Source organism: Lissotriton helveticus, chromosome 1_1 (assembly GCF_964261635.1).
Source record: "Lissotriton helveticus chromosome 1_1, aLisHel1.1, whole genome shotgun sequence".
In the NCBI taxonomy this organism is placed as follows: domain Eukaryota; kingdom Metazoa; phylum Chordata; class Amphibia; order Caudata; family Salamandridae; genus Lissotriton; species Lissotriton helveticus.
The window spans coordinates 870257898-871411330 of NC_136057.1; the positions used below are offsets into that span (position 1 = coordinate 870257898).

Sequence of the window (1153433 nt, forward strand, 5' to 3'; positions counted from 1 at the left end):
GTTTCTTGATCGGTGCGAGGGTGTTGGCGCAGTCGTTGATCCACTGTCTGAGGTTGCAGGTGGCGGTGTCAGGGTCGGTATGGTCGGCGGGTGGGCTCTGGGTGAGGGTGGTGGTTAGCTGGTCTTCGGTGAATTTGCTCCAGCAGCGTTGAGGCATCTGTTGGGTGGTGTGGTGCTTGGTGGGTTTCTTGAAGGTGAAGTGGATGCAGCGGTGGTCAGTCCAGTGGAGTTCGGTGGTATGGTTGAAGGAGATGTGGGGACTTGTGGAGAAGATGGGGTCAAGCGTGTGACCGGCGAAGTGCGTGGGTGTTGTTATGAGTTGTCTGAGTCGGAGGTTGGCTAGGTTGTCGATCAGGGTGGTGGAGTTGGTGTCGTCATTGTTCTCGAGGTGGAAGTTCAGGTCCCCGAGGAGGATGTAGTCCGTGGAGGCGAGGGCGTGTGTGCTGATAAAGTCGGCGATGGAGTCGCTGAACTGTGGTCGGGGTCCAGGCGGTCTGTAGATGAGGGTTCCTCTGAGGGTGGTGTTGGGGTCGGTGTGGATCTGGAAGTGCAGGTGTTTGGTGGTGCTGAGGGTGTCATCGGTGTTGGTCGAGACTGAGAGTGTTCCTGTGGACGATGGCGATTTCTCCTCCTGCTCTGCTGGTGCGGTCCTTGCGGGTGATCTTGTAGCCTTCCGGGACGGCTATGGCTATGTCGAGTGCCGAGGAGGGGTTCAGCTAGGTCTCCGTCAGGAAGGCGAGGTCTGGGGAGGTTGAGTCGAGTAGGTCCCAGAGTTCAACTGCATGTTTTCGGGTGGAGCGGGTGTTGAGAAGGATGCATCTGAGGTGATTGGGTTCTTTCTTGGTCAGCAGCATGGTGGGGCGGATGCTTGTGAAGCTGCAGTTCTGGCAGGTGAAAGCCCCGTGGGTGCGCTTCGGGGTGGCCAGGAAGCAGGTGTGTGATCGTCCGGTGTTCAGTGCATGGAGGGTTCTGGCATCGTAGCTGTGTCGGGCGTCATGGCGTTCGTGGTGTCCAGGGGTCCTGGCGCTGGGTGCAGTCCAGGCCCAGACGGGCACAGGCGTTTTTGCCTTAGGTGCGCCAGCGGCGTGCCAGCAGCGTGCCCGTTGACCATGGCCGTGTAGCGGCTTCCATATGAGGGGATGTGGAGGGAGGAGCAGCTGGGAGGCGGGAGCGGGGCGACGAATGGGATTGCAGGTGGGCAAGGCTGCAGGGACGCAGCGGCGGGAAAAACAGGCGGGGGCCGCGGGAAAACTGGGCACAGGAAGGAAAAACAAGTTTAGGCTAGAAAACAAATACAGGCACAGAGGAATAAAAACAAGTCTGGGCAAGAAAGCAAATTAGGCACAGGGGAATAAAAACAAGTCTGAGCAAGAAAACAAGTACAGGCACAGGGGAATAAAAACAAGTCAGGACAAAAAAGCAAGTACATGCACAGGGGAATAAAAACAAGTCTGGGCAAGAAAGCAAGTACAGGTACAGGGGAATGAAAACAAGTCTGGGCAAGAAAGCAAGTACAGGCACAGGGGAATAAAAACAAGTCTGGGCAAGAAAGCAAGTTAGACACAGGGGAAAAATACAAGATTAAGCTAAAACAATGCAGGCAGAGCCGTGCAGCAGCGTGGGGAGTGACCTGCCTGCGAGCACACTGTTTCTCTTTTCAAGTTATGAACCCTGCTGTCCACACCACAGATAAATAAATCAAGGCTGAATTTAACACAGTCTGCAGTATAGATCCAAACCAGAATTCAAGTTGTAACCTCTGCTAGATGCAATTCTTGCAAAAGGTAAGCAGAGTGGCCTAGGTGCACAAGGCCTCCAATTAAATGTGCTGTGAACAAACAATATTGTCCTGCATAATGACATGATCTCTCACCTCATTCTGTCTCATCTCTGAATCATTTTAAAGACCTGCTGGACCATACTGTAGATCTGAGTCAACAGGCACTTCCTTACAGTCACCTCTTCAGCGTGGGCCTACGAGAGGGGTGGGATGCATCAGGCACACTGCACACGTGCGAATAAGCAATATTGCCAAGTGTTATGTTAATTTGTGATCTTTGACCTCATTCAGTCACATCTCTGTCTCATTTTAGATACCATCTATACCAAAAGATAGGCCTAAGCATAAGACCAGTGCTGCCCTACAGACAGTTGAGGGTGATTCTGCGGGAGGGGTGGGGTGCACTACCCTGAGTGTGCATGTGACAAAAAACAATCTTGCCTTCCGTAATGATGTAATCTCTCACCTCATTCAATTACATCGATCTAATTTTAAGGACTTATGTTTCATTTTTGTTTTGCAGGTTACCTACGCTGCTACCACTGGAGTCCATCTCACGTTTACTTTATTATACCGTTATATTAAAGTTACATTTCTATTTATTTATTTCTGTTTTAATAAAGGATCATTTTTTTTTTAATTGTGTACGTCTTCTTTTTCTGACAACATTTGACTATTATTTAGTGTGATAATCATCTGCTTAGAGAAGATTTTAAAATCAAAACTATTTACCATTACAGTGCATCTACAAAAAATAATGTAAGTAACTTTTAGGCACATAAATTCTGAGTAATTATACAACTACAAGAGTTCTATCAGTGTATCACTTTATAACAGCATAAGTACTGTTCGTCTGATTACAAACAAATAAGTAACTGCCTAGCACCACCAAGGCTTCAGAGACTGCCGAGGCACACCCTGCATATTAAAATAAAGATCCTGAGTATGACAATTTACGGACTTAGGTTGCCTCGAACTCCTCGAACAATTAGTAAATAATTCTCTGGAAGGTGGCCGTCTCCTAGACTACAATACGTCTCTGTTCCCTTCCGCGCCCAATTCACATGTAACATTAACAAAGTACTTGGGGGCATATTTATAAGGAACCTGTTAAAATTATACCCCTAATTTGTAAAAGAATAACTGACGGGGCTAAAAGTTTTATTAAGAAAAGAATGATGTTTATTACTAGAAGTGTAATACCGAGGCAAACTTTTACTAGCTCTTTACCACAGGCTGTAGCTGCAATTAATGGTTCCTATGCAAACATTTTAAAAGTCAAGCACACTTACTGTTTGGATTAGCAACATTGTGTGCTGAACTTGTGACCTGTGTGCTCAATTGATTGTTCCATGAATTGTTACTATGGTAACAGGCAGTAAGCAATTTGGGGGTAGGGTTCAAAGTTGCTGGCTGTACAGAAACAGTCATATTTACCCAAAGTCCTCTACATAACAAAGTAGAAAGCAAACAGAGATGACAGAACACTGTGTACATTAGGAGCCAAAGAAGTACACAACTCTTAGAATTAACCTCAACAGAGGACGCGAACAATAGCAATTTTCATTATAAAACCCCATCTACAATTTGCCTACTCTGTACTCAACAATGGGCAATTCTTTATCGATCCCATTCAGACACTTCTGCTTCATGTTTCACAGTGTGTACTTCACTAAATACTTTGTGGCTATTTAAAAGGAAGACGGGATTGTCTACATTCCAAAACTTAGGGGCATATTTACGAGGATGGCGTTAAAATTATCACCGCTTTAGCGGCAGCAAACTGCCGCTAAAACGGCGATAATGGACTTGAAAATCCTTTGTTGTCTTACCGGAAGATTTTTTTCTACACTGCTGTTTGCTATGGCAGGGTGTGAGCTGAAGGTCCCGCCCTGCCATAGCAAACTTGGTTTGGATTTCGAAAGAGAGAACAGGGAAACCTGCTCACTCCTTCAAAATGCAAAGCAGATTGCTTTTCCCCACGGGGAGCTGCATATTAGCAGGTCCCCATGTGGAAAGGTAATGGCGGCTTCAGAAGGATGCGGGGAGATGGCTAGGACCATAGAGACATAGGGGCTCCACCCATGTTCCCCAACGTTGTATATACACCTAAACAATAAACAAGGCGATATCATTTTCACCACATTTTTGCCTTTTTTTAAAAAAATGCGGTGAAATGGCCCTTGTTAATATGCCCTCAAGTTTGCTATGACTGAGCGGGAACCTCGACTCCCGCCCTGCCATACCAAACAGCAGTGTCCCGGGGTAGGCACCCCGAGACACAGCAGGAGCCGATCCTAGGCAGTGGTATTCCCCAGGGCCCTTGACTGCTCAAAAATTGGGGCCTCGCGACCCCCCTCCCACAATTAAAAAAGCCCCAGAGGGTGGTGATCACGGAGCTTAGAGGGGTCTTTGAGCCCCCTCACCCATTTTTTTGATAGCCCCAAAGAGTAGCGGTCCCCGTGGATGGAGAGGGCCTTTAACCCTGTACCCAAGAATTTTACTGGGGGAGTACCTTTGAGCCCCCCCACTCATTTATTTTGTAGCATCGAGGGATGGTGGTCCCTGGGCTACAGGGTCCCACTGGACCCCCATCAAATTTAATATTTTAGACCCCAGGATTTGGCCCTCCAAGGTAGCTAATTTTTAAACAAGCACAGAAGCCCGCGCTTCGTTTTTTTTTTTTACGGCAGATCGATGCACATTTCCCAGTTTAAAAAAAAAAAACTTTTTGGGGACCCCCTAAGCAGGTCTAGAGGGTCAAAATATTTCTAAACTGCCCCCTTTATTATTTTTGAACACTTGTTCCACTGATTTCTAGACCCTTGCTTCTACCGAGGCACAAAATGGCTGCCAACACTTCCTGGATTCGAATGTTGACAACTACTTGTCAGCCAATTAGCATTCAGCGCATGATCGGGACGGTGCGCTTAGGGTGCGCTTAGGGTGCGCTCAGAATGCGCGGATCCACTGCGGCCATAGATATATATGTACTGTCTTCGAGTTGGCGTCTTCTCAGGTGTCCACACGGCAGGACCAGAGGGGACGAATGTAAACGGGGGAAGCTTTCCTCCATGCTGTCTGGGGTTATATATGCCCTACGCCTTAATTACGTTACCCATTTAAGCTGAACAATTGCTTATTGATCGTTTGTTCCACCACAACAACCGAGTTCTGATACCCCAAGTTGATTCCACGCATTTTAGTTGTACGACCACGACACGCTCGACTGATCCACTCGAATGCGACAGTGATTTATCCTTGTTAACGTACTGATCTACAACCATTATTTTGGTTTTCATCTGTCGTGACTCTGGAGACACCTGTTTGCTGACATTTGCTGCTTCTAAGATCCTATATATATTATTTCATCTAAACACCAAAAGAAGTTGACCTACCCACACCGTGGAGGTCTGGGCTTACGACTTTGGCTGCTTTATGGGACTCCCAAGAAATGATTAAGCCCTGATGAAGTTCCGCAAGGAACAAAACGCGTTGGCTGAGGCCTTTTAAAGGTTGAAATAATAAAGGACTTTTCATAATATCACAAATCTGTTTGATTTTTAATTTTGGTGCACCATCCTCATTCTCAATATATGTACTGTAATATAGTGGGCTAAAGAACGGTGATGGATTAAACCCAGATCTGTTGACTGGGTGTGAGTGTTTGATTGGTTCAGATGCTCCGTCCATCACCACCCCCTTTGGTACCACTTTGTTCGCCATAAGTTGGCAGGGTATGCTCAGACGTGAGTCCCTTGCTCACTTTGCCACTGGATTCAAGCAGGCCGGGCTGAAGACGGCTGAAATTCCAGAAACCGGTCCTCGGAAGCTTGTTTCTGGTCAAGGGAAGGCATGGCTTGGCAGTTCGGGCTGGACTGAACCCATGAGGCACAGGGTCAGACTGATTTGCATATGGCCATGTCTGAACTGGGGTGGCAGAGTGGGCTAAAGAACGGTGATGGATTAAACCCAGATCTGTTGACTGGGTGTGAGTGTTTGATTGGTTCAGATGCTCCGTCCATCACCACCCCCTTTTGTACCACTTTAGGTAGAAATGTAGCAGAATTTATTGTCTTAGCTAAAGTAAACACCAGAACAGTACAAAAAAATAACATACAGCATCACAATGAAAACATAAGCAGGCTCAACAGAATAAAACAATCTAAACATAATGCAACACAACAAACACAGTGCAACACAACATTACACTGCAACAAATCAATAACGTAGAACATTGTTATCCAAAGTCGGTCCTGGAGGGCCGGTTCTATGCCAGATTTTTAAGATAACTGCATTTATCTAAATGGGAATAGGCTAAAAACCTCTCATGGATCCGGCCTCTCCAGGAACGACTTTGGAGAACACTGATGTAGAACAAAAACACACATTAGAAACCGAACATATCTACGGCATAGCAAAATGGGATACAAAAAATATGAAAAAACATTCTTGCCACGCATTGCCACTTCCAGAAACCTGCTTTCATAACACAGTAGTGAAGTCTTTTTTTACCAAGCACTGCCTTAACTGACCACCAAAGATATGAAATAGTGGCAGTCAAAATATTTTCTGGTTGAGCCAAAGGAATTACCAGCAGTGACCTTAAAGTTTTTACTATAGGTACTGGAACCAGACGGAGATCAAGGGCCTGATTTAGATCTTGGCGGACAGGTTACTCTGTCACAAGGTGATGGATATCCCGTCCCCCGGAATATAAATCTAATTATATTTTGGCAGACAAGATATCTGTCACTGTTGTGTCAGAGTAACCTGTCCGCCAAGATCTAAATCAGGCCCCAAGTATAAAGGATGGCAATATTTGGTCAGGCTTCCGGGGACCCATCAAAATCAATGATTTCACACAGTTTTGTCTGCATTCAGTTGTAAGGCACTATCCCTCATCCACAGGGCTATTGCAGAAAGACAGTTAAAAAAATATTCATTTATAATTTTAATTGTAATTACAAGTACAAGGTTGAAGTGCAATCAACAGTACTCACAGAAGTAAATATCTGATCTGTGTCACATTAGCAGGTGAAATATAAATATACCACGGGATAAGGGTTTTGGCAATAGGCAAGAAAGACAGTTTTTTAAGTTTATTTCCTACCAGCCGGGAGAACAATTAATTGTGTGTCGCCGGCATATGCCATACACATAAAGCCAAAATATCTTATGTGGGCTAGGGGAGTTACATAAATGTTGAATACAGTGGCACACTTTGCTTCCTAGCCATCATTTTGGCAGAAAGGTGAGGTTTTCAAAACTTTCATGCTTTCTTTTAAATATGAGATGAGTTATTTCAGAGTAATTATCATGTATGTTAATTTTATCCACATTGATAATAGGGATTGCAAGGAAAATGGCATGACATTCAGCTTTGAGGCAAAATAAAAGTAAAACCTGTTAGACCTGGCATCCTTGGCGTGGTTTCCCCTGACTTTATGCCTTCAGACTTCCTGTTTTTGCTGACTTCGTTTTTGCTGGCCATAGGACTCTGGGAACTTTTCCATTGCTAACCAGTGCTAAAATGCAAATACTCTCTGTTTAAATATGGTAACATTGGCTTATCCACAATTGGCATATTTAATTTACTTAAATAAACAGCCTTTCTAGTGCTGCTCGACATGTCAGCAGCGTTCGATACGGTCAACCATGCCATCTTGACCAGGAGATTGGAGGAGGCTGGTGTGTCGGGCCTGGCTCGGGATTGGTTGGTATCCTACCTGACCAACAGACATCAGGTGGTCGCCTTGCCCCCCTTAAATTCTGCCATCAAAAGCGTTGGGCAGGGAGTTCCCCAGGGCTCGGCCATCAGCCCTATTCTCTTCAATCTTTACCTCCAGCCACTGGTCAAGTTAATTAAATCATTTGGCATCTCAGTCACCAATTATGCTGATGACACCCAGCTCATCTTCTCCTTTGAGGGAGAAAATGCGGTGTCTCGGGAGACCTTTCATCAGTGCATGGTCACTACGGCCACCTGGCTGAGTAACAACTCGCTACAATTTAACAGCTCTAAGATGGAGGTGCTGAACTGCTCAGCGGACCGGGCCCCTCGACCTCTACTCCAGGATTTTTGGCCCTCCTCCTTTCAAGGCACGCCAGTTGCAGCCACATCAGTTCGGAACTTGGGCGTAACAATGGAACCGAACCTTCAACTAGATGGTTTCATTGACAAAACAGTATCCACCTGTATGGGTTTGCTGCGTACCTTGTGGAAGATTCTTCCTTTGCTTCCTGCCCATGCAAGACCAGAAGTAGTGCGCAGTGTCATCTTGAGCAGACTCGATTACTGCAACGCACTGCTTCTGGGGGCACCTTCCACAGCAATAGGCAAGTTACAACGAGTGCAGAATTTCGCGGCCAAGTTAGCACTTTCCCGTCGACGCTCTGACTCGTCTTCCAAGGCACTCAGTGACTTGCACTGGCTCCCCGTCCCTAAACGGATCGAGTTCAAAGTTTTATGCTTGGTCTTTCGGGCTTTGCATGGTCTGGGGCCTTTACCTTTACAGGAATTGTTCTCCTGGTATACCCCCACCAGAGCCCTTCGATCAGCTTCTGCTTATCTGGCTGTTGTTCCCAAAGTCCGAAGAAAGCGAATGGGCGGCCGCTCCTTTGGCTTTACGGCATCCAAACTGTGGAATGACTTGCCACTATCGCTCAGGGGCTCAGAAAATCTTCTGTCTTTTAAAAAAGAATTATAAACATACCTGTTCCCTAGACTAGTATAGCTCTCCTCCTTTTGCTGATAAAGCTTTACAACTGTGTTCGGGGATCTGCTTGATCACAGCGCCAGGATGCCCGTTGGGTGACAGTTGCGCTCTACAAGTGGGTTATACATACATACATACATACAAGTCCCTAGTAATGTGCACTACATGGGCCTACAGGGCCTGTAAATTAAATGCTACTATTAAATTGTGTCATCCACTTCAGTAGCCCTTTAAACATGTCTCAGACCTGCCATTGCTGTTTTAAACTGCCATGTCGACCTGGCAAATTAATCCTTTTGCCAGGGCAAAACCTTCCTGTTCAAGGTATGTAAGTCACCCCTAAGGTTTTCCCTGGACAGGCCAAAGTCATGGTGCTGTGTATTTAAAAAGTAGGACATGTACCTTTAAGTTTTACATGTCATAGCAGTGAAAAACTCTTCAATTTGTTTATTCACTACTGCAAAGCCTTTGACTCCCTTAGGTTAACATTGGGATTACCCTTTACAAGTACTGAACGTCTGACAACATAGCTTCAGTATACTTCTGGACCTGTGGATACCCTGCCAGGAGGAAGGGCTGTTGTGTTGTTGAAAGGACTGTCACTCTACTCGACTCTGCTGGACCCCTGCGCTGAACTGCTGCCTTCCTTGCCTGGGAGTGAGAAGGACTGAACCTGCATCGCTTCAATCCAAAACCAAAGTGACTTCAAGGGCTTGCTGGCTTGCCTCCTGTTTGAAGTATCAGGGGCATCAAAGACTGCCAACCCATCTGCCTGTAGAACCTAGACTCTGCCATCTGAAAGTATTACTCTGCAAAGTGGTGTCAATCCATGTCCTGGGTCCTCGGAAGTAGATATAAAGTGCTGCATTTTGTCAAAATCCATGCATTGCTGTTGTTGTCCCGCTTGGAACCGGCGTATCTCCATCAATGTCGATCAACATCCATCAACGCGTATCTCCATCTCCATTGATGCTGTTGCATTGCTGCTGCTGTGAGAAAGGAGAACATTGCATCGCCGATGGTTCAACGCATCATCTCCATTTGCCATGCATCTCTTACTTTGCTCGGCTGAGAGCCTACCCATCGCCTACTTTCTAAGGAAAGATGTCAATGCATCGCCTCCTTTGCTCTTCACATCTCGTACTCGAAGCAACCGCAAACCAAGATACTGTTTCAAAGGCCCAAGGACGCACCCTGTATCTGACCTACACTTTTTTTACAGAGTTTTATATAGCACGAGCTAGACCTGAAAATATCAGGTATCAGAGCGCTTTAGATGAGCACCAGTTTCATTACAGATGGACACATTCATTTTTGTTTGGCATGGGGAGATTAAGTGATTTGCTCAGAATCAAAGGATGTTGAGCACTGCAGCATTGCCGAGAAGTGAACCCGGTTTCCCAGATTTGAGGTCAAGCGCTCTAATCGTGGTCGGCCTGTACTTTTGGATTAGACCAGGTCTAGTGCAATCAGATAGCCCTGGTTGGTGCTGTATGCTTTTAAAGCACTGCATTTCAGTTTATTCTTTAAAACTTCATAATTCCGGTTACACTTGTTGGCTTTTTGTTATTGTGGTATTTTTTTGTTCAATAAATTAAGCTCTATTCTTCTAACCAGCTGTGGTTTCTTTTTGTGTGGTGTTTTACTGTTTACTGTTTAAATTGTTGCACAAGTACTTTACACATTGCCTCTTAAGCTAAGCCTGACTACTTTGTGCCACGCTACCAGAGGGTGAGCACAAGTGAATCTAGGGCATGTATCTGACTTACCCTGACTAGGATTGTGGTTCCTGCTTGTGCTGGGTGCACACCTTTGCCAACCAGAAACCCTATTATTAACAAAGCCACTCTGCTGCCTTCATCAAGCGTCCAGCATAGTTCACCAGCAGCCACCACCAAGGCAGAGTCTGTACTATGTAGCAGCTAATGCATGATTGAGCTAGATCTAAGACATGATTTCTGATCTAGGAAGAAAGAAGTTGCTTGTTAATGTTTTTTTCAAGATTTTGATAGGAAGTATGGGCTGTGTAAATTGGCGATAGTTGTTCCATAATAGTAGTTCCTCATCTATATTATTTGGATTTATAGCTTCATGTTGAGGTTTGTATGATTATTGACTGATAAAGGTGTATGGGAATGTGATGTTGCCTCTGTGGCTGTATGAAGTTGTAAAGTTGGCCACTTGTTAATGGTAGTGTGTACAAATGTATCTGTTCATGGTTATCACAGCTTTATATAGAGTACGTCGTTTCCGGTTTGTATTAAATAGAGGATGTGTGATAGTTAGACAGTTGGCATATGCTTATGTTACAATGATGTGCTTAAATATTAAGGTAACTATTTTGTTGTATAATAACATTTTAGGTCTTTGAATATAAAGTTGGTTTGTGTTATTCTGGTTATACTACTGGTACATGGTCTTTGCATACGTAAATTGGGTGGATTAATATTTGTGTACTGAACAAATCATCACTTCTATAGTTAGATAACACAGTCACTAAATTGTAATCTTAATGAAAGTTGCACAAACCAGTATTGTATTGGATGATGTCATCAGGAAAGCCATTTGAGATGACATCAGTTATGTCATCACTGATGTCTTTTGTGATGTCACAAGAAGTGTATGACCGAGGTGTGAGCTACTGTTAGTGTACATATCAATAGATGGCAATTGCAAAGTTAATAACCACCTCTTCACTCTGTGCTTTAAGTGATTATTTGAGGTTTTTGTTTAAATGTAAGGTATAACATTTCATATGAAAGCTTTACTTTAACTGCTGATTCTTTCATTAATTTTGGAGGTTTTATGATAATACACTCTTGGAGCTTTTTTGCAGTAATCACTATTGGGCAAAGGTATACAGATGTGTGTTAGATTGTGTAAATACTTGTCCAGGTGTAAGCAGTGGTGTACATTTGTCTGTGGTAAATGCATTTGAGTGATCTTTCATATGGGTCTAAGTACAAATGTGTGTATAATGTTTATGGTGTCTATTTTTGTGTGCTCCAACATTTACATGAACACATAAACTTTGTTTATATGTGTGGACATGTTCATGGTGAGTTTATATGTTTTCCTGATGAAGCTTTTTGCATGGAGATGGTAAGTGTGAGTCTGGGTGTTTTGTCTATGTAGCACATCTCTGTCTGCCATGGAGGGAGCATTGTTTTCATGGTACATTTGACTTCAATTTATATATGTAGGTATGTTTTGCATGGGTGGTTTTTCTTTTGTAAAATGTGTTGCAGTATGTGAATTAGTTTGCATGGATGTATAGTTGTGTAGTGTCTTACTGTAGCACACGTATCATATCTATATTATAGTGTGTTTGAGGACATTATGTGAGGAAAGCATGTTGTATAGGACTAATTAGGTTTTTGGGGTAATTACGGGTGTTTGCTGTGTTTTATGTTCATGAAAAAAATTGTTATGGGTTTCTGGAGTTTTTTGGCTAAAATCTCTTTACATATAGTAACTCTGCTTCATTCTAAGATATAAAATCTTTGGTACATAACTAAAGTAGTAACTTTTTTACTCATGACATTTTCTTGCAAACAGGCAAAGAGGATGTAATGATGTTTCATCAGGTAGCAATCAATGGCTAAAGATATTAACTTTTTCTTCCCCTTACAACTATGGATGATATATATTGTATGTTATGCAATAAGTAGTAACCACTGGACATATTTGGTTATTGTTAGCATCAGATGATGGAGGCATTCTGATTTTGGAATTGCTTTTTTTTCCCTATCCCCTCACCCATACTATTTTTCAGCTCTGAAAATTGTTTTACAGTGTTACAGTGCAACGCATGAAGATGTTTGATCAATCCTGTAGTGCAGACTAATACAGCCCAGTATGTTTTACAGTGCATAACAATCACGGGCTACATCAATACTGTTTAATGCAAAGGGCATATACTCACCATATTACTTGATGAGCCCCAATGCCGCACCGGCAGTCAGAGCGCGCCACTTTTAGACCACTTTGTTTTTGAATATTATTAATGTGGCAGTGCTTGGTGTTTCAGAATCATCTGCAAGAGACTTTGAAGTTGACGAGGAGGAATCTCCAGCGTGGGCACTTCACCTTGGAAGACAATTGACCGGAGGTCTGAACTTCCAATGAGCCTGGCGTAACTTCATTCTTAAAGTGAACAGTGCAAAGCATGAAGATGTTTGATCAATCCTGTAGTGCAGACTAATACAGCCCAGTATGTTTTACAGTGCATAACAATCACGGGCTACATCAATACTGTTTAATGCAAAGGGCATATACTCACCATATTACTTGATGAGCCCCAATGCCGCACCGGCAGTCAGAGCGCGCCCCTTTTAGACCACTTTGTTTTTTAATATTATTAATGTGGCAGTGCTTGGTGTTTAAGAATCATCTGCAAGAGACTTTGAAGTTGACGAGGAGGAATCTCCAGCGTGGGCACTTCACCTTGGAAGACAATTGACCGGAGGTCTGAACTTCCAATGAGCCTGGCGTAACTTCATTCTTAAAGGACAGGTTCATTGAGAAATATTATGAGCATATGCCCTTTGCATTCAACAACATTGATGCAGCCTGCAATTGGTTGGGAGAAAGGGTCTGGAGGGTCCGTGACGCATCCAGGGTATTTTGTGTGAAAAGTGTTGCATCTGCAATTTTGCTGTTTCTACTTTTTGAATGTCATATTTTTATTACTGTATTTTGGATTTTTGTCGTTTTGGTCTTGTTTGGTTTAGATAAAGATTACTTATTTTTCTAAACTGGTGTGGTGTTCATTTGCAGTATTTTCGCTGTATTACTGTATGTATGCACAAATGCTTTACACACTGCCTCTGAGATAACCCTGTCTGCTCGTGCCAGGAGTTAGCAGGGGCGAGCAGGGGTTATTTTAGAAGTGTATCCCCTTACCCTGACTAGGAAGAAGGGTCCGTTTCTTGGACAAACGAGCAAACCATTGCCAACTAGAGACCCCCATTTCTAAGATATATTTATATTACCTACTGCTCGTCGCCAGTAGGTAGTTATAGTTAGGACATTGTTACTATTGAAAATGCGTTTTTTCTTTTGCCAATATCGTTGGCATTGTTTGACGAATCTTTATAAAATTTTCAAAACTAAGGGGGAGGTCAGTTCAGCTCATGTGTGGAAAGTTTCGGGGTGATTCTTCAAGTGGAGGCAGAGAAAAAGGGGGTCCCAAAATGTGTTTTCTCCATGTTAATTTTCATAGAAAAATGTTGACACTGCTACAGCCCGAACTGCGGAACGGAATTACACCAAATTTGGCAAAAAGGTAGCTCTTGGTTCAGAAAGCACTCTTTCTATTAAATGGTGTAAAGCCGTTCAGTAGTTCCTGAAAAATTCAAACATTTCTAGATATTGAACTGGGTGGCGCGAAAGATCCGCGAACCCTCCCGATCTTGTGCCTGAGATCTGATTGGCTGCCAACACTTCAAACCAGGAAGTGTTGGCAGCCATCTTGTGACTTGGTTGAGCTGAGTCACAATGAAAAAGGGTAAAAGAAATAATGAAAAAACAAGAAAAGGGATCACGGTAGAAACACCCTGATCCACTAGGCCTGCTCAAGGTGTCCCACAGGGACCACCAGGACCCAAAAAAAGCATTTTTTTTCAAACAAGTTCAGCAGGATTCGTGGTGGATCCGCGAATCCGGCAGAAAATTAAAAAAAATACAAAGCGTGTGCTCCCGCGCTTTGTTTCCTTTAAGCCCCCGGGTGGGCCAGGTTCCGGGGGAATTGGAAACTATTTTGATGTTATGTGAATATATATATCTATATATTCACTGAAAAAAACATAGGTTTTAGGGAAAGTTATAGTTAGTAGGACATTTCACTCGTACAAAACCATAGAAATTCCCCCGTTACAGTTAGTTCAGCTAACTATAATTTGCGCCCCAGCAATGCACTGCTGATGACGTCACATATTAGATTACTCATGACATGGTCAGTGACATCACTGATGACATCTCAAATGACATCCCTGATGACATCATCCTTTGACTGTGTGTTTCTGTAAAGTTTAAATATGTTTAATACATATAGGGAAAGGCTTATTGAATAATGTGGGGGTGTATATGTGTCTGAATGGATGATTTAGTATGTGCGTGACTGACTCTATAAGTGAGTGATTAAACGTATCTTACTGAATGCATAGGTTAGTGGCTAAACTGTGTGAATGTCTGTATCCGTCTGTCTGTTGGTGTGTAAGCGGCTGCATGGGTTTGTGAATAGCTACATGAGTGTCTATATGAGTTATTGATTGGTTGTCTGAGTATCTGTATGGGTGTCTGAGTGTTTCTGTGGGTGGGGTGTGTGACTCTGTGCATGGATGTGTAAGTGGGTGATTCACTGGGTGTATGGTTTCAAGAGTGCATCTGTGAGGGACTGTATAGGTGGGTGAGTGTGTGTATGGGTGTGTTAGTGAGTGAATGCGTATCTCAGTGGTACATGTGTGAGTAACTACATATGTGAAAGGCACTATATATGTGTGTTAGAGTATATAAATGGATATAAGTGAGAGTGTGTGATTGTGAGAGTGGATGTATGGATGAGTGTGTGCTTGTATCAGTGATTGTATAAGAGGGTGAAAATGTGCTAGTATTTGTTTGAGTCAGTGAGCTGGTGTGTGTATAACTGTATAGGCGAGTAAATGGCAGTGTGATTAATTATTTGCATGACTGACTAGGTGTGTGAGTACCTCTATGGATGAGTGGTGATGTGTGAGTGTCTATATAGGTGTATGAGTGCATATGATAGTTCTGTACTGAGTGACCATAAGTATGAGTGACTGTACAGGTGAGTGAGTGGATGTTTGTTTTAAACCTAAGCATCAGTGAGTGGGTATGTAGTTATTGGTGTTGGAGTGTCAATGGTTTTGAGAATGACAGTCTGTAATTTAAAGTGAGTGTATCAAAGATTATATTAGGGTGTGAGAAGATGCATCAAATTATCACCTGGATGATGCCATCAGTGATGTAATTTCAGATGTCCTCAGTGATGTCACTGACCATGTCATCAGTGATGTAATATGTAACGTCATCAGCAGTGCATTGCGGGGGCGCGAGTTATAGTTAGCTGAACTAACTATAACGGGGGAATTTCTATGGTTTAGAATGAGTGAAATGTCCAACTAACTATAACTTTCCCTAAAACCTATGTTTTTTTCAGTGAATTTCGAAGGTTTTTTAAATGCTAATTTCTATCTTTAATGTGTCTGAAACCTATGTTTTTTTCAGTGAATTTCAAAGGTTTTTTAAAGGCTAATTTTTAACTATGACGTGCCCGAAACCTTTGTTTTTTTAAGTGAATTTCAAAGGTTTTTCAAATGCTAGTTTGTAACTATGCCTACTGAGGTAGGACATGTGAAGAAAGAAGAAAAAATGCACAGAAAGAAGCAAAAGAAATGCAGAAAGAGGCAACGGAAGTCCACAAAGACGAAGAAAAGTGCAGGAAGAAGCAAGACATGTGCAGAAAGAACCAACAGAGGAGCAGAAAGAGGTCTTGTTGAAAAATCATCCTGTGCCTACAACTTTTTCAGATGGGTACAGTGCAATGCTAAAAGACACTTAGAATACAGTGAAAGCACCTACATACACTAGGGAACACTGTGCGCTGGGGTACCCCTGTGATTAGCATGACCTCTTCTGTAAGGCCCTAGTACATAATAGGGCAGGAGGATTAAAGCTACCTCTAAGTCAGAGGTACAGAAATATGCTACTTTAACTAGTAGTCGCGTTTGCAGAGTGGTGGAGAAAGGGTGCTGGGGATCCAACCAATGCTCAGGAATTCCGCTGCGTAGGACTTACAGGAGGTACCAGCAGGGATTCTTGGCCCCCCAAACTCCCTCAGGACTAAATTGGACTTCATCCCCCATCCCAAAGTCTGCCACGAGGCACGTTTGTAGAGTGTTAGAGAAAGGGGGCTATGGCCTCCAAAGGTGTCTTAGCAATCCCACTGTGTGGGACTTACTGGAGGTAACAAGAGGGTTAGTTGGCCCCCAAGGACATCCTTGGGGGCCAACTTCCCAAACTATTACCTCCAGTCAGTCCCACCAGCAGCTCTGGTAAGTACTCTTACCAGGCCACGCCCACTTTGCCCACCACTTTACAAACACGCTTCCCTTCACTGCTGGGGGTTTCTTTAGGGGCCACAACCCGCTCTGAAACTAAAATGCTAAATTTACTTTAACAAAATTACTAATTTCTAAACATTTATTTTAAAATTAATGAAAATACATTAAAAAAATGTTGAACATACATATAAAATACATACTAAAATACATAACACTAAAAATGTGTTCAATATTATTGACAACGATATTTTTGCTTACGATATTACTTACTTTGATATTAAAAAAAACGATATTACTTACCTGGGGGTCGATATTCTGGTTAATGATATTCTTGACTTCGATATTCTGTCCCTACAATATTAAAAACTTGATATTAAGGTCGGTCGATATTTTAAAATCGATATTTTGAGTGTACTCCTGTTAGTTTTCCCCATACATTTTCAACATCCAGTTGGGTCAAATCTTTATGCATTCTTGTAAAATTTTCGATATACCCTTTAATTTCCTGACTTTTGTAAGGAATGTAAGTGCAGCAATGTTAAATATTCAACATACCACAGACACCGCCCTCTTTTGCCATTAAGATATCAAGAGCAATACGATTTTGTAAAATCATAGACCTTATCGCAACTATTTCTGTATTAATCATTAAGAATCCTCCAGCCGTATCTATAGAAAGACGATCAACTATTGTTGACAATTTGCTAATTTTACGAGAATTTAGAATGACTCCAACTGAGGGTATCAATGGACTAAATATACCACCAACAATTTCAGCAAAACCAACTCTTCTTGCCCGTGTTAGTCCATTAGATATTTCAATGATTCCAGTGATTCTGTCCACATCGTAAATTTTTGGAAAAAAATAACAGCTCCCATACCATTTTGCAGGTAACATATAATAGGCATTATTCCCCATACATGATAAACTCCAGGAAATACAGGATTGTTTCCCCCTTTTAGTCCCCATCTGCCTAAAATTAAGAAGTTGTGCTCACATTCACTGGAACCAATGAAAATGTTATTGTAATCTGCTTTTAAGGCAGAATGTTCCCTTTTTCACAAAGTCTAGGGACATTGCAGCATGAGCCTTGCCCTTTGCATGAATTCCCTCTTTCTCAGCCCATGGAGGTACATGGGATTTCTGTTCAGCAGCTTTCTTTATTAAATCCTGTTTCCTTTCTTCTAAATTCAAAAACTCCTTTTATTCTTTACGTAATATACATGTTAGGTTCTCTCTATGTGACTGTGCTATATCTATTGAACTCATTGCTCATAAAAATTCACCCATAAACTGTGCATCCTTACTACTAAGTACTGGATACATATTCTTTCGAATAGGTAGTTCTGAAAACACCACACCTAAGTTTGAGTAAAAATATTGAAGCTTTCCCGTTATATAAAATAAACTTGATAGAACGCTTCATGACACACGATATGTTAAAAGTATATGGTGATAGGTCACCCCTTCTGATGAACCATCAGCATGAAGATGGTCACTCAGTCACACTTACCCTTCCTTTGTGTGGGGCTGTCTTTAGCGAATGCAGGAAGCCAGTAGTCACAACACCAGACGTGTATTCCAGAGACAGGCAGAAGGCACCAAATGATGACTGTAAGAAAATGCCAAGTGGCATTTTCAGAATTGCAATTTAAAAACCAGCTTCACCATAAATTGTGCTTTTAAATTGTGATTACAGAGACACCAATTTTGGGGGTCTCAACTTTTCCCGGTTAGAAATTACACTTATAAACAGTAATACGGTGATCCCAATGTTATTCCATGAGAAGATTGGCCATTGCTCTAGAGAAAAACGAATGTAATCGTTTTTCGTGGCCAGGGCACAGAAAACTTAAAAGTACATGCCATACCATTTAAATACGTTGTACCCTGCCCATGAGCTATCCAAGGCCTACATTAGGGGTGAGCTATATGCAATAAAAAGGAAGATTTGGTACTTATCGATATGGCAGTTTAAAACTACACACACAAGCCCCTGAGTGTCAGGTCTGTGACTTGTTTAAAGGACTACTTCAGTGGGTGGCACAGACAGTGCTGCATGCCCATTAGTAGCTTGTGATTTACAGGCCCTGGGCACATGTAGTGCACTTTACTAGGGACTTATAAATAAATCAAATGTTACTGTATTGCGGGAGATTATGCCTGGAAACATAACTAGGATATGTTCATCATAGTAAAATATCGGAGGATTTCACCATTGCAACATGATCGAAGAGATGTCTCATTGCACATACTCGCAAAGATGTCATTTATATAGATAACTACACAGAATAACTGTTTATGTTTTAGGGCGTAGACTTTAGATTTTGAGAATATATGGTCATTGTGATTTTAGATGTTAAGTGTCTGCTCACTGATGAGACCGAACGAGAATGACGTGTATCTTGCATTACTTTTGCTCCCACTGAGAGCAGACGAGGCCTTGGAGTTTGGACACAGGGTTCAAGCCTGATGTGTTTATAACTGGAGATTTGCTCTAGTGTAACAGCCTTTGCAGCAAATTAAATGCACCCAATCTCTTTACCAGTGTTTCACAATGGTTCATCATTTCCTTTAGAAATGCTTGATTCCTGTGTATCAGGACTCAGGGACTATGTGTTAATTTGTTGTCATTTGATAGTGAGCCTATAAGGATGAGAGGTAATAATAGCAGAACCTGGGTGAAGCTTGCTGTGGACTGTTCCTGCACGTGGCTGTTATACAAGAATAAAACCTAGAGTAAAGCATTGTACACTACTTTTGTGTTGCTCTTGTGTACACTACACTGACAAGGGCGATATCTTTCTGTCTGTTGCTGCCTACATTGCTCACGAGACCAAACTGTAGGGGGACTGCCAATCAACAATATTCTTGCAAGACATTTACGATGATTCTCCAGTTTATGCCTATTGGTAATTGTTGTCTTTTTATGGTAATTACAGTATGGCTTTTAGCTGAAAGAAAAACATAGGTATGTTTGCAATATATGTGTCAGGGGATTTATTTGAGTCTCCACTTATGTGAATTACTCTCATTGTTGGGATCTCATAAAATCAATGTCATAAGAGATGGTGGGTGAGGAGTGAACAGATATATTTCAAAGCTGGCACGGTAGATCAAGTTCTTGACTGAAGTAGCACAGTTATGTGCACAACTTTATGGTCACATGGTTACATTCTGTCAGGACTGGCTCAGCTTTTCACCCTTCTGAGTTTGATTTAAGCAAGTAAAAATATGTTAGGAAATAGCAAAAAGGACTGTTTATGCAACAATGACAACTGTGTCAGTTTTCTGCAGTGTGCAACAGTCAATAACATGTTATGTTATGTTCTGTTATGTTATAGGGATTTGTGGAGCGCATGGCTGCCCAAAGGCTTCCCAGTGCAAGGCATAAACATGCTAAAACCGAGAGGAGTGGAGATTAGCAGAACTCATGGAACAGCCATGTTTTCAGTTTTTTCCTGAAGGTCGCTTTTGATGCTATGAATCTGACCTCCTGTGGAAGTGAATTCCATAGCTTTGGAACCAGGTGGGAAAAGGTTCTTCCACCCCATCTGACCCTTTTTATTCTGGTAGTTTTTAACAGACGCTCAGGCCTGACTTCAGGCATCTATTTGGGAAGTAGAAACCAGATTTCTGATGTTGCTAGGCCCCTTAATTATTTATGGCTCTGTGTGTTAGGCAAACTGCTTTAAATGTAACTCTCGCCTCAATCGGGAGCCAATGTAAATTTCTATGATACTTTCTCAATGATTGCTGAATTGGGGTTTAACACAGAAGTCTGACTGCTGCATTCTGGACTACCTTTAACTTATTGATAACGTATTTAGGTGCACCCAGAAAGAGCGAGTTGCCATAATCTAAACGTGATGTGACCATAGCATGTATAACTGTTTTTCTTAGCTGTAGGGGAATCAGCTTGATGATCTTGCGGAGCATTCTTAACAACCCAAAGCAAGTACCTGCCACTTTACTTGCTTGGGTCTCCCTGCTCAGCTTCTTATCCATCCAGAAGCCGAGATTCTTAATAGCAGTGCTCGGGACTGGAGCTATCTCTTGGCAGCTTGGCCAACTGGATAGAGGCCTGGGTACTCCTGAAGTTCAGAGGACCATCAGTTAAGTTTTGTCCCCCTTCAGTTTCAGACAGCTCCCTGTCATCCATTTCACCATGTGTTTAGGACAAGGCCTCAACTGACCTGATTCACCATTAGTCGTGGAATCAAGTGACACCACCAACTGGGTGTCGTCAGCATATGAAATCATAGAAATGCCGTTTTCTTGAACTATGTCTGCCAATGACCTCCTCTAAATATTAAACAACATGGGGCTTAGCAACGAGTCCTGTGGCACACAGCATGCCAACTACTTTTTTTGTCTGAGAAGAGGTTAGCTTCCATTACTTGGAAGGATCTCTCCTCCAAGAAGGACCCTAACCATTCCAATGCTCTGCTCTGGATGGCAATTTCTCGGAGTCCATTAGATAGCATGGCGTAGTCGACTGTATCAAATGCTGCGCTTAAGTCTAGAAGTAGTATCGCGGCTGAGCCACCTTGATCAAGGGTAATTTTCAGTTCTTCGGTTGCTGCTAGTAATGTGGATTCTGTGGTGTGCTGAGTGCGGAACCCCATCTGTGCAGGGTGTAGCCGAAGGTGATCTTCCAGAAATTGTGACAGGATCCTGTTAACCTATTTCTTCAATACTTTGTTATTAAATGGAAGAAGTGGTAATGGTCGCAAATTCTGTGGGAGAGCAGCATCTAGATTTGGTTTCTTTAGTAAATATTGTATTATTGCCTGTTTCCATGCAGTGGGAACTCTGCCTGTCTGTAGAGAGAGATTCAGAATGTCCACTATCGATGACAAAAGAGCCTCAGTGGCCTTTGCAAGTACGTGTGGGGAGGGTGGGGTCTAAAGGAGAGTCTGATCTGATCTCCCCCATGAGCGTTTGAAATGTATCCTTATACAGAAAAGGAAATGGGTTAATGCAATAGTTGAGAAGGACAGCAGTTGATCTCTTTCTTGGCTTGTTGTGGTGTTCAACTTTGCATTAAGGGAGCTATAGATATCTGCGACCGTTTTATGACAGTCGGTTACTAATATGTTGCATTTTTTCTTTGAGGCTTGGCATGGGGAGTTGTCTTGTGTTATTGTGTTTAAAGATTTCACCATTCACCACTCTGAAGAGCTCTTTAGAAGAATTCTGACCCTGTGTGATCATTTTCTCAATGAACCCTGCCTGAGCCTCTTTGATTTTAGTGTGATATGTTCTGATCGCCATCTTATACCTGGCTTTGTGTTGGGGGTCATAGTTTTTTCTCCATTCCCTTTCCAACTTCTTACAGCCTTTCCTTTATGATGCTAGCTGAACAATAAAACAGGGTTCCTGTTTAGTAATGTTGGTTGATTTGGGATTCATTATGGGGACCGCTTTCTCCAGTGACTGAAGAATTCATCTCTCCCAATTAGCATATGCTTCATCAATGATTCCACATGTGATAAAGCCTGAGGACAGCAGGAATTCTACTCACACTTCTAAGTTAAGTTTAGCCCAATTTCTCAAGCGGGAGTCTGAGGCAGACTTGGTGGGTTGGGGATTATTATTTGCTACTGCCCTCTTGCCTAGTGCAATAGAAATGAAATGGTGGTCAGACCATGGTACAGGGGCATGAAGGTGTTTTGAAATTTTAGGGTCATTGGTGATCATAGAATCGAGTACGTGTCCTTTAATATGTGTGGCAGATGTTATCAGTTGGGATAGTGCTAAACTCTCCAGTTCCTGCACCAACCTCTTGACAGTAGGAATGTTCTGATCACCAAAGTGCAGGCTAATATCCTCTAGAATAGTTATGTGGGTTTTTTTCATCAAGAGACTGGACACTGTGTCTATAAATCCATCTAAGAACTCAGCCTCGGGGCCTATAAATTAGCAGCCCCGAGAAGGTATGGGTTGGTGGGAAAGTGATGGCAAATTGACCTCATTCGCAGTCAGGAACAGGGAGGGAATGAAGGATACACTTAAACTCATCTTTGATCAAAATTGCAAGTCTGCCTCCCACCTTTCCTGTGCGGTCAAGTCTATGGATATGGAATCCAGGTGACAGAGCCATCAGAATGTCTGGGACAGAGTTATCATTGAGCCAGGTTTGGTGATAAATAGAGCGTCTTAGCTGCCCTCCTCCAATAGCAGCCAAATTTGTATTTTATTCTTAGGGAGCGAGCAACAGTTAATAAGGCAGATGGTCAAGAAAGGTCCTATCTTTTGGAAAACATGTTTGAAAGCACCTTATATGGATGCTGCCACCCTTCTTCCCCCTCCCAACTGGCTCCAGCACTGCGCATGTTTCTACACCCAGACAAAGGTTCTTGTAAACTTCCTCTGAGAATGTTTGTGAATGCAAAGATAAATGTTTAAAAGGCCTCCATCTTTGCACTCACTTTCAAAATAGGTCGGCATTGCAATCCTCCCCTTTAAAAGGACAGGAGACACAATGACAAAATAGGGCATTCCACAAAGAGTACATTACAGATGCATACTGTGGTCCCTCATACCGGTGCCTACTGCCCTTCAGTGCTGGCAGGTAGGTGCAAGGAATGGATAAACCCCCCTTTGCCAGCCCCTTGCAACACACAATCTGTGCATTGAGAACCAATGACAATTACAGATCGAAATTAACTGTTTCATGCATGTACTCTTTTCCATCTGCATTTGCATGGCATTTTATAATGTCCCACCAGACTAGCAAAACTAATTTGAAAGAGAGAGTTTTAAAAACCCTGGCAGTCAGATTATGTGGGTTGATCTGAATCAGAGAGCCAGGCCGGCAAGTCCTACTTAATGCATTGCGCAGCTCTAGCAGTTCTGTGGAGGCCACTTGCAGCTCGTTGAGATTCCATAGCTGCAAGAAATAACTAAGCTAAGTATTTGGTGACTAGTTGTGAAATCAACAAGTATAGAAGCTAGGATTATAACATTTTAGCCTCATTAACTCACAAAACGACAAAACCTTCAGCACTCTGGCACTCTAAAGACCCTGTTGACAATGAACAATTAAATCACAAATAGGAAAGAATAACAGAACTCCTGATGTCCTCATGACACTGAAATCCCATTGTGCAACACACAGACAGCACACCACAATAGCTACAAATTCTAAACTAGCACCATCAATGAAACTACCAACAACAGAAACAGAATGCTTTTCAAGACAATCAAGCACTGCACAGATGATCCAAAAGCACACCAACAGCACCAAGCCTGCTTCATCTCTTCTACCCACCCCTAACTTCAGAATCCAGCAATGCTCACCCTTCAAAGCCCTATCTCTCTCAGAGCTCACCGATATACTCAACTCCCTCAAATCCATTTCTTTTAAAGATTATGTTTAACCTTTATCCTTCATCAAACACTCTTTCTGTGGAGGCTCTCTCAACCCTCCTCACAATTCCAAATGCCTCCTTCACTCTAAGCATGTTTCCAGAAGCTTTTAAAACACGCTAGATTCCCTTCTTCCAAAGAGACCTTCACTAGACCATGAGGATCTCACCAGCTACCAGCCCATCACTCACCTACCCTTCATCAACAAGATCACTGAAAAGGCAGTCTAGCTTCAGCTTCAAGATCACATTAACGCTAGCCATCTGTTCCATGGCTACTAGTCAGGCTTCAGGTCAAACTGCACCACAGAGATTTCTACTGTACTCTTCACAAAGGATATTTTCCTGCCAAATATGATGACCCCTCCCTCATGATCTTGCTGGACCTCTCAGCTGTCATGAACACAGTTGGCCATCTACACTCATGTACACCCCAAAGTCTTAAATGGAATTTGCTGACAATGTCCTACACTGGTTCTCCTCCGACCTTTGCAACAATCACCGTTTTTTCACATGGGCACCTCCAGATCCCAAAGTATCATAGATAACAGCATGATTACCAACATGCAGATGATACGCAACTCTACCTGAAAATCTCTTCTGCTTCAGATATCCAATGCCTCAAACATGGCCTGTGCATCATCCAGACCTAAATGTTCAGTGCCTACCTGATGCTAAAAAAAACAAGATAGAATTCCTCTTATTTGCCAAGAACAAGAAACTGTACAAATGTGACTGAATGACTTGACCTTTGATAACTTTGGAACGCAGCTTTCACAGAATACCAACCTCACCCTCAAGAATCACATTATCAAAACAATTTGAGATCACCCATAATGGAATGAAAAACCATAAGAAATTGGTAGACATGGTCTTCTGTGGTCAACTCAGGAGCATGAAATACTGAGTCTTAGTCTTTTGCTAAGAGCAACATTCATAAATATGTTAAACTTGGTTACCCCCTTCGCTGCTAGGCCACCTCACCTCCTGGGCTAAGCCTATTGTGTCTATTTGGGGTACTTTGCACTTAAGCCTCCATAACTGTTTGTCCACATAATGTATCCATGCCAAATTTGTGTCTTTTTTTCTAACATCCTAGGGAAAGTAAAGGTATCCAGGGTTTGTGTATTCTCCTGGAGGAGACTGAGAAATTAGCCAAAATACAACTACATTTGGGTTATAGGGGTGGGAGGACAGGAAAAAAGTGCTGCAGAAGAGCGTGTCAGTGTTTTTCCCTTTAAATGGCATCAATGAAGGGTTTGCGGTGCTAAAATCACCATCTTACCAGCTTTCAGGAACAGGCAGAATGACATTTTACTGGGACATAGTCCATTTTTCCTATTTTTGTGCTTTCATCCTTCTTACTGTTAGTGGTAGAAATGGGTGTGAAACCAGTGGTGAATGCTGGCAGCTATACATTTTTGAAAAGTAGACAACATTTTGAATTCAGCAACGGGTAATTTGTGAAGATCCTCCAAGGTTTTCCTAGAGAAAGTAACAGTTGAAATAAGAACAAATTGAAATTGATTTTAAAAAAACAGCCATTTTTGTCTACATTTTCACGTGTAACTTCTAACTATGGCAGATTTTCAAAATCAATATACTGTTACATTTGCTTGAGACTTCTGGTTGTGGGTACATTTGGGCTGTAGGCTCACCAAGAACCTGAGGCCCCCAAAGACAATCACTGAGCTGCACCTTGCAAATGTATTTCATTGTGTGCCGGGTATACAGCAATTCATTTGCTAAAATATAAAGTTAAAAATAGGTATGAAGAAAATCTATGTATTTCCAAAATGGTAACAAGATGTGGAGTTTAGAATCAGTGGTTATTTGCACATCTCTGTGGATACCCTACTAGCATGTGAATTAGAAAGCATGTCTCAAAATGACTTCTTTTGTATACACTATCTTATATTTGGAGGGCACAAATGTATAGAAAGACAATTAGTAATAACACTTGTTCCCCTATTATTGTTTCCCTAAGCAAGCCTCACAATTTGTCTAAAAAACAAATTTTCCTCACATTTCTGTGATGCAAAGTTCTGGAATCTGAGGAGAGTGATACACTTCCTTCCACCCAACATTCCTCCAGATAATAAAAATGGTACCTCACTTTTGTGGGTAGACCAAATGCCCATGACAAGAAGCATACCAAAACGCAGCATGATAACATCACATTTTTCAAATGAAACCAGACCCTTATTTTGCTATGTGCCTAGTTGTGGATTTTGGGCCCTAACTTAGCCGACATCGGGGAAACCAAGCAAACATGTACATTTTTCAAAACTAGACACATAGGCGTATCCAGGATGGGGTAACTTGTGTGACTCTTTTCCTGTTGTGTTAACCAGAATTGCTTGCAAACCTCAACATTTGTCTAAAGAAACACATTTTCTTCACATTTCTATGATGGAAAGTTCTGGAATCTGAGGGGAGCCACAAACTTCCTTCCACCCAGCATTCCCCCAAGTCTCCTGGTAAAATGCATGATATATATGGTCCTTACCCTTTTTTTGCAAAGTGCCTAGTTGTGGATTTGGGGCCCTAGGTCAGCCAGCATCTCGGGAAACCTAGCAAATCTGTACATTTTTTAACACTAGACCCGTAGGGAAATCCAGGATGGACTCACATGTATGGCTCTCCCCATGTTTTCTGCCGAGAATCCTTTGCAAACTTCAAAATTTGTCTAAAACAACAAATTTTCTTCACATTTCTGTAATGGAAAGTTCTGGAATATGCGGGGAGCCACAAACCTCCACCCACCTGGCATTCCCCCAAGTCTCCTGATAAAAATGGTACATTACTTGTGTGGGTAGGTCTTGTGCCTGTGATAAGAAACAGCCCATAATGCAACGTGGACACATCACATTTTTACACTGAAAACAACCCTTTTTTTGCTCTGTGCCTCGCCATGAATTATGGGCCTTAGCTTAGCCCGCACCAAAGGAAACCTTGAAGTAAGTGGTAAAGTGTGAATTCTTTGAGATCGCATTTCAGTTGCAAAACATTCTTACATATCGCTGCGATTCAGTATTAGGAAGGGACGCACTAAACGCGCCCCGTCCTAGTCCCGAATCGGTATGTATTCGAAATTCAAAATTGCGACTCGGTACCATGTTACTGAATCGCAAATTGGGATTCATACATACCAAAATTTATTTTACCAGTCACAAACGGCCCAATTCTGCGAAAAGGTTATTTACAGCTGGCAAAAGGCATGATACACATGGCCCTTACCCTTTTTTACAATGTGGCTAGTTGTGGATTTTGGGCCCTAGCTCAGCCTGCATCTAGAGAAACCTAGCAAACCTGTACATTTGTTAATACTAAACACATAGGGAAATCTAGGATGGACTCACATATATGACTCTCTATATGTTTTTTTTTCCTGAGAATCCTTTGAAAACCTCAAAATGTGTCTAAAAAAACACAATTGCTTCACATTTCTGTGATGGAAAGTTCTGGAATCTGCGAGGGAGCCAACCGCACGGCTTTCACCCAATTCTGCCGATAAAAATAGTGCCTCACTTCTGTGGGTGGGCCTGCGACAGGGAAGAGCCAAAAACGTGTAGAGATTGAGGGGTCACCAAAATATGTTCATAAGTGCAGTTTTTTATATACATTTTAAGACTTTTATCGGAAGACTAAAAGGAACGCTGGGTGGTAGAAAAATCTATGGGGGCGTAGTGATCTGACACAGAATGTGAGGAAAATACATTTTTGAGCTAAATTTGAGGTTTGTAGGTCATTCTGGCTAAGAAAACGTTGGGGGATCCATGCAAGCCACACCTTCCTGGAAACTGTCTGGGTTTCGTAGGTTTCCCTAGATAGCCGTCGAGCCCAGAACCATAAATGCAAGTGACCTTCTTGCAAAACCAGGTTTTTTGCGATTGATAATTTTGATATCTCCACAATAGGTTTTGAGCCCTTTTATGTTGTGGAAACTTGGCCCACCCACACAAGTGAAGTAGCATTTTTATCAGGAAACCTGGGTTAACACTAGGTGGTATGTAATTTGTGGTTTCTTTCTGATTCTGGATGAATATGGCACAGTAATGCAAGGCAAATGTTTGATTTTAGTCACATTTTGGGGTTTACAAGGCATTGCGGGTAAGAAAACGTGTTGGGATCCACAAGAGGCACAACACACGGTACTCCCCTGGGTGTCTAGTTCTTAAAAATATCTAGAGTTGGTAGCTATCCTCTAGAGATAATGTACACCTTGGCAGAGAAAGACAGAAAAGACAAATATCACTGGGAAACCTTCCATTCAAGTATACACACATACTGGTTGGATTTAGCAGAGGGTGAGTGAAAGGTTCAAAATGTATATTTTATCAACAAGAGAATTCACAATAATGAAATACACTGTTAATAATTAAAAGGTTATGTTATGTTAGGCTCTTTTATATAGCGCACGAATCACAGAGAGGCATCTCGGCGCTTTACTCAGAATAGCCCCATAAGAAGGACAGCTCAGGAAGGGGGAAAAAGTTAGAACAGAAAAGCCTTTAGCTGTTTTCTGAAAACCAAATATGAAGGTATTTCTCTCAAGGATATTGGAAGGCTGTTCCAGTATTTGGGGGCAAGATAAGAAAAGGCCATGCCCCCAGATCTATGAAGTCTAATACGAGGCACCTGAAGCAATTGCTGCGTGCTGGACCTCAGAGGGCGACTCGGAACACGTTTTTTAAATTTGTTTTGAAGGTACAAAGGGCCCTGACCCTGAAGAGCACAGAAAGTAAGACAACAGACTTTAAAAAAGGCTCTTTGTTTTATCGGCAGCCAGTGTAATTTTCTCAACAATGGCAGCGAGGGGGAGCCAGCCGGCATGTTCAGGACCAGCCTGGCCGCCGTGTTCTGGATTACCTGCAGTTTATTCAGAGATGCAATTCCGACTTCTGCTAATAAGGCATTCCCGTAATCCATGCGGCTAATGACTAAAGATTGGGTCAAAGTTCTACGGTGCTCCATGGGGATGAAGGGTAAGATTTTTCGGAGTAGTCTGAGCCTGTAGTAGCAGGCCCCCGATACTGCAGCTACATTATCTTGCATGGATAGGGAATGGTTTAGCTTAATGCTTAGGTTGTTAACACTGTGCTTAGGCGTTGGAGAAGGGCCCAGTTGTAACGGCCACCAATCATTAGACCAGACTGCTGCGGCTTTCCCTAGAAGCATGACTTCCGTCTTGCCCGGATTTAACTGTAGACAGTTGTTAGTCATCCAGTTTGAAATTTCAGAAATTCCTGTAGCAAAGCGGAGTCTATCTGCTTTGAGGTTAGGGCCGATGTTAAACAGCAGCTGGGTATCATCGGCGTACGAAATAATTTTGAACCCCAGGGTTTCCACCACCTTAGCCAAAGGGGCCATATAGATATTAAAAAGGGTGGGGCTAAAGCAGGAGCCCTGGAGGACGCCCTTGTCTAGTGATGTTTTCTCTGATTGGTGGGGGCCCATAATGACCGTTTGAGAACGGTCAGCCAAACAATTCTGTAGCCATTTAAGAGCCGGGCCATGAACGCCGAAGGAGCTTAACCTCTCCGCGAGCCTAGTATGGGAAATAGTATCAAAGGCCGCGGAGAGGTCAAGCAGAATCAGAATTACTGAACCACCAGCGTCCACCGTTGTTCTCAAAGAGTCTGTCACTGATAGGAGAGCCGTTTCCGTGCTAAAACCCAGACGGAAGCCGGATTGTGAAGAATCTAGGATACCATTTGATTCCAGATAACTATTTAGTTGCTTATTGATCATACTTTCAAGTATTTTTCCCAGAAGGGGAAGCAAGGAAATAGGGCGATAGTTGCCCAGCTTAAGCGGGTTTGCCATAGGTTTTTTAAGAATGGGGCGAACAAACGCTTCTTTCCAGGGGGCTGGAATTGCCCCTTCCATAATAGAAAGGTTAAAAATCTTTTGCACCACGGTGGCCAAAATAGGGGACAGAAGTGACATGATCTTGGGAGGGCAGAGGTCAGACGGAGAGCCCGATTTAGCCGACTCTAAAGCCGTTTGGGTCTCAGCTAGGGAGATAGGCCTAAAACTTTCAAGAGAGCAATCGGTCCGTATAATAGCGTCATTCGAGTTTGAGGAGCTGGGCAGGACTGCCAGATCGAGTGGAGGAAAATTGGCATATATTTCTACTGAAAGAACCCAGCCAGTGAATTGCATAGGTCTTTGGACTCGATAGAGGGTTGCTTGCATACCACAGGATCCACAAAGTCTTTTACGATGTCAAATAAGGCTTTGAAGGAGTTGTTAGAATTCTCAATTTGGTATGCGATAAACAGGCATCGTGCTGCCTTTAAATTGTCTGAGTAGTTTTATTTCGTCGCCAGTGTCTTTCCAGTCTCTTACAGCAAGACTTTTCCAGACTCAATTCAGGGGTAAACCATTGGGCTGAACGTCGGTTAGGAGTGGGTCTGTGTTTTTGTTTCACGGGGATAATAACATCCAGAGCCTTCATCAGCCCTTCATTAAAACCTGTCAACAAGTTGTCTACACCAAGATCTTCTATCAGTGAGAGGGTCTGGAAGACTTCCTCAAATGCCTGCGGGGTAAGCTTATTCCACGGCCTCTGTGCGGTTGAGCATCTACCAGTAAACTGTCCGCTAGGTTCCCGTGGGGGCGGGGGGGGATGTAAACGTAATCATCGAGTGGTCGGTCCAAACAAGGGGCCAAGGAGGGTCATATTTAAATGCGTCAATATTGGTGAATATTAAATTGAGTGTATGGCCTCCATTGTGAGTGGATCCTTGTATTCTTTGAAAGAGCCCCAGCTGCTCCATATCCGTAAGAAGCTTATTCCCCTCTGGTAATAAATGCAGTTCTCCATGAAAGTTATAATCGGATAGCACCTTAAACTTGCTAGCTGCCAGGGCATGCGTGGCTATCAGGTCAATTAATCTATTAGTAAAATCAGTTTTCGGGCCCAGGGGCCAATACATTAAAGCTCCCGTCCAGCTCTCAGAGGCTGAAAACATTACTTTGAAGATACCGATTTACAGCTCCTCATCTATTAGTGAATTTATTCAGGAGATGTTAATATGTTTTTTACAAGCAATGGCTATTCCACCCCCCCTTTTTCCCATCCTATCCAGTTGAATACATTTGTAATTATCTGGTATCGCAATGTTAATAGTTGGGTGGTTGGTGGAAGTCAGCCAGGTTTCAGTCATGAAACAGATTTCGGGGGAATGTGAGTTAATCATGTCCCAAATTTCGAACGGATGTCTGGCCAAGGACCTAACATTACAAAGAATAAATGTGGGAGCCTCGGGAGGGGCGGTCCTAGAGGGATGTAATCGTAAAACATGGCTAATAAGTTAATCGCCCTGAAAAGTACAACTTCTACATGCTACTGGACCTTCTAACTGCTCAGGTAACTTGTTAGGGCAGTTCAGCATAGCCCCGTGTATGTCAGAGGCTATCCTCCGGATATCACGGAGTTCAGCTGACGAGTAGACTAGTCCTCTTGAGGGGGTCGAAGTTGCCAGGGATGGAGTAGGGGTCCTGGCCCCTAGCCCCGGCCCGCCGTGGACAGGCGCAGACGGGCTTACCCTTGGCGCACCTTCGGCGCGCCCGCTGTCCGCGTCCGCTGTACGGAGGCATCACCGTATTCCTTTGTAGTGACGCCGAACGCGTCAGCTGACTGGACCGCACCCCCAATGGCCCGCCTGCGAGGTGGGCGTGGAGTGTGTTAGCAGCGTTGAAGTGAGATCTCCGCGCCTAATCGTCGGAGCCAGCGAATTCCTGCTATCTAGTTAAGGTAGGTAGGTAGGTTAAAAATGAAAGACAAGGTACCAATAAACAAGCGTTACAATATTTAAAATTAGCAAGGTGCAAGATTCCTAACTCCCGGCTTTCCGCCTCAGGAGTATACTGAGTGGGGCGACCTGTGTTAAACTGCTTCCTTTGTAATGACGCCGAACCGTCAGCTGATTAGACCGCACCCCCAAAGGCCCGCTTGCGAGGTGGGCGTTGAGTGTGTCAGCAGCGTTGAAGTGAGGTCTCCGCGCCTAATCGTCGGAGCCAGCGAATTCCTGCTATCTAGTTAAGGTAGGTAGGTAGGTTAAAAATGAAAGATAAGGTACCAATAAACAAGCGTTACAATATTTAAAATTAGCAAGGTGCAAGATTCCTAACTCCCGGCTTTCCGCCTCAGGAGTATACTAAAGGTCAAAAAACTAAATCAATGACTCACAACTCGTAAGCTGTAAAGTCGCGACAAGGTACCACTACTTTACAAGCCATTCAAATATCTTTCATTTGTGACACACACAAGACCACTCACACTGCGAGACACGGTCCCAGCACATTACAACACTCACATCAACAGACACTTTCAGATGCCACATGACTGTCACAGCAATCACACCCGCTGGTGGCTGACAGAGTATGTGCACTGGCATTTGGCTAGCAGTGTGTGTAGTGACCAGCAGCAAGTCCCCACTCACACACTGCCAGCCAAATGCCAGCTCATACACACCACCAAGCAAGCGCCAGTTCACACATGCTGCCAGCTAAGTACCAGAGCACGCACAAAACCAGCTAAGTGCGAGACCACATCCCCCCTGTTAAACACCAGTCCACACACGCTGCCAGCCAAACACCAATCCACGAACCCAGCAATCAAATTTTTTTAACATAAAAGAAAACACAAACCAATTGGAAGTAGATACAAAACTATAACCACAAACAGCTCTAACTAAATACATCACACTAATGCCAACCGTGAAATCTGAACAAAAAATATAAAACGATACAGACCAGCCAGCTTACCTTTATTTTCAAGTTTGCACCCAAAAACTCAGTTGTGAATGGTACAATTTAAAACATACGGGCATATACAGCCCAGGATTTGAAAGGAAAATCGGGGCAGTACATACGACTCTCATTCTGCACACCCCATCAGGCTCAGACTCTACCTCTCTTACTGGGAAAGTCATTTTTGGACGTGGGAGGAATGTGATCAGGAAAGGGACGGTCTTTCAATCTAGCCACATCGACCACCTCTGCAACTCTAGGAACTATTGCCTGTTCCACTATAACAAGGTTGCCTATCACAGACTGTTGAAACTGAAAACAATGTCATATTTGACTCTGGAGAACAATCCTTGCATACAACAAAAGCATTGAAGGTTGCTAAATGGAATAAATGGATAGCCAATTTCTTATACCAAACGTAAGTCTTAGGAACAGCAGTGTAAGGTTCCAACATCTGATCTACTCTACCTACACCACCCGTGTGCTTATTGTAGTAAAAAATGCACAAAGGTTTGAGCACTTCAGCAACCTGACCCCAAACAGTCACATGTGAAGTGCTTTCATATTGGATGCTAGTCAGCATGTAAACATCTCTCCTGTCAGAACATTTCACAGCTAGATGTTCAGCACTATGGAAGGCACTCCATGGTCCCTTCTCAAGTTTTTTTTACAAACAAGCTCTTTTGGGTAATCTTGACAGTAAAGCGGATTGTGCCACAAGTGATAGTGTCTACTTTAAACAATTCCCTGAACAATTGCACACTGATGTAGAAGTTATCTACGTATACATGGTGACCTTTGTTAAAAAGTCACCTACCAAGTTCCCACACAATTATCTCAGTAACTCCAAAAGTGGACAGACTTCCAGGGGGGTAGGTGTACCCAATACTACTCACAGACAGCATATACATGTGCCCCCTCACCTAAAAACCAAACAGCCCTTGAACAGGACCAAAAGCTCTTCCACAGCTATTTCTCTCTCTGGAACAAAGATCTCTGAAAATCAGTCTACAAAGTGATCATAGTCAGGCCGAATCTTTAAAAAAAGGTCACAATCATGGAGATCTCCTGGCAGCCCTGAAGCGTTATCAACAAAATCCAGCATCCGAAGATGAAGCAAATACCAATCATGACTCAAAGTTGCAGGAAATATAGCCGTTGCCATCAAGGGACTAGTAGACCAATATGAAGAAAGTGATGGCTTATTTATCAAGCCCATGACAAATGTTAAACCCAAGAACATCTTCAACTCATCCAGATTTGTGGAAGTCCCCTGGATGGCTCTAGAGTGGGGCTTAAGTCTGGTACTGTTGCCCCTCAAATACTGTTCAGCATACAAATTAGTCTGGTCAACAATCTCATCCAAAAATGCATTGTCCATAAACAACTGAAAGAAATTTATAGTTAGAAAGTTGTCAATATTCACTCTACACCTGGGACACCATTAAAGGTACGCAACGCTGGCTGCACCATGTTTGGTGCAACCCAGAGTTCAGCTCATCCAATGGGAAGCCATTCAGCCCCAGGCTGCAAACCAGATATCTCTTGCTGCACTATTGGCAGATCAGTGCCCTCCTCTAAAAACAGCACTTCATCCCCACTAAGAGTGGTTTCATCATCAGATGATTCCTCTTGGACAGAAAATTCACCAGCAGAATCCTGGGCTTCCTTCTCCGCCTCAGATGAAGAGTCAGGGTCATTATCAGGGTCAGAGGAAAACTTGAAACGCAAGCCAAGCCCCAGTCCATGCACACCAAAACATTTCCCCAATAAAGGGATGTGACCCTTACCCAAGGGGCCACTCCCTGACATATACAAAATAAAATCCCTGGCGTCTAGTGAACTTCTCCCCCCCACCAGGTGGCAGATCAGCCTAAATCATTATTAAAACTTATATCCCTGCCTTCTAGTGGGTTTCGACTGCCCCCCCGGGGGGCAAATAAGCCTAAAAGCGACCTAATCAGCTCCTTGAGGGGGCTGAAACACAGATGAAAAATGCCCCAGGGAAACAACCCTTGCCTAAGGGGTCTCTCGCCAAACATGAATCCATAAACAAACCCTGGTGATCCACTGGTGTGATTCCTGCTCCATGATTGCGGCCCTACCTGCGATTGTGGAGCAGGAATGCACTCTTTACTGATGCAGGGTGAAAGGCCTTTCCCCCTGCAACTGAAAACCTGAACCGACCCCTCTACCCCCGTCCCTGCCCCCCCTGATCCCCTGAGAAGGACTTACCAAAAGTACCTCCTTTCTCTAGTTGGGCTGGGAGCAAATGGCTTTCAAGGCATCCCCCGCTGCACTTGATGATGTTTGTGCCAAAGTCATCAGATCGTCAAGGGGGTGCCATCCCTTGTGTGGGGTCAAAAGGGGTGGGCCATGAAAGGAGTGTCAGCACTTCCTGCATTGGTAGGTGCTAGGACGCAACAGTTCGTCCTCAGCAGTGAAAGGGTTAAAGTAACCAAAGAGGGAAAAGTGATGTTAGAACAGAAAGTTCCCTGATTGAATCTGAACATTGTGCAGTCATGCTGTTCTCTCTTTTTAGGAACAGTATGTTTTTTTTTGTTTTCCATGAGTGAGCCTGACAATTCGGTATGCCAACTGATGAGCCTCAACTTGTAAATGGTGTTAGACCACAGATTGCTGCACTGAAGTGCCATCTTTAAAGGACTGCCTACCATACTAGCTAACTGGGATTTGGAAAACTGGTGGCAGTGGCTGCATGCCTCTGATTGAAGGGACATACCTTTTTACTTTATCCTGCAGGGAGAGATGCCTACTGACCTTTGCATCTAAAAGAGCCGGCCAATCTCCCATAACAGGGTTTTTCATTTGTAGAAGCCTTGGATATTTGTGAAAGAGTATGTATACTTTCTCAGCTTGTGTGGGTTGAATGTGGAGCATTTAAGCAGGTTTGGTAGAATCTATGAGGGTACTATGTTGGCCTCATTGTGTGATTGGCAATCACGATTTGTGGACAGATGTTTTTCATTCACTTTCCCAGTAATACAGTACAGTTTTGCAGTGGATGAAAGGTGTTCATCCACTACTGTTCTTGAAATTGCTCGTACAACCCCCTGCAAGAATATTTCTAGCCTTACCCTTTCTTCCTAGCAATGCTCCATCTTCAAAAGGGTGAGGGCTAGATGTCTGACCCCAACCTGGGCAAGAGAGAACCAGCCCAAGACAAACTCTTGCTGACTGTGCCTTTTGCATAAGCATATCATGCTGTGGCTAAGTCCTGTGGGTCACATACATTTTTCGGATATTCTGTAAACATGAGTCTTCTTTCGACACAGAGGGACAGTATGCAAACATCTTGAAGGTTATTGAATCTTATTCTGTAGTATACTAACATCTAGATTTCTCATTATGTAGCAAATATGACTTACACATATTAACTAATTGCCACTGAAGTATGAAAAATATATAATTCATGGTATGACAGTATTCCTGTGATAAATGTGTTGGAATGCTATGGTTATGATCAAAAACACTGTGCCTCCCAATTCACTGCCTGCGTACTTAACATGTGCCCTTGTTAGAAAAGTCTCTAGTTGGTAGAGGTTTGCACCCTGTACAATTAGGGGGAAACAATCCTATTAAGGGTAAGTCAGATATACACCCTAAATTGACCTATGCCCCGCTCCCATCTGGTAGCTTGAGACAGAGCAGCCAGGCTTAACTCAAGAGGCAATGTGTAAAGTGTTTGAGCAATACTTTAAGTACAGTAACACAGTGATAACTCCACACACATTTAGAAAAATAAAGAATACTTTTCAGACTAAAACAGGACCAAAATGACAAAAATCCAATAAACAGAACTTGATATATGACATTTTATAGTATAAACTGTAATATAGAGCTGAAAAGCAAATAACGCTTCTGGTTTATTTTTTTAAGGTCGCGCTTTACCTGGGTCCACCCAAAGTTCAGGCCGACGGCGATGGAGGGCAGGCCGGCTACAGGAACCATGCAGGTCCTGCTGAAAAAGGACCTCGGATGGATCAAGCGTCTGTGTCGCAGACTTGATGTGTGGGTTCCGATCCATGCAGTCGAGTAGATGCATCTTCATTGAGACTCGCAGTCGGGTCCTGCATCATCGTCGGACCCCTTATAATGCAGCCGCTTGGTCATCATCGAGCCTTACAGTCTGGTACCGCGCCATCATTGAGCCCTGCATTGATGTCCTCCAAGTGGTGCTGTATTGGGGTCAAAGAGCAATGGGTCAGTTTCAATTGGTGTATCGCTTTTTGTAGAAAAAAGCTGCAGAACTCACATTCAAAGCCTAGGACTGGATTGGTACATCTTGGTAGTGTAGGGCTCACAGTTGGCAGAGTCCAGCAACTAAAGCAGAGTTAAAGGAAGTCTTTGATGGCCCTTTGATGTCAAAACATGAGGCAAGGCGAAAGTATATACCCAGGCCTACAATTGTAAGGACAACCAAGGCTATTTCAACAGCAAACTTAAAAAAGGGGTGAACACACAAAAATAGTTTTTTTCTGATATTTAACCCCTTCGACGCTCATGACGAGCTGGGCTCGTCATGCAGTAGCCTCCTGCTACGCTCATGACGAGCCCAGCTCGTCATGAATAATGGTAATCATAATTTTCCAGCACAGGGGAAAAATCCCCATAGCATTCAAAAGGTTAAGAATTTAATTCTAATGATAAAACAATTGATCAATAACATATAACAGAACAGATATATTCAATACACTTAATACAATATTTTCATTAATAAATTTCTTAAAAACGATATATGTTCTGGTTAATGTGCAGGTTTACGGATAAGGTCTTCCCAGATATTGTTGGGGGGCTGTTTATTTCAACGCGTTTCGACACGTGGTTGTGTCTTCATCAGGAAATTATTTATACAGCCAATTTTCTAGACTTTCTTTTTCCGCTTTTTTAAAAATTTCAGAACGATGAGGGCGAAGAGTGAGGCACCTTTCTTTACCTTTGCAATCGAAATTGGTATGTGAAACCTGGGTTTAGCGGTTTCACTGCATACATCCCACTCTTCTGTTCGGACAATTAAAACATACTATGCTCTTTAAAAACAAGTATTCTTCTTTGGTTATTATGTCAGTGTTATGGATCCTTAGCGTTATAGATCTTTAGCGTCATAGAGGTTTAGCCAACTAGAAGCGCCAGCATGGGACGTCGTGTGCAAGATAAAATCGTCTCTTTGGGTAACAGTAATTCTTTTTTTTTTTTAAATGGGATTTAATCAATCCTGTCTGTTCAATTTCATGAGCAGATAGATGAATGAAGCAGCATTTTCATGTTCTATTATTTCCAAATTCTTCTAAAAACTTCTGATAGATAAGCGTGTTCTTATTAGAGTTGAAGTTTTTAGCGGTTAGGATGATGACAGACTTCTGTCTCACGACGCCTCGCCTGGTGCAGAACATGAAAATGCTGCTTCATTCATCTATCTGCTCATGAAATTGAACAGACAGGATTGATTAAATCCCATTTTTAAAAAAAAAGAATTACTGTTACCCAAAGAGACGATTTTATCTTGCACACGACGTCCCATGCTGGCGCTTTTAGTTGGCTAAACATCTATGACGCTAAAGATCTATAGCGCTAAGGATCCATAACGCTGACATAATAACCAAAGAAGAATACTTGTTTTTAAAGAGCATAGTATGTTTTAATTGTCCGAACAGAAGAGTGGGATGTATGCAGTGAAACCGCTAAACCCAGGTTTCACATACCAATTTCGATTGCAAAGGTAAAGAAAGGTGCCTCACTCTTCGCCCTCATCGTTCTGAAATTTTTAAAAAAGCGGAAAAAGAAAGTCTAGAAAATTGGCTGTATAAATAATTTCCTGATGAAGACACAACCACGTGTCGAAACGCGTTGAAATAAACAGCCCCCCAACAATATCTGGGAAGACCTTATCCGTAAACCTGCACATTAACCAGAACATATATCGTTTTTAAGAAATTTATTAATGAAAATATTGTATTAAGTGTATTGAATATATCTGTTCTGTTATATGTTATTGATCAATTGTTTTATCATTAGAATTAAATTCTTAAATATCAGAAAAAAACTCTTTTTGTGTGTTCACCCCTTTTTTAAGTTTGCTGTTGAAATAGCCTTGGTTGTCCTTACAATTGTAGGCCTGGGTATATACTTTCGCACTGAACAATTTCCCTGTCCCAGGATTTTTATCCTTTCCAGGGGGTCCCTGATATATTACACAAAACATGAGGCAAGCCAGCAAGCCTTTGAATTCACTTAGGTTTTTGGAGGATGTAGAGATGCAGGCCCAGTCCTTCTGACTCACAGGCGGGAGGCAGCAGGCCAACACAGGAAAGCAGTTCAGCAGAGTGGCAGTACAACAGTCCTTCTTCCTGGCAGAATATCCTCAGATCCAAACGTGTACTAAACTAGTGGTATCAAGGGACCAGTACTTATATTTAGTTGTGCCTTTGAAGTGGGGAGACGTCAAAGAGGCCTTTGAAGTACACCAGGACCCTGCCTTTCCTGTCTTGGCTCAATAATGTTTGATTTTAAATTGTTAGTCTAGAAACACCAAGCTCCAAATGTATTTTATTTCCCAATGTGAAACTGCACTTATAAATTGAAACAAGGTAACCCCAATTTTAACCTATGGGAGAGATAGGCCTTGCAGTATTGAAAAATTAATGTAAACGTTTTCACTACCAGGACATGTAAAACCCAAAAGTACATGCCCTAGCTTTTAAATACACTGCACTCTGCCCAAAGGGCTGCCTAGGGCCTACCTTACGTGTGGCTTATATGTAATAAAAGGGAAGGTTTTGATCTGGCATGTAGATTAACTTGCCAAGTCGAAATCGCAGTTTAAAACTGCACCCACAGGATCTGCAGTGGCAGGCCTGAGACATTTTTTGAAGCGCTGCTGAAGTCGGTGCTGCAGGCCCACTAGTAGCATATTATTTACAGTTCCAGGGCACATATAGTGCACTTGACTATGGACTTATACTACCATCTTCAAGGCTATGACAACCACACCTGATTTTAGAAGTATTTTTCTGTTTGGGGAATCTGTTGGGGGCCCTTATTTCTGTTATTTTATGCCATCGGTCCACCACAGCATGCTGTTTTGGAGAGGGTTTGTTATTGTCAGCTGCCACTTCCTGGTTGTTTTAGCAGCACATACTGCACCGTCATTTTGAGGGTTGGCAGTCTAGTGCTATAGTCTTCCAATTACTTTTTTAGGCTGATGAGAGCGTGCACATGCAGCCAACTTCAAGGATATGGCGCCCATACGTGATTCTAAAAGTATTTTGCTAATTTTGTATTCTGTTTGGGGAATCTGTTTGAGGGTCCTAATTTCTGTTATTTTACCCCTCCAGTCCACTGAGGCAAGCTGTTTTTGCAGCGAGGGTTGTTATCTTCAGCCACTAATTCCTGGTTGTTTCAAAAGCACATACTGCACTGTCATTTTGGAGAGTTGCGGCCTAGTGCTGTAGTCTTCAAATGCCTATATTAGGCTGATGGGAGTATGGATGCACAGCGGGTACACTGATGACATGCCAAAGGCAAGCCTGTTCCCCAAAATTGTACACCAAGGAGCAACTTATGAAGCTGAAGGCTTTGGGTTTTACTTGCTTTAGAGTAGACCACAAGGATAAACGAGGAGGTAGGATCACTATCATATATTGAGACCAGTCAGTCAGTCAAAATACTCTTTATTCGATTTTTGTTAAAATCATAAAAGACATAAAACAAACACAAGTACAATTTCTAATTATAACATTACACAATCTTATTACAAAACAAATTTCTGCATAGTGATTACATTTCCTCAGGTTGTTACTCCCAAATACAAAAATATTTACAAATATTAAAAAATTCCTTTTAAGAACAATTAATAAGTTTTAAGAAAGGTCTGTCCGGGGTAATCTTTTTTTCCTCGATCTAAATGCAGCAGTTAAAAAACTAGCAACACTAAACATAGTGTAAGTATCCGCTAGCATTTGGAGGAAGATTAAGGCTGGCCTAACTTGAGAAAAGCCCGCCGCTTTCAACACAGGGAATAGATATTTTTTCCTTTCACTACTAAAGAAATCACAAAAAAATGTAAAATGGAGGGTGTCTTGAACAGAAAATTGGTCGCATCCACATGGTGGGCCATCATCAGGTTTTGACCACACCGGAAAGTTTCCTAGAGAGTACTGGATTAAATTCATCCTAAATTTAGTTAAGAGAAGTCTATGGAGAGGATTAGTCACAATTTTTAAATAGGGTTCCATGGTGGGCGAAATTGTTAGGGCAATATGTGCCCTCACCATAGGTTTCCTCAATTCCACTTCTTCTCTATCCATACAAGCCCTCTCTAGAAACATCTGCTTAATCAAACTGACATCCTCCCTCCTGATACTAGTTGGGTCATTAAAAAGTTCCGGCCTCCCCAGCATAAATAATGTAGATTTAATATATTTTAGCCAGGGGATTCTCATGGCGTTATCCCTTGCAATGACGTCCTTCATGATAGCGTGGTTTAGTGTTAGCTCGGGGTTCAGCCATGTTTTGAGCCAAAAAAGGAGGGGGGCTAATTTTAATTTGTCAGAGATATAGGGTAAGCCTATTTCCTCATGAATAGAAAAAGTGGGTGTGGAATCAGGGACAAATAAAATATTCCTAATGATGCCATTTTCTATCCTCTGTAACTTTGCCGTCTCTACATAGCCCCAAATAGCAGATCCATACATAGCAATTGGGACGCACTTACTATTATATATTTTGATAAGCGCCTCCATTGGTTTGGCTCCCAATCTTTTTGCAAAAGCCAACACGGCTGATGAGGATCGTGCTAGACTAAGACTTTTTGCTTTAATCTGAGGGGCCCAAGACCCTCTATGGTCGAAAAGGACTCCTAGATAAGGAAAGATTGGAACCCTAGAAAGAATCTCCCCTTTGCAAATAAAAGATTTTCTCTGGCACATATTCACTTTGCGACCAATTATCATAGTATGGGACTTGGAGACATTAATTTTCAAGTCTAGATTCCTCATAAAAGAACCAAAACGGTCCAGAAGGATCTGTAAACTAATCCCTGTGCGGGCTATCAGGACGGCATCGTCCGCGTATAGGAGGGCTGGGATCTGCACTCCTCCTACACGAGGGACATCCGCCAATCCTGTTTCTAAGTATTTCCCCAGGCCATTTATATAAATAGTAAAAAGAAGGGGGGCCAAGATACAACCCTGGCGCACCCCTTTTTCAGATTTAAAACTTTCCGTGCACCTTCCATCCCTGGTGACTCTTATTTTTGCCTCAAGATCTTGGTGCAGCCGTGCCATAAATGCCACCAAGGACTCCTCTATGCCTAGCTCCAAAAGAATAGTCCATAACTTACTCCTATTCACCAGGTCGAAGGCCGAGGAAAGGTCCATAAATGCCAAGTAGACGGACCCCTCCCCGGCCACCGTATACCTGGAGACCAGAAGATGAAGATTGGAGCATTGTTCCAATGTCCCTCTATTCTCGCGAAAGCCGTATTGAATATTCGAGAGTCCCCCATTTAGATCTAAATTTTCCCTTAGTTGAACCAATAGGACTCTACCTAAAATTTTAAAGGTAGAGTCAATAAGGGAAATTGGGCGATAACACCCAGGGTCCTCCCGGTTTCCCTTCTTAAAAATGGGAACTATTATGGATGTTGCCCATGTTTGAGGTAGGAATCCTTCGGCTGCTGCTCTAAACACTCTGGACAGAACTTTACTCCAGATTACTGGGCAGAATTTAAAAAAGTCTGCCGGGACACCGTCGGGGCCCGGGGCCTTATTTTTTGTGGTATCCATAATGGCCTTTAGGACACGCTCTTCCGTAAATGCCACTATGAATGCACCATGGGCAGTTTCAGAAGCTATTGGGCAAGTTGAAGGTTCGCCCCCATAAATATTGCTAAAATGCTGTACCCATCTCTCATCGGGAATTACACAGTCTGTATTCAGATTGTTCTCCCCTATAAAAAAGGGGTGATTAATAATTTCCCAGAAATGTTTACTATCTTTTAGGACATCAACGTTGAGTAAATCATTCCAAGCATTATTCTTAATCTCGTCTTTCCTTGCCCTCACATTGGCTTTATAAGCCCGTCTCAGATGAGAGATTAGCTCTTTATCCCTTTCTTTAGCCTTAAGAGCCAATTTCAATTCTCTGTATGACCTTGAGCATTTGTTATCGAACCATTTGTGGGGCATTGTAGGGTACTTAGATTTGGGTTTTAAAAGATCCTTGACGGTTTGTGCACAGATACTATTAAAAGCTGTAATAACCTGAAGATTCGAGGCAGTCTGATCAAGACAAGTTTCTATCGGCTGCTCAATTTTGGGGAGTAGGGTTTCCATAAACCGTTCCTCCATGGCCCTACCCCATCTAAGCCGTCTGCCCTGGTCACTGGGCACCGCCAAGGCACAAACCCGGGGCTGATCCACCTGTCTGCGCCATAAGTCACTCCAGTGAACTACAGTTGACAGGGGGTTGTGATCACTATGGGGTGAGACAGTAGCCTTGTATTCACTTGTCTTAGAGATTAAGCCTATGGACATAAATATGTAATCAATAATCGTCCCCTTAGTCGTTCCTTTGAATGTGGGGACCTTTGCATTAGAAACAGTTTTGTATGGTTCATATATATTAAAATTAGCACACAATAAATCAAGAGACTCCCCCATCTTAGTATGTTCAAAGTGGGGGATGCAGGCTCCAGCCGGGGTATCTGCATCTATTGAATAACAAAGCAAATCACATTTGTGGCTATTAAAATCACCCATTAAGAAAATTTCGAATGGAGTATTTGAATTTTGACTGTATTTATTTACCAGGTTCTCCAAGCAATGAACATGTTCCAATTCATTTAGTCCACCCCAGGCATTGTAAAAATTAATTACTAATATAGTGCAGCTAGGTGAAACTAACCATTCTATCGCTAAAATGTTTGGGGAACCTGAATTTAATAAATTAAAAGATCCTACTAAATCTAACGAAAAAAGTGTGATAAGCCCCCCTTTTGCTCTCCCCGCGTTACTACTGCTAGCGGGTACTGTGAAACTTTGGAAACCATCTAAAGAAAAAGAAGGTGAGGTGTCCCATGTTTCTTGCAGACCTATCACCTTATTTTTTGAAATATATTTTATCCAAGTAGGGTCCGACCTTTTAGTTCTTATTCCTGCGACATTCCAGGTCATAAATGAACATGAAAAAGAGTTTACCATCTCTGGTGTAGCTATTGTAGGTGCCGTTGGAAGAGTGGGTAGTCAACCGTTAGTGTTCAGATCACATAAAGGATTAAAACGGTTAACCAAATCCATAATAGGGCCTGAGTTATAATGCGTTGGTAAATTTTGAGGATATCCCCGTCTCAAGTACCCTGCGCCACCATTAGGATCGTAAACCTGATTATAGCCATCATGTGGGCGCAAAAATGGAGCAGGGAAAGAGCTAACCTCCAACCGTGGAGGCAAAATAGATCTAAGTGGCTCAATCCCCCCTTGATGATATGACTGAGTTCTTGGGTAAAAAAAGGTCAAGTCCACCACGCCAATCCCACCAAAGCTAATATTCCATCCGGGTTTTGTAATTATCCCTACTACCCTTGGATCTTGAAAATTAATTATGATACACTCACCCCCCTGCTTTTTAAAAGTGTTCCCAATCCAATTGACCCTTCTAACCCCAATGATCAGTCCATCCACGTCTCCTGGCAGGGGTCTATTTACCCGCAGCCAATGCATGGCTTTATTTTTTAACATATCATAGGTCTCCCTTTGGCCATCTGGTAGGGGAGGAACATTGGTGAGAATGGCCACATATGGATAAGAATCGGGGGTGAGTTGAACTGGGGGAGTCCGGGTTGGAAGTTTATTAGCATAAAATTTTGGTGGGCAATGCTCTGGCGCAACAACACTCACGGGAGCACTATTTCCCATAGCCATACTAGCATTATTTCCACCAATTTTATGATTATCATTTCCTACATAACCACCCTTATTTTCTACTTGGGGGGCAGGCGGCCCTTTTAAACCATCTGGAATTGTAGCGGGGATTTTATCTATGTCTATTAGTGTCCCTTGGGCGCAAACCGTGACAGGGGGTAAAGGTGGGCTCTTTTTCTGAACCACCGGAGCGTCCTTAATACTGTTTGCCATTAAGCTAGTACAATTGGTATTAGAACACTCAGGGCCACTATTTTTAGCCAGCGGTCGGGGTACTGAAAGATTTTTTTTATTATTATTATTATTATTCAGACCCTGTTTCTGCTGGGTAGAAACCCCACTTACTTTAGTGGAAGACAACTCGGCCCCTGTGGCACCCGAGCTTTGCTCAACTGGATTATTATGTCGCCCATTCTCAACCGATTTATTCTGAGCCTTAATTAATGATTTTACTGAGAAAAAGTTATCCAAACTGGTTTGTTCTAAGTGATCAAGTTGTTTTGCTAGCTTCTCCAGTTTGGTCTCAAGCGGGCTTAAGAGGGAACGTATAAGTTTTTCCAGGTCCAATAACTGATCCGGATAGCTCCTCATTTTCCCTGGGGATGCTGTGGTAGGGGGGATTATTTCTGTTGTAGGTAATACCGGAATCTTAGGATTTTCTAAATCTATTACAATAGCCGATTCCTCCCCCCTTATTACCCCACTCAGTTGTTCAACTCGGACATCGGTTAAGGGCGTTTTAGTTGCCACTTTCCTGACCTTCCTTGCTGGATTAGGGACTATGGATTTTTTTAAAGTAGTAACCCTCTTCCTCTTTGTGCTTACTTTGGGCTTAACAGCGTGTGCTTGAACAATTGCTTTTGGTGTCACATTGTGTCCCCTACACGCAATGTTAGGACCCTTTAAATGCTCTGAAGAAGGGGCAATAACCACTGTGTCTATAGGAGAGGCACCCAACAGCTCATTACATACAGATATATCATGCAGTGTTTCTTGTGTCGATGGCAATACAGTAGACGATAACGGGGTGACTAATGCGGGGAAACTTTGTCCTAAGTGTTTTTCTAGGGGGTTTTTCATCAATTCGATCGATAACCTTCGACCAGCTCGTCTTTCCGCCAAGGCCATTTCCCTGTCAATATCTTGGGGCAGACGCTTGAAATACGAGTCTAGAGGCCCCATCACCACCGTATCAGCGTCCCCCACAGAAGTCAGTAAGGTAGAGGTATTTAGAGTATTCGCCATAATTGTTAACACCCTTATAGCCTCAAGTAGCTAACTAAACCTGGAGAACAAGTATTAACTAAAAAGTAATAATAGAACACAAGCCTGTAAACGAAAAGAGTGTGGCCCAGCCCAGCCTCCTTCGGCCCCGGACGGCCACAGACGGTCCCGCCCTTGTCCCGGGCTTCTCCCGGCGCTACCGCGCGCTACCGCGCAGCGGTGGTGGCAGTGTCAATTTATGTACAATGTAATGGGAGGGGGAGGAGCAGACAGGGAGAGCGGCCCAGGTGGTGATAATTTGGGCAGGCAGGCGCTCCTGGGAGCTGTAGTCCCGCTCCTGCGCCTGCTCTTCACTCGCAGCCCCGCCTGACAAGCTCCTTCTCCAAACGCCGGTCCCACGTCAAGGGCACAGATTCCACCAAAAGCGAAGCGGGACCCGCGGAGCGGGTACCGCGAGAGGTAGGCTGATGCAGATGCAGATGGGCTCTAATAATCACTCCGTCCTCGCGCTAGCTGCCACAGAAAAAGAAAAGCGTCCCAATGTGAGTCCAGGGCACAGGAGTTTTAAAATCCAAGGGAGGGGGAGGAGCAGACAGGGAGAGCGGCCCAGGTGGTGATAATTTGGGCAGGCAGGCGCTCCTGGGAGCTGTAGTCCCGCTCCTGCGCCTGCTCTTCACTCGCAGCCCCGCCTGACAAGCTCCTTCTCCAAACGCCGGTCCCACGTCAAGGGCACAGAATCCACCAAAAGCGAAGCGGGACCCGCGGAGCGGGTACCGCGAGAGGTAGGCTGATGCAGATGCAGATGGGCTCTAATAATCACTCCGTCCTCCGTCCTCGCGCTAGCTGCCACAGAAAAAGAAAAGCGTCCCAATGTGAGTCCAGGGCACAGGAGTTTTAAAATCCAAGGGAGGGGGAGGAGCAGACAGGGAGAGCGGCCCAGGTGGTGATAATTTGGGCAGGCAGGCGCTCCTGGGAGCTGTAGTCCCGCTCCTGCGCCTGCTCTTCACTCGCAGCCCCGCCTGACAAGCTCCTTCTCCAAACGCCGGTCCCACGTCAAGGGCACAGATTCCACCAAAAGCGAAGCGGGACCCGCGGAGCGGGTACCGCGAGAGGTAGGCTGATGCAGATGCAGATGGGCTCTAATAATCACTCCGTCCTCCGTCCTCGCGCTAGCTGCCACAGAAAAAGAAAAGCGTCCCAATGTGAGTCCAGGGCACAGGAGTTTTAAAATCCAAGGGAGGGGGAGGAGCAGACAGGGAGAGCGGCCCAGGTGGTGATAATTTGGGCAGGCAGGCGCTCCTGGGAGCTGTAGTCCCGCTCCTGCGCCTGCTCTTCACTCGCAGCCCCGCCTGACAAGCTCCTTCTCCAAACGCCGGTCCCACGTCAAGGGCACAGAATCCACCAAAAGCGAAGCGGGACCCGCGGAGCGGGTACCGCGAGAGGTAGGCTGATGCAGATGCAGATGGGCTCTAATAATCACTCCGTCCTCCGTCCTCGCGCTAGCTGCCACAGAAAAAGAAAAGCGTCCCAATGTGAGTCCAGGGCACAGGAGTTTTAAAATCCAAGGGAGGGGGAGGAGCAGACAGGGAGAGCGGCCCAGGTGGTGATAATTTGGGCAGGCAGGCGCTCCTGGGAGCTGTAGTCCCGCTCCTGCGCCTGCTCTTCACTCGCAGCCCCGCCTGACAAGCTCCTTCTCCAAACGCCGGTCCCACGTCAAGGGCACAGAATCCACCAAAAGCGAAGCGGGACCCGCGGAGCGGGTACCGCGAGAGGTAGGCTGATGCAGATGCAGATGGGCTCTAATAATCACTCCGTCCTCCGTCCTCGCGCTAGCTGCCACAGAAAAAGAAAAGCGTCCCAATGTGAGTCCAGGGCACAGGAGTTTTAAAATCCAAGGGAGGGGGAGGAGCAGACAGGGAGAGCGGCCCAGGTGGTGATAATTTGGGCAGGCAGGCGCTCCTGGGAGCTGTAGTCCCGCTCCTGCGCCTGCTCTTCACTCGCAGCCCCGCCTGACAAGCTCCTTCTCCAAACGCCGGTCCCACGTCAAGGGCACAGAATCCACCAAAAGCGAAGCGGGACCCGCGGAGCGGGTACCGCGAGAGGTAGGCTGATGCAGATGCAGATGGGCTCTAATAATCACTCCGTCCTCCGTCCTCGCGCTAGCTGCCACAGAAAAAGAAAAGCGTCCCCCCCGTATATTGAGAACACCCAAAAATTGTGTGTGAGAAAGTTTCCCAAGTTGATTGCGAGGCATTTATGTTCAAATGTAAACTCAATAATATGGACATTTCTAGTGGTCTCCTTATTTATCGACCACCAGAGCAGGTTACAACGGCCACGTTGTTAGTATGCGATGCATTTACAATGCAAGTCATTACAACGACTTGCTGTAGGGGGCACTGAGGTATAGGAAATTAATTCCAACACCTTCCCTACTGTTGCTCAAACTGGAGTAGGAATAGTAAATAAGACTATTCCTAAGTCCAGCGCGCCAAGTTGTTGTAATGACTTGTGATATGATGTAAATGCAACGCATACTAATAACTCACATTGCAGGCCACACATTAGTCAGCATATTTTCTAATAATAAAGAGTTCAAAGTCAAATCCATTTTACCACTGACGTGGACCAATCATAAAGCCATAGTGTTTACACTAAAAACTTTCAAAAAAGCAACTTCAGTTTAAGAACACTCAGCAGTGTATCAAAATTAAAGCCTGGAAGAATATTGTCACTTCTAATTTCATTCAGACTCTAGCTAACACATAGCCTACTGTAGATTTGGATCCAGATACAGCAGCGTCTAACTATAAGGACTGGATTAACACTGCAGTATCCTTAACTGTCCCCTCAAAAAAATACTAAAAAAAGTAGAAACAATACCACTGACCCCTGGCTTTAAACAGAACTAAGACTTTTAAGCAAAAGTGTAGGTGCCAAGAAAGGGCATGGTGGGATAACTAGGGTGAGATAGAAAAAAACTAAATGCCTGGATCACTTACAGACATCACAGGACAAACTACAGGAGTTACCGTTGTTGACGGAGGAAAGAGTTCAGTTGCTTATTGAATCTAAAAAATCTGGCTCACCGTCAGAACCCTGTCCTCCAACTATTTTGCAATTAGCCACAAGTATAATTTGAGGCCTCCTCAACATACACTAAAATTAGGTCATCCTATTAGAAATCTTTCCAACTGATTGGAAGAAATCATATATTCTTCACCAATTGAAAAGGTCCTCCCTGGACCCCAATGAGGTAATAAGCTACAGGCCCATCTCTCAGCTTCCATTTCCAGCAAAAATACTGGAAAAACTCTTAACATTAGATTCTCATCATTTTTGGATATAAATGAAACCCTAGATGCTGCACCGTACGTTTTCACGAAAAACCACAGAACAGAGTCAGCACTAGCTGACGCTGTGAAAGAAATTAGAAGGATCTTGGACAGTGGAGGGAAGTGCCGTTGATCTTATTCGATATATCTGCCACCTTCTATACTGTCTTCCATACAGTACTTACCAAATGGCTTGAAAACATAGGTGTTGATGGTGCAGCACGTAATCTGTCCTTTTTAGATAGAGAACAAATTGTCGCGTTGGGAGACTTTACATCCGCATCTTTTCTGTGGCCTTATGGGGTCCCTCAGGGATCTTCCCTGAGTCCGATCCGCCTTAATAAATATAAGGCACCCGTGACCAAATTGATTAGATCGTTTGGTTTTTTGACTGTATCATATGCCGATGATATGCTGTTAGAAATGGGGGTCTTTAGTTTGCAGAGGTAGATACCTTTGTCCAAATAGGGACCTTTGCTTCTAGTCAGAGTAAGGGGGATACACTCCTAAAATAACCCCTGCTCACCCCCTTGGTAGCTTGACACAAGCAGACAGGCTTATCTCAGAGGCAGTGTGTACACATACAGTAATACAGTGAAACACCACACCAGGTTAGAAAAATAAGTAATCTTTCTCTAAAACAAAATAAGACCAAACAACAAAAACCAACAATACAGTAATTAAAATATGACTTTCAGATGATAGAAATAGTTCAGTTCAAAGCATGTTGTAAATGCGACACAGTTCTGAAAAGTACCTTAGATGTGTCACGCAAAAGAAACAAAATGACCGCAGGGAAGGTGATGCGTCAGTTCCTTACACTCAGGGAAGGTGATGCGTCGATTCCTTGCTCCGGGGGAGGTAATGCGTCAGTTCCTTACTGCAGCACAGGGGAATTTAGGCATTGGTTCCTTACCGGAGAGAAGGTGATGAATTATTTCTTACTGCGTGGGGAGTTGATGCGTCTGTTTCTTACAGCGGCCCTTAACGCTGTGACAGTCTTGGTGCCTCAATGCGATGCGTCAATCCGGTACGAAGCATTGTTTCGTGCCACTGCACAGCAGGCTTGCATCGGGATCAGTGCAGTGATCTCGGACTTTGGAGATCATTGCACTACCCGATGCATCGTGCAGCGAGTTCTCGAGTTGCGGTAGGCGCTGCAACGGTTTCTTCGATGATGGATCGGAAAACAGGTGCGGATGTGAAAGGTTTCTTTAATGTTGCATCGATTTTCCACCTCCCAGCGACAGTCTCTAGAGGTCCTATACAGCAGCAGGCACCTCTATGCAGGTTGGAATTCCCAGCAAGGAAATTCAGGGGTGATGAAGTTGTTGTGTTCCTGAGACTACAGAACAGGAGATAAGCTCAGTTTCAAACCCTTGGAGATCTTTTCTTCAAGCAGGTGACAAAGCAAACAGCAAAGTCCTTTTCTTCCTTTCCTTGGTCACTGCAGGCCAACCCCAGACAGCAAACAGCACAGGGGCAGTATTCCTCCACAGCTTATCCAGCTCTCCTCCTTGGCAAAGGTTCCTCTTGATTTCCCAGAAGTGATCTAAAAGTCTGGGGTCTGGGCCTCTCTTTTTATACACCAAAATCCTTTGTTCTCTGAAGGCAGAGAGTGTCTGTACCCGGCAAAAACCAGTTCTGTGGTGCACTTTGCAAGTGCACAACAACCTCCATTGTCAGTGTGAGCCCTTGCTCCAGACACACCACAGATGGGCGGAGCCGTCACTGTGGAAGTTAGACACAGCCCTATTCAGGTGCAGGTGTTACTCCTCCCAAATCCAGACCAGGCCTATTCAGCCCAGCCCTGACTCATCAGACTTCTGGAGCCGCTGCCATTATCCAGACCCTTTCATTCAAAAGCCAGACATGAAATACACAAACCTAGCAGGGGCAAACTAGATGGTTAGGCAAGAAAATACCTACTCTCTAAAAGTGGTATTTTCAAACACAGAATGTAAAAATCACCCTCACTAAACGATGCATTTTTACATTCTGAGTTCAGGCATACTAAACGCTATGTTTTTAACTTGTTCCCAAGGCCAGTAATGTTTATAAACAAACTCTCCATTCTGTCCAATGGGAACAGGTAGCATTGCAATAGTGAAAAATTCAATTGGCAGTAATTCACTATCAGGACATGCGACACACATTAGTGCATGTCCTACCTTTTACATACAATGCGCCCACAGGGGTACCTTAGGCCTCTCTTAGGGGTAACTAACATGTAGGAAAGGAAGGTTTAGGGACTGCCAAGTCAGCATGGCCATTCCAGACTGCACACAGGCTCTGCAATGGCAGGCCAGAGTTTCATTTTACAGACTGCTTCTGTGAGTGGCATAATCAGTGCTGCAGCCCACTGTAGTGTGGTTTGTGGGCCTCTTTCTGCGTGCATGTTAAGTTATCATTGCTTATTAGGAGTGTAAATGCCATTTTACCTTTTGCTGCTTTTTTGCACACAACACTGCTTAGCTGTTTTTGCAGAGTTAACTTTCACGAAGGTCTATACATGGGAAAAGGTTTGTTTTTTGACATCTCTAGACATACATCGTGCCCCCAGTCTGTACAGTGAGTTCTGAGCCGCCAAGGTTATCATAACGTGCGAGCCTGTTTATCGGCGTGTCCGTGTAACACATTCTAGACACAACAATTTGGCAGCTTCAAGCTGAGTAGGATGCTGGCGCCTTTATCATAGCACACTTGCCAGAATTGAGCACACTTGGAAGATTCCAGGCATGCAGAGAGACTAACCTATCCTGATGTAATTTGCACTTACTGAGCGGACAGCTAAATGGGGTCCCCCTAAGAAAGCTCAAGAGACCTTCTATAGTTTTATAATACATAATTCCTACATAGGGAGGGTGCTTCAAATAGGCGCTTTTATCACCTATTTGCACTATCATTGTAACATGATTCCTCCTTTTGTATTTTATGGAATTGTAACCATGCTGACCGTATTATTCCTAATCATATGTATGCTTATGTTGATTAAAATACTGTGCTTGAGATCACGTCGTTAAAATAAAAATGTTACCTTATCGTGTCTCTATTTTACTCCTGTTGTGGACTGGTATGAACGTATAAAAAAAGAGTGTTCTAACTTCCCACCATTCCTGAGATTGTCCTAAGTCGCATGTTCTAGGTTGTCTAATTATTGGTTTCTTTGCTATAGGACGAAGAGCTAATGTGACACTGATTGCTAGTCTGGTAGGGGATTTTGGGTACTAAGGTGAGTTTTGGCACACCCTAATTCACTGAGGTCCAAGGTCTCTAGGCACAGGTCTGTGTCTGAGCAGAATCCCTGTAACACAACTAGCAGCATTTGATTTACAGGCCCTGGGCACACACAGTGCACTATACTAGAGTCTGACAAGTAAATCAAATATGCCAATCATGCGATCACTAATCCATAATAACCATTTACAAAGGGAGCACTTGCACTTTGGCACTGAACAGCAGTGGCAAAGTGCCCAAAGCATATAGACCAGCAAAACGGAGTCCAACACACAGCAAAAACACAGGAGTCAACAGCAAAAAATGGAAAGGAGACCCACGCCAAAGGTGCCAGGTCTAACATACGCAGATTGCAGTTCCAATCTTTGGTGATCCATTAGAGGTTTCAGAACATGTGTGAGTGAATTTGTGAGCTGAACGGGAAATAACAATCTTTAATTTAAACTTTGAAAAGACAGAGGTCCTACTGTTCGGCAAAGACACAACTTTCTGGAATCCTACTTGGCGGCCTTTGGACTTAGGTCCTCTACCTTCTCTCATCTCTAAGGCGAGAAATCTAGGGATCATCTTTGACAATAAACTCACTTTCTCAGACCAGATAAATCAAACCACTTCAGCCTGTTTTCATCTTCTGAAAACATTGGAAAAGATCCTGCAGATCATCCCATCTGATTTACAAAAAGTAGTAATCACCACCTTTGTGCTCTTTAAGAGAGACTATTGCAATGCCCTTTTCATTGGCATCCAAAAAAGACACTTGAGTGAACTACAGGAACTCCAACATGCTGCTGCTCATTTGCTGATGAAAATTGTTAAAGGCTTATCATTTTCTCAAACTATCAAGCTGCTTCATTGGCTTTCAGTGGGAAAATAGTGGCTTATAAAGTGCTGTGTTTGGCCTACAAAGCACTTTGTGATACAGGCTCACTCTATCTGGGAAAAGTGTTTGTTGGTAAACTCCCAGAAGACCCCTTTGCTCCAGCTGTACTAAACCAATGCCAAGACAAAAAATTAGGAGAGCTGCTTGGGTGTAGGGAGAATTCTTTCCGATGTCACAATAAAATTGTGGAACCCGCTTCTCTTATACCTTAATGTATTCTCCAAAGTCTTGCAGATTAGGTAACAACTTGAAACATGGCTCTTTTCACAAAATATGGCTTTTTAATACCGCCATTTCTATATATAGATCGGTGTTTGTATTTGGGATGCCAATGCCAAGATGCCTTAAGGCATTTGAGCATTTTATAAACATACTAATAAGCCACTGTGAAAAGATGAGGCTTGAAAATTGTCAAAATGACTTTATTTTCCATAGCATCCCAACGTGGAGCAGCATCTACAACCCTGAGCTCTCCTTTAACTGTCCATAGATAGAATTCTCACTCACAATAAGAATTCCAATCATAACTAAGCAACATGACATCACTAGATCTGTACACATCTTCCCCTTATGCAATAAAACAGAGAAAACATGAAAACTAATAATGACAGGCAAAGACAGGAAAATATGCAAAATAACAACGTTACATTTCAGCTTAAAGATTGAACATTCCTTCAAATATAATGGAAAGTATGTTCTAATAACAGGTACAGATAAATATTGTGGTTTACATACTTTACAGATATTTCCCAACTCCAATGGATCCATCCTCTAATTGCACAACATTATCTTTTACTTCTTTAACACAAAAAGGTCCTACATACTTGCTCTCACCCTTCCGAACAAATTCATTCTTTCGAACAACAACCCAATCACCTGCTTGAACCCACACTTCTTTAACTCTTTTTCTTAAGTTGTAATTGGTCATCATTCTTTTTCAGTTCCCTTTCCACTAAGTTCATTTCTATCAATCCAAATCTTCTCATTCTTACACAGCCATATGGGATACTCCTTCCCAGGTTCTCATCCTTTAAGAGACACAAATGGAGACACTCCCGTGGTAGAATGTGAGGTAACCCTGTGTGTCCACATCATCTTTCCTAATTCTTGTTTCAAAGACAACCCATTGTCAAGCTAAAAATTGAATATAGTCCATCACAATCCGATTCACTCTTTCTATTAAGCCATTAGCCTGTGCTCTAAAAAGAGCCACTCTCTCATGAGAAATACCCACCTTTTTAAGATAGTCTGCCATTTCCTTAGAAATGAACTGTACACCATTATTGGATACAATGGAGGCTGGTAAACCTTCTTCTATGAAAACTTTTTCTAAGAATCTTATAACATTAGAAGTGTTTATTTCAGCCATTGTTTCCACAGTGAACCACTTAGAGTGGGAATCCACCAACACAAGAATAAACCTATCTCTGTGACCCAATTTCGCAACTGGACCAATGAAATCAATAGCTAACCTTTCCCATGCCCTCAATGGAAATTTACTAAAGGCCATAGGTGGTTCACGTATTATCTTAGACGTATCATTATTTGCACAAAAATGACAACATTTTACTAAGTCCTCCACATCACTGTCCATTTTTGGCCACCAAAATGATTCCCTGAGTCTGCGCTTTGACATGCTTCGCCCAGGATGTCCTTCATGGATAATGTCAAGGACACGTCTACATATCCCTTTAGGATGTATAAATTGCCACCTCCTTTTAACTTTACCATCACTTATACTCAGCTCGTCCCTTATCTTATAAAACTCACCTAACTCCTCATGCTTAGCGTCGTTCCTTTCCCATCTGATGATTTTTTGTTCAACTTTTATTAATACAGATTCATAGTTTTGGGCATTTTCCCACTCTTCAGGAGATAAAGCCATTTCTCCTTTGACATCACTAACGATATCACTACAAATGTTTTCACAATCATCTTCTAAGGGCATCCTTGAAAGATAATCAGCAACCACATTTCTCTTCCCCTTGACATACTCAACTACAAAATTAAATTCCATTACTGATAGCAACCATCTTGAAATCCGTGGAGCCATGTTCAATGCTATTCCTCTCCCTCCCTTAAAAATAAATATTATGGGCTTATGATCAGTACAAATTAAAAATGGTAAACCCCACAGATAAAATCTGAAGTGATTCATCGCCCAGAAGCAAGCTAAAGCTTCTCTCTCAATGACGGAGTATGACCTCTCAGCACCTTGTAATCTTCTGGATGCGAACCCCACAATCCGTTCTTCACCATTTAATATTTGCCATAGCATGGCTTCAATACCCACCCCGCTAGCATCAGTGCTTAGGTAGGTTTTCCCATTAATTTCAAATATCCCTAAAATGGGTGCATCAGAAATAGCTTTCTTGATGCATTCAAACGCTCCTTTGCATCCATCATCCCACACAAACCGGACATTTTTTTCATTATAACTCTTAGAGGTTCAACAATCTCAGAAAAACTTCTCACATATCTAGCACAATACTCGGCCAAACCTAAAAAAGACTGAAGTTCATCTTTGTTGGATGGTTCAGGTGCCATAGTCACAGCTTTCACAATGTCCTTCTTAGGTCCTATACCTTCTGAGCTTAATACATGCCCCAAATAGTTCACCAGTTTTTTCTTTAACTGACACTTTTCCTTTTTTATGGTTAGATTGTACCTTTCTAATCTCTTCATAACCTGCTCAAAAGGACTATCGTGATCATGTGTGTTCTTTCCGGCAATCAAAATATCATCTTGGAAACACCCGACTTGCTTCATATCACCAAAGATATTGTCCATGGCTCTTTGAAAAACGGCAGAGAGAGAGGCCAGTCCAAAAGGCATCCTTTTATATCTGAATGCCCCCAGTGGTGTGGCAAACGAAGTAAGATGTTTAGATGCATCATGGGGTTTAATTTGGTGATACGCAGCAGACATATCTAACACTGTAAAAATACATGCTTCACCCATGTTAGATAACATTTCCGCTATATTTGGTAGAGGTTGTCTATCTATCCAAATATTTTTGTTCAAATCGCATAAGTCTATGCAGAGACAGATTTTCCCACTCTCCTTGGGAGCTATAACAATAGGGGCTAGCTATTCAGAAGCCTCGAGAGGTTCAATAATATCTTGTTCCAATAAGCTATTGATCTCCTCATGTAAGGGTTCTAGCATTAAGTTGGGAACATTTCTGACTCTATGTACAACAGGTTTAGCATCATTTTTAAAAATTATTCTATGTGGAAATCCTGTTAATAGACCCAACTTGGAACGAAAACCATTGGGATATTTATCAAACAATTCATTCTGACAACCATCCACCTCTTGAACCTTCACTTTCTCCTTTACCATGACTGGTTCTTTAGCATTGGGATCAATTATAATATTTAAGTCTTTCTGGTGGCGCCAGCCTAAAAGGTCAGATCCAGAATTTGTTATGTAGACCCTTCCTTTAACTGCTTCTCCTTTGAACTTCAATGTCATCCAACACATCCCTCTTATTTCAATCCTCTTCGAAGCATAAACTACAGCATGAATATCAATATTATGTAAGAATGGACCACCAGTATTAGCATTCGGCCAACTTTTAAAAAATGATTCATGAGAGATAGGAGTATATAGGCTTTCGGAATCTGCTAAACCTTTTATCTTTGTGTCATCGAAAGATATACTAACAACATGGTTTCTCTAACTTATCAGTACTTTCAAACTTTACATCTTGGTCAGCCCCTGAATAATTCACATTGACTGCATCCAAATCTTTTTGATCATCATCAATAGCAAGAACGATTTCTGCAACGTACTTACAAATATCTTCGATTTCATGTACTTTATTTTTTTCAAACATTTTATTTCGACACCTCTTGGCAAAATGCCCTCTCCTCCCACAGCTCTGCAGAGAACACCTCTAGCCATACATCTCAAACTGGACGCAATATGCCCAGGAGAACCACAGCGAAAACATTTAACATCTCTAGCAGAAAAATATTTTGTTTCAAATTGAGGTTTTGCATATTTTTACTCAGACTAATATTTCTGTTGGGAATAATTTTTTTCTCACCTTGTGGTTTAACGTAACTCGTACCTGAACAAACAGTAGCTTTCTTTTTATATTTACTCTCTACTACTTCTATCTTATTTTGTCTCCTTTTGGACTTTCTATATCTTTGAGCCACATGACAGTGCGTTCCATCCCATTGGCAATCTGAAAACATTCCTCTAAAGTGTACTCTTTCATTAATAACTTCTCTTTTACTCTCTTATTACTAGTACAACAAACGATTTGATCTCTTATGAGTGAATCATTCAACTGTTCAAATTTACACGTAATAGCCAAACCCCTTAGGGTAGAAACATATGAAGTAATATCTTCATCATCCCTCTGATTTCTGCTAAAGAAATTGTGACGCGCTAATACCACGTTAGTTTGCGAAATGCAGTTCCAGCATTTGGATGGACATGACGTATATGTTATTAGGTCGGCCGTCACCTATTCCTAAGGATATCTCAGGTATTTCCTCATAAAGTCTTCTACCCTCAACTCCCAAATGGTGTAAAAGTATAGCCTGACGTCTGATAGGCCCATATGTATCACCCCCAATAGCTAACAAATAAGTTATAAACATTTTTTTCTATTGTTTCCAGGGAATGATAGGCTTTCCAGGTGTAGATAAGAAAGGAGGTGGAGAAGACATTGTTTGATCAGACAGTGTACCTGAAATAAAAAATAAAAAAAATAATAACAATTTAATATAATAAATATAATAAATTAAAATAAAAAACTAAAATAGTTAATTTGAAGTTGAATAATAAGTTCAAAATTCAGATCCCTTCCTTCTATATCGTAGTCTTTTTTCTACTTGGTTGTCTTGATGTTGTAGTCCTTCCTTTAGCTTTAGTGTTGCCTGTAGGATGTCGTCCTTTCTTTCTTTCAAAGTATTAAAAAGAGGCAGTAAATCCTGAAGAGATGATTCAAACATGCAGGAATGTGTAGAAGCTAACGATCTTCTGACTTTCCAACCTTGGTATAATGTTCTAATATTTATTCAGTTTGTGTATAATCCTTGTGATGTTTGTCTAAAGTCGTGCATTGAGTACTTCATGATGAAATTCATTATATAACTTTCTTTTCCGGAGTGCGAGCGGCACCATGTGGTCAAGACTTTTTATTGCTGGCTCACAATCGAGACAAGTGTCATACGAAAGCCAGCACACATGATTGGTCATAAACATCCATTTTGAACAAAGTTATCAATGTCAAACAGTCATGAGATGGGTGTGAGATGGGTGGAGGTGCACAAAGTAGCCTTTTTTAAATGAACCAATTAACGAGGCTACTCATGAGATAAGCACGAGGCATATATCTCAGCAGCGTGCAATCCAGCGATGGACTCGTTGCTAGGCAACACATTGAATATGGATATTTCAAAGAATTTCTCCCTTTAATAGTTTAACATATTTCTTAAACGGAATCGATGAATTAAATAACAAAATGTCACAAGTACTCACAAGTACTCACTGGCAGTGGACTCTTTTCTGTTAAAGCCAAATTCTTCTTCTTCTTTTTTGTCTTCATTTTCGTTGTTAACACTAGAATTATATTCCAGGGGTGGGATGCTCGTACCTGTCCCCCGCATAGGTCACCAACTCATCACCATGAAAAGATGAGTCTTGAAGATTATGAAAATGACTTTATTTTCCATAACATCCCAGTGTGGAGCAGCCTCTACAACTCAGAGCTCTCCTACATCTGTCCATAGATAGAATTCTCACAATCTGAATTCCAATCATAACTAAGCAACATGACATCACTAGATCTGTTCACAATGTTACCATGTTCAGAGTGCTGAGTGCATCCATGTTAGCACTGGCTAACAGTGGTAGAGTACTCAGAATCCCAAGCCAGCAAAAATGAATTCAGCAAACCAGGAGGTCAAAAGGCAAAAAGTCAGGTGCCAATGATGCAAGGTCTAACAGCCCTGTACTCAATAACAACCCCATCAGTGGTGGTTGACAGTAAAGGCTGTGTGGGGTTCAAAAATCTAGGCTTGAACATTATTCTAAAGTGGTGAAGCAGATATCCTGGGCTTGCAGCTTTTTGAGACCTTCAGCTTTGCACTACCTAGTAAATGTACTATACCTGTTAAAAGCATCTTGCAGGCGATGACACATACTGATTTGAAACTCATTCGCCATGTGTTGGGTGCTGCAAAATAGCTGATAGCGCTTGCTTGGAAAAAGATGGTGCCACATCCTGCTGCCTTATAGATCACACACCTCTGATATGTTATGGCAACGGAGCAGCTGTCCCACAAACTGGCCCACCTTCATTCCAAATATATACGCCTTTGGCAACCGCTACTTAATTATTTCACTTGCTTGAACACACTTGCTTCACCCCACCCAAACTCAAAGCACTGCAGCTCTTTGACTTAGCACCACACCAGCTGCTGAGACCACAAAAGCCATGCTCAACATGTGCCAATGACCCCTCATCCCTATTTCCCCCACCACTTGATGAAACCCCTTGTACACTACTCTGAGGCACTGCGGCAGTCCTGAGTTACCTACTTTTGTAATTATTGTTCTCCAGTACCCTGGTTTATGACGTGTCTTCTTCCTGGGGCACCCCTGCATGAGGTGTCTTGCACCTGCATTGACTTACATTATACTGTGGCATCTGTATATTTATAGCCTGCTGAATCCTTGCCATGGCATGCTATCTATGACTGTGGAATATATGTTTTTAGAACAAGTAGTGGATTGTTTGTGAAAACCTTAAATGAACAGATTTTACACCAAAAAGAACATTTTGCATGTCACTCTGGTCAGATCGCTTTTGAAAATGCAGCAAACCTCTGCATTGCCTGTGAAATAGCAGAAATTATAATATAAGAGATTGAGATAAAAATACAGGAGGAAAATGGGATGTAGCTAGGTGATGGCTCTCACAGCAGGTAGCAATAATGCTGGCTCCAAGAAGAAGCATCCAAAAGAAGGGCACAATCAAGTGAAAGAACTCTGCACCTGGCGGCCAATAGTCTTTCAAAAATATTAATCAGGAACAAAATGACAAGCACTGCCTAGAAACTTCCTAGCATTGAAAACAAAAACTGCAGTCCCTCTCCTCGCCAATACCCTGCCAGCATGCAATCTACTAAAATTGCAGTTATCAGGAAATACTAATCAGCAGCCCTTTGCTAACAAGTTCACATACAAAGCATACTTTATACGAGAGAGGTAAGGAAACCGTTCTCTCCTTACACATAGGCAAAATTGGCCTGGTCGTAGAAATGACTCATAAAAATTCATTACACTGCCCTCACTGCTTTATGTGACCACTGAGGACATGCACGGCTGTCATAGAAGAGGCATGAGGGAACATTTTTTATGCCTCACAGAGTCGCACAACAGGTGTGGGACCATGCATTTCCATGGATAGGCCTAGTCCTCAGCACACAAACTAGATTAGCACAGGAGTACTGTAAAACAAAAAGCAAAATACCAGATTCGCATGTAGTTAGTACATACTTGTTTATCAGACAAGGACATGCCTTTCCTATAATTTCTATTGTACATTTGGTGAGGTAATTGAGATATATTCTAATTGCTGCTCTCTGGTCACTGTATTGTTGCATCTATTGCTTGTGTCACCATTTTGTGCTATGAATGAATGAATGAAAATAATTTATAAGGCGCAACTAAAACCGTAAGGTGTCAAGGCACCTAACAAAATAAATCAAAAAACGGCAAGTCAGACTACAAATATGCGCGCACAAAAAGACGGGTCTTCAGGGCCTTTCTGAATAGCTGTAGAGTAGGGAGGGCCCTAAGTTCTATAGGAAGAACATTCCACCACTTGGGTGCCAGGTTGGAAAAGGCTTTGCCTCCCCATCTAGCTTTTCGGATACGCGGGACTGATAGGAGAGCCTTGTTAGAGGAACGTAAGTTCCTACAAGGGCTATAACAGGACAGGATAGACCCAATTCCTATAGACCTGTTTCTTGCCAGAGCCCTATAAACCAGACACAGGGTTTTAAACAGGATACGATCCTCCATAGGAAGCCAGTGAAGCCGTTTCCTGGCCAAAGTAGCCGAGGTGGCCCGAGGCAGGTCCAGGGCAAATCTAGCCGCTGCGTTCTGGACCACTTGCAAGCGCTGCAGCAGGCTTTTATTCAGTCCCGCATACAGCGCATTGCAGTAGTCCAGACGAGAGCCCACTAGAGCAACTGCCAGTTGTTTCCTAGCCTGCTGCGAAAGATAGTGCCTAATCCTCCTCAGTATGCAAAGGACGCCCCAGCAGGTGGAAATTGTCCTATTTACCTGTTGGCACATATTGAGGGTGGGATCGATCACTACCCCAAGATTTTTAGCAGATGCCGTCGGGACAGGACATGCTCCAAGTGAATCCGGCCACCAATCAGCTGACCAAACCTGCTCCTTACCTCCAAACACCATCACCTCAGTCTTCTCCCCATTCAGTTTCAGCGAATTGTGAATCATCCACTGTCCGACAGCCTCCATACAAGATCTAAAGTTGGAGGCAGTCGGAGAAACCGACTGGGAGAGAGAGACGAGGATCTGGCTATCACCCGCATAGGAGACTACCTCCATCCCAAAAGTCCGAATTAGTCTGGAAGGGGGGTCACATAGATGTTGAAAAGGGTCGGACTTAACGCCGACCCCTGAGGGACCCCACATTGCACAGACAGGGATGGAGATAGAAACCTCCCAAGCTTCACTCTTTGCTCTCGCTTATCGAGGAAAGAGGTAAGTAGAGCTAATGCCTCCCCCCGAACACCAATCTCCCTCAGGCGAGATGTTAGCACTGAGGGAGAAAGGGTATCAAAGGCGGCTGTAAAGTCCAGGAGGATCAGGAGGGAGGTCTGTCCCCCATCCACGCACATACAGATATTATCCAGTACTATGGTGAGGGCAGACTCTGTACTATGTTCCCTCCTGAATCCATGCTGGGAAGGATCCAAACAGCCAGAATTTTCTACGAAGGCAGCAAGATGTTTATTCAGATGGGTTTCTAATATCTTGGCGGGGGCTGGGAGCAGTGAGATGGGACGGAAATTCTTTAGTACCCCAGGAAACATCTAAAAACATATCTTTTCACCATCTAAACTGTCTGATGCTTTGCTCTATCTAAGCAACACTCTTCTCCATAGCGCGGGGACACGTCGAGAGACGTCACCAGGCGCTCTATAAGCTCCTATAATAAATAATAATAATAATAATAATAAGGGTCAAGAGAGGGTTTCTTAAGCAGAGGTCTTACTACTGCATTCTTCCACTGCTGGGGAAAAAAGCCCTCGCTCATGACCCTGTTCATGATGTCTACAAGAGGGGGTAAAAGAGAATTTCTACACTGCTTAAGGATCTTAAGCGGGCAGACATCTAGAGGAGAGCCAGATTTCATATTACTCAGAAGTATCCCTGCATCCTGTAAGGAGAGAGAATGGAAGGATTCCAGGCACCATACCTGAGATTTCTCCGGAAGGACAGGGTCCAGGACAGCCGGGACAGCGGGCATGATGGTGACAGGTTTCAGCAACTCTAGAGCGGTATAAATGTCCAGGATCTTAGTCTGGAAGAACAACGCAATATTGTTAGTAGTACATGTGTAGTTATTTTATCTTCCATAGGAATTCAATTAGCCTTTGCTTTTTCTCTGTGTCCTTGACACTTGCTGGCAACATAATTTCAGTGTCATCAATGTTTTCAATCACTATGCAAAAGATAAGGAACTTGAAGCTAAAATATCCAAATTATTTGGCAATATTACTCTTTCTCGCAATTATATCTATTAAACTCAATGGCTTCTTTCCTTTTTCAGACTCATGGTTTTCTTAGATAACAGCAACAAATTACTGGACAGGGATCATTTGTTATAGACATTGTATTATAGACATTTAATTAATATGGCAGTTAATAATATAAGGTTTGAAAGACCAGTGTACCTACCAATCAATGATTGTTGTCACAAAAAGCTATGGTATAATGTGTTCAAAATTGGTTTAGCAAATACAAACCAAAGTTGCAAGTGCTAGTAGTCTGCATTATGTGGGTGAGTTCTAAAAAGAGGTAGTTGGACCACCAGCAGGTGTATACCACACTATTTAGCCGGGTAAGAATGCACCCACAATCGGCAACAATCAGGGTTTGCCAACCAGTCCCCTAAATGTGACCATGATTCAAGTGTTAGAGACCAATTCTTACCAGACCAATCCCAAAAAGCATTTGTAATGCAATAGGTCTCACATTTACGAAAGTTTGAGGTATTGGAATTGTAAATAACAATGCCTTTTATTTATGTGTTGTTTTTAAAACAGATAAATAGAAGGAATTGCCATTTACACTGCCAATAGCTTAAACTCTCGCAAAGGCGAAACCTATTGCTTTACAAATGGGTTCGTCCTATAACATTTTTTTTAAAGCATTAGGAGAGAGCATGTCTTGCCTGCAATACCAGGCAGGACAAAGCTATTTGAGTGTTTGGAGGCTGACATTAATATCTACAGAGTAACAACACACTTAACAGGGGGTGTCGCCATGGGAGGTTACAAAATGAGACAAGACAGTACTAAGGAGGGACTACTAAGCCTATTGACCCATGAACAGCTGCAGATTACAGTGGACAATGACACAAGCCAATGAAAAATATGGGAGGAGAGTGGATGGAGCTTCAAGTCCTTACCTGAGTATAGCATGCCTTGCAGAGCAGCGCATGCGCTGTCCAGGCTCGACCTAATAATATAACATTATCAAAGGCTTTTTCTGCATTAGTGTTTAAAAGTGAGTTGATGTAACTTTGTGAATTATTTGGGGTTGTGCAAAGCACTGCACATTGACTGAGCTCCTGCCCTACCAAGTCCACAATTTCGCTGCCCTTTTGGTGGTGGGAACAGCTGATAGACAGTTGTTGAAGCATCAGACAGCTTAGCATTGGCAGGGGTCACTAGGTCTTTACAGTGTCAAGGCCAACCGTATGTGAGCCAAGCCTCCCAACATGGATTTTCCCTGCTCAGATCCATTGTGCGATGGTCTGTGGTAAATCTGTGCATGAAAAATTATCAACAGCCCCTCACTTAAAATAAACAAGGGAGTTAATCGGGCTAAGCTTACAGCTGAAGGCAGTCCACCCCTCTCCATTAAAATGAGGTCCTTCTATACCTCACTGCCTGCAAAACGTATGCCACTACATCAAATCTCGTTTAAACCTGACAGAAATTAAATAGACAACAATTACTGACCCTAAGCAAACACATTTTCTGCGCTTTAGCAAAGTTTTAAACGTAAAATAAGATGCAAAGTGAAACCACAGGTCTACCTGTAGCATAAAAGGCAACAGTAAACCTTTACTTTTAGACAACAGTTTCTAGAGTAGAGAATAGGTTTCTCATCCACAGTACCATTAATAAATATGTCTAAGTCACCATATGGGTCACTTGGCCTGAAGAGCGGGACGGGTGCAGGAAAGTTAGAAACAAGACTTCAGTTAAGTTAACATTTTCAATTACAGGCGATTAGGTGTTTTTTCTGCTGTATTAGCAGAAGATCAGAGCTACGCATTTACACGTCCATTTAAAATAGCGTAAAAAAAACTCACGTATAAACATCAATTTCATAAACTTGTCCAGCTTTACCATCTTCGGGATCACTGCCTTTGGATTACACTTCACATAACCATCAGCTGAAGTTTAAAAGACTGACTTCACGATAGCAGTCTTAGCTCTACCAACGACCAAACTGACCAGCAAAAGTTCAAATAAACTTTCACTGTTTTAGAAAATATCCTGGAGTTTAGGAAATAAACTGATTTTAACATTGAAAATAAGTGGTTTTATAAAAATATAAATGTATCAAAATAATAGATCAAACAACTGTAGAAGAACAGAATTTTGGGTGGGATGCCAAAGGTTCTCACCAGCATCCAGGTACTAACTAATAAAACAACTCTCCTAAGAGTTCTCCATAGTACCTCATACATTCTGCAACTTCACACTAGACAAAGTATCATTCAACTCAGGAAAAAAAGAAGCATATAAAAACTAGACCCATACACTTTTAAGAAATTACAATGTTGTGTGCTTCCATTGTTTTAGACTACGAACTGCATAATCGTTTAATTTTGGACTACACTTCTTGAGAGAACGTTGGTTTACTGATTCTTACTTCTGAAATACCATATCCTAGTTTTAAAATTGTATCATCGTACTTCGAGGCCTTTCTTAACTAAATCATATAAGCAGACAAGTAAGAAGGCTGCTGGAGATTACTCAAAGCAATCAAATGAGCAGCCTGAAGAAAGAGATCTGGCGCTGCAAAAGTTGGTAGCCTTGAACCCCAAATTATAAAAAGTGGAAGAGTAAATAACTGATCGATAAAGAATGGGTCAAGCAACTGAGAATAAACTGCTCTGAGGTGGGGCACCAAAGGATTAAAGCATACATACAGCGATTTACTAATCAAACTCTTGATTTATTTGGCGTTGTCTACAATATATTATACTTTCTGTAACTCCACATAATACAAAGTATAGAAAATCCATGTTCGCATTTTCTTTCACTGCCCTTCAACCAATAGCCTGAAATAAAATCATCTTGCAACTAATCCATCCAAAAAAATAAATCAATGCACAATACACTGTGGATGGATGGGATTTGTTAATAAGGCATGTCTAGTCCTAACTGTTCATTCATATCAGACACCAAATGGAAGTGTGAACACTACTTCTTAGAGTCAAACACCAGTCACAAAAAGACAAATTATAAATGTTTTCCTAGTCTTATCTTAAAGTAACCACTGTTTTGATTCTAGTCTGTGTTTTCGAAAAAAGTCAGACAGCAAAACATGCTACGCAAACAAGAGAATAAAAAATGCAGCAAATCTTTCGCTGTCTCTAATTTAAATGAGAATACAAATTGTTGCTACAACCACTTAGTTTCCATGTTACAGCTCTCAAAGACAACATTTCCCCCTCATACCCAAGACTCATATATAGATAGGCCTTCTAAGACTGGAAAGGAAAGTAAACTAAAAACTAGCGATTTTAATCGTATGTTTATCTGAATTTAGTGAAGGTGTGCATTATCATGATTTTCAAACATTCCTTGGTTTCTTACCACTTCCCTCATCACTTTCCTCCTTACACTTAATGGATTTGCTCATCATGAACTTTTAGCGTTTGTACATCGTAGCTGCTTATCTAGGAAGCTCTGCAGACTGCGTGCAAACAAACACTTTGCATAATGCTCTCTATAAGTTCTCAATTGGTGTGCAGTTGTAGCTTTCGGACTACATTTTGGGCAGGATCAGTAAACACTAAAATGCAGCTAAGGATTTTGTTATGAGTGATCCCTTTTGTGGTTAGTGCAACAACCTACTTTTATTGTCATCCATATTTTCTCATAGTCAGGCATTTAGCCTAATTGGTAGAGCTTCAGTTTAGTCTACATGTGATTATGGAAGATTGAAGATACAGCTGTCAAACTGTGGTTACTTTTGCATAAACCTCCAGCAAATGCTGCCAGATTACCTCTGCAGTAGTTTTTGTTTAATTTCGATTAAGATAACATTAAATACTATGGGGCTCAAGCACCAATTGCTCACATCATTATGTATTACATATTGAACACCAGAATATGGACCAGGAAACTTTGACTCTGACTTCCCCAGATGCAAAAAATGTGTTCAATAATAATTACAGAGCACTACAAACCAAAAGAGCATTGAAGTGTCTATGAAGGTTTTGACAATGTACGAGTTTAAACATGCGTATTTGAATTTTGTATGGGAAATCGTCTATCCCAAAATTCTTTTGTCTGACAACATATAATAATGTGAAAAAACACACTAAACCTGAAAAAAACAGTATATAAAAAAATACATACAGTTCCCAATAAAAAATGTTTTTCTGAATTATGGGCTGCAAGGTCATTCAATGTGGAATACACTTGCGAATAAAGAGCATTGGTTTATTACTTTATAATTTTTCAATACCGCGTCATGTGATTTGCGACTTCGTTTAGGTAACTAATTAATATGCGTGGGCAATAAATGCGGCGGCAATGCAAGTTATGGTAAACTGTAAATGTCTGTCAGAGATAACTCAGAGTATTTAAATATGGAGCCTGTCAAAATGGCGATACTGACATGAGCCGCAACAAGTTTCTAAACTTGAACCAAATATGCTGTAACTTGGAGGCGTATAAATTGTTCCCGCTGCAAAATTAAACTGTACGCCCAAATGCATCTATAACATTTTAACTTGAAAACGCAACAGTGACATAGGCAGATGCTGAGAAGACCTGCGAAATAAATGCGAGTAAAGCGCTGTTCTGATAATAAGACTCCTGGATGCTTTAATCATCGGAGATGCTGAGATTATTGCCACGTGTCCTGTATGTTCATGAAAAGATGGCATGTCCTTGGAACCAATATACTGTGTTGGAAGCACGTTTAAACTCGCAGCGCACTAGAAAAGGATTGCTGCTGCTTTAAGGGCGCTGTTGTAGCCATGTGCGTAAATTGCTTCATGTCATAGGTCCTGCTAAGCATGGATGATACCAGAACTGATTTACATTAAAGCAACAGCCATACTGTTATTTTAATCATAATAGTATCAACGCATGGCCCAGGGAGTGATACGCCAAGCCATAATGGCTCATCCAACATACGGGTCATTTGAGACTACAGATGTGCGTCCATACGGAAAATTCAATTTGCATAGAAAAGTAAAAGTGGAAACAAAAAACGACGAAGAACAAAAGCTACATAAGTGCAAGAGCCTTTAGCATGGAACAAGCAGAGCATAACCCCTTGCACTTCTGCAGTCTTTGAAGGTGGGCAGGTTTCACGGTAGGGAAAGTAGTGCTCTTTAAGGGGGGTTCAGTTGTACAGATGCCAGAGATGCATGGGCACACTAAGCTCACTTGCATCCCTGTGAGTGAGCATTTCTCTTGCACGACAGCAAGCTTTCAGTGGACCTCTTTACTTGTGCCGTTACCTTTAACGCGCGAGCACCGGCACAGTGCACAGCTCTATTGGGAGATAGACTAGAGCTTCACATGCACACAATGACTGGTGCATGTGAAGCCATCGCACACAGTGAAGGCCTTTAATCGGCATGAACATATATTCACCAGTTCGTGAAAAATATAAAAGTAAACAAAAGAATCACCGCTTTCCCTACCCCCATATAGCGTCCCCTCAATGGCCCCGAACCCACCAGCTCGGGAGGGAGACGGCAGAGACATATCCCATAGACGCAACATTTAAACGGGCCGAGTCCCATTAGGCAGCTAAAAAGGGGTGGAGGCGGACAAATATGTCGGCGTTTTAAAAAATGAACCCATGAAAGGCCGGAGCTGCCACGGCTGCTTTCTTAAAGCGTCCGGGCTCGTCTACGACCAGGCTGCCTACTCGGATGCCTCCTGCAAGTGAGGAGGCTCGCGGCTACAGTTGCTGTGGGCAGGCTCTACCCTAGTGGCTCCTGATTAGGTTCACCTGCTAAGGGCGGCTTTCGGTGTGGCAGCGGGAGGCGCACACCGCAGGGGGCCTTGCAGACGGTTACTTCGCTCTCCCAGGCATGGCAGGCACACGGCACCGGCTGCGATTGCCCGCAGTCCGTGGCTGGATGTTAGCCCCCCGTAGAGAGGCAGGCAGCGGTAATCAGCAGAGGAGCCGCAGTTCGTGGATAGCGTCTTTTGGCGTTTTCCTGCTCCTGCTTGCTGCTCGCTGGAGGAAACCTCACCAGAACTCGCAAATGTTCCAGGCCGCTGATGTATCAGGAGGGATTAAGACACGGCACAAAATGTTTTACAAGAAACCAACTCAAAACTTTACCTACATTTAAAACCAGCACACACGCGGCAGCAGCGGGAGGGGCCTGTGCGATTCCCTTGGGGGAACGTGCAGCAAGGCACATGATTGCGACCATATGGCGCCATCATATGGTGCCGTGCACTCCCGCAAGGAAATAGCCAGACGTGCTCGCGTTGCCATTGGAAGCAATGCAACGCGTGCACGTTTTTGCCCCCAAAGCTCTGCCGATGGCTAAAGGTCTCCCTCCTAAGCAGCGCATGCGCGCTTCGTAGGCGAGACCTAAAAAGGGAGACTGGCTGAGCTTTGTGTTTCTGGATGTATCCTACAATGGATTGCTCCCAGTAAGAGTTTGACAATCCTCCAAATCCAGACTAATTTACATATATTTTTACTGTGACAGGAAAGCTTGCAGGGCTGCAGTCTTGTCTGTGATATATCATGGAGTGGTGTGGCTCACTGGTTAGAGGCGGCAGACCCGGAAGCAGAGAACGGCCCGGCACCAGGGTTCAATTCCCGAAGCGGCAGGGTCGTGGACCAGGGTCAGAGGACTCGATAATTCTCAACTCGGTGCCTACTCTAACCAGGGATCACACTCGGCAACTCTGGGCATTAGCTTGCCTCATCTCTACAACGGCCCCCCCACATTCGCCGGGGATGCCTGGTTTCACCTTGGAGATACCCAGTAGGGACCGTCTCACAGGGATAGCCAGGACGGGTTCCCCAGCGGTCTACAGCGACACGACGCCTCAGGGCAGCAGTGCGCTTTACAAGACACATACATTTACATTTATATATCTATTAAGACAGTGTGTACCCTATATTGCTAATGAATATACAGTAAATGTCTAAATGGCCATTTTAATACCTTTCTATCCATAGCTATAGTTACGTGAGTATGCGTGTTTGCATATGTGAGCATGTATGGTTAGATGCATGTATGTAAGACTTTGTGTAGAGCATAGGCACTCTTTCTTGTTATATGTGCATCTGCTTGTGCTTGAATGCATGTGTGCATGTGCTATTTCATCACTTGCATAGTGAGCTACACATTTTTAAACATTAAACCTACTGCCAATCACATGCCTTCTTTACTTTTGAGCACTCCATGGTCGTTTCCTCTCACATGGGTTTTCTTCTGCCCCCTCTGGGAATTCTCTTTTTATTCTCCCTAGCTCATAGTTGGTCCCTGTTTTTTAAGGTATTTATTTTTATGAAAATCTGGCAGCTGCGTAGTGATACTAGGTCCCATACTTCTTTTATTCACACATGTTCTCTTATACTTTTAATTTATTGTTCTAAGATGTCATGTTAGAATCGTGAATTAAAAATGCAAAAATGGCCGTTGGTGCATAATAATGCATTGCGTGTGTGTGTCAATACGCACATGTGCACCGGTGTACACAATGCATCTGTGGCCATCTTGGAATGGCTTGTCTTTTATAGAAAACGCATTCCGATATAATCGGCCAAGCTCCGTGTTGCAAGTGTTTGCATTGTGATGCACAGGCGGCCACTTTGGCATGTTAATGCCCCTGATAAAAGCACTAAACAACAAAGAAGGGTTTGGACTCACATCAGTAAGGCTGAGCCCCTAATCAATAATAAACAACAGAACGCCAGTACTGATAGATAATTCACCTCTCAACAACAGAACATTGACATTAAACAATGTTACCACAGGACCTCTGTTTCCGTCTGAATTAATCAAAGTTTATTCATGACCATAGTCATTTTTGTAGGTTCATGAAGTTAATTTTCCACATTAAAGGACACTCTTGACACCACACACGCACTAATTTTTCTTAAAACCATCAAACACCCACCGTCAATTAACTGTCATCCACATTTTATTAACCCATTCTTCTCATTCTCTCACAATCATCCACTGGTACCACTATACACCCATTCAAGCAGCTAAACACACAACATATAATTCACAAAAGAACTACACTGCACAACCAGCAGCCAAATGGACCCTTAGTTTTTACTAAATGTCCCCCTCCTTTTCAAATTGCATTCCAGTGCACACCCTGACCATTCAAGCCAATATGAAGTCCCAAAGACTCTTTCCACATTAAGTAAGTAGTGGACCAAATGAGTTTCTCTGTTCCCGCCATTGCGATATGACTGATAAACTGGTTCCTCTGGCGTTTTTTTCTTTTTTCTTTTATGTTGTTATAGAAACCCATGTTAGCCAGCAATTGATTGAGTCTATAAGCGAAATCGGCTGATTTCGCCAAATAGGTAAGCTAGCCACCCGAAAACTGCTTGCACAAAGGCATTAATAGTGTATTGCTTGTCTTAGCTCACACACAGAAGGATTTTGGTCATTAATCTTTTTGTCATTCTTCATTGTCTTCTAGTGATTGGTCCTGAGGAGAACCTCCAGTCAACAACGGAATTTTTTGCTGCTTTAATGTGCTCAGTATAAAACTCCCTATGTACTCTCCTAATTTGTTGGTGATACAACTTGAGAGCAGCTAAGTATACCACCCTATTTTCATTTAGATAGTCCCCCCCCCCCCCTCGGCGTTCAAGGTGCTTACAATCGGTTTTTAGGGGAGCCAATTCCTCAGAAAACCATTTCATGGAAGGAGTGATGCGAGTACTTTTACCAGGTCTCAGGGGTATTATGGAGTCCTCTGTCTCCTTAATCGAAAGAGAGAATTGCCCCTCTGCAGTTTGGAATTCAGTCCCTAAAGCTAGGATAATTGAAGCCAGCTTATCCCCAAAGGCATCAGAGCTTAGCGCATCCCATTTTTGAACCATTAAGGGCGCAGAACGCTTTCCGGAGTTACAGGGAGCCTTTCTGGTGTTAGCGAACCAGAAAGGGAGGATAAAATGGTCATACCACACTATAGACACAGGCAGCAAAGCTTCTACCTGAACACTGTTGGTAAAAATGTTGTCCAGCGTGTGACCTTTATTGTGTGTAGGGGTGTTGACCAAGTGTGTTAGACCCATCGCCTGTAGCCCTTGAATCAGCTCCTTGGTTTCTCTATTTTCTTTATCTTCCAAATGAAGTTTCAAATCCCCAAACAGAATAAAGTTTGGGTAATGGATAGTATAGAGAGGCACTATTTCAGCTAGGTCATCAAGGAAGGCTCTCGCCGGGCCAGGGGGTCTATACAGGAGAAGCCCTACAATGGAGCTAACGCTATTGAGAGCCAGACTGAAAAAGGCTGCTTCGCAGCGAGGCAACGTCAGTTTAGACATCCTCATCTGAAATTCTTTCCTGAATATCACGGCGAGACCACCCCCCCTCTGCCTGGGTCTATCAACACTAAGAATAGCATAGACTTCATGCAGTGCTTCCAAAACATTCAGAGCTGATTGCTCATTGAGCCAGGTTTCCATCAGAAACAGCCCAACCGGTTTTTGGTCAGTAAGTAGGTTGTGTATTTCTAGGTTGTGTTTACTAAGAGATCTACAATTAAGGGATAACCATGGCAAGGTGTCTAATGCTGTGATCGGTGCCTTGCCTCTTTCTCTTTCTCCCCCAGCAAATGGTATCCGGAAGTTACACTATAAAACAACCCCTTACGCTGCCATCTACTACAATTGAGTGATGGCAGTTTGTGTCCTCTACCCTTCTAAAGGCCAACAGTTCCGCAGATTCTTCAGAGTCCGCGCATGGAGCTCTAGCGATTGAGGAGATAGTGATTCCCATATCGGGGAAGACCGATTTGTATGTAGGCGCACACATATTTTGAAGGCGAGAATAAACGCGGCGGGGGGCGCTTTTGAGGCCATAACTTGGAGCCCGTCCACTGAGCAAAACGAACGAAGAGATTGTGATCCCTGGGTTGTGGATGCTCTGAGTTTGGATATATTGGCAGATTTATTCCACAAGATACGGATGTTAAAGTAGTAGCCCGATTCCAAAGGAGGGCACCCCACCTCATATTGTGGGAAACGTGCTGGATCCAGTCGAGCATTTAGATACTTTTGTGGAGCAAGGTGTGAAGGACATCATGAGTCTGCACCATTCAGATGCTCTACAGATTAATGTATTAACCCTGTCCTGAGGAGACCTAAGAAGATGATAGGCTGAAACGTGGTCACGTCGACGACACTAATAAGGAGGAGTCAATAGAATTATAGTGATGCTTTAAAATGATATGGTGTCACACTTGAAAAAAATTGGATAAGTTGACTAACCTTTAAGTGTGTCTCCTGGACTACCTCTTAGTGGTCTGTCCAGAATTGTATGGAAGAAATTAGTAAGAATTATTCGTTAGGGTTATTTTGTTATATTTGTACGTTGTTCTTGTTCATGTACAGAAAGGTGTGATATATGTCATTTTTTGTGTTTATCTCATTGATTAGGTGCTATTGTCCATGTAGGATATATCTTTGGTCTGATATATTCATCAAGAATAATAAGTGCGGAGAGGGTAAATTAAATGTACTCTACCTAGTAACTGTTTTGTATTTGTTCCTTTATACCACAGGTACTCATAGTACGGCCCACGGGCTGCCAGCAACCCGGCATGCCTTCCCTGGCGGCCCGTGGACCTTTCAGAAGTCTACCAGTGTGACTCGGAGACTCTGCAGCTCAGTGGGGGCCAGCCATAGTCATAGTGGAGCTGTGGCGCTAAAAGGTGAAATACATCACTGCCTCATTAACACACGAATGGTCTTTTAAAGACCTGAGAAGTGCTTGTGTGCGGCTGTGTGTGTGTGCCCGGAAGCTGTCTCAGCCTGGGCACACACAGGCAGGGTGAGATGACGGAGAGGGAGGGAGGGAAATGGAGGGAGACAGAGGGAGAGAAAGGGAGAGAAAGGGAGGCAGAGTGAGGGAGGGAAAGGGAGGGAAAGGGAGACATAGGGAGAGTGAGGCAGGGAAAGGTAGATAGAGACAGAGTGAGGGAGAGTGAGGGAGGGAAAGGGAGACAGAGTGAGGGAGGGAAAGGGAGACAGAGGGGGAGTGAGAGAGGGAAAGGGTGACAGAGGGAGAGTGAGGGAGGGAAAGGGATGGAGAGGGGAGGGAGCCAGAGGGAGAGGGAGGGAGGGAAAGAAGGGAGAGGGGAGGGAGACAGAGGGAGAGGGAGGGAGGGAAATGGAGGGAGACAGAGGGAGAGGGAGGGAGGAAAAGAGAGACAGAGGGAGAGGGAGGAAGGGAAAGGGAGGAAGAGTGAGGGAGGGAAAGGGAGGCAGAGTGTGGGAGGGAAAGGGAGGGAAAGGGATACAGAGGGAGGGTGAGGGAAGGAGGGAAAGGGAGACAGAGGGAGAGGGAGGGAAAGGGAGGGAGAGGGAGGGAGGGAAAGGGAGGCAGAGTGAGGGAGGGAAAGGGAGACAGAGGGAGGGAAAGGGAGACAGATTGAGGGAGACAGAGTGAGGGAGGGAAAGGGAGACAGAGTGAGGGAGACAGAGTGTGTGTGAGAGAGAGAGAGAGAGAGAGAGAGAGAGAGAGAGAGAGAGAGAGAGAGAGAGAGAGAGAGAGAGAGAGAGAGAGATGTGTGTATGCCGGGTCTGGTGGCTCAGTGGACGAAGGCGTCCGCTGCAGGGACCAGTGATCAACCTCATGGTCAGTTTTTTTTTTGTTGCTCTAGCCCCGCCCCCTACCCCACTGACCCCGCCCACACTGGTGTGGCCCTCGGACACAAACCACACTGTAAATTTGGCCCCCGAGACAAAGTTTGTGAGTACCCATGCTTTATACCATCTGTCTTGTTTATAACAACAGTTCCGCAGAGGCATAAACACCTGTGTGCTCAAAGAAAGTTCATAGGGTCCTGGCCCCTGGCACCATCCGGGCACAGACGAGCTTGCCTTTTGCACGCCAGCTGCACGTGTTCGCTGCGCGCGCCCGCTGTATGCGTTCGCTGCGCGCGTCCGCTGCGCGCCCATTTAATCATGTGGCTAAATAGTGTGTGTGTTGGGAGCACTAGACCGCTCTCACAGCACCACACACTCAGAGGCGGAAATGGAAAGGACGGAAGTGAGGCCGGAACACCGAGGATTACTCGCAGTGCCCTCCGAACAATTAGCACCAGCCGTGGTGGACCAGGCAGAGAGTACCCTCAGTGCGAACAAGAGGTAGCACTCACTCAAAGTAAGAAGCTCCCCACAGTGAAAAGCTATTTAAAAACAATAAACTATATGGATGAAATAGAGGGGTATAAGAGCAGTCAGTGAGCAACGCACAAATCAAGCCGAGCAGCGCCAAGCATTTACTGGTGTCCGCTGCGCGCCCGTAATTCATCTGTCTAAATAGTGTGTGTCCTACCAAGATTGCTAGCCCAATGTATATTTCAACAATCCAGCTTTTTTTATTCATTCTGCTAAACTTTCTAGAGGGACATCTCCAACCCCACTGTTGATAAACCTTTTGTTTGCTCAGGTTGTGTTACTGACAGAGTACACTAAAGGAAATTGTTCATTTCATTTTTTCTTAGGCACCCCGCTATCACGCATTGGAACAGAAGGGCAAAGCGAATCTCAGCAAGTACTTTTGACAGAAATGGGTGTCTAGCTGCTCCTGTGCCCTCCCAACTTCAAACGTGCGAACATTGCAACAGCATTGCTTTCTTTCATTTGTGCAGGGCCAGGTTTACGGGGTAATTTCCAGTCATAAAAAATCCTTCCCTTTCTAAGTGTATATTACTTATGTATCTCTTGCTGAAAAGTGTATTTCAAAACATTGACGAAAGTCAAAGATCTAAGTATGTAAAGCTGGTCCACCTCAGAAAAGAAAAAAAAAGCGTGTAACTTCATGAATGTCGAGAGAACAAGTTACAAATATTACATGGCAATTTTTTCTCAATGAATCATTGAGCATTTCTTGAGAAGCAAGAAGATCAAGGTCGCGTGGGTTTGTTGGAGGCGTCTCCCCGCGTCAGAGACGAAACAGGAGAAACGTGAGTAATCCGGCACGCTTCTTGCTGGGGCTTCCTCCTATGACAGAACAAATCGCAGCCTCGTTCTTCTAAAACATCAATGTAATAAATAAATCCATCCGGCGAAAGGGAGATAAAGAGCATCCATCTGCAGGGAACCCGCTCGTCCGCAGATCAGGTAAAGAAAAAAACACGACGATGGTTGTATAATTTATTGTCCTGTGTGAGCGGCTTTGTGCGCTGTGCCGATGCAGACATCACCCGCCATTAGCCTATGAGTGTGGCGTGTGTGGCTGCAGAGGCCGCCCACTCCCAATAAAGAGGCATCGCCGCCGTCTTTTCCCACCATGATGCTTTTGTTTTCAGTCCCCAAAGCTGGGGATGGTAGCTTGGCGCGGCGGCCATTGCCGGCTTCAGCGTTCGTTTTCTCATGGGGGGGGGGGGGGCATTGTTGTGAATGGGATGGGGGAGACGAAGGGCGGGTCTTGCTCCTGGCCGTGCAGCGCCTCAATTGCATAATCTACGCTACATATTGTGCGTGGTATGCAGCATTCAGGGCGTGTTTTTCCCTCGTATCCCCCGTAGACCTCCTGCCGTGAACGTGTTGGGACGTCAGTGGTCACCTGGGTTCCAGTGTTAAAAGGAAGCTTTGTGGCCTTTGAGAAGTGATACTACGTATGTTTAGTTCGTATCCTGTCTCCAGCCTGTATGCGCGTTCTCTTGTTCTGAGAAATATATAGCTCGGTGGCTTTAACCGAGAACACAGTGCAATGAAGAACTCGCTGGCGACTCGTTTCGTCTTTATGACCGACTCAGCATTTCATCATTTTGAGTTTGATTAAAATACATTACACTTGAATTAGGTCATAGTAAACCTCACTCGTGCTTTCTGATCACGGGAAATGTTATGTCACTGTGCGTGTAAAAGGATACATAATAGCTATACCATTACAGAACAATAGCCTGACGCTACAGCGTGACATGAAAGGTTTATGCAAACAGTCTTCCAACCTGTATACTGAAAGCTGTCATTTTACTGTCAAAGTAAAAAGGAATAATTTAGTGAAAGAGTACGGTGGGGAAGACACTACATGATTGACAGGGGTCACATGGCTTGTGAATACCGGTGTTACTTGTCTGAGACGAGGGCTGTGTGGCTGAAGACGTATTGTGTTTAGGTTCGTTTGTATCTCCGGGGCGATGTTGCGTCACTCTGTAGTCAGTGCTGAAAGCACGTGCTGTTTCTGAGGGTGTGACAGGGGTGTTGTCTCTGACAAGGGCAAGCATTAAAGCAACAGTACTGCACGTAACCTTTACATTTGTAACCTCTGATTTTTTAATTTTTCCTCTGTACGTCTGTATATGTTTTCCAGCGCTTGGCAATTAGCAGCATTTTGCTTATGTTTCTCAATGACTGCCGAGTTTAAGTATGTTGTTGGTGGTCGCATTTGCGTGGAGGAATCGCTTTTAAACCATCCACATTTGTATTACATTTACAAGATCTTTTGTTAATGTCTGACAGTCCGTAGCCACGTTGATTGTTTGGATTAGGGAAAGCAGAAGTTTAAGATAAGATGTCTGAACCTTTGCCCAATTTTCCTTATGTCATTCACCACATTCGGTATGGTATTTTGCTATGGGTAATGTATTGTACTTTTCGTTTGATTGAATAATTTTTTTTACATTTCCGCTGGTCTGCAATGGATGAATTCCTTAGAGTGGTTTGTCCGTACGTAGTGGCAAAATAGTGATATTGCATTCACCATTTGGTGTGCGAGTTATGGTTTGTATGGCGGCTGTGTAACTTATTGCAGCTAAGCGGAAGTGATGTTTTTTAGATTTTGATTTTTCACCATAACTTCATTTTAAGTGTATTTTTCAGTGAATTTCAAAGCTTTTAAAAATACATTAGTGTTTTTTAACCACAATTTTGATTTAACTGCGGTATTTTTGTTTGTAGTCACTTGAAAAAATACCTGTATAGATTAAAAAAATAGAAACTGAATTCACCAGTTATGATTAGCCCTCACACAACATAAGTAATAATTATGCTTTTATGTGCCAACACTCCAGCAATTATGGCTAGTGTCTTTGTAATGTCTCCTAGTTTTTAATTCTGATACTTTACTGTAGTCTAGAAGCGCTATATGTAAAAAAAAAAAAACATGACAGTGCCACTCATTTTGGCTTTTGTAACGTGGAAAGGATTTCCTGTGCTACAGTAAATGCACAGAAACCGATGCCAAATGGCTATTGTAGGAAATAGGGTTACTGGTTGAAGGACGATAAAACCCTACTGAAGCAAAAAACACAATCTCTGTTGGACACAAGCAAACCCCAAATTAACCCATGCTTAACACTCTGGTAGCTTGGTACAAACACTGAGGATTCACTCGGATGCAATTTGTAAAGTATTCATACAGCATTTCAAGCAGTAATAAAATGAAAAAAACAACACTAGGAAAATATCTCACCAATTTAGAAAAATAGATTAAAGTGTAATATATTATTCGAGATTTAAACAATGAAAATCCAATCAGTAGAACCAGGGATATGCAATTTCAAAGTTTTAAGTAACAATAGTGCCTAGAAGCACATATCGGCAACTGTATCTATCTGGTCGTGCCAGACCAGGACAAAGTCACAAGTTCAGGCTGATTGTGCTAGAGCATGGGCCGGATATAGGGACCTAGTTAGGCCCACTGAAGAAAGCTCCCTAAATCCTGGTTTGCGGAGTGTTGCAAGATCCCACATCAAGGATGTCTCATGCAGCGGTGGATCTGAGGAAGCTGCAGGGCTGAAATGTGAAGCCCTGCATTATAGTCGATGATGCCGTTGACGAGGACTTGCGTTGGGGATGTGTCTCACAGTGGCGGTTCCGATGCGGCTGCGAGGAAATGCATTGCGCTGCATCGGTTCGGCTCACAGGCCCACAGCTGGGCTGGCAGAGCACCTTCAGGCCCACTTCCAAGGTCCAGGACAGGTGTGGCACTACATGGGGGAGGACTCACAACAAGCAGAGTCCAGGTGCTGGGTTCAAAGTGGTTGGAGCCTTTTCTGTCCCTGAAGCTGTGATTAGGAGGCCAGACAACTAGCTGTTGGAATCTCTCTGGTATTCCCGAGTTCAGGATGCAGGTCTAGTTCTTTTCAGTCATGCAGCAGAGCAACAGAGTAGCACACTGTATTTCAGAGCAATACAGCAGTTCTTCAGAGTATGCCACAGGTCCAGAAGTGTACTGAAGTGTTGGGTCTAGAGGTCCATTATTATACCTGGTTCCCACTTTGAAGTAGGAGAAGTTTTTAGAGGCTTTCACCCCAAGGTGCTATCAATTTTCTGTCTCCCTGCCCTAACCTTGTCTGGGGGTCACAAAAGACTAGTGTCAAACTCTTTCTGAGGGTGCTCAGGTAGAGCCTTTGTGATGCACAAGTGTGGTAGGTGACAGCTCTCGCCCCTCACCAACTCATAGATTGCCCATCCTGCCAACACCTATTCCCCTTTATCTCACTGTGTGGTTGCATTAAACAATGATCAGCTTCCAGCTGCAGCTAGTCAGGTAAACCAGGATACTGGCCGCAGGCACCAAATGGCTGGTACAAGAAAATGGCAACTTCCTAAAAGTCGCATTTTCAGAACTGTGAATTAAAATCTGACTTTACCATTAGAGAGGGTTTTAAATTATGATTCTCCATACAGTAAACTCTGTATTCCTACTTTCCTCCAATTGAAAGTTAGCACATATTAAATGTTATAAGGTAACTCAAAGTTATCCTATGGTAGAGGTAGTGAAAAATGAATTTAAGAGTATGTCACTTCCATAACGTGTAAAAGTTAAAAGTACATATCCAACTATTTAAATACACGTCACCATACTGTATGGGCTGTTTAGGGTCTACAATAGGGGTGACCTATATGTATTAAAAATACAGGTTTAAGGCTGGAAAAAGTTCATTTATTTTCATTCAAAAAGGTTTTTTTGCCAGGTCGAAATTGCAGTTTAAACTACACACACAGCTTGTAATTGCTGACCTGAGACATGTTTAAAGGCTACTTAAGTGGGTGGTCCAAGCAGGGCTTTAGGCCCACTAGCATTATTTCATTAACAGGACCTAAATGCCTGTATTACCACTTTATTAGGGACTTACAAATAAATTAAATGTATCAGTTGGGTGTAAGCCAATTTCATAATCTTAAAGAGAGAGAGAGCACTTTAGCACTGGTTAGTGGTTGAAAAGTGCGCAAAGTCCTGAAAGCAAACAAAAAAGGGTTACAAACATGAATGTGAGGGCAAAAAGTTTGTGGTTGACCCTGCAGAAAGTGGAAGCATCCTTTGCACACCAGACAGATATAGTATAGGCAGCAGCCGTAAAAGATTAAAACAAACCTGCACACACTGGAAAAGCACAAACAGCAGTAGTGCACTCTTCCTTAACAGAACAGGTGCATTCTCTTAAGTATTAGTGTAAGTCTCCATCATACAAAACAGTTACATCAAATGCAGCAGCAGCAAAAACTACCCTCAAATACATGTCACATGTGCAAACCCACACAAGTATAATTTAGGAATCTGTTTCTCCATACACACAGAACCGGCACCATATATGAATTCCCACACACACAGACACACACACACACACACACACACACACACGCTGCCTTCATGCAGAGCAGAAAGGAGCAATGCAGGTGTCACACAGAAAGAGTGAACAGGTAAATTCCAGACAACAGCAGTATAAACAAAACTCACACAAACACACATAAAATGTAAAGTACTGGGGCAGAGCAAAGTCAGGCAATCCTACGGAGCAGCATAAAGCCCTTCTTGGATGTTGTCCCAAAAATCCCACTTAGTCTGTGATTACAAGTTGTGGGGAATGAACAATACCAAAACCACTAAAACTCAATAAGGGGAAGTGGACATAGACCTTTTTAAAGCTTAAGGGCATAAAGTGCCAAGAAAAAGTAATGCACCATACATCAATCATTGTTCATGGTTGATTGGGACCAGCATGCAACTTTAGGTCTTTTGCAAGGGTTCGAAATTCTGATACCCTTAGTGGGTCATCCCAATCTGGCTTTGTCTCTGTAATGGTTGTTGAAATGGTAGTTCAAATCCTCCACCTCTTTAGATTGCAGGTTGGTTGCCGCCTGCACAGTGAAACACGTGGGGGCTTTGAGGCTGCCGCTCTGTGTTTCACTTGAATGCCCTGGCCCAAGGGCCGCGGCAATTCGCGCCTGCCCTCATTGCAGCGCATTCAGCCAAATAGTGCTCCCTATCTGTAATGGGGCCCAGGATGGATGAGCAAGTCAGTAGAATTTGGTTCAAGGAAGATTTCTTTAGAGTATCTACAAAGAGATAATTATGGATACTTTTAGAAGGGTGAGTCTAAACTGTTTTATTGGATATGTATTAGTAAATAATGGTCAGTGCAAAATATGCCTTCTAACAGAATAGCTTTTGAATCACATACTTCAGAATTCTAAGTTATATCTTGCCTACTGTGCCAGCTGTTCAAAAGTTAGGAGGTTCCCAGTTTATAAATCTTTCAGCCGATTATTTGTTTTTAAAAGATACACCTAGGCGAAAAACTAGGAATGTCCATGTTTTTGTGTCAGATAGGCACCTGCACATGGTTATTATGGCTTCAAAAACGGAGTCAATTATTTGTACGTTTTGTTCAACTTTGCTAATCCCTTTGTGGCTCTGTGGATACAAGTTTAGAACTCTAATGGAAAAATTGGCATATTTCCATGACATTGTCCACAAGAAAGTGTGACCTCTGAGCCAGTTCTTATTAAATACCCCTGGTAATGAAGGTTAATAGACTTTGTGATTGTTCGACAATGCCATTTGGAAATTTAATTGGCTGTGAAGCACACCTTTTCTGTCTTCCCAACCTTCTTGGCCATCTCGAAACATTGAACCCCGGTTTATGTGTGAAACGTCTCATCTGCGTGGTGTTGGCACAACTCTCAATAGCAATTCGGTTAAGCATTGGGAGGAAGAGGAAGTACTTGTGCATTCATGGAAGAATGTGGCCTCGTCCCCTGTGACTTAAACATTCCTTGGTCCATGACATGATCATCTGCACCTTGCCTCACTGCCAGAACAGCAACTACATAATGAATCATTCACCAATGTGTTCATACTCCCCAGTACACTCGAATCTATTGAGAGTCCCAGTTCCCAAAAGTATGTGCCATTGGTTTCCCCTGGCAAGAACCAAATAAGCATTAAGGGATGCTTTCTTCGATTCTATTTTTGTTGCCGATGGATGTCTGTGACTAATCAGCTTCAGCCAACCTCCTCATTGGGGAGGTACTTCCTCAATCCCTGGTTCTATACATAGTTTCAGCTGTGCTCTGCGCATCTTCATCGATGCTCTGGAAATCCTAAGCAACACCCATCTCAACGCCTGCAATTATTTCTGCAGTAACACCTTATTTGCACAATACTCACCTTCAGCAAAACTGAGCACCCTGAGCTATGCTCTGCACACCCTCAAAAATTGCCTGTACATGCTGATTCATGCTCTGTGCATCACTGGTTGCAATCTGCACATCCCCAGTTACACACAGCATATCCTAAGCTACCATAAAGCATTCCATTGAAATCTCTGCACTTTTAGCTATGCTCTACAACTCCCGGCTATGCTTTGCTCACTATGAGCCACTTTTTCTCTGCCATTAGCTATGCTTTTCCAACATGTCATGTGCTATTCACCTTCAGATGCACCACATAACGAAATGATTTCTTTCAATACATCATTTTCATTCAAGAGGGTGTTTTTTTTTTACAGTTGGTGGAAAAACATCTCAACACTAAGCTGTTTTTAGGTCGAAGCACGACCTGCTTCAATGCGTAAGCATTGATAGCAGAGTCTGCTTCGACATCTATTGCTGCCCGTTTCTGGGAATGTGGACAGGAGAGGGTGCACGAGCGCAGAGCTGCTCAGTTTTGACCTCGTGAGCGCGCACGGCGCCGTGCCCCTCTCCTGCCTCATTCCCTTGCGCAAACACTCTACACTCACGCATGCGCACATACACAGGCATACACAGGCACACACACACACTGCATACACACACGCAAGCCCACGCGCACACACACAGACACACGCACACACACGCACAGACACATTCGAACAGACACACGCGCGACCCCCACCCCCACCACTTACCGGGCTCTTTTTGCGTGTTCAGTGTCTAATCTACGGCAGCGCTGGTACCAGGGGGCAGGACTTCACTTCCGGGGCTCCCTCCAGCACCTGGGAGCCCCGGGCTGCGGAGAGGCCATCAGTCGGCCGGCTCCACTTCTTCCTCGGCGGCGGGCGGGACTTCCTGCCGGATTGCAGGCCCCGCCCCCGTCTCAGGCAAAAGTGCCTGACTTCCGTTTTTTTTTATTGGCTATGAGCCCATCGAGAGGCTTCGTTGTTCCTTTATGTCACTGCTAAAAAGCAGTGGGGCGAGGCTCCTCCGGAGGAACCGCCAGACTCACTCTGAAGAAACAGACATGGTTATCTTTTTAGTTGTGATGTAACTTTTAACGTTTATTGTGTAACGTACACTCTTTTATATTGTTTTATCTTCCTCGCCTTTTTAAATCAAGGTATTACGCTCTATTTTCAAATTCGCACTCCTGTTTGAGAAGCCTACGCTTTATTATTTAAAACAAAAGTGCCAGGAACGCAATATGCGCTTTTGAAAACACCAAGGGCGCCGGTGATCAAGCGCTATGTTAAATACATAGCAACAAGCAAAGTACTAAAGCGAATGAGTTCATAGTAAAAATCCGATTATTGGTAATCGACTGTAGCCGAGTACTCACGGCAGCGATTTTTGGCCTGCGAGGTCCATTGGATGCGAGAATCTTAGGCCGCTGTTCTCCGCGGGGGCGGGGCTGGGGCTGGAGGGGCTTCCACTCGCGGGGAGAAGGTATGACACAGCTGCGGGGTCTTCAAGGCCGGCGGCTCTGGCACCAGAGTGTTGGACAGGTTCAGGGGCCGCCTCCAGTGTTGAGGGGGTGCAGAGGACACGGAGCGCGTCTCGCCTCCCGCTCTCCGCCCGCAGAGTAGGAAGTGGGAACCACGGCTGTGTCTGGAGTAGATCGGGTTCCCCTTGTCACCATGGACACTGCTTTGAGCCATCCTATTGGCTGACCAGGCATTCTAAGCTTTAAAGGAGCATTGTACAAGCATATTCTCGGACACAGGATAACTATTTGATGACATATGGATAGCGCGCGCCTTGAAATGCATTTTCAAGTTTCTCCCCGCGTTGCTGTTATTCAAATAAAAGATAATCATTTCAGAAGGGTGAAAGCTGTGTCACCTTTGGAAGACTTGACTATGTAGCCTTCAGTGTAACGAACTTAAAAAAAACACTTTGGCAACCGCAGGGAATAAACACAGTAACTATTTACTTACTCTATTGTCCAGAAAGTATTCCGGGCTGAGTAAGGTGTATGGAAGTTTTGTACCTGTTACTGTAAACCTGGCGCTCTGATGCCGCGCAGCAAGGATCAGAGGAGAGCTCCGGTTTGAATAGTAATTATAATTTTAATAGCGCTTTGTACCTCTGTGTGGGGCGCTCAAGCGCTTTTAATACGGATAGCAAGAACACCAGGTGTCATGATGTAAACATAACATCCCTCTCCAACTGGAGGGACACGAGGTGGGGTGGAGAAGCCGCTCGTGGGTAAGCTACGGAAACACGGAGGCAGGAATTGAGAATAGCAGATGTGACATCACAGAGTTGAAATACAAAACATGTTGCATTACAAATGCTATAGGTGTCACATTTGCGAAAGTTATAACTATTGGCATTGTAAATGACAAAGCTATTAATTTAGCTATTTTCAAAACCAACACATAAATAAAAAAATTGTCATTTACAAGACCAATAGCTCAAACTTTCCTAATGCGAGACCTATTGCATTGCAAATGCTTGTTTAGTATAGCAAACAATGGTCCAGCACTTAAGATTAGTAATGTATTGTATAGATTGCATATGAAATTCAGCAAACACATTTTTCATTGACAAGCATAGTGATCACAGTGCATATATATGCAACAGATAGACAATGTAGATGATATCATTTTCTTTCTTCCTTAGTTCTTTCTTCATTTTCTTCTTATAAAAAATACGCGCCGCAGCCAGGGCGACTGACGCTGTACGTTGGGGATCACGGTTCGATTCCTGGCTCCGGCGGCAGGGGTCTGCCCAGCACCATGCAACTCTGGGCAATAGCTCGCTTAATCTTCCCAACAGCCCCTAGCGCCTAGATACCGCTTCGGGGGTGATTCGTGTGTATACAAGTACTGGATTTTATATCAGAGTAATGAGGATAAAATCCAGTAGCTGACGAATTTCGTCCAGAATGTCACATTCATGGCGTCGGCTTCACCACTGGAAGTAGACACCATGAATGTGACGTACTATAGGAATTAAAAAAAGCATGGATAAATGCCACGAAATATTAAGGAACTGGTGAATCCCATGCACTAGCTAAAGCTCTGAAGAAGTCCTATGTGGACGAAGCGCATCGGCTACTGGATTTTATCTCTCATTTCACTGATGCATTTTTTCGTAAGAAAAAAATTAATAAAGAACTAATGAAGAAAGAAAATTATGACATCTACATTGTCTATCTGTTCCATACATATGCACCGTGATCACTGTGTTTCTCAATGAAAAATGTGTTTGCTGAATTTCATATGCAATTTATACAATACATTACTAATCTTGAGTGCTGAACCATTGTTTGCTATATTTGTTGTGGAAGCCTTTCCTTTTGTAGTAGAGAGGGACTGTACACCAGGGTTCGTTGCACCATGAGAATACCTTACTTTTACCCCCCAGTATCAATTTTGGCAAGTGCGATCTTCTATTGCTTAAACACCTCTGTCTCTTTTTGCCGTTTTTTAGTATAGTACAAACAATATACACAGTACACACCTCTAAGTTAACTGATCAGTAACAACAAAACCAAAATATTGTTGAAACCAAAACATCGTGTGTTGGAAAAATAATCACTGCAGGTAGAATATTTCTACACGTTTATTTGAATATTAGAGCACTACCAAATTTCTGTCACATTACATAACATTATCTTGTAGAACCGTTGGTGTACCTGTTCCAGCAGATTTCTTCAGTTCCACATTTTCCACCTTTTCAGTAATTTAATGATTAAGTCTGAAATCTTATGGTATATCAAACAAGTTTAATATTTCTTATACAAAAAGGTTCATGGTCAAAGTTAAAATCACAGGGGGGGGGGGCGGAGCTAACCAATCCCGAAGATGGCCGCATTCTAGGCGAGCTCCTTCGGTCATGCGCAAATCCTTAATCTATCTTTCACCCAGTGAGCCATGAGAAGCTTGTGTCCCATAAAAAACTGTATCGGAGGACTAGGTCCGCCTGCAGTCACATGCTCGCCAGGGAGAAAAGACTGGGGATAGCTATAATTAAGGCCCGGAGACGCAGATGAGGCCCCTTCCATGAGGACGGAAACTGAAGCCGCGAGCTCGTGTAAAACACTGGCTGGGATGTAAAGCACATAAGCGGCTGGTAACACCCCTGTGGCATGGCTTTTCAAATCCAGGCTGTAAGCGGAGAGAAGCCAGTGAGAACGAGGGTCCGTGATTGGAGGGTGGCGTGCACAACTTAATACTCCCCACATACGGCCGGAAAGGAGCAGCGGAGGCATTGTGAAGATTTGGCAAGCACACACCGAATCTGCACGGTGAACACTCGGGCAGCGGCGGATGCCACCCGCTCAGCGGCCGGAGAGCATAGGCTACCACGGTGACACCGCCACAGAGCAACCCTGGAGGTCTCCCAGGTGAATTCAGGGCAGGCAGAACAGTGAAGGTGAGACAACACGTCCCTAATGTGGCAATGAATACCACGCTTTGAAGGTAACGACTTGGAGATACCCAGAGGGCGAACGCAGTGCGCTGAACATGCCATCAGCTAGACCCTGACGACCAAGACATGCCAAAACTACCCATCTAGTGAGGGTCTACGAAGTTACATCACTGGGGACACGGTGCATGCACACACTGTGGTGGACAGCACCCTTTGCTGGCACGTGGCTTGTTTAGGGGCTGCCAGTTGGGCTGACTGCCCAAGCTACTCTGGTGAACGTACAAAAGCAGAGTGAAGGAACACAGAGCTCAAACAAGGTGAAGGAGGACCCCCCCGTACACGCTGGTGGGAATTAGATGCCGAGCTAAGCTGGAGTTAGTACTGGGGACTTGCTGGACAGATGCTGGGCCCACAGAGGAGCTGTGCAGAATTAATCTACATGGAAGCAGAGCGGATGCCACAGGGGGCCTCTTCAATACCGAGTTGGCACTTAGAACACAGTCCCGAAACTAAAACAACAAAGATCAGATGATGCAGCAAAACCAAGGGGGGGGCGTAGTTTCAGGAGCGCAGCGTCTCTGTGAGAAGATCGCCCGAGCGGACTGGCTCTGGACAGCATACCGATTGGGGGGGAAAAGGGCAAGGGCAGCGATACACTTGGACTGCTTGGGAGTGAATAGCCTGAAACCCACACCATCTGCCCCCTTCTTTCTTTATTCTCACTGATACCACAGGCGGACCATGGAGCAGACGGATAGAACCCAATCCAATCTGCAATTTGAACAAGCGCAGAAATCGGTAGAGGGAGGGCAGGAAGAGCATCAAACCTCGCAGAGCGCGGGGATGCCCACGGGTGCTTAGGCTTCAGGGGAAGTGCATGCAATGTCCTTGACGATAAAGGCCACATTGTTCAATATTGATGGGAAAAGCAACACCCTAACATATAGGGTGGATCGGATGCCTGAACGACTAGACAGGCACACGGACCGCATAGACATGGGCGAACGCCGAATATCGGACGCTGAAGACATGCACCAACAAATGGATCAACGGCTGGGTAAAATGGACAAAACCATAGCAGCCCTGGTGGCACGGTCTGAAGATTCTGAAGCACGCTCCAGGCGGAACAACCTCCGATTCATGGGTATCGCAGAGACAACAAATACAGACCAGATGGAAAAATATTTTGAAGGACTACTAAGGACTGTGATGGGAAGTGAAACTTTCTGGGAAGTGTTCATCGTGGAGCGTGCACATAGATCACTGGCCCCACCTCCTCCACCGGGCGCCAGACCAAGGCCAATCATTGCTAGACTATTAAATTATCGAGATCGAGCTGTGCCGCTCCGAAAGTCCAGAGATCAGGGGAGCCTGAAGCATGAGAGCATGGATACCTCCATATACCCTGACTTCACACAGCAGGTCCAGGAAGCCTGTAAGAAGTTCTTACCAGTGAAGAAGAAGCTTCGAGACCAGAACATTCCAAATGCAATGATCTATCCAGCGCGCCTACGGATAATATATGGGGGCAAATCCACTGTGTATAATGAACCCAAAGATGTGCTAAGTTCTTACAACAGAAAGGTACCCAGGTACCCCGAAGGAAATCACAGAGGGGCAACCCTAATAAACAGAAGAACACTTCGGATGTTGAATAAAGGGCTTGCTCCTTGCGGATAGCCTTCGCCGTAGTTAAAGGAGTGGCAAAGTGGGTGGGGGATGGGGGTTGTAAATCTGAAAAGCCTGGTCAGCACTACTGTAGAAGATATTATTTTATACTGCATAGACCGATATTCAAATTATAGGCATGCCCGCTTTACAGGAAATAATGCGCACAGATATAGGTACACAACACACTAGAACATTAACATTCCTGACCTGGAATATCAGAGGCCTTCACAACCCGCATAAAATTTGTAAGGTCCTGGCATATGTAGACCGACATAAGGTAGACGTCGCCGGTCTGCAGGAAACACATCTCACCGACACCACAGAAAAGAGAATAGGTGCGAGGTAAGCCTCTTACAGAATGGCATCTTCTTACTCTACCTATGCCAGAGGAGTTCTGCTCCTGGTCCGGCGGGGTACCCTATTTACTCATATTCGCTCAATCAAACATGATCAGGGATGCTATGTCATAAAACAAGGTAACTTTGGAGGTACCGCCTTAACCATAGTCGCACAATACGGCCCAACCTCTGACGTGCAACTTTCTTTTGTCCAAATATGGGCACAATTACGAGATCTGCCACCCACGCCTATTATATAGGGAGGAGACTTCAATACATGCCTAGACCCCACAGTAGATAGATCAACAGGCAATGAACAGTATGGGAAATAAGCAGCGCAGGTGCTTAGAGACAGAATGGTCGAATGGGCGACGACTGATCTGTGGCGCTTTCGGCACCCGGGTCCCAAGGAGGGCACTTGCACGTCTACGGTACATAACACGTGGTCGAGAATAGGCTACTGACTAGCAACACAAGAAGTTAGCACATGGACAATAGGGACAGAACACATGCCTAAGACACTGTCAGACCACGCACCTGTATGCCTGGCACATGCAATTTCGACACATAATCCACGGCAGTTTACATTGCACCTGCAACAGGGAGCACTCCTAGACCAGGTGTGTCGTTCGGAACTGCATCAAGCCATATTAAAATACTTCGATCTAAATGCAGGGTCCGTAAGCAGTGCGAAAACACTCTGGGAGGCATTTACGGCTACTATATGAGGACACTGTCTAGGGAAACATGCAGGCATATCAATGGTGGAAAGAGAGTTTCAGCAGTTGGAGTCCGTTTTTACAGCCACCCAGAACCCTGAAATACTGGCGGATATCACAAAGAAGGTAGCCACATAGCATGAATTTGCAGACAATGTTATAAAGTACATGGCGTGTAACTATGGTGAGGGGGGAAGGTCAAGTCGAGCGCTTTCATATAGACTACGGCCACCACATCAGTCTACATATATCACGCAGATAATAAACATGCAGCGACATCCCAAATATGACACCCCATCGATTCTGGACTGTTTTGTAGAATATTATACTCAACTTTACACTACACAAATGACTGGGTCCCCTTCCGAAATCTGCCATTATTTAGATGACATTGCACTGGCATGGTTATCGGATAACCATCGGGAATACTTGAGTCATCATATCACAGAGGGTGAGATAAAAGAGGCTATTAACTTCCCCAAATAATAAAGCTCTAGGGGCCGACGGACTCCCTGGAGAATTTTATAAAGAGTTTTATGACTTATTGATCCCACACCTGGCTGAGATGTATGAAGAGGCATATTAGGATGGATTGTTTCCGACCTCGATGAGGGAGGCGCTGTTGATCACTCTCCCTAAGCCAGGGAAAGACCCGGCCCAATGCGGATCATACAGCCTACTGTCCTTAAACAATATCGACCCCAACATGTTAGCTAGAATTATTGCAACACAGATTCAACCTCTGTTGCAAAACCTCATATTGCCGGATCATTCCGGATTTATACCGACCAGATCCACTATGCAAAACCTCAGGACCATCTTTGCGCTGTTTCACCAACTAAATCCGGAACTGCCTGCTGCCCCAGCCCAACTGGACGCGGCGAAGGCCTTCAACTCCGTGGAGTGGGTATTCATGTTCACGGTGCTACGTAGGGTGGGTTTCCTGGAACCTTTTCTGCGCTGAATTATGCTTCTGTACGCAGAACCCAGTGCGCGCATCAGAATAATTGGGAGTACATCTGCCCCGATAAATATCAGCCGTGGAACCAGACAGGGGTGTCCGCCTTCGCAGTTGCTTTTCACAAAAGCGCTAGAACCACTGGTATGTAAAGTCCACCACAGGCATGCTGAGGCAGCTCTCCCAATAGGCATATCATTATATGCCGATGATATGGTCCTATATGTCCGCCACCCGGATGCTAACTTAAACCCACTCATTAGAGATTACTTCAAGTTTGAAAGATATTCAGGGATAAGCATCAATAGGGAAAAATCAGTAGTTATACCACTTACACCAGATACACTGCAACCTCACTTGGAATTCCCGCTGCAATGGCAGACCGAACCAGTAAATTACCTTGGCGTATGGATACACCGAAAACCGGAGACGGTGGTCCGAGAGAACTACGGCAAAGCAATAACGAAACTGGAAGAACAAGTGGACCGGTGGATCAAATTGCCACTGTCCCTGGCTGACACGATTGCCATACAAAAAATGGTGGTTTCCTATATTTATTCATGAATATCCCGATCTGGATCACACAAGCGCTTTTCTCGAAATTGCGTTCCACCATGCACTGGCCGACCTGGCCTGGGAAGCGGGCGAGGGTGAGTTGGGAGGTTCTAACCAAACCGTACTATCAAGGGGGTTTTGGAGCGCCACATCTCAAATTATACTTTTATTGTGCTCAGACACAGCATGCCCATTATTGGCTACATCCACATGCCCATCTCCGCACATTGCTGTGGAACACGAGAGCGCACTGCTGTCTCCACTGACCACCTACATATCTGACCTGAAGAGATACCCAAGAGGGGAAATACACTCGGTAACTAGCACGTCACAGGCCTGGTACATGTTAGCACAGCCCGCACGGAGGCTCCCGATATATGCCCCTGCGCTGCCCATTGCACATCACCCACAAATAACGGTTACACAAGAGAAGAATATGCTGACTTTACTGGGGGACATGGGACTACGCACAATGAACAATATTTTTCCGCAAAATAGATTCATATCACAAGAGGACCCGTTCCTCAGTGTGCATCACACAGCACTGAAGATCTTTGCATACCTAAGGTTGCGAATGGCGGTCAGGGAACTATACTCATCATTCCCGGACGAACCTCCACAGCTTAACACACCACAGATTCTGCTAACAGCTCCCACACGCCAACGCTTAGTGACACCCCTATATAATGCATCACAGGGGAACAGAGCCAGATCTAAAATAGATCGCTCCAGAGATGGAAGGAGGCAGTAGGACACTCTATAGATAAAAAAGACTGGGATTACAATTGCACACAAATGCAGTTGCTAACATCAAACTGCAATTTGCGAATTATTCACCTCAAATTTTTACATCAGATATATCATACCACAGCAAAATTGCATAAACATGGACTTAGGCCAGATGACAGATGCCACAGATGCGGCGCCCGAATGCTAACTTTATACACATGGCATGGGCATGTTCCCAACTCAAACTATATTGGCAGGAGGTCACTAGCGCCCTAACAGCTATGCTACCTGAGCAGATACCTAATGCTCCACTGATATGTCTGCTGGGAGTCTACAGGGTTAGGACAGCTAGGCAATGCAAGCTTCTGGCTGTAGCACTACTGCTAGCTAAGCGGCGAATCGCGATACGATGGGGCAGCAAGCGCCCACCAGGACTCAAAGAATTCATAGTTGATATGACCTACTGCAGGGAGACACTAGAGCCATATGCAGAAGAGATGCCACAAGCATCTAGACCCAGGGATTTCTGGGACCCTTTTGTACAATATCTTAGCTCCACACAAGACACTGACTAAATAGACGCTTTAGAGTATAAATGTTGTAGGATCATTGTAGAATTAACTTAAAGACTAGGATTGGGATGTTAAGAACTATGTAAAGGAAATAGATTGCAAGAAGGGGAAGGTCGACAGGTGTACAAAACTATATTGTATATTACATGTATAAGTACATGTGCAAGACTCCTGTGATACGAAAATGTAATGCCAAATGACCTCATGCTGTGTAATCATTTTTTTTCTCTTCCTGTTTGCTGACCAAAATATATTAGAAAAAAGAAAAAAAAAGTTAAAATCACTGGTATAAGTGGTAACCTACATTTATGTGGAATTACACATTCACTGGGTGTTGCCCAGGTGTGAGAAGTTCACGCAGCCTTCTCTTTGCATTTTGGTACTTACAGATATGCATCGCAAGCCCGAGCGGGTGCTCACGCTGCTGTCTCCTGCTCAAGGAGGGGCTATCATACTGCTCCTGTGACGAGGGGGAAATCTGCCGCCCCAGGAGGGGAATCCTAACTCGGGAGAATTGCTGCCGCCTAGCGCACGGGACTCCACTGACCAGGAGCCCGTGCGCTCTTCACCTGGGACAGAGGGGAGGGACGCCCTCGCAGCTGACGTCACGACAGCCAGGCCTTATCACACCTCGCGGAACCCGCTGGCGCGGGTCCCGCATCGCAAGCCCGAGCGGGTGCTCACGCTGCTGTTTCCTGCCCAAGGAGGGGCTATCATACTGCTCCTGTGACGAGGGGGAAATCTGCCACCCCAGGAGGGGAATCCTAACTCGGGAGAATTGCTGCCGCCTAGCGCACGGGACTCCACTGACCAGGAGCCCGTGCGCTCTTCACCTGGGACAGAGGGGAGGGACGCCCTCGCAGCTGACGTCACGACAGCCAGGCCTTATCACACCTCGCGGAACCCGCTGGCGCGGGTCCCGCATCGCAAGCCCGAGCGGGTGCTCACGCTGCTGTCTCCTGCCCAAGGAGGGGCTATCATACTGCTCCTGTGACGAGGGGGAAATCTGCCGCCCCTGGAGGGGAATCCTAACTCGGGAGAATTGCTGCCGCCTAGCGCACGGGACTCCACTGACCAGGAGCCCGTGCGCTCTTCACCTGGGACAGAGGGGAGGGACGCCCTCGCAGCTGACGTCACGACAGCCAGGCCTTATCACACCTCGCGGAACCCGCTGGCGCGGGTCCCGCATCGCAAGCCCGAGCGGGTGCTCACGCTGCTGTCTCCTGCCCAAGGAGGGGCTATCATACTGCTCCTGTGACGAGGGGGAAATCTGCCTCCCCAGGAGGGGAATCCTAACTCGGGAGAATTGCTGCCGCCTAGCGCACGGGACTCCACTGACCAGGAGCCCGTGCGCTCTTCACCTGGGACAGAGGGGAGGGACGCCCTCGCAGCTGACGTCACGACAGCCAGGCCTTATCACACCTCGCGGAACCCGCTGGCGCGGGTCCCGCATCGCAAGCCCGAGCGGGTGCTCACGCTGCTGTCTCCTGCCCAAGGAGGGGCTATCATACTGCTCCTGTGACGAGGGGGAAATCTGCCGCCCCAGGAGGGGAATCCTAACTCGGGAGAATTGCTGCCGCCTAGCGCACGGGACTCCACTGACCAGGAGCCCGTGCGCTCTTCACCTGGGACAGAGGGGAGGGACGCCCTCGCAGCTGACGTCACGACAGCCAGGCCTTATCACACCTCGCGGAACCCGCTGGCGCGGGTCCCGCATCGCAAGCCCGAGCGGGTGCTCACGCTGCTGTCTCCTGCCCAAGGAGGGGCTATCATACTGCTCCTGTGACGAGGGGAAAATCTGCCGCCCCAGGAGGGGAATCCTAACTCGGGAGAATTGCTGCCGCCTAGCGCACGGGACTCCACTGACCAGGAGCCCGTGCGCTCTTCACCTGGGACAGAGGGGAGGGACGCCCTCGCAGCTGACGTCATTATATAACGCCTAGCAACTCCCGCTGCGTGGGGCGCGCGCGGGGCGAGCCGGGCGAAGCCTGGGCAAAGGGCGGGCCCTCTGTGGCCCTCAGAGGCCAGCGGAGGACGGGACGGGCCACCCCACTTGGTTTCTTCGGACGAGGAGGTACCTATATTTTTAACCTTCCTATAATTCTGCCGTTCCATTTGTTCATTGACTCCCATGTAGCAGTGTTTTCCACTAGTCATGTCCATTTGGGAGGAGCTGAATGCCCTGTGTGGCACAAAGTATGTACCGGAAGCCTTGACCCCTCCTAAATTGGGTACAGACACTGACCAACTTAACTGCACTCTATTTGATGTACCTTTATCCCCCGATAAAACTCATGCTCAAACCAACACCATGTCCCGGGAATCAACCAGCAAAAGGGAGCATGCTGAGGTAAAAAATAAGGCCAACGATGATAATCTACCAAATGTTGAGGTGGACAAAATGTGCATTAGCCCCCCTTTGTGCCCCTCTAACTCAATTACACTAACACCGGCTAAGAACTTACTGGCTCAGATTGAGCAACTTTTAATCTCGGCTTTATCACCTTTGATCATAAAAATCAATGATCTTGGGGACAGGTTGACCCTTATCGAAAAAACAATAAAAAAGAACTATTCATCAACCGATAAAATTGATGCACCTATTTGCCCTACTCCCTCTATCAATTATGAAATGTCCAAACCCACTGCATGCAGAAAAAATCAAACTTTGGAACCCCCCTTCGTTACACTCATTCCAAGAGGCCCGAATGTTACTCTAAACCCCGTACTCGTACCACATAGAGCACCCAGGACCACACCTGATAGAAGGCACTGCATCAATTTACCCCCCGAAGCCGCTCCATTCGTGACTGTTCTCTCTGGGGCCCCTGCATTGAGTCACGGCAAAATTGAAACTCATCAGGATTTGCTTAACAAAGCGATTTTTTGGTTAAAACACAACAGACCGTTGCCACCTGCACTAGATGGCGGAATCCTGAGTGTTAGGAGGGTGGGGTGGCTAGGTACGCTGCCCAAAGACATTTCGGGGGACTTGATTTTAATTAAATTTAAGGATAGGAACATTGTCCCCTACCTCCGTTCCTCCCAGCCTAAAGAAGGAGAAGGTCCCATTTGTATTTGGGATCTGCATGATTTTTATCCCAGCCCCCGCTACAAATCGCTACCAAGACTAATGTCACTGAACAATAATTCTTGGTGAAAGGGGATCCCAGGTACCTTGTGCCATTAATTTATTTTTATTTTTATTTTTTTTTACTTTTTTCTTACTTTTTTACTTTTTTGTTTTAATCCTTGACTATTCACGTATTTTGACCTGATTCGTTAAATTGTTTCTTGTTCATTTTATCCATTGACTTCTTTTAATCCTGCAAATGATTTGATGAGTTATCTTTGTATGTATGTACTTTTCTTTCTTGTTGCTTTTATGGTTTTAAACTAAAAACCGAATAAAGCTTATTTGATTTGATTTGGGTAGAAACAGAATAAGGAAGAGGAGCAAAGAGTTGTGAGATGAGAGTACACATGGGAGATACAAAGAGTGTGGGATATAAAGGGCAGTAAGATGTTTGAATGGGAAGAATCATTTTAAGTCCCATATACAACAGTCACTATCTTCATGGAACGACTGGATTGAAAGGATCAACTCACAAGGTAAACCTAAAGTAGTCAAGATTGATGCTTACATTTTCTCATGCGAATGGAGCACATAATGTGTTCATTTGAAAGGTATTTTTACTTCTAGGTCTATGGGTGGTGCTAATCTATCTCTACAGACAACTGCTCGTATGACCTATTCAGACACCTATAGATTCTCATTATTATTTTCAACCCTTGTATGTGACTTTCAGAGAAGAGCAACCTATATTAAATACGCTCATAGAATATTTAATTCATACTTGGATGCCTTGGAAAAAAACTATTTCACAATCTTTAGGCTGCACCAACCAGATGAGCAACTTTGGTCAGTAGTCAAATAATTTGTAATTTCAGTTTCAGCTGTCAACAGAGTAAGACAGCCGGGCTTCCCTATTTTCACCTATCTGGAAACAAAAAGAGATCACCAAGATTGATATGGATGCAATACCGTGAACAGAAGAACAGTATAGTGTAAACAGTACATGCCAAACACTATACTGGCAACTTACTCAAGTTAAGTGATGGTAAAGTTAAGTGATGGTAAGACAGTTTTTATGTCTATCTACGTATAATAATACCAATAAATAAATAATATGCTTTCCTCCATGTAACCCAGTTGGGGAACACAGTTTTAATGTACACTGCACCAACTGCTACTGCTTAGGATAAGCACAAACTACCTAACCCAGAATGCATAACATTAGAAATCCCATTTGGGCGAGTGAAACAGGTATAAGTTTAGCGCAGCTGTGATGGAGTGTGTGCAAAGCCAGTGAACAAGGGCATGTCGCCCGAAACGAGTATTGCACTTTTCGTGGAGGAGTAAGTGCACTGTGCCTTCACCTGCAATAAAGAAGGATTTACTCTACCTGTGTTGGAGTTTCCAATAAAGGACATCCTTGTGTTTGGATATATAAATAAATAAATATATATATATATATATATATATATATATATATATATATATATATATATATATATATATATATATATATATATATATATATATATTCATACAAGGATTTAATAATGTTATGTTGTTCCCTATACAACATGCCCCACTTTTCTAGGGTATGGGTGAGGAAACATATGAAGCAAACGTTCTTCAAAGAATGTCTTCATTTCATATAAAAGTGGGGTGTGCTGTGTGTACGTACGAGTACACTTTGCCCTGTGAGTGGTCATTGGTCAGACTTGTACATAATGGTCACATAGTGAGCAGTTAGAGCCAAGTCAATAACAATTAGTATTATTTTTTTTCAATTCAATTCACTTTATTCGATTTCTTTTTAAGACAATCATAAAAGTACATTAAAAAGACAATTCATACAAAATATCTGATAGAAATATCATATACAGGGCCTAACACAACCCCATCTGACTTCCTCAAAGAACTACTAAAGCCAGCAGTACATTAGATAGGCAAGCTCCACATGTGCTTGGTCTGTTCTTTTATGGTTCGGTCTTTAAGTGCTCGGAGGAGCACTCAGAGCTATGCAAGTTTATTAAAAAAAAAAACGGGCCTGATATCATCCCCTGACCTGCAGCTTGTGGAGAACTGAGGAATATAGAATGCTAGAGAGGCGTAGGGGGTGGCCCCATAGACGGGCACAGATATCTTTGAATTCACTCAATGCCTTTAGATTTGATTGGGCCATCTGCCTGCAAACCTTCATGATGATGAAATGGAAATTGGGGTCAGTAGTTTAGCTTAAATTAAATTGAAAGGCTGTTTTTCTATGTGTGCTTTTCTGCCTGCCACCTGCTGACCATTGCTTCTACTGGCAGCATAATTCAAGATAAATGCCTCCTTCTAAGGTCTTACCTACAACAGTGCATGTGCTGCACACACTTTTGTGTGCAGGAGATATTATATACAGAAAGGGACTTGCAGCCCATCCATTGCTTACCATTCATTTGCTTCCTTGTCACTCTTATTTACTGGCTTCTATTTGACCAGCTTCACTTCCTCTTTTTTTTGGCTGGAGCTTGAACTAAAAGAAACTGATTGCTTCAGCTTAATTGCTGTCCTTCTGATAATCATGCTGTGATTGAGGTACTAGTTTTAGTTTTTCTCCCCTTTTGTCCTTGTTGAGCATCTTTCCATTTGTACCTGTGTTTTACTGTGTCACACATAGACTTCAAGGAAACCCTTTTCTCCTTTGAAATTAATATATATTTGATAATAGATTTTATCAGCTTTTATTGGGACAATTGCTTACATTATGTGAGAGGAATTTTTCCAAATGTCGTATTAGTTTTCTTTTTTATAAATTGGGAGATTTACTGATTTGCTGAGAATCACAGGGGTGTTGTGCCGACACCTAACAACCATTGTAAAAGCCAATATGTCTCGACTTTGAGACTATTGTCTCTTCCATTGCCTTTTATTCATGCTCTGCAGTGTGAGCATTGCCAACTTTAGCAATGATTTCTAGCCATGCTGTATAGCAGTGTGGCTGCTGTGCACCATTTCTAAAATAACAAAGAAAATTACTATGATGCATCCAGCGCTAATGCACTTTTAAAAAAAGACACAGCCTTGGCTGCACCTTAGTTTTGTCCACAGTGCACATGTGCTGTCAGTGAAAACTGTTGTGCTAAAAAAAAGAAAATATAAAAGGGGTTTAGAGCCCATCCATTATTTACCTTTACTTAAGATTGGTTGTTTCTCACAGCACTCTTCTCTCCTTGCCTATGGCTTCTTGCTGGGCTTCCGTCTTCACTTCAGGCTTCGTGTCTGCCACGGAGCATGGACCAAGTACTGCTTCCTGTGGCCAGTGTCTTTCCACTGGCTATTGGCTCTTTTTTTTTTGTTTACTCTTCATCCCACTCCTTAACCTCGCTCTCCCCCTCATTGTTTTAAAACATCACCCTCATCCGCAGTTTTACTGTTTCACCCACCCTCCACCTTCCTAATACTTTAATCTTTGTTTTTAGTTGCCATTGCTTGTTTTTAGTTTCGGTCATTCTTCCTATAGTTACTGTCTCTCTTCTTGACTTTTTTACACCCTCTACTCCACTCTACTTTGGTTCTCTTCTGCTGTCTTCAGCAAACCTAGAAGCAATTCCTTTGCCTTTCCCAGTACTGCAAAATTTAGCTATCTGGCATCGTGACTGAGTCGAACTTCTAAAACCCAGACATCCCACTAGAGAGAGAGATGCGTGCCTGGTCGTAAGGTGCTTTGTTTCTCCTGTTAATCTGCTAAAGAGCATGAATTGGGCTACTGGTGGCGAGCGGATGGTAATAAAACGGTAAAAACAAGGACGTGTTAAGTTTTTTGTAGGCGGCAGTGTGGGGGGCATTAAATAATTTGCCCAGGATCACAGGATGTTGAGCAGACGCAAAGTGTAGAACCTAGTTCACCAGCTCCAAAAGCTCCAAAAGCTCCAAAGTCGGCAGCTCGGGACATTTCGTGACATTCTCTCCCCTCTGTTACCATAAAGAATACTAAGCATGGTATAGCTGTGTTGCCACTGCCTGCCACTCACTGGCCTGTGAGCACTTTCAATTTTCATTTCACTCAAAAAACGAATTACTAATTTCGAACTCAAAATGAGTAGTCAGTCTTTACGATTACAAAAAGTTCAAACGTCAACTTAAACACCAAACATAGGTCTTTTAACGATCTAAACAAAAACTGTAATTGTAGAAAGAGTTTCATGTTTCTCACTTGATACAATATGTGAGAAACAAGGACCCCCTGAGTGAGAAATAACAATATTCCTGGGACAGGGAAAACAATTGTGTGTATAAATTCCTAGGCAACAATATAACAATGAATAAGGACAAGGTTGCAAAAAAATTAACATGTATAACAAAAACTATCAGAAGGAGTACATATTTATTACATATTTAAAATAACAGATTGTACAATACATAATCATCATCAATGAGTACAATGTTAATTAAAAACAGACAATAAATGATAACCAATCAATAAAAAAACATATAAATTAAAAAGAAGACTAATAATATACTCGAGTATATTATTAGTCTTCTTTTTAATTTATACGTTTTTTATTGATTGGTTATCATTTATTGTCTGTTTTTAATTAACATTGTGCTCATTGATGATGATTATGTATTGTAGGATCTGTTATTTTAAATATGTAATAAATATGTACTCCTTCTGATAGTTTTTGTTATACATGTTAAATTTTTTTGCAACCTTGTCCTTATTCATTGTTATATTGTTGCCTAGGAATTTATACACACAATCTCACTTGAAACAGACACAAGTACACCAATTCCAATACACGTTTAATTTTTATTTTAATGTTAATAAATAACTTGTAATAATTTTGTTCATTTGTTTTATATCAAGCATGTGTTAAATTATTCATATTGACGTTACTGCTGCAATAGGGGATGTCATTGGCTCGTCAGCAGAGTCGTACACATAAACTTTTCAAATCTGCATTAAAGAGTGTATTTGTTAGGCTGCTATTTTTACCTCACTTTCAACCCCTGGGGTGAGGACAATTTAATAGTAAAATAAATTGAGCTGTATAGATACTTAGTGAAAATAACGCCACAATGCATCATTATTACTTAGGAAGTCTACGAGGCAAACAGAGGTTGAGTTGCTACAGTCAAATGCATTGTCCATTCGATATGTTTTTTGGTCTTTCCACAAATGCTCGCACTTATTGTTCGCTAAATGTAATTACTGCTAACGTATTTGAAAGGTTAAAGAAAAATTCCCTTGTTCTTAAATGTATTGCGTATGTTTCGATGCTTTATAAATGTATGGCTTATGTTTCGATGCGGTATTTTAACTCAAAAGCCTGTCCTAAAAAACACCCAACCCCAAAAGTATATTTTATAAACACATGATAATGAACCGAATGCATGTTATTGGTGTTTCAACGATTTTAAAATTTCACAGAATGTTATACTAGTTGTCATTTTCAGCATTGATTATGACTGCTCATCATCCTAATTAAAATGAGAGTAGAGCGACTTTTGTCCTGTCTTGTCCGAAAGAACGTGTTGTTCGAGTTCAAGAACAAAAAGAAAGGAAGACATTGAGAAGCCTACAAACCAAACATTTATCAAAACAGTGGCTTGGGGCATAAAAGGATGACAAAATAATGCTTTACTTAAATTTTGTGTGCACATTTGTCACAATTAACCACTTTGCACAACTGCACTTAAGAGGTGGTCTACTGGTATATGATGAGTTTTCAAATCCTGGCTTCCTCCTTTGAAGCCCATGGAAAAGCGTGATTTGCCTAAAACCATACAATTTGTTAGGTTTCATCATTTACTGATATCGTGTTGACTTTGAAGCTCTGAGCACTTTAATTTGTAGGTTTCACCTATAGCGCATGCGGTGTTAGTGAAAGCTATTGTTCGTAAACAAGCTTCGGCAAAGCCAATAGGTTTTGCTGACACGACATCTATTGAGTTTGTCAATGTTTTCTTTTACATGCTGCACAGCACTGCGGGGAAAACAGAGAGAAAACTAAAAAAGAGGATAACAGAACACAAAAGCACAATAAGAAACAAAAATGTGAAAAGTAATTTGGCAAAACATTGGAATGACAATAATCATAGCATAGCTCAGATCAGGTTTTCCATACTGGAAGTCGTTAAAATACACGAGGGGGTTGATCTAACCAGGTCCCTCCTTCAAAGAGAGATACATTGGATCAGGTTTTTGGCCACACAGGAACCCAAAGGGTTAAATGAGAAAGTAGATTTATCGTGTTTTATATGAGGCCTTTTTACCCAATGAGTCTGTTTCAGCACGATGCTTGCATTTATGTATACTGTTTTGAATACCTAAAATATCTTGAAAATGTTGTGCAGGAGTAGCCAAAAACACACCACTATATTTTCTTTTCCTTTCACATGATTTCTTGGCGTTTTTATTTTATTTTTATTTCACTTTGAGGCTGTTTCGCGTTCATTAGTTGCCGTGTTTAACCTCTTTAAAATGGCGCCCGCAGTTTCGGGACTAGTAGTCACTTGGTTTAGTCCTTTGTTATTTTCTACCCCCAGTCGCCACACTTTGTATGGAGGGTGATCACTGATGGTTTCACTTAGCTGGTCGGTGTACCGAGTGGCAGCTAGATTGCAGAGACGAGTTGTTCAGCAGAAGCTTGGAAGTTTAGCTCACCGGAAAACGGTAAGAGGCTGACAAGATAGAAGTGATACGGTTTGGAGGGTTGTTGAACCCGTAGTTGAGTGAGATGTTTTGTTATTTCAGAATACACAAGATCCTTACCAGAGTAGAACATCCCGTTTCTTGGCACTGAAAGTTTTGCAGTAAGGTAAGAGAGAACAGCGTGAGCGGCCAGTTGTTTTCAGGTACAATTGGATAGTTTTGAGGAGTAAACGATATGTTTTTCACACTTGTTTCCATGGTTTAGATTGAAGATATTGGTGCCTTCGACATCAGTGAGTCAGTTCTTTCGTAATTTTGGCATATTGTGTTGCATTTCACAGCGGTGTGGGCTATTTGTGTTTTCACTCCACCAGCATGTTTTTCAAGGCACAAGATGTCAATATACCCTGTATATAAGTATGATTTGGGTTTTCTGTTTCATCAAATATTGATAGAATAATTATAATTCAGTCCACAGGCCCCTGAGGAAGAGCTCCAAGAGCTTGAAATGCATTGGGCACTAAAGAAAAGTCATCTACGCAAAAGAATTGTGAATGTTTAAAATGTGAATTTCGTTTTATTGTATAATCATGCATTGAATGAATAATATTGTTTCAGAGGAATTCTGTGTAAAGTTTTGAATAATAATTTTTTGAGTATCATTTGATAAACTTTACAACTTGAAAATTCAAAGTTGTGGATTACATGTGTTAACAATTTTAAGCGGAATGTTCCAAAGACAACCGCGCATAGCTACAGTGCGCTGAGGTTAAGTGTCATAGACACTTAAGATATGATGTTAGGTGTAGGCACGGACTGGACAAACGTGCTACCTCGGCAGCACGCTTAGAGAAAAGGAATAACAACCTTTGTAAAATTAGTTTAAAACTTTTGAAAATTTCGAGTGCTCCTCCTATCCACCTTTCATTTTGATGCTCAGCTTTCAGCCACGGCCGGCTGTGGGAGTACCTGCAGGGCGGTGACGTGGGGAGGGGTAGGGTGGGGGTAGTAATGCATGGATTACGGAGTTTTACAGGTAAGTAAACATTTAAATAAATAAAACGAATTTCGTTGCGCGCACTGCATCGCATTTGGGGATGCAGTGCACTCAACGAAATTCGTTTTATTTATTTAAATGTTTACTTACCTGGGAAGCTCCGTTAACCATACATTACTACCCCCCAACCTCCCCCCTCCCTACATCAACGCCCTGCAGGTACTCCCACTGCCGGCCGCAGCGTACAGCTTTGTCATTTGTGGAAACTGAGCTACGCAGCTTTTCTGTTTTAGTGTACAGCTGCAACTTCTGTGCAAAGCTGATGTCTGAAATCTGAGTCTATTAGGTCTGTGTAAGTGGGGGAAGCCTGCTGTCTGAAATCTAAGTTTGTTTTATATAGCACAAACTTGACGCAAAGGTATCAGAGCACTTTACATAATTGGCAAGTGAAGATTACAAGAGTTACATTAGGTAGTTACCAATACATGGAGTAAGCACAGATTCAAAGCAGCTGTGTACACTGACGAAATCAAAGCTGTTGCATGATTGACATATAGGGGAAATACAAGTACAACTTTATAGACACAGATACATTGCAGTGGTGTGTATGAGAAATGTGCGTTGGCTTAAAGTGAGCAAAGGTGTGTCGACTTAAGATAACAGTGTAGGTATAATCTACCAGTTTTGGTGGGAAGTGAGCAAAAAGAGCATAGTCATAGCATAACATGATACATAGATACATGGCAACATTGTATATTGAAAGCATAAAAAGCATAACATATCGGCACAAAACAACATTGTCGGTCCAGTGTTGGAGTAAAATAATCAAAAGAGAATGGAATGGAATGATATCAGATACCAGTCTCTATTGGGTCTGTGTGGGGAGAGAGCTCTGCTGTCTGAAATCTAAGTCTATTGGGTCTGTGTAAAGAGAGAGGTATGTTTTGAGCTCTGTTGTCTGCAATCTTAGTCTATTTGGTCGGTGTAAAGAGAGAGGTATGTTGTTGAAAATCTTAGTATTTGGTCTGTTTAGTGAGAGAACTCTGCTGTCTGAAATCGGAGTATTTGGTCTATGTAATTCGAGAGCTCTGCTGTATGAAGTTTACAGGTGTACTATCTATATATCTATAGGTTGTAGCCCATAACATCAGTGGAACCTGGTGGGGCGGAGCTTGCCAGCGCCGATGGCGGACGCTTGATCCCGGAGCTCCGCGCCATCGCCAGCATAAACCTTTAATATCCTGTCCATACGGAGCCTGAGGGGATAAAGTGGTGCGTGTCCTCGCCCGGAGTCCTCCTCTGCCCGGTGCGGGCGTCAACGGAGCTGCTACGGCACTCGGAGCTGTCGGCGCTGAGAGTGCGGAGGCCGTCACCCTAGGCCGCTAATCCCCGACCTGGATTTGGGCGCCAGCCAGCGTGCGTGACCTGACGTGCGGCGGCCCAGCGGGACATCAACCCGGTGAGGCGGCGGGTGTCGGCGGGCGCCTGTGGCAGTCACTGACACACCGGAAGAGATTGGGTTGGTCCTGTGCGTCCCACATTGCCCTGCACATTCGGAGGGGGAGACAATCAAGAGCAGTTTGTAGGCACGCGATCGGAGTCGTTCACGAAGACCCCGAGTTGCAGATTGCTGGGGCCCCTCTGCCCTCTCCCATGCTGCGGGGCCTCACGGTGTCCCGTGGGTGCTGCTGAACTTTCCGGGCATTTGGTGCAGTGGGCCAGAGCTTCTGTGTTGGCAGCACACGTCTTCTGGAACCTTCGGGACCCCGGTGCGGTGGGGCCCACGGGCGCCTTGGAACCAGCGGCAGCTTGGTGAGCCCACGTGGGGACGGCGTGGCTATTGGAGGTGGAGTGACCAGGCAGCACAATACGGCCGCAAGCGTAGTGAATAGATAGCCTTGGCTGCGCTTTGGTGGTGTGCCCCCCGTGCCGGCCAGGAGGAGCTGTAGGGAGGAGCGATACATTGCGATACATTGCCTGATCCCCAGAGGAGCTAGTCCTTCTATCCCAGTCTGGTGGCCCCGCCGTTTTCCCTGAGCCCAAGTCTGCTGCGTGAACCAATTGGAGTAGCCGGTGCTGACTGGCCAGAGTGTTGTGTGGCTGACCGCTCGGCGTTGTGAGAGCTTGGCGTTGCGAGTGGCCTGACCAGGACTTACTCAGGGCCTCGAGGGCACCATGGGCAAAGGGGACAAAACTCAAACTAAACTAAACTACCCTTCAAACAACGCCGCACTAAGGCCCCTGATGTGCAGGAAATGGAGACTACGCCACAGACTAGAGGTGCGGAAGGTTCAATTTACGCAGACATTAAAGCTCTGCTGGTGACGATGGAGAAGGGCCTACAAGACAGCATGACATCTCTGGGCTCTAAGATTGATGCGCTCTCTTATCGCATGGACCGCATGTCAGAAAGAGTGGATAAACATGTGGAGCGTCTGGATATGGCGGAGAGGCGCATAACAGAGGTAGAAGAAGCACAAACGAACCTTGATAAAGATCGCAAGCAGCTTGACAGAATCTTGCAGGTCATTCAAGATAAATCGGAAGACTTGGAAGCCCGCTCCCGAAGATCGAACATACGAATTACGGGAGCGTCGGAGACTACTCAAACTAGGAAAATTGAGCTATTTGTTGAGAAGCTGCTGACCATGCTTCTGGGAGCTGATGTTCAATGTAGAGAGAGTGCACCGCACGCTGGGCCTGCGTCCGCGACCGGGGGCTCCCCCGAGGCCGATCATCACCAAGCTTCTGAATTATAGAGATAGGGACACGGCCCTGCGGATAGCCCGAGAAAAGAAGTCACTGCAATATGAAGGATCAGACATCTCTTTGTTTTTGGACATCACTGCTAAGGTACAAGAAGAGCGAAGGCACTTTGCTCCATACAAAAAACAACTCCGAGACCTTGGGCTGGACTACGCCATGCTATATCCAGCAAAATTGAGAATTAATCGGCAGGGCCACTCGCACATTTTCACGGACCCTAAAGATCTCCAAAAGGCATTGAAAGTTTGGTCCAAAGAACACAGGGGCAGCCCCAGGAGTCAGAACGGCGATGAGGTTTGCAGCAGCCAACTGGAGAAACAGGACTAGAAGCATCAAACGGCCTGGGGCTAGAGCTCCATGCTGAGACTTTGCTATTTGCTGGGTGCCCTGACCTGGCCTTGGGGCTCGGCACTGACACATGAAGCGCCTGGGCTCCGGAGTGCATAATATCCATAACTCTATGGGGGGACCACGGGAGTCCAGAGGATTCGACTTGTGGGTGAGACTGTTCCGCTTTACCTATTACTTCCTCACTGAGAATGTATGCACTTGGCACGCTACTACAAGTAATTTGCATACTGCGTTAGATTGATTAACGGTTCTTGCCTGGAGCATTCCGGGCGGTAGGCGCATTGACATGAGGACATGTTATTGTAGTTTAGCAACACCCCGACGGCTCAAGTTGGGATGGAAATTTTTGGCGATGGCGCTGGGGGCGATGATTGCGCTGGCCCTAACTGAAGTTAAGACTACTACTCCTGGCAACCTCGGCCCTCGCACTGTGTGCACTGTTAGTCCCCTTTGGGGCTTTCCTGAGTTAATTGGGATTGTATTGGGGGGGTGACACTAGCATGCTAGGCCGAGTTGGGGTTGGTCTGCTGTGGGAGGGGAAGGGAGGGGTCCTGGGGGGGGTAAGAGACCGTGTTGAGGTTGGTCTGCAGTTGGTAGGGGGGAAAAACTTGCTCTTCTAGGGAAAATAAGCTGGATTACACACAACGACAGATGGTACGGTCCTGTTTGAGAGGAGCCTGTTATGTAATTCTTGGGAATCTGACCAATCTGACTTTGCACTTTGTGACTGAGACATGCACTGACGTAAATTTGCTCCATTTATGCCCAACTGTATTGTGCTATGGCTGACACCACCACGAGTGGGGAGACGTCGCTCACGCCTAGACTAGCAGCAATCACTTGGAATGTTCGTGGCCTGAATGACAACCACAAAGTCAGGAAGGTCCTCAGTTATCTACAGCGCCAACACATAGACGTTGCCCTGCTCCAGGAGACGCATCTCCCTACACACAGTCCCATGCTCAGATGCAGAGGGCTTGAGGGTAATATCTCAGTAGCAGGGTTTACCACCAGCTCCAGGGGGGTTTTGACGTGGGTGAACCCTAAGTCCAAATTACAGATACAAACATTGGAGACAGATGCTGAAGGCAGATTTGTTATATCTAGATGTTACGGCCCTGCCATAGATTTCACTGTAGTTAAGACCTATGGCCTCAACTTTGATTCACCACACTTCTATAAGACTCTTGCTGCCAAGGTCAAGCGATTTGACCAGAGAAACTTGCTACTATGGGGGGGAGACTTCAACCTTACTATGAACCCGTCCCTTGATAGATCGTCCGGTCCTACTCGCAGACCTGCTGCTGCTGCTCTGGAGCTGCAGAGTGCAATAACGCCTGGGCTTGGGGGACGTATGGCGCTCACGAAATCCTCAGCAGGGTGGGTACACCCACTACTCAGCATATCACAATGTCCACACTAGGATAGACTACTGGCTCGCTTCCACCTCCCACTTTGACAGTATAAGAGACTGCAGAGTTCTTCCCAGAACACTATCCAATCACTCACCGGTGCTGCTGGAACTACGCATTCCAGGCAGATCCATACCGCCATTCACATGGAGGCTTCCGCCTAATTCTCTACTGGACCCGGTGTTCAGGGGAGAGCTGGCTGAGGCCATAGATGTTTTCTTTGAAAATAACATAGGCTCGGTTGAGAGCTTCCAGGTGGTCTGGGAGGCCTTCAACGTCTATATCCGAGGGGTTGCGATGTCAAAGCACTCGGGCATACTCAAGACCATTCGGCGGAGGATGGCGGAACTTGAGAAACAACTAGGTATGCTGGAATGCAGACAGTGTAACCCTGCAGATAACTCTGTGGAGAAGAGATTAAGACTCTGCTGGCAGAGTATCACGAAGAAGCAGATAGGGAGGTCAGACACATGAGTAAATATTCCACTGCCAGTGTGTATGGCGAGGTAGAGCGGCCGAGTGCGGTTCTGGCCAATCTCATGAAGGGTGCAAGACGGCGCCAGCACGTCACGGTGGTGAATTCTGCCGCGGGAGAACCGATCACAGACGAGAGGTACATAGCGGATGTCTTTAAAGGATACTACTCGGATCTGTACTCCTCTAAGAGCGGCGATCTGGAAGATGAAATTAACGACTACCTAGGCCACATCGACATCCCCACGTTGGCCGACTCTGACAGAGAATTCCTCATGCATCCTATTGAAAAGGATGAAATCCTAGAAGCACTGACTAGCATGAGATCGGGCAGTGCTCCGAGAGCTGACGGGCTTACGGCGGGCTTCTACAAAACCTTTCAAGATCAACTGCTCCCACACCTGTCGACTCTCTTCGATGACATATGCGTGGAGGGCAGCATGCCACATTCTATGAGGGAGGCACTATTGGTTACCATACTGAAGCCGGGAATGCCCCATGATGAGTGCAGCTCATATAGACCCTTGTCGATGTTGAATGTTGATACCAAACTGTTCGCCAAGGTCTTGGCCACCCGGTTGGCGCTCCTTGCTAATGGTCTGGTTGCCCCGGAGCAGGCAGGATTTATTCCTGGCAGGAACCTAGTTTACAATATACGCACAGTCCTGGGCGGGATTCAACATGTGAGACAAGATAGGAAGGCACTGGCTGTATTCCTAGATATGAAAAAGGCCTTGGACTCAGTGGAGTGGCCTTTCATGCGTATAGTACTGCAGCGTATGGGCCTAGGGCAGCCGTTCCTACAGATGTTAGGGGCGCTTTATCACGAACCAAGGGCTCGGCTCCGCATGGGAGACCTGGTCACGGACTCCTTCCCCATCAGTAGAGGAACTAGGCAGGGGTGCCCTCTCTCGCCCCTCCTATATGCCCTGGTGGCTGAACCACTAGCGTGCGCCCTGCGAGAATACCATGGAAACGAGGGCATAGGATTCCCGGGCTATAAGATCATAGTATCGATGTACGCAGACGACACTCTGCTGTATATACGTGACCCTGATACCAACCTGTCATCGGTGCTCAGGGAGGTGGTCCGTTTTGGGGCGCTCTCTGGCTTGAGGGTCAACTGGAACAAATCACTGGCTTTTCCACTAACACCGATCACGCAGCCAACACCGATGGAATACCCCCTCCAATGGACCACAGATTCGATCCGCTATCTGGGGATTCAGCTTCACATGGATGCAGAAATCCTCTTTAGAGCCAACTATGGTACTGCCGTTAGCAAGCTAGAAGATGACGTGATTAGCTGGGGCAAACTCCCTCTGTCCTTAATGGGACGCATATCAATTATGAAAATGGTAGTGCTCCCCAGATTTATGTTTCTGTTCATGACTATACCTATGGTCCTCCCCAAATCGTTCTTTGCACGGCTGCAGCAGCAGCTGACCAAGCTAGCTTGTGCGGGCGGACAACCACGTGTCCGGTGGAAGGTACTCACTCTGCCATATTCAATGGGGGGGCTTGGGGCCCCGGACCTGGAGGCATACTATCGCGTAGCCCAGGCGTCTCATCTACACACTTGGCTGCATGGGGATCGGAACATACCACATGTCCGCATGGAGACTCTCTTTGCAAGCCCTGACTCACTCCAACACACGATCTTCTGACCGCTCGATCGCAGAACGGGCCTATTGGGCTCTATAACAGTTACGAATCATGCATGGCATAGCCTCTTGCAGATGCAAAACAGTGTGCTGCTATACTCACCGGAGATGCCAGTGGACTGGGCCAGATGGTTGCACCTGCTCAAGGAACTTACTTGGCGAACAAAGAGGGCACCGATGGGGCCGCACAGAGATAGGGTTTGGTGTGGTATACAGACAGGTGTGGTTAGAATAGACCTCAAGGTGTTCCTTTTGTATTGCTGTCGCGGGCTGTGCAGAATGTCTCTTAATAGAAGCACGATTAACCAATGTGGTGAAGCGCCGCCTGCCCTATTACGGGTTGTTGGCTAAATGGCTGTGTATACACTTCTTAGCAGGATGCAATGATACTGTGCATGCAGAGGGAGTCAGCAATGTCAGATCGGGGGGAGGGGGGACTCTGAGTGGGATCGTTCTTTTTATATTGATGTTCTCAATGCAAACACAATAAAGAAATTTAACCAAAAAAAAAGAAAAAAACATCAGTGGAACCTCGATAACATTTTTGGTCTTTGTTTTAATCCCTTGGAATGTTTGTGCAATCCATGGGATAGCCTGTACGTATTCTCCTATACCATGCCTTTGCTCTATAAATCTGTACCATAAGCAGCAGTGACCATTCAGGTCTCTAGGCGTCCAGAAACCAAAGGACCCAAGATCTGGAATACCTTGAAACACAGGCTCAGAGCAGAGTCTAGCCACCCACAGTTCAGGAAACTTGATGGCAGACGACTTCACACCAGTATTCCTCTCACTGTTGCCCACAACAGCAGCAGTACAGTTATACCTATGACGGATGCTTATACCTATAGGCCATCTGTTGAATTTTCCCTTTCCTTTCAGTTGTCTGTAGTGGCCGCTACGTGACCTGTTTGTCACTGCATAACACTCTTGAATGAATCAAAAGTATCTGCACATTTACTGAGCAACAGAAATGTCTGAGGTATGCACCACTAAAAGCTATTTAGTCTGAGAGAGAGGTCTGCTGCCCAATGTGAGGAATTCTATAACCTCAGTGATATATCTACATTTTTGAAACATCTGCCTTTAACATCTGTGCACTACTGCATGATCTATAGGAGGAGACAAGGGAACACACCAATGCCGAAGGTGTACACTTATAAAATCTGCTTAAACTAAAATATAGTTCTGCTGTGTAAGGTGCATGCATGTATCATCTGTGCAAATAGGAAGACACTGCTATACAATGAATATATGTAAAATAATCTGCTGGGAGCTTCACGCCGATGGTGGAGGAAGCACAAAGCAGTGCTCCAGCCTTAAGATACCCATCCAATACCATCCTGATAATGCTGGCTGACCCAGGGGTGGGTTAAATGAAGGAGATACACTCCCTACTGCCGCAGGTGCCATTAACCACAGAATCCCCTAATATTAGAGACTCATTGACGAAGTGCCGAGATGGAGCTGAGCTGCGAAGGCATTAAACAAAGTGACTGCCACTGAGCGGCAATAGAACAGAGACTCAGACCGGGGCGCTATTAGACTCGCTTTGTGGCCATGCGCCACCTGAGCTGCAGCCCACGCAGTGCTGTAAAGTAGAGGACCCCAGACAATATGGGCACTCCCAACAAGTGGGGAAAGAGCTGAGGCACACAGCAAGACTCCACTCTGCTGCACAAGAGCACTTTTGTGACCTGCCTGCTATGCCACCGCCTCTATTCTCTACCTCCACTTTATCGCTCAGAATTCGGCCCAGATCGTGCCCTATGGGTGAGCACCCAGAACAACTACCACATCTCTGGAGTACCAGGATAAGAGGGCGCCTGGGGTCAGGGAGCTACGCCGAGGAGCTATAGTGGCTGAGTAGAGCGTGGTATCCCTGAACCCCTCACTGAGTGAGCTGAGAAGAACATAGTTGAGATTATAAAAAGGAGGAGACCAAGAACTTTGTGGGCCACATATGAATAAGAGGACATATTCATGGGGACTCCACACGGCTGTAACATTTTTTGTGATCTGCAGGCTGACGATGGCACATGATGGTGAATGGTTGTGGGCCAGCTGAAGATGCTGTTTAGCTGTGTCTCTGCCCCAGACTTCCCCAAGCTGAGAAAAGGGAACTTGCGGGAAGGCATTGATGAGGTCGTCATTCCCCCCGCCCCATAATATACGTATTAAAAAACTACACTATTGAAGGGGAATCGTGAGTTGGGGAGGGTGGTATGTTTACTGCAGGGTATTCAGACAGCCCCCTGCAGAAACTGTGAACTGTGTGTGAGCAGCAACAAACAGTTGCCCAACACTGGGATATGAGGGGCATCATGGCTAAGTGAGGGGAACTGAGCTACCTGATAACTGTCCAAGCAGATCATTGGAGGTGTGAAAACCTGAAAGACTTGACTGTAATCCTGCCGACCCCCCTCTTTCAATGAACATCATCAATACTGGCATCTGGTTGTGGTGAAAGGTGGTGGCTGCGGCTGCATACCCACTATTGCCAATTGGAGTAGCAACATCTGGCTGCATCTCTACACAACAGCCCTATGGCCAGTGCTCATTGCCTGCCCCCCCTAAACCATGTTGTGGTAAACTGCTGGATGAAGGGACCAGAAATAGGACACCACTCCAGTGGAAGTCTCCCTTAATACTAGAAGAGAACAAGGAGACAGAACAGGAGTACTAGGATCCCCCTGAAGGCCCAACCCTCCAAGACATCATGCAAGCTATAACGGTTTCTTGGAGGCATTTGAGGCTAAGATAGACATGTTGGTGACAGACATGGGCATATTACAGGATGACCATTGACACTTGGCAGAGCGAGTCACTACAGTAGAGAGGGATATAGCAGAATTGCCACCGACATTGAAGACAGCATCAAGCAGAGCACTACATTGGAGTCCAAAGTCAAGACACTAGAATTACGAGCAGAAGATGCGGAAAACAGATCTTGGAGGAACAACATCCGCATAATAGGTTTGCCCAAGAAAATTGAAAGGTCCAATATGGTGGAATATTTAGAGGGATGGCTCCCAGAGGACATGGCAGAGGAAAGCCTTTCCTCGTTTTGCTCCTTAGAGAGCGTGCATAGGGTGCCAGCTCGACCGCTGCTTCTGGTGCCCCACCAAGACCAGAAGTGGCATGACTACTGTACTATAAAGAGAGAGACTACATATTTAACCAGGCCAGGCGCAAAGGGGACATTACTGTGGAAAACAGCGTCATGAGAATATTCCCAGACTTCTCCAGAGAAGTGCACAGCCAGAGGTCCTCCTTCCTAGATGCAAAGGAAAGTCTGCAAAAATAGCAGATAGCATATGCAATGATTTTCCTAACATAACTGTGCAAGGCAACAGAGGCAGGAATGCAATTCTTCCAGTCCCCACAGGAAGTCTGGAACTGGGTGAATCAGTCATTGCCACCCAGTCATAGCCATCCTTCATGTGGAGGCCATCCTCGCTGAGCTAGAGCAAACCTCAGGACCAATCTTTGCAATACAGTGAACCCCCACGTTGGAGCAGGTACATCAAGAAAGGCTAAAGGTGATGGAGGTGGTAGTCTCCCTGAGACTCTTCGAGAGCGGTACTGCAAAAAAGTCTTAAACCATTCGAGAATGGTTCCTCCTAAACCCATCCTGTTTTTGAGTCGATTTAGTAATTTCTCATGGTTAACTGTGTCAAACGCCGATGATAGGTCCAGAAGAATTAAGATACACGTTTTGTCTTTGTCTAGTGCCTGTAGGGCAGCATCCACGATACGGAGGATTGTGGTTATAGTACTGTGATCTGGCCTGAAGCCACATTGACATTCATCTAGCAGATTCAATTTCGCAATGTGTTGGCTAAGTTGTTGTTGCACACATTTTTCAAGCACTTTCGCTAGAAGTGGAATATTGGATACTGGTTTGAAATTGTCTGGACCAGCAGGGTTCAGTGTATTTTTTTGCAGAATGGGAATGGCATGGCCCAATTTTAGAGAGTTAGGTATGGAACCTTGAATTAAGGACTTGTTGTTTATTGTGGTCCATATGGGTATGATAAATTGGTTGGTTGAGAACATACAGTTAGAGTGGGTCATTAAAGTGGTTATTCGGTTTTATGGACAACCGGATTTTGGAGATATTGTGCTCATCATATCGATTAAAGGTAGACCAGCTATTTTTCTGGTGAAGACAATTAGGTCATTTTCAACAATGCCCTTTTCCATGTTATAGTACAGGTCAGAGATCAGAGTCTCTGGGTATCGTCTCAGAAGATTGTGTTTAAAGGTTTTAGTAGCGGTTTTGGAGAGGTTTGGGGGGTATACTATGGAGTAGGAATTACATCCTGATGTTTTCAAGCACATTCCTGCCATGACTGACGGAAGAGCAAATGTAGATTTAAAAAATATATGATTCTTTCCACTTCCTCTACGCTTTCCCTTCAATCTATAGAGGGCTATCTAGGGGCAATGGTGTTACAAAATGGCCCGCACTAATCAGAAATAATTACTACGGCTAGTATGGCTGCAACTCTAATACATTCCATATCCTGTGTTGGAGGCTGTTTCAAAATGGCTGCTTCTTTGTACTGAGTACCTATTCAAGTCCTATTTTTAATTCTGTTATCCGAGGTGCGGTTGTCCTCTTTCCATTAACAGTGGCCTCTTTTCTTTGTTAGAGAATGTTTCAATATGGCCGCTTCTTTTGTAATAGTCCACTCAAGTCCTATTTTTCTTTCTGGTATCCGAGGAGAAATGGTCCTCTCTCTATTATCATTGCTCTCTTTCCTTGTTGGAGGGCTTGGAGACCACTCATCAGCCGGCCATTTTGACCCTATGGCCAACTATATTTAAGTATTATATATAACCGGGGCCAGGGCCTCCAATCAGCACTGTAAGATGACTGTCCTGCTCAGCTGCCGGTGCAAATGTTTGTGGAGAGATTCTTCTGCGCCCTTCATGGCCTTGCAACCGATTTTTCTGCCTGGGCTCATTGCCTCTCGAATACAGTTGGGATGAATGTTGTGTTTTTGAGTTATTTCAAATAGGTTGTAGTCCTGAGGATTTGGTCACTGAGCTCCCTGGCAACAGATGACCTTGTACCCCAAAGGAATAAGAGTTTGGTGGCCAAAGAGGGGGCAGTATTGCGAAGACGGTGGAGAGGTCCAGCTTGTTTCACCACTTACTCAGCATATGCCCAAGGCACGTTGATTTGGGTTCGTGCAGGGGTGCAACTGCCAAGAAATAATCAAGACTAATGTCAGACAATACTTTACAGATGATAGCAGCACAGCCTCCTCCCCACAAGTCGAGTGGGATGCTTTTAAATTGAGCCTCAGAGTCAAGTGGATAGCTGAATTGGTTGCTGGAGGTTTAGGCAGCTGAGCTAGTGCCGAGGGACATTGAGGGTCATAGGCCTGGATGGCCTGATCTTCAACCAAGGCTGCTGCAGTGTAAAGAGGAGTTGGCGAGCCAGGTGTAATGCCTTCATGGGATCCCTTCTGGCATGACTCGCTAACCCCTCGAAGAGGGTCTCAATGATTGTAGAAATAGAAGCTGATGGTGCAACCCAACGATACAGAAAGAAAGAGATTAACCAATATTTTCTCTGTTACTACGCTGAAGTGTAAGCAAGCTCCATAGAACATAATAGTGATCTGGTTCGGGCCAAACTGTCACCATTGCCCATTGGCACCCTCACACAGTAAGAAGATGAGGAACTGGACAATGTAAACACAAGGAGATGGTGGATGGATTGCTGAAACTTTTCAGACAGTCACCCCAGTCACAGATCTGGGTTGAATCCATCTTCGTTCTTTAGTTCACTTCGCCACCTCAGTTCAGACACAGCCATGTGCAAATCCGTCTTGACCCTGTGCCTCATGGGAACAGTTCAGACTGAACTGCCAAGCCAGGTCTTCCCTGGACAGGAAACAAGCATCCTGGGACCGGTTTCGTTGTAACACTCCTCACCATCCAGGCTAGCTTAAATCCAGTGGCAAAGTAAGCAAGGGAACTGGACAATGACATAACAGAAATTCGAGCGACAATAACAAAAAGCTAGCGAAAGGTAAGAAGCCGGGATCTGATGGATTTCTGGTCGAATTCTATGACAATTATAAAGCAGATCTGGCCCCAAAGTTTATGGAACTCTGTAAAGCCACCAGAGAAACTGAAAACGTGCCTGCCTCCATGAAAGAGGCATAGGTGATCCCTTTACTAAAGACTGGCAAGCTAGCACATGATTACAGGTCTTATAGACTGCTGTAAATGTTAAATACTGACCACAAAATCTTAAGTGAAAATCTTGGCTACCAGACTCCTTCCTCATGTGTCCAAACTAGTGCACCCGGACCAAACGGGCTTTATCCCAGACCACAATATGGCACTTAATATAAGACGACTACTGACACTCCTGAAAGCCAACAGCTATGACCATAGTAAAGCAGCTGTATTTTCTGTTGACATAGAAAAAACATTTGACAGCTTGGAATGAGGCTATTTTTATTGGGTGCTGAAGCCCATATACTTGAGACATGGGTTCTTAATATGGGTCAACTTACGATAAGCTGGGGAACAAGGCAGGGATACCCCATCCCCATTGCTATTTGCGTTAGCAATGGAACCTTTGGCCTCTTATTCCAATACGGGGAATTGGTATGAGGGGATACAAATGGGCAACAGTTCTCATCGCATAGCTTTATATGTGGACGATCTGCTCCTCTTTCAGAAAGACACATCAAGAGTCCTACATGGAGTCAGGACTATACTCGCAGACTATAACCTCCCACCGGGCCACTTTCTCATTCACAGAACAGTGACGGCAGCATACCGTAAGCACTGGAAAATGGGACTGACAGAACCCCAACCTCATAGGACCTGCCAATATATTGTATCGGCTGCTGGGACATACCGAGCAGTGACAACACTCTATAGAGCTATACGTTGGGACCTATTGCCGCCGTTACTTAATCTTCACACCAAACAGGGGGAAGACCTGTAGATTCCTATTTCTGGGAAAGACTGGGTAACAATATTAGAAAGAGTACCAAAAGTGTCTAAAAATGCCAGCTTTAAACTGCTTTATTTTTATATTCTACATAGGGTCTACCTCACACATAATGCATTAATAGATATTTTAACATGGCTGACTCTGCTTGTCCGAGGTGCAAGAAAATAGAGGCGGAAATCATGCACATGTTGCAGCACTGTCCTAACTTGCAGGCCTACTGGGGGGAAGTAACGACTATCACTGAAGAGGTTATAGAGAAGGAAACCCACCTGTTCTCCAAGTCTACTAGGCTGGCTCCCCCATACATCTACAATGAAAGTCACAAGCAGATTCCAAGATTTGGTATTATATTAGCTAAGAGGGAAATCACCAAGCATCACAAATTCCCAGTAGGCCATAGAATGGCCACCTGGTGAAGGGAACTTGAGAAATTGGTTAGGATGCAAGGGAAAGGTACTTTTTAGGAATGTTAGAGATGCTTTTAAGTACAATTTACATGGCCTGAGCATGGGGGGCACTAGTAGATAGTATGAAAAACTCAGATTCCCAGTCAAGATTGCAGTCCCCTGGAGACTCCCCTGCCCGACCATCTCCTCTGGGACGTGAGCGAATAGACCGAACCCCACCTAGTATAGTGCAGCTCCCCTGAACCTCAAAAACACAAATGATGACAAGCTTCCTAGATATTAATCCCAGACACAAAAGGGCCCAACCAAATCAGCCTATTTTAAAGACTAATGTATCATTCTGCATCACAACTCACATACTGGAGAGGGTGGGAAGGAAGGAGTTAATGATTGAACTGTTACTATCGTGAAAATTATGGAGAAAAGAGTCAACAAGCAGCTGTCACACTTCTTGCATGACTCCCAATCAGGTTTCCACACAAGCTGTAGTACTGAGTCCTCCCTATTTGAGGAATCTGAATTTATTAAGGAAAAACTCAATCAGAGCTCACCTGTGTTGCTTATGCTTCTGAATTTGTCTTCAGGCTTAGATGCTGTCTCTCATGCCATCTTACTTGACAGAATCAAAAGAACTGGTGTCAGAGTCCGGGCTCTGTGCTGGCTGTAATCCTTCCTGTCTGATCGCTCCTAAGCAGTCCTCCTTCCTCCTCTTCTTCCAAACCTTTGGTTTGCGTAGTCCCCCCGGGTTTGGCACTTAGCCCCAATCTTTTTAATATTTATTTTGAGACTTTGGCTTAACTGGTGGAATCCTGGGAGTGTGGGTGGTCTCCTACACGGATGTCAGCCAGCTCTTTTTGAGGTTCCATGAAAACATGCTTGCAACGCTGAGTTCCTTCAAGCTGTGCCTGAAGACTGTGGTGGAATGGATGGAAGGAAGCTATCTTAAGCTGAACTCCGAAAAAAATACGATATCCTTTTTTGCACTAAGTTCTTTCCCGAGGCCAGTCTCTGGTGGCCACTTGTACTGAGGGCTGCCCCTCCCCCAACTTTAATTGCCAGAAACCTTGGGGTAAAATTCGAAACACATCTTTCTTTTGAGCTTCAAATTAAGTCCCTTTCCGCCACTTGCCTTCCCACCCTCTGATCTCTTAGGAGGATGCTCCACCTCATTCCGGTGGACTCCCGAACACTGCCGTCTATGCCCTGGTTAAGGCAAAACTAGACTATGCTACTAGTTTATATTCAGGCCTACCAGTTTCCTAATTCGACCGCCCCAAATGATCCAGAATTCTTCTGCATGTCTCATCTTTAGGATCCCTCCTCGTCTGCCAACTTCTCCTCATTTGCTGCATCTTCACTGGCTTCCTGTCATCAAGACAATCCAGTTTAAGGCACTTACTTTGATCATCATAGCCTTTACTCATAAAGGTCCTCTCTACCTTAAGAGCAGACTTAAGCCTTACTTCCACACCAGAGCCCTGAGGTCCAGCAACCTCAAGTTACTGCATGTTCTCCGCATACATAAAGCCAGAAAAGGCAGGCGCTCCTTCACGTATTTGGCTCAGTCTGCAATGCAGTTCCTCGGAATCTGTCTTCAGACTCAATCTTTAAACCCTTCTGTTTTATAGCTATTTTGTTGCTGTGTAATCATTAGTTCCTCCCTCACTCTCGCAATCTTTCTGCTAGTGCCGGGATACCTCCTCGGAGGTAGCTATGCACTCTATATATGTCATGAATTGAATTGAACGACCATTACACAATGTGAAGTGAAATGAGAGCCCATGGTGGGCCACCACTGGCTATTTCTGCCTGATGCATCATGTAAGTGTTGAAATCACAATACACTCTGTTTACATTTTTTTAGAATAATCTGCTGGGACAGTTCGGTTGGCTAAAGTGCACACCTTGTAACACCTATATGTTTAAGGAAATCGTATGCTCTTTTAGGTGCACGCTTGTCGTTTTTTACAACATGCAGCGAGAGTGTTGCTGTTGACTAGCCACTTAAAATCAATGTAATCTGGGAGGAAGTCATGTAGTCTAAAGTGGGCCTATCACATCTATTTTAATATCTGCATGGACAGAGGGCTAGATTTACTGTCTCAAAGTGAACCAACACTTATGTACTCTGCATAGGTAGAGTGCCCTAGGGTTCTCCCCGTAATGACCCTAACGTACTCTGATTCTGTCAAAAAGTGTGTTCCAAAGTCAATCAAAATGTGACTTTATGTTTTATGGATGTTTGCAAGTTAGAGCTCACAATGGCCAAGAGACAGACTTAAGCTTGGGCTTGCCTCACAACCTCTTCATTTCTTCTAATTCAATCACATGACAATAGACGGTTGCTCTCAGTAGACCTAACTGACTATACCTGTCTAACCATTCTACTCTGGGGCAGATCCTGCCCTTGAACGCCTGCTCTTCAATGAGCTCTCTAGCGACTCTTGCCAAGTAAGATGGACCTCTGGCCTGGCTTGGAGTAAATAAAATCTCTTAGAATCTTGGGGCAGCCAGCTGGTGTTCCTTCTTTGGGTTGAAGTTACAGTTGGTGATTTAAATACTCTGAAAAGAGTACCAGCTCCAGACTCCACCGAAGTTTACCATCTGCCATTTTTATGGGCAAATCAGTATCTTGGTCACAAACCATTATCAATGGCTATGGTCAATGTTGTGACATTTACAAACAATTGATCCTCATGTCATTATACCTAGGTGGGTTGGTGTTCTAAAAATTGGATCGTGGTTGTAAAAACTTTGGGAAGCACTTCTTTAAAGTAATGAAAGAAAAGTCAGTTTTAATACATTAAAAGTATTAATGTTGCTACAGGCCTACTTTGTAAGGCTGGGTGTGAGTTACTTAAATTCTAGTGGAACTCTTTATGTTTAGCATTTGAGTCAGAACAGCAATGGGGGGAATTTATGAACGTAATATTGTGAATCATTGACTAATATGTAATTGTTATTGAATCAATGCTAAAGATAAGTCAGGTTACAACCAGTGTATGCAAGTGTAATATTGAACGCAAGTAATAACTTATAACTCCTTGTTGACATGGACGCTGTTATTTCAAAGTTAGACATATTCAACATTGATTGAGTATACATAATATATTTGTTTGGCAAATAAAACAGATAAGTATGGAAGGTAATTGTGGGAATGTTTGCTTTGTTTTAATAGAAGTTCACAATGTAAACATGAGAACCGGCTTTGAACCAGGATGCGGCTAACAAGCTCGACAGAGCTCGTGCTTGAAATTATGGTTATCTTCTTTTGCCATATGTATATGTTTATGGTTACATTACACCTTTTGCGTATGCTTAACACTGTGCTGGTGTTCTTAAAATGCAGTTTGATTGTTACAGTTTTCAGCACGTAAAACAATATCTAAAGTCTTTATCACTTATTCCTGTAACGCACTTAATCCTAAGTGAGACAGACACAGTCATTTGGCATGCATTTTTCATTTTTTTGTTGATTTACTAAACTAAATTAATGTGATGATAAAAAACTATCAAGCTAGATAAAGGACAAGAGGAACATTCACATTAGGTAGGACATGTAGAACAGCGGTTGTTTTAAAGAGAGCTTCTAAACTGGAAGCGATTTGCTCAATAGGAGGAGGGTGAGAGACTTCTAGATTATTGAGCAACACGTCATAACAGAATAACAAGAATAGCCTGTGGTAAAAAAATTTAATTTACATACAAAAACGAACAATTTTATAACATTTTTATTATTGAAGATACATTTGTACTATACTATAGTGACACCTGAAGTGATCGAGTTTTTCTAGATATTAACCTAATTTTGCTGATCGTTAGTTGGTACCGTGCCAACTCAACCGAACAAGTTAACATTATGGGCCATATGTATGAAGGTACCCATTTGCGAATCTCAAATAGCGATTTTTAAGAAATCGCTATTTGAGATTCGCAAATTGGTATGTATGTAGAAAATCGCATTTTTATTGCGATTTCTTAAAATTCCTTAATTGCGATTAGCAAATTGCGAATCGCAATTAAGGAATACTTTCCCATTCATTTCTATTGGCCAGGAGGCCCATAGGAATGAATGGGAAGTTATTCTCAATTTGCGATTCGCAATTTGCTAATCGCAAATTGAGAATAATTTCAAGGGTGCAGGGGTGTCCAAAGGACACCCTGTTGCACCCCTGAAATACGCATGGGTGCACATGTGGCGCACATACATGCCCTAGGGGAATGTATGTGTGTCATATGGCACTTTGAAAAATGCAAAAATTTGCATTTTTCAAGGAATTTGTAACTTACCACCAACTAGAAGTTGGTGGTAATTTGTGATTCCTTAAGGACATTTTGCTAATTTTTTTAGCTTCATACATTGCATTTAAGGAATCGCAAAATTTGCGATTCCTTAAATGCAATTGCAAAATAAGGGCCGCAAATTTTGCGATTCCTTGTTTTGCACCAGATTTTGCTTTATACATACCATTTAGCAAATTCGCATTCGCAAAGGCCGAAATTCTGCGAATTTTGGCCTTTGCGAATGCGAATTTACTTGATACATATGGCCCTATATCTCTAAGAAATAAAAGCTATTGTATGGTAGTATTGGCTATGTAATCAGAAGTTGACCTGAAAAAGATGGAAGGAATCAGTTGGGTTTGGTAAGATTTCATTTTATGGGTTTGTGGTGTACCCACCTTAATCTGCATCCAGCTCTCTGCCATCGAACTACCGATATAGAGGGTTGTTTGGGAGGGTGCTTGTTAATGTATGTGTGTAGGAAATTGGCTTTTGGTACAGGGGGTGAAAGTCCCACTCAGGCAACAACCACAATTCTTGTCAGGATGAACCTCAACAGTTACTAAATTAACCTGCGCTTAACCCTGTGGTAGCTTGGCACAAAAGCAGTTAGGCTTAACTTAGACAATGTGTAAAGTATTTATGCAGCATACAAACAATAATAAAGTGAAAACACAACATGGAAAAATCCCTAACAGTGTAAATTTTAATAAATAAAATGATACCAAACTGAAAGGAATCCAATCAGTAGAACCAGAGATATTCAGTTTTAAAGTTTTTAGTGAAAATAGCACCTAAAAGCACAAAGTGCCACTAACACTCTTGTTGCATTAGACTGGGGGAAAGTCACAAGTTTCGGGCCAACTGTGATGGAGTACGGGTCGGATACAGGGACCAAGTTAGTTCAGCTGAAAATTTACCTTCATAATCCGGCACAGAGAGTTGGATTCTTGGTAGAGGAGGCCGTGAGGAGGAGACGTCATCACTGTAGCACGAAGAGCAAGTTGGGAGTTGGGAAAGTTGTTGCTCTAGTGAGAAGAGCTGGTCAAGCGTCACGGACGGTCGTTGCTACAGCCTTGTGTTATGGTTGTTGCAGGCTGGCATTGCTGTAGCATGAAGTTCAGGTTTTGCATTGCTGGTCGTCACTGGCAGACACTGTTGACATGAAGAACTATTTCATCACAGCTTCATGCTGGCGTTTGTCATGGTCAGAAAGGTCTTAGTGCAAATGGTTCTGTTTACAGTCCCGAGGAGCCCAAACTCCAGAATTTACAATTTTACTTCAGGAGGATTACACTTGGATGCCAGCCAATGGTCCAGGACATGCAGAGTCACTTCTTGGGATCAGGGAAACACTCCAGCAGAAGACAGCTGGACTCAGTCAGCTCTAGTTGCGGTCCAGGCATGTTCAGTTGCAGCAGACCAGCTGTACATTTGCTGGGAGGCCTCCGAAACCTTTTGTGTCTCTTTAGTTCACACAGACGGTCATACAACTGACCTTTAGAGTAACTCTGATTAGCCTCGAATTAAGGCAACCAGGTCCAATCTTCCTTCTCAGACAGCAAGGCAGTCCTTCAAACAGCAGGGCAATTCCCTGGCAGCAGGGAAGTCCCTCTTTTGTGACTTCCACAGGTCCAGGAGAGTTCTGAAGAGTGGCTTTGGAGATCCAATAGTTTTACCTGTGCCCAACCTTTGTATGGGAAGAATTCCTGTCCTACCCCAAAATCTGGTTCTGGAAAGTTGTTTCCCAGTCAAGGCTTCAAACTTTCTGGCGTGAAAAAACTCAGGCAGGCATAGTGTTTGGTTCCTTTGTGTAGGTGGCAAAGCCTTTTGAAGTGTAAGTGGGGCTGCGTACAACCCTCCCTAGTCATCCTGCTATGATGGCCCATCCTGTCAACAATTAATCCCCCTTTGACTTACTGTCTGGAAGCAATACACAAACCCCAGCAGCAGAGCCATTTTCAGTCATGTGACCCAGGACACTGGCAGAAGGCACACATGTTTGGGACAAGATAATGCCATCTTTCTAATAGTGACATCTTCAGAATTCTCACTTAAAATATGACTTTAGCATTAAAGAGGATTTTAAATGGCAATTAATTTGAATGTAAACAGTATATTTCCATCTGCTCCTAATCTAAAGTTAGTACTTATTAAATGTAATGAGGTAACCTATTAGTTAATGAGAGAGATTTGTTGTACATACCCTGGCTGTGAAAACCTCCCATGTTAATTTTATACTTTATACAGTAAGGCCTGGGCACACATGCTCTTCTTTTTAAATAACAATGCACCCTGCCCTAGGAGTTTTTATGACCTACCTCTGGGGTGACTTATAAGTATTAAAAGGAAGGTTTAGGCTTGGCAAAAGATTTATTTTGCCAGGTCAAAATGCTAGTTAAAAATGGTACTACAGTCTGCAGTGGCAGGCCTGAGACATGTTTTAAAAGGCTCCTTTAGTGGGCGGCATAATGAGTCCTGCAGTCTCTCGTGTAGCATTTAACTTACAGGTCCTAGGTACATGTAGTACAATTGTCTAGGTACTTACAAGTAAATCAAATGCACCAATTTGGTGTAAGCCAATTTTACCATGTTTGAATGTGAGAGCACTAGAACTTTAGCACTGGTTAGCAGTGACAAAGTGCACTGAATCCTAAGGTAAAAAAAAACAAACCCGGCAAAACAGGAGGTGTTAAAGGGAACAGTTTGGGGTAATACCACACCAAGGATGTCCGCTAAAACAATGTGCTTAAGTGGGTATCATCTACTCAGATTTGGTAGTAAAATTAATATAGAAATATCCGATAAATTTTGAAAAGAAGGGGCTGTATAGGAATTCATGGGGTTCAAGTAAAGTTAGTGATGCAAGATGAAACAGTGCTATCAAACAAAGGCGTGGGTCCTGTCTCTATCTAGCCTGGACCTCACTAATAGCAAAAACAAGTAAATGACCAGATATATTATTTTACCATTACTCCAAAGTGCCTAGACGATCAATTCCAGGTACATGTAATTTATTTCACATTCAATTGAACACTTTATCACGTTTTATAAGAACAAATATTCCATTATGGCATGGAGGGATACCAATAGTTCGATATGACCTTAATACATGTAAAAGACATACATCACATCCAAATCACAAAACCAAAATCGTGAAAAACATAAATGTCAAAATATTTACAAGAACAAACACCATTCATATTCTCAATAGCCTCCTATCATTTGGAGGACAACAGTCAATATATACAAAACAGAGAACAGGTGGACTTTCTCTTATGTTTCTGTCACATGAGTGTGGCTCACTGGTTAGAGGAGGCAGACCCTGATGCAGAGGTCAGACCCGGGACCAGGGTTCAATTCCCGACGCGGCAGGGTCTTGAGCTCAAAATGTCCACGGACTCGATAATTCTCGCCTCAGTGCCTACTCGAATCATGGGTTCACACTCTGCAACTCTGGGCAATAGCTTGCTTAATCTCCACTACGGCCCCACTGCGATGGGATGCCTGGTCTTCACCTTGGGGATGCCCAGTAGGGGTTATCTCACAGGGAAAGCCAGGACGGGTTCCCAAAGCAAGCGCTAAGAGACCTGCCGGTGATTTGGTGCTATATAAATCGAAATTAAACAGCATTTTGTGATTGTAAGATAACAAATATATCTTGGAGTGTGTCAGAACGGCTAAGTATAGTAAGAGGCGTCTTGCTTCTTTGAAGTGTGGGTTTCAATGTGATTTTTTTTACTGGTGAATAAATAATGGGCCATACAGCTCGGGGAGGATTATTGGTTAATAGAGGCACTAAGTCGTTTATTTTAACCTTGGGGTAAATAGGATTTCACGAGCTCTCAACTATTAAGCAGCAGATGCAGTAGCTTTGATACAGGACAAGGTTTAATGGACTAAATCCTTTCTGGCCGTTTAGAATAATAGACATTTTGAAACTGCTCTTCTTGGCCAGACGTCCCTCTGATTACTTATGTCTGAGAATATCCATAAGTGTAGACCAATCCCACCTACTGACTCAATGTAGCTAGTATTGGTCTGAAAGTGGGGCACATGTGGAAAGCCAGAACAATTCAACTTCGTTTGTTTGCTTCTAACCCCTAAACCCAGCCAATTAAAATAGCGTTTGGCAGTATTTTTCCAAGACTTCGCAAAAGAGAGTGCGAGAACCGGCCAACTGGTCAAAGAAAATGTACACCCAGGAAGAGATAGTATACTCGCTGACTGGGTAGCTCAGGTATTCAGACATTCTTAAATTGCCTACAGATGGGAAGACCGCCAATCGGAGGATTATATGTATTGGGCATCGCACAAGCCAGACAACCCTGAATGTGACTACGTTATTTCAAGGCAAATATGACACAAATCTGCCTCGCAGTCTCATCAATTAGGTCAATCTTTTTTGTCAGACTACTCTCCGGACTAACTTATATTACATCTCAAAAGCTGACGGGCAACTGCTGTGGGGTCACTGAGACGCAGCCTTTAGGGTCGTTTCAAGGACCAGTAATGTTGAATGACCCTCCTCTACCCATCGGTATACAAGTATGTATGTATACCACATAACCTTGTAAAGAACAACATTGATACCATACGCTGGCATAATGGCCAACACATATTAACCCAACCCCATCACATACGTGTGCCAAGGAAGACACCCGTTCAGAGACTCAATGGGATTTCCATGAAATGCATTGGTCGATTCTTTTCCCAATTTAAGGGTCCTACTCCTAACACCTGCATCACTCACTAAAATCTCACATCCCTCATCCATCAGTATCCTATAGTCTGACTGAGGTGCATTAAACACACTCTACTGTGTGCGGAGGTACATTTGCGGTTCCTGCTCTGGTGAGTATTATCAAAACAAATTCAGCACCGTCAGTGTTCGTGCTTACTATTGAGCAATCTGAGGACAAAACCGAGCAGATCGGAAAAAACGATTGGATGAACAGATGCAGGGCGGAACAGCTGTCCTTGCCCCTCTACAATCATCAACAAGATGTGGTTTATCAAAGCTACTTGTCAAGAGAGTAAGGCGGCCTCCATCTTCCTCCTTACCAGAGCCTTACTCGGAGCTGTACAGGTTTATCGTGGGGGTGGGGTGTAGGTGGAGGGGGGTGTGTGTGTGTAGGGGGCATCAGTTTGACGACCACTTCGTTTGAAACCAGCAAAGAAAAAAAAAGACTCCGCCACGCATTAGCCACTGCTGCAACTCAAAACTCCTTTCTTGCCAGTGGAAGGTCACACATACCGAGAGCGCGAGCGCGCTGCCAGCTCCTGCTTGTGTTAAGTAAACAGTTGGAAAGGAGCAGGTCGTGTCAACCAATGGGGACGGGAGCTCGCTTTCATAGACGTGCACTGCTTCAAGGGCTCGGGAAAGGTGTCAAGCCACTGTGTAGCTTGCTGCAAGATCTACACACTCCAGGACCTCACACCATCACATTCTCAGGTGCGGTACGCTTTTTGTTAACTTTAGTTCGAGCGCATGAATGTGAGTTTAATCATCACTTGTATATTTGTACAAAGCCAGCATGTTTTACTTAGGCCAGGGAGTTTGTGGTCTGCCGGGATTTTCGTGATCTGCAGTGATCTTTTCAGGTTTTAAAATACCTTATAATTCCTAATTATCAAACAGTATTATAAATAATTTTTTAACTCATCTTCAATGTAATGTTCTACGGTGTACAGCCGACTTTGCATTGAATTGAGAGTGTTGTCTGCCATTTAGTTGTAACTTCCTGATCTTTGACAGCAAGAAAGGCTGAGCTGACTGTGTCTGCAAGCCTTCAAATCATTAGGGGACAGAGTTTCCTCTCTGTTCTCGTTTTCCAGGTAGATTTACGAATACAAAGAATTCTGAATACTTGAGAAATTTACAGGAAACTGCAATGCTGCCTAAACAATCTACAGCCGTAATGTTATCGTGCAATCTATATTTGTAGTATTTCATTGTCTTCAGTTTGGTCCTTATAAAATCGTGCAAATGATTCGAGTAATAAGTATATTTCTGACATTACATTCATATGCTTAAATTTAAAAAAAGTTTCGTAATCTATGTATTTGTTACATTAGCTATTAGAAGTATTTGCTTTATAACTTAAGAGTGGCTTGAACTATACCATAGTAATATGTCCTAGTCATGTTTTATTTGAAACTTCAGCTTTCAAAGCTATTTTTGGTAGGAAAATAGCTAATTCAGTTAAGCGCTTGCTGATAAGATCAGGGTAATCCGCAAGTTTGGGGCAGTTTAAATCCCAGCCAGGCTCACTCAACCCTTCGCACTAGCTAGGTGGATATGTACAGTAACAGTAGAGGTAATTGGGTAATAACTACTTCTGTCCTGCCCTTTACTTTAAATCCATGTATAAAGATAAGAGCGACTTTTTGGTTTTTAGGGAACATAGGTACACACAAAAAAAATGAGGCAGTTCAATACGGAATTACATAGGAAACACCTTTCTATATCCTTTTTAAAGTCAGTTGTCACCTGTCCATGAACTTCTGTACTGACCTTTTGACTTTTGACTTTGACATTAATTAAACAGGGAGGCAGTAAGAGGATAACAATGAGACCTTATAGTGTCGAAAGAGATTTCAATAGAATTTAGACCACTGTTCGGTAGCATGTGTAACAAAAGGCTAAAGTGGTGTACTGGCGAGTGTTGAGGCGGATGGTGAAAGTTGTACAAAGAAAATCCATATTTCTCATAAGAACTGTCAGTAGCTCAATGCAAATCTGTTAACGTTTTGTACCCCAAACTGGATGAAGTCCTCATCCAGACAGGAAGTGTATAATAGGTGCTCCAAGGTAATGATATGTCTATGTAGTGTATTCTAAGTACAAGGTTTATGCCATTGGTTTACATGTGCACAATTGTCAATATTGGTGCACAGATCTTTTTAGAATAGCTACTTGTTAGATTAGTTCTAAAGAATGTGCCATGGTGGTGCTCAGCCAGCGATGGTGTCACAATGAAGTGGAACAGCCCCATTTCATAAAGTTTGATGTTTTCTATTTTTATCAGGTTTATTGGAGTCTAATATTTTAAAAGCTTTGCATTACACAGTTCCGTGGTTCCAAAGCAGATACTGCAAAAACAGTAGGACATAAAACATCCATCATACAATCAAAGAAATATTCATAGAATTCTTCTTTGGTCAAATTTGAAGAGTTGTATTTAGAATGCCATCTGATTTGCTATGTCTTCACTTATGGCTCCAAACTTTGAATGCATGTGTCAAACTGCACAGGTTCTTCCGACTGTATTAAGTACCTCAATTCTGGAATGCAGTACAAGTGAAGGCCAGTGTTAAGATTGGCTCACCTCCTAAATCCTACTAGAGTTGACAAAATGTTGATCTGTCAAGAGCAGTGTGAGAATGTTGAATTTCCATTTTGATTATATGAGACTAGCCAGAGAATAAAGAGCAGACCGAAACTAGCAAGTAATGATTATGGGACACCAGCCTAAATGGTGTTTCCAGTGTCCAAGTATGATGTGGTTACAATGTCAGTTGTTGTTTTCAGTTTATCTGAACCCTGCAGCTGTTTGATGTTTTGGTCTGTTGTTAGCCAAGACCCTTGGCTTTTTATGCAACTATATATGCTGTGCATACTTAATTGCAGGGGCTTTAAGTCAGACCTCTTCATCCATTGGTCTGCTATAGAGTCTTTCACATTTTGTTTCCAACAACTACCACGGCATACAACATTGAGTACAAGGCCAGCCCATTTCAACCATTGGCTTACCTGACTTTGAGCAAAATGTCCACATCCCCACAACAGATAGTTTCTTCAGTCCCAGGGACTACTAGTGGAAAGTGAGCCTTTACATCAAATATATATATATTTTGGCTATAGTTTGACAGTTTTCAACATGTGGAATGCCAGCCTGCCCATATCAGGCTCATGAAACTACATGATAGAGAAACGGTAAAATTAAAAAATAAGTTTACCATGAAAATGTTGTTTCGCGGAAAAAACAATATGTCATTTAGAGAAACTTAAGGGGGTAGAGTTTTTAGGATGGGGAAATCATAGATAGAGTAGGGGGGAAGTACTGAAAGTAATATCAAAAAAGAAATGAAGTTGGCAGTTAGAAGATGTATAACAAGCAATGGCATAGCCAATAGGTATCGCTTTTGGGAACTTATAAGTATTTATTTATGCAGCACAATATCCTTTGTGCAACCATATCAACCGTTGCATGGCTAAACAGTTATAATGTCACAAAGGCGAGACCTTGTTTTCCTTAGATTTTGATCCGTAAAATCTGGAGACGTTACAATATTTTGCAACACAAAATCTTTAAGTACAACACAACATACTGAATCCCCTCTAGCTGATGCTGTGGTGGTGCTGAGTGATGCTGTGGTGGCCCTTAGTGATGCTGTGGTGACCTCGAGTGATGCTGTGGTGGTGCTGAGTGATGCTGTGGTGGTGCTGACTGATGCTGGGGTTGCGCTGAGGTATATTGTTGTGGCCCTGAGTGATGCTGTGGTGTGCTCACTGATGCTTTGGTGGTTCTGAGTGATGCTGTGGTGGTGCTTAGTGATGCTGTGGTTGCCTCGAGTGATGCTGTGGTGGTGCTGAGTGATGCTTTGGTGGTGCTGACTGATGCTGTGGTTACGCTGAGTGATATTGTTGTGGCCCTGAGTGATGCTGTGGTTGTGCTGAGTGATGCTGTGGTGGTGTAGAGTGATGCTGTGTTGGCCCTGAGTGATCCTGTGGTGCCGCTGAGTGATGCTTTGATGTCGCTTAGTGATGCTGTGGTTTTGCTCAGTGTTTCTGTGGTTGCGCTGAGTGATGCTGTGGTGGTGCAGAGTGATGCTGTGGTGCAGAGTGATGCTGTGGTGGCACTGAGTGAAGCTGTGGTGGTGCTGAGTGATGCTGTGGTGGCGCTGAGTGATGCTGTGGTGGCGCTGAGTGATGCTGTGGTGGTGCTGAGTGATGCTGTGGTGGCGCTGAGTGATGCTGTCGTGGCGCTGAGCGATGCTGTGGTGGTGCTGTGCGAAGCTGCTGGTGCGCTGAGTGATGCTGTGGTGGTGCTGACTGATGCTGTGGTGGTGCACAGTGATGCTGTGGTGGTGCTGAGTGATGCTGCCGTGACACAGTGTTTTTGCTAGTTAGAGTGGGTAGAAGAGGGGTTGAGGGGTAGAAGAGGGATAGAAGAGGGGTAGATGGGTAGAAGAGGGGTAGAAGAGGGGTAGAGGGATAGAATAGGGGTAGAAGAGGGGTACAAGAAGGTAGTAGAGGGAAAGAGGTGTATAAGAGGGGTAGTAACGGGGTAGAGGGGTAGAAGAGTGATAGAAGAGGGTTAGAGGGGTAGTAGAGGGGTAGAAGAGGGGTAGAAGGATAAAAAGAGGTGTAGAGGCGTAGAAGAGAGGTAGAAGTGGGTAGAAGAGGGATAGAAGAGGGGTAGAAAAGGGGTAGAGGGGTAGAAGGGTATAAGAGTGGTAGAGGGGTAGAAGAGTAGAGGGTTAGTAGAGGTGTAGAAGAGGTATAGAAGAGGGGTAGAAGGTCTAGAGGGGTGGAAGGGTAGAAGAGGGATATAAGGGTAGAAGAGGGATAGAGGAGTAGAAGAGGGGTAGAGGTGTTGAAGAGGGGTAGAGAGGTAGAAGGGGGTAGAAGAGGGGTAGAGGGGTAAAGGGTGGTAGAGGGTTAGAAGAGGGGTAGAAGAGGGGTAGAGGGGTAGACGAGGGTAGAAGAGGGGTAGAAGTGAGTAGAAAGGGGTAGAAGAGGGGTTATGGGGTAGAGGGGTAGAAGAGCAGAGGGGTAGAAGAGGGGTATAAGGGTTGAAGAGGGTTAGAGGCTTATAGGGTTGAAGGGTAGAAGAGGGATAGATTAGGGGTAGGTTGGTGCAAAGAAGTGGCAGTGTGAGCACTTAACAGTCCAGCCTGGAATGTTTGCCCGTCCAAAAAAGCTTACAAGGCGGGGATGGACATGTTGGAACAAGTGTCTAGTGAGAAGTACAGGCAAATGAAACTGACGAAAACAGAGGGGGAGAAGGGGGGGAGTGCGAGCGGGGCAGCATGAGTCACAGCAATCTAAAAAAAAAAGCTGACTAGAAGAGCTGATTGGCAATTTGAGGATAGGTCGCTGAGGGAGATCAATTTTAGGCAGCTCATCTGGGTGCCTACACCTCCATCTGCAGTCTGCAGTATTGTCGTTGTCTGTAGCATAGGAAGTCCTGCAACAAATAGGTAGTCTAACTTCCTTTGCTGTCTAAAATGGTTGCAGGACCATACAGTGCACCTGGCCAGGTCGATGCCCGCTCTCGGCCAACTGACAGGGGAACAAAGTGCAGTGTTCAGTAAGCACAACGCCATACTGTCAATTGTGTGAATAAATCATAGGATGGTGCCAGAAGTGCACAAAGTGTGCTTGAGCGCAGTAGTTTTACAACTCCGTATTCCAAACTCACATGCTCTACCTCCCCCAGTGCACCTCAATGCAATGCATCTGGCCATGTTGATGCCCATGTCAGGCGACTGGCAGAGAAACAGTGGGTGATGCACCTACAACAGATTGTCGACTTTCCAAGTAGGGTAGAAAAGGCGTGGGTTGGTGCAAAGATGTGGCAGTGTGAGTACTTTGCCCACCCAAAAAAGCTTACAAGGTGGGAATGGACATGTTGGAAGAAGTACAGGCACATGAAACTGACAAAAACAGAGGGGGATAAGGGAGTGGGGAGTGCGAGCGGAGCAGCATGAGTCACAGCAATCTAAAAAAAAAAAAAAAGCTTTCAAGAAGGGCGGGGGAGAAAGAAGGGGATAGTGAGGGGGTAGTGCAAGCAGAGGTGACGAAAAGGGCGGGGGGAGAAGGGCGGTGTAAATCTGCACTTTAAAACACCTTTTATTCTATCTAGGGTGATTCTATGGCTTCGTGAGGCCATCTGACTATGTCATGTGCTTATATTGCCTCTACTTAAATCATGTACTCCTGCACTTTAAAACAGCCATGTGACTTTATGATTTTATGAGTTCCTCTGATAAAGTTGTGTGCCATGTTCGCACTGCTGTTTAGCCTGTACATTTGCACTTTAAAACACCTTTTTCACTTTCCTGGGGTCTATACTCATGCAATAGCACAATTCCTTAGGGTTCTATTTTCTTGGTTTGGTTTCGAAACTGATTTTTGTTTTCTCTTCTCTTGCGAGAATTTTAATTAATTCCCGCAAATAAAGTTTACTTACGTACTTAATTAAGAAATTATATAGCTGCTCAACTTGGAGCCCTTAGCCCTCTGCAAACAAAATAAATAAATACCACCATTAACCAGTGCAATTCAAAGCAGAAGGACCAAATGAACTAGGCAGCCATGTGGCTGTTCTATTGTTTCATTTTTTATAACGCTGAGGGCCTAGCATCTCTCCAACAATAACGTTTTTCGAAAATATTACAAAACAAAAACGGGCATTGACAAAGCAAAAAGACTGTCAACTAACACCAGATCTAGTGGCTTTGCCAGAGCTTGCTGTCAAAATTGTTATGGTAATCTAGGAGATTGAATTTGACCCGAGTTAATCATTCGTTTCTCATTAATTACTAGTGATTAAAACAAGACGGTCATTAAAGAGGGCAAGGCCGTGCCGCTTGCATCCTAGGTATTGTATATATGCCACTCACGGTAATTTGGCTTTAAATGATTGCTGTTTTAACTTTGTCGTAAGTTCCACCAGTTTAATTCATTTCAGTGGAGTATTTAAAGCCCCCTTGGCGGTTTTATCTCAGACTTCCTATTCATTGCACCCGACTGCTGACCGGTCTGGAATGATATGAAATACCCGGACTTTACCATTAACCATACCACGGTGACTGCAGTGGCAGGCCCCAGCTTCACCTTTAAAAAGTTCCATAGTAGCATTGCTTTTGTGGTGATTGGATCTGACCTATACAATTAAGAACATTCTTTTAAAGTTAAATATATATTGTTTTATATTTGCTCACACACTATACGTTATACTACAGTCAATTATTGCTTTGGGGTCAATGTAGAGTGACGTAAGCCTGGAAACGAATCCAGTGTGCTGCGCATGCGTACAGTCCACTGACCTCCCACAGGTGGAATGCAGTCCTGATACCCAGCGCACTGATCTCACGCCGCACGTGTGCGCATTGACTGGCAGAGTTTACTAGTGCCTCTGACACAATCGCCTCCCCATGGGGCGCTGATGACATGGAGTGCAAATGTGACACGCATTTCCAGCTCCCCTAGACTTTCTTTCAGTGAGCATTACGTAAAACTATGTGTACAAAAATAGCACAATAAATACCTGAGTATGGATAAACGCATACATTACGAGATGGTACCTTTACGCTTGAATCTTGAGGGAATGCACATAAATGTCCAGATGGTAGTGAACTACATACTGGCAAACATGTCAACGTAAACACTTGCCATGAACAAGTCGAATGATACACGATTCGTCCCACAGTGTTCAAGCTTTTAAAACATTTTTCATTTTATAGAATAGTTTCTGCTTCTTTTGTTATTTTCTTCCGGCCAATCTGAGGTACCTATGGTAGGTGTAGAACTGCACAGAGTCCATTCTGAAACCACGATTCACACATGTGGAACCCAGAAGCGTTTCTCTTCTAACTTCTCCGAGCGCATAACATTTTATTTTAAGAATCTGGACGGTTTATTTTAAAGACATCCAGGATGTTGTGACCCTAAACTAACGACCTGAAGTAGATTCGAAAGTATTGAGACTTTAATTAGCCTTTTTTTAGTAATTATTCAATCAACCTTCGCTTCTTATGAGAAGTCTGTAAACCACCCTCATAAGAGAGAGCCGTCTCAGAATTGGGAGGGGGGAGTGCATGAGTCATAGCAATCTAAAAAAAAAAGCTGACGAGAAGGGCGGGGGGAGAAAGGAGGGGATAATGAGGGGGTAGTGCAAGCAGAGGTGACGATGAGGGCGGGGGGAGAAGGGCGGGGGTAGTGCAAGCAGAGGAGCCTGAATAAAGCTGACGAGGAGGGAGGGGGAGAAAGGAGGGGGTAGTGTGAGCAGAGGAGCCATTAGAACAAGGCTTAATGAGATAAGAAAGGCAGATGGCGGCTGCGCGTGTTCACGCGCACATGCACACAAGCTTTAGGCCAGGAAAAGCTTCTGGTTAGCTCTTTGAAAAGCCCCTTACTAAAAGTCGAGCAAGCAGTGCATGCGCTGCTCTAGGCTTGACTTAAAAAAGTAAAGGAAGGGAAGGGGAAGTAACAAAATAGAAGGGAACAAGCATTTACAATGCAATAGGTCTCACAATGACATTGTTCTGAGCTATTGTCATTGAAAATGTTAATGTCATGCACTGAAGCTGTCTCTTTCCCGTCACTCACTGCATTAATGCCCAGGTACCCTGGCAGTCACTGAAGCTGTTTCTCTCTTGTCAGTCACTGCAATAACCCTCTAGTCCCAGGTTCCCTGGCAGTCACTGAAGCTGTCTCTTTCTCGTCACTCACTGCATTAATCCCCTAGTCCCAGGTGTCCTGGCAGTCACTGAAGTGGTCTCTCTTTCTCAAGTCACTGCGTTAATCCCCAGTGTGTGACCAGTGTGAGAGGAGCCTGGCATTAGTCGCTTGTAAACACAGGGGGGCCGCGCACGCACGTCACTCCTGTCCCGGCACACCGGCAGGTGAACAGGAAGGAAGTGGCCAACCACCGATCCACGGGGGCCGCCGGATCCTGCCCTGGCAGGAGGGGCTGTTTGCACTGGACTTCACCTGTGCAGGTGTGTAAAGAGGAGCCTGAGGTGGGAGGGTGAAGTGAGGGGGAGGGAAAGTACGAAGGTGCAGTGGGAGAGAATGAGCAGGAGAGACAGAGGCATCGAGGTGGAAAGAGAGAACCAGAGGCAGACAGCAAGGGAAGAATGAAACAGTGACAGAGAGTGACCGGCAAAGACTGCCCGCACGAGTATTATCGAGGCAGGAGAGACAAACCTAACCTACAATTTAAAAAGTGAAACTGCACCTGCGGAAATGCATCTCGACAGCGGCTAAAAGCACGTGCGGGCTGAAGGCAGATGACATGGGCCCCTTTAGCTGTTCGTTTCCCACCCCTTCTTTCTTCACTTCTCTTCTCCTCCATTCTTCTTTCTCACTGCCCTCCCACCATACTTGTCTCTCTCTTTCTCCCTTCTCGTCCTTGTGCACCTATAATGGTTACTGTCTGGACACAAAATGCTATGTTTACTCCAGGCCGCACCCAGGGGAGGGTTCTGGTGCACACAAAGGCTGCCTGTGTAAGGGTTGCTTTACTGATGCTCCACAGGGGACCCATCTGAGCACACACACCCAGAGCACACACCCCAGGCACACCCCGAGCACACACCGATTGGGTGTACAGTGACCTCAACTATGGGTGATGTCTCCATGATGCCGGAATTCAAGAGAAGGCCCTGGCCTGGACCACATCCTTCCTCTCCGGCAGAACCCAGAGCATCCGCCGCCCACCCTACCGCTCAACAACTACTGAGAGCATCTGCGGTGTCCCACAGGGATCCTCCCTCAGCCTGACGCTGTTCAATATCTACATGGCACCACTCGCCCACGTCGCACGACAACATAACCTCAACATCATCTCATATGCCGACGACACCCAGCTGATCATATCCCTCACCGAAGACCCCCACACCGCCAAAGCCAACCTCCACAGAGGAATGAAGGCCGTAGCCGACCGGATGAAGGACAGCAGACTGAAGCTGAATTCAGACAAGATGGAAGTCCTCATTCTCGGACCCACCCCATCAGCTGGGACGACTCTTGGTGGCCCACATCGCTAGGCACAGCCCCGGAACCCACAGACCACGAACGCAACCTGGGGGTCATCCTCAACTCCACCCTCTCCATGACCAGGCAAGTCAACGCCGTCTCCGCATCCTGATTCAACACCCTCCGAATGCTCTGCAGGATCTTCAAATAGATCCCTCCCGACACGAGAAAAACAGCTTCCACACCCCCACCCGAAGCCTCCGCTCAGCCAACCTTGCCCTCGCCACAGTTCCTCGCATCTGGAAAGCCACCGCCGGCGGCAGATCCTTCTCCTACCTCACCGCCAAGACCTGGAACACTCTCCCTACCAGCCTATGACAGTCTCAGGACCTGCTGGCCTTCAGAAGACTTCTCAAGATCTGGCTCTTCGACCAGTAGCGCCCCCCCTACCCAGCACCTTGAGACCCTCACAGGTATGTAGCGCACTTTAGAAATGCAGTGATTGATTGATTGTCCCTCACAGTGGACTCATCTGAGCACACACCCGAGCACACACCGTGAGCACAAACCCCGGGCACACACTGACTGTGTGTACAGTGACCTCTCCTATGGGTGGCTTATTTGTTCCTCACAGTGGACTCATCCGAGCACACACCCCGAGCACACACCCCGAGCACACACCGTGACCACACACCCCGAGCACACACCCAGAGCACACACCCTAAGCACACAACGACTGGGTGCATAGTGACCCCTCTTATGGGTGGCTTATTTGTCCCTTACAGTGGACTCATCTGAGCACACACCATGAGCACAAACCGTGAGGACACACCCCGAGCACACACCGACTGGGTGTACAGTGACCTCTCCTATGGGTGACATCTCTGTCCCTCACAGTGGAATCATCTGAGCACACACTGACTGGGTGTACAGTGACCTCTCTTATGGGTGGCGTCTCTGTCACTCCACATTGGCACTGTCTGAGCACACACCCCGAGCACACACCGACTGGTTGTACAATGGCCTTTCATAAAGGTTGCAACTGCTTCTCCTGTAGGAACCACAGAGCACACACTGTAAGTGATGTATACCTCACATCCTATAGCTCCCGGGCCCTCCCTGTAACCACGCTCTGTGCAGTCCTCTTTAGAGACAGTAGGCGCCCGCCTTCACCACACATCTTTTTCACAAAGGTCTCCTACACCCAGGAGTAGGGGCTGTTGCCGCTTGCTGTGATGTGGTTTGAGCCGTCTCTGCCAAGAACACACACTCAAGCGTCCTTCCAGCAAAGATCACACTATAATCACACAGTTCTCTGTCTAGTGCCTAGACTCCAGGCACTAGCATACTAATGCCTAAGTGTCCTGGCCTTCCCTCATTCTCACCTCACTCACAAGAGTACACAGTGAAAAGAGAGTAGCAAACACTACCCACTTACATCACCGGCCAGACACACACTATTCCATCCGCAGCCCCACCCCCAGGGAGGAGCGTGCAGTCAGGTCACCAGTGCACTCTTGCACCTTGCCAGGGGTGTAAAGCACTACATAACTACAGTATGACGTGCCTCAATGCGCTACGGTAACCTCACTGGCTATCTTACAGAGTTTACATGCGTTAGTATCAAACTTACTTAATAAACGATGCGTTGATTTTAGAACAGAAATACCACATCTTTTCAAAATATCTGTTGTACAGAGCTATAATGCCCACATCAGGCAGATCTAATCTTTATTACACAAATATGAATAAACATACATTCAAATCAAAAATGTTATTTTTTTTCGACTTGGGGAGGATGAAAGGTAGATTTAGCCCTGCCCGGACTCAACCAGCAAGAGGGGTACAATCTCTTCAGCAGGCGCATTGACCTCTCTAACTTCCAAGAGGTCTCGCGCTAGCAACAGCCACCAAACCCTCCCTCTGAACCCAGCTCTTGACTGGTTTCTTAAATCTTCCTGGCTTTCTTGGGATTGGCCCTCCGTGGCCTGTGCCACATGCTCTGAAATGGCACAACGCTGCCTGGTAGTTTGAGACGCCTCTAAAATGGCATAGCTCCACCTGGTATTCTAAAGCGCCTCGGAGATTGCACAGCGCCGCCTGGTATTCTGAAGCACCTCGGAGACAGCAGCCTGTGATTCTGAGGCGCTGTCTCGTATTCTAAAGCGCCTCGGAGGTGACACAGCGCCATCTAGGATTCTGAGGTGCTGTCTGGTATTCTAAAGCACCTCAAAGGTGACACAGCGCCGCCTGAGATTCTGAGTGATGTCTGGTATACTAAAGTGCCTCGGAGATGACACAGCGCCGCCTGGTATTCTAAAGGCAAGTATTTGTTCAGTAAGACTGGCGGGCCCCCTGTTTGACAGCCCCGGGGCGGGAGGCCGGGCGCGGCTGTGTTTAAGGCCCATTGCGTACTATCTAGTGCACCTTCACCTTGCATTTTTCTGGAGGGCTGCAACATGTCCGCTCTGCTACAACTTGGAGTAATGTAATTCTGGCTCTCAGGGAATAATCCCAAAAGCGTTTTCAAAAGCATGCCTTCCACTGTAGTACACAGCAACACCAGAGAGGGGGGCTTTGATGTTCATGTGACCCTGGGCGGCGGAGGGTACATCAGCAAGGGGTGTTTACTTTACCCTGGTCAGTTACTATGCGTCTGTAGCTGACACCTTGTGACAATAAGTTGCTGTAAAGTTAACAAGCTGCTCTTCTGTAGCCTGCCTGGGGTGCACGAGACCTTTGTACTGGGACATTCCTCCCCTCTGCCTTGGATATCCAGGCCTATTAACTCTTCCACGCCGGCCTCTGGCAACGTTCTCAAGGGTCGAGGGACTTTTAGCTGGCAAGCAATGTGTTAACGAACTGCTATTTCACTGCACTGCTCACTTCTGAGGAATGACTCCTCGTCTTGACACTGCGAGCAGTGCGCATTAGAAGCAGGGCCTTGGATGTGACAGCCGGTGCCTCAAATCCGGTCGCTATGCATTAACACGATACAGAGCGCAGGGCTGCCCCAAAGAGCGTCCGCCATCCTTGTCTGGCATGGCAGTCAGACGACAGCAGACCTGCGGCTGCCTGCAATGACGTAACATGGGCACAGGACAGTGGCTTGTCAAAATGGAACACATCACTAGGAAGATTCCTGAAGGGATTGAACAATGAGCAAAGTAAAACAAAAAACCAAAAAAAAGGATGGGCTGGTGTGACTGACTGAAGTGATGGGGCGTCGTCTGAGCATGCATGTGGAGAATTTTTTTTAACTCCACAGAGTAATACACGTATGAAGTGTAGTTTTAGTAGGTACGTCTTCCTGGTATTACCTGTAGCGAAAAGAAACAGCATTTTGCTGGTAAACTCTGAACGCTTTAACCATATAAAATATAATCATCACAGTTAGCATACAGTTGTATACGATTCTCCAACTGGATGAAATTTTAGATAAATGACGATAAAATTTGTGCTTCAGCAACAAGAATGGTCAACTTTCACTTTCGTCTGTCGTGAAAGCTTTCTTGTCTTTATGGGGGCCCCCATAAAGATAAGAAAGCTTTCACGATGGAAGGAAGCCAGACGAGCCCATCCAAGTGGGCCGTCTGACAAAGAGAAAAGTGTACGTCACACTAACCTCTTACCCAATGGCTGGCCACCGTTTAGCATAAACGGTGATGCCGGCCAATGAGAAAGAGGGGCCGGGCTTAAAGCCCGCTAGTGAAAGCTCCTTAAGATCATAAGATCTCGCCGGCGAGACTGCGCATGCGCAACCTACGCAGGCTCAACCTAAAAAAGGGGGGAGGTAACTGAACGGTGTATAGGATGGGAAAACATAAATGGTTAGAGGGAAGGTGTAAAAGTATGAGGAGAAAAGCTGGTGGGTAGAAGATGCATGGGTCATAAGGCAAAAGAAGGGAAGCTAACAAGAAGAAAGGAAGATGAGAGGGCATAGGATGGGAAAACATGGAAGAGGTAGGTAGAAGTAGTGAAAAGTAAAATTAAAGGAGTAAAGCAAGGGATAACAAGACATACATGCATTAAACAAAAGGAACAGGATGTAAAAGGGAGTAAGGTAGCAGGGAGAGAAAGCATGGGCTGAATAAATATAGATGGGTAGGTGAAAATAGTTAAATGGAAATAAAAGCAGTAGTATAGCCAGATGGTAGAACATGTAGCATGGGAGGTAAACAAATAGAAAGGACTGAAAGGGAGGAGGTAGCAGGGAGGCTATTTAGGAAGGGAAACATATTTGGGTAGGGAGAAGTAATAGAAACAAGAGTAATGCAAAAGGGCATAATATGAATGGTATTAGAGATGGGGTAGGGAGGGAGACTAAAAAGGAACCCCTTTTAAAAAGGGGTGCTCATTTGGGGGGTGAAACCCCCTCCAAACAAAAAAACAGAGAGACAAAGATTTCTACAAAAATGTTTCTCTCCAGTTCGGTTTTGTCAAAGTAGAAAAAATAGGAATAAAGAAAAATTGGTAAAAAAAAAGGTTTTATGCAAAACAATCATCACAATCTATTTTTTTAAGTATGTATTCAATCAAACAAACTTTTTAGACAATGATTATTTTCATACAGTGTGTCTTCATACAAAAACCTTTCACAAACCAAATGTACATTGGCAAAGATAAAAGCTCAACAACCAATGCTAGAACCTTTGGCTTTGCTAGTGCTTCCTTTTAATAAGTGTCAGTGAAAAATTGTATATTGGGATATTATATTCATTTGAAGTGACTGTGATTGCATGTGAAATGTTTATCCCAACAATTTCAACAGGGTTTTAATTTTAATCTTGATGGCTTCTGCTCTTCTGTTTATTACGTGAAATGATAAGAGATGTGTTTGTTTAGAAGCTTGGGTGTGATGAGGAAAAATTTTGTTTTTTGAGGGTTTAGTGTGAGAAAGTTGTCAGACAACCACCTTTGGAATTTAATGAGGCCAGCGGGAGAGTAAGAATGCCTTTTAAGGATCATATTTTTGAAAAAAGCTGTATGCAAATCTGTACTTTAGGTTACACAATAAATAATGTTCATATGCATTACCATATTTAGGAAAGTCAATTTGGGAGAGTGATACTTTGATAATAAAATTCCAAGTTCCTTCAGAGAAGGAACATTTGAATTGCTTATATTGACATCAAGGATTTCTTCACAGTAGCTAGTAGATTAAAGTTGTTTTATCATTTTTTGAAAGTTGCATTTGGAAATAGAAACAAAGGTGATTCAACTGAACTCTGTTTTAAGGAAGAATTGATCAATGAGAACACATTTGCATGATTTATCTTCTGATGATGTACATTTTGTCAGTGAAAAGGAGTAGTTAATTGGTATATTCAAGGTGTTAAAAGAATCTGAGAATGTGCAAGTGTTTGGGTAAATGTATTTGAATAGAGCATTTGTAGCAGTGGAATTTGTTTGTGGATGAAATTATCTTTGGAAGTTAGAATGGTTAGTTTATATTCTCATCTCAGGATTTTGATATTGGGAAAATGTCTGTATGGATTTGAGCTTTGCTAGAAAGTGTCACAGTTGCACGACGTGATAATGATAATGATAGCTAACTGACCGTACCAACATACTCCAAAATTGAGGATCGTGTTCCTCCTGATGGAACAGAAATGATTTGTCGGGAGCTGACACCACTTATGTTTTGTGAAACTACAGTTCACAGACATTATATTAAAGAATGCACACATTTTTCAAGTTCTGTGGCACATAGTACAAAGTGTACCAGTGTTTCTAGTATATTGCAAATGAACATCGGGGTTCTGGAAGTTTGTTTACTGGGCCAGTTGAGGTTGGCCTCCCTCCTGGAATACGGATTGGTGCTTTTTCTTTATACATAATGGAAATATCTTTCTAAATGAGTGCGCTAGAGGATCTGGGTTAGTAGTTCGTCACCTACGAGGTACGGTTATCATCCTTGATGATGGCGGGGCTCTGACCCGTAGAAGCAGATGCAAGACCGCAGGGACAAAGGGATTCTTCAGACCACACAGGTTCCTCTATTCGGCAACCCACCACAACCACAGGGTAAAAAAGGATGACAATAGAAAAGTAATACAGAAAAGTAGGGTGTATGACAGGCAGATAATTAATGAATGCAGAGATTAATAGCATACATAGAGCAAACAGGCCAATAAACATCACTCACCTGCACTTCTAGCAATAGATTTCTTGGACTGCACTCCTATAACTACTGGTGAGAGGTTAGGGAGAGTATTAAGGTTCTTTTTGTCATATTTAATAGCTCCATTGTCTGGCTCGGATCTTTCACACTGGCCCGGTCAGCAGCAGGAGGCTAGTATAGCAGAGCTTCAGAATAAAGCAGTACTCAGCTTCTTGTTAAGAAAGCGGCTGCTGATTTCATATAAGTTCAAGCCTGAATTGTTTTCAATTACCTTTATGGACGCTTTAGTGGTTACTTCCAAAATTAGGGACTTGAGTCATGACCCATTCCCAATCAGGGTAAGTCCATCCACCAATTTCAAATGGTAATTCTAATCATGCTGGCATTGAGTTCCCCCCAATGGCCACTGCATATTCACAGATGACAAGCTGTTCTATTTCTTTGAAACTTCATTATAAGAAAGTACCAGAAAAAGAATGACTTGGGGCTTTGATGGTCACGCGTGGACAGCTTCCATTTTTCATCTTGTAACTTCATCTTATTTTATTTATTTAAATTTTATTTTGACAGTTTTGTATAGCACGAACACGACCCTTGCGGCTATCAGAGCGCTTTACAGTGCAGATATATTGACATAAAAATGTTAAAATACAATGAATTAGGTGAATACAGTAATGGTAAACATTAGAGATCAGCACATATTTACAAGAGAGTATAAATGATTCAGGTGAATTTGGTCAGGAGAATCGATTTAACTTCTTTTTTTAACAACGCTGTGGATGGATTAAGTCTCGTTTCTGGGGGCAAGGCGTTCCAAATCCAAGGAGCCATTCCTGAGAAGGTACGATTGTATGTTTTCCTCTTGGAGAAACGTTGTGATTTAAGTAGAAGATTGTTAGAGCTCCTAGTAGATCTGTTACCACCAGAAAGTACCAATTTCTCCGCTAGGTAGCTCGGTGTTTTGTGATGTAAGGCCTTATTTTTCATTCAGGCGATTTTCAAATGGATTCTGGCCTCAAAAGGTAGCCAGATGAGGGCACGAAGGTCGGGGGAAATGTGGCAATTTCTTTTGGAGCCTGTGATGAATCTGGCGCCTGTATTGATTGAGGCTCTTAGAGGAGCTGTCGTTGATCTGGGCAGGCCGCAAAGAGCAACACTCCCATAATCCACTCTGGGTATTACTAGAGATTGAACTGCCTGTTTAAAGTCACTTGCCGGTATGAAAGGTTTCAATTTTCTCAGCGTATTCATCTGGAAATTAGCTCCTTTAGTTGCAGCGCTAATGTGCTTCTGCATATTTCGCTTATTGTCCAGGGTTATTCCTAGTGATTTAGCGGAATCAATGATCAGAGGTTGACCATCGAGTGCTGCGATGTGCTTCATCCACTCGCAGATGATGGTTGTTTGGTTGGGAGGAGCGATTAAGAGAAATTCTGTTTTTAGGGTTTTTAGTTTTAGATGGTTCTTTGCCAGCCAGATCTGAGTTTAATGGAGCGTTGTATTAAGGGACTTGATGTCTTCAAGTGAGTGGACCTTAATGTAGAGTTGTGTGTCATCGGCATACATGTGATATTGGATATTTGAGGAGTTGAGAAGCTCAGTGAGTAGTTCCATAAACAGATTGAAGAGTGTCGGGGAGAGGGAGGAACCCTGGGGTACTCCCAAAGTGACTGGGGAGGGGTTAGATAACGATTGTTTAATCTTGAATCTTTGTGTTCTCTTTTTGAGGAAGGAAGTGAACCAATTTAACACTGTACCAGATAGTCCCATCCTGTGTTTCCAGAGGTCTAGTAGGTTGCCATATTTGACTGTGTCGAAGGCTGAGGATCAGTCAAGCAGGATTCGCAGGCAGGCCTTGTTTTGATTCAATATTTCTAATACATCATCGATTATGTGTGTCATGGCTGATTCTGTACTGTGCCCTGATCGAAAGCCTGATTGGTATTGAGCGAGCAGGTTGAAGTGGTCTATGTGATTACTGAGCTGCACGTGGACACATTTTTCTAGTAGTTTGGCCAGGTTTGAGATGTTGGAAATTGGTCAATAGATATTCAGGTCAGATGGGTCTGCCAATGGTTTCTTTAGGAAGGGGGATACCTGACCAGCTTTGAGGATGTCTGGGATGATTCCTTGTAGAAGAGAGGTGTTTATAATCCTAGTCCATAGGGGCACTAGCAATGGAGTGAGGGTTTTTAAGTGAGTTGCTTGCAGAGGATCTTTGAAGTGGTTGGAGGGATTCAGGGCCGTGAGTATTTTTAAGATAGTTTCTTCATTGAAAAAGCTGAAGTCGGTCCAGGACGCATTATTCTTGAGTTCGAGCTTTGTAGAGAAGATCATCGGGGTGCCTGGTGTGGTTAGTGAGGCTCTCATGTGTGAGTCGGTATGGGATAATGGATCGTTAAGCAGGTCTGTCTTTAAGTTTTCAGTCTTTGTTATGAAAAAGGATGCAATTGGGGAGTGTTTCAGGATTAGCTTGGGGGGAGTGGGAGACACCCTTAGATTGAACTTTGATTATTTTGAATAATCTTTTGGGACGCTTCTTGGCTTGGTCTAATTGTTGACGAATTAAGTCAGCTTTTGATCATCTTATCTTTCTATACTGGGAATTTCTTGTGCTTCTTAGCAATTTGAGGTGGTCAATGGATGGATCGGCTCTCCATTGTCTTTCAATTGTTCTTAGTGATCTCCTGTCTTCATTTAGCCTACCATCATACCAGGGGTTTGATTCTTTTGCGGTGATTTTTTTCAGTTGTAGGGGAGCTGAGTTGTCTAGTACCTGGTTCATAGAGTGAAAGTAGTGATTAGTCAGATCATGTACATCTTTAAATCCATCCAGTGGGGGTGTGAGGGTGTGACTAGCGGTTGTGAGAGGAGCAGGTTTAATGTTTTCTAGGTAACTCTTCAAAATTTACGTTCTTGTAGGTTGGACAGAGAGTAGTTTGACTTCTTCATTGATGTGGAAAGTAATTATGTGATGGTCAGACCAGTTGCAAGGAAGGATCGATTCCAGCTGGGTAAAGTCTGTTTTGGCAATTACTAGGGTGAGGGTCGAACCCTTTTCGTGGGTAGGGCTGTCACAGATTTGGGACAAATTAAGGTCGGACAGAAAAGCTTTGAGGCTATTGACCTCTGGGTCATTCCAGTGGAGGTTGAAGTCCCCCAGGAAGATCAGAGTATTTTGTTGTCCGACATTTGCAGCTAGGATATCCATTACATGTTCAATAAAGATGGGGTTGTTTCCAGGAGGGTGGTAAAAAGAATGTAGAGAGCATAGAGGATTGTTATTGTTCGCGATGTTTAGGCAAAGGTACTCACAGGAGGAGAGCGCCGGAGAGTTGGTGCGGTTCACAGAGAGGTAGTTCCTATGGATGCAGGCAATGCCACCCCCTGTCCTATCGAGTCTCTCTAGTCTTGTAATGTGTTAGTTAGGGGGAACTATTATGTCTAAGAGGGGAGTGGATGAATTGTGTAACTCACCCAACAGTAATTGATCATTCATTAAAGTAGCATTACGTATCATTTGGCAACACACATTTTACATTTTATATTTGCCAAAACAATTGAAATTCTTTTTATTGATTGAATTACTTTATTCAATATATTGCATATCATAAAAGTACATACATTCCAGACATAAAATCACTTAAAAAATAGTATATCTAATTCACAAATATAAAAGACAATAAAAATTCTATGTACAATTATAAAAAACATGATAACAGGAAATAACGTGCAAGGCAATGATATACATATGGACTTTCTACACAGGCAAGTTCTCTGCTTTTTTTTGTTTATCGACCCAGTGCGTGTCAGCCAGGCACTTGATAAATACTTTGCGACCCCACATACAATGAACAGAGATGTTGTGTCTGATGAGAGGATGCGTAGGGCGACCCTATAGTCACTAACTCCCAGCTTCCTGCATACTGGTTTTAACCATCGTGATCTAGGTCTTTGGTATGCCTTTCAGGCAAACAGGAAGTGAGGTAAGGATTCAGTCACACATGAGCAGCTTGGGCAGGTAGAGTGTGGCGCGCAAGTTCCTTTCCAGCCCTCCGTGAACTTGTTTAGAGGGAGTGTCCCATACCTCATTTTCAGAAAAATAATCTATCATTTGGAACTTGAATGAAGTCTAGGAATGGTTCAAGCTTCCTAGTGGGCTTATGTTCCAAAAATTGAGTAGTTAGTGCTCCCCACTTTGTGCTCTTCAGTTCCTCGGCTTGAACCCACTCCCAATAGATTTTCTTAACAACCTGCTTGGGAGGTGGGGACTGAAAGAGCCAAAATTCTGCCAATCCCAGATTCATAACCAACTGTTTCAGTTTGTTAAGCCATTGTATCTTATTAGCACTATTCAGGACGATCAGTTCGTCCAACACCAAGGCATAATTTGCCAGTTCTGGTGTCCTTCTCAGGCGCACCCAGAACAGCAAAGGGCCGAGGCGAACTATATCTGAAATTGAGCGTTTGCCCATGTCGTGAAAAAGGGGCTTCAGTGGAGTCGAGATAGGTAGGGAAACTAAGTCCCTCAGAAACGTATTCTCGGCTCTAACCAAATCAACTGTGTTCTCACTGCCCCATAATTCAGAACCGTAAACTGCAGAGGCTAACACCTTCCCTTCGTAGACAGCAAGAGCCGGAGCTATAGGCCTGCTGACGGACATTCTCTGGTTTCTCAGAATTACTCCAGATACTCTTTTAAGGTTTAGGAGCATTTTGGCGACATGGGAGTCCCTTTTCATTTTGTTATTGATCCTGACTCCCAGGTAGTCAAATGCCTCCACAACCTCTAGCGGCGACCCATTAAGAGTGATGTAAATTCTTTTTGCTTTTTTTGATGGGGGCAGTACCATCAGCTTTGTTTCAGTGGTATTGATGGTCAGTCCACGTTCGTCGCAAAACAAGCTAAATCGGTCCAACAATTTCTGGAGACCCGAGGGAGTTTTGGACATCAGGAGGGTGTCGTCTGCGAAGAGCAGGGTGGGTGTTTTCTCCCCCGCCAGGGCCGGGGCATCGGCAGTGTCCTCCCTCAAATGGTCTACCACCCCATTAATGAAGGGGGAGAACAATGTCGGGGCCATTACACAGCCCTGGCGCACCCCCTGTTCACTGGCACCCTCTCTGTTAGTTGTCCCTGACTCCCCCATCTAATTCTGGCATAATTGTCCTGATGAAGTTTAACAATAAACTCCAGGAGGTACTGCGGGAACCTCATGTCCAACAGCACCTTCCACAGTTTATTACAGGGCACCAGATCGAAAGCACTCTTCAGATTTATGAAGGCCAAATATAAATTCCCCTTCATGATGGTCACAGATTTCCAATATATGGCGCAGAACCTGAAGACCTGGTCCATCGTTCCCACATTTTGTCGGAAGCCCGCCTGAAAGTGAGTCAGTATATTCTCTTCTTCAAGCCAAGTTCCTATTCTGTTAACGGTGACCCTGCCAACTACTTTCTGGATAGCATCGATTAGACTAATCAGCCTGTAGTTGGCAGGGTCCTCCCTATTGCCGTTCTTGTAGATGGTTACTACTTCAGCGCCCTTCCATGAATCTGGGACAGAATGTCCATGAAGAATTAAGTTCATTAGTAGGGCAATGAAGTCAGTCCATAACTTGGGGTCATATATAAATAAATCACTCGGTAACCCGTCCTGACCTGCTGCTTTAGGCGGGTTATACTCATAATGGCATCATGAACTTCCCAGGTTGCAAAGGGTTCTACAGGTACATGCCTGTCTATTGTTAAAATTGTGCCCCCAAAGTTTGCCCTGTTTCATCCTCACCACAATACAGATTTGAGAAATGGGAGTACCATTGCTGCTCGGTTATATGGTTAGGGAGGGGCTCTACTCCTCTTCAATCTAGTTTATTAATCAAATTCCAAAACAGGGTAGAGTCCTTCGAGCAGGCAGCGATCTTAAGTTGTTGCCAATGCTCTTCCTCCCAATCCTTCTTTGCCCTTCTGATGCAATTATTGTATTCTTTTCTGGCTACCCTAACTGCTAAGGCATCCTTACTCCTAATCGAATTCGATATAGCCTTTCTCCTTTTCCTGCATTCAGCCGTATACCATGGGGTACCTGTTTTAGTTAGATTATTTTTCCTGGGCCCTCTAGTATCCCCAATGGTAAAAATAAGCCAATTTTCTTTATTAGGCTCTTATAAGAATCCGTGAATTTAGAACTTTGTTCAGTGAGCTGAACAGAATTAAAGTGTAAAAGTTCTCTAGTCTCTGCTTCAACTAGTTTTTTGATATTGATTAGTTTATCTTCTTGGCACATCACCATGTTCCATTTTAATTTACGATTACAATTAGATGGAACCACCTCTTTTGCAGACAGTAAAGGACCATTTGGTGCGTCCCTCCCGCACCCCATCTTATTTTCATGCAGAGCGGATTATGGTCACTGTCCTGCGACTGTCTAACTTCCATATCCACTAATCTGCCCCAAGATCGGGTGTCAAGTAGAATATAATCGATACGGGACGGGCAACTAAGTCTATTATAAGTCATTGCACCATTTAAGTCTGAAGTGGTCCTGCCATTCAGGGCACGTAGGTTATGTTCTAATGTTAGCGCATTTAGTTGGATCGCTCTAGGTGTCCATTGCCTAATTGGCGCCTAAGTCAGGGGCGGGATAGAAAGTCTTGCATCCTCTTTGCTACATCCCAAATGATCTTCTTTGCTTAAGGGTTCATATGTGCAACTAAAATCTCCCCCTACAATAACACTAGACGAGGGGGGGATTCCCGCTAGTGCCACCTCAAGTAATGCTATGGTAGGTGAGGTTTGGCCTCCCGGGGTACCTCTAGCATACACATTAAACAGCTCCATAGAGCTTCCGGTACTAGGGCCCTTAATGGAAATATGTAATATGTCATCAGTGGATAAATTATGCACAGTGAGTGCCCAATTCAGGGCCACACTAATCCATACATGGAGTCCTCCCGATGGGCGATCTCTCCCTGCACTGATTGCCGGAATAGAATGGGTAGAATACCCACTTTTATACAGGGGGATCATACTCCAGGTTTCCTGGAACATGCAGATCTCAAACGTATCAATAAATTCGTTCCATTCCGGATTTTCCATTTTTTTGGGAGACCCGCTATGTTCCATTAAAGCAGCTTGATCACATTGGTATTTGCGGCTATCCGTCTAGTTGATGCTTCGGGAGCTGTTGTCTCTACTACTAACCTTAGAGGGAGTTGAACTTTAATAAAGTCATTAGTCCTTTCTCCACCGACCGGGGCCACCTCGGCATTATGCGCCGTTGCCTCCCCATCTATCTGCCTTGTGATGGAATTAGTCTGATGCTCGGGCATACACATATTGTTTACTTGTGCTGCATTATTCAAAGGATTATCCTTTGATGGTCAATCTATTTTATTGAGATCCAAGTCATCCCTGGGCCTAGCTTTGGACCATAACGGAGCGTGTCTAATTTGTATATTAGAGTTCTTGGGGGGTATGTTCTGTACTCTAGGGCTATTAAATTCTCCGCAATTGCTGCATTATCAAACTGTATTTTAAATTCGGTGATTTCGGCCGTTACTGACTAGTATTGGGCGACCTACATCTGGCCCTTAGTCTCAGATTACTTTTGTGAATCGGGTCCTAAGAATACAACTTGCGAGCAATAATAAGGGCGGTTATATTTTATTAAGTATTATGTACTTCTGTTTAGGATATTGGGACTTAACAATAAAGGATGGAACATTTGATGATGCACATGCATTGGAAAAAATTTGTTTACACATTCAAAATGTTTAAGGGTGCTGTTTTTTTTGCTAACATATCGAAATATGTGCTTTCGGTTACTAATTTTGGTGCGCTGTATTGGTAAGGATTGATAATAAATATACAGTTTCCAATTAATAAGGAGCAAAGTGAGAAGGTTTACATTTTCTCTGATGTGGAGCATTATGCATGTGTATTAGATAAGCAATTTTGCATTAAAATGTATAAAAAATGTTTTCACCCAGGGAAAAGCCCCCTACCCTACACTTACTCCAAGCATTTGGCAGGGGTGCATTTATGTACATTTCAAGATAGAAAGCGACTGGCAAGATCTACGTGACCATCGCCAAACTGAGAAATTTGTGAATGATCACCTATTTCTGCAAGGTACCTCTACTAGACATGCGCACAATATCACGCTGATGTTATTAACTTGTCAATGTGACAAGGATAGCCATTTTGTTAAACTTGAAGCAGTTCTCATTACCCTTTCAGAATGTAAAATTCGGCCAAATCCTGATTCAATGAAATGGGATGTAGATCCTTTATTTTAAATAAAAATAGGCTTGTTTGCCCTCCATCATTAAAGGAAGAAGTGTAACAACGTTATTAATTTGGGCACACAAGCCTGGCTGGATGACTGAGATTACACTTTAAGTAGATCAGCAAGGTCAAACAAAACAAGACCAATTTCCTTCCTGGTGCCGATACAGTAAATGTAAAACACTCACAACAAACACTGCCTGTCTACAAAACACGGGAGCAAGGAGGATTTCCAAAGTGAGCGCTCAACATTCTAGTGTCATCTCTTCCAAATACATACCAATAATGCCTTTTACAATTAATCAAAGATGGCAGGTACAGTGATAGAGAGTCTGTGTCTTTAGTGTGCAATTTATGAGGTATATGTTTGGATTTAATGTGATAAGTACTCGGATTTTGTGCTTGACCTTTGATGGTGTCACTTAACTGTTTTCACCATTTAGGTTTCTCTTTTTTGGCTTGTGAACGGTACAATTGAAATGGCAGGTCAGCTTTAAGTAACCTACAGCCAGATTCATCATTGTCCCGTTTTGCGAGTCCTTAATAGCGATTATTAAGGAATCACTATTAAGGACTTGCAAAACGGGATTCATGTAGAAATTGCAAAAAGAATTGCGATTCCTACATCTTCCTAGAGGGCCCATAGGAATGAATGGGGAGTTATTCCTTATTTGCGATTAGCAATTTGCTAATCGCAAATAAGGATGCGATTTCAAGGGTGCCAGGGGTGTCCAAAGGACACCCTGTAGCACCCCTGAAATTTAAATGTAGGCTGATGTTGCGCACACAAATGTCCAAAGGACGTGTGTGTGTAACATACAACTCAGAAAAATGCACTAAAGTGCATTTTTCTAATTTTTCGCTATTTACCACGAAGTCAGACTTCGCGGTAAATAGCGGCCAAAAATTGCGAATTCGCAATTTAAAAATGGTTAATGAATTGCATTTAAGGAATCTCAAATAGAGATTCCTTAAATGCAATTCCTCGCAATTTTGCGATTTTGCTATTAGCAATTTTTGCATTTGGGATGATGAATCCCAAATGCAAAAATTGCGCTCGCAAAGGGCCAGATTCTCAGAATATGGCCCTTTGCGAGCCGATTTTACAATGATGAATCTAGTTGCAAGTCTTTTCCCGGTTTATGAAAGTTGCTCAATGTAATATCCAAATCCATGTCTGTCAACACATATTACTTAAGAAGTACATTAGACCCGTAACCTTTTAAAAAATAAACCTTCTAAATATGTTTTCTAAACTACAGCTTTTGCCAGCCAGCAAGAATGATTTACTTGTATTAATGAGCATGCAGGAGGGCATTATCTTTGAGATAAATGCCCTCTCCATCAGCTTTGGATACTGAACTTGAGATGTGAGACAGGTGTATATTGGCTTTTTAAACCTTACCAGGTGCCCTCAGTTATCTTATGCTAATACCCAGAAGAGCTGTTAATATTTGTGTGTTTGTGCAACAAACTAATAGGGAACCCTTATACATGATATTAAACATAAGTGTCTCAATGTAAAGATCTTAAAGGCTCATTAATATCAAAGGGTTAGCTATAAACCATGTTCATAGTATTCAAAAGTTGACTATTCTCGGTGTGCCTCAAAGTGGCTCATAGAATGGTTGTATGACCTAAACCTCCCTGCAAGACTCAAACAATATCAATGCTGACCTGATTAGTTTGTCATGACTTCTCAGAAATGTAGAGTATAGAAGCCCTCAGCTCAGGGTAGCAGCAAACTCAGAATGCAGCATGTGAGTGGTTACATGACACGACCATCCCTGGAAAACATGCGGCAGTCAGTTATTTGCCAGATCAATTTTTCACTTCTATCCCAAGTTTAACTATTGCATTTCTAGTGTGTCTTAGCCAGCTTTCCTCATATAAGAGTGGCCAAGGACATAGGTGGTCTCCTCATTGGCTCTGATAGAATTGAACTTTTCAGTGGATTACATATGGCCCACTATCTCCACAGGCAGTAGTGTAGAAGTCCTATGCAATCGTAGTGAACCTGCATTGACACCCCTTTAGGGATTTTTAAAGGACAGTTACTCACAGATTACATATGGGATGTTTCATAACAAATTCCCTCACCCAGAATGTTAATACATCTAAATAGGCTCTATCTTATTGAGGGAGCTATTGATATTGTTAAAGAGATCAAGTGTAGAAAAGAGAATACTACCTAGAGAAAGGTACCTGTTATGTATTTTTATTATATATAAGTCTGTGGAGTTGATGGGGGCATACAATTGTCATGGTATTTTATTTTTCATACATTTTTGGTTTTTTCAAGTACTTGGTTTAAAAGCCATATTCTATTTTAATTATGTTTTTTATTGCAGATAAGTGCTATGTTATATATTTGTCTTTCGTTATATTGGAGCGCAGTGAATTCATGGTTGTGGGGAGACACATCGAGTCCCCTGGGCCATCACGTGTGAATTAAGGCACAGAGAACACCAGTGTCACTTGGACCGCAAAGGACGTGCTAGAGCAATTGGTAAAAGAAGCTTCATCTTTGTGGGGGGTTGAGTCAGTCGCAGTCGTTGACTTTACCCACCTTCCGACGCATGTGCAGTTTCGCTAAGGGAGTGTTGCCCATTTGGGGGGGAGTGGGTTGGAGGATGCGGTCTGGACCAAGGGACCAAGACATGGCTTGGTTGCTCAGGCTAGCTCTCAGGTGGATGGCGGGGGTATCCCAGGTAAGTTTTTGCTCTGAGTAGAGCACAAGTAAAGAGGGCAGGGATTCGCATAAGAGCGATTGTCCTTTTCCTGCTGTAGGATAAGGTCTTAGAGGTCCCAGAAAGGTCAGAGGTGCCCGGGGGACCTGGTTGTTGGGCAAACCATGACTTCACAAAAATGATTGTTTATCCACAAGGAGGTATGGGATTGTATGTAACTTGATGTGTATCTGACTATGTATGTGAAAAGAATCTGATATGATCTTTGAAAAATAAGTGCTGTGCATTTTTATAAAACGTTGCAAGATTTTGATAATGTAATGAAATATGGCCAGAGATTTTGATATCTCTTACCAAACAGCAAAACTGGGTCTTAGGCTGACTTTATGCAGTTTTAATGTTATTGGTAGAGGGGGTTGTGTCAGATGTAGGTCATCAACATGTCCCCTCCATAAAAAATGTGTTTGGGGGCGGCAAAAGGTGCAGCAACCCACCAAGAGAGTTTCCCAAAAAGACAATCTAAGTCTCCCCTCTTGGTCGCATTTATAGCACCAGAAGAGGTTTTTCTTGGTTTAAAGCACTCCTGGAGCCTGTGGTCTTGTACATGGGGTCTAGAGTGTGGTGACTCCTATTGACTGGATCTAAAACTACAGTGGCAACATGCTTAAAGAAAAAGAAAGACTTGCACCAATTGAACATAATATTGACAATACAATGGTATATGGTTTCATCATGATCATGAAAAGATTTTATTGACAAAAAATAAGATAACCGTCATGCTGTAATGATGGTTAGTGACATAATTTGAATTGCTTTATTGACAACTCCAAGGTTAACAATTGGTCATGACAAAGTTTAATAAATGTTGGTGTAAGATGTTATCATCCCTATTGATTACAATGCTGTTGTGTTGGTTTATTATGCCATATTTCTACTTTTATCAATGTGGTGACCCCGTGGCAAAGCCAGGAGGCCCCCCCCCCCCCCTCGATTGTGTCTGGTATAGGTGACGGCATTGTGATTGTAGGGTTAAGGACCCACTAAGGGTTGTAATATGTTATGATGATGTCATCAAAGGTATTTCCATTTACCTAAATATACACATCTCTAGTGTGTATGTAGTATATAGTAGTGTGTATGTAAACAGCGTGTTTCCTTTTTATAAGAAAAAGCACAGGCTGCCCAGTAATTTATTGAGTGTTGTTGTTCAGTACCAGTAAGTTGGGGTACCAGCCCACCCCACCACCCCTGAATAGGCCTTGGACTGCTCTGCTATCTACCCTGACTGAGAAAAGTGCTACACAGGTGTACTTGGTTTCAGGGAAAGAGGAAGTTGCAAACTTGTTACTCGTGAAGGACCCCAAATCTTCTCACCTGATAACCCACTCTCTTACAAGGCAACTTAATTAGTACAGTTGATTACAGCCTTGACCACTTGATTTGTATATAAGGAGAACAAAAGTGGAGCTAAAGAACAGCTTTGGCAGTCTTCTTTTTTGACACGGAAACCCTTGCAGTTTATCCTGCTGGTCTCCATCAACTGTGGTGAAATTCTCATCATATAGCCGTGCCAGGGTGATCAGGTGTTCGGGTAGAATGGCCAATTCATGCAAGGAACTCCACAGTAGATGTCAAGGGATATTGTCAAAAAAGGGCTGTAAATCCACAAACACCACTTTCAAAGGTTCTCTGTTATGACATATTTTTCTAGAATTAGCTAATACCTGAAAACCTGGTCAGTTGTGCTAGTTTTCTTTCTAAAAATTGCTTGACAATGTGACCTGATCGAATTGTCCTTGACCCATGTTTCTAGTCTGGATATCACAACAGAGAAAACAATTTTGCATGTTGCCTAGCAAGCTTATCTGGCGATAATGCTCCAGATTGTACCTATTGCCATTCTTGTACATGGGGCAATTTCTTCACCAAGTTACCATAGAGGTAGAGAGGCATTGCAGGTGAAACCATTATATTCAAATATAATGAATTTGCCCCATATTCTGGGCTCTGTTTTTAGAGGTTAGTAGAAGTTTTATCAGGGCTATGGGCCTTGCCCCACATTAATCTGTTAATTGCCTCCTTTGTTACTACAGTATCCAACATTTTTTAATTGATAGAAAGCATGGTACTATATTAAAAAAAGTGTGGTGCTCGTGCAGCGCTAAAGTGAAACACATGTATAGTAGTAACGACAGGAGGTTTAAAGCTCAGATTAAATTCAATAGCTTTCGAAAGTTATGAATGAAGACCAATGCAAATCCAAGTATTATGTCACAAAGAGCCCCGAAAACAGTTGTAATAACAATATTGTGGACATTTCAACCACATGAGTAATTTAAAAAAGGTCATAATCAGACTGGAGGTAATTACATTACGAAGTAGCCACCCTTGAATATTAATTGAAGGAAGCTTGAGAGTTGCATTCGTTCCTGCATTTAAATAACTCACCAAATAGTAATGAAGACACTATAAATCTTCATAAGGCATTAAAAACTGACAGGGCCCAGCCGTAGTGCGTATCACTGACTAGGAGAACTGAATTAAATCGATGAAATCTAACAGGCAAATTAAAGCTCACTGAACAGGGAGTTTAAATTATATAGCTTATGACAATTTACCAGAGGGAATTAGGCCTTAAAAGGAAAATGAGAAATAATATGAATGTCTAAATATAGATTAGATAGTGCCTTGCAAACTAATTGGTAACAGCGAGATAAGGAAAAGTAGAGAGGTGAGGAACCCGTTTCTGATGGGATATTCCCTTGCACACTAACCGCGATTAGTATTATATCACAAGGCATAAGAGTTAGGATAGCCACTCATTGTCTACTGGTTGTACTTTTGTTGTGCTGGTCATGGAATTATCATTTGGCTTCTGACATTTATTTGCAGCTACATATAAGTTACGTGGCTCGGTACTGCATCCGCCCTTGAAATAATAGAAGATTCCATGCACTCCTTTTTACAAATATTTTAAAAACCTCCGCCTTTTTTGCCAGTGTATTCTTTGCTTTCCCCAGTTTCCAATATGTCTTGGTGATGGTGTCCCATGTCTTTCAAAAACTTAGGGAGTGTTCTGAATTCCCACTATTTTAGCAAAATTGTGTCTGTGAATGACGAAGCCCATTTCTGGTGAAAAGACCTTGTCACTTGTTAGACCTCTAATTTGATGTTGACAAACATATATTTATTAGTTGCTGTATGTGCACTTGGATATGTGCATTCTTTCTCTAGCAACAGGGACATTTTGGTACCCTGGCATGCTTTCTTTAGAGAAACACAGACTGTGTTCGTAGAAGGATACAAATGGTCAGGCACATTCCAGTGGCTTTGTCCAATCAAGGCCTTATTTGTACTTTATTCTTAGATGACGAAATTGGTATCATTCCATACAAACTGTTGTTGCCAAAGTTTGCTCTCTACGATGGATGGAATGGAGCTTTTTCGCTTCCTTTTGTTTTTAAGTGTTTGTTGTGGTATTCGCTCACAAAAATAGAACACAACAATATTTATGAGCGAAAAAGTATTGTTGCATTATTTGTGCAGTGGTTTCTTTGATGCATTTTGCTGCTGTTCTATAGCTAAACATGTAGAAGCAGATCCTGGAACTGACAGTCCTAGAATTGAAAGAAAAAAAATCTTGACATAAGCAAGATCCCAAAGCGTTTGAGGGTTGCCAGGATTGGATGCCAGATGCAAGGTTCTTTCCGTCGCATGGTGAGGCCTGGCATCACAAGCTTCCTGGAGGCAGGCCAAAAGTACAAGTGTACCTATTTTAGAGACAGACGCTGACGCTCATATTTCACATTCATTCAGCGAATTGTTTCCATTAGGGACCCGCACACCCTCTTTTACCCGTGTACATGTTTGTCAGGATAGCCTTCCGTCTGTATCTGTTTGTCTCCAGGACGTGACCGGTTTCCATCAGTAAAGGAAAGTGGTGGGGTGTTCAGGAGGAGAGCGAAACCTGCCAATATGTTCCTCAACATCTTTCTCCAAGTTTTTCATTCAACTTATCTAAATGCAAAATGCCACATGACCTTCTGAGATGTCACGTGAAGGTGAAAGCGCGTAGTTAGACTGGAATGTACAATCCTGTCACGAGGCAGCCCAACGTCTATTTTTGCAGCAGATTAGAAAGGTTATTGTTTTCTCCTTCAGCAGGACGTATTTTTGATAAACACAAATTGACTTCAGCCTTACGGCGCCTAGATATATCCTGCCTGGAAGTTAAAGCTCGAGGCACATTACTCCAGTAACAACCACAGCAGTAACTTTTCTTGCGATTTAGAGTGTGAAGTAAAGTGTGAAGTAACCTGCGTATCGCGTGGGAGGAGAGAGAGGATCTGACCTGGTTTCTAAATGTTCGCTTGTAGCATGGACCCTTGATTTAATTCTTTGTTCCTCTACTTCACCTCAGTGTGTGATTTCGTAGGTAGTGGGGAGTGCTCGAAAAAGGACAAATTGCTGGAATCATAGTACAACTGTACATTAACATACACTTATGTGAACGATGTACACTTGACACATGCTAGTTACTTAAAAAAATGACAATGCCAGTCGCTTTGGCTTTGGCATAGTAAAACATTGTTCTCGATCAGCTCCTCCTGGGGCAGTTCTCCTGTCCAGCTTGCCCACAGTCCGCTAACCTCTGTTTCCTGTCTACCTGCTGCGCTCTGTTTGCGCCTCCTCTGCTAGTTTCTTGCCCTGTTTTGCCGCGTTCTGCATGTTTTTCCACCCTGCTTTTGCTAATTCTGCTTCTTTGTCTGCCCTCTGGTTTGCCATTCCATTCTCGTTATTCTGCCCTCTGTTTGACATTTTCTGAGGATTTTTTTGCCCTCCGTTTTGCCTTTTCTGCTGGTTATTCTGCCTTCTGTTTTGCCCAGCTCTGCTAGTTTTTCTGCTCTCAATTTTTGCCTATTCTGCTTGTTTCTTCCCTTGTTCTGCTGTTTTCCTCCTCCCGCCACCCAAAACCCTGACCCCTCCCCAGGACCTACATAATGGAGGTTGCATAGAAACCCGATTGAGCAGGTCCACATGCCAGCTCCTCCTGTGGCAGTTCTCCTATCCAGCTTGCCCGCATTCCGCTACCCTCTGCTGCCTGTACCTGCTACCCTCTGTTAATGACACCTTTGCTAAATTCTTGCTTTGTTTTGCCATTTCTTCTTTTTTATTCTGTCCTCTGTTTTGCCTTTTTCTGTTAATTTCCATGCTTGTTTTTCAGACCTCTGTTTTGACTTTTCTGCTCGTCTTTCTGCCCTCTGTTTTGCCATTTTTTACTCTGTTTTGCCTTTTTTTGCTTTTTTTACTGACCTCTGTTTTGCTCTTTTGCTCGTTTTTCCCGATCTGTTTTGCCCTCTTCTGCTATGTTTTGCCTTTCCTGCAATTTTTTTCTGCCTTCTATTTTGCCTTTATGCCTCTTATTTTTTCTGCTAGTTTCTTCCCTCTTTCTGCTGTATCCCTCCTCTCACCATCTTCTTCCTCTCACAACCCAGCCCTCTGACCTGCCCCCAGAACAAACCTAATGGAGACCGCAAGGCGACCCCATTATGAAGGTCCTCGTGTCAGCTCTCCCTGCAACAGTTCTCCAGTCCAGCTTGCCTGCAGACCACTACCCTCTTCTTCCTGTCTACCTGCTGCGCTCTACTTGTGCCTCCTCTGCTCATTTCATGCTCCGTTTTGCCTTTTATGCTAGTTTTTCTGTCCTCTGCTTAGCCTTTTCTGTTCGTTTTTCTGCCCTCTGTTTTGCCTTTTCCTGCTTGTTTACTGCTCTCTGTTTTGCCTTTTCTGTTTGTTTTTCTGCCCTCTGTTTTTCATTCTACTACTCATTTTTATACCCTCTGTTTTCCTTTCTGCTCGTTTTCTGCTCTCTATTTTGCCTTTTCTGCTTGTTTTTCTGCTTCCTGTTTTGCCCTCTTCTGCTCTATTTTCCCTTTTCTGCTTGTTTTTCTGCCCTCTCTTGCATTTTCCTGCTCTTTTTCATGCCCTCTGTTTTGCCCTCTTCTGCTCTGTTTTGCCTTTCTGCCCTTTGCTTTTTCTGCTTGTTCTTCCCTCTTCCCACCGTTTCCTCAGACCTGGCTTTTTGACAGAGCCATCACACCCCAGCACCCATTTACCACCAGGGATGACAGTGCTGGAGTCTACAAATGCTGATTGAACCAACCTTCATAACTAAAACAGGTCGACCATCAGCAGCAATGGTGAAGACAATCCGTACATACAGTACAAAGACAAAGACAAAAAGGTATATCGAGCCTAAATCAGTAAGTGGTCATGGAAGTGACTCATATTCATAGAGTATCATTTTTTATGACCGTGAACTCTCACCTCCAATTGTGACATGCTTCATATGGGGTTCCCTCTTACATTCAAGGCAAAACACTGTCTGAATGGGCTCCACAATATATAGAGAGCACTTTCGGTGGAGGACTGTGTTTTTTTGGTCAAAGAATTGGGATCCATCCAGAGTAGCACATATAAATTAGTTAGGAACACATAGTCTGACTTTATTGATAGTGCCACTGATAACAATAAAAACATAAGTTAATGTTAGGAATAACCATTCGTCCCACCTCTGTCACTCAAAGTATTTCGACCAGAGTCTAGCCCAAAGAGTGTAAAAGGACATCATCGGGACCTGGGATCCCTAGTACTGTCTCTGTCCTAGTAGGGCGGAGCTCTTCAAACAGGGGGAGATGTGCCCCCCTTGGGAACATGGTTGGTTTCCCATTGGGGCACGAATGCCTCTGAAAGTACATGTAAATGAAGATGGACTTGAAGTGCGCCAATGTTTATTTGCCATATTTCCAGGCTGGCTTAATTTACTCCCAGCCCTTGAAGTGAGAACTATGATCAGCGTGCCTTAGGGGAGGGGGGTGTCGGTGAGTGTGCTGGCAGGGTCAAGGAGATTGCTAAAAAACGCAATAATTTGTAATGCAATAGGTCTTGCATTTATTAGAGTGAGAGCTATTGGCATTGTAAATTATGTTTTTTTACCCATGCGCCTGGCTCTGGCCTATTATAGAAGGAGTCTACGTTGCTGACGAATTATTGAAAACAAAAGAAATGTATGTCTTTTTATTTTTGCTCCGATTCAATTCCTGACCTATGTGAGTATGGCTCAAGAATGTATTTAACTGACATCCTGCTAACAGCAAGAGTACCTAAATATGTGGTTGAAAACCCATTGAATGTCATTGAGTTAACAACTGGCTGTACTTTATTATGAACATTTCGGTAGTCCCGATTCTGATGGGAGCTGTTTTTTCTGTTGAATCATGATTATAAGATTCGCAGTAATTATAGAAACACACAGTTTTTGTAAATTCAATTGTGATATTTCCTATGAAGTTTGCATGCACACCACACACTGAGGAGTTTGCAGGGCACTGGGTGGATTGGAAGGTACTGCCCTCTTCACCCAGGGAGATTTGGAGTGATAATGGCTTCTCAGTGCTGAATTCATGACAGAGCAGTTGCTCTAGGGAAGCACTGAACGTACCAACCCACCCTGTTTCAGGGACGATAGGCTTCAGCAGCAGGTTGGGCACTGGGAAAGAGATGCAGTCAGAGGAAGAGGTATTAGTCATAGAGGTCAAGCTCATCGATGGGCACTAAGGACGAGTTTAGCGGTAACAAGGAAAAGAACAATGGAAAGTAAGAGGAGAATGGGGGAATGATAGGAAGGCAGGTCCGGGGCAGACAGGTCGGTACTGAGCAAAGAAACACTGGTGGCAGGAGAAAGGGCAAAAGGGTCCATTGCTAACGGAAGTTGTCGAGTTGCAGTTAAATAAGAAATCGTTAAAGGGGTGGGAATTGTTTGGCTGCAGAGGGGATAGGTAATATTTGTTGGAGAGCTGTGAGGACATATTAATATGTGTGGCAATAAGCAGATGGTTGATTTTATGTCTACTGTGCTTGCTTACAAATAAAATGGCCTTATGACAACAGCAACAAGGCGTCCGTGGTGATCCTGTCCCAAAGTAAGTTTGGGAGACTAAATTGCTGCTTAATCCATGCTCAACATATTTTTAATACATGGCAGAGGACCACCAAAGTAGTGAATTGTACAGCAAAATAAACAGCAACATACATAGAACTAGGTTCACTTAAAAACGTGTGTGCAACAAGAGTCCATTTGTCTTGCTGTACTACACATTAAAGCAAAAGTATCGAAAATATCACAAATCTGTCCTTCAGAATAGAACATCTGTAAGTACTCGTTTACAGCACTGAAGAATTGGATATGCATTACTAAGCAGCAGATGATGGATGATGTAGCAAATGCAGTAAAATAACCAGTCTTTTTTTGTTTCTTTTCTTTAAAAAGGGCCCTTAATTAGTGCAGCAGATACTGCTGCCAGGTGTATAAATTGCCACTGCTGGTTATCATTAATTAGCAGATGCTGCAGGACTGGGGCTCTCGGGTTTGAGGGGCCCACTGCATCACAATTTTGACTGTCTACCTTTAAAAAAGGGTCAAGGGAGCCTATTTTCCTTTTAGCTTTGGGACTGTGAGTACGCTTGCAGAAAAAAGAGAGACAAGACGTGGGAGCTCTTTTTTTTCTGAAAGGGACAAAAAGCCGGTTCCACGATCGGAGTGATGGTGAGGCATTGTGGAAAAGAGGTGTAGTAGCAGTATTTTTGGGACAATACAAGTTTTTGTTTGATGCATTTGCTGTTGTATAAGTCTCATATTTAGGGTGGTTTAAGAGCCAAAGAAAAATTACTCCTGAAATCATCCCAAAGGCCCACCCCCTGCACACAGCCATGTCTCTCCCTTTCCCCTAATCCTTGCCAGAAAGCTTTGGAGGTGGGTCAGGCTTCAAAATGTTGTGCTTAGGGGGGCTCAGAGCAAAAACGTTTGGAGACTTCTGTAGTAGGGTATGTAATTTGTTCTGATATAGGAGACTAGAAAATATAGAAATGATACATTCATATAAGATATTCTTATGGTCCACTTAACATAATTTTAGTTATACCATAACAGAAGAAAAATAAAGATATGATGCATTTCATAGTCGTACCATGATCAAGGGCTTTAGAAAAGGCAAAACACAAATTGTAAATCCACTTACTTATAACCTGTACATCCATTTTACATCCAAGTGATTCACATCAAGCAAGTAAAAAACACACCTAAATGTGATGCAAATTATGTCGGAATCAAGTGTTCTATCTTACCCTTTATACCCTGGATCATTTCTTCTTAGATGAACAATGATAGTGCCTCCCTGTGGTCAAAGCTAATGACACAGGGGTAGACAGGGATGATATAAAGTAAGGGTACATCTTGTATTCAGAGCAAATGAGAAGCAGAAAAGGGAAAAATTCCCTACTTATCGCATCAAGTGTAGGCACCTATGATGAACCTAGTGTCCAAAATCCTTCTGATTATTGAGGGTTAAACTCTAGTGGGAAGTATTTTGTAGTCTGTGAAAGTCCAGATTGTTGTGAGAAACTGCTTCCTTGTTTGATTATTTAGTAATATATATATGGCTACTAGACCTCGCACATCTTGGCGTGATTACCCCTGACTTTTTGCCTCTACCACCTCTGCTTTTAGATGCTTTGGATACTTTGCCATTGCTGATCAGTGTCAAAGTACAGGAGTTCCTTATATAAAATGTAATGGTGATTGGTTGGCTATGATTAGTATGTTTGCCTTACTAGGAAAATCCCTAGTGATGTGCATTGTGTGTGTAAGGGCTAGTAATCCAAGGGCGCGCAGAGAAGGGAACTCAGACCTTCAGTGTAGGGTCTGCACGCAGAATGCTAAGTTAGCATGTAGGCCTGACACGTTCAACCACGTGTCAGGCCTGACTTTCCCTTTTACATACACATGGGGCGCCCCTGTGGTAGGTACCATGTAACCCCTGGGCAGGGTGCAGTGTAAGTAAGAGGCAGAACATAAACTGAGGTGTGTGATGTTATGTTCTGACAGTGAAAAACTCTCCATTTAGTTTTTCACTGCTGAAAGGCCATTCTACCCTCAGGACAGAATGGGGGAGGCTGGGTGTTGTGTTTGTTAGCCTAGTTTCCTGTCAGTTTATAATGGAGAGGTGAAGTATAGTATGTATGGACTCAAAGTGTCATAATGCATCTTTCTGTGAAGGTGGTTTTGTCACTGTGTGTTTATAAACCACCCTTTTACAAAGTGGCTGTGCACTGTGCTCTGAGCACCAGGCTGCCCAGCATCTGGAGAGTAGGGGGAGGAGACAACGGGAGGTGAAAAGGTCTAGGCTTGTGCTATAAACCAATTGACCCATCTCCTGCTGAGTGATTAAGGATCCGAGCCCCCAGTATCAAAGGGAGAGATGTGACACTGGGAGGGAGATGCCCAGAACTGATTTAGGGAGGGGTCATGGACCCCTGAGCACATACAAACTTCAAAGACATTACAGGATATAAATATGAGAGCTGAAACCCCTGAAAGTTGGAATGAAACAGATATGGATTGAGACTGAAAAGGCTTGGACCCATTCTGTGGTCAAGAGGAACCTCTGCTAAAGAAGGAACAAGTGAAGAGACTGCTGTGAATAGACCAATCCTTGCTTCGTGATCTGGGGCTGGTCTGCAGTTTGCTGTTCTAACTAAGAAAGAGGCTGTTGGGACTGTGCTTGGTGGCGCTGGGTCCCCCTGCTTGAAGAAGACTGTGCTTTGTTCTGTGTCTTGTAGCCCCAAGGGCCCGAGTTGAGCTGGCTCCCTGTTTGGAAATACAGGATCCTAAATGTTTCCGGAGAAGTCCCAAGCAACTCGGTGTGTGCATGCTTTTTGCCGCTTGAGACCCTCAGAAGTTGTGCATTGTGGTCGTGGGCACGCAGGAGTAAGCTAAGTCTCTGACATGCAGAGTGCGTGTCGTGTTGCAGGCCAAGGCGTTGGTGAGGAGCGTCTGGTCGTGGTGTGCATGGAGAGACAAGGCGAGACTCGAACGTGCAAGGGTGCATGTCTTGGTGCAGCCCGGGTGTTGATGAAGAGCGCCTGGGCCTCGTGTGCACCAAAGGAAGAAGCGAGACTCTGACGCGTAGTGTGCGTATCGTGGTGCAGCCAGAGCATTGGTGAGGAACGCCTGGACATGTGTGCACCAACGGAGGAAGTGAGTCTTGGACGCCCTGGGTGCGTGTTGTGGTGCAGTCCGGAGTTGGTGAAGAGCGCCGGGGCCTCGTAGGCACCAAAAGAAGAAGTGAGTCTCCGATGTGCAAGAGTGCATGTCATGGGGGGAGGGGCCTATGGAAACTCTTTGAGGCTATAGGAAGGAACGTTCTAACACCCTTAGAGAGGGCGGGAACCTTGATCTATGTCAACATGAGGGAACTTCTGTAAGGAAGTGGGTCATATCTCCCCTAAATGCCCCAAAAAGACAACTGCCCCCACTGGTTCTCCAACATCTGGTTTAGTGAATGTTGCATTGGGGAAGGAACTGCGTCCTTGAAATGGGGAGGATCAAGCAATTATGACCCTGGTCTCCTTGGGAGACTGAGAGATGGTCCAGGAAACCACTCTGCCTGAGAACACTAAACAATACAGGCAGTGGGTGACCATCAATGGATGGAGGGTGGAGGCTCTGAGGGACACCCATGCCAGTTTGACATCTGTCCGGTGTTAGTGGGTGTCTGAAGAGCAAGTAATTCCCAATGTGCTTCACCCTGTAATGTCAGCAGACAATTCAGTGTGCCTCTGCAAGGTGCCACTGGTTGCCTTTGAATGGGAGGGGTCTCAGGTTCCTTGAAGGTTGTTGTAAGTCTCTCCATGCCTGTAGACTGTCTGCTAGGGAATGACCTGGAGAGTTCCCCCTGGAAGGAGGTGGAACACCAGGCGCATTTGGAGATGTTGGGTCTACCTGAGTGAGCTTGTGTGACCAATCGGTCTGTGGTAGCCAGTAAAGGTATTCAAGAGAACCTGGAGCCTGAAAAAGTGGCCCAGGTACCTGCCAGTAAGAGAAGAGGCCGAGTGCGCGGGAATCCGGCCCCCACAGTTCCCACCGTTCAGGAGGATGCACCCTTTGAGGAGGATGCCCTGAAGCCTACGGGGGAACAAGTGGCTGAACTAGTGGACCTACCCGGGCTGACCAAATGGCAGCAGGAAGGGGGACCCTCCAGGGAGAAATTCTGTGAAGAGCAGAAGAAGTGCCCTTCTCTTGTAGGTTTGTGGCAGCAGGCAGCAAATCAGGCAGCAGGTGATCAGTCGGGATCGCACTTGATTTACTGGAAAAATGATCTCCTGTATAGTGAGCCAAATATTGCTGAGTCTGGGTCAGCCCGGGCGCTGGTGGTACCCCAGCACTTCAGAGCCTTCCTATTAGGGTTGGCTCATGATGTACCTTTGGTGGGACATTTGGAGCAGGACAAGACCTTTGAGCGGCTTGTCACCCACTTCTACAGGCCCCAGATGGGCAAGAGTTCCAATACTCATTGCAGGACCTGTCAGTCTTGTCGGGTGAGTGGTAAGAGTGGAAGGAAGCAAAAGGCTCCCCTCCAACCTTTCCCTGTGGTCAGCATACCCTTTGAGAGGGTGGGCATTGACATTGTGGGGCCTCTGGATCCCAAGACGGCCATGGAAACAGGTTCATCCTGGTCTTGGTGGACCATGCCACGGTACCCGGAAGCCATCCATCTCCGGATGGTGACAGCCCCCATGGTGAGCCGTGCACTGATTGAGATTTTCTCCCATGTGGGGTTCCCCAGAGAGGTGGTGTCCAACAGGTGAACTAATTTGATATCACGGTATATGAATTCTCTGTGGAAGGAGTGTGGTGTAACTTATAATTTCACAAATTACCACCCCTAGGGCAATGGTTTAGTTGAGAGGTTTAAGCGGACCTTGAAAGGCATGATTATGGGTCTGGAAGAACCCATGAGGCGTAAGTGGGACGTCCTCTTGCCCTGGCTACTGTTTACCTATAGGGAGATGCCACAGAAGTCATTGGGGTTCAGTCCTTTTGAGATCCTGTATTGGCACCCGGTCAGAGGACCTCTGAGTTTGGTGAAGGAGGGCTGGGAGAAGGCTCCTAGTAAACCCCCCAGGATTAATACAGCTACACGCTGGCCTTCAGGAACCAAACTAGGCATTTCAGGCAGCTCTTTCAGGCGAACCTAGAAGCTAGCCAGGAGTTTATGAAATGGTGGTACGACCAAAATGCCACTCTCGTTGAGTTTCAACCTGCGCAGAAAGTGTGGGTGATGGCACCAGTGGAGCCTTGCACTCTTCAGGACAAGTGGACTGGGCCTTGTGAGGTGGTGGGGCGCAGGGACAAAGTGACCTACCTGGTGGACCTCCGGTCTCCTAGGAATCCTTTGAGGGTTCTGCATGTGAACCTCCTCAAACTGCACTTTGAGAGGTCTGAGGTGACCTTGCTCTGGGCTAAAGCTGATGGGGTGGAAGAGGAGAGTGAACCCCTTTCTGACCTCCTGTCAGCCAAGGAGAAGGATGGGTCAGTGGATGGGGTGTACCTCTCACCTACCCTGACCCCGGAACAGCGGAGGGACTGTCGCCACGTATTGGGTCAGTTCGCCTCCCTGTTCTCCCTCACCCCAGGGTCACCAAGTGGTGCGTCCATAATGTGGAGACTGTAGACAGCCTGCCTATAAAATAAAAATGTACAGGGTAGCTGATAAAGTCAGGGCCAGCATCAAGGAGGAGGTGTCCACGATGCTTGCGCTCGCATTGATTGCGCCATTCTGCAGCCCCTGGGCCTGTCCAGTGGTCCTTGTGCCAAAGGCTGCTGCGCCTGGTGCCACTCCTGAACTTCGGTTCTGCGTGGATTACCGTGGGCTCAATACAGTCACTAAGACTGACACACACCTCATCCCCAGTGCTGATGAGCTTGGGGATAGGCTGGGGGCTGCCCGGTACCTCAGTACATTTGATTTGACATTGGGGTACTGGCAGATTGCCTTGACCAGGGGGGCCAAGGAGAGGTCGGCATTCTCAACGCCAGAGTTGCTCTACCATTTCAGGGTTATGCCCTTTGGGTTGAAAAATGCCCCTGCCAACTTCCAGAGACAGGTTAAACAGGTGCTGAGTGGACTGGAAGAATTCAGCGCCGCTTACCTGGATGACATTGCAGTGTTCAGCTCCAGTTGGGAGGAACACTTGGAGAGGGTGGGCCTAACTATCAAGGCCGGGAAGTGCCAGATAGGGCAGGGTTCCGTGGTGTACTTGGGACACCTGGTGGGAAGCCGCCAGGAGGCGACCCTACAGGCAAAGATTGATACCATCCTGGCTTGGAAACCTCCCAAGACCGAAACAAGACTGAGGGCCTTTTTAGGACTCACTGGGTATTATATACGGTTCATGAAGGGGTATAGCACTGACGTTGCCCCCTTAACAGAACTGACATCCAAGAAACAGCCCAAGAAGGTGGTCTGGACTAATGCCTGCCAGTCTGCCTTTGATGCCCTGAAGACTGCCATGTGCACTGCACCTGTGTTACAGGCACCAGATTTCTCCAGAGAGTTTACATGATGCAGGCCATGGTTCAAACGAAGTGATGTGGACAAAGACTTTGGTCACTGGAGGTGCTTGAGGTTGGGGCTACTTGGAGCTCAGAGGTCTTGGTGGAAGGAATCCAACAAGCCTTTGCAAATGTAAGTCGACACAGTGTACAGGGGTTCGGTTCCTGCGGCTCCCACAAGGGATTCTGGCCTCTAACCTGGTGAGAGGGCAGGGCAGGCCTTTAGAGCTGGGGAAAACCACCACCTGTGTTGCTGAACCTTTAGGAGACAGAAGGAGCTCAGGATCAGCAGACCAGTCAGCTTAGTTTATGGTGCCTGCGAATGCAGGGAAGTGACTCTTTCAGTTCAAGGGAGATTCATTAAGGTGTCTTTGATGCCCACTGGCCTCTGAAGGTTCCTGTATGGAGCACAAGCACTGAAGATGCAGCAGACTGGAAGGGAGACAAAGTCTGGCCTAAACAAAGTCCAGCGTGCCCAGACGGTAGAAGAAAAAGTAGTGTCTGAATTGAATCTTGTCCCAAAACGAATCTAGGGACCCATCCACAGGTAAGCCCTGAAGTACCATGAGGAAAGGGTTGAGACAATTCAGGGGATGCTCCCAGGGGAGGGTCTGGGTGGGAGAGGTTACTCCCATGTCCTGTCTCCAGTTTCATAGCAGAGCAGGAGCCAACGACTCCCAGAGCTGGTTTGAACTCAACTATGCACAGAGGACCCAAATGTGCCCCTCATGCAGACTTATTGGCACTAGCAAGTGCACCCACCCGGTCCCAATACACTAACTCCTGTCTGGGAGGTGGTCACACCTCCCTGTGACAGGATGCTTATTGTTCTGCCTTCCCCTGCTCAAGCTTGGCTCTGCAGCAAGAGGGCAGAATTGTGTACCAGGTCAGCAGCAACCATTTTGTGCTTTTCGGATCTAGAAGGCTGGCGCCAGGAATACTGAGAGCCTAAAAGTGGGCTCTTCCAGTGCTTGGTATCATACACCTTGCACACCATTCATGGTGTGGGGTATGATTCCAACATGTTTGATACCAAACATGATAGGATTCGTTGCAGTCAATTTCGAGATGGTCATCGCGTAATTACTCGGTGCCCCTCTATATGGTATATGGCTGCTTCACTTACAGCCCGGGAGAATGGACTCCATAGGCTGTAGGGGTGACCTGCTCATGCAGGGGCACCCTCACACTTAGAACCAAGCACCCTGCCTTCAGAATTGCAAAGGCCTGCTAGAGGGGTGACTTATAGGTTATAAGTGCAGTTTCCCTAGATATAGGAAACCTATATCTTTAGTAAGTGGGGCTAGCACCATTTTACACAGGCTGCAATGGCGTGCCTGAAGTTCCATTTTGAGTGGTCTCCCATGGGTTGCATAATACATGCTTCAGCCTATGGGGGACCTCTGGGGTACCTATGCCCTGGGTACCTTAGTACCATATACTAGGGACTTATAAGGGTACCCCTGTATCCAATCTGGGATGTACCTGAGTACCGAACATAACAATTTAAGGGAGAAAGCAGAGTGACTGGGGTCCTGATTAGCAGAATCCTACTCAGACTAGTCAATAACAGCTTCCTATTTTCCTACAGCCATCAACATGGAGGAAGCACTTAACAGGTGTGTTTCCATGGCCACTTCTCTGCTGTGACTGGGAGGGCCAAGGGTTAAGTTTGGGTGGGCCTGGTCCAGCCAACCCAACTAGAACCCAGCATGGTTCCAGATACATGTCCTTCTCTCTGGGTAATCTTTCTAGGGTATTGTTCTTTTTTACGTTTTCAGATAGTCAGTCAGCTTGTTTTTTTCGAAATCTACCGTAGCAGAACTGTTACATCTCAATCTCAGAAACTGGCCAAAGGCAGGTTCTGTCTCGTAGCACATGGAGGAAAACTGTCACAGCGTCAAAGGCTATTTTTAATGTTGGGCTTGTGATATACACCTGTTGTAAGGAAAATTCTTTTCAGCTATGATGAATTAGCTCAAATAAAATGACTGCTGCTACCCTTCAGTGCACGTTTTTGGCTAATGTAGTGGTTCTGTCTCTCAGAGCTCGGTTTCCTTCCAATTGTATTTACAAATTTATAGATGCCCTTAATTATTCAGTGGAATGTCCTGATTGGACACTTTTGAGGTTGGCTCAGGATTATGTGACAGTGTGGACTGGATATACTGTAATCCAAGGTCTGAGGGGTACATATTTTACTCATATGCCTTCAATGGATCTATTTCATAGCATTTCTGATGGTGAATGTTCAGGGTTTACCCTACACCTAAGAGAGCTGTTTTGGACGATGAAGGAAACGTACATCCTGAGATGCCAGGGAAAAACGATATCTAATTCAGATGTAATCTGATACTTGTGGATTATACTACTGAATACACCAACAATATTATGCAACAAGAATATCACTGGAAGAATATTGAGGGATAAGTAAGTGCATGTAAGAAGTATAGATTTGCTATTCTTAACTCCACGTCTATGATTCCTGAAGACATATGTACCATATAGATACACAGATGTGCAATAATCAGTAGAGAAACTAGACTGATTTACCTGTAGATGTTTTATTTTCAATGTTCGGTCCTCGATATTGTGCCCCATCGATATCGTGGTTTCACTATCCCGACTGCACACCATTCATGTGTGGTTACATTTGCATTGAAACAGAATCCCTCACGTCATTTATCAGTCCACAAATGGTAGTCATTGGAATGTTTCTTTTCTCTATAGATGGCTTAAAACAATGATACAAATTGAATTGTTCCCAAAACTAAGGAACCAAGATTACCTAGTCTCCCTAATCTGCCCTTTTACTACAATTTCGTTTTGCATACCTGTCTCCCATATCGCCTCCTGCCTCATGTTAATAGGTCTTGTGCTTAAAGCCAAGATTAGAGCACCTCTTTGATCTTTCACTCATGAGATCAAAATGTTATTCACAGAGGATCGCAGCAAATACAACAATCATCTAACTACACACACTCCCATGGATTCATGTGTTATCCGACCTTAATGTTTCTTCAGAACCCTCAATAGAGAAGGAAGTGCTATCCAAATGCTACAGTACAACAACGGAATGCCTAGCCTGTCAACAGTCTATAAATAAAAAATGGAAATCTAGCCTAATCTGTTGTTTTCTCCCTCCCTGCGATAGACACAGTGCCTACTCATGCGATGGACAAACAGATCCATCTTCTCAATCTCTCTTGCTCTCTCAAGCACCACAATCAATGACCAACTAGCAAGTATCTTCCTCGCTAATCCCCTAACAAATTTCTCCAATCCATCTGAGGTATTTTTCTAAGTACCAATTGGCTGTGGATCTGGCCTTGCTTGAAAGTAATTTTTTATCTAAATGCATGGTTTCAAACCTTGCAACAACAGTACAAAATTTTGTTCTTACTATTTCCTTAATATTGCAGAATAATTCACTTTAATTTTAACCAATCTAAGTATCATTTAATCAATCAATCAGTCATTTATAGAGCATGAAAATACTTGTAAGGGTCCACATGTGCTGGAGCTGTTCACTGGACAACGAGGTCTTTGGATCTTTTCTGAATTGTTGGAGTGACAGAGCAGCCCGGAGGTGCAGGGTAGGTTGTTTTCTGCCTTAGCGGCCAGGCGTGAGAAGGAGCATCCTCCACTGTTCGCTTAGTGGATCCGTGTGGTGTCTGCAATGGAGAGGGAGGCTAATCGGAGGTGTCTGGATGGTTGTTGAAAGGTTAGGCAATAGTTGATGCATGCTGGTCCTTCTTTGTGCAGGACCTTGTAGGCGTGGATCAGCATCTTGAACTGGCATCTCTACTGGATTGGGAGCCAAAGTAGTTTCCTGAGATGGGGTGTGATGTGAGTCCTTCTGGAGAGGTCGAGCATGAGTCTTGCCGCTGAGTTCTGTATTGTCTGGAGTAACTTTAGGAGGCATGCAGTGATTCCTATGTAGAGCTTGTTTCCATAGTCAAGTCTGCTGGTGATGAGGGATTGTGTGACGGTCCTTCTGGTATTTACCGGGAGCCACCTGAAGATCTGCGATGCATGCAAAGGGGGTTAAAGTAGGTGGAAGAGACTGCATTGACTGGTTTCTTCATGTGTCAGGGAGAGTAACCAGCTCCTCGAGTCACCATGAGTCATTCCATGGAGAGGTGTTGTTACCAAAGATGTCGACTTCTGTTTTTTCCAAGTTGAGTTTGAGACAGTTATCCTTCATCCATTCTGCAAAGTTTGTCATGCATCTGTGGAAGTTACCTTTTGTGGTGGACATATCTTTGGGCAGACAGAAGATGAGCTGTGTGTCGTCGGCATAGGAGATGATGTTGAGTCCGTGTAATCTGACTGTGTTGGCCAGGGGGGTTCATGTAGGTGTTAAAGAAGGTCGGGCTGGGGGACGAGCCCAGGTGGACTCCATAGATGTTCTTCTCAGGCTCTGAAGTGAATGGTTGGAGATGGATCCTGTGGCTTCTTATGGTGAGATACGAGGCGATCCATTTTAGGGCATATCCTTGAATCCCTGTGTTGATCAGGATGTAGTGGGAGACAGTGTCAAGTGCAGAAGACAGGTTCTGGAGGACGAGGGCTGCTGTTTCTCTGTGGTCAAGGTGGGCTCTGATGTAATCGGTGCCTGCAATCAGGGCTGACTCAGTGCTGTGGTTGGTTTGAAATCTGGATTGGGAGGGGTCCAGTAGGTTGTGGTCTTCTAGGTTTTGGGTGCGTCAGTGGTTGATCGCTTTCCTGAGGACTATTGCTGGGTAAAGGAGCAGTGAGATGGGCCTGTAGTTCTTCAAATTGTCATGATCAGTGGATGAATGTTTATGGAGGGGCCTCACTTCTGAATGTTTCCGGTCCTTAGGAAAGGAGATGGCAGTGATGGAGGTGTTAAGGACCTTGCCTGATCCTGTCGCCGATTGTCTTGCTGCCGAGGTTGAAGACGAGCTGCGTCGGTGTTGATTTTGGCGTCGTTGATTGCTCCTGTGCTGAAGGTAATGCGGCAGTGACGGCAGAAGAATGGTCCTTTGGATGGTCCGTGGGGGTGTGTAGCAGTAGAGATTGTTGGGCATCCGGGGTCTAGGACTCAAAGGTCTGCAATGGTGTATCTTTGTGGGCTGGAAGAGCCAGGAGTCGTGGCACTAGGTGTGGTCCTGGCATGGACAGGCACAGACGGGCTTACCTGGTGCGCGAGTGGTGCACCCGCTGCATGTGGCTGTGCAGCATAATCCATAAATAGTCCTGGGAGGGGCTGGCAGGGAGGCAGGATGGTGGGGGAGCAGGGGAAATGGTGGACAATAACGGCCTATACAGAGAATGACAATCAGCAAAGGATGATGTAGCAAAGGCAAAATAGAAAATAGAATTAGGGGCAAAACAACCAATCAAAGCAATATTCACAGCAGTCAAGGTCTCCGCAGCGGGATCAAACTGGGGGCTCATGGACAGCGTTGCAGTCACTAATCCAGGGAGCCAAAGCAGGTGTGAGCAGTAGTGGGAGAGCGGTGCTTAGGACCACGGAGTTCAAGAGCTGCTCATTTTAACAACACCCACAGTTTTTGGAAATCGTAAAAAAAAATACTGTCTGTTTCTTTGTATGCAAGAGTGATTTGGGGCCTGGCTTGATAGCGCAGCTATTGCCAAACATGTATGTGAGAAACACAAGGAAAAGAGCTTTGGCAATTGCCACATGTTTTGATTAGGTAGAAGATATGTGCTTACATAAAAAAGTGAATGCATGCATTCATGGATAATGGTGCTTATCAGCAGTTCTATAAAAACATAAAGCAAACTGATTCAGTCGGATTGGTGTAAGTGGTCAATAAGCAAGTTGACGGGAAATGGGATGTTGAAGGGGAGAAAGTTTATAAACTATATTTTTGAACAACATATTATTGTATTTAAGCACTAAACACTGTTTCATGTGCCTGCAACGCTGTCAGGAGCTGAAGTTCGTTCAGAAACAATATTGTGGCAGCCCATTCACTGCTCTCTCCCATTTAACAAAGTTAACCAAACTAGTACCTATAAAGAAAGACTATTTTCATTAAGGTCACAGTCATATCCAGGGTGGCAACGCCTGATTGAGAAGAAATATACACAAGCACCCTCTGACCCACTCTACATCGTGGTCATGTTCCACTGAATGCTCTGATTATCACCACTGCCAGGGAAAGGGTAGAAGCCCAGGCCATGGATGAAGCTCCACCTCCTGAAAGGAGAGCAAGTGAATTAGTGCTGCAGGAGAGAAGCAGTGGGTGCAGCCACCCACTGGCACATCGAAAATTCAGTAGGGCCTCAGCATCTCAACACATACATCCTGTCTGAACATATCCACATCGTCAGCCTACATGTTGTCCTCCCCTTGCCGCAGCAAGGCAAATGGGAAAAGATTTGAAGAACGACTACTTCTGGAAAAAGCAACAAATATATGGAGCCTTTTCACAACCTTTTGTACCGCTTTGTTCGCCCTAAGTGTGGCAGGGTATGCTCAGACGTGAGTCCCTTGCTCACTTGGCCACTGGATTCAAGATAGCCTGGCTGATGAGGATTATGAATCCGAAACCGGTCCCAGGATGCTTGTTTCCGGTCCAGGGTAGACATGGCTTGGCAGTTCGGGCTGGACTGTTCCCATGAGGCACAGGGTCAGACTGATTTGCATATGGCCATGTCTGAACTGGGGTGGCTGAGTGAGCTAAAGAATGGTGATGGATTAAACCCAGATCAGTTGACTGGGGTGAGTGTTTGATTTGCTCAAACGCTCCGTCCATCATCCCCTTTTGTATCGCTTTGTTGGCCCTAAGTGTGGCAGGGTATGCTCAGACTTGAGTCCCTTGCTCACTTGGCCACTGGATTCAAGATAGCCTGGCTGATGAGGATTATGAATCCGAAACCGGTCCCAGGATGCTTGTCTTCAGTCCAGGGAAGACATGGCTTGGCAGTTCGGGCTGGACTGTTCCCATGAGGCACAGGGTCAGACTGATTTGCATATGGCCACGTCTGAACTGGGGTGGCTGAGTGAGCTAAAGAATGGTGATGGATTAAACCCAGATCAGTTGACTGGGGGTCAGTGTTTGATTTGCTCAAACGCTCCGTCCATCATCCCATTTTGTATCGCTATGTAATTTCTAAGGCAGGGATCACCAGGTGGATTGTTAAATGCATCCAAACCTGTTAGACTAAATCTAAAAGCCTGGGGCGGGAACCCTACCTTCCTGCGCCAGGCCACACTCCAGCCCAAAACAGGGTGTCACTATGGCTTTTCTAGGGAACATACCCATAGCAGATATTTGTAAAGCTGCCATTTGGTGCACTCCACACACGTTTACAAAGTATTATATATTGTGTGGACACTCTTTCAAGGCGTCAAGCTATAGTTGGTCAAACTGTTCTCAGGACCCTCTTTCAGACCGCTGCACTATTCACTGGCTGGATACTGCTTAGTGGAGTACTTCTTTACAGTCGCCACAGAGCCTGTGTATCTATAAGCACACATGCTGCAAATGGATTATATTACTTACATTGTAAAGATGTTTGTTGCAGGTAGTGCTGTAGATTCACACGCACCCACCCTCCTCCCCATTAGCCAGTGTTTGCTACAGATATCTTGTACTTTCATTTTACTCTCTACACACATGGTCACTATTCTATTTTACTCACTACTCCATACCTACTCTTACCCATTGGGCACAAGTCAATCTAACAATGCAGTCAGTGCCCATTCGTATCCACGACTAGACTAAGCGTCACTGAGACTTTGCAAATCGAAATACTTCTTCGAAGAAAAAGAGGTTGCAGATGTCCCAGCGCAACAATAGATGGGAGAAGTATGCGGAGCATGCAAAACTACAGCACTGTATATAATGAACATATGCTTCCAGGGTAAATAACATAATCTTTGTGTTGCAGTAGCTATCATTTAATTTGTTCCATATGAGAAACTGTAAGATGTAGTCACTTAAATACTGATGTGTGCATATTATAGTAGGTAGTTTGCAAACCGACAGCATCCCAATTAGAATTACTGGCTTCATATTTTCCTTGTGCAAGGTAGTGTGTCAGAAGCATTGGAGCATGCCACAAAACAACCTCCTAATAAACATGGGCCAAAGGTTCTCGAATTACATGTCAACAAGAGGAAGGCAGAAGAGCTTTGCACACTGCGTCATTGCAAATGCCAGTGATGTAAATCTGTGCATAATGACAAAGCTCATGATAGCCTCTGAGTGCAGGCCTTGTGTAGAGCAGGAGATGGAACATCCAATCACTGCATACAATGTCAGCATGTTATAAAACAGTAAAGGTAATACAGAAATGGACTGTACACAGCACCTATACTCAAACATGCCAACCAAGTATTTCTGATCCCTCAAGCTATACATGTGAACCTAACCACCTTCAGCTTTACCCTAGATAGCACATACACTGCCCAATCATGGCCAATGCCCCATTGAGACTGCTACTTGCATAACCCACAAGCCATTAACTTTTTCAAGCTACTTTGATGCAATCACCGAATTACTGAGCTCTGGCGCGATGTGGTGTCTCGGGCCCTAGGCCCACATGATATACAAATTACCACCCAGGCACTCAGCACTGGGGTACTGGAATGGGCCCAGGGCACGTGTGCCCGGCCCCTTTTTATTAGCAGGGTCACCTGACCGGTGACGCCTGTGATGGGCGGGTGTTAGTGTGGGTGTATTGCACAGGCAGAACACTATAACATGTCCAACAGGACACTACATCCCTCCCAAACTTTATTGAAAAAGAAATAAACAAAATTCCAACCTATGAAGAAAACACACAACAATACACAACACCAATGCTTCTCTTCAGGCTTCTGGGTGGTGCTGGAGTTCTGGACCCCACAGTCAGGAAGCTTTGGTCCACCTCGGCGATGAAGTTCAGACCGACCTAGTCTCACGGTGCTGGGGTCTATTTACAAAGTTCAAATAGTGGTGTATATGGAGCGGTGGTGGAGTCTACTTTGGAGATCTTGCAGGCGCTCAGGTTACGGTGGACGACAAACTTAAAGCTGTAGAGGATGACCTTGGTGGCTGAGGTCCTTCCTTGGAGACGACGTACTTGATGTTCTTCCCAGCCAAGCAGATTCTAACTTGCCTCTTCTGCCTGGACTCCCCTCTCACAGGAGTTTCTTGGAGGGCCTTCCTGTCGGGCTGCCTTTGGACCATGTGTACTGTGCGGGCTTCGTGTGGGCTGCGCGAGGCGTCCATGAGGAACTGCCAACAGGACAGCAGGCAATCACTCATCTAGCCACAGATGCTTGTGTCTGTCTGGGTGTGCTCGCCATCAGGGCACAGGTTCTATGCCTTCCTCAGGTGGCCATCGGGTGACCCGTCTTCATCTGCCTCCATGTTTCCTGGTGCCTGTCATGGAGGTGCCGCCGACGCATCTCTCCGATCCAAATTGCCTCCCCACAGGAAATGCGTTGAGGCCCTTGCCCCTGGATTGCCATGTGGCTGCGAGGGATGTGCGGGCCTTTCGTAGGCCGCGCAGAGGATTCGCTGCAGAACTCTCAACAGGGACACGGCCGAGCCTCTTGTAACCCCAAGAGTGGATGGTCCAATGGCCGGAACGCTCTTCTTCGGCAGGGTTCCGGTTCACGGGGACACACAGAAGGTTCCGGGGTGGCAAGTGTCCCACTGCGCCAGGAATGCCTTGTTGAACTCCAGCTGTCTTGAGTGGTTGGATTTACTCTGGTGGTACAAGGCTCCTTTGATTTACGTGGTGATGATGCCCTTTGGATGATGAACATGGTAACTTTCCTTCAGTTGGGCAAACAGGCTGAGATATCTTGCTTCTGGTGACCTTATGGATTGAGGTGGACTGAAGAGACTTAGTGGCCACTTGCAGCTGTCTTCTAGCAGGTGCATTTGCTAGGTGTGGCGCTATCAATGCCAAGCAGCCAGTGACAGGTGAGAGGACGGTCTAACTGTGAAGCATGGGGCCTAGACTCAGGTCACGCTTGCTAGCGGCTTACTGTTGGTCCTCCCGCAGAGCTATCTCCAGTGACGTCTATGCACCCTGGCTTCTGCTGATGAGCACCTTTTCCAGTGCTGGAACGAGTCCTCTGTCCTGTCACTCTTCTCCTTTCCTTCTTGCGCACCTGGGGTGGTTGTTTACCCTGTTGCATTGTGCCACTCTCCTTTCCTCCTTCGCGGAGTGTCGTCCTCCTTCGCAGGACGACACTCCGCGAAGGAGGAAAGGAGAGTGGCACAATGCAACAGGGTAAACAACCACCCCAGGTGCGCAAGAAGGAAAGGAGAAGAGTGACAGGACTAGGGCCTCTTCTGCTTCTTTGACCAGGTTCCTCAATCGGGCGTGGCGCCTGCCCCATGTCTCATGTTTGCGCCACATGGACATCTTACTGGTCACGTCCAGTTCTTAGGATGGTCTTTTTTTCTGCGGACCTGTCGCAAGTCTGTCCTGTCAGTAGGACTTGCTACTTCCTCTTGAGGACCTTTTGGGTGCACCTATACTCTCCTCAGGGATTTTCGCAATGCTCCTCTGTTCTTCACTCGAGGGCGTCATGCTTGCGCCTCGCAGTTGCGCCATTGTGGGGCTTTATCCTGCCTCTGTTCAGGCATGCTTGGCAGGGTTGGTCACTTCGAGTGATGTGCTGCATGCTTGCGGTGTGACTGTGGCGTCCAACCACGTCTCCTCTTATCGGAGCACATGTTGCAGTGGTAGCTTGCCACGTGGAGTGTGCGACTCTCCTCTTGCCTGTCTTGGGCCTCAGGCAACTCCGTCTTGAGGCAGTGTGAGGGTGGACACTGAGTGCTTTTTTCAGCATTGCTTCATTTCTGTGGAGTTGTCGCTATCTCCTGGGCACCTTCTTGTGCTGTTAGTTTCGCTGTTACGTCCAACTGTACACTTCTGGCTCTATGCGCTTGGTTCTCTTCATGGGTGCCCTCTTCTGACAGTTGACTTGCCCTTATTCTAGCTCGCGTTGGTGTCCGTTCACCATTGGGGACGTGTTGCACAACTCCCTTTCTTCTTCTTGGGCACCATCTTCTGACACTTTGATGTGCCTGCTCTTCTTTCTATGGAGAGGTCTTACTCTCCCGGGAGCCTGCCCATGCTTTCAAACTTTTCGGTGCATGTGTCGGCGCACCTCAGATCTTGCGTTCTTGGTCCTTTTTCACTGCGCCATCTTCTGGTGCGCTTCCTCTTCTTTCTGAATTGCAGTGGCATCAAACAGCCACTGGGGGCGCCATGCAGTGCACATTCTCATACCCGTTGCGGAACTTTCAGCTCGTCAGCCAGGCCTCTTGACGCTTTGTCCTTGGGTTCAAACAGACTCTTAGCAGCTTTCTTGGCTGAGGCATCTTTGCACTACTTGATGCTCTCTACTGGGGTTTAGTATGTCTGCTGTCCTCGCTGCCATGACCAGCGGCTACAAGTGTGCTTGCTGTAGTCGTTCCCTTTGTTTCTTCGTCACAGTTAGTGTAGCTGCGGGGCTCAGGTAGCTGACATGTTTGTCGGGCAGGTCATTGTGCAGCTGTCAGTGCTGTCTTGCAGCACATGTCCTCTAGGTGGTGCCGCAGGTACCTTTCTTCTGGCTTTAGCAGGTTCCATGCTGTGCAACTTCCACTTACTGGGTGGCAATGCTACCCCCTGTACTCAGAGATACAAGACTAAAGTGAGAGGGGCTCTGCTGGGTCTCCCTCCTATAGACGGTATATCGCTTGCAGGACTTGTGTACTTTTCAGGGCTGCTTCCATTAGGTGCTCTATGGTGGCTGCAGTGTAACGAGCTGCCACTAGATGCCACTGCAGGCAGTTTCTCGGAGGCCCAGCAGCTTTCCTCAGGCTGTGGGCCTGCTTGGTTCTATTGGGCACAGCAGCTTTCCCTCACGCTGTGTTCCGTCTCTTATTGAGAAGGCAGTGTCTTGTAGTGCGGGCTTATTCTTCTTCCCTGTGCTAGCAGGATGCCTCCTTCATTTGCTCTCCACAGACCTTGAGGTATGGCCATACCACCGTTTGTTATGCCGAGACAAACTGGTGTCAGGCGAGGGTCGCTTACAAATGCTTCATCGGCTGGGGCATGGCGTAGTGCGCCTGGTCATACCTGATGGGTATTCTTCTCTGCACTGCCGCCTTCCCCCAAACCGCCAGCAGGTGGGCAGTAGTCACCTAAGTGGGGCCCGCTTTCACAGGGCAGGCATCGGCAGCATCCGAGGTCCTGATCCCCTCCTCCAGGCAGGCAAAAACGGAGCGGTCCGCCACGTACTCCACAACTGATATCGCCAATGACACGGCTTGTGGGGTAGGGTATAAATATGCTTAGCATTCTCTTTGATGAACGTTAGGGTCTCGCTCTGCAAGCACGTGGGGTCAGACCCGCCTCATCACCATTGTGGTGTCTCAGGGCCTAGGCTCACATACACAAATGACCACACAGACACTCAGCAGTGGGATACTGGAACGGGCCAAGGGCACGTGCACCTGGCCTCTTTTATTAGCAGGGTCATCTGACCAGTGACGCTTGTGATGGGTGGGTATTAATGTGGGTGTATTGCACAGGAAGAACACTAGAATGTGTCCAGCAGGACACTATAGTGGATACACGTCATTCTACTTAGGGAATTAAATCAGGCTTTGTATTTAAGCTGGTTTGTAGATGTCACCCAGAAATGGCTACTTGTAAATCAATTTAGGGTTTTGAATTATATTTTGTATAGAATCTGTTATTTGTTGGTCTGTTTATTCCAAGGACAGTAGGTTGTGCAAGTAATGCCCATACCTGACTTTAGACCTGAATGAGCAGTGTTTTATGCCGGTATGATTAGAGTCACATCGGGATCGTTTGTGTAGACTTTTTCACTGAGCCTTCTGTCCTACACAGGACTTAAAGTAGGATTTCTGTTTTAACTTAGCTGGAACATTCCTCTCCACAGGAGGGCTAGCTGCATGTAACTATGGATGTAATCTTGTCTTAACCTGCTAATAGACCCTAAGGGCTGTGCCTTGTTGAAAGATTTGAGAGATGTGCTTGGCCTTAGCAAACGTCGGGCTTTGTGTTATACCACTTTTTCATAACAAACACCATTTGTGGCTGCTAATATTTTTATTCTGGCTTTACAAAAGCTATGTGGCCAAGGGTGGTGGGTCATTGTGTGGTAGCCAGCCCCAGCCAGGCCTACTAGTGCAAGGGATTCGCCCTTCTCTGCTTAGAGTCCTTAGACCAATAATAAGAAGTTGGCACAGAAACTGGAATAGAAAAGACAGAGTTTATTAAACCTAATGAGGTGGAACTACATTCACACAACACCCTTCGGTATAGTATGAGGTAGCACACTGACTAGAAGGAGCTTGGTCCTTTTATACCCACACAGGGGCTGAAATGAAGGTGGTGCAAGGCACAGAGTGTTGGTTTCAAATACATATAAGGTCATATAGAGAGTGTGCTAGCGACAAGTGGGAAGGGCTGACAGTTAGCTAATTCTGGTGGACACATCTTGACAGTTACAAATTGGAGACAGCTCTATGCTCAATTGAGCATGTGCAAAGCAGAAGAGGATAAATATATCTTGTCTCTAGGCAGATTTCAAGAGCAGTTAACAGGAAGGTAGGACAGAGCACATGGCAAACAAAATGGCCAACAGAAATACAAAAAGGATTCCGTAAAACGGACAAGATAGTCTCTAACACAAGATGTCTTCTGCTAATGCTTAACCTAATCATTGCTAAATTACGACATACGACCCTTTCAGAATTTGCTGAAGACATTCATCTGTCATGGGTAATCTGGATCTGCATCCTGTACATTGATGTTCATCATCTCAGTAACTTCACTATTTAGCATTTGTTGTTCTTTTGTAATATTTCTTTTGTCAGGTGTACAAGCAGTGATGCACATGGAGCAAATCATGAGACCACATTGTATACAAGTACAGCATGTAAATAGTAACACCAGTAGTATACATGGAATAGTCAGTAGCTTCCAGCCCCAAGTAACAAAAAGTGTCCATATCCAGTTTGAAAATGTCCATGTACCGGTCTCTGGGTGAATGTCTGCAGCAATCTTATGCAGCTTAGAGATTGCGTCATAAACTGAAGGTGAGTGGTCAGGTATAAAGACGCAGCAACTGCTACCAATGATGCGGCATGCACCACCTCGATCAGCCAACATCACGTCGAGCACCATCCTATTTTGGAGTGCTACAATTCTTGCAATTTGCAGTTCTTCCGTAATGTTCCCAAGTGCCATAGCTGATTGGTGACAGCTTCCACTACACAAGTCAATCGTCTGATCTTTCTGCTATTCAATTCAATTGATCTTTATTTCGGCACTACATGGCCATAAAAGATTTACTTTCTGCTATTCAATGCAGCACCCACAAAGAAAAATAAACCAAAATTGAAATCGACATATTGTTGCAGAGCGGTGTCTGTCTGGTCAATCTCGTCAGTACTTGGTGTCCGTTTATATCTATTCTTAGAAATTTCATTGTACAGTTTCAGGTCAAGATGATATGATGCAGGTGCTAAAAACAGAGGTGGTAACAAAAATTATATGTAGCATACCCCTGACCATCCAACAGGTAATTGATAATATCCTTTATTACTACACACAAAGTAGGTGTTGTGCGACGATATAAAACTACTATTATTAACACCCTCAATGTTCAGCGTAGTTATACATTCACTTCGTCCAAGGGAATTCTACCAGCACTGCCAATACATAAATCTGCTTTTGCTCTGGTTACAGAAATCACAAAGGGTCCAATGTTCTTCATATTCCTCACATTTGTGAAGACATATGGTGTCAAAATATTGTCCGGTTGGTATTCATCCCATTCCCATTTAGTCCCTTTAGCTTGAGGATAACCTTTTTCATCTTGGTAACATTCTTTATTTAATTGAAAAATGATTCCACCTACTGAAGACTTTCCATAAGCAAACAAAAGGGCATACCAAGCTTGACATGAACCATTATGGGAAAACGGTAGAGGAATAAAAGGTGTTCCTCCTTTCTTCTGGTGTTGCAGGTATCATCCCACATACCCAACAATTGGTAGTATTTGTAGCATTATGGGTATGATGCAACATCTGAAGGAATGTGTTATTCAAATAGGACTGTCGATGTTTCTGCTCATGATAAGGAAGAGTGTAATAGTAGTGTTCCAGTGGAGCTGGAGTAGTTGCAACAAAAAGCTGTCGAGCAGGAACTGGTTTCTCAATGAACCAAGTGGTTATTGCCAAAACCACCAGGGCAACAACAAACCCAATAGCACAAATTATCCTCTTGTTATTCATTTCAACGACAGCGATGATCAATCTTTCTAAGAACCTGTTGAAAACAATCGTTGGAGCTCTTATACCTTGGGTAGCCGTTGATTTCTTCACCACGGGCCAAGACGGGTGTCACTACACTAATGCAGGGCTGATCCCCCCTCTTGCATCATTGGCTCTCCGTTTCACAAACCCAGGGCAGTAGCTCAACCAGTCTCGATCAAAACTGCAGATTAAACTGCAGATTCTTTCCTCGGTCTCAAATTGTATCGCGATGCTCCAGAAATCGTGTGGTCCTGGAAGACTTCCGTAGCCTCGTCATATGAGATAGCTTGACCTTTCTCCGTCTCCAGAATTTCTCAATGGTCCGTCAGCGCAGCAGGTTCCACCAAGGCAGGCGATACGCGCTTGCAGTGCATGGTGTGGATCCAGTTCTTTTTGTTCGTCACTCGAACTGCTGTCCTTGTAGCCAACAGCACCTGCTCCGGACCTCGCCACCTCAGCTTTAAGCTGTTCGATCTGTGGAATGCCTTTATCATCACGTGATCACTGGGACGGAGGTCATGGGTCTCACCTGTAGATCTGTCAGGAAAAGCTTCTCAAACCTGTTGATGAATAGAGGTCAAACTATCAGTTAATTGTGCCAAATAATCATTCAACAGAACACAAGGTACATCATGTATGGGGCGTGGCTTAGGAACTCCCCAAATGTTCATCTGTCTTCCAAATACTACCTCATACGGTGTAAGACCTGATTGTGAGTGTGGTACTGATCTTATGGATAACAGTGCCAAAGGCAGTGCATCTAGCCACTTTAGGGACGTGGACGTGGAAGCCAGTATTTTCGCCAGCTTCAATTTTAAGGTAGTATTATACCTTTCCACCAATCCTGCTGATTTTGGGTGGAAGACTGTATGGAATTTCTGTTTGATCCCTAACTCTTTCAGGACATACTCAACAACTTGCCCAATAAAATGAGGTCCGTAGTCACTCCACAAAATTTTACAAACACCATACCTAGCAAAAAATTCCTTCAGAAGCACCTTTGCTGTGGTAAGAGCAGTACTATCCTTTGTAGGGTACGCCTCTATCCATTTAATAAAGGCACATACCACCACTAGGACATATTTTAGATTACTGCAGCGTTCAAGTTGGATGTAATCCATCTGTAAAACTTCAAAAGGTGCGGTTGGTGTAGCAAACCCTCCTGTAGGAGTTTGTGTCCCTTTTCCAGGATTGTACTGCCAACAGATCAAACAGGACTGTACCACTCTTTTAGCTGTGCTGGCAATTTCAGGATGCTCCCAGACTTGTGTGAGCAATTTAGTTATTGCTAGAGCTCCAACATGTGCCAGCCCATGTGCCATTTGAACCATAGGTTTTAAATAGGCTGCAGGCAATTTCCACGTATTCATTTCTTTGTTACGCCAACAACCCTCATCGTCTAACATTCCTTCTTTCGACCACTGCTCAAGTTCTTCCACAGAGGCAGATCTCTGTATATCCAATACTTACTCTCTAGCATCATGACAACGCTCAGCTTGTGATCGCTGCATTGCAGTTTCACGAGCTACACGATCTGCAAAGGCATTTCCTTGTCCTATTTTGTCAGTGATCTTCTTGTGTGCGCTACACTTCATAATGTCAAGTTTCTTCGGATATGTAAGTGCAGTCAAGAGATTATGTACTAATTCTCCGTGCATTATCTGCATCCCGTGGGATGTAAGAAAGCCTCTTTCCATACAGAGTAGGCCAAAATCATGAACCACTCCAAAAGCATAGCGGCTATCCGTCTAAATGTTCACACATAAGTCAGTACTAAGCTCACATGCTCGTGTCAAGGCTATTAGTTCAGCTGCTTGAGCCGACTTCTGTGGTATGCGAGCTGTTTCCACTACTGTTTCAAGTGTGATGATTGCATATGCAGCTGAGGTTGTGCCATCTGGTAACTTCAAACAGGACCCATCAACCCACAGCTCCCCATCGACATCTGGAAGGGGCGTATCTTGCAAATCGATGCGACCTTTTGTCTGTTCCTCAGTAAGGAATATACAATCGTGAGGCTCCTTTGATTGAGATTGAGTCGCAGGATATGGCAACAAAGTGGCTGGGATTAGTGTAGCACACCTCTTCAATGTAATATGAGGTGCTAACAGTATCAATTTGTATCCTGTCAGGCGAGCACTAGTTAAATGCTTTGTCTTAGTCTGATTCAAAAGGGCATCTACTGCATGGGGTACTAGCACCAACAGTTTGTGTGACAAGACTATCCCTTCGCTCTGACGTATGGGCACAGCTGACGCTGCAACTGAACGAAAACATCCAGGCAACGCACGAGCAATAGGATCAAGAACTGCAGAAAAATATGCACAGGGACGCTGCTTGTCACCGTGTGTCTGTACTAAAACTGACAATGCACCTCCATCTTTCTCGTGTACATAGAGTGTAAATGCCTTTGTATAATCTGGTGTGCCTAACACTGGTGCAGAGCAAAGAGCTTGTTTCAACTGGCGAAAGGCATTTTGACATTCATCCAAGGAAGAGGAATCGGAGTGTTCTTAGTCAAAAGTGCTAGCAATGGTTTAACAATGTGTGAAAAACCCAATATCCATTGCCTACAAAATGAAGTTAAAGCAATGAATGCACGGACATCTTTCTGTGTGGAAGGTACTGGAGTGTCTAAAATTGCTTGAATGTGATCTGATGTCAGTGCACGGCCCCCCTTAGACAGAAGGTGTCCTAAATAGTTCACCTTCGGTCTACAATATTGCAATTTCTTCCGTGATACTTTATGGTGATGTGTCGCAAGAAAAGAAAGTAAGGACAAAGTATATTTTTCACACTGCTCAGGTGTATCAGCTGCCAACAACTGCCAACAAGATGTCATCGACATATTGTATTAGAGCCACTCCTTCAGGTAAAATAAAGGAATCGAGTTTTCTTTTTAAGGCTTGACTATAGATACTCGGACTCTCAGTATACCTTGAGGAACTCTACAAAATCTGTATGATCTGTTATTGGAAGTAAAACCGAACAAATATCAGCTATCAGGGTGAATAGGAATCGAGAAGAAAGCGTTCTTCAAATCCACTACTGAAAATGTAGTTGCTGTTGGAGGGACCAGAGTAAGCAATGTCGTTATGTCAGATACTGCAGGGTACTGTGGTACTACAATCTTGTTGACTTCTCTCAAATCAATGATACATCTATAAATCTAAGTGTCAATATCTTTTTTCAAAATGGGAAGAATCGGACTGTTGCAGACATTATAAGGAACTTCTTCCACCACTCTCACCTTAATCAAATCTTGTACAATACGTGTAAGTGCTTCTTCTCCTTCTCGAGAAATGTTATACTGAGGCAATCTCGGCAGTATAGCACCCTCCTTGACACAAATATGAACTGGTGGAATAACCATTTGTCCTACATCGGTATCTGAAGTAGCCCACAAAGTACTAGGGAGTGAAGCTAGTGCAATATCCTCTTTAACAATACAGGATCTCTCAATCATGGGGTGGTTGTCATTTAAAATAACCCAAACCCTTTCCGGAGAACATCGTATCGTGGCCCTGAAATATTTGAGCATGTCAAGACCCACAATGTTGTCTGGTGTATTTGGAGAAAGCAAAAATGGACATGGAGCAGTAAACTTATTAACATGGAGTGCAAGTGGTTGTGACAATGGGCTAAGAGTGGATGTTCAATCGAAACCTATCGATGTAATAGTTAAGCAGGCAGGGGAGCCCTTGGAATCAAGTGTTTGGACAAGGCACTACGAGTAGCTCCTGTATCAACCAGAATCTGATCAGTAGAACCCAAAACTTGTGCTGTAACATAGGGACCCTTCTGATCTACTGGAACTTCAACTGATTCCTTATCACATCCTTGGCAATCCTATGCATTAGTAAAATCTTGCAAATTAGATGGCTCATAGTCGGACATTTGATATTGATTCCGTCTGTCAAAAGTATTAGCCCCTCTTGTCCACGTGTATCAGCATCAAACCTAGCACGATCATTTATATTTCCTCTAGGCCCTGAATATCCTGAATGATTTCTCATTCGTCCCCGACCATGTGAACCCTGCTGAGCACGTAGCACTGGACAATTAGAAATCCAATGTCCGAATTGTCTGCAATACGCACACTGATCAACAGACAAATCTACACGAGGATAGGGAGAAAAGGACGAACCATAAGATCCACGTCCACCTCTGTTATTTCCTCTAGACGGTGGGCCATAAGCTTGAACCATCATAACCTTTGTTTTTAACTCTTTAGATTTTTTATCCTCCTTACTTTTCGCTTCTAATTCTGGTCGTTCATAATACTGAGCCATAGTTAGGAGAGAAACCGCAGAGGAGGTAGTCCATGAACTTTCACTTGCCTTTAGGCGACTAGCTATTTCTGGCAAAAGGTTTGTGACATATTTATCGACAAACAGATGCCTACCCGTGTCATCTGTCAATGACTGACCACTAAAATCGTGGAATGCTTCCTCAAAGCGTGTGAAGAAGTCTGAAACTGATTCATCTATCTTTTGCTTACAAGACGCTAACATAGTCCAATCTTTCTTTTTAGGGGGAATAATCGTCTTTAATTTAAGCAAGATAGATGCAGTAAGATCTAAAATTAGCTGACACAGTGTCTGTGCAGGTTCTCTATCTTTATCTAATTGTTCTATATCTGACCACAATGCCCCAAATACCACACGATCGTCAACTTTACGCACAGTTCTCCACATATCTGGCGGTAATATTAATCCAAAAAACAAATCAATGTCCGACAAAGTCATAGTACAAGGGCTAATGGCACCCTCAATTTCATCATAAAAAGCTGTCGGATTCTTTCGCGGATCAGGCAAGGCATTTTTAAGAGCCATGACATCTGCTCTATTCCAAGGAGTGTAAACCCAATTATAAATAAAATACCCTTTCGTGTCAATAGAAGTCTTATCATCACTTGTGCCAGTTCCTTTAGGAGGAACATATAAAGGTGCAGCTTCCCGGATGTACGTTGTTACAACGCATGCTTTTACTACGCATGCCTTTACAACGCAGGTTTTTCAACGCAAGTCGTTACAACGACTTGCGTTGTGGGGTGCTGGATAGTGAATAGTTTAATTTACTATTCCAACTCCAGTCCCCGTGGATAGTAGGGAAGGTGTTGGATAGTAAATTAAACTATTACCTATCCTAGAGCGCCCCCCAGCTCAATTCGTTGTAATGACTTGCTTTGAAAAACCTGCGTTGTAAAGGCACTGCGTGGTAAAAGTTGCGTCGTAAAGGATGTTTCCCCAGCTTCCCGCATAGGTTTCACATTTACAACATTCTTATCTGTTACGAGCGTCGGAACTCGTGCCATGTTGATTCGCGATGTTTGTGCAGCTGTGTCTTCTGCCCTTTTTTCCTTCAACAAACGGACCGCTTCATCACGTAGTTCAGCGGTTCCCAAAGTCTGCGCCGCGGCACCCAGGTGCGCCGTCAGAACTAGTCAGGGACGCTGCAAACAGATGCACAAAAATTATATAATTGCATTCCATTTAGATTGTTGTACCATAGCAGCCCATACTCCTAACAACCACACGGGGGTGCTGGTGACCACACGATCATCTCCTGACAGTCACATCCTCTATGATTCCTCAGGGCATGTTTTATTACGTTTTCTCCTAAATTCACCGGTGTAACTAACCTTGTAGGTAGGGACCACCTTCCATACGTGCTGTGTGACATTTCTCACAGTGATACAAACGGCCACGACTTCCTGACAGTGTTTGAAGTGAAAATAAATTAAACTTAATTGTAACCCGGGACAATGACATAACAATGAACGTGTCCCCAGCCCTCCAGCAAAACACACTTTAAAAGATCTACACGGATAGTCTTGTGAAAAAGTCTTGGGCAAAGTGGGGCCAACACTGTGACAATAAATATAGTCTGACATTTACCTGTGCCGGTAATCATTTCAAATAACAGAAAGACTGCCAATAACACATTTTTGTGTGTGCTTGCTCTTTATTTAAATGTATGTTCAGAGGTTTCATTTTGCATTGATCTATTTATTTTATGTCCATTCTTAGCTGTCCCTATTTTTAACTAAATTGCTCAAAAAAATCAAAATATTTCAGTTCTAATTATGTCACTACTTTGCAAAAGATGTTTTATGACACACAGATTCCGCCGGAGCGGTCCTTTCTTTTTACCATCCTCGTTATCAGGGCTGTGGAGGGACACCAAAGCAGAGCGAGGAAGGAATTAGGCGACTGGCTGGGCTCTGAAATCAAGAGACACCTCTTTTTCTAACATCTCTCTGAGCTCATGTCATGACGTTATGAGGCGTGTAATAAAATCAGGAGTGTACCAATGCACCATAGATCACCTATTTCTTTACGATAATACCAATCTCACAATAGTCAGAGCCTCCAGTTCCCTATACAATACATCAAGGCGTATTCTGTAAATATCAACTAGATGATTATAGCCCACTATTTTATATGCATCCAAACAATTTAACAAGAAATTCAACATATGATTAGAAGCAGTCAGAGAAAGAAGCTTTACTATGAAATTATGCAATATGTGTATTTATTCAACAGTTATTACAATTATAATTCAATGATAAAGACTGAACACATGCATACAGTGAAGGTACAAAATCATAATATATAAAACAATTTTAATAAAAAACACAATATACAATAATGCTTAAAATGTTCATGAGGAACAGGTGTCGACGCGGCGTTTCGGTTGAGATAAAAATTAAAAACCTTCTTCAGGACAGTTTCTACAAAGAAACTAACAATTACTATTTCATGTATGTAATACAGTTTCACATGCAGTAATTCAATAATCAAAGTATCCATTTCGCTCTCTGCTAGCTTCATATTATTAATAAGACACAAACTCAAATAGGGAAAAACAATTCTTAAGCACATTCTCTTATCAATAAGCCTTGAACTATGGAGGTAAATTTATTGGTATTAGCAAAAGAATTTTTTTTTTGGTAAAGCTATGGTCATTTGAAAAAGACAGTGTAGCTAATCCACTTCGTATGTGTTTACTCTATATGCACATTTTATCTATGTTCAGTGGGGCTCGCTTACCTCACTATCTGAGATTTATGATTTTCTCAGAGATAGATAGAATGGGACCGTTTCCTGGATCTGGCCCAACGGAACTATGGCAATATCCTGATATCTTGGTTATAGATAGATCCTAATATTCAGAAGTCTACAGATCAAATGAGATTAGAGAGTATGTCAGTTAGTTGATGAATCACCCTCATCTTATTGACAGTATCCCTATTCATTAGGTTGTCGAAAAGGAAAAATACCTTTATATAATTTGCTTCTAATTCACACTAGTCTCACAGGAGCCACCAATATCGGGTTGTCCACTTGTGTATTTCTGAAGAAAAGAGACGCGTTTATCCTTACTATCTAAAATATTTTGTCTCTTATAATCTATGTTTAAATTGTACACATACTCACCATGTGTCGCTATATGGCAAACGCAAAACGCTGTAATCACGGACCTTTTCAATTGGATTTTCGTGTCAGCTATTGCAGATTTCGGGGGTTGTCCTCCCGTTATTTCTGCGGTTTCTGTTGATAAAAAACCTATCTTCAATATCGATCTTTAGTGTTACTATATACTAGTACGGTCTCATTTGACCGAAAGCACTTCTGCCTGTTTATGTCATCTTAACGGTTATTCAGATCTATATACCGTCATGCTTTAATTCTCTCAGTGTTATGTAGACATTACTATTTTGTCTTAAAATCTGCACAGCATATTAGGGGCAAAAAGTATTGTCAATTACCACAGTGTCTGCGTGGAGTCTTTTTAAAAAAAAAAAACTTTTGACAATTCATCCTTTCAAGTGTCCGATTTATTTAAAACCGAGGACCTGCTTTTATCGTTAGGTAATTTTCAGTTTTCTTTTAAATTTCACCATATTCATAACAACGGATCGTTTCTTTCTGGTACTAATGGCAGTTATAGCTCATTTATACACAAATCAGTTGTCATCTCTTTTTAGTATTAAAGGGGTTTGTTCTTAATAAAATCCCGAGCTAAAAGCATTCAATATGGGCGCTTACTTATTAAATACCGTTAGAGCATTACCCATGCATAGACCCGTCATACAGATCCTCCTTACCTTTTTACATAGAGTCGGCCTCCCTGCTCCTGTTGAGACAGCGTATCGGGGGTTCTGTATGTCTCGATAAACTCCTCAAGTTCGCTGGCTTCTGTCTTTTATGTAAGCACGGCAGTCATTGGTTATTGTGCTACGCCTTGTGATAGGACGGCTTAAGGTTACGCGATCGTTGTTGTCAACCAACAAACTTTATGCAATTCTACGCACAACATTCAGTTTTTTACTCCTAATGTTTACGTGCAATGCATTACTGATAGTAAAGAGAGAAAAATTGAATATATTATCAGTTCTTAAGATCTATATTTGCTTCTTTGTATTTTAGCATGAGGGAATATATGACCTTACTAAGCTCGTATCATATGGTTAGCAAAATGGGAGCCTTGTGATAGGGCGGCTTAAGGTCACGTGATCGTTGTTGTCACACGACAAACTTTATGCAATTCTACGCACAACATTCAACTTTTTATCAAAGAAAATCTAGGAATGCGGCCAGTTTATTAATTTATTTAGGGGTTCTAATACTCACACCCTACTACTAGTACTTACGCGCAGTGCATTGCTATTGGTAAAGAGAAAGAAACTGAATATATTATCAGTTGTGGAGACCTATATTTGCTTCTTAGTATTTTAGCATGAGGAAATATTTGACCTTACTAAGCTCGCATCATATGGTTAGCAAAGCAGGAGACTATATTATATTCAGTGTTATTAATAGAATATTTAGTTAACTCCAGTCTCCATAGACATGGTTTCGGTCCTAACGTGTAACGAAGTATCTGAAGTTATTGAGTCGAATATTCATAGCAATGAAATATTCATTATAATTGATAATGTATCCTTATGTGTTGTGATTGGGTATTCTCACCTGTATCTTTCTGTTTACACAAGGTCATAAAGGAAAACATCCAATCTTCTGTCTTTTACAATACATTAATCGTGTTTGATATTATACTATGCGCTCCCAGTCTTCTCTACTATTGAGGCCCATACGAACACTATTAAACCTAGACATATAGTACTGTTCGCGTTTTTTCCTTTTTTGATTAAGGTCACCGCCTCTAGCATTTATGGTTACTGCTTCAAGACAGCACCATTTCAGATCACTAATGTCATGTTTCAATTTTCTCCAATGTTCAGTCAGAGGTGTGCCTTTCTTATCTGTTCTTAGAGCTGATCTATGTTCATTCATCCGAATGCGCACTTCTCTGGAAGTTTCCCCAATATAAGTGAGGTTGCAGGGACAGCTTATAAGGTAAATTACATTTATTGTCCTACAGTTCATGAAACTTCTTGGTTTAATCATTACACCTTGTGTAGAAAAAGACATTTGATTATATTACCTTCATTGGCTTCATCCCAGTCATTTTCAGGGAGAAAAATGGAAGTAATCCATAGGCGGGGCTTACATCCCCCACCTGCTGAAAAAAAGTAACATAATGGGGAGCCACAGCCAATGGCCAATAGGTCAAGGGAGCCACGGGTCAAAAAAGTTTGGGAACCACTGACGTAGTTTAACCAAGCGTCTGATCGTGTCCGCCACCTGGGAGAAAACAAAAGAACCTTCACGTAATTGTTTACAATCAGCTGCTATATCATCTGGCTCTACTTCCACCGAATATTTCCTAAATTGCTCAAGAACATCCCCAGCAAATATGTCGGTGAAATATTTTTGTTCCCTTTCTGACCAATTCTGAATAGTATCTAAGATTTCAGAAGCAGTATTAGTACTACGATCGGCTTTACGCGCGGCAGATCTAATCTGAGAGGAACGTTCGGTGTTTAACATTGAGCGAGTGTCTCGGGCTTTATCCTGCTCCGTAGGAGAGTCCTCATCTGACTCATCAGGAGCAGAGGGAAGAGTATACGGATGTGGACAACGATCTAATAAGAGAGATTCATCTTGGGGTTTATTAAGAATAGGATAAAGAGGCCTATGAATAGCGTATTGGCCTATCTTTCCTTTCTTTAATTTCTTTAATCTCTTTATTTTCCATTTCTAATGATTTCGCATGCACACTTTAACGCTGTTCTTTTTCAATCAAGGCCTGTTCGTGCTTCATTCGCTCACGCACTTCTTTCTCCCACTTTCGCACACAGTCAAACATATCGTGCCTAGCCTTTCGCTTGAACATCCGTTGCTCCACATACTGAATCTTTCGCAAATCAAATGACCCATGCATAGGCCAATCGCAACCCAGGATCCTTGCGGGTGTATTTATTCCACAATGTGCTGTACATTATGGACGAAATACCATATTTAATATACATGTCCCTATTAGGCGTCCCCTTCGGGGGGGCCGGTTGTGCTTCATCGATTCTCAAATTGGCACCACTACAAAAGCAACACATCTTACGAAGTGTCCTGGAAACAGGCATGCCAAAAATAGTGCAAAATATTCAGTATTATAATCAAAAGTAGCGCTTAAAGTACTCTTCGTACGTTTATTCTTACAAGTAGAGAAAAATCTCCTCATTACCTGCCTATATGTATTGCAACACATATATATACATATTCATAGGACGATATTTGGCCAATTCCATATAAAATTTGCCACAGTATGCGTTTCTAAACTACCTTACCAATCCAAGGCGTCAAATTGCAGCAAGTGCCGCAAAACTGCCCTTACCAATCAAATGGTGTCCAGGATCCTACTGCCAAGTTCTCAAATCGACCAAACGGTCACTGCATGGCGAATCAACAGAAGAGATCTCAGTCGAGGACCGGCGCCACCTGGATGATCAGATCAGAAAGAAAGGGAAAACGCAGTGGATGCCAAGACTCGGGTCTCCTCCGGCAGTGGTCACGCCCAAAGTGAGATTCCAATCATTCGTCTCGACCAGTCCTTCGGGCATCCGAATCGCCGATGAGTCCCACGTTGGAAGCGCCAATTTGTGGTAGCAAGCCCCAGCCAGGCATACTAGTGCAAGGGATTCGCCATTCTCTGCTTAGAGTCCTTAGACCAATAATAAGAAGTTGGCACAGAAACTGGAATACAAAAGACAGAGTTGATTAAACCTCATGAGGTGGAACTACATTCACACACCACCCTTCGGTATAGTATGTGGTAGCACACTGACTAGAAGGAGCTTGGTCCTTTTATACCCACACAGGGGCTGAAATGAAGGCGGTACAAGGCACAGAGTGTTGGTTTCAAATACATATAAGGTCATATAGAGAGTGTGCTAGCAACAAGTGGGAAGGGCTGACAGTTAGCTAATTCTGGTGGACACATCTTGACAGTTACAAATTGGAGACAGCTGTATGCTCAACTGAGCATGTGCAAAGCAGAAGATGATAAATATATCTTGTCTCTAGGCAGATTTCTAGAGCAGTTAACAGGAAGGTAGGACAGAGCACATGGCGAACAAAATGGCCGACAGAAATACAAAATGGATTCCGTAAAACGGACAAGATAGTCTCTAAATACAAGATGTCTTTTGCTAATGCTTAACCTAATCATTGCTAAATTACGACAATTGAGTCAACTGTAATAGATCTGGACATCAACTCACAGCAAGCAGAACAGGGGTTCCTCCTAATATACATTAGATTAGATATGGAGAACTTCCTCATGTTTGTCTAAGGTCATATGGTTAGGTCTTTCTTCAGTCGCCCGCCCTTCCACCTTAGCATGTAAGTTCCTGGCTGTCACTAATCGAAAAGGGCTGGTATAAGACCACACACTATTGGATGCAGCGCACTATACATATTTGAGATAACAATATCAGTCACTGCTTCTGCCCTTGGCCTTGGCCAGTTTTTCGAGTACTAGAGATACATTAATTGAGGACTTTCCTTCTAGTACCAACGATACAAAAATTAACCCTTATGCTCTTAAACAAAATGGTACAATCCGCTTTCTCGTACTTTACAAAATCTGTGAAACTATCAAAAATACATAATTCCATTATCTTCGATTTCCACGACCAATCTGTGTTTCCAGACTAAAACATTTTTGATAATGTGCAGCAGTCTGGGACTTCTTACTATTTGAAAACGCGAAAGCATATGAAATACGAATATAAATGTTTTACAGTACACTGCTTTTCTTTGCTAAGTGGTGGCAATGTTCTTTGTTAAATTGCGCAGTCTCTCATGACTGTCGCCGGATTACTGCTTGCATAGTTTTATCTCCCTTTTATCTTTTGTATTCTCCTGCATTTTTCTGGATATGGCTGGCTTAAGTGACTCAGCAAAGTTTGCTTGACGATTTTATTACGAAAAATGCCAGAACGAATTTTGAGCTTTAGAAAAGCACAGAATTGACAGATATATATATCTCCTCTTCAGTGACCTCCCAGGGCAATGAGAACATTGTTTCACTTGTTTGGCATTCCTCCTGGTCTTCTGCTAAAAATGCTGCACATTTAAGGTTGGTGTGAATATATTTAGGAATGTAATGACTGGATCCCAAACACAGAACAGAAGTTAGACATTAATCTAACGTAACTGTAAACTTTGTGAATTTGTTACAAGAGTTAATTTGCAGCTCCTCCAGCTCAGCTCACTGTAAACATCTGATTATCTTTTTTAGTGAATAGAAAAGTAGCACCCCCTGCAATTCCAACTAGCTGTGTGTCTCATACTCCGTCTCCTAACCTTCACCTTAAACTGACCAACTCTACTGTAAAAATCACACTTAATGACAATTGTAGCCCCGCAGTTCACACAGCCCCACAGACACCCCAGCTAGGCCCCTCTACAATCATCCCTTTCAACCTGAAGAGCTCAACAACAGGATGTAGGTCAAAAAAGTAATTTACAATGGCATTGGCATGAGACAGAAACTGATTATGCTGGAATGTGCCCTGTGCTCGCATTTGGTAGTAAGCATCCTGCTACCACCTCAGACTCTATTACAAGGGCAACACTAAACTAATTATAAAGTGAAAACAACTAAAATATTGGCACTGAATGGAGCTACCTTGTGTGCTGAAAGCCCCTTTAAATATGTATATTATACATATAATTTTAGTACCATCAAAAGCTTGTGGCTAACGTCAGACTGAAAAAGAAGTGATCAGCATGATAGCTGCCATACATATAAATCCAGGTAAAGAGGACGTATGAGCTTTGCACTACCTCTGTCTCAAAGCGACAGAAATACAGAAAAGTAGCTTTGTAAAAGTAAACTCTTTCAGCAATCACCAAAGTTTATGTCTCAACTAGAAGAAAACACATTAAACACTTAGCCCAGAATCATAGAACGAAATGGTCTGGATTGATTACCCAATGGTAAGAAGCACTGGTAAAGACATTCAGTGTTGCATCACAAAGTGTTGCGAGTCAAGCAGATGAACATAATTTTTAGCCAGAAAAACAAATACATGACTTTAATTACACCACATAAACAAGGAAACAGTAATATAAATAGAAGTAATTAACATATTGTAATAAGCACAACCTATTTAGAATCAGAGCCACTGAACAGATAGTCAAGGGTGGCTAGCCCTACCCAGAAGCCGAAGACTCCGTTAGGAGTGACAGCTGCGCTTTATAAGCAACACTTTTCATTTCATTTCATTTCAATTCATACAGATGCAGTAATGCCAACTCCCTGCAACACATCTCTTCTTTTGTGTGAGTACAGGTGAACAGTTGCATTTTACTGACCATTTACCTTAAACAGTATAAAATAAAAACAATTAAAAGGAAAATCAACGTCCAGGTTCATTCTTGTGCCTTTACCAGGTCTTGTATTGGACTGTTTTCGTTTTTATAAACAATATCACGAGGTACTTTGGACATGCACTTACATAAGGAATGGACAGTTGCTTCTGATGTTAGCCACATTATATTTTTGTTGAATGATTGCTGGTTTTCTTTTTTGTTTGAATGATGTGTTATTTGGATTTAAATGTACTTCCAGGAGTTGCTCTGCATCTTAAAATTAATCCGTATGTTGTATGTGTCTAATATTGATAACGTTAATGCACTAGTAGAAATGAAAATGCATTTTAATCTACTGTTTGGCTGTAGAAGAGACTTTGCATCAGGCGAGAATGGATACTTTTATCATTTTATGGAATTTTTCAACTGACCATTTCCAATTGTAAAACATGTTGTAGGATGTCTAGGGAAAACACCTATAAAGAAATTCACACGTTGTGCATTTTTGAGGATGGGGAGGATAGATTAAAGAAGAGAAGATCACCGGAGTCTCTCATAGGAAAACAAAAGTTTGGCTTACATATTTTGCATTTTGCCACACATCTACCATATGCAATATCGAAATAACTTTAATGTAAAACATTATTTACTAACTTCAGTATTTTAAATATAACTTGCTTGTGCTATATTTGCGTATACATAACTCCACAATTGTTTTTTTTCCTTTTTAACTGTAGCTGTTTTCACTGCTAGCATGGTGTCATTTGGACCCATGAAGAGTGGTTACATTTAAAGAAACAGATGCAAAAAAAATCGGTCACCTAAGCAGAATGTCCTATTTCCATTTAGACAATTTTCAATATGTTATCACGGGAATAGCAATGGGGATACACTTTTTTAATATTGTACAATAGTAAACAACGGTCACATTTTAACTTGTGCAATGCAGTGATCAATAAATATGTATAAAATCTTTTCAGATCCTTTTGAAGTCCCTCTAAGGGATGCAATGCGTTGGCTGGGTCTGCCAAATAGTGATGTTTTGGATTGAATGAAGGACCTATAAAAATATTGAACTTTTGATGATTCATTTATAAAGGAAAGGAAAAAAGGTTTATAATGATTGGAAATAGAAGTGATTACAGCTAATTAATGGAGGGACGAGTAAAACAGAACAAGGAAAAAATGTTGCCCTCCTATTCGGAAAAAGTATCAGCATGCTTTTGACCAGAAATATTGAAGTGTGACCAAGTAACAAGTCCTTACTAATGCTTATGCTTGTATTTTGTTTAGGAAAGGCATCACATCGACTGGTGCTTTGCCTTCAATGCCAATGAGGAAACCGTACATACCCTTCATCGCTTTTCACATTACCTGTTGTGTCACAGTCTAGGAGTAGGTGGCTGCAAGTTTACCGAAGTGTCTATCAGTCAGGTAAGAAAACATCCTTGTTTTTAGTGGCATAATCAAAATAAAGCATATGTTTGCAGTCAGCACCTGATCTATGTCTTTAGTTTGCTGTAATTATCCGCAGAGCATGACATATGGTGCCTATATTTGTATATTCAGCTGAACAGAGTTACACCAAATTTGGCAGAAGGGTAGCTTTTGGTCCAATGCACTCTTTTTGTTAAACGGTGTAAAGCTGGTCAGTAGTTCCTGAGAAATGTAGACATTTTTCAGATATACAAATATGGCTTTGGAGGATTGTCATTTGAGATGTCATCAGTGATGTCACTGACCAAGTCATGAGTGATATAATATGTGCGGTAATAAGCAGTGCATTGCGGGAGCACAAGCTATAGTTAATTTCTCTGGTTTTGTAAGAGTGAAATATTACCATAACTATAATGTCCCTGTAACCTTTGGTGTGTTTTTCTTGGAATATATATTATATATATATATATATATATATATATATATATATATATATATATATATATATATATATATATATATATATATATATATATCAAATCACACAAAGGTTGCCCCAAAGAAAGGATCCTCAAGCAATTTGCATTATTCCTTTTATTACAGACTCCTTCTGCTTGGTAAAAAGGCAGCGTGCACACCACTTCAATTATTTCCTGCACTCCACCAGACGCGTTTCAAGAACTGTGTTCCCTTCTTCAATGGTTCCGTGCTGCAATGAAAAGTTCGTTCAGTTTCTTTGCACTAAAAATATGTAGTCATTAGGTCCCGCCCTGTGTGGGCGTAGCTCCAGGCATCCTGGGACCTGTAGTGCAAAGTTGTTAACCTCCAGTGAGTGAGTCGAACTTTCACGTTTGATGCTGTTAAAAACCCCAGTGGGTTGAATGGAAGACACGATGCAACAAATTACCTTGCTTTTTGTTAGAGTCTCGGAAAATTGCATCCATTTCGCGCTATCTTTTCATCAGAATAGCGCTGGTCCGCTTTTCAAGCGGCGGGATCCTCTCGCGGCTGAGCAGGCCGCTAAACATCAAATCACACAAAGGTTGCCCCAAAGAAAGGATCCTCAAGCAATTTGCATTATTCCTTTTATTACAGACTCCTTCTGCTTGGTAAAAAGGCAGCGTGCACACCACTTCAATTATTTCCTGCACTCCACCAGACGCGTTTCAAGAACTGTGTTCCCTTCTTCAATGGTTCCGTGCTGCAATGAAAAGTTCGTTCAGTTTCTTTGCACTAAAAATATGTAGTCATTAGGTCCCGCCCTGTGTGGGCGTAGCTCCAGGCATCCTGGGACCTGTAGTGCAAAGTTGTTAACCTCCAGTGAGTGAGTCGAACTTTCACGTTTGATGCTGTTAAAAACCCCAGTGGGTTGAATGGAAGACACGATGCAACAAATTACCTTGCTTTTTGTTAGAGTCTCGGAAAATTGCATCCATTTCGCGCTATCTTTTCATCAGAATAGCGCTGGTCCGCTTTTCAAGCGGCGGGATCCTCTCGCGGCTGAGCAGGCCGCTAAACATCAAATCACACAAAGGTTGCCCCAAAGAAAGGATCCTCAAGCAATTTGCATTATTCCTTTTATTACAGACTCCTTCTGCTTGGTAAAAAGGCAGCGTGCACACCACTTCAATTATTTCCTGCACTCCACCAGACGCGTTTCAAGAACTGTGTTCCCTTCTTCAATGGTTCCGTGCTGCAATGAAAAGTTCGTTCAGTTTCTTTGCACTACAAATATGTAGTCATTAGGTCCCGCCCTGTGTGGGCGTAGCTCCAGGCATCCTGGGACCTGTAGTGCAAAGTTGTTAACCTCCAGTGAGTGAGTCGAACTTTCACGTTTGATGCTGTTACCAAGCAGAAGGAGTCTGTAATAAAAGGAATAATGCAAATTGCTTGAGGATCCTTTCTTTGGGGCAACCTTTGTGTGATTTGATGTTTAGCGGCCTGCTCAGCCGCGAGAGGATCCCGCCGCTTGAAAAGCGGACCAGCGCTATTCTGATGAAAAGATAGCGCGAAATGGATGCAATTTTCCGAGACTCTAACAAAAAGCAAGGTAATTTGTTGCATCATGTCTTCCATTCAACCCACTGGGGTTTTTAACAGCATCAAACGTGAAAGTTCGACTCACTCACTGGAGGTTAACAACTTTGCACTACAGGTCCCAGGATGCCTGGAGCTACGCCCACACAGGGCGGGACCTAATGACTACATATTTTTAGTGCAAAGAAACTGAACAAACTTTTCATTGCAGCACGGAACCATTGAAGAAGAGAACACAGTTCTTGAAACGCGTCTGGTGGAGTGCAGGAAATAATTGAAGTGGTGTGCACGCTGCCTTTTTACCAAGCAGAAGGAGTCTGTAATAAAAGGAATAATGCAAATTGCTCGAGGATCCTTTCTTTGGGGCAACCTTTGTGTGATTTGATGTTTAGCGGCCTGCTCAGCCGCGAGAGGATCCCGCCGCTTGAAAAGCGGACCAGCGCTATTCTGATGAAAAGATAGCGCGAAATGGATGCAATTTTCCGAGACTCTAACAAAAAGCAAGGTAATTTGTTGCATCGTGTCTTCCATTCAACCCACTGGGGTTTTTAACAGCATCAAACGTGAAAGTTCGACTCACTCACTGGAGGTTAACAACTTTGCACTACAGGTCCCAGGATGCCTGGAGCTACGCCCACACAGGGCGGGACCTAATGACTACATATTTTTAGTGCAAAGAAACTGAACGAACTTTTCATTGCAGCACGGAACCATTGAAGAAGGGAACACAGTTCTTGAAACGCGTCTGGTGGAGTGCAGGAAATAATTGAAGTGGTGTGCACGCTGCCTTTTTACCAAGCAGAAGGAGTCTGTAATAAAAGGAATAATGCAAATTGCTTGAGGATCCTTTCTTTGGGGCAACCTTTGTGTGATTTGATATATATATATATATATATATATTCACTGAAAAAACCATAGGTTATAGACCATATATAGTTAGGAATTAGCATTTACAAAACCTTGAAAATTCACTGAAAAAACCATAGGTTATAGACCATATATAGTTAGGAATTAGCATTTACAAAACCTTACTTTACTCACACAAAACCATTGAAATTCGCATATATAGTTAGTTGCACTAACTATATATCGCGCACCCGCAATCCACTGCTGATCATGTCACATATTACATCATTCATGACATGGTCAATGACATCACTGATGACATCTCAAATGACATCACTGATGACATCACTGATGACATCTCAAATGACATCACTGATGACATCTCAAATGACATCACTGATGACATCACTGATGACATCTCATTTGACATTAATGATCACATCACTGATGACATCATTCATGTGATAATACGATGAACCTCTTCAGACTCTAATATAACCTTAGATACACTCAGTGTAAACAGACACTCACAGACTGTCACTCATCCATGGAGTTACTCACACACCTAGTCAGTCATGCAAAAAATCAATCACACCTCCATTTCCTCAACTATACAGTTATACACACCTTACTTATTCAAACATATACTAACACATATTTACTCTCTTATACAATCCCTGATACAAGTTCACAATGATCCATACAGCCACTCACACATTCACTGGCTCTTATGCACAGTTATTTATATATGTCAACTCTCACATGTACTGTGTTTTACATATGTACTTACTTTGACATGTAGCACTGAGATATCCATTCACTCACCAATACACTCATGCACACAGTCAACCGCCCATACAGCTGTTTCCACATGCACTTTTGAACCCATACATCTAGTGAATCAACTGCTCACACATCTATGCACAGAGTCATACACCTCCCAGCCACCCACACACACACTCAGTCTCCCATACAAATACTTGGGCAACCATTCAATAACCCATATAGTTACTCATATAGCTACTGATCAACACATGCAGCAGTTTACAGAACAACAGACATAATGATGCACAAATTAAGACAGTTTAGTCACTAACCCATGCACTCAGTGAGACACATTTAATCACTCACTCATACAGTCAGTCATGCACCTACTAAATCCTTCATCCAGACACTTATACATCCACTCATTCTTCAATATGTAAGACATATTTTAACTTTACAGAACCATACAGTCACTGGATGTTGTCATCAGTGATGTCATCAGTGATGTCATTTGAGATGTCATCAGTGATGTCATCAGTGATGTCACTGACCATGTCATGAATGATGTAATATGTGACATGATCAGCAGTGGATTGCGGGTGCGCGATATATAGTTAGTGCAACTAACCATATATATGCGAATTTCAATGGTTTTGTGTGAGTAAAATAAGGTTTTGTAAATGCAAATTCCTAACTATATATGGTCTATAACCTATGTTTTTTTCAGTGAATTTTCAAGGTTTTGTAAATGCTAATTCCTAACTATATATGGTCTATAACCTATGGTTTTTTCAGTGAATTTCAATGGTTTTTTAATAGCAAATATCAAAAGCTGTAAAATGTATTCTTCTTTTAAAGGAAAAATATATTTTATATGTATTTAATATAATTTTTTTATGTATATACATTTTTTGAGGGAACGAATTTATCAACTATAATGCTGAAGAAGAGTGTGGGGAAAAAAACCAAAGAGGAGGACTAAGAGGAAAGAACAATCAGTTCAAAAATACAATTGCTTTAAAGCATGAAGTGCTTTTCCACACATTTACATTTAAATAACCCATATTAGAACATACAAAATATCTACAGAGGAGACGGTGTACATTGAATTTTAGACTCTTCATTGGTACCTACATGTTGGTACTTACATCACCCACACAACATAACAGCTCTATTCAGAGCTACCCTACCTCAAAGCACTCTAAAACATTATTTTACTATTTCCCTTGGTTTTCCCCTTGTTACGCTTTCCGGAACGCTACCCGGTGCGCGGACCGGGCGCTAACCGTGCGAAAATGTGAAAAAAATGTTTTTTTTTACATATATGGGCCTCCTCAGCCACCTTCAGAAAACCTAGGGGGTCAGGATATGTCTCCCGTGCCCCCTTATACCCATTCCCAACATTGTTTATCCTCCATCTTGTGACTAAATTCGTCCGAAACACAAGATGGCGGACTCCCGTTACGCTACCGGTGAGCTACCCGGTTCGCGTACCGGGTAGCGCTTCCACCGCGAAAAATCGAAAAAAAATTTATTTTATTTTTTTGCCCCACGGGGCCCTTTAATAGCCCCCACATCAATCCTAGGGGGTCAGGAGGGGTCTACCTTGCCCCTTTCATTCATTTCCCCCTTCGTTTATTTCCACCTCTTGTCTCTCGATCCTACCGAGAGACAAGATGGCGGCTGCTCCGGACTGTTTAGAATGTTGAGAGTCACCGGAGAGCCAATCCGCTTCTCCTCGCAAAGTTCCGTTACGCGTCTGGTACGCGAACCGGGGCGCTAACCGGGACGCTGTCACAGATATATATATTTTTTTGAACGTTAATTTCTCAAAATCCACTGGAGCATATATCTTGAGACCTAGCAAAGGCACATCGGGCAAACAGTCTCTACAATTTTGCCAAGTTTCATAGAAATCCATTCAGCCGTTCGAGCTAAAAGTGAGTCCAACCGCCCTAAGGAAAACTCAATGTTAAAAACACGTTTTGGGACCCCCCTTTTTTCTCGGCCCCCGCTTGACGAAACCCCCCCAAACTTTCAGGGGACGCTCAGAAACAAAATGTGCCATTTTCCTGAAAATTTCAGCCAATTCCGTCCATCAACGCCAAAGTTATTCAACATAGAATTTTCAGAAATCCCTATTCAAAAAAATCCTAACTATATATACCTACTGGCGACCGCCAGTAGGTAATATATATTACCTACTGGCGGTCGCCAGTAGGTATATATAGTTAGGATTTTTTCTCTATGGGATTTTTGAAAATTCTATGTCTAATAACTTTGGCGTTTGTGGACGGAATTGGCAGAAATTTTCAGGAAAATGGAACATTGTGTTTCTGAGCAACCCCTGGGGGGGGGGGTTCGTCAAGGGGGGGCCGAGAAAAAAGGGGGGTCCCAAAACGCGTTTTTCCCATGTTAATTTCTATAGGGCGGTTGGCCTCACTTTTAGCCCGAACGGCTGAATGGATTTGCACGAAACTTGGCAAAATTGTAGGGACTGGTAGCCCGATGTGCCTTTGCTAGGTCTCAATATATGTGCTCCAGTGGATTTTGAGAAATTAACGTTCAAAAAAATATATATATCTGTGACAGCGTCCCGGGTAGCGCTCCGTTTCGCGTACTTTTCGCGTTACGGAGCTTTGCGAAGCGAAGCTGATTGGCTCTCCGGTGTCTGTAAACATTCCAAACAGTCCGTAGCGGCCGCCATCTTGTCTCTCGGTAGGATCGAGAGACAAGAGGAGGCCAAAGCGAAGGGGCAAATGACCATAAGGGGGCATAGTAGATCCTCCCTGACCCCCTAGGTTTGATGTGGAGGCTTTAAAAGGGCCCCGCGGGACAAGAAAAAAAAAAAAAAAAAAAAAATCGAACGGCTGAATGGATTTGCATGAAACTTGGCAAAATTGTAGGGACCGGTAGCCCGATGTGCCTTTGCTGGGTCTCAATATATGTGCTCCAGTGGATTTTGAGAAATTAACGTTTAAAAAAAGATATATATCTGTGACAGCGTCCCGGGTAGCGCTCCGTTTCGCGTACTTTTCGCGTTACGGAGCTTTGCGAAGCGAAGCTGATTGGCGCTCCGGTGTCTGTAAACATTCCAAACAGTACGGAGCGGCCGCCATCTTGTCTCTCGGTAGGATCGAGAGACAAGAGGAGGCCAAAGCGAAGGGGCAAATGATCATAAGGGGGCATAGTAGATCCTCCCTGACCCCCTAGGTTTGATGTGGAGGCTTTAAAAGAGCTCCGCGGGGCAAAAAAAAAAAAATATATATATATCGTTTTTTTTTGGTGGGGTGCGCCCGGTTCGCGTAACGGGAAGCGGACTGGGGAGTGTACTACAAGGAAACAAGAATGATTGACTTTAACTTATTGTATGTTTATAGACTTTTTTTTTCTTTTTTTTCTGCTGAGTGACGTCTCGGCCTATCTCCACGGGATGCAGTCCCTACCATCTCGGCGTTTAAGCCGAGGGGGACCGGTAGTGTGGGAGAGATAACGTCTGTTAACGTTCGATTCGAAGGAAATCAGGAAGTGTTGATAAACATTGTCTGCGCCATCTTGCCTTTTTTCAAATGCCACACTTTTGTCGTGCACGGCAGCCATTTTAGATGCCTTGACCAGACCCACTCTCTGCACGCTGTCGATCCTTAGCATGGCTCCCCACCCTCGCAAGCATCTCCCCCAGGCACTGGTCACCCCCGCTCTCTGTCTTATGCATGGGCAATAAACCTCCCTCCATCTGCGCTGCTCTTCCCTGAGAATCACACCCTGTGCCCGCCCGACACCTCCCTTTCGCCCTATTCACTATCGCACCCTCTGAAACTCCTCTTCCTCTGTGTCCGATTGTCCAGGCCGGTCCCAGGCTATCACCTAGCCCTGCAGATGTAGTTTATGGCCCCAGCTGTAAAGAATCACCCCTCTTCAAAGGAGTTACAGTAGATCAAGGCCCCCACCCGATGAGATCCGTCACACCACACGCGTTCCTACTATCTGAAAACCATCCTGTATTGTGATTGGGGAGGGGACCGAGCCTGAAGCGGAAGATTCGAGGGATGCCTCTTTGTACATCAAAGTTTTTACAATTATGTGTCACATTAAAAATATATAGCACTCCAACAAAGTAGTAGGATTATAAAACTTTAATAACTTATAAATATATACAACGCAACAAAAACAGTAAAAACATTTAAACATTTTTAGGAAAAAAGAAGCAACAATGGTCAGTAGCTGTGTTTTGTGCGAATAGTCCCAAGGCAGCACAACGTGCTGAGTTCTGGACGGCACCCAGGTGATGTTGCCTGGGTGCCGCACTGGTTTTGGGTATCCTACAATGCAGCTCCGAAAAACGGCGTGGGGCGTCCCGGGGGGTGGCTTCGTCAGTAGCGGTCTGTTGTGCGAATAGTCCCAAGGCAGCAGAAAGCGCTGAGATGTGGATGGCACCCAGGTGATGTCCAGTAAGTTGCCGCACTGGTTTTGGTATCCTACAATGCTGCTCCGAATAACGGCGTGGGGCGTCCCGGGGGGTGGCTCGTCAGTAGCGGTCTGTTGTGCGAATAGTCCCAAGGCAGCAGAACGCGCTGAGATGTGGATGGCACCCAGGTGATGTCAAGTAAGTTGCCGCACTGGTTTTGGTATCCTACAATGCTGCTCCGAATAACGGCGTGGGGCGCCCCGGGGGGGGGGGGGTGAGGCGGCGTGAACGGGCCTCCCCAGGTGGAGGCTCGTCTGCTGTAGTGGGGCGCCCCTTTACCGTTTCAGTTGCCATTCCGCCCGCTTTTGGTACACTGTGCCAAAATCCGCCATTCAGCTGAGTTGCGCCCACTCTTGCGGTGCAGCGATAGGCGGCTGCCACAGTACTCTCAAAATGGCGCTAGGCTCTTTCCTTTTTGGGCCTGGTCCACTGAAATGGCCCTGGGACACCTTGGAAATCGGACGCTTGTCTGCTAGGTCTTGGACCCCATTCTCGAAAGCGTCCCCTCAGCCTTGAAGATTCTACAAAAGTCTTGGGGGCCCCCGACTCCTGCAGGCTTCCGGTGGGGAGCGGCTGCCATGATTGCTCGCGGAATGACCACGACGGAGCCACGAGATGGTGGTGCTTTCATGCTGACGCCAGCTTCAGTCTGAAACATCCAGAAACAAGGTGGGGCTTTCATCGTTTGGGAAAAAAAAAAGTTTTCATCCAATGAAAATTGTTATTTTTAGGTCATATGATCAAGCCTTCCATCATTAGGAAACCAAAAGTAAAATGAACCAATGAAAAGTTTTATAAACAAGTCACATGACCTGTTATGCGGCATAGGGTATAAAAAGCGTAGAAAATCCGTTGGCACGTGAGGCGGCGTCAGTAGCGGACCGATGTGCGAATAGGCCGAAGGCAGCACAACGCGCCAAGATCCGGATGGCACCGAGGTGGTGTCCACCAAGTTGCCGCACTGGTGTGGCCATCCTACAATGCTGCGCCGAAAGTCGGCGTGGGGTGCCCCGTTGGCCTGTGAGGCGGCATCAGTAGCGGACCGATGTGCGAATAGGCCGAAGGCAGCACAACGCGCCAAGATCCGGATGGCACCGAGGTGGGGTCCAGCAAGTTGCCGCACTGGTGTGGCCATCCTACAATGCTGCGCCGAAAGTCGGCGTGGGGCGCCCCGTTGGCCTGTGAGTTCGCGTCAGTAGCGGACCGATGTGCGAATAGGCCGAAGGCAGCACAACGCGCCACGATCCGGATGGCACCGAGGTGGGGTCCAGCAAGTTGCCGCACTGGTGTGGCCATCCTACAATGCTGCGCCGAAAGTCGGCGTGGGGCGCCCCGTTGGCCTGTGAGGCGGCGTCAGTAGCGGACCGATGTGCGAATAGGCCGAAGGCAGCACAACGCGCCAAGATCCGGATGGCACCGAGGTGGGGTCCAGCAAGTTGCCGCACTGGTGTGGCCATCCTACAATGCTGCGCCGAAAGTCGGCGTGGGGTGCCCCGTTGGCCTGTGAGGCGGCGTCAGTAGCGGACCGATGTGCGAATAGGCCGAAGGCAGCACAACGCGCCAAGATCCGGATGGCACCGAGGTGGTGTCCAGCAAGTTGCCGCACTGGTGTGGCCATCCTACAATGCTGCGCCGAAAGTCGGCGTGGGGCGCCCCGTTGGCCTGTGAGGCGGCGTCATTCAGTGGGGGCTGTTTGAGGATCTGACTGCATTGGAAAGCAATGTGATGCTGTGCGTCGCCCCCAAGATGAAGGTTCCTCGGCTGCAGTGGGGCGCCCCTTGGTGTTTCACTCGCTATGCAGCTGAGTTGCGTGCGCACTTGCGGCGAATAGGCCGAAGGCAGCACAACAATATTTTCGGAATGGAAGACACCACAAGGCGCTGAGATTCGGTTGGCACCGAGGTGGTGTCTAGCAAGTTGCCGCACTGGTGTGGCCATCCTACAATGCTGCTCCGAATAACGGCGTGGGGTGCCCGAAGGGGGGGGGGAGGCGGCGTGAACGGGCCTCCCCAGGTGGAGGCTCGTCTGCTGTAGTGGGGCGCCCCTTTACCGTTTCAGTTGCCATTCAGCTGAGTTTCGGCCGCTCTTGATGCTACAGCGACAGGCGGCTGCAACAGGACTCTCAAAATGGCTGCCTGTTCTTTGGATTTGGGCCTGGTCCACTAAAATGGCCCTGGGACACCTTAGAACTCGGACGCTCGAATTTTTTTTCCTTTCCTCTACATGCAAAAAAGGTAAATGCCCGGTACGTTACCTGCCTCATCTGCCACGATGTACTCTCCAGAGGAACCGAAAAAAAATATAGTTATGGTAATTATACCATGCATCGTCATATGGAGAGGTGGCACCGATTAATTATAGTGCTGCACAAAAGAGAGATTTGGAGGAGAACCCCCGATCTGCCAGTACATTCACCAAAGAAGTGGCACTGACAGCATCAGAGGCAAGGGAAACGGTCCCAAATATTTAGAAGAACTTTGGAAAGATTAAAATGACATGTTTAGATTGTGGCAAATTAATTTCATGTGGACAGATGAGTGTTACTCTAATAAATACAGCATATGAACATCATCATAGTCGATGGTTGGTGGAGACATTTTGACTATATCCTGGACCTGCCCGTCCTCGCCCAAAATGGCGCCGGAATAAATGGGACTCGTAACTCCTTGTTGTGTACTGGTTGCACAACCTTGATATCACGAGATACGTATGCAGTTTTGAAGCACATGGCGGGCGGGGACGAGAATTGTTGAATATTTCGACATCCCTATTGATATTAAGTTCTGATGTGTTATTGATTACTGTACTATTGAAAGTTCGAATTAACGTCACCCATGGTACTTGCCCGCAAATGTATATCTAGATAATTTTATTGTAACTGGCCCTGTCGTATTTTAATTATAAAATGTACGTCCACCGATTCCGCAACTGTTAGACACCTTAGTTCTTGCAACCTAATGGCCCGCCCGTTACGTTCCTCTACAGTGTAAATGTCTACTCATCATATACGATTACAGTTTGCTCCGTGGCCGGCCCACGTGGTTATAGGCCCGTATTTGTATACTGACATTTTCACAATAAAGGTTTTTAAAAGAAAACATGGTAGTAGTATTTACATTGGTAAAGTTTTTAATAATAGTCACTGTTTTAGAATCAGTAAAAGGCAAGTGAAATAAAGCAGTCCAATTACATGAAGGGTAAAAGGTATAATACGCAGGAACGCAGTAAAGATAAATGGTCAAGGGCTGTTGTGTTTTCTACTCCTGCAACATAAAGTGATCGATAAGAATCTGATATTCAGGCGTATCGGCGACTAAGACAGCAGGCCGAGCCTCTTTTGCTCAACGGCTCCGTCATGGGACGAAGAAACGCCCTTTTTCTCGAAAAAGGAATATATTTTACTTGCAGAACAGTTGTAAATTTTCCGGGAAAGTACATTAGCCTGGAACATTATAACATATGTTTAAGAAAAAATAATGTTCGAAAGTAATAAAAAGCGTAATTTTTAGGTCATATGACCAAGCCTTTCATCATTAGAATAAGAAAAGTAAATGAACCAGTGAAAAGTTTTATTAACAAGTCACATGACCTGTTATGCTTACGTTACGCGCTGCGCGCCGCGCCCCGGATCGCTTCCGGGAAGCTGTGCTTCGCGCACCGGAGCACTTCCGGATGCGCTAACGCGGCGCGTCATATGATGCATTACGCGACAACGCAGGTCCAGAATATAGTCAAAATGTCTCCACCAACCAGCGGTCGGAACACAACCCCTTTCAGCAGGCTAAATAGTTCTGTTAAATGACAACAGAAGGGACAGGCAACAAGAACCATCAGTCAAAGAGGGGAGGGCAAGTTCTTCTCTACCGGGTCACGTTGGGGCGCTACCGGAACTGATCGAATTGGTAGTCTACAGTGTTTCTGGATGTTTCAGACTGAAGCTGGCGTCAGCATGAGAGCACCACCATCTCGTAGCTCCGTCGTGGCCATTCCACGAGCAATCATGGCAGCCGCTCCCCACCAGAAGCCTGCGGGAGTCGGGGGCCCCCAAGACTTTTGTAGAATCTTCAAGGCTGAGGGGACGCTTTCGAGAATGGAGCCCAAGCCCTAGCAGACAAGCGTCCGAGTTCCAAGGTGTCGCAGGGCCATTTTAGTGGACCACGCCCAAATCTGAAGAGCCAGCCGCCATTTTGAGAGTCCTGTGGCAGCCGCCTATCGCTGCACCGCAAGAGCGGGAGCAACTCAACTACATGGTGAGCGAGACGCTGTAGTCGAAAGAGCGGGCGGTAAACAGCTGAATAGCGGAAGAGGCACAGTGTAGCAAAAGCGGGCGGAATGTCAACTGAAACGGTAAAGGGGCGCCCCACTACAGCGTGTCTTTAGGTGAAACGGATTGTGGGACAAGGTCAAGAATGGAAGAGTCACCAAAAGTCAAAAAGTTCCGCTTGACCCCAGGAGCCGGCCACCTATGTCGGGGGCGATCTCAGGCCACACCAGGGCAACACGACTTGGGGAGGGGGCCGGAGCCAAGCGCCCCCTCCGAGTCCGCGCCATCACACCGTCCCTCGGGGGCCTCCGTCAAGCGGTTCAGGGTGGCACTGCATCACATTGTTTTCAAATGCAGTCACGTCCTCAAACAGCCCCCACTTACATTGAGAATAGTGAAGCTGTAGCAAGTGCAAATAAGCTTCAGACAGTGTTACAAGCACTCCTCAAAACTTTGAACTATCAGAGTGCATGAGTTTCATGCTCGATCGATTGAGCTAGCCGGATCGGGCACCAAAAAGTATAAAATAGTTATGTAAATAGTTATTTAATAAAATGTTTTACCCTGTTACTTTGCTGGTGTGTTGTATATATTTGTAATATTTGCATAGAGTTTATCGTTATTTTGGGCGGGGTGGGTGGCGGAGGCGAGCTGTCTTGCAGCCATCATGGTGTGGAGCTCAGTTCATCTCACTAGTTTCGTATTTCTCATGAGGGGTTGTTCCTAATGTTTCTATTTTAGCGAGGTCAAAAAGAGATCCCATTAGTGGCCTACTGATTTTGCTCGATTCCTTTTGTTTTTTTACACGATTTTTCACTATCTGCAAAGACTAAACAGAGTATTGCGACTCTGTGCTTGTTTGTAAATAGAGAATGAACCAAAGAGAACCAAAACAGTAAATGCTTGGATAACAATCAATCAAATGGAGAGAGAAGCAGGCAAGACGGATTACAACGGGGGCAAAGGCCTGCGTTAACTACCCTTCACTATCTGCAAAGAGAGAGTACTCCTAATAGAAATGAGGGGGAGGGGGGGGCAGCATTCAAAGCAGATCAGTGTGCATAAACACGAAAATGTTTTTACTTACCATGTACTTGACATTCGACAGCTTATGATATTTGCTATTAAAAAACCATTAAAATTCACTGAAAAAACCATAGGTTAGAGACCATATATAGTGAGGAATTAGCATTTAAAAAACCTTGAAAATTCACTGAAAAAACCATTGGTTATAGACCATATATAGTTAGGAATTAGCATTTAAAAAACCTTATTTTACTCACACAAAACCATTGAAATTCCATATATAGTTAGTTGCACTAACTATATATCGCGCACCCGCAATTCACTGCTGATGATGTCACATATTACATCATTCATGACATGGTCAGTGACATCACTGATGACATCACTGATGACATCTCAAATGACATCACTGATGACATCACTGATGACATCTCAAATGACATCACTGATTACATCACTGATGACATCTCAAATGACATCACTGATAACATCTCAAATGACATCACTGATGACATCTCAAACGACATCACTGATGACATCACTGATGACATCTCATTTGACATCATTGGTCACATCACTGATGATATCATTCATGTGACAATACAATGCATCGCCTCACACTTTCATATAACCTCTGTTACACCCAGTGTTAAATACAGAGTATAATTTTTTAAACCATTGACACACCAATACTAGTTACTACATACGCACTCACTGATTCCTATGTTTACACAAACACTCACTCATTCACCCATACAATCATTCATACATACAATCACTCATCTTTACAACACTATCATATGCACTCATACACCTATACAGACACTCACACTCTGCCACTCATCCATGGAGTTACTCACACACCTAGTCAGTCCTGTAAAGAATCAATCACACTTCCATTTTCTAATCTATACAGTTAAACATAGAGCACCTTACATTTTCAAACATATACTAACACATACTTACTCTCTTATACAATCATTGATACAAGTACACATTGATCTGCACAGAGTCACACACCTCCCAGCCAGCCACACACACACTCAGTCTCCCATACAAATACTTGGGCAATCAATCAATAACCCATATAGTTACTCATATAGCTACTGATCAACACATGCAGCAGTTTACAGAACAAAAAACATAATGATGCCCAAATTAAGACAGTTTAGTCACTAACCCATGCACTCAGTGAGACACATTTAATCACTCACTCATACATTCAGTCATGCACCTACTAAATCCTTCGTCCAGACACTTATACATCTACTCATTCTTCAATATGTAAGACATATTTTAACTTTACAGAAACATACAGTCACTGGATGTTGTCATCAGTGATGTCATCAGTGATGTCATTTGAGATGTCATCAGTGATGTCATCAGTGATGTCACTGACCATGTCATGAATGATGTAATATGTGACATCATCAGCAGTGAATTGCGGGTGCGCGATATATAGTTAGTGCAACTAACTATATATGGAATTTCAATGGTTTTGTGTGAGTAAAATAAGGTTTTTTAAATGCTAATTCCTAACTATATATGGTCTATAACCTATGGTTTTTTCAGTGAATATATATATATATATATATATATATATATATATATATTAACCCTGGGCGAAGAACTACGCTCCGTTCGCGGAGCTTGCGGAGTTTTGGCAACTCCGCGTTCTACGGAGAACGCGAAGCTGTCGATTACTCCGCGATCCGGTGCATAGCGTAGTTCTCGCGCGCTGAATAACATTATCGCGTGCGCCGGGGGTAAGTTCGCGCGATATTTGACGCGATCACGCACTTTGGAAATAAGGGAACGCAAGCGGGCGGGACAAACCTCTTGAGTAACTTAGCGCGCTAGCTATCTCGAGCATGCAGGCAGCGCCCCGAACACGCGCACCGCCCTCCCGAAGACGAAAAACGGCGCGCGAACGGGTCTAGCAAGCTACTACGCATGTCCGCGGAGCTACGCGAAGGTCGCGGAGTGCAACTGCGTCTTCGCGTAGCTCCGCGGAGTGCGGCTCCGCGAACTACGCCCAGGGTTAATATATATATATATATATATATATATATATATATATATATATAACATTTCTATGGCAAAATGAAACCCCTCATTTTGTTCCTTTGCAAATTAAATGTTTTAAGTGTTAACACTTTATTCCAATCAAGATGACTTCAGGTGTGCCATACTTTTGTCATAAGTAAGACTGTTAGCGCTCTAGTTGTTCTTTAGACTCTGGGACATTCTGTCACTGGGCTATAGTTGGGCTACATCTGGCTGATATTTGGGCTACATTTGTTTTTTTTGTCTCTGGTGGCCATCTTTGGGCTACATTGGGCTACTTTGGGCTACATTGGGCTACATTGGGCTACATTTGGGCTCTAACATATATATAGCCCAATGTAGCCCAATATATATTTTTCAAAGTTAATTTTCGTAAAAACCACTGGAGCATATATCTTGAGACATAGCAAAGGCACATCGGGCTACCAGTCCCTACAATTTTGCCAAGTTTTGTGGAAATCCATTCAGCCGTTCGAGCTAAAAGTGAGTCCAACCGTCCTATGGAAAACTCAATGTTAAAAACACGTTTTGGGACCCCCCTTTTTTCTCGGCCCCCGCTTGACGAAACCCCCCCCCAAACTTTCAGGGGACGCTCAGAAACACAATGTGCCATTTTCCTGAAAATTTCAGCCAATTCCGTCCATCAACGCCAAAGTTATTCAACATAGAATTTTCAGAAATCCCTATTCAAAAAAATCCTAACTATATATACCTACTGGTGACCGCCAGTAGGTAATATATATATATATATATATATATAATATAATTGTTACATATTCTGTATGGCTGTATAATTCCTGCTTATTTGTTTTCACATGTGTAAAGATGTAATTAGATTATTTTATATCAGTCACTATGCCTTTCACTTCAAAACTTCATATCATTAAGAAAAGGCAACACTAGAAAATCATGTAATGGCACCATAGGAGCACACCAGTATGTGCAGAAGCTACAAAACACTTTGAGTCCATACATGTACCAAATTAGTCTTTCTTTCTAGAAAAGAGAAAGGAATAAGAGAAAAGTTGTAAAAGAATACCCAAGGTCATCATTAGCATGGTGGGCATGATCTCTTTACCAGTGGCATAACAAAACTTGTGGGGGTATGCTGCAAAGTACATGGAGGGGCCCCCCATGCTCCACACCAAGTCAGGAGCTCTCAGGACAGTAGTCCACCACACATACATAGTGCCAGAGGGAGCCCCCTGGAGGTTGTGGACTTCCGTGCACAGTTGGGGCTGCTGGGGCTAGCTTTACACCTTTGCTCTGTATGGTAGTGCCCTTTTAATATGTAATAGGTTTATCTATGCACTTTCTATGAATAGCATAGGTCCCTGGCTCATTGACTTGTTACAGCCCCTCAGATCCTTCATTGGCTTCTATGTAATATATTCTACACAAAGATCCATACTGCGTTCTACTGTTGTAGAATACTTCTGTAACAGCCGTCTTTGCTTCCTGTGTGTTGAGATTAATTCTGTTAATTTACTCTATTTCCATCCCATGTCAAATCATATTGGTTAAGTCACACTTCATGAAGTTATAGCATTTGTAATGTTGTTTGACCAGAACGTTAGTAGGCACTGCCATTCAAAATCAGCACTGTGATCCATGCTTGCTGATCAATCACATTGTGCCTGTGTCTTGTTTGCTCACATCATAAGTGGCAAGTGATGTATTGCTACTAGATGGAGCAGCTAGTTTCTGTCATGCTGAATTCTCCCCTTAAATTCAGCTTCCTTGATCAAATATTTAGATGAATTTCATAACATATCATTTCTTTGTCCTGCACAGAGGACCACAAACACACAAAACCTGCTCCCCGGATACCTTAATAGTGATACTAGACTTCCAAGGCCAGGCATCTTTCTCCCCAGATCAACTAGACAAACTGCCCTCCCCAGATCAAATAGACAAACTCCCCTTATTCCACGCCTCTTAACCTTTCTGCTAACACCTACACTGTCATCAGAAAGACACATCAAAGGATGTACATAGCCACCACACCAGCAGGCATAGGAGGAAAGACTCCCCCACTCACTCAAGTAGTTAATAGAAATGGTTCTTGCAGACAGAGGATGGAAAGTGACCAATAATTCTTATGGCTTACTTAAAACCTGCAGTAAGGTGTATTATAATATTATCACAAAGGGCGCGCTCCTTTAACATGAAACTCAATGGTTTCTTTACTAACATTCTTGTGGAGATATATTCATCAATCACAGTCAATCATTTGATATTTATATCATTCTTTCTTTATTCAATCATTTGGTATTTCCCAATTCGAAAATTTTGATAATTCATTCTAATCATGAATTCATAAATTGCGTTTCAATTATACCCAATGCATTTCGGGTTATCCAACTAACCCTTCATCAGTGGTCTGTGGGAAAAACATACAGGACCTTAGTATTCAGAACATAACATTTAAATATCATGCATATATTCTGTTTTGGAAAACAACGATATAAGTTCATATTGTATGCATTCTAAATCAGTTGAGTCGTGTGGTACAATAAAAATAAACAAGGAAATGAAGGTAAAAGTAATACAGTTACATACAAATACACAGTGTACTGGTCTGTTTGGATTATCGTGATGTGCCTCTGTTCAAAGAGTGGAAACATGGAACGGGTCTAGAGGTGATGCTTAAGCTGAAAGCAGGGTTAAGTAAAAGGATCTAGATTGGGATTGCAATGACGCTAAGTTAAATGAAAACGAACCTAAATTGGAGTATGAGTGCTCGCAAAGTTATCATGGCGGAAATCCCAGGTCACACTGATACAAGTGCGGAAAAACAAAACTGGTAACGTAGGTATTAAACAGGTCGCTAAAGTTAAAGCCCTGTGAAAGTAGAGACAGACGGGGGGCGAACTTACTTCATACAACGCGCTGAAAGTTTCCGGGATCGGTATTGGCTGGTTCAACGAGAAGCCAATCACAGTGCTTCTTCTAAAGGCAAAATAAGTCACGTGCGGTGACGTCATGCGATAGTGCGGGGGTGGAAGGGCGAGATTTTGATCGATACCTTATCACTATTGATCCAAACCTCGGTCTGGTCGACTGAACCTTTGTTGCCTGTCTTTGAGGAAGAAAGTGCATCTATTAGCAAGTTAGTTCACCCAATAAAGGACTCGGCTCCCAAAGATCACAAACAACTTCTAGCTTTCAAAAGTTTATTGTAAAGATATGATAAGCTGCAAATACAGGCATCTCAGAATGAGATTCACGAGATACACAGGTCCAACTACATACATGTGCTCTCTGAAAGCCCTCAGACGAGCAACGGAAATTACTAACACAAGTTCTAAGAATAATAAAGCTATCAGCATTGACGCATATCTCTCCTTCATTTAAGTTGGAGGAAAACACACAGGTTAGGCTGTCCCTACCCTGCTCTAGATGGTATCCCTACTTAACCAAATCCCAACCTAACGAAGGTGTCAGCAGTGAATGACCCCCAAGGGAAGTCACTCACTCTAAGTCTCTTGGTGAAAACCTATAGTTCTCCAGTCATGACCCCTCTCTGCCTACCCATCCGCTCTCTAAAGGGTCCTCAGGTATCTGCTCTAACTCCACCCAGGGGTGCTGTCCCTAATACAAAACAGTCAACAACATTTGAGACGCCCCTCGCGAGACGCCCCTCACGTGGTGTAGCTTCTGGCTTTTTCCATGCTGCTTTGTATTGGGCCTCATACGTTGGAGTTGACCTTGCTTCTCAGACTCTTCTCCGGCCCGCTGATACCCCTTAAACATTCCAGAACCCTCCTCCATGTCTGGGCCGTCTACTGAACAGACCTCTATTCATTCATTTATAATTGGATCCCCCCTTTTCCTTTGCAGACAGGCATCTGCAGCCAAGATCCCAACTCTCATAGACTTCCAAAAAGGTTTGCAACATTTCTCGGCCCAGACATGTACGTGTAAATCAATGTTAAAGCATTTCAGGCCTACAATATTTCTCATAATGATTATAGCATTCAACTTCTTCATTAATTAAGCATGTTAATACTCTTATTCTATTATTCAGTAAACACATCTATAAATCATGGCTCATTAATGCAATGACCAAAACATTAGTACAATCTATGTCGTGAAAAGAAACACCTTCCCTTCTAGCTCTGGCCCTGAGGCCTACCACATTCTGCGTTTAACCACATGCCATCTTACATTTTAGCAGCTACACGACATGGATTCAGGAATAATCACATCTAATAAAATCATATAGTGTCACACATTTCTGTATTAGTTCCACTTCTACTTAAATCTCTACATTAGCTATACATTCAGAATATAATTGCAGATACTACTAGCACTCATGGCATTTCTCCTCATGATTTGTGCTTACTACAGGTAAGTGTGATGCACTCATACATTTAGGTCAGTTTGCGCTCTCTCAGTTCCCCCCTTTGATGACCTCTCGGGGTCATCACTAACATTTAAACTGCAGTTATTGCTGGCATAACTTGTCTCTGCGCTTCCAGAGCCCTCAGACTCCTGTACTGATTATCTTGTATGGCAGCCAATCTCTGCAGCTGCTCTCTTTGGGCCCTTTCTGACCTTCTTGCTCTGTACCATTTGAATACCCTCACCAATCCCCACAATATGATCCCACAGATCAATATTATGATGACAGGTTTTAGTATATACCACACAAAGCTTTTGCCTAAGGTGGAAATCCACCCTCCAACTTCACTCATTCCGTGGCCCACCTTTTCCCAGACATTTTCTCTACTCAAGTCTTCGATCTCCTTGTGAATATTAGTTATGTTCCTAATAACTTTCTCAAGGGGCTTCGAATTGTCTGGAATGTAAGTACAACATTCCTGGACCTTCAAAGCCTTACAGACTCCGCCCTCTTTTGCTAGTAGGACATCTAACGCAAGACGGTTCTGAAGAACCATAGCCCTTATCGATTGCATCTCTCCTTCTACCAGCATTAAGGACTGAGCAGTGCTGGCAGACAACCTGTCGACAACTGTTGCCAGTCGTCTAATTTTAACATCATTAAGGATTACTCCCAAAAGAGGGAACATAGCTCCAAAGACATCTCCAACCATTTCTGCATCTCCTACATCTCTCTTTCCCCTTGATGATGTCTTACCCTCGATGATCACTAAGTCTTGTGCATGATATATTTTGGGGAAGACAATTGCTAGGTAACATGATCCATACCAGTTGTCAGGTAGTCTCACGTAAGCATTTCTTCCACATACAAAATACACATTTGGAATCACTTGCATTCCCTTCAGGAAATCTTTAGTATAGTACTCTATATTGAAAGCATGTTCACAGTCGACTTCTCCCACGTATACATTTTCATAATACGTTTTGGCTCGGTGAAGACATAGCTTTCCTCTCTGCGTCTTATCTAAAGCTATTGGACCACTACTACCCTTTCTCTTGTGTGCCTTCTCTTCCTCGGTCCAATCTGTTTTCCATTGTCCTGATTTTTTCAAAATCTTTTGTCTCCTGTAACGATCATCCACCTGCCCTATGAACTTCTTCTCGACTTCTGACACTTTGCATGTCAGGTTATTTCTACGGGCATGTGAAGTATCTAAGGTAATCCAAGGAATGAAGAACTTAGCCAATCTGTCTTCACTCTTCCAGTAGTCCCATTTGTTCATCTGCTTATAATTTGGGACTTCTGGCAACACTGAATCATAGTTGGAGAAATAGTATTCAAAACTATCTCTCTCATAAAATATACTAAGCAATAAGCTACATGTAATGCCATATGTCAGCGGGAGGTGATGATATCTAATGCCTTCATCTACAGACGCCGGCAACTGCATGCAGACGTAACAGTCCTTAACCTCCATGGCATTCACGTATTCATATAAGAGTTTAGCATAAGCATTTGACCTAAAGTCTCCTTGGGACTCATCTACGTGTAACCTGCGGGCTTCTGCAGCTAATAACGCTTTCTCTTGAGTGTTTTCCCTTTTCTCACCAGCAACAGTGGGTGTAAGCGTTTCTACAGATTTCACATCAGTTACCTTTGCCTCTTCCTCATGTCCCTTTACATAAGAAATTGTTACCACTAAAGCTATTAATATTATCACTCCTACTATTAGTGTACCTATTATACATTTAGCTCTGCGGTTCTGGGTGCCGGCTTCCATTTCGTCAGACAATATAGCTCTCTCTTATCTTAGCAAAAAGTTCTTTTCTTCTCGTTCCTTTACAGTCTCTTTTTAATCCTTTTTGTCTTTAGAATCCACACAACTGGAAGCTGACAACCTTCTTCGCAAAAGTCCTTTAACAGTTCAATAAAGACAACCCTAGCCCTTCTCCATCAACTCAAGGGAAGTTCCCTAATATTCTCTGCTTCCTGGGCGCTAGGTAATCTTCTTTTTCTGCTCGCTTTATTTACAAAGTCCTTTAACAGTCTACTATCAGGTTTGTGCCTGCAGCTTCGATAGCAAAGTTCAGTATTTCCAAACGAAGATTGTGCTCTTCATGTGCTGTTATCGTTGTACCAAAGTCGGGGAATTGCAATTCTGAAAGAAACATGTGTTTTAACTTGCTGAGGCGGGGAGGTCTGGGGAGCATGAATGTTAGTGACCCTTCTTGTTCGACTCCGGGTACCAACAGTCGTATTTCCACGGTGACGATGGGCTCAGAACTGGACACCACCACCGCTCGGATCCTCCCTGTCTCCTGTTTCACAGACATTTGTCGCCAGATATGTCCACTCAGGTGTGGAGTATCTTCTGTTAGGCACACGCACTCTTCTTGACCTTCTTCGGTCCGGTGCTTCAGCGCCCTGAGCACCTTCTTCCAGGTCTGAGTCTTCTGATATCGGAGGAAGGGTTACCTCTGGAGTTGACCTCAGGCTAGAGCTCCTTCTTTGCGGCCAATTAGCTTCTCCACGTGCCCTTCTACTCCTTCTCCTTCTTGTCTGTTCTCGCTCTCTGTCAGACCTGTCAGTGTCTGACTCGTACTCCCAGCTACTTTCTCCTTCTGTAGCGTCGTCTGTTTCGCTGTTGTACTGACCGTCCTCAGCTTGGTCAGACTCGTTCCCTGCTTCCGCTGGCACCTCTTCAGCTTGGCTAGCCCCCTCTATGGCTTCTCGGTCCTCTGCTGGACGTCTATCCGAGAGAGGAGCTGTTTCTTCCCGAGGTGCTGGAACCCTTCGCGTATGTGACGCGTGAATCCAATTGGGCAGGCCTCCCACCTTCACAGCCGTATTCGCAATCAAGATGATCTGGAAGGGCCCACGCCAACGAACATCCAAGCAGCTTCTTCTCACATGTTTTTTCACCAGGACCCAGTCCCCAGGATACAGGTCATGGCACGGGCCCTGGCACGATGGAACCTCGGCAGCCTGCACCTGAAGGGACACAGAACGAATGGCGTCAGACAGCCCCTTACAATAGTCCAGGATCATATCATCTGTGATATTTAACAGTGCAGTCGTTGGGACAGATGGCAGCCTCATTGCTCTCCCCATTAACACCTCATGTGGTGACAACCCCGTTCTTCTGTCTGGGGTACTACGAAGGCTCATGAGGACCAATGGCAGGGCGTCAGGCCAACTCAGGGTCGTTGAGGAGCACACTTTCGCAATTCGGGCTTTGATCGTGCCATTGATCTGCTCCACAATTCCTGAGGCTTCTGGTCGGTAACTACAATGCAACTTCTGATCGATATTCAGAGCTGCACAAATCATTTTCACAAGCTCGCTGTTAAAATGCGTTCCCCTATCTGATTCCAAAGAGGCCGGCACCCCGAAGCGCGGAATGAGTTCCCTAAGCAGTAACTTAGCCACTGTGAGGGTGTCGCACCTACGTGTAGGGTATGCCTCAACCCATCTGGAGAACACACAAACAACCACCAGGACATAGCGGAGGCGGTTGCATCTCGGCATTTCAATGAAATCTATCTGCATTCGATTGAATGGACCTCCAGACCTTCCTATGTGACTCAGTGCAACTGGTGTTCTTTTCCCTACGTTCAGCTGCTGACAGGTCACACAACGCTGGCACACTGCTTCTGCTGCTATTCTAAACTTAGGATTGTACCAAGTCTGTCTAAACACTCTCAGCATAGCGTCTCTCCCTAGGTGTACGGGACCATGTATGTGTCTGGCCATTGGACTCACCATCTCATTGGGCAACACTGCTCTGCCATCTGCTGAGACCCAAAAATGGGACTCACCCATTACACATCCTGCCTTTTCCCATGTTTCTTTTTCAAAATCAGGAGCATTTTCTTGCATGTTTGCCAGTTCATCCCAAGTATCAACAGTTTCCAATATCATGGCTAATTCAGTCCTTACATTTATTCCACCCACTTCCACCTCTGTGAAAGAGTACCCTTGTTCCGCGCAATACCGCGCAACTTCATCAGCATATCTATTGCCTTTCGAAACGAAGTCCTCATTTCTGGTATGTGCGGTGCACTTTACAACTGCGATACCTGCTGGGCATTGCAACGCCTCTAACAACAGGCGCACAAACTCTCCATTGCGAATGGGAGAGCCTGAAGAGGTCATGAACCCTCTTTGAGACCATAACTGCCCGTAATCATGAACCACCCCATACCCATATTGGCTGTCGGTGTATATGGTGACTCGAATCTGATTGCTTGCCAAGCAAGCACGTGTCAAGGCAATAATCTCGGCTACCTGAGCGGAGTGTACTCCTTCCAGGCACCCAGCTTCCACAACTCCAGTAATTGTACAAACAGCATAAGCTGCTCTCAACTGCCCAACTTCGTCTCTTACACATGAGCCATCGACAAAGAAAATTTCATCTGGGTCGGTCAGTGGCTCATCTACGATGTCGGGTCTGGGTTTGGTGCATAGTTCAGTCACATCGAGGCAGTCATGGTCTGTACATTCATCATCATCCTCGATATCATTTGGAAGTGGCATCAAGGTGGCAGGGTTCAAAACAGAGCATCTCTTGAGGGTCACATTCTCTGCAGCAAGAATAACTTGCTCATAGCGCGTGAGCCTGCTGTTGGTCAGATGCTGTGTTTTGGTCCTGGTCATCAATAGTTCAACAGAATGGGGCACGCACACCTCTAACGGGTGCCCCATGACGATATTTTCACATCTCTCAATGCTGACACCCGTTGCAGCAACGGATTTGAGACATCCGGGCAACGCTGCGGCTACTGGGTCTAAAGTAGCCGAGAAATAAGCAACTGGTCTACGGGCATTCCCATGGATTTGGACTAACACAGACAACGCGCAACCCTCTCTCTCACAACAGTAAAGAAAAAATGGTTTATTGTAATCAGGCATTCCCAATGCCGGAGCACGACACAGGTCCTCTCGCAGCTGTAGGAATGCCATCAAACAGTCTTTGTCCCATGGTACTGGATCGCTCACCTCCTTATGCGTCAGTTTTTGCAAGGGCTTTGCTTTCAGTGAAAAGTTCACGATCCACTGTCGGCAATAACCCACCATCCCTAGGAACATCCTGACCTCTCTCTGTGTCTTAGGCGCATTCATTTTCATGATCGCCTCTATCCTGTCTGGTGACACCTTTCGTTTGCCTTTCTCTATTCTGTGTCCCAAGTACTGCACTTCTGTCAGGCAGTACTGCAATTTTCCCGGGGACACCTTGTGCCCATTGGCAGCTAGGTGATTTAACAAAGCAATAGAGTCCTCCCTGCAAGCTTCTTCTGTTTCTGACGCCACAAGGAGGTCGTCTATGTACTGGACCAGAACTGACTTCTGGGGCAGCACTAGACTTTCAAGATTTTTCTTCAAAAGCTGGTTAAAGATCGATGGGCTCTCTGTATACCCCTGAGGGATACGACACCATGTTAGGACGCGATTTTCCAGCTTAAATGCGAAAAGAAAATGGCTTTCTTCGTCCAGAGGGATCAAAAAGAAAGCCTGACAAAGATCAATCACAGTGAACCACTCAGCTTGGAATGGAATCTGAAACAGTATCACTGATGGATTCGGTACCACTGGACAACACGAAACGACTATGTTATTAATCTTTCGAAGGTCCTGTACTATCCGAAATTTCCCATTTGGTTTCTGCAGACCCATAATCGGGGAGTTGCATGGACTACCCACGATTTCTTTCAGTATTCCCTGTTTAATCATGGACTCGATCACGGGTTTTATGCCTGCAATCGTTTCTGGAGTCAATTTATATTGGGGTGTTCTTGGGAACTCAGCATGCGGTTTCACTACAATTTTCACTGGGTCCACCCCTTTGACCAATCCAATCTCTTCCCCAGTGAAGTCCCATACTTCTGGTGCCACTGTCTCTCTCAAGTCCCAGGGGAGCTCATCTACTGTCAAAGTAGGATACAGCTCCACGCATATTCTTGAGTTTGCAACTTTGAAATCTGCGTCATCATCATTGGTCAATACCTCCACTCCCTGAGGTGTACAGTATATTGTACAATTCAATTTACACAACAGGTCTCTACCTAGCAGACACACAGGACTTGAATCGCAAACCACAAACTGGTGCTCATCGCTGTACTTCCCTATTTTCACCTGTACTGGTTCTGTCAATTGGCTGGTTATTCTCCTGTTTGCGACCCCCACCACTTGTATGGTCTCTCCAGACATGGGCAGATCTGGAACTGCAGCTGATCTGATCGTGGATCTAGTGGCTCCTGTGTCCACCAGAAATGTCGTGGGGCACCCTGCTACTTCTGCTTCTACATAGGGTCCCCTCTGGTCCACCTCCAAGGCTGCCCCGAGGGTGCAGTCTTCTCTTTCCACTCTCTGTCCGGTTAATGGGTCCACATAATAGCACTCTTCTCCTTCTACAAACAGGGGCATTTGTCTATAGGTCTTACCCATAGTCCCTACTCGAGGAGGTTGCGGGAACTGGGCTCGGGGAGGAGCCCCCCCCCCTTTGAGCACCTTTCCCTGGTATGGCGTCACCCCTCTCGTAGGCGCTCTCTGGACCTCTTCCTCCTCTTCCTCTTGTTCTCCTATCTCTACATTGTAGGGACACTCGCGTTTCCAATGCCCCACCTCGTTACACTGGTGGCACCTAGTTGTTTTCTTCAAGGCAGCTATGTCTACTCTGGGTCTAAAGGTGGAACTCTCCTCATTGCCCTTGTTCTGACTGTACTGCTTCTTTCCTCCTGTACCTGTTCCTTGCTGCTGTTGCTGCTGTCCCCCCTTCCCTGCTGCCTGCATCTGTACCACCATCAACTTTTCTTTTAGTTTCTTAGCCTTGGAGTCTATCTCATCACAGCAGTACCTGGCATACCTCAGTATTTCGTCTAGGGGTTTACTTTGCCAACAAATCGAGTGTTGCTGAATCATTAAACTAATATCCGGTCTCAGTCCCAGGACGAACTTGGACACGAATTGCCCTATGTCTTTTGGATCCATTACATCCAGGCCGCTATACTGTTTAAACGCCTTCAGCAATCTCTCGTAATATTCGTGGACGGTCTCTTTGGGTTCCTGTCTGGTTCGGTCTATTCTGACCCAATCTATGTCTTGCATTGGCACTTTCTCTTTCAGCCAAGTCATCACTCTCTCGAATTTTGCCATCACAATCTCGGACGGCCCATTAGTCTTAGCATCTCTCTCTGGCTCCGTTGTGGGCCACTCAGCGCTAACCTTGCATGCTGTCCACAGATCTCCTGGTACTACAATGTCAAACAGCGTGTTCAGATCTATCCATAGGACCTTTGAGATTTTTACAAATCTCTCGACTTGCTTGTACCACTCCACTGGGTTTTCCCGCAATTTGGGGAAGGAGGTGGTAAAAGCAGCTAAATCTCCCCTACTCCAAGGGACATGCACATAATTCCCATTTGCGACTTCACGCAAAGGGTATGCTTCTATTCCCTGCAGTCCTCCTGGCGTCATACCAAGCGTGCTTCTCCTGCCGGTCCCTTTCTTGGACCACCTCTCTTCCCACTTATCTAGTGCCCTCCATGTCCTTATTCCAGTGATCAGTTCCCTTATGTGCGTTTTCAGCCCAATCGTTCTCCTCTCATCTAGGTCTCGATCTGTGTAATGTAGCCTGTGGTTACCCTGTAATGCTTTGATTCTTGACAGGTCCACCATATATTTGCCTGCTAGTTCGACTAACTTCTCATGGATTGCTCTCGCCTTTCGAGTGATGTCCTTTGCCATATACAGTATTTCATCCTGCTCATACATTTCCATTCTTTCTAAAGGCAGGGTACCATCTATCATGTCATCCAGGTCTGACCTTAAGCTGGCGACATCGAGTCTCTTGGCTTTTATCTCAGCTCGCAATATGTCTTTCGAGGGGGGCTCACTAGTCTCCCTACCATCCCAACTTCGAGCTCTACGTTTGGGCTCGGGAGAGTTAATGAGTGCCTTCCCTTGCTCCCATCTCTCCAGGTCCCATGCTCGGCCATCCGATCTTGGAAGGTGATGGAACACGGGCCTGTTACCCCCACTCTTGCTCTGCCCACTCTCTTCTTCTTCTCTCCTTTCACCGTACGCCTCTCTGTTATTTTCCCTCTGGTCGCTATTCTCCCTTTGCCTAGTGTCGCTCAGTATCCGATACGATCCTTCCTGGTTCCCCATATTCCCTGGGCTGCGCTCATTTCCGTCATCACAGGGACTATGGTGCGACCTCTCACAACTCCCATTCTGTTCTCTGGTGCCGGGCACACAGTGTGGACACTTAAAGCTGTTTCTGTACTCTTGCGCTCTCCTCTCCTCTTCACTGAGTATTGGGCGCGCCACCCTCCCATTCCCGGGGCCCCCGTTTCCCAGGTCTGTTCTACCTCCACTCCGGGCCCAATGGGTGACTCCCCTACTATCTCTCTCTCTACAGTCCCACTCCGGGCTGCTCTCCCCAGCCCCGCAGTGAGTCCGAGCTCTGCTGTCCTGACTTTCCCTTTCAGCTTCTGCAGCTATGATGCTCTTGTGAGCCTCCACTGCCTCATCCCACTTCTTCATGTACTCATTTAGCTCTTGAAAGGATTTTCGTCCAGATCCCCTCAGATCCACTGGCCATCTAGGGCCCCCAGGGTCCCCTCCTGGATCCCCTGCTGTGTGCATCGGGGTGCTCCACTCTCTTGGTATCGGCATCTGACTTGGGGAATTAATCGTATCGTTCCTCCTTGCCGTCCCTGCTCTTTCTCTGTCCTTCCGTACCCGTTCTTCCCCTCTTGCTCTCTCTGGGTCATATATCGATACTATAGGGCCTATGGTAACAGGTACCTGTAGTGCAGCTGGTAATCCGTAGGATGTGGCGCACTCCGTTTCCGGCGCTCTTTGTACCACAAACCTCCCGACTACCTGTTGCACCTGACTAGGCTGGGACAGCTCTTTCTTTGCCTCAGGATCCCACTCTGAACTGGGAAGCGGTCCATGCTCTCCTGCATTGCCCCCCTTTTCTCCTTCACTATGCTCGACCTCTCCCCCTGCTCTATTATACGGGGGTGGCCTGTCTGTCAATAATCTGTTTATCAGGCTGTCCTCTGTTTCGCTCTCATCATCTTCTTCTAGGGGGCTTTTATTTCCGGGCACCTCTAACACTGGGTACAGTTTATTTACTTCCATGTTATGCACTCTCCATCTTTTAGCATCCGCATCCCACCTGGCATCCTGCACTGCCCTTACCGATCGTTTCACCCTTTCTTGTCGTCTGTTCATATTTTTTTCATGCGCTGCCCTAATCCATGCATCAAGAGCTTCAAACTGGGTCGGTCTAGGCAAGGGTCTCATTGAGGTCATGACTGATTTTAATCGATGTAACACCTCTAATCTGAACGTCCCGTACTTCGGGAACGTCAGTTCCTCATTTCCTTCCGTAATCTTACTCCACTCTGATATCCAAAGGATCGTATGCAACCCAACATTCACTGCCATGTAACGAGCCGGCGTACCCTCCGGCGGGGCTTCTTCCCCTTCATACGATCCCCGCTTCTCTTTTTTAAACACCGCTCTCAGCCATTTAAAACACTTCATAATTATGCGCACAATATCCAGCCTCGCTACTCTGTTTACTTCCTGATGACAATCCACCAATCCTGTCGCGGCTTTGCTAGCTTGGCCTATCGCAGCGCGGTCTTTCTCCGGTCGGCCAATCACGTCGCGACACTTTCTGACGTCTTTGCTAGCTGGCCTATCACAGCGCGGTCTTTCTCCGGTCGGCCAATCACGTCGCGGCACTTCCTGACGTCACTTTTCTCCGCTTCGCAGCAGCACCCCTCCTTTCTCAACTCGTCTCCCGGTCATGCATGCGTCCCATTCATACACCGAAAAATGACTACTTCCGACCAAGCGGTCACTTCCCTCGACTGTACGTCCACAGTCTATATGTAATTGTCAACACAACTGACGAAATGTCTATCGTCTCTCTGATAGGTTGCTTACACACACAGTAACTTCCGACCAGCGTTCGTTACTCACGCACTCACTCTTACGTTCCCCCTATCTCGGTCTTTCGGGTGATCAATGGTACCTCATGACCCCCTTCACACTAGTTAACAATTACTCTGGGTGTCCGATACACCCGAACCACTTAAGCTCTCCTTGAACTTAAGATTTCCACCGGTTGCGCGCGCTCACAACCTGTTCCACAGTCACTCTACAGACATTCAACTCCGCCAGACATTACAACATAGATACAATACAAAAACACCGCAATCTAACACGCATGACCCTTTATACTCACTCTCGACCGATACTGCTGCTTTTTCTGTCTCACGTCATCCGGATCTTCTTCGGCGGGCGGTTCTTCCGATCATCGATTTCTAGGGGCCTTGGGGTAAGCTAACCTGGCCTAGGTCACCGTCCTCAAGAAGGCAACCATCCTCTATAGCTACCAACTGGAAGGGCGAGATTTTGATCGATACCTTATCACTATTGATCCAAACCTCGGTCTGGTCGACTGAACCTTTGTTGCCTGTCTTTGAGGAAGAAAGTGCATCTATTAGCAAGTTAGTTCACCCAATAAAGGACTCGGCTCCCAAAGATCACAAACAACTTCTAGCTTTCAAAAGTTTATTGTAAAGATATGATAAGCTGCAAATACAGGCATCTCAGAATGAGATTCACGAGATACACAGGTCCAACTACATACATGTGCTCTCTGAAAGCCCTCAGACGAGCAACGGAAATTACTAACACAAGTTCTAAGAATAATAAAGCTATCAGCATTGACGCATATCTCTCCTTCATTTAAGTTGGAGGAAAACACACAGGTTAGGCTGTCCCTACCCTGCTCTAGATGGTATCCCTACTTAACCAAATCCCAACCTAACGAAGGTGTCAGCAGTGAATGACCCCCAAGGGAAGTCACTCACTCTAAGTCTCTTGGTGAAAACCTATAGTTCTCCAGTCATGACCCCTCTCTGCCTACCCATCCGCTCTCTAAAGGGTCCTCAGGTATCTGCTCTAACTCCACCCAGGGGTGCTGTCCCTAATACAAAACAGTCAACAACATTTGAGACGCCCCTCGCGAGACGCCCCTCACGTGGTGTAGCTTCTGGCTTTTTCCATGCTGCTTTGTATTGGGCCTCATACGTTGGAGTTGACCTTGCTTCTCAGACTCTTCTCCGGCCCGCTGATACCCCTTAAACATTCCAGAACCCTCCTCCATGTCTGGGCCGTCTACTGAACAGACCTCTATTCATTCATTTATAATTGGATCCCCCCTTTTCCTTTGCAGACAGGCATCTGCAGCCAAGATCCCAACTCTCATAGACTTCCAAAAAGGTTTGCAACATTTCTCGGCCCAGACATGTACGTGTAAATCAATGTTAAAGCATTTCAGGCCTACAATATTTCTCATAATGATTATAGCATTCAACTTCTTCATTAATTAAGCATGTTAATACTCTTATTCTATTATTCAGTAAACACATCTATAAATCATGGCTCATTAATGCAATGACCAAAACATTAGTACAATCTATGTCGTGAAAAGAAACACCTTCCCTTCTAGCTCTGGCCCTGAGGCCTACCACATTCTGCGTTTAACCACATGCCATCTTACATTTTAGCAGCTACACGACATGGATTCAGGAATAATCACATCTAATAAAATCATATAGTGTCACACATTTCTGTATTAGTTCCACTTCTACTTAAATCTCTACATTAGCTATACATTCAGAATATAATTGCAGATACTACTAGCACTCATGGCATTTCTCCTCATGATTTGTGCTTACTACAGGTAAGTGTGATGCACTCATACATTTAGGTCAGTTTGCGCTCTCTCAGGGGTATATCGTGACCCTATTAATTTGTAAGGGTACATGATTGATAAATATAAATATAAATATAGAAGGTGTTGCGATTGCATATTACTCTCGAACACATAATGCACCCTGTGCTAATAGTTAACCGTGCTTGGTCGGTTCTGTTGACATGCTGCGTTGCCTAGGGAACTAGGAGACGCGTTCTGATTGGATGGTGCTAGTTAAACTGCGGTCACGTGATATCACGTGTTGCCGGTCGGGGGGATAATAAAGATTGCAACGCTGTCAATTTCAAGCGACAGCCTGTAAGATAGAGGCATATGTAACTAGACGAAATGCGGTGTGGTACATAGTGTATATGCATTTCCAACACAAAATTAAACACAATATGAAAGCAATGCTAATCAATTGCCAAATGAAAACATGGATTCCAAATATAAAAGATATCCAAGCAATAAATGTAAATAAAATGCAGGGTCCTGTAGTGATGGGTAGGCACAACGGGCACTGACTAAGGCAGCTGAAACCTTAACCTTAAACCACTATGGTTTCCCCCTTGATGTCAGACCTACCGGGTACTGTTGACACCTTTATACTCGAGAGCAGTGTCAAACAGGTAGTACAACCTATGTATTGTAATTTAAGCTGATACTATTATAGGTCATGTTTTGTTGATAGCAGTTTTTATTAGGTCCTGAAGAATCGCAGTCAATGCACTATAAAGCGAGAAACATGCTGACCACACCAGTTGCACGCTAGTTCTGTATCGTGTTTTGGAAACCTAAGTTCCAGCGATCACAGACTACTTTTGTTTTTACTTGCGGCAGAGGACCACCAGAATAAAAAAAATTCCGGTACCTTGTGCCACATTTTATCCTCACCCACACTATCTACCCTTTCCTGGCCCCTCACCCACACTTCACCCATAGGCAGTTGCATAAAAGATCTCCGATAAAGAGCCCCTCTTTGAGGTGAGCCCGTTGGGCATTGCACCGCCTGCCCAAAGAGGAGCATTGCCGATGATGAAGCATGACACTCGCAAGGGTGTGTGAGGCCATTATGTCCAACTAATTGGATACCCAAGGGAGGTCCTCCATTGAGCACTATCCTTCCTACCTCTGTGACCGTTCCCTTCTCCTTTTCTTTAGGAACAGCTCAGTCATTTTGTTGTTCACTGCACAAACAGAATACCAAAGGTACAAATATCCCCTTCATTCTTTGGTCCTTTCATATAGCAAACAAAAGGAAAGGAAATAACTCTTTTAGGGTGCTTTAGTTTTACTTTACTTGCAGCTTCTTATTAGATCTTTCAACAAGCTCATTTTTTCTGGTGGTTAAAATAGTTGGTCACATATAGGTAGTGTTGCACTCCTCACATACCTTTCATGTAAGTTGACCTGAAATGTTCCCCCTTTCTATGAAACTTACTTGGGTAAACCCACACTTCACAAATGCTAACCAGAATCATTGCTACCATAATGGGCTCACGTTTCTGTGAGGCACTACCACTGGGTACCTGTTAGAAATGGGGGTCTCCAGTTGGCAGTGGTATGCACGCTGTCAAAGCAGGGACCCTTCCTTCTAATCAGGGCAAGTGAGTTACACACCCAAGATAACCTTTGCTCATTCCCTTGGTAGCTTGGCACAAGCTGTCAGGCCTATCTCAGAGGTAATATGGAAAGTTTTTGCTCGTACAACACAGTAACACAATGAAAACACCACCAGTTTAGAAAAATAACCACTCTTTATCTAAACAGACAAATTCCAACATACACAACTCCCAATATCACTTTTTAAAGGTTTAGGCAATTCTCTCCATAGAACTCAATGGATGCAGTGATTTTAGAACAAAGTACCTTTCATGCTTCAAACTTCAAGATGAAAACCAGTTGCAAAGGAGGGAAGCGTCGGAAAACACAAGCAATGCGTCAATTCTTGAATCCCAGGAGAATGGAGGGGTCAATTATGCTGCACGCAGGAGAGGTGTTGCATCGATTCCTTGCTGTGAGGAGAAGTGTTGCATTGAAATCAGAAGACAATTCTTTTCTACTGGTTGATGCACTGGAAACTTTGTACCCCGTTGGGATGCGTGGAAATCCAGTTGCGGTGGAGATGATGCCACGGCGAAACAGGTGCTGCTTCGATTCTTTCAGCCGCAGAGAGGTGATGCGTCAATTCCTTCAGCCGCACAGCAGGGCCTGAATCAAAGCCGGAGCAAGGGTCTTGGACGTCGGAGACTCAGTGCTCTAGACTCGGGCTGTAGTGGTTCTTCTGGCCGTGAACAGGCGCATGCCATTTTAATCTATGAGTGGAATACATTCTGTGACTAACGTCTTTGAGTGACTGTAACATAAATTGATAAACATCGGGAAAAACAGCATTGGGTTGATGGGTATCATACTTAACTCCTGGGAAGCTCACTGATTTGGAACATGGTATTGTGCCGTATTGCTCATTAATGTGCCACAGGGCCAGGTTGATCCCTTGGTTAATAGTCTGCCTTTGTTCATTGTAAATTGAAGGTCTTTCGAAACATGTCAGATTTGACGGTGCGGCATGGTCTGTGTGTTAAGGGAAAGACTCCCAGTTACCAGTGTGTGAGTATTTTTGGAATCTTCTTCGGGGGCATTGTGTGTTTATGAGTAGGATACATATTATCGAGGTAAGTTAGCTCATGTTTATTTTTCAGGTTTATTCACCTGAAGAGTGAGGACTTTGTGCCTTTATAGCTCTTGTATATAAAAGTCAAGTGAATATGAAGTGAATTTAGTGGTAGCTGACCAAAGTAGACAATGACATTTTTTTGACCTGTCACATGAGTTGAAAGGTAGTAATTTACATTTGTTGTTTTTCTTATAGTGGATAACAGTTCTGAGGAGAACCCTCAAACAAGTTACAGGTTCAAAACGCGTTGACGGATATCTGTGCAACCAACAAACAATATAGTGGCACTCACAATCAGGGAAGAATTGATTTTACAATGTGGTTATAACACTCCTGGTTACAGTAGCCTAGCATAATTTGTTGCATTACCCATTGATAAGGAGTGACTAAATTAATTGTAGTGTTCTGTCTAAGCAATTGCCTGCTCCTTTTTTGGGAAAGCAAAATTCAGAACTGATATATTTGTTTTAATTCAATATTTGTTAATTGGTTTTGTATTCACTGTTTCCCACTGAATCCCACCCCAGATTCCACATTAATCTGGAGTGGGATTCATGTATTGTTAACACATGATATGTTCGTATTGTTCTTCTATGAATGATTAGTTTTGAAAGAATTTGTATGATCTATGATTGAAAAAATAAATGGTGACCACTGTTATTGAATATAGGGATCATGAACTAAACTACGCATGTGTAAATGAAGAGCCAGTATTCGCATTGTTTGACTTTGAAACACTTTCTAAATGTGGCATTTTCAAACACACAATTTAAAAACCAAAATCACTAAGAGATGCATTTTTTAATTATGGGTTCATGAAGCTCAAACTCCAACTCTCTATCTTCCCAATTGGAAGTTACACTTATAAGATATTATTAGGTAGCTCAAATGATAATCTATGTGAGAGATTGTCCCTGCAATAGTGAAAAACAAAATTAGCAAGTATTTCACTATCAGGACATGTAAAATACACCAGTACATGTCCTACCTTTAACACACACTGCACCAGGCCCATGGTGCGACTTTGGGCCTACCTAGGTGTGCCTTACACATAGTGAATTCGAAGGCTTGGTACTTGCAAGTGGGAGCACTTTCCAGGTCAACAAGGCAGTTTAAACCTTTTCTGGCAGGCACTACAGTGCCCGCCTAAAATATTGTTACACGGCTACTCATGTGGGTAGCGCAATCAGTGCTGCAGCCCAGTAGTAGCATTTGATTTACAGACCCTGGGTACACACAGTGAACTTAGCTATGGACTTACCAGTAAATCAAATATGCCAATCATTGATTAGTAATCATAATCACAATTCGTACTTGCACTTTAGCACTGATCAGCAGAGGTAAAGTTCCCAGAGTACAAAAACCAGCAAAAATGAAGCCCAGCATACAGTAAAAAATACAGGGGGTAGAGGCAAAAAGGCAGGGAAAACACCACGCCAAGGATGCCAGGTTTAACAGTACCTTAGTACTTAATTTTACAGCCACTAAGTTGAAACATTTTTTTGTAATGGAAATCTAGCTTTGTTTTTTAATATTAACATAGGAGTACAAAAGAGTTGTACTTACACCATGAAGTCTCCAGTGCCAGGTGAACAGTGTCATTATTTTTATCATTGAAGACCTTGTAGTTAGCTCAGATCTGTTTGTGCTTTTGTGGGCACCTGTAATCGTCATTCATATGTCTTTTCAGTTTTCTGCATTAATCAAGTCCGACTTACCACTTTTTTGATGCTAGGTGCCTTTGTTGCATGTTGTGTTTGTGCAGTATCCCTTTAGGTGATCAGCAAAACAAATCCGATGAGCTATTTTATATATCTATTGGCCTGTAGTTCTTTGGCGATGTTCAACAGGGTCAGCTGTTGGTAAAGATTAGTTTTGATCTGTGGACCTATTAACAAAAAATTACTTATTTTATGCCAAAGTTTTTGTACATTTCTACATCACACCCAAATGTTGAGTCTAGAAAGTTTCCTCTCTTTTTGCTACATCGCAAACATGTAGGTAAAGATTCCCTACCCATTCACCACAGTTGTAACTTAATATAGTGTATATGGTAGAATTATACATTTCAAGATCTAGCAGTGTTTAGCACCGCCCTTTGACATGCAACCCTGACACCCGCTAGTGGAAATAGGGATACCTTTGTCAGCAAGCGCCTGTCTCTCTTGGCAAGACACACAAGAACATCAATTTAGCTTTATACTAATATTGTTCTAGTGCCAATCATGAGTCTTAGTGGCATCACGATTATCTGATAAAGGAATTATATGATCTATATTCACCTATAACACAAACATCTTCTGCAGGCCTCCGGAGCAGCGTTCCTAGTTTGTTCATGGATTAGAGTTTAACCTGCCAATGGTCTCTACCCTCTGTCTCTATTGAGCTCTTTAATCCAGTGCCTCCAACAGTGGCATCCTCAGTTTCTGCCATTAAGAAGTCTGCCAAGGTTTGACATCCAGCTGGCTACAACTCAGCCAGGTAACACAGGACCCATGAGACATAAGTGAGAAACTCAGGTTCTACATTGGAATCCTCACATCACAGATTAGCAACTTCATGTCCAACAGAGTAGGACTTTCCAACGAAGACTTCTTCGTTCCTCATCTATGGGTGCCACCCTCTTACTCAACATTAATGGGCTTTGTCCAAGCATGTCATTGTGCTTGAGGCACCTTGTTCAGGCATCTCAGTCTGCAGTTGTTTATTCTTACGCCTGTCACCAGCCTGCTGTGCTCTGGACTGAGATGTGTTTGCAGATACTGTTCCTTTTGTCTTAATGAGGAGTTCTATAATTTTGGCCTGTAAGGTATAGCAGCTGCTTGGGAGACCACATCTTTAGTGCAAAGTGAAGCATCATATCTTTGACGGCCATCCTTGTCAGCTGCTTGCCATCGGGTTCTCAAAGATTTCATGGGTTCACTCACCGGGTGGTAAATGATTTAAGAGCTGGTGGCATTGGTGGATATATTTGGGGATTAGTGGTCACTTACAGGGGGACCCTCAGGCCGGTGTGGCAGGTACCATCTGTCCTATTACACCACACTGCCATGTAGCAATCATTGAGTATGTTGTTGGGAGGATACTACTGCAATTACTTTTGTATCAAGAAGTTTTGAGCGCCTCCTAATAGATATATTTTTTTCTGAGACCTTCCAATGACTCTCCATAACCTGTTAGTGGATTGGTTTTCTAGTGTGCTGTTCTGGAATGGGCCGTTGACCTGCATTTCATGATTGCAAGTGATAGGTTTGTGTAGTATTTGCCCTGGCTGGCAAATATGTTAGATTTTTAGCTCATTTGTTCTGGTTTGGGGTGGAACAATTATCGGAGCATTTTGTCTTTGTGCAGCATACACTTCTAATAGGGCCATGAGTTACAGGTATCGCTGTGGGCAGAAGTCAAATTTCACACTGAAAAGCAGGTGGTGATGCTGGGATTGTATTCAGGGGTGATGTTGTGGCTGCTCAAGGAATTTTCACTTAAGTAGTCCGTATGTAGGAGCGGTTGTCTCTATAAGTAAGCAGAGCGGCCGGCATGACTTGCGGGTGGGGGAGTGGGTGCGGGGTCATGTGGGGAGGGGGCTCGCGTGGGGAAGGGGGTTGAGGAGGGAGGATCGCATGGGCAGGGGGGGTCGCCCTAGAGGTGGGGGATCAATAATAAAAAAATATATGTATTAAACTTACCTTTCCGCCTCCCCAGGTCCCATGTCTTCACTGCTCCTGCTATCCTGCCTCTTACAGGAACAGAAAGCAGGAAGCCAGGCTCCCTCCCCTAAGCCAATCACAACGCTCCAGTGGAGCGTTGTGATAGGTCGGGACGCTGCCTAGCCAGGGGCTGTAGGGGATGGCATGTTCTCCATGCAGGCTGCATGGGGAAGGGCAGAGAGCGCATGACTGGTCTGGGCGGCCCGAGAGTTTGCGCACTGAGGAGTGGGCAAACCACTCCTGCCCTGCCCTGCCCTGCTCAGAGAGCAAGGCAGCTCCGCCTGCCTGGAATGCGCAAAGAAACATAAAATGGTAACAAACAAAAGTTATTACCATTGTATGTTTTGACTTTCACTGCGAGGAAGCAATGGTGCAACGCTCCTCCACCCTAGTGGAGGAACCGCCCCTGGGTTTAGTGCTTGGATAGTTGTATTGCATTAGTTAGAAAATTCCTTTGCCTTATCACTTCCTCTTGGCCGTGGTACAGGGTGACTAACAGTAAGTGTGTATGATTGAAGTTGTTTGTAGTCGTGTCGCCTTGGAGTGAAGTGGTCCGGATAAAGATTGACATGTAGGTGGCCATTTCTCCTGAAACGTATTGTGGTACAATCCATATAGCAGGCTGTATGAATGTTTTTGTACATGTACTACGATGTTTGCAGATGGTGCTGACAGATGTGCCCCCATTGGGACACTTTGGGCTTCACGTTCAATCTTTCTATATATCTGTCTAAATTGGTTCTTGTGGCTCCAGTATTATGCGCTACTCTGTGCCCTGGCTGTCTCTCCAGAAGTGAGTTTGTTCTCATTATTTATTGATTGAATGTAAATGTGTGTGATTCAGTGAAATAAGTAATATCTTTTCCGTGATTGCCAACAGTTTATGTGGGATGTGACTCACAACTTCTACAGCTGCAAAGTGGCCATGCAAGTATGTCATAGAGAAGAGTCCTTTATGGCTTGAAAGAGGACTCATTTTTACGTCGAGCCTATAGCAGCAGCGCACATGTGCTGCTCGTTTTGCGAGGCATGCAGTATTCAGTATGGAGTGGAAGCTCCGTAGAAGCTCTGCCACTCTCCGCCCATCTTTTTCATTGGCTTAGTTCTTAAATGCTTCCTTCTGATTGGTTTTAGACAAGGTAGTCCCTCCTTATGATGCGCATGTCGTCATTTGTATCCTTCCATGGCTACTGGCCCCTTTACTTCAAGTGCTGCACAGTATCTTTTATTTATACTGTGAGTACTATGTTATTCCTGTGCCTCCCCCTCCCGCAGTCCTTACCTTCTTGCCTGCCCGCAATGCATTAGGTCTCCCATAAATGCGAGTCTTATTGCATTGCAAATGCTTGTTTTGACACGAGACCACAAGTCCTTTGCAAGTGGCAAAGTAATTCCTGAACCCCCGCTTATGTATGGATGTATACAAATGCACACGCTCGTAGTCTAGCAGAAATGCAGCAAGTTTGTATTTCTTAAGGGATATGATCATCTGAAATGTCTTCAGATGCAAAAAAGTACTTGAGAATCGAGAGTCCCTCTACTTAATTTCAAGCCCGGTAAAATGCCCCTGCCTTTCTTAAACATAAATTTTCTAGACCGATTGAAAGAGCTCTCACTTCACTTCAGCGCATTTGGCAAAACATCTTTGCCTCCATCCTCTACGGCGAATTCTAAATTGCCAACGAAATTCATGCACGGAGGGGAGTAATGCAGTTTCATTATTTAAAGCAGCCTGTCTTTCCTTTTTGACGCAGAAAGAAATGAGAAAATTGTAAGTACGTCATTAATATGGCACCAAAAGATTTTTCAAGTCGGAGTGTTGATGGTGGTGTGGAGGCTGCAGCAGTAAGGGATGTCTTGTTTTTTTATGGGACAAACTGTGTGGTTGTACCGGATTAATCTTGTCTTTTCATGTTTTTCAATGAAACCGCTCCCCCGTTCGCCCTTTTAATTTTATTGGCATTTCCGTTGCATCGTCTCCCTGGCATTTTGCTTGAACGGTGGGACATCGCCGCTCATCAAGCCTTTAGGCAGAGCGGCACGGTAAGTCAAAAATCTCCCCGCCGTGAGCTCTGGGGTCTCTATGGCTTGTTCTCACAGGGTGTTGGTTAATGGGAAGAGGGGGTGTGCAGTGTGCAGGCTGAGGGATGGCGTATGTTGGCCGGAGCAGATGCTGCGGCCTGAGACAGGGAAGGTAAACAACCTTTTCAAGGTTTGCTGTCGGGCATGTCTTTAATGACTGCGGATTTCAGACTAGGAGTCGCCCAGTCGTGCACTTTGAAAGTATGCAGAGTGCCATGATGGACTGTGTGTTTTTTGCGAGGGGCAGCAGTTCACGCCCCCTCCCCAAAAGGTAAAACCATACGGAGCAGCATAATGCTGGAGAGGGGCATGCTTGTGCAAGATGACAGCGGGAGCGTGATACGATTTATCCTAGCTATTTGAGAACATCCTTGGACACTTTGGGGCTCTAGTGGTCGAAAAAGGTAGTGAATGAACAATCCTCCACGCTGTTGAAAAAGAAATGCTGATTTAGAATAATAAAAACTGCTATCCATTCCGCACGCAACAAGTAAAGTTTGTGAAATAACGATTGAAAAAATTGTGAAAAATATGGTGTGCATACCACCTCATTCATTTTGTAATTTTCATGCCCCCCGTTGGTTTTTGCACCCATGAAGCAGAAGAAGATTTAAACAAAGCATATACGCGTTTTAAGACTCCACATATTTCGGTTCTCAGCAACATTCAAGGATGATGGCAATGAAAGAAGATACTTACAGAGTGACTTTGGTTGTGTCACAGATGGCAGTTTGCAACGTTTCGTGCATATGTATTGTGTTTTGAGTGATGTTTATGGAAAGTCCGAATTATTTTTAAACGTGACGCAGTGGATCATGAGGATTGAAGTTTTTTCAGCACTTTGCACAGGGAATTAGGTGATGAATTACCTCTTAATGGGTAGGGGGTGGAGCTCCCGCAGTTTAAATGTGCGTTACAAAGAAGGTTACGGTTCACTGGAAATGAAAGCGGTTTGACTGCTAGGAGATAAAGTAGCGAGCAGGTACACGTGCAGTGGGGTTTTCCTTTGAGAATGGCATGTGAAATTTATATGAGGTCAAATGCAAGTATGCAATTGAAAACGTTGAAGTATTTCACTTAAGGGAAAAATGTATAGAACATGCATCTGTCTCTTAAGGTCAGTTTGCATAGCATGTTTGAATATCAAACAGGACAAAGTAAACGGGTGGGAAAGGGCATGAAAAGAAGGCCGATAAATATCCGATACTATTTGTCACTGTATATGTTTAAGGGGGGCGATTAATAATTTTCCACGGGTCACGGGGATTTTGCATTACGTTAAATATATTTGCCATAAAATGTCATTTCTAATATATATGTTTTTTTAATAGCGTCATACGCGCATAATGAATTATTGATTTAACTACGTACTCAACAAATCTAGTAATAATGTATTCTTCTTAAATTGTTGCCTTACAGTTACCCCTGATGAAGGGCTCGTAATAAGCCCGAAATGCATTGGGTTTTTCAAAATAAAGAAATGCTGCTCTGAACACTTGTCTGTTTTGGGATCGTATTTCCGAAAAGGTTCGGATGGACATACGAGAATATGAGAAGTTTTCCTAAACATTGTTTGGTGTAACGTGGAGGAGAAAAACTAGCTAAAGCTTGGTGAAAAGTTTGGATTTAAATTGGATTAACTTGAACAATGGCAAAACGGTGAAATAACGACTGGATCTGGTATCCACATAACGCAGTGCGTCTGGGTGTGGAGAGTCGATGAGACTCTCCCCATATGTTTGGATTTAGAATAGTCGCCACCTTCTTTCCTCCTTCCTATAATAAATAGTATTCCTGCCTGGAAGCACCATGTTTGGGTCTTAAAAGTGGGCTTTTTAGCAGGTGCTGCTGAGTGGTTAATGCTGGTATAGCTCTGCTTCTTGCCCAAAACATTACTTTTGTTCCAGCATAGCACTCCACGGAAGGCCGGGGAATCACCCCTCTCGACATAATTATGTTACGTGAATCAGGCATGATGTATACATTAGCGTTAAGGGAGAATTGCTACAGCCTTGATGGTAATATGGTTGGCAATCCAGTTGGGCGCTGTAAAGGAGCTGCTGAGAGGGTGCTCCGTAGGATGGACAGTGGAAATGTACAACACCAGCAGGCACTGGCTGCACGCTTCGATGGGGACTGTAAGGAGATTGGCTGTTAACCTTCTCAAAACTCTCACGGCTTCCCAGAGGACTCTGCTAGGGGTGTCTTACTAGTACTGCATCACTCCTTGTCTTTTCCCTCCCTCTCTCCCTTTCCATGGCGTGACAGACATTCTCACACGGAAACTGCAAGCTATATTCCTTTTTAACCTCCTTACACCAGACACCCATCTCCTTAGCGCTCACACATAAACAAACTGCCCCTCCTCTAACCACAGCACTTCACATATTTCTAACAATGCCTGCCCCAAACCACAGCATAGCCCACCTCCTCTACTATTACGCCCACACTGCAAGCTCCACCCTTCGCAAATGCATCACAAGCCATTGCCCACCCACCTCCCTTAACATAACTGGCACTGACAACCCTTTTCTCACATATTATGCCAGCATCCTTCTGCACACTGCGCAGACTTAAACAACGCATCTTCATCAAGCCAAACCTCTCTTCGCACCTACCCAGCCCTCCCACTTTTATTCCACGCCACTGTCTTTTCGAACCCCTTTTTACCCACCAACCTTGCATCCTATAGCACGAGATCCGCGGTACTACTCGTCCACCTCGCATGCACTCTTCGGCCTTGTTTGTTTACCTACACTACATGATTGGTTGTGTAAAAACAAGCTTCTTAACACTCCTTCTGGACAAAGCCTGTTCTCTACAACTACCATTTAGAGAACTTTCTATGGTTGTCTAAGACCACTAAAATCACCATAAGGGTTGTCTGGATTAGCGCAAGGTGCTTCACTTAAATAAGTGTGCACCATACACTAAGCTAGCCTCCTACAAGTGGTATGACATTCTGCCTGTTCATTTAACATTCACACTACATGCTCCCTTTGCTCATTTAACATTGGTGTATGTGCTTTCAAACGCTTTCTAATAACCTTTGTAAACATCTAATGCCAGATGCTGGTAACCTAAAGACAATGATCACGCCACTGCAAACAAAAATAAAGAAACATTGTCATTTACAGAACCAATAGCTTTAACTTTCACAAATGTGAGACCGATTGCATTGCAAATGCTTGTTTGCCAAGTTTGGGAGCACTATTTGAAGTCACTGTTTTCGGTGTACATTGAATGTGTGTGTGTGTGTGTGTGACTGCATTGCATTTTGTCTTTCATAATTCATAGTTTTAGTTAATCTAGATGTATTTTGTGGGTAAGGATAAACCCAAGCGTAATACCACGTGGACTTGATATTATTGCGTATGCAAATTACACATATTGGAATTAGCCCTTACTGTGCGGTGATGTGGATCACCGCACTGAAATACGTGAGCTTCACACCTGTTGCGTGACGCTTGGCAGGACTGCCTTTAGTAGGTAAAATGCCTCCAAACGCACGTGTTTCTTCCAGAGGCTATGCTTTGAAAGGATCAAACAATTTTTTTGTGGCTCTATTGGCAACATTCATCTGTGTTTGTTTTTTGTTCGAAACACTCTGTTCGTACAATCCAAGTTATTGACGGTTTGACAAATGACATTGTTTCAAAAACCGAAAAGAAAAAAAAGTTAATTAAGTTAGTAAATGAGGAGGGCTTTCGTAGTTAGAGTGGTTAGTGGATAGGACGCGTGACCACAATGTTCCGCGTGACCACAATGTTCCAGCGGCAGCGGCTCGCCTTGATTAGCGCGTGGAGCCGCTCGGGTGACTGGTGCCAGAGTCACAAGGATGGCAGTGTGACCTTGTTCACTATGGTGCCAATTCCGTGCGCTGAATCGCCAATTGAGACCTCTTACCGTAAAATTCCAAATGCCAGATTGAGCATAACACTATTTGATAATAAAAGGAGGCCATTTAACGAGAAAGCGTGACAAGTTAAATGTTCCGAATGGTTGACTAAATTCGAGCAAATCATCAAAATAGGCAATTGCAGCACACCTTTTTTGTGTATACTTTCCTTTTGCTGCACATGCCTTTTATTTCACGCCATGATTTCCCCCTGATGGATGCCCCATTGGAGAATCTATTACGGCCGAACACATTTCTAGATGCAAGATAATGCAGTTCACTATGTTGAGCCGAAGGTGTGTTTGGAGCCTCGGTTGTAATGTGTAAAACCAAAAGGTGTTTTTCTTTCTCTCCTGAGGAAAAGCTATTTCTAATTCATCAATATGTAAAACACTCTACCATATACGATCTCTCTTTAAAGTTCGGTTGCCCTCCAGCCAGCTCCTGCCATCAGGTCCACTTTTCTTCAAGTACGTGCCATTGTATTTACGTTCGTAATTATGCGGCATGATTTCTCTTTTTTGCATTCCATGAATTCACCTGTTTCTGAGATGCTGAGTTCGGTAGAGTTTTTGGAATAGAATGTAGAAGGAAGGAATATTGCTCAATATGGTATATATTTAATCATTTGTGTACTGTTGAGAGCAAATGTGAAATGGTCAAATACCAATAACAGATGTCACATATGAACTAATAAAAAAGCATTGCTTGGAGAAACCGGCGACCTGCGTTGTCCTTGGAAAACTGAATCGAATTGATAGCTGTTTTTCCTAATGAAAAACATACATTACTAGCTCCGTTATGTAGGTTCATACAATATAAAACGTAGCTAGAGACTGGATGGGGCATGTTATGCTTTGGAAACTTTAGTCCTAAATAGGGTATAAGATATCTTTCACAAGTCATGATATTTTAGAGAATGTGTGCTTAATAGTTATGTCTGTTGGTCACTTTATCTGACACATTTGGGATCTCATGCAATCTATGGGCCAGTTTCTAATGAATGCCTCAGCACAAATTATTTTAATATTTCTTTTACATGAACAACCGCTTCTGGTTCATTTTAGGGTAGAAGGGTCAAACTCAACATTGTTGGTGATGATTTTAGCACTGTTCCTCATGGGAAGGCAACGTACATACCAACATGCCTTACAAACTGCCACAGATAGTATGTAACCTTTTTTAAGTGAACAGTAACAGGACCACTGGAAATATAATATAGCCATCCGATCTGTACTTTAAAAACCTAGACTATTTGCCGAGCTTTGACTATCTCTGTGGCTTGAATTACAAATAAAGTAGTTACATTTTAGTAAACATTGACACGTTGCCTTCTTGGACATCTCTTTTTTGTTATAAATTTGGTTTCTATTGAATGTTCTTCTTTCCATACTACATTAACGCTCAAATGTGTTAGTAAACCTTTCTCATTAACGCTTTTATCCAGCATTTGAAACAGAACAGGGACGTGGTTATTCGACTTTATTGTGTGATAAGAACTGCAAACAAAGGGCATACATTTTAAACAGACCGTATAAAGGAAAGTTCTTGTGTATTTACACTGCAGCCACTTGATTGGGAGGTAACACTGTTGGAATATTTGTACCTGTTAGTATCGCCCTGGCTTGCTAATTTATTACAAAGTCAATACAAAGGGGCAGAGTTCCAATGGGAAAAGATAGGAAGAGAGAGAGGAGAAAAAGGGAAAGTTTTAGGTTGTAGACTCGGTGTAGAAAGTGAGGGGAAGTGTTGAACAAAACCGATCTTGTCTCTTGTTGCCCTCACACACCCCATGTCATGCTTCATCATTGGGCGGTTGCTCCTCGTCGGGCCGGCGGTGCAATGCCGCCTGCTTGTACGCAGGTGCTAGGACGGGCAGGTATCGTGAGCCGGCACCGGACTTAATTCCCAACAAGGTGTAGGCCCCTGCGCCAATAGCTTATGGAGCACCGGTCGGGCTCCCGTTAGGTTTTGATCTTTAGGGTGAGTTCTATTGCCACAACCTAAACTTTTTAGGAGGCAGTGACCACTCCCCTTAGATCATATAGAGGGCTAATGTTACCCCTCTTTCACTATTTATTATCGTGCACCACACTATCACTCATCTTTGTCCTGAAAAAACGCCAGAGAGTCTTTGGCCCAACGAAGGCGTGAAACATGTCGACCTGATTAGTTACCAGGGCACATTACACCTACTGCGGTAACCTACGGGTTCTTTTATTCCACCAAGGGTACCTTCTCATTAAAGACTTTTTAGGTATACCCTTAGGTATTTTTAAACTCACAGCACGCACGATCTTATCCCATTCACAGGACTCCACCCACACACCCGCATGCACCAAACGGCAGTTGTCTCAAAAGATCTCCGCTAAAGCGACCCTTCGAAGGACCCGTAGGGCATTGCACCGCCAGCCCGACGAGGAGCAACTGCCTAATGATGAAGCATGACATCCTTCGGGGTGTGTGAGGGCAACAAGAGACAAGATCTGTCTTGTCCAACACTTCCCCTCACCTTCTACACCGAGTCTACAACCTAAAAGTTTCCCTTTTACTCCTCTCTCTCTTCCTAACTTTTCCCATTGGAACTCTGCCCCTTTGTATTGACTTTGAGATTACTTTGGAGCACGGGCATTGGACCAAAGAAAGGCTCCCGGTCCCCCCCTTCTACATTGATTACGCGATTGCTAATTTATTAGCCATTATGTTGTTTTTGGGTGTCGAGTGTGGCGCTACATGTCCTTGTGTCTGTTTTTAGGTCTTGTCTCTGGACAGCACATGCGCTGTCTTGAAGAGACATGCTGTATCTAGTTTATTTAGTTATCAAATGTTTACAATTTGCTGGCTCAATAGTCGTTCTCCTATTCTATTTCATGATTTGTCCATGGAATGCATAAGTGATGCCTCTTCCTGTGTCAATCCCTCCTCGATAGCATGGACTAATTGCTTCTATTCCTCCGCCCACGCTCATTTTAGGTAATGTTTTAAGAACTACTTTTTGCTTTCTTTAAGCTCATTTCAAACTAGCGCGTGACTCGCTCCGAGTTCTCTCTCTGTTCTGTTTTCTTTGTGTTCCTGTCTGCTCCATCTTCCTCTGCCCCATGTTGAACCATGTGTTCGTTGTCTTCATCCTGCACAGTCGCTCTTGTTATTCTGCGCTGCATTGTTCAGATTATAGTAGGGATGGTTACATTTACTGTCATTACGTACTTTCATCAGTGGCATAGGACCCTGGATGTGTTAACACAATTAACCTCCGGGTGCAGCAGGTGCAGGTAAGAGTATTGGGGCAGGGTGGGGTGGAGGAGGTTTGACAGATGACGATGACGTAAAATTAATTATTTATTTAATTTTCCCTTGGCATTGTCTGTCGAATTACCTCCCCACCCCACCGCTCTTACCTGCATGGGCCACTCCTTTTAACCTCATGGGGTATGATTGTGAAACAATATTTGCATACTAATGGAATTAAGGTTTGTTAGTATAAATACATGTAACCCTCAGTCACATCCAGAGGCAAACAAGCTTCTTTCAAATCTTCATAATCACTGGCGATAATAGAGTCAATCCAGCAGTCCACTGCCCACTCTGAGCCATGTCACCCTGACAGAACATGAGAAAGTGTCCATTACCAATAGACTGTCTGGTTTTAACATAATGTTACAATGGCAGCCTGATTGAAATGTGCTGTTTTAATTGTACTTGTTAGAAATGGGATTTCTGGTTGGCTAAGGCTTGCGCCTAAGCCAGGCAGAAACCACCACTCTAGTCAGGGCAAGGGAGTTACACACTGATGATAACCCCTGCTCACGCCCTTGGTAGCTTGGCACAAGCAGTCCGGCTTATCCCAGAGGCAATGTGTAAAGCGTTTGCGCAACACACACACACACACACACACACACCGCAGCAACACACTAGGCACACCACAAAAGAAACTACACACAAGGTTATATAAAAAAAAATAGCCTTTGTATTGTCATAAACACATTAGAAACATAATCACACATTTACACTGTGCCAACTGGCACGGTCAATATTCAAGGGGTATTATATACAGAACCGGGCCAATTGGGCCACGGTCAGAACCATCAAAATGCAGGTAAGTAAATGCAAAACACAACCAGTAACTACTGGTACCATAATGACCTAAGCATTATCACATTAGCATTAGACACCATCCTAAAATACCATAACATGACATAAGGCAATAAATCACATTAGGCCCAAACCTAATTAGCATAAATACATTACGCACTAGGCCTCCAGCATGAACGCAGTATACTAAACATCCTAAACATAAACACATTATGTCATAGGCATAACTCACGGTGCATATATCCTAACTTTACTGATGCTCCACAGTATGAAGCATTATGCAAAACACCCTCAGCAACAGGGTACCATAGGGAGCACTGGCCACAGTATACATCTTATGAGCAACTATCTGGCAGGGGACATTCATTGCAAACATCAGTGCACCCTAGTAGTGTGCCCATATTTGTAATCCTCACAGCAGGGGGGCTAGGGTAAACCCTGGTCAGCTGCGCACAGTAGCAGATTTTTGTGCCTACACCAGGCCATTGCCTCAACTAATGGGCACCTGGACAATAACCAGGTCTCCTCTCTGTCTCATAGGAAGTCACACGACCCGTACGCAAATGCTAGGGTACCAAGGCATCCAGCCGGTGCGGGGGACCAATGTGCACCTCCCCTACGGCTGCCAAAGAATGTCCCTGGCACCCAGTGCCACTAGTATGTACCGCTCACCCTATCTCCCTCACTGGAGACTGAACCAGGTGTCGTAAGTGGGCCCCACTTGGCTGGGACCTCTGTTGAGGCTTTCCCTGATGTTGTCAATTTTTTGGACTTAAAGATCACACATAATGAAGGGGTTCTTGCCATGAATCTGTATACAAAACCCACGGCAAGGAATACCCTGTTAAAATACAGTAGCCACCCCCCTCGTAATCTTCGCATTCGGAGGAATTGTACCAAAAGGGAGGATTATTTCAGAGAAGCCAAGATATTGCAAGAAAAACTTGTAATGCGATCGTACCCTTATCTACTGGTTAAACACGCCATGAAGCGTGCATGATTTTACGATCGACAAGCCTTATTGCAAAAAACAACAAGTCTATGAGCAGTAACACTGATAATACACAACCCATCACATGTGTCCTGACTTACGGTACAGAATCCACACAAATCATGAAAATTATCAGACGCAATTGGCATCTTATTAGAAAAGTGGAACCGTAATTAGCCATTCCGCATTTTGCATTTAAGAGAGGACGAAACCTTCGTGACCACCTTGTAAAAGCTTATGTTGAGCCCAAGACCAACACCTTAACCAACCTTTGGGGCTTAGCACCTATCGTGTGACATTTTCCATGTGGTGGATGTATGGCTTGTGCAACCACTCAGGTCACTAAGACTTGTTGCATAAATGGGAGACAAATAACGTTGAAACAGCATTCTAATTGCATGACTAAAAATGTTGTCTATTGTATCCAGTGCCCTTGTGCCCTTAACTACATTGGCAAGACAACGCAAGAGATAAAGAAACGCATCACCCAACACCAATCTCGTATTAGGTGTAATGTGAGTACTGCTCCACTTGTGGAACACTATATCAATCAATCAAGGCATTTATATAGGGCGCTACTCACCCGGAGGGTCTCAAGGCGCTTGGGGGGGGGGGGTCCGCTACTGCTCGAACAACCAGGTCTTGAGCTGCTTCCTGAAGGAGAGGTGGTCCTGGGTGAGGCGAAGGTGGGTGGGGAGGGAGTTCCATGTCTTGGCGGCCAGGTAGGAGAAGGGCCTTCCTCCTGTGGTGGCTCTTCGGATGCGGGGGATGGCGGCGAGGGCGTGGTTGGTCGATCGGAGCTGGCGGGTCGGAGTGTAGAAGTTGAGTCGGTTGTTGAGGTATTCTGGGCCTTGGTTGTGCAGGGCTTTGTGTGCGTGGGTGAGGAGTCGGAACGTGATTCTCTTGTTAATCGGGAGCCAGTGCAGGTCTCTCAGGTGTCCGGAGATGTGGCTGTGTCGGGGGATGTCCAGGATGAGTCTTGCTGAGGCGTTCTGGATCCGCTGGAGTCTATTCTGGAGTTTGGCAGTGGTTCCGGCGTAGAGGGAGTTGCCGTAGTCCAGGCGGCTGGTGACGAGGGCCTGGGTGACCGTTCTCCTAGTCTCGGTGGGGATCCACCTGAAGATCTTTCGTAGCATGCGCAGGGTGTTGAAGCATGACGAGGAGACGGCGTTGACTTGTCTGGTCATGGAGAGGGAGGAGTCCAGGATGAAGCCCAGGTTTCGTGCGTGGTCTGTTGGTTTGGGTGCGCTGCCCAGGGCAGGGGGCCACCAGGAGTCGTCCCAGGCGAGGATCCCAGGATGAGGACTTCTGTCTTATCTGAGTTCAGTTTCAGGCGGCTGTTCATCATCCACTTGGCAACGTCTTTCATCCCTTCGTGTAGGTTGGCTCTGGCGGTGTCGGGGTCGTTGGTGAGGGAGAGGATCAGCTGGGTGTAGTCGGCGTAAAAGATGATGTTGAGGTTGTGCTGGCGTGCGATGGCCGCCAGGGGGCTCATGTAGACATTGAAGAGGGTGGGGCTGAGCGAGGAGCCTTGGGGGACTCCGCAGATGACTTCAGTGGCCTCTGATTTGAACGGGGGGAGGCGGACTCTCTGTGTCCTTCCGGCGAGGAAGGAGGTGATCCATTCTAGTGCCTTTTCTTGGATACCGACATTGCTGAGGCGCTGTACTAGGGTGCGGTGGCAGACAGTGTCGAATGCTGCGGAGAGGTCCAGGAGGATGAGGGCCGCGGTTTCCCCGTTGTCGAGCAGGGCTCGGATGTCGTCAATGGCGGCAATGAGGGCGGTCTCGGTGCTGTGGTTGGCCCGGAAGCCAGACTGCGAGGGGTCGAGGGATCCATTTGTCTCGAGGAAGGCGGCCAGCTGCTTGTTGACGGTCTTCTCGATGACTTTGGCCGGAAACGGGAGGAGCGAGATGGGGCGGTAATTTTGGAGTTCGGTGGGGTCCGCTGATGGTTTCTTCAGTAGAGCGCTGAGTTCGGCGTGCTTCCAGCTTTCCGGGAAGGTTGCGGTGGTGAAGGAGGTGTTGATGATGTCCCGTAGGTGGGGTGCGATGATGGAGTCGGCCTTGTTGAAGACGTGGTGAGGGCAGGGGTCGGTTGGAGATCCGGAGTGGATGGAGTTCATCGTGCGTTGGGTTTCTTCAGTGTTGATCGGGGTCCAGGCGTGGAGGGTGGTGGTGGGGGGAGCTGGTGCGGTCGTGGGGAGCGTTGACTGTGTGCTGAAGCTGTTGTGTATATCTGCGATCTTGTTGTGGAAGTAGGAGGCGAGGGAGTTGCAGAGGTCTTGCGATGGGGTGATGTCGTTGTTTCCGGCGCTGGGGTTGGAGAGCTCTTTGACGATTTTGAAGAGTTCTTTGCTGTTGGGTGCGTTGTTGTCTAGTCGCTTCTTGAATGCGGTTTTCTTGGTGGTGTGGATCAGTTGGTGGTGTTTTCGGGTGGCGAGCTTGAGGGTGGTCATGTTGTCTGGTGTTGGGTCTCTGCGCCAGGCTCTCTCTCTCTCGGGCACGGCAGTTCTTCTTGGAGCTCTTGAGTTCGTCGGTGAACCATGGTGCTTTCTGACTGCCGGGTCTGCTGGGGTGGGTCCTCAGTGGGGCGAGGTCATCTGCGCAGTTGTTGATCCACCTCGTGAGGTTGTTGGCGGCCTGGCTGGGGTTCGCTGAGCTGGCGGGGGGGTCCTGGCTCAGGGACGCGACGAGCTGGTCGCCTGTGATCTTGTTCCAGCTTCTGCGTGCGACCTGTTGCTGGTGGTGGTGGATCGTGTTCTTTTTGAAGCTGAAGTGGACGCAGCTGTGGTCCGTCCAGTGGAGTCTGGTGGCGTGGCTGAAGGTGATGTCTTTGCTGGAGGAGAAGACGGGGTCGAGCGTGTGTCCGGCGTAGTGGGTGGGGGTGGTCACCAGCTGCTTGAGACCGAGGTTGGCGAGGTTGTCCAGTAAGGTGGTGGTGTTACGGTCGTTGTTGTTCTCCAGGTGTAAGTTGAGGTCCCCGAGGAGGATGTAGTCAACGGAGGGGAGGGCGTGTGGGCTGATGAAGTCGGCGATGTCTTCGCTAAATTGTGTGCGTGGTCCCGGGGGTCTGTAGATGAGGGTGCCTCTGAGGGTGGTCTTGGGATCGGTGTGGATCTGGAAGTGCAGGTGTTCGGCGGCTCTGAAGGCGTCGTCGATTCTGGTCGTGACGCGGATGGTGTTCCTGTGGATGATGGTGATGCCTCCTCCGGTCTGATTGATGCGGTCCCTCCGGGTGATCTTGTATCCGTCTGGGACGGCGATGGCGATGTCGGGTGCTGAGGAGGCGTTCATCCATGTTTCCGTGAGGAAGGCGACGTCTGGTGATGATGTATCGAGCAGGTTCCAGAGTTCCACGGCGTGTCTGTGGACGGAGCGGGTATTGAGGAGGATGCACTTGAGGTGGTTGCTGTTGGTTTTCGGGTTGGTGGGTGCAGGTGCCGTGCAGGTTCGGATGCAGGAGAACTTGCAGGAGTGGCAGCTGAAGGGTCCGTGTGTGCGTCTCGGGGTGGCTCGGTAGCATCCAGGGATCCGGCCGGTGTTGAGTGCGTTGAGGGCGGCGGTGTCGTAGATCTGTCGGGGCGTCTTGCATCGGCGGGGGCCAGGGGTCCTGGCACTGGGCGCGGTCCAGGCGCGGACGGGCGCAGACAGGCTTACCTTTGGCGCGCCTTCGGTGCACAATCAGCGCGCCCGCTGCGCGTCAACGCTGCGCGTGCGCGCGGTCGCCATTTATGGCGAAGTGGGAGGGAGGGAGGGTCAGCTGGGAGGCGGGTGCGGGGAGAGTACAGAAGAAAAAGGGGGCATGGCCGTAAGCACGGCGGCGGGGAGCGGGGCGGGTGGTCACAGGGGCAGAGGGTGACGGCACAGGGGAAAACAGCAAGGATAAAAAATACAGTTACAATACAATCCAATACAAAACAATGGCACAAGGGATACAAAGATAGGTTAAGCGTCAGAGGGGAAGAGAAAAACAGCGAATTAGCGCAACAGCGCCCGCTAGTGCAGCGGGGGCGGGGGCGGGGACGACGAGGCAGGCTCAGCGAGGCTGACTGCAGCAGCGGGGCGGGGTGGCACACGCTACAGCTGGTGGCCGTGCGGCGCAGGGGTGTCCTGAGAACAGGTCACACTCACCTGTGTCGCGCGGTCGCCATTTATGGCCAAGTGGGAGGGAGGGAGGGTCAGCTGGGAGGCGGGTGCTGGGAGGGTACAGAAGAAAAAGGAGGCGTGGCCGTAAGCACGGCGGCGGGAAGCGGGGAGCGGGGCGGGTGGTCACAGGGGCAGAGGGTGACGGCACAGGGGAAAACAGCGAGGATAAAAAATACAGTTACAATACAATCCAATACAAGACAATGGCACAAGGGATACAAAGATAGGTTAAGCGTCAGAGGGGAAGAGAAAAAACAGCGAATTAGCGCAACAGCGCCCGCTAGTGCAGCGGGGGCGGGGACGACGAGGCAGGCTCAGCGAGGCTGAGTGCAGCAGCGGGGCGGGGTGGCACATGCTACAGCTGGTGGCCGTGCGGCGCGGGGGTGTCCTGAGAACAGGTCACAGTCACCTGCGTCGCGCGGTCGCCATTTATGGCCAAGTGGGAGGGAGGGAGGGTCAGCTGGGAGGCGGGTGCGGGGAGGGTACAGAAGAAAAAGGGGGCGTGGCCGTAAGCACGGCGGCGGGAAGTGGGGAGCAGGGCGGGTGGTCACAGGGGCAGAGGGTGACGGCACAGGGGAAAACAGCGAGGATAAAAAATACAGTTACAATACAATCCAATACAAAACAATGGCACAAGGGATACAAAGATAGGTTAAGCGTCAGAGGGGAAGAGAAAAAACAGCGAATTAGCGCAACAGCGCCCGCTAGTGCAGCGGGGCGGGGACGACGAGGCAGGCTCAGCGAGGCTGAGTGCAGCAGCGGGGCGGGGTGGCACACGCTACAGCTGGTGGCCGTGCGGCGCGGGGGTGTCCTGAGAACAGGTCACAGTCACCTGCGCCGCGCGGTCGCCATTTATGGCCAAGTGGGAGGGAGGGAGGGTCAGCTGGGAGGCGGGTGCGGGGAGGGTACAGAAGAAAAAGGGGGCGTGGCCGTAAGCACGGCGGCGGGAAGTGGGGAGCAGGGCGGGTGGTCACAGGGGCAGAGGGTGACGGCACAGGGGAAAACAGCGAGGATAAAAAATACAGTTACAATACAATCCAATACAAAACAATGGCACAAGGGATACAAAGATAGGTTAAGCGTCAGAGGGGAAGAGAAAAAACAGCGAATTAGCGCAACAGCGCCTGCTAGTGCAGCGGGGGCGGGGACGACGAGGCAGGCTCAGCGAGGCTGAGTGCAGCAGCGGGGCGGGGTGGCACACGCTACAGCTGGTGGCCGTGCGGCGCAGGGGTGTCCTGAGAACAGGTCACACTCACCTGCGTCGCGCGGTCGCCATTTATGGCCAAGTGGGAGGGAGGGAGGGTCAGCTGGGAGGCGGGTGTGGGGAGGGTACAGAAGAAAAAGGGGGCGTGGCCGTAAGCACGGCGGCGGGAAGCGGGGAGCGGGGCGGGTGGTCACAGGGGCAGAGGGTGACGGCACAGGGGAAAACAGTGAGGATAAAAAATACAGTTACAATACAATCCAATACAAAACAATGGCACAAGGGATACAAAGATAGGTTAAGCGTCAGAGGGGAAGAGAAAAAACAGCGAATTAGCACAACAGCGCCCGCTAGTGCAGCGGGGGCGGGGACGACGAGGCAGGCTCAGCGAGGCTGAGTGCAGCAGCGGGGCGGGGTGGCACATGCTACAGCTGGTGGCCGTGCGGCGCGGGGGTGTCCTGAGAACAGGTCACAGTCACCTGCGCCGTGCGGTCGCCATTTATGGCCAAGTGGGAGGGAGGGAGGGTCAGCTGGGAGGCGGGTGCGGGGAGGGTACAGAAGAAAAAGGGGGCGTGGCCGTAAGCACGGCGGCGGGAAGTGGGGAGCAGGGCGGGTGGTCACAGGGGCAGAGGGTGACGGCACAGGGGAAAACAGCGAGGATAAAAAATACAGTTACAATACAATCCAATACAAAACAATGGAACAAGGGATACAAAGATATGTTAAGCGTCAGAGGGGAAGAGAAAAAACAGCGAATTAGCGCAACAGCACCCGCTAGTGCAGCGGGGGCGGGGACGACGAGGCAGGCTCAGCGAGGCTGAGTGCAGCAGCGGGGCGGGGTGGCACACGCTACAGCTGGTGGCCGTGCGGCGCGGGGGTGTCCTGAGAACAGGTCACCCGTGACACTTTATGAAGAATGGTCCCGTAGGGTTATCGTCCACATTCACCTTAATAGTCTGATTAAATGTAAATCACTTCGAAAGTTTTTTATTAGTGTCAACAAATGTTCACTTGGACAAATCTGCGTACCTGTGCCTGTGTGCCTCCTAACCCAGTAGTTCCACAGCATGTCACATGGCCCTTCTGATATGAAGTGGTTTGTCATTGAGGTTGTAAGGGGTACAAGGAGAAGACCAAATGTAGACAAGCTGCTAACTCAAAGAGAGAATAAATGGATTTGGCTGTGTAATACTGTCGATAATGGGTTAAATGCCTTTATTGAATGGCATACTCTGGCCACTCTTCATTAACCGATTACATTTAGTGCATCTCTGTAATTCCGTTCCTCTTGTTGATGGAATAATCCTAACTAGAGGTTTCTTGATGGTCATTTGGTTGAACTTCATCGATAACTTTGGCTGTCCGACTTAGTTTGACCTATTTATTTAACTATGCACACGGCTGGGTGCTTCCACCAGTGCCATTCGGACCTGTATGTAGACTATCTTCACCGCATAGTTTTGTCATTATTTGTCGTTATTTTGTGTATGTACGATCATTTTGTTCACTTCGTCTTTTCGGACTCGTGCGCTAAACCTCATACATTAGATAGGCTATGGACCACTTGTGTGCCATTCTAAGATGGCCGCCACGTTTTTTGACCCTGTGACGTCATCTATACACGGCGTCTTAATCACGCTGTGTCCATTGAGTGAGTGATTCCGCGATTTCTTACCGGGGTCAATACGGACTGAGCTTAGCCGGTTGTCGTTTGCTGCTAAAGTGAGTACACGCCACGAGCATGTTTTCTCCACTCGATACCCTGTAGATCTGTTTGGGCACTAATCTAGATCCGTAATTTTCCGCAGGTCATAAGGTGGCTTTCCGATACGTAAGTTGTGATAGAACTCTGTCTCACAGTTTGGTGTATTTCTAAATGTGGGTGTTATACCGGACGGCACTTTGTGCTAACATGACTCCTTCTTATTGTGATTTAGAGCGACCAGTCTGGCGTACAACTATCGTGAGTAACACTTTAACAAGCACATAGCACATATAGTACTCTTCACTTCTGACTAATTATGACGCTATTTTCTGATATATTTCTTCTTATTAGATTAGCCGTTGGTCCTAGTAATTGGACACGTAAGTTATGCTTGTCTGGAGCCTTTTTACACTTTGAGAGAAAAATTTCTTTGGCACATCCTAGGAATTTGATTCTGGATAAATAGCACGCGGTTGTGTTGTGCTGTTGGGATTTGGATCTATGGTATTTTCACCTGGTGATGGTTTTTTGTAAGCAGTTGGTTTTTTGTAAGCAGTTGGTCATGCTATTTTATTGTCCTTTTGCCTTGAGCTGACTACTTAATTCTCCTTGTACCCTAGGGTTTCATTTATGCCTGTGTCATTTTGTTTATATTAGATATTTCTGTGCAACTCTTCTGTCCTGAAGATGGTCCTACGGATCGTTGTGACCAACGAGGACCGAAACGTCGACGCATAACGCCTTTTTTGCAAAATATTTTAGAATTTATCTAAATATAAATTGTGAATTTCATTGTGTTTAAATTACTTATATGTGGTTCTATTGCTTACCCACATTATAGGCGAAAGGTGTTCTTTTACTACCACATTACCTGTTATAATCATTTTGGTAGTAATTTTGTTGCCAGACTTTTATTGTCAAAGAAAGCTATCTATTCATTGAAAATTAAAAATGCTCTATTTTTGTGATACATTTTGAGTGTTGCTTGTGAATCCCTATGGTCATTACAATTAAGTGATCACGTATGTGACACATATAACATTGAAATTACATTTATAATGATTCCTTCCTGGACATTTTGCTTCTACTGTTCCCTGTGTCTGGTCACCCACTCACGGAATGATGCCCCCTATCCAAAAATGAGGGAGAGGGTTACCTCTGTCTCCCCATGGGTGGCCCACACTAATGGAAGGGTGTCGTCAGGAGCAAGGGTTCCACCTCAGCCTCCTCGGAGCGGCCAACACGGGGTGGAGTCTCCGTCGATGAGGCTTCTTCTGGGAAAAACTCACCTCCCCACCAGGCTTTCTCTCTATCGGAGGGCGTGTGTTCTATTCACTGGGACATCCCTGCCTTCGTCAGTCCCTCTGATCTCCGGACGCACTGCAGTTGGCTTCCTTTGCTGGCCGTGCTGTGTATGGCTATAGACTAGGCCCATCCACAACCAGGCACCGGCTCCTACCTGTCTTCTGGGTCACGCTGCCGGGAGCAGCGTTTCTCTTCTCCAGGTGAATGTGAGGTGGGCTCCCGCCACTATTGGTCACCAGTGCGGGGTGGGCTCCCACCTAAAGTGAGCATCCATGTGGGGTGGGCTCCTGCCTTTGATTAAGCATAATTGCGGGATGGGCATCCGCCAACGGAAGCACAAAACAGCAGGGTGGCTTCCGCTTCCTTAAATAAAGAGGATTGAGGGGTGGGCTCCCGCTCCTCCTCTTAACCCGGGGGAATCCCCACCCCGGGATTTCCTCGGGACGCTGCAGTGCCCTCATGCTCCCCTCGTCCTGGAGCTTGATGTGGGCAAAAGATGGGTAAATAATACACAGGCAGGCCAGCACGCTGGAGGCTCGAAGGCCAGCAGGTCATCAGCTGCTTAGCAGGGCAGCAAGTCCACCCCCGGCAGCGGTTCCTCCTGGCAGGCTGGCAGCCTGCTGGTCCGCTAGTCCGCTAGTCCAAGTAAGCACAAGAACACACTCATGGGTTCACAGCCCCTATATTTATATTTCATTTCTCCTTTGTCTGCAAGCATAGGGCTTGGGGGGACCAGTTAGAACTGGTTCTGGAGCACTCTGTTTACAGTGATCACAACCTTCTTCCAGAGATGGGGCTCTGCCATCAGACACACCACAGGGGGGCGGAGCCAGCATTGTACAGGCCAGGCACTGACCTATTCAGGGACCAGGGACTTCCCCTCTAACTATTCAAAAGGTAGATGTCCCATTCGGCCTAGCACTGACTCACCCTGCACCTTCTGGAGCCACACACACCTCACCAGCCCCTGTCACTCACAAGCCAGACATGCAATTCACTTCAAGCAGGTAGACACATAGCACACAGAAATGCCAATTTCTAAAAGTGACATTTCTAAAATAGTTATAATAAATCTGCACAAACCATTGCGTAGCATTTATCATCACTATGCCAAGCATACCAAACTTGACCACGCTGCACCTCTAATATCAGGGTTTACCACTGAAACTCTTATCAGGGAATCCAGAATGCATTCCTATGGGAGGGCAGCCTCACAGTAGTGAAAAATGGCTGTTTGTCACTACCAGGACATGTCTCACACTTAAGGTACGTGTCCTATCTTTTACCTACAATGCACCCTGCCCATAGGGCTAGCTAGGGCCTACCTTAGGGGTGACTGACATGTAGTAAAAGGTGGGGTCACGGACATGGCACACACTTTAGGTGCCATGTCACAGCGGCAGTGACACTGCTCGCACCGGCCCTGCAATGGCAGAGGCCTGGGATAGGTTTGGAAGGCTACTTTGGTTGGTGGCCCAATCAGCGCTGCAAGCCCACCAGTAGCATTTAGTTTACCAGCCCTGGGTATCTAAGATATCATTTTACAAGGGACTGACAGGTAAATGAAGTTGGCCAAAACTGTGTAGACTAATCTTACCACATGTATCACAGAGAGCACACGCATTTTACACTGGACAGCAGTGCTAAAGTGCCCAGAGGCCTAAAACCACCAACACCATGTCAGAAAAAAAAAAAAACTAGGAGAAAGGCAAAAAGTTTAGGGATGACCCTGCAAAAAGGTCCAACAGTGCTGATACGTAGTTTGGACTATGTTGTGAAAGTGTGTATCAGATACAATAATATTTTTATATGTAGTTGTAAATTCCTATCAGTGCAGCTTTGTGCGAATCGCTCAATCTTTTTAATAATAAAACACAACACTTCATTGAATTGGTTTTATTCACTTTCATCTAAAAAATACAATCTTCGTATATAAATTCAAATTCAAATTCAAATTTAGCTTTATTCGATTTATCTGCAGAAATCATAAAAGCATACAAGTACATTTTATACAACAAATTTAAAAAGTTTTCCCCATCGAGAAATTTATAAAGAATCTATAAAACAATTTTCCATATATAAAAAGTCAATGATGAGGATATGTTAAAGCGTCTAGTAAAATTTAAACATGTAAGGCTTACATCATAGAATTTCTGTATTTCATCACTGACATTAAAAAGCGAGAAACAACAAAGATGACATACACCTCATCTAGCAAGAGTAACTTCAAATAAGCATTTTTACATGTTCTTATGCCCCAGCGTTTAAGCAGAGGTAAGAGGAACAATTTCCTTGGGGCAGAATACAGATTACAGAAAAACATTATATGAATATTACTTTGTAATGAATGATCATCGCATGGACAAATTAGATTCGGCGAAATCCAATCATTTTGTTTTGGAAGAGTGACCATACGGAAGAAAGTGCCTAAACGCAGCCTGGTAAGAAGCATGCGAGGATAAGGTGCCGTTTCAGCCCTGAGATACAATTGTACACCTTCGTTAGGGGTAATTTTTTGGTAACTCAGGGTGGTAGTTTTGAGTTTCTCAGTGTCCCATCTAACGCTTTCCAGGTGTGTGATTAAAAGTTTTTTGAGAGCTGGCCTGGACAAATGTTCTAAGGACTCTGGGTCATCATAGTATTCAGGATGTCCAATTTTAGAGAACATCAGCCGGACGTGTCGTAGCCATTTGATTTTGGATGCAGCATCCAGGTTCATACAATCCGTGATGAGTTCTCTATTAAATTGGCATTCCATAGTGGTCCAGATTTTGTGCCAAAGCAAACACGGTGATAGCTTTATAGTGTCGCTAAGGTATTTGAGGCCAGTCTCAATATGAGTAATAAAAGTTGAAGTAAATTTACTCACACCTAGTAAATAGCGAATAAAAAGATTCTCACAAATTTGGAGTGAGGACACATTTTCAAAGCCCCACAGGCCTGCTCCATAAGTGACTGTCGCTACACACTTGGCTTGGTAGATCTGTAAGATCTCGGCAGTTGGTTTGCCCCCAATTTTAGCTGCAAAAGTTCTCAGGGCCCCAATAGCACGGGTAAAGGCAAGCCTCCTAGCAGATACTGCATGTTTCCAAGCTCCTTTCCTCTCAAAAACAACACCCAAATAACAAAAAGTATCTGTACTCTCAATTCTTTGCTCGTCAAGATATATCGAACATGGTGGCTTTTTGCTTTTTTGGGTGCATGGCATGGAGAAAGTTTTAGAGATGTTCACTTTCAGATTTCTTTTCCCCATGTAGGATGAGAATTCGCTTACCGCTCTCTGCAACCCTATCTTAGTCCTAGACATAATTGCCGCGTCGTCGGCATATAATAGGATGGGTACAGGCCTACCATTGACGGCTGGGTAGTCACTTGGCAGATTTATTAAATGCTCTACAATGGAGTTAATATAAAAGCTAAATAGAAGGGGCGCAAGTATGCAGCCTTGCCTAACCCCTCTATTTATGGCAAATTTCTGAGTACATTGCCCCTGGGTCCCGAACCTCACTCTGGCACCGGCATCTCTGTACAGTTCTTTTATGAATACGACGATAGTAGGATCCACCCCAATAAGTTCCAATGTTGACCAGAGCTGCAGATGATCCACACAATCAAATGCTGAGCTAAGGTCAACAAATGTGACAAACAGGTCCCCTTTTTTGGCCTCAGTATATTTGGAAATCAGTAAGGACAGGTTTAAACATTGTTCCTGAGTACCCAATCCCTTTCGGAAGCCGTATTGGAGTTCCGAGATGACCTTTTTTTCTGTCTCCCAGTGCTGAATTCTCTTAAGGACGATCCTTCCTGCAATTTTCATGAGGCCGTCCAGTAACGATATAGGACGGTAACATGCAGGATCGTCCCGGTTTCCCTTTTTAAAAATGGGCACTACAGTTGCGTCTGACCAGGTGTTAATTAAGCCGCATTTGTTTCCCATATTTAAAACGTTAGTTAACAGGGGAGCCCAGAATTCCAAATTTGATTTATAAAGATCCACTGGTGTGTGGTCGGGGCCAGGGGCTTTCCCTGGGGGGCTTTCCCTGATTGCATTTTCAACTTCTAGGGTGGTAAAGACCAGATCAATTGGGTATGGGGATACTGGGGGATCACTTAGCTGATAATCCTGAGTCGACTTATTCAAGGATGAGATTACCTTTTGTTGGTTCTGGGTATCCCCCTGGCTGTTGGTGTAAAGTTTGCCATAGTGTTCTACCCAGAGCTCTGCCGTGATTGCTACATCTATGCAATTGTCAGTATCTTTTGTGTTATATACTGATCTTATAGCTTTCCAGAAGAGGTTGGTATCCTTATTCCTGGCAGCTTCCCCCAAAGCTTCCCAGGCCTCCCTTTTCATAGTTGCTTTCCGATGAGTAATTTCCCTCTTATACTCTCGTCTGGCCTGGGAGATTTGAACCCTGTTTTTCGGAATGGTGTTTAAAGCTTTCTTCAAATTCTTTAGGGCAGCTGTACACCTAGAGTCAAACCACCCGCATGCGTGTTTCCCATTCTTTTTGTGGCTCTTGGTTAAAATATTTTTTATGTACAGCTGGATATTCGCGAAAGCTGTCATAATCACCTTAGGATCAATATCTTCTTCTAAACAGACAAATATGTCTGCAAAACAAGATGATATGAGGTTGTGGAAGAAGATTGTGGGGTTCAATTTCTCCCACTTTATCACATAGCCATTTATCTTTGTTAAGGTGACCTCTAATGGATAAAGTGGACCGCTTGGTTCCTTTGCTTTCTCCTCTGAGAGCCTAACCCCAAAGGTAATAGGGTAATGATCGCTCATTGGGTCATCCCCTATCTCCCAAAAAGTTATAAAATTGGGTTTAGTGGGGGATATCCGTGCAAAATCGATTGTGGTTTCACAGCCTCTTCCATTGTATGTTGGGGCAAAGGGAACTGGGGGGGAGCATGCCTGGTTAATGAAGGTAAGATCAAAAGTGAATATAATACTATTAAGGAGAGACCCCAGGTTGGTGTGTGAGAAGTGGAAAAGGCCATCCTCCTCATGATCTGTAAAGCCGCACAAACCTAACTCGGAAAATGGGCAGGTGGCACAATTGAAGTCTCCCACCCAGAGAACTGTATGGTCTCCCGTGTTTTGATCTCTCACTTTATGGATGTGGTTTGACATTTTATTCAAAATCAATTCCATTTCATTTACTGGCATGTTGTTATAAAAATTCACCAGTATGACCTTTTGTGTGGTGCCCCATTTAAATGAAAGGATTTGGAAATATTGGTCAGAGTGGAAGTTATATACCTTTATATCCCCTACATTCGAGGTGTATATGCACAAACCCCCTTTATTGCGACCCTGTGGAGAGGGCGCAGCGGGTGAATGGAATGTTCGATACCCCATAATGTGCCTTTCCTCTGCAAGCCAAGTTTCTTGCAGGCAAAGTATGCCATGCTTCTGCACGGTCTCCAACCAAGGTGTGTGCATGATTTTATTGCCCAGACCTGCTACATTCCAGGATAACAGTGAGTGCTTTGATTCGCTAACTTCCTGATGTGTTTGGCCCACATTTCCCGTTACGTCTGCCGGGTGTGGAAAAGTAAATTTTGCCATGTTCTGTGTCCCTACGTGTCATCCATCATATGTTATGTGTGCATGATTAAATAGGCATATGCATTCCCCATGTTCGATAAATGACGCAATTATAGTTGTGTCCACCTCTAGTATGCCAGTTTCCAGTCCTCGTGAATACTACGAATATCAGGCCTATGTAAAGCTACGTTGCCACGTTTCTCAGTATGCACGTTATTCCATTATAAAGTCCCCGTCTCTAGGCCTCAAAAGGGCCTGGACACCAGATTCAGCTCCTGTCTCCTGAAACCTCGCTGAGGAGCGATACAGCCCCCACCTGTATCCTCGACCCTTCACTTACTTCCTGCCTCGCAGTGCCCGGTTCAGGCTGGCTCTGCCTTTGAGTCTGCCAAAAATATGTTATGATTCCAGTTATCAGTTCAGTCCTCCTTCTCTGCATTCCTAAATTACTGAATCGCATCAATAGTTTCCGTCATTGTCTAGCCTTCACGTCTCCACGTTAGAGAAATACTGTATTAATGGTCATTTAATATTCTTCATCACGCACTACATGTAGAATAATGCATGGTCCAGTCTTAGAATCAAGTTAGCCTTTCCCCTCCTGACTTCTAGTTTATATCAACATGTTCTCTAAACATCAGATACTAGATACTGTTTAGGTACATGTCGCCCTGACTCTCCAGACTTCAGTCTCTGCTCCTAGCACAGAGTTCATAGCCCCCAGCTTCTCCTAGTAACACGTCATTGCTAGTTTGCGCGCACCATCAGGTTAGAGGTCCCGGCTCCTCAGGTAGCCCCCTCCATGGTTTCCGCCCCATTCATGACATATTCTGTTACGTTTGCATCACATGTCTATGTATACGCCCTGTTACACCTCTTTTCACCCTTATCTTTCGCGACTGCTACGCGTCACACCCTTTGCTCCACCCACTGCTCCGCCTATCATATGTACTGTAATGCAACTGTTTTACTATATATGCTTGTGTATTGTTATTAAATGCTAGCGCGCTCATCCCAGATCCAGCCCCGGCAGCTGCTGGGCCCTGCCATCCTATTCCTATGCAGGTTGTCCTGTTCCTGTCCTTTATGCTGTAATAAACCTGCGAAACTCCTACTACCTCGAATCTTGACTCTTATTTATTGAGCTATCTGTTATTCATTTATACATTCAAAAATAGGGTATTTATTTATTTATTTACCACATAATGGCGCCCGAATAGGGACTTGCCCTTTCCCCACGCGTCGGTGAAGCCACGCCGACCCCCTGACCCTCTGCAGTCGTGACGGAACTCTTCTGCGCACCGGCAGATATTTCTGCTTCAAGTATCCCTCAGGCCCACGGAGGAGACGGAGGAGGCGGTCCAGCATCCAAACGAGACGGTGGAGGAACGCGGCGAGTCCCGACCAGAGCCCAAGCCGAGAGTTCAAGGTCCGAGGTATCCGGAGGCCCACCCGTAACAGAAGTCCGAAGTTCGTCCGTCCGACGTCGAGGCAGTCCAGTCCAGTCTGAGGCCTTCCGTTCTTGCTGCCCGGTGAGTACCGTTACTGGGGTGGTATCTAGACAGGGTCAATCTAATTGACTCTGGTCCGTGGGTTGGTGGTACACAGACCCACAAACGAAGTGTCCACTTCGGTGGATGCGGGTCCTGACGTGTCTCTTTATGAGACCGGTAAGTTTCGTACTGTTTCAGCAGTGCATCTAGTTCCTGTTCTAGTCAGTTCTGTTCTCGAGAAAATTCATGTATTCTGTGTTCCGTATTCCAGGTAGTATTCTGTTCGAACTGTTATTTTTAAATGTTCTTCATGTATTTTAATGTCGTGGTATGAATGGGGAATAAGTATCGTGTTTATTGTGTATTGTATTGTGTCTAGATTATAGTTCAGTCATGCCGCTCTTTTCGAAATTACGTCAGTTAAAAACCAGAAAGGGTCTGCTGGAAGCAGCAGTTCCAGTTCCGCCTAGGGACAGTCCAGGTCATTTTATGTATCAGAAGCATGGCATAAGCGCCATACTGTATCTAGATTTATGGGTAGAGTATACCAAACAGTTAGAAGAAAAGTATAGATGGCCCGTATCGGGTACATGGGATGCCGAATGCATCATGCGAGTAGAAGAAGCATTATGGAAAAAGAAAGCCAGACAGTCACAGAAAGATGCCATCGAGTTATGGCGCAAAGAAGCTCATAAAAGAACTGAAAAGGAAATCAGAAAGTCAGAATTAAGTAGAGAATCCTTAGAACGAGCACAAGAAAAAGAACTAATCGAGATAGGTGAACAAGTCAAAGCCGAACAGTCAGACAGACAGAGGCATGCCCTTATTAGGGGTATGTATCCTCTCTTTGCCGAGGGCAAAGCGACCCCAGAGGCATCCAGTAATTTCCCGCCACCATTAGTTCCGACCAAACTACGTCACAAACAGACCGCAGCTGATATTTTTATTTCGTCCTATTTGGACGACACAGTCCCAGAATATGCAAATCCTGTTCGCGCTCCGCCAGTCCCTGTAAATCAGGCACTTCCCGCTCCTCCAGACACCGGAGTACCTGTTACGGTACCCCCGGTCCAGCCCGCCATACAAGTCCAGCCTACATTTCCATTTCCCACTCTGCCAGGACGAAGAGCCTCAGTAGACGACTCTAGTTTAGGGGCGGCAGGGGGAGGTACTCCTCAAACCCCGCCGCCACACAAGCGTTTAACGACAGCCGAATTACATGCACAAGCGTCACAGCGTACGCCCAGACATCAGACTGTAGCAGAAATAAGAAAATCCCTTGCCGAATGCGGCTATGAGCCAGTCCCAGGCGAGGATAATATGGTTTTATATTCATTCCGCGTAAGAAAGGTGGCCGAGTATCTAGTCACCTTACCGAATATGAAAGAAGATCTAGACAGAATATATCGTTTCATCCGTACAGGGGATGATCCAGAAAGCATTAGCGAGGCCATGTCTCAAAGGAAAGCCGAGATCCAGCTCATGATATTAAAGTTTCTGATCAATTGTCTAATAAGAGAACAAGATTACCCGTCTAAAGATCCGGCTGAAATGAGAACCCTGACAAGGTGGAGTGATAATATAGCCGAGGGTAAGCACAAGACCGTCGGTGCTATGGAGAGTATGTACAAGAAAATCCGTAAAGAAATAATAAAGTTACACGAACAGCGTAAAGCAGTACAAGTAAGCGAGAAAGAAAGTAACTCTGATACTGAAGAGGTAGAGGACGAGAATCCCGCCAGAATAGCGTATGTAGGAAAATCTAGATTTCCAGATCGCCATTTACGCCTAGAACACAAGTCTATTTTTCATTCTCCAGCACCAGAACAAGGTTCACTAGAACAAGTGTTTCAAGTTACCGATCACATTCTGAAATCACGAATCGGTTACAGTGAGTTAAGTACCATGCATGAACAAGAACTAGCCCGATCAGCAGTCCGATGGATTACTGATTCTACCACTTTTCCAGACGAAATAGTGGCACAAATGTTTCTGAAAATGCCCCCAGCCGAATAACGACTGGTGGGTATGTATATGATTCAGCACCTCATTACATTGTATGAGGGTCAGCACTCTGATCCAGGCCCGTTACATGATGTCCTGAACGAGTTACTCCAGTATAGATGGAAAGGTTTAGGTACCGATTTAATTAGTGTCATTCTAGAACAGCGTCACAAATATAGAACGTTTCTGAACCCGCATTTTGTTCATGTCTCACCCCCAGAAAGTAAACCATTTTACATGGAGAGACAGAATCCGTTACGAGAAGTCCACCCAGTTAGAGGAACGGGTGGCGAACTAGAACGAGTGTTTGTTTACACTCCGATTACAAAGATGGAACTCCTCGAGATGAAGAAATTAATTCCCTGTCATGATAAAGATCCAGCAGGGTTCCATAGAGAATTAAAAGACATGCTCCGTATGGGAGAATACACGTATCCAGATATAATTAAAATGTTAAAGGTTCTGCTGCCCGCAGGGGTGTATGAAAAGCTCAAGGAAAAAGAATGGGAGGTGGGAGAGAAAAGGATCGATTGGGCAATTCTAGAAGCTGAAGATAAGGCACGAGTACTAACCCTGGGCGTAGTTCGCGGAGCCGCACTCCGCGGAGCTACGCGAAGACGCAGTTGCACTCCGCGACCTTCGCGTAGCTCCGCGGACATGCGTAGTAGCTTGCTAGACCCGTTCGCGCGCCGTTTTTCGTCTTCGGGAGGGCGGTGCGCGTGTTCGGGGCGCTGCCTGCATGCTCGAGATAGCTAGCGCGCTAAGTTACTCAAGAGGTTTGTCCCGCCCGCTTGCGTTCCCTTATTTCCAAAGTGCGTGATCGCGTCAAATATCGCGCGAACTTACCCCCGGCGCACGCGATAATGTTATTCAGCGCGCGAGAACTACGCTACGCACCGGATCGCGGAGTAATCGACAGCTTCGCGTTCTCCGTAGAACGCGGAGTTGCCAAAACTCCGCAAGCTCCGCGAACGGAGCGTAGTTCTTCGCCCAGGGTTAACGAGTACCAGGTACCGGTCTCGGAGATAAATGTAAAGAATTACCTGAATTATTGATTCAAGTTTTACCTAGATTATTGACAACTAGAAAAGAAGACTGGGATGCAATCTCAGCCTGTAAACAGAAACAAGACGAAGATATTAGTGATTTTTATTCTAGATTTGAGAAATGTTTTAGCATCAACAGTGGCCTCAAGACGAGTAGTGAGTCATACCCTCACCTTTTTGTTACTAAATTAGTCGAGAATTCAAGCCCACAAATTAAAAATCGAGTTTTGAAAGTCGAAAGTACCTGGCAAGCTAATACCCCGTCCCAGATGTTGCAGATGCTCCAATACCACCAGAATAGAATCAGGGAAGAGCAAGAACACGAGAGAAAACGTATGAAAGACACGAAAATGAAAGTACTAGTTGCACAATCTGTTCCTCAAGACAGTCAGAAGAGGGGTCCGAATCAAGCCAGTCATCCTGCAGCTCCCGTTAAAGGGAACTGCAATTATTGTAAACAGCCAGGTCATTTTATAAATGAGTGTGCAGTTCTGAAACACAACATAGCTACTGGTAAGACTAAAGAAAGACCACGTCCGCCTAGACAAGAACAAGTTTCACAGATTCCTCAGCCACAGAATGCACCACAGACAGTTACCGCACCGCAGCCTATCGCTGCAACACAGCACGTCACACAGCAGATGTACCAGTATGCACAGTCTGAGTATCCAGAGTACCAGCAGTATTCATGAAACAGCCTAGAGAGGGAGGTAGGCTTGCCTCTCATCGAGATACCTGTAGATCAAGAAGGTCCCTATGTTCACAGTCAAGTATTAGGGAAAGACAGAAAGTTTTTGATCGATACAGGGGCAAGTAGGACCACAATTAGTCACGCCGAAGTTCCAGGGGCTCCGCTCTCAGGCTCAAGAAATGTTTCCCTTGGATTTTCAGGAAAACCTATCGTAAATGAGATTTCAAAGCCAGTTTCTCTAGAAGTAGGTCCATTGTCCCGCACTACTGATCTGTTACTTACTAAGTCATGTCCAGAAAATCTATTAGGCATTAAAACACTGAAAGAGTTAGGTGCAGTTATATGCTGTTCCCCAGAGGGAATACGATTGTTCCTACGTGACTTTAAGGGTCACTATGTATTACGAGATTTTGATTCAAGACTGTCTAATGTTCGGCAGCACTTATGGGCGCAAGGTCCAACTGATGTAGGTTACATGCAAATCACACCCTATCGTGTGACTCTCAAGCCAGGTGTAGTGTTACCACGAATCAGACAGTACAGATTGCCACCTGAGGCTGTAGCAGCCTTATCCAAAATTATTGACGAGCTCATGGCTCAAGGAGTGGTTGTAGAAACTGAATCCAATGTATGTAATTCTCCGATCATTCCAGTCATGAAACGTACTGATCCAAATGCACCCCCAGTATATCGATTAGTGATTGACCTACGAGAGCTTAATAAGTGTATTATTCCTCAGTACCCAGTTGTCCCAGACATCTCTTCCCTATTAACGGCCATTGATTCCGAAGCCACGTTCTTCACTGTCATAGACCTCAAGAACGCATTTTTCAGTGTCCCTATTCATCCAGACAGCCAGTTCCTTTTCGGATTTTGTTTAAATGGAAGGAGCTATATGTTTACACGAGCTCCTCAAGGTTTCACAGAAAGTCCTAGTATTTACAGTCAAGCACTCAAGAGACAACTAGACAACATTCACATGCCAACTGACACTGCCCTGCTCCAGTATGTCGATGATCTACTGATCACAGCCCGTTCTGAACGTGCTTGCGAGCGAGCATCCCTTACAGTCTTGTATTTCCTAGCCGAGATGGGGCACAAGGTGTCCCCTTCTAAGCTTCAATTCTGTGTCCAGCAAGTGGTCTACTTAGGACACTTACTGTCCAAGAGGGGTAGGCAGTTGACACCAGACCGTATCCAGTTAATAGCGAGTCTTCCTCAGCCCAAGACCCAGAAGGAGGTACGTGCTTTTATCGGCCTTACTTCTTACTGCAGACAATGGATTCCTCAGTATGCATTTCTAGCCAAGCCACTGATACAGTTAACGACACAGGAGGCAGCCGTATCGACTGTCCTCCCTTGGACATCTGAACATACACTTAGTTTCAATGAGTTAAAGAAAGCCCTATGCCAAGCTCCAGTTCTAGCGACACCGAACTACAGTAAGCCTTTTACACTTTTCGTCACTGAACGTGAAGGTACAGCATTATCTGTTCTCACACAAGATCAAGCAGGACAATACAAGCCCTGTGCTTATTTTTCGAGCACATTAGATCCTGTAGCCCAGGCTCTGCCTGCGTGCCTCAAGTCAGTTGCAGCCGCAGCCCTAGCTATCAGACAAAGTGATTCCATAGTCTTAGGACATACCTTGACAGTACAAGTTCCACACTCTGTGGAAGTTCTTTTAAACCGAACACAAACTCAGCACTTGACAATTGCACGTTTAACAGGTTATGAATTGACACTGTTCCAGCCACACATAGAAATCAGACGCTGCAACATTTTAAATCCTGCTACATTGTTACCATCAGTTACTTCGAATTCTGCCACACATGACTGTGTGGAAATAGTTAACATTACGACAAAGCCAAGACAAGATCTGACAGACACTCCGTTACCAGACCCCGACCTGACACTTTATGTGGATGGTTCATGTATGAGAACAAGTACAGGAGAACTAGTCGCCGCATATGCAGTGACTACTGACACCGAAGTTATTGAGACACACCGTATTGACACCCTGTCCGCTCAAGCAGCAGAGCTAGTTGCTCTGACACAAGCCTGCATACACGCTAAGAACCGGAAAGTTAATGTTTACACAGATTCACGCTACGCATTTGGAGTCGTACACGACTTTGGAGTGCTCTGGCAGGAGAGAGGTTTCATGACTTCTCATGGAACCAAGATTCAGCATGGTCTCCTTATTCAAACTCTGTTAGATGCCATACATTTACCGACATCTATTGCTATCATGAAATGTAAAGCACATACGAAAGTTACTGACATTATTTCCCAAGGTAATGATCTAGCAGATCGCACAGCCAAGTTTACAGCACAGACTCCAGACATTCCAGTTAATCAGACACATACTCCAGATCCGACCACATGCATGACAGTTAAGGACCCTACACAAGATGTCATAGATATCCAGTTACATGCTACTCCCGAAGAAATCAAGAAATGGTCCGAACAAGGAGGGGTCCAGACAGATCAAGGATGGTTAACGAAGGGTAGAGCCACATGGTTTCTCCCCGACTCTATGGTTCAAGTCATTATTAATACCGCACATAGTCCAGCACATTTAGGAGAAAAAGCTATGTTAGACAGTATCCAGAACATTTGGTTCAACAAGCATTTACGAGCTGCAGCCAAGCAGAAAGTCCGTACCTGTATGATATGTTGTCAGTTTAATCCAGGTAAAAGTGTCCCGGTGGAACAAGGTGGATTCCAGCCCCCTGACCACCCTTTTGAAGTCCTCCAGATGGATTATATTCAGATGGAGCGATGTCGAGGTTTCAAGTATGTCCTTGTAGTTGTATGCGCTTTGTCCAGGTGGACAGAAGCATATCCAGTCCCAGATTACACAGCCGCGACCACTGCCAAGCAGTTGGTTCGTGAGTTTTTCCCTCGTTATGGACTCCCTAGAGTCGTATATTCTGACAACGGTCAGCCATTCTCATCTGAACTCATGAAGCATGTTTCCCTGTTGTTAGGGTACCAGTGGAAGTTCCATTGTGTACGCCATCCTGAAGCAGCTGGTCTCGTAGAGAGACATAATCAGACTCTGAAAATCCGTATTGCAAAAGTGTGTAAAGAGAAAGGTGTGGACTGGCTAGTAGCTCTACCAGTCGCTTTATTTTATATGCGCATGGTCGCACATTCCAGATCAGGTCTGTCCCCGTATGAGGTCGTTTTCGGCCGCCCCCCTAACATGTGGGGTACTCCTAGACCCCGAAGTATTACCGATGTTTCAAGTAATATGCTGACAGATTACCTAGCTTCCTTGATGTCTGCCCTCAACTCATGTCGTTCACAGGTTGCCGCCGCATTTCCAGACAATACCGAGGTGGCACCGCATGAAATCGTTCCAGGATCCATGGTGATGGTGAGGAATTTTGACAGATCAAGTCCGCTGGAGCCTCGCTGGAAAGAGCCCCGACAGGTCCTCCTCACCACCCGTACAGCCGTGAAGTTGGAAGGTCGCAAAGGCTGGGTGCACCTTTCTCATGTAAAACAGTTTAATGGACTGAAACCCGTCTTAAAGAACATTTCCCAGGATTTGAAGGATTGCCAAAATATTGTTCTCAAGGACTGTCCCGCAAAAGACATTGCTACAAACCCTCCCCTGTTAGAGAAAACTCCGCAACAGGAGTATAAACTCAAGTTAAGGTCTAGTAAAATAAGTCAGTCAGTTTGATTGTCTAAGTCCTCCCCTAGGTGAAACGGTTAGACTGTTTCTGACATGTATAAAATAGACCCCCATAGTGAGAGAGTCAGTCAAAACTCAATTCGATGTATCGTTTTTTTATGTTTCATATTATTTCTCAGCATTATGATTTCCTGCACCAGTTATGCGTTTTACCTGTACTTTCCAGTTTCTCATGTAAATATGTCTGCTAATGCTACAGTAGAGCACACGTTTAGTGATCTGCCTCCTCATGAACTCTCTTACCGCCTCGCTATGCGAAATAATTCCTTTATCCGCATGTTACATTACTCACATCAGACCAGCAATGCCACTAATTGTTGGGTGTGTGGTCGACTCCCCCCTTTCCAGACACCGAAGGGAGTTCTGCCACTTTTTCCTTATCCATTTTCACATAATGGTTCGTGTGGAGCATGGTCCACGTTAACGTCATCCTCAACAGATATGTCTTTTCTTAACAGTACATGTTTTCCAGACAAGCAAGGTCTCCCCCACAAAACCGGGTTAGATCTAGAAAATGAAGTGTATAATTTAGGTAATTATTCTTCGAATTTCATGGTCTTGAATGTTCAGTCTGATTCCACTCCAGACTTACCTGCTATTTCAGTACTACCAGTCAAAGGTGAATTATGTGTCCGAAATAATGGTTCCGTACATGTAGGACATAGTGATTGTACTACTATTGTCAAGTATAGTGACAGTGGGAAATCCATTTTCAAAGCTTCACGTCATTCTTATTTTATTTGTGGTCAAACTGCATATGTTCGTCTGCCCCTCGATTGGGAGGGAACCTGTTACATTGCCTTCCTACTGCCACCAGTTTTCCTAGCCCCACCTGATTATCATAGAAATACACATCTAGTACACATTAGACATAGAAGGGAGTCCCCCATTGTCGATTATACTGAAACTGCTCTAGAACAGTATACAGATTTCAACAGAGGTTTCTTTTTCTTTATAGGACCTATCCAGAATAGTAAGCTAATCCGCAGGTTAACCAGAACCCTCGAAGCAGTAGTCAATGAGACTGCCTCTGCTCTAGGTAACTTAACCGAAGAGCAATCTGCTATGAGATTTGTCGTTTTACAGAATCGTCTCGTCCTTGACGTCATACTGGCCGATAGGGGCGGGGCCTGTAGAGTCATCGGATCTAGTTGCTGCATTTTCATTCCAAATAACGCGCCGTCTGTTTATTCAGCTATAACCAGACTCCATAAAATTGCCCATCTGATACACCAAGATCCAGGCACCTGGACATGGTCCGGTTGGTTCTGGAATATAATTTCCGCCTGGGGATGGAAAGTCTTGTCCTTTCTAGGTATTGCAGTAGCGATCATATTCAGCTGCTGTCTCTGTATACAATGTGGCCCTGCGATTTGCGGCATTTGTGCTACCTCTTGTATTCCTAGTCCCAAGCCCCGTTCTAAATCCCGTTCCAGGATAATTCGAGACGAGCAAATGATACTGTATGAAATGATAGATGGTATCATGAATATTGATGTTTCCTGATGGAAACGTAGTGACAAGGAGGGAATGTGGAAAAGTAAATTTTGCCATGTTCTGTGTCCCTACGTGTCATCCATCATATGTTATGTGTGCATGATTAAATATGCATATGCATTCCCCATGTTCGATAAATGACGCAATTATAGTTGTGTCCACCTCTAGTATGCCAGTTTCCAGTCCTCGTGAATACTACGAATATCAGGCCTATGTAAAGCTACGTTGCCACGTTTCTCAGTATGCACGTTATTCCATTATAAAGTCCCCGTCTCTAGGCCTCAAAAGGGCCTGGACACCAGATTCAGCTCCTGTCTCCTGAAACCTCGCTGAGGAGCGATACAGTCCCCACCTGTATCCTCGACCCTTCACTTACTTCCTGCCTCGCAGTGCCCGGTTCAGGCTGGCTCTGCCTTTGAGTCTGCCAAAAATATGTTATGATTCCAGTTATCAGTTCAGTCCTCCTTCTCTGCATTCCTAAATTACTGAATCGCATCAATAGTTTCCGTCATTGTCTAGCCTTCACGTCTCCACGTTAGAGAAATACTGTATTAATGGTCATTTAATATTCTTCATCACGCACTACATGTAGAATAATGCATGGTCCAGTCTTAGAATCAAGTTAGCCTTTCCCCTCCTGACTTCTAGTTTATATCAACATGTTCTCTAAACATCAGATACTAGATACTGTTTAGGTACATGTCGCCCTGACTCTCCAGACTTCAGTCTCTGCTCCTAGCACAGAGTTCATAGCCCCCAGCTTCTCCTAGTAACACGTCATTGCTAGTTTGCGCGCACCATCAGGTTAGAGGTCCCGGCTCCTCAGGTAGCCCCCTCCATGGTTTCCGCCCCATTCATGACATATTCTGTTACGTTTGCATCACATGTCTATGTATACGCCCTGTTACACCTCTTTTCACCCTTATCTTTCGCGACTGCTACGCGTCACACCCTTTGCTCCACCCACTGCTCCGCCTATCATATGTACTGTAATGCAACTGTTTTACTATATATGCTTGTGTATTGTTATTAAATGCTAGCGCGCTCATCCCAGATCCAGCCCCGGCAGCTGCTGGGCCCTGCCATCCTATTCCTATGCAGGTTGTCCTGTTCCTGTCCTTTATGCTGTAATAAACCTGCGAAACTCCTACTACCTCGAATCTTGACTCTTATTTATTGAGCTATCTGTTATTCATTTATACATTCAAAAATAGGGTATTTATTTATTTATTTACCACACGGGACTTGGGAATGTACCCTATCTAGATGTTGTGTGGCCGCACTGAGAGGGGGCGCTGGACAGGGCAAGGTTGTTCCACCACCAAATGGGTAGGATTGTTAACAATGAGTGGTGATTTATCACTACTACTGGCATTCATTGAGTGATTTTGGCCACTCGACCGGGGTGGGAGATCGACGATTCCCAGTCAATCCACCTGATCTAGGCATTCAAACCTGTTCATAGTGGGTGCTCCTTCCCACCAGTTGTTAGTGGGTTGCCATCCCTGCCCATGCCCCTTCCATCTCTGATTGTGGGCTATGGTCCAGGCCCCGGGACACTCTACTACCTGTTTTGGAGGGTAAAAAAAGGTAAGGGGTTTAGTGACAATTGCTTGTTTAGTCGCATATGGATCCCATGTGGTAATGAGATGGGCTGTATGGGGGTCTGCAAATGACACCACGATGCAGTCTCCTGGTATCGATTTGTAAGTGCGACCCACCCATGGGACTCTCCTGGCCATTAGGACCCTAATCCTGTTGGTGTGAGGGAGCTGCCTGTTGGCATTTAGCCAGTAGATCACTTTGTTCTTTAAGGACCACTGGGTTTCCACAGTGTCAGGGTCAAGCGGAGGTACCCCAGCCAAGATAACAACATAGGACCCGGCCTCAGGGGGGAGGTCAATATAGCCTCCGCGAAAATTCTGATGATTATGGTGTGGGTTAGGTATACGCTCTAAAAGGGGAGTGATACGGTTGCTCGCCTTCTGGTCAGCTCTAGAAAAAGATTTGGGCTGCACCTGTTTTTTGGAAGGTTCTTTCTCTAATTTTGGTGGATTGGATGATGGAGGGTCGGCGACATTTGCAATTGTCCGGGGTTTAGGAATTGGAGTAGGTTTGGGTAATGGGGGGGGTAAAGGTGAGGGCAAAATTGAAGGAACAAGGGGGGCCTCCTTAGAAACTGGAGCCGTTTGGATGCCAGTGTTAGAGGCTGGTACAGGTTGGATGCCATCATTACTGACCTGGGAGACACCCTCAGTAATATGAGGATATGTTGCTTCTAGCTGTTTTAGGCTAAGCGTGGCCAGGGATACTAAGGTTTTATCCATTTCAAGAAGGTGGTTCTCAATGCGTGACAGTCTGAGTTCGAAAGGTGTCAATAGTTGTTTTAAAGTAACCCAGACTGTTTTGAGAAAGTCTTCTTCATCACCCGCTTTATCAATGTCCCTCCCTGACTCATTTTGCCCTCCCCTTGTTAAGTTATCGCCAAGGACGGCAGGATTCTCTAAAACAGGGGCAGTAATAGAGTTGAAATAAGTAAGATTGCTATCACCCCCTGTTAACTGGGTAGCTGGAGGTGATGTTTGTTTAAGCTCCCCTGTGTTAGGCAAAGTTCTTCTATGATTGAAAAATTGTTGCCTTGCAATTTTTGCTTTCCTGCGAGCATAAGCAAGTTTAGCATAGTTTTTCTTTTTCAATTTCAGACCTTGGCGATCTAGGTTTTTGCTTTTTGCTACAGAAAAGAAAGGGGCGGGAATGTCCGGCAAAATGGTAGGCTTTCCCTGTTCAATAGGCGATTGGCCCTCACTAGGTTTGGAGATCATGGGTGAGAAGATAAAGGAAGAGTCTAATGGTAGTGGAGAGGAGGAAGGGGGGGCGTGATGAACGTCAGCGAAAATCAACAAGGGGGGGGGGGGTCATGAAGCCTGTTGGGGGGATACAGCAGACGCAATGTTTCCCAGAGAAGATTTTTTAGAATTAGCAAATGTTTGGGAGAGTCTGCGCGCAGCGTCTAACTCGATTGAAACCCTCTTCTGCATTTTTGTGATTTCGGCATCTATGGCCAAGTTTGTTTTGACAAGGAAATCGTCCAAGGTACCATTTGACTTAGTTAAACCCAGCGCAGTCTTACTGCGACTCCCCCGCGTGCACATAATGTGTGACAGATTGATTTCTGTAGTGTACTCACTAATCTCTAAGTCCAGGCACGATGACAGTGGCAAGAACCAAGGGAGGTGGGCCAGGCCAGTCCTCTTAGTCCTCGAACGGCCTCAAACGGCCCGCTCTTAGCCCGGTCTTCGCCCCGTGCTGCGTCCCGCGCTGCGGGAGTGTGGTGCGATGATATAGTGGGCGTGATGGGCGGGGGGCGGGCCGGCGGGGAGAGCGGACCGGATGGTATGTCCGTGGTCTCGCAGGGACTCCTGGTTGTTGGAGTCCCTGCACACTCGCAGCCCACGCCTAGCCTCACGCCCTTACCTCCGCCTAAAGTGACCAGGTGCCGTTGGTTTGCAGGGTAACGCACTCCTGTGCGACGCGGCTCCCGCGGAGCGGGAGCGGCGAGATGTGTAGCCGAATCTGCCCTTGAAGTCCTCGGCGTGTAAGTTGTGCCTTTATCTCCACGATTGTGAGTCTCAACAGGTAGTGAGGAAAGACGCCTTTTTGTGCCTCAGGCGGGCGGGGGGCGGGCCGGCGGGGAGAGCGGACCGGATGGTATGTCCGTGGTCTCGCAGGGACTCCTGGTTGTTGGAGTCCCTGCACACTCGCAGCCCACGCCTAGCCTCACGCCCTTACCTCCGCCTAAAGTGACCAGGTGCCGTTGGTTTGCAGGGTAACGCACTCCTGTGCGACGCGGCTCCCGCGGAGCGGGAGCGGCGAGATGTGTAGCCGAATCTGCCCTTGAAGTCCTCGGCGTGTAAGTTGTGCCTTTATCTCCACGATTGTGAGTCTCTTCGTATATAGCTAACTAGTGTAAGAAACAGCCGCTCTTGTGATTCTGTGCCGTATTGTTCAAACTATCCATGTGAATCTTATTTTTACTGCCATTACATACTTTAATCAGTGACATAATACCCTGGCTGTATTAACACAATTAATTATGGTCATTGTTATGACCGAATAAAGACTATTGAACAAACAAATTAACAGAATTAAACTCAAGGGGTATAGTTCTCATTGTGAAACAACATTTGCATAATGATGGAATTAAGGTTTGTTAATATCATGTATATATGCATGCTTTACGAGAGCTTTATGTCCTGAGTCATTTTGTAATTAAAATAAAATCTCATTCTTACGCCCCTAGAGGGCCCAGGAACTACATTCCCTATCAACCTTTCCTAAAACATGTCATTGCGCATGATAGCATGTGACGTCAGACGCCACCTCAAGCAGTTCCCTCTACTTGGGCTTTAAATACACTGCACAGCGGTGAGTCTCTGTCCAACCTTTTGGTATACTTTTGGCTGTGAAGGGATGCTCCAGGCTGCGGGCTAAAAGACGTTAAGATTGACAAAGCCAATATCTCTTGCATTGCCGAGACCGATTGGCTTTGCCAAGGTTTGGTTTAGAGTGCACAGGAATGAGTGAACGGTATTATACATGAACATTTATTCTAATCTGAATGCTGGGAATTAGGCGCTGTTCCTATTTTTTTAACTACATTCTTAGTAAAATGTGCTATTTATTAACTTTAAAGGAATTTACTAAAAACAAAATTAGCTTTTATTTAAAAAAAAGAAAAAATCACATGCACATATTTTCACCTCACCAAAAAGAATAAACAAATGCACATGGGAGATGTCTATAACCACATGGAGCCACGTATGTGCCATGTTCCCAATATCATTTTATTGTTTTCTTCCAGTTCTAATCACTTGCTGGTGCTGTGTCTGGAAAAAGTGTGCATGCTTGTCTCTTTTTCAAGTGGGACTCATAGATGTTCTACAGGAGCAAATTGCAAGGGATCGATCATAGCAGAAGGAATTGCATAGTTGGGGATCATGTATCCTGATAATAGAGCCGCATGGTTTCAGTAAAATAGGACATAAGTCAAAGTGCATGATTAATTATCAGAGTGCCACTGACAGACATTGGCGTGCCTATGAAAAGTTAAGGATCAAGCTACACAGAAAAACAAAATCTCCCAAACTGAACATTTTAACACCCATCTCCCTGGAGCTGCCTAACTGCTCTGTCCAACAGAAGAACTCTTCAAATTTCTCTCCATATCATAACCAACCTCATCTGGTGAAAGAGCCCTTTGAAGTGGCTCCAATGAACACCTTCCTGCTCTATTGCTTATTCCTCGATAGTTCAAATAAGGCCTTCTTCACCCCTTCTGCAGACCATCACAGACTTCATCCACATCCTCCTCTGACAGAAAGGCACTGCCAATCCAGTAATTTCATGTTTTAGCCATGATTCCAGAGAGCTGTGAGTGAATGAATAGTTTATAGTCTGAATAATTAAAATCTTTACAATATTAAAATCTTACAATCTTCTCATTGATGAGATACTAATACATAAAATCAGTAAGAACCATGATTCATTAAAGAATAAAAGGTGCATTTGGCCAGTGGTATAGCTTAGGCCCCGCAGCCCCGGCGGTTCGGGGAAGCCGCCAAGGGTACTGTGCTAAAGGGGCCCCCTCAGCACAGTTCCCTGACCTGAGAGCTCCTGATTAAGACTGGAGATGGGGCCCCTCCATGTACCTTGCTGGTGCCCCCCTAACTTTCGTAATGCCACTGCATTTGAAAAGAGGCTCTTTAGGACGGGCATTGTTTAAAATGTAATGAACCTAGAGCAAGGAAGAAATATAGCATTATTGTAGCAGGGATTCTGCTCCTACACAGAACTGTGCATAGAGACTTGGAACCTCAGTGAATTAGGGTGTGTCAAAACTCACCTTATTAGCCAATATCCCCTACCAGACTAGCAATCAGTGTCTCATTGGTTCTTCCATAACACCAATGATTAGACAACCCAGAACATGGAACTTAGAATACCTCAGGCAATGTGGAACACATGAACACTCTTTCGTTATACTCTCATATCAGTCCAAAACAGGGAGTAAAAAAGGCACAAGCAAGTTTGAAATATTTATTTCTAATGCCGTGTTCTCATGCGCAGTATTTTAGCTAATACAAGCAGACATATTATAATCAACAAGATTATCAGCATAGGTACTATTCCATAAAATACAAAGGGAGAAAGCATGTTACATTGCTAAATGGAAACAGGTTAGAATACACCTATATCTCACCCTCCCTTGCTAGTAGGTCTCTTGGGATTACAAGGGCAGCCCCATACCTCTGGTCCTAGCAGAAATGGATCACATCAGTTTCTACACCAGCTCTCTGCATGCGAATGTTCAGCAAGTGTGTATGAGCATGCCTACGCAGTGCATTATTAAACGCGCCAAAATCAGAGGTGGCCACAGCTGAAGATATGTAATGTCTAGAACGTGCACTGATCAGTCCGAACAACAACCACTGTGTTGAAATAACCTTGAAGGTCTCGGTACTCACTGTTCAGACAAAGCTTACCAAGCAAGGCTGCTAATATAGAAACACATATTATTCTTGTGTGAAGCAAAACACTCTGCTAAACTCTAAACATTTATAATAATGTGTGCCGTGTGCAGAGGCAGCAGAAAAGAAAAATGGCGTTTAAACTTCTAATAAGCTCATGCCAACTTAACACAGTGTAAATGCAAGGCTCATCCCCATGACAGCATTGAATTAAGTGTAAACAGTGCTATAAAGTGCTGAGTCACAGTTGTAATGCTGGCTATGATACTCCAGGGCACGTCTCTTTCAATCGTTCTGATATAATTGGCAGCTATAGTAAATGCTCAGGGCAGTAGAGGACCAGGTTTAGCAGCTTAATAGTCTTCTGTTGTCGGAGCTATAAGGTGCTTGGGCTGCTGGTATTGTTGTTAAGAAGTGGTTGCGACGATACAACATACAACTCCAGCAGTGGCAGAGAAAGGGTGATTGGTAGTCTGGCCTCTGAGGTATGTAAGGGGAGTGATTGGCAAAGGAAGGGTGATTTGATAATCTGGCCTCTGAAATACCTGAAAGGAGCAATAAGAAACCGGGTTGTCAAAGTCTTGCCCGGGCTTTTTGAGCACAGTTATTATTAGTTGCAAGACAGTTCCAGGGTAGGCTGTCTCTGGAGATGAATTACTGACATAATTCCCCTCATCTATGTAGGACTGCGTGATGCTGATGTGATTGCCACATTTTGCCATTTCCATCAGCTCTGTGATAGTGAACACCAGGTTTGAGGCCTCATTACACGTTTGGATGCCATGGGCGAGAAACAGGGGTTTGAATAATCTGCAGCATGGTAGCAAGAGTGATGGGTAACAGCATAATAGGTGGTTAAAAGACTCATACTTGTAGTCTCAGAGTCTACAGTTGACAGTTTTAGTGAGCAGCAACCATCTCAGATTTACTTCTTTAGTTTGTAGGCCAATTAGCCTTGCAACCATGATTTGTTGAAGGTAACAATGCTGGAGAGCGCATGAGAAATACAGTGGAAGTCAGAGGCAATCCAGCTGTGCACTAATGTATGATTGCTCCACCACTTGTAATAGTCTTGACTTATTAAGCTTATCCCTATCACTTTCCTTCCATAGATTTTTTGGTCGCACACTAAAGCTGTAGATTGTTTACAACCGGCTGATCCATTTTCAGAGTGACAATTGAGTATTGAAGATATTGCCACCGTGGGTTCCCTTCTCGGGCAAAGATGTACTGGAGGATGGCTTTGATGGTGTTAGGGAGAGCTTTTTTTACCCTACATTAGTAGTTTACATGCTAGCCCATGTTTAGGCCTCCAGTCTGAATTCCAGCTTTATCAAGACACTCTTGTGATTCCAGGGACACCAAACATGAAGAGGTTACCGGTTCCCATTTGGAAATTATATATATAAAATTTAACAAGGCAACTCCAATGTTATCCTATGGGAGAGGTAGGCCTTGCAGCAGTGAAAGACAAATTTAAGAGTGTTTCACTTCCAGGACTTGTCAAATTTGAAAGTGCATGTCCTAATTTTTTTAATACATTACACCCTGCTTTCTGGCCTGTCCAGGGCCTACCCAAGGGGGTCACATATTTGTATTAAAACTGAAGGTATGGGCCTGGCAAAAGCTTTTTTTTTCAGGTCAAAATGGCACTTAAAAACTGCTCACATGTGCTGCAATGGCAGGCCTGAGAGATGTTTAAAGGGCTAGATAAGTGGGTAGCACAATCAGTGCTGCTGGCCCACTAGTAAGCATTCATTTACCGGTCCTGGGCACATGTAGTACCACTTTACTAGGGACTTACAAGTAAATTAAAGAGGCCAATTGGGTGTAAGCCAATTCTACCATGTTTTAAGATGAGAACACAAGCACTTTAGAGCTGGTTAGCAGTGGTAAAGGGCATAGAGTCCTAAGGCTAACAGAAACAAATTTAGCAAAAATGGAGGAGTGAGGACCAAACTTTTGGGTATAACCCTGCAGAAAGGGCCATGCCCAACAGCATCAATCATCCACAGTGTATGACATTCCATATTCTTCCTCTTCTCCTATCCTTTCATCACACTCCAGTGGAAAACGAGGCATACAATCCTCATGTACATTATCACAGCTACAAACATATTCTACTACAAACTGATACTCTTGCAGCTGAGCCTCTAACTGAGCTAATTGTGCTGGTAACATTCTCCCACCCCAGCTGACAACATGTTCACCAGTGGTTTGTGGTCTGTTCTCAACACAAACCTCCCCCCCTAAAAATTGTCGAAGTGTTGAACAGCCATGCAAAAGCATTAATACTTCGCCCAGGCAACACTACTAGCATCAACTGCCACAGCACACTCTTTACCAATCATGTGTCACTTAGAAAAGGTACTTTAACAATTTCCTATTTTAAAATATCAAACGTTTCTTGTTGCCTACTACCCAATTCATTCCCATCCTGGTCACCAAAATATGTAAGGAGAGACAGTCTCTCCTTGGAAAAGCCAGTGTATTCCATATAAAGGAAGAACAGCTTAACACACATGACTGCTTCCTTCCTGATGCAGAACCAACTCCCCCAGTATCTCTAAAATAAACATTTTACATTCTCCCCAGTATTCTAATCTTTAAAGGAACACAAACGTATATGAACAGAAAAATCAGTTCATTTAATTGTGTAACAAAAATTGTTTATTTTTAACACTGTTAGGTTTATAGCCAAACCATAGAATTACTATTCATATCAGAATGTATAGCAACCTCAGTTACTTGTATGTTCTCTGAATGGCACCGCATAGCACCAGAATGGAAAGAGATAGTATTAAGGCCCTAATTATGATGTCAGTCAGAGTTGCCTCTGAACGAAACTGTCTCGGTGTGGGAATTGACCAACAGTAAGTTGGCGGTTCCGAACACCGTATTACAATGCCACCGCACATTGTGCGGTTGCAAGCTCCCATTTCCCTATGGGAGCTTGTGCAGTGGTCAGAAACCAGCTGCAGCACAAGCTCCCATAGAGAATGACAAGTTTCCAGCACGCAGAGCCCTCAACCAGAGGCTGCAAAGGATTGAGGGCCCTACCAGGGGGCCCCAAAGTCGCTTTCTGACAGGCTTTCCATGTTGGAAAGTATGACATGAAAAGCCTGTCGGAAACCAACATCATAATCCCGATGGCGGAAACGCCTTCCATAGGGGAATATGTGCGGCCTCCGACTGGTCAACAGGCTCCTTGAACCCGTTGGAAGCCAGTTGATCTGACGGGTTTGTTTAGACTCCGATCACCTACATTGTAATTAGGTAATCGGACTTTAAACCATGAATGTCGATCGGAAAGCCTCCGACCGCAGACCGGCATCTTAATCAGCCCCAATGTGTAGAATTCCAGTACTCTTTGAGTTATGCTGTGCCGCTTTCCTGTTAGAACTTCTCTACTCAGTAATATATTTTGTGCTCTGAAGGCCATCCTTTTAATTTCATAGTTGCAGAAAAATTCGTTCTGGACATGCCTTTTTTGTCCTGGATTTTTATCCATATATTCAATCATTTTGTTCTTGAATATTTCTGGTGGGCATCATAAAAAAGTTCTAGGTAAGTCTTTAATCATCTGTGCTAGCAAAATCCTGCAACGAACAGCCTGTGATAATGTTCTGAGTTGCATATATTTTGAAGTCAGTTAAAGTTTGCTTTAAGGTGTTTGACTTTGATATGTGACTCTCTGTTTCATCTGTACACATTTATAATAAGAACTGTTCTAGTTAATTCTTTTCTGTCCAAATTATGCCAAGCTTCAGGCTCAAATGCTTTGTTGTACTATAATCCAGGGGCGTAACTGTCATTGTGCAGCAAGGTGTAATGGCATTGGGACCCTGGGTTGTGACGGACCCTCTATGCTGTGTATATATCCATGTTAATACCTTACAGCGGGCCCAATTTCCTTCCTAGCTTTAGTGCCTGTGAAATATTTTCCATACCACTTCAATAATCAAGAGGAAAGGTCATGTGTTTATATGTAAAAGAGACATAGATTCACTTGGCATGTCCTTCAATCCAGTACAATCTAAATGTGATGAATGCTCGTTAAATACATTTGTATACAGGGCCTTGCAATTGTATTTTTCTTGCGTATCATTATCATGAGATGTTGTTATCTAAATGTCATTTGTTTTTATTAAGACACATTGAATTGTAATAATTATTCACTGCAAAACTACGATTCCAGTTGTATATACCCAATTTATCCAGTCCATCAAAAATACACAGAAGTAGGTCGACACCTTTCTCACATTAAGTGGAATTTAATATTAGGTACATCAACGTGCCAACGCAGTATAGCACATTAGTTTGATACAAGAACAAGCCCTTCTTCAGGATAATGTATGAATACCAGTGTTGGCCAGGGAAGGCATCTTGGGTATGAAGAGAACCACACAACAAGGGATCACAGCAACGAGGGTTCATCTACCATGTTTGTTTTTGGGTGCAGTTTTGAAGCTTGAGGTTGGTGAAATACCTATACAGTAAGTGCAGGATTTGGGCTAATAAATGTTTAATATGAAAATATTATAGGTTTAATGGGCAGTATGTATATGGTGGTTCTGTTCGGTTTTGTTCTTGCTAATATACCAGGCATACCATGATGCATCTATACACTCACATCGGATGAACAATTAAGCTGATTGACGCTTTCCATTAGCATTTAATAGTTAAAGAAATAGGCCAATGTTTTAATATTGCAAATGTTAAGAATGGCCTAGTGTCATTGTTCTAGGAACTGTTTGATTATTGGCAACGTCCTGAAATGAATTAAGTGCATAAGTGCAAGTAGGAATGTCCAAAACTCAGTTCAATTATGTTGTTGCCTAATGTTTGTTAAAGGTCACTTCACTGCTTCCCAGCTACACCCTCTCCCTGCTGCTGATATAATTTCAAGATTCAGTTTTGTGTCTTATGATTACAGAATATCTTTAGCTTGCATTTGTATTGTAAAGATTGTAAGCAATCGAACTATACATTTATTTAGTCAGTAAATCAATCCAACATTGAAGTGCTACCAACTTCAACATTCTCAGTGATTAATTGTCTTTCAACCTGTGTCGAGGACTCATGTCCTCTTCACCTTGCTGATGTTTTTCTTTTCAATTCAAAATAAAGAAGATAACAAGCTGTGGAGTCAGAGTTTAGATTTGCATTGTTTTAGAGAGACAGAGACGTTTTAAGGCATTGGCAAAGTTGTCTCTGACCAAGGGCCCTAGCCTTTTAGAGAGGCCCCCGCAAAGATCCGGCTCTATTCTTCACATTGAATGATTTTTTAAACAGAATATTTTAAATACCATTTCCTTTATTTTTAATAAATGTAATTTGTGGGAGTCTATTACAGACATTTTGCAGAGAAATGCTGTGCTTATGGTTTTGAACACAATGCAACTTCCATACAAAGTTCTTGTTAGATCAACATATGACATCACATATGAGAAAAGGCAGTGGGTCTGATTCTATATAACCATTTTTTTTTATTTATTTAAAAAGGTTTTATATAGCTCTGGCTAGACCCGGAGTTATCAGAGCGCTTTACATGGGTATCAGACAATAAATTGCAGGTTACAGCTTTACAAAGGTAACACAGTTATTAGAGCATGGCAATTTTAGTTACAAGTATGGTTGAGACAAACACGAAGGAACATATAGGTAGGGGAAAAAGCTGGCAAGGGGAGATATTCCAGGGAGTGGGGGGGGGGGGGGGGGGGTAAGAGCAGGGGACGTAGACAGAGAGTGGAGGAGGAAAAGAGGAGGGGAGGGTTAGAGATACGGCATGGCAAGAGGAGGAGGGGTGACAGGGACACGAACCGTTAGGCGAGTCAAAGCTGCGCCCAAAGTCCAGAAGCTGTGATCCCAGGGGGAGTGGTATCATTTCCCCATCTCTGTTGCGAGAAGCTCCCTAAGCGCAGTGAACTCTCTCAAAGGGGTCTCTGAGACTCCAAGGCCTATTTACTGGATCCTTCCCCAAAAGGGGAGAGGGAGTGCTTTGGCAAGGGGTGCCATACCTCAATTGTGGGGGCTCCGTTGACGCTGTGGACTCTCTCAGCGGGTATTCCGAGACTCCAGCGTATATAACTTGGATCTTTCCCCAAAAAGGGGAGAAGGAGTGCTTAGTCAAAGGGCACAAAATGACAGGGGGCTAGGTGGTGAAAGCAGGCAGGGGGAGATATTCCAGGGAATGGGGGGGCAGGAGCAGTGGAAGTAGACAGAGAGTGGAGGAGGGAAAGAGGAGGGGAGGATTAGAGACACGGTAAAGCAAAAGGAGGGAGAGGATGACGGGGACACAAACCGGTAGGCGAGTCAAAGCTGCACCCAAAGTCCAGTAAGCTGTGAACCCAGGGGGAGTGGTATCATTTCCCCATCTCTGTTGCGAGAGGCTCCCTAAGTGCAGTGGACTCTCTCGGAGGGGTCTCTGAAACTCCAAGGCCTACTTTACTGGATCCTTCCCCAAAAAGGGGAGAGGGAGTGCTTTGGCAAGGGGTGCCATACAATACCTCAATTTTGAGTGGCTCCCTCGTATATGTCTTGGATCTTTCCCCAAAAAGGGGAGAAGGAGTGCTTAGTCAAAGGGCACAAAAGGACAAGGGGCTAGGCGGTGAAGTGGGCAAGGGGAAAAATTCAGGTGAGAGGGGATAGAAGCAAGTAATAAGACAAAACATATCACTATCGCTAAATTTTAAATGGAAACACATTTACAATTTGGACTAGTCTGCCTGTGCGGTATCAGTCAGTGACTTGGCCTAAGTGGGCATGATAAAGCTGAAAATGGATCATAAATCCAAAGGCGGTTTGAACAGCGCCCCTAGACTATGTCTGGCCGAAGCCCCCAAAATCCTTTAGATGTCCCTGCAGGGTGGATTTATGTATGCACTACGCTTCAGTGCTAGTGTTGGTCTTGTTTCTCACACTACAAATGAGCCACTGTTGGGGGGCAACTCAGTTTAACTTCAGAAAAGAGTTTAACTTCAGAAAAAAGAGAAAAATGCACCCAGAAAGAGGCAAAGGATGAGACATTTAACAGAGCTGACCCTGTAAGCTCGGGACAAAATACAAACAGTGAGTCACACATCCTCCCACAACAGCTGAGTACGCAACAAGACAGTCGTCTTGAACCTTTAAAGAACTTTGCCTGTTGTTTTTAATACTAATTGCAAAGCCAGGTGCTTCTTGTAGGTGCAACATTTAGAGCAAGCAGTGGTAATGTTCCTTGAGCAAAAGCTTGAAAAGGTGGAACCATATTCCATATGATCACAATTATGGTTTTAAATCCATGCAAACACATCCATGTTTGGTTCCCTTTTGTTGTCTAGCTAGAAATATATACTTGATGTTCATTTATATAGGAAAAGGTGCATCATAGTCCTTTTTTAGCTGGAGATCATTTGTAGTCCAGACTTTTAACATGGCATTTAGCAGTAAATTGGGTGCCCGCATTTATTTAGGATGTGAGTACTTGCACATTTTCCTCGTATAGTTGTTCTTTTAGGCATGGTGACAGGTGTGTTTGTTTGTCTCTATGATATTTGGTTTGTTGGGACAGTATTCTTAGAGGGTATATTCAATATATGAGGTTGTTTATTGCTTTCTGTAATGATCTAAAATATGTTAGGTGTGGAGTGTTCATATGTTAGGTGTGGAGTGTTCATAAACTTTCACCAGTTTCATCTGAATTGTTTCTTATATGAGCCTTGATAAAAGCATGTTAGATTGTCATGATCCAACGACAAAGTGCAATCCAAAGTAAAAGAGAAAATTCATTTGTTTAATGGCAATGAGTGCTTAGTTTGAGCCGGTGGTTTCCGGTGCTCGGCACCGGCACCTACTTGCCAGAACCGGCACTAGTGACAGTCCACCACTTTGTGGCGCTGTCTGTTTAAATTTGAAAAGAGCACAACAACATTGTTTATTAAGCCAATATACATTGAAAGTTATTAATACCAGCCTCTCATGTCATTATTATAGCTTTGTGTGGCCTGAAATATTCTGATTTGTCACACTTGTAGGAGTGTGATGGTTAGGTGTTGTATTGGTACTGTCATCGACAGCACTAGCAGGGGCAATGGGTTGTACAGACTGCAGTGGCCTTCCGAGAAGGGCCCTCACACTATATATTTTTTTCAAATTAGGCATTGGATGGCAAAATGCACTCTTTGTTACATTGTTTCCATCAAGACGGTCCTAACACACAGAATATACAGTACGGTCATATAAGCGCTATGATGTCATAGTATTGATCTAATGCACCGTAGAAATGCTCGTAGAATAACATAACATAGCAATCCTCCTACATTTAATGTTCAATGCTCCTAAAGACTCCTTTATGTATCCTTCACCACCCACACACGTTTCCATATATAGAACTGTAGATGCATCTACGTTTTGTTGCTCTGTTATCTTTTGTGCTGAATAGTCAAAGGCACTGTTTATATGTGTTTTTTCTACTCCAACAAAGGCAGAGTATTCTCCAAGTGCAGCCTTGGCAAGGAAATGAGCGAGAGGTAATATGCACTTCTGATGTACCCACATCAGTCTTAGGGATGGCTTCCTCGACACCTCGTGTCTTCCATCTAACATGGAAAGGTTGCACGCAATATCATCATTCAGTGATGGATGCTACACATTGATACTGCAGTTCAGACTGCATGAGCAATACACAGCTGCTTTTGATAAGATCTACAGCTCGTACAGCACAACATGTTCTGTAGATCTCAGTCATTAATGCGTGCACATCATTCGTATGCTCGTTCTGCCAGCAGTAGTTGCAGAGTTAGGAACTGACAGTTTCAGGTTAGTGAGTTTGCAGGATATTTGTCGGACAAAGTCAGCAAATGTTGGGGCCAAAGTAATTCCCAGGATTGCTTGTTAGGCCAAAATTCAAGGAATCCAACGTTTCCAGTTCTCACACATCTGTGCTTCCTGCATCTGGTGTTCACGTCAGAGCTGCTCCCAGGAGCCTCTCCTTCTTTAATACTTTTCAGCTGACAAGAACTCAGAAACCCAAATGCTATTCTTTATTACCAAGGGGGAAGTCACACTTCAAATGCAGTCTTCCATTTTAAAGCATTTGTGGAGTAGATAAAACGTTTGTTCAGTAGGTAATGCGTTTGTTGAGCGGAAGGCTTATTATTTTAAACTCATGAAGTTATTTACTAAATAAATGTGTGTACCTAAGGTGTAGTTGTGACCCTGTTTCACCTCACAATATGGAGTCATCTATTTAAGCAGTGGACCTTCTGTGTGTAATAAAGCACGCAGGTCTCTGTTTAAAACTTAGCTGAAGAAGGAAATAGACTACCTCTGCCAAGGTGCTGCCACCATTACACAACAACCATAATTGCCTAAGCAGCGAGGGAGGCAGGTGTGGCACTAATTAAATAGGATCATCCCCACCAGGCTCAGATGGCGATACTTGCCAAATGATTAAAATTTAGCCTGTTGGGACAGAAATATGGTAATGGGGTGTTGGTGTGGTCTGCCATTTTATAGCTGTCATTAGACCATATCTTTCCCTCTTTGGGCTCAGGGAATTCCTGTTTATTCCTCCTCTTGTGTTCCCTGTAGCCCTAAAACAAAACAGGCATTGGCAATGCAATAGGTCTCGCATTTGCAAGAGTTAAGAGTTAGAGCTATTGGTGTTGTAAATTATAATGCCTTTTAGTCATGTGTTTTGGTTTGGAGGGGATGTATGCGGTGGGCATTGGAATGATGTGGGTTGGTTTGGAGTTGTTAGTTGCAGAAGTGTGTTGGGTGGAATTGTGTGGAATGGATTTGTGTAATGGAATTATGTGGCATGGTGGCATAAGGAGGGCTGCATAATTTGTAATCAGTAGTTGCACATAATATGTCTCTTAATATAAACAGTGTAACTCATAACGCAGCTGTTTGCTGCCATTTATAAACCATACACTATCATATGGCTAAGTGACATTTGTAACATGCATTATTGAAGGGAAACTATCAGCCTTTAATGAACTAACACTTTGAGATAGCATTTGCGCCCAACTAGATTTGTGCGTTTTATCTCTAAGTAACATGTGCATGTAGTCGCACAACTACACATGCAAGTACATACTTCCAGAAGCATGTATCAACATTTTAAATTGCACATATACATTGCATTATATAGGTAATAAAGTCAATTGGTAGGTGGCCATGGGAAGAGGCACAAAGGAAGGGTTAGGTATACCAACAGTATTCAGAGAAAAGGGATAATATTAACTGCCACTTGCAAACCGTAAAGTCGAAATGAGTTTCCAAACATTGCCACTGGTTTCTTTTGTATTTTTAGTAAGCAATAAGGGTGGTGGCATGTGGCATTAAACTAGGTACCATCGAAAATGAGTGGGATGTGAAAGGAATGTGAAGGGCCATGTTTTGTTATGATTTTGAAAAAAAAGAATGCTTGTGATGCGCTTTAAAAGAAGAGATGTTCCCAGCGGGGATCTCTAAACCTCAGTCTGGTTCCTTCTCTCCAGAAGTGTGGCCTTCTAATTGTTCTGCCTAAAGCATAGATGCCTCTAAGCAAATGTTTAATCTGTGAGGCACTATACTGCAAACAGGCCCCTATGATCCACCTATGTAAACAGTACTACCAGCCCAGAAGCCTGCAATACGCCACCACTCTCTCAGGGAACACACACTAGTCCCCCTAAAGTCTTCGAAGCAGTGGGAATTCTAATAGCATTTCACTCACTACGATGCCATTGCTGGAAGAAGTTCATGATACAGTAATATTTAAATTCACGTTTAAAAAAGTATGTACCATTCCTCACAGTGCGCCTACATCCCACATACCTCGCCCAGAGGCGCAACTGCTGTTTTTTTACATAAAAAAGGTGGCGATTAAGTCCTGCCCAGTGACACACATGGTGGACAGTTTGGTCAGCACGCGAACTAGGGCCTGCAGAGAGCAAGAGACAAAGGACAAAGTGTAATTAAAGCACTAGGAGGCAGCAGCAGACACAGAACCATCAAGCTATCCTGGGTTGGGAGGAGGGAAGGGGGGAGAAATGACTACAGGGGAAGCAACAACAATAACAAGTTTATACTGTGGATTTATTCTTTGCATCTTGCAAGGGCTAAATCACACCAGTAGAAATGCAACAACAAGCAATACGATTACCATTATTGCCTACTGTAAACATACAAGGCATGGAATAGCTTTCCCCCCCTTCCCCACCCAAGAGCCGCTTCATAACTAGGAGTGATAGAGAGCCATGTTGTTTGAAAAATTGTAGGGGTGCATCATAACCACCTGTAGTCAGCACCCACATATTTAGAGGACCCTACTAATGTTTGGTTTTAGAAATGTAGGACTAATCAAGATTGTTGCAATATATAGAATTATGCTCATATCATTTATTGATTATTGTAGTGCTTAGTTGAGAGAATAATGCCCTAAGTAACTTAGAATTAATTGCTTTTTGTATAAAATGTCCATTGAGATTAAACGTGCCATATTAAAGTTGCACGTGTAGGCTGCTTAATAAGAAACTTGATGCTTTAACATGAGAATAATGTTTGCTAACTTGAAATGTAATGTTAGGATTGATTAATGAAATGCTTATGTTGTTGTATTGGAAATACATTTAAAGAGTAAAGGCCTGAGACATAGAAACGCTAGCAGAGGCCTAACTGTGGTTTTCTTAGCATGACTAGAAATGTTGAGTTGGAAATATACCTTGGGAAAGAAGCTTGTATTGCAGTTGAATTTGAATTGTAACTTAGGGCGTGCAGAGGGATTAGTTTTCATGCATTTCTTTTTCAGGTGTAAGGCCATGTAGCTCGTTATGTAGAATGAGCCATTGTTTAGAAATTAGACTGGTAGGAGTGAAGACGAAGAGAGGGCGCTGGAAGGTGCACTTGCAACATATGGTGGAGAAGGTGCCTGGGATCGAAGGACACAGCAACGGTTTTGGAAGAAGAAGGTGCAATACTGGAAAAGTATGAGAGGCTGTACCTGCTGAAGGAGGAGTGTCATGGGCGTATCCATTGTCTTTGGGATTTTGTATTAGGGAAAGTGCCCCGAGGGTGGAGAGTTACTTCGGTCTTAGTGAAGCTAGGGTTAGGGTCCAGTCTAAGGCAGTCCAATTGAATTTGCAGTTAGACATGGGCCTTAGTTTGGACTAGGCAGTAGAAACTAAGGAGCATCTTAGAACGAGCTCGGTAGTGTAGGCTGCTTACCTGGAAAAGTGAATGTGCTTCTTAGGGAGCCTTCACAGCTGACACCTTTTTCTCTTGCCTGGGAGGTATGTTAAGTAGGGATGCCACTTTAGAGTTAGTGTAGGGATAGACCAATCTTTTTCTTTCCCACCGGAACAGATGCAGTCGAGTTTTCCAGTGAGCACTGTGATTGCATGCCTGATGCTTCTTGAATTAACTTTGCCCTTTATTCTGAGTTGTCTGAGACTCCTGCGTGGGATTATGTTTGTATTAGTGCCAGTTTACTTCTTGAACCTCTTGCTGAGGTGCTTGTATGTTCAGTCATTTTTGGCTTTGTAATACATTTTTAAACTTTGCTTTGGAGTCAGTGGTCCTTCAGATTAAAATGTATTGAATTTGGGAATCTGTCAAAAGGGTATTGAATTTAAAGAACTTCCTTTATTTATTTAAGGAATTTATAGAGCGCACGGCTACCCCCGAGGGGGTGTCCCGGCGCTAGCGACTAAGAACTCAGAAAATAGTAAGAGGAGAACAGTTTAGAGCGAGGAAAATAGCCAAGTTTTCAGTTTGCGGCGTAAAATGGATTGAGTGGGAGTAAATCTCAAATCCATAGGGAGGTTGTTCCAAAGTCTGGCGGTCAAGACTCCAAATGCTCTACCGCCCATCCTAGAAAGGCGGAAATGAGGAACAATCAGAAGACGTAGACTGTTAGATCTTAAAGATCTAACGGATTGAGATAGGACAAGCCGTTTTTTCAAGTAACCTGGGCCAGAATCGTTCAGGGCTCGAAAAGCGAGTGTCAATATCTTAAATTGGATACGACAGGCAATAGGGAGCCAGTGTAGCTCTTTGCGGTAGGATGCTACTGACTGACGATAGGGAATGTTGCCAATCAATCTCGCCGCTGCATTCTGCACAATCTGCAGTCGCTCAATTAGGTACAAAGGGGCACCAGCATAGAGACTGTTGGCATAGTCCAAATGGGACGTGATTAGGGCCTGGACAACAGTTCTACGAGCATCTAAAAGAAGGTATGGGAGGATCTTTCTCATCATACAGTTTCGCAAAGCATGCAGAGGTAACCTTGTTAATTTGGGGGATGCAGGAGAGGGTATTGTCAACTGGAAGCCCAAATTGCGTACTGTTAGAGCTGGAATGGGCGGGGGGTCAAGCACTGTCGGCCACCAAAGGCTAGAGGGCAGCGCAGTTTTTTGATTAAAAAACAATACCTCCGTCTTATCGGTGTTAAGCCTAAGGTGGTTGGCAGTCATCCAGGAGCATATGTTGTTCAGGCATTGGCGAAAATTGGCGAAGCAGGAGTCAGAGTGATCTCTAAATGAAAACACCAGCTGAGTGTCATCAGCATAAGAGACCACCCTGACACCCCAGGATTCTACCACTTTGGCCAGCGGGGCAAGATACACATTAAAAAACAAAGGGCTCAGAGCAGAGCCTTGGGGAACACCACAGAGGAGGGGTTTACCAGCAGATTTAAAAGGCCTAAGTAAAACCCTCTGAGAACGGTCTTTCAAAAAAGAGTTAATCCAGGTCAGCACTGTGCCACCTATTCCCATCTGCTAAAAACAACAAGTGATGGACTGAATGTGGATCAATGTCACACACTCCCCCAGTCAAAAGATCTGGGCCCAAATCCATCGTTTTTTTGCACTCCACACCACCCTGGGTCAGATAATGGCTTTATGCAAATCAGCTCTGACCCTGTTGCCCCATGGGAACAGTCCAGTCCGAACTACAACAGCCATATCTTTCCCAGACCGGAATCAAGCATCCGAGGACCGGACCGGTTTCGAGGTAACACCTCTCTTCAGCCCGGCTAGCTTGACTCCAAGTGGTGTGGAGTGCCTGGGACCCACGTCTGGGCATCCCCAGCGCACCTAGGGCGGCAATTGCTAAAAACAACAAGTGATGGACTGAATGTGGATCAATGTCACACACTCCCCCAGTCAAAAGATCTGGGCCCAAATCCATCGTTTTTTTGCACTCCACACCACCCTGGGTCAGATAATGGCTTTATGCAAATCAGCTCTGACCCTGTTGCCCCATGGGAACAGTCCAGTCCGAACTACAACAGCCATATCTTTCCCAGACCGGAATCAAGCATCCGAGGACCGGACCGGTTTCGAGGTAACACCTCTCTTCAGCCCGGCTAGCTTGACTCCAAGTGGTGTGGAGTGCCTGGGACCCACGTCTGGGCATCCCCAGCGCACCTAGGGCGGCAATTGCTAAAAACAACAAGTGATGGACTGAATGTGGATCAATGTCACACACTCCCCCAGTCAAAAGATCTGGGCCCAAATCCATCGTTTTTTTGCACTCCACACCACCCTGGGTCAGATAATGGCTTTATGCAAATCAGCTCTGACCCTGTTGCCCCATGGGAACAGTCCAGTCCGAACTACAACAGCCATATCTTTCCCAGACCGGAATCAAGCATCCGAGGACCGGACCGGTTTCGAGGTAACACCTCTCTTCAGCCCGGCTAGCTTGACTCCAAGTGGTGTGGAGTGCCTGGGACCCACGTCTGGGCATCCCCAGCGCACCTAGGGCGGCAATTGCTAAAAACAACAAGTGATGGACTGAATGTGGATCAATGTCACACACTCCCCCAATCAAAAGATCTGGGCCCAAATCCATCGTTTTTTTGCACTCCACACCACCCTGGGTCAGATAATGGCTTTATGCAAATCAGCTCTGACCCTGTTGCCCCATGGGAACAGTCCAGTCCGAACTACAACAGCCATATCTTTCCCAGACCGGAATCAAGCAACCGAGGACCGGACCGGTTTCGAGGTAACACCTCTCTTCAGCCCGGCTAGCTTGACTCCAAGTGGTGTGGAGTGCCTGGGACCCACGTCTGGGCATCCCCAGCGCACCTAGGGCGGCAATTGCTAAAAACAACAAGTGATGGACTGAATGTGGATCAATGTCACACACTCCCCCAGTCAAAAGATCTGGGCCCAAATCCATCGTTTTTTTGCACTCCACACCACCCTGGGTCAGATAATGGCTTTATGCAAATCAGCTCTGACCCTGTTGCCCCATGGGAACAGTCCAGTCCGAACTACAACAGCCATATCTTTCCCAGACCGGAATCAAGCATCCGAGGACCGGACCGGTTTCGAGGTAACACCTCTCTTCAGCCCGGCTAGCTTGACTCCAAGTGGTGTGGAGTGCCTGGGACCCACGTCTGGGCATCCCCAGCGCACCTAGGGCGGCAATTGCTAAAAACAACAAGTGATGGACTGAATGTGGATCAATGTCACACACTCCCCCAGTCAAAAGATCTGGGCCCAAATCCATCGTTTTTTTGCACTCCACACCACCCTGGGTCAGATAATGGCTTTATGCAAATCAGCTCTGACCCTGTTGCCCCATGGGAACAGTCCAGTCCGAACTACAACAGCCATATCTTTCCCAGACCGGAATCAAGCATCCGAGGACCGGACCGGTTTGACTGGGGTGAATGTGTGACATTGATCCACATTCTGTCCATCATTGTTGTGTTTGCAGTAACCGCTCTAAGTGTACTGGGGATGCTCAGACGTGAGTCCCAGGCACTCCACACCACTGGAAGCAAGCTAGCCGGGCTGATGAGAGGTGTTACCTCGAAACCGGGCCGGTCCTCGGATGCTTGTTTCCGTTCTGGGAAGGACATGGCTTTTGTAGTTCGGACTGGACTGTTCTCATGGGGCACAGGGTCAGCGCTGATTTGCATATCGCCATTGTCTAACCCAGGGTGGTGTGGAGTGGAACAACGATGGATTTGGGCCCAGATCTTTTGACTGGGGTGAATGTGTGACATTGATCCACATTCTGTCCATCATTGTTGTTTTTGCAGTAACCGCTCTAAGTGTACTGGGGATGCTCAGACGTGAGTCCCAGGCACTCCACACCACTGGAAGCAAGCTAGCCGGGCTGATGAGAGGTGTTACCTCGAAACCGGGCCGGTCCTCGGATGCTTGTTTCCGTTCTGGGAAGGACATGGCTTTTGTAGTTCGGACTGGACTGTTCCCATGGGGCACAGGGTCAGCGCTGATTTGCATATCGCCATTGTCTAACCTAGGGTGGTGTGGAGTGGAAAAACGATGGATTTGGGCCCAGATCTTTTGACTGGGGTGAATGTGTGACATTGATCCACATTCTGTCCATCATTGTTGTTTTTGCAGTAACCGCTCTAAGTGTACTGGGGATGCTCAGACGTGAGTCCCAGGCACTCCACACCACTGGAAGCAACCTAGCCGGGCTGATGAGAGGTGTTACCTCGAAACCGGGCCGGTCCTCGGATGCTTGTTTCCGTTCTGGGAAGGACATGGCTTTTGTAGTTCGGACTGGACTGTTCCCATGGGGCACAGGGTCAGCGCTGATTTGCATATCGCCATTGTCTAACCCAGGGTGGTGTGGAGTGGAAAAACGATGGATTTGGGCCCAGATCTTTTGACTGGGGTGAATGTGTGACATTGATCCACATTCTGTCCATCATTGTTGTTTTTGCAGTAACCGCTCTAAGTGTACTGGGGATGCTCAGGCGTGAGTCCCAGGCACTCCACACCACTGGAAGCAAGCTAGCCGGGCTGATGAGAGGTGTTACCTCGAAACCGGGCCGGTCCTCGGATGCTTGTTTCCGTTCTGGGAAGGACATGGCTTTTGTAGTTCGGACTGGACTGTTCCCATGGGGCACAGGGTCAGCGCTAATTTGCATATCGCCATTGTCTAACCCAGGGTGGTGTGGAGTGGAAAAACGATGGATTTGGGGCCAGATCTTTTGACTGGGGTGAATGTGTGACATTGATCCACATTCTGTCCATCATTGTTGTTTTTGCAGTAACCGCTCTAAGTGTACTGGGGATGCTCAGACGTGAGTCCCAGGCACTCCACACCACTGGAAGCAAGCTAGCCGGGCTGATGAGAGGTGTTACCTCGAAACCGGGCCGGTCCTCGGATGCTTGTTTCCGTTCTGGGAAGGACATGGCTTTTGTAGTTCGGACTGGACTGTTCCCATGGGGCACAGGGTCAGCGCTGATTTGCATATCGCCATTGTCTAACCTAGGGTGGTGTGGAGTGGAAAAACGATGGATTTGGGCCCAGATCTTTTGACTGGGGTGAATGTGTGACATTGATCCACATTCTGTCCATCATTGTTGTTTTTGCAGTAACCGCTCTAAGTGTACTGGGGATGCTCAGACGTGAGTCCCAGGCACTCCACACCACTGGAAGCAACCTAGCCGGGCTGATGAGAGGTGTTACCTCGAAACCGGGCCGGTCCTCGGATGCTTGTTTCCGTTCTGGGAAGGACATGGCTTTTGTAGTTCGGACTGGACTGTTCCCATGGGGCACAGGGTCAGCGCTGATTTGCATATCGCCATTGTCTAACCCAGGGTGGTGTGGAGTGGAAAAACGATGGATTTGGGCCCAGATCTTTTGACTGGGGTGAATGTGTGACATTGATCCACATTCTGTCCATCATTGTTGTTTTTGCAGTAACCGCTCTAAGTGTACTGGGGATGCTCAGGCGTGAGTCCCAGGCACTCCACACCACTGGAAGCAAGCTAGCCGGGCTGATGAGAGGTGTTACCTCGAAACCGGGCCGGTCCTCGGATGCTTGTTTCCGTTCTGGGAAGGACATGGCTTTTGTAGTTCGGACTGGACTGTTCCCATGGGGCACAGGGTCAGCGCTGATTTGCATATCGCCATTGTCTAACCCAGGGTGGTGTGGAGTGGAAAAACGATGGATTTGGGCCCAGATCTTTTGACTGGGGTGAATGTGTGACATTGATCCACATTCTGTCCATCATTGTTGTTTTTGCAGTAACCGCTCTAAGTGTACTGGGGATGCTCAGACGTGAGTCCCAGGCACTCCACACCACTGGAAGCAAGCTAGCCGGGCTGATGAGAGGTGTTACCTCGAAACCGGGCCGGTCCTCGGATGCTTGTTTCCGTTCTGGGAAGGACATGGCTTTTGTAGTTCGGACTGGACTGTTCCCATGGGGCACAGGGTCAGCGCTGATTTGCATATCGCCATTGTCTAACCCAGGGTGGTGTGGAGTGGAAAAACGATGGATTTGGGCCCAGATCTTTTGACTGGGGTGAATGTGTGACATTGATCCACATTCTGTCCATCATTGTTGTTTTTGCAGTAACCTATTCCCATCTGACTCAGACGATCCATCAGTATCGCATGGGATACCGTATCAAAGGCGGCGGATAGGTCGAGGAGGACTAACATAGCCTCCTCGCCCCTATCCACACACTCTCTGATTGTCTCGGAGACTTCCAGAAGAGCCGTCTCCGTACTAAAACCCGTTCTAAATCCCGACTGTGAATCGTGTAGTAACGAGTTTGTCTCCAGATATTCTGCCAATTGCAGTTGTACAGCTTTCTCCAAAATTTTAGCTGAGTTAGGGAGGAGGGATATAGGACGATAATTGTTAAATTGAGCTGGGTCCGCATTGGCCTTTTTCAGGATAGGGACCAGCATAGCCTCCCTCCACACAGATGGAAATTGGCCAGAACCGAGAGTAGAGTTCCAGATAGAAAGAAGTGGTCTGACCAATACTGGGGCTAGGTTTCCCATCATTTTGGCAGGGATGAGGTCTAGCGGGGAGCCAGATTTACATTGAGTAATTAACCTCAATGAAGACTCGATAGTCAACTCCTTGAAAGACTTCAAGGAGGATGTGCCCAGATCCCTGTCCAGGGGGATCGGTAGAACTCCCTCCGTAGGAAAGGAAGATCTGATATTCAGGATTTTCTCCTGGAAATAGTCAGACAGACCGTTACATAAGGCCTGACTGGCGGAGATCTGGGGGGCCATAGCGGGAGGATTAATAAAATCCTTAACAATTTTAAAAAGAGATTTGGAGGAATTCTCGGCCTTCTCAATTTGTAGAGAGAAAAAATCTCTCATTGTTGAACGTTTTAATGTCAAAGATTTTCTTAGAGCAGATTTATAGATAATTTTGGCCTCTAGATCGTAATGTTGCCTTCACACTTCCATACAGACTAAAGAGACCCGGGGATTCTTTGGAGTGGTAAGGTGACAATTTAGGTGGGATTCCCACCGTCATTAGTAGCAATGCACTTAGGGCTCCTCACCAGACAAGTGCTATCACATCACAAGGAGAACAACATGGGTCACCACACAGCACACTGCTTTACACTAGGCTGAGCCGGCCCAAACACATGTTTTTTTTGTTTGAAATTTGATTATTGAGTGTTTTTTTTTCATAAGAAATTTCATACATCGCAAAACATTCACTGTACACATTTTTACAATTATATTGAGGTGTGTATCTGGCGCAGGTTAACACTTATTTGTTTCGCAATATGTTTTATCCTGAAAACTTCACACTACTGGCTTCCTGGTGGCGCCACCCACAACCGTTGACTCTTGCCCCGGCTAAACGGCACTACTCAGCCTGCAAGAGTCCCTCTCAGCCCTGGTTCTCTGACTGCTTAAGATTGCTGCGTCAGAAGTGTAGACAACAGGAGAGGTCTTGGCACGCCTATCCTGACCCATCGGGAAAAGCCCTTCATAAATCTCTACTTAGAGACTACAAGAAAGCCATTATTGAGGAAAAAAGGAGCCATTTTACTAATCTGACAGCCTCCCTTAAATCATCTAGAGACCTCTTTAATATAATTGACTCCTTATCGGCACCTAAAATAGCTGACCCTACCATCGAAACACAGGAACTATGCAATAATATCACAAGTTTCTTCCACTCTAAGATTGCGGAGATCTATGCCTCCCTTGGAATTCGCAACCATGAGTTGGATGTCAATGAAGCATGTTCCACCATGCCAGCGCAGGGTGCCTTTCCTCATCCCGAGAATGTCTCTGCTTCTTCTAAACCGCAGCTTTCCTGCTTCCCCCTTTTGACCCTGGAAGATCTTGACCTTCTTCTTGACGCCACTAAGTCTGCTCGCCCCTTGTCTCTTGTCCTTTAAGAACTTTGAAGACCTGTAGAGTGTCTGTTCTCCCTCCCCTACTGCAGGTTATGAACTTGGCTATCAGTGAGGGTATCTTCCCTTCATCCTGGAAGACTGCTGTTGTTAGACCATTGCTTAAAAAGCCCTCTCAGGACCCGGGAGTACTTAAAAATTATCGTCCAATCTCCCTCCTCCCTGCCCCAGCCAAGATACTGGAGTCTCACATCAATCGAAACCTCTCTATTTTTATTGAGAGCACTAACCTGTTAGACACCTCTCAACATGGGTTTCGGGCAGCTCACAGCACCGAATCTGCTCTTACGGTGGTGACCAACAATATCCGCACGGAGGTGGATAAGGGACATCCTACTCTGCTAGTGCTATTAGATCTCACAGCAGCGTTTGATACCCTGTCCCCGTCAATCCTGATCTCCAGGCTCATGGATATCGGAGTAGAGGGCACTGCCCTTAGTTTACTCTCCTCCTTTCTATATTATAGAGAGCAGAGAGTCAAAATGGGCAATTTTCTCTCTGCCCCTCAAGAAGTGCAATGTGGGGTACCTCAGGGCTCTTCGTTGAGCCCCTTACTTTTCAACATATATGTTACCCCACTTGCCAAAGTGGTGAGATCCTTTGCTCTGGAGGTGTTATCGTACGCCGACGATACCCAGATCTTGGTGTCTATCACTCAGTCGGTAATTGACCCCCTCCCCACCCTTTCGGCTAGAAACCTTGGTGTCCTAATTGATCCGGCTCTATCATTCGACACACAGGTGAGCCGAATGGTGTCTACTTGCTGTGCCATTATTAGAACACTGAGGAAGATCGCCCCGTATCTATCCCAGGCAGCTCGGAAACAAGCAACGGTTGCCTTAGTGTCATCTAGGCTAGATTACTCTAATGCCCTCTACAGTGGCATAAACAAGTGTTCCATCCACCGTCTTCGAATGGTACTGAATGCCGCGGCCAGGATGGTCTTGAATCTCCCCAGGCTAGCTTCTGTAACCATGGCCAGAAGGGATCTCCACTGGCTTCCGATCTCCTCTAGGATCTCTGTCTGGCCCACAGTACTATTCATGGCTCAGGTTCAGAGGGAATAAGGTCCCTTCTATGTGTCTACACTCCAAAAAGAACCCTCCGTTCAGCATCCAGGAACATGCTTTCGGTCCCCAGATTTGCGAAGGCAAGATGGGGAAGTAGAGCTTTTTCCACCTTAGCTCCAAAACTTTGGAATTCCCTCCCTTTGGAGCTCTCCAGTCAATCTTCTTTGGCGGTTTTTAGCAAACGCCTGAAGACCTGGCTTTTCTCTCAGGCATATTAGTGATTATGCTCTCAGTGCTCTATGGTTTTGCAGTTGGTAGCTTGGACTTTCTGTTTGTTTGTCTCCGCGCCTTGACGCCCTTCGGGGCTAAGTTTGCGCACTACGAAAACGTCCTCATTCATTCATTCATTCACCTGCACAACCACTGCACACGAGGAGACAGAGCATAGCACTCCGAAACAGCATGTTGGAGCACGATGTCGATATGGACACTACACAGCCCAGAAAATGGTATTATACTGCTCCGAGAAGAGAAGGAGATAGTGACATGAGAGGGCGTGGAGTAACCTACAGAACTGCTGACTTTGGGAATCAGAACAGGTTTCGAATTGCTGCATCAGCTGTCCTGTGGCTACAAAAAAATAACAATCAGAACCAATAAAATGAAATAAACAATGGCGTGCCAATAAAAATGTAAACTGGAATGAATAAAATGAAATGCACAATGGTGAATCGAAACAGAATCATAATTACAAGTGCTGATCGGTAGGAAGAAACAGCCACATCTAAGAACAAGCAAAAACAAAAATAGGCAGTCCCCAAAGGAGCATATACATACCTACAGCATAAGACAACTGTAGTTGGCTGGTGCTCCTGCCCCAAAAACGGAAGTGATGTATCAGAGCACCAACCAATTAGGAGCCAGCAAAGAAGAGATATGAAGGCTTGAACCAATGCTAATAGCAGGAGACTGGATTACACTCAGTAGAGTGATTACCGCAGGCCTTGCAGACACCGCATGTGCACTGTGGGCTCGACCTAACAAAGCACTACTCCCATTCCCCATGCATATAAAGGCAGAATGGTAATTCTGTGGAATGCCTTAACTACGTCCAGGCAGCACAGCAGAGGAGGAACCTCGAGGCCATAGATGTTTGGAAAAAGGGCCAGGTGAGGGCAGCTCCGCCCAGATATCGAGACATAGAAAAGAAAGCTGAGAGTGGATTAAGGGATAAATCTTTAAGGGTACATGTGGGCTGTGTTGAGTCTGTGCTGCTTTGAGATGGTGTGAAAGGTCGGCATGTAGGTGGTATTTCCCGACTTGGGATTACAACCACTCACATGTCCATCTCCCACAGCTTGCAGTGCTGGTAAGTGTATGTGTAGTGGTTCCCTTACCAATACTGGTTGTTAGTATGGTGTCAGAAAGGGATTCCCATGCCACAGTAACAATGCCTGTGTTTCCAACAATTTCTCGCGTGTCCATTTTTCACTGGGTCACACATTAGGAGCAGAACTGATACATACAAGTGAACAAATTACAAAAGCAAACGTTACATTACATGAGGCAAAAGTGACAGTCGTGAGCAAACAAAATACAAGAGGTAGAAAACAGTGTATTACAGGAGGAAAAAGTGACATGTGTGCAGGTTACAAAAGCGTACAAAGTACAAGTAGAGGTATAATACTGCCATAAATGGAGGACACTCAAACACAAGAACAAACGTTACGTAGGCAATGGTGGCACTTGTGCAAGTATCAAAAGCAAACAAAATGTAAGAGGTAGCAAACAGTGTGTTACAAGAGAAAAGTGACGTGTGCATGTTACAAAAGAGTACCAAACACAGGTAAAAGAGTAATACTGCAATACATGGCAGACTCTCAAACCATAAGAACACACTGGGAAGGCACTTCCATAGTCATGGAGAATAGTGTTCCCTGTCTAGAAGTTGTCCAGACATATGGTAGGAAATTGTTTGAATTACTTGATTGGTTGAGGCAATTGCTAGCTTGCCTTGCAAAATCAGTGCAATCCATGTGATTCCACCTTCATACTATGCGTTCAAGGCAGCATGAGTGGAATCCCAAGAACCCGAGGTACTCTGTGAGAAGACATTTCTGCTTAAGGTACTGTCCTGTCACTAGGTGGAACTGGGACATGAGCATAACAGTGATTGCACTACCATGCTACTGTGTACTTCTGCCACATCTTCTACCACCAGACTCAAACCGCCTCAGTAAAGAAGCATGGCTACTTTCGACTGGCATGGCGAAAAGCTGGTAACCTATTGAGGGACCAGGGTTGAGATATGTCAACAAGGGCCACATGGTCACAATTAGAAATCTTCAAAACTTAAACTGCAAAGTCAAATGCCGGTCAGGAAACCAGACAGATATTTCGCAGTGAAAACGAAATACGGAGGAGTTTCTCTAAATAGAGCTTTCCATTTTGGAGTTCCAGAGCTCACTTTTAAATGTTAAAAGACAACTTTGTTTTCAGAAAAGATAAAGATAAAAGAAGTATCATATAAAAATGTGTGCATAGGTTGGAAAATGTGCTTGTTATTATGTCATCCTAAACATCGGATATCAAACTGTGGATCCAGGATGTGAAAAATATGAAATATGGTTTATTTTTTGCTGGTAGTTCAACTTGTAAGAGGAATAAGCTGCACAGTACTTAATTTAGCAAAATGAAATTTAAATTATTTTACTTTTAAAACTTCGAACCCAACACAATACCTCTGCAAAGAATTTTAAATCATCACGACTACATAGAACTATCAACCCACTGAAAGCGAATGACTGTAATTCTACATACAATTCTCACACTCTGCAGGGCAGATGAAATCTAAATATATATCTTCTTAAAAGCAAGCAGACAAATCTCACATGCGAAATGAATAGTGCTCTTGACAGGGTTTGACAAGCTTGATGGAACTTACATCGAAATCACCAGAAATACCATATAGACTCTTTCTTTAACAAGCATTTACAATGCAATAGGTCTCCCAATAGCGAGATTTTGAGCTATTGGCATTGTTAATGGCAATTCCTTTTATAATATTAAATTGCGAGGGGTGAGAGGGGCGAGTGGTGAGAGAGGCGAGGGGAGGGTGGTCAGAGGGGCAAGGGGAGGGTGGTGAGAGGGGAGAGTGGTGAGAGGGGAGAGTGGTGAGAGGGGAGAGTGGTGAAAGGGGAGGGTGGTGAAAGGGGAGAGTAGTGAATGGGGAGAGTAGTGATAGTGTAGAGGGGAAAGAGTGTTGAGAGGGTAGAGTGGTATCGCATTTGTAATGCAACATGTTTAGTATTAACGTGACTTAGATGTATTGATATAACAAATAACATTTGTTTTTTCTAAAATAATATTTAATACTTAAATAAAAGTAATTTTAATTTATAATGGCAATATCTTAAACTTTACTAAAAAACGTTTGTGAATGTTATGTTCAGTGTATTGTGGTGGTGTCCCTGAGTGATGTGGTGGTGTCCCTGAGTGATGTGGTGGTGTCACTGAGTGGTGTGGTGGTGTCCCTGAGTGGTGTGGTGGTGTCCCTGAGTGATGCGGTGATGTCCCTGAGTGATGCGGTGGTGTCCCTGAGTGATGTGGTGGTGTACCTGAGTGATGTGGTGGTGTCCCTGAGTGATGCGGTGGTGTCCCTGAGTGATGCGGTGGTGTCCCTGAGTGATGCGGTGGTGTCCCTGAGTGATGTGGTGGTGTCCCCGAGTGATGAGTGGTGGTGTCCCTGAGTGATGAGTGGTGGTGTCCCTGAGTGGTGTGGTGGTGTCCCTGAGTGATGTGGTGGTGTCCCTGAGTGATGTGGTGGTGTCCCTGAGTGATGCGGTGATGCCCATTATTGATGCGTGGGAGTGTCCGTATGTAGTGTGCCGGTGTCCATGAGTGAGGTTAGGGTGTCCCTAAGTAATGCGGTGTTGGCCATGAGTGTTGCCCCAGAGTGATGTTTGTCTATAAAGTGATTTTTAAAATGTGAATGAGAATGTGAGCATGTTTACATAAAAAAGTAGAAACGAGTTTGGGCGCGTAAATTTCAAATCTTTAAAAAAAGTATTGTAAGTAAATAAATGTAAAGCACATGCTAAAAGCTTAAATATCAACTTTTTCATAAATACCCAGTGGCTAATGCAGGTGCAGAGATGGTATTATTTACCTTTCACAGATTTCAAATGTGACATTTTGCATTTTTTCTATGGATGGGCTCGGTATTATTTCCCACAAAATAATAGTGTCTATTTTTAGAATGAGCATGTAGTGTGCTGAAATGCTCTTATTCCGTCTGAGAGTCAAAGCCCCCTTTCCCCGTGGCTGCAAACCTGAGCACTTTTCAGAAGGTGCCCCATCCTCCGTGACGCCCGTCCCCCCTCCCGCAGATATGCAAGGCAGGGCTTCTTTTGTCTTGCAGGCGTACGAGGAACAGGTGTGAATTGGCGATTGCCCAGGCAATTCTGCATGAAAACGGGTCTAGACCTTGACACTCCCAGCTCCAGCCGAGTCACTTCCAGCCCCTCGCCTAGGTTTCTCCAAGTGAACTGCAGTCTGCAGTTTCAATAAACACACTCACCCCGACAGAAGCATAGCATACAGGGAATGCCGTACATTGAACGATAAAGGTTATCAGAGCTGTATCCCTTCACCATCCTTTCACTCATGTAAAAAGGCGCAACTTGCATTGGAAGGACTGTTAAGGAGATGTCCTATGAAAGGAATTATATTGCAATTCAAAGACAAAATGTATTTCCTGAAAACTGTGACAGTGTAACATTAGCTTAAATGCGTGTTCATACACAAATGCTGACTGTCACCATGCCAAAGTTTGTTTGATTTTGGAGCTTGACCTTTCCAAATGTTGCCATCTTTCGTAAAAAACTCTTTTGAAAGAGCACTCCGCAAGCAGCATTTCTTTTAGTAAAGACTTTCAGTGAGCTGGTCTTTGCATGGGAGCCAAAAAGAGCAGGGGAGTGAGCGAGTGGGAGGGAAGCCTGGCGACAGGGGGCTGGGGAGGTGATCCCTTTGAAGGCATTGCACAGAGGGGGGCGGGGGAGAGGAGGCGGGGGAGAGCTCCTTTGAAATGCGGCTGGGGAGCAAATGGTAAGCTCGTGCACGAGCACGTGCACATGCCGAAATCCGGCCGCCTGGTTCAGCTCCTGTTTTGGCCACTATAGATCGACCATCTGCAATGCGCAAGCGCATTGGCAGAGGTCGACCTAAAAATGCACCAGTCTGACGTTAAGATATATATATTTTCACCGTGATGTGTAAAAGTAATACAGCAGCACATACGTGAACTGATTTTTCAACGCTTAAATGACAACAAATGTTAATTTTCGGTAAATAATGAAAAACAGTTTAAATTAAATTCAAAGAGTGTATTAAGGAGCCATTATTTAGACATATACCCCATTTCCATGGCATGCCATGTCAGTTGATAAATGCGATATTTACCAATTAGAATTGCCCATGGCAGGCCATACTATTTGAATGTTTCACTACTGAGGGCTAAGTATTCGAAATTAACAGGGAGATACAGGAAGAAATATATGTAGTATGACAGGACTGCCTACCGTTACCTGTTGTCTGCTGATCCATTGTTTTAATTATAATGTTCTAAGTTAGCACTTATGAACATTCCACAGATTGTTATGATGAGAACATTTTCTGCCATATTAACAATGCATCTTGACCTGAAGGCAAGAGCTTCCACCAACCCTCAAGTGCTCTGCCTCCCTTGTTAACGCTCAATAGTGGAGGACACCCTTCTTCTCCCACCTCACTGCTAAGTCCTGGAACGACCTTCCCTTGCACCTCCGAACATCATACTTTCTTCCTCAATTCAGAAAAAGACTCAAGACCTGGCTCTTTAACTGATTTCAGCAAAAACCCAGCGCCTGGATACCCTCACGGATTATAAGCTGTGCTCTACAAGTCCGAGGTAATTGATTGATTGACAGTGTAAATGCTTATTTATGGGGATGGATTTTGTGCAGGGCAGCCCAACAAGCCACCTTGCTGCGCTTTCCTGCATAAAAATGAAAGGTCAGGAATTCGCTGTATCTATGGCAAATGGAGCATTCCAGTCCTTTTCCCGAGTGCTGATGCTGTTTCGGCAGCCTAGAGCAAACACAGGCACCCTTGCACCATGGTGCAAGAGAGCCTGCGTTGGGTGATAACACCTCAAGTGTAAAAAGCTATAGTGAACATCACCTTATGATTAATCACTTTCAATTATTAAGCATGCCTTGCTTCCTTTTGCAATAATCCAAACCGATAACTACAGTCTGACCATTACTGTCAAAAGAAAATCCCCATATAAACTTCTTACTACTGATTTAATACAAGGTTAAAAACAGTAAAAAAAAACACACACATAAGGTTACATCGTCTTGCCCGATATCCACACAACTTGATTCATCTCTTCTACAAAAAACAAATGTAATAACAGAAAAGACATTGATCTCCATCTTGTTTTAATCACAACACAAACATAGGACAACAGACAAAATAAAAATAATTTGGTTTACTTACTCGTATACCGTACAACATTGGTCGACTACAATGCCCAGTCCGAGCAAGGGATACAGCTAACATATACCAACTCCAAAATCTTGGTGGTACAACTGATGCAGAAACACGACAATTTAAAAAGCTCTTATATGAAGTCTAGGTCATGTGAGGATCCAAGGACATTACGGCGGCCATCTTAGAATAACCATTGCATTGTAACAATCTCTGGGATATGACTGCAAACAATATATCACGAATACCAAAACTATTTGAAAATCCTTCAATTTTACAACAATATTGTATTAGATGGTATTGTGCCTGAACCCCGTATTAACAACAAAGTCTGAATAACGGTAAGAACAGTGGTCATAATCGTTCATCATTCAATCTAATCAAACAGGGAGAACTATACCGGCTCACTTACCTCAAGTAATAATTTGCCAAAAATGTTTATACAATATTCAACAGTAAAACTGGCAGCCATCTTTTAGTGAGTGCCCGAGTCAAGTAATCAATAAAAGTAGCCTGCAAATACCAGAAATGTAATCGATGCACACAAAGGACCTGGAATTGTATCACCCCAGTCAATTATTAACATCACAAGATTATACAACTCACTCATAAATGCTATTTAAAAACAATACATATCAAACCAATGTTTTATTCCCAAAACCTGAGGACCATCCTAAAAGAATCAGCTCTTACTGTAGGAAGATGTCAAAGCTTCCATTCACTGTAAAAAAAACAGAGTATTACTAGAGGTACAGAATCAAACCTGGACTTCAATCTGCATCGTCAAAATGGATATCCAGATATGAAACACTAAAGAGTGGCTAATGTCTGCCATTCCACAAATTGGTTCAGACCTTTTTCTACAGTTTGTCCTAACCAAATCCACCTGTTTTCTCTCATTGTAAGCAGGTGATCTATATCATGTCTGTGTTTCGAACATTTAACCAATTCTTGAACAAATCATTTCATTTCATGTGGGACATGTGCCATTTCTACATAATGATCAACAAAAGGTGCATTTGTCACTTTGCACAGTATACATGACTGATTTTGTAAAATGCTTTTATACACTTCTTGTGTGGTTTTTACTATGTACAACAAGGAACAAGGACATTCAATGCAATACATCACATTTTTGGAACAGCGGTTTGAATGATGTTTCAATGTCCATGCTTTGTCATTCAAGGTACAATTTTTAATTACAGATATTGTGTCCCAGGCTGAACTACAACCACAAGGGTAGTGTCCAGTTACAGGTTGAAGGCCCCATAGATGTTGTATTGATTTAGGTTTGGGATCTTTATATTCCCTGACCAGATAATCTTTCAAATTCTTTCCTCTTTAAACGCAAATAGTGGTCTTTCCCACTGCATGTCAGAAGTTTGTTTATACTATGGGGCTGGGTTGGGGGGATACGACAGACAACCATGAGGGAAAATTAAATAAATAATACATTTTACTTTGTCGTCTGTCTAAATCTGCCCCCACCCAGTCCCACCGCTGTTACCTGCACAGGTCGCACCTGAGGTGAAGTGGTGCTTCTGCTTGAGGTGTGGGATCGATGATGCATCAAAGATCAAGAAATGAGTCTTCGACTTTGTGATGTCAATATCACGCCACAAGGTCACCGGTGTTGTGGTGGAGTTGCAGTTGAGCATCATGGATATCGGTGATGCTGTGTTCGAGATTCATGCTGTGTCGGATCTTCAGAGGATCTGCGTCAGCATCAGGCCTGCGCTGTAAGTCGCAGTTGTTGCATTGAACAGGGACCACTGCTCCGGTGCAGGCAGCGGGCGGTATCTGCTCCGAATTCACCCGATGTACTGGTTTCTTTTTGTTTAGCACAGTAAACTCACTCCCAATGGCCCAGGAACTGGATTTGGTACCACATGACAGAGTAAACCCAGATGCTGCAGGTGAAGCCTTCGATTTCCCTGAGACTTCCAACAGGAGGCAAGCCCAACTTAAGCCCTTGCAGAGCTCTATAAAGCAGGATGCCAAGAGCAAAGTCCAGTCCTCTCACTCTCAAGACAGTAACAGCAGGCCAACACATCAAAGCAGGCGCAAAGTGGCAGTACCTCCTGGCAGCACAACCACTTTTCTTCTTGGCAAAATGTCCTCAGTCCATACGTTTTCTTCGTTTATGGTGTCAAATGTCAAGTACTTATTTCCATTTTAGCCTTTAAAGTAAGGAGATTTCAAAGGAAGGAATTTGTAGTGCACAAGACCCTGTCCTTCATGGCTCTGGCCCCAGACACTCTACAGGGGTTAGGCAGCTCTTTGTGTGGGGACAGGCACAGTACTATTTAGGTGTAAGGGTTAGCTCCTCCCTCCAGGCTAGCTCAGGAAGACCCATCAGCCTGGTGATGGGCCATCAGGATATGAAGGGTACACTTCAGCTCCCTTTGTGTGTGACTGTCTAGTGTTAATTCACAAAGCTCAACTGTCATCCAACTCAGACGTGTATTCTAGGGACAGACACACGCACAGAATGGTTTAGTAAGAAAATGCCAACTTTCTAATAGTGGCCTTTTCACACCTGCAATTTAAAATCCATCTTCACTAATATATGTGTTTTAAAATTGTGAATCTAGGGACACCAAACTCTAATTTGCCCTCTGTTTCTTATTGGAAGATACACTTGTAAAGTGTTGTAAGGCAGCACCAATGCTAACCTATGGAAGAGATAGGCCTTGCTGTAGAGAAAATAAATGTAACAATTTTTAAGTACCAGGACGTGTAAAATTTAAAAGTACATTTCCTACCTTTCAAATGCACTTCACCTTGCCCATGGGGCTACCTAGGGCCTACATTAGGGGGCCTTACATGTAGTAAAGCTGAAGGTTTGGGCCTGGCAAGTGGGTGAACTTGCCAGGTCGACATGTCAGTTTAAAACTGCACACACAGGCTCTGCAGTGGCAGGCCTGAAACATGTATGAAGGGCTAGTCATGAAGGTATTTATATTTATTTTTTATTTATTTAAGAAGTTTTCTATAGCGCTGTCCATACCCAAGGGTATCGGAGCGCTTTACAGTAGAAGCATAGCATATAATCATCAGATACATAACATAGGAGCGATATAACAACCAACGAGTGTCAGAGTAAAGAGCGGCGTATTGTAATGCAGAGCCTCTTTGGCTTCAAGATTCTTCGGAGTCTTAGGATTGGAGCATAGCTCTGTGGTTGTTGTCTGTCCCAGGTTATCCACATCCTAGGGAGTGGTTGAGGAACAGGGATTTTAGTTGTCTTTTGAATTCCACAAAGGAAGGTAAGGTTCTGATGTGCGGAGGATGGAATTCCAAATTTTGGGGGCGCTTGCAGTGAAAGAGCATTCCGCTGTTCTTTTCCTTCTAGTTCTGGTTGGATGAGTAGGAGGGAGTTAGAGCTTCTCAGATTCCTGGATTGGCCTGCTTTTTTGAGTTTTTTTGCCAGGTATTCGGGTTTGCCTGTGTGAAGGGCTTCATGGGTTAGGCAGGCTGTTCTGAAGCTACTTCGCATTTCTACTGGAAGCCATTTGAGTTCTTTGAGTGCAGGGGAGATATGATCAGATTTTTTGATGCCGGTGATCATTCTGGCTGCCGCATGTAATGTCGTTTTGATCGGTGCCAGGTGCGATTTAGGGATTCCTGTTAGGACTGCGTTTCCATAGTCCAGTTTTGCCAGTAGCAGAGATTGTGTGGCCAGTTTGAGATCCTTGGTTGGAATATAGGGTTTGATTTTGTTCAGAAGTCTGAGGTTAAGGAACGCACTTTTGGCCGAGTTCTTAATGTGTCTCATCATGTTCAGTTTTGAGTCTAAGCTGATGCCTAGAGATTTGACAGAGTCTGCTAGAGAGAGAGTCCCTTTGAGCGCATCGATAGCCTTTAATCATTCGGTGATTTGTGGATGTACTTTAGCCGGCTCTTCACCTTCCCTTAACTTGGAGACCGATGACACTGACTCGGAACCAGAAAACATTTTGGACTCCCTTCCTAACTGAACAATGAATCGGCTCGGATGCTCTTCTGGTTTGTCCTGCACCCTCCTCCCTCCCCTTTGCCCCTTACCTTCTGTCTGCGTTCGTTACCCGGCTAGAACCCTCATGTTATACCAAGTATCTGTACCGCTTATTTGCACCTAATTGTACATGTTGTAAAGCGCTCTGACACCCTCAGCGCTATATAAAACTCCTAAAATAAATAAAAAATACAATTTATTAACTGGCCCTGGGCACATGCAGTACAGAGAACTAGGGACTTATTAGTAAATCAAATATGTCAATCATTCCTAAACCAAATGCCAACACATTTTAGACACAAAACACATGCACTTTAGCACTGATCAGCAGTGGTAAAGTGCCCAGAGTACTAAAACCAGCAAACAGTCAAACACAGGAGGTCAGAAGCAAAAAGACAGGGGAAACCACACCAAAAGATGCCAGATCTAACACATAAGATAAGAGACTTTAATCTTTTTTCCTTGATGAGCCAATCTGGGTTAATATTTTGGTGCAGCTTTCATTTACAATGTGAATACAATTAAAAACTACAGACTTACAGGAAAGCACTACAGACTCTCACTCAAGCAGAAAAGAAATGGAGATATTTCATTTTGAATTTCCAATTATAATTATGAGGCTTGCACAGTCCATAATCAATTCACACAGGATTCCATCTGCATTAGGCTGCCTATGTGCAGATATGCACCTGCTTGTGGAGACGTGTTAATGTGTAACCAACACAGAAATTCTTTCCTGAGCTGTGCGGTACTGGCATTTAAACACTCAAGTCCATTTTAGTAGAGCTATATATTATGATTTGATAGGTTGATCTTATGGCTGAAATGAATGACTTCACAGAGCTTACATTTTGAATTCCAGATTTCTGTTCCTCATTTAGGTATCCGTTGTCTTAATTCAAAGGTAAAGCTATACTTAACCTTGCCGTTACTAGTTAATTCACACACGTATAACATTGCTTACAAATCTGGTGCAAGAATGCTACTGAAAAATCGCATCCTATTAGAAAGGATGAAACTTGAAATGTAGTAATAGTTAGGGTATAAATCTGCGCCTGCTGACCATGGATATCAATAAGGGGCAGCTGTGACCCCTGGCTTGCCACTTGCTCCTTTTGGCACTGCTTTTCCAACTGCTGTCCTCAGAGGTGGCAAAATCAGTGCCTGGATCACAGGGGCAGCTCTTCCTAACGGATGCTGTATGGAGTTCAACTGCCTGGTTTCTGTCAATGTATTATACAAATAGTGAATAACAATATCCACTATTAGTGTAATAAAAAAATGGGGTACATTTGCTTGAATATGACCCTATTTGGATGGTAAGGTACATATAAAATGCTGTTAAATGTATGTTGTATGCATGCTTGCAGATGAGAGTGTGCTAATGTGCGTAAATGTGAGAATGTGTTAATATGTGTAAACATGTGTGTGAGTCAAAGTAAAGGTCAAATGGCATGCTATGTCCTACCCCTGGCATTTTAGTGAATTGACGCTCATGCTACTGACTTCTTTCAAACACAGTTGTGGATTTTTGACCCATACCTATTCACAAAATGCATGGATAGATGCGCTGCAGTAAAAAGGGAAACTTTTTGAGATGGAATTTCACCAAAGTGAAAATAGTACTTCGCCTGCTCACAAATGCCTTTATCAATTGGCCCGGGGATGTCCAATTCCATGTTAGTGCAAAAATGGCACAGTCTTTTTTTATTTGTAATTAAATGTGACTATGCCCTGAATGTTCCAGTTTTTTTGTTTACCTTTTATGTTTTGTGGCAAATTCCCAAATGCATTCAAGAGTACGTAAAGTACTGCTAAGGAAGATCTTGTGAGTTCCTTTGTGAATTGGCCACCATGTGTTGATTGTTGGTGTGCAATTTATAATTTGCATGACAGGTGTTCTATGTAACCAAAACAACTGCAATACCCTTCTTCTAGTTTTATTTTATATTCATAACTGCGCTTTTAAAGAAAGTTAACACACACACAATCTCTCTCTGGTATGTATTGTTGCATAAACTTGGCAGGAGGCATACAGGCCTCAACCTATAGTCATTCAGTTTGCCAAAGATTTACAGATCCCTAAACCAGGGAGACTCTTGCCTACTTATCCTTCTTGACCTATCAGCGGCATTTGATACTGTAAATCACCCGACCCTACTTGAATCTTTGAGGTGTAGCTTCGGCATCAATGGCACCGTCTTAAAATGGTTTACATCCTACCTACAAAACCGGTCGCAACAAATCAAAATAAACTCATGTCTTTCTAAACCCTTGCAAGTCAATCTAGGAATGTCGTAGGTCTCCATTCTATCCCCTCCCTTTTCAATCTCTTCATGTAACCCCTGATGGTCATTTTGAAACAGGCAATGATCACATATCACTTATATGCTGAAGACACGCAACTTTACTACAAAATCAAATCACCCAGTGACATTCGACATCATAACGCCACACTGATCAAGCTACAATCTTCGTTTTGCTCTAATCACCTAAAGCTAAACTCCATCACAATGAAAGTAATTCTATTCTTCCCCAAATGCAACCACCTACCAATCCAAGAATGGCTCAACAACATGAACGCCTTAAATTGCTCTCTCACTAAATCCAACTCCGCAAAGTCCCCGGACTTCTTCCTGGACAAAAACCTGTCACTGAAGGAAAACATCAAAATTTCAGCAAAAGGAGTTCTGTATGCACTAAAAAACATCAAGAAAATAAAACCTTTCATTCCTTCTGATGATTTCAAGACTATGTGTGGTGCAATCACTGGTACTTACCAAACTAGATTATGATAATACCATTCTCACTGGGATGCCGAAATCTCACCTCGCACCCCTTAGATCAGTTCTTAACTGGGCAGCCCAGCTCATTTCAGACGTCAAACATTTTGAACACATCACTCCTGCCCACAAGACCCTAAACTGGCTTCCCATTAAAGGAAGATGTACTTACAAGACTGCCTGCATCATCTACAAAGCACTGCACTCACACACTCCAAACTACCTTGAAAACAAACTAATGAAACTGGGTCTACCGGAACTTTGAGAAGCTCCAACGCTCTGTTACTCATACCTCCAAATCTAAAAATATCAACAACGAAATCTCGCTCATTTTCCAGAAATGCTACTAGCATTTGGAACTCTTGACCTTGTGACCTTCGATGCAGCCCCTCCTTCCCTAACTTCAAAAGAAACCTGAAACAACTTATCCTCCACAAATACTTTAACTCCTAGACTATTGACCTGGATTATTTACTGCATGTACTGATCTAATTCCGACGACCATAGGCTGTTTTACCTGATTTATTTTGCCTATCAGATCCTCTCAAATTGCTTCTCTTGTTTATGGCACTGCCCTTTATTTCCTTTAATGTGTTCTATTTTTAATTCTCCTCGTTTGTACTTTCATGTATGTTTTTACTGTATTGTCAGACCAAAGACTCTGTAAAGCACTCTGATACCCTAGGGTCTAGCAAGCACTATATAAAACCTATAAATAAATAAAGGTGAGTAGTGTTAGCAATGCTATTGAGTGGCAGCCAGCATGGTATGCGGTTGGCGGGGCAGGTGCGGGCGCACGAGGGGTACGGGGGAACGGTGGGAAATTAAAATATATGTATATAATTAAAAAAATTACTTAACTTGCTGCACCGGGTCCTGCGTCTTCTCTCCTCATCAGACAGGGACAGGAAGTACAGCCAGGCTCCCCTGACCAATCACAATGCTGCAAAGTCCCAGCAGGACGCTTAACCAGGGAATGGGGGCCTGGGGTTGTTCTCAATGCAGGCTGTAATGCAACCTTTATGGAGAATGGGGAAAGTATGAATGGCTGGCCGACCAAACAGTCATCACACACTTAGGAGGGTGCCCTAGAGCAGAGCAGAGCCACCCACATGCCCGCTGACCTGCAGAGAGGCAGGAAACATAAAATGATAATAACTCTAAGTTATTATTTAATGTTTCTTCTTCCTGCACTGCTTAAAAGGAGTGGGGTGGCGCTACTCTGCCATAGCGGAGGAGCAGCCCAGATGCAGTTACTTTCTGCATACTCAATTTGCTTCACTTTCAACCTCAAACTCTAGCCCCATATTTCAGTTGCTCTCACTGTAAACTTTTTTTCTATTTCATACACCAGCGCACTTCTTGGGATTTTCCTGATTCATTCTGTAGAAAACATGTAAATATAATTTTAGCATCACCATTGTCACTGATCATATGTTAATACCACAAGGGAAAAATGCTTTCCTTCAAACAGAGATGATTGCGTTTACACTCATAAGAGTCCAATCTGCAGCTCGAGTTTCTTTAAGCAATGATAGAACTCACTGCAAAAGTCCAGGAAATGGGTGAGACCCAAAAGGCCCCTGTTGTGTTAATAGGCAGGGTTTTGTACAATATAGATTCCATGTTACTGCCCTTGTTGCAATAACCACAGAGGAAAGTCTGAATTGTTTGCAATTGTATAAGGCCATGTTTAGAAAGAAATATCAGTGGAGTGGAAGAATTGTAAGTAGGTGTCTTCAAAAATATTCTGTTAAACAGTTTCTTCCACGCTACTTTCATAGAAAGTATATTCTTTCCTTAGCTGTGCTGGCATTTCTCTTGCAGGTGTGCTCCTCCAGCAACTGGCAGATTATTAGTGCGTCCTGAAAAATGTAAGGCTGTCTTGTGAAAAGGCAATTAAAAGAGAGTATAGTATAGGCTTGTCATCCCTGAGGGTCTCTAACAAGCCAGGTGATCTTTTCACATTTGGTGAGGCATCTCAGTTTTGGATTTTCATAACTTTTAATGAATGTCTATATGGGCTCTGTGCCCCAGTATTCACTGAAGAGCATGAGGTTGGCAAGCTGTAATAATGGTGTGTTCCAGAGGAGTATTAGAAAAAGAAAATAATCTACTTTGCAATGTATGTGAAACATGGTTATTTGACGGACTCCTGTTAAAAAAACGTATAATTAACGTAGCTTACACCGAATGTTGCTCCTATGTTCGCAGCTTATCTGCTTAATATAGCGGAGTTTGCATGGGCAAGTGATCATATATATTACGTTTTCAGAATTGCAATTGGTATGCCCCTTTTGCGTCCAGACTTTGCCCTGTTCAAGTGTTAGAGATTTGGATGGGGTTGTTAAATGGCACACGCTACAATTCGAGCACGGGTAGTGCCCTGTGACTTTGGGTAAGCCCCATGAGTCCGTGACAGAGCGTGTCTCGGATGGGGTCCTCTCTACTGGGCGTGTATGGACCAGTGCATCTTTGATACTGCGCCCCTTCCTAAGTGAGGCTGGTTTCTATTTTCAAATTTTTTTTTGCTCCTAACGTGGTTCTTTGTGTACTACGGAGCACTCTTCTTTTGTTTGAAAAACCGAACCTGGGACTAAGAGTGGCTCTTGACTCTCCCTATCTCTCTCTTTGTTGTCTCGTACTTAGCAGCGCAGAGCTGTGAGAGCTGTTTTTATTGAGCTTGGAGGAGTTTCGTCCAGCTCTTTTATTCATATCTTGTCTCCACTTACTGGGTACACCATGGCCAACCTGGGTTTAACTTATTCGGAGTCAGAGATAGCAGCTATTCTCTCAGACTCTTCGCTATTTGCTGACCCTGCAATCTCCCAAGTAATAGCTCACACCTCTGAATGGGAAAAACTCACGGAGTTGAAACGTGACAGAATTCGGACAATCCTGCACGACACAATCTTGAAACAATATTTACTCTCTAATACTGCACCTAGAGGCCTTCTTGCCACCAACACCCCACACATCTTTTTGAATGATGGCACCTTCCGTAAGGAATGGGCATTGTACCCGCGACTGGTTAGTGCTAATAATTAAAACAGCTTTAAGATTATCCGAAGCACTAATGATTGAAATCCAAGAGACAGAATCCAACTTCAAAACCACAATTACAGGCTATAAAAAAAAGCTTGATGAAATCAACAAAGAGCTGAATGAATATAAAGAGAACCTTATGCAATCAAAGGTCAATAAGTTCCAAAAAGACCTGAAAAAATTTGAATTTGAGAAAATCTACCCTTACTCAGCTGCAAATTATACCCCTCCCACAATGAACCCTAACTCATCTAATAGCAGCGGCTCTAGCAATGGTTCCTTCAAACAAGGAAGGAAAAGAGGCAACAGAGGCAACCGAGGAAATAGGGGTAGATCGGGCTACCCTAACCAACAGCATGGATGGCCCCTACCCCCACAGATGGGAGGTGGAGCCCAGCAGTTCCCATTCCAACAACCCCCCTTCCCACTCATGGGCTGGAACCCAGCTTTCATGCCACCAGCCAACTTCCAAAACCACTATCAGCCACCTTTTTTAGAGAGGGGCCGACGAGGAAGAGGGAGGAGGAGAGGGACCAGTCAGGTCTCCTGGGAAGACAAGGACCATGTCAGCAACCATACAAGCATCAAAACCCCACAACCGGGGACGAGCGGCCAGTGAGCCTTATAACAAACCTATCAAATAAGACACTGACCCCGGCTGAGAACAAAGTCCTTGAAAAAGGCCTTGGTTTCGTCCCCACAGCTCGCCCAGACAAATTTAAACTTCAATGTGAGCTTGCAAGCTTCTTCCGTAAACTCAAGCTGAAATCCTTCTTTGAAGGTAAAGAAGATCCCAATGAAGCAATACGCAAAGGTGATACCGGCTTAAGGTTGAACTCCACCTTCACCCCGCCACCCCACACTGTGCCGGCAGCTATCCTTGCCTTCGAGCAAGCGGTTTTCCGAGACTTAGAAACCTGTCCAGAACCAACTACATTCGGTAATTTTAGTACTGCGAGTATCAAGCTCTCCAGAATCTTCAGAATGACTCTGATATTACCATAAAACCGGCGGACAAGGGCGGTGGGATAGTAATACAGAACACAATAGACTATGAAAAAACCTGCCAGGATCTTCTGGATGAGAGAAGGAATTACATTCCCCTCACCAGAGACCACACACTTGATCTTAAGACAAGGATCACTACCCTGGTTAGAAACGCCGAAGACAACGGCCTACTATCTAAGAATGAGGCTGACTTTCTAAGTTCCAACAACAGTATCACTCCCTACTTTTACACATTGCCAAAGACTCACAAAAACAGGCTGCCTCCGCCTGGACGACCGATCGTCTCTGGCAAAGGCTCACTACTAGAACCGTTATCACGGTTTTGTGATCATTATTTGAAGCCTATTGTACAGAATACTCCAACCTATCTAAAGGACACAAAGAGCCTATTACAGCTCTTACAAGGGATCACCTTTGCTGAGAATACCGTGACGCTGGTAACTCTAGACATTGAAAGTCTGTATACCAGCATCCCCCAGGACGATACCATCAAGGTCCTGGGTGCGGCTTTAGAATCAACAGAATGGAGCTACCAAACTTCCAAGGCATTCATCATTGAATGCACAACACTTGCACTGAAGGAGAATCTTTTCTCTTACACAGGACAGTTCTATCTACAATGCACGGGCACTTCGATGGGCAGTACATTTGCCCCTATTGTGGCGGGATTGTATGTTGCAGATTTCGAAGCTAAGTACATTCTACCTTTGAACGGACCCTTCACCTCCTCAATACAATTATGGAGGAGATACATCGACGATGTTTTTTTACTGTGGAAGAGAAGCGACGACCAATTGAAAGCATTGTTGCTATGGATTAACACCTTGAACATAATCTGAAATTTACTCATACCACTAGCAAGATTGAAACTGTCTTCCTGGATGTGACAATCACTGTCACAGGCACGTGCCTGTCAACCAAGACTCATTATAAGCCGACTGCCAAAAATAACCTGTTAGAATTTACGAGTTTTCTCCCCCGCCCGCTAAAAGAAAACCTGCCTTATGGACAGTACCTAAGGATCAGGCGAAATTGTAGCAATGTCAAAGATTTTAAAGAACAATCAGTCAGCTTAACTGAAAAACTACAACCAAGAGGTTCCCCAGCATCCACACTCAACAAGGGTTACAAGAGAGCGCGTTATCAACCACGTGAGGCTCTCCTGGAGGATAAGACCAGCCATCCAGAGGAAATTCCCCTTACTTGCGTGACAACATATAGTAGCCTCTCCAACATCATGAAAAATTCCATTAACAAAAACTGGGGGATCATATCAGGTATAAACAACCTGGGAAAAAAACACTGTTCTCGTTCAAGAAGGGGCGCAGTATCAAAGATGCACTGGTCCATACACGCCCAGTAGAGAGGACACCATCCGAGACACACACTGTCACGGACTCATGGGGCTTACCCAAAGTCACAGGGCACTACCCGTGCTTGAATTGTAGTGTGTGCCATTTAACAACCCCATCCAAATCTCTAACACTTGAACAGGGCAAATTCTGGACGCAAAAGGGGCATACCAATTGCAATTCTGTAAACGTAATATATATGATCACTTGCCCAGGCAAACTCCGCTATATTGGCATGACCACCTGAAAAATTAGGCAGAAAATCTGCGAACATAGGAGCAACATTCGGTGTAAGAAGACAACTACCAAAATGAGCAGACACTTCTTGACACCAATCACACCACAAATGACCTAAGGTGGACTGTGATAGAACACATCAATGCTGGCAACAATATTACCAACAGGTTATTTGAAAAGGAACAAAGATGGGTTTATAGACTGGGGACCCACCTGATTGGATTGAACGATGAGATCCCCTGGAATTCGGTACTGACATGAATCTTTTCCGTCTTGGGTCAGAAGTCATAAACATCCAAAGTAATCCTTACAAATGAATGGGCAATATATGGGCACACGACCTCCTCTACTTTCTGAAAACCCATGGCTTTCTGAGGAAACCTCACCCATGATTGCAAAAATGTGGTCACACCACTACCTCCATTCTTTGAGATGTGCTAGTAACAACCCCCCTGTTGCCCCCCCACCGTCCCGTCTCTCCCTTCCTTTAACCGACTCATCCTACAAGTGAAGGAATGACCCTTATTTGTAAATCTACTAGGAGTGCACTAATCATTAAAACACTCTGCTCCACGATCACCTCTAATACACTGTCGCCACGCGACAGTGGATAAGAGAGTTTTATATATGAGTTATAGCCACCCCCACGCAACAGATGTTTAGGGAGTTTGTAAATATGAGCTGTAGCCAATAGGTCTGCATTTTACCAATGTTTGTGCAGTTCCGAGTTTTTGTACCATTGCTCACCATTTACTAATCAGCGGCCTTTTTAAGTTTTTATTATTCTTCCCTTAATGCGCTGTCCTTTGTACACTATCTTTACATTGACACTGACAAATAAAGTTATAATTGAAACTGAATAATGTGTCACAGTAAAAAGTCCAGGCTACGCCCTAGCCCTCTACTATTTCCACGTCATGTGACATCCTACGTCCCTACCCACTCCGCCCCGTTGGCCCTGTGCAGGCGCGGAGGAAATGGATCGTCCCACTATGTAAAAACTTGGGCTACTCCCACTGCCTGCAAGCCTATAGGGTTTTTAAGACCGATCTATCAGGACATATAGTCTTTGCCCTAGCTAAATATCTGGGGATAGTCTGGCATAAGAGGAGACATCTTTTAGATGGAGACTTATGATAAATTGTTAAAATGATAACCGTGATGCTGATATTTTTAGTATGTAGAATGGCTGGTCCTTATACTTATACTTGTACACTGATTTTATATGTTTTAATGGTTGTGTATATCTTAACATTTATTGTCTCTGATGTATTGTTAATTGTACCTTTTATGGCACACGCTGCCGAAATAAAGATGATGATGATGATGATGAATAAAGATATATAATTGAAACTGAATAATGTGTCACAGTAAAAAGTCCAGGCTACGCTCTAGCCCTCTACTATTTCCGCGTCATGTGACATCCTACGTCACTACCCACTCCGCCCGGCGATTGGCCCGTTCATCTGACCCCGCCCAATCTCAATTGCGGCCACTCCCTTCCCAGAAATGAGCCGCGTTACGAGGATAGGTTTATTAACTAACAGACCGGCCCCGCACTTCATCATCGGGGTCCGGTTCGAGGGTGTCGCAGGTTTCCAGAGGGTGCCTGGTGTTGAGGGCGTGAGTAAAAACCAGCACATGGTGGGACATTCTTCACCGAATACAAATCGAAGGAGATAAGTAACATCTTCTATGTCTCTGACTGTGATTGTATGCTTCTCTCCCTCTCCGAAGGGTGTGCCAATTTCGCTACCACCCTCCTCCCGTGACCCATGGTACAGATCGATCTAATCTTACAAGTGAGACATTTTAAACTACCGTGTCTTATGCGGGGTCACAGACCTTCAGACCTTTGGTCCATTGATCCTTGACAGGGACACGATCTTTCCTCCCTGTTTTTAAACCTTAGCTACATCGTTTGTCTAGAACACCTGTAGCCCACACCACCCCCTACAATTAGTATATGTTCCCTCAGGGTCAGCGGTTGGTGATAACGGCAGTATTTAACACGCAACCCACTGTCCTCCCACCACAACTGGAGTACCATAGACATGCGGATGAATATAAGACTATTTACTAATTGTTTGTCTTGTCCTACATGTACGTCTATGTCCTTTTGTTCCCACAGGTGCAGTAACTTTAAGTCGGGTAGCCTCCTATACCAGGAGTAACTAGGAAGGTGCAAGCGCCTCCCCGATGCACTTTTTACACTTTTGTATTTTAACTTTCACGTCCCTAGGTCAGGGTGAGCCTTAGGGTGCTCATACCGCCAGGGTTTATCACACTATTTTGGTCCTGATGAATGCCTGGTAAACTCACACCGTTTGTAGGCAGAAACAAGTTGACTGATATTTAAATCATTTGGAAATATCCAATCAATTAATTTTGGACCAGTTTCCAACACTTTTTATATTCATGTCCTAGTGATCAAACAATAAAATTAATAATTTTTTGATACACCTAAGACATTTTTTATAATTCTCTCACAGCCACTGAAATAGTTTCACTGCACGCCTAAACTCACAAATAACATGCGCCGCAGTAGACTTGGCGTCGTAGCACACTGGAGAAGCATTCGGCCTCTTCAGTGGGGCCCGATGATAAAGCATGTCACCAACCAGGTTGGTGAGTGAGGGCTTTCTTAACTGACCTAAGTGAGGCCGGTTTCTATCTTCAAAATAATTTTTTGCTCCTATCGTGGTTCTTTGTGTACTACGGGGCACTCTTCTTTTATGTGGAAAAGTTGTCAATAATACTTTCTTGGCTATCTGAAACAGTGTGAATCTACTTAGGTAATAAAGATATTTGATTGGGTTGAGAATGTGCTTATGCGATGCACAAAATCAATTCATATCCACTGGCATGTATTTAGCCAAGGTTTTAATATCTCTGGTAGATATTTGATTTATTGTTAAATTAAAGCATGTGCTACCCTTTTCGCCCCTCAGTCTTTTATTGACAGTGGTGTACTTAATTTGAAAATAGCTTCATTCAGAAGTCCTTCACAGCCAAAGTAAGGGGATGATTGAGGCTTGGTTCCAAGAACTGAAACGCACAAAGCGACAGTTACCACCTCTCAGTTGTCAGCTTGTTCAGAGCTCCCTGGCCCTTTGTACTCATGGGCACACTCAACCTGAGCTCTCATTTGGTTCTTCATTAATAGCCCCGCTCCCCTGGTCCATCATGTGGTGGCTCCTTGTTCCTGTCCCTTTCTGCCATTTACTTCTGCTTAGCTCCCTGCTTCTACACCACTTCTGCAGGTCCATTATTTAGCAGTTCATTCAGAGTGCCTTTCTGTCTCTTTTCCCATATTCATTTAGCCCTATTTATGTAATCCTTTTCAACCCCATTCCCTCATGGGTCCGCTCGTTCTTTACTTTATATTCCCTTATGTCATGAAGCCACAACTAATTTACCTTTTGTCAGTTTCCTCAAGCTTGTAATTATATAGGTGACCTTGAACTAGATTCGTTCTATTTAAATTTGTCCTATGTGGACATAGGAATTCTGCATGGATACAGCCAAGGTCAGAAAAACTATAGGGTGGGCAACCCAACGTCAGAACAGCAGAGAAATAACCATGGTTACTAGTGGGCTTTTGCTCCCTCCTGTCCCCCATAGGGAGAGCTGATTGGTGGTAAGTCTTCCAGTTAACCCGCTGGGGACATAAAGACAGTTTGGCCTTTAGGAAGTGAGAAGGATGGCTCGATGCCAGAATGGACCAGTCCCCATCCATTTAAAATAAATAAATAAACCCGGTAGCCAGTGGTCTTTTTTCTACCCTGGTGGACATATTAATATAAACCCCATTCTGCTCTCCATGGAGACACAAAGGCTGATGGGGCCCTTGGTGGGTAAGGGACAATTGTCCATGCCTGAGGGCTCCCCAACTTTCAAATACCCTGGTGGTCTAGTAGCTGGATTCCTTTTCCGGAGATCATGCTCATGTCATGAACCTAGAGCTGCGATCCACTAGGAAGAGTTACTATTGGAGAGGAGACATTGACTGCTACCTTTCCCATTATGATCGTTACTCAGGGGCCTGAGATAATCACCCAGGCATTGATCAAAATGAAAGCAGCTGGAGCCTGAGGTCCCCTGCTGCTTTCTCTGTCACTAAGTGTGCTTTGCAATGCACACAGCACATTGCACTTCACATTAAACAAGCATTGGAAATGCAATAGGTCTCGCATTAGGAACGTTTGAGCTATTGTTCTTATAAATTACATTTTTTTAATTTATGTTTTGTTTTTTAAAATAGCTAAATTAATAGCTTTGTCATTTACAATGCCAATAAATTATAACTTTCGCAAATGTGACACCTATAGCATTTGTAATGCAACATGTTTTGTATTTACGTGACTTAGATGTATTGATATTACAAATGTGGATGCGGTGGATGTGGTGGTGGTGGATGTGGCGGTGGATGTGGTGGCTGTGGTGGTGGTGGATGTGGCGGTGGATGTGGTGGATGTGGTGGTGGTGGATGCGGTAGTGGTGGATGTGGTGGTGGATGTGGTGGTGGATGTGGTGGTGGTGGGTGTGGTGGGTGTGGTGGAGGTTGTGGTGGTGGGTGTGGTGGTGGATGTGGTGGTGGATGTGGTGGTGGATGTGGTGGTGGATGTGGTGGTGGATGTGGTGGTGGATGTGGATGTGGTGGTGGATGTGGTGGTGGTGGATGTGGTGGTGGTGGATGTGGTGGTGGATGCGGTGGATGTGGTGGTGGTGGATGTGGTGGTGGTGGATGTGGTGGATGTGGTGGTGGTGGATGTGGTGGTGGTGGATATGGTGGTGGTGGATGTGGTGGATGTGGTGGTGGTGGATGTGGTGGTGGTGGATGCGGTGGTGGTGGATGTGGATGTGGTGGTGATGGTGGATGTGGTGGTGGATGTGGTGGGTGTGGTGGTGGATGTGGTGGTGGATGTGGTGGTGGATGTGGTGGTGGATGTGGTGGTGGATGTGGTGGTGGTGGATGTGGTGGTGGTGGATGTGGCGGTGGTGGATGTGGCGGTGGTGGATGTGGCGGTGGTGGATGTGCCGGTGGATATGATGGTGGATGTGGTGGTGGATGTGGTGGTGGATGCGGTGGTGGATGCGGTGGATGTGGCGGTGGATGTCATGGTGGATGTGATGGTGGATGCGGTGGATGTGGTGGTGGTGGATGCGGTGGTGGATGTAGTGGTGGTGGATGCGGTGGTGGATGTAGTGGTGGTGGATGTGGTGGTGGTGGATGTGGTGGTGGTGGATGTGGCGGTGGATGTGGTGGTGGTGGATGTGGTGGTGGTGGATGTGGCGGGGGATGTGGTGGTGGATGTGGTGGTGGTGGATGTAGTGGTGGTGGATGTAGTGGTGGTGGATGTGGTGGTGGTGGATGTAGTGGTGGTGGATGTGGTGGTGGTGGATGTGGTGGTGGATGTGGTGGTGGATGTGGTGGTGGATGCGGTGGATGTGGTGGTGGATGTGGTGGTGGTGGTGGTGGGTGTGGTGGTGGATCTGGTGGTGGATGTGGTGGTGGATGTGGTGGTGGATCTGGTGATGGATGTGGCGGTGGATGTGGTGGTGAATGTGGTGGTGGATGTGGTGGTGGATGTGGTGGTGGTGCATGTGGTGGTGGTGGATGTGGTGGTGGTGGATGTGGTGGTGGTGGATGTGGCGGTGGTGGATGTGCCGGTGGATATGGTGGTGGATGTGGTGGTGGATGTGGTGGTGGATGCGGTGGTGGATGCGGTGGTGGATGTGGTGGATGTGGCGGTGGATGTCATGGTGGATGTGATGGTGGATGCGGTGGATGTGGTGGTGGTGGATGCGGTGGTGGATGTAGTGGTGGTGGATGCGGTGGTGGATGTAGTGGTGGTGGATGTGGTGGTGGTGGATGTGGTGGTGGTGGATGTGGCGGTGGATGTGGTGGTGGTGGATGTGGTGGTGGTGGATGTGGCGGTGGATGTGATGGTGGATGTGGTGGTGGTGGATGTAGTGGTGGTGGATGTAGTGGTGGTGGATGCGGTGGTAGATGTAGTGGTGGTGGATGTGGTGGTGGTGGATGTGGTGGTGGATGTGGTGGTGGATGTGGTGGTGGATGTGGTGGTGGATGCGGTGGATGTGGTGGTGGTGGATGTGGTGGTGGTGGTGGATGTGGTGGTGGTGGATGTGGCGGTGGATGTGGTGGATGTTGTGGTGGTGGATGTGGTGGTGGTGGATGTGGCGGTGGATGTGGTGGTGGATGCGGTGGTGGTGGATGTGGTGGTGGATGTGGTGGTGATGGTGGATGTGGTGGTGGATGTGGTGGTGGATGTGGTGGTGGTGGATGTGGTGGTGGATGTGGTGGTGGATGTGGTGGTGGTGGATGTGGTGGTGGTGGATGTAGTGGTGGTGGATGTGGTGGTGGATGCGGTGGTGGATGCGGTGGTGGATGCGGTGGTGGATGCGGTGGTGTAAGTGATGGGGAGATTACTAGTGAGCGCATTCCAATGCTGTTTCCATACGCTTCATGTCCCCAACATTAATACTACAAGGCAGGCAAATAGTAGTTACTTAATGCAAGCATTCTAAGCATTCTGATTAGATGAGTCAAGCTCAGGATGCCAGCAAGATATTGCATCACATTAAAAATGTATCTGACATCTTCCATGATCTGCAGGTTATGAGATTGAATCTCAGTAAGACTTATTTAGGCGTTCATGCTTCTGAGGTTGGGAAATTCAGTACAAATAAAATGATAACAGTAGAACCTGTGATTGATAGAACTTAGAAACGGCAAAACTATGATAAGAAGTGTTATAAAGCCTGTGATTGATAGAACTTAGAAACGGCAAAACTATGATAAGAAGTGTTATAAAGCAAAGCAAGCAGATATCGTTATTATCAACATGCAGCGGATTAAAAAAAAAGAAAAAAAAGAAAAGGAGACACGGCCGGCCAGCCGTGAAACTGAAAGCACGGCCGGCCGTGAAAAAGCCTTTGATGCAGCAGGGGGTATTTAGGGGAGGAGAATGGCTGGGCTGAGGAAGAGCGCAAAGCCTTTGATGCAGCAGGGGGCGGAGCGGGAAGAGCTGCTGGCGGCACCAAGCTGACGATTTGATGCTGTGCACACGCATTTTAACTAATTGCGCTTGCGCATTGAGTTAAAAGTGCACATGCACTTCATCAAATCGCCAGTGTAGGTAAGCTCTGTTTAAGCCCCCATAGTCTCGCTCTGCTCAATGCGCATGCGCATTGACAGGCGAGACCTAAAAATCTCAGGTTGCCAGGGAAGGTCTACCCTCTCAGCTCTAATTAAAAGTTTAAAAATGAAATCCCTCTGATGTGAGAATCAAGTTAATGCAAGTGCTGCTATGGTTAATCCCCTATGACCTCTATTCCTTTCCACTGAATGATACACTCTTCTAGAAGTGCTGACACTTTGTTGCTGGAAACAAGGCCCACATTCCCTAATGTTACAAGAACTTTCATGGCCTAAGGTGTTGCTGAAATAGAACTTTAGAAAAAATATTGGAATGGCGCTTTGATACCACGGGTTTGTATTGCTGGTTAAAATATCCTCAAAAAATGTAAATCCCAAAGTTCTATTCTACCTCTTTTCCAACATTTCAAGAATGGCAGATTCTGACAGTATGTTTGACCAAAATATGAGCAAGGAACTGTAGCATGAAGGGTACGAACTTTAACCAGCTAAGCCCAAGCTCATTGTAGAAGAGAAACAGTGAATATCACACGTAGCATTTTTAGAAAAATATAATCGCCATGTAGAGCACTTTGAGCATAAATCAGGGAAAGACTAAAGACTTGCTGCAGCTGAGGACACAAAAAGAAAATGATCCAGAATATGTTGGTCAATTTATTGAGGATAAACACCAAAGGAAGGACCGATAGGTTAAACAGTAAAAACCGACAGTCATAGGTATTTCAGCAAATTGGCTCAAAAAGAATACTCTAGAAGAAAAAATGCAACGGAACGGCTAATCTAAGTAGAAACTGCTACGGAGAACACAGTGGCAAAGGAAAAGGGCCTGCCAATATTCACAAGGGCTGCGATGACTAGATTAGGAAGGAACAGGCGAAGGCTTTAGGAAATAGGTGTCCTTCCCAACAATAATGAACACACTGCTGTAAGACAAGCTATTAGACTGCTGAAAGACATTAGAGTAAGGTATGATGAAATGATCTTCGTAAATGTGAAACAAATTAAAGACAGACTTGGTTCATGTGCTTGTGTGGTGTAATGAAATAGCAAGATGTCGAACAGCTAATAAAAGGTTTTAATGACTCCTTTGCGTTGTGTTGATTACATGCACCAAAAGGGCATATTCGAGCCCAGTACTAAATGGGCGGGTAACTCAAGCTGAACAGGTCACCAAGAATAAACACGAACTGTACAAACTAACATGGAACACTATACTCAGACGTAAAACTCTGCAACATATATATATAACACAGAAACCAAAGGACGTGCAAACATTTAGAGATTTTATTTTCACTCTGTTGATGGAGATTACAAAAAAAGCAAACGACAGCCTATTCTCAAGGTCTCATTTGGATTCCATGCTCAGCTGTTAAAAGAGGGACATCTTCTCACCTGCATCTTCAAAGTGCTAAGCACACCTGTTCTTTTGTAAGTGTTTTCAGTAAATGTTACATTCGGTGGGAATTAATGAGGGTCTATAAATAAAGCAATGATCTTGGGTTTGTTCATCTCTCTTATGCTTCAAGTCTGTATGCCTTTGAATCAGTGTACGTTCTACTCCATTTTTGCAAAATCTCTTCATCGCAGATTTATTGTTCATTGATGAACGACGCTCCCTTCACAGAATGTTCTCATTCAGACTAAGCTCATTTGCAAAGTTCGAGTTTTGCAGCGCGGCTATGACTTTAATCACAGCTCCCAGAGATTGCAGTTTTAAGCACAGCTCCCTGTTACATTTGTGCTCCTAATCCCCAGATGTTATGTCGAGCACGTGATCTGCTGTGTACCTTGATGTCAGCGTTGTAGCTATCCGAGGTACAGCGGTGCAGTGACACCTGATCCAGGAGCACGAGGCCCACTACTCCACAATTAAAGTTTTTTCTTCTGTCTGTTTTAACCCAACCAAGCTGTGGTGCTGTACTGAGGCCTGCGTCACCCGTTCTTTACAGCAGATTAAAGTACTTAACTCCCAAGATATGTAACATGGTTGGCAAACGGGCCTCATCGGTGTGAATGTGTACTTTCGGGATTCTTATATGCTCACAAGCATCATGTTTGGGTGACCACATATTCAAAGATTAGATTAGCCTCACACAGTATGTCAAAACATTTGCGATAGTCCTCATCAATTGCTCAGCAATTTAGAAGCATTTGGAACCTTAACAATTGCATGTTTTTCATCCGTGTTTTTTAGAGTAATTGCTTGATTGTACCACTGATATACTACGATTTATGCATCTCATGGTAAAGTAATGTGAATTTTAATAATTAAATATTTGTTTTTATTTTGTCTTTTAGAGAGCTTGGTGCACCAAACAAGTCTTACGATGACGCCACCTGTACAATATGCACCCCCAGATGGAGGATGGGGCTGGGTTGTAGTCTTTGGGGCTTTTATCTCCATTGGATTTTCATATGCATTTCCCAAAGCCATTACTGTATTCTTCAAAGAAATTCAGGAGATCTTCAACACATCTTATAGTGAGATAGCATGGATATCTTCTATCATGCTTGCTGTTATGTATGCAGGAGGTAAGTGAAACTACAGCATTTGGTACATATTTTGCATATAATAATGAACTGTAAGTGTTCAGATTTTCGGCATGCTTATTATATATGTTATATATAATCCCGCAGCGCTTGGTCTGTGGACTGCTGACTGTTGTGAAGTAGCGCAGAGGACTGCGGGGCAGGTGAGAGTGTCAGCGGGGCTGCGAGCTTAAAGGCAGGGACTCCAGTGTCCAGGAGTCCCTGCGCGCCCGATTGCAGACACCTGGGCTGCTCTCCCCGCTGGCTACGCCCCCGCCAACTGTGTTAAAATCGGATCGTGTTGCCTGTTTCCCTGGGACCCTCGTGGAAGCTGGACGCTGTGTGCACGCCCTACCTGGAATAGGAGCGCCTCCCTTTGACCTTGTGTGTTCGTACCAGGGGATCTCGTCAGCGCCTTGCCGGACCCGCTTCGCGGGTCCCGCAGCGCTTGGTCTGTGGACTGCTGACTGTTGTGAAGTAGCGCAGAGGACTGCGGGGCAGGTGAGAGTGTCAGCGGGGCTGCAAGCTTAAAGGCAGGGACTCCAGTGTCCAGGAGTCCCTGCGCGCCCGATTGCAGACACCTGGGCTGCTCTCCCCGCTGGCCACGCCCCCGCCAACTGTGTTAAAATCGGATCGTGTTGCCTGTTTCCCTGGGACCCTCGTGGAAGCTGGACGCTGTGTGCACGCCCTACCTGGAATAGGAGCGCCTCCCTTTGACCTTGTGTGTTCGTACCAGGGGATCTCGTCAGCGCCTCGCCGGACCCGCTTCGCGGGTCCCGCAGCGCTTGGTCTGTGGACTGCTGACTGTTGTGAAGTAGCGCAGAGGACTGCGGGGCAGGTGAGAGTGTCAGCGGGGCTGCGAGCTTAAAGGCAGGGACTCCAGTGTCCAGAAGTCCCTGCGCGCCCGATTGCAGACACCTGGGCTGCTCTCCCCGCTGGCCACGCCCCCCGCCTATCAGCCAATCAGCGAGGTGTATAGTGTACAAAAGTCTTTTGGGCTTCCGCTTCGCGGGAGCGAGCGGGAGCGCGCCGGGAGAAGCCCGGGACAAGGGCGGGACCGTCTAAGGCCGTCATAGGCCGGAGTAGGCTGGGCTGGGCCTACCCTCTTGCTCCTGTTCTGGATACTTGAGTCCCGGCCCAATCAGCCGATATAGTTTCCCATATACTACCTTCAAACTTTAGCTGTCATGCCGTCTCCCGTAAGGGAAGGTACCCCCATGAAGCAGGGAGGAGCTAAAAGCAAGACTTTAGATAACTATTTTCCCCGGGCCGTGGGTGATGGGGATAAGGAGAGCACCTTACTCCGGCTTAGGGCAGAGCGGAGACGCTCTATAGACAACCTGAAACACAGAGCCCTTGGTGAATGCTCTACTTCACTTAGCGAAGAGCCGACATCTATAGACGATGTCCCCCTCCTGTTGAGAGATTGTACGAATACTCTACCAGTTCCATCTATGAGTCTAACCTCAGCCACTAGCCCAAGCCCAAGTAGAGTGATTATTGATCTCATTTCTCAACCCCCATCTGTCACGAAAGCTAGGAAAGCCAAACCTAAGCCAGCCACTGCACAAGGAGCACACGGGCCCCCCCCAAATAAACGTAGGAGGAAGTCGAGGGGAGCACAGGGCAAAAATAAACCCAAAATACCTCACTCTGAGTTTGGGAGGTTATCAAAATTCCCTACACCGACCGTGAGATTAGTGGATGAATTACACCCCAAACCAGCTGTACAGGATCCCTTGGCTCCCGCTCTGACAAAAGACGCAGGAAATAATATAGCTAATGTCCCCCTTTCTGTTGCTCCGCTAGGTAACCTTGAATTCTTGCTCAGGTCACTGCTATTACCAATCAGCGAGAGCATCAAAAAGGTCGAGATTAGACTCACCATCCTGGAGGCCACACTAAGTAGCATGAAAACCCCGGCTGGCCCCCAGGGAAGATTGCCGGAGCATATTTCCTCTCTTACGGCTCCCCAGCAGCCCCTAATAGTGCAATGAGCTCAGCCCCCCACAGGCTGCGAATGCTGCGGCCCCCTCGCAATCTCTGAGGACTAATCCTGTACCAACCAAGTCACTTAATCCCAATAAATCCACTCCTCTCGTAGACCCTGTCCCTCTGGCACAGCCTGCAGACAGTGTTGCACCGACACCTTTAATGAAGCTCCCCTCCAGGCCACGTAGGCCTAATCTACCTCCAGAGGCAAATGAGTTTACGGTGGTCATGGCGGGTGTCCCCCCACTAGAAGCGGGTGAAGCAGAGGATTTTTGCTCCTTAAAAAGCAGGGTAATTAAGTGGTTAAACATGAATAGACCCCTCCCAGTACATTTAAATAACGAAATTATAATGGTTAGAAGGGTGCCGTGGGTAGGGAGAACATATAAATCTATAATAGGGGACTGCATATTGGTGAGCTTCAAGGATGCTGGAACTGTCTCGCACATATGTCAAGGCAAGAATAGATCTCGGGAATCGACCATTCAAACTCTTCAGGTGTCCTTCTTCTTTCCTCCTATCCCTGCCCCTGTACACCCGTTTCAAACCCATGACAACTGGGAGAGGGTTGGTCGGAGGGGAAGACATAACGAATTTAACCCCAGGCCACTATTTAACCGCCCAGAGTCACACTTTCATACTCTCAACCGGTTCAACTGTCTGAACAACCTCGAGGGGGTTGATTGACAAACGGATGCTGTCCCTCTAGGAGACGGGGAAAGTGGGCAATTGGCAGAGGAGAGGGAGGAGCAAAATCCCCTGGCACAGCAAATTCCATCGAGCTGGGTTGGGAAGTCTGGGTCAGATGGGCCCAGGGCTACAGATATTGGGTGCATAGGAGGGGGACAGGGGTCGGACACACAAGTGGCAGAGTGTGAGACACAAACGGGGCCCCAAGGGGGAACAGAGCGCAGTGGCAAGGTGCTGAGAATGACCTCTTGGAACATAGCAGGTTTGGCAGGCAAATTTAACAACAAAGAGTGGCTTGATTACATTAGAAAATTCCATGTAATCAGCCTGCAGGAGACCTGGGCCCCGGAGAATAATTTTCATTTGCAGGGGTACAAGTGTTTCTTTGTACCCGCGCAAAAATCAAGATCAGGGAGAGCTATGGGAGGACTATCGATTTATATTGATTTAGATTTGCCAGGCAGTTGGTCCACCCCAGATTGGAATTCCCATGGGATCCAGGCTGTGCGGTTTTCCGGGAAGGGGCTAAGATTCACAGTTTTTAATATTTATAACAACGAATTAGCGGGAAATCATATCTCACTTGTAGCTGAACTGGATCATAGGCTGAGTCAGGAAACATCAGCCCAGAAAAAGGGGCAGCCACATGCGTTGCTGGTCATGGGTGACTTTAATTGCCACCTTTGCCCGGCTTTGGTCCCAACAAATTCAGATTGGTCCCAATGCCCCATGGAGAAGGGGCCGCACTTTTCCCATACCCCGACAGGGTCAGCCTTCAGTATGCTCCGGCTCAAGTATGATCTTGAGCATACTATTAACATGATAGGCACGCAGAAGGATGGTACTCTTCCACCCACATTCAAGGGCAGAGGATGCTCATCAGTTATAGACTATATTTTGGTCTCAAGATCCCTGCTAAATAAGATAATTAGTGTAGGGATTGAATGGAGCAGTTTCAGTGACCATAACCCACTCGTTTTGGAGCTGATGTATAGGGCGGGTTTAAAAAGCAGAGAACATCGCACAATCACGGAGAGGGCAACAGACCAAGGCAGGAGATTAAAGTGGTCCAAAATAGACGGGGAAAAGTTTTATAAGGCCCTGGTTGACGCTGGCAAATTTGCCATTAATGATTGCTTAGATACAGAAGTCCATGGATTAAGGTTACTGGAAGCATTCGATTAGATTGCTAATCTGATTGACGACCTCTTAAAAACTAGTGCGCCCGCAAGGAATGACAGTAACCCTCGATGGTTTGATAAAGATTGCTCCAAAGCACTGAGGGAGCTTAAAAGCAGCCTTAAAATTAAACCAAGGGATTCCCAAAAAATCAAGGCGTGTAGAGAGAAATATAAAAAAGAGACTAAGAGGAGGAAATTCGCTCTGCAGGCAGAAGCGTGGGCAGACCTCAGAGAAGCAGGGGAAAGGAAGGATCTAGCGGGTTTCTGGAGAATCATTAATAAACCAACTTTCCAGGAAAACGACACCCCGGAAATAGGGTCTAATATACTTCCAGAACAGTGGGTCACTCACTATAGGGGGTCTGTATAATCATGAGCCCGGTACTCCCGTAGAGTCACGTGAAATTCTAATTCAGGTCTCAACGGTTGTATTTACTATTAAGGAGATCACTGCTGGGATAGAGGGGCTGACTAAAAACAAAGCCCCGGGCCCTGATGGAATTCCCCCCGACCTGTTTTTAAGCAGCATAGAACTCTGGGCTCCGTTAATGACCAGGGTCATAAACACTGCCATTACCTGTGGTCTGCCACCGTCCTGGTCTAAAGCGATAATTGTGCCGATTTTTAAGAAGGGCAATAGGGACGATCCCAAGTGCTATCGCCCTATCTCCCTGATTGATGTATCGGCTAAACTCCTGGGGAGGGCGATCCTTAATAGGCTGTCCGAGTGGACCGAAGAAAATAACATCTTCTCGGACACTCAATATGGATTTAGGACAGGGAGGTCCACTAGCGACCAATGCCTGAACCTTTACATGCTGACTGCCAAATATACCATGGCTAGTGATGAATCGATCTATTTGGGATTCATGGATTTGGCAGCGGCCTTTGATCACGTCAACAGGGAGAAATTGTGGGGCATGATGTCCAGTATGGGGATAGAGAGTGGCCTAATTAACATTCTTAGGGAATTGCATAGCGACACCACGGCTAAGGTTCGATACAACAGGGAGGGGGGACTGACCGACTCCTTTCCCTGCAAGAGTGGAGTACGGCAAGGCTGCATTCTCGCCCCTTTTTTGTTCTCCCTTTATATTAACAATTTGGAGCAGTATCTGATAGGTTTAAAGGCAGATTGTCCAAGGGCGGGGTCGCGTCATATTCCTGTTCTGCTTTATGCAGATGATGCGGTCCTGATTGCACGTACGCCCAGGAGCCTACAAATTTTGATCGACGGTTTTGTCAAGTTCATGGGTGCCCTAGATCTCTCAGTTAACCTGGGCAAATCTTATGTGCTCCTGGCTGGTAAAAAAATGTCCTCTAATTTTACTTACAGAATATGAAGGCACATAGTAGAAGAGGTCAAAACATTCTCTTATCTAGGTGTAACTTTTGATGGTGCCTTACAGTTTAAAGCCCTGGTGGATGAGCGTTGTAGCAAAATGATCGCTTCTAACGGGGCAATAGCAAGTTACGGTAGGAGGTTAGGCAGCTGGAGCCCGGAGCAGGTGATGAACCTGTATAGCTCCGTATCATGCTCTAAAGTAATCTATGGGGCAGAAGTATGGGGCTTTGTCAATACTATTAAAATTCAACAGGAAGAAAACAAATATTTAAAATCCATCTTGAGGGTACCCCCAAGTACTGCTGCCCTCATAGTACACAGGGAATTAGGGAGGCCACACCTAGATGATTTGGTAAAACTCAGACCAATTGTGGCCTGGTTAAAAATTTGGGTCAATCCTGATGCGTCTCTAAGCAGAGAAATTCTATCGGACTGCTTAGAGAGGGACAAATGTATGCGTATTCCCTGGCTCAATTACGTAAAGAATACCCTAGAGGAACTAGGCTTTGGGAATCTCTTCACTAACCCTGCAACAATTGTAGCCCAGCATAAGATGCAAGTAAGGAAAAATTACCTAGATTTGAAAAGTCAATGCAGAGCTGAGGCTGAAGGGCTTAAAAAGACCGTGAGGGCCCACAACCTGGTGAAGAGCGTTGAGGGTATGGAGCCATATTTATATCTTATGCATAACGCACAGGATAGATTCTTGATGTGTCGCTTTAGACTGAACCTACTTCAATTTATGTTGGCATCACCAGCAGGATTTGCAACATCAATCGAACAGAAGGGATCCTGCGGCTGCGACAACATGTCTCCGCAGGATTCCCTTCATTTTGTTCTACTCTGTCCTTTTTTTACAATGCCCAGGTGTAGATTTCTTGTAAATGTTTTAAAACAAGCCAAGTTGGAACATGCTAGGGAGGGATTAGCCTTTTTACAAAAAGCATCGGACCCCTTAACATTGTGTTGTATAATGAATTTTATTAAGGTAGCGGTCCGTCTTAGGCTAACTAGGGGAGATGAATGAAATGTTTTTGATTTTACCCCTTTTAAAGTGGTATTCTTTCTCCTGCCTGTGTTTTACGTTAACACTAATATATTTTTATAAGGATCTTGTAAATGTTTAATGACTTTTTATTCATGTATATATGTGTGTGCTTTTATGGTGATTTTTAATCACCGAATAAAGATTCTTTGAATTGAATTGAATTGTTATAAACTGATGCCGTATTTGCTTATTTTTTCTGATATCAGTGGCCTCTGATATTATATTGTTCATCTAATTTGTTCAGCAGTTGAAAAGCCCAATAATTTTTAAAACTGAGCCACATGTTTTTGGAGAGAAAGTAACAGGAAATTAAAATCTACATTGATTAATATATTGGCATTATTATCCTAAATGAATGTTTCTTATCCATTGTCATGTTCTCACAAATATTACGTACTCTGGGGCCGATTATGATGTCGTGCGGAAAACCTCTGACCGACAGTCAGATTCTCCTAGACTGTGTTGGAACCCATCCCCCTGACTCAGTCTGAATCCAAACCGCCAGCCCGATTACGATGTACGCGGTCGGAAGGGAAACCGTTCGGGCATTCCGAATCAGTTCTGACCGGCTCTCAGAGAATCCGTGTCAGAGCCGAATCATACAGCTCCATGGACAGCGTTTCCGACCGACTAATTACAATGTTGGATTCCAACAGCCTTTCCGTGGAAAGGCTGTCATAAACTGACTTTGAGGGGCCCTTGCCGGCCCCCTTCCTCCGAAGGGACCCCCTTTAAGACCATGCACTGTGTGGCAGGCACCATGGGTTGCCAGCGACAAGATGCAAGGTTTTCCGCAACCACCCCTTTTCTCCACATGAGCCAGTGTTATAGTTTGGAACACGGGCTCCCATAGAAGTCAATGGGAGTCAGACCAAACTGATGTTTGGAAGCATCGTAATCAGTCATGCGGAACCGCCGATCGTGAGTCGGTCGGAACCGATTCCAACAAGGAGTCAGACCGAAACTTTCCCACACTACATCATATTCAGCCCCTTTGTGTTCTATTTTGCATAGCTCCAATAGCCAAGTTGTGGATTTGTTGTTTCCTCGTGTTGCCTCGTAATAAAACCCAATCTGTCTTCACCATTGTTAGCATTGTTGCTTGGTGAACTTCCAGTCTGGTGGTACATAACATTTTACCCTGAATTACAGGGAAGGGAGAAAGTCCAGTTCCGTACTGCCATATCTTAAAGTTGCCAAGTGGTGCATTTTCTACCACAATTTCCATACACATGTAACTCAAAAGTGGGTGTTATGAACAGCTCATGAAATATTCCAGTACTATGGATCTCCCACAAAAGAAATCATGTTTGTGGCTTTTCTGTTGAGAAAATAATGAATCAGATAAAAAGACTGCATGCAACTAACATCTTCGAAAGTTCTGTTCTCCTTAATGTGATTGTGATATCTTGCTAAGGGTGGCCTTCCACTAGACCAGTATACCAGTGGTGTTAAAATGCTTAAACATTCCAGGACTCTGTATACCAGTGATATAACTCAGTTGACCATGTCTGCTTAATATAACATGGACTTATCAGTGTGCTACAGCTGGAAAAAGAGAATGTCCTTCAGGTACACAAGTGGCATGGTGGTGATACCAGTTCCTTTCAATAGAGCAAACATCCACATGACACAATTAAGGTTAGCCCAGTAAGGTCTCAAGGATTATCAACAATGTCTTTCTGCTTCGGCAGAATGAGCAATAAAGCTTTTGGACATACATTTTTCGTTAGCACCATATAACAATTCAAGCACATACAATTAAACACAAAAAGGTCTAGAATCTCAAAGATATTCAGTTTCAGCAACACCTACACAGGTGCATTCATAAAATAGTGTTCTTACTTGTAATGCCTTTCTACCTCTTTTTGGGTCTGGATTGTCAATTTTGAGGCTCGTGGGTGTATACGGTCCAAGTATTTACGATGACATTAAAATAGCTAATGATAATATCCATATGTTTTGTAAAAATTATGTTTTCGTTAAGGACATGCATAGTAACATCTAGAAAGTTACAAAACAAATCTTCTCATGTAAGCAGCCCATAGTTGCTCGATAATTCTAAAATATGAGAATCACTTTGTGAAAACTAATGCATGTAGTGTTTTGAAAAACTATCGAAACTGTATTACATCATCAGGCACGACTTCAACAGAGAAGTGTTTGATATAGGTTTCAGTATTCCTTACTACCGTAAACATTTTGCTTTGCCCCAGACCTTTTTTCTGACCTGGTGTTGCCAACTTAGATGCTTTGGGCACTTTGCCACTGCTGATCAGTGTCAAAGTGCAAGTGCTCCCTGTGTAAAGTGTAACGGTAATTGGTTGTCCATGATTGGTTTATTTGCCTTACTAGTAAAGTCCCTAGTAAAGTGCACTATGTGTGCCAGGGCTGGTAATACAAAAGAGAACTTAGGCTTGGCAATGCAGTGCCTGCACGCAGATTGTTAAACTGCCATGTTGTCCTGACAAGTGCACCCACTTGCCAGGCCTAACCCTTCCCTTTCTATGCACATCAGACACCCCTATGGTAAGTCCAAGGTACCCCCTGGGCAGGGCGCAGTGTATGTGAAAGGTAGGACATGTACTGAGGAGTTTACCATGTCCTGACAGTGAAATACTCTCCATTTCGTTTTTCACTGTTGAAAAGCCATCTTTCACATAGGACAGAATGGGGAGGCTGTGTAATATGTTTCCAGCCTATCTTCCCAAAGGCTTAAGATGGAGAGGTGACATTTAGTGTGCCTGAACTCACAACTCAATAATACATCTTTTGTGAAGGTGATTTTTACATTATGTGTTTAGAAACCACTCTTTCAGAAGTGGCTGGGTTTTTGTGCTCTAACATTTCTGTGTGTCTCTGCCTGGTGGTGGATTGACTGTCTGGATCTGATACGATCTGGCGAATGTCTTGGCCCAGGGGAGGAGGTGAGACAGCAACAGGTTGACCTGCTCTAGAGTGTAGGGGAGAGGAGTAGCCACTAGAGCTGAAGAGGCCTGGGCAGACGCCATAAAATAATGGCTCCATCTCCTGCTTAGTGATTAAGGATCCAAACCCCCACTATCAAAGGAAGGAAGAAGGTGTCACTGGCAGGGAGACACCCAGAACTGGTTTGGACAGGGGTCAGTGCCCCCTGAACACAAAGACTTCAAAGACATTTAGGGGTATAACTATGAGAGCTGAAACCCCTGAACGTTGGATTGCTCAAGACTGAAAATGATTGAAGCTACTTCGCGGTCAAGAGGAACCTCTGCCAAGGAAGAACTAGCTGAAGAGACTGAAGCAAAGGACTGACCCTTGCTGTGTATTCTGGGGCTGGCCTGCAGTTTGCTGATTTACCAGGAGAGGCTAAAGGGACTTTACTGTGTGCTGTGTCCCACTGCTTGAAAGGACTTTGCTGTGTGCTGTGTCCTGAAGTAACTGAACCCCAAGGGCTTGAGGAGAGCTGGCTCCCTGTAATGGAAACCCAGGAACACAAACATTTCCAGGAGAGCCTCAGCGGCGCTGTGTGCGTGTGCTTTTTGCAGCCTGAGACCCTCGTAAGAACTGCCCTGTGATCGTGGGCACTTGGAGTCCAAGCGAATCTCAGCGACGCTATATGCGTGTGCTTTTTGCAGCCTGAGTCCTTCGTGAGGATTGCCCTGTAATCATGTGCACCCGGAACTCAAGTGAATCTCAGCGGCGCTGTGTGCGTGTGCTTCTTGCAGCCTGAGACCTTCGTGAGGATTGCCCTGTTATCGTGCACACCCGGAGTCCAAGAGAGTCTCAGCAACGCTGTCTGCGTTTGCCTTGTGCAGCCTGAGACCTTTGTGAGGATTGCCCTGTTATCACGCACCCGGAGTCCAAGTGAGTCTCAGTGACGCTGTGTGCATGTGCTTCTTGCAGCCTGAGACCTCCGTGAGGATTGCCCTTTGATCGTGCAAACCCGAAGCTCAAGTGAGTCTCAGCGAGGCTGTGTGTGTGTGCCCTGTTGCAGCATGAGATCTTCATTACCAACAGCCCGGAATCCACAAAGACGCAGTGGAGTCCCAAGTCGTGAGAAAAGGAGAGGAGAGTGAGGTAAACCCCCCCAGGTAACGTGGGTCGCCGCCTGGGGCGGGGTGCGGGCTCGGAGAGGGACGCTCCCGGCATCTCCCATTCTTGCAGCGCAACCCTCTGTTTCAGCCCGTATCGCGGCCTGTACTTGCCGAGGAACGGCAGTACCTGGGCCGGAGTATGGTCCTGCACTTTGGTTTACACCATACCCGTGTTGAGGGCATCTGTTGACGGAAGCTGACCACGAATCAGTACGAGTTGCGGAGAGACCGCCTGAAGGACCGTGATCTGTGCTGGAGTGTATTATGCATTGCATTATTTCTGCATTACCAACTGCCTGTTCAGTGTATTATGCATTACATTATTTCTGCATTACGAACTATCTGATTGTTGTAATACGCATTGCATTATTTCTGCATTACGAACTACCTGATTGTTGCATTACGAATTGCATTATTTATGCATTATGAACTACCTGATTGTTGCATTACGCATTGCATTATTTCTGCATTACGTACTGCCTGATTGTTGTCTTACGCATTGCATTTTTTCTGCGTAAAGAACTGCCTGATTATTGTGTTACACATTGCATTATTTTGGCATACCGAACTGCTTGATTGTTGCATAACGAACTGCATTATTTTTACATTGCTAAGTGCCTGATTCCTGCATTACGAACTGCACAGCATTGTATTAGGACTGCAGGGGATCATCTAGAATTGCTCATTAATAGTGCCAGACCCCACAAGGGCTGGCTGGCCTAATAACCGGCCAGGAGGAATATTACAAATACGCACAGCTTGGATTTATATTGTGTGGTCTTATCGTATATCTTTTTACTTTTTAAACGTATACTTGTTTTTATGAAACTCGTGTGGAGTCCATTAGTGCTGTCATCATTGGGTTACTGAGAGCGTGGTTGCAAATACTTTACACACTTGCCTTGAAGATAAGCCTGGCTGCTCATGCCAAGCTACCGAGGGGGTGAGCAGGGGCTAGGTAAGAAGGTGTCCTTCCTTTCCCTGACGTGGAAGAGAAGGTCCCTATTTACCGAAGCTACCTACCTCAGCCAACTAATGACCCCCAGGTCTAACACTTACTCTTACACCCTAAACACCTTGTTAAGAACAATTGTTTTTTTATTTATGCAGAAATATTGGAAAGATGTTTCAGCCTCGGTCTTAAAGAAAATTTGACATTTGCTTCTGCAGGCTTAGATCTAAGTTTGAATTTAAAATTGATCATAAATTTACTCCAGACACAATTTCACTAACAGTCATTGCGACGTTGTGACAGTTGCAGATTCCAAGGATGAGTTTGGGAATTCCATCCCACTCACTAGTGCCACTTGCTTTTTTAACCAAGCGAGGTAGTGCATTGGGTGGATTGTCTCAGTTATCTGGATATCTGGGTGTCCAAATGGTTTCAAGATCCAGCTTTTCAGAGGTGGGAGGAGAAGTCCAGTTAGTCATAAAAAAGAGTCATTTTGGACTCAATAGTCACTCCAGCAGGGTCCAGTTTGAAATGGTCAGCTTGGCACTTTAGGGAAAAGGTCACATGGTAAAAGTATGTTTGTGAATCCTGCAACCATGTTTTTCTTAGGAAATCTTTACTCTGTTCAAAGTAAAGGCTCACCTCTGTGACCAACAGTTTCTCTGAAAATGTTCCACATGTTTCTTTTGAAGAACAAGTTAAATAATGTCATCAATAGGTATAGTGGCCCAACGGATTTAATGCTTCCATATGGAGTGTACGTTTTTTGCACAATTTGGCATTGTATAGTATGATGTGGGCTTGTATGGTTGCAGTCGGCTATCACTTACCTTTGAAACAGGCCATTTCACAATCACCTGTCACTCAAAGGATGTGATGTGAGCTTAAAGCATTCTGTGGCGCTAAAGAAAGACTATTACTGTGCACTCTTACAAAACCAAATAATATTGTAGGCTGTAATTGGAAAATTAGTGAATGCATATCTTAGGATGCTGAATGGTGCTTCAGTGCTAATTATATGACATAATTTGTTTAATAGAACTGGTAATTAACATTAGAATGCCTGTCTACATCCTAAAAGACAAAGTATAGTATCATAAGATTTGTAAACATGAATCTGTGCTTAATAAATGCTGTATAATTAATTGTCTTAGGTCCAGCATATAGCTATTGTAAGAGCCCTTAAACTAAGTCGCACATTCAAATGTGTTTTTAATACTGTCTATGCCCAACACAAAATTACATCTTTTAATTTTATTATGTACTTAATGGCAATTCAAATAAGCTACAAAAATGCAAAAAATCTTGACATTACATCTCTGCACTCCTCAATGATAGCCACCACCGAAAAGCGTAGCAATGGTGAGTTTTCCCAAACTACGCCATTTTTATTGTTATAAGCTCTCCGTAATCACTTTGCTTATTTGTATTGTCCTCACTTGAGGATCAATTTCCCTTGAGGTGAGACTAAAACAGAAATTACTTTGGTGTTATCCAAAAACTGATGTGGAAACATGTTGACCATGCACCAAGCACAATGGCAAATCCGAAAGCAGTGACAGCTGGTGAATTTGGAATATGTAGTGTCTAAATACATGGGCAAGCTTTGCATGTCATGCAACCGTCATCTCCAAAATTCCATGAGAAGGGTTCTCCGTCCCTAGAAAAATTTGAAAAAATGGCCCAATAATGCACTTTACAGCACACTTTACAAATAAAGTGCCTAAAAAGTCCTAGGTTTTAGAGAAAGTTTTGAAAGAGCACTGAATAAATCTTTAAAATGTTCACATTCATACCTTTCTGTAAGATACTTTTCTTCATGTCACTCTTGGGTTGCTACTTTTTCAGCCAGGTTAGCATGTCACTCTTTATTCACTGCTATCTGCGATAAATTGAACAAGTAAAGTTTTCCTAGTTTCCAAAGAAAAACACCTACTCTCTGGATTTGTCTTTGGAAACCCAAAAATTGTTTCCAAGAGACCCATATGCCTTGGGATGAAGGAGAGTTACTTAGGGTTCCCGGGTATAATTTACTTGCAGCTACAACGCAGACATCTAAAACCTGTGGGGTAGCTATATTAGCCAGAGCCTTTCTGGGACAAGCCATACATAAGACAGTTGATGCTCTCGGAAGGTGGGTTATTGTAGAACTAGAATTCCGCACTACAATCTGCACAGTCTTTGCCTCCAATCTGGATGACCCACATGCATTCGAAGAGCTAGAGTTAGAAATAGCGTCCTGGCCCAAAACATTAATATTCTGCAGGGATTTTAATATTTCCCTGGGGCTTATGGGGATGAGGCAAAAACAAGACACATATATACTGAACGAAAACCGAAAGTGTTCAGAGCTATTTCTCATCTTAGAGAGAGCTTGGATCTAATAGATATCTGGGACTCCAAACATCAATCGGATCCCGGTTACACGTATTTTTCACACCCCACAAAAAATATGTACGGATTGATTATATATGGGCAACAAGAAATTACTCTGATGATGCAGAAATTATAAAAGTCCAAAGACAATCTCAGGTCATAACTTGCTAGCCCTTATAATCAATATAGCCAATCTCAACAGGCCTCGCTCTACTTGGTCATTTGATAGGAAACTTCTGGTACAGGAAGACTATATAAAATATATAAAGACCTGGACACAAGGATTTTTTGATTGTAATCGCTATAGCTCATCCAGGGGAATAGTATGGGACTGTTTTAAAGCTGCCCTTAGGGGGGAGACTATTAGTTTTGTGGCCAAGCGTAAGAAGGAATTAGATAAAATCAACCATCAACAGATGCAAGAATTGACTAAAGCTGAAGAAGAGCATACCACTCTAATAATGCGGGGTGAAGATGGGGGAATCACTTTACGTAAAACGCTAATTCTTAAAACTGACCTTAATAACAGGTTTACTCCGAAGGCAGCAGAGATTTTTCAATCAAATCGAAATAAGATTTATGAAGATGAGGAAAGAATGGGGGAACAGCTAGCCTTACGCATATGCCAGAAACAGTCTCTTAATACGATTGTCACTATTGAAGTGGAGGGTCGGGCATACACAATACCGGGAGACATTTTAGAAGTTTTTAGACAATACTACCAAAAGCTATATCAAAATGATAATATGTTTGATCAGGATGAAGTTAAAGAGGCCCTGAGGTCATGGCTAATTGAGACTGGTTCAAACAAGATCATAGATGATGTTACCAGAGAAGATCTAGAAAAAGATATTACGCTCATTAAACTACAACTAACTCTGTCTGACTTGGCCTCAGGGAAAGCTGCGGGCCCTGATAAACTCCCATTAGAACTGTATAAAATTGTTGGAGAGCATATAACACCCTATTTGCTAGATCTATTCGTAGGGATCCAGGGGAACGGTATTCCTCTGGAATCCTGGAAGGATACGAATATAATTATATTTCCTAAAAAGGGAAAGCCCCCAGAATTACCATCTTTCTAACGCCCAATTTCTTTAATAAACTCTGATTCGAAGCTTTATGCAAAGATCTTGGCCAATCGGCTTGGGAGGGTCATAGAACATCTGGTTTCCCCTTGGCAGCACAGTTTTATTCCTGGTAAGGGTACTACGGATAACACCCGCAGGGTTATATCGCTCTTTGATATCATGAGTGTGACGGGGGGCCAGATGTCCATGATCCTTCTCGATGCCGAGAAGGCTTTTGATCGAGTTTCTTGGAAATTTTTATGGGCGGTGCTTGACCAAAATAATTTTGGGCCATGCTTTGCTAAATCTATTCAGGCAATGTATCAGGAACCAAAGGCCAAGGTACAAGTGATGGACCTTGAATCTGGATCATTTAATATTCTAAGAGGTACAAGGCAGGGATGTCCATGCTCCCCGATATTGTTTGCCATGTACATAAATCCCCTGATCCTGAAATTAATTTCAAGTGACGTAATTAAACCCATCACTGTTGGCATTCATGAAACTAAGATACTCGCATATGCCGATGACATGGCGGTAGTAACACCCAACCCGTCCGAGGCAATTGCTAATATAGAATGCATTACTGAGGCCTTTGGTCAATTTTCTGGTTATTCTCTCAACCGAGATAAAACAGTGGTTATCTGTACCGATAATATTCAGTTTGATGATCCTAAGAAGGCGGATAATGCCGTATATCTTGGAATATGTATATCTCCTAGGGTAGAAAATATTAATAGACTCAATTATGAACCCCTAATAAAGGTTATAAAGAAAGATTTAACGAGGGTTAAGAGTCTTCACCTCTCAATCATTGGTAGAGGGAATTTTTTAAAAATAAATATCCTTCCGAGGCTCCTATATCTATTCCGGGCAATTCCCCTAATAGTGGAGGATAATGTTATTAAGGCCATTGAATCTCAAATGGCTAAATATATTTGGAATTATGGGAAAATAAGGAGGGCCATGAATTATCTTTCTCTTCCTCAGCCTAGAGGTGGGCTGGCTATTTCCAATATAATGTTCTATCTTTGGGCCACTCTCCTCCAGCAAATGTCACCCTTATTTAACGTAAATTCATCAAATGTAAATACTGAGGCCTACGAGATTCCCTCAATCTATGAACTGGCAGTAGGGGAGAAAGCAAAAGATCTTCTGGTAAGACAGGTAGAACCGTCTTATTATAAGAAGGTCAAGTTTAAGATCATAAATAATGCTTGGAAAGTATGGAAGAAAGCCTCCAGACACCTTGAAATTCCAAAGATTAACAAATATACACCACTATGGCACTCTTTTGTGTTATCCAGACAAGTTAACGATGATATCGCTAAGAGACAGGAAAAACTGGGGGTTGTAATTGTGGGGGACTTTCTTAATGGAGATCCGGATACCAGGTTTTTAAACAAAATAATGTTTCTATTCCAAACACTGATCGTTTTAAGTTCATTCAAGTTAATACCATCCTTAGTCTAAAAACCCCAAGTTTCTCACTGACAAATATTCCCTTACTTGATCATATAGATAAATGATCGACCAGGATAGGTACGCTATATGACATATTAATGGAAAAACAGAAGGACGATCTAGAACGCACAGAGACTGCTTGGGCGAGTAAACGTAATAATCCTAATGTCGATATCGACATGGCTCTGCTGCTTACATCTAGGTTATTTGTATCATCTAATCTAAATACTCAATTATATAAAACCATATATGACTTATATTATACACCTGCCAAGTTATTTATTTGGGGAAAAAGAGGTAATGATGAATGTCCTAGATGTGGAACAGGCCCTGCGCACTTGTTTTATATGTTTTATGAACGTACCAAACTAACATCTTTCAGACAAATGATATCTGAATTCTGGGAGGAAGTATTTGGTCACAAAGTAGCGGAATCACCCACCCTGTATCTATTAGGGTACGATAACACTCTTAGCCATAGTAAGGAAGTGGAAACTTGTCTGTTCTTGGGCACGGCAGTGTATAGAATAATTTTGGCAGCTCGCTGGAAGGAGGCTGATCCCCCGAATTTTCAAATTTGGTTAACCCGCTTCTTGGGGATCTATAATCAGGAAAAGGCCATTTATGCAGCTAGAGGGAAGAAAGCGAGAATACATGGGAGCCAAATCTGGCTGCTAATTTCTGCCTGGAACAACGGTATAAGAAATGAGTAATGAAGAATTGTTTTTTCCTCTGTTTCTAGTGTTATTATTTTACATTGATTTTAAAATCTCCTGATGTATGATACTTTATGTGATATTATGACGTTTTAGCTTTTTAAACCATTACTATGAACTACTCCTGTCTATCCCAATTAGTATTGATATATGTACAATTTTTGGAGTTGCTTAATAAACATATTTTTTAAAAAAGAAAACCCCAAAATTGGTGTGCATTACACCATGCCAACATGAGAAGGTGGACTGGGCATCACACCTGTTTGACAACGAAACAGATCAAAAAAAATACCCACTGGCCCAGTGAGAAACTTATTTCCCTGGCTATGCTGTCAAAGGAGTTCTTGTCTACTTTTGCGTGCCAACTGTACTTCAAATTAGGCTTTAGAATGACAATTTTTTGGGCAAAAATTCCAAAAACATGGAGCAGGTGCAAAAAATACCCTTTTTCGTTTTTGAATCTGTTTCCAATTTCAGGCACACATAACTTGTTACACAGGTTCATACGTAAAGAATAAGCAGGGACCAACTGCATACCAGTCTGTGTTCTGGGCCTCTTAAATCACATGAACCAAGATTCCAACAAAATCCTCAAAACGAGCCTTCAGAGGGACCTTGTTTATGTACTAGAGTAAACATATCAATGAAAGCACTACCCGTTACAAAAGAAGCACTTTACTCATAAAAAAAGCATGAGTAGTGGCACTTCAATGAGAACAGGGTGCAGCATTGGCTCCATTCTTTTTCAGTTTATTTCTGCCAACCTGGGTTTGGTGCACTCAATAAACTATGAATTCCATAGTGACATTGAACTGAAAACATCCAGCCCCAACAACAATTTTGTGCAACATCACAAATTGAAAATCAGAACAGAGCTTCTAAGAATTACAGTTGTGCATGTAATATTTCTGTCATTTTTAAAATACATTTAGGGTACTGTCTTCAATTTATATGAGAAAAGTATTCAAGTTTCTAATAGTGAATCATGGTACAAAATTTCAATACATTTTTATTAACTCTCTCTATATATATACAAATAACTTCAAGCATACTGCCCCATTCTCTATGTTTTCCTATCATTTCAAGACTATGACCCACATTTTAAAGGTCATTCTCATATATATCCTTGTTGACAGATTGAGGGCTACACTGCACACTTAATGAAAAAACTAGAGAAAAGTATTCTATTTCATTTATCATAGGGCTCATTATGTTTTCTGTTTTTTTCGTGGAATACAGCTGGGCTCACATACTCAGAGAGTTCACACAGTTTAATGATTTATCATCTCAGAGGGATTGTTGACAATACTGGAGTCTGTGCATTGGCCGTATGTTCCTAATTAGCTGGAATCTGGAGCTCCAATGCATAATAGTTTCTTACCTTTGACATCTAAAGAAAACACGAAATTCATGAAAAGAAACAGTCTAGAAGTAATACAAACTATTACACAAGGCATTAATTTTATTAACACCCTTATAGCCTACTGAAATTAACTCAACCAATGAGAATGCCTATAAAGCTGACACTAACGATGGCTGTTAGTCTTCATTGTCAGTCAGAGGTAAAGACATGAAGAAGACTGAAACAGTGCACATGTTTATTTGACTGTTTTAGGTGAGATTAACGGGATGAGGGAGATGAATAGCCTTCCAGGCCGCTGTTGAGCATTAACAGCTGTGAATTGCCTGTTACATCCCCTCACATTTAGCTAAGCATTCAGCAGTGAATAGTGGTTAACACTCATCAGAGTGGAATAATCCTTAAACAGTTCCTGTTAATTATTTGTTACACTAAGAGTCGCGTATTGTAGCAAATTATATGCAAAGAAATCTGTTTCTAAGGAATTTTACTAAGTAGTTAAAGTTTACGGTTTATGTCATCAATAAAGTAATAGTGCAGTGTGTGTGTATGAATATAGTCACTGAAAAACACAAATGTTAAAGTAAAGTTATAGTTAGAAGTGAAAAAAAGATCTGTGTTCGAATATAAAAAATTGAAATTCGCAGAAAAATCAAAAGGTTTAAGTACCATTAGTGTAAGGTGAATTTGTCAATGACAACATTAACTTTTTGTTGGAAAATTGGCACTCTCTGAAGGGTCACCCCAAACAATTTGCCTACCTTCTATTGTTCTGACCTTTTTGTTAACTTTAGGACTGTGAATACTTTACCACGTCTAACCCTTGCTAAAGGGCATATGCTCTCTTCTCTAAACATGGTATAAATGGTTTACTCCTGTATGTCATATTTAATTTACTTACAAGTCCCTTGTAAAGTGGTATACCATATACTCAGGGCCTGTAAATTAAAATGCTACTAGTCTGCTTGCCGCACTGATTGTGCCACCCACACAAGTAGACTTTCAAACCTGTCTCAGGTCTGCCACTGCTGTGCCTGTGTGTGCAGTTTACTGCCTTTTTGACTTGGAATTTAAAACCCTTTGCTAAGCCTTAAACTCCCATTTATTACACATAAGTCACCCCTAAAGTAGGCCCCAGGTAGCCTATGTGGCAGGGTGCTCTCTAGGTAAAAGGTAGTACATGTACTGGTCGGTAGGTTTTGCATATCCTGGTAATAAAAACATCTAAATTCATTTTTCACTACTGTGAGGCTTATTCCTTTCATAGGTTAACACTAGGAATTCCTTAATACACTTTTAGGCTGTAATTCTTGATTAGAAAGGAGTAGCTGTCTCGTGTTTTATATCTTTGGAATGATAATTATAAATGCTCTTTATTGGTGAAGTTGGATTCAAGATTACTATTTTGAAATGCCATTTTTAGAAAATTCTGGCATGATATGCTTAGATACAGTAAGTACAAGGATGCGCACTAGAGCCCTCACTTACGAATTCTATTCCTATCTCTCAACAAGAAGTGTTGGCGGAAATCCAGGGGTGTAAGTCAGGGGCACCGGATGACCCTTACCCCCCTAAACTTTGGAAAGTGATGGCACACTCTTTTAAGCATGTGTTGTCTCACATTTGGAACGCATCTCTTGCATCCAGCATTTTCCCAGACATATGGAAACATGCTACACTTCTCCCACTGAGGAAAAAACCTAATGGGGATCCTGTGGATTTGAACAATTATAGGCCTATCTCTCTGCTGCCTGCACCAGCAAAGATGCTGGAAAAACTGGTGCAGTGACAATTGACCAACTTCATTGAGAGTACGGACATTCTACATGATACCCAATCTGTCTTTAGATCTGGATTCAGTACCGAGACGGCCCTCTTGGAGGTGGGTGAGTCGGTGAGACTGGCGGTGGATTCAGGGGCATCCGCAATGTTGGTGCTCCTGGAACTCTCGGCGGCTTTTGATACTGTTGACCATACCTTGCTGTCTCAGAGACTGCAGGAGATGGGCATAGATGGGCATAGGGGGTACGGTACTGGCCTGGCTGAACTCCTACATAAGTAATTGATCACGGAAGGTCACGCTGCAACCCTTTGTGTCCAAACCGAAACAGATCTGGTGTGGAGTCCCTCAGGGGTCAGCGCTGAGTTCTCTCCTGTTTAATCTCTACCTGGCTCCGCTGTTCTCTTTGATAGCCAACTGGGAGGTAAAAGCAATTTCGTACGCCGACGACACCCAGTTGGTCTTCTCTTTTAAAGAGCAGACCGAGGACTCCTTCAGGAGTTTTAAGGGCTGCCTGAGAGATATCACGTTGTGTATGAACAACAACAAACTGAAACTCAAAGGCAAGATGGAGGTGATGTTCTTCAGGAAAGAGTCAACTTAAGCACTGGATCTCTGGTGGCCAAGGGAAATGGGCCACCCGTCCCCTGCAGATGTTATAAAAAATCGTGGTGTGAAGTGGGAGTCTGATCTTTCATTTTCGGCACAAATACGGTAGGTGACAGCTAAATGTTTCAGTAAACTAAGAAATTTGGGGAAATGTATGCATCTGTTGCCAGAGGAGTGCCAACAATTCATAGTCCATGCCATTGTGACATCCAGGCTGGACGATGCTAACAGCCTTTACTTGGGCCTGCCAAAGTATCTAATCAGACGCCTCCAGATGGTACAAAATGCGGATGCAACACTGATTATTGTTCCTTTCCACCATCGTGTCTCTCCACATTCAAAAGAGCTCCATTGGTTACCTGTGGGCAAAAGGATCAAGTTCAAGGTTCGGACGCTTGCACTCCGAGCCACGCATGCTAACTGTCCCAGCTACTTGAAATAAAGACTCTGCGGCTATAAGCAGATGAGATCTCTAATATCTAACTCACAAAAGCTGCTCTGCACGCCCGCTTCAAAAAAGTCTGCCTGCGGGGCAGATCCTTCACAGTCGGGGCTGCTAAGTTCTGGAACTCCTTGCCAAATGACTTCCACAACATCGAGGCGGAGCCTCTTTTTAGGAAAATTGTGAAGACCTGCTCAGGGCAGGATAATGGGTCTGGGGCTTGGCTTCTTGGTTTTCCATCTGCGCACTGCCGATCGCTTTAGCGCTGGAACACCTCTGTTTGAGGTTGCTGTCACGCTCTGCAAGCGTCTGTATTATTATTATTAATATTGACAAGGCTGGATTTTGTTGCAATGCCTTGCCAGTATGTTTTGCCCTCATTCTTGTTTCAATTATTTTTTTTAGTAAATACTGATCCTTGGGAAGACATTGTCTGACCTTGGGTGAGTTCCCCTGATTTTTAAATTCTTGACACTTGTACATTTTTCAACTTTTAATTCCTAAACTGATTTACGCAACTAGGATCACCAGTTGTAGGGCCACTTGTATCTCAGGTGCTGCAATGGGCAGGCAACAGTGAAGGAAATTTATTGTGTTGCAGTCCGTAAAGAGATTCATAATCAGCATGTTATTTACGGTAATTGTACCCCTTGGTTACATTTCATTTGGGGTTTCCATTTGGTGAATTACCTAACGAGTATCAATAAATGAGCAGCATAGTGGTTGCAAGGTTCATAGTTTGTAGCAATTACTGGACATTCTTTAGAGACCTAATAAATTTACAAAATTGTCAAATTCAGGATTAAACAAGAGAGGCCTAATGCTTTTTTCCTGTATTTAGGACAACCCCTGGGATTTCCAATGCGTTATTTGGAATTCACTTTAAATTATTGTGGCCATTCATGTAAGGAGATTCTTAAATAATCTTGTTGAAATGTCCATACTTTTTCATTTCTCCTGCCATGTTTGACCCTTGAAACATCTTGCAAAATATTCCTGAGAGGTTAACCATGTTTGGTTTGCAACTGATACATCAGAAGTGTAGTGCAGTGGTAACGCAATTCATTTAAAATCCGTGACCTTTTCCCGATACACCCTAACCCTTTTGGTGAATTCGGATTGGGATAAAACTAATTGGTTTTCCTACTTTTCGTGACACTGTACAAATCATAACAGCCCCCCTTCTTTCCCTATAGCTTGTCATCTTTTAGAACAAGAAGGACGTGGTACCTATTGAGTTAGATACACTCGTGGAATGTAGGACTATTGCCTCAATTCGTCTTGTATGCCAATAAAACCTAGTTTTCACTATATGTCTTTCATGAAACCCAACATCAAGGATACTTACACATGGTTCTATTTTTTTCTCTTTACTTGTCTCCTTCAAACATTTGACCTGATAATTACCCTTTTCTGATTCATTTGGCATAACAGGTCAAAACATCTGGAATTTACAAATGTGGACGTTTTTTTAATGGGATTGTGGATTGCGACATTCATGTATGAATGTTGTGGATAACATTAACCAAGGGCGTAGTTTGCGTAGTAGCACTACACATAGCTGCACGTAGTATACTTTGAACTACACATAGTACACGTAGTACTGCGTAGCGTAGCTGATGGCACTGTGTACTCTTCTGCACTGTGAAATAATTGCAAATGGCATCTTGCACAGTGGCAGTTATTATAAAATAAGTATCTCTATCTTTATATGCTAAAGACCATATAGTACTTTCACAAAAGTGAAACTAAAAAATTAGCAAGCAGTGAGAGAGGTGATGATTTTGGAATCCTCCCTAACCTAGGGAGAGAACCAAGCAGATGCCTTGAAAACAAAAAGCACTTCTTGATCAATGATTCGGTGGTGGTCCCATCCTCCTAGGACCACCCCAAGCACAGTTATTGGCAAAAAAACAATCCCAACCAAAGGCCCTGCAAAGCATTGTGGGATGAGATTAGCAGTGGGCAGTGAATATTATAGTATTCAATATCAAAGTAATTCTACAAAGAGCTGCAGTTCAAGTAGTCGTTACTTGATGTCCCTCACACTTCTAAATGCTAGAACTCTTTTAAGTCTTTAAAAATTCAGTTGTCACTGTTAGTTACACTTTCATTTTGTAGTGCCACCAACAACCCAGTAAGTAGAACAAAGAATCTACCAGTAAAGCGCCCAGATAAAGTACAGTTGTGACATCTACTCCAAACATGCAGGCTTACTCACAGAAGTAGGGTGTTGCGTCTCAACTTGAGATGCATTGATGTAGGGCTCAGGGTGCACTCAAACTTAAAGGGAAGAATAGATGTATGTATAATGTGTCATTATCAGAGAAATGCTTTAGTGTTAAAAAAAACTCAGCTACCTCCTGTTTGGTCAACTAGGATAAAAAATGCTTCGCTGGAGAATATCAAAAGGAATTCAAACAAATGCTCAAAAGCATGGCACAGGCATTGGCTACAACAGTGATTTCACAGTAAAAAAACATAGACAGTAAAACTCAGCCACAGAGTTCACTGCAAAAGGGGCTGAATTACAGAGGAAGAACTATCAACTTGTGTTACTTGCCAGAGGCTAAGTGACTGCCATCCATGTGATTAACCAGTGAGACTGAAGATTTAACAAAATAGCTGTGCTGGCTGTTTTCAGAAACAGCATGCTCATACCATCAGGTTTAAGGTGAAAATGCTCAACTGATTTGTTGTCTTTGCCGACACAGGGTGGACAGACACAAAACGGGGGGGCACACACACAGCAGTTTGAGTGTTACAAAATCTGAGATGCAGGTAAATGTAAAATGAATCTAGTTAGAGGCATGCACAAGAAAACTAATGCTGCAAGAGTGATATAATCCTGTCACACTACTGTTTAAAGATGACTATATAAGGCTAGTGTGGGAACAAAAGGTGCTGTATAAGTGTAGCGGGCACTCATCGTTCTGTTAACTTCAGTGGCAAGGTTGCATGAAATCCCTACCCTGCCCGCCCATATAGCTTTATGTTTTTTAGAACTTCATGAGAGGGGACTGATGTGACTGGCAGGCAATCAGAGCTCTCGCTGTTATGGAAGTCAGACTCCTGCGGAAGTGAGATGGCTCAAAAGAAATAAAGCTCTCTGGGACAATCAGTATGAGTAAATATGGAAAGTAGTGTAACTTCAGCCTCCAGGTCAATATGCAGGTCACTGGAAGCATCCAGTCCTCAACATTTCACCTAAAGATCATAAATTTCAGGTGTGCTTTTGTAATCTGTTCAATGCAAGCAAACAATGCCATAACATACAGAGTTCATTAGGCTATCACACAGAAGTCTGGAACTGGAAAAAGTTAGTAATGATCAGGATGAAGGTGGTTACCCTCATGGAAATATAAAATTACACTGAACTTGGTGGGATTTTAGTGAAACATTGTGAGTATGCTAGAGGGAAAGTAAACTTTGTGAAAGCATCGCTTATTGTAAATGCTGATTCCAGCCCACCTCCACAGCCTTATCAAACACATACTAAACATTTCATGTAAAAACTTTTGACACAATTGAATCATGAATAATAACCTAGGAGACAAAGTTATTCTGCATTGGAATACTGTGGGAAATTGATGTTCGGTCAAGCCTTGATAATGTGTGTTGAAAAATATGATGGTTCAAAATAATTTGAAAGTATGATAGTTGAGTCATATTTCAGTGATTTCACTGATGGTAGACATGTAACTCACATATTGTTATTTATAAATAAAATTTTGTGACAAATTGGTTTGCTGGTTGAGAGGAGTGAAGCCCTACTCAAGAAGGGACAATAATCCTTGTCAGGGTAAAGCCACCAGCCAACTTTAAATTAACCAGTGCTAAAAACTTGGGTAGAGTGGTACAGAGCAGTCTGGTTTAACTTAAAGGCAATGTGTAACGTATCTGTCCAAGCCTTCAAACAGTAACACAGTGAAAACACTCCACAAAAGGAGCCCACAACTGTAATTAATGAAAATAGCACTAAAAAGCACAAAGAGCCAACTGTGATTATTGCACAAAGAGCCAACTGTGATTATCTGGTTGAACCAGACAGGGACAAAGTCATAAATTCAGGCTGACTGCGATGGAGCACGGGAAGGCTTCAGGGACCCAGTTAGGTCCAGTGAACAAGAGTATGTTAAATTATGGATGTGTCAGATCCTAGGTCCTGCATCATTGTTGATGGTCCCATTGGTGAGGGCTTGTGATGCGAAGTCTGGCATGAAGATGTGTTGCTCAGTCAAGGTGATGCATGGTTCTGAAGAGCTGTGAGGCTGGCATTGCGAGAAGTTGCATCGTCCTTGAGGCTGCCATCAACATTTGCATTGCCAGGGCCTGTGTCAGGTAAGCTTCATGCAGGTGGCAGTTCCGATGCAGGCTGTGAGGTCGATGTGGGAGTCCTGGTGCTGTAAGAACCCTTGCAGCAGAGGAGATGCATCAATTAATCAGAGTCTACAGATGGGCTGGATCCAGGACTCGTGTGGCACCACCTGACAGGGAAAGACTCACAGAGATCAGAGTCCAGGTGCTAGGCTCAAAATTGCTGGATCCTTCTGTCTCTGAGGCTCTAGTCAGGAGGCCATCCAACTACCCAATGTAATTATTCTGGGGTCCTGGGTTCAACAGATGCAGATCGAGTCCTCCTCACCAGGCTAGAGGGCAGTAGGCAGCAGGCCAGCAGCGCAGCAGGGCAGTAGTCCTTCAGAGCAGCTGTCCAGCAGAGTGGCAGTCCTTTCAAGCAGGACAGCATTCCTACTTCCTGTCAGAGTATGCATAGGTCCAGAAGTGTACTGAAGAGTTGCTGTCTGATGTCCAATATTTATACCTGGTTTTTCCTTTGATGTTGGAGAAGTTTCAACAGGTGTCCATTTGAAGTCCAGAGGCTTCCTGCCTTACCTGACCTGGCTCCAGACTAACCACATGGAGTATGCAGCCCTTTTTACGGCATCAGGACCCAGTCAATTCAAGTGTAAGTAGGGCTGTGGTCTGTGGGACCACTGCCTGCTATGAAAACATTTTGGTGTCCCCATTCACAAAGAGGAATGGGTCCCTGCAGGATGCGTTCCCATTTGCAAATGGCTTACTCCCAACTTGAAGTTGGTGGTAACTGCAAATGTTTTGCAAGTGCCTTTCTGGTTGCAAAACCATCCTACATACTGACTCGCTATTAAGAAGGGAAGCCCTTACCACCCCCCTTCCTACTGGCAAGCTGCAAACCCTATTTTCTGAGTCAGTGATAAATTACTGACTCAAAAAATAGGGTTGGTACATGCCAAAGAGCATTTTACTAGTCGCAACATGTAAAACTCAAAAGTACATGTCCTACATTTTAAATACACTGTTCCCTTCCTTCTCGGCTGTCCAGGTCCTGCCCTAAAGTAATTTATATGTAATTAAAAGAAAACTTTGAACCTGACAAAAGCTTTATTTTGCCAGGTCAAAATGGTAATTTAAAACTTCAAACACAGGCTGCAATGGGAAGCCAGAGGCAGGTTTAAAGGACTTCTTAATTGGATGGCACAATAAGTGCTGCAGGCCAATTTGTAGCATTTATTTTGCAGGACCTGGGTACATGTAGTACCACTTCACTATAGTGACTTATAAGTAAATGAAATATGCCAATTGGGTATAAGCCAATGTTACCATATTTTAGGCAGTGAGCACGATCACTTTAGCACTGGTTATTAAGGGAAAAGTGCAGAGTCATAAAACCAACAAACACAAATTCAGAAAAAATAGAAGTGAAGGCATACCTTTAGGAGGGACCCTGCTGAGAGGACCAGGTCCAACACATGTTATGAACCCCTTTGGCACAAATGACAACATCTTTGAATTCTGAAAACGTTCAGTCATGCATGTATAGTAAGATGTAGAATTTATAATGATTATATTATGCCGATATTTGCAGAAAAAAAGACTTAAGCAACTGTGCATGTTGACATACCAGCTTTACGAAGCTGACCCATGTCCCCTGCCAGAAACCTTTCTCCTCCCCAAGACTAGGTGAATATTGTATTTTAATAACCTCATTTAGAGTGTCCTTGAAAACCCAGGAGTTATCATCAACTTTCCAATTGCCTTGGAGGCATGAGGGAATACTTCATAGTTGGTTTAAAATATATGTAAAACATTTGTGTTAAGTTGGCTTGGGACCTACATACGGAGAGGAAGGCATTATAATAGGAAGGGGTATTAATGAGGTGACAGAAGTATAATGAAAGGCTAGTTTTTCAAGTCTCATATCTGGATTTACTAGTGTTTTAAGAGTACCTGCAAATGCGCAAAGCCACTAGAACTGAAATGGCATGTTCTAAAACGACCTTAAACCTATTAAATGACTGGATAATTGCAATATTCAAAACACAAGTAACACAATGCATTTTTACTGACAAACAATTCTCATTTTTCTAGATACCTTTTTTTCTTTTTAATTTATATTTTTATTGGCATTTCTTTACATCTTACAGGATACAAATGACAAACAAAGGAGGACATAATATCAAGAAGTCATGCAATGAAAGAATATCTACAGTTTTCTACTGGCCCTCCTGGTGACCAAAACATTCCTGAATACAGTAATGCTATCATATAGGTCACCTGGTGATCAACTCAGCAACTGTATAAACTAAGCCCAGTAACCTGGTAGGCTAGTCACAGCATCAAGTATGGATTGCAGTCACCAACGGTTGCTCCACTGATACTATCATATTACATCTGTTATATGGGTAGCCATCCGTAGTTGGCCCATCATACCTACATAGTATTCATTTTCATATTCATATCATACTACTAACAGAGTTCAAGTTAAAGAAGGAGAAAAAGAAATGAGAACAAGTGAAGGAAAAAGAAAAAAGGAAACCCCTAAAAACCAAAAGTAACTTCTGCAGAGGAGTGGTGTATATATTTTTAGACAGTAACATTTCCAAGGGGGAGGCAGCAGACACGTCCCATGGACATGTCTCGGAGGGTGGAAGGGTAGGTAAAGGTCCCCAACGGGGAAGACAGCCCTTATATATCCGACAAACCAGACCCACGCAGGCCGAGATCCCTGCACAGCCCCCCTGTATGTCAGACCCCGGAGTCCTAGGGTATCCCGTAAGAGCATCCTGTGCAGAGGCTCCTGATTGAGATCCAGGACCTAGCCCATCCAGCCCACTGCTGGTGTCTACAGGTGTCTCCCAATCTCTCAGGGCCTCTCTCCATTGTTCTGCAATCAAACGCTTCGTCCTTCCCTGGGCCTCTTCCCAACTTAGTATTCTGCCCTCTGCTCCACCCCATGTGATTACATCCCTGTTCCAGGATGCGACCTGTGGCCCCCTCGCAGCTTTTCACTCCATTTTTATCCTGCACTTAGCGAGACCCAGTGCATGATCTATCAACCGATTCCCGACAATGCGATTCCCGACCATGTGTTTAGGAAGCCTGGGAAAGAGGCCCAGTAAATACATCTGCATCGTAGGAGCCAGCTCCCCCCTCCCCAGTACTTCCTTGATTTTATCCAACACTGCTTCCCAATAAGGCCGCAATATTTGGCAGTCCTAGGTCATATGACCAAAGTCAGCGTCTGGACAAGCACACCTGGGGCATTGACGCACTTCTCCTCCGTATGTAACAATAAGGCGGTGGGGCGTCATGTAGGTCATGTGCGTGTAGTTAATTTGAATATATTTTAAACAGGTATTCCGAGAGATCCTCTTGGGGTATCGCAACACCTTGCGCCACTCTGTGAGAGTGAGAACTTTACCCCTGATCCTGTCCCATCTTGCCCGCAATCCATCCAAGGGGGTGGCGGAAGCCTCCACTAACATGGCATGCAACCTTTTCACCAGCTGACCTGCAGTACCAAGCATGTATAAAGCGTGAAGAACTGGGTGTGAATCTGGCTCTTCCCTCCCATTGCCTCACTACCATGCAAATTTGCGTGTCAATGCATCGTGCTGTAGGAAATGACCTCGGGTAGCCCACAACTGTCAACCAGTTATGCAAAGGGGAGCAGTATGTTGTCTGAATAGCAGTCCCCAACTTTGTCCAATCCAGCTTCCGACCACCGCGCCAGTTGGTCACTCATAAATATGGACTGTGGGTAGCCATGCGGTAATCCCACTAATGGCAACATGGCTGAATACTTGGTGGGCTTGCGAAAGACAGGCATGTTCCCCTCTCATTTACTCCTTCCACCCACTGTGCTAATCACTGGAGCTGGGCAGCCAACACGTGAACTCAAAATGAGGGCCCCCAGTCCACCCTCCAACACGGGGCACTGCAAAGTTGTCAAAGACATCCTCGGGTGCACGTCTCCCCACACCAGTTCCCGCAGAAGGGCATTCAAGGGGCAGAACCAACTGTGCAGCATCAACACTGGTAGGTTGACAAACAAATACAACAGCATAACTGTTTTGGACAAGGTAATCCGTGCCATGATGGGCAGCTGCATTGTGCACCAGAAATGTACGCAGGACTTAAGTGAACATATCGCCCTTCCCACTTTACCTTCCCTCAGGTCATCTAGGTCATGAAAAATGTGAATGCCCAGGTATTTCAAGGTATGCTGAGCCCAAAGGATGTTGGGTGGTCACACTGCTGGTCTAGGAAGTGGTCCCGCAATCAGGAATAGGTAAGTCTTTGATTTATTGACCCTAAGGCCCGCCAACCAAGCAAAACCTTCCAGAACACACAAAGCCTCAGTTTTACCCGCCAAAGCCTCTGACAGGTATAGCAACAGGTCATCCGCATAAAGAGAGACGTGGTGTCGCAACCCGCCAAGGAACAGTCCAAGCCCCCCCTCCTCGCCCCAGACTTTCTGCTAGGGGTTCAATGGCCAGGGCGAACAGGAGCAGAGAAAGAGGGCACCCCTGCCGTGACCCTCGAAAGATCTTGTACTGCCTAGAAATATCTCTGACTGTCCTAACTCTCGCCATTGGCGAGGCATAAAGAAGCTGCACCCACTGCACCCAGTCTTCCCCCAAGTCCATACGCAGCATCACCTCAAATAGGTACTCCCAACTCACCATATCAAAAGTCTTCTCCCACTCCACCAACACGAACCGCTGCCCACCTGTGGGTGGAAGCCTCTGTGTGATATATTATGGAGTAGAGTCTATGAAGGTTATAGGAAGTGCTACATGAAGGGTTAAACCCATTTTGATCTTGGTGGATCAGGGACTTCATATGCGGAAGTAACCTGCTTGCCAACACCTTGCTCAAAATCCTAAAATCCAGGTTAAGCATGGAGCGAGGCCTGTAGTCTCTCACTCCGGCCACAGGCTTCTTGGACTCAGGGAGAGGGATCGCAAGCACTGCCTGGGTGGAATCAGGCAACCCACCCACCACCCTCACACACCTCTGCAAATAATGTAACATGGTGTGGGGCTAGTGTGTCAGCAATATGTTGGTTGGACTCCATCGGAAGGCCGTGAGGCCCCGGTATCTTATCCGGCGCCTTGACTTCCTGCAGGGTGACCAGATCTCCCAACTCTTCCCGAGCCTCCTTCTCCAGCGTATGAAGCTGTAGGGGGCCCAAAAAGCTCTGTATATCCTTCCAGGGGATCACAGCTGGAGTCTTGTACAACTTTTAATAGTGCATCAGGAAGGAGTCATTGATTCAAGTCAAGTCAAGTCAAAGAATTTATATAGCGCACTACATACCCAGAGGGTCTCAAGGCGCTAAGGAGGGGGGGGAGGATTACTTGTCAAATATCCACGTTTTAAGTTGCTTTCTGAAAGCTAGGTGGTTCTGGGTAAGGCGAAGGTGAGTGGGGAGTGAGTTCCATGTTTTAGCAGCCAGGTAAGAGAAGGATCTGCCTCCCATGGTGGTCTTGTTGATGCGAGGTACAGTGGCGAGGGCTTGGCTGGAGGAACGAAGTTGGCGGGAGGGGGTGTAAAAGGACAGTCTTGAGTTGAGGCATTCTGGTCCGATGTCGTAGAGTGATTTGTGTGCGTGGGTTAACAGTCGGAAAGTGATTCTCTTATTGACGGGTAGCCAGTGGAGGTCTTTCAGGTGACCAGAGATGTGTTCGTTGCGTGGGATGTCTAATATGATTCTGGCTGAGGCGTTTTGGATTCGTTGGAGTTTCTTTTGGAGTTTAGCGGTAGTGCCTGCGTAAAGGGTGTTTCCGTAGTCCAGTCGGCTCGTGACCAAAGCATGGGTGACTGTTTTCCTGGTTTCGGTGGGGATCCATCGAAATGTTTTTTTGAGCATGCGAAGAATGTTGAAGCAAGATGAGGATACGGCGCTGACTTGTCTGTTCATTGAAAGGGAAGAGTCCAGGATAACGCCTAGGTTCCGTGCGTGGTCTGTCGGGATGGGTGCTTTTCCAAGGGCTTCCGGCCACCAAGAGTCATCCCATGCAGAGGGGGATGTACCTAGGATGAGGACTTCTGTTTTATCTGAGTTCAGTTTCAGGCGGCTGTGTTTCATCCATTCAGCAACTTCTTTCATTCCTTCGTGTAGGTTAGTTTTGGCGGTGCTGGGGTCCTTGGTGAGAGAAAGGATCAGTTGAGTGTCATCCGCGTAAGAGATGATGTTGAGGTTGTGTTGGCGGGCGATGGTCGCGAGGGGGCTCATGTATACGTTGAAGAGGGTGGGGCTGAGAGAGGATCCTTGTGGTACGCCACAGATGACTTCGGTGGCCTCGGACTTGAATGGTGGAAGGCGGACTCTCTGGGTTCTTCCGGTGAGGAACGAAGTGATCCATTCAAGTGCTTTTCCATGTATTCCGATGTTGGTGAGGCGTTGTAAAAGGGTGCTGTGGCAGACTGTGTCGAATGCTGCAGAGAGGTCGAGGAGGATGAGGGCGACTGTATCTCCATTGTCCAGTAGAGTTCGAATGTCGTCTGTTGCTGCGATGAGGGCGGTCTCAGTGCTGTGTTTTGCTCGGAAGCCAGATTGTGAGGAGTCGAGGGATTTGTTGGCTTCGAGGAAAGCGGCGAGCTGGTTGTTGACAGCTTTCTCGATGACTTTGGCCGGGAATGGGAGGAGCGAGATGGGGCGGTAATTTTTGAGTTCGGTGGGGTCCGCTGTGGGTTTTTTCAGAAGGGCGGTGAGTTCAGCGTGTTTCCAGTTTTCTGGAAAGGTGGCGGAGTTGAAGGAGCAGTTGATGACGTCTCGGAGGTGCGGTGCAATGACAGAGTCTGCTTTGTTGAAGATGTGGTGAGGGCATGGGTCTGTGGGGGATCCTGAGTGGATGGAGTTCATTAGGCAGATGGTGTCCTCAGTGGAGATTGGGTTCCAGTCGTTAAGGGTGTTCGCGGGGGGAGAGTGTTCAGCATGTGGTTGGGTGGGTTGGGCTCCGGGTTGGTTGTCGAAGCTGTTGTGGATGTCTGCAATCTTGTTGTGGAAGAATGAGGCTAGGGAGTCGCAGAGGGCTTGAGAGGGGGTGATGTCGTTGGAGTTGGCCGAGGGATTGGAAAACTCCTTGACGATGTTGAAAAGTTCCTTGCTGTTGTGGGCGTTGTTGTCAAGTCGATCCTTGAATGCGGTTTTCTTGGCCTTTCGGATTAGTTGGTGGTGAGTGCGGGTGGCGTTTTTGAAGGCGTCCTTGGTGCTGGTGGTTGGGTCTTTTTTCCACGCTTTTTCAAGGGTGCGGCAGAGTTTCTTGGACTTCTTAAGATCATCGTTGAACCATGAGGCCTTCTTGTTGCCAGGTTTGCTTTGGCGTTTTTTCAGTGGTGCTAAGGTGTCGGCAGTGTTGGATAACCATAGGGTGAAGTTGGCGGCGGCTAGGTTTGGGTCCTAGGAGTGGGCTGGGGTGTTTAGAAGGAGCGATGAGGAGATCTGGTCGGTGGTGATTTTGTTCCAGTTTCTTTGCAGAGTTGGTTGGAGGTGGTTGGTGGGTTTGGGCTTGTTGTAGGTGAAGTGGACGCAGCTGTGGTCAGTCCAGAGGAGATCCGTAGTGTGGCTGAAGGAGACATGATTGCTGGAGGTGAAGATGGGGTCGAGTGTGTGACCTGCGATGTGGGTGGGGGAAGTGACCAGTTGTTTAAGTCCGAGGTTGGCGAGGTTGTCCAGGAGGGTGGTGGTGTTGCGGTCGTTGATCTTTTCAAGGTGAAAGTTGAGGTCTCCCAGAAGGATGTATTCTTTTGAGGGGAGCGCGTGTGGAGTGATGAAGTCCGTGATGTCTTCACTGAATTTTGCGCGGGGTCCTGGTGGTCTGTAGAGGAGGGTGCCTCTGAGTGTGGTTTTGGGGTCGATGTGGATTTGGAAGTGAAGGTGTTCGGAGTTGGCGAGGTTGGCGTCAGAGCTGGTTGAGATGCGGATTGATTTCTTGTGGACGATAGCGATTCCTCCTCCTGTGTGGCTGGTACGGTCTTTGCGAGTGATCTTATAGTCTTCAGGGATGGCAATGGTGATGTCTGGGGCGGAGGAAGCGTTCATCCATGTTTCCGTTAGGAAGGCGACGTCCGGGGAGGTGGTGTCAAGTAGATTCCATAGGTCAATGGCGTGCCTGTGGACCGATCGGGTGTTGAGAAGGATGCATTGTAGGTGGTTGGGGTCGGGAGTCAGTGGGGTGGTCGTAGCGGAGATGTTGTCGGTGCCGCTGAATTTGCAGGAGTAGCAGGAGAAAGGTCCATGGGTTTGTCCGGGGGCGGCTTGGACGCAGTTGGGGGCGCGACCGGGGTTAAGGGCTAGGAGGGCGGCGGCATCGTAGGTGATGCGGGGGGGCTGGGCAGCGCGAGGGGCAGGGGGTCTGGCGCTGGGCGCGGTCCAGGCGCGGAAGGGCGTAGACGGGCTTACCTTTGGCGCACCTTCGGCGCGGATTGGGCGCGGTCGCTGCGCGTGAACGCTGCGCGTTAGGTCATTGGTCATAAATGGATGGTGAAGGGGGCGGAGCGTGGGAGGGGCAGCAGCTGGGAGGAGGCGGTGGCGGGAGGAGGGGCGGACCAGGGGAAAAACCAAAACACAAAATGGAGGGTCAAAGGCCAGGGGCAGCAAATGCACAGCGTGAAACGAGTCTTACACGCACAAAACAGCAGAAAAGTCTGAGTTACAGCCTCAGAGACGTCGCGCTGCTAATTAAATAAATAAGGCGACAGTGCGGCACATATAAATAATTAAAGCGACAATGCAGCGCAATTCAGAGAGTACAGTTCAGCGCTATGGAGCGACAGTGCAGCGCTAGCAGTTAAATAAATAAAGGACAATGCAGCGTTAGGAGCTGAAATGCAGGGAAACAGACGATACCAGCGTGTAGCTCAGCTGTGGCGTGGGGGAGCAACCGGACTGAATGAGGGTCCAGGCGGTCACAAGGAGCTCGGGAGCGAGGAAGGGTATTACTCGTGGGTGGGAGGGGCAGCAGCTGGGAGGAGGCGGTGGCGGGAGGAGGGGCGGACCAGGGGAAAAACCAAAACACAAAATGGAGGGTCAAAAGCCAGGGGCAGCAAATGCACAGCGTGAAACGAGTCTTACACGCACAAAACAGCAGAAAAGTCTGAGTTACAGCCTCAGAGACGTCGCGCTGCTAATTAAATAAATAAGGCGATTGCATCCAGGTTGTGCACCACTTCACCCGAGTTCGGACCAATTTGTACAACGGGTGCTCCCCCCAGCTCAGGCTTGATCAGCCTCACCAGCAGTCGGCCCATCTTCCCTCTGCACCCTGTCTAGGTAGTCGTTGTAGTTGTAACACCTCAGCCTGCCCAGCGCGTCATTGTAGAGTACCCACATTTCCTGTAGGGCCACCCAGTCTGCCTCATTTGCACCCTGTAGATTATCATGTCTGCAAATGGTCCCCTATAATTCCAGGAGCTCCAGGTGCAGTTCCCTATGGCCACACACACCTGACCCATACAGTGGCCCGCACAACCACTTTAAATGCCTCCCATTCCATCTGAGGGGAGGAGGCTGTGATAGCATTGATGGGAAAATATGTTCCAATTAGCGTAAACAACGAGGTTCTAAAGGGGACATCGCCAAGAAAAATGGATTCAATCTCCATGTGGGGATCAGGGAGTGCCTCCCTGATGGTTGATGTAATATTGGTAGTGGGCTGTGGTCCAGCAGAGTACTCCCCAGATATTCAGAGTGGGATACAGAGCTATTGAAGGTCAGGGAACGGAGGAACGCATCAAGCCTAGAGTGCACTTGATGGACTGGGGAGAAAAAGGAATATTCAGGCATGGAGACCCACTGCCGTACGCTATGGCTGAGTCCTGGTAGGGGAGGGTGGGAGCGATCAGCGGCCACATCCGCAGCACAATTAAAGTCCCCCCTATAATAAGGTGACCATGCATATGGAGATCCAAAGTGGCGCAGAAAGACTTCAGGAAGCCGAACTGATCTTGGTTGGGTGCATACACATTGCCTAATGTCATCTCTTGCCCTGCCAGTCTTCCCATAAGGAGAGGAAACCGCCCCTCCGCATCAAGCCAGGAGTGTTCAAGGGCAAAGGGGACCCCAGGCTTCACTCAAATTAACACCCCCCTAGCAAAGGCTAAGGAGGAGGCTGCAAAAATCTGACCCTTCCATCTCCTCTTCAACTTCCCAACCTCCTCCCCAGTAAGGTGTGTCTCCTGGAGAAATGCAATGTGCACATCCCTGCACCGTAAATAGGAATCAATATTGTGGTGTTTGGCCATTGTACCCATACCTCGGATGTTCCATGTAAGGGACCTTACTGTGTTAAGATTGTTTACCATTCCCAATGGAATACGCTCCACAGCTCCCCCGAGGGACCCCTCACTCACCCCCTCCTTCATGCACACCTGCCCTCATCTGCAAAGAACAAAACAAAAAAGTACTGAACAACTCCCAAGCCCCAGGGCAGCCTGACAATGGTCAGTTGCCCAAACGACATGTGAGACATAACCGTTGATGAGGTCCTAACCCAGCAAGGCCTTCAACAGGGGGTGGACAGATAAAGGCATAGGCCTAGATGTATCAAGCCTTTTGCGAACGGTCTATTTGCATGTTTTGGCATGCATCAAAAATTCGCAAATTAAGGAATTGCAAACATTTGCGATTCCTTATTTTGGCATAGCATTTAAGGAATCGTAATTTTGCGATTCCTTAAATGCTATGTTTGTAGCATTTTCGAATTGCAAATTTTGGTTAAGAAATCGCAAATTACCACCAGCTTGTAGTTGATGGTAATTTGCGAATTCTTTAAAAAATGCACAATTTGGCATTTTTTAAGGTGGCATGTGAGGCACACACATGCCCATAGGGCATGTATGTGCGCCATATGCACACACATGTACATTTCAGGGGTGTAGCATTGTGTCCTTGAGACACCCCTGCACCCTTGAAATTATTCACAATTTGCGATTAGCAAATTGCGAATCGCAAATTGAGTTTAATTTCACAATCATTCCTATGGGCCAGGAGGCCCATAGGAATGAATGGGAAATTATTCCTTAATTAATTATTCCTTAATTGCGAATTGCGAATTCGCAAATAAGGAAGATTAAGAAATCGCTAAAAAATAGCGATTTCTTACATACATCCCATTTTGCGATTTCTAAATAGTGATTCCTTAATAATCTCTATTTAGAAATCGCAAAGGGGTATGTTGATACATCTACCCCATAGTTCTGGTGTACAAACTGTCCGGAGCACGCCAGCCCCTCTACCTATATGTCAGCTCGAGACCAGGGTTTGTTGGCGGCAGTTCGATGTCAGGTGCGAAGCCAGGTTCTCCGCCCAGGCCAAGGGGCCTCAGATGATTTCGTCAGCCGTGTTTGGTGTCACCACTGGCAACTTTACGCTGTCACTACAGGAGGAATCAGAGTCATCATCCCCCATGCCTCTCGAAGATCGGACCTCCACCCCGGAGGACCCGCTTCTGTCCTGCATGATTGCTGCCACCGACTGGAAGTGCTTCAGCTCTCTCTTTCTCCGTTTGCAAAGCAGTTAGCTTTTTAGGGGCTCCCCTGCGGGAGCGACTTCTGGAGCGCTTCCCATAGTCCACTGACTTCTCCAGCTCAGGCCTAGGGTCCGCGGATCGGAGGTCCCCCGCTCTATAGGTCTCGATCCATTCCCAAGCTTCTATCGGGCTGCCACAAAAGTGGGTGTCACCTCCCAGAATGATCCACAGATTGGAAGGGAACATCAGAGAGTACTGGAGACCCTCTTCCCTCAATGCTTTTTTAAACCTCCATAAAAGAGGCCTGCCTCCTCCGCACCTCTAGAGTATAGTCTGGGAAAACGGAAACTTTGCTGTTGTTGATGGTATAGGGGCCCTCCATGCATGCCCTCTGCAAGAGTACTTCCCTGTCCAGGAAGTGGAGCAACCTGGCCACCTCTGGTGACGGCGGACGCCCAGGCGGCAGCGGTCTAGCCGGGACTCTGTAGGCCCTCTCAAGAGTGTGGAAGGCAAACAGGCCCTTTGGTACCACCACGTTTCTCAACCATTGTTCCAGATAGGACACCATGTCACTGCCCTCAACTCCTTCCGGCAGACCCAGGACACGGATGTAATTCCGCCTGTTGTGCCCTTCCGCATCTTCGGCTCTTCGCTCCAACACATTCACCCTAACCGTGAGGGCTCCCATCTGCTGCTCCAGGGCCTGTTACGGCAATGTTGGATTCAGTCTCCTTCACCCTCTCAGAGAGTTTCTTATGTTCCTCACGCATGAGGTCAAGCCCCACCGCCTCTGTACTAATATCCTGGTGCAGAGTGGCTTTCGTGTCCGCTATAGCCTCCAGTATCTTGCTAAGCTGGAGTTGCACTGGGTCCTCCAGGCTATTTTCTGGGTTGTGCAAGGTCCCAGGTTGCTGAACCCGAGGCTTTTCCATGGCGTCAGACAGGCTATCGAACCAATGTGCAAGGAGAGGAAAGGTCTAATCCGAAACGAGCTCTAAGGCACCAAATGTGGTCACAAGGAGAAGGCCCATGCTATCGGAGAGGGGCCCCAGCACCTCTTTACTCAAGTCCGCCCCTCTACTTGGGGACTCACTGACCTTTCTGCCACCATCCAAATCCGGGAACCAAGACCCCGCCCCAGCCACCGCCCGCACAGGGGTCCCAGGGCAACCTCCACCGTTCTTTTAATGATAGGTCACCTTCACCTGCATCAGTGGGGGACCCGGGAGGTACGCCCACACTGTACTGTCCACAATCCAGGGCTATCAACCCAATCAGGGAAAAATAACTTCTAGTTGGTGGTAAGTTGCGATTTCCTTGAAAAATGCAGATATCAGCATTTTTCAAAGTGCCATGTGACCTTAGGGCATGTATGTGCGCCACATGTGCACCCATGCATATTTCAGGGGTGCAACAGGGTGTCCTTTGGACACCCCTGCAGCCTTGAAATTATTCTCAATTTGCGATTTTTAAATTGCGAATCGCAAAATTGAGAATACCTTCCCATTCGTTACTATGGGCCTGCTGGCCCATAGATATTAATGGGTAAGTATTGTTTCATTGCGATTCGCAATTAAGGAATACTAAGAATTCGCAAAAAAAAGCGAATTTGTACATACATACAAATTTGCGATTCTGAAATAGAGATTTCTTAAAAATCAGTATTTCAGAATCGCAAATCGATACCTTCATACATATGGCCCATTATGCTTTATTTTACATCCATGTCTCTGATAATTTTCGTTGAAAAGTAGCCTCTTGTACATTACTGTTGATCACAACGGTTTCTTTCCTTTTGATCCATGCTATTCATCTCTACCATTTTCAGCCTCAATATTGTTTTCTTGTATACCCTTTCTTCCTCAGTCTCGTTATGACACCTTTCTGTATTTAGTCTTGCGTAAGTTCATATGATACCTGTCTGTTTCCTACTCCTCTTCCGGTCCTATATTCATATGAGCTTTCCATCTCTAAACTGATTTCTTCTCCACCCTGCATTTCTTCTGCGTCTGTTATTTCCAGAACCGGAAGCACAACAAACTGCCGCTAACGAGGAACATGTGTCTGTCAAATTCACTTTACTTTAGGTTCCCTGATTGTCTCCTCTCTATGGATTTATGATAGTCTGAAATGTTCGAGTTTAAAACCTTACAATTCTTCATATTGAATAGTTTTTATTAACATCTTCAATTTTGTTTCTATTTTTGTCTACTTCGTTTGAAGAAAAATATGTTTTCCTCCTTTTCTTTAATATACTTTTTTTTTACTTCATTCAATGAGAGTACATTTCGGCTCTTTGTGGAAACCTTCGTCTCCACCTTGAAATTAGGATTCAAATATAGGAAGTAAATACGTTTCAAATATAGATATAACAGTTTTGGTCATTTAATTAAATTGAAAATGACTTATGGATATTAATTTAACTAATAGAAGTCAGTTTCCTAATTAGAAAATTATAGTGTATTTAAACAAAGGCATGTACAGTATGTGCAAAACTGTAAAAATGATCTATATAATGTTCAGCATTATTATGAAGGTTTTTCCCAACAATACTCACATTTTCTATAAAGTAAAAAGTTCAATTCATCAGTAAGGAACACATATACAATTATATATTTGCCCCTCCCCCGCCCCCTTACAAATAAGATTATATCTTGACAGTATGAAAGATAAAAAAAAAACAGAAATGTATGCGATATTATGCAAGCCCACAGTAGAATAGTGTGCTATTCTTAAACTATAACAGACTGTTCTCAGAGCTACCATGCTTCGTCATGGAATTTGTTGTTGGCGACAGAATCATAGCCTATGCCTCCTGGAAGCAATTTTTAGTCTGGCAAAAGAAACACATCGATCAGATACCTCTGCAGCATCTGCTGTAAAGATGGTGAATGGTAAAGGACTGCACGTTATGTATGAAAACGAACCTGAGAGTATCAGATTACTGGACAGTTCTAGTTACATAATTTCTGTCCCTGGAGCACTGTTGTGCACTAAATAAATAGACATCCCTTTTAGGTCTCGCCTGAACTAGCGCATGCGCTGACCTGGCGAGACTTTTAGTGAGTGGGCATTTTAAAATGCGACCACAGCTTTCTGCGTGGCCTCAAGCTTGCGAGCAGGTGCGCAGCAGCCATCTGGCTTTCATCGCGGCACCCTTACAGCGCGACTCGCTCTGCCTCTCCCCCACCACAGAGTACGCGATCGCTTTCACAGCCGCGCGGCCCCGTTACTTTTACGGCCGCACGGCCAATGCTTGTTACAGTTTGTTCCTAGTAAAGCCTTTACTAACTGGCCATGTGTTTAGGGTTCACATGCTTCGCAGGTGTTCCTTTGTACCTTGCTATGTTTTCCTTCTGATGGAAGCGTGCTCTGATAAAGGTAGGCGTTTACTACCAAACACAAGCACAGAGATTATTACTGCATATCTTGAAGCAGAACTATTTAAAGCTTTTACTTCGGAAGTTAAAGGTTTGGCGTTTTTTGTCTTTAAACAAACAACAACAATTTTCAAAACGAGGATATTTTTAGTTATAGCATGCACCTTCTTTGTTGCTCGATGTTTAAGGATATGAAATGCTTCATTGTTACCAGAAATATCTTTTCAGAAGAACCCATGATCGTGTTGCACGCCACTGCTATTGTCATCGATCGGAATAGAATTTTGACTTAAAAACACCTGGAAGCATGTGGCAGACATACCGAGTTGTGACTCGATTAATCTTTGGGAAGAGGATGTTCACGCTGTTTCTCCTTACTGTTTCGCTAGGAGCATTGCCCTGCCTTTTAGGTAGTGAATGAGTCTGTTAGTTCTGTTTTTGTAGCTCTGAGTGGACTCTAGTTTTGGTTCTTCCCCCAAGGGCGCAGCCCTACTCCCTCATTGGCTAAACATCTTGTGGCGCTAATGTAGAGATAATATTTTTTGTTCTAAACTCCCCCTCCCCCTCTTCCCAAACACCACCAATCGAAATGTTTTGAAGTTGGGCCCTCCAAAACGTATTGGCAACTGTTTTGGAGGCAGGAAGGAGAGGGATAATCGCAGGGGGCGGGGATCATTTCACCTGTGCCTTTCTGTTTCTCGTAATCCACACTAAATGCAAGATTTATAAAAGAGCAACAGCATCAAACAAAAACAGTTGACCAAAACCCCACTACTTCCCATAATTGAGGTGCTATAGTCCGCCTCCCTTGCAGTTTTATTTATGAAACTTATTTCCGTCCTCAATGTGGTGGCTCATTAAATATCTCGAAGTGAGGCATTCATTTTATGAGCGTTCATCAAGCTGTGACGCAACATTACACTACCCATATTTTACAAAGCATCGACATGCCACATTACAGCTGCTTCAAATCGCTCAAGGGGCATTTGACCTTCTTTGGACCGACCACCCATGTAGATCTCGTCTTATCGGCCCCTTCAAGATGTGTTGCTGTGAAGAACTTTTGCCCCTGGGGTCCGAACCACAAGCTTAAAATTTTAGGAATATTTCACAAGTCTCTCTGTAGAATTCAGAATGAAAGAGTTGGCTTCTTGGACAATATGTGTAGAAAATTGTGCTATAAAGTGAACACATTTGGAAACATTGGGCACTATGTGTTCAAGGGTTTTCTCCCTTGCAGAGTCTAAGCTGTGCAAAGAGGCATGTGTTGCAGAGAAGAAAACAAACATCCAGTGCACCCAAGCAAGATTGCGTTTCGCAAATCTCTTTACCAGTTTCATTATCACCACAGTGATTCCAATCTTTCTGACCTCTTTTTTGCTAGCTTTAGGACTCTGAACACTTTACCACTGATGACCAGTGCTAAAGTACATGTGCTCTCTCCGGTAATCATGGTATATTTGGACACCTGTTTGGCATACTTCATTTATTTGTAAGTCCCTTGATAAGTGGTATTCCATATGCCCACGGCCTGTACATCAACTGCTGCTAGTGGGCCTGCAGCACTGATTGTGCCACCCACAAAAGTAGCCTTTCAAACCTTTCTCAGGCTTGCCACTGCAGGACCTGTGTGTTCAGTTTACCCCCACTTGAACTTGGTATTTAAAACGACTTGTCTCCTAAGGTAGGCCCCAGGTAGCCCTAATGGCAGGGTGCTGTGTAAGTAAAAGGTAGGACATGTACTTTTATGTTTTGAATGTCCTGGTACTGTCAGGCCTACCGCTCTCGTAGGCCAGCAATGGGAAATCCTTAATACAACTTTAAGTTGTAAATAATGATCAGAGAGCAGCAGCTTGTTCATGTTTTATATGTTTGGAATGGTAATGACAAATCCTCCTTACTGGCGAAGTTTGATTTAACATTACTGTTTTAGAAATGCCACTTTTAGAAAGTGCATATAATTCTGTGTGCTTTGCAGCCTGTCTCCAATACACATCTGGGCTGGGTGACAGCTACACTTTGTGTCTTCTCTCTAGACAGCCTGTTAGAAATGGGGGTCTCTAGTTGGCAAAGGCTTGCACCTTTGTCCAAATAGGGACCCTTCTTCCTAGTCAGGATGAGGGAGTTACACTCCTAAAATAACCCCTGTTCACCCCCTTGGTAGCTTGGTACGAGCAGTTAGGCTTATCTTAGAGACAGCGTGTAAAGCATTTGCACATAACCAACAGTAATACAGTGCAAGAACTAGAAAAGGACACCACACCAGTTTAGAAAAATATTCAATATTTATATACAAGACCAAAAACGACAAAAATCCACAATACAGAACTTAAAAATCGTCTGTTATCAAAATACACTTTAAACTCAGTTCCCTGATGTCGAAAGCTGTGTCCGGGGCTATTGCAGCTTTGTGAGCAAACAAATCCATACAGTTCTGGCAAACCGCGGCGTCTCGGGCCAGCTACGGTGTTGGGAAGACCTGCAAACAGTACCTTTTAGAAATGCAGGGCGTCGGCGACGTCTCGTTGAGCTTCCGAAAACAAGTCATCTGCAGCCGTCGGTTCCACAGGTCGGTGCAGGAGTCGTCGGGGCCCTCGAAGTCACATGCATTGCAGGTCAATATCCTCTTTGTTGAAGTCAGGAGCGCTGGCGTCGGCAGGCATCGGGTACTGTGGTGTGAAATACAGCGGTGCCGCGTGCAGTGCCCTCAGGTCACGGTGCGAGCAGCGGTTTGGTGGCGGGTGCAAATGGTGTCGTTGGTGAGATCAGGGATGCGGTGCGAGATGAAGGTTGTGCTCGTCACGGTGCTAGCAGGTCATGGTGCAAGCAGTGTCGTCGTCGTTGCTGAAGCAATGTCGTCGGCTGACGAACTGGAGTCGACGGCGCCGGCATTGGTAATCCAAGGCTGCAGTGCGGGATGAGGGCAGTGCATCGAACCACTGTGCAAGCAGCAGCATCGATTTCGCAGGGACTGGCATCGTCGGGGTTACCAAGGCATCATTATGAAGCGAGGTGGTGTGGAGTGCTGTGCACACAGGTCGCAGTGCGAGCAGCAGCTCGGGTGCGGCATCAGTAGGCATCGTCGGTGAGACCAGGGTCGTGTTGCGGCGGTGCCCTCTGCAGTGCCGTCAAGACATGGAGTCGGCAGCAGCATCGTCGACGTCATTGAGTTGCTTTTCTTCGGTTGCAGCACAAAACACACAGGTCCCAGTGATGAGGGCAGAAGAGCTTGAAGTCTTTGCTGTTCCTGAGACTTATTGAACAGGGGGCAAGCTCTATCTCAAGCCCTTGGAGAAACTCACAAAAGTAGATTGCAGAAAGTTCAGTCCAGTCCTTTCACTGCCCAAGACAGAAGCAGTCACTGTAGGCCAACACCGCAAAGCACACAGCAAAGTGGTAGTTCCTCCTCACAGCTTCTCCAGCTCTTCTTCTTGGCAGTCTTTTTGATCCAAAAGAGTTCTATAGTTCAGGGGTCTAGGCCCCAGTATTTGTACACAAAAACCCTTTGATCGACAGGCAGAGGGTGTCTGTGCCCGGCCAGAACCATTTCGGCCTTCTCTGGTGTGATTTGCTTGCAGGAGGTGGAGACGGCCTTGCTAGAGGCAGACCAGACCCTTTGAGGTGCAAGGAACTTTCCTCCCCCTTCCCCTATCGCAGCCCAGGTCTATTCAGCCCTTTCCTGACCTATCTAGACTATCTGGAGCCCCTCTGGCTCCCCAGCCTTCTGTCATCCAAAACCTAGACAGGCAATCTACATTCCAGCAGAGGCACATGGGATGACTGAGCAAGAAAAAACCTACTTTCTAAAAGTGGTATTTTCAAACCCAGAATGTAAAAATCACCTTCACTAAAAGATGCATCTTTAGATTCTACGTTCAGGCATACCAAATTCGTTTTTCTACCATGTTCCCTGGATCAGTTAGGATTATAAGATGTTATAACCAAACTGCCCATTCTTTCCTATGGGGAACAGGCAGCCGTGCAAAAGTGAAAAACGAAATGGGCTGTAATTCACTATCAGGGCATGCCACACACACCACGGCATGTCCTACATTTCACATACACTGCACCCTGCCCACTGAGTTACCTTGCTCCTACCTTTGGGGTGCCTACCATGTAAGAAAAGGGAAGGTTAGGGACTGGCAAGTTTGTGCACTGGCCAAGTCCACATGGCAGTTACAAACTGCGCGCAGACTCTGCAATGGCAGGTCTGAGGTACCTTTTTAAGGCTACTTACGTGGGTGGCACAATTAGTGATCAGCCCTCATGTAGCAGTTGATTTACAGGCCCTGGCACACTCAATGCACTATTACTATGGACTAACGAGTAAATCAAATACCCAATCATGGAAACACCAATCCATAACCCAATTTACCACAGGAGCACATGCACTTTACCACTGATCAGCAGAAACACTATGCCAGCAAAAACAGAGTCAAAACTGGGAGGGCAGAAAGCAAAAAACAGAGTCAAAACTGGGAGGGCAGAAAGCAAAAACTCAGGGGAAACATGCCAAAAGATGCCAAGTCTAACAGCCACAAACACAGGAAGGTGAGGCTTGTCTGCATTCTGATGATTCTGATGTGCATTCATTTGCATTCTGATGGGTCTTCCTGGTCTGGGAGGAATGGAAGGGACTGACAGTTACACTTTAGTAGGTGATGGTGTATACCCACAGAAAGCACTGAATTACACCCCCCCCAGGACTGATTTGCTGCTTGTTGCCTTGTTGCCTACTGCTCCCTGAATCTGCTGGAAGGAGTTTTCGTCTCTGCCTTCCCTCGAAGTGATCTGCAAGGGCTTGCCTCTGTATTTTTGAAGTCTCAGGGAGGCAAAAGACTTCCTGCAATCCTGCTGGTGATGCTGGACTCCAACTACCCTTATACGATACCCCCTCTAAGCTCTGGCCTCAGAAGTGGTTTCTGCAGCTGTTTTCATCACAAACTAATGCGATGCATCAACTGCATGAGAAATTCAGCTTCATCACCCTTTGATGTCGATGCAGAGGCTAGTCAATAGTGGTTCCACAGCCTGTGTAGCATGACAACTCTCTGTATGGCTCGACAACGATGCATTGCATTCACTTCAACTGAGCTCAACGACGATGCAGGAACCCATTTGCGCAGTTCGACAACAACACAGTCAGCTTTCAACATTGAATCTTGCTCCAAACAAGGTATTTCTTCAGTGAGACCTATCTGGGCCCTGTAGACAGCCTGTCGTCAATTGAGGTTTGTCTGAACTGAGAATTTGCACTGGGCCCGCAACCTCATGCAACACTTTGAGCGCTGGTAACTTCTAAGCACTATTTTTGAATTAATTTATAAAAATTCATACCTCAAATTCTACTTATTCGATTTTTGTCATTGTGGTCTCATTTTGCTCATATACATATTCTGTATTTTTCTAAGCTTTTGTGGAGTCTTTTTGTGGTGTATTTCTTGTTTAAGTGTGTGTGCATGTGTGTTGCACAAAAACTTTACACATTGCCTTTGTAGATACGCCTAACTGCTCTGTGATAAGCTACTAGAGGGTGAGCACAGGCTGTCTTATTGTGTGTCTAGCTTACCCTGACTAGAGTGGTGGTTCCTGCATGGTGTGGGTGCATACCTCAGCCAATCAGGAATCCTATTTCTAACACAAAGCAAAAAAAAACAAATCAAGAATCAAACAGTTGTAATACACAGTAGATCTAGATCAGTTGAAAAGCAGGACTTACATTAGTATCAAGATGCATGTGTTGTTCTATAAGCAATAGCTTCAACAGATGTTATTTTGATCTTCAGATATCTAGGACATTAGCTGTATATTATTATCTTAAGAGCAAGAAGGCAAAAGTATAGACGTACTGTCTTGTCAAATCCGTTATCTCACAACAGCAGTTGTTGCAATTTAGAGCTGAGGGGCCATTGGTGGCCTGTCACCATTATCAGATACAACACGTAAGAATACATCCTATCATAAATAAGATGCATTACATAAAAAAGAAAAAACTAAATAAAAATATCACAACCACTCTTACAATCAAGTAACCACTATTCACAATTAGCATGGGGCGTTAAGGAAAGGACATGGATGCCAGAATGGATGGGCTAGTTTAGAATTGATCTTAAAAATGGCAACCTTGCTTTTAAAGGGAATTCAGCATAACTAATTCAGTGGATGAGCCTTTCTAGGCATTACCTTTGTTGGAATATTTTTATTCAGGAAACAAAGCCATTTTGTTTGAGCACAGTGAATGACACTGGGTTCCAAAAAGTTACAGGACCAGGCTAGAACAGGAGATAATCGATGTGTCTAGAAGTTTCCTTCATTGAAGTCACTGTTTGGAATTTGGTGTTTGATCTAGAGAAGCAGACTTCTGTCACACAGGTGGAAGGGAGAATTGGTTCATTGTGGTAAAAGAGGCAATACTACAAATGTTCTTTAAAATGCCTTGGACAGCTCTGAAAAGTGACTGCCAAAGAACCTGTGGGAGTAGCTGAAGAATCAGTGATGCATTGACACATATATTCAGTGGACTTATGCTTCTCTCCATAACACCACTGCTTCATAGGACAGCAAGAAGATGGTGGTAACCGCGTGGCTCCGATCTGCAACAGTGCTATGTCACACAACAGATGTCTTTTCTCAGGTTCAACATGTACACACACACATTTGTGAACATATGTTTGTTTAACCTGTGCATCACTTAGTACCCTGGCTGAGCAGAAAGGGGTCTTAATTTGAAGGATGGGCCATAAGCGTTGGAAATCAGATCTATTTTGACATAGAGCTTGCAGCAGGTGAGACTTCTATGGGGAGACTTACTAATTGCAGGGGTCCAAAAACCAAAGGTGTGTTTCACAGGTTTCACCTGCCTAATTGCACTTACATATACTAGCTAGACTTACTCATTATTTTACTTCATGTACATATTATAGATTCTTTATCTTGTATATATATTGCCTCTCATACCCCTGTGTATTAATGTGGAACTTTGTGGTCATGTGGCAGCTGGCCATCTAAGGTGGGCACTATCCTACTACTTTTAGTGACCTGTCCTGGCTAGCGCAATCTTCTACAACCCAGCTGCTTGTTTCAAATATCAGTATACATATACATATACTAGCTGTTTACATTTAGTTTAGAAAGCTAATATCTATGACTAAGACTAAGTCATATTACCTCATATCACACACTCCTCTCTATACGTTTTCTATATTTTCTGACTCCCATAGCCATAGTTCAAGAAAATATGAAAACAGTGTGAGAAAATGCCACTTTTCGCATGGTCACTCCCATGTTGTGCTGAATATTAGACTTTGCGCGCTAGGCACTACTGTCCAGTGCCAAGTGTATGTGCTCTGACCCATAAAACGTAGAAATTGGCTAATCCCTCATTAGCAAATTGACATCTCCAATAGGTCTATATTAAATTATGCAAAAACTGCACACATGGCTAGGGAATCAAAATGTCATCTTCAAACTGCAACATCTATTGCACCATTCAGTACTGTGACAAGGAATGCATGGCTTTAGGTCTACCATTCTTGCCTGATTGCTACAGAGTAAAACCTGTAGTTCAAACTATTAAGATAACCATTTTAAGTGGTAGAAATCTCTGTTTTAAAAATTGGTAAGTCACCCCTATGTAAGCCTTGTAGCCCACAAGATTGGGTTACTGTGGTGTCAACAGAATGTCCACAACCCCAACCCTACATATTTTATTGAGCTATTAGGAGTCATTTCTGTTCATTCAGACCTCTTTCATTCCTCTTTTTGTGCTAAGCACAGGCTGAAAGCTGGCAGAGGCTTATACTAATTAGCCTTTTGACAGTTTCGCCAGGTAAATGATACATTATTAAAGTTATAACATATATACAATTAAGAGAGGGTTCAAGGGGCAGTTTAACGACCAAGGCACAGTTAATATCCCCCTAGTAAGCTCATGAAAAAACAACGAATAACTGTGGGTCTTGAAACAAAACTATGTGTGTATAAGGCTGGCTATGTGTCTGCTTCAGAAATTACTTTGAAGACAAACTATTGGACAAGTACCCATTATGAAAAATGTCCATCAGTTACTCGTTTCGTACCACCCAGTACATCATTTGGTCTACTTCACAGTAGGTAGTCCATTGTTTATCTCCATGAATAGAGAGAGGAGACAGATGTCTGGTAGATTGTTATTGTACTTGTAACTGAAAGCAGTGCATAAGTGATTAGTGAAAAAAGGTGAATGTGTTCATAATAAAATTGGATGGTGCATACAATACAACTTTATTCTGGGGTCATGCACCTCCACAAATATAAACAATAGAGTGCAAAAAAGTCAGATGGTTCAAACAAATAACATATGACTGGGTAATCTGGTCGACATGTTTCTGCGGACTTATAAAGGTCAAGATATGTACCTGCCGCTTCCTCAGGACCCATTAACTTAGTTGCTACTGCTTGTATGTGAAAAAGAATAAGACAATTAACAATAGGACATTAGTGGACAATAATGCTAAATGTCACCTGTTCACTAGTTTTCCTCCTTAGGTATGGAAGTCCGATTATAAATTCGCCAGCGTGTCCACACATAGACAAAGAAATTGAAATATGATAACACCATCATTAGTAAGGGCTATAATTTAAACATTGCTAAATTGTTAGCATATATGGTACAATGACCTTAGTATGCGCTCCATTGTTCAAAAATAACAAGGACTCACCTCAATTTGTGAGGGGAAAATGCCTCGCCTCACCTGGCAAACAGCTCAGGAATCTGAAGCACCGCTCTGTGTTACAGAAAATATTAAAAAGTTGTGACGAAACACATGACCACTAAACCGTGTAAAACTCAAACCCTAAGAACACTCGCCTACTCGATACGTGTGCCTAAGGGGACTATCTTATGTCAGGTTATTTCAATAAAAAACTCTTCATCAGCCGACTTATCTCTTAATTACTTTTATTTTTATCATTTCTTATTTCTACGTGTTTTTTACGTGTTTTTTCCACACTAGGCGTAGATGGAGTGCCTATCGGTTGGGTAAACACCGATTCATTCATACCTCATCCTTCTTGTGCGAAAATCTCAGTTCAAAAACATGGTCTCAATATGGGAGGCATATATCATTGAGATCCACTAGCTGAGACCTGATATCTCAAATTGCGAATTCAGTCAATAATTTACCATTTACTTCTTGTGTCCTTCTATTATAATGATTATCTACTTCAATGTAAATAATGTTTTCATTTTCATACAATCCCAATTGGTCACTAGTTTAGTTAGAAGCGAGTGAGATACTTATTTTTTTTATTGTTTATTGCGCATTTACTGCGAAGTCATAATGGAGTTAAACTTTCTCTCCCGCGATGTATCTAGAGTTCAGAGACTTCTAGCGCGGGTGCAATGTGGATTATTAGATCTTAAGTCCACATTATCTTGTCAGGGACATCATGGTGCATTTTGGGATATGTAGTCCGCAATAGTGTTATCAATATCTCCAAATCACTCTGAGAGCGCAACTGCATATACTATAATTATTGAAAACCAACCTCGTGTATTATTATGTTAACCTCAATACCATATCAACATGTTAATAGATGGCCAAAGATTTCAACGCCACTTCTATGCACTCTGCACCATATATTTCAACAGAAAGAGTTTTAAGGAATTATTTATATTCTGTTCGCTCACGAGGTATTAGGAAATCCTTTATATACTGTTCGCTCATATGGAATTAGAGCTATCTACCTCATTGCTGACATGTAAAGCATCCAGTGAGCGGGCAAGTCTATAATGTCATCCAAGGGATGTCTTCATTTAATCCGGCTTTGTCACAATTAAGTCTATACACCCATTTTTGTTCTATTCTGAAAAGATATTTGGACACATCAGTAATGTGTGCTGGAATGTTGGGCTGTTCCAGTACTGTCCACTCAAAGTCTGTAGGTTTGTGGCCCACTTGGATGTAATGGTTTGTTAGACGGGTCGCTTGTTTTTTACACCTTATTGTGCTCTTGTGTGCGGAGATCCTTATTCTGATTTTCCGGGTAGTCATTCCGACATACCTGAGTGTGCACGGGCAGGTGATGAGATAAATCAAATTGCTACTATTACAATTTGTAAAGCGCTTCTGTTCCCAACAGCGAATGGTCCCTATATCTATGGATTTTGTGTGCTTAGTCTGAGGGCATGCGGCGCAGTTTCCACACGGATGGTGCCCTGTTACAGGTGGCATGTTCCATAGTGTGCCGACTTGATGAATCTCTCTGGCTGCGGGTCTGGTGTGGATCAATTGGTCTCTTAAGCTGGTTGCTCTTTTAAAAGCAAAAAGTGGTTGTTCCAAGGTGTCTTTACCAGTGTTCAAAATCTTCCAATGCTTTCGTACTATGCGTTGAATCGCATTTGACCTTGTGCTGAAAGTATTGATGCATGTCAATCTTTCATTCTTCTCTTTGGGGACAGGTGGTTCTAGTAGGGCTTCCCGATTATTATTCGCCACTCTTTTCTTGGAGCGTTTGATAAGTTTCTTCGGGTAACTCCTATCACCAAGTTGTTGGGCTAGGTCTTCAGAGTGTTTCTCAAAATCAACCCTTGACGAGCAGTTCCGTTGTACTCGTAAGACACATACAAGCAGTAGCAACTAAGTTAATGGGTCCTGAGGAAGCGGCAGGTACATATCTTGACCTTTATAAGTCCGCAGAAACATGTCGACCAGATTACCCAGTCAGAAGTTATTTGTTTGAACCATCTGACTTTTTTGCACTCTATTGTGTCTATTTTTGGAGGTGCATGACCCCAGAATAAAGTTGTATTGTATGCACCATCCAATTTTATTATGAACACATTCACCTTTTTTCACTAATCACTTATGCACTGCTTTCAGTTACAAGTACAATAACAATCTACCAGACATCTGTCTCCTCTCTCTATTCATGGAGATAAACAATGGACTACCTACTGTGAAGTAGACCAAATGATGTACTGGGTGGTACGAAACGAGTAACTGATGGACATTTTTCATAATGGGTACTTGTCCAATAGTTTGTCTTCAAAGTAATTTCTGAAGCAGACACATAGCCAGCCTTATACACACATAGTTTTGTTTCAAGACCCACAGTTATTCGTTGTTGTTTCACATTATTAAAGTTAAATTTCCTTAATATTTATTAAAAATCTAACTTCATCATGAATTAGATTTTTAATAATTATTAAAAATCGGTGGTTAATTAATTTTCTTGCTGGTCCTATTCCTAGTATAGTGTTAGTTTTTTTATACCTACACTGTTTTTCTACATATTACAGTTAGGCATACCACAGAGAAAATTACATTTTTGGCTTTGTCAGTGTAGGGACATGACAATATTTTAAACAGATCACACTTTCAAATAACATACACCCTACCTTGTGACCTACAAGGCTTACCAATGGGTGACTTGCTAGTATTTTAAAGGGAGTTTTTTTTCCTGTCTAAAAAGTTTATTTTACAGGTCATGCTGCAGATTGAAACGGCAGCAGTAAAGGTGTGCAGTCAAATATTGAGCTTAAAATATTGTGATACATAAACATTAGAAATTAAATACTGTGGCACTAATATCATGATGCACAAATATTGTTGACAAGAATATAATTATTTTGAGGTAATACAGTTTTAAAGAAAATCAATGTTTTTAATATTAATGTCATTAATATCGTTTTTCAAAATATAATTTATTATTAATTTTAATGTGTTTTAGTTTATATTAATTTCATGTGCTACTTTTGATTATATAAATGGTATTCCTTTTTTAAAAATCAGACTTGTATTTTTAAGTGGGTTAGAAATTTGCATTTAGTTAATAGTAATTTATAGTGTATTGGATTTTTTGGTTTCATAGGGGAGTAGGGTGGGAAGTTAATTAGGTAATAATTATTTATGAATTATTTAATACATTTGATCTAATTATACAATTGATATGTAAATTATGTAGTACTTATTTATTTTCATTATATGTTATCTGTGGGTGGTTAGGGTTTTGGAACTATAGGGTGGGACGTATTATTGAGCAATTCTCAATTGTTAATTATTTAATTGGTTTTAAATATGTAGATATGGAATACTTATTTTTATATTTATATTTTAGGTGTGGGCTTTCCCTATTGTTGCCCTGTTTGGAGTGAGACTAGTAAATCTAAGCCCTCCGAAGTCTAACACTTTCCCTACTGTTGTGCTATTGGAGTGGGAATAGTAAATTTAACCCCTTTGAAATCAACTCTTTCCCTACTGTTGTATAGACTGGATTGGGAATGCTAAATTTTACCCCTCCGAAGTCCAACACTTTTCCTACTGTTCAGCTATTTGGAGTAGGAAAAGTACATTTCACCCCTACAATTCCAACACTTTCCCTACTATTCCACTGACTGGAGTAGGAATAGCAAAGATAACCCCTTCGAAATCCAACACTTTCCCTACTGCATCAACTAGAGTGGGAATAGTATATGAATTTTCTTAGACTCTAATATTGTTAATATTAATATTTAAATTAATTTCACAACATTAATTCTTTATTTTTTATATTTTATTTTTATTTGTTTTTATTATGGGGTTTTCAATTTTGAATATTTTATTGTTGCCTAAATTAATTATAATTTTGTGTTATTGAATTGTTTATATTATGTGGCATTCAATCAAGGGCAATTGCATCAGGCCGAGGGGCACAGTACAATTTGTATTAGTCTAAAGTAAGCACTCCCAATAGAATGGCAATGTGTGTATATTTATCATCATGCGAGCAAGGTACTGGATACTTGTGTGACCCATATCCATTGTGGTGAGTGATTCCTACTAAAGGAGAAATGCTACATGAATCAACAACTAATTGGAAAAAGTGAAAGTTACACATGCAATGATGGCGGCACTTGGATTGAATAACTTAAAGTAAAGGAATAGTCTGTTTTCTTTGGCAATATACAACCTTCCAATGGGGATGGTCAGTGACTGATTTAAAAACTGGTCAGGTGATCTATCCTATTTTGTATGCAATCAACATTGAAAAATGCAGTTTGTGCCGAAACACAAACTACAATGGAGCAGCCCCATCCACTAAGTTTGGCGATTTGCTGGAATGTGGCACTGAATAAAGGGCAATTGCAGGCAGACGAGGGACACATTACAATTTTATTTATCTGAAGTAAGCACTCCCGAATGAATGGCAATGTGTGTTTATCTATTGTCATGAGAGCATTGAATTGGATACTTGTGTGACCCGTATCCAGTAGTGATTCTTGCTCAAGTAGAAATGCTCTGGGTCTCACCAACTGACTGAAAAAGGTGACAGCATAGCACACGCAACAATGGCACCACTTGGATTGAGTAACTTAAAGTAAAAAAACCAGTCAGTTTTCACTTGCAACGTACAATGTTCCAATGGGGATGTGCAGAGACAAATTTAAAAACTATTCAGGTGATCTGTACTACTATGTGCGTAATCAACATTGAAAAGGGCAGTTTCAGCCAAAACGTGTCTGTTGGATGGTGCAAATAAACTAGATGCAATTGCAACCCACTGAGTGCTCTATGATATATATGTGTATATATACAAATACATATACACACACCTATATATACGTATATATGCACATACATATACATACACCTACATATGTATTTATACTAAAAAATATCCACACACGCACATGTACACATATATATTTAAATATATATTTATATACACACACACACACACACACACATATATATAATGATATATATTGTTACTATTGGGAACTCCGCGCCCTGCCCTGCACAGCACCAACCTATTTTGGCGTTATTTTTTCCCCCACGCAACACTCACCCAGCAATAGAGAACTCTGGTTGTTGTAGTTTCCAGCATGCTGCAACTCGTGTGCGGTTATAGGAAACAAGGGAACCCGAAGGTAGTACACTAGGGACCTTGGGTGTTTAGCTTATTACAAAAAACAGTGGACCCTAGTAGTTTGGGTGATCAGGGTAAGGATAGACACAAACTGGAATAGTATTTATGTCCTTTGTCCAGCCGGACAGGAATTTATTTGGCGATGCACACAATCAGAAAGTAATGTCAAGGGGTCACAGCACGTGACCCACAGTGAACAAGACAAAACAACAAGTATAGGCAAGAACGAGCAAATCGGTCTGTATACTTATAATCAGTGAACAGACTTGATTGTAGTTTGAGTGACCATTGTACATAGTATTCACAAGCATAATCAGTACATATGATCCTATTGTGTCGACGACGTTTCGATGCCGAAAAACAAGATAAATGGCATCATCTTCAGGACAAATATATAAATCATGTTTGTCTTGGAATTATAAACAATTGCCTTTCATGCTACATACAAATGACATTAGTGGGAAAAAATGAGGGAGAGAAGGGAAAAAACACAATGTAATTACGTGACCAGGCATGTTTAAAACAAAAAAACACACGGTGGTGCATTTTACTATTTGCACATCAAGGACCGTTCTTTGCTGGCATGCTTAGTGCTGGAGCAACGATGTCAACCTGTGCACTTAAACATCGGTGCAGTGAGTTCGGCGCAGACGGCGAAAAAGGAAGGAGAAGTGATGGCGTAGTGCGAAATGGTGTTGAAATTAAAAAGCCAGAGTTTCAAATAGGAACCAGTTCAGAGAGGGGGCGATTAAAAAAGCAAAACGTTGCATATGGCGCAGTGCGAGACAGTATCCAGAATAGAAGTGAGAGGGTCCAGAGTGACTGGTGCATTAACGATGACTAAACAGTGTTGGATACAGGGCTGTCTATACAGGGAGCAGTTTTATGTAACCTGCATGGTGACATATGAAGGTATTTTCACAGCAGATCCTAACCAGGTACACAATTGTCTATACAGTGAGCAGTATTGACATTGGGACAGTATATGACATTGGGACAGGGGGTGCCTCAGGGCTCTGCCCTGAGCCCTACCCTGTTCAACCTGTACATGGCCCCTCTGGCAGAAGTTGTTCAATCGTTCGGCGTAGAGCTAGTCTCTTACGCCGACAATACTCAACTGTTGATCTCTCTATCTCAAGCTCCCTCCTCTGAGGCCGATAATTTCAAATCCTGCATGAGTGAACTTGCAAGATGGATGAACGAAAACTGCCTCAAATTAAACGGCACAAAAACGGAGGTACTCGTAATTGGAGGAAAAGAGACAATGTGGACAAAAGACTGGTGGCCTTCCTGCTTAGGACCGTTACCTACTCCTAGTCAGGAAGCTAAGAACTTGGGTGTCTGGATAGACAACAAGCTCTCCTATGACAGCCATGTCAAAAAAACGGTAGGTAAGTGCTTTGGAGTCATGAAAACTCTCAACCGCACCCTGGACCTGCTCCCGCTGAATTCCAGGCGTACCATGACTCAGGCACTTATTACCTCCCGTATAGATTATGGCAATGTGCTGCTGTTGGGAACATCGCACAAAAACATCAGGAAGTTACAAGTTCTGCAAAATTCAGCTGCACGTCTAGTGCTAAGACTTCCTCGTAGGGCTTCCTCTAAACCCTCCCTGGCCTCCCTGCACTGGCTGCCTATTGGGCAGAGGATACTATTTAAAGCTCTCTTGTGGTGCCATAGGATTATCCATCTAAAAGCCCCCTCCTATCTGTCCGACCTAGCCCTACCTTATGAGCCGAATAGGTCCCTTCGTTCTAAGGGAATGGGGCTGCTCAAAACATCGTTCGTGAAAAAAGCAAGGATGGGTGGAAAGTCCTTCCGCACTATTGCGGCCAGGAAATGGAACACCCTCCCTACTCCCATTAGGCTAGAAAATAATGAGGCCTCTTTCAGGAAACTGCTTAAGACACATCTGTTTACCCTCTAACCGCCACCTTTCCCTGGGTTGGTTAAGTTTCTCTCTCCACAGCGCGGGGACACGCCGGGAGGTGTCACCAGGCGCTTTAAAAGCCCCTTTAATAATAATAATAATTGTGTGAACGGCGCAGTGGCATTCGGGGAGAAAGTTAATATCAAGGCTAGTCCTTAAGGCGTGGACAATTATCTTTACAGTGAGCAAGGAATTGTTACTTTAAGGAAGATTATTTTAAGGAGGCTAAAATTCTCAGTGATAAACTCAGAAACAGAGGGTACCCGAACAAATTGGTACGCCGCTCTCTTAAAAGAGCTTGGTACTGCCCCCGTGAGGTCTTGCAAGAACCCAAGCCTAAAAAGAACCAAGACAGACTCATATGTGTGACTACCTTCTCACCAGCTTCAAACTCTATAAGGAAAAGCATACTGAAACACTGGCCAGTACTAAATGCAGGGGAACTACAATTAGAACGCCCAAGGAAGGTGTGTCAAGTAACAGTGCTTTCAACCCTCCGCTGCAGAATGCCACTGAGGAAGGGATTTGTTAATCCTGAAACGCGTATGGCTTTAAAGACTTTTATTGAGGACTGTACCTGCTTTTACTGCTTGCTGGCAAGTTGTGAAATAAATGCAAGTGTGATTAACTTCTGGCGACTTCACTTCATGGGGCTTTCCTGTTTGTGGCAATGATTATCGGCTGTGGCCCAGCCGAGGAGTGAGGTCCACCGCCTCGAAGGGCGGGTCCGTGCAGGCATCAAACTGGTGCTTGTTACAACGGGAAGAAGACAGTACAGCGCCAATGCAGGTTGGTGCGTTCTGTGAACATGAACTTCACTTCTACAAAGCGGGGAAAGCATGAGTAAGGACAGTGCTACTACCCACATGGAACATTATTTCTAGCACAATTTCGAAGGGATTGCAAGCCGCCCCACGAGGGGAAGATGGTAACACACTACAATAACCAGAAGGCCTTGAGGAAGGCCACGCCCACTGGGGCAGGTAATTGTGATAAGAGGAAGGTGTGTCAAGTAACATTGCTTTCAACCCTCCGCTGCAGAATCCCACTGAGGAAGGGATTTGTTAATCCTGAAACGCGTATGGCTTAAAGACTTTTATTGAGGACTGTACCTGCTTTTACTGCTTGCTGACAAGTTGTGAAATAAATGGAAGTGTGATTAACTTCTGGCGACTTCACTTCATGGGGCTTTCCTGTCCGTGGCAATATATATATATATATATATTCACAGAAAAAACCATAGGTTATAGACCATATATAGTTAGGAATTAGCATTTACAAAACCTTGAAAATTCACTGAAAAAACCATAGGTTATAGACCATATATAGTTAGGAATTAGCATTTAGAAAACCTTATTTTACTCACACAAAACCATTGAAATTCCATATATAGTTAGTTGCACTAACTATATATCGCGCACCCGCAATCCACTGCTGATGATGTCACATATTACATCATTCATGACATGGTCAGTGACATCACTGATGACATCACAAATGACATCACTGATGACATCACTGATGACATCTCAAATGACATCACTGATGACATCATGACACACCAATACCAGTTACTACATACGCACTCACTGATTCCTACGTCTACACACACATTCACTCATTCACCCATACAATCACTCATACATACAGTCACTCATTATTACAACACTATCATATGCACTCATACACCTATGCAGACAGTCACACACTGCCACTCATCCATGGAGTTACTCACACACCAAGTCAGTCCTGTAAAGAATCAATCACACTTCCATTTCTTCATCTATACAGTTAAACACAGAACACCATACTTCAGTGACATCACTGATGACATCACTAATGACTTCTGAAATGACATCACTGATGACATCTCAAATGACATCACTGATGACATCATGACACACCAATACCAGTTACTACATACGCACTCACTGATTCGTACGTCTACACACACATTCACTCATTCACCCATACAATTACTCATACATACAGTCAGTTATTATTAGAACACTATCATATGCACTCATACACCTAGTCAGTCCTGTGAAGAATCAATCACACTTCGATTTCCTCATCTATAGTTAAACACAGAACACCATACTTTTCACACATATACTAACACATACTTACTCTCTTATACAATCACTGATACAAGTACACATTGATATGCACAGAGTCACACACCTCCCAGCCAGCCACACACACACTCAGTCTTCCATACATCCACTCATTCTTCAATATGTAAAACGTATTTAAACTTTACAAAAACACACAGACACTAGATGATGTCATCAGTGATGTCATTTGAGATGTCATCAGTGATGTCATCAGTGATGTCACTGACCATGTCATGAATGATGTAATATGTGACATCATCAGCAGTGGATTGCGGGTGCGCGATATATAGTTAGTGCAACTAACTATATATGGAATTTCAATGGTTTTGTGTGAGTAAAATAAGGTTTTCTAAATGCTAATTCCTAACTATATATGGTCTATAACCTATGGTTTTTTCAGTGAATTTTCAAGTTTTTGTAAATGCTAATTCCTAACTATATATGGTCTATAACCTATGGTTTTTTCTGTGAATTTCATTGGTTTTTTAACAGCTAATATCTGTAGCTGTAAAATGTATTCTTCTTTAAATCCAAAAATATATTTTATATGTTTATGAATAATTTTTTTTTTAAATATTTTTTTTTCTTCGTTCCCGCTTCGCGAATCGGGAAGCTTCCCGTTAGCTGACCTTGATGCCGCGAAATAGACCGCGAGCCGGTAAACGTTTCTTTACCGCAAGTGCCGCGTTAGAAAACAACATCGTGACGCCTCCCGTCCGCATGACGTTTCACGTTCTCGCGTGATACGTCATATGACGTGCTACGTTAACGAACTGGTACGCGAAGCGAGTCGCAAAGCGCAGGTTTCTGGAAGCAAACCGGGAGGCCCTGCAAAGCGCTTAACGTAAACACAGCAAGTCATGTGACTTGGTAATAACACTTTTCATTGGTTCATTTCACTTTTGGTTTCCTAATGATGTAAGACTAGGTCATATAATCTAAAATGAACACTTTTGATTGGTTGAGAACTCTTGTTTTTCCCAAATGATGAAAATCCCTCCTTCTTTCCTCACTCTGACTTTCATCATTGTGAGAGAAAGACCCTTTGTGATCACTGAGCAATGGCTTCTTTAGTAGCTTCAGCTGGTGCTTCCCCACCACCTCCACCACATCCAAGGAAGAGTGGACCACCTGCTCAAGTTATAATTCAACAAGAAGAGGAAGAAGAGGAACAGGACGACGAGCACGAAGAGAGGCAGTTTTTGCCTGAGCAGCCCAGGACGTCTCACCGGAAAGAAAACTTCATTTGGCAATTTTTTAAAATTCCCAAAGGTCAGAAAAAAGTAAATGCAAGATACGTAACTTGCCTTATATGTCAAGATAGACTGTCCAGAGGAACCGAGAAAAAATACAGTTTCGGAAACTACACAATGCATCGCCATATGACTAGGTGGCATCCTAACAACTACAGTGCTGCACAGTTTCGGAACGACCTAGATAATCTCCCTATTATGGCCAGAAGATCTGTTGTACCGGAAGTAACGGGACCAGAGGGCAGGGAGATGGTGCCAAATATACAAATGAGATTTGGTGAAGTAAAACACATCTGCGTATTTTGCGATGGATTCATTTGCTACGGAGAAAGAAGCATCACTCTGATCAACAGAGCTATTGACTATCATATGCAAGTTTGTACGAAACGCCCAAAATAATAAATACTTATTTTTTTGTTTTGTTGCTCCTGTTGAGCCCTTTACAATGAATCGTTTTCATTGCCCCCTCCAAGAAAAACCCAAAAAAATATAAAACTGTTCAGAAAAATTCAAAAAAAGTAAAAAAATGTTCCGAAAAATAATAAAAAAAATATAAAACAACAAAAACAATTAAAAAAAAGTTCTTTTCAGAACTACCTCCCCGTTATTAAAAAATTGGTACAATATTTGGAACTGTGCCAACCTCTATTTCTCTTAGTTCGCTTCCCAGTTCGCTCGCCGGTACGCGAACCGGAAGCGAACCAAAAACAGTAAGTATAAGGGAAGGAAACAGACACTTATGTTAAAAGAAAGACAGCTATAGGGGAGTAAACTAGAGATACTATTACCCGTAATCCACTGCTGATGATGTCACATATTACATCATTCATGACATGCTCAGTGACATCATCAGCAGAGGATTGCGGGTTTTTTGGCAACGTGCCTTATCCACGGTTTAATAACGCTGCCTTTTGCTTTATATAAGTTTTCAAATTGTATGAAATATATACCAATAGGTCGTTATGAACCTTTAGGTAGTGCTTTTCTTCATGAGGTCTGGTCGCTTCCATACACATACAGATGTTTCAAAGATGATCAAGAAGTTTATCTGAATGGAGAGGAATGCACTGAGACGCCAGATCATTCACTAATGTGTAGGCACATACAGTTACACGGTTCATGCAACAAACACCGACCAAATATGGCTTGCGTGTTGCAAGGCACGCCAGTTCCTGCTATCATCCCCACGTTCAAGTTGTTGGAAAATGGTAGTTATTTGATGCTCAATAATGAAGATTGTTCTGAGTTAATTAAAAGTATTCCTTTTATCGTAACAGTAAGTGAACGGGTTATTTGCTGCAGAAATGTTCTATTTCCTCCCACACATGAACATAGGGAGTTTTCAATCTGGCCACAAATACCAACCTTGGGACAGATTTCAACGGCATGGCAAGAATAAGAGCTCTTTTGTCTCAGAGAGAGGTGGCCTTGAGTTCGGCCCGTGAAACTTTTGTGCTTCACATAGCGAACACCCGTACAGAGGTGCAGACCCTTTTCAATTCAGATTTGCCTTTCAATTTCAGCAAGATGGTTCCGACTGTCTTTAACGCATCCTCCACAAAGACCCTGGCGCACTTTTTTAAAGTTGTTACCAGTGGTCTCGTGACTTCATTTGAGAAAATCTTTGGAGTCATCCCTGCTTCCTTTCATTCTATTTTCTCCACTCTGGTTCGTGGATTGGCATTTTTACTTGCATTACCAGCGGACGCTCTTGTGCTTTTTTACATTTTTAAATATGGATGTCCCTCCTATGCAACCTCCCACCCTGCAGCTGCTGACACTGTTCCGCAATCGCATGCTAGAATATTATGGCACAATGCCGTTGGCGATATTAAGCACGGCATATGGATTATCTTTTCGATTCTCCTACTTCACCTGTGTCCAGCCTGTATTTCACTGCCTGACCTGTGATTTCGATTGGGCCATTGATTTGTGTCTCTGCGGACCGGTTTCTCCTGACGTCGACTTTAATCAGCTGATGACTCCTATCATTACTCACGAGTTGGTTTGTCCTGGCGAAAGGATTATGGCTGTGGCATTGATGCATGGACTACTTGGTCCCTGGAATTTACTGGCGGCAGCACAGTCTTTCTTGGAACAGAGCTTTCTTGAAAACCCACCGAGCTGTCCTCTGATGGTGATAGAGGATCCGGTGCTGGGAGAGCACGTATGTTCTTTTCCGCTTTTAAATTGGATGGCTGAACTGTTTTCGGATGAAGACGGTGACTTCCTATTGGAGGCTGTTGCAGCTTATTTTGCATACACAGTTATGTCATAGACCTTTTTCATGTTTGATATGCTGAGTACTAGCATTTCATTGACAATTCATTGACTTATTTGTCAAGTTTTTATTATTTACCTTGCCTATTGGCTTAAGACTCGATAAAGTACTTGGCTGTTTTATTTTTCTTTAGCATTAAATTTTCCTAGTTTTTAATGCTTTACCTTGCGGACCGTCCACATATAAACTTGCAATCTGCTCTCATGAGATGGCACTTCTATTATCTTATTCAGTTCGTTTCCGGATCATGGGGAGGTGTCATCTAGGTCCTGGATATCTTTACACCGTGTTAAGTTAGCATGGGCTCATTACCGGTTTAAACGCCATTTTTCCTTTTTTGCAACTTCTGCACACGACACTTAGTTGTTGCTTTAGCTTTCCACCTAGTAGTTCATCGTGGTTTACATGAGAATAATATGTTATTGCTCTACTATCTGCTTTGCTTGTTAAACTATATCTGTACAGCGAGTGCTAAAGTTTCAAGAACAACACGATACAGAATTGTTATGAGGTCTGATCTCCACGACTTCATACTCATAACATAAGTGCAACTTCTGCCAATTCTGGGCATGAGGCGGGTTTTATATTGCTTTGCCGAACACACATACACAACAGTTGATGCGGTTCACATGAAGAGAGAGCTGGTGTATGCTGATGTGATTCCTTCAAATCTAAGACACTAAAGTATGGGCACGCCCTAAACCAACACAAAGAGACCTTCTTAGCAAATAATATAATATGTGTATTAGGGAGGGTGAGATATAAGCAGCCGCGGGCCGTGGAGGGAGTTACGGTGAGGCAGGGAGGCGGGGAGGGGGAGAAGCAGGGTGGAGCCCTCTCTACCTTGCCCCTCCCCCTCCCCGCCTCCCTGCCCCACCGTAACTCCCTCCACGGCCCGCGGCTGCTTATAAGTGTTGCTAACTCTTATTCATTTACAGCATGTTAACATACTGTCACCATTCGCTTTTTATGTACTAGTAACTATGCTGGTAATTTTGCTACTGATAATATGTGTACTTGTATTCTCCACCCTGCTTCTCCCCCTCCCCGCCTCCCTGCCTCACCGTAACTCCCTCCACGGCCCGTGGCTGCTTATAAGTGTTGCTAACTCTTATTCATTTACAGCATGTTAACATACTATCACCATTCGCTTTTTATGTACTAGTAACTATGCTGGTAATTTTGCTACTGATAATATGTGTACTTGTATTATCTAAGATACTACGCCTGAGAAGACGGCATTAGTAAATAAACATTTCAAATACACATGTGTTCTTCTTAACTCCATGTTCTGGTTTCTAAGAAATATATAACGACCGACTGTTCATGAGTTCCACGTATCCTGAGGTACTATAAGTTCATATTCTGGATTGTCTAAACATTGAGAGTTTGTTATATCCAATGTGACACTGTACCTAGCTTGCTAAGGAGTTTTTGATTACTAACGTGAGTTTTGGGACACCCTAATTCGCCGAGGTTCCAATCCTCTGTCCACAGTTCTGTGTGAGAACAGAAACCCTGCGACAGGGGCACCCCCGACCCTTGCTGGAGCTTCATCACACTTGCGATACAACTCCAGCAATGCGCCACCTTTACGGCACAGATACATCACGCATCTGTGCTGTTTTTGCCCCATGATGCGCCGCATTGTAAATGCAGCACACCATAGGTGACGGAACAGCGGCACAGAATGACTAACACATCCCTGGTGATGCGCCAGTCATCATAAATGTATCCCTATGCTTCTTATCTTGTTAGAGATGAACCGCCATATGTATCATCAAAGTTTTTTGCATTTCCTAAATAGCGAACTTTAAGGAATAAATAGCGATTCTTTACCATTCCTAGTTTGCGATTAGCTATTTGCTAATTACAAATTACCCATTCATTTCCTTCATTTCCATAGGGCGGTTGGACTCACTTTTAGCTCGAACGGCTGAATGGATTTCCACGAAACTTGGCAAAATTGTAGGGACTGGTAGCCCGATGTGCCTTTGCTATGTCTCAAGATATATGCTCCAGTGGTTTTTACGAAAATTAACTTTGAAAAATATATATTGGGCTACATTGGCCTATATATATGTTGGAGCCCAAATGTAGCCCAATGTAGCCCAATGAAGCCCAATGTAGCCCAATGTAGCCCAAAGATGGCCGCCAGACACACAAAAAAACAAATGTAGCCCAAATATCAGCCAGATGTAGCCCAACTATAGCCCAGTGACAGAATGACCAATCAGCTTCGCAAACCTCCGTTACGCGAAGCGGAGCGCTGTTACAGATATATATCTTTTTTTGAACGTTAATTTCTCAAAATCCACTGGAGCACATATATTGAGACCTAGCAAAGGCACATCGGGCTACCAGTCCCTAATATTTTGCCAAGTTTCGTGCAAATCCATTCAGCCGTTCGATTATTATTATTATTATTTTTTTTTGCCCCGCGGGGCCCTTTTAAAACCTCCACATCAAACCTAGGGGGTCAGCGAGGATCTACTATGCCCCCTTATAGTTATTTCCCCCTTTGTTTTGACCTCCTCTTGTCTCTCGATCCTACCGAGAGACAAGATGGCGGCCGCTACGGACTTTTTGGAATGTTGACAGACCCCGGAGAACCAATCAGCTTCGCTTCACAAAGCTCCGTTGCGCGAAAAGTACGCGTCCTGGGACGCTGCCAGGTCCGCTGTTACAGATATATATCTTTTTTTAAACGTTAATTTCTCAAAATCCACTGGAGCACATATATTGAGACCTACAAAAGGCACATCGGGCTACCAGTCCCTACAATTTTGCCAAGTTTCGTGCAAATCCATTCAGCCGTTCGGGCTAAAAGTGAGGCCAACCGCCCTATGGAAAACTCAATGTTAAAAACACGTTTTGGGACCCCCCTTTTTTCTCGGCCCCCCCTTGACGAACCCCCCTCCAAATTTTCAAGGGCTTCTCAGAAACAAAATGTGCCATTTTCCTGAAAATTTCAGCCAATTCCGTCCACAAACGGCAAAGTTATTAGACATAGAATTTTCAAAAATCCCATAGAGAAAAAATCCTAACTATATATACCTACTGGCGACCGCCAGTAGGTAATATATATATATATATACATATATATATATATGTGTATATATATATATATACATATATATATATACATATATATATGTATATATATATATATATGTGTATATATATATATATTCACTGAAAAAACCATAGGTTATAGACCATATATAGTTAGGAATTAGCATTTACAAAACCTTGAAAATTCACTGAAAAAACCATAGGTTATAGACCATATATAGTTAGGAATTAGCATTTACTAAACCTTATTTTACTCACACAAAACCATTGAAATTCCATATATAGTTAGTTGCACTAACTATATATCGCGCACCCGCAATCCACTGCTGATGATGTCACATATTACATCATTCATGACATGGTCAGTGACATCACTGATGACATCACTGATGACATCTCAAATGACATCACTGATGACATCACTGATGACATCTCAAATGACATCACTGATGACATCATGACACACCAATACCAGTTACTACATACGCACTCACTGATTCCTACGTCTACACACACATTCACTCATTCACCCATACAATAACTCATACATACAGTCACTTATTATTACAACACTATCATATGCACTCATACACCTATGCAGACAGTCACACACTGCCACTCATCCATGGAGTTACTCACACACCAAGTCAGTCCTGTAAAGAATCAATCACACTTCCATTTCTTCATCTATACAGTTAAACACAGAACACCATACTTCAGTGACATCACTGATGACATCACTAATGACATCTGAAATGACATCACTGATGACATCTCAAATGACATCACTGATGACATCATGACACACCAATACCAGTTACTACATACGCACTCACTGATTCGTACGTCTACACACACATTCACTCATTCACCCATACAATTACTCATACATACAGTCAGTTATTATTAGAACACTATCATATGCACTCATACACCTAGTCAGTCCTGTGAAGAATCAATCACACTTCGATTTCCTCATCTATAGTTAAACACAGAACACCATACTTTTCACACATATACTAACACATACTTACTCTCTTATACAATCACTGATACAAGTACACATTGATATGCACAGAGTCACACACCTCCCAGCCAGCCACACACACACTCAGTCTTCCATACATCCAGTCATTCTTCAATATGTAAAACGTATTTAAACTTTACAAAAACACACAGACACTAGATGATGTCATCAGTGATGTCATTTGAGATGTCATCAGTGATGTCATCAGTGATGTCACTGACCATGTCATGAATGATGTAATATGTGACATCATCAGCAGTGGATTGCGGGTGCGCGATATATAGTTAGTGCAACTAACTATATATGGAATTTCAATGGTTTTGTGTGAGTAAAATAAGGTTTAGTAAATGCTAATTCCTAACTATATATGGTCTATAACCTATGGTTTTTTCAGTGAATTTTCAAGGTTTTGTAAATGCTAATTCCTAACTATATATGGTCTATAACCTATGGTTTTTTCAGTGAATTTCATTGGTTTTTTAACAGCTAATATCTGTAGCTGTAAAATTTATTCTTCTTTAAATCCAAAAATATATTTTATATGTTTATGAATAATTATTTTTTTAAATATTTTTTTTTCTTCGTTCCCGCTTCGCGAATCGGGAACCTTACAGTAAAAAAATGTTCAGCAAAATAAAAAAAAAAGTTCTTTTCAGAACTACCTCCCCGTTATTAAAAAATTGGTACAATATTTGGAACTGTGCCAACCTCTATTTCTCTTAGTTCGCTTCCTAGTTCGCTCGCTGGTACGCGAACTGGAAGCGAACCAAAAACAGTAAGTATAAGGGAAGGAAACACACACTTATGTTAAAAGAAAGACAGCTATAGGGGAGTAAACTAGAGATACTATTACCCATAATCCACTACTGATGATGTCACATATTACATCATTCATGACATGCTCAGTGACATCATCAGCAGAGGATTGCGGGTTTTTTGGCAACATGCCTTATCGACGGTTTAATAACGCTGCCTTTTGCTTTATATAAGTTTTCAAATTGTATGAAATATATACCAATAGGTCTTTATGAACCTTTAGGTAGTGCTTTTGTTCATGAGGTCTGGTCGCTTCCATACACATACAGATGTTTCAAAGATGATCAAGAAGTTTATCTGAATGGAGAGGAATGCACTGAGACGCCAGATCATTCACTAATGTGTAGGCACATACAGTTACACGATTCATGCAACAAACAGCGACCAAATATGGCTTGCGTGATGCAAGGCACGCCAGTTCCTGCTATCATCCCCACGTTCAAGTTGTTGGAAAATGGTAGTTATTTGATGCTCAATAATGAAGATTGTTCTGAGTTAATTAAAAGTATTCCTTTTATCGTAACAGTAAGTGAACGGGTTATTTGCTGCAGAAATGTTCTATTTCCTCCCACACATGAACATAGGGAGTTTTCAATCTGGCCACAAATACCAACCTTGGGACACGTTTCAACAGCATGACAAGAATAAGAGCTCTTTTGTCTCAGAGAGAGGTGGCCTTGAGTTCGGCCCGTGAAACTTTCGTACTTCACATAGCGAACACCCGTACACAGGTTTGCCTTTCAATTTCAGCAACATGTTTCCGACTATCTTTAACGCATCCTCCACAAAATCCCTGGCACACTTTTTTAAAGTTGTTACCAGTGGTCTCGTGACTTCATTTGAGAAAATCTTTGGAGTCATCCCTACTCCCTTTCATTCCATTTTCTCCACTCTGGTTCGTGGATTGCATTTTTACTTGCATTACCAGCGGACGCTCTTGTACTTTTTTACATTTTTAAATATGGATGTCCCTCCTATGCAACCTCCGACCCTGCAGCTGCTGACACTGTTCCGCAATCGCATGCTAGAATATTATGGCACAATGCCGTTGGCGATATTAAGCACGGCATATGGATTATCTTTTCGGTTCTCCTACTTCACCTGTGTCCAGCCTGTATTTCACTGCCTGACCTGTGATTTCGATTGGGCCATTGATTTGTGTCTCTGCGGACCGGTTTCTCCTGACGTCGACTTTAATCAGCTGATGACTCCTATCATTACTCACGAGTTGATTTGTCCTGGCGAAAGGATTATGGCTGTGGCATTGATGCATGGACTACTTGGTCCCTGGAATTTACTGGCGGCAGCACAGTCTTTCTTGGAACACAGCTTTCTTGAAAACCCACCGAGCTGTCCTCTGATGGTGATAGAGGATCCGGTGCTGGGAGAGCACGTATGTTCTTTTCCGCTTTTAAATTGGATGGCTGAACTGTTTTCGGATGAAGACGGTGACTTCCTGTTGGAGGCTGTTGCAGCTTATTTTGCATACACAGTTATGTCATAGACCTTTTTCATGTTTCATATGCTGAGTACTAGCATTTCATTGACAATTCATTGACTTAATTGTCAAGTTTTTATTATTTACCTTGCCTATTGGCTTAAGACTCGATAAAGTACTTGGCTGTTTTATTTTTCTTTAGCATTGAATTTTCCTAGTTTTTAATGCTTTACCTTGCGGACCGTCCACATATAAACTTGCAATCTGCTCTCATGAGATGGCACTTCTATTATCTTATTCAGTTCGTTTCCGGATCATGAGGAGGTGTCATCTAGGTCCTGGATATCTTTACACCGTGTTAAGTTAGCATGGGCTCATTACCGGTTTAAACGCCATTTTTCCTTTTTTGCAACTTCTGCACACGACATTTAGTTGTTGCTTTAGCTTTCCACCTAGTAGTTCATCGTGGTTTACATGAGAATAATATGTTATTGCTCTACTATCTGCTTTGCTTGTTAAACTATATCTGTACAGCGAGTGCTAAAGTTTCAAGAACAACACGATACAGAATTGTTATGAGGTCTGATCTCCACGACTTCATACTCATAACATAAGTGCAACTTCTGCCAATTCTGGGCATGAGGCGGGTTTTATATTGCTTTGCCGAACACACATACACAACAGTTGATGCGGTTCACATGAAGAGAGAGCTGGTGTATGCTGATGTGATTCCTTCAAATCTAAGACACTAAAGTATGGGCACGCCCTAAACCAACACAAAGAGACCTTCTTAGCAAATAATATAATATGTGTATTAGGGAGGGTGAGATATAAGCAGCCGCGGGCCGTGGAGGGAGTTACGGTGAGGCAGGGAGGCGGGGAGGGGGAGAAGCAGGGTGGAGCCCTCTCTACCTTGCCCCTCCCCCTCCCCGCCTCCCTGCCCCACCGTAACTCCCTCCACGGCCCGCGGCTGCTTATAAGTGTTGCTAACTCTTATTCATTTACAGCATGTTAACATACTGTCACCATTCGCTTTTTATGTACTAGTAACTATGCTGGTAATTTTGCTACTGATAATATGTGTACTTGTATTCTCCACCCTGCTTCTCCCCCTCCCCGCCTCCATGCCTCACCGTAACTCCCTCCACGGCCCGCGGCTGCTTATAAGTGTTGCTAACTCTTATTCATTTACAGCATGTTAACATACTATCACCATTCACTTTTTATGTACTAGTAACTATGCTGGTAATTTTGCTACTGATAATATGTGTACTTTTATTATCTAAGGTACTACGCCTGAGAAGACGGCATTAGTAAATAAACATTTCAAATACACATGTGTTCTTCTTAACTCCATGTTCTGGTTTCTAAGAAATATATAACGACCGACTGTTCATGAGTTCCACGTATCCTGAGGTACTATAAGTTCATATTCTGGATTGTCTAAACATTGAGAGTTTGTTATATCCAATGTGACACTGTACCTAGCTTGCTAAATAGTTTTTGATTACTAACGTGAGTTTTGGGACACCCTAATTCGCCGAGGTTCCAATCCTCTGTCCACAGTTCTGTGTGAGAACAGAAACCCTGCGACAGGGGCACCCCCGACCCTTCCTGGAGCTTCATCACACTTGCGATACAACTCCAGCAATGCGCCACCTTTACGGCACAGATACATCACGCATCTGTGCTGTTTTTGCCCCGTGATGCGCCGCATTGTAAATGCAGCACACCATAGGTGACGGAACAGCGGCACAGAATGACTAACACATCCCTGGTGATGCGCCAGTCATCATAAATCTATCCCTATGCTTCTTATCTTGTTAGAGATGAACCGCCATATGTATCATCAAAGTTATTTGCATTTCCTAAATAGCGAACTTTAAGGAATAAATAGCGATTCTTTACCATTCCTAGTTTGCGATGAGCTATTTGCTAATTAGCCGAATGTAGCCCAATGAAGCCCAATGTAGCCCAATGTAGCCCAAAGATGGCCGCCAGACACACAAAAAAACAAATGTAGCCCAAATATCAGCCAGATGTAGCCCAACTATAGCCCAGTGACAGAATGACCAATCAGCTTCGCAAACCTCCGTTACGCGAAGCGGAGCGCTGTTACAGATATATATCTTTTTTTGAACGTTAATTTCTCAAAATCCACTGGAGCACATATATTGAGACCTAGCAAAGGCACATCGGGCTACCAGTCCCTAATATTTTGCCAAGTTTCGTGCAAATCCATTCAGCCGTTCAATTATTATTTTTATTATTTTTTTTTGCCCCGCGGGGCCCTTTTAAAACCTCCACATCAAACCTAGGGGGTCAGCGAGGATCTACTATGCCCCCTTATAGTTATTTCCCCCTTTGTTTTGACCTCCTCTTGTCTCTCGATCCTACCGAGAGACAAGATGGCGGCCGCTACGGACTGTTTGGAATGTTGACAGACGCCGGAGAACCAATCAGCTTCGCTTCACAAAGCTCCGTTGCGCGAAAAGTCCGCGAACCAGAGCGCTAACCGGTCCGCTGTTACAGATATATATCTTTTTTTAAACGTTAATTTCTCAAAATCCACTGGAGCACATATATTGAGACCTACAAAAGGCACATCGGGCTACCAGTCCCTACAATTTTGCCAAGTTTCGTGCAAATCCATTCAGCCGTTCGGGCTAAAAGTGAGGCCAACCGCCCTATGGAAAACTCAATGTTAAAAACACGTTTTGGGACCCCCCTTTTTTCTCGGCCCCCCCTTGACGAACCCCCCCCAAATTTTCAAGGGCTGCTCAGAAACAAAATGTGCCATTTTCCTGAAAATTTCAGCCAATTCCGTCCACAAACGCCAAAGTTATTAGACATAGAATTTTCAAAAAACCCATAGAGAAAAAATCCTAACTATATATACCTACTGGCGACCGCCAGTAGGTAATATATATATATATATATATATATATATATATATATATATATATATTCATACACAAAGTAACAGCGAGGTCCTTCCGGGATCCTTACTCCCCAGTCAGGTGGCGTCTCAGGTTCGGCGGACCACGCCGACCGAAAATATAATAGGTAGGTTGCTTGAAAGCAAAAAGACACACTCAGGAATACTGCAGCATAACGGGTTTATTGCCCAGCTAACACGCTACGCGTTTCGACAATGATTCTTGTCTAGATCACACGTGAAAAACCCCTGCAGGTCAAATCATAATATACACATTCAGTCGAAATCCATGAACATAGAAAAAGTTTCACAGTTAATCATGGCCGCCATCTTGGAACGGCTTACATTGTGTATACTATCAAAGCGTTGTATTACCAATAAAGTCCACAACTTTACAAGATCATGTTCTTATTGTAAGTATACACATACTTTCCGACTAGTGCCAGAACTGTAACCGTTTATCAAGACCATGTAAATATAATGATAAACAAATGCCTCGGACGACCAGTCTATACATGGTACCACATTATATTGTAAGCATTGTAAGGGTCTAGTGCCCAATTCAATCTTCCGGGTGGGGTTAACCTCCCATCCTAAACATAATACATTGACAATATGTTCGGTCTAGTGCCCGAACAATTACCGTTTGTCACGGGGATGTAAACTATCACGAGTGCCTAGGACAACCTATCCATGTGTTGAACCACGTTACTGAGAACAAATGTGAAGGTCAAGTGCCCATATTCTATCCTCCTGGTGGGGATCCCCCATACCGAACAGAATGACATATAATGACTACGTACTGCAGGGAACGGTGCAAAAAAATTTAAATAGTGAAAATTTCATACAGGTGCTTAGTGTCACTCATCCAGGGTTCGAATAGGTCCGAAGACCGTGAGATGAACGTGACAGGAGTGAGAAAAGGTCTTCCATCCTCCTACAAAACGCATAAAAACTTACAGTTAAAATATGCATTAAAATCAGTTGAACATTTTAACTTCTTCATAACACACAGTTTCTTTGTTTCATTTTTATTCAAGTTTGTACATAATCAGTAGTTGTAATCATAGTGGACATAAGTGGTCTATTACAGATATCTAATCCTCATGAAGGTGGGTTGCAAGCTCTTCATCCCAGTTATGCCCCCCAGGGAACTTGGTTTCGAGTTCCATGATCCAGTGCGATTCTTTTTTCCTCAACGCTAGTTCACGGTTCCCCCCTCTCCTCCCGATATTTACCTGCTCAATTACAAAATATCTCAGAAGGGAGTTGTCAGAATTGTGGTATTCCTGGAAATGTCTAGCAATGGGATAATGGCTATCTACATGTGATGGCCCTGAGGTGTTCTTGTATCCTCTTCTTGGCCATACATGTGGTGCTGCCTACATACTTCTTTTTACACAGGCACACTAATACATAGATGTCAAAAGTAGTTGTACAAGTCAAGAACTGTTTGATCATTTTGGGTTCCTTCCTGCCTGGTATGTCAATATGCTTAACCATGATGCTATTTGTACAGGCTTTACAGTGCCCGCAGGGGTAAAACCCCTTTAGGCCCTGCACATGGCGTTTGTTTTCAGTTAGGTCCCCCTTGATCAACATGTCCCTGAGATTCCTTCCTCGTCTATAGGTAATTTGAGGTCTATCTCTGAGACCTGGGCCCACTATGTTGTCTGCCTTGAGAATATTCCAATTACAGGCGAGAATTTTACGGATCTTGTCTGATTGTTGATTAAATGTAGTTATGACATGAGTGCCTATCTCAGTATCATTATCATCCTTGGAAGCTGTCGGGTTTAATGTATCACTGCGATTAATAAGTGACACTTTTTGGACTGCCTTGATAAGGACCCCCTCTGGGTACCCTCTTGCCCTGAACCTTTGCAACATAGTTTCTTGCTCGGCAGCAAAACTATTCTCATCACTGCAGTTTCTTTTTGCCCTCAGTAGCTCCCCGAACGGAATACTCCATTTCAGCGGGTCCGGGTGAGCACTGAGGGCATGCAGTAAGGTGTTTCCGGCCGTGTCCTTCCTATGTAATTTAGAAGTGAGATTGTTATCAATCACCTCTATTACAGTATCAAGAAATTCAACACATTTCTCATTGATGGTATATGTCAGATGTATATTATAGACGTTAATATTAAGTTTCTCAATGAACCAAACTTCTTCCTCACGTGTGCCCTGCCATATGACGAACAAGTCGTCAATATATCTGACCCAAGTGGAGACTTTCTCAAAATCTTCCATGAGGTTCCTATCACATCTGATTTCCTCCTCCCATTTACCTAGGAACAGATTCGCGAAACTAGGCGCGAATGCAGAACCCATGGCGGCGCCACGTATTTGTTTATATACCTCTCCGTCGAACATAAAGATATTGTTTTTTAAACAACTCTTCATCATTTCAATGAGCATGTGGGTGTGGTCTGAGTAGCACACATCCCTCTGTTTAAGGAAATGATAGCTGGCTTCCATGCCCTGGATATGATCGATGATCGTATACAGGGCATTGACATCCATCGTAATGAGAAGAGAGCCCTCTACCCATTGTACAGTGTCTATCTTGTTAAGGAAATCAGTAGTATCCCTGGTATAAGCCGGTACCTCGCTAACATATTCTCTCAAGAAGTGATCGATGTACTGTGAGAGATTCTCATTTACACTGCCTATAGATGAAATATTAGGCCTGCCAGGAGGGACCCTAGCATCCTTATGCACCTTGGGTAAAAGGTAGAATATGGGTAGCTTGGGGTAGTCCCTTTTCAAAAAGCAAAATTCTTGCCACGTAAGCAAACCCTTATTGCGCCATTCATTTAGAAATTCCCACGTTTCCAATATGCTTTCATTATAATCCATCATGGTGCATTTGGCATAGAAATTACTGGTAATAAGCTGTCGAAGTGCTTCGGTGACATACATATCCCTGCCCCAGAGTACAATATTTCCCCCTTTATCGGCAGGTCTCAATATAATGTTGGTATCTTCTGCCAATGAGAGGATAAATTCCCTTTGGTTTTTCGTGAGATTAAAGTCACCTTTCCCCCACCCTCCCGGGGTGTGTTTCAGTTTGGTAAGTTCTTTGGTTACCACTTCGTGGAAAGTATCTATGGCGTCATGGGGCATAATCGGGCAGAAAATTGATTTGGGCTTAAATAAGGAACATGCTGGTCTATCAGTTCTACTTTCTTCCATGGTCGTATTGCTAATGTCACCTTGACTTTCCCATATGGTCAGGTTCATCATATCGCTTGAATCCTCATCTGGCACAGATTCACCCGCAACGACCCCACCTTCTGTAACCATTGCATCTTGATTTTGTCTCAAAAAATGCAATTTCTTCAATTTAAGTTTTCTAGTAAACTTAAATATGTCCACCCTAGTATCAGAGTAATTGAAGAGTTCGGTGGGGCAGATAGTAAGACCCAGACATAAAGTTTGTTTTTCAGAGTGAGTAAAGGTTCTAGAAGAGAGGTTAATGATAGTTTTATTACCATTTGTGCATCCATGGTTATTTTCTGTTTTTGTAACCACCTCTTTTGTTTCCCACTGGTTTTTGTTTCTTTTCTTCTCCTCTGCTGGAGCTTGAGTCTTCTTCTGAATGATCTCCCCTGCCTCTTCCTCTTCCCCTTGGGCGTCCCCGTATTGGTTTCTTCTGGAAGATGGGAGTTGATTCCTGTACCTTTTTGCGTCTTGTCCTCAACACCCTGAACTCGTCTAAAAAATGTGCTTGCTTGGTGACTATTTCCAGGTCTGATGCGGTGCTTGTACTTTGGCCAGATGTCTCACTATCCAATTCTATCGGTACATTGTACGCTCCTTTTTCCGCCGTCGGTGTACTTGTGGATGTATTCTGTTTTTGTAAACCTGTTTGATTGTACATATAATCGTATTTCGGGCTGTATGTTAAAATTCGTCCACTCTCGTAGTCACCGCAGTCCCTTTGTAGCTTGCGCTGTTTCCGAAATGTTATGTCGTCTTCATGTTTTTTAAGGCGAGTTTTTAATTAATCTTTGAATTTAGCAATAGTCCCTTGATCTGGACTGCTAGAAAATTCTTCATCCAATTCTTTGAGTTCTTTCAGGATGTCTTCATGTTCTTCCCATGCATACTGAATGAGGATAAGGAGCATGTTCTTGCTACTTGTTGCAGAGTTGCGTGCCCGGGCATCTAACATCTGCGGTTTTGGTGACTCGTGGGACGGTGTTATGTAGATTCGAAGCCCCCGTGGCACCATCTCTTTCTCTACATAATCCTGTAGTGAAGTAGCCACCCACCATCGGGCACTCTCCTGTTTCCGTATTTTTTCATATTTTCTCAGTTGTGCATTAAGAGACTTATTGTCTGATTTGTCATTGTTGATAGGCTGGGTATTGCCTTTTCCTGGTGCTCTAGCAAAGAGCGTCGCCGTTTCCCGTTTCCTCTCTCCCTCCTCCTCCATCTCAAGGCACTGATTATGTCAACAGATAAGTATCAAAGTCTCTGTGTGAAAAAATGTATCTCTTGCACTCGTAGTTTCACTGGACAAACTAGCGGTAAGTTTACCGTCTATTGTTCTTTAAAGTTTTTTGCTGCGTATTCCCCCACTTGATAAGTAGTTCCTGATGCCGCTCGATAAACCCTGGAGAGCTTCAAGGACGCAAAGAAATTCAGCGAGGTAGCACCAATGGTTGCTTCAACTCGGGAAATCCCAATCTGTTCTTGCGTCCGTTTACCCGCCCTCACGGGAACACTCCAACCCCATATGTCTCCGGCGTCCGGGAGGAAAGAAAAGACACACTCCTGTGCCCTCCTCCTCCGTTCCGCCGTGGCAAAAGTAGCAAGAGGCTCACCGTGAGAGTCGAGGCGTTCTTCTCCAGGGACAAGTCAAATCCATCCGTGGTAGGTGCACACCGGCGGCAGGCACTGGATCCCTCAATTTAATTCCAAAGTAACAGCGAGGTCCTTCCGGGATCCTTACTCCCCAGTCAGGTGGCGTCTCAGGTTCGGCGGACCACGCCGTCCGAAAAGTAAATATAATAGGTAGGTTGCTTGAAAGCAAAAAGACGCACTCAGGAATACTGCAGCATAACGAGTTTATTGCCCAGCTAACACGCTACGTGTTTCGACAATGATTCTTGTCTTGATCACACGTGAAAAACCCCTGCAGGTCAAATCATAATATACACATTCAGTCGAAATCCATGAACATAGAAAAAGTTTCACAGTTAATCATGGCCGCCATCTTGGAACGGCTTACATTGTGTATACTATCAAAGCGTTGTATTGCCAAAAAAGTCCACAACTTTACAAGATCATGTTCTTATTGTAAGTATACACATACTTTCGGACTAGTGCCAGAACTGTAACCGTTTATCAAGACCATGTAAATATAATTATAAACAAATGCCTCGGACAACCAGTCTATACATGGTACCACATTATATTGTAAGCATTGTAAGGGTCTAGTGCCCAATTCAATCTTCCGGGTGGGGTTAACTTCCCATCCTAAACATAATACATTGACAATATGTTCGGTATAAGAATCATTGTCGAAACGCGTAGCGTGTTAGCTGGGCAATAAACTCGTTATGCTGCAGTATTCCTGAGTGCGTCTTTTTGCTTTCAAGCAACCTACCTATATATATATATATATTCACTGAAAAAAACATAGGTTATAGACCATATATAGTTAGGAATTAGCATTTAAAAAACCTTATTTTACTCACACAAAACCATTGAAATTCCATATATAGTTAGTTGCACTAACTATATATTGCGCACCCGCAATCCACTGCTGATCATGTCACATATTACATCATTCATGACATGGTCAGTGACATCACTGATGACATCACTGATGACATCTCAAATGACATCACTGATGACATCACTGATGACATCATCCAGTGACTGTGTGTTTCTGTAAAGTTTAAATATGTTTTAGATATTGAAGAATGAGTAGATGTATAACTGTCTGGACGAAGGATTTAGTAGGTGCATGACTGAATGTATGAGTGAGTGATTAAATGTGTCTCACTGAGTGCATGGGTTAGTGACTAAACTGTCTTAATTTGTGCATCATTATGTCTGTTGTTCTGTAAACTACTGCATGTGTTGATCAGTAGCTATATGATTAACTATATGGGTTATTGATTGATTGTCCAAGTATTTGTATGGGAGACTGAGTGTGTGTGTGGCTGGCTGGGAGGTGTGTGACTCTGTGCAGATCAATGTGTACTTGTATCAATGATTGTATAAGAAAGTAAGTATGTGTTACTATATGTTTGAAAATGTAAGGTGCTCTATGTTTAACTGTATAGACAAGAAAATGGAAGTGTGATTGATTCTTTACAGGACTGACTAGGTGTGTGAGTAACTCCATGGATGAGTGGCAGAGTGTGAGTGTCTGTATAGGTGTATGAGTGCATATGATAGTGTTGTAAAGATGAGTGATTGTATGTATGAATGATTGTATGGGTGAATGAGTGAATGTGTGTGTAGACGTAGGAATCAGTGAGTACGTATGTAGTAACTAGTATTGGTGTGTCAATGGTTTCAAAAATTATACTCTGTATTTAACACTGGGTGAAACAGAGGTTATATTAAAATGTGAGGAGATGCATTGTATTGTCACATGAATGATATCATCAGTGATGTGGTCATTGATGTCAAATGAGATGTCATCAGTGATGTCATCAGTGATGTCATTTGAGATGTCATCAGTGATGTCATCAGTGATGTCACTGACCATGTCATGAATGATGTAATATGTGACATGATCAGCAGTGGATTGCGGGTGCGCAATATATAGTTAGTGCAACTAACTATATATGGAATTTCAATGGTTTTGTGTGAGTAAAATAAGGTTTTTTAAATGCTAATTCCTAACTATATATGGTCTATAACCTATGGTTTTTTCAGTGAATTTTCAAGGTTTTGTAAATGCTAATTCCTAACTATATATGGTCTATAACCTATGGTTTTTTAAGTGAATTTCAATGGTTTTTTAATAGCAAATATCATAAGCTGTCGAATGTCAAGTACGTGGTAAGTGAAAACATTTTCGTGTTTATGCACACTGATCTGCTTTGAATGGTGCCCCCCCCCCTCATTTCTATTAGGAGTACTCTCTCTTTGCAGATAGTGAAAGGTAGTTAACGCAGGCCTTTGCCCCCGTTGTAATCCGTCGTGCCTGCTTCTCTCTCCATTTGATTGATTGTTATCCAAGTATTTACTGTTTTAGAATTAGTTCTCTTTGGTTCATTCTCTATTTACAAACAAACACAGAGTCGCAATACTCTGTTTAGTCTTTGCAGATAACGAAAAATCGTGTAAAAAAAAAGAAAAGGAATCGAGCAAAATCAGTAGGCCACTAATGGGATCTCTTTTTGACCTCGCTAAAATAGAAACATTAGGAACAACCCCTCATGACAAATACAAAACTAGTGAGATGAACTGAACTCCACACAATGATGGCTGCAAAACAGCTCGGCTCCGCCACCCACCCCGCCCAAAATAACGATAAAGAGCGGCTGCCATGATTGGTTGCGGAATGGCCACAACGGAGCTACGAAATGGTGCTGCTCTCATGCTAACCCCAGCTTCGGTCTGAAACATCCAGAAACACTGTAGACTACCAATTCGATCAGTTCCGGTAGCGCCCCAATGTAACCCGGTAGAGAAGAACTAGCCCTCCCCTCTTTGACTGATGGTTCTTGTTGCCTGTCCCTTCTGTTGTCATTTAACAGAACTATTTAGCCTGCTGAAAGGGGTTGTGTTTCGACCGCTGGTTGGTGGAGACATTTTGACTATATTCTGGACCTGCGTTGTCGCGTAATGCGTCATATGACGCGCCGCGTTAGCGCATCCGGAAGTCATCCGGGGCGCGCAGCGCGTAACGTAAGCATAACAAGTCATGTGACTTGTTAATAAAACTTTTCATTGGTTCATTTTACTTTTCTTATTCTAATGATGAAAGCCTTGGCCATATCACCTAAAAATTACGCTTTTAATTACTTCCGAACATTATTTTCTCTTAAATATATGTTATAATGTTCCAGGCTAATGTACTTTCCCGGAAATTTTACAACTGTCCTGCAAGTAAAATATATTCTTTTTTCGAGAAAAAGAGCGTTTCTTCGTCCCATGACGGAGCCGTTGAGCAAAAGAGGGTCGACCTGCTGTCTTAGTCGCCGATACGCCTGAATATGAGATTCTTATCGATCACTTTATGTTGCAGGAATAGAAAACACAACAGCCCTTGACCATTTATCTTTACTGCGTTCCTTCGTATTATACCTTTTACCCTTCATGTAATTGGTCTGCTTTATTTCACTTGCCTTTTACTGATTCTAAAACAGTGACTATTATTAAAAACTTTACCAATGTATACACTACTACCATGTTTTCTTTTAAAAACCTTTATTGTGAAAATTTCATTATACAAATACGAGCCTATAACCACGTGGGCCTGCCACGGAGCAAACTGTAATCGTATATGATGAATAGACATTTACACTGTAGAGGAACGTAACGGGCGGGCCATTAGGTTGCAAAAACTAAGGTGTCTAACAGCTACGGAATCGGTGGACGTACATTTTATAATTAAAATACGACAGGGCCAGTTACAATAAAATTATCTAGATATACATTTGCGGGCAAGTACCATGGGTGACGTTAATTCGAATTTTCAACAGTACAGTAATCAATAACACATCAGAACTTAATATCAATAGGGATGTCGAAATATTCAATCAATTCTCGTCCCCGCCTGCCATGTGCTTCAAAACTGCATACGTATCTCGTGATATCAAGGTTGTGCAACCAGTACACAACAAGGAGTTACGAGTCCCATTTATTCCGGCGCCATTTTGGGCGAGGACGGGCAGGTCCAGGATATAGTCAAAATGTCTCTACCAACCATCGACTATGATGATGTTCATATGCTGTATTTATTAGAGTAACACTCATCTGCCCACATGAAATTAATTTACCACAATCTAAACATGTCATTTTAATCTTTCCAAAGTTCTTCTAAATATTTGGGACCGTTTCCCTTGCCTCTGAAGCTCTCAGTGCCACTTCTTTAATGAATGTACTAGCAGGTCAGGGGTTCTCCTCCAAATCTCTCTTTTATGCAGCACTATAATTAATTGGTGCCACCTCTCCATATGACGATGCATGGTATAGTTACCACAACTATATATTTTTTCGGTTCCTCTGGAGAGTTCATCGTGGCAGATGAAGCGTGTAACATACCGGGCATTTACCTTTTTTTGCATGTACAGGAAAGGAAAAAAAAATCGAGCGTTCGAGTTCTTAGGTGTCCCAGGGCCATTTTAGTGGACCAGGCCCAAATCCAAAGAACAGCTATCTCACAGGCTAATGGGGCGACCCACGCCGAGTTTCAGCATTGTAGGATGACCACACAAGTACAGCAACTTGCTAGACATCACCTCGGTGCCATCCGGATCTCGGCGCCCCACTGCAGATGAAGTGCCTCTCAACTATGAAACCACCACGGTGACATCCGGATCTTGGCGCGTTGTGCTGCCTTCGGCCTATTCGCACATCGGTCCGCTACTGACGCCATCTCACAGGCTAATGGGGTGACCCACGCCGAGTTTCAGCATTGTAGGATGACCACACCAACTTGCTAGACATCACCTCGGTGCCATCCGAATCTTGGCATCTCAACGCCTAGTGGTATCTTCCATACAGAAAATATTGTTACGCTGCCTTTGGCCCCATTCGCACATCAGTCCGCAACTTAGACATCACCTCGATGCCATCCGGATCTTGGCATCTCAGCGCCTTGTGGTGTCAGTCAGAAAATATTGTTGCGCTGCCTTTGGCCCCATTCGCACATCAGTCCGCTACTGACACCATCTCACAGGCCAATAGGGCGCCCCACGCCGACTTTTACCATTGTACGATGGCCACACCAGTGGCACAACTTGCTAGACATCACCTCGGTGCCATCCGAATCTTGGCATCTCAACGCCTAGTGGTATCTTCCATACAGAAAATTTTGTTACGCTACCTTTGGCCCCATTCGCACATCGGTCCGCAACTTAGACATCACCTCGGTGCCATCCGGATCTTGGCATCTCAGCGCCTTGTGGTGTATTCTCTTCAGAAAATTTTGTTGAGCTGCCTTTGGCCCCATTCGCACATCGGTCCGCAACTTACACATCACCTCGGTGCCATCCGGATCTTGGCATCTCAGCGCCTTGTGGTGTCTTCTACTCCGAAAATATAGTAGAAAATATTGTTGCGCTGCCTTTGGCCCCATTCACACATCAGTCCGCTACTGACACCATCTCACAGGCCAACAGGGCGCCCCACGCCGACTTTTACCATTGTACGATGGCCACACCAGTGCCACAACTTGCTAGACACCACCTCGGTGCCATCCGGATCTTGGCATCTCAGCGCCTTGTGGTGTCTTCTACTCCGGAAATATAGTAGAAAATATTGTTGCGCTGCCTTCGGCCCCATTCACACATCGGTCCGCTACTGACGCCATCTCACAGGCCAACGGGGCGCCCCACGCCGACTTTCAGCATTGTAGGATGGCCACACCAGTGCGGCAACTTACTAGACACCACCTCGGTGCCATCCGGATCTTGGCGCGTTGTGCTGCCTTCGGCCTATTCGCACATCGGTCCGCTACTGACGCAAACTCACAGGCCAACGGGGCGCCCCACGCCGACTTTCAGCATTGTTGGATGGCCACACCAGTGCGGCAACTTACTAGACACCACCTCGGTGCCATCCGGATCTTGGCGCGTTGTGCTGCCTTCGGCCTATTCGCACATCGGTCCGCTACTGACGCAAACTCACAGGCCAACGGGGCGCCCCACGCCGACTTTCAGCATTGTAGGATGGCCACACCAGTGCTGCAACTTGCTGGACACCACCTCGGTGCCATCCGGATCTTGGCGTGTTGTGTTGCCTTCGGCCTATTCGCACATCGGTCCGCTACTGACGCCGCCTCACGTGCCAACGTATTTTCTCCGCATTTTATACCCTATGCCGCATAACAGGTCATGTGACTTGTTTATAAAACTTTTCATTGGTTCATTTTACTTTTGGTTTCCTAATGATGGAAGGCATGATCATGTGACCTAAAAACAATACTTTTCATAGGATGAAAACTTTTTTTTTTTTCCCAAACGATGAAAGCCCCACCTTGTTTCTGGATGTTTCAGACTGAAACTGGCGTCAGCATGAGAGCACCACCATCTCGTAGCTCCGTCGTGGTCATTCCGCGAGCAATCATGGCAGCCGCTCCCCACCAGAAGCCTGCAGGAGTCGGAGCCCCCAAAACTTTTGATGAATTCTCAAGGCGGAGGGGACGCTTTCGAGAATGGGGTCCAAGACCTAGCAGACAAGCGTCCGATTTCCAAGGTGTCCCAGGGCCATTTCAGTGGACCAGGCCCAAAAAGGAAACAGCCTGCCGCCATTTTGAGAGTCCTGTGACAGCCGCCTATCGCTGCACCGCAAGAGTGGGCGCAACTCAGCTGAATTGCGGCTTTTGACACAGTGGACCAAAAACGGACGGAATGGCAACTGAAACGGTAAAGGGGCGCCCCACTACAACAGATGACACTCCACCTGGAGAGGCCCGTTCACGCCGCCTCCCCCGGGGCGCTCCACGCCGTTATTCGGAGCAGCATTGTAGGATACCAAAACCAGTGCGGCAACTTACTGGACATCACCTTGGTGCCATCGTTCTGCTGCCTTGGAACTATTCGCGCAACAGTTTGCTACTGATGACCCACCCCCCGCGACGCCCCATGCCGTTATTTGCTGGGTGGCAACTTACTAGACATCACTTTCGTGTCATCTAGATTTCGGCGCGTTCTGCTGCCTTGGAACTATTCGCACAACAGTTTGCTACTGATGACCCACCCCCCGCGACGCCCCACGCTGGAAATCTGGACGTTGTGCTGCGTTGGGACTATTCGCACAGCCGACCGCTACTTCGTTGTTTTTCCCTAAAAATGTTTATATGTTATTACTATTTTTGTTTTCTTGTATATATTTATAAATTATTAAAGTTTTATAATCTTACTACTTTGTCGGAGTGCTATATATTTTTAATGTGACACATAATTGTAAAAACTTTGATGTACAAACAGTCATCCCTGGAATCTTCCGCTTCAGGCTCGGTCCCCTCCCCAATCACAATACAGGATGGTTTTCAGATAATAGCAACGCTTCTGCTGTGACGGATCTCATCGAGTGTGGGCCTTGATCTACTATAACTCCTTTGAAGAGGGGTGATTCTTTACAGCTGTGGCCATAAACTACATCTGCAGGGCTAGCTGATAGCCTAGGACCGGCCTGGACAATCGGACACAGAGGAAAAGGAGTGTCAGAGGGTGCGGTAGTGAATAGGGCGAAAGGGAGGTGTCGGGCGGGCACAGGGTGTGATTCTCAGGGAACAGCAGCGCAGATGGGGGAGGTTTATTACCCATGCATAAGACAGAGAGCGGGGGTGACCACTGCCTGGGGGAGATGCTTGCGAGGGTGGGGAGCCATGCTAAGGATCGACAGCGTGCACAGAGTGGGTCTGGTCAAGGCATCTAAAATGGCTGCCGTGCACGACAAAAGTGTGGCATTTGAAAAAAGACAAGATGGCGCAGACAATGTTTTTCAACACTTCCTGATTTCCTTCGAATCGAACGTTAACAGACGTTGGGGCATATTACCAAAGTTAAGCGATATTTATCCCTAACGATGCTTAGCAACGATTTTTTTACCGTCAGAAATTATCGCAGATAAACCTTGCTATTATCAAGGTTTATCGGAAATACGATAAAAAACGACCGCAATGCATTAATATCGCTGAAAACTCAGCGATATTCATGCATTACCGAGCTAATGCTCTTAGCCATGTTATCCACCTCCCATTGGATAACATGGCTAAGAACTGCTCAGGGCAGGTGGTAGCTTTTGGAGATATTCGCCCTTATCTCGAATATTTCCAAAAGTTGATAATAGGAGATAGCGATGTTAGCGACTGTTTCCAGTCGCTAACATCTTGGCATGCCCACTTTGCATGTCATTAGTGATAAATATCACTCACATGCAAAGTGGGGCCCAAGATGGTCGCTATCTTCTACTAGCCGTCGCTAACTGGTGTTAGCAACAGCTAGGTAATACACATATAATTTTATCTCCGCGAAGCGGAGCGCTGTTACAGATATATATCTTGTTTCTGAACGTTAATTTCTCAAAATGCACTGAAGCACATATATTGAGACCTAGCAAAGGCACATCGGGCTACCAGTCCCTACAATTTTGCCAAGTTTCGTGCAAATCCATTCAGCTGTTCGATCCTACCGAGAGACAAGATGGCGGCCGCTACGGACTGTTTGGAATGTTTACAGACACCGGAGAGCCAATCAGCTTCGCTTCGCAAAGCTCCGTAACGCGAAAAGTACGCGAAGCGGTGCGCTGTTACAGATATATACCTTTTTTTGAACGTTAATTTCTCAAAATCCACTGGAGCACATATATTGAGATCTAGCAAAGGCACATCGGGCTACCAGTCCCTACAATTTTGCCAAGTTTCGTGCAAATCCATTCAGCTGTTCGATTATTATTATGTTTATTTTTTTTTGCCCCGCGGGGCCCTTTTAAAACCTCCACATCAAACCTAGGGGGTGAGCGACAATGTACTATGCCCCCTTATGGTCATTTGCCCCTTCGCTTTGGCCTCCTCTTGTCTCTCGATCCTACCGAGAGACAAGATGGCGGCCGCTACGGACTGTTTGGAATGTTGACAGACGCCGGAGAACCAATCAGCTTCGCTTCACAAAGCTCCGTTGCGCGAAAAGTACGCGTAGCGGAGCGCTGCCCAGTCCGCTGCTACAGATATATATCTTTTTTTGAACATTAATTTCTCAAAATCCACTGAAGCACATATATTGAGACCTACAAAAGGCACATCGGGCTACCAGTCCCTACAATTTTGCCAAGTTTCGTGCAAATCCATTCAGCCGTTCGGGCTAAAAGTGAGGCCAACCGCCCTATGGAAATTAACATGGGAAAAACGCGTTTTGGGACCCCCCTTTTTTCTCGGCCCCCCCTTGACGAACCCCCCCAAAATTTTCAGGGGCTGCTCAGAAACAAAATGTGCCATTTTCCTGAAAATTTCAGCCAATTCCGTCCACAAACGCCAAAGTTATTAGACATAGAATTTTCAAAAAACCCATAGAGAAAAAATCCTAACTATATATACCTACTGGCGACCGCCAGTAGGTAATATATATATATATATATATATATATATATATATATATATATATATATATATATATATATATATATATATATATATATATATATATATATATATATATATATATATATATATATATATATATATACATTCTCACCAACTCCTTTGTGTAGAAAGGAAAGCCAGGACACTCCAAAGTACTGAATACTATTTATTTTCAGATAGCCTTTTGCCTGACGTGTTTCGCCTTTACGGCTTGGTCACGGTGAGGCTAGTATTGTTTCACTTCCGTGTTAAAGCAATCACAATTGACATAGAAAGTGGACTTCGTCTAATACAAACAGAAAACCGATCACCGCCATTTTGTAGTAGGCTAATTTACGTTATGCTGAAAGTAGTGTGTTCTATTTCGATTGTTCACATCTTATAATATCAAATGTAAAATACATTTCAAATTTGGAATAACATAAATCATGCTATATCCACATTTCTCTCACGTCTATGAGAAAACGAAAAACCAAACATGATTCCTGTAAACTCATGTAATATAATATAAATAATTAATCTTTCGTTACCTATATACAACATGCATTTTAGTATATACACCCCAGCTAAAGTAATATTGGCTAGCATATAGTCCTGCCCAAGTGGGATAATGAATTGCCTTGTTATAGGTTTAACTTCGTTTCTCCCTATCACAAGCCAGTTCATTAGCCCACTTGGGCAGGACTATATGCTAGCCGATTCCAAAAAAACCTGGAGTCCCAATCCTGTGCTTCTTCTAAATGAAGGTTAAGATCTTCCAGACGATAAATCAACAAGCCCTACTTCACAGCCTTCAATAGGAGTGTTGATGGAATTTACCATACAGCTCAGTTGTTCTCCACAAATAAGGCTCCCCCATAAATAGTTCTGTCCAAACTCATTACCCCGTACCCTGGTGGTGTAGCAATAGCAAAATCTGAGCCAGAATCCTCCTTGGCTCAGTTCTTCATAAGTAAAAGGCAGTCCAACATGGCTGTCTCAATCAACTCACTAATTTTATTACTGCGTTGAATTAGTGAGCGAACATTCACCAATGCACAATAGAGAGCTTCCTTGGTTTAGGATATAAATAAGGAGGGTACAAAAGGCAGCTCTACTAAAAGTTGCAAGTATTAGGAGCATGAATGGGGGAAAATAAGCAAACCAAAAATGAATGAGCTGGGGTTGGAGTGTCTCACCTTAAAAAAGTAAGGAGGGGAATGTAGGAAAAGGAATTTGAGAGGAAAAAGGGAGTAGAAAGCGGAAAAGCAATGCAGAGGGTGTCATGCCAGAACAGGATTAAAAAAGAGAAAATGAAAGTGATATACAGATGGAGGAAAGATAGATAAGTGAAAGGATATATGTGAAGCTTCCAGAAAAATAGCTGTTCGGTTGAGTTCTTGGGGACATTCTGAAAGCTTTCTGGAGCATGCATTCCGTCCACTGCTTACCATTTGCTTTGTGTTTTGTAACTTACAGTTGCTTGATTTCTGTATGCTGACTGTATTTGTTTTAGGCTGACTAGCATGTCCTTATCCCCTCAGTGGGGCTTAGCATGTTTACCACCTCTCTGACTAGGTCCTTGTATCCTTCCATAAGAACACACTTATTGTGAACTCTTTTTTCTTTTTTTTTTCTTGAGGCAGTCCACATGGGAGAACATGTGTTTTCAGTCGTCTCCCTTGTATGCTAGTTCAGGAAGCAGTAATCATACAAAACACATTTTGAAAATATTTCCTGCCTCCTATTTTTTTTCTTGACTGATTCTTCTTATCTTTCCCACTTTGAGCATCAGTATTGCATGCCTGTGAAGAAGGTGAGCGGGAAAGTGGGCTGAAACTCCCCCAAAATATCCATGCTGGAGTTCAGAAGCGAATGAGTAATAAACAGGCCTTTAAATTTTGCTTTTATCTTGTCACATTTCCTGTGCGTTCAATGACAGATGTTAAATGTTATACTCTGTCTTCCTGGAAGCTTAATGTTGACTTTTCCTTCTCGGGCTGCAACGTGATATGATTTATGCTACAATCTTGTAGGTGTGAAAATGCTGTGGGAAGCTATTTTGTTCTAGCCCACAACAAAATGTAAATGCCTGCAAATTAACTGTGAAATATTACAGAATATATCCAAATTTGGAAAGCAGAAATTAAGCACATGTTTTGTAAATCTGAAGTGTGATGGAAGGATAAAAAAAGTCTGTACTCTAGGTCATGCCAATTTCCACACATTATAATTTGTTGTGCTGTGTAGTGTTGTCGGTAAAACTGTATGTCTCAGCAAATGTTGTGATCATTTCAAATGGAACTGTATTTACTGGAATTGCAGTTCACTACCACACCATCTACACTCCGCTCTATAACACTCCATCTAGGCCACTACTCTCTACTCAACTTTACTCAATGACACTCTATTCCATGCTATGCCACCGTATGCTACTTCACTCTATGACACTCTACTCCACTCCACTCCACTTTATTCCACTCTGTCACTCTACTCTATGCCATTCCACTCTACTCCACTATGTTCTATGGCAATCTCTGCCTCTCCCATCTGACACTTTACTCCACTCTACCCCACTCAACAGTACTCTACTGTACTCTATGCCATTTCACTGTACTCCACTATGTTGAAACTCTCTGCCACTCCACTCTGCCACTTTCATCCACTCTACAACACTCAACAGTACTCTCCTGTACTCTATTCCACTCTACGACATTCCACTCTATGCCATCCTATGGCACAAACCTCTGTGGCACTCCACTCTACAGCACTATACTCAGACACTCCACTCCACTCTACGCCACTCCACACCACTCTATTAAACTCCACTCCACTCTATGCCACTCTACTCCACCCCACTCTACTCCATGACACTCCACTCTATGCTACTCCACTCTATACCACTTTATGCCAATTTACTCCAGTCTACTCCACAACACTCTACTCCACTGCACAACACTCTACTCCGCGACACTCTACTACTCCACAACACTCCACTCTACAATATTCTACAGCACCTTACTCATCTCTGACACTTCACTCAAGGGCACTCTACGACATCCTTTTCTACTCCAATAAACACCAGGGGGCCCCCTTCAAAGTATATTGATGGGGCCCCATATGCTCTAGACACAGTCGGGAGCTCTCAGGCCAAGGGCCCACTGCCCATGCACAGTGCCGAAGGAGGCCCCTGGCACCGAGGGCTCTGCGAGGGTTAATGTTATGCCACTGCTCTACACCACTCCACTCTATGACAATCTACTATTTCCAGTCTATGACACTTCACTCTACGGTACTCTGCTGTACTCCACTCTTTTCCACTCCATTCTTTAACACTTGACTCCATGCCACTCCACTCAACTCTCATCTATGTCACCAACATTTAGCAATGCTGTACAGGAGCCACGCTGGTGTACAAGATGGCTAAAACACATTGGCAAAGCCAATAGTCTGGCATAGGCAAGACGTATTGGTTGTTCCAATGCTTGTTAAAAACTATGCTATTTGCGTCTTTAAAAGAGCAATTCAAATGTAATACATTCTTCTAGTTGTTTATTACTTAAAGATGAATGCAATTCTTCTTCGAAATTTTGAATAAATATGGTAGTGAGATAGTTCCTCAAAAATGATAATCTGCAAAATGTTTTCTTTTTTTCTCATTGTAAAAATGACATACATCTGTACTGGTAATGTAGATTTACTAAATTGATTGTAATATTATTGTGTTTTACATACCTTTATCAGTTAAGAAATGTTTGTGGTGTTATACACTAAAGGTTAAACATTTTCGAAAGATGGTTATTTTATGAATGTAGGAGTGAAGTATTGTTTTGAGGCTAAAGATTTAATACAAAGGAATGCATTCATATAGATTAGAGCTCATTGTGCGCTCTTCTACTCTCTATTTTACATTGTTACAAGGCCTAATCTTTTGTGGCAGTGAATCATCCGAAAGGTCACTGGTGATAAAGTTTAAACTCACTGAAACTTTGTTAGAGCTGCAAAGCCTGCGTAAGTGGAGATATGAACGATCCAGTGTTGCCCCAGGGAATACAATTAATCACCAGAAAATGCTAAGTGGGCACATGTAATTCTGTCTTTTCATCAGTTCAAAGCATTTATTAATTCCTCCAAGCATTTTAAAGATATAATTGAATTTTTCAATCTGTGCACTGACACATTCAGCCCATTAAATTCAAGCTGGTCATTTTCCAAATGTTTTGGTTTCCTAGTACGCCACTGGAGGTGGCACATCATGTGCTGACCATGTTGGCGTCATGGCACCCGGGAATCTGCTACACTGCAATGCGGCCATTTTCTCTGGTTAATTTACAGCAAAGTCTCAATTCCTTCATTTAACTTTGATTCTGTGTTTCTTATGAATGGACTGAGGCGACAGTCTGAAACATATTTTCAAACGTGCATTATCATTCTGGCTACCTTCCACTCTGTGAAACTTTTTATTCCATAATATATATATATATGTGAGCAAGGCAGAGATGCCGAAACGTGTTACAGCAAAAGAATTAAAACAACGTGTGAAGTTTGGAAATCAAGCCCTTGGGCCGGTGTCTGGTTTTGATTGTGGAATTGGAGTTGGCATGTATATATATATATTTTCCCTAAAAAAAACATAGGTTTTAGGGGTGTTATAGTTAGCTAGATAGTTCACTCGTATAAAACCATTGAAATTCCCCCGTTATAGTTAGTTGTACTAACTATAACTCGCGCACCCGCAATCCACTGCTTATGATGTCACATATTACATCATTCATGACATGGTCACTGATGACATCATCCAGTGAATGTGGTTTGCTTCGATATTTAAATAAGTATTATATATATTGCAATCTGCCTTGAAGACTGAGTGGATGTATAAGTGTCTAAATAGAGGATTTAGTAGCAATGTGATTGACTTTCTAAGTGACGAATTTAAAGTGTCTCACTAAATATATGGGATAGTGATTAAACTGTGTGAATACCTGTATCACTCTATCTCTTGTTGTGTAAACTACTACATAAGTTGGTTACTAGCTATGTGAAAGTCTACATTAGTTATTAATTAGTTAAGTGAGTATTTGTATGGGATAGTGAATGAATGTGTGTGTGGTTGGGTGGGACATGTGTGACTGTCGAAAGATGTGTAAATAGTTAATTTAGTAGGTATATGAGGTTAAGACCGTATGTGGAAACAGTTGTTTGGGTGAGTGAATCTCGTTATGGGTGTGGTGATGAGTAAATATATTTCTCAATGATATATTTCCAACAAACTAAAAATATAAAAGGCAATGTATGTGACAATTGTTGTATATAAATAAGAATACATAAGACTCAGTGATTGTATGAGTGACGTATGGATAACTGTATAACTTGTAATAGTGATTTTATATCACACTAAGTATGAATAAATAAAGTGGTGTTTGTGTAAGTGTGTAGCTTAGTAAATATAAGTATGATCAATTGTTTGCATAAGTGAGTAGGACGTCTGCATAAGTGAATAGGATATGTGCTGGTGTGTAATGTTGACGTAGGTGTATAAGTATATTTATAGTGTTCTATGGATCTTTGTTAGCATGTATGAGTGAATCTATAGGTAAGTGTTTAGATGTATATGTATATGTAGGAATCACTGAGTGGGTTTTTAGAAACTTGTACTGGTGTGTCAATGGTTTCAAATATGTTACTTCCTATTTTATAATGAGGGTTGAAATGTTATGCTACTGTATGATGAGGTATATCAGTTTGTCACGTAGATGATGTCATCAGTGATGTCATTTGAGATGTCATCAGTGATGTTATCAGTGATGTCACTGACCATGTCATGAACGATGTAATATGTGACATCATCAGCAGTGGATTGCGGGTGCGCGAGTTATAGTTAGTACAACTAACTATAACGGGGGAATTTCAATGGTTTTATACAAGTGAAATGTCCAGCTAACTATAACACCCCTAACACCTATGTTTTTTTCAGTGAATTTCTAAGGTTTTTTAATGCTAATTCCTAACTATAACTTGTCTGAAACCTATGTTTTTTCAGTGAATTTCTAAGGTTTTTTAAATGCTAATTCCTAACTATAACTTGTCTGAAACCTATGTTTTTTTCAGCGAATTTCAAAGGTTTTGTAAATGACAAGTTTTAAATGTATTAATTGTTATTTTTATTTTTTTTATACTGATTTTCTACATTTTTTTAAACAATTTATTTTTAGATATTTTATTTTTTAAATTACATTATAATTATATTATAAATTACATTACGAAATATACTTTGTCAGGATGAATTACTTTAGTTTAAATACTTTGCAAATAGGCAATAGTCTTCTAAGTACAGTAGTTGCAGTTGTTGTAATGCGCAACACAATTTCAGACATAATGCAACATTGAGGTCAATGTGAATTTCTAGTTAAATGCAATCAGGTACTTTTTGGATTACTTTTCTAACCACAGGACTTGATCCTAGATTCAGTCCTGAGACATCTCCTGTAAACAGTTGAGTAAAAGCATTTTGGTTACAGTAGTGATTTTTAAGGAATATTATTGTATTTTAAAAGTTGACAGAAACTTTTTTCACATACAATCACCAATGTTATCCTATGGGTGGAAATTCACTTAGCAGGTAAGTAGTGTTAACGTTACTTTTTTTTACTCTGTGGTGGATCCTGGATCCAGCACGGGTGCATCTCCTGTAAACAGTTGAAACAATGCGTTTAAGTCATGCATGTGATTTTTTAAAGAATATTTTTAGTTTGTAAAAATAGACACTGGTAAGTATGGTTAGAATTACTTTTCAGGGTCAGGGCTGGGCTAAAAGAAGCAGCACTGAGTAAATCAGAATTCATAGTTCTGCTGATTTTAGAGGAATATTTGTATGTTTCAAAAATCAACACTTAAAACTTATTTGCTGAAAACCACACAATGATTTCCTATGGAAAGAAATACAAGTTACTGTAAGTACGCTTAGAATTACTTTTCAGGGTCAGTGCTAGGCTAAAAGATGCCACACTGGGTTCTCTCCTGATAACAGGTGAGTAAATCATAATTCATAGTTCGGCTGATTTTAGAGGAATATTTGTATAATGGTGAAGAAGGGGGCGGGGCCTGAAGTGACATTTGTGCAAACACGCCCTGTGGCGCGTTTTAAGTTGCAGGATTAAGTGACCTTGAATCCTGAGGTCCCCTGGGTGCCAACTAGCCCACCAGGTACCTCTAATATGCTCCAGGGGGCTGCGTTGCAGAGAAGTGTTCAGAGGCCACGCCCCTTTTTACAACACTCCGCAATGCAGCTCTGTGGCACTTACTAGAGGTATCTGGTGGGCTAGTTGGCCCCCAGGGAACCTCAGTATTGACAAGGAACTAATTCCCCATCTTAAACTGTGCCACAGGGCGTGTTTGCACACATGTCAACTCAGGCCCCGCCCCCTCCTTTCACCACTGTGCAAACGCGCCCTGTGGCGTGTTTTAAGCTGGGGGATTAAGTCCCCTTGAATACTAAGGGTCGCTGGGGTGCAACTAGCCTATCAGCTACCTCCAGTAAGCGCCACAGAGCTGCGTTGCAGAGAGGTGTAAAAAGGGGCATTGCCTCAGAACACCTCTCTGCAATTGAGCTTCCTGGGGCATACTGGAGGTACCTGGTGGGCTAGTTGGCCCCCAGGGACCCCCAGTATTCCAAGGGAATTTGTTCCTCCTCTGCAAACGCGCCAGGGGGGGCGTTTGTGGAGTGGTGCAATGAGGGGGCCGGGCCTCCGGCCACAATCCCGTTTTTTTTTAAGTAGGGGGGCTGTGTATCCCCCCTTCTTTTTCCAATTTTTTTTTAGCCCTGGGGACCCCATCTCCCAGGGCCTGACCCCAATATTTAATTTATGGAAAAAAAACGGGAAGGGGCCGCGTTGCCCCCCTACCAAGGCTATAATTTGCCCCGGGGACCCCATCCCCCGGGGCATGGCCCATTTTTTAAAATTAATATTTTGGAGGGGGGCTACCATGCCCCCTCCTATGGCCAGTTGAGGCCCCGGGTACCCCATCCCCGGGGACATTTTATTATTTTAAATTTTTGGGGGGGACCCCCAAATTAAAAATGTAGTGCCTCGGGGAGGTGGCAGTCCCCGGGGCGTGTGGGGGGAGCCCCGTGAGCCCCCCACATACATTAAATTAGAGCCCCAGGGGGTGGCGGTCCCCGGGGCTGGGGGGGCCTCAGAGCCCCCCAGCTAAAGTTTTAAAGCCCCGGGGGTGGCAGTCCCCGGGCCTGGGGGGCCTAAGAGTCCCCCCAGCTAAAGTTTTAAAGCCCCAGGGAGTGGTGGTCCCCAGGGCTGCGGGGGGCCCCGTGAGCCCCCCGCATACATTAACTATGAGCCCCGAGGGTTGCAGTCCCTGGGGCAGTGTGGGGGGAATGGGACCCCCTCACACTTTTTTTTATTATTGCCCCTGGGATTTGGCCCCCCGGGGGCAAATTACCTTATTTACCACGGGAGACCGCGTTTCTCTTTTTTTTTCTATTGCTAGGATGTGCGGATCCTACGCGCATCATGCGATTTAAAAAAAATATATATATTTTTTGGGGCCCTGGGGGTCCTTGTGGGACCCCCTGAGCAGGCCTAGGGGGTCAGGGTGTGTCTACCCTTCCCCTTTTTCGCGTTTTGAGGCGTTTGTTTTTGGTTTCTTGTGCCTCGGTTCTACCAAGGCACAAGATTGCTGCCAACACTTTCTGATTTTGACTGTTGACAGCCAATCAGCATGCAGCTCATGCACGGCAGGGTGCGTGCAGGCTGAGCTTAGGTTACGCGGATAGATACGCGGATCCACCGCGCTCATAGATATATAAATGACTTTAACTGTCATTTTCTCAGGAACTACTGAAGGGATTTTTTACACCAAATAAGCAAAAGGCACAAGTCTGAACCAAGGACTACCTCTTTGCCAAATTTGGTGTAATTCCATTCAGTCGTTCGGGCTGTAGCCATGCCTAAAGGTCCAATTGGAAAGTGCATGGGGAAAACACGTTTTGGGACCCCCCTTTTTTCTCGGCCCCCGCTTCACCAATCACCCCCAAACTTTCAGGGAAGGAGCGGAACTGAGCTGGCCAATAGTATGAAAAATTTCAAGAAGATTCATCAATAGAATGTTGCGGTTCTCCTATGGATAATAGTTCCTAACTATAACTACCTACTGGTGACCACCATAGGGTATATATATATATATATATATATATTACCTACTGGCGGTCGCCAGTAGGTATATATAGTTAGGATTTTTTCCCTATGGGTTTTTTGAAAATTCTATGTCTAATAACTTTGGCGTTTGTGGACGGAATTGGCTGAAATTTTCTGGAAAATGGAACATTTTGTTTCTGAGCAGCCCCTGGAAATTTGGGGGGGGTTCGTCCAGGGGGGGCCGAGAAAAAAGCGGGGTCCCAAAACGTGTTTTTAACATTGAGTTTTCCATAGGGCGGTCTGTCGCACTTTTAGCCCGAACGGCTGAATGGATTTGCACGAAACTTGGCAAAATTGTAGAGACTGGTAGCCCGATGTGCCTTTTGTAGGTCTCAATATATGTGCTCCAGTGGATTTTGAGAAATTAACATTTTAAAAAAGATATATATCTGTAACAGCGGACTGGGCAGCTCCCGGTTCGCGGACCGGGGCGCGTACCAAAACTTCGCGTAGCGAAGCTGATTGGTTATCCGGCGTCTGTAAACATTCCAAACAGTCCGGAGCGGCCGCCATCTTGTCTCTCGGTAGGATTGAGAGACAAGAGGAGGCCAAAACAAAGGGGGAAATAACCATAAGGGGGCATAGTAGATCCTCCCTGACCCCTTAGGTTTAATGTGGAGGCTTTAAAAGGGCCCCGCGGGGCAAAAAAAAAATAAATTTGTTTTTTGTTTTTTTGCGTGGGTAGCGCCCGGTACGCGAACCGGGAAGCGTTCTGGGCAGCGTACTGCAATGAAAAATGAATGATAGACTTTTCAAATGCTGTATGTTAATTGATTGTTGGTTTTGTTGATTATTTTTTATTTTTTTTTATTTTTTAAGCATTTTTTATTGTGTTTCATAATTTATTAAACTTTCTAACATTTCATTGTCAGAAATTTCAAAATTATCATGGAATATACATTGTAGTCTCTGAGGTTGTAAAATGTCCTCATTTGCAAGGAGGTTATCTACTGCTTGTACACATTGCAGTAGTTCTTGGTCCCAAGTTTCATCCATAAATTCAATCTCATTTGGATCAATGATTTCTGTGTTGGACTCTGGAAGGACAATTTCAAATGAAATTTTTTGTTCGCTTTCCATTTTCCCTGAAATTTGCATAAAAAAAATATATATTAGTAGAGGTAGGGCACTGTTGGGATTAATTTTAGATAGGCAGTTTTTAACAGTGAATTTATCTTTGGGCAGTGTATAGTATCAGAGTGGAAGTAGGAATATAAAAAATTGTGTCTAAATTTATAAGTACTACAGAGGGATAGTATATAACTAACAGAAAAAGTTTGCCATATTAACTTAAAGTGCACATAATACTTCAGTTTTAAAAATAACAACTTACCTTTAAAAAGAAGTTGAAGTTATTAATGAAAATCCTATTGAAATGTACACCAGGAAGTAGTAGTCAAAATGGCTGTGTTTCCTTCTCTTCCTTTATATATATTCGGGTACATAACCAATCAAATGTCAGGTAAAAAAAGTAGAAAATGAAAGTAACATTTTAATTGGTTGTCAATTCCAACACTTCAGATGTGTTTTGTGAAGTAATTTACCTCACGGTATTTAGAGAGGTCTACAGGCTAAATGGCTAAATGGAATTCCAATCAAATTTGTGAAAATGGTAGGGATTGGTATGTAGTATGAGCTAATCTATATTTGGTGAAATTGTCTCAAGTGGCTTTTGTGTGAACTACTTTCCCACCTTTTTTGCTGGTGCGCTTCCCAGGGAGCGACCCGGTACGCGAACCATTAAGCGCCCCGGTTCGCGGACCTTAAGCGTTCCAGGAGTCCACCATTTTGTGTTTCGGTCGAATTAAGATACAAGATGGAGGGCAAATAATGTTCAGAATGGGTAGAAGGGGGCACGGTAGAGTTATCTTGACCCCCTAGGTTTTCTGAGGGTGGCTGAGGAGGCTTATATGTGCGAAAAAAAAACATTTTTAAAAAAAATTTCGCGAGGTTAGCTCCCGGTTCGCGTACCGGGTAGCGGCCCCGGTAGCGTATTTTGTTGAAAATTAGTGAAAAATGTTAGAGTTAAATAATAATTGTGAGTGATCAGATGTAGGGTAGCTCTGAGAAGAGCTTTTGGGTTTATGGTACATTTAGGTACTTATAAGTAGGTACCAATGCACATTCTTAAATTCAGAGTGAAAATTCTGTTGCCCTCATCTGAGAAGTGAACTCCATCTCCTCTGTAGATATCTTGCATGTAGTAACGCAAGTTATTGTTGTACAGGGAGCCCATTCCATGGTCTCTCATGTAAGCTGAAACAGATTTGTTTACATGCTTCCTCGACTTCTCAATTTGTGGACAAAATTGGTTTGACCACCTCCATTTCTGTCTTTGGCATATATTTGAATATACCAAGGCAGTCTGAGGAAAAAGTGCCATTAATTGCTCAAAGGTGTCCTTTAAAAGCATTTCCAGACCTACACCAGTCAAAGTGCCCAAGTCATTACCTCCACAGTGCACAATTAACAGGTCAGGTTTGGGCAAATGCATAAAGGTTTTCACCAATGGTATCAATTGGTGACATTTTAATCCTCTGTGGCCAAACCACTTAATTTCCACATCTTGTAAATTGAGGTTAGGTAAATTCCTGCTTTCAACGTACCTTTGAGCCCAGTGAATATAACTATGACCAACAATCCAGACAGAAAACATGGTGAGAGAAGGTTCTCCTGCAGTCAGATGAAGTGTGGCAATGAAATGGCAGTTGAAAAAATGAGAGTTTGAAATGAAAAAAACTGTGGAGTTTCTGTGTTCATGAAGCAGTAACAGTGATTGGTGGATTTTGATTGCTGAAAACAAAAAGTTAGGGTGCACGGATGTGTTCTTTGAAAGATGTATTTTGAGTGGTCAATAAAAAGTCATTAAATGAAAGAATGCACTGGATATGCAGGTGCACTGAGAGTTCAGAGTTCAATTGCAACAAAGTTGTGTGAACTTGCAAACAACAGAGTTCTTCCAGGAGGTGGTTGCCATGCAGATAAAGCAGAAAGGGCAGAGGGGGGATGGGTTTTCATTTGAAAAAAGTGAGGGAAGACTTTTGATTGGGTGACATGAGAGATATGTGTGAAGAATTACAGCATTTCTGTGCTTTTCATAGCTGCAGACTCTGGAGTGCATACCTTTTGCTCTGCTGCAGACAAATTGGTGTGTTTCTGAGACTGTTTTCAAACTCAAAGTATTTGCTAAGGTGAGAAAATATTTCTTTACTTTAGATAGAGAATAGTGTGTTTTAAGGAGAAAATTATGATTTATGTGGCGCAAATTGCTTGTAAATATGCTCTCACATGTGTATGGAAAATTTTGATTTTGAATGTTTGTGTTACATAGCCATGTTAAAAGTGACCCAACCATGCTGGAAAGGCAATCAAAAAATGCTTTCATGTGTTTTATTGACATTTTAAGTCATTTTCCCATGTGCAGTGTTTAGAAATTATGATTTGAAAATCGTTTTTGGGGAAAAGGAATTGTTTTTAAAATCATGACAAGGAGATAATGGTGTATACTTCTTTATAAGGCTATTGACTGTCCTTGATGTTATTTTTCTCATTTTAGTGTAAGACCTTTCTCTGTGGCGCAAATTGCTTGTAAATATGCTCTCACATGTGCATGGAAAATTTAGAGTTTGAATGTTTGTGTTACATAGCCATGTTAAAAGTGACCCTACCATGCAGGGAAGCCAATCAAAAAACGCATTTATGTGTCTTAAGGACATTTTAAGTCATTTTCCCATGTGCAGTTTTTAAAAATTATGATTTGAAAATCGTTTTTGGGGAAAAGGAATTGTTTTTAAAATCATGACAAGGACATAATGGTGTATGCTTCTTTATAAGGCAATTGACTGTCCCTGATGTTATTTTTCTCATTTTAGTGTAAGACCTTTCTCTGTGGCGCAAATTGCTTGTAAATATGCTTCCACGTGTGCATGGAAAATTTTGATTTTGAATGTTTGTGTTACATAGCCATGTTAAAAGTGACCCAACCATGCTCGAAAGGCAATCAAAAAACGCTTTCATGTGTTTTAATGACATTTTAAGTCATTTTCCCATGTGCAGTGTTTAGAAATTATGATTTGAAAAACGTTTTTGGGGAAAAGGAATTGTTTTTAAAATCATGACAAGGACATAATGGTGTATGCTTCTTTATAAGGCAATTGACTGTCCCTGATGTTATTTTTCTCATTTTAGTGTAAGACCTTTCTCTGTGGCGCAAATTGCTTGTAAATATGCTCCCACATGTGCATGGAAAATTTAGATTTTGAATGTTTGTGTTACATAGCCATGTTAAAAGTGACCCTACCATGCAGGAAAGCCAATCAAAAAACGCTTTTATGTGTCTTAAGGACAATTTAAGTAATTTTCCCATGTGTAGTGTTTTGAAGTTATGATTTGAAAATCGTTGTTGAGGTAAAGGAATGTTGTTAAAATTTATGTGCGCCATATGACCCCAAATTTCTTTTTCAGGGGTGCAGCAGGGTGTTCTTGAGATACCCCTGCACGCTTGAAAAAAATCCTATTTTGTGATGAGCTAATTGCTAATCACAAATTGCAACCTTCATTCCTATGAGCCTCCTAGCCCATGGAAATGAATGGTTAATTTGCAATTAGCAATTTGCTCATTGCAAATTAGGAATAGTAAAGAATTGCTATTTATTCCTTAAAATTTGCTATTTAGGAAATGCAAAATAGTTTGATGGTACATATGGTGGTTCATCTGTAACAAGATAAGAAGCTTAGGGATACATTTATGATGACTAGCGCAATAAAGTGCACATTACTTACTTCATTGGTAGGCCTTTACATGTATTATCTCCTCTGTATTCTTCATCAAGCGTAACTTTAATCTGCAATCCTGAGTAGGCCTCACCTTAAACAAACCTCTGGATAGGACACACTTTATTGTCATCCTGGATTAATCATTTAAAATGGTAGGGACAAATTTATGATAAATGTATGCCTCTTTTGTGCCACTGTGCGTCACTTTTATGATGCAGCGGTGGTGCAAAAGATTTGCTATGAGGCGACAACATTACAAATTGATGCATTTAGGCAGATATGTCATGGTGTAAAAAAAACGTACCACATAAAACCCAAGCAGCAGTGATGCAAAAGATGCACCATGCTGCAAGACAGGCCTCACTTGGGGCCATATGTATGAAGGTAATTAGCATTTGCAAAGATCAAAATTCTACGAATTTCGGCCTTTGTTAATGTTAATTAGACAAATGGTATGTATCAAACAAGTTTGATGCAAAATAAGGAGTAGCAAAATTTGCTATTCCTTATTTTGCAATTGCACTGAAGGATTTGCAAATTTTGTGATTCCTTAAATGCAATGTATCAAACAAAAAATATGTAAAAAATGACATTAAGGATTTGGAAACTATTGTGGTAAATTGGTGGTAATTTGTGAATTCTTTTCAAAAAGCTTTTTTTCAAAAAAACAAAAGGTGCCATATGACGCCAACACATGCCCTTAGGGCATGTATGTGTGCCATATGCCCCCAATTTTCTTTTTCAGGGGTGCAGCAGGGTGTTCTTGAGACACCCCTTCACCCTTGGAAAAATTCCTAATTTGTGATGAGCAAAATGGTAATCGCAAATTAAACCTTCATTCCTATGAGCCTCCTAGCCCATGGAAATGAATGGGTAACTTGCAATTAGCAATTTGCTCATCGCAAATTAGGAATGGTAAAGAATCGCTATTTATTCCTTAAAATTCGCTATTTAGGAAATGTAAAATATTTTGATGATACATATGGCAGTTCATCTCTAACAAGATAAGAAGCTTAGGGATACATTTATGATGACTGGCGCATCACCAGGGATGTGACAGTCATCCTGCGCCGCTGTTCCGCCACCCATGGTGTGCTGCATTTACAATGCGGCGCAGCATGGGGCAAAAATGGCACAGATGCGTGACGCATATGTGCCGTAAAGGTGGCGCATTGCTGGAGTTGTATTGCAAGTGCGATGCAGCTCCAGCAAGGCTCAGGGGTGCCGCATCTCCACAATGCTGCGTCAAGACCTATGCCAGCTTCAAGCAGGCGCAGGGTTTTGACGCAGCTTTCTCCTATCTGATTGTAAATGCGGCACACCATGGGTGGCAGAGCAGTGGTGCACGTTAACTGGTGCATGCCTGGGGATGTGCCATTTAATATAAATCTGCCCCTTTACATTTAAGTAAGTGCAGGGGACAAAGAGTCGGTGAGGCTTATCCAAGGTTAAGAAGAGATGAGTCCTGTTCAGTGAATAATTAGACATAGGCTTCACCTGCTCAGCATTGCTGGACATGGCTAAATAATAGCTGCTAAATGTTAATCTTGTTAAACAATTTTACTAATATAATCTCTGAGATTTGTCTCTTACTCTGCAACATCTCATTGTTGTTATCTTTCTTTAAAGATAAAGACAACCTCAACATGAGCGACAATCTGCAATCAGTTGATTTTGACCTCATCATTGAACTTGTAATTGAAACATCAGTGGATGTTGATCCTTTGGATGATTTAAATCCTGAGGATGAAGAAGAGCGTGATGAGGATGCAGATTTGTCCGAACTATATGATATAGGATGGGAAGCTGACCTGCTTGAGCCTTTGGAAATATAAACATTTATTTTTAAAATTTATAATTAATAAAAAGTAAAAAGGTAAACCGTTTAATTTAAAAATAAAGACACCTTCAAAAACAGGTTATGTGTAGTGTCTTCAATAAAATATTAAAATATGTTCATAAAATTAGATCAGATTCACATATAAAATAGCATAGATTCTTTTCTGGTATTTTTGTATTGTAAGATTGCCAATGACTAAAAAATCTTCAAATTAAAATGTCAAGTAGTGTGTTAAGTTTTTGATCACTGTTACTGATTTACTGTTTGGTAATAATGTTTATTAACATTTTTTATTATATTTTTCCTCAGATTCAACTGCAGATCATTTCAAGATTTTACCATGCCTACAATACAAAGACAGATTAAGGCTGCAAAACGTCAAAGACAGCAGGTGAAAACAACAACCCAGCAGTCCTCTAACAAAAAGATTTCTCAAGCCACGAAGAAAGCACCGGGTAAGAGCTCTAAATATTTCATAAGAAATATTTGTAATAAAAAAAATATTACTACAGAAAATGTTTCAGTCCATAACACGAGAAGGAAATCAAATGGAAAGAAAAGGACAATGAAAAATGTTAGTGCTAGAGCAAGAGATAAATCTGTGCATGATAGTAGAAGGAAACAACAGTTTAGGGAGATTCGTAAACGAATGTTCCGCAACAGGATAATTGGCAATTTGTTAAAAAATATTAAGAAAGGTCAACAGAAACTAGTTTTTTATAAGAGAAAAAAAATAGTTGAGAAAGTTATTGATCAGGCATTTGAAATTAAACGTAAGTTATTTATTTTGACAATCAATAGAATTAGGAAGCTAAACAAGGCAATTTTTGATTTCAAAAGAAATAGTAGATGGAAGAGAATAGTTAATCGTAGTAATTTTTGTGAAGTTTTTTCTGGAGAATGGATGCATAGTTCAAGCTCTGAGGCATTTTTTAATGAGGAGAGTTATTTCCAGGATAATGATTTGGTGCATGCAGTTGACACCAGTGGTCGTGCTTATGAAGTGAAAGATGGTTGTCCAGTTGAAAAAGAAAAACTTGTGACAACAGAGGCAGAAGAGGTGTTAGGTAATGAGGTTTTAGGAAGACGTGCTAAGGGTCCTGTGTACACCTGGAAGTGTAGTAGTATTTGCAGTGTGCGACAGGATTCCATCAATTTGCTTTGTGATTTTGTACGGTCATTTAACAAAAAAAGTTTGAAGCAGAAAATGATGTTGTTGCAAGAATTAGATCCTTGCAGAGTAAGAGAAGTGACAGGTTTGCATGGTCATTCACTGGCTTGTCTTTCCAGGAGAGTATGCCAGAGTGTTTTTCATCATTTCAGGATGCTAGCAGTGCATCATAACAAAGTGAGGAAATTAGTTAGAATGTTGTATTATGCTAAGAGTCCAGCAATTATGCTGAAACAATTATGCGCTGCTCTTTTGCATGGTTCTGAAATAGATGTGAAGAATATGTGTGAAGAAATTGAGTTTTGTTACTTTGGAAGTAAAGAGGAGAATGTTGAAATTGAGCAAGAAGTAGAGGGTCATGTGGAAGATAGTGTACAGGTTTCCAGTACAGATAATTTCCAGAGGGAAATTGCGACGTTTGAGGTGAAATCAAGTGAGAGGCCTAATTTCACTTGTGTGTGTTGTCGACGCACTTATTTTAAGAATCAGACTAAGTTAGTGGATTTATATGCAAAAAGTGAAAGGGAAAATAATAGTGAATGGAAGGATTTTGCAACATACTTGATGGTAGAAAATTGTTTTGATTTGGGATTGGATCAACGTGTGTGTACTTATTGTTGTAACAAATTAAAACAAAACCAGATGCCTGCTAGAGCAGTTCATAATAATCTGGAATTGGTTGAGATTCCTTCTGAATTGAAGGACTTAAATACTTATGAATCTATTTTGATTCAAAGTATCCATCCCTTTCAGGCTATTGTAAGAATGGAGCCAAAGACAGGGAAATTGCCTCCATCAGATTTACAGAGAGGATTAAAGGGAAGAGTTGTTTATTTGCCTCTAGATTTCAAGAAAAACATTAACACAATTGGAGTAGAAAAAGTGGAAGAGGAACCTCTGGTTATCTTAGTTAATGGGGTTCCGACAAAGAATAAGAAAATATGGCAAGATTTAGTAGATGTTAGGAAAGTTAAAAAGGCAACATTGTATTTGAAAAAAAATAATAAATACTATAAGAATGTATATGTTGCAGAAGAGGAAGTAAGTGAGGAAGAGGATAGCGATTTGTGTGCTGGTCAAATTGAGAAAGTAGAACCCTCTACTAGTGAAGAAATATATGAACATTATAGTGTTCATCCTTTGCATTCGAAGGAAGTCATGGGGAATGCTATTGAGTTGTTTCAAATGAAACAAGCCAAAGGGAGTCCCATTAGTGTTTGGGAGGAAAGTTTGGAAGCTCGGTGTTTCCCACAGCTTTTTCCAACAGGTCAGGGAGGAAGATATGATGAGCGACCTCATCAAATTCCTGCTTCTGAATACCGGACTTTGCGATTGTATGCAGGAGATGCTAGGTTTCGACAACGCATTCCCTATTTGTTTCATCTCCTGTTTGAAAGCGATCTGTCTGGACTGTCATATGCAGTGAACCACATCTTGAAAAGTGGTATACACATGCAAAACATCTCGGCAAGTGACTTTATGGATAAAGTCAATGTCCAAGATAGTATTTTGGATTCTCACCTGATTAATCTCATGGCGTGTCAGCGTGGTACTAATGAGTACTGGTACCGTCGTCATGGTGATTTAAAATGTATGCTGAGGAACTTAGGTACTCCCACATGGTTCCTCACTCTGAGCTGTGCCGAGTATGGCTGGGAAGACTTACTTGAATTTCTACGAGAGGCAAATGCTAACGTAGATAACATCGAATTCAAGACACCCGGAGAACTGTGCTCTTTGGATCCAGTCAATGTATGTAGGTACTTCAATCATAGATTTGAAGCTATGATGTCTTTCATCATGAATAAGAAGAATCCACCTCTTGGAGAGGTGTTGGATTTCTTCTGGAGAAAGGAGTACCAAGCAAGAGGTGCTCCTCATATACATATGTTGCTGTGGATCAAGGATGCACCTAAATTTGGAACGGATCCAGAAGACTCAGTGATGAGTTTCATCCAACAGTATTCTACGTGTGCTGTTCCAAACGCAAAGGAGAAGAAAAGCCTAAGAGAAAAAGTTCCGCGTTTCCAAAGCCATCGATGTGGAAAGTACTGCCGTCGTAAATTCCGAAACAAGGACAAGTTCTACACTAAATGTCGTTTCGGCTTTCCACGACCGGTGATTTCTAAAGGAAGAGTAAACAGTTTGATGTCTTCGCTGCGACACAATGTCATGAAGAAATCACCTAAAAACACTTACAATTTGAAGAGGAACGAAGAGTCCAAGTACATCAACGACTACAACCCGGTGATTTTGTCCATGTGGAATGCTAACATGGATATACAGTTTGTGGCTGATAACTGTATGGCTGTGGCTCGGTATGTGACGTCTTACATCACCAAAAAAGAGAAGACAGAATTGAAGGATATGTGGGAGGACATTTCCCATGAAAAGAGCCTCAGCAAGAAGTTGTACAGTTTCAGTCTGAAGATGTTGTCGCATCGAGAAATCGGAGCGTACGAATGTTCTGACCGGTTGTCTTCAGCAAGTCTCTATGCCAAGTCCAGGAGTATCGTTTGGGCGAGTCTTGGTCTTGCTGCAACGCGTAATCGAGTTCTCAAACCTGTGCGGGAAATTGAGTATTTGGCGGAAAAGGAGCCAAACAGTACCGACATTTTGAAGACAAACATGTTGGATACATATTATCCAAATCGAAGCAGTCACCTCGAGAATGTTTGTCTGTATGAGGTTCTGCAAAATTACATATTCAAGAGGAACATCAAAGAAGATACTGAGAAAGGAGTGTATGCTGTAATAGGAAGTGAGGGATGTCTGGTCAAGCAAAGAAAATGCCACTTGATAAACCATCGAAAATTGAGTGGCGAATCTCCTGAAAAAAGGAGTTTTTCTATTTAGCACTTTTGCAACTTTTCAAGCCTTGGCGTGCAGAAGAGGAACTGCTTGGAGATTTCCTCTGTTACGAAGACTCTTTCAATGCCGCCAAGGAGACCATAGAATGTCCTGCTTTTCCCAAATATGTAGAAATGTTGAATGCAGAAATTGAGCAGGAAGCAACAATTGCAGCCGAGATTGCCAGAGACAGTTCTCAGGACAGTCAGAGTTCTGCTTCATTGAGTCAGGATCCACTAGGAGGACCTCTTATCGAAAATGAAGCTGCCACTGCTATGAATGAAGTGGAAAGAGCCATGGCACATGCTCAAGAGGATGCGGTTAACTTAGAAGAGTTGGAAAGGCAACTCAACGTTGAGCAGAGGAAAATATATGACGAAGTTACCATGCAAATTGATCATGGATTAAGTCATGATAAGAAAGAGTGCTCATGTACGTCGTTGAAGCCTGTCCGACTGTACGTGAGTGGAGAAGCGGGAACTGGAAAAAGTTTCCTCATTAAAGCAATTTCATGCTATTTGCAGGAAAAGACAGAGTCATCGCTGTCTTGTGTTGTCACTGCTCCAACTGGACTGGCAGCACATAATATTAAAGGGATTACTTTACATCGTTTACTGATGCTGCCAGTGGAGCATGACAACAAATTAGAATATCACAAGCTATCTGGAGATGCTTGTTTTGAAGTTTCAAGAATCTTGAGGAAAATGAAACTTCTTATCATTGACGAAGTAAGCATGGTTTCCAATGTCATGCTTGCCTTTGTGCATTTGAGGATGCAAGAAGTTCTCAAAACAGAGTATGATGTGTTATTTGGTGGCAAACACATCATTGTTTTCGGAGATCTTTTGCAGCTGACACCAGTGAAAGGGCAACCTGTGTTCAAAATGCTCACGCATGAAGATACCAGGAAGTGCCTAGGCAGCATTGGCAACGTCAATATATGGTTAAACTTCAATTATGCTGAACTGCATGAAAATATGCGTCAGGCGAAGGATGAAGTTTACAAGACTATTCTACAAGATGTTAGAATTGGAAAAGTGACCGAGCATGGGAAAGAAGCTTTACATGCACGATTACTGTCAAATTTATATCCAGAACAAGATGTTGTGCCTGAGAATATTTTTCAGAAAATTACTGAGAAGAAATCTGGAATATGTTTGATGCCAACTCTTGCAGAATGTGCCAAATTTAACAACAAAATGTTGCATTTAGAAAAGCAAGAGATTGTGAAACTGGAAGCTATTGATAGAGTAGAGCATATGGGATCAACAATTATTTTGTCTGAGAATCTGAAAACAAAATTGGATTCATTAGAGAAGAGTATATCTAAAACTGCAGGTTTTGAAAAGACTCTGAATGTGTGCTTGAACTGCCGTATAATTTTAAGAAGGAATTTACATGTTGAAAGAGGTCTGGTAAATGGATCAATGGGTAATGTTGTTGATTTTGTGAAATACAGAAATAGAGATGGAATTGAATTTTAAAAAATTAAATTTGATGGCATTGAGGAAGTACAGCTAATTGCTCGTTGTTCTGCTAGATTTTTGCTTGTAAAAGACTTATATGTTCGCCGTAAGCAGTTTCCTGTTTGCTTGGCATATGCGGTGACAATCCATAAATCGCAAGGTTTAAGTGTAGACAGTGCATTGGTGAATATTGGCAGTTCTGTGTTCAAGGAGGGTATGGCATATGTGGCATTGTCACGAGTTAGAACTTTATCGGGATTGTACTTGATTGAGTGTGATGTCACAAACATTTGTGCAGATCTAGATTGTGTTAAGGAATACAATAGGTTAAGAAGAGAGTATGCGCCACATTTGCCTCAGTTTCCTTTGTTTGAGAAACGTCTGGTAGGCCGGAAACGAAGAAATGAGAACAATACTGGGGAGGTTATAGCAAAAAGACAAAAAGTGAATGAACCTAAAATTACAAGCAGAAACAAAAAGGATTCTGTTGAAGATGTTGTTGGTTTTCAGTTTGAAAACAGTTCTGGTGTCAACTGCTATGCTAATGTAGTAATTAATGTTTTGTTTTCTCTAAAAAATGTAAAAGAAGAGATTGTGGTCAATTCTGATCAAAGATTTTGCGGTTTGTTAAATTCTGTGTTAGAGAAATGTACCACTGATAGAAGAAACATAGAAAGTGTGTCTGAAATTCGAAATCTGTTAGACAGATGTTCAGGCCAAACACAATTCTCTCAAAATATTCAGCAAGATTGTCAGGAGTTTTTAATGTATATGCTTGATGTATTACATGCTGAAGGTGTAGATGTAGATCAGCTGTTTGGGCTTTCTTATCAATGGCAGCATGACTGCGAGAACTGTATGATATCAAGTACTACTAGTGTAGACTCAGAAAGATTTATATATTTAACTTTGCCAGACAGTAAATCAGTCTCCTTTAATAAGCTAGTAAAAGCTGCTAATCACAACATGGAGTGTAGCCAATGTAAATCTGAAATGATGTCCACATTATTTATACGAACATATGGCCAGTACGTCATTTTAATGTTCCAACGATGTAGGCCTGATGGAACAAAATTGACAACTTTAATAAAAAAATTTGTAGCTTCGCAGTTGTCAATATCAGGAAGGACTTTTGTAACTACAGCAATTATATATCATGACGGCCCTTCAATATCATCAGGACATTACACAGCTTATTTAAAGTCTAGAAATGGCTGGTCATTCTGCAATGATTCTGTTTTAATTTTCAAAAAAAAATTGCCGTATGACCTTAAAAACTCTTACCTGGTGTTTTTAAAACCAAAATTTTAGGGAAATAATCTCGGGATGTGCTCTGTGGAATTTCAAGAAGTTCTAATGGCTCCTACACAATTTGGCCTTGAGGATAAGTGTAGTTCAGAGACACAACTTCTAATCATAGGACTGGACATCATGGAGATATATGTGCACTTTGAATGAGTTCAGAAAAACTGTTTCTTTTTATAAGCTAATTGAAGCAGCCAATCAAAACATGGAGTAGAGGGAATGTAAGTCTGCAATGCTGTCTACTGTTTTACATTGCTTTGTGATTAAAAGTGATGTAGAGAATTAAATAATTGTTGTAGTCATAGAGGTAGTGTAAGTCTGCTTCATATTAAGCAGTATCAGTGTCATAGGAAATGTAGAACATGACTGAGCAAGAAGGGGAAGATATTACTATTCCAGGATTGTGAAAATGATCTTCAACATTTTAATTCTGAAAGTTGCGGGAATGCCAAATGATGGGATTGGCTAACAAGAAATCCAAGAGTTATACATGGCTCTGACAAGATTTGGCCTTGTGGAATCTTGTGGTAGAGAGCAAGAAGTCATTTATTGTATGTAACATGTTTTTAAAAACGATGGAGATTTTCTTTCAGAAAGTGGCGGGCTGAAAGTAATAACAGCACAAAAGAGTGTAAGCTATTCATAGGACATCCTTGGACGTCATGGAAAGTAAGTTAACTTTAAGGAGTTCTGATTTTTGATTTATGATGTTGTATGGGTTTTTTAAACACAATCATTTTGATTGTGTTTTTTTTTCCCCGCTGTTACATGATGAATACCTTCAAGTCACTGTTTTTAGTGAATTTTGATACATTCTGAGAACAGCAAAAATAAACCATTTAACATGTATAATTAATTCTGTACTGTTTGCATTTATGATGTATATGTAGAACTGTGTAGGAGGCATGGAGAAGGTGAGGCTTCTGTAAGTGTCAAAGTTGTTGCATGCAGTGCTGCACTTCTGCGTATTCTTTGATATGCTAGACTACATCTGCACAATGAGATACCTAAGCAAAGGAAACACAAGTGATGTGATTGTGAAATGAGCAAAATAAATTGAATGTATTTCAATTACATCACGTGTGTTTCCTATCATTACGAATCACATTGTGCAGATCAAGTTTAGGTCTGTCCAGGGAAACATAGGAGGTTTGGACTTTGTTGAAGATTGCAGTGGACATGACTCACTTCATTGGTAGACCTTCACATGTATTATGTCCTCTATTCTCTTCAACAACTCGAAATTTCATCTGCAACCCTGAGTAGGCCTCACCTGAAACAAAACTCTGGATAGTAGACATCTTATTGGCATCCTGAAGCAATTATTTTAAATTTTAGTGTCTTGCGACACTTTTCTGAGACAACAGCAATGCAAAAGATGCACCATGTTTTAAGATAGGCCTCACTTCATCTGCATCAAGATAGTGTTAGTTTAAAATGTATATCTTTAGGACTGTGTAGCTTCTGTAAGTGTCAAAGTTATTGACAAACTGTTTGTCCTTCAATCTTTGCCCTTGTCTTTTGTAATTTTTTAATACATGTTTTTATATTTTTCAAATGTTTGTTCTCTCTTTCACAGATTGAAAGTATAAAAATAAAAAGTGAGGAATTTAACGACAATTATAAGGTAAGTATTTTGTACTCTTTTCGTTACATTTCTATCACATTGAACTACTATTAGTTCCACTGCTTCATTTCTTTAATCCTCAGTTTCCTGCCTTTGCTACTTCCCTCATTCCTTTCTCTATTACCTACTTACTCAACTCCTTCCACTCTTTTTCTCAGTCCCTCTCTTCTCATAGTTCCTCACTCTTGTTCACTCACTCCGTCTCTATTACTCTTAGTGTCTTTGACTGATCACTGTATCACTATTTGTTCATAATGCTTTCTCTGTGTAGTTGAAGCACACTAAGGGGCATATTATGAATGCAGCCAATAAAATTATTGCTCTTTTTATTGGCAGAAAACTGGTGCAAAAGCGGCTTTAGCGGCAGTTTTCTGCCGCAAAAGCAGCTTTAGCGACACATTTCTGCCGATAAAAGCTGCAAAACTTTTATTGCCTATGTTGATAATATGCCCCTATGTTATTTACATTAGGGCTATATTGTCCAGTATAACAATCAAAATTGCTCTCCAAAGACACCAGGCAAAGCAGACGCTCCCTCAAACAGATCACCAAGCGCAATTTACCCTACTTACAATCTAGCCTGTTCTCTGTCGAGACTTTAGCAATCTTTAGAGCACAAGATAAGATTTTTTTACATGGAAGAGCCATACGTATTGCAATTCTACTTAAGAAACAAGCATTGGCATAGACAATAGGTCTCGCCTTTGGGACCTTATACGTGTTTAGCCATGCAACAGTTGATGTTGCTGCACCAAGGATATTATGCTGCATAACTAAATACTTAGAAGGTCCCAAAGTCGATACCTATTGGCTATGCCAATGCTTGTTTTTCTTTCACTTTGTTATCTATTTTGTTTTTCACAATTATACCCTCTTCTGTCTGTTCTTTGGTAAATAGATCTATTAAACAGTATCTCTTCTTTACTCCCTATAGCTGTCTTTCTTGAAACATCACTCTCTGTTTACTTTCCTTATACTTACTCTTTTTTTTTAAAAACATTTTTTTTTTGGTTAGCTCCCGGTCCGCGTACCGGGAAGCTAACCCGGGAGCGAACCAAAAGAAAGAGAGCTTGCCAGAGTGCTAAACATTGTAGCAATTTTTTTGGAAAGGGAAGGTAGTTCTGAAAAGAACTTTTTTTTTATATTTTTGTTGTTTTATATTTTTTTTGTATTTTTTGAACATTTTTTGTTTTTTTTGTATTTTTTGAACGATTTTATATTTTTTTTGGTTTTTTGGGGGGGGGGGAAACAACAAAAAACAGGCGTTGAAAAGGGCTCAACAGGAGCAAAAAAAAATTACTGGGGGCGGTTAGGGAAATCATGGTGTTCATACGCCAGGTTCAGTGCATTGATGCTCATGTTGCCACAAGCTAATAATGCACGACAGCGCATACATAAGTGTATCATGTTCCCAAAATTGGGTTGGATATTTGGCACAGTTTCCCGTGCCTCCTCTGGTGATAAAGAAACCGATGTTGCTGGTCTCGTCACAGGAGTTGGTCGAGGATTGTCCATCATATCCCTTAATTCCGCCCGGCTGTAATTTAAGGGATGTTTCCTCGTCATGTGCCTATGCATGGTATGATTACCGTAGCTGTATTTTTTGTCCGTCCCTCTGGACGATTGTTCCTTGCATATGAGGCATGTTGCGTACCTGGCATTGACCTTTTTTTGGCCACGAGGGATGGAAAAAAACTGCCAGATGAAACTGGGTTTCTTTCTTGAAACCCGGGGCAACTCTTCAAGAAATTGTGGTTGTTCTCCCTCCTCATCCATCTCTTCATCTTCCTCCTCAGTGTTGGTAACCACCTGGGGAGGTGGTCCTCTCTTCCCATGAGGAGGTGGAGGTGGTGGTGGGGGTGCACCAGCTGAAGCAATCAGTGAAGCCATTTTAATACAATCAAAATATGTCTTCCAAGAAGCAAAATAGGTCTTCCTCTCACAATAATGAAAGTCAGAGTGAGGAAAGAAGGAGTGGTTTTCATCATTTGGAAAAAACAATACTTCTCAACCAATGAAAAGTGTTATTTTTAGGTCACCTGACCTAGCCTTCCATAATTATGAAACTAAAAGTGAAATGAACCAATGAAAAGCTTTATTAACAAGTCACATGACCTCTAACTTTCATGTTACGCGCTGCGGAACGCTCCCCGGTTAGCTTCCGGTTCGCTGCGCTTCGCGCCTCGGTCCGCGCCCCGGGACACTTCCGGGTGCGCTAACGCGATACGTCACAAGACGCATTTCGCGGCAACGCGATACGTCGCACTTTCGCGCCGCGGATCGCTTCCGGGGAGTTGCGTTTCGCGCCTCGGTCCGCGCCCCGGGGCACTTCCGGGTGCGCTAACGCAGTACGTCATAAGACGCATTACGCGGCAACGCAATACCGTCACTATGTTGATTTGTTACCGGTTCGCGGACCGGATCGCGGAATCGAATTGAGCTAACGGGAAGCTTCCCGGTTAGCGGACCGGGAGCGAAACAAAAAAAATATAAAAAAAAATTTATTAATAAACATATAAAATATATTTTTGGATTTAAAGAAGAATACATTTTACTTCTGTAGATATTAGCTTTTAAAAAACCAATGAAATTCACTGAAAAAACCATAGGTTATAGACCATATATAGTTAGGAATTAGCATTTACAAAACCTTGAAAATTCACTGAAAAAACCATAGGTTATACACCATATATAGTTAGGAATTAGCATTTAAAAAACCTTATTTTACTCACACAAAACTATTGAAATTCCATATATAGTTAGTTGTACTAACTATATATCGCGCACCCGCAATCCACTGCTGATGATGTCACATATTACATCATTCATGACATGGTCAGTGACATCACTGATGACATCACTGATGACATCTCAAATGACATCACTGATGACATCACTGATGACATCTCAAATGACATCACTGATGACATCACTGATGACATCTCAAATGACATCACTGATGACATCACTGATGACATCTCAAATGACATCACTGATAACATCTCAAATGACATCACTGATGACATCTCAAATGACATCACTGATGACATCACTGATGACATCTCATTTGACATCAATGACCACATCACTGATGATATCATTCATGTGACAATACAATGCATCTCCTCACACTTTAATATAATCTCTGTTACACCCAGTGTTAAATACAGAGTATAATTTTTGAAACCATTGACACACCAATACTAGTTACTACATACGCACTCAGTGATTCCTATGTTTACACACACATTCACTCATTTACCCATATAATCATTCATACATACAATCACTCATCTTTACAACACTATCATATGCACTCATACACCTATACAGACTCTCACACTCTGTCACTCATCCATGGAGTTACTCACACACCTAGTCAGTCCTGTAAAGAATCAATCACACTTCCATTTTCTAATCTATACAGTTAAACATAGAGCACCTTACATTTTGAAACATATACTAACACATACTTACTCTCTTATACAATCATTGATACAAGTACACATTGATCTGCACAGAGTCACACACCTCCCAGCCAGCCACACACACACTCAGTCTCCCATACAAATACTTGGGCAATCAATCAATAACCTATATAGTTACTCATATAGCTACTGATCAACACATGCAGCAGTTTACAGAACAACAAACATAATGATGCACAAATTAAGACAGTTTAGTCACAAACCCATGCACTCAGTGAGACACATTTAATCACTCACTCATACAGTCAGTCACGCACCTACTAAATCCTTCATCCAGACACTTCTACATCTACTCATTCTTCAATATTTAAAACATATTTAAACTTTACAGAAACACACAGTCACTGGATGATGTCATCAGTGATGTCATTTGAGATGTCATCAGTGATGTCATCAGTGATGTCACTGACCATGTCATGAATGATGTAATATGTGACATCATCAGCAGTGGATTGCGGGTGCGCGATATATAGTTAGTACAACTAACTATATATGGAATTTCAATGGTTTTGTGTGAGTAAAATAAGGTTTTTTAAATGCTAATTCCTAACTATATATGGTGTATAACCTATGGTTTTTTCAGTGAATATATATATATATGCAAAAAAGAAGGAGAGAACTTTGGGTAGTTCTCCAGTTTAAGTGGAAAGCAGCTCCTGTTAGAGCACTCTCAACACCAGCGACACTCTAGATCTGCTCACCTCAAATATCTGTTTTTCTATCAAAGTTTTTAAGCATAGGATTAGCACAGTGCCATCCACGCCGATATAGAAAAGGACAACGTCTTTGCCATTTCTACAGCAAAGTCTTTAAGCATAGGACTAGCACAGTGCTGTCCTTGCCGAGCTGAAAAATGACAAAAGCATTTTATCACTCCAGGCACAATACTACAGCTTTGAATTGGTAAAATACCAAATCAAGCCAACCTGAAATGAGTAAAAGCAACCCTGACACAGTGTTTCACTCTAATTAGAGCTCTTCAGAGAGGTATAGCTTTGTCCAGACACAAGGGAGCACCAAGTATAAGTCTGGGTAGTTCTCCATTTTAGGTGGAAAGCAGCTCCTGTTAGAGCACTCTCAACACCAGCGACACTCTAGATCTGCTCACCTCGAATGTCTGTTTTTCTATCAAAGTTTTTAAGCAAAAGCCTTTTATCACTCCACGCACAATATTACAGCTTTGAATTGGTAAAATACCAAATCAAGCAAACCTGAAATGAGTAAAAGCAACCCCTGACACAGTGTTTCACCATTTCTACAGCAAAGTCTTTAAGCATAGGACTAGCACAGAGGTGGGGAACCTACAGGAAAATAAAGAGTGAAGAAATCATCTTCAAGTGGTGTGCGGCGTCTTCATTATTGAAGCTTTTTTGCTAGAAAGAGAGGCTGTCCCAAACCTCGCCGCCAGCACCAGCTAACCAGCGGCTCCCCCCGCCTGGGACATTTGCTCGGATATATATATATATATATATATATATATATATATATATATATATACGTATTCCAGCACTATTCAACTCCGTTTGAATTGAAAGATGGCAAGCACGCAGGTATCCGATTCCAAAATCCTTTATTACAAACCCCTCACCCCCGACAGACGCGTTTCACTTTGCAGCTTCGTCAGTGTCAGTTTGTGTACACGAAGTGTCGCCATTTAAACCCACCGTCGTTACCATTCAACAACATAGATGATGGTGCCTATTACATTGATTGCATACGCAGTGGCCATCTTTAAGTGTGTTACTAATAATACATTACATGGGGTTTCAGACGTATTTCAAATAAAGTGCTCTAGTGCTCATATTAAAAACTTGTGACAACAGACTAGATATTAGAAAGTAAATACTAGCTTTGAACACATACAGCGATGATTTATCTAAACATAATGTGTATTTTCAGTTCATGTAAGATATATTATTTTCGATTCTTTAAGATTGCGGGCATACATTTTATTCATGCCTCTCTCTTTTTCACATTATGCATACAATGAGTTTGTGTCCCTATCTTTTTAGGTTTGTTTTGCAGCAAAAAATAAATAAATATATATATATTATATATATGTATATGTATGTGTATATATATATATATATATATATATATTCACCACTTCCACAGCAGCGACGAGGGAATCCAATCTCCCACCACGGGAACGCAGACACGGACCAGAGTTTCTGTGCAAATTTCTTTATTTAGTTGCAAACCGCCATAACGTTTCGCCTCCTCAGAGGCTTGTTCACATATATATATAATGAAGCATTAATTGGACCAGTAGCCTTTGTTTGCAGGAAGCCAGTCCAGTGTACCATCAGATAGCATCATTGTTGCTTTAAATCCAGCTGGCCATAAATTACGTTCCTGTGTCTTATTTTGATTAGCAAAAGCAATCCCAGTTTGTGTGTTTTGTCTCTATTGCCCTATGTTTAATTGTGAGTGGAACACGGTAATCAAGGTAAAGGTACACGCTTGTCAGAACAATATGTCCTCTAGGCTATGCGAATGACCTTGGGATTGCTATTTGTGTGGTAAATTGTTTGAGACATTTGTTACTCTACAGTCGGGCAAGTTACATTGTTACAATAGTAAAAATAATATTTTTTTCACGAACGACTATAGTCAACAGAGTCCTGTTGGATGATTCAAACTTCTTTATACAGACAGGTAATTCTCACGAATAATAACGTTTCAAGTTACCAAAAGGGATTATTGTATGGGAAGTGATGATTAAAAACGATGGTATTGTGCAAGCAGTTAAAATGTACCCAGCAGGAACTAAGATGACACCCTTAGAATGAATGTTTCTACACCCTAAGTAAAGATACTCATTGTTATTATCAAGACCGGTGGCTTGACAAAGATAGGAAAGTTGTTTTGCTCCTTTGAAACTTTTTTTAGTTTCAACCACAATATATTCTTATATTGCTTTTAAAAACTTCACCCTAAGATCTGGAAAAAGGTTAAAACTATATTTTAGGGTATCATTCTGTAGTATTGTCCATGAAGGAAGCCCCTTGCAGAAGTAAAACGCTACCACCCTTACAACAACAATGACCACCTCAACTAACTGAAACCAGTGGCTTCTTAGCTGGACTTCGGGAGAGATGAATTGGGTGTGGTCCTGGGTTAATGAAATGTGTGCCGTTGCAAGGCTTGTTTCGCACGCCGCATCAATATCAATGCTTGCATAAAATCTTAAAAACGTGTTTGCATTAAAGTTCTTTGTTTTACTGAGGCATATTCTTAGTCATAAGAGTATTTTTCCTAGAACTGTCATTGTGAAAATCAGAGTGCGCTTTACCACTGTTATTATTCTTTAGCAAGTAAATAAACATGTACTTTTCCTAATTAGCAATCTCTAGACGTGAACTTGTGGGCCAGAACAATCACATTGTATCTGATATCTGTCAATAGTGACATTTTTTCATAGTGCAACTCATAGATTAAAACCTAGTGGTGAGGTATCTCTTAAGTCAGTGTTATATTATACATAACATGGAGAAAAAGTAGTCTGTGTTCAGTAAATGCTGCACCCCTTACAGTTCTTAACATCTTTGCTGGTAAAGCCCACCTCTTAGATATAATGTCACTTGCAAATTGTAACAATCTGATACTTATTGCACGTACACATCAGTGTCCTTTAACATGTAAGTCTTAGAAAATTACTTGGTCACATGAGCTTGGCTGCTTTTCACATTCTACAGTCTAAGTAAATAAGGGACCACTGAGTGTTTAACTAAACTGCACTATCTCTGTACACCGGCTGGTCAAGCTTCTCAGTTGGTATTAACATGCATGGTCCTATTGCAGTGAAAGAGGACAATGTCCAATAAATATATGGGTATTTATTGAGGAATTTGAAGCTCTTTATCAGAGGTACTGCACATCAGGCAGGGCCTTAGAAAATTAATAGGTGTAATGGTAGTATATAGGTAAGTTTATGATCTGAAAAAAGAGGCCTTAACAGGAGTTTAAAATAACTATGTTTGAGACACACAATGTTGAGATGGGAAAAACAATAGAAATTTAAATATTCCCAACACTTTTGGGTTATGACGGAAAATGGATTGTGTTCTCTTAGGCGTAATCTTTTTTGGTTCTGTAAGTAAATTTGAGGTCATACTTAAACTTAGTCGTTGATAACTATATTTCGGTCAACACAGACTATAAAAGTACAGATAAAATAGGTACATAAAAGCACAGGATATTAAAACAATAAATTACATATACAGTAAAACTTGAGCCTAAAATTGAATTAAACTTGATAGTTATCACACTATACAGTACAGTTAATAGATGAACACAGATATTATAGAAAACTTCTCCATCTACGCCACATACCAAACAAAAACCGTGATACAGCAAAGACGATGGGAGGGTGGGTATCATATCTTAGAACCCTACAGGCTTGGGCACATTGGCTAAAACCTAAGTTCCTACAGAGTGGAATCAACCAACATTTCCTTATTGTCTGGTAGGCTGGGCAAAAAAACAGAACATGGTATACATCTTCTTGCTTGTGATTGCATGCCGGGCATGCAATATTCTCTGCGTTAGCCCATTTACATGTAAATGCCCTAAGCGGAAGGCTGCCAATCCTAAGCTGTATGTAGAGTTTCCTTGCAAGGGAAGGATAAATTAAGTCAAAAAAATCCTCCATTCTGGGTTCAATTTTTACTTGAAGGAACTCCACCGTCAATCTTCCCAGAGTGGTGAGTCTCTGGAGAGATATTAAGTTCTGGTTCCTAGCATAGTGCAGCAGCTCAGCTTTGGTTATCCCTGGGCAACTATCTACAGGGTTCTCCCACAGCTCAGGTAAACCAGTTTGCCCACAGAGTGCCCTAATGTGTAGAAGCCACGGAATGTTCTTGGTTTTTAAAGCGGCCCACACCTCTGTGAATTCTTCTTTATAGGAAACTAATTCAGGCACGGACCAAAGCCTCTTCCAATACATCAACAGCCGTGCTGCTGCTGCCTCCTCTATAGTTTCTAACCCCAAGTCCATACGCAGGGGAATAAGTGGTGTGCTCGCTGGTAGGCCCAGTAAATTCCTCATAAAGGCATGTTCTACTCTCGCGAGGCTGGTTATACGTTTTGTCCCCATAATTCTGCTCCGTACATAGAAGCCGCTCTGGCCTGGAGTTTATAAATTTCTACGACCCGTGCCGCAGGCTTAAAATCCGAAGTTCTATGCACTTTACTGATTCCCTCCACCACTTGGGATAGCCTAAGGGCCACCTTTGCTGTCTGAGGGCCCCAATCATAGTTTTCCGTTAAGGTAATACCCAAGTACTCAAAAGTATTTACTCCTTCCAAATATGTACCATTTAAAAGGGGGTTAAGGCGAGTCTGTTTAGGAGGATTAAAGATCATAAACTTGGTCTTATCCAAGTTTATCTCTTGCCCGCGCAGTGTGCAGAAAGCTGCGAAGCCGTCCCGGGTGCCCTGAATGCCCGTTGATGTTTTGGACAACAACAAAGTGTCATCTGCGAACATCAAAGCGGACACCCGGCCGGTCACCAGCCTTGGGGCATCATTGTCTTTTACTCTCAGCAGATTATCTACTAGCCCATTTATATAAAGACAGAATAAGGTTGGGGCCAGGACACACCCCTGGCGTACCCCCTTCTTCACAGGGAAACGAGCCGACAGTTCCCCGTGTCTCCCACACCTGACTTGAGCGTATTTATTCGTGTGGAGTCTATTAAAAATGTCCAACATATAGGTGGGTAGGCCCATACCTAGCAATACGCCCCACAACTTTTCCTTCGGTACTAAATCAAATGTGGCCCGCAGGTCCACAAAGATGAGGTAGAGGCTGCCACCTTCCACACGCACCGTTTTCCAAAATAGTACCTACAGCCTAAAAATTTGGTCTATTGTGGAAATGGCCGTCCTAAACCCAGCTTGGAATATAGTCAAAATCTCATTTTCTTCTATCCACCCCTGGATTCTATCTAAGATGATCCTGCCCATCAGCTTTTGTGTGGTGTCCATTAAGCTGATGGGCCTATAATTAGACGGGGTTAGCGGACAACCTTTTTTATGGATAGGGACAATCTCTGCTCCGAGCCAGGTATCTGGAGGGTCATTCCCCTTTAGTATTGTGTTGAATAAAACAGCCAAATATGGTGCCCAGATTTTAGGTTGTGCTCGGAATAAATCACCAGGAAGCTTATCCAAGCCTGGGGCCTTGTTAGGTAGAAGTTTGGCTATTGCGGTCTCAACCTCTGTAAGCGTAATGTCCAGGGGCCCACCCAAACGATACTCACACAGGGGGGGCCACTATCCCCTCGCCCGCTCAATATCCAAGGGCCCCACCAATCAATGCTCATGGAGGGGTCCTGGGGTAAGGAGCGAGGAAACCTCTTCCACATCTCCCATCACAGGAACCGTCAGCCCCTCCAATCTATGCTCATTGGGGGGTCCAAGAGAAGGGGACAAAGATAAGTCTTCAGCAGGGTTAGCATATAGTTCCCCAAAATGGGCTTCCCAAACTACAGGTGCTATATTCGCTATGGGAGGTGGTCCACCCCCACGCCACCCAGTACTAACAATGGCCCAGAACGACTTGGAGTTTTTGCTCAGGAGTGCTAATCTTAGTTCTTCCCATCTGTTCACCTCCCAGTTTTTCTTTTCCCTGTTGACAACCTGCTTATACCTGAGCCGACACTGCTTTATACTAATTCTATCCTTATCTTTTATTGCGACTAACAGGTCTTTTTTTGCTTTCGGACAGGATGCGTCATACCAGGGGTGAGTTTGGGCTGGGGTAACCTTCGTTCTTCCACGAGGGTAGAACACGTCCGATAGTTTAGCAATCAACTGCTTGTGGATTTCTACAGTCCTAATCTGAGCCTCTCGGTCAGGAACCTGTTCTCCCACCTCCCCCATTTCTATCAGCTGCGGTAGTGCCAGCTGATATATTCCTGCAAGTTTAGTCGGAGAGTCCTGAAGTTTGGACCACTTAATTTGCTGCCTATTGTTAGATAGCAGGAAAGGCAGTTGAGCAGAATTTGGCTCAGGGGCCGGGCTAGACAGACCAAAACTCCCGGGTTTCAGTGTCAGAACCAGGGCATTGTGGTCACTATCGCTCCGCGGGTGGACCTTAAAATCCAGAACCCTGTCCCAATGTCTGGCTTCCACCCTCCCATTACACGCCCGCAGAGACGCTGTAAGGGATAATGATTTGATTTGGAGAACCAGCGGAGTCCAGGCTCTAACAGGGGCTATCCGCGGCTCAGGGATGCGCCAGTACTGATCCTCATCATCTAGTTCACCCATATCTGGACTGGCAAGAGGTTCGAACTGGCAGTTAAAATCTCCTCCAACTAATAGGGCTATTGCGGGGTCAAGGGAAGGGATAAACTGCCCTAATATATCAATGGTACCAGATTCCTGCCCACCCTGCGTAGGCCCAGAATAAATATTAAGTAGGGCAACCTGGGTGGAGTCAGGGAGTGTTAGAAGAACACATTGAACATCGAGTGAGTTGGTTGGAATATGGACTGCCTTAGCACCCAAGTGTGTACCCACCCAAATCGAGAGGCCACCCGAGGGTCTCCCTCTATCCCGGGTTATGGCCAGGATATCAAAGGTGGCGAAAACCACCCCTCGCAGGCTCTTCCAGCGCCCATGTCTCCTGCATCAGGCAGATTTCATGATTTTCTATAAAGAGGCCCCACTCAGGCATAGATGATTTATTTCTCATCCCTGCCAAATTCCAGGACAGGACTTTAATACTACCATCCTTAGCCCCAGGACTAGCTGGGCCTGAATCTCCCACTGGGCTGTATTCACCAGATACTGCCCCACTAGGGCACGTTGGCCTCTCAATCACCTGCGTTCGTTCTATTGCTTCACCCATTGGCAGCTCGGCAACAGAGCCAAATAAACCCTCCAGCATCTCGGGCGATAGAGCATCAAAATCAACAGCCAGGTAGTCCCTCCCCATACTCTGCCCCACATTAGCCCCAGTAGACTCCCTGCCCCCCGCCCCCTCTTGTTGAATAATGATTGGGGCACAGAGGGGATTAGCATCATCATTGCTCCCCATTCTCACTACTTGGGGGCCTAGTTCACTGGCCATTGGCGGTGGGGGCCATTTGGTCTCCAGGCGTTAATCCACTAAGTCTAGAATACTAAACCTGTTACTCTGGGGAAACAATGAGAGCAAGGGGGTAGTTGGTTGTGGGCCCTCCCAATTATTTGCCCCCACTTAATCTCTGTATGGTGGTAGGTTCTGAGCTCCCATAGCTGCCCACCTCTGTTTTGCTTAGGGCCCCACTAGGGAGCAGGATAGAAATAGGACAAATGTAGGGGTAGGATTTGTGTTTTGGACCCAACTAGGGCCCCGTTGCAGATATAATCCACAGCACAGATGTTCCTGAAGTTAATTATTACACAATTTCCTGCAATGGTTTTTGGCCTTACCCCTACCCAATCAACCCGTCTTGCAAAGAATATTTCACCAGAGACCTGTGGGGGAAGAGGCGTGTTAAGGTTAAGCCACTGTATACATTTATTTTTAAGATCAGTATACGCTTAATTTTTACCCTTGTCTAGCGCTGGCACCCCGGCAAGCACCAGCACATATGGTAATGAGGCTGGGGGGAGATCAATACGGGGTAGGGCTTTTGCAAGCTTGTCCTCAGCAACATTTCCACTGGCTTGGAGTTGATCATCCACGTGCCCTGTTATCCCCCCAGATGCCCTTCTTCTAGATGGTACGTTGCTGTTATCTGCAATTCTTTCCCTTAATGGTAGAGGAACAGGATTAGTGGGCGGATTGTGATTTACCACCAACGGCGGTGCAGCAGGTATGTTATTACTATTGGACAGATTACTGGAATTGGCTTCACCGTTTCCAGGTTGCTGCTCCCCATCACGAAGACCATCCCCCCTATAACTTGCGGATCTGCCCTCACCTGGGCAGGATCAGATCATGACTAGATACAAAAGCTTGTTTTCAATCTGGGCGAGTCTGTCAGATATGGGGAGACAAGTCCTTGTGAAAATAAGTTCCAATTTCGCCCAAAATGCAGTTCCCAGATCAGCCAGATCAACATCTCTGAAATTCATTAGAGCAGTGGCCATTTGAGTAGGCTGTGGGGTTGTTGCTGGAATATTTGAGGGTCTTGTACTTGGTCCCTCACTCTTATCATTCCCTTTTTTAATCTGCGCTTTTTTATTTATTAGAGGGGCACCACCACGCTTCCTTTTCACCACCAACTCTGCTACCACCTTTGTGGCCTCAATTTTAGATTTCTGTAGGGATCTCGTTTTGGTCTCATGTTTGGTGGACCTGATTCTTCATAATTAGGGTCAAGTGCACTTGTACTGGCGGGTGCAGTGTTCATGCTTTCTCATGAGGTTTCCAGGTCTTCACTGCCCTGAGGTTGTAGACTTCCCACCTCACTACTCACTCTTATTAGGCCGGCACCGATCCCAGGTTGTTGGTTTGGGGATATTGCATGCAATAATGGGCCCAGGGATGACCGTTTATCAAAGGCTGGGTCCAGTGACAATCTTTTTTCAGTCAGTTCAATTTCGCGCAAGAACACAGATGAAGCCCTGGTAATGAAACGATCCAAAGTGCCCACGAGGGAGCCACCAATGTTGGACTTCCTCCCCTTCGCCTCATTATTGGTAGCCATAGCAGAGACTTCAGGGCAAATACCTCTCTAGATAATTGCCACTAAGGTTACCAGTCCGCCGCAATGCAGGGTAGTATTCAAATGCACAGACCTTAGTTCAGCAGATGTTAGAGGGAGGCCCCGTCCCGTCCTCTACCGGGCTAAAACGGGCCCGCCCTTGGCCCAGGCTTCACCTGGCGCGTGCCTGCACGCGTCCCACGAAGCGGGGGCCGCGAGTGGTGATGTAGCAGTGATTGTGGGCGAGGCCACGCTCAGGTGCGCTAGATTCCCGGCCTTCTGGTCTCCCCTCCTTGCACAGAGACAAACTGCAGTAGAAAAACAGCTTCGAGCCGCTCCCACGAAGCGGGGGCCGCGAGCCGTGATGTAGCGGTGATTGTGGGCGTGGCCGCGCCCAGGTGCGCGAGATTCCCAGCCTTCTGGTCTCCCCTCCTTGCACAGAAACAAACTGCAGTGGAAAAACAGCTTTGAGCGGCTCCCGCGAAGTGGGGGCCGCGAGCCGTGATGTAGCGATATCTGTGGGCGTGGCCGCGCTCAGGTGCACAAGATTCCCGGCCTTCTGGTCTCCCCTCCTTGCACAGAGACAAACTGTAGTGGAAAAACGGCTTTGAGCGGCACTTAGTAATGTAGATTGTTCAGATAATTTGAATAACTGGAAATCTTTTTTGAAGCAAGGAGGGGGTGCATAGGATCTGTATACAGGAGAGAAAGAAAGGTTGACTAATTGAAGTGAGTGTGATTGGAAGTGAAAACCAGATTGGAGATGGTTGGAAAGGCACTGCTTAGAATATAATGGTAGGCAACATGTACCTGATCCTTTTTTTGAAATCAGCCATCTTGCTTGGTGTTGAAGTGATATAGGTAATTATCTGGAAGGATTGATAGTGACTGAATGGTAAACTTGCCTTGTTTGTTATAAATATATTGATCATGAACTTAACTGGAAGTGGTGGTGGATATGATGAAAGAATCTAGGAAATAGTAGAGTCAAATTGCACCCTTAGCTTCCTGGCTGTGGTAGACAGTTTTAGCATTTATGAAGGGGAATATATGGATAACTCATTATTATTGAGCAGCGAGGCACAGCGTCTTGAAGCTGTTAACAAACCAGATAATTTGGTTTTAAATAGAGACACATGAAATGGAAGGCGAAATATGTAATTTTCTGAATGTAAAAAAAAATTGGAGCAGCTGAAGTAGTTATGTTGCCAAGGGAGGTGGTATAGGAGGTAAGCAGAAGTTACATTAGCATTTTGGGATTAGAGGAAAAGATAGAGGAGAGCAGACACACTGACGTTGTGAAGAGAGAGAGAGAGAGATTAGAGGAGACTTAGGCTAGCACCTTTCCTATAGTAGCTTAAGAAACAAGGATAAGGGTAATAATTGAGGTGGAAGTTGATTGTGTCAGACACACTGTACAGGACATGGTGCGGGAGAACTGAGGAGAGATGGCTGTGGATCTCTACCCTGACCCCCATCTGGGCCTGGAAGTGGTCTAACGTTGAGGCTTAATTATGCCCCAAAAGCCACACTGATTCTAGACAACAACGTCAGCAAAGCCAGCAGTCAACTGGACAGCTGCCTTAGAGAAGCTCTTGACCAGATTGCCCCCCTGAATAAACAAACTGTTTGGAGAAAACAAAACCTCAACAGGTGGTTAAACCAGGAAATCTTTGCCTCTGAAAAGAATTGTAAGAGGCTTGAGCACCTCTGGTGTAAGAATTAGGTCCTTTTTGTAAGGCAAACTATATGTTGACATTAAAAAGATATGTTGGATGTGCTAGTAACAAGCAATTGAGGTAAGCCAGGAGTATATTAGGGTGACGCTGTTTCCTTATTAGAACATATTGGGATAATATTTTGCTTCACTTGGAAGTCAATTTACAATGAATGCTTTATGCCTTTCAGTAATACGCCCTCGGAGGATGACACATTTTTCTTAGTCGGGTCTTGACTACATGGCAATTGGATTAGTTGCCTTCAAGTGAGTGCACCTTTTAGTAAGCTCAGGTCACACGTATACTTAGCTCGACCGATTACAATTCACATGAGGACTATGGTGGAGGTTTTTTCTTGGTTTTTTTTCTGTGTACTGTTGGGCTCTTTTTCTGTTGTGCCCCTTGTAGTATATCTGGGCACACGTAACTTGGTTTGTCTCACGTGGGGGTCCTCTGACAGGCATTTGATTTCTGTTCACGTTTATTTATGATTTTTTCTGGGTAAGGTTCCCTATTGACACGTTTGGTTGTGGTGGCTGGCATAGAGACTAAGATAGTTATTGCTTTGGATGGGTACTACATGTTATTTTGTATATTTAAATAGGTTGTTTCCTCACCCATGCCCTGAGCAGGCCAAGATGTATATGAAGGCCGAAACGCATCCGCGTCGACAGGTTTTGACAAGAAGAGTCTGATGACAATTGGATTAATTCTTTAATTGATTTAATGCACAGCTTTTGAATTAAGGTTCATGAGGAATTAGAACTCTGATTGTATCCCTTGTATATAATAGGTGAACACTTTCTTTTCGACCAAGCGGGTAGAGGGAACCTATGAATTGTGAATTGTTTGAGATTTTTATATAATTGTTGTGTATATATATGTATGTAGTTTGATTAAAGAGTTTCTAAAAGTATGATAAGTTGAATTGAGATTACAATAATTAAATTACGTGACAGTGTGTCCTTGGTATGTGATTGTTTTGTTGTAAAGAAGGAGCATGAATCAATGACAGGACTATGTACTGTTTATAGGGGAATATATAGTTCCCTATGTAAATAGATTATATATATCTTTTCCTCCTTGCCACTTTTTCTACTTTATTGTTGCATTGTTCTTTTCCAAGGTATAGGAGGGTAATATGGGTAAACCCCTTCTTATGTTTTTTAATATATTAAAAAGATACCACCAACTTATTCTTTAGTTTCAGTGAGCATGTTATTCACAGAAGATGTTAGCGACTAATAACTCTTCACGCCAACCTTTCTAGATTGTAAAAATCCTCATGCCATTATCCTCTGTCTCAACTTCTTCTTTGCCCTCTTAAGAAATCTGCAATGTACTAGCTTCATTTTTTGCTGAAAAAGTAGAGAAAATCTAAATTTCCTTTCTAATGGAAGCAGGTGCCATCTACAGCTAGAGGTGTGGTTTGACTCTTCAGCCGCTTATGTTAAGCTATGACAATTTTGTCCAATCTCTTTTAAGGACTTGAGTTCCCTCGGTGCTGCCATCAAATCTGGCTTTCCAGCAGATTAAATTTCTCCCACAATCTTAAAACAGGGCTGCAAGATTGTTACACCTGCTGTACATGAACTGATGAATCTACTCCCTGTCCTCAGGCTGTGATTCCTAACAATGGAAACATACTATGTTGGTTCCTTTGTTAAAGAAAACACTTTTGAATCCATCATTGTCCCGTGTCAAGGCGGCGGGCATAGGGGGACAGGCTCTAGCCTGGATAGGCTCTTTCCTGGAGGGGCGCACACAGGCGGTCCACTTGGCGGAATTTTCAGCCTTACCTAGCAGAGTGAAGTGCGGGGTTCCCCAGGGCTCCTCCCTTTCCCCTCTTTTATTTAACCTTTATATTTTTCCCCTTATTTTTGCACTCCAACAAATGGAGGTCACAGTCTACAATTATGCTGATGACCTCCAGCTCATTTTCAATTTTTCCTCTTCCTCACCAGATGCCTCTAGCTTCCAGTCGGTCCTCCTGTTTATCCGAGGTTGGATGAACGCAAACCATCTCAAACTCAACCCGGATAAGACGGAGTTGATCTTGACTGGGGGTAGCGGCAATCACTGGTCACCATCTTTCTGGCCTATTTCTTTTGGTCCCCCCCCTCTCCCTCTCACTCTGCTAAAACCCTTGGGATCATGCTTAATCACCACTTGACACTTCACACCCACATAAGTTCAGTTGTTTCCTCCTCTTTTTTTACTTTACGCATCATTAGGAAAGTATCTCGGTTCTTTTCTTCCTCCGCACTTAAACTGATCGTCATGGCCATGATCCTGTCAAAAATTGATTATGGCAATATCATCTACAACGGCGCCCCGGCCTATGCACTTCAACGTCTCCAGCTGGTGCAGAACCAGGCAGCTCGCCTGGTATATGACCTACCAAAATTTCACCACTCCTCCCCTCTTCTTATGGCTCTTCATTGGCTCCCAATAAAGCAAAGAGCCCTCTTTAAACTTGGCTGCCTTACCTTCCAAGCTCGGGCTGGCACTGCCCCCGCTTTTATTAACTCGGCCATAACCAACTATAATCCCACCAGAGACTTGCGCTCTTCCTCCAAATCCCTGCTAGTCATTCCCCGGTTCAAGAAGAGTTGTTCCGGTGGCCAAAAATTCTCGGTGCTGGCCCCCATCTTCTGGAACTCTCTTCCCCCCTTCCTTAGAGCTTCGCCCTCTTATACAGACTTCCGCAAAGATCTCAAGACCTTTCTGTTTCAGCAAGCATTTAGCCCATAATTCCCTCTCCCCCACAGTTTGAAATCCTATAGCGCCAAGAAACTGCCAAGTGAACGCACGCTCTACAAATAACTTAAAATTCAAATTCAAATCATTGCCTGAACTTTTCTGGCCCATATGATTGCTGCCTCTTTTTGTTAATCTATGGGAAATACACGTAAATAGACACATTTCCAGCTTTTTGGAGGATAATAAGTTCTTGCATCGGAACTCAATCATGATTCTGTCCCACCTACAGCACTGAGTTAGCCTTGCTGCTTGCCTCTGTATCCCACACTATTTTGATCAAGCGGCTTTGGGACAGTGGCATTGGTGACACATTTCTGCATTGGTTATCTTCATTTCTGGAGGGACACACCTTTCAGGTTTCACTAAATCCATTTCAATCATAGTTTTGCTGTCTTCAGCAAGGAGTGCCACAGGGCTCCTCTCTCAGCCCAACTCTTTTTAATGTTTATGTCAGTCCTCTGGCTGAGGTTATTATGCAGTATAGTTTTACTATTATTTCATATGCCATTGACACACAACTCATCATCACCCTGTCACACAACTGTGAGCTCATGTCCATTTCTCACCGTGCGTGTCAGTCAGATGTCACCACTTAGATGGACCTTAACAATTTCAAGCTGAATGCCGGAAAGAGTGAGGTGCTGGTATTGGGCAAGCATCTCAACATTTGGTTTAACGCTTGGTGGCCAGATAGTTTTGGTCCTTTACCATTACCGAAGTCCAAGGTAAAGAAAGTGGGCATCTGGTTTGATGAGAAGATTTTTTCTTTGATGCCAAAGTCAATATCAATGCAGGAAAGGAACGCCTTTTGGGATGTTGACATCCTTGAAAAAAATCCTTCACCTTCTCCATGATTTTGCCCAGAAAACAGTAGTTCAGGCTCTGGTTATATATCCAGGTTTGTCTACTGTAATGTTCTCTACCTGGGTGTTACACAATCACAATCACGATTGAACAGGCTTCAACGAGTGCAGAACGCGAGTGCTCGAATGCTGCTTGGGCTCTCTAGATTAGCATATATCAGTGCTTCCTTGAAAGAAATTGCACTGGCTTCTGGTAAAACGGAGAATTACCTTTAAAGCTCTCTGTCACTGCTACAAGGTTCTTTCATGCTAAGGCCCTGCCTATTTGCAATCTACGATTTCCCCCTGTAACCCAGTAAGAAGCCTCAGGTCAATAGCTTCCAAACTGGCCTTTGTTCCTAGATTTAAAAAAGCCAGAATTGCTGGCTGTGGTTTTAATGAAGTTACTCAAAAAATCTGGAACTCTTTACTCTCGGACTGTCATCTTGCACCTTTCGAAATGATTTTCAGAAAAATATTGGAAACGTGCCTTTATAGATTCGCCTAAACTTCCCAGTCTGTGAGCAACTCTTCTTCTACATCCTAGCGCTGGGACACTACGTTAGAAGTAGCCTTGCGCTCTTTGAGTGGCATTATTATTATCCACTGAAGGTTAACATAAACATTACTTCCCCTACTACATTATTATTTTCAACCCAGATGAAGGACTGAAAGGAAGGATAGTGAAACTGAACATACTTAGACACAGTCTATGATCAGCAGCTTGTTAAGAATCACTAATCAGTCGACTATTCTGAATTAAAAATAAACATTTTATCAATTTTATCTTCCAATTATGCAATAAGTGTGAAATGTATAGTGTTATGTAGTTAGAGAAAGCAATTGCAATTTACAATATTTGCTGTAAGAAAAGAGGTGCCTGATATCCTAAAGGTTATGCACCAACGAGCCTGTGGTGCTCAAATTTGCAGGGTTTGAGACTGCAAAAAACCTACATGTGCCACATACCAAAGTGACATTACAACTCACAAATGTATTTGCGACTTCTGGGCCCACTCTGTGATCCCTTGCAACTTCTATAGAAACAAATATAAATTAGTAACTTTTCAATGATTGTGAATTTAATAGTATTATATAAATAAAGGAAGCTATTGTAATGTACCGTGGTTGCTGTAAGGAAAAAGAGGCCTAATTGCTGAAAAAGGGTTTGTATCTAGTTTCCGGTTTACAAAATTGCAGGTTTTGCAAAAACACATTTGCATGTGACATTATGAGGTGCAATTATTTTTGTGACTGGCACTGTTAACATTGTGAGTCCATGCAGCTTTTTTGAGACTTGCAGGAACACATCAGTGGTTTGTGACTGTTCCTGTAGTTGCAAGCCGTTAATGGGATACTGACACACTAATTTAGTAAATTGGGTACTATCCATGAGGGATATGCCAGGTTCTGGCAATGGGAAGAGCATGCAGGGGTCTTGGAGTTCTTTCACATCATTCCAACCTAATGTAACCAACACAAAGCAACTATCAAAGCCCAAATTGAGTATGACCGGCCAACATCTCTATGCAGTATGTAATATGTAATACCTACTTTTATGCATGTTACAATGTTATTTCACCCCCTGGTGAGTCATGGTCTATTGTGCGAAGTTTTGGTCTGCGCAAAATCGCAGGTGAAGCAATAAATATTTGATGGCAAAAAGTAACAATTTAGTGACATACATTGCCTAATTTTCAAAATGTATCATGTAATCTGTAACAAAAGACATTGGTTTAACTAACATCATGCTATGCTATAGCATCTTAAAAGATTGACTGGCACTTTTATATGTGATAAACAGTAAAAAAAAAAATTATGTGGGCAAAGGAGTGGAAAGCTAATGGTATGTGAGCAGGAAGGGCAAAAGGCACCAACTTCAATGACTTATTAACACGTCTATAATAATTATACTGGTATGAGTATTGCTGAACAAAGACTTTTCCTCCCACTGAGAATATATGTAATGTGTCGAACATTTATTGTTGTGGTGTGCAAAAACATCTTCAGTAAGATTGTAAAAAATAGACTTTACAAAATATTCCAATTAAATTATAAAGACGGTTTCTATGTTTAGAGAAGTACACAGCAGTTTAGTACCTATATACATGGCCCAAACTGCAAGTGGTCAACATCTTTAGCTTTATGCGCCAAGCAAATTGGGGACCTTCACTTGGATGTTGGACTTTCTATAGGCAGCTTTGGTAAATGTTCATATCTCATATTTTCCCCAGCAGATTTTCAGTGCACAGGATGCAATTTACAGTGTTTCATTGAATTCGAGTCTTAGGTTCCTACTGTACATGACTAGTCTCACATGCTCTATGCTTCGTACTGGACATAAAATATTGTGTTTGTCGTTTGTGCAATCTAGGAAAACATCAAGGTGCTTCACACTCTCTACCCCTCAATCAATTTTCAGACACAATATCCAAAATTCTACCATGTCTTACGTGAGACTAGTCTGTATTATTCTGGGCAGCAGCGGCCACTGCAGGTAAGAGCGGCAGTACAGTGGGGCCGGCTGCGGGGGATTTCGAGAGACGACCACAAAGGAAAATTAAATAATTATGTCCACGGCTGATTCTGGGTGCTTCTCTTAAGGAACACAAGATTAATGATGTTGCCAGCTAATTCCAGCATCAACTAAAACTAGTCCAGTCAACTCTGAATATCATTTGGCCAATATTGCAAGAGCCATTATATATGCAAAGCTGGACCATGACGATGCAATTGACACAGACTCGCAAGGCTTAATTTCCATATTCCTTTCCAAAGATTATAAATTGTCCGAAGCTTTTAGAATTGTTACAAAAGTCTGTACAGGGAGCACGTCACCTGTTGTGGCACCATCATTGGTTGCCATAAACAGTAGTATTGTGCTCAAGCTTTTCACTTTTGTAGCCAAATCTATCTCTTAAAAGCATCACTCTCATTTGCACTCAGTTTGTAGTGACCTCTTATGTGATCTGTACTTACGAAACATCAGTCCAAATGGATGATTTTTCTTTCTTCATTACCACACAGCTTGGAAAATTGAGGACCTGCTGTTGATTCAGCAAAGTGTAACTGATAAGGAAATATAATGGAAGTGGAAATAGAAATAACCATAGAGCCCTACGATGAATAATATATCAATGGCTTGAGAAATCACTAATTGGAACCTAGTAGTTAGCAATAAAATCTCTTAATCGGAGACAAGCGGTCATTAGGTGCTAATTTAGCTCCTTGTGGATGCTATATGCCATCAAAACTAATCTAGAACATTGAATCATAACATTTTAACAATGGTATTCCAAACAGATGTTAAAAAATCTAAAGAATGCAATCTGAAAAAATCTAAAGAATGCAATCTGAAAACTAGATATTTGGTTTCCTTTTCAGAATGAGCTTGACATAAATTCCTAGTGAAATTTTATTGATTTAAAATAGTTGTTCAGTATTTTTCTTATTGCAGTAGTTGAAATGCACGTTTCATGGGTATGGTTGTTGGAGGAATTTTCGCACATCCTGAAACTCCATTTATTGGTCAACAGCATCATACATTCACAAATATAACAAAACAATTACAAAAATACCAAAACTTTGAATCCTGCTTAGGTTATAAAACTGATGGTGAGCAAAGTGATCTCCTAAAGACATGGTGGAATTCTCTTCACAAGATGAAATCTCACTCCCACTGACCAGGTGGCATGCTTCACCATAGATTTCCTCCTCATGCCTGTGTGTGTAGGCTACAACCTTAAAAGTCAGTAGAGCTCAATGAGGGTTCAATCTAGAGTCCTATGGTGAGTGGGACAGGACTAATGTGACTTGGGTAAACCCTCTTGTTATTATGTACAAAGGTCCAGAGAGGCTATTAAACACAGCAGGGGAATTTATACAGTGTGTACCCCTTTAGGCTAAGGTGAATATAGACAATTGTCCTGATGAAATGACACATGACCCTTTTGGGTACTCTGAAGTGTAAAACATATACGGTAGAGTAGAGGGCCCACCAGACAACTAAGGTTGTACGGGTCCTCCTGTATTGTTTATAGTCTTGGCATGAATCCCCACTGAATAAAGCAAGCACATGTGGGACTTGAGTCAATTTTAAAGTAGACTGCTTTTTAAAATTATTACATGTGATCTCCCACCAAATCACCTGCACACTCAATGGATTTAAGCAGTGAAAATAACTCCCATTAAAAGTGCCCCCTTCCCTGGGGGTGAAAGGCCTGCAAGGCTTTGTAGTACACACCTAGCATGGAACTGAACCCGATGATGAAGCATGTCACTGAGGTGGGCTAGGGTTCAAAATTCTAATTTTGGGATACCCTTTACGAATATGTGTGATATACACTAGTACATTTACTGTGGGGCACTTCTACCCTCACTCAACTTCTAGGACATTCAGTGGTTCGCCTAAAGCAGAGATTACTTTTTAAACCACTCGGTTTTGCACATAATGCCGAGTACCTCCTTTGGTCAATTTCTCCAGTACCCTTGAAAATGCACATGAGGTCTTTGAATTCACACAAGGCATACACAAGTACCTTACACACGTATGCCAGCATGGAACATATCTGCAATGCTAGTCGCTCGTCACTTCCTGGGGGAAAGCCATAAAAGTCAATGTATGGCCAGACGCGCTGCAGATGAAGCTAAGTCCAGCGCTGTAGGAGCAGACTGTTTTAAATACCTTTTAGCCAATTGCACTAACCAAAATCTGTTTATTCTTGCAATCCTCTGCCCACTCTAAATTTTAACCGCATTTCTCGCCAACTATTTGCACCAATTTTGAAGGAAGCTATGTTGCACTATCTTAACTGTTTTTAACTTGCACTTACCTGTTCCTCACTCCTGGTCCGCCGCGGGAAGTTTCGTTTGAGCAGAGGAGTACCGGGAACATTTTACCAATCTTTGGTGGGAGCGCCATTTTGGGGGAAGAGGGTCAGCGCTCTAGTCGCTCGCCACTTCCTGGGGGAAAGCCATAAAAGTCTATGTATGGCCGGACACGCAGCGAACACGCCACCGGTGCACCGAAGGCGCGCCTAAGGCAAGCCCGTCTGCGCCCGCCCGACCAGGACCAGGGGCCAGAAACTATGCCCAAATTCTACCAACCACAACCGAATTCCTCTCCTACACAATGGAAGAACTCTTAGCCATAGGTGATATATTTAGCTCTGATAAGGTATGCATTAAAGCTTCTCCCACCACAATGGAAGGCCCATTTTCTTGCAAGAATTGTAAATGGGGATGCTATGATACACAAATGCGCTGCTCAGAGAAAGAGCCAAACCATAATTCTAAGGTACAGGATTTGAATTGTATCTATTTTAACGCCAGGTCACTTCCTAAACATAGCATTGAGATCTGGGAGACACTGGATGATCTGAACCCAGACCTGGCCTTTGTTACTGAAATCTGGCTAGACGATAACAATACCCCTGACATTGTTGCTGCCTTACCCTTGGGATATAAACTATTAAAACAAGATAGGAAAGGTGGTAAGAGGGGAGGTGGGATAGCAATGCTATATAAAGACCATTTTACATGTGTTCCCATTATGGTCACCGAAGTAGGCACTCACGAGATTCTAGCGTTCTCAGTGTGTGGGTGTGACTGTAATCTATTTGGAGGGGCGGTCATCTATAACCCGCAAGGCCACCAGCCCGGGTTTAGAGCTAACTTACATACACACCGTCTCCCCCTCTGTCTAAAACTAAATCAGGGTCTAGTCATAGGAGATTTTAATTTACATTAAGAAAAGCTTACAAACCCGGCGGTTAAACACCTGGATGATGACATGGCCATAATGCAACTATACCAGAGGATCAATAAACCAACTCACAAGGCTGGTCACACCTTAGACTTATTGTTTTCTAATTTAAAATTCTTGAATATTCATGAAACTAAACCTCTGTTTTGGACCGATCACTTCCTAATTTCCTTCTCTCTTAGCCTACCCAATAAGTCACCTAAAACAGAGACAACCTATCAGATAAAGAGTAGGGCTTGGAATCAAATCAGGGAAGAATCATTTAGTGCTTTCTTCCCTCGCGCATCCAGACCACAACTTCAAGACCCCACAACCACATTAGCTACACAGTTACAATTAGATATTGAAAAAGTTCTAGACCAATGTGCCCCCAAATTTATTCGGAAACCAGTTGCCAAACCCCAGTCAGAAAAGTGGTACACACTGAAATTAAAACTTATGAAAAGAGAGTGCAGAATTAAGGAACACAAATGGAGACTCTCAAAAACAAGTACAGATAGACATATCTATCTAGCTGAACAAAGAACCTATCATGGGGCCTTAAAAGAGGCAAAAACCAAATACTATACATAAAGGATTGAAAAAACTGGTAGTTCATCCAAAGAACTCTATAAAGTCATTTGCGAACTATGTAAGCCCACCTCGCTGTCTCAATCCATGGTGCCTTCGCCCGAAAATGGTGAACTATTAAACAACTTCTTTATAGATAGAGTGGAAAAAATGTATGCAACCTTTACTCCCATTAACAATGAAGACTTTACAGCCTGGGAAAATTTTGCTCCTCATCCTGCAGCCCACAGTCATCTAGACAGGCTGTCACCTCTTTCTGAAGAACTAGTGGCCAAAGCCATGATAGAGGTTAAGGCAGGATCTCCATTAGACCCTTGCCCATACTTTATTTTTTCCAGCCTGGTGTCAGTATTTTGCCCCCAGTTCACCAAAGCCCTTAATCAATCTTTAGAGCTTGCATCCTTCCCTGATATATGGAGAAAAAAAACATTGTCTTCCCCCTTTTAAAGAAACCAGGTCTTGAAATCTTGGATACAGCCAACTATAGGCCAATTTCCCAACTACCATATCTGTCTAAAGTTTTAGAGAAATTGGTTAATAAACAACTCACGACTCTTATAGAAACCAATTGCCTATTAGATCCTTCACAAACCGGATTTAGAGCAAACAACAGTACCAAGGCTACCTTGTTAGCTGTGTCTGATGATATTAGGTCCTTAGTCAATCAGGACAAAGCCGTAGCACTGATCCTTTTGGACCTCACAGCGGCTTTTGATACTGTGTCCCACAGCAAGCTGCTACAAATTCTCTATGAAAAAGGGTTTTGCTCACAAGCCCTGGCATGGTTCGCATCCTTTCTTAAAAACCGAACCCAGATAACTCAAATGGGCCCCTATTCTTCCATTGCAAAAAAAGTCAATTATGGAGTCCCGCAGGGAGCTACTTTAAGCCCTACTCTTTTTAACATATATGTTTCTTCCCTAGCAGACATCAGCAGGAAATGAGGTTTCGATATATGCTCCTATGCTGATGACACACAATTGGTAATTCCTCTGTTTGACAGACTGACAAATGTTGACACCAAAGACAATCTCATACACTGCCTTACAGAAATTGCTGGTTGGATGTCCAGACATTGTTTAAAGCTAAATGCTGGAAAATCAGAGATCCTACTTTTTGGAGGCGCCCATGCAATTTGGGATAATAGCTGGTGGCCCCAGACACTGGGTACTGTCCCTAAACCAAGGCAGGCTGCTAAGAATTTGGGCATCATATTTGATGACGCCCAGTCTATGCAGAATTAACTACGTCTATTGTGCGGGAAACGTTTCGTCACACTAAAACTTTAGGCAACTTTTTCCCTGGATTCCTCTAAACTGTAAAAAAACAGTGACACAGGCACTTCTTGTAAGTAGGCTGGACTATGGAAATGCACTGTATGTTGGCATGGTGGACTATCTCTTCACCAGACTCCAAGTGGTCCAAAATGCTGCTGCTAAACTTATTTGCAACAAGAGTAAATACGGTTCAGCCTCCGTCTGTATGAAGGAGTTACATTGGTTACCAGTAAGCCAAAGAGCCAATTTTAAGCTTTTGTGCTACGCACATAGAGCGCTATACAAAACTGGCCCACGAATTCTACAGGGAAAATTAGACTTTTATGTCCCTTCTCGCAACCTGAGATCCCATCATTGGGCACTGGCGTCAGTTAAGCGTACGTCTAAAGTCAGGATGGGTGACCGATCCTTTTCAAAATTAGCAGCAGTTCTATGGAATAAACTTTCATTGGAACTTCGTATGACGGAAGACTACCTAATGTTCAGGAAAAAGCTAAAAACTCACCTATTCCCCATCTATCAACCTGTCAAATAGAATATCACACTCCTACATCAACTTGCACTTGGTTTAACTTAGCGCCGTGATGTCCCTTGGGATGAATGTTGCGCTCTACAAATACAAATACAAACACAAATACTCTGAAATGTGGGATTTTATGCCCCTTCGCATAAAGGAACAAGCATTTGTAATGCAATAGGTCTCACATTTGTGAGAGTTTAAGCAATTGGCTGTATAAATGGCAATACCTTTTATCAGTGGCGTCACAAGGGGGGTGCGGGGGGTGCGGACCGCACCGGGTGACACCCCTCACATGGGGTGACACCATCTAGTTTATCGTTTTGTTAGAGTGATATGCAAGTTTGTGTTCATGTATGTTATGTCTCTATTTAATCTAATGGTATGCGCAGACCTCCCTCGCCCTAATAATGCTCGTCTCGCAGCAGCTAAGGCTTGCTGCTAGCTGCACCAGTCTCGAGCCTGCTCCGTGAGCTCCAGATCACACATAGGGTGTGCCGGCATCTCTGCTGACTGACTTCAGATAGCTCCATCGATCCTCAGCTGTCAATGACGCGCGCGGCAGTCAGGTCAAGAGATCATGAACCATGACTACTACTTTTAAAAATTGTGTAATATTTACTGTTATTATTGTGTTGGTGCACCGGGGCTCACTGGGACTTCCTGCTTCTAGGAGGGCCTGCGCTCGTTTCTTCCCCTGCCCCGCCCCGTTCCGACGCGGCAACCAGTGCCGTTTGAGCAGAGGGCGGGACAGGAAGAGCCAGTGACCCCACCCAGACTCTCGCGCTGTTAGCGCTCTAGCTTTTGCATCAGGCAGGGCATTTAAGCCCTCTCGTCACCCAAGCGCGCAGCGGTTGCGCGCAGGGGGCGCCTTAGTCGCGCCTGAGACGAGCCAGAGAGGAGCCCGTCTGTGCCCGTCCGTGGCCGAACGGGGCCAGGGGCCATGACCCCTGCTCCAGTGGCACCCTCCGGTAGCGGAGCTGACAGACTAAGGTATTCTTCCAATGACCTACGTAATATGTGGCACCCGCCGCCTAAAGGCTGCGCACAGGACTCTGGTCCATGTCCTGGAGGCCCGTTTTCTTGTAAGCACTGCCATTTCCAGTCATACCCCTGTGCACCCCCTTTAGGCACATTGTCTCTTGAGGACCCTAGTCTTAGGTCCCCTGGGGGCAATAGTATACTGTGCAATATAAGATCTCTCCCGAAACACCACTCTGAGGTTTGGGATTTAATTCACTCTGCCCGCCCTGATTACTGTTTCTGTACGGAGACCTGGCTTAAACCCCATCTGGTTCCTGCTATCACCTTGGGGATCCCTCTGGGGTACAAGATACTCAGGCTGGACCGCCCTGTTAAGACCGGCGGCGGGGTCGCCATTATTTACAAGGACACTCTCACTGTTACCATTCTTGATCAATGCTGTACTAGTGACATTGAAATTTTGGTTTTTAAAATTGGTTCCAAGCTACAATCCTGCTGGAAGGGAGCACTGGTGTATCGGCCCCCGGGCCCTTGTGCCGATGCTTCGACTCTCCTTTTGGAGACACTAGCCCCACACATCAGTATAGGGACTAATTTTATACTCCTTGGAGATTTCAATGTCCACAGTGAACTGTCTGACAATGTAGAAGCTCATAACCTGCTGGCTGATTTATCTGCTCTGGGCTTCAAACAGTGCAACCAGGGCCCGACCCATCGTGCCGGTCACACCCTCGACATAATCCTGTCTAACTCTCACTCCCTGACCTGTTATCCTCCAATACAGGTGGAGTGGACCGACCATTTTGTAATCAATTTTTCCCTCCCTACTCTCATTGAGGAACACCCCCAGCCTGTTCCTCTCCCATTATGGCGCAGGCAGTGGCACAAGGTGTCCGCAGATACTTTTAAAACTGCTTTCATCCCTCCGGTTTTTCTCCCCTCTGACTCCCCTGACTTGGCCCTGTCCAAATATAATGGTGCCTTGAACACTGCGGTCAACCTCATTGCCCCTTTAAGACTCTGCAACCAGCGGTCTAACCGCAGGCAGGAACCATGGTACTCTGACTTACTGCGTGCGGAAAAAAAGGCATGCAGGAAGTTGGAGAAGTCCTGGAGAAGCTCACACAGTGCTGCCGATAAAGACCGCCACCACTCGGCCCTGAGACTCTATCATAGGAATATTAGAGCTGCTCGGAAAACCCACATTGTCTCCCAACTTTCTGAGGCAGGTAATGACTCCAAATTACTGTACCAGGTTCTCTGTACATTCACTAAGCCCGTCGCTTGCGACAGCCCAGAGACACTGTCCCAAAAACTGTGTGAGGATACTGCTGGGTTTTTTGCCAATAAGATCGATGCAATTTATCGAAATATTGCCCAATCAATCTCTCTCGTTGATATTAAGGACCCCTCTCCCAGCCTTCTGCCCGGAACAGTCGGACCTGGCCCCTCTGCGCTGTCCTCTATCCCTGAGATCAGTCTGGATCAAGTCAACTCTCTGATTGGGACTATTAAATCAGGCAGCCCAGTGGACCCTGTACCTGCCCGTGTCATGCACCTTATTGGGAGTGTTCTCAGTCCCACCATTCAGACGGTGATCAATCGCTCCCTTTCCGAGGGATTGGTCCCCCTGGAGTGGAAAAAGGCCATGGTCAAGCCCATCAGAAAAAACACCTCCATCCCCTGGTCGGACATGACCAACTTCAGGCCAATCTCCCTTTTGCCGTTTGTCGGCAAATTGATGGAGAAGCATGTTAACCATCACCTTTCAAGCTTCATTGAGCAGACCGGCTGTTTGGACCATTCTCAGTCGGGGTTCAGGCCTAGGTATAGTACCGAGACGGCCCTTCTCTCCGTCACGGATGCTATACGCATGTCCCTGGACAGGGGTTTGTCTGTGGTGTTGGTGCTGCTGGACTTGTCCGCAGCATTCGACACCATATCCCATGCCATTCTCCTAACCAGACTAAAGGAGATTGGCATTGACAAATCTGCCCTGGCGTGGTTCACCAGCTTTCTTGCAGAGCGCACCCAGAAGGTAAATATGGGTTCCTTCAGTTCCACCTCCACCAGCATCACCAGAGGAGTTCCGCAGGGCTCCTGTCTCAGCCCTACGTTGTTTAACGTATATGTCTCCTCCCTGGCTGACATCATGAGGTCTTTCGGGTTTATGCCCATCTCCTACGCTGACGACACGCAGCTGCTGTTCACTTTTAAAACCTTTACCCCGGAGATAAGACAAGCTTTCTCTGACGGCATGACTGCGATCGCCAGCTGGATGGCCAGGAACTTTCTCCAGTGTAATGTGGGAAAGTCGGAGGTCATGCTATTTGGAGAGGCAAAAATCCTGTGGACCCCTGACTGGTGGCCCACAAGTCTGGGTCAGGTCCCTTCCCCTAAAAAGGTGGTGAAAAACCTAGGGGTCCGTCTGGACCACGATCTCACTCTTGCTCACCATGCCAGCACCATGGCGGGATCCTGCTTTCACGTTATTAGCCTCCTTCGGAAAGTGTTTCCTCTTCTCCCTGACAGTACAAGAAAGACCTTGGTCCAGGCCCTCGTACTGAGTCGCCTGGACTATTGCAATGGCCTATTTCTAGCAGCCAATGAAGGAGTGCTCAACAAACTTCAGGTTGTTCAGAATACCGCGGCACGCTTGGTGATTAATGCCCCCCCCAGAACGCCATCCTTGCCCCTTCTCAAAGCGCTCCACTGGCTTCCCATCCGGAAACGGGTGGAATTTAAGATCTGCTGTGTGGTGCACAAGAGTCTCCACAACCTAGGGCCGCACTATCTGGCCGAAAAATTTGTCTACCACCGCCCTTCCCGTAATTTGAGGTCCAGCAATCAGCTGTTATTACAGATTCCCAGACACAATAAGACCAGACAGGGAGGTCGTGCCCTCTCTATCATGGGCCCTCGTCTGTGGAACAATCTTCCCCTTTCCCTTAGAGAGTGCTCGAGCCACCTAGCCTTCAGGAAACGCCTAAAGACAACTCTGTTTTAGGATGAGCGCATGTCCCGACCTGTTCACTACACAGCACCGCGCGGAGATACACCTTCGGGTGTGAGGCCGGCGCGATACAAACCCATAAATAAATAAATAAATTCTCCTCAGTGCCATAAGGTCACTGAGGCAGATTGTTACAGTGTGTGTTAAAACGCACAATACGTGATAGAGTTGTGCAACAACTTTAAGATGGGCGGTGCAGCTAGCAAGATTGTTTATCCTTGCAGCTCAAGTGGAATAGCAGAGCATTTAGAAATGTTTTCAGCTTTATCATTTAATTATTGCAGAACGTGGTCTTCAGAGTAAAAAAAGTGTTTTGTTCTCACTTTTTAGGACACGCCTAGCTCTCCGGTTGCCTTATAACGAGGGAGATCGGCAAATCCTCATTTTGATACTTGTGGTTTTGACTTATTTCTATTATAGACCTCTAAGAACAAGAACACAAAGATTTTTAAAAAAAATGGTTGGGTGCTTCTTTTTGTGTCAATAGATCGCGTGGATGACAGTGGAGGGGAGATGGTGCAGACAGAGGGAATGATGGTGCAGGCAGAGGGAGAGATGGTGCAGGCAGGGGGTGAGATGGTGCAGGCGGAGGGGAGATGGTGCAGGCAGGGGGTGAGATGGTGCAGGCGGAGGGGAGATGGTGCAGGCGGAGGGAAGATGGTGCAGGCGGAGGGGAGATGGTGCAGGCAGGGGGTGAGATGGTGCAGGCAGGGGGTGAGATGGTGCAGGCATGGGGTGAGATGGTGCAGGCGGGGGGATAGTGTGGACAAAGGGAGAGATGGTGCAGGCGGAGGGGAGATGGTGCAGGCAGAGGGGAGATGGTGCAGGCAGAGGGTGAGATGGTGCAGGCAGAGGGTGAGATGGTGCAGGCAGAGGGAGAGATGGTGCAGGCGGGGGGAGATGGTGCAGACAGCGGGAGAGATGGTGCAGGCAGAGGGAGAGATGGTGCAGGCAGAGGTATAGATGGTGCAGGCAGAGGTAGAGATGGTGCAGGCAGAGGGAGAGATGGTGCAGGCAGAGGGAGAGATGGTGCAGGCGGAGGGGGGATGGTACAGGCAGAGGGAGAGATGGTGCAGGCAGAGGGGAGATGGTGCAGGCAGAGGGAGAGATGGTGCAGGCAGAGGGAGAGATGGTGCAGGCGGAGGGGAGATGGTGTGCGCACAGGGAGCGATGGTGCAACCAGAGGGAGAGATGGTGCAGGCAGAGGTATAGATGGTGCAGGCAGAGGTAGAGATGGTGCAGGCAGAGGGAGATATGGTGCAGGCAGAGGGAGAGATGGTGCAGGCGGAGGGGGGATGGTACAGGCAGAGGGAGAGATGGTGCAGGCAGAGGGGAGATGGTGCAGGCAGAGGGAGAGATGGTGCAGGCAGAGGGAGAGATGGTGCAGGCGGAGGGGGGATGGTACAGGCAGAGGGAGAGATGGTGCAGGCAGAGGGGAGATGGTGCAGGCAGAGGGAGAGATGGTGCAGGCAGAGGGAGAGATGGTGCAGGCGGAGGGGAGATGGTGTGCGCACAGGGAGCGATGGTGCAACCAGAGGGAGAGATGGTGCAGGCAGAGGTATAGATGGTGCAGGCAGAGGTAGAGATGGTGCAGGCAGAGGGAGAGATGGTGCAGGCAGAGGGAGAGATGGTGCAGGCGGAGGGGGGATGGTACAGGCAGAGGGAGAGATGGTGCAGGCAGAGGGGAGATGGTGCAGGCAGAGGGAGAGATGGTGCAGGCAGAGGGAGAGATGGTGCAGGCGGAGGGGAGATGGTGTGCGCACAGGGAGCGATGGTGCAACCAGAGAGGAGATGGTGCAGGCAGAGGGGAGATGGGGCAGGCAGTGGGTGAGATGGTGTAGGCTGAGGGAAAGATGGTGGAGGCAGGGGGTGAAATGGTGCAGGCGGAGGGGAGATGGTGCGGACAGAGGGAGAGTTGGTGCAGGCAGAGGGGACATGGTGCAGGCAGAGGGTAAATTGGTCCATCCGGTAAATTGTGAGGGGGTGACACCATGAGTTACCCGCACCGGGTGACACCAACCTCATCTGTTTTGATAATTAACACATAAATAAAAGGCATTGTCATTTACAATGCCAATAGCTCATACACTTGTAAAGGTGGGACCTATTGGATTTCATAGAAGCGCCCGCCATTTTCCCGAGCTGCTTGGAAAGTGAAAGCGTGCATGGCTCGCTGAATGTTGCAGGAAAGCATGTCCTGCTTGCAGTAGGAGAAACTCATTAAAGAAAATAGCGCTTACAGACTAACTAAGACATACGGTGTAACAACAGAGGTACAATGGCCAGTCCACATGGGAGGTTACAAATGAAGACAGGAAGTTACTAAAAAGAGACTAACAAGCCTATTAGCAAATCAAAAGCCCGCATTTACAAAGGACAATGACACAAGCCAATGACAAATATCGGCGGAGGCTTCAAGTCCATACTCGAATACAGCATGCCTGGCAGAGCAGTGCATGTGCTGCACAGGCTCGACTTAAAAAGGAGGCACAGGAAATTCTGAAAAAGAGTTCAAGGTAAACTACTTTACCAAGGACCTTTGTGAGGAGTCCTTACAAATTAGACTAGTTAGACCCGACCCAGGGAAGAGTCCATCTAAGCCTTTAATTTTCTATTTTGTCCCTCGCATCTCCCTTTTCTGTTCACATCATGGATTGCAAACCACATGAAGCAGAGCATTCCACTCACCTCTGCAGTAACCAAATTGCTGCTCACTGAAGAAGCCCGGCAGTACATGGGGACACCATGTAATCACAATGATAAAATAAATAGGGAAAGCTATTGTAGTATCAAGATCGTTCGCTTTTTTAAATAAACAAAATAAACATAAGGTACTTAGAACTATGCATTAATTTGGCGTTAATTTCCAATTGGGATTATTTACTTTCAACCATCTCTGACTTTTGCTAAAGACAGCGCATACAGTGTCAGCCAAGTCTAACGAACATTAAATGCTTTACTTTGTATTCAAGGCAAATAGATGTTTTGCTGGGCATAGCAATTGTAATTCACTGGCTTTGTAATTTTAACTAGAATGTCCCAAATCATTTGTCTGAATGGATGAACTAATGAATTTTTCATGTGAAATTGAAGGTCACTGGTGGCATAGCTTTATGCCACCTAAGTTCCACTGATCCTGTTACTGCTTGGCCATTAAATATCATCCATTTAAATCACGTTTCAAATTACTTTTTATTCTGTCACAAAGAGCATGCTACCCACTTACAGGACATCTGTAATTGGTCTGGATATAAAAATGTATGCCAGCGAGAAAGAGAGCAGCGAGAGGGTCTATGATTTCTGGCGTCCCAGATTCCCTTCCTTTTATAAAATATTGCAGTGCAACTAATAGAGGTGGGGTGATTAAAGGGTTTATACATGAGAGCTTCCCGTGATATAGATTTTATGACACAAAATACTGTATTCTGTTATTTGCCCTTCAAGCCGCATGTGCCCCTTCAGCTACTTGCGTTACTTTGTAAAATGGGAGCTGTGCCCGGTTTGCATGATGTGAATGTTTAATATAGTGGCAGAGCAAACATCGTGATCTAATACTAGGAGGAATCACATTTTACAACCATCTGAATCTTCGGTGGAGAATTGAAACGCAGGCAGCTAGTTAATGTGTTAAGTTCAAGCAAGACTGTAGTAATTGCCAAAGATTCAACGCGATCAGTCTTACAGTACGTGGACTTTAATCAAGACTTAGTAAAATCAGTTTGCTGCACAGGAGCAGATCAATCCTATTTGCCTTTGGACATCTTTGTCTTGCGTCCTGTACAGTACTGTCCCCGCCTCTAGACCAAGTTTGTTCTATTCAAAAACCACATGCATGCATTTGTTTGCGTAGCAGTCGGGTGGCAATATGACAATACTGCATTTCATATTTCTTATGAAAGCATGTCACAGAAACAAAAAGAATAAAAATATGCTTCAAATAAAAATGTTACATTGAAAAAATAAATTGACCATCGTATATAATTTAAATAGAACAAACATTGGTGTTTCCTAGAATTTAGGTGCTCCAAAACCTGGGAGAGAGAGAAATCATGATTCTTATTGGCGGTGCAAAGAATGGTACAGGTATTTCTAACCTGAAGATATAATTTAAACACATAAGTATAAATTGAAGAATACAGTGATAAAAAATAAAATAAAAAAAGAATTTGGCAAAATAAACTATTGGCCCTAGCCCTCAAGAGTACTTCTTTCTACGTGGATGTGCAGATAGGTGATCAAGAAAATACAGTTACTCATGTGCAATAGAGCCAAAGCCTGAAGTGATATAGCCCAATGTACCTTGTTGTCCTATGGTTGTGACGTCACCAGTAATAAGAACATTTAGCTAATAAGGATGCATGAACTGAAGTGTGTTTATTTATTGTACTATTTGAGTGCACTATAATAAAGCAGGATTTTTATGTGTATTGTACCACTAGGTGTAGGTGTATAATTCCACTCGGCAGCCAGACTCCGCAGACTTTTGTTGGAGTTCCAGCAAAACTCCACCAATTGCAGCGTGGCAGAGTTTTTTCCAGCATGTGGCATGCCAACATCAAGTTGATGAGTGCAAGCGAGAATTTGTGTCCCCTAGCATGATATTCGGGCACTAGAATATTTGCTGGTGAGATTTCTCAACACAGACAGTCACGGCAGGTCGTGAGCTCCCGCTTGGGGAAACCTGATGCTCGAGTAGAAAATCTGCATTAGTGGCAGAATGAAGCATGCTACTTGGTGCCATTGGCACTGATTTCACAGTGAAGAACAACCTCCCGGCCCTACAAATTAGCACAAGCAGCATGTAGTGTCGAATTCCACCTGCTCACGGAATATCGCTGAGCTTTTATGTAACTCCGCGGAATTCCTCAGAGTGAAACTCCACGAGTTCCACCCACTCCGAGGTATCACACATGTTAAAAGTGACTTACTTCAACTGCTGAACAAATAAGTTTGCAAAGGGGGGTGTGGCCAAGCCAGCCAAGATGGCAGACATGTCGGGCTGATGCTGTGTGAGCTGGCACGAATCTCGCCCGTTATCAGCACCGGAGGAGCGTCAAACTGACCCATCCAGACCCGATGCACCAGCGGAGACACCAGTGCAACCACTAATCGCTCCAAAAGTCACGGAGCCAAGAATACCAGTGCTCATTCTGACGAAGGCGCTGACTCAACATGGTAGCGCCTGCAGGAAGGAGACAAGCCTGATAGCTGTGCACCAGAGTCTCTGGCGGATACACCTTGCTGCACTCAATGAAAGAGACTAGCTGGTGGTAGAACATACTTGGAGAGGACATCCAGGGGCAGAGAGGACATCCGGCGGATTAGCATGTGTTGCGGCCGGTGCTTCAGAGTTGCGATGGGCAGAAATGAAATGGAATGAGGGAAGAAGCAACTGTGTCAGCCAGAGCAGCTAGCCACAACCAGGGACGCCAGGTGAGTGATTGAGGGGGAGGGGGGGGCAGCTCATAAGAAACAATTGCCAATAGAAAACACTCACTGGAAGTGAGAACCTCCCCCACCAGCCATGGTGAATCATGCACCGCTCACAGGCAGGGAGCATATTAAACACCACCCCTAGCTACAACAAGCGCCAAACAGTGCGCAGGGAATATTAAGCGGTAAGTTGAGAAGTGCTGATGCCAGCCAGAGTGAGTGACAAAATGAGGAACAGTGTATGCCCAGAGGACTTTCTTGCAGTGTTAAATGTGTGGCCCTTCCCGCCCAGCCCACAAAGAACACAAGAATGCACCTGGTATCGTTATAAAGTGAGTGAATGATTGATGGCAGGCTCGCAGTCTGCAACAGACACAGACAGTATTCAAAGGGCACTGGAAGTGAGAACCCCCCCACCAGCCATGTCATGCCACACACTAATTTAAGGCAAGGGAAACAACTACACAATAAGTTGTGTAGTATCACCACAAACTAAAGCTAGCGCCAAATAGTAAAGGATGATCACTAAACAATAAACTGCATAGTGCCACCACAAGTCAGAGAGAGAACCAAACAGTACAGTGAGCACTCAGAAAACCTGCCGACAGTAATAGGTGCACAGCCCTTCCCTCCCGGCCTACAGAAAACAGGAGAACAGAATCGGTATCAGGAGGGAAGCTAACACTACATCCGGAGTTAAGCAAACAAAGACAGGCATTGGGAAGCACGCCCTTCGACACCAACATCGAGGTACAGTCCGGGGCAGTATATTAAACGTATGGAAAAACCCCTTCCATCCCATTACTGTTCAGGTCCTGGTTTTTCAGTTGATACAGTGGATACCGGTGAGCCCTATCAACACTATATAGCATTGGCACATAACAACCTTGGTATTTTGCCTCAGTTTGGACTTTCCAATTCCAAATACGATTGGGATGGTGGTCTTTCACAAACAACACATTAGGGGATATAAGGTTGCACTTACACAAGGATGTGGGTGTATATAGATCTCTTTTCTCAATTGACAGGCCCGCCACTCTAGTGATATATTGACAAAGTATATAAAATGTGCACTACATTAAGCGTGCCTGTTCCGTTGTATATATGTATATGTGTGTACAGAATAGTGGTCCTTAATATGTGTAGTTAAATAAGGTGTTCCTTGATTTCTTAGGTGGATTTGAAAATGGTGCACTCAACTGCCCTAGTCCTGATGAGGCCAACAAGTAGTGTGGCTGAAACGCGTCGAGACAGACAATTTGAGACACCATATTAAATCAAAATAATATGGAATAAATCAGGAGTACGATAAATAATGAGGTTTGAATTTTGAAAACCTCAAGGTGGCTCCAAGATGGTGATCTATCGTTGAAGGGAATGCTCAATGTAAAATATTTTTGAGGAGAATCTCTATTGATTATAAGGGCCAAGAGTGCAAGAAGAAAAATATGTATGTCTTGTTTTGTATGTTTAAATATAAATATGTGTGTATATATATGTTTATGTAATGTATTTGTGTGTATATATATTTTGAAAATAGACAAAATATGTTTTTCTTCATGGAACGTATGGAATAAATACAGTACAAACATGCTTTAATCAGGAACATTTGTACACATATTGTTTTTTCTTTGACTATAGATAGTTGAAATGTATGGAAGTTTCTAGAGATTTATATCCACAGGAAGCGATAATTTAGGTATCACTTTGTCTTACTGTTTAGCGCAATTATCCATCCCAAGGCATTGTAAACTGAATGTCTTAACCCAGATGCCAAAGGGTTACTTGGGTTACCCCCTGTTTTAAATAGGTTAAGGCCCAACTAAAGCACAAAGAGCGGATAAACCTCAGTTAAAGGCAAACATATTGGTGGGCTCGCAAAGGGACACATCCAATTTCACACAGAATAGGGAAGCTTCCCTCCCACACCGGTTCCATGATACCCGCTTCAACACAAAGCATCTCTGCAGTTACCAAACTCCGTCAGGGAAACTCTGATGCACCCCCTGCATTGACCATGTGGAAAATGCTAAACACACTTTTTGAAGCTATTGAGCACTCTAGGGTCTTGATGGAAGAAAGATTTGGCACTCTGGCTACAGATCTTAACTTGCTTCGCGATGAGCAGTGCAAACGTGCGGACAAATTGACTAACGAAGAAAAGACAATAGCCACCCTGCAACCACAAGCCAAAATGCAACAATAAACATTGTGGGCACTTCTAGACCTGGTGACGGCCCTAGAGGAACATGCAGAGGACCATGAAGGATGCTCACAGATATGCAATATTCGCGTCCTAGGCCTTCTGGAAGGCATAGAGGGGATAAATCCCATTAAATATATAGACACCTGGACCCACTCTTACACACCGGATACGGACCATACTGCTTTCTTCTCAATAGAAAGGGCTCACAGAGTGCCAGCTCGTCGGCCACCCCAGGCTCCCCACCCCGTCCACGACTTGCAAAATTCCTCCACTACAGAGACATGGTACTCCGTGTCTCCAGACAACATGGGCCCATCCAAAATGAAGATAAACACATAATGCTCTTCCGAGACTATTCCCAAATAGTGCAATGCCAACGATCCTTATTTTTGGAAGTGTAGCACCGTCTACACCTAGAAGAAATCAAATATTCACTGCTGTTTCCAGCACAGCTCAAAATCATGCAAGATGGGTCCTTCACATTTTTCATGGATCCCTAGGCAGCCCATGACTGGGTGGATCAAAACTGTCAAAATCACCGAGCTCAACATTCAAAACCACTAAAAGTCTTCAAACACTGAAGAACAATCACCATTGCCCCAAAAGACAAAACAGGCACTCCAAATCTCTGGCCCGCTCCCAATTTACAGAATTCCCAGACCTAGAGCAAATTATTGCTGAGTGCAGGAAAGCCCTTCAGGCTGTAGCGGAAATAGGACCAGCCTCACCAGCAACAGATGATGACAGAGGCCCCCATATCTTCACATTGGAAGAAGAGGGCAGTGATGAGCCTGTATCCCAAACAGGCTCTGTGACCCCACCATTGGTGATGCCGCAGACAGGCTGATATGAACGGTAACTATTACTAACCATTCATCTATTTCGCTTAACAGGTAACTGTGAAATAATGACGTGCATGAACCAGCACCACACACGGCACGTGCTAGGCCACTGACAGCCTCCCCCACATACATAAATCCTACAAATGCCACACACGGAGCCGATGCAGATGCACGGACAACTAGACCCCACAACCCTTTAGAGTTTAAGTGACATGCAAAGTTTGGATGGACCGCCTGTTGCGGTAGGTCTCCAGTATTGGGAATACCTCCCACCCCAGTTAACACCCCTCATTTCATCACCTACCAATACACTGAATGTATTGTCTCAGTTGGATGAGAAAAATAAACCCATGAGTGGCATCAAGACTGAGCCCAGGGAGGTACACATACAACAGTCCTGCCCGTGTCCCATCGTGACACCCAAGTCATAACATTCAAAACACCTCATGGCGTGAAAAGGTGATATTAATATCCTCACGCTTAATATGCAAGGCATGCACACAGCACACAAGAGAGATGTAGTGTACGGCTACATAAAACCACAGTATGTTACAGGAAACGCATTTAACGGCAGGAGAGCTCAACAAATTTGCTGGCGAGGTACATTCTGCACAAATACATACTCTGTGTTTGCACGGGGAACGCTCATTTGGCTGCGACCAAATGTTCAGTTCCAGGAAGTATCTAGAATGATTGGTGCAGAAGGATGCTTTACCTTGCTGGAGGGGCTCCTAGATGGTCAACCAATTTTGCTCAGCAGTATTTACGCCCCAAACATTGAGCAGGGGAAATATTGGGACTCCCTTTTCCGCACTGTCGCCCAATACACTGCAACGTCCTGGGTACTGCGAGGAGACTATAACTGTACCCAAAATGCAGGCGGAGCTTGCAAGATTCTAAGATGGCCGCGATCTAGGATAGCTCTCCCTATCACCACAACAAATCCTCCATAATCCTTCCAAAATCATGTCAGAATGGATCCACTGAAGGTGGAATACCTTGCTGCCGTTGAGCGCTGCTAGATGTGCTCACATCGGTGCCACCAATCATGAGAAAACAGCAGTGATGAATTTTGAGCTGTGCGGCCTGTGGAGCCCTCTGGCAATAGAAGCGCTGTGCGCTCCCTGACAGGTAACTAGTGAGCAGAACAATGGATCCAGAAACACGGTGCAAGGATCCCGATGAGGAACACCACGGGGTGCTAACACGCGACCAGTGAGTGACACTGTGTCCTCCTTGGAACGCTTGCGGGAAGTGGAGCTACTGACGGTGACGAGCAGCTGTTCTGGGAACTAGTTTTCCGTTCCCTACTCACACAGGAAGTCGTGCTGTGACCCGCTGAATTCCCCCCTTCGAGTAGGAGACTTAGGCTGATTGTGGTACGGACCGGCGGCGATCTAGCTGCCAGGGCTCAGCGGGACTGGCACAGGTACCCCACAGTAACGGGTAAAATGGGACATGGTGGCGGGGCATGCATTGTAAGAACAGTGCCTGGAGGAATGTGGAGTAGCATTGATTGGAGTCTTACATTCCCTCGGGCACAAAGCACTGGACAAGCACAAGGGTTAATTGCAGCTTGGGCCCAGTGAGAACTGAGAGCTGTACTCCAGTTGCACTAGTCTGTGTTGCATGGTCAACTGCTCGATACACTGTGCACATATGGGGTGAATATCACGCCTGCAGGGAGTTCTAATCGAAGTGCTGAAGTGACGACCATTATCCCATACTGCCTGCTTGCGGGACTCAATTGGAACATGCAGGAGGAAAGACCTTACGCATAGAGGGTTCCTTCTTAATAAACTAAAACAGGCCCCGGTGGGACGCTTTTGCCGCTGGCAACAGTGTACATTAACTGGCAATATAGCAAGACAGACAAGTTGCAACCTAAACTCCAATTTGACCTGAGTAAAACCACCAGATCAAAAGAAACCCTGCCCGCAGAGCAAGAACCCACTTCAGATGACCCTACTGAGGAATCAGACGTGGATATGAAACAGTAATTCTGCACCATCCAGCAGAGCCTGTCAAAACTTGATAGTAAAATTGATGCATTATCATTTCGAATGGAAAGGATGTCCGAGCGATTAGACAAACATGGGGGTCGACGCGATGCTGCAGATCAACGCATATCTTACATAGAAGATGTTGTTAGGACAGATGCCCATACTGATAAAGAAAGAGATAAGATCCTGCGGACACTACAGGCGAAGGCCGAAGACCCTGAAGCGGGTTCCCAACGCAACAATGTCCGCATTTGGGGAGTAGCAGAATCATTCAATGTAGGCAACATGGAGCAATATGTTGAGAAACTCCTTGGTAACCTCTTAGGTCGGGACACCTTCTCTGAGATATTTGTGGTGGAGCGAGCCCATATGTCCCTGGAACCCAAACCAGTCCCTGGCGCTACTCCCCAACCCATTATAGCTAGACTCCTAAATTATAGGGATCGTGATGTGGCTCTGCGCAAAGCCCGGGAACTGGGAACTCTTCGGCATGAAGGAGCAGAAATAACTTTATTCCCTGACTTTACAATGCAGGTACAAGAGGCCCGGCAAATCAACATCCCAGCAAAAAGAAGCTCCGATACCTCAATCTGGAGTATAGTATGATGTATCCTGCTAAACTATGGGTCAAATTTGATGGCAGGGTGCAGTTTTTCACTGATCACAAAGCTGTCCTCTGATTTATTAAAGAAAAAGAGCAGTGTCTGCGGCGTCAGGGTTCACCGAATTTAATTTCATCATAGTCGGAGGCCTCTCCAAATGTCCGGGAAGATCAAGAAGTGGAGGAGTGATCAGCTGACCAGATCTGCAAACAGACGCTGGATGGTAAAGTTGAAGTGCTATAGGAGATGTGCTGTGCATATCACAATATGTGACTTGTAGACACTCAATGTTACTGCTATAGTGCTAGAACACAAAGTGAGCATCTACGCAGAAAACTCATCTGTTCTTAGTGGTGTCCGAGTTGGGGTGTTTGCCGGTACACTGTACGCATTGATTGAATCTTGCTACTCCTCGTAGTGATAATTGTTAATGAGACACAGATTGTAATAAATGCTATTAGAAGTGGTGTACGGAGTTCAACAAGATGGTAACATCTGCCCCCAAGTGTATCACACCTTTAGTATTGCTTGTTTTGGGATTGGGGTTTGTATTACAAGGCCAGGGAGCGGGGTGGGAGTACAGATAGCCACAACAGTTGGGGATTATCGAGGAGTGGGAGGCGATGTTTGTTTCTTTAAGATGGGTGTGTGTATGGTATCTATTATACAAACGAGGTCACATATGGCGCATTTTATTGGCAGGGGACATGCTTCACAACAGATGTTACTCAATTCCAACGGCTATGACAGGTGAGAACACATTGGTCCTGCACCTCATGACCTGGAATGTCTGTGGTCTAAATGATAATAGAAAGATTAGAAGGGTGTGTGCCTATTTAAAGCGACACTCAGTGGCATTCGCTATTTTACAAGAGAAACATCTTGCTCCGGGGCGCAGTGAGGCAGTACATCACAAGCTGCAAGGAGTATGCTACTCGCAGATTACACCTCACATTCTAGAGGGGTCCTGATTTGGGTAGATTAGAGAGCGGGGTAGACATGATGGGCATGCTAAAGGACCCAAAGGGCAGATTTGTGGTAGCCCTATGCAGAAGGGGGGATTAAAAATTCCTTCTGGTGGGTATCTAGGGCAACAACTATGATAATCCACATTTCTATATTTCCTTGGCGCATAAGTTGTTGCAGTGGAAGGGAATTGCACAGGTGTGGGGGGGGGATTTTAATTCTATATTAGATCCAAGTATAGATAGATCACAGGGCCTACCTAGGCATCCAGAAGCTGCAGCAGTAACTATCCAGGATATAATACAATCCAATGGCCTCATAGAAATTTGGAGACACAGATCCCCTGATGTGAGGGGATATACCCACTATTCCCCCGTCCATTACACACGCACTCAAATTGACTTTTGGTTGTTGTCCGGGGAACTGAGTTTTAGAGTCGCAAATTGTGTACATTTGCCACAAACGTACTCCGATCAATCCCAGGGGACCCTTGCCTTGAGGTAGGGGCACCGCGTATTCCTGCATTCACATGGAGTTTCCCGCCATATTCGCTTTTAGATACAGTATTAAAAAAAGGGTTAGCCACAGCCATAGAGAACTTCTTTTCAGACAATATTGAGTCAGTGACCTCATTTACTATGGTGTGAGAAACATCTAAGGTTTTTATTAGAGGAGTCGTGATCTCTACTTATGCAGGAGTGCTACGTTCAATTCGAGGTAGACTAGAGACATTGGAACGAGATATAGGTAATTTGGAGTGGGACTTGCTCGAAAGGTGATCTGCCCAGATCACTGCAGACCTCCAACAGTAACTGACAGAGCACCTGGATATGGCAAATGACGAAATAAAGTGCATGGGCAAATAAGCATCAGCACAATGCTATGGAGAGCTGGAGTGACAGGGTACCACTCTAGCATTAATACTGAGAACTAAGAGAGAATTAGATACTATGATGGGCATGATAGATGACGAGGGAAACACATTACACACACCAGGGGAAATGGCCACACATTTGCGCACCTACTATAAAACATTGTATACCTCTCAGACTACTCCAAATAGTGAAGCACTAGAGGAGTATGTCATATAATAAAATGCCATGGCTAGTGGTGGGGCACAGGGAATACCTGATGGCCCCTCTAACGTCTGATGAGATTCGGTAGGCACTTAGTGGGATGGCTGCCGGGAAAGCTCCAGGGCGTATGGGCTCACTGTAACTTGTCTTAAAGAGTTCCAAGACTTATTGATCCCCCAATTAAAACCTCTATATGAGGAGATGGCAGAGGCCAGTATGATACTGCCCTCCATGTGTAAAGCAGTCATTGTCACACTATTAAAACCAGGAAAGTCACCGACCAGTTGCTCTTTGTATAGTTCCTTATCTCTGCTAAACGTTAATGCTAAGCTTCATCCTAAAATCTTATCCAATAGACTGGCGCTATTACTCCCCAGTATTATTCACCCAGAGCAGGCAGGGTTTGTTCCTAGTTGTAATTTATCTCATAATCCGAGGACTTTGTTCGGTACAGTGCAGAGACTAAGCCCAGAAGTCAAGGCTGCGGCAGTCTTCCTTGACCCTGAAAAAGCCCTCGACTCTGTTGAGAGGTGCTTCATGTTTGCAGTATTACGCAAAATAGGTGTTGGTGATGTGTATCTCCATCTAGTTTCTGTACTGTATACATCACCCAAAGAGCCAGAGTGAGGATAGGGAATGAGGTATCTCAGTCATTTGACATCACTTGAGTAACGCGGCCGGGCTGTCCTCTATCACCACTACTGTACAAGATTGTTGCGGAACCTCTGGCTTGTGCAATTCGCGAGTATCATGCCCACAGAGGGCAGAGATTCCCCAGATACACACTAAATATTTCTGATTATGCAGATGATGCATTATTAATGTACATAATCCAGAGGTAAATTTATCTCCAATACTACACGAGGTGGTGCAAGTCGGTGGTCACACGGTACCGAAAATAAATTGTGAAAAGTCCATCATATTTCCCCTCACTCTCAACAATATGGAGACTGCTATGGAGTTCCCACCGCGTTGGACCACAGAGGCGGTCCACTACTTGGGAGTTCAATTCCATACTGACCCAGCTATAGTATTATTGGAGAATTATGGCAAAGCCACACAAAAACTTACAGACAATATAGACAAGTGGATTAAAATTCCACTCTCTTTAATGGGGATAATCTCTATTTTGAAGGTGGTAATTTTACCACAATTCCTCTTCTTATTTCAAAATATACCTATTCTGCTGCCAAAACATATCTTCAAATGTTGGTGAACCAAGTTAATACGGTTTGCTTGGGCTGGTAAACAACCTTGTATAAGATGGAACTCGCTCACACTGCCATGTAACTTTGGGGGCTCCTGATTTGGAGAAATATTATAGGGGCGTGAATAGTGTATTCACTCATTATTGGATACAAGGTCCACAGGAGTTACCCTTTTAGCACATAGAAAGGAATGTGGTGGATCCTCTCACTCTTCCTCAGATTCTCACCCAACCTGCATCCAGGAAGCTGTGCTTCTTTGACTCCATCGGTGCCACTGCACAAGCTTGGCAAGCACTCTTACACCTGCAGGCTGGAACCTTCATATATGCACCAGAAATGCTGCTTCAATGATGCATGTGGTTCCCATTGGGCCAAGAAGCGGGAGCCAGACAAGTGAGACAGACTATAGGCATAGCCACTAATGGAGTTTTTTTCAGAAATGGCGTGTTTGCAACTTGTGTTGTATAGCATTTTAGGACCCTAGTGTAATTTTCCCGATTCATGCCTTTATATAGATATAAATCACCTTGTCCTTATATAGGCATAGAAATCATAACCATATTTAGACATAGCTCATGCAGTCCAAATACGGCATGGCTACTTCCACTAGTTCCGAAAATCCACAATGATTTCTTGGAAAACTCGGCTTCTGCAGTTAGGGACTTCCCCTTGATTGAATATTGATTTGTCCAAGAACTCATGGAGTTTTCAGAGAACTGAGACTCTTTGATGATGTTATTATGTCCACCTTTACGTCAAACTCAGCACCTTCAAGGTATAAATATGCCCACACTTGCACAAGCAAACACACAGTGGTTTGGAGCAGTTCGACTATCTACTTGACCGACGCATCGGGCTACAGCAAGTGCCGAAGGAAGCCGACCCTCCATCAGACGCACTGAGAGAGATGCTGTCTTTTCTCTTGCTGAGAAATCCAGCTCCAGCGTTTCCAAGCTCCCCTTGCGGGGTGTTGGGAAATCGAGTCCTGAGACTGACCTCCTTCATTCTAAAACCAAGGGACGGAGCTGATTAGACCCTAAGAGAAATCTTGGATAGATTCTTGGCAAAAGAATACTAAACTAATGCTACACCACACTTACTTCTTCCCTCGTACTAGGCTTAGGTTAGGCACATTGGGGTAGGCGTATTTCAGAAGAACCAGTTGAGTACATTTAGTCTTTAATTATTTATGCATGTATTTTATGGCTTAGAAACCATACCATGCTTTTACAGTATTAGTTTATAATACTCTTCTTGCTGTATGCATTATATTTTACAGACAGTATTACGATTGTAGCAGTTAATTTCTTCTGCACAGAAAGAAGACTGTTTAATAAATACTTTTATTGAAAACGCCCGTCTCTCTATTTCTCTGCACCTCTGATGAAACGAAGCATGCACAAATGAGTAAAATATCTATCTATTGTTTCCACGACTCTGAAGATCAGTTTTATCTTGAGGAAACAAAGTTGTCATGCTTATGCGGTTGTCAGAAAGTAATCCCTTCTTGTGAATTTGAGTAAGTTTCTAGTGACCTCTGAACTAGCTGGCACTCACAATTAAGTTTAATATATTCGAAAGAGACCTAGTAGACATAAGTCCTACGTCACATCTATAGGATATATTATTCCAATGCGCAGAGCCTATTGGGAATATAGGAACTACACTACATGGCGCCCAACGTTTGGTAAGGCACTAAATTAACGCTAGAAACTAGAGTAACTCAGTCATGCTTTTCACAGAGACCCCTTTTTCCCGTGAAATACTCCAATAGATGCCTGGTGTGGGTTAAAGGATAAAATATCCGCCATAACTGAGTAGGACGAACAATCCAATGTATTAGTTTTTGGTTTGATTCAATGTTGAAGGATACAGTGTTCCAAAATATTGTGCACCTTATCTTTGTTTCCTTGAAACTTGCTCTGCAAAACTTTCAGTCAACAAAATGGCCGACGAGGATAATCCCGGTACCAGTGGAACTGCAGCGTCTGCAAACCGAACGGGTTTAGACATTACAGGTTTCCAACAAAATGACCCAGATGCTATAATCATCCCAGAAAATGTACGGAAAACAATAGCTATAAAGATTTTAAAAAATGGCCTATCTCCAAGAGGCGGTAGAGTTATATTTGTCATAGAGGCACACGAATATCGGCAGACAGAGGTATTCTATTCATGGATTATCTTCCCTGAAGCAAATCCAACAACACATGTGTTCCACTTCTACAAGATAGAGGAACCTCCAGCAGAATACGTTCCTTTTGAGGACATTGAAATTCCACTAACTTACCAAGAGCATCAGGTCTGGTTTAAAGGTGCCCTACAACATCAAAATCACATTACCAGACTCGGTCCACTAGGTAGACCAGGAGCAACATGGCCGGTATTAGCCAGCTATACACCACATCCTGACATTGAAAGAATGTCAGATATAGAACTGTTAGCTCAGCTAAAACAATTAATTAAAATACATAGACAATTGGTTCAATATGTCATGCGGACTCTAACAGTCCAACCGACTATCCGGATTCCACATCAAACCCTTCATGAAGGGAACACAAATAAAATTACACCACACACTATACAATCAGTCATTGGTAAATTACCCACAAAAATGGAACAAATTCCTGGTTAGCTAAAAAAATTACTCAGATCGAAGCAGTATTTCCCGATAGTACACCTCATGAGAAACGGATTTTAACAATCGTTTACCAACGGGGATTGCACCACACCTGTAGGACTGTGACACTTGGGGTACAGTCTTTGCTGTAATCTACACAAAAACTCATGGTGTACCGTCTATGGCGGTGATACCAGACGTCCTGAAACAGATTCAAAATGAATATGGGGCAGAGCCTGCTTTAAATCTCGGTATGAAGTTACTGAAGGATTTCAAACAGGTCTCAGCTATAATATTAGCTAATATTAAAGGTGAAGCAGCATCCGTGGCAATCCGCCAAAAACTAAAAGAACTTGATGTAACTAAGCAACCATATGAACTGGCCAGAATAATAGAAAAATCCAATGAAGAACTAGGTAGAGATAGTTTGGGTGGGAAACCAGTAAAGCCCGAACTAACAGAAAATCCTGAAAATGTTTTTATTAAAAATACACTCACTGCTCCGAAAAAGAAGTGGGAAAATACTAGACAGACACTTCCTAAAGAGAAGCATTCTCAATCCAAAGGAGCACTCTGAAAAGAGATATAACCTTAGAAATAGGGATAATTGAGAAAACCTGATAGATATCAAGATACTGATACACGTTCCTCTCGTACCTTTCAGACTTCCTCACAGAAATCCAAAAGAAGAGGACGATCAGAACACAAGGAAGAATGCATGAAGTCCAAAGACGTTCAACACGTTGTAAAAAATAAGTAAACTCAATTCATCAAGAAGAAGGTAGCAAGTCTAAAAATCAGACATGCCAAGGATCTTGAGGACACAACTCATGAACGGGGAGTGGGCCCTGACAATGCTGGACAGCGCAGCCGAAGTTACCATAGCTCGCAAGATCCTGAAGGAGCATCTGGAAACAGTGGACCTGAATGGATACATTCAGGTTGAAACTGCCGATACCAGGGTTAGTGTACCAAATAAGCCGCCATCTTGGGGAGGGGTGTCCCACGAGCCTGACCGAAGTTAGCGGTCTAGTGCTCGCGTGGGAAAGGCTTCAATTGGACCATCGGATCAGGGGCTCAGGGCTGAATCTCAGGCTGGTGGCAGCGCCTGGGGTCAATTTGGAGGGTCCCGGTCACTGCATTGGAGTGCTGCTACGTGGTGGGAGTGTGTGCTGTTATTTTACTGTATTTTTTGAAAAAACGGCGAACTTGCCAAAATTGTCTTTTTTAAGTGCACTAACCTGCTTTTGTTGTGCAGGGTCCCACTAACACCCCCGCTCCTCCATTGCCCTCCCTCGTGGATTCCAGCCGGTCTCTCGGGGCCGAGAGGAGAGGGCGAGCCGCCATCTTGGGGAGGGGTGTCCCACGAGCCTGACCGGAGTTAGCGGTCTAGTGCTCGCGTGGGAAAGGCTTCAATTGGCAATGTGTTTCCGGAAGCGCAGCGGACGAGCGCAGCGGGCGCACCGATGGCGCGCCGAAGGCGCGCCTAAGGCAAGCCCGTCTGCGCCCGTCCACGGCCAGACGGGGCTAGGGGCACGTTCTTATGCCCGCCGACACATTTATTCTGCCAATGACCTCGTGGCATTACAGGGCCAGTGGCCGCTGGCGGATACTACTATTGCTGATATCACATCTATTGGTTTATGCCCCTCTGTTCACGAGCCAGTTCCTGCCCACCAGGCTTCCGTTATTAGTTGTCCGGCTCAGTTGCTTCCCAGCCTTAACACCTCGCCACTCCGCCCTTTATCCATTCTCCTACTAAACACGAGGTCGGCGGTCAAGCACTGTCAGGACCTCTTCGTTTTGCTTGAGGTTCAGATGCCAGACATATTATTCCTAACCAAGACTTGGTTTAGCGAATCGTCTCTGCCCTCCCTACTGGCTACCCTTCCCCCATCTTATGTTGCCTTACGCTCAGATCGTTCAGTTGGCAAAGTGGGGGGAGGAGTGGCCATTATTGCTCGATCTGACCTGAATATGCAACTTATTCCATCATCCCCGCTTACGCCCACAGACCATCTTGTAGTTTCTTTCCCTACTTTGTCCCCCCCTCTCACCTGTTTATTGGTCTATCGTCCGCCCCAGCATTCACCTTTATTTTTGCCCTCCATCCAGGATCTCTTGGCCACCTTGGTAGTCAATCATGCCTCGGTCCTTGTACTTGGGGACTTCAATTACTGGCCTATGGATGCCCATGAATGTACCTTTTCCAAACAGTTCTCTGAACTGCTTTTAGCCTTGAACTTGGTTTCCCATGTCCAGGTTCCTACACATAAACTTGGTCATGTGTTGGACCAGGTCTGGTCCCTTAATTGTTCTATCTCACCCGTTTGTTTCCCCCTGTCCGTGGTCGGATCATTTTTTAGTTGCTTTTTCCCTCTTTTATAGGCCAGTGGTGAAAGCCCCGCTAGCCAAAAACATCTGGGCACGTAATTGGGGACGCGTTGACCTCCAGTCTTTGTCATCTTCTTTACGGGACTCCTCGCCTGGGTTGACAGGTCTCTCCTCCTTATCCCAAGCCACTACCCTTAATACTTGGCTTGCCAAGGGATGCGACATGGTAGCTCCTTTACGTCGGATAACAACCAGGCGCCCCAACGAATCCAATCGCTGGTTTAATGAGGAACTAAAGGAGAGGAAGCTTGCTCTTAGGCGAGCGGAGAGGTTGTGGAGAAGGGACTACTGTCCTACATTGAAAGTCAGCTACACCATCCTCCTGGGAGAGTATAAGAGAGCTATACTCGAGGTAAAGACTGCCTATTTCTCCGCCAAAATTTTGGTGGTAGAAAATAAGCCCAGCGAGATCTTCTCCATAGTCCATGACCTGGCCTACTCGGACAGGGCATCCCTCAAACCCCCGCCCACTCAGCAGCTATGTGATTCCCTTAATTTGTATTTTTTGGACAAAATAACCAACATTAAACTAAATATTCCTCCTCCCTCTTTAGCCTTTGTTGATCCTTCCCCCCCCCTACTGCTCGGTCTTCCCTCATTTCTATTCCTCCGCTCACTGAGGATGCGTTTCTGGCTATCCTCCCTAAAGTTAAATCGGGCTCTCCAATGGATGTTTGTCCAGCCCGCATCCTCAAACACATTTACACAGCCTGTCCCTTGCCCCCCCTTACCTTTCTTAATAATTCTCTGACACAAGGGGTGGTGACTCCTTCCCTAAAATCCGCCACTATAGTACCAATCCTCAAGAAAACGGGGGCTGACCCATCCGCTCCGGCCAGTTACCGTCCAATCTCGCTGCTGCCCTATTTGGGCAAGGTGCTGGAGCGGCATGTAACAACGGTTTTCAGCTCCTTCATTGAGGATAATGGCGGCTTAGCGCCCCGACAAGCTGGCTTTCGACCTAGACATTCCACAGAGTCCGTTGTGGTGTCGGTCCTTAACAACCTTAGGGAGGGAGCTGACCAAAACCACCATCAGGCCCTTGTGCTCCTCGATCTTTCCGCCGCCTTCAACACGGTGGACCATTCCATCTTATTGTCCCGTGTCGGAGCGGCGGGAATCGGGGGCTCGGCCTTGGTCTGGCTCTCCTCCTTCTTAAGGGACCGCACCCAGGCGGTTCGGCTGGGAGATTTTTCGGCTACTTCATTACCTGTCACTTGTGGTGTCCCTCAGGGCTCCTCTCTTTCCCCCCTCTTGTTTAATCTCTATATCTGTCCTTTGATTTTTGCTCTTCAACAGCTGGAGGTCACCGTTTTTAATTATGCGGATGACCTCCAGCTTATCTTTAATCTCTCTTCTCCTCATTCTATTTCTAATTTCCAGTCAGTTATGGTTTTCATCAGGGACTGGATGAACCACAACCACCTTAAGCTGAACCCGGAGTTGGTCCTTACGGGTGGTTGCTCCAGTCCCTGGAATTCTTTATTTTGGCCTTTATCCTTTGGGTCCCCTCCTACTCCGTCTGCCTCAGTCAAGACATTAGGTGTCAAACTCAATAATCAACTCACTCTTCACTCTCAGGTTAGTCATGTCGTCTCTTCTTGCTTTCTCACTCTCCGCACAATTCGCACTGTTTCTCGTTTCTTCTCCCCTTTGGCACTTAAACTGATTATGTCCGCTCTTGTTATCTCCCGGCTGGACTACGCAAATGCCTTATACAATGGCATTCCTGCGTACAGCCTACGGAAACTTCAAGTGGTTCAAAACCAGGCAGCCCGACTTATTCATGGTCTCTCTCGTTCGCATCACTGCACCCCCATTCTTAAAGCACTTCACTGGTTGCCAGTCAAAGAGAGAGCCTTGTTTAAGCTGGGTTGTATGGTTTTTCACTCACGGCAGGGCTCGGCTCCCGCCTTTATTTCTTCTATGCTTAGGGAGTACATCCCCACCCGAGAGCTTCGCTCGTCTTCCCAGTCCTTGTTGGTGGTCCCCCGTTTTAAACGCAAGAGGCAGGGCGGGTCGACCTTTTCCACGCTGGCACCCACCTTTTGGAACTCTCTACCGGACCACCTAAGACTGGCAACACACTATCTCCCTTTTCGGAAAGACCTTAAAACTTTTCTTTTTAAACAGGCCTTTCCAGTGTGATATGTTTTTATTATTCTTTGGCCCACCAGCCCTTGGCATGAAGCTCACTCTCCCTTGTTAGTACCTTGCCCTCTATAGCGCCAAGAAACCGTTGGTGAATGCTGCGCTTAATAAATATTTTAAATTCAATTCAAATTCAAATTCAAGTTATATGAAGTAACACTCCGAATAGAGGGGGACATAACTAGAAAAATCAAAGCATTCTTTTGGGAAAAACTATCTAAGGGTTATGACATCCTTCTGGCTGAAAAAGACTGGCCACCTGAATTTGTCAAGGAGTGCCCACATGGCGAAGCCTTCTCCAATCATATTCCTATTCATAAAAAATACACTTATGCCAGAAAATGGGCTGTGGCCCAGGCTTCAGCATTATATAAAAATAATGTGGGATGGGATGAGGACTCTCCTCACCATAAGATCCAGTTAAAAAATCAACCTACTGCTCAGAGGCAGTATCCAGTGAAGCAAGAAGCTAAAAAACAGGTCAGGGAGATCCTAGATCAACTTGAATACCAAGGGGTGATTGAAACATGCACCTCGCCATGAACAATCCTTTGTTTCCTGTCTCCAAACCAGACAATACATATCGTCTAGTTTTGGACTACAGACATTTAAATTCTTGTTGCAAAACTTTTGCAGTACAAAATACACACAGTGCAGCACTGATGAACAACACCGTGCGTCAAAAATGTAAAACTGCATCAGATATTTCAAACGGGTTCTTCTGTCAAAATATCGCACCTTTACGCAGGTACTTGACCGCTTTCTCAATCTTGGGGACAGGGCGTCACTTCTGTCGTCTCCCCCAGGGATTCAAGAATAGTCCAGGGTTATTTTTAGCCAGAGTAACAGAGTTACTACAAACGTATGATGATGAGGCATTATCTTATGTCGATGACATCTATCTTACAGACGATGATTAGGACAGGCAGTTGAACAGGGTGAACACCATAATACTTGGCTTCGCCTCTGAAGGGTACAAATTCAATTTTAAAAAATCAAGGATTGCCCACCTCAATGTCCTATTCTTAGGATACTAACTTTCAAGTGAAGGCAAAAGCCTGGCAGCAAACTTTTTAGAGAAATGTGCGCTACTCCAACCTCCGAAAACACTGAAAACCCTACAGTCAGTTCTAAGATTCCTGAATTTCGGAAGAACTTACATTCTGGACTTCGCAGAAAGGGTTAAACCTCTCTACGAATTAATCAAACCTGATTTCAAACCTACTAATTGGACTCAAAAACACACAGAAATTTTGTGTTCAGTGCAAATAGACATCTTAGCAACAACCCATTTACAGACACGCGTAAACAAACGCAACCTTGTAATTTGAATCATCCAAGGGAGATGCGGATTTACATACCTAACATTTAAAGAAGGTGAAAAGGTACCAATAGCTTACAAATCACACTTGTACACACAAGCTGAAATGAAATTCACTTCAATAGAAAAAAATCTGACAGCGGTTCAAACTGCAGTAGCAAAAGAGAGAGCCCTCGCGCAGGGAAAACGCATGAAAGTCATTACTCCTGTACCTGCCTTAGAGGCAGTGACAAAAACGAGCATTCCGATTGCAAAAGCTTTACATCCAAGATGGAAACAATGGGTTAATTCTCTTGCTGCAACAGATGTTGAATACGTTTTTGACCCTACTTGAAAACTCAAGAATTTCTACAATACGAACAAGAATGTCCTCTGCCCACTGAGATTCTGCCTCTAGAACATTACGGATGTATAATTTATACAGACGGATCGGCACAGCCCGCAATTGGGGGTAAACAAGCTTATAGTGCTGTGTGCGCAATTGTTAAAGGTCGCTGGTGCGATGGTAAATTCAGAACTATGGTCACACAAACTTAATCTCTCGGAGACTGTATAGATCAGCAAGCTGAACTACAGGCTTTCAAGATGGCACTTGAAAATACCGATCGCGAATTCCCCACACTCATAGCGTGCGATTCATATTCCTGCGTCCAATCTTACAATGAGTACTTGCAGAATTGGGTTCAAAACGGTTTTAAAGATGCAAAAGGTGGCACAATTAAGCATAAATTGCTTTGGGAACAAGTAGATCTGTTACAGAAAGAACTACAAAAGACTCACGTGATCCATACACTGAGTCATCAGCATGATGGCGTTCACGTTGCAGGGAATTCATTGGCTGATGAAGCCGCGAAGGCAGCTGTGCAAACGGCTTCTGTAGCTGCAATCACTTGTTCAAAAACAAAAATAGACAGCAAAATAATGCAGGCTGTCGCCGCTTCCAACAAAGACAGCGGTAAAACATTACCAAAAGGTTTTCCACTCAAGTACTACTATATATAACTAATGCAAGTAAGGTTCCTTTTGCTCGAATCCCTGGAGTGGGGAAAAGAGTAATCCCAAACATGGAACATAGATTAGGACTAATCTTAGCAGCACATGAAGGACTTGCCTCTGTACACGCAGGTGTTTCCGCCACGGTGTCATTATTAAAGCAAAGATACTGGTGGCCGCGCATGAGGAAACAGACCCGAAACTATGTTTTGGAATGTGAAATCTGCCAGAAAATGAAAGTTTCAAAAGTGAAACGTCCAGCACAGACGTCCCTTTTAATTTCAGATAAACCACTAGCATGTGTTTACCTGAACCACTGTGGTCCCTTACAAAGGGATGGCAACTATAAATATATCATGGTTGCAGTGGATTCATGCTCAAGATTCATTTGGATGTAGCCTCAGCGCTCGGCTGACGCCCGAACTGTTATAAAAGATTTGCGAGTCTTTATCGGCACATACTCAATCGGCACGCTACTTTATGACCAGGGTCCTGCGTTTAGCTCTCGAGCTTACAAGGAGGCCATGGCCAGCTTGGGCATTGCATTTCAGTTCTCTAGTCCATTCCATCCTGAGGGAAATTCGATTGTGGAAAGAAAAAACCATGACATAAAGCAATCTATAACAGCTAGGGTATTAGGCTCGGGTGACGGGTGGGTCAAACATCTAATAAGTGTCCAACATAGTCTTAATAACCTGCCAAGAAATTCTCTGGGTGGAATCACTCCATATGAATACCTTTTTGGTTCTAGAATGATGGTCGAAGACCTCGATCCTCATACTTCAGTGGTAGAACAAAAACCCTTTGACATCAAAGACCGTTTGGCTGTTTTGCAGGACTTAAATGAAACAAGAAGAAGTCTAAGCAACATCATACAGAAGCCAACGATCACTGAAGAAAAGCCACCTGTCCCAGCAAGACCTGTCTAGATTCCAAAGATTGGGGATCTGGTCAGAGAGAAAATAGCGGATAAGAAGGAATTACAGGAATACAGAAAACCAGTACCAGTGCTAGCAATCCACGAATCAAGAACAGTGTTACTGCCGCCCCTTGCTGGAAGAAAGGAGAACCGGTCCATATCAATTGACCTGGTAAAACCACACCATGTGGCCCATAATAAGTAGCAGGCCCAGTGAACTCCAAAGGTGTAGAAGACGACCAAATCTTGCTACTATCCAAGAGGTTCAAATAGAAAGACTCATCACCTTTGAAGAATCTGCAGTGAGAAAAGAAGGACTATGCAATAAAGCCATGGAACTTGTGCCTCTTGAAACCCAAATAACCAGTGAGCCCGAAACAACGTCAGAAAATAAAACTTTCAAGGAACAAGTAACATAACTTTTTCACCAGCTTGCAAATACATATCTGGTATCACCAAGGGTTGAATTTTAGATTGTGTTAGGTGTACTTTTTCTCCTACTTTAGCTCATTCTTGTTTTAAGTTTGAGAAAGCTGATAGATGGAAAATATAGTAAAATGGACACAGCAAGTAAGAACATCAACTTGCTCCTGAAGCCACACAAATCATCCCATCGTGAAGAGACCTGTCATCAGTAAACATCACAGCCGTTCCACTACCAATTGGTATAGCATGGGACAAAACTGATTATGACATTTATGTTCCTGACGAGCTGCTGAAGATTCCACACCAATTTATGGTTTCCTTGAGTGATTTGGTTTCACCCAGTACATTTTGTGATGATTGGGACTTTGAGACTGTTAATAACATGATGGCAGACTTAGAAATGTCAGCAAAATTTGCAAAAACGTGAATAATTAAAAAGTTCATCTGATTATGAACAAATGTATTGTTTTAACCATTATGGTCACCATTATTTGCACAAATCTGCAAACCCTAGACATGTTTTAACTTATAATCAATGGGAACATTGTCCAACGCTACCAAAAGGGTAGCTCTAAAACATTTTATGAAAAATGTCCATACTTCTCAGGCTTTCATGTCACAAATCCAGAAACATTTTACATTAAAAATGTTAATGAGACAGGCATGAAAAGTATGTTGACTAATACTAAGCAAATTTATTCTGCGGCCTTTTATGCTCAATTGTCCACATTAGGTTTTGACTTTTGGAAGGACAACATTGAGACAAAAACTGTCTGGGGCACAAAAGACTGGCAGGTGCAAGGTTTAGAAGCCTTATTCAGAGCCTGCATCATCCCAGAACAAATAATGATTTAAATGAAACTGTTCAACAGACATCTTGTCTTGACCTGGCTAAGATAAAAGACTTAAACAAACCGTCCATACCTAAGCGCACACCTGATTGTAATAGAACTAGAGATGAGGAGGTAGACGTAAATTATATTTTACAACAAAACAGAACTAATCCTGATTAGAAAAAATGGTTAATCTGGCCCATAGACACTAATAACTGTCAGGATAGATTCCTGAACAAGTCGCAAGGGTTAACAGTAACTAGGCCAGATCCAAGATATTTCCAGAGACAACATCAAGGGATAATAACAACTTACTGTGTAGGAAAAATGTGCCTTGAGTGGCTACAAAAATCCGCACTCCCAAATATAAAACAACTCTTAACTTTACTTAAAGAAGGCATTGATTTGAGAGAATTCTTACTAGGACCTCGCAAACAACGTCATAAACGTTTCATATACGCCAGTATTTACGCTGCTTATAATGAAGCATGGAAAGTCACGCAAATGGAAACTGCAGAACGAATACGAGAAATTGATCATATTAATTTAGAGAAAGCTCTCTCTGTAGTTGACAATGGGTTAACAACTCTGTCATCCAGAATGTATTCTTTGGACAGCATTGTATCCTCTGCCATAGACATAATGGAACAGGACTTGCTCATGTTACAACATGGACAGTCTCAATTGCGTTCTATAATGCTGCTAGGCTGGACGTTACAAAACCTTCGTTCAGGCTATGTGCCTTGGCGTCTAATCAACACCACGTCATTGTTTACTGGATTTAACCTTACAGATAAACAAATCTCTTTGGCACAGAGGGGAGCAGACTATATGGTGCTGAGCATAGAAAAACTGGAAAGATTACCATTAACCGTTTCAGAGAAACCAGCGTTGAATGGATAATACATGGCACCATCACGATACCAGTGACGATTTTCCAGTTTCAGTATTGCTTAACACACATACCAGCAGGCCTGTATGAAAGGTTGGGTAAAGAATACATAAAGTTGACCTGGTATTTACCATACACACACAAATGTTGGAGTGGGGAAAAGGAGGTATTTCTTAGTGGTAAAAATTGCAAAACCACATTGAGCGGTACACTTCTGTGTCAGGGTATTAATTTACATGGAGCCTGCGATGGTTCTTCAACCAACGTATCGTGCCACCTGCAGGGTTCCCCAGCAGCAGTGATAGATCCAATTTTTAGGCAGCTTTCCAATGGGAGCTACATAATGTTGAATGATCACAGCTGTTGTGGAATGATGCCAGGAATAGCCTATCTCGTTAGTGTGTCAGTCAGGGTCACTTGCTGTATTCAAGTATTGTTTCCAAAAACTAAGACAGCCGGGGAGTCGCCTCGATGGCCTTCACTGAATATCTCTTCTATACGAATTGATACTTTAAGCAGAATGAAAGCCATTCTTTTACAAAACACCGTGCCACTGACCTCGTCCAGAAAGACGAATGATCTGCAAGTTGCAAGGTCCTCTGCGGAGATACATGCCTTATTTATTTATTTTATTTATTTTTAAAATTTCTAGAGCGCGCAAATACCTTCCGGTGTCTCGGCGCTGATGTGTACAGATTGCAGGGGTTGTGAGAAGATGTTACTGGTTAAAAAGCCATGTCTTAAGATGTTTTCGAAAGGAAAACAGCGAGGTATGTTCCTTGATCTGGGAAGGAATCTGATTCCACAGTTTGGATGCAGCCACTACAAACCGTCTGTCTCCCCAAGTTGCCTTTTTTGTTGGGGGAATTTGGAGCTGTTGGGCTGTGGATGAACGCAGGGTTCGACTGGGTTTGTAAATTTTAAAGGCACTTTTGAAGAAGTCAGGACCATTATTATTCAAGGCTTTGTAAGTAATACACATGGCCTTGAACTTTATCCTGCTTCTTATGGGTAGCCAGTGAAGCTCTCTAATTATAGGAGAGATAGAGGCGTATTTTGGTATCCCCAAGAGGACCCTTGCAGCAGCATTTTGAACAAACTGCCCCATACATTTTGCAGAAATGTTAGGTTGTATCTTAAACATGTCTGATACCTGTGGTATTGTACATGTATTTAAGACAATTTTTTCGGGACTGTTAACAACCTTTGAAGCAGTCCTAGGCATTTTTCCAAACTTCATGCACTCTGTGTTCAGCGGCCTGCCTCTCATTTTGGGACTCGTAGCAGGGATACTATTTTTGTTCCTTCTGCTCCGATATGGCAAGTCCAGTAACCAGCGATACCCAGATTACCATGGAGAACACTTTTCTGGCAATGCAGTATCATGAGCGCATAACACAGATTCTTGGCTTGGCTGTTTGAGAGATCTGAATACCATGTGGTTCCTGTCGTTCAGACTAATCTGGCAAGATTGCATCCTACCTGTTCTATGATGCCTGCTTTGTAGAGAGGAATGCGTGTTGGATATCTGTCTAACACTTCCATCAGCGCTGCCAACGGATGTTGACGCTTTGCTTGGTTTGGTAATGGCTCATGCATTGTGTTGCCCCCAATGGCTACCAATCCTGATGACGGCATTTATTGAGGTCTCACCGGCTTTTCCAGCTGAAGGTGAGATACGTGGCCCAACGGACACACAGGTACCATCTACTGCGAACATTGCTAATGCGACTGACGCTGACGGCGATGCTTCTCATCTGTGTACGATTGATCTACCTAATGAAGTGGTTCAACTTTCACCTACTGTGGTAGACGATTTCTTTGCCAGCTTAGAAGATTTAATCTTGTCTCCTGACATCAAGAATAACTTTTGAAATTAGCACACAGCGTTCTATCAACTTTGAATTTGACCTTCGGTTTTCAAAACAAATACTTCTAACTTTGGAACTCTATTTTTTTCTACGATTTGATTTGACTTTTTTTTCCAAAAAAGAACTTTGGCACAAAGTAATCTGCTTAAAGTAGAACTTCTTAGAGAACAAGAATTCTTTAAATACTTCATAGAAACAATATTTACCTTATCCACAAACCAAAACAGCTTTCATATTCTGCTATGGGAGGGTCTCGACCGTTTTCTTCTGTATCTAGAGCCATTTCATGAATGTAATTTTTTATGATTCATTCAGTTATCGTTGTAAATATCATATTTTATGCTTACAATGAAATCATTGCTTTTATATGCGTTCATTATTAATGCTCATTTTCGTGTGCAACCATTTAAAATGCTTTTTTATGTATTTTTGGGTGGGATTGTAAACACATGCTATAGATATGTTTTAGTGCTTACATTTTAGTAATGTCGAACATAATAAAGTGGAGTGGGTGTTTTATAGCATTTTAGGACCCTAGTGTAATTTTCCCAATTCATGCCCTTATATAGGTATAAATCACCTTGTCCTTATATAGGCATAGAAATCATTACCATATTTAGACACAGCTCATGCAGTCCAAATACGGCATGGCTAATTCCACTATTTCCGAAAATCCACAACGATTTCTTGGAAAACTCGGCTTCAGCAGTTTGGGACTTCCCCTTGCTTGAATATTGATTTGTCCAAGACCTCATGGAGTTTTCAAAGAACTGAGACTCTTTGATGATGTTATTATGTCCACCTTTACGTCAAACTCGGCACCTTCAAGGTATTAATATGACCACACTTGCCGAAGCAAACACACGCAGTTCGACTTTCTACTTGCCCGACATATCTCGCTACAGCAAGTGCTGAAGGAAGCCGACCCTCCAGCAGATGCACTGCGAGAGACGCTGTCTTTTCTCTTGCTGAGAAATCCAGCTCCAGTGTTTCCAAGCTCCCCTTGCGGGGTGTTGGGAAATCGAGTCCTGAGACTGACCTCCTTCATTCTAAAACCAAGGTACGGAGCTGATTAGACCCTAAGAGAAATCTTGGATAGATTCTTGGCAAAAGATTACTAAACTTATGCTACACCACACTTACTTCTTCCCTTGTGCTAGGCTTAGGTTAGGTACATCGGAGTAGGCGTATTTTAGAAGAACCAGTTGAGTACTTTTAGTCTTTATTTATTTATGTATGTATTTTATGGCTTAGAAACCATACCATGCTTTTACAGTATTATTTTATTATACTCTTCTTGCTGTATGCATTATACTTTACAGATAGTATTACGATTGTAGCAGTTCATTTCTTCTGCATGAGAAAGAAGACTGTTCAATAAATACTTGAAAACACCCGTCTCTCTATTTCTCTGCACCTCTGATGAAACAAAGCGTGCACGAATGACTGAGTAAAATATCTATCTATTGTTTCCACGACTCTGAAAATCAGTTTTATCTTGAGGAAACAAAGTTGTCATGTTTATGTGGTTGTCAGAAACTAATCCCTTCATGTGAATTTGAGAAAGTTTCTAGTGACCTCTGAGCTAGCTGGCACTCACAATTAAGTTTAATATATTTGATAGAGACCTAGTAGACATAAGTCCTACATCACATCTATAGGAGATATTATTCCAATGCGCAGAGCCTATTGGGAATATAGGAACTACACTACACTTGGGAGGCGTTACATCACCCATACAGACAGGTGGGAAGCATGGTAATATTTAATTACTATAGGGCCCAACAGAACTGGCGTTCCCTTATTGGGGACAGTTTGCGGGAGCCACAAACTATGGAGGCTCTCACCACTCTCATTAAGGTTGAGGAACCTCTAAAGTTAAGCACTAAATTCTATTCTAGCCTACAGGACACACATAACTCTGAGGTTCTGAGAGTGTGTTTGGAGTGGCAGCATCATCTAAGCGCTTCCCGGAGTAATAAAGAGTGGCAATATTGCTGTGCTCGCACTCGGTCAGTCTCTCTTAATGGGAGGCATAGACTCATCCACCTTAATTTTTTACACAGGGCTTATTGCACCCCTGAACGCCAGTTTCGATAATGCCTGGCAGAGACATCCTGCTGTCATAGATGTGGTAGGGAGGGCGCAGGGTTCTGGCACTTAGCCTGGTAATGCCCAGGGATTTACACTTATTGGGAAAAAGTGTTTAAATAGTTGGGAACTATCATTAGTGCAGATCTGGAACCTGACCCTAAAATGGCGCTATTGGGGTGGGATCTTTTACTTGCAAAAAAGGCGAGTGGAACTGCAATGGATAACAGGCCCACTTTCATGACTTACAGACTGGCAGCCTGATATGTTGTACTGTAATACCCAAGCCGATACATACAGCCAGTTGCTACCCCCCAGAAATCGTCCCAGAAACTATTGGGGGCCATACTAAAATTGCCTGTTGATTAAGACTAGTGAGGAAATCCCACCACAGATTCCTACAGAGGAAGCATTGTCACCAGAGGCTGAAACATAGTTGATTAAGGGTCATAGGGGTGGAGGTTGCTTTACACTAATTGTGTACTTTTGTTACGGTTAATTTATCCACAAGATATTGGTCTGCAGAGCAACAATCTGCAAGCATAAGGAGATACTGTTCTTACCATTGATAAAATTAGTGACATGATAATCCCCATGTGCTGGATTTATGCCGTTGAGTAATAAAGTGTTGTTGTGATCTGATATGTTAAAATGCTTGTCTATGCTGCAATTGTGTTTTTGAGAAACATGTATTTTGTGTTACACTGAAAACAATAAAAATAAAATAAAAAACTGTACGCAAAACATCTCCCTAGACAGATCACACCCATCACACCAGTCCTCTCTGGCCATACCACAAGCAAAGCGATTTAATATGTGGATTGATCACTGTACACTGACAAATGCATGGCGCAGTAAATATCCCAATACCAGACAATACTCATTTCACTCTATACCACATGACCTCAGAGTCCGCCTTGACTGTTTCCTAGGCTCCTCACACCTTATCCCTATGGTCCAGGAGACAGAGTACCTGGGTCTGGTCCTATCTGATCATGAAACACACATGCTAACTCTAGTATGGCAGCTGCCCCCACCCCCGGTCCCTCCCTGGCGAATGTCTGGAAGACCAGGTGTTTAAGCAAGAGCTAAAAACGCACATTCAGAACTAATTCCGCTAAAATACCGAATCAGTATTCACTAGAGCAGTGAAATGGGACACGTTCAAGGTGGTGATTAGAGGGACATGTATCCAACACTTCCCGGGGTACGTAAAACCCTAGAGCAAGGCATACTAGAAGAGGAATGGAAACTAGCAACAGTGCCACAGGCAGCAGATAAAAATGAAGCGACACTGGTGCAAGTAGCAGACGAAAAACCACGTATGTGGAGGTGCTTGCAGACCTCAGCAGATATAATTTTAGAGCGCACGCTGCTAGAGAGCACAGAGAGGAGATAGAGCAAGCACACTGCTAGCATGGCTTATCAAACAAGACACTGCTCCTCTCCCAATAACTGAAGTGAACACCATCACAGGCACACTAGACCGAGCCCAGGCAGACATAATGCATGCATTTTGCAAGCATTATGCACCTCTATACAAATCCCCTGACCTGGTAGTCCCAAAGGCAGTGGGCAGATTCTTAGATGCGCACCTGTTGCTATGCATTACAGCAACTGATAAAAGCACCCTAGATGTAAAGATTAGCTCAACAGAAGTGACGATTGCAATACAAAGCCTGGCCACAAATATAGCCCCAGGTAATGTAATGTAATGTAATGCGTCTTTTATACCGCGCTACTATCGCTCCAAGGAGCATCTAGGCGCCACTGAATGACCCAGAGATGTATAGGACGATCAGGCTGCTTAGATAGCTAGTCCAACCATCACACTAATGCTCTAGCACTGATGTCCCGTAGCTTAAAGATCCAGGTTTTCAGTTCCTTTCTAAAGTCCTTTTCACTCTCTAAAGCTCGAAGATAGGGGGGGGAGTGAGCTCCAGGCTTTAGCTCCTAAAACTGGTAGGGATTTACCCCCTCTCGTGCTAAGTCTGAAGGTAGGAACGGATAGCAGATTAGCATTTGAGTAGCGAAGGGTGCGTGTTGGATGGTATCTAGCGAACTTTTTCCGAAGGTACTTTGGCCCTAAGAAGTGGATGGCTAGATGGCATACCGCTAGAATTCCACTGCACCTTCTCCACCCTTATAGTCCCACAACTGGTAGAAATGTATAAAACAGCACCGGGAGATGGTGTACTCCCACAATCCCTCCGGGAATCATTAATTGTCTCATTCCTAAAACCAGAACAAGACCCCCACCATCTGGGCTCATATCGACCCATTGCACTATTGTCCACAGATTACAAAATGTTAGCAGAGCGTTACACCTCGATCCTTCCAACACTATTACACCCACACCAATTTGGATTAATCCCCGGAAGAAGTACCTCACAAAACATTCAGCTGCTGTTTCATGTACAAGTTCAAGGCTGATTCTCCCACGGTTCATGCCTGGTCTTAGACCTGGAAAATGCCTTTGATATGTTGTCATGGCCATACCTATTTGCTGTGCTCTGTAAGGTGGGAGTGGGGCCACGAGTGTGAGCATACACTAAACTAATATACACAAGGCCAACATCCAGGGTCAGGCTAGGACGGCATGTGTCATCCTCATTTATAGTGTCGAGGGACTCAAGGCAGGGCTTCCCGCTCTCCCCACTGCTCTTCGCCCTGGCCATGGAACCATTGGCAGTCTGTCTGCTAGAAGAGGGCGAGCAATGGGGCATCCCCCTGGCGGGAACTACACATAGCATGTCAATGAATGCAGATGATCTGCTCCTGTACGTACAGGACATCACCTCAGACCTCACTCCGATCTTTGCCAACCTGGCAGACTTAGACACAGTACCGGTTTAAAGGTCAACTGGGTTAAGTCCACAATATATCCACTATCTGCTGACCTCCCTCCACAAATGGTGTGCATCAGAGGAGTCGGCCTTGCATGGAGTATGCGGGCACCACAGTATTTAGGTATATGCCTGTTTCACTCCCCACAAGAAGTCTACGAGGGTAACCACCTGACAGGCATTTGCTCCTTTGTCAGTTTATGGAAAACCCTTCCCTTAACCCCCTGTAAAATCCTCATGCAGCTGAAAGGATCATGCAGGACACAGGTATAAATTGTAAAGTTGTTAGGTTTATTCCAAGGAAAGAGAAGACCCATCCATGCCACAGCCTGACCAGGTAACTGCTCTCAGTCATTTTATCTTTTCTTATTTTTTTTATTTTATTTCCACCTGGTATGAGACAACAATACATTCAAAATAATTTCACATCATCAAATATTTCATATACATACACAGAAATCTATAAATCAAATATCATAATAGAGACGGTAAGATATACCAGCAGCATCCAATTGTCAGTCAAAATTAGTTTTTAAGTCATTCAGTTCAATCTAGATCCCCCCAAATTTTCTCAAATTTCTTTAGCGACCGAATGCCTCTTAATTCTGCTAGAGTACACTCCATTGTTTTAATTTCAGTGACTAAGTACCACCATTCCATAACGTTAGGTATATTAGGACTAATCCAGGCCCTTGCTAGGATTAATTTAGCACATGAGATTAGTATTGATGCCAGTACATAGTGTGGTTGATTAGTCAAATGTGGGCCAAGTATTGCCATAGGCGCCGTTATAGGGGAGCTAAGAATGTTTTTAGCAACCAAGATTTTTCCCACTTCTTCCCAATATTTCCCGAGCATTGGACAGGAAAACAGCATATGTACCAAATCTGCCGCAAATTCCGCGCATTTCGGTCATTTGGTTTTATCTCCCAAGGCATTGCTTGAGGGCCATTTCGAAAACTTTTCTGGCGTATAGTAAAGCATGTAAGTGGTTCTGTATTGTTGTAGTCGTAAACTAGATGACCGTACAGAGTTATGGATATTAGTATAAGATTGAATTATATGTTTTCCTGTAACATTTGTTCCAAGTTTGGAGTTCCATTTATTGGCAAGTATATCGCTGTCGTCAAGTCTAAGGCCTATGAAAAACGTGTAAGTCGAGCTAATAATTGATTTCTCATTCCTAGAATTTAAACAATCCCAGATACCACCACTCGAGACGCTATTGATTTTATTTTTGCGCACTAAAAAATCGTAGATTTGTAAATATTTAAACCTATGTATTTCAGACAAACCATATAGGTATTTTAGAGTGGGAAAGTCTAGTATGCCTTGAGAATTATAAAGATCACCCAAAACTGTTACGCCTTTCAGCTGCCATCTACGGAATTACCCATCTCTAAATATGCTCAGAAGGCCTGGATTGTTCCATAGAATCAGCTGAGAGTGATATATAGTAGTTTTACAGTAAACAAGAATATCCTTCCATACTCTTATTATATGACGTGCGGTCTTGAACTTGACCCGTTTGTAGTAATTAGGGTCTGTTATGTGGAGTAAAAATTGGTTAGAATCGTCTTTTAGCAGTAAATGGTGGTAAAATAGTGTGTCCTCTATATTTAGTAATGACTGTATGCGTCTTACAAATGATGCCCAAAAGTATAATTTCAGATCAGGAAAATTAAGGCCGCCAGACCCAATCTGATTTTTCAATATCTTTAATGATCTCCTAGCCTTCTTATACCCCCAGATGAAGTTACCAAGAATCCCATCTAATTGTTTAAAAAAAAGCCTACTCAGAATCAAAGGAATTGATCTAAACAGATATAAATATTTGGGTATGATTTTCATTTTGATCAAATTTATTCTACCAATTAGACTTAGTGGGAGTCGATGCCATTTTTTTAGAGTCGAAATGGTGGTTTTTGTTAGATCGTTATAGTTGATAGCATTAAGTTCTTTAATGTTTGAGGTGATTTTAACTCCAAGATAGGTTGCAACCTTACAGATTTCTGGTACCGGTGCCGGAGGGGCAAAATTAGCTATTATTTGGGTTTTATGTGGATTCAGTTTGTAACCTGAGACTGTGCCAAATTTAAGTGCTTAGAGATTAATAGCTCTTAAGGGCTCGATTGCTTCAGACGAATAAATAGCAATGTCGTCTGCATATGCAGTAATTTTTAGGCTATGCGTGCCAGTCTTGAATGGTGTTATTCCAGGTTGGGCATCCAAGGCCTTTAAGAACGGTTCAAGTGAGAGGGCGAATAGTAAAGGTGACAGGGGGCACCCTTGACGAGTGCCCCTCAGGATTGGAAAACACGGCGAAATAAGCCCTCCATAACTAGTGTATGCCGTTGGTTTGTCGTAGAGTGCGCGGATCCCATTGAAAAATTCCCCTTCAAAGCCCAAAGATCCCAGTGTACGCCATAAATAATCCCATCCCACCCGGTCAAATGCCTTTTCGGCATCAAGCATTATCATAGCAAGAGGGGTAGCCTCTACCTCTGCTATGTCAAATGCAGTTATTGCCGTGTTGACATGGGCTGATGTGTCCCTGCCTGCTATAAACCCATGCTGTCGTGTATTCACAATTCTGGGCATTAGTGGTGCAAGTCTTTTAGCCAAGCATTTTGCGAAGATCTTTGCGTCTGTATTAATCAGGGGTATGGGTCTGTATGAACCCATCTCCTCTTTAGGTTTGCCCTTTTTATGAAAGCTCTCAGTCATTTTAAAGAACACATTCCAAAGTTCTAGGAAACCAAGGCTGTACAGAACCATGGGTGTGATGTCATGTGTTGCCATGGCCTCTTGACATCTGAAACAAGACTTGATTGAGACGCCACACCCCCATCGGAAGAATAGCAGTGGCCAGAATGGTTTTGTCCTGCGACTGCTCTACCATTTTGCAAATCTCACCGTAGTCCCTCCCTGATCCTTCTTTCAGGAACTAGACACCCTTCACCAGCAACCTAATGTGGAGTGAGGGTCGTAGACAGGTAGCCCTGGCCAAAATGCAGCTACAAGTGAACCGGGGCAGGCTGGGAGCTCCCTTATTTGAAGCATGCTCCCTAGTGGCCCAAATACAGGAGATGTCACGATGAAGTACGGAACGCTCCTTAGGAGAGACCCATACAAGAACACATTTTTTAAACAAAACCACGATTTTGTGGTTTCTATTTTTCCATGTAGTCGAGGGCAGGGTACACCTTAGCTTGTGTACACCGCCCAGACTACAAACATTGGTCCTGACGAAAACCTTATAATTGCATCATGGTTGAAACATGTAGACCAACATTTTAATTCAAGACACGACTTTTATGACACCACCAGCCTACCTAACCAGACAAAGGTGTCCCACATTATTTTATCCGTTGCCCAACCACTCCAGAATAAATTCGACGAGTGAGTAGTGTTGGACAACTTTTAATTAATCACTCACTATACCTCTTTGCACATATAAAAAATCAAAAACCCGCTCCACTGTAGTCAGGTGTCGAAGCACACCCGGATGGCACTCGGCTGTCCGGGTGGGACCCCGATGAGGAAGCATGTCACCAACCAGGTTAGTGAGTGAGGGGTCTTCTAAAGGACAAAATCTGTCCCACATTGTGCAGCACTACATGCACCTTGGTAATTTAAAATAGCGGTAGTATGCGGCCTCTAGGAGATACTCCTCCATTTGTTGTTTAAGGGTATATATAGACACCATGGCTCAAACCTCACTGACGCACACACCCTAGATGCCCTCTCAACATAACCACAAACGAGAATTCTCAGTAATGCTCATCCACATCTACTACTCTGCATATCTCCATACACAGTGTAAGTCCCAGCTCAGTTCAACTCCCAAGTTCAGTCGCAGTTATACCCTCCAAGGTATAATTGATTTTTACATTTAACAATGCCAGGGACAGAGATCAGATACAGCTGCAATACACAAATTGAAGCTACATCCTCTACTAGAGAACAGAATAAGAGCGGTTTATCAAAAGAGAACATTAGACTGTACAAATGTCAACTGCCAATATGGTGATGTACCCAATTGCATGTGTATGATCTTATGTAAACCTCAATTGATGATGTTGTCCTTCGCATGTATGCAATGAAAACCAAATCAAAACAATATTTTGCATATTTGATAGGTTATGTTTTCCAGTACACATTTACTTTACATACCTCAGTATGCATTTAATTGAAAAAAGGGAGAGGCCACTAATTGGAAACTGGGTTACGGGAAGGGTGTGTGTGTGTGTGTGTGTGTGTTGTTATGCATCCCATATTCCTGCTATGTTTTGCTAGGCATAATGTTAGCTAGAATTGACTATGGGAACAGTATGTTTACAGGTACTCCAATAACCTCTACAACTCAGTCAAAGACGTTCTCCACTCAATGGAAATGCTGATATCTGGCATAAGAAATATGACCGTTGTTTCTTTGTCCAAAGAATTATCCATTGGCTCCTCCTTCAAGGAAGTGTAATCTTGCTATAAACACCTTTCAAACTGTGCACCTGCATCAGTTTGGGTATCTTAGATGCTCTATCAAGTTAAATGGTGCCTGAAAAATGTTAATTCAGAACTTATAAAGCTGTACTGTTTGCCTTCGTTGTTTCAGTACCTTCCCTTTTAGTTTTCCTTTCAGTGAACTTGAGAGATTTTGTATGCAAGCCTGGGCACTTGTTGCTTGAAAATGAATTTACTGTGAAAATAATTAAAGACATGACGCATTTGTCAAAACAGGAACAATCGGTTTAGCTAAATGAAGCAGCCAGGAGAACAGCAACAGAGTCAGGGCCTGAAGACTGTCTTAAAGAACGGTGGTTTGGGCCGTCTTTTATACATTACATGAAGTGTCATAAAACAAGTAGTACATTCCTTTGGAAACAGAAATCTGGGCATGGTCACAGGTAAACAAATCTGGTCATTTGATAAGAAGTGCAGGGGGGTCTTGACCTAGCATGGACACAATGTTAGGCCAGTGGGTACGTGTCCAGATGTCCTGCATGGGGAGCACATGTTCACTGCGTGTAGTGTGCATACTGTGTTCTGATTAACTGAATGTTTCTAACTTAATGTGGCATCTGACTTTATGGTGTTTTGGAAATGTGTGCCCCTCCAGCCAAATGTGTTTTATTGGGGCCAATCTCCTAAGACCATTTTGGTGTTGTTGACTTTTTGTGGGATCGATCTGGATTTTCCTCTTAGCTCATTTGTCTAAGGGTTGTGTGTAGGGGTGGCGGGTAAACTCAGCTCTGCAGGCAAAGTTTGCGGAGTTTTGCCTCTCCACGCTTCGCTTGGAATGTGGAGTACGGCAAAGACTCTGCCATCCCACAGGCAGAGTGGAGTTTATTGGTGCTCACCCCTAGTCTCAGCAATCCTGCTGTGAGGGTCTTACTTGTGACAGCAATAGGTGTTATTGGACCCCATTGACCATCGGCAGCCAGGGGACTTCATCCCACAACAAGTAGTGCACCAGCAGATCCCTTTGCAGAGTGGCTGAGAAAGGGACCGGGCCTCCGACTATGTCCCTGCTGACATATTTGTGGCAACAATAGGGGTTCTTGGCTCCCAACAACCCTCAGCAACCAAGGGGACTTAATTTCCCCAACTAGTAGTGCACCAAGAGGCCCCTTTTCACAGTGGTTGAGAAAGAGGGTGGGGTCTCTGATGTCTCAGCAGTTCCACTGAGGAGGACTTACTTATGGCAACAAGAGGGGTTCTTGGTCCCCAACGACCCTCAGCAACCAAGGGGACTTCATCCCCCAATCAGTAGTGTGCCACAAGGCCTCTTTGCAGAGTGGTTGAAAAAGGGAACACTGCCTCTGATAACGTCTCAGCAATCCTGCTGTGGGGGACTTACTTGTTGCAACAATAGGGGTTTTTGCCCCCCAGGGACCCTCAGTTGCTAAGGAGACTTCATTAGGGGTGGCTGAGCAATACTCCACCCACTCACAGAACTGTGCAGCATTTTGCAGAGTTTTTCGGAAACGCCGTGGAATTCCATGGAGTAAAACTCCACGAGCTCTGCCTAGGCCTAGGTCTGTGTCACCCCACCTGTGATTTGTCAATCAGCTGCTTCAGGCCTAGGTCACAGGGTCTACCTGACCACGTATTTTGACTCATGGTTGATGGGAAGGTAACATCCAGTGGATTCAGCAACAACAATGCAAGTACGTTGTTATACATACTTAAAACATGGTGTACATCAATATCAATATTTATCAATATTAACACAATGAAACATCTCCTTCATCTGGTCTTTGCCATCCCAAGGTCAGGGTGACTCCTTTCTGAGGCCACAATGCTGTCACATTACTTATTTCAGGTGTTTGTAAGAATTGCCATAGTTTCTGGAGGAAGAAGCCAGTGGAATTAAAAACCCTCCAGGGAGTAGAAGCTTGGAGTCCTGGAGATATGCTCTGAAACAATGGAGCTGAAAAGGAAGAATGTCCCAGGAGAAAGAGGATCGAACTGTAGAGAAAGAACTGAAATCATTCAAATGACAAGGAACAGCTCAGTAGCGGGAGTGAAGAACCAGCAAAGAACTCTGCACTGGTTTGCAAAACACCCTCAGACTAAACTGAAGTTCTTTTTTAAAAGGAGAAGGACAGGGTCAGGCAGTGCTAGAAATCAAAAGAACAATTCTCCATGCTGAACTGGCAAAACGTCTTAAAAGGAAAACGTATTCTATCAGATTGAATTTGTAAAACCAGAAAAAGGATAAAACAGGACTGGATAACTTAAAAAGACGCAATAAAAGTCTTCTACAAACCATTAGAAAGATGATTGCTGTTTTATGTCAGCTGGACTCAGAAATTCCAAGAGAGTTCCTGCCCTGCCAGCCACCATTGAGGAGCAGCGCCTGAAAAGTGTTTTGCATTTTCTTTTTATGTGCCCCCATTGCCTTACATATATTCATGTAGTCGAGTGAATATTTTTTCATTTTATAAATGTGTTTCATTTGATATTGGTTGCATACAACCTATAAAGTTTGCTTTATTATAGATTGATAGTGCTTCAATTATTTCAGTATATATGTTTTATTGTGATTTATAATGTGTTATAGAATGAAGTGGATGTGCAACAGAATTCATATGCTAATCCTTGCGTTTTACATCATTCGTCAAAAGCCAACTCGTTTGCTAATAATCAGAAAAATATATTTAAGCCTGATGTAGACATATATTCAGCAGAGGGGAATCTTCGCTCATCTTGGGAGCTTTCAGTGATCTGTGATTCAAGCATCCAAATTAAGGCATTTTTCAGCACAGTTTTCCATACAGTCTGGGGGAAATACATGTTCAAGTTCACTACCGCAGCACAGTATGATCTCCAGAGCAAGTGGGAAAACCAAGAAGTGCACTACATTCTGAATACCGTAAGAAAGACAAGATGTAGAAAGCATACTACAGAGAGTAGTGCAGTGAGCATGCCAAACACACTGAAATGTCTGGTAAAAAATGATGGCAGGCTATCCTTTCATAGCACAAATTATCAAGTATATTGGCCACAAAGCACTATATTACACATGTAGCTTTGGAGGAAAAACAAAGGGCAATTTCCAGTAAACAGCATGTAAAGAACCGTGCTGATACGATTTATTAAATATTTGAGGAATTTACATAATTGCATTCAAGATGATGTTTTAGATCAATTAAAAAAGTTTATTCCAAGAAGAAGATGTCTCATCCATAAAGGAAGGTCGTTCGATGCAACTGACTAATTTAGACCATAGTCACAGTTTCTCCAGGTTCTATCACCATGGAGCTACTTCAAATACATACACACTACAAGAGTCCTAACTAAATGATGTAGAGAAGTTACAGAAATGCACTATGTTACACACTTTCCCTCTATATATTACAACATAAAACAGAGAATGAAACAAATAAGGAACTCAAGGTTAAACACATTCCCAAAAATAGCTTTATCCACGCACTTACTTCATGACATAATCCTTGAATTTGGAGGGTTGTTTTACCACCCTTTTTCCCTTTGTTGTGTCTGAACTGAAGTCGAAGAACATGAAACATTCAAATCAACGGGTTGAACAGCACACACGGTTATGCAGTAAAGAACTGTTTTTGATAATAACAACTTTATTAAGATTCCAAATACGTGAATCTCCAGTTTTTATGGCATTAGTAAACAGTTTGACAACCTTTTGTGGTACTTGGAACAGACCAGACACCTTCCTAACAACAGGAGCCTTGATCATGACCCAATCACCAACTTTTACATGAGTGACTTTGACAGCCTTTCTTTCATCGTACGTTAGTTTCTGAGCTGTTTCTTTTTTTTTCTTTAAATTTCCATTTCTGATCTGAAGACATCTTTCCCCTTTTTGACATAGTTTCATTAACCCAAAAGGGAGCAACCAAGGTATTGGGATGTCTTCCTCTTAATAACTTAAAAGGGGTACAACCAGTCATTGCATGCGGAGGGATCCTATAAATCTCCACCTTTCTGTGAACTTCTTCCTTCCAGTCCAAACCGTTTTGCTTAGACATGGCAATAGTTTCTTTCAGCACACAGTTGAAGCGTCCTACCATACCATTAGTCTCGGGATGATATAGTGAACACCGTTTGTGTTTGATAGAACACTTTAATAAAAGTTCTTCCATTTCATTGGATACAAATTGAACCCCATTATCGGTCAGTAAGAAACCAGGTAGACCTTCACGAGCAAAGACCTTTTTGAGAAAAGAGATAACATGTTTTGTATCAATGCTCTTAGTGATCTTAATTTCAGGCCACCTGGAAAACATGTCAACCAGAACAAAGACATAACTCTCACATTCTTAACCTTGAATGGGACCTAAAATGTCCAGGGCTATTTCTTCCCAGTTTTTTTTCGGGCGTTCTTTGATAACCATGGGTTGTACCCTAGGTTTGAGACACCTTTCAATTAAATTGCAAGGTATGCACTCTCTTACAAGGCGCTCAACCTGGAGATCCATTCCAGGCCACCAGTAATTTAGTCTGAGTCTCTCCTTAGTTTTTGACATTCCTTGATGTACTTGATGAGTCAACTCAAGGAGTTTATTCCGAAGCACCAGAGGAGGAACCAATGTTGTCCCTCTAAAAATCAACCCAACACACTCACATAATTCATCCCTGACATTCCAATATTTTTCTGAGTCACCTTTGATTCTTTTATTCCAGTGGGGAGGCCAGTTCCAACAACTCCTTGTCAGAGACACATTCTTCACACCACCTGCTTTCTTTCATACCATCATTCTCAACATTACATACCCATTCATTAGACTCTAGATCTTCAGAAACCAACTGTTTCTTACACTGTGGCACAAGTCTCGACAGGGTATCAGCTGTCCTGTTCTGTGCTCCAGGTAAGTACTCAATACGAAAATCATATCCTTGAAGAGCAACCACCTTTTTGGAAATCCTACCAGAAATTAAATCAATACCTTTCTTTTTGAAAACCTCACATAGGGGTTTGTGGTCTGTGCATATAACAAACTTAGTTCCCCACAGTAGATTTTTAAATTTCTTGGCAGCCCAATGTACAGCAAGTGCTTCCCTTTCAATGACAGACTAACACAACTCTGCCCCCCTAAGACCTCTGGAAAGGAACAGAATTACATTCTCAGACTCACTATTCTCTTGTTGCAAGACAGCCCCCAACCCTTTCATGCTCGCATCAGTAGTGAGAAGACATTTAATTGAGGGATCAACACTACACAATTTGGGAGCTTTCTTGAGTAACTCTTTGATCCCTAAGAATTCAGCTTCACACACTTTGGACCAGTCAAAATCCACACCTTTACACAGGAGTCTTTGCATATTGAGACACTTTTCAGCAAAGCCTTTTACACATTTACTATAATACTCAGCCATGCCAAGAAATTTCATTAGTTCCTCCTTGTTGGTAGGAGATGCCAAGTTTTGTATGGTTTCTACAAGCTCTGCTTTAGGTTCTCCTCCTTGGCCAGATATGGTGTGACCAAGATAGTCAATTTAAGATCTGCTAAACTTACACTTGTCCAAACTGGCGGTGAGATTATGTAGATTAAATCTCTCTAACACTTGCTTGAGTCTCACCTCATGTTCTTCCTGATCCTTACCATAAATTAGCACATCATCTTGGTAGATCTTAACACCAATTTGTCCCTTCAACACCTTTTCCTATGCTCTTTGGAAAACCGAAGCTGCTGAGACCAAACCAAAGGGTAGTCTTATAAATCTGAAGGTTCCGAACGGTGTTATAAACGCAGTGTAATCTTTGGAATCCTCATCCAACCTTATTTGATGATAGGCAGATTTTAGATCTACTGTTGAGAACACTTTTGCACCTTGCAGAAGCATATCAGAGATTTGGGGAAGTGGATATCTATCCACCACATTCTGCTTATTGAGTTCTCTCAGGTCTATGCATAAGCGAAGACTTCCATAAGCTTTTCAGGCAACATCAACTGGTGCTAACCATTGTGTCCCTTCAACCTCCTCAATTATACCTTCATATTTGAGCTTTTCCAATTGTGATTTCATCTTATCCCTCACTGCCAAGGGAACTCCATGAACTTTAACCGCAACAGGTATGGCTCCAGACATTAATCGTATTTTGTGAACATAGTCTCTCAGACAACCTAATTCATTTTTAAACACATTGGGAAAAGTCTTCAAATTAAGAGTATACTGATCATTACCGTCTTTCATAGTTACCTCATCTACATGGAAATATTCCTTCAATATTATGGGGGGATTGCTATTGGGATCTAGCATTACACCCAGGTCTCTTTGGTGGAACCAGCTCAGGATACTATCACCATTGTGAGACACATAACTTTACCAGAAATGTACCTATCTTTGTATTCAATAAGACCGTGAAAGTATCCTAAAAGCTTTATGGGTTCCCCACCATAGGCACTAGGTTGAATATCAGCTTTTAAAATCTTTACTTTATCTTTCAAATTGTGCATATAAAGTTGTCATGATACTATGGTAATTTTTGCTCCCGAATCAAACAACACACAAGTACCTTTCCCATCAACGAGTACTTCATCAACAGGTCTCTTCTTGTTATTATCAGTGACCTGAGAAACAATTTAACCACAGTCAAAATCTGACCCAGAGTCACTATCAGTATTGTCATCATGTGATATGAAATTAACTTTCGCCTTATTTCTTTTAGCTTTACCGACAGCAGTATAATGTCCAACTTTTTTGCAATTAGAACATGTGGCTTTTAAAGCCGGACATTTCATGTCATTTGCAAAAAGTCCCATATTTCCACATCTATAGCATTTAGGTTGAAAATTGTTTCTTTGAAAATTCAGAGGAATTTAGACTTTAGATTTTCTATTATAACCTTTTTTAGATGTTTTTCTTTAGAGGAAGTTTTCACTTCATGAATGGTTTCGTTCTTAGTTTCATGTTTAGTGATGACCTCCACACACTTTAGAGAATGCTCTATTTGTTTAGCAATAGTTGTCACTTCTTCTAATGAGGGTTCATCCTTTGGAAATGGTCTCATCCATCAAGGAACGTTGTCCGATGCAACTGACTAATTCAGACCATAGTTACAGTTTCTCCAGGTTCTTTCACCATGGAGCTACTTCAAATACTTACACACTACAAGAGTCCTAACTAAATGATGTAGAGAAGTTACAGAAATGCACTGTTTCAATATGCCCGACTATTAGTTTCTTTTATACCATTTCTTTTGGTATTTTTATAAAACTCTATTCAGCTAAAGTATGTCAGTAGTCTGTGCAGGCGACTGGCGAAATGAAGGACAAACCTTACTATGAAAAAACTAGATGTTGTCAACAGTGTGTAAAAGGGACTTCAACCCATGTTCGAAACGTAAACATACAGTAATGTCACTAGTTCTGCAGAGTAGAGAAGAGAGGTGATGTAGAGCTGTAAGAAGCTAAAGAAGATGCAAACGGAGACAGTAGAATGCAAGTGTGCAGAGGGTGGGAGAGGATGTCTGGAAGGGTGAGAGATTTAATTGCAAAAGGCTTAGAGGAGGTCAGAGATAGATAGGTGGTGTGGAAGAAGAGAGAAGTAGACAGAGCAGTAAATTGATGAGTCTTTAAGGGGGAAGATTAGAGACTAGCAAGATCAGTCAATGTAAAGTTTTACCATATGATTTTCCAGCATTTTTCTGAATAGAATTTGTCCGCAGTATCTTGTACCCGTGACTTTTCACTGCCACCGCCTTTAGGGTGTGATGTGATGCTAAGGAATAAAGAACTTTGACAGGCAACAGTATTTTCTAAATTGCTGGTGGCAGCAGGCAGGGTTTACCTTACCTTCTATACAACTAGAATGATAATTTAATACTTGCGGCTAAAAAACTTTCTACTTCAGATCATTGTTTCTTCTCTATTCTGCCTGTTTTCCTAACAGCATTAGGAATGTGTGACCAGTATCAGCATTCTTGTGCACTCCGTCCTTTCTAGCCTCAGTTTGTCTCTCCCCCTTCCTTCACCTCTTCCTTTCCTCCATTCTTCCCCTTCACAATTTCTCTCACCTTACTGTTCAGTTTACTCTGTGCCACCAGTTCAGAAGCAAGATACCTGACTGTTTGTCTTACTTTTCTAAATATATAAAGCAAATTAAGGACATTATTGCGCCACGCGATGTATTCTTCAGAAACTAGTGATTTCAAATTCTGTTTTTGTTGCACAATAAGATAACTGACAATGAATATGCTGCCAATATTCAGACTTTGAGCTTGTATAGGCTACTGTAAATTAAACAAATGCTATCCAAATAATGGCAAGTTAAAGAAATACCAAATCTGTTTTTTGTTTTTTCGTCCTTTAGGTCCCATAAGCAGTATTTTGGTGAACAAATATGGCAGTCGGCCAGTAATGATGGTAGGTGGCATTATGTGCTGCACTGGAATGATCGCCGCCTCATTCTGCAACAGTGTAATTCAACTCTATATATGCATTGGTGTCGTTGGAGGTAAGTGGTGCTTGCTAGCCTCTACTTTGATGTCACACTGAAGTCTATATAGTTCCCTTTGGTATTTTATATGAAGCAGACATAAGGAGGCATTCAAATCCAATCAATTGTTATACGGTAATTTTAGAATACCCATAAAAGAGCAGATAAAAACATTGCAAGGAAGCATTTATGATATAGGGTGTTCTACAGGGTAGAATATGGTGTTTTGGTGTTCAGAGGGGTCATTTTTCGTAAAGGATATCAGTAGTTCTCCTGAAGTTGTGTGGAACATTACTAGCCAGCCCATTGTATGGTTCTTGTTTAAATATTTACTTTATAAAAAATCAGGTAGTATAGTATTTTATAACCATAAATATTTATCTTGTCACTACCATAATAGAATTAGAAACTTCACTGGCTTCTCACAAGAAAACGAAGCCTAAAATTGATTGCAACCAAATTTTCAGCCCTATGGCTGCATTCCCTATACCGCCGTCTGCACCTCTTGTGACCTTCCTGTTACCTCCAACTGAATAGCTAATGAGAGCCATCAGAGATGCTTTCTCATCAGGAACATTTGACCCCTGGTCAGAATCACTGCTCCCCAATGCAGCTCCATCATTAAGGCGCTGCCCTTAGCACCAGCTTGAGCCTTCCAGGTAGGTGTTTGAGGCCCTCCTGCTCGGTTCTGTGTCATTTTTTCGTGTCTGTCTTATCTCTTTCATTTCTCCCTCTTTCCTCTCTGCCTTTCTCTCTTGTGCCTCTGTTTCTTTGCCATTTTTTTCTCTTGTTTTTGCCTTTTTTCTCTCTGCCATTTTCTCTTGTGCCTGTTTCTTTGCTTTTCTCTGTCTCTTTTCTCCCTATTTTCCTCATGCCCTCCTGCTCCCTCTTCCCTCGCCCCTGCCACTGCTGCCCCTGTAGCCCCTGCAGCTTCATCCCCACAGCATGTCATTCCTGCTCTCAACTCCCTGCAGACCGCCCTTCCCCTACTTAATGGCAGCGGCATGCAGTGGGCACGCCAGAGGCAAGCCCATCTCTGCCTGTCCGCAACCCGACTACGACCAGAGCCAGGGACCCTGGTCCCCAGACCCCCCTCCCCTGCCACTACAACCCCAGCACTCTCCATGCTCTCAACCCCGGATGCAACAACAACTTATGGATGCAAGATCTGGATGAAAGATCGCCCACGAAGGTGCCTCGCGATCATCTACAAAAGCTCCCTCCGACTGACACCTCGCCCCCCATGGAACACATCCACTTTCAGATCCAGCCCAACCCCAGACTGACGCTCTGCGGAATACTCGCTTACAGACCGCCTGGATCCCACACTCCCTTCTCCAACATCATCGTCGACCACATTGCACCCCATGCGCTCGCTTCTATAGACTACATAATACTCGGAGACCTGAACGTCCACCTGGACAACCACAGCGATCCCAAAAATACTGCTCTCCTGGAGAACCTCACCAACATAGGACCGAAGCAACTGGGCTCCACCCCCACTCACACAGCAGGGAACACACTCGACTATATCTTCGTTTGTACATCTATGAGGAAACAACTTTCCCTTCAGCCACACCACGGAACTGCACTGGACCAACCACCACTGCATCCATTTCTCCTTTATAAAACCAACCGCACCCAAGTCCACAAGCGCGCCTCCCATGCAGAAGCTGGAACAAAGTCTCCGAAGAACTCCTCACCTCCGCACTCACCTGCACTCCACCCCCTACTACGACATATGCCAACACAGCGGCAATCAACCTCCACGAATAGATCACTTATTGCATAGGTTTGTTTTGATGCGTTTCAGGCTTGATATTTTTCACCGTTTGACAAGTTTCCCTACTACTAACAACTGGTCTTGTCAACTAATGTATTGTCCTTGTGACAAGATGTCTGAACAATCAACCATACATGTTTTTTTTTTTTTTTAAGGATTTGCAGATTTCTTTTATTAAGCTTCTACTGACATCATTAGATTTTAGACAGTGTATGTCGGCCTATTTATATTTACAATCACTTCCAAACTTACATTCATGTATGGTATTAGCAAGATACTTGAGGGCTGCTATTTCCAGAAGGAAGTCACTAACTACTGTAAACTAAATTGCACGTTTTTAATCTGTATTCTTGTTTTTTTTAAATACAATCTTTCAATTTTTTTTAAAATGTATTGTAATGCATACTTTTATGATCCATTACTTGAATCGAATAAAGATGATTATGATATTATGATCACCGACTGCGCCAACACTCTCGCCCCCTTTCCGAACACCACAAGACGACACAACAAGAAAGCTAACTGGTTCCCCATGGAACTCCGAGAATCCAAGCGCACCTGTAGAAGACGGGGAGAAACAGCAGAATTGCGATAGCACGCACCACCTACAAAACAGCCACCACAACTCACCACCAACTCATCAAATCAACAAAGAAAAACTTCATGCAAGACAGAATCCTCGCCAATGCCCACAACTCCAAAGAACTGTTCACCATAATACAGGAATTCCTCAAACCCAACAGAAAAACAACCAACGTCCTTCCTACCAAGACCTCCGCAACAACCTCTGCTCCTTCTTCCATCTCAAGATCAAGACGCTGAACGACAACTTCAACAATCAAGACTTGTGCACCGCCTCAAACCCCACCCCAACAACCAACCTAAAGTCCCTTCTCACCTGGACCCCTCTCACCACAGATGACACCTTAAAGACAACGAAGAACATCCACTCCGGTGCACCTTCTGACCCCTGTCCGCTACACATCTTCCACAGGGCCGCAACTGCCATGGCACCCGAGCTACGCCGAACTATCAACTGCTCCCTCAACACAGTCACATTCCCTGAAAACTGGAAGCGTGCTGAAGTCAACCCCCTCCTAAAGAAGCGCTCCGCAGACCCATCAGACTTCAAGAATTTCAGGCCCATCAATACCCAGATAGCACACTTCACAGAAACCCACAGCATCCTAGACACCTCTCAGTCCAGATTTCACAGCAACCACAGCACCGAGACGGCCCTCCTCGCCGCCACCAATGACATCCACACCCTCCTCGGCCAAGGCCACATGGCAGCACTCATCCTCCTGGACCTAACATCAGCCTTCGACACTGTCTCCCACCACACATTAGCCACCTGACTCCATGATGCAGGCATCTAAGGAAAGGCCCTAGACTGGATTCATTCCTTCCTATCAGGCAGAACACAGAGAAAAAAACTTGTGCCCTTCCTCTCAGAACCGACACAGATCAGATGCGGAGTAACCCAAGAATCCTCCCTCAGCCTCACACTCTTCAACGTCTACATGGCCCCCCTAGCAACCATCGTCAGAAACCACGGTCTCAACATCGTCTCCTATGCCTAGGACACTCAGCTCATCCTCTCCCCCACCAAGGAACCCAACATCACCTGGCACAACTTCCAAGAAGGGATGAATGCTGTTGTGACCTGGATGAGCAACAGCTGCCTAAAGCTCAACTCAGGGAAACCAGAAGTCCTTATCCTCAGCAGCACCCCCTCCACATGGGACAACACCTGGTAGCCCCCCACCCTCAGACTCTCACCCACTCCAACGGACCACGCACACAAACTCAACATCATACTCGACTCTTCACTCACCATGAACCGCCAGATTAATGCTGTATCCTCCACATGCTTCAAAACCCTCCGCATACTTCGCAAGACTTTCAAGTGGACCCCCGACTCCAGGAAACTGTCACTCACGCACTCATCACCAGCAGACTGGACTACGGCAACTCCCTCTACGCCAGAATCCACAAAAACCTCCTCACAAACTCCAGACCAATCAGAACGCCACAGCCAGACTTAGGCTCGATATCCCACGACACAACAACATACACCTCCGTGACCTCCACTGGCTCACTTTCGAAAAAAGAAAAACCTTTAAGCTGGTCACACACGCCTACAAAGCCCTCCACACCACAGGACCCCAATACCTTAACTACAGAGTCTCCTTCCACACCCCCAAGAGAAAGCTTAGCTCAGCCGACCTCGCCCTAGCCACCATCCCTTGTTTCTACATTACCAGAGCTTATGGAAGATCCTTCTTCTTGGAGCCAAGACCTGGAACCAACTCCCCCTTCACCTCTGATGAAGCCTGACACTGCACCATTTCAGAAGGGACCGCAAGACCTGGCTCTTCGAATTACCCTAACGGAGCTGTTCACTCCCCCCGCGCCTTGATACCCTTGCAGGTGAGTAGTGCGCTCTACAATTCCCCTGATTGATTGATCAATTGATTGATCTCACACCCCCTTAAAAATTATCTGATGCTGAGGGGAGCCACTCCTGGGAATTCTCAGCTATTGATCTGCCTCTTTCCCCTCTCAGATTCAGATCCGGTGGACAATAATGTGATCAGGAAACCTGGAGCCATGAAAACTTTCACATATCATGCTTCCTATTTGGTGTTATATCAAGAAGAACTGGTTTTAGACGAACTCTACAAAACATCTCTATACCTGTATTTAAAATAGGCATATCTAAATAATTGTTCTACATGTGTGTAGAATGCATCAATCAGTCGTTCATGTGCATCCTCACCTTCCGGGATGCCTGAGTCTAACCTCAAAGCCCATCACAAAGTGTCTGAAGAGGAATTTCTTTTTTCGTTTGTAGCTATGAGCTTTGACTAAGGCCATTATTTTAGTAGTGCCTCCAGTGTGGACAGGAGAACTGTCATCAGTATCAATAATTCAATGACCCAATCTCTTTAGTTCAGCTAATGAATTAGGTGTACATTTAATGATTTCAGAATGTTGCGAGTAAAAGGCTTTATTTATGCGTAGAAAAAGTTATTTCTGTGATTTCAGAAATAACAACAAGGTGCTTCTTCCCACCTCACTATAACAGCACCCTGCGTATATGCTGAAAGAATGAGCGATCTCTTACATATCTCCCAATGGAAAACTATTTGGTTGCTTTGACAAGGTCATTGTGGAGGTATTGTTTCAGAAGAAATTCAGTATTAGCATTTTCAGCCAGAGAATTATTGCACGAGATTTCAACAGCATGGCATTTTAAGTTTGGCAAATGACCTATTTGTTGTGCTCTATGGATATTTTTTCTAAATATTTGGATTTTTATTATAACGACCTATAAAACCAAGCAGGAAAAAAGAGTCTCAGTTTCCTATTTGCGAAATACAATGATTACAACATCATGTGTAACCGCATGACATATCAAATGTATCATATATGCAATAACTCATCAGCATCCCTCAGTGATGACCACATATCTTTAAAACAGAAGACTAGATGGAAACACTTCTATATGACCATCACCTGCAGCCTTGTCGTCCTAGGTTTCTCCTTAAGATTGCGACATTTGGGACTGAGGAATAGTAGCAAACTCAGTGATCCCAACAACTGCATTCATTGTGTTTCTAGAACCTAATAACCTCCTTGTCCCTTCTAGATATTCTGATGCAAAGCTCCTCAGCTAATGCCCACACTCCTTTGTGTCTTTCACCCACATATTGATTCCAGGGCCTTAGTCAACCAGCCAGTGGCCATGCGTCTCATTACTAGTACCAATACAAGATGAAACCATTTATACTGCATTTGTTTTGTTCTTAGGCCAGACAATAATGCTTAATAAACAACGCTTTGGAGGGAGCAGGAGGTGAATATCAGTCGTCCCACACAATATCTCAACTACTTCTCTCCAGAAATCTACCACCCTATCACACGTCCATGTGAGGTGTTAATAGGCTGCACTGTCCACCCTACACCTGGCCTATGCGGCTAATCTAACCAGGTATTTTCCACTCAGTGTGACTGAGATTAAGTAAACGCAGTGGACATAATAGAAATATAGCAACCTAAATCTTGCATTCCTTGAGACCCCTTTTACCAAAAAAGATGTTGTATGACAGTCCTCCTACTTCACGCATACCAAGGGCATATCCAAGTTTATACACTGAAATGGCTGGAGGATCCAAATGTTCAGGTCCCTAGTAATTGTCGGTCGCTTCAGGATTCATGTAACTATTATTTCCCAAACCCAGCAAGTCTGTTATGTTATCTAGAGATAGTTTTCAGACACATGCCTTCCTCTCATGAGCAATTCCAACAATGAGTTATCCCCATGTATCTCACTAAGTAACTGCCCATGCCAAATAAAGTGAGAAGCTGCTCTGGTATATGATGTCAACTAATGTAAGTGGGCACCTTGCTCCAGTCCAGACAACCCTTATGGTGATTTAAGAGTTCTCAGACAACCTGAGAAAGCTATCCAAGTGGTAGCTGTGGAGAGCAACCCTCAGGCTTAGTCTTGAAGGAGTGTAAAGCAGCTTGTTTTACCAGAATGCAATCTTATGGTATAGATTAAATGGAAAAGAACCACACAAAGTATTTATAAAAATATATATTTATTATATAACACTATCTAGTACGTTACAATATCTCCCACATGGAGATAGACACAAAGCACACAATACTAAAGCAAAGGAATCACAGTAAATAGGCAGTAATACACAGTGGGCCCCGGAGGAGCGGGGGGCAAACCATATACTAAGATATAGTATAAGAACCATGACTCAAGTCAGGACAATATCTGTTGCGATGACGTAGAATTGCTGGGGACCCACAGAACCACCCTAGGTAAGTAGATAGGGACCCCACAGCGACTGTGTGCAGTGTGTGAACACAACCTCGTGCTCTGTACAAGTCTATGTGCAAGTCGCGGTCGGATTTTCAAAGATTAGGGATCCTTCCCATTGGACCCTGAATAAACCCAGTGGAAGACAGAAGATTGAAGAGCCACCCCATCAGTGGATACCGTGTTACCCAAGTTACCTATCCCAGGGAAGCCGGGTGTATTGGTGTGAAGTGGCATCATAAACCGCAGACGAACCCAATGGTGGGCTTCAGGAAAGTGCTGCTGCTGGAAGAGGAGAAGATGTCCGGAGGAATCCAAAAGTGGATTCTGGAAGAGGAGTACCTGAAAGCAGAGGGGACAAAGTCTGTTTCACTCAGGGAGGACAAGGAGAGTTGGAAGACGAATGGCCTTCGATGTTGGGTGCTTCAGGAAAGATGACTGTGACCTTGACTCTGCAAGTGTGAGGACCAGGCGAAGCTGTGGATGAACAGGACCCGGATATGAGCTGTCCCACAAAGGATGTCGATTGCAGAGGGGTAGGTGTCTGCCAGGAACACCAAGAAACCATTGGCAAATGCAACCCACGCAGGCAGTCAAGAAGGGCCACGGTTGGGACCAGCAAGGTCCAGGAGTCTCACCTCAAGCAGGGGAGTCAGGGCAGGTCCGAGCATTAAGGGGAGCCCAAGGAAAGCAAAGGTGACCCTCAAATGGACCCTCAGGCCAGAGGCACAGGAGTTGCAAGAGGACCTCAAGTAGCTCACCAAAAGATGCAGGCCACGATGCACAAGATGCAGTGTGGCTGAAGATTCTGGTCACTGGAGGTGCTCGAGGTTGGGGCTCCTTGGAGCTTGGATTTCAAAGATGTCAACAAGCCTTTGCAACTGCAATTGCAACTGCAAAGAGGACACGGTACACAGGGGTTCAGTTATTGCAACCCCCACAAGGACTACTGGCCTCAAACTTGGTGAGAGGGTGGAGTAGGCCGCGTGAGCTTTGGAAACCCCCCACCTGTGATGCAGAGCTCACGGAGTCATGAGGAGCTCAGGATCTGCAGACTGGTTGACTTAATTGCGGTGCCTGTGAATGCGTGGGAGTGACTCCTTCACTCCAAGGGAGATTACTTTGATAGTCCTTGATGCTTCACAGGCCTTGGATGGTTCCTGTATGATGCACAGGCACAGATGATGCAGCAGACTGGAAGGGAGACGCTAAGGAGATGGTTGGGAAGATTCAGGGGACCCTCTTAGGGGAGTGTCTGGACGGGGGGGTTACTTCCATGTCCTTTGTCCAGTTTCACTCCAGAGTGGGAGCAAACGGCTCCCAAGACTGGTTTGAACTGGACTATGGACAGGGACACCAAATGTGCCCCTCATGCAGACTTTCAGGCACTGGTAAGCACACCCACCCATCCCTAATACACTAAATTCTACCTGGGAGTTGGTCACACCTCCCTTTGGTAAAATGCCTATTACTCTACCTTCCCCTGCTCAAGCTTGGCTCAGCAGCAAGAGCGTAGAAATGTGTCTCTGGTCAGCAGCAACCATTTTGTGCTGCCGGGGACTAGAAGGCTGTTACCTGGAAAACTGAGAGCCTATCGGAGGACTCCTCCAGTGCTTAGAATCATACCTCCCACACCGTTTACGGTGTGGGGGCATGATTCCAACATGTTTGATACCAAACATGATAGGATTCGCTGAAGCCGTTTTCGAAATGGTCATCACATAGTATATGGCTGCTTGACTGACAACCCGGGAGAATGGTATCCAAAGGCTGCAGGGTTGTCTTGCTGCTCATGCAGGGGCACCCTCTCACTAAGAACCAAGCTCCCTGCCTTCAGGATTGCAAAGGCTTGCTATAGGGGTGTCTTATAGGTTTTAAGTGCAGTGCCCCTTAGAGATAGTAAACCTATATCTTTGGTAAGTGATGCATGCACCAACTTACACGGGCTGCAATGGCAAGCCTGTAGTTCAATTTTGCACGGTCTTTCATAGGTGGTATAATGCATGCTTCAGCCCATGGGAGACCACTGGGGTACCTATGCCCTGGGTACATGGGTACCATATACTAGGGACTTATAAGGGTAACCCAGTATCCAATCTGGAGTATACCCAAGTACTCAACACAACAATGTAGGGAGAAAGCAGATAGACGGGGGTCCTGCTTAGCAGGATTCCTGTCAGAATAGTCATAATACAGCTTAGCACCAGGCAAAAAGTGGAGGTAACCATGCAGAAGTATCCTACCTTCCTACAATTATCATCCGGTGTAACGCATCTAGCTGCATTTTGAATATATACGGCATAATGATAAAGTTCCATGTTTGGGAGGCCCAGACCTCCTTCGACCTGGTCCATTTTTAACATATCAATTACTATCCTATTCTGCTTACCAGCCCAGACTAAGGATACTAGCAGGCTGTTCAGTTTCTTAAAAGTCGCAGGAGTCAAAGGGCACAGGGAATAGTGTAGAGTATGCAGAGATTTCAGTATGAGCATCATTTTCTCGATTGTGAGTCTTCCCATAATAGACAGGGGTAAACAGTACACAAGCCCTTATTAGAATCCAGGCCCAATAAGGAACCCGGAAGAGAAGCTCACTTCTCTCCACCTGCCCTAGTCCAACTACCCAGTAACTGCCCTTTTGTTAGGAGATGTTAATAAGCAGCAGCCAAAAATATCAGTCATATCCTCTCTTCAGAATATTGTTCTCTTTACCAAGACCCAGACCCATTCAGTTACTTCCATGTGTACGGATGACCCTATCCCCCTCCCCCTCTACCTCTGTTGGATTATTTTGACTCCATTCCCAACCTTCTTCAGACTTTTCTGTGGATGCAACATCAGGAAAAAATCCTGCACACAAATTTTATTGTGCTTCTCCACCACCGCCCTACTGGACCAACTTCTGCTTCTCAAACGCCTCCCAATACTGCCAATGAAGCTCATCTTTCCATCTAAATGGCTACAAGAACTTAGGGCCACTGCGGCTGTCTGGGAGGGCCCAGACTTATTCCCCAACTCGATCTAGTCCCAAACCTCTTTTAGATAGGTAAAGAAGTGGGATTTTCCCTCAGCTTAGCAGGAAAAAGTACCATATGGTTCAAACCCATTGCCCGGAATTTTTGTTTCACTGGTCAAGAGAGCTGCTGAACTCTCTGTGTGTAATCCAGGAATATCCTAATGACATCCCCTTCATGCTTGATGTCATTTATAGTCCTAGCTTGCTGAAGGATGAGATTCCTCTCTGGATAGTTTAAAATATTGGCGATGATAACCCAAGATGAAGTCCCAGATGGAGGAATCTGCACAAAAGCCTTATGCACCCTCTCAACTATAAAGCATTTCAAGACTCCCTCAGGTGGAAGCGTATTCATGTTTCTATTCTCCAGAAATTGTTCAGGATGTCAATCGTCAACTCCTTCCGGTAATTCCACAAACCACAGGTTGCACTTCGGGACCTTCCCTCCCCGTCCTCCGCTCTGTTTTCTACACGATGGGCTAAATCAGACAGGGAGAAAGCTGTTATTTAGTTCACCCAGCTCGGCTTTCAGGACTTCGGCTGCCCTTTCCATTTGAAGAGTTCTTTCATTGACCATCTGCAAATTAGTACATGCACTAACCACAGAAATACTGCACAGTACTCCTCTTTCCCTCTACTGTACCCTTTCCAGGCACACATACATGCAGCACAGAGTCACTACTCCTCCGTTGTGCAGTATTCCACACCTACCTGATACAGGCCAAGGAGCAATTAAGCACACAGCAGCAGAACTTTTAAAAGGCGTGTGCGCCTGTAGGACTCACTTCAGTGAGATAGGGTAAAAAGAATCTGTTCACTACTGCCGATCACTACGTGGTATGCTGCCACCACCACGCTCATGCTACTTAACTCTTCGTGAAGGCAGTTGCCTTCCACCACTATGAGGGTAGCTTTTTCGGTTCCCCTCCCAGTTCAACAAGATTGTGAGACTGAAGAATTCCACTATCGAAATTCCAGATTTTTGGTTTTTGTCCATCAATGAGGTTTCTTATTCCTTTGAGTTTTTTCTCCTGAGAAGGTGCTAGCTTTTAAGGGACACTTGATCACTGCATTTTCCAGTGTGTGTGCTGACATCATGGCTTTCAGAAACAGTCACCTCTACTTCAAACATTCGAACACGTAGACAGAATTACGGGTAAGCGTCCAAAACTGAACACTGCACCATCTTCAAACCTGCAGTGTTACATACAAAGAAGTAGTAGCCAGCTATCAACTCTATGTGGCTGATGTGCATACCAGCGCAGGAGGTCAGCCCAACATAAGAAGCCATGATATCACTGTTTTAGAAATCAAGTAGTAAAAAAAATGGAAAGGCTCTTCAAATTGCACAACAACGCTATAGAGCAATATATCGCCACAGCTAACATATTATGCTCTTTCACTTCTTCACTTTAGCAAAATGCTGAACATGCAGGCAACACCTCACCCACCACTGATAAGGTACCTCAGCATCTCTTCTCATTGCTTTTAAAATATTTGTTATTCAATTTAGGAAATGGGTTCTGCTCATTGAATCCCACTGGATGGTACATTCTCTGACTACCCAGTCTATTTTTGCTGTGAATGTTTCTCACTCGCAGTAAATTCTGTGAAAATGGATTGAAGGAGCTAACCGCCAATGTTCTCTTTTAAAGATAAAGTCCTCTGCTGCATAACTAGGAAAGAGGCTCTAGGCTCATTACACAGTAACCCATGAGCACATATGTGAGGACTGAGCGTGTGAGACTACCATCTAGCCCAGCACAGTATATGCTGACCTTGTGTAGGGCATATATTGTGAGTGGGAGTTCCTATGTAGGTCTGTATTGCTCTACTGAAACGTTGGTTTGCTCGCCGCAGTATACCTTAAGGTCGAAATCTGTGACCCTCACCATGCAGGCATCAATTTTAAGGTAAACACATACACAGAGTGCAGATTTGCCAACACATTATATGTGATATCTTTATCTCTTATTGCACTTGAAGAATAATCATATGTTCCTGTCTCTTCAATAATGATTTCAGGCCTTTGTGTCCCTACTGAGCCAAGTTAATGACTCTACTGGCCAGCTGGTTAATCAAAGGTCTCCCCAAACAAAAGAGCCATTCGCTGTGTCAATTGGGGCATGGCTGACGTTCTCAGGTAAGGTCTTTCCATAGGCCGCTTACAGTTGCTGCAGGAAATTAACATCTTTTCCATAGCACAAGATTTCTGCTAGCTGTAGAACTCTGTGCACGTTACCACTGCTTTGCCTGAGCACCTCCTTTTTTAACAGGGTCGAGTTGGCATAACTCTAGTTGTCCTATTTAACTTACATATACGCCCAAGTTGACAGTACAAGCTGGACCCATGGCCTAAACGTGAAATGCCACCAGTGGATGGGGCGTGGCCGAACTTTGGGGCCTGGTGCGCTCGGCGGAGCCGGGGCCTCCGGTAATCCTTTGGCCCATCTGGGCTCCATTTCTTTTGGGCACGAGGAGGTACAGCACATCCTGGCCCACTGGACCTACTCGGGGCACACCGGATCGGTGCAGAGTGGTGCACAACATTCCCCTGTGTGGCCTGAGGGGCCGGGATTGGTGAGTGCGTGTCTCACAGTTTGTTTGGACCCACCAGATGTCCCGGGAGGCCCTTCAAACACTGCTCCCGCCCCTCCATCCGATTATTCTGCCTGCTGCTCTGGTTTCCCCTTTGGCGAATAGTGGATTGTTTGATTTCCTTGTATCCGGATTTTACAGCTATATTGCAGGAGGCCCGTCGCATGTTTGGGGCGGTCAAGATGGCCCTCTGCAAAGCTGGCCTGAAGTATGGGATGCTTTATCCTGCATGCTTAAAGGTGGACATCGACGGGTCAACCAGGATCTTCGACTCTCCAGCTGAGGTGCAGTAGCTTCTCAGGCACCGGTACAATAACGCTCAGCCGAAAAGATCGTCCACACTGGATCACTCTCCTCATCTTCCAGACTCTGGCTCCAGCTCTGAACGGTTCTCTGCGCACAGATAGCGCCTCGCCACTTCAACACGTCAATAAGTACAGCTTATCCTGTTGTTTTCTTCCTGATTTGCTTCTCCCAAATGCTCCTCTGGGGCTGCTGGGTGTGTGTCTTTACAATTTTTCTGAGTGACAGTTTGCATGGCTGGGGTTTTTTTGGAGCGTTGCTTCAACCCTGTGCTTTTTGCACCTATTTGAATTGTACGGTTTGATGGTTGTCATGCTTCTATTTGGGATATCCCCTACGTAACGGGTATAGGGATGCGTGGGGGTGGGAATGTTGCACATCTATTAGCTGAATGTGTAAGACTGTCTTTAGATCCACTATTTAGCCTTGCCCAGACTTTTTCCAATGACACGTAACACATGCCACACTGAGAATATTACCCTGTTATCCTGGAACGTTTGGGGGCTTAATGATAACTGCAAGCGCAAGCAAGTGCTTCACTACTTGCAACATCACCAGGCGGATGTAGCTTTCCTCCAGGAGACACACCTCCTTACCCACACTTCTCCAGCTTTTGCCACTAGTTGTTTTTTTGCAGGGTACAGTAAATATTCAAGGGGAGTCTTGATTTTGGTGCATAGGCAGATACCAAAAAATACAAAAAATACAAAAACCTCAGGTTGGACCTATATTCCTTTTAGCATTGAATAAATCTCCAAACTACTTGGAAGCGGATGCCAAAGAGAAAAACTTCACAGTATTATCAAAACATATATATTTATTGGATTTTTTTAGCAGGTTATTTCTTTAAAAAGAACATAAATACATCTGTACATATCAAGTCATTTTATCGTCAATAAGAAATTCATAACTTTTACAAACATAATTTGTTCTCAAAATCTGTAGGTATGGTACTAAAAATGTGCCCTCTAATAACAACTATTCTTACCAATCATACATGCATACTTATATGTCAGTCATACCAATCCTATCTGTGAAAAGACAACCTATCAACCTAAGCACAAAGACTAAATATAACAAAACATAAAACTAACATACATGGCAGCTCTAAGGTGTACTCAGTGGGAAACTCAGAGAGACTGGATGATAACGTTCTGCTGGTGTAGGTGGAGTTAACCAGTTTATATCCGCAACAGGTAGATGTTAGGCCGACGTACGTTTCGGTGAATGTCACCTTCCTCAGGGCCAAGGACAACGTGTGCAAAGATATTACATACATACAATATTTAAAAAGAATTGGGAGGGCATAATACAATATTCTGAAAAATAGACAAAGAAAACATTTATAAATATCATTGTTACTTTTTCCTTTTTCGTTTTTGACATTTTTAGCTCAATGGCATCGGCTATGTACTAAAATTCTATAATAACAATGTATTGGTGCTCATAGCTATAGGTGGAACCTTATGCCAGTTTTAATCATGAAAGGTCATAGGGTTCTAGTCGAGAAAAAGAGGAAAGAACAGTGAGAGAAGTGTGACACCGAGCAGATAATTCCCAAAAAGGTGGATCACCTAATGTGCTCAAGAAGTATATGTAAAAATTTAGAAAATTATTCTCAAGTTCTAATATTACATGCTTATATGAAGGGTTTACCTATGGTGTGGGTGCTACAAGCATGAATAGAAATGAAGGGCAGATGTTGGACGTTCCTCTAGAGTGTAAACTGGAAAAAGACACAGAAATATATTTATGGTTGCTTGGTCACATAGCAACTGGAATAGTATGATGGCAGTAAAAAATCAGCTATATTACCTCTGTTTCAAGGTTAGACATGCTTATGAAACTATTAGGTATAGGTCCTATCGGATGTGAGATTCAGGAGACTGCTGCGTATCGGAGGTGATTTCTGTATGGGCAAAGGTATAAATTATCTGTGTGATCCAAGGGGTAAAGGAAAATTTTACAATACATGGAGAAAAATTACCTTAATCGTTTGTTTGTGGGGGGTTATACACTATGATATTGTTGTTCTGCCAGCTTGTTTTTCTATGATGAGAAAAAATAAATTTATGGCAAGCCCCATTATTATTATGAGGTGTTAAAGCAAGGAATGTTTAAAACATATAAAAAGAATCACGCATACACTGCTGAATCGAGTGCACTGTTAGTTTCATTGGGAAGTGCCCGCAAGCAGGACCGAATGTTGGCAGGAGTTACAGAGACATATCACTACAGGGTTTATTAGTGCCCTAGTCTAGTTTAGCGCGCCGCCAAAGGAGTTGCCTGGTATGGGGTATTTTGAGACTATTAAATGCTAGCGTGAGAGCAGCAGGGTTTTGTTTCTTTTCTCACCTGTTTCCAAAAGTGCTGGCGCCGCGTCTATGGGTTCCGGAATTACAGCCCAACGCTAAGATTCTTAAGAACGATGCCGAATGTTTAAAAAGTGCCTTAGGAATGAAAGTGACAGCGTGATCAGTGCACCTAGCTGATAGTTTGAACACCTGACTAAAGTTCAACTAGGGGGCACTGGTGAGAAAGTTTGGGGTACATAGCATATTTCATATGACTGAGACGTAAGGCTGCATACTTTTTGAAAATTCTTAGTGCGCCCTGCTAGTAGGAGTATGGGTTTGCGCGAGCAGAGCACGATTAGTTAAATATATCCCGAGGGATAAACTGGAAAAACAAACTTAGTGCGTCCTGCTAGTGGAAGTACGGGTTAGCGCGAGCCGGGCACGGTTAGTTAAATAAATAAATGCCGAAGGAAACTAAGAGAAAATATCCGGAGGGTTTTAAACATATCGGAGGGTTTTAAACATATCTAAAGCTGAGATTTAAGGCGGTGATAATTTTAAACGCACATGCACTTTCATGGAGCTAGAAATAACGCTGCATGACGCTAGCACATGTATACAGCGGTCTGAACGTTAGAGTCAAACAGAAACGCGAGCAGGGCAAAATTCCATTGTGGTCTTACCTGATTCTCACTCCGCTGTAGTCGCGACCGGGGGTTCTAGGGACGTGGCCCAAAAGCAGAGATTAAACAGACAGCGGAACGCAAATTAAATACAGCCCACAAACTCGAGGCAGGTGAGGCGTAAGTGATATAGAGATGGGACTCATACTCTAATTCACTAGAGATGACGGACTAGGGCTGAAAGGCGCCTAACATGGCGGCCATATTGGAATGTATGTAAAAAAAATTCCTTATGAGAAAGGAAACAAACAGAAAGATGAAATGCGATGTAAACTGGTATTCTCAGGAGTTGCTGGGTTTGTGAAAAAAAAGGGTAATGATGCGACCTAGTTTTGTGGAAGTTTGCAGTATAATGTTTAGGCGACAAGAACACAACAACCAGTATACTGGAAGGTGTGCTGTTTTCCTTTTTTTTCCCCTTTCCCCCCCCCCCCCCCCCTCTTTCCACCCACTTTGCTTAGGAGGAGGATTGGAGTACATTAACGTTCTTATAGCGTTACTATCCACGAGATTTCCTCGTTGTGGCCAAATCGGACTGTTTCTAGGAGGTGTATCCAAAAGGTTTCACGCTTTTTTCTGAAAATTGTGGGATCCTTTCCAGGGGGTGTATGAACATGCTCCAGAATCTGCCATCGTAGGTCTTTTTCATTGTGGCCATACTGAACAAAATGGGATACCATAGGGGCATTTGTTTTTTGCGTTCTAATAGCAGACTTGTGTTCAGAGAGTCTAGTACGGACTTCTCTGGACGTCTCACCTACATATCCAATGTCGCACGGGCACTTGATAAGGTATATGACATTTGTGGTTCTGCAGTTGGTCATTTCTTTTAAATTTCCTTGTTTTTGGCCATAAGTCCATTTCTCTCCAGGGATAATCTTTGTTATTCCAATAACAAAGAAAGGTACAAACAGAAAACCATTGATGGAAAGCCTCTACCAAAGGGCAACCATAAATGTGGTGGCTGCCATGCTTGTGACCAGATTATCCCTGGAGAGAAATAAACTTATGGCCAAAAACAAGGAAATTTAAAAGAAATGACCAACTGCAGAACCACAAATGTCATATACCTTATCAAGTGCCCGTGCGACATTGGATATGTAGGTGAGACGTCCAGAGAAGTCCGTACTAGACTCTCTGAACACAAGTCTGCTATTAGAACGCAAAAAACAAATGCCCCTATGGTATCCCATTTTGTTCAGTATGGCCACAATGAAAAAGACCTACGATGGCAGATTCTGGAGCATGTTCATACACCCCCTGGAAAGGATCCCACAATTTTCCGAAAAAAGCGTGAAACCTTTTGGATACACCTCCTAGAAACAGTCCGATTTGGCCACAACGAGGAAATCTCGTGGATAGTAACGCTATAAGAACGTTAATGTACTCCAATCCTCCTCCTAAGCAAAGTGGGTGGAAAGAGGGGGGAGGGGGGGGGGGGGGGGGAAAGGAAAACAACACACCTTCCAGTATACTGGTTGTTGTGTTCTTGTCGCCTAAACATTATACTGCAAACTTCCACAAAACTAGGTCGCATCATTACCCTTTTTTTTCACAAACCCAGCAACTCCTGAGAATACCAGTTTACATCGCATTTCATCTTTCTGTTTGTTTCCTTTCTCATAAGGAAATTTTTTTACATACATTCCAATATGGCCGCCATGTTAGGCGCCTTTCAGCCCTAGTCCGTCATCTCTAGTGAATTAGAGTATGAGTCCCATCTCTATATCACTTACGCCTCACCTGCCTCGAGTTTGTGGGCTGTATTTAATTTGCGTTCCGCTGTCTGTTTAATCTCTGCTTTTGGGCCACGTCCCTAGAACCCCCGGTCGCGACTACAGCGGAGTGAGAATCAGGTAAGACCACAATGGAATTTTGCCCTGCTCGCGTTTCTGTTTGACTCTAACGTTCAGACCGCTGTATACATGTGCTAGCATCATGCAGCGTTATTTCTAGCTCCATGAAAGTGCATGTGCGTTTAAAATTATCACCGCCTTAAATCTCAGCTTTAGATATGTTTAAAACCCTCCGATATGTTTAAAACCCTCCGGATATTTTCTCTTAGTTTCCTTCGGCATTTATTTATTTAACTAACCGTGCCCGGCTCGCGCTAACCCGTACTTCCACTAGCAGGACGCACTAAGTTTGTTTTTCCAGTTTATCCCTCGGGATATATTTAACTAATCGTGCTCTGCTCGCGCAAACCCGTACTCCTACTAGCAGGGCGCACTAAGAATTTTCAAAAAGTATGCAGCCTTACGTCTCAGTCATATGAAATATGCTATGTACCCCAAACTTTCTCACCAGTGCCCCCTAGTTGAACTTTAGTCAGGTGTTCAAACTATCAGCTAGGTGCACTGATCACGCTGTCACTTTCATTCCTAAGGCACTTTTTAAACATTCGGCATCGTTCTTAAGAATCTTAGCGTTGGGCTGTAATTCCGGAACCCATAGACGCGGCGCCAGCACTTTTGGAAACAGGTGAGAAAAGAAACAAAACCCTGCTGCTCTCACGCTAGCATTTAATAGTCTCAAAATACCCCATACCAGGCAACTCCTTTGGCGGCGCGCTAAACTAGACTAGGGCACTAATAAACCCTGTAGTGATATGTCTCTGTAACTCCTGCCAACATTCGGTCCTGCTTGCGGGCACTTCCCAATGAAACTAACAGTGCACTCGATTCAGCAGTGTATGCGTGATTCTTAATATATGTTTTAAACATTCCTTGCTTTAACACCTCATAATAATAATGGGGCTTGCCATAAATTTCTTTTTTCTCATCATAGAAAAACATGCTGGCAGAACAACAATATCATAGTGTATAACCCCCCACAAACAAACGATTAAGGTAATTTTTCTCCATGTATTGTAAAATTTTCCTTTACCCCTTGGATCACACAGATACTTTATACCTTTTGCCCATACAGAAATCACCTCCGATACGCAGCAGTCTCCTGAATCTCACATCCGATAGGACCTATACCTAATAGTTTCATAAGCATGTCTAACCTTGAAACAGAGGTAATATAGCTGATTTTTTACTGCCATCATACTATTCCAGTTGCTATGTGACCAAGCAACCATAAATATATTTCTGTGTCTTTTTCCAGTTTACACTCTAGAGGAACGTCCAACATCTGCCCTTCATTTCTATTCATGCTTGTAGCACCCACACCATAGGTAAACCCTTCATATAAGCATGTAATATTAGAACTTGAGAATCATTTTCTAAATTTTTACATATACTTCTTGAGCACATTAGGTGATCCACCTTTTTGGGAATTATCTGCTCGGTGTCACACTTCTCTCACTGTTCTTTCCTCTTTTTCTCGACTAGAACCCTATGACCTTTCATGATTAAAACTGGCATAAGGTTCCACCTATAGCTATGAGCACCAATACATTGTTATTATAGAATTTTAGTACATAGCCGATGCCATTGAGCTAAAAATGTCAAAAACGAAAAAGGAAAAAGTAACAATGATATTTATAAATGTTTTCTTTGTCTATTTTTCAGAATATTGTATTATGCCCTCCCAATTCTTTTTAAATATTGTATGTATGTAATATCTTTGCACACGTTGTCCTTGGCCCTGAGGAAGGTGACATTCACCGAAACGTACGTCGGCCTAACATCTACCTGTTGTGGATATAAACTGGTTAACTCCACCTACACCAGCAGAACGTTATCATCCAGTCTCTCTGAGTTTCCCACTGAGTACACCTTAGAGCTGCCATGTATGTTAGTTTTATGTTTTGTTATATTTAGTCTTTGTGCTTAGGTTGATAGGTTGTCTTTTCACAGATAGGATTGGTATGACTGACATATAAGTATGCATGTATGATTGGTAAGAATAGTTGTTATTAGAGGGCACATTTTTAGTACCATACCTACAGATTTTGAGAACAAATTATGTTTGTAAAAGTTATGAATTTCTTATTGACGATAAAATGACTTGATATGTACAGATGTATTTATGTTCTTTTTAAAGAAATAACCTGCTAAAAAAATCCAATAAATATATATGTTTTGATAATACTGTGAAGTTTTTCTCTTTGGCATCCGCTTCCAAGTAGTTTGGAGATTTATTCAATGCTAAAAGGAATATAGGTCCAACCTGAGGTTTTTGTATTTTTTGCTTGCTTTGTTTTCTCCCCCCTCTGGACCTCAAATCAACCGGGAGTACTCTTTCCTACTATATGCATAGGCAGATACCATTCAGAACTGTAGTGGTACTCTCTGACTCGAATGGTAGGTACCTTTTAGTAAAAGGTTGGCTGCTCTGCCACACGCTACTCCTGGTAAACGTGTATGCACCCAATATAGACAGCCCGGACTTTTTTTGTGAGCTCCACTCCTGCATTGACACAATGGGGGCAGATCATATACTTCTAGGTGGTGACCCAAATATTCTGTTAAATCCCCAGTTGGATGGCACTGCCAACTCTCCAGATTCCAAACCCAGGGCCAGAAGGACCCTTTCCACTCTGTTTGATGCTTTCCATCTCACTGACGCGTGGCATCACTTGCACTCAGCGGCACTGGCTTACATGCACTACTCTGCCCCACACAACACCTGGACCCACTTGGTTCTATTGGTTACTTACTCCTGGCATGGCCACCTGGTCCCGCTCGGTCTGTCACTTTCCCCGCATGCTCTCGGACCACTCCCCTGTGGACCTTGGGCTGCAGATTCCGAGGCAGGTGACAGGATGGGGCAGTGGGGATTTCCTGAGATGGCCCTTCGAGATTCTGTCTTCGAAGAACAATTGCATGCCACAGTGGAAGAATATTTTGAGCTGAATTTGAACACCGTGGACTCTAAGGCCATGCTCTGGGAGGCCTTTCAAGCTTACATTAGGGGGATATGTATTTCCAAGAGAGCTGGCATTTTAAAGGACCTCCACTGCACATTGGCAGGGTTCGAGTCCCAGCTGGCTGCCCTGGATGCAATTCAGAAAACTTCCCGCTCCGTATCCGACATTAGACATAGGGCAGGGCTGTTTATTGAATTTCCGGATGCGGCTGAGAGGGAAGATCACTTCCTAGGGAAGTACGCCATAGCCCGGCAGTATGGAGTAGTTGAGCACCCAGGCATACACTTGCGAGATTGATTCACCCTTATCAGGGACCCTTGTATATCACAGCTCTAGTCGATTCTCGGGGCAAACTGATCACTGACTGTATTGGTATTGTGGATAGAGTGTTTTTTTACTATCAGGAACTCTACAAAACTAGAGTTGACCCTGATCCGGCACCTAGTAACGCTTATCTCGATGAGATAGCCAAGGTATGGCTGGATGGACCACATAGGGATTTTCTCGCTGAGCCTTTTACGGTTGATGAAGTGCTCCAGGCCATCGAAGACATGGATGTCTCAAGAGTGCCTGGTCTCGAGGGTTCCCTAGATGTTTCTATAAAATTTTCAAAAAAACTCTTGCCCCACATCTCATTGATTTGTTCCAAGAGGCCATTGAGTGCGGTAGGTTGCCCCCCCATGTTGCGGAAGGCGGTTGTCACGCTCCTTCCTAAATCCGGCAAAGGCTCGCAGCTGTGTGAATCTTACAGGCCCCCTCACTGCTCAAATTTGATTACAAAATTCTAGCAAAAATGCTTGCCAATAGGCTCTTACTGATTGTCGATAAGGTGATATAGCCAGCACAAGCAGGTTTTTTCCCCCCGTCGGTCTACAGCATGAATTTACACACGTTATTTGCCACCCTCCACCGTGTCAACCCTTCTCTCCTGGAGGCGGCAGTCCTTTTGGATGCCAAGAAAGCTTTTGACTCCCTGGAGTGGCCCTTTCTTAGAGCTACGCTGGTGCGGCTTGGCATCGCTCCCTGGTTTATTTTTGTGATATAGTTATTATACATGGGCCAAACTGGCAAAACTCAGTTAAATGGCTCGTATTCTCCCTCGTTCAAACTGTCTAGAGGAACCTGGCAGGGATGCCCCCTCTCTCCCCATCTTTTCATACTAGCAATGGACCCCCTTGTTCGGCACCTTTTAGAGAAACATCACCATAGGGGTATTCAATTTAACACAGGCCCCCTATTACTCACCCTTTATGTGGATGACGTCATTCTTTATGTTCGACAACCGGACAACAATTTAGACCCGATCCTTCGGAATTCACCTGCTTTGGCTCCCTGTCAGGATTGCAAATGAACTGGGGGAAGTCTGAAGTATTTCCTTTGACTGATGCCCGTTGCAATCGCACTTCTGAGTTTCCCCTTAAATGGTGCGACAAATCTGTCAAATATGTGGGCGTTCACATTCATAGGGATCAATCCCAAAAAATCCAACTCAATTATGGGCAGGCCCTGGCGAAACTCTCTGACAGTATAGACCGCTGTTTGAAGCTTCCCTTATCCATGGCCAGCAGAATGGCTTTCATCAAAATGGTTGTGCTCCTACAATTTTTATATTTGTTTCAGCATATTCCTATTCCTTTATATGGAAGCTTCTTTGCAACTCTTCACTCTCACTTGCTGCTCCTGGTGTGGGGGGGGGTGGGTCAGCCCAGGGTAAGCTGGGACACCCAAACACTGTCTTTTAAACGTGGGGGATTCGAGGTTCCTAATTTCTGTATTTATTATTTGATTGCGCGGTGTAGTTTTTCACACCACTGTTTTCACACTGCCGTTCGAGTTCCATATATCAGGCCTGAGGCAGATCTAGCCCTTCCCTTGTCCCTTTCAGCGCTATTGCCGGTGGGGATACCGCGTGACACACAGGACTTACAAACCCTTTCCACAACCAGCTGGGCATGGAAACAGTTGACTCGCGTCACCGGGACGGCGCTGCCATATTCTCCATCCCTCCATTTAGCTGGGAACCTTTAAATTCCCATCACCAAAGAGGCCATAGTACAGTGCACGGTTTCAAAATTCAACTTGAGTACTTTTGGGGACCTTTTTCCGAACAATCGTATGTTTTCGCGTAGTGATGATGCCCGTTTTACGAATGCCACCTTTCTTGACCATTTCATTTTATGCCGTTTATTGGGTGCTTTAAGGTATACAGTCCCGACTTATCCGGTGGAGCCACCTGACTTCCCTCCATTATCTCTCCGTATTAATGATGTCAGTGGTGACCACTTAATGTCCAAAATGTATAAAGCTGCAATTGCTCTTCTTCCCCCTAGAGACCAGAAACTGCAACAGACATGGGAGGGCGACCTAGGCCATCCCCTATCAGTCACCCAGTGGTCCTTCTGTTGTGACCAAACCCATCAGATCTCTTTTAAATATAGGCATACATTGATACATTTTAAATTTCTTTGGGGGGCATATGTCACACTTTGCATGGTCCACAGTATGGATTCCTCCAGAACTCACGCATGTCCTCGCTGTAAGAACCCCATGGCAGACTTTGCTCATATGGCATGGTCCTGTTCCAGGGTTGACCTGTTCTGGGATAACGTTTTTGAGGCGATCTCCTCAATTGGGCTATGTCAGAGATCTTCCCAAATCCTGTTGGCATTTTTGCGCTCTCGCGTTATTGTTGGCCAAAAGAGAAGTTGCCATTTTTTTGGGCAACAAACGCTCCCCCACGGTTAAGGGCTGGCTGTATAGCATAACTTATTGCAACACCAACTCGAAATTGTATGCCCAGTTGCAACCCCCTGCCTTTCGCCCACTTGATACTTGAGAGCCATTCAAGCTGTATCTCTTAGATAAGAAGTCAGTGAGCTCGCAAACTGACCCAGTGCCCTCCATTTCGAAGTAATGTTGTACTTGTGGTATTGCTCCTACTTGAATGTGTATGATACCAGGGTTATTGTACAATTTGAACTGATATGTTGTGGCGAACAGTGTATAATTGTGGATTTTAAGATGTATTGATTGTCTTTGTTGGGAAAAAACTTTAAATAAAAGGTTAAAAAAATGGCACCTGTGGACTGCAGCACCTATTGTGCACACACTACAGTGACAGTGTAAACATGGCTTCAAGCCTACCATTGTAGTCTGACAACAGCCTGCTGCCTAACAAACTGAAGGTTTTGGACTTCCAGGTTTGAGACTAATACCCAAAGTAAGACTTCTGACTGGGTCAAACCTGGCTTCTGTATCGCACCCATTTTCCATTGCAGTCGGTCTCAACTCATGCATGGCTCCTGGTCTACCACGACCAGTTGAACGCTTTCAGCTCTATTTTTTATGAAAACTCCCATAATTAATATCTTCGGGTCCACTTACTAGATTTTTACTATTTTCATACAATTTAATTTATTAAATTCTACTCTATTTTTTTATTGGTTTTGGATTTATATTGTGTTGTGTTTTGACTTAATAACTGTTTTGGTACTGCATAAATATTGTACATATATCCTATAAGGTTAGCCTGGTTGCTCTGGGCCACAGCTACCAGGGGGGTGAGCTCAAGTTAATTTAGTGACTTTAATGGTTCACCCTGACAAGGATTGTGTGCTTAAGGTGGGTGGTCATCCCTCTTAATTAACAACTCACTTCAGACAGTCACCATCTTGAAATGTCCCAGGAGCTGTAGGGTTGGGGCAGGGGTGAAGTGATGAAGTATCCTAGGATTAGACGGAGGTTCTTACCTTCTAGAACTTTCCACCACCACTTAAAAACCTGTGCACAAGGGAGAGAGTTTTGAGAAGGAACTTCACCTGAAAGCGATGACTGCAACAAATGCCAGCTGGAAGGAGAAGCTACCTGACCCCACTGAGAAGATGGGCTGAAGGACCTTTACTTCAGCTGCACCCAGGACTGGGAGGAGTTTTTCCAGGGCCAGTGAATCTGATGGCCTTATGCTCCCTGATGAACAGTAGGGGGAATGGACCTACTGAGGAACTCTGGATGGATCCCATAGGGCATCTCTTGACTGGCCCCTTACTCTACTGACACACAGGTGCCCAGCAAGTAGCCATAAGGCTGTGGGGCCTGAGGTGTGCTGCAGGGAGGTTGCTCTGCTTTTTGGATGTGAAATGCTGTGGAAGATGTCCCCCAAGTATGAAAGAGCATCAGGAGTCCATGCAGGCGTGGCAAAGGGAGCCTTAAAATTATAACTAGATGGAAAAGATAAGTGTAGAGGCCAGTGGCCTGATAAACTACTCCTGGTGGCTAGAGCTCTCTCCTGGGAGACAAATGAGCCATAGATCAATAAAAGCAGGCCTGTGCTGCTGGAGAAATTGGCCTCAAAAGCTTGGAGTCCCTGTGGAACTAGTGTATGGGAAAAGGTCAGGAATAATGCTCCTTCCCAGAGTCATTTTCACATTAGGGAAAGGTGAATGGGGTCACTGGGGTTGAGAGAAGACAATCCCAAGGACCCCATCCATCCTACCTTACTGGGTGCTCCTCTGCTCTTCTGGTGCCTTTGTTGGGGGAGTAGCCATGCCTGACATAACTGTTACTACTGCAATGGGTACTACAGAATTCCCTGCTCCCACCAGAGGTAGCCTCCTGTGGACGGGAGAGCAGAAAAAGGTGCCGACTCCCATGCAGAACAAATGAAGGGTGTCCTCAGTGCGAGGAGCAGGCGGGGCTGCAGGGACTGGGCTCCTCCCACAGCCCCCTACAATGGCAGTCCTGTGTGCCCGACTGGGCATGCTCACTCACTTTAAAAGTAAACACTGCACAGAGCCATAATCGTTCATAGGAAAAATCCTCTGAAAAGCAGCAAAGACACTTTTTAGCTATTCTAGGCCTGGGGCCAAGGAGCGAATCATAATCTTTTTCGAAATTTGTATATTGGATTTTGTGATGCTCTAAGAGTCTGCGGAATCATTACCAATATGTTTGTGGGGCTGCTGAAGTGCAGCACCACCCCCTGGATTGTACACCAAAAGTTGCCCTATGTCTCCTACGGGTTTTACAGGCGTCCAACTGTATTAAAGTTTGCCTTGAGACAGTCCTTTTGCTCATGGGCTCTGCTTTTTTGGGACCCTTATTGATTTGTCTTAAAGCTGTATTAGCAGCAGTGTAAAGAGTCCACATATTGTTTAATCAGCTAATTCTGTTTTGAAAATGCTTAAACGCTCATAATACATAATAATGGTATGTCATTGAGAGATGCTACAATCAGAGAATGTTATTATTGTGGTTTTCAAGGAGTTTTGATGTCGTATCTATTCTTACAATTGTGATGACACCCTGACAAAGCCAGTAGGAATGACCTTTTATGACTGCAAACTTAGATATTGTACTTAGGCATATGCTAGGAGTACTGTGATTTATGGTTATGGTTTATTGGGTACCAACTGTTCCGCAAGTGTCACCAAAGGTACTTACAACTACCTAATTGGGCATATTTGTAAATGAATGCATAGTATTTGGTATGTGTGTGTAATAAAAGAAAAAGCTCTGACTAGACAAATATTTATTGATTGTTATTGCTGCGTATCCGTAAGTGAGGTCTGAGCAGCCCTTGGACTGCTCTGATCCTCTATTTGAGAGTCAAGTTCTACAGTGAGGGTCTTGGTTCCCAGTAAAGTGAAATTTGCAGGCTTTTTACTGCTGAAGGACTCACATTCTTCATACCTAATAACCCAGTCTCTAGCATACATGTGTACAATGACTTAATCATCCCTCTACATCCCACTATTATGTACACCATCAAGTTTGTCTTCTTTCTAAGTTTGGCATGAGCTTCAATACATTCTGTGACAGTTTGAAAGTTCTGTGCACTAAATCTACTAATCCACTCCAAATGGCCAACTCCCCTCATTGTTTCGAGACACTGGTTACCAATAGGGAGATCTGACTCTATAGAAGTCGATTTCATCTCTTTTTTTCAACTATCAATCTCAATGCATCATTTTTGTAACTACGGATACGATAGAGTAATGGCATTTTAAATAGTCTATTCCCAATAGATCCAATGAAAAGCCAAGCCTTCAATCCCCACCCTCAAACTGTCCTTACAAAGAATGATAAAGCTCTTCAGCCAGCTGTACACTAATTCCAAATCTACTGAGATGATTTTAATGCCTTTAAAAGATTTATGAAACCCTGCACATGTCACTTTCTGGGCGAAATGTCCACTGAGCTTCCTTTCAAACATGCTTAACAGCCAGGAAGAAGGGGATGAAGAAGATGCTTATGGAGAAATCCAGCTATGGAGCAAATGACATACTCACAATTATTTTGTACAGCCCCAGTGCATTACTGCAATTAGATTTCTCAAGTACCAAAAATCTAACAGTGGGAGATAAAATCATGCTTTTGAATTAATCTTCAAACTCTTGCTTATGCTAGCATCCTCAATTGTATCAATGTAGAGGTCATAGTTAACATATTTTGGATTTGGTGTAAAAAATAGAACTGTCTGTAAGGTTCAATTTTTTCTTAACTTCTTCAATGAACCTCCAGTGCTAGAAGATTTAAAAGCATGTGCCTTGATTGTCCAATGGTGGTTACTTCATTCAGGTACAATAGGTAATTTTAAAAATAACAAATGCTTTCCTATAGCTGCATATAGTTATTGGCTATGCTTATTGCTGGAAAGCTTGTCTACAATTAGGAAAACAAACTTTATACGGTTATGCAACCACACGATGGAAGATAGTTTATCTGTTTATTGTTTGGATCTCTGCAGATGGTGTACACATCCTCCTCTTTTTCTGTACATATGTGAAGAAATGCAGTGAATCCTGTGCAGTCATGCCACCAGAAAAGGTGCATTAGCCTGTCGGCAACCACAATTTAAAAATGCAACAGAAAAGGCCATACCTACCCCGCGCACAGAATTGAAGACAAGACAGGAAATGAAGTACCCCCATCTCCAGGCACGAGACAGTATTTCTACCTCCAGTGTAAGGCAGAATGGAGGTTGTATCCCCCCTTCCCCAACCATCCCATGTGAAAACTACTCCAAAATAAACAGAAATTTCCTGTCACTTGCTATAGGAAATAGTTGCAGTATTCTGGTTCAACAACACCCATGAAACTCTACCAACTCTGGGCATGTTGTAAGCCTAGAGACCCAGGGGTATCCAGGGTGCGGTGACTTGCCTGTATCCCAGGCAGTTTCCCTACCTAGAATACCCTGCAAACATCACAAATATGCATAAAACACCCGATTTCCTTTCTTTTTCAATGGGGATGGCTATAATATTTTGGCTTATTGTCGATCAACACCCAGGGAACCTTACCAATCCTAGAACTTTTTGATGAATATCACATGAATGGAGCAACACTGAACCCATGTAAAGACCTCAATGACCCTACATTGGCTTCACATGGTCCACGTTAATTCCAGTTCCTGCTGCAGTTCTTTATTTTATCGAGATCATAATGGAAATGCTGGGTGGCTGGACCTTTGTCAATCCCCTCAAATTCTAAATCTTCCCTTATAGAAAGGTGAGACATCAGTGATTTAAGCCAAAGTTTGATGTTTGCATGGCATTCTAGGTGAGAAAAAGTATATGACTCCACACAAGCCACATCAATTGGATTGCCGTGCCTGTCTAGTGCTTAGAAAGGTCTTGGGTTTGTAGGTTTGTTATGGGTGCTGGCTGGCCATGGACCTAGATTAGTGCTTAATTCCAGCCAGTGGTTTCCAGTGCTCAGCACCGGCACTTAATAGTCAGCACTGGGGCCTGTGACAGTCTGCCACAAGTGGGCGCTATCTCGCCACAACAACAGTTAATTTTTGACTCAATATATAAAAAACAAATATAACCTGCTGCCCAAGCCATTTTTATAGCTTTGGGGGCCTGAAACAGTCCGAGTTGTCATGCTTGTACCAGTGTGATGGTTAGTAGTTGGGTTGTTACTATCATTGGCAGCATGGCAGGGGTAATGTGTGGCCCAAGCTAGAGTGTTCTTCTGACGAGAGCCCTGGCACTTACTGTTTTGCAAATTAGGCACTGGCCCAGATACTACAGCTACCTACATCTCCAGAAAGATTTTAATTCAGTGAAAAAATCTTGATTCATCTAATTTGCATTTTGGGTCTTTTCTGTCATGGGTGGTAGTTGAATCCCCAAAAGGGGGTACTTTTCTATCAAGAGATGTATTGAAACAAAATAGTAGAACATTTGTTATTATCTTTTGAATTTCTCTCAATGTTTATCTTTCAAATGTGAGTCAGAGTGCAAAAAAGTACAGATTCTGCAATCCCCTCCAAATAAGAAGATATTATGGATAATCCCAAATTCATCAGATATATAAAAAATAACCACTATTCCTAGAATTCTTAGGCAAAATAAAAAATGCAGTTTCCTTCATAGTCATTTTTCATTCATATGATTTTCCCATATGAATTGATCTATGGTAAATACCCAATGAAAAATCATTATAAGCTGCAATTATTTTGATGGTCTGGGTATTGGATGTTTTTGAACAAGGAAGAAGTGTTATATATCACCGCTAAGAGAAAACATCGGCACCTACTTCTATATTTCACTCTTACTGCTCATATTGGATTTTGATGTTCAACAATATGTTATTGGGCAAAACCATGAACTATCTACACCAGTGACCACTTTCTGAATTTAGAACTTTGTAAACGTATTAGAAATGTACAGCTTTCTGGGTTCACCCATAGGTTTTACATATCTTTTTGCATTAAGCTGCAAGTAGAAAAAGACACACTTTCTTGCACAGCACCTTTTTTCCATAAAATAAACAACACCATTTTGGCATATTCCAGCAAATCTGCTATGCTTTCAGAAACCCAACATCTGGCAAAAAAGGAAGCAGATTTGGCCTGGATATCTTTTGCGGAACAAAATATGTAGGATTATGCTTAACCTCTTCAAATATGAACAAATGTGCTCAATACTGATGAAGGGAAAGTCCCTTCACTTAAATGCTCATTTTGCCCATCCTTTACCCTTCAAAACGTTTTACAACTAAAGTGAAATCATGTTCTTCCAATAATCATGATTTTTGATTGGAGGGGGAAACGCATTTGAAGCCCTTGGCCAATCTATCACTTCTCTGGAAACCTGAAAATTGGAGTAGCAGAAATCATCATTGCACACTCGAAAGTGCAGCTTGATGAAACAAGTATACTTCAGACCTGCACTGTAATTGTTGGATATATATAATTTTTGGGATTATTTTGTAATACAAGGTTACATTTTATTTAGTGTTAAATGTTTCTGTAATGAGGATGGCTTGGTCTCACATGTGACCTGTAGTTAAGTCTTGCACAGCACAAGAACTATGATAGATTAAATAGTTGGTTGATGGTCATCTCCAAAAAAGATGGAAGTTAGTAAAAAATGGCAGAAGCAACACAGAGTTTTATTTATAATATCATGCGAAGCTTTTGTCCATCTACTGCTCTCTGTATGTGTTAAAGCATTACATGTTCCTTTTGGTAGAAGATTGAATCAGTACAGACAGTAGCATCTGCAGGATCCAATGGGCATTTATATCACAATGGCATAGCCTCCCTCAAAAAGTCAGAGACTGCATTTTTCTAACAATTCTTCCATCTGTGGATTATGCATAGTATACAATGTCAAATGTACTGTTGATTAGTCTTCATTTGATTGAGTCACTGATTGAGTATTGACCAAAGCACATAAGGACAAATATACTCCAAATTGATGAGTGTACCGATCTGAACTGATCAGTTAACTATTAGTTAAGCTGCTATGTGACCCTGTAAACCATCCCAATATGTGAATATAAGGCAATGCATTCAGATGTATGTGTTACTCTGTTATCGCCACATGTCAATGACAAAGGCTTTTTATTAAAAACAACATTTACTCATTAACAAAATACCACATGTGTTGTTATATTTTGAAACTGGACAAATCAGATTTTTGGTAGTAGAGCCTTAGTAATAGCTGAATTGTGTGTGCTTGCTTTTTTTAAAATTGTATTATATTTGTCTCAATGCAGAATGCATGCAATGGGTGTTAAACGTTCTATTTCACATATATTTTTCTCATTTCTATTTTCTAGGATTTGGATTAGCTTTTAACTTGCAACCCGCTTTAACAATTATTGGAAAGTATTTCTTCAAGAAACGACCAATTGCCAATGGAATGGCCATGGCAGGAAGTCCTGTATTTTTGAGCACGTTGGCACCCCTAAATCAGTTTCTTTTCAATATGTTTGGCTGGAGAGGTAGCTTTCTTATCCTGGGTGGACTACTTTTGAACTGCTGTGTAGCTGGGTCTTTGATGAGGCCCGTTGGACCTAAACAAGCTATTACAAAAAAAGATGTTGAAAAAGCTCCAGTGGAAACCAATGCCAGTAATGCCAAAAAGTTGTCAGTCCTTCAAACCATCAATTCATACTTAGACTTGTCTCTCTTCAAGCACAGAGGATTTCTAATATATTTATCTGGAAATTGTATCATGTTCTTGGGTTTCTTTGCCCCAATAGTATTCTTAGCTCCTTATGCTAAACACATGGGAATTGACGAGTATTCAGCAGCATTCTTGCTTTCCATTCTAGCATTTGTGGACATGTTTGCAAGGCCGACCATGGGGCTAGTGGCAAACTCCAAACTGATCCGCCCAAGGATCCAGTACTTCTTCAGCTTTGCAGTCCTGTACAATGGCATTTGCCATGTATTGTGTCCATTTGCCAGTGACTACACCGGTCTGGTGATATATTCAGTCTTCTTCGGTTTTGCCTTTGGAATGGTCAGCAGCGTCCTCTTTGAAACGCTAATGGACCTAGTTGGAGCTGCTCGTTTCTCCAGCGCTGTTGGCCTTGTGACAATTGTGGAGTGTTGTCCTGTTCTGCTTGGCCCTCCTCTTGGCGGTAAGACATACTAGTTCATTTTCTAGACCTACATGTTTCATTTCATGCTACCATGTCTACTACCGAAAATAAGGCAGCAGTTGTGTAAGTATTTATTTTATTGATAAACTGCAGATTTGCTGAGTCGTCAGTGCGCTAGTAAAGAGTTAACGTATTTCATATTTATCTGTGTATGAATAAGCATTACTTCTTTTCTCGTTTATTCATTTTCAATGAAACAGCATTTTCTTGGCCAATCTACTTAATGTCATGGGTTTTAGCATCTACTTGCTTTCACTATTTTCAATTTGGTTTTGAGTGCACCCTTGAGCCCCAGCTGGGAAATAACACTAGCCCGTAGTACAAGTACATTGTTGTTGCCTTATTGTTAGAAAGCTAAAGCCCTCCTCCTCAGCAACAGTATAAATTATTTCTGATACACGAATTGGTGATTTTTTTGCTAGTTCTGTGAAGTTACATAGTTGCTTTTAATTAATAACTAAAACATTTTATTAGCTTGTTGTGACTAATGTTTGAGTGGTGTCATATTAATCTATCATAGTCATTCATACGCCAGTACCAAAAATAGGCTCTTCAACGAGCACAGGTATGTAAAATGTTCTATCTCATTTTCATGTCCACAAAAATACCAGGTTTGTCCAGGGAGCTGAAAAACGTAACTTCAACATTTTAACCCCTCGATGCATTTGTTAAGAGTGATTGCAATGAGGCAATTAACATTTTTATTTCGTAATTCCATTAACTTTTTATTCTCAAAAAACCTATTTAAAAAATGTAAATCATTCATATTAGACACTAGGGCCTGATTACGATTTTAGGTGAGTCCAACACCGATGGCTCATCGGTGGTGAACCCACCGACATCGGCCCCTGCGGTCCGTCCTCCACATTATGATGCCGCCGAGGGAGGTATCTGGTGGAGGAACCATCCGATGCACTACCGACAGGCTCAAGGAGCCCATCAATGCGTCAGAGGTTCAATAAGCCCTACAATGAGGGTGGTGCCCGCTCAGACACTACCGTAGGTATTACAAGTGACTTTGGGGGCCCCTATTAGGGCCCCTTTCTCCCCTGGCCCTCCGCTATGGGGCCTAGTGGCACCTATAGTGTCCCCCTAAACATCCCTGCACCATGTGGCAGGCCATGCATGGTTCCTGCCACAAATGTGTTTATTCGCTATTTGGGTGAGAGCTGCAGCCCGCAGCACATGCCGCAATAGGAAATATACACATTGTGATGGCCTTGTAGGCGGTCGCATATTAATCCAGGCAGCGGGACCACCAACTTCTCGTCAGATGGTCCAGTCCCTGCCATGGTGTCGGTCGGGCTAGAGTCTGACCAGCATCATTATCAGCCCCCTTGTTGTTCCTTTTACCAGATCGATTCCTTACTAGTATATGCTTGTATATAACACCTTGTTAATTGCAAGCATTCCTCCTTACAGTAATCATTTGGTTTACAGTCAATTGTTTGCCACATCAGTTTAATGCCAGTCAGCCTTTTAACCTTTTAACTGTCTTACAGCTACATTTCATACTGCTGGCCATATAACATATAGTCCTTTTTGTGAGAACATCTTTAGGCTTTATTCTCGTTATTATATGCTCAACATAACAACATTGTCTTCGTGTTCTAGCATATGTAATTCACTGTGACAAATAATTCCTATTCTGAGTGTTAAACTTTTAAATGATTCAGAAAAGGGGGTGGTGATGAACAGAGTGTCTGAATTAAGCAGACCACTCTTACCCAGTCCAAAGATCAGGGCTTGATCCATCACCGTTATTTAGCTCACTGCCCCATCCCAGCTCAGAACCTGGCTATATGCAAATTAGTCTGTCCCTGGCCCAGTGCATCATGGGAACAGGGCAGACCAAACTACCAAGCCAATTCTTTACCAGAAAGGATACAAACTACCGGGGACCGGTTTCTGGCATTTCAGCCTTGTCGGCCCGGCTTGCTTGAATCCTGATGGAGCAGTGAGCAAGGGACTCATGTCTGAGTATACCCTGCCACACCTATAGTGGCCAAAAACGATTCAGAAAAGGGGGTGGTGATGAACAGAGTGTCTGAATTAAGCAGACCACTCTTACCCAGTCCAAAGATCAGGGCTTGATCCATCACCGTTATTTAGCTCACTGCCCCATCCCAGCTCAGAACCTGGCTATATGCAAATTAGTCTGTCCCTGGCCCAGTGCATCATGGGAACAGGGCAGACCAAACTACCAAGCCAATTCTTTACCAGAAAGGATACAAGCTACCGGGGACCGGTTTCTGGCATTTCAGCCTCGTCGGCCCGGCTTGCTTGAATCCTGATGGAGCAGTGAGCAAGGGACTCATGTCTGAGTATACCCTGCCACACCTATAGTGGCCAAAAACGATTCAGAAAAGGGGGTGGTGATGAACAGAGTGTCTGAATTAAGCAGACCACTCTTACCCAGTCCAAAGATCAGGGCTTGATCCATCACCGTTATTTAGCTCACTGCCCCATCCCAGCTCAGAACCTGGCTATATGCAAATTAGTCTGGTTCTGGCCCAGTGCATCATGGGAACAGGGCAGACCAAACTACCAAGCCAATTCTTTACCAGAAAGGATACAAGCTACCGGGGACCGGTTTCTGGCATTTCAGCCTCGTCGGCCCGGCTTGCTTGAATCCTGATGGAGCAGTGAGCAAGGGACTCATGTCTGAGTATACCCTGCCACACCTATAGTGGCCAAAAACGATTCAGAAAAGGGGGTGGTGATGAACAGAGTGTCTGAATTAAGCTGACCACTCTTACCCAGTCCAAAGATCAGGGCTTGATCCATCACCGTTATTTAGCTCACTGCCCCATCCCAGCTCAGAACCTGGCTATATGCAAATTAGTCTGTCCCTGGCCCAGTGCATCATGGGAACAGGGCAGACCAAACTACCAAGCCAATTCTTTACCAGAAAGGATACAAGCTACCGGGGACCGGTTTCTGGCATTTCAGCCTCGTCGGCCCGGCTTGCTTGAATCCTGATGGAGCAGTGAGCAAGGGACTCATGTCTGAGTATACCCTGCCACACCTATAGTGGCCAAAAACGATTCAGAAAAGGGGGTGGTGATGAACAGAGTGTCTGAATTAAGCAGACCACTCTTACCCAGTCCAAAGATCAGGGCTTGATCCATCACCGATATTTAGCTCACTGCCCCATCCCAGCTCAGAACCTGGCTATATGCAAATGAGTCTGTCCCTGACCCAGTGCATCATGGGAACAGGGCAGACCAAACTACCAAGCCAATTCTTTACCAGAAAGGATACAAGCTACCGGGGACCGGTTTCTGGCATTTCAGCCTCGTCGGCCCGGCTTGCTTGAATCCTGATGGAGCAGTGAGCAAGGGACTCATGTCTGAGTATACCCTGCCACACCTATAGTGGCCAAAAACGATTCAGAAAAGGGGGTGGTGATGAACAGAGTGTCTGAATTAAGCACACCACTCTTACCCAGTCCAAAGATCAGGGCTTGATCCATCACCGTTATTTAGCTCACTGTCCCATCCCAGCTCAGAACCTGGCTATATGCAAATTAGTCTGTCCCTGGCCCAGTGCATCATGGGAACAGGGCAGACCAAACTACCAAGCCAATTCTTTACCAGAAAGGATACAAGCTACCGGGGACCGGTTTCTGGCATTTCAGCCTCGTCGGGCCGGCTTGCTTGAATCCTGATGGAGCAGTGAGCAAGGGACTCATGTCTGAGTATACCCTGCCACACCTATAGTGGCCAAAAACGATTCAGAAAAGGGGGTGGTGATGAACAGAGTGTCTGAATTAAGCAGACCACTCTTACCCAGTCCAAAGATCAGGGCTTGATCCATCACCGTTATTTAGCTCACTGCCCCATCCCAGCTCAGAACCTGGCTATATGCAAATTAGTCTGTCCCTGGCCCAGTGCATCATGGGAACAGGGCAGACCAAACTACCAAGCCAATTCTTTACCAGAAAGGATACAAGCTACCGGGGACCGGTTTCTGGCATTTCAGCCTCGTCGGCCCGGCTTGCTTGAATCCTGATGGAGCAGTGAGCAAGGTACTCATGTCTGAGTATACCCTCCCACACCTATAGTGGCCAAAAACGATTCAGAAAAGGGGGTGGTGATGAACAGAGTGTCTGAATTCTATTTGGTTCTTTTCACCGGATACATTTGAGCATGTTTGACATGACGTAAAAAGTAGCAAAACCTTAGAATCTCTAAGATAATCGACCTACAGAAGATCTTCAAATGCCTAGGAATGTACTTTCAGACCACTACACGATTTAGAATGTTGGTAAATGCATGTCTGAACGTTAAAACCCTTAAAATTTAGGTTCCCCTGTACAACACCTAGATGAAAAAAAACCTCAAGCTAAATGGAGAGATTGGTAAATCGAAGTCCATTATCTAACCTATTCTATCCATTAAGCACAGATTGTGTCGATCAGCTCATACTTATCAGAAAAATAAATGTCATTGGAGACTAAGTACAATGGTGCAACATTGCTAGAGGGCTGAGTGAGAGCAGAGGGTTGGAGAGAGAGACAGAGCTCAAGGTGAAGGTGAAGGAGGTGAACATGTATTATGTATATTTCAACTCCTAAGGCAAATTAGCACTGAGCCCTCATATGGGCATATCTATTCCACCAAAGAAAGAACACTGAGGAAAACAAAAAGTGATGCTTGGAATGCTTGAATGAATCTTAGCCACTGGTAATTACTTAAGCCACATTTCAGACCACTATTTTTGCTCACCATGCCACATCAGACAGGATCCAGATATGTGCCGACCTGCCTTGGTCACACTCCTATAGCCATTCCTTGTGAATGGGAGCATAGGTAACCCAAGACCGGCCTATGAAGCATAAGCATGTGCTACAAGCATCTGTCCATGACAGGGTTATATAACATAACATGGAAAATGTTTCGTAGAAAGAGTGTTCTTTAGATAGCTGTATTAACTGATTAAACATAAAAGCACGTCAGAAATGGAACAAACAAATTGCTCAGATTTTACAAGTATTGGCTTTTGAACATGTTTAGTGGGCCCCGCTTAAGGATGTGTTGGGATGCACAACTCACAAATCCCTGTTACAACCAATCACATTACAATTATTTTTAAATAGTATTCAACTAAAGTTGAGGGAGGAAATTAAGACATTTGCAACAGGCTCGAATGCATATCATCATAAAGGCTGGAATAGGACCAAAAAGAAGACAAGAAGAGATGAAAATAATGGTGTACAGCAGCACTTTGTATTTCAGACCCCCCTGCTGTGTTAAAACAATTGAATGCGAAGAGCGGTAATTCTAATGTTTTGTTCATTGACATCTAAAAGGGGTCAAATGTATATACTTGGATGCTTACTAGACACAAGCAGACTAGTATATCTAGAATAAAAAAGGCATGTATGACAGTAATAAGGAAATCAATAATGTATGGGATGAACAAGGACAAAGCATTCACGAAGCCGGTTGTGGAAATCCATTTCTGCTACTAGACCTGAATCTACAGTAGCCTCGATTGAGTTGTCAACATATGCCTCTGTGAAGCTTTACAATATTACGTAACTAATGCTATACCAAACTGACCACAAAGTACATTTAGATGGTCATAATTGCATAGTGTGCTACCATATTATGAACTGGTTTTGCAATGTTTGCTGCAAGTCAGCATTATTTATACTCTAATTACTTATCATATTGTGTGTACACGTTAAGATGTTCCAAATCTTGGTATAAGGGATCCTTGGGCCTGTGGCTTTTATTAATCAAGCGCTTTGGCATTTGTTTAAATAGTTGTACAATGCAGTTATTGGGGTTTGAGTTGATCTATTGGAGTCATTTCATTAAAAAGCAGGTTTATTATTTGTTCCAACATTGAAAACAGATCAGCATCAAATTGGCATTGATTATCACAACTCTTAATAGAATTGAATGTATAGGTACTTTTTAACAAGAAATTCAGGCGTAATGTTACCACCATCTAGGAAAGACTTTATAGGATTTTATTTTAAGAGCGTGTTTATTCCTCCTATTAATATATAATGTTACCATTTTATCATCGTTTTGGTTCTGAGCACTATATATCCAGGCCTCTAAGGTTTAATAAGATAAGCAGGACAGAGTTCCAGTGTTTTGGAGAATCTTCAGATGCATTTGTAATCAAGCCATCTGGAAAAGGTGATCAATCAGTGATTATATTCAGTTTGTAGATTTTTGATGGATTTTAAGTGATTGGTTGAAAATATTCTAAGTGGTGCCTTTTTTAACTTATGGAATTCAGGTATGTCAAAACAGTTGCCAATAACAATTTGCTTAATCTCTTAGGTTGACCCTTTGTATATGTATCACAAGAGTTATTTCAAGCATGGCCAAGTATGTTGACATGGTGTGGGTGAATGAAAATCTTTCTGTAATCACAAGGGAGTTGATTCCGAAATAACCTATATGTAAAGGGAGTCTCTAAGGATTTTTTAGTAGACCCTCACTCACTAGAATCAACTAGTGTCATGTTTCATCAGTGGGTCAGTACTCTAGGCACCCAGGGTCCAATTACAATGTTGGTCGGAAAGCCTCCGACAGCTAGTCGGAAGCTTTCTGACCATGGCCAGAGGCATTATGACCGACACGGTCGGTTTGTGGTCTGACTGCCCGTTTACGATGTTGGCGGTCTGAACGTAAACTGGACAGTCATTTCAATACGTTTCCGACTCTCGGAGTCTTCCTGGCAGTCTGAACCGCACCGTAATCCCCTATGGAAGGCGTTTCCGCCATCGGGATTGTGATGTCTGTTTCCGACAGCCTTTCTGTGCTGGCCTTTCCAGCACGGAAAGGCTTTTTGAGAGCGACTTTGGGGGCCCCTAGCAGTGCCCCCTTCACCCTGCGGCCTATGGTTGGTGGTCGAGGGGACACCTACGGTACCCCCCTGTAAAGCTATGCACTCTGTGACATGCATCATGGGGGGCCTGCCACGGGGTGCAGGGTTTTACACTCCCCCCCATTTCTCTATAGGAGCCTGTATTACAGCTGATTTATGGCTGTGACACAAGCTCCCATAGAGAAAACTGAGTATGTGATCGTACAATGTCCGTTTGCATCATAATCAGGTGGTCTGAGACAGTGTTGGTCGGAGGCAATTCTGATCGACATCGTAATAAGCCCCCTAGTGTGTCAGAGCGGGCTCAACCTCCGGAAAAGAAGTAGCACTTCCTATTGTACGGTTTCAGTAGGATCTGTGCGAGTTATCAATAAAATTAACTCTGATTCCTTTTTGTTATTTTATTTTTTGTCTCAGGAATCAGAGTTAGATTAACCCCTTCGCTGTGGCGGCTATTCCGCCGCAGCGCTAAGGGGGAGGCGGGGCCGCGCGGCGGTCCCGTGCTTGTGACGGAACCGCTCCGTCACGGCCCTCGGGTGAGCTGTGCTTGTGACGGAACGGTTCCGTCACGGACCCGCCCGCCCATTAGAACGTCAGCGCAGGCGCGGAATTCGCGCCGCGCAGGCGCAGCGAGCGGGCCGTGACGGAACCGTTCCGTCACCAGCACAGCCTACCCGAGGCTCGTGACGGAACGGTTCCATCACTAGCATGGGAGGGGTTAAAAATAAAGAAGATGTTAAGTGGGAGTAACACAATCATCCCTTACATCTATAATCAATCAGTTTAAATGTTTCAGCCACCCTGGTCCCGCTCTGTCACATGGCTTTCATCAGGACCTTAATGAACAGATCCCTGGTCTGGTAATAAGGAGAGGGCCCTATATTTTTCTATTTACAATCATTTAATAATATTACTTTCAAGCCCTCTGACTTACAGTTCCTTTATGGTAAATTAGCCAAAATATTCTTACTTTGGGACTCATAATGGTCCTATAGGGAACAATGGAGGCAGGCAAGCCTGTAGTCACATATTTGTCATGGATGCCATCCTGGTGGTGCAACATACTGTTACCTTCAGGCCCTGCATAATGGAATGAAAATCTTTACCTACAAATTCCTGCCAAGTCAGGAAATGCTCTGGAGCACCGGCTCTCATAGTTACCCTACCTTTTTCTATGTTGGAGGCATAGTTTATACTGCCCATGCCGAACAGCTGGAATGATTTATAACCTCTGGGATTTGCTGCCTGTGAAGGGTAGTGTATCCTGCAAACAGGAAAACACCAGAGATGGCTGATGAGGATATGGTGCATGGGAGGCTAGAGGTTGAAGGCAGTCTGCAACTGGGGGAATAAGGTGTGCTACAGAGACACAGTCAAAAGCTGTTTTTCACATGAGTGAGAGGAAGGGAGGTTGGTGTGCTGGATACTCTGTGGGAAAGTGATGGTTGGGGCATGAAAGATTCTGGCGAGAAGCCACCAGAGGTGCAGTGTTGCTGAGCAAAAGCTGTCTTTCCACAGTGATGCACTGGAGAGAGAATGGTTTCTTTTTTTTTTGTTTGAAAAGCGTTATTAACAATCAATAACATATAAACATATCAGCAATATATAGAAAAAAATTCAAATGCAGAAATATAACAAAGGAAGAGAAGAGTAAAAGCAATTTTGGGGGATTTTATACAAGGTAGGAGGGAGGAGGAGGGGGAGAAGGGGAGGATAGGGAATACCAACACTATGATATAAAGAAATAAAACAGAGAAAGGCATACTGGATTGCATATTGTAAATAAATAAATATGAATTGTTGAGTGAATAAGTACAAATATTAGATTAACAGGGTAAAAAAAAGAATTGAAGAACAGAGATAATATCATTCAAGGAGGTTTGAAATTTTCAGAGGTTAGATGAAAAATATTTTTTAAAACAATACTGTCTAAATAAGTAGTAAGGGGCAACCAGAAGAGATCTCTATTAATTATAGGTTTACACGAGGAGGCGAAAGCAACATCAAGTCTATGAAAATGACAGAGGGTATTCCACCAATGTTGTATGGAAAGTTTTGTGAGAGTTTTCCAGTTGAAGGAGATGTGTTGAAAGGCTAGAGCAAGCATGAGATCATAAAGACCATGGCCATGTGAGGGAAGATCTAAAGAGTCAGAAAGGCTTCCAGCAAAGAGGAAGGGTATAGAATAAGGAATGAAAATTGTAAACAGACGAGAGATGTATGACCAAATCTTCTCCCAAAAGTTGGAAACTGTAGGACAGAGAAAGAGAAGATGTAGGAGGTCAGCATTAGAAGTGCCACAAGTCCAACAGTTAGAGTCAGCAGAGGAAGAAATACGTGCTAAGGAAGCAGGGGAAAGATAAAGTCTATGATAAAGGAAGAACATAGGGGCCGATTACGATGGCGGGCGGTCCCGCAAAACGAATTATGATGCGCCCGCCTCACTGACGGGCCCATCCTGTATGTTTACATTGCGGCGGGTGTCAGCACCCTCTACAATGCAAAAATACAAGTTGTGCATGTGTATGTACCACGTAGCAGGCACCATGCGGTGCCTGCCACCTCGTACATGCACATGCAAGAGGATACCATAGGTACCCCACGTGCAGCACCCCACCCCCCTGGGCCAACAACGGACCCCCAAAGGCATTTTCCACCTGCCTTTTTGCGGCGGGAACTCCGCTGCAAAAGACAGGCATCATAATGCCCACGGCGGTGCCTACACGGCACTGCCTCCATTACTCCATGGTACCTGGTCCCTTAAGGCGTGCGGAAAAGGCCCCCCTTGCGGGACCACGGCATACGGTCTTTCCGTCCGCCCCAGTACCTTTCCCATTCCCACTGCCTTCCTAATTTGGCGGTGGGAATATTCAGGATGATGGCAAGAAATTCACCACCGCCGGGCCGGCGGTCCTCACCGCCGGGCCGGCGGTCCTCACCGCCGCTCCTGCGGTGGCGGAATTCCCACCATCATAATCGGCCCCTTAGATTGGGTTAGAGAGGCAGACTGAGAAATTTTTAAGGATCTAGACCAAAGTTTATCCCAAAAGATGATAGACCATTCGCATCCCAGATCCGATTCCCAAGAAAGAAAGTTTCAATTTAGATTTAGCACAATCTGGATTGGGGGCTAAAAAGAATTTGTATATAGGAGAGGCTTGGGGAAGAGTAAGGAGTATTTCGAGAAGAGAGTTTTGGATTTCAGATGAAGGTGAAGGGGGGAGGGAATAATAAGTGTCAAAAATAATCGCCATAAGAGTAGTAAACTTCTGCAGAAAGGACCGAGGACAATGAAATAAGGATTGAAAGTGGGGAAAGGAGCAAGGTGAAACTCCATTAAAAAGATGTCTCACCCATATAATACCCTTTAATCTCCAAGCTTTCCAAAAAATGGGCCTGATATTGAAGAGGATAAGCAAATTATGCCAAATAAGGGAGTCTAAAAAAGATGCACGGGAAATAGTAGTAGGGTGGACCAAAGGTTTCAAGAGGGAACAGGTATGTCTAAATAAGGGAAGGGAAGTGTGAGAAGTTTTAGCAGAAAAACGTATAACTTCCTTGAAAGAAAAGGGTAATAAGATTTGTTCAATGGAGAGCCAAAGAGGAGTAAATGGGGAGGGATCTGATATGAGCCATAGCGAAGGGAGAATAATTTATGGTAAAGACGAAAACCCGGGAAGTTGACTCCACCGTTAGACTGTGGTTTCTCAAGAGAAGATAAAGCGATTCTGTTTTTTTTACTTTTCATGAGAAATCTAGAAAGGCACGAATCAATATATTTAAAATAGATAGCGGGGATGTGAACAGGGAGCATGGAGAGTATATAAATTAAAATTGGGGCAATCATCATTTTAATCGAGTCTAACCGACCCCATCAAGAAAGAAAAAGAGGATTCCAAGAAGAGAGTAATTTCTCAATTGCAAATAAGGCTGCAGACATATTCAGTTTAATTGAAGAGGCGATGGAATTGGAAAACCATATGCCTAGGTATTTAATTTTTTAACTGTTCCAAGCAAATCCAGTGGTAGAGAAGGAATGGGGGAGACAGAATTTTGTGAGAGGTAGAATTTCAGTCTTGTCCGAGTTAATTTTGTAACCGGAGACCTGCGAAAAGGATTTGAATTCAAGGAATTCGAGGAATATAGGTTTCAGGAGCAGAAATAAATAAAAGAATATCGTTTGCATACGCAGAAAGTTTCAATTGATGATCACCATAAGGAAAACCAGAAAAGGAATCATTGTTACGCATAGAAGTCAAAAAGGGTTCAAGGGTTAGAACGAAGAGAACAGGGGATAAAGACAGCCTTGACGAATGCCACGTTGGAGAGGGAAATAAGATGACACATGACCTTTAACTAAAACGGAGACTTTAGGAGCAGAGTATAGTAAGGAGATAAGTGATATGAAATTAGGCCCAAAGCCATGCCAATGTAACAATGCAAGCAAAAAAGACCAGTCTACTCTATCAAAAGCTTTCTTTGCATCGACCGAGATAGTAGCCAGAGAAGAAGAAAGGGAGGGAACTTTATTTAAAACATTGAGAAAAAGACAAGGATTATCGGAAGTTAGACGACCCTTAACAAAAACACATTGCTCTTTATCAATAAGATGAGGCATTAGGGGGTCTAAACGTATAGCAAGCAACTTAACAAATAATTTATAATCAATAGTAACTAGAGAGATCGGTCGATAATTTTTACAAAATTGAGGATCACAACCCTCTTTAGGAATGAGGCAGATAGTGGCCTCCTGAAAAGTGCCTTCTATCTTACTAGCTGAATAAAATGAATGGAAAAGCATTAAAAGTTTAGAGAGTAACAAATCAGAGAAATGCAAATACAATTCCACAGAAAATCCATCTGGGCAAGGTGTTTTCCCTTTAGTAAGGGTCTTTAAAGCATTGGAAAGTTCATTAAGGGAAAGATCATTTTCAAGATTAAGAAGTTTAAGATGGGAAGTAGAGGGAGTAGGGAGTTTATCAAAATAAGTCTGAATGAGAGAAGAGGAGGGGTGAGATTCTGGTGTGTAGAGATTTTGATAAAAAAAGTCTAAATTCATTAAGTGTTTCCTGATCTTTATGTAGAAGGGAGTTATTGGAAGAGTAAATAGAATCTATAAGAGTGCGCTCTTTGCGTGTTTTGAGGTAATTTGCTCATAGTTTCCCTGCTTATTACGACCACCATAGAAACGAGCGCTACTACGAAGGAGCATAGATGACGCATTGTATGAGGGGGGAGCTGGAGTCACAATTAAGCTCAAAGAATTCATTAACAAAAGAGCGAAAGGAGGAGGAGAAGAGAGGATCGGTAAGAAGGGAGTTATTAAAATGCCATCAAAAGGATTTAGGGTGTGGAGGGAGTAAACAAGGTCCGTTACAATTGGGGCATGGTCAGAGATAACTATGGGTTCAATAGAGGAAGACAGAAGAGTTTGACACAAAGACTGAGAAAGAAAGATATAGTCTAGATGAGAAAGAGATGCATGGGGAGGAGAGAAAAAAAGAGTAGTCAAGAGTCAGGGTGAGAAAGTCTCCAAGGGTCAATGAGATGTGTCTGAGAAATAGTATCAAGGAATTATTTGTGATTGTTATGTGGAAGAAAACGGACTGTAGACTTGCGATCAAGAAATGGGTAAACAATTTGGTTGCAGTCGCCACCTAGAATAAATAAATCATCCCGAAATTGAATACTTTTTTGCGTAATCAAAGGCCAAAAAGAACAATCAGGTTGCGTAGGACCGTAAATATTAAAAACAGTTCAAGGAACAGAATTAATTGACAATTTGGCTAGTATCCATCTGCCTTTTGTGTCATTTTCTTGCAATAAAACTTTACATTTCAATTTCTTATGACAGAATGACAACACCATTTTTTTTATTAGTAGATGGAGAGAAAAAACCATACTGGCCCAGCTTCTTTTTAACTTAAGTCAGTTTTGTGAGATGGGTCTCCTGTAAAAGAACTATGTCAGGGTTATACGAAGCAAGGTGGGAAAGGATTCTCTGTCTTTAAATAGGATTGATACAAATCCTTTACATTCCAGGAGATAACTCTGAATGTAAAAACATTAAAAAGTTAAAAGAAACAAGTTCTAGGAGAACCAAATCAGGATTATAAGAGGTGAGTAGAGGAAAAATATTCTGTCTTTTAAAAGGGCAAATTAAGCCTTTCACATTCCAGAAGATAACTCGGAATGTAATAACATTATAGAAACAGATAGCTGAATAGTAAAAGAGAAAACAGGAGAAAAAAAGGGATAGAAAACAAAGGAAGGGAAGAAGGAAGTCAGAGGGAAGAGAGGAAAGACAAGGAGAGACAGTACATATCCAAATAGGACGACTGAAAAAACATACCTGAGGGAAACAAAAACGTCATAACACTGGGGCAATGACGATGGACGAAAAGACGGAATGCCCGAGCAGCCCACAACACACCAGCATAAATTGGAACCAGGAGACGGACTGTACAAATTATAGGAATAGACAAAACATGTGAAAAATAAGAAGAAGATATTAGGCGAACATCGCAAAAAACAGAAGGGATTTACATTATATAACAGACAAACCTGAAAAAGAGAAACCTGTAGAAAGAACAACGGAGATGAAGAACCTCTAAAATGTAAAACCACCAAAAAATGAAAGTATGTTGTAGAAGACAGAAGCAAATATATACTAAACTCATGAATCACACATTAACAATGTTAAAACACGGGAATACATGTATATAAATGTAGATTATTGTCAACCAACAGAAGGACTGGCAGTGCCCATACTACTTGAGGTGTGAGAGTGGATGAATTTCTTGAAGAAAACAGAATCCTGGACCCTTCCCAGTCAGGGTTCCACAGCAACCACAGCACCGAGACTGCCCTTATTGCCGCCATCGACGACATCAGGACCCTGCTGGACAACGGCAAGACCACAGCACTTATCCTCCTAGACCTCTCTGCCGCCTTCAAGACCGACTGCCACCGCACACTACACTCACGCCTCCACACTGCAGGGATCCGAGACAAGGCTCTGGATTGGACCACCTCCTTCCTCTCCGGCAGAACCCAGAGCATCCGCCTCCCCCATTCAGTTCCAAAGCCTCCTAGATCATCTGCTGCATACCCCAGGGATCCTCCCTCAGCCCGACGCTGTTCAACATTTACATGGCCCCGCTCGCACACGTAGCCCAACAGCACGTCCTCAACATAATCTCCTACTCTGACGACACTCAGCTGATCCTCTCCCTCACCTGGCTGTTCGATCAGTAGCGCCCCCACCAGCGCCTTGAGACCCTCGCGGGTATGTAGTGCACTTTACAAATGATTGATTGATTGAGTTCCTCAGGATCTTGAAAGGACAAGGTATGATTCTGGAAGGTCACCTTAAAGATGCAGGGATGAAAAAGGCCGTAGCAAGCTCTAAGAGAGCGATGTGGTGGACGAAGGTCGAGAAATTCTTTTCGCCTGACAGCAGTGGCGGTGGAGACATCTTGAGATAAAAAGACCTTTTGACCGAGTCATATTACCTGTCGTTTAGCTCTAACTGCAGGAAGGACTGAAAGTAAGTCCGTAAACTTCAAAAAGAGGATGATGACTCCCCTGGTTCTGGCCAAAGATGTAGAGATCGGAGGACGAGGATCAAGTCTGTGAGCTCTCTGAATATTAAGGACTGTGGAGGAGGGCATATCCAATAGTTTTGGTAGGAAGGAGGAGAAAAAGGAAACAGGGTTGTCACCTTCAAAGCTTCAGGTAGACCATAAATTTGTAGATTATTCCTCCTATTCCTGTTTTCCAAATCCTCAGTATGCTGTTGAAGTCTGCACACTTCCTTCTCCAGAGAAGAAAGCTTTTGAGGGACATCCTGGATAGTAGACAGCTATTGTTCCATCGTAGACACTCTATCCTCCATTGAAGACCGTTTTGCTTCCAAAAATTGCAACTTATTATTTGTTTCCTCCACAAACGGACATAAAGCGCAAATTTCCTCCAGCAGAAGCTCCATGGAGATGGGGGATGGCACCTTGTCAGGAGAGGGAGGATCTTGCTTTAGACGTTTGGAGGTCGTGGTATGCGGCGAAGACTTATGGGGTTTAGACAGCAATGAAGGCGTATGAGTGGAAGATATACCAGCCATGTCTTCAGCGGGGGATGAAACTGTTTCTGGCAAAGCAGATGATGCATATGAAGGTTTTATGCCCTTTTCGGAACAAATATAAATTGAGGCTTCCGTATATTACCCATAAAAATGGGCTAAACTAGTGAAATAATGAAGAGGGTGCTCGCAATAATGAGGTTTCACAAAAAGAAATACTAGACACCCTTTAGTGCTGAGTCAATGGAGCCAAGGACATTCACAGGAACGCAGTTTGATGGTAGAAGGAAGAAGATGTGGTATCCTTTGGATAAAGTAGCCATAAAAAAAAAAAATAACATAGGAATGTCAAAAGATATAGTCAATTTTATGGCGAATATGATAGAAAGAGGCATCCTTAAACAGTACGTCAGGTGATGAAACCAGTCGTTGAGAGAGACACTTGAAGCGCAGCAAAAACCATTCATGGAGGTAAAGTTATAAGAAAGGTGAAAACAAAACAAATGTAGCAAGTGAGGAGAGGCATAAAAGGTCCTTCAGTTTGAAGAAGCACAGTAAAATGCATCAAAGACGAAGCTCCATTCCTTAGCCATCGGAGAGAAATGCAGGAGAGGTAAAATGGCAGATGCTCAGAGGATAACGCACTCGCGCTCATAAATGAAGAGGCGCGACGCGTTTCTTTATAAAAAAACGGCTCACCATGCTCCAGTGATGTTCCGACCACAGGAATTCGTAGTTCCGTCTCGTTAAAGATGGGAGAGAGGCATCGGAGAAGAAGAAGCTGTCCCAGCGTTATGGAGCCTCTCGGTCAAGCGGCCATATTAGACGGCGCCGAGACCACGCCCCCCCTGGAGTGAGAATGATTTCTAATGGTTCGTAACTGCTGTTGCAGCTGTCTATTTTAAAAACCTCGAATTATAAACATTCTAAAGCCTGCAAATTTATCAAATATAATCGTGAAGTTGTCAGACACCTTATTTAGAACTTCCCATAATCATTTAAAAAACAAAATGTATACAGTTCATTCAAAGTCACATGCAGTACACCACTGACTTTCCAAAGCAACATGCATTCACATTTGATGCAAAAGCAATGCTAATCATTGCAGATGTCATAACTGTTTGTTTGTGCTTCACATAATTTTTTTTTACTGCAGTTAAAAATATATTTTGTAGTGCCAATGCCACTTTGACAAATACATTTGTATAACCCTTATTTTAACAGATAACAGAGTAGCACCTCAAAATGTTTGAGGCATCAATGGGGTCCAAAACAGATCTTTAAAAAAAATACAGGCATATGATTGTGAATTAAAATCGAGCAAATCACTCAAATCTGCAAGTTAAGGTTATGACTACATTTGGTGTGCAAGTTATGGTTTGTATGTCCATTGTAAGAGTTATGAATTGAAATGTTGCTACCCTCACAATATTTATCCCAATACTTAATAACCACTAAAAGCAAAATGTAATTAAATACCAATACATATTCAAACCAATTAATGATACAACAATCATAGTTGTCTCTCTCATAGTGTTACGGGTGATATATCATCCCATTTGTAGGATTATTTACAATATTTGTAATTTCATATGTCATATCAAGGGTGAGGTAAATGGCTTAGCAACTGGTATGTCATTTGTGGTTTATCACATCTATTGAGTTTTGTATTCTTTTATTAAACATAACTCATGAATTTCTGTGTTTTCTTTATAGGTTTAATTAACAGCCATAACTGTACTTTGTGTTTCAGTAAATGTATACTTTTTTTATTCATATGTTAAAATGTTGTTGGAAATTGGGTTACTGTTGAGAGAACGGAAAAAAATACAGAAGCAGCAACCACAATTTCTATGAGGTTGAAGTCACAAGCAACCCCAAATTACCCTGTGTTTAACCCTTTGGTAGCTTGGCACAAAAGCAGTCAGGCTTAAGTTAGAGATAATGGGCCCCATTACGATGCCGGCCGGACGAGTGTCTGACTGGCATCATGTTGGAAATGGGAACTCCTGAAAAGGAGTTCGGCCATCCCGCTTCTCAAATTAGGATGCAACCTCCTTCACGGCAGTCCAATACTGTACATTTCCTATTGCGGCTTGTGCTGCAGACGGCAGCAAAAACCGCAATAGGAAATATACACTTTTTATATATCACCCTGTGGCAGGCACTCAGAGTGGAGGCCACGGAGGTCGGGGTCATGCTAGAGGCCCACACAGTCCATTTCAGGCTTTCTATGGCGGTCGAACCATCATAGAAAGGCTGTCAGAAGCGTCCATTGTAATTCCACGGCAGTGTCTGAGCAGGCACCTCATTCATTTTGGGGATTATGGTCTGCCCTCCACACCATCGACCACTTTGAGCCTGTCTGAGGAGGAGCAGATTCCCCCCAGAGGCATCAGTCGGACTGCCTGTATCAAAATACGGCATTCAGACTCATGCCTCAGATATCGGGCAGAATGCCGCCGACAAGCTGTCGGGTGGCCTTCCGCCCGACATCGTAATGGGGCCAAATGTGTAGTATTTTTATTTTATTTAGTATTAGGATTTTTCTTGAATTGTCTTTTCACTATTTTACTGTTTAAAATGTTGCATATAGTAACATTTAATACATTATTTGAGATCAAAATGACTAAAACCCAATCAGTAGAACCAGAGATTTGCAATTTTAAAGATTTAAATGAAAATAATGCCTAAAATGACCAACTGTGGTTATCTGGTCCCACCGACTAGGACAAAGTCACACATTCAGGCCAACCAAGAAGAGCTCGGTCTGGATCCAGAGCCCAAGGTAGGCCCGCTGAACAAAGTTCCTTAAATCCTGGTTTCTAGATCCTTGCGAGATCCCCCATTGAGGATGCGTTGCACAATAGCGATTTCAAGGATCTGCAGGACTGCGATACGGAGTCCTGTGTCGTCGGCAAGGAGACCTTTGATGATGGGCTTGCGATGCATAGTCTGGCACTGATGATAAGTTGCGCTGTGGCGGTTCCGAGGAAACTGCGGAGCTGAGAAGCGAGTTCCTGCATTGGGGATACGTTGCACTTCTGAAGCGACTGCAATGAGAGGTATTGTGGTGCGCCAGCTCTGCATACAGGAGCACAGCTGGGCTGTAAGAACACCATCAGGCCCACTTCCAAGGGTCCGGGAATGGGGTGCACCACGTGGAGGGCAAGACTCATAGCAATTAGAGTCCATGCTCTGAGCTAGTTGGCACCTTTTCTATCCCTGTGGCTCTGATCAGGAGTCCAGCCAACTTGCCCTTGGAGTCACTCGGGTGGTCCTGGGATCAAGATGTGATCCAATCCTTTTACTCAGGCATCAGAGTAGCAGTCTTTCCTGCAGAGCTGCACAGCAGTGAATCTTAGACTTGCACGGGTCCAGATGTGTACTGAGAGTTGGGTCTGAGGGTCCAACATTTATACCTGGTGCCCACTTTGAAGCAGGCGAAGGTTAAGGAGGTTTCCACCCTCAGAGGTGTTTGGAGTTTCCTGCCTCCCTGCCCTGGCCCCTGCATATCTGGTGTTACAAAAGACTAACCCCACTGTGATGCACCGACAAAAATAATAGATCAATTATGCTTTGAAAGGCCCTTTGACCCTAACCCAGATCTTTTCTTGATATACACATTTTTATAGGTTTCCAGTTACCATGGGTTCCTGATGAAGGCTGTTAAGCCGAAACGTGCGTGGTTCAAGTTCAACAAGCCATGATGAAAAAAAAAATTAGTTCCTATTAACTGTGATTTTTGGCAAAACAACTATTACCTGCCTACTTCTACAATAACAAGTGTTATTCTGCATCAAAAACATAAATTTTGCTCACAATTAAATATATAGATGGATAGGTTTTCCATATGAATATTCAATAGGCTCGCTATGTGCATATAATATTGAACCTTATAACTAACCTATACATCAAATTATTGCAGGATAAATGCATAAGTGTGATTGAGTAACAGGTTGTTGTGTCACATTCAATATGGAAGCATTTTTTAATAATTTGGTGAATGGAACTATTGAAATGTATATTTATGATGAATTATTTGCTTCTCCTTTGATATAAATTCCTAGACTTGATTATTTATATTGATCTGGGTATTCGCACTTATACTTGAATGCCCTCTTCCTATATTGGTGTCTAAGTATTTTCTTATTCAATTGCAAGCCTAATCCAGTCAGCAGTGGCTATGCATAGGGGTCGTGCTTGAGGATGCGCCGCTCAGCCAAGGAGGTGTGTTTGTTCCGCTGGTAAGTATCTTAGTTCTCTTGCAGTTGCAAGGTTGTTGGTAGCCTGTTATGTTCCTGATGCTTCAGATTAGGAGGCCAGCTAACTAGCCCTTGGAATCACTCTGGGTCCTGGGTTCAAGAGATACAAATTCAGTCTGTATCACCCAGGCAAGAGGGCAGCAGGTCAGCAGAGTAGCAGTCCATCAGAATGGCAGTCATTTCAGCAGCACAGCAGTCCTTCTTCCTGGCAGAAGTGCACTGAAGTGGTGGTGTCTGCAGTCTAGTACTTATACACAGTGGTGCCCTCGAAGTGGGAAAGACTTCAAAGAGATGCCTTTGAAGTGCACAGATGTCCACAATTCCTGTCTTGGTTCCAAACTCACTGTAGGGGGTATGCATCCATTTCAGTGGGGGCAGGACACTGCCATTTTAGGTGTAAGTGAGGCTGTGTCCAGCTCCTCCTTCCTGTTCTGTCAGGGTGGCCCTTCAAGTCACACCTAAGCTCCCATTGTGTGTGTCTAAGTGGAATACACAAAGCCAACTGTCAACTACACCCAGTCATGTGATCAGAGAGAGGCTGCGGCATAAAATGGCTAAGGCTAGAACATTCCTACATAGTAAAAGTGGCATTTTCAGAATTGTAATTTAAAATCTGACTTCACCATAAATTAGGATTTTAAATTTGGATTCCAGAGAAACCATACTTGAACCATTCATATCTTCCCTTTTGAGAATTATGCTTATAAAATGTAAGGTAATCCCAATGTTATCCCATAGGAGATTGTTGGACCTGATACCATTGGCCTGAGTCTCCATTTCATTTGTCGCTGTTGTCTCCTCTGTTTTCGATATGTTTTTGCTGGTTTACATTCTTTGGGCACTGTGCCACTGCTATTCAGTGCCACAGTGCAAGTGCTCCCTATTGTACATTGTTTTAATGGATTAGTGACTCAATGATTGGCTTATTTGATTTATTTATAAGACCCTAGTACAGTGCACCATGTGTGCCCAGGGCCTGTAGATCAAATACTACTAGTGGGCTTGCAGCACTGATTGTGCCACCCACCGAAGCATCTAGTAAAGTGTGTTTCAGGCCTGCCATTTCAGAGCCTGTGTGCAGTCTAGTACTGCTGTGTCGACTTGGTAAGTGCACCCACTTACCAGTCCCTAAACCTTCCTTTTTCTATATGTTAGCCACCCCCAAGGTAGGCCCAAGGGCAGGGTGCATTATAAGTAAAAGGTAGGATATGCCCTGGTGTGTGTGAGGCATGTCCTGATAGTGAATTGCAGCCAATTTTGTTTTTCACTATTCTAAGGATACATTTCCCTATAGGCCAGAATGGGCAGCTTGATTATAACATCTTATAATCCTAACTGACCGAGGGAACATGGTAGAAAACAAATGTAGTATGCCTGAACTGAGAATTTTAAAATACATCTTTTAGTGAGGGTGATTTTTACATTATGTGTGTGAAAATACCCCTTTTAGAAAGTAGGTATTTTCTTACCTACCATCCAGCCTGCCTCTGCTAGGTTGTGTATTGCATGTCTGATTTATGAGTGACAGGAGGGCTTGGGCTCCAGTAGTCTAATGAGTCTGGGCTGGCCTGAATAGAGAGTAGGGGGCAGAGATTCCTTTCACTTCGCTGAGCCCTCATAGAATAGAGTAGGGGTAGAAGATTTCCTTTCAGCTACCTAGGTCAGGTCTGCTTTCAACAATGCTGTCTCCACCTCCTGCCAGGAAGCTGCACCAGTGAAGACAGAACTGGTTTTGGCCAGGTGCAGACACTCTCTGCCTTCAGAGAACAAAGAAATTAGTAGTATAAATATCAGGCCCCAGACACCAAGACGTTAAATCACTTCTGGGAATCAAGACGAACCTTTGCCAAAGAGAGGAACCAAAAGAAGCTGGAAGGATTTGACTGCCCCTGTGCCAGTGTGCTATTTTCTAGGGTTGGCCTGCAGTGGTTACTTATTTGCCACGGAAAGGACTATTGAACTTTCATCAGCTTGAATTGTGCTTGCCTCTTGCTGAAGTCTCAGGGATACAAGACTTCACCACTAGCTCCCCCCTGAATTTCCTTGCTGGGAATTCTGTCCTGTCTGCAGAAGCCTGCGTATTGTTGGGAGCTGGAAGCGTGATGCAGTGAGCAGAAGCGTGTCGCCGCTGCAGCTGTTGCCGTCGAATCACCGGACAAGCATGTTGCCGCAGAGGTCGCCGTTGCATCACTGGAGAAGCGTGTTTCCGTCACAGCTGTTTGTCATCGCATCACCAGAGAAGCATGTCACCACCGCAAGGGTTGCCGTCGCATCACCAGAGAAGCATGTCGCAGGGCCTGTTGCGGCTCAGAAGTTCCTGAGTCGCAGCACGGTCATCGGGCGTGCACATCGTCGCGTCAAATCGAGGCGCCATCTTGTCGCATCGCAACCGGAACGCAATATAAGATTGGCGCATCACCTCCCCTCCGGTAAGGAACAGACGCATCACCTACTTTGCGCAAGCACTGAGGAACAGATGCATCACCTCCCTAGAAGCAAGGAACCGACGCATCGCTCTCCCTGACAACCTTTTGTTTATCTTGTGTTACACATCCAAAGGTACTGTATGAGAAACCTGTTGCATTTACCATCACCTTTGAACTAAGCTATTTTTATAATTAAAAAGTCATTTTCCTAATTCTGTATTGTGGATTGTTATTGTTTGGGTCTTGTGTTAAATCTATATAAAGAATACTTTTTTTTATAAAACCTGTGTAGTTTCCATCTGTAGTGTTTTCGCTGTATTACTGTATGTGTTCACAAATGCTTTACACACTGCCTCTGAGATAAGCCTTTTTGCTCCTGCCAAGCTTCCACAGGGTTGAGCAGGGGTTATTTTAGGATTGTATCCCCCTTACCCTGACTGGAAGCAAGGGTCCCTATTTGAACAAAGGTGCAAACTATTGCCAACCAGAGACCCCCAGTTCTAACAGAGATATATGCCTTGCAGTAGTGAAAAATAATGGAAGAGTTTTTCACTATCAGTATGTGTAAAACTTTACAGTACATGCCCTGCTTTTTAAATATATTGCACCCTGACCTCTGGGCTGTCCAGGGCCTTCACTAGGGGTGGCTTTTATGTAAGGAAGGGTTGGTCCTGGTAAGAAGTTTACCTTGCCAGGTTGACATGGCAGTATACACTGCACACACAGGCTCTGTCTGCAATGACAGGCCTCAAACATATTTACAGGGCACAAGAGCTGCTTTAGGCCCACAAGTAGAAATTAATTTACAAGCCCTGAACACATGTAGTGCACTTTACTAGGGACTAATAAGTAAATTAAATATTCTTGTTGTGGATAAGCCAGTGCTACCATGTATTAGGGAAAGAGGACATGCACTTCAGCACTGGTTAGCAGTGGTAAAGTGTGCAGAATGCTAAGGTCAGCAAAAACAAAGTCAGCAAAACAGGGGTCCGAGGACAAAAAGTTAAGGGAAGCCACTCCAAGGACACGTTCAAAAAGAAGGTTTTAAATTGCAATTTTTTAAACACCAAACCATTCTTATCTTCTTCCAATTGAAAGTTAGCACTTATTAAGTGTAATAAGTTAATCCAATTTTATCCTGTGTGAGAAGTTGGCCTTGCAGTGGTGAATACAGTAATTTAAGTGTTTTTCACTACTAGGACATGTAAAGGTGAAAAGTACATGTCCAATGGACTGTTTAATTCCTACCATAGGGTTACTTAAATGTATTAAAAGGGAAGGTTTAGGACTGGAAAAAAGTTGAATTTGCCAGTTTGCAAATTGCACACACAGGCTCCAATTGTATGCATGAGGCATGTTTAAAAAGCTACTTAATTGGGTGGCACAATAAGTGCTGCAGGCCCACTAGTAACATTTTGTTTACAGGCTCTGGGTAAATGCTGTACCACTTTGAAAGGGACTTACAAGTACATTTATTGTGCCAATTGGCTGTAAGCCAATTTCACCATGTTTAAAGGAGAGAGCACATGCACGTTAGCATTGGTTAGCAGTAGTATATTGCAGAGACCTAAGGCCTACGCAAACAAGATTACCAAAAATGGAGGAATATGGCAACACGTCTGGGAGAAGACAACCTTGAGGCTGTCAGGTTTAACAAGTGTTACAACTAAAGCCTACCATTACCTCAGTTTAAGCCTTTGCCTTTATCTTCGAAGTCTGTGAAGTATGCCACATACAAACACACACAATTACCAGTGTGTAGTTAGGGTAGCGGATATTGACAAGACAATTATAATTTCTTTATATTTTTAGTGCCATTCGACTGATCTACACAAAATTAAAAAAAATATATATTTTTTTACTTGTGAAGGTGAAAGGGAAAGGAAAGGGGTTAGATGGTTTACAAAAAGTGACTATTCCCACTTTAGCTTCCATAAAAACATTTGCTGTCTGGGACAGAAAAAAATGGTGAACAGCAGAATAACCCCAAACTTGGCATGAAAGTTCAACTTTACTCAAGGAAGTGTCTTAGCTTGGTTTGGTTAATCTGTTAATTAGTTGTCGAGAAATTAGTGTTGCAAAATGTGTCAGAGTTGCTTGGAAAGGGTTAATAGGTTAAGGATATCATCAGAGGTCTGCCCATGGCAGTTCGGACCCATGAGCCTTCCAAAACAGTCAAATTAATAGTTTCATAGAACTCATATATAGTATTTAAAAACAGATATTTACTGAAAACTCAATAGTTGAAGCGAAGTTATGATTACTATAACCCTAAAACCACTCAAATTCAACAGTTGTGATTACCTCTGCATTTCATAACTGTTAGAACCGGTTTCTTTAGTTGGCAGGGGTATGCACCCTCATCCAAGTAGGGACCACCACTTCCGACAGGATAGCTTGGTGCAAAGCAGGTATTCTAAACGCAGGAGGCAATGTGTAAAGTATTTGTGCAATACATAGAAACAGTTACACAGTAAAGGCAATCACAAACGGGACACCACACTGGTTTTATGTAAAAATAAAAATATCTTTATCTACAAATTATGCATGATCCAAAAAATAGTAAGACTCCACATATAGATAAGCAAAAGTTTCAGTCAAGTGTCCACTGGGATGGCTGTTACAGATATTCCAGCAGGGACTGTCCGTTAGCTGGAAGACATGAAGACAAGAACAATTCCCCAATCACTCATAGAAGATTGAGCCATTCTCTGATACTTTAAGGCAAACAGTTCCCCAAGGGCAAACAGTTCCTCCGTGATGTAGGTGCGAAGGGTTAATAAAGCGTGTCACCTCCGCTTTGATCTTATTGTTGGTGATACGTTTTTAATCTACTTGGGGCCAAGAGTGTCAGGATTAGAAGGACCCAGCACCCCACCTCTCGCCCATGCGGATGCGGGCCATGACAATTACCGAGGAAAGGAGGAGGGGGGCCCGATCCCAGGAGCAATGCCCGAGCAGTCCCCAGCACCCTGCTCTTAAATAAAGGCAGCCCCTGAACTCCACACTGTCTCTGGAGCTTAGGGAAAGACTGCACATAGGCCCCGGCAGTCCCGCTATCGGCCATGCTATTGAGCCTCAAACTACTGCCCACACAGCTCCCGTATCCTGCCCAAGACAGTAACAGGGGCGGGAGGCTCTGCGCACACACAGGGCTTTACCTGGGAGACGGACGGGGGCGATAGCAGTTCGGGTGTCCTCCGGTCTTCAGGGTTGCCTGCCTCATGACAACGCTGCCCGGGGGGGGAGTGGCCAGCCCTCACAGTTCTTCTCCTCGGCACGCTGGTGCTTCATGGTTCTGAGCGGGGTAGTCCTTCCACAATCCGAGCGCGGCCTCGCTTCGGGGCGAGCCCAGCTTGGCTTCACCCTGATGTCGTTGATGACGCGCCCAGGGCTCCCGGGCCGCAGCGGTGATTTCATCAGCGATTTTGATGTGCTTGGACTCGGGCCCATGGCAGTGATCTCGGGGGCAATTTCAGACGGCTCAGCAGTCGCGCCAGCAGCGGAGGCAGGCACAGAGCCCCGCAGTCACAGGGTGCAGCCTTAGACCTCTTGCAGGAGTCAATCCACGGGGGTGTGATTTAGAGAACACGCTCTGCTCGGTCCGGCGCGGTGACTTCAGGGGTGACGGTGAATCAGTCTTACACGACCCGTGCTGCAGTGGCACTTATTACAGATCACAGAGCCAGCGATGCTGAGAGCAGGCACAGCGTTGCAGGGGCAAGTCATTAAAGTGCTGTTGTTCAAAGAAAGGTAGTGTTTGTAGGAGAAAACGCTGCTGTCTTTCTAAATTCCCCACCATGCAGGGGAACAGTCAGCAGTAGTTCATGGAGACACCCTGGTGTTGTTTCTTCAGTCTCCCTGGCAGGGCAAGATCAACAGACAGAAGGGCAGCTCAGCAAGTTAGGGGCAACAGTTCCTAGGAGCAGTCAGCCTCAGCAGTGTGGCAATGTTCTTGGCGCAGCAGTCTTCACTCCAGCCGAGATTCTTCCTGGTCCAGTAGTGTAACAAAGTTGTGTGGCCAGGACCCTCCCTCTTATACCCTGGAGTCTAGTTACTAGATGGGGGCAGAATTTTCAGAAAGGGTCTAGGGGGTAGGAGTTTCTGGAAGGGTCTAGAGGGGGTTCAGGGGTGTTCCCTACCTTCCCTGACCTGGCTGTCTACAGTGACAAAAGGCAGGGCTGTTAAGGCTAGGGTGGGGCAGCCAGTCACATCCCATTCACGTGGAGAAAGTGTGAATCACCATTCCCTCCTCACAGGCGAGGCAGGCTATCAGTGTGCAGTTGGGAGGCGGGAGTCTGCAGTGCCCAGACTAAGTGTAGGCAGGAAAATATCCACTTTCTAAAAGTGGGATTTCTACAGTAGTAGTGCCCAAAGCCAATATATCATTGGAAAGGGTTCCCCGCCACAATTCCAACTAGACCAAACATGACATACTTATTAGGTCCCACTCAGAAGTTATCCCATAAGGGGGGTCCCCAATGTTAACCAATGGAGGGGTAGGTCTCACTGTCGTAGCAAGGTCCTGTGGCAGATATGTTAGTGTCATCATGTTTTAGGGGAGAGCACCTGCACCTCAGCAATGTTTAGCAGTGGTAAGGCACCCAGAGTCCTAAGTCCAACAAAAATGTGAGGTAAAAATGGGATGCAAAAGGGCAAAAATGAAGGGGGAGACCACCCTAAGGCTGACAGGTCCAACAATAACTAACACAACAGCTGAGAACACCATAATGCAATCCTTATCACCTCACAGTCCTTATACCAGCAATTTAGCAAGACCTGTCAGTCAGTCAAAAACTGTTATTTCAGTTAAAAAGGTTAAAAACTTAATAAAAGCATCCAAAACCTTCAACAACTAACACAGCACTCACCAAAACACACAAGGCTCATAAAACACAAAAATATTCCCAGTCACTCAGTATAGATGTAATATTTAATGTTGTTACAATGAATCTTGATCCTGCATATGTAAGTGTTGTATAATTCAATAGCAATAGATGCCAAAAGGCAAGCCAAGAATTACGATATCCCAATGAGTGCAGTACTAGGCACAATTCCTCTATTCTTAGGCAATGAAAAGGAAAAAATACAAAAAAAAATGCATACACATTTGTAGATAGATCTCATCTCACAGGCATAATATATTTGCTCCTCCACTCTGCCTTTTGGAAACCTAAGCAAATCCAGGAGCAGGCTCAATTTAAATTGCACCAGCAAGTTCCTCTCTGGACTTAGTTACCCAGTGCAAATACTTCTCAAGGCGAGGCAAGATCTTAATAATACATACACCCTCAGTGTTGACGCTGTTACTACGGTACACTGTAAATTAAGGGTGATGCTTTTTCTTCGAAGGCTACCAAATGCTTCTTGTAAATCTATAAATCTCATTGCTCCATGTTTTCTCCAGTATATAATGCACGTGTTGCAGTCATGGTATGTCCTTAGGTGTATTGAAGGCCAAAATACATGCTACGATTGCTCTATATGCTGGCATTTGTAGGAGATCACAAGAAACTCCACTATAATCGAACACATTACATCTTGTGATCCAAATACTACAAATGTAGCCCTTCATTAACAGAACATAGCTGATTGTGGCAATCCTAAAATCCATTGAAGCACATTTTATTCTCTCCAATTTGCCTTATCCTGATATACCTCAATGATGGACAAAGTTTGCATCCCAGAGCTGGTCCTTGCAAAACTTAACATTTTCACTATTTAATGTGAAGAGTGTACTAGACCTAAAGGATAACAGGGAACTCCAATTAGAAGATACCAATATTCTGGCATTTTGTGAACTCCAGACATAATCTTTGATTTTAGTTTTTTTTAAGCAGGAGTATCTCATAATGTGACACATATTTGGAGTCTATCTACACAGCATCATCCACATAAAGCAGAAAGGTGCAGTTTTGATTATGAAACTAGGGGGAAACTGTGGAAACTGGGAGGAATGAGGCATTCCTGGTGCACTAACTCACTCCCTTAATTGATTTGAAGGGTCTTATAAAAATCATTATGTACAAATGAGCACAAACTATGATGTAATCTTTGGGACAATGGCACCATCACTCCCATTTTAATAATGTTAGGCCACACTGTTGACCCGCCGACACGATCAAATGTAGTTGACAGGGCCATGCATGAAATGGTTTCCCTAATTTATTTCAAAGTGTATCTCAATTAATAGAGACAAAGGCTTGTATGTTTACATGTTTACTTATGTACCACTATTACAAAGTCAGCAGTAACCGATGACTCTATTGTTACAGTTAAATCAAAGTTTTCACACTGTGATTGGCTGGCAGAAACAGAACATTTTCTGTTGTGAATGTTATTACTGGACAAGGGGCTTGGCTGTGGGATTGAGTGCAGAACCTAGCGCTATCACCAGTTATGTGTGTGGGTTTACACATTGGTGCCCGTCTGTTAATTAAACAGGCAGTTCAGACCTCTATTTAGACTACACAGGATAACGTGAGTGGCTTTTAGTCCTTTAGAAGTTTCTAGCACTTCCGGATTACCAAATAGGCAAAGTAGGCACCGGCCTAAGAGCCCCACTCTTTTTAGGTGCCCTGCGACGGATCAAAATAATATTGATTTGATCTTGAAAGAAAATTACAATCAAGCTTTCTTACATTATTTAAGAAAGATTGATTGTAATTTTTTTTATCCATTGTTGTGGGGACTCTAAAAGGAGTTAGTTTAGTATTGTGTAATAAAATTGGTTTATTAAAACTGTTGGTTGGTAAATTTAAAATCGTATGAGGAGATAATTTGCGATATGGGCACCAAAATTTCGATTGTCTAGGGCAGGGGCGGTGCTAGGCGTGGGCAGTAAGGGCAGCCGCCCAGGGCCTCGCGTTCAGGTGAGAGGCAGGGGGCCTCCCCCTTCACTGTGAAATGAATTACTTTCACAGATTGCCCCCCTGCTCCACCAGGGCCCCCTCCCCACACAATTACAATACACATCAGAGATGTCTGGTGTCGACCGCGTGGTGGCATTCCTGGGGATGCAGGGGTGGGGGGGAGGGACAAACAGAGTGGGGAAGTCAAAGCGGCAGGGCCTGCAATTAGGGCTCAGAGTGTTAGGGGTGAGGCAACACCTCTCTTAAGTACCGGCCATTCCCTGTCTGCATTTTGTTGCTAGGTGACAGAAGGCCCTTTTGTTTCCAGGACCAGCCGGACACAGGTAAGGAGCAGTGGGTGAGGGGAGGAGGGAGCAGCCAGATCAACTGGTGCTGGGGCAGTGTTTTAAGAAAGGCCTTGTTACTGCTTCGAGGGGGCCCCCTTTCCCAGGGCCTCTAAGCACTATAGAAATCTGAAGGTCAGGGTGTGGGGCCCCCTTCCCAGAACCTTGTAGCCACTACTCCCTCTTTCTTTTCCTTTCCTTTATTTGTTCCCCTGTGAAATGAATCCAAAAAAGAAAAACTTTTTTGCTGGAAAGGTCATCTTTTTTGTGACATTTTTCACTTCCAAAGTGCAGCCTTGGGAAAGAGAGAAATAAAAAATTCAAAATGTAAAAAATAACTTAAGCAAGACAGAGTGGGTCGAAAAGGGGCCAGATTGAATTTATTCACACCCAAAACACATTAGTGCCACTACACAGAGTTTACCAGTGAAGCGCTACTTTTGTTTTCTTGTCTTTCTCTAAACAGCATTGTTCTCTCCGGGTGGGGAAGTGCACCATTTCTGGATGTACTGCAATACCTGCTTGATGGGCGGACTGGAAAATAAAGTGCATACCGCTGCTCTGTATTCACAAATGTGGTCTTTTTAAACCATATTGCTTTCGTTTTGTAAGGAAATATTCAATGGGCATTGAAGCAGGTCCGTTCCGGCCCTGTAGTCATGGCCTTAACTTTTCATGCAAAAGCACTCATTCATTTCTGAATAAGTGCAAAAGCGTTAAGGTAACCATGTTGTTCCTGCTTACATTTCACACGCTTTAATTAATCTTACATTCCTTATGTTTGCTTTTTCCAGAATGTTGTCACTTTTTTTTTAGGCAGCATATTGCTCTTGTCTAGTGCGTAATTTGAAATGAGTCGCCTCTAGGTGTTTGTAGCGGGGCACAATTGGGTTGTAGTTGAAGGCAGTGCGAGTTTCTCTCAATGGGGAGTATGGTGTTCAGTGGGGAGAGGATGTGGCACTATGGTCAGAGCTGCCGAATTTGGAACTGGGGAGCCAGGTTCAGCCTTCATGACCAGTCCACCAGACCAATCTCCCTGAGGGAGCATATTTCCATGCTAGACCTTGGAAGGACCCGCAAGACCTTAGAAGCCCTGGTGTCTTAGCACCAGCAGGTGAACCCTAGCAGTGGCAAGTGTGGGTTAACCTTGAAGGCCTGTCTACCACAATCCCTATTGAAGCCCACCGCAAGTATTTTGGGCAGGCCTACGAAACAGCAGACCCTAGAGCAACAGTGACTCTGTCATTGAGGTCACAGGACCCTTGAGCAGGGAGGCTCTAGGGCGGTGCAAACGGTGAGATCGCATTGAGCGCTGACTTTGGGTCATGTTTGCGAGTATATTATGTTTCTAAAAGCACTTTCTGCCTCTTTCCTGGCCTCCAGGAATTTTCGGCAACAATAAAAATGTCATGAATCTCCAGTGATCGATGTTCTTCCTAGAGAGAGATGGAGGTTTGTCAAGTGGAAGTTTTGACTCATGGAAAGGTAGCGCAGAGGGTTAATGTGCTCGCTGTAAAGAACATGTCCCATGCAGATCACTAAGTCCACATAATGTAAATAGGCCAGTGGATTACTGCTTTTGACAGAGAGATCCTATTGGTACTTGCAGTTTCTAAGTCAAAATCCTAACATAGAACAATGAGCTTTTAACTGTCATCTAAGAGCTGCATGCCAACTGCAAGGTACAATTTACATCGTTATGTTTTTTTCCCCAGTCTTTGATTAACATAATGTTGCGAAAAGGGTTTACTTGAACAGAAATCAATTTTGGTTATTAAAGAGAACTTCCAACCATGGTATTACGTTCTTAATTCAGAGTTTGTGTTTCTCCAGATCAATCACTATTAAACTATACTGCCTACTAGTACGATTGTCATGTGACTCCTAGTCCTTTGTCTTATGTAAAATTACCTATTGTGATTTCCACACGTATTATTGATTATCTCTGTGTAATGTGTGATATAGAGTTCTATGACACTCTGAACTGGTATCAGTGGTGCTGTTTATCAAATTAAATGCATCTGAGAGAGAGTGTAGTTATGGAGACTTGAGGGGCACTCTTAAAGGGTGGTAGTGAGGGAATAGTGGCAGAGCAAGTCATTGGGGGCACCAACATTGTCGCGCAGGGCTCCACCAGTCCTAAATCTGGCCACATCTACTTCCTACAGTTCTAACCCCAAATCAAAAGCGTTGATTTGACAACCCCTTGAATCTGTAGCATACCTTCGAGTCAATATATGATTTAGCAGTGGTCTCGGTTGTTCTAAGACTGTTTTTGTTTATGTAAAATCTTTATTTGTTTGCAATGGTGTCTTGTAATTTTGTACTATATGTGTTGTGTTTTTGCACTTAACATAATTCTGGTGAGTAAAGAGCACACACACAAAAAAAGATTGTCCTACGTCTCTTAGCATGGGAGTGTGGGATTCTGGTGAGAGGACTTACGTTAAAACAAATTACGTAATGTCATCCTAAGGTAGCACAATAATGGCACAGAAAGATAAGGGAGCCTTTTGAAATGTGCAATTATATCCATGGTGTGAGAGGTTTTCTCTTGTGTAATTTTATATTTTGAATGATCCCGCCCCTCATTACCTCAACAGGATCTCCCCCCTTTATGAGGCAGAACTGGAAATTGTATCATGCACTGATCTGGAAACAATCTGGTAACGAGGAGTAAATAATATACATCTTTGTGAGACCTGCACCTAGCTTTTCCATCTAATGAGACAAATGTAATCCATTTAACAGTTTTAAAATATATGGACTTATTTCATTTGTATATTTATCTTTTTGTCCATGTTACTGATATCCACGTTAGGTCTCTTCAGGGATGCCAAATAAGATCAATAGTCCTGCGATGTCACTTTCTATGATGTCACTTCTTGTGATATTACCAAGGGCGGAGGAGCGACGCCCCACTACTTTCTCGCAAAAGCAGAAACACAAAATGCTAAAACGACCATTTTATGTTTCTGCTTCTAGCACTGCGAGAAAGCAGAAGTGTTTCGTTGGGGGCGGTCGGGTCTGTTTTAGGGCAGGGGAGGATTGCCTTGCCAACTGCTAAGGGCGCTGACTGTTCGGCCAAACCAGTCTTGCGCACTCTGGCCTTTCTCTATGTAGGCTGCAGTGCAGCCTTCATGGGGAAAATGGCCTCCCCATAGGCGCCTGGCTGGTCAGCGTCCTGATCAATCACAACGCTGCCATTGCAGCATTATGATTGGCTTAGGGGAGGGGAGGGAGGCTGCCTGCTTCCTGTTCTCCCCCCCTTCCGAACTCCCGCAAGATCCTCCACCCGCGAGTCATGCCGGCTGCGACTGGAAGATACATGCAAATTAGAGGGGCCTCACATCTTCTCTTTCGCCCGGGGCCCCAGGAGTTCTAGGACCGGCCCTGGTCTAGGGGCCTCCTCAGGGTTCAATCCGGCACTGGTTGCTAGTTGTCAAGCTGTAGTCCAGTCAAGAGTTTAGCACAGTCATTTTAATTACATTAGCATTCCCGTTCTGACTGACAATTAAGATGTGCTAGAATGGGACTATGCATGGCTCGGATATATCATTTGTTTTGCCGTGTGTACAGCCCACTCGATTATATGTAGGTGCCAGTGGATGCCGCTGGAAGCTGAGTGGCGTTAGTTATGTGACCGTCTTTCTAGTGAACCTTGAAATGATTGAATGCTGAGCTTAGTTATTGCTATGGATGTTTGGGAAACCCACAGTCCTGCCAAGGCCCACGCATCAGGCGTTAGACCAATGCATTTCAGTTTGATGATCCGCATCACCGTACTGAAATGCATCGTCACGCAACTGAGGAGCATCTATTTAGCACCTCCACTGAATGCAAAGCTCTTAACTTGGGCGCTGCTGTCTCTTGTCATCCCGACAGGCTTGAGGGGGCTGGCTCAGCTCGTGGCTAGCTACTATGTTTAATGCGATACCGCGCATTCACTGACTTCATGATCCTGTCCCATGATTTAATTTGCCCAATCACCATTGGCGCCATGGGTGGGCAGAGCTGCGTGGCATAGTTTCAGTTATTGTGCAGCCATCACATTTTGGGCCTGAAGCTGCAGCTCTCAGCATGCAGTCCGGACGACGTTATGATTCGGCAGTGGTGGTGCATCAGCATGACTGCCTCGGGTGCCCCCTGCAGTCCAGTTCTGCCAATGCCACGCAAGTTGGTCGGAGAGGAGTGTCCAATCTGGACTGCAGCTGAGGAGCTGCCCGGTAATGTGCAATTGGCATAGCTGGCCTTACCGTCAATGGGGTTCTGCGCTGATAGAGTAAGTGAAGTGTGACAGACTCTTTCTTCTTGTCTTCCAACTTTAAATCTACTTTTAGGAGTAAGTCATTCAGCCTGCGTACAGTTACATACAGCAGCTCTGTATGTAGTCTGCGCAAAGTTGAATTCAGCCGCACAAGTAAAGTCAGTGCAGCACTGCAGCTGAATATAAAAAGAACACTTGAGTCGACTTCTGCTTGTTAGATTATACAATACTCTCTGTTATCACTGAAGGGTCGACTCGAGTCAGTCTGATTGGAATTTACGATTTAAAGGTCATACATACCACTCGCGGCTTGGTTTTTCCGATAACTGTGCGGTCGCTGGCATGAGCAGAGGCAGCTTAGCGGAGTTGAAGAAGTAACCGATCCAGACGTGGTTCTGCACAAACTTCTGGGTGTTAGTGATGCCGCCCGATCTCGAGGCAGTGGCGGGAGCAACAACAGCAATGAACCTGTAAAAGTACTGGTTTATTTTTAGATGGATGTCAGCGAATTTCTGAAGAGTAAAAATGATCCAGCTATTTCCCTTACAGGCGTATTAGTCCGAGCTGATGTCTCTTGGAGTTGTAGGGTGAGTACGGGTGTGGGCGTGCATCAGCCCCGTTCAAGGGCAGTGCCTATTTTAAGCCCCTCCTGACATTTTGAATAAGCCGGCGGGAGGTCACACATCTCGGTTTACGTTTTTGGAGCAGATGAGAGATATTTAATATAAACAAAGATGAAGCTTGTGTGGTTGTACACTGAAATGGGTGCGTCGCTGGGTCCTATGAACTTAGCAAACACTTTTACCCCAGAAAAGCAGCCCCTGCCCACCGAAAGAGAGAACAGAGGCAGGACACCTCAACGCTTCCTAGGTAGAATCACAAGTAAAAAATAAAAAAACATGCGCTCTCCTAGGGAGTAACGAGCTACACGCTCGAAAATATTTTCTGCATCTGATACAGTGAGGAAAATCACATTTCAAATGCTAAAGACAAGGGTCCTGGTTGGGGACGGGGCTGCCTTAATCACAGAAGTGTCCCGTTCACGGGGATGGTTGTGGAACATAAGATCATCTGCCTGGGTGCAGGTTTCATTACTCCAACTCTTTTAACAAAAAAAGTCAGTACCTCTCATAATTTCCTTAAATTGCATCTCTACCATCATTTATGTGGGATCGCTCCGAGTTTCCTCCTATCACGATGGTCTAGGAAAAACGGAGTCCAATATGAACCGATGCCGTCACCCTCCCAGCTTAACACCTCTTGTATCTGAGAAGAGCTTGGTTACTCTCTACCACGTGCTCTTCATGGAATTTTCCCACCACAAGCTATACTTGTCAGTGGGCGACGAAGATAACTGCCATATTGCCCCACAACGTCGTGTAGCTGTCCAGACTTTCCCTGGATATACCGCATGACCCTGTCATTCGGTTGTCCTCCCCACCCCCGGGTGAGTAAATGCTAGTGCCAGGTGCTGTCCCCAGGTTGTTAGGTATGAGGTGGAATTGGGGTGCAGATGGGTGTCCTGCCCAGAGTGCTTGAGGCTGCGTGGTGGTAAGAAGCAGAAGCTCGATTTCTGCCCGCTGTCCTTGTTTCTGCCCCGTGTGTGCCGAGGAAAACCCCAGGGGTATTTGGAAAATGATGCGTGTGGGGTGGGCATCCTCACAGCTCCTCCCCGCCTGGCACTGCGGTCGGAAGTGTACTTCTGGTGAAGGCGGATGTCGCGCCCCCGCTGAGCGGTTTTTAGCTCTGCTGAGCTGTAAACACCTCCCGGTGGGGGGCGGCTTCTCTGCAGTGGGGGCAATGCAGTCCGGTTGCACCCCGCTGTTCTTCATTTGCCGTTAGTCATCGCCTTATCCACGCCCCCATTAATCCCCAACCTGCCAAAGCAAATCTCTAGCACCACGCCCCACGGAGACAGAGCTGCGTTGTTTGCAACCCAGGGCGACTCCCGTGATTGCGGATGTAAGGGGAAATAAATCTTTCCAATTCTACACAACCTCAAAGTATAAAACACTATTGATTCGTTATAAGCAGTCATAAATTCTCTGCATTCATGGAAAGACAGTTTCTGTGTCTCGCCAACTAAAATTTTGGGAATGCACACATGTTGAAAAGTTAGTTTTCTTGTATCTCCCTTCTTGGGAGGGCGTTGTATGTGTTCATTTAGTTTTGTTCTAATTTAATTTTTAACACCGTTCCAACATCAAAATAATATTAATTATCCTGATAAGAAAGGAGGAGAGGATGAAAGGAAACGGTGCCGCAGAAGATGCAAATGCCGCAGTCACCGTGCTCGATATATCCATATATGTTTGAAGTGGTTTATTCTGTAAACTGTTTACTGGAAGGAGTTGTATGCTAGCTCAGATCATTAAAGGGGAGATTTACAATGCATCAAGTAGAGAGACTGACAGCGTTATTAGTGGGATAGCTGTGACTTGTGTCTTTATTGCCCCATTCACACCATTGTTCACGCCTGTTACCAGAGCCGCTAGACTCAAACTCCCTCTTTATTTAGAAACCTTGAATGGCCACTAACCAGAGGATTCTAGGGCTGCAGCGCCTCGCAGCCCTAGATGTGGTAATGAGGTTCTCGGGACGAACACGTGCACAATGAAACGCACTGGCCAAAAACCTACGGCTATGAGTTTTAATGAACATTTTTTTCAAGGGGCAGGGCTCCCGTCTGAAAAAGGCCAATTATTAGGAATAAACAAAATAGGGCAGCGTGGCGGTGTTCGCTGTGTCAGCAAATGTAACATTTGTAAGAGTGGATGTGTGCGATACGTCCTAGTTATTTGTGCTAACTTTTGGTTCTGAGGTAGCAGTCTTTTCCCGCCCATGAATCATCTGGTGCACTTATCAATTGTTCAGTCAGTAATAGGCACTGGCACCATCAAGTTTAAAATAAATGTTTTCGGTTTTTAAAACCGTTCATTTTTGTTGGCCATGCTGCATGTGCCTGTCTGTCCCTAAAACGTGGCTGCAATATGGCTGCTGACATGTGTCGTCACGATTTGGTTCTTTTAATTACCGAATGTCTCTGTGGTAATATCAACAATAATGCAAAATGCTTTCAGGTGCTGAGATGCTGCCCAAAATCAACAAGCATTTGCAATGCAATAGGTCTTGCATTGGCTTTGTAAATACCAATGCCTTCTATTTATGTTGTTTAAAAACCAGCAAGCTGTGCATAAACACACACTTTGTACTTTCACTCATTGCTCACGAAAAGCAACGTTGGCAGAAACTACGTGTGTTTTACTGCCAGCCTTGCTTCTCATAAGCAAGAACTATAAGTACAAAGTGTGTGGTTATGCACCACTTGCAGCTTTTCTACACACATAAATAAAAGGCATTGTCATTTACAATGCCAATAGCTCAAACTCTCACAAATGCGAGACCTATTGCATTGCAAATGCTTGTTTTGTCTGATCTTAGTATGGTTAATATCCTGATGCGCAGTGTAGGCCCACTGCATGTTGAGAAGTTTAATAGCGCTAACTTGATTCAAAGGTATTGAAGGGCTCCAGTCAAGTTATCGGGGTCTTGCTTGCAGGGGCAAACCCTCACTCCACAGCACCACCATGCTCACAGGTGTACTGGAGAGAGATTGTGGCCCCTGTCTGTGTCCGCTGACATGCAGTGGGCTCAGGGGTGCCATCCCCTCTGCTGTCCCATTGGGCCTTTAGCAACACCATTCAGCTTACATTTTATTAACTCAGCCCTGGCCTCAGAACACCAATCCAAGCAGGCTGAGGTCACCAAGCCATTGCCTGCACACATCTGGGCCCAAAGGGGGCACCCCCAGGGTGTTGGTTAGAATTGCCACTCTCACTGCTGCCCTGTGCCTGCACTCCGGGGCATATGTACAAACCTCCGTAACCACCACATCGTCACGTATTTTGACGCTGTGGTGGTGATAGAGGCTGCGCCTTATTTAAAAGGCCCCCTTTAACGCTATGGTTAACGTGAAAGGGGTGGGAGGTGGATGTCACGGTGGGCGTTCCACCGCAACACGCATTCATTTTGACGCTGCCTCTTGTGTACAACGGTGGCGTACATAGGAGGCAGTGCCAAAAGTTAGACCAGGTAAAGACTGGTCTTAAGAAGGCGAAATGAGGAGAAATGCATAATTTCTCCTAGTTTTTGCTTTATTCACGTGTGCTGCCTTGTAGGGGTGGGCGGAATTTGCGTAATCACGTTACATAAATCTCCGCGAAACGGTAAAAAATCTCAGCGAACACGCAGAAACTCCGCAAAACACGCGGAATTGCTTGTTCGCGATGCTTTTTTCCTGTTCGCAATCGCTGTTTGCATGCTCAGGCGGAAATATCTCGCGAACACGCATTTTGAGAACGCGAACAAGCAAAAAATTCGCGAAGTCGCGGAACACAGAATTTCGGGCAATTTCGCATTCTCCGAGGAACGTGAAGATACCCAAATTCGGCAAATTCCGCGAGCGGAACAAAATTTACCGCCCAGGCCTACTGCCTTGTGCAGCACACATGGAAAAAGCAAAATGCCATTGTTTGTTTATGTATAGGTGTCCCTTCCTGTACATAAACTGTTTAAAAAATGCCATTTTGTCACTTTCATGTGTGCTGCATGAAGCAGCACACATAAATGTGACAGAATAGCATTTTAGAATTGTTTATGAGCAAGAAGGGACACCTTCCTTTACATAAACAATCCTCCCCTGCACGCAGACACCCTTGCACTATGGTGCAAGGGTACCTGTGCAGGGGGAATGCAGGGCTGCACCACATTCTTGTAAATATAGTGAAGTCTTGCATTTCAGAAGTGGAGGAGAGAAGCGTTAACGCGGGAAAGCTAACGCCTCTCTCCTCCACATCCTTGTACATATCCCCCTACGTCTTTAGAGACTAACTCAGTCGCTATTTAAGCAGTGCGGCTGCGTGACTGCCGGCTCAGGCCTTGTAGTGTCAATCTGGGAAAGCTGGGGCCTCTCTGTCGCCAATTCTTCCCTCTTGGGTGCTAGAGGGGGCAACCTCTAATTTATGGGTACAAACCCCTTCGGCTCACTTTAAAGTGAGGATACTGCTGAATGGGGAAACAACATTTACAACGCAACTTTTACAATGCACTACCATTACAACAAAACTTTTACAACACAACATCCATTACATCGCAAGCAATTACAACGCAACCATTACAACGCATGACACTATAACGCATACCACTACAACGCATGTCATTACAACGCATACCATTACAACGCATAACATTACAACGCATAGTACCCTTACACTTTCCAACACTTACCCTACTGTTGCACCCCCTGGAGTTAGAATAGTAATTTTTACCCCTACACTATCCAATACTTACCCTACTGTTGCACCCCGCTGGAGTTAGAATAGTAATTTTTACCCCTACACTATCCAATACTTACCATACATGCAATGTAATGTTATGCGTTGTAATGGTATGCGTTGTAAAGGTAGTATGCGTCGTAATGGAATGAATTGTAAAGGTAGTTTAAAAAAAATCGTTGTAATGGCATGCGTTGTAATGGAATGCGTTGTAATGGATGTTGCGTTGTAAAACATGCGTTGTAAAGGTATGCCTTGTAAAAGTATGCGTTGTAACGTCATACATCCGCTGAAAGGGACCCGCCGGCTGGAATCATCGATTTCTGCTCCTGATTCCATCTGTCTATTTTAGAAGGAGTGAAACATTAAAAATAAGTGAGGCAAAGACGTTCATTAACTCTTGGTCAGGCATTCTTCCAGGTGAATGTTCAGGCCAGCCTGCCCATAGCAGCCAAGGTTTCATTGCCATAATTTAATTGTAAATTTGGGTCAGCCACCGCAGTTGTTTGCACCAGTTTTAAGATCTTAGAATATTTATGTTTCCCTTTCTTCATTGCTTGATTTTTCTGCTTGTAAGAAAGTGTCACTCATAATTGCATTTAAATTTTGAAAATGTCACACATAGCAATCTGAAACCTTGGCAGCTATGTGCTGCGTAGAAGTAAACAGGGACTCTACCAATGTGTTAGATCTCTGGGATCAAATGTAATGTCTGGATTGATATCCTGCAGTTTCTTCAAAATGTCACTGATGGGTATCAGAGAGTTGTTGCTGATGCTGTTCAATAGATGAGGTTCAGTTTATAAGCACACCCTTTTTTCTTGACTCTGTAATGGGCTGATGCACGAATGCAGATTGTTATAGCTGAATGTTCTGCACTGGAAACTGGTTTGATTCAGTACAGGATTCAGTGTCACCTATGAGGGTCAGTTGTGGTCCAAATTGCACCCTTTTTATTGTGCAAGTGTGAGTATATTTATCTTGGCTAGAAATGACCGGACTTTGGCAATTGGTGACCAGGCAGAAGGTTGTTGTTGGGACTGGTGCTACAAGTGCCTTTATGGTGAAGGGCTTGGGACGTGTTACCAACAATTTTTTTGTCAGTGAAATGGCACCGTCAACATCTTTATTAAAAACACCTTTGGTTTTTGTCATGTAATATTTTATACGACACGTGGACGTTCTAGATGTTGAAGAATGGCCTCCATTTTTTTAGGCTTTGCAGACAGTGCTTCTTATTACAGAACATGTCTGCAAATGGAGAGCGCAGGAAATTTGGGAAATTGATACATTGAGAATAGCGAAAAATCTGGTGAATGGAACACTTGAATTTGGCATTTGTTTGGCCTACTTTTTACCTGTTTGTTTAATTATTATAATTGTTTTAACATACTACATATGTTTTCATGCATTGCTTTGGGAATTGCGTCGTTTTCCTTGATTTATAAAAACTGGATCCAGTCAGGCAAATTAGATTTGGAACAAAGACTGCATGTTAATATGAATGCACGTTTTATTCTAGCAGACTTTAAATGCTTCTATTCGATGCAGCTAAGAGAAGAAGCACGCACGTCCAGACGTTTTTGATCACAAGAGGTGATTTTTCATAAAAGCGAGTTCTCTCTCACATTCCCTGAAGTTTAACTAATGAATGCAAGATTTTTGCCTGCCACCTAGTGGACGAACCGTGTTGAAAAGTGATGCAACCACAGCTCTAAAGCAAGGAAAGGATATGTGTTTTTAGCCGTGCTGCTGTGCTGCCGTGCAGGGTGTCTCGGAGAATGTCTTTTTAGGTCTTGCATAGTGTTGCAGTGCAACTCACTGTTCGCTTTGTGAGGCATGCAGTATACAATATAGTGGGCAGAAGCTCCGCCCTCTTTCTGTCCATGTTTTTCATTGGCCTAAATCGGAAATGCAGCATTCTGATTTGTTTTTGGCTTGTATGTCCCTCCTCCTTACGGCTGTGTCGTCATTTTTCTCCTTCTATTGCTATTGGCCCCTTTACATTACGAACTCTTTTGTTCCTCTGCCCCCCCTTCCCTCCCACAGTCCATAACTTCTCTGCTCACCACCCCCTCCCCCCCCTTCTGATCATGCCTGCAGGTTTGTTTGTAATTCAATAGGTCTCTCGTAATACAAGCCCTATTGCTATTATAAATGCTTGTTTTCTCCTGGATTTGCTTGCTGAGTCTCGCACTTTATTTAGCCTAACCTGTCCAGACGGCTGTGTTACGCATGTGTCGTCCAGCAGCCACTATACAGACGCTTCTGCTTGAAGAAGAAGGGGTTTACCAGGACCCAGGCAGCCTCCCAGCAGAGCAGGAAGAGAAGCGCGCTGCACCTGAACACCCACAGCTGCAGCCTCTTCAGCAGCGCCGGGGGTCACGTAGTGACACAGGGGAGGTACAGACGACCCTTCCCGCTTTTTGCCTCAGTCTCCTTAGAACAGCAGGCCCTTCAACCCCCAGAAATCACGTTTCTTTGTCTGTCTGCTTGCCTTTGCGTGCTTTTCCTTTTGTAAGCTCTCTGCTGCTTCTGGTTGTAATTCGAGGCATGTTAAGTAGTGCTTCCTTCACAATTCCTTGTGTTTCAAGATATTGTACTTCCAAGACATCTTGAGGTATGCATCATGAAAGGGGGCATGTGCTTCCTGCCCCTGGGGAACCCCCTCCCCTAGCCCCAGAGATGACTCACTGCCTGCGTCCCACCCCCATCATCAGACTGGGTGGGCTTTTGACGTCACCAGGAGGAAGCCCGCGGCAGCCAGCTGCTCAGACATCAGCATATTAAAAGGGAAGAGGCAGGCTGTGGCTTTCTCCCCCCAGCAGCAACCCCTCCCCCTGCCAACATTGATCAATAATCAATACTGCCTTCCTGTTCTGTATGATTGACTCGACCCCGGGAAGACACTGGACATCTGTGCCCACTCTGGGGGTAGTGAAATGAAATGAAAAATTGCATTTGTATAGCGCATAACTGCCCTGAGGCCTAGTGGTCACGTTGGGTGTATTTAGAAGAGATTTAGGACAATCCTTTCTATTTTTACAGTGATCTGAAGCCCAGGGGACCGGCATTAATCCTGAGTGCCTGTTCTGCCTGCAACGCACACTGAGCTCTAGGCACTATACACGCGTTACTGTAAATATGAGGTATGCGGTACTTTACACATATCTGTCTTTGTATTGTGCCATTCAGCATGAGCCTCCAGCTCTGATCTATGCACCTGTTTTGGCTCCGTGGGTGGACTTTAGCACTGTGTTACTACTATATGCAGCGCTTGCAAAGCAATGCTAATATATTTTAAACAAATTGCTTTATGTAGCGCTTGCTACCACGTTTTTGTCTAATTTTACAGTGCTACATCTAACACATGATGGTATAAAACATGTAATGATGAAAGTCTGAGATAGCGCTGGCATGTGCACCCTTGATGTGCTGTTCATAAACAGATCCTAGCTCACAGATGCATCTGACTAGATAACTGTACTCTAGGCACTGTGTCAACAGCATCTAATGTGTAAGAGGTGTCTCTGACCTGACAGAAATGTGTATCAGTGGGGGACACCCACACCTCTGAAGTGGGTGCGTGTATCCCCGGAGCTGTGTTTCAGAATTTAATCATGTAAGCTGCAGGTTACAAACAGCACTCCTTTTTGGTGATGTTTTAAGGTCTCGCATACAGGCAGCTTTAGGTGTTGTGTAGGACCCCATGTGTACCATGCCTGTACTTACTGTGGGCTCTGAGTGAGCCCATTACTCATTCGTTGACAACACAAATGCCATTCCACATCATTACACTCTGACACACACTCCTACTACACATAATTCCAGTACACTCAATGCCACATTATTACTATCCACACATTTCCATTACACACCATGCTACATAATTTCACTACACAAATCCACCACACACAATTCCACAACGAACAATTCCAAATTACATAATTCCACTCCACACCACATACATCCACTCCAATCCAAAACACATGGGTAAAAGGCATTCCCATTTATAGGGCCAATAACTATAACTCTCACTAATGCGAGACCAATTTGCTTTGCACATTTTGGTTTTAGTCGGTTAAGTAACCAGGATTATGTCTAAAATATCGTGGACTGTTTAGCATAAACCAAGTACTGATGACTTTAAGATCACTCTCTGCCACGGCATTGGGCTCGCTTGGGCTGATCTTAAAGTGTATTTGATTGGAGTTAATTTCATGTCACTGCACCAAGCCCTGCTGCTGCCTTAAATTACCAGTAAAGAACTGTTACCACTGTATTATGAAAGCAAGATTCTGGAGATGGTAAATGTGTGAAAAGAATGTTGTTGCTTATTTGTGTGTCATTTTGTTGTGCTGGTTGTGTGTTGTGTTTTTGTGCTGCAATATTGTAGAGATGTGTTGTACTGTTGGCGTGATGTTGCGTCTTTTACTTGTGTTTGACCATGTTATGGTTTAACTGTGGCGTTATGTTTCTCTGTGTATGTTACTTGATGATGTTATGTTGTTTACTTCAGAAATATTGAGAAAAGCTGCTACGTTTTCAGCTTCTGTATTCGAAGTTCCTTGTACTGATCATTGAACAATGGAGCAATACATCTCTATTGCATCTTTCATGAGTATGGCGACCACCTAAGCAACTTATTCTTGAGGCATTTTTAATTCTACACCTTTAGTTTTGCACATTCCTGTTGTGTTGCCGCTGCCCATATGCTCCGTTTAGAAATAGCAACTACATGTACATGATATATAGAGCTAAAGTAAAAATGGTGCCCGATTTATTCAATACCCTGGTATGGCTGAGTCCTTAATGATAATTAAAGTTGTGTATAAGAAAGTTGGCAGGGACCTGGTCGTTCAAAAACCGAATTATGGACTATTATAAAAGTAGAGCACTCGCTTCTACTAGTCCCATTTTCTTCAACCCTTCTCCTGGCCATCCCACAATTTTGTTTTCCACCCTAATACAAACATTTCTTTTATCCTCATTCTCAAAAGGTTAGCTGATTGCCTAAATCTTACATGGCCCCTTCCTCCAAGCTATCAGTTTGAAGAAGTGATTGTGTGCTATTATTACGATCATCAGATGAATCATACTTTCGAAAGGTTGTTTGTTTGTACGAGGTCTAACACATGGTGCATCTTTTCACAACCGTTGTTTTTGTCATATCTCACCTTATTTATTTCTTGTCTGTACACTGAGGAAATGTGGGTTACTTAAATCACAGATTTTAAAAACACTTCCTATCTATTGTGTGGCTGGCATTAAATTCTAACTTTGCTAAGTTTTCTTTTCTCTAACGTCTCTACCTTTTTTCCTGGTTCAGTTTATCAGTTGTTCCTACTATCTACTGTTCAGTTTTGCACAGGCAGCTTTGTACCTGTTAATTGTTCGGCTGGTTATATTTGTTTTATTGATTTCTGTGTTCTCTTTTGGTGATCCAAAACATGTTCATTAATCACTTCGCCGTGGCGTGGGGGCTAGGGGGTGTGCACCGTGCTGCGGTGCTCACGACGGAACCACGCCGTCATGAGTCACGGGCGGCGTGTGCTCATGATGGCATGGTTACGTCACCGCCCCACCCTCTCATTAATTCGCCCGCACAGGCGGGGAATTAATGCCGTGTGGGCGGAGCAGCAGCTGCATGAGGAACCACGCCGTCATGAGCACATGCCGCCCGTGGCTCACGACGGCGTGGTTCCGTCATAAGCACGAAACGGGTTAATTTGAAATCTCTAGCCTTCTCATGTCTCTTTTCTTCCATTTTAGCTGTTAGGCCCGGCATCCTTGGGGCAGTTCCCCCGAATGTTTTGCTTTCAGACCTCCTGCTTTTGCTGACCCCATTTTTGCTGGCCATCCGACTCAGTGCACTTTACCACTGCTAACCTGTGCTAAAGTGACTGTGACATGTTACATCAGCCTGTTCCCAATTGGCATATTTAAATTACTTATAAGTCCCTAGAAAAAAGTGGCACTGCATGTGCCGGGGGCTGTAAATTAAATTCTAATAGTGAGTCTGCCCTCTGGTTGTGACACCCATTTTATTAGATCTTTAAACATGTCTCAGGCCTGCCATTACTGATCCTGCTGGTGCAGTTTAAAACTGCCATTTCGACTTGCCAAAGAAAGCCTTTTGCCAAGGCAAAGTATTCCTTTTTAATGCATATGAGTCACCCATAGGCTAGGCTGATAGGGCAGATAGAGTGCATGTATTTGAAAGGTAGGGCATGTACATTTTAGTTTTACATGTCCTGGTAGTGAAAAACTCTTTAATTCCTTTTTCACTACTACAAGGACAATCTCTCCCTTAGGATACGATTGAAACTAACTTATTACATCAAATGGGATGTGATGACCAGTTCATGTTTGGTGTCTCTGGAATCACAATTGAAAATCCTAACTTATGGTGAAGTCAGATTTTAAATTGCAATTCTGAAAATGCAGCTTTTAGTAAGTTGGCATTGTATTGCCTTTTAATCACTTAACAACAATGGGGACGGGCCCTGAAAGAATTTAAGTTTAACTGCATCAAAAGGAAATCATACAGGAACACCAATTATGTTTTTAGAAGAACCCTCGCCCACCAACCTAGTTGGTGGCATGCTTCATCATCGGGTTCCCACCCAGGGTGCCGGGTGAATCCTAGGTGTGCTCCGACGCCTGATTACAGCGGTGCGGGGATTTAAGTGACAAAAGTAAGGAGAGTGAAATATTACAACTGTCTCAAGGATCCTTCTCCAAACCTTGGGAAATTTTAATGATGGGGTCCTGGGACAAGATTAAAACCTGAATGCAGATATTTATAGGACAAAATTGATCATAGATATCCTGGTGATGGTCTACATGTTTCAGCCTTAGTAGATGGTTCTCAGGCTTTCTTCAGGACCAACAATAATAAATGGCCAAAAGGAAAAAAATGCCTTTGTGTAGTGTGTGTACACACACTAAGGTGTACTATCCTTAAGGGGGTGAACCGGTTTCTTACAGTTTTCACCACGAAGGCTGTATCTGTAAGAGAGAGTTACACAGCAATTGGTAATTATCGAGACATCAAGACAAGGGGATGCAGTGAGCAGTGAAATACACCCTTATAGTTGATTTTCCGTAATCAACCCATCATGCAATCTGGAAAGTTTTGAAACTTTAAATACATCATTGTAGTGGTTTGTCTGCAATCAACCCTTCATGCAATCAGGATAGGTTTTATTTAGAAATGACAGCGTACGTGGTGAAAACCATAAGTAACCTGTTCACGCCCTTAACGATAGTACACCTTAGTGCGTGTACTCACTCTACACAAAGTCCTTTTTTCCATTTGGCCTTTTATTACTTCTTTAATCTAGAGATTCTGGCAAACAGCAGGGATCTTCACTAGATATAAATGATTAAGTCCACCAGTGCAATATGATCCTTATAGATTAATTTAAATAACCTTGATAAATATTGACCATAGGCTCTTATCTCACAGGAGATTGTTACATTTATTGTGGGCTGTACAGTTGGAACCTTTAACTTTACCCAGACAAACCTGGTATGCTTTAGCTCACATACACACCTCACTTTGCTAGGTAGCTAGGGAGAGACTGAATGTGGGTAAAACTGTAGAGGTGTTGTCTGAGATGATAGGAATATACCAGCGACTCAGACAACTTTATTACAACATTGGTACATGATACATAAAACAGGAATTGGTCACAAAACAATTATTGTTCCTGCATGTTTTTAATTCGGAAACAAGTGCATAGAGAAAGAGTATTTGGATATTTTTCAATTGAAGAACACCTAAGGAATATCTGTAATGTTTTGTCACAATGGGTGACTTACAACAGCAATACAACATTACAAATCGTAGAACCTTTTGGTCATGGGATAATGTTTGCAGGTTCTCCAAAAACCTTTGATACTCAGAGCAAAAAACTAAGCTGCCGCTGATAATGATTTTTAAAGTCTGTATAGCAATTCAAATGATAAAATGTGATGCATGAAAAAGGGCATAAAGGAAACCTATTTTTTCTGGAATGTACAGAAGTTACTGAGTTTAGGAACAAGGGTTGTTTGTACTCCTCTGAATTATTGGTTACCCACATTATCACGTACTGTATATTTTTCAAAATGTCTTCTTTCTTGCACACTGGCTTACATTAAGAAGCCAATCATGCAGATAAATCTGATGGTAAGAACAGATGTCTACTGGTCTCTGTTTCAACATGTCTCCTGGTAAAAACAGTTCCCTACTTGTGTGGGTGAGCCTAGGTCCTGTGACATGAAACATTAAACATTAAAATGTGACACAAAAACATCATATTTTGTCTGGCAAAAATTTTTTTTTTTACAATTTGGATAGTTGTGGAATTTGGGGCCTAGCTCAGACATTTCTGAAAAGTAGACACGCCACGGAGTCCAAGGTGGTGTTAATCTAAGTCATAATTTCTTACCCAGAAAGCCATGCAATCCTCAAACTTTAGCTAAAAACACAATTTCCCCTCACATTTAAGTGTGGGAAAGTTCCAGAAACTGTAGTAATCGACAAAAGTCCTACCAAACAATGTTTTTAAACATCTCCCAATAAAAATGGTACCCCCTCTTATGTGTCAGGGCTTAGCGCACTTGACACTAAACACTCTAAAACACAACAAGAACACATCAAAAAACCTAAGATGAAAATGTCCCAGTTGGTGATATGCTAACTGCCAATTTCGGGTTCTGATTCTCCACTACCCAGGAAATCTACCAAACCCAGACATTAATGAAAACTTTACACCCTGGGTAGTAGTTCACCGTGGTGAGACTTGTGTGGCTCTCATTAAGTTTTTCTATCCTGAAGCCTTTGTAAACCTCAAACTTTGGCAAAAACACACATTTTGTCACATTTCCATTAGAGAAAGTAGCAATACACACATTTCCAACTACCCAGTATTCTCACACTTGTCCTGATAAAAAACTGTTCCCAAGTTGTACGGTTGGTTCCACCACCCCTGACACAACAAGCTGCAAAACTCAATTTGGAGACATCAACATTTCCTGTCAAAAATGACATGACTTGGCAATGGGGTAGTGGCTCTATTTGATTCCTGGGCTCAGCCGCAACTGAGGGAAATGTACCAAACCCTGAAATGTTTGAAAACTAGAAGCCCTGGGAGTCCAGGGTTGCGCACCTTGAATGGATCCCACAACATCTTCATTCCCACAATGCTGGGCAAACCTCACTTTTGCCTAAGATCACACAATTTCCTCATACTTCTGAGACAGAAACTTCTGTAATCTTTAAGGATCCACACAATTCCTACCACACAGGTTTACTACCCTTGTCCCAATTAAAACCTCTTGTGTGTGACTAGGCCTAGGGCCCAGGAGAGGAATGGATCAAACAAGGGACAATGAAAGTCCTCGCAAACTACTTGCACTGCCTATGGTTTGATCTATTCCTGTCATGGGAATTCTTCCCAGCCACGCAAGTGGGGTCGCATTTTTATTGAGACAAGTGTGGGAACGCTGGACGGATAGGAATGTTGTGGATCCCTGCAGAATCTGGAAGTTTCTGTCTCAGAAATGTGAAGACAAATTGTGCATTTCGGCACAATTTGAGGTTTGCTGAGGTTTGCAGGGCAGTGTGGATAAGAAAATATTCTGAGAATCACTTAATGCACACCACTCTTGAATCCCTTGTTTATCTAGCATTCTAAAATTTCTCAGTAGGTAGGTTTCTGTGATGGCCGCAAATGTTGCCCCAAATACCACAGCAACATTTGGGTTTTGGGGCCATTTTGTGTTGCGGGTGCTGGGCAGAGTTACATAGTTGGAGTAGGGTTTCTTTTTAGGAGAAATGTGGAAGAAATGGGTAGTAGGTATTTTGCTTAGCCCTACACAGTCTGAAGGTTTCAGTCACAGTTACTGTGGGGAAAATACATGATCTTTGCCATTGAGGCAACATTTGAGGTTTGCAGGGCATTGTCGGTCAGTGATTGGGATCCATGCAAGTTATACCACCCTGGACTACTCTGTGTGATCAATTTTCAAAAGCATGAGGGGTTATTATTGTTTCTTCGAAGTCAATCCACTATTGAAGTATAGAATTGCACCGGTTGGGTTTAGCACTACCAGTGGATATAGGGTCAAAAAGTTAATTCTGATAACAGGATCAGATAATTTAACTCATCACTTAGTGGTAGTGATCCGTTAAAGTCATGTTAAGACACCATCCACTTTATAGTCCTTCGCATGCCTTTCATGCACCTCACACAAAGCCATTCACACCACCATCCATAGGTCCAAAACACAAGGCACTCGTATTAATGAACTTCCTCCATTCTAGGGCCCATCACATTCATATGCCCACAAGATTGCTTTTCAATGAGTTATCAGCTGCTTACATACAAACACACCTCTACCAAACCAATACACACATACTGCTAGGCAAGAGCCATACATACTGCTATCCAGTCAGCACACATGCTGCTAGCCAAAAGCCACACATTCATCAGCCAACAGCCACACATTCTGCCAACCAGCAGCCAATAGCCAACAGTCACACATTTGGCCAGTCAAGAGCGCACTTCTACCAGCTAAGAGTCAAACGTTCTATCAACCAACAGCCACACAATCTCCACTACACATATACCCATTTGCTGATCGGTGTTAGTGCCTTGACCAGAAGTTGACTAAGCCTGAGCGGAGCTGACAGATCGGCACTAAGCGGAGGTCCACGGAGTTGGGGACCTACTCTGTGGAAACTCCGCTCCGCTCTTCCGCCCGCCTCCACCCCCCTAGGAGCATTACATTATATACACTTTAAAGGTTAAAAAAAGAAACACTTACCTTAACTGCGGTGTCCCCGGGCTGCCGTCCTCCTCTTCCTCCGTTTCCACGATGATCTGCGCATGGGCGCGTGCCCGCGCATGCGCATTTCTCTCAAGGAATGTACATGCACAAGTGCGCGCACAGATCAGCGGGAAACCAAGGAAGAGGAGGGCGGAATCCCGGGGACGCCGAGGTTAATGTAAGTGTTTCTTTTTTTAACATTTAGACGTATATTTAATGTAATTCTCCTAGGGGGGTGGAGGCGGGGGCTGGGCAACTCTGCTCTGCCGCGGAGTGTGTCGAGTTGTGCCTCCTCTGCGTTCTCCGCAGAACGCGGAGTAGGCACATCTCTGCGAGTGGAGCTCTCCGCCCACGGTTAGTTTTGACTACTTGTACATGTCTGTCTCACCCCGAGTCCTAATTATGCCTCATGGTGACAGCCTGTATAGTCTCAGAAAGACTTTTTAAATTTTCTTTTTTTTATAGAGGGTTATATAGCGCGAACTAGACCCAAAGATATCCCGTATCAAAGCGCTTTACATAGCACCAGTTTTGTTACACAAGGACACATTCATTTTTGTTAGGCACCGGGAGATTAAGTGATCCGCCCATTATCACAGGATGTTGAGCGTCATTGCTGAGACTCGAACTCGGTTCCCCAGCTTCGAGATTGACCTCTCTAGCCGTAAGGCTACATCCTTACATCTTCTCCCTACTTGACATTCATGTGCCTTCAGCCCTCTCACTGCACTAAATCCAACTCATGTCAGTGTGTTTAAGAAAGTTGGAGTGTCTGAGGATGTACTTTGGACCCATTCCTCATACACTGTTAGCAAATCTACCTTTGAAAACAAACTGTTGGGTAGACTCTATATTCCCTAAAGAGCACTTCTAGAAAGACTACGGGCCCTTAGGGTGTGATGGATAGGGCACGCAGTCAAAGCATGACGCATATCCTGGCCACTGTTACATGCAATGCATTGACAGCAATACACTTGTAATAAAGCAAACAGAACCTCTGTCACGTTTTTACGAAGGATAAAGGTGGCACGCAGACAAAAGCGATACCATTATGTGCCTCCTTAGTGGAGTCAGTAAAGACACAGTGGCTTCAATCGAATTTAGGAAGGAAACCGCTTATATTAGAGTCCATCTTTCCAAATTAGATTGAAGAACATAAAAAGCCACACAAATGCTCACGTGATGGGCCATAGATAATGAGGTATTTATGAACAGCCATTTGGGACAGAGGATAACTCTTAATCTGTGTGCTCCTCTTTGGTCCGTACCACACAAAGTGAATTTCTGGGAACCCAAGTGAAGCAAGTTGGAAAGCACAGACTAAGATGAGCAGTCAGGACAATAATTTCTACTCTTCTGCCTCTTCCCTTGGTGGACACAAACTCTGCATCAGTGATATCGGTAACACTTTGTTGACCATATTCCTGCAACAGAGCAAATGAGTCAATCCTGGAGTTTTTCAATGCCCTCCACAATGGATGTAGTAGAGGCTAATGCTTCTACCACAGTAAGGCTTTCAATCACAGCGAACTGAAAATGAAGGAAGGACCTCTGTCTCCCTGTGGTGGTCTGCCAATAAGTGTATTGTATTTTGCCATTGAAGCAGGTGTGTAGCCAACTTCTTATACCATGTGCGAGATTTACGATTCACATTATATGGTTAAAGAACCCAGTAATATTTATCCACTCTACCCATGTACTGTGATCAAGTATTCAGGTGGACTTTTTGGTTTTCTATCAACTAACTCCAAACTGTACTTGAGAAATGCTCTCATCCTGAAGTGTAGCAAGCACATATACTTCCCACCTGTCTGAGAATTTGACAGCGAGCAGATCTTTGGAATGCAATACACTGCTCTGGCGATTTTAAAGCTTCTTACAAACAAGCTCCTCAGGGAATCCTTTGTGGTGCTTCCTAATAGTACCATAAGCCACAGTACTAGTTTCATACAGTGTGCTAAACAACTGGACTCCTGTATAAAAGTTTTCAGGATAAAGGTTATACATTTTATGAAGGAGAGATTGGACAAGCTCTTTTCTCACTAACTCCTAACATGGAAAGGTAAGCTACAGGATTTATTTTGAAGGCCTTATCTGTATGTACTCTCAGGCCGTATGCATAACTGATAGAACACACACAATATGCACATTGTAATGCCTTTAAAAGCTGTTTTGCATGGCATGTGATGCATGACCAGAAGTTGCCCATTGTACAAGATCAAACACTTGTTATCTGCTATGTTCTTTCCTGGAAAATAGGTCTCTGGGATCTTGCAAGACAAATGCCCCATGACAGGCCGAATTCTGAACACCCTGTTCTGGGTAGTCCCCGGGCAATGTAGCAGAATTATAAATGAAATGCAGCATAAGCTGAAAAATTAAAAACTTGTCTCTGCTCATGAACGGGGGAAAGATGGGTGTTGCCTAAACCTCTTCCCAGCACAGCATACCTCACGAGGCAATGGCTAAACCCACTTCAGCCACCGATTTCTTATTCAGCCCTTCACATTTTGCTTCTGCCCACCTTAGCATAGGGCAGTGTGTCAGCTCAATGCTGCCGCAGATCTGTTATTGTGCCAGTAATACTTTACTTCCACCCACTGCAACATACGGAATCGCTACTTAGGAAATGCAAAATGAATTTTGTACATCTGGCCCTAGGTTCTTTTCTCTCTGCTCATTTTTAATACATTGCAATGTATATTAAGCACTGTGAAATACCGAATACATAATTCTGCTGCCCCTAGCCACCTCTAAGGATAGAAAAATACTGGAGAGGTATTCAGAATGAGTTAGGCTGCCTTTTAATGTCTCTTTTGCTATGCTCTGTCTTAGTGTTTTAAAAGTGCATCCTCTAAAATAAATAAATAGTACAAAAAGGTTATCTTCATTCTCAAACAGCCCAGTATAGATCTATTGCTTAACAGTGATTGCTCTGTGGGTTACTATAGTTCTCTCTGTTAAATACTTAAAGAGGTGCATCGTGTTTATTACAATTGAACATCCTCTATCTTTTGTTTAGGTTGCTTGTCTAAGTATGGAGAGTCATTTAATGTTTAAAGAAGGCTCTTGTTGTCCCTGAAATATGCATTTGTTTTCTACTGTGTCTGAAAAAGAATGTTATTTTTTTCTTTTAGTTAACAACATGGGAAAGAAGGGACTTTACATTGAATTCTATATTTCATTAATCCCCAAGCAGCGCAAAACAAAATAACAAATCCTCCTTGAATGAGAAGCAGTATCAAAATGCAGTGCGTGTGAAGAAAGACCTCAAAATGTCCTGGTCTGCAACAATTATTGATACTGATGCTGAAAAAGAGTCGCAGTAAAGACTTTGTAATCATAGATATGACTATCAATCCAAAGAAAAAACACTTAAATAAAATCTGTCTGTTTAAAAAATCTTTATTGAACCTTGTTGATCAAGTATTTGCTTTGTAAAGATTGAACTTTGAAAATTTTGTGCCAAATTCATAAAAGTAGGCAAATATTATATGTGGGATGGGGTCAGAATTGGAGCCATTTTTTTCTTTCTTTAAATGCCATTACTTTTTGCACATCCAAAACTATTAGAGAGAATAGCCACATTTGATTAGAGAAGAAGGCGTTAGTTCTGTTCTGGAGTACATTTAGCCTGTATTTCTCCGAAATATTTCCAATAAAGGATTAAAAGTAGTTGGAGTCATGATTCTGTTCACTGACCAAAATTTGAAAGTATAATCAAATCTAATTGACTAAGATTGTTTTCCATTTGCTGTTTTGTGTGTGAACTGATATTCACAATTCACAAATATTATTGTAAGCTAAATATTGCTCAGGCTAGGGGGAAAAGGGTGCATATTCTTAACAAGAATGGAAAATAACATTTTCCATTAGTTGGGAATCACAATATGAGACTACTTGTGAGTGGCTCATAATGTGTGTGAGCCACCTGAGAATAGCTAATTATTATTTCTGTTGTAGCTCTCCGACCACAACAATATTGTGAATAAAGTTGACTTGGGCCATGTGGGTACAAAATTATCATACCCTAGCCCTAGTGGGTGAAATTGCTATCTCAACGGCCTGGTATGTGCCTGTTTCCCCGCAGAGTGAAATTTAAGTTACAGAGTTCATGAACCAGTTGTGAATCTTTTCCACATTTTGAACAAGTTCATGAATAAATACGCACATGTATATAATACAAATTTAAAACAAAACTAAGAGTGCCAAACTTAACACTTATGCAGATCATGGAGAAAGGCAATTAACCTAAAGAAATAGAGGGTCATTCGATTGATTGCAGGGTATGTCAGAATGCAATATCCTGTACCAATACTCAGTAAGGGCATGAGTTATAGTTACTTCAGATAAATAAAAAAAGCACGGAAATTCAATGGTTATAGTTTAAATGTTATAATAAAACTGACATTTTTTTCAGTGAATTTCTAAGGTTTTGTTCAATTTAAAGTAAAATACTATTAGCATGCTTAACTATAACATCACTTTGTTGTTAGTATTGATTTTTTTTAAACATATAGCAATATTGTATTACCATACGTAACTATGCCAAGCCCCAGTGCGAAACCAACCGCACCGGGCTTTTGCAGTGCATAGCATCTGGTTGGCCTTGCCTGCTGGCAGCCCTGCACCCAACCCCCCTGCCGGGAGCAGCCAAACCCATGCCACGCATGGACCCTACAAGGTCCAGAGGTCAGGGTACCTCTCCCGTGCCTCATATACTTGAATTTTTTTTCATATTTTGGAAATGAGGACCTAATTCCTGAGCCCTTCAATGCAGCTGCAACATTTCTATTTATGCTGTGGCCAGCCAATCAGAGTGCAAGCTCCCTCCTGTGGGACTCACAGTAGCATTTTACTTCTGCAGGAGCACCACAGGAAAAATACTATCTGGACCTATCAGATTGCTTATTGTTTGAAGTTGAATGCCCGCGGGGGACACACAACAGTCTGGCATACCCAACCATACAGATATCTATACATTTTGAACCTTCATTTCTAGAAAGCTACTGTATGGATTTACACCAAAAAAACTAAAATCACACTTTCTGAGTTAAGATCTAGCTTTCTGCCAAACTTGGTGTAATTTCTTGTAGCCATTTGGACTGTGTTGGTGTCTAAAGTTCTTATGGGAAATTGAATACGGAAATTGTATTGTGGGTTCCCCTTTTTTCAGTCCCCACTTGACAGATCACCCCAAAACTTTCAAGGTAGGAGCTGAAATTGATTAACTTTTTAATGAAAATGTAATGAATATTTGTTAAACATCACCAAAGTTATTAGCACAAAAAAACACTTCCTATCGAAAGTCCAACCTACCTCTAATTAATGTATATATGTATATATTCACAGGGGCGTTATAGTTAGTTGGACATTTCACTCGTACAAAACCAGAGAAATTCCCCCATTATAGTTAGTTCAGCTAACTATAACTCGCACCCACGCAATGCACTGCTGATGACGTCACATATTACATCACTCATGACATGGTCAGTGACATCATTCATGACATCACTGATGACGTCTCAAATGACATCACTGATGACATCATCCAGTGACTGTGTGTTTTTGTAAAGTTTAAATATGTTTAATATATATATAGGGAAAGGCGTATTGAAGAATGAGTGGGTGTATAAGTGTCTGAATGGATGATTTAGTAGGTGCGTGACTGACTGTATAAGTTAGTGATTAAACGTATCTTACAGAATGCATGAATTAGTGACTAAACTGTGTGAATGTCTGTATCTGTCTGTTGGTGTGTAAGCGGCGGAAAATTGACACGACGCACAGCAAATGTGGTACAGCTGTGTATTTGTGGTTCTGGGTGCAAACACAGTATCGTCGCGTATCCCACGGCGTACACTGTAAACAAATGGGTAGTGGGATCAGTGGATCACTGTCCCATCCTGTGTTGCACACCTTAATTCCTCTTCCAGAAAAAGAGGTTCCAAACTTGTTTTCAACGTTTCAATTATGCTTTTATTCAGCAAAAGTTTCTTGATTTGCGTTTTTACACAAAATTGTTCATCATTTTTTAGACATTTGTGCGGTTTCTCTTTATATGTTTAAACATATCAACACTGTCCTTTTAAAGCCATCCAATGCATTTCGAGGCTTACCGCCTCTTCGTCAGGGAAAAGGATACTGAAATAAAATAAAATGTAGAATGCAATAAATGTTCAATAATTAATGTAAATCATGGCTGGTGTTGGGGGTTGTTCAGTGTGGGAGAGGAAGGGTTGTGTTTGGAGTCGTGCGTATTTATAGTGGCACCTTAGAAAAATTATCCCGCAACCTGTGTAACGTGGTTTACAAGTATCGACTTTGGGCTTACGTGTGGCTCTGTCGTTGGGACTCGCGTATTCTGAAAATTGCAAAATGCCTATTAGAATATTCTTAAAATTACTCAAGCGGGAAAGCTATCAGAAGCGGTAATGCTCCGTAGAGCTGTCGACTTCCCGTAGGGACTGACCTGTTAGTTCGTGCTTCGGTCTCTAAGCTGGTATCGCGCTTCCGCCATCTTGCGAACCGGGGTCTCAGTGCGAGTTAGGTGCTCGTGTCATGTGATGTTAGTAGCGGTCATGTGATCATAGAAACTAAAGACAGCTTCTGAGTGCGCTTGTTAGTCTGTTGTTCTGTGGCTGGTTAACGGGGTGAATACCGTTTCTAAGGTGTTATATAATATTAACCTGAAGGATGAGGGAAAATTAAAAAGTGGATAAAGTGGTACTGAGGGTTAACAATACATCACATTAAATTTAAAACAGTAGAACATAAATGTGAAGTTCATATTGAGGATGCACAGGGGTCCATTGTCACTCCATTCGTTGGTCCCTTTATATGTTATCATAAATAGCAAGAGAGTTCAATCCTTTCGTTGAGCCCAGATGGTTTCTGGGTAGATAGTCTTTGTATCCATGCATTTTCGCGTTGGAGAAGATATTTTGTGTTATCTCTACCTTCTGCTTTCTCAATAGTTTCCAGTACCATAAATCTCAGTTGAGAAATGTTATGGGAGTGTTCTTGAAAGTGCACGGCCACTGTAGATTTTATGTTCTTTAATCGTATGTTTGATTTGTGTTCGAACAGTCTTGTTTTGATTTTTCTTTCAGTTTTGCCAATGTAGACTTTGCCGCATGGGCATTTTAAAGCGTAAATCAGATTGCTAGAGTCGCATGTGGCGTTCACTTGAATTTTAATTGCATTCCCCCTCGTGGGATGATTGATCACATTTCCTTTCATGACGTTATTACAGTTCCCACAGTTCAAGCATGGTTTAGTACCCATGAATTTGGTGGCTGGTTTCTGTTTGTATTGGACTAGTTCACCGATGTTAGGTGCCCTCGTGAACGCAAACAATGGAGGTTCTTGAAATATCTGGTTGAAATCTGGTTCCAAATTAAGTAATGCCCAGTGTTGGTGTATGATGCTTTTGAACTTCGCACTGGCGGTTGAGTATTTAGACACTGCCACTATACGGTTTTGTTCTTTATCCTGTCTGGGTTTAAGTAGTTTAGATCTTTCAATTGTGTTAATCCTCTCTATGGATTCCTTGATGATTTGAGGAGGGTACCCTCTTTGGTGAAATTTCTCCGCTACTTCTGTGATTCTCAATGTGGTGTTTTGCGGGTCTGATATTATACGCTTGACTCTCGCCATTTGGGAAAATGGGAGATTTTTCCTGAGGTTTGGCTCATGAAAACTTGAAAAATGAAGCATATTATTTCTGTCTGTAGGCTTCGTGAATAAGTCAGTTTCAAATCCTTGAGAGTTCACTGTGACTTTTACATCCAAGAAATTGACGCTTGTGTCCGATATTTCCCAAGTTAATTGGATTCGTTCGTCAATCAGATTAAATTCGGTTAGTAAATTAGATAGTATCTCTTTACTGCTCTTCCATACGATGAATATATCATCGATATATCTCGTGAATAATTTCAGGTTGTCCGTCCACTCCTTTTTTGTGAAAATATGAGCTTCTTCATATTGTTGCATGAACAAATTAGCATAGACTGGTGCTGCCGAGTTGCCCATAGCCATGCCCACAAGTTGAAGATACCAGGTGTCTTGATATTTAAAATAACTATGATAGAGAGTAAACAGCATAAGTTCCATAAGGAATGTTTGAAATCCACTGTCAATTGAAGAGTTTAACAAAGTTTTTTCAATCGCTTCAATGCCCAATGAGTGGGGTATTGATGTATATAAGGACCGTACATCTGCTGTACATAGGATTAAGGTCTCATCCGGATTGATTTCAATACTGTGCAATTTGGAGATGAAGTCAGTGGTGTCCCTTGTGTAGGTCCTCATTGTTTGTACAGCTGGCTGTAGATATTTATCTATTAATTGTCCCACAGGTTCGTGTATACTTCCACATGTAGAGACAATGGGTCTCATGGGAGGGTCCATCAGATCTTTGTGTATTTTTGGCACCATTTTCAGGGTGGGACTCTTTGGGTTTGTCTTAGTTAGGAATTTCTTAGTGCGTTCATTGATGATACCTAGGTCATATGTCTTTTCTAGAAGGGTCGTCAGTGTTTTGGTGAATTCCATGGATGGGTTATTCTCCAGTCTCATGTAGGTGTTAGTATCGCTGATGTGTTCTATAACTTTGAGGTTGTACATGCTTTGATCCATGATGACTAGGGCTCCCCCTTTATCCGCTTTTACACATTTAATGTGTTCGTTTGATGAAATCCTTTTTAAGGTGTCTAAATCTTTTTGTGTGATATTTTTATGGTGTTTCTTTCCATGGCCAATTTTTTTAAGATCTTGCTTTACTCTGTTTTCAAAAAGATCCAGTGTTTTGTGGCTTACGGGCGATTGGAATGTACTATGGGGACGTAGTCCTAATAGTTGATCTGGTTCATCTGTTGGTTGCTTGGGCACCACGTTATCAAAGAAATGACGTAATCGTAACTTCCGCATGAGTTTGAAAAACGCTACTTCCAGTTCTAGATTATCAGTTTGGGTGGTGGGTACAAATGAGGTACCTTTTTGTAGAAGGTTTTCCTCCTGTTGGGTTAATTTATATTTGCTAATGTTAATGACTAGTTGTTCTGGTTTTATTTCTTCGTGGATTTCTTGTCCTTGATCACACCTGATGTGCTCCTCGTGGTGGGGGGTTCTTTCTCCCTCTCTTTGTCTTTTTCTTTCTCTTTTTCCTTTGCTTTGTCCTCTCCTGGGTCGCCTCTTAGCGACTGACCTTGTTCTAAAAAAGAATTCGGTTCTTCTGGTCGGCTCGTGGTTGGTTGTTCTGCTTGGTCCTTATCCGGTTGTGTTCTTGTCGGTTGGGCTCGTCTGGGTCGCTGTGAGTTCTCACTACCTGAAGAGGATGTATCTGTTTGTGAATTGTACGGTCTATTGCGTCTTTTTTGGGCATATATATCCGCCCACGTGTATACTTCTCCTAGGCGGTAATCCAGGGTGTCTCTTTTGTATTTCCGAATTTTTCGTTCGTTTATTTCCGCAGAGTGTTTATCCATCTGTGTTTTTATGTCCTCCAAGATGGTATTCAATTCTTCTTCAGATAGCATTTTTGATAGTTCTGTTGATGTTTGTGTGATCTCTATCGTGAGTTCTTCCAGTATTCCAGAGAGTTCTTCAATAATTAAAAGAATAAGGTCCAAAGAACATTTATTTAAGATTTCATACCACTTGTCCTGGAATTTTTTGGAATTCTTACACAGGGAAGGCTTGAGGGCAATTCGTAGACCCCTGGGTATGCGTTGGTTGCGGTGGTATTTAACCAATGTAGTAGCGTGTAGTTGTTGGTTTATGCGTCTCTTGCTGAGATAAATCAGTTGTCTAATATGTTGTTCCTTGGAGCGAGTGTTGGTTTCCTGCGCATTCTCTTCCCTGATCAGTGCGTAAATCCGATCGGCTTCGTCCGGTTTGAATGCAAATGTTGAGGCTCTGGCCTCAGTACTTTTAGCGATGTCCTCATATGTGTTCATCTTAACTTTTATCAGCGTGCTGTCGGTCCTGGACACGAGTTATATAACAAAGGAAAATTGACACGACGCACAGCAAATGTGGTACAGCTGTGTATTTGTGGTTCTGGGTGCAAACACAGTATCGTCGCGTATCCCACGGCGTACACTGTAAACAAATGGGTAGTGGGATCAGTGGATCACTGTCCCATCCTGTGTTGCACACCTTAATTCCTCTTCCAGAAAAAGAGGTTCCAAACTTGTTTTCAACGTTTCAATTATGCTTTTATTCAGCAAAAGTTTCTTGATTTGCGTTTTTACACAAAATTGTTCATCATTTTTTAGACATTTGTGCGGTTTCTCTTTATATGTTTAAACATATCAACACTGTCCTTTTAAAGCCATCCAATGCATTTCGAGGCTTACCGCCTCTTCGTCAGGGAAAAGGATACTGAAATAAAATAAAATGTAGAATGCAATAAATGTTCAATAATTAATGTAAATCATGGCTGGTGTTGGGGGTTGTTCAGTGTGGGAGAGGAAGGGTTGTGTTTGGAGTCGTGCGTATTTATAGTGGCACCTTAGAAAAATTATCCCGCAACCTGTGTAACGTGGTTTACAAGTATCGACTTTGGGCTTACGTGTGGCTCTGTCGTTGGGACTCGCGTATTCTGAAAATTGCAAAATGCCTATTAGAATATTCTTAAAATTACTCAAGCGGGAAAGCTATCAGAAGCGGTAATGCTCCGTAGAGCTGTCGACTTCCCGTAGGGACTGACCTGTTAGTTCGTGCTTCGGTCTCTAAGCTGGTATCGCGCTTCCGCCATCTTGCGAACCGGGGTCTCAGTGCGAGTTAGGTGCTCGTGTCATGTGATGTTAGTAGCGGTCATGTGATCATAGAAACTAAAGACAGCTTCTGAGTGCGCTTGTTAGTCTGTTGTTCTGTGGCTGGTTAACGGGGTGAATACCGTTTCTAAGGTGTTATATAATATTAACCTGAAGGATGAGGGAAAATTAAAAAGTGGATAAAGTGGTACTGAGGGTTAACAATACATCACATTAAATTTAAAACAGTAGAACATAAATGTGAAGTTCATATTGAGGATGCACAGGGGTCCATTGTCACTCCATTCGTTGGTCCCTTTATATGTTATCATAAATAGCAAGAGAGTTCAATCCTTTCGTTGAGCCCAGATGGTTTCTGGGTAGATAGTCTTTGTATCCATGCATTTTCGCGTTGGAGAAGATATTTTGTGTTATCTCTACCTTCTGCTTTCTCAATAGTTTCCAGTACCATAAATCTCAGTTGAGAAATGTTATGGGAGTGTTCTTGAAAGTGCACGGCCACTGTAGATTTTATGTTCTTTAATCGTATGTTTGATTTGTGTTCGAACAGTCTTGTTTTGATTTTTCTTTCAGTTTTGCCAATGTAGACTTTGCCGCATGGGCATTTTAAAGCGTAAATCAGATTGCTAGAGTCGCATGTGGCGTTCACTTGAATTTTAATTGCATTCCCCCTCGTGGGATGATTGATCACATTTCCTTTCATGACGTTATTACAGTTCCCACAGTTCAAGCATGGTTTAGTACCCATGAATTTGGTGGCTGGTTTCTGTTTGTATTGGACTAGTTCACCGATGTTAGGTGCCCTCGTGAACGCAAACAATGGAGGTTCTTGAAATATCTGGTTGAAATCTGGTTCCAAATTAAGTAATGCCCAGTGTTGGTGTATGATGCTTTTGAACTTCGCACTGGCGGTTGAGTATTTAGACACTGCCACTATACGGTTTTGTTCTTTATCCTGTCTGGGTTTAAGTAGTTTAGATCTTTCAATTGTGTTAATCCTCTCTATGGATTCCTTGATGATTTGAGGAGGGTACCCTCTTTGGTGAAATTTCTCCGCTACTTCTGTGATTCTCAATGTGGTGTTTTGCGGGTCTGATATTATACGCTTGACTCTCGCCATTTGGGAAAATGGGAGATTTTTCCTGAGGTTTGGCTCATGAAAACTTGAAAAATGAAGCATATTATTTCTGTCTGTAGGCTTCGTGAATAAGTCAGTTTCAAATCCTTGAGAGTTCACTGTGACTTTTACATCCAAGAAATTGACGCTTGTGTCCGATATTTCCCAAGTTAATTGGATTCGTTCGTCAATCAGATTAAATTCGGTTAGTAAATTAGATAGTATCTCTTTACTGCTCTTCCATACGATGAATATATCATCGATATATCTCGTGAATAATTTCAGGTTGTCCGTCCACTCCTTTTTTGTGAAAATATGAGCTTCTTCATATTGTTGCATGAACAAATTAGCATAGACTGGTGCTGCCGAGTTGCCCATAGCCATGCCCACAAGTTGAAGATACCAGGTGTCTTGATATTTAAAATAACTATGATAGAGAGTAAACAGCATAAGTTCCATAAGGAATGTTTGAAATCCACTGTCAATTGAAGAGTTTAACAAAGTTTTTTCAATCGCTTCAATGCCCAATGAGTGGGGTATTGATGTATATAAGGACCGTACATCTGCTGTACATAGGATTAAGGTCTCATCCGGATTGATTTCAATACTGTGCAATTTGGAGATGAAGTCAGTGGTGTCCCTTGTGTAGGTCCTCATTGTTTGTACAGCTGGCTGTAGATATTTATCTATTAATTGTCCCACAGGTTCGTGTATACTTCCACATGTAGAGACAATGGGTCTCATGGGAGGGTCCATCAGATCTTTGTGTATTTTTGGCACCATTTTCAGGGTGGGACTCTTTGGGTTTGTCTTAGTTAGGAATTTCTTAGTGCGTTCATTGATGATACCTAGGTCATATGTCTTTTCTAGAAGGGTCGTCAGTGTTTTGGTGAATTCCATGGATGGGTTATTCTCCAGTCTCATGTAGGTGTTAGTATCGCTGATGTGTTCTATAACTTTGAGGTTGTACATGCTTTGATCCATGATGACTAGGGCTCCCCCTTTATCCGCTTTTACACATTTAATGTGTTCGTTTGATGAAATCCTTTTTAAGGTGTCTAAATCTTTTTGTGTGATATTTTTATGGTGTTTCTTTCCATGGCCAATTTTTTTAAGATCTTGCTTTACTCTGTTTTCAAAAAGATCCAGTGTTTTGTGGCTTACGGGCGATTGGAATGTACTATGGGGACGTAGTCCTAATAGTTGATCTGGTTCATCTGTTGGTTGCTTGGGCACCACGTTATCAAAGAAATGACGTAATCGTAACTTCCGCATGAGTTTGAAAAACGCTACTTCCAGTTCTAGATTATCAGTTTGGGTGGTGGGTACAAATGAGGTACCTTTTTGTAGAAGGTTTTCCTCCTGTTGGGTTAATTTATATTTGCTAATGTTAATGACTAGTTGTTCTGGTTTTATTTCTTCGTGGATTTCTTGTCCTTGATCACACCTGATGTGCTCCTCGTGGTGGGGGGTTCTTTCTCCCTCTCTTTGTCTTTTTCTTTCTCTTTTTCCTTTGCTTTGTCCTCTCCTGGGTCGCCTCTTAGCGACTGACCTTGTTCTAAAAAAGAATTCACTCACGATAGAGATCACACAAACATCAACAGAACTATCAAAAATGCTATCTGAAGAAGAATTGAATACCATCTTGGAGGACATAAAAACACAGATGGATAAACACTCTGCGGAAATAAACGAACGAAAAATTCGGAAATACAAAAGAGACACCCTGGATTACCGCCTAGGAGAAGTATACACGTGGGCGGATATATATGCCCAAAAAAGACGCAATAGACCGTACAATTCACAAACAGATACATCCTCTTCAGGTAGTGAGAACTCACAGCGACCCAGACGAGCCCAACCGACAAGAACACAACCGGATAAGGACCAAGCAGAACAACCAACCACGAGCCGACCAGAAGAACCGAATTCTTTTTTAGAACAAGGTCAGTCGCTAAGAGGCGACCCAGGAGAGGACAAAGCAAAGGAAAAAGAGAAAGAAAAAGACAAAGAGAGGGAGAAAGAACCCCCCACCACGAGGAGCACATCAGGTGTGATCAAGGACAAGAAATCCACGAAGAAATAAAACCAGAACAACTAGTCATTAACATTAGCAAATATAAATTAACCCAACAGGAGGAAAACCTTCTACAAAAAGGTACCTCATTTGTACCCACCACCCAAACTGATAATCTAGAACTGGAAGTAGCGTTTTTCAAACTCATGCGGAAGTTACGATTACGTCATTTCTTTGATAACGTGGTGCCCAAGCAACCAACAGATGAACCAGATCAACTATTAGGACTACGTCCCCATAGTACATTCCAATCGCCCGTAAGCCACAAAACACTGGATCTTTTTGAAAACAGAGTAAAGCAAGATCTTAAAAAAATTGGCCATGGAAAGAAACACCATAAAAATATCACACAAAAAGATTTAGACACCTTAAAAAGGATTTCATCAAACGAACACATTAAATGTGTAAAAGCGGATAAAGGGGGAGCCCTAGTCATCATGGATCAAAGCATGTACAACCTCAAAGTTATAGAACACATCAGCGATACTAACACCTACATGAGACTGGAGAATAACCCATCCATGGAATTCACCAAAACACTGACGACCCTTCTAGAAAAGACATATGACCTAGGTATCATCAATGAACGCACTAAGAAATTCCTAACTAAGACAAACCCAAAGAGTCCCACCCTGAAAATGGTGCCAAAAATACACAAAGATCTGATGGACCCTCCCATGAGACCCATTGTCTCTACATGTGGAAGTATACACGAACCTGTGGGACAATTAATAGATAAATATCTACAGCCAGCTGTACAAACAATGAGGACCTACACAAGGGACACCACTGACTTCATCTCCAAATTGCACAGTATTGAAATCAATCCGGATGAGACCTTAATCCTATGTACAGCAGATGTACGGTCCTTATATACATCAATACCCCACTCATTGGGCATTGAAGCGATTGAAAAAACTTTGTTAAACTCTTCAATTGACAGTGGATTTCAAACATTCCTTATGGAACTTATGCTGTTTACTCTCTATCATAGTTATTTTAAATATCAAGACACCTGGTATCTTCAACTTGTGGGCATGGCTATGGGCAACTCGGCAGCACCAGTCTATGCTAATTTGTTCATGCAACAATATGAAGAAGCTCATATTTTCACAAAAAAGGAGTGGACGGACAACCTGAAATTATTCACGAGATATATCGATGATATATTCATCGTATGGAAGAGCAGTAAAGAGATACTATCTAATTTACTAACCGAATTTAATCTGATTGACGAACGAATCCAATTAACTTGGGAAATATCGGACACAAGCGTCAATTTCTTGGATGTAAAAGTCACAGTGAACTCTCAAGGATTTGAAACTGACTTATTCACGAAGCCTACAGACAGAAATAATATGCTTCATTTTTCAAGTTTTCATGAGCCAAACCTCAGGAAAAATCTCCCATTTTCCCAAATGGCGAGAGTCAAGCGTATAATATCAGACCCGCAAAACACCACATTGAGAATCACAGAAGTAGCGGAGAAATTTCACCAAAGAGGGTACCCTCCTCAAATCATCAAGGAATCCATAGAGAGGATTAACACAATTGAAAGATCTAAACTACTTAAACCCAGACAGGATAAAGAACAAAACCGTATAGTGGCAGTGTCTAAATACTCAACCGCCAGTGCGAAGTTCAAAAGCATCATACACCAACACTGGGCATTACTTAATTTGGAACCAGATTTCAACCAGATATTTCAAGAACCTCCATTGTTTGCGTTCACGAGGGCACCTAACATCGGTGAACTAGTCCAATACAAACAGAAACCAGCCACCAAATTCATGGGTACTAAACCATGCTTGAACTGTGGGAACTGTAATAACGTCATGAAAGGAAATGTGATCAATCATCCCACGAGGGGGAATGCAATTAAAATTCAAGTGAACGCCACATGCGACTCTAGCAATCTGATTTACGCTTTAAAATGCCCATGCGGCAAAGTCTACATTGGCAAAACTGAAAGAAAAATCAAAACAAGACTGTTCGAACACAAATCAAACATACGATTAAAGAACATAAAATCTACAGTGGCCGTGCACTTTCAAGAACACTCCCATAACATTTCTCAACTGAGATTTATGGTACTGGAAACTATTGAGAAAGCAGAAGGTAGAGATAACACAAAATATCTTCTCCAACGCGAAAATGCATGGATACAAAGACTATCTACCCAGAAACCATCTGGGCTCAACGAAAGGATTGAACTCTCTTGCTATTTATGATAACATATAAAGGGACCAACGAATGGAGTGACAATGGACCCCTGTGCATCCTCAATATGAACTTCACATTTATGTTCTACTGTTTTAAATTTAATGTGATGTATTGTTAACCCTCAGTACCACTTTATCCACTTTTTAATTTTCCCTCATCCTTCAGGTTAATATTATATAACACCTTAGAAACGGTATTCACCCCGTTAACCAGCCACAGAACAACAGACTAACAAGCGCACTCAGAAGCTGTCTTTAGTTTCTATGATCACATGACCGCTACTAACATCACATGACACGAGCACCTAACTCGCACTGAGACCCCGGTTCGCAAGATGGCGGAAGCGCGATACCAGCTTAGAGACCGAAGCACGAACTAACAGGTCAGTCCCTACGGGAAGTCGACAGCTCTACGGAGCATTACCGCTTCTGATAGCTTTCCCGCTTGAGTAATTTTAAGAATATTCTAATAGGCATTTTGCAATTTTCAGAATACGCGAGTCCCAACGACAGAGCCACACGTAAGCCCAAAGTCGATACTTGTAAACCACGTTACACAGGTTGCGGGATAATTTTTCTAAGGTGCCACTATAAATACGCACGACTCCAAACACAACCCTTCCTCTCCCACACTGAACAACCCCCAACACCAGCCATGATTTACATTAATTATTGAACATTTATTGCATTCTACATTTTATTTTATTTCAGTATCCTTTTCCCTGACGAAGAGGCGGTAAGCCTCGAAATGCATTGGATGGCTTTAAAAGGACAGTGTTGATATGTTTAAACATATAAAGAGAAACCGCACAAATGTCTAAAAAATGATGAACAATTTTGTGTAAAAACGCAAATCAAGAAACTTTTGCTGAATAAAAGCATAATTGAAACGTTGAAAACAAGTTTGGAACCTCTTTTTCTGGAAGAGGAATTAAGGTGTGCAACACAGGATGGGACAGTGATCCACTGATCCCACTACCCATTTGTTTACAGTGTACGCCGTGGGATACGCGACGATACTGTGTTTGCACCCAGAACCACAAATACACAGCTGTACCACATTTGCTGTGCGTCGTGTCAATTTTCCTTTGTTATATAACTCGTGTCCAGGACCGACAGCACGCTGATAAAAGTTAAGATGAACACATATGAGGACATCGCTAAAAGTACTGAGGCCAGAGCCTCAACATTTGCATTCAAACCGGACGAAGCCGATCGGATTTACGCACTGATCAGGGAAGAGAATGCGCAGGAAACCAACACTCGCTCCAAGGAACAACATATTAGACAACTGATTTATCTCAGCAAGAGACGCATAAACCAACAACTACACGCTACTACATTGGTTAAATACCACCGCAACCAACGCATACCCAGGGGTCTACGAATTGCCCTCAAGCCTTCCCTGTGTAAGAATTCCAAAAAATTCCAGGACAAGTGGTATGAAATCTTAAATAAATGTTCTTTGGACCTTATTCTTTTAATTATTGAAGAACTCTCTGGAATACTGGAAGAACTCACGATAGAGATCACACAAACATCAACAGAACTATCAAAAATGCTATCTGAAGAAGAATTGAATACCATCTTGGAGGACATAAAAACACAGATGGATAAACACTCTGCGGAAATAAACGAACGAAAAATTCGGAAATACAAAAGAGACACCCTGGATTACCGCCTAGGAGAAGTATACACGTGGGCGGATATATATGCCCAAAAAAGACGCAATAGACCGTACAATTCACAAACAGATACATCCTCTTCAGGTAGTGAGAACTCACAGCGACCCAGACGAGCCCAACCGACAAGAACACAACCGGATAAGGACCAAGCAGAACAACCAACCACGAGCCGACCAGAAGAACCGAATTCTTTTTTAGAACAAGGTCAGTCGCTAAGAGGCGACCCAGGAGAGGACAAAGCAAAGGAAAAAGAGAAAGAAAAAGACAAAGAGAGGGAGAAAGAACCCCCCACCACGAGGAGCACATCAGGTGTGATCAAGGACAAGAAATCCACGAAGAAATAAAACCAGAACAACTAGTCATTAACATTAGCAAATATAAATTAACCCAACAGGAGGAAAACCTTCTACAAAAAGGTACCTCATTTGTACCCACCACCCAAACTGATAATCTAGAACTGGAAGTAGCGTTTTTCAAACTCATGCGGAAGTTACGATTACGTCATTTCTTTGATAACGTGGTGCCCAAGCAACCAACAGATGAACCAGATCAACTATTAGGACTACGTCCCCATAGTACATTCCAATCGCCCGTAAGCCACAAAACACTGGATCTTTTTGAAAACAGAGTAAAGCAAGATCTTAAAAAAATTGGCCATGGAAAGAAACACCATAAAAATACCACACAAAAAGATTTAGACACCTTAAAAAGGATTTCATCAAACGAACACATTAAATGTGTAAAAGCGGATAAAGGGGGAGCCCTAGTCATCATGGATCAAAGCATGTACAACCTCAAAGTTATAGAACACATCAGCGATACTAACACCTACATGAGACTGGAGAATAACCCATCCATGGAATTCACCAAAACACTGACGACCCTTCTAGAAAAGACATATGACCTAGGTATCATCAATGAACGCACTAAGAAATTCCTAACTAAGACAAACCCAAAGAGTCCCACCCTGAAAATGGTGCCAAAAATACACAAAGATCTGATGGACCCTCCCATGAGACCCATTGTCTCTACATGTGGAAGTATACACGAACCTGTGGGACAATTAATAGATAAATATCTACAGCCAGCTGTACAAACAATGAGGACCTACACAAGGGACACCACTGACTTCATCTCCAAATTGCACAGTATTGAAATCAATCCGGATGAGACCTTAATCCTATGTACAGCAGATGTACGGTCCTTATATACATCAATACCCCACTCATTGGGCATTGAAGCGATTGAAAAAACTTTGTTAAACTCTTCAATTGACAGTGGATTTCAAACATTCCTTATGGAACTTATGCTGTTTACTCTCTATCATAGTTATTTTAAATATCAAGACACCTGGTATCTTCAACTTGTGGGCATGGCTATGGGCAACTCGGCAGCACCAGTCTATGCTAATTTGTTCATGCAACAATATGAAGAAGCTCATATTTTCACAAAAAAGGAGTGGACGGACAACCTGAAATTATTCACGAGATATATCGATGATATATTCATCGTATGGAAGAGCAGTAAAGAGATACTATCTAATTTACTAACCGAATTTAATCTGATTGACGAACGAATCCAATTAACTTGGGAAATATCGGACACAAGCGTCAATTTCTTGGATGTAAAAGTCACAGTGAACTCTCAAGGATTTGAAACTGACTTATTCACGAAGCCTACAGACAGAAATAATATGCTTCATTTTTCAAGTTTTCATGAGCCAAACCTCAGGAAAAATCTCCCATTTTCCCAAATGGCGAGAGTCAAGCGTATAATATCAGACCCGCAAAACACCACATTGAGAATCACAGAAGTAGCGGAGAAATTTCACCAAAGAGGGTACCCTCCTCAAATCATCAAGGAATCCATAGAGAGGATTAACACAATTGAAAGATCTAAACTACTTAAACCCAGACAGGATAAAGAACAAAACCGTATAGTGGCAGTGTCTAAATACTCAACCGCCAGTGCGAAGTTCAAAAGCATCATACACCAACACTGGGCATTACTTAATTTGGAACCAGATTTCAACCAGATATTTCAAGAACCTCCATTGTTTGCGTTCACGAGGGCACCTAACATCGGTGAACTAGTCCAATACAAACAGAAACCAGCCACCAAATTCATGGGTACTAAACCATGCTTGAACTGTGGGAACTGTAATAACGTCATGAAAGGAAATGTGATCAATCATCCCACGAGGGGGAATGCAATTAAAATTCAAGTGAACGCCACATGCGACTCTAGCAATCTGATTTACGCTTTAAAATGCCCATGCGGCAAAGTCTACATTGGCAAAACTGAAAGAAAAATCAAAACAAGACTGTTCGAACACAAATCAAACATACGATTAAAGAACATAAAATCTACAGTGGCCGTGCACTTTCAAGAACACTCCCATAACATTTCTCAACTGAGATTTATGGTACTGGAAACTATTGAGAAAGCAGAAGGTAGAGATAACACAAAATATCTTCTCCAACGCGAAAATGCATGGATACAAAGACTATCTACCCAGAAACCATCTGGGCTCAACGAAAGGATTGAACTCTCTTGCTATTTATGATAACATATAAAGGGACCAACGAATGGAGTGACAATGGACCCCTGTGCATCCTCAATATGAACTTCACATTTATGTTCTACTGTTTTAAATTTAATGTGATGTATTGTTAACCCTCAGTACCACTTTATCCACTTTTTAATTTTCCCTCATCCTTCAGGTTAATATTATATAACACCTTAGAAACGGTATTCACCCCGTTAACCAGCCACAGAACAACAGACTAACAAGCGCACTCAGAAGCTGTCTTTAGTTTCTATGATCACATGACCGCTACTAACATCACATGACACGAGCACCTAACTCGCACTGAGACCCCGGTTCGCAAGATGGCGGAAGCGCGATACCAGCTTAGAGACCGAAGCACGAACTAACAGGTCAGTCCCTACGGGAAGTCGACAGCTCTACGGAGCATTACCGCTTCTGATAGCTTTCCCGCTTGAGTAATTTCAAGAATATTCTAATAGGCATTTTGCAATTTTCAGAATACGCGAGTCCCAACGACAGAGCCACACGTAAGCCCAAAGTCGATACTTGTAAACCACGTTACACAGGTTGCGGGATAATTTTTCTAAGGTGCCACTATAAATACGCACGACTCCAAACACAACCCTTCCTCTCCCACACTGAACAACCCCCAACACCAGCCATGATTTACATTAATTATTGAACATTTATTGCATTCTACATTTTATTTTATTTCAGTATCCTTTTCCCTGACGAAGAGGCGGTAAGCCTCGAAATGCATTGGATGGCTTTAAAAGGACAGTGTTGATATGTTTAAACATATAAAGAGAAACCGCACAAATGTCTAAAAAATGATGAACAATTTTGTGTAAAAACGCAAATCAAGAAACTTTTGCTGAATAAAAGCATAATTGAAACGTTGAAAACAAGTTTGGAACCTCTTTTTCTGGAAGAGGAATTAAGGTGTGCAACACAGGATGGGACAGTGATCCACTGATCCCACTACCCATTTGTTTGGTGTGTAAGCGGCTGCATGAGTTTGTGAATAGCTACATGAGTGTCTATATGAGTTATTGATTGGTTGTCTGAGTATCTGTATGGGTGCCTGAGTGTTTGTGTGGGTGGGGTGTGTGTGACTATGTGCATAGATGTGTGAGTGGGTGATTCACTGGGTGCATGGTTTCAAGAGTGCATCTGTGATGGACTGTATGGGTGGGTGAGTGTGTGCATGGGTGTGTTAGTGAGTGAATATATATCACAGGAGTACATGTGTGAGTAACTACGTATGTGAAAGGCAGTATATATCTGTGTTAGAGTATATAAATGTCTATAAGTGAGAGTGTGTGATTGTGAGATTGGCTGTTTGGATGAGTGTGTGCTTATATCAGTAATTGTATAAGAGCGTAAGAATGTGATAGTATTTGTATGAGTAAGTGAGCTGGTGTATGTATATCTGTTTAGGTGAGTAAATAGAAGTGTGATTAATTATTTGCATGACGTGTGAGTACCTCTATGGATGAATGGTAGTGTGTCAGTGTCTAAATAGGTGTAAGAGTGCAAATGATAGTCCTGTACTGAGTGACCCTAAGTATGAGTGACTGTACGGGTGAGTGAGTGGATGACTGCGTAGACCTAAGAATCAGTGAGTGGGTATGTAGTTATTGGTGTTGGAGTGTCTATGGTTTTGAGACTGGCAGTCTGTAATTTAGAGTGGGTGTATCAAAAGTTATATTAGGGAGTTCACTCATGGATGATGTAATCACTGATGTCATTTGAAATGTCATCAGTGATGTCACTGACCATGTCATGAGTGATGTAATATGTGACGTCATCAGCAGTGCATTGCGGGGGCACGAGTTATAGTTAGCTGAACCAACTATAACGGGATAATTCCTCTGGTTTTGTACGAGTGAAATGTTCAACTAACTATAACGCCCCTGAAACTTATGTTTTTTCAGTGAATTTCTAACTTTTTTAAATGCTAATTTCTAACTATAACATGCCTGAATCCTATGTTTTTTTCAGTGAATTTCAAAGGTTTTTGAAATGCTAATTTCTAACTATACGTGCCTGAAACCTATGGTTTTTTAAGTGAATTTCTAAGGTGTTTTAAATGCTAGTTTCTAACTATGCCTACAGACGTAGGACATGTGAAGAAAGAAGAAAAAACGCACAGAAAGAAGCAAAGGAAATGCAGAAAGAAGCAACAGAAGTCCACAAAGATGAAGAAAAGTGCAAGAAGAAGCAAGACATGTGCGGAAAGAAGCAACAGAGGTGCAAAAAGAGGCCTTGTTGCAAAATCATCCTGTGCCCACAACTTTATGAGACGGGTACTGGTGGTCACTGACTCTGACTAACCAGGCCTAGAGCCAGTGCTTTGCTAAAAGACACTTAGAATACAGTGAAAACACCTACATACACTAGGGAACACTATGCGTTGGGGTACCCCTGTGATTAGCATGACCTCCTCTGTAAGGCCCTAGTACATAATAGGGCAGGGGGATTAAAACTACCTCTAAGTCAGAGGTGCCGAAATATGCTACTTTAACTAGTAGTAGTCGCCTTTGCAGAGTTTTGGAGAAAGGGTGCTGGGCGTCCAACCATCACTCAGGAATTCCGCTGTGTAGGACTTACAGGACGTACCAGGAGGGTTTCTTGGCCCCCAAACTCCCTCAGGATTGAATTGGACTACATCCTCCATCCCCTAGTCTGCCATGAGGCACGTTTGCAGAGTGGTAGGGAAAGGGGACATTAAGGGGGGATTAAGTCCCCTTGAATCCTGAGGGTCCCTGGTGTCCAACCAGCCCACCAGGTACCTCCAGAAAGCGCCATAGAGCTGCGATGCAGAGAGGTGTAAAAAGGGGCGTGGCCTGGAAACCTCTCTGCAACGCAGACTTGTGGGGCTTACTGGATGTACCTGGTGGGCTAGTTAGCCCCCAGAGACCTCCAGTATTGAAGGGGAATTAATTCCCCAATTTTAAACGCGCCACAGGGTGCGTTTGCAGAGTATTGTTGGGAGGGGGCAGGGCCTCCGGCACGACAGCGGTGTTTTTTATTTAAATTTTTTTTTAGAAGGGGGGCTGTGTGGCCCCCTTCTTTTTCCTTTTTTAGGGCCCTGGGGGCCCCATCCCCAGGGCCTGACCCCTTTTAAAAAAAATATTAATATATGAACGGGAAGGGGGCTGCATGGGACCCCCTCCCATTGCCAATTCCAGCCCCGGGGACCCCATCCTCCGGGGCCGTCCTTTTTTAAAAAAAAAAAAATTGGGGGAAGGGGGGCCGCGTGGACCCCTCCTGGTTCCACTTCTAGCCCCAGGGACCCCATCCTCCGGGGCAGGCCCTATCCGTTGGGGCCTGTGGGGTGAGCCCCAATGCGCCCACGGCCCGCAATTACAATTTGGCATGCCCCCGGGACTTGGCCCACCCAGGGGCTAAATAATAAGGAAGCGCGGGAGCCCGTGTTTTGTTTTTCTATTTTCACAGCAGGATATGCAGATCCTCTGCGACTTTTGCCGGTTTTTACAAAAAAAAAAGCTTTTTCAGGCCCTCAGAGTCCTTGTGGGACCCCCTAAGCAGGCCTAGGGGGTCAGAGTGTTTCTACCCTGCCCCCTTTTCTTGTTTTTCGTGTTTGTTTTTCTGTTTTCTTGTCACTCGGTTCTACCAAGTGACAAGATGGCTGCCAACATTTCCTGGTTTGGAGTGTTGACAGCCGATTAGAATAAAGCTTGTGGTCGGGCGGGTCCACATATCCACTGCGCCACTAGATATCAAAACTTTAATTTTTTTATTTTCTCAGTAACTACTGAACGGATTTACACCAAAGGTCTCTTTCTGAACCAAGGACTGCCATTTTGCCAAATTTGGTGCAATTCCGTTAAGCAGTTTGAGCTGTAACCCTGTCTTAAGTTTCCTATGGGAAATTGATTTTCTGACCTCTTTTTTTTTTATTTCTCAGGAACTAATGAACGGATTTACACCATTTAACAAAAAGGTCTCTTTCTGAACCAAGGGCTACCTTTTTGCCAAATTTGGTGTAATTCCGTTCAGCAGTTCGAGCTGTAGCCGTGTCTAAACTTTCCTAAGGAAAATAACATGTAGAAAACACGTTTTGGGACCCCCCTTTTTTCTCGACCCCCGCTTGACAAATCACCTCGAAACTTTGAAGACAGGAGGTGGCCGGAGAGCCCCACGAGTTTTGAAAATTTTGCAGAGATTTGTCATCCAATCTACTGGTGACCCCTGTAGATGATTGATTGAGATATATATATATATATATATATATATATATATATATATATATATATATATATATATATATATATATATATATATATATATATATATATATATATATATTATATATATGTATATATATATATATATACATATATATGTAGATACTCCTCCTCCCAAAGAAAGAAGCTGTGACCCAAAGGGAGAAGCAAAGCAGCACCTTATTGGTTGAATGTCCCAGGCGAATGCATTTCGGCAATACCAGCCTTCTTCAGCGCCCCTCTCCAACTGCTACCAGTGCTGCGGTGTTTGTAGATCCGCCACGCTGCTGTTTGCAAAGTCTTGCTCCGCCCCCTTGGTGACGACCGGCACTCCTTTGTAGCCCCGCGTTGTGGAACTACAGGTCCCATGATGCCTTTGTATTGCGCCTCATGGGATCGGAATTGCTGCTCGGGGTGATATTCTCGGAGTAGATGTCCGTGGGAAACACAGCATTGGCAGTACACTGGGAGGTGGGGCAAGCAGTCAATTAGGCGCCACCTCGAGTCCCCCTTCTTTTCACGCCGTTACCTCAACTCCTGGAATATTTTACGGTGGCTAGCACAGGAATCCTGGTTGCCCACAGAAGGGATATGAATATCCCCTGCCCGCAATATCAGCCAGGTGCCAGGGTGGGTGCTGGACTCGACTGCTACCGCAGTCCAAGGTAAGAATGCTCCCGACGGAGCCTGCCAGAAAGTCCGGACCTCTTGTACGGCGGGGGTACACAGGATTGCGTACTGGCTTGTAGCAAGTAATGTCTGTAGATACTCCTCCTCCCAAAGAAAGAAGCTGTGACCCAAAGGGAGAAACAAAGCAGCACCTTATTGGTTGAATGTCCCAGGCGAATGCATTTCGGCATTACCAGCCTTCTTCAGCGCCCCTCTCCTATATATATATTCATTTTCTCCACAAAAAACACACGTTACAGGGATGTTATTGTTAGGCTCAGATTTCACTTGTACAAGACCATGGAAATTCAGCAGTTGAAGTTATCTGAATTAAATAAGAACTTACACCCTACAATGCACCGCTTATTACCTCAATTATTTCATCACTCATGACAGTCAGTCAGTGACATCACTGAAGACATCTCAAATGACATTACTGATGACATCATCAAGCGAGTGTGAGTGATTTTAAGACTTTTTGTGCAAGAGTGGGTCTGTCAGTGGCTGTATGGGTGAGAGATTAGATGTGTGAGTGACTGTATGAGTGAGTGGCTGTTTGAGTGTTTGGTTAAGTGAGTTGGTGTGTGAGTGGGTGAGCAGATGTGAGAGTGCTTGCACGGATGATAGAATATGTAAGTGGTTGTGTGGTTGTGTGAATGAGTACAGGAACTTGCTATGGTGCTGCCCTATGGGGAACAGCCAATCATGCTGCGCTCCAGATCCAGGAAAATATCTTTTAAGAAGACTATTAGCAGTACCCAATTCAACTCCCTCATACATTGTACATAACAAATTATCAGCCCCATATATTGCCGATTACATCAGTGTAGCAACTCTTACTGTCTGGTATGGGATCTGGAGTAAAGATTGAACTAAATTTACTGATGAATTTATAAAGGATTGCCTTGTCCTTGAGCACAGTAGAAAAAATCCCATGGTTGTATTGTACTGTATGAGCTATTTATAAAGTGCCCTGTGACCAAAAATGATATCCTGGCGCTCTAACAACTATGTAAGAAAAACAGCTGATGGAGAAACTGAAGAGCAGGTCGCTAATGAGGGAATAGCCAGGTTTTCAGAGATTTCCTAAATTTTAGTTAGTCAGAGTGAGATCGTAGGGGAGCTGGTAATTTTTTCCATATCGAAGCTGCATTGACGGTGAAAGTACGTCCTCCTTGTCTGACCTTTTGAAATCTGAGTACTTGGACATAGTTTGCTGTGGTTGATCGGAGGTTTCTGCCAGGAGTATATTTTTTTAGTTTGTTTTGTAAGGATTTTGGTCCTTTTTTGTGTGTTACCTTATGTACAATACAGAGAGATTTAAAGATAATTCTCTGCTTGATAGGCAGCCAGTGGAAATCCTTCAGGGCCTCTGTGGCAGATGAGTATCAAGATCTGTTCAATGTTAGATTAGCTGTGATTATCTGGATGCGCTCTTGATTTTTTAACAAATAGCTAGGGGCTCCTAGCAACAGGGCATTGCAATGGTCCAGACTACTTAGTATTACATCTTTGGAAATCAGTGATCTAGCTGGTAGGCCAAGCAGACGATATAGCTTCCTAAGGGCTCAGATCAGGGCAAAACATGTCCTGGTAAGTCCATTCCCTTGATTTTCCATAGACAGACCTTGATCACACCTCAGTTTTGTACCGCCGCTGGGTTGCCCAGTGGCAGTTCCGTGGGTAGCAGCTAAAAGTTAGGCGATAGGGATATCGGAATTTTATTGGAGGCGCAACCAGGCCCAGACTGGCCATTGCAGGCACCAATCAATCCCCCATTGCGCCGCAAGGGTGGGGGCTGTTTTTGGGCCCTGGGGGCCGTTTTTGTTACAGGGCCGTTTTTGCAGCATAGCTGCAAAATCGGCCCTGTAACAAAATTGGCCGACAACCGGCCCCGGCAAAGAGCTCGGTCGCACCCCTAGGGGGGCGGCCAAGCACTTTGCCAGGGCCGGTTTTGGTTCTCAGTCCGGCCCTGGGCGCAACAGAGGAGTTCAGTTTTCTTTCCATTCATCTTCAGTGAATTTGCATTCATCCATTCCAAGATGTCAAGACTGCATGCCTGGAAATTACCTATGTTTTCCTCCTGGTCATTGTTCAGCGACAGAATCAGCCGAGTATCAGCTGCATAGTTAATTAACTTAATATTGTGGGTTGTAATAAGTGTGATGAGTGGTTTGATATAAATATTGAATAAAATAGGGCTGAGGGAAGAGCCCTGGGGGACATGTTTATTGTCAATCTAGATTTGGATAAAAACGGGGGGGAGATACCGCCTGACAGATAGGAGTTTAGCCACTTTAACATCGGGCCCCCCACATCCACTGCCATAAGTCTGGACAGAAGGATGTGGAGGTCCACCGTGTCAAACGCAGCCGACAAATCTAGGAGGACAAGTACAACAGATTGTCCATTGTTTGTAGTCCTCCGCATTTCATCAGTGGCGCAAATAAGGGCGGTCTCAGTTCCAAGGCCAGGAGGGAATCCAAATTGCTCTTCCTCAAGCCATGCATAATCTTCTAGATAGAGCAACAGTAATGAACTTATGTGGCGCTCTAAAATCTTTATTGGGAAAGGAAAGAGGGAAATAGGTCTAAAATTAGCTAGATTGGCAGGGTCAGACAGAGCTTTTTTTAGCAATGGCTTACCTATAGCTTTCTTCCAACAGTCGGCCACCTTCTTGGTTTCATGAGAAAGGTTAATTTATATAAAACATCTCTTAAACGAGTGTGCTGAGAACATTGGTTTTAACGACCCCACACAAATCCTTAGTAGTAGTAAAAAGGACTTGAAAATGGGGTTCATAGAATCAAGAGAAGAACTGTTAAGAGAAATTAAAACAAATTCAAAACAGATGACCAGAGCCTATTGCGAAGGGCCAATTGCGTTAGGCACACAGCAATCTTTACTTCAGGTAATGAATTTAAAACATAGATTTTATTTCACAAAGTTGAGAATGGGAACTATGCTCTTTTTAATACCTTTTCCAATTATGAGCAAATGGAATCGAAACTTGCCAAGGTGCCCGTGTGATGGGAATTCATATCAGACTACCTTACATTTGATCCTTTTCTGTAATTTTTTATAGAGACAACAGTAAGAGTGTATTACGCCCTTTCTTCCTTAATGAAAAATTGTATTTTTATAAACCTGCTTCTGATGTTATCTGTAGCCTGGAAAATAATAAAGTTTGTAATGGTATGGTGGTCTATACTCAAATGGCGATCAAAAGAAGAAAGACTAACTCACATCTTAAGGTTTTAGCTTACGATGGATTATAGGATATATATTGACTTGTGTTTTATTGGAATGTTATAATCTTTTTGTATGATTAGAAAATATTTTTTACCTAGTGTCCTATATGTAAATTATTCCATGCATTAATTATCATCGACATTCGATTAATTAATCATTGTATTTTGTCGATCCACTTATAGAATATTTTTAAAGTCATTACATGTTTTTTGTACTGATAACTTGATGATGGAGATTATCTTCTTTTTAGAATGCTATTATGGTTGTACCTTTTCTTTAAACCGAATAAAGCTGAAATTGAGTGCTTGTATGGGTGAGTGGTTGTGCTGAAAGGCTGTATGGGTTGTGAGTAGGTGAATAAGCCTGTGTGTGAGTAGCTGTATGGGTGAGTGTATGGCTGTGTGAGTGGGTGAGTGACTGGTTGTATGGGAGAGTGAATGGTTGTGTGAGTGGTTATGTGAGTGCGTAGTTGTGTGAGTGGCTCTATGGAAGAGTGAGTGTATATGTGAGTATGGGACTGGTAGGGTTCACAAAAGCATCCTCCAAATGACACCCACCACCCTGAACGGCATAACGACGCAAGCAAGAGCATTTCCCGGCTCCTGCTTGCTGGAAGTGGGGTGCTTGCTGTGGATTGGCAGGAGTAGTTAAAGCTCCCGTCAAGCCATAGCAAACAGCTATGTGCCAGGTGTGGGTACCCCAACACATAGCAGGAGAAAGCCCCAGTGATGTCACTGACCATGTCTTGAATGATGTAATATGTGACATCATCAGCAGTGCATTGCGGGTGCGGGAGTTATAGTTAGCAGAACTAACTATAACAGAGGAATTTCTATGGTTTTGTACGAGTGAAATATCCAGCTAACTATAACACTCCTGAAACCTATGTTTTTTTCTGTGAATTTCCAAGGTTTTTAAATGCTAATTTCTAACTATAACATCTCTGAAACCTATGGTTTTTTTCTGAGAATTTCAAAGCTTTTTTAAATGCTAATTTCTAACTATAACGTCTTTGAAACCTATGGGTTTTTTTCAGTGAATTTCAAAGGTTTTTTAAATGCAAATTCTTCAGTGTATTAGTATTTATACCTATTTTTTGTACTGATTTTCTACAGTTTATTAACTGTTTATTCATAAGTATTTTATTCCTTAAATACCAATATATATTTTTCAGGAAATTGCAACAAAAAAAATTAAAACTGAAATATTGTTTAATTTTTTTGTTTTGGTTCTTTATTTTAATATATTTATATTATTTTCTTTTTTTTCCAATTTTTTTTGAGATTCCCGCACCCAAAGCGTACACATGATCAGTTGGGTGCGCAGATTCTAGCCCCCATTTTAGAAAAGTCGTGAAGGATCCATGTACGGTGTGCGACGGCTGCATGTTTTTCAGTTACATCATATACATTTAATATTACGTGATGTGCGCGATTGGTATGCGACCAGTCTGCTTCTCCTGCTTCCGTGCATTCGTGACACATGCGCATTACGGTATGCGATGCTTGCACGGTGGCGGGTCCCGAGTGAGCGCTGGGGCGCGCGACTCCCGCAAAAAAAATGATGTTCTAAAATTATATGTATGTATCTTTAATATACATATTAGGGCAAGAAAATTATCTAAGATATTCATAAAAATATTATATTTGTACTTATATTATTTTAAAATATATTTTCGCGAAGTCGCGTTGGGTACGTGCTTCGTGAGCACAGAGTGTGCGGATCCCATGTGACCTAAAAAAAAAGATTTCATTGGTTCATAACATTTCCCACTGTAACTATTGAAGGACTCCACCCATTTTAATCATTCTTGTTGGAGCATCTTTAGAGAGACATCTCTTTTCCTACAAGAACTCTTTTTGCTTGTTTTTTTGTGTGTTTTTTCCCCAAAAATATCAAACAAAATGGCATCTGGACAGCAGCAGCAGCAGCAGCAGCAGGAAGTATCTTCTGAAGAAGAATACTTGCAGGAGGAACCACGTCCACAGAGGCCGGAATCTGTTGTGTGTAAATTCTTCACTTTTCCACCTGGAGAGAAGAAAGTAAGGGGGTCATTAGGATCGCGGTTTTTCCGCATCCTCGGGGCCGGCGGAAGGCACCGCCGGCCCAGAGGATGCGGAAAAACCTCAGCGGACTGACCAAAGACCCACCGCCACATTAGGATGGCTGGTGGGTCCTGGTTTCCGTCCGCAGCTTTTCCGCCGCGGCTGGCTTACAACCGCGGCGGAAAAGCTCTAATATGGTGATGGTGTCTGTCAGACACCGTCCACCATATTAGGATGGCCTGTAAAGTATGCTTTTCCGCGGCGGGTTTTCCGCCGTGGAAAAACATACGGAACTTCAATGCGGGGCCCGTTGCGGGCCCCCTAGGTGAAGGGGGGGTGGGGGGTGCACATGGGGGGTACCTATGGTACCCCCCTGCATTTGCATGCAGAAAGCGGCAGGCACCGCGCGGTGCCTGCCTCTTACTGCATGCAAATGCAATGCGTGCATTTTTAACATTGCGGCGGGTGCAGCTTGAAGCTCCACCCGCCGCAATGTTAAAAATAGAGGATGTGACCGCAACCCTTGCGGTCACATCCTAATTGCACAGGAGGGAACTCCGCATGCCATGCGGAGGTTCCCTCCTGCTCTGGGGTCGCGGACGGACGCAAGTCCGTCCGCGATCCTAATCGACCCCTAAATGCGAGAAAGGTGACCTGCAAAATTTGTGACCGTGTCCTGTCAAGAGGCAGTGAAAAAAAATACTCTTGTGGTACTGCTTCTATGTACAAGCATCTCCGGACAACACATCCTCTCACTCTTGCTCAGGAGGAAATGAGGCGGGCTGCTTTGAACCCCTCACCTGCTGTGGCAAGTAAGTCTGAAGCATCCCCAGGAACACCTGCAATGGACATTAGGCCAGAATTCACCTTTCTCAAGCAACACTGCGTGAAGTGTAAGAACCTTATATGCTTCGGTAAGCAGTCAGTGGATGCAGTTTGTGCCGCGCAACGCAACCATCGTTGTTATTTTTTTGGGGGGGGAATGATAAGTAATTCCAAAAGTTTCCTGTTTTATTTGTTCTTTTTTTTGTTCATTTTTTGAAAAAACACCAAAAAAATACAAAATTGTTAAAAAAAAATACAAAAGAAAATAGAAGAAAAAAAAGTTCTTATCAGAACTACCTTATCTGGTCAAATAAAGAACTATAATTGCAAGGTAATTTGTGAAAGTTTGGTTGAAAATATATATATATGCATGATTCATGAAACAATGCATTAGTAGTGTATGGTGAATTTATAGGTGAAGATTTATGAGGGAGTACTGCAGCGTGACACTGCAAGCTATTTAGCTGCACTGCACTGTGGCACTTCCGAAGCACAGGGATGTGCCATATGTACAAGAATATGTTGCAACTCTGTGCTTTCCGCTGCAGTGCTGCTCAAACTGCAGCCATGCGGTGACACAGGCACCCTTGCACCATGACGATGTCTGTGTCGTGCGGAGATTATTTTTGTGCAGGAACGGAGACCTTCAGTATAGGCATTTTCCTCTTTTAATGTATGCTGTTGAATGCCGCATGCATTGAAAGAGGAAAAAATGAGGAGAAATTAAAACAATTCTCCCCGTTGCGCCTTGCTACACCAACTCCATGATGGAGCTGGTGTAGCAAGGCTAAATCTGGAGATATGTCTTGTTCCATAGGTGTTGCTGTGGGTGTTCCCACGCAACACCCATGGAATGCCGCTTGAAGCAAAGTTCTGTGTACGAAGGGGTCGTATTTACAAGGAGAGGAAAAACCATGCAGGGTGGCTTCTCCTCTCCTTTTCAATATGATGAGTGCCTGGCGCCATCACTACGTTACAAAAAGTGACGTACTGGTGGCGCAGGCTACCTGTAAATCTGCCCCATAAGTGCTTAGGTATTGGCAGACTGATACAATAAGAACATAGTGCTGGATGGATGATTGAAGAATTTCATGAGACTGACAGGAGATATCCTATGCTGCATGGGTACTACTCCAGTATTTAATGGAGTGGACCAATAGTATGTATCTGCTTAGAGATTTGTAGGGATTATGCACAGAATATTTTATGTGTACATGTGTTGGTGCCTAGGTCATTTTATAAGAATACCACTAGTACCTGGAATGATGACAGTGCTGTAAACAGAGTGAACACTTAATTTTTAAGTGCTTACGTATTGGTGGAGTGATAGGATAAGTATATAGTGGTAGATAAGTGATTAAAGAAGTGCATGGGACAGACTGGACGATTCCCACACTGCATGAGTACTAATTGGGTATTTAGAAGAGTGTATCAATAGTATGTAACTAGTTAGAGGACTGCTTGGATAGTGCACAAAATATTGTAGCTGTACTTGTGTTAGTGACTACGCCATTCCTTAAGTATACGACTAATAACTGGAGTAATTTCAGTGTTGCAAAGAAAGTGTGTGCTGAATTTATAAGTGCTTAGGTATTGGTGGAGTGGTAGGATATGTAGATAGTGCTGGATGGGTGAATGGAGAAGTGCATGGGACAGACAGAAGGATTCCTAGGCTGCATAGGTATTAAAAGTGCACGTTTCAGTCTGCATGGCAGAATTTTTAACGAAATAGAAGAGGATTTGAGAAGTCATTCAAAATGTGCCCTAATTTTTCTTTCTTCAGTACTAATCATAATATCTATGGCAAAATGAACCACCCCATTGTGTTCCTTTTTAAATTAAATGTTTTAAGTGTTACCAGTTCATTCCAATCAAGATGGCTTCAGGTGTGCCATACTTTTGTCATAAGTTTCCTCAGTAGGAAATACTTTCAGTTTTTACTATGGTTACATCAAGAAGGGATTCAGATGTGTCACACATTTGCTATAAATTCGGAATGTTAGCACTCTGGTTGCTCATTAGATCACTGTATTAAAGCTGCTGCTCACCAGGGAAGTCTGCTGCTGGTAGAAGAGGATTTGAGAAGTCAAAATGTGCCCTAATTTTTCTTTCTGCAGCACTAATCATAATTTCTAAGGGAAAATTAACCCCCTCATTTTGTTCCTTTGCAAATTAAATGTTTTAAGTGTTACCACTTTACTCCAATCAAGATGGCTTCAGGTGTGCCATACGTTTGTCATAAGTAAGACTGTTAGCGCTCTAGTTGCTCTTTAGAACACTCTGGGACATTCTGTCATTGGGCTATACTTGGGCTACATCTGGTGATATTTGTGCTACATTTGGACTCTTTTGACTCTGGTGGCCATCTTGGTAGACTTATGTGTTATGAACTTTCCTAATTTCCTAATGTACTACAGTCTCCTCAGTAGGAAATACTTTCAGTTTTTTACTTCGATTCCATCAAGAAAGCATTCAGATGTGTCACACATGTGCCATTAATTCAGAATGTTAGCACTCTAGTTGCTTATTAGATCACTGCAGTAATGCTACTACTCACCAGGGAAGTCTGCTGCTGGTATTGAAAGTGCATGTTTTCAATCTGCATGTCAGAATTTGTAATAAAATAGAGGAGAATTTGAGAAGTAACTCAAAATGTGCCCTAATTTTTCTTCTGCAGTAATAATCATACTTTCTATGGCAAAATTAACCCCCTCATTTTGTTCCTTTTTAAATTAAATGTTTTAAGAGTTACCACTTTATTCCAATCAAGATAGCTTCAGGTGTGCAATACGTTTGTCATTAGTAGGACTGTTAACGCTCTAGTTGTTCTTTAGAACACTCTGGGAAGCTGCAGTAGAAAACAAAGGAATCAACTGACAGTCTCTGCCCTTGTTGGATGTACATGTTTTACTGAGAATGTCAGACTTCATTCTCACATGACTGAGAAAGATAATGTGAATTCACAGAAAATATGCTCTCAGTTTAGCTTATAGATCACCTTCCAAACCTCTGTGGGAAAAGCATGGGAAAATAGTTTTCTCTTAACCCCTTGAGTGCTCCTGTCGGCCGTTGGCTGACGGGAGCTCTACCTCGCTAGTGCTGCCAACGGCCACGCGGCCCGCACATTTTGCGGAAGTGCCGCTCTGCTGCGAAATCGCGGCCGCGGCAAAGGGGTTAAACATGATTCATGATATCCCAGCAGAAGGCTTTTTCACATGATATAATCACCTTAGAACACACCGCAATTCCTAAAATGAGTATGATACCATCAACAAATGATTTATAATGTAACTAAAGCCTTAAAACCTTCTATTAACTGCAATGCTTTTAAATGAGGTTCTATCATGTATATTGGTCCCAAGATGGCAGCCAACACTTCTTGGATGAAGTGCTGACAGCCAATCAGATCTCACGATGAGATGTGTGGTTAGGCTCCGCCCAGATATATATATTTCTTTTTCCATTAATATTTAAAAAACTACTGAACGGATTTACCCCATTTAACAAAAAGGGCTCTTTATGAAACAAGGGCTACCTTTTTGCCTGATTTGGTGTAATTCTGTTCAGCAGTTCAGGCTGTAGCTGTGTTTTAATTTTCCATGGAAAATTGCATGGAGAAAACACGTTTTGGGATGCCCCTTTTCTCTCAGCCCCTGATTGCCAAATCACCCCAGAACTTTCAAGGTAGGAGCGGACTGAAGCGGGCCATAAGTTTTGAAAATTTCACAAAGATTCGTCAATCAGTGCCAAAATTATTGGGAATAGAATGTTGCTATTTTCCTATGGTAACTAGGTCCTAACTATAACTACCTACTAGCGACCGCCAGTAGATAATATCTAACTATTCTCAGGTGTGCAGTTAAGAAAGCGTATTACATTGTTACTTATATGTAGTTATCTTTTCTATATAGTGGTATTTGATGTTCTGGATACCATATATACAATCTTTTTTGTAGGTCGACATCCTCTTCATTGTATAGGTGTCTGTTTATAAACTGTACTTTGTAGTATGTAAAGTAGTGTTACATAATTCTACAGTTGCATGACTCTCTGCAATATGCTATTCTCAAACTTGTAGACAGACTGAATATGTATGACTTTGCTGCCCCAATCAGCTTTGAGAGTAGTAAAACTCTCTAGAAATATTCAAAATTATACATTGATATTTACATGTATCTCTGAATTGCTGATCAAAGGAGTCACCCAGTATTAGTTGCAAAAGCACCGCACTAAAACAAGGGCTGTCCCGAGAGTCATAAAAACTCTAAAGATGCAATCATTCTTTCTCTCAGCCACTAGTAAATTGTCCTTACATAGGGCTTGTCCAAAGAAAAGTAGTGTTTTCCTTGTATGAAAAAGGCATTATGGAAATTGCTGGTTACAGTGGACAGTTGTGTGTAATTGCACAGCAGACTCAAGTAGGAGTTTCAGTTCCTAGGCATAGTGGCATGGCCTTAGTTGTAGTGTAGAATTGGACGATTATTGTATCTAACAATGATTTAGTCCTATGGTGATGATGATCCCACCTCAGACATTGCAGGAAATACTAACAGCTCAAGTGCAGGTTCATCAAATATTGCAAACACCATTTTATAATATTAAAATCTAAGCAGCCACATGACTGCTACAGCATACAAGTGTATCTACATGGTAGTTGCTGTCCATGATTTGCAATATTAGAAAAAAAGGAAGGGTCACATGCAGATTTTGGTTTCAATGTGATAGACAGCATTATTAGAGGAAAGGATTGATATAAGCATGTATTTTGGAGTAATTGGGATGAGAAAAACGGATTAGGCAGTTATACCTCAGGGATTCAGAAACTCCATGCCAAAGCTTTTTACTTAATTTTTGAAGCATTGTTATAGAGATTTGACCCCTTTTTCTATGTAACACCATATATACTGGTCTGTAAGGCTGTGTCATATGGGTTGCTCACTCTAAACTTCAGCTTAGCACATATATAAATATTCATAGTGGTTTAACTAAAAGGAATCATGTTGGCAAACTGTACTTTGTAGTATGTAAAGTAGTGTTACATAGTACTACAGTTGTATGACTCTCTGCAATATGCTATTCACAAACTTGTAGACAGACTAAACATGTATGACGTTGCTGCCCCAATCAGCTTTGAGAGTAATAAAACTCTCTAGAGATATTCAAAATTAAACATTGCTATTTACATGTATCTCTGAATTGCTGATCAAAAGAGTCACCCAGTATTAGTTGCAAAAACACCGCACTAAAACAAGGGCTTTCCACAGAGTTGTATTAACTCTAAAGATGCAATCATTCTTTCTCTCAGCCACTAGTAAATTGTCGTTACATAGGGCTTGTCCAAAGAAAAGTAGTGTTTTCCTTGTATGAAAAAGGCATTATGGAAATTGCTGGTTACAGTGAACAGTGGTGTGGAATTGCACAACAGACTCAAGTAGGAGTTTCAGTTCCTAGGCATAGTGGCATGGCCTTAGTTGTTGTGTAGAATTGGATGATTATTGTATCTAACAATGATTTAGTCCTATGGTGATGATGATCCCACCTCAGACATTGCAGGAAATACCAACAGCTCAATTGAAGGTTCATCAACTATTGCAAAAACCAATTTATTATATTAAGATCAAAGCAGCCACATGACTGCTACAGCATACAAGTGTATCTACTTGGTAGTTGCTGTCCATGATTTGCAATATTAGAAAAAAAGGAAGGGTCACATGCAGATTTAGGTTTCAATGTGATAGACAGCATTATTAGAGGAAAGGATTGATATAAGCATGTATTTTGGAGTAATTGGAATGAGAAAAACGGATTAGGCAGTTATACCTCAGGAATTCAGAAACCCCATGCCAAAGCTTTTTACTAAATTATTGAAGCATTGTTATAGAGATTTGACCCCTTTTCTTATGTAACATCATATGTCCTGGTCTGTAAGGCTGTGTCATATGGGTTGCTCACTCTAAACTGCAGCTTAGCACACATATAAATATTCATAGTGATTTAACTAAAAGGAATCATGTTGGTACATACCAATACATGCTGAAATTAACACAGGTTAGATATCAGCTTAACAAGAATGTCAAATGTGGAAATTCAACAGAAAACTAAAGGGATAGTTCATTTGTACAAAACTTTCCAACTGCACATCTTTAACATTTAATTTTCAATTGATGAAGTTGTTAATGTATGTGTTCAAGTATCTCTTTTTTCCTTTTCCTATGTGCATATCCCCTTCATTTATGCCTCTGAAAGAGGTTTCCATACTTCACAATCATATCAGTTTGACAGAATGCTCGACTTCTTGCTGACCATGTACAGTATTTTACCTTCATTTATCCCCAGTTCATGATTATTGTCAGTTTCTTACTCTACGTGAGTGTATCATAAAAATGCTGCATAATGAACTGAGAGCAAATTACAAATGTTCCGGGCACATAAAAACTAGGGGTGATGCAGGATCTCTATTTCTGCTTAATATTTTCCAGACGTCTCAAATGGACAGCCTCCTGAATTAGGGACAACGCATAGAATGGATATTTCTATGAGACTTTTTACAAGTGAAGTTAATGCACAACTGATGGTGTATGTTATCGTCTCCTTGCTCCCATAAGGATCATTGGAACATATTTTGAGTAGCCTGAAAGTAAGTGACTAAGTACTAGAAGACCTAGAGAGTAGCACTAGTGAAGCATAGAAATAATCAAAGTTCCTTCAACATCAACTAACTCATCCCAACTCTAGTAAGTACCAACTCTTTGTACATGTTTACATTTCTGTTAACTCTATTTTGCTGCTATATTAATGCTTCTATATTCTTACGTTTCACTATTTTCAGAAATATGGTTTTTACTTACTTTCTAAATAATTCTGAAGTTAGAGACTGAGTAAATCATCAAGCTTGACTTTGTTGAATCCATATACATAATTTACTTTGCTTCCTGATGGTTTTATATAGTTTTACAGGCAGTTTTATTGTAACTGGGAGATACATATATGTGATTACCCTTCACATAAGAGAGCTGTATGTGCGATCATCCATAGCAGACCATGTTTTAGTATCTTAAGTCATCTTTGGGAACATGTTTCAATGTTTCCATTCATTGTTTTACCTACTTCCGTACTATGTTCTATCAATACGCAATGTGGTCCTGTCTTGACTTTAGTGATACATACTGCCTCGGATAACAGTAATATGGCAAAAGCAGTAGTCTACCGCTCATCACATACAGCACAATTTGTCTGTTCTACCACCAAAACCAGAATTGTTGCTGTACACAATGTGACATGGCAAAGGTCTTTCACATGGACAATTCTCTTGACCCTTTCCATTTCATGTTATGTCACACTCTCCACCACATTATAAAACTGAGGTGGGTGTGAGCATCTCATACAGCTGAATGAAAATGCTCTACATTAAAATATTTAAAGCCGTGCACAACCAAGTCACCAGAACATGTTTTTGGCATTAAAACCATAACACAAAACTCCAGTGGCAACTTCCCTACTTATTCATTTATGTGAACAAAGAGAATATCTGATCTAATAAAACATACCAAAACATACCCCCGGGTGTAAGATCCCAAGGCACAAGTGTTTGGACCAAACATTTAAGTTTTCCTTTTTGTGAATCAAGCCCATTGTGAACATTTCTAACAAAATTAACTGGGTAATTTCTTTCTAATCCAATCTCACTCTATGTCATCCCTTTTATGCTGTATTTACCAGACAAGACATATACTTGCCTGTTTTACACCGTCTTTCTCATCACATCACGTCTCAACAAATGTTCCTCCTGCTTTCCATCTACTATACCAGTGACAACTTTGTTTTAAGATGCCGGTCCCACTTTAACTCCAAAAAAAACCCTCCATTTATGGAACTGGGTGTTGTATGATGCATCTTTCTCAGCCATTTTCTTATTGAGGATCTTCCCCTTGTCCTAGTTTGCACCCATACTTTTAGCAGCCGATTCATCCTGTCTGATATTTATGCACCCCAAGTGAATAGCCTGGCGGTCTTCTGGTGCTTTACTCCACCCAAACCTAACAATTTCCTGATTCTTTCTGACATTAATTGCACAAATTGGACATCATTTCTTCCAGCCGCCCACCAATGAACACACTCTTGAAAAGCTCCAATACTGTCTTGGTGTGCATAGTACTAACAGAATTCACCGTCCTCACTCAGACATAAATGCCTATTACTAGTAGATGCTTTTTTGTTACTGATAAGGTCCTTATTGGCCCCAAATGTCCAAACATTCTTTAGCCAGGGCACTCTTGAATCTGAATTGGATTCAACCATACTTAACCATTGACCATGCAACTAACACATAACTTTACATTGCTATCAACCTGTGCATCTATCCTCCGCCACCACTACATCTCTCCGACCCTAGGCTTTGTCACAACTCTTGACTTCAAGTGACAAGTCTACCAATTACTTATTCGATTTACATGGTGCAACCACTCCTTATTCACACAAGCTCATCCTTCATACTCAAGTACATCTTTTCTTTGTACCTCAGGTTGTCTATCCGTGTACTACCTTCTCCATCACTTGAGTCAACACCTTATGTTATACTGTTTCCAGATTTTCCCTGTGAAGTGCTGTCTCCCTGTTTTTATTTTGTGCCAGTATTTGCCTGTGGGCATCATTGGCATATATTTGAGAGAAACAGGACCTGTGCCACCCCCTGCACTGTCCCAGTTCCGGTCTGCCACTGCCTTAACATAAAAGAATAGATTAATTGTTTTATTCCCATTTTATTGTATTAACATCCTGTCTTCTTTTTTCATGAAACACAATGAAATATAAAAGGATTGCTGTCTCTCATGACCAGTGTGCATGGTGAGGCTGACTGTACAGCTTATGGGAAGGCAGCTGGTAGAGGTGATTGAGGGCTCTGGGTGGAAGTTACACTGCTGCTGCAAGTAACCCATCTGCCCTTCCTGACAGCATTGCCTCCTCATTTAACCACTTCGATGCTAAGCATGAACTTGGACTTCAATGCAATTTCCATTGAAGTCAATGGAAACTCCATGACGAACTGAGCTCGTCATGAGAGTCGAAGGAGTTAAATGTTGGGGATTGTCACTAATTTTTGTACAAATTGACTGCTGCTGCCTGGGATTCTAATCTAGCATGGTGCAAAAAGTATGTGTGGGTTATTTCATAGCCTTTTTCATCATCTATGAGGTGTATTTCAATTGTTTAATATGTAAGAAACAAAGGTGAATGTAGAGACGATGGTCTGCAAAGGACAACACATCTCTGTCTGGCTCTGGATTGGCTTTTGCAATCTTCCAGCATTTTACTGAGACCTAGACTGGAAATTATATTGCATTGTTGGGCTTATTGCTAGTGGTAGGTGCATACGTACCCCCACTAATAATCCACCATCCAACATTTGGTGTTCAGCGATGTGGATACTTATTTGTGTTTAAATTACAGCATACAATAAAGTAAGTGAAGATCTTAAAAAATCAGCTAAATTGACTAAGAACACAACTTTTGATTTTTGAATTGTAGAAATTTGGACTTACATTTGTTTTTAATACTTCTTTTTGATTTTGCTAAATGTGTTTTATTTCTGATTTGTAAAGTTGTATGACCCAAAACTAGGGAGACCATGGAGCTGGATCTGGCTAAACTGAACAAACGCCCAGTGGCTGAGCTTAGGATTCAGTGTAGGTCTAGGGACCTACCTAATAGTAATAGGATCAGGAAGGTAGAGTTGATTAGGTCCCTTAGGCCTGGGCACAGATAGCTCTGGAGAAGGAAGGGGAGGGTGAACACTCCAACAACCTCCAGGATGTGGATGATGACACCTCATCTATTTCTTCTGGTACTAGGTTCATACTTCCAGCTAATGGGGAAGGAGAGGCTCCCTTATGGAGGACCCAGAGAGGACCCTCAGAAGGCAAGAGCTTGAGGCTCACTTGGCTTCTATAGCCCTGGAAGTAATGACCTTTGGTTTAAAGAATGGCCCTGCCACCTTCCAAAGGTTGGTGAACAGGGTCTTGTCTGGGGCAGTTCAGTGCAGCTTATCTGGATGATATAGCGGAGTACATTTACACCTGACCTGTGAGGATCACTTAACTAGAATGAAGTGCTTCATGCCCTGCAGCAAGCTGGCCTTATTATTAAGGCCAGTAAGTGCCAAATATATAAGAGTTCAGTTGTGTATCTGCCCACTTGGTAGATGGTGGCCATGTACAAACTCTCCAGGAAAAATCCAAACAATTTTGGATTGGATAGCTCCTACAACCCAGACACAGGTCAGTGCCTTCCTTACTTTGAATAGGTATAGAAGATATGTTCAGAACTTTGGGACCTCTGTGGCTCCCCTGACAGAACTCACTTTTAAAAGCACCCAAGAGTGTCAGAATTCAACTTTGGAATTAAAGGTACTTTTAAAGTGGTAATCTTCCTTATCTTTACTTATAAGTCACCTCTAAGATCTCCCCTAGGCGCCCCAGGGGTAGGATACCATGTAACTATAAGCAGGGACATTATAAAATATGTTTTATATGTAATAGTGAGGGACAAACTGCCAATTTTGTTTTTTCTCCATTATAGGTACTTAGCTCTATAGGCTAGCATTGGAATATTTTATTAAGTATAAAAATTGTTTGGAAAGATCTTAAAAGTATTAGAAGAGAAGTTAAAGGACTTTCTGTCAAAATGCTGCTTACTAGCAGCCTCTTCTTATTGGCCCGCCTTAATAGGCTTAGCAGTGGCCTGTACAGAGTAGAGGTGAACTGGTGGGGTGGGGGGGGAGCATCTGCAGAGAACAGGCCAGAAAGGGGCCTGGGCAAATCAAAATGGGCTTCAAATAAAGCGGGACTGTAAGGAATGCTAGCCAGGCATTCCCCTTCTTCCTGTACCCCCAGCCAGATGGCAGCCCCATTAATGGAATTTGCAGAGGGTCTGGAGTAGGGGAATGTTAATGGAAATGAGCCACACCAGTAGGTTGGTTTAGCCAGGTCTTACTCTCAAGGAGAGAAATTCTTCATATTGAATTTTAAAGTGCAATGTCTTGTCGGAAAAGAATATCCACACTTTGGAGGAAGTTGTAATGCATTTGGGAGGCACCCTGCACCTCATTCAACAGGGGTGCCCCGCTGCATAACAACTCAGTTCTGATGCCTGAAACTACAGGGAGAAGAAGGACTGCTGGAACCCTAGTATACAACCAAAAGGATTGCACTATGAAAGACTCTTCCTGCTTCACCCTGGGAGCTAAAGCCCTGAGAACTTTGACTTGTTTAAAAAGGGATTAAGGAGCGGACTCCCTGAAAGCAACAGGTTAACAGTGCTTCCCTGCACCATCTCCCTCAAGAAGTCCCCATGCAGGAGTGCGTCCAGTAGACCTATAAGGATTTGGCCAGGTGCATTGTAGGAATTGAAGTTCCAAACTTCCAAGGACCATCTCAAAGCTTCTAGACCTTTGGTTTTGTGTTTTAGACACTGGGCCCCCAAGGGGAACTTCAGGAAGAAGTTCCAGAAGTTTGGAGCAACTTTTGGATAAAGCTCCACAAGGGGACCATCTCGACGTCAAGAGTCAAGCTGACTACCTACAACCGCGACACGGCCTGGATTTCAGTTTCATCTTGCTGAAAACTCTGGAGCTCCAGACTTCTTGGATATGACTGAGTCTTCGCAGCAAAGCAATACAACAACGTTGCATCAAAATCGGCCTGTTGGAGGCAATGTAGAGAGAATATCCTCCAGAAGTTTCTAAGTCGGAATGTAAAATTTTGACCAAGGCCTCCCACTTAGTGTTCTGGTTAAATTTGACCCAATATCCCAAGTTGTTTTTAAGCACTAAAATGTGTTCAATCTTTATAAATTCATATTTACAGTTCTCTCTATTGGATTTCCGTCATTGTAAAGATGAAGATATTTCCTATTTTTATAAATTGGTAAGGGATTCGTATTGTGTGTTGTGTCTTACTAATTTAATGTATTGATGTTTTTAAATGCTTTATAAGCCTGTCTCCTCGTTTAAGCCTACCATCATTACTGACCCTAAGCCATGGAGGTTCATCGGTCACACTCATTGTCTAGTCGAAGGGATCACAAGGTTTTAAACTTACAGCACTCTTTGTGCACTTTTTCATCACAAACATTGTTCTTCCATTTTTAGTAACTCTCACATCACTTGGGCTCTATGCGCAAAGTGATACAATAATTTGTCACAATATGCCCCACCAACCGAAAGCTATACTTTGATTGCAAATTGTTAACAGGATTTAGTGCATTTCTGTTGCATCTACCAGTTTCATTTTCTCCCATATTTCCCAAATGTAATTCTGGAAGCATGCCACCTTTGAAACATTCCTAAATAACTGAAGAGTAATGTGTCAAAAAACACAGACGCTAAAGGCAATATCCAAATGAGAGAAATAGAGTAAAATATAATTAAAAAACTGACACCAAAACATCAAAAATCCAAAAGATGAACCAGAGATGTGACTTGTTAAGTAGAATGTTTTAAGTAAAAGTAGTGCTACAATATGCATCAATGTTAGTCTCTTGAGGTGGTATAAATTGGCCTATGCATGAGTTGAAGCTGACTGCGAATGTTAGTGGTAGGGAGCGGTGTTGCTTTCCTACACCTGTGAGGGAGCACTGGTCAGCTATAGCAAGTGAATCATTCTTTTTGAAAGTCTGGAAGTCAACAATTCTGAAATAGTCCCACGTCAGAGAGGCACGCTGTAACTTTTTAAAAAGAAAAGTGTTGAACATTCTTCTAAATCCCAATGCTGAATTGGACAATGGCACTTTTTGGGAAAGTGGGCAAATACTCCCCAGAACGTGCCACAACTGAAATTGCATCTGCTTCTGTGGAACCGAAAGCTGCATACCAGAAGCGGGCTGTTCCTGTAGGAGATCTGGAGGTTTGCAATTTCAAAGTGACAGCCCATGGTTTTTCTGAGGAAAGGGGATCATTGAGCAGGACATAGCTGAAATTCAATCCAATGCTATATAACTACTGTTCGGATACTTTTGCCAGCAGGTTCCTTGATAGTTATCTGACAGGTTCCCCTGAAGCTGTGAAGCAGTGCAGAAAAGGTTTTCAGAAGTTCCCAAACTTTCTTCTGTTGCGTTAACAACCACCAAAGGTTCACTTTTAAGGCCCCAAGGACTTCAGAGGAGGGCACTTAGAGACTCTCAGTGTGTCAGTCAGAAGCCAACAGCAAAGTCCTAACCAGGTTCAGTTGTGACTGGTCAGCTGGGCATTTCAGGGAAAACGCCTCTTGCAGATAATTAGGTCCCTGTAGCTTTACAGCAGGTTAGCCAACTTACTCTTGGAGTCAAATTTGTATTCCTGGGTACACAAGGGTGTGACCTCCTCAGAGGTCACTGACATGAGGTCCAGTCCTCTTTTGACCTTGAACACGTCCAGTAAGTGTTCGGAGGATGGTTCTTGGGGTGTCACATTTATGGTTGGCACTACCTAGTAGGTGGGGTTGATTCTGACTTCCTCCCTAACCAATGGGGTGAAAGCTCCTGGTCTTTCAGAAATTACTTTTTCCCTTCTGCAAGCAATCCCACCATATCCCTCAATCTCAAAACAGAAGAACAAGAAACCCTTTCTTCCTCTTGTAGAGCCTGGGTTATTGGGTAATGAGTGGCTTCCTCTTCTTCCTCTGTGGTTATTCAAAATTGATTCTGGGACTTCTTCCCAGTGGGTTGGGTGTCAGACTACTTGTGGGGACAAATGCTGGGACTTTTCTAGTGTCACCTAACTTATACTTGTAACAGGGCAAGCCCCTTTGAAATTAATGAAGTCCCTGGGTCCACCCTAACTGGTCTTCCTGAAAGGGGAATAAAATATCCCCCACACCCAGGTCATCATCTCTGCTCTGGGAGCAGTGTTCACTCCTATTTAACACCTCATTCAAGTCAAGTACAGACTGGGCAGTGGTTGGAGATGTAATACAAATTGGTCTCCCACAGCTTCAGGCAGCTTAAAGGTAACTTTCCAAAGGTTACATTTCTAATACATTTAATAAATACCACTGGGTACCTGTACTGCAAATAAATGCCAATAAGATTACAGTAAAAGCAATTGACTATCATTTTAGGAGTGGCCTTGCCTGCCATGCGTAGACAAAACAGAGCCCTAAAGAAAATACACACATCTCTAGATGTATATGCTTATATACACAAACATATATATATATGTGTGCGTCTGTGTGTCTGTGTGTGTACATACATATTTATTTCTGTATAGCTCTCTTTTGTCTACACGTGGCAGGCAAGGCCACACCTAAAATTCTACTCAATATGCTACAAAATAAAATATATATACGTGTGTCTGTACATATGTATTTTATTTTATTTATGGCTCTTTTTGTAGGTTTTGGGTTTGTCCTCATCATCAGTTGTTAAATAAAGATAGGGAGCTGTGACAGTAACTAAAATATGTTGCACAGTACTCAAATAAGCAGGGCAGAAAGTCTACAGAGAGAATACTTGCTCCAAGACTGGTGCTATCCTAGTTTACATCCCTGCTACCTGTAAGGGCAATAATGCTATTCCTCTAAATAATAATAAACCACTAAACCACAAAAAGATAAACTGAACCACTGCAACAATTTGTTCAAATACCACTGTTTTAGGACAAGCACCCAGAAAAGTCAGTCCATAGTTTGAGATCATATGATATATTTAATTGTCTTTATTGTGTTTGCATGCTCCCAAGCTTGTGACTACAAACTTTATTTCAGGTTCCTCTAATAGTAATACATGAAGTATAATGATATAGGTCCCAGAATGCAAGTTTCTTGTAGGTGATCTCTAGGCGGGCCCGCATTTAGATTGCTTAGGAGGGCTTTCTATGCCGCTGTCACCCATGACGTACTAGCAACACCACTTCATTGTGACTTTGAAAATATTGATGATAAACAGAGTACAATGAATATTTTTGTTATTAGGAAGAATTGAACAGTTGAAAAGGTACAGGAGAGATCACCTAAAAGAAACTAGTTCTCTGGCACGTATATCATCTACTTCATGAATTGTTGTTAGAGAAACAAGAAATACAGTTTGTAGTCACACACCTTGAAAAAGTCCCATTGGAGACAACAAAAATATATCACATGACCTTAGACTTATGGACTGACTTTTCTCATTACTCTTCATCAATTGTTATGTTTGGCTGTTATTCAGATTTTGCTTCCCCTCACCACATCATACTACATGTGACAGTGCGTGAACTCACTGCATTCATTGACTCTCTTGTAAAGTGAGTGTCCACACTTTGCCTGATCATGTAATATGTGTCTAAAAAGAAATATGCTTCAGTACCAGAGCACAATACATTACTTTGCGTATAATTGTCCCTTTGCATTCATTATTCTTTTTATTTTTTGCTCATCTCATTCTAAAACACTGGAAGCTCTTCTGTTTAAACAATCAAAAAATAAGATGAAACAAACAGCTAAAACAGAAAGCAACAATAATTGCCCCAGATTAATTATGACTTTCAGCAAACAAAAAGAAAAACTTAAAAAGATCATCGAGAAAAACTGGCATATGATCCAGAGTGATCCCGTAACTGGGGACAAAATGCCAGCATCTCCCATTATTACTTTCCGTAGATCGTGCAGTACCAGGGATTACTTAGTAACCAGCGGTCCAGAACTTGTAAAGAATAAAAATTGGCTTAGTAAACGGAAGGCATTTGTCCGATGCACGAGTTGCAAGGCCTGTAAACATGCAGAAAATCGTGCAACATACAATACAGGGTTTTAAAGACAACCCCACGACGATAAATAAACAGTTAAATTGCAAGTCGGAATATGCAGTATATGTACTGGAATGTACTTGTGGATTAAAATATGTAGGGAGTACCCGTCTTCCAGTACATAAAAGGATTCTTCAGCATCTAAGGGCCATCACAAATAATGATAGTGCATACCCGGTGGCCCGGCATTTCAATGAAATTCATAGTAGAAAAACAACAGATCTAAAATAGTATGTAATTGATAATGTCCCGACTCTAAGGAGGGGTGGAAATAGAGATGCAGCCCTCAGGAGACTTGAAACAAAGCTAATTTTAGAAATAGCTAGTAAAATCCCACATGGTCTTAATATATCCGAAGACCTTTATACATGGTTATAAGTCTAATAGTACAAAACCCATATCCCGGATTGAATAATGAAATGTGTTTTCTTAGGTTTATATGTAGTTACTAACCTAATAGATATATATTTATGCTGACTTTTTAGTATTTGTATATATTTATTTACTATATATTCCTCTTCTCTTCCTGATAGTTTCTCTGAATTTTATGTTCATGGGCTCATGACATAAAAATACAGATTTTTAATGCACTATTATAGAATACTTGAATATGCTGGCTAGCATAAGGAGTATTATTTGCACATCGAACCAAAAAATATTGCAATGACATATTTGCACATTGCACTTTTTGCACAACATAATTTATTACAATTTCAAAATGTATTTGCCACTATTTTTAGGTTGTGACAGGATAGTATTGCCATTATGGGCAACACTTTAAGGTATAGTCAACTGCTTTATCAAAGGATATACACCCATAGGAAAACAGGATGTTTTAAATGATTGCTAATGAAAAGAATTTATCCTTTTTAGATTATTTATATTCATATTTATTCGTATGCTTTTATTATGTATTTATAAAGTTAATTTAAAAAGCATACGTACCTGTAACCAATATGTGAAGAAATATATTTTGATCAAATAATGTATTGAAAGTGTTGAAAACATGTATTTTACAGATATGATACCAATTATACAAACATAAATGTTTAAAAGTCACAACAAGAAATAATCCTCTTTAAAAAAAAAGATTTAAAAATGTAAATATGCAATGAATATGAATTGTGTTATCATGTCAAAATAATGGATTACAATCAAAATCTGTAAGTAATGAAATACATGAAAAAACGATAGTATTTTGTTTATGTTGTTTAAAAAGTAGCACTCTAGCACTTTAAATGATTTCAGAAACTTACTGGCAGGTCATGTGATCAAGGGCTCAGTGAAGCCCGAAACGCGTCATGGCGGCCGAAAAGAAGCACAAATAAATAACGCTGCACCAAAAAAAAGTGGAGTCCGTTCCGTTATTTCTTCTGTGAATTAGGAAGAAAGGAGGTATCGAACATATATATATATATATATATATATATATATATATATATATAGAGAGAGAGAGAGAGAATAGGACACTTTACTCTGCAAGCATTTACAATGCTTACCATTACCCCGTATTTTTTACTCCACAAAATCTTTTGCAACGCAGGGCTTTACAACGCAAACCATTACAACACAATTTACTATTCTAAGTCCACCTGGGCATTGCTTTAGGGAATGCGTTGCAATGGTTTGCGCTGTAAAGCCCTGCGTTGTAAAAGATTTTGTGGAGTACAAAATGCGGGCTAATGGTTTGTGTTGTAACGCATTTGTCGTAACGGATGTTTGAAATATATACATATATATATATATATATATATATATATATATATATATATATATATATATATATATATATATATATATATATATATCCCAAGCTTCTCCCTTCCAAAGAGAATTAGGTCTCCTGTGGCTGCCTGTTGCCCTTATCGCTTTCACGAGCTTTCAACATGGTTCATTGTCGGGCAAACACGGCGCTCTTGCTGGTGGTGCGTCTCATTACGGCAGAACCAAGCCGTTGAATATGTCCCAAGCTTCTCCCTTCCAAAGAAAATTAGCCGCTCAGCACAACGTTGTCTCATTTGTTTTAATAACGGCACAGTATCGGCAAAGTCCTGACATGTTTCGGTCTCCATCGACCTTTTTCGAAGGAACGCCATTTACATCATGATGCTGAGAAGGAAACCGGCAAGTCAATTGCACAAATTATTTATAGGTCTTGGCCCTCTAGTGGACACCCTCGGTGGGTTTGACATGTTGCATGCTGGTACTTGCAGTTTTGGCTGCCCCTTGCTTTTAATTCCTCCAGTGGGTGATGTCCTAAAATTGTTTCTCATGGCTGTTGCAGTTTATAACGCTGTGTCTGCACAGTGTATTTTCAATGACTGCTGAGAACCATGCCGAAGTTGGTCTTTGGCGGCTGCCTGTTACCCTTATCGCTTTCACGAGCTTCCAACATGGTTCATTGTTGGGCAAACACGGCGCTCTTGCTGGTGGTGCGTCGCATTACGGCAGAACCAAGCCGTTGAATATGTGCCAAGCTTCTCCCTTCCAAAGAGAATTAGCCGCACACCACAATGTTGTCTCATTTGTTTTAATAACGGCACAGCATCCGCAAAGTCCTGACATGTTTCGGTCTCCATCAACCTTTTCCGAAGGAACGCCGTTGACATCATGATGCTGAGCAGAAAAACAGCAAGTCGATTGCACAAATTATTTATAGGTATCTATATATATATATATATATATATATATATATATATATATATATATATATATATATATATATATATATAATATCACAATAGGTACTCTGAGGCCTGACATGTTTTAGCTTTGCTACTTCCACCAACACCACAACAGCCTTTGCTATAAAGAGGTCACATATCCTGTACGGAGATTTGGATTAGTCTCCAACCATCTTTAGATTAGCATTGATGAGAAAAATGGTTCTATTTAAATGTGCATTTTGTGCATGTGTTCATTCTTAAAAAGAATTGGTGTGTCAAAAAATTGCCTTGCATATTCACTTCTGCTCCTGCGCAGAATCTGAACTGAAGTCATGAAGGCATGCATGGTTGATTTCAGAACAACCCGGTTTTACACAGGGATACCCTGATATAGTCAGTTGGTATGCCTCTTGCCCTCTACCGTAGTCGTGAAATACTGTACCGTTGCCACAAGGGAACGCACAGTGCAGACATATGGACTAAATGGCCCTTGCCTAGAGTACCGACACCCTCCTCAAGCACTCACAAAAAAGTGTTAGCGCTGAAGAGCGGAGTTGCTTTACTACCCTTAACTTAGGAGTAGAAATGTAATTAATTGTGACAAAATGGATGGGCCCCTTAGGCCCATTCATTTGCATGTTACCTTGAATGACATGGTGCAGGGCAGGATCCTGTTGGTACCACCAGCCTCTATTACCATGCCTTTCATGGGATCTAATGGATATTAGAGCCATCAATAGTTTCCTGCTTCTGTAATATGGAGGAATCCAACAATAAATGAGCACTCAATACTAAAAACTGTGGCTGCAAATTTGTGGGAACAATTTGCATTTCATAACGTTTGTGGCTTAGGTCCAGCGTGTTAGGTCCTGTACATAAAAGTATCCTTTTAATGTGGGTTTGCAGATCTATCTTGGGTCTACAGTTTGTGGTTCACCTCAGAGGTGGCTCACTAATTGTACTAATAGGGGAAGGAAGGCATTTATAAGTGTCACAATAAGACTCTATTTTCCCCCAATCTGCTCATCGTCCATTGTTCTTCACAGACATTACAGAGCCATGTAATATGAGACTACTTTAGCTAAAGGTCAGCATTTTACCTAGTTAGGAAGGGGTCTATATTGATAAAAGTACAGCTACGTTTGACATTTCTAAGGAGAAGGAAGGCATACCATTTGCCCCTGAAACATTGATTGCTCATTCTAATTGGATTTTTGTTTGTTTGCCATATGTTTTGGCATGTGGGGGGCGAGCAATGGGATAAGGGAACTGTGGTATCCTGTAATAGCATCAGGAAATGCTGTTCCTCCCACTAAATATGACTCCTTATCCTGAAATGTGCTTGGTATGGGGACAACTATTAGACATCATCAGATGTATTCATCCCTGACACTTAGTCACATTCACATGGCATACCTCCAGGTGGAGTTACTACATTTGCAGTGCCGCTGGAGCTGTCAAATAGTGGGAACAGCTTACTTGGTTTATAAACGGGGGGTTAGTATGATGATGCCAATGGTACCCCACCAGATTGTGTTTACCCCTCCGCTCCCAGGTACGCAGGCAATCTGTACGGTACACTCCTTTACAGATTGGCTGACACACACCATGCTCCATGATAGTTGGAGTTCCTTAAACCCTGTGGCAAGGGAATACTCTTACTTCACTCATGTCAACATGCGCCACATTTTAATTTATTTCCTTATTGGTAATTCTGCGATGATCCCCTTAGCCCAGATGGCTGAATGCCTGGTTTGTACCCTGTCAGACCACAATCCTCTCCTTGTGCCATTGGTGTGGGTTAGCTTTCAGATCCCAATTCCCTCCTGGAGGCTGCCTGCTCCTGCATTACAGGATGCAATGTTTCTTGAGACAGTAGGTACCCATTTCACCCAGTACTTTGAATTAAATGACAACTCTGCATCGGCTCAGGGAATGGAATGGGATGCCTTCAAAGTAGTGTTGTGTGGCCTCTGCATCAAAACAGAGCAATGTGTGAAAGTATCCTTGAGGCCCAAACTGCTAGAAGCGAGAGACGCTATTCAAGCAGTCGAAATTGGTGGAGGGCTGGAGAGGGGAAGCTCGGGGGTCTGACTTCCCGCAGGGCAGATCACCGGGCATTGGTGAACAGACTGGGGAGGGTTGATTATGCAGAATACATTGCCAAGCAGCACACACAGGCAAACAAGGCAGGACATGTTCTGGCATGGCTGCTGCATTATGAAAGTGAGAGGCCCCGGTTGACGGCCATTAGTTCCCCAACAGGATAAATGCTCACATCGCAATCGGCCATTTACGGGCCTTTTTTGACTATTATATTATAGTTCCCTGTACCAGGAAGATGGTGGGGTGGGGAGCCCACCTTATCAACCTATCTATATGGCCTGATAATCCCTCGCTTGGACTCTGTCCAATGATGGGCTGTCAATGCACTGCTGACACCCACAGAGCCCCATTTCGTGCTGGACCAGATGGCATATAACAAACCCCAAACTGCTGCAAGTGTTTCAATCTGCCAAATCTGCTGGCTTACTTTCACCATCCATGTGAGAGGCATTGATTGTTGTGCTACCAAAGTTCTATATGGACCCGTTGGAAGTGCGAGCCTATCTTTGCTTAAAACAGACAGCAAAGTCCTAGGTAAGATCATCACAAACTGACTTTTGCAGCACCTCTCTGGTTTACACAAAAAAAGGAAGTGGCTGGATTAATCTTGCGCAAAAGACCAATTAAAGAGAGTAGGTTTCACAGTAGATTGCTCAAAGGAACAACAGGAAATCGCCCACTTACGTCCCCAAATATTCTCCTCCGTGGCAAATACGAGGAGTATAAGATGATCGTTACGCACATTGTTTGAAGATTTAATGGAAATTTGACATTTAAGAAGAAAAAAGAAAAAAAGAAAAGAAAAGAAACTGATTTAATGAATATACGAAATGAAAAAAATCTGAACTTTCTTTTTTCTTAAGAATTGCTATTTGTTTGATTGTGCTCGGGGACAGTTTATACTTTACCTCTCTGGTTTAGACCGCGCTTGCCAGAGTGGGTTTATGAGTGTGGGGAATGCCTTTCTCAATCTCCATCATTATTCCTTCTTATCAATGAGCATCTGTAGGGGTGTGCCGCTAGTGGTTGCCCTTTTGTTGGAAAATGAAAAGGCCTTTCACTCCCTGGGTTGGCCCTAGATGTGTAGGGTGCTGCGACATATGGGCCTAAGCCTGGAGATACTGAAATGGATTGATCTGCTATGCACATAACCAGTAGCTAGAGTATCTACTGCCTTGAAAGTGTGCAGAGGCACCAGGCAAGTGTGTTCCCTCCCCTTATATTCGTGCTGGCCTTGAAGCCGCTGGTGCTGCTGGTTGGCCTATTCCCCCAGCTAGGACTACAATGGGGTGTGCGGACTGGCGATTCTTGGGAGGTGATATCTCTTTATACAAATTATGCTTTGGAGTTTCTTCAAGATTACGAGACGCTGGAAGCTTTTGGCGGGGTATCTGGCCTCCGGTTGAATTGGGCTAAGTTCTGTCTTTTCCTGCTACACAAGACTACGGAAGGTAGTCCTTGCACTGGTCATCTCGCGTATCAATTACGCCAACTCCCTCGTTGTGGGCATCCCTGCTTATCAAGCACTCCGCCTGCAAGTTGCTCAGAATCAGGCGGCCAGGCTCAGTCTTGGTCAGCCTAAGCATTGCCATGTGAAGCCCTTACTGAATAGTCTGCACTGGCTTCCTATTCTCCAACGATGCCTATTTAAGCTGGGCTGTACCATCCATAAAGCCCTGTTAGGACGCGGCCCCGCCTTCATTGCCCTTAACATCCAGCAGTACCTTCCATCTCGCGATCTACGCTCCTCTAATAAGAACCTTTTGGTGTCCCATGCCTTTAAACGGAAGAAACACGGTGGCCTCAGTTATACGATCCTGGCCCCTCAATTTTGGAACACTCTTCCCCCTAATCTACGCATGACGGACTCGTATACCCAATTCAGGAAATCATTTAAAACCTGGCTTTTCTCGCACGCATAGGACTGATACTCATTCTCTGTTCAGCACGGCGTCCGATCCTGCTCACAGCGCCAAGAAACCATCTGGTGAACATGCGCTTAAGAAATACAGTTTCACATAACATAACATAACATACGGAAGTGGAGCGGGAGGGTCCCCAGTGGTCTGTTCTCATCTGACAATACAATACCTTCCATTAACTCAGAGTAAATATTTACCATGCAGAACGGGATTTGATGGATGTTATCCTGGGTATGGCCCTGGCAGGGGTGCACTCTCGCTGACTTTTTGGACCAATTTGCCAATTTCACCAATGGACAAGGGTATTGCCAAGATGCGGGTACTGCCACTGCTGTAAAATCATTTCTCGGCACTACCAGTCTCTCTGCCCAGTGTTCCTTTAGGGAAATAAATACCTTTCTTTCTTTCTTGATATGGGGCTCAGGGAGGAAACGTGTGGCTTTACATAAATGATTTGCTGATTTGGAGAGGGGGATGGGTGGCCCTCATTATGACCTCTATTGTGTGCTCACCTAACTGTAGTGGCCCTTGCAATGGCCTGCAGCAGGTCCCGATCCGGAACAGACTCATGTCCCAAGGGATATAGGGGAAAGGGACATTTTGCACTGGCTCATGAGCCAGCGATGTGGGGACCCATGGGAGGGGCATCACACTAAGGAGACTAAACCTTTCTGTGATAAATATGTGACTCACACGCCATTGTTACCCTGCTGTGTGGGTGCTCCCGATGTTTCACTGAGATTGTAGTTCACCACAACACTAGCACATGTACAGAGGTGGCCATTTTCACTTTGAGAGATCTGTAAACACATCAACTCCTGCTGCTCTTCCAAAGATTACGAGACAGTCTCAACATTCATTAAGGTTATGTTTTTTATTTAAAACGCCCTGGTGGCGGCTTTTGGAACAGTGTGGGGGTCAGATGGTACTGAACTGGCCATCACCTTGTTGCTTCAGGTGCTGTTAGGAACTGGTAGGAGTGCAATCACTCTGTTTTACTGTATATTGCTGGAACTCCAATTTAACATATTTGACCCCAATGCACTGAACAGCGCATCTTTTCGATTGTCCCATTGGAGATCCCTTGATACCCTTATCCCGAAGCTTATTTTTTTCCACATGGTGTGGGACTGCTCAAAGACTGCTCGGTACTGGGGCGTTGCTGCTCAGGCCTTAACAGACATTATGGACTGTCCACTGTCGTGCACTCCACATGGACACTAAAGAATAAATATAGATTCAAGTTTCTTGACCTGCAATTCGCACTCCTGAAGCGCAGATTAGCCATGGCCTGGAAGTCCACTATCGCACCACCACTGGCAATCTGGCTGAAAGACCTTTTGAAGTTGCCAACTGCCAAGATGTCAGTTAATTATTTAGTTTTGAAATTTATAGTGCGCAACAGATACCCAAAAAAGGGTTTCCCGGCGCATAGGACGGGTCAGGGATGGGAGCCATGAAGTAATAGAGTTGTTATTTGTCAAATAACCAAGTTTTCAAAGATTTGCAAAACTGTATGTAATTAGTTTCATTTCGGAGGGTTGTGGGTAAAGAATTCCAAGTGGAGGGACCAAGGTATGCAAAAGACCTACCGCCCATCCGGGCAAGTTTGAATTTGGGAACAACAAACCTTCCTTGAGTAGCGGAGCGCAAGTTCCAGTTGGGGGGGAAATAGGGGCTGACTAAGGATTGAAGATAGCGAGGGGCACAGCCTGATTTAATTTTGTGCATAAGACTCAAGGCCTTGAATTTAATTCTGTTTTCTATTTTGAGCCAATTTCGTTTGCGTCTGTAGTTCGAGACGGGGGAGAACTTTGGGGCTCCACATAGAAGTGTGACAGCGGCATTTTGAACCATTTGTAATCAGTGAACTACAGTTTTGTTAGCTCCCAGGTAAAGAACGTTTCCGTTGTCAAGTCTTGATGTTATTAAGGCATTGACTACGGTTTTCCTGGTAAATTCCGGTAGCTTTCAGCAGATTTTCCTTAGCCATCTGAGGATGGTGAAACAGGTTGCCGTTACTTTAATTGATTGAAAATGCATGCTGAGAGAGTCACCTCTGATGATGCCCAGGTTTTTCACTTGAGGAGAAGGTTGCGGAAAGCTGCCCATTTCACTCGGCCAGTGTGTGGGATTCCAAAAAATTTTTTTGTTCCCTAATACTAGAATCTCTGTTTTGTCCCCGTTTCGTTTTAGAAAATGTTCCTGCATCCAACATGCTATTTGGTTTAGACCAATTTTGAAGCTAGATGGATTGTCAGTTTTCTGTGAGGAGAGGGAGAAGATGATTTTAGAATCGTCCGCATAAGAGTAAAGGGATATTCCATATTTTGCAGCTACCTCAGCCAATGGTCTCACATATAGATTGAATAGTAGTGGGCTGAGAATGGACCCTTGCGGCACCCCATGAGCAAAGGAATGGATCTCAGAGCAGGTTGAATGTGAGAACACTTGGAAAGTATGTTTTGTAAGAAATGCAGTGATCCAGTTTAAAGTAGGCCCACAGATGCAGTGCGATCTCAGTGAGTTAATAAGTACTGCGTGTGACACCGTATGGTGATGCTTAGAATGCTAGGAATGCTTACATTGATAAAGTACAGGCCACGGCAGACAGGAGACCTCGCTGAGATCTGGACAGGTGCTCACGTCCATCTGTTGGGCCTATGGGAAGTGTTTGACTTGGTACACTTGAGCCCCCTATTACCACCATTCTGATGACACCTAGAGTGGATTTTTGCCTGCTTGATGTACGACCCTTTTTTGCGGTCCCAAATGGGAGATTGCCCAGTTTGTGACCGCAAAAAAGGGTCCAGGGATGTACAAACACTATTTTGGGAGTCACTGACTTGCAAAATAGCGTTTGTGATACTCGTTATTAGGAAGGGGCATCCCTTTCTAATAGTGAGTCACAATGCCATGTACTATAGTTTTGCAATGCATTTGTGGTCAGTTGCATTTGCTCTCAGTTTACTACCTACTTGAAGTAGGTGGTGAACCAGTCGCAAACTGGAAGGGGTCCCCAGGGGACCCCTTCCCCTTTCTGAGTGTGTGTAAATTATTTTTTTAAGAGCAGGCTGTGGTCCCAGGGACCACTACCTGCCCTTAAAAAATGAAACTGAAAAGTTTCCTTTTTCTTTTTTAAGTGCATCTTGTTTTCCTGTACGGAAAACAGGATGAATAAAAAAACATCTGCTTTATTTAAAAAAGCAAAAACAACAGTTGATGGACAGAATGCGGAACAATGTCATACATTCACCCCAGTACAGAGATCGGGGCCTAAATCCACAGTTTTTTTGCTCACCATGCCATTGCAGTTTGAACCCAGCCATATGCAAATCAGTCTTGACCCTGTGCCTCATGGGACTAGTTGAACCCGAACTGCCAAGCCAGATCCTCTCTGGACTGGAAACAAGCATCCTAGGACCTGTTTCAGGCTTTCAGCCCTCATCAGGCAGGATAGCTTGATTCCAGTGGCATGGAGAGCAAGGGACTCACGTCTGAGCATACCCGTCCCACTCGGGTGACAAATGTAAAAACAACAGTTGACAGACAGAATGCAGAACAATGTCATACATTCTCCCCAGTACACAGCCTAAATCCATCGTCACAGACCTGGTAGTCTGTTGACCCCAGCAGGACACCATCCCTGGGAGTGCTAGTCTTTCCCAATGGGGTCGCAAATTGCGCTTGCCTCATGAATATTAATGAGGCACGCAATTTGCGATCCCATTGGGAATCGCAAACAGTGTCTGAGACACTTTTGTACATATACTTTTGCAAGTCGAATTGCGGCTCGCAAAAGTGAATAGTCATACATCTGGCCCTTCATCCCACCTGGAGAAGTCCCACCTGGATACGATAGGGAGGGAATTGCTGTTCTGACTCCTCTTGTCCCCTTCGCCCTCCTCCCTGTATGAAGCTAGGCTCACATAAAGAGAAGTTATACTGAATTTATTGGGGCTCACACGCCGCTCTCTGCTGGTTTTTTACAATCTTTGGAGCCAACGCAACTGCAAAACAGCCTCAGGCAAACTCACTGTAAGGTTCTTCCCTTTGTTGCCATTGTAAGAACCTAGGTTCACATAAAGAGTAGTTATACTGAATTTATTGGAGACTCTAATCCAAACAGTTTCTAGTCCTAGGTGTAACTGGCCTGTTACCAATTGAAAACCCCTTACATTTCCTCCCAGAACTTTCTTCCTTCTGCCATTCCATATTATCACACTTCCCACCTCTACTCCAATCTGACACAATCCTGTATTACCCCACTGGGCACCCTATACACACAGACAGAATTAGATCTGTTTTGCAAGGTTGGTTATGTCACCACATTACTGCTCCCTCTGACACACACAAAGCCCCTCTCAAACTTTTAATTTTGTTTCCCTTCCACCAGACTCCCTTATGGACCCGGGTGGGGGAGAAGTACATTCCTTGATGATCTCCTTATGTGGGCTAGGTAATGCAGTTGTGTATTGTACACCAGTGATTCTTGATGGGGTCTGTAGGAAATCACATTTTGTCTAGACAACAGCACAGAGTCTTGAACCACATTGTGGATATATTGTACAATACTATTTATCGAAAATAATGTTGCATTAATGGTGTCACTTGCATTAATATCTAAATTTCAATAAAGAGCTACTTGGAAAAAAAACACTATTTCAGTTCTCATTATCAAAGGTGGGCTCATGTAGACGAACTAGGTGGTTGAGGTGATTAGGATGCCGTCTTATCTGGGGTACCAAATTCAAAGATAAAAATAAACATCAAAAACTGAAATTTACCAACTTTTAATGAAAAATTAATTTTTGAGGTGACGATCGCATCAGGCACAGGGATGCCAGATGGTGGGAATAAGGCTAGGGCATTACATTTCATATGTAATTGAATAAAACACACAAAAGTTGACTTAACCATGACCAAGGGTATGCCCAGACGTGGGTTCCTTGCTTACTATGCCATAGGCTCCAGGCTGTATACCTCACCAACGAGGCCTAAGTTGGCCGAAACCAGTCTTGGGTTGCTTGCAGTTAGGTCTAGATGGGCCTTGACTGGCAGTTGCAGGTGGACTAGTCCCATAGGGAGCAGGATCCCTACTGATTTGCATAAGGCTGGTATATGTCTATAGTGGTATAGTGGGCAAAACGTGACGGGTTGAAAAGCTCCCCCAAGTGTTTGCCAGCATTTAGAATTTTTGCAAGCATTCTTCCCGTCAACTTTTGTGTGCAATTTGTAATTGAATAATCGTTAATTTACTGACCATTGAAGTCTGAAAACTAGAACTGTAACCCCAAGCCTCATTTTGTTTTCCAATGGCCATGCATTATTAATTTAAGTATTTAGAATGTATTTGAGATTTAAGAATGTAAAAATAACTTAATGATTCTAAAAAGTGTATTCCTTGCTTTTCAGGTTGGATGGTGGACATAACAGGTGACTATAAATACATGTACTTTACATGTGGAGTCATTGTAATTATTGCCAGTATATGGCTCTTCATTGGGAATGCTATCAACTACAGAATGTTGGAGAAGGAGAGGAAAAGTGAAGGTGAAAAGAAGAATCAAGACGCTAAGGCAGATATTAAAGAAACGGAACCTCTGACCAATAACAAAAGTGAAGAGCTGTCCACAAAGCCTGCCAAAGATGTTGATGACCCCACATCAAAAGAAACCAGTATTTAAGGCAATACAGATTGCCAGCATTTCGCGATTCTTGCTGGAAGTATTTTATAGACAAAATGTGTTGTTCGGGTAAAGGACATTAAGAAATAGCCGAGATGCAAATGAAATACAACGCATCATGCTTTTATTTTAAGGTGACGGTGGATGTGGAGGTAATTGGCATTTTTTCTGAGTTTAAACAAGAATACATCCTCAATTACCACTTGTATTGAAAAAGCAGAAATAAGATCTTTTTGCATTTGAAGAGTGTTCAGTATTTCAATATGTTGGCACAAACAATTTAACATATGCTTCCTGCATGCATCCGAAGCAGATCTAGAGGTCACTTTTAATAGGTAAAAATTTCTTTCTCGACGTCTGATTCATGAAGCATTTGTTTAATTAAAAAAAAAACAATGGCCACTGGTAAAATGTGCAGTGTAAAGATTGGCATAACCCTCTTTATCTTAGTTGAAATGGTTGTCGAGTTAATGATTTTGTTATAATAAAGTAATTGAAGATGGGAACAGGAATCATAGACAGCAACCCTCAATTGGCAAAGTCTGCATTCAACCTGCTGAACAGTTTCGGAGTTCTTATACATTTTCAGAATCTCACCTGAGCCTGCATTAACTTTCACTGTTTAAAACAATGATATTTAATAAGTTGCTTTGAGGTGCATGTGCTTTTTCACAGATGGGATCTTAAACAAAACTTCAGTTTGGTTATAGTACAATCAAAACAATAAAAGTAAAATCATGAAACATTTTGCACTTGCAAACATTCTTGAATATTTGGGGATTCACGAGCAGTAATACAGTCTGGAAGTTTTTTTTTCACTGACCCTTGCTGTGTGACTGCCAAATATATTTATTTCTCAATTTGGTAGCATGCATCTTTTAAATAAGTAGTCTGTACCAATATAATAGAACATTTAATTTGTTTTGCATTAATTACGCTCTCAATTATGTTTGACTTTTGAAATATTGGGGTGGTTTTTCATTCCAGTACACAATGTCCCAATCACACACCTTACATCTGATCACGTGACTAAACCTGTATTTCAACCTGTAAATCGAATTATGGCATGTAGGTAGACACAGCTTAGAAAGGTAGAAACAGCTGACTGAGTTAAGTAAAGTACTTCAACTGAGATGCTTTTGGAATGTCTAAAATAATACAAGCATTAGTCAATTCCTTACAGTGTGCCACATTCCAAGTATAGCTTTAAGATTAATGGCATGCAAGTTGGTAGCAGAGCAATGACACTTTAACTGCTCCTCTCCCATGAAACCTTGGTTTTGGTTTAGCTCCCACACTGACTGTCTTTACTCTGGAGATCCAGGTCTGCTCCAATGGTTGAGACAGACAGAGAACCTAGAAAAAATGGCTCCAATCCTTCAGATCAGTATGAACTCGAATGAAGAGGGCTTCGATTTGCTTAAAGCAAATCAAGTGAAAAATTGAAAGTTTTGATCTTTGCTTTCACTTCATTAGTGGTTAAAACCATTTCATGGTAGATGATAAGCCTGTATGTGTCTCTACTTCAGAAATCTATGTATGAACCCATATGTCTGTCTGTCTGTCTGTCTGCCTATCTATCTATCTATCTATCTATCTATCTATCTATCTATCTATCTATCTATCTATCTATCTATCTATCTATCTATCTATCCATCCATACATTTGTCTACATATTTAAGCTAAACCATTTAAAACACTTTTGGCATTGGCTAGTTCATCACAAAAATCGAAATAATTTGTCATATTCTGACTTTCTCAATATAACCACGGGTAAGTAATGCAATTCTAATAATGCTTCACCTGACTTACAGAAAGTTAATATTAAGCCTGGGGGAGCTATGTGGAACTCGGCTAAGTGACAAAAAAACTCTGCCAAGCTATGCAGAGCTCCATGAGCAGCAGAGTGGGTTACCTCGTGCTGTGTGCACTGATTTTGATTGCCAGATATTTGTCCTGGGCTTTAAAATCACCGCGAATGGCATCTCACAGAGTGCAAGAGGGCGCTGCTTCTTTCTGCCGCTTGAGTAGAACTTCTCCTCAAGAGGCAGTTTCCTCAATGCATACAGAAGGTTTTTCAACACGAGCGGTAGCAACCAGCTGTGACTGCCAGCGTTGAGAAATCTTGCAGGAAAGTGGTCTAGCATTGAATTTTCCTCGCTCACACTTGCAATTTTTCCATTGGCAAGCAAGGCAAAAACTCTGCTTCGCTAAGCGGAGTGCAGTTTTTCAGAACTTGAGCTCCGCATAGCACGGAGTGCGAAAAACTCTGCAAACGGAGCAGAGTTCACTGCCCAGGCTTAGTTAATATTAGCCTCACTGGAACTCTGCAGGTTAGAATAATGTAATATTTTACATTTATTTATGTTTTTCTTTTTTTTCTTAAGGAACATAATTCTACCTACAGAGACTTCCCTTTACAAATCATTCTTGAAAATGTTCTTTCCTCACTCTGAAAGTCAGTCTTCAAGACACATGTCTAGAAGTGCATGTGAGGGGAAGGCACAGTAAATGTGTATTTACTGCAAAGGATTACATGTGTGAGTGTTCACATCATTTGCATTGATTTCCTACCTTATTCTTCTGGCCAGACACTCATTTCCCCTCCAGGACGTGTGAATATCAACTCTGAAAAATTGCACAGTGAATGTAACTGACATCTATCCCCATCCTTACCATGTTAATCTAGAGTGTACCCAGAATGTATGTTTTATATAGTGCCTGAAACTGATTTTCATAGATAAAATGTGCCATGAATTGGGCTCACTGAGGCTTAACCATTCCAAATCGTTTAACTGAGCTTCATGTTTATTAAAACATTTTGCATTTAAGTCACAGGCCTATTTGTAAACTTTACTTTTATTTATGTGGAATGTTGATGCTCCAACGTGTCTCTTGACTTGTAGCGTAGTACATCTAATCAAAGTCAATAATCAGTTTTGGATCATTCAACTAGATTTGACACAGTGTAATAAAAAGTGCATTGCTTTCTTTGTTCTTTCTATGCTCTGATAGCAAATGAGTCTCGAGCATTCCATCGGAAGCAAATCCAGCTGAGATTTATCTTGTTATATTGAGGTTTGAGGACTATGAAGATTGTTTCACACTTTTATGATATTTTTGCCGATACTTCTATTTTCGTCTACCTGCCAAACTATAGAATAGATGGTCTTTTGGGAAGCAAAAGGTAAATGTAATCAAGGGCATTTCAATTCCTTGTTCCTGCTTTATCTTGTTGCAGAAATGCTTTTGGCTAAAAGTGATGTATTTAAAAGTAGCGTCTTCAGAGTCCCTGCCTATTGATGTTTAGGAAATTATGTGACTGTAGCTGTCAAAGTTGCGTGATTTAGAATGTATTATAAGCAATCAAAATGGACCATTAAATTAAACGTATCTTATATATAATGATAAAGAAGCTTGAGTTGAACAACCTCTAGGTCTATAATGTAAATGTGGTATATAGGTATTATTGTCCTTCATAAAAAAAATAATGTAATACTTTTTATACTTCACATCTCCTCCATGTTGCTGTCATAAATGTATTGTAGATCTTGCTTCTCTATCAGAAATCCTTTAGTTATGAGACACACCCATATCTTAATATTCCAAACTAATATTTCATAGTATATATTTTCATGTTTTAATTAAGTCCAGTGCTCTGCAAACGTATGTACTTTATGTCCCTTATTTAGTGCTATTTATCCACTGACATATTCCGACTAATACAGTGAACATTGTGTTTAATAATATATATATGTGTGTGCATGTAAATATATATATATATATATATATATATATTTATATATATATATATATATTGATATAGATATGTGTGCGTGTATATGGGTAAATATGTGTGTGTTTATATATATATATATATATATATATATATATATATATATATATATATATATATATATATATATTCAAAAAAACCATAGGTTATAGACCATATATAGTTAGGAATTAGCATTTAAGAAACCTTTTTTTTACTCACACAAAACCATTGAAATTCCATATATAGTTAGTTGTACTAACTATATATCACGCACCCGCAATCCACTGCTGATCATGTCACATATTACATCATTCATGACATGGTCAGTGACATCACTGATGACATCACTGATGACATCTCAAATGACATCACTGATGACATCACTGATGACATCTCAAATGACATCACTGATGACATCACTGATGACATCTCAAATGACATCATTGATGATATCACTGATGACATCACTGATGACATCATTGATGACATCTCAAATGACATCACCGATTACATCACTGATGACATCACTGATCACATCTCAAAAGACATCACTGATGACATCACTGATGACATTATTCATGTGATAATACGATGAATCTCTTCAGACTCTAATAAAAATTTAGATACACTCAGTGTAAACAGACACTCACAGACTGTCACTCATCCATGGAGTTACTCACACACCTAGTCAGTCATGTAAAGAATCAATCACACCTCCATTTCCTCAACTATACAGTTATACACACCTTACTTATTCAAACATATACTAACACATATTTACTCTCTTATACAATCCCTGATACAAGTTCACAATGATCCATACAGCCACTCACACATTCACTGGCTCTTATGCATAGTTATTTATATATGTCAACTCTCACATGTACTGTGTTTTACATATGTACTTACTTTGACATGTAGCACTTAGATATCCATTCACTCACCAATACACTCATGCACACAGTCAACTGCCCATTCAGCTGTTTCCACATGCACTTTTGAACCCATACATCTAGTGAATCAACTGCTCACACATCTATGCACAGAGTTATACACCTCCCAGCCACCCACACACACACTCAGTCTCCCATACAAATACTTAGGCAATCAACCAATAACCCATATAGTTACTCATATAGCTACTGATCAACACATGCAGCAGTTTACAGAACAACAGACATAATGATGCACAAATTAAGACAGTTTAGTCACTAACCCATGCACTCAGTGAGACACATTTAATCAGTCACTCATACAGTCAGTCATGCACCTAATAAATCCTTCATCCAGACACTTATAAATCCACTCATTCTTCAATATGTAAGACATATTTTAACTTTACAGAAACATACAGTCACTGGATGTTGTCATCAGTGATGTCATCAGTGATGTCATTTGAGATGTCATCAGTGATGTCATCAGTGATGTCACTGACCATGTCATGAATGATGTAATATGTGACATGATCAGCAGTGGATTGCGGGTGCGTGATATATAGTTAGTACAACTAACTATATATGGACTTTCAATGGTTTTGTGTGAGTAAAAAAAAGGTTTCTTAAATGCTAATTCCTAACTATATATGGTCTATAACCTATGGTTTTTTCAGTGAATTTTCAAGGTTTTGTAAATGCTAATTCCTAACTATATATGGTCTATAACCTATGGTTTTTTCTGTGAATTTCAATGGTTTTTTAATAGCAAATATCAAAAGCTTTAAAATGTATTCTTCTTTAAATCAAAAATATATTTTATATGTTTATTAATAAAAAAAAATGTTATTATTATGTTTTGGTTCGCTCCCGGTCCGCGAACCGGGTAGCTTCCCGTTAGCTCAATTTGGTGCAGCGACTCGGTACGCGAACCGGTAAACGTTCCGTTAGCGCAACTGCCGCGTTAGAAATCAACATCGTGACGCGTCACGGAAGCGCGACGTATCGCGTTGTCGCGTAATGCGTCTTATGACGCGCCGCATTAGCGCACCCGGAAGTGCTCCGGTACGCGAACCGAGGCGCGAAGCGCAGCTCCCCGGAAGCGATCCGGGGCGCGGCCCGCAGCGCGTAACGTAAGCGTAACAGCTCATGTGACTTGTTAATAAAACTTTTCATTGGTTCATTTCACTTTTGGTTTCCTAATGATGTAAGGCTAGGTCATGTGACCTAAAAATAACACTTTTCATTGGTTTAGAACTATTTTTTTTCCAAAATGATGAAAGCCCCCACCTTTTTTCTCACTCTGACTTTCAACTTTGTGAAAGGAAGACCTATTTTGCTTAGTAGAAAATGGCTTCAGTAGTAGCTGCAGCTGGTGCACCACCACCACCACCACCACCACCAAGGAAGAGAGGACCACCTCCACAGTTCCTTCCCAACACAGAGGAGGAAGAGGATGAAGAAGAGGAAGAGGAAGTACAGCCAAGACATTTTTTACGTGAGGAGCCCCGGATATCTCACCACAAAAATAGTTTTATTTGGCAGTTTTTTTCTTCTCCTCAAGGACAAAAAAAAGTGAATGCTCGCTATGTGACATGCCTCATATGCAAAGAAGATTTATCTAGAGGCACAGATAAAAAGTATAGTTTCGGCAACTATACTATGCACCGTCATATGCAGAGGTGGCATCCACTGAATTACAGCATGGCAGAGATGCGTGACCTCCAAGACAACCCACCAACTCCTGTGGCCAGTAGATCGGCACAGGTAACTCTGTCGGGGCCAGAGGCACGGGAAACAGTGCCAAACATTCAAGAAAATTTTGTGCACATGAAGATAGTGTGTCTTTATTGTGGTAACTTACTCTCATGTGCAAATATGAGTATTAATTTGATAAACAGAGCATATGAAAACCACAAGTGCTCAAAACGCCCCAAAAAATAAAAAAAATTTTGCTCCTGTTGAGCCCTTTCTAATACCTGTTTTTTGTTGTTTCCCCCCAAAAAACCCCAAAAAAACATAAAATTGTTCAAAAAATATAAAAAAAACAAAAAAAATTCAGAAAAATAAAAAAAAATATAAAACAACAAAAACATTAAAAAAAAAGTTCTTTTCAGAACTACCTCTCCTTTATAAAAAAATTGCTAGAATGTTTAGCACTCTGGCAACCTCTATTTCTTTTGGTTCGCTTCCCGGTTCGCTCCCCGGTACACGAACCGTGAGCGAACCAAAAATTAAAAAAAAAAAAAAGAAGAGTAAGTATAAGGGAAGTAAACAGAGAGTAATGTTAAAAGAAAGACAGCTATAGGGACTAAACCAGAGATACTGTTTAATAGATCTATTTACCGAAGAAAAGATGGAAGAGGGTATAATTGTGAAAAACAAAATAGATAAGGAAGTGAAAGAAAAAAAGGAGAGTAGAAGAATAACAAAGAAGAGTTTCTTAGAGAATGTGAGTGAATGTTCAAAATAAGATTAAAACATGTGGAATAACAGAGAGAAAAAACAGAAAGCAGAAAAGAAGAAGTAACAGAAAAGGAATAATTGAAACAGCAAAGAAATGTAAATAACATAGGGGCATATTATCAACATAGGCGATAAAAGTTTCGCAGCTTTTATCGGCAGAAATGTGTCGCTAAAGCCGCTTTTGCGGCAGAAAACTGCCGCTAAAGCCGCTTTTGCAGCAGTTTTCTGCCGATAAAAGCAGCAATAATTTTATTGGCTGTGTTCATAATATGCCCCGTAGTGTGTTTTAATTACAGAGAGAAAGCATAATGAACAAGTAGTGAAAGAGTGATCAGTCAGAGACACTAAGAGTAATAGAGACGGAGTGAGTGAACAAGAGTGAGGAACTATGAGAAGAGAGGGACTGAGAAAAGGAGTGGAAGGAGTAGAGTAAGTAAGTAATAGAGAAAGGAATGAGGGAAGTAGCAAAGGCAGGAAAGTGAGGGTTAAAGAAATGAAGCAGTGGAACTAATAGTAGTTAAATGTGATAGAAATGTAACGAAAAGAGTACAAAACATTTACCTTATAATTGTCGTTAACTTAGTCACTTGTTATTTTTATACTTTCAATCTGTAAAAAGAGAGAACAAACATTTGAAAAATATTAAAACATGTATTTAAAAATTAGAAAAGACAAGGGAAAAGATTGAAGGACAAACAGTTTTTCAACAACTTTGACACTTACAGAAGCCTCTGCTTCTCCAGGCCCCCTACACAGTCCTAAAGATATACATTTTAAACTAACAGTATCTTGATGCAGATGAAGTGAGGCCTATCTTGGAACATGGTGCATCTTTTGCACTGCTGTTGTCTCACAAAAGGCACGCAATGGCAGCGCAAAAGAGGTGCACAATCATCATAAAACTGTTCCTAACATTTTAAATGATTGTTTCAGGATGGCAATAAGGTGTGTCCTATCCGAACGTTTGTTTCAGGTGAGGCCTACTCAGGGTTGCAGATGAAATTTAGGCTTGTTGAAGAGTACAGAGGAGATAATACATGTGCAGGCCTACCAATAAAGTGAGTCATGTCCACTGCACTCTTGAACAAAGTTCAGACCTCCTCTGTTTCCCTAGACAGGCCTAAACTTCATCTGCACAATGTGATTCGTAATGTTAGGAAACACAGGTAATGTATTTGAAAAACGTGCAATTTCTTTTGCTCATTTCACAATCACATCACTCGTGTTTCCTTTGGTTAGGTATCTCATTGTGCAGATGTAGTCCAGCATATGAAAGAGTACGCAGAAGTGCAGCACTGCATGCAACAACTTTGACACTTACTGAAGCCTCAGCTTCTGCATGCCCCCTACACAGTCCTAATTATATACATTTTAAACTGACGGTATCTTGCTGGAAATGAACTGAGGCCTATCTTGCAACATGGTGCATCTTTTACACTGCTGCTGCGTCACAAAAGTGATGGAACAGCGGCGCAAAAGAGGCACACAGCCTTCATAAAACTGCCCTTAACATTTTAAATGATTGTTTCTAGATGCTGATAAGGTGTAGCCTATCCACAGATTTCTTTCAGGTGAGTCCTACTCAGTTTTGCAGATGAAATTTAGGCTTCTTGAAAAGTACAGAGGAGATAATACATGTGCAGGCCTACCAACGAAGTGACTCATGTGCACTGCACTCTTCAACAAATGTCAGACCTCCTCTATCTCCTGGAACAGGCCTAAACCTTATCTACACAATGTGATGTGCAATGTTAGGAAACACAGGTAATGTAATTGAAAAACGTGCAATTTTTTTTGCTCATTCCACAATCACATCACCTGTGTTTCCTTTGCTTAGGTATCTCATTGTGGAAATGTATCTATCATATGAAAGACTACGTAGAATGTGAGCACTGTATGCAACAACTTTGACACTTACAGAAGCCTCAGCTTCTCCATGCCTACTACACAGTTCTAAATGTATATCATAAATACAAAAAGTACAGAATTAATTATACATGCTAAATGGTTTATTTTTGCTGTTCTCAGAATTTATCAAATTTCACTAAAAACAGTGACTTGAAGGTATTCATCATATAACAGCGGGGAAAAAAAACACAATCAAAATGATTGTGTTTAAAAAACCCATACAACATGACAAATCAGAAATCAGAACTCCTTAAAATTAACTTACTTTCCATGACGTCGAATGATGTCCTATGAACAGCTTACACTCTGTTGTGCTGTTATTATTTTCAGCCCGCCATTTTCTGAAAGAAAACCTCCATCGTTTTGAAAAATATGTTACATATAATAAATGACTTCTCGCTCTCTACCACACGTTTCTACAAGGCCAAATCGTGTAAGAGCCATTTATAACTCTTGGAATTCTTCTAAGCAAATCCCGTCATTTTGTATTTCCGCAACTTTGAGAAAGAAAACGTTCAAGATCACTTTCACAATCCTGGACTAGTAATATCCTACCCTTCTTGCTCACTCATGTTCCAAATTTCCTATGACACTGATACTGCTTACTATGAAGCAGACTTACACTACCTCTATGACTACTACAATTATTTAATTCTCTACATCACTTTTAATCACAAAGCAATTTAAAACAGTAGATAAAATTATATCAACCCCTAGAATCATTATAGGCCAGTTACCTACCCTAAATTTTCTTTTCTGAAAACAGAAAGTAAGAATATTTTTAAGTAAAAAGGCAACATTGTATTGTAGTCAAATAGGAATCATTTACGAAACAGCAGCTTTTTTTTACATTTTCAATAAGCTGTGTAATAAGCGGATCTTGTCAAAGGACCATCATGTCATATAATAGCTGCAGTTAAAAATGTTCTTCCTAAAATAAACGACTGTGTAGCCACAACATTTGTAATTAAAGTTGAAGACTTACTTTCATCAGGTTTATATAGTTGGAATTTTAAAATGACATTATAACCAAAAGTTTGGTCAAATAATCTAGACAGCATTGCAGACTTACATTACCTCTACTCCATGTTTTTATTGGCTGCTTGAATTAGCTTATAAAAAGAAACAGTTTTTCTGAACTCATTCAAAGTGCAGTTATTTTTCCATGACGTCAAGTGTTATGGTAAGAACACCGTTTGCTTTGGGAAATACTCTGTTGTCCTTTAACTAATCCGTACCCACCACTTTCTGTAAGAAAACCTTCTTTTTTTCCAGGAACTATATAAAACTCAAAAATAACTTTTGACTCTGTACTACACTTATCCTCAAGGCCAAATTGTGTAGGAGCCATTAGAACCTCTTGAAATTCCTCAGAGCAAATCCTGAGATTCCTTCCCTAAAATTTTGGTTTTAAAAACACCAGGTAAGAATTTTTAAGGTCAAAAGGCAATTTTTTTTTAAAAGTTAAAACAGAATCATTGCAGAATGACCAGCCATTTCTAGACTTTAAATAAGCTGTGTAATGGCCTGATGTTATTGAAGGACCGTCATGATATTTAATTGCTGCAGTTACAAAAGTCCTTCCTGATATTGACAACTGTGAAGCCACAACATTTTTAATCAAAGTTGTCAATTTTGTTCCATCAGGCCTGCATCGTTGGAACATTAAAATAACATACTGGCCATATGTGCGTATAAATAATGTTGACAACATTTCAGACTTACATTGGCTACACTCCATGTTGTGATCAGCTGCTTTTACTAGCTTATTAAAAGACACTGATTTACTGTCTGGCAAAGTTAAATATATAAATTTTTCTGAGTCTACACTAGTAGTACTTGATACCCTACAGTTCTCGCAGTCATGCTGCCATTGATAAGAAAGCCCAAACAGGTGATCTACATCTACACCTTCATCATGCAATACATCAAGCATATACATTAAAAACTCCTGACAATCTTGCTGAATATTTTGAGAAAATTGTTTTTGACCTGAACATCTGTCTAACAGATTTCGAATTTCAGACACACTTTCTAGTTTTGTTCTATCAGTGCTACATTTCTCTAACACAGAATTCAACAAACTGCAAAATCTCTGATCCGAATTGACCACAATCTCTTGTTTTAAAGTTTCTAGAGAAAACAAAACATTAACCACTACATTAGCATAGCAGTTGACACCAGAACTGTTTTCAAATTGAAAACCAACAACATCTTCAACAGAATCCATTTTCATTCTGCTTATAATTTCGGGTTCATCGACTTTTCGTCTTTTTGCTACAACCTCCCTACTATTGGTCACATTTCTTCGTTTCCGGCCTACCACACGTTTCTCAAACAAAGGATATTGAGGCAAATGTGGCGCATACTCTCTTCTTAACCTATTGTATTCCTTAACACAGTCTAGATCCGCACAAATGTTTGTGACATCACACTCAATCAAGTACAATCCTGATAAAGTTCTGACTCGTGACAATGCCACATATGCCATACCCTCCTTGAACACAGAACTGCCAATATTCACCAATGCACTGTCTACACTTAAACCTTGCGATTTATGGATTGTCACCGCATATGCCAAGCAAACAGGAAACTGCTTACGGCGAACATATAAGTCTTTCACAAGCAAAAACCTAGCAGAGCAATGACCAATTAGCTGTACTTCCTCAATGCCATCAAATTTAATTTTTAAAAATTCAATTTCATCCCTATTTCTGTATTTCACAAAATCAACAACATTACCCATTGATCCATTTACCAGACCTCTTTCAACATGTAAATTCCTTCTTAAAATTATACGGCAATTTAAGCACACATTCAGAGTCTTTTCAAAACCCGCAGTTTTAGATATACTCTTTTCTAATGAATCCAATTTTGATTTCAAATTCTCAGACAAAATAATTGTTGATCCCATATGCTCTACTCTGTCAATACCTTCCAGTTTCACAATCTCTTGGTTTTCTAAATACAACATTTTGTTGTTGAAGATGGCACATTCTGCAAGAGTTGGCATCAAACATATTCCAGATTTCTTCTCAGTAATTTTCTGAAAAATATTCTCAGGCACAACGTCTTGTTCTGGATACAAATTTGACAGTAATCGTGCATGTAAAGCTTCTTTCCCATGCTCGGTCACTTTTCCGATTCTAACATCTTGTAGAATATTCTTGTAATCTTCATCCTTCGTCTGACGCATATTTTCATGTAGTTCAGCATAATTGAAGTTTAACCATATATTAACGTTGCCAATGCTCCCTAGGCACTTCCTGGTATCTTCATGCATGAGCATTTTGAACACAGGTTGTCCTTTCACTGGTGTCAGCTGCAGAAGATCACCGAAAACAATGATGTGTTTGCCACCAAATAACACATCATACTCTGTTTTGAGAACTTCTTGCATTCTCAAATGCACAAAGGCAAGCATGACATTGGAAACCATGCTTACTTCGTCAATGATAAGAAGTTTCATTTTCTTCAAGACTCTTGAAACTTCACAACAAGCATCTCCAGATAACTTGTGGTATTGTAATTTGTTATCATGCTCCACTGGCAGCATCAGTAGACGATGCAAAGTAATACCTTTAATGTTATGTGCTGCCAGTCCAGTTGGAGCAGTGACAACACAAGACAGTGATGACTCAGTCCTTTTCTGCAAATAACATGAAATTGCTTTAATGAGGAAACTTTTTCCAGTTCCCGCTTCTCCACTCACGTACAGTTGGACAGGTTTCAACGACGTACATGAGCACTCTTTCTTCTCATGACTTAATCCATGATCAATTTGGTTGGTAACTTCGTTATATATTTTCCTCTGCTCAACGTTGAGTTTTCTTTCCAAGTCTTCTAAGTTAACCGCATCCTCCTGAGCATGTGCCATGGCTCTTTCCACTTCAATCATGGCAGTGGCAGCTTCATTTTCGATAACTGGTCCTCCTAGTGGATCCTGACTCAATGAAACAGAACTCTGACTGTCCTGAGAACTGTCTCTAGCAATCTCGTCTGCAATCGTTGCTTCCTGCTCGATTTCCGCATTCAACATTTCTACATATTTGAGAAAAACAGGACATTCTATGGTCTCCTTGGCGGCATTGAAAGAGTCTTCGTAACAGAGGAAATCTCCAAGCAGTTCCTCTTCTGCACGCCAAGGCTTGAAAAGTTGCAAAAGTGCTAAATAGAAAAACTCTTTTTTTTCAGGAGATTCGCCACTCAATTTTCGATGGTTTACCAAGTGGCATTTTCTTTGCTTGACGAGACATCCCTCACTTCCAATTACAGCATACACTCCTTTATCAATATCTTCTTTGATGTTCCTCTTGAATATGTAATTTTGTAGAACCTCATACAGACAAACATTCTCGAGGTGTCTGCTTCTATTTGGATAATATGTATCCAACATGTTGGTCTTCAAAATATCAGTACTGTTTGGCTCCTTTTCCGCCAAATACTCAATTTTCCGCACAGGTTTCAGAACTCGATTACGCGTTGCAGCAAGACCAAGACTCGCCCAAACGATACTCCTGGATTTGGCATAGAGACTTGCTGAAGACAACCGGTCAGAACATTCGTAAGCTACGATTTCTCGATGTGACAACATCTTCAGACTGAAACTGTACAACTTCTTACTGAGGCTCTTTTCATGGGAAATGTCCTCCCACATATCCTTCAATTCTGTCTTTTCTTTTTTGGTGATGTAAGATGTCACATACCGAGCCACAGCCATACAGTTATCAGCCACAAACTGTATATCCATGTTAGCATTCCACATGGACAAAATCACTGGGTTGTAGTCGTTGATATACTTGGACTCTTCGTTCCTTTTCAAATTGTATGTGTTTTTAGGTGATTTCTTCATCACGTTATGTCGCAGCGAAGACATCAAACTGTTCACTCTTCCTTTAGAAATCACCGGTCGTGGAAAGGCGAAACGACATTTGGTGTAGAACTTGTCCTTGTTTCTGAATTTACGACGACAGTACTTTCCGCAACGATGGCTTTGGAAGCGTAGAACTTGTTCTCTTAGGCTTTTGTCCTCCTTTGCGTTTGGAACAGCACATGTAGAATACTGTTCTATGAAACTCATCACTAAGTCTTCTGGATCTGTTCCAAATTTAGGTGCATCCTTGATCCACAGCAGCATATGTATATGAGGAGCACCTCTTGCTTGGTACTCCTTTCTCCAGAAGAAATCCAACACCTCTCCAAGAGGTGGATTTCTCTTGTTCATGATGAAAGACATCATAGCTTCAAATCTATGATTGAAGTACCTGCATACATTCACTGGATCCAAAGAGCACAGTTCTCCGGGTGCCTTGAATTCGATATTTTCAATGTTTCCATTTGCCTCTCGTAGAAATTCAAGTAAGTCTTCCCAGCCATACTCGGCACAGCTGAGAGTGAGGAACCATGTGGGAGTTCCTAAGTTCCTCAGCATACATTTTAAATCACCATGACGACGGTACCAGTACTCATTAGTACCACGCTGACACGCCATGAGATTAATCAGGTGAGAATCCAAAATACTGTCTTGCACATTGACTTTATCCATAAAGTCACTTGCCGAGATGTTTTGCAGCTGTATACCACTTTTCAAGATGTGGTTCACTGCATATGACAGTCCAGACAGATCGCTTTCAAACAGGAGATGAAACAAATAGGGAATGCATTGTCGAAACCTAGGATCTTCTGCATACAATCGTAAAGTCCGGTATTCAGAAGCAGGAATTTGATGAGTTCGCTCATCATATCTTCCTCCTTGACCTGTTGGAAATAGCTGTGGGAAACACCGACCTTCCAAACTTTCCTCCCAAACACTAATGGGACTCCCTTTGGCTTGTTTCATTTGAAACAACTCAATAGCATTCCCTATGACTTCCTTGGAATGCAAAGGATGAACACTATAATGTTCATATATTTCTTCACTTTTAGAGGGTTCTACTTTCTCAATTTGACTAGCTCACAAATCGCTATCCTCTTCTTCACTTACTTCCTCTTCTGCAACATATACATTCTTATAGTACTTATTGTTTTTTTTCAAATACAATGTTGCCTTTTTGACTTTCCTAACATCCACTAAATCTTGCCATATTTTCTTACTCTTTGTCGGAACCCCATTAACTAAGATAACCAGAGGTTCCTCTTCCACTTTTTCTACTCCAATTGTATTAATGTCTTTCTTCAAATCTAGAGGCAAATAAACAACTCTTCCCTTTAATCCTCTCTGTAAATCAGATGGAGGCAATTTCCCTGTCTTTGGCTCCATTCGTACAATAGCCTGAAAGGGATGGATACTTTGAATCAAAATAGATTCATAAGTATTTAAATCCTTCAATTCAGAAGGAATCTCAACCAATTCCAGATTATTATGAACCGCTCTAGCAGGCATCCGGTTTTGATTTAATTTGTTACAACAATAAGTACACACACGTTGATCCAATCCCAAATCAAAACAATTTTCTACCATCAAGTATGTTGCGAAATCCTTCCATTCACTATTATTTTCCCTTTCACTTTTTGCATATAAATCCACTAACTTAGTCTGATTCTTATAATAAGTGCGTCGACAACACACACAAGTGAAATTAGGCCTCTCACTTGATTTCACCTGAAATGTGGCAATTTCCTTCTGAAAATTATCTGTACTGGAAACCTGTACACTATCTTCCACATTACCCTCTTCTTCTGGGTCAATTTCAACATTCTCCTCTTTACTTCCAAAGTAACAAAACTCAATTTCTTCACAAATATTCTTCACATCTATTTCAGAACCATGCAAAAGAGCAGTGCATAATTGTTTAAGCATAACTGCTGGACTCTTAGCATAATACAACATTCTAACTAATTTCCTCACTTTATTATGATGCACTGCTAGCATCCTGAAATGATGAAAAACACTCTGGCATACTCTCCTGGAAAGACAAGCCAGTGAATGACCATGCAAACCTGTCACTTCTCTCACTCTGCAAGGATCTAATTCTTGCAACAACTTCATTTTCTGCTTCAAACTTTTCTTATTAAATGTCCGTACAAAATCACAAAGCAAATTGATGGAATCCTGTCGCACACAGCAAATACTACTACACTTCCAGGTGTACACAGGTCCCTTAGGACGTCTTCCTAAAACCTCATTACCTAACACCTCTTCTGCCTCTGTTGTCACAAGTTTTTCTTTTTCAACTGGACAACCATCTTTCACCTCATAAGCTCGACCACTGGTGTCAACTGCATGCACCAAATCATTATCCTGGAAATAACTCTCCTCATTAAAAAATGCCTCACAACTTGAACTATGCATCCATTCTCCTGAAAAAACTTCACAAAAATTACTACGATTAACTGTTCTCTTCCATCTACTATTTGTTTTGAAATCATAAATTGCCTTGTTTAGCTTCCTAATTCTATTGATTATCAAAATAAATAACTTTCGCTTAATTTCAAGTGCCTGATCAATAACTTTCTCAAATCTTTTTTTTTCTCTTATAAAAAAACACTTTCTGCTGACCTTTCTTAATATTTTTTAACAAATTGCCAATTATCCTGTTGCGGAACATTCGTCTACGAATGTCCCTAAACTGATTTTTCCTTCTACTACCATGCACAGAGTTATCTCCTGCTCTAGCAGTAACATTTTTGATTGGCCTTCCCTTTCCGTTTAAATTGCTTCTCTTTTTCTGGACTAAAACATTTTCTGTAGTACTACTTTTTTTTCTACAAATGTTTCTTATGAATGATTTCTTTATCTTACCCGGACCTTTCTTGGCGACTTGACAAGTTTTTATTGTAGAGGTCTGCTGCAATAATTTTTTAACCTGCTGTCTTTGATGTTTGGTAGCCTTTCGCCTTCTGTCCTTCGTAGGCATTCTTTAATTTTGAAATGATCTGCAGTTGAATCTGTGGTAAAATATAATAAAAATTTTTATTAACCACTATTAGCAAACAGTAAATCAATAACAGTCATCAAAAATTTAACACACTACTTGTTATTTTTACATAGAATAATTTTTAGTGCATTGGCAAATTTAGAAATCACAAATAGTAGCAAAGAAATGGAATGCTTCTACATTTTACCTGTGCTGTTTTATATGATTGATTCAGGATGACGATAAGGTGTGGCCTATCCAGAGGTTTGTTTGAGGTGAGGCCTACTCAGGGTTGCAGATGAAATTTAGGCTTGTTGAAGAATACAGAGGAGATAATACATGTCCAGGCCTACCAATGAAGTGAGTCATGTCCACTTCACTCTTGAACAAAGGCCAGACCTCTTCTGTGTCCGTGGACAGGCCTAAAGCTCATCTGCACAATGTAATTCGTAAAGTTAGAAAACACAGGTGATGTAATTGAAAAATGTGGAGTTTCTTTTCCTCATTTCACAATCACATCACCTGTGTTTCCTTTGCTTAGGTATCTCATAGTGCAGATGGAGTCTAGCATATGAAAGAGTACACAGAAGTTCAGCAGTGTATACAACAATTTTGACATTTACAGAAGATTCAGCTTCTTATCTTGTTGGAGATGAAGTGAGGCCTGTCTTGCAACATGGTGCATCTTTTGCATCACTGCTGCATCGGTTTCATGTGGCACGGGACTTTACAGCATGACACATTTGCCTAGATGCATCAAGTTGTAAATATGTCGCCACATAGCAAATCTTTTGCACCGCTGTTGCGTCACAAAAGTGACGCACAGTGACGCAAAAGAGGCATACACCTATCATAAATCTGTCCCTAACATTTTAAATGATTGATTCAGGATGACGATAAGGTGTGGCCTATCCAGAGGTTTGTTTAAGGTGAGGCCTACTCAGGGTTGCAGATGAAATTTACGCTTGTTGAAGAGTACAGAGGAGATAATACATGTGAAGGCCTACCAATGAAGTAAGTAATGTCCACTTCACTCTTGAACAAAGGCCAGACCTCTTCTGTGTCCGTGGACAGGCCTAAACCTCATCTGCACAATGTCATTCGTAAACTTAGGAAACACAGGTGATGTAATTGAAAAATGTGGAGTTTCTTTTCCTCATTTCACAATCACATCACCTGTGTTTCCTTTGCTTAGGTATCTCATAGTGCAGATGGAGTCTAGCATATCAAAGACTACGCAGAAGGTGAGAACTGTATGGAACATGTCTATGTAAGTCAAATAATCAAGATCTAAATTTGCCAAGCACAGATGGGGGCGTATTTACAAGGACCTTGCACCACAGGGAAAGGTCTTAAATTAAAATGGGAAAAATAACATCAGAGAGACTCAAAGGCCTTATAAATATGCCCCAAAGCAACCTATGAAGCTCTAGCAGTATATATCAAGAAACCTAATTGTTTTCAAAAATCGTTTTTAAACACATCATCTAAATCAATTCTTTACCTACATTCAAGGGTAAATGACTTAAAATGGCCTAAGACACATGAAAGCGTTTTTTTAAGGCCCTTGCAATATTTTTGGGTCACTTTTAACATGTCTATGTTAGTCAAAGAATTAAAATCTAAATTTGCCAAGCACAGATGGGGGCATATTTACAAGGACCTTGCACCACGGGGAAAGGTCTTAAATTAAAATGGGAAAAATTACATCAAAGGAACTCAAAAGCCTTGAAAATATGCCCCAAGCAACCTATGAAACTCTAGCAGTACATATCAAGAAACCTAATTGTTTTCAAAAAACGTTTTTATACACATCTTGTAAAGCAATTATATTCATACATTCATGGGGAAGTGAGTTAAAATACCCTAAGACACATGAAAGCATTTTTGTAAGACCCTTGCACTATTTTTGCGTCACTTTTAACATGGCTATGTAACACAAAGAAACAAACTCTATTTGTAAAACACTTGACACAAAGCAACATTTTAAATACACAACTTTCTTCATAATTTTCTCCCTAAACCATACTATTCTCTATCTAAATTAAATGAATCTTTTCTCACCTTAGCAAATACTTTATGAGTTTCAAAACAGTCTCAGAAACACACCAATTTGTCTTTAGCAGAGCAAAAGGTATGCACTCCAGAGTCTGCAGCCATAAAAAGCACAGAAAAGCTGTAATTCATCACACATATCTTTCATGTCACCCAATCAAAACTCTTCCCTCACTTTTTTCAAATCAACACCCTTCCCCCCTCTGCCCTTTCTGCCTTTTTTGCATAGCAACCACCTCCTGAAAGACCTCTGATGTTTGCGAGTTCACACAACAATGTTTCAATTGAACTCTGAACTCTCAGTACACCTGCATATCCAGTGCAATCTTTCATAAAATGATTTTTCTGACCATTCAAATTACATCTTTCAAAGAACTCATCCATGCACCCTAACTTTCTGTTTTCAGCAATCAAAATCCACCAATCACTGCTACTGCTTCATTGACACAGAAACTCCACAGTTTTTTTCATTTTAAACTCTTATTTTTTCAACTGCCATTTCATTGCCACACTTCATCTGACTGCAGCAGAACCTCCTCTCACCATGTTTTCTGTCTGGATTGTTGGACATAGTTATATCCACTGGGCTCAAAGGTTTGCTGATAACAGAAATTTACCTAACCTCAATTTACAAAATGTGGAAATCAAGTGGATTGCCCACAGAGGATTAAAATGTCACCAATTGATACCATTGGTGAAAACCTTTTTGCATTTGCCAAAACCTGACCTGTTAATTGTGCACTGTGGAGGTAATGACTTGGGCACTTTGACTGGGGTAGGTCTGGAAATGCTTTTAAAGGACACCTTTGAGCAATTGATGGCACTTTTTCCTCAAACTGCCTTGGTATATTCAAATATATGCCAAAGACAAAAATGGAGGTGGTCGAACCAATTTTGTCCACAAATTGAGAAATCGAGGAAGCATGTAAATTAGTCTGTTTCAGCTTACATGAGAGACCATGGAATGGGCTTCATCTACAACAATAACTTGCGTTACTACATGCAAGATATCTACAGAGGAGATGGAGTTCACTTCTCAAATGAGGGGAACAGAATTTTCATCCTCAATTTAAGACTGTGCATTGCTACCTACTTGTAGGTACCTACATCAGCCACAGGACCCAAAAGCTCTTTTCAGAGCTACCCTACATCTGATCACTCACAATTATTATTTTACTCTAATTTTTTTCACTAATTTTCAAAAAAGTACCCTCCCCGGAGCGCTACCCGGTACGCGCACCGGACGCTAACCGTGCGAATTTTTTTTTAAAAATTGTTTTTTTTTGCACATATGGGCCTCCTCAGCCACCCTCAGAAAACCTAGGGGGTCAAGATACGTCTACCGTGCCCCCTTCTAACCATTCTGAACATTATTTGCCCTCCATCTTGTATCTCAATTCTACCGAAACACAAAATGGTGGACTCCCGTAACGCTGCCGGTTCGCGTACCGGGGCGCGCACCGGGAAGCGCTCCATTAAAAAAGGTGGGAAAGTAATTTACAGAAAAAACCCTGGAGACTATGTCACCAAATATAGATTAACTCATACTACATACCAATCCCTACCATTTTCACAAATTTGGTTGGAATACCATTTAGCCATTTAGCCTGTAGACCTCTCTAAGTACCCTGAGGTAAATTACTTCACAAAACACATCTGAAGTGTTGGAATTGACAACCAATTAAAATGTTACTTTCATTTTCTACTTTTTTTACCTGACATTTGATTGGTTATATACCTGAATATATATAAAAAAAGAGAGAAAAACACAGCCATTTTGACTACTACTTCCTGAACTACATTGCAAGATCATTTTCACTCACAACTTAAACTTGTTTTTAAAAGGTAAGATATTATTTTATATATTTGAAAACATTTTCAGATAGTTATATACTATCCCTCTGTAAGAGTTAGACATTGAGAAAGGCTTGTTTATTATAATTATGGATTGATTTAGGTTTCTGTGGTATAATTATGAATTTACATAGGCTTTTTCACAGTCACTTTTTAATAGTACTACTTCATGCCTCAAAAGTACCTGTCTGAACTTAAACCCAACAGTGCCCTATCTCTACTGATATATATTTTTTTTTTCAAATTTCAGCACAAAAATGCAAGGAGAACAGAACGTTTCCTTTGAAATTGTCCTAGACATGAACAATGAGGAAATAATTGAACCCATTGACTTGGAATTCATGGATGAATCACGAGACCATGAACTTCTACAATGTGTAGAATCTGTGGATCATTTACTTCATTATGATGACTGTCAAATGTGGGAAGTTATGTTCACTCAACAAGAGGACATATCGGACAGTCAAATGTTAGACGTTCTATTAAATTTTGAAAAACAATCCGAAAAATAAAATTATATGTAATATTAAAAAATTGTTTGAGTCTTTAATCATTTTTATATGTAATTCATAAACTAGTACCAAATTGATTATAATGTAAAGTCAGACTTATAGTATACTGTGCACAATTCCAAAAATACATTTATATTTAATAATCATTAATACTGCTACTTAAATAAAAAAATAAAAAAAAAACAACAAAAAGAACAATCAATAAACATACAATATTTCAAAATATCATAGTCTATCATTCTTTTTTCCTTATAGTACGCTCCCCGGACCGCGTACCGGGCGCTCCCCACGCCCTTTTAAAGCCTCCACATCAAACCTAGGGGGTCAGGGAGGATCTACTATGCCCCCTTATGGTCATTTCCCCCTTTGTTTTGGCCTCCTCTTGTCTCTCGATCCTACCGAGAGACAAGATGGCGGCCGCTCCGGACTGTTTAGAATGTTGACAGACACCGGAGAGCCAATCAGCTTCGCTTCGAGAAGTTCCGTTACACGTCAGGTACGCGAACCGGGGCGCTGCCCGGAGCGCGCTTACAGATATATATATTTTTTTGAACGTTAATTTCTCAAAATCCACTGGAGCACATATATTGAGACCTAGCAAAGGCACATCGGGCTACCAGTCCCTACAATTTTTCCAAATTTCGTGCAAATCCATTCAGCCGTTCGGGCTAAAAGTGAGGCCAACTGCCCTATGGAAATTAACATGGGAAAAACGCGTTTTGGGACCCCCTTTTTTCTCGGCCCCCCTTGACGACCCCCCCCCCAAATTTTCAGTGGCTGCTCAGAAACAAAATTTTCCATTTTCCTGAAAATTTCAGCCAATTCCGTCCACAAACGCCAAAGTTATTAGACATAGAATTTTCAAAAATCCCATAGAGAAAAAATCCTAACTATATATACCTACTGGCGACCGCCAGGAGGTTATATATATATATATGTATATATATATATATATATTCCACCACACTCGTTCCCTATTCTTAAAGAACGACGTCCAGGCCAGCAAATAAGTTCAAAACTGGTGTTTTATTTCACAGCCCACTCAACGCGTTTCGGGAACCACTTCCCTTGCTCACGCGTTGAGTGGGCTATGAAATAAAACACCAGTTTTGAACTTATTTGCTGGCCTGGACGTCGTTCTTTAAGAATAGGGAACGAGTGTGGTGGAATTCGTTGGGAGTGGCGCTCCCGTCCTGGCCCGCCGCTGCAAGCGGCCACTGATGCTTCGCGCCGACAAAGTGTTGGATATATATATATATATATATATATATATATATATATATATATATATATATATATATATATATTACCTACTGGCGGTCGCCAGTAGGTATATATAGTTAGGATTTTTTCTCTATGGGATTTTTGAAAATTCTATGTCTAATAACTTTGGCGTTTGTGGACGGAATTGGCTGAAATTTTCAGGAAAATGGAACATTTTGTTTCTGAGCAGCCCTTGAAAATTTGGGGGGTGTTCGTCAAGGGGGGGCTGAGAAAAAAGGGGGGTCCCAAAACGTGTTTTTAACATTGAGTTTTCCATAGGGCGGTTGGCCTCACTTTTAGCCCGAACGGCTGAATGGATTTGCATGAAACTTGGCAAAATTGTAGGGACTGGTAGCCCGATGGGCCTTTTGTAGGTCTCAATATATGTGCTACAGTGGATTTTGAGAAATTAACGTTTAAAAAAAGATATATATCTGTAACAGCGGACCGGGCAGCGCTCCAGGACGCGTACTTTTCGCGCAACGGAGCTTTGTGAAGCGAAGCTGATTGGTTCTCCGGCATCTGTCAACATTCCAAACAGTCCGTAGTGGCCGCCATCTTGTCTCTCGGTAGGATCGAGAGACAAGAGGAGGCCAAAGCGAAGGGGCAAATGACCATAAGGGGGAATAGTAGATCCTCGCTGACCCCGTAGGTTTGATGTGGAGGTTTTAAAAGTGCCCCGCGGGGCAAAAAAAATAAATAATAATAATAATCGAACGGCTGAATGGATTTGCACGAAACTTGGCAAAATTGTAGGGACTGGTAGCCCGATGTGCCTTTGCTAGGTCTCAATATATGTGCTTCAGTGGATTTTGAGAAATTAACGTTCAAAAAAAGATATATATCTGTAACAGCGCACCGCTTCGCGTACTTTTCGCATTACAGGGCTTTGCGAAGCGAAGCTGATTGGCTCTCCGGTGTCTGTAAACATTCCAAACAGTACGTAGGGGCCGCCATCTTGTCTCTCGGTAGGATCGAGAGACAAGAGGAGGCCAAAGCGAAGGGGCAAATGACCATAAGGGGGCATAGTAGATCCTCGCTGACCTCCTAAGTTTGATGTGGAGGTTTTAAAAGGGCCCCGCGGGGCAAAAAAAAAAAATAATAATAATAATCGAACGGCTGAATGGATTTGCACGAAACTTGGTAAAATATTAGGGACTGGTAGCCCGATGTGCCTTTGCTAGGTCTCAATATATGTGCTTCAGTGCATTTTGAGAAATTAATGTTCAAAAACAAGATATATATCTGTAACAGCGCTCCGCTTCGCGGAGATAAAATTATATCTGTATTACCTAGCTGTTGCTAACACCAGTTAGCGACGGCTAGTAGGAGATAGCGACCATCTTGGGCCCCACTTTGCATGTGAGTGATGTTTATCACTAATGACATGCAAAGTGGGCATGCCAAGATGTTAGCGACTGGAAACAGTCGCTAACATCGCTATCTCCTATTATCAACTTTTGGAAATATTCGAGATAAGCGCGAATATCTCCAAAAAGTAACAGCTGCCCTGAGCAGTTCTTAGCCATGTTATCCAATGGGAGGTGGATAACATGGCTAAGAGCATTAGCTCGGTAATGCATGAATATCGCGGAGTTTTCAGCGATATTAATGCATTGCGGTCGTTTTTTATCGTATTTGCGATAAACCTTGATAATAGCAAGGTTTATCTGCGATAATTTCTGACGGTAAAAAAATCTTTGCAATGCATCGTTAGGGATAAATATCGTTTAACTTTGGTAATATGCCCCAACGTCTGTTAACGTTCGATTCGAAGGAAATCAGGAAGTGTTGAAAAACATTGTCTGCGCCATCTTGTCTTTTTTCAAATGCCACACTTTTGTCGTGCACGGCAGCCATTTTAGATGCCTTGACCAGACCCACTCTGTGCACGCTGTCGATCCTTAGCATGGCTCCCCACCCTCGCAAGCATCTCACCCAGGCAGTGGTCACCCCCGCTGTCTGTGTTATGCATGTGTAATAAACCTCCCCCCATCTGCGCTGCTCTTCCCTGAGAATCACACCCTGTGCCCGCCCGACACCTCCCTTTCGCCCTATTCACTACCGCACCCTCTGACACTCCTTTTCCTCTGTGTCCGATTGTCCAGGCCGGTCCTAGGCTATCAGCTAGCCCTGCAGATGTAGTTTATGGCCACAGCTGTAAAGAATCACCCCTCTTCAAAGGAGTTATAGTAGATCAAGGTCCACACTCGATGAGATCCGTCACAGCAGAAGCGTTGCTATTATCTGAAAACCATCCTGTATTGTGATTGGGGAGGGGACCGAGCGTGAAGCGGAAGATTCCAGGGATGACTCTTTGTACATCAAAGTTTTTACAATTATGTGTCACATTAAAAATATATAGCACTCCGACAAAGTAGTAAGATTATAAAACTTTAATAATTTATAAATATATACAAGAAAACAAAAATAGTAATAACATATAAACATTTTTAGGGAAAAACAACGAAGTAGCGGTCGGCTGTGCGAATAGTCCCAACGCAGCACAACGTCCAGATTTCCGGCGTGGGGCGTCGCGGGGGGTGGGTCATCAGTAGCAAACTGTTGTGCGAATAGTTCCAAGGCAGCAGAACGCGCCGAAATCTAGATGACACGAAAGTGATGTCTAGTAAGTTGCCACCCAGCAAATAACGGCTTGGGGCGTCGCGGGGGGTGGGTCATCAGTAGCAAACTGTTGTGCGAATAGTTCCAAGGCAGCAGAACGATGGCACCAAGGTGATGTCCAGTAAGTTGCCGCACTGGTTTTGGTATCCTACAATGCTGCTCCGAATAACGGCGTGGGGCGCCCCGGGGGAGGCGGCGTGAACGGGCCTTTCCAGGTGGAGTCTCATCTGTTGTAGTGGGGCGCCCCTTTACCGTTTCAGTTGCCATTCCGTCCGTTTTTGGTCCACTGTGTCAAAAGCCGCAATTCAGCTGAGTTGCGCCCACTCTTGCGGTGCAGCGATAGGCGGCTGTCACAGGACTCTCAAAATGGCGGCAGGCTCTTTCCTTTTTGGGCCTGGTGCACTGAAATGGCCCTGGGACACCTTGGAAATCGGACGCTTGTCTGCTAGGTCTTGGACCCCATTCTCGAAAGCGTCCCCTCCGCCTTGAGAATTCATCAAAAGTTTTGGGGGCCCCGACTCCTGCAGGCTTCTGGTGGGGAGCGGCTGCCATGATTGCTCGCGGAATGACCACGACGGAGCTACGAGATGGTGGTGCTCTCATGCTGACGCCAGTTTAGTCTGAAACATCCAGAAACAAGGTGGGGCTTTCATCGTTTGGGGAAAAAAAAAAGTTTTCATCCAATGAAAAGTGTTGTTTTTAGGTCATATGATCAAGCCTTCCATCATTAGGAAACCAAAAGTAAAATGAACCAATGAAAAGTTTTATAAACAAGTCACATGACCTGTTATGCGGCATAGGGTATAAAATGCGGAGAAAATACGTTGGCACGTCAGGCGGCGTCAGTAGCGGACCGATGTGCGAATAGGCCGAAGGCAATACAACGCGTCAAGATCCGGATGGCACCGAGGTGGTGTCCAGCAAGTTGCAGCACTGGTGTGGCCATCCTACAATGCTGAAAGTCGGCGTGGGGCGCCCCGTTGGCCTGTGAGTTTGCGTCAGTAGCGGACCGATGTGCGAATAGGCCGAAGGCAGCACAACGCGCCAAGATCCGGATGGCACCGAGGTGGTGTCTAGTAAGTTGCCGCACTGGTGTGGCCATCCTACAATGTTGAAAGTCGGCGTGGGGCGCCCCGTTGGCCTGTGAGATGGCGTCAGTAGCGGACCGATGTGCGAATGGGGCCAAAGGCAGCGCAACAATATTTTCTGACTGACACCACAAGGCGCTGAGATGCCAAGATCCGGATGGCACCGAGGTGGTGTCTAGCAAGTTGTGGCACTGGTGTGGCCATCCTACAATGGTAAAAGTCGGCGTGGGGCACCCTGTTGGCCTGTGAGATGGTGTCAGTAGCGGACTGATGTGCGAATGGGGCCAAAGGCAACGCAACAAAATTTTCTACAATATTTTCGGAGTAGAAGACACCACAAGGCGCTGAGATGCCAAGATCCGGATGGCACCGAGGTGATGTCTAAGTTGCGGACTGATGTGCGAATGGGGCCAAAGGCAGCGTAACAATATTTTTTGTATGGAAGATACCACTAGGCGTTGAGATGCCAAGATTCGGATGGCACCGAGGTGATGTCTAGCAAGTTGCTGTACTGGTGTGGTCATCCTACAATGCTGAAACTCGGCGTGGGTCGCCCCATTAGCCTGTGAGATGGCGTCAGTAGCGGACCGATGTGCGAATAGGCCGAAGGCAGCACAACGCGCCAAGATCCGGATGTCACCGTGGTGGTTTCATAGTTGAGAGGCACTTCATCTGCAGTGGGGCGCCGAGATCCGGATGGCACCGAGGTGATGTCTAGCAAGTTGCTGTACTGGTGTGGTCATTCTACAATGCTGAAAGTCGGCGTGGGGCGCCCCATTAGCCTGTGAGATGGCGTCAGTAGCGGACTGATGTGCGAATGGGGCCAAAGGCAGCGCAACAATATTTTCTGAAGAGAAGACACCAAAAGGTGCTGACATTCCAAGATCCGGATGGCACCGAGGTGGTGTCTAGCAAGCTATGCAGTTGAGTTGTGTGCGCACTTGCGGAGAATAGGTCGAAGGCAGCATAACAATGTTTTCTGAATAGAAGACACCACAAGGCGTTGAGATTCGGTTACCACCGAGGTGATGTCTAGCAAGTTGCCGCACTGGTGTGGCCATCCTACAATACTGCTCCGAATAACGGCGTGGGGTGCCCGAAGGGGGGGGGAGCCGGCGTGAATGGGCCTTCCTAGGTGGAGGCTCGTCTGCTGTAGTGGGGCGCCCCTTTACCGTTTCAGTTGCCATTCAGCTGAGTTTTGGCTGCTCTTGATGCTACAGCGACAGGCGGCTGCAAGAGGACTCTCAAAATGGCGGCCTGTTCTTTGGATTTGGGCCTGGTCCACTAAAATGGCCCTGGGACACCTTAGAACTCGGACGCTCGATTTTTTTTTCCTTTCCTGTACATGCAAAAAAAGGTAAATGCCCGGTACGTTACACGCTTCATCTGCCACGATGAACTCTCCAGAGGAACCGAAAAAAAATATAGTTGTGGTAACTATAACATGCATCGTCATATGGAGAGGTGGCACCAATTAATTATAGTGCTGCATAAAAGAGAGATTTGGAGGAGAACCCCTGACCTGCTAGTACATTCATCAAAGAAGTGGCACTGAGAGCTTCAGAGGCAAGGGAAACGGTCCCAAATATTTAGAAGAACTTTGGAAAGATTAAAATGACATGTTTAGATTGTGGCAAATTAATTTCATGTGGACAGATGAGTGTTACTCTAATAAATACAGCATATGAACATCATCATAGTCGATGGTTGGTAGAGACATTTTGACTATATCCTGGACCTGCCCGTCCTCGCCCAAAATGGCGCCGGAATAAATGGGACTCGTAACTCCTTGTTGTGTACTGGTTGCAGAACCTTGAAATCACGAGATACGTATGCAGTTTTGAAGCACATGGCGGGCGGGGACGAGAATTGATTGAATATTTCGACATCCCTATTGATATTAAGTTCTGAAGTGTTATTGATTACTGTACTGTTGAAAGTTCGAATTAACGTCACCCATGGTACTTGCCCGCAAATGTATATGTAGATAATTTTATTGTAACTGGCCCTGTCGTATTTTAATTATAAAATGTACGTCCACCGATTCCGTAACTGTTAGACACCTTAGTTCTTGCAACCTAATGGCCCGCCCGTTACGTTCCTCTACAGTGTCAATGTCTATTCATCATATACGATTACAGTTTGCTCTGTGGCAGGCCCACGTGGTTATAGGCAAGTATTTGTATAATGAAATTTTCACAATAAAGGTTTTTAAAAGAAAACATGGTAGTAGTATATACATTGGTAAAGTTTTTAATAATAGTGACTGTTTTAGAATCATTAAAAGGCAAGTGAAATAAAGCAGACCAATTACATGAAGGGTAAAAGGTATAATACGAAGGAACGCAGTAAAGATAAATGGTCAAGGGCTGTTGTGTTTTCTATTCCTGCAACATAAAGTGATCGATAAGAATCTCATATTCAGGCGTATCGGCGACTAAGACAGCAGGTCGACCCTCTTTTGCTCAACGGCTCCGTCATGGGACGAAGAAACGCTCTTTTTCTCAAAAAAAGAATATATTTTACTTGCAAGACAGTTGTAAAATTTCCGGGAAAGTACATTAGCCTGGAACATTATAACATATATTTAAGAAAAAATAATGTTCGGAAGTAATGAAAAGCGTAATTTTTAGGTCATATGACCAAGCCTTTCATCATTACAATAAGAAAAGTAAAATGAACCAATGAAAAGTTTTATTAACAAGTCACATGACTTGTTATGCTTACGTTACGCGCTGCGCGCCCCGGATGACTTCCGGATGCGCTAACGCGGCACGTCATATGACGCATTACGCGACAACGCAGGTACAGAATATAGTCAAAATGTCTCCACCAACCAGCGGTCGGAACACAACCCCTTTCAGCAGGCTAAATAGTTCTGTTAAATGACAACAGAAGGGACAGGCAACAAGAACCATCAGTCAAAGAGGGGAGGGCTAGTTCTTCTCTACCGGGTTACATTGGGGCGCTACCGGAACTGATCGAATTGGTAGTCTACAGTGTTTCTGGATGTTTCAGACTGAAGCTGGGGTTACCATGAGAGCAGCACCATTTTGTAGCTCCGTCGTGGTCATTCCGCAACCAATCATGGCAGCCGTTCTTTATCGTTATTTTGGGCGGGGTGGGTGGCGGAGCCGAGCTGTTTTGCAGCCATCATTGTGTGGAGTTCAGTTCATCTCACTAGTTTTGTATTTGTCATGAGGGGTTGTTCCTAATGTTTCTATTTTAGCGAGGTCAAAAAGAGATCCCATTAGTGGCCTACTGATTTTGCTCGATTCCTTTTCTTTTTTTTTACACGATTTTTCGTTATCTGCAAAGACTAAACAGAGTATTGCGACTCTGTGTTCGTTTGTAAATAGAGAATGAACAAAAGAGAACTAATTCTAAAACAGTAAATACTTGGATAACAATCAATCAAATGGAGAGAGAAGCAGGCACGACGGATTACAACGGGGGCAAAGGCCTGCGTTAACTACCTTTCACTATCTGCAAAGAGAGAGTACTCCTAATAGAAATGAGGGGGGGGGGGGCACCATTCAAAGCAGATCAGTGTGCATAAACGTGAAAATGTTTTCACTTACCACGTACTTGACATTCGACAGCTTATGATATTTGCTATTAAAAAACCATTGAAATTCACTGAAAAAACCATAGGTTATAGACCATATATAGTTAGGAATTAGCATTTACAAAACCTTGAAAATTCACTGAAAAAACCATAGGTTATAGACCATATATAGTTAGGAATTAGCATTTAAAAAACCTTATTTTACTCACACAAAACCATTGAAATTCCATATATAGTTAGTTGCACTAACTATATATCGCGCACCCGCAATCCACTGCTGATCATGTCACATATTACATCATTCATGACATGGTCAGTGACATCACTGATGACATCTCAAATGACATCATTCTTGTGCTAATACGATAAACCTCTTCAGACTCTAATATAACCTTAGATACACTCAGTGTATACAGACACTCACACACTGCCACTCATCCATGGAGTTACTCACACACCCAGTCAGTCATGCAAAGAAACAATCTCACCTCCATTTCTTCAACTATACAGTTAAACACACCTTACTTATTGAAACATATACTAACACATATTTACTCTCTTATACAATCCCTGATACAAGTTCACAATGATCGATACAACCACTCACTCATTCAGTGGCTCTCATGCACAGTTATTTATATATGCCAACTCTCACATGTACTGTGTTTTACATATGTACTTACTATGACATGTAGCATTGAGATATCCATTCACTCATGCACACAGTCAACTGCCTATGTAGCTGTTTCCACATGCACTCTTGAACTCATACACCTAGTGAATAAACTGCTCACACATCTTTGCATAGAGTCACACACCTTCCAGCCACCCCCACACAAACTCAATCTCCCATATAAATACTTGGGCAACCAATTAATAACACATATAGCCTCTCGTATAGCTAATGATCAACACATGCAGCAGTTTACAGAACAACAGACATAATGATGCACAAATTAAGACAGTTTAGTCACTAACCCATGCATTCAGTGAGACACATTTAATCACTCACTCATACAGTCAGTCACGCACCTACTAAATCCTTCATCCAGACACTTATACATCCACTCATTCTTCAATATGTAAGACATATTTTAACTTTACAGAAACATACAGTCACTGGATGTTGTCATCAGTGATGTCATCAGTGATGTCATTTGAGATGTCATCAGTGATGTCATCAGTGATGTCACTGACCATGTCATGAATGATGTAATATGTGACATGATCAGCAGTGGATTGCGGGTGCGCGATATATAGTTAGTGCAACTAACTATATATGGAATTTCAATGGTTTTGTGTGAGTAAAATAAGGTTTTTTAAATGCTAATTCCTAACTATATATGGTCTATAACCTATGGTTTTTTCAGTGAATATATATATATATATGTGTGTGTATTACCTACTGGCGGTTCTAAATAGGTAGTTATAGTTTCCATAGAAAATAAGTTTTTTGAATTGCCTATATCTTTGGCGCCGTTTGATGAATCTTAATGAACATTTCCGAAAAAGTGTCATAGTGAGTCTTGTTGCTCATGAAAATTTTCGGGGCGATCTGTCAAGCAGGGGTTGAGAAAAAGGAGAGGCAAAAAAAGGTGTGTTTCCCACAGGAATTCCCATAGACTCTTTAGACACGCCTGCAGCCCGAACTGCTGGCCCAAATTACACCAAATTTGGCACAAAGTTAGATTTAGTTACACACATTCCACTTTCCATTATTTGGTGTAAATCCATTCAGTAGTTGTTGAGTAATTTAAGAGAATCAAGATAGTGAAATCTGTGGCTGCAAATATATTATGCGACGTTTAGCGAATAATCGCGACAATGCGAGCCGAAAGAAATGCTGTGATTTACTGGCCCAGCCTGAGGAGAGAGTTGCGGCTGACAATTTATCTAATGGAGATGGTCTCCAGGGTTTTAAAATAAAGATGAAAAGAGTTATAATGGGTTAGGGTTGAGGTACACTGACCTAATGGGTGGAATATAGTGGTGTTTGTGGGATCCCTTATGTATACAACACCTCAAAAAATGTTTTTTTTAAATAAGCGATATTCGCGAATACTTCTCAACCGTCAATGCACCCCCTGTGTAACATTGCAACAAAGTCACGAAGATTTTAAAAAAAATGAAATAATATCAGACTCAATCAGACACTAAGGCACTCACTCACAGACCCACTCAAACACTCATGCACCCATTCACAGACTCACTCAGACACTCATGCACCCTCTCACAGGCACACTCAGACACACATGAAATCACTCATAGATCCTCTCGTGCACACAATCACAGACCCACACAGACACTCACACACCCAAATAGACATTCATGCAGTCACTCATTCTCAAAGGTTGCAGGTTACACTTAGGAAATACAATGTAAAAAAACACAGAAATTCACTTAAAAAAACAAAGTTTACAGAGGCGTTATAGTTAGCAAATAACTTTATAAAAACCTTGGAAATTCACGGACAAACCAAAGGTTACAGGGACATTATAGTTAGGCTCCTCAAATTGTACTCATACAAAACTAGTGAAAACCATCAGTTATAGTTACCTGAGCTAACTATAACTTACGACTCCACAATGCACTGCTTATGACCTCACATACTACATCACTCATGACATGGTCAGTGACATCACTCATGACATCTCAAAACACATCACAGATGGTATCATCCACAGAACCACTCCAACCTCATAAAACCACCCATACACCCACTCCCACACAACCAATCAGATGCCCGTTCCCATACCAGTACTCACACAACCAATCATTCAACTATAGAGCCACTCACACAACCACTAACTCACCCATTCAGCGACTCATGCACCCACTCAGTCACCAAAACAGCCACCCACAAATTCAGTTATACAGACATACAGACCCTTCTACACCAATCAATCAATCAATCAGGGGTTTGTAAAGCGCATTACTCACCCGTGAGGGTCTCAAGGTGCTGGGGGGAGCAACTCCAGAACAGTCAAAGAGCCAGGTCTTGAGGTCCTTCCTGAACATGTGCAGGGTCAGGGAGCATCTGATGTTCACAGGTAACATGTTCCAGGTTTTGGTTGCGAAGTAGGAGAAGGCTCTCCCACCTGTTCTGTTTCGGTGGATGCGGGGGACCTCTGCCAGGGCGAGGTTGGTGGAGCGAATGTTCCTCTTGGGCATGTGGAAGGATATTCTCTCTTTGAGGTAATTGGGTCCGATGTTGAGGGATTTGTACGCGTGGGTGAGGTATTTGAACGTGACCATCTTCTCAACGAGGAGCCAGTGGAGGTCTCGTAGGTGCTGGGTCATGTGTTCGTGATGCAGTGTTCCAAGGATGAGTCTGTCTGCTGCATTCTGGATGGTTAGGAGTTTATGTATAAGGGTTCTGTTGATTCCGGCGTACAGTGCATTGCCATAGTCCAGTCTGCTGTTTATGAGTGTTTGAGTGATGGTCCTTCTGCAGTCGGGGTGGGAGGATCCACTTGAGGGTCTAGCGATGGATGCTCAGGCAGTTGAAACTGGAGAGGCACCCACACATACATTTTTACAGCCACTAACACAGTCACTCGGTCACCCATAGAGAAACTCCCACAGCCACTCACTCATACAGATACTCATCACCCACACACTCACCCATACAGGCACTCACACTGATACTCACTCACCAATACAGCTACTCACACACCCACTCACTTAACCATATAGCCACTCTCTCACCCATACAACCACTGTATTGCTTTGTACTCCCAAATAATGGAAAATATAGCTCTCCCACATGGAGGCACTTACAAAATGAAGCAATAAAACACCTGGAAAGGGATTGCACTCATAAAAGGAGACACAACAAAAGACAGTTTTCAGAATAAAGCGTGGGGTTTTATTTATGCTACCCTCTCTAACAGAAAGGCTTTCCCAGATCTCAAATGAAACAACAAATACATGTATATAGATCTATATATATGTGCAACCAATATTAACACGTTGCTCCCAGTGCGGCCCCCCTGCACTACGCATTATAGCAGGATACATACAAGCTCAGCGCCAAAGATACTACAAACTCAGTGCTCCATAAATCATCGCAAAGAAGAGTGAACAGTTTTATGTCACAGTGAGACATACTGTCCCTTTTAAATGGAATTCATGCAAAATTCAATCCACAAAACACATTAGTCCAATTACTTGCCCCCCGACCACGCATCATCGCAGGATACGTACACACTAAGTGCCAAAGGTACTAGTAACTCAGTGCACCAAAAACTGATTATCACGTGGCCTTACTAAGGCAGAATTCACAAGACAAAAAACATTACTATCAGTAGGGGCTACCCGGACCGTGTATCATCGCAGGCTCCACAGAAGCTTGTTGTTACAGATACCACTAACTCAGTGCAAACCAAACTTAGTATAACACCTATCAAACCCTACACAATATCCCTTTAGTATGCTTCCTTCAAAAACTTCTTTTATATCACTTATAGATTTAGTTGAATATTAAAATGTAAGCTGCATACATGTTCTATCTTTCACTTCAATCATGATTACAGATGATGCAGTGCACCCTATGATCTACACTGTGAACAGCAGGGTTTACAATTTCCATTCAGCTTTGCATCTACACTATAGACAGTAGGGAATTCAGGCTTGATTTACTTGATGCAGAGACAATTATACAGTACGTATTCATATTTTGTTAAAATGAGTGAAAAAATGCATTTTTCTATAACTGTGCTGAATAGTGGCTTCGATGTACATTGCAGACAGTAGGATTCACAACTTGAATTCAGCTTTGTATCTACACTACAGACAGTAGGGAATTTAGCCTTGATTTATTTACCCCTTCCATGCTGGGCCGATTCTGCTCCTGTGCTGAAGATTTCAGCGCGGGTGCGGTCATGACTGCCCCCAGCCGTCAACAGCACACGAGCACTGTAGTGCATGACGTCTGGGGGCCGTCATCAGCATGGAAGGGGTTAAGGCACAGACAAAAAATACTCCTGTGGCACTGCTAGTATGCGCAAGCACCTTAAATCCCTACATCCTGTGAACTATGTTTACAATGAAAGTAGAACACAGCGCCAAAATGTACCTCCACCACCGGCAATACCAAGTACCTCTGGAGTATCACCTTCAACATCACCACCAGACATACGTCCCCATTTTGAAAAAGTTAGAATACACTGTGTGAAATGCAATAGTTTAATTTGTTATGGAAAGCAATCAATAGACCTAGTTTGCAGAGCAATTGATAACCATTGATGGTAGTTTTTTTAACCTCAAAATTCATGCAGAGCAGTATGCAACACTCTGAGCACCACACGTACCACTTACTCAGTGCACCATAAAAAAATCACCACGTGGCCTCATTAAGGCAAAATTCAGTTGCCAAAAGACATTCTTCCCAATGCCTGGACCACGCATCATCGCAGGCTCCACACAAACCGCCCCTACCTCAGTGCACCATAACTCATGAACCCTTTACGATATAATCTTCTGTGTATTATTTCACATATATTGCTCATACCTTTGTACAGCAGAAGTCATAAACCATTTATGATTGAATATCTGTGTATGGTATCATGATTACTATTCTACTTGTTATCAACAGCAACGTATTAAAATGGAGTCGAGCACACATGCCCGTACCCACTTCAACTATCTATCTGTGTCTCTGTATTTGTTATGTTAGTAAAATGCTGCCCCTGCGCCCTGCCATATTATATTGTGCTATAAATAGCGTATGCAACCATCTTATCTCTGACAGTAAGTGTGGGTTATCGCATATTTATAAAGCACAAAATCAACTCAAAACTATTTTTTTATTTAAATTTGTTTTTATTGTTGCAGTAAGGTATTTCAGTACAGAATAGACAGTCCGCCGACGTGGCCTCAACATTCAGCCACGAACAGCTATGTGTGCAACATTTTCTTGCTATATAGAACTGGTACACATAAACATGACGTCGGTGAATCAGTGCATTATAATCATGTAAAGGCTCCTGCAGGCTGAGAGGTGATCGGACGGTATCGCCATAGGGGCGATGAATAAGATCAGATGGGTACTTTCATGCCGTAACAGCGCCGAATCTGGATCTGTACTGTGCACATAACAGTGTTACCAGTGAACAGGGGGGTAACGGAACTGTGGGAGGGAAGCATGTAGGCGCTAGCAGGGTCTAAGTAGGGAGATAATGGCGGCGGGTGTCGAGGGGGGGGGAGAAACCCATGGCTGGCCGGACATGCGAGAGGTTGCCTAGGACGTGGGGGGTTATCTGGGTCCGACTCTGGGGTGGCTCACTTCAGGTCAAGGCTACCGGTCTTCTCGGGTGGGGGGAGGGGAAGGGTCAGGCGAGTCTCCAGCTTGCGTGGACTGGCGGAATCTGTGAAGGAGCATGGCCCATTCCATGGAGATGGGAAGTTTGCGCGCGCCCTTGGCTTCTTCTTCCCTTAAAGCATCTTCCTCCGCTGCCGCCCATTTGCTAACCGGCCCTTTCCATTGTGCTATGGGGGGACCCTCTGGGGATCGCCAGCGCATGGTTATACATCTATTGGCTAGTAGGAGCGCTAAAGACACGAAGCGCCTATGCACCGGTTCACGCTTAGAGATGTGGAGGATGCCTAATGCACTGGACTCCCAGGTGGCTAGTGTAGTGAGACCGGTGAGTTCCAGTAGTGTGTTGTGCACCCCCTGCCAGAAAGGTTGGAGATCGGGACAGTCCCAAAACATGTGACGGAAGTTCGCAGCTGGGGAACAGCATCTGGGGCACAAGAATGGCGTGGAGGGGTAGAACTTCTGCAATCGCGCTGGGGTGAGATATGCCCTGTGTAATATGTAATATTGAATATTTTTGAAGCGGGCGTTCCTAGAGACGCGTTTAGGGGCCTCAAGAGCTTTAGTCCACTCCGAGTCGTGCAGAACACGGCCTATGTCCTCTTCCCAAGTGGTACGTAGGGTCGTCAGGGGGGTGTATGAGAGTTCCTGGATGGATTTATATAGCCATGTGACCAGGTGGCGACCCACCCCCATATGTAGGATAGTATGTATTACTGGATGCGTGTCTGGCTCGCCATTTTGTAGATTGAAATGGGGTCGGTATCCGTCGAGCAGTTGCCTATACCTGAGGAATTGGCCTGGGGGGAGCCCGGATTCTGCGACCAGGCGGTCCAGCGGTTTCAACTGACCCTCCTCGAAGAGTGATTCTAGATCTGTGATGCCACAGCGGGACCAGTCGGCGAGTAGTGGGGCCGCAAAGTAGGAATCCTGCTTGGGGCCGCCTATTAGCGGCAGCAGCGGGGAGTATGGGGGTCTAGCGGGGGACAGCCGGTGTATCCGCAGCATACATCGGCGCGCTATCGTCACCTGGAGGGGGTAAGTGCGCCGTGGCTTGGTGCCCGGAAGGAGCAGACGGGTGAGTTCCGGAGTCGTGATTCTACCAGTAGGAGTAACCGTCTCCTGAGGGTAACGGTCCGCTGTCCAGTAGGACAGCCACTGGAGCTGTGCTGCGAGGAAATATGCCTCGAAGGATGGAGCTCCGAGTCCCCCCTGTGTTGTGGGGAGTTGTAGAGTTTTCAGGGCGACTCTGTGGCGGCCTGCTCCCCAGATGAGAGTTCCTAAGAGGGAATCAACGTCGCGAAAGAAGGATCTGGGTGGTATCACCGGCAGGTTCGTGAAATGGTAGAGGAGCCGGGGGAGCATCACCATTTTAGCAAGGGCTATCCGTCCAATCGGGGCCAGTGGTAATTTATTCCAGAAGGCTACCGTCGGGCGCAAACTCTCGAGTACCTTGCGGTGGTTGCCTTCAAAGATGTCCGTCGGAGAATGGTATAAGCGGACGCCGAGGTATCGGGGAGCTTCCGTGGACCATGAAAGCCTATGTGGTCCAAGGTCGATGTCTCGGGGGGGTAGGTCCGGGTGTAGGGGGTAAACCGTGGACTTGTCCCAGTTGACTTGTAGACCCGAGGCAGTTGCAAAGTCCGCCAATGTGGCCCCTATGGGGGTTAGGTCCATGTCAATGTCTCGGACATATATGAGGAGATCATCCGCGTACATGGACACACAATGGGTCCCGTCTGCAAGCGGTACTCCCCAGTCCACACCCTCCCGACGCAGCCGAACCGCCAGCGGCTCGACTGCTAGCGCGAACAAGAGGGGCGACAAGGGGCAACCTTGTCTTGTGCCTCGTCGGACTGCAAACGCCGGTGAGATACGTTTCCCGATACGTACTCGAGTAGTGAGGTCGGTGTATAGGAGGCGGGTATATGCCATGAGCGTCGGGCCGAGATTAAGGCGCCGCAGGACCGAAAATAGGTAGGGCCAGGTGAGGGTGTCAAACGCCTTCTCCAGGTCCATAATGAGGCAGGCAGCGCGGGGAAATCTGTCGCGTACCTGATCTTGGATATGGAAGACTCGGCGGAGGTTCTGGGAGGTGTTCCTCCCGGGGACGAAGCCGCATTGGTCGGGGTGGACCAGCGGGCGTATGACCTGCGCATAACGATCAGCTAGGATCTTCCCCAGGATCTTACAATCAGCCGACAGGAGTGTGATAGGCCGGTATGACCCCATGAGAAGCGGATCTCTGTGGGGCTTAAGAAAGGTGACAATCACGGATTCCCGCAGCGACTGGGGCAGTTTCCCCAAGTGGAGTGACGCCCCGAACACCCGTGAAAATCAACTCAAAACTATATCAGCAATTTACATGAGCACCGTATTTACAGTACATTTTCAGGCACACGTAGATTACGTCATCACTCTACAATAACAGGATATGGACTCAACTCCGAGCCTCAAACACTGATTTCCAGCACCAAGTTCAACAGTATACCTGAATGACCACATACGTATATATAATATCTGCCTTTCTTGTGCCAAAAACTGCAACTTAAACCTTTCACATCCCTGTATTACTACAGCTACAACACTCCACTGAATGTACAACAAACATTCAGAAATGCGTCATGTCCACGATCTTTTATGTGTGCATCTAGGGATGAATATAGGATCAGTGATACCCCGTTCCTTCCATGTTGTTCATGTTGTGGAACTTTACAGATATAATGACAAATTTGCGGGTGACGTCAGCACTACAAAACGGACACCCGAATCACTTGATTTCTCACATAGCTAACAACGGAACAACGCTCCGGAATCATGGTTCAGAGCCTCGATCAGCACTGGTATACGTCCGGCCAGCCCACTCCGCTTACGCTTCCAGGAAAAAACAAAAACACAACATTGCCCAGATTTCCAATGCACTGATTTCTTAGTTCCAGGTCTAGTTGTCAGACCGGCACACACACACACTCCCTCATGCCTGGTATACACCCACACCACACCCATCCAGTACATGCGTCACTACACACGTGACCCTACCAATAAAAAAGACAAGGCACATGTGCTCTACACCATTTTAGAGTTGCTCCCATCGCAAGCGCTGTGATGGCCCGTCCTAGTGGTTCAGACGCCTCATGTAGGTCCACCGAGTACAACGGTCCACCACTACGTGCGTGGCCGCAAGGACTGAGTGGGTGAGGAACCTGCGATGAAGATAGGTGCACAAGTATTTCCTTTCCATAACGATATCAAGACTCAGCACCATATGTCAGACTTCTTGGTGGCAGAGCGGGACTGCATGATGTAGAAGGTGTCCTGTCCACGAAAAGGTGAGCAATAAGGCCTGGGTGCACATCGGAGGGAGTCGATGGGGTGCAGCAGATTGGATACAAAAAGGCGACGCAGCGATTTAGGCGTACGCAGTCCTATATACCGTATCTTATTGCATTTAAATATTTTTTCCCAATAGCAGGAACGTTTTTATAATCGGTCAAATGTCCGACGCTCGTGAAGATCGAAACCACGTGTATGACTTCACACCACTTGCTTTCACAACCGAATATTATAGTAATTTTTCAAAAATCGAAGTCTATTTAACAAGTTGTAACTGTACAAATAGTTGTTTTTAAATGCGCGAGGGAAGGTGTGTGAAAGGGCGATGTAATTCTACTCCACATTAAGATAGTAACAATTACCAATCATAACATCTTTCTTTTACTATCTTTTAGATGTAGAGCTTCAGGGTGCATTATGTCCCGGTACGTGGTGAAAGACACACCGGTGACAGAAAGGTGAGCTGCAAATATTCTTTTCAGTCACTCTCTCACTTCCTCTCTCCTTTGATAAAGAAATAACACTTAATGTTAACTTACTTTTTATCTTACAGGTCGCGTTTTACAAATTGGCGTCCCCCCAAACATCTCCAAAGCTCAACATTCGTGCATTCTGCAATGATGCATGGCCATCGTAACAACGTCCGAAAAGGCTGTTTCGACACGTGGTGCACCCTCTTTGAATTACGCCAATGGCACAAGGTTAACAAAGAAGCTTGTTTCCGAAACAACGACAAGTCATCTGTGGACGGAGAGAGTGGGTAGTGTGCAGCATCTTGACTGCATAGGAATGTCCAATTACCTCCGAGTAGTGAGAATAGATAGGTTACAACAGTCTGAGAGACAGATTTACAAGTCCCTTGTACCACTTTTGTGTAAATCTGCCCCTGGTCGCGCAAGAAAAAGCACTCACCTCCGGACTCTGAGAGTCAATGGGGTGCAACAGTCTGGGTGCGCAGTATTGAAAACTCACCGCTATGCAGTGGGAGTGCATGGGATATAGTACTTTGGAAGAAAAACAGCACACAGACACCTCCTTACAGTGGAAGTTGATGAAAGAACAGTATCTTGAGTGTACAAAGAAATAAAACAAAAATATACTTATGCAGTTGTATGTACTATGTTATTACTAACTCTATATACTATCTTTCAGATCACTAAACTAGAGGGTGCACTATGAACCGGCACATGCTTGGACTCACAACGGAGGCAAAAAGGTGAGATACGAAGATTTTCTCCAGTATTAACTGCTCCATTTATAACTTTCTCTCTCTCACAGTTTTAATGTCGTTTTATCTCTCTTTCTCTCTCTCACATCATTTCTCTTTTAAAGTTATGGACGCTGCTGCCCACTTTGCCATTGAAAATAATCAAGGCTAAATGTAAGACAGTCTGCAGTCTACACTCAAAGCTGAGTTCAAGTTGTGAACTCTGTTCGCCACAGTGTTTACAGAAGGTAAGCAGAGCGGCCTTGATACAGAATGCCTCAGATTAAATGTGTTAGAAATAATGGGGCTCATTTACAAGCCCCTTGCACCACTTTTACGTCACTTTTAACATGGGAAAAGTAATGCAAAAGTGGCGCAAGGGGCTTGTAAATTAGCCCCAAAGAATATTGTCCTGCATAATGACTTGATCTCTCACCTACTTCTATCTCATCTCTGAATCATTTTGAAGACCTATTCGTCCATACTGTAAATCTGACGCAGTAGGCACTTCTGTACAGACACCTCTTGAACGCAGGCCTATAAGAGAGGTGGAATGTATCAGGCACACTGTAGACCTGCAAATTAAGATATATTGCCAAGTATTACCATAACTTGTAATCTTTGACCTCCTTCAGTCACATCGATCTAATTTTAAACACTTATTTTTATTTTTGTTTTGCAGATTACCTACCCTACTTCTGTTGGTGTCCATATCGCATTTTGTTTATTATGTTGTTATGTTAAAGTTATGTTTGTATTTATTTATTATATTATTATCTTAAAGTTACATATCTAGTTATTTATTGTTGTTTCAATAAAAGTTAATAAAAAAAAGTATATACGTCTTCTTTTTCTAACATTTCACTATTATTTGGTGTGATAATCATATAGTTAGAAGACATTTAAAAATAGAAATGATATTTATAACTAGAAGTATAATACTGAGGCTAACTCTTTACCGGCTCTTTACCAGAGTCTATTGTTATGACTAACTGTTTCTATGGAAAACCTTTAAAACTCTAGCACAGAAACTGTTTCGATTAGCAACATTCTGTGGTGAATTTCTAACCTCTGTGCTCACTTAAGTGACCCATGAACTGTTACTATGGTAACAGGCAGTAAGCAGTTTGGGGGTGAGGTTGAAAGGTACTGGTTGTACAGAAACCATTATATTTACCCAGAATCCTCTATTGCAGATTTACAAGCCCCTTGTGCCACTTTTGCGTCACTTTTCCCATCTTAAAGGAGATGCAATAGTAAGGCAATGAACTTATTAATCTGCCCCTATGCACATTACGAGCAAAAAATGTACACAACTCTTTCAATTCTTTACCATTCACAATTAGACAGTGTTGCTTCACGATTCACAATGCACTTCAATAAATATTTTGTGCCTATTTAAATGGGAGATGGGATTGTCGACATTACAAAACTTAGAGGCATATTTACAAAGGCGGCGTTAAAATTGTCGCCGCTTTAACAGCAGCAAACTACAACAAAAGCGTCGAAAATGGACTTCAAAATCCTTTGTTATCTTACCGCAAGATTTCTTCAACATTGCTGTTTGCTATGCAAGAGTGCGAGCCACCCCCCGGGGTTGTAAAATAAATGGTTGGGGGGTGGCTCCAAGGCCCCCCCCCCTGCAAAATTAGAAGTGGGGGCCTTAACGAACCCCCCAAGCCCCAGGGACCACCACCACCCGGAGCTTTCTGTATTGTGGGAGGGGGGCTGTGTGGCCCCCCACCTGGAGACCTTGTGGGCCCTGGGGACTGCACCCCCCCACGTCCGGCTCCTGCAGGTGTGGGCACCCCGGGACACTGCTGTTTGCTATGAGAGCGTAGGAGTTTTGTGGCTCCCGCCCTCCCATAGCAAACTTGGTTTGGATTTTGAAAGAGAGAGCAGGGGGGTGGCGGTCCCTGGGGCTAGGGGGCCCCTGTGGACCCCCCATACATTTTTAAAATGTACCCCCGGGATTTGTCCCCCCCGGGGGCTAATTATAAAAGAAACGCCGTTGGGAAACACCTGCCGAGTTAAAAAAAAAAATTATATTAATTTTGAGCCCTGGGGTCCCCTAAACAGGTCTAGAGGATCAGGATATTTCTACCCTGCCCCTTTATACGTTTTGCACAGTTGTTCCACTGATTTCTTCAGCCTCGCTTCTACCGAGGCACAAAATGTCTGCCAACAGTTCCTGGTTTCGAATGTTGACAACCACTTGACAGCCAATTAGCATTCAGTGCGTGATCGGAAGGGTGCACTTATGGTGCGCTCACGGTGCGCTCAGAGTCCGCGGATCCACCGCGCCCATAGATCTATATATGCTTTTAACTGTAATTTTCTCACAAACTACTGAACAGATTGACACCATTTTAGAAAAAGGCACGAGTCTGAACTGAGGACTACATCTCTGCCAAATTTGGCGTAATTCCGTTCAGCAGTTCGGGCTGTAGCTGTGACTAAAGGTCCTACGGGAAATTGCAGAGGGAAAACACCTTTTGGGAGCCCCCTTTTTTCTTGTCCCTGCTACACGAATCATCCCAAGACTTTCAGGAAAGCAGCGGAACGGAGCTGGCCATTAGTTTTGAGAATTTTGCTAAGATTCATCAACCGGCGCCAAAGTTATTCCAAATAGAATGTTGCGGATTTCCTATGGAAAATAGGTCCTAACTATAACTACCTACTGGCGACCGCCAGAAGGTAATATATATATATATATATATTTTACCTACTGGCGGTCGCCAGTAGGTATATATAGTTAGGATTTTTTCCCTATGGGTTTTTTGAAAATTCTATGTCTAATAACTTTGGCGTTTGTGGACGGAATTGGCTGAAATTTTCTGGAAAATGGAACATTTTGTTTCTGAGCAGCCCCTGGAAATTTGGGGGGGGTTCGTCCAGGGGGGGCCAAGAAAAAAGGGGGGTCCCAAAACGTGTTTTTAACATTGAGTTTTCCATAGGGCGGTCTGTCGCACTTTTAGCCCGAACGGCTGAATGGATTTGCACGAAACTTGGCAAAATTGTAGAGACTGGTAGCCCGATGTGCCTTTTGTAGGTCTCAATATATGTGTTCCAGTGGATTTTGAGAAATTAACATTTAAAAAAAGATATATATCTGTAACAGCGGACTGGGCAGCTCCCGGTTCGCGGACCGGGGAGCGTACCAAAACTTCGCGTAGCGAAGCTGATTGGCTCTCCGGCGTCTGTAAACGATCCAAACAGTCCGGAGCGGCCGCCATCTTGTCTCTCGGTAGGATTGAGAGACAAGAGGAGGCCAAAACAAAAGGGGAAATAACCATAAGGGGGCATAGTAGATCCTCCCTGACCCCTTAGGTTTAATGTGGAGGCTTTAAAAGGGCCCCGCGGGGCAAAAAAAAAAAAAATTTTTTTTTTTGTTTTTTTGCGTGGGTAGCGCCCGGTACGCGAACCGGGAAGCGTTCTGGGCAGCGTACTGCAATGAAAAATGAATGATAGACTTTTCAAATGCTGTATGTTAATTGATTGTTGTTTTTGTTGATTATTTTTTTATTTTTTTTTTTAAGCATTTTTTATTGTGTTTCATAATTTATTAAACTTTCTAACAGTTCATTGTCAGAAATTTCAAAATTATCATGGAATATACTTTGTAGTCTCTGAGGTTGTAAAATGTCCTCATTTGCAAGGAGGTTATCTACTGCTTGTACACATTGCAGTAGTTCTTGGTCCCAAGTTTCATCCATAAATTCAATCTCATTTGGATCAATGATTTCTGTGTTGGACTCTGGAAGGACAATTTCAAATGAAATTTTTTGTTCGCTTTCCATTTTCCCTGAAATTTGCATAAAAAAAATATATATTAGTAGAGGTAGGGCAATGTTGGGATTAATTTTAGATAGGCAGTTTTTAACAGTGAATTTATCTTTGGGCAGTGTATAGTATCAGAGTGATTGTATCTAAATTTATAAGTACTACAGAGGGATAGTATATAACTAACAGAAAAAGTTTGCCATATTAACTTAAAGTGCACAATATACTTCAGTTTTAAAAATAACAACTTACCTTTAAAAATAAGTTGAAGTTATTAATGAAAATCCTATTGAAATGTACACCAGGAAGTAGTAGTCAAAATGGCTGTGTTTCCTTCTCTTCCTTTATATATATTCGGGTACATAACCAATCAAATGTCAGGTAAAAAAAGTAGAAAATGAAAGTAACATTTTAATTGGTTGTGAATTCCAACACTTCAGATGTGTTTTGTGAAGTAATTTACCTCACGGTATTTAGAGAGGTCTACAGGCTAAATGGCTAAATGGAATTCCAATCAAATTTGTGAAAATGGTAGGGATTGGTATGTAGTATGAGCTAATCTATATTTGGTGAAATTATCTCAAGTGGCTTTTGTGTGAACTACTTTCCCACCTTTTTTGATGGTGCGCTTCCCAGGGAGCGACCCGGTACGCGAACCGTTGAGCGCCCCGGTTCGCGGACCTTAAGCGTTCCAGGAGTCCACCATTTTGTGTTTCGGTCGAATTAAGATACAAGATGGAGGGCAAATAATGTTCAGAATGGGTAGAAGGGGGCACGGTAGAGTTATCTTGACCCCCTAGGTTTTCTGAGGGTGGCTGAGGAGGCTTATATGTGCGAAAAAAAAACATTTTTTTTAAAAATTTCGCGAGGTTAGCTCCCGGTACGCGTACCGGGTAGCGGCCCCGGTAGCGTATTTTGTTGAAAATTAGTGAAAAATGTTAGAGTTAAATAATAATTGTGAGTGATCAGATGTAGGGTAGCTCTGAGAAGAGCTTTTGGGTTTATGGTACATTTAGGTACTTATAAGTAGGTACCAATGCACATTCTTAAATTCAGAGTGAAAATTCTGTTGCCCTCATCTGAGAAGTGAACTCCATCTCCTCTGTAGATATCTTGCATGTAGTAACGCAAGTTATTGTTGTACAGGGAGCCCATTCCATGGTCTCTCATGTAAGCTGAAACAGATTTGTTTACATGCTTCCTCGATTTCTCAATTTGTGGACAAAATTGGTTGGACCACCTCCATTTCTGTCTTTGGCATATATTTGAATATACCAAGGCAGTCTGAGGAAAAAGTGCCATCAATTGCTCAAAGGTGTCCTTTAAAAGCATTTCCAGACCTACCCCAGTCAAAGTGCCCAAGTCATTACCTCCACAGTGCACAATTAACAGGTCAGGTTTGGGCAAATGCATAAAGGTTTTCACCAATGGTATCAATTGGTGACATTTTAATCCTCTGTGGCCAAACCACTTAATTTCCACATCTTGTAAATTGAGGTTAGGTAAATTCCTGCTTTCAACGTACCTTTGAGCCCAGTGAATATAACTATGACCAACAATCCAGACAGAAAACATGGTGAGAGAAAGTTCTCCTGCAGTCAGATGAAGTGTGGCAATGAAATGGCAGTTGAAAAAATGAGAGTTTGAAATGAAAAAAACTGTGGAGTTTCTGTGTTCATGAAGCAGTAACAGTGATTGGTGGATTTTGATTGCTGAAAACAAAAAGTTAGGGTGCACGGATGTGTTCTTTGAAAGATGTATTTTGAGTGGTCAATAAAAAGTCATTAAATGAAAGAATGCACTGGATATGCAGGTGCACTGAGAGTTCAGAGTTCAATTGCAACATTGTTGTGTGAACTTGCAAACAACAGAGTTCTTCCAGGAGGTGGTTGCCATGCAGATAAAGCAGAAAGGGCAGAGGGGGGATGGGTTTTCATTTGAAAAAAGTGAGGGAAGACTTTTGATTGGGTGACATGAGAGATATGTGTGAAGAATTACAGCATTTCTGTGCTTTTCATAGCTGCAGACTCTGGAGTGCATACCTTTTGCTCTGCTGCAGACAAATTGGTGTGTTTCTGAGACTGTTTTCAAACTCAAAGTATTTGCTAAGGTGAGAAAATATTTCTTTACTTTAGATAGAGAATAGTGTGTTTTAAGGAGAAAATTATGATTTATGTGGCGCAAATTGCTTGTAAATATGCTCTCACATGTGTATGGAAAATATTGATTTTGAATGTTTGTGTTACATAGCCATGTTAAAAGTGACCCAACCATGCTGGAAAGGCAATCAAAAAATGCTTTCATGTGTTTTATTGACATTTTAAGTCATTTTCCCATGTGCAGTGTTTAGAAATTATGATTAGAAAATCGTTTTTGGGGAAAAGGAATTGTTTTTAAAATCATGACAAGGAGATAATGGTGTATACTTCTTTATAAGGCTATTGACTGTCCTTGATGTTATTTTTCTCATTTTAGTGTAAGACCTTTCTCTGTGGCGCAAATTGCTTGTAAATATGCTCCCACATGTGCATGGAAAATTTAGAGTTTGAATGTTTGTGTTACATAGCCATGTTAAAAGTGACCCTACCATGCAGGGAAGCCAATCAAAAAACGCATTTATGTGTCTTAAGGACATTTTAAGTCATTTTCCCATGTGCAGTTTTTAGAAATTATGATTTGAAAATCGTTTTTGGGGAAAAGGAATTGTTTTTAAAATCATGACAAGGACATAATGGTGTATGCTTCTTTATAAGGCAATTGACTGTCCCTGATGTTATTTTTCTCATTTTAGTGTAAGACCTTTCTCTGTGGCGCAAATTGCTTGTAAATATGCTTCCACGTGTGCATGGAAAATTTTGATTTTGAATTTTTGTGTTACATAGCCATGTTAAAAGTGACCCAACCATGCTCGAAAGGCAATCAAAAAACGCTTTCATGTGTTTTAATGACATTTTAAGTCATTTTCCCATGTGCAGTGTTTAGAAATTATGATTTGAAAAACGTTTTTGGGGAAAAGGAATTGTTTTTAAAATCATGACAAGGACATAATGGTGTATGCTTCTTTATAAGGCAATTGACTGTCCCTGATGTTATTTTTCTCATTTTAGTGTAAGACCTTTCTCTGTGGCGCAAATTGCTTGTAAATATGCTCCCACATGTGCATGGAAAATTTAGATTTTGAATGTTTGTGTTACATAGCCATGTTAAAAGTGACCCTACCATGCAGGAAAGCCAATCAAAAAACGCTTTTATGTGTCTTAAGGACAATTTAAGTAATTTTCTCATGTGTAGTGTTTTGAAGTTATGATTTGAAAATCGTTGTTGAGGTAAAGGAATGTTGTTAAAATTTATGTGCGCCATATGACCCCAAATTTCTTTTTCAGGGGTGCAGCAGGGTGTTCTTGAGATACCCCTGCACGCTTGAAAAAAATCCTATTTTGTGATGAGCTAATTGCTAATCACAAATTGCAACCTTCATTCCTATGAGCCTCCTAGCCCATGGAAATGAATGGTTAATTTGCAATTAGCAATTTGCTCATTGCAAATTAGGAATAGTAAAGAATTGCTATTTATTCCTTAAAATTTGCTATTTAGGAAATGCAAAATAGTTTGATGGTACATATGGTGGTTCATCTGTAACAAGATAAGAAGCTTAGGGATACATTTATGATGACTAGTGCAATAAAGTGCACATTACTTACTTCATTGGTAGGCCTTTACATGTGTTATCTCCTCTGTATTCTTCATCAAGCGTAACTTTAATCTGCAATCCTGAGTAGGCCTCACCTTAAACAAACCTCTGGATAGGACACACTTTATTGTCATCCTGGATTAATCATTTAAAATGGTAGGGACAGATTTATGATAGGTGTATGCCTCTTTTGTGCCACTGTGCGTCACTTTTATGATGCAGCGGTGGTGCAAAAGATTTGCTATGAGGCGACAACATTACAAATTGATGCATTTAGGCAGATATGTCATGGTGTAAAAAAAAACGTACCACATAAAACCCAAGCAGCAGTGATGCAAAAGATGCACCATGCCGCAAGACAGGCCTCACTTGGGGCCATATGTATGAAGGTAATTAGCATTTGCAAAGATCAAAATTCTACAAATTTCAGCCTTTGTTAATGTTAATTAGACAAATGGTATGTATCAAACAAGTTTGATGCAAAATAAGGAGTAGCAAAATTTGCTATTCCTTATTTTGCAATTGTACTGAAGGATTTGCAAATTTTGTGATTCCTTAAATGCAATGTATCAAACAAAAAATATGTAAAAAATGACATTAAGGATTTGGAAACTATTGTGGTAAATTGGTGGTAATTTGTGAAATCTTTTCAAAAAGCTTTTTTTCAAAAAAACAAAAGGTGCTATATGACGCCAACACATGCCCTTAGGGCATGTATGTGTGCCATATGCCCCCAATTTTCTTTTTCAGGGGTGCAGCAGGGTGTTCTTGAGATACCCCTGCACCCTTGAAAAAATTTCTATTTTGTGATGAGCTAATTGCTAATCGCAAATTGCAAAGTCACATGACCTCTAACTTTCATGTTACGCGCTGCGGAACGCTCCCCGGTTAGCTTCCGGTTCGCTGCGCTTCGCGCCTCGGTCCGCGCCCCGGGACACTTCCGGGTGAGCTAACGCAGTACGTCACAAGACGCATTTCGCGGCAACGCGATACGTCGCGCTTTCGCGCCGCGGATCGCTTCCGGGGAGTTGCGTTTCGCGCCTCGGTCCGCGCCCCGGGGCACTTCCGGGTGCGCTAACGCAGTACGTCATAAGACGCATTACGCGGCAACGCAATACCGTCACTATGTTGATTTGTTACCGGTTCGCGGACGGGATCGCGGAATCGAATTGAGCTAACTGGAAGCTTCCCGGTTAGCGGACCGGGAGCGAAACAAAAAAAATATTTAAAAAAAAATTATCAATAAACATATAAAATATATTTTTGGATTTAAAGAATAATACATTTTACTTCTGTAGATATTAGCTTTTAAAAAACCAATGAAATTCACTGAAAAAACCATAGGTTATAGACCATATATAGTTAGGAATTAGCATTTACAAAACCTTGAAAATTCACTGAAAAAACCATAGGTTATAGACCATATATAGTTAGGAATTAGCATTTAAAAAACCTTATTTTACTCACACAAAACCATTGAAATTCCATATATAGTTAGTTGTACTAACTATATATCGCGCACCCGCAATCCACTGCTGATGATGTCACATATTACATCATTCATGACATGGTCAGTGACATCACTGATGACATCACTGATGACATCTCAAATGACATCACTGATGACATCACTGATGACATCTCAAATGACATCACTGATGACATCACTGATGACATCTCAAATGACATCACTGATGACATCACTGATGACATCTCAAATGACATCGCTGATGACATCACTGATGACATCTCATTTGACATTACTGATGACATCACTGATGACATCATTCATGTGATTATACGATGAAGCTCTTCAGACTCTAATATAACCTTAGATACAGTAAGTGTAAACAGACACTCACAGACTGTCACTCATCCATAGAGTTACACACACACCTAGTCAGTCATGGAAAGAATCAATCACACATCCATTTTCTCAACTATACAGTTATACACACCTTACTTATTCAAAGATATACTAACACATATTTACTCTCTTATGCAATCCCTGATACAAGTTCACAATGATCCATACAGCCACTCACACATTCACTGGCTCTTATGCACAGTTATTTATATATGTCAACTCTCACATGTACTGTGTTTTACATATGTACTTACTTTTACATGCAGCACTGAGATATCCATTCACTCACCCATACACTCATGCACACAGTCAACCGCCCATACAGCTGTTTCCACATGCACTTTTGAACCCATACATCTAGTGAATCAACTGCTCACACATCTATGCACAGAGTCATACACCTCCCAGCCATCCATACACACTCTCAGTCTCCCATACAAATACGTAGGCAACCAATCAATAACGCATATAGTTAATCATATAGCTAATGATCAACACATGCAGCAGTTTATAGAACAACAAAGATAATGATGCACAAATTGAGACAGTTTAGTCACTAACCCATGCACTCAGTGAGACACATTTAACCACTCACTCATACAGTCAGTCATGCACCTAATAAATCCTTCATCCAGACATTTATACATCCACTAATTCTTAAATATGTAAGACATATTTTAACTTTACAGAATTATACAGTCACTGGATGACGTCATCAGTGATGTCATCAGTGATGTCATTTGAGATGTCATCAGTGATGTCATCAGTGATGTCACTGACCATGTCATGAATGATGTAATATGTGACATCATCAGCAGTGGATTGCGGGTGCGCGATATATAGTTAGTACAACTAACTATATATGGAATTTCAATGGTTTTGTGTGAGTAAAATAAGGTTTTTTAAATGCTAATTCCTAACTATATATGGTCTATAACCTATGGTTTTTTCAGTGAATATATATATATATATATATATATATATATATATATATATATATATATGTATATATATTACCTACTGGCGGTCGCCAGTAGGTATATATAGTTAGGATTTTTTCTCTATGGGTTTTTTGAAAATTCTATGTCTAATAACTTTGGCGTTTGTGGACGGAATCGGCTGAAATTTTCAGGAAAATGGCACATTTTGTTTCTGAGCAGCCCTTGAAAATTTGGGGGGGGTTCGTCCAGTGGGGGCCGAGAAAAAAGGGGGTCCCAAAACGTGTTTTTAACATTGAGTTTTCCATAGGGCGGTTGGCCTCACTTTTAGCCCGAACGGCTGAATGGATTTGCACGAAACTTGGCAAAATTGTAGGGACTGGTAGCCCGATGTGCCTTTTGTAGGTCTCAATATATGTGCTCCAGTGGATTTTGAGAAATTAACGTTTAAAAAAAGATATATATCTGTAACAGCGGACCGGTTAGCGCTCTGGTTCGCGGACTTTTCGCGCAACGGAGCTTTGTGAAGCGAAGCTGATTGGTTCTCCGGCGTCTGTCAACATTCCAAACAGTCCGTAGCGGCCGCCATCTTGTCTCTCGGTAGGATCGAGAGACAAGAGGAGGTCAAAACAAAGGGGGAAATAACTATAAGGGGGCATAGTAGATCCTCGCTGACCCCCTAGGTTTGATGTGGAGGTTTTAAAAGGGCCCCGCGGGGCAAAAAAAAATAATAAAAATAATAATTGAACGGCTGAATGGATTTGCACGAAACTTGGCAAAATATTAGGGACTGGTAGCCCGATGTGCCTTTGCTAGGTCTCAATATATGTGCTCCAGTGGATTTTGAGAAATTAACGTTCAAAAAAAGATATATATCTGTAACAGCGCTCCGCTTCGCGTAACGGAGGTTTGCGAAGCTAATTGGTCATTCTGTCACTGGGCTATAGTTGGGCTACATCTGGCTGATATTTGGGCTACATTTGTTTTTTTGTGTGTCTGGCGGCCATCTTTGGGCTACATTGGGCTACATTGGGCTTCATTGGGCTACATTCGGCTAATTAGCAAATAGCTCATCGCAAACTAGGAATGGTAAAGAATCGCTATTTATTCCTTAAAGTTCGCTATTTAGGAAATGCAAATAACTTTTATGATACATATGGCGGTTCATCTCTAACAAGATAAGAAGCATAGGGATAGATTTATGATGACTGGCGCATCACCAGGGATGTGTTAGTCATTCTGTGCCGCTGTTCCGTCACCTATGGTGTGCTGCATTTACAATGCGGCGCATCATGGGGCAAAAACAGCACAGATGCGTGATGTATCTGTGCCGTAAAGGTGGCGCATTGCTGGAGTTGTATCGCAAGTGTGATGAAGCTCCAGCAAGGGTCGGGGGTGCCCCTGTCGCAGGGTTTCTGTTCTCACACAGAACTGTGGACAGAGGATTGGAACCTCGGCGAATTAGGGTGTCCCAAAACTCACGTTAGTAATCAAAAACTATTTAGCAAGCTAGGTACAGTGTCACATTGGATATAACAAACTCTCAATGTTTAGACAATCCAGAATATGAACTTATAGTACCTCAGGATACGTGGAACTCATGAACAGTCGGTCGTTATATATTTCTTAGAAACCAGAACATGGAGTTAAGAAGAACACATGTGTATTTGAAATGTTTATTTACTAATGCCGTCTTCTCAGGCGTAGTACCTTAGATAATAAAAGTACACATATTATCAGTAGCAAAATTACCAGCATAGTTACTAGTACATAAAAAGTGAATGGTGATAGTATGTTAACATGCTGTAAATGAATAAGAGTTAGCAACACTTATAAGCAGCCGCGGGCCGTGGAGGGAGTTACGGTGAGGCAGGGAGGCGGGGAGGGGGAGAAGCAGGGTGGAGAATACAAGTACACATATTATCAGTAGCAAAATTACCAGCATAGTTACTAGTACATAAAAAGCGAATGGTGACAGTATGTTAACATGCTGTAAATGAATAAGAGTTAGCAACACTTATAAGCAGCCGCGGGCCGTGGAGGGAGTTACGGTGGGGCAGGGAGGCGGGGAGGGGGAGGGGCAAGGTAGAGAGGGCTCCACCCTGCTTCTCCCCCTCCCCGCCTCCCTGCCCCATCGTAACTCCCTCCACGGCCCGCGGCTGCTTATATCTCACCCTCCCTAATACACATATTATATTATTTGCTAAGAAGGTCTCTTTGTGTTGGTTTAGGGCGTGTCCATACTTTAGTGTCTTAGATTTGAAGGAATCACATCAGCATACACCAGCTCTCTCTTCATGTGAACCGCATCAACTGTTGTGTATGTGTGTTCGGCAAAGCAATATAAAACCCGCCTCATGCCCAGAATTGGCAGAAGTTGCACTTATGTTATGAGTATGAAGTCGTGGAGATCAGACCTCATAACAATTCTGTATCGTGTTGTTCTTGAAACTTTAGCACTCGCTGTACAGATATAGTTTAACAAGTAAAGCAGATAGTAGACCAATAACATATTATTCTCATGTAAACCACGATGAACTACTAGGTGGAAAGCTAAAGCAACAACTAAGTGTCGTGTGCAGAAGTTGCAAAAAAGGAAAAATGGCGTTTAAACCGGTAATGAGCCCATGCTAACTTAACACGGTGTAAAGATATCCAGGACCTAGATGACACCTCCTCATGATCCGGAAACGAACTGAATAAGATAATAGAAGTGCCATCTCATGAGAGCAGATTGCAAGTTTATATGTGGACGGTCCGCAAGGTAAAGCATTAAAAACTAGGAAAATTCAATGCTAAAGAAAAATAAAACAGCCAAGTACTTTATCGAGTCTTAAGCCAATAGGCAAGGTAAATAATAAAAACTTGACAAATAAGTCAATGAATTGTCAATGAAATGCTAGTACTCAGCATATCAAACATGAAAAAGGTCTATGACATAACTGTGTATGCAAAATAAGCTGCAACAGCCTCCAATAGGAAGTCACCGTCTTCATCCGAAAACAGTTCAGCCATCCAATTTAAAAGCGGAAAAGAACATACGTGCTCTCCCAGCACCGGATCCTCTATCACCATCAGAGGACAGCTCGGTGGGTTTTCAAGAAAGCTGTGTTCCAAGAAAGACTGTGCTGCCGCCAGTAAATTCCAGGGACCAAGTAGTCCATGCATCAATGCCACAGCCATAATCCTTTCGCCAGGACAAATCAACTCGTGAGTAATGATAGGAGTCATCAGCTGATTAAAGTCGACGTCAGGAGAAACCGGTCCGCAGAGACACAAATCAATGGCCCAATCGAAATCACAGGTCAGGCAGTGAAATACAGGCTGGACACAGGTGAAGTAGGAGAACCGAAAAGATAATCCATATGCCGTGCTTAATATCGCCAACGGCATTGTGCCATAATATTCTAGCATGCGATTGCGGAACAGTGTCAGCAGCTGCAGGGTCGGAGGTTGCATAGGAGGGACATCCATATTTAAAAATGTAAAAAAGCACAAGAGCGTCCGCTGGTAATGCAAGTAAAAATGCAATCCACGAACCAGAGTGGAGAAAATGGAATGAAAGGGAGCAGGGATGACTCCAAAGATTTTCTCAAATGAAGTCACGAGACCACTGGTAACAACTTTAAAAAAGTGTGCCAGGGATTTTGTGGAGGATGCGTTAAAGATAGTCGGAAACATGTTGCTGAAATTGAAAGGCAAACCTGTGTACGGGTGTTCGCTATGTGAAGTACGAAAGTTTCACGGGCCGAACTCAAGGCCACCTCTCTCTGAGACAAAAGAGCTCTTATTCTTGTCATGCCGTTGAAACGTGTCCCAAGGTTGGTATTTGTGGCCAGATTGAAAACTCCCTATGTTCATGTGTGGGAGGAAATAGAACATTTCTGCAGCAAATAACCCGTTCACTTACTGTTACGATAAAAGGAATACTTTTTAATTAACTCAGAACAATCTTCATTATTGAGCATCAAATAACTACCATTTTCCAACAACTTGAACGTGGGGATGATAGCAGGAACTGGCGTGCCTTGCAACACGCAAGCCATATTTGGTCGGTGTTTGTTGCATGAATCGTGTAACTGTATGTGCCTACACATTAGTGAATGATCTGGCGTCTCAGTGCATTCCTCTCCATTCAGATAAACTTCTTGATCATCTTTGAAACATCTGTATGTGTATGGAAGCGACCAGACCTCATGAACAAAAGCACTACCTAAAGGTTCATAAAGACCTATTGGTATATATTTCATACAATTTGAAAACTTATATAAAGCAAAAGGCAGCGTTATTAAACCGTGGATAAGGCATGTTGCCAAAAAACCCGCAATCCTCTGCTGATGATGTCACTGAGCATGTCATGAATGATGTAATATGTGACATCATCAGTAGTGGATTATGGGTAATAGTATCTCTAGTTTACTCCCCTATAGCTGTCTTTCTTTTAACATAAGTGTGTGTTTCCTTCCCTTATACTTACTGTTTTTGGTTCGCTTCCAGTTCGCGTACCAGCGAGCGAACTAGGAAGCGAACTAAGAGAAATAGAGGTTGGCACAGTTCCAAATATTGTACCAATTTTTTAATAACGGGGAGGTAGTTCTGAAAAGAACTTTTTTTTTTATTTTTCTGAACATTTTTTTACTGTTTTTGAATTTTTCGGAACAGTTTTATATTTTTTTGGGTTTTTCTTGGAGGGGGCAATGAAAACGATTCATTGTAAAGGGCTCAACAGGAGCAACAAAACAAAAAAAAGAAGTATTTATTATTTTGGGCGTTTCGGACAAACTTGCATATGATAGTCAATAGCTCTGTTGATCAGAGTGATGCTTCTTTCTCCGTAGGAAATGAATCCATCGCAAAATACGCAGGTGTGTTTTACTTCACCAAATCTCATTTGTATATTTGGCACCATCTCCCTGCCCTCTGGTCCCGTTACTTCCGGTACAACAGATCTTCTGGCCATAATAGGGAGATTATCTAGGTCGTTCCGAAACTGTGCAGCACTGTAGTTGTTAGGATGCCACCTAGTCATATGGCGATGCATTGTGTAGTTTCCGAAACTGTATTTTTTGTCGGTCCCTCTGGACAGTCTATCTTGACATATAAGGCAAGTTACGTATCTTGCATTTACTTTTTTCTGACCTTTGGGAATTTTAAAAAATTGCCAAATGAAGTTTTCTTTCCGGTGAGACGTCTTGGGCTGCTCAGGCAAAAACTGCCTCTCTTCGTGCTCGTCCTCCTGTTCCTCTTCTTCTTCTTCTTGTTGAATTACAACTTGAGCAGGTGGTCCACTCTTCCTTGGATGTGGTGGAGGTGGTGGGGAAGCACCAGCTGAAGCTACTAAAGAAGCCATTGCTCAGTGATCACAAAGGGTCTTTCTCTCACAATGATGAAAGTCAGAGTGAGGAAAGAAGGAGGGATTTTCATCATTTGGGAAAAACAAGAGTTCTCAACCAATCAAAAGTGTTCATTTTAGATTATATGACCTAGTCTTACATCATTAGGAAACCAAAAGTGAAATGAACCAATGAAAAGTGTTATTACCAAGTCACATGACTTGCTGTGTTTACGTTAAGCGCTTTGCAGGGCCTCCCGGTTTGCTTCCAGAAACCTGCGCTTTGGCACTCGCTTCGCGTACCAGTTTGCTAACGTAGCACGTCATATGACGTATCAAGCGACAACGTGGAACGTCATGCGGACGGGAGGCGTCACGATGTTGTTTTCTAACGCGGCACTTGCGGTAAAGAAACGTTTACCGGCTCGCGGTCTATTTCGCGGCATCAAGGTCAGCTAACGGGAAGCTTCCCGATTCGCGAAGCGGGAACGAAGAAAAAAAAATATTTTAAAAAAAAATTATTCATAAACATATAAAATATATTTTTGGATTTAAAGAAGAATACATTTTACAGCTACAGATATTAGCTGTTAAAAAACCAATGAAATTCACAGAAAAAACCATAGGTTATAGACCATATATAGTTAGGAATTAGCATTTACAAAACCTTGAAAATTCACTGAAAAAACCATAGGTTATAGACCATATATAGTTAGGAAATAGCATTTAGAAAACCTTATTTTACTCACACAAAACCATTGAAATTCCATATATAGTTAGTTGCACTAACTATATATCGCGCACCTGCAATCCACTGCTGATGATGTCACATATTACATCATTCATGACATGGTCAGTGACATCACTGATGACATCACTGATGACATCTCAAATGACATCACTGATGACATCACTGATGACAACATCCAGTGAGTGTATGCTTCTGTAAAGTTAAAATATGTCTTACATATTGAAGAATGAGTGGATGTATAAGTGTCTGGATGAAGGATTTAGTAGGTGCATGACTGACTGTATAAGTGAGTGATTAAATGTGTCTCACTGAGTGCATGGGTTAGTGACTAAACTGTTTTAAATTGTGCATCATTGTGTCTGTTGTTTTGTAATCTGATGCATGTGTTGATCATTAGCTATATGACTAACTATATGGGTTATTGATTAGTTGCCCAAGTATTTGTATGGGAGACTGAGTGTGTGTGTGGGTGTCTGGGAGGTGTATGACTCTGTGCATAGATGTGTGAGCAGTTGATTCACTAGATGTATGGGTTCAAAAGTGCATGTGGAAACATCTGTATGGGCGGTTGACTGTGTGCATGAGTGTATTGGTGAGTGAATGGATATCTCAGTGCTACATGTCAAAGTAAGTACATATGTAAAACACAGTACATGTGATAGTTGACATATATAAATAACTGTGCATAAGAGCCAGTGAATGTGTGAGTGGCTGTATGGATTATTGTGAACTTGTATCAGGGATTGTATAACAGAGTAAATATGTGTTATTATATGTTCCAATAAGTAAGGTGTGTATAACTATATAGTTGAGGAAATCGAGGTGTGATTGATTCTTTGCAAGACTGACTAGGTGTGTGAGTAACTCCATGGATGAGTGACAGTCTGTGAGTGTCTGTTTACACTGAGTGTATCTAAGGTTATATTAGAGTCTGAAGAGGTTCATTGTATCATCACATGAATGATGTCATCAGTGATGTGATCAGTAATGTCAAATGAGATGTCATCAGTGATGTCATCAGTGATGTCATTTGAGATGTCATCAGTGATGTCATCAGTGATGTCACTGACCATGTCATGAATGATGTAATATGTGACATCATCAGCAGTGGATTGCAGGTGCGCGATATATAGTTAGTGCAACTAACTATATATGGAATTTCAATGGTTTTGTGTGAGTAAAATAAGGTTTTCTAAATGCTATTTCCTAACTATATATGGTCTATAACCTATGGTTTTTTCAGTGAATTTTCAAGGTTTTGTAAATGCTAATTCCTAACTATATATGGTCTATAACCTATGGTTTTTTCTGTGAATAAATATATATATATATATATATATATATATATATGATCGCCACAAATCGTAGTTTTTCTACGAAAAAAGACAGCACTCGAAAGTCTCTCATCCAGATGCAAAATTTTATTGGCAGACCCCCTGCCCCCTAGACGCGTTTCACCACTTGGGCTTCGTCAGGTATATTTTATTTAGCCATTGCTGCCATTACGCGTTTCGGGCGATGCCACCCTTGATCACATGACATCTTCTTGCCATTTTCATCGCTATTTAAAGTGCAAGTACAGTGCAAAAATTTCATTAACATAGATGAAATACTCTATATATACTTTATATCTGGGGTCATCAATATGATACATAATATATAAATATGACCACAACCCTTCAATATCCCTTTGAAAACAAATATTGTATAAACTGAAGGGAAACATATTGTACAGTCCAATATTTCATAAATAATAACAGCATAAATGCATAATATATATATATATATATATATATATATATATATATATATATATATATATATATATATTCACTGAAAAAACCATAGGTTATAGACCATATATAGTTAGGAATTAGCATTTACAAAACCTTGAAAATTCACTGAAAAAACCATAGGTTATAGACCATATATAGTTAGGAATTAGCATTTAAAAAACCTTATTTTACTCACACAAAACCATTGAAATTCCATATATAGTTAGTTGTACTAACTATATATCGCGCACCCGCAATCCACTGCTGATCATGTCACATATTACATCATTCATGACATGGTCAGTGACATCACTGATGACATCTCAAATGACATCACTGATGACATCACTGATGACATCTCAAATGACATCACTGATGACATCTCAAATGACATCACTGATGACATCACTGATGACATCTCAAATGACATCACTGATGACATCACTGATGACATCTCATTTGACATTACTGATCACATCACTGATGACATCATTCATGTGATAATACGATGAACCTCTTCAGACTCTAATATAACCTTAGATACACTCAGTGTAAACAGACACTCACAGACTGTCACTCATCCATGGAGTTACTTACACACCTAGTCAGTCATGCAAAGAATCAATCACACCTCCATTTCCTCAACTATACAGTTATACACACCTTACTTATTCAAACATATACTAACACATATTTACTCTCTTTTACAATCCCTGAAAAAAGTTCACAATCATCCATACAGCCAATCACACATTTATTTGCTCTTATGCACAGTTATTTATATATGCCAACTCTCACATGTACTGTGTTTTACATATGTACTTACTTTGACATGTAGCACTGAGATATCCATTCACTCACCAATGCACTCATGCACACAGTCAACCACCCATACAGCTGTTTCCACATGCACTTTTGAACCCATACATCTAGTGAATCAACTGCTCACACATCTATGCACAGTCATACACCTCCCAGCCACCCACACACACACTCAGTCTCCCATACAAATACTTGAGCAACCAATCAATAACCCATATACTTACTCATATAGCTACTGATCAACACATGCAGCAGTTTACAGAACAACAAACATAATGATGCACAAATTAAGACAGTTCGTCACTAACCCATGCACTCAGTGAGACACATTTAACCACTCACTCATACAGTCAGGCATGCACCTACTAAATCCTTCATCCAGACACTTCTACATCCACTAATTCTTCAATATGTAAGACATATTTTAACTTTACAGAAATACACAGTCACTGGATGTTGTCATCAGTGATGTCATTTGAGATGTCATCAGTGATGTCATCAGTGATGTCATTTGAGATGTCATCAGTGATGTCATCAGTGATGTCATTTGAGATGTCATCAGTGATGTCATCAGTGATGTCACTGACCATGTCATGAATGATGTAATATGTGACATGATCAGCAGTGGATTGCGGGTGCGCGATATATAGTTAGTACAACTAACTATATATGGAATTTCAATGGTTTTGTGTGAGTAAAATAAGGTTTTTTAAATGCTAATTCCTAACTATATATGGTCTATAACCTATGGTTTTTTCAGTGAATTTTCAAGGTTTTGTAAATACCAATTCCTAACTATATATGGTCTATAACCTATGGTTTTTTCAGTGAATTTCATTGGTTTTTTAAAAGCTAATATCTATAGCTGTAAAATGTATTCTTCTTTAAATCCCAAAATATATTTTATATGTTTATTAATAATTTTTTTGTAAAATATTTTTTTTGTTTCGCTCCCGGTTCGCGAACCGGGAAGCTTTCCGTTAGCTCAATTTGATGCCGCGACCCGGTCCGCGAACCGGTAAACGTTCCGTTAGCGCAACTGCCGCGTTAGAAATCAACATCGTGACGCGTCGCGGAAGCGCGACGTATCACGTTGTCGCGTAATGCGTCTTATGACGCGCCGCGTTAGCGCACCCGGAAGTGCTCCGGTACGCGAACTGAGACGCGAAGCGCAGCTCCCCGGAAGCGATCCGCGGCGCGTCGCGAAAGCGCGACGTATCGCGAAAGCGCGACGTATCGCGTTGCCGCATAATGCATCTTATGATGCGCCGCGTTAGCGCACCCGGAAGTGCTCCGGAGCGCGAACCGAGGCGCGAAGCGCAGCGACCCGGAAGCGATCCGGGGCGCGTTCCGCAGCGCGTAACATAAGCGTGAGAGGTCATGTGACTTGTTAATAAAACTTTTCATTGGTTCATTTAACTTTTGGTTTCATAATCATGTAAGGCTAGGTCAGGTGACCTAAAAATAACACTTTTCATTGGTTTAGAACTATTGTTTTTCCCAAATGATGAAAACCCCTCCTTCTTTCCTCACTCTGACTTTCATCATTGTGAGAGGAAGACCTTTATTCATAGTAGAGCAATGGCTTCAGTAGTTGCTTCAGCTGGTGCACCCCCACCACCACCTCCACCTCCCCATGGGAAGAGAGGACCACCTCCCCAGGTCATCACCAACACAGAGGAGGAAGAGGAAGAAATAGAGGAAGAGGAGATAGAAGGACCACAGTTCTTGGAAGAGGTGCCCCGGGTTTCCCATAGGAAAGCCAGTTTCATTTGGCAGTTTTTTTCAATCCCTCCAGGGCAGAAGAAAGTAAATACGAGGTATGTCACCTGCCTCATTTGCAAAGAGAAATTATCAAGAGGGACTGATAAAAAGTATAGCTATGGGAACTATACCATGCATCGGCACATGAACAGGTGGCATCCATTGAATTACAGCCGGGCGGAGATACGTGACATGGAAGAAAACCCAACAGCAACTCCTGTGGCCAGGTCAACATCGCTAATATCGTTGACAGCAGCAGAGGCACGGGAAACCGTGCCAAACATCCAGTAGAATTTTGGGCATATGAAATATACTTGTCTGCACTGCGGTGCATTGATATCATGTGGTAACATGAGCATTAATTCAATCAACCTAGCTTATAACAATCACAATTGTCCTAACCGCCCCAGACAGTAATTTTTTTTTTGCTCCTGTTGAGCCCTTTTCAATGCCTGTTTTTTGTTGTTTCCCCCCAAAAAAAACAAAAAAAATATAAAATTGTTCAAAAAATACAAAAAAAACCAAAAATGTTCAAAAAATAAAAAAAAAATATAAAACAACAAAAACATTAAAAAAAAAGTTCTTTTCAGAACTACCTCCCCTTTCAAAAAAAATTGCTAGAATGTTTAGCACTCTGGCAAGCTCTATTTCTTTTAGTTCGCTTCCCAGTTCGCTTCCCGGTTCGCGAACCGGGAGCTAACCAAAAAAAAAAAAAAAAAAAAAAAAAAGAAGAGTAAGTATAAGGAAAGTAAACAGAGAGTGATGTTAAAAGAAAGACAGCTATAGGGAGTAAACCAGAGATACTGTTTAATAGATCTATTTACCGAAGAAAAGACGGAAGAGGGTATAATTGTGAAAAACAAAATAGATAAGGAAGTGAAAGAAAAAAAAGAGAGTAGAACAATAACAAAGAAGAGTTTCTTGGAGAATGTGAGTGAATGTTCAAAATAAGATTAAAACATGGGGAATAACAGAGAGAAAAAATAGAAAACAGAAAACAAAAAATAACAGAAAAAGATTAATTGAAACAGCAAAGAAATGTAAATAACATAGAGCCATATCATCAACATAGGCAATAAAAGTTTTGCAGCTTTTATCGGCAGAAATATGTCACCAAAGCCGCTTTTGCAGCAGAAAACTGCCGCTAAAACCACTTTTGCACCAGTTTTCTGCCAATAAAAACAGCAATAATTGTATTGGCTGTGTTCATAATATGCCCCTTAGTGTGCTTCAACTACACAGAGAAAGCATTATGAACAAGTAGTGAAAGAGTGATCAGTCAAAGACACTAAGAGTAATAGAGACGGAGTGAGTGAACAAGAGTGAGGAACTATGAGAAGAGAGGGACTGAGAAAAAGAGTGGAAGGAGTTGAGTAAGTAGGTAATAGAGAAAGGAATGAGGAAAGTAGCAAAGGCAGGAAACTGAGGGTTAAAGAAATGAAGCTGTGGAACTAATAGTAGGTGAATGTGATAGAAATGTAACGAAAAGAATACAAAACATTTACCTTATAATTGTCGTTAAATTACTCACTTTTTGTTTTTATACTTTCAATCTGTGAAAGAGAGAACAAACATTTGAAAAATATTAAAACATGTATTTAAAAATTACAAAAGACAAGGGAAATGATTGAAGGACAAACAGTTTTTCAACAACTTTGACACTGACAGAAGCTTCTGCTTCTCCAGGGCCCCTACACAGTCCTAAAGATATACATTTTAAACTAACAGTATCTTGATGCAGATGAAGTGAGGCCTATCTTAAAACATGGTGCATCTTTTGCACTGCTGTTGTCTCAGAAAAGTGTCGCAAGACACTAACATTTTAAATGATTGCTTCAGGATGCCAATAAGATGTGTCCTATCCAGAGGTTTGTTTGAGGTGAGACCTACTCAGGGTTCCAAATGAAATTTCGAGTTGTTTGAAGAGAACAGAGGACATAATACATGTGAAGGCCTACCAATGAAGTAAGTCATGTCCACTTCACTCTTGAACAAAGGCCAGACCTCTTCTGTGTCCGTGGACAGACCTAAACTTCATCTGCACAATGTCATTCATAAACTTAGGAAACACAGGTGATGTAATTGAAAAATGTGGAGTTTCTTTTCCTCATTTCACAATCACATCACCTGTGTTGCCTTTGCTTAGGTATCTCATAGTGCAGATGTAGTCCAGCATATTAAACAGTACCTAGAAGTGAAGCACTGCATGCAACAACTTTGACACTTATAAAAGCTTTTGCTTCTGCATGCCCCCTACACAATGCTAATTATATACATTTTAAACTGATGGTATCTTGCTGGAGATGAACTGAAACCTATCTTGCAACATGGTGCATCTTTTACACAAAAGTGACCCACAATGGAGCAAAAGAGGCGCACGGCCACCATAAATCTGACCCTAACATTTTAAATGATTGTTTCAAGATGCCAATAAGGTGTAACCTATCCACAGATTTGTTTCAGGTAAGTCCTACTCAGGGTTGCAGATGGAATTTAGGTTTGTTGAAGAATACAGAGAAGATAATACATGTGGAGGCCTACCAACGAAGTGAGTAATGTCCACTGCACTCTTGAACAAATGTCAGACCTCCTCTGTCTCCAGGAACAGGCCTAAACCTCATCTACACAATGTGGTGTGTAATGTTAGGAAACACAGGTAATATAATTGAAAAACATGCACATTTTTTTGCTCATTCCACAATCATATGACCTGTGTTTCCTTTGCTTAGGTATCTCATTGTGGAAATGTAGTCTATCATATGAAAGACTACGTAGAATATGAGCACTGTATGCAAGAACTTTGACACTTACAGAAGCCTCTCCTTCTCCATGCCTCCTACACAGTTCTAAATGTACATCATAAATGGAAACAGTACAGAATTAATTATACATGTTAAATGGTTTATTTTTGCTGTTCTCAGAATGTATCAAATTTCACTAAAAACAGTGACTTGAAGGTATTCATCATATAACAGCGGGGAAAAAAAAACACAATCAAAATGATTGTGTTTAAAAAACCCATACAACATAACAAATCAGAATTCAGAACTCCTTAAAGTTAACTTACTTTCCATGACGTCAAAGGATGTCCTATGAACAGCTTACACTCTGTTGTGCTGTTATTACTTTCAGCCCGCCACTTTCTGAAAGAAAACCTCCATCGTTTTGAAAAACATGTTACATACAATAAATGACTTCTTGCTCTCTACCACAAGTTTCCACAAGGCCAAATCTTGTCAGAGCCATTTATAACTCTTGGATTTCTTGTAAGCCAATCCCGTCATTTGGCATTTCCGCAACTTTCAGAATTAAAATGTTGAAGATCATTTTCACAATCCTGGACTAGTAATATCTTCCCCTTCTTCCTCAGTCATGTTCTACATTTCCTATGACACTGATACTGCTTACTATGAAGCAGACTTACACTACCTCTATGACTACTACAATTATTTAATTCTCTACATCACTTTTAATCACAAAGCAATGTAAAACAGTAGACAGCATTGCAGACTTACATTCCCTCTACTCTATGTTTTGATTGGCTGCTTCAATTAGCTTATAAAAAGAAATCGTTTTTCTGAACTCATTCAAAGTGCACTTATTTCTCCATGACGTCCAGTCTTATGGTTAGAAGTTATGTCTCTGAACTACACTTATCCTCAAGGCCAAATCGTGTAGGAGCCATTAGAACTTCTTGAAATTCCTCAGAGCACATCCCGAGATTCTTTCCCTAAAATGTTGGTTTTAAAAACACCAGGTAAGAGTTTTTAAGGTCATACGGCAATTTTTTTTTGAAAATTAAAACAGAATCATTGCAGAATGACCAGCCATTTCTAGACTTAAATAAGCTGTGTAATGTCCTGATGTTATTGAAGGACCGTCATGATATATAATTGCTGCAGTTACAAAAGTCCTTCCTGATATTGACAACTGCGAAGCCACAAAATTTTTAATTAAAGTTGTCAATTTTGTTCCATCAGGCCTACATCGTTGGAACATTAAAATGACATACTGGCCATATGTTCGTATAAATAATGTGGACATCATTTCAGATTTACATTGGCTACACTCCATGTTGTGATCAGCTGCTTTTACTAGCTTATTAAAGGAGACTGATTTACTGTCTGGCAAAGTTAAATATATAAATCTTTCTGAGTCTACACTAGTAGTACTTGATACCCTACAGTTCTCGCAGTCATGCTGCCATTGATAAGAAAGCCCAAACAGCTGATCTACATCTACACCTTCAGCATGCAATACATCAAGCATATACATTAAAAACTCCTGACAATCTTGCTGAATATTTTGAGAGAATTGTGTTTGGCCTGAACATCTGTCTAACAGATTTCGAATTTCAGACACACTTTCTATGTTTGTTCTATCAGTGCTACATTTTTCTAAGACAGAATTTAACAAACTGCAAAATCTTTGATCAGAATTGACCACAATCTCTTCTTTTACATTTTCTAGAGAAAACAAAACATTAACCACTACATTGGCATAGCAGTTGACACCAGAACTGTTTTCAAATTAAAAACCAACAACATCTTCAACAGAATCCTTTTTGTTTCTGCTTATAATTTCAGGTTCATCGACTTTTCGTCTTTTTGCTACAACCTCCCCAGTATTGGTCACATTTCTTCGTTTCCGGCCTACCACACGTTTCTCAAACAAAGGATATTGAGGCAAATGTGGCGCATACTCTCTTCTTAACCTATTGTATTCCTTAACACAATCTAGATCCGCACAAATGCTTGTGACATCACACTCAATCAAGTACAATCCCGATAAAGTTCTAACTCGTGACAATGCCACATATGCCATACCCTCCTTGAACACAGAACTGCCAATATTCACCAATGCACTGTCTACACTTAAACCTTGCGATTTATGGATTGTCACCGCATATGCCAAGCAAACAGGAAACTGCTTACGGCGAACATATAAGTCTTTTACAAGCAAAAATCTACCAGAACAACGACCAATTAGCTGTACTTCCTCAATGCCATCAAATTTAATTTTTAAAAATTCAATTCCATCTCTATTTCTGTATTTTACAAAATCAACAACATTACCCATTGATCCATTTACCAGACCTCTTTCAACATGTAAATTCCTTCTTAAAATGATATGGCAGTTCAAGCACACATTCAGAGTCTTTTCAAAACCTGCAGTTTTAGATATACTCTTCTCTAATGAATCCAATTTTGTTTTCAGATTCTCAGACAAAATAATTGTTGATCCCATATGCTCTACTCTGTCAATAGCTTCCAGTTTCACAATCTCTTGCTTTTCTAAATGCAACATTTTGTTGTTGAATTTGGCACATTCTGCAAGAGTTGGCATCAAACATATTCCAGATTTCTTCTCAGTAATTTTCTGAAAAATATTCTCAGGCACAACATCTTGTTCTGGATATAAATTTGACAGTAATCGTGCATGTAAAGCTTCTTTCCCATGCTCGGTCACTTTTCCAATTCTAACATCTTGTAGAATAGTCTTGTAAACTTCATCCTTCGCCTGACGCATATTTTCATGCAGTTCAGCATAATTGAAGTTTAACCATATATTGACGTTGCCAATGCTGCCTAGGCACTTCCTGGTATCTTCATGCGTGAGCATTTTGAACACAGGTTGCCCTTTCACTGGTGTCAGCTGCAGAAGATCTCCGAAAACAATGATGTGTTTGCCACCAAATAACACATCATACTCTGTTTTGAGAACTTCTTGCATTCTCAAATGCACAAAGGCAAGCATGACATTGGAAACCATGCTTACTTCGTCAATGATAAGAAGTTTCATTTTCCTCAAGATTCTTGAAACTTCAAAACAAGCATCTCCAGATAGCTTGTGATATTGTAATTTGTTGTCATGCTCCACTGGCAGCATCAGTAAACGATGTAAAGTAATCCCTTTAATGTTATGTGCTGCCAGTCCAGTTGGAGCGGTGACAACACAAGACAGCGATGACTCTGTCCTTTCCTGCAAATAACATGAAATTGCTTTAATAAGGAAACTTTTTGCAGTTCCCGCTTCTCCACTCACGTACAGTCGGACAGGCTTCAACGACGTACATGAGCACTCTTTCTTGTCATGACTTAATCCATGATCAATTTGCATGGTAACTTCGTCATATATTTTCCTCTGCTCAACGTTGAGTTGTCTTTCCAACTCTTCTAAGTTAACCGCATCCTCCTGAGCATGTGCCATGGCTCTTTCCACTTCATTCATAGCAGTGGCAGCTTCATTTTCGATAACAGGTCCTCCTAGTGGATCCTGACTCAATGAAGCAGAACTCTGACTGTCCTGAGAACTGTCTCTGGCAATCTCGGCTGCAATCATTGCTTCCTGCTCAATTTCCGCATTCAACATTTCTACATATTTGGGAAAAGCAGGACATTCTATGGTCTCCTTGGCGGCATTGAAAGAGTCTTCGTAACAGAGAAAATCTCCAAGCAGTTCCTCTTCTGCACGCCAAGGCTTGAAAAGTTGGAAAAGTGCTAAATAGAAAAACTCCTTTTTTTCAGGAGATTCGCCACTCAATTTTCGATGGTTTACCAAGTGGCATTTTCTTTGCTTGACCAGACATCCCTCACTTCCTATTACAGCATACACTCCTTTCTCAGTATCTTCTTTGATGTTCCTCTTGAATATGTAATTTTGAAGAACCTCATACAGACAAACATTCTCGAGGTGAATGCTTCAATTTGGATAATATGTATCCAACATGTTGGTCTTCAAAATGCCGGTACTGTTTGGCTCCTTTTACGCCAAATACTCAATTTCCCGCACAGGTTTGAGAACTCGATTACGCGTTGCAGCAAGACCACGACTCGCCCAAACGATACTCCTGGACTTGGCATAGAGACTTGCTGAAGACAACCGGTCAGAACATTCGTACGCTCCGATTTCTCGATGCGACAACATCTTCAGACTGAAACTGTACAACTTCTTGCTCAGGCTCTTTTCATGGGAAATGTCCTCCCACATATCCTTCAATTCTGTCTTCTCTTTTTTGGTGATGTAAGATGTCACATACCGAGCCACAGCCATACAGTTATCAGCCACAAACTGTATATCCATGTTAGCATTCCACATGGACAAAATCACCGGGTTGTAGTCGTTGATGTACTTGGACTCTTCGTTCCTCTTCAAATTGTATGTGTTTTTAGGTGATTTCTTCATCACATTATGTCGCAGCGAAGACATCAAACTGTTTACTCTTCCTTTAGAAATCACCGGTCGTGGAAAGCCAAACGACATTTGGTGTAGAACTTGTCCTTGTTTCGGAATTTACGACGACAGTACTTTCCACATCGATGGCTTTGGAAACGCAGAACTTTTTCTCTTAGGCTTTTGTTCTCCTTTGCGTTTGGAACAGCACACGTAGAATACTGTTGTATAAAACTCATCACTGAGTCTTCTGGATCCGTTCCAAATTTAGGTGCATCCTTGATCCACAGCAACATATGTATATGAGGAGCACCTCTTGCTTGGTACTCCTTTCTCCAGAAGAAATCCAACACCTCTCTAAGAGGTGGATTCTTCTTATTCATGATGAAAGACATCATAGCTTCAAATCTATGATTGAAGTACCTACATACATTGACTGGATCCAAAGAGCACAGTTCTCCGGGTGTCTTGAATTCGATGTTTTCTACGTTAGCATTTGCCTCTCGTAGAAATTCAAGTAAGTCTTCCCAGCCATACTCGGCACAGCTCAGAGTGAGGAACCATGTGGGAGTTCCTAAGTTCCTCAGCATACATTTTAAATCACCATGACGACGGTACCAGTACTCATTAGTACCACGCTGACACGCCATGAGATTAATCAGGTGAGAATCCAAAATACTGTCTTGGACATTGACTTTATCCATAAAGTCACTTGCCGAGATGTTTTGCATGTGTATACCACTTTTCAAGATGTGGTTCACTGCATATGACAGTCCAGACAGATCGCTTTCAAACAGGAGATGAAACAAATAAGGAATGCATTGTCGAAACCTAGCATCTCCTGCATACAATCGCAAAGTCCGGTATTCAGAAGCAGGAATTTGATGAGGTCGCTCATCATATCTTCCTCCCTGACCTGTTGGAAAAAGCTGTGGGAAACACCGAGCTTCCAAACTTTCCTCCCAAACACTAATGGGACTCCCTTTGGCTTGTTTCATTTGAAACAACTCAATAGCATTCCCCATGACTTCCTTGGAATGCAAAGGATGAACACTATAATGTTCATATATTTCTTCACTAGTAGAGGGTTCTACTTTCTCAATTTGACCAGCACACAAATCGCTATCCTCTTCCTCACTTACTTCCTCTTCTGCAACATATACATTCTTATAGTATTTATTATTTTTTTTCAAATACAATGTTGCCTTTTTAACTTTCCTAACATCCACTAAATCTTGCCATATTTTCTTATTCTTTGTCGGAACCCCATTAACTAAGATAACCAGAGGTTCCTCTTCCACTTTTTCTACTCCAATTGTGTTCATATTTTTCTTCAAATCTAGAGGCAAATAAACAACTCTTCCCTTTAATCCTCTCTGTAAATCTGATGGAGGCAATTTCCCTGTCTTTGGCTCCATTCTTACAATAGCCTGAAAGGGATGGATACTTTGAATCAAAATAGATTCATAAGTATTTAAATCCTTCAATTCAGAAGGAATCTCAACCAATTCCAGATTATTATGAACTGCTCTAGCAGGCATCTGGTTTTGATTTAATTTGCAACAACAATAAGTACACACACGTTGATCCAATCCCAAATCAAAACAATTTTCTACCATCAAGTATGTTGTGAAATCCTTCCATTCACTATTATTTTCCCTTTCACTTTTTGCATATAAATCCACTAACTTAGTCTGATTCTTATAATAAGTGCGTCGACAACACACACAAGTGAAATTTGGCCTCTCACTTGATTTGACCTGAAACGTTGCAATTTCCCTCTGGAAATTATCTGTACTGGAAACCTGTACACTATCTTCCACATTACCCGCTTCTTCTTGGTCAATTTCAACATTCTCCTCTTTACTTCCAAAGTAACAAAACTCAATTTCTTCACATATATTCTTCACATCTATTTCAGAACCATGCAAAAGAGCAGCGCATAATTGTTTAAGCATAATTGCTGGACTCTTAGCATAATACAACATTCTAACTAATTTCCTCACTTTATTATGATGCACTGCTAGCATCCTGAAATGATGAAAAACACTCTGGCATACTCTCCTGGAAAGACAAGCCAGTGAATGACCATGCAAACCTGTCACTTCTCTCACTCTGCAAGGATCTAATTCTTGCAACAACCTCATTTTCTGCTTCAAACTTTTCTTATTAAATGACCGTACAAAATCACAAAGCAAATTGATGGAATCCTGTCGCACACTGCAAATACTACTACACTTCCAGGTGTACACAGGACCCTTAGCACGTCTTCCTAAAACCTCATTACCTAACACCTCTTCTGCCTCTGTTGTCACAAGTTTTTCTTTTTCAACTGGACAACCATCGTTCACTTCATAAGCACGACCACTGGTGTCAACTGCATGCACCAAATCATTATCCTGGAAATAACTCTCCTCATTAAAAAATGCCTCACAGCTTGAACTATGCATCCATTCTCCAGAAAAAACTTCACAAAAATTACTACGATTAACTATTCTCTTCCAACTACTATTTCTTTTGAAATCATAAATTGCCTTGTTTAGCTTCCTAATTCTATTGATTATCAAAATAAATAACTTACGTTTAATTTCAAATGCCTGATCAATAACTTTCTCAACTTTTTTTTTTCTCTTATAAAAAAACACTTTCTGTTGACCTTTCTTAATATTTTTTAACAAATTGCCAATTATCCTGTTGCGGAACATTCGTTTACGAATGTCCCTAAACTGTTGTTTCCTTCTAATATCATGCACAGAGTTATCTCTTGCTCTAGCAGTAACATTTTTCATTGGCCTTTCCTTTCCGTTTGAATTGCTTCTCTTTTTCTGGACTGAAACATTTTCTGTAGTAATATTTTTTTTACTACAAATATTTCTTATGAATGTTTTTGTACTCTTACCCGGTGCTTTCTTGGTGACTTGACAAATCTTTTTATTAGAGGACTGCTGCTTTTTTTCATTGCCCTGCTGTCTTTGACGTTTTGCAGCCTTTCTCAGTCTTTCTTTCGTTGGCATGGTGAAATCTTGAAATGATCTGCAGTTGAATCTGTGGTAAAATATATTAAAAAATTTTATTAACCACTATTACCCAACAGTAAATCAATAACAGTAATCAAAAACTTAAAACACTACTTGACATTTTTACATAGAAGATTTTTTAGTGCTTGGCAAATTTAGAATACAGAAATAGCAGAAAAGAAATGGAATTTATATTCATGTTACCTGTGCTATTTTATATGTGAATCTGATCTAATTTTATGAGCATATTTTAATATTTTATTGAAGACACTACACATAACCTGTTTTTGAAGGTGTCTTTATTTTTAAATTAAACGGTTTACATTTTTACTTTTTATTTATTATACATTTTTAAAATAAATGTTTATAGTTCCATAGGCTCAAGCACGTCAGCTTCCCATCCTATGTCATATAATTCGGACAAATCTGCATCCTCATCACGTTCTTCTTCATCCTCAGGATTTAAATCATCCAAGGGATCAACATCCACTGATGTTTCAATTACGAGTTCAATGATGAGGTCAAAATCAACTGATTGCTGATTGTCGCTCATGTTGATGTTGTCTTTATCTTTAAAGAAAGATAACAACAATGAGATGTTGCAGAGTAAGAGACAAATCTCAGAGATTATAATAGTAAAATTGTTTAACAAGAGTAACATTTTGCAGCTATTATATAGCCATGTCCAGCGATGCTGAGCAGGTGAAGCCTATGTCTAATTTTTCAGTGAACAGGACTCATCTCTTCTTAACCTTGGATAAGCCTCACCGACTCTGTGTCCCCTGCACATACTTAAATGTAAAGGGGCAGATTTATGTTAAATGGCACATCCCCAGGCATGCACCAGTTAACGTGCACCGCTGCTCTGCCACCCATGGTGTGCCGCATTTACAATCAGATAGGAGAAAGCTACGTCAAAACCCTGCGCCTGCTTGAAGCAGGCATAGGTCTTGACGCAACATTGTGGAGATGGGGCACCCCTGAGCCTTGCTGGAGCTGCATCACACTTGCGATACAACTCCAGCAATGCGCCACCTTTACGGCACAGATGCGTCACGCATCTGTGCCATTTTTGCCCCATGCTGCGCCGCATTGTAAATGCAGCACACCATGGGTGGCGGAACAGCAGCGCAGGATGACTGGCACATCCCTGGTGATGCGCCAGTCATCATAAATCTATCCCTAAGCTTCTTATCTTGTTAGAGATGAACCGCCATATGTATCATCAAACTATTTTGCATTTCCTAAATAGCGAATTTTAAGGGATAAATAGCGATTCTTTACCATTCCTAATTTGCGATGAGCAAATTGCTAATTGCAAATTACCCATTCATTTCCATGGGCCAGGAGGCCCATAGGAATGAAGGTGCAATTTGCGATTAGCAATTAGCTCATCGCAAATTAGGAATTTTTCCAAAGGTGCAGGGGTGTCTCAAGAACACCCTGCTGCACCCCTGAAAAAGAAATTTGGGGGCATATGGCGCACGTATGGGCGTCATATGGCACCTTTTGTTATTTGGAAAAAAAGCTTTTTGAAAAGAATTCGCAAATTACCACCAACTAGAAGTTGGTGGTAGTTTGCAAATCCTTAATGGCATTTTTTGCATATTTTTTGTTTGATACATTGCATTTAAGGAATCGCAAAATTTGCAAATCCTTCAGTGCAATCTCAAAATAAGGAATAGCAAATTTTGCTATTCCTTATTTTGCATCAAACTTGTTTGATACATACCATTTGTCTAATTAGCATTCGCAAAGGCCGAAATTCGCAGAATTTTGACCTTTGCGAATGCTAATTAGCTTGATACATATGGCCCCAAGTGAGGCCTGTCTTGCAACATGGTGCATCTTTTGCATCACTGCTGCATCGGTTTCATGTGGCACGTTTTTTTTACACCATGACACATCTGCCTAAATGCATCAATTTGTAATTTTGTCGCCTCATAGCAAATTTTTTGCACCGCCGCTGCATCAGAAAAGTGACGCACAGTGGCGCAAAAGAGGCATACACCTATCATAAATCTGTCCCTAGCATTTTAAATGATTAATTCAGGATGACGATAAGGTGTGGCCTATCCAGAGGTTTGTTTAAGGTGAGGCCTACTCAGGATTGCAGATTAAAGTTACGCTTGATGGAGAATACAGAGGAGATAATACATGTAAAGGCCTACCAATGAAGTAAGTAATGTCCACTTTATTGCGCCAGTCATCATAAATGTATCCCTAAGCTTCTTATCTTGTTACAGATGAACCGCCATATGTATCATCAAACTATTTTGCATTTCCTAAATAGCGAATTTTAAGTAATAAATAGCGATTCTTTACCATTCCTAATTTGCAATGAGCAAATTGCTAATTGCAAATTACCCATTCATTTCCATGGGCCAGGAGGCCCATAGGAATGAAGGTGGAATTTGCGATTAGCAATTAGCTCATCGCAAATTAGGAATTTTTCCAAGGGTGCAGGGGTGTCTCAAGAACACCCTGCTGCACCCCTCAAAAAGAAATTTGGGGGCATATGGCGCACATACATGCCCTAAGGGCATGTATGGGCGTCATATGGCACCTTTTGTTTTTTGGAAAAAAAGCTTTTTGAAAAGAATTCGCAAATTACCACCAACTAGAAGTTGGTGGTAATTTGCAAATCCTTAATGGCATTTTTTGCATATTTTTTGTTTGATACATTGCATTTAAGGAATCGCAAAATTTGCAAATCCTTCAGTGCAATCGCAAAATAAGGAATAGCAAATTTTGCTATTCCTTATTTTGCATCAAACTTGTTTGATACATACCATTTGTCTAATTAGCATTCGCAAAGGCTGAAATTCACAGAATTTTGGCCTTTGCGAATGCTAATTAGCTTGATACATATGGCCCCAAGTGAGGCCTGTCTTGCAACATGGTGCATCTTTTGCATCACTGCTGCATCGGTTTCATGTGGCACGGTTTTTTTACACCATGACACATCTGCCTAAATGCATCAATTTGTAATTTTGTCGCATCATAGCAAATCTTTTGCACCGCCGCTGCATCAGAAAAGTGACGCACAGTGGCGCAAAAGAGGCATACACCTATCATAAATCTGTCCCTAGCATTTTAAATGATTAATTCAGGATGACGATAAGGTGTGGCCTATCCAGAGGTTTGTTTAAGGTGAGGCCTACTCAGGATTGCAGATCAAAGTTACACTTGATGAACAATACAGAGGAGATAATACATGTAAAGGCCTACCAATGAAGTAAGTTATGTCCACTTCATTGTGCCAGTCATCATAAATCTATCCCTATGCTTCTTATCTTGTTAGAGATGAACTGCCATATGTATCATCAAACTATTTTGCATTTCCTAAATAGCGAATTTTAAGGAATAAATAGCGATTCTTTACCATTCCTAATTTGCGATGAGCAAATTGCTAATGGCAAATTACCCATTCATTTCCATGGGCCAGGAGGCCCATAGGAATGAAGGTGCAATTTGCGATTAGCAATTAGCTCATCGCAAATTAGGAATTTTTCCAAAGGTGCAGGGGTGTCTCAAGAACACCCTGCTGCACCCCTGAAAAAGAAATTTGGGGGCATATGGCGCACGTATGGGCGTCATATGGCACCTTTTGTTATTTGGAAAAAAAGCTTTTTGAAAAGAATTCGCAAATTACCACCAACTAGAAGTTGGTGGTAGTTTGCAAATCCTTAATGGCATTTTTTGCATATTTTTTGTTTGATACATTGCATTTAAGGAATCGCAAAATTTGCAAATCCTTCAGTGCAATCGCAAAATAAGGAATAGCAAATTTTGCTATTCCTTATTTTGCATCAAACTTGTTTGATACATACCATTTGTCTAATTAGCATTCGCAAAGGCCGAAATTCGCAGAATTTTGACCTTTGCGAATGCTAATTAGCTTGATACATATGGCCCCAAGTGAGGCCTGTCTTGCAACATGGTGCATCTTTTGCATCACTGCTGCATCGGTTTCATGTGGCACGTTTTTTTTACACCATGACACATCTGCCTAAATGCATCAATTTGTAATTTTGTCGCCTCATAGCAAATTTTTTGCACCGCCGCTGCATCAGAAAAGTGACGCACAGTGGCGCAAAAGAGGCATACACCTATCATAAATCTGTCCCTAGCATTTTAAATGATTAATTCAGGATGACGATAAGGTGTGGCCTATCCAGAGGTTTGTTTAAGGTGAGGCCTACTCAGGATTGCAGATTAAAGTTACGCTTGATGGAGAATACAGAGGAGATAATACATGTAAAGGCCTACCAATGAAGTAAGTAATGTCCACTTTATTGCGCCAGTCATCATAAATGTATCCCTAAGCTTCTTATCTTGTTACAGATGAACCGCCATATGTATCATCAAACTATTTTGCATTTCCTAAATAGCGAATTTTAAGTAATAAATAGCGATTCTTTACCATTCCTAATTTGCAATGAGCAAATTGCTAATTGCAAATTACCCATTCATTTCCATGGGCCAGGAGGCCCATAGGAATGAAGGTGCAATTTGCGATTAGCAATTAGCTCATCGCAAATTAGGAATTTTTCCAAGGGTGCAGGGGTGTCTCAAGAACACCCTGCTGCACCCCTCAAAAAGAAATTTGGGGGCATATGGCGCACATACATGCCCTAAGGGCATGTATGGGCGTCATATGGCACCTTTTGTTTTTTGGAAAAAAAGCTTTTTGAAAAGAATTCGCAAATTACCACCAACTAGAAGTTGGTGGTAATTTGCAAATCCTTAATGGCATTTTTTGCATATTTTTTGTTTGATACATTGCATTTAAGGAATCGCAAAATTTGCAAATCCTTCAGTGCAATCGCAAAATAAGGAATAGCAAATTTTGCTATTCCTTATTTTGCATCAAACTTGTTTGATACATACCATTTGTCTAATTAGCATTCGCAAAGGCTGAAATTCACAGAATTTTGGCCTTTGCGAATGCTAATTAGCTTGATACATATGGCCCCAAGTGAGGCCTGTCTTGCAACATGGTGCATCTTTTGCATCACTGCTGCATCGGTTTCATGTGGCACGTTTTTTTTACACCATGACACATCTGCCTAAATGCATCAATTTGTAATTTTGTCGCATCATAGCAAATCTTTTGCACCGCCGCTGCATCAGAAAAGTGACGCACAGTGGCGCAAAAGAGGCATACACCTATCATAAATCTGTCCCTAGCATTTTAAATGATTAATTCAGGATGACGATAAGGTGTGGCCTATCCAGAGGTTTGTTTAAGGTGAGGCCTACTCAGGATTGCAGATCAAAGTTACACTTGATGAACAATACAGAGGAGATAATACATGTAAAGGCCTACCAATGAAGTAAGTTATGTCCACTTCATTGTGCCAGTCATCATAAATCTATCCCTATGCTTCTTATCTTGTTAGAGATGAACTGCCATATGTATCATCAAACTATTTTGCATTTCCTAAATAGCGAATTTTAAGGAATAAATAGCGATTCTTTACCATTCCTAATTTGCAATGAGCAAATTGCTAATTGCAAATTACTCATTCATTTCCATGGGCCAAGAGGCCCATAGGAATGAAGGTGCAATTTGCGATTAGCAATTAGCTCATCGCAAATTAGGAATTTTTCCAAGGGTGCATGGGTGTCTCAAGAACACCCTGCTGCACCCCCTGAAAAAGAAATTTGGGGGCATATGGCGCACATACATGCCCTAAGGGCATGTATGGGCGTCATATGTCACCTTTTGTTTTTTGGAAAAAAAGCTTTTTGAAAAGAATTCGCAAATTACCACCAACTAGAAGTTGGTGGTAATTTGCAAATCCTTAATGGCATTTTTTGCATATTTTTTGTTTGATACATTGCATTTAAGAAATCACAAAATTTGCAAATCCTTCAGTGCAATCGCAAAATAAAGAATAGCAAATTTTGCTATTCCTTATTTTGCATCAAACTTGTTTGATACATACCATTTGTCTAATTAGCATTCGCAAAGGCCGAAATTCACAGAACTTCGGCCTTTGCAAATGCTAATTAGCTTCATACATATGGCCCCAAGTGAGGCCTGTCTTGCAACATGGTGCATCTTTTGCATCACTGCTGCATCAGTTTCATGTGGCACGGTGTTTTTTACACCATGACACATCTGCCTAAATGCATCAATTTGTAATTTTGTCGCCTCATAGCAAATCTTTTGCACCGCCGCTGCATCAGAAAAGTGACGCACAGTGGCGCAAAAGAGGCATACACCTATCATAAATCTGTCCCTAGCATTTTAAATGATTAATTCAGGATGACGATAAGGTGTGGCCTATCCAGAGGTTTGTTTAAGGTGAGGCCTACTCAGGATTGCAGATCAAAGTTACACTTGATGAACAATACAGAGGAGATAATACATGTAAAGGCCTACCAATGAAGTAAGTTATGTCCACTTCATTGTGCCAGTCATCATAAATCTATCCCTATGCTTCTTATCTTGTTAGAGATGAACTGCCATATGTATCATCAAACTATTTTGCATTTCCTAAATAGCGAATTTTAAGGAATAAATAGCGATTCTTTACCATTCCTAATTTGCAATGAGCAAATTGCTAATTGCAAATTACTCATTCATTTCCATGGGCCAGGAGGCCCATAGGAATGAAGGTGCAATTTGCCATTAGCAATTAGCTCATCGCAAATTAGGAATTTTTCCAAGGGTGCAGGGGTGTCTCAAGAACACCCTGCTGCACCCCCTGAAAAAGAAATTTGGGGGCATATGGCGCACATACATGCCCTAAGGGCATGTATGGGCGTCATATGGCACCTTTTGTTTTTTGGAAAAAAAGCTTTTTGAAAAGAATTCGCAAATTACCACCAACTAGAAGTTGGTGGTAATTTGCAAATCCTTAATGGCATTTTTTGCATATTTTTTGTTTGATACATTGCATTTAAGGAATTGCAAAATTTGCAAATCCTTCAGTGCAATCGCAAAATAAGGAATAGCAAATTTTGCTATTCCTTTTTTTGCATCAATCTTGTTTGATACATACCATTTGTCTAATTAGCATTCGCAAAGGCCGAAATTCGCAGAATTTCGGCCTTTGCGAATGCTAATTAGCTTGATACATATGGCCCCAAGTGAGGCCTGTCTTGCAACATGGTGCATCTTTTGCATCACTGCTGCATCGGTTTCATGTGGCACGGTTTTTTTACACCATGACACATCTGCCTAAATGCATCAATTTGTAATTTTGTCGCCTCATAGCAAATCTTTTGCACCGCCGCTGCATCAGAAAAGTGACCACAGTGGCGCAAAAGAGGCATACACCTATCATAAATCTGTCCCTAGCATTTTAAATGATTAATTCAGGATGACGATAAGGTGTGGCCTATCCAGAGGTTTGTTTAAGGTGAGGCCTACTCAGGATTGCAGATCAAAGTTACGCTTGATGAAGAATACAGAGGAGATAATACATGTAAAGGCCTACCAATGAAGTAAGTGATGTCCACTTCATTGCGCCAGTCATCATAAATGTATCCCTAAGCTTCTTATCTTGTTAGAGATGAACCGCCATATGTATCATCATACTATTTTGCATTTCCTAAATAGCGAATTTTAAGGAATAAATAGCGATTCTTTACCATTCCGAATTTGCGATGAGCAAATTGCTAATTGCAAATTACCCATTCATTTCCATGGGCCAGGAGGCCCATAGGAATGAAGGTGCAATTTGCGATTAGCAATTAGCTCATCGCAAATTAGGAATTTTTCCAAAGGTGCAGGGGTGTCTCAAGAACACCCTGCTGCACCCCTGAAAAAGAAATTTGGGGGCATATGGCGCACTTAAATTTTAACAACATTCCTTTACCTCAAAAACGATTTTCAAGTCATAATTTGAAAACACTGCCCACGGGGAAATGACTTAAAATGTCCTTAAGACACATGAAAGTGTTTTTTTAAAGCCTTTGCAACTTTTTTGGGTCACTTTTAACATGGCTATGTAACTCAAACAGTCAAAATCTAAATTTACCATGCACAGGTGGGACCATATTTACAAGGAATGTGCTCCACGGGGAAAGGTCTTTTAATGTAATATGGGAAAAATGACATCAGAGACACTGAAATGCCTTATAAAGAAGCATACACCATTATGTCCTTGTCATAAATTTAAAAACCATTCCTTTTCCCCAAAAACGATTTTCAAATCATAATTTGAAAACACTGCACATGGGGAAATGACTTAAAATGTCCTTAAGACACATGAAAGCGTTTTTTGATTGCCTTTCCAGCATGGTTGGGTCACTTTTAACATGGCTATGTAACACAAACATTCAAAATCTAAATTTGCCATGCACAGGTGGGAGCATATTTACAAGGAATTTGCTCCACAGGGAAAGGTCTTACATTAAAATGGGAAAAATAACATCAAAGACACTCAATTGCCTTATAAAGAAGCATAAACCATTATGTCCTTGTCATAAATATTAAAACCATTCCTTTTCCCCAAAAACGATTTTCAAATCATAATTTGAAAACACTGCACATGGGAAAATGACTTAAAATGTCCTTAAGACACATAAAAGCGTTTTTTGATTGCCTTTGCAGCATGTTTGTGTCACTTTTAACATGGCTATGTAACGCAAACATTCAAAATCTAAATTTGCCATGCACAGGTGGGAGCATATTTACAAGCAATTTGCTCCACAGGGAAAGGTCTTACATTAAAATGGGAAAAATAACATCAGAGACACTCAATTGCCTTATAAAGAAGCATACACCATTATGTCCTTGTCATAAATATTATAACCATTCCTTTTCCTCAAAAACGATTTTCAAGTCATAATTTGAAAACACTCCACAGCTCCTATGCACAAAAAAACCCTGTCAGTACTAATACTTCACATTTTCTCCAATTACAATTTCTCAAAGAAACAAAATCTATTTGTAAAACACTTGAGACAAAGCAACATTTGAAAAACACAACTTTCTTCATAATTGTCTCCTTAAAGCACACTATTCTCTATCTAAATTAAAGAAATCTTTTCTCACCTTAGCAAATACTTTGAGTTTCAAAACAGTCTCAGAAACACACCAATTTGTCTTCAGCAGAGCAAAAGGTATGCACTCCAGAGTCTGCAGCTATCAAAAGCACAGAAATGCTGTAATTCTTCACACATATCTCTCATGTCACCCAATCAAAACTCTTCCCTCACTTTTTTTCAAATCAAAACCCTTCCCCCCTCTGCCCTTTCTGCCTTTTTTGCATAGCAACCACCTCCTTGAAGGCCTCTGGTGTTTGCAAGTTCACACAACAATGTTGCAATTGAACTCTGAACTCTCAGTGCACCTCATATCCAGTGCATTCTTTCATTTAATGATTTTTTCTTGACCACTCAAAATACATCTTTCAAAGAACTCATCCATGCACCCAAACTTTCTGTTTTCAGCAATCAAAATCCACCAATCACTGTTACTGCTTCATTAACACAGAAACTCCACAGTTTTTTTCATTTTAAACTCTTATTTTTTCAACTGCCATTTCATTGCCACACTTCATCTGACTGCAGGAGAACCTTCTCTCACCATGTTTTCTGTCTGGATTGTTGGACATAGTTACATCTATTGGGCTCAGAGGTATGCTGAGAACAGGAATTTACCTAACCTCAATTTACAAGATGTGGAAATTAAGTGGTTTGGCCACAGAGGATTAAAATGTCACCAATTGATACCATTGGTGAAAACCTTTATGCATTTGCCAAAACCTGACCTGTTAATTGTGCACTGTGGAGGTAATGATTTGGGCACTTTGACTGGGGTAGGTCTGGAAATGCTTTTAAAGGACACCTTTGAGCAATTAATGGCACTTTTTCCTCAGACTGCCTTGGTATATTCAAATATATGCCAAAGACAGAAATGGAGGTGGTCAAACCAATTTTGTCCACAAATTGAGAAGTCGAGGAAGCATGTAAACAAATCTGTTTCAGCTTACATGAGAGACCATGGAATGGGCTCCCTGTACAACAATAACTTGCGTTACTACATGCAAGATATCTACAGAGGAGATGGAGTTCACTTCTCAGATGAGGGCAACAGAATTTTCATTCTGAATTTAAGACTGTGCATTGGTACCTACTTATAAGTACCTAAATGTACCATAAACCCAAAAGCTCTTCTCAGAGCTACCCTACATCTGATCACTCACAATTATTATTTTACTCTAACTTTTTTCACTAATTTTCAACAAAGTACGCTCCCTGGGACGCTACCCGGTACACGAACCGGGAGCTAACCTCGCTAAATTTTTTTAAAAATGGTTTTTTTTCGCACATATGGGCCTCCTCAGCCACCCTCAGAAAACCTAGGGGGTCAAGATAAGTCTACTGTGCCCCCTTCTACCCATTCTGAACATTATATGCCCTCCATCTTGTATCTTAATTCGACCAAAACAGAAAATGGTGGACTCCCGTAACGCTTAAGGTTCGCGTACCGGGGCGCTCGCCAGTTCGCGTACCGGGTCGCTCCCTGGGAAGCGCACCATCAAAAAAGGTGGGAAAGTAGTTTACAGAAAAGCGACTGGAGACACTTCCACCAAATATAGATTAGCTCATACTACATACCAATCCCTACCATTTTCACAAATTTGATTGAAATTCCATTTAACCATTTAGCCTGTACACCTCTCTAAATACCCTGAGGTAAATTACTTCACAAAACACATCTGAAGTGTTGGAATTGACAACCAATTAAAATGTTACTTTCATTTTCTACTTTTTTTACCTGACATTTGATTGGTTATGTACCTGAATATATATAAAGGAAGAGAGAGAAACACAGCCATTTTGACTACTACTTCCTGAACTACATTGCAAGATCATTTTCACTCACAACTTAAACTTGTTTTTAGAAGGTGAGATATTATTTTATAAATTTGAAAACATTTTCAGATAGTTATATACTATCCCTCTGTAAGAGTTAGACATTGAGAAAGGCTTCTTTATTATAATTATGGATTGATTTAGGTTTCTGTGGTATAATTATGAATTTACTTAGGCTTCTTCACAGGCACTTTTTAATAGTACTACTTCACGCCTGAAGCCATACAGTGCCCATAGATTACTTCTCTGTTATTGTTAGACCTGGCACCTTGGCGTGAGTTTCCCTTCCACTTTTTGCTGTTGTGCCTCAAATGTTTTGCTGGTGTCTGCTACTCAGGGCACTGCGCCACGGCCAACCCGTGCCGCAGTGCAAGTGCTCCCTACTGTAAAATGTACATGTGATTGATGTCCATGATTGGTGCCTTGGATTTACTGTTAGCCCCTAGTAAAGTGCACCAGGAGTGCCAGGGCTTGTGAAGGCCAATACTGCTAGTGGACCTGCAGCGCTGGTTGCGCCACCCACAGAAGCAGCCTTAAAATGTGTCTAGGGTCTGCCATTGCAGAACCTGCGTGCAGTCTGGTACTGTCATGCTGGCTGGGCAAGTGCACACACTTGCCAGCCCCTAAAACCTTCCCTTAACTTCATATTAGTCACCCCTATGGTAGGCCTGAGGGCAGGGTGCATTGCAAGTGTAAGGTAGAACATGCCCTGATGTGTGTGGCATGTTCTAATAGTGAATTACTGCCAAATTCGTTTTTCACTATTGTAAGGCTACCAGTTCCCTTCTAGGCCAGATGGGCTGCTGGAATTATTACACTCTATAATCCCAGCAGGCTCAGGGAACATGGTAGAAATTAATGTTTAGTATGCCTGAACTCAGAATAATAAAATACTTCTTTTAGTAAAGTTTATTTTAATATCCTGTGTTTGCAAATGCTACTTTTAGAAAGTTAGCATTTGCTGGCCTAACCATTTCAGCCCGCCTCTGCTTGGATGTGGATCTGACTGTCTGGTGTGTATGAGTGACAGGGCTGGGAGTTGACAGGTAGTGAATAGCCAGATGACACCTTAGTGGGTGGTGGGAGTTTCCCCTGAATGATGCATCAGGCTGTGCTCTGCCTCCACAAAGCTGGCTCCGCCCTCCTGGGGAGCGACTGATGACTCAGCCTGCACCTGGCCCAGGAAGGACCGAAGCTTGTCAACAAAGTGCTCAAGCTGCCCCTGTCTTCACAATGCCGGCTCCGCCCCCCTGGGGAGCGGCTGATGTGCCTGCCCTCACACTGCATGCAGAAGCCAGAAGTACCCACAACAAGTGCTCAGAGACTGGAGCAGTTATGCAGAGGCCCCCTGGCTTGCTAGAACAAAAGAAACTGGGTATAAAAGAAGGAGCCCTGCTCCTTGTAAATTAGATCCTGTTTGCGCTACAGAAGAAACTCTGCCCGAAGAGAAGGACCTGGAAGGACTACAAGGAGGAGTGCTGACTCTGGCCTGTGTCTGGTGCCTTGCTGCCAAAGGAGAGGAAGAGAAAAGCCTACAAGAGACTTTTGCTTTTATTTTGAACTTTGTGCCAAACTCTGCTGAGAGATCTCCAAGGGCTTGCTGTTGAACTTGCCCCCTGACCAGCGCTCCAGGAACAGTGAGCGCTACCCCCCTGACCAAGGCATCTGCTGTGTGTGCTGCTTATCGCTGCAGCGCTGATTGAGGAGGACGAGGGCATCTACTCCCCCTGAACACCGTGACCGTGGGTTAAGCCAGTCGCCCTAGCAACGTGAGGCCCAGCCGCCGCTGGCCCGAGCACCGTGACGGCGTCTGCCTTCTGCCCCACGAGAACAAAGTAACGGAGGACCCGTCCGGTCCAAGCATCGAGGTCTACTGGGCTCAAGCGCCGTAGATCCCCCCCGCAAAGACGGACTGCTGCCCTTTGTCCTCTCCCGCTATCAGCGTCCTGCCTGCCTGCCCCGCTGAAAGGGCATCACCGCGACCGGCACTTTGGCTGGGTACGTCCCGCACTTGGGGACCGTACTGCCACTGCGCCACACTCAGCCGCCGCCGTCAGGACCGAAGCAGACACTGAGGAAAGGACCTGTGACCCCATCGAGCACCGCCGCCCCCGGGTGACCCGTGACCTGCGCCGCCTCGAGCCGCAGCTCGCCTCGCCCGTCAAGGAAGCAACGCGACGTGGGAAAGCTCCCCCTGCAGCCGTCCTCTTCAAAGATCACCACAAGAAGTTAAAGGTACTGTCTTTTGCCCCTCGCGGTGCGAGCGTCCTGCAATCTGAGCTCGCACCGCGCTGTCTGATCTCGGGCACCCCGGGAGCCTCACAGCTGCTGTTTGCTTTGCAGCGCGAGCCGCCCCAGAGTCAGAGGCTCGCTCTGCTCTTGGCCCCCGAGGCCCCGCCTGACGCTCTCTGAGGCCCACGGCCCCCTCTCCACGAGTCAAGCCCCGAAGGGTGACTCATTTCTAGAGCGGACCCGGCCGTGCCTTTTCACGGCTCACGCGGGAAGCGTGAGCTTTGACAGGCCGGGCCCGATTTTCTCCGGGAAAGCGAGCGGAGACAGCGGGAAGCGCATTGAGGCGCTGTAAGACATTAAACCTGTACAAAACCTGGGCAGAAGGCCCACAAGATTGCCTTTACTTAAGACCTGTGACTGTTGATAAAGAATAACTGGAACCTGCATTCAAGAAAGTAACCAAGACTGTATTTACAAGCCTGCTTGAACAAAATATAAAGAATATATATTTTTTTTACAAATACAGTTTGGTGTCATTGTGTGGTGGGTTGGTGGTGATGGTGTAATATTGCAAATGTTTAACCCTATGTGCCCCAGAGATTAGCCTAGACTGCTTGCGCCACACTACCTAGAGGGTAAGCATAGGTTGTTCTTAGAGGTAACCCTCAGCCCTGACGGGGAAGAGAGAGGCCCTGCTTGTCGCCAGTGCTGCACTGCGCCAACCAGAGACTCCCCCTTCCTACATTGGACGCAGCGGTGAGGATCGCGAATTTACATTTGCAGTGTTTTACCTTACCTACTGACCATTGCATAAGTGATTACAGTCCAGTATCTTAGCCACAGACTTTTTGGTTCTTAATTTTGCTAAAAGAAGAAGATCCCTAGTGTTGAAAGCATGACTGGCACAAACAGCATTGATGGAGGAGAATACATAGCCTCTGGTGCGTTGGAGCTAGAATGGGATGCATCAAAGCTGGATGACTACACAAGAAAGGAACTGAAGTTCTTCTGCAAGAAACTCAAGGTTCCACACGTGGGGTGCAGAAACAAACCTGAGCTCTACAAGGCCCTGAAGGCCTGGATGGAATCTAGGAAGGCGCCTGAGGATCAGGATGCACCTGTGGATCCTGTGAGTCTGGAAAAACCAGACAGCGTCCTTAGCTTTGGCAGAGGCCTGTCGCCAGAGGAGCTGGCAGACAGACAGGCAACCAGGGATCATGAAATGAAGTTGGCAGAATTGAATTTAAAGGGCCAAATGGAGCTTGAAAGCAAAAGAATGGCTCTGGAAGAGCGAAAACTCCAAATGGAGCATGAAGTGAAAATGAGGGAGATGAGTCTAAAAGAGAAAACCTTGGATCATCCTCCCTCTGGTGGCAGCGCAACGCCGGTGCAGGTAGAGTCTAGAGTGCACATCCCCAAAGATGTAGTTAAAGAGTTCTTTAAGGGGGATGACATAGGACAGTGGTTTAGGGCATATGAGGTAGCCATGTTTTCCCACCGGGTCCCTGACAAGGATTGGGGAGCGGGGTTATGGGGAAGGTTCCTTAGCGAAGGGCGGGACACCCTGCTAGATTTGCCCACTGAAGACCAGAGATCCTATCCCCATATGAAAGAAGCTTTAATGACCAGGTATGGGCTTACCCCTGAAATGTATAGACAGAAGTTTAGGGGGTGTAATAAGCGGCCTGGGAATACATATGTGGAGTTTGTGACTTTTTTTTGCAGAGCACTGGATGGTTGGGTGAAGGGTAACAAAGTGAATGATTTTCAAGGTCTCTTTGATTTAATTGCATGGGAGCACTTGTCTGATCAATGTTTTCCTGAGTTACGCCAGCACCTGATTGATAGCAAGCTGTCCAACCCGAGTAAGCTTGCTGAGGAGGCGGACCGCTGGCTCAGCACCAGGGTCCACAAGGGTCCAGTGGGAGACTCCGCCAAGGGTGGGCAGGGTCCCCAGCAGAAGAGTGGGAGGGACAAGGGAAAACAGAAAGGGTTCCAAAAAGGCCCCCAAAGTAATCCCCAAGGGGACCAGCAGAAAGGTTCTCAGCCTCCCCCACCCCCAAAGCAGAATGGGGCCCGACAGGTAGACCTGTTCCAAAGGGGCCCTTCAATTGTTTCAAATGTGGTGACCCGGGGCACATAGCCAGTGACCCCAAGTGTCGCCTGTTTGGAAAACCAGCACCCACTGGTGCTCCGCCCCGACAAGTGACCAGTGTTCACTTAGGAGAAGAAGTGATGGTCCCGGGGGGTGGAGATCCTGTTCAGATGACCCTAGTCTCACTAGGAGACAGTGAGATGGTCCCTACAAACTACCTACCCTCTAACACTAAAAAATATGGGCAGGTGGTTACCATCAATGGTAGGAAAGCTGAGGCTCTTAGAGACACAGGAGCCAGTGTGACTGCAGTGAGGCATCACCTGGTGTCTCAAGAGCAGGTTGTACCCCATGCCTATTGTAGGGTTGTCAATGCTGACAACTCATGGAGCCAATGTCCAATGGCTCAAGTTCCCTTCGAGTGGGGGGGGTCTCTGGTACTCTGCAGGTCTGTGTGAGGAAAGCCATGCCTGTTGACTGTTTGCTAGGGAATGACTTGGAGGACTCCCCTTGGGAAAAGGTGGAGAAAACGACTCACCTGAAGATGGTGGGTCTACCTGACTGGGCGTGCGTGACCACCCGGTCAATGGAAGCCAGTAGGGGTGATCAAGAGGTCCTGGGGCCTGAAGGAGAGGCCCAGGAACCGGCCTTAGGGAGAAGGCGCAGGGTGCGCGGGAAACCGGCCCCTGAAGTTCCCACGGTCCAGGAGGAAGCAGACCTTGAGGGGGATGCCCTGGAGCCTACTGGGGAACAGATTGCCGAACTGGGGGACCTGCCTGAGCTGACCCATTGGCAGCAAGAAGGAGGCCCCTCCAGGGAGGAATTCTGCAGGGAGCAGAAAGAATGCCCTTCTCTCGTGGGTATGCGGCAGCAGGCTGCAGACCAGGCCAATGGTGTTCAGGCCAAAACACATTATGTGTACTGGGAGAATGACCTCCTGTATTTAGAGCCTAAGGCTGCTGAACCTGGGTCAGCCCGTGTGCTGGTGGTACCCCAGAAGTTCAGAGCCTTCCTACTGGGACTGGCTCATGATGTGCCTTTAGCAGGACATTTGGGGATGGACAAGACCTATGACAGGCTTGTCACCCACTTCTACTGGCCCCAAATGCACAAGAGCTCAGATGCTCATTGTAGGACCTGTCCAACTTGCCAGGCAAGTGGGAAGAGCGGAGGGAACAACAAGGCTCCCCTCCAACCCTTCCCTGTGGTCAGTACTCCATTCCAACGAGTGGGTATTGACATTGTTGGGCCTCTGGACCCCAAGACAGCCATGGGCAACAGGTTCATCCTGGTCTTGGTGGATCATGCCACCCGGTACCCTGAAGCCATCCCTCTGAGGACAGTGACGGCCCCCGTGGTGGGGCGTGCACTGATGGGAATTTTCTCCAGAGTGGGATTCCCTCTAGAGGTGGTGAGCGACAGGGGGACCAACTTTATATCCAAGTATATGAAGTCCCTTTGGCAAGAGTGTGGTGTAACCTACAAGTTCACCACCCCTTACCATCCCCAAGGAAATGGGTTGGTTGAAAGATTCAACCGAACCCTGAAGGGCATGATCATGGGCCTGGAAGGTCCAATGAGGCGTAAGTGGGACGTCCTCTTACCATGCCTGCTCTTTGCATACCGCGAGGTGCCACAGAAGTCCCTAGGGTTCAGCCCCTTTGAACTGTTGTATGGTCACCCCGTGAGAGGACCACTGAGTTTAGTAAAGGAAGGCTGGGAGCAATCTCCCAGGAAACCTCCCCAGAATGTATATAGCTACATGCTGGCCTTCAGAAACCAAACCAGGCGCTTCAGACAACTTGCTGAGGCAAATCTGGAAGCCAGCCAGGAGGAGATGAAGCGGTGGTACGACTAGAATGCCACTCTGGTAGAGCTTCAGCCTGGACAAGAGGTGTATGTCTTGGCCCCAGTGGAACCCTGTGCACTTCAGGATAAGTGGACAGGTCCATTTGAGGTTGTGGAGCGCAAGAGCCCAGTGACATACTTGGTGGACATGAAGACGCCCAGGAATCCTTTACGGGTCCTACATGTTAACCGCCTCAAGCCCCACTTGAAAAGGTCCGAAGTGGGCATGCTGTTGGCCACTGATGATGGAATGGAAGAGGAGTCTGAGCCTCTTCCTGACCTCTTAGTGGCCTGTGAGAAAGATGGGTCAGTGGATGGAGTTAACCTCTCACCCACCCTGACCCCTGAACAACAGGAAGACTGCCGCCAATTGCTGGGGCAGTTTCCAGATCTGTTCTCCCTGGTTCCTAGTGTCACAGATTGGTGCGTCCATGATGTGGACACAGGAGACAGCTTACTTGTGAAGCATAAAGCTTACAGGGTGACTGACAGGGTCAGGGCCTGCATCAAGGAGGAGGTCTCCAAGATGCTTGCTCTTAGGGTGGTTGAGTCTTCCAGCAGTCCTTGGTCCAGCCCCATGGTCTTGGTCCCAAAGGCTGCTGCGCCGGGAGCCACACCTGAACTCCGGTTCTGTGTGGACTACAGAGGACTCAATTCAGTCACCAAGACTGACGCGCACCCTATCCCCAGAGCTGATGAGCTCATTGATCGGCTAGGGGCTGCCCGGTTCCTCAGCACGTTTGATTTAACGTCTGGGTACTGGCAGATCGCCTTGACCGATGGGGCAAAGGAGAGGTCCGCATTCTCCACACCAGATGGGCATTTCCAGTTCCGGGTTATGCCATTTGGAATGAAGAATGCCCCTGCCACCTTTCAGAGGTTGGTCAACCAGGTGTTGGTTGGGCTGGAGGAGTTCAGTGCCGCCTACCTGGATGACATCGCAGTGTTCAGTGGTACCTGGCCAGAACACCTGCGGCACCTCTGGGAAGTGTTGATGGCGCTGCGCAAGGCAGGCCTCACAATCAAGGCAAGCAAGTGCCAGATTGGGCAGGGTTCAGTGGTGTACTTGGGACACCAAGTGGGGAGTGGCAAGGTGGCACCCTTGCAACCCAAAATTGCAACCATCCTGGCTTGGGAACCCCCCAAGACCCAGACTGCAGTGAGAGCCTTCCTGGGGCTCACTGGGTATTACAGGAGGTTTGTCAAGGGCTATGGCACTATTGTGACCCCCTTGACAGAGCTGACTTCTAAGAAGCAGCCCAGGAATGTGATTTGGACTGACACCTGTCAGAAGGCTTTTGACACCCTGAAGACTGCCATGTGCACGGCGCCCGTGCTCCTGGCTCCTGATTTCTCCAAGGAATTCATAGTGCAAACAGACGCTTCAGAGCATGGTGTAGGGGCTGTTCTCTCACAGATGACTGAGGAGGGCTGGGACCAACCCGTAGCCTTCATCAGTAGGAGGTTACTTCCACGGGAAAGTAGGTGGAGTGCAATAGAGCGAGAAGCATTTGCTGTGGTCTGGGCGCTGAAGAAGCTAAGACCCTACTTGTTTGGGTCTCACTTCCGGGTTCAGACTGACCACAGGCCCCTCAGATGGTTGATGCAAATGAGGGGTGAGAACCCAAAACTGTTGAGGTGGTCCATCTCCCTACAGGGTATGGACTTCACGGTGGAACACCGCCCTGGCACAGATCACGCCAATGCTGATGGTCTGTCCAGATTTTTCCGCCTTAGTGATGTGGAACTCCCTGGGGAAGGGTAGTTCCCCCCACATTTCAGCTGGAGGGGACACGTGTTAGACCTGGCACCTTGGCGTGAGTTTCCCTTCCACTTTTTGCTGTTGTGCCTCAAATGTTTTGCTGGTGTCTGCTACTCAGGGCACTGCGTCACGGCCAACCCGTGCCGCAGTGCAAGTGCTCCCTACTGTAAAATGTACATGTGATTGATGTCCATGATTGGTGCCTTGGATTTACTGTTAGCCCCTAGTAAAGTGCACCAGGAGTGCCAGGGCTTGTGAAGGCCAATACTGCTAGTGGGCCTGCAGCGCTGGTTGCGCCACCCACAGAAGCAGCCTTAAAATGTGTCTAGGGTCTGCCATTGCAGAACCTGCGTGCAGTCTGGTACTGTCATGCTGGCTGGGCAAGTGCACACACTTGCCAGCCCCTAAAACCTTCCCTTAACTTCATATTAGTCACCCCTATGGTAGGCCTGAGGGCAGGGTGCATTGCAAGTGTAAGGTAGAACATGCCCTGATGTGTGTGGCATGTTCTAATAGTGAATTACTGCCAAATTCGTTTTTCACTATTGTAAGGCTACCAGTTCCCTTCTAGGCCAGATGGGCTGCTGGAATTATTACACTCTATAATCCCAGCAGGCTCAGGGAACATGGTAGAAATTAATGTTTAGTATGCCTGAACTCAGAATAATAAAATACTTCTTTTAGTAAAGTTTATTTTAATATCCTGTGTTTGCAAATGCTACTTTTAGAAAGTTAGCATTTGCTGGCCTAACCATTTCAGCCCGCCTCTGCTTGGATGTGGATCTGACTGTCTGGTGTGTATGAGTGACAGGGCTGGGAGTTGACAGGTAGTGAATAGCCAGATGACACCTTAGTGGGTGGTGGGAGTTTCCCCTGAATGATGCATCAGGCTGTGCTCTGCCTCCACAAAGCTGGCTCCGCCCTCCTGGGGAGCGACTGATGACTCAGCCTGCACCTGGCCCAGGAAGGACCGAAGCTTGTCAACAAAGTGCTCAAGCTGCCCCTGTCTTCACAATGCCGGCTCCGCCCCCCTGGGGAGCGGCTGATGTGCCTGCCCTCACACTGCATGCAGAAGCCAGAAGTACCCACAACAAGTGCTCAGAGACTGGAGCAGTTATGCAGAGGCCCCCCAGGCTTGCTAGAACAAAAGAAACTGGGTATAAAAGAAGGAGCCCTGCTCCTTGTAAATTAGATCCTGTTTGCGCTACAGAAGAAACTCTGCCCGAAGAGAAGGACCTGGAAGGACTACAAGGAGGAGTGCTGACTCTGGCCTGTGTCTGGTGCCTTGCTGCCAAAGGAGAGGAAGAGAAAAGCCTACAAGAGACTTTTGCTTTTATTTTGAACTTTGTGCCAAACTCTGCTGAGAGATCTCAAAGGGCTTGCTGTTGAACTTGCCCCCTGACCAGCGCTCCAGGAACAGTGAGCGCTACCCCCCTGACCAAGGCATCTGCTGTGTGTGCTGCTTATCGCTGCAGCGCTGATTGAGGAGGACGAGGGCATCTACTTCCCCTGAACACCGTGACCGTGGGTTAAGCCAGTCGCCCTAGCAACGTGAGGCCCAGCCGCCGCTGGCCCGAGCACCGTGACGGCGTCTGCCTTCTGCCCCACGAGAACAAAGTAACGGAGGACCCGTCCGGTCCAAGCATCGAGGTCTACTGGGCTCAAGCGCCGTAGATCCCCCCCGCAAAGACGGACTGCCGCCCTTTGTCCTCTCCCGCTATCAGCGTCCTGCCTGCCTGCCCCGCTGAAAGGGCATCACCGCGACCGGCACTTTGGCTGGGTACGTCCCGCACTTGGGGACCGTACTGCCACTGCGCCACACTCAGCCGCCGCCGTCAGGACCGAAGCAGACACTGAGGAAAGGACCTGTGACCCCATCGAGCACCGCCGCCCCCGGGTGACCCGTGACCTGCGCCGCCTCGAGCCGCAGCTCGCCTCGCCCGTCAAGGAAGCAACGCGACGTGGGACAGCTCCCCCTGCAGCCGTCCTCTTCAAAGATCACCATAAGAAGTTAAAGGTACTGTCTTTTGCCCCTCGCGGTGCGAGCGTCCTGCAATCTGAGCTCGCACCGCGCTGTCTGATCTCGGGCACCCCGGGAGCCTCACAGCTGCTGTTTGCTTTGCAGCGCGAGCCGCCCCAGAGTCAGAGGCTCGCTCTGCTCTTGGCCCCCGAGGCCCCGCCTGACGCTCTCTGAGGCCCACGGCCCCCTCTCCACGAGTCAAGCCCCGAAGGGTGACTCATTTCTAGAGCGGACCCGGCCGTGCCTTTTCGCGGCTCACGCGGGAAGCGTGAGCTTTGACAGGCCGGGCCCGATTTTCTCCGGGAAAGCGAGCGGAGACAGCGGGAAGCGCATTGAGGCGCTGTAAGACATTAAACCTGTACAAAACCTGGGCAGAAGGCCCACAAGATTGCCTTTACTTAAGACCTGTGACTGTTGATAAAGAATAACTGGAACCTGCATTCAAGAAAGTAACCAAGACTGTATTTACAAGCCTGCTTGAACAAAATATAAAGAATATATATTTTTTTTACAAATACAGTTTGGTGTCATTGTGTGGTGGGTTGGTGGTGATGGTGTAATATTGCAAATGTTTAACCCTATGTGCCCCAGAGATTAGCCTAGACTGCTTGCGCCACACTACCTAGAGGGTAAGCAGAGGTTGTTCTCAGAGGTAACCCTCAGCCCTGACGGGGAAGAGAGAGGCCCTGCTTGTCGCCAGTGCTGCACTGCGCCAACCAGAGACTCCCCCTTCCTACAGTTATAAACTCACAAGTACCTGTCTGAACTTAAACCCAACAGTGCCCTATCTCTACTGATATAATTATTTTTTATGCAAATTACAGCAATAAAATGGAAGGTGAGCAGAATATTTCCTTCGAAATTGTTCTGGAGAACAACACAGAAAAAGATATTGAGGATAATGATGACTCAGATTTCATGGATGAATCACGGGACCATGAATTAGTTCAATGTGTAGAATCTGTGGATCATTTACTTCATTATGATGACGGTCAAATGTGGGAAGTTATGTTCACTCAACAAGAGGACATATCTGACAGTCAAATGTTAGACATTCTATTAAATTTTGAAAAACAATCCGAAAAATAAAATTATATGTAATATTAAAAAATTATTTGAGTCTTTAATCATTTTTATATGTAATTCATAAACTAGTGAAATGTTAGAAATGTTATTAAATTTTGAAACACAATTACAATAATAAATAATTGCTTAAAAAATAAAAAAATTAAAAAATAATCAACAAAACCAACAATCAATTAACATACAGTATTTGAAAAGTCTATCATTCTTTTTTCCTTATAGTACGCTGCCCAGAACGCTTCCCGGTTCGCGAACCGGGCGCTACCCACGCAAAAAAACAAATTTTTTTTTCTTTTTTTGCCCCGCGGGGCCCTTTTAAAGCCTCCACATTAAACCTAGGGGGTCAGGGAGGATCTACTATGCCCCCTTATGGTCATTTCCCCCTTTGTTTTGGCCTCCTCTTGTCTCTCAATCCTACCGATAGACAATATGGCGGCCGCTCCGGACTGTTTAGAATGTTGACAGACACCGGAGAGCCAATCAGCTTCGCTACGCGAAGTTCCGTTACGCGTAAAGTCCGCGAACCGGAGCACTGCCCGGTCCGCTGTTACAGATATATATCTTTTTTTAAACGTTAATTTCTCAAAATCCACTGAAGCACATATATTGAGACCTAGCAAAGGCACATCGGGCTACCAGTCCCTACAATTTTGCCAAGTTTCGTGGAAATCCATTCAGCCGTTTGGGCTAAAAGTGAGGCCAACCGCCCTATGGAAAACTCAATGTTAAAAACACGTTTTGGGACCCCCCTTTTTTCTCGGCCCCCCCTTGACGAACCCCCCCCAAATTTCCAGGGGCTGCTCAGAAACAAAATGTTCCATTTTCCTGAAAATTTCAGCCAATTCCATCCACAAACGCCAAAGTTATTAGACATAGAATTTTCAAAAATCCCATAGGGAAAAAATCCTAACTATATATACCTACTGGCGACCGCCAGTAGGTAATATATATATATATATATATATATATATATATATATATATATATATATATATATATATATATATATATTACGCTCCATGGGGTTGTCCAAGTCCAAATATATATATATGTTCCAAACATGCCCAAAGCATCAAAAGGGCACACGACCATGCCCCCACCTTCCGGCATTATTCAACTCGCTGAAGCTTGCCTCTATGCGCCATAAATCTCCCTCATGGCCGACGCGTTTCGTGGCAAACGCCTCTTATTCATGGGCTCAGGAATTTGTAACACGACATTTAGCCTACTAAGGAGAAAGTGTGACTTACCTCACAGGACTTTAACACCCCCAATGCACTATTTGCTGGTGCATTGGAGCAAGAATTATTTTTTTAAATAATGGCAATTCTACCTCCTCTGCCCACTGGCTGGTCCTTCTTTATAATAAGGTAGCCCGGCGGAATATCACTGGGCAATCGTGGATTTATGAGTGGGGTCTGTGAACCATGTTTCCTGTTGCATTGGAGCATGATCTTTAATGGGGCATTGAGGCCCATACTTTGGAGTTACAGCAGATAGAAACACCGACACATGTTAACCCTTGGGGGCCATAGCAAACTGAGTGAGTACTTGACTGCTCTCCTATTGGTTGGTGGTCCACCAATGGGAGCAACAGCATGCCATTTTAAACAAATTGCGCACTATGTTGTATTATGATTTAATCACATTGAAGAAAGTATTACGCTGAAATGCATCTGCTTAATTAAATCTATTGAATTGCCCGGTGAGTGTTCCTTCCATTTTTCTACTTGTTGTGAAACAAAACAGGTTTCAGCCTCCATTCACGCTGTGGCATTGAATTTATTTGGAAATACCAGAACTGCCACTGCCATAGCCCGTCGACTATGTAGGTTGTGGATTATACAAATCCAGGATGCCCTTCCATATGACGGACACCTGCGCGATTCATTGAAATTATTCTTACATCAAGCTGCAGTTCCACAAGTCGTTACTAGATGTCCCTCACGAGTCAAATGCAAAACCATTGAAACCCTTTCATCAAGCATTTGCATTTGACTCGTGAGAGACATCTAGTAACCACCAGTTGAACTGCAGCTCTTTGTAGAATTCTTTTGATATTGGATACTGTATAATATTCACTGCGCACTGCTAATCTCATCCCTTTAATTCTTTGCAGGGCCTTTGGTTGGGAATGTTTTTTTCGCCAATAACTATGTTTGGGGTGGTCCTAAGAGGAGGGGACCACCACCAAATCGTTCAATACGATGTGTTTTTTTTGTTTTCAAGGCATCTGTTTGGTACTACCCCTAGGTTAGGGAGGATCCCAAAATCATCACATCTCCCACTGCTTGCTACTTTTTCAGTTTCACAATTGTAAAAGTACTATATGCACTTTAGCATATAAAGATAGAGAATTTTTTTATCATAACTGGCACTGTGCAGGATGCCATTTGCAATTAATGTGCAATTTTTTCACAGTGCAGACAAGTACACAATGTCATCAGCTACTCTACGTGTTCTACGTGAAGTTCACAGTATACTACGTGAAGCTATGTGTAGTGCTGCTACGCAAACTACGCCCAGGCTTATATTCAGGCTAAGTCCCTATTAGCGATAATGCCTGAATATCGCTGGATTTCCAGCGATATTCACTCATTTCGCCGCTATCTCCGAATATTTTATCGCTTTGGAGATAAACGTTGCTAATAGCATGTTATCTCTGCGATAAAATCCGGCGATGCGTGGCGATAAAAAAAATGTCGCTAAGCTTATTTAACGATAAATATTGCTAGTTGTTGATAATATACCCCCAGGTTTTTAGCTGTCTCCTAAAGGAGAGCAGGTGCTGGACCTGCCTAAGATGAAGAGGCCGACAGTTCCATGTCCGGGCAGCCATTACTTGAAAGGAGCATCCGCCAGCCCGGGAGCAGGCAAATTTGAGAATAAGCATCAGAGACTGCCCCGAGGACCTCACGGCGCATTTCGGCTCATAGTGCTGGACCCTTCTCCTGAGATATAAGGCGCCAGTGTTGTGAAAGGCCCAAAAAGCCAGAACCAAAGCCTTAAACTGGATCCTCTTCCGTACCGGTAGCCAGTGCAAGGCATTTATGTGGATCGTCATAAGTGCTCTAGGTCCCACAATGAGAATGGCTCTGGCTGCGTCATTCTAAACCACCTGCAGACGGCTCAGTAAATACTCAGGTAGGCCAAGATACAAAACATATACGTAATCCAACCTGGATGAAATTAAGGCTTGTACTACACTCTTTCGGTACTGAACTGGTAGTAGGGGAAGATTTTTAGCATTTTTATCATGCCAAAACAGGTGTCAGCGACAGTTTGAATTTGAGCCTTCATTGTTAGAGTGGCGTCCAAATTGACCACCAGGTTCCTCACTGTACTGACTGGAGCAGTGGGAGAGGACATGTTGCACGGCCACCATTGGTGCTATGATTTGCATGGCGGGCAAACAAACAAGATAATCTCTGACTTTTCAGGGTTACACTAAAACAGATCCCTGCGGAACCCCCACCTTCATAGGCAGAGTAGGAGGGGACCAAATGTCCTGCTGCCGATCACTCAAGGAGCAAACCACTTGAGTACCGTGCCCCCGATGCCGCAATCTAGTAGGCTCTGCAAGAACCTGTCATGGGGCACGGTTTCAAATGCAGTGGACAGGTCCAGTAATATCAGTACTGAACTTCCCCCTATGGCAAGCTGTATTTTCATGGTTTCTGAAACTTCCAATAAAGCTGTTTCAGTACTGAGACGGGTTCGAATTCCAGACTGACTCTCATGGAGTATGTGGTTGGCTTCTATGTACTCAGCCAATACTAGATAGAAATACTTTTCAAGGGATTTGTAGAAAAAAGGCAGCAGAGATATAGGCCTGTAGTTGGAGGCTAATGCTGAGTCTGCAGAAGGTTTCTTCAAAAGTGGAATAATTTGGGCCTTTTTTCAGCTACTCTGTACCTTCCCCTTTTGTAATGAGGTATTCAGGACCAGGTTAATGGCTTGGTTTATAGTCTCAGCAATGACTGACAGTGTTTTTGCTGGGCAGGAGTCTGAAGGAGAGCCTGACTTCAAGGTGTTCATTATCTCCAGGGATTTCTCTAAGGAGATATGAGAATACTGAGTAAGAGAGAGTCCAGCCCCAGAACAGGCCTGGCATAAAAACCTTGCCTGATCTTCCTTAGCTATAGATAAAGTAGCAAAAGACTTTTGGATCCTACAGATTTTATCGTGGAAGTAGCTGGCAATATGATGAACCCAGGCAGACGTGGGGGTAAACGGAGTTCCCACCGCACTAGGAGAAGCGAAGTCCTTAATAATTTTAAAGATCTCTTTGTTCTTATGTGCTGCTACCTCGATTTTAGAGGGAAAAAAACGTTATTTTCTTCGCAGACTTTATTATAGTGGGCTTGCAGAGCTTGTTTGTATATGGCTTTGTCGTTGGGATGAAACTTATTCCGCCACACTGTCTCCAACCTTTTGCAAGCATTTCTGCTTTTCCTAAGGGATTCAGTGAACCATGGAGCAGAGGTGAGATCCGATTCAGCCAATCGAGTGGTAAGGGGAGCCAGGTCAGAGGCGCGACCCTCGAGCCAACTCTCAAGGTTGAGTGCATCTATCTCAGGATCACAGCCAAAAGGAATCGGGTGCTGACTCATAGCTGCCTTCATGGCATCTGGCGTAATCCGACTGAAGGGTCTGAAGCTACACGGATGGGCTTACCGTGGGCTATCAAGTGAAATCGATCCTTAGGGGTTTAAAAACCTAATAGAAAATATCTGGTCTAAAATATGTCCCTTTTCTTTGGTGGGAAGTTGAACATAGGGGGCCAGACAAAAAATCTCCAAGGATTCCTGCGACTTCATTGACTCAGGCTCAGCTGGGTTATCCATTAGGATATCCCATGTGGAGAAGCGTGGCTCCATGGTTAGAGCGGCAGACCCTGATGCAGAGGTCTGGCCCGGGACCAGGGTTCAATTCCCGCCTCGACGGCTCTTGGACTCAATTTCGCCGGACCTGATAATTCTCGCCTCGGTGCGTAGTCTAATCATGGGTCCCACTCTGTGACTCTCGGCAATAGCTTGCTTAATCTCCACAACGGCCCCAGCAGCGCTGTGGATGCCTGGCTTCACCTTGGGGGTGCCCGGGAGTGGACATTTCACAGGAAAGCCAGGATGGGTTCCACAGCGGTATAAATACAGCGCTACGAGGCCTCCGGGTAGAAGTGCGCTATATAAATACTCTACATTTACATTTACACATGGATATTAAAATCTCCTAACACCAAGTTGTGCTTATATTAGGTTGCTACTGGAGCGATAGTTTGGTTAAGTGACTCATTAAACTTTCCTGAGGGACCAGGAGGCCTAGAAATAAGAAGGTCTGCTATTATCTGGTGAGCAGATGCAGAGGAAATCCAAGAACTTCCGCACATCCTCACTAGGTAAGATAGAGCACAATATTTTTTTTTTTCTAAATAATGGCAATTCCACCTCCTCTGCCCAGTGTCCGGTACTCCTTTATAATAAGGTAGCCTAGCGGAATATCACTGGGCAATCATGGATTCATGCGTGGGGTGTGTGAACCATGTTTCCTGGTGCATTGGAGCATGATATTTTATGGGGCATTGAGGCTCATACAATGGAGTTACATCAGATGGAAACACTGATGCATGTTAAGGCGTGGGGGCCATAGCAAACTGAGTGAGAACTGTACTGCCCTCCTATTGGTTGGAGGTTCACCAATGGGTGATACAGCTTGACATTTTAAACAAATCACACACTGTGTTGTATTATGCTTTAATCGCATTGAGGAAGGCATTATGTCGAAACACGTCTGCTTAATTAAACCTTTTGAATTGACCCATGAGTGCTCCAATCTGTTTTTTAGTTGTTGTGCAACAAAACGGGTCTTATCCCCATTCACAGAAGCACCCGCTGCATCTCCTGCATCCTGTGTGATGTTGTGACATTGAATTTATTTCGAATGCCAGAACCGCCACTGCCAGAGCTCGACGACTATGTAGGTTGTGGATTATACAAATTCAGGATGCCCTTCCATATGACGGACACCCGCGGGTTTGTGCAGATGACAGCCAGCCCCAGGCGAGGAGCACACACAGTGGTGAGGAGTCTAAATGGACAACATTAAAAGGCTGTGATTGCTGTGTGGGGCCTGTGAACCATATTTCCTGGTGCATTGCAGCATGATGGGTTATGGGGCATTGAGACACATACTACAAAGTTATATCGAATGGAAACACTGATGCATGTTAAGACCTGGCGGCCATAGCAAACCGAGTGAGAACTGTACTGCCCTCCTATTGGTTGGAGGTCCACCAATGGGAGCAACACCTTGGCATTTTAAGCGAATCACGCATTGTGTTGTATTATGATTGGGGAAGGCATTATGCTCAATTCATACATAAATATATATATATATATCTCTGTTTGGTGTTCCTCCTCCTGAACACCTGATCCAACGGCGGCACCCGTCCAACAAATACCAGCTCTGACTCCAACTTTCAAGTCAGTTTTTAAAAATACATATTTATTTGGCTTAAACAATTGCCATCATACAGTCCTTCTGTTTACAATCCCTGACTGACTCGTTTGGTCAATATATATGTATCTATTTATATATATGTTCACTGAAAATACCAACAGTTACAGGGACATTATAGTTGGGCTCAAATTTTGCATGCACACAAAAAGAGAATTTCAGCAGTTATAGTTAGTTGAGCTAAATATAACTTGTGCCCAGCAATGCACTGCTTATGACCTCACATACTACATCACTCATGACATGGTCAGTGACATCACTCATGACATCACTCATGACTCAGCCCATGACAGTGTTTTTAGAATGTTTATGAGTGTTAAATATGTATTCCAAGGTGTATTGATGAGTCAGTGGGTATATGAGTGCCTGTAAGAATGATTCATGACTGACTGTATGAGTGAGTGATTAAGTGTCTCTGTGAATGTATGGGTGAGTGACTTGTGCGAATATCTGTATCTCTGTCAATTGGTGTCTAAGTGGTTGTATAGGCGTGTGAGTGGGTGCATGAGTTTCAGTATGGGTTTGGATGTCTCAATGTCTGTGAGGGTGGGTGAGAGGGTGTGTAACTACCTGTATGGATGACTGCTTGGGTGAGTCAGTGACTCTATGGGTTAGTGAATGTGTGTTTAAAGGGCTGTCTGGGTGAGAGTGTGTATGGCTGTGTTGGTGAGTGAATGGATGTGTCAGTGGTATATTGGTGAGGAACTGCATATGTGAAAGGCAGTATAGGTGAGTGTTGGAGTATATGAGTGACTGTATGTGTGACTGAGTGATTGCAAGAGTGGCCATGTGGCTGAGTGTGTGCTTATGTCAGTGACTTTATAGGTGAGTAAGTATGTGTTAGTATCTGTATGAATGAATGGGTTGGTGTTTGTATCACTGTATAGGCGAGAAAATGGCTCTGTGATTGACTGTTAAGTAAGTGAGTAAGTGTGTGAGTAGCTCTATGCATGACTGACTGTGACTGACTGTGTTTGCATGGCTGTATGGATGTATGAGTGGATATATCAGTGGCTGTATTAGTGAGTGAGTTGGCATATGAATGGCTGTATGGGTAACTGAGTGGGTATGTGTGTTTCGACCTATGAATCAGTGAGTGGATGTGTAAGTATGGGCTTGGCACTGCTTTTGAGAATGCTAGTGTAGAAGTTGGAGTGAGTGTATGAAAGGATATATTGGGGTTTGAGTGGGTATGTCAGAGATTCTGTGGGTGATGTTATCAGGGATGTCATTTGAGATGTCACCAGTGATGACATCAGTGATGTCACTGACCATGTCATGAGTGATGTAATATGTGAGGTCATAAGCAGTGCATTGGGGGATGCGATTTATAGTTAGCTCAGCTAACTTTAACTGCTCAGCTATTTATAACTGCTGAATTTCCCTAGTTTTCTGTGTGAAATCTGAGCCTAACTATGATGTCCCTGTAACCTTTGTTTTTTTTAACTGAATTTCTTAGCCTTTTACATTTTATTTCCTAACTATAATGGCCCTGTAACCTTTGATTTTTTCAGTGAATGTCTATGGTTTTTAAGTAGTAATGATGCTTGCAGAGTTTTGGGGAAAGGGGGCACGGCCTCTGACTAGCTCTCAGGAAACCCACCGTGTAGAACTTACAGAAAGTACCAGAAGGGCTCTTTGATCCCCAAGGTACCTTAGCATCCACGAGAACTTAACTCCCCAACCAATAGTATGCCAGGAGTTGAGTTTGTAGAGTAGTAGTGAAAGGGGGTGCGGCCTCCGAAGACCTCTTGGTGGTACCAGGAGGGGTAGTTGGCCCCCAACGACACTCAATAGCCAAGGGGACTTCATCCCCCAACTAATACTGTGCCACAAGGCGTGTTTGCAGAGTGGTAGAGAAAGGACGTCCTTGATGATTGCCCAGGTAGTGCTTGTATGATTCTATGAGTGCCATTGCCAAGGACACGCTGCGAATAACGGGTGTTTTTGGCAAAGTGTAAAAAACATATACATGCATATTTTACATAAAGTTTCAGTGTAGCTATTTAGTAAGATACTAATTTCACTTTGCCCTTTGTATACATTTGTCGAAACAACTACTTAAAAATGCATTTTCCTTCTTCACAGCAACATCAAAGGTCGCAATGACATCAGTAGTCACAAATACAAATGACAAAATGTAACAGATATTTAAACACATTTTACACAAAGTTTGAGTCAAGTTGTTTAGTAACATAATTATTTAACTTTATTTTAACTACACATTTACCAAAAATAACTACTACAAAGCTCCCATAAAACTCCCCATTCTTATCAAAACTCAACAGGAATCAAAAAATGCTCCAAAACTAGTACAATGCACGCTCTGTGAAAAGATCCACTCTAGAGGAATGAATACAAAACATTCATATGGGATCCATGGTCTATGATCTTAAAACAAAACATAGAAAACATTTCTAACTGGCAATCAAGTACAGGCCAGAAGCTGGAGGACCTTCTACATCAGTTGCACCAGCAACATTTCTCACCCAGAAAGTCCTTTGAGAGGTGCAGACTTCTGCAACAGATATAGTTCCACAGGCCACGTACAAAACCACAAAAAAAATCAAAAACAAAACAGAAAATCATGTCGCTGAGAAATAAAGAAATATCATTGGATAATACACTTTTCAACTAAAAAAATAAAAACAACATGCCCATATATCTATCTTGAACATTATTTAAGAGGAGTTCATAGTGAGCAGATTTGTGCAATGTACAATGTCATTGACAAGGGATACAAATAAAAAATATTTTTGCAGGACTATGTCCATGATTTACATTCTGAAAACATACCAAAGCAACAGTGTAAAGCAGCAAGAAGGCAACACACGGCAGAAGGACCCTGAACTTCAATACAACCCACAACAACACTGGGGCAGAGAGTCCCTTCAGAGGTCCAATCTCAACTTCCATATTTGTCTCCAGAGTTTTCCCAGATGGCATTATATTGCATGGATTTTTGAGTAGTAGTGAGAGCTAGAGAGCAGTCCATAAGAGCCCTTCGCAATGCTGCAGAAAATCATAAATGTAAATGTTTTTTTTTTTATTTGTGGCCCTTCATAGTTTTTTTTACATTAGCAGATGTTTTATTATCTTACTGAGTATCTAATAGTTATTTGTGGTTCATTTTATTATCATCTAATACATTGTAACACTAGTTACATATAACTTGCCTTATGGAAAAGTTAAAGCGTTCCTCTACAAATAAATACACAGGTAACTTTGCCAGTCATCATTATTTACTTTTTCACTTTTTAAATACAAGTCAACCGTCTGTGTTTAATCCGTTCTGTGTGCCGGACTGCATGGAGCTGTCCGCCGCCCAGTGCTCATGTGCGTAGGATGGCTCCTGGCCGTCACAGCACAAGGCACAGGAAATCCCTATGATGCAGGCAAAAGAGATTTCTATTTAATCAATGTACCCTCAGGAGCTGGGGAAGAGATTCCCCAACTCCCAAGGGTGTTCTGGTTGTTTCTCTGAAATGACAATCAATGTGCTCGTCGATCTGATGTCATTTCAGAGAAACCAAAACTGAAACTCAGTTTCAGTTTCACTGCCGCAGTGCTTAGGGTGCAATCTCAGCCCCCTGAGCACCGAGGCAGACACAAGAGGTATCACTGGGGTATCCCAATCCGAACTACCACAAATAGTCATAAAAAGGCTTAGCAGAGGCCTAGCAGCGAAAGGGTTAAATGTTCTAGTGAATGCAAAATGTTGTACTCCCTTCTTCAAAACTATCAACTGTAACATCTGGGTCGAAATTGCACATCTTCACAAACCTTTCCTACATCTGTCACAGTACCATACAAAAGTGCTGTATACATTTCTCCTAAGCATAATGCAGGAGCTTTCATATAGTACAGCCTCCTAACTAAAGTTTGCATTGTTGAGTGGTGTACAACTAACATCCTGAAATGATGAAAGGGGCTTTGCTACACTTTGTTTGATAAACAAGCTAGTTAGTGTCCCTGCGCATCTGTATGCTTTCTATTCTTGAAAGTATCCCAACCTAGTAAAGTGCGTATTTTTTGTTTTAAACTGTGCCTTGGAAATTTTTTAGCAATTACCTTATTGTATCAATGAATTGCTGTTGAATACTAAAAACACTACTGCAATTCCATTTGTATACAGGCACCTGACTCCACTTTCCTTGTATCTGTTCTCCAATAAAGTGTTCTACATTTTTAGGTACCATCACCTCCTTCGCTATAGGAGTGCCATTCTTCATTTCATAACTTAATCATCTGTAATCAATAGCTTGATCTAATGTATTTTCCCGGAAATCACTTTTTTTCATTAAAGAATGTTTCTGTACTAGAAGTATGTATGCATTCTCCACTAAAAACTGTACACAAGTTACTTCTATTCACTAATATCTTTTTCTGGTTTTGTCTCTACAAGTAGAACATCACTTTGTCAAGAGTCTTTATTCTATTTATAATCAAAATGAAAACCTTCACCTTCATAGCACAGGCCTTATTAACTACTCTCTCAACTTGTTCTTTTTGTTTCACTGCATGTCTCCTTGTATACTTATTAATGTTTCTCTGTAGATTTATAACTACTCCACTACGAAACACCCTAGCTCTGATTTACTTAAACTGCTTCTGTCTCCTGTTTAAGGTGTATACATCTGTGTTACATTCTTTCCTGTTCTTGCTACAAAGATTTTTTCCATTGGTATTGTTTCTCATAGTTTGAATTTGATTTTTATTATTTTATAATCTTTGAAAATGTCCACATATATTTTAAAGGCATGTGTTTGTCCTCTTACCAACAGCTCTTTTTTCGTTCACCACTTTTTCTTTATTTTGCCCCTTTTGAATCTCAGTTCTGCATAGATATTATAGTTGCACTTGTTCCTTTTCCCTCAGATTTTTTGTAGCTGTCTGTAATTATGTAGATATTGTTCTGTAAAAAAACAAAACTATATTTACATTTTGTTTCTAGCCAATACACCAGCTACTTTACTACTGGCTTATACAATATACATAATACAAAAATAGTTTATATGTTATGTTGCAGTTTTAAATCTACAAATCAACCTACATACATAACTACAAGCGCTTACTTCAATGTACCAATCCACAATTTAATTTATTACATACCTTTTAATATTATAGCACTCTCTCCTACAACACAGCTAGACATATGTTAGTTCTCACGTACATATGCTAAAAGACCCCTTTATCCCTTATGTACTCAATTTTAAAATAAACATCTACCTAAGTGTAAAAGTACATAAAGTGTCTAAATACTGTAAATCAAAAAACCTAACATAAGACCTATTTCTGTGCCTCTCTACAACTGTGTCACCGGTTAATTTAGTGTTTCAATACTTTTTTACTTAGATGTGTCGGATTTTAATTTTGGGAAAAAATTAATATACTAATCTGCACATTAATGTGTATCACAGCATATAGCTCACTAATTCTTCAGAGTTCATGCAAGCAGTGTGTGACAGGTTACATGTATAATTCACCAAATAGTACATATTCTTCACTAAAATGTGTAAATACATGTATTTCTGGTTGAGTACAACAATACTCCCTGAATGATTGGATGAGTGCATAGATAGTGCCTACGCATTTCCCTCAGAACATAGGTGGTGCCTGCATGATTCCCAGAGCATAGAGGAACTACATCAGTGGTACCATATCTGCATAGTTAGTGCCTGTGTTTTAATATACCTATATTGCTACTATCTGTGTGATCGGATGAACACATGGGTGTTGCCTGCGTAGTTCAATGAGTACATATTTAGTGCCTGTGTAATTGGAAGAGTGCATGTGTAGTACCTGTGTTACTGAATAAGTCTAGATATCACACTTGATATGTTATTGCATACATGCCTCTCTAAGAGTATACATTGCTCTGTTACTTAGCGTCCACGTGCATCATAAAGTTTCTAAAACGGAAAACAACAATGCTCACCTTTTGAAAGCACAAAACCTTTTCCTAATGGCATACCTACATCATTTCGCAGATATTTCTTGTGTCTTCAAAAAAATATTAAGAATTTCTCAAAGGAAAGTAACATGCCTAGTGAAGCTAGCACACAAACTCTCAAAAGACATTCTTTACTATTACCCCTCCTCTATTTGAAACAGAGCATGTTGAAAGAAATATATACATGATATTTTCAACAGCCTTTGAGAACGTAGATCATCATGTAAAAATATATGTGATTTCATAAAAGATATACACCTTCAGGCTGTTGTAGGGATTCTGCTCCTACATAGAACTGTGCACAGAGACCCAGGACCTCAGTGAATTGTGGTGGACCAAAAAAGTCACCTCAGTACCTAGAAACCCTAACCATCTAGCATCAGTGTCACATTAGCTCTTCGTCCTATAGCAAAGGAACCAATGGTTAGACAACCCAGAACATGCAACTTAGGTCATTCTCAGGAATGGTGGGAAGCAAGAAAAACTCTTTTGTTATACTATCATACCAGTCCACAAAAGGAGTAAAAGGAGACACAGGAAAGGTTAAAATATTTATTTTAACGAAGTGCTCTCAGATGTAGTATCTTTGCTAACATAAGGAGACATATGATTAGAAATAATATGATAAGCATTGTTACAATTCCATAAAACACAAAAGGAGAAATCATATTACAATGATGGTAAAACAGGTCCTATAGTGCCTAGTAAATCACCCTCTCTAGGTAGGAACTATGTTTTATAAAATATAGAAGGACTCTTAGGCTTGTGTGGGGGACCCCACACCTCCAAGATCAGCAGGAATGGATCACATCAGGATCTGCAAAAGCTCTCTGTCTCTCTGGAAAAACGGGATTCTTCCAAGTGCCTGAAATCATGCTTACAGTGTAATATTAAAGGCACCAGAATCACGTTGGCTGCAGCTGCATTTTATTTATTTATTTATTTATTGAGCTTGTAAAGCGCGACAGCTAACCAGAAAGGGTTTCCCGGCGCTAACGGAAACAGGAGCCATATGACACTGGAGACAGAGAGTTACTGATTAAATAGCCAGGTTTCAATGGCTTTACGGAAACGACCGTAACAGTTTTCAGAACGGATGTCATTAGGAAGGGAGTTCCAGAGTCTGGGACCTAAGAAGGAAAAGGACCTTCCGCCCATTGTTGACAATTTGTATTTAGGCACGCAGAAGAGGACTTTAGAGGATGGGCGAAGTGTGCGTGCAGGAGAATACATTTTTACAAGAGTTTGCAAATATCTGGGAGCCTTCCCAGTTTTCATTTTGTGCATGTAGCTCAGGGCTTTGAATTTCACTCTGCTCTCTACTCTGAGCCAGTGAAGGTCGCTGAGGCGCCCTGAGATGTGTTTGTCTATCTTGCAGCCGCAGAGTAAACGTGCTGCTGCATTTTGGGCCAGTTGAATAAGTATGGGCGGATCTAGCGGATCTCGCGTACGCGAATTTGCAAATTTACGGACTCGCAATCCGCAAAAATACCGAACTCTCGCGGATTTGCGGATTTTTACATTTTTTGTGTTGGCGAGCGTTCGCGAGGATTTGTGGACCATTTCGCAATTGCGAACTTACTTTTCGGCTCGCAACGGCCGCGACTATGTTGTTTCTACGTGTGGTTTATGATCACAGGTTCACAGCACCCTCTGTTTCACCACTGCCACCCTCTGGTACACCCATGCCACCCTCTGGTACATCCTCACTGCCACCCATTAGGTTTGTTTATCACTGTAGATTATGGAGGTGAAAAAAAGCAAACACACCTGCCCTGCTTCAACTGCCATGAATTAATTTGGGGTTGATTAATGTGTCAGTGATTTTGAAAATTCCAGTCTGGCTGGCACCTGCTTCCTTCCTTATCTGTAATTTGCTTTCTGTTGCAGTGAAAGCAAGCACACCTGCCCTTCTTCAACTGCCATGAATTAATTTGGGGGTGATTAATGTGTCAGTAATTTTGAAACTTCCAGTCTGGCTGGCACCTGCTTCCTTCCTTATCTGTAATTTGCTTTCTGTTGCAGTGCAATTTTTTTCCACAGGACCTTTATGGTCTACTTGTAGCTATTTTATGAGCCTGCTGTTTGGGTCATAGCAGGGTCATGGAATAGTTGCAAATAGGCAACTGAACTCTGGAGGGGCCCCTCAGGAAGCACTAGAGTGAATGGTTACTAATGTTAAGTTTGAACTTTTGCACCTGCTGATTGCTTTCAGTTTAGCAAAAATCGTTTTTCTGCAATTTCGCGCGATTTGCGGGGCGCGAATCCGTGCGAATACAATTTTTTTTTGCGGCGTGTATGTTCGCGTGATTTTTTGCATGTTCGCAAGGCGCTTGTAGCTATACATTTGCGAAGTTACCCTAGCGGTCGTACACGGGCGCGGCCATCTTGTTTGCGTGACGTAATTCCATTTCCGGACGCTATGTGTAATCTCGCAAAGTGTGCTGCTCGCTAGTACAATTTCGCTCGTGATCGCGAGGAAAATCTCGCGCGAACTTACCCACGCGGTCGTGAACGGGCGCGGCCATCTTGTTTCTCATTCATTGCTATGGTTCTGGGCATACTTTCTGTATCCTCTCTGAATCTCTGCCATCCTTTGCTTTTTTGAACTTCATTTGATCTATTTTACTTATTATCTATCCCTCTATTTTTCTAGCTCTATATTTTTGTGTTTTCTGCTACTTTTTGTTAATTTTAAACTACTTTTTTAAACTCTTTTCTTTTCTTCTTCCCTATTCTATTTCTTCTTTATTATTTCACTCATTTCTGCCCAGACCATGGTAAAGGGAGCCGGGAAGCACCCTGAGAAGGGGAAGGGTCCCGCACCCCGTGCCCGGCTCCCGTGCGGGCGTTTGAGGGGGGAGCAAGTGATGCCACGGGAGATCTTTAGCGCGGAGGAGGTGGCCGCACTCATCTTCCACGTCCAGCGCCGCCTCCCCAAGACGATCCTGGAAGGCGGCAAGATCGCAACCGGCTATGGCATCCGGGAGCGCCGGAAGCGGTGGGAGAAGGTGTGCCGGGCCATGTTTAAGCTCTCTGGGGTCCGGCGCACCTATAACCAGGCCACCCACCGCTGGACGGATGTCATGGACCGGGAACGGGACTTGCTGGACGCGCTCGGTGTAGAGGTCCCCGGGCTTGGTGAGTAGTAGCCATTTCTAGCTATTTCATTATTAATCTGTTTTATTATGCTCTATTATTTGCAAATCTTTTTTCTTTTCCAAGAGCAATAATGCTGCCGATTACATTAGGTAAATTATATTTCAAAATCTTCTATGCATTTCAGGTGCACTGCTCTCCTTCTCAGTAGCCTTGCTTGCTACTATGCCTATTTGTTTTGTATTTTGTGTTCATTTCATTGGCCTGAGAAATTATGTATGAGTGTAGTGTAAAGAACTGCGTAATGCTAGACACTAAGGGTCACTTTTTTATTAATTACCGGCGCATCCCGGCGCATCCCTGCAAAGTAGCAGGGATGCGGCAGTAATTGTGTGCCATGCCACCACCACCCATTGGCCCAAAACGTCACAGAAGCCTTACGCATCTGTGGCGTAAAGGTGGCGCATTGCTGGAGTTGCGTGCCAATGATGGCGCAGCTCCAGCAATGCTCTGGGGTGCCCTATCTCCCCAATGCTGCATCACGCCGTACGTCGGCTTCAAGCAGGCGCAGGGTTTGAGTCACGCATCATTGTCCTAAAAGTGACTGATTGACATCTTGTAGATTTCCCTCAGCCACTTTTACGATTCGTTCCTGCGCAGGAACGCCCTCCCTTGCGCCGGAACGCCCCCTGATGGTGCTGGGCTTTACAACGTGATGCATGTCCCATATGCTTTTTTTTAAAATATATACGTCGCACCATGGCGACTCTTTTGTTCTGCCGCTGCGTCACAAAAGTCACGCAACAATGGAGGAAAATGAGCCGCAAGGAACTTCTAAATCAGCCCCAACAGACTGAATTCCAGTCCTTCCTTTAGACACATGGCTATAAGAAGAAATAGTGGTGGTGGTCGGTGGATTGATAGTTTGAGTTTGCAAGCAGGATGGACTTTGTCTGTCACTTTGCGTGCTGCGGACTTCTGCCTGCCAGGCCTAGGCAAACCTTTTTAGTAGTCTGTTTATTGAGTTACATAGGAACTTTGAAAGTCAACGGTCCGCAAATCAGGCAATACGAATAACGTAGTATACCACATGAGATAGGTCAATATATCCCGTGGAATAGTTGTCTATCTATTTGCTATTTCTCCAAAATATTTTGTTATAGTTCTTTTGAAATGTTTGATTTGGTTGACAAATCTCATCCATGTTTTCTGGTCTTTCTTTCTTTCATGTTGTACATCAGCTCCCCCCAAGGGCAAGAGGACACAGGAGGAGGGTGCTGTTCAGGAGGATGCAGGCCAGGATCGGGCAGGCGAGGGCTCCTTTGCTGGCCCCAGTAAGTTTTAATTTTAATAAAGAGTACCTATTTTTTCCTAGCGTTCCTCATTCGATTTTTTCTAAATCGTCTTTGATCTTCTTGTCGACTGGATCTAAATTCTTATCCTGCCTCGACTATGACTCCCTGTGGTATTACTAGATTATTCTTATTAGTCTGTCTGGGAAGCTAACTAAGATTGCACATTTGGCAATTCCATTGGACTCCCATTCTAGTCAGCAATAGCTCTATGCACTGAGTGCAGTCCTCTGGGATTGTCCATAATGTCTTTTCAAGTCTTCTAAATGTTTATGCTTTGACAATTGCCAACAATAAAAAGGCGAATGACCACCAAGAAAGAATAAGATACTACTTTACTTTTGTTTTGGATAGAAGGACAATCCATTCTACCACTGTTGCAGGGACAAATCTGCACAAACCGAACTATGAACACTAAATAGTGCATTGTTTATCAATTATAATAGGCGCAGGTAGACTTTCTTTCCACATACCTCAGTGATATCAGACTTTGAAGAACCCCCAATCTCCTTACTGACTAGATAGTGTGGCAGAGTCATTTAGCTCCCTAAGTCACCGATGATTGATCCCCAATGATCATTAGATTCTCCTACGCAGGGCAAGAGTACGGAGTCACAGTCAAGAAGTGTCAGAGCCTCAGAGGCACTCATGCTTGCAAAAATTCCAAAACCTTTAGCTCATCCACTCTAGTCTGGAGGACCAAAAACCACAGAGTCTATTTAAGTTTAAAAGCTTTATTAAAACTAAACACATTTATTAAAATCAACTTTGTCATAAAAGTAAACGTTTAACTGAAAATGGAAAAGTGCTTAGTGCTAACGATTAATTGGACACATTTCTTGTGGTCGAGCTGAGCTCTCACCTGGTTTGAACTTGAGCTTGACCCTGATCGTGTTCTTAGAAGTCAAGCTTCTGTTAGGAGAAAAAGTGTTGTGTGTTAAAAATAAAAAGCAAGCATTCATCAGTTGTGACAAAAAGTGCAGCAAGACAACAGCCTTCCCTGGAAAAAGGGACATTTTTACTGTAGAGTATACAGTTACAAATTATTACATTGTATTTCGGTTTTTTTAACTTTCTTTATTCCTCCTCGACAAAATATTATACAGTAGTGAGTGGTGTATTCTAACATTCTAAAAATTTACTTTGTAGGTGGAACATCTGGTGGCGGGGCCAGCGCGGAGGTGGTGGATGAGGAGTACAACTCTTCTGGGGAGGAGGCGGTGCGAGTGCTGGACAACACCAATGTTCCTGTGAGGGTTGACACGGTGGTGGCGGGCACAGGTAAGCTATATATTCGAAAAGCGAAAGAAGGGTGTAAGTAAGTGTGGAAGGACGAGAAATGTTATGATGGCTGGCAAAGAAGAATGATATGTGTTTGCTTGGCCCCCGAGGTGGCTGGGAAGGAAAGAATATGGTATGGTGCATGGCTGGGTCAATGATGAAGCAAGGATGGGTGGAAGGACAACAGCCTGGGTGGGTGAAACATAAACTGTATGTGTGCATATACTTTGAATGGATGGATGCCTGGAGCATGGTATTATCTGACTCTTAGATAGCACATGAGTATCTAGAGAGAGTAGATGGTCACTGGATGAACTAAGTGTTACCTTGAAGAGCATGTAACACCGCACCCGCACGTCCGTTCCAGTGTAGGGAAGGCAAGGAAAAGAAATTGTAAATTTGTCCAATACTACCATGAATAGTAGCAATAGTTTGTATTGCAACTGCAAGCACAGCATATATATCTGGTTATTACGGTGGACACTCCGTACCTCTCTTAATAACTTTAGTTTAGTAGTAGTACGTCATTCATGTGTGGGTGTATCACTGTTCACTCAATAATAAGCAAAGCACCTAAAGTCATCCCATATGTCATCAAATACATCCCATGTGAAGTGATAGATAATCTAATTATTTAGCTTCTTCATTTTCCTTTTCTAGTACATATTTGCACTGTAGGGTGAAAGGTAAATTAATTAAGCAGTAGCCCTTGTAACAGAGTATTCTCAGTGCCACCCGTAATAGAAAAGTAATAGCTTCACCACCTGCATGTACTGGACCGGTACAGTAACGCAAGTCTGTCTCACTCATCATGGTGTGCGTCTGTTTTTCTCGGGTGCAAGTTCACTGCGCTGGCATTCTGCCGGCTTGCATAAGATAACGTACCAATTTTCCGAAACAAGAGAGAAGAAGAAGAATAAGACTGGTGTACTGTCATAGTCGACTGTAATGGAAGTCCATAGTGGTCGTAGAATTTGTTCATTAAACTACCACTAATGTTAGAGCAAGGATGCAGAAGTGGGAGGTTAGATAGATACTGTCCTCAATAGTTATGTACTGTGCTTAAAATTTGCTACTTGTACTGTGACACAACTTTCGGCTCAATCACTTTGTGTTATTAATGTTAAGGAGCACTGGTTACAGACTATGTCTTTCTTTCTTCATATAGTTGCTCCTTCCAAATCGACATCACGGAGGGAGCAGGCTCGAATGGCCCGGCAACGGAGGCTGGATGCCACTGTCGCGGAATATCGGCGGCTGGTGGCCCTGGAGGAGTCGGAGGTCACGCAGTCGACCGGTGCAACCACAACATCCTCGACTGGGACAGCTGCATCCTCCTCCGTGAACCCACGCGCTGCCAGCCAGCGCAGTGCTCCAGCGGTACGGAGCCGGGCTAACAAAGCCAACCGCCACCGCCAAGCAGCAAAAAGACCAGCTGCCCCCCACAGGAGCTGCAAGGCACGCCAGCGCCGCCTAGGAGTGAGAATGTCCTACCTGGAGCAGGAGGTCCATAGGTACAAGAACTTGGTGGAGGGCCTCCGCTTCGAGCATGCCACCCTCCGCAAGGAGTATGATGCCCTGGCCGCAAAATTCACCAGCACCCTCCAGTAGTGGAGTGTCCCTTGCCCTTTTTTTAGAGACTTTTGGGGGGTGGGATTTGGGAGTTGGGTGCTTTTTGGGACTTTTCAAAGACAATCGTTGGGGTTAGGGAGGGTCTTGAGGGAGATTATTTTGTTAGGGCTACATAAATATACTTTTTGAAACTTTATCGGACCATACCTGTTTTTTACTGCTTTTCAGTCTGGTGGGTGGGGGTGTAACAGTAAGTTTGTTTTCCTGAAGAGTCCTAGGACTTTAGTAGTACTACCGTCAATCTCTCGTCTAGTCCTAATACTCCATTATACTACCTCCCACCAAACGCTTATCTTACCTGTAATTTGTGTTAGAAATTAGGGCTAGGCCCAGGGCTGGCTCCACGTGAAATGGGGATTAATGTTGGCAATCCTGGGCGGATGAAATTTCCTCATTGCGGTGGTACTAGTGGTGTGACACAGTGGCAGTTGCATGCCTATGGAAAAAAAGAAAACGAAACCTGGTTTGTCCTTACTGTAGCATTACAACGGTTACGGCACGATCGAGAATATAGCAGGTGACAGTACACTAGAACAGTGCCACAATGTAGCCTAACAAATGGTAAAGTATTGCAAGTATAACTAGTACTTGCGTTGAATTTATTTGACATTGGCTCCTACTACTACAAGAAATAGTACTGAAGCTGAGTAAGTCTAGAATATATCCTCGTATTCCTTCACCAGCCTGTTGCTATGACCTTATCCTCCCCAGCAAGTGTGTGGAATTATTGATGTCATTTAGTCAGTCATCAAGCAAAACCACACAGCCCGGGGGAAGAGGGTTAGGGTTTGGAAAATGGATGGGAATGGGGGTTTCTTTTTGGGTAGGTTTTGTTGAGAGAAGAAAAAAAAATCACAGCATGGACAAACAATAATTGAAGAAAAAGAAATCTTTGGGTACAAACTAAAGCTAACCACATGCAGTCACACTCATAGAAGAAAACAATGGATACTGTATCTGTATTCTGTATGTTGTTGGAGTTGTCCTGTTGAATTTGGTAAGTAAGTTGCATGCAGCAAACAATTCCTCTTATTAGCGGCACTCCTCCATTCCAGCTGATGCTTCGTCCATCAATGTTGGTGACCACTGACAGAAGACACCCTGTCCACTGCCTGCCTGGCGGATGTTGACTGAAACCCGGCCTGTAATTATTGAACGTAAAACAGGAAGTGCTATTACAATACCACTGATAAATAAATATAAGGTATGCACGCTGTGTGGTGCAAAAAGTCACACTTTGATTTCCCTAAGACAGTACAATATTGTTGAAATTGCGTACTCTATCTGAGTCACCTTTTTAAGGATAAATAAGTATGGCCAAAATAATAGTTAGCTAACCCTAACGAACCCAAAGTTACAAAAAGTGCCAAAAGGTTTTTCCTTATGGATTTTGTCCTAAACACTTCTATCCATTATTAGACCTTCACAGGAATGCCCCAAGAGACCCGCCAACCCACCCGCCAAAAAGCACACGACGACAACACCCCCAAACAGCCAAAAAGCAAAATCTCATACTTACAATATCTCTCGGCCTTCGGTCCAAACGCGCTGTGCAGCTAGGTCATCATCATAACTCCTGTTTTCCACCACGGATTTCCTGAAAAGCAAATGCAATCAAGTTTAGACTGTCGCAGCAGTGCTCCGACAGAGACACCAAAACCCACCAACAAACACCAGGAAGCCCCTCAAACAGGCCCCCGGAAACGCTACATTGAGCAAGATGTCAGAAGAAATAGCAACAAAAAAAATCTGCATGGATTTTGTCCTAGACACTTCTATCCGTTATTAGACCTTCACAGGAATGCCCCAAGAGACCCGCCAACAAGCACACGACAACACCCCCAAACAGCCAAAAAGCAAAATCTCATACTTACAATATCTCTCGGCCTTCGGTCCAAACGCGCTGTGCAGCTAGGTCATCATCATAACTCCTGTTTTCCACCACGGATTTCCTGAAAAGCAAATGCAATCAAGATTAGACTGTCGCAGCAGTGCTCCCAGACCCCAAAACTCACCCACAAACACCCGGAACCCCGCCAAAGAGCACCTCAAAGGCAAGCAAGTCAGCAAAAACTGCAAGAAATTTCCGCGTCATATTTGGTCCAAAACACTTTTATCCGTTATTAGAGGTTCACAGCAATGGGCCCAGAGCCGTCATCTCACCCGCAAAGAAGCAGAACACCTCCAAAAGTGCTGAGTCTTTCTTCATTGGGCGTAATCCAGCCCTCTGCTTTCAGGGAAATAGGAGTCTGGAGGAGGAGGATAGAGGAGCATCTTCTTCAGAACTTGTGAACCTGAGGAATGTAGACTGCGGCACCTTCAAATCAATAAGCAAACAAGTGAAGACAGTTCTGCTGATGGGCTTGTTTTTGGGATTAGGTGATTAAAGTTTGAATTAAATTAACTGTGCAAAACAAAGAAAGACAGACACACAGGAATAAAAGTGAATAAGGACGAAAAAGACAGTTATTGATTCATTGTCTCATTTTCAGGGCTCGGTGTCAGGGAATAAGAAGAAGATTTCGTCATCATACTCTGCGAATTCAGGCAGGATGAGGTCAGTGTGACCGAACAGAGAACAAATCCCCTCATCTACGTTGCCGTCCTCCTCATCTTCATGCGGCGTGCTTTCTTGTACTTTGTAATCTGGTGGTATGAGATGCTGATTCATCTTGATCATGGTCAGCCGCTCCACATTTTTGGGCGAGAGGCGGCTCCGTTTCGGAGTTACAATGCCACCAGCAGCACTGAAAACATGTTCAGAAGACACACTTGCGAGTGGGCAAGACAAATAGTTTATAGCCAGGTTGGAGAGCTGTGGCCACAGTTGTTTTTTCCCATGCCAATACTGCAATGGCTCATCATTAAGAAAGACCTCTGTTGAGTCATTCAGATAGTCCTGCACCATCGACTCAAGGTCCTCAGCGGTTCCTCCACTTTGCTTACTTTTTGCTGTGCCTGTGACATTTTTCCGAGAACCATACCCAAGCAAAGTTAGCCAATCCTCTACAGCAGCCACTGTTACTGTTGTGTCTGGTGCAGATGATCCGGTTGCCGGTGTCTTTAACGGCTGAGAGGTCACTTGTGTCACAGCCACAGGTGCAGAAGTGGATTTTTTTGACTGGGGATGGCCTGCTGATGCTGATGTACTGCCTTCTCCTTCAATATCCTGCCGTTCTTTTTCAAACCTCTTGGCTGACCAGGCTAGCCAACGTTTGTACTTTTTAACATCTTCATCAGCAAAAGGAAAGAATGCTTGGCCTGCCAGCGCCTTTTTGTAGCGTGGATCCAGAATAGTAGCACAAATGTAATGCTGTTCTGAGTTGATCTTTTTAAGACGTTCATCACCACGTAGGCGCTCTAATAATTTCTCCGACAAAATGAAAGGGTCTTTTTTTTCGGCATCTTTTTCAAACTCAGAAGACCCCGCCTTCAGTTGGTGCTCCAGCATGCACAACAATGGGATAGCTTTTCCCAAATTACAGTCCTCCTGGCTGACTGCACGCGTGAAGAACTCAAAAGGACGAAGCATGTCTGTCAGGCTTTTAACTATGTCCCATTGCGCCGCACCCATCCGCAGGTCCATCTGAGCTGTACCCTCTGTTAAGAAATAGTGATCGAGTACCGTATACTGCTCATACAGACGCTCAAGCATGTCGAAGGTTGAGTTCCAACGTGTTGCCACCTCCTGGATGAGTGCTTTCACTGGCATTCGACGTTCAAGTAGCAGCCTCCTCAGATGCTTCCGGGCCTTAAAAGAATGGCTGAAATGGTTGCACATTTTGCGGCAGGTGGCCATTACCTCGAACGCTGTACTGTCTCTATCACTCAAGAATTTTTGAACTACCAGGTTGATACAGTGCGCCAAACACGGCACTCTGAAATAGTCACCCAGCGCCATGGCCTTAACTACATTGGCGCCATTATCCGTGGAAACATAACCAATCCGGCGTTTTTTTGGGGACAGCCAGTGAAAGACCTTTTTGTTAAACTCGTCCAAAATGTTTTGTGCTGTGTGACTTTTCTCCAAGCCAAACATGGCTAGTGTTGCATGTTTCCGAGCAGCTTTAAAAACTTTGTCCGGGTCAACACCTGCGTTTAGCTTTGCTTTAACACCTGAAAAAGAGACCCAGTGTGCAGTGATGCACATGTAATCAGCGCCTGCGCCACTGGTCCACATGTCTGTTGTCAGATGTATAGTGTGAACAGCACTCTTCTGCAAAGCTGCCCCAATCGCCTGCAGCACATCTTCATGTAGTGCTGGAACCGCAACTCTGGCAAAATAGAACCGGCTAGGAACCTTCCATTTAGGGCAGAGCGTTGCCACTAATTCTAGAAAACCTACCGCTTCTACAAAAGAAAAAGGGAGAAGGTCCACAGCTAGCATTTTAGCCAGCTTAGTGTTATACAGACGCGTCAGTGGGTGGTTGCGTTCATATGGCGCGTCTGAAGAAAACATGGTTCGAATGTTGCCCTGGACCAAGCATTTACGGGATGATAATGACTTTGTTGACGCAATTATGCTCGCTGGTGAACTTTTGCGCGTTGGTGTCTCACTCGCTCCAACACTCTTAGTGTGCCTCTCATGGGGTGTGCTGCTGACAGGGGTACTGGGTGTAAGTGAAGTGTTTGACACGTCTTCTTCCTCCTCGTCATCATCAGATGAAACATCAACGTTTTCTTGACTTCCAGTTCGGGCTTCCTTGATTGCCTTTAGGTGCGCAAACCATTGGACAGTGTGCTGTCTCTTAAGATGACCTCTCTGGCCTCCGGTACCATAGTTGGTACCAAACTTACCACGACTAACTGCTTGCTTACAAATGGTACAAATGGCGAAGTTTTCCCTTTTTGTGCAAACAGTAAAGAAGTCCCAAACTGGGGACTTGAAGTGTCTGTGGGGGCCGGAGGAGGCGGCGATACTGGTGGTGGTCATGCTGCGAATGCCGGATGAAGTGGAGGATCTGGATTGCCCAACTTTTGTACGTTGTGCACTTTCACCGCCACTAATTAAGGTCGAGGTGGATGGAGGTCCCTTCTTGCCAGAAAGAAATATGGAAGCGGTACGAGTTGGTGTACTACTTAACTCCAATGATTGTGGTGGGGTTTCCACTGCCTCCTCGTCGACAACATCATCATCATCACGCTCAGCAGCTTTTCGGGCTAGGGTCAAAATGTCTGTTTGCTGCATGCCCGCTGGGGCTGCAGTGACCTTTATGATGACTGGGTCGTCGTTGTCAGAGTCTTCATCAGCAGCAGTATCCGCCACTTCTTGCTGAGCCTCATCATCACACTCCATAACTCTGAGACTTTGGACAAGCTTCCTTTTACGCTTAACTACCTTTGTCAGATCATGGTGTGCCTCACTCTCAGACGGCAGTGGTGCTGGTTCCCAATTTTGATCCGTATCATCAGAAGGAGGTGTGCTTGAAGAAGATGTAGACACCACCCTTGATCTCTTCCTTGCTAGGGGTGTGGAAGACAATGAATGATCATCAGGAGGAGTGTCTTCCTCAAATGATACCTCGCCTTGATTGTCGATTTCCTGATGTGCCCCTACTTCGGGAGGAACAACTATTGTGGGCACTTGTGACCCTCCAGGCACCTCTGCTTGTGCATCTCCTTGCGCTGCCTCTCCTTCCACATGTACTTGGGCTTGTACTTGCACATGTGATTGTTGTTGCGGCTGTGGTTGTTCAACACTCGTCAGATGAGCTACAACAACCTGTGTTGATTGAGGGACATTGCTGCTGCTTTCTTGCGATGAGCCAACATCACTGGTCGATGGTGATTGAACAACTATACTGGCTGCCTCTGCAGCACTCCAGGGCTTGGACTTAAGTTGGCATGGTGGTGGTGGTGGCACTGAGCCCAATGGAGCGGGGGTGCTGCTCCCAGCTTGGTCCCCAGCAGATCCCGCTGCTGCTGCAGGCATACTTTTTTTTTTACTCCCAAAAAAAGGGGCGGCCGGCATACCAGTCTCCTTGGTAACTTGCTTCTTCTGCTCCTTACTGGCACCTTTCTTGCTAGAGGAGCTACGGGTAACTTTTTTTGGGGCCATCTTCTTCAGAGCAGTTCAGAACAGCAGGCAGCAGTTGCACGAGTTGCAGAGTTGTCTGTGTCCAGACGTGACGTCGCGTGACGTTATGCTGCACACACACACCGCTGCAGGACTTCTTCCTGGCACTGGTGGTTCTCTTGAGTCTTGTGCACCTAAAAGCAATGGAAGACAGAGGAACATCAGTTCAGTTATACACCCCAAAAAATCAACAAAACACAGAAAAATCAGCACAATCCCATGCCATCCATGATGTTTACATTCAAGACACCCCACAGAAAGACTAGGCCCATGCAACACTCACTACCCCTGGGCATAATGGATGAAAAGTAGGCAAAATAAGTGCAGGCCTCAGACACTGCCTCTCTTCAAAATGGCCCCTTACACCCCAAGCCAGTCTACATCAACAGTACACCCCAAAAAAACAGAAAAACACCCACAAATAACCACAATCCAATGCCATCCAGGATGTTTACAATAAAGAGAGTGAGACCACACTACAGGCACACTCAGTCCATGCACCACTACCCCTGGGCAAAAGCCCACACCAGCAGCCCCAAAAAAACGACAAAAACCACAAAAAACAGCACAATCCCAGCCCATCCATGGCCTCAATGGTGTTTAAATTCAAGAGGACACCCCACAGAAAGACTAGTCCCATGCAACACTCACCACCCCTGGGCAAAGGGCCCCACCAGCAGCCCCAAAAAAACGACAAAAAACAATAAAATCAGCAGCATCCCAGCCCATCCATGGCCTCAATGGTGTTTAAATTCAAGAAGACACCCCACAGAAAGACTAGGCCCATGCAACACTCACCACCCCTGGGCATAATGGATGAAAAGTAGGCAAAATAAGTGCACGCCTCAGACACTGCCTCTCTTCAAAATGGCCCCTTGCACCCCAAGCACATGTTGCCTGTACCAGCCAGCACTCAAGATGGCCACCACCACCACCCACATGGCCAGTCCACATCAACAGTACACCCCAAAAAAACAGAAAAACAGCCAAAAATCACCACAATCCAATGCCATCCATGATGTTTACATTAAAGAGAGTGAGACCCCACAGGCACACTCAGTCCATGCATCACTACCCCTTGGCAAAAGGCCACACCAGCAGCCCCAAAAAAACGACCAAAAACACAAAAAACAGCAAAATCCCAGCACATCCATGGCCTCAATGGTGTTTACATTCAAGAAGACACCCCACAGAAAGACTAGGCCCATGCAACACTCACCACCCCTGGGCAAAGGGCCCCACCAGCAGCCCCAAAAAAACGACAAAAAACAATAAAATCAGCACCATCCCAGCCCATCCATGGCCTCAATGGTGTTTAAATTCAAGAAGACACCCCACAGAAAGACTAGGCCCATGCAACACTCACCACCCCTGGGCATAATGGATGAAAAGTAGGCAAATTAAGTGCGGCCTCAGACACTGCCTCTCTTCAAAATGGCCCCTTGCACCCCAAGCACATGTTGCCTGTACCAGCCAGCACTCAAGATGGCCACCACCACCACCCACATGGCCAGTCCACATCAACAGTACACCCCAAAAAAACAGAAAAACAGCCAAAAATCACCACAATCCAATGCCATCCATGATGTTTACATTAAAGAGAGTGAGACCCCACAGGCACACTCAGTCCATGCATCACTACCCCTTGGCAAAAGGCCACACCAGCAGCCCCAAAAAAGCGACAAAAAACACAAAAAACAGCACAATCCCAGCACATCCATGGCCTCAATGGTGTTTACATTCAAGAAGACACCACTCAGAAAGACTAGGCCCATGCAACACTCACTACCCCTGGGCATAATGGATGAAAAGTATGCAAAGTAAGTGCAGGCCTCAGACACTGCCTCTCTTCAAAATGGCCCCTTGCACCCCAAGCACATGTTGCCTGTACCAGCCAGCACTCAAGATGGCCACCACCACCACCCACATGGCCAGTCCACATCAACAGTACACCCCATAAAAACAGAAAAACAGCCCAAAATGACCACAATCCAATGCCATCCATGATGTTTACATTAAAGAGAGTGAGACCACACCACAGGCACACTCAGTCCATGCACCACCACCACCCCTGGGCAAAAGGCCACACCAGCAGCCCCCAAAAAACTACAAAAAACAATAAAATAAGCACAATCCCAGCCCATCCATGGCCTCAATGGTGTTTAAATTCAACAAAACAGTTGTATCATGCACCCATAACCAAGCCTGGTCCTACTGGATACTGTGGCTACCCACAATATAATGTATTTAATGTTCTGAAAAAGTTCCAAAATTGTAGTTGCAGCAACTGTAATGCCCCAAACAAACTTACTTGTGAAAGTTGATTTCTAATCCAAAAGTGATCCAAAGAAAGTCAAAAAGGCCTCCAATCCAAATATCCAGCAGCACCCACAAAAAGTAATCCTTCCAGCTCCAGATCCAAATGAAAGTGACCAGGAGATGGACAAAGCACTGGGAGGAGCCTGCTGGACAGGAACAGGAAGTTGGAGACTGTGGGGCACTTCCTTCCCTCCCCCCCCCCAAAAATGGAGTCCTTGAAAGAAAAAAGCCCATGCAAATGTCAACCTGAGGAGTGATTCTGATAAAAATCATCATTTTCTGAAGGTTTATCCTGTTTGCTGGTGGATTTCTTGTGCAGAATTGCAAAATCTCTATTTCGCGAGTGCGAGATTGTTCCTTTCAGCCGCAACTACGTGTTCGCAATTGCGAACTCTCGCGAGGTGTGCTGTGCAAGGTGGCAAGCCGCGATTACGTATTCGCGGGCGCCAAACTCCCGCGGGATCACGCAGCAAGATCCAAAATGGCGCAGCACTCGCAAAATATGATCGAGAAAAACAACTCGGCAAACGCTTAATGACGGAAAGTGAACACCGTGCACCACGCCGCGTGCCGCAACCAAGCAAAAAATCCGCCGCGAGCGGATTCACGGATTTTCGACAAATTCGCGAGAGTTCGCGGATTGCGAATTTGCCGAAAATCCGAAAAATCCGCGAGCGGAGCGGATTTTACGCCCATGCTTACAGTTGAAGGCGCCTAGTGACTGCCTTGTTAGCCCCCAGGTAGTGTATGTTCCCGTAATCTAACCGGGAGGTCACCAGGGCATTAACTACAGACCTCTGGGTATCCATGGGCAGCATCCAGAGGATCTTCCTCAGTCACCGCACAATAGTGAAACAGATGGCCACCACTTTATTCACCTGGGCTTGCATTGTCAGCCCATTGTCTATAGTCACTCCCAGGTTGCGCACATGCTCGGATGTAGATGGGAGGGTCCCATTTCAGCAGGCCAGTGCTTGGAACTCCAAAGATTTTGTTTTTTCCCAAGGATCAGGACCTCACTCTTGCCTCCATTCAGTTTGAGTAGGTTACTGTTCATCCAGAAGGCTATTTCCCTAGGACCCGACTGAAGGAGGGAGGTGGGGGCCTGATCCGATTGTGACAGGGAGAAAACGATTTGTGAGTCGTCAGCATAGGTAAACAACGTGAGTCATGCACGATCCGCAATATGAGCCAAGGGATTGACATAAAGATTGGAAAGAAGAGGGCTGAAAATCGCACCCTGGGGTACCCCATAAGGTGAAGAATATGTTCTGGATGTAGAAGAAAGAGAGAAGATTTGAAAGGTCCGATCGGTTAGAAAGGATGCCAACCATTTAAGAGCTTTGCCACCAATGCCCATGGCAGCCAGAGATCTGAGGAGGATATTGGGGGAGATAGTGTAGAAAGCCGCACTGAGATCGAGATGGATCAGTGCGGCTGTATCTTCTCTATCGAGCATAAGGCGAAGGTACTCTGTGACGTCCAAAAGCGTAGTCTCAGTCGAAAATCCCGGACGAAACCCAGATTGAGAAGGATGCAGTAGGTTGTTGGTGGCGACGAACTAAGCTAAGTGATGGAAGATATGCCTTTCCATAACCTTAGAGAATGCTGGCAACAATGAAATCGGGCAAAAATTGGAGAGGACTTTAGGATCCGCCGTGGGTTTCTTCAACAAAGGAGTCACCATGGCATGCTTCCTAGCACGCTTGGATACAAGAATGTTGCAGAGAAAGATTAAGTGTTGAACAAATCGTGGAAAGCTGTGAAGTATCCAGACGTCTGAGAATGGAGATGGGGAGAGGATCAGTGGGTGAGCCTGTTTTTATTTTAAGCAAAATCTCCAAGAGAACAGTTGGATGTAGATCTGGCCATCCAAGTAGGGGAGCATGAGTGAAATCGGGCAGATAGCTAATATAGCTCATGCTAGTCGCCACCGGAGGAGGAATGCTACCTCCGCTTTGATCAGATATATCTCGATACATTTTCTCAATTTTTGTAGTGAAAAACTGTGCAACTTCGTCACACTGTGTGCTATTGAGAGGTGAAGGTTTGGCCACTGTACCGGATCCGGCAAGATCTTTGCGTCATCGATGGTTTTAGCAACGTAGTTGGCCCTGGTCAGGACGCACGCTCTATGATAGCGCTTCAGCTCTTTTTTGTAAGCGAGACCTGCCGCAGGAGAATAATCCTTTCTCCAGGTCCGTTTGAGTTTTTTGCAATAAGACTTATTGGTCTTTAGTAGTTCATTGAACCACGGGGCCGGCGTTTCTGATGCCAGTTTCTTATGGGACGAAGGAAGGCAGATGTTAATGGCTTCAGAAAGGCATGAGTTGGTAATGGAAGCCGCTGCCTCCACATCGTCCAGCTTAGGGAGATCAGTGGGAGGATGTGAATTTAGAAAGTTTTTGAAAGAAACAATATCAAGCTTTTTCCAATCCCTTTTGATGATGGTCGAAGGAATTCTAGGTTGGGCCGAGGTGTCTGGAAGGGAGAGAGTGAAACCAACCAACGAGTGGCATGTATGTTATGGCTAAAACGTGAGCCAATCAGTCCGAACAACAGCTACCTTGTTATTATAACCTTGGAGGCTTTAGCACTCAGTGTGCAGACTAGAGTCACGATGTAAGTCTATAGATGCCGAAAACAAGCCATTCTCATGTGAAGCATTTCACGCAGCCTAACTTACAACAACAGTTATATGCAGTGTAGTGTGCAAAAGCAGCAAAAAGGTAAAATGGTGTTTAAACTTTTAATAAGCCTATGCTAACATAGTAACGTGCATAACAAGGCCCAGCCCTCACTACAAGGCCATCTTTCCAAAAATATATACTTCTCTGAATCTCATCGTACATATAAATATCTGAAACTAGAAAAAACATATCTCACCATTTAAACATATGCAACCCGATCATATAAGTTAAAAACAGCATTGACAAACACTTCCTAATACATACCTAACAAGTATTACTACTTTATAATTTATACAAAGGCACAGCACATTTTCTTATGTTTTATGCACGACTATAGTACTCCTTTTAAATAATGTGACTAAAACTACCACAACTCACAGAATGCAAATACTATACATGTATCTATTCTGCACATAATTCATATTAAAGGCATTGCTCATGGTAATTTTCATTAGTACTAACATTTTAAACACATATCCTCTGTCAAATACAGTTCATCTGATTTTTTTCACATCACTTTGATACTCTTTTTAATCAAACTCCTATATACATCTTCATTTCTAATGTAATTTTTTTATATAATTAAATGTTATATACATACCAGTGAACTGAGTTTGTACATTATATTGTTCTTTTAGCTCTTTCTGGATAGTTTTAAAAACCAAGCACAAGAATGGTACACCACTTGCACAGAAAGCAACTGTAAAATGACAACCTCTTCAACTTTCCACTCTATGATCATGAGAAAGGTAGCAAAAGAAATCAAATCTTTTGTTTTAAACTACTGTATATCCACTTGTGAATGGTTGGCATGATAACCCTTTTCAATTTCTTTCAAAACAAGGTTCCTGTCAGCTCGATTTTCATAATGTTTGCACGAAATATTCGCAAAAAAATGGGAGTTCAAACCTATATTTGGTTTAATCTTTTTCACATTTAAATACTATACAGTTTATATCATAGTCCTGAGATGGAAATTAAAGCATGCAATTACTTACATTTTGTCACCATTCCTCAAATTAAAAAAAATTATTCCGGCTCCTTAACACCCTTCCCCCAAATTCACTCTTAGCTCAGTATACCTAGAAACCCGTAGGTCACAAGTTCACAGCACATTCTTGAAGGAACATGCTATTTCCAAATGAGATACAGCAGGTGTGGTTTACTCCACAGATTCAAAAGCATATCCATGTCTGTATTACATTTCTTTTTCCAAACAACTGCCAATACTAAGACATTTTCCTAATGCATCCAACACACTACCTAATTTCATTCACTTTCCTGCTGACAGCATCCAATGAAAAAAAAAAAAAAAAAAAAAAAAAATAAAATATATATATATATATATATATTACCTACTGGCGGTCGCCAGTAGGTATATATAGTTAGGATTTTTTCTCTATGGGATTTTTGAAAATTCTATGTCTAATAACTTTGGCGTTTGTGGACGGAATTGGCTGAAATTTTCAGGAAAATGGCACATTTTGTTTCTGAGCAGCCCTTGAAAATTTGGGGGGGGTTTGTCAAGGGGGGGCCGAGAAAAAAGGGGGGTCCCAAAACGTGTTTTTAACATTGAGTTTTCCATAGGGCGGTTGGCCTCACTTTTAGCCCGAACGGCTGAATGGATTTGCACGAAACTTGGCAAAATTGTAGGGACTGGTAGCCCGATGTGCCTTTTGTAGGTCTCAATATATGTGCTCCAGTGGATTTTGGAAATTAACGTTTAAAAAAAGATATATATCTGTAACAGCGGACCGGGCAGCGTCCCAGGACGCGTACTTTGCGCGCAACGGAGCTTTGTGAAGCGAAGCTGATTGGTTCTCCGGCGTCTGTCAACATTCCAAACAGTCCGTAGCGGCCGCCATCTTGTCTCTCGGTAGGATCGAGAGACAAGAGGAGGCCAAAGCGAAGGGGCAAATGACCATAAGGGGGAATAGTAGATCCTCGCTGACCCCCTAGGTTTGATGTGGAGGTTTTAAAAGGGCCCCGCGGGGCAAAAAAAAAAATAATAATAATAATCGAACGGCTGAATGGATTTGCACGAAACTTGGCAAAATTGTAGGGACTGGTAGCCCGATGTGCCTTTGCTAGGTCTCAATATATGTGCTTCAGTGGATTTTGAGAAATTAACGTTCAAAAAAAGATATATATCTGTAACAGCGCACCGCTTCGCGTACTTTTCGCGTTACGGAGCTTTGCGAAGCGAAGCTGATTGGCTCTCCGGTGTCTGTAAACATTCCAAACAGTACGTAGCGGCCGCCATCTTGTCTCTCGGTAGGATCGAGAGACAAGAGGAGGCCAAAGCGAAGGGGCAAATGACCATAAGGGGGCATAGTAGATCCTCGCTGACCCCCTAGGTTTGATGTGGAGGTTTAAAAAGGGCCCTGCGGGGCAAAAAAAATAATAATAATAATAATCGAACGGCTGAATGGATTTGCACGAAACTTGGTAAAATATTAGGGACTGGTAGCCCGATGTGCCTTTGCTAGGTCTCAATATATGTGCTTCAGTGCATTTTGAGAAATTAACGTTCAAAAACAAGATATATATCTGTAACAGCGCTCCGCTTCGCGGAGATAAAATTATATCTGTATTACCTAGCTGTTGCTAACACCAGTTAGCGACGGCTAGTAGGAGATAGCGACCATCTTGGGCCCCACTTTGCATGTGAGTGATATTTATCACTAATGACATGCAAAGTGGGCATGCCAAGATGTTAGCGACTGGAAACAGTCGCTAACATCGCTATCTCCTATTATCAACTTTTGGAAATATTCGAGATAAGCGCGAATATCTCCAAAAAGTAACAGCTGCCCTGAGCAGTTCTTAGCCATGTTATGCAATGGGAGGTGGATAACATGGCTAAGAGCATTAGCTCGGTAATGCATGAATATCGCTGAGTTTTCAGCGATATTAATGCATTGCGGTCGTTTTTTATCGTATTTGCGATAAACCTTGATAATAGCAAGGTTTATCTGCGATAATTTCTGACGGTAAAAAAATCTTTGCAATGCATCGTTAGGGATAAATATCGCTTAACTTTGGTAATATGCCCCAACGTCTGTTAACGTTCGATTCGAAGGAAATCAGGAAGTGTTGAAAAACATTGTCTGCGCCATCTTGTCTTTTTTCAAATGCCACACTTTTGTCGTGCACGGCAGCCATTTTAGATGCCTTGACCAGACCCACTCTGTGCACGCTGTCGATCCTTAGCATGGCTCCCCACCCTCGCAAGCATCTCACCCAGGCAGTGGTCACCCCCGCTCTCTGTCTTATGCATGGGTAATAAACCTCCCCCCATCTGCGCTGCTCTTCCCTGAGAATCACACCCTGTGCCCGCCCGACACCTCCCTTTCGCCCTATTCACTACCGCACCCTCTGACACTCCTTTTCCTCTGTGTCCGATTGTCCAGGCCGGTCCTAGGCTATCAGCTAGCCCTGCAGATGTAGTTTATGGCCACAGCTGTAAAGAATCACCCCTCTTCAAAGGAGTTATAGTAGATCAAGGCCCACACTCGATGAGATCCGTCACAGCAGAAGCGTTGCTATTATCTGAAAACCATCCTGTATTGTGATTGGGGAGGGGACCGAGCGTGAAGCGGAAGATTCCAGGGATGACTCTTTGTACATCAAAGTTTTTACAATTATGTGTCACATTAAAAATATATAGCACTCCGACAAAGTAGTAAGATTATAAAACTTTAATAATTTATAAATATATACAAGAAAACAAAAATAGTAATAACATATAAACATTTTTAGGGAAAAACAACGAAGTAGCGGTCGGCTGTGCGAATAGTCCCAATGCAGCACAACGTCCAGATTTCTGGCGTGGGGCGTCGCGGGGGGTGGGTCATCAGTAGCAAACTGTTGTGCGAATAGTTCCAAGGCAGCAGAACGCGCCGAAATCTAGATGACACGAAAGTGATGTCTAGTAAGTTGCCACCCAGCAAATAACGGCGTGGGGCGTCGCGGGGGGTGGGTCATCAGTAGCAAACTGTTGTGCGAATAGTTCCAAGGCAGCAGAACGATGGCACCAAGGTGATGTCCAGTAAGTTGCCGCACTGGTTTTGGTATCCTACAATGCTGCTCCGAATAACGGCGTGGGGCGCCCCGGGGGAGGCGGCGTGAACGGGCCTCTCCAGGTGGAGTGTCATCTGTTGTAGTGGGGCGCCCCTTTACCGTTTCAGTTGCCATTCCGTCCGTTTTTGGTCCACTGTGTCAAAAGCCGCAATTCAGCTGAAATGCGCCCACTCTTGCGGTGCAGCGATAGGCGGCTGTCACAGGACTCTCAAAATGGCGGCAGGCTCTTTCCTTTTTGGGCCTGGTCCACTGAAATGGCCCTGGGACACCTTGGAAATCGGACGCTTGTCTGCTAGGTCTTGGACCCCATTCTCGAAAGCGTCCCCTCCGCCTTGAGAATTCATCAAAAGTTTTGGGGGCCCCGACTCCTGCAGGCTTCTGGTGGGGAGCGGCTGCCATGATTGCTCGCGGAATGACCACGACGGAGCTACGAGATGGTGGTGCTCTCATGCTGACGCCAGTTTAGTCTGAAACATCCAGAAACAAGGTGGGGCTTTCATCGTTTGGGAAAAAAAAAAAAGTTTTCATCCAATGAAAAGTGTTGTTTTTAGGTCATATGATCAAGCCTTCCATCATTAGGAAACCAAAAGTAAAATGAACCAATGAAAAGTTTTATAAACAAGTCACATGACCTGTTATGCGGCATAGGGTATAAAATGCGGAGAAAATACGTTGGCACGTGAGGCGGCGTCAGTAGCGGACCGATGTGCGAATAGGCCGAAGGCAATACAACGCGCCAAGATCCGGATGGCACCGAGGTGGTGTCCAGCAAGTTGCAGCACTGGTGTGGCCATCCTACAATGCTGAAAGTCGGCGTGGGGCGCCCCGTTGGCCTGTGAGTTTGCGTCAGTAGCGGACCGATGTGCGAATAGGCCGAAGGCAGCACAACGCGCCAAGATCCGGATGGCACCGAGGTGGTGTCTAGTAAGTTGCCGCACTGGTGTGGCCATCCAACAATGCTGAAAGTCGGCGTGGGGCGCCCCGTTGGCCTGTGAGATGGCGTCAGTAGCGGACCGATGTGCGAATAGGCCGAAGGCAGCACAACGCGCCAAGATCCGGATGGCACCGAGGTGGTGTCTAGTAAGTTGTCGCACTTCTGTGGCCATCCTACAATGTTGAAAGTCGGCGTGGGGCGCCCCGTTGGCCTGTGAGATGGCGTCAGTAGCGGACCGATGTGCGAATGGGGCCAAAGGCAGCGCAACAATATTTTCTGACTGACACCACAAGGCGCTGAGATGCCAAGATCCGGATGGCACCGAGGTGATGTCTAAGTTGCGGACTGATGTGCGAATGGGGCCAAAGGCAGCGTAACAATATTTTTTGTATGGAAGATACCACTAGGCGTTGAGATGCCAAGATTCGGATGGCACCGAGGTGATGTCTAGCAAGTTGCTGTACTGGTGTGGTCATCCTACAATGCTGAAACTCGGCGTGGGTCGCCCCATTAGCCTGTGAGATGGCGTCAGTAGCGGACCGATGTGCGAATAGGCCGAAGGCAGCACAACGCGCCAAGATCCGGATGTCACCGTGGTGGTTTCATAGTTGAGAGGCACTTCATCTGCAGTGGGGCGCCGAGATCCGGATGGCACCGAGGTGATGTCTAGCAAGTTGCTGTACTGGTGTGGTCATTCTACAATGCTGAAAGTCGGCGTGGGGCGCCCCATTAGCCTGTGAGATGGCGTCAGTAGCGGACTGATGTGCGAATGGGGCCAAAGGCAGCGCAACAATATTTTCTGAAGAGAAGACACCAAAAGGTGCTGAGATTCCAAGATCCGGATGGCACCGAGGTGGTGTCTAGCAAGCTATGCAGTTGAGTTGTGTACGCACTTGCGGCGAATAGGTCGAAGGCAGCATAACAATGTTTTTTTAATAGAAGACACCACAAGGCGTTGAGATTCGGTTACCACCGAGGTGATGTCTAGCAAGTTGCCGCACTGGTGTGGCCATCCTACAATACTGCTCCGAATAACGGCGTGGGGTGCCCGAAGGGGGGGGGAGCCGGCGTGAATGGGCCTTCCTAGGTGGAGGCTCGTCTGCTGTAGTGGGGCGCCCCTTTACCGTTTCAGTTGCCATTCAGCTGAGTTTCGGCTGCTCTTGATGCTACAGCGACAGGCGGCTGCAAGAGGACTCTCAAAATGGCGGCCTGTTCTTTGGATTTGGGCCTGGTCCACTAAAATGGCCCTGGGACACCTTAGAACTCGGACGCTCGATTTTTTTTTCCTTTCCTGTACATGCAAAAAAAGGTAAATGCCCGGTACGTTACACGCTTCATCTGCCACGATGAACTCTCCAGAGGAACCAAAAAAATATATAGTTGTGGTAACTATACCATGCATCGTCATATGGAGAGGTGGCACCAATTAATTATAGTGCTGCATAAAAGAGAGATTTGGAGGAGAACCCCTGACCTGCTAGTACATTCATCAAAGAAGTGGCACTGAGAGCTTCAGAGGCAAGGGAAACGGTCCCAAATATTTAGAAGAACTTTGGAAAGATTAAAATGACATGTTTAGATTGTGGCAAATTAATTTCATGTGGACAGATGAGTGTTACTCTAATAAATACAGCATATAAACATCATCATAGTCGATGGTTGGTAGAGACATTTTGACTATATCCTGGACCTGCCCGTCCTCGCCCAAAATGGCGCCGGAATAAATGGGACTCGTAACTCCTTGTTGTGTACTGGTTGCAGAACCTTGAAATCACGAGATACGTATGCAGTTTTGAAGCACATGGCGGGCGGGGACGAGAATTGATTGACTATTTCGACATCCCTATTGATATTAAGTTCTGATGTGTTATTGATTACTGTACTGTTGAAAGTTCGAATTAACGTCACCCATGGTACTTGCCCGCAAATGTATATCTAGATAATTTTATTGTAACTGGCCCTGTCGTATTTTAATTATAAAATGTACGTCCACCGATTCCGTAACTGTTAGACACCTTAGTTCTTGCAACCTAATGGCCCGCCCGTTACGTTCCTCTACAGTGTAAATGTCTATTCATCATATACGATTACAGTTTGCTCTGTGGCAGGCCCACGTGGTTATAGGCTCGTATTTGTATAATGAAATTTTCACAATAAAGGTTTTTAAAAGAAAACATGGTAGTAGTATATACATTGGTAAAGTTTTTAATAATAGTGACTGTTTTAGAATCATTAAAAGGCAAGTGAAATAAAGCAGACCAATTACATGAAGGGTAAAAGGTATAATACGAAGGAACGCAGTAAAGATAAATGGTCAAGGGCTGTTGTGTTTTCTATTCCTGCAACATAAAGTGATCGATAAGAATCTCATATTCAGGCGTATCGGCGACTAAGACAGCAGGTCGACCCTCTTTTGCTCAACGACTCCGTCATGGGACGAAGAAACGCTCTTTTTCTCGAAAAAAGAATATATTTTACTTGCAGGACAGTTGTAAAATTTCCGGGAAAGTACATTAGCCTGGAACATTATAACATATATTTAAGAAAAAATAATGTTCGGAAGTAATGAAAAGCGTAATTTTTAGGTCATATGACCAAGCCTTTCATCATTACAATAAGAAAAGTAAAATGAACCAATGAAAAGTTTTATTAACAAGTCACATGACTTGTTATGCTTACGTTACGCGCTGCGCGCCCCGGATGACTTCCGGATGCGCTAACGCGGCGCGTCATATGACGCATTACGCGACAACGCAGGTCCAGAATATAGTCAAAATGTCTCCACCAACCAGCGGTCGGAACACAACCCCTTTCAGCAGGCTAAATAGTTCTGTTAAATGACAACAGAAGGGACAGGCAACAAGAACCATCAGTCAAAGAGGGGAGGGCTAGTTCTTCTCTACTGGGTTACATTGGGGCGCTACCGGAACTGATCGAATTGGTAGTCTACAGTGTTTCTGGATGTTTCAGACTGAAGCTAGGGTTAGCATGAGAGCAGCACCATTTCGTAGCTCCGTCGTGGTCATTCCGCAACCAATCATGGCAGCCGTTCTTTATCGTTATTTTGGGCGGGGTGGGTGGCGGAGCCGAGCTGTTTTGCAGCCATCATTGTGTGGAGTTTAGTTCATCTCACTAGTTTTGTATTTGTCATGAGGGGTTGTTCCTAATGTTTCTATTTTAGCGAGGTCAAAAAGAGATCCCATTAGTGGCCTACTGATTTTGCTCGATTCCTTTTCTTTTTTTTTACACGATTTTTCGTTATCTGCAAAGACTAAACAGAGTATTGCGACTCTGTGTTTGTTTGTAAATAGAGAATGAACCAAAGAGAACTAATTCTAAAACAGTAAATACTTGGATAACAATCAATCAAATGGAGAGAGAAGCAGGCACGACGGATTACAACGGGGGCAAAGGCCTGCGTTAACTACCTTTCACTATCTGCAAAGAGAGAGTACTCCTAATAGAAATGAGGGGGGGGGGCACCATTCAAAGCAGATCAGTGTGCATAAACACGAAAATGTTTTCACTTACCACGTACTTGACATTCGACAGCTTATGATATTTGCTATTAAAAAACCATTGAAATTCACTGAAAAAACCATAGGTTATAGACCATATATAGTTAGGAATTAGCATTTACAAAACCTTGAAAATTCACTGAAAAAACCATAGGTTATAGACCATATATAGTTAGGAATTAGCATTTAAAAAACCTTATTTTACTCACACAAAACCATTGAAATTCCATATATAGTTAGTTGCACTAACTATATATTGCGCACCCGCAATCCACTGCTGATCATGTCACATATTACATCATTCATGACATGGTCAGTGACATCACTGATGACATCACTGATGACATCTCAAATGACATCACTGATGACATCACTGATGACATCTCATTTGACATCATTCTTGTGCTAATACGATAAACCTCTTCAGACTCTAATATAACCTTAGATACACTCAGTGTATACAGACACTCACACACTGCCACTCATCCATGGAGTTACTCACACACCCAGTCAGTCATGCAAAGAAACAATCTCACCTCCATTTCTTCAACTATACAGTTAAACACACCTTACTTATTGAAACATATACTAACACATATTTACTCTCTTATACAATCCCTGATACAAGTTCACAATGATCGATACAACCACTCACTCATTCAGTGGCTCTCATGCACAGTTATTTATATATGCCAACTCTCACATGTACTGTGTTTTACATATGTACTTACTATGACATGTAGCATTGAGATATCCATTCACTCATCAATACACTCATGCACACAGTCAACTGCCCATGTAGCTGTTTCCACATGCACTCTTGAACTCATACACCTAGTGAATAAACTGCTCACACATCTATGCATAGAGTCACACACCTTCCAGCCACCCCCACACAAACTCAATCTCCCATAGAAATACTTGGGCAACCAATTAATAACACATATAGCCTCTCGTATAGCTAATGATGAACACATGCAGCAGTTTACAGAACAACAGACATAATGATGCACAAATTAAGACAGTTTAGTTACTAACCCATGCATTCAGTGAGACACATTTAATCACTCACTCATACAGTCAGTCACGCACCTACTAAATCCTTCATCCAGACACTTATACATCCACTCATTCTTCAATATGTAAGACATATTTTAACTTTACAGAAACATACAGTCACTGGATGTTGTCATCAGTGATGTCATCAGTGATGTCATTTGAGATGTCATCAGTGATGTCATCAGTGATGTCACTGACCATGTCATGAATGATGTAATATGTGACATGATCAGCAGTGGATTGCGGGTGCGCAATATATAGTTAGTGCAACTAACTATATATGGAATTTCAATGGTTTTGTGTGAGTAAAATAAGGTTTTTTAAATGCTAATTCCTAACTATATATGGTCTATAACCTATGGTTTTTTTCAGTGAATTTTCAAGGTTTTGTAAATGCTAATTCCTAACTATATATGGTCTATAACCTATGGTTTTTTCAGTGAATATATATATATATATATAAAACTGCTTTTCCAATTGGAAAACTACCTCATTCAGCTCCAGTCTTCTCCTGACTACTATTGCTCCTTCACTTCAAAATGCTTAGAGTATGGATTGTGGGCCCCAGCTACATCTATTGGGCTAAAGAGGCTACAAAAAGAGATGTATGGGCAGGGACTCGAGTCTGCCAAATGTACAGATTACTTGGTTTGGCGAGAAAGATTTAAAGTTTCATCAGTTGCTGGCTTTTGTCAAATCCATTGTGGATTCCCAAGCTCCTCACTTCATGATTGTGCACTGTGGTGGCAATGGCCTAGGCACTTTGACTGGGGAAGGGCTGGAAATCCTAATGAAAGAAACCTTTGCAAAACTTAACTTACTTTTCCCTCACACTGTCTTGGTGTATTCTAATATATGCCAAAGACAGAAATGGATGTGGTCAAAGCCAGGAAACATGTTAATAAAACAGTTTCTGCATTCCTCAGAGACCATTGCATGGGCTGTATCTATACCAACAATTTGCGTTTTGACAAGCATGGAATTTACAGAAATGATGGAGTGCGCTTTACAGATGAAGGCAACAGGGTGCTGACAGCATCCAATGGAAAAAAATATATATATATATATATTTATATAAAACTGCTTTTCCAATTGGAAAACTACCTCATTCAGCTCCAGTCTTCTCCTGACTACCATTGCTCCTTCACTTCAAAATGCTTAGAGTATGGATTGTGGGCCCCAGCTACATCTATTGGGCTAAAGAGGCTGCAAAAAGAGATGTATGGGCAGGGACTCGAGTCTGCCAAATGTACAGATTACTTGGTTTGGCGAGAAAGATTTAAAGTTTCATCAGTTGCTGGCTTTTGTCAAATCCATTGTGGATTCCCAAGCTCCTCACTTCATGATTGTGCACTGTGGTGGCAATGGCCTAGGCACTTTGACTGGGGAAGGGCTGGAAATCCTAATGAAAGAAACCTTTGCAAAACTTAACTTACTTTTCCCTCACACTGTCTTGGTGTACTCTAATATATGCCAAAGACAGAAATGGATGTGGTCAAAGCCAGGAAACATGTTAATAAAACAGTTTCTGCATTCCTCAGAGACCATTGCATGGGCTGTATCTATACCAACAATTTGCGTTTTGACAAGCATGGAATTTACAGAAATGATGGAGTGCGCTTTACAGATGAAGGCAACAGGGTGTTTCTAAGTAACCTGAAACTCTGCATATGGTATTATATGTAGCAGACATATACACACAACCAACGCCACGGCTCTTGTCAGAGCCACCCTAGTAACTGAAATATTGCGACAAGGTGTATTTTTTTACATTTTTGACATTCTTTGCGACAACGTCACGATCCCCATGGACACATCACGAAAACAGAAAACAAAAGGACACATTCAATGACCACCAACACATCCAAAAATAATATGTAAGAAAACCCATTCTGAACATTGCACTACACATAATATAAAGATCTTTGAGGTCTGTTTCCTCTATTTCCTCTATTCCTTTATTGTAAATTGTGAAGCTGGAGAGCGCCTGAGTCCATGCCATGTTTTCGTGCATGGAGCTGCGAGCGCTGGAGTCCGGGAGCTCGGTGCAGAATGGTGAATGGTGCTGTGAGGAGAGCCGCGAGTAGTGAGCCTGGCCACTGACGGCAGCACTACTGCCGTCTCCGAACAATGGGCGGACTTGTGGTTAGTGCTTTGCCCTCTGCCCTCACCGTCTCTGGTTCTGGAGCAGCTACAGAGGAGCCACTGAGGAGCAAGGAGCGAGGTAAGGGAAGCGGAGGAGCTGGTCACCTGCAGTATCTTCCCCTCACTCTGTTTTTGCTTGCGTGTTCCTCCTTTGGAGAGTGTGGTCTCCATTAGTTGGGGTCACTGAGCGTGAACCACAGGGGGTCTGCGAAGGCAGCTTATGCTAGTCCCAAGCACAACTGGTGGCCTCCCAGTACGCTCTACTTGCCCTAGAAAGGGAAAAAGGAAAAGATATACACCGGCCAACATATTGAGGCACTCAGGCCCCCAGGAGCAGTTTAGGAGTGGCTCTGGAGGAGATTATAGCGGCAACCTGAGACTGTGAGTGGAGAGTGGAACCTACTGACTGATTTGCAGGGGGTGTTATTTATCCGGACACCCTATCCCCCTACACCTCAAGCCCGTGCCTCTCATATCTGGCGTTTGGCACTCCGGAATGGTGTATCATTGTGCCATGCCACGCTTCCCTGCAATAGTGCCTTAGACCTGAACCAGACAACAGTCAACCGTCTGTCAGCTTCCAGTCAGCTTGGGAAAGACACGGAGGTAGACTTGAGCCGCTCAAGCAAAGCTCAATTGTGAGGTGAGGAGCTGACTTTCGCTTTGCTTCGCTTGCAAGCAGCAAGTTTGTCGTTGTCTGCTGTGGTTAACCAGATAATTTTCCACGGTCTGTAATTGGAACAGTAATTAAATGCTCAGGGTTAAGAACGAGTGCAGCTGCTGTTAGTTGGCTGTTGCGGAGAGTTAGCCTCAGGATGGTTTGTGGAAGCAGCCTGACTAGGTTCAGGTGCAGCTTGCTGCCAACTGACAGGCTCCCACTCTTTAGGCTTGTATTAAGAAGGTCAATTACCTGTACAACGAGGTGGGAATTATGAGGTTGGGTAGGGAGAGACCACTTTTCCCTCCCGCTAAGAGTAAAAAAAAACTACAACCCTCAGCAATTTTATAAAAAATATGAAAATAAAACAAACAGGAGAAAATCAGTCTTTCAAATCATCTATGGTACGCATATTTGGGAAGCCAACGAAGTCCTCAACAAAATTCAAGTTCATGAAAGACCCAACGTGAGCAATGCTGATGTTACAAACAGATTCATGCAGATTACAAACACCAATTAAGCCCCCAATTAAGCCAGTGAGTGAGCCAAGTGCAACATCCCAAAATCAGGGCTTAGGAGAGTCCGACCAATATGAAATGGAGCAAACATCAAAGCTAATTGAGAAACCAGACAACCAATGAGGGCAAATAACTGATTTAAGCCATATCCCTAACCACACATTTGCAACAAGAGGGCCCAAGTGGCGTGGGACCATTGACTGGAGACACTCAACAACTATTAGCAATGGGGGTGCCACTACCAATTGAAGTACAAGTAAATGCAAAAAAAGCTTATGTAGTAGGGGATCCAACGAGACTGGTTCAAATAAATCAGTATCAACAAGATACTTCTAAAAAAGGCGAAAAACTGGCTCAAAACTCAAAGGGACATTATTGACTTACCTAATCTCCTTAAAACTGATATTAATTTGATTCCAAATGATACGGATCAAAAGCTGGGTCAGGAAAACTTCAAGCAGATCAATGGATCTCAAAATAATATGGATGATTATATTATGAAATTGACTAACCGGCAGTGTTTGAGTACACCCTAGCAAAAGGATCAACGTAACAACAGGTTACAATTTACTGAGTCAGGAAATAAGGAGGAATAACATCAAAGCACCGTTTGTGGGTCTTATAAACAACACTGTTCTATAAATGGCCAAATCCTGAGAGCACAGGTCTCGGGAAACTGGGACTTGGGGTCAATCTGGGACCTATTTCTTAGAACCTCCCAATTAATACTAGAAGCCCTAACGTATCAGTCAAACTAAATTGAGGTGCAAATAGACCTTCTTAGCTCCATGACATCTTCAGTGGCAGGAACTGATCAGAAGATAGCCACGCTGAACAACCTTCGTAATAAGGGCACAAGCACAACCAATATCTTCCTAAACAGACTGCAATTGTGCCCCACTGATCAACAAACTAGTCACAATTCCTGAAGTATTAAATACAATTATTGAGGATCTAAGAGGAAATGTATTTACCTCCGGAAACAAAGATTATCAGAGTGAGTTCATAATTGAAAAAATGGTGACAAGTAATAATTTAAATGAGGAAAAGGGATCCCATGGATAGAAAAAAATTGTATAATTTGCAACATCACCTGAAATCCAAATATCAAAAAGAATGAGGAAATAACAACAGTAAGCAAGGAATAAAGTTACAAAAGTTACAAAAACACTAGCTCCTCAAGAACTAGAGCTAATGAAAACAGGAAATAGTCTAGAGAAATTAAATCAAGCAACAAAAGCAACTCAGAAACAAGCAGATAAAGTTGTAGAGGTAACAAAACCATTCTATCCTTTGTTTAGTAGGAAATTGCCAGATATAAGTCCAATAGTAATAAAGAAAACCATCAAAGACCCAACAGATCATATAAAACGGGTTGAACCTGAAAATAAACAAGAAATGGATATGGCAGGTGCTGAGGGAACCAATAAGAAAGTGAAAAGTTAATAACTTCAATCAGAAAAAAAAGAGACAAACATTTTGCATTCTTCAATGGCTCAAGACAAAATAGGAACGTTAAAAAGTCAGAAGGAAAGTAAGGCCCAACAAGATAAGGAAATAGAGGGAAGTAAAAACCACAGCATGTCGAAAGGATTAACTCATGTCAGGCAACCATTAAAACAACCTACATGGATTCAGGAAAATATATAGGTGAACCCCAAGGTCAGGAGGTATCCAATTATCTTCATTCCCTGCAAAAAGCCAATATTAAAAATCAGGGTCATAAAGAGGGAGGAACACAATTAATTTTGAAACCAGAATATAAATCCAGGGGTAACAATGATATCTTGAACCGAGGAAACGACTTAAAATTGTGTAAAGCAATACGTCACTAGAAAGAATTGGAAGTATTGACATAGAATCAATTGAACTCCGAGCAAATAAAGCCAACAATCAAGAAACAACACTGATATCCTGGACTTCATCCGCCGCAGTAGACCTTATCATACAAGAATACAATCTCTTTCTGGCCTGGGGAATAAAAGTTATAAAACGACTCCAACCTTTGTACCCAAGTACGTTTATTTCCCCAAAAAATCAAATAAACAACGGAAGGGGTCGGATAATAACCAGGTATACTCAATACTGAAAATTCCAATAGGTAAGACAAAGGGACAAACCTCTACATCTTTAATTGAGAACAAAAGTGAACCAATAGAGGTGCTAAAGTTTGGTTGGTTAATTGCAGCACTACACAGAGTAAAGGAGGATTGATGAAACCCAAATGATTGTCCCAAGAAGGGAATAACAAGCCCAAGTGTGGGATTGGAATATACTCCTGGAATATAAAAGGTTTTCAATCAAAGATACAAAATGAGCAAATGACTTTAATGTCGGAACATTTACAAATTATTTGCCTACAAGAGACCTGGGTAACTGATCCTTTTAAATTTGAAGGTTTTAAGGGATATTATATGCCTTCCAAGAAAACAGGCAAATAAGGCAGATCTTGCGGGGGCTTGGCTACTTTTATTTTAACAGAATTAAAAATGGAAAGAGTGGTGGAAGCCCAAAATACATGTGACTTTCTAAATTGCAATTTAGTGGGCATGCACGGAATAATAGAGTCCAAGAAATAGAAAATTATTTTTACTTAAGTTCCTTTATTTTTATATTCATTATCAAAAAAAGAGCTTTAAATTCCAGCCAACGCGTTTCGTTCTCCATCAGAGAACTTCATCAGGGCTTAAGGGTTTAAAGGCTCCAATCGGTGCGAAACCTGAAGCTATCTGGATCCTCTCAGTTGAGAAAAGTATCTAGGATCCCGCATGTGACGTCTTGCTCAGTTCGAAGGTGCTTTGCGTCTTAGATGTTGACCACTGGGATTCCACTATGAAAAAATGGAAAGGTGTGAGCAGATGTCACGGCACCAAGGACTTAAATGTAGATCCTGTAAAGGCTGGTGTCGAATCGTAGTCCAGACAGAAATTGAAATGACAGTCAGTTCACACCACTCATGATACAATAAGAATCAGTTGACTTTGCTTAGTGGCACAAAAAACGCCAATATCCATAATGTTCTGAAATATCAAAATGTAGAACCGGAAAGGAATAGTAAACGGTCCTTAAGATGAACTACAATACTATAAGGGGAGAAGTTCCCAAGGATGTGATAGGCCTGCTCATTCTATCCACGAAGTCGGCACTCCCAAGTCCCTATTACGCCCACTGTGACTGTCATACCAAAGGGTGATTCTAGATGGCCATGGGAAGACGAAGCCAGCCTCTGGCAAACCATCCACAAAAGGGGGAAAGAGGAAACGTGCAGAGAGAGCGGGGTAAGCTCACAAGGAGAACAATCAGTTGCCTACCAGAAAGAGACTTAAACCCACATTATAGGAAAAGTTGTTAAGCCACCTATTAGAGAGAGAGAAAATGGTGGGCAGGATGGGCATGATATTCTTTTTGGTAAAATGTGTAATTTAGTGCAGGAAGCTTTGGCACCTATTTTGGTGAGATTAACCAGCATCTAGGATCAGCTAACTGTTGCTTGTAAGGCATTTGTATCAATAGATGTAATCCCGTCACATAATACATCTGAGAGTGGTTTACTGGCAAGGGGTGCAGCCGAAGGCCACAGGGGCAATCAGTTGGCAGTTATATCTAAGAACGCGGCCTCTAGGAAGATTCCATTTACCACCAGTGTTATCCCTTTGCATCCCAGTGGCATACAAAGGATTAAAAATTCAAGTACACTGACAGAGCTAGGGAAGATTACCATTCCTCCTAACCCCCTCCCCCACCAGGGGCAAATTCAGGGCCAGGGTGTCCCTTCGCTAAAATCCCCCATTTCAAGGGCTGGGAGTAGGCTTCTCCCCAGGGAAATAAAGCCTCAAAGGGACACAACGTTGCATAGTTGCCTACCTAGCACTCCAGAACGGAGTGGGAATGTAGATCGGCAACGCCTACCCCCAGAAGGTACCCCTTATACCTTGATTTTAACGGGGGTCCCGAGGTTATCACCAAGCCAAGCTCTAGGAAAGCTCCCCCTCTTTTTAATTGGTTTGAGTACATTGTCATGGCAAGGTGGGTGAGTTGGGTCTGTGGCACCAGGAAAAGTATTGGAGGGGATTGTGTTGTACTTAATTTTAGCGACGCTAAATGTGTTTATGATGCCCTTAACCAATTAAAAGATTCGCCTGCCGAGCAGATAAAGGTCAGACCTTTGGGTTTCTTTTACCCTCCTATTTTATTTAGAAAGTTTTATAGAGCGCGAACAAGATCCTCATGGATATCAGAGCGCTTTACACACATGTTGGATAAAAAGACAAACAAGTCATTAACAAAGCATTTTGTGCAAAGATGAGCAAAGGGTTACCCATAGAGTCAGGCAAGGCAACAAAGGTGCAAAGGTGGTCTGGCAGGTCATTGACATAAAAGGAAAGATATTGAGTCTCGAGATTTCCTTAGACTATAGTCATGTCAATTTAGTCAAGAGGATCGATTTTACTTCTTTTTTGAATGATGCAATGGATGATATAAGTCTGGTTTCTGGAGGGTGGGCATTCCTGATCCTGGGGCCATCCCTGAAAAGGATTGTTTATATGTTTTTTCTTGTGGAATCTTTGTGGTTTCAAAAGAAGATTTTCTGCGCTTCTTGTGGCTCTAGAGCCACCCGAGATTGTCAATTTCTGGGCGAGGTAACTGGGCGAGTTGTGGTGTATAGCCTTGTGCGTCATGCACACGATTTTCAGGTGTTATCTAGCTTCGAAAGGCAGCCAGTTCAAGGATTTTAAGTCAGGAGAGATGTGCAAGCGTTTTTTTGAGCCAGTGATGAGTCTCGCTGCAGCATTGATAGAGGCTCTTAGGGGTGCGGTAGACGATAAGGGGAGGCCACAGAGGACAACACTTCCATAATCTACTCGAGGGATAACCAGGGCTTGGACTGCAGTCCTGAAGTCATTGGCTGGGAGGAAGGGTTTAGCTTCCTCAATGTATTGATTTGGAAATTGGCTCCCTTCGTTGCATTGCTGATGTGATACTGCATATTGAGATTGCAGTTAAGGGTTATGCCTAATGATTTCGCTGAGCCCACAATGGTAGGTTGAACGTTGAATGCAGTAAGATGTTTAAGCCAAGCCTGGGTGGTGGGGACTTTGGCAGGAGGTGCTATTAGGAGGAATTCTTTTTTTAGAGTGTTCAGTTTGAGATGATTATCTGCCAGCCATGTCTGTGTGTTCCTAAGCGTTGTGTTGAGTACTTTGATGTCTTCAGGGGTGTGTATTTTAAGGTAAAATTGGGTATCGTCTGTGTACATGTGAAATTGCACGTTATATGCTTGAAGCAGTGCAGCGAGTGGTTCCATGACTAGATTGAACAGTGTCGGTGATAGGGAGGATCCTTGTGGGACACCTAGTGTTACTCGGATGGGTGTGGACACGGTATTGTTAATCTTGAATTTCTGAGTCCGGTTATGAAGAAAGGAGGTAAACCACTTGAGCACTGTCCCAGCTAGACCCATTCTGAGATTCAACAGATCGAGTAAGTTCTCGTGTTTGACCGTATTAAAGGCTGACGAGAGGTCGAGTAGGATGAGGAGGCAAGAACCGTTCTGATCCAGAATTTGAAGCTCGTCATCAATTATGTGTATCATGGCTGATTCCGTGCTGTGGCCTGCTCGGAAGCCTGATTGGTGGGAGTTGAGGAGGTCAAAGTGTTCGATGTGTTTTGTCAGTTGGAGGGGAACACATTTTTCTAACAATTTGGCCAAGGTAGGAATATTGGAAATAGGGCGATAGTTGTTTAGATCGGTGGGGTCTGCTGTGGGTTTCTTTAGTATGGGCGATACTTGTCCCACTTTGAGGGAGTCCGGGATGCATCCTTGTTGGAGTGAGCTGTTAATGATTTTGGTCCGGAGCGGGAGAAGCAATGGGGTAAAGCCCTTTACAGTGTTTGCGGGAAGAGGGTTAGTGAGGTGATTGTAGGGCTTCAGGGTACTGAAAATCTTGCCTATAGTTTCTTCCGTCTAAGTATCGAAGGACGACCATGTAGCATTGTTTTTTAGAGCAAGGGGTGTTTTGCTGTGAGGGCTAGAGTATAGGCTTATATCAATGAGGAGATATTTCCTGATGTTATCTGTCTTTAGAGTAAAGAAAGAAGAGAATTCTTCACAGGTCGGTTGTGTGCTAGTTGTGCTTTGTAAGCGTTGAGGTTCTTCCTTGGATTGAGTCTTGATTAACTCGAACAGTTTTTTGGCCGGTTTCTTGCTTGGTCTAGCTGGTGGCTAAAGAAGTCTGCTTTTGAGCGTTTGATTTTTCTAAAGTAAGCGTTTCTTTTTTTCTTTAGTGTTTTAAGGTGCATAGCCAATGGGATTGATCTCCAATTGCGTTCCCCCAGTCTCATAGATCGTCTATCTTCATTAAGCAGCCCGTCGTACCATGGTTTTGAGTTTTTAGAGGAAACTCTCTTTAACTGAAGGGGGGCAACCTCATTGGTTATCGAGGTCATTGACTTGAGGTAGTGATCGGTGAGAACCTGTACGTCGAAGGTGCCGAGAGGGGGTAGGAGAAGATTTTAACTGGGAGAAAGTAATGAGTTAGGATTGAGTTTCTTCAGGTCTCTTTTCCAGACCTTTGGTTTGGTGGGTTGAACCGCGTTAAGTTTCATGTTTTCATTGATGAAGAAGGTGATGATGTGATGGTCAGACCAATCACAGGGTTGGATTGACTCGAGTTAGATGGCTTCGCCTTTGGAGATGATAAGATCCAGGATAGAGCCTTTGTCGTGAGTAGGGCTGTTGCAAATTTGGGTGAGGTCTAGAGCGCTGAGGACGTTTTTAAGACTATTAACCACAGAGTCATTGTGATCGTTCCAGTGGAGGTTGAAATCACCAAGGAATATTTGTGTGTTTTGTCGTCCAGAGTTTGTTGTGACCATGTCCATGAGGTGTTCAGTGAAGGTGAGGTTGTCCCCTGGTGGATGGTAGATAATATGTAGAGATCATACTGGATTGCCATCGCTGATGATGTCGAGGCAGATGTGTTCACAGGATGAGAATATAGGGGAGATGGCTCTAATTACTGAGAGGTTGTTCCGGTGATTACATGCGATTCCACCCCCTGTTTTGCCACTCCTGTCCAAACTGATTATGTGGTAGTTAGGGGGTACTAGAATGTCAATGAGTGGCGAGGAGTATTCTGTTAACCAGGTTTCGGTGAGTATGGTCAGGTCTAGGTCATGTGCGATATTGAGGTCGGCTATGTCTGCTGCGTGTCTAGGTGCCGATCTACAGTTCAGGAGTGTGCATTTAAGCCGGGGGGTGACGAGGGAGGAGGAGTGGTCCAGAGCGAGTTTTACTTTTTTAAGATTATTGGCAACGATACCTCTATTGTTTTGTGTGGAGGACCTGTGAGGGTTGGGGTGGATATTAGGGATGGGAAGGTGTGTGGGGGCTATGTGGGTCGTGAGAGCGGGTTCATAAGAGTGTAGGAGTGAGCGTATGTCGTACCACGAAAGTGGATTGATGCATCACAGTGGTCGGGTGGCAGAATTACGGGAGGGAATTGAAGTCCAGTAAGGATGATTATGTTTGTATGAGAGTGGAGGATGGGTGGGGGGCTTGCTAGGTGAGAGGGTTCTGGGGGGTCTGGGGTGCCTGGGTTGAGTCGAAAACAACTGTTTGAAGGTATGGCGTTCTTCTTTAATTTGGAGAAGAGTGGACATAATCTTGTCCAAAGTGGTGTTTGGAATGGTAGTGGTGGAGGTAGTAGACCGTGGTATGAGTTGAGGAGATTTAGCTCTGTTCGATGTGGAATGTGATGAAGGCATGGGAAGAGTAGGTGGGGGTGAAGAGTAGAAGTTTGGGGGAGGAGGTGAGGGAGGTATGTCCAGGAGTGTAGTATGCTCCGGGGTAGGATTTGGTGGAAGCATAGGAGAGGGTATAGCGTGTGTGATTAGGAGATTTGCAGCTGAAGCTAACTGGGTAGTGGGTGGGGTTAGTAGAAGGGGGGTGTGGAAGGACTAATAGGGAGTGGGATATGTTCTAAGGGGGGATTGGAGGGGAGTGGGATGTTCATTGATTGGATGTGGTGGGGAGATCTTTTATACGCCACCTGGTGAACACAGGGGTGTTGGCTGGAATGGGAGGGTTCAGAGTTCGAGGTAGACAAGTGGAATAGTGAAGGTGTAGGGGAAGAGAGAGCAATGGTGGGGGAGCTGTTAGAGGGAGAGTGACCTCTGACTGGAACCGGTAGGGGAACAACTTCTATAGTGGGTGAGTGAGTGGTTTCAATACTGGGGTGGGGGAGGAAGGAAGTGTCGTTGTGAGGCAGAGCGGAGGTAGGGTGCAAGATGGTGATGGAGGGGAGGGACTAGAGGTAGGGTGCAGGATGGTGAGGGACTAGAGGTGGGAGACCTAACAGATTGAGTAAGGGGTGAGTTTGTTATTACCGTCGTGCAGGTTGGAAGTCTGTAGGGGTTAGGTGAAGAGAGGAGACGTGTGTTAGAGGGTGGGGTAGAAAAGTTGAGGGATGCATAAGGCTCTGAGCGCCGTGGTGGCAGGGGGGTAGGGGGTGGGGGTGGCATAAGGGGTTGGAGTTGTGGTATCTTGGGTGCTGGGTGTGGGGGCCAATTGGGTGGAGTGGGTGGATTAGAGACATGCTCTTTAATAATGGGGAAGATGTTATCAAATAGGTTTAAACTACGGTCCGTGGACTGTGTGAGAATAGTTCCGTTCTTGTAAATGGTGATGGTTGCTGTCGCTTGGAAGAGTTGTGATGGTGCAATGGAAATCACTAGACCATGTGTGGATTTCCTCGTGGAGGAAATCGAGAGTAATGCTAGGAAGGCTTTCCTCCATTGGGCTCTACGTTTAGTGTAGAAGATGATGTCGGTGGTCGTGATCCCATTGTGTAGTGAGAAATAAGGCTCAGCAAAGGGCGTTTCTGGGTGAGATTTTAAGAGTTGTCTTGGCCTGCAGCCCACTCAGCCCAGGCGTATCATTGACGTACCTATGGGCCCCTCCTCCTTCCATCCAAATAGGTATGAGGTTCTCTCAGACCTAACTGAGGTTGATTGACTAACTAGACAATCAGGAGGGCACATGGACAATGAGTCAAAGGGTCACCCATACACTGACGCAGGGGGAACTCGGATTAAAGTGGTACCTGGTAAAGCAAAACCTCTTAAAATATTAGTATACATTTTGGGGGGTCTCTCGGGAAAGGTGAATAGAATACCCATAAAACTTGTAGGGTGGACGTAAATATAACCCCTGAAAATAGGTGCCCAGGGGAGGGGTCATCCCAGACACACGTGGTTAGTCCCCTGGTTCCTTCAGTGTTACCACCAGATACAGATCTAGGCCACTCTATACCCCCAATTACATTAATCTCCTGGAACATTGCAGGTATTCATTCTAAATTAACAGACGAAGTTTGAATGGAATAGATCCGGGGTTTTGATGTCATCTGCTTACAGGAGACGTGGGCCAAAGAAAGTATTGTGATGGTTGGTTACCAGGCCTTTGAGGTACCCGCTACAGCATCATTGTCGGGGAGGGCTATAGGAGGGTTGGTAATCCTAATCTCAGTTAGATTCGGCTCAATAAAAGTCTCGTGTGTAGGATCCTCTCAGTGGTTCCAATTGATTATGATCACTAATATGCTGCAGATGAGAGTCTTTCTTTAAACTAGTATTATAAAATTTGTAATCCAAGAAATTGTGATGTTATAGAAGCCCTGCAAATGAAAATTACTAATGTTTCTGGGAAGTGGCAAACTTTATGTGTTTTATGGGTGGGAGATTTTAATTGTACATCTTGTAAATTTAGTAACAAAAGATTCTTGGACACCTACGACCAGCCATTGGCGCATTTCATTCACACCCCACAGGGAGAGGCACTGAGTACTATCATCATCGAGAATAACCTAGGCAGCCTGAATAATAGTTTTCCAGTCCAGTGCCCAACTTTTGTTGGTGGGAGTAGGGAAAGTTCGATTGATTTTATGCTTATGTCTATGGAGTGTTCCTCTCTGGTGTGTGATTTTCATGTGGCTCCGGAAATAGCAAGTGACCACAACCCACTAATTGTCTTGCTTAAAGTAATAGCAAGAACCTCAGGGGGTGAAGGTCAATCCATTGATTACAATCGTAATAAAGGCATAAGAGTTAATTGGGGGAAAATTAATCCAACACTCTTTGAGGAAGAAACAGTCCGTTCTAATTTAGACCTGATTATGGCTTGCTTGGAACAGGATTCTTCCTCATACATAATTTCTCCGAACTTCGAACGACTTTGTGCTAATGTAGCTGAAAGATTAACCTGTCCAGCTAGGCCTAAGCCGCACCGTGAGGCACGTTGGTTTAATGTAAAATGCTCTAGAGCTCACAAAATCTTGAAAATTCCTCTACAATCACACCCTCGAAATACAGAACAAATAAAACATGTGAGACATCTATATAAAACCACCATCAGCGCAAGGAGAGAGGAGTTGAGGCGCATAGCGTCGGATGATTTAGAAAGAGCAAGTGCTCTTAGAGATAGCAAAAGTTTCTGGGCCATTATCAACTGTCCCCAATTCACTGAAGAAGTGGGAAAAATGGAGACTATGAGCCTAGGTGATACCTGGGAATCACACGTTGTGCCCATTTTTAATCCAAATGGTAGGGAGTTGTTGATATATAACCAGGATTTCCCGGCCGCCATGACATAAGCAGTAGAGCTTAGTGTCTCACTCACGGTGACTGAGGTGGAGGAGGCACTTGCAAATGGGATACGTAGGAAAGCTCCAGGTCTAGATAGAGTGCCATTAGACCCTTGTAAGTTAAATATAAATCTTTGGGCACCCCTGCTTACTCAATTCTAGAATCCTGGATAGAGGCCATAGCTGTACCCGTGTTCAGAAAAGGGGGCACAAATTATCCTGCCTACTATAGGCCCATTTCCCTAATCAACTCCACCGCCAAAGTATTAGGTATGGTAATCCTTGCCCAACTGTAAACCTGGGTGACTAGCAGGGGGATCATTACAAAAACGCAGTATGGGTTTCAGAGGGGACTTGGAACTACAGAGCAGTGCCTACATTTATCCCTGATCATGGGCAAGTACATGAGGGCAAAGAGTGGTTCTATCCACCTTGCCTTATGGACTTGTCCTGTGCATTTGACACTGTGAACAGGGGAAAATTATGGGCACTAATGACAGACATGAGCTTTGAAAGTGCTCTAATCCTGCTCCTCAAAAGGTTACATACCAACACAGATGTTGCTATAAGATTTGGCTCACAGGGGGAAAAGACGAGGCCCATTACCTCAACAGAAGAAGTCCGGCAGGAGTGCATTTTAGCCCATTTTCTTTTTTTATATGTACGAACGGCCAGGAAGCCTTTTTATTAGGGAAGAAAATTGATTTTCCACGCATCAAAGGACAGCCAGTTCAGCTACTTTCATATGCAGACGACACTGTACTCATGGCCTTGACGGCTAACAGCCTCCAAACCGCCCTGGACTTCTTCGCAAACTTCATGCTAGCACTAGACTTGAGGGTTAATTTCTCAAAGTCTTACGTAATGGTTTGCAGCACAAAAAAGACTAAAACTTGAAGTGTTAACGTAAGGGGCAAGCCCATTGAAAGGGTGGAACAGTTTTTCATATCTGGGTAACACGTTTAGTAAGGATATGAAATGAGATTCGCTAATCATGGCTAGAGCACAGCAAACAAGTAGAGTAGTAGAGGGGATTTTTAGGTTTGCTTGCTAGTTAGGCCAGAAGCCAGTGCCTGAGCTTGTTACCTTATACAAGGCAGAAAGCATGTCGATTGCATTGTATGGGGCAGGGGTGTGGGGTTACTAAAGAAGCCCCCCGTTGCAAGTGGTGGAGAACAAGTTTATAAAATGCCTGTTGATGATTCCTAGCAGTGCTGCCACCTCATTTTCTCATCACGAAGTGGGAATGGCATAAAAAGAAAATCACATTGGCACTGCACCCTTGCTTCTGTGGGCCAAAATCTGGGCCTCAGAAGAGTTACAGTTTTCAAGGGAGATCATCGAAGACTGTAGTAGCTTGGACAAGTCTTTGAGGATCCCTTGGCTTCGGTTTGTGAGGGATATGTTATTCCAGATCGGCCTGGGTGAGTACTTTGATACCATGTGAAGCATCCCCACTAAGGCGAAGGGCAAAATTAAAGAGGAGTATGGTGTCTGGGCAAAAATGCATCATTTATAATTGGAGGCACCTGGCCCCAGAAGCCCTTTCATGCATAATCAGCAGTATTATCTTTCCTTTACTACGGACAGCCAGTTGCGTTTTCTTTTAACAAGATTCCGTCTTAGCATGTTGCACTTTCTGGTAGGGTTCCCTAAACAATCCGGGTGGACAGACAACCTTACTCTTTGCCCCTGCGACAATAGTACTACCCAGAGCACTTTGCATTTTATTCTTCTTTTGTGCACTTTACAAATATCGAAGGAACCGATTTTGTGTGCACTTGTTAAAGAACATTTGCCCATGTACATATTTAGAGGGCTTCAGACATTTGCAATCATTGACTAATCCTGTTATTCTCCCCTTTAGTATTACAGTTGATCAAATCAGCAATGGGCATTAGGAAACGATATGAAGCTCGACAGTCATTACTTCATCATGTACAATCATGTTTTTAGCTTGCATATGACCTTTTATCTCTTTTATCATATTTTTAAAGGACAAAAGAATATATTTAAAATTTGAATTGTGTATTTTAAACTTGGACTATCTTTTTGGTTGAAACTTTTATGGCTGTGTGCCGAATAAAGTCAATTTGAATTTGAATTTATATACGTTATGAAGATAAACAGATATTAAAAACTCTCTTGCTAATAAATGTATATTTTCACCCTGATTCCAGTTCAAGAAGAGCAATGGTTAGCAGCTTGACAACTATAACATTACATAAATTGAATAAGGATACCCAACATGAGGTCATCATCACCGGTGACGTCAATATGAATATGTTGAGGTCTTATGTTAGAGGCGACGAAGTTCAACAACAGGACTATCTATAGGCAATCCCTAGCCTTCCACTTACACTGGATTTAAACACAAGAAAACTAGGGCTTTTGAATTGTCTCTATCTGTAGTAGAGGGTCATTCATACCCAAAGGTGTGATATATGTAATCAAGACTGAATAAGGACAAGTGGTGTGCTGTAAAAGCCCTAGTTTTCTTGTGTTTAAATTGGTTGCACATTTAGTTGTGCCGACAACACCATCAGGTAGTAGTTGTTTGGGGCTAACTTCGCACCTGTGTTCAGAGATATAGCAGGATACTTGTATTTTTCACGCTTATTCATTGTTAAATTACTGTTTGCTTAGCGAATGTGGGGACGCTTCCCTATAAGGGACCACTACTACCTGTATATTTGTTATGTTATATCACTTACACTGGATATTAAGGGAGAAAAGAAAGGGAAAATTGGTAAGAATTTTTTTTAAGATTTAGAAACCTTAGGTCTAAGGGTACTAAACGGACGGTTTCTGCACGACTCTCCACCCGCCTGGACTTATCAAGCATTGGGTAACAAATCTCAAATAGACTACACAATAGCATCTTTAAACTTATTTCAAAAGATTTCACCTTATCGGATTGGAGGACCAAATGGGACGATTCCGGGAGATATCACTACAGTAAATTATGAGAAACTTTATGGGTCAGACACCAAAGCATGAATCATAGCAATGGCGCAAGCGATGGTTGAAATTTGTTTCAAAAGAGATTCTTCAAACCCTATTGAAAAATAATTGTATTAAGGATCATCAGGGTAAAAAGTCATTGGCATTGGTTACATTGTCTTCTGAATGTTGTTTATTAGGAAAAGAGCATAATAGAATCTTAAGATTGGTTAAGAAGCATCCAGGTAATCAAATATGAATATGCAGATGTAAGCAAATTGACTTGCAATTAAAAAATACAAGCAAAACAAGCATTGTGGGCAAAAGTGTTATACACCAGTAAAAAGAATAATGCAAGAGAATTCTGGACATTAATCAACAACATGAATAGATTTAGTAGGACAACTACATCTTCTGTAGTTACAGAATCAGAATGGGTCAACTTTCTACATTCACATTTGAATTATAACCCAGGCATGGATTTTAATCCAGGTCCAGGTCCAGGCCCAAACAATGCAAGTAGAACAGAGGATATCGTGAAAACTGGTAGATCTATAACCGAAAGTCATGTATGTAAACTTATTAAGGAACAGAGAACTGACCCCCTGGCCCAAATGGGATTCCAGCTCTCTTCTATAAGAAGAATGCATTCATTTTGGCCATATACCTAACACTGGTATTCAACCTAGCACTGCGAACATCAACCATTCAGGAGTCCTTTAAGGGTTCTATAATTTCACCTATTTACAAAAGTGGTGAGTGGTGCCTACCAACTAACTACAGATTAAATATGCTGCAAGATATAGAAGCTAAGCTCTGTGCATCAATTCTCCTGAAAGAATTAACAGTAGGGGCAGCGGAAAAGCACTTAATCCCGCCAAATGAGTCGGGTTTTATACATCGTCCAGGGACGGCAAATAATATTTTAATACTAGGAATATTAAAAGAAAAATATAAAGTGAAAAAACAACCTATATTTCATGGATTTTAAATCAGCTTTTGAATAGGCTAATGTTATGGAGGAAACTGGATAATTATGGTATTAGTCCTGGCATTTTAAAAGCAATCCAATTACTATACACCGAGACTTGGACCAGGGTTCGATTAGGTAACTGCTCGCGGCTATCAAGAAGAATTAATACATCCCAGAGGCAAGGATGTGTTTTAGCACTGTATTTATTTAATTTATTTTTATCTGGCCTAACAGAAATACTAGACAATAAGTTGGCTCACTCAATGAAATTGGAAGATAAACAAATTTAAAATCTATTATATGCCTATGATCTCCTTTTGCTCAGTCAAACAAAGATAGGTTTGCAGCAACTTATAAACAAAATATCAAAATATTCAATTAAGAACAAGATGGGCATGTATGTGTGCCATATGCCTCCAAATTTCTTTTTCAGGTGTGCAGCAGGGTGTTCTTGAGACACCCCTGCACCCTTGGAAAAATTCCTAATTTGTGATGAGCTAATTGCTAATCGCAAATTAAACCTTCATTCCTATGAGCCTCCTAGCCCATGGAAATGAATGGGTAATTTGCAATTAGCAATTTGCTCATTGCAAATTAGGAATGGTAAAGAATTGCTATTTATTCCTTAAAATTCGCTATTTAGGAAATGTAAAATAGTTTGATGGTACGTATGGCGGTTCATCTGTAACAAGATAAGAAGCTTAGGGATACATTTATGATGACTGGCGCAATAGAGTGGACATTACTTACTTCATTGGTAGGCCTTTACATGTATTATCTCCTCTGTATTCTTTATCAAGCGTAACTTTAATCTGCAATTGTGAGTAGGCCTCACCATAAACAAACCTCTGGATAGGCCACACCTTATCGTCATCCTGGATTAATCATTTAAAATGCTAGGGACAGATTTATGATAGGTGTATGCCTCTTTTGCGCCACTGTGCGTCACTTTTATGATGCAGCGGCGGTGCAAAAGATTTGCTATGAGGCGACAAAATTACAAATTGATGCATTTAGTCAGATGTGTCATGGTGTAAAAAAAACGTGCCACATGAAACCGATGCAGCAGTGATGCAAAAGATGCACCATGTTGCAAGACAGGCCTCACTTGGGGCCATATGTATCAAGCTAATTAGCATTCGCAAAGATCAAAATTCTGCGAATTTCGGCCTTTGCGAATGCTAATTAGACAAATGGTATGTATCAAACAAGTTTGATGCAAAATAAGGAATAGCAAAATTTGCTATTCCTTATTTTGCGATTGCACTGAAGGATTTGCAAATTTTGCGATTACTTGAATGCAATGTATCAAACAAAAAATATGTAAAAAATGACATTAAGGATTTGGAAACTACCACCAACTTCTAGTTTGTGGTAATTTGCGAATTCTTTTCAAAAAGCTTTTTTTCCAAAAAACAAAAGGTGCCATATGACGCCAATACATGCCCTTAGGGCATGTATGTGCGCCATATGCCCCCAAATTTCTTTTTCAGGGGTGCAGCAGGGTGTTCTTGAGACACCCCTGCACCCTTGGAAAAATTTCCTAATTTGCGATGAGCTAATTGCTAATCGCAAATTGTACCTTCATTCCTATGAGCCTCCTAGCCCATGGAAATGAATGGGTAATTTGCAATTAGCAATTTGCTCATTGCAAATTAGGAATGGTAAAGAATTGCTATTTATTCCTTAAAATTCGCTATTTAGGAAATGCAAAATAGTTTGATGGTACATATGGCGGTTCATCTGTAACAAGATAAGAAGCTTAGGGATAGATTTATGATGACTGGCGCATCACCAGGGATGTGCCAGTCATCCTGCGCCGCTGTTCCGCCACCCATGGTGTGCTGCATTTACAATGCGGGGCATCATGGGGCAAAAATGGCACAGATGCGTGACGTATCTGTGCTGTAAAGGTAGTGATTGCTGGAGTTGTATCGCAAGTGCGATGCAGCTCAAGCAAGGCTCAGGGGTGCCCCATCTCCACAATGTTGCGTCAAGACCTATGCCTGCTTAAAGCAGGCGCAGGGTTTTGACGCAGCTTTCTCCTATCTGATTGTAAATACGGCACACCATGGGTGGCAGAGCAGCGGTGCACGTTAACTGGTGCATGCCTGGGGATGTGGCATTTAACATAAATCTGCCCCTTTACATTTAAGTATGTGCAGGGGACACAGAGTTGGTGAGGCTTATCCAAGGTTAAGAAGAGATGAGTCATGTTCACTGAAAAATTAGACACAGGCTTCACCTGCTCAGCATCGCTGGACATGGCTAAATAATAGCTGCAAAATGTTACTCTTGTTAAACAATTTTACTATTATAATCTCTGAGATTTGTCTCTTACTCTGCAACATCTCATTGTTGTTATCTTTCTTTAAAGATAAAGACAACATCAACATGAGCGACAATCTGCAATCAGTTGATTTTGACCTCATCATTGAACTTGTAATTGAAACATCAGTGGATGTTGATCCCTTGGATGATTTAAATCCTGAGGATGAAGAAGAGCGTGATGAGGATGCAGATTTGTCCGAATTATATGACATAGGGTGGGAAGCTGACCTGATTGAGCCTATGGAACTATAAACATTTATTTTTAAAATTTATAATAACTAAAAAGTAAAAGTGTAAACCGTTTAATTTAAAAATAAAGACACCTTCAAAAACAGGTTATGTGTAGTGTCTTCAATAAAATATTAAAATATGCTCATAAAATTAGATCAGATTCACATATAAAATAGCACAGGTAACATGAACATAAATTCCATTTCTTTTCTGCTATTTCTGTATTGTAAATTTGCCAAGGACTAAAAAATCTTCTATTTAAAATGTCAAGTAGTGTGTTAAGTTTTTGATCACTGTTATTGATTTACTGTTTGGTAATAGTGGTTAATAACATTTTTTATTATATTTTACCACAGATTCAACTGCAGATCATTTCAACATTTCACCATGCCAACGAAAGAAAGAGAGAGAAAGGCTGCAAAACGTCAAAGACAGCAGGTGAATCAAAAGAAGCAGCAGTCCTCTAACAAAAAGATTTGTCAAGTTACGAAGAAAGCACCGGGTAAGAGTACAAAAACATTCATAAGAAATATGTGTAGTAAAAAAAATATTACTACAGAAAATGTTTCAGTCCATAAAAAGAGAACCAATTCAAATGGAAAGGAAAGGCCAATCAAAAATGTTACTGCTAGAGCAAGAGATAACTCTGTGCATGATAGTAGAAGGAAACAACAGTTTAGGGACATTCGTAAACGAATGTTCCGCAACAGGATAATTGGCAATTTGTTAAAAAATATTAAGAAAGGTCAACAGAAAGTGTTTTTTTATAAGAGAAAAAAAAAGTTGAGAAAGTTATTGATCAGGCATTTGAAATTAAACGTAAGTTATTTATTTTGATAATCAATAGAATTAGGAAGCTAAACAAGGCAATTTATGATTTCAAAAGAAATAGTAGATGGAAGAGAATAGTTAATCGTAGTAATTTTTGTGAAGTTTTTTCTGGAGAATGGATTCATAGTTCAAGCTGTGAGGCATTTTTTAATGAGAAGAGTTATTTCCAGGATAATGATTTGGTGCATGCAGTTGACACCAGTGGTCGTGCTTATGAAGTGAAAGATGGTTGTCCAGTTGAAAAAGAAAAACTTGTGACATCAGAGGCAGAAGAGGTGTTAGGTAATGAGGTTTTAGGAAGACGTGCAAAGGGTCCTGTGTACACCTGGAAGTGTAGTAGTATTTGTAGTGTGCGACAGGATTCCATCAATTTGCTTTGTGATTTTGTACGGTCATTTAATAAGAAAAGTTTGAAGCAGAAAATAAGGTTGTTGCAAGAATTAGATCCTTGCAGAGTGAGAGAAGTGACAGGTTTGCATGGTCATTCACTGGCTTGTCTTTCCAGGAGAGTATGCCAGAGTGTTTTTCATCATTTCAGAATGCTAGCAGTGCATCATAATAAAGTGAGGAAATTAGTTAGAATGTTGTATTATGCTAAGAGTCCAGCAATTATGCTTAAACAATTATGCGCTGCTCTTTTGCATGGTTCTGAAATAGATGTGAAGAATATATGTGAAGAAATTGAGTTTTGTTACTTTGGAAGTAAAGAGGAGAATGTTGAAATTGACCAAGAAGAAGCGGGTAATGTGGAAGATAGTGTACAGGTTTCCAGTACAGATAATTTCCAGAGGGAAATTGTCACATTTCAGGTCAAATCAAGTGAGAGGCCAAATTTCACTTGTGTGTGTTGTCGACGCACTTATTATAAAAATCAGACTAAGTTAGTGGATTTATATGCAAAAAGTGAAAGGGAAAATAATAGTGAATGGAAGGATTTTGCAACATACTTGATGGTAGAAAATTGTTTTGATTTGGGATTGGATCAACGTGTGTGTACTTATTGTTGTTGCAAATTAAATCAAAACCAGATGCCTGCTAGAGCAGTTCATAATAATCTGGAATTGGTTGAGATTCCTTCTGAATTGAAGGATTTAAATACTTATGAATCTATTTTGATTCATAGTATCCATCCCTTTCAGGCTATTGTAAGAATGGAGCCAAAGACAGGGAAATTGCCTCCATCAGATTTACAGAGAGGATTAAAGGGAAGAGTTGTTTATTTGCCTCTAGATTTGAAGAAAAACATTAACACAATTGGAGTAGAAAAAGTGGAAGAGGAACCTCTGGTTATCTTAGTTAATGGGGTTCCGACAAAGAATAAGAAAATATGGCAAGATTTAGTAGATGTTAGGAAAGTTAAAAAGGCAACATTATATTTGAAAAAAAAAAAATACTATAAGAATGTATATGTTGCAGAAGAGGAAGTAAGTGAGGAAGAGGATAGCGATTTGTGTGCTGGTCAAATTGAGAAAGTAGAACCCTCTACTAGTGAAGAAATATATGAACATTATAGTGTTCATCCTTTGCATTCCAAGGAAGTCATGGGGAATGCTATTGAGTTGTTTCAAATGAAACAAGCCAAAGGGAGCCCCATTAGTGTTTGGGAGGAAAGTTTGGAAGCTCGGTGTTTCCCACAGCTTTTTCCAACAGGTCAGGGAGGAAGATATGATGAGCGACCTCATCAAATTCCTGCTTCTGAATACCAGACTTTGCGATTGTATGCAGGAGATGCTAGGTTTCGACAATGCATTCCTTATTTGTTTAATCTCCTGTTTGAAAGCGATCTGTCTGGACTGTCATATGCAGTGAACCACATCTTGAAAAGTGGTATACACATGCAAAACATCTCGGCAAGTGACTTTATGGATAAAGTCAATGTCCAAGACAGTATTTTGGATTCTCACCTGATTAATCTCATGGCGTGTCAGCGTGGTACTAATGAGTACTGGTACCATCGTCATGGTGATTTAAAATGTATGCTGAGGAACTTAGGTACTCCCACATGGTTCCTCACTCTGAGCTGTGCCGAGTATGGCTGGGAAGACTTACTTGAATTTCTACGAGAGGCAAATGCTAACGTAGATAACATCGAATTCAAGACACCCGGAGAACTGTGCTCTTTGGATCCAGTCAATGTATGTAGGTACTTCAATCATAGATTTGAAGCTATGATGTCTTTCATCATGAATAAGAAGAATCCACCTCTTGGAGAGGTGTTGGATTTCTTCTGGAGAAAGGAGTACCAAGCAAGAGGTGCTCCTCATATACATATGTTGCTGTGGATCAAGGATGCACCTAAATTTGGAACGGATCCAGAAGACTCAGTGATGAGTTTCATCCAACAGTATTCTACGTGTGCTGTTCCAAACGCAAAGGAGAAGAAAAGCCTAAGAGAAAAAGTTCTGCGTTTCCAAAGCCATCGATGTGGAAAGTACTGCCGTCGTAAATTCCGAAACAAGGACAAGTTCTACACCAAATGTCGTTTCGGCTTTCCACGACCGGTGATTTCTAAAGGAAGAGTAAACAGTTTGATGTCTTCGCTGCGACATAATGTCATGAAGAAATCACCTAAAAACACATACAATTTGAAGAGGAACGAAGAGTCCAAGTACATCAACGACTACAACCCGGTGATTTTGTCCATGTGGAATGCTAACATGGATATACAGTTTGTGGCTGATAACTGTATGGCTGTGGCTCGGTATGTGACGTCTTACATCACCAAAAAAGAGAAGACAGAATTGAAGGATATGTGGGAGGACATTTCCCATGAAAAGAGCCTCAGCAAGAAGTTGTAGAGTTTCAGTCTGAAGATGTTGTCGCATCGAGAAATTGGAGCTTACGAATGCTCTGACCGGTTGTCTTCAGAAAGTCTCTATGCCAAGTCCAGGAGTATCATTTGGGCGAGTCTTGGTCTTGCTGCAACGCGTAATCGAGTTCTGAAACCTGTGCGGGAAATTGAGTATTTGGCGGAAAAGGAGCCAAACAGTACCGACATTTTGAAGACCAACATGTTGGATACATATTATCCAAATAGAAGCAGTCACCTCGACAATGTTTGTCTGTATGAGGTTCTTCAAAATTACATATTCAAGAGGAACATCAAAGAAGATACTGAGAAAGGAGTGTATGCTGTAATGGGAAGTGAGGGATGTCTGGTCAAGCAAAGAAAATGCCACTTGGTAAACCATCGAAAATTGAGTGGCGAATCTCCTGAAAAAAAGGAGTTTTTCTATTTAGCACTTTTGCAACTTTTCAAGCCTTGGCGTGCAGAAGAGGAACTGCTTGGAGATTTCCTCTGTTACGAAGGCTCTTTCAATGCCGCCAAGGAGACCATAGAATGTCCTGCTTTTCCCAAATATGTAGAAATGTTGAATGCGGAAATTGAGCAGGAAGCAACGATTGCAGCCGAGATTGCCAGAGACAGTTCTCAGGACAGTCAGAGTTCTGCTTCATTGAGTCAGGATCCACTAGGAGGACCTGTTATCGAAAATGAAGCTGCCACTGCCATGAATGAAGTGGAAAGAGCCATGGCACATGCTCAGGAGGATGCGGTTAACTTAGAAGAGTTGGAAAGACAACTCAACGTTGAGCAGAGGAAAATATATGACGAAGTTACCATGCAAATTGATCATGGATTAAGTCATGACAAGAAAGAGTGCTCATGTACGTCGTTGAAGCCTGTCCGACTGTACGTGAGTGGAGAAGCGGGAACTGGAAAAAGTTTCCTCATTAAAGCAATTTCATGCTATTTGCAGGAAAGGACAGAGTCATCGCTGTCTTGTGTTGTCACCGCTCCAACTAGACTGGCAGCACATAACATTAAAGGGATTACTTTACATCGTTTACTGATGCTGCCAGTGGAGCATGACAACAAATTACAATATCACAAGCTATCTGGAGATGCTTGTTTTGAAGTTTCAAGAATCTTGAGGAAAATGAAACTTCTTATCATTGACGAAGTAAGCATGGTTTCCAATGTCATGCTTGCCTTTGTGCATTTGAGAATGCAAGAAGTTCTCAACACAGAGTATGATGTGTTATTTGGTGGCAAACACATCATTGTTTTCGGAGATCTTTTGCAGCTGACACCAGTGAAAGGGCAACCTGTGTTCAAAATGCTCACGCATGAAGATACCAGGAAGTGCCTAGGCAGCATTGGCAACATCAATATATGGTTAAACTTCAATTATGCTGAACTGCATGAAAATATGCGTCAGGCGAAGGATGAAGTTTACAAGACTATTCTACAAGATGTTAGAATTGGAAAAGTGACCGAGCATGGGAAAGAAGCTTTACATGCACGATTACTGTCATCTTTATATCCAGAACAAGATGTTGTGCCTGAGAATATTTTTCAGAAAATTACTGATAAGAAATCTGGAATATGTTTGATGCCAACTCTTGCAGAATGTGCCAAATTCAACAACAAAATGTTGCATTTAGAAAAGCAAGAGATTGTGAAACTGGAAGCTATTGACAGAGTAGAGCATATGGGATCAACAATTATTTTGTCCGAGAATCTGAAAACAAAATTGGATTCATTAGAGAAGAGTATATCTAAAACTGCAGGTTTTGAAAAGACTCTGAATGTGTGCTTGAACTGCCGTATAATTTTAAGAAGGAATTTACATGTTGAAAGAGGTCTGGTAAATGGATCAATGGGTAATGTTGTTGATTTTGTAAAATACAGAAATAGAGATGGAATTGAATTTTTAAAAATTAAATTTGATGGCATTGAGGAAGTACAGCTAATTGGTCGTTGCTCTGCTAGATTTTTGCTTGTAAAAGACTTATATGTTCGCCGTAAGCAGTTTCCTGTTTGCTTGGCATATGCGGTGACAATCCATAAATCGCAAGGTTTAAGTGTAGACTGTGCATTGGTGAATATTGGCAGTTCTGTGTTCAAGGAGGGTATGGCATATGTGGCATTGTCACGAGTTAGAACTTTATCGGGATTGTACTTGATTGAGTGTGATGTCACAAACATTTGTGCGGATCTAGATTGTGTTAAGGAATACAATAGGTTAAGAAGAGAGTATGCGCCACATTTGCCTCAGTATCCTTTGTTTGAGAAACGTGTGGTAGGCCGGAAACGAAGAAATGTGACCAATACTGGGGAGGTTGTAGCAAAAAGACGAAAAGTCGATGAACCTAAAATTACAAGCAGAAACAAAAAGGATTCTGTTGAAGATGTTGTTGGTTTTCAATTTGAAAACAGTTCTGGTGTCAACTGCTATGCTAATGTAGTGGTTAATGTTTTGTTTTCTCTAGAAAATGTAAAAGAAGAGATTGTGGTCAATTCTGATCAAAGATTTTGCAGTTTGTTAAATTCTGTGTTAGAGAAATGTAGCACTGATAGAACAAACATAGAAAGTGTGTCTGAAATTCGAAATCTGTTAGACAGATGTTCAGGCCAAACACAATTCTCTCAAAATATTCAGCAAGATTGTCAGGAGTTTTTAATGTATATGCTTGATGTATTGCATGCTGAAGATGTAGATGTAGATCAGCTGTTTGGGCTTTCTTATCAATGGCAGCATGACTGCGAAAACTGTATGGTATCAAGTACTACTAGTGTAGACTCAGAAAGATTTATATATTTAACTTTGCCAGACAGTAAATCAGTCTCCTTTAATAAGCTAGTAAAAGCAGCTGATCACAACATGGAGTGTAGCCAATGTAAATCTGAAATGATGTCCACATTATTTATACGAACATATGGCCAGTATGTCATTTTAATGTTCCAACGATGTAGGCCTGATGGAACAAAAAAAAAAAAAAAAAAAAAATGGAAAAAAAAAAAATTTGACAACTTTAATTAAAAATGTTGTAGCTTCGCAGTTGTCAATATCAGGAAGGACTTTTGTAACTGCAGCAATTATATATCATGCCGGCCCTTCAATAACATCAGGACATTACACAGCTTATTTAAAGTCTAGAAATGGCTGGTCATTCTGTTTTAATTTTCAAAAAAAAATTGCCGTATGACCTTAAAAACTCTTACCTGGTGTTTTTAAAACCAACATTTTAGGGAAATATTCTCGGGATGTGCTCTGTGGAATTTCAAGAAGTTCTAATGGCTCCTACACAATTTGGCCTTGAGGATAAGTGTAGTTCAGAGACATAACTTCTAACCATAAGACTGGACGTCATGGAGAAATAAGTGCACTTTGAATGAGTTCAGAAAACTATTTCTTTTTATAAGCTAATTGAAGCAGCCAATCAAAACATAGAGTAGAGGGAATGTAAGTCTGCAATGCTGTCTACTGTTTTACATTGCTTTGTGATTGAAAGTGATGTAGAGAATTAAATAATTGTACTAGTCATAGAGTTAGTGTAAGTCTGCTTCATAGTAAGCAGTATCAGTGTCATAGGAAATGTAGAACATGACTGAGCAAGAAGAGGAAGATATTACTATTCCTGGATTGTGAAAATGATCTTCAACATTTTAATTCTGAAAGTTGCAGAAATGCCAAATGACGGGATTGGCTTACAAGAAATCCAAGAGTTATAAATGGCTCTGACAAGATTTGGCCTTGTGGAAACTTGTGGTAGAGAGCAAGAAGTCATTTATTGCATGTAACATGTTTTTAAAAACGATGGAGATTTTCTTTCAGAAAGAGGCGGGCTGAAAGTAATAACAGCACAACAGAGTGTAAGCTGTTCATAGGACATCCTTTGACGTCATGGAAAGTAAGTTAACTTTAAGGAGTTCTGAATTCTGATTTGTTATGTTGTATGGGTTTTTTAAACACAATCATTTTGATTGTGTTTTTTTTCCCCGCTGTTATATGATGAATACCTTCAAGTCACTGTTTTTAGTGAATCTTGATACATTCTGAGAACAGCAAAAATAAACCATTTAACATGTATAATTAATTCTGTACTGTTTGCATTTATGATGTATATGTAGAACTGTGTAGGAGGCATGGAGAAGGTGAGGCTTCTGTAAGTGTCAAAGTTGTTGCATGCAGTGCTGCGCTTCTGCATATTCTTTCATATGCTAGACTACATCTGCACAATGAGATACCTAAGCAAAGGAAACACAAGTGATGTGATTGTGAAATGAGCAAAATAAATTGCACGTATTTCATTTACATCACCTGTGTTTCCTATCATTACGAAGCACATTGTGTAGATCAAGTTTAGGTCTGTCCAGGGAAACATAGGAGGTTTGGACTTTGTTCAAGAGTGCAGTGGACATGACTCACTTCATTGGTAGACCTTCACATATATTATGTCCTCAATTCTCTTCAACAACTCGAAATTTCATCTGCAACCCTGAGTAGGCCTCACCTCAAACAAACCTCTGGATAGGAGACATCTTATTGGCATCCTGAAGCAATTATTTAAAATTTTAGTGTCTTGCGACACTTTTCTGAGACAACAGCAATGCAAAAGATGCACCATATTTTAAGATAGGCCTCACTTCATCTGCATCAAGATACTGTTAGTTTAAAATGTATATCTTTAGGACTGTGTAGGGGGCCTGGAGAAGCAGAAGCTTCTGTAAGTGTCAAAGTTGTTGAAAAACTGTTTGTCCTTCAATCTTTTCCCTTGTCTTTTGTAATTTTTAAATACATGTTTTAATATTTTTCAAATGTTTGTTCTCTCTTTCACAGATTGAAAGTATAAAAACAAAAAGTGAGTAATTTAACGACAATTATAAGGTAAATGTTTTGTACTCTTTTCGTTACATTTCTATCACATTTAACTTCTATTAGTTCCACTGCATCATTTCTTTAACCCTCAGTTTCCTGCCTTTGCTACTTCCCTCATTCCTTTCTCTATTACCTACTTACTCAACTCCTTCCACTCTTTTTCTCAGTCCCTCTCTTCTCATAGTTCCTCACTCTTGTTCACTCACTTCGTCTCTATTACTCTTAGTGTCTTTGACTGATCACTCTATCACTATTTGTTCATAATGCTTTCTCTGTGTAGTTGAAGCACACTAAGGGGCATATTATGAACACAGCCAATAAAATTATTGCTCTTTTTATTGGCAGAAAACTGGTGCAAAAGTGGTTTTAGCGGCAGTTTTCTGCCGCAAAAGCAGCTTTAGCGACACATTTCTGCCAATAAAAGCTGCAAAACTTTTATTGCCTATGTTGATGATATGGCTCTATGTTACTTACATTTCTTTGCTATTTCAATTAATCTTTTTCTGTTATTTTTTGTTTTCTGTTTTCTATTTTTTCTCTCTGTTATTCCTCATGTTTTAATCTTATTTTGAACATTCACTCACATTCTCCAAGAAACTCTTCTTTGTTAATGTTATACTCTCTTTTTTTTTCTTTCACTTCGTTATCTATTTTGTTTTTCACAATTATACCCTCTTCCGTCTTTTCTTCAGTAAATAGATCTATTAAACAGTATCTCTTCTTTACTCCCTATAGCTGTCTTTCTTTTAACATCACTCTCTGTTTACTTTCCTTATACTTACTCTTTTTTAAAAAAAAAAAAAATTTTGGTTAGCTCCCGGTCCGCGTACCGGGAAGCTAACCGGGAAGCGAACCAAAAGAAATAGAGCTTGCCAGAGTGCTAAACATTCTAGCAATTTTTTTTGAAAGGGAAGGTAGTTCTGAAAAGAACTTTTTTAAAAATATTTTTGTTGTTTTATATTTTTTTTTAATTTTTTGAACATTTTTTGTTTTTTTTGTATTTTTTGAACGATTTTATATTTTTTTTGGTTTTTTTTTGGGGGGGGGGTAAACAACAAAAAACAGGCATTGAAAAGGGCTCAACAGGAGCAAAAAAAAAATTACTGGGGGCGGTTAGGGCAATTATGGTGTTCATACGCCAGGTTGATAGCATTTATGCTCATATTGCCACATGCTAACAACGCACGACAGTGCATACAAGTGTGGATCATGTGGCCAAAATTTTCTTGTATGTTTGGCACAGTTTCCCGTGCCTCTGCTGGTGTCAATGAAATGGATATTCTTGATCTGGCCACAGGAGTTGATCTTGGATTTTCCTGCAAATCCCGTATTTCCGCCCGGCTATAATTCAGTGGATGCTTCCTTGTCATGTGCCTGTGCATAGTATGGTTGCCATAACTATATTTCTTATCCGTCCCTCTGGATAATTTTTCTTTACAGATGAGGCAGGTGACATACCTCGCATTCACTTTTTTTTGGCCACGAGGGATCGAATAAAACTGCCAGATGAAACTGGCTTTCTTATGGGAAACCCGGGGCACTTCTTCTAAGAACTGTGGTTCTTCTCCCTCCTCTTCATCCATTTCTTCCTCTTCCTCCTCAGTGTTGGTCATCACCTGGGGAGGTGGTCCTCTCTTCCCATGAGGAGGTGGAGGTGGTGGTGGGGGTCCACCAGCTGAAGCAACTACTGAAGCCATTTCTGATATAGTAATAAAGGTCTTCCTCTCACAATGATGAAAGTCAGAGTGAGGAAAGAAGGAGGGGTTTTCATCATTTGGGAAAAACAATACTTCTCAACCAATGAAAAGTGTTATTTTTAGGTCACCTGACCTAGCCTTACATCATTATGAAACCAAAAGTGAAATGAACCAATGAAAAGTTTTATTAACAAGTCACATGACCTCTCACGCTCATGTTACGCGCTGCGGAACGCGCCCCGGTTAGCTTCCGGGTCGCTGAGCTTCGCGCCTCGGTCCGTGCCCCGGGACACTTCCGGGTGCGCTAACGCGGTACGTCACAAGACGCATTACGCGGCAACGCGATACATCGCGCTTTCGCGACGCGCCGCGGATCGCTTCCGGAGAGCTGCGTTTCGCGCCTCGGTCCGCGCCCCGGGGCACTTCCGGGTGCGCTAACGCAGTACGTCATAAGACGCATTACGCGGCAACGCGATACCGTCACTATGTTGATTTCTTACCGGTTCGCGGACCGGGTCGCGGCATCAATTTGAGCTAACGGAAAGCTTCCCGGTTCGCGGACCGGGAGCGAAACAAAAAAAATATTTTAAAAAAATTATTAATAAACATATAAAATATATTTTTGGATTTAAAGAAGAATACATTTTACAGCTATAGATATTAGCTTTTAAAAAACCAATGAAATTCACTGAAAAAACCATAGGTTATAGACCATATATAGTTAGGAATTAGCATTTACAAAACCTTGAAAATTCACTGAAAAAACCATAGGTTATACACCATATATAGTTAGGAATTAGCATTTAAAAAACCTTATTTTACTCACACAAAACCAATGAAATTCCATAGATAGTTAGTTGTACTAACTATATATCGCGCACCCGCAATCCACTGCTGATCATGTCACATATTACATCATTCATGACATGGTCAGTGACATCACTGATGACATCACTGATGACATCTCAAATGACATCACTGATGACATCACTGATGACATCTCAAATGACATCACTGATGACATCACTGATGACAACATCCAGTGACTGTATTTTTCTGTAAAGTTAAAATATGTCTTACATATTTAAGAATGAGTGGATGTATAAGTGTCTGGATGAAGGATTTATCTTTATATTTTATATATATTTTTATATATATTCACTGAAAAAACCATATGTTTCCCACACGTTATAGTTAAAAAATAGCATTTAAAAAAACCTTAGAAATTCACTGAAAAACCATAGGTTTCACACATGTTATAGTTAGCTGGACATTTCACTCATCCAAAACCATTGAAATTCCCCCGTTATAGTTAAATACAACTCACGCGCCGGCAATGCACTGCTGATGACGTCACATATTACATCACTCATGACATGGTGAGTGACATCACTCATGACATGGTCAGTGACATCACTCAAGACATTCATGATGACATCTCAAATGACATCACTGATGATATCATCCAGTGAATGTGTGTCTTTCTGAAAAATAAATATTTTTTATATGTATATCTAAAGGTCAATGGAAGAATAAATGGGTATATAAGTGTCTAAATGGATGATTCTGTTTGTGTAAAATTGATTCGATAACTGATTGATTAAGTGTATCTTAGTGAATACATGTATAAGGGAGTAATGTTTAAATATGTAAATATCTGTATCAGTGTCTCACTTTGCGTATAAGTGGCTGCATGGGTTGGTGACTGCTACACAAGTGTCGATATGGGTTATTAGTTGGTTTTTAGAGTATCAGTATGAGTGTCTGTATGGTTTGGTGTGGGGTATTACTTACCGCATAGATGCATGAATGGGTGACTCACTGTTTGTATGTGTTTTGTAGACAGCATGTGTGTAGGACTGTATGGGTGTATGAGTGTGTGTTAGTGAGTGAATCACTTTCTCAATAGTATCTTTATGAGTAACTACATATGTTTTAAACTAGTATATGTGAGTATTGATGTATATAATTGAGTATATGTGAGAGCGAGAGATTGTAAGAGTTCCTGTATAAATAAGTATGTGTTTCTATAAGTGATTGTTTAAGAGAGTAAGTACATGTACAATTCTGTAGAAGTCAGTGTAGTGGTGGGTGTATAGCTGTATATGCAAGTAAATGGATGTTTGATAGTTTATTTGCATGTGTCAGTTTGTGTGTGAGTAACTCTAAAGATGAGTGTCGGTGTGTAATAAGATGTATAGGTGTATGAGTACATATGATGAGTGAGTACATGTATGAGTGCCTATATAGAACTGTTAGTGAATGACTGGATGTGTATGTAGATTTTAGAATTACTGAATAGGTTGTTCTAACTGGAATTGTTATTTCCATTTTTTTTTAGTTTCTATTTTTGAATGTGTGTATCAAGGGTTATATTACGCTATTTCGCTGAGAGGAGGTCTGTCACTCTTTCACAAGGATGATGTCATCAGTGATGTCATTTGAGATGTCATCAGTGATGTCATGAGTGATGTCACTGACCATGTCATGAGTGATGTAATATGTGACGTCATCAGCAGTACATTGCGGGCGCGCGAGTTATAGTTAATTATAACGGGGGAATTTCAATGGTTTTGTATGAGTGAAATGTCCAGCTAACTATAACATATGTGAAACCTATGGTTTTTCAGTGAATTTCTAAGGTTTTTTAAATGCTAATTTTTAACTATAACGTGTGTGAAACCTATGTTTTTTTCAGTGAATTTCTAAGGTTTTTTAAATGCTAATTTTTAACTATAACGCGGGTGAAACCTATGGTTTTTTCAGTGAATTTCTAAGGTTTTTTAAATGATCAATTTTAACTATAACGTGGCTGAAACCTATGTTTTTTTCAGTGAATTTCAAAGGTTTTGTAAGTGATCATTTTTAAATGTATTAATTGTTATATTTTTTTTATACTGATTTACTACATTATTTTAAATTATTTATTTTTAGATATTTTATTTTTTAAATTACATTACATATTTTTATATAAATTGAAAAATAAATGTTTTTAAAAATATTGAAATTGTCATTTTTTATATATATTTTTTTAACATATGTATTTTATATAGCAGGCAATGATATCCTATGGAAGGAAATTCAAGTTACTGTAACTACGATTAGAATTACTTTTCAGGATCAGTAGTGGGCCAAAAGATGCAGCAATGAGGTCTCTCCTCAAAACAGCTGAGTAAATCGGAATTCTAGTTTGGCTGATTTTTGAGGAATTGTTTTAAGTTCCAAAGCTCCACACTTAGAAGAATTTCCAAGTTAAACATGTCAATGTTAGCCTATGGAAGGAAATTCAAGTTACTGTAAGTATGGTTACATTTTCTTTTCAGGGTCCGTCCTGGGCTCAAAGATGCAGCACTGACGTCTCTCGTAAAAACAGGTGAGTAAATCGGAATTCGTAGTTCGGCTGATTTTACAGGAATTTTTTAAACGTCCAAAACTCCACACTTAGAAAAATGTCCATGTGAAACCAGTCAATGTTAGCCTGTGCACTGTTATCTCACTCTACCTTTTTCTCACTGTTGTGCCTCTGCTGTGACCCAGAGAACGCCCTGTGACCGTGCCTGCTTATGCTCTTTGTGAAAAACGTTCTTAACGATAGCAGCATCATCTTTTTGGTGTGTAGGAACACACATCCTATGTCCACACGTGCTGTATACTAGGTGGTGCGAAGGCGAGAGATGAAAATGTAAGATTGCATGTAATGACCAGCCCCTGCTGAAAGCAGGTAGTGCAAGAACAGAGAGAAGAACGACTCACCATTGATGAAAGCCCAAAACGAAGACTTGCAAAGGGTGGAGCAACTATCTAAAGAATCAGGATGGATAAGAGTTTAGTCTTACATCGTTGTGAAATATGGAGAAAGTCTGAAAAGTAGCGAAGTTCAAGAAGGATGTTCCTCAGATGAGAGATTGGATGGACAACATTTTGACCAAAGAGATATTCTATGAAACTGTGGATGATAGTGGAGGTTCTGGAAAGCTGTGGAGGATGTATGCAACATTAAGAGATTGTATGCAGCGTGGAAGTATTATTCTGTGAATTGTAAAGAGTGTAACAATTCTGTAGGTTGCTGAAGGATAGGAGCCAAGTTCTGTAGTGTCAAAGCACACGAGCGACTTCTGTATTGTTGTGAAAAATGTGGGAGGAGTTACTTGGATTCGTGAGGAATAGAAGCGAGGTCTATGGAACTAGGAAGGATGCAAGAGGAGCTCAAGAAAGCTGCTAACGGTGTTCTGTGGAGTTGCGAGGGATGGGGGAATTCTGTGCAACTGTTAAGGAAACTGAACAAATGGAGGTGACTCAAGAGCTGTAAAAGGCAGCAGATGTGGGAAGGATGAAGGGCTGAGTGGTCACGCGGGAATTGAAACCTGTGACAAGGAGGTCAAAGGGACATTGCTGACCTGGTCAGAAGATAACCGAGAGAAGCAAGAGTGGCAACTACTTGACCCGAAGGAGGTCAGCAAGGGAAGCATTGAGATGCTGTTCAAAGTACCACTGTATCTTCCTGGCCTGACAGGGTGGGTGAGCTGGTGAACTCAGCAGTGCTGCTGAGTCCCCAGGCTGAAGCGAAAATGTAACAGCGCCAGCACTTGGTGTCCCAGGGGGTCTGATCGCTATTGAGAGGTGCCTGTAGTCACCAATTCAAAGTAGTGTGTCACTGCAGTGAAGAGGTGAAACTCTCCATTTCAAACGAAAGAATTGGAAGCACCCAGTGTCTGACAACACCAGCCCATTTAAAGCAGGCAAACAAGGGACGTCAGTGCAAACCGGCAATATCACTCAGTGACTCCAGGGCTCACTGTGGCCTGCAGATCACGAGACTGAATCCAGCAATATCACTCTGACTTCAGGGCTCACTGTAGCATGCAGATCACGAGACTGAATCCACCAATGTCACTTGATGACTTCAGTGATCACTGTGGCGGGAGTGCAGATCACGAGACTGAATCAGGCAATAGCACTCAGTGACTTCAGGGCTCACTGTGGTCTGCAGATGTCGAGCCAAGTACAGTGGATGGCATTATATGAAGGGTCAGTTGAATTATTGTGTAGTGGAGGAGTAAATTATCCTACAGGGTTAATAAAATCACGCAGCTAGGAAAGGAAAGTTATGCGCCATTATGTGACACAATCTTTAGCAACATTATTTCTTAATTTTTACACGTTCGAAACTATTGCAAAAAAACTAATACTGTTTAGAATGACATGTAGCACTTTTTGTTTAATAACTGTTGGTCCGTTTGAGCTGGAAAATTTTGGGGGGGGGTGAAATCTTCAAATTATTATGGAGATGGTGCATAATATGGCAAATTAGAAAAATCCATGAATACACAGAACACACTCCTGCCGTGGACATGCCTATTTCCAGTGTCAGACTTTTGAAATGCAAAAGTAAATTTAGCTCCTGACTGGCTTTTTTTCTTGTAGGCATTCAGAGTGGACCAGAGGACAGAGATAGCCCTTCAAATACGGATGTAAGCATCTCACTGCTAATGGGATAACATGAACACTTCTTGGAAAACAAATGGGCCTGTTAAAAAAGATATTCACCAGAACAATGCCAGCAGCAGCCAAAGCGTTTGAAGAGACCACGAGAAAAGAAAGAGATTGTGCCGACAACTCTCTTCCGGGGCTCATCCCGGGCGCAGATTCTGGTGCGATTTAGTGAGAATGCCTGAAACGAGCTTTGTCTCGAATTAGTGCAATAAATAGTTTTTTCCCCGAGAGGGCCGCCAGGTCTGCGACGGTTCCAAAATAATATTTTACTGCAAAACTCCTTCATCGCAGTAAATAATTATTAGTCCCAATTTTGAAGGAGGATTGTAATGGAATTATATAGCGCTTGCTACCCCTGACGAGGCGTTCAATGTCAATGGGTTGACATTTTTACAGCACCGTTTCAAACGGGCTCCTGGCCAGAGAGGGAGTACACCAGGTTCAAAAGCTCCGAGAGTTTCAGCCCGTGATCAACAGGTGTTTGTGACAGGCCCAGAATACATCTACTAAATGACGCTTTGGGGATGTGAGGCGGTAGTCTCCCACCCAGGAAGCATGCCCGGGGGCCTTGCAGACACGTGGGTCGGACTTCTCTCCAGGAAGTGCAGCAAAACATTGTGCCAGAGGGGATCTGGGCTGCAGGGACACGGGCCCAGCACCGCCCCACCCCCTCCAGGAAGCAGCTGCACACACACACATATCCGGGTTTCTCCACTTTGGAATTATACTGGCTGCAAAGTGTTAGGGAAACATGGTGATGGCCCTGCAAGGGAGGCACAACCAGCTGGATCTGTTGATCCGGGCAGGTAAGGGCTGCAGTGTGCCCAGGCAGAGGGGAGGGCACCTGCCCCGTGCGCGTGCAGTGAGAGTGCATGGAGGGAGCAGCAGGCTGGGGTGGCTGCTGCCCCCGCCCCTCTCAAAACAAGTGCATGCCACAAAGGGTGGGGGCACCGCCGATCAGGAGGCACTGGGAAGGAAGGACGACAGCTTGGCGGTCCCGGGGCACTGTCATTCTGGTGTAAAAACAGCAATGCCATGTGTCCTGAAAATTACAGGAACTAACTCGAGCACCTCCGCGCACGCCCCTGCTTCCGGAAATATTTACAACTGACTCGGGATTGTCACTGAGTAGATGAAAGCTTGCATTTCTGTGTTGAGACTATGGTCTGTGTATTGCAACACGTAGAAGATGCCACAATGCTTGCTTTGGAACTAGCCACAGCATAGGCGTTTGCTATAGTAGTGTTTCACTGTGTTGCTGTGGTGCTAAATACACGGTTTGGGGATTCACTGTCAGATCAGCACAAGCAGGGTAGTTTCTCTACTTGCTGATCCTTCGGATGAGGCAGGCATCGACACCGAGTCGTAAATAGCCAGTGCTGTCACGCCACTACCCTCCCCACCGGCCCCAAAAAAGGCTGCAGATACATGAAACCGGTGACGCGCAGCAGGACCAGTGCGTCTCCAACCGGGACCCACGGAGCACCATTGCGTCATGGTCAGTACTTGACATAGGAATCTTAAAGTGTAGGTACTCGGTATCTCAGAGTGTCAGTATGCTTCTGAGCAGTGCAGGTACTCTTGTGCTAAACGCATTGCATCATTGCTAAGAAGTGCAGGTACTTATCCCCTACGATTTAAAGAAGTGCAGGTATTCGGTACCTGTAAGTATCTGTCCATTTAAATCACTGGATGGTTAACAGTGCCTAAGCCCTGCAAGTTTCTTGTGAATCTAAACGTCTTTTACTTCTTTTCTGGAGAAACACAAGAGAGTAGATCTAATTTCATATAAGGTGGTAATTGTGCCCTCAAATGTCTTTATTTGACAGTTTCCAGGGCGCAGGTGCAAGTGGTGGCATTATGTGAAACTAAGAAACCAGAGATCAATCCTGGCTTCCCCTCCTGACCAAATGTGTTATTCAGGACAATTACTTTATCAAGCCTCCTTTTTTTTTCTTTCTCGTCTCACTTAACAGCACATTGAAATACGCGGTACAAACACCTTTCTTGGTTTAATAGACTAGCGTTGCTTCAAAGGGAACAACACCCGAGGCACCCGATTAGGGATCTTGATTCAATAATCACATCATGGTAAAAGCGTTGTGGGCAGGAATGTATTTAATGTTTTGATACTGTCACCTCTAATAAACCACTCACATCAGTGATGTCATTTGAGATGTCATCAGTGATGTCACCAGTGATGTCACCAGTGATGTCATTTGAGATGTCATCAGTGATGTCACTGACCATGTTATGAATGATGTAATATGTGACATCATCATCAGCAGTGGATTGCGGGCGCGCGAGTTATAGTGAGTCCAACTAACTATAATGTGGGAATTTCAATGGTTTTGTATGAGTAAAATGTTCAGCTAACTATAACTGGTGTGAAACCTATGGTTTTTTCAGTGAATTTCAAAGGTTTTCAAATGCTAATTCCTAACTATAACGATTGTGAAACCTATGTTTTTTTTAGTGAATTTCAAAGGTTTTTTAAATGCTAATTCCTAACTATAACGTTTGTGAAACCTATGGTTTTTTCAGTGAATTTCATTGTTTTTTTTAAAGCTAATTCCTTTGTATATCGACTTTGTAACCTACGATTTTATTTTTATTTTTATTAGCTGTTTTTTATAACTATTAATTATAATTAATTTAAAAAAAAAATTATTTGTTCACTGTATTTTTCTTTTTTTTTAATCAATTTTTCCTGGTGCGCTCAGGGTGCGCGCACCGGTAATCGTACCCGTATCATTTTGTCCTGGAGCGCTCAGGGTGCGTGCACCGGTAAGCTCTCCCGAGAGCGCAGCGTGAGTGCTATTTCTGCGTTCGTAAAAAAAAATATGTATGAAAACTAAATAATAATGCAAGACATTCAGTACCATACTTATAAAAGTAGTATTTTTGATTTTCAGAATGGAAATGATTTTGCATTTCCGTAAAGCTACCAAAACGTCACTCAGGCGTGCCGCGTAAGCGCCCCCGGAAGCGCCTACGTTCGCGCCGCGTTAGCGCCCCCGGAAGCGCTCCGGTCCGCGCAGCGTAAGCGCGTCAAGTCATGTGACCTTAAAATAAAACTTTTCATTGGTTGCTAACAGTTTTTTTTTACAAAGAATGAAATCCCCACCCATTTCCTTCACTTATTCTTTCACTTTTGTGACTGCAAGACCTGTCTTTTTCCTGCTCAATCTTTTTTGGATTATCATGGCTGCTAGACCCACCAGTAGCAGTGAGGACTCAGATGGGTTCATAGAGGAAGAGGCTCCTCAGCCTAGAGTAAAGGAGCATTTCATATGGAAATTTTTCTCAATACCTGCAGACCAAAAAAAAGTAAATGCTCCAAAGGTGGAGTGCCGAATTTGTCATACTGTCCTGTCACGGGGTGACCCTACCAGGAAAAACTAATTTGGAAATTCGACCATGATTCGGCACGTTCAGAGGAGGCAGCCCCAGAACTATGCCCGGGAGAGTGTCAGGGCTCTGGCACGAGAGGCTCCAAGGGATGGTGCTTCTACTTCAACTGGAGGAGCAACTGTATCGGTGAGGGGGTGACCAGAACAGCTGATTCCAAATATTCAGCCTGTTTTCGACGGAATCACAATCAAATGCAAAGATTGTGATGAATTACTTTGTAATGGTGAACAAAGTATTTTGAACATTGTCCGAACCCGAGAAAATCACCGCTGCCGTCCCCACCCCTAATTTTTATTCTTTTTTTTTGCTCCTGTTGAGCAGTTTGCCATTCCCTGTTTTTGTTTTTGTTGAGAAAACAACGAAAAAAGAAGAAAAAAAAGTTATTTTTAGAACTACCTCCAATTCTCAAAAAAGAGCTGTATTCTTAATAAAATATAAAAGAGTAACTGAAGTGAAGTGCAGTAAGAGAGGAGAGGAAAATGAGTGAGAAAGTAAAGAAAGGTACGAGAGGGGAAGGGAAGTGAAGTAGGGGGACTGAAAGAAGGTGAGTGTGGGAAGTGAGTGACGAGAAGGAGAGTGAACATGCAGAATGAGGATAAGTGAAGAAAATGTAGTAAAGGAACGGGGGTGTGGAAGGGTAAGAAAAGAGCAGTGATATTTAGGAAAGAGTGGAGATACAGACTGGATAAAGGCAAGTAAGTGTGAGACAAGGTGAGTAAGGGAGTGAAGAGACAGAGAAAGTGAAAGAAAAAGTGAGAGTAGAAGACTGAGTGAGGGAGGAAAGAAACATAAGTGAGGGAGTGTGGCTGTGTTATAGGGAGTGAGCGTGATAGAAGAGGAATAACAGACTAAGGGGTCAGAGACAATGAGGCTAACAGAGAGAGAATGAGGGAAGGGAAGTGTAGAAGTAAGAGGACAGAGGGAGTAAGAGAAGGAATTAGTGAAGTGGAGTAAGAAGAGTGAGGGAAGGGAAAACAGTGAAGGAGTAAAGAAAGGGAAGTGAGAGGAAGGAAAGTAAAGGAGAAGGTCTGAAAGAAGGTGAGTGTGGGAGTATGGCTGATTTATAGGGAGTGAGTGTGACAGAAGAGGAGTGAGAGACTAAAGGGACGGAGAGAATGAGGCTAACAGAGAGAAAATGAGGTAAGGGGAGTGTAGAAGTAAGAGGACAGAGGGAGTAAGACAAGGAATTAGTGAAGTGGAGTAAGGAGAGTAAGGGAAGGGAAAACAGTGAAAGAGTGAAGGATGGGAAGAGAGAGGAAGGAAAGTAAAGGAGAAGGTCTGAAAGAAGGTGAGTCTGGGAGTATGGCACAGTTATAGGGAGTGAGTGTGACAGAAGAGGAGTGAGAGACTAAAGGGACGTAGGGAATGAGTAAGGGAAGGGAAAAGAGTGAAGGAGCAAAGGATGGGAAGAGAGAGGAAGGGAAGTAAAAGAGAAGGTTTCAAAGAAGGTGAGTGTGGGAGTATGGTTGATTTATAGGGAGTGAGTGTGACAGAAGAGGAGTGAGAGACTAAGGGGACGGAGAGAATGAGGCTAACAGAGAGAGAATGAGGGAAGGGGAGTGTAGAAGTAAGAGGACAGAAGGAGTAGGAGAAGGAGTTAATGAAGTGGAGTAAGAAACTGCACATTTTAATTGGTTGTACTTTTGATTGCTTTGAAAGTCACATAACATTCACCCATCCCCCCAGTGCTCATTCCCCTGTTACCATGGTAACTCCCTCCTCACCCAGCACACAGTTCAGAAGTTCATCATACTATGTTGCAAAAAAAAAGCAGCAAGGGTGTTTGACCACTCAATGTACCAGCTAATCATGTGCAATGTTTCTTGAAATGACTTTTCCTCAACCATTGAAATGACTTCTTTCAAAAAACAAAAGCATGCACCCTAGTTTTCAGTGGAGAATGTTAAGAAAGCACCAATCATTTTTTGTTTTTCAAGTGCACTGAATCTCAACCACTTTTTTACATAACTCCTACTTTCAAACTGCCATTTCATTTCCACAACTCATCTGAATACAAGCACATCTACCTTCAAGATGCCAAAAGTCTGGTTTGTGGGTCATAGCCCTGTCCACTGGAGTCAAAAATATGCAGCTAACAGAGGTATTTACAACCATGATTTACCAAATGTGGACATTGTATGGATTGGACAGAGAGGATTGAGAAGTCACCAATTGATACCATTGGTAAAATCCTTTATGCATCTACCACACCCTGACCTCATAATTGTGCACTGCGGTGGCAATGACTGGGCACTTTGACTGAGGTAGGTCTGGAAATGCTTTTAAAGGACATCTTTGGGCAATTGATGTCTCTTTTTCCAAAAACTGCCTTGGTATTTTCTAATATATGCCAAAGGCAAAAATGGAATTGGTCCAACCAATTTTGTCCACAGATTGAGAAAGCAAGGAAACATGTGAATAAATCTGTTTCTGCTTTCCTCAGAGACTATGGTATGGGTTCCATTTACTACAACAACTTGCGTTACAACATGCAAGACATCTATAGGAGAGATGGTGTGCATTTTACAGATAAGGGGAACAGAGATTTCCTCTTGAATATAAGACTCTGCATTCGTACCTACTTGTAGGTACAAAAACACCCACATAACACAACAGCTCTTTTCAGAGCTACCCCACCTCTAAGCAATCTAAATTATTTTTTTACTATAATTTTTTACACTGTTTTTCCCTGTGGTGCGCTCAGGGTGCGCACCTTGGAATGCACCCAGCGCTTACCCCGCAAAAATTTCAAAAAAAAAAAAGTTTTTTTTGCACTTCAGGGTCCTTCTAGCCCCCCCTCAGAAACCCTAGGGGGTCAGGATGTGTCTACTCTGCCCCCTTTTAATTATATCCCCCTTTGTCTTTCTCCTCTTGCGTCTCGATTCTACCGAGACACAAGATGGTGGACTCTCCGGACTGTTTAGAATGTTGACAGACACCCGACAGCCAATCAGCTTTCCACTCGCGCACTCCCATAGCGCGCCAGGTGCGCTCCCCGGTACGCGCACCTGTGAGCGCTCGGAGAGCGCTTATAGATATATATGTGTTTTTGAAGTTAATTTAAAAAAAAAACACTGGAGCAATTTTCACCAAATAAAGCAAAGGCACATCTGCGTACCAGTCCCTACAATTTTGCCAAGTTTGGCGTAATTCCGTTCAGCGGTTCGGGCTGTAGACTTGTCAGACCGTCCTATGGAAATTACCATGGGGAAAACACGTTTTGGGACCCCCCTTTTTTCTCAGCCCCCACTTCACGAATCCCCCCAAAACTTCCATAATTTTGGAAAATTACACACAAATTCCTCAACCGGCGCCAGAGCTATTCCCAATAGAATGTTGCGGATTTCCTATGGTAGCCAATCCTAACTATAACTACCTACTGGCGACTGCCAGTAGGTTATATATATATATATATATATATATACATATATATTACCTACTGGCGGTCGCCAGTAGGTATATATAGTTAGGATTTTTTCCCTATGGGATTTTTGAAAATTCTATGTCTAATAACTTTGGCGTTTGTGGACGGAATTGGCTGAAATTTTCTGGAAAATGGAACATTTTGTTTCTGAGCAGCCCTTGGAAATTTGGGGGGGTTTCGTCAAGGGGGGGCAGAGAAAAAAGGGGGGTCCCAAAACGTGTTTTTAACATTGAGTTTTCCATAGGGCGGTTGGCCTCACTTTTAGCCCGAACGGCTGAATGGATTTGCATGAAACTTGGCAAAATTGTAGGGACTGGTAGCCCGATGTGCCTTTTCTAGGTCTCAATATATGTGCTCCAGTGGATTTTGAGAAATTAACGTTTAAAAAAAGATATATATCTGTAAGCGCGCTCTGGGCAGCGCTCCGGTCCGCGGACCTTAAGCGTACCGGAACTTCGCGTAGCTAAGCTGATTGGCTCTCCGGTGTCTGTCAACATTCTAAACAGTCCGGAGCGGCCGCCATCTTGTCTCTCGGTAGGATTGAGAGACAAGAGGAGGCCAAAACAAAGGCGAAAATGACCATAAGGGGGCATACTAGATCCTCCCTGACCCCCTAGGTTTAATGTGGAGGTTTTAAAAGGGCCCCGCGGGGCAAAAAAAACAAAAAAATGTTTTTGGTTTTTTTTGCGTGGGGAGCGCCCGGTCCGCGAACCGGGAAGCGTTCTGGGCAGCGTACTGCAATGAAAAATGAATGATAGACTTTTCAAATGCTGTATGTTAATTGATTGTTGTTTTTGTTGATTATTTTTTATTTTCTTTATTTTTTAAGCATTTTTTTATTGTGATTGTGTTTCATAATTTATTAAACTTTCTAACATTTCATTGTCAGAAATTTCATAATTATCATTGAATATACATTGTAGTCTCTGAGGGTGTAAAATGTCCTCATTTTCAAGGAGGTTATCTACTGCTTGTACACATTGCAGTAGTTCTTTGTCTAAAGTTTCATCAAAAAATTCAATATCATTTTCATCATTGATTTCTTGGCTGCTCTCTTGCAGGACAATTTGAAATTCAACTTTCTGTTCGCCTTCCATTTTGCCTGAAATTTAGATTAAAAAAATATATATTAGTAGAGATAGGGCACTGTTGGGATTAATTTTGGGCAGTGTATAGTATCAGAGTGGAAGTAGGAATATAAAAAAGTGTATGTGATTTAACGTAAGTAAATTCATAATTATACAAGAGAAGCCTAACTCCATCCATAACTATAACAGAGAAGTCTATCTAAATCTATAACTACTACAGAGGGATAGTATATAACTATCAGAAAAAGTTTACCATATTAACTTATAGTGCACAATATACTTCAGTTTTAAAAATAAAAACTTACCTTTAGATAGAAGTTGAAGGAATTAGTGAAAATCCTATTGAAATGTACACCAAGAAGTAGTAGTCAAAATGGCTGTGTTTTCTTCTCTTCCTTTATATATATTCAGGTATATAACCAATCAAATGTCAGGTAAAAAAAGTAGAAAATGAAAGTAACATTTTAATTGGTTCTCAATTCCAACACTTCAGATGTGTTTTGTGAAGTAATTTACCTCACGGTATTTAGAGAGGTCTACAGGCTAAATGGCTAAATGGAATTCCAATCAAATTTGTGAAAATGGTAGGGATTGGTATGTAGTATGAGCTAGTCTATATTTGGTGAAATTGTCTCCAATGGCTTTTCTGTGAACTACTTTCCCACCTTTTTTGATGGTGCGCTTCCCAGGGAGCGACCCGGTACGCGAACCGTTGAGCGCCCCGGTTCGCGAACCTTAAGCGTAACGGGAGTCCACCATTTTGTGTTTCGGTCAAATTAAGATACAAGATGGAGGGCAAATAATGTTCAGAATGGGTAGAAGGGGGCACGGTAGACTTATCTTGACCCCCTAGGTTTTGTGAGGGTGGCTGAGGAGGCCCATATGTGCGAAAAAAATACATTTTTTTTTAAATTTCGCGAGGTTAGCTCCCGGTTCGCGTACCGGGTAGCGCCCCGGGGAGCGTACTTTGTTGAAAATTAGTGAAAAATGTTAGAGTAAAATAATAATTGTGAGTGATCAGATGTAGGGTAGCTCTGAGAAGAGCTTTTGGGTTTATGGTACATTTAGGTACTTATAAGTAGGTACCAATGCACATTCTTAAATTCAGAGTGAAAATTCTGTTGCCCTCATCTGAGAAGTGAACTCCATCTCCTCTGTAGATATCTTGCATGTAGTAACGCAAGTTATTGTTGTACAGGGAGCTCATTCCATGGTCTCTCATGTAAGCTGAAACAGATTTGTTTACATGCTTCCTCGACTTCTCAATTTGTGGACAAAATTGGTTTGACCACCTCCATTTCTGTCTTTGGCATATATTTGAATATACCAAGGCAGTCTGAGGAAAAAGTGCCATTAATTGCTCAAAGGTGTCCTTTAAAAGCATTTCCAGACCTACACCAGTCAAAGTGCCCAAGTCATTACCTCCACAGTGCACAATTAACAGGTCAGGTTTGGGCAAATGCATAAAGGTTTTCACCAATGGTATCAATTGGTGACATTTTAATCCTCTGTGGCCAAACCACTTAATTTCCACATCTTGTAAATTGAGGTTAGGTAAATTCCTGTTTTCAGTGTACCTTTGAGCCCAGTGAATATAACTATGTCCAACAATCCAGACAGAAAACATGGTGAGAGAAGGTTCTCCTGCAGTCAGATGAAGTGTGGCAATGAAATGGCAGTTGAAAAAATGAGAGTTTAAAATGAAAAAAACTGTGGAGTTTCTGTGTTCATGAAGCAGTAACAGTGATTGGTGGATTTTGATTGCTGAAAACAGAAAGTTAGGGTGCACGGATGAGTTATTTGAAAGATGTATTTTGAATGGTCAATAAAAAATCATTAAATGAAAGAATGCACTGGATATGCAGGTGCACTGAGAGTTCAGAGTTCAATTGCAACATTGTTGTGTGAACTTGCAAACACCAGAAGTCTTCCAAGAGGTGGTTGCTATGCAGAAAAGGCATGAAATGGCAGAGGGGGGAAGGGTTTTCATTTGAAAAAAAGTGAGGGAAGAGTTTTGATTGGGTGACATGAGAGATATGTGTGAAGAATTACAGCATTTCTGTGCTTTTGATAGCTGCAGACTCTGGAGTGCATACCTTTTGCTCTGCTGAAGACAAATTGGTGTGTTTCTGAGACTGTTTTCAAACTCAAAGTATTTGCTAAGGTGAGAAAATATTTCTTTAATTTAGATAGAGAATAGTGTGCTTTAAGGAGAAAATTATGAATTATGTGGCGCAAATTGCTTGTAAATATGCTCCCACCTGTGCAAGGAAAATTTAGATTTTTAATGTTTGTGTTACATAGCCATGTTAAAAGTGATACAAACATGCTGCAAAGGCAATTAAAAAACGCTTTTATGTGTCTTAAGGACATTTTAAGCAATTTTCCCATGTGCAGTGTTTTTAAATTATGATTTGAAAATCGTTTTTGGGGAAAAGGAATTGTTTTTAAATTTATGACAAGGACATAATGGTGTATGCTTCTTTATAAGGCAATTGACTGTCCCTGATGTTATTTTTCCCATTTTAATGTAAGACCTTTCTCTGTGGCGCAAATTGCTTGTAAATATGCTCCCACCTGTGCATGGCAAATTTAGATTTTAAATGTTTGTGTTACATAGCCATGTTAAAAGTGACCCAACCATGCTGGAAAGGCAATAAAAAAACACTTTCATGTGTCTTAAGGACATTTTAAGTAATTTCCCTGTGGGCAGTGTTTTCAAATTATGAATTGAAAATCGTTTTTGAGGCAAAGGAATGTTGTTAAAATTTATGTGCGCCATATGCCCCCAAATTTCTTTTTTTGGGGGTGCGGCAGGGTGTTATTGATACACCCCTACACCTTTGGAAAAATTCCTAATTTGCGATGAGCTAATTGCTAATTGCAAATTGCACCTTCGTTCATATGGGCATCCTGGCGCATGGAAATGAATGGGTAATTTGCAATTAGCAATTTGCTCATCGCAAATTTGGAATGGTAAAGAATTGCTATTTATTCCTTAAAATTCGCTATTTTGGAAATGCAAAATAGTTATATGATACATATGGCGGTTGATGTCTAACAAGATAAGAAGCTTAGGGATAGATTTATGATGACTGGCGCAATGAAGTGGACATCACTTACTTCATTGGTAGAGCTTTACATGTATTATGTCCTCTGTATTCTTCATCAAGCGTAACTTTAATCTGCAATCCTGAGTAGGCCTCACCTTAAACAAACCTCTGGATAGGCCACATCTTATCGTCATCCTGAATTAATCATTTAAAATGCTAGGGACAGATTTATGATAGGTGTATGCCTCTTTTGCGCCACTTACAAAACACTGTCCACGGGGAAATGACTTAAAATGTCCTTAAGACACATGAATGTGTTTTTTTAAAGCGTTTGCAATTTTTTTGGGTCACTTTTAACATGGCTATGTGACTCAAACAGTCAAAATCTAAATTCACCATGCACAGGTGGGAGCATATTTACAAGGAATGTGCTCCATGGGGAAAGGTCTTATAATGTAATATGGGAAAAATGACATCAGAGACACTGAAATGCCTTATAGAGAAGCATACACCATTATGTCCTTGTCATAAATTTGCAAACCATTACTTTTCCCCAAAAACGATTTTCAAATCATAATTTGAAAACACTGCACATGTGGAAATGACTTAAAATGTCCTTAATTCAAAATTTGCTATTCCTTATTTTGCGATTGCACTGAAGGATTTGCAAATTTTGCGATTCCTTAAATGCAATGTATCAAACAAAAAATATGTAAAAATGACATTAAGGATTTGGAAACTACCACCAACTTCTAGTTGGTGGTAATTTGCGAATTCTTTTCAAAAAGCATTTTTTTCCAAAAAACAAAAGGTGCCATATGACGCCCATACATGCTCTTAGGGCATGTATGTGCGCCATATGCCCCCAAATTTCTTTTTCAGGGGTGCAGCAGGGTGTTCTTGAGATACCCCTGCACCCTTGAAAAAATTCCTATTTTGTGATGAGCTAATTGCTAATCGCAAATTGCACCTTCATTCCTATGAGCCTCCTAGCCCATGGAAATGAATGGGTAATTTGCAATTAGCAAATTGCTCATTGCAAATTAGGAATGGTAAAGAATTGCTATTTATTCCTTAAAATTCGCTATTTAGGAAATGCAAAATAGTTTGATGGTACATATGGTGGTTCATCTGTAACAAGATAAGAAGCTTAGGGATACATTTATGATGACTGGCGAAATAAAGTGCAAATCACTTACTTCATTGGTAGGCCTCTACATGTATTATCTCTTCTGTATTCTTCATCAAGCGTAACTTTAATCTGCAATCCTGAGTAGGGCTCACCTTAAACAAACCTCTGGATAGGCCACACCTTATCGTCATCCTGGATTAATCATTTAAAATGCTAGGGACAGATTTATGATAGGTGTATGCCTCTTTTGCGCCACTGTGCGTCACTTTTATGATGCAGCGGCGGTGCAAAAGATTTGCTATGAGGCGACAAAATTACAAATTGATGCTTTTAGGCAGATATGTCATGGTGTAAAAAAAATGTACCACATGAAACCGATGCAGCAGTGATGCAAAAGATGCACCATGTTGCAAGACAGGCCTCACTTGGGGCCATATGTATCAAGCTAATTAGCATTCGCAAAGATCAAAATTCTGCGAATTTCGGCCTTTGCGAATGCTAATTAGACAAATGGTATGTATCAAACAAGTTTGATGCAAAATAAGGAATAGCAAAATTTGCTATTCCTTATTTTGCGATTGCACTGAAGGATTTGCAAATTTTGCGATTACTTAAATGCAATGTATCAAACAAAAAATATGTAAAAAAATGACATTAAGGATTTGGAAACTACCACCAACTTCTAGTTGGTGGTAATTTGTGAATTCTTTTCAAAAAGCTTTTTTTCCAAAAAACAAAAGGTGCCATATGACGCCCATACATGCCCTTAGGGCATGTATGTGCGCCATATGCCCCCAAATTTCTTTTTCAGGGGGTGCAGCAGGGTGTTCTTGAGACACCCCTGCACCCTTGGAAAAATTCCTATTTTGTGATGAGCTAATTGCTAATCGCAAATTGCACCTTCATTCCTATGAGCCTCCTAGCCCATGGAAATGAATGGGTAATTTGCAATTAGCAAATTGCTCATTGCAATTTAGGAATGGTAAAGAATTGCTATTTATTCCTTAAAATTCGCTATTTAGGAAATGCAAAATAGTTTGATGGTACATATGGTGGTTCATCTGTAACAAGATAAGAAGCTTAGGGATACATTTATGATGACTGGCGAAATAAAGTGCAAATCACTTACTTCATTGGTAGGCCTTTACATGTATTATCTCTTCTGTATTCTTCATCAAGCGTAACTTTAATCTGCAATCCTGAGTAGGGCTCACCTTAAACAAACCTCTGGATAGGCCACACCTTATCGTCATCCTGGATTAATCATTTAAAATGCTAGGGACAGATTTATGATAGGTGTATGCCTCTTTTGCGCCACTGTGCGTCACTTTTATGATGCATCGGCGGTGCAAAAGATTTGCTATGAGGCGACAAAATTACAAATTGATGCTTTTAGGCAGATATGTCATGGTGTAAAAAAAACGTACCACATGAAACCAATGCAGCAGTGATGCAAAAGATGCACCATGTTGCAAGACAGGCCTCACTTGGGGCCATATGTATCAAGCTAATTAGCATTCGCAAAGATCAAAATTCTGCGAATTTCGGCCTTTGCAAATGCTAATTAGACAAATGGTATGTATCAAACAAGTTTGATGCAAAATAAGGAATAGCAAAATTTGCTATTCCTTATTTTGCGATTGCACTGAAGGATTTGCAAATTTTGCGATTACTTAAATGCAATGTATCAAACAAAAAATATGTAAAAAAATGACATTAAGGATTTGGAAACTACCACCAACTTCTAGTTGGTGGTAATTTGTGAATTCTTTTCAAAAAGCTTTTTTTCCAAAAAACAAAAGGTGCCATATGACGCCCATACATGCCCTTAGGGCATGTATGTGCGCCATATGCCCCCAAATTTCTTTTTCAGGGGGTGCAGCAGGGTGTTCTTGAGACACCCCTGCACCCTTGGAAAAATTCCTATTTTGTGATGAGCTAATTGCTAATCGCAAATTGCACCTTCATTCCTATGAGCCTCCTAGCCCATGGAAATGAATGGGTAATTTGCAATTAGCAAATTGCTCATTGCAAATTAGGAATGGTAAAGAATTGCTATTTATTCCTTAAAATTCGCTATTTAGGAAATGCAAAATAGTTTGATGGTACATATGGCGGTTCATCTGTAACAAGATAAGAAGATTAGGGATAGATTTATGATGACTGGTGCATCACCAGGGATGTGTCAGTCATCCTGTGCCGCTGTTCCGCCACCCATGGTGTGCTGCATTTACAATGCGGGGCATCATGGGGCAAAAATGGCACAGATGCGTGATGTATCTGTGATGTAAAGGTAGTGATTGCTGGAGTTGTATCGCAAGTGCGATGCAGCTCAAGCAAGGCTCAGGGGTGCCCCATCTCCACAATGTTGCGTCAAGACCTATGCCTGCTTAAAGCAGGCGCAGGGTTTTGACGCAGTTTTCTCCTATCTGATTGTAAATACGGCACACCATGGGTGGCAGAGCAGCGGTGCACGTTAACTGGTGCATGCCTGGGGATGTGCCATTTAACATAAATCTGCCCCTTTACATTTAAGTATGTGCAGGACACACAGAGTCGGTGAGGCTTATCCAAGGTTAAGAAGAGATGAGTCCTGTTCACTGAAAAATTAGACATAGTCTTCACCTGATCAGCATTGCTGGACATGGCTAAATAATAGCTGCAAAATATTACTCTTGTTAAACAATTTTACTATTATAATCTCTGAGATTTGTCTCTTACTCTGCAACATCTCATTGTTGTTATCTTTCTTTAAAGATAAAGACAACATCAACATGAGTGACAATCTGCAATCAGTTGATTTTGACCTCATCATTGAACTTGTAATTGAAACATCAGTGGATGTTGATCCATTGGATGATTTAAATCCTGAGGATGAAGAAGAGCGTGATGAGGATGCAGATTTGTCCGAATTATATGACATAGGGTGGGAAGCTGACCTGCTTGAGCCTATGGAAATATAAACATTTATTTTTAAAATGTATAATTAATAAAAAGTAAAAATGTAAACCGTTTAATTTAAAAATAAAGACACCTTCAAAAACAGGTTATGTGTAGTGTCTTCAATAAAATATTAAAATATGCTCATAAAATTAGATCAGATTCACATATAAAATAGCACAGGTAACATAAATATAAATGTCATTTCTTTTCTGCTATTTCTGTATTGTAAATTTGCCAAGGACTAAAAAATCTTCTATTTAAAATGTCAAGTAGTGTGTTAAGTTTTTGATCATTGTTATTGATTTACTGTTTGGTAATAGTGGTTAATAACATTTTTTATTATATTTTACCACAGATTCAACTGCAGATCATTTCAAGATTACACCATGCCAACAATAGAAAGACAGAGAAAGGCTGCAAAACGTCAAAGACAGCAGGTGAAACAAAATAAGCAGCAGTCCTCTAACAAAAAGATTTGTCAAGTCACGAAGAAAGCACCGGGTAAGAGCACAAAATGTTTCATAAGAAATATGTCTAGTAAAAAAAATATTACTACAGAAAATGTTTCAGTCCATAAAAAGATAAGCAAATCAAATGGAAAGGAAAGGCCAATCAAACATGTTACTGCTAGAGCAAGAGATAACTCTGTGCATGATAGTAGAAGGAAACAACAGTTTAGGGACATTCGTAAACGAATGTTCCGCAACAGGATAATTGGCAATTTGTTAAAAAATATTAAGAAAGGTCAACAGAAACTGGTTTTTTATAAGAGAAAAAAAAAAGTTGAGAAAGTTATTGATCAGGCATTTGAAATTAAACGTAAGTTATTTATTTTGATAATCAATAGAATTAGGAAGCTAAACAAGGCAATTTATGATTTCAAAAGAAATAGTAGATGGAAAAGAATAGTTAATCGTAGTAATTTTTGTGAAGTTTTTTCTGGAGAATGGATGCATAGTTCAAGCTGTCAGGCATTTTTTAATGAGGAGAGTTATTTCCAGGATAATGATTTGGTGCATGCAGTTGACACCAGTGGTCGTGCTTATGAAGTGAAAGATGGTTGTCCAGTTGAAAAAGAAAAACTTGTGACAACAGAGGCAGAAGAGGTGTTAGGTAATGAGGTTTTAGGAAGACGTGCTAAGGGTCCTGTGTACACCTGGAAGTGTAGTAGTATTTGCAGTGTGCGACAGGATTCCATCAATTTGCTTTGTGATTTTGTACGGTCATTTAATAAGAAAAGTTTGAAGCAGAAAATGAAGTTGTTGCAAGAATTAGATCCTTGCAGAGTGAGAGAAGTGACAGGTTTGCATGGTCATTCACTGGCTTGTCTTTCCAGGAGAGTATGCCAGAGTGTTTTTCATCATTTCAGGATGCTAGCAGTGCATCATAATAAAGTGAGGAAATTAGTTAGAATGTTGTATTATGCTAAGAGTCCAGCAATTATGCTTAAACAATTATGCGCTGCTCTTTTGCATGGTTCTGAAATAGATGTGAAGAACATATGTGAAGAAATTGAGTTTTGTTACTTTGGAAGTAAAGAGGAGAATGTTGAAATTGACCCGGAAGAAGAGGGTAATGTGGAAGATAGTGTACAGGTTTCCAGTACAGATAATTTCCAGAGGGAAATTGCGACGTTTCAGGTGAAATCAAGTGAGAGGCCTAATTTCACTTGTGTGTGTTGTCGACGCACTTATTATAAGAATCAGACTAAGTTAGTGGATTTATATGCAAAAAGTGAAAGGGAAAATAATAGTGAATGGAAGGATTTTGCAACATACTTGATGGTAGAAAATTGTTTTGATTTGGGATTTGATCAACGTGTGTGTACTTATTGTTGTTGCAAATTAAATCAAAACCAGATGCCTGCTAGAGCAGTTCATAATAATCTGGAATTGGTTGAGATTCCTTCTGAATTGAAGGATTTAAATACTTATGAATCTATTTTGATTCAAAGTATCCATCCCTTTCAGGCTATTGTAAGAATGGAGCCAAAGACAGGGAAATTGCCTCCATCAGATTTACAGAGAGGATTAAAGGGAAGAGTTGTTTATTTGCCTCTAGATTTGAAGAAAAACATTAACACAATTGGAGTAGAAAAAGTGGAAGAGGAACCTCTGGTTATCTTAGTTAATGGGGTTCCGACAAAGAATAAGAAAATATGGCAAGATTTAGTAGATGTTAGGAAAGTTAAAAAGGCAACATTGTATTTGAAAAAAAATAATAAATACTATAAGAATGTATATGTTGCAGAAGAGGAAGTAAGTGAGGAAGAGGATAGCGATTTGTGTGCTGGTCAAATTGAGAAAGTAGAACCCTCTACTAGTGAAGAAATATATGAACATTATAGTGTTCATCCTTTGCATTCCAAGGAAGTCATGGGGAATGCTATTGAGTTGTTTCAAATGAAACAAGCCAAAGGGAGTCCCATTAGTGTTTGGGAGGAAAGTTTGGAAGCTCGGTGTTTCCCACAGCTTTTTCCAACAGGTCAGGGAGGAAGATATGATGAGCGACCTCATCAAATTCCTGCTTCTGAATACCGGACTTTGCGATTGTATGCAGGAGATGCTAGGTTTCGACAATGCATTCCCTATTTGTTTCATCTCCTGTTTGAAAGCGATCTGTCTGGACTGTCATATGCAGTGAACCACATCTTGAAAAGTGGTATACACATGCAAAACATCTCGGCAAGTGACTTTATGGATAAAGTCAATGTCCAAGACAGTATTTTGGATTCTCACCTGATTAATCTCATGGCGTGTCAGCGTGGTACTAATGAGTACTGGTACCGTCGTCATGGTGATTTAAAATGTATGCTGAGGAACTTAGGTACTCCCACATGGTTCCTCACTCTGAGCTGTGCCGAGTATGGGTGGGAAGACTTACTTGAATTTCTACGAGAGGCAAATGCTAACGTAGATAACATCGAATTCAAGACACCCGGAGAACTGTGCTCTTTGGATCCAGTCAATGTATGTAGGTACTTCAATCATAGATTTGAAGCTATGATGTCTTTCATCATGAATAAGAAGAATCCACCTCTTGGAGAGGTGTTGGATTTCTTCTGGAGAAAGGAGTACCAAGCAAGAGGTGCTCCTCATATACATATGTTGCTGTGGATCAAGGATGCACCTAAATTTGGAACGGATCCAGAAGACTCAGTGATGAGTTTCATCCAACAGTATTCTACGTGTGCTGTTCCAAACGCAAAGGAGAAGAAAAGCCTAAGAGAAAAAGTTCTGCGTTTCCAAAGCCATCGATGTGGAAAGTACTGCCGTCGTAAATTCCGAAACAAGGACAAGTTCTACACCAAATGTCGTTTCGGTTTTCCACGACCGGTGATTTCTAAAGAAAGAGTAAACAGTTTGATGTCTTCGCTGCGACATAATGTCATGAAGAAATCACCTAAAAACACATACAATTTGAAGACGAACGAAGAGTCCAAGTACATCAACGACTACAACCCGGTGATTTTGTCCATGTGGAATGCTAACATGGATATACAGTTTGTGGCTGATAACTGTATGGCTGTGGCTCGGTATGTGACGTCTTACATCACCAAAAAAGAGAAGACAGAATTGAAGGATATGTGGGAGGACATTTCCCATGAAAAGAGCCTCAGCAAGAAGTTGTACAGTTTCAGTCTGAAGATGTTGTCGCATCGAGAAATTGGAGCTTACGAATGCTCTGACCGGTTGTCTTCAGCAAGTCTCTATGCCAAGTCCAGGAGTATCGTTTGGGCGAGTCTTGGTCTTGCTGCAACGCGTAATCGAATTCTGAAACCTGTGCGGGAAATTGAGTATTTGGCGGAAAAGGAGCCAAACAGTACCGACATTTTGAAGACCAACATGTTGGATACATATTATCCAAATAGAAGCAGTCACCTCGACAATGTTTGTCTGTATGAGGTTCTTCAAAATTACATATTCAAGAGGAACATCAAAGAAGATACTGAGAAAGGAGTGTATGCTGTAATAGGAAGTGAGGGATGTCTGGTCAAGCAAAGAAAATGCCACTTGGTAAACCATCGAAAATTGAGTGGCGAATCTCCTGAAAAAAAGGAGTTTTTCTATTTAGCACTTTTGCAACTTTTCAAGCCTTGGCGTGCAGAAGAGGAACTGCTTGGAGATTTCCTCTGTTACGAAGACTCTTTCAATGCCGCCAAGGAGACCATAGAATGTCCTGCTTTTCCCAAATATGTAGAAATGTTGATTGCGGAAATTGAGCAGGAAGCAACGATTGCAGCCGAGATTGCCAGAGACAGTTCTCAGGACAGTCAGAGTTCTGCTTCATTGAGTCAGGATCCACTAGGAGGACCTGTTATCAAAAATGAAGCTGCCACTGCCATGAATGAAGTGGAAAGAGCCATGGCACATGCTCAGGAGGATGCGGTTAACTTAGAAGAGTTGGAAAGACAACTCAACGTTGAGCAGAGGAAAATATATGACGAAGTTACCATGCAAATTGATCATGGATTAAGTCATGACAAGAAAGAGTGCTCATGTACGTCGTTGAAGCCTGTCCGACTGTACGTGAGTGGAGAAGCGGGAACTGGAAAAAGTTTCCTCATTAAAGCAATTTCATGCTATTTGCAGGAAAGGACAGAGTCATCGCTGTCTTGTGTTGTCACCGCTCCAACTGGACTGGCAGCACATAACATTAAAGGGATTACTTTACATCGTTTACTGATGCTGCCAGTGGAGCATGACAACAAATTACAATATCACAAGCTATCTGGAGATGCTTGTTTTGAAGTTTCAAGAATCTTGAGGAAAATGAAACTTCTTATCATTGACGAAGTAAGCATGGTTTCCAATGTCATGCTTGCCTTTGTGCATTTGAGAATGCAAGAAGTTCTCAAAACAGAGTATGATGTGTTATTTGGTGGCAAACACATCATTGTTTTCTGAGATCTTCTGCAGCTGACACCAGTGAAAGGGCAACCTGTGTTCAAAATGCTCACGCATGAAGATACCAGGAAGTGCCTAGGCAGCATTGGCAACGTCAATATATGGTTAAACTTCAATTATGCTGAACTGCATGAAAATATGCGTCAGGCGAAGGATGAAGTTTACAAGACTATTCTACAAGATGTTAGAATTGGAAAAGTGACCGAGCATGGGAAAGAAGCTTTACATGCACGATTACTGTCAAATTTATATCCAGAACAAGATGTTGTGCCTGAGAATATTTTTCAGAAAATTACTGATAAGAAATCTGGAATATGTTTGATGCCAACTCTTGCAGAATGTGCCAAATTCAACAACAAAATGTTGCATTTAGAAAAGCAAGAGATTGTGAAACTGGAAGCTATTGACAGAGTAGAGCATATGGGATCAACAATTAATTTGTCTGAGAATCTGAAAACAAAATTGGATTCATTAGAGAAGAGTATATCTAAAACTGCAGGTTTTGAAAAGACTCTGAATGTGTGCTTGAACTGCCGTATAATTTTAAGAAGGAATTTACATGTTGAAAGAGGTCTGGTAAATGGATCAATGGGTAATGTTGTTGATTTTGTAAAATACAGAAATAGAGATGGAATTGAATTTTTAAAAATTAAATTTGATGGCATTGAGGAAGTACAGCTAATTGGTCGTTGCTCTGCTAGATTTTTGCTTGTAAAAGACTTATATGTTCGCCGTAAGCAGTTTCCTGTTTGCTTGGCATATTCGGTGACAATCCATAAATCGCAAGGTGTGCATTGGTGAATATTGGCAGTTCTGTGTTCAAGGAGGGTATGGCATACGTGGCATTGTCACGAGTTAGAACTTTATCGGGATTGTACTTGATTGAGTGTGATGTCACAAACATTTGTGCGGATCTAGATTGTGTTAAGGAATACAATAGGTTAAGAAGAGAGTATGCGTCACATTTGCCTCAGTATCCTTTGTTTGAGAAACGTGTGGTAGGCCGGAAACGAAGAAATGTGACCAATACTGGGGAGGTTGTAGCAAAAAGACGAAAAGTCGATGAACCTAAAATTACAAGCAGAAACAAAAAGGATTCTGTTGAAGATGTTGTTGGTTTTCAATTTGAAAACAGTTCTGGTGTCAACTGCTATGCTAATGTAGTGGTTAATGTTTTGTTTTCTCTAGAAAATTTAAAAGAAGAGATTGTGGTCAATTCTGATCAAAGATTTTGCAGTTTGTTAAATTCTGTGTTAGAGAAATGTAGCACTGATAGAAGAAACATAGAAAGTGTGTCTGAAATTCGAAATCTGTTAGACAGATGTTCAGGCCAAACACAATTCTCTCAAAATATTCAGCAAGATTGTCAGGAGTTTTTAATGTATATGCTTGATGTATTGCATGCTGAAGGTGTAGATGTAGATCAGCTGTTTGGGCTTTATTATCAATGGCAGCATGACTGCGAGAACTGTATGGTATCAAGTACTACTAGTGTAGACTCAGAAAGATTTATATATTTAACTTTGCCAGACAGTAAATCAGTCTCCTTTAATAAGCTAGTAAAAGCAGCTGATCACAACATGGAGTGTAGCCAATGTAAATCTGAAATGATGTCCACATTATTTATACGAACATATGGCCAGTATGTCATTTTAATGTTCCAACGATGTAGGCCTGATGGAACAAAATTGACAACTTTAATAAAAAATTTTGTAGCTTCGCAGTTGTCAATATCAGGAAGGACTTTTGTAACTGCAGCAATTATATATCATGACGGCCCTTCAATAACATCAGGACATTACACAGCTTATTTAAAGTCTAGAAATGGCTGGTCATTCTGCAACGATTCTGTTTTAATTTTCCCAAAAAAATTGCCGTATGACCTTAAAAACTCTTACCTGGTGTTTTTAAAACCAAAATTTTAGGGAAATAATCTTGGGATGTGCTCTGTGGAATTTCAAGAAGTTCTAATGGCTCGTACACAATTTGGCCTTGAGGATAAGTGTAGTTCAGAGACATAACTTCTAACCATAAGACTGGACGTCATGGAGAAATAGGTATAAGCTAATTGAAGCAGCCAATCAAAACATAGAGGGAATGTAAGTCTGCAACGCTGTCTACTGTTTTACATTGCTTTGTGATTGAAAGTGATGTAGAGAATTAAATAATTGTAGTAGTCATAGAGTTAGTGTAAGTCTGCTTCATAGTAAGCAGTATCAGTGTCATAGGAAATGTAGAACATGACTGAGCAAGAAGGGGAAGATATTACTATTCCAGGATTGTGAAAATGATCTTCAACATTTTAATTCTGAAAGTTGCGGAAATGCGAAATGACGGGATTGGCTTACAAGAAATCCAAGAGTTATAGATGGGTCTGACAAGATTTGGCCTTGTGGAAACTTGTGGTAGAGAGCAAGAAGTCATTTATTGCATGTAACATGTTTTTAAAAACGATGGAGATTTTCTTTCAGAAAGTGGCGGGCTGAAAGTAATAACAGCACAAAAGAGTGTAAGCTGTTCATAGGACATCCTTTGACGTCATGGAAAGTAAGTTAACTTTAAGGAGTTCTGAATTCTGATTTCTTATGTTGTATGGGTTTTTTAAACACAATCATTTTGATTGTGTTTTTTTTTCCCCGCTGTTATATGATGAATACCTTCAAGTCACTGTTTTTAGTGAATTTTGATACATTCTGAGAACAGCAAAAATAAACCATTTAACATGTATAATTAATTCTGTACTGTTTGCATTTATGATGTATATGTAGAATTGTGTAGGAGGCATGGAGAAGGTGAGGCTTCTGTAAGTGTCAAAGTTGTTGCATGCAGTGCTGCACTTCTGCGTATTCTTTCATATGCTAGACTACATCTGCACAATGAGATACCTAAGCAAAGGAAACACAAGTGATGTGATTGTGAAATGAGCAAAATAAATTGCACGTATTTCAATTACATCACCTGTGTTTCCTATCATTTCGAATCACATTGTGCAGATCAAGTTTAGGTCTGTCCAGGGAAACATAGGAGGTTTGGACTTTGTTCAAGAGTGCAGTGGACATGACTCACTTCATTGGTAGACCTTTACATGTATTATGTCCTCTATTCTCTTCAACAACTCGAAATTTCATCTGCAACCCTGAGTAGGCCTCACCTCAAACAAACCTCTGGATAGGACACATCTTATTGGCATCCTGAAGCAATTATTTAAAATTTTAGTGTCTTGCGACACTTTTCTGAGACAACAGCAATGCAAAAGATGCACCATGTTTTAAGATAGGCCTCACTTCATCTGCATCAAGATACTGTTAGTTTAAAATGTATATCTTTAGGACTGTGTAGGGGGCCTGGAGAAGCAGAAGCTTCTGTAAGTGTCAAAGTTGTTGAAAAACTGTTTGTCCTTCAATCTTTTCCCTTGTCTTTTGTAATTTTTAAATACATGTTTTAATATTTTTGAAATGTTTGTTCTCTCTTTCACAGATTGAAAGTATAAAAACAAAAAGTGAGTAATTTAACGACAATTATAAGGTAAATGCTTTGTACTCTTTTCGTTACATTTCTATCACATTCACCTACTATTAGTTCCACTGCTTCATTTCTTTAACCCTCAGTTTCCTGCCTTTGCTACTTCCCTCATTCCTTTCTCTGTTACCTACTTACTCAACTCCTTCCACTCTTTTTCTCAGTCCCTCTCTTCTCATAGTTCCTCACTCTTGTTCACTCACTCCGTCTCTATTACTCTTAGTGTCTTTGACTGATCACTCTATCACTACTTGTTCATAATGCTTTCTCTGTGTAGTTGAAGCACACTAAGGGGAATATTATGAACACAGCCAATAAAATTATTGCTCTTTTTATTGGCAGAAAACTGGTTAAAAAGTGGTTTTAGCGGCAGTTTTCTGCCGCAAAAGCAGCTTTAGCGACACATTTCTGCCAATAAAAGCTGCAAAACTTTTATTGCCTATGTTGATGATATGGCTCTATGTTACTTACATTTCTTTGCTGTTTCAATTAATCTTTTTCTGTTATTTTTTGTTTTCTGTTTTCTATTTTTTCTCTCTGTTATTCCTCATGTTTTAATCTTATTTTGAACATTCACTCACATTCTCCAAGAAACTCTTCTTTGTTAATGTTATACTCTCTTTTTTTTTCTTTCACTTCGTTATATATTTTGTTTTTCACAATTATACCCTCTTCCGTCTTTTCTTCGGTAAATAGATCTATTAAACAGTATCTCTTCTTTACTCCCTATAGCTGTCTTTCTTTTAACATCACTCTCTGTTTACTTTCCTTATACTTACTCTTTTTTAAAAAAAAAAAATTTTTGGGTTAGCTCCCGGTCCGCGTACCGGGAAGCTAACCCGGGAGCGAACCAAAAGAAATAGAGCTTGCCAGAGTGCTAAACATTCTAGCAATTTTTTTTTAAAGGGAAGGTAGTTCTGAAAAGAACTTTTTTTTATATATTTTTGTTGTTTTATATTTTTTTTTAATTTTTTTTTTATTTTTTGTTTTTTTTGTATTTTTTGAACGATTTTATATTTTTTTTGGTTTTTTTTTGGGGGGGGGGAAACAACAAAAAACAGGCGTTGAAAAGGGCTCAACAGGAGCAAAAAAAAAATTACTGGGGGCGGTTAGGGCAATCATGGTGTTCATATGCTAGGTTTATAGCATTTATGCTCATGTTGCCACAAGCTAACAATGCACGACAGTGCATACAAGAGTGAATCATGTGCCCAAAATTTTCTTGAATATTTGGCACAGTTTCCCGTGCCTCTTCTGGTGTTAATGCAATTGGTAATGTTGGTCTGGCCACAGGAGTTGGTCTTGGATTGTCCTGCATATCCCTTATTTCCGCCCGGCTGTAATTTAGTGGATGCTTCCTTGTCATGTGCCTGTGCATTGTGTGATTTCCGTAGCTATATTTCTTGTCCGTCCCTCTTGATAATTGTTCTTTGCATATGCAGCAGGTGACATACCTCGCATTGACTTTTTTTTGGCCACGAGGGATCGAATAAAACTGCCAGATGAAACTGGCTTTCTTTCTGGAAACCCGGGGCACCTCTTCTAAGAACTGTGGTTCTTCTCCCTCCTCATCCATTTCTTCATCTTCCTCCTCAGTGTTGGTAATGACCTGGGGAGGTGGTCCTCTCTTCCCATGAGGAGGTGGAGGTGGTGGTGGGGGTCCACCAGCTGAAGCTACCAATGAAGCCATTTTCCAACAAGCAAAATAGGTCTTCCTCTCACAATGATGAAAGTCAGAGTGAGGAAAGAAGGAGGGGTTTTCATCATTTGGGAAAAACAATACTTCTCAACCAATGAAAAGTGTTATTTTTAGGTCACCTGACCTAGCCTTACATCATTATGAAACCAAAAGTGAAATGAACCAATGAAAAGTTTTATTAACAAGTCACATGACCTCTCACGCTCATGTTACGCGCTGCGGAACGCGCCCCGGTTAGCTTCCGGGTCGCTAAGCTTCGCGCCCCGGTCCGCGCCCCGGGACACTTCCGGGTGCGCTAACGCGGAACGTCACAAGACGCATTACGCGGCAACGCGATACGTCGCGTTTTCGCGACGCGACGCGGATCGCTTCTGGGGAGCTGCGTTTCGCGCCTCGGTCCGCGCCCCAGGGCACTTCCGGGTGCGCTAACGCAGTACGTCATAAGACGCATTACGCGGCAACGCGATACCGTCACTATGTTGATTTTTTACCGGTTCGCGGACCGGGTCGCGGCATCAAATTGAGCTAACGGGAAGCTTCCCGGTCCGCGGACCGGGAGCGAAACAAAAAAAATATTTTAAAAAAATTATTAATAAACATATAAAATATATTTTTGGATTTACATAAGAATACATTTTACAGCTATAGATATTTGCTATTAAAAAACCATTGAAATTCACTGAAAAAACCATAGGTTATAAACCATATATAGTTAGGAATTAGCATTTACAAAACCTTGAAAATTCACTGAAAAAACCATAGGTTATACACCATATATAGTTAGGAATTAGCATTTTTAAAACCTTATTTTACTCACACAAAACCATTGAAATTCCATATATAGTTAGTTGCACTAACTATATATCGCGCACCCGCAATCCACTGCTGATGATGTCACATATTACATCATTCATGACATGGTCAGTGACATCACTGATGACATCACTGATGACATCTCAAATGACATCACTGATGACATCACTGATAACAACATCCAGTGATTTTATGTTTCTGTAAAGTTTAAATATGTCTTACATATTGAAGAATGAGTGGATGTATAAGTGTCTGGACGAAGGATTTAGTAGGTGCATGACTGACTGTATGAGTGAGTGATTAAATGTATCTCACTGAGTGCATGGGTTAGTGACTAAACTGTCTTAATTTATGCATCATTATGTCTGTTGTTCTGTAAACTGCTGCATGTGTTGATCACTAGCTATATGAGTAACTATATGGGTTATTGATTGATTGTCCAAGTATTTGTATGGGAGACTGAGTGTGTGTGTGGCTGGCTGGGAGGTGTGTGACTCTGTGCAGATCAATGTGTACTTATATCAATGATTGTATAACAAGGTAAGTATGTGTTAGTATATGTTTGAAAATGTAAGGTGCTCTATGTTTAACTGTATAGACAAGAAAATGGAAGTGTGATTGATTCTTTACAGGACTGACTAGGTGTGTGAGTAACTCCATGGATGAGTGGCAGAGTGTGAGTGTCTGTATAGGTGTATGAGTGCATATGATAGTGTTGTAAAGATGAGTGATTGTATGTATGAATGATTGTATGGGTGAATGAGTGAATGTGTGTGTAGACGTAGGAATCAGTGAGTACATATGTAGTAACTAGTATTGGTGTGTCAATGGTTTCAAAAATTATACTCTGTATTTAACACTGGGTGAAACAGAGGTTATATTAAAATGTGAGGAGATGCATTGTATTGTCACATGAATGATATCATCAGTGATGTGGTCATTGATGTCAAATGAGATGTCATCAGTGATGTCATCAGTGATGTCATTTGAGATGTCATCAGTGATGTCATCAGTGATGTCACTGACCATGTCATGAATGATGTAATATGTGACATCATCAGCAGTGGATTGCGGGTGCGCGATATATAGTTAGTGCAACTAACTATATATGGAATTTCAATGGTTTTGTGTGAGTAAAATAAGGTTTTAAAAATGCTAATTCCTAACTATATATGGTGTATAACCTATGGTTTTTTCAGTGAATATATATATATATAGGTTATATATATATATAAATTCCTTCTTGTTCGCTATTTTCTCCCTGACCAGATCCACAATCTTTGGATCCAGACAGGTCTTGCTGGGACAGGTGATTTTTCTTCAGTGGTCGTTGGCTTTTCGCTGGTATTGCTTAGACTTCTTCTTGTTTCATTTAAGTCCTGTAAAACAGTCAAACGATCTTTGATATCAAAGGGTTTTTGTTCCACCACTTAAGTGTGACGATCGAGGTCTTCAACCAACTTTCTAGTACCAAAAAGGATTTCATATGGAGTGATTCCACCTAGAGAATTTCTTGGCAGGTTATTAAGACTACTTTGGACATTTATTAGATGTTTGACCCACCCATCACCCGAACCTAATACCCTAGCTGTTATAGATTGCTTTATGTCACAGTTTTTTCTCTCCACAACTGAATTTCCCTCAGGATGGAATGGACTCGAAAATCGCAATGCAACGCCCAAACTGGCCATGGCCTCCTTGCAAGCCCTAGAGCTAAACGCAGGGCCCTGGTCAGAATGAATGTAGCGTGCCGATTGCGTATGTGCTAATAAAGTCTCGCAAATTTTTTATAACAGTTCGGGCGTCAGCTGAGCGCTGAGGCCACATCCAAATAAATCTCGAGCATGGATCCACTGCGACCATGATATATTTATAGTTGCCGTTCCTTTGTAAGGGACCACAGTGGTCCAGGTAAACACACGCTAGTGGTGTATCTGAAATCAGAAGGGGCGTCTGCGCCAGGCGTTTCACTGTTGAAACTTTCATTTTCTGGCAGATTTCACATTCCAAAACATAGTTTCTAGTTTGTTTCCTCATGCGCGTCCAGTCCGAACTACCAAGCCATGTCTTTCCCAGACCGGAATCAAGCATCCAAGGATCAACTTTGTTTTTTGCAATTTTCACCCCGAGTGGACTGGGTATGCTCAGACGTCAGTCCCAGGCTCTCCACACCACTGGAGTCAAGCTATCCAGGCTGATGAAGTCTGATAGCCAGAAACCGGTCCTTGGATGCTTGATTCCGGTCTGGGAAAGACATGGCTTGGTAGTTCGGACTGGACTGTTCCCATGAGGCACAGGGTCAGAGCTTATTTGCATATAGCCAGTGTCTAACCCGGGGTGGTGTGGAGTACAAAAAAACGACGGATTTAGGCCCAGATCCTTGTACTGGGGTGAATGTATGACATTGTTCTACATTCTGTCCATCAACTGTGTTTTTTGCAATTATCACCCCGAGTGGGCTGGGTATGCTCAGACATGAGTCCCAGGCTCTCCACACCACTGGAGTCAAGCTATCCAGGCTGATGAAGGCTGATAGCCAGAAACCGGTCCTTGGATGCTTGATTCTGGTCTGGGAAAGACATGGCTTGGTAGTTCGGATTGGACTGTTCCCATGAGGCACAGGGTCAGAGCCGATTTGCATATAGCCAGTGTCTAACCCAGGGTGGTGTGGAGTGCAAAAAAACGATGGATTTAGGCCTCAATCCTTGTGCTGGGGTGAATGTATGACATTGTTCTACATTTTGTCCATCAACTGTGTTTTTTGCAATTTTCACCCCGAGTGGGCTGGGTATGCTCAGACGTGAGTCCCAGGCTCTCCACACCACTGGAGTCAAGCTATCCAGGCTGATGAAGGCTGATAGCCAGAAACCGGTCCTTGGATGCTTGATTCTGGTCTGGGAAAGACATGGCTTGGTAGTTCGGACTGGACTGTTCCCATGAGGCACAGGGTCAGAGCTGATTTGCATATAGCCAGTGTCTAACCCAGGGTGGTGTGGAGTGCAAAAAAACGATGGATTTAGGCCCAGATCCTTGTACTGGGGTGAAATATGACATTGTTCTACATTCTGTCCATCAACTGTGTTTTTTTCAATTTTCACCCCGAGTGGGCTGGGTATGCTCAGACGTGAGTCCCAGGCTCTCCATACCACTGGAGTCAAGCTATCCAGGCTGATGAAGGCTGATAGCCAGAAACCGGTCCTTGGATGCTTGATTCCGGTCTGGGAAAGACATGGCTTGGTAGTTTGGATTGGACTGTTCCCATGAGGCACAGGGTCAGAGCAGATTTGCATATAGCCAGTGTCTAACCCAGGGTGGTGTGGAGTGCAAGAAAACGATGGATTTAGGCCCAGATCCTTGTACTGGGGTGAATGTATGACATTGTTCTACATTCTGTTCATCAACTGTGTTTTTTGTGGAATTCTTATAGCAGGTTGGACTGTTAAAGTCCGCATTACATATTGTACCAATTGTCTATGTATTTTAAATAATTGTTTTAGCTGAGCTAACAGTTCTACATCTGACATTCTTTCAATGTTAGGATGTGGTGTATAGCTGGCTAATACTGGCCATGTAGTCTACCTAGTGGACCGAGCCTGGTAATGTGATTTTGATGTTGTAGGGCGCCTTTAAACCAGTACTGATGCTCTTGGTAAGTTAGTGGAATTTCAACGTCCTTGAAAGGAACGTATTCCGCTGGATTTTCCTCCATTTTGTAGAAGTGGAACACATGTGTTGTTGGATTTGCCTGTGGAAAGACAATCTATGAATAGAATACCTCTGTCTGCCGATAGTCATGTGCCTCTATGACGACTATAACCGTACCACCTCATGGTGATAGGCCATTTTCTATAAGCTTTATAGCTATGGCTTTTCTCACGTTTTCCGGGATGACTATGGCATCCGGGTCATTTTGTTGGAGACCTGTAACATCTAAAACAGATTGGGCTGCAGTCCTTGCAGCTCCACTGCTCTCTTCGTTGCTATCTTGCATTTTGTTGCAAGTTTTGCAGAGAAGGTTTCAAGGAAATAAAGATAAGGTGCACAATATTTTGGAACTCTTTATCCTTCAACGTTGAACAAAACCAAAAACTATACATAGGATTTTTCGTCCTACTCAGTTTAAGGCGGATATTTTATCCTTTAAACCACTCCAGACGTCTATTGGATTTTTTACGGGATAAAGGGGTCTCTGTGAAAAGCACGACTGAGTTACTCTAGTATCTAGCGTTAAATTAGTGCTTTACCAAATGCTGGGCGCCATGTAGTGTAGTTCCTATATTCCCAATAGGCTCTGCGCATTGGAAAAATACATCCTATAGATTAGTCGTAGCACTGGGGTCGACTAGGTCTCTATCGAATATACTAGACTTCATTGTGTGTGCCAGCTAGCTCAGAGGTCACTAGAAACTTTCTCGAATTCACAAGAAGGAAGTAGTCTCTGACAACCGCATAAACATGACAACTTTGTTTCCCCAAGATAAAACGTATCTTCAGAGTCATGGAAACAATAGATAGATATTTCACTCAGTCAATCGTGCATGCTTCATTTCACTAGAGGTGCAGAGAAAGTAGAAAGACGGGCGTTTTCAATAAAAGGATTTATTGAACAGTCTTCTTTCTCAAGCATAAGAAATGAACTGCTACAATAGTAAAACTGTTTGTAAAATATAATTAAGCTTTCCTGTTTTCAGTTTCTATTTATGGTAAATTCTGGTGTTTTTTTTTCCAGTGTTTTCAAGTGATTTCAATACCTTTAAAAAACAGTTGTTATCGATGGTTACACATTTTTGCACCACTAAAAACAACGGAAAAAGTGTTTTTCCGGTGTTTATGTAATGTTTTGCTTTTATTATTGCTTGATTTCTGCACTGATAGCACATGGTATATAGACAGTGTGCGTAGAGTGTATATGAGGTCCAAATACATTTTTGCAAATTAAACTTATTGAAGTACACCATACAATAGGTCTTCAGTGAGTCAATTTGTTAACTCTGGCCACTGACATAGCTTTCCATGCCAATACTGGTGCACTTGAAGATTGCAATTTTCAGTGCAGGTTCTGCAACATTTGTGTTGAGCTGGGCGCTTATGCCCTCAGAGTTAATGAAGAGGTCAAAAATGAAGCAGCACTTTTGAAACTACGGAGGAAATTAATCTTTACTGAAGGGATGTAGAACTTGTACAGAGTATCACAGTGAGGTTTCATTGACTTCAAATGCCATTGGTGGTGAAGGAACATTTCTATCAATCATTGCACTCCATTTCTCATAAATTGCAAAAATAAATGTTCCTGAATTGTTCTTAAACATTGCTTTGTTTACCAAGTGGCAAGCACGCTAACATGGAACATGTTGCAGTGCCAAAGTCACTAAAGGTGTCAAGGAGATGTTTCACATCTACACCAATTATGCTGAACACTTGGCAGACAAGAGTTTTTTCAGACTCTAGTTTTTTTTATTATGTCCACTACAGCAGTTATTTTTTCCTGTAAAAATCTAAGAATGCAGTACAGTGTACTTTTTCACATCACTATCAATTTGCGAACAAAGATCCTCACATTTCTTGCCTTTGGCATCATCACTCAGCAAAAATTATGTAATTGGTTGCCACATGGATAATATAGCATTCATAGCCCCTTGGAGTTAGTACCATCAGCTAAGGGACACAGTTGGGATGATTCTTTAGTTGATGCCACACAAAGCACGAAATTATAAATATTTACGTTTTAGTTCCTGTGTATAAGAAAACAATGCACCAGAGTGGACTAAAAAGTCAATAGCATCCCTCATTAACTCTGAAGTTTATGAATGAATGAATGAGCTTGTTGTTGGTGAGTGCATGAACACTATGCCTCATCACTGAAAATTGTCATTTTCACTGTAACTTTCTTTGCTGCATGAATAATATGCTGTGCTTTTATCTTGTTGCTGCTAACTTATAAATTTTCACTTGACTGCTTCATTTCTTTTAACATCGATACATGACCAATATGTATTGTTGCTGGTGCTAATTTTAAATACTTACCTGATTTCGTCTTTGTTTACTTTCGCTTATTTGCACACTTTCTGACGGCCCGATTTGTTAGAGGTCTGCCGCTTTTGCTTTTCTTAGCCTGCCAAGCGCCCCGGTCCACCACGGGTTTTCCCGTTTCCTGTGGAGGGTGCCGGCAGATAGTTACAGCCCCTGCCCCCCATTAGCTTGGTGAGGGTCACGCGCTGCGCTCCACACAGGCGATGCCTTATTTAGGCTCCACGCTGTTATCAGGGCGGGTTAGCTTGTTGTTGGTGAGTGCATGAACACTATGCCTCATCACTGAAAATTGTCGTTTTCACTGTCTCTTACTTTGCTGCATGAATAATATGCTGTGCTTTTATCTTGTTGCTGCTAACTTTTAAATTTTCACTTGACTGCTTCATTTCTTTTAACATCGATACATGACCAATATGTATTGTTGCTGGTGCTAATTTTAAATACTTACCTGATTTCATCTTTGTTTACTCCTGCTTATTGGCACACTTTCTGATGACCCGATTTGTTAGAGGCCCGCTGCTTTTGCTTTTCTTTAGCCTGCCAAGCGCCCCGGTCCACCACGGGTTTTCCCGTTTGCTGTGGAGGGTGCCGGCAGATAGTTACAGCCCCTGCCCCCCATTGGCTTGGTGAGGGTCACGCGCTGCGCTCTACACAGGCGACGCCTTATTTAGGCTCCATGCTCCCTTCCGTGCCCAGCGGATGCGCACAGCGGGCGTGCGCCGAAGTCGCGCCAAAGTCCAGCCCGTCTGCGCCCGTCCGACCTGAGTGCGCGCTAGTCGCTAGGGATGCTGGCCATGCTCCTGTTTGCTCCCAAGTATGTGTTTCCTATTCTATTCAGGATTTACTGGTGTTGCAGCCTCCCAGAATGCCCTGCCACTACTCTTTTCAATCTGAGGCGTTTCTAGGTGATTGTAGCTGTAGCTCCTTGTTTACCCACCATTGTTCTATAATGTCGAATCCTCCACAGATGCACCCCATTGTTGGGACATCAAAATCCCCTTCTTTTGTTACTGAAGAGGGCTTCCTTATTAATGTTAGATCTTTAGTTAAAAATAACATCACTTTTAGTGACTTTGTCTCAGCTAGGAGACCCTCTTGGGTATTCATTACGGAAACCTGGGCCGCAGATTCTTCTGGCCCGAGCTCATTGATGCCATCCCGTAGGGCTATGCACTATCGCGGATGGATAGAATTGGGCGAAGAGGAGGAGGATTGGGGATTTTGTATAAAGACTCCCTGGTCTGTCGCACTGAACATCTTTCCGCTCCCACTGACTCTTTTCAGGCTATGTACTTTTCGCTTAATTCCTCTCCTACAGTTTCCTTTTCTGGCATTCTGTTCTACAGGCCTCCTGGTCCGAGGTCTGTCTTCAGCTTTGATTTGCTAAAAATCCTAGAATCTTTTGTAGACAGACCTAGTTTCACCTTGCTAGGTGATTTTAATTTTCACCTTGACAATATGAACTCCAGCGACACTTCCAGTTTGGTGGAATCCCTAGCCTCATGTGGCTTGATGCAACTTGTAGATAGCCCCACCCATTCAGCCGGCCATACGTTGGATGGAGTCTTTTCCAACAATTCTAGATTAAGAACAGGCCCCCCCATCCCTTTGGCATGGTCAAACCACCTGGCCGTTCCATCGGAGTTAAAACATCTCGCCTCCCTCCCCTCTTCCTCTCACTCCAGGAATTGGGAACTAAGAAAGAACTATAGGGAGGTTAATAATGCTACACTAGCCCCTTTTCTGGTTAGCCTAAGACCACTTATTCTGGGAGACTTCAACGCCGCAGCCCTTGCACTTTCTAATTCCATCTCGAGAGCGGTTGACACTCTGGCTCCTGTGAAACATCACTATTCAGCTAGGAAGAGACCCTCTGAACCCTGGTTCTCTGACTCGCTTAGGCTGTTAAGGCAGGGCTGCCGGAAACAGGAGAGACGTTGGCGGGCCCTTCTTGACCCCAAGGAGAGAGAAGTGCACAAGCGTCTCCTGATAGAATATAAACTGGCAATAACTGAGGCAAAGAAGGCGCACTTTGTCAGCCTGACGGCCTCTCTTAATTCTCAGCTAGACCTTTTTTAAGATCATTGACACCCTCTCTAATCCCCAGACACCCGACCCCATAGTGGGATCTCAGGAGCTTTGCGATAAGATTGCTACCTTCTTCCACACTAAAATCGCAGATATTTATAAGTCTTTTGAATTCCTTAATCTTAACTCAAGTGTCCCCTACCCCTCCACCTCCCTTCCACCCGAATGCCTGGCAAATAAATCCCATCCTAGCCTCCTTAATTTTCCTCCCCTTACCTTGGAATCGCTTACCCTGCTCTTGGATAAAACGAAATCTGGTTCTCCTCTTGATCTTTGCCCCCTTAAGACCCTCAAGGAGTGCAGGGAGGTGGTCCTCCCCCTCCTTTTAGAGGTACTGAATCTTGTGATTATGGAAGGAAACTTTCCCCTCTCGTGGAAAATGGCGGTGGTTAAACCGCTTCTTGGGGTGTTGAAGAACTTCCGGCCAATCTCACTGCTGCCCGTCCCGGCTAAAATTCTTGAGGCCCATCTTAACCATCATTTAAGTGCCTTTCTGGATGACGCCAATTTTCTGGATTTCTCCCAGCACGGCTTCCGGAGAGCCCACAGTACGGAGTCTGCCCTCACGGTGGTTATTAACAACATTCCAGTGAAGGTCGATCTGGGCCAGACCACTCTTCTGGTCCTACTCGACCTTACGGCGGCATTTGACACTCTGTCCCCCTCCGTACTGATTGCCCGCCTTCAGGGTATTGGAGTTGGCGGCCCAGCCCTTAACCTTCTGACTTCCTTTCTCAGTCAAAGAGAACAGAGTGTAAAACTGGGTGAATTTTTTTCTTCCTCTAAACCGGTGCAGTGTGGGGTTCCTCAGGGCTCTTCCCTGAGCCCCATACTTTTTAACATCTACGTGGCCCCATTGGCCAGTATGGTACGATTTTTTGGCCTAGAGGTATTGTCATACGCTGACGATACCCAAATCATGGTCTCCCTCTCTCACTCAGTCAGTCTTTCCGCTTCTAACTTTAGGAAATGCATGGAAGCAGTCTCCTTATGGATGATTCAGAACTTCCTTAAGTTAAACGGAGAGAAGACCGAGGTCCTGACTTTCGGGGCCAACCAGAATATCTGGTCGAGTGACTGGTGGCCTCTGTCTCTTGGGGGGTGTCCTCACCCATCTCAATTTGCTAGGAATCTGAGTGTCCTGATTGATTCCACCCTCTCTTTTGAACGCCAGGTCAGCAGAACTGTTTCAACCTGCTGTGGGATCATCATGGTGCTCAGAAAGATTGCTCATTTCCTCTCGCCCGAATCGCGGAAGAAGGTCACAGTGGCCCTTGTCTCTTCGAGACTAGACTATTGTAATGCGCTTTATTTAGGTATCAACAAGAACCTTATTCAGCGCTTACAGATAGTGCAAAATGCGGCGGCCAGGCAGGTTCTTGATCTCCCCAGACTGTCTTCAACCTCTGCAGCCAGGAAGAACCTGCACTGGCTGCCCGTCCAGGCCAGGATCTCTTTTAAGATCCTTTTCCTTGCTCATGGGGCCTTATATGGCTCAGGCTCGGAGGGCATTAGGGCCCTCCTCCACTCCTATTCACCCTGTAGGGTCCTCCACTCTTCCAATAAAAATCTTCTGTCAGTACCCCGGTTTGTCAAAAAAAGGTGGGGAGGGAGAGCCTTTTCCTCCGTGGCTCCCAGGTTGTGGAATTCTCTCCCCCCTGAACTGGCAGGACAGTCTTCCATTGCCCTCTTCCGCAAAGCCTTGAAATCGCATCTCTTTGTTGAGGCCTATCTGTAGTCTGGCTCCATAACTTCAACAAGTTGCACGATCATAGGTGCCTTGATGCCCTTGGGCTAAGTCTGCATGGTATAAGACATAACTCATTCATTCATTCATTCATTCATTCATTCATTCATTCAGTCATTTATTCAATCTTTGTTGAACTTGGAAGGAACCTTTTTTGCAGAGCATTCCAAGTGAAACTGTGTTCCATGTTTTCCAAAAGTCAGGTGTAATATTTTCACCACTATCCCGGATGCTTGGTGATAGCGCTCTTTTTACATATACTTGTCACTATATCTTGCATTGAATGTTTAAAGCCTGAGGCATTGGCAATTCACATACTATCAATACTGAACCACTAGAAATTGGGGGCTGATGTATTAAGGGATTTGATCCATTCTTTTTGGGTAAATGTGATGACACATATTAGGAAAAATTCTTATGAAACCAACCATTTTACCTATCAGTGAAAGAATCAAACGCAGCCAAAATATCAAATATGATTCTGATATTTCCTGATTCTCTACAGTTTAGAAAATAATTAAATAAGACCTAAAACATGCTTCTAAACCCTGCATCTTTCGACCAAAGACCACAACAAAACTCAAGCAGAATAATGTTAGCCCAGTCTTTCTTACTGCTAGCTTGTATAACAAAGTTACATTGCATTGGCCCCTTCAGGAAGAAAAAATGACTCTTTCATTCTCTTTTTCCTTTCTTCGAATGGCATTTAGTTTGTGGTTGTTCAGGTGTTTTTTCAGTGTTTATGGGGTCCATTAGGCCGCCAGGCGGGCGGTCCCGACGCCAGCATTAGGATGTGCCCGCCACAGTGGAGGGCACATCCTGCATTTGTAGCTTTGTGGCGGGCGGTGCTCTCAGCACCGTCCGCCACAATGCTAGAAATGCATTTCTGCATTTGCATTAACAAAGCGCCAGGCACCGCGCGGTGCCTGCCGCTTTGTTAATGCAAATGAAGGATGGTATCACAGGTACCCCCCCATGTGCAATACCCCCCTCCTTCACTCTGGGTTCCCGCAGGGGGCCCCCAGAGTGAAGACCGCATGCCTTTCTGTGGCAGCATCGCCGCCACGGAAAGGCATCACCCTCAGCCCATCGTAATATGTCTGGCGGTGTCTGCTTGATACCGCCACCATGTGAATCATTTTCCATCCCGGCCGCAATGCGACCGGGGCGGAGAGGTGGCGGGCGGTGTTTTACTCTGCCGTGGTCCCCCCCGCCATTCTAATATGGCGGGGGGAATACAGGGAAGGATGGTGGGCGGATTGCCCCCGCCAGGCTGGCGGTGGCTACCGCCAGCCTGGCGGGGGCAATCCTCCCGGCATCCTAATGGACCCCTATATGTTTTCACTGGTGAGGGCTATTTCTCTTTCAGTGGGGTTTTATCAGTTATTATAGGTTTAAACCTAAAACCCCACAGCCTAAATATAATGCGTACAGTATAAATAGTAGAATAAAATAATACTGTAAGAGCACTGTATGGTTCGTAAACCATATAATAAATACGTACATAAATAACAGAGTCTAAAAGTACTCAACTGGTGCTTCTAAAATACGCCTACCCCGGTGTACCTAACCTAAGCTTAGTACGAGGGAAGAAGTAAGTGAGGTGAAGCATAAATGTAGTATTCTTTTGCCAAGAATCTGTCCAAGATTTATCTTAGGGTCTAATCAGCTGCGTACCTTAGTTTGGAATGAAGAAGGTCAGGCTCAGAACTCGATTTCCCAACAACCCGCAAGGGTAGCTTGGAAACACTGAAACTGGATTTCTTGGCAGGAGAAAAGACAGTGTCTCTCTCAGTGCGTCTGCTGGAGGGTCGGCTTCATCCAGCACTTGCTGTAGCAGGGCGCGTCGGGCAAGTAGATAGTCGAACTGCTCCAAACCACCGTGTGCTTGCTTGGGCGAGTGTGAGCATATTTATACCTTGAAGGTGCCGACTTTGACGTACAGTTGGATATAATAACATCATCAAAGAGTCTCAGTTCTCTGAAAACTCCATGAGTTCTTGGACAAATCAATATTCAAGCAAGGGGAAGTCCCCGGCTGCTGAAGCTGAGTTTTCCAAGAAATCGTTGTGGATTTTCGGAACTAATGGAAGTAGCCCTGCCGTATTTGGGCTGCATGAGCTATGCCTAAATATGGTTATGATTTCAATGTCTATATAAGGATATGGTGATTTATAGCTATATAAGGGCATGAATTGGGAAACTTACAATTGGGTCCTAAAATGATACATAACAGAAGGAAAGAACAAAGGTGTAGAGAGGGGCAAGAGAAGTGCAGAAAGAAGCAACAGATGTGCAGAAAGAGGGAAGAGGGGTTCAGAAAGGGGCAGGAGAAGTGCAGAAAGAAGTAACAGACATCTAGAAAGAGGGAAGAGGGGTAGAGAAGGAGGCAATAGGGTATAGATATAAGCAAAAGAGCTATAGAAAGAAACAAAGAAATGCTGAAAGAAGGAACAGAGGTGCAGAGAGGGGCAAGAAAGGTACAAAAAGAGGGAAAGGGGTGCAGAAAGAGGCACGAGGGGCGCAGAGAGAAGCAAGAAAAGTACAGAAAGAAGCAACAGAGGTGCCAAAAGAGAGAAGAGGGTTCAAAAAGAGGCAAGAGAAGTACAGAAAGTAGTAACAGAGATCTAGAATGAGGGAAGAGGGGTAGAGAAAGAGGCAATAGGGAAGCAGAAAGAAACAAAAGAAGTAAAGGAAGAAGGAACAGTGGCGCAGATAGAGACAAAAGAGGTGCATGAAAAGGGAAGGGACGAGGGGCACAGAAAGTAGTAAGAGATGTACAGGAAGGAACAAAAAAAGTGCTGAAAGAAGGAACAGAGGTGCAGAAAGAGGCAAGAGGAGCGCAGAAAGAGAGATGAGGGCTGCAGAAAGAGGCATGAATGGGTACAGAAAGAAGAAAGAGAGATGCAGAAAGAAGCAAGAGAAATGCATAAAAAAGCAACAGAGATGCAGAAAGGGGGAAGTGGAGTCAAGAAAGAGGCAAGAGGGATACAGACAGAAACAAGAGAGGTACAGAAAGAAGCATAAGAAGTGCAGAAAGAAGGAACAAAGGTACAGAAAGAGGTAAGAGGGGTGCAGAAAGAGGGAAGAGGGATGTGAAAGAGGCACGAGAGGGTGCAGAAAGAAGCAAGAGGTGTGCAGAAAGAAGTGAGAGTTGCAGAAAGAAACAAAAGAAATCCAGAATGAAGGAACAGAGGTGCAGAAAGAGATAAGAGGGGTGCGGACAGAGGGAAGAGGTGTGCAGATAGAGGCACATGGGTTGCAGAAAGAAGGTACAAAGGTGCTGAAAGAAGCAAGAAAGGTGCAGAAAGAAGTAATAGAGATGCAAAAAGGGAGATGATCAGTGTTCTTTTCTGCATCCAATTGCATCACTTTGGGTTACAGCTCAGTGAGAACAAAAAGGGCAAACCTGTGTGTGAGATGGAATTATAGGCATATTTGGCTAGTCTCAAAGCTTCAACCCCATTGGCGGTCACATTGGATAATAAACAGCAGAGATACTCTTCCATAGTTTACCTGTTTCAATTGTCCATCTATTTAACAATGAAGGGTGGAGGACCAGGTGGACATCAGCGTCCAAAAGTATGCATAAAGGCTTCCAAAACTTTGACAGAAAATAAGATCCTTGGTCTTAGATTACTCTTAAATGTAACACAGGTAGGTGTATATTCTCAACAGCCAAATCCCTGGCACCAGGAAGTTTATTCAATGGTACAAAGTGTCCCTTTTGCCAGTTTCCATAGTTTGCCATACAATGAATGCAATGTCACATGCCAGGGTTCAGGTTTAATGTGTAATGGATGTAAATGTTTCCAGAGGGCAGGTATGAAGATGTTATTTTACTGCATGATGAAGCAACACATTCTTGATAAATTTGTGTATATCCTCGGAAATTGTATCTCTCCAAAATAACTGTTGCAAAGATTGCATTGTATTTGTCACCAAATGATAGCCCAGTAACAGGAATGAGCAGCACCATTACATGGGTTGCAGAGCTGGGTATTGGCAAGTATAACATCTGCCCCTTAGAGAACAACCTATCTTACATGGAGAGAAAAAGAGAGGGAGCTAGAGAGAGACTCACACCCTAGTCATATGGCAGCATCTAGTTGTGCAATTTCAGATCTAACCATCTCTAGAACCTCTTTTTGATGCCTGTAGTTAAATTACCAATCCTTCAGTAGGAATAGTTGTTGGATCCATGTTTTTGCTCAATATGAGGATTTTCAAGTGTGGACATTGCATTTGACTTAAAATAAATCGTTGTTTGATGCAATTCATCTAACAGTACTGTAATCACTAGCTGAAGGTACTGATTTACGTTACCTTGTTTATGGCATTGTAAAGAAAACAAACCTTACTTCTTATGTGTTTGTTGGCTCAGAGAACAGCAGATAATAGACCAGGAAGGATAATTGTCATATAAGACTGGGAACGGATTTCCGTGCTGTCGATATTCTTGACCATTGAGTCCCTCGACGCCCGGTACACCGCCCGACTGTGGAGCACTGCCATCGCATGTAAACCGATACCAGTATCCCCTGATGAATTACCGCCCAACTCTGGCATTCCCCTTAACGTGAGCATCTTACTCTGTTACCCTGACCAGGAGGGCAACCCGCTAAGGATCTAAATGTCCTCGACCTTCACCCGTGTCTAGATACGGCAACGAGAGGTATATTCACCGCAGACCAAGGTCGAGCCACGAGGAACAATCTCACCATTATCTTGATTCGCTTGATGCATGATCTTGGAACCTTCCAGGAGCTTTGATATCTAAAACAGGCAACTAATTGTAAAGTCCTGATGATGGTCCCGGTTCATTAGGAGCCAGGGGACCGAAACATTGACCGTCTAAACAATTCTGTAACATATCCATTGAGACTATTTTTTACAGAGATTGTGTGTCTAAACTTGCTTCACCACTTACTCAAATAGCAAGAGACAGTTGGCTCCCATGTCTTTTTTGCCTGATATTGTTTGTTTTCCTTGACCTCTATCTTTCCTCTAAACTGTTTGACAGCTTATTCTTGGACAGGTACAGGCTTGTATTTGACCCTCTTTGTGGTCACCTAAAATCTGTTACATATATTGAATAAAATCTCCTGACCCGGCTGGGTACTGGAATATTAGATATAGTACTGATTCAAGACTATAACTTCATTGCATGTGTAATTAAACTAACCTTGGGACCTTTGTTTTCTAGAATAGATTGTCCGCCCATGGTCCGTAGGTATCCATTGGGTTCCCTTGTTATAACTTAAAAATATAAAACTGTTGGCCACAGCCCATCCAAATATGTCTTCCTGTGTTTAGTCACCTGCTTAATAAGGAGATAGACAGGGTTACGTGGAATAATTGTTCCCGGCTACAGGTCAATATGAGAATCAATTTTCCTATACGGATGCAGAGTATTGAAATCTTTGCACTTAGTGGGTATTGCTGGTGTACCTTCTTCGGTAAAGGCACATGACATTGGGATTACTGAAAATGGCATTTCCATAAAGTAACTTTGGTCTACAATTTTTGTCACTATTCATGTTACAACAAGCCTCCTGTCAATCTTGGGGTTATACCAACTAAGACATGTAATTCTCCAAATGGCCCTTAAAAGAGGTCTGTCTATCAAATCACAAGTAATAATTAACATGGTCATTGGTTTAGTCTGAAAGTTATGAGCCCTGAGGTGTGTTTCATATCAATAACAGCACATACCAGTTCAGGTCTTCATTTGCAAATTACAGGAAAGGCCAGATTTTTTGGTCAAAGATAGATAAAATAAAGCTCCTCATTGTTGCTCATAAGACTTCCAAGACATGAGGAACAGGACTTAGGAGCTAGGACTCACTCTGTCAAGGCCGTAAGCAGGTTCCAGTCCTGGTACCCTTTTAACTGGTCATCTGGTCACTTCAAGAACAAGGCCTCTTTCAAATTGTTGTTTCTCTGTAGCCAAACAGAGGGTCAGTCAACCGATCTTTGCAGTCCACTTCTCAGTCTTGTGAACAAGTAGGAGCAGGTTCAGCCTTCGGGTCTCAACAATGGTCAAAGACAGCAGACACAGACTTCTTCTCTTCTTCTGCAGGTCCAGATGTGAGCTCCTGATCTGAAAGTGAGGTGCAACTGTTGTAGGATTCACTAGGTAGTGAGGGGTGGGGACTCCTGGATATTCCCTGACCAATGAGAAACAATCTCCCCAGAAAAAGCTTCTCAACTTTTGCAGCACATTCTGTTTACCTTACTGTAGACTATTCCAGAGTGCAGAATGGTTGGTTACATTCAACACAGCAGAACCTGTATATCCTTTTACCCTTGGAGCTGATCAGTCATTTCCTCCTCAACCCCAGAAAACTGGATCTGGGAAAAGCTCCTCCTCTCACTGGGCTTTTGCCAAGTTGGCTACACTGTGCCCACAGACCAAATGGCTTCTGTTTCCCAGGTGTCCCTTTACACTTAACTATTAATGAGCATGCATCACCCTGGTCCATTTCAAGTTAAGGAAGTGTGTGAACCCTTCCCAACTGCCCTTCCTGAGCTGAGATAAGTCACATAACTCATACACAGTCCTTTCTGCCAAAGGGCCTAAGCCATTGTTTCTGCTCTTGGAGCAATTGTCATACCTCATTATGGGAAAGCACTGACAGAGGAAGTTACTGGCAAAGAATTGCTAATGAAACTATCGGAGCTTCAGTTAGACAAAGTCTAACTGTTTTAAAGTTACATTTCCTAAATATTTGTTAAAAATCCTACTTCACCAGTATCTTCTCGGTATCTTATTTGGAGCTAAGGTTTGCAGAGATAATATTTTATTCTGAGCTTTGGTTTGTTCATAGGACAGCTCCAGCTCTTCACAATGAAAAAAGCTTTTGATTGCTTGCAACTGCACGAAGATATGAATTGAAATTCTTTCATGCAAACTTACATATTATGCGTACCTTGAAGGCTACAAGGCCTACTTACAGGTGAATTATTTATTATTTAAACTTAGTGTGTTCTCCTATCATAAAGGGTTATTTTGACAGGATCACCTGCAGCTTAAAAAGCTGCTGCATTCAGGCTACACAAGTTGGGCTGCAGCCATGTTTTGCCTCATCAGCTTAATGAATGGCACTATAAATGTTGCAGTCTGTAGGTAACATTTAACTTTCCATGCCATTGGAGATTAGCACAATTTACCACATTTTAGGGGTCAAAGCACATACACTGGGCAGCAGTTCTCCAGTGTGCAAAGTTAAGAAACCAGCAATGCCAGTCAGCAAAGAATGGGGGTGACCACACAAAATGAAAATTCTTTCTAACACTCATAATTCCCAACAAATATGACTGTGGAGAGATTCGAGAGACCATAAACTTCATCCAAAAGAATTCTGAGATCATAAATGAGGGAGTCATTGAAAAGGTCCTTTACGTTTATTGATGGCGTGTTACGCAAATGGGCAAAATGTCAAGTGCAGCGATCTGGCACAAGATAACAAGGAAGTTTGCTTTAGTGGGGAATTCCACCAGGAAAGCCAGAGAAGTCAGGAAGTGTTGGGAAGAGCTCACTGCAACTCCAAAATAAAGACACTGAACAATATGGAGAGATCAACTCAGCGCACAATCAAATCGAGGTCATAATTCACCTTCCTGCAGCAGAGGGTCCTGGAGAAGGCCTGGCTGGACGTCTGTGGCCAACTGGAAGCCCATGTGTATTAACACGATGTTGAGTACATTTCCTCCAATGACTAGGTATACTTATATACATATTGTGCATTACAATCTTTTTTTATACTATGTCATAATAATGTTATGCAGTGTTACAAGACACCCAGTTAGAGTGATATAACACTCAGCCATGGTGGCATATTTAGATCAGTGACATTTCATTTTTGACCCATAGCTTGGGTATGTGGAGCTGTAGACATATTTAAAAACTGCAAAATTGTGGTATCCCGGTGCACACAAAATCGAATTATTAGTTCCTGAATATTTAAATCAGTCTTAAAGTAGGCGCCACATCCGACGCACGTCGTCCAAACGTGCCTTGGAAATACTGGAGCTGTGGAGTGAGAAAAGCAGTTTCTCACAAGGATGTGCGCTCTAAATAAACGTGAAACTAGGAAGTTTCTGAACAGTTCAAAATGCGGATTAATCCAAAATAAATGTTTCTCAATCAAAGCAGTTGATTGCTTTCAAAGTTTATTTCAAAGGTTTTCATTTCCAATGTTTTCATTCACATTTGGTTGGGGTACATTCCCAAATTATTGAAAACGTCTTCAATTTCAAATACCCAATGCATTTCGGGTCATAGAGCGGGGACCCTTCATCAGGGGTCTATGGAAAGAGGAAATACAGGACCAGGGTAAGTATATGAAGTCACTAGCTTACAGCGCGTGTTGCATGCTTGGAACGAAGGTGAAAAGACGAGAGGAGAGACTCGATACCCGTGCGTTAAGCAACAAAAAGGGCGGTGGAATATTGTGTGACTGTAGTTTAAAAACGTAGTGAAAAATGTGAAATACGGTGAAAAGTCCAACACCAGGCGGACTTGAGCAAAAAGTGAGAGAGATACATAACTGAATAAATGAATAAATCGAACCACCACCAACATGTAACCATTAGACCAGATGCAACAGGAATAGAAACTTACATTAAGGTCGGACGACAAACGTCTCAAACGTGTGCTCGGCTCAGCAAAAGTCAAAGACACCCGGCGTTGTGCAAAGTCAAGAGAGTTTGGCGTGTGACGTAGGGTCACGTGATCGGGAGTAGCGAAAACACAAACACAAAAGGAGGACTAAGCATAACAAGTGCATCACAGCAAAGGGACTAGAACGCGTCAAATACCGACGTGGCTTGCAACATGAACTCGTAATACATAAAGTACTGCAATATACAAAAAACAATATACAAAAAACAATGCAAATATAAATGAATCCGAATATGATGGTGAAGATAAAGGTCAGCAAACATGTAAGACTGGCAATAACATTCGCATGCAAAATGAACATACTACCAAGGGGGGTAAACAGATTAGACCGAAAAAGACAAGGCTGCATATTATAAAAAACAAGAATATTCCACCCTGTCATTAATTCCGAAAGGTTGTAAAGCATTCAATTTTTTGATCCAAAAATATTCGGCCTGTAGTCTTTGTTTAACCGGATCAATGTCTCTGCGTTGTGTGAGAACCTCAAGGATGGTGCAACGCAATTGAGCAATTTTATGACCAGCTTCTTTCCAGTGATTGGCCACTGTGGATTTGGTGTTCAACAATCTGATGTTACTCTTATGTTCGGTTATGCGTACTTTGAATTTACGCTCGGTTTGTCCCACATACACTTTGCCACATGGGCATTTGATGGCATACACGGTATTGACAGTGTCACATGTACTCGAATGATGTAATTGGATGGGATATCCTTTGGTTGGGTGAGTAAAGATGTTGCCAACCATAACGTTTCCGCAGTGAACACAATTGTGGCATTTGGCCATCCCTCTGTGCTTAAGTTTGTCTTTTTTGGGTGTGTTCAGAATTTCTTTAAGATTCCTCGATCTCTGAAATGCAAAAGTGATTTTCTCATTGTAAAGGTCTTTAAGATCAGGTTCCATTTGAATGAGGTTCCAGTGTCTGTTGATGATACCTCTGATCCTCAAAGCTTCAGTGGAAAATTTCAGTACACACACCGTTTGTTTGGATTTGGGGTTGGTTCTTGCTTTGAGAAGCGATTCTCTGGGTCTTGCTCGTACTTTCTCCATAGCTACTTGCAGGACTTCTTCCGGATAGTGTCTCAATCGATACTTGTTAGTGAGAGTGTCCCAAGCAACATGTAAGTCATCCTCTTGTGAAGTGATTCTTTTGAGTCGAGTGTACTGTGATGTAGGCAAATGTTTTTTCAAGGGCTCAGGGTGGAAACTATGAAATAACAGGCTGGAGTTCCTGTCTGTGGCTTTGATGTGAACTTGAGTAGTGATCATGTTGTTATGTAATGATATCAACACATCCAAAAATGCAATGTTGGATTTCTCGATGGTGTGTGTGAATTTGATCCGGTCATTCTTGGTATTCAGAGAGCTGATGTTGTTTTCAAGCCTAGTTCTGTTACCTTTCCAAATCAAAAAAATGTCATCGATATACCGTTTGAACAAAACTAAATTGGATACCCATTCAGGATTCTGTAGAATGTGGTCTGACTCGAATTTATGCATAAAGATATTGGCGTATGAGGGCGCCCCCCCAAAGCCCATGCTGGTACCATTGCATTGATTGAAAAATTTGTTTTGCCACTCAAAGTAGCTGTGATACAGCGAAAACTGCATCAATTGCAGTATGAAGAGTTGTTGGGATTCTTCGAGTTCACTGTTTAACAGGCTCCATTCTAACGCTTCTATGCCCTCTTTGTGCGGGATAGAAGTGTACAAGGACACTACATCGATGGTACAAAGCCAGTACACCTCGTTAGTGTCTAGCTCAATCTCATGCAGCATGTTGAGAAAAGCGGTGGAATCTTTAATATATGTTGCGCTAGTTTGGACAATCGGTTGAAGAAATTTGTCGACGAATTTCTTTTTCTAAACCCAAACAAACTAATCTCACGAAGAAAGAATGGAACACTCTGAAAAATCTCAGCCAAGACAAAAATCTGATGTTCCAAACGGCTGACAAAGGAGGAGCACTAATAGTGATGGACATGGAGTTCTATCTAAAAAGCGTCCATGATCATGTATCCAATGAAGACATTTACCTACCATTAGACCAAGATCCCACAAACGAATATCAAATGACTCTACATCAAATCCTTGATCATGCTCTCGAAATGAACTGGATCAATGAGAAAACCAGAAGATTTTTCGAAATAAAGTTTCCAAGAAGACCAAGACTATACATGCTGCCAAAAATACACAAAGATCCCATTACACCACCTTTCAGACCAATTGTCTCTGCGTGTGGTTCCATCTCCGAACCCATTGGCAAATTCGTCGACAAATTTCTTCAACCGATTGTCCAAACTAGCGCAACATATATTAAAGATTCCACCGCTTTTCTCAACATGCTGCATGAGATTGAGCTAGACACTAACGAGGTGTACTGGCTTTGTACCATCGATGTAGTGTCCTTGTACACTTCTATCCCGCACAAAGAGGGCATAGAAGCGTTAGAATGGAGCCTGTTAAACAGTGAACTCGAAGAATCCCAACAACTCTTCATACTGCAATTGATGCAGTTTTCGCTGTATCACAGCTACTTTGAGTGGCAAAACAAATTTTTCAATCAATGCAATGGTACCAGCATGGGCTTTGGGGGGGCGCCCTCATACGCCAATATCTTTATGCATAAATTCGAGTCAGACCACATTCTACAGAATCCTGAATGGGTATCCAATTTAGTTTTGTTCAAACGGTATATCGATGAAATTTTTTTGATTTGGAAAGGTAACAGAACTAGGCTTGAAAACAACATCAACTCTCTGAATACCAAGAATGACCGGATCAAATTCACACACACCATCGAGAAATCCAACATTGCATTTTTGGATGTGTTGATATCATTACATAACAACATGATCACTACTCAAGTTCACATCAAAGCCACAGACAGGAACTCCAGCCTGTTATTTCATAGTTTCCACCCTGAGCCCTTGAAAAAACATTTGCCTACATCACAGTACACTCGACTCAAAAGAATCACTTCACAAGAGGATGACTTACATGTTGCTTGGGACACTCTCACTAACAAGTATCGATTGAGACACTATCCGGAAGAAGTCCTGCAAGTAGCTATGGAGAAAGTACGAGCAAGACCCAGAGAATCGCTTCTCAAAGCAAGAACCAACCCCAAATCCAAACAAACGGTGTGTGTACTGAAATTTTCCACTGAAGCTTTGAGGATCAGAGGTATCATCAACAGACACTGGAACCTCATTCAAATGGAACCTGATCTTAAAGACCTTTACAATGAGAAAATCACTTTTGCATTTCAGAGATCGAGGAATCTTAAAGAAATTCTGAACACACCCAAAAAAGACAAACTTAAGCACAGAGGGATGGCCAAATGCCACAATTGTGTTCACTGCGGAAACGTTATGGTTGGCAACATCTTTACTCACCCAACCAAAGGATATCCCATCCAATTACATCATTCGAGTACATGTGACACTGTCAATACCGCGTATGCCATCAAATGCCCATGTGGCAAAGTGTATGTGGGACAAACCGAGCGTAAATTCAAAGTACGCATAACCGAACATAAGAGTAACATCAGATTGTTGAACACCAAATCCACAGTGGCCAATCACTGGAAAGAAGCTGGTCATAAAATTGCTCAATTGCGTTGCACCATCCTTGAGGTTCTCACACAACGCAGAGACATTGATCCGGTTAAACAAAGACTACAGGCCGAATATTTTTGGATCAAAAAATTGAATGCTTTACAACCTTTCGGAATTAATGACAGGGTGGAATATTCTTGTTTTTTATAATATGCAGCCTTGTCTTTTTCGGTCTAATCTATTTACCCCCCTTGGTAGTATGTTCATTTTGCATGCGAATGTTATTGCCAGTCTTACATGTTTGCTGACCTTTATCTTCACCATCATATTCGGATTCATTTATATTTGCATTGTTTTTTGTATATTGTTTTTTGTATATTGCAGTACTTTATGTATTACGAGTTCATGTTGCAAGCCACGTCGGTATTTGACGCGTTCTAGTCCCTTTGCTGTGATGCACTTGTTATGCTTAGTCCTCCTTTTGTGTTTGTGTTTTCGCTACTCCCGATCACGTGACCCTACGTCACACGCCAAACTCTCTTGACTTTGCACAACTCCGGGTGTCTTTGACTTTTGCTGAGCCGAGCACACGTTTGAGACGTTTGTCGTCCGACCTTAATGTAAGTTTCTATTCCTGTTGCATCTGGTCTAATGGTTACATGTTGGTGGTGGTTCGATTTATTCATTTATTCAGTTATGTATCTCTCTCACTTTTTGCTCAAGTCCGCCTGGTGTTGGACTTTTCACCGTATTTCACATTTTTCACTACGTTTTTAAACTACAGTCACTCAATATTCCACCGCCCTTTTTGTTGCTTAACGCACGGGTATCGAGTCTCTCCTCTCGTCTTTTCACCTTCGTTCCAAGCATGCAACACGCGCTGTAAGCTAGTGACTTCATATACTTACCCTGGTCCTGTATTTCCTCTTTCCATAGACCCCTGATGAAGGGTCCCCGCTCTATGACCCGGAATGCATTGGGTATTTGAAATTGAAGACGTTTTCAATAATTTGGGAATGTACCCCAACCAAATGTGAATGAAAACATTGGAAATGAAAACCTTTGAAATAAACTTTGAAAGCAATCAACTGCTTTGATTGAGAAACATTTATTTTGGATTAATCCGCATTTTGAACTGTTCAGAAACTTCATAGTTTCACGTTTATTTAGAGCGCACATCCTTGTGAGAAACTGCTTTTCTCACTCCACAGCGCTGTAGACATATTTACCATGTTATGTTAAATTTGCAACAATTGCAAAATTAGCAAACAGTACAAAAAGGAGGTACTTTTATGGGGCAGGTCTGTTTGACCATTTGACACAATGACTGACTCGGGTGACAATGGGACATGTGCACCATTCACTGTGGGTGTATTTCAAAATCTGACCATGTATGCTACACTCTGAGATGTAGTACATCCATTACAATATATAATTTGTTACTCATAGGTACATGCATAATAGATTAATGGCCTATTCTCTCTCTCTCTATAATTATCTGCAGCAGGAACCAGAGATACAAGTAAGGAATGCAGTACCAAGGTAGGGAAAGAACAAACTTGGCTGCAGGACAAGCTCCAACAGGGGGTACACAATCAAATATTAGGAGGACAGTGATGAATGGGGATCTCCTTACTAGGAACCATGCGTGGTGTCCAAACATCTGTCTCCCACACCATCAAAGCCAGAAAACACCTCTCCCATCCCTCCTCTTTCCTCAAAAAATGCCCACCCAACTCTACCTCAGTGGCCAAAGGTACATTTCGCATCAGACACCCTTAAACTTTTATGTGTTGCTCGACCCAATTCATTGTGTCTCAGTAAACAGTCTAGCTGGTAGATGGGCTGAGTAGTATCCTGCAGGTTTTTGAGTAAGTTTTTCCCATGGTTGACAAGGTGTTCAGGGACCTACATGATGCACTTCACTCTCCCCACCCCTCGCTCTCCCTCTTCGTTTTGAAACCTGCATTGGAGTACTCGACCATATGCCCCACTTGGGTGTGGATTTGACAATTAAAACATTGTGAGAGTGGTGTTGTTAGTTAAATTAAACAAATTGTTGGAAAGTACTAGATAACAGTGCTTTATAAATAGAAGGTCAGTTCTTGAGTTTGGAGCTGAAATGCAGCACCTGGATTTGCTAAGAACACTCCTCCCCAACTGACAAACAAGCCATGTCATCATGTAGATGCTGATTGACCATTTTAATGTGAGCAGCAACAACAATGCAACCACTGCATCTCAACAAGATAATTATATGCTGTTAAAGGGGAGTCATAATGTACTAATTTCCATATATCATCAAACAAATCTTTGGTGCAGCAAACACCACTGATTCGGTACCTTGTGTTCAGCTCTCACTTAAATACCTTGCTGTCACATATCTTCGGTGCAGAAGTGGTCCAGGCAGAGTGGTTATAATTTCTATGTCAACTATAATGAGGAGTTAGTAGTAACTATAATGAGGAGTTGAGTTCTACTTGTGGCACATGAGTAAATTACTATTCTGAGTAGCAGCTGCTGGTAATAGAAGCACTGTGCAAATGTTCTAAAGAAGCGGAGGGAAGTTGGAGGGAACCTTGTAATTTCACAAAAGAATATTAGGGGAGCAGGAAGTAGCATACATATCTGGAAGAATACAAAAAGGAAAATACAGAACGAACATTAAATGGAGCTCAAGTGAAAGCACATTTACCACTTCCAAAGAATTAAATGCAAAAAGATCAATTGATGGACAGAATGCAGAACAGTGGCATACATTCACTCCAGTACAGAGATCTGGGCCTATATCCATCATTTGTTTTGCTCACCATGCCATTCGAGTTTGGACCCAGCCAATGCAAATCAGTCTTGAACCTGCACCCAATGGGAACAGTCCAGCTCGAACTGCCAGGCCAGGACCTCCCTGGACTGGAAACAAGCATCCTAGGACCGGTTTCGGGCTTTCAGCCCTCATCAGCCAGGATAGCTTGACTCAAGTGGCATGGAGAGCACGGGACCCATGTCTGGGCATACCCGTCCCACTCGGAATGACAAATGCAAAAAGAACTGGTGTAGGGATTTTGCACTTATACAGAAATATGTGCAGGAAACCAGTACCTCGATGTATAGTGGTGTACCAACTACCCACATTAGTGCCAAAATCCCAATCCGACTAGCTATAGTGTCTCATTTTTTCTCCATACTACAGCGAAGCTACCAATGATTAGACAACCCAGAACATGTCACTCCGACTCTCAGGAATCGCGGGAGCAAGAACACTCTCTCGCTCACTCACTCATACTTGTCCACAACATGAGTAATCAGAAACACTGTATTGTTTAAAATGTTTATTTTAACTAACGTGCTCTAAAATGCAGTACACGTGCTATTACTAACAGCAGAATGAATAAACACAATATAGTGAGCATTGTTACAATTCCATAGAATATGCACAAGGATATCATTTTATAAAGCTGGTGGAAAAAGGCCTACTTGCCTTGCCACCCTCCTCATGCTAGGAACAAGAAAACCTCTGGGCTTTGTCAGGGGGACCCCATACCTTCACATCTAGATGAAAAGGTTTACATCTCCGGACAAGAACAGTTCTACTCTCTGGGAAGGTGTTTTTCAAAGTGCCTTGAACATGCATGCATTCAATATTAAAAGCACTCAATTTTCAGCAGTGCAGCTGTGCGTTGTGTTATGTCTAGGTGTGGGGGACTGACCAGAGCAGAATAACAAGGGACATTGTTTTTCGACTTTGCACATCATGTACAGATGAAAACCACAGGGAACAGTAAGGAACGCGAGTTCAAGAGCATCTATAATTTGTTGAATTTTGTAATAAAAAAAAATGTAAAAAAGGGCCAGGTAAAAGAAATTTGCTAAAAAATACAATAAAAAAATCCTGCACAGAAGTGTACGATGAACCAGCCATATTAATCCATCAGAGTGTATGCGCAATAAACCTCAACAGGTTCCAAAAGGAAATCACTGTCATCGGTAGCAAAAAGTGATGCCATCCAATTCCGCAAGCTGAATGAGCATTCATGTTCCTCACAATAGGGTGCATCCATGAGCATTGTAGGACAACTTGCCTGATATTTCATGTAGCTATGTTGTAGGAGATTCTGCACAGCTGCACAGACACCCCATTGTGCCAAAACTCCAAGTGCAGCCGCACACACCATTAGTGCAACTTCGGAACATTCTTCTTCATGGGCCACTAAGAGACCCATTAACAGGTTGTAATCCGGGTCTGAACATGATGAATTGGAGAGGCAGATATCCAACGCCCATTAAAAGGAATATTGTAAACATGAGAAGACAATGCACGCAAGTGTAGTACGCAAAGCAGAAAGACAATCCTTAAGCCACACTGAGTGTCGCCAGTGGCAGAGTGCCAAAGCATTCAAGCACACGGTTCCAGAGCATTTGCAGCTGGCCTGGGTTGTGCAGGACCACATGAGGAGCAGCCATTGCGTAGCAGGCAAATCATTTGCAGGATTCCAGCAGCTATGGCAAGTATTAAGATTAAACCATCAAATATGCTGACAAAAATAGAATGAATAAATGCTGGTATTATACCAAATGTTGCTGAAATGAGGTCACAAGGCCAGAGCCAACAACCTTAAAAAAATGTGCCAGGCCGTGTGTATCAGACACATTGAAAATGTGATCAATCAATTCACCGAAATTCAGTGGGAGGTTAGTATTGAGAAGGGCCTGAATCTCGGAATGGGTGCTAGCCACCTGCAGCACGAAGGTCTCGCGTGCAGAAGTAAGGAGGACTTCCTGTTGAAATAATAGCGCTCTTATTCTGCTCAACTTATTGATTTCTGCTTTTAAAGTGTGTTTGGAAGGCCAAATTGAGTTATCGAACTTCCCATGCGGGTCGGAAAAAGCACACTTTTACAGCAAACTACACGCTGTGAAACTGTCACAATGTATGGTATGCCAGCCAGCAAACTGCAACATTTATTTCCAGTATTTATAAAGCGCGACACTCATCCCAAGGGATATCACGGTGCTGTGAACAAAGAGAGACTACTGAGGTATTGCTGGGGGGTTATGTTTTAGGGAAAGATTATGTTTTAGGGAAAAGGTGGGTTTTTAGTTTTTGTCGAAACTGAAGATAGTTTGTGGTGTGTCAAAGGTCGGAAGGTAGGTCATTCCATCTTCTGGCTGCCAGGTAGGAAAAGGCGCGGCCACCTGTTCTGACTTTGTAAATTCGCTTAGGTTTGACCAGAGCTGATTGACTTGATCGTAGATTCCTGTTGGGAACGTAGAAGTCGATCCTCCCTTGGAGAATTGTGGGGCCAGTTTTGTGAAGAGCTCTGTGCGTGTGACTTAGTAGTTTAAAGGCAGCTCTCTGGCGCATCGGTAGCCAATGAAGTTTCTTTAGGCATTCCGATGCCGAGTCTCGCTTGCCTTTATTGCAGACCAGTTTGGCCGCCTGGTTTTGCAAGACCTGAAGGCGGGAGAAGAGTTGTTCGTTCATCCCCTCGAATAATGCGTTGCCATAGTCCAGGCGGCTAACCAGTAGGGTTGGGTGACTGAGCGTCTGCAATCCAGGGGTATCCAGTAGAATATCTTTGAGAGAAGTTTGAGTATGGCAAAACCTTTGCCCCAGAGTGATCGAACGTGGTCCTTCATTGACAGGGCGTCGTCCATGATGATCCCCAAGTTTCTCGCGTGTTGTTTTGGAGTGCGGGCAGGTCCTAGTGTGGGTGGCCACCATGTGGCGTCCCATATGAGTTTGGCTCCCCCGAACAAGAGAATCTCCGATTTGCCGGCGTTTAATTTTAGGCAGTGGTTGTGCATCCATTGGGCCATCTCGGAGAGACAGTCGTGAAGCTTTTTCTTTGTTGTCTCAGGCCCTTCATCCATTGGCACCATCAGCTGTGTATCATCAGCATAAGAGCATATGCCAATGCCCCACTTCCTTCCAATGTCGGCCAGTGATGAAATATAGACATTGAAAAGAGTGGGGCTCAATGAGGCCCCCTGGGGGACCCCACAGCCGATGGTGTTGGGTTTTGAGTGGAACTGACCCATATGCACTGCCTGGGTACGATTGCTCAGGAAGGATCGAATCCAGTTCAGTGCTGTTGATTGCACTCCTTTACTCAGGAGTGTGTTTAGCAGGCTGTCGTGGGAAACCGTATCAAACGCCGCTGACAGGTCAAGCAGTATCAGTGCCACCGATCCCCCTTGATCAGTGGAGCATCTAATACTGTCCGACACTGCCAGCAACATTGCCTCGGTGCTATTCTTAGCTCTAAAGCCGGTTTGAGATGGATCCAGGAGAGAGTTATCTTCCAGATACCGGGTCAGTTGTATATTGACCGACTTCTCCAAGGCTTTGGAGAGATAGGGAAGCTGGGAGATAGGTCTGTAGTTCTCTGGATTAGAAATGTCGGATCCTGCTTTCTTCAAGAGGGGGGTCACGGAGGCGTGTTTCCAGGATTCAGGGAAGGTAGCGGTGGTTAGCGACTTGTTGAAGAGTTGGGTGACAAGGGGGCAGAGCGTGGAAGCGATTTTGGAAATCACGAAGTGGGGGCAGGGGTCCGAAGGGGCTCCAGATTTGATTGTGCTCAGTAGCGCTAATACCTCCTCTTCAGAGAGTTGTTGAAAACCGGTTAGACGAGGTGTATTGTCTGAGTCTAATTGGTCGTTGCGTCTTTCTGATGTCATTATGTGCTCGCCAGGGTTTTCCGGCTTGCTAGGGGTATTTAGGGGAGTGAAAGTGGAGTATATTCTATTGATTTTATCGGAAAAGAAAGTGCTGATGCGCTCGCAAGCCTCGGTTGAGGGGGTGAGGGTTTGTGAGGTGCTGGATGGTTTGCTAAGCTCCTTCACTATTCTGAACAGTTCTTTTGCTGAGTTGCTGTTCTCACGAATGCGTTGAGTAAAATACGCCTTTTTTGCGTCTTTAATGGCCAGGATGTATTGTTTCCGTTTGGTAATATAGTTTGCTCTCGCTTCACTATCTTTCATGTGTCTCCATAGATGTTCATTTTTTTGGCATTCCTTTTTTAATTTCTTAAGGTGAGGGGTGTACCATTTCTTGTTTGTGGTTTTTTTCCTCGATTCCCGCATGGGGGCTAGTTTGTCTAGCGTTTGCCGGATTCCGGCATCTAATAGAGCGGCGTCTTTGCAGACGGGAGAATCATCCGCGGGTGTGGTGGCTGGCTCAAGAAAATAGTTTTGAAAGTTTGATTCATTAATTAGCCTGCTGGCCATGGGCGGGGTAGTTCTGGGCTTCAGAGGTTTACCGGGAAGTTTAAATGAAAAGGATACATTCTTGGTTATTTAAAAGAAGATAGCTACCATTAGCAAGCAGCGTGAAAGTGGGCTTTATAGTTGGAATTGGAATACCTTTTAAAACACATGCAAGGTTTGGGGTGGTAATGCTGCAGGCCCTGTGTAATTGTATGTTATTGCAAACAAGGGAGCAACCTACAGTAGAATCACAGGATTCCCCGGTAAGGTATATCTCTTTGTCATCCTGCAGGCATCTGTATGTAAAAGGCAAGGACCACACTTCATGCAGAAAGGTGCCACCTAAGGGTTCATAGTGACCTAGCGGGTAATGCTTCATGCAGGAGCTACATTTAAACAATGATTATGGTAAAGTGATAACACCATGTACGAACCAGACAGCAGAGTCAGTCTCAGCCACGGAGGGTAAAGGGTCTATCTTTTCTATGTGTAGAAGAGTGTATGTTGCATTTTCCTGAACATAAACTGCTGTTTGTCTGTCAAATTAAAGTGCATGCAAATTGCATCACAGAATGCAATTGATTTTGACCGTGTTATAACAGACACATCATCTTGTAGAATATCAACAACAGATGAAATTATATTATCTAATGTGTAGATGCAGGAAGACGGTGTTTTAATACTATTGTCAACAACAGCAAGTACCTTTTCTAGATTATCCTGATCTATTTCCCTTAAACGTGATGCTGCTTCAATTTGTGAAAGCTTCCATATTTCATTGTAAGCTGCATAAATAAATCGTTTTGTTCTTGGACCAGGCGGGCCCTTGATAAAGGCGGCCAAATCAATGATACTGGATAACAACGATAAATGTTGTTTCACAGACGACAGTGTTGAGTGCTCCAACCACTTTTGGCATAATTTACCCATGGAATAGGTGGTAACTGAATGTGTGTTAGAAAAATGTGGATCAGGTCTATTCTGTATGCAACCAGGGACTGAGTTATGGAAACATAATTGGCAGGCATCAGAAGACATTTGCCAAACTAACCAGCACGCAGGATATAAACTAGAGACATTAAATGAGTTATTGAGAACTAAAGCTTGCAGGTCCTCAATGGAATAATTTGTAAGCAAGCTCCAGTTATGATAAGTAGTCAGAGCAGGAACTTCAGTGGCATTCAATTGTTTTGCTGTTGCCAAAGCAAAACAAGTAGTTTGGGAAATTGTATTATTTAAAAGTAGAATTTGCGTTGGGATGAGGCACGCGTGATGTAAAGCTTCAGTGCCTCGAACCTGCCAGGATTTAGAGCCCCAAACAGATTTCAAATCAATGGTGGCCTTCCAGTGTTTATGGCCACCGCTTGTCAATTTAGCAATAAACGAAATGGAATACAATAGTTTTGTGTGAGTCAACATTACCTTGGGGGGTAGATGAAGTATTTAAATTAAAATAATAGGATTCTGGGTGGGACCTGTCAAAATCCGTTAAATATGTACATTTCTTTAACAGGGTTTTTGAGCTTCCTTCACTGGAGCTGGGCAATGTTCCCATTGTGTGTAATTAAAAACATTTCTAAATGTATTAGATTTATGCAGGTAATGGTGTCCGTAATGCTGGTAACAATATAAATCAGCATAATTAGTAGTATCTAAACAGAAATCTTCAGCATCAAAGGCAGCATAATATTTAAAATCTGAAAATAAAGATTGTATTGCTTGCACATCCCAATCATCTGAACGTATATTCTGTTTCACCACATCTCCCATGGAAATACGAAATACATTTGGTACATTGATTATTTGCATTGGACCATGAATCTGGAAATTCACTACATCCCAGACTATGCCATCAGCGACTAGAAAGGTGGTAATGTTAACAAGAGTCTGGTCTTGTTTCATGATGTGAGAAGACGAGTGCGGAGCCAAAATTCCCTGAACCAACTGAACAGCAGAGCATTCTGGCAAGTAGTGACCACTGATGAGGAAGAAAAAAACTGTCACAAACCCAATGGACATCAACAGAAAAACCAGGATGAGCACCAACCAGATGTATGTCCAAGGAGGTACCAAATAAGTCTGTTTAAACCAGGGGACAAAAATTCCGAACTTTGTAGGACCAAATGATGAGATGGAGGTCGAGTCCAAAGAAAAATGTGACTGGTTGAGTGTAGTTGTTTGCAAACCAGACAACGACTCGCTTGTGGGAAAAGCATATTCAGTTTCTCCATTACTGAGGAAAACTTGCGGGATTAGCAAGTGATTAGTAACAGAGTCCATCTCGATGGCAATTATGGCGGTGTCAGATGCGCCAATCACAGGATTCCTTGAAATGCTGGGTGTGACACACCAGGTGTTACACTATTCAAAATCGGCCAGATATTGTAGCTTGACATTGTCCACTGAGATGTATCTGTTGTCTTTGCAACCAGGAAGAGGTCGTAAAATGACTGTACGAGTACCCTTCACGCCAAGCACTGGAACCGGTGCACGATAAGAGGAGCCAAATTCTTTTTTGTTCTCCACCTTCTCTCAGACCAGATCTCCAACTTTGGGCAGCCAGCCAGCTACTGGAATCAGCAGAGCTGCTTCAGTGACAAGACTGTTACGGGTCTCTTGTAAGTCCTGTAACATAGTAGAATGATTATCTACTTCAAAGGTTGCAGCAGTCGCCACCATATCTAGACCATCAAGGTCTGGCACAAACATTTTTATGCCAAAGAGCATTTCGTAAGGGGTCCGCCCATGCTGAGATCTTCTAGGGAGATTATTAAGTGCACGTTGCACGCTATAAGAATGTGCTAGCCAGTTCCTGCCAGTACCTAAGACTCTAGCTGTCAAGGATTGCTTTAAGTCAAGGTTCATTAGCTCCACAGTTGAGTTGCCCTCAGGCCTGTATGGAGACAAAAACTGCACCAGCACCCCCAAATACTTAATTGCATCCTTGTATGCCTTAGAGACAAACGCTGACCTTGGTCAGAATGGAAAGTGCCACAAGCAGAAAATTTCCCACAAAGACTTACAAATCCCTGATGACATTTCAAGCGTCAGCACTGCGTTGTGGCCAAACTCAAATGAAACGTGTGCACGAATCAACTGCAACTAAAATGTATTTATAATCGGTATCTGAAGAAAATGGACTGCAGTGATAAAGATAAATACAGCCAAACGGCTTATTGGAAATGTATAGCTGTGTTTGTGGTGGACGTCTAACCGTAGATGGCTTAATCTGCTGACAAATGTCACAAGATAGTACATAATTACGAGCCTGTCTATATAAACCACGTCACCAGTAATGTTGCTGCAAGATAGAAACTGTCGCAGACACGCCAGCATGGGCCGAAACCAAGCCTTTGTATGTGGCTGTTATCAAAGAAAGTCTGCGGTCCGCGTTGGTAATCAGCCGATCTCCAACGTCATTAATTCTTACATCTGGAACCTTGTTGGGACACTAGAAACGTTCTCGAATACACAAGAGGTTCCTGACAACCTCATAAACATGACAGCTTTGTTTCCCAAGAATAAGAATATATCTCTCAGAGTCACGGAAACAATAGATAAGTATTACACTCAGTCAATCGTGCATGCCTCGTTTCTACAGAGTTGCAGAGAAATATTGAGAAGTGAGTTTTCAATAAAAAGGGTTTATTGAACAGTCTTCTTTCTCATGCAAGAGAGGTGAAGTGTTACAATCCCTATGCAGACTGCAAAGTATAATGCGTATGGTTTCTAAGCCATATAAAAATACATACATAAATAACATTGACTAAAATACTCAACTGGTGCTGCTAAAATACTCCTACCCCAATGTACCTTACCTAAGTCTAGTACGAGGGAAGAAGTAAGTATTGTGTAGCATAGGTTTTAGTTTTTGCCAAGAATCTACCAAATGTTTCTCTAGGTTCTAATCAGCTCCATACCTTGGTTAGAATGAAGGAGGTCTGGTATCTCTGTCTCGGGACTCAATTTCCCAACACCCCGCAAGGGGAGCCGGAAACACTGGAGCTGGATTCTCGGCAGGTGAAAGGCTCCAGAAAAGATCAGTGCATCATCTGGAGAGTCGGCTTCCTTCTGCACTTGCTGTAGTGAGCTGCGTTGGGCAAGTAGGTCTTCAAACTGCACCGAACCACCGTATCTTGCTAGTGCAAGTGTAGGTATGTTTATACCTTAAAGGTGTTTAGGAATGCCATAGTTTGATGTAAAGTCGGGCATATGAACATCAGGAAAGAACCCCTAGGGAATAGATGTTATTTGTAAAGTAACTGAGTTTTTGGACAAATCAATATTCAAGCAAGAGGAAGTTCCCTAACTGCTTAAGCTGGTTTTCCAAAAAATCGTTGTGACATTTGGTACGGGTGGCAGTAGCCATGGCTGTATTTGGGTAGCATGGGATATGCCTAAATAAGGGCTTGATTTCTATGCCTATGTAAGGGCAATGTGAATTTATCTATATAAGAGCATGAATTGGGAAAATTCACTCAGAGCTTAAAATGCCACACAACAAACCCTTGTGGGTAATTAACACCCTTCTCAGTAGCAGCAACAGCTGCCAAAATGTCATTATCTATCTTAGTCATGGATCTTGTAATGGCTGCAACTAAACACGTGGCTACTGCTGATTTGCCTGCTTCATCAGCTAAACTGGTATCTACAGCGTGTGCTCCCACACGCTGGTGGCCAAGAGTATGTATAACATGTGTGAGTGGCAGACATTGTTTAAGGTCCGCCACTAGAACCCAAAGTATTTTATGCGTAATTGCGCTGCTTTTGGAATCACTATAGTCATTCTGAGACTAAAAGAATAAGTTGTCATTGAAAGACTGAACACAGTAATAAGAATCACTCACAATGAGAGTAGTCACATTAGGATCAGCAAACTCGAGAGCAAGCATGAAAGCGTGCTGCTCGGCCAATTGTGTGGTACAGTCACCTAGCACCTGCGTATGAACAAGACTAGACTTGAACTCACCGTTTACCATGGTACCTTCCACAATAACACAGGCTGCCGAATAAGTATGCTTAGACTCGGTGGCCAGTTGCGCCAAACCATCGTGTAAATGATACAATCGTACTCCTCAAGTGGGCGCATAGACAGAGGAGGAGGATGAACAAATTCAGACAGCAAGAACTCCTGAGTCTGAAGGAAGGAGTCAAAGATAAACGTGACATCCGGAGACATCAAAAAAGTTGCCCATTGTATCCAACAGGGATGCAAATCCTTAGAGTTTGGTACACTTGCCTTTCTCACTGCCTCAAGTGCAGGGTATGGTTTTACCACCAAAATGCGTTTCCCCTGTGCCAGTGCATGTTCCTTCAGGATAGCCATCTGGACAGCTGTCAAGACTTTCCCAACAGTGGAAAAACGCAACTCAGCAGAAGTGTATAAATGTGATTTGAAAGCAATAGTTACTGAGTCACCTTCATTAAACGTCAAGTAAGTGAAACCCACTTCACCTGGCACTATTCGTATTACCAGGTTTGTGTGGTTATCACGTTTAAACAAGTATTTTGATTCAGGCAAATCAGATTGTAAAGATAGTAAAATAGAAGAATGTTCCGGTAACAACCAGGCTTTCGAAAATGTAGGTTGTATCAAGGCATAAAATGGCTTGATACACTGGTCGCTTTCAGGAATGTAAGAACGTCCAAAGTTCAAACATCCCAGCAAAGACTGAAGTTTTTTTGGGGTTGTCGGAGGCCGCAAACGTGCGCATTTCTCCAGGTAGTGAGGTGCTAAGCCCCTACCTTCATTATTGAACTCTTAGCCCAAAACCAACACTGTAAACTCTATGATGTGAGATTTAGCAAAGTTAAATTTGTAACCGTTGTCCGCAAGCAAAATAATGATGCGGTCGACTCTGCAAAGATGAGGCCACAACTTGTCGTCTGTGAGAAAAATATCTTCAACGTACGAGTACGCATCTGGGTCTATGCTGTCTAGTAAAGAGACAACACGGGCGGTGAATACCCCAGGGCTGTTTTTATAGCCCATTGCTAAATGCCTGAATTGTTTCATTTCCCGCCTGCTGTAAATTGACTGAAAGATAGCAACAATGTCTCAACCGGTATCATTAAAGAAGACAATTATATATCCATGATTATATATGCATGTACAAGGCATTACAGAAAGGAAGAGGAAGACTCGTGGAGTTTTTTAGAAAGTGCTCCTGGCATCATATATTTAAAGTATCAAAAAATTAGAACAGTTGTATCAGCACTGTATGCTTAAATGCAGAGGCAACCCAAAACGTACTTGGTGCACTAATGTGCTCGTGACACATGGAGGTGACGGTGCAGGTGACAAGTAAAGGAGCAGCGGAGGGTGCGAACGCGACAAAACCTTGGCAGAAATTAAACAGATGGAGGAGGACCTACGTAAGGAGGAAGATGAAAAGAAAATCACTGAAGCAATGGATCAAATGAAACCCAGATTATTGAAATACGAGCAGAAAATCAAGATGCGAAAGCAAGAAAAGTTTCAACGAGACGAAAGGGATTATACTCAGGGCAGAGTGTTAACCTACGCTAGGAAATTCGATGTCCCAAGAAAAGAACTTAGGCCCAGATGTAGGTAAAATATATTTACCGATTTTTAATTACCGAATCCTACCGATTCGGTAATTAAAAATCGGTAAATCTAAGGGGTGGATATGTAGGAACATCCAGATGTTCCTTTTACCGAATCGGTAAATATCTGTATTTACCGATTCGGTAAATACCGACCGGTAATGCCCCATTCATTCCTATGGGCTTTGAAGCCTATAGGAATGAATGGGGCATTACCGGTCGGTATTTACCGATTCGGTAAATACCGATTTTGACAAGGGTGCAGGGGGTGTCACTTTGACACCCTCTAGCACCCCCAAAAAAGATTCGGGGGCCATGTGGCAGGCATACCTGCCCTAAGGGCAGGTCTGCCTGTCATATGGCACAGGTGTGCATGCACACATGTGCATGCACACCGGAATCGTTTTTTTACCATGAAGTTGGATTTCATGGTAAAATACCGATTCTGTAAGGCTTGTGGGACTCAGAAGAGTCCCACCTACATCTCATTGTTACCGAATCGGTAAAAATACCGATTCGGTATTTTACAGATTCGGTAAATTTACCGATCGGTAAATTTACCGAATCTGTAAAATATGTGGCCCTACATACCATTTTGTGAATCTCGGTCGGTAACGGCCGAAAATACCGATTTTCGGCCGTTACCGACCGACCTACATCCGGCCCTAAGTTCCAAAATAACACCAACAAGGACAGTAGAAACATCAGAGTCTGATTTGACGGGTAACGAATCAAGCGATGATCAAGCCACATTGGTGGCGAGTGGCTTAAGCAAACAAACCCCTTTTCAGTCCGAATTTCAAGTCATCCGGCAGTCATGGCTAAGGGGAGGAAAAAACAAGCCCCCGGAAGCAAATGCAAGCGCAGAAGGACAAGGAGATCAGGTGGTGACAGGAAAGCCCAAAGGCACGACTTGGACCAACCGCAGAAGTAACAACAGGAGATAATGGGACCAACTAACCTTACAGTGGTAAATCTGACACACAAACCACTAACTGATGCGGAAAATAAAGTACTAAGTTTGGGCCTCACCTTCTGCCCTGACTCACACCTGGAGTACACCCAGACCAGGATTGACCTGTTTAGTTTCATGAGAAAGTTGAAACTACATAAGTATTTCAAAACTAGGACTCATTTGAAAACAAGCAAAATACATACAGCAAGACTAACAGCAACAGATAGTCTCACTGTTAATGACCTTACAGGTATTGAAACACTCGAAGACCTTAGAAATGAAGTGATGACAAATGTATCAAACAGAGAAATAGTCCAACGAGCGATTGAAGTTGGGATTGAGCAGGACAGGGAAGAAAGTCCATATAAACCATCCTCCACCTTCAACCCGCAAATGCCATTTGATGCCCTGGACACATTCTCTGATGCAATGATCAAAGATTTGCAACAGTTTCGTAAAAAACAAAAGACGGAGAAATGTGGGTTAAATCTTTCCCAGGAAGAGAAATTGGCTTTAACAAAACTGGCTAATGATCATACTGTCATCATAAAGCCCTCCAACAAAGGGGGAAACGTTGTAGTGCAAACAAGGGAGAAATATCATCAAGAGGCAATAAGGCAGTTATCGGATGCAAGCTGCTATGAAGAAACCACTTTTAAAATATACCAACAAAGTATCCAAGCGTATGATGAACTGATAAGCAAGTGGTATAAAAAAGGAATGCTTGGAGATTAAGAACATTTATATCTGCGCAGCTCTAATCCCATCTGCCCGACCTTCTATCATATTCCCAAGTTACATAAAGACAACTTGCACCCCCCGGGAAGGCCTATCGTTTCTTCAGTCCAGGGGCTGACGGAACGTGTTTCTAAGTTTCTTGACTTCTACCTGGCAAGCTTGGTAAAAAAGCTAACCTCCTACGTGAAAGATACCAAGCACTTTTTGACAAAAATCCAAAATGTGCAATGGCAACCTGACTATCTATTTGTCGTCCTTGATATAACAAGTCTGTACACTTGTATTGAACATTCAAAGGGAATTGAGGCGGTTAATGTATAGCTGCAAAAAAGACAACTGAGATATGCTCAACATAACTGCATGTTAATAGAGTTCTTGCAATTTTGTTTGAACAATAACATCTTCCTTTTTGAAACTACATACTACAAACAAGTGTCTGGTACGGCGATGGGCACCTGCTTCGCTCCCAGCTATGCGAATTTATTCGTTGGCTGGTGGGAGGAGCAGGTGTCCAGAACCTATAGGGACGACATGTCAAGTGGTAGAGTGATAAAATGGCATCGATATATCGATGATTTATTTATCATTTGGCAGGGGACTGAAGTAACTGCCCACAATTACATCACAAGCTTGAATAACAACAATCTAAATCTGTATTTTACAGGAACCGTTAGCCCATGTACCGTGGACTATCTGGACCTTAGAGTACAGATTATTGGGGGTCAGATTGAAACATCTTTGTATCGTAAAACTACTGCTGGAAATTCGATACTCCATGCAACCAGCAGCCACCCACCAAAACTAGTGCAAAGTATCCCCTATGGGGAACTATTAAGATTAAGAAGGAACTGCACGAGCGATTGTGATTTTGATGAGGCAGCCACTGATTGTATGGCCAGATTTGCCATTCGTGGGTACAATCCCATTTCATTGAATAAAACACTGTGCAAAGTGAAAGCTATGACTAGGGAGAGCTTGCTAGGTGAGAGGAGAGACAAAAAATCCGAAACAGGTAAATTCAGACTAATCACCCCATACTCAGCGGAAGCTAACCATCTGAAATATATGCTGAGAAAAAATTGGCACATTTTAAAAGCCGATAATGTAATTGGTGAAGATGTCCCGAATTTCCCCTTGGTCACATTTAGAAAATCAAGGTCTATTCGTGACCAACTGGTACGCAGCCACCTAGAGAAAATACCTCCCAAAACTAACACCTTAAAGAATATGAGAGGTTTCTTCCCATGTCACAAGTGCAAAGCTTGCAGTAATAGCAAACGGGCCCTCACATACACCATTCAAGATACCGGTAGGGTGAAAAAAATCAGCAATTTTATTACTTGCAGTACACCGTACGTTGTGTACTGTTTAGTATGTCCGTGCGGACGCCAATATATTGGCAGCACGGTACACCCCCTTAAAATCAGGGTACTTGAGCATATGAGGGCAATTGATAAGGTGGATCAAACATACCCCGTTGCAAGACATTTTGCAGAAAAGCATAAGAGTGACCGCAACCAGCTACTGTGTTATGGCCTAGATGTAGTCCCCGATAACATCAGAGGGGGGGACAGACTCAAGAAATTGCGCAGGTTGGAGTCGAGATATATTATTGACCTCCACACAAAAACACCCTGGGGTCTGAACAGTGGCGAGGAATTGATGGTACACATTGGTACATGAATAAACTGCATTCTGTAAACTGTAACTGGAAGATTTGGTAATTAGACTGTGAGTTGTAGATCTGTGGGAAGGAATGTGTATATGTACATGGAAACTATCACAAGTCAAACTTTCAAAACTAAATGTGCACCTTTGTATATGTTTGTGTATATATATATGTTTTTCACTTTTGGATTAATTCATGAAACAAATGTAAAAAAGTAATGAAATCATGAGTAACCTTGATGGCCCTCAAACTGTAATAATATTATGAAACGTATTCATTCGATTTGAAGGTTTATGATAACCATAGTCATAAAATATGAACTTTGTTTTTTGAGATAAACAGACTTGAATATAGGCAGGGAAGGAGAATTGCCGATACACGGCTTTATTTTTTGTTAATAGCAAAATAAGTTAATCGATATTAAGTACAAAAAATGTACGTGTGATGTAGTCACAATTTTTGTGCAATCACCTTTTCGATAATACTTATGCTAAGGGTGGGAATGCATGTTTTAAAATATAAAACGTGCATGTAAGGTGATTCCATCATTGTAAATATCTACCACTCAAAGATGGCGCTGGTTATAGTCAGCTAAACAGTAGTCCTTCCTCTACCTTAAGGAATGTTTAAAAACATGATTTTGTCTGAGGGTCATTGACATCGAGAAAGGCTGAGTGCCGAAACGCGAGGGCGTCTGTCATGTCTGAATAAAGCAACCTTTGAAATATACCCCGGGAGTGCGGAGAATTCTTTGTTTTGCAAAACGGAGGAGTTTGAGCAGTGATATATATATATATATATATATATATATATATATATATATATATATATATATATATATATATATTGGGATTCAAAACTCTGCCACAGAGAAACGGAAACGCACTCTCCTTCCAAGCATATTTAATTCTGTCAAGCAGCAATCCGGGTAAGAAATAATCAATGCAGGCCCAACGCGTTTCAAACAACATAGTCCTTGATCACGGGCCATTTTTAAAACACTGCGGAGGTGCCGCGCTTTTTAGTCCTTTATTAGCATACCCTGCTCATGTGAGCGTCGTGATGCCTTCTGGGACCATGAGTCTGCGGCAGAAATATCACTTTCAAACATTCTAAAATAGAAAAATATAGTGCTTTAGTCCATAGGCATATTTACCCAAATTGTCTCTGCAATGACAGAATTGCTGAAGAATAAAAACAGAGGCTCATTTCCATGCCCCGTGTAGTCGCTACATTCTGCGATGGTGCTGTCTCCCGGCTGGCGACTGAACCCATTGGGATTCACAACTCTGCCACAGAGAAACGGAAACGCACTCTCCTTCCAAGCATATTTAATTCTGTCAAGCAGCAATCCGGGTAAGAAATAATCAATGCAGGCCCAACGCGTTTCAAACAACATAGTCCTTGATCACGGGCCATTTTTAAAACACTGCGGAGGTGCCGCTCTTTATAGTCCTTCTTTAGCATATCCTGCTCATGTGAGCGTCGTGATGCCTTCTGGGACCATGAGTCTGCGGCAGAAATATCACTTTCAACTATTCTAAAATTGAAAAATATAGTGCTTTAGTCCATAGGCATTTTTACCTAAATTGTCTCTGCAATGACAGAATTGCTTAAGAATACAAACAGAGGCTCATTTCCATGCCCCGTGTAGTCGTTACATTCTGCGATGGTGCTGTCTCCCGGCTGGCGACCGAACACTTTGGTATTCACAACTCTGTCACAGAGAAACGGAAACGCACTCTCCTTCCAAGCATATTTAATTCTGTCAAGCAGCAATCCGGGTAAGAAATAATCAATGCAGGCCCACGCATTTCAAACAACATAGTCCTTGATCACGGGCCATTTTTAAAACACTGCGGAGGTGCCGCGCTTTATAGTTCTTCTTTAGCAAATCCTGCGCATTTCTCCAGGAAGTGAGGTGCTAAGCCCCTACCTTCATTATTGAGCTCTTAGCCCAAAAACAACACTGTAAACTCTATGATGTGAGATTTAGCAAAGTTAAATTTGTAACCGTTGTCCGCAAACAAAATAATGATGCGGTCGACTCTGCAAAGATGAGGCCACAACTTGTCGTCTGTGAGAAAAATATCTTCAACGTACGAGTATGCATCTGGGTCTATGCTGTCTAGTAAAGAGACAACACGGGCGGTGAATACCCCAGGGCTGTTTTTATAGCCCATTGCTAAACGCCTGAATTGTTTCATTTCCCGCCTGCTGTAAATTGACTGAAAGATAGCAACAATGTCTCAACCGGTATCATTAAAGAAGACAATTATATATCCATGATTATATATGCATGTACAAGGCATTACAGGAAGGAAGAGGAAGACTCGTGGAGTTTTTTTGAAAGTGCTCCTGGCATCATATATTTAAAGTATCAAAAAATTAGAACAGTTGTAGCAGCACTGTATGCTTAAATGCAGAGGCAACCCAAAACGTACTTGGTGCACTAATGTGCTTGTGACACATAGAGGTGACGGTGCAAGTGACAAGTAAAGGAGCAGCGGAGGGTGCAAGGTGACAAAGTGAAAAAGAATATATATATATATATATATATTGGGATTCACAACTCTGCCACAGAGAAACGGAAACGCACTCTCCTTCCAAGCATATTTAATTCTGTCAAGCAGCAATCCGGGTAAGAAATTATCAATGCAGGCCCAACGCGTTTCAAACAACATAGTCCTTGATCATGGGCCATTTTTAAAACACTCGGAGGTGCTGCGCTTTTTAGTCCTTCATTAGCATATCCTGCTCATGTGAGCGTCGTGATGCCTTCTGGGACCATGAGTCTGCGGCAGAAATATCACTTTCAATCATTCTAAAATAGAAAAATATAGTGCTTTAGTCCATAGTCATATTTACCCAAATTGTCTCTGCAATGACAGAATTGCTGAAGAATACAAACAGAGGCTTATTTCCATGCCCCGTGTAGTCGCTACGTTCTGCGATGGTGCTGTCTCCTGGCTGGTGACTGAACACATTAGGATTCACAACTCTGACACAGAGAAACGGAAACACACTCTCCTTCCAAGTATATTTAATTCTGTCAAGCAGCAATCTGGGTAAGAAATAATCAATGCAAGCCCAACGCGTTTCAAACAACATAGTCCTTGATCACGGGCCATATTTAAAACACTGCGGAGGTGCCGCGCTTTATAGTCCTTCTTTAGCATATCCTGCTCATGTGAGCGTCGTGATGCCTTCTGGGATCATGAGTCTGCGGCAGAAATATCACTTTCAATCATTCTAAAATAGAAAAATATAGTGCTTTAGTCCATAGGCATATTTACCCAAATTGTCTCTGCAATGACAGAATTGCTGAAGAATAAAAACAGAGGCTCATTTCCATGCCCCGTGTAGTCGCTACATTCTGCGATGGTGCTGTCTCCCGGCTGGCGACCGAACACTTTGGGATTCACAACTCTGTCACAGAGAAACGGAAACGCACTCTCCTTCCAAGCATATTTAATTCTGTCAAGCAGCAATCCGGGTAAGAAATAATCAATGCAGGCCCACGCGTTTCAAACAACATAGTCCTTGATCACGGGCCATTTTTAAAACACTGCGGAGGTGCCGCGCTTTATAGTCCTTCTTTAGCATAGCCTGAGCATTTCTCCAGGAAGTGAGGTGCTAAGCCCCTACCTTCATTATTGAGCTCTTAGCCCAAAACCAACACTGTAAACTCTATGATGTGAGATTTAGCAAAGTTAAATTTGTAACCGTTGTCCGCAAACAAAATAATGATGCGGTCGACTCTGCAAAGATGAGGCCACAACTTGTCGTCTGTGAGAAAAATATCTTCAACGTACGAGTATGCATCTGGGTCTATGCTGTCTAGTAAAGAGACAACACTGGTGGTGAATACCCCAGGGCTGTTTTTATAGCCCATTGCTAAACGCCTGAATTGTTTCATTTCCCGCCTGCTGTAAATTGACTGAAAGATAGCAACAATGTCTCAACCGGTATCATTAAAGAAGACAATTATATATCCATGATTATATATGCATGTACAAGGCATTACAGGAAGGATGAGGAAGACTCGTGGAGTTTTTTTGAAAGTGCTCCTGGCATCATATATTTAAAGTATCAAAAAATTAGAACAGTTGTATCAGCACTGTATGCCTAAATGCAGAGGCAACCCAAAACGTACTTGGTGCACTAATGTGCTAATGACACATGGAGGTGACGGTGCAAGTGACAAGTAAAGGAGCAGCGGAGGGTGCAAGGTGACAAAGTGAAAAAGAATATATATATATATATATATATATATATATATATATATATATATATTGGGATTCACAACTCTGCCACAGAGAAACGGAAACGCACTCTCCTTCCAAGCATATTTAATTCTGTCAAGCAGCAATCCGGGTAAGAAATAATCAATGCAGGCCCAACGCGTTTCAAACAACATAGTCCTTGATCACGGGCCATTTTTAAAACACTGCGGAGGTGCCGCGCTTTATAGTCCTTCTTTAGCATATCCTGCTCATGTGAGCGTTGTGATGCCTTCTGGGACCATGAGTCTGCGGCAGAAATATCACTTTCAATCATTCTAAAATAGAAAAATATAGTGCTTTAGTCCATAGGCATATTTACCCAAATTTTCTCTGCAATGACAGAATTGCTGATGAATACAAACAGAGGCTCATTTCCATGCCCCGTGTAGTCGCTACATTCTGCGATGGTGCTGTCTCCTGGCTGGCGACCGAACACATTGGGATTCACAACTCTGCCACAGAGAAACGGAAACGCACTCTGCTTCCAAGCATATTTAATTCTGTCAAGCAGCAATCCGGGTAAGAAATAATCAATGCAGGCCCAACGCGTTTCAAACAACATAGTCCTTGATCACGGGCCATTTTTAAAACACTGCGGAGGTGGCGCGCTTTTTAGTCCTTCATTAGCATATCCTGCTCATGTGAGCGTCGTGATGCCTTCTGGGACCATGAGTCTGCGGCAGAAATATCACTTTCAATCATTCTAAAATAGAAAAATATAGTGCTTTAGTCCATAGTCATATTTACCCAAATTGTCTCTGCAATGACAGAATTGCTGAAGAATACAAACAGAGGCTCATTTCCATGCCCCGTGTAGTCGCTACATTCTGCGATGGTGCTGTCTCCCGGCTGGCGACCGAACACATTAGGATTCACAACTCTGCCACAGAGAAATGGAAACACACTCTCCTTCCAAGAATATTTAATTCTGTCAAGCAGCAATCTGGGTAAGAAATAATCAATGCAGGCCCAACGCGTTTCAAACAACATAGTCCTTGATCACGGGCCATTTTTAAAACACTGCGGAGGTGCCGCGCTTTATAGTCCTTCTTTAGCATATCCTGCTCATGTGAGCGTTGTGATGCCTTCTGGGACCATGAGTCTGCGCAGAAATATCACTTTCAATCATTCTAAAATAGAAAAATATAGTGCTTTAGTCCATAGGCATATTTACCCAAATTGTCTCTGCAATGACAGAATTGCTGAAGAATACAAACAGAGGCTCATTTCCATGCCCCGAGTAGTCGCTACATTCTGCGATTGTGCTGTCTCCTAGCTGGCGACTGAACACATTGGGATTCACAACTCTGCCACGGAGAAACGGAAACGCACTCTCCTTCCAAGCATATTTAATTCTGTCAAGCAGCAATCCGAGTAAGAAATAATCAATGCAGGCCCAACGCTTTTCAAACAACATAGTCCTTGATCACGGGCCATTTTTAAAACACTGCGGAGGTGCCGCTCTTTATTGTACTTCTTTAGCATATCCTGCTCATGTGTGCGTCGTGATGCCTTCTGGGACCATGCGTCTGCGGCAGAAATATCACTTTCAACCATTCTAAAATTGAAAAATATAGTGCTTTAGTCCATAGGCATATTTACCCAAATTGTCTCTGCAATGACAGAATTGCTGAAGAATACAAACAGAGGCTCATTTCCATGCCCCGTGTAGTCGCTACATTCTGCGATGGTGCTGTCTCCCGGCTGGCGACCGAACACATTGGGATTCACAACTCTGTCACAGAGAAACGGAAACGCACTCTCCTTCCAAGCATATTTAATTCTGTCAAGCAGCAATCCGGGTAAGAAATAATCAATGCAGGCCCACGCGTTTCAAACAACATAGTCCTTGATCACGGGCCATTTTTAAAAACACTGCGGAGGTGCCGCGCTTTATAGTCCTTCTTTAGCATATCCTGCTCATGTGAGCGTTGTGAGTGATGTCATGGGTGATGTCACTGACCATGTCATGAGTGATGTAATATGTGACGTAATCAGCAGTGCATTGCGGGCGCGCAAGTTATAGTTAGCTGAGCTAACTATAACGGAGGAATTTCAAAGGTTTTGTATGAGAGAAATGTTCAGCTAACTATAACGTGTGAAACCTATGGTTTTTTCAATGAATTTGCATAGTTTTTTTAAATGCTAATTCCTAACTATAACGTTTGTGAAACCTATGGTTTTTTCAATGAATTTGTAAGGTTTTTTAAAGCTAATTCCTACCTATAGCGTGTGTGAAACCTATGGTTTTTTTCAGTGAATTTCAAAAGTTTTGTAAATGATAATTTATAAATGTATTAATTATTGTCTTTCTTTTTATACTAATTTCTTATATTTTTAATATAAATATTTATATTTATTTTATTTTTTAGATTATATGTCATATTCTTATTATAAAATAATTAACAAAACTAAATTGCAAAGTAATTTTTGGATGAATTATTGCTTGACGTCGGTTGCAAGTATAACACAGCTCCAGCAATTCTCTTGGGGCCCTATGCTCACCATGCTGTATCAATCCTTACACCTGCTTCAAGCACGTGCAAGGTTTTGATGCAGCATAAGCTCAAAACTCACTGAATAAAATGTTATACATTTCACTCAGCCACTTTTTCGAGGCCTTGCTGCACCCCCTTCTGCACAAGAAAGCCTCTTCTGCTGCAGCGCTTTACAATGTAATAGACCCTCCAGATGCATCACATTGTTAATAGCACACACCATGGCACATCTTTCGCACCACCGCTGTGTCACAAAAGTGACGCAACGGCTGTGTAAAAGAGGCACAAGGGGATTGTAAATCTGCCCCAACACATACTAATTCACCCAGGCACTTTCACCAGCAGGGCAAATTGAAGCATACACTTGTAACATATTTATGTACATATGATACATTCAAGTGCTTCGGACATACTACAGTATACTATAGATAAACACCTTATAGATGTATGTTGTAGCAGTTCCTTATAGTTCTGCACTTTCACATTCTCCATACACTAGTAACATATCCATTCATTCATTTATGAACTACACATTCATTCTAACAAACTTTTACACACTATCATAGAAATATAGTTCTTTCTTTTACCAGTGAAGGTAGTTCTAAAAATAACTGTTTTTTTTCTTTTGTATTTTTTTTGTGTTTTCTCAACACATTCCAAGCGGAACAAAAGAATGAAAAAAAGAACAACTAATGTCGAGGACAGCAATGATCCTTCATCCTGCATTTCATCAAGTCTATAGACTGTTCCCCATAACGCAAAAGTTTATCGCAATAAATGCATAGAATTTTAACTTTAGCAAAGTCAGAATCAATTTGTGGGTGTGGACTGCTTGCTGAAATTGCTGCTGCCGCAGTTGATGTGCTTGATGCAGTAGCAGGTGGATTCTCGTGCAACCTCCGTCTTGCAGCTCGAGCAAAGTTCTTGGAGTGCAAGTTCTTCACGTGTCGCACCATATTTACTGTGCGTATTTTTTACATGGATCACCCATTGAAAGAGTTGTTTGCCAAATTTTACAGGTTACTTTTGGAGCATTAACCTTTTTTTGACCTTCTGGAAAAGTGAAAAACTTCCAAATTAGAGCTTCTTTCCTCTTCTTTGGACGTTCTTCAGGAATTAAATCTCCCTCTGAAGACCTGCTGGAAGATGACTCCATTGCTCTTATTATGGTGATCTTCCTTCTATTTGAGAAGATTCTCAGAACAAATACTTCTTCTTTGAAAGTCAAAGTCGAATAATTATATTGGGACGGAACTTTCAACAGTCGCAATAGGAAAAGTTATGAACCAATCAAATCTCTACTTATAAAGTCACATGGCTTTGCGTACGCTTATGATGCGCTTGCGCAGCTCTTTTAATACGAGTACACATAATGTTCTACCGCAATTTGTGTATTTCTTTTTAAAAGTAATATATGATTGTTACAAGTATTAAAAAAAATCATAGTTATCCCAAATGTCTGCCCTTAGTATGTACATTAAACACATACATGTTTTAAACCAAGTAGAAACATTGCCCCCTTTCGCGTACAGAATGCCGTACATGACCTCACACCGAAGCTTTAATGCGACGCGTAACGTCAAAGCATATTTGTACCGTATGCCAGGGTACACGCTGAGTATGATAAGCAGTACAAACTATGGTGCGATCACCCTCTCAGTGACAAATCAGAGCTCAGGGCGCGCTAAAGAGAATGATTAGAAGTGCTGACTCGTTGCAGATCCGCTTCTGGGCCTGCCTCTGCGCACATGATAACACCACCCCATCTCTCTCTGTTGTTAATTGTAAGTGCACACACTCATACTTACACATTTCCACACTACCCACATGCCACCACCAAGCAGTCTTGCTATCATTTAGCCTGGAAACAAATGCATTACCCAATGGCATGTCCCCCAGGGCCATCATTCTTACAGACCGCAAAAACGCTACCAATGACGGCCCTGGCCTTGGTGTGGTCAGCCCCCACGGTTCACAAATAATGCGGGAACTGACGTGAGCACACTCTCTTTTGCCTGCCTGTGCTGCAGTGACAGACAGACTGTCGAAAACACCCCAGACTCAGTGAAACTGCAGCCTTTCAAGACACGACAAATGACGACAGAAGCAAAGGTAAGACAAGACGTCACAACATCAACCTCCACTGTAAATTGTATATGCATAATGCTATTTTTTAATCCTTCATATGGCTTTCCTACCCCTCCATGGTTTTAAATTGTATTTATATAATTGAAATATTTCTTTATAAGTCACGAGGTCCTACACACATCTAATCTTAAAAATTGTGTGTGCATACATTTCTGTGTCGTATTTCTGTACTACGCCACATGCTTAGGCCTCTATTATTATTAATTGTGCGTCCATGATAGTATTTTTTTTTCTGCGTCACGAGGCCGTCCCAGGCCTCTATTAACTTATTCATCTTCCTTTGTTTGCTGGAGCTGCAACAGTCTAACTACGAAATATTAAGAACTCACATTAAAATTCACTTTTGATAGTAGTTACGCAACTCAGTTTACGATGACTAATCAAAACGTCCTTTTGTTTCCTTCAGCAAACATCCTTCAGAAGCAAACATGGCCTATCGAGCAACAGCAATGGAATTCTCTGCAACTTATGGAATATACATTGACGTATAGAAGCAGAGTTCAAGTCGAGTGGTGAACTCCGGTGGCCACACTTTTTATACAAGGTAAGCACAGCAGCCTAGATCTACAAAGCCTTCATAGCAGTGCATTAGAAATAATTGGGCATAACGGGCGTCAGTAACGCAGTAGGCACTTCCATATAGACACCACTTGAACGCGGCACTATAACAACTGAAATTTACCAGGTACACTGCACTCGTAAAACTGTAGTGTTAGCTTTATTTGTGAAACGAGAGAGGGCCATATTATCAAACCTTGGCAACAAAATTATCGCCACTTTATCGGCAGCAAACTGCCGCTAAAGTGACCATAATAGGTTTGATAATATGCTCTATGGAATTCCAATCGAAGCTCATGTTAGATGTGAAGGACATCTAACATGAGCTTCGATTGGAATTCCATAGAGCATATTATTAAACCCATTATCGCCACTTTAGCTACACTTTCCTGCCGATAAAGTGGCGATAATTTTGTCACCCAGGCTTGATATTATGGCCCAGAGTGCGTAGTGTACAGCAGCTTCTCTGTAAAATCTATAATTACCTCCGAGCAGTGACAACAGATACGTTACAACAGTCTGTCAAACAGATCCACAACCTTATTATGCCACTTTTGAGTCACTTTTAACATGGGTAAAGTGACGCAAGGAGCTAGTAAATATACGTCTAACTTTTCTAGTAAAAATCTCAACTCAAGACTCTGCGACACAGTTTTAAGGTTGTTTTCTCTATGTTTCTCTCTCTCACTCTCTATGACATAATTTCACTTTCTCTCTTAAACTTAGACACTGCTGTCTCCTTGGACGTGTAGAAGAACAGCCCCAGTGAAGTTGTAAAGTCTACTTCCTTACGTGTTTGGCCGCAAGGTTTATACAACTGTAAGCACAGAGGCCTAGATCTACAAATCCTTCATAGGAATGCATTAGAAATAATTTGGCATAACGGACGTTAGTAACGAAGTAGGCACTTCCATATAGACACCACTTGAATGTGGCACTATAACAAGTAAAATGTACCAGGTACACTGCACTCGTAAAACTGTAGTGTAACTTTTATTTATGATAGTAGAGAGGACCATATTATCAAACCTTGGCAACAAAATTATCGCCACTTTATAAGCAGCAAACTGCCGCTAAAGTAGCCATAATAGGTTTGATAATATGCTCTATTGAATTCCAGTAGAAGCTCATGTTAGATGTGAAGGACATCTAACATGAGCTTCGATTGAAATTCCATAGAGCATATTGTCAAACCCATTATCGCCACTTTAGCGACACTTTCCTGCCGCTAAAGCGGCGATAATGGGCTTGATAATATGCCCTTATGAATTCCCATAGTAGCGCAGTTTAACACCAGAACCTGCAATGCTATGGGAATTCACAACAGCATATTATCAAGCCCATTATCTCCGCTTTAGATGCAGTTTCCTACCGCTGAAACGGCGATAATTTTATCGCATTTATTGATAATATGCCTTGGGGGTCCGAGTCGCGGGGTACGCGTACCATACACGTACGTATGCGCACGGTACGTGTACCCCGCGACTTTTTCCCCAATTTTTTTTTTTTTGCCTTGGGGGTCCTTGTGGGACCCCCTGAGCAGGCCTAGGGGGTCAGGGTGCTTCTACCCTGCCCCCTTTGCGAGTTTTCCACCTTTGTTTCACTGCTTTCTTGTGCCTTGGTTCTACCGAGGCACAAGATGGCTGGCAACACTTCCTGGTTTGGAGTGTTGACAGACAATGGCAGCCAATCAGCATGCCTTCCCGAGAAAGCTGCCTGTTCATTGGCTGTCAACACTTCTAACCAGGAAGTGTTGGCATCCATCTTGTGCTAGTGTTGACAGACAGTGGCAGCCAATCAGCATGCCGTCCCGAGAAAGCTGCATGCTCATTGGCTGTCAACACTTCTAACCAGGAAGTGTTGGCATCCATCTTGTGCTAGTGTTGACAGACAGTGGCAGCCAATCAGCATGCCTTCCCGACAAAGCTGCATGCTCATTGGCTGTCAACACTTCTAACCAGGAAGTGTTGGCATCCATTTGGGCTCGATAGACCGAGGCACAAGAAAGCAGAAAAACAAACGTGTAGCACACAAAAAGGGGGCAGGGTAGAAACACCCTGACCCCCTAGGGCTGCTCAGGTGGTCCCACTAAGATATTAATATATTTAAACGTTTTCCGCTAATAGAATTAGCATTTAAAAAACCTTGCAAATTCACTGAAAAAAACATAGGTTTCAGGCCTTATATAGTTAGGAGTTAGCTTTTAAAAAACCTTTGAAATTCACTGAAAAAACCTTAGGTTTCAGGCCTTATATAGTTAGGAATTAGCTTTTAAAAAACCTTGCAAATTCACTGAAAAAACCATAGTTTCAGGCCTTATATAGTTAGGAATTAGCATTTAAAAAACCTTGCAAATTCACTGAAAAAACAATAGGTTTCAGGCCTTATATAGTTAGGAATTAGCATTTAAAAAACCTTTGAAATTCACTGAAAAAACCATAGGTTTCAGGCCTTATATAGTTAGGAATTAGCATTTAAAAAACCTTTGAAATTCACTCAAAAAACTATAAGTTTTAGGGGTGTTATAGTTATCTGGACATTTCACTCATACAAAACCATTGAAATTGCTCCTATATAGTTAGTTGTACTAACTATATTTCTCGCACCCGCAATCCACTGCTGATGATGGCACATATTACATCATTCATGACATGGTCAGTGACATCACTGATGACATCACTGATGACATCATCCACGTGACAATCACATACAACTTTTCCTTCTCTAGTAAAATCTTTCATCACTCTTTGTAAAATACAGAGTATCATATTTGAATCCATTGACACAGCAATACAAGTATCTAAAAACCCACTCAGTTATTCCTAGATGTATACACACATCTAATCACTTACCTGTAGATTCACTCATGCATGCTGTCAATGAACAATAGAACACTATCAAAAATACTTATACACCTATATCGACATTACACACCAGCACACAACCTATTCACATATGAAGTTATCCTACTCACTTATGCAAACAATGGATCATACTTACATACTTACTTAGCTACACACTTATACAAACACCACTTCATAGTTAGTCATACTTAGTGTATTATAAAATCATTATTACAAGTATACAGTCACTCACACAATCATTGAGTCTTATGTATACTTATACTGTCACATATACTGCCTTTTATTTTTCTAGTTTGTTGGACATGTACCATTGAGAAATATATTTCCTCATCACCACACCCATAAAGATATTCACTCACCGAAACAACTGTTAGAATATGTAGTTTTAACTTCATATATCTACTGAATCAACTATTCACACATCTTTTGGCAGTCACACACCCCCTACCGAACCACACATTCACTCTCCCATACAAATACTCAGTTAACTAATTAATGACTAAAATACACTTTCACATAGCTAGAAAGCAACTGGAGAACCAGTTTACACAACAACTGACAAAGTGATACAGATATTCACACAGTTTAGTCACCATCCACTATATTTAGTGAGACACTATACATTGTTAAAGTAAACAGTCAATTACACTGCTACTAAATCCTCCATCCAAATATTTATTTATATATATCCACTCATTCCTCAATGCAAATTGCTATATATATAATGCATATTTAAATAATGAAGCAAACCACATTCACTGGATGATGTCATCAGTGATGTCATTTGAGATGTCATCAGTGATGTCACTGACCATGTCATGAATGATGTAATATGTGACATCATCAGCAGTGGATTGCGGGTGCGCGAAATATAGTTAGTACAACTAACTATATGTAGGAGCAATTTCAATGGTTTTGTATGAGTGAAATATCCTGCTAACTATAACACCCCTAAAATTTATAGTTTTTTGAGTGAATTTCAAAGGTTTTTTAAATGCTAATTCCTAACTATATAAGGCCTGAAACCTATGTTTTTTTCAGTGAATATATATGTATACAGAAAATGATATGGTTCAACAGAAACTATTTACAGAATTAGATCAGGGTTTAGTACAACACTTGGTGTGAAACATATTTGAATTTGCGCCATAGATTGTCCTATTTAATCAGGATCATCTTCAGGACCGAGTTGCTGGATCTGGGGTGCTGAAGGAGGTAATCTGCTGGTGACAGAAGGGCAGCGTAGCTTTCCCAAGGTGGGAAAGACTAATCAAATTGGTTTGTGTTGATGGGTGCAGAGCAAAGGCAAAAGCAAGCAGTGTGTGGAGCTTCTAAACGTGATAACCAATCTTGAGGGAAGCTGGGGGTTCCAAACAACCGCTTGGGAGCTTCTGAACGTGAAACCCAATCTCAAAGGAAGCCGGAGATTCCAAAAAGCTAGGTGGAGAAGCGAGGCTGGGAAAATATAACACAGGGTTGGGGTCCCAATCCGCAGTATAACCATGTTTTAGCCGAGATGCACGGTTCGTGAAAAGGATCCGTGAGAAGAGGTCAACGGAGGATTAAATCCAAGTACAGGAGGTAGCACTGCAAGGAGTGCCGAGCCACCATGTTAGTGTGCGGTTGGTCCGGTGTCTGCATGCAGGGGACAGATTGTGAGTGAAGAAGCCCGTGGAAATGTCTAGGGTCGTTTTACATCTTTTACAAACAAGACTGTCTACAAGAGCAGAACAATGGGTATTTTGTACTGCAAAAGTGCGACAATGAGAGTTCAAATGCAGGTAATCCAAAACTATGCGGTACGACCCATCGGGTTTGGCAACAGTAAAAAGAGGGTTGTTCATCGGCGACACCCACATCTCAATCACTCCTTGATGCTGCAACTGAGTTAGAATCTCAGATATGGGACTTTTGCTTCCCACCAGAGGGGATATTGAGGTTGAAGCTGTGGAATAGCTGCAATGGTATCTCATGGGGTGGAGAATCTTGGTCCCAGCCCACATGAGTATGGTACAATGCCAGTGCAAGCATCAAATCCCATTCTTCTGCAAAAGCATCTGCATGCTCCCGGGGGACGTTACGTGAAAAACTCAGAAGTATCACCTCCTCCCCTTTCGGAGCGTTCAAAACAAAAGGTGGAGGCCAATCTGCCTCCGCCAACAAAACGTCATAGGAAGATGATAGATTCTCCCCAAAATTCCGTTTACTAACACGTTGTATGTCACCTTCAATTAGAAGAACTATATCATATAGTCTGTCAGGGGGAGCCACTCGAGTGTCAGCTGTTTCAACTGTAACAAAAGATTCAGTCACTGTCGCCTCCAGAAATGGATGCAGTGCCTGCCGCACTATAGTAACTTCCTCTGCGATGTCGAGCAGAGTCACAGCCCATGTTAAATTCAGGAGCCGGGTTCACACCGTCTGTGGCATATCTGGCTTTTAAAGCCACAACTTTCTTTTTCTGAAACTGGGGGCGCTGATGAGGAAATTCGTCTTGTTTCCTCTTTCCTTCAGTCTGCCGAGGCTGCTCACGTCCTTGTGGGGCACCACGACCTCTGCTGCGAACCTTGTGTTCCCCTCCACTGGCTTGTGAGCCTGATGTTTCCTGCAAAGAACAAGGAGAATGCTGATCAGGAACCTGACACCTGTCAGAAGACCTAATTCTCGCGCGGTCGCGCAAATCATAAGTGCGCTCAGGAGGTTCAGTTATCGGTGACACAGCACGTCATCCTCATTTCTGTTGTTGCTTTCCCTGTTTCTTAGTACTCCAATTCTTAAAAAAAAAGATTTGATGCTTGTCAGACTAAGACTTATGTTGTGTTTGCGATTGTATTTTAGCAAAAGGTTTAATTCCCAAACTATTATAGCCAATGGTTTTATAAGCCTGTGCAATAATTTTTGGTAATTTGCGTGGCTTCTCATCCTGGGGGATGAGAGCTAAAGCACTAGCTACTTGAAAGTTTACTGCATCCCCTTCACGTTTTCAAGGATGAGACCAGCAACTACGTCAAACACTCCCACTAACCTCATCCCCAACTCAACAGCCGCTTCAACAATTTATCATCCACCGCCGGAAAAGTGACCTAAGAATAAAACACCTCAAAGTGGTGAGCTGGATCAGCTTCTACTACAAAGATAAGATCGACACCCTTGTTTGGCACTCCATATGCGGTCAAATGTTGACGGAGTGCAACGTGGCTATGCGCTGCAATATCCACCGCAGCCATAAAGACAAAGAAGGTCTAACAACCTAATGCACAGCAGCGCAAAAAAGGGTTAAGAAATAATAAAAAAACTTTCAACAACATCAACCTTGAAAGAACCTATGAAAATATCAACATAGGAGGTTACACTGTTACAGCTGTTTCAGGAAACAGAAGTCAGGGCATTGTGGACAAGCACAAGCACTACTCAAGCGTCTCGCAGATAAGAGCGAGACCAAACGTTGGGGGCACCATGTTGCAGGGATTCTGCACATATACAGAACTATACACAGGAAACCAGGACCTCGGTGTATAGTGGTGTACCAACTACCCACGTAGTGCCCAAAATCCCATTCCGACTAGCTATATTGTCTCATTCGTTCCCCATACTACATTGAAGCTACCAATGTTTAGACAACCCAGAACATGTCACTCTGACGCTGTGAGGAATCGCGGGAGCAAGAACACTCTTTCACTCACTCACTCATACTTGTCCACAACATGAGTAATCAGAGACACTATATAGTTTAAAATGTTTCTTTATCTAACGTGCTCTAAAATGCAGTACACGTGATATTACTAACAGCAGAATGCATAAACACAATATAGTGAGCATTGTCACTCAGGGTGACTAATGGACTCAGATCTCTGTACTGGGGTGAATGTATGACATTGTTCTGCATTCTGTTCATCAATTCTTCTTTTTCCATTTGTCACCCTGAGTGGGATGGGTATGCCCAGACGTGGGTCCCCGTGCTCTCCATGCCACTGGAATCAAGCTATCCTAGCTGATGAGGGCTGAAAGCCCGATACTGGTGCTAGGATGCTTGTTTCCAGTCCAGGGAGGACCTGGCCTGGCAGTTCTGGCTGGACTGTTCCCATTGGGTGCAGGGTCAAGACTGATTTGCATATGGCCGGGTCCAAACTAGAATGGCATGGTGAGCAAAAAAACGATGGATTTAGACCCAGATCTCTGTACTGGGGTGATTGTATGACATTGTTCTGCATTCTGTCCATCAATTGTACTTTTTGCAACCAAAGAATCAAAAGCACCACCGACCCAGCCCTTTAACTTTATGTGCACCCACTCATTTCATAGGCTGTGTCGCAATTTCTACCTTAGAAAGGCTCTTCCCACACTCACTTCTTGTAATCTGCCAAAGACACATTGGTCCCTATTCACTCAGCTATTAGTTGGTGTTCTTTATGAATTCCACACACATATTGGGCCTTATTGTGAGTTTGGCGGTACTCTGGACCGCCGTATCGGCGCTGGTGGTCCAAAAGCAGTGAGTTCGGTGACTCGAACGCCATATTACGAGTTGGGTGGATCAACTTTGTGAAGACAGGCACTGGACCACCGAGACCGTCAGGCCAACCACTGGGTTTGCGGTCGGGGAAAGGTAGCTGCCGTAGGGTGGTACAGTGGAGCTGCATCGCCATGAGCATTATGAGTTATCTGTTTCATGAGTGGACCGCAGTGGCCTGACCACCTGCTTCAAGGTGGCAGTGACAAAGGATTTGAGGTGTGTACTCACCCCTTTCTTCTTATTCCAGGCAGACTCTGACATGGATTCATTTCTCCAGGTCCCCCCTTCACAGCAGGATCTTCACCCCAAGGATTACAACCCTGTTTGTGGCAATCTTCAGGTGAGTTCATTTCAAACCAAATACCCATTGCCAGGAATGCCCACATATGGGCTGAAACCCGATAATGGGTATATGGTATTTTTCTATATATATTATGCATATGTGTGCATCGGACATACATGCAGTTGAAATGCACACACCGGCATCAATATATTTGTGAAATATAGTCACCACCACTGCAAGATCCCCACCGGCCCTGTATCAACTCTTAATACGGCAATCCTTTGGCCGCCAGAAGCTATGGGCTTCTGGCGGGGGCAGACGCGGTCCTACAGTGGTCCAAATGCCAAACTCCTAATAAGGCCCGTAGTCTTTTCCTCTTGCAAAATCACTTTTGGAATACTCAAAGGTTGGTCTTCTACTTGGAAAAGTATACAGTTACAAGCAGAGTTTTGTGTGAGTAAATATACTCACATGGATGAGAAGTGGAGGCTCCGGGGCTGGAATGCCCCCTTAGTTTGTAAACACCTACACATTTACTCAGTTGTGTCTATTACCAAACTATAAACAAAAAATAGAGGGAGAAGGAGGTTAAACCCAACCAGGTCGGCCTCCAGTCAGTATTTGCAATACAGGAACCCTATGTGAAGGGTCCGGAGACCTGGTGGGTGTTGTGTGGTTACTGCTTACTAAGTCAGTGTGTACCAAAAATGTAAGAAAGAAAAATTTCTTTCTAGAGTCCCCTCACTCACCGGGGTTGCCCCACGGTGACATGCTTCATCATTGGGGCCATCCCAGTTCTCTACGAAAAGGGGCGTGCTGCGACAAGGCGACTACGCTGGAGCACTGGTTTTGTGAGATGACTATGTGTGGTGCTAGTGTGGTGATGGTGGAGTGGGTGTGAAATTAAAAATACCGTGCTAGTGGGCCTCAACAATTTATTTTGCTCCTAGTGTGGTATAAAAATTAAAAAGGGGTAACACTGTGTTCTAACTTTTACTGAGCTAGATCAGTGTTAAGGTCGACATGTTTCAAGCTCCCCCAAGCTTTTCCTCAGGACCATACAGGGTCCAGCCCTGTATTGCCACTCCTGTTTTCAATTGAAAAAGTATAATAATAAATACTAATTATTTATATTAATAATAAACGCTGTTGATAAAAAAACATGCGTGTAGTTGTACATACGGTTGGTATTGTACTCGTAATGATAAACAAGTGTTTTTTAACACCCCATGGTCTTAGGCAAGGGCAGGAACGCCTCGTGGAAACATTGTTCCTATCGGCAGACCCGCTCGGTAATACCTGATGCTTCCTCACGCAGTATGCGGTCGGGTGAGGAAGCATCAGGTATTACCGAGCGGGTCTGCCGATAGGAACAATGTTTCCACGAGGCGTTCCTGCCCTTGCCTAAGACCATGGGGTGTTAAAAAACGCTCGTTTATCATTACGAGTACAATACCAACCGTATGTACAACTACACGCATGTTTTTTTATCAACAGCGTTTATTATTAATATAAATAATTAGTATTTATTATTATACTTTTTCAATTGAAAACAGGAGTGGCAATACAGGGCTGGACCCTGTATGGTCCTGAGGAAAAGCTTGGGGGAGCTTGAAACATGTCGACCTTAACACTGATCTAGCTCAGTAAAAGTTAGAACACAGTGTTACCCCTTTTTAATTTTTATACCACACTAGGAGCAAAATAAATTGTTGAGGCCCACTAGCACGGTATTTTTAATTTCACACCCACTCCACCATCACCACACTAGCACCACACATAGTCATCTCACAAAACCAGTGCTCCAGCGTAGTCGCCTTGTCGCAGCACGCCCCTTTTCGTAGAGAACTGGGATGGCCCCAATGATGAAGCATGTCACCGTGGGGCAACCCCGGTGAGTGAGGGGACTCTAGAAAGAAATTTTTCTTTCTTACATTTTTGGTACACACTGACTTAGTAAGCAGTAACCACACAACACCCACCAGGTCTCCGGACCCTTCACATAGGGTTCCTGTATTGCTATTACCAAACTATGCCAATCCAGGGTAGAAAATGTCCCAATAGGTAAAGGGAAAAGATAAAGGGTTTCCTAATGGGGAAAATACTTTTGAGAAAAAAGAAAAAACATGGTTAGCAAGTGCATTTGAACTTGCATAGCAGCTTTGCATGGCTAAATACACACTTGTCTATTTGCTCATGAAAAATGGAATTCACCCTATATTTTCTTGTAGTGCGCCTGGAAACATTTGATTGTCAAAGCATTACTCTTACACATTATTCGTCTTAAATCTACACCCATGGAAATGTGGGAAGTAAGATTTTTGAATGTATATGTATTTATTAGATTTCGCCCTTTTTCATTTGCAATTGTCTTTTCTCCAGAAATAGGTGCCAAATTTCAGGAGTAAATAAGGAGTAAACCACATCTAGTCACTTCTTTGCAAATCAGATCTGCGTTCATCAACAGCTGACTTTACGACGAGGAGAATGCTCTGGCTCCATATTAGGGGAATAAGTTAACTTGTAATTTTCAAGTGCTCATCTTTGGGAAGGTATAAAATAAATATTCACAATGGATGGGCAGAGTGGAGGGATTTAACGTTTCATATCAAAATATAGCCAGAGAATTCTTTATTATGACTGTAAGAATGACAATTTCAGGAATAACTTGAAAGACACGGAATACCAGCTTCGAAAACCTGTCAGTGCTTTACTTTGCAGTCAAAAGTGATTATTTTCACAGTGGTTCCATCATATCACAATCGATGCAATGCAGAGGTTCTACTGTCAGTCAGGCGTCTATCAAATGATCTTAAAAGAATAAAGGGGACTGCACAACGATATCCTGATATAAAATACATTGTTGGTGGCTGGCATATTTCCCTTATGGGTACAAGACTCTATGTAGATTACCTAAAAAACTAAGTGCAAATTACCAAACAATTCGAAAGTGTAAATTGCAAGCTGTGGATGAACGTTGATTTTATTATTTATTTTTATAAATGCACACTGAATATGAGTCATTAATATATTGGCACTTGCAATAGTTACATCTGTAAGCTGTAAGCATATAAAAAGATGTATGCGCTTCCTCTAATCGTTAACACCTTTCCAATATACATGTATGAAGTTTTGTATAAAAGTGAGCATTTCTAAATGTGAACACTTTCATTACACTGTTCGATGTAAATAGGTAAAAAATAGTGACATAGGGGCAGATTTATGAAGGCCTTGCGCCGCCGGTGCGTCACTTTTTCCCATGTTAAAAATGACGCACCGGCGGCGCAAGGCCTTCATAAATCTGCCACTAAGTATTTGAGAAAACATAATTCCCTAACATAACAATTTCATTACCAATGTTTGCAAATATTGATGTCTTCTTTCCTTAATATTATTTTTCTGAAAATGCGAGGTGTGCAAGCATGAGTAACATAACATAACAATGTCATTAACAACATTTACCAATATTTATGCAATTATTTCTATAGTATTATTTTTCTGAAAATGCGAGACGGGTTCAAGCATCAGTGCCATTTTAGCATAATTATAGGCATTAAATACACACTTTATATTTAGAGTTAAGTCAGTGTTTCGATAGGAAGAGCATTTTATTTTGTTTTGCTGATAACTTTGTTGTTATTTGACAAATATTCTTCACATAAAAAAAAAAGTTTATCCACGTCATCTCCTTCCTGGAAAATGTCAGGGCTGTTCGTCACGTAGAGGCCGAGAAAAAGTCTGTGAGGTGGAAAATGTATTATCGCCAGGCAATTTCCCATAGGAATTTTAAGAGGCGTTTTAGAAAACTGGCAGAGCAGAATTACACACAATTTGGCAGAAAGGTATATCTGTACACAGATAGCGTGCTTTTTGCGATGTGGTGTAAATCTGTTTAAATATTTTTGATAAATGACGCTTTAAAAAATAGAGTTATGTGGACGATTGGTCCTGAGGTATTCCTGCAGAACTGAAAACTTAAATAGTAGAGTAGTCTGTTTGGCTGAGGGGGATTTTTTACTTCTTTGCCACCTTTGTATCGCAGAACCGATCAATCTGATTCGGTTGCCACAACATCAACACAAATGTTGAGTCTGCCATTATAAAACACAAAAACTCAGTCCTCATCTCCTGAAGGTGAGAAAAAAATAAGCCAAAGAGGAGAGGTTAAGAGAATCATGATGCCCTGCCCAAATTTAAAAAAAGAAAAAGAATTGTGAATGAGGTCCTGCAGTACCCACCAAGGCGAATGTGAGGCACCAAGGAAACCTGCGTGGACCTCTTGTGTGGTCCTCTGGGAGTATCATGGTACCGTGAAAGAAAAACAAGGGTATAGTGTCTTTTGGGTGGGGTTGTGTGACTGTGAAGGATTGGCCAGCAATGGGGCATTGGGTGATTGCAGAATTGAGGTTGGGTGCATGGTCTGGCCACAGGGAAGACTCTGCCTGCAGCCCTCTCTCTACCGTGCATGGACAAAAGATATGTGAGGGAGTTGGGTGAATATAATACAAAAAATCTAAGCGATCCACTGGAAAAACACAAAGGTTAAAGTGACATTGGGGCAGATTTATGAGGCCCTTGCGCCACGTTTACGCCGCTGTTGCGTCACGCAAGGCGGCGTAAATGTGGCGCATCCCTACGAACGATTTACAACGTGATGCATCTAGGCAGATGCGTCACGTTGTAAAGCCCTGCGCCGCTTGTGGGCGTTCCGGCACAGGGTGGGCGTTCCGGGGCAGGTGCGCCTCGCAAAAGTGGCTGAGTGAAATCTATAAGATTTCACTCAGTCACTTTCAGGCCAATGCTGCGTCAAAAGCCTGCGCCTGCTTGAAGCAGGCGTACGTCTTGATGCAGCATTGGTCAGATAGGGCACCCCCGACCCTTGCTGGAGCTGCGTCGCGCTTGCGACGCAACTCCAGCAATGCGCCGCCTTTACGGCACAGATGCGTTACGCATCTGTGCCGTTTTTGCCCCATGGTGCGCCGCATTGTAAATGCGGCGCACCATGGGTGGCGGAGCTGTGGCGCACTGTGGCGCACATTAACTGGCGCATCAACATAAATCTGCCCCATTATATTTAGGTATGATTATGATATAAAAACTAAGTTTTAAGAAAAAAAGAACTAAAACTACCATAATTATGTCTTTGAGTCTATTTTTCACATTTCTCAGGCCACACAATGCAGATATAAAACCAACCACAACATTTCTCTGCACTCCAGCTGGAGAGCTTGTACCATGCTTTTAATATTATGCTACAATTTCCTTGGGTCATAGATTCAATGACCCAGGAGACTCACTAATTTTTTTTAAATGCTGCTGTGGGGCTGCCACTTTCCCTGCAGCCCTCCACAACATTAAAGAAGTGCTTGGCGGTCACCAGGGCACCCGCAGGGACTGCTGGAGAGTGTCCTAGGGCCCCTGAAGTCCTTGCTCGATCTCCAGCCAGCACTCATCCTGCATGCTAGTGAGAGCCAGCTCTGTTGCTTTATTCCCACCTCAGCACCCACCTCAGCAGAAGCAGTTTTTGTCTCTTCTTCTGCCAGGCATGAGCAAAGCTGAATTCCCTGCCTGGGAGAGTATGGGTAGGGAAATACATTTATATTCCCTGCCTGCAGGTAACAAGTCAGTGTCCTGAGGGATTGGGTCCTCAGAACACTGCTCTCTTTCATCCCCTCTCTCCAAAATAACTACATTGGCCCCGGGTGACGGGGTCCCCGGTGCATTTCAGTGGCTCAGGGAGGAAGGCCGCAAGCCCCCTTCACCAAAATAAGTATAGGGGTGCCAGGGGATGGGGTCCTCAGGCCTGCTAATAGATGGAGGTCTGCCATTAGCCTGCCAATAGCTAGAGGAGAGGGTGCACACACCCCATCTCCCATATAAGTCAATCGGCCCAGGGGATCAGGTTCCCGCTAACTCCAAATGCCTCAGAGAGGGGGGCAGCCTGCTTCCTTCCCAAACGTTAACAAATGCGCCGACCTACCACCCCCCCATCCCCTAATTTGAATGGTCTCTTTAATGATTTTTCTTGGTGTAAAGGAAATGAGCATGCAATGTACCCTTTTTATTTGCAGTTTATGTGAGTTACAAATGAACAGAAACAATATGTGAATGCGCATAGAAAGCGAGGCAGTAAAAATTATTATCAAATGGTCAAATGTTGAGTTTTAAATCGTACATTAAAAAAATATTGACTAAACGGTTGTTGATTCTGAGACTAATTTGAGGGGAATTTACAAAACAGTTCAACACTGAAAGATCGGGTGCATTTGCCAGTATATAATATGGGTGCATGTAACACCTATATATACAGTCACAGAATACAACCAGTATCTGTGCCATGCAAAGGCTTCCCACCATCAATCAATCAATCAATCAATCAGGGGGTTTTAAGCATGCTACTCACCCGTGAGGATCTCAAGGCACTAGGCGGGGGCAGCTCTGGTCAGTCGAAGAGCCGGTCAGTCGAAGGGCCAGGTCTTGAGGGTCTTGCTGAAGATGTGCAGGATGGGGGCATGTCCGATGTCTATCGGTAGCTCATTCCAGGTCTTGGCTACGATGTAGGAGAAAGATCTTCCACCCATTCTCGCTCTGGGGATACGCTGGTTTTCGGCCAGAGCGAGGTTGGCAGATCGTAGATTCCTCTTGGGTACGTGGAAGGAGATTCTGTTGTTGGGATGTTGTGGTCGGCTGTTGTACAGGCATTTGTAATCATTGGTGAGTATCTTGAATGTTACTCTCTTTCCGACTGGGAGCCAGTGGAGGCTGCACAGATGTTGGGAGATGTATTCGTGTCAAGGGATACTGAGGACAAGTCTGGCTGCGGTGTTCTGCATGGTCTGGAGTTTGTGGAGCAGAGACTTGATGATCCTGGTGTAGAAGTCACTGCCGTAGTCCAGTCTGCTGGCTATGAGTGCGTGGGTCTTTCTTGATTCATGGGGATCCATTTGAAGCTCTTACTGAGGATGCGAGGAGTGTTGAAGCAGGTGGAGGCGACAGGGTTGATCTGTCGGGTCATGGAAAGGAAGGAGTCGAGTATGATGCTGAGGTTTCGGGTGTGGTGCAGGGGGCTGCCGAAGGTGGACAACCACTAGGGATTGTCCCATGCAGAGGTGGAGGGTCCAAGGACCTCTGACTTCTCTGAGTTTAGCTTCAAGCAGCTGCTGCTCATCCAGGATGGCAAAGTCCTTCATTCGTTCCTGGAAGTTGAGACTGGTGGTGAGCGGGTCCTTGGTGAGGGAGAGAATAATCTGGGTGTTGTCGGCATAGGATACTATGCTGAGTCTGTGCTGTCTGACAATGGCGACGAGGAGGCCATGTAGATGTTGAAGAGTGTAGGGCTGAGCGACGATCCTTGGAGTACTACGTAGTTGATCTCTTTGGGTTCAGAGAGGAAGGGGTGAGAGTCTGATTCTTTGGGTTCTACCAGTGATGAAGGAGAGAAACCAGTCGAGAGCGGTTCCCTGGAAGCCCGCTTTGTTGAGTCTGGTGGTGAGTGTGTGGTGGGAGACGGTGTCAAAGGCTGCAGAGAGGTTGAGAAGGATCAGGGTTGTGGTGTGTCCTTGATCAAGGAGGGTGTGGATGTCATCTGTGGCGGCGAGTAGAGTGGTCTAAGTGCTGTGGTTTCTGTGGAATCCAGATTGGGAGGCGTCGGGGATGGAGTTGTCTTCGATGAATTTGTTAGTTGAACGTTGACGGTTTTCTTTGTCACTTTGGACGCAAAGGGGAGGAGGGAGATGGGTCGGTAGTTCTTGTGGTCCGTGGGATCTGAAGAGGGCTTCTTGAGTAGGGGTCTGACTTTCGCGCGTTTCCAGTCATTGGGAAAGATGCTGATTTGAAGGTTGTGTTGATGGTGTGTCATAGTTCCGGTGCAAATTACTTTGCATTCCTTTCAGTTACTGTGCCAAAGAATGTTAGGTCGTGCCACAGAAGGCATGGCAATCAGTCTCTCTGTGTCTACCTCTTTGTACTAGTTTCATCAATGCTTAGCTGTCACCTTCAATCCATATTTACCAATCTCACAAAGGCATTGTTTGACTCTTTCTAGAACTAAGGTTCAGGCAAATTCTGAGAATGTATGTGAAGCATGCCTACTCTACTTGTGCTTGAATCAGGCACCCATCTGTTTCCAATATCAAATATCTTCAGGTTTTATGCAGAAAATGCATGAGTCACTTTCAGATCTATTCATGGCAATGTCAGGAAAACATAGTGAGTAGACATTATGGATAAAGACAGGCAGAAGTTATTTTGCTCTTGTATTTTAAACTTATGAAAATGGTGTAAGTGCTATAAACAAATTGTCTGCTAGGATACAATTCCAAAAAATACATAGATAATTGCAAAGGAATTGCTATCACAATGCACCTCGTTTTCCTTTACTTCCTCTCTATCACTCAGAGAATCTACAGACACACATACTAGTCTGAATTGAAATGTAAAGGGCAAGTAAATTGTGCGGACCTCATTTAAAGTTTAGATGTGTAGGTGCCTAGCCATAAAATGACCTCACCAAACTCACAGTCCACCCATTTAGACATTTGATAGTGGGGTGTCATCTGGCTCTGCTATCAGAAATCTTACCCTCTGTCTCCTGTATAAACAGTGGTGGTGACCATGCCCTGTTTAAGGAGAAGTAACTTCCACTTGCTTTCCCTGCATTGTAAGCATGTCAAAGTGCCTCTTTTTGCGTGGTCACTCCCAATTTCTGTGGACAGATGCTTTTGATTTTGTAACTCTGCACACTGTAGCCCTGCTCTCCAGACCCAAATGTATGTTTTCTGGCCACTAAAACATGACACAATTGACTAAATCCTAATTATGTTTTTTAATTTTCCAGTAAGGCTTTAGTGCCTCTGGATTGAACCCAGGTTGCATGAGCAGTAAAAAGAGCAATGGTGCTTTCCAATGGTGTTCTTTCCAACACCATTTATTAACAACTTTAAACTTTAAAGCTGCAAGGATTGACTTGTTCACTCCAAACATGGTATATGTGATAAAGCTATGAAAAAATTATGGAGCAGATATGTTGGCTATTCCCCCCTACTTTTGCTTCTTTTCCACACAAGCCGACCTCTATATTTCCAGAGGTGAGATACAGTAATAGTCTTTCCTTTATTTCCAAAATAATTCATTAACACAGAAGAAGGACTGAAAGAATGTATAGTTTGTATTTCTTCTATTTCAGTCGACTAGCGTTGCTCTTGCACACTGCTATGGATGTTCAAAGAGTTGCAGTATAAGTTTCCCCAATGGTCTTCTACTGGATTCACTGCTCACAACAAAATCAGTCCACTAAACTAGGATAATCTCCCAAATCCGGAGAAGGCTTTCAAAGTGTTTCTACAGGATAACATTTTTTTGTTTGATAAGTTGTCTAGACTTAGCCAGCAGTAATTTCTGTGTACCTCTAGGACACCTATGGGCCGCAGGATACTTTGCAAACCATGAAGGGTCCGATGTAGGTGGCCCATTACTGGTCGGTAAACCCGAAATTCGGTAAATTTCAGGCTTACCGACCGGTATTGAGCCATTTCAGATGTAGGGGATGATTCGGTAAATACCAAATCGGTATTCACTAATTCTGTATTTACCGATTCTGTAATTACCGAATCGGTAAATGGCATGTAGGAAGCACTTTTAGGAGTGCCTATGTGCTCTAAGAATTTGTTATTTACCACCAGCTATTAGTTGGTGGTAAATACCGAATACCTTTGAAAATGCAAATCTGTGCATTTTCAACAGTGTCATGTGGCAGCATGTATCTGTGCCACATGTGCACACAAGCACTATTCAGGGGTGCAACAGGGTGTCAATGTGACACCCTGCCACCCTTGAATGTTTCCCTATTTTACCAAATTGGGATTTACCGATTCGTTAATTCACAATCATTCCTATGGGCCTCCAGGCCAATAGGAATGAATGGGAATTACCGAATCGGTAAATACCGATTCGGTAATTACCAAATCTTACAGATTCGGTAATACTTACCGAATAAATACCTACATCCCATTTACCGACTCTAAAATACGGAATCGGTAAAATTCAGTATTTTAGAATCGGTAAATCTTCATTACCTACATCTGGCCCATTTAATATTCAATGACTGCTCAGCAAGGGGGGCTTTCATTTCCTGTGCTTAATAAATTGCTGCTCAGTTTTCTTTCTGTAACAGCTAAAGCTCTGCTTTTTAATTGAAATATTTGTGAGGAGAATTAATAAAGCTAATTAAGTACTATGCATTTTTCACTGTTTCATCTGGCAAACAACATTTGTCTTTGGTGCTTAACTAGAAGTTACATTACGAAAGAAGTTAGGCGTTAGTAAATGGCTCTTATTGCATTTATTTTTTACTGGTGCTGTTGATATTGGACTCTGTTCACTGGGACCCTGCTATCCAGGCTGCAGGGCATTTGCTCAGACCTCTAAAGACCTGTCTAATTGTTTAATAATACTATATTGCTAATTTAACTTACCTATATTATATGGTATAGTGTGTCCAGGGCCTGAAGATAAATGTCATTAGTGGACTGAGCTCCTGCTTTGCCACCACTACCATGACAATGCACAGCATTTCTTCAGGACAGCCCCTGCATAAATATACCCAGATGTGGGTGTGTGCATACTGTGTCACTGGAAACTGGCTGATGAGCCCTAACTAAGGCAAAACTGGTTCTAGGTGACTTGTGTTCCAGTTTAGGGAGGACCTGACATGGCAGGCTGTGCTGTGCTGTGCTGCAATGTTTCCATTACAACAGGGTCAAGACTGATTTGCAAGTGGCTGGGTCTAAACTGAGGTGGCATGGTGTGCAAAATAATGGTGAACTAGGATGAGGCCCGAGTAATTACCTGTAGCTGAGATTAATTCAAGATTTATATCCATCACTTTTTGGATACTTTAACAAAGTTGGCATTTTCTTACCTAAAACCTCTAGTAGCCTTTTCAGGACTAATCCCAACTGACACCTTGCAGCCTGTTGCCTCCCTAAAAGGAGGTGTGAATGACTCCCTGGACAGGGAGCAAAAGGGCCTTGGTTGGGAAAAGGTGTGACCTTGTTCTGACAGATGGACTTGTGGATGTGTCCACCAAATGAAGAATCTTCAAAGGATCATCTACTGTTACAGACGGATGTAACTCACAGATAGGCCTGCCTCTGCAATTGTCCAATTAGCCAGAGTGGCAGCAATCCCAGTGAGGAAAAACCTGCCCAGTACTGGTTTCCAGGCAGAGATTCCCATCTTCCTAGGATATACCTCAGGGGTGTGCCCAGAGTTCTCTGCAGGGGAGAAATTGTACTGCAGTATTGGGTTTAGGTAGGGAGGGATAGTTTACAGTAAAACACACAGGAAATGCTGAAAAATGGGTAGAGGTGCCCCTGGGAGCATTTACTTGATTGCTTAGGGAGTCACTAGGAGATTCCCCCATCCACAGATTGGCATGACCTCAGCATAAAAGTGACACCTTCATTACCCTCTTCAGAATACCTCTGGAAGACATGAGAAAGACGGCACCATCTGTTGATCCTGTGGCAAGAACACCAAGGGGTGGACCTGGTGATTACTTGTACCCATGACAGAAGAGTAGACTCCAGGGGCTTGTTGGCTAGCCTCCTGTTCAGCTCCACGACCACAAAAGCTGCAAGAAACTCAAACCTCTGCTTAGCCCAGATGACTAGTTCCAATTGGATTCCCCAGAACACTGCTGGTGGCTCCTGTGGTATTGGGTCAGATGGTGTCCAAAGGTTCCTGGACCCTTGTCAGGTATTAGAGTGTACTCTTTCCAATTACAATTGTAAGACTAGATACTTAGAAACTTTTCTGAACTTCTTGCCAAAAGAAACAGCGACTACTACCAGACTGGCACTGAGCCCCAGCAGCTAGCGTCAAACTCCCAGTCAAACTCGACTTGCTGGTTTTCCCCGCTGAAAGGATCCTGACTTCCAGAAACGTCTCCAAGTCCTAACATAGAGGACTTCACCAGGATTAGTGCCAAGTAGCTCCCCACAGTGATGTCTTTCTGGACCCGATCTTCAAACTTTACCCACTCAGATGTTTCCCATCATTGACTTTGAGAGCCTCAACTTCTGCAAGAGTCAATGCTCCCACTGAGGCTTGGTGCTCTAGTCAGCTGCTTTTGAATAGTCCCTCTCTAGAACCAGCTGGCATCCCAAAAATCTGACAATCTCCATCACGGTTGGCCTTTACTTTTAACTAACCCAGTCGAACGAAACAAGACATGGCAAGTTGGCGAGTTGTGCTTTTTAGGAGTTAAAAACACCCAACACTTTGCAAAATCATGTCTTTAGTTCCTCATATTAGAATCTTGTCCGTTTCATGTCTATTTGTTAAATGCAATTCTCTCTATTTTTATAAATTGGGTCAGATTTTTCTTCTGTTATGTATTTTTCTTTTATTGTTTTGAATGCTTTACACATTTCCTAAGTTAAGTCTGTCTACCCTGTTCTTCAGCTACCAAGTTGAGCTCAGGTTTAAATTATTGAGATGTAACCAGACCCGAGTAGGGAACAGTACCATTATTACTTAAAGAGGACTACCTTCCTCTTCAACTAATAATCTACTCTCTCCCACCAATTTTATTTTCTTTCTCTGTTACAAAGCAACCAGCATTTACTTTTTCAGCTCCAGTATGGCTCAGTAAAATACAATTATAACAAAAAAATTAGGTAGGAACATAGTCAAATGAGAGAAATGTGCAAGTCCCCCCGTAGATAAAGGCTATCCCCCTCAAACTCTGATGCCTAATAAAGAGTTTGATACTATCAAGCAAGCTTTGCAATTATTATGAAGGTTCAAAAAATCATTCCCATTGAATCACTTGAAGCATCAGAAGTTAGCAAAGAAGCAACGTGCTTTTGGCCACACTTACTCTCTAGGTGATATGAAAGTTGCAAATATTCAGAATTCTTATAAATTCCGATTGATTTCTGATAAACCAAATAACAAACAAGGTGATCAAGGACTCATCAACACTTTAGCTTCTAACCGCACTGAGCTGATGGATGGTGCTCTTGTTGTGTGTCGATTTAGATATTGTATCTAGATTTCCAGTTTCATGCCCTTATATAGGTATAATTCACATTGCCCTTATTTAGGCATAGAAATCCAGTCCTTATTTAGGCATTTGCTCATGCTAACCAAACACAGGCATGGTCAACTACATCCGATCCTCTTCGTCACAATGAGTTCTAGGAAAACCAGACTCTTAAGCCTTTAGGACTTCCCCTCTCTGGGGTATTGATTTTTCCAAGAACTCATTTATTATGCATGAACATCTATTCCTTAGGGGTTCATTCATGACGTTCTTATGCCCGACTTTTACGTCACTACCTGCATTCCTAAACACCTTCAAGGTATAAATATACCTTCACTTGCTATGGCAAGGCATGGTTCGGTACAGTGCAGTTTGACTACCTACTTGCACGCGGCTCACCACAGCAAGTCCCGAAGGAAGCCAATTCCCCAACTGATGCACTGACCAGACGCTGTCATCCTCCTCGCTGAGAATCCAACTCCAGTGTTTCTGACTCCCCTTGCGGGGTGTTAGAGATCGAGTCCCGGGAAAAAGATACCAACCTCTCTCATTCTAAGGTATGGAGCTGATTAGAACCTAGAGAAACTTTTGGCAACTCTTGGCAACTATAGTTGAACTGAACTATAGCAAACTCCTGGCATAACTAAACCAGACTAAGACAGCACCTACTTCTTCCCTCGTACTAGACTTAGGTACACTGGGGTAGGATTATTTAGAAGCACCAGATGAGTATTTTAACCTGTGTTATTTATGTATGTATTTCAACAAATATATGTCATAGCTACAAGACATGCTATTACAGTATTATTTTACCTTACTGCTAACGCTGTACATTTCACACTTGGCATTCTGTCTCACCTAAATAATCAGGAGACACCAGTGTTGCGGCCTTAGTGATTGTAGCTCTTATTTCCAACTTCTATGAAGGTCTAGGAAACATTTTCAACTTTGCTTGGGTTTTATTGTTTTTTCACTTTGGGGCGTGTACACATATGGTGTGACTTATATCTTCATTTTTTTAAAGATAAATATAAATACTTCTCAGAATCAGTTATACCATATGCAATATAATGGCATAGAAAAGTCTTAAAACGTATAAACTTGGTGAGAAACAAATCTGGTGAAATTTGGAATTAGGAAACTAATACGCATATAACGTTAATCAATCATAGTGGCTCAGGTGCTGGTGAGCTCATGAAGGGACGTACTAAAAGGATCATTGGGGATGATGGGCTGTATCCTTTTAAGTGTCCACCAGTGGCAGTGTTGTTTAATTCTTAAACGTGCATAGCTAAAGTTCACTCTATTCTGCAATTCTTACTGTTCATCTATCAGGATGTGTTTTAACTTTCATGGTCAAAGTGAAAGTTTATTCACTTCAGCATTTCTTACTGTTTTCATATCAGGATATGTGGGTTAAATGGCTATTACAGATACCTGGGTCTGTTATTTAGTAAATACTGCAGGAAAATGGCCATAGTGTTGATCTGCATGAGGGATTATAAATGTTCTTTCACCATCGAATCTATTTAGGAATTCATTAGTATTGTTCCAGGTAGGGAATAGGGATGGTGCTTTTCTACATTGGGGATGATGCGCATTAAAAGAATATTAGATATACCCGATTCTCTTATTTGGTAAATGTTGAAGGAAAATGGGAATATCTGTATTTTGCCTGGGGGATTATGGGGGTTACATGGCTGTTTAATCTGTAAATGTATTGGGATTGTTTAAAGTAGGAAATAGGGATAGGGATTTCCTACATCAGGGATGATAGGTGTTGACATATACCTACTACTGTATTTTCACGATTTCTGTAAGTAAATGTTAATAGCTACTTAACTCACAGGAGATAACGGGATTTATCAGCTGTCACACACATTTTACCCTGTATTATAATGGTCCTGTTAGGAAAATGAAAACAGATAATGTTTAATTGGTGGTATTATGAGGTGTAAATTGCTACTACATATCCTGGGCACAGTATTTTACATCACTTTCTTGCAATAAGGGCCATAATTAGTTCTACATGGGGGATGATGGGTGGTAAATGGCTATTACCTAAACCTGCCACTGTTGTGTGGTGACATGTGTTGAGGAAATGTGCAAACATATTTTTTAAATGGGGATGATGAGGGTTAAATGGCTGGTCCATATACCTGGTACAGTTATTTGTTAACTGTTGAAGGTAAATGGGTGTAGCTGTTTTTAGCCCGGGGGTTTATGGGTGTTACATGGCCATTGAATCAATTTTGAAATGTATTAGGATTGTTCAAGGTAGAAAATAGGGATAGGTGTTTTCTACGTCTGGGATGATGGGCGTTAAATGGCTTTGACATAAACCTAACACTGTATTTTCATGATTTCTGAAAGGACATTGTAATAGCTACTTTACTCAGAGGTGATTATGCGCATTAAACAGCTGTTCAATACATTTTCCACCATTTTATAATGGTCCTGTTAGGAAAGTGCAAATAGATCATGTTTAAATGAGGGTTTATGGGGGGTAAATGGCTGTTTCATATTCTGGGCATTGTATTTTACATGGCCCTCTTGAGATAATGACCATAATGATTTCTACAAGGGGGTGGTGGGCTTTAAATGGCTGTTGCATACACTTGGCACTGTAGTGTAGTGAACTGTGTTGAGGAAATGGGCATAAATATATATATTTTTAAATAGGGATGATGGGGGTTAAATGGGTGGTACAGATAGCCGGCACTGTTTTTTAGTAAATGTTGAAAGTGAGTGGGCATAGCTGTATTTGGCATGGTGGATTATGGGTGTTATGTGGCCATTGAATCTATTGGTAAATGTATTAGGATTGTTCAAGGTGGGAAATAGGGATAGGGATTTTCTACATTGGGGTTTATTGGGAGTTAAATGGGTTTGTCACATACCGAACACCGTATTTTCATGATTTCTGTAACAAAATGATAATAGCTACTTTACTCACAGGGGATTATGGGCTTTAAACAGCTATTGAACACATTTTCCTCTATATATTATAATGATCATGTTAGTGGAATAGAAATCGATAATGTTCCAATGGGGGATTATGCGGGTAAATGAATGTTCCATACTCTGGGCATGTTATTGTACGTATCCCTCTTGGGATACTGATTTCTACATGGTGATCAAGGGTGTTAAATGGCTGTTGCATACACCGGCCTAGTGTAGTGACACGTGTTGAAGAAATGGGCATAAATACTGTTATTAATGGCGATGATGAGGGTTAAATGACTGGAAAAGATATATCCAGTACTGTTATTTTGTAAATGTTGAAGGTAAGTGAGTATAGTTTGGTCTGCATGAGGGATTATGGGTGTTACATCGCCATTTGAAAATGTATTAGGATTGTTCTAGATGGGAACTAGGGATAGGGATTTTCTACTTTAAGGTAATGGGCATTAAATGGCTGCCATATATACTAAGCACTGTATACAAGACTTGTGATCATTTGCATCTGGGTTTTTCCTCTGTTATTTGGCTATCATGTATATTACGCACTGCATTTTCCTGCAATGGTAGGAACTTTTTCTTATATATGAGGGATTAGGTGTTTTAACAGGCTGTTGAATACTTTTTTCCTCGTACAAAATCGCACAGAGAATTGCAATATTTAAAACTTGTTACTAAATAACTAGGGGCCTGATTTAGATCTTGACGGTATGCATACACAGTTGCAAAGCCAAATTTAAAATCATCTGGACCTTAGGTTTTAATCATGGTTGAGACTACTCTGTCCCCACTGTAATTAAACTTCCAACTGCTCTGTGGAGTAAGGGATGTTGGAGGTAGACCTCTAATTCCACCGACCCTATTTAGATGGGTGGAGTTAGAAGTCAATTTCACTGCCTGTCACCGCCAGTAAAATCCTGGCGGTAAGGGACTGTGAAAAAGGCTAAATACTCCCTTCATCAAGGGAGCAGGCTCCCATGGTGAGGGGAGCTTTTTTATTTACAAAAAGGAAATCCCGTCCCAGGATTTTCTTTTTGTAAATAAAAAAGGAAAGAGTTTTGTGCAGTTCATCGTCATTTTGGTGGAGCCAGGAACTAAACTGTAAACAGCATTGACAACTGCATGAAAGCAGGGCCGGCCAGTGCTATAGAAATGACTGCCAGCTTATCTAGTTGTCCACTTAAATATAAATTAGGCCCTAATTCTTCAATGCTGTCCTGAAGGTGAATTGGTTCTCCCTGTGATGAAGAAATTAAGGAAGTGTGTTCCAGAACCTTGACACTGCATAACAGAAAACACAATATTCTCTTCTGAATTTCTACATTTTCTAAATGCAGAGTAGTCCTTTTGAAGGAGCAGTTAAATTGTGGACAGGCTTATAAAGATCAAATGTCCTGTGCATGGGAATTTTACCACACATAACCATGTGACAGATGCAGAGGCTTCTCAACAGAACCTCTCGGAATACATAAACAATCTGGCAGTTTCGAGTTGTGGGGCAATTTTTTATTTGGCATTGTTTTTAAGCTAAATTACTTTTTAAATAAGTTTTTATAGCTTTTAATTATTTTATGGATTTTAAGTAATCACTTTTTCTATGCTCTGATGCTTTTTTAGATTTTAGTGAGGGTTCCTTTTATACTGTTTTGACCTTTATATTTTAACATTTGTCTAGGGATATCATTCACGACTTACGTCCAAGCAGTGGGTGTTATGTGGTCAGGGGAGGCGACTCAGAAACACAGATATTTACATGCTCACGTTTTTTTAGTTGCCATTTCTTTGTTGGCACTCTATCACGATACACTGACCAAGTGATGAAGTTCACTGTGCAAATGATATTTGTGTTATTGTCCCAAAAGCGATAATGCTATCCAACTAGAATAAACAATTACAGCCTAAACATGGGTTGTGAAATGGCCATATGGGTTTTACTGTTACAAATATGCAGCCACTTCCTTGTTTAGACGGAGGAGCACTCAGCTAACACTGCAGGATTACCACATGTTGGAATTCCAACTCAGCTGATTCCAGTGTACAAACATGACGGATGTCCAGCTCTACACTGAAACGGACAGCAGGATGACATTTACCCACAGGTAAGTGATAGTTAGTTCACCTGGTAGGGATTTGTCAGATGCCCTACCTTTAGGCAGGGCTAGGTTACTGAACACTTGTTAGGAGTACACTTGTACACTATACTTATATGCCTGCATTTTTATGCTGGCTTAGCACAATGGTGGCAATGTTTATTGTTTTTGCTGTTCTTGTAATGCTAATTATGCTAATCTGTTTCATTCGTTTCATAAACACAGCACACATATTTTATGCAAGGATCAGAATGCTACAATAAATATTGTAAAGCCTTACTGAGCATTTCTTGTGTACTACTTTGGGTATGCATGAATCTCCAAACAAAAAGGTTCTAGATCTGTTACCACTATTTGCTTGGGGGATTAGGGTTGTCATGTTCAGAGTTTGCACACAATTGTGTTACCTTGTAAGGTTAGCGGTTTGAATGGTGCACTGAGAGCTAGCAGGACTATCGGCCAGCATCTCCTGAGGGTGTGCGGGAAAGGAGACTCGCACCATCCCTATGTTTATGTTGTCCGACAAATGCACAGTTTTATTACAGTTGGTACAAGTTGTACAACACCACATAGATATTAAAAAATATAGACCTGAGTGACAAGCCCCGAAGAACTCCTCGAATTATACCCTAAATTGATAAGTATACATGGGACTTGTGATAGTTTGCTGAGTTCTTGTATTGAGGACAAAAGCCAGGTGTGTGCTTTGCCTTGGATACCTGCATATAGGCAACAGGGTGATTGTGCAGTACGAGCTTCAAAAGCAGCTAGATGATCCAAAACTATTAGGGCAGCAATTTCTCCCTCATCCTGGAGGCAGCTAGCCCATCATGTGAACCAAGATATTTATTTTATTTTGTTATGTTATGTTATGTTAGATAGGCTCCTATAGCACATGACTCACCCGGGGGCATCTCGGCACTTACCTAGCAAAAGGAGGAAGAAGTTGATATCATTTAATGAGTGTCATTTAGAACAAAAAGGTTTTTAACTGTTTCCTGAAAACAAGGTAAGAAGGGCATTTACGTAGGGCCATTGGGAGCTGATTTCAGTACCTCAGAGCGATGTACGAAAAAGCTCTACCCCCAGGCCGGCTGAGACGTATTCGGGGGACATTTATGAGAGCTAATGAGTTGGATCTAAGATTACAACCCGAGATCTGCTTTGTAAGTTTCTTTTGTAAGTAGAGGGGGCCCTTACCATTCAGAGCATTAATGGTAAGGCAGCAGATCTTCAAGAAGGAGCGTTTTTTCACTGGTAACCAGTGAAGTTCTCTCAATAGAGGGGATGAAAAGGAACTTGGAGAATGGTTTAGTATCATCCTTGCCGCTGCGTTTTGAATCACTTGTAATTTGGCGAGCAGTGTCTCACCCACTTCTGCCAATAGTGCACTCCCGTAGTCAAGACGACTCATCACCATCGCTTGGACCATGGTTCTTCGATGTTTCATTGGCAAGTAGGGGAGTATCTTGCGTAGAAGGTGTAAACCGTAATAGCAGGAACTGAAGGTAGTTGCAATATGATCCATCATAGTGAGGGACTGGTCCAATTTTAGTTCAAGATTTTTTACGGAATGTGTTGAACTGGCAGCCGCTCCCAACTGGTCAGGCCACTAGTCAGCCATACAGATGGTCAAGGCTTTACCCATGAGCATGAGCTCGGTTATGCTGGGATTTAGCTGGAGGCAGTTTTCCGTCAACCAGTTGGAGATGGCAAGCATACCTGCGGAAAATCGTGTTTTCTCATCTTCAAGATTCAAACCAATTGGGAACATCAGCTGGGTGTCATCAGCGTAAGAAATTATTTTGAACCCAAATGTTTCAACAATTTTGGCCAGAGGGGCCATTTAAACATTAAAGAGTGTGGGACTTAGACAAGAGCCCTGAGGCGCACCCTTATCTAGCCAAAATGTCTGGGACAAATATGGTCCTAACATCGTGGTTTGCCGTCTATCTGTCAAAAAGTTTACAAGCCATTTTAGGGCTAAGCCTCGGAAGCCACATATGTATAGTCTCTCCACAAGCAGTCGATGAGAAATCATATCCAATGCTGTGGAGAGATATAGGAGGATCAGCACCACTGATCACCCCGCATCCATACCCTGCCTCATGGAGTCAGTAACTGCCAAAATGGCTGTTTCCGTGCAATAGCCTTGGCGAAACCCAGATTGTGAGGGGTCTAAGACTTTATTAGACTCCAGGTAGGAGCTTAGTTGCCTATTAAATATAGTTTCCAGTTGCTTGCCCAACAGGGGTAGCAATGATATAGGTCTGTAGTTACTGAGCACCTGGGTGTCGGCAGTGGATTTTTTCAAGATGGGACATACATAGGCTTCCTTCCAAACAGATGGGATCATGCTGGATTGAACCGAACAGTTGAACATTTTAAGAATTTCCGGCGTGCAGCTAGGAGAAAGAAGGGCCATGGTTTTTGGTGGACACAAGTCGCCTGGCGCCCCCGATTTTACCGACAATATTAAGTTAGCGATCTCTTCAAGCAAAGTTGTTTCAAACTGGTCAAGAAAGCTAGCAGATGATGTTGCCAACTCATCTAGTCCAGTTATTAGTGCTGGGTTCTGAGGTTCAGAGGTTGAAAAGTTTGTATAGATCAGTGAAATTTTATCATGAAAATAGCTAGCTTTTGAATCACAGAGTTCCTGAGACTCAACTGGTGACTGTTTACAAGCTTGCGGGGAAACAAAGTCTTTAACTACGTTGAATAAAGCTTTAGAAGAGTTATTAAACTGATCAATTTGATTCAGTATATAGGTTCGTCTAGCCGTTTTTATGTTCTGATGGTAGCTAGATAGAGCTAATTTAAAGGCTTGTCTGTCCGGTGAGTTTTTACTGCTTCTCCATCGTCCGTCTAGTGCCTTGCAATTGGATTTGTCTGTTTTCAGCTCGCCTGTATACCAGGGGGCAGATTGCCGCCACAGGGCTGGCTTTGTTTTATGTGAGGGATAACTAAATCTAGTGCTACCACTAACTCAGAGTTACAACTTTTCAGTAAACCAGAGACATCAGAATCATTGGGAGCATGTTCCCTCGATTGGAGGGGGAACACCTCCTTAAAGGATTCCAGCATAAGTTTGTGCCAAGGCCTGCCTAGTTCCTTATTCTTCCATTCCAAGTATCCCATTGGAGTCGGTACGGACGGTGGTTGGTAAGTAAACATGACCATGAAATGGTCAGTCCACGTTAAGGGATGTAGGGAGTAGCTGCTAAGGTGCTCCATATTCGTAATAATTAAATTGAGGGCGTGACCAGCCCAGTGAGTGGGGCCCAGAACCCTTTGGGAGAGACCAATTTGATTAAGGCTGGAGATAAGCTTATTTACCTCAGGGTTAGCGAGGTCTTCCCCATCAAAGTTAAAATCACCCATCAAGATAAACTTGCTGGAGGCCAGGACCTGCGTGGCAATATGTTCGATCAGATAGTTGGAAAAGTTTGCTCTCTGGCCTGGAGGTCGATAAATTAGTGCTCTATTCCAGGAGTCTATATGGGACATGGTGATTTTAAAGATTCCCAGTTCCAACCTGTCATTGCCTAAGTTGGATATCCATTGCACCTTTAGATGATTTTTAAAGGCTTCAGTAATGCCTCCCCCGGTTTTGCCCACTCTATCTAGGTGGATACATTTGTAGCCCTCTGGAATGGCCAGATTGATCGAGGGATGGTTTGTCGGTGTTAGCCAGGTTTCTGTAATGAAACAAAGCTCGGGGGAGTGGGAGGAGAGCATATCTCATATCTCAATTGTGTGTTTAGCTAGAGATCATACATTACACAGAATGTATTTAAGACTGATCGAATTTTGGCCAGGTTTGTCTAATAGGTCAGGGGAGCATGTAGTGGCTGAAATGCTCTGAGAGAGACAGGTTCTACAAACTACCGGACCTTCAAGGACCGTTGGAAACTTTGTTAAGCAACATGTGTTGGGAGAGTGGTTTGTTAATCCTCTCCTTCCAATTTCACATAGGGTTTTTCCAGAGTAAGTCAAGCAGGTTGTATTCAGGGCGGCAGTCCTAATTAGGGCAGCGTTTCCTGCCTCTGGGTTTGTTCGGGGGCGAACGGGCGCAGACAGGCTTGCCTTTGGTGCGCCTTCAGCGCGGCAACGGCGCGCACACTGCGCACTTCCGCTGCGCATGTGCGTTAGCGCTTTCATTTGTAGTGTCAGGGCGAAAAACAACTGGCCCGCATTGGAAGATTCCCAGCTTCCGCCTCAGGAATCGCTAGGTGTGGGCATGTGTGCACTAGCGTTGTTTTATAGTGTCAGGGAGAAAACAACTGGCCCTCAAAAAGTGGTTCCTCCAAGATGGTGGCTCTGAGAAGATTTCGCATCTTTCCCCAGTCAGCGCCTAATCAGCTGAGAGGGTGAGAGCGTGATAAGCAAAGCACAATTAAAAATAATAACAGGGTGCAAGTTTTAAAAAAGCAAGCGCTAAGTGCTGGCAGAATGATTTGGAAGATTCCCGGCTTCCGTCTCAGGAATCGCTAGTACTACATTTGGTTACAATGACCTTTAAAAACAAATGTTAAAAAACCCATATCAGGATATGGGAGGCGGAGTTGGGTAGGAAGAAATGGATTAGTGTGAGGGAAATTGAGTGTCCATGAGCTCTAAAGGGGATGACATTGTGTTTGATAGCATGTAGAATTGGGGGAGTATAAGGCCCCTTGAAATTGAATTATAAGTTCAAGTGTAAGAATTGCATCATTCATATTTTTTAGTTGGCTATGGCAGGCCAGTTTGTTGTTTGTGAGATCGTGATCGCATATGATTGAGGGAATGCAGATCCCATGCAGCGATAATCACTTGATGTGGGTTCCTGTGTATCATCTCTGGGTGCTTTCTTTGGTTTTGTCCACTTCACTTACTGGATGAATATGGTTTCCCTTCTTCGATATGCCAGAGCAATATGAAATCTAGGTAGTATGCAGTACTTTGCTTTTTTTGGCTTGCAGTCATGACTATTATTCCTGGTCCTGCTACAACAGTGATCAGTTTTTTGTTTTTTATTATCCTCCTCATTTTTCCTCCCCAGATAAGACTGGAAGAAAGATTGTATTCGTTGTGATTTTTATGGCTGCTTTAATAAAAGCTGTAACCTTCTGGGTGATTTCAGAGGCATAATTCCCAGACGTAATAACAGTGTGCTTTGTTGTTCTTTTTCATGTATTTGACGCAAAATTTGATTGGACGTGTCACCAAGCATGATTTTCTGCACTTTGAATACCATTCACAGTCTCATAAGATTTGGGTGGTGTTTTCTACTGCAGCATTATTGTAAAGATGTTCTAGCTTCCCAGTTTTGTTCCATCTATGCCTTCAATTGTACGAGTCGAACCAATTGCGTTTTGCTAGGTTGAAGCCTGTGCATTCTCCCCTGCCTTGCTGGGTGGTGAGCTATTGCTGTTTTTGTGGGTGCAGTGCAAAAGCATTCCTCTTAACCCTGCCTGCTTTTTCTTACCATTCTCATTGATTGATACTACATCGTGCCTTTTTACTATTGTTTTGCAGGACTCATACATCTCAGTAGGGAGTTTCAGTTCCTTTACATCTTGTGTCACTTGCTCTTCTGTCCAGGTTTTATTGGCCGGGTTGACAACTTCTTCCCAGTCATTGTTGAAGAGATAGACTGAACATGTTTTGCTCATTCCAACACCTTTATCTGGCACTGTAGCTCAACTAGGGTAAATGCAAAGACTGCTCGGATGATTACTGATAAAGAAGATTTCTGGGACCTGTAACAGAGATTTCCACAGTTTCCTCTGCGAGGTTCCTATGTGTGAAGTATTCTTCCTTTTACCATATGTCTACAGTGGTTGGCAGATAGGACAGTATGCAACCTCCAAAGCGGTCGTTGAAGCAAAGCATACCCCCAGCAATTGTTTTTTAGGAGAGTTTGCTATGGCTAGGAAATCCTGATGAAGCAACAGTGATGCCCAGGTATGTAAAGGACTGAACTCTTTCGATTGATTCTCCTTCCAGTAAACAGTTTAAGACTCTGTGTTTCGTGAATTTGGAATTTCAGGCCATGAGCTTCACTTTTCCCTTGCTGCATATTTGTCTTTTATTTAACACATTTTTGCCTTGACAAAGTCACAAAGTGCTATAACTTGCATTATGTTCCTGGGTGTGCTGGTTGGGGAGCGCAACAACACATTTTTTTTTATCAGAGTTTTATATAGCGCGAACTAGACCCAAACCGAATCGGGTATCAGAGCGCTTTACATAGCACCAGTTACGTTACATGAGGACAGACATTCATTTTTGTTAGGCACAGGGAGATGTGGGCCTAGATGTAGGTGATTCCCATTTACAGACTCTTAAATACCGAATTTTACCGATTCGGTATTTAAGAGTCTGTAAATGGGAATGGGGCAGATTTAGGTAATTCCGAATTCAGGAATACGATTCGGTAAATACGGAAACGGTATTGCCCATTGATTCCTATGGGCCTTGAAGCCCATAGGAATCAATGGGCAATACCGATTCGGTATTTACCGAATCGGTAAATACCGAATCCTGCAAGGGTGCAGGGGGTGTCACTTTGACACCCTCTAGCACCCCAAGTACAGGCTTGTCTGACATGTGGCACACATAAATGCCCTAAGGGCATGTCTGTGTGTCACATGGCACAGGTGTGCATGCACAGATGTGCATGCACACCTGAATTCGGTATTTTACCACACAATAGGATTGTGTGGTAAAATACCGACTCTTAAGGGCCTGTGGCACTCTTAGGAGTGTCAGCTACATATGGATTTACCGATTCGGTAAATATACCGATTCGGTATTTTACTGAATCGGTATATTTACCGAATCGGTAAAATTACCGATTCTTAAAATAATATGCCCCTACATCTGAAAACCCTAATACCGGTCGGAAACGTCCGTTTCCGACCGGTATTAGGGCTCCTACATCTGGCCCTAAGTGATTTGCCCAGAATCACAGGATGTTTGGCGTCGTTACCGAGACTCGAACCAAGTTCCTCCAGGTCCGAGGTGGAGCGCCTTAGCCGTTATGCCAATGTAGGCACAAACTAATGGTGCTCAACTAGCCCAGTAATAGATCTATGAATCTATCCTTCAGAATGGCACATCCTTGATGAAGCCTACGCTCCCTTGTCTCCTGCTACTGGTGGAGTGCAACTGAAAGTGCTCTAGAGTTTATGGCCCTCCCACTGCTTTCCACCAGTTCAAAGTGAAATTGAGGCCTAGCTGGTCCAGTGGCATTGGAGGAATCGAGTTAAAGCCCCACTACATTGCTCGCCTTCAATCCTGTTTTTCAGCCTAGCGTGTGAATACTGACGATCTGCTGATCAGTCCCATATGGTTCTCTAACCACTCCATAAATGGGAGCTCCTGATTCTAGGCACCAGGCTTGCTGTGACCCAACCAAGTTGGGCGATTATTGATGCAACCTGTTTGCTTGGTGGTCACAGGCCCATTGAGGAGCGTGGTATGATCATCATGGTGGTGTTGAGGGTCTGTGTGCTGTGGATGGGCTACTGCTTCCTGTAGATGTATCTGTAGCATTGTCAGCCTAGGCCTAGGGAAAGCTGAGACATCGCTTGCTGCAAAGGGCCAGTGATTCATAGGTCAGGTGAAGAGAGGACTGGTCCTACAACCTTTGCCTCATTATAGCTGGGCCCTCATTTCTTCCCTCCACATATACATTTGGATTACATACCCACCACTACAGCCCTGAACTAAGACTCTGTCAATGGTGTATGACAATACCCAAAGAGGACATTTACTGGAAGGAATGTGGTCACAGGTGGGCCCCTTCAGAGGCTGATGATAAAAAACTGAAGGTCCAAATGGATCATTAAAATAATATCGAGGACACAAATATAGAACTACCAAAATATCGAGTAAAAAATATAGAATGCAAAAATATCGAATTCCTATCTCCAAACAGGTAAGTACAAAAATATCGAATCAAAAATATCGTTGTAAAAAATATAGTTAGTCAAAATATCGAATTTTATAAAATGCTTTAAAGTAATTAAAAATTAATAAAATAATAAATATAATTAGCTTAAACATACTTAAAATACTTAAATAACCTTAAAATTAATAAATAATTAATGTAAGTAAAAAAACATACAAATTGATTTGTTAATACATATATATATATATGAACGTAATATTAATAAAAAAAATTACAATAATTTTATCGTAGGATAGCAGAAAGGGTAAAATTTACTATTACCACTCCAGTGAGTGCAACAGTAGAGAAAGCGGTGGATAGCGTAGGGGTACAAATTACTATTCCCACTCCAGTGAGTGCAACGGTAGGGAAAGCGTTGGATAGTGGGACAGTAAAAATTACTATTCCCACTCCAGAGAGTGCAACAGTAGGGAAAGCGTTGGATAGCGTAGGGGTAAAAATTACTATTCCCACTCCAGAGAGTGCAACAGTATGGAAAGCTTTGGATAGCGTAGGGGTACAAATTACTATTCCCACTCCAGAGAGTGCAACAGTATGGAAAGCTTTGGATAGCGCAGGGGTACAAATTACTATTCCCACTCCAGAGAGTGCAACAGTAGGGAAAGCGTTGGATAGCGGGAGGGTAAAAATTACTATTCCCACTCCAGAGAGTGCAACAGTAGGGAAAGCGTTGGTTAGCGTAGGGGTAAAAATTACTATGCCCACTCCAGAGAGTGCAACAGTAGGGAAAGCGTTGGATAGCGGGAGGGTAAAAATTACTATTCCCACTCCAGTGAGTGCAACAGTAGGGAAAGCGTTGGATAGCGTAAGGGTGAAAATTACTATTCCCACTCCAGAGACTGCAACAGTATGGAAAGCTTTGGATAGCGCAGGGGTACAAATTACTATTCCCACTCCAGAGAGTGCAACAGTAGGGAAAGCGTTGGATAGCGGGAGGGTAAAAATTACTATTCCCACTCCAGAGAGTGCAACAGTAGGGAAAGCGTTGGTTAGCGTAGGGGTAAAAATTACTATTCCCACTCCAGAGAGTGCAACAGTAGGGAAAGCGTTGATAGCGGGAGGGTAAAAATTACTATTCCCACTCCAGTGAGTGCAACAGTAGGGAAAGCGTTGGATAGCGTAAGGGTGAAAATTACTATTCCCTCTCCAGAGACTGCAACAGTAGGGAAAGCGTTGGATAGCGTAGGGTAAAAAATTACTATTCCCACTCTAGTGAGTAAAACAGTAGGGAAAGCGTTGGATAGAGTAGGGGTAAAAATTACTATTCCCACTCCAGAGAGTGCAACAGTAGGGAAAACATTGGATAGCGTAGGGGTAAAAATTACTATTCCCACTCCAGTGAGTGCAACAGTAGGGAAAGTAAATACTTCACATAATAATTAAAAAAAAGATATATTAATACCAATTACAAATTAATTAAAAATAATTACCAATTTAATATAATATATTAATTAATGAATAAAAAATACAAATAAAAAATATTTATTAGAAATCATTACCTATTAATACAAATTAATTACCTATTTACCATTAATTAATTAGCAATTGAAAAATAATTAACAATTAATTAAAAATAAATACCAATAAATAAACTAAAAAATGTAATTAATTACAATTAAATTACTTCCCACCCTATTCCCTATAAACCTAACATAATTATCAATTAATCTATTAATAAAAATTAATTACCAATTATAATTTATTTAATTACCATTTAAAATAATTAACAATTAATTCAGGATAAATACCAATAAATAAATTAAAACATTTAATCAATTATAATTGAAATACTGCCCACCCGGTTCCCCTATAAACCCACAAACCGCTACAGAAAAAAAATAATTAACATAATTATCAATTAATCAATTAATAAAAATTAATTACCAATTATAATTTAATTAATTACCAATTACAAATTAATTAACAATTAATACAAGAAAAATACCAATAAATAAATTAAAACATATAATCAATTATAATTAAATTACTTCCCACCCTATTCCCCTATAAACCCACAACCCGCTACATAAAATAAATTAATAAAATTAACATAATGATCAATTAATCAATTATTAAAAATTAATGACCAATTATAATTTAATTAATTACCAATTAAAAATTATCAATTAATTCAAGATAAATACCAATAAATAAATTAAAACATTTTATCAATTATAATTAAATTACTTCCCACCCTATTCCCCTATAAACCCACAACCCTCTACAGAATTAAATTACGCAAAAAATAAATACTATAAAATTCATTACTTAAAATAAATTATAAAATAATACACTTTTCACACACTTTTCACACATATACTAACATAAAAAAACAATTTAAAAAATCCGATATAAAAAAATCGATATATTTAACATCTATATTATATACTTCGATATTTTGACTTTCTATATTTATGTAAATCGATATTAACTTACTTACCACAAATTCGATATTTTTGTTGTCTAGATTCCGTCCATTCGATATTTTGTCCATTCTATATTTTTAACTCAATATTAATGCAATTCTATATTTTTAACTCGATATTTTGACTGTATACCGGTCCAAATGACACTAGAGATCGTTCAGTGGCTCCTATCACCCCAGAAGACAGAGTGCTTACTCATTGAGAACAGCTCCCATATTGGTTCCATCAAGACTGACCTTATGAAATACATTCAAGAAATACATGGTGAAATCACTGAGATAGTCATGAGAATCAACAACCTATAGTGCAACGTCAATATGCACATAAAAGACCAGGAGTTCCCCTTGCTAAAAATTATGGGCCATATGTATCAACATTCCCTTTTGCGATTTCTAAATAGCGATTTTTAAGGAATCGCTATTTAGAAATCGCAAAATGGTATGTCTGTAGAAATTTGCTTTTTTTTAGCGATTTTATAAAATTCCTGAATTGCGAGTAGCAAATTGCTAATCGCAATTAAGGAATGATTTCCCATTCATTTCTATGGGCCAGGAGGCCCATAGGAATGAAGGGGAAATTTGAGAATCTATTCGCAAATTGAGAATATTTTTAAGGGTGCAGGGGTGTCCAAAGGACACCCTGTTGCACCCCTGAAATCTGCATGGGTGCACATGTGGCGCACATACATGCCCTAAGGACATGTATGTGCGTCACATGACACTTTGAAAAATGAAAAAATATGCATTTTGAAAGGAAATCGCAACTTACCACCATCTAGAAGTTGGTGGTAATTTGCGATTCCTTAAGGCCAATTTGCGATGTTTTTTTGGCTTCTTACATTGCATGTAAGGAATCGCAAATATTTCGATTCCTTAAATGCAATCGCAAGATAAGGAATCGCAAATTTTGCGATTCCTTATTTTTCAAGCAGATTTCCTTGATACATACCATTAGTCCAAATTGCATTCGCAAACGCTTGCAAAGTCAATTTGGCTTGATACATATGGCCCTAAGTCACTGAAAGAGCAGAACATTGAGCTCAAAACAATACATGAAGACTTAGAAAACAGAAACTGGAGAGACAATATTCAGATCGGGGGAAACCCAAGGGAATGGTAGGCGATGATATACAGGGGTTCACCTGAGATTTCCTGCAGTCCATCAGAGGCTCTCCAGATGTCTCTCCCATCAGGCTTGGCTGCATGCATAATGTGACTGCCGTGCCCTCTCAGGCTGATAACACAGTGGACATCACACTTTTTCAAGGAAAAAGAGCACCTCATGAAGATTGCCAGAGAGAAATGGGATGTGAACTTGAGGGGATGTACCATGTAACTGTTTCAAGACCTCTCCATCATGAGTCTGAAAGAATGCAGGGACTTCTGTCCGATAACTGATTAACTATACAATCACTTCTTCAGTTTTCAGTGGGGCCACTCCTTTAGGATAATGTTTTAATGAAATGGAAAACATAATGCTATGCACTCCCTTAGAGACCAAAGTGCTCTAAGGTCTGTTTGCTGATGAGGACAACACAAATATAGGACAGAATGCTCCTATAGGATAGCAGAAATGATGTCCTCAAAGGTAGACAGTCAGACACACGCTCAGGTCTTAACATCGTCCAAACAAGAGCAGTGCAGAGGACCATGCTGATGTTATCTCCCACCTGAAGAAGATAGATGGAGGTGAAAAGACAGAACACACACGAGCCCTCAGGTCTATCAAGGAAAAGATGAAGACTGAAATGGCTTACAAAGAAGAAGGTGTCCCTTAAAGGACGGTTTACCTCACCCATCGGAGGTAGCATGCTTCATCATTGGGAATCCTCCTCACACCATGAAGCCTAGTCATGGTGCAGGCTACAACCCCTCCTCTGCGATGGAGGAGCTCAGGGATGTTTTTTGTGTAAGAGTGGTTATTAATATAACCCAATGTGAGCTAAAAGAATGTCGTGAGGGGTGCAATGCTAGTGGTGAAGTGGATTAAAACTATTTACAGGGTTTACCACATATCTTTTATTGTAGCTACCATGTGCTAGCATTAAAAATAGAAGGTATGATGGAAAGTGGTATCTACAAAAAAGTGAAAAAATCATACATCTAGGCAAAGAGCCGTTATATTCAGTTTGATACAAAACCAGTGACCCAAGGACAGCAAGATGGTAGATTCACTTACGTTACGTTAAAAATATTTGTACCGCGCACATTCACCAACGGTTTCTTGGCGCTCATTGACAAAAAACGGTTACCAGGGAGGAAGGGTTACTCAAATGCTGACTGAAATAGCAGTGTTTTTAGCAGTGTGCGAAAACAAGCATAGTCAGGGCAGAGACGGAGGGCCATTGGGAGAGTATTCCAAGTGGTGGAGGCCAAGTGAGAGAAACTCAGTCCTCCATGCTTTTTCCGTCTGTATCTGGGTACCTCAAGGTAATTGAGAGAGGTGGAGCGGAGAGCTCTGTGAGGGATGTATCGTGTCAGGCAGGATGAAATGAAGGCAGGGGCTGAGTCAGAGAGGGCCTTGAAGACGGTGCATCCAAGTTTAAAGCTACAGCGTTTGGAGACGGGGAGCCAGTGAAGGTTGCGGAGAAGGGGAGTGACGTGCTGATGTTTAGGCTGGCGAAAGATCAGGCGAGCAGCCTGGTTCTGCACTAGTTGCAACCGGTGGAGGTGGTAAGCCGGGATCCCAGCATACAGAATGTTAGCATAATCGAGTCTGGAGGTGATGAGAGCGATAATGACAAGAATGAGGGCCTCTCTGGAGAGAAACCTACTAATCTTGCGAATCCGCCTAAGATAAAAAAAGCAGGATGAGGTGACAGAGTTAATTTGTGGTCTCATGGACAGATCTTCAGAAATGATCACCCCCAGACTCTTCACTGTGCTCACCGGGGTAGGTGCCGTCCCCAAAGAAGGAGGCCAGAAGGCGGAGTTCCACGAGTTGGCGGAGTCACCCACCAATACTAGCTCTGTTTTTGTAGGGTTTAATTTCAATTGACTATGATACATCCATTCTGCAATGGCCATCATGGTGGACTGAAAATTAAGAGAGGAGGAAGGAAGGGAATTGATGGGGAAGATTAACTGAAGATCATCTGCGTAATTGAAAATCGTAACCGGGGTATTTCGGAGGGAAGCTAAAAGGGGTTGCAGATACAAGTTAAATAATAAAGGTGACAGCGCAGAGCCCTGAGGGACCCCGCAGGTAAGAGATAAAAAAGGTGCAGAAAAAGTGGATAAATGAACTGCCTGAGAGCGGTTGTCCAGAAAAGATCTGAGCCAGTCGAGGGCTACCCCCTGGATGCCAGCGTTGTTGACACGGTCGATCAGAATCACATGATCGACCGTGTCAAATGCTGCTGACAGGTCCAACAGGACAAGGGCCTGGGAGATGTTTCTGTCGGCACCTTTCCTGAGGGAATCCATGACGGCTACTATGACCGCCTCGGTGGAGTGGAGGGGTCTGAAACCAGCTTGTTGGGCATCCAGGAAGGAAGAGCTCTCGATGAATGTACTGGGGCAGCGGGTGACATACGTCTCCAGGATCTTTCCTAGATAAGGGAGAAGGGAAATGGGTCTATAATTACTTAAGATGGTAGGATCTGCATTGGTCTTTTTCAAGATCGGTAGAACCGCTGCCTGTTTAAAGGAGCGGGGAACTTCTCCTATAGCTAAGGAGTTATTGAGCAAGGCTAATGGGGGACCAGGGCAGGCCAGAAAGGCCTCTCTCAGGATCTGAGGGGGACATACGTCATTGGGTGAGCCTGAACTGACTTTGTGAAGCAAAGAAGAAAATTCTTGTAGTGAGATGGGAGGGAACTCTGTCAACCAGCTGGAGTTCATAGGGGGGAGAGGAAGGGGTAGAGGGGATGAAGGAGAAGGAATATTCTTTTTGATAATAGTGATTTTTTCAGAAAAATAAGCGTTAAGGGAATCGCATAAGGATTGGGTTGGTTGGGGTTGGGGTGTGACTGGTGGTACCTTTTAGGGGACACAAACAACATACCTAGTAATTTAAGGAGATTATTAACAGTATAAAGCAGCTCTCAACTCAGACAATTGTCAAATTAAAACCGTCACAATAAGTCAAGAAACATTCTTACATAAACATGTGTTTAAGAGCTTCCCAACTAACACCCACAGAGTACCCTATAGGAGTGGGTGCTCCAGGATTACTGAGAATCAATCAATTTGACACCGTGAGGGATGCCTAGAAAAAGCACTCACCTGCAAAAGTCAGATATTGTGCCCCAGCTTTCCTTAGCATAAGTGCTTAAGGTGCTAACGTGTCTCCAACCTGTCTGAAACAGGCTGTGACATTAATATCATATGTAGGTTTCAGATTAAAGGAACAAGCATAGTGAAAGCGGAGACCAAGTCGACTCATATGCGTGAAGGAAATGCATACTGAAAGGCAGCTCTCTCTCTCTGCGCGTTTTACTTCAATAAGAGAGTGCCCAAGTGTGTCTAGTAGTGTTTGCCTGTCAATAATGTAGAGTACAATAAAGGAACTATATACAGTTAAAGTGGAGCTATAATTGTTACCAAAACTCAGATTGCTCTGTTCTTTTCTTGTGAAAGAAAAAAAAGAGAAGCGACAACCAATGCACTTTATGTGTAGCCCTCATGACAACAAAAAGAGTAAAGGTATGGCTATATGAATCAAGTTTAAGCCAAGGGTGCGATTAATTATTACTAAGGAGAGCTCATCCAAACAGTACAATGAGGAAGAATGTTTTGAAAAACACTCGTAATGTCAATGCCGTAATACTCTGACAAATGGTGCAGCCGTAAAACTCAAGAAAACAGCGTGTATTGTGCTTAATGTGGGAGTTGCAAGTGCTGGAAATGCCACTTTTGACAATCGTTCACTTGAAGGTCAGGTTGAGGGGCGCCCATTGAAATTAAGTTTATGTTGGCCTCTGGACCACGAGAAAACAGGCAGATCCACTCTACCTAGCTCATGCGGCTCGGGGGCAGAGGTGTGCCTGGCTAACCGTGGTGCTGAATGTGAGCTGCAGTTGCTGAGTTTCCCACGGGGATGGTACAGGTGAAGAAGCATATGCAAAATCTGGACAACAGAATCACAGGTGATGTCGGCTGAAGGTGTTGCGGTGTGCCCTCAGGTTTCAGCGTTGAGTAAATGTAGTAATGACTGGACTGGCCACCAACAAGCCTTGGCAGTGGTAAGTTGGAGGAGATGCTATCTCCCCTTCCGGAGGTCCTGAGGAAGATCGTAGCCATATGAAACTTACCCAGGAGCTTGACTACACTTCCCACAATGTCCTGAACCAACTGCTTTTGTGCGATCCCTTGGAGGGCCTGCTGGCCAGCACCTCCTCTCTTACTGTAGGTGCTTTTTACCTGAGGTGTGCATGGGACTAGTGCCACTATACAATGGGAGTCTGATATTGCCTTTGTCTCACAAAGGATTGCCTCTTGCTGGGGGAATCAGTCTTTGGTCCAGGACGAGCTACAGTCGAGAAGTTCCAGGAGCTTGCCAAAGGTTCATGGTATCACACCTTTTGGTAGTGCAGTGTTGTGGTCCATGTGGGCCTTCTCTTGTTGCAAGTTTGTGGTCTCGCCGGCAAACAAGTCTAATAATACGAGTATTCAGCTTCCCAATTGTATGAAAGAAATCTGAATCTGGATGGACAAACATTGCCTTAAGCTTAATTCTGGGAAGGCCAAAGTGATATTGTTCGGAAACAATCCTCACTTTTGGACTCCTGATTGCTGGCCACCGGAGATGGGCCCACTTCCTACCCCAACTTCCAAGGTTAAAAGCCTGGGAGTGATGCTGTACAATAAACTTCATTTTAGTAAAAAAGTGAATTCTATCATATTCACCTCTTACAATACTTTAAGAATCATCAGAAAGGTTCTCCCATATATTCCCGATAGCGCCGGAAAAATAGTTATCTACTTGCTCATGTTATCTAAAATAGACTACTGTAATGGCCTATATATCAATTCGAAAAAACAATAGCTCAATAAAATGCAGGTTCTGCAGAACTCTGCTGCCAGGGTACTTCTTAACCTGCCTAAACATCTGTCTGTATCTTTTGCCATTTAAGAATCACATTGGCTGACTGTCAGTAATGGTTTCAAATTTAGAACCATTTTTCTCACATTTAAGGCCTTGCATGGCATAGGTTCAGAATTCCTGAGTAACACCATTTAATGGTATAGCCCTAACAGGATACTCAGATCTCTGGGTACCTACGCAGTCACACCATCTAGATTTAAGAAAACTAGCTGGGGCTATAGCAGCTTCCACGCAGGTGCCACAAGACTTTGGAACACCCTGCCCCTCCAAATTAGATCCTCATTCTCTCGTCTGGCCTGTAGAAAACTTCTTAAGGCTTGGCTTTTCAACTTGTAAGCTGTTGGTCCACCATGCTCCCATACTTTGCTGAGCTATCAGCGCCAAGACACCATCGGGTATTTGTTGCACTAGATAAAATCATTTAACATAACAAAACATCACGTTAACACGGATCTGAGATTATGGTGCAAGGAATGACCCATAAATCTTAGATTTAGGGGTGCTAAGGTTGTGGAGGCTACTGACCAATTGACTACTAGCTCCAGCTGCTAGTCTGCCCCTGAGGTGACCACATCCGATGGTTTGTGGCACCTTTTCTACCCAGAAACCTCTATTTTGCCACTTTTTAATATGGCGGAAGTATTCCTCACCTGTACAGACCATGCTGCCCATCCTAGAGGTGTGGATAACCTTCTAGGTGTGTACGCCTCCTGACTAACTAATTTTCCCATTTTTCTGGGTGCAAAGGTACATGGGGGAGACTTTGTCCTCCACCGGGGTCCAGCCTGCTTCAATATTAGAGGTGGTGTGGCCTTTGAAGCTCATCGTCTTGATGTGCCACTTCATTAGCCTTCCTGGAAGGGAGGGAGGTGTGACCTCATTCCCGTCCATGCCATTGTCCTGACTCTTGTGAATGTTCACACTTCTGCAAGGGGTCAGAATCCTGTCTTAGTAGCAGCAGCTACAAGCTGGCAGCCAGGGCACAGCAATATTGTGATAACTCGGTGGGCGCTAAGATAGCTTTCTGGGTCCATGCATCATCACCTTTGACACAAGATTCATGTCAGGGGTGAGAAGGCTCATTATTTGATACGAAACCCATCTCTGCAGTACCAATATGGAGCTGGCAACCTCGGGTTTGCATGGGTGTCAGCTCATGTTATCCTAGGTACTGTCCTTCATTTATAGTAGCAATTAATGGAAAAGGCCACTATAGGCACATACAAGCTTGCACTTATAGGTCCACACCTTTAAGATACTGCACCTTCCCATTGGGGCTCAGAAGGCCTTCCTTAGGTCTGACTGACAAGTAAAATATATTGCTTTTGACTGTGTTACAAATGGCCTGTGCACAGTCAAATTCCAGCAGTTTGTAGTTTGCAGGCCTGCTGACAGTAGTTTCCTTGGGTTACTCAGAGTGACTCCTTTAACAGCGGGACAACAATAGAGGCAGACAGGGACTTCTCCCCCTCCACCAACTATTTATGGATACCCAAATCAACTATACCCAACACATGCACCCATGTGGTACCCAGGCTATCCTGGATTTCAACCCCCCTTCTTTCAACACCCTCCTCATCCTCTTTGGAACAGAGGAAGGGGCAGAGGCAGAGGAAGAAGAAGAGGCGACAACAAAAAACAGGACCATTGGCAGGACACCAAGACGCAACGACAAATGAGGAGGCAAACGAACAAAAAAAACGGACCAACATTTCTGACAGAACCCTCTCCATTTATGAAACCTCTGTACTCGAGAAAGGACTTGGGTTCATACCAACCCCTAAGGAGGACAACTTAAAACTGAACTGAGAACTACATCAACTGTTCAGGAAGATAAGACTCAAATCCTACTTCAAGGACAATGTGCTGCCTGAAAGAGAAGAGACGGACTCAGAACACCAACTAAATTCACACATATGACTGCCATGGTACCCAGCAATTTGCTTCCCTTTGAGAAGATAGTTCTAAAAGAAGTCAATGGACTGGAACAGAAGAAAACGTCTAACAATCTATAAACCAAACTGACAAAAGCCATCTCTATACTCAGAGAAGCTGAGAACATCATTATCAAACCAGCTGATAAAGGTGGAGCAATAGTAATTATGAACACCTGTGACTATTAGCAGGAATGTCTAATCCAGCTAGCCAATTCCAAGTACTACAAGAGACTGGAAACCGACCTCACTGAGACCTTGCTCATGCGTATCAAGATTGTAATTAATGAGGCAATAACACAAGGATAGATTTCCACACACGAATCAGCCTTTCCTCAATACTGTTCCTAAGATACCTTACTTCTATCTGCTACCAAAGATACTCACAGGTATTCTTCCGCCACCAGGGTGCCCCATTGTTTTGGGGATTGGCTCTCTACTGGAACCCTTGAGCCAATTTAATGATTTCTTCCCGCGCCCCTGGTGCAGATGACACTGTCTTACCTAAAAGACACGAGGGATGCCCTCAACCTGAGTGCAGAAATCAACGCAGACAGCATTGAAGAAATCAATGTCTTGATGACTTTGGACATGGAAGCACTTTACATGAACATTCCTCTAGATGCCACAACCTCAGTTGTGGGAAACATACTACAGACAACAGAGATCCCTACTAGCACACCTGTGGATTTCATATTGGAATGCATACCTCTCACTCTGAAGAACAACTGCTTCATGTACAAAACCAATCTATATCATCAAATACAAGGTACTTCCATCGGAAGTACCTTTGCGCTGAGCCTGGCAGGCCTATACATGGCACACTTCGAGTCCCAATACATCTTTACTGACTCCAATCCCTTCCAGGAGAATATTCTGACATGCAAATGTTACATCAACAACATCATTATCTTCTGGAAGGGCACTGAAGAAAGTTGCCTCAGATTTAACAACTGGATCAATAACCTGAATCCACATTTACACTTTACAAAATCCCAGTCCAGTAAGGAACTTCTTTTTTTAGATCTCCTAATCTACCTGGTACAAGGCTGCCTACACACCAAAACATACAAAAAGGATACCTACTGCAATAGTATCCTCCCTTTTGACAGTCTCCACCCTAAGACCCTATGAGAAAATCTCCTATATGGCCAATTTCTAAGGATCCGGAGAAACTGCAGCTCCCTCACTGACCATGATTCGCAAGCTAATGTATAGTAACAATGGGGTAACCCTGTCTCCCTCAGAACCTGGGTATCTATATAAAAAGCTACAATTGGTTCTGTTGGGTAAGGAAAATTGCTTTAAAGTTATGAGCTCAATCATAAAGCATGCATTTTGGTTTGTGGCAACAATGCATTGGTGATTAAGTCGGAACACAAAAAGACAGACAATTTTACTGTATGTCAAAAGCATTTAGTTTTTGTTCTATAGAGAAGTATTATTATGCATGTCATGATGATGCTGTCAACAATTTAAATGACATTGAATATAGTGAGAGAAGGTGCTCAGTGACATGGGTGAAGTGAGTGTCATTTATACATAGGTGAGACAAACTTATGTACAAATGATACAAGAAAGAAATGAGCTGAAATGGTCAGAGCAACGAGGAAACCAGTGTGGCTGTTAGATTACAGGATTGCTTGCTAATTTAGAACCAGAAGACCTGTTGGAACTGAACCAAAAATGAACATTGACATTTCAACCCTGACGTAAGCAGTATTTAAGAAAGTGTCTTCTTCACGACAAGATGAAAGTTGAAAGGGGAAGACAGCCCATTTGTGGGAACAAATCTCCTAAAAGTGCCTTAAGAGATTTGAGACTGGCCAGTAATCTGAAAGCTTCAGGAAGACTCCAAAATATATAACATCTCTGAATTAATCTGGAGGTAAGAGCCATTTCGATCTAGTTGAATTAATTTGATTCATTTGGGTTAGGGTCACTGAAGACATCAGTCCCCCCTGAGGAGGAACTTAAATATTTTAGTCCTCCATGTCCGATCCATACAATCCGAACTGAGTCCTGGTAATAGGGTGCTCTTGAGTCATGTCTTGAAGTCTCCAGAGACTGCTAGATGACAGAAACAGCTCTTACCTGCAGATTCATTTTGAGATGTGTTGGGATCTTATGCTGTTGGGATCTCGTGATTCCTATTGGTGCATGGAACATGGAATGTGGTGGTTGTGGCAGTTGCTGCCGGGGTGCTGGGAGATGTGACGGAAATAAAGAAGACTGGGAAACATACCGATGTACCATCTTCTTTTCAGTGGCGACAAGTTGTCCTGTCTACAGTCTTCCCACTGTGTGTTCCTGGATGCAGTAGTTCCTCTGCTTTTCGTGGCGAGGTCTTAATGCTACGTCTGGAGGACTTCGTGCAAAGAATCTGTTGCGCATCACCGGAACCTGCCCTGTGAAGACTTCGATGAAGATTATTCACCACCCTGTAAGTTGTATTCTTATCAGAGGTTGTGGTGAGATTTTGTTCTTTTTGTGAACTTTGCCCACGCTTGAAATCTAGAAGCGTTGCCTCTCTTGCATCACTTGCACACGCGCTTTCATCAACAAAGACTAGAGCACTGCCTGACCTATTCAATAGGAAGCTTATGCAAGGCATGAAACTTAAGCCATATTGGATGTATTTTTAGCGCTGCTCAACCCGGCATTTCATATAAGTACTTGCCTGGATTTTGAGCTCACTTTGGAATTTCACATTGTCAAGAGAGTCTTTGATTATACACACAAATTATTCTTCCGGTGACATGCACACCAAGTGTGTCAACGAGTTTTCCAAAGTTTGTTTATCACTGTGACACGCACACCAGATGTGTCGAAGAGTAACTTTGGAATTGTCCATTTAAGTTACACGCACACTTCTGGTACCTATTTGCCATTCCAATGTGCTATCATAACACGTTTTAACGTGTATTCCACTGCAACAGTAACACGCACACCTTGTGTGTCAGAGTGTTTTACATTGTTTGTGAAATCTCATCATTTGCACATTGGTGATGTGCACACCTTATTCTACATTTGGCCTGTGTCTCTAACACAGCTGGTAGTTGTGATTACAACTTCCTAGTGCAAACTGAGCATCTGACTTCTGGGCAGCAACTCACTCACGCACACCCACCCAATGGATCGTGTAATTGCTGGTTCATGTCATAGTTCTCCTCCTATCAATTGGCAGCAGTGGAAGGAGACTTTTGATGCCTATCTTGAAGCGATTGATGGGGACACTTTCACTTCCAAGAAGAAGAATGCTTTAATTGTATACAACCTGGGTGCCGAGGGAAGAAGTATTTTAAAGACTTTACCTCTGGCGGTTGTGAGCACACACGTGAGTGGGGGTAATAATGGGGATTCCTTAATTGTGGATGACTATGCATCTCTCATCAAAACTCTAGACAAGAGATTCATTCCCAAGAGGAATATAGTACTAGAGCGTCACAAATTTTTGCAACCTGCTCAGATGTCTGGCGAGTCTATTGATGATTTTGTAGCCGCACTCAGAACTCTAGCCAGCACATGCAACTATAGGGAATTTAGGGATGAGGTAATCTGGGATCAGCTAATTGAGTGCATGTCCAACAGCAAGATTCAGGAAAAACTATTAGCGTCTGATGATCCTGATTTAGAAACTGATCTCACTCGAACATTCCCAGTTTTAGCATGAAGGAGATGAGTACAACGAAGTCAATATTGTTAGTGCAAAACTTAACAGCAAACCTGTTAAGGGAACCAATGCGAACGTAACTTGTATTTCTTCACCTTTATCTGGTTCATTTAAGTCCAAATCCGAGAAGGCTGATCCCTCTTGTTTCTGTTGTGGGAGCAAATCACATCTGGGAAATTCCAAGTTTTGTTATGATGTGACCCAAACTTGTTTTAAATGTGGCAAAAAGGGACATTTGTTGCGTGTATGTAAGTCCACTGGTGTGCATAAGGGATCGTCACAAACAGTAATACCCATTGAAGTAGACTGCCGATTCTGACGAAGAAGTTGATAATAGGTTATTGATGTTGTCTTCTTCCTCTTTACAGTCGGAAGGGGTGGTAGAAATAGCCTCCATCATAAAAAGGAAATCCTCTGTGTGTGCAATAAGATTGAACTGCACGAACATTAAATTTGTTGCTGATTCTGGTTCTGCTTTTATCCTTGTCAATACCAAGAATTTTAAAAGATTGGGTGACATTCCAGTAGACCAGTCCACCATAAAGATTTTTGCCTTTGGTGGGAAAAACGTGGAGGTTCTTAGGAAATTTGTGGGCAATTTTGAGTTCAAAGGGGATTGTGCTCAAGATACTGTTTATATTGTGAAAGAGGGTGCAAATTTGTTAGGGTTGGAGGAGCAGGGCCAGCTTGATATCATTCTGGACCCCAATCTTCTAGATATGGGTTTGTCAAAAAAAGAAGCCAATTAGTTCTATTGTGATACTTTCCCTGCCACCCCTGTGCCTGCAGTCCCTGTTGCACAGTTATCTGATGATGACTGGATCCAAAGGTATCCTGAAAATTCTTGTGGTAAGTTAGGTAAACTGAAGGGTTTCCAACTCCGCATTGTTCTAAAGGATTACGCCAAGGCTGTTGCACACAAGATGCAAAAGGTACCATTAAGCCTACATAATGAACTCAAGCTGGAACTTGAGCGGTTGTGCACCATGGGGGTGATTGAGCCTATTGATGGGTCTGAATGGTTGGCTCCTGTCGTTTTGGCAAGCAGGCTGACAAGTCTCCCAGAATGTTTGTCAACTTGCGTGACCTAAACGCTTGCACATGGGTGGACTGCCAACCTCTGCCCAACATCAATGAAATTCTGGCAACCTTGGAGGGTGCCAAGTTTTCCAACTCACTTGATATCTCCTTCGCTTAATACCAGGTGGAATTGTGCAAGGACTCAAGATACCTTACATCCTTTGTGACACCCTAAGGTGCGTTTCGGTACATACGCATGCCATTTGGATTGGCATTGGCTTCTGCAGTATTCCAGCATCTCATGGGGAATCTATTTAAGAACACTGCAGGAGTTGTGTTCTTCTAAGACAACATTCTTATTTATGGGAAAACTAGGTTAGAGCACAATACCAGAGTGAAGCAAGTGTTGGACATTGTCAGATCAAGTGGGCTAATGCTGAGGAAAAATAAGTACACATTTTTTCAAGAAGGTGTGGACTGTCTGGGACACCACATTTCTGGAAGGGGAAAACTTGAGTCACTGCCAGAAATAATATCCACTCTAATTGAAGATCTGAGGAAAGAGACCCAGACTAGACCACTGAAACCAAGTACTCCTTCTCAACCTCAAACTTATGAAATCCCTACAATACCAAAACCAAGCTCAAACAATCCAGATTGCCCAAACAACAACAATAGTAGCACGAAACTAGAACAACCACCACTCAATGCTAAACCAAATATTCAACACGAACAGCCTCTCATTGCAGCCCAAGATATCACTTCAGGTACTCAAGGAAATGTCTCTTATCCTGACAATGTTACCATTTCAACTTCACAATCATCAAATGCTCAAGAAACGATTACCCCATGTATTACTGAAGAAGTGCCACCTACTTCACTGAGTCCACCCACGCCTTCAAATAAAATCAAACAAAATCTGAAGGAAGGAAATTCCTTGTCTAGAAAGAACAAGAAGAAACTAAAGAAATTAAACAAAGGGAACAAAAAGGGCAATGCATTACTACAGTGGCTCGGAACAAATAAGAGTGAGCCACCCACAAATTTGACTAAGCAGTCAGACAAACTGGTCGACCACAGAGGGGAAAAAACGGGAAAATCGAAAGCGACTTCAAACCATGAGCAGAATTTATCAGACCAAAAGGAAAAAACTATATAACTAAAAATGGTAGTAACAATAAAAAACATTATAGCAATCTTCCCAAGCAAAACTAAAATTCTATTAAATTCCTCAATAAAAGCTCTTTGCCCTCCTTAGGCAAAAAACATATTAACCAGGAACTAAGTCAAAACACAACAACTCAAACTGAAGAACTTCCACTGCCAAAAATAGAAGAGGAACAGACTTACATCGAGGCCTTAATAGAGGCAGCTAGGCCAGATAGCACGACGCACTTCCCTCATGAACCAGCGATAGGAAGCGATCTGCCTACAGGCATCTGTTCCTCGATTCTAAAATTGACTAACCAAGACAACCCAGAGTATACACGCAATGAAAAGTTACTGACAGACTCACTAGTGCCTAGCCAAACCAGGTACTACTGCAAAAACTGAACTCAAACAACCAAGAGTTTTTTTCTGTGTCGCAACAACACAAAAAAATATTACTGTACCCGGAATATGAATCCCAGGGAAAATGGGATATCCTAAACAGAGGAAACATCCTAAAGCTATGCTTGCACCTCCCAGGCTTAGAAAGCGTTAAATCAGCGGACATCGAAACAGTGACCTTCATGGACCCCGTACAGGGTCAGAAAAATGAATCAACTGTGGTAAACTTTTTCAATCCAGATCGGGTGGTAACATTAATGAAGAATAAAAAACAACTGAGTGAATGGGGCGTTCAGGCTAGCCTTTACACTACCACTAATTACCCAACCTTCCTAAAAAATTCTTCCGAACCCTTAATGATTGACAATAATACATTAGACCTAAAACAGGATAAGAATAACCAGCAGTTATCCCTGACGCTACGTGGCCTCCGACAGGAAACAAAAACCGCACCCTGGATAGAGAACCCGCTTCAAATAACAGCTACAATAGCAGGAGGTCCGAGAAATGCGTACTTAAGTCGCACAAATTCCAAGATTTGTCTTGGCTCTCCCAGGCCTTAGGGTAGTGCACAGATAACACCGAATGAAAATAAACCTAATCACGATGTAGCCCACTACCTAAATATATGCTCTTGGAACATCCGGGGTCTAACAAAAGAGGAAATCGGACGATTAACTATGGATCTCCGGAAGACTCATGACATCGTCGCCATTCAAGAGACTTGGGCACTGGAGAATACCATTTGGGAATATTTCACTGTTATCGAATCCTTCACCATTCCTTCTGCTGTAGGTGGTCATGCATCTGGAGGCATGCTGATTGCCATTAAGAACACATTGGTCGCAAAATTAGATCTACTTTATAAAGGTGAGGGCGACTATCTCTTTATCAGCATTGAGGTTAAGAGTCATGAAAAGGGAAAATTAAAACAAAAAATCATCCTAGGTTGTGTTTACTTGCACCCCTCAAAAACAAGACGAGAGTCTACTCTGAGAAATATGCTACTGGTAATAAACAACCTTGAAGCCCTATTCCCAAACGATATATGGCTGATAATGGGTGATTTCAACGCCAACTTAATGGAGACTGATTCCACCCAACCTTCTCATCTTTTATTTTTTATTTATTTTATTTTATTTATGCGATTTTATATAGCGCAAACTTTACCCGAAGGTGTCAGAGCGCTTCACATAGGACCCAGTTTCAACCATAAGGACTGATGGTTCATTCGGAAAAACAGATTTGCAAATTTTTTGACTTACATAAGAACCAGTTGAAAACATACGGACTTAGGATTACATGCGTTACACAAAAAGGTACAAACAGAAAAAATTGCAAATGTACAAGAGATAGAGTCACACAAGGAGGAGATACAAATGGATAAACTCTAGGCATATACTAGAGATATCTCTATCTACTTAGGGAGGGGATACACATGGATATACTCTAAGAGTCACAAAGGAATGGTAGAGAGCACAGCGGACTCCTGCATAAACTAGTGATTAGAGTTATCTCTATATACATAGGGAAGGGGTAAGACTGGATATACTCTAAAAGTCACATAGGAATGGAAGAGAGCAAAGCGGACTACTGCATGTCCTAGTGATTAGAGTTATCTCTATATACATAGGGAAGGGATACACATGGAAATACTCTAAAAGTCACATAGGAGACTAGTCATTAGAGTTATCTCTATATACATAGGAAGGGATAAGACCGGATATACTCTAATGGACACATAGGAATGTTAGAGAGTACAAAGGTCCACTGCATACACTAGTGATTAGAGTTATCTCTATATACATAGGGAGGGGAAAAGACTGGATATTCTAAAGAGTCACATAGGCAAGGTATATGGTGCAAGGTCTAAAGCAAATACCAATGATTAGAGTTATTACAATAAGTCAAAGAGCAGAGTTCCATAAGTGTGGATGTAGTCACAGAACAAAGGAAGGGTGGGAGGGATGCAAGGGTATGGAGAGAAGGGGAAGCGGAAAAGGGAGGGAACATTTGAGGATCATCCACGGGGAAAAGGGTTGATGGACGAGGGAATGGGAGGAGGGCTAGAGTCCATCAAAACTGTCCGAAAACAGCAGCAAGGTGATGGTCAGGACAAAGCAAACAGTCAAGAAGTCCAGGAGTGAAGGTGGGTGATGAAGCTGGAGGCCAGCCGCAGGCGCGACACCATCTTGGAGAGCTTGCAGTCAGCCATCTCGGTGGGGGAGAGAGTGCGCCAGGTGGTGAAGGCCATGTTGACGCTGTTGGTACGGTCACGCGTTGGCCATGGGGCGCTGCACGGCTGCCGGTGGGTTGTGTGTGGATTCACCCGCAAGCAGTGTGGAGTCCATTCAGAACACTGGTGCCCTGTGGGGGGGAGGGGGAGGGTAAGTGGTCTGGAGATCCGGCCCGTGTTGCAGGGCCCCAGGGCATTCCGGCACTGGCAGTAGCCCCAAACTGGCAGCAGGTCGGGAGGCAGGCCAAAAATCCAAGAGAGGGCCGGATTAGCAGGGGGCCGGGGAGAAGTTGGGGCGAGCCAGTGGAAGCGGCGATCGCCATCCAAAAGTCGCCTCCGGCCGCCATCTTAGAGTCAGGCAGGCGCTGGAAGGATTCCCTCAGTGGGGGTCTCCACCGAAGTGAAGGTAGAGGAAATTATGCCAGCTGCTGCGGCCAGAGTCTCGACCAGCCGGGGTAGCGCAGGACGCAATCCTACCTCCCAGCGGCGGCCACAGTCAGCAGAGTCCATGGCGCAGTGCTGCCCGCCATCTTGAGCGCCTCGGCCCTCTCCTCCTTCACCTCGGGAGATCGAGCCTGTCTGCCAACCTCGGAGCGATCGCTTCTGCTCCGCACCTGCCCCACTCGCTCCGCTTCGTGCTGGAAAAAAGAGCGGTCAAAATGAAGGGCTGCATCTGCCCAGGGCCGGGTCAGAGCATCTCGTGGACCGGGAGCCGAGACGATCAGCGTCCGCTCGGCTTAATGAAATGTGGGTAATTCCGGAGATAAAATCTCAGTATCAACGGAAGGAAGCCAATGGAGTAAAATTAGCAACAAAATTAAATCAATTAGGCTTGCGCATCCTAAACGGAAGGATTGCTTCGGACCAACCAGCTGCATACACCCATGTATCCTCCTTACGAATGGCCACCCTGGACTATATATGGATATCAGTAACTGACTTTCAGCTTGGTAACTCCATCCTCAGAGAGCGACCACGCAATTCTAACGTGCAAGATTGGCCTTCGGCAGCTACATCACCCGAATATTCCCTTGATCGGAACGGAATCGAACCTACAGAGTGTAAGAAACCTGAGATGGTCCGAGGGAAGCCGGGAAGTAATAGAAGCGGAAGTGGACAACCTTCTGACCAAATGGGCTCTGGCTGGCACTAGCCACTTGACGGTATCTTTATGGGAAATTATACTGACCAACTTCAGAGACCAATTAGCCCTAAAACCAATAAAAAGCACTCCTAAGGACCTTCCGGCCTCAACTACCCTGCTAGAGCAAAAACAACACACAACCACCACAAAAAGTAAATAAAGTAAGCTGCAACGAACCAAAGCCAACAACAAAAGTGAATATAAATCTCTGAAGAGTGAAATATCGGCCGTCAGAAAATAGTACAGGAAGGCCAGGTTCAGTCTAAAGAAATTGGAAAAAGAGCACCATTCGGCAACAGCTTTCGAGATCATAATATCTAAAGATCAAAGAAAATTCTGGAACTGGGTAAATAAGGCCACCAAAACCACCAAACCTTCCACCGCAACTAATATCGCTTCTGCTGACTGGGAGGCCTATGTCAAAGTTCTTTATACAGCTCCGCACGCTTCCAACCACAGTAGTCTCTCCATCCTCGATCAATTAATTCCCCAGGATGACACAATCCCCCCCGCCAAGATAACCATAAATGAAATAACGGAAATAATAATAAAAATGCGCTCAGGTGGCGCCCCAGTACCCAATGGAATTCCCACTCAAGTATTCAAAGCCTCCGCCCAGAAATGGGTTTTGATGTTGACCCCCCTCTTCGAGGCTCCAATACTGGGAGGCCCCATCCCGGTCTCTTGGCAAGGATCACTATTCGTTCCCTTCCATAAAAAAGGCTCGCTCTCTAATCCCGACAACTATCGGATGATAGCCCTTCTTGACGTGGACGGGAAAGCTTATGCAACCGTCCTTTTAACAGCACTAACAAAGTGGGTGGAAAATAACAACTTAATCCCTTTTACCCAAACCGGCTTCCAAAGAGGCTGTCATATTGAAGATAATTTGATCTGTATAGCTCACCTGATGGAAACCACCTTAGCCGTAAAAGGTAAATCGCTATATCTGGGCTTCATAGACTTTCGCAAAGCTTTTGATAGCGTCAACCGGGCTAAACTCTGGGAAAAATTGGCACGATGGGGTATTCCTCGGATGTTATTGAAAGCAATAATAGCCCTACATACAGACACCTGGGTTAAAGTAAGAGTTACATCGAGATGGTCCTCTTCAAAAAAAATCTATACCAGTAGAGGTCTAAAACAAGAATGCACTCTTGCACCTCTACTCTTCAACTTATACCACGCACACCTCCCTGAATGGCTGTCCCGCTCTCGAGCCTTTCCCCCAGGAATTGACCAAAGAAAAATCCAAACACTGCAATACGCAGATGATACCATTCTCCTAGACCAAACCCAGGTGGGCCTTCAAAGATTGCTTGACTCCCTTGCCTTGTACTGCAACATCAACATGTTAGAGATACAGGCCACTAAGACCAAAGTAATGGCAATATCTTCCCCGAAAACAAAAAAGAGCACATGGTTTATCGAAGGGAAGCCATTGGAAATTGTTACCGCATATAAGTATCTGGGTGTTTGGATCGATCACAAAGGGAGACCGTCTGTGCATACAACAGAAATGCAGGCAGTTGCTCGTAGCCTGGAGGGGGCTTTTATAAGAACAAACCCCCACATGCATCAATCTAGGATTTTGCATTTCTTAAATAGCGAAAATTAAGGAATCGCTATTTAGGAAATGCAAAATCCTATGCATCAAGAATTCCTAAAAGTTTTTAGGATTTCTTAATTTTCGGAAATTGCGATTCCTTAATTGCGAATCGCAATTAAGGAATGGCATTACATTGATTCCTATGGGCCTAGAGGCCCATAGGAATCAATGCCGTTTTGCATTTTTTTTTTTTTGCACTTGCAATTTGTTGATGCATTGCAAGGGTGCAGAGGGGGGTCCAAAGGACCCCCCCCTGCACCCCTGAAATGTATTTTCAAGTGCATGTTTCACACACACATGTCCTAAGGACATGTGTGTCTGTAACATGCAAGTTTAAAAAATGCATTTTTTTGCTTTTTTAAAAATTTTCGCAAATTAACACGAGGGTCAACCTCGTGTTAATTTGCACTTCCAATTTCAAAATTCGCTATTTTTTACAAATTGATGCATTGCATTAAAGGAATCGCACAAATGCGAGTCCTTAATTGCATTTGCATTTTTAAGAAATGCAAAAAATAGGGAATTGTTTCATGCATCCCAAAAACGTATTTAGGAAGTGCAAACGGCCGAATTTACCGATTCGCACCGTTTGCACTTCCTAAATAGGTTGATGCATGTGGGGGAAAGAGTGCTCTCCACTCCCCGGACTTGCTCCACTAATAAATTTGATTGCTGCAAAATTCCTTCCTACAATCTCTTTCGGCGCAATAATCTTTAAAGACAAAATGATTAATTGGTTAGATAGAGCGCAATCATCTTGCTTCTGTAGGGTATTCCAACTGCCAAACTCGACCTCCCATGCCTAAATTCGAAAAGAATTTGCCTTATCTTCTCAGCGATGGATCATGAGCGCAAGATACATCGCTTACAGCCTAAAAACAAAACAAGCTAGCTCCTACACTTTAAAGAGCTGTATATGGTCATTGCTCAGCAACCCCAAAACATCGTGGAATAAATACCTGATTTTTTGTCTTGAAACCCTTAAAGCAAAGGACATATGGTCAACTTTGCTGCCCATCGAGGCGAAATCGAAGCTTTTAACCAAACAAGCAAAAACTCTATCAAATGACCTTGATGCACAACAAGTACTAAAGCTCTTCTATGGCTCCTGGGCCTCCAAACTGTATGCCCCAAAAATATTACCGCCTTACCTCACATCTCCTATGAAACCTCATGTAAAACTCCAATTAATGAGATTCCGTTTCGGCTTAATTCCACTGATGGCATATAAGTTTGGCCAAGGGTATAAGAGAGAAGCCTCCTCCCAATGCCGCTTCTGTAAGCAGGAAGAGGAAAACCTCATTCACATCTTGTGCATTTGTCGACGCCTTCTAGCCCAAAGAATTTTTTGGCTTCGCCCAATTTGGGTTTTTCTCAACATCAGGACATGCCAAGAAGCACTCGATGTATGCATGAGGGGTGATTCCCCTCAGATGGCAACGCGCTTTGTAAAGTTTATCACAGAAATTAATTCCTTGATTTTACCATCTGACCAAGACTGAGCTTTAATCCCCCCTAAGTGGCTCTTTTTTCATCCCACATATTTACTGTCTTTTTATCAGATTTGAAAATTGTCTTTTAATTGTCAGTTATGAGTGTCTATATTGCAATAATTTTAATTAATTGTGCAAATACATTTTTCAACTTTTAGATACCATCCAGAATGCACCTGAAAAACAAAATAAGGACCAACTTTGTTCCTTTTTAGGGCTGGTTGAATACTATGCCAAATTTGTTGCCAACTTCTCAGACATGATGGTGCATTTGCATGAGCTCCTGAAAAAGAATGCTAAGTATGTGTTGTCTGTTGAGTGTGGGCTTGACTTCGAGCTCTTGAAGGAGGCAATCATTCAGGCTTGCACCCTAAAGTTGTTTAACATCAGCGATCGTTGTTTTGTTACCACAGATGCCAGCAATGTGGGCTTATGTGCTGTTCCTATGCAGAAGAGGTGTGACAATAGGGAGGAGAGCATCGCTTTTGCGTGTAAAGCACTTCGGGGGTCGGAGACCACTTACTCCACGATCAAAAAGGAGGCCTCAGCTTTGTGGTGGGGCGTACGACATTTTTGGAACTTTTTGTGGGGTAACAAATTTCTTCTGAGAACCGACCATAAATCATTGGTGAATCTTTTTACCACCAAAGGGGGGGAAGGGCCACTTCCCGCATAGCCAAGTGGCAGTACTGGCTGAATGAGTTTAACTATTGTCTCGAGTATGTGGCTGGTTTTAAGAATCATGTGGCCAATTGTCTGTCCAGGTTACCCCTCACTGAGCTTTCTGCTGATTCTGTGGTTGAGGATCTGGAAATGGTGTGTGCTGTTGGTGCAGTAGCTGACACAGTAGAAGGTGCCTTCTCTGAATTTGATTGGAAGCTTGCTATGTCCGAGGACGCTGAGATCTCTAGAGTGATGGACTTTGTGGTTCATGGCTGGCTCATCAATATTATTCTTATTCCTGAACTGATCCCCTTCAAGAGGGTATGCGATGAATTGTCGCTTGTGGATGGAATTCTGCGGAAGGGAGGGTTTTTGGTTGGTCCTGCGAGCATGCGCAGGAGAGTTTTGGATCTGGCTCATAAGGGTCACCTGGGCATTCGTGCCATGAAGCGGAGGGTTAGAGAGGTCTTCTGGTGGCCGGGCATTGACAGGTCTATTGAACATTGTGTTTGTGATTGTGGTGCGTGTGTCTTGAGCAACAAAACCCAAGTAACCTATCCTTATCCTGCCAACCCCATTCCTGTAAAGAACACACCTTGGTGCAATCTGGCTTTTGATGTGTCAGGGCCGTTTGGTATGATCTGTAACTTTCCTACATATGCCCTGGTGTTAATTTATTACATGTCTAAATGGCCTGAAGTTAGGTTTGTGGATGGTGTCAATTTCACAACCATCATCAACTTTTTTAACAATGTCTTTCTTTGTGAGGGATTCCCGGAAAAGTTAGTGACTGACAACTGCACCCAGTTGGTGTCCGTATAGATGCAAGGATTCCTTAAGGAGCATGACATCAAGCATATCCTCACCTCCCTTTGCCATCTCCACAGCAACATCTGGTTGAGCGCTTAAACCGAGTTGTCAAGGATCAGCTACAGTTGGCTTTCATCAATAGATTTCACTGGAAGGTGGCGATCTCTGACATGTTGTCGGTGATGAGAACCACTCCTCACACGAGTACTGGCATGTCTCCTTTCACCTTGCTAAGGGGTAGAGTGTAAGGTTCCAAGCTGAATAAAGACTGGATGTCAAGGAAAGAGATTGATCAGCGGGAGTTGGGGAGGGTAGCTAATGTCAGGGCTGGTGCTCAATCCAAGTATGCGTCTGTGTATGTCAGGTCTTCCCTGGTGTGTGCTTGTTACTGGGTAAGAGTGAAGAAACCTAAACTGGTTCGCAAAGGATTCTCTTGATTTTCCTCTCCAGTCAGAATAAGGAGGTGAGAGACCATGTGGTAGTTTTGGAGAATGGTAAGGTCTGGAACAAATGTGCTGTCTCTGTGGTTCCGCAGTCGAAGGCTGAATATGTGAAGGAAAAGTTTGGGGTTCATTCTCCTAGCACAGTCGTGCCTCCTGTCGGGGGGTCCGAGAGGGCTTGCTCCTGACAGGGTTATTGCTCCCCGAGAATGCTCCTCCAGAACAAGGGCTTCTCTCACCAGATTCCAAGATTATGTCAAGTATTGAATTTCGCATGATACATATTGTTAACCTTAAATTTATGTTAGTCTCTTTTTTCTCTTTATTTTTGATAGGTGTGTTTTTGTTTCATTGTTTTCCTATGTGAAGGAAGGAGGGTGTTTTGGGAACTCATGTTGTTGGGATCTAGTGATTCCAATCGGTGTGTTCCCTGCATAGAACATGGAATGTGGTGGTTGCAGTTGTTGCTGCCGGGGTGCTGGGAGACGGGACGGAAATAAAGAAGACTGGGAAACGTACCGATGTGTTGTCTTCTTTTCAAGATGCTATACATTTTGGAGACTTCCTGAAGCTTTTAGGTTACCGGTCAGTGTCAGACATACATTAAGGCAGTTTTAGGAGAATTGTCCCCACAAAAGGGCTGTCTTCCCCTTTCAACTTTCTCCTTGTCCTGAAGAAGACCCGCCATGACGCTTGCTTAAATAATGCTTAGGTCAGGGTCAAAACGTCGACGTTCGTTTTTGGTTCAGTTTCATCAGATCATCTAGTTCTAGGTTAGCAAGCAATGGTGTAATTTACCAGAGACACTGGTTTCCTAGTTACACTTACCATTTTAGCTCATTTCTTTCTTGTATAATTTGTACATAAGTTTGTCTCACCTATGTATAAACGGCACTTACTTCACCATCTCACTGAGCACCTTCTCTCACTTTATTCAATGTCACTCCAATCTTTAATTGAATTGTTGATAGCCTCGTCGTAAAATAAATAATAATACTTCTCTATAGAACAAAAGGTAAATACTTTTGACAGTGTAAAATCGTCTGTGTTTTTGTGTTCCAACTTATTCACCAATGCATTGTTGCCACAACAAAATTTATGTTGTATGATTGAGCTCAATACTTTGAAGCAATTGTCCTTACCCGACAGAACCAATTGTAGCTTTGTATATATGATTCACAAGCAGGAAATATCCCACTAGTGTTATAAGAAGAGCCAGAATGAGAGCATGCAATAACAACTGCGAAGGCCTACTGAAAAATAGAGTATGTGAAGAGAAAGACGTGAAGACCTGCTTGACCACTTTCATCCCCCTTTCCAACTAGATGTAAAAACACCATACCACCGAATTGGAAGATCCTGAACACAGACTCTTTGATCATAACACGACCAAGGTTTGCCTTCACGAGGACAAACAACAAAAGGGACCAATTGGTACATATATGATCATGTCCCCACAAGAAACCAAGGAAGAATACCCTCTGGAACCTGCCGCCAGTAACAGGCCATTATTCTTGCTGATCCTGCAACACTTGTGCATCCACCAAACACACCAAGACACTGCACCTGGGGGAGTTCACATGGGAAGAAAGGCAGCACTCGAACTGTAACACCAAAAAGTTTGTATACCTTTTCTCGTGCCAATGTGATCTCCTCTACGTAGGGATGACCACATGGCCAGTCAAAGTTAGGATTGGCAAACACATGAACACCATACGATGCAGATGCACCTCCACCAGAATGTGCAACCACTTTATCGAAAACAAACACTCTGCTGATGATATAAATTGGACTATCTTAGAATCTAATCCAATTTGGAGCAACATAGCCCAGCTAAGATGCAAACAACGAGGGGTTTATCACCTTCAGACCCACAAGAGGGGACTATATGACAAAATCCCTTGGATAGAACTATGACCCAATGGACCATGTCCCTGTGACATACTTTAGACAGCAATTCCTATATGACTCTTAGCATAGCCAACACATCATGGCTCGCCCTTCCTTAGCAATATATTTTAACAGCCCATTAACAAGGCTTTATTTTTGCTGTTACTTCATGGCAGTTTTTGCTGCTGCCTACCTGATCATCACATACATTCTCTGTCATTTAATATATCACCTAGAGTGCTGGCCTCACCCTTCACCAAGAACTCTGGTATAATCTAACATGTCCTCCTTGGAAAAATGAGTTCAGATGCCCTCCAATTAGAACATGGGCTTACACATTATTTTCCATTACAAGATGGCGCCTGCACATGTGCTTCAAAATGAAGAGACACACCCACGGGAAGTCAGGCAACTGGAGGTCACGCACACAGCTATATCGCGGGGACCGGCAGAAATACTACCCAATATGGAGGCACGCATGTGAGGGTAGGTATTTCACAACAGTGCACCCAGCAGAAACCGTGAGTATACTACCCCTGGACCTTCACTGGTAGCTACCGGGCGACCCTGTCCGAACTGCCATTGTAGCAGCGGCAACCAGCTTAGCCGCTTCAATATTATTTTAATGAAAGATTGGAGAACTTACCAGTACAGATCGAATTACTATTTTTGTTGCCCTGAAGAAGTCCTTATGGACGAAACGCGTTGGCTACGGTCGTTTTGAAGAATAAGAATAAAGAACATTTGAAAAAAAGACTTGCTGAACAGATTCTAATTTTTGTTATACCTATTTGTTGTTCACTTTTTTGTGGGGAGTGCTGGATCATTGTATTACATTTGAAATATTGATTGAATTCACTATGTGGTCCAGTCTGCCAATTGGCCTTCCAGCCAGCAGGCCCAGTGCTAGCCATGGATGCATAAAACAACAGGTTCTGTGGTGTTTACAGCATTTAAGCCATTGATGGATTTAGATTGAAGTACACATTGTGTTTTTTGTGGTATTTCATGTTTCTCATGTAAAAAGTGTATAGGACTAGATGGGGTAATGCCTTTCAAGGATGTGTGTTTGGTTGTTGTAAAAAAATGTTTAGCCCAATAATTTTAGTTTTTGGCATTGCTGGATTAATGATGTTGTCTCTGTTTTACCATGCCTCCTTTGTCTGGCCAGTGTCTTTGTTAGTGTGTTTGCCATAAGCCAACATTTGCCTTTGTTCCAGATGCCATGTGGCAACTGGCCAGGGGCCATTTTTTATAGTCGGTGGACTGTCCCTAAGCCTGCATGTGTTGTTTGTTTTACAGGCTTCCTGCCTTTTGTTGTTGTTGATTGTGAGTGACCATGTGGCTGGTGGCCATTTTGTGTAGGCAGCCAGAGTGCTTTTGCCATAGGCCTGCATGCGTTGTTATTGTTATTGTTATTTGAGATTTGTATAGCGCTAAATCACCGACAGGTCTCTTAGCGCTCAAGACCAGATGGAGAAAATGACTGACTGCATTGATGGTAAAAGAAAGCTCTAGAGAGACTTAAACTGTATTTAGTGTTTCATTAAAAAGAAATGTTTTGAGTGATTTCCGAAATTGGAGCAAATTTGATTCTTTACGAAGCTGGTCAGGTTGCTTGTTCCAAAGCTGGGGAACCAGTACTGAAAAGGATCTCCCCCCTTTTAAGGAGAGTTCATACCGAGGACACGACAAGAGTTGTGCCTCTGAGGATGGCAGTGAGCGTCCCGGCGTGTAAACCTCCAGCCGTTCTTTTATGTAGACAGGGGCTAGGCCATATATAGATTTATGAGATATGCAGAGGCTCTTGAATTTCACTCTTTGTTTTATCGGGAGCCAGTGCAGTTTACGTAACAGCAAAGTGGCATGTGCTTTCCTAGGCAATCTAAAAATCAATCTAGCTGCATCGTTTAAAACTACTTGTAATCTATTGGCCAGATACTGGGGGAGACCTAAGTAAAGGGCATTGCCGTAATCTAACCTTGAAATTATGATGGCTGTAACAATCGTGTGAAGCGTGGAGGTGGAAAGAAGGGGGACCAATTTACGAAGTTGTCTTATTAGTCCCGTGCAGGTGCCAACCACCGATGAAATTTGGTTGGCCATTGAAAACTCATCGATTTTTATGCCAAGGCTTTTTACGGATGAGCTAGGACTAGGAGTGGGACCTAGGTCTTGGGGCCAAAACTGGTCACTCCAAGGTGATTCAATTGTGGGGATTACCAGAACCTCTGTCTTATCAGGATTAATTTTTAGTGAGTTGGCTGTCATCCAGCTCACAGTAAAACTGAGGATCTTTTGTGCTTGAAGCTGAACGGATACGGTGTTGTCAATGCTAAGCAGCAGCTGAGTATCATCCGCATAATTGAAGATTTTACAACCCATGTTTACTAAATCTGTTACCAGTGGTTGTAGATAAACATTAAAAAGGACAGGGCTGAGCCTTGGGGGACTCCACAATCAAGTGAACCTAAATCAGATATTGCATCGCCCAATTGAATTATTTGGAACCTTCCCAACAAGAAGGATTCAAGCCATTGATGAGCCTGATCTTGGATACCTACAGTGGCAAGTCTGTCCAGTAGTATGGTGTGGCTGACAGTATCAAATGCCGCTGTTAGATCTAATAATATCAGGGCACAGGGTCTTTTCCTGTCAGTCAGAACTCTAAGCTCATCAAGCACTGAGAGCATAACCAACTCAGTGCTATGATGATGCTCGAAACCCAGCTTGGCGTCCCTGCAGAAGGTAAAAGTCTTCCAGAAAAGATGAAAGTGTTTTCAGAACATGCTGTTCCAAAACTTTAGCCAAGAAGGGTAACTGGGAGATTGGCCTGTAGTTTTTTAAGTTGGCTGCATTAAAAGTGGTTTGACTCTTGCCTCTTTAAGACTAGATGGTAAGTGTCCGGTCTCTAGGGAGTTGTCTAGTATGGAGGTGATTTGTCCATCTAGACCTGGGAGCGCCATTCGAAAAATTCTAGGGGGGCACGGATCTGATGGAGAGCCAGTTTTTATCTGATTGGTAATCAGCCTAAGGGAAGCTGTATCCAATTTTGGGAACCTAGAAAGTATATGGTCGTGGGGGAAAGTTTGGGGACAGAGTGGTGAAATATAACTGGTGGGGGTGTTGTTGCAGTCAATTATAGGTTCTGTTGGTGTCCTATCTGTTTTTTTGCTGAGTTCTGTCAAGATTCTAAAGGTTTCTTTCTGTTAATTTCGGCGTTATGGTGTTATCACTATGATTGTGCCAAATAACATTGTATTCATTTAGGAGGGAAGCAATAATATCTGGTACTGAGGTTTCGCCCAACCAGGTTTCGGTCAGAGCCAGAATGTCAATGTCCTCATCCTGGAGAAGGGAAAAGATTTCCAGGTAATGTTTTTGTAAGGATCGTGTGTTCAAAGTTGTGACTTTAAGTTCAGTCTGTGTTTTAGCCGCGGGGCTAGTATTTCCTATGGAAGGTCTTTGAGAGAGTGGGTAAAGGCGTTTATCTGTATTGCATTTTTGAATATTAGATTCCTTTATCTTGCTAAGTGTAGACCCACTAATGGTACAATTCCTAGAGTCAAGGGAGTACAACTCTTTAGCTGAATACCTCCGTCGTTGACCAGCCGGCCTGGCCCCTGGGCCCGGTCGTGCGCGGACGGGAGCAGACGGGTTTACCCTTTGGCGCACCTTCGGCGCATGGAAGGCGCACCCGCTGCTAGCGTCCGCTGCGCAGAGCCATGACCGTCTTGATTTATAGCATCAGAGCGCGCGCCAGCAAGCCTAGTCTGCCAACCAGCAAGCGTGCCTCCCCCAAGATGGCCGCTAAAGTTGCAGGCAGCCTCCTTGTCCCAATGTGCAACCCAGCACCTATTCGGCTGAGTGGGGGGCAGAGGCGGCGAAATACGGCGCAATTTTAAAAAGTGGTGAGTAAGTAAGGACATTATAATTTTTTTAATTTCTGTGAGTGCAAGCTAGCGGCTCCCGGCTTCCGCCTCATGCGTAGTGCAGAAAGTGCAGGTCTGATGCGAGCAAATAGAGGACGCTTGATTTATAGCGTCACAGCGCACGCCAGCAAGCCTAGTCTGCCAACCAGCAAGCCAGCCTCCCCCAAGATGGCCGCTAAAGCTGCAGGCAGCCTCCTTGTCCCAATGTGCAACTCAGCACCTACTCGGCTGTGTGGGGGGCAAAGGCGGCAAAATACGGCGCGATTTAAAAAAGTGGCGAGTAAGTAAGGATATTATAATTTTTAAAATCTCTGTGAGTGCAAGCTAGCGGCTCCCGGCTTCCGCCTCAGGAGTAGTGCAGAAAGTGCAGGTCTGATGCGAGCAAGTAGAGGACGCTTGATTTATTGTTCTAGGCCTCCAGCTTCTTTTTGTGACTATGTGGCTAGTGGCCATTTTGCGTATGCAGCTAGTGTGCTTTTGCCATAGGCCTGCATGCGTTCTTTGTTTTAGGACTCTAGCTTCTTGTTGTGACCATATGGCTGGTGGCTATTTCCTGTATGCAGTCAGTGTGCTTGTGCCATAGATCTGCATGCATTCTTTGTTCTAGGCCTCCTGCTTCTTTTGTGACCATGTGACTGGTGGCCATTTTTTGTAGGCAGCAAGCGTGCTTTTGCCGTGGGCCTGCATGCGTTCTTTGTTCTGGGTCTCCAGCTTCTTGTTGTGACCATGTGGCTGGTTGCGAATTTGTGAGTGCAGCCAGTGTGCTGTTGCTGTAGGCCTGCATATGTTTCATTATTCTAGGCCTCCTGCTTCTTGTTGTGGCCATGTGAGTGGTGGCCATTTTGGGTAGGCAGCTAGTGTGCTGTTCTCATAGGACTGCATGCGTTCTTTATTCTAGTCCTCCTGCCTCTTGTGACCATGTGGATGGCAGTCATTTTGTGGATTCAGCCAGTGTGCTTTCCCTATATGCATGCATGTCTTCTCCTTGTTCCCAATGAATGCCTTCCTGTTCAGTGCTGTTGTTGATGATAATGTGACACTGGATGGCAGCCATTTTGTGCATCCAACCAAATTCAGCCCTTTTTGCCATAGGATGCATGGATGGTTGAGCAATGAGATAGCAGTTTAATAACAACTTATTATTATATTTTGGGGAACACTTTATTTATGTTGAATCAGTAATTGGTAAATATTATTTTCTAATTTTTACATCATTAATTTTTGCTTTATTTGTTTATACCATTTCCCACTACATCTTGCATCAATCAAATCAACCCAATGTCTGCTTTAGGTGCGCAACACCATTCATTGTCTAGGGATTATTCCTTCCATTGTCATTTGTCAGGTGCACCACCCTCAGTGAAACATCACATGCCGTGAACCGCACATAAAAAAAACAGTTTCATCTGTATGTTGTTGCTTTTGCTCTCTCTTAATCTTCCTGAGTGGTCAGTCACCATGAAAGTACATGTTGGTGTGGTTTTCCATTTTACAAATGAGTAGATATATTTGCACTGTATTTTTAATTAAGGGATTAACAATAGTGACCATACTAAGTGATATTTTTGGGTTTGTGCTAATTGAAAAGCAACAATACCACATTTCACTGATGTCCTTCTTGCTTCATTTCTTTTAGGTGCATGCACCATGAAGACAACAAGAAGAGACAACAACACATCACTGTACTGCCAAAAAGAAGGACTGTGCACGGCTTGAGCGTGAGTGACCCACACGTCAGACATCTGTCAACTTGTGAAGATAAGTGTCAATGTTAACTGACACCTTCAAGATAGACCCAAAGAAAGGCGCTAACCATAAAACTGCTACCAAGAAAGTAGCCAGTGAGAAGAATAGGAGCTCACCACCACCCCTGGTATGTCACCCAAGATGTTGTTTGGAAAACAAAAACTGTGCCTGCCGCACCGGCCTCTGGGGAGCAAGCTGGGAGCAATACCCCCAAATCAGTGGACCCACCCCAATCTAGGTCGAAGCTCATGTCTATCACAGAGGCAGCCAGTATAAGCATGGCAACGCTGATGAGCAGTGGTGTTGACATTGACTTATCTCTATTGCAAAGTAGTGCCCAATCCTTGCAGGAAACTCAGAGAAGTGGACAACAACAAGAACAGCAGCCACAACCACCAATAGTAGCTGTTTCCGAGGTAGGAGCAGTTCAAAAGATTGAGCTTCATGCTGAGGAAGTTGAGCAATCTGCTCCAGAAGATCCTTTGTCATCCAGATCTCCAGCTAGAAAAAAGAGAGGTAGTGGTACATCATCTTCTTCTTCAAGCCCCCCCCCTCTGTTGATCTAGACTCCACTTGGATCCCGCCTCAGTCTAGAGTGAGACACACCACGATACGACTTATACACGGCTAGGGAAAAGGAAGGTTCCAGAAAGCCTTAGAGCTATAGAGGCAGATGTAGAAGAGGAGGATGATGAGGAGCCAGTCATCGTAGATATTAGCCCAGCCCCAGTGGAGACCAACGTTACCCGATCCCATCTACCCAGGGGGATGTGGCAGTGGCATGGCAGATACAATCACCACCAGCTGCCATATTTACAAAGTCCCGGCAGTGACCTACATCCACAACCACCTCAGTAGAAGTAGGTACTGCAGAGAGTCAAACGTCAAAACACCCACCTACTACCAGTTCATCTGACATTGGCAGTGGCACCAGCATCAGAAAGTTGACCTCCCAAGTGTAAGATTTCTTTTCAGTTAGCCAGAAGGAGGTGAACATTGCCATATGCTCCCTTTGCCGAGCAAATGTTAGTCGGGATATGCTTGGTACACACTATGGTCCCATGTGCCAAACAAACTATGTGAGAAAGCAACATACAATCTGTAGGGAGACACAACTTTGCAGCCAAAAAACAGCAAGTGTTATTGGTAAAGGGGGTGAAAGCCATCTGAGCAGGGTCTCCAAATCCAATCCAATCACAGTGGAAGGTGAAGAAGAGGAAGACATCTTCATTACACAAAGCAGCCCTCTCCCCAGCAGTGCGGTAGTATCACCCAAATCAGTGGCACACAACTCAGGTCGAGAACCAAGGCAACTGAGGACAGTGACTACCCCACTGAAAATTACATTGAGCTTAACACCGCCTACTTTCAAGAATCACTTGCATCAGTTGCACCAAGAAAGAACAAAATTCAGACTACTATTCCTGCCATGTTTAGGCCAGAGTGGCAGTATGAACGCAACCATCCAATGGCATGTTTGCACAACGTTAATCTGGCTAAAATGGACCGCCTTCCTTTTTCTTTTGTTGAAGGCGTGTTTTTTTGAATTTGTGGCAGCCATCTGCCAGAAATGGAAGGTGCCCGGACGGTCCTATTTTGCCAGAGTTGCTGCTCCAGCGCTACATCATAAGGTGCTTGAATTGCATGGACATGCTTTGCAGCAGAGTGCTATTCACAGTATCCTCCTGACAACAGACATGTGGACCCGTTGCCAAGCAACTGATTATAGGTGCATCACTGCTGAGATTTTTAATGCTGCACGGAAGCATGCAACAGTAGCGATGTTCACAATGGAGAAATTCCATGCAGCTGCAAACATTTTGGAAGACTTTAACAACAAGGTCTTTGAATGGCTGTGACAAAGAAGGCTTAAGATTGGATTCATTACCACAGACAATGACAGTAATATAGTTAAGGTCATGACTGATGGTGATTATTTCAGGGCCCTTTGTTTGGCGCACCGCATCAACATCATTGTACAGGACTTTCTAAAAAAAGAAGACCAAGTAAACAACTTACTGTCCACCTGAAGAAAAATCTGCACTGATTTCAGCCATTCATTTAAAGCCCAGAAACATCTGAGGGTCATTCAGCACGATAATAATATAATGCCTGTTAAAGCACTCATACAGGTGGGGCCAACATGCTGGAACTCCACTTATTACATATTTGAACGCCTTTTTGAGAGTACAGACCTATCAATGAATACGTCATACAAAGAGGAGATGCATTTGTAAAAGGCATGATCATTGAGATGGATCAATAGGTCTTATCAAATGCCTGACAGAGATGCTGCTTCCTTTTGAGGTGTTCACAGGGGAAGTCAGAAAAGGGGATAGTAATATGGTCCAAGCTATCCCATTGTTGCACATGCTACAGTAACAGCTGAAGGGGTGTCTGCAATGAATGCAGGTGTGAAAGAAAAACGATGTGTATGACTTGTGGAGAGATTAATCCTTCACTTGTCTGTTAATGCAAGGGTGCAAAGAGGCATTGTGTCCTCCAAACATTACCTCTGTGCCACAATTCTTGATCCACAGTACAAACCATCACTGGCCACTTTCATTCCTTTTTCAGGCTGGGATGTTACACAATATAAAATATGCATAGCTGAGCAAGGCAGTGAGCTGGAAAAAAGAATGGCAGGGATTATATAGGCCCACTGGTCCAGGGCACAAGTCCCGTGGGGCAGCCTTCAAGTTCAGAGCCTGAGGACAGTGCTGTTGGCTCACAGCAGCCAACACCAATGACAAGAATACCATCCACCACACCAAGACCAGGAGCATCTGAGTGGTTTCTCCTGACAGGGCTTAAGTCCAGTGCAGGGGCGAAGGCAAAAGAGGTTGAGCAAAGTGGATCACCAGCAATGAACATTGAGTGAATGGGCCAGGCCTATCTGGACGATGCAAAATAGATCTACCTTGATCAAAACCTATTGGTGTATTGGTATGGAAAGAGGCGCCAATAGCCCATGCTCAGCAGTCAGGCAATAAACTATCTAGCTTGCCGTGTAGTCAGTGTCTCCGCTGAGTGTGTTTTCAGTGCTGTTAATGCCATTGTCACATTGAGAAGGACCAGTCTCTCACCCGAAAATGTGGAGAGATTAACCATGATCAAATGTAATCAGCACTTTATACCACTGAATACACCATACCTGAAGTACCATAGGAGGAAGATGAGGGAGACTCTGGTCATGGAAGTAGCATGTTAGATGACCTTCTTCTGGGTGAACCACCATAGTTTGAGGATAAGCTCTACTTCCCTAACTACTAGGCTTTCTTTCTTTGACGCCCCCCCCAAAAATATATTGCTAGTGAACATTATTTACTTAATTATTTGTATGTGTCTGGTGGACCAATTCATCCCCACTGTCTTACTCTTAGACACATTGTATTGCCGGATTGGAGTCGAACTCGCAGCTATGTGCAATGAAGAAGTCCAGACTCACCCTCCAAAGCCATTTCCTTCAAGTAAGACATAGGGCAGAAAGTACACAAATGTGTGCCTGTCTCCATCCCTGGGCCGTGACCCTGACTATCTGTCCATTCATTTCCTATTCTAGAGGGGCTGCCCCACATATGACATTATTATAATTTGACACCAAACACTTAGGAACCTGATTTAGGCTCCAAGACCGACAGCACAGCCACGTAACAAAAGAGCTGGCAGCAAGCACGGTTAAGCGGCTTGCTGTTTCGAGGGATCAACCGTGTTTGTTACGGTAAGCGCAAGACAGTAGGATTTAACAACTGGACTTACCTAAATGTTTTAGTTAACACTAGGTATAAATCAGGGAAAGTAACTAGCATGTGAGAGGTTGTGCAAAAGGACCGCTGTGAAATATTTTATTCTATTGGCATGGAGTAACTTAGGCAGTGGAGCAACTGAGTAAACATTATTGATTTAATGGTTACACAGGATATATTCAGTGTATTACAAATATCAATGTGTTACAACAATGTTGATGAATTTTGGTGAATTTCATGTAAATTTGTTGTAATTGTTTGTACTTTAGATACCCCTGATGAAGGGATATGTCCCGAAATGCATTGGGTACTCAAATAAACATGTGACATTCGGAATCCACTTTGTCTTCAGTGTCAGCGTGATCCATCTTGTATTGAAAGAAAATGAGTAAAATGAATTGACGACAACGTATGAAAAAAATGGTAGTATAAAGTAACGGTTTAAACAAGGAGTACAAGATTAAGAACAATATGGTTTGATTTATTGGACTCATTGAGTTACGTGGCTGTGCTGTCGGTCTTGGAGCCTAAATCAGGTTCCTAAGTGTTTGGTGTTTAATTGTGGCGCAATTGGGCGGAGCGCTTATCTTGCAAGCACGCTGATTAAGTGTAACATGACAAGCATCAGAGCAATTGAGGAAGACGTCAACAATAGGTGTGCATCTCGGAACTACTTTGATTATTATAATTTGATTCACACTGGCAATTCTCTGCTTCATGAACAAATTGAGGTTCTGCATTCTGCAATATACCACCAATCGATCACAGGGAGCACACTGAAGTACAGGCAAATGCTGACATGAATTGCACGTAGAGTGATTGTAGTTTATTGTGATGTGAACTTGTGATGATATGTCACCATCATGTGTGTTGAGATTGAGAAGAGATGATTCATATGGTGCCAGTCAATGTCAAACATGGGTGTTTGATTGTTATGCTTGATGTGTTAGTGATGATTCAGATTTGAGATTCACAATGTTGGTTATTCAAGTACCGACGGCTGATCAATAATTTTCTCCTTAAGGATACTTATTTCCTTCGCAACAGAAAATCTTTGTCCCTACGCATAGGCTTTTAGCCAGTTATACAGAAAAGGCCTCTCACCTGCCACAGTAAAACTGTGGGAGGTAAATAAGCCACTTGTGGATAACAAACTGGTCTTACTATGAGACACTATGGACTGTGGGCATAAAATTCCTCTTTCCTAACACAGTATTTGTAGAACACAGACACCTACATAAGAGCACTTAAGTTATCATGCATAAACCAATACTTTATTGATTAAAAATGATTCAATTTTATTCTTAAAAACAAGGTATTAACCTCGTACATAGTTTCATACATCACATATACAAATTAATACACAATAATTCATTACAAAAAACCTAAAAAGTCGACGCGGCGTTTCGGTGCTTTTGTTGAAGATCTGACACCTTCTTCAGGACGTTTTTTTTTTCTAAAAAGGAATACACAAGTTTACTACACATGCTCTTATGAATGAAATGACATTTTAGGTGCTGTTCTATTCTAAAAACAAGTTACAAATCCTTGTAACAATACACAGTACCGTACCAAACTAAGCTTTATTAAAAAAAATTAAATACATTACAGCACGCATTAATAAGATCCTCAGTCACTACGTACCTAGACCTTCTAACATGTAATTTTATCTTCACCATGTTTATTAAAAAATTGAAAACGACAAACTTGCTTATGCGTGACACTGATCATTGAACCGTTTCTGTCATCATAGCTCATACCACAGATTTTTGCTTCACATAAGCACTGATTACATACCTCTTAACAATTGAGAGGTAGTCTTATCACTTTAGACACACCCAGAGAATGCGTGGTGGCACTGTATACTTGTTTCATGGACCAACTCAATTCATGTAGTACCTATGTTTAAAAGCAGAAATACAGGTGTGCTTAATTTCTAATGAGAGACACAACCTACTCTTTGTAAATTCAAAATCCTTATTTGAAAAAAGCATACCTTTACCACGTACAATCCTTCATCTGTTTAGATAGAAGAGACACTGTGGTTCCTCATTTGACGATGCTACATCCACTTCATGAGTATTATTAACATTCTGGGTAGACAGAAATAAATAATATATGGATAAACACATGTCCCAATTTGAATGTGAAAATCAAAAAGTAGTCAAGACAACCACTCACTACCTTAATTCCTGTAACAGCGCTGAAAGACTTAGTTGTTCAGGCACATCGGGATACCTCTCTTATCAATATAATCCCACTTCTTGTGATGGGGATAGTCTGTAAACGAAATTGCACCATAAAGGAAACAACTCTACTGCGGAGCTCCTCCATGCCAAAAAAGCCGAAGCTCACAAAAATCTCACCACAATAGTCAATACTAATGCTCAGGCTACTTGTTATTAAGACAGCCCACCTCCCATTTGAGAACCCAGACCTCTCTGAATGCGTAATACAGATATTTCATACGAGAGGCAACGGGATAAAAGTACGTCCTCAAGCTCATCTATCAAACATCGTAAAAGCGAAGAAAACCCCACTCTGCATATACTCATGTGTTGGAGTATCCATACCTTCGTGATAGCGAAAACCGGTCTCGTAAAATCCGGCCTCACACGCGTTTCCAGGTTGCTGTGTACAGGACAACCACCACATTGGAACTATTTATCTCCGCCCTCTCCCGGGTCAAAGGACACAATTATGTGTACTACTTTACTCGGATTTCATGAAAAAAATAAATTCTTACAATTAAAAGGCTGTGAGGAACTGTAAGTAATATATCGTTCTCGCTATGTTATTTTAAATCAACTATTTCACAGTCTGCCCGTTTATCATGGAACCCAATCTTGCATGGGTTTTTCGTAGGCCATGATGGCTAGGGTAGCCTATGAACAGATCACAAATCAATCCTATACTCCTCTATGATATTCATTTAGGGATAAGACGTGCCCCAACGTAATTTGCCTACTATTTATGATCATAAAAAACTAAGCTCGATTTAAACTAATTTAAATAAACGCGACCAATGACTGATATTTTCAAAGAAAGGAGCCGCCGGATGAAGAATATGATGGTTCTCAAATCTAGGTACATAAAGGCAAGCCAGACTGGGGGCACAAGTGACTCCCATGCTGGTCCCTTTGGTTTGTTTGAATACACTTTTTTCAAATAAAAAAATATTATTTTTCAAAATCATTGTCACACAGTCCACTATAAATGTGGAGTGTGCTGTTAAGTCCAAGTGCTCCTTTCTTTGAAAATATCAGTCAATGGTCGCGTTATATAGATGATGTTTTCTTTGTCTGGACAGGTGAGGAGGACCAGTTGATGGAGTTTATGGAATGGTTAAACTTGGGAGATAAAAATCTTAGGTTCACCCATTGTTTTAATAGGAACAAATGTGAATTCTTAGATATTTTGATTAAAACATGAGGAAGGAGTCCTTATAGTGGAACTCTTTTTCAAAACCAACTGACAGAAACACTATGTTGCACTATACGAGCTACCATCCGGCCTGTCAAAAAAATAACATCCCCTATGGGCAATTCCTCAGACTTAGGAGGAATTGCACCAGAAATAGCGATTTTGACAAACACGCTAAGGTTCTGACACAGAAATTCATTGACAAAGGTTATCCCAAGCGATTAATTAGACACTCATACAAGAGAGCCAAATATTTTAACAGGGAGACATTCTTTGACAGTCAACCAGGAATTACTGAGAAAAAAACGTTACCCTTGGTTTTCGTGACCAACCATAGCAATATAAGTAACAAAATTAAGAACATTGTGAATCGCAATTGGCATCTGGTCACTGATACCAACAATACGGTTCTCCCTAAACCTATGTTCTCATACAGGCGCAATAAGACGATTAGGAACAGTATAGTGTAGTGTAGTGTAGTGAAAATATACAGAGAAATAGAACGTCAGACTCAACCAAGGATACAAAACACTCCACTCCCAAAAGGGACTTTTGCATGTTGTGGGTGCAGTGTTTGTAAATATATCCTAAAAGGCCCTGAAATCACAGTGAATGAGAAAGTTCATTTTTTTAAGGAATTTTATAACTGCAGGTCAAAAAATTTGATCTATATGATCAAATGCCCCTGTCAATTAATATATGTTGGTGAAACATCTAGAGAGATTAGGGTTCGTATTAATGAACACAGATCAGCGATCAGGACTTCTAGGAAAGCGGCACCTTTGGTTGACCATTGGACAGAGGTCAAACAAACAGTAGAAGACATCAGTTGGTGTGTTATAGAAACTGTCAAAACCAACTATAGAGATGGTGATTTGACAATAAAGAGAAAAAAGCGGGAACAGTTTTACATGTCTAAATTTAACTCAGTACGTAAGGGACTGAATACCAAAGAGGAATGGGAAAAGCTACTGAGATGAGACCTTTCTTGCTTTGGTAAATATTTCTCTGGAGCCATATGCCAATTGGGAGTGTCTATAACCTACAGAATGCTGATGCTAATATATATATGACATTGGAAGAAATCTCTGAGACACGGATTTATACTTCCATGTCTGGAGTATAAATAATGGGAGGTCCTACATATCTTCATCAACTACCCCTTCTTTTTCGGCCGCAGTCTAATTCAGAGCCCCCAATTAGTGACTGTATGAGGATCCCTGTGTTAGGCGTTCTTTATTTTAGCACAGAGTAGAGTCGGGGTTCAAATTTTAAAATAGGGTCCCAAAACTGGCAAAAGGACAAAATAAGCAGACAATATAGTCATATCAGTAGGCACCAATAAGGCAGTTATGTTTTCTAATTCTGCAAAAGTAGAGAGTAAGTAGTTGTCAGTATAATAAATATTGTTCCATAAAGTAGTCATAGGACCCTCAGATTGACGAGTCTAAGATGGCCGACACAGGCGTCCGGATGATATGCTGCACCGTTCTGTGCCCACGACTTTAATCTAATATTAAATTAGTTTAAATCGAGTTTAGTTTTTTATAATCATAAATAGTAGGCAAATTACGTTGGGGCAAGTCTTATCCCTAAATGAATATAATAGAGGAGTATAGGATTGATTTGTGATCCGTTCGTAGGCTACCCTATGCATCATGGCCGACGAAAAACCCATGCACGATTGGGTTCCCTGATAAATGGGTAGACTGTGAAATAGTTGATTTAAAATAACATAGCGAGAACGATATCTTACTTAGAGTTCCTCACAGCCTTTTAATTGTAAGAATTTATTTTGTGAATAAAATCCGCGTAAAGTAGTACACGTGATTGTGTCCTTTGACCCGGGAGAGGGCGGAGATAAATAGTTCCAATATGGTGGTTGTCTTGTACACAGCAACCTGGAAACGTGTGTGAGGCTGGATTTTACGAGACCGGTTTTCGCTATCACGAAGGTATGGATACTCCAACACATGAGTATATGCAGAGTGGGATTTTCTTCGCTTTTACGATGTTTGATAGTTGAGCTTGAGGACGTACTTTTATCCCGTTGCCTCTCGTAAGATATATCTGTATTACGCATTTAGAGAGGTCTGGGTTCTTAAATGGGAGGGGGGCTGTCTTAATACCAAGTAGCCTGAGCATTAGTATTGACTATTGTGGTGAGATTTTTGTGAGCTTCGGCTTTTTGTTATGGAGGAGCTCCGCAGTAGAGTAGTTTCCTTTATGGTGCCATTTCGTTTACAGACTATCCCCATTACAAGAAGTGGGTTATATTGATAAGATCAATCAATCAATCAATCAAGCATTTGTATAGCGCACTACTCACCCGGAGGGTCTCAAGGCGCTTAGGGAGGGGGGGTCCGCTACTGCTCGAACAGCCAGGTTTTGAGCAGCTTCCTGAAGGCGAGGTGGTCCTGGGTCAGGCGGAGGTGGGTCGGGAGGGAGTTCCACATCTTGGCGGCGAGGTAGGAGAAGGACCTTCCCCCTGTGGTGGCTCTTCGGATGCGGGGGACGGCGGCGAGGGCGTGGCCGGTCGATCGAAGCTGGCGTTTGGGATCGTAGCAGTTGAGGCGGCTGTTGAGGTATCCTGGGCCTTGGTTGTGCAGGGCTTTGTGTGCGTGGGTGAGGAGACGGAAGGCGATTCTCTTGTTGACCGGAAGCCAGTGCAGGTCTCCCAGGTGTCCGGAGATGTGGTTGCGGCGGGGGATGTCCAGGATGAGTCGTGCTGAGGCGTTCTGGATCCGCTGGAGTCTCTTCTGGAGTTTGGCGGTGGTTCTGGCGTAGAGGGAGTTGCCGTAGTCCAGTCGGCTGGTGACGAGGGAATGGGTGACCGTCTTCCTGGTCTCGGTGGGGATCCACCGGAAGATCTTGCGTAGCATGCGTAGGATGTTGAAGCACGACGAGGAGACGGCGTTGACTTGTCTGGTCATGGAGAGAGAGGAGTCCAGGATGAAGCCCAGGTTGCGTGCGTGGTCTGTTGGTTTGGGTGCGCTGCCTAGGACGGGGGGCCACCAGGAATCGTACCAGGCGGAGGGTGAGGATCCCAGGATGAGGACTTCCGTCATGTCCGAGTTCAGTTTTAGGCGGCTGTTCTTCATCCATTTGGCTACCTCTTTCATCCCTTCGTGTAGGTTGGCTCTGGCAGTGGTGGGGTCGTTGGTGAGGGAGAGGATCAGCTGGGGGTCTTCGGCGTAGGAGATGATGTTGAGGTTGTGCTGGCGTGCGATGGCTGCGAGGGGACTCATGTAGATGTTGAAGAGGGTTGGGCTGAGCGAGGAGCCTTGAGGAACACCGCAGATGACTTCGGTGGCTTCTGATCTGAAAGGGGGAAGGCGGACTCTCTGTGTCCTTCCAGCGAGGAAGGAGGTGATCCACTCCAGTGCCTTCTCCTGGATCCCGACGTTGCTGAGGTGCTGTACTAGGGTACGGTGGCAGACAGTGTCGAAGGCCGCGGAGAGGTCTAGGAGGATGAGGGCCGCTGTTTCTCCATTGTCGAGCAGGGCTCGGATGTCATCGATTGCTGCGATCAGGGCGGTCTCGGTGCTATAGTTGGCCCGGAAGCCAGACTGCGAGGGGTCGAGGGATCCGTTCGTCTCGAGGAAGGCGGCCAGCTGCTTGTTGATGGTCTTCTCGATGACTTTTGCGGGAAACGGGAGCAGCGAGATGGGTCGGTAGTTCTTGAGGTCGGTGAGGTCGGCTGATGGCTTCTTTAGTAGGGCGCTGAGTTCGGCGTGCTTCCAGCTCTCCGGAAAGGTAGCGGTGTTGAAGGAGGTGTTGATGATGTCCCGCAGGTGGGGTGCGATGACAGCGTCGGCCTTGTTGAAGACGTGGTGAGGGCAAGGGTCGGTCGGGGATCCAGAGTGGATGGAGTTCATCGTGCGGATGGTGTCTTCGGTGCTGATCGGGATCCATGCGCGGAGGGTGGTGGTAGGGGGCAGAGGTTCACTCGTGGTGTGCGTTGGTTGGGTGCTGAAGCTGTTGTGTATGTCCGTGATCTTGTTGTGGAAGTAGGAGGCGAGGGAGTTGCAGAGGTCTTGCGAAGGGGTGATGTCGTTGTTTCCAGCGTTGGGGTTGGAGAGCTCTTTAACGATGTTGAAGAGTTCCTTGCTGTTGTGTGCGTTGTTGTCCAGTCGTTCCTTGAATGCAGTTTTCTTGGTGGTGTGGATCAGTTGGTGGTGTTTTCGGGTGGCGATCTTGAGGGCAGTCATGTTGTCCGGTGTTGGGTCTCTGCGCCAGGCTTTCTCCAGGGCTCTGCAGTCCTTCTTGGAGCTCTTGAGTTCGTCAGTGAACCATGGGGCTTTTTTGCTGCCGGGTCTGCTAGGCGGGGTCCTCAGAGGGGCGAGGTTGTCTGCGCAGTTGCTGATCCACTTCGTGAGGTTGGTGGCCGCTGGCTGGGGTTCGTTGCGCTGGTGGGTAGGTTCTTGCTCAGGGAAGTCATGAGCTGGTCGGCTGTGATCTTGTTCCAGCTTCTGCGTTGAGCCTGTTGCTGTTGGTGATGGATCGTGGTCCTTTTGAAGCTGAAGTGGACGCAGCTGTGGTCCGTCCAGTGGAGTCCGGTGGCGTGGCTGAAGGCGATGTCCTTGCTGGATAAGAAGATGGGGTCAAGAGTGTGTCCGGCGTAGTGGGTAGGGGTGGTCACCAGTTGCTTGAGTCCGAGGTTGGCGAGGTTGTCCAGCAGGGTGGTGGTGTTGCGGTCGTTGTTGTTTTCCAGGTGGAAGTTGAGGTCCCCGAGGAGGATGTAGTCAGCGGAGGGGAGGGCATGCGGGCTGACGAAGTCGGCGATGTCCTCGCTGAATTGTTTGCGTGGTCCCGGGGGTCTGTAGATGAGGGTGCCTCTGAGGGTGGTCTTGGGGTTGATGTGGATCTGGAAGTACAGGTGCTCGGCGGGTGCGAGGGTGTCGTCGGTGTTGGTCGTGATGCGGATGGAGTTCCTGTGGATGATGGCGATGCCTCCTCCTGTCTGGTTGACGCGGTCCCTCCGGATGATCTTGTAGCCGTTCGGGATGGCGATGTCGGGCGCTGAGGAGGCGTTCGTCCAGGTTTCCGTGATGAAGGCGACGTCTGGGGCTGTGTTGTCGAGCAGGTTCCAGAGCTCGACGGCGTGTCTGTGGACGGAGCGGGTGTTGAGCAGGATGCACTTCAGGTGGCTGCTGCTGTTGCTCGTCGAGGTCTTGGGCGCTGCTGGAGTGGTGCAGGATCGGATGCAGGTGAACTTGCAGGAGTTGCAGCAGAAGGGTCCGTGTGTGCGTCTCGGGGTGGCTCGGTAGCAACCTGGGAATTGGCCGGCGTTGAGTGCGTTGAGTTCGGTAGAGCTGTAGGTTCGGCGGGTGGGCTGGTGTCTGCGGAGGCCAGGGGTCCTGGCGCTGGGCGCGGTCCAGGCGCGGACGGGCGCAGACGGGCTTACCTTTGGCGCACCTTCGGCGCACAATCGGCGCGCCCGCTCCGCGTCAACGCTGCGCGTTCGCACGGTCGCCATTTATGGCCAAGTGCAGGGAGGACGGAGCAGCTGGGAGGCGGGAGCGGGGAGGAAGGGGGCGTGTCCACACTCCCGGCGGCGGGAAGCGGGAGGCGGGGAGCAGGCACGCAGGGGACAACAGCACAGGGGGGGGACAGCAAAAACAATCACAGGGAGACAAGGAATTAAAATACAAAAGTACAGCACAATTTAACAACGAAGCAGCGCAATGCAGAAATGCGGGAACGATGAGCGGCGGCGGGGGGCGTGGCCCGAAGGCGGGAGGCTCAGCGAGGCTGAGAGTAGCAGCAGGCGGGGGCACACGCGACAGCTGGTGGCCGTGCGGCGCGGGGGTGTCCTATGAATAGGAGAGGTATCCCGATGTGCCTGAACAACTAAGTCTTTCAGCGCTGTTACAGGAATTAAGGTAGTGAGTGGTTGTCTTGACTACTTTTTGATTTTCACATACGAATTGGGAGGACATGTGTTTATCCATATATTATGTATTTCTGTCTACCCAGAATGTTAATAATACTCATGAAGTGAATGTAGCATTGTCAAATGAGGAACCGCAGTGTCTCTTCTTCTATCTAAACAAATGAAGGATTGTACATGGTAAAGGTATGCTTTTTTCAAATAAGGCTTTTGAATTTACAAAGAGTAGGTTGTGTCTCTCATTAGAAATAAAGCACACCTGTATTCCTGCTTTTAAACATAGGTACTACATGAATTGAGTTGGTCCATGAAACAAGTATACAGTGCCACCACGCATTCTCTGGGTGTGTCTAAAGTGATAAGACTACCTCTCAATTGTTAAGAGGTATGTAATCAGTGCCTAATGTGAAGCAAAAATCTGTGGTATGAGCCATGATGACACAAACTGTTCAATGATCAGTGGCAAGCAAAAGCAAGTTTTAAAAAAAAATGTTTTTAATAAACATGGTGAAGATAAAATTACATGTTAGAAGGTCTAGGTACGTAGTGACTGAGGATCTTATTAATGCGTGCTGTAATATATTTTGTTTTTTTAATAAAGCTTAGTTTGGTACTATACTGTGTATTGTTACAAGGATTTGTAACTTGTTTTTAGAATAGAACTAAAATGTCATTTCATTCATAAGAGCATGTGTAGTAAACGTGTGTATTCTTTTATAGAAAAAAAAACTTACTGAAGAAGGTGTCAGATCTTCAACAAAAGCACCAAAACGCCGCGTCGACTTTTTAGGTTTTTTGTAATGAATTATTGTGTATTAATTTGTATATGTGATGTATGAAACTATGTACAAGGTTAATACCTTGTTTTTAAGAATACAATTGAATCATTTTTAATCAAAAAAGTATTGGTTTATGCATGATAACTTAAGTGCTCTTATGTAGGTGTCTGTGTTCTACAAATACTGTATTAGGAAAGAGGAATTTTATGCCCACAGTCCATAGTGTTTCATAGTAAGACCAGTTTGTTATCACAAGTGGCTTATTCACCACCTACAGTTTTACTGTGGCAGGTGAGAGACCTTTTCTGTATAACTGGCTTAAAGCCTATGCGTAGGGACAAACATTTTCTGTTGCAATTTCTCACCCTGTTCTTCATTGGATTTGAGGGTAACTCCCTTTGTGTGTTTCTCAAATACTTATTTCCTTCCCCTTTGAGGGATAGAATAGCGAGATTCCTTCACCGGGTCCACTCCACACAGTCAACACTGTTTTGTTTTTTATTTTACTATGCTTCATACTCCTCAAAAACTCAGACCCGACCAGTCCCTAAGATAATGCAATGTTTGCAATTTCAAGTCTACACACAAAATGCTTCAATATTTCCCTTCTTGTTGTTGGAATGACTCAGGGCGTGGGTAGAATGTGACTACTTCGAGGACTACCACCAAAAGATGAACATTTTCAAAATCATTGAAACCAACCAATTTGGATGATTGTTGATGACTTTGAAGTGGCCTAAATGTAAACAACACTCCAGACCTACAGAAGTCTATGAGGTGGTGGTGGCGACTGGTGGGACTGACAGCGGTGCACTGATTTTTTACTTGATTGGAACAATGCTATGTTGCTGGAGGTGTGTGTGCTGCTCAGTGCTGTCTGACCCAAATGTGAAGCAAAGTAGTTGTTGGATGGGGGAGGGCAGTTGTTGAAGGTAACTGAAGTCAACCATTTAGTCTTGAATGATAAATAATCACATTATGCATGTGCTGCTAATAGGCTACATGTTTCATTATATATTATGTGATGAAATGATGATCAAGACAGTTTGATCAGCCCGATAGATGTAGCCATTTTTAATGGGTGTTTTGCTGGTTGTTGTAAAATTGGCCTCAGCAATTTGTTCAACCACCAGGCATAAAATGAATAAACGCAAAAGCAAAAGGAGTATTCTTTTCTCCTCGTGCCCTTCCTCTGAGTCTTCATGGTACACTCCTAGTCCTTAGTTTAACTTCTTTCTTTCTCCTGTCTATTGATGAATCTTTCTCCTAGTCCTTGATTCTTCAAAATCATTTTTGTTTTCCAATCTAAAGGCCCTCTTATCCTGCGCCAAACTTCAAAGCCAATGCTTACCTTACCTAACCACATCTACCAGGCAACGAAGTTTGACTGACGTACAAGAGAAATCAATGCAGATGCAACTCCCAGTCCCAATTGGGCAATACAGCATAATTTTTTCTTTTAGTAATCATTTGAACTGTGTTTGTTTATGTTGTTTTCTTGAATCCTAAAGAAAGTGTATTTTGTAATATATTCAACATCTTTCAAAGCTCCGTAATATAGATCATAGAAATGTAACTTGGTCTCTCTGGAGGCAGAGGGACAATTTGGTTTGGTTTAGCTGTGCTCATTCGTTCCTTCGTTTCCTTTTCCTCCAATAACAGATTTCTGATGGTCGGCTGCTCATTGCCAAGATTAATGTTGTCCTTGCGTAGTGTTTGTCTTTGTCTAACCTATCCCCCTTCCCATCCATTCATCAAACCCCTAACCCTCTTTCCCAGGCCTGTGTGATTTTTTGAGGTGTGACAATTTACACCATTAATTGATCACACAATTGGTGGGGCGGTTGCGATGAAAGCAACACCAACTCAGTGCAGGGCGAGGAGGGTCTTATTCTTCAGCTCATATAGCCCACACTGGCAACATAATATATTAGCCACTCCCGCACAGGGTATGATATATTTTTTCCAGAGGAATATTTCATTGCCAGCATTGTCGCTCAAGCACTCTATTAATTTGCGTCTAAGGTTAAGCTTGTCTACATTGTACAGTTGATAGTAGCTTAAGCCGACTTCATTTTGTAACTTTTACTAGCTCAACATTGTTCTGATTAATTACATTTTTCATTGCTTATCATATTTCTATTGTCTCTTTTCTTGTGTCCGAATCTTTTCTAGAGTGTAATCTCTGGTGACTGTCATGTGTTTTTAAGATTGAATATAATAACGGTATTAACCTCGTTTTTATTTCAATTTGTGAACTTCCCTGCGATGAATAGTCTCCTTATCCAACAGTTTAAGTTTGCCTAGGACTCGGGGAAGTGGAACATTGCTTCAGCTCTGATGTCTTTGCCTTCAATGTTAAAATGCATGCTGCTACTACTTCCACCACCATGGCACCTTGAGAAACCATCCAGCCCTCGTTTCATATAATTAGGTAAGACAAGTGAACTGTGGTGGATTGATTCATTGTTGAACAGCAATCATTCTATACAATGGAAATCCACTTTCCAGCTCCTCTGAGTCCTTACGGGTTACTAATAATATATAGTGGCAGAGTAGACTGTAAGGACTAGGGGAGAGAGTAGTAGGACAAGGGAGGGTACCACATAACTATTTTGTTGTTTACACAATCAGTAGATTTCTAAAACTGGCTGCGGCAAATTCAGCAGTGTGAAGTAAAACAATAACCCCCCCATTTTTTTAAATCATTCATCTTGTAAAAGTATGAAGACTTTATTCTGTGAACCAAATCCACAACTGCCCCCCAACATGACCCCAACCAATGTCCAAGTAGTGTCCAAGAGTAGTTCAAAAACGAAATTGGCCATAAATAAATAAAGAAAACCCCAACAATGACCCAACTCCCACTCAAAAAAAGATTTAAAAAGGGGGTGAAGAGTACACTAACGTCCGGTCAGGAGCTTTTTCAGGTGTCTGTCCATCCGTTCCTGCCTGGTTTCAATATTCGCCAGCCTCAGCATGATGCAGAGAACAAATTGGCAGAAATAAGGGGGAGCGGCAGTGATGGTGGAATGGTGGCGGGCACCCATTGGCCCATGGTGATGGTGTGGTGTGTGGCCTGGCTGGAGCACAGGGCATCTGCAGCAGCTTCCGCCTCCTCATCCTCCAAGTCCACCAACTGCCGGTACTCCGCCCTGATGGCTTCCAGTTTACACTGCCGGTCGGGCTACAATATCCTGCCTGCTAGGGGGTTTTGGATCAGCAGGAAAGTAAAAAGACAAATTGTAAGCCATGCTCTTAGCAAAACACATAAATAATTATGCAATCACTATGGAAGGAGAGAGGTGATTGATTATGGGTGGGTAGGAAGGATACATAATATGTTGCGCTTGAAAAGAACTCTGAGTCCAGGGATTAGTCTAAAATACCACCTCCTCAACACTTTCAAACAAAAAAACCTCAAAAAAAACCATTCAAGGCAAGTAAAGGTGAGAAGAACACCACTACAGAGGAGCACCCTAGTCCCTTGTTTATTCTCTTTCACAAGGATTTTTCCATTCATCATTGCATTGTCCTTCTACTATTTTAGTTTTTATTCTTCGCCTGTGGCTTTGCTACTCATCACCATTTAAGTTTAACATTCTCTCAATCCAGTATTCATCATTGAAACCATCCATCCATATAGCCATCCATCCAAACATAGCTTTCTTTCTCAATCTGAACAAATCTTTCAGCAACATACATTTGTCATTTACCCACCCATGCATCCTTAAGTTTATTTCGATCAAAAGAAACCACCACAGGATTCCAATCACCCACCCAGGCAGACATCCTTTCACACATACAAGTTCACCCAATCAGGCAGGCTTCCCACCAGTATACCTTTCGTCCATCCTTCTCCCACCCATGCATCCTAATTATCAGCCATCGTTAGTATATGCATTTGACACTTTCACCAAGGCATCCTTCATATTCAGTCTTATACATTACTTCTCATCCGTCCTTTCTATTTCCACCCTTCTTTCCATTTTCCATCAACCCGTAGTTAAAGGTCTTGCACATGAAATTTCCTCTGCAGAGTTGAATATAGGAATGGCCATTAGTTACTCTGCTCAACTCCTGCTTTGTTCATCTGTTGTTCACAAGTCAACACTATTCCTTTACAGTGAGTATATAATTAATTGTCAATAAGCAAGCAAAATGACTTAGCACCACTCTTCACTGCTGCTGGCTCACCCCCATCTGCAGACTGGCTGGCGCTGTTAATGCTGGCCCCAGCACTGGTGGTCGGTGTATTACACATTTAAATACCAGGTACTTTTTTAGGAAAATACACCACACACATCAGTCACTACAATTTGGTCAAATTGCAGACAGTATCTCCCATCTAAAATATTAGGTTGGGCATTTTGTTGGTGCCAATTTTAAAAAAAGCCTTAAGACAAACTGTTAGGAGTGGCTGGAGCAGGGGTCATGGCTTTCCGAGCAGCCCGATGGTTGCTCACTGAGAGGGCTCTGCCGGCCACAAAATAATCCTTAAATCATCCTACAGTTTCCAGAGTCTGAACCTGCTGATAAAGTGCGGCAGATAAGTGCCATATAGGCAGGAACCGGTTGCGGTGTGAAAACCTGAGCGGTGTCTTGGTAAATCATCAGAAGATTCCGGGTGATACTGCAGCATCCCCGGCCCTGTTGCGGGCCGGAGTGGGCTGGCCTGCCCGCGCGCTGACCTGGTACTGGGGCGGAGAGCACAATGACCTATGGGGACGAGACGGGAGGCTTACAAGCCAGAAATGTCGATGGAGGGCTGTATCGATTATTGAGGTGGGCCGGTGCGTTGCTGTTCGGACCTGTCTGTGCCCCAAGCGGAGCGTGCAGCCTACCTGCTTTTGGAGGAGGATCATTGCTGTGGAGAGAGTAAATGGCCGCATCGCACTGGCAAACATTGGAGCAAGATCGGGGCCTGCCTGGGGTGTGCAGCGCCCATTGCAAGCTGAACCTCTGGTTCGGTAAAGAGCTGTGGAGGTGAGGCCGTGTCCCGGGGCCCGTGCGGCTGGCGGGCTCGAAGTGTCATCCCCCCTGTGCTGACATTGTCCTGCGTGCACTGTGGGGCTCGGGTAAAGGGTATGATTGCAGCCATGCGAGCGCTACTGCGGCCTCCCCCAGACAACAATGCCGTGCTTGTCTATCGTACTGCCGCAGGTGAAAATGGGCATCGCAGACCTGATATCCCCCTCACGGGACGCAGGAGGTCTGCGACTTGCCATACAGTTGACACATCAGCGCGGAGGTGGATTGTCTGATGCGATGGCATGCTAGATGAGGCCACGAACACATGTCGGTGAGACGGTGTTCCAGAGGGGTCCTAGAGTGAAGCTGGGGCCAAGACTGACCGAACTGGGCCTCATGGTGCATTATTAATGCATGCTGGGCTGGAGTTGGGCTGGTCTGCACTAACCGGCTGAGGCACTACATTAGTAAAGTGCTTGGCGGAAGAGCAGAGGCAGAGCCTGAGATGGCAGCTGGGCGCTCTGAAGGCAATGGGATCCAGCCCTCTCAAGTAGATGTAATTGCAAGACGATTCCAAATATATCAGTGGCCATGTACAATAGAGAGCACAGGAAGGTGATCAATCACAAATTTGAGAAGACAAGTGGATTAAAGATTACTCCCTAGCCTGAGAACTGCCCTCTATGTGTTGGTGATCCCAGGCAAACACTGTAAAAGCTATGGGGAAGCATGACTCTAAACAAATGAAGCCCGCCTTTGGAAATAAGAGACTTACTCGCCAGTTGGATGTGGAGACAGACGCGAACCCGGAGCTGAACACGCAGGAAGGGGCTGTGGGTGGCAGCGATGACCTTCGTTCCCTGCAGCTAAATATGGAAACCAGCCTCAAAACCATAGACAATAAACTAGACCTACTCAGCTCTCAAATGGACCAGGTCAAGAAACAAGTAGAGACCCATGAAAACCGATTAGAATTGCTAGACAACCGTTCAATCGAAGCACACAAATTTCAAATCGAAACTAAAGAACAGTTGTTTCACATGGACAAACTACTCAATCTAATTAGGGCCAAGAACGACAATCTCGAAGCTAGATCGTGCATAAATAATCTTTGCATTACTGGTATTCCAGAAAGCACAGAGATCTCCAAGATGGAATTAATCAGATTTGCTGGGGTGGTCTGTTTGGCCCGGAGCTATCCACGAAGTTCATAGTTGAGGGGACACATAGAACAATGGGACCTAAGCCTCCGATAGGAGCCACACCAAGCCCAATTCTAGTGTGTCTACTGAACTGAACATTATCCTAAACCTGGCCAGAAAAGAGGAAGCATCAACTACAATGGGAACAACTCCTCCATGTACCCGGTCTTTACTCCGGTGGTTCAGGCAGCCCGGCAGAAATTTGTGCCAGTTAAGCGGATCCTGACACAAGCTGAGATACCCTATGCATAATTATACCCCGCCAAATTAAAGATAATTCATTATGGATCAGTGCACCACTTTACAGACGCTAAATCGGCCATGAAAGTTGCAAAGCACATAGTGGGCCAGAGGCGAGCAGTCAAATCGGCCGTGGGTGCCTCATCGGATGCCAGACTCAGTGACAATGATTGAACTGCGGTGCCTGGCACTGCCAGGAATTGTTAAGATGATGCCAATTCGATAGGTGTTATGTTATTTTATTTCATGGCTGTTAACTCTGCTCTGTAAGAACAATGAACATGCAGCCGTGAGTAGTTACTGTCTTTAAAGCACCATGTATGTTATATTGCAGGTTCGGCTCTCACACATCCGTGCGGCCACCCCGCCTCAAGGCAGGGCTGTATGCCAGTGTAGTTATGCCCTCAGGGAGATCTCCCACGAACGGTCACAGTGCCAACAGCTGGGACCCTTCACAGAGTTTGATAGTTGGGGAGGGATTTGACGCTCAACCTAATTGGGGGGGTTGGTGTGGGTGGGGGAGGAGTGGGATTGTTTATGTTGTTGGACAGGACAGTAAGAAACTAGATCAATCATTTACACGGGGAAACTGGTTCATGTTAACTATATGCCTGGATCTTAGATAATGTTCACCATACCAAACACTGTTAGGATGTATAAGCAAGAACTTTCACTGTATCTACCTTGCGACACTAAGCATATCATTGTCATCTTTCGACTCTAAAGCAGCTCAGCCATGATGACCTATAATATACTTACATGAAACATCAGGGGACTAAACAACTACTGAAAGACCAGACTCATATACGCTTATTTAACTAGAAGCAACGTAGACATATGCTTCATGCAAGAAACACATTTAAACAGCACTACACAAGTATAGCTAAACAGTAAGCGCTGGAGCACAAACTACTCATCCATCTATTCCAACTTTGCTAAGGGGGTGTCCATATTGATAAGAAGAGGTATAGACTGGTTAACAACTACGACACATATAGACCCAGGTTTGTGGTTCTGGATGGCAGGCTGGGAATGGTGAAGATAACTCGGCGATATATCCCCGAATGTGGACAAACCGAAGTTCTTCCACACTGTGCGGGCTAAAATCAATACAGTGGGAGATGACACATTCATATGAGGTGGAGACTTCAATGTTCTAGTAGATAATAACATGGATAGGAAGGGAGGGGCTCGAAGGCTACACCAAGATCTAACACGGCTAATAATGCCAATAGCAGAGGGATGCTTATCAGACATTTGGCAGCATACGTCCATACGTCCTTACGTCAGAAGGCATATGTATCACAGCACACCACAATGCCCGGTCAAGGTTAGATTATTGGTTAGGGTCATAGGACATAGCGGCTTGGACAACAGAAGTCAAACACCTACCCTGAACCCTGTCGGACCATGCTCCTGTCTTATTACAGCTGTCTATACCAGAGGGTGCTTCCAAGGTAAACACTTGGAGGTTTCCTCCATATGCCCTTACGGATGCGGCCTTCAGGTAAGAAATCAGAGGCGATATAGAAGAATATTTTTCCACTTACACAGGCATGATGCAATCTCAGGCTACTCTGTGGGAGGCCTTTCATATGAGGGAAATGTATATCCATAACGGCTGGGATACTGAAATCAATCAGGCTAGCCCTGGAACTACAATACTACAGTAACAGGGACACAAAACTACTGGGAGAAATAAGGGACCAAACCTCAGAATATAATATAATAATAATAATAATAATCCACATTTGTAAAGCGCACAATCACCCGTAAGGGTCTCTAGGCGCTGGGGGCCGTCGGGAAGATTAAGTAAGCTATTGCCCAGAGTCACATGGTGCTGGGCTAACCTGCCGCCGGAGCCGGGGATCGAACCCTGATCCCCAGATTCCAGCGTCAGTCGCCCTGGCCGCGGCGCCACACCTCTCCCACAATATGAAGAGCAGGCACTGAGGGAGGTGACATTTTTAGGGAAATATGTCCAAGCCAGATGGTACGGTGAGGTAGATAGACCTAGCAGTACTCTCGCTCACATGTTACGCTCAACCAGCAATGCCACATTCATATCAGAGATTCTAGTTGATAATCGGGTTGCGGTGAGGGGATCTCAGGAAATTCGATACCAATGTTCACGATTCTACATCACACTTTATACTTTCTCTTCGTGCCCAATACCTGCCAAGGTGCTGGCCTATCTAGACTCCATTGAGTTGTTGTGGCTGGTCACAGAACCTATTTATATGAGCCTTACACTGTAGAAGACATGAAACAAGTAATAAGCAACTTACCTTTGGATAAAGCCCCAGGTTCAGATGGACTCACAGCTGTATTTTACAAAAGAGAGGAGCAATCATACTGTCAATACTAAAGACATAGAAAGCACCCAATGAGATAGACTTGTACCGCCCGCTCTCATTGATCAATACTGATACAAAAGTCGGTCCGACTTTATTCCGGGTAGGTCTACTGCACACAACCTATGCACCTTTTTTGCAGTGCTGCATTATTTAGACCCTCACTCACAAGCCTTGGCAGTACTGTTAGATGCTACCAAGGCATTTGAGTCGCTAGAATGGCAATACATTTTTGTTAAGCAAGCTAAATAACCATGCACAGTACACAGTACCTAAATTGGTATACTATTTTGCAATCTGCAAGAAAAACAACATTGTATTAAAAACGCAAGACATATTCATCATCCATTGCAATAGGTGGTGACCTGTAAACAAAGTGATATGTGATAATATATTCCTTAACCGTAAACAGTGATGACAAAGTTCGTGCTGTGTCCTGCTGGTAAAAAATGACAGCACAAAAGACAAACAAACATTGAACAAAAAACACACTCTATATAAAAGGACCGGTATCAGCGAGTCCAAAAGATGTTTAGTGCATCCTCAGAACCAGACGTTATTAATTAAATAAACAACAAAAAGTCCTGTGCACACGTTATGTAAGGTATATATCAATGTCGTAAATAAGCGAAGACCAATTTGTACAAATGAAACAAGGTAGACACCAATGAATGATTCTTTCTCAAAATTGTATTGGACCTTCCTTTCTGGAAGGGTAACATCAAAGAAAACAACCAGCTGACACGTGTTTCGTCATGCGGGCAAGGCGCCCGTGACTCTTCAGTGCTGGGGGTTGAGAAAAAGACATGGTACAGCGTAGAAAAGTATAAATACATGAGGCATTTGCTATCTCAAAGTGAATAGCGCAGAAAACCACCTCACGTGAGTGGAAACCCTTTGGAAGTGAAAGCGAAATAACATGAATCAGAGTGGGTTTGGGTAAGAAGGTTGCACAATGGAATAACTCTATCATCTACTGGGGGAGGTATATCAATGATTGCCTCCTCCTTTGGTCTGGCACCCGAGACAGTTTAAACACATTTTGTGAACACTTGAACAGCAATGACATGGATATGAAGTTTACCTGTGAATTCAGCACCACCAGAGTTACCTTCCTAGATATAGAACTGTACACTTAAGACAACTGCCTTCACAGCCGCCTCTACTGCAAGGTCACATCATGCAACGCAGTTCTACACGCCGAAAGCTCTCATCTACCCCATCAGACTGACAATATCCCCTACGGTGAACTTGTCCGAGCTAGGCGCAATTGCAGTGGCTGATGAATAGGTCTTGCTTTTTTAATACTATTTCATTTTTCTTCCAGATTACAAAAAAGTACACCTATTTAGGTACTGTATACTGTGCATGGTTATTTAGCATGCTTATGACATAGTCAATGCTACATGAATATACACTAATTGTTAGATATAATATATAGACTTTGCTCCTTATTATATGGTGAGTGTAGAAGGGATCCTCTAGGTCCTGAAGAAGAAGCCAGGGGAGGGCGTTGAAACATGTTGATTGAAATAGGAGGGACTGCTCATTAAGACAAAATACCTCCAACCCAGTTTCTTCACTTTTAATAATACCAGCTCAAAGAAATTTTAAAGTCTTCTTGTCCAAAGAGCAAGGTATTTTTTAATGTACTCTCTCATTCACTCCTGACCCTTCCACTCACACTCCTACACGACACATAGTCTTGTTTTTTCAAAAATAGGGCTCCCACGTAGTCGTAGATCACAGCACGCCCCATCCCGCAGTGGGGCGGGAAGACCTCTATGATGAAGCATAGCACCAAGGGCCCTTTTGGTGTGTGAGGGGTATTTTAACAAAATTGGTTTTTCCACCACTGTAGGAAACACGCGTAGTCCGGGAGGACACGGCTTAACATTTATCTGAGGGTGGATCTCTAAGTTTTGTATATATTGACTTGAGGAGGGCGCATCCACCACCATTGCTCCTATGAGCTGTCCCTCTTCTCTTCCCCCTGTGTTGTTTTTTGATTTTGCCACTATCCCTAATCAGTCAAATCACTATAGCTAAAATAGTGGTCTTGCCTACATGTTTATATTTATTCATAAACATCCCACTTACACAGGCCTTCTTCAAAACAAAGCGATCTTTGTTAACGTCTATGATATGGGCAGGGAGCCTGGCACTTTCTTTAGCACATGGCCTGCTGGGAGCACCAGACATCCCGTTGTATGCATACTGTGCTCAAGCTCAATTCTTACATTACTGGGTTCACCCTGTACCATTTCAGCCTCATGTTGCGGTGGAGGTTGATAAAGCTATCCCCCCACATGCATCATTGTGACATTTTGCACTTCCTAATTTGCGAAAAATAAGGAATCGCAAATTAAGAAGTGCAAAATGCTATGCATCATTATTTTCGGTATTCATTTGTGATTCGGTAAAAATCGCAATTTTTACCGAATCCCAAATGAATACCGAATTCTTAAGTTAATTTTCGCAATTCCCATTGATTCCTATGGGCCAAAAGGCCCATAGGAGTCAATGGGAAGGCATTAGCAAATTGCGAGTGGCACTTTGAAAATTTCATGGGTGCAGGGGGGGGTCCAAAGGACCCCCCCCATGCACCCCTGAAATGTATTTTTCGCATCATGTTTCACACACACATGTCCTAAGGACATGTGTGTGTGAAAAATGAATGTTGAAAAAAAAAATGTTCAGCATTTTAAACACTTTTTCCAAATTTACCGAGTGGTTCAACCACTCGGTAAATTTGGCACCCTAATTGCGAATTTACACTTTTAAAAGTAATGATGCATTGCTTTTAAGAAATCGCACATCTGCGACTTCTTAAAAGCACCCGCAATTTTAGAACTCGCAAAAATGTTACGAATTCTAAAATTGCTTCATGCATCCCAAAAAGCACTTTTGCATTCGCAAACGGCCGATTTTAAGGAATCGCACCGTTTGCGACTACAAAAATGCTTGATGCATGTGGGGGTATGCCCGCATCACTTCAAGTTGCACTATATCAACCATATAAACAGCCATGCAATGAGAGTGACACAGTAGAGACTTTACGATGGGGCTGGGAGGGCCTGAGAAATAGAGCCAAACTTGAGGTCCTGTATGCGCTTTCTGTACCACTGGCGCACAACCCCCATATCCGCCCACTGGAGGACCAGGGGAGGGTGGCACTAGCTCGAAGGCTGGGAATAAACACATTTGCTGACTTATATCCTGAGAACAACTTTCGCCCCCCTCCAGCCGAGCAAGAAGGGGTAACGCCTACATTCTCAGAGATTTTCTTATACCATTGAATACGAACGAGTATGTCGACAAGTACATCCTACATTCCCCAGTCCCCCGCCCACACTACATGCACTTGAACATATAGTATCTGCCTGTCAATGTGCAGATTCATTACACTATTATACAGTACAATGCAAAATACGGCCCCAGTGTTGATACCCAAAGCATTAGTGGATTGGAACATTGAAATAAACCCTCCACTCTTTGAAGAGCAGTGGAAGTTCTGTTGTGGCCAAATACGGATGCTTTCTCCCAACTACAAGTTAAAACTAATACATTTCAAATTCCTGCATAGATTCTACAGAAGCCCTGCCCAACTACACTGCATGAGACTTAGATCTGATGCTAGTTGATGGAGATGCAGGGCAGCGTCAGCAACATTCTTACGCCAAGCTTGGAGTTGCCCTCCTGTTGCAAAATACTGGGTGGATATTTTCATCATAATTAAGAAAGCCCTGGGGACACCGGCTGACCCTACACCGCTGGTGTGCTTACTGCTGTACCAGAAGGCAACCCCGGCGGGTACACAGAAATTACATGCCATGCTACTACTCCTGGCAAGGAGGAGAGTGGCTATTTATTGGGGGAAGCCTAATACGCCATCAACTACGGCCAGCAAGATGTCGCCTATTGCCAAACACAGCTCTCTACATACTGGGAACTTGTGCCCTCTGCCTCCAGGCCAAAAGACAATTGGGGTCCGATATTAGAATGGGTACGCAGAAACCAAACTTGGGTATGCTGACATGTCCAGCCCTGAAGTGGCAGAATCATGTATTAAGTCCCACACTAGTGTGCATAGAGGTCCTGAGTAATGTGCCGCACAAATAATGCTTCTGTTGATGTAGTTGAATGGTAAGAGTGCAAAGGAACTGTATAGACAAAAGCACATTGGCAATGCAAATATGTTTAGCTAGTTCTATGTAATCCTGTACAACTTGCTGTACTGTGAGTTAATTGTTAAGTTTGCTGTTGAGTTCTAACTAAAATACATGTCCTTCACTGGCGTCGACCAGTATGCAAATTGTCACTATATATGTAAAATGTCAACAAATGTAAAACAAAAAAGAGAGGCTAGAGCTATTGATGAATCTGATGTTTTGAGAAAAAATAGCAAATGGCCTTGGTTGGAAAATGCAATGGGGCCGCCTTCCTCCTACTTAATCCCAGCCATGGTGCGCAGTCACCAGTTCACCAACTACTGCTAATAATACTAGGCCTTGCCAAGAAGACACGACTTTGGGGTTGCCATCGTGACCATGGCAACTCTCTTGTTTTAGTAATTGAGCCTTCTCATCTCAACAAACATGCGTAGAATACCTTACTTGGGCAATGGGCATGCAATCTGCATGGCAGAGCAGTAGTGTGTTACCAATTGGTTCTCTGAGTCTCAGAGTACCACAACTAGGCAGTCCACAACATAAGGGGAGAAGGAAAGCTGATTGACAAAGCAAAAGAAAGGAAGCTACAGACAAACTAGTAACTCTAGACCAGAGACAGTTTGAAGTAAAGTACAGAAGTACAGAAGTACAGAAACAGAAATACTGAAAATAAGTAAATATAATAAAGCAGGGATAACAACAATTTAGAAACGGACAAATCGAAGAGGATTTAGAAAAAAATTCAATACAACCAGTAGACATAATTAAAAAAGTAGCAGTAAAAGTTAAGGGAATAAATATATTATTATTAACACCAGGAGGACTTACTGGGGCCAGCAGAGCCAATGGTCGAGAAACTCTGGGAGGTACCTCCAGCTCACAGACCCTCTCCTGCCTCAGCCCTCTTCTTGCCCCTGGATGCAGATGTAAGACATAAAGACAAAGAAAGATTGGTGGTAAATAAATATCTGGCCAAAATAGTTTTTGACTGGCAAAGTAAATCTCAGTAGCATTAAACTTTTCTAAATCCGATCGACTAGTAGTAGTATATCGCGGACCGTCCTATCCTGTTCAAAATTTCCAAAACCTACCTGCCTAGCCATATTCCAAATTTTGTAAACTACATTTTGGTATTACTAATAATAAATTGCAACAAATATTGTTTGCTTCTTATAAAATCTCATTTGCAATCTCTCAACCCCCTTTGACGGGCTAATTCACTAAGGCCTTTATTAATTATTACGGCGAAGTCAGGCCGATGCCGTTGCAGTTCTGGAACCACTAGACATTAGGTTGGCAGTCACGAGTGCACTCTAATGAATCGATGCGATCGCCCATGGGCCATAGAGCGGTCACAAACCTCCATTTGTCAATGGAAGCTTGTGCGGCAGGCTGAAAAGGTCCGCAGCACAAGCTTCCATTGAAAAATGGATGTTGTTGTTCACAGACATCCCTGCACTGTCTTTGTGGCATGCATCATGCGATTACAAATAACTAATTATAGTACTTTTTACATAATCATCACTAATCACATCAGCCTTAGCGAGTGCCAATAAGTATGATATCTAGGTTAGACTTGTCTAGAATAACTATCACAGAATAGTTGAAAACTTAACTTACTTGCATGTGAGCAGCACACTTGCCATTTGGGAAACAAATATTAGCTATAGCATAGAACACACAAGTAATAATAAAAACAAATAATTTTAATAATTACTTAGCTACTCACCTAGCCCCACAACATCAACACCTAACAGGCCTAGCAGGTTCTGTTCTCGGTCCTGGATGTTGGACCAGCGGTGCGTCAACTGCTCATTGGTGCGCCGGACCCCAGAGCAGAGGTACACTGACCGTCACCCCCTCGCCCAGTGCTGCTGGCAGTCCCACATTGTGTACCCAGACGCAGGCCTGCTACCTGCTGCTAGGGTGGAGGGGAGTTGGGGCTGGATATAGAAGATGAGCGTTGCAACCGTCACCTCGGAAAACAGAGCAATACAAAAGGGGATGATGGACGGAGTGTTTGAGCAAATCAAAGGCTCACCCCCAGTCAACTGATCTGGGTTTAATCCATCACCATTCTTTAACCCACTCAGCCACCCCAGTTCAGACATGGCCATATGCAAATCAGTCTGACCCTGTGCCTCATGGGAACAGTCCAGCCCGAACTGTCAAGCCATGTCTTCCCTGGACCGGAAACAAGCATCCTGGGACCGGTTTCGGATTCATAATCCTCATCAGCCAGGCTATCTTGAATCCAGTGGCCAAGTGAGCAAGGGACTCACGTCTGAGCATACCCTGCCACACTTAGGGCGAACAAAGCGATACAAAAGGGGATGATGGACGGAGCATTTGAGCAAATAAAACACTCACCCCCAGTCAACTGATTTTGGTTTAATCCATCACCATTCTTTAGCCCACTCAGCCACCCCAGTTCAGACATGGCCATATGCAAATCAGTCTGACCCTGTGCCTCATGGGAACAGTTCAGCCTGAACTGCCACGCCATGTCTTCCCTGGATCGGAAACAAGCATCCTGGGACCGGTTTCGGATTCATAATCCTCATCAGCCAGGCTATCTTGAATCCAGTGGCCAAGTGAGCAAGGGACTCACGTCTGAGCATACCCTGCCACACTTAGGGCGAACAAAGCGATACAAAAGGGGATGATGGACGGAGCGTTTGAGCAAATCAAAGACTCACCCCCAGTCAACTGATCAGGGTTTAATCCATCACCATTCTTTAACCCACTCAGCCACCCCAGTTCAGACATGGCCATATGCAAATCAGTCTGACACTGTGCCTCATAGGAACAGTCCAGCCCGAACTGCCAAGCCATGTCTTCCCTGGACCGGAAACAAGCATCCTGGGACCGGTTTCGGATTCATAATCTTCATCAGCCAGGCTACCTTGAATCCAGTGGCCAAATGAGAAAGGGACGGAAAACAGGGCATGGGGCTGCAGAGCTGCTTGGTGCCGCCTTCTGCATATAGCCATGTCTGAACTGGGGTGGCAGAGTGGGCTAAAGAACGGTGATGGATCAAACCCAGATCTTTTGACTGGGTGTGAGTGTTTGATTGGTTCAGATGCTCCGTCCATCACCACCCCCTTTTGTACCGCTTTGGCCACCATAAGTGTGGCAGGGTATGCTCAGACGTGAGTCCCTTGCTCACCTTGCCCCTGGATTCAAGCAAGGCGGGCTGAAGACGGCTGTAATGCTAGAAACCGGTCCTCGGAAGCTTGTTTCCGGTCCAGGGAAGACATGGCTTGGCAGTTCAGGCTGGACTATTCCCATGAGGCACAGGGTCAGACTGATTTGCATATAGCCATGTCTGTACTGGGGTGGCAGAGTGGGCTAAAGAACGGTGATGGATCAAACCCAGATCTTTTGACTGGGTGTGAGTGTTTGATTGGTTCAGATGCTCCGTCCAACACCACCCCCTTTTGTACCGCTTTGGCTGCCATAAGTGTGGCAGGGTATGCTCAGACGTGAGTCCCTTGCTCACTTTGCCACTGGATTCAAGCAAGCCGGGCTGAAGACGGCTGTAATGCCAGAAACCGGTCCTCGGAAGCTTGTTTCCGGTCCAGAGTAGACATGGCTTGGCAGTTCGGGCTGGACTGTTCCCATGAGGCACAGGGTCAGACTGATTTGCATATAGCCATGTCTGAACTGGGGTGGCAGAGTGGGCTAAAGAACGGTGATGGATCAAACCCAGATCTTTTGACTGGGTGTGAGTGTTTGATTGGTTCAGATGCTCCGTCCATCACCACCCCCTTTTGTACCGCTTTGGCCGCCATAAGTGTGGCAGGGTATGCTCAGACGTGAGTCCCTTGCTCACTTTGCCACTGGATTCAAGCAAGCTGGGCTGAAGACAGCTGTAATGCCAGAAACCGGTCCTCTTAAGCTTGTTTCCGGTCCAGGGAAGACATGGCTTGGCAGTTCGGGCTGGACTGTTCCCATGAGGCACGGAGTCAGACTGATTTGCATATAGCCATGTCTGAAATGGGGTGGCAGAGTGGGCTATAGAACGGTGATGGATCAAACCCAGATCTTTTGACTGAGTGTGAGTGTTTGATTGGTTTAGATGCTCCGTCCATCACCCCCCCCTTTTGTACTGCTGTGGCCGCCATAAGTGTGGCAGGGTATGCTCAGACGTGAGTCCCTTGCTCACTTTGCCACTGGATTTAAGCAAGCCGGGCTGAAGACGGCTGTAATGCCAGAAACCGATCCTCGGAAGCTTGTTTACGGTCCAGGGAAGACATGGCTTTGCAGTTCGGGCTGGACTGTTCCCATGAGGCACAGGGTCAGACTGATTTGCATATAGCCATGTCTGAACTGGGGTGGCAGAGTGGGCTAAAGAACGGTGATGGATCAAACCCAGATCTTTTGACTGGGTGTGAGTGTTTGATTGGTTCAGATGCTCCGTCCATCACCACCCCCTTTTGTACCGCTTTGGCAGTCATAAGTGTGGCAGGGTATGCTCAGACGTGAGTCCCTTGCTCATTTTGCCACTGGATTCAAGCAAGCCGGGCTGAAGACGGCTGTAATGCCAGAAACCGGTCCTCGGAAGCTTGTTTACGGTCAAAGGAAGACAAAACTTGGCAGTTCGGGCTGGACTGTTCCCATGAGACGCAGAGTCAGACTGATTTGCATATAGCCATGTCTGAACTGGGGTGGCAGAGTGGGCTAAAGAACGGTGATGGATCAAACCCAGATCTTTCGACTGGGTGTGAGTGTTTGATTGGTTCAGATGCTCCATCCATCACCACCCCCTTTTTTACCACTTTGGCTGCCATAAGTGTGGCAGGTTATGCTCAGACGTGAGTCCCTTGCTCACTTTGCCACTGGATTCAAGCAAGCCGGGCTGAAGACGGCTGTAATGCCAGAAACCGGTCCTCGGAAGCTTGTTCCCGGTCCAGAGAAGACATGGCTTGGCAGTTCGGGCTGGACTGTTCCCATGAGGCACAGGGTCAGACTGATTTGCATATAGCCATGTCTGAACTGGGGTGGCAGAGTGGGCTAAAGAACGGTGATGGATCAAACCCAGATCTTTTGACTGGGTGTGAGTGTTTGATTGGTTCAGATGCTCCGTCCATCACCACCCCCTTTTGTACCGCTTTGGCAGTCATAAGTGTGGCAGGGTATGCTCAGACGTGAGTCCCTTGCTCATTTTGCCACTGGATTCAAGCAAGCTGAGCTGAAGACGGCTGTAATGCCAGAAACCGGTCCTCGGAAGCTTGTTTACAGTCAAAGGAAGACATGACTTGGCAGTTCGGGCTGGACTGTTCCCATGAGGCACAGGGTCAGACTGATTTGCATATAGCCATGTCTGAACTGGGGTGGCAGAGTGGGCTAAAGAACGGTGATGGATCAAACCCAGAACTTTCGACTGGGTGTGAGTGTTAGATTGGTTCAGATGCTCCGTCCATCACCACCCTCTTTTGTACCACTTTGGCCGCCATAAGTGTGGCAGGGTATGCTCAGACGTGAGTCCCTTGCTCACTTTGGCACTGGATTCAACCAAGCCGGGCTAAAGACGTCTGTAATGCCAGAAACCGGTCCTCGGAAGCTTGTTTCCAGTCCAGGGAAGACATGGCTTGGCAGTTCGGGCTGGACTGTTCCCATGAGGCATGGAGTCAGACTGATTTGCATATAGCCATGTCTGAAATGGGGTGGCAGAGTGGGCTATAGAATGGTGATGGATCAAACCCAGATCTTTTGACTGAGCGTGAGTGTTTGATTGGTTTAGATGCTCCGTCCATCACCACCCCCTTTTGTACTGCTGTGGCCGCCATAAGTGTGGCAGGGTATGCTCAGACGTGAGTCCCTTGCTCACTTTGCCACTGGATTCAAGCAAGCCGGGCTGAAGACGCCTGTAATGCCAGAAACCGGTCCTCGGAAGCTTGTTTACGGTCCAGGGAAGACATGGCTTGGCAGTTCGGGCTGGACTGTTCCCATGAGGCACAGGGTCAGACTGATTTGCATATAGCCATGTCTGAACTGGGGTGGCAGAGTGGGCTAAAGAACGGTGATGGATCAAACCCAGATCTTTTGACTGGGTGTGAGTGTTTGATTGGTTCAGATGCTCCATCCATCACCACCCCCTTTTGTACCGCTTTGGCAGTCATAAGTGTGGCAGGGTATGCTCAGACGTGAGTCCCTTGCTCACTTTGCCACTGGATTCAAGCAAGCCGGGCTGAAGACGGCTGTAATGCCAGAAACCGGTCCTCGGAAGCTCGTTTCCGGTCCGGGGAAGACACGGCTTGGCAGTTCGGGCTGGACTGTTCCCATGAGGCACAGAGTCAGACTGATTTGCTTATAGCCCTGTCTGAACTGGGGTGACAGAGTGGGCTAAAGAACGGTGATGGATCAAACCCAGATCTTTCGACTGGGTGTGAGTGTTTGATTGATTCAGAGGCTCCGTCCATCAACACCCCCTTTTGTAACTCTGTGGCCGCCATAAGTGTGGCATGGTATGCTCAGACGTGAGTCCCTTGCTCACTTTGCCACTGGATTCAAGCAAGCCGGGCTGAAGATGGCTGTAATGCCAGAAACCGGTCCTCGGAAGCTTGTTTCCGGTCCTGAGACGACATGGCATGGCAGTTCGGGCTGGACTGTTCCCATGAGGCACAGGGTCAGACTGATTTGCATATAGCCATGTCTGAACTGGGGTGGCAGAGTGGGATAAAGAACGGTGATGGATCAAACCCAGATCTTTTGACTGGGTGTGAGTGTTTGATTGGTTCAGATGCTCCGTCCATCACCACCCCCTTTTGTACTGCTTTGGCCGCCATAAGTGTGGCAGGGTATGCTCAGACGTGAGTCCCTTGCTCACTTTGCCACTGGATTCAAGCAAGCCGGGCTGAAGACAGCTGTAATGCCAGAAACCGGTCCTCGGAAGCTTGTTTCCTGTCCAGGGAAGACATCGCTTGGCAGTTCGGGCTGGACTGTTCCCATGAGGCACAGAGTCAGACTCATTTGCATATAGCCATGTCTGAACTGGGGTGGCAGAGTGGGCTAAAGAACGGTGATGGATCAAACCCAGATCTTTTGACTGGGTGTGAGTGTTTGATTGGTTCAGATGCCCTGTCCATCACCACCCCCTTTTGTACCACTTTGGCAGTCATAAGTGTGGCAGGGTATGCTCAGACGTGAGTCCCTTGCTCATTTTGCCACTGGTTTCAAGCAAGCCGGGCTGAAGACGGCTGTAATGCCAGAAACCGGTCCTCGGAAGCTTGTTTACGGTCAAAGGAAGACATGACTTGGCAGTTCGGGCTGGACTGTTCCCATGAGGCACAGAGTCAGACTGATTTGCATATAGCCATGTCTGAACTGGGGTGGCAGAGTGGGCTAAAGAACGGTGATGGATCAAACCCAGATCTTTTGACTGGGTGTGAGTGTTTGATTGGTTCAGATGCTCCGTCCATCACCACCCCCTTTTGTACCGCTTTGGCCGCCATAAGTGTGGCAGGGTATGCTCAGACGTGAGTCCCTTGCTCACTTTGCCACTGGATTCAAGCAAGCCAGGCCGAAGACAGCTGTAATGCCAGAAACCGGTCCTCTTAAGCTTGTTTCCGGTCCAGGGAAGACATGGCTTGGCAGTTCGGGCTGGACTGTTCCCATGAGGCACGGAGTCAGACTGATTTGCATATAGCCATGTCTGAAATGGGGTGGCAGAGTGGGCTATAGAACGGTGATGGATCAAACCCAGATCTTTTGACTGAGTGTGAGTGTTTGATTGGTTTAGATGCTCCGTCCATCACCATCCCCTTTTGTACTGCTGTGGCCGCCATAAGTGTGGCAGGGTATGCTCAGACGTGAGTCCCTTGCTCACTTTGCCACTGGATTCAAGCAAGCCGGGCTGAAGACGGCTGTAATGCCAGAAACCGATCCTCGGGAGCTTGTTTACGGTCCAGGGAAGACATGGCTTTGCAGTTCGGGCTGGACTGTTCCCATGAGGCACAGGGTCAGACTGATTTGCATATAGCCATGTCTGAACTGGGGTGGCAGAGTGGGCTAAAGAACGGTGATGGATCAAACCCAGATCTTTTGACTGGGTGTGAGTGTTTGATTGGTTCAGATGCTCCGTCCATCACCACCCCCTTTTGTACCGCTTTGGCAGTCATAAGTGTGGCAGGGTATGCTCAGACGTGAGTCCCTTGCTCATTTTGCCACTGGATTCAAGCAAGCCGGGCTGAAGACGGCTGTAATGCCAGAAACCGGTCCTCGGAAGCTTGTTTACGGTCAAAGGAAGACATGACTTGGCAGTTCGGGCTGGACTGTTCCCATGAGGCACAGAGTCAGACTGATTTGCATATAGCCATGTCTGAACTGGGGTGGCAGAGTGGGCTAAAGAACGGTGATGGATCAAACCCAGATCTTTCGACTGGGTGTGAGTGTTTGATTGGTTCAGATGCTCCATCCATCACCACCCCCTTTTTTACCACTTTGGCTGCCATAAGTGTGGCAGGTTATGCTCAGACGTGAGTCCCTTGCTCACTTTGCCACTGGATTCAAGCAAGCCGGGCTGAAGACGGCTGTAATGCCAGAAACCGGTCCTCGGAAGCTTGTTTCCGGTCCAGAGAAGACATGGCTTGGCAGTTCGGGCTGGACTGTTCCCATGAGGCACAGGGTCAGACTGATTTGCATATAGCCATGTCTGAACTGGGGTGGCAGAGTGGGCTAAAGAACGGTGATGGATCAAACCCAGATCTTTTGACTGGGTGTGAGTGTTTGATTGGTTCAGATGCTCCGTCCATCACCACCCTCTTTTGTACCACTTTGGCCGCCATAAGTGTGGCAGGGTATGCTCAGACGTGAGTCCCTTGCTCACTTTGCCACTGGATTCAACCAAGCCGGGCTAAAGACGTCTGTAATGCCAGAAACCGGTCCTCGGAAGCTTGTTTCCAGTCCAGGGAAGACATGGCTTGGCAGTTCGGGCTGGACTGTTCCCATGAGGCATGGAGTCAGACTGATTTGCATATAGCCACGTCTGAAATGGGGTGGCAGAGTGGGCTATAGAATGGTGATGGATCAAACCCAGATCTTTTGACTGAGCGTGAGTGTTTGATTGGTTTAGATGCTCCGTCCATCACCACCCCCTTTTGTATTGCTGTGGCCGCCATAAGTGTGGCAGGGTATGCTCAGACGTGAGTCCCTTGCTCACTTTGCCACTGGATTCAAGCAAGCCGGGCTGAAGACGCCTGTAATGCCAGAAACCGGTCCTCGGAAGCTTGTTTACGGTCCAGGGAAGACATGGCTTGGCAGTTCGGGCTGGACTGTTCCCATGAGGCACAGGGTCAGACTGATTTGCATATAGCCATGTCTGAACTGGGGTGGCAGAGTGGGCTAAAGAACGGTGATGGATCAAACCCAGATCTTTTGACTGGGTGTGAGTGTTTGATTGGTTCAGATGCTCCATCCATCACCACCCCCTTTTGTACCGCTTTGGCAGTCATAAGTGTGGCAGGGTATGCTCAGACGTGAGTCCCTTGCTCACTTTGCCACTGGATTCAAGCAAGCCGGGCTGAAGACGGCTGTAATGCCAGAAACCGGTCCTCGGAAGCTTGTTTCCGGTCCTGAGAAGACATGGCATGGCAGTTCGGGCTGGACTGTTCCCATGAGGCACAGGGTCAGACTGATTTGCATATAGCCATGTCTGAACTGGGGTGGCAGAGTGGGCTAAAGAACGGTGATGGATCAAACCCAGATCTTTTGACTGGGTGTGAGTGTTTGATTGGTTCAGATGCTCCGTCCATCACCACCCCCTTTTGTACTGCTTTGGCCGCCATAAGTGTGGCAGGGTATGCTCAGACGTGAGTCCCTTGCTCACTTTGCCACTGGATTCAAGCAAGCCGGGCTGAAGACAGCTGTAATGCCAGAAACCGGTCCTCGGAAGCTTGTTTCCTGTCCAGGGAAGACATGGCTTGGCAGTTCGGGCTGGACTGCTCCCATGAGGCACAGAGTCAGACTCATTTGCATATAGCCATGTCTGAACTGGGGTGGCAGAGTGGGCTAAAGAACGGTGATGGATCAAACCCAGATCTTTTGACTGGGTGTGAGTGTTTGATTGGTTCAGATGCCCTGTCCATCACCACCCCCTTTTGTACCACTTTGGCAGTCATAAGTGTGGCAGGGTATGCTCAGACGTGAGTCCCTTGCTCATTTTGCCACTGGTTTCAAGCAAGCCGGGCTGAAGACGGCTGTAATGCCAGAAACCGGTCCTCGGAAGCTTGTTTACGGTCAAAGGAAGACATGACTTGGCAGTTCGGGCTGGACTGTTCCCATGAGGCACAGAGTCAGACTGATTTGCATATAGCCATGTCTGAACTGGGGTGGCAGAGTGGGCTAAAGAACGGTGATTGATCAAACCCAGATCTTTCGACTGGGTGTGAGTGTTTGATTGGTTCAGATGCTCCGTCCATCACCACCCCCTTTTGTACCACTTTGGCCGCCATAAGTGTGGCAGGGTATGCTCAGACGTGAGTCCCTTGCTCACTTTGCCACTGGATTCAAGCAAGCCGGGCTGAAGACGGCTGTAATGCCAGAAACCGGTCCTCGGAAGCTTGTTTCCGGTCCAGAGAAGAGATGGCTTGGCAGTTCGGGCTGGACTGTTCCCATGAGGCACAGGGTCAGACTGATTTGCATATAGCCATGTCTGAACTGGGGTGGCAGAGTGGGCTAAAGAATGGTGATGGATCAAACCCAGATCTATCGACTGGGTGTGAGTGTTTGATTGGTTCAGATGCTCCGTCCATCACCACCCTCTTTTGTACCACTGTGGCCGCCATAAGTGTGGCAGGGTATGCTCAGACGTGAGTCCCTTGCTCACTTTGCCACTGGATTCAAGCAAGCCGGGCTGAAGACGGCTGTAATGCCAGAAACCGGTCCTCGGAAGCTTGTTTACGGTCCAGGGAAGACATGGCTTGGCAGTTCGGGCTGGACTGTTCCCATGAGGCACAGGGTCAGACTGATTTGCATATAGCCATGTCTGAACTGGGGTGGCAGAGTGGGCTAAAGAACGGTGATGGATCAAACCCAGATCTTTTGACTGGGTGTAAATGTTTGATTGGTTCAGATGCTCCGTCCATCACCACCCCCTTTTGTACCGCTTTGGCAGTCATAAGTGTGGCAGGGTATGCTCAGACGTGAGTCCCTTGCTCACTTTGCCACTGGATTCAAGCAAGCCGGGCTGAAGACGGCTGTAATTCCCGAAACCGGTCCTCGGCAACTTGTTTCCGGTCCAGGGAAGACATGGCTTGGCAGTTCGGGCTGGACTGTTCCCATGAGGCACAGAGTCAGACTGATTTGCATATAGCCATGTCTAAACTGGGGTGGCAGAGTGGGCTAAAGAACGGTGATGGATCAAACCCAGATCTTTCGACTGGGTGTGAGTGTTTGATTGATTCAGATGCTCCGTCCATCAACACCCCCTTTTGTAACTCTGTGGCCGCCATAAGTGTGGCAGGGTATGCTCAGACGTGAGTCCCTTGCTCACTTTGCCACTGGATTCAAGCAAGCCGGGCTGAAGACGGCTCTAATGCCAGAAACTGGTCCTCGGAAGCTTGTTTCCGGTCCAGAGAAGACATGGCTTGGCAGTTCGGGCTGGACCTGTTCCCATGAGGCACAGGGTCAGACTGATTTGCAGATAGCCATGTCTGAACTGGGGTGGCAGAGTGGGCTAAAGAACGGTGATGGATCAAACCCAGATCTTTTGACTGGGTGTGAGTGTTTGATTGGTTCAGATGCTCCGTCCATCACCACCCCCTTTTGTACTGCTTCGGCCGCCATAAGTGTGGCAGGGTATGCTCAGACGTGAGTCCCTTGCTCACTCTGCCACTGGATTCAAGCAAGCCGGTCTGAAGACAGCTGTAATGCCAGAAACCGGTCCTCGGAAGCTTGTTTCCGGTCCAGGGAAGACATGGCTTGGCAGTTCGGGCTGGACTGTTCCCATGAGGCACAGAGTCAGACTGATTTGCATATAGCCATGTCTGAAATGGGGTGGCAGAGTGGGCTAAAGAACGGTGATGGATCAAACCCAGACCTTTTACTGAGTGTGAGTGTTTGTTTGATTCAGATGCTCCGTCCATCAACACACCCTTTTGTAATTCTGTGGCCACCATAAGTGTGGCAGGGTATGCTCAGACGTGAGTCCCTTGCTCACTTTGCCACTGGATTCAAGCAAGCCGGGCTGAATACGGCTGTAATGCCAGAAACCGGTCCTCGGAAGCTTGTTTCCGGTCCAGAGAAGACATGGCATGGCAGTTCGGGCTGGACTGTTCCCATGAGGCACAGGGTCAGACTGATTTGCATATAGCCATGTCTGAACTGGGGTGGCAGAGTGGGCTAAAGAACGTGATGGATCAAACCCAGATCTTTTGACTGGGTGTGAGTGTTTGATTGGTTCAGATGCTCAGTCCATCACCACCCCCTTTTGTACTGCTTTGGCCGCCATAAGTGTGGCAGGGTATGCTCAGACGTGAGTCCCTTGCTCACTTTGCCACTGGATTCAAGCAAGCCGGGCTGAAGACAGCTGTAATGCCAGAAACCGGTCCTCGGAAGCTTGTTTCCTGTCCAGGGAAGACATGGCTTGGCAGTTCGGGCTGGACTGTTCTCATGAGGCACAGAGTCAGACTCATTTGCATATAGCCATGTCTGAAATGGGGTGGCAGAGTGGGCTAAAGAACGGTGATGGATCAAACCCAGATCTTTTGACTGAGTGTGAGTGTTTGATTGGTTTAGATGCTCCGTCCATCACCACCCCCTTTTGTACTGCTGTGGCCGCCATAAGTGTGGCAGGGTATGCTCAGACGTGAGTCCCTTGCTCACTTTGCCACTGGATTCAAGCAAGCCCGGCTGAAGACGGCTGTAATGCCAGAAACCGGTCCTCGGAAGCTTGTTTACGGTCCAGGGAAGACATGGCTTGGCAGTTCGGGCTGGACTGTTCCCAAGAGGCACAGGGTCAGACTGATTTGCATATAGCCATGTCTGAACTGGGATGGCAGAGTGGGCTAAAGAAAGGTGATGGATCAAACCCAGATCTTTTGACTGGGTGTGAGTGTTTGATTGGTTCAGATGCCCTGTCCATCACCACCCCCTTTTGTACCACTTTGGCAGTCATAAGTGTGGCAGGGTATGCTCAGACGTGAGTCCCTTGCTCATTTTGCCACTGGTTTCAAGCAAGCCGGGCTGAAGACGGCTGTAATGCCAGAAACCGGTCCTCGGAAGCTTGTTTACGGTCAAAGGAAGACATGACTTGGCAGTTCGGGCTGGACTGTTCCCATGAGGCACAGAGTCAGACTGATTTGCATATAGCCATGTCTGAACTGGGGTGGCAGAGTGGGCTAAAGAACGGTGATTGATCAAACCCAGATCTTTCGACTGGGTGTGAGTGTTTGATTGGTTCAGATGCTCCGTCCATCACCACCCCCTTTTGTACCACTTTGGCCGCCATAAGTGTGGCAGGGTATGCTCAGACGTGAGTCCCTTGCTCACTTTGCCACTGGATTCAAGCAAGCCGGGCTGAAGACGGCTGTAATGCCAGAAACCGGTCCTCGGAAGCTTGTTTCCGGTCCAGAGAAGACATGGCTTGGCAGTTCGGGCTGGACTGTTCCCATGAGGCACAGGGTCAGACTGATTTGCATATAGCCATGTCTGAACTGGGGTGGCACAGTGGGCTAAAGAACGGTGATGGATCAAACCCAGATCTATCGACTGGGTGTGAGTGTTTGATTGGTTCAGATGCTCCGTCCATCACCACCCTCTTTTGTACCACTTTGGCCGCCATAAGTGTGGCAGGGTATGCTCAGACGTGAGTCCCTTGCTCACTTTGCCACTGGATTCAAGCAAGCCGGGCTGAAGACGGCTTTAATGCCAGAAACCGGTCCTTGGAAGCTTGTTTACGGTCCAGGGAAGACATGGCTTGGCAGTTCCGGCTGGACTGTTTCCATGAGGCACGGAGTCAGACTGATTCGCATATAGCCATGTCTGAAATGGGGTGGCAGAGTGGGCTATAGAACAGTGATAGATCAAACCCAGATCTTTTGACTGAGCGTGAGTGTTTGATTGGTTTAGATGCTCCGTCCATCACCACCCCCTTTTGTACTGCTGTGGCCGCCATAAGTGTGGCAGGGTATGCTCAGACGTGAGTCCCTTGCTCACTTTGCCACTGGATTCAAGCAAGCCGGGCTGAAGACGGCTGTAATGCCAGAAACCGGTCCTCGGAAGCTTGTTTACGGTCCAGGGAAGACATGGCTTGGCAGTTCGGGCTGGACTGTTCCCATGAGGCACAGGGTCAGACTGATTTGCATATAGCCATGTCTGAACTGGGGTGGCAGAGTGGGCTAAAGAACGGTGATGGATCAAACCCAGATCTTTTGACTGGGTGTGAATGTTTGATTGGTTCAGATGCTCCGTCCATCACCACCCCCTTTTGTACCGCTTTGGCAGTCATAAGTGTGGCAGGGTATGCTCAGACGTGAGTCCCTTGCTCACTTTGCCACTGGATTCAAGCAAGCCGGGCTGAAGACGGCTGTAATTCCCGAAACCGGTCCTCGGCAGCTTGTTTCCGGTCCAGGGAAGACATGGCTTGGCAGTTCGGGCTGGACTGTTCCCATGAGGCACAGAGTCAGACTGATTTGCATATAGCCATGTCTAAACTGGGGTGGCAGAGTGGGCTAGAGAACGGTGATGGATCAAACCCAGATCTTTCGACTGGGTGTGAGTGTTTGATTGATTCAGATGCTCCGTCCATCAACACCCCCTTTTGTAACTCTGTGGCCGCCATAAGTGTGGCAGGGTATGCTCAGACGTGAGTCCCTTGCTCACTTTGCCACTGGATTCAAGCAAGCCGGGCTGAAGACGGCTCTAATGCCAGAAACCGGTCCTCGGAAGCTTGTTTCCGGTCCAGAGAAGACATGGCTTGGCAGTTCGGGCTGGACGTGTTCCCATGAGGCACAGGGTCAGACTGATTTGCATATAGCCATGTCTGAACTGGGGTGGCAGAGTGGGCTAAAGAACGGTGATGGATCAAACCCAGATCTTTTGACTGGGTGTGAGTGTTTGATTGGTTCAGATGCTCCGTCCATCACCACCCCCTTTTGTACTGCTTTGGCCGCCATAAGTGTGGCAGGGTATGCTCAGACGTGAGTCCCTTGCTCACTTTGCCACTGGATTCATGCAAGCCGGGCTGAAGACGGCTGTAATGCCAGAAACCGGTCCTCGGAAGCTTGTTTCCGGTCCAGAGAAGACATGGCTTGGCAGTTCGGGCTGGACTGTTCCCATGAGGCACAGGGTCAGACTGATTTGCATATAGCCATGTCTGAACTGGGGTGGCAGAGTGGGCTAAAGAACGGTGATGGATCAAACCCAGATCTATCGACTGGGTGTGAGTGTTTGATTGGTTCAGATGCTCCGTCCATCACCACCCTCTTTTGTACCACTTTTGCCGCCATAAGTGTGGCAGGGTATGCTCAGACGTGAGTCCCTTGCTCACTTTGCCACTGGATTCAAGCAAGCCGGGCTGAAGACGGCTGTAATGCCAGAAACCGGTCCTCGGAAGCTTGTTTACGGTCCAGGGAAGACATGGCTTGGCAGTTCCGGCTGGACTGTTTCCATGAGGCACGGAGTCAGACTGATTTGCATATAGCCATGTCTGAAATGGGGTGGCAGAGTGGGCTATAGAACGGTGATAGATCAAACCCAGATCTTTTGACTGAGCGTGAGTGTTTGATTGGTTTAGATGCTCCGTCCATCACCACCCCCTTTTGTACTGCTGTGGCCGCCATAAGTGTGGCAGGGTATGCTCAGACGTGAGTCCCTTGCTCACTTTGCCACTGGATTCAAGCAAGCCGGGCTGAAGACGGCTGTAATGCCAGAAACCGGTCCTCGGAAGCTTGTTTCCGGTCCAGGGAAGACATGGCTTGGCAGTTCGGGCTGGACTGTTCCCATGAGGCACAGGGTCAGACTGATTTGCATATAGCCATGTCTGAACTGGGGTGGCAGAGTGGGCTAAAGAACGGTGATGGATCAAACCCAGATCTTTTGACTGGGTGTGAATGTTTGATTGGTTCAGATGCTCCGTCCATCACCACCCCCTTTTGTACCGCTTTGGCAGTCATAAGTGTGGCAGGGTATGCTCAGACGTGAGTCCCTTGCACACTTTGCCACTGGATTCAAGCAAGCCGGGCTGAAGACGGCTGTAATTCCCGAAACCGGTCCTCGGCAGCTTGTTTCCGGTCCAGGGAAGACATGGCTTGGCAGTTCGGGCTGGACTGTTCCCATGAGGCACAGAGTCAGACTGATTTGCATATAGCCATGTCTAAACTGGGGTGGCAGAGTGGGCTAAAGAACGGTGATGGATCAAACCCAGATCTTTCGACTGGGTGTGAGTGTTTGATTGATTCAGATGCTCCGTCCATCAACACCCCCTTTTGTAACTCTGTGGCCGCCATAAGTGTGGCAGGGTATGCTCAGACGTGAGTCCCTTGCTCACTTTGCCACTGGATTCAAGCAAGCCGGGCTGAAGACGGCTCTAATGCCAGAAACCGGTCCTCGGAAGCTTGTTTCCGGTCCAGAGAAGACATGGCTTGGCAGTTCGGGCTGGACGTGTTCCCATGAGGCACAGGGTCAGACTGATTTGCATATAGCCATGTCTGAACTGGGGTGGCAGAGTGGGCTAAAGAACGGTGATGGATCAAACCCAGATCTTTTGACTGGGTGTGAGTGTTTGATTGGTTCAGATGCTCCGTCCATCACCACCCCCTTTTGTACTGCTTTGGCCGCCATAAGTGTGGCAGGGTATGCTCAGACGTGAGTCCCTTGCTCACTCTGCCACTGGATTCAAGCAAGCCGGTCTGAAGACAGCTGTAATGACAGAAACCGGTCCTCGGAAGCTTGTTTCCGGTCCAGGGAAGACATGGCTTGGCAGTTCGGGCTGGACTGTTCCCATGAGGCACAGAGTCAAACTGATTTGCATATAGCCATGTCTGAAATGGGGTGGCAGAGTGGGCTAAAGAACGGTGATGGATCAAACCCAGACCTTTTACTGAGTGTGAGTGTTTGTTTGATTCAGATGCTCCGTCCATCAACACACCCTTTTGTAATTCTGTGGCCGCCATAAGTGTGGCAGGGTATGCTCAGACGTGAGTCCCTTGCTCACTTTGCCACTGGATTCAAGCAAGCCGGGCTGAATACGGCTGTAATGCCAGAAACCGGTCCTCGGAAGCTTGTTTACGGTCCAGGGAAGACATGGCTTGGCAGTTCGGGCTGGACTGTTCCCAAGAGGCACAGGGTCAGACTGATTTGCATATAGCCATGTCTGAACTGGGATGGCAGAGTGGGCTAAAGAACGGTGATGGATCAAACCCAGATCTTTTGACTGGGTGTGAGTGTTTGATTGGTTCAGATGCCCTGTCCATCACCACCCCCTTTTGTACCACTTTGGCAGTCATAAGTGTGGCAGGGTATGCTCAGACGTGAGTCCCTTGCTCATTTTGCCACTGGTTTCAAGCAAGCCGGGCTGAAGACGGCTGTAATGCCAGAAACCGGTCCTCGGAAGCTTGTTTACGGTCAAAGGAAGACATGACTTGGCAGTTCGGGCTGGACTGTTCCCATGAGGCACAGAGTCAGACTGATTTGCATATAGCCATGTCTGAACTGGGGTGGCAGAGTGGGCTAAAGAACGGTGATTGATCAAACCCAGATCTTTCGACTGGGTGTGAGTGTTTGATTGGTTCAGATGCTCCGTCCATCACCACCCCCTTTTGTACCACTTTGGCCGCCATAAGTGTGGCAGGGTATGCTCAGACGTGAGTCCCTTGCTCACTTTGCCACTGGATTCATGCAAGCCGGGCTGAAGACGGCTGTAATGCCAGAAACCGGTCCTCGGAAGCTTGTTTCCGGTCCAGAGAAGACATGGCTTGGCAGTTCGGGCTGGACTGTTCCCATGAGGCACAGGGTCAGACTGATTTGCATATAGCCATGTCTGAACTGGGGTGGCAGAGTGGGCTAAAGAACGGTGATGGATCAAACCCAGATCTATCGACTGGGTGTGAGTGTTTGATTGGTTCAGATGCTCCGTCCATCACCACCCTCTTTTGTACCACTTTTGCCGCCATAAGTGTGGCAGGGTATGCTCAGACGTGAGTCCCTTGCTCACTTTGCCACTGGATTCAAGCAAGCCGGGCTGAAGACGGCTGTAATGCCAGAAACCGGTCCTCGGAAGCTTGTTTCCGGTCCAGGGAAGACATGGCTTGGCAGTTCGGGCTGGACTGTTCCCATGAGGCACAGGGTCAGACTGATTTGCATATAGCCATGTCTGAACTGGGGTGGCAGAGTGGGCTAAAGAACGGTGATGGATCAAACCCAGATCTTTTGACTGGGTGTGAGTGTTTGATTGGTTCAGATGCTCCGTCCATCACCACCCCCTTTTGTACTGCTTTGGCCGCCATAAGTGTGGCAGGGTATGCTCAGACGTGAGTCCCTTGCTCACTCTGCCACTGGATTCAAGCAAGCCGGTCTGAAGACAGCTGTAATGACAGAAACCGGTCCTCGGAAGCTTGTTTCCGGTCCAGGGAAGACATGGCTTGGCAGTTCGGGCTGGACTGTTCCCATGAGGCACAGAGTCAAACTGATTTGCATATAGCCATGTCTGAAATGGGGTGGCAGAGTGGGCTAAAGAACGGTGATGGATCAAACCCAGACCTTTTACTGAGTGTGAGTGTTTGTTTGATTCAGATGCTCCGGCCATCAACACACCCTTTTGTAATTCTGTGGCCGCCATAAGTGTGGCAGGGTATGCTCAGACGTGAGTCCCTTGCTCACTTTGCCACTGGATTCAAGCAAGCCGGGCTGAATACGGCTGTAATGCCAGAAACCGGTCCTCGGAAGCTTGTTTCCGGTCCAGAGAAGACATGGCATGGCAGTTCGGGCTGGACTGTTCCCATGAGGCACAGGGTCAGACTGATTTGCATATAGCCATGTCTGAACTGGGGTGGCAGAGTGGGCTAAAGAACGGTGATGGATCAAACCCAGATCTTTTGACTGGGTGTGAGTGTTTGATTGGTTCAGATGCTCAGTCCATCACCACCCCCTTTTGTACTGCTTTGGCCGCCATAAGTGTTGCAGGGTATGCTCAGACGTGAGTCCCTTGCTCACTTTGCCACTGGATTCAAGCAAGCCGGGCTGAAGACAGCTGTAATGCCAGAAACCGGTCCTCGGAAGCTTGTTTCCGGTCCAGAGAAGACATGGCTTGGCAGTTCGGGCTGGACTGTTCCCATGAGGCACAGGGTCAGACTGATTTGCATATAGCCATGTCTGAACTGGGGTGGCAGAGTGGGCTAAAGAACGGTGATGGATCAAACCCAGATCTATCGACTGGGTGTGAGTGTTTGATTGGTTCAGATGCTCCGTCCATCACCACCCTCTTTTGTACCACTTTTGCCGCCATAAGTGTGGCAGGGTATGCTCAGACGTGAGTCCCTTGCTCACTTTGCCACTGGATTCAAGCAAGCCGGGCTGAAGACGGCTGTAATGCCAGAAACCGGTCCTCGGAAGCTTGTTTACGGTCCAGGGAAGACATGGCTTGGCAGTTCCGGCTGGACTGTTTCCATGAGGCACGGAGTCAGACTGATTTGCATATAGCCATGTCTGAAATGGGGTGGCAGAGTGGGCTATAGAACGGTGATAGATCAAACCCAGATCTTTTGACTGAGCGTGAGTGTTTGATTTGTTTAGATGCTCCGTCCATCACCACCCCCTTTTGTACTGCTGTGGCCGCCATAAGTGTGGCAGGGTATGCTCAGACGTGAGTCCCTTGCTCACTTTGCCACTGGATTCAAGCAAGCCGGGCTGAAGACGGCTGTAATGCCAGAAACCGGTCCTCGGAAGCTTGTTTCCGGTCCAGGGAAGACATGGCTTGGCAGTTCGGGCTGGACTGTTCCCATGAGGCACAGGGTCAGACTGATTTGCATATAGCCATGTCTGAACTGGGGTGGCAGAGTGGGCTAAAGAACGGTGATGGATCAAACCCAGATCTTTTGACTGGGTGTGAATGTTTGATTGGTTCAGATGCTCCGTCCATCACCACCCCCAATTGTACCGCTTTGGCAGTCATAAGTGTGGCAGGGTATGCTCAGACGTGAGTCCCTTGCACACTTTGCCACTGGATTCAAGCAAGCCGGGCTGAAGACGGCTGTAATTCCCGAAACCGGTCCTCGGCAGCTTGTTTCCGGTCCAAGGAAGACATGGCTTGGCAGTTCGGGCTGGACTGTTCCCATGAGGCACAGAGTCAGACTGATTTGCATATAGCCATGTCTAAACTGGGGTGGCAGAGTGGGCTAAAGAACGGTGATGGATCAAACCCAGATCTTTCGACTGGGTGTGAGTGTTTGATTGATTCAGATGCTCCGTCCATCAACACCCCCTTTTGTAACTCTGTGGCCGCCATAAGTGTGGCAGGGTATGCTCAGACGTGAGTCCCTTGCTCACTTTGCCACTGGATTCAAGCAAGCCGGGCTGAAGACGGCTCTAATGCCAGAAACCGGTCCTCGGAAGCTTGTTTCCGGTCCAGAGAAGACATGGCTTGGCAGTTCGGGCTGGACGTGTTCCCATGAGGCACAGGGTCAGACTGATTTGCATATAGCCATGTCTGAACTGGGGTGGCAGAGTGGGCTAAAGAACGGTGATGGATCAAACCCAGATCTTTTGACTGGGTGTGAGTGTTTGATTGGTTCAGATGCTCCGTCCATCACCACCCCCTTTTGTACTGCTTTGGCCGCCATAAGTGTGGCAGGGTATGCTCAGACGTGAGTCCCTTGCTCACTCTGCCACTGGATTCAAGCAAGCCGGTCTGAAGACAGCTGTAATGACAGAAACCGGTCCTCGGAAGCTTGTTTCCGGTCCAGGGAAGACATGGCTTGGCAGTTCGGGCTGGACTGTTCCCATGAGGCACAGAGTCAAACTGATTTGCATATAGCCATGTCTGAAATGGGGTGGCAGAGTGGGCTAAAGAACGGTGATGGATCAAACCCAGACCTTTTACTGAGTGTGAGTGTTTGTTTGATTCAGATGCTCCGTCCATCAACACACCCTTTTGTAATTCTGTGGCCGCCATAAGTGTGGCAGGGTATGCTCAGACGTGAGTCCCTTGCTCACTTTGCCACTGGATTCAAGCAAGCCGGGCTGAATACGGCTGTAATGCCAGAAACCGGTCCTCGGAAGCTTGTTTCCGGTCCAGAGAAGACATGGCATGGCAGTTCGGGCTGGACTGTTCCCATGAGGCACAGGGTCAGACTGATTTGCATATAGCCATGTCTGAACTGGGGTGGCAGAGTGGGCTAAAGAACGGTGATGGATCAAACCCAGATCTTTTGACTGGGTGTGAGTGTTTGATTGGTTCAGATGCTCAGTCCATCACCACCCCCTTTTGTACTGCTTTGGCCGCCATAAGTGTGGCAGGGTATGCTCAGACGTGAGTCCCTTGCTCACTTTGCCACTGGATTCAAGCAAGCCGGGCTGAAGACAGCTGTAATGCCAGAAACCGGTCCTCGGAAGCTTGTTTCCGGTCCAGGGAAGACATGGCTTGGCAGTTCGGGCTGGACTGTTCCCATGAGGCACAGAGTCAGACTGATTTGCATATAGCCATGTCTGAAATGGGGTGGCAGAGTGGGCTAAAGAACGGTGATGGATCAAACCCAGATCTTTTGACTGAGTGTGAGTGTTTGATTGGTTTAGATGCTCCGTCCATCACCACCCCCTTTTGTACTGCTGTGGCCGCCATAAGTGTGGCAGGGTATGCTCAGACGTGAGTCCCTTGCTCACTTTGCCACTGGATTCAAGCAAGCCGGGCTGAAGACGGCTGTAATGCCAGAAACCGGTCCTCGGAAGCTTGTTTACGGTCCAGGGAAGACATGGCTTGGCAGTTCGGGCTGGACTGTTCCCATGAGGCACAGGGTCAGACTGATTTGCATATAGCCATGTCTGAACTGGGGTGGCAGAGTGGGCTAAAGAACGGTGATGGATCAAACCCAGATCTTTTGACTGGGTGTGAGTGTTTGATTGGTTCAGATGCCCCGTCCATCACCACCCCCTTTTGTACCACTTTGGCAGTCATAAGTGTGGCAGGGTATGCTCAGACGTGAGTCCCTTGCTCACTTTGCCACTGGATTCAAGCAAGCCGGGCTGAAGACGGCTGTAATGCCAGAAACCGGTCCTCGGAAGCTTGTTTACGGTCCAGGGAAGACATGGCTTGGCAGTTCGGGCTGGACTGTTCCCATGAGGCACAGGGTCAGACTGATTTGCATATAGCCATGTCTGAACTGGGGTGGCAGAGTGGGCTAAAGAACGGTGATGGATCAAACCCAGATCTTTCGACTGGGTGTGAGTGTTTGATTGGTTCAGATGCTCCGTCCATCACCACCCTCTTTTGTACCACTTTGGCCGCCATAAGTGTGGCAGGGTATGCTCAGACGTGAGTCCCTTGCTCACTTTGCCACTGGATTCAAGCAAGCCGGGCTGAAGACGGCTGTAATGCCAGAAACCGGTCCTCGGAAGCTTGTTTCCAGTCCAGGGAAGACATGGCTTGGCAGTTCGGGCTGGACTGTTTCCATGAGGCACGAAGTCAGACTGATTTGCATATAGCCATGTCTGAAATGGGGTGGCAGAGTGGGCTATAGAACGGTGATAGATCAAACCCAGATCTTTTGACTGAGCGTGAGTGTTTGATTGGTTTAGATGCTCCGTCCATCACCACCCCCTTTTGTACTGCTGTGGCCGCCATAAGTGTGGCAGGGTATGCTCAGACGTGAGTCCCTTGCTCACTTTGCCACTGGATTCAAGCAAGCCGGGCTGAAGACGGCTGTAATGCCAGAAACCGGTACTCGGAAGCTTGTTTCCGGTCCAGGGAAGACATGGGTTGGCAGTTCGGGCTGGACTGTTCCCATGAGGCACAGGGTCAGACTGATTTGCATATAGCCATGTCTGAACTGGGGTGGCAGAGTGGGCTAAAGAACGGTGATGGATCAAACCCAGATCTTTTGACTGGGTGTGAGTGTTTGATTGGTTCAGATGCTCCGTCCATCACCACCCCCTTTTGTACTGCTTTGGCCGCCATAACTGTGGCAGGGTATGCTCAGACGTGAGTCCCTTGCTCACTTTGCCACTGGATTCAAGCAAGCCGGTCTGAAGACAGCTGTAATGCCAGTAACCGGTCCTCGGAAGCTTTTTTCCGGTCCAGGGAAGACATGGCTTGGCAGTTCGGGCTGGACTGTTCCCATGAGGCACAGGGTCAGACTGATTTGCATATAGCGATGTCTGAACTGGGGTGTCAGAGTGGGCTAAAGAACGGTGATGGATCAAACCCAGATCTTTTGACTGGGTGTTAGTGTTTGATTGGTTCAGATGCTCCGTCCATCACCACCCCAGTTTGTACCGCTTTGGCAGTCATAAATGTGGCAGGGTATGCTCAGATGTGAGTCCCTTGCTCACTTTACCACTGGATTCAAGCAAGCCGGGCTGAAGACGGCTGTAATGCCAGAAACCGGTCCTCGGAAGCTTGTTTCCGGTCCAGGGAAGACATGGCTTGGCAGTTCGGGCTGGACTGTTCCCATGAGGCACAGGGTCAGACTGATTTGCATATAGCCATGTCTGAACTGGTGTGGCAGAGTGGGCTAAAGAACGGTGATGCATCAAACCCAGATCTTTTGACTGGGTGTGAGTGTTTGATTGGTTCAGATGCTCCGTCCATCACCACCCCCTTTTGTACTGCTTTGGCCGCCATAATTGTGGCAGGGTATGCTCAGACGTGAGTCCCTTGCTCACTTTGCCACTGGATTCAAGCAAGCCGGGCTGAAGACGGCTATAATGCCAGAAACCGGTCCTCAGAAGCTTGTTTCCGGTCCAGGGAAGACAAGGCTTGGCAGTTCGGGCTGGACTGCTCCCATGAGGCACAGGGTCAGACTGATTTGCATATAGCCATGTCTGAACTGGGGTGGCAGAGTGGGCTAAAGAACGGTGATGGATCAAACCCAGATCCTTTGACTGGGTGTGAGTGTTTGATTGGTTTGGATGCTCCGTCCATCACCACCCCCTTTTGTACCGTTCTGCAAGGAAGGTGGCTGCTACTTGCACGCCTTGTTGAGCCCTTATCTGCCATGACAGTGGGGGAAAGAGAGAAAAAAATAAATGGGAAAAAAGAAGAAAGGAGGGTAAAAAGTAAGTAGCAGAGCTAAAAACTACAAAAGTACAAAACAAATGCAAAAACACAAAACAATTGAAAAAAACACAAAATACACACTTAGGAAGACAGAGGATAAGTTAATAAATAAAAAAAGATGGGAAAACAAGTTTCAAACGGCAAGGATTACAGAGATTAAGGCAGGATGACCGTGTGGTGCATTTCCTGAGATATTTCCACCCCAACACACAATCTGCATTGATGTATGGTGGAAACTTCACATGAACGGGGAGGACAAGCAACCCCGCTTGCTTTCAAAACTCCGCACAGTGCAGTGGAGTTCTTTTTTACCACTTTATGGAGTTCCGCGTACCCTGGCTATGTGAACTCTGCCCAAGATTAACCAAGACCCGAACATGGTTTCCCAGTTCCAAAGTGGGCATCTCTGACCATTATGACACATAGAATGCATCCAATTGGTCTTCCTAATTCACAGTTACCAGTTTAGGGAGAGAGCACTGGCACTGGGGCCTGGTTTGCAAGCCCCAGCGCACTTTCAGAGTCACAACCAACAGTATCTAGAGCAAGTAGTGTGACCATCCAAAAAGGCAACTTCCCTACAGATGGGGTGAAGTGTGTGTCTTGCATTGTGTGTGGGGTTGGTGGCTAGTTGACTGAGGCTGATGCTGTTCATGTTTTTGAGGAGGTTGGCGTAGTTGGTTTTGTTAAGGTTGTAGAGGTGAAAATTGAGGTCTTCAAGGAAGATGTAGTGTTTGGAGTCAATGGTGAGCAGGGCGATGAATTTGGAGCTGGCATTACACAAATTGGGGTGTGATCCTGGAGATCTGTAGGTGAATGCGCTCCTGATTATGGTTTTACCATTGGTTCGAAAATGGAAATTGAGGTGTTCCGTGAACGGGGTGGTGTTGTCTGCGGTGGTAGTGCAGAAAATGGTTTCTTTGTGGATGAAGGCGATTCCACCTTTGTGTTCATTGATCTGGTCCTGCTGTGCTTTCTTTTACCATCGGAATATGCTGAAAGAGGACATCTCGGCTGAGGGAGGTGATGGTGTCCCAGAACTCAGTGACATGCTTGCAAAGCGATAGTGCATTGAGAAGGAGGTAGTGGAGTTATTCTGAGGCAGTCATGTTCGGAGTGGTGGTGATCTTCATGCATGCAATGCTTCAGTGGTGCAGGAGAAGAGACAGTGCCGACAGGTAAATGGTCCTACCGTAGATAGTGGTGAGGTATGACAGCAGTTGCTATTGGAGCATCTGTGGTTAAGAGTTTGGTGGTGGTTTATCTTCGAGTTGTGGGAAAGCCAATATTCCTGGCCCTAGACACAGTTCAGATGCAGAGGTGCTTGCCTTTGGCATGCTGATGGCATGCCAACGGTGTGTAAGCTGTATGCCTGCACTGCAGCCTACATTAAGTACGTCCTGGGAGGAGGGAAGGGTGCAGTATGGTGGTGTGCAGGGATGCATTGAGGTGGGAAGGAGGAGGGAAAAAACTGCAGTACATTGTAGGAAAAACAAGTGGGCAGTGGGAGCGGAGCCAATAAAGGTAACACACATTTACAACAAAAATAAAACCAACAGTGGAATAAGAAGCCCAACAGTGGACTAAACAGCAGTCATGAGCAGCAATTAAATAACAGAAGTACAATGAAAAGACAACAGTGGGCAAACAATGCAGTGGAGAAACAGTATCTTAGCAGGTGATAGGCAAAAAGCAAAATAACAATGCTCATAGCAGGTATAGGCAAATAAGAAGCAGTGAGGGGAGCTGCCACAAAGGACAGCTTGTGGTAATAAGATAGAAACTTTATTGCCAACAACAATGACTAAGAAGCATATTACTAATGCTAAACCAAAGTACTGCTGGTGATCAATAAAAGATAGAGACAAACAGAAAGCCTTTAAAGTCTTCTATAAGTCTTTGTATGAGATGGGAGAGGTATGCCCAGCTTACGTACAGAGCTACCTTGAAACTGCAATTCAACACACCTCACCTCTGATCAGAGGGCTTTCTTCAAGTCCTCTATAGACATCTCAGATTCACGACAAGCACAAAAATCTATGCTCTTAGGGAAGTCCCGAGTCCAGAAGGATTCCCAGATTCCCTATAGAGTTTTACGAAACATTCTTGACTCTGATGGGGAAACCAATGGGAGCATTATTCAATTTGTTCACAAAAACCACAGGACTTTTCCCCCCACTATGGATCAGAAATAATGTTAAATCACAAACTGAGCAAAGAACCTGCACAGTGCATGTCCTACAAGCCTATAGTGCTCCTTAACATGGATGCAGAGCTTTTTATCAAATTATTGGCAATACACCTGGAGCCTCTTTTGCCTCTCCTAATACACCGTGACAAAGGTGGGTTAATTCACAAGAGATAGGGTTTGGATAATAACAGAAGCTAGGTCACCTAATTGAAAAAGCACAAAAGAAAACTATTCTTATCCTATCACTCTATGCCGAAAAGGCATTAAACCAAGTCAGCTGAGTGTTTCTTGGAGTGGTCTTATACTAATTATGGATGGGTCTGAAAATGAAGGGCTGTATCTATCAGAGTTAACTCCTGCACCTTTTCCCTATACAAGGAAACTAAACATCAATGTCTTTTCTTCCTCAAAGTTTTTGCTCTTGTGGTCGAACATCTGGCGATCCAGATCAGAGCCATGAGAGGGATGAGTGGTGTTCACTATAGGGGTGAAATACACAAAGACCATATATTAATTACCTGATTATATAGAACACTCTATACTTTCAATGTAAGAGGGGCAGTATTCATAACCAATCTCAGCCATGGGCAAGCTCCACTAATTGAACAATGGTGCCCAATTCTAAGTGTTCTGTGAACTTTAAAAGTTTGTCAACCCACCATACAAAGCCTCACATAATGAACAGAGACAAAAAAGGTGTGAAAGGTCAGAAAGTACCTCATGTAAGCAACACCCAAGGAGCTACTGGTTGGTACTCACCAGTTTGCTCATGTTGTCATCATTGGTAACTTTCATGACCAGAACAGAAAAGGGGAAAGTAGAAAGTTATTATGCCCAATTTTTGAAGTTGTGTGAGAAAAAGCTGAAGGAAAATAAAAGTGTGGTGTCAATGCTTGTGCCATCCGTCAACCATCTAGACTCTGTAATGTGCAAAAGGGAAAATTGCTTTTCCAAGCTAAAATGAGTTGTGGCTCACTTGCAGTTGTGCATACTTTATTCTTCGCAGTGACTGCACTCAGATTAAAACAACAGCATGTTTAGACTATTATTATTGGAATGGCCGACATGTTTCGTTGCCTAGTAATTCTTGGCAACTTCGTCAGGGCTCGGAAACATATCTCCACCTTGCTGATACTTCAGGGACAATCCGGTGGTTGCCAACTGAACGCCTACCAGCAACACACTCAGCTATGGGGAACAAAGACATTTTAGCTGCAATTCCCCATCAAGTAAGTAGCAGCCACCAGTCATTGACCGCTATACCGGTCGTCTGAACTCCAATCTTCTCCTTCACCTACACAAGGCCTGCTCCTCACCTTGTCCAAACCCATCACATCCCGACAGTAAATGGTGGCTTACTGGTTTGAGTCTGTTTCAGTTTTAATTTTAATTAATAAAAATCACAAATATTGAATATCACGCTTCAGGCTGATGGCTTCTCACCCACTTATGTTGGTCCAGTAACTCTATCCAATACTTGGAAGGTAATCATGCTGTCTATGTAGAGAAATGGACTAATTTCACTCTGCTCTACAGGGCCCTCATTTTATTGGACCTATCTGCAGCGTTTGAGGCGGTGGACCATAAGCTTCGGTTCCACCGTTTAACTGCCTAAGAAATCAAAGATAAGGCCATTGCTCTACTTCCCTCCTCAGCTTCACTGCTTAGCTCAACTTCTAACTTTGGGCCTCTATAATTCCTTACCATTCACACTACCTTTCATTCTTCACTGAGCCCAACCCTGTTTAATATACATGCTTCTGACTTAGCCTCCTTGACCAAAAATGTCAACTTAAGTCCTACCTCCTATTCTGATGGCACACAGCTGGTAGTATCAGCAGTAGATAAGGACTCTTCGGGTTCATCAAGATTACATGATTTTATGGTCACCATAAGTTTCTGGATGAGTAAGCATTGTTTAAAACTTAACTCAGGTACAACCGAGGTTCTACTCTCTGGCAATCTTTTTCCTGCATGGTCCCCTGCAGGGTGTCCTGACATCCTGGGTCCGCCTCCTTTACCTATGATGCAAGCCAAAAACTTGGGCTTCATTTTTGATGATAAGCTCAAATATCAAGCCCAAGTATCCAAGGTAGTCTCATAATTAGAAAGTTAAGGCAAACCCTCCAACATCACCAGGAAAAGTGTGGTCTCAGCATTAGTCCTCTCAAAACTGGACTACTGCAATGGATTGTACCTGAAGATTTACGGAAAACTGATTAGAAAGCTTCAATCAGTCCAAAGTGCAGATGCCAGACTGATTTTGAATCTTCCTAAATTCCATTTGATCTACTCAGGTATTTGAAAACTACACTGGCTCCTGGTCCAGAAGCAAATCAATTTTAAAGCACTCTTTGTTGATCACAAAGCACTGCATAAGGCAGGAGCAACATTTTTATGGAATCATTTTAACTGGGACACCCCCAACCGGCACCTTCATTCAGGTGGTGCCAGAATGATCACCACTACTAAATTTAGGAAAGTGGACTAGGGCGGAGGGAGCATTGTTGATAGCACGGCTGGGCTCTACAACTAATGGTCTCTGTCTCATCATGTTCATGTTCAGCAAGCGCCAAGACACCCATGAGTAGACGTGCGCTATACAAATCTTTTTAACATAACAAAACATATCTTGGCTGACATAGAGCAATGTCATCAAAATGGATATCCTCCCCAGAATACTTTACTTATTTAAATCCCTCCCAACACCTATCCCACTTAGGGATATATACATTATCTGCAAGTGAGAGAGAGGTAATTCATACCATTCATTATTTATTTTTCTAAAATATATTTTTTTAATAGAAACAAAATAAACAGATATGCTTTGTGTTTAGTAAAGTAATTTTAATTGTGTATATCATTGTGGCAATCAAGGTTAGTGCTCTCGATTTGTCGGAACTGTATGATGCTCATGTTCTTAGAATGTTTATGTTAGAAGAGTCAAAGCTTCCTACACAGCCGCTACTCCTTGACTATGAACTGAGTCTTTTTTACGACACAGAAGAAACTACCTAGGGCCTCATGTACAAGGAATTATTGCAGCGCAGTGCGCAATACATTTGGGTGTGCTGCATTGCATTAATTCCGTAGCACAGGGATGCATCATATCTACAAGGATATGGCGGATTCCTTTGTTCTCCCCGGCGCTGGTGCATAATTTGCTGCCATGCGCCAACACAGGTACCCGTGCACCATAGTGCAGGGAGTCTGCGTTGAGAGGAAGGTGTCGCATAGAAAGAGAGAAAAAAACAAGCAGAATTGAAAACATTGTTCCTCGTTGCGCATCCCTATGCCTCCCCTGGGAGTCGTGACATCCTGACGCGTTCCCAGGTTTACAATTTCTCGTAAATCTGGAAATGTGGCAGAAGACATGGGTGTTTTGCGTGGAAACACCCACAGCAACAACCATGGCACCCCCCTTTCAAGCAAAGTGTCGCTTTTAAAGGGGCCATATTTACAAAGCCACAAAAAGCCACGCAGGACGGCTTTATGTGTCCTTGTAGATATGAGGCAGCAGGTTGCGCCGCCGTTGCGCCACAAAAAGTGAGACACTGGTGGCGCAAGGGACTTGTAAATAAACCCCCTACCGCTTACTAGTGTGACAACCTGTTTGTGTTATAATCAGACACCACACTTTTTGATCATAATTACATATATGTATACTAACATATATAATTACTCCCAACTTTCTAATTTTTAATAATTACCATTCATCATATTCACCAGGAACTATTATAGACTTAATATTTAAAAGAAATGATACAAGTATTTAAGTAAATAGCATAAATTAATTTAAAATATTACATTGAACTAATTAAACCTGTTACAACCCAGTGACTCATTAAATTGTGTTATAAATAATACATTATTTTTAATATATTTATGGTATAAATATTATTTGCAAACACTCACTACATTTCTCTTTGTATTTATTATTTAATAAATAAGGTTACAATTGATTTAATTAACTCAATAATGTATCCAAAACTTTAGAAGTTAAATATTCAAAAATAAAAAATTGTATTAATAAATGAATACAAAACTAATAATTATAAAGGGTTAAACACTACATTTATACACACACACACACCTATATCAAATGGAATCTGAATACACAAAAACAGAAAAACAAACCACTCTAAATTTGCTCTGCATGTGCTCAAAACTCTCTCTTTTCAGTAACATGGTGATAATATTCTTACTGATTAAACACGAATTTAAAAGGTAACTTTGCCACAGGGGATCCCATTAAACAAGGTAGGTAACTGTTAGTTTTTTCAGATTTTTGCTAGGTAAACCTGTGAATATTTATTTGTCTTTTCAAATTTGCCTGGTCTTCCTCTCAACATGTTTATATTGATATCATCTTTTTCATATAGGTTATTACTTTTCCCAGAGAGCAATCACAGTACAGAACTGCACAAAATCACACAAATACAATTATCACCCTATCCATCCCAGAGATTAAATTTACCAGCAATCAGTCACTAGATTTTTTCTCAGATGGCAAAAAAACAATAAGGTGCCGATTACAATGCGGCCTGTAAAGACTCCGACGTGGTCAGAGCCTTGTGATCTTCCACTCGGTTTCTTTTTCAACCGCCTCTTTATGATGGAGGCAGTCGGAAAGGAAACCGGCTGGTTATACCGGCTGGCTTCCAACAGGCTTATAGAGTCCGTCTGCCAGTCAGAAGTGGCTAGTAATCGCAATGGCGGGCCTTCCCGCCCTTTAGACTACAATGCACGGTATCCAACATGGTTTTAATGCTAGCCTGTCCGACATGGAAACTATGTCGGAAAGTGTGTTTGGGGGCCCCTAGTATTGCCCTCTTTAATGCATGTCCTCCAGTTGAAAGCCAAGGGGCCACGTACGTTGCCCCCTGTAGATCCCTGCACCTTGTGGCAGGCACTTTGAGGTGCAGGAATGAACCGGACCTTCCATTTCACTATGGGAGCATGCATTATGGCTAGTATACGGCCATAATGCATGCTCCCATAGTGAAATATAGGAATGCGACCGAACAGTGTTCGGTCGCATTCTAATGAGGCAGTCGGGACAGCCGACCGGGTGTTGGTTGGTCCCTGGATCAAGTCGGTGTCGGGCTTAAGGAAATCCGCCTGACATCGAAATCAGACCCCATATATTCAGCTATTATCTCTCTATGTACAGAGTTATTCCTTTGTGAAAGATTTTGAAAAAATCAAAACATGTTTTGTTAACTTTCATAAACATTTCCAACTGTAAAAACCCTTCATTGAATGAGATAATACATCTATAATGGTACAAAATGAGACAAAAATACAGCACTGTCTGTGCACTAGATCACATGCATTGCAAGAGCGGGCTGGTGGTGCCCTTTTTTAATTTTCTCAAACATCTGATGACCTGTTCTTTTTGCATTCAGAACAGACGAAATATGATAGTCTTTTAAGACCTTCAGAGTTCTGGTGATAGTACCTGTTTTTGTTCATGGTCTATGAAACAGTGACTTGATGAGCACCGAGCACACCCTTCTTTGTTACAATAATAGGAAGAAATATTACTCATATCATCATCTGTATTTTGCACTGGCAGCTTTACCATAAATGGGTTGTATTGCTAAATGTGTCCGCCTAATTTTAGCCATTGTCTTACTTGATTGCTCTGAAATGCATTTACAAATCTGAGTCCATTAGAAATAGTTAAGGAATTTAGTAGGACATGAACTTCATGGTCATACAAATTATTTTGCTTGGGACAATCTATTCTCTGAGTACAAGCTCACCCTGCTTCATGGAATTCTATAGATGGGAAGAGCATATGTATGCTATGAAGCATTCTTTGTAGGATACTACAATAATAATACTCCACATTTGTAAAGCGCACAATCACCCGTTAGGGTCTGTAGGCGCTGGGGGCCTTCGGGAAGATTAAGCAAGCTATTGCCCAGAGTCACATGGTGCTGGGCTGACCTGTTGGTGCCGGGATCGAACCGTGATCCCCAGATTCCGGAGTCAGTCGCCCTGGCTGCGGCGCTACACCTCTTCCTCAATTGGGTTTGAATTCATTAGTTTGTGAATCCATTATTGTCACAGTTTTGCGTTTATATATCTACCGTACCTAAAAACAAATGTAATCCTTGTCCTTGTAATGCTAAATCTGTGTTTATTGGAAATATTACAATATCATAATTAAGAATTGAAGCAGAATCAGCACATTTATTAAAAGAGGTGTATCCTGCACTTGCCACAGCATGAAAATAATTTGAAGGAATAACAGAACAATAGCTGGAAAGAACAGACTTCTTTATTATGTTAATCAAAGCACAGGCAATTACATTTCCTTCCAGCCAAATCTTTGGTTTATGGTTTAGAGTCACAGTGTCCTGTGTGCTTGTATGTGTTTCCCATGGTTGGGTAACTGTATATTTGAGTGTTACCCTTTATTGGCATACTATTCTGCATTAAAGAGAGGCCCTTGAAAGACTACACTTCAATTTGAATAAATGTAGAATTGCCACAAGACTTTTGTAGAATCAGTGGATCTGCATTTTCTTTTAGTAATTTATCACACATTGCCATCTTAGAATCTGCTGCTAGCTCAGTTTTATCGTCATAGTCCTGTTTTCTGGCCCTTTTACGACCAGATTACCGTTCTCTTCTTTGGCAGCATGTGTATTGTCTCAGTGCATACAGATTATAACTAAAATCATTTGGGATAAGAATTCCTGCTGCTTTTTGGATTGCAATTATATGACAGCAAAGTCCACTACTTTTACAGGAACAATGTGGTTTTGGGCACAACAGCACAGAATGAACCTTATTTTTAAATGGACTGTTCACAAGAAATACCTGCAGCTGAGCGTTGAGGGAGACCAAATTGGTTTCAATACAAAGGTTTGCTATTGTCATCTTGTTGAATATTTCCTCTTTCATTTGCAACAGATTTCTAGTATCTTCTGATTTTACCTTTTGAACTATGGGCAGAGTCGGCAAAGTTCTAAAGGCCCCTTTCAATGTGAACATTCCAAGGCAATAATGAGCCCTCTGAAACTCATAGACAGAAAGATTTCAAATGGACCAAACAAAGTAGAAGACTGTCCAAAGAAATCTCCTTCTACTCTGTAGCATTTTGTAGGATATCACACAACTTTCAGAAATGTTATTAGTTGAAGATTTGTCTAGAAATACTGGAAATGTTTTAGTATAAAATTGACTTGCATATTAAAATATTTGTATTTGATTCAAGCATTTTTCATAATATTCCTTAAAAGACTGTGACCATAATATCCTGAATGTTTCATATTGATCATTCTACTCGCCAACACATTCTGGATTTAACAATTGCTCATTATGATCCTTTAACACGTTTATATCACTTTTTGCTCCCCTTGCTGATTTCACCCAGTATTCAACATACGTTAAAATGTGATTTGAACACATACAACAAGTAAAATATGTGGTATAACCTTGTTAAACGCACCAAGTTAACCCTTCTCACAATCACTCACTAAAGCCATTTAGCCTCCATCGTCCACATTTAAAAAAAAATGTATCCCCATTTCTTCAACATATGTCGCTAATCTACAGTGGCAGGTGCATGTAACAGTCATTTAACACCCATGATACCCCATGTAGAAATCATTATGGCCATTATCCCAAGCCAGCTACATAAAATACCATGTCCAGGGTATGTAGCAGCCATTTGTCAACATTATCCCCCCATTTAAACATTATCTGTTTCCATTTTCCTAACTGTACCATTATAATATAGGAAAGATGTGTTCCATATCTGTTTAAAGCCCAAAATTCCCTGTCAGTGATGTTGTTATTAACATTTCATTATAGAAATCATGAACATTTGGTGGTAGGTATATGTTAAAGTCATTTAACGCCCATCATCCCCGATGTTGAAAGTCCATATCCATATTTCCTACCTTGAACAATCCTAATATATTTCCAAGTAGATTCAATCACCATGTAGTACACAACTATGCCAATTTAGCTTCAACATTTACTAAATAACAGTACTGGTATATGTACCAGCCATTTAACCCCAGTCATTCACATGAAAAAAAAATATTTTTGCCCATTTCTTCAGCACACGTCACTACACAAAAGTGGCAGGTGTGTCCAACAGCCATTTAACACCCATCATGCACCATCTAGAAATCATTATGGCCATTATCTCAAGAGGCCTACATAAAATACCATGCCCAGTGTTAGACCTGTCAGCCCTGGGGTGGTCTTACCCCGCATTTTTTCCCCTTTGCGCCTCATTTTTGCCACCATCTTTTTGTTGGACATAGGCCTCTGGGCGCCTTACCACTGCCAAACAGTGCTGAGGTGCAGGTGCTCTCTCCTAATAACATGGCTGCCACAGGCCCCTGCTACTGTGGAGTGGCCATTGAAACACACATGCACCAGTAGTTAGGAGCAGGCTGGGACATCCTGATATTGTATCTTTGCCCTCCCGCCTTTTTGTCCCATAGACCGACATGTGGAAGCTCATGGAACCTTCCAGCCCAGGGAGGAGTTAGGCTTTGCCACCTTTACAGGAGTGTCACCTGAATTAAGGGTATAAGAGGAAAGGAGGGATACCTGACTAGTCAGTTGGGGCACCACTGGACCTGGGGGAACCTCTGCCGGAGTATAGGTGGTTGGACCTAGGGGGGAGCCTACACTACTGAGACTGGCTGAGCTTAGGCCCTTCTGTACCCAAGTTAGCTGAGGGACTCTACCTGCCTGCTGACCTTGCCCAGTGAGTGGGAAACCCAGGGGACCTACTCCAGTGTGCTGCAGGGAACCATCCTGCCTTTTATGCCTGCCAACTCAACCCCTACCTGCCCCCCAAGATACTGCAATCAAGAACCTCCACCTAAGAACTGCTAACAACTAGCATGCAAACATGAGACCTGCCATCCTCTCCAAACGCCGGGGATACTGGGAGAGCTGCTGCTGGGAGATTAACAGGTAAAGCGATGTGCCCACCTAGCGCTATACTGTCAGAACTGTGCCCCTTTTCTATAGTGCTGTGTCCCCCCAAGCGCTGGACTGCCAAAGACTGTCCCCGGTTACTAGCGCTGTGCCTATTAAGTGCTTCACTGTACAGTCTGGCCCCTTAAGAATTTGCAAAATCCTGCAAGCACTGTACCAGGGGTGCTGCAGGGTACTCAGGACCTGGCTGAACTGCTACCATGCCCCGTGCGCTGTGCCTTCTAAGCGCTGGGGGCCTCTAAGAGGTTATTGCTCAATCACCGCCGTAGCCTGGCCCCCGTGATCTAGCGCTGTGGTTCTGGGAGTGCTACCGATGCTGCTGCAATCTACCTGCTGTAACTCACCGCCGCGACCTCGGGGTCGCTGAAGTAAGAAGTGCCGTAAAGCCCCTTGCACCGCCTCAGCCCTCGAAGCCTGGAGAGGGCCGCCGCGGTATTGACGAAGGCGGCGCTGGGCCTGTGAAGTTGGCGTGGGCGTCACCATGTGGCTGGAAGGCCTGGAGCCAAACCAGAACACCGGCAAGGGGGCTCCAAGGAAAGTTGGAGCCCCCGATCTTTCCCCTGGCCATTACAGAGCAGCGAGGGCTTATCCGAGGCCTAAAGTACCAGGTAACACCCCTAGGGGAGGGCGGAAACACCAGTGGGAAAGCGGGGCTGCTGAGGAGCAACATCGAATCAGAGTGGCAGCCCTGTGACTGCCCCTCCCCTCAGGAGACTGCGACCGGGCCCTGATGGCCCCATTTAACCCTCTATTCATCCGGTCTCCTCTTGGGGCCTAAAGTAAGCACAGAACTGCTCGCATTAATGTCGGAGTAGGCCTGGAGGAGTGGACACGCCCACCGTGAGTAAGAGCCTGGAGGGAGTGTAGTGTTGCCCAGTTGTGTGCACATTGCTTCAGCAATGCACCCTGTATTAACCCTTGCACAGGGTCTGTTTGCTTAGAATGCCCCTGCATAGGCAACGTACCTGAAAAAGTTTCGACGTTATATGCATTCTCCTGAAATGGTACTTTGTTGACCCGGCCGACAGGTAACCCTGCCTTTATTAAAAGGGGAACCTAATGAATGTTGTGCATGTTACTTTGATGTCCCCCTATCTAGGAAATGTTTTGATGATATAGCCATGCCCATGAAGTGTTTTGATGACCAGGCTTAAGCCAAATGTTGCCTATGATGTCCCTGAATACGGAAAGCATTATTTTTATTGGATTGATGTTGGAGAGATGATAACTCTATCTGCCTAGTATATAAGAAGTGTTACCTGCCTGAGCTAAAAATGATATAAAGAGTCTTGGTTTCTAAAACAACCTGGTGTGGTGTAATTCGGTTGAGTGTGAGTTACTGTCTCAGTGCAAGTGTGTGCTGCACCACTGCTTTACACATTGCCTTCAGGTGCCTTCCTGCCTCGTGCCAAGCTACAGTGTAGGAATTGGTGACCCCAGTTCTGACACCCAGGGAATCTGACAGCCATATACCCTCCTTAATCCCCCATTTAAACACTATCTATTTTCATTTTTCTCACAGCACTATTATAATATAGGGAAAATGTGGTTCACAGCTGTTTAAAGCCCATAATCCTCTGAGATTTAAGTAGCTGCTCCTACTTCCTTATAGACATCATGAAAATACAGTGGCAGGTATATGTCTCAGCCACTTAACGCCCATCATCCTCGTTGTGGAAATTCCCTATCCCTTTTTCCTACCTTGAACTGAATACATTTCCAAATAGATTCAGTGACCATGTCATGCTATAATCCCCCATGCAGAATACAGCAATGCCCACTTAACTTCAACATTGGCTAAATAATGCTAACAGGTAAATGTACCTGTCATTTAACCAACATCCTTTTTCCTAAAAATATTTATGCCCATTTCTTCAAGGTTTTTCACTACACTACAGTGGCAGGTGTATGTAAGAGGCATTAAACATCCATCACCTCCCATGTAGGAATCATTAAAGCCGTTATCCCAAGAGGTTTATGTAACACACCATGCCTAGGTTATGCAGCTGCCATTCACACCTCCCACCTCCCAATAATCCCTCATTTAAACATTATCTATTTCCATTTTCCTAACAGGACCATTATAATATAGGGGGAATTATCTTCAATATCTGTTTAGAGCCCATAATCCCCTGTGAGTAAAGTAGCTATTACCTCCTTCATCATTTACAAATAACTGTATTGAGTATATGTAGCAGCCATTTAACCCCCTTCATCCCCATTAAAAAAATTATTTATGACCATTTCCTCAACACATGTCACTACACTAAAGTGGCAGGTGTATGTAGCAACCATTTAATAGCCACAGTGTCCATGTAGAAATCATTATGGTCAATATTCCAGGAGAGCTATGTAAAATACCATGCCCACAAGTATGTAGCAGCAAATTACCCCCATAGTACCCCATTTAAACATGATCTATTTCCATTTTCCTAACAGGACCAATATAATATAGAGGAAAATGTACTCAACAGCAGTGTAAAGCCCATAATCCCCTTTAGGTACAGTAGCTATTACTGTTTCCGTACAGTAATCATCAAAATACGGCAATAGCTGTATGTAAAAGCCGATTAATGCCCACTATCCCCCGATATAGAAAATTCCTATCCCTATGACCTACATGGAACTATCCTAATACAGTCCCAAATATATTTAATGACGACATAGCTCCCAAAATCCCCCACGCACAACACATCTATGCCCATTTTCATGCCAATATTTTCCAAATAAGGCTATCAGGTATATGTAACAGTGTTTTAACCCGTTTACCGCGACTGCAATTCCACCACGATGCAGGCGTTTGACAGAGTGGGCGGGCTGCTTCAGCCAACGGTCGTGCGCAGCACCCAGCAGCCGGCCGATGCAAGCACGGAAGGGGCTAATGCCCATCATCCCCCATGTAGAAAATCCCTACCGTATTATCTACCTGGAACAATACTAATGCATTCCTAAATAGATTCAATGGCAATGGAATACCCACAACTCCTCATGCAGATAAAAGCTATGCTCATGTTCCCTCCGTATTTACTAAATAACAGTCCCATGTATATGTACTAACCATCTAACCCACATATCCTGATAGGTAAACAGCAAGAATTGCTGAAGAGAGTTAACTTTCACTTTGCTCATGAAAGCTAAAACACATCCTGATAGGTAAACAATAACAATTGCTGAAGGAAGTTAACTTTTACTTTTCACATGTAAAATTAAATGTAATTGCTGGGACAGTCTCGTAGTACAGAAGCTTTTGGTCACACATATATACATTTTGTGGTTACAATAAAACACTTTGACATTCTTTGAAAAGCATCATGGTCATAAATACAAGAAAAACAAACTGATAAGCGGGGACACAGATGGCTCTCGACCTCAGGGAGAGCTAGTGTGGGCCATTGTGTGCGTGTCCAGATGTCTGGTGTGGTGAGCGCATGATCACCCCGTGTGGTGTACATGTCATACCAAATTAGCTGAGTGTTTCTAACTACATGCATTATCTAACTTTGTGGTATTTTGGGAACGCATGCTTTTTTCCAAACATGTTTTATTGGGGCCAATGTCATCGGTCCTGTTTGTGGTGTTACTATCCATATGTAGGATCGATCAAAGTTCTCCCTAGGTGCGAATTTGTCTACAGGCTAAGTGTAACCCCACCTGTGACCTGTGCATCAGTAGGCTTGGGTTTGGGTTGCAGGGCCAGTCTGCCTACATATGTCTGACATGGAGTTGATGGGAAGGTCATCTCAGATAAATCCGACAGCAATGATACAATTTCATGAGTGCATATACATGCGGATATTGATATTAATTTACCAATATTTTCATTATCATACATAGAGTTGTTACATCGTACATCAACATTGCATTCACTGAGATTGATGTCATTATGCATGCATAAGTTACGGTGTCCATTGACCTTGGATTTACTGATATTATTGACATCACTGTGTGTTCATAGGTTATGGCGCACATCAGTATTGCATTTACTGGTATTGAAACTATTTTGTGTACATAGATAACAGCATACATCAACATTGTGTTTATTGGTACTGCAGTTGCTATGTGTGCATATATCAGAGTGTACATTGCTTTTGTATTTATCAATCTCAACATTCCCCCGCTAGTTGAATGTTCAACTCCATCATTTTTCTTGTACGTCATGACAGTCACATTATTTGAAATGGTGTGTGTTGCTGGGGAGTCTGTTAGTCCTTCCCTAGCTATTTGCATACTGAATGGTCTGCAGGTGAGATTTCTGCTTATCCCTGCATTGATGGTCTTCCTGTAGTCCAGTTTGCTTGTGATGGGTTTGTGCAAGATGGTTTTCTGGGTGCTGATTGGGAGACAGTTGAAAATCTTTCTCAGCATCTTCTGGGAATGAAAGCATGAGCTGGTGACAGCTTTGATTTGGGCCATCATGTTGTAAGTTTGTTGTAGATGACAACCCTAAGATTCTTGGCATGTGTGGTGGAGGTCTTCGTCAGTGTGGGTGTTGGTCTTAGCTATGTACACTAAGAGGTGGAGTCTCACCGTGAAGTGCTCATCCGAAAGGTCACAATTTCGGTCTTGTCAATTTTCAGCCTTAGACAGTTGAGCTTCATCCATGGCATGACTTCAGTCATGAACTTGATTTGAATACTAGCCATCTTGTCCATAAGGGAGAGAATGAACTGTGTGTCATCAGTGTAGGAGAGGACATTGATGTTGTGAGAGTGGATGATGCTGGCAAGAGGTTGGCTGTGTGCCATCAGCGCAGGACAGGACATTGATGTTGTGAGAGTGGATGATGCTGGCTAGAGAGATCATGCATGTTTTGAAGAGGGTTGGGCCCAAGGAGGATCCTTACGGAACTCCGTAGATCAGATTACAAGCATCCAAGGTGTATGATGACATTCTGAATGTGTCCTCCCTTTGAGTAAAGAACAGATCCATCAGAGAATGGGTCTTTGGATTCTATTGTCATGTAGACATTGGATTAGGATGGGATGGGAGTCCCTATCAAATGCTGCAGACAGGTCCAGGAGGATGAGGTTCGCTGTGTCTCTTCCATCCAAATACCATGTGGAAGTTGTCTCTGGCAGAGATGAGGGCAGTTTTCCTTCTGTGGTTGGGTCAGAAACCAGACTCAGTGGTGTTAGGAAGTTGGTGGTCATTGAGTTATTCAGTGAGACATCTGTTGATGATTTTCTCTAAGACTTTGGTCGGTAATGGTAGCAGGAGATTGGTTTGCAGTTGGCGAGTGTTGAAGATTCATGGAGGATTTCTTCAGCATTGGGAGGACAGTTGCAGATTTTCAGCATCCGGGAAGGTCACAGAAGAGGTGTAGTCACTCAGAATGGATGTCAGCATGGTGCTAATGAGCTGCATACTCTCTGGAGTATGCGTGGAGCAGCCAGGATTAATATGAGTGGATGACCTTCTTGATGGTGGTGATTTATTTTGGGGTGATGACAGACCATGTGGTTAGCATTGGTTCTTTGTAGAAGAATGTGAGGGATTTGGCAAAGTATGTCGTGTCTGGTTGTGGGTTGAAGTTGCTGTAAATGGTGATTTTGTTGTTGAAGAATAGATATTGTTGCATAGGTCCTGAGAGGGGGTGATCAAGTTGGAGGTGCCAGGTGGTGATGTGACATCCTTCCCATTTGTTAAGATTTATTTGCTTCTGCTGTGCTCTGCATTGATGCAGGCTGAGAGATAGGTGTGTTTGGTGGTCTGGATCATTTGGTGGTAGCATCTCAAGTGGACTTCAAAGTGCTCATGTCTGCATTGCCTTGAATCATTTTTCATTTGTCTTCAAGTTGTTTGCAGTGATATTTCATCAGTCTGAGTTCTTTAGTGTACTAACTGGCCTTGGCTGTCGATCTTGTTGTATTGCTGAGTTTGAGGGGGTGGGGCAGGTGGTGAACCAATTGTTGAAAATCTTGTTGAATTTGGGGGGGTTGCTGCTATGTTTAGGCCGGTGGATGTTTGGTGTTCCAGTCCTTCTCAGTGATGCTGCTCCAGTTTCGGCAGGCTGGTCCGGTAGTGGTGCGTGTGCATTGGACCAGGCTTAAGATTGTCTGTCCAGGAGACTTATGTGGACTCTTCAACTCACATTTTACAAAAGTGATAGGTGTCCATTGACATGTGTAGGTCCCTTTATTTGTTTGGTGAGTCCCCCGCTTCCAAGGTCTTTAATTGCTTTTGAGTTGGCGGTCAGTGTGGTCTTTCTGTTAGAAGCTCAGGTCTCCAAGGACGATGTTATTGCTAGCATTGAGGGTGAGTGGTCTGACGATGTTCATGATGGTGAAGTGGTGGTCTATAGATGAGAGTGAAGTTGGCTGTGATGTGGAGCCTGAACAACAGGTGTTCAAAGTTGGAGGATGGTATGTCCATGGAAGTGGTGCAGCTGATAATGTTTTTGTAGATGATGGAAATGTACCTGTTAGAAATAGGATTTCTGGTTGGCTATGGCTTGCGCCAAAGTCAGGCAGAAACACCGCTCTAGTCAGGGCAAGGGAGTTCCACCCCCTTGGTAGCTTGGCACGAGCAGCCAGGCTTATCCCATAGGCAATGTATGAAGCATTTGTGCAACACACACACAGAGCAGCAACACACTAGGCACACTACAAAAGAAAACTCCACACAAGGTTATATCAAAAGTAGCCTTTATATTATCGTAAACAAATTAGAAACATAATCACACATTTACACTGTGCCAACTGGCACTAGACAATATTCACAGGGGATTATATACAGGACCAGGCCAATCAGGCCACAGTCAGAACCATCGGATCAGGTAAGTAATGGTAAAACACAACCAGTAACTACCGGTACCATAATGACGTAAGCATTATCACCTTAGCATTAGACACCCTCCTAAAATATCATAACATGACATTAGGCAATACATCACATTAGGCCTAAACCTCATTAGCATAAACACATTACGCACTAGGAGCATAAACACATTATGCATCCAACACATTAGGTATAAACCCCATTAGACATGAAATCATTGCATTGCATAGAATAGCCTAGTATGCATACAACATAATCAGAAGCACTGTACCCTAATAAACACTGCACACCCGGGTACGAAGCATAACATGTGATGCGTATACCTCACTGACAGTGGTGCATGGCCTAACACCACCTAGGACAGCCTATAAGGCAAAACCTGGCCAGTATAACATGATAGGTATCCCATCAGCAACTGTGCACCATAACACATCTGAAACATGCGAGGATCAGAGACCTCCGTCGAGGCTCCACTCCGTTCCCCCACCGGTCCTTACAATGCCCCCGGTATAGCAGACAATCAGGCGGCAGCCCGTGCTCAGGCCACTTCCTGTAATTTCAGTAGTTGAGTGGGAGCTTGTCCGAAGCCCCTTACCCACCGGGGCCTAGCGGATCACTATGCAGTTTAGAAAAGTCTATCCACCATAAATGCCCTCCGTGCTCCCCAGCCTTGGATGCTGCAGAGCCGGGCTTTTGCTCTGTAGTCCCTCATCATGGGACCTCACCGGTAACTGGCATACTATTTAGACCCCCATGGGGGAGGTGGGAGACCTTGACCAGTCCCCGTCTGTCTCCTGACATCTGTGCCTCCCCAACTGCACCCTGGGTGAGGATAGAGGGCTTCTCATCTATTCAAAGGTGGCGAGGGTCCTGGTCCCATGGCTAGTAGCGGCTCCCTCTCTATGCCTCGAATGTTGCTAGGCAACGCAGGTATTCCCAGGCTGCCTTGCCACTGCCACAAATTAAATTCCTGATTTTTGGCCGGCAGCCACGCCCACACCAGGCCACAGCTGCCTGGCTTCCTGGCCAGCCGTGCTTCTCGGAGTGAAGTCTCCGCTGCTCCTGCGGCCCCTTCTCTCCTGCCACATGCAGCGAAATCATGAGCACTGGAAGACAGGAGCCCCCTCCTAGAGCTCCAAGGAAAACAAACCAAAAGAATGTTCACCATGCGCTCCTGTTACCCAGGCACAGCGCTAGGGACACTGAGTGTCAGCAAGGAGCAAAAAGCGCTCAGCCCGCGCTCTCAGCAGACCACTTTCCTCACTCATGGCAGGGTTCTCCTTGCGCCGAGTGTTCTTCTTTGGTGTAATCATTAGCAGCCACAGGGGCAGACTAGAACACCTGAACCAGGGGCAGTCAATGTATGCTCCTAACAAAGGTCCAAGAAGCAATTAACATCAAATTACGATATTCACAACAATTTTATTTACAAATATAAACAATAAGCAAGGCAGTTAATGAATCAATGACTGAATAACAAAGAGAGTTAAGGAAAAAGGAAAAAGAAAAAGAAAAATGAAGGGAGAACCTTATACAATACTAATTTCTGAAAAAATATGATAGATGTATTACATTTTATAAATATTAAAACAGTTGAGACAGTGGCGCTCAATACAATGTGCTGGTACAAATACAGTGTATATTAAAAACCAGACAACTGGCAAACGAAAAAATACACGTCACAAGGAGGGAACAACATAGAACAAAATAATGTATCCTTCGTTAATTTTATGGCCACAATGCGTCAACAGCGTTTTGCCCTCTGTAGAATTACACTGTCATCATCAGGACTAGAAATCAATTGAGCGTCCAAAAATTTGGTATAGTATAAAATACATATGGGTCACAACATTGAAAGTAAGCTCCTTCAATAAGAAAGAGGCCTTTAAGAAAAAGGAAAAATCAGAACTGAAAAAAGAGAAAAATTGAATAAAGTTGAACTAGTGGTAAAAGGGAAAATATATGGATTTTGATGAGGTAGGCACCAACACCGTCATTTAGTTACCCAAACTTTCGTAATTCGGTGGTATTCATCTCCCCCAATAATTTCCAACTTGGCAGATTTGGATCTTGTGAGGTGGCACAGTGAGCAAGGGACCCACATCTGGCCATACACTTGACCAAATAGGCTACATTGCCAGTGGTAAGACTGCAAGCATTTATCCCATCCCTTTTGTGTGTTTGATATAGCCCAATCAGTTAAAAAACTAGTCTTGTGTTGCTTGTGTTATTGTACAGGAGAACCTGGTTTGGAAGTTAGAACTGAACTGCTCTTTAAAGCAGGACCAAGACTGATTTTCATGTGGCTGGGTCTGATCTGAGATGGTATGATGGGCAAAAGGAAGATGTATTGGAATGCTATCCTGATTGATTACCAGTGGTTGGAATTACAAGCATACCTCCCATCACCTTTTCTGTGTTTGACTACATTTATTATTCATATTAGTTAATGTCAAATTATAGGGCGCTTATTAACACAGTTTTAGATTCTGTATTTGTATTCTGTCTATTGCCTACTTTGTACTTGTTATTCATAATGGGTTTACTACAGATAGCATTCAGCCTATTCTAGTTGTCTTTGTTCCAGGGAGGTGCTTCACATTTTTATTGTGTTCGCTTGTGTATTTGGGTAAAATATATTTTGCACTTGCAGTTGTGCTCACATGTTTTACCTTCTACATTTTAAATACCATGATTAACTATAGATGTTAAAAAATAAAAATAAAAATCCTAGAATTGTCTTTTTTTCCATTATGCCTCAAACACAAAAATGCTCCGGAACTTCAATATGACGCAACGGCAACAGGGAGGAGATCGTTTAGTTTGGAGCAGGAGTAGACAGGCACATTATTGGTAAAAAAAAAAAAAAATGACATCCGAAGAGAAAGCAAAATTGATGTGTCAAAATTGTAACAGCACATACATTACTTGTTTGCTTTGAATTCAGACATTGTGATTGTCATGCTTAAGCTACCAAAATCAGGCAAATTATCCAACTGCATTAAGGTATGTCTCCATGGAATGTAAGTTGAAAAGGTACATAAACAATCTGATTAATCATCACAGTTATCAATTAAGTGGTGTAATTAGAAAATAAACTAATTGGATCTGTTTATCACCAGAAACATGTAAGCAAGAAAGTCATGAACGCCTTCTTTGGTACAATGTAAGTTTATATTCAATCATACATAAGAGTTGCTTTAATCACTTACTGAACATCAAGCTGTGTGACATGTGAAGCCCCCTGCTTAATGTACTAGACCGTGTTTCAGACATTGCCATGGTGAGTGGTAGCACTTATTTTGTACAAAGTGGACTATTTGCTTTGACGTCGTGACAGTGCTTCTGAAATTCTTTATGCAGCAGATCTTTCGAGAGGGGTCATTCGGTGAGACTGTCACCAGTGGCAAAAGACCACGCTGGGGCTAATTGAAGAGTTTTAAATATTTGTGACATTATTGCCACATGGCAGCTCCCAGGGGAGTTGCATGCAAAACACCAAGAAGAACTTAAAAGTAGACATTAACATCTTGGAGGCAATGACTGCAGCTTGTTGTGTGAAGATTTAAAACGAGTTTAACAACTTTATTTTATTCCTTTGACTTGTTTAAACGTTTTAGCTCCGAAGTACTAGTACGTGCAAAATATGTCTATGCAATGACTGTTCCTCTGAGAAAGTTGCACTAAGGTATTCTTAGCATTGCTTTCCATATGTGCACACCTTTATCAATGCTAATTATTTCATTGTAAACGGCATAACATATTTGGATCAAAGAGGCAACTAAAAACAGCAGCAACCACAAGTATTCCCAGTAACTATTATGCAGGATATTTCTTTAGATGACCATGACAGTAAGGACTGGTGACTGAAACATTCACCATCAGTTGAAACATTTACACATCACAATTGATTACCGTTATAAGACAAGAGCAAACAATGTATGATGATCAGTTTCGTTTAGCTGATTCTTAATAATATTATCCATTAATTTGCGGGTTTAGTATGTGTCCTCATACCGAAGAGAAGATGGCAACCAACATCTGTACTGCTTGTAGCCCCCAATGAGGGTGTTGTCTTCACATTACACTCACACTAATAGTAAAAACCAACGTCGATATTCATATCCTTGAAGAATGAACTGACAGTGTGGTCTCTCAGGCAGACTCAAAAAATACGTCAGTGAGGATATTCCGAAAAATTGATTTGTCCATGTTGTACTTCTTATGAAAAGCATCGCCACCAAAGGATGCCATTATGCAGTCAATAATCTTGTAGTCCTTGCCCAAAGAAGCTGCTAGAGCGCCTTCACGTGTGGATATAAAATATATATATTTTATTACAGCATATTCTCCATCTTTAAGTGCAGAGTACAAAAGTGCAAAAAGGAACGGGCGGTGGGGCAACCATACAGCGAACATTTTACTAACCCTGGGAAAAGCACTACGCTACGCTCGCGTAGTTTGCGAAGTTTGCGCTACTTCGCACTATACGATTTGCACGTAGCACAGTGCAAACACGCATAGGGTAGTGTAGTGCAGCTGTCATTTTTTGCTTGCTCGTGTTCGTCAACGTCTAGTTAGCGACCGCGTGCAAGCAAAATGACATCCCAGCAAGACTTTTTCCTCGTTTGCATTCAGCAACATCAAGTTGCCGATCACGAGCGTGGAAAATAAACCTTCCGGCCAGATTCTCAACGCGGGGAGGTCAGGTTTCTCATTGCGAGTGGTCACGTATGATCGCGACCGCTCGCGATGAGAAACTACCAGTCTGCGTTGAGAAAGCTGCCTCTCAAGTAAAAATCTACTCGAGCGGCAGTAAAAGACAGCTCGCACTGTGCAAGATCTCATTTTCAATGATTCAAGCATCCGGCACTGAGCAATCATCGCAAACAGGGCACTACGCAGTTCGCATAGTGCTACGCATAGCTCACAAAGTGCACTTTGCATAGCTTAAATTGAAAACAGACTTTTATTACTGTAACACAGTATATGTTTACGCTGAGTCTTTCCAAGCTCCCAGTATCCATGTTATAATTACAAATACACATCCTGATCCAACGTCATAGCGCCGCAGCTGGTGCAATATCAAGACCACTGACTCATTGTCAGTGAAATTGCTCTCCCACCCTCGCAGCTCCACCATTAAGTGAGGTGCCCCTGCCCCTGCACTCTTGAGTGCTGGTGATCGAGGCCCTCCTCCACCCACAGGTTTCCCTGTGCCTCATCCCTGGTGGTCCAGTGGACCTCTGTCTCCTTTCTCTCACTCTGCTCCTTCACTCGGTTTTATACTCTTTCTATCTTTCACCTTTCTGCACCTTTCTGCATCTCTGCTCTTTTGTGCCTTATTTCTGCCCAATTTCCCTTTCTCTCCCTCTGCTCCTTCACTCGTTTTCTCTCGTTTTTCTACCCTTTCTGTCTTTCACCTTTCTGCACCTCTGCTTTTTTGTGCCTTATTTCTGCCCATTTTCCCTTTCTCTCCCTCTGCTCCTTCACTCGTTTTTCTACCCTTTCTATCTTTCACCTTTCTGCTCTTTTCTGCATTTCTGCTCTTTTGTGCCTTATTTCTGCTTATTTTCCCTTTTTAGGTCTCGCCTAGACGAAAGCAAAAGCGAAAGTTTTGCTGTCTAGGGAGACAACTTATGTTGCCGCTTTCTGGGGAATGAAGGGGAATGTGGACAGCAGAGTGTTACGAATTTCTTCTGCAGGCGATTCCACCTCGTGAGCGCGCACGTCGTCACTGACGCATGCGCACAAACAAAGGCATCCACACACTGCATATACACACACGCACCCCCCCTTAAACATACACACACGCACACAGACAGACAGACGCACGCATAAACACACTCAAACAGACACACACACACGCGTACACCCCACCCCCACTCACCCCTCCTCTCACTCAACTTACCTGGCGGTGCTTGGCGGCGGCTCCTTCTCCCGGGTGGCGGTAGCGCTTTGCGGGGCTCTCTCACCACATGAGAGCCCCGCCTTCCCCATGCGCCCGGCCGTTCTTCACCCGGTCCCCCATCTCGGGACCGGGACTCAATGCGGAGCCTTCGTGGCTCCTCGGGCAGCTCTCTCTGTCTCTCGGCGCGATGGGGCGGGACTTCCGGTTGGGGCCGCGCTGGCATTGGCCGGCTTCCCAACCGCTTCCGGGTCGTTGCGGGCAGCGCGGCGGCCCGGCACAGCCATGAAGCGTATGTTTTTACACTGAGGTTCATTCCCTTGTTCATTCAGTCTCTCAAAGAAACATCTGCTTTTCTGATCACATTTTCCAACAACTGGTGAGATATTCAGAGTTTTGTAATTTAATGTTGACTTAACTGAAATGTTTTTGTTAGCGCCTTCGCTTCATTTCTTGACAGTGTTAAGAAAGCAAAGCACTACGGAGGTAAGAGTGACGTGTCATTAGTGAAAGGGTTTGACGTGGATGCTTTCCCTCTAATGTATAAACTAAATCTAAGTTACACTCAGTACAGACACAGGTTCACCAGTCTGGATCGAGCCCTTTTCCCCTCCAATCACAGCAGATCAGATCTTATGAACTTTTGCAACCTCCCATGAGGACTGCCCCGGTTACATGTTGTGTTACTGGTCAAGTTATTTATAACTGTCGGAGCACTTGTTTTGCTGGTTTAGATTCAGGAACTCGATGAAACCCACGCTTGCTTGGTCTCCTCCGTAATCTGAACAGCTGGTCTTCATATATGCAAACGCTCGCTCCCCACCTTGGCTGCAGCTGCCTCCATCCTGCTGGTTTTAGATTAACAGAAAGAACTTCAAGCAGGGCACACTGCGACGTTGCGCCTTATCCTTAGGTAAGTTGGCAGTACCCTTTTAAAAAAGATTTACTACGGACACTTCTGTGGGTGCATGAGGGGCCACGTGCATTTTATCAGCACAGCACCCACTACGCTTCATGAACCTCAGGGCCGTGAACCTGGCACTATGTTAAAACAATGCACGTCGCTGCTGCAGCACAGCGCCGGTTATGCTTCATGAAGCTCAGAGGCTGTGAACCGGGCACTGTGTTGGTAAAACAATGCATCTCTGGCAGTGCTTCTCAATCCTCGCCCGCACACAAAATGAGCAAACCCAGGTCTCCTACTGCTCTGCTTCGGACCTGCAGGTCTTCTGTGCACACTGGTTATTGTGCTTGTACCTCAACACATCCCTCTACCCCAGTACACCTAGTTCTTCACATACACTTACAAAATGGACGGTGCGCCACCAATGCTGCTCAACCGGATCTCTTTTCATGCATACACATAGCGCTATTTTTGTCACCCAATGATATGCCTTATGTTCTAGCAGCATTTGAGAACAAGCATTTTCAATGCAATAGGTCTTGCATTTGCAAGAGTTTAAGCTTTTGGTATTGTAAATGACAATGCATTTTAGTTATCTGTATAAAAACACATAAATAAACTGTATTGGCTTTTCCAATGCCAATAGCTAAAACTCTCGTAAATGCGAGACCTATTGCATTGCAAATGCTTGTTCTTTATCCCTTCTTTCCTCCCTTAACCTTTCCTCGCCGCTGCTGCCCCCGCGGCCCCTCCCCCCAGCGTGACCGGCCCAATCCAGCTCCCCTCCCCGCTCCTGCCTCCCAGCTGTCCAGCCCTCCCCGACCCCTACTTAATGGCGGCCGCTGTGCGGCCGCGGGCTGCGGGCACGCCGCTGGTGCACCGAAGGCGCGTCAAAGGCAAGCACGTCTGCGCCCGTCTGCGACCCGTCCGCTACCAGCACCAGGAACCCTGGACCTCCGCCCCGCCAACGCTATGACCCAGCAGCACTCCACGCACTCAACCCAGGCTGCAACAACAACTGCAAGCTAGCATCACCAGCCGACACTCATGGACCCTTCAGCTGTCACCCCTGCCGGCACACCTGCAGCACCGCCAAGAACACGGATCCAGCACAACCCGCCCACAAGAACACAACCGAACCGAAGACCCTGCAATGCATCCTCCTCAACGTCCGATCCCTCCACAAACACGCCACAGATATCTGGGACCTACTTGACAGCACCACCCCGGACGTAGCACTCTTCACCGAAACCTGGACCAGCACCACCTCGGGACCGGACATCGCCATCGCCATCCCCCAAGGATACAAGATCTCCAGGAAGGACCGCCCCACCCACCCAGGAGGAGGAATCGGTAACGTCCACAAATTCAGCCTCCGCCTGAGCACACTCCCCAACAAGTCCACAGAACTGATGGAACACCTTCACTTCAAGATACTGGCCAGCCCCACCGCCGCCCTCCGAGGAACCCTCATCTACCGGCCCACTGGACCCCGCGGACCCTTCGCCAACTCCATCACGGACATTATCTCCCCGCAGGCCATCGCATCCACCAACTACACCCTGCTGGGAGAACTCAACTTCCACCTCGACAATCAACTGGACCCCAACACCACATGCCTCCTTGACAACCTCCACAACATTGGACTCCGCCAGATCGTGACCGAGCCCACACACTCAGCAGGACACACCCTCGACCCCCTCTTCACTACAGGAAACTCCATCACCTTCAGCCACACCACCGAACTCCCATGGACCGACCATCGTTGGGTCCACTTCACCTTCAGAACACCCACCATCCACAGACACCAGCACCTGCTTCCACAAAGAAACTGGACCCCAACCATCGCGGAAAACTACGACCCCAACACCGCAACCCGAACCCTGCATAGATGGATCTCGGACAGCACCAACACCATAGCCCCCCTCAAGAAAAACAACAATACCCGTGCCAAGAAAGCCAGATGGTTTACCACCGAACTTCGAGGATCCAGGCCCATATGCCGCCGCCTCGAAAAGGCCTGGAGAAACACCAAATCCATAGCAGCCCACAACAACTTCAGAGCCGCCACCAACGCCCACCATCAACTCATCAGAGAAACGAGGAAAAAAGCGATTGAAGACAGAATCTCCACCTACGCACACAACAGTAAGGAACTCTTCCGCATCATCAAGGAGTTCGCCCAACCCACCAGCGAGACTACCGACATCCCTCCCTCACAAGACCTGTGCGACAAACTCAGCACCTTTTTCCACCACAAAATCAAGAGCATCTACGACAACTTCGACGAAGACAACCAACACACTGAACCCTCACCAACCACCCCTGACACCCGGAAACCAGCGATTGATGACTGGACACCCCTCACCACCGAAGACACACTGAAGACAATGAAGTCAATCCACTCAGGAGCCCCCACGGACCCTTGCCCCCACCACATCTTCAACAGAGCCACCGACACCATCGCACCCATGCTCCGCCACACCTTCAACCGCTCCCTGGCGACTGCCTCGTTCCCTGATGACTGGAAACACGCCGAGGTGAACCCCCTCCTAAAGAAACCCTCAGCGGACCCCACCGACCTAAAAAACTACAGACCCATCTCCCTGCTCCCGTTCCCAGCGAAAGTCATTGAGAAAGCCATCAACAGCCAACTCGCCACATTCATTGAAGAACACAACATCCTCGACTCCTCCCAATCCGGCTTCAGAAAAAACCACAGTATGGAAACAGCCCTCCTCGCCGCAACAGACGACATCCGCACTCTACTGGACAAAGGAGAAACAGTAGCCCTCATCCTCCTCGACCTATCAGCCCTCATCCTCCTCGACCTATCACCTCGACACAGTCTCCCTCCGCACCCTAATACGCAGACTCTATGACGCAGGAATCCAGGACAAGGCCCTCGACTGGATCTGCTCCTTCCTCTCCGGCAGGACGCAGCGGGTCAGACTCCCCCCTTTCCTCTCGGACCCCACACCTACCACCTGCGGAGTCCCCCAGGGCTCCTCCCTCAGCCCGACGCTCTTCAACGTCTACATGGCTCCACTTGCCCCCATCGTCAGAACCTACGGACTCAACATCGTGTCATACGCAGACGACACCCAGCTCATCCTCTCCCTATCCAACGAGCCCAACACCGCCAGACGCAACTTTTGAGAAGGCATGGAAGCCGTCACCGAATGGATGAAAAACAGCTGCCTACAACTGAACAGCAACAAAACAGAAGTACTCATCATGGGCCCAAACCCCGACGCCTGGAGCGACACCTGGTGGCCCACCGCCGTCGGAAACCCGCCAACCCCCACAGACCACGCACGCAACCTGGGAATAATACTGGACTCCGAGCTCAAAATGGACCGCCAGATCAACTCTGTCTCATCTTCCTGCTTCCACACCCTCCGCCTCCTTCGTAAGACCTTCAAATGGATCCCCCTCGAACACCGAAAGACAGTCACTCACGCCCTGGTCACCAGCAGACTCGACTACGGCAACGCACTCTACGCCGGAATAAACAAAAACCTCATCCGCAAGCTACAGAACATCCAGAACGCCGCAGCAAGACTGGTCCTCAACCTGCCAAAACATTGCCACATCTCCCAGCACCTGCGCACACTCCACTGGCTCCCCGTCGAGGCGAGAATCACCTTTAAGATGCTCACCCACGCACACAAGGCCCTCCACGGCACCGGACCAGCATACCTGAACAGCCGACTCAAATTTCACACACCCCAAAGGACCCTACGATCAGCCCAGCTCTCCTACGCCGTGGTCCCCCGCACCAGAAACACCAGATCGGGAGGCCGCTCCTTCTCCTTCCTCGCTGTCAAAGCAGGGAACGCCCTTCCGCTCCACCTCAGACAGACAACATCGCTCCCCATCTTCGCAAGAAACCTCAAAACCTGGCTCTTTGACAGACCCCCTCCTTGATGAAATGGAACCTGCACCCCCCCCCCACCCCTAGCGCCTTGAGACCCTTACGGGTGAGTAGTCGCGTTTTAACAAACCCCTGATTGATTGATTGAATTAATAAAATGAGAAGTACATCTCACTGTTCCATCCGACACCTTGTAGCTGAAATGACTTCATGATCCAAACAGGATTCTGCGCTTCTGTATTAAAGCTCACAATCGCACATTTTCAAATTAATGCATCGGTTATATTGATCACAATAAAAACCCTAAATAGAGGGCATTCATATTTCATTCAGAGGTAATGCTAATCATATAACCAGTGAACCAGATAGTATGTCTCTTCATAATGATCATCTTTTCTGTTTTAAAATCGTATTATTCAGCTGGTTTTAGGCATGACATTGTAACGGTATATTGATAACTACTGTGACTGAGATAAGATAGAATAAAATGATAATAAACTGAACGTTTCTTAGGTTTGAGAAAAAACACCCAAGTGAAAGACAAGACTTCAGGAACAATGTCCTCTAGACAGAAGAAACCAAAGTGAAGCTATTTACTGTAACGCACAATGACATGTTTAGTGATAACCAGTACTGTGTATCACTAGAAATTCTTGTACCCCCCCTTTGTGCACGGTGCTAGAGGGCTCATGATTTGGGCCTGCTTTGGAGCTGCTGGCCTTGCTTGACGTTTGCACCAGGGCCCCCCAAGTGCATTGGCAAATAATGTTAGGGCTGGGCTGTTTCTATTATATCAGAAATAACTATTCATTTGCATTTGGTTGGTCCCCTACTGTGATGTCAAAGACAAGCTAAAACACAATTGTACTCTGGAGACTTTGTATGGAAAGTCTCCAGAGTAATTATCAGACTTTTAAGAAATAGTTCATATTATTATTTCAAGCATGTGAATTCGTCACTTTCTTGCTGTTTAAATTAACAGTGGATATTCAGACTGACCACCTTGAAGGGAGGTCACTGGGTCTTTAACAGCATCTTTACCATTTTTATGCAAAGACTTTGATCCTTTTTCCTGGGGGAATGCTCTACATTTAATACCTGCTCTATAGAGGGGTGGAGTAGACCACTGCCGAACAAATAAACTGGTAGAGGTATTTCAATAACAAATCAGACTTTTAGGTAAATCATATAAAGAATTCAACCGTTTACCATGGGAAAGAACTTTGAAATCTATTACTTACTGTTTGTGTAAAGGCAAAATACATATAATGGTATGTTATGTTCATCTGCATAGTACACTAATCACAAAGAAGGTATTCAGGGGCTTGGGCAAGGTGTGTAGGTGTGTGGTCCCAAGGTGCTTATATGACAAGCCAGGTCTTCAACTTCTTGCAGAGGAGGCTCTGATGTGTTGAGGAAGGTCGTTCCATGTCTTGGATGTGATGTAGGATAATGAGTGACATCCAGTGTTGCTATTGTGGATGTTATGAGTCTGTTCAAATGAGAGTGAAGCGGAGCATAAGTGTCTGGTGGGTTCGTAAAAGCATATGCAACCATTCAGGTATTCCGGTCCTTTGTTGAGTAGGGCTTTGTATGTGTGCATGAGAAATTTGAATTGGCTGCACTTGTGAATGGGAAGCCAATGATGCTTCCTGAGGTGCAGTATAATGTGCATGCAGCATGGGAGGTCGAGTGTGGGTCTTCAGCGTGCATTTTGGATGTTCTGGAGTCTGTGTAGGAGTTATTTGGAAATTCTGGCATATAGAGTGTTGCCATAGTCCTGCCTGCTGGTGATGAGTGCTTGTGTGTTGTTTATTGCATTTTCATGTAAAGTAAAATAATAGTGGTTGCACAGACAGTGCTGGTTTACTAGAATTCAGCTTCAATTAGTGCAATAACTGGTGCAAACCAGAAGATTGTGTTTTAATTGTGGAGTGCTAGCGGGGTAGTATTCTGTGGGGCATTCATCAGAAGAATTTTCTACATCAGGGGTCTCCAACCTTTTCTGTAATAGGAGCCATGTATGTTCAATGTACATCCTCCAGAGCTACTAATATCATTAGAGTTGTAGTAGAGTTCAGATCAGACAAGATTGCATTAGTGGCAACCCTATGTAAGATTACTAGCATTATCACCTCAGGGTATTGGGCAGGGTTACCAGCAGTAAAGAGAAAAAGGCTTAGTCAATTGGGAATGCCTTTATGTAGGCAATACGTAACAGCCATAGCTGAAATTCTTAGGTGCCAAATTATTAATATTAGTAATAAGACTCCCAACGTCACATTATTTACCACCCCGTTATCAGTTTTAAATATGTTTTGGAAATTCAACCATTTTTTACCACAAATCAGCATTTTAATCTCGAAAACACACTTTCACTTTTTATTTTTAGTACACATATATAAATTTAGCTAAGCAAAATAATCTAATCTAGGAAGCTGAGCTGCACACATGAGAGACACTTACAGATTTCAGTAGCACACAAGCTACTAGTTGGAGAAGCCTGCTCTACAGGCTTAGGATGTATGAGGTGCCACCACACTAACAGGCATGGCACTGAGCATAAAGAAAATGGCACGATATTTTACAACAAGACCTAAGCCAGTGCTTGTCAACAAATGCATGCTGGGTAATTCTAATGAACAGCTCATAATACTTAGGGACGTGATGTACAATATACGGATCATCAGATTATGATAGTGTCAAAAGTGGCTGTACGAACTGAGCAAACACTCCAAAACACATATTTTAGTATTGGTCACTAGAACAATTATGGCTGTATCCAGTTAGAAATAATGTTTTCTTCCTTAAAATTCCATCTCACTGTTTGAGATTTATAGTCATTGCTATTTAAAGATAATGTTAGCTGCTTCAAATGAACAGCATTTTAGTTTAATGCTGTAATACACATTAGCTTTTGCAAGTTTCATTCTCACAGCAACCTGGATCTGATGATGAACACCTGGCAAGCCAGATGGTATGCAGAGGAATTCTTTCTTTTCGAAGAAGAAAGTTATCCGTAACACGCTCTAATATTAATCTTTCTACAAAGTGAAAAATGCTAATTATGAAATTTCAATAAGTTGTCCAGCGCATTTTGCTACATTTAAAAGTTGACACGTTTAGCCATCTGTTGTAAAAAATATGATTGCATGTAGTTTGGATAAAATCCATCTAATATTTCACCTACAAATAGTTTTTTATCGGTCTACATAAAAGGATAATATTTACAAATATTAAATAAATCAGAAATGTAACAATGTAGCGAATATTTATGCCCCGGGAAAGTATAATATTTATGCCAAAGTTCTGCCTCACTAATGCAGCCAGGAACTCTTTAGCTGAACCGTTTGCCACACCTGAATGTCAAAGTTATTCCCATATCATTCAATTCCCAAGTTCTCTACCATAAGTATATACACCTGTGTGTCCTTGACGATCATGCAGAACACAAGTACAACATTGTCTATGAAGCAGTGTAAAGTTGTTTTTAGACCTGGCATCCGTGGCGTTTTTCCCCCTAACCTTTAAACTTCGTTTTTGCTGGCCTTTGGACAGTGCAAACTTTGCCACTGCTAACCAGTGCTAAAGTGCCCTTGTTTTCTCCTTAAAACCTGGTAAGATTGGCTTATACCCAATAGGCATCCTTGATTTACCTGTAAGTACAACAGTATAGTAGCACTACCTGTGCCCAGGGCTATTAATTAAATGCTACTAGTGGGCCCACTGTTCCCATGGGGCAACAGGGTCAGAGCTGATTTGCATATCGCCATTGTCTAACCCAGGGTGGTGTGGAGTGCAAAAAAACGATGGATTTGGGCCCAGATCTTTTGACTGGGGGAGTGTGTGACATTGATCCACATTCAGTCCATCACTTGTTGTTTTTGCAATTGCCGCCCTAAGTGCGCTGGGGATGCCCAGACGTGGGTCCCAGGCACTCCACACCACTTGGAGTCAAGCTAGCCGGGCTGAAGAGAGGTGTTACCTCGAAACCGGTCCGGTCCTCGGATGCTTGATTCCGTTCTGGGAAGGACATGGCTTTTGTAGTTCGGACTGGACTGTTCCCATGGGGCAACAGGGTCAGAGCTGATTTGCATATCGCCATTGTCTAACCCAGGGTGGTGTGGAGTGCAAAAAAACGATGGATTTGGGCCCAGATCTTTTGACTGGGGGAGTGTGTGACATTGATCCACATTCAGTCCATCACTTGTTGTTTTTGCAATTGCCGCCCTAAGTGCGCTGGGGATGCCCAGACGTGGGTCCCAGGCACTCCACACCACTTGGAGTCAAGCTAGCCGGGCTGAAGAGAGGTGTTACCTCGAAACCGGTCCGGTCCTCGGATGCTTGATTCCGTTCTGGGAAGGACATGGCTTTTGTAGTTCGGACTGGACTGTTCCCATGGGGCAACAGGGTCAGAGCTGATTTGCATATCACCATTGTCTAACCCAGGGTGGTGTGGAGTGCAAAAAAACGATGGATTTGGGCCCAGATCTTTTGACTGGGGGAGTGTGTGACATTGATCCACATTCAGTCCATCACTTGTTGTTTTTACTAGTGGGCCCACAGCACTATTTATGCCACCCACTTAAGTGCAAAAAGAAAAATTGATGGACAAAATGCATTACAACGAAATGCATTCACCCCAGTACAGAGATCTGGGCCTAAATCCATTGTTTTGTGCGCCCCATGACATTCCAATTTGAACCCAACCATATGCAAATCAGTCTTGACCCGGGAACAGTCCAGTCCGAAGTGCCAGGCCAGGTCCTCCCTGGACTGGAAACAAGCATCCTAGGACCTGTTTCGGGCTTTCAGCCCTCATCAGCCAGGACAGCTTGACTCAAGTGGCATGGAGAGCACAGGACCATCGTCTGGGCATACCCATCCCACTCGGGTGACAAATGCAAAAAGAACAATTGATGGACAGAATGCAGAACAATGTCGCCCAATGGGAACAGTCCAGACCGAACTTACAGACCTGGACGGGACCCAAGAATCCTAGGACCTGTTTCGGGGTTTCACACCTCATCAGTCAGGATAAGTTGACTACAGTTGCATTGAGAGCACAGGTCCCACGTCCGGGCATATTCGGCCCACTCGGGGTGACAAATACAAAAAGAACAATTGATGGACAGAACGCAGAACAATGTCATGCATTCACCCCATTACAGAGATCTGGGCCTAAATCCATAGTTTTTTTGCTCCCCATGCCATTCCAGTTTGAACTCAGCCGTATGCAAATCAGTCATGACCCTGCGCCCAATGGGAACAGTCCAGCCCGAACTTCCAGGCCAGGTCCTTAACTGGAACCAAGCATCCTAGGACCGGTTTCGGGGTTTCACCCCTCATCAGCCAGGATAACTTGACTCCAGTGGCAAGGAGAGCATGGGAACGATGTCTGGGTGTACCCGTCCCACTCGGGGTGACCAAAGCAAAAAGAACAATTGATGGACATAATGCAGAACAATGCCATGCATTGACCCCAGTTCAGATATCTGAGCCTAAATTCATTGTTTGTTTGCTCCCCATGCCATTCCAGTTTGAACCCAGCTATATGCAAATCAGTCTTGACCCTGCGCCCAATGGGAGTAGTCCAGCCCAAACTGCCAGGCCAGGTCCTCCCTGGACTGGAAACAAGCATCCTCATCAGCCAGGATAACTTGACTCCAGTGGCATGTAGAGCATGGGACCCACGTCTGTGCATACCCTTCGAAATCGGGGGCACAAATGCTGATGAGGGGTGAAACCCCAAACCCGGCCCTTGGATGCTTGTTTCCGGTCCAGGGAGGATCTGGATTGCCAGTTCGGGCTGGACTGTTCCCATGAAGCACAGGGTCAAGACTGATTTGCAGATTGCCAGGTCTAAATTGGGGTGGCATGGTGAGCAAAAGAATAATGGATTTAACCCAGATCTCTTGACTGGGGGTGAATGTTTAGATTTGTTCAGCATTCTGTTCATCAATTGTGTGTCTTTTGCTTTCTCACCCACTTAAGAAGCACTTTAAACATGTCTCGGATCAGCTATTGCAGCCTCTATGGGCAGTTTTAAACTGCCATTTCGATCGGGCAAAATAAACCTTTTGCAGGCCAAAACCTTCCTATTTAATACATATAAGACACCTACAAGATAGGCCCTGCACAGGCCAGAAAGTAGGGCACAATGTATTGAAAATGTCGTACATGCGCTTCTAAGTTTAATATATCCTGCTAGTAAAAAAATTCTTGCATTAGTTTTTCACTACTGCAAGGTAAACCTCTCCCATAAGATAACATTGGAGTTAACTTATCACATCTAATAAGCTATAGCTTCCAAATGGGAACAGAAAACTCATTTCTGTTGGTGTCTTTCGAATTGCTATTAAAAATCCTGACTTATGGTGAAGTCGGATTTTAAATTACAGTTTTAAAAATGACACTTTTTGAAAGCTGTCATTTTTGTTCCTTAGCCATTTGGTGCCTTCAGCCTGACTCTGGGTCACATGACTGGGTGTAGATGACAGTTGGACTTTGAATATCCCTCCTAGACAGACACTAACAATAAGGAGCTTAGATGTGCCTGTGTGGGCCATTATTGGCAGGATGGGAGGGAGGAGCTGGGTAAGTCTCACTTACACTTGAGTATGCTGTGTCTTGCCTCAACAAAGGGCAAAATACACCCTGCATGTGGTCTGCAACACGGGCAAGAAAAACAGGGCACCTGTGCATTTCAAAGAAGTGTTTCTAAAAGCTACACCCACTTCAAAGGCAGAACTGGGTATACATTTTGGACCTCAGCCAGCAACTCCTCAGTACACTTCTGGACCTGTAGAGACTCCACCACAAAGAAGGACTGCTGAGCTGCTGAAAGGACTGCCACTCTGCTGGATTGCCCCTTTGAAATAACTGATGCCCTGCTGTGCTGACCTGCTGCCTACTGCCCTACTGCCTGGGTGAAAATAGCCTTTTTTGTTGAACCAAGGACCTCAGAATGACTCCTGGGCTAGTTGGCCAAGGCCTCCTGACTTGCGCCTCAGGGTCAGATGGCTCCAGCACCAGGGCTCAGCTGTATGTGAGTCTACGTGGCCAAATGGTGCCATCCCAGTTCTAGACCCTTGAAAGTGGGCCTAGGCTGCTATCCAGCCTTCATGGATCCAACTGAATCAACGTAACTTCTCTGCTGCTCGACATAACCCCGAGCAGAGCTGATGCATCACAGCTGCTGCATGAGTCTCCTCCATTGCAACGACCCACATCACACCCGGCTGCCTAAACAGAACTGCACAGAGAGATGCATACTCAGCGCAGTTCTGCACTTCCCTCCTTGACAGCAACCTCGGCAACAACACCGGCTTCACATCACAGTCTTGCAGCTCCTCAGAAACAATGCATGTCGAATCCTTGACACTGGACGTAGCATTGCAATCCCTCATTGAGGGGATCATCGACAATAATGCATGACCTCGTATTGCAGCCTTGCCGCATCTTGGAACCAATGCATCGCTTCAGCTCTGCATGGCGTCTTCGACGAGTGCCCTCTCAATGCTCTGCAAATCAGGATTTTATGTATTTTGTTTAGCCGGTCTAACTGGTTCTCTGCAGACAGCCCGTGCTCTTTGCGGTCTGCCTGAACGTATGACTTTGTCTCGGCCAGGCGCAACCAGATATCCACAGTTGACACTTAGGGGGTCATTATGAGAGTGGACGGGAAAAGCCCTCCGACCACCTTGCTTGCGGAAAAAAAGCCTGCTTGTTCCGCTGCAAAACCGGTGGTCACATTATGATGCAACGATTGAAAAATTCGACTGCGGTGGACGGATTCCACAAAAATCTGCCTTCAAAGTCCACAAAAACAAAAAATCCGACCGCGGCAGACAGAAAGGCTGCGGAAAGGACCAAAAACGCCGATCCACAAGCTGAATGACCGCAAGGGAAATTATAATAAGATGGCGGAGCAAGCGGAAGGATAAGTCTTTCCGACCGCTGCTGTCGCCCGAAAAGATTAATGGCAGAGCTGGCAGAACAATCAATGCATTCAGACCGCTGCGGTCACGCGGAAAGAAGAAGGGCAGTCGAATGCGACCACACCACAAGGCCTCCCAATTAGAACATTGCGAGTGTTCACAGGTGCTTGTGCTGTGGAGATACTATCCTCTTGAGGATGCATACTTACCAGGGTTGTGCTTCACGCTTCAAAACGCAATACTTGGTCTGCATTGGATAACATTTTTGTAATTTGGAAATACTAATGACAAAATGTACAGGTTAAGACCAGAACAGCGTATAGTTCCATAATTGGAACATGTGATGCCTTATTGTGTTATTTGACGTACCACAGTTCTTTTTGTAAGACCATCTGACGCAACATACTTACTTTGTGGACATTGGATTACTCTTACAGACGTACTACATGGACAGATCCGCATTCGATTATAGTTTGTCAATATTCCCATTTTGCCTTGAAAAATTCTGAGCACAGACGAAACACATGTTGTGCTGGGAATTTTTAAGAAACCAATAAAAAGACAAGGAATTGTCATCTGATTACTTTTTGGACTACTGGAATGCTGTATATACCATGTGTCTCACTGTATTATCCTCATGTGTGTAGTAGCTAATTTGACTTTGGGATTTATTTAATACTTGTCCAATACTGGTCTTGGGATTATTCTACATGGTAGTGGTGTGCTGTAACAGCTTCTTCTTTGTGTATAGTGATATGCATGTTATTTCATAACATGCTGATAGCACCTCTGGGTAGTAGGTGTTCGTAGATACCTTAGCACCCTGTTTGAAATATAGTAACATGATGTGCAGTTATTTCCCTCATAGGAAACACTACTACCTATCCGCCTTTTTCACATCATGACTGTGTTATGAGTTGCCATCTCACACATTGGCATGTTCACCAAAATGAGACTCAATTACACCTCAAATCTGTATACATGCACACAAAGATCAAATTTGACATGTGAGTAACTAAATAACAATGCATGTGATCATGTGTACTGACATGACATGTGTGGGCAGCATTGAGTTGAATTTCACACTCTCATTTCACTTTACAACCAGGTACAACAATATAGTGTAAATGTATAGTGATCAGTGATGCAATTTGCCAAGTGACAATGCTATAGACAGTGTGTCCATTGGTGCGATATGTTTGCAGGTCACCTTTCCAGATTAGGAAGATGTCGTCAATGTACCTCCTCCATAGTCCTATGGAGGAGAAAAACGGGTTGTTAGATGGTATGATGTGTCTCGACTCAAAGTCGTAGACATACAACCCTGCTACGCTGAGAGCAAATGTGCTGCCCATCGAAGTTCCAGTACTTTGTAAGTATAGTTTCCCTTTATGTTCAAAGTAATTTTCTTTTAGGGCTATTGTCGCGCATTGCAGTATGAAAGACTTGGGTGTTTGGTATTCCCAGATGATTGAGTCGAGGGCTGTCACTAGAACTTTCAGGGTATCATCTTGGGGGATACTCGTGTACAGACTCTCGATATCAAGCGTCACTAGGGTGATGGAGTCTGCCTCGAACGTAACTTGCTCGAGTAATTGTAACAAGTCCTTTGTGTCTCTCAGATATGTTGTGCTTTTTTGTATCAGAGGTTTCAAATAGTGGTCACAAAAGGTTGACAGGGGTTACAGGAGGGATCCTATCCCTGACAGAATAGGTCTCCCCGGCGGTGGAGTTTTATTTTTGTGAGTTTTTGGCAGAGTATAGAAGTATGGGATTGTGGTGCCACCGGCCGTGAGGAAGGCCACCTCGTTCTTTGAGATGTGGTCATTCTCTTCTGCCTCTTTTACTAGATTATGGATCCGCATCCTCAACACTGGTGACGGGTCTTCTGTCAGAGGAGTGTAATTGATTCTGTTGTTAAGGAGATCCATACACACCTTCTCGTAGTCTAAGGTATTTTGGATGACTATGCCACACCCCTTATCTGCAGGTTTTATGGTAATTTCTTTGTCATTTTTAAGACTTGTGAGGGCTTGGTATTCAGCGGCCGAAAAGTTCTTAAAAGTTGTAGGTATAGGTAGGGCCTCCATGTCGTTGAACACTGCTTGTTCAAACTCCCGAATCTCCGCAGGGATTGTATGCGGGGGTGGAGTAAAAGTTGATTTTAACCTCAAGTTGGTATCAGAGATTGGTGCATCTATTGTGGAGTCTTGTTTTGACTCGAAAAATGCCTTTAGTTTTAGTTTTCTAAAAAATTCTGCTAACTCGCAGTGGAGTTTGAATCTGTCAGGTCTGGTAGTGGGAACAAAGCCAAGGCCTCGTTCTAGAACCTTGACTTCCATGGCGTTGAGTGCTTTGTTTGAGAGATTTGTTATTAGACTCCCTGGGCACTTGTCCCCGGTATTGGGGTTTTGCTTCTGGTGTGGATCCCTACTGGGTCCTCCGTTTCCCATGTGACTTGATGGTTGCCTTGCTGGTTGCCTCGTCTCCTGCCCCTTCCCCTCCCGCCTCTCTCTAAAAAAGGCATCTGGTGTTGGTTTTGGGGGAATTGGGGTTGCATATAGGGATTCCAACCCATCATGAAGGGTGGTGGTTGCTGGAAGAATAGCGGGGGCTGACCATTGCCTGGAGTACCAAATGTTGGCCACCTTGGTTGTTGGTTGTAGTAGTTGGATCTGCCTCTTCCTCCTCGGCGACCTTTTTGCTTTTGGCTCTGATTACTGGATGTACTGCTGTTAGAGGAGTTGCTGTCTGAGTCTACAGATTTGTTAAGATCTTTTCGCAGTGGGGTGTAGTCTGGTTCCGAGTAGGGGTACACCTTCTTATACTCAAATTTCTTAAGATCTTTCTGAAATTTGGTGACTTTGGACTGCATTAAGGAGTCTTTGTATTCAGCTAACTCCTTGTTGATCTCATCCAGCTTTTTTTTGTAACCTGTTAACGTGACTTTAAAGTGTGACTCTGTCTGTTGAATCTCAATCATTAATGCTTCTGATAGTCTTAAAGCTGTCTTGATGATTAAGACAAGCCAGTCTAGCGTGCAGTGCCATGCTATCATGGCCCAATCTTTGCGAAATGTGGCGTCATTGAGGAATATCCGTGGGGCATTGGTGACCAGTAGACCCCTAGGTGCAGTATTCATAGTTAGGTATTGTTTTAGTATTGTCCCATGCAAAATTGTCCTTATCCGTTCTCTTTTTTGTTCAGTTAGCTTCTCCCATTCCGAAGTGTGGGAGATGGCTTGAGATATCGCTGGATCCGCAAAGATGTTGGGATCAGCCAACAATTCGTCTACTTCCGCATCAGAAAACGTGAGACCTACATTGGCCATTGTTAGAAAGGTGGAGGTACACAAAAGAGGAGTAACCTTAATATGTACCTGGTTTTGAACTCTCACAGCTGTGCGCTGCTGAATATTCGAAAACAAATAGAGAGAGAGGGCAAGAGACACTCTCAGTCCTGCGGGTTGAATGTATAAAACAAAGAAAGAGTGTCAAGCACAAAAACAGGTCTGTGTATGAGCACAGAGGCAAAGACTGTGAGAAGTTCCCTTCTAAGGACGCACTGGAAACTTTGTAGGGATTTTTTAGAAGCCCTCACTCACCAACCTGGTTGGTGACATGCTTCATCATCGGGCCCACCAGGAGAAGCCGAATGCCTCCCTGGTGTGCTACAACGCCAGATTACTGCGGAGCTGGATTTTGTGACAGTGATGTGAAAAAGTGATTTAAAAATGTCTGTGACTGTACCAACCAAAAATTTTTATTCACTGGTCAGTCTAGACATGGTTAAAAAGATATGTGTTGGAGAACTACCATAAGTTATGATGGAAGTTTCCACTTATAGTGGGGTCAACATGTTTCTGCCCGTTTAAGTGTATGATTTAGTGGGCATTCTTCAGGACCGTGTATCAGGTACCTCGGCGGTGTAGGCGCGCTAAGGCCCACCCTAACCAGAGGACGTGAAAGTTAAAATAATGCTAAATGTGTAAAAATAAGTGCAAGAAAACAAACCACAAGTTGTGGGAATTACCTCAGTTGTGAGGAACCTGTGAAGTCTGGAAAAACAAACGCATGGTCTGAATGACCAGATACTTTGGTCCACAGTACTGAAACGCTGACCACCCCCGTTTTTCCATGATGTCGCATTTTTTGCGCCTTACAGGATGCCCTGAACTACCTATCGCCTTTGGGGGCGGATATCTATCCTACTACCCCCAAGCATGCATATTCTTACCCATAGGAGTTAGTGACTACCGTGTTGCGTTCACTTGCAATTGCTCTCACTCTCCTAAACGATTACCAAAGTGATCTGAGTGCCCCCCTGATTAATAGCCTTATTTCGTCTCTTTCTTCACCCCCCCTTTTTTACAATTAAGTGAATTCACAAACAGCAATAATAAAACATTTTACTGCTGTATCATATCCTTCTTTCCTTATCTCATAACATTATTGTGCCCGAGAAATCATATTGGGAGCACGATTCTCCTTGTAGAATACGACATGAGGAATTCCCTTAATGTACTGTTAGGCTTGCGTCCCAAGCCTCCTTTTCAAACAGGCCCACTGACTGGCCCTCGAACAAGCTTGCTTTTCAAGCCTCGTTCTGAATACAGACCTCCGATTGGCTGCCCAACGTCCCGCGTCACCCGGCCCCCACCGGCACTTCACATTTGCTGTTCTCGTGCACCGGCCCACATCCACAGGGTCCGCAGCAGGAGCAGCTAGGTGCTGAGCGGGTGCTAGGCGTTGGGGGCGTAAGGATTCTTCGCATCATTTACCCAGAGCTAAGTAACCGATGTGTTTGTTACTATTTTGCTGGGTAAAATTTACCAGCCTTTCCTTTACCTACAGGGTGTGCCATTCTCGCCTCCACCCCCTCCCGAGACCTATGGGGCGTGGATTTTTTAATAAACAAGTAAGATTCACAATACTTACTTTTGTGTTACGTGCATTATTTCGAATTTAGCACTTTTGGCCGTACATTGATGGCCCATTGATCGCTATTCACAAGTGTCAGACCCACAGCCGCTCTGTCAAGTGGCCCGCATTTCTTTTGCCATAGTGCATGCCCACACGCCTGTAATGCCCCTGGGCAACAATACAGCGTTTCTGGCACTAACATGAAACGTATGGCACAAGGGCCATGTTAAGACCAATATACAGCACTTGGATCGCAGAGACTGTTCTAGCAAGAAACATTCAAATTCGAAGAGCATAATGTTTGTGTTTGTCTTACATGTTCGTATGTCTCTTTGTTTTTCCAGACTTCACAGGTTCCTCACAACTGAGGTAATTCCCACAACTTGTGGTTTGTTTTCTTGCACTTATTTTTACACATATAGCATTATTTTAACTTTCACGTCCCCTGGTTAGGGTGGGCCTTAGCGCGCCTACACCGCCGAGGTACACGATACACGGTCCTGAAGAATGCCCATTAAATCATACACTTAAACGGAAAGAAACATGTCGACCCCACTATAAGTGGAAACTTCCATCATAACTTATGGTAGTTCTCCCACACATATCTTTTTAACCATGTCTAGACTGACCAGTGAATACAAATTTTTGGTTGGTACAGTCACAGACATTTTTAAATCACTTTTTCACATCACTGTCACAAAATCCAGCTCCGCAGTAATCTGGCTTTGTAGCACACCAGGGAGGCATTCGGCTTCGCCTGGTGGGCCCGATGATGAAGCATGTCACCAACCAGGTTGGTGAGTGAGGGCTTCTAAAAAATCCCTACAACGTTTCCAGTGCGTCCTTAGAAGGGAACTTCTCACAGTCTTTGCCTCTGTGCTCATACACAGACCTGTTTTTGTGCTTGACACTCTTTCTTTGTTTTATACATTCAACCCGGGGGACTGAGAGTGTCTCTTGCCCTCTCTCTCTATTTGTTTTCGAAGAGTGCACAGGGTCAGCATGTGTACAACTTTTAGTTGCTCATGTGGTAGTTCCATAGTAACTCATCTTGACATGATTTCATCTCACGTTTTGTGAATGTTGTCTGCAATGATATCTTCCTACACATGAATAATCTTTGTGTGAAGTGTGTAAGATTAGGCAAATATCAGCACTATGGCATCACAAGATGTAATTTTCTACCACAGTGACAGCAAGTGCATATAGGTGCTAAAGGAGTAGGTGGTGATGATTGCAGTGATGCATTGGCTGATTAGCATTTGCCAATTGTAACTCATGGCAACATGACTAGGATGGTTAGACTTTGGAATTTGAATGTATTATTGTAGAACCAGGCTATTGAGAGATTATGTGGGCACTAGGTCTTAAAATGGTTGGATGTGATCAGTGGGTAAGCCAAATTGTGATGTGACTGAGGTGTTGTACTGTAATTTAATAGTTGAACAGAAGCAAATGTTACCCAGAGTGTCAGTCTTCAGTTTGTGTGCATTGTGGAGGAGTGTCCATGTGCATCTGAAGTTGTGTCCACTGCTTTTGACCAGTCATTGTTTTTTTTGACACATAGATGTGTCATCAATGTCATCAGTCAGCACAACGTAGGTATGTCATATGCCAGATCCTAGGTATTGTCATACATTAGCTGTCCCAATCCAGGCCAGTCACAACTTCATCTACAGAAGACACTATCATGCCTTGGATCAATGATGGCCTGTCAGGCACTTGTGAAGATGTTGGTATGTGACATGTCACAACACATGAAGGCCTTGCATTAAATTCCCATTATCATGCTATTGTGGATTGTCTATGTGACTACATTGTTACGTGGGGCTTACTTACACTTCATTACCCAAAACGACGTGTCTTTGTGACATGTGTTGCAGTATGAGTGTCAGAGACATCAACTGGCAGTGTACAACAGTGAGCATCATGTTAGTGTGCATTTAGAGATGTGTGCTGTGCACATCAAATAAATTGTTCCATCTACACAGCTGACAGAAATGTATAACTGTAGTTATGCTTCAAAGACCAACATAGTGGATTTCAGGAGGTAATATCACTTGTAAATGGATATATTTTACTTTGTATCTGTGGTGTTCCGTGAAATATACTTCAAATGTGACTGAGACAACTTTTTTGGATGTGTAGCTAACTTGCCTACAGGCACATAGGTGTGCCTACAGACAATTGTATGTGATGCCTAAATGTAGGTACATGCACAGCTATTTGGCTGTGTTAATGCAACATGGAGCATGACTATCAACTAACCATGTTTCCATGCATGAGCTGATGAGTGCATACATTTGTCATATGCTGAAAGTACATGGAGTAGTTAAACGTGGGATATTCAGTCAAAGGATTTGAGTTTGTATTGCATATGATGTTTGTGAGTATGACACTATACTGAACCTATGTCTCCGTCTCTTGCAGCATCTACCGAGGGCAGGGAAGGATAGGGGTCTAACACCATTGGGGAAGCTACTGGCATGACCACTACACAGGAGTTCAGTGACACTGAAGGGACCAGCGCCTCGGAGGGGGACAGGAGTGCCCTTGAGGATTCCCGGCCGGAAACACCAACCTCCACATCTTATCAGTCCAGTGGTGACTCCTCGATGTTGGCAGGCACAGGAAGTTCAAGATCTGCATCTTCTTCTACCACACCACACCTCGTCCTGTGTCCTCCCTCCTGGATGCTTCCCCAAGTGCTATCCTTGCGTGCAGCCCTAAGAAGGGTAGAGTATCATTCCCCCAGGCACCGCTGCCCCTGCCCCAGTCTCCCCTGCTGCCCTCAGTGTGGAGGTCATAGACATTTGCAGCAGCTGTGTGTGGGTCACACTGCTCTCCTGAATGCCCTCCAGGATCATACCACCAAGTTGTCACAGGTTGTTGCGTTCATGGAGGGCATTTATTCGGACGTTGGTGGCCTACACAAAACTGTCCAGTCTTCCTCCACAGTGACAGCAGCCATTCAGTAGTCCCAAACTCCCAGTCCAGCTCCTGTACCTTCTGCAACCACCCTGCCAGTGCCCCCACCTGACCAGAGTACACACTAACATGGCAAGACGAACAAAGAAATATGCTAACACGCAGCATGACTGCAGAGAAGCCAGGAACGAGCAAAAACAATCATTGATAGTGAATTTGACGGATATTACTCTAACTGCAGACCAAACAAAAATCCTGAACAAAGGCCTAGGATTTGTGCCAACTCCTCCACTAGACACTTTCAAAATGAAGAGTGAAATAGCTGAATCTTGCCGGACTTTAAAATTGAAGGCATTTTTCTCAGGAAAAGAATCCAATCAAGACAAAGGAGATACGAACCTCAGAAGAAAATCCAATTACAACCCTCCCACCAGTCTGGTTCCAATTGAGATACAGACCTTCGAACAGGCTTTGATGAAAGGCATAGATGGCATACGAAATGAAGTCAAACCTCCCTTTCAGAATCTAACGAATAAAGAACGAACTGCACTTGAGGAATTACGACGAAATGATAAGATCATCATAAAACCCGCGGATAAGGGCGGGGGAGTTGTCATTCTAAGTAAAGAAGGTTACCAAAAACAGTGCCTGGAACTCTTGGCGGATACCAAGTTCTACAATAGGATTCTACGTGACCCCTCTCCCAGATTACAGAACTCCATAGCTATGATGGTTTTTGAAGCCGAGACCGATGAATGGATTACAAAGAAAGAAGCAGATTACTTGATTACAAAAGACCCGAAAATACCTGGTTTCTACTCGTTACCGAAAATACATAAAAACAGAGACCCACCGCCAGGACGCCCTATAGTCTCTGGAATAGGGTCCATCTTGGAACCCTTGTCCCAATTTGCAGACCAATTTTTAAAACCATTGGTACAAAAGACACCAACTTATCTCAAGGACACACGAGATCTTCTTAACCAAATATCAGGGATGCCATTCGATAAAAACACAATGCTACTCGTAGGTTTAGATGTGGAGTCTCTCTACACTAGCCTACCACAAAAAGAGACACTCCAAATGTTGGAAGACGTCCTGTTCAATATGGAATGGAAGTATAAGACACCACGCCACTTCATCCTAGAATGTTGTCGTCTAGCCGAAAATTTCGAATTTGAAGGCAATTTCTTGCAGAACCATGGGACCTCTATAGGCAGTGCATTTGCCCCGTCTGTAGCAGGCTTGTATGTCAGCAATTTTGAAACCAATCACGTTCTCACTGATGCCAACCCATACGTTTCCAGTATATTATACTGGAAACGTTATATCGATGATATACTCATGATATGGAAGAATGAAATTGACGTACAACTTTTCATTGACTGGCTGAACACACGGGATAAATGGTTGAAGTTCACCTTCACAAAGGACAACATGAGCATTGATTTCCTAGATTTGACAATCTTTATCAAGAACGGACAGGTGGAAACCAAAACTTTTCACAAACCGGCATCGAAGAACAGCTTGCTGTCTTACAAAAGCTTCCACCCTCAACCATTGAGAGACAATCTGCCCTATAGCCAGTTCCTGAGACTAAAACGAAATTGTAGCCTGGACTGTGACTATAAGGAACAAGCACGAGAACTTTCCGTCAAACTTGAAGAAAGAGATTACAAGAAATCAGTGATATCAAAATGCCGTAAACGGGCGAACAACCAACCACGAGAGTGCCTTTTGGAAACAATCACAAAAGAAACCATCCAAAATCTAGTGACATGTGTCACCACATTCAGCCCAGCAACCTACCAAATGAAAAAGCTGATAAACAAAAATTGGCGTATTTTATCAACAGGAAATCTAGATTGGCCAAAACCTAGATTTGTGAACCGTAGAACAAGAAATCTAAAAGACATGCTGGTGCATACCCGTTCTAGAAGATTCCAACAACAAGGACTCCAAAGAGACATGGGGATGAACCCTGTAACTGGACATTAGCCTTGTGGAACTTGCCAAGTTTGTAAATACACCACCGCAACAAAGAGCATTCAACTTACAGAGACTCTCAACTGGACGCAAAGAGCACATACAAACTGCAACTCCACCCATGTGGTATATATGATAACGTGCCCCTGTCAGAAACTATATATTGGGATGACATGTAGGAGAGTAAAGATAAGAGTTGGAGAACACAGAAGTAACATTAGACTAAAAAAGACCACGACTAAACTATGTACACATTTTGTGGATGAGGGCCATAGCGCTGATGAACTCAGATGGACAGTACTAGAGATGCTTGTAGAGAGAACTGCGAATGCAGAAAAAATCCTATATGAAAAAGAGCAAAGATGGGTCGATAGGCTCAAAACGAATCAAGTGGGGTTGAACGATGCCATTCAATGGCATCACTTCTCATAAATCTGCCTACAGCTCTCTGACATTTCCAAAACTGAGAAACAGCCGATGATAGCTATGATAGCCAGCTTTATCCAATTAGAAATATGGGTCACCACTAAGACTGTCTCTGGACAAGTTCAAGTTCACATACCCTTTTAAAAATCTTATATGTGAAATAACTCCTCATTCTAAGACTACCTTGCCACCAGAGTTAAGATAAACCCCCCCCCCATTCTTTGCGTACAAATAGGTTAAAAACTGCATGGTGCATGTGACATAAAAAACATCTGTTGTAATGAGATAAGAAGATAAAGATAAAAATGAAAGAAACGGAATGATAAAAGGTCCGCTTTTATTTATGAAGTTACCTAGCGATTTCCCAGTCAGAATACAACTGTTTAGAGAATATGAATTGCTTGTCTCAAAAATAGTCCTCTCTTTGTGTCTATGCCCTCCCGAGGAATATTCAAAGTCGCACACCTATGACGACTCCGCGTCCAGGGGCAGAGCCAGCACTGCACGCGGAAGTCGCTTCCAATGCGGGTGAGTCAGAGCATACAACGAAAGGTAAGCGCGGCGTCTCTACGCCATAAACGATAATATCATACATCTGCCTTTCCTCCGCTTGCAGCCTGGGACCTTCGGTCCAATTTCCCCTGACGAGGAAAGTAACCTGCAATCATAAGGTAAAAAAAGATAGAGTGTAAAACAATGCTTGCATGTATACTTTAGACCGCGTTCATTCTCTAATATATGCAATCGTAATACCTAGAAGTTGACATTTGAAAAATATCACGTTACCAACTCGATGAATACCATACTTGCATTGTGCATGCTTCACAAAATAAACACATCGTCTCAAGATGTGCTCCCCTCACTTTATTTAGTTCTCCAACAAGAATCGTCACTCCCTTTCCATAAGGGCCCAAGACAGACAATATCAATGACACAAAAGTTAGTTTTTGTCTTATTACTAGCAAGAATTAGCTAGTCTATTGCCCCCAATGTTGAATACTGCAGAAATAGTAGCTTGATTTTTTGTCTCCTATGCTTCAGGTAAAACCACCTTATCAAAACTGAGAAAAATTTTGACTACTCAGTCAATACTGCACAAGTTGTGTGAGTAATTTTTAACATTGTATTGTGTGTTCTATGTAATTGTTTTGTCCTGACGAATGCTCCGTAGACCCGGCTGGGCAAAGGGAGCAGAAACATGTTGACCAAGTAATATGCAATGAACCAGTAACCTGTTCACAGTGCATATCCATTTCTTTTATCACCAATCACATCCTGTACTAATTAAACAATTTCAAGGATGTAGATGGGTATTTTACCTTCACCTTCACCATCGGGGGTATTAGTGCATCTCTGGACACTACTACGCAACTCCAGAGGTTGCCTCAGGTTTGAGGCTGGCATACAGCACATTCAGACAACCCGATGATAAATGCCACAACGACTATGTGGGGCGGACGAACAACATAAACCGCAACGATTAACAACATAGCGTTTATGAGGGTTGTCTGTTACAAACCTCGTGTAACGTAGTTACAAGTGTCCTGTTCTTTTGATTTTGCGGTCTGACAAGGGGAATTAACCGGACACTACATTCCTCCTCCCTCCTTTTGATTCTGAACCCTCAGGTACCCAGTCATCCACATGCAGCACACAACAGCAGCACTCTAAGCCAACCAGATACCATACACTATCACCATAGCTCACAAAGAGTACACATGATCGCAAAACATAACGGAGCACTCAGGGACATAAGGCAAAAAGGCATGCATACACATTACATTCCTACGAATCATCACCATCCAAGGGCACTCCCATCCCCACACCTGATCCCAAAGACAGACAAGCACTTGCCCTGTCTGCCGTGAACCTGGTGCCTGCCACAACTAAGCCCAAACACATTCAGAAGGCAGTTTCATCCAAAACTTCGACTCCCACCCACACCCCTGTGAAGCATGGACAAGAAAGCAAAGTGGGGAGTGTACCTCCACAACAGGGGATGCAGGGGAAAAGGCAACACCACCCCCAGTGTACCACCAGGTCCAGCAAATCCCCAAGGGAAGAGCCACCACCACCCGCTACACCTTCAGGGAAGAGGGAGGCAGTTGTGCCCACCTCACTTCTCACTCCTGGCAAGACACTTGTGGGACATCGAATCCCAAAACAATTGAGACCCAGCCCTCCACATTCATCTTCTGCCACTAAGCCTTCACACAGCATGTCTCCACCTCCCCGTGCCACCACTCCACCCAGTCCAAGCAGCCCTCTGGCTCCCACTTCCACAGCCTCCAACTGGCCCTGACAATCAACCCCCTCCCAGTTCAACTTCAACCCAAAGTTGAAGCCAAGTCCCCCTTCCCACCCCATTTCTCCCTGAGCGGTGGCAGGACTGCCCATTCGAGGCCCCTATCCAGTGGTGATTACCATGGCAGTGGACAGTGTTACCTAATTGTTGTGCAAGTTTTCATGTACACTTTTGTGGACTTGAAATTTGGATGGGCCAATGGCCTTGTTGTTTTGCACTATTGATGCCTATACAGAGATTATGTAATAAAGACTGTTACTCATGTTCTGAGCTTTGTTGCTGCCCTTGATAATGATGCAGTACAATGTATGTGTATATGTTCATCTATTACATGCTCTGTATGTCACATTCACATTGGCGTAGGCTTGCTTTTCTTTTGCAGAGGTTGCCAGAGGTTCCAGACACTTTTGTGCTTCTTGACTCCGAGATTTGAGGGTGCAATGATGCTTGTCTGTGATGTTCTATTCTTGTCCTAATCTTTCTGATGTTGGGTCTCTAGTTTTGTACACATGTCATATGTGGATGCTGTACCACAACAGCAGAGAAGTCTATTCACATGATAACTTGCAGGTTGGACAGGGTGATATATGTGGAATCTATCTTGATGTGTACACAGCAGTGTAGATGTATAGTCATCTTGTGTAGGCCTGGATGTATAGTCACATGGGTCCATTAGAATGTGTGCACCTGAGAAGTCATACAGTGTGATTGGCCTGCCATTAGCTGATGTGTTGATGTGTACCCACAGCCGCGAAATCCAGATTCAAAGTTAGCCGCGCTGGATAGGGACAGAGTAAGCGGACTGCGTGGGCCGCCGCAAGACTTTGTGGCCTGGATCACCTGCGCTGCAGAAATATAGATGGAGGTGTGCTGAGGTGAACTGTGGAGGATCGTGGGTCTGCGCTGCGAGCTGGTGTTGTGGAGGTGGCACACCCAGCTCGAGTACGTGGTGAGGAGAGTGGATTCAGGCATTCGAGCGGTAGTCTGAAGACCACGGAACCGGCTGTTCGGGGCCGCAAGACCCGCAGAGATAAGTGCAGGAATTGCAGTGCCAGCGCACCTACAGACACCGAAGTATTTGTGGGGTGAGACTCATTGTAAGCACGACGTACCACAAGTAATAATTGGGCAGTGTAGCCCCTCTTATACAGCTATGTATCTTACCCTGCGTTACCCCTGGGGCATGTAACTTGTAATACGGAGGGCATTCTGACCGCGCCCTATTTGTGAATATGCCCGGGGATCGAATGGGAACCGCAGTTCGCCAGTTGGGCTTCACCGCAGCAGGGGCACATTGTGTGCTAAGTGCTCATACTCTCTCATTGTTTCCTCCACTTGCAAGCTCCAGGGCTGGGAAACCTGACATTTTAAACAAATTTATTTTTATGCATAATGGTCATTTTGGTTCAGCAGATGGGCAGTGAAATGTCACCATTTTAGGCTTTTTCTTAAACCTCACCAGGGCCTTTTCTGCAAAATGGCCAAACAACTTAAACAGAGATAGGACTACCCCCTCATCACTTAAGTTGGGAAAGAGACAAGAGACTACAAATCAAAGCATTTCTGGGAGGTGAGAATAGAAACAGACAGAGGACCATGCATCAGAGAAGATTGGGACAGGGCAAGATGTATAGGACTACTCCCTAGATTGGAGCTTCATGGCAGCCATCTTGGATGGGGCAAAGTTTTTCATGCACCTATATATATGGTTATATATACACCAAAACTAGTAATCTAAATAACCATAGAAGCAAATTAGCGCCAAGACTCCTGTCTCCAGGCCACCATCCTACTACAAGATTGACACAACAACAGAAGTCTCTAATAGCGCCTGGGACACCATTGCCAATAGTCTCTCCTGCCACACCGCCTGTGACACGCAATACCACCATTTGGGTGCCTCGCACACCGGAAGGCTCAGTAAGGTTTTGCTTGTTTCCTTCCTCCGCCAGTGTATTTAACTGAGGGACACCTTACCATAAATATCAGGGCCATGTTTCAGTGCTGCATTCTGGGGTGTCACCTCAGGGGAGAGGTGGAGGAGCCAGGATCCAACTTGGCTGCTCAGAACCTCTGTTCCGCTGGAGCCCCGCTTTCATCAACTAAGTGAGGTGCTTAATTCTCCACCTAAACAACTGTTTCAACCATCTCCGGACATCAGATGGTCGGGAGCATCTGACGCTGTGGCCGCCGTTCCAACCGGTCGTAGCAACACAAGGATACTGGCGAAAATCTCACCCGGCATTTTAACCTCAAGATGGTGCCTGAGAAGGAACGGACCTGCTTTTTGAATGATTGCGAAGCAGATCCATGGGAACTTTTAGCGAACTACCTACCCCCTACCCCTCCCCGCTCTACTCCTCTCCACTTTCCTGCTACTGATCTCTGCCTTCACCTGTCCTCGCCCTTTATCTGTGAATTTTCCCTCGTCATTTGAGATCTAGCTATTTTGTCTGATGCCCGATGGAGCTACCTGGTTTAGATATAGGGGAGACAGGTTGGGGATTCCCTGCTTGGACATCACCTACCCAGTCGGTCTTTAGCCAGACTTCCTTTCATCTCTCCTGTTGTCTCTTCCCACATCCTCCCTCTATTTATTACTCTCCTTCTCTCCTCTCTCAATGTATTGAGACTGACTATTTTGTCTGATGCCCGATGGAGCTACCTGGTTCAGCTATAGGGGAGAAGGGCCGTGGACACCCTCCTTGGTCTTCACTTACCCAGTCGGCCTTTAGACAGACTTCATTTCGTCTCTCCTTGTTGTCTCTTCCCCTATCCTCCCTCTCTCACCTTCCCTGCCCACTCCCCTCTATGCTCCATTTACTTTGCCCTCCATGTTCTTTAAATGTTTTTCCCATTGAGACCTAGCTATTTGGCCAATGCCCGGTGGAGCTACCTGATAACTATAGAGGAGATGGGTTTTGGGACTTCCCCCTCGACCGTCACCTACCCAACCAGACTTTGGGCAGACTTTCCTTCGTCTTTCTGCCGTATCTTCCTCCTACCCCTTTACCCTTACACCCTCCCCCTCTACACTTCAATTATCTCATCTTCTATGCTCTTGTAATTGTTTGTCTAGCAACCGATGTAAATTGGAACTGATGTAATCTTGTAATTTTGTGGAACCGCATGTAAAGCGCTCTGATACCTCCGGGTCTGGCCAGTGCTATATAAAACTCTTAAAATGAATACATAAATAAATAAATAAATAAAGTATGTGCCCTTGAACAGGACACCTACACATATGTATGATCCAGTTGACGAGTCTTGTTTGTTCACATTACCAGACACCTGCTGTAGATTGTGGGCACATGTAGAAGTTGTTTGTTGAGCAATGGGCAGTGTGTCGGTATGACCTTGAAGTCCTGGGGTACACCTTCTTGTTGTCAACATCATTTGTGAGTATGCAGAGTGTGTCAAGGCAATGTCTGTGTTGTGGTTTTATGATCAGCCATGGCTCTTGCTTACGTTTGTGCTCACTGTGCTGACTGGCTCAGGCAAACTAACATTATTAGTGACTTTTCACATACATTGATGTCATTTTACACTATATTTTGACCACTATGTGGTATTAAGAGTCATATCAGCCCCAAGAGGAGCTTTTGATGCCTTCACATTGTGAGTTACTCCTCTTTGTGTTTTTGCTCTGTACACTCCTCACCTGTCGAATAGTAATGTACACACCACTTCAGTCTAATATCTTCCATTTCACGCCTTGCCAGTGTGTGACCCTCCACACCACTTCGCAGTGTGAAACTTTATTGTGGGAGGATGATCTGTGTCCAGGACCAATGTGCCCCTCAGGACTGTTTCACAATTTGTTATGTGCAATTTTCTTCCGCTTGATTGTAGTCACGGTTGCTCAGGTACAGTGCAGATGATTTTCCAGCGCAGTCCTCTAGTCATGTTCCATGCATCTGTGCTTTCCTGAGTTGTGCAGCAGTATGTGTTAGCTAAAGTGTATATCTGTTTGCTGAGGTAATGCTACCCATCCTAAGTGTGATGTGATCTGTGTGCTTTGATTATTTGTGATGTTGAAGTTCATGGCGGAGCAGTCAGATATGTGTGATACTGGTTTTGGTGGTGTGCACACACTGCTTACTGTACATGCACTGCTGTTGGTGGATGTTGCATTGTCCTTGCCAGATGTGAGTCCCCCTGATGTCCAGCTGAGTTTGCTTTGTAAAGTTTTTGTATGTGCATATGTTATGTATTTGTTGTTGAGGGATGCAGTATTTGGCCTGTGTTGGCTCTTTCTACTACCAGGTCCATGTGTGTGTAATGTAATGTTAGTATGACATTGTGTGTGAGGAGTTTTTGTATTGGAATGCATTCAGATGTGTGTTGAATTTGTAGTGTGCATTTCTTGTGTGAATGTCACATGCAGCAATGTGGAGTCTTGTTCATTAGCTTGTTTTGAATGCACAACTGTGCTATGGCCTCCTATATTTGTACAGTCACCTGTTAGAATTGTTCATGTGCATGCTTGTGCTACACATTGACACCATGCTCACTTTGTAACTGGTGGAATGTCTATGTCTGTGCTTGTAGATTTGTATTATTGCACACAGTTTGTGTTTATAATTGGCATTTGTTCATGTACTTTTTAACTGGTTTGGATGATGGTGTCTGTGCAGTTGGCCAGAGTGGAAATGTTATCTATTCTGGTGCTGTCTAGGATCACATTGCCTATCCACTGTTTGCCTGCACATGGCGGAGCTTGTTGGACTTCTTTTGATGTGGTTTGTGATACATATGTTTGGCAGTTGGTTTGGGGTCGGCATTGTTTCAGACATCCCTGAGTGGCATTCTCACATTTGTAGATACAAACCAGGGTGTGGCATTGGTTATAAGGAAACTCACAGGACCTTATTTGCAACTTAATCCGTGCTTCTCACAGGTGTTGAGTAGTGAAGGTGGGAGATGGGTAGATGAGGGGTATGTGTGATGGTCATACTTGGATTTGACAGTCAGGGAGTGTCACCTTGAGCCATGAGTGTTGTGCTGGTGGCATACACATGTTAAATTAGTTGACACAGATGAGGGGCTGGTCACTTCATGGCTTATGACAGTTCATATTATCCTGGGCAAATGCAATGCTTACATTGCTGTATCACAGGGATATTGCACACATGTTACTTTCGTTCAATTTCAATCACTGTGCCATCCATGTCAGATTTGATGGCCTAAGTTTAGTGGGATATGTGATACCTCTTGCATGTCATATACCAATGGTAACTGTAATTTCTCCATGCTTTTCCTGCCCTGTGCATTCCATTTTAGGCTAATTTAATTATTATGATATGATGCTGCTGACTTATGGTATGTGTATGAGGCTACGTTTAAGTGTGTGAGCTGTCTGAAGGACCTAACATGCAGTGTGAACAGTTCCAAGGTTGTTAATCTGCACAGTGACTCTTCATTTCTTCAATTAGTGACTTCAATTCTCATAAGTGGAAGGAAGATGTGAGGAGGAGGAGGGTTGTCATGAGTGTCAGGTCAGAGTATCCTGCTGTCAAAATAGACTCTTCCTGACACTTTGGCATTAATTCACTACTTTGTAGTTGGTGCTACCTTTGTAGAGGTGGAGTAATAATTTGTAGGTGTACTGCGAGTTGGAAGTGTAGTCAGTGTTGGTGATGTACTGGACATACTCACATGGTGTCATTTATTGCAGCAGTACACTTGTGAGTCAAATGCACAGTGGAGCTTACTTTGAGTTTGCTGTCTGTGTCAGGAATGCCTTACTGTGTTGCTTGGTATGGGCTGTCATTGGGTGATATGGTCTGCCATTATATGTGATGGGCCTATCAATGTCTGCATGGGGGCTGTGGAGATCTGTGATTAGGTGGCAGTTGTGTCTAATATGATGTCTCATATACCTGGGCTCACTGACCCATTCCAACACCTTGTTGGGCTACTGTGAAATGCACATACACACCCTGCTTGCTCTGCCCTCCGCTGTTCCTCATTGTATTTGGAATGACCCTTATTTGTGTGCAATTATGACTATTGTCATTTTGGAGGGACTCTTGCTCACCCCATACTCATGTTACTACTCAATTGGTGAACATCCTAATGAGATGTCACTGTAGACAGTGTCCCTGCACATGACTTCTTGCCGCAGATATGTTGTGATGAGTAGTGCTTCTTTTATGATACATGTGGTGTCGATGTTGTGATGTCGGACTTGCTCGTCTGGGACAATGTCCTTGACTCCTACTCTTTACCACGGATTAACCGATGCGGTGTCATGACCGGGACGACTGGGCTAATTGCAATCATGTCAATGGGGCTGGGTGACACCGATGCAGAGGTGACAATTTGTGACGTGCAAGATATGTGTACTTAGACAATGGTATATGTTCCTGTCTTCACCAGGGTGTCTGATGTAGACAGGACACGTATTTCAGTGTGACAGTTGTGTGTTGTTGTTGTACAGGGGTTGTATGCGGGGATGTGTTATTGACTTGCCTGCGGAATTGACCACGACGGCATCTTATCTGCTGGTAGTGGGTCAGGTAAAGCAGTGGAAGGGCTTGTAAAGCAGGATCCATGGCAGCCTTTAGCGTGTGGAGGTGTATCAGACTCGAGTTTCTATCTCCGTAGTTATGCTTCCGCCATCTTTGAGTGGCTGGATTTTCTGCTGTGTTCTGATGGGCTGGTTGACGCATCATGATTTGTTGAGCGGTCGGCAGGTCATTCCTCATGGCGGTCTTTCTCTATTGGCTCCCTCTGGCACTGTTGTGGAACCAAAAATCTGGCGGATCCGGAAACTCTGCGACATACAGGAAATGGGCTATCTTTGCCCATTGTAATATGGCGGTCACGAGAACCGCTGCAGGAATAACTAAATGGATGTTTTCCGACACCGTCAGCACAGTGGAGGTCCCTACGACAGCCATCAAAATCAGCCCCTTAGTACTTTTTGGCACTATTTGCACTGGAAAATTTAAACTGCATATCTCCCCTTCTATTAATTGGAGTTTTGTCGTTTTGGTGTTGTTTTATTTATTAAAAAGAGCTCCATCTTCCTACTTTGGTGAGGGTTTGTTTGTGTGTGGTGTTTTTGACATTATTTCTGTTTTAAGTTACACAGCCTCTAAGTGAGGCCTGACTACTCTGTGCCAAGCTGCCAGAGGGTTGAGCACAGGTTGATTCAGGGTTAGCTTGTGTCTCACACTTACAAGGATTGAGGTTGCTGCTTGTACAAGATTCACACTCCAGCCAGCCAAAAATCCAATTTCTAACAAAGGTGATAACCTAAAAGTTGGACTTTTTAGTTTTGAGATTCAATTCGGCCTGCATCACTAAACAATCCCAAGCTATTCACCCAAAAATATCTGCCAACATTATGTAGAAGATCACTACTCTGAAGTATTAGTTGGTATCAATGGGTGTGGCAGATAAACCTTTTTTGTATTGCAAGTCTTATGTGACAATATGGGTATTTCTATTAAGCCTGGATGCCACTCGCAGAGTTTCAATCTGCAGATTTCCATGGAGTTACAAAAAAACTCAGTGATGATTCTGCAGATTTTTGCAAATGGGCAGAAATAGGCACGTTGTACTAAACACGCTGTGACTTTCCTCCAGGAGCTCATTCCACGCTGAAAAATCATCACCAATGACACCACGAGGAGCAGAGGGGGCACAGCTTCTTGAGTTGATTTTGCTGCCACTACTCAAGTGGCAACTTTCAGACTGTCAACGGTCGTGACTGCCCAAGACCTCCTGCATTGGAAAATCTCACTGGGCACCCTCCTACTGAGCAAAAATCGAACTAGGAGACACTGAATCTTGCTTGCTCACTCAAACTTACAGTTTTCGGGCTACGTGCAAGAAAAATGTCTGCCGTTCGGCATATGGCAGAATTTGGCTCGAATTCTGCATTTCAAGCGTAACGGAGAGTGGCAAAATTCCACATATTAAAATATTAATATAAACAAATCAACTATCGAAATTAATATAACAATTTAATAAACAGGATTTGAATAGAAGAATTTGTATGTTCATGAAATAAATTATAAACAAAGAAAATCTTTTTAATAACAGATCAATAAAGTAAAAACAATATTAGGAATACAAATTTAATGTTTAATGTTTAAAATGTATATTTTTAAAAGTATCAGTACACATAGAAAACAATATTTATAGGTTGTTTTCTAGTGATTTCATGGAGCCTGGCGTTCTAGATTGGAATCAAGGAAAATTTCTTCCTGTAAGTCCATTTAAGCTTTGGTTCAAGTATATGGCGAGCTATCTCTATTGTAAAGAGAGAGAGGGGAGGTTGTTAGGTGATAGAATGTGATGAAGTAAACAAACATTGTTATTTTAACCAAAAATGATGCTAATAAAGGTTGTTTTCAAGTGCTTTCATCAGGATGGTTGTTTTCTTTTTTTTAAACGTGTTTAAAATAGTACAAAATTGAAATGAAATACTACTATTTTGAATAATTTTTCAAATAAAAGTGAAATTTTCACATTTTTTGCGACAAGTTTTTAAAACGGATGAATTTCCTTTTTTTTTATTCACCAGGTCCTTTAGAAGAAGAGCACATGGCTGCTGAGGAATAAGGCTAATGGAATTGCCTTTTTTAAAACAGGATATGTGGAGAAGACAACATGGGAGTATTGGAGGAAGACGGCGTGGCTGCTGGGGATTTAGGCTGACGTAGTTGCCTTTAAAAAATTGACTTTATAACAAAAGAGGGTGCAGGAACATTGTTAGAAGACCATGTGGCAGCAATGGATTAAGGTTAAGGGCATTACTATGGCTTTTGCAGTCTTGGAGCTGTCGCCCTGCTCAGAGATCGCCAAAGCCATTGAAGACCGCTTGCCAGAGTGTGACTTATTTTTACTCTGGCGGGTGGCTCTTCGGCGTTCCCACTGTGGTGCATTTGAAAAACAATCAAAGGCAGTTCCTGCAGGGCATAGACATGCCCTGCAGGAACTGTTGGTGCATGCACACAGAAGGGCACTATGTGTGCCCCCCTGCATGCACCCCATGGCGCAGAGGCAACACCACCACACTTTTCATGGCTGTGTGACAGTGAGAAAAACTCCTAATATGCTGCACCACTAGTATATTAGTGACCTCTGACTTCTGCACCACTGCCAGGGATCGTGGATCCCTCGTGGCAGCAGCAGTCCCATGGCAGTCCAACTGCCACAGTCCTAATTCGGGAGGCAGATTGTCAGCACGGGTTTGCCGGTCCATTGGACCGCTGAACTTGTAATAAGTGCCTAATATAGTTGCCTTTAAAAAAATACTTTTTTGGCGAAAGACGTGGCTTCTAGGGATTAAAGCTAATGAAGTTGCCTGGAAAAAAATATTTTTCTTTTAGAGAAGACGTCTCAGTAACATTGGGAGAAGACCATGTGGCTCCAGTGGATTAAGGCTAATATAGTTGCCTTTAAAAAAATTGCTTTTTTGTAGGAAAGGTTTTAGATGCTTTAAAAACAGCTTTCATCTTTTTTAGGGTTTTCAAAAAAGGTAATTGTGGTGGATTTGTGGAGTGACATTGAACTTTACAACAATTGGAGACTCATGGTGACTAGTGGTTCTTAAAAAGTTACCATGAGTTGAAAAAAAAGACTACTTTATAAGAAAACTTTCTTATAATTTAGAAAAGAAATGCAAAAATTCCAAACTAATTAGCCTGAGTTTTAAAACTGCCAAGTAATGTGGTTGTGGGTTTATTCAGAGTTAGGTATGTAGAATGTATGCAATACTGTCTAGGTAGTCTAAAGTCACCATCAACAAAAAATGTGGAATTGTATGCAATAGTCTTTCTGACATTTCTTTACTTTTTTTTCTAGACTCGTGGGTTCAAGCTACCAGACAGTAATTGTGCAAGCCTCATCTCTAGGGAACTTTGTTGATTTTTTTTAATTTCGAGAAAATGATAGCGATTTGGGTGATGTTTGCGTATCGATTTGTTGAATGAATTGTGCCATCCCTCAATTGCATTGTTAGTTTTCCCACCACCTTCTAAGCAGGTCGCATAGCAGTTCTACCCTCCATTGGGAAACATTGGCTTCCTTCTGTGACGCAACCTGCTTAGACAGCCAATCCATGTATCCTCAAAGTAATTTAGTAATGGAACCAATTTTTCTTCTTTTTGGGTAAAATAGTCCGATTCTGTAATGGAAGTGTAGAACTCATCTACACTGTCAGGTGCTATGAAATTTAACACAGTTCTCAATCAATCAATCAATCAATCAATCAATCAATCAATCAATAAACTTTATTCGGTTAAAGAGTAGCAACCATAAAAGCAAATGTACATACAAGAATACAAACAACTAATTACTTTAAAAGCAGCGAAAATTCTGTCACAGTTCATTATTACATTAAAACATCATACTTTTTCTGGCACAAATTGATCTTAAAAATGTATGTCGCAACATAAAAACAAATCTCAGGCTATCTCAATGTAAACAATAAACTCATAGCAGCATTGGTAGTTTTAACGTTATATTTCTTAAATAATCGTTTTAAATAGGCGATTCTGAAATTCAAGTACAAGTCACATAACAGTAAAAAGTGCAATGTGCTCTGCTTAGTATGCTCATCACATAGACACGGGGAGGCTGATCGCTGTTTCATTATTGGGAATGCTACTATGTGGTGAACAAGGCCGAATCTCAATCTTGTAAAACAAAGCGATGTGAGGGTGTAATGACTAATATTAGATAGCCTTGAAAGCCATCAATATCTAGAAGCAAGTGGTAGAATCAATATGTCGTTCATGGTACATGAAAGTATTCTTTATCTACAGTTTAGTCAACCCCATTACATCGTTTGGATTTTCCAGAATCATCGTATTGAACAAATCTCTAAATACGTTAGCTATATATTAAAATTTTTAAGCTAGGGGATCTTATGACAATTATCCAGTCGCAGGCAGTCCTTAATAATTGCTTTAGTAAATACAGTCTCCTCCTTTGACCATATTGATCTCCCGAGTAGTAGGGGTCTAAGTGCTATCAAGTCTGACAAATAATTGAGCCTCACTTCACAAGGAATCAGTTCAGAGGATGCTGAAGCAGGCAGATATAAAAGCGTTTTTAAAAGGAGCTTTCCTCTATTTCAAATTCTTGGCTGGAATGGTGACCCCAAACCCCTGCGCCATATAATGCAATTGAGGCGCATCTAGCTTTATACATGTTAGTCATGTCTTTGATGCGGCGATCCCCCAGTTTAGATGCGAACCAAAAGACCCCATACACACTTTTTGTCATTTTAGCCCGGACATTAGACATTTCACGCATGCATTTACCGTCACCAGCGAAAGATAGCCCCAAATAACAGAAATTATTTATATTCTGCACTTTCTTCCCATCTATAAAAAAAGATTTCATATTCCTGGGTTTTGAGCCACAGACCATTATGTATGTTTTGTTAATCAACAACTTCCTCTCATTAATAAAATTTGCGAACCCATCAATTAACCGCTGTAGGCCTACCGGTGTTCTACATAAAAGCACAGCGTGGTCCATGTAAAGCAGAACCGTACATCCTGGTCCTCAGCTTGGGGGTGTCCACCTGTATCAATTTAAGAACTACGTCAACTTCATTAATAAATAAGGTAATAAGCAATGGTGCCAGGACGCAGCCTTGGCGAATTCCATGTTTTACTTTAAAATTAGGGGTACATTCTCCCCTTTGGCCGTACCGCACTCTAGTCGCTAATTTCTCGTACAGCCTGGCTAAAAAGTAATTATTGGGCTCCGGGGCCCCAAGTTTAAGTAAAACTGGCCAAAGTATGGCGTGATCCACTAGATCAAAGGTGCTGCTAGGATCAGCAAAGCATAGAAAAAGCCACCCATCTTTAGCACATGTATATTTTCCAATTAAAAAATCTAAGGTAATACACTGTTCAATCATGCCGAGCCCCTTTCTTAAACCATATTGTGCCTGTGACAATATCCCATTATTCGCAACCCACTCCTCCAGTCTTACTAATAAAACCCTGCTTATGACCTTAATTGGCGAGTCTAATAGGGAAATCGGCCTATAGTTCTTGGCTTCCGATTTATTCCACTTTTTAAATATGGGGATAATAATGGATTCACTCCAAGTAGTGGGACCTCCCTCAGTTACTCCAGCATTAAAAACCCTGGTGAGAAGCGGGCCCCACAGTTCCGGCATAGTTTAATATACATCGTTTGGAACACCATCCGGGCCCGGTTTGCTGTTTCTAATACCTAACTCCACCTCATCGAGGGTGATAGGGGAATAGTTGGCCATTTACTTGGGGTAGTAGGATCCTCCAAGTTGTAATCACATGGGTTAAATATGCTATAGAAATGTGCCACCCATTCCTCACAGCTAACGTGACACTGGAGCTCGGGGTAGGGTTCATTTTTAAGAAATGCCGAGTTGACAGTTTCCCAGAACAACTTGTTATTAGATGAATCTGCAGCCAACGCAAGATCATCCCTTGCCTCCTCTTGAAGTTCACTCTTCCTCTGTTTTAAGTTTATTTTATATTCTAAGCTTAATTTTTTGAACAAGCGTCTTATCCCCAGGTCTACTGGACAGTGCTAGTTTCAACTGGTTCAGTGAGTCGGTACAAGTTTGGTTGAACCAGCCCCTGCTCTGCATGGGTTTCCTGCATGGTGGTGCAGTGAATATTTTATTAATGATATAAATAGTTTTACAGAAGTTAACTAGTATCATGGCTGATTCAACCTCAATTTTTAGGCTATCATAAATCTCGTTACCACATTCTAAAACAATGTGTTTTAGGGTTTCAACTGAGTTAGTACCTTTCCACCTGATTCTAGTGCCATTTGGTCTACACGGGGCAATATTGCTAATAACAGTTTGTTGTGCAACAGATTTATTCCCTCACACACGTATTGGCATAATAATACAATTGTGGTCACTCAGGAACAATTCATCAATCCATGGGGTAGAGCATAAGTTTACAATATTAGCAGATACTATTACATGATCTATAATACTAGTTGCATTTCTTCCAATTAAGGTTGGTATTTACCTCCCATAATCATCCTGTGCACATTGCATAACATCAAGGTCATATTTCGCCAAGACGGTGTTTAACGTATCTCCATAACTGTTATGTGGGAAATGGATAAAATCATCCCCTTCGTCGCCACTAAATCCACAGACTTTGGTCATAGACAGAGTACAAATTGGGATGCTAAAATCTCCGATCCATGCTATAGCAAAATTTGTATTTTCTGCTGTGACCAAGTTATCAACTTCTGTCTCTAATTCGGTGACTATATTATTACATTATAACCCTTTTAATTCTTAGGGGCAAATTATTTTTCAGAACGATTAACAGCCCGCCCTTTGCTCTACCTGACATAGAGGGAGTTGCTAGTATATCATAAGAGGTAAACCCTTCGAAGTATATATGATCAATACTCCACATTTCCTGTAAACAAATGATGTTGTGTAATAATAAAATCCATCCAGCCCAACATATCCTTTTTATTAGCCAATTCCACTATATTTCAGGTGACAATGGTATAGCCACTGCCTGGGGGGATTCCTGTACTTTCAGTGGATTGGTAAGTTTTTCTAATATTGACCTCTCCCATGCTAGTACAGGGGAGCAACATGAAGAGCCTCTTCCGTTGGTTGCCCTTTATTTTTATCTAAGTGAACCCCTATACTAACATCTATCTCCTTATTTGATATATTTAGCGCAGACTGATTTGTATCCCTAGATGGATACTTGGGTATAATTAAATTAGGCACAGCCGTATTAGGCACACTGTCTACAGATAGCCCTACACCCGTCAACCCGTTCTCTTCATATCCCTATCCCCTGATGGGTAGACGGACTGTGCCCTGTCAATCATTAATATCAAGTATGCTAAGTGGTAGAAATCTATTAAATGTGGGAAATCCATAATACGGCTGAGGTAACACTGCTGGATTAATTCTATGTAGCTTCCGGTCCCTTTTCTTATTGTGTGAGTGCCTTAGGTGTCTATAAAAGAAGCCTAAAGGCAGAAGTCACACACTAGAATCACTATATGAGGGTGTAGCAGCTCTTTCCAGAGATGTTCTGGCCCAGTTGGGGTTCCTAAAGTTAATGATTACACAGTCACCATGCAATGATTTTCTTAAAGGCCCGATCCAGTTTACACTTCTGGTCAAGAGTATCCGGTTGGCTTGGCCCACAGGCAAACCACAATTTTGGTTAAGCCAGTGCACCACTTTATTTTTTAAGGTAGCATTTATTTCCTTTTGGCCAGGCTCTATTTTGGGTATGTTCGTCAAAACTGCCACATAGGGACAGCATTCGGGGGTAGGTTAATCGGCAAACCTGTTCTTCCATCTAATTCTTCCCTCTTCTTTGGCATGTTAGGGGTCTTAGTTGATTCTACGCTTAAAATTCTGTCCCCTCTATTATGACCGGGGTAGTTAGTCTTTGTCACGGTCTGTCTGGGACCTGTTGAGATCGTGTTAGCACCGGTTTTGGGCGATTGAGGGTGAAAACCTTGGCCCTCACATTCTTTATTAGTCATATTAGTAGTGCTTAGGGTACTGGTTAATGTGTTAGCAGTAGAAGAAGTGTACCTTGTTTAGGGTGCTCATACGGTCCCCCCTATGGCCCATTCGCATTCTCCCTGGGGTTTTCGCTAATATGTCTAAGTAAATTTGTCTAGTTTATCGTGTGGTCGTTTTATGGATACTTCTAATTTTTGTGTTAAAAGGGTTACGATATTATTAGTTTGCACATCAGACAAAGGCCCTGGGTCAGGGGATTTCTTCGATGGCTTGGCAATAGTATTCAAAGGTGGGCCTTTTATACATTTGCTAATGATCCCTGTTTTGGGTTGGCTTTTCCTACATCTACTTTTCGGTGTAGAAGAGCCACTAAGTGATTGTGGTCATGATGCCTCGGGTGGTAGGGGTAGATCTGGGTCGAGATCAAGAATCTCAATATTCACAGGTGGGTTAATTTCTAGTTCTTTACTTGGGGTAGGCTCTACTCCAAACCAGCTAATTCTTCCATCACTGTGCCTACACCTATTGAGAGGAGGCGTTCTGCCCTATCTATTTCAACATTAATAGCGCTAACTAGCCTTACTTTGTAATTTACGTTACGACATCTTAATAGTTAGTAATATGTCACAAGAACCCAAGACAAAGTCAACAGGCTAAGGCCCGGTAATTTTTTCTACAGTGTGCAGAATTGTGGTCTACCTGACTGCAAAAAAACAGGAAATCGACAATGTAAAGTGCTTAAAATGCTCAAGAGTGCATAATACAGAATACAGACACTTAAACCATAGGGCCAAAGGTATTGAGGTTTCAATATTAAAGTGCTGATAGTGCTTAAAATGTGCAAAAATGCAAAGTGCAAGCAATGAGACAGCAGGGCTAAAGATAAAAATAGCCAGGTGCAAGTATAAACTGTGAAAACCTATAAAGAAACCTGTAAAAACCTATAAAAACAGGAATAAAAAAGGAGCCAATTAACTCGTGCTAGTCATCTGAGTATGAATATGTATACCATTTATAAACAATTCAATACACACTCAAAAAGTAGCTGGCGGCTACCCTAACCCTAGCTGAGTCTTTTAGCTATCTTGCTTACTGCTTACTGAATGTCCAGGTTTAAAATCATTTGATAACACAGTCTCTGAAAGGGGTGGATCACACTGCTGCTTTAGAAAAGATATCGTATTTTATTAATTGTCTCACAGCCTTACAGTACTTAGAGGGGATGAATGGTAGTAATAGGGCTTTTAAAACGCGTCCAGATGCGTGATGCGGGTGTCAGCTGCTGTACCGGCCGCTAGGAGCCTGTGACCTGTGGTCCTGTCCTGCTGCTCCTCTCCCCAACAGTGGCACCAGTCAGCAAAGTTGTAGGGCTTCACAGTAGAAATTCACTCCCACAATTCCAGGAATCTTCTTGTTCACAACATATAATTGATGCTCCCGTGGGTCATCCAGACGTTACTCTCCCCAGGCGCCATGGACCGAGCTTTTCTCTACCGGGGTGCCGCCCGTTGTTCGTGCCCCTGTGTACAGCTGGATCATAGGTGGGCGTCGGGGCACCCTGAGGAAATGAAGGACGAAGATGACCAGCAGGCACCCAGCCAGACAAATGCAGCCCAAGAAAACGTGTCAACTGTAGCACAACCCCCACCGGAACTGGGAAGGCCAAGGCTGAGGGGACCAGAGGTGGGAGACATGACCCCCAGCTCCCCTGGCATCAGTGGAAGAAGTGCTCGGCTCCGGAGATGAACAGGCGGAGCAGGGCAGCGGTAGTGAAGGTGAGGCACATGGCAAAGTGGGGTTAAGCGATTGCTGCAGTTAATTTATGCAATTCAAATTGTAGTTTGCTGCTTGACAAATAGTCCTCAACCAAGGATGATTGTAAGATTTTTCACTATTACGCCTGAGAAATGGAAAAAATATTATGAATTTGTGTATCAGGGTATAATTTAGTCACTGTGTAAATCATCGTCAATTTGAAAACTATATCTACTTTTCCAGGACTTTTATTCAAAGTTTTAGTTGTGATTACTGTTAAAAAGTCAGTGTACATTGAGGAATGTTTGTCAGGGAACAAAGCATACACTTGAGGGGTAGTTGTCCTATTTCTGTTAGCATGTAAAGTATAAATTTGTGAGATAGGATGGGATGTTGATGTAAGTGTTTCATCCATCATCCAAATTGGACTATTATTCAAGATTACAAGGTTATGGGTAGTGCTATAATTTCTTTTTTGAGGGTTTTCGTTGTCATGCAGGAAAAAAGGTTAATTGGAGAAAGTTTCGGTTAGTTCAGGGGGGGGTGGTAATGTCCTCATAGATTTGGGGTGTTAAACAGTGGGGATTACTTCCCAGTTTTTGCCTCTGAACCATCCTCCGAAGGTTGGGGGGGCATGCTACTGGCAACGTGTACTGGAATGTTTTGGGCAGCAAAACACACAAGGTAACCTCTCTTAATATTACACCACAGGGTTCATTGGAGGTGTGTGCAAGAAGCTTAATTTGTTTCTATTACTTCTCTTTCCATTGCTGAGGCAGATTGGTTATGCTACGTTGTCATAACCCCAGTATCTTTCAGAATAACCACTCTGCCTACACATTGGGAAGAGAAATATTGAACCCACCTCCCATGACTCCTGGTTTCCATCAATCTCTTTTTAGAATAAATATTGCCACCATATTTCAGAAGTTTGTTTCCTGTCCTGGATTTAATATACTTTCTTGTTAAATCTTTGGGAGAAAGAAAAAATAAATATGTTACAGTATTTGATAGCGATTCTTCAGAAAGACTTATTTCTGTTGTTTTGTCTGCAAAGAAAACCAGATGTATTTGTTATTTGAGGCATATTAGGGAGACAGTGAACAATTAAACCCAGCTGGAGACAAATAGTTCTGCAGTTTACTATTGTTGTTATTTGTACAGTGTAGGTTGTGGTTTTGAATGATAGAAAGGTTGTTAGTTACGTGATTGTGTTATGGTCCTTGCTTGTTGGGTAAAGGTTGGAATGTAATCTTCTTGTACAAAATTCTGCAGCAGTGAAGATTTTTGGACTTTTGCTTGTGTTTTCTTTCTGCGTGACAAGAGAGAAATGGATTGAAATTTATCATAAATGTATAGTGTTACAGCTCTTTTGTTTGCATTCATATACAATTGTTTTGCAGCATGTACTTTGCTATATTGAAGTTTTGCTGCAAAACTTTTCAGTGGTTGGATTGAAAATAAATCCTATTTCTTCTTGAAAAAACAATTTATTAGGGTGAAAAAAAAACTTATGATTATTAGTTGTGTTTTTTTTATTTATTCATTTGTTCAGTACATCTGCCTCTAATTGACATGCACTTGCAATGAGGTTAGTATTCGGTTGAATACAAATAGTAATTTTAACCCCAAGACAATGTCCAGAATGTGCCTAGAGGTAAATACTCAAATAAGAAGGAAAACTGATTTTGCAACCAGATCACTCCACAAAACATCCCTTAAGGTAAGTACCAGTAAAGTAGAGAAAATAGTCACTTTGCTGCACTTGTCCTGAGGAAGATATCTCATGAAGTAGGAATAATACTTTTACCATGTACTCACTGTCCAGCATCCGCCCTGAGGTAAGTACCCAGTGGTGTATAAATAGTAATTTAGCCCCAGTACTTTCTAACACCTGCCCCGAGGTAAGTACCTTCTGGACTAGGAATTGTGATTTAGTCCTGCAGGCAGTGTCCAGCAGCTGTCCTCTGATAAGTACTGAGTGGAGTAGGAATAGAAAGTTTGCCCCCAGGCACTGCTCTGACCTATATTAAGGTAAGTACCCAGCAGAGTATGAATAGAAATTAAGACACACAGAAACTGTCAAGCACATGTCCTCAGCTAAGTACTAGGTGCAGTACGATTAATAGCCCATATATGTACTGCCAATAACGTGCCCTGAGGTAAATACCCATGTGGAATATGAATAGATGTTTAACCCCCCAGTAACTATCCAGCATTTGCTCTGAAGTATACGGTGGAGAAGGAATACTAATTTAGCCCCCTCACAGACACTATCCAGCGCCTGCCATGAGGTAAGTAAACTGTGGACTATATATAGAAAATTAGCCCTCCCAGTCACTATCTACAAAATGCCATGAGGTAAGTGCACCGTGGAGTAGGAAGAGTATATTTTTCTGATGGTTACAAAGCATCACTTGCCCTCTGTTATGCCTCTGGTGCTGTAGGAATACTAATTTTGCAGAACAGGCACCATGCACTACTTATTGTGCTGTTGTAGAAGTACTCATTTTTCAGCAGGCACTCACTGTGTATTTGAGCTCCAAAGGTAATAAAGTGTATAATATTTGCAAAGTCGGAAAAAAAGATTATGTTTGGTACTTTACAGCTTCTAAAAAAAATACTTGTTTAAAAGGTTTTCTTATTAAAAAATAAATAATGTATTTACCTATCGGATAGCAAGAATTATGAAAGATAGAGGATGTTCAAGACAGAAATACTTTTCATAAATAAAAATAGAAAAAATATATATATATATATTTTTATATATTTCAAAAGAAAAAACCCTTGCAACCAAGGATCAATCGAGCCCACCAGCCAGTGAGTAGCTTAGAAACGTCTTTAATTTGCAAAGAGTTCATATGTATCATGTGATTGGGCCAGTTCTTCCATTGTTTAAATCCACGCTCATGAACAAAGAAGATGGACTACATATAGATCTTCACATTACTTCCAGTTTGTTTGTCGATTTTTTTCCACTTTAGTAGTTTAAAATTTCAGGAACATGGGTTACTAGTAGCATATTTGAGTGGCTTAATCACATAGTATTGATCACCTAAGATATATATATATAGCGGAGCCCATCAAGACCTGACAAGCACGCATTTCTGGGAGCATTGACAAAGGCTAAACGCCGAAACCGGTCTGCTGTATCCAGAATTAAAAGCCTCCACGAAATCCCAAAGTGTCCTTTGGTTTCTTTTTGCTGCTTAGTGAGGAGAAGTTGATTAGCATTAATTTTGCTCTGCCCGTGAGCAAACGAAGGACCCTCTCAAAGAAGTGGACACGGGACAAAAGGGCAACTACCGAATTTACCCAAGGCATTGGACTACAACCGTGACCTGCCTCATAAGCTTACCTTGAACCAAACAGCTGCTGAAGTACGGCGGGCCTGGGGATCTAGGTGAGACGCTGAAAATCCATTGGTGTCTCCTATTTGGTGCGCAAGGAAAGCTGTGGGGCTGAGAGAATGGGAGCAGAGGCGGAGAAATTAAGAATATCTGAAGCGGCTTCCCCCAACACCGGACTGCCAACATGCAGCATTGTGGGACTGATAGTCCCCGCTATAGGCGCAGGCTGGCGTAAACGGAAGCAAGTGGGGCCTCTGTAAGCATTTCTAGCGGAGCCCATCAAGACCTGACAAGCACGCATTTCTGGGAGCATTGACAAAGGCTAAACGCCGAAACCGGTCTGCTGTATCCAGAATTAAAAGCCTCCACGAAATCCCGAAGTGTCCTTTGGTTTCTTTTTGCTGCTTAGTGAGGAGAAGTTGATTAGCATTAATTTTGCTCTGCCCGTGAGCAAACGAAGGACCCTCTCAAAGAAGTGGACACGGGACAAAAGGGCAACTACCGAATTTACCCAAGGCAATGGACTACAACCGTGACCCGCCTCATAAGCTTACCTTGAACCAATCAGCTGCTGAAGTACGGTGGGCCTGGGGATCTAGGTGAGACGCTGAAAATCCATTGGTGTCTCCTATTTGGTGCGCAAGGAAAGCTGTGGGGCTGAGAGAAAGGGAGCAGAGGCGGAGAAATTAAGAATATCTGAAGCAGCTTCCCCCAACACCGGACTGCCAACATGCAGCATTGTGGGACTGGTAGTCCCCGCTATAGGCGCAGGCTGGCGGAAACGGAAGCAGGTGGGGCCTCTGTAAGCATTTCTAGCGGAGCCCATCAAGACCTGACAAGCACGCATTTCTGGGTGCATTGACAAAGGCTAACCGCCGAAACCGGTCTGCTGTATCCAGAATTAAAAGCCTCCACGAAATCCCGAAGTGTCCTTTGGTTTCTTTTTGCTGCTTAGTGAGGAGAAGTTGATTAGCATATATATATATATATATATATTACCTACTGGCGGTCGCCAGTAGGTATATATAGTTAGGATTTTTTCTCTATGGGTTTTTTGAAAATTCTATGTCTAATAACTTTGGCGTTTGTGGACGGAATCGGCTGAAATTTTCAGGAAAATGGCACATTTTGTTTCTGAGCAGCCCTTGAAAATTTGGGGGGGGTTCGTCCAGTGGGGGCCGAGAAAAAAGGGGGGTCCCAAAACGTGTTTTTAACATTGAGTTTTCCATAGGGCGGTTGGCCTCACTTTTAGCCCGAACGGCTGAATGGATTTGCACGAAACTTGGCAAAATTGTAGGGACTGGTAGCCCGATGTGCCTTTTGTAGGTCTCAATATATGTGCTCCAGTGGATTTTGAGAAATTAACGTTTAAAAAAAGATATATATCTGTAACAGCGGACCGGTTAGCGCTCTGGTTCGCGGACTTTTCGCGCAACGGAGCTTTGTGAAGCGAAGCTGATTGGTTCTCCGGCGTCTGTCAACATTCCAAACAGTCCGTAGCGGCCGCCATCTTGTCTCTCGGTAGGATCGAGAGACAAGAGGAGGTCAAAACAAAGGGGGAAATAACTATAAGGGGGCATAGTAGATCCTCGCTGACCCCCTAGGTTTGATGTGGAGGTTTTAAAAGGGCCCCGCGGGGCAAAAAAAAACCAAAATAATAATAATCGAACGGCTGAATGGATTTGCACGAAACTTGGCAAAATATTAGGGACTGGTAGCCCGATGTGCCTTTGCTAGGTCTCAATATATGTGCTCCAGTGGATTTTGAGAAATTAACGTTGAAAAAAAGATATATATCTGTAACAGCGCTCCGCTTCGCGTACTTTTCGCGTTACGGAGCTTTGCGAAGCTGATTGGTTCTCCGGCGTCTGTCAACATTCCAAACAGTCCGTAGCGGCCGCCATCTTGTCCCTCGGTAGGATTGAGAGACAAGAGGAGGCCAAAGCGAAGGGGGAAATGACCATAAGGGGGCATAGTAGATCCTTCCTGACCTCTTAGGTTTGATGTACCATTTTGCCAAGTTTGGTGTAATTCCGTTCAGCCATTCAGGCTGTAGACGTATGTAAATGTCCTATGGAAAATTGCATGGGGAAAACACATTTGAAAGTGTTGAAATTTAGAACCAATTAAAATGTTACTTTGGTTTTGTATTTGTGTGTGATGAAAGTTAATTGGTTATGTATATATGTCAAATGAGAGGAAACCACAGCCATTTTGTGATACTACTGTCTGAGGTACATTTGTGAGGAATTTTTGGTGGTGAATTTCTGGTGTTTGATTTACACAGTACTAACACTTCTGCTACTTTTAAAAAGGTGAGTTGTTAATTTGTAAGGGGAACTATGTTGTACACTTGAAGATAATTTGAAAAATGTTTTCTGTTATTTATTTGCTGTCCTTCTGTTATACTAAATACTTGATGAAGTTAGTTTTATATTATGTATTACTAAAAACGATAAATGAAAGTGATTATTTTTTTCTGCAATTTACAGCAAGCAATTTCAAAATAAAATGGCTCACAATGAAGAGACCGTGGCAATTTCTTTTGAATTGTCCACTACATTGATTGAAATTGAGAGCACCAATAATGAAATATTGTCACAAGGAGGACATGACTTGTATGATTCCATTAGATTGATTGAAATGGACAGCACCAAGAATGAAATATTGTCACAAGGAGATGACTTGAATGATTCCACTACATTGATTGAAATTGAGAGCACCAATAATGAAATATTGTCACAAGGAGGAGATGGCTTGTATGATTCCATTAGATTGATTGTAATGGACAGCACCAATAATGAAATATTGTCACAAGGAGGAGATGACTTGAATGATTCCACTACATTGATTGAAATTGAGAGCACCAATAATGAAATATTGTCACGAGGAGATGACTTGAATGATTCCACTACATTGATTGAAATTGACAGCACCAATAATGAAATATTGTCAGAAGGAGGAGATGACTTGAATGATTTTTTTGATCAATCTCTTGATGGCGAATTTATCGAGTGTTTGGAGACCATAGAGTTACAAGAATCATCATTGCAGACTTTTAATGAGGAGATTCCAGATGAGATGATTGAAGAGGAAATTACTGATGAGGACATGTTAGTAGTTGTTTCAAATTTAGAAAATTCTGAAGAATAAATTTATATTTAGAAATCAAAAATTGTTTGAGACATTATTTATTTTTCTTTTTAATTTATGAGGTTGTAGCGAAGTGATTGTAGTATAAAATGAGACTTATAGTATAGAGTGCAACATTTTTATGTTACATGGTAAGTTTACTCATATTTACTTCCCTTCTGCCACTATATTATCTCCAATGTGTATTTGACATGTCTTCTTCATCTCCGGCCTCCTTTCTCTCACTGTGTGTCTCCGATGCATCTTATCGCTGGTATTTTGTGTAATTACAGAAGAGAGTAAAATAAAATAGTTCGGAACGTGAAAAGGGGGCAAAGTAGAGTACTCCTCACCCCCTAGGCCTTTTTAGGCGGTCCCAAAAGGATCAGTTTCTGCTTTCCTGAGAGATTATGGTATGAGTTCCATATACCACAATAACTTGCATTACAACATGCAAGATATCTATCTCCTATTACCAACTTTTGGAGATATTCGCGCTAAGCGCGAATATCTCCAAAAAGTAACACCTGCCCTGAGCAGTTCTTAGCCATGTTATCCAATGGGAGGTGGATAACATGGCTAAGAGTATTAGCTCGGTAATGCATGAATATCGCTGAGTTTTTAGCGATATTCATGCATTGCGGCCGTTTATTATCGCATTTGCGATAAACCTTGATAATAGTAAGGTTTATCTTCGATAATTTCTGACGATGCTTAGTGGTAAAAAATTGGTTGGTAAGCATCGTTAGCGATAAATATCGCTTAACTTTGGTAATATGCCCCAACGTCTGTTAACGTTCGATTCGAAGGAAATGAGGAAGTGTTGAAAAACATTGTCTGCGCCATCTTGCCTTTTTTGAAATGCCACACTTTTGTCGTGCACGGCAGCCATTTTAGATGTCTTGACCAGACCCACTCTCTGCACGCTGTCGATTCGTAGCATGGCTCCTCACCCTCGTAAGCATCTCCCCCAGGCACTGGTCACCACCGCTCTCTGTCTTATGCATGGGCAATAAACCTTCCCCCATCTGCGCTGCTCTTCCCTGAGAATCACACTCTGTGCCCGCCCGACACCTCCCTTTCGCCCTATTCACTACCGCACCCTCTGACACTCCTCTTCCTCTGTGTCCGAATGTCCAGGCCGGTCCTAGGCTATCAGCTAGCCCTGCAGATGTAGTTTATGGCCCCAGCTATAAAGAATCACCCCTCTTCAAAGGAGTTATAGTAGATCAAGGCCCACACCCGATGTGATCCGTCACAGCACACGCGTTCCTACTATCTGAAAACCATCCTGTATTGTGATTGGGGAGAGGACCGAGCCTGAAGCGGAAGATTCCAGGAATGACTCTTTGTACATCAAAGTTTTTACAATTATGTGTCACATTAAAAATATATAGCACTCCAACAAAGTAGTAGGAATATAAAACTTTAATAACATATAAATATATACAACAAAACAAAAACAGTAAAAACATTTAAACAACGAAGAGACCGTGGCAATTTCTTTTTAATTATCCAATAGATTTATTGAAATTGACAGCACCAATAATGAAATATTCTTGTCAGTAGCGGTCTGTTGTGCGAATAGTTCCAAGGCAGCAGAACGCGCTGAAATCTAGATGGCACGAAAGTGATGTCTAGCAAGTTGCCGCCCAGCAAATAACGGCGTGGGGCGCCGCGGGGGTGAGTGAGTCCAGTAGGCACCACAGCTATTCTTACCGGCATTGCAGAATTACTGCTGGGGACAATGCCTGTGCTGTAGCAGGGTCACAGCAGAAACAAAAAGGATTCTGTTGAAGATGTTGTTGGTTTTCAATTTGAAAACAGTTCTGGTGTCAACTGCTATGCTAATGTAGTGGTTAATGTTTTGTTTTCTCTAGAAAATGTAAAAGAGGGGGAGGCAGTCCAAAGTTCCGTTAAAAGGGCAAAGGAAAGGATCGGTGGTTTGAACTATCAGTCAAAAAGGGGAGGGGGTGCAATAATTTTTCCTACCGGGTCACACTGTGCTTTCACCGGAAGTGAGGTCTGCAGGATTGTAGTAATTCAAAGTGAGGCTGGCGCCAGCATGGGAGCGCCGACGTCCCGCGGATACAGTTTCGTCACTCCACGGGCGATCATGGCAGTCATTCCCCATCGGGGGTCGGAGACTCCCGCGGCTCCTCTAGAATCTTCAAGGTCGTGGAGGACTACGGTGGTGGAGTCAACCAGTGACCGGGCCATTTCTTTATGTTGGGCCCGCTCTTGCCAGGTCGACCGCCATTTTGAGAGTTCGGCAGCTACCGGCGATCGCGGGGTCACATGAGCGGACGGGCTCCACCCTGCCGGGCGAGACGTTGCAGCATGGCCACAGTGGAAGAACCGTTATCTAGGTCGTTCCGAAACTGTGCAGCACTGGAGTTGTTAGGATGCCACCGCCTGGAGCGCTGAGGGTGCAGCTGGGAAGCCTCCACCTGGGGAGGCGGGAGAGGCCTGTTCGCACCGTCTCTCCCTCCCAGTGCACCCCACGGCGTCTCGCTTGAGATTTGTTATGGCCGGACCAGGCGATGAGGACGAGGGGGGGTCGGAGGCATGTGCAAGACATCCCCCTCCAGTGTTGTCGCAGCCATTATAAAAGAAAGAAGTGTCCCGTCCGTCTTCGGGCCGGGCTTCCGGTGGATGTCGGCCGGACGCCCCTGGCTCTGGCCCCATGAACGGGTTTCTTGGTTTATCGGCTGCAGCCGGATCCCGTCGGCCTCGGCCCCCCGACCGTTGGTGGTCGGACCGGAAGAGCATGTGGCGGGACTACCTGCAACTCTCAAGGGCCACCGCGGCCGGACTGGGAGAGAGAGGGGAGGGTCGAGGAGACATTCCCCCCCCCTGCAACTGTTCAGCGTTGTAAAGGCAATCCCCTGGCCGGGTCCCGCTGGTCTCGGCCTGTCCTCCGGCTACACCCTACGTTAGGATCTCCTGGCCGAGGCGTGGCAGCAGAACCTGCCTTATATGGGCTGCTCCCGGCTGGGCGTAGCCGGAACCCTGCCCCACCTTGGAAGTTTCCAGAGTGGGGGTGGATGTTCTACTGACTTGCATTTTCCCTAGTCTATCGATTTTTTTGGCGTGGCAGGCGGTGGGACAGCGAGGGGTGATTTGGTTTCTCTTACTGTTTTTCTGGTCTCTCACCACTGGCATATTTTAACGTTTTCTTGTTTCTAGGACATTAATAGGTTTTATCATTACGTTATGTTATCGTTTCTTTGTTCGTTGTTTAATAAAAGTTCATGTTCATCAGTGGCCTACTGATTTTCGTTTTCCTATTTTTTTCTTTCCAGGTTGTTTCATGGTAAAGTTTCTGTTAACAGGATACAGTGATCACTTCGTTATTATTGCATATGTCCTTTTCACTAGGGGTGCTCTCTGGTCGGGCCAGATGACGTATCTCTAGTAAATGGTCCGGGTGAAAAAGGTGCATCAATCAGTGGGGAGTAGATAGGCATGACAGATTACAACGGGGGAGAACGGTCCGCATTACGTACCCTTTCACTACTTGCAAAGATTTTCCTACGTTTATTTGCAAACAGGGAATACCTCCAAAAAGAACTAATTCCCAAACAGTCAATGTTCGGACAATCAATCAATCAATGAGGAATGAAATAGGTACGACGTGTTAAAGGCTTGCGTTACCTACCCTTCACTATCTGCAAAGGGAGATAGAATATTCCTATTCTTCCTCGTTTGCAGGTAGAGAAGATCGTTAAGAGAATTAACTTCGAACAATTCAATGCTCGATTGAAACAATCAACAAGGGGTACTGTGAACACAAATGAACGCCGCTTATATACATACGCATTGCTATTTTCAACAGGTTGTTCCTAATGTTTCTATTTTAGCGAGGTCAAAAGAGATCCCATTAGTGGCCTACTGATTTTGCTCGATTCCTTTTGTTTTTTTACACGATTTTTCGCTATCTGCAAAGACTAAACAGAGTATTGCGACTCTGTGCTTGTTTGTAAATAGAGAATGAACCAAAGAGAACAATCAATCAAATGGAGAGAGAAGCAGGCACGACGGATTACAAAGGGGGAAAGGGCTGCATTAACTACCCTTCACTATCTGCAAAGAGAGAGTACTCCTAATAGAAATGAGGGGTGGGGGGCAGCAATCAAAGCAGATCAGTGTGCATAAACACGAAAAAAAAAATTCTTACCACGTACTTGACATTCGACAGCTTATGATATTTGCTATTAAAAAACCATTGAAATTCACTGAAAAAACCATAGGTTATAGACCATATATAGTTAGGAATTAGCATTTACAAAACCTTGAAAATTCACTGAAAAAACCATAGGTTATAGACCATATATAGTTAGGAATTAGCATTTAAAAAACCTTATTTTACTCACACAAAACCATTGAAATTCCATATATAGTTAGTTGCACTAACTATATATTGCGCACCCGCAATCCACTGCTGATGATGTCACATATTACATCATTCATGACATGGTCAGTGACATCACTGATGACATCACTGATGACATCTCAAATGACATCACTGATGACATCACTGATGACATCTCATTTGACATCAATGACCACATCACTGATGATATCATTCATGTGACAATACAATGCATCTCCTCACATTTTAATATAACCTCTGTTTCACCCAGTGTTAAAAACAGAGTATAATTTTTGAAACCATTGACACACCAATACTAGTTACTACATACGTACTCACTGATTCCTACGTCTACACACACATTCACTCATTCACCCATACAATCATTCATACATACAATCACTCATGTTTACAACACAATCATATGCACTCATACACCTATACAGACACTCACACTCTGCCACTCATCCATGGAGTTACTCACACACCTAGTCAGTCCTGTAAAGAATCAATCACACTTCCATTTTCTACTCTATACAGTTAAACATAGAGCACCTTACGTTTTCAACCATATACTAACACATACTTACTCTCTTATACAATCATTGATACAAGTACACATTGATCTGTACAGAGTCACACACCTCCCATCCAGCCACACACACACTCAGTCTCCCATGCAAATACTTGGGCAATCAATCAATAACCCATATAGTTACTCATATAGCTACTGATCAACACATGCAGCAGTTTACAGAACAACAGACATAATGATGCACAAATTAAGACAGTTTAGTCACTAACCCATGCACTCAGTGAGACACATTTAATCACTCACTCATACATTCAGTCATGCACCTACTAAATCCTTCGTCCAGACACTTATACATCCACTCATTCTTCAATATGTAAGACATATTTTAACTTTACAGAAACATAGTCACTGGATGTTGTCATCAGTGATGTCATCAGTGATGTCATTTGAGATGTCATCAGTGATGTCATCAGTGATGTCACTGACCATGTCATGAATGATGTAATATGTGACATCATCAGCAGTGGATTGCGGGTGCGCAATATATAGTTAGTGCAACTAACTATATATGGAATTTCAATGGTTTTGTGTGAGTAAAATAAGGTTTTTTAAATGCTAATTCCTAACTATATATGGTCTATAACCTATGGTTTTTTCAGTGAATTTTCAAGGTTTTGTAAATGCTAATTCCTAACTATATATGGTCTATAACCTATGGTTTTTTCAGTGAATATATATATATGCAGCACGTAGCTCCGACCACTTCCAACCCACAATTGCTGGCGGCGAAGAAGTAGACTCAGACCACCACAGCTCTTCAGGCGGAGTTTCTTCATTTAAAACACAGCCTGCAACAACGCGTTTCGGGCTACCGAAGCCCTTGATCACATACAGCTTGGTACTGCGCCATTTTACTTTTTATATGCGTGTTTCGTGTACACCCCTTCACATGACCATAGGCATAGACAACAAACTTCTTTCCTGAATTGTTTAGCAAATGTCTTTTTTAACAGAACTAAACCAAAGCAGGTATTAATGTATAAATACCAAAATAAGCAAATAAACCATATTTCGATTCTTTTTTGTGACTGGATAAATCCATAGAAAAAGTCTTTTGGTAAAGTTGTGCCTGCTGTTTTTTATCACAAATATATGCTTTTGAATAGCACAATGTCTTTCAGGATGAATCCTGACTATGTTGCAAAATAAAGTGTCCAATTGCTAAAGGTCTTATAAGTGCAAATACCATTATAAAGTGCAATTCAATTTGTGCAAAAACCAGCAAATTTTAAATATAAAGTGCAGTAATATATACAATAAGACCAGAGTTAATACAATTATATTAAATAGCAAACATGCATTCCATCTTCTCAACAGTGAAAAATTTCCAGCTGGAAAAAATACCATTAAAAATATATAAAAATGGTTAAAAGTTTGCTAAAAACATCACTAATATCCACAACCGGTCATAGAAAAATTAATTAGGACTAGGCAAATTTCATAGGTTATTTCTGTTGTTGTTAATAACAACACCTCTTCAAGCAGCACTGATTATTTGCAAATGCATATGTAACCATCCTGTGATTGGCGTATTTACAGAAAGTTGTACATATCCTCTGTATTATTAAGCCCCAATGGCCACTTACTATCAAGTTCAAGGATACATTTCTAGTTGTCTTAACTGCCTTTCCCTATTACCACCCCTTTTAAGTTTGGGTACGGCACCGATAACATAATAGGAAAGGCAGTTGATATCCTTGACATGGCATTTATAGAAATGGCGTGCCACAGGGTACACCGGGTCATTATGCAGGATGGCTCTTACATGCTGCAATATTCTGACATGCACCTCTGGCTTAGTACTCCCAACGTAGTTAAAGCCACAGGTGCACGTCAGAACATAAACTGCATACTCCGTTTTGATGGGGACAGGGGATGCATCAAAAGGGGTGCAGTAAGATGTTTTGTTACAGCCAAATTTGCAGGCACGACACGTTGTGCATCTCCTGAAACCTCTAGTAGGTTGCAACCATGTTACTGCTTTTCTGGTTTCTGGAGAATTCTTATCAAGATCTATACCCATCGATCTACCTTTCCTAAAAGGTTATGATGGGTGATGAAGCCAGCCGATCTTGTAAAGTACTGTCTGTTAAAACTATTGGCCAGTGTTTTTGGACGATAGCTCTAATCTTTCTTTCTTGCCTGGAAAAGGTGGTGATAAGTCTGGGGTTATCATTTTGATTACTAGCGTCAACCCTTTCTATGTCATCATTCTTAAAGAGGCTGTCTCTTGGACGTTTGTTGGCTTTTTTAATAGCCTCCCCAATGGTTTTTTCGCTATACCCTCTCACACTAAATCTTCTTCGCATATTTTCCTGGCCCCTAATAAAATCATCATCGTTGCTACAGATATGCCTAAGTCTTAGAATTTCGCCGTATTGTATGCTTGCTATTAGATGCTTGGGGTGGGAACTATTGGCATGTAACGTAATGTTCCCAGTCGTGGGCTTTCTAAAAAGCGTACTTTCAAGCTTATCATCTCTGACCTGAAGCCTCACGTCCAAAAATTCTATTTGTGTTTTATGAATGTGTGAGGTGAAGGTCAAATTCAGTTATTGTTGATGTCTGTTATGAATTCTTCCGCCTCAGATATATTTCCTCGCCACAGTATAACCACATCATCGATGTATCTAAAATAAGTCGCAACGTGTTTATCAAAAGGTGCCTTGTGCCTGCGCCTGAGGACCTGCTCCTCCCACCAGCCTACATGTAAACATGCATAGCTGGGGGAGAAACAGGCCCCCATAGCTCCTCCTCTTAGTTGTTTATAGAGCACATTATTGAAAAGAAAGAACTTATTGTTGCGACACCAATCGATGAGCTCAACAATCACTTTACTGTGTCCATAATATTCAATGGGTCTGCCGGCCAAAAAATGTTTAACGGCCTCAAGTCCCTGTGTATAATCAATGCTTGTATACAAAGCTTCTATATAAAGCGTTATTAAATAAAGATCATCTGTCCATACCACATCACTCATTTTCATAAGGAAATCGCCCGTGTCTTTAATAAAACTGGGGAGGGATCTCACTAGATTTTGTAACAAATGGTCAATATATTTACCTATATTCTCTCCTGCACTATCAATCGCAGAGATAATTGGCCTCCCTGGGACTGGTATTACTCCCTTATGTATTTTGGGAATGAGATATAGGATGGGTAACATAGGGAACTCTTTATACAAAAATGTATTCTCTTCATTTGAAATGAGACCCTCTCTTCTCCATTGCACCAATAGTTTTTGCAGTACTTCTCTAGCTTTGTCATATTCTTTGATGGTCGATTTTTTATAGCAGGCTTCATCATTTAGCTGTCTGTTGGCTTCTGCTATATATTCCTTTTTGGGCCATAACACTAAGTTACCCCCCTTGTCTGATTTGTTATAACAATCTCACAATTTTTTCCCCAATTTTTTGATCAGCTTGTCGTAGGCTAACTTTTTAAAGAATATACCGCTCTGTTGCTTGTTCTTCTTGACACTATGATTTAACCTTTTCAAATCTGTGATAGTCATATCATGATAAGTGTCAACAGCGTCTTTCGGCATAAGAGATACAAAACAAGATTTGGGCTTAAAAGGGCTGATTCCAGCCCCTTTCTGTACATAATCAATCTTACGTAACCTTTCTTGAGTGGACATATCTATTTCATCATTATCTGTTTGTGATATATATATATATATATATATATATATATATATATATATATATATATATATATACATTCACTGAACAAACCATAACTTTCACACACGTTATAGTTAGGAATTAGCATTTAAAAAACCTTGCAAATTCATTGAAAAAAACATAGGTTTCACACACGTTATAGTTAGGAATTAGCATTTAAAAAACCTTAGACATTCATTGAAAAAACCATAGGTTTCACATGTTATAGTTAGTAATGTGAAGGACATCTAACATGAGCTTCGATTGGAATTCCATAAAGCATATTATCAAACCCATTATTGCCACTTTAGCGACACTTTCCTGCCGATAAAGTGGCGATAATTTTGTCGCCCAGGCTTGATATTAAGGCCCAGAGTGGGTAGTGTACAACAGCTTCTCTGTAAAATCTATAATTATCTCCGAGCAGTGACAACAGATAGGTTACAACAGTCTGACAAACAGATCCACTGCCTTATTACGCCACTTTTGAGTCACTTTTAACATGGTTAAAGTGATGCAAGGAGCTAGTAAATCTACGTCTGACTTTTCAAGAAAAAATCTGAACTCCAGACTCTGCGACACAGTTTTATTGTTGCTTTCTCTCTCTTTCTCTCTCTCACTCTCTGTGACAACATTTCTCTTACTCTTTTAAACTTATAGACACTGCTGTCTGCTTGGACGTGTAGAAGAATTGTTCAAATGAAGTTGTGAACTCTACTTTCTTATGTGTTTGGCCGTAAGGTTTATACAACGGTAAGCACAGAGGCCTAGATCTACAAATCCTGCACAGCAATGCATTAGAAATAAGTCGGCATAACGGGCGTCAGTAACGCAGTAGGCACTTCCATATAGACACCACTTGAACGCGGCACTATAACAAGTGAAATGTATCAGGTACACTGCACTCGCAAAACTGTAGTGTAACCTTCATTTGTGAAAAGAGAGAGGGCCATATTATCAAGCCTTGGCAACAAAATTATCGCCACTTTATCAGCAGCAAAGTGCCGCTAAAGTGGCGATAATGGGTTTGATAATATGCTTATGGGATTCCAATCGAAGCTCATGTTAGATGTGAAGGACATCTAACATGACCTTCGATTGGAATTCCATAAAGCATATTATCAAACCCATTATCGCCACTTTAGCGACACTTTCCTGCCGATAAAGTGGCGATAATTTTGTCGCCCAGGCTTGATATTATGGCCCAGAGTGCGTAGTGTACAGCAGCTTCTCGGTAAAATTTATAATTACCTCCGAGCAGTGAAAACAGATAGGTTACAACAGTCTGACAAACAGATCCACAACCTTATTACGCCACTTTTGAGTCACTTTTAACATGGGTAAAGTGATGCAAGGAGCTAGTACATCTACGTCTGACTTTTCAAGAAAAACTATCAACTCCAGACTCTGCGACACAGTTTTAATGTTGCTTTCTCTCGCTTTCTCTCTCTCATTCTCTGTGACAACATTTCTCTTTCTCTCTTAAACTTATAGACACTGCTGTCTGCTTGGACGTGTAGAAGAATTGTTCACATGAAGTTGTGAACTCTCCTTACTTAGGTGTTTGGCCGCATGGTTTATACAACGGTAAGCACAGAGGCCTCGATCTACAAATCCTTCATAGCAATGCATTAGAAATAAGTCGGCATAACGGGCGTCAGTAACGCAGTAGGCACTTCCATATAGACACCACTTGAACGCGGCACTATAACAAGTGAAATTTACCAGGTTCACTGCACTCATAAAACTGTAGTGTAACCTTTATTTGTGAAACAAGAGAGGGCCATATTATCAAGCCTTGGCAACAAAATTATCGGCAGCAAAGTGCCGCTAAAGTGGAGATAATGGGTTTGATAATATGCTCTATGCTCTTTCCTTCCGATAAAGTGCCGATAATTTTTTCGCCCAGGCTTGATATTATGGCCCAGAGTGCGTAGTGTACAGCAGCTTCTCTGTAAAATCTATAATTACCTCCGAGCAGTGACAACAGATAGGTTACAACAGTCTGACAAACAGATCCGCAACCTTATTACACCACTTTTGAGTCACTTTTAACATGGGTAAAGTGATGCAAGGAGCTAGTAAATCTACGTCTGACTTTTCAAGAAAAAATCTCAACTCCAGACTCTGCGACACAATTTTAATGTTGTTTTCTCTCTCTTTCTCTCTCTCACTCTCTGTGATATCATTTCTCTTTCTCTCTTAAACTTAGACACTGCTGTCTGCTTGGACGTGTAGAAGAATTGTTGAAAACAAGTTGTGACACCAACTGCCTGAAATGTTTAGCCGCAAGGTTTATACAACAGTAAGCACAGAGGCCTAGATCTACAAAGCCTTCATAGCAATGCATTAGGAATAAGTCGGCATAACGGGCATCAGTAACGCAATAGGCACTTCCATATAATCACCACTTGAATGTGGCATTATAACAGAACTGGAATGTACAAGGCACACTGCACACATAAAACAGTACAGTTACCAAAACTTGTAGGGGCATATTATCAAGAACGGCGATAGAATTATCGCTGTTTCAGCGGCAGGAAACTGCTGCTAAAGCAGCGATAATTGGCTTGATAATATGCCCTTGTGAATTCCCATAGTAGCCCAGGTTAACTCCAGAACCTGGGCTGCTATGGGAATTCACAAGAGCATATTATCAAGCCCATTATCGCCGCTTTAGCTGCAGTTTCCTACCGCTGAAACGGCGATAATTTCATCGCCGTTCTTGATAATATGCCCCGTAATGCTTCAGCTCACTTACTCACATCTACAAAATTCTAAACTCTAATTTTCTTTTTTCTTTTGCAGATTACCAATCGGACACCTTTTGGAATCCATTTCACAATTTGTTTATAACATTGTTTGTTAAAGTTATTTTTCTAGTTCTAATATAGTTATAATTGAGTTTTGTTTATATTTATTGTTTAATAAAACTTCATTAAAAAAACTACATACTTCTTTTATTTTGTGAGGGAGGGGTATAATGTTGAAATTCTATAGTAAGATATTCAAGACTAGGATTGAAAACTACTGAGTTCTAACTAACAGATATAATAAACACAACGGTAAAAAACTACTAAAATGGCGGTGAACGGAGTACGTAATCAACATTTGGCGCCTCGGCACTACCTTTCAAACAAATATAGAAAAAATATGATTATTAATACTGTACAAAAGTACAGCAGCGGATGACACACACGAACCGGGAAAAGAAAGCGACAGATTTACTACCTGAAATAAAGAAAGGTTTGCTTGTTGAACTTGAAGAAGTGGGCTTCAAAACGACGCTGGGCATGCGTAGAGAGTACAACTGCTACACAACAAAAGGAAAGCTTTACATACTATCATAGAAATGAAGGAGCATATTATCAACAAAAGGCGATACATTATCAGCGCTTTTATCAACAGGAAACTGCAGATAAAGCAGCGATAATGTGCTTGATAATAGGCCCATGTAATTTCCCATAGCAGCCCAGGTTCTGGTGTTAACCTGGCTGCTATGGTTATTCACAAGGGCATATTATCAAGCCCATTTCCTGCCAGCGGGGATGCATCCATGTTGGAAGGCACAGGGAATAGGGACTCTGCATCATCTACTACCAAACAGCGGCCACTGCCCACCCTCCCAACCACTTCCTCTGGTGCTGCCCCTGTCCGTGTCCGTAAGAGGGGACGAGTTAGATTCACACCTGGCACCGCCTAGCCTGCACCTGTCCCCCCTGCTGCCCTCAGTGCTGAGTCTGTAGAGCTTCTGCGCCAGCTTTGTGTGGGCCAGACAGCCCCGCTCAATGCCTTCAGTGAGTATGACAAAAAATTAGGCCAGGTGGTTGCCTACATGGAAGGCATACATTCTTATGTTGGTGGGCTACACTGTACAGTCCAGGCTTCGTCGTCCACAGTGATGTCTGCCCTTCAACAGGCACATACTCCCATTCCTGATCCACTGCCTTTGTCTACCCCCCAGTCAGTGGCCACATCGGATGATAGTGACCATGGTTCCCTTGAGTCATAGTCATGATACAGCACAAGAAACACCCAGCAGAAACAACCCAAGGGAGCCCGCCCACAGACACCATCCCCACAGAAGAGCAGAGGCACCCCAGAATGCAACGACAAGAGCCCATCAGGGCAGAGCAAGGCCGAAATAGCAATGAAGCTGACATCAGGCTCACATGCCTAAGAGGCATCACCAGCGAAGGACTCTCCTGTCCCTGAAACTTCATGCAGAGCTAGGCGTGCGGTGTCTATGCCCACTGATGAGGTGTTGTCTGGCAAGGGTACACCTAGGAAGGGCTCAGGGCCTCATTCCCCCACCACATCAACTCCAATTCCAAGCCCAGTGAAGTAGGTGAAGGAGGGCACTGTAGGGGCTACCCCTGGCAAACAGGCAAAGGAGGGCACTGTAGGGGGGACACCTTGCAAAAGGGGGAAGGAGGGCACTGTAGGGGGGACACCTGGCAAACAGGAGAAGGTGGTGCAGAGGCGAAGCCAGACAAAGCGTTGCGCAGGATCTAGCACGTCACCAGAGGGAGTGCTAGTGTCTGCACCTGATGCATCTCTGTTGGTGTGTGTGCCTGTTGTGTCCACACCAGTTCCCATTAACCCAGTACAGGAAAGCCATTTCGAATTCCCAAGAAGTGGAAAGGTACCCCTCAAACCTCTCCCACCCACACTGTGTCACAGGTCTGCATGACTCCGCCTCAACGTGCCACTACACCACCTGGTCCAAACAGCCCTCCAGCTTGGTAAGCCACTGATAGCCCTACATCACCCGGGCCTCTGTCTCCCCAGTCAAGCGGTCCTGCTGTCCCCGACACACAGCCAGCTCCAAGTCCGCCTGACAGCCAAGAGTGAGTGGTAGTCCCCCTCATACACCTGTCTCTCATACAGGTGGGCTAGTCCTGCCCATTGTTTACCACCTGGGTGTGTTGCTGGCCATAGTGGGGTACAGTCAAACACACTCACTGTGCAGCTTCTCATGTCCTGACTCCGCACTTTGCCATGCCCACTGGTCCTGTTGCTCTGCTGTGTTGGAGTCTCTCCTGTGCAGCCGCTCATGTAGTTGCTGGGCCACCTGCCCTGGACACTGGCCCTGTTGCTCTGCTGTGCTGTACTCTCCCCTGTGCCATGGACACTGGCCCTGTTGATCTCCTGTGTTGTACTCTCACCTGTGCCCTGGACACTGGCCCTGTTGCTCGGCTGTGTTGGAGTCTCCCCTGTGCAGCCTCTCATGTACTTGCTGGGCCACCTGCCCTGGACACGGGCCCTGTTGCTCTGCTATGCTGTACTCTCCCCTGTGCCATGGACACTGGCCCTGTTGCTCTGCTGGGCTGTACTCTACCCTTTGCCATGGACACTGGCCCTGTTGCTCCACTGTGTTGTATTCTCCCCTGTGCCATGGACACTGGCCCTGTTGCTCTACTGTGTTGGAGTCTCCCCTGTGCAGCCTCTCATGTACTTGCTGGGCCACCTGCCATGGACACTGGCCTTCCTCTTTGGAGTTTGCCTGTGCATATTATCTTGCATAGGATCAGCATTTTATGGCTTTCTCTTGTCTACTGTTGTTCTGTCACATGTATGCAATATGTGAATAAAGACAGTTACTCCTGCTGTCTGTTTTGTCAGTGTCCTTGCTGATTACATTTCTCTTGGTGTGTGTGCATTTGGTTGGCTGTGCCCCTTGCTCTATGTGTCACTTAAACATTGCCAAGCTCTTTGGCCCCATCACATTTTTAAGCAGGGGTGACAGGGTCTTCATTACATTCAGACACTGATACGGGTGTTATCTGTGATGGCTATTTTACCTGTCATGCAGTTCTCTTTTTATTGGTTTGCTATTGTTGGCTACATTGTTCAGATCTCAGGTTGGGGGGACACTGCCAGCACAGGGTGTGGTGTTGTGCACAGGTTTGCATGCAGGCTGGGCAATGTCATGATGTATGTGTGGTATTCCTTTATGTGTGCCCAGCTATGTATGTTGTTGGTCATCTTGTGATGGCCTTTAGTCCTGTACCCATGGCTTACATGAGATGTGTGCTCTTGGGTAGTCAAGAGGTTTGCAGTGTGAAGGGTGTGACTTTGTAGGGGGTGTGGATGAGTGTGTGTGCCCTTGGATTGTGAAAGGCACACATGTGTCACCCAGGAGTTGTGTGCCTGTTGTTTAGATTGTTCTGCCCTGTGGATATGTTAGTATGCACATGTGTGAGTTGTCTGTTGTGCACTGTGCAGTGTGTTGGTGTATCCGTGCTGTTCTGTCCGACTCCTCCTTGTTGTATTAGTCACTTATGTGTGTGCAAAAGTGTGTGACTTGCACATCAGTGTTGTGTTTGTTTATTCATCCATGCGTCTTGAGTGTGTTTATGTAGACTGTGTAGCCCTGCTGCTCCACACTGCCATTGTGGTTGTGTTTCTCATGCATTGCAGGCACATGGTGCCTTTTATCCTCCTGTATGGCATGGTGTGTGTGGTGTAATTCCATCCCCTATGTGCACCACTTATGCCTACCCATTGTGGGTCTGCACTCTATTTGTGTATGGTACACCCCTTACATGTATACTACTGACATGCAAGTCAGTTAACTTTGATGTCAGCTGTCCCCTTGGTTTACATATGTGTGTGTGTCTCCCCATCACTTCATTTGTGACACTGTGCATTGTGGTGCAGTTCTTGGGCTAGGACAAATGTTCCACTCTGGGCATTGCCCCAATGGTTTATGTGTGGTGTTCTTGTGCTATTAATCAGTGAGGATTGCTCATGTGCACTTCAGCTGTGTGTGCTGCCCAGTGCTCTGGTCAAGATGGTTCTGCTTTTGTGTCCCAGAGTGTTGTGTTGGATGTATGTGTGTTGGCAGTGGTATTGCTTCTCTTCCTGGGAGTTCTGTTGTGTTTGTGCTGTGCTGATTTGTGTTGTGCGTGTTGATGTTGTGTCAGTCATGTCTGTGTGTGTCTGTTGTGCTTGGTGTGCACACAGTGCTGTGTGTATGTGGCCTTGGAATTGCCTGATGTGCATCCCCTGATGTCCTGTAGTGTTTGTTAATTTTTGATTTCATGTGCATCTGTGGTTGGCTTGATGTGGCAGTGTAATTCTGTGATGATGCACTTCTTGTGTGATTTGTGGTATGTTGTGAATGTTTTGTTACTGAGTGATGGGGTTGTGCACTCCTGTTGTGTCTGTGCTCCCATTGCCTTTCCACAGTTTGACTGACAGGTATATCTGTTTCTGATGGGGTTCTGTATGTGTTTCTGTAGTGTTTGTTTGTTGATTTTGGGAAGGCATCTGTTCAGGCATCCCTGTGTGTGTGTTATGTTTGTGGCTACACCCAGAGTGTGTGTTTGTTTGTGTGTGTATGTACTGTCAAGTATTTGCAGCCTTCAGTGTGTGTGGCACTAGTGTTGTCTGTTGTGTGTTCCTGTGCAGCCACTCCTGTAATGGCTGTCTCCCTGGTTGTTTGTTGTGTGGTGCAGGGAGTGGATTGTGCTTGCTTGTTGCTGTGCTTGTTGCTGTGCATGGGGGTGCACAGGATGGGCACCTGGCCTGTGACTTGATGGGTGTGTTGATGTGTGGTTGGGGGTGGTGTGTCCCTGTGGCTTTTGTGCCCTGCCCATACCTTGGACTGGACCAGCCTTCTGCATTGTGCGCATGGGTTGAGCGCTGCGGTGACTTGACCGGGACTGGGACGTTGCTGCACGTTCGCGGTCGATGCGTGTCCAGGATGCAGTGGGGTGACTTGGTGGCAGGTGGGTCATGTGTGGGTGCCATTGTGGATGTGTTTTTGCCCCTAGCAGGGTGTCTGTTATGGAATTGTACCCTGTGTCAGCCCGTGTGTTGTGTGTTGTATTTGTGTAGTTGCGTACCTGCGTCGTCGTCTGCGGCGGCCCATTAGATGATAGTGCTGTAGCAGGTACAGCACAGGATACACATGTAGAGCTGGGTCCATTGCAGTCTTGACCGGATGGTGTGGACCGGGTCTCTGCTATCACGCTCCGCTGTTGAGTTTCTGCCGTCTCTGGTTGGGCGGTGTCTCCGCTGCGGTGCGTCTGCCTGTTTGGGCCATCCTAATTTGTGGAGAGGGGCAGACGTCATTCCGCAAGGCGGTGAGTCTCCGGTTACCCTATCCAAAAATGCTGCTGTGCAGGATGTGTGCAGCGCGGCATCACTGGTACCACCAGCAACACAGGTAACTACTACACCAACACGACCTACAGCTTCCATATTTTCTCGTCAGAAGGTCTGGCAGGTACCTCCATCCAGCTCAACTTCCATTACCTCAAGTAGTGGTGCTGTAAGTGCACAACAGAGTCAAATTCCTCCACACCCATCCTCCACTTCATCTGGAATTGAAAGTAGCACCTCCACCACCACCAGAAATCTCCAGTCCCCAGTTTGGGACGTCTTAAGTATTAGCAAAAAGGCTGAAAACCTAGTCATTTGTTCGATTTGTAAACAAGTAGTTAGTCGGGGTAAGCTTGGTACCAACTATGGTACCGGAGGCCAGAGAGGTCATCTCCAAAAACACCACATTATCCAGTGGGAGGCGCACCTAAGTAACATCCGGAAAGCCAAAAGTACAAATCCAAATGTATCCATTGATATTGCATCTGATGACGAGGAGCTGATTGTGCATGGGGTAGGTGAAGAACCAAGAGACATTTTTTCTGGTACACACAGTACCCCTGGCAGCAGCACTGTAGTGGTAGTGCCCACACCCGTCTCTATCCCAGCAACATCTAGGAGGTACAGTAGTCTGGTAGAGACACCAATGCAAAAAAGTACATCAATGACCCTAACTGGGTTGAAGAAGTCTGGATCCTCATCACATATGTAAACGGTCCAGATCACCATTAAAAGCATGTTTTTGTTGGAGGCGCCATTTGAACGCAACCATCCAACTGCACGTCTGTATAATGCAATGCTGGCTAAAATGTTAGCGCTGGACCTTCTCCCTTTTTCTTTCATGGAATGGGTGGGTTTTCTAGAATTTGTGGCAACAGTCTGCCCTAAATGGAAGGTTCCTAGCCGGTCCTATTTTGCCAGTGTTGCGGTTCCAGCACTACATCACGATGTGCTAGAGGTGATTGGGGAAGCTTTGCAGAAGAGTGCTGTTCACACTATCCACCTGACAACAGACAAGTGGACCAGTTGCCAAGCCATTGATAACATGTGCATCACTGCACACTGGGTCTCTTTTGCGGGGGTTAGAGACAAGATAGCTGCAGGTGTTGACATTTTCAAAATTTTTTAAGCTACTCGGAAACATGCAACAGTAGCCATGTTTGCCATGGAGAAATCTCATACTGCAGTAAACATTTTGGAGGAGTTTAAATGTAAGGTCTTTGAATGGGTGCAGCCAAGAAAGCGCATGATTGGTTATGTTTCCACGGATAATTGCAGTACTATAGTTAAGGCCCTGTCTGATCGTGGCTATTTCAGAGTGCTGTGTTTGGCGCACAGTATTATCATAGTTGTTCAAGATTTCTTGAAAAAAGAAAACACAGTCAGCAAGTTACTAACCACCTGCCGAAGAATCTGCACCATTTCAGCCATTCTTTTAAGACCCAGAAGCAGCTGAGGATCATTCAACATAACCGCAGAGTGCCAGTCAGAGGACTCATCCAGGAGGTGGCAACACGTTGGAACTCAACCTTTTACTTGCTTGAGCGTCTGTTTGAGCAGTACTTGGTAATAAATGAGTATGTCTTTAACGCACGGGGTGCTTCCATGACAGACATGAGGCTAGAGGTGGATGAATGGGACCTAGTTAAAAGCTTGACAGACATGCTTCGTCCTTTTGAAGTCAGCAGGGAGGACTGTACTTTGGGCAAAGCTATCCCATTGTTGAGCATGCTAGAGCACCAACTGAAGGCGGTGTCTTCAAAGTTCCGAGTTGATGCTGAAAAACAAGACGCATATCAGTTGGCTGAGAGCTTATTAAGCCGCCTAGTTGACAATGAAAGGCTTAAAGCAATACATTCAGAACAACATTACATTTGTGCCACTATTTTGGATCCACGGTACAAAAAGGCACTGACCAGCAATACATTCATTCCTTTTTATAAAGCAGATATGTCCAAGTACAAACGTTGTCTAGCTCTGTCAGCCACTCGGTTCGAAAAAGAGCTGCAGGTAATTGAAGGAATCACCACAAGTACTACTGAAGCAGCAGGCCATCCGGCGTCAAGGTCCACTTCTGTGGCCGAAGGCAGTCACTTTCCCTCACAGCCGTTACCGACAGCTGCAACCGTATCATCATCATCACCTGCACCAGACCCAGCCATAATATTGTCAGAAGCGGATTGGATAACTCATCATGGGTTTGCTCATTCCAGTGTTGATGCAAAGGCAACAGATGGTATGCAAAGTGGAGCACCCATAGAGGACCTTGAGTGGATGGTGCAGGCCTATCTGGATGACCCAACAGAGGTCTTCTTTGATCAGAACCCATTGGTGTATTGGTATGGGAAAAGGCCTCAACGGCCACTGATCACCAATCTGGCTATAAATTATTTGGCTTGCCCACTCGCAAGCATGTCTTCTGAACGCGTTTTCAGTGCTGCTGGTGCCATTGTAACTTCAAAAAGGACCCGACTCTCGCCCAAAAATGTGGAGAGGTTAACACTGATCAAGATGAATCAGCACTTCATACCACCAGATTACAAAATACGTGAATCCACGCAGGAAGAAGAGGACACCGACTTAGGTGACAGAAGTTCTTCTCTGTTAGCTGACCTACTCCAGGCTCAATTCACAGAGTTTGAGGACAAGCTCTACTTCCCTGACACCTAGGCTTGAAATACTATTTTTTTCATCCTTATTCCCTTTTATTTCTGTGTGTCTTTCTTTGTTTTGCAACTTTTAGCACAACAAAACTCTAATCGCAACAAATCCATCAGCAGCACTGTCTTCCTCTTATTTACATATTGAAGGTGACGCTGTCTGCATTCCTGAAGTTCACAAGTTCACAACTCAGTCATGCTCCTCTATCCTCCTCCTAGTCCAGACTCCCCCTATCCATTTGTTTCCCTCACGGCAGATGGCCGGATTACGCAGAATCAAGAAACTGACGCTATGCTGACTGTTACTTCTGAAATTGACACGAGAGGCTGCCCTGTGCCCCTTCACTTAAGAATAAGATACTGACAAACAGTGGAACAGGTAATGAATGATGAGATGGCATGCAGAGTGGACAGCACTGGCTGTCTGGCTCTGATGAAAGCAATTGCTGTTTGTTGGTTGTGCATGAAATGAATCCTATGTGTTCTGTTATTATTTAATCTTTTATACACTAAATGTAACTCAAGTCTGCTCTGTTTTTACCTTGTTTAATACAAATTGTACTTTTACTGCAGGGGCCACTACGTTGCATTTCTTAATATGGAAAATGTCCTAATCTTTTATACACTAAATGTAACTCAAGTCTGCTCTGTTTTTACCTTGTTTAATACAAATTGTACTTTTACTGCAGGGGCCACTACGTTGCATTTCTTAATATGGAAAATGTCCTTGGACTCACTGTGTGTAGACTGTGACTGCATGAACAACATTGAGTTTGCCAATACCATGATGATGATGATGAGTCTTGATGATCAAAGTTACATAATATCTTTACAGTCACTCACTGGGATGGATGGATCATCATTGTCTGTTTATGGAAGAACTATGGCCATTTCGTGAGTGGCAAACAGGTAAACAAGTCAACAACAACCACAGCAGAACTACATGTCTGTCTAGTCGTGGTATGGAGTGGTCGAGCCAGTGTAGTGTTGTTATGCCAGAGTCCAAACAGCAGTTCATGTAAAATTGAGGCTATGTGGCTTGCTGTATAATATTAGATCTGCTTGGTCTGTCTGTGTCATAGAGGTATGCTACATGGAGGTTGGTTCACTCAATGGTGCCTGCCTTGACCGTCTGCATGGCCCTGGCCTGCTGTGTGCTAATTATTATTCTTGAAAAGGAGACTCAGAGTACGCTCTTTAGAAATGATGCTTGTATCTAATACTGTCGCCTCTGAAAGTGAAAGTGTTATTTTTGCACTACACACCGTACCTTATATATACTGTTTTTCCATCGACAACCACAGGCCGGCTTTTACCCTGTGCGATGGGACAAACATTAACTCAGGCTTACCATACCAATCCGTAATTCCGCATCCGCTAGGCAGGCAGTGGAGAGTGTGGTCACCAAGATTGTTCGCTGGAGCGTCAGATGGAATGGAGGAGTACCGCAAATAAGAGGAATGGCTGGATGCATGCAACTTCCCAAATTGAACAGGACAACTACAACATACAGTTACAGTATCCTCTTCACTTCTCCATATCTTTTAAATAATGTTATTGTTGTGAACTTCTATGAGTGCGACTCTTTGCATTTGCTCTCTGCTTCAAATTCATCCCTACAGCTATTTGATAAGTTTCTTTGCTATTTTTAAAACTAATTTAATGTACTAGTAAGTGTTTATTCTCTCTGAGGGCAGATAGGCAAGTGACATTGCGTAATTACTGCAGCCCTGAACTGTCAAATTGTTTATTCATAGTTAGTAAGTTGTAAGTACTACTTTTCAATAACCTAACCATGCATTTAGCAAACAACTTCATGCATGCACTTCCTTTATGTCCCTTAAAAGATTTATGGATATCTTCGCATCCAAAGATTTGTTTTTCTTCATTTGTTGTTTGTCCATGCTGTCCTTTTTTTTTCTCTCCACAAAACTTTCCCAAAAACCCCCATTCCCATCCAATTTTCAAACCCTAACCCTCTTCCCCCGGGCTTTGTGGTTTTCATTGAGCTCTGACTAAATGACAACAATAATTCCACACACTTGCTGGGGAGGATAAGGTCAAAAGCAACAGAAAATCAATTTCAAGGCATGTCAAGGAATCCATGGATATATTCTTATTCTGTTTGACACACATGAGTATTTTCAAATCAAATCAGAATTTCATGTGCGCCATCGAGTGGATTCATCATCAGCAACATCCTCCTCCTACACGTGACGAATGCTTACGCTGCTGTGTCCTTCAGTACTATTCCTTGTATTAGCCATACTCCACGCAACTAGTAGTTAACTTTTGATGAAAGACTTTAGCATTGCTTAGGCTACAATTTATGGCACTGTTCTGGTGTACTGTACTATCTATAGTACTGTTATAATGCTCCTCTCAGGCCACTCAATGTTTCATTTTCTTTTTTTCTTAAGCTGCTACTGCCAGTGTGTACCACTACTACTACCACCACAACGATGACATTTCATCCGCCCAGGATTCCATAGCCAACCTTAATCGCCATTTGCCATGCAGCCAGCCCAGTGCCTAGCCCTATTCTCAAACACGAATCACAGGTAAGATAAGCATTTTGGCGGAGGAAGAATAATGGAGTAGGAGGCGAGGAGAGACTGACGGTAGTACTAGTAAAGTAGTAGAACAATTGAATTCACTAACTCTGTCAGTGGCACTTTTGTACAAATTTGGGCGATTACTTAGACAATTTGAATCAAGCAGCCAGTTAAGTTTCAGGAAAACAAACATACAGTCAGCGGGGCAGAGGAGGATGCAGCTGTCGTGGATGTTGACTGCGACTGCGAGTCATCCTCCTCCTCCTGAGCCACCAGCCGCGGAAATTCAGCGACAATTGCCTCCAGCTTCCGTTGCCGGGCCCGGATAGCCAGCTCCTTCCTTGTTAGTTTAGAAGAAGTATCTATATGAAGAAAGAAAAACATACTGTAACCAATACTCTTTAAGATTAACACAAAATAATTCAACAGAAAGTTGTGTCACAGTAGCACTAGCAACTTGCAAGCACAGTACATAACATTTGTGGCATCTATCTATCTAACCTCCAACTTTGTCGGCCTCTGCTCTAACATTAGTGAGAGTTTCAGGATTTCCACTAGAACTATATGGACTCACTTCATTAGACTCAGACAGTACACCAGTCTTCTTCTTCTCTTTTGTTTAGAGAAGTTAGTACGTAAACTTGTGGAAGCCGGCGTAATGCCGGCGCAGTCAGTTTGCACCCAAGAAAAACATATGCAAGCCATGATGACGCAGACTTGCGTTACTTTTACCAGTCCAGTACATGCACGTGGTGAAGCTCTTACTTTTCTATTACGGGTGGCTCTGGCCATACTCTGTTACAAGGGCTACTGCTCAATTAATTTAACTTTCACCCCTGCCCTCCCCTGACTACTACAAAAGGAAAATGAAGAAGATAAATAATATGATCATCTATCCCTTCACAGGATATTTGCTTATATAAGGGATGACTTTAGGTGCTTTGTTTTTATTGATTGAGTGAACACCGATAGGACACACGCGAATGACAGTTGAAAAAAAATTATTAACAGCGGTAGTGAGTGGTCCCCGTATTCGCCGGAGGAAGGCACTTGTGAGTTGTGACTTGACTTGATAATGTGAACTATACAATATAGATTTGCAATATATGCTGTGCTTGCAAACTACTGTTAGTCAAGGGAGTATTCTAAAAAATTACAACTTCTACTTTCCTCGGCTTTGCTACTCTGGCACGGACGTGCGGTGTTACATGCTCTTCAAAGTGACCGTCTACTCTGTCTACATACACCTATGATATCTATGAGGAAGATACCTTCCAGGCATCCATCCATTCAAAGTAAATGTCAATCATTCTTCTTAATGTCTCAATTGGACAAACCTTATTTTTCTCACCGAAAACACCCTTTTTATTTTATTTTTTAAACCGCCAGCCATGCATCCGTGCTTGACTTGCATTTAAATTTGAACCAAAGGATATATTGCGCCCACATACAGTTTCTGTTTCACCCATCCAGGCAGTCCTCTTTTCTTTCTCCTTCCACCCATCCTTGCTTCAGACTTCAACCGGCCATGCATCTGATTCCAAGCCACCTGTGCCTGCATTCAAAAACACGTATCATTCTTTGCCAGTCATTAATTTAACTCACTCGTCCTTCCCTCCGTTTTCGTTTATCCCATCCATCAAGTTCATGTCTGATCTGACTTGGCTTCTCAATTAAACTTTCACAGCTGAGTTGAAGTCAAATTTACAGGAGGCCATTGGTCACTCGTCAACTCCCGCCGCTAAAGCTATTGCTAATGCGAAGTCAAGGGTGACTGTCTTCTACCTGGTTGACAAAAACTTAGTTCTACATTTGTAAGTCTTCTTAACAGTAAAGTGTACTTGTACTGTATAACATATACATCCCTGCAGCCAGCCTACTCTGCAATCTCAATAAGTAAGGAATATAATAGCTTACCACTGCCCGCCACTACCGTGGCATCCCCCACAGCAGTTCCTGCTGGCACCGCATCCGCCCCTGGAGTGACCACCTCCGCACTGGCCCCGGCACTGATGGTGGACTGTACTGACGGTGTTACGCCTAGAAAATATATTTAGTATTTTTAGATGCCATATACACCACGCCCTATTTTGTCTAGGAATGAAAAAATATGTTAGTAAATAAACAAATGTAATTATTTGTGACTCTCTAGTCTAAACTGAAAATTCACTCTTCGTAAGGGGAGGGTGTTTTTTATTTATGCTTAGCCATAACATACTACACTTTTTGGCACAACTGATGAATGCTTGCTTTTTAACACGCACCATTTTTCTCATAACAGACAGAAGCTTCCCTTCTACGAACAAGAGAAATATGTTACTCGGAGTCGTCATCATCACCACCAAGACTTTAAGTTCCAACCAGGTGAGGGCTCTCCCATAATTAATGTATTAAATCAGCCACTGTTGAGTTTTCAAGAGTTCACCATTTACCTTATATGAAGTTGATTTTAATAAATGTTTTTATATAATGCACAATTGAAATTTAAAATAGTACACACAGAGCTAGTTGTTTTACTTTTAATAAAGCTTTAAAACTTACCTAGACTCTGTGGTTTTTGGTCATGAGTGAGTGAGCGAAAGGGTTTGCAATTTGCAAGCATGAGTCCGTGACTCTGAGAGGTCGGGACTCTTTTTCCGTAGTCTTATGTTCTGTGTTGTATAATCATTGGGGATCATCGCTGCATTCGGGAGCTAAATAATGAGCCTGACACACTAGCCAGTCAGTAAAGAGATTGGGGGTTCAACTTCTGTTATGACTGAGTTATGTGGAAAGTCTAACTGCGCCTATTATCACCAATGCCCTATTTCTTGTCCATAGTTCTGTTTGTGCAGAATAGTCCCTGTAACAGTAGTAGTAGTATGTCCTCCTATCCAATCAAAAAGTAAACTAGTATCTTATTCTTGGTGGCCATTGACATTTTATTGTTGGGAATTGTCAAAGCATAAACATTAAGAAGACTTCAATTGACATTATGGACAACCCAGAGGACTGCACTCAGTGCCTAGAGCTATTGTTGAATAGGAGTTTTGTTTTAACACCTTTTGCCAACTGTGCATGCTTTGCTAGCTACACAGACAGACTAATAAAAGAGTCATAGTAAAGGCAGGAAAAGAATTTAGAAGCAGTCTACAAGAAGATCAAAGACGATTTAGGAAAAAATAGAATTAAAATGAATGTTTGGAATAAATAGGTGCTGTAAAAGTTAAGGAAGTATAATTATTAATATTAACAGGAAAACTTACTGGGGCCAGCAGAGGAGCCCTCAGCGGACTGAACCTGGCCTTCCTGCTCCGCCGGCGCCGCTACCTCCTCTGTCCTCTTGCCACTGGGAGGAGCTGATGTACATAAAAGAAAGACACAAACATGTTTGATTGTTGTCAACCATATCAAACATTTCAAAAAAACAATATCAAATTCTTTTGGGGAAATAGACAACAATTGCACTACATTTATTGACCTATCTGATGTGGTCTACTAGGATATTAGTATTGCTGGATTTGCGGACCGTCTACTTGGAAAGTTATGTAACTCACTAAATCAACTACAAAAAGGTTCTACTAGGACTGGCAGGCAGCACTACGCAGCACGCGAAGTGACAGACACAGTCCGTCATGATTGCAGACCACTAAAAAGTTTCCTACTAAATAACCAGTCATAATATACTCAAACTATCAATCCACCACCACTATCTCTTCTTAGTGGCAGGAGTACAAAGGAAGGACTGGACTTGAGTCTCTAATGTCTATTACGCAGTTCTGTAAACTACAACATAATCATCACCCAGGCCAAATGAACACAAAATTGAAAACAAGTAAGCATAGTAGCACCGCCAGTCAGCAGGCCAGCACCTGCAATCACAGAAGCTTTTGAAACATAATTTACCTGCAATGTAATCTGCAGCATTCTTGCTCTTCGGAAAAAACAAACATTTGTAATTTGATAACATAGAGCAGGATAAAACAGAGTAGTGATTAAATAGCTACTACTACTCACCAAGCCCAGGGATCTCGACGCCTAGCAGAACGTGTTCCCAGTCCAGGACGTCGGACCACCGGTGCGTCACCTGGCTGTAGGTGTGCCGGACCCCAGACTCACGATACATGGCCCGGCACACCTTCCCCCATAGCCTTTGACGCTCCCGGAGCCCGTACCCGGCACCAAGCCTGCCGCCTGCCGTGACGGTTTTGGGGAGGTGGCGCTGAACGGAGAAAATCAGTGCGGCCACCTCCACCGCGCTGAAAATCTCCCCGGCTATTACTGCTTCCCCCCTTAAGCACCCGCATGGGAGCCGGGTATGGGGTGCGGGACCCTTCCCCTTGCTCTTCCTGGCTCCGTTTGCCATGCTCCTGGACAGCTGAAAAAAAAAATAGGAAAGAATAAGGAAAAAGTAAAGAAAAGAAAAGAGTTAAAATAAGTAGCTTTAAAGTAACCAAAAGTAGTAAAAAAACACAAAATATAGATGTAGAAAAAGGGAGGGATAGAAAATGAGTAAAAAAGATGTTTAAAAAAGTTCAAAGAAACAAAGGATTGCAAAGATTAGGGGAGGATTGAAAAAGCATGCCCAGAACCATAGCAATGAATGAAAAACAAGATGGCCGCGCCCATTGAGGACCGCGTGGGTAAGTTTGCGTGATATTTCCCCCGCGAGCACGCAAAAATGCACGCAAAAACGTAATCGTGCCCCACACACAACGCGAGCATGCAAATAGCGCCCAGAAACGGAAATACGCAATGCGTACAAGATGGCCGCGCCAATGTACGACTGCATGGGTAACTTCACGGTCGATGTGCTGCAAGCGGCCCGCGAACAAACAAAAAGCCCCGCGAACACGCAACAACAAAAAATCCGCAAATTTGCACGAATTCGCTTTCGTGCGAATTTGCGTAACGCGAATTCGCAAATTTCGCCCATACTTAGTGGTAATGGTCCCACCGTCACTTTTTCGACGGATTCCACATCCAGCTACTAGGCAGTCCACCCACTCTATTTAGATGCAGGTGGTTTGACAGATGAAAGACCATCAGTGTGCCAACGACTTTACCAGGCATGTTCACCTGCATAGATGACGCCATAGATAAAAGCAGCTGTGAGAGGGAGGACAGCCAGTTTGTCCACCAGGCCAATCACGACATGCCTTCCCACCAACATGACTGTGGCAGTAAAACCTTCCACATCTGAACTCGTGGTTTGGGAAGGATGTAAGGCAGAAACTCACCTTTTCTCACCTTCACACCTCCTTTTCTGTCATGGACCCGATCTTCCAAGTCCTGCCACTACTGTCACTGCTTGATGATGATCAAAATCAACACCGTTGTGGATGGATTCTACAGTAAACTCCACTTTTAGCTGTTACATTTTGACTTGTCTGTCAGGGGCAGCCTTAGGCATGTGCAAGCTGTGCACCTGCACAGGGCCACCAAACCCCAGGGGCCACCACGCCAATATATATCCTCAACCCCTTGCCTGCACTGAACGTTCCGCGCTAGTGCGGAACGTTCTTTTGCGCGGGCGGGGCCGCGACGTTCCACGGACGTGCGCAGCACTACCGAGGTAGTGCACGCGACGTCTGCTGAACGACGGCAGCAGCGATGGGGTTAATGTAATAATCCTCTGAGGATGGATACATATTTGAGTGGCGGCCCCTGACAGGGATTTGGCGGCCTCCAGCTCTGTTCCACTTCCAAACACCCTGACCCCCCTCTTCACTGGCCTCCACGCTCTGCCCCGCCCGGACCCCATCTTCTAGGGCCCCCTACCTACGCTCCCTGCCCAGGGCCACCATGAGCCTAGAGCCGCCCCTGTGTCTGTTAAGATTTGCACTGGACTTGTGAATCTTTAAATCTCTCTTACAGGCAAAATCATACCAATATGCAATGCAACACACCTGTATGATTACATTGTATTTCAAAATGTGGTGCAAGTCCTTTAAAAAATTGACACTTGCACAAAAAAGGACATCAATCAAAAAATCTAAAAGTCACCATACAGGTGTGTTTAAATACATTTCAAAAATTGTCAAATTGCCAAATTAAGGTGATCGGGGGAAGATGGCTGCCGGCTAGGTAGCTAGGTCGGTAGCTCCATGGTGGCTCCAGTAGGAGACTAAGCGAAACTATTAGAAAAAGCACCCTATAAACAGCAAACATGCCCTCCCTTTAAATTCGTTATTTCATAAGCAATTCTATTTAAAATATCATCTAAAAAAATCCTGCATATCTAGTGGGATCATTCGACTCTGAAACAAAAACAAAAACATCGAACTTTAATGCCGCCACTGAAGGCAGAGGGGTCAACTACAGAGCCTCACCGAGTGGGGGTTGGAGTGGATGTCTTGAGCAGCCAGCAGACTGGATCTCGGAACCTGGACTCTACCCCCCCCCCTCCTGGGGAAGCAGAGGATTCCCTTCGGAGCGTTCACGGGGTTGTGGTGCGCTGCACGGGAGGCTCGTAGAGCTTGCCAGAGAGCCGCAAGCAGAATTCCCTTCCTGTTCCGGGGCGAAGGAGGCAGCATCAGCACACTACCGGTGGCTGGAGGCAAGGATTATCGGACCAGCGGGAGTAGCGGAAGCAGTGGCAGTGGTGGTGGTGATTCAAACTCCTGGAATGACGAAACGGAGAAGAAAAGTATAAGGATGAGTCTCGGGGTGTTAACTGGGGGTGTGGAGAGCAGTAAACGACCGAGGAGAGGGCAAGGTGGAGGCAAAATAGAATGCTCGAACTAAATTATACTCGATAAAAAGACAGAAGGGAATCCAGCAGTGAGCCATATGCGTGGAGGCGAGAGCTCTCAGGGGGTAAAGCAGTTTTTCGTACAAAAGAAAGCAGAACAGCGGATGACAAGCTCTAGTGGTACTGTTACTACTGAGGAGGTGAAAAAGAAAATTGAGAATGGGGGGGTAAACGGTGCAGCAAATAAAGAGGATAGAGGGGCTGTATCGCTTGCACAACTCAAGGAGACAGAAAGCGAGGAAGTGACAGTAAAGAGAGAACAGGAGAAAGGGAGAACAAGCTACTGCCTGAGGAACAGACAGTTCCTTAAGTTCTCAACTACAATCTCTACAGACATTAAACAATCTATTGCCCCCATAGCACCAAAAGGAAATCTGAGAAGACAATCAAGTCCGATCCAAATCATTTCTAAAACAAGAGGAAAATCCCAAAAGAAACAGGTAAGATCGGGAGTGCACTGGATTCTCCACCGTGAGTAACTCCATCTCACAGATCTTTCTTTAAAGTACAGGAGCAAAATAGGGCGGCCCCAATCAGAGAGGGACAAGCAAAAAAAGTGCCAGCTTATTCCGCAGCAATTTCAGTGGCCTCTTCGCCTGCAAAGACAAACGTGCCCTTAGTAGATAGTCCGAGACCTGCTCAGCCTTTCCATTATATTTCATTAACAGAGTCCGCTATAGCAGAAGGAGCTAGCATGGAACCTATCCAAAGCAATGAAACGGCTTCTACATCGCAGATGCAGGACAATTCAACCTCAAAAGAGGTAGCCTCTTTGCAATTTCAGCATCCAGCAAATCAATTGACCCCCCTCTCTAAAGATAATAGTTCCATGGAGGAGCAAGCTCAAATTTCAGTTCCGGTGTGTGGCTCAACAAATCAATTTTTGCAGAAAATGCTGGAAGAAATGAGGGCAAAATTCGCGGTATCAGAGCTAAATCAAGGCAGAATTCGTGAGGTCTGTGAAGCCTTAGACACCAAGATGGTTGCTCTGAATGATCGGGTTACTGAGGTGGAGTCTGCAGTCGAGTGGCTATCCAAAAAGGTGGAAAAAAATGAAAAAGACATAAGAGTGCTTAAAGAGAGTGGCAGGAGCATGAATGAAAAGTTGTAATCCTTAGAAAATCAGGACAGAAAAAACAACCTGAGAATATTGAATGTCCCGGAAGTGGAGGAAGGGGCAGATATCAAAAAATTTGTCGTACTACTCCTCGAGGAACATTTTTCATGGACGAAGGATAAAGGCCTGGAGGATGACATTCAAAGAGTGCACCGAGATCCCTTTGGTAAGAAAAAGGAAAGAAAGAACCCAAGGAAAATGTTGATAAATTTTAAAACATATACAATCAAAGAGAGAATCTTAGGCGAGACATTAAAAAACGGGCCCCACACCAAAGAAAATCGGACATTCAGGATTGGGTCCAACATCTCTAAAGCTACCCAGGACAGACAATGGGAACTAGTCCAATATATGCAGGAAATAAAAAGCCTGGGGGCTACAGTACAAGTGAAATTTCCCGCAGCCCTTTGAATTATGTGGCGCAACAAAATGCACAATATAAGAGAGCCGGCTGAGGTTGCCAATTTCCTGGAACAGATGAGGGACCAAGTGAAAATTGAGTCTGGGGCACACTCTTAATTCTTTGATTCTAGAAGGAGAGGAGAGATCCGATTAAAATAAACAACATTAACTAAAGGCGAAACGTTAACTCAAATAGGAGGGAATATAAACATACAGGTAAAAGGGCACTATTCTGTAAGAAAGGGGCAACCACGGAGCTCAAAAGGGGCTAAAATGAGGCCCGAAAGGAAAGAAGGGAGGCTTCCCCAGGGAGGGATATTTTACTACACAAGAAAGATAAAACCAAAAAAAATGCACAGGGGTGGGGGGCAAATTAGGGAAAAAATTACTGAAAAAATATCCTCACAATGCAAGAAGGACAAAAGGAGACATCAGGGTTAGCCACATACAACAACAGGAAAATATGGAAATATGGCAAGTAAGGGAATGAGTTAAATATGGGGAGAAATGTAAATATTTTAACTTGGAACGTTAATGGGCTTAGACTACCAAGTAGAAGGCGAAGAATCCTGGAGTATCTGAGGGTGGCAGACAGTGAGATTATAATTTTACAAGAAACACACTTGTTAAAAAAGGAATGGGAAGAAATTATATGAAAATTACACTGGGTGGATAGTTATGTATGTACTGATCAGGAATGTGTTGTAAAGGGAATCGCTATACTCTTTAAGAAATCTGCAAAAGCCAAAATTGAGCAGATAGAGTTAGATAAAAAAGGCAGATGGGCTATCACTAGAATAAGAATTCATAATAAACCATACACCATAGCAGGCTATTACGGGCCTAATCTAGATGACCCCATCCCATTACAAAATCTGTTTACCCAATTGCTGTCATTCGATTCCCCAGTAATACTAGGGGGAGACTTTAATCTAATCCCAGACCCTAAGTTAGACCGTCGGCACCCAATGAAACAAATAAATTTACCTAAAATGAGGGATTGGCTGGGAATCTATAAAAGAGATCAGGGATTGATGGATGTTTGGAAGGAGAAAGGAGATAAAAGATACCCCTTCACATTAAAAAATAAAAGGTTAAACATACAATCTAGAATTGATTTCTTTCTGATGGATAAAATGCTAGTTGATAAGACACACAAAGTAGAACACCTGCCAGCCTTACTTTCGGACCATTCCGCCGTTCTACTCAAAAATCACTTGGGCGAGGGACAAGTGGCAGGGAGATGGACAGTGGACCGCACTATTTTCAATGACCCACAAATCATGGAAACACTTAAATTAGACTCGGATGAGTATTTTGAGAATAATAAAGAGGGAACATCCTCGCAAGTTAGATGGGATGCCCACAAAGCAGTAATAAGGGGGAAAATACTCAGCTTAGCGGCACACAAATAAAAAAAAAAAAACAAGAAATAGGATCGTTGGAATCTAACATTCAAAACATAGAGCTATTAATAGAAGCTGTGCTTGACCCTGAAAAAAAGAGAAAGTGGGTAGCGGATAAGGGAATCCAAGAGGAAAGGTTAACAGGGGTATTAGAGAATAAAGTAAGAGAGAGATGGGAAGCAAGTAAACTAGCTAATTATGAATATGGCGAGGGGTGTAGCAAGCTCCTAGCGTGGAAAACTAAGACCGATGTTAGTAGGAATAAGATACTCAATATTTTCCCCCAAGATGGTTCCAGCTCAAGCTCAGAAGAATCTGTAATAAAGAAAGAGTTTGCTGATTTCTTCTCTTCCTTGTATACGGAAGATATATTTCCCTCACGTGAGGAGCTAAATGAGTACCTGGAAAACCTGGAACTTCCAGTAGTAACAAATCTGGAAAAAGAGATGTTGAACGCCCCGATTACCATTGAGGAGGTAGTAGAAACATTGAAAGGTTTAAAGAGAGGGAAAGCAGCTGGGCCGGATGCGCTCCGTAATGAGTTTTATACCAAATTATGTGAGGTCCTGGCCTCCCCACTCACGAACCTGCTAAACAAAATTTATATAGAGAAGGAGAAACTTCCTGAATCCTGGAATGATGCAACGATAAGCATCTTGTTAAAACCAGGCAAGAACCCAGCAAAATGCAAATCTTATCGCCCTATAAGCTTACTTAATTGTGATTATAAGATCTTCACTAATATTTTAGCAAAAAGGCTAGGGAAAATTGCGGGTAACCTGATAAATGAAGACCAGAAAGGGTTCGTAAGGGGCAGGCACCTGCAAGACCTAACACAAGAACTCATCATGTCCATAGATATAGCTGCAAGCAAAATAATTCCACTAACCATAATAACCTTAGACGCAGCTACGGCGTTCGATAGAGTGAATTGGGCATTTCTGAACGCAACACTAAATAAATATAATCTGGGAGAAAACTTTCAGGGAGCAGTTAAAGAACTCTATCGAGCCCCAAAAGCCAAGGTCTTAGTTAACGGGAATCTCACAGAGAACATACTAATAAACAGAGGGACCCGACAGGGGTGCCCCTTATCCCTAATTTTATTCAATTTATATATCGAACCCCTGGCAACCAAGCTCAGAGCTTATGTAGAAAAAACTTTGTTTATATATCATGCATGGGGCAAAAAAATAGCCTTGTGCGCGGATGATCTGATGATCTTTACTAGCAACTATGCAGGATCCTACAATGCAATCGAGGAATCCTTAAAGGAGTTTGGGAAGGTATCAGGTTACCAAATAAACCTAGCAAAAACAGAAATCATGAGTTGGAATACCCAGGTAAATAGCAGCTTTTCTAGAGAGAAAATTAAATATCTGGGAATAGAACTGGTTAAAAACATAACTTCGTTTCTCCATTGGTTAAACAATAACTGTGCAGACCTAACCTTCACCTTAATCCATGATAAAAGCCAGATTGCATTCCTCGACTTGACTATCTTTCATGCCGAAGGTGAACTCCTAACACGCCTCTACCGTAAGCCTACAGAGCGCAATACTCTCCTTAGCTACAATAGCAACCACCCGCGGGCTTTGAAAGACTCATTGCCCTACTCCTAATTCCTGAGGATAAGGCGCAATTGCTCTTCCAAAGCAGACTATTTCAGAGAAGCAAACACCCTCGCGGGCAAACTCAAAACCCGCGGCTATCCAAGACGACTGGTCAAAATCGCAACCAAGAGGGCTTGGTATTGTCCACGAGAGGTACTGCTGATCCCAAAAAAACGTGACAAGACTGAGAGGATAGCCTGTGTAACTACATTCTCCCCGGTCTCTAACCAAATCAGAAAATCCATCCTGAGACATTGGCCCACTATCAATGCGGGACCCATTAATCTCGAAAGACCTCTCTTTGCCTTCCGCAAGGACAAAAACCTGAGAGATCATTTGATTAGAGCTGCCTTACCAGCGTCTACCCCAAGATCTACTATTGAATCCAACTGGGGCTTACCACCAATACTAGGCCATGTGAAATGTGGAGGCTGCAATGTTTGTGAGTTCACAATTGAGGCACGAAACTTTTGTCACAATGGCATAAATGTTGAAATGAAATCCTTCACAAATTGTAACACCTGTAATGTTATTTATGCAATACTCTGCCCCTGTCCGAAAATGTATGTGGGCCAACCAACCCAAAAAGCAAAGACCCGCATCTGCCAGCACCGGAGCCGCATAAGGTGTGGTACTCCCAATGCCCCCTTGGTTGAGCATTTCTCAGAACTAAACCACACGGCAGATGACATCAAGTGGACCATCCTTAAAACTGTCAAGCTGCCACAAAGAGGAGGGAACCTGACCCAACTTCTGAACCGAGAAGAACTAAAGACTATAATCCAGTTCAACACCATTCAAACCGGATTAAATAGAAGTGAGGACTGGACAACCCTTCTATAAAAATACAAACTGTACGAACAATCTTCTCCCTTTCAGACTATGGTCCGATGCCCTACCCAGAGCAGGCACAACCACCATTGACCGGACAAGTTTTGCCATACACTGTTGTTTTACATCATGTTGAAATGTATTTTAAACCATGTCACTGCGGCGTTTTTAGACTCACATAATTTGTTTTCCTGCTGTGGCCCCCTGAGTATTACTTAAGGTGTGAGCCCACCCTCGTGACACAATCACTTGCGCTAACTTAAGTATAATGCACCTGCATGACAAATCCTTCCAGTACGATTTATTTGCCACTCATAGATGGCCGCGCCGTTGGCCTCACAAGAGACTTGACTTATACTATGGTTACTCCTTGTCAATGCGCCGTTTATTGGTTCCCAGCTGGGGTCCTCCTAAGAAACTCCCTAGGAGTTAGCCCTGCAATGTAAAACACTCACTTGCGCCAACTTATAAAGTACTCGCATGCGAATACCCTGCCATTATGTTTCTATTCCCTCTTCAAGATGGCCGCCACAGCGTTCCTCAGATTCAATGCCCCCTGCTCAGACACGCGATCCCCTGACCGGATCACGCGGTAATATGATCCAAAACAAAGATGGCCCCCGCTCGCCTCCATCTCGGCATATCGTGTGGAACCGACAGCCAGACCTGCTCGCACCGGGACCTTGTTCCCAAAACCGGTAAGTCAACCGCCCGTTGGCCTACCTCCTCCACTCCCACAGTCCTTTATTTAATTATATTATGCCTCCCCACAGCGGATCGAACCAATGGCATCGACCTCCGATCCTTCAAACCCCATCAATTGAGACACACCGAGCGTGGTCCCCAGCTGTACCCTCACCCACTGGTAAGTCCTACCCGCCTAGGTTGGGCGCTCTTTGCCGCACAGGGCACGGCGCTAATCTGCTTTGCCTCTCTCCCCAGCGGATCGAATACACCTATTTCGACCGCCTCCGATCCTTGAAACCTCATCAATTGAGACACACCGAGCGTGGTCCCCAGTTGTACCCTCACCCACTGGTAAGTCCTACCCGCCTAAAATGAGCGCTCTCTGCCGCACAGGGCACGGCGCTAATCTGCTTTGCCTTCCTTCCCAGCAGATAAAACACACCAATTTCGACCGCCTTACAATTTGAAGATCCCCCAACAAGAGGAACAAGCCAAACGGGTGCCGCCCAGACACGCACCTTATCCCTGGTATGTTATTCCTCCCCTGCATCATGGCCAATCAGCCAGTCGCCCATGTTCTAAACGCTCAATATAATTTATTTTAATTTTTGCCCTATTCAGTGGTTCAGCAGACTCCAACCTGTCAGATCTGCACAGCACCACATAATACCACGTAGTCATGATTGCCTAGAACCAACCACGAGCCCTCACCAAGGTAAACTGACCCTGGATGCATGGTCCTTGACCGCTCACATACCACGAGCACACCGTTCAACGCCCTCCAGAGTCAACACCCCCTGCCCTTATTTTTCACCTTCACCTCGCAACCGTGTTCCTAGCGATAGCACAATAAATTAGTTACCACTCACTTGCCCGTATGTTTCACACCATCATTGGCATGCCATAGGTCATTTCACGCCTTGTCTGGACTATCCATCACCGTGATTCCAAATGGTTAAATGTGTTCACCACCATGGATCTGAGTAATAGAATATCATTCTACACTGCGATTCCGAATGTCAAAACGTGCTTAGCTGACTTCTCAAAAATTTAAACAGCCTATTCTTTGTTCTTCTCCCTGTTTTTTTCCCCAACAGGCGCATTGTTTTACCAGGCAATTAATATGTTAAAGTCCTGATGATGATCCCTATGTAATTAGAGCGCGGGATCGAAACGTCGACCTTTCTTAGTAGACATATTGTGAACCATTGTGTATTACTATGGACAAAATATGGTGGTAGTGTCTCTCCTAGGAGAGATCGTCCGCACATAAAGCAAATTTAACTCCAACTGAAAACAATTCTACGTGTTAAGTTACTGATGTAATGATCTTAGTATAAGGCTAACAAGGTGCACTGCTTTCCTAATTCACACCCACCACCACGGGTGTCAAAAATTGCGAGAAAAGAATTTCAAGCTAATATCAAGTGCCAAAAAAGAAACAGGTTAAGCAAGCACTCTAGATTAATTGTAAATACACCATATATTAATCATCATTTTTAAATCATGATAAGCTTGGAAAAACCAATTTTCATGATGTATATTTTTGATTTGATGAATCAGTACATAAATCATTCGAGGAATGTAGAAAATATTATATTCTCAAAATATGGATCCAAAGGCTGATGTTAGTATTCCAAATCATTTATTTCATAAATTAAAAACAGGTATTATGTTTTCCAGCATACACCGGCGACACGTGTTTCGTCTTATTACAAGACTTTTTCAAGGCTGGAAGTAAGGAAAGACTTCAATAAGTACTTATAATTACACAATTATACATCTCAAAATATATATATACAAATTTAAAAAAGAGATGTTAACATAGCATTTCATCACAAAAAACAACAATAAGAAGCTGTAAAGAAAAAGAGAAGAGAAAACCACAAAAAAGAAAAAGACAATAATATATAAGTGTATATACATCATGTTTTATGAGTGTGAAAAAATGTACAATGGTAAATGGTAACCTGTTGAAATAACACATTGGTAACCTGATGTTCTGATGTTATTTACAACGTAAATATAAAAGTATAATGGAATGACACATTGTGATTGGGGCGACCCATGTATGCGTTCCCATATCACATAATCCAAAATTAATCAGAAAAGTGTCTAAAATACAATCAAAAGACTCAGAAGTTAAACACATACCAAACGCTAGTCCTAATATTGGATCACGATAAGACTGATCCTGTATCGTAGTCCGTATATGAGAGAAATAGATGGTCACAGATGGTATCTGCTTCCTACAGAAAAAATATATATTTTTAAATAAAGTGAAAATTAAACAGACATCTCCCACTAACTGACTATAAACAGACTGAAAGATATCAACAGATGGAAGATATACCTAAAACGGTAAGCCCAAAAGACGCGATTGAAATCCGCACGCTTATTTTCATGAAATTTTGATGTGGAGTATCAGATGTAAGTCACCTTAGTAGTCCGAAATAGCGAGAGTTGTCCTGAGGATGAGTACAAGCAAGCAATTAGCAAATAACCCCTATTGTAGAAGGCAGAACATTGATGACTAGACGAAGAGCAATAGTAAAGGTTCACTCTGTCAGATTGACCTATCTATATAATAGCAAAAAGCTGCAATTGGTATGAGCATTAGTGAATATCGAAGGATCCAGATAGTTAAACCTGATTTTTAAGAAATTAAAAAGACAGATATCGTATCTATCTAATAGAAAGGTAATTGTTATGAGGCAAAAATCACTCAGATTATTGCTATCAATAATGATAGCTATAATATCAATGGACTGATCAATAACTGGGAAACTAATATTATAATATGCTATCAGAGACCAACATCGAATAGCTAGAGTATGGAAAGTACACACTCACTTCAATAGTTCAACTTTCTTGCTTCGTGGAGGTTAGCACGCAGATTGGTGCTATCCCTTATGGGGAGATGACCAGATTGCGACGCAATTGTAGCACTGAAGAAAATTTTTGGGCGGAAATTGAGATCATGAAAAAGAGGTTTCTCATCAGAGGCTATGATCATGTTACACTAGACAAAGCACATAGAAAAATACAGACAGTGCCTACAGAGTCCACTCTGAAAAGAAAAAAGAAAGGACATAAACAACGTGATAATGACAAACTTGCCCTAATAACTCAGTACAGTGTTAACAGCACCCAAATCTTTAATGCCATCAAAAAACATTGGCACCTACTCCTATTGGACAAAGACTTGGAGACACATATTGGAGTAAGACCACGTATTATATATAGGAAAGGCCGAACAATTAGAAATCTAGTTAGCCCTTCTATCATTAAGAACCCCAGCCCCAGTGGCCCCTTGTTGGATGCAACTAAGAAATGGATGCCCGTTAAACCTTGTGGCTTCTATAAATGCACTTTGTGCAATATGTGTCAGTTTGCTGTTGACAGGCTAAAAACCTTTTCGTATAACACCAAACAAATATACCACATCAGGCATTTTATCAATTGTAACTCTAAACTGGTGGTATACTGCATTATTTGCCATTGTGGACTAATTTATGTGGGAAGCACAATTCGCCCACTAAAAGAGAGACTACAAGAGCATGTTAGGGCTATTCGCAACAACAACGCAAAATATCCTCTGGCTGCACATTACAATAAGGAACATGCAGGATTAGAGGTACTTGGTATCCGCTTCCATGGTATTGACATTATTAAACCTGATGAAAGGGGTGGAGATACCACATCAGCCTTACGCAAACTTGAGTCTAAGTGGCTAATCAAACTGCGCGCAGTAGACCATGGTCTCAACATTGATAGAGAGCTTCATGTTTTCCTTAAAGATTAATGTCTTCATAATAATCTTTTTATTGTATATTATCAATCGGGCATGTCTCTGTGTCATTGTCATGCTGATTTACGGTTTTAAGGAATTGAGTTTGAGATATTGATTTCCATCCGCAGTATGTTTCTCCAGGACCCTTACAGTCCAGTTCCTTATTACAGCTTCATAGACATTAGCATATATTATATAATGCGTCTTCCATTAAACAGATTGGATCCAATATTGGATTCCTAGATCTATAGTCTCACTTTATGATATTAGACCATATGAATTTATCTGGTTTCTTTCCTAACTTGGGACCCACTATACACCAGTTATTACTCTGTGAATTTGTCACATCACTCTTTTTGAGTTATTTATTGGAGTACCAACATTTTTAATATTATTGTTTTGTATATATATATTTTCTTTATATACTTCAATCTTCTTATTTTTAACATCTAATAGTCCGGGTTGACATTCATGGACAACGTCATTGCACTGTGATCTGAGATTAGTTCATCTCTGTTTACTATTCCTACTTATTTGAAGATGGCCGCCGTTTATTGATTGTTAATATATCACGCTACGTCTGATGCAACTAATATACTTTTTTCTTTTTCTTATGTTATATTTGTGTAATTTACTTTAGTACTAATAATCTTTACATCATAGTCTGTTTCTTGTATATCTTACTTTTGTTCTATTTTTGACACTCGATAGCCCCGGTATACATAATGGGTCCTTTCACCATGGTCATTTCGTATATTGCTTACACTATTTGATCCCACTCTAAGATGGCCGCCATTCACTCGAGTGTCAGGGACGTCACAATATATGTGACAGCCACGCCCACTATTTGCTTAAAAGCCATCGCGAGATTGTTAACTCGGTAACTGGCAGCAGTGGAGGCATCGTACGGATGGCGCGTTTCCTGCAGGTAAGACTGTTTGTGTCATGAGTGAGCGCTTTATTTGCCCCTCGCACAAGAAGTATCCCCTTACTTTGGGTTTTCTTTAGCCTGCATTACTGGTTGCCTAGTTGGTGAGGAGCAATACTTTGTATCGTCCTCAAGACAGTATTGTTCTCCCCATGTCAAATATCCCTTTTCTTGTGGTTGCTTGTGCAACATTCAACTCATTTTTGAGAGTCACATGTAGTATTGATGTGGGTTTGCATAACCGTCATCGTCTCACCCAGGTGTTTATTTCAGCTTGGTTTAAGTTTGTGTTGTTTGGGGTTTATATTATATTGGATAATTCCATGTTGGTAATTAATGTTTTCCAACAACCCTGTGACTAGTATATTTTCCAATTCTTTGTATGAGTATCAGGGAGACTAGGGAATTTATGTATTCTATCTCAAGGTATTTTCACCTTTTCTTTTTTAGACTTATCAGGGTCGAGCAACTAAATATACATGAAGGTGCTAACCTCCACGAAGCAAGAAAGTTGAACTATTGAAGTGAGTGTGTACTTTCCATACTCTAGCTATTCGATGTTGGTCTCTGATAGCATATTATAATATTAGTTTCCCTGTTATTGATCAGTCCATTGATATTATAGCTATCATTATTGATAGCAATAATCTGAGTGATTTTTGCCTCATAACAATTACCTTTCTATTAGATAGATACGATATCTGTCTTTTTAATTTCTTAAAAATCAGGTTTAACTATCTGGATCCTTCGATATTCACTAATGCTCATACCAATTGCCGCTTTTTGCTATTATATAGATAGGTCAATCTGACAGAGTGAACCTTTACTATTGCTCTTCGTCTAGTCATCAATGTTCTGCCTTCTACAATAGGGGTTATTTGCTAATTGCTTGCTTGTACTCATCCTCAGGACAACTCTCGCTATTTCGGACTACTAAGGTGACTTACATCTGATACTCCACATCAAAATTTCATGAAAATAAGCGTGCGGATTTCAATCGCGTCTTTTGGGCTTACCGTTTTAGGTATATCTTCCATCTGTTGATATCTTTCAGTCTGTTTATAGTCAGTTAGTGGGAGATGTCTGTTTAATTTTCACTTTATTTAAAAATATATTTTTTTTCTGTAGGAAGCAGATACCATCTGTGACCATCTATTTCTCTCATATACGGACTACGATACAGGATCAGTCTTATCGTGATCCAATATTAGGACTAGCGTTTGGTATGTGTTTAACTTCTGAGTCTTTTGATTGTATTTTAGACACTTTTCTGATTAATTTTGGATTATGTGATATGAGAACGCATACATGGGTCACCCCAATCACAATGTGTCATTCCATTATACTTTTATATTTACGTTGTAAATAACATCAGAACATCAGGTTACCAATGTGTTATTTCAACAGGTTACCATTTACCATTGTACATTTTTTCACAGTCATGAAACATGATGTATATACACTTATATATTATTGTCTTTTTCTTTTTTGTGGTTTTCTCTTCTCTTTTTCTTTACAGCTTCTTATTGTTGTTTTTTGTGATGAAATGCTATGTTAACATCTCTTTTTTTAAATTTGTATATATATATTTTGAGATGTATAATTGTGTAATTATAAGTACTTATTGAAGTCTTTCCTTACTTCCAGCCTTGAAAAAGTCTTGTAATAAGACGAAACACCTGTCGGCGGTGTATGCTGGAAAACATAATACCTGTTTTTAATTTATGAAATAAATGATTTGGAATACTAACATCAGCCTTTGGATCCATATTTTGAGAATATAATATTTTCTACATTCCTCGAATGATTTATGTACTGATTCATCAAATCAAAAATATACATCATGAAAATTGGTTTTTCCAAGCTTATCATGATTTAAAAATGATGGTTAATATATGGTGTATTTACAATTAATCTAGAGTGCTTGCTTAACCTGTTTCTTTTTTAACCATTGTGTATTACTGTTTATATGTTCTGCTCTGGGAAACACTGATATATCTCTCTGACTAACACAGTGCCCAGTTAGCTCTCTTCTCTGTTGCCTGAAGTAACTTTTCCTCATTTCCCTTTACTTTCTCTTCACTTTCTAACTCTTAAGTACGGCGCAGGACTGTGCCCCTATAGAAAAATTGTCTGTTGTAAAAATGTACTTAAATCCTTAAAAATACTTGAATTAATTGACATTAAATTTCTTCCCGGCTGGGTAAGAAAAAGAAAAAAACATATAGTAGCCTATTGTGGTCTATATAATACAACTACACTATTCTCTTAAGCTCTGGACCTTTGTTTTTCTCAGGGACGTAATAAAGTGGGCAAACCTTTAGCAAACTATCTCAAGTCCTGTGTAGACCATACTCTAATCGAAACTATCTATTCCTCAGAGGGTACTCCCATTCATACGGATAAGGACATTCTTAATTTATTTATGCTATTATACAAAGATCTCTCTACCCCGGTAACTCCCCCCTTTACATCCCTTATTCAATCTTATCACAATAAACTTCCAACCCTGTCTAATGATCACCTGAATCTTTTTGACCTTGAAACAGATTTATCCCTTAATGAATTATCTAATGCTTAAAATGTTTTAAAGAAAGGGATAACCCCTGGTCCAGATGTTTTTTCAGTTGAATTTTATTTACATTTCTCTAACTTATTACTTCCTAACCTCTTAAATCTTTTTCATTCAATCTTTTTCTCCTGTAAGATGGAAGGCACTTTTCAGGAGGCCACCATTTGCTTCATACATAAAGAAGATTGAGATCCTATGTTTTGTCAAAATTATTGCCCAATTTCCCTGGTCAATGTAGATTATAAACTGTTTGTCAAGATACTTGCTTTACGCCTAGACCCTCTATTGCATCATCTGGTGGGTAAGGATCAATGTGGCTTTGTCAAGGGCAGATTGACTTCAGATAACTCTCATCTCTTTCTGAATGTTTTGAAAAAAATCCCTTTCCTCTCTACATCCTTGGCGGCCATTTCTGTCGATGCTCAGAAGTTGTTTTATATCGTTGACTGGTCCTTTTTATTTGCATCTTTGAAGTGGCACAGTTTTGGTCCCAAGTTGATTTCACTTATTTCTTTATTATATTCTGCCCCCAGTGTGATGTTCGCCAAGGCTGTCCTCTCTCCTTGCTTCTTTTTGTCTTAGCCTTTGAACCCATCTTATCCTCAATTCACAACAATGCTTCTATTTCCAATTTCTCCTACGGTGAACAACATTTAAAACTTCCTGCGGATGATATCCCTCTTTTCATTTCCAATCCTGAAACCTCGATTTCTTCTTTATTAAATGAATTCAGTCCAATTTCCCTAGTTTCCAGCTATTAAATCAATTCAGATAAACCAGAAATTCTCCCTATTACAAAATGTTGCCTTCCACATTCCTTCTTTTCCACCAGTTTTGCATGGAATAATTCCAAAATCAAATACTTGGGTATGTGGTTCTCCAACTCCATCGCCTCTTCTGTTAAAATAAATATGCCTGAGGTTCTTTCTCGGATTGATAATCTACTCTCCTCTTGCAATCATCTGTTCCTTTCGTGGTGGGGTCGGGTAGACTCAATTAAGATGATGATTACTCCTATGTTGAATTATGCTCTTCCATGCTTCCTATTCCTGCCTGTTACTTTAAGAAGATTGATTCTCTCCTTTCTAAATTTCTTTGGAAAAACAAAAAAAGCCAGGATTTCCTTATCCTTTCTTCGCAAGACAAAATCTAATGGGGGTGTGAATATCCCTGATTCTCGCGTTTAGCATAAATCCTTTTGCCCCTGTCAGGCCTCGAAGTGGCTTCTGTCCGAACCTTCTTACTCCTCTGTGGTTTTAACGTGCTCTGCTACTACCCTTCTCTTTAAGGAAAGATTTAGCCTTTTCTGTCAAAATCCCTCATACCTCTCTCCCCTTGTTTAAACACACTTATTCCCTGCTAAAGCCTTTGACTCAACCAAAACAAATTTCTATAGAATCCTTTTTAGATTCCCCAATTTGGCACAACTTCCTTATTACCATTAATAATAGACATATCTTCTGGAAATCTTGGAGATTAAAGGGGATAATTTGGGTACGGGAACTATTTGATGGCTTATCTCTGTGCTCATTCCCCCACTTTCAAACTACTTTTCATTGTCCCAGCTCCTTCCTCCTGAAATTCTCTATTTGAATGGCAGTTATTGTTGATACTTTGTATTCTCTTCCCTTTCTCCTGTTGTAAACGTATCTAGGACCCTATTTTAATATTCCCGATGTATGCCCTTATGTGGTTATAACAAATCATATCCTTATAAAGACATAAGAATCATATCCATATTAAGTCATAGCCAATGCAGTCCAAATACGGCAAGGCTACTCCCATAGACTCCTAGAAAGCACAACGCGTTCTTAAACAAACCAAGCCTCCAGAAGCCCGGGAATTCCCCCTGCTTCTGTATTGATTTGTCCTAGAACTCCTGGAGTCCTGAAAGAACTGTGAGTTCTTAGTGACGTCTTATGTCCAACCTTACGTCAAACTCGGCACCTTCCAGGTATAAATATACCAGCATCTGCCCTAGCAAAACACACGGTGGTTTGGAGCAGATCAGCTATCTATTTGCCCGGCACCCTGCTGTGGCAAGTGCCGAAGGAAGCCGACCCTCCCATTGACGCACTGAGAGAGACGCTGTCTTTTCTCCTGCCGAGTAATCCAGCTCCAGGGTTTTCCGGTCACCCTTGTGGGTTGCTGGGAGATCGAGTCCTGAGAGAGAGATACAAGACCTCCTTCATTCTACAAGGTACAGAGCTGATTAGACCCTTAGAGAATTCTTGATTCAGATTCTTGGCAAAAACTATCTTAACTTAAACTGCAGCTCACTTACTCCTTCCCACGTACTAGGCTTAGGTTAGCTACACCGGGGTAAGCGTATCTTAGAAGCACCAGTTGAGTACGATAGTCATGGTTTTATCTAAGTATATATTTTATCTATTTTAAACACCGTATGGCTTAGAAACCCTGCCATGCTTTTACAGTATTATTTCATAATACTCCTTTTACTGTACGCACTTTACTTCGTAACAAGTATTGCAATTGTGGCAACTCACTTCTCTTGCATGAGAAAGAAGACTGTTCAATAAATAACCTCTTTTATTGAAAACGCCCGCCTCTCTATTTCTCTGCGCTTCTGGTGAAACTAAGCATGCACGATTGACTGAGTGAAATGGTTATCTATTGTTTCCGCGACTCTGGAGATATACTCCTTATTCTGGAGGGAGCAAAGTTGTCATGTTTATGCGGTTGTCCGAAACAAATCCCTTCTTGTCTATTCAGGAAAGTTAACACCTTCCTGTTTACTCGAGAAAGTTTCTAGTGACCTCTGAGCTAGCTAGCATTCATAATTAAGTCTAACATATTCAATAGAGACCTAGTAGACCTTAGTTCTAAGTCTAAACTATCGTTTATGTTATTCCAATGCGCAGAGCCTATTGGGAATATAGGAACTACACTACATGGCGCCCAACGTTTGGTAAGGCGATAATTTAACGCTAGTTACTAAAGTAACTTAGTCGTGCTTTCACACAGACCCCTTTTTTCCCGTAAATACTCTAATAGCCGTCTGGAGTAAGTGAAAGGTTAATATCCGCCAAAACTTAGTAGGAAGAGATTCCTATGTATTAGTTTTTGGTTTAGTCAACGTTGAAGGATACAGTGTTCCAAAATATTGTGCACCTAATCTTTGTTTCCTTGAAACTTGCTCTGCAAACTTTCTGCCAGAAAACATGTCGGAAAGTGATGAAGAAAGGGAGAGAGCTAGAATAGCAGCTCAACTTTTAGCGAATGACACAACTCTCCAACATGATGACCCGGATGCTATAATCATCCCGGTAAATGTAAGGAAAATCATAACTATAAAACTTATAGAAAATGGAGTATTATCAAGAGGTGGTACAGTCATATTTGTGGTAGAGGACCATGAATATCGGCAGACAGAGGTGTTCTATTCCTGGATACATATTCCAGCAGCAAATGCTGTGACACATGAGTTCCACTACTACAAAATAGAGGAATCTCCAACGGAATACATTCCTTTCGAGGACATTGAAATTCCACTAACGTACCAAGAGCACCAGCTCTGGTTTAACGGCACCCTAAAACATCAAAATCAATTCACCAGGCTCGGTCCACTAGGTAGACCAGGAGCCACAAGGCGGTTCTAGCCGGCTATACACCACATCCTGACATTGAAAAAATGTCAAACAGAGAACTTTTAGTTCACCTAAAACAACTAATTAAAATACATAGACAATTGGTCCAATATGTCTAACAGTCCAACCAGCAATAAGAATTTCACAGCTCACCCCTCACCAGGGGAACACAAATAAAATTACACCACAGACTATACAATCAGTCATTGTCAAATTACCCGCAAAACGGGAACAAATTCCGTTCTGGTTAGCTCAAAAAATTACTCAAATAGAGGCAGTATTTCCTGATACTACACCTCATGAAAAACACAGAATTCTGACAATCTGACTACCAATGGGGATCGTACCACATGTGGAGGACTGTGACACTTGGGGCACAGTCTTTGCTTCGATATACACAAAAACACATGGTGTTCCGTCTATGGAGGTTATACCAGACGTACTAATACAGATTCAAAATGAATACGGTCCAGAGCCTGCTTTAAATCTAGGTATGAAATTACTGAAAGATTTTAAGCAAGTCTCGGCTATACTATTAGCCAACATAAGAGGAGAAGCAGCTCTTGTGGCGATCCGCCAAAAATTGAAAGAGACAGATATAGCAGAACAACCTTTTGAACTTGCCAGAATAATTTAAAAATCCTATGAAGAATTAGGTAGAGATAGTTTGGGTGGGAAACCACTAAAACCACAACTAACTGAAAATCCTGATAAAAGCTTTATTAAAAATAATCTCATTACTCCAAAAAAGAAGTGGGAGGGTAATAAACAAACCACTCCCAGAGAAAAACAGTTCCAGTCCAGAGGAAGGTCTCCACAATGGAGAAATAGATCTCCAGAACAGGGGGGGGCAAGTCTCCACAACGGGAGCCCTCTGAAAAAAGATACAACCTTAGAAATAGGGATAATTTAAGAAAACCTGACAGATATCAAGATAATGATACACGTCCCTCTCGATCTTTTAAGACTTCCTCACAGAAATCGGAAAGAAGAGGACGGTCAGAACACAAAGAAGAGCGCGTCAAGTCCAAAGACAAGGAACCTGCTCATCAAAGTGAAAAATTACAATTTCCCAAAAAGACGGTAGCCAGTATTAAAATAAAACATGCCGAGGATTCTGATGACACAACTCAAGAACGGAGAATGGGCCCAGACAATGCTAGACAGCGCTGCAAAAGTGACCATAGCTCGCAAGATCTTGATGAATCTTCTGGAGACAGTGGACACGAATGAATACATTCAAGTGGAAACTGCAGACACCAGAGTTAGTGTACCCCATACATTATATGAAATAACATTATGTATAGAAGGGGACAAAACTAGGAAAATAAAAGGTCTCTTTTGGGAGAACCTATCTAAAGGCTATGATATCCTGCTAGCAGAGAAAGACTGGCCACCAGAGTTTGTCAGGGAGTGCCCACATGGCGAAGAAATAATTATGCCTGCCTTCTCAAATCACATTCCAATTCATAAAAAATACACATATGCAAGAAAATGGGCGGTGGCCCAAGCACCTGCATTATATAAAAATCATGTAGGATAGGATGAGGATTCTCCTCACCACAAAATCCAGTTAAAAAATCAACCGACTGCACAAAGGCAGTAGCCTGTTAAGCAAGAAGCTAAAAAACAAGTCAGGGAGATCTTAGATCAACTTGAATATCAGGGGGTGATTGAAATATGCACCTCACAAATGAACAATCCTTTGTATCCTGTCTCCAAGCCAGACGATTCATATCGTCTAGTTTTGGACTACAGACACCTAAACTCCTGCTGCAAAACTTTTGCAGTACAAAACTCACACGTGCAGCACTAATGAATAACATAGTGCGCAAAAAATACAAAACGACTTTAGATATTTCGAATGGTTTCTTTTGTCAAAGCATAGCACCAGAAAGCAGGTATTTGACCGCTTTCTCAAGTATGGGGGCCCATGGCAATTCTGTCGTCTCCCCCAGGGGTTCAAGAACAGCCCAGGATTATTTTCAGCCAGGGTAACAGAATTACTACAAACGTATGATGATGAGGCATTATATTATGTCGATGACATCTATCTTACAGACGATGACCTGGAGACACACTTGAAAAGAGTGAACACCATTATACTTGGGTTCGCATTTGAAGGGTACAAATTCAACTTTAAGAAGTCACGAATTGCCCAACTCACTGTCCTATTTTTAAGATATGAGTTATCAAGTGAAGGCAAAAGCCTAGCAGACAACTTCTTAGAGAAGTGTGCAGTACTCCAAGCTCCAAAAACGCTGAAAAACTTACAATCAATTCTAGGTTTCCTGAATTTCGGAAGAACTTACATTGTAAATTATGCAGAGAGGGTTAAACCTCTCTACAAATTAATAAAACCTGATTTCAAACCAATCAATTGGACTCAGAAACACACAAAAATTTTAAGATCAATACAAACAGACATGTTAACTAAAACAAAACTGCAAACACGCGCAAACGAACGCAACCTTGTAATCCGCGTCATCACAGGAAGATGCGGATTTACGTACCTGACCTCTAATGAGGGAGAAACAGTACCAATAGCTTATAAATCACACTTGTACACACAAGCTGAAATGAAATTCAGTTCTACTGAAAAAATTCTGACTGCGGTCCAAACTGCTGTAGCAAAAGAAAGAGCCCTAGCCCAGGGGAAGAGCATATCTGTTCTAACAGCAGTATCAGCTCTTGAGGCAGTAACAAGACCAAGGATTCTAAATGCTATAGTATTAGATCCAAAATGGATACAATGGGAAAATTATCTTGCTGCAACAGACGTGATATACGTATTTGATCCCAAAATGAAAAAAACTAGAACATCTAGAATACGAATATGAATGTCCTATGTCGATCGAAATTCTGCCTCTCGAACAGTACACCTGTGTAATCTACACGGACAGATTTTCACAACACTACGTTGTGGAAAAACAAGTTTACAAGGCAGCATGGGCGATTGTTAATGGTCGCTGGCGCTGAGGTAAATTCAGACCGATGGTCAGTAAAACTGAATCACTCGGATACTGTACAGCTCAGCGAGCTGAAATAAGATCTTTAAAGATGGCGCTTGGGAATGCCCCACACTAATAGTGTGCGATTCGTATTATTGCGTCCAGTCTTACAACAAATACATGCAGATCTGGATTGAAAACGGTTACAAAGATGAGACAGGTGTCACAATAAAGCATAAAAACTATGGGAACAAGTAGTTCTTTTACAGAAAGAACTACGAAAGACTCACGTGATACATACGCAGAGTCTTCGACGTGATGGCGTTCACGTTGCAGGGAATTCACTGGCTAACAGAGCCACAACGGCAGCTGTCCAACCGGCTTCCGTAGCTACAAAAAAGCGTTCTAAAAAACAAATAGATGGAGAAACCATGCTGGCAGTAAAAGCCTCCTTAAAAGGCGACTAAGCAGCATTACCTCTCAACTATCCACTCGATAATACATACATAATTGATGCGAAGTCCGTTCCCTTTGCTCGAATCCCTAGAGTGGGGGACAGAGTAATTCCAAACATGAACCGGAGGGCTTACTTGATTCAAGAAGCACACATGGGAATGGGTCTGAGGCACCAAGAGATCTTGAAATCTCTAATAGAACTACACTACATGGCACAATACTGGTGGCCGGGGATGAGCGTGCAAATGTATAACTTTGCAATGAATTGTCAGGACTGCAACAGAGATCGCAGTTGTGAACCGGACCAGATACCAGCCCAGACACCTCTATTAGACAGCATTAGGCTATCTACACGCAGACATCCACACGGAAAAATGCGATCCCATAAATATTAAGACGAGATTCATTTAGATGTGGCCCCAGCGCTCGGCTGACGCCAGAACTGTTATAAAAGATTTGCGAGTCTTTATCGACACATACGCAATTGGCATGCTACATTCTGACCAGGGTCCTGCGTTTAGCTCTCGAGCTTACAAGGGGGCCATGGCCAGCATGGGCATTGCATTGCGGTACTCTCGTCCATTCCATCCCGAGGTAAATGCTGTAGTGGAAAGAAGAAAATGTGACATAAAGCAATCTATAACAGCGAGGGTATTAGGTTCGGGTGATGGGTGGGTCAAACATCTAACAAGTGTCCAACGTAGTCTTAATTATCTGCCAAGATATTCTCTGGTTGGAATCACTCCGTATGAACTTTTGTTTGGTACTAGAATGATAATCGAAGATCTCGATTGTCAGATTTCAGTGGTGGAACAAAAAACCTTTGATATCAAAGATCGTTTGGCTGTTTTACAAGACTTAAATGAAACAAGAAGTCTAAGTAACACAAAGCTAAAGTCAACGGCCACTGAAGGGATACCACCTGTCCCAGAAAGACCTGTCTGGATTCCAAAGATTGGGGATCTGGTCAGAGAAAAGATCGCGGTGAAGAAGGAATTTGGGCCTTCTTACAGAAAAGCAGTACCTGTCTTAGCTATCAGTGGAACAAGATCAGTAGTACTACCGCCCCTTGCTGGTAAAAAGGTGAACAAAGTTGCATCAATCCACCTGGTAAAACCACAATCATGTGGCCAATAATAAGTAGTAGGCGCAGTGGACTCCCAAGAAGTAGCAGAAGACCAAACCTTGCTACAATTCAAGAGGTTCAAACTGAGAGACTAATCACATTCGATAAACCTACAGTGAATAAAAAAGGACTATGCAACAAAGCGATAGAACTTGTGCCACTTGAAACCCAAATTGCAACAGTTCGTCAAGAAACACCAATCTACAATGATGTAGCCTCTGACTATACAAATGCAAAGATTAATGAAAATCCGGAAGCAATTCCAACAATTGACAGAACTGCATCTGGCTACTTCATCAATTTCGAAGACTTTTCTGAAGATCCAAGTGAACATGAAGAAACGCCAGCAACTAAAACTTTCAAAGACAAAATGACTGAACTCTTTCATCAACTCCAAGAAACGTATCTGATTTCACCATGGATTGAATTGTGGATTGTGTTAGGTGTACTTTTCCTCCTACTCTGGCTCATTTTGGTTTTAAGCTTGGGAAGAATGATTGATGGAAAATACAGTACAATGGAAACAGCAAGTCACAACATCAACTTGGTACTGAAACCTCACAGGTCTACTCACATTGAAAAAAGAGAACTATCATCAGTAAACATCACAGCCATTCCTATACCTGGTGGTGTAGCATGGGACGCTACTGATTACGACATCTATGACCCGGTTGAACTGTTGAGATATCCACATCAGTTCAAGGTTTCATTAAGTGACTTTGTATCACCTAGTACTTTCTCCGATGATTGGGACTTTGAAAATATTAATAATATGATGTCAGATTTAGAAATGTCAGCAAAATTCACAGAACATGATCATTTAGAAGGCTCATCAAACTATGAAGATATGCATTGCTTTAATCATTATGGGCATCACTATTTGCATAAATCTGCTAATCCTAGAAATGTTTTTGCTTATAATCAATGGGAACACTGTCCAAAACCGCCAAAAGGCAGCTTGAAAACATTTTATGAGAAATTCCTATACTTCTCAGGGTTTAACATCACTGCTCCAGAAACGTTTTATATTAAAATGTTAAATAAGACAGGAATGAAAAACATGTTGACAAACACTATATTGATATATTCCACAAAATGTTATGAAAAAATGTCTACATTTGGTTTTGAATTTTGGAAAAACAACATTGAGACAAAAACAATATGGGGTACAAAGGATTGGCAGGTACAAGGTCTAGAATCATTATTCAGAGCCTGCATGATCCCAGAACAAATAATGCTCCTGAATGACACCATTCAACAAACAACCTGTCTTGGCCTAGCCAAGATAAAGGACTTAAACAAATCTTCTATACCAAAGCCCATACCTGATAGTAATAGCTCTACAGATGGGGAAATAGACGTATCCCATATTTTACACCAAAACAGAACTAATCCTGATTGGAGAAAATGGTTGATCTGTCCCACAGACACTAATAACTGTCAAGATAGATTCCTGAATAATAGACAGGGGTTCAAACAGAACAGGCCAGACCCAAGATATTCCCAGAGACAACATCCAGGGATAATTACAACATACAGTGTAGGGAAACTATGCCTCGAATGGCTACAGAAATCCACACTGACTGAAATTAAGCAACACTTGACTTTACTTAAAGAAGGTGCTGACTTGTGAGATTTCCTATTGGAACCTCGGAAACAGTGTCAAAAACGTTTCATATACGCCGGTATATACGCTGCTTACAATGAAGCTTGGAAAATAACGCTGAAAAAATACGAGAAATTGATCGTATTAATTTGGAAAAATCACTGTCTGTAGTGGACAATGGGTTAACGACTCTGTCCTCCAGAATTTATTCACTGGACAGCATTGTATCATCTACTATTTATATAATAGAACAGGATATGCTAATGTTACAACATGGCCAGTCCCAATTACGTTCTATTGGACAGTAAGGCTGGATGTTACAAAACCTCAGTTCAGGCTACGTGCCATGGCGTCTAATCAACACAACGTCATTATTTTCTATCTTTAACCTTACTGATAAACAAATCTCTTTGGCACAAAAAGGAGCAGACTATACGGTGCTGAGCATTGAAAAACTAGAAAGATTGCCATTGACATCTCCTAAAGACCCGTCATTGAATGGATAATACATGGCACAATTACAATTGCGATAACGACTTTTCAGTTTCAATATTGCCAAAAGCACATACCAGCAGGCCTGTATGAAAGGTTGGGTAAAGGTTACATCAAGTCAACCTGGAATCTACCTTATACACATAGATGTTACAGTGGGGGGAAAAAATAGGTATTTCTTAGTGGTAACAACTGTAAAAATTCACTAAGCGGTACACTTCTGTGTCAAGGAATTAACTTGCATGGAGCCTGCGGAGGTTCATCAAATAACCTTTCATGCCTTTCATGTGAACAGTTGTCTAATCTACTGACGCTGCACTCCAGCTTTGCCCTCTTCGGCGACCTAAACTATTGGTTTAATAACACCAACGCTGGCCCCCATGCCACAGAGCTCTGTGAAACTCTCAATAGTTTGAATCTTACTCAACAGGTCACCCAACCCACCCACAATAAGGGCCACATCCTGGACCAGATTTGGACCTGTAATCTAGCCTTGTCTCCGCCAGACATATTCCCTTGTGTCTGGTCCGACCACAACCTAGTTGACACCACCATCACTGTCTCCGGTCAGATTCCTGCTCCTCTGATGGCTGGTGGCTCCTCACGGAAATGGAGCACACACGACTCTCAGGGCTTCCTCACCACCTTGGCCAATACCCGTCCAGCCCTTCACCCCTCTAATGACATCAAAGGAATGGAACACGACATCGGCTCCTGGTTGGAATCGGCCAGTGACCTTTTTGCTCCCCTGGTCAAATTCCCTCGCACTAGGCATCGTAACTCCCATAGGTGGTTTTCTGATGTCCTTAAGCATCATAAATTAAAAACGCGCCAGTTTGAACGTACCTGGAGACGCGATTATTCCGACTCAGCCAGACAATCCTATCTGGCTGCGCGTAAAGAATACAAAGCTGCCATCGGTCTAGCCAAAATGGAGCACTTCTCCAACAGAATCTCGTCGGCGGTTGACAAATCTAAGGAGGTGTTCAGAGTTATGAACGAACTCACTACTGATGACAGAACCCTCCCAGCTCAGATTCCCACTCAAGAGGCATGTGAGACCCTCAATTCTTTCTTCTTGGAAAAAATCATAAAAATTCAAAATTCTATCCCTTCCCCTCCCCAGTCACACCCACCGGATACCTCCTCTAACAACCCCTCGACTCTCACCACTTTCCCCGCTCTAGACCCCATTTCTTTAGCAGAACTCGCTACCCGCGTGAAATCTGGTTCCCCGAACGATTGCTGCCCGCCATCTGTCCTGCGGAGTATATGTCTCAACTTGCCAGACTGTATCCTACCTTTACTCAACGGGTCACTCGGCAGCGGCATCGTTCCTATTTCCTTCAAGGAGGCTATTCTAGTGCCCCTCCTTAAAAAACCCGGCGCCGACCCCGCGGAGCCTTCGAATTATCGCCCCATTTCCCTCCTTCCGTACCTTTCAAAATTATTGGAGGCCCACGTCACCCGGTGTCTATCAAACTTTATTGAATCTTTTTATCATCTTGAGCCTAACCAAGCCGGCTTCAGACCTGCCCACTCTACTGAGGCCGTCATTCTGGCAGTTCTGGACACCCTCAGGAGCAACGCGGACGCTGGGTCCCCCCAAGCCCTAGTTCTCCTGGATTTGTCGGCCACGTTCGAGACGGTGGATCACAACATCCTTCTCCACCGTGTCGAGCAGGCAGGCATCCAGGGCACCGCTCTCGATTGGGTCAATTCCTTCCTCACTGGAAGAACACAGGCGGTTCGCCTGGGACCCTACACTGCCAAAAAAATTGCCACGTCCTGTGGAGTCCCTCAGGGCTCCTCCCTCTCGCCGCTTCTATTTAATTTATACCTCCGGCTTCTGATTCAATCATTTCAGAAATGGGACATTATTGTTTATAATTACGCCGACGACTTACAGATTATCCTCCCGCTCAACTCACCTCATGCCATCAATACGTTCCACGCAGTCATGATTCACATCCAACTCTGGATGAACCAGAACCAACTGAAGCTTAACCCCGGGAAAACGGAGCTCCTTCTCCCTGGACTCAGTCACGCTCACTGTGGCTCGCAGTTCTGGCCTCCGGAGCTAGGCTCTCCCCCAGTCCCGGCAAAAGCAGTAAAGAGTCTGGGAGTGATCATTGACGCCGAACTTTCTCTCAAAGCCCAAGTGGGAGCGATCATTTCATCCTGCATGTACCAGATCCGGAAGATCCGGAAAGTTTGTCACCTACTTCCCCCTGCTGCACTTACCCAAGTTGTTATTTCACTTGTGCTCTCCCGCCTGGACTTTTCTAACTCCATTTACTACGGTCTCCCACAATTCCTGTTATACCGCCTCCAGTTTGTCCAGAACCAAGCGGCCCGTTTAATCCACAATACCCCCAGATGGCAATCGGCTAAACCTCTACTCCACAGTCTTCATTGGCTCCCAGTAGACCAAAGGGCAGCCTTCAAGGTAGCATGTCTCACATTCAAAGCCCTCCACTGTTCTGGCTCCGCGTTTCTGAAATCTCTTATCTGCCCTTACTGCCCAAAGCGGAACCTCCGTTCTGCCCACCGTCACCTGCTATTCACTCCCAAAATCAAAACCAAGAAATTCGGCAGTCGCCGTTTCTCCTTTCTAGCTCCCGGGCTTTGGAACCTCCTTCCTCTCTCCATCAAATCCTCCTCTTCCCTTCTGAATTTTAGAAAATTGCTCAAAACCCACCTCTTCCCTCCCCTTTCCGCTATTCTCGTTTCCACCTCACTCACTCACTCTGTCTTTTAGCGCCAGGAAGCCTCGGCGTCAGTGCGCTTTACAAATTGCACCTAAGATAAGATAAGATAATATGCCACCTGCACGGCACCCCGGCTACACAGATAGAGCCTTTTTTCAGACAACTTTCCAATGGCAGTTACGTTATAATAAGTGACCGCAGCTGTTAAGGCATGGTGCCAGGAAGGGCCGATCTCGTCAGTGTAACTTCCATGGTCCCTTGCTGTATGTAAGTATTGTATCCAAACAGCAAACCAGACAAGGAGGCAACGATATGGCCTTCTCTGAATATCTCTTCTATTCGAATTGATACTTTAAGCAGAATGAAATCCATTCTTTTACAGACAACTGTACCTTTAACCTCGTCTAGAGAAACGAATGATCTGCAAGTTGCAAGGACAGCGGCAGAGATACATGCATTATTAGCAACAAATTGCCCTGTGCATTTTGTAGAAATGTTAGGTCAAATCTTAAACATGTCTGATACCAGTGGCATCGCATATGTATTTAAGACAATTTTTTCGGGACTATTAGCACCCTTTGAAGCAGTCCTGAACATCTTCCCAAATTTCGTGCACTCTATGTTTGGCGGCCTGCCTCTCATCTAGAGAATTTTATTTTTGTGCCTTCTGCTCCGATATGGCAAATCCAGCCACAAACAAAACTCAGGCTACCATGGAAGAAACGATCCTAGCGATGTGATACCGAGACCGGATAACTAAAGTACTCGGTTTGGCTCGGCTAAGAGATCTGAATACTACCTGGTTTCTTTCATTCCGACCAATCTGGCAAGATTGCATCCTACCTGTTCTACAATGCCTGCTCTGCGGAGAAGAATGCGTGTTGGACGTCTGTCTCACACTACCATCAGCAATACCTTTGGATATCGATACTTTGCTTGGTTCGGTAACGGCTCATGCAACGTGTTGTCCCCAGCGGCTACCTATTCTGATGACGGCATTCATTGAGACCTCACCAATACGATTAGGTGACCGTGAGGTACGAGATGAAAGCGGCACACAGGTACAACCTTCTGTGACTATTGCTGATCTGAACACCGATGACAGCAATGCTTCTCATATATGCACTATTTCTACTTTTTCGGACTTGGTCCAACTTTCAGCTACTGTTGTAGACTAATTCTTTGCCAGCCTATCTGAGTTAATGTTCTCTCTTAACAACGAGAATAACGTTTGAGAACATAGCGTTCCCTGAACTCTGAATTCGACCTTCAATTTTGAAAAACAGAACTTCTGTAAAACTGTGGAACTATTTTTTGCCCTGAAAGCGAAATTATTTTTCCCCGTTCCCAAAATATTTACCTTTTCTTGGCACATGATACTCTGCTTAAAGTAGAACTATTCTTAGAAAAAAAGATTTCTATTTTGAAACTCTAGAGACAATATTTTGATTTAGCCTCTAGCACATGGACAATCTTTTATAAATATGTGATGAAATGGTCTCGACCTTCTCTTCTGTATTAAGAGCCATTTCATAAATGTAATTTTCGCGATTCATTCAGCCAATATTTCAATGTACTATGTATGCATTATGTGAATGATACCACTGCTTGAAAACGTACAGTATATTACTCATTTTTCGTATATATACCTTTTCAAATGCATTTTATGTATTTTGGGGTGGGATGGAAAACACATGCATAGTCTTATGTTTAAAATTGCTTAGTATTTAGTAATGATGGACATTATACGTGGAGTGGGTGTTGTACATATATCTAGGACCCTATTTAAATATTCCCGATTTATGCTCTTATGTGGTTATAACAAATCATATCCTTATAAAGGCATAAGAATCATATCCATATTAAGTCATAGCCAATGCAGTCCAAATACGGCAAGACTACTCCCATAGACTCCTAGAAAGCACAACGCATTCTTTTTTTTTCAGAACAAAGAGCACAACGCATTCTTAAACAAACCAAGCCTCCAGCAGCCCGGGAATTCCTCCTGCTTCTGTATTGATTTGTCCTAGAACTCCTGGAGTCCTAAAAGAACTGTGAGTTCTTAGTGACGTCTTATGTCTAACCTTACGTCAAACTCGGCACTTTCCAGGTATAAATATACCAGCATCTGCCCTAGCAAAACACGCAGTGGTTTGGCGCAGATCAGCTATCTACTTGCCCGACGCCCTGCTGTGGCAAGTGCCGAAGGAAGCCGACCCTCCCTGATGCACTGAGAGAGACGCTGTCTTTTCTCCTGCCGAGGAATCCAGTTCCAGTGTTTTCCGGTCACCTAGGAACTACACTACACTCCCTCCTCCCTCTGATCAAATCCCTTTCCTTAGAGTTCTCCTCTCTCTACCTAAAGCTTCTCTCACCTATAAACTCTTCTTAGCTCCGAAACCCGATGGTACTAAAATTAAATTGGAACGTGCATGGGAGTCTGACCTGGACTATCAACTTTTGGGACAAACTTTGGTCATGTTCTCTCAAGCTCTCTTGCTCTGCTTCTCTTACTCAGTCTATGTTTTTCCTTTACCATAGACTTTATTTTACTCCTGTTTCTATTGCTAGATTTACCCACTCTACTGATGCAAATTGCTGGACTTGTGGCTCCTCTAACGCTGATTTCATGCACCTTCTCTTTCATTGCCCTTCAGTTTCTCTCCTATGGGGGAAGATATGGTCCTATATTTCTCACTTGTTTACCATTCTCATTCCTTATTCTATTCCTCTTCTCTTCTCTGGAAGTTTGTTTGATTCCTTAGACCTTCCCATTCATAAACATGGTCTTTTTGACCTTATGTGAGCTTTAGCTTTTCAACACATAAGCCTCAATTGGAAAACGCTTGCAAAGGTTTCTGTTTGACATTGGTGGAATAGTCTATGCCATTTTCAACGACTTGATATTGCTTTTGCCTCCTCATGTATGCCGATGGTTAATAGGGAACTCTTTTGGCTCCCACTCACCACTTATTTAGATAAACTAGCATTAACAGATAGTTCTCTTTTAAATGCGGGACATTTTAAGCTCCTTAAACATTTATCTTCTCAAATCTTTTCTTCTAACCCCTTTTGGCTTATTGTTTTTATTAAGTATGTTATAATCATTGAAAACATTCCTTTGTAGATATGAAATTTCATATTTTAACAATATGTAAGACTTGCCCTTCCCCTCCTTCCCCCTTTTTCTTCCCTCCCCTCCCGCTTACTTCCTTATAAAATGTAAACAGCTTTCTTTTTCTTCTCCCGCTAGCCATTTCATCGTTATGTATTTATTTCAATATGCTCTTCTCTGTATTGCTTTTATATTCTCTCTTATTATTCAAATAAAGCTTTTTAAACATAAAAAACCATAAGCATTACACATCATTAAGTCAAGCACAATGTAACATGATGTAGAAACTGCGTAGACAAGGTGTAACCTTTACCTTATTAATTACTTGTAAAATCAATGTCAGTCCCAAATTTCAATCATGCAACATATTCATCCATTTAACATGTCAACCTGTCTAGTTCAACTCAGGTATTGTATCCAAATTCAATAGTCAAAATATGTTTTAAAACATAATGCATATGTGTTTATTCTTATCAGTAATCAAGGTGAAAAAATTACACCTGTAGTAACACTTCAAAAAATAATTTCAAACATCTATTTGTTGGTGCAAGTGTCCATTACCATGATGAAAGGCTGCAACTAAATACAAATGACCAATTGTTAAGGAAAATTAATGTCAGGACAAACTTGGTGAAATCAAAAGGTTAGTTTATTACACCAAAGAGATACGTCACTCAAATAAAAATGTAAATAAAATGCAATCAAATATATCATAATGTCCAGTGCGCTGTTGTGCTGTAGCACTAAGCTTGCCTCCTTAATAACTGGTGAGGGGAGCCTCCTCAGGAAGGGGAATCTAGTGGGCACAGATCAGGCACCTCAATGCTCTTTCTTAGGATTGAGTGCATTGGGTTTGGGAGGGGTGGTCTTGGGTTTGGAAGTGGTTGTTTTTGGTTAGGGAGGGGTAGTTTTGGTTTTGGAAGTGGTTGTTTTGGCTTTGCAATGGGTGTTTTGGGGTTTAAGAGGGATGGTCTTGAGTTTGGGAACTGTTGTTTTGGAGGGGTAGTTTTGGATGTAGGAGGGGTAGATTTGGAATTCAGATGGGAGGTTTTGGATTTGGAAGGTGTGGTTTTAGGAATGGGAGAGGTTGGTTGGATTTTGAATGGGGGGGCTTGGCATTTGGTTACGGTAGTTTGGGCTGGGGTGTGGAATGGCAATTCAAGGGCAAATAAATAAGCTTCAAGGAGAGTATGTGTAGGATGGCCGGGAGCCGGTTGGGTTTGGAAGGTAAAGGGAGTGGCAGTGGGTGATGTGTGTGTATCTGTTGAGGTTGCAATTGAATGTGGGTCTGGTGTGTGTTGTGTACATTTGGGGGGGTGTTTCTTCGTAGGTGTATGCTGTTTTGGTATGTGTGGACATTTGTGTTATGCAGGTTTTGTTTCTAATGTATGTGTCTGAGTGAGTGTGCTGTTGAGGTGCTGTTTATGGCTGTGATGCATGTGAATGTGGTGGTGCATGGGGGTGTGGTGGTGGGTATGGAGTCTGTGTGTGTGCCGATGGTGCATGTGGGTGTGGTGGTGGGGTGGTATCTGTGGGTGTGATGGTAGTGGTGTCTGTGGGTATGGTGGAAGAGATGGTGCCTGTGGCTGTGCTGGTGGTGGAGCTTGTGGGTATGGTGGTGGAGGTGTGGGTGTGGTAGTGGATGTGGATATGGTAGGTATGGGATATTGGTTGGTATATGTATATTGTTTGGAAATGGGCATGTGTTCTTGGCTTGATTGGTTTATGTGTTTATGTGTGTCTGTGCTGCTTGTGTCTGTTGGAGTAGGTACATGTAAATAAGTGAGTGTGTGTGGGACAGGGCTGGGAATAGAGGATTTGGATGGGAAAGGGGCCTACATTGGGGCACAAGGTTGGGCTAGGTCTGTAAATGCTCTAAGCAGGCCAGACATGGCATTATGAATGCCTTCCAGGTAAGGTACCATTTATTGCATGTAGTAACTAAGCCCTGGATGGCATTCAGGAATGCAGTCTGACCTACAGATGTGTTCCATAGGAGGTCAATAGCCTCCTCACCCAGTGCAGCCAGGGGGACAGGGGGTGAAGTTCCTGTAACGAAGGAGACATGACCCCTTTTAGGGGGGCAGGTTTGGCCAACTGGAGGAGGAGCAAGAGGAAGGGTGGAGATGGTTCTCTGGGTGGCAGACAGAGATGCAGCTGGTAGAGTTCCTGTAGGGTTTGCCACCACCAGGGATTGCTCGCTTGTGGAAGCCCCCAAATATGATGATGCCGATCTGGTGGCTTCATTTGCAGTCCCCTCACCCTCCATGACTGGGTCCCTTGATGTTGGTGGTCTCAGCAACCGAACCACAGTTGCCAGCTGCTTCCCCACCTACTTTGCCAAAGACTTCTCTGTCTGCTCCTGATGGTGCTGAAATGACATATACAATTGTGTTTTGTATCTATGTAAACAGACGTAACCATGAACTTTCATCACAAAACAGTTTGCAAGTTTTCATATTTCACCTGATGCAAGTCTCTCAAACTTTGATAAATATCGCTGACATGCAAAGCGGGCCCCAAACCGCTCGCTATCGCCTACAAGCGGTCGCTAACTGCTGTTCGCGACTGCTTGCTAATAGGGCGATAGTATTGTTGCCGCTTATCGGCAGAAAACGGCCGCTAAATCGGCGAAAATTGCCTATCGCCCCCCTTGATAATATGCCCCAGAGTTTGTACGGTAGAGAAATCTGGAGAGAACGAATTTCTGCATGTTCTTAAGAAAGAATTTCCAGGTGTCTTTAAGCGTGAATTGGGGTGTTTGAAGGGATATCAAAACAAAATTAAGTTAAGGTATGATGCTGTCCCAGTATGCTGTAGTGTTAGGAATGTGCCTATTTCGGTGAGAGATAATATGCAAAAGGAAATCTTCAAGCTTAAGAGCTATGGGATCATTGAAGAAGTAGAGGGTACAGAATGTTTGGCTCCAGTAGTCGCCACCAGGAAGCCCAATGGCGATTTACGTCTTTCAATTGACTTGTGACAATTAAACAAGAATGGGATTGTCGATAGATATCCCCTTCCTATCATTATAGAGTTGCTGATTTTACTAGGTGAGGCGAAGGTTTTTAGCACAATCGAACTTACCTCTGCATACCATCAGATTGAGTTGGAAGAGTCCTTCAGTGACAGTTAGGGCATTTATAACACCTCTTGGCACTATCAGAATCAGAATGCTGTTTGGCTTAGTTTCAGCCTCACCTGTTTTCCAGCATGCCATGGAAAATGTTCTAAAGGGTCTTGCAGGGGTTTGCATATATCAAGATGACATTCTCATATTTTGTGATGATCAAGAGGAACACAATGCTAGATTAAGATCTGTTTTGAGGAAGTTGTGTGACTGCAAGCTTATCATCAAAATGGTAAAATGTAAATGTAGATGTAGATCTGATTCCATAAACTATCTAGGTCCCAACATAACTGGTAGTGGGGTTAAGCCTAAGTGTGATTTGGTAACCACCATCCAGAATATAAGTTCTCCCACCAACAAGGATGAGTTGAGGAAATTCTTGGGTATGGTGGAGTATTATTCTAAGTTTGTTAAAAACTTTGCAGATCTGACCTCAAGATGAGGTGCCTGCTTCGCAAGGGTGTTAATTTCGATTGGTTGGAACTATGTGAAAAGGAATTCACCTGTATCAAGGAAAGTTTGAGTGCTGCTCCTTCTATTCATAGTATTGACCCCAAAGTTAAGCCCATTCTTACCACTGATGCTAGCGAGAAAAGTCCGAGTGCTGTTTTGCAGCAACACAGTCCTTCAGGTATACGAACAGTCATGTTTTTATCTCGCAGTCTAAGGGATGCCGAGACTCGATATTCTGTAGTGGAAAAAGAATTCCTTGCGGTTTTCAGTGCTATTAAAAAATTAAAGAAATTCCTTTGGGGAATTGATTTCGAAGTTCGGACGGACCATAAACCCTTAGTGGAGATCTTCAATGAGAAAAATATTGATTTAATTTCTAGTAGGATCACTAAATGGGTTATTGGTTTGCAAGAATATTTTCAATTAAGTACATCCTGGGCATTGAAAACTGAGTTAGCAGTAAGGTTGGGCATAGTTGTCGGTGTACTAGTATGCAGAATTCCACGAAGTTGAACAAATACTCAGTGAATTCGGCAACTTCGCTCCGTCAGACTCCCATTTAATAAAACAGAAACCTCATATACTCTTGGTAAAATAACAAGTATCTCTGTCTTTACATGCTGAAATGCATAAAGTAATTTCACAAAAGCGAAAATGAAAAATTAGCAAGAAGTGAGAGAGGTGATGATTTTGGGATCCTCCCTAACCAAGCAGATGCCTTGCAAACAAAGAGCACATCTTGCTGAATGATTCAGTGGTGGTTCCAAATTCGTAGGACCACCCCAAGCACAGTTATGGTCAAAAATACAATCCCAACCAAAAGCCCTGCAAAGCATTATGGGGCAAGATTAGCAGTGGGCAGAGAAATGCGCATCCAAGAGGGCGGCGACGGCGGCGCGAACGAGGAGAGGGAGCCCCGGGACGCAGCGGACAAGGTAAGTGCCTTTTATTTACTTTTATTTCTGAATTTACAAAAATTAGGTATGTAGGGGAGGGAGCAGGCGGCGCGTAGTGGGGCTACGTGAAGTGCGTAGGTGGGCGTAGTTTCTCGCCCACTTTGCGTAGCTTCGCGTAGCCCCACTACGCATACTACGCCCAGGGTTAGTTCTCATCACGATAGGTGGGTTGGACTCCTTACTCATTGTTGGGCAGTCTCCTGCCTGCGGCAATGGCGGCCGGACCCAGTTCTGACCACCATCATAATCAGGTTGTTTGTGCTGATTAAAAGTGTTGCAAGGGACTTTGAGGGCATCAAGCAGGGCACCCATGCCCCATAGGCCACTGCTAAGTGGCCTGGGGGGCACATGTAAAGCTCTCCTATACATCCATACACTGTCTGCCTGGCACACAGTGTGGATGTGCACAAAGTTTCACACATTTCACACAAAGTGCCTTTTACTACTGTGGCTTGAGCTGTGGCCCTTTTCCTGGGCCTATGCACAAACCACAGAAGAAAAAGGCACTTTCTAACCGCCTGCACGCCATTCTCATCATGATAGGGTGGGTGGGACCGTTGACTCATTGTCGGGCAGTCGGCCAGCCGCCATCGTAATCAGGCCCTTTGTGTTGCTGAAAAGTGATGCAAAGATGCAAAGTCTCACAGAGTATTTAAATTCCAAAACAAAACTTTTTTTCTCCCTGGAAATGTGCCTTTTTGTAGCACAAATAGAACTCTGCGCTAACGTTCATCAAGGTGGCATTGAATGGATGATACTTGGGCTTTCCGCATAGTCACCCATGTTTTGAGGCAAAAAATATTCTACTAAAATTATCAGACTAGGCTTTACGTAAAAAATATTGGCTCATAGAAGTAGGAGCAAATATGGAGAAATATCTTTATTTCTCCAAACATTTCACCCAATACATGCATGCTGCACTATACAACACAACTCGAATTGGTGAAACATGAAGCATACGCCTTTGCACAGTGCTGCAGAGGTGTGTTTTTAAGACTACACAGCCTGTTTGTGCACTAGCATTGGTGATGTGAGCAACAGTAGGCCATATTTAATTAATATGGCTCTGTGCTGCTTGTTACCTTCAGTGCAATGCTGGACAGCAGCGTTGGTTGCTGTGCAGCATTGTGCTGACATTCTGGTCTGGAGTCTTTAAAATATGCAAACTGACATAGTGGAAGGGTAAGGTGATGTTTACACTTCCTTCCATAGAAGACACCAAGCGCAGGGAAGATCATTCAGTAGGTTTATTAGAGCACAGGAACCCCATGCCAGGGGGTCAGACACTAACGGATCATCCTCCCCGACTGACTGAGAATCCCCAGTATTGTCATAGTCCCTACATTCCACTCAAGACATAATACAAGTGGAAAATGGAGAAGACAAACTACAAACCCAGTATAACACATCCTCCTTCTTTCACAGATAGAACAAGGATGAATAAACAAACACAAAAGGAACCCCAAACAGGACACATCACTCACACCCGCACACAACAAACAACAAAGGAAGATAAGCAACATAGTGGCAAATTAGATCAACAAATGACAAAATCTTTTAGCCGCCTTGGAGAATTGATGGGCCTCTTGTCTCTCTCTGGTCTGGCAAAAGGCAACACATCACATTTAACACCTCCTTTAATGACCAGGGGAGGCACCATAGAGACTTTAGGTCTTATATCCAACAAAGGCAAATCAGAAACAACAGCTCCAGGTGAAGAGTTGCCACCACCCCTTTGGAAGACAGCCACTCTTCTCATGTTCCAGACTTGCATATTGTCCAACTTCACCCATTTTTGACCCACCTGAAGAACCATGAAAGGACCAAAAAAACTTAGAAAGGCATGGTTTGACACCC

The 1153433-nt window shown here is 43.3% G+C and overlaps 1 protein-coding gene across 4 annotated transcripts; it reads left to right on the plus strand.

Annotated features, from left to right (window-relative positions):
* The first annotated feature begins 76014 nt into the window (after positions 1-76014).
* SLC16A7 (solute carrier family 16 member 7) lies at positions 76015-655547 on the plus strand. 4 transcript variants are annotated; one of them, XM_078675564.1, is made up of 7 exons: positions 126713-126925; positions 198040-198180; positions 327727-327960; positions 514579-514722; positions 545120-545929; positions 633149-633306; positions 654533-654670. In XM_078675564.1, the coding sequence occupies exons 3-6, from the start codon at positions 327756-327758 to the stop codon at positions 633271-633273; spliced, it is 1284 nt and encodes a 427-aa protein (XP_078531690.1). In that variant the 5' UTR covers positions 126713-126925; positions 198040-198180; positions 327727-327755; the 3' UTR covers positions 633274-633306; positions 654533-654670. The 4 variants fall into 4 exon arrangements, with proteins under 4 accessions (XP_078531684.1, XP_078531690.1, XP_078531699.1 ...); XM_078675558.1 differs by lacking the exons at positions 126713-126925; positions 633149-633306 and adding an exon at positions 76015-76183 and having other exon boundaries at positions 654533-655547; XM_078675573.1 differs by lacking the exons at positions 633149-633306; positions 654533-654670 and adding an exon at positions 598330-598867.
* Positions 655548-1153433: the final 497886 nt, after the last annotated feature.

Bases quoted from the DNA above. Each gene is read 5' to 3' on its own strand.
- SLC16A7 (XM_078675558.1), top strand. From the start codon at position 327,756: ATGACGCCACCTGTACAATATGCACCCCCAGATGGAGGATGGGGCTGG. The intron at 514,723-545,119 runs GTAAGTGGTGCT...TCTATTTTCTAG, and splicing joins ATGCATTGGTGTCGTTGGAG to GATTTGGATTAGCTTTTAAC. The intron at 545,930-654,532 runs GTAAGACATACT...CTTGCTTTTCAG, and splicing joins GCTTGGCCCTCCTCTTGGCG to GTTGGATGGTGGACATAACA.